The 1153433-nt window shown below is 45.0% G+C and overlaps 4 protein-coding genes across 12 annotated transcripts; 2 read left to right on the top strand and 2 right to left on the bottom strand.

The window, feature by feature from the left end:
- Window positions 1-174018: 174018 nt before the first annotated feature.
- MAIP1 (matrix AAA peptidase interacting protein 1) lies at window positions 174019-212263 on the bottom strand. The gene is made up of 5 exons (XM_069225770.1): window positions 211867-212263; window positions 206462-206533; window positions 205684-205810; window positions 191229-191379; window positions 174019-175019 (listed from the first exon to the last, which is right to left on the bottom strand). The coding sequence occupies exons 1-5, from the start codon at window positions 212179-212181 to the stop codon at window positions 174941-174943; spliced, it is 744 nt and encodes a 247-aa protein (XP_069081871.1). The 5' UTR covers window positions 212182-212263; the 3' UTR covers window positions 174019-174940.
- A 317-nt stretch (window positions 212264-212580) lies between these two features.
- Window positions 212581-335769, top strand: TYW5 (tRNA-yW synthesizing protein 5). Its single transcript, XM_069225769.1, has 8 exons — window positions 212581-212797; window positions 236033-236187; window positions 258012-258081; window positions 261199-261243; window positions 287302-287439; window positions 293235-293322; window positions 331361-331477; window positions 335345-335769. Exons 1-8 carry the CDS (start codon window positions 212636-212638, stop codon window positions 335599-335601), a joined length of 1032 nt encoding a protein of 343 aa, XP_069081870.1. The 5' UTR covers window positions 212581-212635; the 3' UTR covers window positions 335602-335769.
- Window positions 335770-410098: 74329 nt separating this feature from the next.
- C3_1H2orf69 (chromosome 3_1 C2orf69 homolog) lies at window positions 410099-454410 on the bottom strand. Its single transcript, XM_069225768.1, has 2 exons — window positions 454108-454410; window positions 410099-411740 (listed from the first exon to the last, which is right to left on the bottom strand). Exons 1-2 carry the CDS (start codon window positions 454309-454311, stop codon window positions 410916-410918), a joined length of 1029 nt encoding a protein of 342 aa, XP_069081869.1. The 5' UTR covers window positions 454312-454410; the 3' UTR covers window positions 410099-410915.
- A 65-nt stretch (window positions 454411-454475) lies between these two features.
- On the top strand, window positions 454476-988887 carry FTCDNL1 (formiminotransferase cyclodeaminase N-terminal like). 9 transcript variants are annotated; one of them, XM_069225764.1, is made up of 10 exons: window positions 454530-454601; window positions 474557-474598; window positions 474705-474749; window positions 480062-480106; window positions 539107-539272; window positions 601971-602066; window positions 603694-603846; window positions 654937-655131; window positions 945567-945710; window positions 988241-988887. In XM_069225764.1, the coding sequence occupies exons 2-10, from the start codon at window positions 474566-474568 to the stop codon at window positions 988294-988296; spliced, it is 933 nt and encodes a 310-aa protein (XP_069081865.1). In that variant the 5' UTR covers window positions 454530-454601; window positions 474557-474565; the 3' UTR covers window positions 988297-988887. The 9 variants fall into 9 exon arrangements, with proteins under 9 accessions (XP_069081861.1, XP_069081860.1, XP_069081865.1 ...); XM_069225763.1 differs by lacking the exons at window positions 945567-945710; window positions 988241-988887 and adding an exon at window positions 754660-755548; XM_069225765.1 differs by lacking the exons at window positions 945567-945710; window positions 988241-988887 and adding an exon at window positions 736308-736378 and having other exon boundaries at window positions 454533-454601.
- Window positions 988888-1153433: the final 164546 nt, after the last annotated feature.

The raw sequence follows: 1153433 nt of genomic DNA, 5'->3' as shown, positions 1-1153433 counted from the left end.
CCTTTGGATCGTAAGCTATACTTTCAATTTAGAGCTGGTGCCCTACCGCTGACATCTCTTACGGTTAAATGTGCTCCTTGAAACGATCATTTGTGTGCTGCATGTGGTGCCCAGACTGAATCTTTAAGACATGTTGGGCATACGTTGTAGTCAGACCACGCTCAGGATTCTCCAGTATGACTCCAACGTATTATTTGCATGCGCTGTTGCAAAATGTTTGGGGTGGGCTTGGGTTATTTGGAATAAGGCCTTAGGCATTATTCAGTGATCCTTTCTCATTTTCTTTAGTCAATGAGGCTTGGTGTGATTTTAACAATGAATTGTTATAGTTTGTTTTACGAGTAGTATGTTTTATTTTGCTGGATAAACTGGCTTGAAGATCTATGTAATCCCTCGGGTATTTTTACATATCGATTTTCTTTTAATGGCAATAAATGCTTATAAGATTTATTTTAATATGCTTATTTTTATCATTTTATCAGCACTAGTAATTATCCTGACGGTTGATAACTTGCTGCTATGTATATACTAAGAATTGTATTTATGTTTTTATATGTACTTTTATGACTCCGTTTGTCGAATAAAGCTAAATGATTATAATAAGAATTAATAAAACCACCCGCTATAAATTACAAAAAACAGGCCTAGTGTACAACTACCTATTTCGGCTTTACTAAGAAACTGAACCACTAGAGATCTGGGAGACAGTGTTCTGATTGAATCAAGAGCGCAGACACGGCGAGCCACAGGAAAACTGAACTGTATATAGGAAAAAATAAGTCAAGGTAATTCTAGTTTATAGAGCCGTGTGGAAGAAAGATGCCCAGTATCTCCAGTGTAAAATTAACCATGTTACAGCATGAAGGCGCTGATCTCCCCTTGGAAACACTGTCACATATCCCGTGTCAGGAAACCGTGCTTTAGCAACTGCACCTTTAGTTTAAGGAATCTCGGAAGGCCCAGGAAGCACACATTTTCCTTTTCACTTTTTTCAGTTATTACATCCTCTATTGCTTCCCATTTCTTTTGCTCAGTCACAGCAAATCACTCTGAAGTTGCAAAGTGTGACCTTTGGCACCACATGAAACCAAGGCAACGTGAAAACATAAACGTTTCTCTGTCCGCTCCAACCGGCATCTCTCAAGGGAGCATAAACAAACAAGCAGAAATCAAGAATGCTTCCCAGAGGCGTGCTTGTGTTTGAAAATGCCCCCCTACTGTATGAATGTCGCCAGTTATGAGCGCTCCTCCTACAATGCGTGCTGTGTGAAGCAAGAGAAATGGAAGCTCGCTCCCTCATTTAGAGTTATTGGTCAGAGGCAGGAGACTGCTCATGAAGAAGGGATATTGGAAAAGATGGGTTTACCCTTGTCAGCTTGGCACTGCCAGCCTCTTCATAAGCAGCTTGCTATTCCAAGTCAGAAAAGGAAAGTTTACGGGAAGGGTTTTTATTTTTAATCTGCTTAATATTGAGAACTCTAAATAAGCTCTTTGTTCTTGGATCTGCGTATTTCTTTTTAAACTGGGCCCAGTACTTTTGTTTATCATTGGCATTTTTCATATTAAACAATCTTGTGTATGGGCTTAACCATATTAACCATAAACTAAAGAGTTTATTCGAGTTCCTTCATCCTAATCTGCAAACTCAGAAGGCAACTGCGTTGCAGAAGGAGAAATTGAAAACAGTAGTTTGCAAACTCCAAAGGAGTGCTATCGCACGGTGCTCAATTTGTGAAAAACAAACCCACAGTGCAGGTCACCAAATCTTCCCAAGAGAGCTGCCATCCATTTCTGCCATTGGCACCATACACAGCCCTGTCTGCCGCTGCCAATTGCCATATCTTTATTGCAGGTGGCAGGAGAGTGAGCAAGTATGCCCCCTCTCCTCAATGGGGTTGTGCCCGATAAAAAAAATGTAAATATGGGATTGAATCATATATTTTACTGCCAAATTTGACTTCAATTTGCCGAAAAGCCAAATACTCTGAAAGGGTATTCTTGTGCTATTCCAGTATTATCATGGTCTGTATTGGAGGCGGGCAAGGTGCCTTTGAGGGTCTTGGTGAATGTTTTCACCACGCATATCATGATATCCTTGAATAATATGAACAGATGTCATACAACGGGAGTACGGTGAACAACCGAAGGATAATGGAACAGTCTCCAGACAAAGAGAGTTCGGTTAATGTCAGACTGGGATACTGAGAGCAGATTTGCTCAAACTGGGAATTAAACTAACACCTCAGAATTAATGCGCTAATGTCCCTGACCCAGTCTCTGCAGGAGGATGTAGAAAGAGTGGAAAACCACTCCCGAGTCCGACAGAATAATCTGAGAATACTGAATGTGCCGGAGGGACTTGAAGGGGGAGATCCTGATCGGTTCGTGATTAATCTCCTAAGGGAAGGGGTGCTGGTAACGAATCCAGAAATAGATTTAAGGAAAGAAATAAAGAGAATCCACAGTGATCCTTTCAGGCGTAAAGAGAATCGGAAAAACCCACGAGAAGTGTAATTCATTTTCTAATTTATATTGTGAAACAGATGATCCTAGGTAGTGCACTCAAAACCAAGACATTAGAAGGGAAGGATTACACACACACGGTTAGATCTGACACCTGAAGAGTGACAAAGGAGCTGCACTGGGAGCTGGGACAGAGAAAGGCAGAAATGGTGAAGTTGGGGGCCGAAGTGCAGCTTAGTTTTCTGGCGATCCTTAGGATTGTATGGAAAAATGAGATGCATAATGTCAGGTCAGTGGACAAGGCTAATAAGATGATTAATCTGATGCGTAGTTCTAAGTAGCTCTACTAGATATATAACATTTTGTTTTAATGGGGAAAGGGATGGGGGACAAGGGCAGTGAATATGTGGCACGGGGTAGTTTAGTCACTGAATCGGGACCTGGTTTCTAGCGGAGACAATTTGATGTTTTGTAGTAGTTAATTGCTTCTCCATTTGGGGTCGACGCAAATAGGCATACGAGGTTTGTCACAGGACTTAGGGTGGGTTGCTTGGGAAGGGGCAAGTGTGGCATCACGTGATTGGAAGCATAATGGGAGAAAATTACAAAAAATATTAAAAAGGGTGAAAAAAATCCTCATTGCTGGTCAGTCACAATAAAAAGGAGGTAAGGGAGGGAGGGATACGAATTCAAACCTATGGAACAAGGGCAGAAGCTGTTAACATTTACAACAATGACGCAAAATGCCAAAGGCCTTCGTTCCAAAACTGTGAAAAATGTTAATATGACAGGATTTGAAAGATACCCTTGCATAGATAATAATACTCCAATAAATCCATTTAACACTAACAGAATGCAGGGTTCAATTTAATAAAGAAGGTTGGGGTCAACAAGTGGTTAGTATAGACCCATCAATGTGTTCCAGAAGTGCAGTGATTGTAGTTTGGGGAAATGCTGACGTGAAAGTGGTAGAACATAGAGTAGACTCTGGAGGATGGTGGATAAGTGGTAAATTCGTATTGTGACAGGGCACTTCCACCTCTGAGGTTATTATGGTCTGAATTGCGAAGCTATAAAGCCATTGAGTATTTTAGCAATTCATTTGTTGGCTTTCCCGGACCCTTTTTTGATTGGTAGAGATTTTACTATATTTTTCAATAGTGAATTTGATAGGTCGGCCATGAGAGGTGCTGTAAGTAAGCCCAAAGTGGGAAAGTTCTCAAGAAATGTAATACAACATTTTGGTCTGTGTGATATATGGTGTAGAAGAGCAGGGAAGGGGAGAGGTTATTCTTTCTATACTAAAAGATATTGGAACCCCTAAAGGACAGATGTCTTTCTGGTTGATGGCAACCTGTTAGATAAAATAATAGAGGTTAAGCACAACCCAGCACATTGCTCTGATCATTCAGCAGCCATGTTGGAATTAAAACACTTGAACCTCCTAAAATTAATGTGAGGTGGATGGAGTTATTCTTTCAGATCCAGAGTTGGTTGATGTGCTGAGTGGAGAGTCTAATTTGCATTTTGGTATTAATGGTGGCTCAGCAATTCGGGAAGGACTGGAATTGGGAGAGAGACGGATTAATGCAATGCAAATATGTGGTGTAAGGGTTTTTATTCATGCTCTATGTTCTTTTTTTTCTCAAAACGTCAATAGAAGGATTTGGGGAAAAACTCTGGCACAGCAAGTTGCAATATAGTGTTGGATACTTATACGTCATACATTCGAGGCATAATTCGAAAGTTGAGAATTTATAAACAGGCTGTAAAGAGAAGAATCTAAAACAATTGAAGAGGAGATCAGGCTGCTAGAAAAGAATCGAATGGAGGCAGTATCAGTGGAGAAAAAGCAGAGGGTAACTGTAAGGTTGGCTGAACAGCAAGACTTTTTAAAGATGCTAGTGGAGAAGAGGAGTAGAGATAGGTGGGAGGTAAGCACCTTAAAGAATTTAGAATGTGGTGACAAGAGCGATCGCCTCCTGGCATGGAAATCAAGGATGGACAGGGGGCAAAATTATATCAGAGAATTGGTAGTTGATTGATATGGTTAGTAGGTCTGATAATTTTCATGAGATGGAGGCCGCTGAAAGCATTTGAGACATTCTGCAGAGGCAGCATCATTGAATAGAGTAGAATTGGAGTAATGGTTAGAAGAAAAGCAGCTTCAGGGAGTGGCAGCTTCACATTGTCAGTATATACAGGAGATTAGTGCCAATGAAATACAATACCAACGGAAAAGGACTAGCAGTTGTATAGAAGCTGATCCCGATGCCTTACCTGGTGAACAGGGTGATCCAGGAAAATATTATTCCTACATGAGTGGAACTGTTTAGTGAAATTTATTTGTGAATGGTTGCAATATCACCCCCTTGGAGTGAGGCCACTATATCCTTATTTTTAAAGCCTAACCAGGACACTACACTGGTAGATTCATATAGGCCGATATAATTGCTGAACTTTGATTATAAGATCTATGTGAGTATCCTTGCTAAGAGACTCTTGGGGTAATCAAACATATAGTAGATTCAGATCAGTGGGTGTTTATCCCAGGTAGGCACATGCATGATTTAACTCATCTCTTATTTTTTTGTGTTGATTGGGCCTCCAGTAACGGTAGTCCAATAACAATCATTACCATTGATGCAGCTAAAGCTTCCGACAGAGTGAGTTGGGATTTTTTTGTGGGAAGTTGGTTTACTCTCAGTTTTTATAGAGGCTATAAAACAAGTATATAGTGCTCCATCAGGCAGGATTTTGATAAATAGGTATTTAACAAAAAGTCTCAACTTTTCCAGAGGCACTAGACAGGGCTGCTCCCTCTCCCCACTTCTATTTAACACTTATATAGAACCATTTATGCAAGCTCTGAGTAAAGACGAGGAGATAGTTCCATTTTGTGTGTGGGAATCAGACAGAGAAGTTTGCTCTGTATGCAGATGATTTAATACTATATACAGTAGGTTTTAATAGAGCGTTAAGTAGGTTGGAGGAAATCTCAGATGAACCTGGTAGGTTTTCAGGATATCAGATAAATAAGTCCAAAACAGAAATAATGGGTTTGAACTTGGAAATATAAGATCTCATTTTCAACCCAAAATTAGATATTTGGGAATCAAGGTGACTCAGAAGATGGAAGAGTTTCTAAAAGTCAATATAAAGAGAGTGATGAAGGAAGTAAAAATTGTGCTATGTAAATTAGCAAAACTCACTTTGACTTTATATGGGAAGGTGAACTTAATAAAAATCACGGTATTGCAGAAACTGACCTTCCTGTTTGACAATATCCTGCTCACTTTCTCTAAGAAGACTCAAACCTTCATACAGGGAGAGACAGGCCCTTTCATCTGGGCTTCATAAAGTCTCTGAGTGACATGGAAAAGCTGAGAAGAAGGTTAGTCAAAATAGGTCTAGCTCTCCAAGATGTCCAGATATACTTATATTCCAGTTTAAAAATTGTAGGGCTCTGCTTGCCAATGCTGATGACTCATGTAGAGTTAGCCTCTATTTTAGTATGCTGGGAGCTCCTGAATGGAAAGGCTTTCTATATAGGTATCAGGATCTGAAATTCTTGAAAAAGGTGCAGCTAAAAGTACTGTGGTCTTTTGCAGAGATATGGTATAGAGTGAGGAAAATACCAGGTAGAGATTACTATTCCACCGATGCGCCAATCTGGAACTCGCCTGGGACCCCATAATTTTTTAAAAATAAGTTGTATCTGCCATTGAGGAAAGCGGGACTAGAACGATGGGACAATTGAGGGAAGAAAGGGGCCTGATTAGGAGGAATACTTTTGCGGCAGCAAAGGGGGAAAGGTTAGTAGATTTCAGTATCTTCAACTGGCCTCGTGGTGCATTAGAAAAATAGACTGGGAATATGAGAAGAAACTGTTGGAGACCAAACATATAAAAACAGAATGTGGAGATATGGTATTGATGAGAGTTTTTACAGGTGGATGAGGAGCACATGAAGATGCCAGGTAATTTGTGGGAAGGATACTTGCCAAGCACAGAGCAACCAGATTTATGGCAAGTATCTTGGAATTTTTTATACGTTAGAATTAAACCTCACCGCCTTAAAATTTATTTTGCACAGATCTACCTGGTGCTGAGAAAGGTGAAGAATTGTAGAATTAACTTGGCCGAAGTTGTGGCCTAGTTTTGCCAGGCCTCGTGGAGAAGCTGAATTTTTAGAGCAAGCTGGAGAGAAGTTGAGAGGATAAACTGACCTTGAACCACCCAATGTTAAAGTTTGCTTGGCTAGAATTTTCTGCAATGTACCGACGGACAGGAGATGATGGAATTAAATTGAAACAATTATGTGTAGAGTAGACGAGATGTTCTTTCCCAGGACTCGAACAATAGAAGCACTGACTGAAGAAGAAGATGCCACATTTTCGATACCTGATGAGCCGGATGATGAGGACATCGTACAGCGAACCAATCAACAAATTGGAGATGGGGAAATATTAGAACTCATAGATTTGTACAATTAATATTATAGGTTAGAGTCCTATCTGCCGAGTGACTGACCAACTAGAAATTAGGGGGATGGACTGAAAAACTTTAATAAAAAGTCATGACAAAGGGCTAAAACTTCAGATGTGAGGGGTAAAATGCTGATGCCAGAAGACGTGATTCGAGATTATGTCATTGGGCTCATGTTCTTGAGAGCCTGATGCATTGCTGATCGATTGATGACCTGAAGACAAAGATTGATTGTTGCTGATCCATTTCGTGGATAGGTAGCTCTGATAATGTGACTGATTAACTTTTGTGCCTTTCTTTCTAGGTACCAACTGCGCTGTTTTATAGTTTTTCTCTTAGCTAGATGTTTTCCAAATTCACTTTTTCTAAATTGTTTTTGCATGAAGTCCCACAGGCTAAATGCTAATCTGGGTTAGCAAGGGTCCTTTGGGTGACGTTGACAGTGACAAATGATTGACTGATTTATTGCTGAACTCTGCTATTAATGCTGTTATCTTCATCTTTGTTGGCTTATGCTGAAGCATTCAAGCATATGTTTTCTCAAGTTCTGATTAGACTGTGTTATTGGTAGTCACTAATGAACTAATTCTGAGTTGATTGAATAAAGTTTGATCTAACCTGATGGCTTAGTATTGTAACTAATAGGGAAATAAAATTGATAAAACTTATAATTGAGTTGTGGTTATTCATGAAATGTTGATATATTGTCTCATGCTTAACGATTCTCTTAGTGCTTGTTAATTGATTATGCTGATAATTGATGTTCATCAATTACTACATAGCTAGGATACTCCATGCGATCCAAAAGGTTAATCGGCCTATACGCGTCTCCTTGTAAGTTTACTTATTAAGGACCAAGCGCGCTTGAACTATCTACCGGTAATACTGACAAGAGGCTGTGTAAGGTACATTTGAACAGCACAAAACTGTTGGGGGAATCCAAGCTGCAGGAAACCCTATCAGAGGGGCTGGATTCCAAAACCTGACAGCGCTATAAAGTGATCAGATCATTCCCGCTGTGCGGGCCATGCATGGGCCAAGGGCAGGCACGCCCCGCCTGTCATCGGCAAGAAGAGGCTGAGCTGCCCCCCACCCTTGGTTTTAATCATCGTGTGTGGGTAAACATTTCTTTGAACTTGGTGTATTATTGATTGTACTCATGTGGTGACTTTGATTGTCATTCTTCACCCTCAGAAGAGGTTTATTTGTTTTTCTTATCTTTTGTCGTTCTGTTGACAAGATTATGGGAAAAAGGAAACCACTAAAGCCCTCCAGGGCCCTACGAAAGCCAAAACACACAAGTTAAGCAACTGTAACTCTGTTGTTAAAGACATTGACAATCTGATAGAGGAAGTTGACATCATCTTAAGTCAGTAGAAATTGAGGAAATCTGCACCTGGTCATCAAGAGTGCCTGATATTTTCTTTAAAGAAAGAAGTAGATAAACATATTAGTAATGTATTTACCCCAGTGCCAATTGGTTGTCCAACAACATCCAGCAGTAATAGTAGTAAGGGTTCACTACCTGAGGAACATATTTGTTCTGTGGTAAATAGATATATACGTGGTCATTTTGACATTGGCAGTGAGTGATAAAGTGGTGGTAATACCGCCAGCAGGCTGGAGGTAAATACCGCCAAATTATTACCATGGCGGTGATACCTCCCGTAGACAGCCAATATACCACACCAACCACCAGGGCGTTAACACCACTGACCACGGCGGTAACTATCAACAGCCAGGCAGAAGCCAAGGTACTGCCCACCAAATTATGACATAGCAAATCGCCAGGATTTCCGTAGCGGTACCAACGCCATCAAAAGCCTGGTGGAAACATAACACAGAAAACGAAAAACTGACCAACAAGTACACAGAGGACTCCGCCGCCACCAGGGAACCAGAACTTCAAGTCTTCCCGATGCTCTTCTATGCCATGGCCCTCCTGGAACACCAACGCCAACGAAGACGACAACGGTGAGTACAGCCACCTAGCACACAAAGGTGGGGGGAGGAAAAGGAGAGTGACACACACACGCACAACACACACCATTCACACACACACCATACACAGAACCAGCTGCAGAGTTAAACCAATGTCACAGGATGCACATTAAAATAAAACAAGGACCACAATGTGAATTAGCAAACACTGTAATTTGATGCCAACAGCCACCATATTGTCCATTCGAATCCAGATGCAGCCAACAATGTTCAGAATGGGCCAATGGCCAGTCTAAAGTACAAAATGGCCACATGGCCACAGGGCACAGTCCAAGGCCCAGCTTGACTCCTGACACAATCTGGAATCCACTGTTCAGGGGCATCATGTTGTAAGTGGGCAGGCGCCTCAGGGGGAAGGAGGGAGGGGTGGGGCGCACCTCAACTGAAGTGGGGAACTTGCCGACTGGTTCTGGAGGGGGCTTCATGCCCATTTGTCTTTGGTGGGGAGTGCAAGGCCACAGTCTCTGAAATGGGGAACGTGCCCACTGGTTCTGGAGGGGCCTCCTTGTACAACAGTCCCTGGAGGGTGGCCTACATGCCCTCTGCTGGAGGTGAGGGCTGCTGTGCCTCTGCTGGAGCTGAGGGTTGCTATGTCTCTGCTGGAGGTGAGGTCTGATGTGTGTTAGCTGGAGGTGAGGGCTGCTGTGCCTCTGTTGGAAGTGAGGGCTGCTGTGCCTCTGCTGGAGGTGGGGGCTCCTTGCCCTCTGCTGGTGAAGTGGGGCTCTTGCCTTTCATTGGTAGTTGAGTGAGAACCTTCCCTTTCATTGGTGGTTGATTGGGAACCTTCCCTTTCATTGGTGGTTGAGTGGGAACCTTCCCTTCCAATCTTTGGTGGTGGAGAGGGATCCATGTGTCCCCTCTTGTGATGGGTCCCCTTGACATTTGACATGTCACTTGTGCCTTGTCTCCAGGACTAGGAGTTGCCTCCACTTTCCTCATCTCCTGTCCCTTGATTTTCACCACCATAGTCCTCCCTTTCTGAGCTGGAGGTGTGCTCTCAGTTGGAGTGGCAGCCATCACACTCTGGGGCCCTTTTGTGTCAGCAGCTGATGATTTGATGGGAGCAGTGGTAGACTGTTTGGCTGAGGTGCTGTGCTGGGTCATTGGGACCCTGCTCTTATGGGTAGGACAGGGGTGGAAGGGGACGGAAGAGGTCAAGTTGGGCAAGGAAAAGCTTCTTAGGGATGTTGGGGTGGGATGTGGGAGGAGGGATGGGAGTGGAGGTTGAGGGGGTGGTTGTCAGAGGTGTATGTCTGCTGGACGTGGGTGCAGGTGCATGGACAGTGTGCGTGTGTGAGGTGGTTGGCTGTTGGGTGTCTGAGTGCGTGCGTTTGTGTCTCTTAGGAGGGGGGCAGACAGGGTGAGAGAGGACAAAAGGGACACCAGGTTGTATGTTGTGGAGGTGTCTGCAAGTGAGGTGTGTGTGCTGCTTGATGTGGTGATGGTGGCTTTTGATGTAGTGCACGCAGGTGTGAGTGCGGATGTGACTATGAGGGAGGAGGAGGAGGGGGAGGCAGTGGAGGCAGTGAATGTAGTTGTGTGTGCAAATGTCTGTTGTTTGTGCGAGTTCTTGTGGCCTGAAGTGTGCTGCCTGTGTTTGACTGTGATACTCTTGTGTGATGTTTTGTGTTCATGCTTATCTGTATGTGTGCCTGGGATGGGTTGGGGTTGAGGAGACTGGCACTGGGAAGTGGTAGTTGGAGGGGGGATGGTAGGAATAGGGACACTGGCTGCCATCAGAGAGGAGGCCAGAGCCTGAAACGATCTCTGTAGGGCTGCCAACCCACCGTGGATGCCCTCCAGGTATGCACTGCATTGCTGCATTTGGAATGCCAGCCCCTTGATAGCATTCACAATGCTTGACTGCCCTACAGAGATGGATCTCAGGAGGTTAATAGCCTCCTCACTGAGGGCAGCAAGGCCTGAGGTGCCTGGGACGAAGGAGATGCCCACCCTCCTGAGTAAAAGGGGCACGGGCAACTCGGTGGGGGCTACTGGGAGGGCTGTGCTGGTACAGGGGTGGTGGCTGTACCTGTAGCTGGGGTGGTTCCAGAGGTGTCCGCCACCACCACGGAGCTTCCATCGGAGGGGGAATCAGAGTCAGTGTTGTCACGTCCTGTCTCCGCCGTGGTGCTCCTCGCGCCCTCCATCCCACTGTTCCCCTTGGCGTTGGTGGACTCTGCCTCCTGGGTCCTGTGCGATGCAGCTCCCTCAGTCACTGGTGCCCCTGCTCCTCCGCCAGATGGTGCTAATGCACAGATGGACAGGATGACAGAAGAAAGAGAGAGCGGGAGGAGGGAGAGAGAATGGGGGAGAGAAAGGGAGCACTGGGTCAAATACAGGACCAACACCACAGTTGGCATTACCATCACACACAGGGATTACGATTGAGCACTATGCATCGCATTGGCATTCCATTGAGTAGGTGCCACAGCAAGATGAGAGCCAACCACTGCCAACTACACCCCTCATGGGACCCACTAAGCCCTGCCTGACATGGAATGCAACCTAGCTAGGTTACTAGATTTTGCTATACACCGATTTACCTTGAGCTGGATCACGCAGCAATGGCTGAGCTGACATTAAGGGGCACCGACTAATTGAAACCCACCACCAGGATCCCATGCCACCCAAAAAAAATGGTTGTCACGCTCACTGTACTCCCCACCTTGTGGTTGCTGTGATGCCCCAAGCGCCCATCCAGCTCTGGGTAGGCCACTGCCAGTATGCAGGCCATCAGGGGGTCAGGTTCTGACGGGCACCCCGCCCTCGTTGGGAGGTCATCCCCAGCTGGGCCTCCGTGGTCTTACGGGCCCAGCTTCTCACGTCCTCCTACCTTTTCCTACAGTGGGTGCTCCACCTTCTATAGACAGCCAGGGTCCGCACGTCCTTGGCGATGGCACGCCACAATCCCTTCTTCTGATGGGCGCTGACCTGCAGAGGTAATACAGACAGGAGGACACCATTAACCATACAATGCAGCCTGTCACACATATGGCCATCAAATACCATTTCCATCTCCATTGGCACACACATCACCCGGAGCCTTGCATGTACTCTACCACCAGACATACCCCCCACCCAAATGACACACTGCTAGCACACACATCTCCATGCAACCTTGTCACATGCATCGTGCCCATGGTGCACTCACCTGTTGGTCTGGAGGCCCAGGCAGCTGCCATGCAGGGGTAGGATCCCATCCACTAGGTGCTCTAACTCCTCCAAAGTGAAGGCAGGGGCCCTTTCCCCTGTCACACGGGCCATGGCAGGATCCAGACACAGGTCACAGCAGCACACACAGTGGAGGTGTTGTCCCGTGGAAAGTCAGGAATCAAGTGAGATTTTAGACAGAAAATTGCAGTCACGTCAGCGGCGGTGTACACCGTCAACACCGCCGGTGATCCCCATTGGACATTGTACTCCATGGACCCCCATTTTCGTCAATGAGGAACAGCACAGTGGTGCAAGACCGCCTTCCGCTATGACGCCCAACGCGAGTCACATCACTTCCACCTGTCCATACTTACAGGACAGGCAGTCGCCATTTTATGGTGGCAGAGAACATTCAGAAATTGGAAACTGCGTCATTGCTGTAAATAACACATACATTGCCATTCACATTTTCCAATTACATATATGCTCTATGTACACTGAGATGGTGGTTCTATTGTTCAGTTTGTGACAACCTACTCACTCTTGTGTCCCTTAGATACCTACCACTCCAGAGGAATAGGAGGAGTAGACAAGACCCTGTGTACAGACCCCTTGTGGACTTGGCTACACTGGAGGACAGGCACATAATACTCACCTATAGACTGGACAAGGCCACAATCACAGAGCTGTGTACTCAATTGGAGCCTGATCTGATATCAGTTATCCGGCATCTCACTGGGATCCCCACTCTTGTGCAAGTTCAGTGCTTCATTTCCTGGCAACTGGTTCTTTCCAAGTGACAGTGGGTTTGGCAGAAGGTATGTCACAGCCAATGTTCTCAATCGTGCTGGCAAGGGTTTTGTCTGCCTTGGTCAAACACGTGTGCAGCTACATCGCTTTCCCACAAGTTGAAGATTTGGCCAATGTGAAGGCTGGATTCTATGCAATTGGACTTATACCAAAGATAACTGATGGAACACATATTGCATTTGTCACCCCCCTCCGGCACAATGAACAGGTGTTCAGGAATAGGAAGAGTTTCCACTCATTCAATGTCCAGATGATGTGCCTTGCTGACCAGTACATCTCCCAAGTCACTACCTAGTATCCTGGGTCGGTGCATGATGCCTTTGTCCTAAGGAATAGCAGCATCCCAAATGTGATGGCACAACTACAGGGGCACAGGGCGTGGCTAATAGGTGAGCCAGAGTCCCCATCCAATGTATGTCAGTGTATGCCTTCAGGAGTCATCCCCCATTCCATTGTGTAACGCTAATGTTTTTCCCTCAATTCTTGCAGGTGACTCTGGCTACCCAAACCTATTTTGGCTCCTGACCCCTGTGAGGAATGCCAGGACAGGGGCTGAGAATCGGTATAATGATGCACATGGGTTAACCAAGCGGATCATAGAATGTACCTTTGGCCTCCTGAAGGCCAGGTTCAGATGCCTCCATCTGACAGGTGGATCCCTGTGCTACTCTCCTGAGAAGGTTTGCCAGATAGTTGTAGCATGCTGCATGTTGCACAACCTGGCCCTCAGATGACATGTGCCTTATCTGCAGGAGGAGGAGATTGGAAATGCCCCTGTGGCAGCAGTGGACCCTGAGTACAGTGAGGATGAGGAGACAGAGGATGAGGATGTGGACAACAGAACATCAGTTATACGGCAGCACTTCCTATCACACACAGGTGGGACAGTGGAACTGACCATTCCTCTGATTATGTATCTTTTCAGTGTGGCTGTAGCAGGATGGCAGTCGCTTCCTTTGCATCTCAACTGACTGTCACCTATGTCTTCTCATTTTGCAGATGTTGGTGTTATAACAACCGTGTACTGATGTGATGACTACAGAAAGCTACATGTCATTATTTGTATGCTATCACACAGTTCAGGTCAATTGCACAAGATGTAACTGTTACCATAGTTGCACATTTTCATCACATAAAGCACTATCACTCAAGTTGTGTTCAAGGGTATTTATTGTAGTGAAATTTATAGACGTAATAGTGCAATGGAATGGGGTGATGGTAGAGGTAAGTCCAGGGTATTGGTCCAGTCTGTTTGTAACACAGGTCCAGTGTCCAATGGGCCATAGGAAGGGGAGCAAAGGCAGTTCAAAGTGGACAAGGTGACAGAGTGGGACACAAGGGGGATATTCAGGAGGGTCTCATTTCCTAGCAGTGGTATTGGTCTTGGGAAGTGTCTCTGGCATCTCTCTGGGTCACAGGGACCGTTTACGGGGTGGTTCACCTTCTGCAGGGTAAGGGGTGCTGGTGGTCTGTGGGTCCTGTGGCAGGGCCTCCTGTCCACTAGCTGCAGCAGATGTGGTGGGCTGTTCAATTGACTGGCTAGTGGAAGGGGCCCGCTGGTTTGCTGTATATTCCCTCATGATGTTGGCTATGTCAGCCAGCACCCCTTCTATGGAGACCATAGTGGTATTGAGGGCCTGCAAATCTTTCCTATCTCCCGATGGTGTACCTCCTGCAGCCTCTGGTTCTCCTGCATGATGTCAAGAATCTGGCCCATCTTGTCCTGGGATTGTTGGTAAACCCCCAGGACATTAGTGAGTGCCTCCAGGACAGTTGGTTCCCTGAGCCTGTCCTCCCCCTGGCACACAGATGTTCTCCCAGTGTCCCTGTCCCCCTGTGCCTGTGTCCCCTGAACTTTGTGCCCACTGACCCGAGGACCCTGATTGTCTTGGCTGTGAGGTGTGGACTGGAGTCCCTGTACAGGTGGGCACACTGCTGGTTGACGTGTCCTGGGGACAGAGGTGTGGGGACGTTGGGTGGGTGCTGTGGTGTTGGATACTAAAGTGGTCCTTGATAGGTCAGGAAGTTCATCCAGATGTCCAGAGTTACTGTCATCACTAGGAGCATCTTCTGTTGGGGGACTGGATAGCCATGGCACCTCCTCGCCGCTGGGATTGGCTGGGGCACCTGCGGGGATGTAAGTGATGTATTATGCCTAATGTCTGTGACATATTCTACATCCCTAGCTTCCCCTTTTTCACTGCTGTTGCCCTGCCACCTTTGTGTATGGTGATGGATTGTGGGATTGTTAGTTCTCCATACTGTGCATGCATAGGTGGTGGGTGTACATGCAGGGCTGGGAGGGCTGTACATGCAGTGGGAATGGCATTCAAGTTTTGGTATTAGGGTTCGTCATATGTGTAGGTGCACTGTGTGGGATGGAGTGGAGTGATGGGAGTCAGGGTGAGGGGGTGAGATGGCATGTATGTATTGCGGGATGATATGTCGTAAATGTTAACTCACCAGTATCCAGTTCTTCGGCTACTCCAGTGAGTCCCTCAGGATGCAGTATTGCCAAGACTTGCTCCTCCCATGCTGTCAGCTGTGGGGTAGGAGGTGGGGGTCCACCGCCAGTTCTCTGGATGGCGAGCTGGTGCCTTGCTGCCATGGAATGTCCCTTCCCTCATAGGTCGTTCCACCTCTTCCTGATGTTGTCCCTTGTTCTTGGGTGCTGTCTCACGGCGGTCCACAATTGTCCGCCATAGCTCCATCTTCTTGGCAATGAATATTTGCTGTACCTGTGCTCCAAAGAGCTGCAGCTCTACCCTGACCATTTCCTCCACCATGACCCACAACTCATCATCAGTGACACAGGGGTGCCTTTGTGGGGACATGGGTGTTGTGTGGTGTGTGTTGTGCAGTGGGTGTTGAATAATGTGGTGGGGTTAAGATGGCTGGGAGTTAGTGGTGTATGTAGTTATGTCTGTGATTTGCGTGTCTGTCTCTTGGCTATTTTTCGTGTTCGTAAAGGGTTGTGGGTAGTGTGGGTGTGTGTTTTATAGTGCTGTGGGTGGGTGGGTATGATGTGTGTATTAGTGTCAGGTGTGTGTTTTTGGTATTGCCCAATGTTGTGTTGTTTTGTATTTGGGTGGCCATTCTGGCCGCGCCGGTGTGGACTGCCAATGGTTTACCGCTGTTGAATGTCCGCTGTTTTGATTCGTGGTTCATAATGTGAAGGGCGTTGTTTTGTTGGTGTGACGGTGTGGGTATTCATACCGACAGTTCGCCACTTACCTTTGGTATGGCGGATTTGTGTTTGTGGCAGTATTCTGTCAGTTTAATGTGTGTGTGGTTCATAATATGGTGAACAGATGTTTGCCTCAGCAACATTATGTTGGCGGCCCTCACCACTGTGGTAAGCGGGATTTACCACCAATGATATCATGAGTGCCATAATCTGTTCAAACCAATATCAGCCACTTACAAATCTCACTACTTCACAAGTAGATGACCCAAGTACACAGAATGGTGTAAACTGTCCAGAAGGAGGTAAATTGTGTGTTTGTCTTAACCTACGTGAAGCAACTTGTATACAGAGTAGACTTTGTAAGTGGTGAAATAATAGAAATAAAAAAGTCAGTTAATGTATTATTGCGTACAAGCTCTGCATAACCAAAGTCAAGCAAATCTGAAGCAATTTTGGATTCAATTAACAAGGCTAAGCTGTGTTTGCTAGATGTTTTTGTCAAAAGCAACCTGTGTAATCCATCAGCATCAGCTGAAAGAGATTCTTAAAATGGGTTTTTAAGCAAATCACAAATCAGAACTGAATTTACTAGAGATTTTGTTGATTAGACATCAGGTGTTGATATTGTTTTTATGAGAAACGCAATGAGACCCAGAACTATTCACAGGAAGGACATAGAAACACTCTACTAAGAACACACACAAGAAATTAGTATACCCTACATCTTTAACTAACCATCTTTGTTTCCAGGGATCGGGGGTCTCGCCTATATGGTTAACATTCCAAAGCTCCCTATTGTGGCACAAGAGGACGCAGCATCACTGATAAATAAAGCTATCTTTTGGATCAGACATACACACCAATGTTACTTCATGATTCGCTCTGACATTGTAATGGCCAAATGCCAACCATCATGCAACGGATGGCTATGATTATATTCAATTGTTTCTCAAAAAAGCTTTTTGTGTGGATGGGTTTGTGTCTTTGGATGCCAGCTCTGCACTTAGTTCCAACATTCACATACAAATGAAATATAATCCTCCCTTAGTTGCGGCTTCATAAGATCAGCTTCCCATATTGATTCAACTACTTCAACATAGAAACGCTAGGAATGTCCGTGAAAATGATCTTTTACAGATAGCTTTACAGATACCCCAGCTTTGTAACATTATGTCATATTGATTTGTATACTGCACTAATCACCCAATGGAGTATCCAGGTGCTTGGGCAGGGGTCTAGGTCTGTGGTCCCCAAAGTGCTTGTACGAAGAGCCAGGTCTTCAGCTTCTTGCGGAACACAAGAAGTGCGAAGGAGGAAGCTCTGATGTGTTGAGGGAGATTGTTCCACGTCTTGAATATGATGTAGGAGAATGAGTGATCTCCAGTTTTCCTTTTGCAGATGCATGGAATGTGTGCGAGTGAGCATGAGACAGAACATAAGTGTCTGGTTGGTTGGTGAAAGTGTATTCGGCTTTTCAGGTCTACTGGTCTTGTGTTGTGTAGGGCTTTGTATATGTGCGTGAGAAGTTTGAATTGGCTGTGCTTGTTAATGGGAAGTTAGTGAAATTTCCTGAGGTGTGGTGTGATGTGGTTGCAGCGTGGAGGGTTGAGTATGAGTCTTGCAGCGATGTTCTGGATAGTCTGGAGTCTGCAAAGGAGTTGTATGGTGATTCCAACGTGAAGAGTTGTGCTGTAGTCCAACCTGCGGTGATGAGTGTTTCCTGGGCAGTCTGTCTGGTGTTTTGAGGCATCCATTTGAAGATTTTTCACAGCATGCATGGGATGTGGAAGCAGGAAGTGCACACTGGGTTGACTTGAGCCATCATGTTGATCTTGTCGTCTAGGATAATCCCTAGATTTCTTGCATGATCTGTGGGTGTAGGCGTTGGCCCTAACTCTAACAGCCATCAGGTAGAGCCCCATGTGGAGGTCTTGTTGCCGAAGTCCAGAACTTCCGTCTTGAGGAAGCTGAGTCACCTCAAGTCTGCTACCATTGTTGGTGAAGTTGTTTCTGGCAGTGGTTGTTTTGTCTATTAGGGAGAGGGTGAATTGGGTGTCATTAGCTTAGGAGATGACGGTGATCTTTCACGATCAGATGATGCTGGTAAGTGATGTCATGTATTGTGGGAAGCTGGCTCTTTATATGATATATCAAAATGAGATATATCTTGCAAACAGTCCAGGTGCTCCCTTACTAGTGCTCTCTTAGGGAGTAGAGTGGTCAAGCAGCCTTAGGCTTATCAGAGAGGAGTGTGAGACATTTGCAAATAGACACACACCGTCAATAAATGAGACACATGACTCAAAAAGGAGATCCACACCAATTTACAAAAATAACAAGTATCTTTATATATATTTAGCACCAGAATCCGGATTCTCTTGGGGTTCCTGCAAGATGCAGGGAAGCAGCCCTGCTGCTCCATGGGAGTTTCTGGGGTCTTTATTGAAGGCAGACAGTTCTCCCAGATTCTGGAGGCACAAAAGCTGCAGGACGAGTCAACTTTGGTGCAAATCGGGGGGAACAGCAGATAGGCCGACAGGACTGTGGCCAAGTCAGGTACTTCTTTCTTAGGCTTTGCTTTCGCAACTCTAGAGTCCTTCTTCTTCATAGATCAGCAGGAATCTGCTATTCTGGTGCCAGGGGTTCCCCTAAATACTAACTTTTAGGGGTGTTAGGGAGTGTAGGGTAGTAGCCAACGGGCTACTTACCTCTGGAGTCACCACACCCGCTATACAACCGCTTCCTGTGGGAGATGATCATAACCATGTCCCAGAGTTCTTAAATCTGCCAACACCTGCCCCCTGGCCTGAAATGCAGATTCACAGATCATCCTGTTTGGTGGGGGGTGCAAACACCTCTCCCAGAGGAGGCTTTGTTTCTGACCTTCCGAGTGCAAAGGCTCTTACCCTTGGGGAGGGGGGGTCAGATTTGTGTCTGGTGGTGGCAGGCTGGCTAAAATTATTCAGTCCGCACACTGGTAGTTAGTAGGTTTCCAGGGAGCACCTCTAAGATCCTCTCTGGGTGCATGTATTAATAAATCCATCACTGACATTAGTGAGGGTTTATTAATATGAGATATTTGAAACCAAACGTTCCTAGTTTCAGTGAAGCCATCATTTATTTGGGGAACTCATAGCGACAGTGTCCAGCGCATGTACTTAAAATGGCTTCCCTGTTCACTAACTATGTCTAAGAATCAACAAAGGCATAATAGGGGCATATCTGCTCTTGCAGACATGTCCACACATGTAATATAATGTACCCTACCTTAGGCTGTAAGGTCTGCTGTAGGGCTGTCTTACAAACATTACATGCATTTTGGGACATGGCACACAGGTTGTGTGCCATGTCGTGTTTTCACTTTTAGCTGCACCAAGACAAGCAGCCTGCAATGGTATTCTGCATGTGCTATGTGTTGGGTCCCTGAGGGTGGCACAATACATGCTGCAGTCCTTGGGGACCCTCTTTGGCACCCAGGCCCTAAGTACCAGGAGTACCATTTCCTAGGGACTCACAGGGATGCCAGTGTATTGCCAATTGGGTAACAATTGCACCGTGTTAGGGAAAGAGATCTGGTACTGGGGACCTGGTTAGCAGGAACCCAGTGCACTTTCAGTCAAAATTGCATCAAATACCAGGCAAAAAGAGGGGGTGTCCATGTCAAAAAGGGTTACTTTCCTACAAGTATATGCTGAAAAGGGTGAGGCTTTGGGATGATCCCTGTGGGACTCCATAGATCAATTACCTGGTCTGTGATGTGGAAGATGGCAGTCCGACCCTTTGGGTTCTTCCTGTGAGGAAGGAACAGATGAATTTGAGAGTGGATCCTTGTATGCCAATCTTGTGGAGTCTTCTAATGAGGGTGTTATGGAAGACAGTGTTGAAGGCTGCAGAGAGGTTGAACTAGATGTCCAGGATGATTTGAATGTCATCAGTGGCCGTGATGAGTTCTGTCTCAGTGGTGTGGTTCTTTCTGAATCCTGATTGAGTGTTGTCTAGAAGATGGTGAAGTTCAAGGTGGCTTGCAAGTTGCTTGTTGATGACCTTCTCAATCACTTTGGCTGGATAGGGAAGCAGGGAGATGGGTTGGAAGTTGCTCAGTTGATTCGGATTCGCTATGGGCTTCTTGAGGGGCGTGTTGATTCCCGCAAGTTTTCATTTATCTAGGAAAAGCGGCGGACATGATGGAGGTGTTGATGATGTGGTCAGGGTGGTGCTGGTTGGTGATGTTACCAGGTTGTAGATGTGGTAGATGCCTGGGTCTGTTGGGGCCTCTGAGTGGATGGTCTGCATGATTGCCACTGCGTTGTTTCTGGTAAGGGTTGTCCATTCATTCAGGGGGCCATATTGGTTTGTGGTTAGTAAGTTAGTAATGAGTTCTCTGGGGTTGAGTTGTTGTGCAAAGGTGCTGTAGATTATTGCAATTTTGCTGTGGAAGAAGTTGGATAGGTTATTGCAGAGTTGCTGGAAGGCAGTGATATTGGCGAGGGCGAGGTGAAATCCTTAATGATCGAGCAGATCTCCTTGCAGCTGTTGGAGCGTTCTTCTATCTATTAATGCTTTTTTCTTGGTGTTTCTTATTTGCTGGTGATAGCATCTGAGTGCAGCCTTGTAGGTAGTTCTGTCGGAGGTGTTGTGTCTGACTCTCCATTTCCTTTCTAGCTGTTTACAGTGTTGTTTGGGGTCTCACAGGTCTTCTGTGTACCAGCTGGCCTGCTTGTATGATCTACTATGCTTGTTGGGTTTGATGGGTGCGAGGGAGTCTGCACAGTTCTCAATCCAGTTGTTGTAGATGTTGATGTCCTTGTTGAGGTTGTCTGTAGGGCTAGGTTGATCCGTGCTGAGGGCGCTGAGCCAGTCTGCTTCTGTGATTTTGCCCTAACTGTGGCATGAAATGGTGACCGTGGTAAGGGTGTTGACTTGAGGTGTATTGATTTGGAAGTGGTGGGTCTATATGAGCTGTGATGTAAGGCCCTGGGATGCTGGGGATTCATCTTTAACATGCCCCTCTCATTCTAATGAGTTACCTGTTCCAGATGATAGCTTTATTCTGAGGGCTGAATCCCCTTGGGGGGCCTTACCTCAGCTGATGGTATGATTTCACTTATGTTTGGCACTCAAAGAAAAGGGACTTGATTGATGCAAATCATTATTCAAATCATATCATGGAATGTAGCCAGTATGGATTCCAAAATGATTTATCCTGATTGAGGGTGAATTTATTGACATGTTTGATATATGCCTCTTTCAGGAAACCTGACTTTTGTCTCCAGTACATCAATCAGGTGTTATTAATTTCAGTCTGAAAGCATCTCATAAGGGCTGCCCGCTGAAGGATTAGTTATTTGGGTGAATGTTTTACTGGCCTGCTCAATTAAGAGAATGAGCATTGATTAAAGAGATCTTATTAGTTTATCATTATTCACTGAAGAAGGGGTAGAAATCTAACTTTTTGACATCAATAATCATCCCCAGTCAGAAACATTCCACATTAGAAATGCTGCAAAAACGGAAGTTATTCTAGAGACAAATACTAAAATCTACCCACTAATTTTAGAGGGTGATTTTAATATGACATTCGAACTACTTGATTTCACTATCCCTTTAACAGATGGGGAGGATGAATAGTGTGACATACCTGCCTTGGACCGACAACTGATTAAAAACTCTAAAAACTGGTTTGCTACAGCATTACAGCTACTAGCAAAAATTGTGACACTTGGGCTATTGGCATGTAATGGTCGGACTAGCTCCCCACTTTCAAAAGAGATTGCTGAAGGTCCAGAATAGATTTCATCATGGTCTCCATCTATTTACGGCAGGCTGTGGTAGATATGCGAATTATTGAATGCATAGATAGTGATGACAATGTCTATAAAAGGTTTACTTAATTCTACTAAGGCATCCACTATTGAACGAGCCAATAGCACAATAACTGTGAAAAGTAATAAGACCATATTGTGGGAAATCTTAACCATACATCAGGGTATCTTAGCTTCCATTTATGGGGATGTTGCAGAAACTACAGTAAAGTTCCAAGTACATTGCCATGAACACTCATGTGGGTCTAAAGTAATCTTGCTCCATAATACGCTGTTTGCTTCCCAATAGGCATACTTTTTTGAGGAATGCAAATAAGGAAGGCTGACTGATAATAAAACTCCCTGGTTCTCAAATATGTGCAGAAAGGCAAGAAGTGCCCTTATAACCACAATTGAAAGAAGCAAGAGGGAGGTATTCAAAGAGGGAAGGATATGTTATTAGAACACTATGGCGAAAGCTGGAAGAATTTAAGAAAACAATAATTGATTAAACTTTATGGAAACCCTAGAATCTAAGGACACTGGATCATTTTGGAACATTGTTGCCAAAGGAACACAAACTGCCTTAGATTGTCACATCCAACCTCAATAGTAGATGAAACTCTTTGGCGATTTATATTTGCTAAAGCAAAATACAGCCCATGCAAAAAAATCAATTTGAGGCTACCACTGTAGTCGAAGGCCTTGAGTTCACCTTGCAAGATACCCTGATTGCAATTGCTCAGTTAAGTGTGGCAAAGCCCCAGGCCGTGAATAAATCACTGGGGATCTTTACCGCTCTGAGCCTAAGGTATGAGGTTCATACATAAATGAAGTTTCAAATGCAATAGTGTCAGGAGCTATTGTTCCAGTCAGATGGAGGGGTGCAATAATTCTCCTGATCTACAGATTAGTTTAACTGATGATCTGCAAAAACAATTCTGCAGACAACTGCTTATTAAGCTCCAATATTGGATGTTGGTGAATTCCATCCTTACCCACTTACAAGCAGGGTTCAGAGAGAAAGTGAGTATGGTGGATTCGATTTTTCACTTTCTCTTTGTGTATGGGAAAATGGTCAAAATAGAGCATGGGCATCTGTATGTTGTTTTTGTTGATCTACGGGCAGCATTTGACACTATCCCCAGAACCAAGCTCTCATCAGACTTCATAGTAACACATGCCCATGTCAGACGGGGGAAGGATAGGGATCTAACTGACCGCATTTCAACTAATAGAGGGAAGACAAGGATGTGTTTTAGTACCTACCCTCTTCTCACTTTATATTAATGGCACTATTGATTACTTTAACTATTGTAAAAAGGATTCTCTTAAAAAGGGTGGAGTGAGGTACCGAGCCCTCCTATTTGCTCATGATACTTTGCTCATAACTAAAGCTATAATGGGGATCTCTTCTAGATCGATTTGTCGGCTTTTGTGATGTTAGAGGTCTTGAACTAAACCCTGAAAAAAACAAAATATATGTGTTTTAATCCACACGAGTCGCAGAGCTTTTTATTAATTATAGGTAAATCAGAGCCCGAAAGCACTCTAACATTCTGCAACAACTGTATTAAGTATCTCAAATCAACATCTACAGAACTAGTGTCACCAGCACTGGAGGTCTCTATGGCAAAAGCTATTAGGGCAGCACTCTATGGAGCCAATTTATGTGGCTTCTGTAATGTTGTCGATCTTGCTCGTGCATAGCATAAATTCTTAAAAGCTTTGTTCAACCTACCTTATAGTGCCCCTACATTACCTCCCCACTTAGACATGGGTATCAAAGGTGTTGCAGACATAATTAAGCTCGGACCACTCTTGTACTGGTGCAGAATTTGGCACACAGAGAACTAGCCCCTTCCAGAGAGCGTTTACAACGGCTTAGTACTATTGCTCACCAGTCTATGGCACAGTGCCTCAATTACGTGAAATTCTAGCTGATAACCGTGGGACTCCAAGAATTGTGGGATCAGCCCACCAGGATCACCAGTTGTTCTCGCAATCTTTTTAAAGTTACGTTTCTGGTTGCATGTAAAGGAGTCCTGGTGTCAAGCAGTGAGAGCTGGAAGCATTACTGAGCATTTCTTTTACATCAAGCATGTTCTGAAGTTTGAGCCGCTTTTAGATGAAATTATTCCTTTTTCAGCCAAAAATCCAAATATGCGATGTGGCATCTTACCTTTTGCAGCTTTTACATGTAATTGGTGAGCACCCGCTTCTCGTATGTTCCCTGACTGATGTCCGAGGTGTGTTTCACATAAAGAAAATAAGGTATGTTATCTTTCCTTCTGTCCACTAGTATGGTTCAACGGGAAAAGAGGATCATACCAATATGTCATTGGCTGCCAGGTGCACAGTATAAAGAGGCCTTGCGGATATTGAAATCCGATACAAGAAATTGAATAGTTTTTAGTCTGGCTCTTTTTTCACAACAAAGTGGCACACATGAATTAAAATGTTATTAGGATGCAATGAATTGTATGTATATACATGCGTAAATATTTTAGATCTTGTTGTATACTTTTTATTAATTTTTAAACATGTATTTTAAACCAGATATATTTACTTTTATATTGTTTTATGGGGAATAGCCCTGAAATAAACATATGCAAACAATAAAAACATCGATTATATTGCAAGATTTTGCATTTCAGTCGTTGAGTGGATTATTCTGAATTAGTGCATTTTTTGGAAAATAAATCATCGTAATACAAATGATATTTTATTTACCCTTAGAAAATCCTCAAACAGTATTCTAATAATATTTGCAAAACACTTTCCTACACCTTGTAAGGCAGAAATCATGTAAATTATGGAATTATTCTGTGTTGAAACCCGTAATCACCATTTGTATCTGATTGTAATAATGGTTGCAGTGCTAAAACACTCAGGGGGTCATTCCGACCCTGGCGGTCCATGACCGCCAGGGCCGGGGACCACGGAAGCACCGCCAACAGGCTGGCGGTGCTTCCAGGGCCATTCTGACCGCAGCGGTAAAGCCGCGGTCAGAAAAGGGGAACCAGCGTTTTCCCGCCGTTTTACCCCTGGCCCAGGGAATCCTCCATGGCAGCGCTGCTTGCCGCGCCGCCATGGGGATTCCAACCCCCTTCCCGCCATCCTGTTCCTGGCGGTTTTTACCGCCAGAAACAGGATGGCGGGAACGGGTGTCGTGGGGCCCCTGGGGGCCCCATAAAGATTTTCAGTGTCTGCTTTGCAGACACTGAAAATCGCGATGGGTGCCACTGCACCCGTCGCACCCCTGCAACTCCGGCTTCCTCGTTGCAGGGTCTTTCCCGCTGGGCCGGCGGGCGGCCTTTTGGCGGTCGCCCGCCGGCCCAGCGGGAAAGCCAGAATGGCCGCCGCGGTCTTTTGACCGCGGTGCAGTCATTTGGCGGTGACCGCATGGCGAGCGGCGATTGCCGCCCGCCGCGGTCAGAATGACCGCCTCAGTACCTCAATGTAACTTTTTTTATCCTGTTACACAAAAGTTTATATTTCAAAAGTATGAGGGGAGGCAAACCATTTGCATATCTAATCCATTCTGCCGCATCATAGTAAACCGCTGTGCTATCTTAGTACACCTTCTATACAGCTCTCTGATCCACTGCCCAAAGGGCTCTTAAAACTGGCAAATTCGTGTTATTCTTCTTATTGTCACAAGCCAGTCCTCTTATTTTAAGTACTGTTTCAGCAGCCTTTTACTCCTAGGATTGGGCAGACAATGCGTTAATGTGGGAAATTCACTTCTCTTGAATAGTCCTTCTTGATTTTCACCTTTTGCTGAACCCTATTTTTCTGGATGTAGAACTCTGTTCACTTTACCCCTGATAACCAGTAGTAAAGTGGATGGGTGAATTGGCGTAATTATAATTGCCACATTTAAGTTACTTATTCATCCTTAGTATATGGTAAAAGGTGTACTGAGGGCCTATAAGTTAAATCCTACTAGTGTAATGTATCATCTATTGTACCATCCGCTTCAATGGCAGCAGAAACGTGGCTTCAGGTTTACCATTGTAACTTGGCTGGAGCAGTTTAACAGCAATTCGACTTGTCAAAATAAACCCCACAAAAAGAAAACAGTTTGGTGCAAGGCTCCATCATATTTATGGAGCCCTATATCAAATTGCGAAAGGCATTTACAGGAACCCCTGTGATGGTGGTTCCAGGCAATGCTTTAGAAATGAACACCAGCTTGGCGGTCATTTCTAGATTCCACGGGCCGCCTGTCAAAATATAAATTGGGCTTTAAGTCCCAATGGAAACCTCCAACTGGGTCAAACCTGGTCTCTGTATCTGAACTGCACTCCATGGTGGTCGACTTCAAAGTGCATCTTGGTCCCAGTTTACTACGACCAATTGGCTGTGGTTGGCACTTAATGCTTTTTGGAGCTATTTTTATTTAATACTTTACAAATTCAAATCTCTAGCTCCCTTACTAGGTGTTATTCATTTTGGTGTTATTTTATTTTCTAAAATGTACTATATTTTTTTAATTCAGGTTAGGATTTTTATTGTGTTGTATTTTGACTTCATTACTGTTTTGGTAGTGTGTAAGTACTTTACACAGTGCCTCTAAGAGAAGCCTGTCTGCTCTGTGCCACAACAATAAGGGGTTGAGCTCCAGGTAATTTAGTGACTTTAGTGGTTCAGTCTGACAGGTACTGAGCTTGTTATTTTGGTAGGTAGTCAACCCCCTTAACTAACAACCCAATTTCTTACAACAAATAACAGTGACAGTGCACACCGTAGCCTGGAATTTCCACCACCTCTCCCCCCAACAGCTTCTATGGGTTATGGTAACATTTTTGGGCTGATTAATTCTGCACTGACGTCTATGATTTTATGAATACAATATATAAATTATTTTTTGAAAACATCTTGCAGACTACTGGTGTTATCAGCCGCAACACATCCTTTGGGGCTGAGGGGCAACACCCTCCCCCCCACCTTTTGCCCCTCAAAAATAGTGTCTGTAAGACTGAGCAAAGGTCAGCCAGGCATACACTCTTCATTTTCAGGTCAGGCAGCCAGGAGCTAGACATGTGCTATTTGTGCAGGCTCCCGGCTGCCTGACCTGAACTTTGCTGGGCTGAAGAAGTCACAGCCCTCTGTGTGTGATCAGTATAGGGAAAGGTGCAGAAGACATTGTGACGCGAAGGGTTAATTAGCTTGAGCAGTGTAGATGAGCGTGATGCCTTGCCCAACGAATCCAGTGAATCACTTTGTTAATTAGTGAATCACTCGACTCTCTGTTACCCTGAGGTAGCTTTGGTACCCTAGTTAAATAGATAGTCGCGACTTCCCTCCTCCTTCTGGACCTTTGTTTAGGGACGCGCGTCTGCGATAGTGTCATATGATGAGGATTAGTGACTGGACGGGGACTAACACAGCAGCTTACTACAGAGGATATTCCTCCTGGATTTAACTGAGAAGTTTTTGGACGTGAAATATCTATATCTCCCCGTCCAAAAATTGATCCACCCTTATTTACACCTGATTGTGACATTCGCTCATATGCGGAAGACATGGATTGAGAAACAAACCTACCATTCCTGCCACATGTTGGGGAATTATCATTAATGCGCCTAACGGTGTTGTGTGTAGAGGAAGATGTCATTTTGTCACCTGTACTGAGGGGACTGGGTTTTGTGGATTCCATCAGAAAATCAGGCGAGGGGACAGACTTATAGGGCACACTACAGTTACAACCGACTTTTGAACCTGAAGTCCAGCAATTTTGTTCATCAAAGTTACCAATAGACTTTTAATATCATCTAATTTCAGAGAAATAATACCCAACTGGGAAACTTCGTTATTGCCCATCTTTGCATCCAGAGAGTTTTTAACAAGGTTTATTCCTATTATGGCGATCCACACTAAAATGGTCGATTCCCTTCAGGGTATCTTTTATAAGGAAACTTCCTTTAAATCGAGACCCGCTGACACCCTTCGCAGGGACTGGTATAATCAGGATTGTGCGCTAGCAAGATCCACCTTAAAAGAGGCTGTTAAAAATTCTACGCATGCGGCTATTAAAGAGGCTCGTTGTAGGTATGCTAATGCCCTGAAGCGAGCCAAAAGAGACTGGGAGAATGAGACATGGCAGAAACTGCTTGCAGCAGTCCAAAGTAAAGATGATAGCTCTTTTTGGCGGTTGTTGACCTCCAGTTCGAAAAGGGGTAAGGATGATATTGGGTTGCATATACAGCCCGAAAGATGGGTGTCCTACTTTTCTGAAATCTATGCTTTGCCTGTACAGCAAGCTCTGGAGGACCCTGCACATGTCGAGTGTTGGGCTGCTAATAAGATCTCATCTGAGAGAATTGTTTTTACCTTAGCTGAAACCACAGCTGCTATTGATTCTCTGAGGCCAGCAAAAGCCCCTGGCCCGGATAAGATTCCAGGGGACTTGTTCAAATCAGAACCTAAGATATGGGCATGGTATATCAATTTATTGTCTAATGCCATAGCAGCTGGCAGCCCTATTCCAGAGTCTTGGCGTGGTGCTGAAATAATACCGATTTACAAAAAGGGTGATACAGGGTTGCCTGTAAATTATCGACCAATTAGCCTTATTGATATCCTTCAGAAGACGTTTGCCAAACAAGTCTTAGAGAGGCTTACTGATTGGATTCAAGACCAGCAAATTTTATCTCCCTTACAGGCTGGGTTTCGGCCCAAAACTAATACTATGGACCAAGTTTTCAGGCTGTCACTACTGTTCTGGAAGTATGTCACCTTATCTAAGCAAAAACTCTATGTGGCTTTCGTAGACTTAAGATCTGCATTTGATCTTGTCCCAAGAGAGAAACTGTGGGAAGTACTAAACAAAATTGGTATCCCAGGGAACTTAGTGCATTTAATCCAAAGATTACATGAAAAAACATTTGCACAAGTAAGATGGGGCAATCAGGGGGAACTCACAGACAAAATAGACATCAAGAGAGGAGTGCGCCAGGGTTGCGTTCTTGCCCCAACGCTATTTAAACTGTTCATCAATGAGGTGGTGCAAGTCGTGTCCAATTGTCAAAATGATGCCCCATCTTTGAATCACCATAAAATTCCAATTTTGTTATTTGCCGATGATTCTCTCTTGATCTCCAGAACCCCTATGGGCCTCCAGGTACTCATGGACAAGTTCAGTTCGTTTTGCGGTGACTATGGTCTGGAACTTAACCATAGCAAAACTAAACTTATGACTTTGGGTTGTGGCCCCACTAAGAGATATTCAATATTTTACAATGGAACGCCCCTAGGTTTGGTAAGCTCTATAGATTACTTGGGGGTGAGAATTAGCAACAATCTGCATTGGGGGGCCCAAATTGACAAAAGTTTGGCTCGCCTGGTACAGTCATCTGGAGCCATTCTTCGTTTTCATAAGTCTACTTCTGAGAGAGTGATTACTCCAATTATTAAAATTTATAGAGCAAAGGCACAAAGTGCTGCGGTCTATGGGGCAGAAATTTGGGGGTCCTCAAACACTGGCAGGCTTGCAGTGGGGGAAAACAATTTCGTGAGGTCTACTTTGGCCTGCTCTCGCAGTACCCCTCTGCTGCCATTGTTCTGGGACCTTGGCCTTTCACGCATCTCAGATGTAGTTGCCCTACGACCTCTGCTTTTTTGGGTCCGTGTTTGGTCCACCCCTGAGTTATCTACATACAAGGAGTCTATCCAAGACATCTTGGATAGACCAAATGTACTCACCATTCCCTGGTTTAATCACATCTCTAAATGGTTTCATAAATTGGGTCTTAGTGAGCTATGGAGTCATCCAGAAAGTATAAGGAAGGAGCAGAAGAATCATTTGAAAACTGTATACTGGACTTATGTCAGGGAAAACTATCTGCTGTGCCCTACTCACGGCAGATTGACCTCACAATTTTTTGATTTTAAATGGTATCCGTCTTTTGAATCTTTTATGGATATAATTCTTGACCCATTAAGTAAGAGTTTATATATCCAGTTCAGATATGGTTGTCTGCCTCTCAAATCATATGGCAGTAAGTGGAGTGCAACTACAAGATCTGATTTTTGTCCGAGCTGTAACCATAATTCAGAATCCATTGTACATTTTATGTTTTTATGTCCTGCCTATTTGATTGCGCGTCGAAAGTGGTTACGGCCAGTGTGTAGAAATATGGGGGTAAGACATTGTATTGTTGCCTTAAGAATTCTGATGAGGGAAAGTTCCCCCCCCCTTACCCTGTGCGGTTAGTAAGTACATTACAGCTGCCTGGCATGTACGTATTAATCGCTTGGGGAAAATTGCTGATGCGGAATTTACTTCAAAAATAAGGACAATATGAAAATTGACAATGGAATGTTTTAGTCATCAAATCTTAACCACACACCTAGACTGGAACAAAACCCCATGATTAATTTAAATGACAGTCAGTAGGAGATTAGGTGTTTGGTTTTTATGTGTTTTAAGGCCGTAAAGGATGTTCTTTTTTACTCCTCTTATTTCCTTTTTTAACTTAATTTTTACTTATCTTTTATCTTTTTACCGGTGGTTGTTTTGCTTTTATGGTTGAAAGTAACCGAATAAAGCTATGTATTGATGATGAATTGAAACATGCATTTTGGTGTGCAGTAAATCAAAGCTTAATTGAAGAATTCAACTCATTTATATTTTGCTTCCTGAACATCGTAGTGTGATGCATTTCGATATACAGTTAATTAAAGCTTATATCTGTCAATGAACTCTTTGCTTATATATATATGCATAGATGCTCTTTGTAGTGTACTCATATATAAATAGATGCTTTTCATTGCTATTCTTATTCTACTATTGTTGACATACTAAATGCATACATTTACCTGAAATTCTAGTAAATCTAAATTAAATTCATAATTGGCGTGTGGTCCTTCATTGAGTGTCCTTATTAACTTATACCGAACAGGTGTCAACCAGTCACCTGGATAGGACAGTACGTAACCTCTTTAGTCTAGCAAAGGTGCCTCGATGCTCTCCCTCACATGATGAGGGGGAACGTCACCGATTGCTTCCGACCTGGATGCTTCAGTTTTAAGCACTGAAGTGCCCAGGGCTGAGTGTCAGTCAGTGGCACCTCGTCTCAGAGTGGGGTGGGGTCAGCAATCTCACTGACCCCGTCCCACTGTGTGAGGAGTTGGGACTGCTGCTTTCCCTCATTGGCTGACCTTAGGTTAGCTAGTGAGGGAAGGTAGCAGTCCCAACCCTCCTGGGACCTCCGAGGCAGAGCTAAAGGTAAGTGTGTGTGATTTTTTAAATTAATGTTTGGTGTGTGCAAGTGTGCATGTTTAAATATTTGATAATGAGTATTGTGAATGGATGTATGTTTGCATGCGTGTGTGTATGAATGAGTGTGAGTGTGTATGTGTGCCTGTGTGTTCCGGCCACCACCCCCCTCCCTTCTAAAATTACCGGCCACCACTGAGTGTTACTCAGATTTCCACCCAAATGTGTTGTGCTCCTGTGCCCTCTGTTCTCCACTAGCCTGTTTTTAGTTTTAAATGTACAAACATACACACATGCTCTAAGGTACAGACAAGTAATTACACTTGGACACACACACAAACACACAGTCAAACACACACCAAGCAATTGACTTAGTTTAACAGTAACAGTATTCACTCAGATAATGAAAAAAGCTGCAATTAGGTGATGGATGTGGGGAGAGGTCAGTGGTGCTCAGCAATAGGTCAGCCGGCTCCACAGACAGAGAAGACATGGGCTTAGTAGGCGGGTCAAGAGTTCCTCAGGTGGCCTGCTATGAAAATATTTGATCCCAAGACTCGAGTAAAGCACCTCACCTGCATGTGCTAAAGAACAACCTATGTCCATGCTTTACTTTAAACAATTGTTTTTTCAAATGAATTGTGCCTGCAGTTTAGAGGTTTCAGTGAGCTTAGGCCCAGATGGTACAGGAGTGATCCACTTACCTGGAGATGCTCCAGAGTGATGTACAAGTAGCTGTATAGTCCTCCTTAGCCCAGGACCATGTACATGAGTATGCCACACACAGAGCTATGTAAGAGACATCTTTATTCTTCACCATATTTTCACCCTCTGCAAGCAATGTGTCATAACCTTTATAACCACACCTTAACACCTCCCATCAGATTACGTAATTTCAGTATATAGTCCACCTAATATCGCGAGGGTCCTAGTGTGCATGATATCAAAGACACTACATCTCCCCCTTTGTTAAATAAAAAGTACAAACAAGATTAGCATCATGTTTCTCCAATGAGTCTCAGAGGCGCTTGCACTGGTCTGCCTGATCGAGGAATATGAGGTAGTTGAGATGCACCATCATTATGCATTGATGACATAGGCTCAGATGTGGTATCTGGATGTTCAGGAGTGGTTGCCTCACCTGTGATCTCAGGAGCTGACGAACATTGAGGTAGGTGCATAAAGTGTGACGAGTCATGTGATGATGGATTTTCTGGGACGATGCGCTGTCACCAGATGTCCTTTGCACGTCACAACCTTTAAAGGGTCTACAGCAAATAGAGTGTCTGTTTTCCGTTTCTTTTTTGTTTTGACCAGTACCAAGTCCCCTTTCTCAAAGACTGTTTCTTGGGCACAATGGCGCTGATTGGCATGTTTTCATTATGCACTTTTGAGCCATATATGTGGCATGAACGTTATCAGCTCTACCAAATAGTAAGGTGGTAGGGCTTCCACCAGTTGTGGAGTCAGGAGCTGATCAACAAGCACAGGGCTTGGTTTAGATCAATTCTCTCATCAATGCACGCTGAATTACCCTCTTGAGGATGCCCATAAATCGTTCAACAACACCATTGGCATGTGGGCAGAAAGGTGTACTCTTTTGATGCTTGGCATTGAGCTGAACAGGAAACTCCTTGAGTTCTGTGTTATTGAAAGGTGGGCCATTGTCAGAGCTGAGAATACCTGGGTTGCCCATGCTGCAAGGATATCATTAAGCCACTCAATGGCCTTTTCATGGGTTGTTGATAAGTGTTCCACCAAAGGAAAATGCGAGTATTCATCAGTGACTACCATGAGATGATGTCCATTTTCTGTAGGGTCAAAGAAATCTACTACAACTCTATCCCAGGCATGCACAGGAAGGTCAGACATTGTCAGAAGATACTGTTTCACCTTGCAAGATAAACAGTTACAAAGGTGGTATGCTTTTAGCTCTGTATCAACTTGTTCATCTAGGCAAGGGAACCACACTCAGGCCCTCATTCCAACCCTGGCGGTCATAGACCGCCAGGGTGGCTGTCAACGGAAGCACCGCCAACAGGCTGGCGGTGCTTCATGTGGTATTCCGACCACGGCTGTAAAGCCACGGTCGCCCAGCCGGGTCCGGCGGTTTCCCGCCGGATTAGCCCCGGCTGGGAGAATCCTCCATGGCGGCGCTGCAAGCAGCGCCACCATGGGGATTCCGACCCTCTTCCCGCCAGCCTGTTTCTGGTGGTTTTCATCGCCAGAAACAGGATGGCGGGAACGGGTGTCGTGGGGCCCCTGGGGGTCCCTGCACTGCCCATGCCACTGGCATGGGCAGTGCAGGGGCCCCCTAACAGGGCCCCAGCATGATTTTCACTGTCTGCAAAGCAGACAGTGAAAATCGCGACGGGTGCAACTGCACCCGTCGCACCCCTGCAACACCGCCGGCTCCATTCGGAGCCGGCTTCTGTGTTGCAGGGCCTTTCCCGCTGGGCCGGCGGGTGCTCCCTTGGCGGGCGCCCGCCGGCCCAGCGGGAAAGTCTGAATGGCCCCCGCGGTCTTTTGACCGCGGAGCGGCCAAGTGGCGGCATAAGATTGGCGGGCGGCGTCGCTTAGAATGACCCCCTCAGTCTCTTAGGGCTCTTTAGGTGGCTACAAAGCCACAATTTCCTTCATGGGCTTGCTCACTGACTTGCTGTCTCAGGCTCTTAGGTATGACAGTTCTTGAGCCTCTCAATATGATACCCTCTTAGGTGAAGAATAGCTCATCCTGTACATGTTTTTATTTTTGGAATTCAACATCATCTGCAAAAGGTTGAATACATGTCTTTGAAGATTACATTGTAATGAGGTATTTGAGGATGGTTATGTCTCTATCTGCTTTGGTAGTCGCAATAATCTTATCAATGGATATAGCTGCTGCCGTGCTGGACCTCACAATGAAGCTCAGATACTGGTCCATCACTTTGGATGTCGAACTGTGGCAATGTAGCAGCTGTCGTAAAAAGTAATCTGTAGGGATTTTGTCTTTCCCCAGCTTGTGTACAATCATGTAGTCGTACTATTGTTGTCACAACACCCCCCTATCGATGCAAGGGGGCATCTTAGTTTTTGGGTTCCCAACAATAGTAAGCAACATCTGGTGGTCTGTGATGAAAGTGACATTTTTCCCATAGAAAAACACATGAAAATGTTCGCAGGCCCACACTACGGCCAGACTCTCCTTCTCGGACTGAGAGTACGCACATTCTGTTTCAGACAGGCTTCTACTGGCATAGGCCACAATGTTTTTATGGGCATTCTGATGGCCATTGTGTTAAGCAAGGATTGCCCACAGCCCCATTGGCCTTGCATCTACTGTAATCTCAGTATGCCATTTTAGTTGCATTCTCAATTGCATGTTTTATTTCTTTGAAACTGCAATGCATTCAAGAAACCACTGAAATTGGACATTCTGCTTTAAGTCTCTCAATGGGGCAATCACTGTAGCAAAATTACAAATGTACCTTGAGCAACAATTGGCCATGCCTAAGAAGGATCTTAGCATGGTTACATCTTGTGGGGGCAGGTAGATGTCAATGCTTGCACCTTATCTGGGTAATGCACAATTCCCCCATCTGAGAATATGTGCCCAAAGAATTTAAGTTTGGTTTTGTAAAACTCACACTTTGCTGCATTCAGAATGAGACCTGCGTCAGCAAGTAAGTGACACACTTGCGTAGGAGCCTTTTCATACTCCTTTTGTGTAGGCGAAAATCCCAATATGTCACCCCGTAACAGGTTGAATAACTCAGCAAATAACATCCTGAAATATCTTTGCAGTGGAAGATACTTGTATGTGAACAAACCAACATGATTCAAAAAGTATATCTCTTCCAGCTCAAGTTGATGGTATCACCTCAAGACAGGAGAAGATTTTGGCTCCGTTCAGCTGCATGATCATGTCCGCTATGTGGGGACGAGGATGTCTTTCTTTCTCGCATATCAGCACAGATGCACACTGCACCTCAACTGTCCTTTTTTGACACCACATCTATGGGCAAAACCCATGATGTAGGACGGGTCGAGCGCTCAATGCGTTCATGCTTCAACAGCATTTCTAGTTCTTTCTCAAAGGCTGCTTGTAAGTGAAAAACATCTCTTTGGTGCCATTGGGCAACAGGGCAAATCTCCTCATTAATATGACGTTGCACTTTCGTCTTCTTGAGTCTTCCCAAGCCATGAAACAACAATGGGAACTGACGTACAATTTCAGCCTGTTCATCTATGTTGTAGTTGAGATATTTCAGTCCCATGTCAGCAGCAGTGGCAAGGCTAAGTAGGCATGCAGTAGATGATGTTCCCTTAAGTGAGTTACATGATTTGGTGCTTGCACTGACATCACTTTATGTTGCAAGGTTGCTATAAATGGCACTTTGACTCTGTAAGGGTTTAGAGTAACCCACATGTATACTTTCATGTTTGACGAAATAAGGCATGCCACAGAAAACAGGCTGTTGAACGTTTCGACTGGTATGATGTAAATCAGTGCACCACTGTATATAATGAAGGTTATGAGGCATATGTTCACCTTTAATATAACTTTAAAACAGTTCCCAAATGAATTTTGGTGCTTTGTTTGGTGATTCTTTTTTTACTTTTCATCTTCTTTGCAAACAACTATCCCCTAAGTGTGCATGTCGCCCATTATTCGAAATAATCAAAGCTGTTAAAGAGCCTTTATATGATAAATATGAAGATGATCGACTGTTTGGTTTCTACTTGTCGTAACTGATGTTACCTTTGGCCTTGTGGGCATGATGAGAATGCTTCTGGAAACTTCTGTCATTCATTTTCTCTTCTCGCTGTGACGCATGTGGTTTCTATTTCGCTTTGCAGACCATTATGAAGTGGTTTTCTTTTCTGGACCCCTTGTATTTCTGCACTATGGTTGGACATTTACCTTCATGGTGAAATGAAAACCCACATTGGAAGCATAACTTTTTCTTTTTCGGAGACGTCGAGTTTTGTTAATCTATTTTGTGTTTTTGCTTGCTTTTCATTATCAAAGCTAGTTCATTAGGCCCTGTTCCTGGTTCTGTACTGGCAGCTTGTCGATCTGCTCATTCTGCTGCCCTTGCAGCCATTAGCATTTTCTCTAAATTGAATGGCTCTTTCATTATGCTTCTTCTGAAGGAACCTGAAAGGCAGCCATCAATGACTCTCAGGGCATTGGCTTCTTCATCATTAAAGTAACAGGACTCACAGTGTTTGAGAAGTGCATAAAGTCTCTCAAGAAATTAATTCATCATTTCATCAGCTTGTTGTCATGCCTGGTTAAAGATGTACCTCTCACAGTTGACATCCGACGTTGGATTAAGCCGTGCCTTTTATCTTTAGGCATGATGTTGTATCAGTTTGTGAGACTTTCTTGAGAACTTCTTTCACTCCATCACCGGCAAGATTTTTCAAATATTTAATGATTTTCTTATCATCTTCTTCTCCTAGCGCATCTGTGAAGTCATTAACGTTTTGATCCACGCAGTCCACCTGGCACCGTTGTTCCGTTTCTTTGCTGTATCAAACAAAGGTGGTGGCTTTAGGAATGTAGCCTCGGTGTACTTTGTGCTCACTTCTGTTGCTATTGACAGCGTATGCTGTTCAGGCAGCATTCATTGCACAGTGTGTCGCCTGCAGCTGCTGGACGCATCAGCCTTGCTTCTGAGCCCCAGTTGTCATGATCAATTTGAGGTTCTATAGCACTTCACTTGCTTGTGCCAGTAGGTAAACTTCAGTTTCTGTACATGGTCGTCACTGCCTTTAGCATTTGCTTCATATTGATGATGGTTCTGTGTTATGGTGCAGCACAGTATCTCTTCTTTCAACCTTACCAGTGTTTTTTGGGGGGCTTTTTGATGGCTGTGTATGGGCTAGAGTAGGGCTTTGACTCCACATACGCCAATCGCAGACTGCTTTGCATCGATGTGGGGCGCATGTTGCACGCACAAGCAGTTTGCTGCATCTTTGCAAACTCTCATGGAGAGCATCTTTGATTCTTCAGGGCACATATTCCCTACTTGTCATCAGCTGTAGCGTCCCTCCTACCCCAAAAGCATGTAAATGAATACACCACACATGAAGCATGTATCAGACGTCTTTATTCTTCAACATGCTTTTGTGCTCTGCATGCACTACGTCATTACTTTTATAACCACACCTTAACACCTCTCATTAGTTTACATAATTCCTGTCTAGAATCCATCCAGAACTGCGAGGGTTCTAGCACATATGATATCAAAGATACTACAGCAGCCAGGGGCTGTACTGAGGAGCACTGCAGTATGCATTGGTGAGCTTTATTGCTAGGGCGAGTCACTGGGCTGCTCTTCCAAGCAGCCTCTTCAGCACCGGATCTGGTGCGCATGGACATACTGCTTCCTGAAACGGGGATGGGTTGGCAGAAGCATGTCTACATTCAAACATCGCTGCAGATAGAACAGCCCCTGAATCCACCTTTGTGTGGGAGACACACCCACATGATGCTGTAACATCACTATGGTGTCACCCACATCTGTGTGGTCATAGATAGGGATGCCTGGTTTTGTGTGGGCTGTAGGAAGTAGGAGAGTAGCCTTGCAGCCTGGTAGGACACCCACGGTGGGGGAGTTACCAAAGAGTTGCGATCCCCCCAAAACAACTAACCAAAGCTATCTCCCCCACACCTCTTAGAGCACATCATTCATCCAATCAGTATGCGGATGGCCAAGTTGTCTCCTTACCACTAGGAGGAAACAACAAATTAAGAGGGCAGCTTACTAAAAACATGGACACCTTATGCTCATAACAAAATCTTCCTCTAAACCTTAACATCAATGACAAGATAATCCATTCATTTTGAGACCCCGTACCAGGCATCCTGGCTTCTTGGCCTTCTGAATGTTCACTTGGTATTCACACATTCACTAGACACCCATGACATGTGAATGGTCTCCATTAGGAAAGTGAAACCTGGCTCACTTCCTAATGTATCAATGCTCCCTGATGTTCTCCTCCGAGACCACTATAAAATAATAATGAAAAATAGCATGAGTTAAGAGGTGGATTGGATCTATCTATCATGGTGATATGTTCAGAAGCATCAGTTTTGGACTACCACTTTTTCAGATGCTTCAGTATACGACTGTCCACATGTGCCAATTCCTCTACCAGAACTGTAATGGTATACAATAGACATGGTAAAAACCCATTCTACCTTGATGATAGCAAAGATCTGGCTTTGTATACTGAACTGCTGTCACATAAAATTCTTTTGTGTGCAATTTAATTTTTTGGGTAGACAACCACATAAGAAATCAGGCGATATGATGGTTCAGGTAGGCCGGTCTGATGCTGTGCAGGGCCCTGTAGGTGTGGGTTAGTAGTTTGAAGTTGATTTGCTTCTCTACTGCGAGCCAATCGAGGGTGCTCAGGTTTTGGGAGATGTGTTCTTGGCTGGGTTGCTTCAGGACAAGTCTTGCCGCGGCGCCAATCTGCGCCAGCACTGCAATAAGTTAATTTGTCTTCTTCTACGCACAAAGGTGACACACAAAGGCAATGGAGAACTCAGGTTTGTGAATTGACCTCTGTGCCATATCCATAGATCAGATGAAGGATTTCTGTAGGGCCAGAGGGTGGAGGATTCCCAGGAGCAGGGGCAGAGTGGTCCTTGCTAGTTTCATTAGGGACCAATTTGAGATACAGGGTGAAAAAGAGGAGGCTGTAGTCGACTCTGGGTAAGCAACCATGGTAGCAACCCAGGAAGAGAGTGCTTTGGATTCACGTTCTGGGGACCCCTTGTCACTGATATGTCTTAGACACATGCAGAGTGTGTCCCTTAGTGCATTTTCCAGAGTTCCACCAAGATACTCAACATCTTTAGCTTCTAGAATACCTCAGGTGTGTACATCACTTCGAATTACTAGGGTATCACTATCCCCAATTCCATGACTAAATCCCTCGGATGGGTTGAGTTTATCAGAGACCCTTAATTTGCATTTGGCAGTTCGGAAAGCTAAGGCTGAGGAAGATGAAAAGGCCAGGGAGTTTGAGAGGGAGAAGCTAAGACTAGCTCACCTGGAAGAAGAAGAGAGGAGGAGGAGGAGATAGGAGGAATGGGTGTGGGAAGAGAAATTGCAACATAGGGAGAAGAAACAGAGGTAGATGAAGGAGCAGCAGAAGGAAAGAGACCTGGGAAGGGAAAAGGTAACCCTTGAGAGAGAGAAACGTAGGATGGCACCAATGGCAACTCCATCTGGGATAAGTGACTCTACTCTCAGTTCAGGCCAGGTTGTGGCCAAGGTTCCAAAAGATCTTGTTCATGTGAATATGGAAGGGCAGAACATTTTGAAATGGTTTGTGAGCTTTGACATTGCTTTAAAGCGCAGTTCTTAAATAAGGTGTCTAAGGCAGCTGTTTTAAATAACATTAGAATAGATAGCCATCACTGGGAGAATGCCTATGGCAGACCAGATGTTCTATGAATGAATGAAGGACGCTCCCATCAGGGGGTTTAGGCTGAACCCAGCTCAATACCTGAAGAGATTCAGTGACTGCATGGGAGTGGATGGAGTTCTGCTTGAGACTTGGATCCATGCTATATTGTGTCCACATTGGCCAGATTGAATAACCCACACCTGACACATGTACACACACCGAACACACCCATCAACAGCACTATAAAACACCCCCCCACACAACCCACAATCCCTTGCAAACACAAAAAGCTAACTGCACCTTGCCAGCAAAAGATAATAGAAGAACTGCACATACAAACCACAGGCACCTATTCACCTTTCACGCATCACACACCACACACCATACCCCAACACCTAACACACTCTGCACAAAACACACACTACACCCACCACACAATAGGCATGTCCCCACAGAAGAGTCCCTGTTTCACAGATGAGTTGCGGGTGATGGTGGAGGAAATAGTCAGGGTAGAGCCACATCTGTTCGGAGCACAGGTCCAGCAGATATCCATTGCCAGGAAGGTGGAGCTATGGTGGAGGATCGTGGACAGGGTGAACCCTGTGGGAACATATCCACGCACAAGGGATGACATTCACAAGAGGTGGAATGACCTACGGGGTAAGGTGCATGCAGTGGCCTCCAGACACCAAATTGGCATCTTGAAGACTGGCGGTGGACCCCCAACTCCTCCCCCACAGTTGACAGCATGGGAGGAGAAAGTCTTGGCAATCCTGCAACCTGAGGGATTAACTGGGGTCACTGGAGGGCTGGACACTGGCAATCACCATTACTACCCTACCACCACCAATACCTGCATGGCATGTTACCCCCTCAACCTGACTCCCTTCACCCCACTTCATCCCATACAGAGAACCACCCATAACCACCCTCAAATGTGTACCCCTGCATGCCCTACCCACTGCAATCACACCCCTTTCAGCTCTGCATGCACACATAACAGTAATGCAGGGGCAGCATGCAGTACTACCAATCCCACAATTCACCAGCATACACTAGCCAAAGGTGGGAGGACAACACCCAACCCATAGGGAAAGGATCCAACAAAACTTGCAGCATTAGCTGATAAGTGGTTGGCTAACAGGAACCACATGACAGGCAAGTAGTTTTGTGAATAAGATCAATACCAATGATTTGAATTTGACATTTACTATTCACATCAGCAGGTCAAAGATTGTTTTTCCAGATGTATAAGTGAAATTGGAGAGGTACAAGCTAACTACGACTGTCTATAGAAAACCTACTGCAGGTAACAGCATCCTGCACATCTCCGAGTGCCCTTAATAACAGTATTCCATATAGAGAACTCATGTTAGCCAGAAGTTTCTGTACCACATAGGAGGGACATGAGGAAGTGAAAAAGAGATGTTCAGATTAAAAGAAATGAAATATTCTGATGAGATACTGAACACAGTAAGAATAGGATAAACAAATGTGCTAGGGAAGATGTTTTATTTAGAGTCAATAGAAAGAAGAAAGAAAAGGGTGTGGATTCATTACTATCTACTATTTTCAACAGACCAAAGTACGATCTGTCTTACGTGATGATTGGCATTTGAATAAAAGAAGGCAAAGAGATGACTAGGAGACCTTAGATTACGTACAGAAGAGTATGTTCCATGAAGGATAGACTGGTGAGGAATAAGGTCAAAGAAGAAAGGAGATGTGGTTAAAATACAAACAAGGCTTCAAAACATGCAGTAGGTGCAAGGCATTTCAACAGGGTTTTAATGTAATGGAGATTAGGACACCATTTAACAAGAAAATACCAATAAGAAGATTTTAAATTGTGTGACAAAGTGCTCCTAAGTATATATAGAGAGCACTCACTTACAAAAAAACAAACAAATCCTGCAACAACTTAGAGTGATAAGAAATAACGATTCTAACTGCCCAGTGGGCAGACACTTTCAGAAATGTCACAATGAAGATGAGAAGATAATGATATACAATGTGATTGATCATGTGACTAAATTGACCAGTAGAGGAGACAGGGAGAGAGAGTAACAAAGACTACAAAGACTACAGGACCTGATTTAAACATTGGTGGAGGGATTTCTCTGTCACAGCGGTGACGGATATCCCTTCTGCTGAAATCTAAATCCCATTATATCCAATGGGATTCAGATTTCAGCAGAAGGGATATCAATCCCCGTTGTGAAGGAGTTACCCTTCTGCCAATATCTAAATCAGACCCTATAGTCCTGTTAGATATTAGAAATGGATTCTAAAGAACCCCAGGGGTTGAATATAGATAAAGAAATGCATATTAATCTGAAATTCTTCTTGCCTGGTTGTAATACTCCAGCGGAGTTTTAATGTTTTTATTATTATTTTTTTCAGAATGACTTCCTGGTAGGCTCGTATTTTGGACTCAAGAAAATTATTGGGCCTAAAAATTGGATGATTTTTGGAACAATACGGATATGTAAGATATATGACTTATAGTAAATAGAGAGTGATCATACTATTGAGTTATGGATTAGAGTCCAACTTTGAGTATGTAACTGCACTTATTGGGACTAATGGGTTTTTCAGTGCTTTGGTTTACACAAAGGAACCAAATTGGATGGAATTAATTTTTTTATAATTTAAATTGAAATAATTAATTTCACTTGATGTAATCATTGATATGTCAATGACAGGAGTGCTACCACGATTGGGAGAACTCACTGTGCTCTTATAAGTAAAAAATTAATGTATTCCTGCACAGACTAAGATGGTACCCATTGTGTAAACCTAGGAAGTGTGTTTTTATGGTTTCTATGTCATTTCACAAGTTGTATACAAACAGAAAACAATATGGCGGCCGGAGTTGTAACCAAGACTAATTTAGCTAAAAATGCATTGATGCTTTGTAATGCTCAGCACTGCATAGTTAAATGAAGTTCACCTGCAAGCTTTGGAGTGGTGTTCCTGTTTTTCAAGATACAAGGGGAAGGAATGAAGACTGAGGTGTTGGGGTGGTAAGGTTACTGTTCATGCACCACTGCGTTCTGGTGCCGATGGCAGCTGCCAGCTGCTTTTGAAGAAGTTGGTATATAAATATGCTACATATATAAAAAAAAAAAAATATATATATATATATATATATATATATATATATATATATATATATATATTCATATGTATAGTACATCAATATGTTTCTGCATTCTACATCTATAACTGTTAAATATAAACATATGTATATATAGCATTGTATTATCTATATAACATCTTTGAAATACATTTTCCAGTTAAAATAAAATATATACATTACAGGTACCAGTGCCCGATGCACATCGGAGCAGTGTGCTGCCTCATGAGGGGTGTGAAGTGCTATATACAGTCTGCAATACATAAACCATGTTTTGCTGCACTGGATATAACTAAAGTATGTGACAATATATAAATGTAATGTATACTAATAATTATAGTAAAACATTGTTAGACCTGGCATCCTTGGTGTTGGTTCTCCTGTCTTTGTGCCTCTGCTTCCTGTGTTTTTGACTGTGTGCTGGACTTTGTTTTTGCTGGTTTTGGTACCCTGGACACTTTACCACTGCTGACCAGTGCCAAAGTGCAAGTGCACTCTGTATAAACTGTATGTATAAGTGGCTTTTCCATGATTGGCATATTTGATTTTCTAGTAAGCCCCTTGTAAAGCGGATTACAGATGTCCAGGGCCTGTAAATCAAATGCTACTAGTGGGCCCACAGCAGTGATTGTGCACCCACATGAGTAGCTTTGTAAACATGGCCCAAACCTGCCACTGCAGTATCTGTGTATGCAGATGTAAACTGCCAGTTTGACCTGGCAACTGTACCCACGTTCCAGGCCCAAACATTCCCTTTTTTCACATGTAAGGCATTCCTAAGGTAGGCCCTAGCTAGCTCTATGGGCAGGGTGTAGTGTATGTTAAAGGTAGGACATGTCCTGATGTGTTTTACATGTCCTGACAGTGAAATACTGCATATTCGGTTTTCAGTATAGCAAGGCCTATCTCTCTGATAGGTTAACAGGGGGACTGTCTTTAAATATATTTTAAGTGCAGTTTCCCTTTGGGAACAAGTAAAGATGAGGAGGTTCGGGTCTCTGAACCCACAATTTAAAAATATATATTTTAGTAAAGTTGGATTTTAGATTGTCAGTTGAAAAATGCCACTTTTAGAAAGTGGGCATTTTCTTGCCAGCCATTCTGTGCCTCTGCCTTTCTGTGGAATCCACATCTGGGTAAAACTGACAGTTGGGTTGTTTGTGAATTTCCTCTAGACAGTGACACAAAGGAAGCTGGGGTGTAGCCTGCATAGCCTGATGAGTCCTCTGGGCTGAAATGGGCAGGGAGGAGCTGCCACTTACACCTGAAAGAGCTGTGCCTGTCCTCACAGAATGCAGTTTGCAACCTCCTGGTGTGTGTCTAGTTGCCAGGCCTGGGCAAGACAAGATCTTGTCAACAATAGAGACTTTCCTTTGAGGTTTGCCTACTTCAAAGGCAGAAAAGGGTATAAGTAGTGAACCCAAAGCCCCAGATTTTTAGATTACTTCTGGATCAAGAGGAACCTCTGCCAAGGAGAAGAACTGAAGAGCTGGAGGAGGAGTACTGCCCCTTTGTCCGTGAGTGTGCTTTGATGGGTTAGCCTGCAGTTGCTTCTTCTGCCTTTGAGAGGATAGAGACTGGACGTTGCTGTGTTTTCCTGCTTGTGAAGTGTCTACAAAGGCTTGGACTGAGCTTGTCTCCTGTTCTGAAGACTCAGGTTCCTCTGCCAGCACCTAGACACTTTTGCTGAGACTCCTACCCTGCCAAATGGTGCCCATTCCGGTAGGCGGGCCCTTGAAAAGAGAAGCTGGTGACACCAAAACTGACATTCACACACAAGAACCGTGCAGGGAAAAAATCAACGCAGCACCTGCTTTGCAGCTGAAAAATTGACGCACCAGCTGCATCACGGCTGAGAATGCGACTTCCAAAATTGACACATCACTCATGCAGCGTGGCTCTTCACCACCATGCGCCAGTTTTTCGCATGCATCGTCGATGGCCGGCAAAATCATTGTGAACCTGTGCAGACCCATGGTTGCCTGTCTGGAACCTGACGCCATGCTCTTCTGCGGGAGAGAAAAACAACACATCTCCTACCTGGCTGGAAGAGAAACGACACACGGCCTCACTTTTGATTAAGGAATCAACGCATCGCTGACTTTTCCGACGCATGCTCGCCCTTGCAGCTCCATTTTTGATGCAAACCAGGAATTTTCTGTAAAAACAATGCACCCATTCATTTCCATGGATGAAGTCTCTTTTTACTTTAACAATTCATAACTCTGCTTCTGTATGTTGGATCTTTTTTCATTTTGGTCTTGTTTGATTTAGATAAATAGTGACTATTTTTCTAAACTGGTGTTGTGTCCATTTGGTAGTGTTTTCACTGTGTTACTATGTGTGTAGGTACAAATACTTTTCACATTGCTTCTGAGATAAGCCTGACTGCTTGTGCCAAGCTACCAAGGGGCTGAGCAGGGGTTATCTGAGCTGTGTATCTCCCTGACCCTGAGTAGAGTGAGGGTCCCTGCTTGGAAAGGGTGCAAACTGCAAACCATGAGACCTCATTTCTAACAAACATATTATCAAGTATGTATCTGTAAACACCCAGAGTTTGCACAAGATGCGCAAAAGCAAGTGATTATGAATCAAGCTATGCCATTATTTTATGATTTAGTCAATGAATACCAGTAACGAAGTGTTCTCTGAAATAATTTGTTTTTATATAGCGCTTCATATTGCCCTTCTGGTGCTTCCAAGGGCTCAATGACGTGTAGTTTCTTTTCAGAGATTCTCAAGCAAAAGCTATGAATCGAACACCTTTAACTCTCCTCTACTAAGATTCGTGTTCAGTCCTGCTCAAGCGCACTCTTTCTGTCTGGGCCATCAGTTTCTCGACATAGACGGGGACTGAATAGGCTGATATTTTCACAGACAAGTTAATACAAGAATAACAGAAGACATACCACAGCTCCAGTGTCTCTTGCAGCTAATGGATACGTGTGTGTTTTACGGAAAATAAGACAAGCTTTTCAGAATGTATCCATTTCCCCACCTATTCTCTTATGATAGACCATGCATGTTTGGACGCGTAAAGAAGGCTTTTTATAGCGCCGTCATTTCACCGATAGGAAACTACTTAGCAACGGCTATTCCCCATGAATGACATGTCCCTCTGTTGCCTTAACTGTCCTGAATTTTACCGCCGTTTTGTCCCCATCATTACTTGTACTGAGAACATGCAGCATAAAAAAATATTATCCTTGATCACATTTCAGTAGGGGTATGATACCAGGCGCGACATCATAAGCTTGTAAGCCTATTGATTGGCTGTTAACCATACTTAGCAATTGGGACAATTGCTGCAGATTGCGTATGAAGGGACCAGCGACATGGATGAGGCCATTTAGTGCCTGTTCACCACAGTTGATGCTGCCAGGTTCTTATGTGATACGCACATGCATTTGCCATTACTTTTGTTATAGTGATGGACTGAACCTAAAAATCAGTGATGGTAAGCATAGTAGGGCCACACTACTTTCTTTAAGTTGTATACCCAGAACAGTAATAATACGCATACAAGGTAATGATTCAAGGGCGACAGAAAATCGCATATATTTACCCATGTCCTCAAAACAATTAAGCTTTAATTGTGCTCTCAATAACATAAGGTCCGTTCTGAAACCACAAGAAAATGCTTACATTTTAATAAAGGTGAAGATATGTACTATAATTCAAGTGTGAAACGTGGTTGTCCAATGTATCCACCAGCATATTATGGATTTCAACAACTTCTTGATATTCGAGAAGTGTATTCAGGTGGCTCCCACAATGCATTGCTTCTCTCCACTTCTTCCAAAGGCACCTGATCATACTCAGGAAATAGCTGCTTCTTCTAAAAAAAAGTCCAGACGAAAGTATTTCATTCACCCTTTTGCAATTATGAATCTACCTTATCCAAATTAGATCTGGTAACACTCTGGATGTTGAAAAGCAGGGCTACCAGCTTTTCCGCGTTTGTAACAGGCTTTCTAAATAAAATGCTTTAGGAATGAAATGTGCCTCACTTTAATTAGTAAAAGCTAATAGCAAAGCACTTAATGAAAAAAAAACTAAGTTCCTCAAGCAATTGTTTTTTTACTCTACAACTGCCAGTTATGTCCAAAATTATTGGAAAAATCATAGTAACTCGTATGAGAAAACAGTATTATTAGTTGGGATTGTTGTGAGATCCCCTCAAATAATAATGTCACTATTCTGTATCAAGTCCAGTTAGGTCACTTTCAAGTTAAACCTTAACTTTGTTCTGGGTAGCTGTGGCACAAAGCAGACAGGCTAAGATCAAAGGAAATAAGTATAAAGCAATTATCAGTACCAAACAGGCAATAAGTAAGAAGCACAACATAATAAAAAACCTACTACAATTTATGAAAATAAAGTATATTTATATCTTTAAAAATGGAACTGCAGTTATGATTTTTGTAAAATGTTTATAAATCTCTGCTGTTCACTCCAAAAAGTTTGGAAAAGTTTGAAAACAATTGTAAGTCACTACTTTGCACTCTTTGCAGTAGTTTAGAAGTCTCACATTTAAGGGCTTGGGGCAAAATCACTGTTTGAGCCTGACTGTGAAGGAAGTCAGGGTTGGATAGGGGCACCGGATTGGTCCCAGCCAAGATTTTACCTTTTCACTTCCCGGTTCTTTTTCTCATCGATGATGAGGTCGGTGAGGTCCTCTGCATCTAGAGTCATGGCCTTGGGTTCGATGTTGATCAATTGGTGAAGTCCAGGGGTCTGGTGAAAGCCTTGGTTTCAACAGTGTTCATAACTTCCCACAAACTGACAAATATCAGTGGTCTATGAGCCTCAGCCTCAGTTTTAAGAAACCATTATCTCTTGCTTTGGTTTACAAGTTGCATTCCTGTGGTGAGAAAGAGTAGATACAAACACTAGCCAAGGGTCTAGGACCTGAGAGGGACCCCTTGGGGACTAGATTGATCTCTCGGCTACGCCAGCATTCAAGAGGTGAACTGGTCAGCTTGGCATTTTGCAGTAGCATGGCTTATTTAGCTACTGTGTACCTGAAACAGAAGGATAGCCAACTAGCTCTTGGAGTCCACTCACTGGTGCTTGGCACCAGAGGGAGCAGATCAAGCTCTCTCTGCAAGGGTTCAAAGAAGGAACAGTATTTCTCTTTCTGAAGTCCTGTATTGGTCCAGTAGATGCAGCAGATGCAGTCTTCCGAGGTGCAGACTCTCCTTCTGGGATCCACAGGGTCAGCAGGTGCAATCCTTCTTCTGTTCTTTCCGAGTCCAGTAGTGTTCTAAGGCTGGAGGCCATGGGTGCGATTTTTATGACAATTTTGAGTTTGTGGGTGTGGAAGAGTTACTAATCATTGGGGAAACTCTATCCTCTTTTATATAATTTGAGTAAAAGTGTGGTTGGCACTAAACAACCCCACATGCCTAAAACCCTTCTTCCCTGGGACAGAGCCATGGTCACAAACCTTGAGGTCGGTCCAGTATAATGAGTCACACCTTCTGGAAAACCAGTTCTGCAGTGGGTTCCCCCTCAGCAGAAGATGCCAGCTGGTCTACCTACACAAAGGAGCAGACAAGCTAAGGTGAGGCTCACCTTTGCCTTTTTGAGGCAGTATCTCTTTAGTAGTTGGGTCATCGGTAGACACTGCCCCGCGGCCATCCTCCCAGGAGGAGGTCCCTCCACTACCCTTCGGCAGACCCTTTATTGCTCTTCCTCTGAGCACTTCACACCTCTTAGCAAGAACAGCCGTCTGTCTCGGGTGAACCACTGCGGGTTATCAGAAGCAGCTACTAGAAGTTCAGGACAAGAAAACTGTGACCTAGAAAAGTCACCATGTATTAAACGTTACTTGAAATCTGACTTCAGCATTAAGTCAGAATTAATGCATTGATTAATTTGATACCTTGTGCTACTAGGTCTAGTGGCCCCAAATGGAATGTAATACTTAACAAGTGAGCTAGAAAACTTCATATTAGCCACTGGGGCCACGGCTCTTGCTACAGTGAAAAAACAAAATTCGGGTTTTGACTGCCAGTACAAGTAAAGTTTAAATTTGACATGTTCCTCTTTTTAATATCTGGCACCCAGCTTTACGGCTACTAAGGCCTGCCTTAGGGGTGGCTTAAAAATACTAAAATGAAAGGTCTGGACATGGCAGATAGTTTATTTTACCATGTTGAATTGGCAGTGTAAAAGCTGCTGACTGGGCTACAATGCCAGTCTTAGAGCTATGTTAACACTTTATCACAGCGGTGGTGGCACAATAAGTGCTGCAGTCTACTGGTGACATTTAACTTATTAGCCATAGACACACTTTGGGGCATATTTACAAGCTCCTAGTACCACCTTGCCCTGCCCTAGCATTATCTTTTTTTACACTAAGGTGGTGTTAAGGAGGCCTTTCTCCCATGCCGTATTTACAAAGTGGTGCAACTCCTGCATTGCGCCACTTTGTGAACCTTTGCCCCACATTATGCCTGTATGCAAGGTGGTGTTCCGACGCAGGGAGACCCGAAATAATGGCGCAGTAAAATGTACAACATTTCACTGCACCATTTTTTTCCGTCATTTTTAATGCCTGCTTAGAGCAGGGGTTAAAATGATGCACCCATTTTAATCAATGGGCCTCCCTGTGTTTTGCTGCACTAGTGACAACATTTTTGACGCTAGTGCAGCAGAGCCCCACAATAGCATCATAATTGTTGATGCTATTTTCCTAACAACCACCATGGTGTGTTTTTTTTGTAAATACAGTGCTACCATGGTGTCGTGAGATGGGGCAGGGGCGACGCAAGAAAAGTGGTGCATCAGGACTGATGTGCCACTTTCTTCTAAATATGCCCCTATGTACCATACACTAGGGAATTATAAGGAAGTAAAAAATGCCAATCATGGATTATCAATTTCCCATATGCATTTGAGCAGTCAGAGCACATGCACTGGGGCCTGGTAAGCAGGGCAGAGTGCACGTCATAGACAGAAAACCAGCAGCATCAGACCAAAACTTTGTGGGGTTGTTTATACAAAACAGGCACTTTCTTACAACTCAGACGAAGGCATACATCAAGAAAAACTAAATTCATGAGCCCACTCAGTTTCAATTCCACCCCAGCAATAGGACGGTGACCACAGTCAGATCCGTCTGGGACAATCTATGTATTAGGGCAAACACTCAGTGATAGTTTTATTAGTAAAGGTTACAGAGCCCCAGTTTAAGACACAGTAAATTGCAAAACCTTATGGCTGAGTCACAAAGGTATCACTGGAGCTTAAGAGACACTAATCTGGGAAAGCCAACTCAACCTTCCTTTCGAGATCGTTTAATTGAGAACTGCTAAATTTTGGTAAAGATAATATGTGCTATTATCAGAGCATGGACACTGCAGGGATATGGTAGTAAGTTCTATTTAACAGACATTATATTTATAACTGACTCCTAGAATTACTTTCATACTGGCCACCAAAACATGACTTAAATATGGAGGGCCTTATTTAGAGTTTAGGGGGTGAGATATTCCTTTAAAATTTGATGCACGTTCTGCCTACCATATTACAAGACCCACAGGTTATAAATGTATTATGGTTGACTGGACATTCGGCAAGTTTGCGATTTAGTATCCCATCTGCCAAGATCCAAACAAGGGCCAGTGTCTCAAGGCCTGCTATAGAAATCCCTTGTTTTGACTGGAAGTAAGAACATTCTGCTGCATACTCAGGCAGCCATAAAACTCCCCTTTCCTTGTTATAATTCTTCCATGAGGTCTTTTATGGGTAAGGTTCCCTAACTAGTAAGGTAGGAATCACAGTTCATTATCAGGTCACCAGCACCTAGAGAAAGTATTTGACCAAATTATTCACTGTATGAATGGTGTGTAGAGCCTTTGCAACTTTTAGCAAATAAATCTCACATCAGGATAAGAGCAAAAGGTGTGCGTGAAATCTTACTATCCATGATTTGCTTTTGCTTGGAATTCGGCACATTGTTGTGAATGTTTGCATAGACAGGTGCTCTGTGGGATTTGACGCTTTGAAAGGGTTCTGTTATAAGGAGATGTGATGACAATGGTAAATATATATATTTCTTGCAATGCATTAATTACGACAGATGCTTTATTTCTGTTCCATTTTTACATAGACTAGGTCACCTAAGTACAGTGGAGCACTTCACATTCAATTGGATACTCGTCCATTAGAGATTTTGTTTCAGGAAAGTGCCTAGAGGTGTTTTATAAATGTGTACACCTGCTCACCATCCAGTTCAAGTATCAAACTAATACAAAAGGAAGGCAAAGGTCTAAGGGGGTCATTCTGACCTCGGCGGTAAAAGGCCCTTACCGCCGGTCAGAAGTCCGCCATTCTACCGCCACTGCCGCGGTGAACCGCCACGGTCATTCTGACCACCAACTGTGAAACCGCCAACAATCCAACATCCAAGGAAGGCCGCCTCATCAGCGGGCCGCGGAAAACTGGAGATGACCAAACCTCCACCGTCACGCCAACACAAACACGCCCATGCCATTCTGACCCACGAATCCACGCGGCGGTCTTTTAACTGCGGTATTCCATTGGCGGTACACACCGCCGCGCTCAAAATACACACACAGCTCCAAAACACAGCCACATTGGACAATTTGAAATACACACACCTGACACACATACAAACAACACTCCCACACATCCAATCAACTATAAAACACACACCCACATCACCCACAAACCCCCACTAGTTGGAAATCGGAGAGAAGGCGAGAGAGATAGAGATAGAGAGAGCGAGCACAGCAATAGAAAACCCCAACACACACAGGAACCCAACTTCATCACCCTCACCACATCTACGCACACATCACCACATATCACCACGCACATCACCACAAACACCACCCCACACCTCATCCACACCACCCCATGGCACCCCAAAGACACCCCAGGTTCTCGGACCAAGAACTCAGGGTCATGGTGGAGGAAATTATAAGGGTTGAGCCCCAGCTCTTCGGCACACAGGTGCAGCACACCACTATAGCAAGGAAGGCTGAGCTATGGCAAAGGATCGTAGACAGGGTCAACGCTGTGGGACAGCATCCCAGAAATCGGGAAGATATCAGAAAGCGATGGAACGACCTACGGGGGAAGGTGCGCTCGATGATCTCAAGACACAACATCGCTGTGCAGAAGACTGGCGGCGGACCCCCACCCACTCCACCCCAATTCACAGCATGGGAGCAAGAGGTGGTAAACATCCTGCATCCTGATGGCCTCGCTGGAGTACACGGAGGAATGGACTCTGGTAAGTCGAATCTCAACTACTTCACCCCCCCCCAACCACCAGCATGCCAACCCCCCCCCTCACCCCCAATCTCAACCCCCAGCACACAACCTCCCTGCCAATGTCTCACCAGCACAACCCACCCTAAACAACACCAACCCCTGAATGCCAACACAAACCAGAGACAGCCACCACCAAAGCATGACCATTGCACATACCCATACACCCCCCCCCCACCACCCTCACAACACCTCCCACAAGGGAATGCCAGCACTGGGGGCCAAGGGCACTCAAAATGCACGCCATGGCACACACCGAAACAATAACCATACTCCTTTACCCCTGCAGGGCCCGAACGCCAACACACCGCCACGGAGGGTCCAGATTTGTCCATCCCACCCCCAGAACAGGCCCCCAGCGAGGACAGCAGCTCTGTCGACCTAGAACCTGATGACCAGCCCGGACCATCGGGGACCTCTGGACAGTCGGTTCCCCACACACAGACACAGGCCACAGCAGACCCAACCCCCTCTGGGAACACAAGCACAGCTCCCACCCAGCGGGCCCATGCCTCTGTCTCGCGGACGCGTCAATCAGCGGTGTGTCCGCCACTACAGGGCACCCAGGCTGACCCAACACCCCAACAACAACAGGGACCTGGGGGCAGTGGTAGTGGGCACACCGTCCAGGGGACAGAGGCCCGGGGAAACAGGGCAACTGGGAGGGCTGCTGTGCGACAGGGGGGGGAGGACAGGCCCAGGGAACCGACTCTCCAAGAGGCCCTCACCACCATCATGGGAGCATACCATCACTCCCAGGAGACGATGGCGACGGTACTGGCCAGGTTCACCGAGATCCAGGCACAGCAGGAGGAACGGTACATGGGGTTCAGCAATGAACTCAGGAACATTGCTACCGCTATGGGGACCATAGTCCAGGCCCTCAACCGGATAGAAAACACATTGCGGGACCATGTGGCACCACAAAGGGCCCCTGTCACTGGCCAGGAACAGCCTACCACCTCCACCGGCGCTAGTGGTCAGGAGGCCCCCACAGAACGACGGGCCACCAGAACCCCACCTCCTGCTGAAGAACAACCACCCGCAAGAGGAACCTGAGATCTCAAAGGAAGACAGAGTAGGATGCCAAGACCCCCACCAGCCTAATATCCCCCCGGATGTCATTCTACTGTCCCACAGTGTCACCCTGTCCAACCTTGAACTGCCCCTGCTCCATCCTTCCACAGGCATATGGACAATGCACCTGTGCGACCGAGAACTGGACTCTGCCATGGACATAACTCCACCCTCACCCATCACCGTTTTAATATCATGTACCAATATCTAGCACTAAAAATAAATCACTCATTGCACTGAAATCATTCTGGAGTCAGCCTGTATTATTTACAAATGTATAACACATTACTGATCAATAATGTTCTGTTATTTTTGTGATGACAACATACCGATGTCAATAAGCATTAGTCCATGGGCTAACCAAGCAGAAGTCACGCAGTGGGTCATACAGCACTGAAAAGGGAAGGGAAAATCAAACATCAGTTTAAAAGAACTGGGGGGAAATACACAAAGTAAAGATGCAGGGGGCTTTCAGTAAATGTTAAATGGCGTGGGTGATTCTTACCTGTGTGCTACTGAAAATACTGTTGGATAACTCTGTCCCTGTTTTCTGGGTCGTCCTCTTCGTCTTCCTCCTCTTCACTCTCCGCAGGCTCCACAGCTGCTTCAACACCACCATCTGGACCATCCTCCTGCAGGAAAGGCACCTGACGTCGCAATGCCAGATTGTGAAGCATACAGCAGGCCACGATGATCTGGCACACCTTCTTTGGTGAGTACATCAGGGATCCCCCTGTCATATGCAGGCACCTAAACCTGGCCTTCAGGAGGCCAAAGGTTCTTTCAATGATCCTCCTAGTTCGCCCATGGGCCTCATTGTACCGTTCCTCTGCCCTGGTCCGGGGATTCCTCACTGGGGTCAATAGCCAAGGCAGGTTGGGGTAACCAGAGTCACCAATTAGCCACACACGTTGTCTCTGTAGCTGTTCCATCACATAAGGGATGCTGCTATTTCGCATCACATACGCGTCATGCACTGACCCAGGGAACTTGGCATTCACATGGGAGATGTACTGGTCAGCCAAACAGACCACCTGGACGTTCATAGAATGGTAACTTTTCCTGTTTCTGTACACCTGCTCATCGTCTTTTGGGGGTACTAAAGCCACATGGGTCCCATCAATGGCACCAATTATGTTGGGGATATGTCCAAGGGCATAAAAATCACCCTTCACAGTGGCCAAATCAACCTCCTCAGGGAATACAATGTAGCGCTGCATGTGTTTCGTCAGGGCAGACAACACTCTAGACAAGATTTTTGAAAACATAGGCTGAGACATTCCAGATGACATGGCCACTGTTGTCTGGAATGAGCCACTTGCCAAAAAATGGAGGACTGACAGAACCTGAACTAGAGGGGGAATTCCTGTGGGTTGGCGGATGGGGGACATCAGGGCTGGCTCCAGCTGGGCACACAGTTCATGTATAGTGGCTCGGTCAAGTCGGTATCGTAGTATGATATGGCATTCTTCCATTGTCGACAGGTCCACCAGCGGTCGGTACACGCGAGGATTCATCCTTCTCCTCGCAAGTCCCAGCGGACGGTGCCTAGGAAGGACAACATGGAGCACAGAGTCAAGCAAATCACAGGTACGTTCACCACTGCATGCATAGCACACGATTATCTATGTATTGAAAGGCGTGTATGTGTGGCAATGCAAGGCCTAGGCCTGTGTGACGCAGTACAAATTATGCCATGTGGGCCCCTTGAAATGGCGGCGGCCTGACCTGTGAAGTGGGACAATGGGATGTGAGGTCAATGCGCTGGCGTGGCACACCGTGGCGGTAGGCAGCGAAGACCGCTATACGAAGCCGCATTGGCTAACATTGAAGCCTATGGGTTTCAGGAGCCAATGACGAGGTGCGCCGGCGGTCGCGGTACGCACCGCCGCGGTACGCACCGCCGCGGGCGTGACCGCCATTTTCTATCTGCTTAATCACTCGAGACCTGATCATCCACAGGAGAGGACCTATACTGCAAGTGCTGCTGTGACCTCGGTCTGGAAGTGACAATGGCTGCTGCGACTGGGGAAAGGGCCCCTGCCTTCACGTCTGAGGAGTTGGAGAAACTTGTGGATGGGGTCCTCCCCCAGTATGCGTTACTCTACGGTCCTCCAGACCAACAGGTAAGTACACTGGGTGCACATTGAATGGGCTATGCCTGTGTGGAGTGGGGTGGATGTAAGTTGGTGGGGTGGGGAGCGAATGAGGTGTGCAACGCACGACAGATGAGAGCATGTGCCATATGGCAAGGTTGGGGAGGGGGGGCCAATCGCATCTAACATGCAGAAAATTCATGAATTTTTCCTTCCCACCCTGTACATGTCAAATAGGTCAGCGCCCACCAGAAAGTGGACATTTGGCGTGCCATCGCCAAGGAAGTCCGGGCCCTGGGGGTCCACGTCAAACAGGGCACCCACTGCCGCAAGAGGTGGTAGGACATCCGCCGCTGGACCAGGAAGACCGCCGAGTCACTGCTGGGGATGGCCTCCCAACCTAGGAGGGGTGCCAGTCGTACCCTGACCCCCCTGATGTCCCGGATCCTGGCGGTGGCCTACCCTGATTTGGATGGGCGCTTGAGGACATCACAGCAGACACAAGGGGGTGAGTATCAGCACATTCTGCTATCTCCCTGCGCAGTGGAGGCGTCTGGGTGGGGGAGGAGGGTTGTGGGTGACATTAGGCCAGGGCGCTTTCTGTAGTGTAGTCCTCTCCTTTAGGCATGGCCCTGTGCTCCTGGCCCCCACCTCTGTAGGGTGACAAGTACAGCTATCGATGGTCCAGCATCACACATGTGCGCCTTTGTCGTCTCTAGACCTGTTGTCCTAGTCAGAAGTACTGAGTAGTGTACCCCGAATGCGCAGCTTAGTGCATGAGGCTCCTGTGTCTGTCCTCTCCGCCAACGTTGTTGACATTGCATGCACTCAACCTGGTCTTCGTTTTTCTCCCCCCACCCTTCTTCTACATCTTCTTGTGCATGTGTGCATTAGCATCATCAGGCGGAGGAGAATTGGCATCGGAGCACGAGGGAGCTGCAAGTCACAAGGCCCCGGTGGGACCAGGAACAGACACCGAGGGCACCAGTGATCCGGAGGGCGAGGGGAGCACCACAACGGGGACCAGTGGTGACACCAGCGACAGCGACACGTCCTTGGATGGGAGCTCCCTAGCGGTGGTGGCAACATCCGGGCCCCCCGCCTCTACAGGTACAGCCGCCACCCAGCGCACCAGCCCCGCCCTCCCAGCAGCCCCTCAGCCTACGCTCCGTGCCCGCTCGCCCAGGAAGGCTGGCGTCTCCTTCGCCCCAGGCACCTCAGCCCCTGCCCCTGTTACCTCTGCTGCCCTCAGTGAGGAGGTCATTGACCTCCTTCAGACCATCATTGTTGGGCAGACTACCCTTTTGAATGCTATCCAGTGGGTAGAAAGGGAGGTGCATCGGAGCAATGCCTACCTGGAGGGCATTCATTCGGATCAGGCTGCCCATCAACGATCGTTCAATGCTCTGGCCTCAGCACTGACGACAGCCATTGTCCCTGTTTCCAGCCTCCCTCTTCTGACTGCCTCCAGCCTGTCTCTGTCTCCTGTTCCTCAGCCTATCCCATCCACACCATCAGACCAGCCTGCACACACCTCAACACCCAAGGGCAGCTCATCCAGACACAAGCACCACAGAACCCACAAGCATTCACGCAAGCAACACCCAGATGCAGACATTCCAACAGTCACTACCACCTCTGTGTCCCCCTCCTCCTCGTCTCCCTCCTCCCTCCCTGTGACGTCTGCACTCACACCTGCATGCACACCACCATCAGCCAGTGCTTCCATCACACCCTCCAGTCCAGTCCGCACACGTGCAGTCACCACCCCCACTACCATTTAAACGTCCCCTGTGTCCTCTCCCACTGTGTCTTTCACCCCCTCTTCCAAGACACACAAACGCAGGCAGACACCCACCCAACAGCCATCCACCTCACGACAGCCTCCAGCACAAGCACCTACACCCAAAGACAGCACACCTGACTCTCCTCCAACCACATCCTCTTCCTCCACTCCCATCACCACTTCTCCTACCTTTTACCTTGGTCCTAAGAAAGTTTTCCTCGCTAATCTTGACCTCTTTCCCTCCACTGACCCACCCCCTCCATCTGCAAAGAGTCCCAAGAGCACCTCAGCCACCACCAGCCCAGCTTCGAGTGTCACTGTGGTGCATGGGTTCTGGAGTCCACCCTTTGCCAGCAGTGACACTTCAATCAGCAGCAAGGGGACAGCCAGCCCCCCCCCCAGGCAAGAGGACCCGGAAACTGAAGGGCCGCCGTGAGAGGACTGACACGGCTGCCCCCAAGGAGCAAAGTTCGCCCACTTCACCAGCCACAACAGCTAGGGGAGGCAAGGGCCCGAGAGCCCTATCTAAGGAGCGAAAGGGCAGCAGGGCGGAGAAGTCAGCCAGCAGGAGCGCGGAGCAGGAGGGGCCCACAAGCCCCATCCCGGGTGTTAGGGAGAACACCAAAGGGCCCAGGACTCCGTCACCGAAGGGTCCAGCAACAGCACGGTCGGAGGGCGACTGAGCAGGGAGTCCAGGCCAGGTCTGGCTCCCTTGACTTACTGGACGAGCACCGCTGAAGAGGGCCCCGCCGTGCAGAAGAGCACCGCTGAAGAGGGCCCCGCCGTGCAGAAGAGCACCGCTGAACAGGGCCCCGCCGTGCAGAAGAGCACCGCTGAACAGGGCCCCGCCGTGCAGAAGAGCACCGCTGAAGAGGGCCCCGCCGTGCAGAAGAGCACTGCTGAACAGGGCCCCGCCGTGCAGAAGAGCACCGCAGAACAGGGCCCCGCCGTGCAGAAGAGCACCGCTGAACAGGGCCCCGCCGTGCAGAAGAGCACCGCTAAACAGGGCCCCGCCGTGCAGAAGAGCACCGCTGAGGAGGGCCCCGCCGTGCAGAAGAGCACCGCTGAACAGGGCCCCACTGTGCAGAAGAGCACCGCTGAACAGGGCCCCGCCGTCTCAAGCACCGCTCCGCTGGGCCCCGCCGTCTCAAGCACCGCTCCGCTGGGCCCCTCCGTCTCAAGCACCGCTCCGCTGGGCCCTTCCTGTCAAGCACCGCTCCGCTGGGCCCCGCTGTCTCAAGCACCGCTCCGCTGGGCCCTTCCTGTCAAGCACCGCTCTGCTGGACCCTTCCTGTCAAGCACCGCTCCGCTGGGCCCCGCCGTCTCAAGCACCGCTCCGCTGGGCCCTTCCTGTCAAGCACCGCTCCGCTGGGCCCCGCCGTCTCAAGCACCGCTCCGCTGGGCCCCGCTGTCTCAAGCACCGCTCCGCTGGGCCCTTCCTGTCAAGCACCGCTCCGCTGGGCCCCGCCGTCTCAAGCACCGCTCCGCTGGGCCCTTCCTGTCAAGCACCGCTCCGCTGGGCCCCGCCGTCTCAAGCACCGCTCCGCTGGGCCCTTCCTGTCAAGCACCGCTCCGCTGGGCCCTTCCTGTCAAGCACCGCTCCGCTGGGCCCCGCCGTCTCAAGCACCGCTCCGCTGGGCCCTTCCTGTCAAGCACCGCTCCGCTGGGCCCCGCCGTCTCAAGCACCGCTCCGCTGGGCCCTTCCTGTCAAGCACCGCTCCGCTGGGCCCCGCCGTCTCAAGCACCGCTCCGCTGGGCCCCGCCGTCTCAAGCACCGCTCCGCTGGGCCCTTCCTGTCAAGCACCGCTCCGCTGGGCCCCGCCGTCTCAAGCACCGCTCCGCTGGGCCCTTCCTGCATGCACTGTTAACGGTTCACTGTGCCCACCATGCCTCCTCCTTGACCAGTGGAGACTGTAATCCACCTGATGGACTGTGGCTTTGCACTCCCCAGGATGGCACAGTGGGCAACCCACCCACTTGTGAGACTTGAGAGACTGTGGCTTTGCACTCCCCAGGATGGCACAGTGGGCAACCCACCCACTTCTGAGACTTGAGAGACTGTGGCTTTGCACTCCCCAGGATGGAACAGTGGGCAACCCACCTACTGTAGAGACTTGAGAGACTGTGGCTTTGCACTCCCCAGGATGGAACAGTGGGCAACCCACCTACTGTAGAGACTTGAGAGACTGTGGCTTTGCACTCCCCAGGATGGAACAGTAGGCATGGTGGCCCCTTCGTGGTTCTGGCGTCGTGGACTCATGTGGCTGTGGTGCCCCCCCTTCCCTTCCCCCTGAGGTGCCTGTAGTTTTTTCATCAGATGCCCCTGCAGTGTTCTCTCCAGAGGACTCAGGTCTCCTGTGTGGGCTTTGCCCTTGTGTTGTTACACTTTGGCCCACGGACACTTCGATTTTATTTTGATGTGCAGGACTAATTGCCTCGGTTATCCATTGCACTGTATATAGACTTATTTTGATATTGATTTTTTGGCTAGTTGACCATAACTTTTCAGAGCCTATTTTGTACATAAATTTTTATTCACAATTTAATTATGTCTTTGCATTTATCAGGGGGGTTTGGTGGTGTCACTGTGACTTGTTGCTCTGCATTGGTGTGTACATACTTTGGGGGTGTGGGGGTCGCATATGTGTGTGCCGTAAGCTTTCCTCCTCCCCCCTCCCGTGTGTCGTAGGTGCAGTACTCACCGTTGTCGTCTGTGCCGGCGTTCGTACTCGTGGTAGATGAGCAGGTAGACGAGAGCAGGTAGTATGTTTAATTCAGGTTCCATGCTGTCCTCCTTCCTCGTGGAGTGCGTAGAGGTGAGCGTTTTCCCGTTCGTAGTCTGTTTCCGCCGTGTTTTTATCGGCGGGGCTCCCGCCCCGGAAAAGGTGGCGGATTGGTGAGTTATGATACTGTGGGCGGTACATTGTCTGCCGCCTGCCTGTTGGCGGTGACCGCCGCGCTGTTTGTCTGTACCGCCGCGGCGGGCGGAGTGTTAATGTGGCGGGCTGTGTTGGCGGTTCCCGCCAGGGTCAGAATTCCATTTTTTGGACCGCCAGCCTGTTGGCGGGTTGGCTGCCGCTTTATCACCGACCGCCAGGGTTAGAATCACCCCCTAAGTGTGACAATCGGTTCATTGTATTTTTGGTACCTATTGTGATGAAAAACTGATATCATTTGTGCTTCCTGGGATATTAAAACCAGATCATTTAGCCACCGCTCTCAGTTCTATAATATACAATGTCTGAATTATAAGGTTTCACTGCCCCACTCTAATCTGCCCCACTCTCACCTGCTCTAATTCAATCCAAATCAATCTGTCCCACTCGAATCCACCCCACTCAACACTGCCCCACTCCAATCCAAAACAATGTGTCTCACTCAAATGCGCCACACTCTAGTCTGCCTTACTCCAAACAAAAACATCTGCACCACTACTATCTGCCCCTCTCCAATCCAAAATAATATGCCCTACGCCAATCCAATCCAACCCACTCCATCCCAAATGCCCCCACTCAAATCCACCTGACTCCCATTCAATCAACCCCACACCAACCCAACCCAACCACTCCAATCCACCCTAATACAATCTGTCCTACTCCAATCTGCCCATTCCAATCCAAAACAATCTGCCCCACTCCAATCTAAAACAATCTGCCCCACCCCAATTCAAAACAATCTGCCCCACTTCAATCCAAAACAACCTGCCCCACTTCAATCCAAACCAATCTGCCTCACTCCAATCTGTCCCACTTTAATTCAAAACAACCTGCCCAACTGAAATGCCAAACAACCAACTCCAATGCAAAACAATCTGCCCCATTCTAATCCATCTCACCCCAATCCAACCCACTTCATCCCAATTCACCCGACTCCAATCCACCCTACTACAACCCTGTCCACCCCACACCAATCCAATCCAGCCCGATCCAGCCCAGTCTAATCTACCCCACTCCAGTCCAATACATCTCACCGTAATCCACCACACTCCAGTCCAGTCCACTTCACCCTACCCAACTCCAGTCCAATACATCCTATTGCAGTCTGATCCACCCTACTCCAATCCAACTCACCTCAGCCCACTCCAATCATACCACCCACTTGTCATCCCACCCCAGTCCAATTCAACTCACCCAACTCCAGTCCAGTCCACCCCATTCCAATCAAATCCACCCCACTCCAATCCACCTCACTCCAATACAATCCACCTCACCCCAATACAATCCACTTTAATCCTTCCCACTCAGTCCAGTCTCGTCCACATTAATCAACCCTACTCCAGTCGAATTCACCCCAGTCCAAACCACATTAATCTACCCCACTTTAATCCAGAACACCACTCTCCAATCAATCCATTCCTTTCCAAAACAATCCACCCTCTCCACTCCAATCCATACCACTCCAGTCCAATCCACCACAATCTACTCCACTCCAATCTGCCCCAACTCAATCCAATCCACCCCACCCTAATCCAGTCCATCCCACCCCTACCTACCCCATCCAATCCACCACAATCAAATCCACCACACTCAATCCAGTCCACCCCATCACACACTAATCAACCCCACTGAGTACAATCCACCTCACTCCACTTCACTGTGACACACCCCACTCCTGTCCTCCCCACCCCATGCCAATCCAACCTACCCCATCCCAGTCTAGCCCACCCTACCCCAATCCATTGCACCCCACCCCAATCCAATCCACTAACCCCAATCCACCTCCTCCAGTCCATCCCAATCCACCCCACCTCATTTCCATCCATTCCACCCCACTCCAATCTTCCCCACTCCAACACAATCCACTCCAATCCACTCCACTCCACTCCACTCCAATCCATCCAACCCACTCCCATCCACCCACCCTATCCCAGTTCAGTCCACCCACTCTAATCCAATCTATTCACCCCACCGCTCTCCAATCCACCCTACCTCCATGCAATCCACCCCACTCCAATACAATCCATTCCACCACAATCCAAACCAACATACCCCAACCAATCCAATCTACCCCACCTCACTCAAATCCACCCCACCCACTCCAATACAATCCAATCCAAACCACCCCAGCCCTTTCACTCCAATCCAAACCACCCACTCCAATGTAATATCCAGCCCACTCAAATCCACCCCAATCTTATCCATCTCATCCCATTTCAATCCACCCCACTCCAATCCACCCCACACCAATTCACCTCACTCCACTCAAGCCACCCCAATCCTATCCATCATATTATAGAACAATCCAATCCACCCCACAACCTCAAACCACTCAAACCCACTCTGCACTATTCCACCCCACTTCACTCCACTCTACAACACTCTCTGCCACTGAATCCTACTCCCCTCTTATCACCTGTATGACACTCTAATACTCCTACTCCACTCTACAACATTCAGACAAATCCACTCTGCGACACTCTACTCCCCAACTCCACTCTAACACGCCACACCACTTACCTTTAGCCATGCTGAAAAGGAGCCACACTGGAGTACAACATGGCAAAATAAAGCCGATAGGTCTTGTAGAGGCGAGACTTATTGGCTTTGTCAATGCTTGTTTTTTATGTATTCTTGCATGTCCTTGGTGTTTGTTTTTCTGAATGCTGCATTGCCTCTTGAGTGCCTGTTCTTTCTGAGCTTTGACTTCTTGTAACCTTAGCTAGAGCTTTCACAATGGATCCCATTTCTCCGCTGACTCTCTGTGTCATTTTGAACAGCTCTGTACCCAATTTTCTGTCTTCTTTGTCTACCCTGTCACCAGCCCTTGTCAGTGTTTCTCACAGGGGCAACCTAGATCTTATCATTGGTTGTCTTTCTTATCAATCTCATTTGCTTGCATCATATTCTATGACTTTCCTTTCTCTTCTTGAGTTTGTCCCCTCCCTGGAAAATAGATTCTTTACCATAGAATCTTTACTATCCTTTTCATTGGATGATTTTCCGCTGCTTCTCCTGCTTACATTCAGGGAATTACTCTTACTTCTTCTTTCAGTATGAAATGTATTTTCTTGCTCTCTCCCCTTGTGATGGTTTCCCCTTCTCATCTTTGCCACATCACTCTCCATGTTGCACTCCCCTTAGCCCGCCTTTTGCTTCCCTTTCCATCTCAGTCCTACAAGGCTTTTTGCCCTTTATCCATTTCTACCCCAGCTCAATCTCTGGGTGCAGTGCTTAATTTGTAAATAAAAATGTGCCTGTACCCACAGCCCTCCTCTTAAACATGCGGCTGCTGCATTCAAATGTGCAAACACAGAATACTGAGGAAGCGTAATACGGAAGCTAACTCGGGCCTCTTCAATCCATTTACAGCCACTCCCTGCCCCTTCAGCTCGGTCCTCCAGCTTTCTGCTTTCTCCCTTTGTGACGCTTGTTCTCTTTTCTCTTCCTCCGTCTTTCCCATATGTCTTTTGCTCGCAATAAATGCTTGAGGCAGAAAAATAAGTGCCAGCCCTCAAAAATAAGGGCCTGTGCCCCACACCGGAAACAACAAACACAAATTAAGCACTGCCTGGGCAGGATAGTTGGTTCTATTCCTTCTTACTCCTCTGTTGCTCCTCAATTTCTCCCAATACCATTCAGTTGTTTTGTATTTCTTTTTCAGAAGGCCTAGCAGCTGCAATGAGCTTTAATTTTCGATAATGCTCATTTATGCACTTTTTAGTTGAATGCGCAAACGTTCTGGCCTGTTGTAATCTATCTGTGAGGTTTTACCACCGCTTGCCCATCACTATCACTCGTTTATGGGCTTGCCTTTCAAAAATTATTTGTTATCATTGGTAAATGCTTTACGTTTGTCCCTCCTTGGGGCAATTTTGTTGGCCATCGACCCGGTTACATGGATAATCGCTCTTTTGCTGATATGTTTGACTGCGAGTGAACTTTTTTCTTTTGTGCTTTCCTTCGCTCATGGCGGCTGTGGCACTTTGAATCAGCTCGCTTATGTCAACTGTTTTACTTTTCATTTTCAATTTATGTGGTAAGAAACGTCGAGTTAGGAATTTACAACTCGAATAGCTCTAACTGGAGCAAACGCGAGATCCAATGCATTACAAATGCTTGTTACATTTTAATTTACCACTCCAAGTAAAAAATAAAAGGCTGTCATGCATAGATGCGCGTTTTTAGCGACACATTCCTGCATATACTTCATTACACTAGGGCCTGCTTTTAAGGGGAAAAAAACCTGGTAGAGCATAATGACGCACGTGTACAGGCGTGAAGATGCGTGCACGCGTATGCAACATCATGCTGCGGCTAGCCATTTTAATTTTGTAAACGTTTTTGCAAATGATCTCCAGCATTAACAATCTTTTCCCCCTTAGTTTTCTTTTTTTGCTGATGCTGTTTGGCAGTAGCAACAAGTATTGGCAAAGCCGAAGATCTGCTGACACTTTTCAAAAGCAAGACATATCGGCTGTGCCAGTGCTTATCTGACTTGCTTCTTCATGTTCCCGCGCCATTCCTTTTCAAGCTGGCTACGTACGTTTTAGTATCATTTCAATGACAGAGAGCTTCCTTATATAAACGCTCCTATAACTCCCAGACGTCTTCTGTCATGACCTCGTATGCGAGAGCCACAGCTCGGCTGGGGCGTGGCATTCCTTGCTGGATTATTTAGATGCCTCTCTCCACTCTCAAATAAACGCATCCAGATGTAAGCCCTGGCATGTGGCGTAGGCCTTACACCGCCTCCGTCGCTCTGCTCAGCTGAGAGGCAGTCTTTAGGCGGTGTCTCCTCACAGATGCCACGGAGGCCGCAGATGTGGTTAGGAGACGGAGCGGAAGTGGTGACGTGGTGTGTCGGAGGCTATTTCTCCTCCCTAACCACCCGCCGCGGACGCCCCCCTCGTTGACCTTCATTTGAGGATGTGTCAGTTTGTTGCCTATTATGTAGCCCGCTGTTAAACTGTTTTATTCCGTCTGAAAAGAGAAAGAAACGGCTCTGCAATTTTTTCCTCACTTGGAAAATCTGAATCGGCAGCTTACGTTGGTCTCATTTTGTTCCCCTGGTCTCCATAGAACTAGACAGCCTTGCTTCAGTATTTAGCAGCAGTCCCCTGCATCATGAATGAAGAGCTCTTTTTCCTGTACTTATTCAATTTCAAGCCCAGAACACTATAAACCGAAAGGATGTATTTGCACTTCTGTTGCCACAGTACTCCCTCCGAGTGTTTAAGTGCTTTGCAAGTTTGCAATATTAAAGCCATTGCCACTCAGAGGTGGTTCTCATTTCATTACCTTCGAAAGGATGAAAAGCTGAGCCTGGCCCTCATGCCTTCATAAGCGTGATTTGCACTTCATATACAAGTCCTCAGAAGGTATATTAACCCGGAGCTAGTTTCACTAGTTAACATGAGTGCCCAAGTCTTATTAAATGCCCAGGAGGAAATACGGGGCCATCCAAAGAAATACCAAACTTCCAGAACAGGAGGAGATGTTTATTGTAGCATTAGTTATAGACAGCAAGTAGCCCTGGTCTTATCGATTAACTGTTAAAATGGAATTATGTAGTTAAACCAGTTACAATGTTCTCGTTTCCTACTTTACGTTGACAGGTTTGTAGTGAATGTTCCTGCTCTCTTTTTATCCTTTCTTTTGGTTACATGAGGGTTGCGGAGTGTGTGGGAGTTAGTAGGGGAAGTGATTCCGATGAGGTCATTTCTGAGGTTGGAGCCCTGCAGAGAGGTAGGGATGGATGACTAGACTGGTTAAGTAGTAGAAGTTTGGGCTGGTGTAGGGTGGGGTAAAATTTGGTGGAGGTAAAAATGGAACATTGTGCAGTGTGACACATCATATGGTCCTACTATAAGAAATCCATAGGAGGCCCAACTTTCTCAGTACAAGCTGAGAAGCTCTGAAACTCACTAGCAGCCAGGGTTTGAAGCCTGGAGTATTTATTATTGAGAAGAGAGGTGAAAACATGGCCATTTCCAAGACAACTCCACAAATAGCCCAGAACAATAATCACTCCATCTAGTACAATTTACCGGAGACAGTGGTGCAACAGCCCAACCAACACACTCTTATCATGCTGGAAAACACTGTAACTATTTTCTATGTGCAAGAAAGTTATGTTGGGATGACCGCTGCATGCCTCGGTGTTTTATAGTAATGTAAATTCATGCATAGCTCTCCTGGTCCTCACTAATACTAAAACTCTCGGAAATTGTGCAGCCAACTGTATTTGAACCAGGTTAAATAATAGGCTCTTACACTGTTTACGGATCATTTAAATCACCCCTATAGCACCAATCAACAACAGAACGTATCTGCCAAATATTGTTGGTCACCAGAAGACTCTAATTTAGTCCCCCTACGCAAGTCCCTATTAACTACAAACTGTGACTGCTACTTGACATTTCACAACAACAATCACATAAGGGATAATTGTAATAAAGGCCATCCCAGCAGATCTCTTGACCGTCTCTCCCTCAAACCTATGGCTGTCGGGACCATGAAGAAATCTTAGACTAGACAAACCTGCATGGTAACCAGCTCAGTAGGCTGGTATCATAAGACATATGAAGCTGCAGAGCTGATCCATTGAGCACCCATCTTTCATATTTCTTCACCCATCAAATTGCTAAGCACTGCATCCCACATCATGATAACAGCACTTTTTAGTCATCATGTATGACATAGAAACACTTGCCACTCAGATCAAAACAATGACACCATTCCTTCCAACCACGCATCCTATATGGCATAGTGTGCCTGTCCACCAACTCTAAATCAGGCCCTTATTCTACAAACACCCCCGAATCAGTTTTGTTTTTGTTCAAGCTATGGGTCGCTTATCAATGATAAAGCATTTCAGGTAAAATCAAACTTAGAGGACTGATATCGCTCTGGACACTTGCTGTATTTAATGGATAATACATAAAGCACATTTCTTAACAAAGTTTTATTTTGACATACATTGTATTGAAAATTCAGTCACTCAGCTATCCACTTTCGGTTCACACCCTCTTTCTTTGAACTCTAAGATTGACATCGTTTTGTTTCAAAATTGTACCTGTTTGATCCATATTCTAGATTCTTCTATGTCTGACTCATGTTAGAGTTCACTAGAGGTGATATTCCTGAATTATTGAATCAGTTGGGCATTTGGAAAAACTTTGTTGAAAGCAGGGAATTTATGATGTATGTAAAAGCAGATATTGGACATGGTGCACATATTTCCATAGCCTGGTGTTTCCACAAGGCTTTTCTGCAAGGGCTTTGCACTAACATTCTGAGATCTGGTCTAGTAAACAAAGTACATATGGATTTCTAATACTTTCTAATGATTCATGATATTGGGGGTAGCCATGCAGATCCAGTTTTCTATGGGTCAAATTCCGCCATATTGCATGTGGCTCAACAGTCCCATTTACTCGCTGCTGTAATCAAGAAGGTAGCAAATGGGAAAGGAGTTAGTACAGGAAAGGAGATGAGGGATGTGGGCAGTATAGTGGAAGATGGAGCAGACTTTGGGCTGGAAGGGGGACAGTGACATAGGTCAAGTGGAGCTGGAGCCAGGCTGCTCTTGGAGCCTGATTTTCTTGAGATTTAAGGCTGGACCTTCTACATGGTAATAACGGGCCCAGAGTTCCTGTCCCAGGAAATCTGGGTGTAAAAACAAAGGGATATTTTTGTAAGTGGGCCTGAGTGTGTCCCACATGAGGATCTGCCCAACTCCTAACCGGACCTCAAGTGTTCTAGCCTTCTAATTTAAAATAAAAATCGCAAATGCCCGAATTTCGAATTCTGCTAGAGACAGCACGATAAAGTCACTTTGCTTTGTAAGCACACTTGTATACAAATCATTGACATTCTGGACGTGTCATGACTTTTATTTCAATGGAACCTCCTGCCAAGACTAGCATATGAAAAATGTCTAGTTCTTTACTCATTGGGAGTACAGAGAATATCCTGTCTCCCTTTTCTAAATGTTATCAAGCACATTTCATTGGTTCTTAGACAGATATTCGTAGAGATCACACCAATTCCAGTTACTCTGAGATAATAGTTAGGCTCTCTTTGCCGATTTATCACATTGGGAGAACTACAGAAGACATTTAAGCAAATTCTTCAAATCAGAGCTGTAGACTAGGACAGCTTTTGATTGGATCACACTACCCATTTCTGGACAAACCTCTCTCCCCACATCATTAAAGTCACAGTAACGATAATCTAATTACTCCATCATGAAAACAAACTTAGATTGTCATCCTTCTGAAGAAGGGATAGACTAACTCATCTTTCCTTATCTCGCTGGTGAACCTGGTGTTGGCATATCTTTCTCCTCTTGTCCAATGCTCACTGGTTTATGGTTTGGCAGCGCAGGCGTTTGCACTCGTTGGCCCACTATATCTGGTCTGTCAAACTTTGGCCATTCAGCATAAATCGAATTGCATACAGGCCAAGCAGGAATTTTATATTGAGCCGATGTACAGCAGATCGGACCATTCGAGAAAAATCTTATTTGATTTTGCACATACTCATGGTTGCACTCTGATGACTACCCCTCTGGACGCGGAGAAGGCTTTTCACCGGCTCTTTTTGTTGCTGGTGTTGTTAAAATTTAAATACCTGCAGTTTACTCATTCCCTCTTTGAAATGTTTCTATCAACAGCCAACTCTTACTGTAAGTTTGCACCATGGATTGTGGAAGGCCATCAGCATATCAAATAACCACAGCAAGCATGTGATGCATGCCATCTCTTCTCCTCTTTGCTACTTACCGGAAGCCTCTGATTTGCAATATCAAAACTAACCCAAACGATTTCTCTTTTCATACTCTGGTCTCATATATAAAATGTTGGTATTTTCAGGTCATATTGGCATGATCACACAATATCCTGCATTGTTTGTCAGCATTTAATTTATGCATCACAGAGTTTGGTGCTCATTCAGGTTAAATCAGTCTCCAGTCCCCTTTGTCAAAACAGGAGTTAGTTGTCTTCGGGTGACTCTACACCTTCATCCTGGTCTAATTTCCTATGTTAAATATGGCGCCCTGACATTTGCCTTTGTCGCCTGAAAGGGGGTCAACTTGATGAAAATTTCAAATGCAACACGTTACATATTTCATTTGGCCTGACATCTGTTAATTTCCTACTTCAGATTTCCAACAAACCCAAGTCTTAATTCCTAATTTTATTTGTCTTGTTTAGAAACTACGAAGAACTTACAATTGGGGTTGTCTTTTTTAATGAGTAAGACAGAGTGGGACCATCATTGTTAGTACTGGGCAGCCTTGGGGACCACATATGCTCATGTATCTTGGTGTAGTAGACTCCCTCACCAAGGCTGTTAACAATATTTTGCAAACCTCTTCACACAGGAACCCCACCTCTTCAATTTGAGTCATCCACGCCTTCTCTAGGAGGTCAGACTCAAGGCTAAACAGATATTATATCAGTGCCTGGTTTGAAAAGTGTTTGGAAACCAGCCCTCCTGAAATAAATAAAAAATTCTACCCTCTAGTAGGTTAGTTCCGTCCGAGGGGGTGTACAGTGTCTCTGAGATGGGTTTGTGCAGAGTTCTCATGTCCTCCTCTTCAGGTACTACCTCATTATCCACCCCGATAGGGGGAGTGGAGAAAGGGTCAAGCAACAACATGGTGGGTGGTGAGGGGGACAAAACAAGCAACGACGATGGGCCAACAGAATGGTGAGGTGGGATAGAGACTGGGCAAACAATGACAGGGGGAGGTGGAAGCAAAAAGAAGGGGTGCGTCGAGGGAGGAACAGGTCTCACTACAATGTGAAAAGGGGGAGGGAGATGAGGCAAGGGGTGACTTGGAGAGGGACAGGGGGAGTGTAGATTGCCCTCAAACACATGTACTCTTATTGTGTTCTGCAAGGAAACCAAAAAAGTTACCAGGGCCAGAAAGCATGGCGGCAGAAGGACACTCACAAAGAAAGGAAGCAGTACTTGGGGCATTCTCAAGGGGGGGAGAGAATCACACGAAGAGAAAGTGAAGATGGCACGAGCTGACCAAACAAGAGTCAGCAAATAAGAGTGATGATGATGCCAACCAAAGATAAGCAATGGGCAGGCTCTAAGCCCCGTTTAAGCTAACAAAGTTTCTCAAAAGTGGCAGAACATGCACCTTCCAAGGCAAACTGTAATAAGAAGCAACGAAATAAGAGTGACAATAAAGCAAATTAACTGTAAGCAATGGTCATGCTTTAAGCACACTGTAGGTTTTTGCTACAGTCCATGCCAGATCTTTCACAAAAATAAAGTTAAAAGTGACTGTTTTAATGCTTTTTCTGAGTCTCAACTAATTTTTCTGAAACAAGTCGTTGTTTATGGCATGGTGTAGTATGTCATTGAAGGGTATAGTACAATATGGTATGGCTTGCCACTGTATGGCACGGTATGACCTGAAATTGTATAATATGGTGTGATATGCTATGGTGTGGCATGGTATGGCCTGTCATTATATAGCATGATATGGTATTGTATGGTTTGCTGTTCTTTAATATGGAATAGTATGGTATGGTATGATATGTCAAACAAACAAAAGGTGATGGGAGGAACACTTGCAATGAGTCTAACCACTAGCATTTGCTCAGAGTAGCATTTCAACCCGTTGTCCTTCTGCCCACCATGTCAATTTGGACCCATCCATATGCAAATCAGCCTTGACTCTGCTCCAATTGTAAACAAACAGCCTGGCCTGCCAATCCAGGTCCTTCCTGAACTTGAACACAAGCAACCTAAGACCAATTTTACCTTGATTGTGGATCTTCATTTGGGTGAAGCTGGGTGAAGCTTGGTTCCAACTTGGTTCTGTGGCAGGTAGAAGAATAAAACCAAACCCGAACATAAAACAGAAGTAGCAGAAAGACACTTCCAAAAAAGGGAAGCAGTACTTGGAGTGCATGAGCTACCTCAGGTGTGACCTAAAAAGGAGACCACCATTCCTTCTGCTCTGTATCACAATGCTTTTCTAGCATCCATATAACCAATTTCAGTACTGAATTCCCTCTTTAGGATTTTTGGTAGCAGTCTGCCACTACCAATGATAACAGAAAATAAACACATACTACGGTGTGGTGGATGTTTATCTGTGCCTTGGACATTTCACATTGACTTCCTGTCAGAACTGCCAGGAGGTGACTTGATGACACCACCAGCAATAGCTTGCAGTTAAAAGGATGGGAGTCTTAAGCTGCTCTGAAGAGCTGTACAAATGAAGCAAAGAAAATACAATTACTGGGTTAATGAACGTGTCCTTTAAACAAAAAGGTGACAGTAACCTTTTTATAAATGCTATATGCTCTTTTACACTCTACCAGGGCTGGTTTCACATTGTAAACACACTAAAAAACCCTCCTAGAGCAGTAGTTAAACAGAAACGTAATCTTATTCCAGAGGTGAAACGGAAAGCTATAGCACAAGGATCAACCTTTTCTGTAATAAGAGCTACTTATGTTCGATGAATGTTGTACAGAGCTCTTGTTATTAATGTTGTAATAGTTAGCATATCAGATAAGATTTCATTAGTGGCCACCCCATGCAAAATTACTGGCAGTGATCACCTCAGTGCCTTTGACAGACTTGCTACCAGTAATGTAAAAAAAAGCTTTATCCGTTTGTGATTGCTCTGCATCAGTAATACATAGTAGGCATAACTGTAATAACCCTGGTACCAAAGTAATAATATGAGTAAAAAATCACCCCGATGGCCTGTGATTTATCTCTCAAAATTGTCTGTAAATACATTTTACAAAGTCTGCCATTTTTCTCTAAACATCAGTTTAGGAGTTGTGAAAATACACACCCTTTTAATCTTGAATAAAGACTGCTCAATTTTGTTTACATATATTAATTCGACCAGGTAAAATCTTGTAATTTAGTAGGCTGGGCTGCAGACAGGAGATCTACTTACTGTAAGTTGGAGAGCTACCATTAGCTCTGGAGCTACTCATTGGAAAAGCTTACATTAGAACAAATCGAAAGGTGATGGACTTGGGGGGGTAAAGGTATTGCAGAGTGAGTCATTTTACCAGATACAGTTGATATAATATCAAAGAGAGGCATACAAATAAGTGTTAAATTCATAAAGCCAGCACTTTTGCAAATTGTGATACTTATCAGATGCACCTGGTGAATGAACTAAAAGAAAACCAAAAATATATCAACTTCATGTCTGATAAGGGGGATCTTCCCAAACACATTTACATGAGTAAGGTCAAAACTGTCAACACAGGATAAAAACTATAAACCCTCTTGAAAGCACAATGCATAGACAATCCATGAAGTATATACATGGAAAACGTTAGATCACAAATTTCCAAGGCTGAAGCCAAACACATAAATATGTCATAAATTATTTTTTATGACGTAGGGAAATACTGGAAAGTTCCAGATGTGGAATAATAACCAGTTCTCCAAATCACAGTTCCAGGTGAATCAGGAGTTACTGGGCTCAATCTGTGACATTTGAACTTTTTTACCTCCGGTGTCCTGAGAACTACCCAACTCTCCTTTGCAGTTAAAATTTGGGAGAATCATTTCAGCCATTCTCCTCCCTTTTGCAGCTAAAATCTTGGAGAAATATGTCAACCAACTGCTCTTGAGAGTTTTGGAACTACATTACATTTTAGAGGCTGTACAGTATGGTTTTCAACCTGCACACAATACAGAAACTGCATTGTTGTCAGTCCTTGATGACCTTAGAATGCCGGTGGACAAAGCAGATCCAGCTGCCTTGGTATATATAGACATGTCTGCCGCATTTAATGCAGTGTCTTATTCTGACTTTCTAACAAGACTTGCAGAAGCCAGGATTGGGTGGAGAGCATCTTGACGATACTATTTTGAGGACGGGCACAAAGCAGTCAATAGACCTTCCCATGTGCTGGCATTCAAAGCATTGATTCAAGGTGTACTGCAGGGGTTTGCTCTCAGTCCGACCTTGTTTATTATATACACCTGTATTTGCTCAACTTGGCCAGGTCTTATGGTGTTGCCTACATAAACTATGCAAATGACACTCAAATGGTCATCACCTTGGACAGGACACAGATGGCCCCTCTTGATACATTCCATCAGTGCATGACAGCGGTCACTTCCTGTCTGTGACTCAATACCTTGAAGTTCAACTCCAGCAAGAAGGAGATGATTTGGATTTCTCACACTTCACCTGCCAAAACCTTTCTATCTACCTTCTGGTCTCCCTCTTGGTCTGAGCCCACAAGTCCAACAAAGACAGTAAAGCATCTTGGTTTCCTCTTGAAGGATCATTTTTCCATGGAGAAACAGGGTAACCATGTGATCTCCCCCTGCTTTCTACGGCTGAGGGTGATGAGGAAAAGTGTCCTGCTTCTTTCTACACAGGACTGCCAGATTGTGGTTCAGGTGACTGCTCTTAATTGTCTCAACTTGTCTAACTCCCTTTTCTTGGGAGCACCTCTAGTTCTGTTGAAGAAGCTTCAGTGCATCCAAAATGCAACTGCAAAATTAGCTCTGGGAAGGCCTGGCTTGGAAGGTCTGGCTCTGCCTTAACTATACTGCATTGGCTTCCAGTAGCATAAATGTTTGCACAGTTCATTAGGAGAAATTTAAATGTTGCTGTATGCTAGTAAAAACCTTTTATTTCCCAGTAACCAGCAACATTGTCACATAAATCCTCTCAGTTTTTAATCTGGAAGACAGACCCTTTGAATGTGCAGCAAATGTGACAAGATATAAAACAAAATTTAAAGGACTATTTACAGAAAGAGAGCACTGGTGAAAGAATACAAGGAGCGAAGGTGAAGAAGCTTTGCTCCACGGATTTGCTCCATGGAGGGGCGAAGGCATGCTGAACAGCCTAAAATAAATAAAGCTAGCAAATAGAAAGCCAGAAATGTGAGTTACAAGATGCATAGCCAGTGGTAAGCAACAAGCAGAATGCATTCCCAGGGAAGTTTTCAGAATGCCAACAAGAAGTCTTTTTGCAACCAGACAGATGCACTCTTTGGTAGGCTTCAACCTAAAAAGGACTGTTTTAGGTCTCTCTGCCTAGTACACAGGGCCATGCACCACTCGGTCCAACCAATTTAAGGAATAAACTTAGCATCTACGTCCCTGGTCGTCTACTCCAGGATGTGGTCCTTCTTTCTGTGCCGAAAAATAATCAGGTTCAGACTGGTGGCAGGGCGTTTTGGGTGGCAGCTGCTAAATTATGGAATACTCTGCCCACTATCATAAGAAAAATGGCTGCACTTCTATACTTCAAATGACATTGAAGACTTGGCTAAATGAACTGTAATTATACTATGGCTATGTATGTCACTCTATCAGATTACTGCTATTCTAGACTGGTATCTACAACTGTCTGTTAGAGCCAGGACACCTGTATGGGTATTAGCACACTCAATAAATAATGTAACTCAACATAACTATTTAGTGCGTTGCTCATGAAAAGAATACAAAATCAAATACAATGAAATCCAGAAACCGAAAGAACCATTTGTGATTTATGACACTCAATATGCAGTTACATGATACTGTTTACAGTAGATATAAAGAATTCATTAAGATGACCAGATGCAAATATTGGAATGGATAGCAAGACCAGTGGCCTATTTAAGTAGGAAATTATTTACCCAGAAAAGACACTACTTACAGTCAAATTCAATTACACAGGCTAAAAAAACATCACTGCAGCTCTCTGACCCGGGCTGGTGCTTCTGCATCGTTAAAGTGCCTGACCTCACATAAATCTATAATCCAAGAGTAATGTCCTTGTTCTTGATTTTACACACTATTACTTTTCTGTTGTTCATTATAGTAGTTGGTTTCTTTCACAGGAAGATGGATACTCTATCGGGAACATTTAGGTTTTGGGAATGGCCCCTCTTCTAGGCGTGAAACAGAAACCTAAACAGAAGTTCTCTTTTGGCTCCAGATAAGGCTAGCATCTGCACTTCATTCACAGAAATGAGACTAAATATTTGTAAGGAAACAGACTTTTTGCAGATCCCTTCCCGCCCCCAACTTTGTGTGCCATTTGGACTACTGTTTGCTGGTTTTTCGACTCTGAGAGTGCACTAAGGCCTGCTGACCAGACCTCAGTTTCCAGTGTTCTAACCTATTATGAAATATATGTTAAATTGGCTACCCCAATTGACATAAACTGACTTACTTATAAGACCCTAGTACACGGTACCAAGGGTACCCAGGGCATGTAAAACAGAATGTCCTCCCAGGACTGCAGCACTGGTTGTGCCACCCTTTGTGTGACAAAGTACAATGTGGCTCCTAGCCTGCCACTGCAACCCGGAAGAGCAGTCTTAAAACTACTAATTCAACTTTGACATTTAAATCAATGGCAAAGGTCCTCAGTTCCCTTAATAATGTATATAAGTCTCCCCTGAGAAATACCTATGAAGCCATAAGACAGGAAACTGTATATCATTAAACAGAGCATATACTTTTAGTATGTCCTAACAGCAAAACTTCCACATTATTGTTTTTGCTGTGGAAAAGTTAGAAGCCAAATGACTAACACAGAGTTATCAGCTGATGTCTCAGCCCAGCTAACTTCTGAATGAGACCACTAAAATGGGCACTCCAAAGTATCAAATTATTCATGGCATTAAACCTGATTTGATCCCCAAGTCGAATTTAATGTCTCTTTTAAGGAAAGGGAACTTTTAGAAAGTTGCCACTCTGGTGCCCACTATGTCCAGTGGCATTGCACAGTTGCTTGCCACCAGACAGCCCTCTACCCTGCTGAGGAGTAGTGTGATTGACACACAAAGTGTTGGCCCAGAAGGTAAGCTTCAAAGGCAAAACCGCCTTTGGTGGGCAAATGGCGATCACACCCCTAGGGAGTTGCCCCTTTGTTCAAGTAGAGAGGCTGGCAGCAGGAACAGAGAGGAGGAACCAGTACACAAACTAATTTTCCCATGGGAGTGTAGCCCACAGGCAGCCACAACTCTTGGGTGGGCTACCACACTCCTGAAATCCAAAGAAGGGTTCACACATCTTGAGAGCGGGCAAAATAGAGCACTCTGGGATTGCTAGACATCCCAGAAATAACTGTGATAACACCCCCTGTCAACCCCACAGCACCCAGAGCATCTTTCAGCATCCTCAACATCCTGCATCATCCGCAGCATCAGGACCACTCTATTGAAGTCGATGGGGTCTTGGTGTAAAGCTTAGAACTGGACTTGAGAATGCTTTGGTGACCAGATACCTGTCCAGACGCTCCTTAGTGTCCCCCTGACCCTCTTCCTGCTGGATTTGGTCAACCCTCTTGGGCCGGAGTAGCCAAATACAACACTTTCATTCTTTTTAAACGTTTTTAAACTTTACAATTACCAATGCTTGTTTGCCCTTCAGACTAGAAAGCTGAGATTTACATTTTACTTAAAAATATATATCTTCTGAACCCTCTGGTAGATTTTGCTCATCTTGGTGTCTAAAAATTCATAAAAATATAATCTATTTTCATAAATAGGTTGGACTTGTTTCATGTTGTGTGATTGTCTTTTTTCTTTGTTTGGTGCACCTAAATGCTTTACACCAGTTCCTTTGTTAAGGTTTTGCTTTACAAAGCCACAGCTACCCAGGGTTGAGCTAAATGTTTTACAAAAGAGCCTGACTGGACCCAAAACAGTGTTGCAAGTGTATTACGCAGTAAGGTCGCACAACCATACCATATAATACACCACAATTCTTACACCACAATTCTCACATTAATGAGGAAGTTACCACCTCCTGTTCTCTTGTGTACCTCAGAGCTCTTCTGATCTTCACAATCAATTCCAGTCCTGGATCCCCGACTGAGGGGCAAGCTGAATCTTTTAGGCAGTTGCCTCTCATGTTCATTGAAAGGCAGAGGAAACATAAACCACAGCAGAAACCGAGGTATAACACATTTTCTGTGACAAGCAGGGTCAGAATGTCCTTTACTACAAACTACAACTGCCATAAAGAAGCCTGATGGCGCTGCAGGGCAGCAGAACATTGTATTGTATCTGGCCCCTTTCATGTACACTCTCTTAGGCAAGAGGATCATGGACAGGCTGGGAGGCAAAAGACAGGCCATATACGTTGAGAAATAACAAAATAATGTCTATAACCTCTCTCACTTTGTTCATAAGAGTTGAGGCATATGGGAAACGGGTGGAATGAACCAACAGGAAGTAACCAATCATGATTCCAAAGAAAGGAGCATGTACATGGTTCCCCAATTAGAAGAGGAGGTGGTGTGTAGTGATAAGAGCCCAATCCTTCTCTATTTTATAGGGACATGACTCAAAAAGAGTTGGTTGGCAAATGGAAAAAGGAAAAAGATGATTTATGACCATCCTTTCCTGTCCATAGACCTGAAGACCAAGTGACTGTGCCAGGCTGGATCTTACAGAGTAGAGAATTAAGATGGGTGTAACCATTGTTTGTTCCCTTTTATTAGACTATGGGAAGCCTGAGAAACAATGGCCATAGGGGAAAGCCTCACACCGCTGTAGAGGGGCAGTTGTGGAGTTTAAAACTACTGAAGCCACCTTGGCTTGGAATGGAAGCTACTAAATGGGCAGGGTTTTTGAACATTGAATAAACAAAAAATATCTTTCACGAGATGAGTGCCTCTGCTGATCCATTTTTACCTTGACCGACACTGTTCGTGACATACCAACATGAGGAATAACCAGTTCTCCAAATTACTGTGAGAACTATTTCAGGAGACACAGGTCAATGAGGGACTCCTGGGCTCAAATTGTAACCTTAGGAGTCTTTTTACCTCTGGTGTTCCGAGGACTACCCTACTGTTGGACCACAACCCTAATGCCTAGTACACCTTTTTAGCATTTGACTCTCAAGTTATCTAGGTAGAGTGATCCACAGCTTACGTAGTGACGAGTTGTAGAGTAAAGATTTAAAACTCAATCATGTATATGAACTAGGCCCGGGCAAGGTTCACTTCCACTGGCGGAATCAGAGGAATTTTGGTAATTCTGCATTACTCTTGTAAAGCAGAATTAGTGAGTAATAAAAATTCTGTTGCTCTGCCAGCGAAATTGAATTTTCATCACTGCAGAGTATATAAGGGCTCTGAGTGATAAATGCAGTGATTTCTAAAGCTTAGAAACCACTGCATTCTGGTCTTTGCCCTTACATACTCTGCAGTGATCACACATTTTGCAGAGTATGCAAAAGCACCGTCTGATGTTTAGCTGCACTATTTTAAGGGTGCAAAATGCACTCTTGCATCTGTTTTTGGCCACAAGGGTGAAGTTTACGCTATGAAATCCCTGAGGAATTAACTGTCACAGTCATTTTTAGGTCTCGCAGAGACAGAACATGCACTGTCAGTTGCAAAACGTATTGTTATCCTACAGTGGGCTTAGGGCCCGCCCATTGCTTACCATTGGTTGGCTTCATTGTCAATCTCATTTGCTTGCTTCCTATTTATTAGCTCAGTGGACTTCCTCCTCTTGTGTTCATCCTTCCCTGATGCATGGATGCATTACTATGTCCTTCCACTGCTTTTTTTCCTTAAGCTCTGTACAAGAATGCATGTGTTTTCCTCCTGTCTCCCCCATGTGCTTCTCTTCCATAGCCACATGCTCCGTGTTCCCCTCTCTGGCCCATGTGCTTCTCCCCCACTGCCCACGCATTGCCTTCTCCCCCATTTTCTTTACCCCTCGCCAACTCCACATTGCTGTCTTTTGCTTATTTGCCCCCGTCAACCTGTGTCCCTGTGCTACTTCCCCACACCTTAGCCTCCATTTTGGTTCCGCCCCGTAATGCCCAATGTTGCTTCTGCCAACCCCTCTTGTGTCCCCTATGTTGCTTCCGCATGTGTTGCTTCCCCTGCATGCTTTAAAAACCCTACCTCTCCAACACCCCTGTATTGCTTATGCCCCTTGTCCCCATGCATAGCTTCCCAAACCCAGCTTACTTCACTCGTGTTGCTTCCCTCCTTTGTTGCTTTCGCACACCCACTAAAAAAAAGAATACTTTCTCACATTTTTTTCTTTTTTAATTACAGAGCAAACTCAGATTAGTAACTAAAGAGAAAAATAATAACTGGCTGCATAATTTTGTAGGCATGCACATGCATTGTGCGCACACCTACAAAATGACACGACCAGCCGTGTCAAATGCTCCATTTTTAAATTCTTTAGCCATGCAGTCCAGCATAATGGATATTAAGCTGCATGGATAAAACCATTGGCAAAGTCAGTGGGTTACTATCCTGAGATCTAATGGCTTTGCCAATGCTTGTTGGCACCTGTAACTGTGAGCATGTGTGTTGTTATACTCTCCTCCTTATATTCAGGTGGAGTCATAGTGTTTTACTGGATCTTAGTTTGTATCATCATCTAACAGGCAGTATTATTATGCTCTCTGGAGTGTTCCTGTTAATGATCCACCATATTTATATGAGAAAACGTCCAATGATTTATGGGAGCAGATTTTGGCCAAATGTTTAACTTTTGCAATCAGTACTCGGTAACCTGCTAACCCAAGAATGCACCAGTATAGACTCAGGGGTGAAGATCTTACCTGCATCTTAAATTGCGTAAGGCATGAAGGAGGGCATCTCGTTGCATTAATGCTCGGGGGCCTGAATTAGTCGAAGTATTTGTCATGAGGACTGACGGATGTGCTTTGACATCTCTGTGAAGTCTGCAAATATTGTTCAGTTCCCCAATATCTGTACTCTGGGATAATCATTTTGGGTAGCGGTTAGTCTGACTACTTCATCAAAGGTCATATTATTATCTTGAACCTTGTAGTCATAGAATTGTTTAATCAATGCTCAGGGATAGTTTGATTCTGAGCTACCCAAGGCCTCCGAATCGATGGGGGAAATATTTGCAAATGTTTACTTTCCAAAAGATTGAATTTTTAAATCAACAATTTTCAAAGTACTTCACTATTCAATTGGTTCTGGTGGGAAGTAACTTAAAAAGTATTGGGCCCAATGTATGAAAATAAAAGAGGTGGTGGTTCACATCTGCACCTAAACGTACTTTTATGTTTCTTTCAATTTACAAACATTTCCAGAGGTATCCCTGGCACAGGTTTCCAGGCATACTTTTTGAGAGCTCATGTGTCATACACACACAATACCATCTTGGGTCCAGTCAGGATCATCTGTAAACCGTTAGCTCTATTCTGGGTAGCTGTGGATTCGAGCAGTCAGGCTTAAACAAAGAAACAAGTGTAAGGCATTTAGAAGTACCAAACCAATGAAATAAGTAAGTCACATGACACAAAAGAAATCCAACACCATTTTATTTAAAAAAATCTAATTTTTATGAAGTTTTAGACACTGAAGGGTTCTGGAGATATAGATTTTTAGATAAAATGTAAATTACTGCTGTTCACTCAACAAGCCAAAATGCATTGGTAACTACTGTGGTTATTGTAAAATTTGTAAACCTTTTTGAATGTTTTGATGGCTACTCCGACTCAATTTGGGTGACCACCTGCAGCACAGAGGAGGTAAAGGCAGCCAGTTAGGGTTTGTAGGACAGTTACATTGCGTAGGAAAGTACCCTTTTCTGGCATGGTTACCCTCACTTTTTGCCTGTTGTCAGTGTGTTTGACAGTGTTCACTGGGATCCTGCTAACCAGGACCCCAGTTACTGTGCTCGCTCCCTTTAAATTTGGTTGCTTGGACCACACACACCCCACATTTGGCATACTGGTGCTCCCTTCTATGAACCTAGTATATGGTACCCAAGTACCTAGGGCATTGGGGCACCAGGGGGAACCCATTGGCTGCAGCATGTATTATGCCACCCATGCGGAACTCATGCAAAGTGTATTTGCAGGCCTGCCATTGCAGCCTGTGTGAAAGGGTGCACCCTTTTTCACTACAGGTCACTGCACCAGGTCACTGTAAGTCACCCCTATGGTGGGCCCTACTAGCCCAGAGGGCAGGGTGCAAGTACATGTGTGTGGGGCACCCCTGCATGAGCAGACGTGTCCCCACGAACTCCAGCTCCATTTTCATGGATTTTGTGAGTGCAGGGACTCCATTTTACGTGTGTACTGGACATAGGTCACGACCTATGTCCAGCTACATAATGGTAACTCTGAACCTAGGCCTGTTTGGTATTAAACATGTCAGAATCATACCCCAATACTGTTAAGAGTATTGGAAGTATGATTCCATGTACTCTGGGAGCTCCTTAGAAAATCCCCAGCATTGCTCCTACCAGCCTTCTTGGGTTTTCCAGGAAACCCAACCTGCAGCCACCCCTCAGACAGGTTTCTGCCCTCCTGCTGCTTGATCAGCTCAAGTCTAGGAAGGCAGAACAAAGGATTTTCTTTGGGAGAGTGGGGTAACACCCTCTCCCTTTGGAAGTAGGTGTTGCATGGCTTGGGAGGAGTACCCTCGCAAGCCACTGGTATGCTTTGAAGGGCACATTTGGTGCCCTCCTTGCACAAACCAGTCTGCTCCGGTTCAGGGACCTCCAGTCCCTGCTCTAGCGCGAAACAGATCAGAGGGTCCCTTGATTCTGCCATCTTGATTCAAGGTGGGCAGAGGCCTCTGGGAGCATCCGAGTGGCCAGGTCAAGCAGGTGGCCCACCTCATAGGTGGTCACGTGGCTATGTGACCAATCCCCCTTTCAGGGCCATTTAGGGCCTTCCTCTTGGGTGGGTCCTCAGCTTCGGCTTGCAAGATTTCAACAGGATTCCTCTGCAACCTCTACTTCAACTTCTGGCCACTAGAACTGCGACTGGACCCTCCACGAACCGACAATCTGCATCCATGACAAAGACTCTGCTTGCAACATTGTTTCTACAGCTCCTTCCAGCTTCTGCAACATTTCCCTGGCTGTGCATCCTCTGAGGAGGGCAAGTATTCATTCTGCATGAGAAGGAATAAGGAATCTACCTTGGAGTGAAGGAGTCACTCCCCTGCATCCTTAGGCACCAACTGCAACGACGACCGGCTGCATGGATCTCCTCTTATCCTGACTTGCATGGATCCTTCATCAGGGGTGGTGGCCTGGAGTGGTCCCCTTGGGCCTCTCTGCCAGCTGCCCAACTTTGGTGGAGGTAATTCTTTGCCTTCCCATGCAGGACAGTACCCCTGTGCACCTCGTCTCTTGCAGCTACCAGGGCGTGTTGGCATCTCCTCCAAGGGATCTTGAGGCTCAATGTAGCCCTAGCCCCCGGCACTCTTCCCTGTGATACACAGCCCTCTGCGTGCTTCTCCTGCGGTGTGGGACCCTTCTTCAGTTGTGCTGTGTGGGCTTCTCTGTGACTCCTGGTTCCTCTTCCAGTGGCTCTCCTGTGGGGGCTGCCTTTTCTTCTGTGGACTCTCTTGCCTTGCTGATGGTCCTTTCCGGACATTCTTCATGGGTTGAGTCCTCCTGGACCTTGCTGGTCCCCGGTAGCTCCACTTTTTTTACCACTGTGACTTCTGCCTTTGCCAAGGCTTGTTGGTGGCTTTTCCACGCCACAGACAGACTGCAATCCTCCATCCGGCATGGGACGTAGACTGCATCCTCTACGAACTCTTCACTGTCTCCAGGGCTGCATTGCTGACCGTCTTTGTTCTACCATCGACCAACTCTTGCAACCATAGAAGGGTGGGTAGTGGTCCTGGGCATCCTGGTACCATATACTAGGGACTTATGAGTGAGTTAACCCAGCCCACTAGGTATAAGCAAATCAGACATGGGGCCTGATTACAACTTCAGTGGATGGGATTACTCCGTCCCAAATGTGACGGATATCCCGCCTGCAGAATTACAAGCCCATTATATCCTATAGAACTCGTAATATGGTGTGCAGGATATCCGTCACATTTGGGACAGAGTAATCCCCTCCGCCGAAGTCGTAATCAGGCCCATAGTCTTTTAAGGGTCAGAGCACAGGTCTGGTTATAAAACCTCAGTGCACTCTGAGCCAAAAAAACAGCAGTGTCAGTTCAGAACTTTGGGAGTGATCATTAAAAAAAGAGGTCTTTCGTTACACGATCCCTTAGCTGAAGTAACTTTACAACCATGTCCAGATTAAAGGGTATGGATTCCCACAAACCTACATGTTTGGGGGTATTCACAAACTTACAAGGCTAACAAATGCAAACTTTCAACTCCTTGCGTAGATTTACTGCTGCATTAGAAAATGAATTATGCCGGCCTTTAATCCTACCGTGCATTCCTGCCAGGCTGAACTGAGGAACATTGTTTATGTCTGATAATACATATGTTAGCAGAGCCCCAACGTACTTTCTATTTTAAGTTATTTTACCATCTTTTCCTCTCCAACCATGTGTGGTGGTGTTGATTGTATGACTGAGAGTCACCCTGCACTGGATGTTTTGTAGCATCATACTTTATTTTCCAATTTGTGAGTGCACAATATAAATCATAATAACAAGCATTGGAAAAGCCAATAGGTCTCAACTATGCAAGAGCTATTGGCTTTGCCAACGTGTTTTAGCCATGTTGTACATCAGCGTGGCTGCTGTTTGGCATGGCTAAAAGTAAGTGGTGCAGGTGAGAGTGGCATGAAGCGGAATGGAGTAAGGTTAAGTGGCGAACAATGGAGTCGAGTGGCGAAGAGTGGAGTAGTGTCATGGACTGGAGTGTCATGGAGTGAAGTGGAGTATTGTACAGTCGCGTAGAGTGGCGTGGAGTAGCATAGATTGGAGTTGAGTTGTAGAGAGGAGTGGTGTATAGTGGAGTAGAGTTACAGAGTGGAGTAGAGTTATAGAGTGGAGTGGCCTAGAGTGGAGTCTCGTAGACTGGTGTGGCATGGCGGGCGTAGAGTAGAGCAAAGTGTCCTAGAGTGAAGGGCATAGAGTAGTGTGGTGTATATTGTGGCATAGAGTGGAATAGAGTCTAACAGAGTGGAGTGTAGTAGAGTGTCACAGAGTGGAGTGGAGTAGAGTGGTGTACCATGGAGTAGAGTGTCATAGAGTAGAGTGGCTTAGAGTGTCGTAGATTGGAATGGCATAAAGTGGAGTAGAGTGGCCTTGAGTGAAGTGGCATACAGTGGAGTGGCAAATTGTGGCATAGAGTGTCGTAGAGTAGAGTGGAGTGTTGTGAGTGGAGTGTAGCAGAGTGGAGTAGAGTGTTGTAGAGTGGAGAAGCATGTCATAGAGTGGAGTTGTGTAGAGTGTCATAGAGTTGAGTGGTATAGAGTGGAGTGGCGTAGAGTATCATAAAGTGAAAGGGCATAGTGTGGAGGGGTATAGAGTTGAGGGGTATAAAGTGGAGTAAAGTGTTGTACAGTGGAGTGCCCTGGAGTGGAGTGGTGTAGAGTGGAGTGGCAAAGCGTAGAGTGAGTGGGGTAAAATGTCATAGAGGGGAGTGGCGTAGATTAGAGTAAAGTGGTATGGAGTGGTGTAGAGTGGAGTGCCGTAGAGTGAAGTGTCATAGAGTGGAGTGTCGTAGAGTGGAGTGGCCTGACGTATAGTAAAGTGGAGTAGAGTGGCCTAGAGTGAAGTGGCATAGAGGGACATGGAGTGTGGTGGAGTATTGTGTCATAAAGTGGAGTAGACTGGAGTAGAATAGAGTGTTGTAAAGTGGAGTGGGATAGAGTGGAGGGGCATAGAGCGGAGTAGAGTGTTGTAGAGTGGAGTGCTGCAGAGTGAAGTGGTATGGTGTGGAGTATGCATGGTTTGGTAGTGCACTGCTATTACAGACAATACATTTCAATTAAAATGACCATTACATTTGCACATACAGTTTTACTGATAAAACTATAGTGAGCAAAAACGCAAATGTGTTTCATTTGTGCATTACAAATTCTTATATATTCTGAAATATTTGCACAGTTCATTAACAGACATTTAAATTTTGCTGTGTGCTAGGAAAAAAACTTTTATTTCCCAGTATTCAGTAAGATTGTCACATAAATACTCTCACTCTGAAGTCAGAGAAAGAAAGTAAACACCAAGTTCCCTTGTAGCCTGAAACTTGACCTCTGTCTTTGAATGCATAGCAAACGTGACAAGCTAAAAACAAAATCTAAAGGTCTGTTTTCAGAAAGAGATGACGTGTGGAAGAAAACAGGGAGTGATGGCGAAGAAGCTTTTCTCCACGGAGGGGAGAAGACATGCTAGAAAGCCTAAAACAAATAAATCCAGCAAAAGAAAGCCATAAAATGTGAGTTATATAAACTACAAAGCCAATGGCAGAATGTATTCCCAGGGAAGCTTTCAGAATGCCCACTGCACTATCTGGTAGGCTTCGACCTAAAAAACAAAACAATGCAGACTGCAAGAACAAATTAAGAGCTGCTTTCATGGGAGGATTTATAATTTTCATTAATTTGTTGATATTGCACATCATCTTTCCAAAGTCCACGCTTGTCTTTACTGCACAGCCTTTGTCCATTGTTTTTGAGGAGGAAGATCTCCTCTGTTACTTGGCAGAGAAAATTAAATTTTTAGAGTGCATGGTTCGCTGCCAAAAAGAGGCGATTCTATCGCTCTATGTAAATTTGGCTTTTGCATTTGGAACTGTCTCGCCATTCTCTAAGCATTCTGGGTTTACAATGGCGCCAAGGCCACTCGCCCAGCTGTTAACGGTGAGTTATTTATTCTAGGGTGTATTTCCAGATGTCTTACTCTCAGTTAAGGTGGGGCCAGGACATCCTGAGAGAACTGGATGACGTAGTGTGGGAGTTAGAGACGAGACCCTCTAAGAATGAAAGAGCTACATACAGATGTAAATGGCCACTTGTCACATGTCTCTCAAGGGTCTCCCCATTTTTTGGTAGGACTCCCGATTCTAAAAGGTAATAAAAAAGTCGGCAAAGGCAGAAAGGGTGGTTTGGGGAATTTGTACAACCACATCCTGCAGTTGTGTGCGCCTGTCCCATTTCACAGCAGTTCGTAGCATTTACAAACGTATATCCCAATCTCCGCCCCTTCTGTAATGCAAAAATGACGTCAGCTATTTGTGGATAATTAAGTACGCATCAGTGGTGGAAGGGATTTCAGGGACGTGACACCGCAGGGAGCTCAGAATAAAACGACGAAAAAAGTAGATGGGCCGGAAAGATGTTCTTCAGTCCTTGCCAGATTTAGCGCTCTGCCTATTTACATTTTCATAACACAGCCTGGCCAGTAAAAAGGATTAATAACTCCTCTCGGTTCACCTATCTTAAAATAATATAGACCGTATATATGCCAGGTCTTCACTATTTCACAGTGGAAGGACTTCTAAAACAGGAAGGGAACATAGACTGCAGTGCAAAGCTGTTCACAAATGTCATCCACACTTTGTCCCTTTCTATCAAGAAAAAAGATAACATCACTATGACTTTGAAGAGCACTCCTGCCAATTGTTATCGATACAACATTTTTTTAGAGACAGCATTAGGGGATGCCTGCCAAAACCCGTTTTTAAATGCACAAAAAAGGTGCAAATGTTAAAAAACTGGGTTTGGTTTGCTGGTGCGAACGGTTTTTTTTGTAAAGCTATTATACCTTGAAGGAAAAGTACAAGAATCTCTCAAATAATCTTTGCAAAACAAATTAGCACATAGTGCAATTTCAACATGAACTTCTTGCTTCAATGGGTAAATATTTTAAGTTTTAAAGATATTTTTGTAGGACGGATTTTGTGGTTTTTAACCAAATAACTATCACATGTCAGAGCTTTCGGATAGTTCAGTTGCCAAATCACATTAGAAATTAAATGGAAAAGATTATTGTAAAAGTATAAACTGATACTTATTTGAAGCACCCTTGGTCTACTATATTCCTAATCAAGAAATATTTTTTCCAGAGTCAAAACTGTTTCTCTCTCATCACAACTGGAAAACCTGCTTTACATTCTGCAGGAGATTATGGGGGTCATTACAACCCTGGCGGTCGGTGTTAAAGCGGCGGTAAAACCACCAACAGGCCGGCGGTAGAAAAAAATTGAATCACGACCGTGGCGGAAACCGCCAACATAGACAGCCACTTTAACACTCCGACCACCAGGGCGGTAACAACAAACACCGCTGCGGTCACCGCCAACAGACAGGCGGAAGACAAGGTTCCACCCACTGTATTACAACAGGCCAATCCGCCCCCTTTTCCGGGGCGGATTCACTGTAACAAAAACACGGCGGAAACAGGACTTGGAAGGGAAAACGCTCACCTCTACACACCCCCAAGGAACCAGGACGCCATGGAACCCGAGCTCCAGATACTCCCAGCATTTATCTTCCTGCTCCTCTACCAGGAACAACAAAGACGGCAGCGAAGACCACAGTGAGTACTGCACCTACGACACAGGGGAGGGAAAAAAGAGTGACACACACACGCAACACTCCCACCCCCACCCTCTCCCACTACAACACACACACAAGTACATGCAGCAACATTACATTTACAACCCCCAACCCCTCCTGGAAGAATGCAAGGACAAAAGGAAATGGGTCAAACGTTTGTAATCTATTCAAATACAGTAATCAACAATATATATATATAAATATTTACACTATAAACAAATATACACACCAAGAATACAAGTCCAAGGTATTCCACCATCATAGTCCGTGGACCACTGGGCCCAAAATGCATGGGCAAGTCCCACACTGAATACCCGATCAAAACAGAGAGAACACTGCTGGGGCATCAGATAGAAATACAACAGGCACCTCAGGGGGAAGGGGGGGCACCTCAGCCGGATGAGTGCACAACGCCAGATCCACGAGGGGGCTCCATGCCCACTGCTGTATCCTGGGGAGTGCAAAGCCACAGTCTCACAAGTCTTTACAGTGGGTGGGTTGCCCACTGCTTTATCCTGGGGAGTGCAAAGCCACAGTCTCTCAAGTCTTTCCAGTGGGTGGGTTGCCCACTGCTGCATCCTGGGGAGTGCAAAGCCACAGTCTCACAAGTCCTTCCAGTGGGTGGGTTGCCCACTGCTTTATCCTGGGGAGTGCAAAGCCACAGTCTCTCAAGTCTTTCCAGTGGGTGGGTTGTCCACTGCTGTATCCTGGAGAGTGCAAAGCCACAGTCTCACAAGTCTTTACAGTGGGTGGGTTGCCCACTGCTTTATCCTGGGGAGTGCAAAGCCACAGTCTCTCAAGTCTTTCCAGTGGGTGGGTTGCCCACTGCTTTATCCTGGGGAGTGCAAAGCCACAGCCTCACAAGTCTTTCCAGTGGCTGGGGTGCCCACTGCTTTATCCTGGGGAGTGCCAAGCCACAGTCTCTCAAGTGGATGCCTTACTCCACTGGTTCTGGAGGGGGCTTTGTGCCCAGAGTGCTTCATCCTGCCAAGGACTGAGGTAGTGGATGTAAATCTCCACTGCTTCTGGAGGGGGCTCTGTGCCCAGAGTGCTTCATCGTGCCAAGGACTGAGGTAGTGGATGCCTTACTCCACTGGTTCTGGAGGGGGCTTTGTGCCCAGAGTGCTTCATCCTGCCAAGGACTGAGGTAGTGGATGTAAATCTCCACTGCTTCTGGGGGAGCTTTGTGCCCAGAGTGCTTCATCCTGCCAAGGACTGAGGTAGTGGATGTAAATCTCCACTGGTTCTGGAGGGGGCATGGTGCCCAGAGTGCTTCATCCTGCCAAGGACTGAGGTAGTGGATGTAAATCTCCACTGGTTCTGGAGGGGGCATGGTGCCCAGAGTGATTCATACTACTCATGGCGGCCTCAGTAGAGTCGGAAGCTTTGGCGCTCATTGGCCTGCAGTGCTGGTGGCGGCGGTGTCCTGTTCAGCGGTGCTGGTGGCGGCGGTGTCCTGTTCAGCGGAGCTGGTGGCGGCGGTGTCCTTGGCAGCAGTGCTAGTGGTGGCGGTGTCCTTGGCAGCGGTGCTGGTGGCGGCGGTGTCCTGTTCAGCGGTGCTGGTGGCGGCGGTGTCCTGTTCAGCAGTGCTGGTGGCGGCTGAGTCCTTGGCAGCGGTGCTGGTGGTGGCGGTGCTGGTGGCGGCGGTGTCCTTGGCAGCGGTGGTGGTGGCGGTCTTGTCCGCCGTGCAGGTTTTCGCCGACTTGCCTGTTTTTCTGTGCCCCTTCCCCACCTTGGATGGTGGTGCAGCTGTCTTCCCACTCCCAACTGTACCCCTGGGAGAGGCTTTGGTGGTAGATATTTTGCCTCTCTCCCGCCGGGCACTGGCCAACTTTTTGTGCTTTTGAGTTGGGGGACTGTCCGTGGTCTGGCTCCTTGGCACACTGGCTGCCCTGCTGTTTGGCACACTCCAGAAGCCGGTTACTACTGCCACCACTGTTCCCGCAGATGTTGTGGCTGAGGTGCTGGGTTGGGACCTGGAAAGGTGGGCCCTAGGAGACTGAAGGGGTGGGGGAGGTGAGGGGAAGAGGTCAAGGTTGGACAGGAAAAGTTTTTTGGACACACTGGGACGGGAAGATGGAGGGGGTTTGGGAGTGGAGGAAGAGGTAGTGGTTGTAGTAGGTGTACGTTTGCTGACTTTGGGTGAAGGTGCATGGGCTGGAGGCTGTCGTGAGGTGGATGGCTGTTGGGTGGGTGTGTGGCTGTGTTTGTGTACTTTGGGAGGTGGGCTCACTGACACACTGGGAGAGGACACAGGGGATGTGTAAATGGTAGTGGGGATGGTGAGTGCACATGAGCGGGGTGTGTTGGTGGGTGTGCTGGTGATGGTGGTAGTGGCTGAAGATGTAGTGCATGCAGGTATCAGTGGAGACGAGACTGGGAGGGAGGAGGGAGACGAGGAGAAGGGGGACACAGTGGAGGCAGTGGATGTTGGTATGTCTGCATGTGTATGACGCTTGCGTGAGTGCCTGTGGGATGTGTGGTGCTTATTTTTGCCTGAGCTTCCATTGTATGTTGACGTGTGTGCATGCAGGTCTGATGGTGTGCTTGGGATAGGCTGAGGTACAGGGGTTTGGGTCTGGATGGAGGAAGTTGGAAGGGGGAGGCTAGAGACCGGGACAATGTCTGCCATCAGTGCTGAGGCCAGAGTCTGAAAAGTTCGCTCTTGGGCTGCCAGACCAGAATAAATGCCCTCCAGGTATGCATTGGTCTGTTGCAACTGCCTCTCTACACCCTGGATGGCATTCAAACTGGTAGACTCCCCAACAGTGAGGGACCTGAGGAGGTCAATGGCCTCCTCACTGAGGGCAGCAGGGCTGACTGGGGCAGGGGCTGAGGTGCCTGGGGCGAAGGAGATGCCCACCCTCCTGGGGAGCGGCCACGGGGCACACGCTGAGGGGCTGCTGGGAGGGCGGTGCTGGTAGGGGGGGGTGGCGGCTGTATCAGTAGATGCGGTGGCACAGAGGGGCCCGCCACCGCAAGGGAGCTCCCATCAGAGGAGGAGTCCGTGTTGCTGGTCTCAGCTCCTGTCCCCGCCGTGGAGCACCCCTCGCCCTCCGTCCCACTGGTAGCTTCTGACTCCGTTGTGCCGCCCTCCAGGGCCATGTGGGATGCAGCTCCCTCCTGCTCCGGAGGCTCTGCTCCCCCACCTGATGATGCTAATGCACACAAGAACAGGGAAACCATAAAAAGGGGTGGGGGGAGACAGAAAAAAGACATGTTGAGTGCATCCAGTACCGCTACCATTGGTGGACACTACAGACACAGAAACCCCCTGCACTACGCCGTGCACTTAGAGTTCCCTAATTAATCACAGGGACATGGGTTACAAGGCCTATGCCCGATTGTTGCACACATGGAAGTCACAGGAGCCTGACTAGGTGTAGTTGGCTCAGAACACAGGTGGGGTGGGGTGCCACAGGGCCTGCCATAAGAAGGGACCTTGCCTACTAAACTCGCCCTGGCCTAGGGGAACCCACAGCCCACCTCCCCCACCCAGACACCTATAATGCGCGCTGAATCAGCAGAATGAGAGTGTACTCACCCCCTTGTGGCTGCTGTGATGCCCTTAAGTGCCCATCCAACTCCGGATACGCCACCGCCAGGATCCGGAACATCAGGGGGGTCATGGTGCGACGGGCACCCCTCCCACGTTGGGAGGCCACCCCAGGCTGGGCCTCCGTCGTCTTCTTGCTCCAGCGGCGAATGTCCTCCCATCTTTTACGGCAGTGGGTGCTTCGTCTGTGGTGGACCCCCAGGGTCTGGACTTCCTTGGCGATGGCACGCCAAATATCCTTCTTCTGCTGGGCGCTGACCTACATGAATAGTACAGGGGAAAAGGAGAAGATATAACCGTCCGCACCGTCACAGTCAGTGGCCCACATCCCTACCCTTGTCATGACGCACATGCACTCACCGTCGTATCATGCACGCCTCATTCTCCCCCCTCCCCTATCTTTCATCAACACCACACAGGCATTGCCCATTTGGCATGCTCACAGTGTACTTACCTGTTTGTCTGGAGGACCGTAGAGTAGCGTGTACTGGGGGAGGAACCCATCCACTAGTTTCTCCAACTCCTCCATGCTGAAGGCAGGGGCCCTTTCCCCACACACATGAGCCATTGTCTCTTCCAGACTGAGGTCACAGCAGCACTTGCAGTGTAGGTCCTCTCCTGTAGAAGATCAGGTATCAAGTGATTGAACAGAGAGAAAATGGTGGTGACGTCCGCGGCGGTGCATACCGTCACCGCCGGCGTACATCGTCGTTGGCTCCTGGGACCCATAGGGTCCAATGTTAACCAATGCAGGATTGCGCCGCGGTCTTCGACCGCCTACTGCGACGGTGTACAACGCCAGCGCAGTCACCTCATATCCCCTTGTCCCACATTACAGGTCAGGCAGCCGCAATTTCAGGGGGCCACATGGCATTAATTTTGACTTCGTCACACATATCTAGGCCTTGCTTAAACACTAATACAGCCATATATCGATTTTCAAACATTTTGCTATAAAGTTGTGTTTACGTACCTCAGTGTTGGTTGACTCTCTGCTCGCTGTTCTCCTCCATAGAGCGCGTCTGCTGGGGCAGGTGAGGAGATGGCGGCATCCTCCGGTGTACAGACCGCAGGTGGACCTGTCGACATTGGAGGAGCAACATGTCATTGTCACATACAGACTTGATCGTACCACAATCCTGGAACTGTGTGCCCAGTTGGAGCCAGACCTTATGTCAGCTATCCGCCATCCCACAGGAATCCCCCCTCTAGTGCAGGTCCTGTCAGTACTCCATTTCCTAGCAAGTGGGTCTTTTCAAACAACAGTGGCCATTGCATCAGGGATGTCCGAGCCTATGTTCTCCAACGTGTTGTCCAGAGTGTTGTCTGCCCTGCTGAAACACATACGCAGATACATCGTTTTCCCCCAGGCCTACAGTGAAAGGTGACTTCTATGCCCTGGGACATATCCCCAACATCCTAGGTGCCATTGATGGGACACATGTGGCCTTGCCCCCCCCGCAGGAGTGAACAGGTGTACAGAAACCGGAAGAGTTACCATTCTATGAATGTGCAGATGGTGTGTTTGGCCGACCAGTCCATCTCCCATGTAAATGCCAAGTTTCCTGGCTCAGTGCATGACGCATACATTCTGTGGAATAGCAGCATCCCTTATGTGATGGGGCAACTCCAGAGGCACCGTGTGTGGCTATTAGGTGAGGACATGTACCCAATACAGTGTGACTAGGTGTCTGGGTCTGGGGATGTCCCTAAGAGTTAGTGTGTGTCTAACAGTTGTCCCTCGCCATTTGCAGGTGACTCTGGTTACCCCAACCTGTCATGGCTATTTACCCCAGTGAGGAATCCCAGGACAAGGGCAGAGGAACACTACAATGAGGCCCATGGGCGAACTAGGAGGATTATAGAGAAGACCTTCGGCCTCCTGAAGGCCAGGTTCCGGTGCCTCCATATGACAGGTGGTTCCCTATTCTACTCACCAAAGAAGGTGTGCCAGATCATCGTGGCCTGCTGTATGCTTCACAACTTGGCTTTACGACGACAGGTGTCTTTTCTGCAGGAGGATGGTCCAGATGGAGGTGTTGTGGCAGCTGTGGAGCCTGTGGAAAGTGAAGACGAGTGATCCAGGAATACTTCCAGTGAGACACAGGTAAGAAGACAACACTGCCTGCTACATCTGATTTAATTCTTCTACCTCTCATCTCTCTGTCATTTTCACCCAGTGTATGGACACTGAGTTGTCACTTTCCCTTTCGATTTTACAGATGTGGGTCCCACTGTGTGACCTCTGCTTTGTTTCCGCATGGACTAGAGCTGTGTGACATAGGTATGTTGACATTACATTGGATATAGCATTTTTCCACAGTTATTGCAAATACACATTTTCGAAAGCACAGACTGACTCCAGTTTGTTTTATGATTTAAGGGTGTTTATTTAAGTGCAAAGTAGTGGAGAGGGTTGTAAAATGGTCAGGGGTGATGGTGGAGGAATGTCCATGGCAGAGTCCAGTCTATTAGTCTCCCAGGTGCATTGTCCAAAGGGGCATAGGAAGTGGAGCTAGGGCAGTTTAAGTATGGACAGGGTGACAAAGTGGGACAGAAGGATGACAATCAGGGTGGTCTCATTTCTTGGCAGGGGTCTTGGCATTGTTCTCTGTCTTTGTCCTGGATCTCAGGGACCGCTTGCGGGGTGGTTCTCCATCTGCAGGGGGTGGGGTGCTGGTGTCGTGGTCCTGTGGCGGTGCCTCCTGTCCACTAGCGCCGGCAGAGGTGGTGGGCAGTTCATCATCCAGGCTAGTGCCAGGGGCCCCTTGTTGTGCCACAGTGTCCCTCCTGGTGTTGACGAGTTCCTTCAGCACCCCTACAATGGTGCCCAGGGTGGAATTGATGGATTTGAGTTCCTACCTGAACCCCAAATACCGTTCCTCCTGCAGCCGCTGGGTCTCCTGAAACTTGGCCAGTACCGTCGCCATTGTCTCCTGGGAATGGTGGTAGGCTCTCATTATGTTGGAGAGGGCCTCGTGGAGAGTGGGTTCCCTGGACCTGTCCTCCCCCTGTCGCACAGCAGCCCTCCCAGTTCCCCTGTGTTCCTGGGCCTCTGTCCCCTGAACTGTGTGCCCACTACCACTGCCCCCAGGTCCCTGGTGTTGTTGGGGTGGTGGCTTAGCCTGGGTTCCCTGTAGTGGTGGACACACTGCTGCTTGACGTGTCCTGGGGACAGAGGGATGGGCCTGCTGGGTGGGTGCTGTGCTGGTGTTTCCAGAGGGGGGAAGCTCTGTAGTGGCCTGTGCCAGTGTGAGGGGAACCGTCTGTCCCGAGATCCCAGATGGGCCGGGCTTTTTGATCCAGTTGGACAGAGCTGCTGTCATCACTGTGGGCCTCTTCTGTGGGAGGAGTGGACATGTCTGGACCCTCCTGTCCGGTGACGTTGGGTAGGGGTCCTGCAGGGGTGTAAAGGCATGATTATTGCATCTGTGTGTGCCATGGTGTGCAATAGATGGGTCACCCTGTACCCCAGTGCTTCCATTCTTGTGTGGGACCTTCTGTGATAATGGTTTAGGGGAGTGTATGGGTATGTGTAGTGGACATGCTTTGGTGATGGGTGTCCATGCTTTGGTGTTGCATGCAGGGCTTGGGTTTGGGATGTGTGGTTTGTGATAGTGGGACATGTGTGAGGAGTTGGAGTGATGGGGGTGAGGGCGAGGGTGGGGGTATGTGATGGCATGCAGGTAGGGTGTGGGATATGCTAGTTAAAGGTTTGACTTACCAGAGTCCATTCCTCCAGCTACTCCTGCGAGGCCCTCAGGATGCAGTATAGCCAAGACCTGCTCCTCCCATGTTGTTAGTTCTGGGGGAGGAGGTGGGGGTTTGCTGCCAGTCCTCTGAACTGCAATCTGGTGTCTTGAGACCACAGAACGCACCTTCCCCCGTAGGTCGTTCCACCTCTTCCTGATGTCATCCCGTGTTCTTGGGTGCTGTCCCACTGCGTTGACCCTGTCCACGATTCGGCGCCATAGCTCCATCTTCGAAGCTATGGTGGTGTGCTGCACCTGTGATCCGAATAGCTGTGGCTCTACCCGGATGATTTCCTCCACCATGACCCTTATCTCCTCCTCAGAAAACCTGGGATGTCTTTGCAGTGCCATGGGGTGGTGTGGGTGATGTGTGGTGTGCGTTGTGATGTGTGGGGTGATATTTAGAGGTGTGTTGTGTGAGGTGCGTGGATGTTGTGTGAGTGATGGTGTTGAGTGCCTGTGGATGCTAGTGTTGTTTCTGGTGGTGTCTCTCTCTGGCCTTCTGTCGCAATTGTTGTCATAGGGGTTTGTGGGTGATATGTGTGTGTGTTTTATATTGTACTGGGTGTGTGGGAGTGGTGTGTGTATGTGTTTCAAGTGTGTGTATTTTGATTTGTCCAATGTGGTAGTGTTTTGTAAATGTGTGTGTATTTTGAGCGCGGCGGTGTGTACCGCCAATGGAATACCGCTGTTGAAAGACCGCTGCATGGATTCATGGGTCGTGATAGTGTGGGCGTATTCCTGTTGCCTTGATGGTGGAGGTTTTGTTATCGCCAGTTTATCACTGACCTTTGGTGTGGCGGACTTGTGTGGGTGTCTAGATTTTGGCAGATTCCGAGCTGTGGTTCATAATGGCTGTGGCGGAATTCCGCGACCGCAGCGGTGTGTTGGCGGTCTTCTGAACGGCAGTAAGCGGCTTTTACTGCCAATGTTGTAATGACCCCCTACAGTATGTTCCTTAATAATATATGAACTAATATCCCAAATTGTCTTATTTACCGCCAGAATCTCGGCATAACACACGTGAGCGGCTCAATGTTATCTTTACCTCTGTATTATCAATAGTTCAATATAATCAGGGTATAAGCACAATGCCCATCAGTGATTTAGCATTATTAGTTTCTTATTATAAAGCCTATCAACTAATCAATGTAATCGATAATTCTGTATAATCAATGGCTCAGTTTCAAGTGTCGCTTAATATGTATAGTGGTTCTGTATTGATCAATCTCAATAATATTATTAATGACTTCATTTTTATCAATGACTCAATTTTGTAAAGTTACTTTCAAATTATCGGACTCAGTATATCAGTATCATCAGTTTCTCTGTATGATAGTGGGTCTGTACTAACAGTTGCTCAGTAATATTAGTGGCCGAAAAAGCAACCATAACTCTGTATCATTTGAAACTCAGTTTAGTTAGTTTCTATATATTATCTGTGGCTCAATATCATAAGATTCAGCACCCAATGTTTCAGTATCATCAATAACATCAGAGGCAGTGCTCCACTAACATTTGGGTAAGTTAGCACTATAGAAATACCATATGCATACATACATACATACATACATACATTGGCTCACTGTTATAAGTGATGCTGTACAAACAGTGACTTATTGTCATTAGTATATTCAGTGCCTTGGTGTCTAAGTGTATTATCAGTGACTGTTATAATGAGTGTCTCAGTGTTAGCAGTGATTCAATATCATCAGTGACTCACCATCATCAATGGATTAAGGATAAAACTGGTAATGGCTTAGTACTATCAGAAGTTGAATATCATCAGTGGCTCAGTATCATCTTTGATTCAGTAACATCAAGTAGTTAGTATTACTGTTTACTAAGTATCATCATTGTCTCAGTATCATAAGAAGTTCAATATCATTAGTGCTTTGGGTTATCAGCGTATCTGCATTATGCCCTAATGTAGCTTAATATCATTTGTGGCTCAGCATAATTAACGGATGAGTATTACTAGTTGTTGAGTAATTGTAATTGGAATTGTATTTATATAGCACTTACTACCCCTGATGAGGCATCAAATCGCTTTTCACACGCTACTCCGGAACCCAAAAGGATTAGTGGTGGATTAGTATAGGGAAATATGAGTATGGTATGAGTATTAGTATAGGGAGGTATGAGTTAATTTGAGCCGAAGACATGAGTCTGTTAGTTGATTTGAATAGAATAATGGAGGAATGGAGGAGGGAAGAATCCAGAAATGTTAATTGGAAGATCACAGTAGTAAGATGAGGTTTGGGATGAGTAAAGGAGAGGTGGATGATGTAAGAGTCTGTAGTATGTGACTCAACATCATTAATTACCCAGTTTCATAAATGGCTCAACATGATGCCACTCACTGACTCCATGGGACTACCTGATCCCATTTAACTGTGATTTCCAGATGCACTGGATTTTTGCTTTGCTCTAGCCTGACCTCCTAGACTCTCTCTTTTAAAAGCTGTTGAAAGTGAGAATCCCAGGAAACACGGGATGCCTGCAGTAAACTGAGAGAAGGAGTGGTCAGTATTCTTTAGTTCTGAGTTACTGAATCAGAATAGGAGCAACAGCGAGGGCATAACTGTGTTATTTGGCTCAACAGAGGAGGCCTTCAGAAGTACAATTCACCATTTAGCTTAATGAACCAGAATCTGGGCAGTGGGCATCTCAGCTGCTTCACAGATGGTGAAAAACATGCAGCATGTCCGTGCAAAGTGTAGCCAACTACAACACAACTGAATGGATCCTTGCGGAAGGGCGCAATGCATATTGACACCGGAGCATTTGTTGGTTTCTATTCTCTCAGGAAAGCACACAGAGACTTTAGGAATAGTATAGGCAGGAGCGGTGCCTAGGCTAGGGCGCTGCCCCACTTATATTTTGGCACCCTGCCCACCCAATTAAATATAATAATAAAGTACTAAATAAATATTTAAAAGTCCATCAGCCATGGGTCAATTGCAGCATGTACTGTATCGAGCACCTGGGGTGGGTCCTCAAGCCAGTACGGGCCTCAGGGGGTTGGGTTAACAATATTGACACTATCTGTCAAGCATTCAGTCATGATAGCCAGCACCTGGGCCTAAATGCGCATGTCGGGTTGGACTGCTGTCTTTCTCCAGCCAGCCCGACATACGCACTAAGCCTAGTCTCTCAGTGTCTCCAACGCCGCATTAGTGAGCCTGGGGTGACCCATAGCCGCAGCCTGCCGATCTCAGTAATGAGCGGTGAGGTTGCCTGCCCCAGCCAATCCTGGTGCAGCTACAACAGGAAAAGCAGCATCAGGAATGTCTGAGAGAAACACAGTGGTGTTGTCACTAGGGGCCTCAGGAGAAATGTACTCATGACATGAGAGGCTCTCTCTCTCCTGCCCTTTTCTTGTAGTTGCAGCACGAAGAGAAAGAGGCCTCAGGCATTGGTTAATAATGCTACGGTCACGGAATGATTCTGAAAAGAGCAGAGTTCAGTTTCCCCCAGGAGGTAAGGTTAATTAAAATAGTGTGTTGGTGACCCAGGAGGCAAATAATAAACAGTATCAATCAATCAATCAGTGCTTGTAAAGTGCGTCTACTCACCCGTTAGGGGGGGAGTGTAGCGTATACCGGTGAGGTGGTTTAAAAGAGAGCCATGACTTCAGTTCCTTTGTGAAGCTGAGGAGGGAGGTGGTTTGTCTGATGTGGATAGGTAGGGCATTCCAGGTGGTGGCTGCGAGGTAGGAGAAGGAACGTCCTCCTGTTCTGGTTTTCTTGATGTGGGGTACTTCTGCAAAAGAGAGCTGGCTGAGCGTAGGGCCCTGTGGGGTACATGGAAGTTGAGTCGTTGGTTCAGGTAGGCTGGTCCGGTGTTGTGGAGGGCTTTGTGTGCGTGGGTGAGGATCTTGAAAGTGATTCTTTTCTCTATGGGGAGCTAGTGCAATGTACGTAGGTGTTGCAAGATGTGGCAGTGTTGGGGTGGGTTCAGGACCAGTCTGGCGGCAGCGTTCTGGATATCTTGCAATTTGCGGGTGAGTTTTTTGTTGATTCTGGCATAGAGTGTGTTGCCGTAGTCCAGTCTGCTGGTGATGAGGGCGTGTGTGATGGTCTTTCTATGTTCGAGGGGGGATCCATTTGAAGGACTCGCGTAGGTGGCAGAGGGTGCAGAAGCAGGTGGAGGTGACTGAGTTCATGCTGAGGTCGGGGTCTAGGGTGATTCCGAAGTTGCGGGCTTGGCTGGCAGGGGTGGGCGGATTTTCAAGGGTGGGTGGCCACCAGGAGTCGCTCCATGCGTTGGGTTGAGGGCCCATGATGAGTACTTCTGTCTTGTTTGTGTTGAGTTGAAGGCAGCTGTTTCTCATTCATTTGGCGACCGCTTCCATGCCTTCATAGAAGTTGTGTCTGGCCTTGTTGGGTTCGTTGGAGAGGAAGATTTGGGTGTCGTCGGCATAGGAGATGATGTTTATTCCGTAGCTTCTGATGAGTGTGGCTAGCGGGACCATGTAGCCGTTGAACAGCGTGAGGCTGAGGGGGGATCCTTTGGGCACTCCGCAGGTGGTGGGTGTGGGGTCTGCGAGGAAGGGGGCGAGTCTCACTTGTTGCGTTCTGCAGGAGAGGAAGGATTGGATCCATTTGCGGGCCTTGTCTCTGATGCTGGCTTTGTGGAGTCTTCTTGTCAGGGTGTGATGGGAGACTGTGTCAAAAGCCTCCAAGAGGTCTAGTAGGATGAGTGCCGCCGTCTCTCCTTTGTCCAGTAGGGAGCAGATGTCGTCTGTTGCGGCCAGGAGGGCTGTTTCGGTGTTGTGGTTTGTCCTGAATCCGGATTGGGAGATGTTGAGGATGTTGTTGCCTTCTATAAACGTGGTGAGTTGGCTGTTGACTGCTTTTTCAAAGACTTTTGCAGGAAATGGAAATAGGGAGATGGGCCTGAACTTTTTGAGGTCGGTGGGGTCTGCAGGGAGTTTCTTAAGGAGGGAGTTGATCTTGGCGTGTTTCCAGTCGGTGAGGCGGAGCTTGAGGGCGATGGTGTCTGCAGCTCTGTTGAAGATGTGATGGGGGCATGGGTCCGTGGGGGCCCCAGAGTGTATGGATGTCATTGTTTTCAGCATATCTTCAGTGGTGAGCGGTGTCCAGGTGGAGATTGTTGATTTGTTGGTGTCGGGGTTTGGTAGAGGGGGTTCTGCGTGTAGGTTGTCCTTGCTGAAACTGTTGTAGATGGTCTTGATTTTGTGGTGGAAGTAGGTGTTGAGTCTGTCACAGAGGTCCTGTGAGGGTGGGATGTCTGTTGTGTCACTGTTGGGTTGGGCGAACTCCTTGATGATGCTGAAGAATTCCTTGCTGTTGTGTGCTTGTGAGGAGATTCTGTCTAGTATAGCTTTCTTTCTGGTGTTTCTGATGAGTTGGTGGTGTGCGGTGGTGGCAGCTCTGATGTTGCTGTGGGCTTCTGGGGATTTGGTGTTTCTCCAAATTTTCTCGAGACTGCGACAAGTGCGTCTCGATTCTTGGAGTTTGGGGGTGAACCAGCTGGCTCTCTTTGCTTGGGTGTTGTTCTTTTCGAGGGGGGCTATGGTGTTGGTGCAGTCGGCGATCCATTTGTGGAAGGTGCGTGCTGTGGTGTTTGGGTCGTCGTGTACGATGGTTGGGGCGGCGATGGCGAGGGCAGCGATGAGCTAATTGTCGGTTATTCTTTCCAAGTTTCTATGTGATGGTTGGAGTTAGGGTCTGATGACGGTGGGTGTGTTGAAGGTGAAGTGGATGCATCGGTGATCTGTCCATGGGAGTTCCGTGGTGTGGCTGAAGGTAGTGGAGGTTCCTGTAGTGAAGATGGGATCAAGGGTGTGTCCTGCTGTTAGGGTTTGTGCACAGCAAAGAGCATGTCCCCTCTCACTGCACTAGTGGGTTCTGTAATAGCTCCCTTTTAAACTTACTATTGAAAGCCTTTCTTGTTATCTCACCTCCCCCCCCCCTAGGCTTCTGTGTATGTTGTTTAATGTGCTGTTTTGTTTACACATTGGGCCTTGCTTTTACCAAGGCTTCTTTAAAACACTCCTCTCTAGGCCATGTGTTAATTTAACTCATTTGCATAATAACTGAAACTCTGCACACCTTTCAAGAACATGTGCAGCATGTGAGGACCATACCCAGCTCTTCAAACCACACCCAGCTCTGCACACCTTTCAAGAACATGTGCAGCATGTGAGGACCACACCCAGCCCTGTCTATAAAAGGCAGCCCCCGAGCCTCGCCCAGTGCTTGTGCTCGTCTACCTCCCGCTTACCTGAGGACAGATCCCTCGGCGCTGGCACTCCTGCTCTCTACAGACTTTCATTGGCTTCAATGGGCGCAGCTGCTGGCTCTTTCTTCTTCCGGTTTCCGGTTCCTCCTTGCCTCAGACTCTCTCCTACAAGCAACCTGCAAAAGAGAAAGAAGACAAGGTTAGACTGATCAGTATCTCTTGCCAGCAACAAGTAAGTGCAAAACTTTTATTACCTGAAAGAACTTTGACTACAATTTCTGGATTCGTGTATAGACAATTTGAAACAAGATACCTTCCACGAACATTGTGATTCAAACTCTTTGTTACAACAATACTTTGCGGAACTTTGTGAAGCAAACATTTTTTTATGGAACTTTTAAGAATCGAACCGTGGAAACCATTAACAACAAGGCAAACAGTAAATCAAGGACTTGCACAAATTACATGCTGTATTTTGACGTGAAAGTACAGTATTTGTTTTATAAAAGATTCTGGAAATATGGGAAAAGTGAGTCTGCTATTGGCAATTTAGGCTTTAGTTCTATTAAGATGAATGTTTGATATTGATAATTCTGATAACGGTATTTGTTTAATGTTTTAGAAGCTTTAGAGTAATAGAAAGCACATCCCAGAGCAGTAACACATTCCAAACCTGGAAACTAGAGACCAGGATCCAAGAGGTACTTTTAGAAGAAAATTTCTAATAAATAAAGGGATAGTCAGGAACCCAGTTAGGAATAGGATGTACTTATCTGTTCTTTGTTTATGTTTCATTAGGCACCAGTTTCTACAGAAGTCAGAGAGGGCCGCAGATTTGTGCAGCACTTCAACAGTGGAAACGCAAGAACGCTGTTGTCTCTTTATTTTATTTTATCCACTTCCCCCCTTCCCTTGAGCTTCTGTTCTTAGTGCACTGTTTAAAAACTAGTGTGCTGGAACAAGCAGTTTCAGGGTGGGGTCGGATTGTCTTCAACCTCCATCAGAACTGAACAAGGACTCAGGTGAGCTGGGCTTTGACAGAAGCACAAGCCTTGTTAAAAAAAAAAAATTCAGTTCTGGTGGACGATGAATATCGGGGAAGAAATAGAGGGCATTGACGTCACGGATATGGCGCAGGCCCTAAATGAGGACTTGGCTCATAATGAATCAGTGTCTGGCATCTTGCAACATATGCAAGAGGAAATAGAGAGATTAAAGATGGAGAATACCTCTTTAAAACAGGATTTAAGCAGGTATAAATTTAGGGTATCTCAGTGGAACAGAGCTTTTACGCCTTTGTTTAAAACCTCCTCAGAGACAGGGGCGCCATCAAAACATACAACTTTGCCTCCCCCAGTTGAGGTCACTGTTAATGTTCCTAATGCTGTGCCCTTAGCAGCACCTGAACGTTTTCATGGAGATAGTAACAAATTCCATGTTTTTATCAATCAATGTCAATTACACTTCGTTTGTAAGCCACAACAGTTCCCTACTGATGCTACGAAAGTGGCATTCGTCTTGTCTTATTTGGGTGGCACGGCAGCCAATTGGTCAATTCCTTTCGTGGAGAGAGATGATCCCATCCTCCATAATTGGAATCAATTTAAACGTACCATGACCAGCCTTTTTGCAAAACACACTTTCATGCAGGCAAGTGATAATGAGCTTTTAAATCTTAAACAAGGTAGCAAGGATTTATTGACCTATCTCACTAGTTTTAATCGTTTACTCACCGAGACACACTGGCCAGAAGAAAAGCGTGTCTCCCTTTTCTATAAAGGTTTGAGAGACGAGTTAAAAGACGCGCTGGCTCATATCGTTGATTTGCCAGAAGACTATTCGGACTTTGTAGATTTAGTTGTGAAATTAGAACATAGACTAGGAGAAAGAAAGGGAGATAAATACAAACTGGAATCACGGTTAACTTTTATTAGACACGAGAAGAAAGACCCAGATAATAAACTCCCTGAACCTGAGCCTATGCAAATAGGGACACTCAGAGGTTCACTCACATCAGAGGAAAAAGAAAGAAGGAGAAAACTTCAATTATGTTTATATTGTGGAAGGGCAGGTCACTTTGCCAGAGAATGTCCAGTAAAGCCTAAAAATCCACGAAAGGGTGCTGTTTCCTCCACCTCCTCAACTGAATCGGGAAACGATTAAGCTCGACAAGGGGAGAGGTTACTTGTTCGAGAAAACATCTTAATCAAACCTCTAATGCTGCAGCCTTCATGGTACCGCACATACCTAGACATTTCATAATTCAGGTCGTTTTAATTGTTACTACCCAAGTGAGGCATTCTCTCCCTGTCCTACTGGACTCAGGCGCGACAGGAAATTTTGTGGATAATAAGTTAGCTGAAAACTTAGGACTTCCTATGTGCCTAAAGCCTTGTCCAGAAGCAGTATGTGCAGTGGATGGGTCAGAATTGACCTCTGGATTAATCACAAAACAAACAAGTCCACTTGTTATGGTCTGTCAGAACGGGCACACAGAGGTGATTAGCTTTGATCTGATAGATACTCCTAATTTTGGTTTGATTCTCGGGGTACCCTGGTTAACAACTCATAACCCAAAAATTGATTGGGTGAATAGAAATGTTACTTTGGATTCCTCTTTCTGTAGAACCAATTGCTATCAAGAAGCAGGTACAGAACAGAGCACAGTATTACACTGTGCTAGTGTTATACAAGATGAACCAAGTCTCCCTCCTGAATATTCTGACTTTAAAGACGTCTTTGATCCAGTAAAGGCTAGTGTGCTGCCCCCACATAGGTCTTATGACTGTCGTATAGATCTTATCCCAGGGGCCCCTTTACCTAATAACAGAGTATATGCTTTGACAGACGAAGAAACCAAATACTTAAGAACCTACCTGGATGACCTACTACAGTCTGGGTTCATCCGTCATTCCACATCTCCGGTGTCATCTCCACTCTTTTTTATCCCGAAGCCGGATAAATCCCTGCGCGCGTGTATCGATTATAGAGGACTAAATAAGGCTACAATAAAGAATAAATATCCTCTTCCTCTAATACCTGTGTTGTTGGATCAGTTAAGACATTCTACTGTATACACTAAACTAGATCTGCGGGGAGCTTACCACCTGGTCCGAGTAAAAGAGGGGGATGAGTGGAAGACAGCTTTCAAGACAAAGTTTGGTTTATTTGAGTACACAGTAATGCCCTTTGGGTTATGTAATGCCCCTGCGGCCTTTCAGTTCTTTATAAATGAGGTCCTACACGAATTCCTGGACATTTGTGTCATAGTATACATAGACGACATCCTCATTTACTCTAAGAACTCAGAAGAACATACCCAACATGTTCGTGCAGTATTATCAAAGTTAAAAGAAAATCATCTTTTTGCTAAGTTAGAAAAGTGTACTTTTAATGTCAGCAAGGTGGACTTTTTAGGATACTGCCTGTCACCTCAAGGAATAACTATGGATGTAAAGAAAATCATTGCTATTGCTGATTGGCCAGAACCATCCTCTGTAAAAGATATTCAGAAATTTCTGGGTTTCGCCAATTTTTATAGGAGGTTTATTGCACATTTTGCAGACATTGCGGCCCCAATAACTACCTTGTTGCGGAAAGGGCAATGATTTCTTTGGACTGATGAGGCGGCACACGCCTTTCAACTCCTAAAACAAAAGTTCACTTCAGCCCCAATTCTGAAACATCCTGATCCTGACTTGCCTTTTTTTGTTGAAGCGGATGCTTCACAAGTAGCTTTAGGAGGAGTTCTCTCTCAACGAGATGCAGTAGATGGCCAGTTACATCCTATAGCCTTCTATTCCAAAAAGTTATTACCAGCTGAACAAAATTACACTGTGGCTGAAAGGGAACTACTAGCTATCAAAGTAGCCTTTTCAGAATGGAGGCACCATTTAATGGGAGCCAAGTACCCAGTTACAATCTTTTCTGACCATAGGAACCTACAGTTTTTTGGATCACTTAAAGCACTAACACCACGTCAGATGCGCTGGTTAAATTTTTTTAGCACATTTGACTTTGTAATAACCTATAGACCATGTGCACAACAAATTCAATCTGATGTGTTATCTAGATACGGACATACTTCAGACATGAAACAAGATAAAATAGGAGAACCCATTATTCCTCCCCAAAAGTTTTTGGCACCAGTACAACAGAAGGATTTCATCACAGATCTATATAATGCACACATGCAAATAGCACCTCAGGATTGGTTAAAGGATTCCCATAACACAATACAACGAGGTTTATTGTATCACGACAACATGCTGTTAGTGCCCACCTCTGAATTACAAACACAGGTGATAATTTGGCATCACGCCTCACCGTTGGCAGGTCATCCTGGTTGGGTAAAAACCCTGGAAAATGTGCAAAAACACTTTTGGTGGGACACTATAAGAAAGGACATTAAGCAATTTGTCACTACCTGTCCAATTTGTGCAAGACATAAATCTTCTCATAAGGCCCCTGACGGTTTGTTAATACCAATGCCAACACCCAAGCAACCTTGGCAAACTGTGAGCGTAGACTTTATTGTAGATTTACCACCTGTAAAATCTTTCACAACAGTGTTGGTTATAGTGGATTTTTTATCTAAAATGGCACATTTTGTACCATTACGGAAATTACCCACGGCGGCAGAATTTGCCGATATTTTTATAAGGGAAATTGTGCGTTTACATGGTTTGCCAAGCATAGTGGTGTCAGACCGAGGGAGCCAGTTCAACTCTAAATTTTGGAAACAATTATGTAAAAAACTGAAAATAGATGTGGCATTATCCACTGCTTTCCACCCAGAGACAGATGGACAGACTGAACGACTGAACCAAACCTTACTTCAAACGCTACGTTGTTTATTGGCTGATTATTCTAGTGAATGGTTGGAAGCTCTCCCTGTAGCGGAGTTTGTTTATAATAATACTGAGCATTCAGCTCTACTTTGCTCACCATTCTATTTCTTGCAGGGGTATCATCCAAGAGCTATACCCATTTTGTTAGAAGATTCTCTGTTACCTACAGTAACGGATAGACTAACAAGGTTAGGTGACATACAAGACAAAGCCAGGAAACATTTATTAAAGTACAAGGAAAGCATGAAAAGACAAGCAGACAAACACAGATCTGAGGCCCCAATGTATAAAATCGGTGACAAGGTATGGCTCTCCACAAAGAACCTAAACATAGAGGGATCCCGAAAGCTGCAACCACGTTTCATTGGACCCTTTAGTATAACTGCCATAGTAAACCCGGTAACAGTAAAATTAGATTTACCAAAAGAATATCCAGTACATACTACATTCCATGTGTCCTTGCTTAAGCCGTACAATCCAAAAACCCGACCTGAACCACCACCTCCACCCATACCAATTAAGGGAAATCTAGAATATGAAGTGAAAAGCATAAAAGACTCAAAAAGAATTAGTGGACGTCTGTTTTATTTAGTAGAATGGAAAGGATATGATGAATCTGAGAATTCATGGGAACCAGCATCATATGTACATGCCCCACAGCAGATTAGACGGTTTTATTTAAAAAATCCAGGAAAACCCCGTCCTGTAGGAGGGCCTTTGAGGGGGGCAACTGTTAGGGTTTGTGAACAGCAAAGAGCATGTCCCCTCTCACTGCACTAGTGGGTTCTGTAATAGCTCCCTTTTAAACTTACTATTGAAAGCCTTTCTTGTTATCTCACCTTCCCCCCCCCTAGGCTTCTGTGTATGTTGTTTAATGTGCTGTTTTGTTTACACATTGGGCCTTGCTTTTACCAAGGCTTCTTTAAAACACTCCTCTCTAGGCCATGTGTTAATTTAACTCATTTGCATAATAACTGAAACTCTGCACACCTTTCAAGAACATGTGCAGCATGTGAGGACCACACCCAGCTCTTCAAACCACACCCAGCTCTGCACACCTTTCAAGAACATGTGCAGCATGTGAGGACCACACCCAGCCCTGTCTATAAAAGGCAGCCCCCGAGCCTCGCCCAGTGCTTGTGCTCGTCTACCTCCCGCTTACCTGAGGACAGATCCCTCGGCGCTGGCACTCCTGCTCTCTACAGACTTTCATTGGGTTCAATGGGCGCAGCTGCTGGCTCTTCCTTCTTCCGGTTTCCGGTTCCTCCTTGCCTCAGACTCTCTCCTACAAGCAACCTGCAAAAGAGAAAGAAGACAAGGTTAGACTGATCAGTATCTCTTGCCAGCAACAAGTAAGTGCAAAACTTTTATTACCTGAAAGAACTTTGACTACAATTTCTGGATTCGTGTATAGACAATTTGAAACAAGATACCTTCCACGAACATTGTGATTCAAACTCTTTGTTACAACAATACTTTGCGGAACTTTGTGAAGCAAACATTTTTTTATGGAACTTTTAAGAATCGAACCGTGGAAACCATTAACAACAAGGCAAACAGTAAATCAAGGACTTGCACAAATTACATGCTATATTTTGACGTGAAAGTACAGTATTTGTTTTATAAAAGATTCTGGAAATATGGGAAAAGTGAGTCTGCTATTGGCAATTTAGGCTTTAGTTCTATTAAGATGAATGTTTGATATTGATAATTCTGATAACGGTATTTGTTTAATGTTTTAGAAGCTTTAGAGTAATAGAAAGCACATCCCAGAGCAGTAACACATTCCAAACCTGGAAACTAGAGACCAGGATCCAAGAGGTACTTTTAGAAGAAAATTTCTAATAAATAAAGGGATAGTCAGGAACCCAGTTAGGAATAGGATGTACTTATCTGTTCTTTGTTTATGTTTCATTAGGCACCAGTTTCTACAGAAGTCAGAGAGGGCCGCAGATTTGTGCAGCACTTCAACAGTGGAAACGCAAGAACGCTGTTGTCTCTTTATTTTATTTTATCCACTTCCCCCCTTCCCTTGAGCTTCTGTTCTTAGTGCACTGTTTAAAAACTAGTGTGCTGGAACAAGCAGTTTCAGGGTGGGGTTGGATTGTCTTCAACCTCCATCAGAACTGAACAAGGACTCAGGTGAGCTGGGCTTTGACAGAAGCACAAGCCTTGTTAAAAAAATAAATTTCAGTTCTGGTGGACGATGAATATCGGGGAAGAAATAGAGGGCATTGACGTCACGGATATGGCGCAGGCCCTAAATGAGGACTTGGCTCATAATGAATCAGTGTCTGGCATCTTGCAACATATGCAAGAGGAAATAGAGAGATTAAAGATGGAGAATACCTCTTTAAAACAGGATTTAAGCAGGTATAAATTTAGGGTATCTCAGTGGAACACAGCTTTTACGCCTTTGTTTAAAACCTCCTCAGAGACAGGGGCGCCATCAAAACATACAACTTTGCCTCCCCCAGTTGAGGTCACTGTTAATGTTCCTAATGCTGTGCCCTTAGCAGCACCTGAACGTTTTCATGGAGATAGTAACAAATTCCATGTTTTTATCAATCAATGTCAATTACACTTCGTTTGTAAGCCACAACAGTTCCCTACTGATGCTACGAAAGTGGCATTCGTCTTGTCTTATTTGGGTGGCACAGCAGCCAATTGGTCAATTCCTTTCGTGGAGAGAGATGATCCCATCCTCCATAATTGGAATCAATTTAAACGTACCATGATCAGCCTTTTGCAAAACACACTTTCATGCAGGCAAGTGATAATGAGCTTTTAAATCTTAAACAAGGTAGCAAGGATTTATTGACCTATCTCACTAGTTTTAATCGTTTACTCACCGAGACACACTGGCCAGAAGAAAAGCGTGTCTCCCTTTTCTATAAAGGTTTGAGAGACGAGTTAAAAGACGCGCTGGCTCATATCGTTGATTTGCCAGAAGACTATTCGGACTTTGTAGATTTAGTTGTGAAATTAGAACATAGACTAGGAGAAAGAAAGGGAGATAAATACAAACTGGAATCACGGTTAACTTTTATTAGACACGAGAAGAAAGACCCAGATAATAAACTCCCTGAACCTGAGCCTATGCAAATAGGGACACTCAGAGGTTCACTCACATCAGAGGAAAAAGAAAGAAGGAGAAAACTTCAATTATGTTTATATTGTGGAAGGGCAGGTCACTTTGCCAGAGAATGTCCAGTAAAGCCTAAAAATCCACGAAAGGGTGCTGTTTCCTCCACCTCCTCAACTGAATCGGGAAACGATTAAGCCCGACAAGGGGAGAGGTTACTTGTTCGAGAAAACATCTTAATCAAACCTCTAATGCTGCAGCCTTCATGGTACCGCACATACCTAGACATTTCATAATTCAGGTCGTTTTAATTGTTACTACCCAAGTGAGGCATTCTCTCCCTGTCCTACTGGACTCAGGCGCGACAGGAAATTTTGTGGATAATAAGTTAGCTGAAAACTTAGGACTTCCTATGTGCCTAAAGCCTTGTCCAGAAGCAGTATGTGCAGTGGATGGGTCAGAATTGACCTCTGGATTAATCACAAAACAAACAAGTCCACTTGTTATGGTCTGTCAGAATGGGCACACAGAGGTGATTAGCTTTGATCTGATAGATACTCCTAATTTTGGTTTGATTCTCGGGGTACCCTGGTTAACAACTCATAACCCAAAAATTGATTGGGTGAATAGAAATGTTACTTTGGATTCCTCTTTCTGTAGAACCAATTGCTATCAAGAAGCAGGTACAGAACAGAGCACAGTATTACACTGTGCTAGTGTTATACAAGATGAACCAAGTCTCCCTCCTGAATATTCTGACTTTAAAGACGTCTTTGATCCAGTAAAGGCTAGTGTGCTGCCCCCACATAGGTCTTATGACTGTCGTATAGATCTTATCCCAGGGGCCCCTTTACCTAATAACAGAGTATATGCTTTGACAGACGAAGAAACCAAATACTTAAGAACCTACCTGGATGACCTACTACAGTCTGGGTTCATCCGTCATTCCACATCTCCGGTGTCATCTCCACTCTTTTTTATCCCGAAGCCGGATAAATCCCTGCGCGCGTGTATCGATTATAGAGGACTAAATAAGGCTACAATAAAGAATAAATATCCTCTTCCTCTAATACCTGTGTTGTTGGATCAGTTAAGACATTCTACTGTATACACTAAACTAGATATGCGGGGAGCTTACCACCTGGTCCGAGTAAAAGAGGGGGATGAGTGGAAGACAGCTTTCAAGACAAAGTTTGGTTTATTTGAGTACACAGTAATGCCCTTTGGGTTATGTAATGCCCCTGCGGCCTTTCAGTTCTTTATAAATGAGGTCCTACACGAATTCCTGGACATTTGTGTCATAGTATACATAGACGACATCCTCATTTACTCTAAGAACTCAGAAGAACATACCCAACATGTTCGTGCAGTATTATCAAAGTTAAAAGAAAATCATCTTTTTGCTAAGTTAGAAAAGTGTACTTTTAATGTCAGCAAGGTGGACTTTTTAGGATACTGCCTGTCACCTCAAGGAATAACTATGGATGTAAAGAAAATCAGTGCTATTGCTGATTGGCCAGAACCATCCTCTGTAAAAGATATTCAGAAATTTCTGGGTTTCGCCAATTTTTATAGGAGGTTTATTGCACATTTTGCAGACATTGCGGCCCCAATAACTACCTTGTTGCGGAAAGGGCAACGATTTCTTTGGACTGATGAGGCGGCACACGCCTTTCAACTCCTAAAACAAAAGTTCACTTCAGCCCCAATTCTGAAACATCCTGATCCTGACTTGCCTTTTTTTGTTGAAGCGGATGCTTCACAAGTAGCTTTAGGAGGAGTTCTCTCTCAACGAGATGCAGTAGATGGCCAGTTACATCCTATAGCCTTCTATTCCAAAAAGTTATTACCAGCTGAACAAAATTACACTGTGGCTGAAAGGGAACTACTAGCTATCAAAGTAGCCTTTTCAGAATGGAGGCACCATTTAATGGGAGCCAAGTACCCAGTTACAATCTTTTCTGACCATAGGAACCTACAGTTTTTTAGATCACTTAAAGCACTAACACCACGTCAGATGCGCTGGTTAATTTTTTTTAGCACATTTGACTTTGTAATAACCTATAGACCAGGTGCACAACAAATTCAATCTGATGTGTTATCTAGATACGGACATACTTCAGACATGAAACAAGATAAAATAGGAGAACCCATTATTCCTCCCCAAAAGTTTTTGGCACCAGTACAACAGAAGGATTTCATCACAGATCTATATAATGCACACATGCAAATAGCACCTCAGGATTGGTTAAAGGATTCCCATAACACAATACAACGAGGTTTATTGTATCACGACAACATGCTGTTAGTGCCCACCTCTGAATTACAAACACAGGTGATAATTTGGCATCACGCCTCACCGTTGGCAGGTCATCCTGGTTGGGTAAAAACCCTGGAAAATGTGCAAAAACACTTTTGGTGGGACACTATAAGAAAGGACATTAAGCAATTTGTCACTACCTGTCCAATTTGTGCAAGACATAAATCTTCTCATAAGGCCCCTGACGGTTTGTTAATACCAATGCCAACACCCAAGCAACATTGGCACACTGTGAGCGTAGACTTTATTGTAGGTTTACCACCTGTAAAATCTTTCACAACAGTGTTGGTTATAGTGGATTTTTTATCTAAAATGGCACATTTTGTACCATTACGGAAATTACCCACGGCGGCAGAATTTGCCGATATTTTTATAAGGGAAATTGTGCGTTTACATGGTTTGCCAAGCATAGTGGTGTCAGACCGAGGGAGCCAGTTCAACTCTAAATTTTGGAAACAATTATGTAAAAAACTGAAAATAGATGTGGCATTATCCACTGCTTTCCACCCAGAGACAGATGGACAGACTGAACGACTGAACCAAACCTTACTTCAAACGCTACGTTGTTTATTGGCTGATTATTCTAGTGAATGGTTGGAAGCTCTCCCTGTAGCGGAGTTTGTTTATAATAATACTGAGCATTCAGCTCTACTTTGCTCACCATTCTATTTCTTGCAGGGGTATCATCCAAGAGCTATACCCATTTTGTTAGAAGATTCTCTGTTACCTACAGTAACGGATAGACTAACAAGGTTAGGTGACATACAAGACAAAGCCAGGAAACATTTATTAAAGTACAAGGAAAGCATGAAAAGACAAGCAGACAAACACAGATCTGAGGCCCCAATGTATAAAATCGGTGACAAGGTATGGCTCTCCACAAAGAACCTAAACATAGAGGGATCCCGAAAGCTGCAACCACGTTTCATTGGACCCTTTAGTATAACTGCCATAGTAAACCCGGTAACAGTAAAATTAGATTTACCAAAAGAATATCCAGTACATACTACATTCCATGTGTCCTTGCTTAAGCCGTACAATCCAAAAACCCGACCTGAACCACCACCTCCACCCATACCAATTAAGGGAAATCTAGAATATGAAGTGAAAAGCATAAAAGACTCAAAAAGAATTAGTGGACGTCTGTTTTATTTAGTAGAATGGAAAGGATATGATGAATCTGAGAATTCATGGGAACCAGCATCATATGTACATGCCCCACAGCTGATTAGACGGTTTTATTTAAAAAATCCAGGAAAACCCCGTCCTGTAGGAGGGCCTTTGAGGGGGGCAACTGTTAGGGTTTGTGCACAGCAAAGAGCATGTCCCCTCTCACTGCACTAGTGGGTTCTGTAATAGCTCCCTTTTAAACTTACTATTGAAAGCCTTTCTTGTTATCTCACCTTCCCCCCCCCTAGGCTTCTGTGTATGTTGTTTAATGTGCTGTTTTGTTTACACATTGGGCCTTGCTTTTACCAAGGCTTCTTTAAAACACTCCTCTCTAGGCCATGTGTTAATTTAACTCATTTGCCTAATAACTGAAACTCTGCACACCTTTCAAGAACATGTGCAGCATGTGAGGACCACACCCAGCTCTTCAAACCACACCCAGCTCTGCACACCTTTCAAGAACATGTGCAGCATGTGAGGACCACACCCAGCCCTGTCTATAAAAGGCAGCCCCCGAGCCTCGCCCAGTGCTTGTGCTCGTCTACCTCCCGCTTACCTGAGGACAGATCCCTCAGCGCTGGCACTCCTGCTCTCTACAGACTTTCATTGGCTTCAATGGGCGCAGCTGCTGGCTCTTCCTTCTTCCGGTTTCCGGTTCCTCCTTGCCTCAGCCTCTCTCCTACAAGCAACCTGCAAAAGAGAAAGAAGACAAGGTTAGACTGATCAGTATCTCTTGCCAGCAACAAGTAAGTGCAAAACTTTTATTACCTGAAAGAACTTTGACTACAATTTCTGGATTCGTGTATAGACAATTTGAAACAAGATACCTTCCACGAACATTGTGATTCAAACTCTTTGTTACAACAATACTTTGCGGAACTTTGTGAAGCAAAAATTTTTTTATGGAACTTTTAAGAATCGAACCGTGGAAACCATTAACAACAAGGCAAACAGTAAATCAAGGACTTGCACAAATTACATGCTGTATTTTGGCGTAAAAGTACAGTATTTGTTTTATAAAAGATTCTGGAAATATGGGAAAAGTGAGTCTGCTATTGGCAATTTAGGCTTTAGTTCTATTAAGATGAATGTTTGATATTGATAATTCTGATAACGGTATTTGTTTAATGTTTTAGAAGCTTTAGAGTAATAGAAAGCACATCCCAGAGCAGTAACACATTCCAAACCTGGAAACTAGAGACCAGGATCCAAGAGGTACTTTTAGAAGAAAATTTCTAATAAATAAAGGGATAGTCAGGAACCCAGTTAGGAATAGGATGTACTTATCTGTTCTTTGTTTATGTTTCATTAGGCACCAGTTTCTACAGAAGTCAGAGAGGGCCGCAGATTTGTGCAGCACTTCAACAGTGGAAACGCAAGAACGCTGTTGTCTCTTTATTTTATTTTATCCACTTCCCCCTTCCCTTGAGCTTCTGTTCTTAGTGCACTGTTTTAAAAACTAGTGTGCTGGAACAAGCAGTTTCAGGGTGGGGTCGGATTGTCTTCAACCTCCATCAGAACTGAACAAGGACTCAGGTGAGCTGGGCTTTGACACCTGCTGAGTGTGTTGGCTCTGTCACGATCTGTCGGAGTCCTATGTTGTGGAGGTTGTCTAGGAGGGATGCGGTGTTGGGGTCTTGTAGATTCTCTAGGTGGAAGTTGAGGTCTCCCAGCAGGGTGTAGTTGGTGGCTGTGATGGCTTGTGCGGAGATGCAGTCCCTGATGGAGTCGGCAAATGGTGTACGAGGTCCATGGGGGAGATAGATGATGGTTCCCCTGATGGTGAATGTCGGGCTGGTGTGTAGCTTGAAGTGGAGGTGTTCCATCAGGCTTGTGGGTTCTTCAGAGTCTTCGGAGTGTGTGTTCAGGCGGAGGTTGGACCTGTGGACAATGGCGATTCCCCCACCCCCCCCAGGGCGGCTGGGGCGGTATTTCTGGGTAAGTATATGCATGTATTCAGCGATTATAGGCACATATTCAGCATCAGCACACATTATCGTTGATAGTGATCTAACTCCCCATTGCCAAAGACTTTAGCTAACTGCTGAAATGTATAATCTTCAGGCCCCACATGCACAAAAGAATATGTTTAACCCAGCTAGTACCAAATACCATTATTGTTTTTCTAATTATCATTAGAAGACAAAACAAGCATTTGCAATCCAACGGGTCTCACATTTGCTCGAGTTAGAGCTATTAGCATTGCAAACTCCTAACCGGACTTTTCTTGCCACCCATATTAAAAGAAAAAAAAACGAGCGCAATCATGCTATGTAAAACGCAGCACAATCACGCTGAAATTGAAAATAAAAAAAACAATCGCACTATGTGAAACCCAGCGTGATCGCGCTGTGTGGAAAATAAAAAGATAGAGTAGTGCAGAAACCAGGCTGGAAACATGGAGCCTCATATGTTTTCAGTAGTTAGCCGGTGCGCTTGAGGATGGCTAAACGCCGGAAAAGGCATGACATGTGCATGCCTGTCACTAATGAAATCAAGTGGATTTTAAAAGGCAAGCCCATGAACCAATGAAAGTGACAGGCGTGACATGGGTGTGGTTTAAACCCAAAGAGAGATTACAATAGGGACTTGTGCGCTCGACCCTTAACAGTATTTGGCACCGGCGGGATTAAACATACAGTATTGCGGCGCCAGGCACATGCATGCTCTTGCTGCGGCTGGCGATTGTTTGCAATTCTTTGCAGGAGATGGAGAACGCTGTTCTCTCCTCTTCAATCTCCTTTGAGGACTACCAAAGTGAAGCAGAACAGCACGCAGACCAGGACGTTGTTTTTCAAACTCAGTTTTGGTGTGAGACAGACTGTGTCTGGTCTGTGTGAAATGTGTCTGTGAAGTCACGGTGTGTGTGTCTTCAATTCTATGAATACACCAGTCCTGGTATACAACAAATCGTCAGAGCACTGCAGAGCTGGTGCTAATTTATTGAGAGCGTCGAGACAGTCCCTTTGCCAAAGATTTCAGGCTGCGCTGCAGGCAACTAACTAGATATATAGAACCAGCACCGAGACTCATACAGCTCTTGGTTCTTTTGCCACCTCCAAAGCTCGGGTTCACCTTGTGTGCTGACAACAGGCAAAGCTTGCTTGCACCGTGAGCTTCAGTCACAGGCTGCGCCCCAGCTCATGGCGTACACGCTGCTTCCTTTCAACTAATCAGTTTAGTCCTTCATTGTGCAGAGATCTCATATTTCTTCATTGCCCGCCACCCAGACTGCGTTTACTGACAGCCAGGGAGGACAGACAATCTCAGAAAGGTGAGGGTAGCGGACTGAAGCAGGAGTACCCAGCATCAGAATGAGCATTGGGGGCGAGGAGGCAGAATGACATAGTGTTAGATGGGATAGGTGATGGGGGCAGTGGGAATATAACATCTTAACTGTCATGAAATCATCTGCAACCTAGTGTAACAGCTCTAAAAAGTGCTTTACAAATTAACTTCTCGGCACCATGTTCTAGAGCACTGATTGCATCTGGTGGAGGTTGCGCCTGAATGGGAATTCACCTTGCTCCATTCAAGGCCACTTTTACTACTATATAGTAAACCTGGTGTTTTTTTTCTCTAGACCCAGTCTGTCCCTCCTAAATTTAGATGATTGATTATTGCAAACATTGAGTGGTTGAGTTGTTTGCCACTGGGTAGGAGGATTCCAAACCATGCCTCTCTCCCCACATTGCCTGTTCCAAAGATCCAAGGAAAAAAAAACACAGGATTGCTACTTCACTCGTTTAAATTTCATTTTTTGTATTCTGTAGTCTGTATGCAATATTAATTTTGATCTGTAAACATGTTTGTTCTGATCCTGTCACATGGCAAGGGTGATACTATCACTTTGGTGCAAGTAAAATGAAAGTGAAACTGACAGAGATGAAAATTTTGTATAACGGGTTAGCAGGGAGTGTTGTTACCATCAGAGAGGATGGCTCACTGAGCAAGTGTTTGCTGCTAACAAATGCCATGTTCTCTGAGTCTGAGTCCAAGCAAAGCAGCGCCCTCCTGTCACGATTCTGTGATGAGTCCACGAAAGGGGTAAAGTTATTTACAATGATGAATGCACTGTTTACACTTCCGACAGGGCAAGTTAATCAGTCTCTGAGCCAGAACTAGTTTGTGGTGAAAGCGCTGTAAAATGTCACTAGAGATTTTCAAGAGTTGCTGGTCAGGAAAACACCTCTCAAGTGCATTGCCTCCATCTCTCACTCTTTAAACAATTCAAAAGACGTAACGCCTACAGAGCTTATTACAGAAAGCAGGCCACTGAGCGCGTGCACTGCATACATCAAGGCTCCAATCACAGAAAGAAATGTCCTCAGATGTTTTAGAGTGGCAGCCGTGGCCCTTCTGTCCCTCCTTCTCACCATTATCAGTGCAGCTCGTGGTGGACTCGGTTTGAGCGCAGATTTTAAGAGATGCTTGAGTTTAGGACATGTCTTCGGTGACTGCTGAGTTCTGATGTGTTCAGTTTTGCCCAACAATTAGAGAGGTGCATGTGTGAGTACAGGGTTCTTTGAATTGCAGGCTGGAGAGTCTCGGAAAGCTCGGAGATTTCATTTGAATGAATGCTTGGCAAGGTGCGTGGCATTTTTCCACCCCTGCATACTCTTGATTGTCGCAAACTAAAGTTCTGTAAATCACTGGTTTTATTGCTGGGAGTAATGAATTGTGAGCTGGAATGTGTTCCTCCCTGGTGATTAGGTCCTGCTAGAGCTGGAGCTTCCAAGTGGAGGAGGAGTGAGAGATAGAGGTGAAGCCGCCTGCTGGAGTGTGTAGAGCGAAAATAAAGGAAGAGGAAGTTGGTCTGAATTTTAGATGGTAGCATTCACATTTGAAGCAATTGAATTGTCTTTATGTGAGGTTTTAATTGTTGTTAGTTGACAATTATAAACGTGCAGAAGGCAAAGTCTATTGTCTCAAATGTGAATGTCACCATGTAAACCATCTAATATTCAAGACCAGATTTTCATTTGTCAGGGCTGCATAGCATTGTGCATGTTTACTTTCATTCTACACATCTCAGCAGGACTACACTCCAGCTCCACATTTATGACTCAGCAACAATAATGAAATCCATTCCCTGGACGCTGGGCATAGCTGGTTCTTAATCATTCTTTGCAGAGGCGCATCTGCTCTCAATGGCAGGTTTTGCACTATGTTGATCTGACGGTCAAAGTCATTTTTTATAGCTGTCAAGTCTTCAGATTGCTTAGGTGTGACATTTCCATAGTTTCTGTGCACTTATGTCCAATCATACAAGTTACAACAGTTACTGTTGAATGTCTTTATTGCAGTAAAGCATGGGTCAGTTTTTGATGTGTTTAAATATTGCAACAATACACAATCACTGTTTTCTTAAACAATGTATCTGGGAAAGAACACCCCAAACACCCTTTCTGTTGACCTGGCTCGTGCGCATTGCAAGCTTGGACCTCAACACTTATACCCAACTTTTACACCCCACCACTTTCAAATGTCACCAGCCACCACTGAGTATAGGGCAGCCACTAGAACTGAAACAATGATACCACTAGCCAGTACTATTAATGAGTATTCTAGATACACATAGATACACATTATGCAAACCCTATACATACGTGCCAGGTAGGAACCCTTGCTGTGAAGAGCCACGATCCTCAGTACTCAGTAGGCATCGTCAGGTAACATCTCAGAGGAGAACCTGGAGAAAAAGTAAGAGAAGAAAATGGAGTTCAAGCTCCTTCCCAGATTAGGAAAGTTGGAAAGGGATACCATTTTTTCACAAAGCAACCAGGAGACAGATTGGGAAAGGGTGGAGAGTGGACGAATGAGGAGAGCAGACAGAGGAAAAAGCTGGGGAAGAATTGGTCTAATGAATGTAAACTAAAAGGTGAAAAATACATGCTTTTAGAGCTGGAACTTCCAAGTGGCAGAGGAGTGAGGGATAGAGGCGGAGCTAGGGGACACTCAAGGAAAGTAGGAAATACTGTGCAAAGACAAATATAGAGAAATTGGCATTTTCAATGGCATCTTTTCAATAGTTCAATGTTCTTTGTATCTCAGGGCCATCACTGGTCCTTATTATCAGTGTCTCACTACCGGTATCTTCTGCAATCAGAATTGTTAGTGGTATAGCATTATCACTGACAGTATAATCTGTGGTCACTATTACAGTGGCTTCGTATTATTAACAACTCAGTGTTAATGCTTCAGTATCATCAGTGGTTTAGTGTTGGTAATGGGACAGTACCATTAATGGCTTAATTTCACCAATAGCTCACTTTTATCGACGGCTTTGTATTATCAGTGGCTCAATCACATTTAAGACAGCAACATTTGTATACAAAACAACTGAAGGAACCTTCAAGCCTAGAGCAGGTACAGCGAGAGGGACAGTACACAAGAGAAACATCAGAGAGGGCACTGAAAGAGCTGAAATGTATTGCCATTATTTCTGGTATAAGCATTCATATGAGATACTAACCAGTATAGAACCAATAATATACCACATATCTCATGGCACAGTATTTACAATTAATGTTAATTTTCTCTACACAAGAAAGACAGGAACTCTGGGTTGGTCCAATACCAGTTCAGGTAGAAAACATTTACAGTTGAGCATTTACACAGTCGCTATAATATTATCAATGACTGACCAGAAGGTGAGTTAAGCAAACGACAGTCCAATATCATGTATTTTCAGCTTCTAATTGTTAAAACATGTCACGTCCCATGTCATCCCAGATCCTGCCTAGATAAATATGAGCTGGAACAACCGTGCCTATGATGTCCCATTGAGCAAGCGGCAGGCCCATTTGTCTAACAAAGGTGATGGCTAACAAAGATGATGACACCGGCGGAAGCGGAGAACTCCATTGCTGTGACAGAGCAGTGGAAAGGAGGTGGATTCCCTAGCAATGGTTAGTGGAGACTTGATCTAACCAGAATTATTTAAACAATCTGATCACAAGCCACTATTGGTTTGACCCATGAAGCCTAGAACAGTGTGACCTAATATCAAACATATCCAGACTGTAGTGAACAGTCACTCCATAATAATATCTTCAAGAAGGTTAAACATCCCTAGTATGTAGCTGTGGGTGGACATTGAGGGAACGACTGGACATCTCGCCTCTTCCTCCATAAGGAACACAGTATTCAACCCAATGTTAACATTCCAGGCGCTGGTAAATCGGTGGGATTACAGTTACTAGTCCTAAAGGTGTAGAATTGGCAGCTGTAAAGTTTAGGTCATGAATACACTAATATGTTTTACAGACCTTTATGTTTAAAGACCTCATCCATAAAACAAGAAGTTGACAAGAAGGGTGTATTCTGTGTTGGACATTTTCTATCCAGTTATTATCTACACTAATGTGATATCACAGCTCCAATGTGTGCATATTGGTATTTCTTGAAAACTCATTAACACACTCTTCATAAGATATGCAAAATAAAGAAAGGACTTCCTGAGATTGTACTTTTAACTGATATTGTTTTCTTCACACAGGATTCGTGATGGAGTTTTTTGTTTTGGTTACAACATATCACATAGCCTCTGTTTCTCTGCAGTACATCCTGTGTTTCTACTGGGCACACAACTTTTTCTGACGGCCTCTTGAGATGCAGAAAACAATAAGCAGAGATACAGTTTTAATCCTATAGTACAGGAATATTTCAAGAGCTTCCTTTTGGATCTGTCTACAAAACGTATGGCGTTTTAGCTAATTATCTTGTCCTGGAAAAACGCTGCACGGTGGCCTTTCTATGAAATAAGTTTGTAGGTAGATTATCTCTTTGCCCATAATTTAAACGAGTGGTCCCTCTTGCTTGAAGAGAAAGAACTTTAAATTATATACAAATGAGTTCCAAAGATCCAAGATCATTCCCAACAAATGAGCACTCTTTTTGAAAGAATAATCACTTTGTAAAGAGTACAAAATGCAAATATGTATTACAAAACTTGTGTTTTGGATTTCAATTTGCTATTACCCAACACAGCCGACAGCACAGGGTAATGGGTCAAACCACTTCAGCTATAGGTTCTCTTCTGCGAGTGACAGCATTTTACTATTGCATGTTACTTGCCTAAAAAGTAATCCACTTCAGAGAAAGGGCTAGGAGGCCAGTGTCTGCCCTCCTTTTTGTTTTCATTATATGTTTTTATTTATTAATATATTGTGATGGGTCATTTTTTTAACAATATATTCTTTCGCAAACATATGCATGCCACTTTTAGATGACAGTATTTTTACTTTTTAAATATTTTACACATTATGGTGGTCATTACAACAATGGTGGTAAAAAACGCCTACTGCTGCGGTGAAGGCCGCCAGCATACCGTCACCGTGGCTACCATACGTCCACCATATAATGATCACTGCCAGACTTCCGCCACAAGAAGGGCAGAAATCAGGCAGTGATCATACTGGCGGACGGTGCTAAGCTGGTGCTGCTACCACCAGCACTGCTTTGCCAGTTGAACGCGCCAGCTGTATCATGACCTGTGATATGGCCTGGCAGTGTTCTGCTGGCAGTAGCAGCGCCCCTTCCCGTTCCCTGCCGGAAGACCTCCTCAACAAAGGTAAGGCCGACAGGGGAGAGGACCATTGCTCGGTGTAGCACCACAATACTGAATGTTTAATACTTCCCATCAACATTAATGACTGCAGGGTATTGCCTTCCACAGTATCATCATTGCATGTTTAAGCATGTAAATATAGAATTACTATTTATAACTTCATGACAATGTACTACACGATATATATCATTAATTACATGGGCGAGGAGTTAAGAATAGTAAATTTACAATTACCCTAGCTTAGCAATACAGTGGTAGTTGATATCCTGCAATCAATATTTTTGTGGGACAATATTATGTCACTATATAATGTAATATACATCATCCCGGGGCTACTTGTGTGAAGGCATCTTTATGGTCAATGACAGCAATTATGCAGCTCCTGATTTCCCCATCTTATTGTTCCAATTCCTTGCTTCTAACTACTGTCAGACTGATCACCAACTCTCAGCGGGCAAGGGTTCTTCTTCACTGTACCACCACTGAAGACATAGGTTTAAAATGGAATCAGCATAAGAATAGGCCATGCAATGTGCACTACAAACTGGCTTACATTCCCTTCCCTGCGCATGGCTATTTCCATTTTCTGCTTCTGTTCTGAGTGGCAAATGCTGCAGCAACAAATTTACACGATGTACCGCTGAACAAGCACCAGCTCAAACATAGCTTGTTTTTCTGACACTGCAAAGGTAAACCAGGTCGAGTGTCAGCTGCATCTGAACAGAATCTAGCCAGTGAAAGTACCCCCTCTTCCTTAGCCTTGAGCAGTTAATCAGATACGAAAACAGTCTGCTAAAACACCCACTCCCTTGCCCAAAGACAGAAATGCAGGGCTTCCCATAAACACTGAAAGACAAAGCTACTACAGCTATGGACTACTTGTAATACATGACTGCAGACCTTGCAGATTTAAGGCTTTTCCTAATACTTTCTGCTTTGCACAGCCCAGCAATAAGGAAGGTGTTATTTAGTAGGGATCTGGAACAGAAGGAAGGTGGAAGTGCTAGAGAGATGCTCTTAACATTGATCTTTGACAGTGGCCCTACAGCTCGTTAGGCGCACAAAAAACCTGAACTGTATACTTCGAGCGTCTGACTGTATCTTTTGTTATTGGCAAGCTGTATTGACTATTTACTGTGCTTCACAGGATCATAAGGCCCTGCAGAAAACACACGAGGAGACCTCTGTGGCAGGCAAACTATTCTACACCACCCTACTGGATTTCGTGGGTTAACAGAAAGGATTCATGTCTAAAACCTTTTTCCTCAATACTCACCAAATCAGATTGATCCACCCATTCCTTAAAATGTAATAACTTTTTCTTCGAGAAGACCAATTGAGGAGTGGTACTCATCCCAGAGGGAGTATCCGAATCAATCAAGCCTCGGGCAGCATGACTGGTGCAGAGTGTGGTTGGAGCACAAACAGACTCAGATGGGTTTGACTTTGGCACAACTTCTCACTTCGTACAGGGCTCACTAATATAGATGCCTGAGCCTCTGCATTTTGCTCTCCTTCTGTTGACTAGACTGCCGACCAAAATCTTTGCTGCTCATATTCAGGTCTGTTCGCGTTTCTGACCTTAATAAGTAAACTTACAAGGGGACGCGAATAGGTGGATGAACCTTTGACTCGCAATTAAGCTATTCTTACCATAGATCCAATACATAATCAATAATCAATACACAATAATCATTAGTAATCAATAATTCAATAATCAATTGAGTCAGTAATTGCCACGCACCATGACCTCTCAGTCATGAATAACCACACCTTTAGTAAAAGTTTAGAATGTTTATTTCCCTATATTAACAATGCTAAGGTCAAGTATATTAATCTCAATATCAGATGAAACACGTACAGAAACAATAATAGTTGTCCAAAGTGGCGGAAGAAACGTAATCTAATCAAAGCTCCAACTACAACACCTTCTAAAGTTATGGTGCAAATCAATAGCAAAGTCAGCTGCGTCAAGGTGATTACATACATGAAGTTTAGCAGAAATAATCATCAAGCATTAGTCCCTGTTATCATAATTCAATTAGTGAGAATCCTTAACTAACATCAGATTAGCATCAGCATGTTGGGCTTCATGTAAAACAATTTAGTAACACAAATTTGGAAAAACATCTAACTATGGCTCTATCAAAACAGTGCTGTTTGTACCTTTAAAGAAAAAAGCAAATATGCATAATTATCACAATTTGGATATACCTATTCTCAGGGTGGATCAGCAAAGCAGAATCAGTATTCGTCCTCAGGACATCAGTCGATCAGCAAGGCATCAGGCTTAAGCATCAAAGTTCAGGAAAGTCAAAGGGGGTCATTCCAACCTCGGCGGTAAAAGTCGCTTACCGCCGGTCAGAAGACCACCAAAACACCACCGCGGTCGCGGTAAACCGCCACGGTCATTCTCACCCGCAAGAGGAAAACCGCCAAAAACCCGACATCCACAAAAGTCCGCCACACCAACGGCCAGCGAAAAACTGGCGATGACCAAACCTCCACCGCCACGCCAACAGAAATATGCCCATGCCATTCCGACCCACGAATCCACGCGGCGGTCTTTCAACCGCGGTATTCCATTGGCGGTACACACCGCCGCGGTCAAAATACACACACAGCTCCAAAACACAGCCACATTAGACAATTTGAAATACACACACCTGAGACACATACAAACAACACTCCCACACACCCAATAAAATATAAAACACACACCCACATCACCCACAAACCCCTACAACCGCAAATCAGAGACAAAGGCCAGAGAGAGACAGCACAGAATAGAGAACACTATCACACAGAGGCACACTACACCATCACCCACACAACATCCACGCACAAAACACCACATACCACTACACTCACCACACTCATCACCGCAAACACCACCCCACACCTCATCCACACCACCCCATGGCACCCCAAAGACACCCCAGGTTTTCAGACGCTGAACTCAGGGTCATGGTGGAGGAAATAGTTCGGGTAGAGCCCCAGCTCTTCGGGACACAGGTGCAGCACACCTCCATTGCCAGGAAGATGGAGCGATGGCAAAGAATAGTGGACCGGGTCAACGCTGTGGGACAGCATCCACGAAATCGGGACGACATCAGGAAGCGGTGGAACGACCTACGGGGGAAGGTGCGTTCCATGGTATCGAGGCACAACATCGCAGTGCAGAAGACTGGCGGCGGACCCCCACCTCAACCCCCAGAATTTACAACATGGGAGGAACAGGTCTTGGCGATCCTGCATCCTGAGGACCTCGCAGGAGTAGGCGGAGGAATGGACTCTGGTAAGTCTAATCTCAACTACTTCATCCCCCCACCCACCAGCATGCCAACTCATACCCCCACCCTCCCCCCCACCCCCATCACACATCCTCCTTGCTAATGTCTCACCATCACAACCCACCCATCCCAACACCAAGCCCTGCATGCCACCACAAAGCATCGACACCCATCACCTAAGCATGCCCACTGCACATACCCATCCCCCCCACAAACCACCGTCACAACAGCCCCCACAAGGGAATGCCAGCACTGGGGTACACGGGCACCCACCCATTGCACGCTATGGCACACACAGAAGCAATAACCATACCCTTATACCCCTGCAGGACCCGAACGCCACGAAACCGCCCAGGAGGGTCCAGAAATGTCCATCCCATCCCCAGAAGAGGCCCCCAGTGATGACAGCAGCTCTGTCTCCCAGGACCCAGATGACCAGCCCGGCCCATCGGGGACCTCAGGACAGTCGGTTCCCCTCACACAGCCAAAGGCCACAGCAGACCAACCCCCCCTCTGGGAACACCAGCACAGCACCCACCCAGCGGGCCCATGCCTCTGTCTCCAGGAAACATCAATCAGCGGTGTGTCCACAACTACAGGGCACCCAGGTTAACCCACCACCCCAACAACAACAGGGACCTGGGGGCAGTGGTAGTGGGCACACGGTCCAGGGGACAGAGGCCCAGGGAAACAGGGGAACTGGGAGGGCTGCTGTGCGACAGGGAGGGGACAGGCCCAGGGAACCCACTCTCCACGAGGCCCTCTCCTCCATCATGGGAGCATACCACCACTCCCAGGAGACGGTGGCCACGGTCCTGGCCAGGTTCCAGGAGATCCAGGTACTGCAGGAGGAACAGTTTATGGGGTTCAGGGAAGAACTCAGAAACATCAGTTCCGCAATGGGCACCATCGTTGTGGCTCTCAACCAGATTGTCACCACATTGCGGGACCATGTGGCACCACAAAGGGCCCCTGTCACTAGCATGGACCAAGAACTGCCTACCACCTCCGCCGGCGCTAGTGGACAGGAGGCCCCGACACAAGAACAACAGGCCACCAGAACCCCACCCCCTGCAGAAGGAGAACCACCCCGCAAGCGGGGCCTGAGATCTAGGAAGAAGACAGAGTAGGATGCCAAGACCCCCGCCAGGAAAGGATACCCCCTGATTGTCATCCCAATGTCCCACATAGTCACCCTGTCCAATCTTAAACTGCCCCTGTTCCACCTTCCACAGGCATATGGACAATGTACCTGTGAGACTGAAAATCTGGACTCTGCCATGGACATTTCTCCACCATCACCCATCACCGATTTACAACCATTTCCCAAAATTGAGCACTCCAATAAACACACTTATTGCACAAAAATAATCTGGAGTCTGCCTGTATTTTTGAACAAATGTATTACACATAACCGTGCCAAAATGTCCAGTTACATTGTGATGACAACATACCACTGTCACACAGCTGTAGTCCATGGGGAAACAAAGCAGAGGTCACGCTGTGGGGCCCACATCTCTGAAATTGGAAGGGAAAGTCACAACTCAGTTAACATACACTGGGGGGAATCTCAGACAGTAGAGAGGCAGGAGACTGTAAGTAAATGTAAAATGCCGGTGTTGATTCTTACCTGTGTGTCATTGAAAATACTGCTGTATTAATGGGTCCCTGTTGTCTGTGTCGTCCTCTTCCTCTTCCTCCTCTTCACTCTCCGCAGGCTCCACAGCTGCCACAACACCACCATCTGGACCATCCTCCTGCAGGAAAGGCACCTGGCGTCGCAAAGCCATGTTGTGAAGCATACAGCAGGCCACGATGATATGACACACCTTCTTTGGTGAGTACATTAGGGATCCACCTGTCATATGGAGGCACCTAAACCTGGCCTTCAGGAGGCCGAAGGTCCGCTCGATCACCCTCCTAGTACGCCCATGGGCCTCATTGTACCGTTCCTCTGCCCTTGTCCTGGGATTCCTCGCTGGGGTAAGTAGCCACGACAGGTTGGGGTAACCAGAGTCACCAATTAGCCACACACGGTGTCTCTGAAGTTGTTCCATCACGTAAGGGATGCTGCTATTTCGCATGATGTACGCGTCATGCACTGACCCAGGGAACTTGGCATTTACATGGGAGATGTACTGGTCAGCCAAACAGACCACCTGGACATTCATGGAATGATAACTTTTTCTGTTCCTGTACACCTGTTCACTCGTGCTGGGGGGGACCAAAGCAACATGTGTCCCATCAATGGCACCAATGATGTTGGGAATATGTCCAAGGGCATAGAAATCACCCTTCACTGTAGGCAAATCCCCCACCTCAGGGAAAACGATGTAGCTCCGCATGTATTTCATCAGGGCAGACAACACTCTGGACAACACCTTGGAAAACATAGGCTGAGACATCCCAGATGAAATGGCCACTGTTGTTTGAAATGACCCACTTGCCAAAAAATGGAGTACTGACAGAACCTGCACTAGAGGGGGGATCCCTGTGGGTTGGCGGATGGGTGACATCAGGTCTGGCTCCAGCTGGGCACACAGTTCCCGTATAGTGGCTCGGTCAAGCCTGTATGTCAGTATGACATGTCTTTCTTCCATTGTCAACAGGTCCACCAGCGGTCTGTACATGGGAAGATTCCTCCATCTCCTCGCAAGTCCCAGCGGACGGTGCCTAGGAAGGACAACATGGAGCACAGAGTCAATCAACCCACAGGTACGTTCCCACAGCTTGCACAGTACACGATTCTCAATGCATTGAATGGCTTGTATGAGTGTTGATGCAAGGCCTAGGTATGTGTGACGCAGCAGAAATTAAGATATGGGGGCCCTTGAAATGGCGGCTGCCTGACCTGTGAAGAGAGACAGTGGAATGTGAGGTCAATGCACTGGCGTGGCACACCGTGGCGGTAGGCGGTCGAAGACCGCGGCGCAAAGCCGCATTGGTTAACATTGAACCCTATGGGTTTCAGGAGCCAATGACGATGTGCGCCGGCGGTCGCGGTACGCACCGCCGCGGTACGCACTGCCGCGGGCGTGACCGCCATTTTCTATCTGCTTATTCACTCGATACCTGATCATCCACAGGAGAGGACCTATACTGCAAGTGCTGCTGTGACCTCGGTCTGGAAGAGACAATGGCTGCTGCGACTGGGGAAAGGGCCCCTGCCTTCACTTCTGAAGAATTGGAGAAACTCGTGGATGGGGTCCTCCCCCAGTATGCGCTACTCTACGGTCCTCCAGACCAACAGGTAAGTACACTGGGACCATGCTTTGTGGCCAATGCCTGGGTTGAGTGGGGTGAATGAAAGATGGTGAAGAGGGGAGCGAATGAGGCATGCATCAAACTACAGATGAGAGCATGAGCCACATGGCAAGGGTGGGGATGGGGGGCCACTCTCATCGAGCATGCAGAAGGTGATGTTTGGTTTTTTTCTCCCCCTGCACACGTCACATAGGTCAGCGCCCATCAGAAAATCGACATTTGGCGTGCCATCACCAAGGACGTCCGGACACTGGGGGTCCACAACAGACGGGGCACCCACTGCCGGAAGAGGTGGGAGGACATCCGCCACGGGAGCAGGAAGACCGCGGAGGCTCTGCTGGGGATGGCCTCCCAACGTAGAAGGGGTGCCAGTCATCAATTGACCCCCCTGATGTCCTGGATCCTGGCGGTGGCCTACCCCGATTTGGATGGGCGCATGAGGACATCACAGCAGACACAAGGGGGTGAGTACAAGCACATTCTGCTGATTTTGCACACATTGGAGGTGTCTGGGTGGGGGAGGAGGGCTGTGGGTCTCCCTAAGCCAGGGCGTTTTCTGTAGGCTAGGCCCCTCCGTTAGGCATGGCCCTGTACCCCCGCCCCCCACCTCTGTAGGTTGCCTAATACATAGCCCTGTGTCACCTAAGTGTGGAGTTGTCGTCCATAGGCTTGTAGGCCATGTCCCACGGATTGAGTAGTGTACCCCAAGTGCGCGGCGTAGTGCAGGGGGCTTCTGTGTCTATCCTCTCCGCCAACGGTGTCGCCAATGCATGCACTCAACATGTCTTTGTTTCTCCACCCCCCCCTTTTTTTGTGGTCTTCCTGTTCATGTGTGCATTAGCATCATCAGGCGGAGGAGAAGTGGCATCGGAGCACGAGGGAGCTGCATCTCACATGGCCATGGAGGGCCATGCAACTGACTCTGATTTCACCAGTGAGACGGAGGGTGTGCCCGCTCACCCAGGAAGGTGGGCATCTCCTTCGCCCCAGGCACCTATGGCCCAGCCCCAGTTACCCCTGCTGCCCTCAGTGAGGAGGTCATTGACCTCCTGAGGACGCTCATTGTTGGGCAGTCTACCCTTTTGAATGCCATCCAGGGTGTAGAAAGGGAGGTGCACTGGAGTAATGCATACCTGGAGGGCATTCATTCGGGTCAGGCTGCCCATCAGCGATCGTTCAACGCTCTGGCCTCAGCACTGACGGCAGCCATTGTCCCTGTCTCCTGCCTCCCTCCTCCAACTACCTCAACCCAGTCCCATTCCCCTGTACCTCTGCCTATCCCAGACACACCATCAGACCAGCCTGCACACACCTCAACACCCAAGGGCAGCTCATCCAGACATAACCACCACACATCACACAAGCGTTCACACAAGCAACATCCACATGCAGACATGCCAACAGCCACTGCCTCCTCTGTGTCCCCCTCCTCCTCGTCTCCCTCCTCCCTCCCTGTGATGTCTCAACTCACACTTGCATGCACAACATCTTCAGCCACTACGTCCATCACCAGCACACCCACCAGAACACTCCGCACACGTGCAGTCACCACCCCCACTACCATTTACACGTCCCCTGTGTCCTCTCCCAGTGTGTCTGTCACCCCCTCTTCCAAACCACACAAACGCAGGCAGCCACCCACCCAACAGCCATCCACCTCACGACAGCCTCCAGTACCTGCACCTGCACCCAAAAAACCTAAAGTGACACCTCCTACAACCACCTCTTCTTCCTCCACTCCCATACCCACTACAACTACCCGTCCCTGTCTTACTAAATTGCTTTTCCTTTCCAACCTTGACCTCTTTCCATCAACTGACCCACCCCCTCCATCTCATAAGGCTCCAATCAGCACCTCAGCCACCACAAAACCTGGACCTACAAAAACAGTAGTCCAAGGATTTTGGAGTCCACCACCTTCAAGCCCAGCTACTTCGCCTAAGAGTAAAGAGACGGCCAGCCCACCCCCTGCAAAAAAAGCCAAGAAAGCCAGTGCCCGGCGCGAGAGGCCAAAGACATCAGGCTCCAAGAGCACTACCCTGGCGCCGTCAGGGAGTGGGGTGCCACCTGGCACACCGGCAAAGGGAGGAAAGGGCCACAGACGAGCAGGGAAGGGTAGCAAGGGCAGCACGCCCGACAAGTCCGGCAGCAGGCGAGCTGCCCAGGAGGGCCCCACCAGCCCCAGCTCAGCTGCACAGGAGGGCCCCGCCAGCCCCAGCCCAGCTGCCCAGGAGGGCCCCGCCAGCCCCAGCCCAGCTGCCCAGGAGGGCCCCGCCAGCCCCAGCCCAGCTGCACAGGAGGGCCCCGCCAGCCCCAGCCCAGCTGCACAGGAGGGCCCCGCCAGCCCCAGCCCAGCTGCACAGGAGGGCCCGCCAGCCCCAGCCCTGCTGCACAGGAGGGCCCCGCCAGCCCCAGCCCAGCTGCACAGGAGGGCCCCGCCAGCCACAGCCCAGCTGCACAGGAGGGCCCCGCCAGCCCCAGCCCAGCTGCACAGGAGGGCCCCGCCAGCCACAGCCCAACTGGGCAATGAAGGAGCGCCAGCCACAGCCCAGCTGGGCAATGAAGGAGCGCCAACTCAAGCAACGCTGAACATGGCAAGGACTGCCAAGGCAAGCAACGCTGAACAGGGCACCGCCATCTCAAGAACCGCTGAACGGGGCCCTTCGAGTCAAGAACCGCTGAACAGGGCACCGCCATCTCAAGAACCGCTGAACAGGGCACCGCCATCTCAAGAACCGCTGAACAGGGCACCGTCATCTCAAGAACCGCTGAACGGGGCCCTTCGAGTCAAGAACCGCTGAACAGGGCACCGCCATCTCAAGAACCGCTGAACAGGGCACCGCCATCTCAAGAACCGCTGAACAGGGCACCGCCATCTCAAGAACCGCTGAACAGGGCACCGCCATCTCAAGAACCGCTGAACAGGGCACCACCATCTCAAGAACCGCTGAACGGGGCCCTTCAAGTCAAGAACCGCTGAACAGGGCCCTTCAAGTCAAGAACCGCTGAACAGGGCACCGCCATCTCAAGCACCGCTCCGCTGGGCCCTTCACCTCAAGCACCGCTCCGCTGGGCCCTTCATCTCAAGCACCGCTCCGCTGGGCCCTTCATCTCAAGCACCGCTCCGCTGGGCCCTTCAACTCATGCACCGCTCCGCTGGGCACCGCCGTCTCAAGCACCGCTCCGCTGGGCCCTTCATCTCAAGCACCGCTCCGCTGGGCCCTTCAACTCAAGCACCGCTCCGCTGGGCACCGCCGTCTCAAGCACCGCTCCGCTGGGCCCTTCATCTCAAGCACCGCTCCGCTGGGCCCTTCAACTCAAGCACCGCTCCGCTGGGCCCTTCATCTCAAGCACCGCTCCACTGGGCACCGCCGTCTCAAGCACCGCTGGCCCATTGGCAGAAGGGACAGGCCCGCATCTGTGTCGGGCAGGGCTGCACGAAACATTCTGGGCACCATGCCTCCTCCAGAACCAGTGGAGTCTGTAATCCACTTGTGAGACTGTGGCTTTGCACTCCCCAGGGTTGGACAGTGGGCAATCCACCCACTGTAGAGACTTGTGAGACTGTGGCTTTGCACTCCCCAGGATTGAACAGTGGGCAATCCACCCACTGAAGAGACTTGTGAGACTGAGGCTTTGCACTCCCCAGGATTGAAAAGTGGGCAATCCACCCACTGTAGAGACTTGTGAGACTGTGGCTTTGCACTCCCCAGGATTGGACAGTGGGCAATCCACCCACCTTAGAGACTTGTGAGACTGTGGCTTTGCACTCCCCAGGATGGCACAGTGGCCATGGAGGCCCCTCGTGGATCTGGCGTCGTGGACTCATCTGGCTGAGGTGCCCCCCCTTCCCTTCCCCCTGAGGTGCCTGTAGTTTTGCTATCTGATGCCCCTGCAGTGTTCTCTCCATTGGAGCCGGGTATTGTGTATGGGCTTTGCCCATGTGTTTAGGCCCATTGGCCCACGAACAATGGCTGATACCCAATTTGGACTGGACAATTTACATATGTATATATAGTTATAGATGTTTGATATATATTTTTACTTAGCCGTACAATATACTTCAAATTTCATGATCATTTTTTTTTGTCTTTGCATTCTTCCGGGGGGTTTGGGGGTGTCGCTCTGAGTTGTTGCTCTGCATTGATGTGTATGTAGTTGTGGGTGAGGGTGGGGTGGGTGTGTGGCGTATATGTGTCCCCGTAATTTTTTCCCTCCCCCCTCCCCTGTGTCGTAGGTGCAGTACTCACCGTTGTCTTCTGCGCCGGCGTTCTTGCTCCTGGTAGAGGAGCAGGAAGACAATAGCTGGTAGGATGTGTAGTTCGGGTTCCATGCTGTCCAGATTCCTCGTGGAGTGTGTAGAGGTGAGCGTTTTCCGTTCGTAATGTCTGTTTCCGCTGTGTTTTTATCAGCGGGGCTACCGCCCCGGAAAAGGTGGCGGATTGGTGGGTTGTGATAGGGTGGGCGGTACATTGTCTCCCGCCTGTCTGTTGGCAGTGATCGCCGCGCTGTTTGTTTGTCCCGCTGTGGTGGTCGGAGTGTTAAAGTGGCGGTCTCTGTTGGCGGTTTCCGCCAGGGTCAGAATTCCATTTTCTTTACCGCCTGCCTGTTGGCGGGTTGGCCGCCGCTTTAACACCGACCGCCAGGGTTGGAATGACCCCCAAAGTCTTTAGCATTAAAGTTAAGCATGTCTCTTGTTAAGACGCATAGGAAAGTAGTAACCTCTTGGTTAGGAAGAAAATGGACAATGCACTCAGAATGTCTGTCTTCTCTACGTGCAGTGTCGTTAAATCAAAGTTACCTAAACTACCCCCCAATCCCTATTGGTCAGCTAATTGTATGTTCGCACTTCGTCCACTAAAATTACAATTCCAAATCTATGAATTCTAATATTTCTCCATTCACGTGTCGTTGATTGGTTAGTCTTGCAATGTCCTCATCATCCGGCTTGTCAGGTAACAATATTGTGTCAGCTTCTAATCTAGTCAGTATCGTCATTGTTCTTGTCCTGGGAAAGTCAGTCTCACACACATTACATATAAAATGTTGCATTAGCAAGAACATCATCTCCTAGCAGTTGGTTCACATGAAAAGCTTCCGTTATGAGCACATTTAAACTATACAATAGAAATTAACAGTTTAACTTTCTTGGTCAGCTATTTTATTAAACTCTAAGAAATATAGCTTTTACACGAGGCTCGCTAAGTTAAGGCCTACAACTAATAAAGCTAAAGCTTAATTCATAACCTTTTATATAACATATTACTGCATTAGTCTAGCATATATTCAACATTTCATAATATTAAATCATTGATTAGTACATTAACATTGGTGGCCATTCTTCGTAATCACATTTTCAAATGCGTGCAATATTTTTTTACGTTATCATATTTTCTACATAAACTTATTTAAAATACATAAACACTCATTAATAATTTTTTATTAAAACACCTGCTCTAGCAGGTCATAGGAGAAAAAAAGGTTGGTGAGTACACCTTATCAGTCCTAAAGAGTAAAAAAGTGCACTCAATGTTCATCACGGAAGACTATCAAGGAGTCTATGTCTATAGTGCACAAAGCTGACCAAAATCAAAACACATGCAGTGCTTTTAAAATAGGTATCCCCGAATCTGCACCCCATGATGTATCTTACTTTTGTTAAAAAGAACAAGTTTCATATTTTCAGGCTCTTCCACAATAATGGCAGTTAAAAATGATGACAAGCAAAGTAAATTAAAGTTAAAATTGAAAAGGAAGAGTAAGCTAACAAATGTTTCCTTGGATAGACACACCTCCTCCCTGTGCCTCAGGGTGTTCTCTTTGCATCAAGCCACGTCTTGATCTCACACTAACTCCCTGCTCCCTCCTGATGTGCCACACACTAATATAGGGAGGCAGCACCCTGTACTTGGAGTGGGATGTAGTGTAACTTGTGGAAGGAGCCAAGCAGTTGAGTTCCCTCTCAGAGTATCTCTACCATTAATCACATTCCACACCTCATTCTGTCAGTGACGGTCATCCTATGTTCCCATTTTAATCTATGCATTAATGCATTCCACACAGACAGCCATCTTATATGATGCATAATACAGAAACCTATACTCCTAGTGTATTGCATTGCAGTGGAACTCCATTCTGGATCTACGAGGCTTCTGCTCTCCATTTGAGTTGTTTCACAGTCCAAACAATTTTCCTTCTTAATTTTCATTGTTCTGCAATATGCCCCATTTAATATTAAATGTGGATATAAATCTTCCCCTGGAATCCATGGTTTTCTATTGAGCTCTCATTTTGCAAAATGACAGTCGTTTTTAAAAGTTCAAACCAAGCATTACCAGGAAATTGGATTCACTACAGTAGTATGTACATTGTCTAGCCAAGCACATGCAGCATTATTTTCTAGCACTTTATTGCACGACTTCTAATTTACATTCTCGTGAAACGTCAATGATATTGACCTATTTCAAACTGATGCCTGCATTCTCATTGTACAGTACTAATTCTGTATGTTACAGTAAGTTTTCCAGTATGCAATACCTTTATACTTTAACTATTTTCAAAAAATACAAAGGGGGTCCTCACATACGTTGGGAAAGCTGTAAAGAAGGATTCTTGAGATACTTAATAGCCAAAGATGCCGATAAGATGCAATGGGTACATAAGTTACTGTAAAGTGTAGGGTCTGAGTGACAAGAAATATTTAGAACACTACCATATATAGAAAATACTTCACCTCATGTGAGTGTAGCCACATGAAAAATAAAGATTCTACCCAGAAGGACAAAAATGAATCATTTGATGGATTGCTGCCAGTTATTAGTGCTGTATCTATTATATGCACCTATAGGAACATGTTTCAAGAAATTATTAGAGACCAAGTCGTATTAAAAACGAACTTTAGAAAACTGCAAGAAAGGTTAAGTGGCATACATGATGACATATAAAGCCATACAATAATTTGTAATGTGGTTTTAAACAGTAAATGATGAGAAAGGAGTTAGGCTTTTGGGTTTATGCAGGATCATCCCCAATCTTTTTGCCTCCTATTTTTTCTGACCTGTTGCTGTTGGCTTTTGAACTCAAAGCACTTTACCACTGCTAACCAGTGCTAAAGTGCATATGCTCTCTGTGTAAATTGTTTGTAATTGGTTTATCTATGATTGGCATATTTGATTTACTAGAAAGTCCCTAGTAAAGTGCACTAGAGGTACAAGGGTCTGTAAATCAAATGCTACTAGTGGGCCTGCAGCACTGGTTGTGCCACCCACATTAGTAGCTCTGTAATCATGTCTCAGACCTGCCACTGCAGTGTCTGAGTGTTCAGTTTTTAACTGTAAATTCGACTTGGCAAGTGTACCCACTTGCCAGGCCTAAACCTTCCCTTTTCTTACATGTAGGACACCCCTAAGGTAGGCCCTATGTAGCCCCAAGGGCAGGGTGCAGTGTATGGTTAAGGTAGGACATATAGTAATGTGTTGTATATGTCCTAACAGTGAAATATTGCTAAATTCGTTTTTCACTGTTGCAAGGCCTGTTCCTCTCATAGATTAACATGGGGGCTACCTTTTTAAATATGATTACATTTTAGATTCCCTTTGGGAGCGGGTATACATATGGAGTTTGGGGTCTCTGAGCTCACAATTTAAAAATACATATTTAAGTAAAGTTGATTTTAAGATTGTGTGTTTCAAAATGCCAGTTTTAGAAAGTGAGCATTTTCTTGCTTATACCATTTCTGTGACTCTGCCTGTTTGTGGATTACCTGTCTGGGTCAGTTTGACAGTTGGGCTGGTTGCACCTCACACTAGACAGTGACACAAAGGGAGCTGGGGTGTAGTCTGCATTTCCTGATGAGCCATCTGTGCTAGGATGGAGGGGAGGAGTGGTCACTCACACCTGAAAGGGCTGTGCTTGCAGTCTCCAACCCTCTGGTGAGTGTCTGGGGCCTGGCCTGGGCAGGGCAGGATTTCACATTCTAGAGAGACTTTTCTTTGAAGTAGGCCTACTTCAAAGGTGAAATTGGGTGTAAGAAGGGCACCCAAAACCACAGACTTTAGAACACTTCTGGAAACCAAGAGGGATCTCTGCCTGGAGAAGAGCTGAAGAGCTGAGAAAGAAGAGCTGCCCTGCCTGTGACTGTGCTTTGTGGAGCTATCCTGCAGTTGCTGTTTCTGCCAGAGTAAGGGGGCAAAGACTGGACTTTGTGTGCCTTCCATATTGTGAAAGTCTCAAAGGGCTTGATTTAGAGCTTGCCTCCTGTTGTTTGAAGTCTCAGGGACAGCAAAGACTTCTCTTTGCCAGCACCTGGAGTCTCTGGAGAGACTCCTACTCTGCCCTGTGGTTCCCATCCATTTCCTGGGACCCTGAAAGGAGAAGCTGGCAGCCTAAGAGGATGAAATCCATGCACAGAACTCCGTGCAGGGAAAAAATCGACGCAACTCCGATCTGCGGCTGGGAAATTGGCGCGCCGCCGGCTTCGTGGCTGAAAATCAATGCTCGCCTGTAACGCGACCGAAGAATCGACGCACGGACCTGGAGAAATGACGCGCAGCATCGCTGACGGAGGCTGGTGAGATCGCAACCCGTGCTGCATGGTTTTCGGATCATCGTGCGGCTGGATTTCCAACGCCAGTACCCCTGGGCGTGTAAAAACAACGCATGGCCTGCCTGGACCCGAGAGTGCTGACCGGATTGACGCATCGCTATCCTGCGGAGAGAAGAAACTACGCACCGCGACGAAAGGAGAAACGACACAAGGTCTTGCTCGTGAGTGAAATCAACCCATTGCAAGCCCTTTTTGATGCACACTCGCCCGTGCTGGGTTATTTTTGATGCACCAAAGGTACATTTTCACACTAGCAGTGTTAGTGTATGTTTAAAACTACTTAAAGACTCTTTTTGATTTTTAATTGATAACTTGACTTAAGTATTGTGGATTTTTGTTGTTTTGGTCTTGTTTTGTGCAGATAAATATTTTCCATTTTTCTAAACCTGTGTTGTGTAATTTTGTAGTGTTTTCATTAAGTTACTGTGTGTGTTGGTACAAATACTTTACACCTAGCACTCTGAAGTTAAGTCTACTGCTCTGCCAAGCTACCAAGGGGGAAAACAGGGGTTAGCTGAGGGTGACTCTCTTTTACCCTGACTAGAGTGAGGGTCCTTGCTTAAGCAGGGGGTAACCTGACTGTCAACCAAAGACCACATTTCCAACAAAAGGCAATAGGAGAAATAGGGTAAATATGATAGTGGTAAAGATACATTGGGTTTAAAAAGAAGCATTCCTACAAATGTAGTAGTTTAAATCATCTGGTATTGTATAAAGGATAGCCTTTCATATTTAAAAATTGTGGGTGAATGGGATGTTCTGCCATATGGATTAAATACATGAATCTAAACAAATTGTCTGTTTGTTTCCCAAAGTGTACTTGAAACACTAAGCCCATCACTGTATGCATTGGTGATAGAGTGCTGTTAGATGAAATGGTAAAACGGTAGATAACAGCAATTTGTTAACTGTGCTTATGTATAGATTTGAGGGCACTGAATGCACATTTGGTAGTAAAAATTACCAAGTTAGTCTTTTACTTGGTGTGTCAGTTTTCTCAGCTTCATACTTGAGACCTGCGTTCCATTAAGTCATCCTTATGCCTGAATGAAGATCAGTTGTGGTATTTATCACACTAGCTACAAAAAGATGCAGTTGCAGCTTGCCTCTGCAGCATCCTTATTACAAAGAGCCATGTATTGCTTGTTTAGAGACGCAGAGGTGAGTACCAAGTGCTCCCAAGACAATAAAGTAGCATTTTCTGATGATAAAGAATAAAATGCTACGTGCCTACTTAATATTTGAAGTATGCAAAATATTACTATCCCTGGGATTGATGCTGAAACTGGGAAAACTCAAACGCCCTGTAAATCTAGTTTACTATTTGGGACACACAGCATGTAGTACAGAAGAGGACATATTTTTAGGTGCATTGTGATGTGACTTTGTTCTCATTTTTGTACAGAAATACCTCTAAGAAGACTATGAAGCATACCTGTTATTCATTTCGTTTTTATTGACTGAAAGTGCTTGAAAATATACTGATAACAAGGGACATGCTTGACAATGCTGAGATGCCAAGTGTAATCCCTAAGCATAACATAATTACTAGTTCAGCCAACCAAGCTGGGTAGTTTATTTGTAGCTCTGGATGATATTTTAAGGTAGTTTGTCTGGGCCCTGAGGCAGTCAGTGATTTATGGACAGCATTCATGGTGGGTTCTGTCTGACTAATCCTCCAGGGCCTTAGATACTATCAAACCTCCAGTGGATAACCAAGTCACTTCCTTTAAATACTTCATGCTCCCTGGGGGGATGGGGCAGAATGGCAAAACTCTAGGCAGTTGTTGTGAGTTTGGAATTTGCGTAAAACACAAGAGAATCTCAATTTCCAGCCACAAGGATATCTTGAAAAATGTATTTTACTGACAGTAGGAAAGTATGGCAGCTAAATCTTTACATATCACACAACACCAGAAATTAGTACCACTTTCCAGGGTTACATTACCACCACAATTGTACCTCGACATGTGTAAGCGTATGAATAACCTATTCAGTCACCATTCTCAAGTTCATAGATTGAGCTGTCAAGGCACAAGTCCTGACATATTTTTAATATGAATTGTTATTGTTATTTACAATGGGAAAGAATTGCCAAACATGATGATGCAGTATATGAGATACTTCAGCAAAGAGGTGGGGAAGAGAGGAAGTAAAGTTCTCAATCCGCCCGTTTTGAATATGGTGACTTAAATTTTGTCAGTATTGTCATTGCTTAGCTCAAGTGAGTTCCTGCCCATCTGTACTGCCATTTGATAAAGTTTGTTTTGACCAATGACTTTGTGTTTCACCACTGCGCATATTAGTTGCTCAATGTTCACCAGTAGCACATGGTATGTTTTGTTCAGTTTAGCCGCCTATGGGCTTTGACATGGCATTAGCCATTGCTTTCTGTATTCAGTTTAGCCGCCTATGGGCTTTGACATTGCATTAGTCATTACATTCTGTATTCTGCCTATTGGCTTTGACATGCTGTATCCAGTCTAGCCGCCTATTGGCTTTGACATTGCATTCCTATTGGCTTTGACATGATGTATTCAATTTAGCTGCCTATTGACTTTGACATGCTATTAGATATTCTGCCTATGGGCTTTGACATGATATTATACATTGCATTTTGTATTCAGCTTAGATGCTTATTGGCTTTGACATGACACTAGACATTGCATTTGATACTTAGGTTAGCTGCCCATTGCCTTTAACGTGGAGTTAGACATTGCAGTTGAGAATCCAAGCTGTATTTTTCCAAGCTGTGTTTTTGCACAAGAGAACCAAGATGTTTTTCTCACAGTAGACTAGACATGATAAGAGAGAGTACATGGGTGTTGTTTTTCTTCGCTAGAGCTTGGGAACAGGAGTAGTCTTGGAGACCTGGCCAGTCTCCAAAAGGCTTGCTCAGTTTCCCAGGTCTGAGAGGAGGGGGCACACCTTCGTAACGAATGTAACAGGCTGCAGAGAGTCAGATTCGAATCTGCCGGACCTCGTGCTGGAGCTTGGCGCCAGCTGCCAGCAATCCCGTGTGGGTAGATGAATCTCTTTCTCGCGGCTGACAGGGGTCATCAGCTTGCAGACCTTAGAAAGATGAAGCTGTAGATAATTTCCCACACGGTGAAGTATTTGTCTTGCTTTGCATTCAATACCTTATAAATATAACCTGCTGTGTATATTGCAAACTGATATATTTTGTTTGATTAACGCGGACTTGAAAGCTACTAATTCGTCATACATAAAAATTGGGGTTGGGGAAGAATTAACAACAATAAAAGTCTTCTTTGACCTCAGAAGTGCATTTCTGGTGTGTTATGTTAGTGCTTAGAAACTAGATAAGAGGAAAGCACTACACCATCCAGACAACAGCATCCATACATGACTTACAAAGCAGAAAGGTTTGGCCTCAGTCTAATCCCAAAATAAATTGAGTGTATTCTGCCTAAGCATAGAACCGCAGGTCATAGGAACATAAGTGCTGTGGCAGGTCCAAATAGTATGAAGAGGGACACCACATAGAAAATTATTCAAATTAGTTTGGAAAGGAGTAAGAGAGAACACAAGTATAGTCGGTCCGGATGCTTGCAAGACAACCAAATAGAATGGTACAAAGACTGTACTGAAAGTAGTCAAAAGATCCAATAAAATCAGAGCAGTTTTCCCAGTATTGTCCAAGGTCCAGTAAATGTCACTGATGGCTGAAACAAAGACACTGTCAGTACTATATGAAGACTAGAAACCTGACTGTTAAGGGTGGAGAATGTTTAGAACTTCTCAGACTTGGCAATCTGTTGACAATGATTTGATGATTTCGCCTGGGAAAGACATTAAGGAGATGGATCTTTAATTTACCAAGAGAATAATCAGGGCTTTCATTCTTCCTCTAAGCATCAGCGAGCGAGGCATTGAATAGCCTGGTCAAGCAGGGATAATACAAGAGACCAGGCTTTTAATAATTTTAATAAGACATGGATGGGCAAGGCGGGAGGCAGAGGAAAGCAAATCAATATTAGCGCCCATAAAATTTTAGCAGGAATAACATCGTCCTTTGTGGGAACTATCAGGAAGGCATGACCAATAAAAATAAATCAAGCAATTTTTAAAATGTGATCAGCCCTCCAAGCCTAGTGGAGTGTGTATTCCTGACTTTCTTTCTAGGCTTTTTGGAACTGCATGGACCAACTGGTCAACCAAAGGGTGTTTGCTTGACCAAAGCAACCTCTCTCAGTCAAGATTTAGGTGATACCCTCCAAAGACAAAGGAAAGCTGAGGTGCTATAACCTGGTAGATGTTGGCATGGAAGGAATTGGGTGTATGATGTGTGGGTCACTCAGAAATTGATTAGTCTCAGACGTATCCTGAGGGGCATCAGCAAACAGTTTGTCACATCCTCAGGAAAGGATATAGCATGGAAACCATCATTTTCTACAGCGTTCATTGTGCCCTCCTTAGATCACAATTCATCTAATACATTCTCGCAGACACACAGCTCACAAACACACAGAATGGGAGAAGGTAAGTACCCAATTTATGGGTGTGAAATAGACTAGATAGATTTTATAGCCTTGGGTTGGTAAACGGGATAAAAAGGTCTCTCACCCTGTGCTAAAATCAGTTGCCCACACATAATACTCCCCCATCTGATGTGAGAGAGGTAGAAGTCATCATTGGCAATGATAGGGGTACGTATTTGGTACAACCCATGGCAAGACAGGCGGGTGATGCCCCGATAAACATCAATAAATCACAGAATTTTCTGTCAAGTTAACTGGCAGAAAAACACAACACAGGCCGGAAAATGTTGAACCAGGCATGGTGGCACAGCTTTCTTTGCCTTGTAAGAAACCCAAACTTTTCTGGCACACTTGTGGCACACTAATAACTAGAGAAGCAATCACAGCTTCTTCTTTAAGTTGTTTGTGTCAAGACTTGTTAAATGAATTAGATAAATTCAATAAACTTTTGCTAACAGTCAGAAGTGGTTTGACTGCAAGATGTAGTTCCTGTGACAGAGCACTGAATACTCTCACTGCTCACCAGCCATCACTGTTGGTGTACTCACCAGCATTGTGCTATCTTGCATTTGCTCCCCCTTCAAGCTCCCACAGTTTGAGCACAAAATGGTAAATTCAATCAAATATTAAACAAGTGGAAGTAAATTAGGTACATGACATAGACCCTGTGGTGTGAGCTATTTTTCTTCTCAAATATTGGTAACTTGATAATACCAGAGCCATGGCCCAGGCTTCTGCAGGTGTGTGTGCAGTGTATGGTATTGATAAGATCTACAAAGCATACAATCCACTGTAATGTGTCAAATAGTTATGATTCACCTGCCATAAAAACAGATGATGCTGATGGAAGTCCGAATAGCACGCCATAGGAACCATTTAGGATCCCCTGGGATGATAAATGTAGCTACCTCTTGAGTGTTTAACTGTAATTTTAGTTGATGATACACCAAGTATGGATCTAATATAATACATAAATTCACACTGAGTGATTTAATATTAGGCAGTGGGTGGATGCAAACAAAACTTTTATTTAAGATCTGCACACATTATAAGCGCTATCCAGGAAGACATCCTCCACACCACTGAGACAGATTATAAATTTGGAGGGACCCATCTTTAGTTTCAAACCAGCTCCTACTTTCTCTTTATCAGGACTATTGTTATATAAACCATGTGATTGACCTAACAGTTGTTGTTTTCACCTGTTTGATACCATTGCCCAACTTTCTGTGCAGTACTCAAATGTTACCATTCTTGGTGATTTTAACATACATGTTGATGACCCTAATTGCTCTCTAGCCGCCCAACTCTCTCATACCTTGGCAGGCATGATTTTTTCTCAATTAGTTCAGTCCTACACGCATAAGGCGGGACATACTTTGGATCTGATCTTTTCTAACCTCTTCAATCTGCAAGTTCCTCTTTCTGAGCACCTTGTCTGGTCTGATCACTTTCTTATTACTTTTATCTTCTATGTGATACCACACCAGAAGAAGCTAGATACACCCCCCAGAATTGTGAAGAAGTTGGCACAATATCTGGGAGGGATTTTTCTTTCAGATCTTATGCTCCACAGCTCCTTCTCTAATTGGCATTTAAAACACAGGATTGACATTTTAATAAATGCATCATTATGCCCTCAATCGTTTGGCATCCCCGGAAGTACATGTGGCCAAAAGCACTAAGCCCTCAGTCCCCTGGCTCTCCTTTGCATTAAGGGTAGAAAAGAGCCATTGAAAAAAACAATGGAACCCAACTGGAGAAAGGTTTATGACTCTGAAGCCAAGAATATTTATAAAGTAGTACTCAAGAAATTTCCCCCTTCATCTCACAGGGTGATGAGAGAGCATTTTTCTTCCTATATTTTGGCAGCCACCAATACCGCCCGCAAAGTTGAAAAGATAGTTAAGTAATGTTTTTCACCTGATGCCGCATATAGCACTTTTAGCCTTTCTCCTGAATTCAATAACTAGTTATCAACTTTTTTCCATGAGAAAATCCAAAAATTGCACTTTACTTTCCCCACATCGTCTTCTTATGGAACACAGGCTGACCCTCTGCATACTCAGAAGCCTCTTCTTACCAATTTTTGTGCATTTGCGGAGGAAGTCTCTTTAAACAAATTTGAGAATTGTGTAAATCTGGCTCTTCTGCGGATCCCTGCCCAACCCAAACAAATAGGATTATGGGCCATTCTTTTAACCCTTTGCTCAATAAAAACTGGTACACTTCCCTGGAAGCTGGCACCTTTCCCGCCAACTGGAAGAAAGCGTTGCTTTTGCCCGTCGTCATGAAACTGAATTCAGACCAGATCATTTTCCGGCCTATCTCCCCTTTACCTGCACCAGTGAAAATTCCAGAGAAAACTGGTGAACTGTTTATTATTGCCTTTTGTGGAAACAAATGGCTTTCTTCCTGACTCACAGTCGGGCTTTTGGTGTGGCTTCAGCACAGAAACTGCATTACTGGAGGTTATGGAGTTTATGACACAAAAAACTTTGACAGCAGACTCAGCCATGGCAATCTTCCTAGAAATGTTGGCCTCTTTCGATACACTTTTGCATGTCACCCTTTTGAACAGATTAATACATAATGACATTCAAAGCAAGGCTCTAAAGGCAAGGCTCTCTCGTGGATAAACTTTTTTTCTTAAATGCAGATCTCAGCAGGTGCATCTACACACCCCAACACACACCCTTCCCAAAACCTCTATTATATGGATTCCCACAAGACCAACTTTGTTCAATTTATATCTGGATCCTTTGGCAGGCCTGACTGAATCCTGGGGTAGGAAGGTGATATCATATGTGGTTGACATCCACCTTTTGCTATCCTTTCAAGAATAATCAGAGGTTGCTTTTAATAAACTCAAGCAATGTATTAAGGGAGTTGCCAGTTAAATGGATCAAACTTCTTCAAGCTCACTCTGACCCAATAAAACAGAAATTCTCATTTTTTGTCCTAGTGTCCCCCTACCCCCTTTGGACCTCTGGTGACCTGAAGATCTCAATCTCCCTCCGGCTCCTACTGCCTCTGCTAAAAATCTGGGTATAATCTTTGACTCAGCCCTTTCTTTTTCTGCTCATACTAAGCAGATTTTGTCACCTTGCTTCTCCAAATGGAAATCTTAAAGGAAGCTGCGGCACCTTGTATCTGAGGATACACAGAAAACAGTGGCTCATACAATGGTAACCTCCCATCTGGACTATGCCAACTGTCTTTATTTAGGCTGTCCTGCCTTTCTAATTCAAGGACTCATTATTCAAAATGCAGCTGCTACACTTATTTGGCGAGTTCCTTTTCAACAGTCTATTTCCCCTTTCTCACCCATCTGAAGCAGCTACATTGGCTGACAGTCGCCAAGTGCAGTAAATTCAAAGCCCTCACACTGGCGTTTAGAGCATTTGCAGGGGAAGGCTCACTCTATCTAAGAGACAGACTTTACCCGTACAAGCACCACAGATCACCCAGGTCAAATAATTTACGCCTGATGCAGGTCCCAAACTTTTCTAAAGTCAGACATGGATGCAGTTCCTTTACTGTTCTAACTGCCAAACTGTGAAACACTCTGCCTCCTCTGTCGGGCGCTGTCAGTTTATACCTCCAATAGAGAATTGAAACACTTCTGTTTGACCGCGATTAGCCAATAATATTTTTTTATCACTGTATGTATAAATGTAAATATGTATATGGTATTTCGGTAGCACAAACCTAGCCAAAAGTACAGCTCAGCGTTGTACATATTTAAAGACAAAAAAGAAAGTCAACGAGTGAAAGGAGAGGTAGCTGGGTTGTGTTTGTAGAGTTCGTTCAAGAGGTGCGTCTTTAACTCCTTCCTAAAATGGAACAGCACTGGTGCCGTCTTGATGAATATAGGTATATTGTTCCTGATCCTGAATGAATAGATGGAAAAGTCTTGCTGTCTTCTTTTTTTTTGTTGCACTTCTTAGTCAGCTGCCTGGAGGTGTCCTGCAGGTGTGTAAAGAAACTCTATAGATGGTAAACTTTTCAGCAAGATATCAGAGGTGCAGGGCTTCATGACTTTGTAAGTGAGGCAGCTGGTTCTGAAGGTGGTGCGGGCTGGCAAGGGGTGATGTGATCATATTTCATCAGGCCCTGGATGACACATGCTGAGACGTGTAGAAGCTCCTTAAGGAGTGCCAGTTTGGAGTCTGGCTGGCCATGTACCAGGGTATCACCACCATCCACATGCACAAGTACAAGAGCTTGCACAGCAGCTCTGAAGTTTCTTTCTGAAAGAAATGGTTTACTTTCTTTAGAAGAGAGAGCTGGTACCAGCCTGCAATTGTTTTTTTGGCAAGGTATTTGGGTGTCTAGGGAGAAACCAAGTGATTTAGCATTCAGTTAAAGTTCATGCCATTTAGCTGATTTGTACTGTTTCCTATTTGTTTTTGTTGCCAAACAACAGGAATTCTGTCTTAGTGCGGTTGAGATGCAAGTAGACATTGGACATCCTGGTCTGAATGATGTGCAGCCAGTGCTTGAGGCATTGGATGTCTGAAACTAACGTAATCTTCAAGTAGAGCTATGTGTCACTGACATATTAGTGAATGTTGATGCTGTTGTCTGATAGTAGTGCACCAAGGGGCTGTATGGTGGTCATGGAGAGGTCCAAGACTGCAGAAAACAGTATTGAACCCTAAGGGTCTCCACAGGTAATAGGGATCTTTTGGGGTTCCTGGAGATGCCCATATGAACAAAATTGTGTGGGTTGGAAAGGTAGGAAAACCGGTGAAGGATATTGTTGGTGAATGCCATTCAAACCTCCGGTGTGGGAATGAGGAGGTACGGGTCACCCTCATTTGTGGTAAGGATGGTATCGCCTATGATGTGTAAGATAGCATGCTCTGTGCTACAGCATGATCTGAAGCGAGACTGGGGGTCATGCAGGAGATGGTTATCATTGATTGAATGATGTGGGAGTTCATCAGAGACTGCTTTTTCAACTTGCCCAGGAATTGTAGTTGATTGATGTGCTGGTAGCTGGTGTGGCATATTTTGAAAGCCTCTGTGAAGATGTTTTGAGTGACACAGGCAGACAATGGTGAGTGGGGTTGAGAGCATCCTCAGAGAGAGATTTAGTATAGAAGGAGAGTAAGATATAAACATCATTACAAGCCTTTGTTTTGTTCTTAAATTGTTTTCAGATGTGTATTTTTTTTTCAAACGCAAGTTCCTGCTTGTGCTTTTCAGCCCACACATCTGGCAGTTCATATCTTATAGCCCTTTAAAATTATCTCTTTAAATGCACTTGCACCCTCTTATATGCTCATTGTGCACATCTGATGCTTTCTATTTGCTTCTGAAATAAAAAAAAATGAATCCCTCAGACAGACCTGCAACTTTGATAACATACTCACTGTATGAGTGGGGAGGTGGGTAACAGAGTGGGGGAGAGACCCTCCTAAGGGTTTGGATATGAGACCTTCAAAGACAGGGAGGGTCACTATTGTGGCAAGACTTGGCAAAGGGGTGGATGGGGATTGGTTTCTATGCTCAACCATGCCATTTGTAACTATGGTGGTCATTACAACCTCAGCGGTCTTTTAAGAAGACCGCCGAGGGACCGCCGTGCGGAAGACCGCCAGTAGTGGCAGTTTGCCGCTCGGCGTATTATGACCGTTGGCTGCCCTCCGTCGTTTTTCCGATGGAGAGCCGCCAACAGCCATACTTGCGGGTGGCGGGGAAGTGGAGGTTGCTCCACCTCCACCGCCACGCCAACAGAACACCGCCGAGCTAATCACGTCCTGTGATTCTGCGCGGCGGTGTTCTGTTAGCGGTGTGGTGTTGGCAGAGCTGCCCCCATGGCTCCCGTCCCCTCCTGGAGGATCGACGGAACAGGTAAGTCGATCGTCCGTTGGGGGTGGGGGGTGTTGTGTGTTGTGTGGGTGCATGGGGGTGTGCGTCTGTGTATGTAGGGGGTGTGTGTGAGTGCGTGTATGCTTGCAGGGGTGTTGCGTGTTTGGGAAATGTGTGCAGGTCTGTCTATATGTATGTCTGTATGGATGTGTGTGTGAATGTGGGTGTACGTGTCTGAGTGTGTGTGTGGATGTTGGCATGTATGTCGGTGTGTGTGCGTGTATGTGTGTTGGTGGTGCCTGCGTGCGTGTCAGGTGTGTGTCAGTAATGTTATGTTGGGGGTCGGGGGGAGGGGGGCCCTGCCACCTTTGGGGGTGGCAGGGGTGGTGGGAGGTGTAGGGGAGGGAGTCGGGGTGGGAGGTTGGGGAGACCCCTATCAGTGCCAGGGAAGGTATTCCCTGGCACTGATAGAGCTTACCTCCATGGATTTCATGGTGGTTCCTACCACTGGAAATCCACGGCGGTAAGCAGGGTCACAATACCGGCGGCGGTATTGTCACGGCCGCCGGATTGGAGACCCAGGTCTCCAGGCCAGCGGTCGTCACCGACCTGGCAGGCGGAACGGGGAAGCGGCGGATGATCATGGCGGTAACCGCCATGGTCATAATACTAAAAAAAAGACCGCCAGCCTGTTGGCGGTCTTACCACCGCTTTAACACCGTCCGCCAGGGTTGTAATGACCCCCTATGTCTAAATAACAGATTAAAAGCTTCTGAGGTTGCCTCTCATTCCGAGGTAGGTTTCAAAATCTGTAATGGATTTTAAAAGTCAAGAACAAGCCATGCAAGCTGGAAACCTACTCTGTGTAGTGATACCCATCTCACTTTGTGCTCATTGTGTGGTATAAGCACTTCATCCGGTGACTGTGTGAAGTGTGCCGGTTTCATGTGGCAGGCGGTGGCACAGTGTGAGTTGGCAGATTTTCTCTGGGAATTATCAGGGCTGTAGAACTTGTCATCGGCAACAAAAAGTTTCACTACATTTGCAGATTAATTGCATTAAGATGAGCTCTTCATGTCTGCAGACCTACTATTGGCTCTATATGATGTGCCCTATTCAAAATCGCCTATATAAAAAGTGGGAGCGAGTCTTTTGCACTCACGCTCTTTACAGGACACCTCTGACTAAGGCCAAAGGTCCAACACGTTCACATCCAGAACATTTGTTCTGTAATTTCCATGGTATTGGCCGTTTTGTTCCATGGGCTCGGCTGCCTCTGCTCTTTTAATATACCTGATTATCAGGCGCGGCTCCTCCGCTAGGGCGGAGGAGCTTTGCCCCTGCCCCAAGCCCCCATCCCCCAACAGCAGCAGCTGCAAACCTTTTACTACAAAATGATAAACTATGGGGCATATTTATCCTCTGTCTGTGCCGAATGTGCGTCAAAAATGTTGACGTACATTCAGCACAAACCTTGCCCCATGTTTAAAATTTGACGCCCGAGCCCGCGGACGTCAAAATCCCACTGTGTGCTTCATTTTTTGGAATGCCGCAACCCGCCTTGCGTTAATCATATGCAAGGTAGGCGTTCCCGTCTAAAAAATGACTTAAACGCCCGAGCGTCGTATTTATCCTTCCGGGCAAAAATGCCGCACGGCTGGGAGGCGGAGCCAAAAAATTACGCACAGCTCGAGTTGCGTAAAAAATTAACGCCTGGGGCAGGGCAGGCATTAAAATGGGACAAACACACCTGTATTTAATCAGAACACACAGAAGCAACAGCAGAGCAGCAAAAGGAAGACATGGAGGTGCTTCTCATCCAGCGTGCACGCAGACGCAGAGCCCAGCAACAACAACAGCAGCTACCACAACACCAGCAGGGTCCCCAAAGGCAGCGCAGAAGGCAGGAGAGAATATTCCACACCAGAACAACCCTTCATGGCCTCATGACATCATCCAGAGGTACAGGTTGAACTGGCAGGCCATTCAGCAGCTGCTGCGCAACATAGAGCCACAGTTGGCAACCCGCCTTGCGTTAATCATATGCAAAGTAGGCGTTCCCATCCAAAAAATGACTTAAACGCCCCTGCGTTGTATTTATCCTTCCGGGCAAAAATGCAGCATGGCTGGGAGGCGTAGCCGGAAAATGACGCACAGCCCGAGTTGCGTAAAAAATTAACGCCTGGGTCAGGGCAGGCGTTAAAATGGGGTAAACACACCTATATTTAATCAGAACACACAGAAGCAACAGCAGAGCAGCAAAAGGGAGACATGGAGGTGTTTCTCATCCATTGTGCACGCAGACGCAGAGCCCAGCAACAACAACAGCAGCTACCACAACACCAGCAGGGACCCCAAAGGCAGCGCAGAAGGCAGGAGAGAATATTCCACACCAGAACAACCCTTCATGGCCTCATGACATCATCCAGAGGTACTGGTTGAACTGGCAGGCCATTCAGCAGCTGCTGCGCAACATAGAGCCACAGTTGGCACGCACCTTGCTGACACCCCGCACCATCCCAACAGAAACCGAGCTGCTAGCTGTAATTCACATGCTGGCAAGTGGCTCTTTTCAAACAACTGGTGCCCTGGTTGCTGGAATATCACAGCCATCATTTTCTGCCTTTTTGCCCAAAGTACTGGATGCCATCATTGGACTCACACCACGCCACATCTGCTTCCCTAACACACTGCAGAAGCAGCAGGAGACAAAACAGGGGTTTTACCTCATTAGTGGCTTCCCACACGTCCTTGGTGCAATGGACTGCACACATGTACGCCTTGTGCCACCTGCTGCAACTGAACACCTCTACCTCAACAGGAAGCACACACATTCCATCAATGTGCAGGCCATTGTCGATCACCAAGGATTGATCACCAACATTGTGGCAAAATATCCTGGGAGTGTCCATGACTCATTCATCTTCCGTCACTCTACCATCAATCAGCACTTCCAGGATGGACGGTGTGGCAATGGACTACTTGTTGGTAAGTACAAAAACCTACTTATATACACACTGCACAGCAACCCTCTAGGACACACAACACATACACCACAACAGCAACATTTCGACAGGAACACACTGAGGTTGTGACATCGCTAGCCATGTTTCATAGGTCAGCATTGAACCTGTCACACATCTGAAATTAGTGTACAGTCTAAAGTTAAGACGTAAATGATCACAGCGTTTGGAGTGGTTTGCCTAATTGTCACCTTGCAAAATGTAAGCGTCTCAATGATGTTTAAATTAATACACTGCATAAGTGTAAAGGTATGGGATGTCCAAGGTACATAGATGTGAATGTGTTAACAACACTGTCAAAATGAATCTGTGTATGGAACTATCATCTCACCTACAGTGAAGACAAAGGGACACCTGTATGACAAGTCAAAATGCTAGGGAGTGCACACTCTACTGCAAATCCCAAAACATACTGCTGACAACCGGTCAGTAGGCAAACACTTGTTCAGCCAAGAAAAAAACAAAATGCAGATGGTACATCCTAGAAGCCTAGCAATCAACACAACAACACAAAAAAGTCACAGACAACACAAGACAACTACTGCCATGCAAGGTGATATTCATGGGGCAAGCTACATCAACATGATCCCAATCATTTTCTCTTTCAGCTGATCAGGGGTATGGGATCCAGCCATGGATCATGACACCATTTGGCAACCCAAGCAATGCAGCAGAGCGTGCCTACAATGACACACATAGGAGGACATGCAGCATAGTCGAGAGGACCTTCGGCATCCTCAAGTCGAGATTCAGGTGCCTTGACATCACTGGTGGTAGCCTCCTATATTCCCCTGAAATGGTCTGTAAGATCATTCTAACATGTGCCATCCTGCACAACATTTGCATAAGAAGGAACATTCCCCTCTTGGAACCAGAGCCACACATGCCTGAAGGGGAGGAAGAGGAGGATGGTGGCCTGCAACATGAGGGGGAACAACAAAACACCGCTGCTGGATTGAATAGGTGCAAACATATTGTGAACAATTTCTTTTAAAACTAATCACCATCACCACTGTATTAACTAATGTAAATAAACACCGATAATAATCACCATATTTTGGTCTGGCTGATCATTTTTGCTCACCTTTATCTCTAACTATCAGAATAAGATTGTAGCCTCATGGAGCATAGCTGATATACTGATCAGGACACAGAAAATCCCAGAGCAGTTGTGATGCATATCATTCAACAGTCACATACACACACACTGTAAATGACATATATCCTGTACATTTCACCTTGAAGGGCAATAGCAGAGGACCACACCTATTTAACACATACATGTTGGCAACATGGTTCATCGCTGCATATGGCACACAACTAATACACCATCACTCAATAAGGGGAAAACAAGCCTCATACATGAGGCAGTTGATGTGCTATTGCATTGGTAACAGGAATGTATGACCAGACCCTTGACAGCAGTAAGTCCAACTGCATCCAATCTTTGCAAGGACTATCTGTGACTAGAGTTCCATATAAGCAGAATATAGACAGCACAAGTGCCACATCTATGACAAGCATTGTGCACATGACATTTCATGTACATGTCAGCCCATTTCCTAACTCCTGACACACCCATGCTCCTGGTCACAACCCACCTGTCTGAAGAGGTCCCTGGAATAGTAATATGTGTACCCTGATATTCCCTTCTCTACACACACAGACAAACAATAGTAATCCTGTGTGCTACACCCTTTCCTATGTAATGCCATTGTCATAGTACATCTGACTGCATGGACGTCAGGTCAATTAATACACTGGCTTGTAGTTTCTAAGCCCTGGTATCACCTGTCGATTGCTTCCCATGTGAAAGGTACTGTTGGAGATTTGAATTCAATTCTCACATACAGGACTTGTGAGAAACAGATGCAGCACACACCTGTGAGCACCTCCATGCACACCACCCATTTGAACATGCACTGCCCCTTCTGATGCCTGGAACAGCACAGAAGTTTCCATTTTGTCAAATACACCATTATACATTGCTAGTAATGAAGCCGTGTAACACAGCCCTTGGGTTCATGTGTCACCTTCAAAAACACAGGACATACACAGTTTTCCATGTCAACTGTCTTGTTCTTCCTCCGACCAGTCTTAGTCAGACCACTGATTATGTAACTTGTGAAATTGTTGGGTCCAGATATACCCTGCATCCTGTCAGCCTGACTGGCACCTGTCTGTGCATTACCCTAAAGGTTCCTTGTGGCTACATATGTACCACACTTGCTTTACCAAACCTCACATTCCTCAGAGAGTATTTTGTCATGTGCTTTATCAATGTATACCCACATACATTGTATAGCATCATCTGCTTTTTAATTGTACCATATTAGTGAAATTGTCTTTTAATACCAAAATCATGGCCCATCCCTTGTCTGGGTCTCATGTATGCATGAACGACAAAGTGTGACAGTGTACCAGGGCCGTATGCAGGGATTGGGTATGGTGCCTCCAGGAGAACCAGCTACCTCTGATAATGTCCATGAAAAGTCCACACATGTTAGGACCCTGACAGTTCACACGCTGAATCACATTGCTCACAACATATTGATGGGCTGTGCATGCTGAATAGCTGCTACATTAATCAACACTGAGGCTATGATGTTCCCAGATCCAGTGGGAACTTCACAGGCCAACCTGTGTACAAATGTTGTAATGACACCTGCCGGAATATGACACCTGAGACATTATCTCACTCAGCACACCAAGGTTGCCCTGTTGACAGTCTCATTACACGTCTTCAAGTGATAGGGTGGGACCATCCCCATGTAGGTTCTCATGTCCTCGTCCACTTTACTCACATTGATCTCCGAAGGTTACTCAGTAGATACAGGAATAGCTGCCACTGACTCATGATGAGACCTGGACGTAACTGTGACAACATACGCCCCTAAAAATATACAGGATCAACATTGGACCACACACATAAACAAGACACCTCTGTGCAATTGATCACTGGAAATATGTGGACACATGCTGCCTCGTCTGCTGGTCCACCACTGCCACTGGAGAGTTGTGGCTCTGTCATATGACCACAACTGTGGCGTCATATTACATTTGTGGTTCACCTTTGGCTGTCTGGGCCAATGACATGGTACCCACTTCGTCTATGCATGTGCCTGACTCACTGTGGGTTCACCAACAAGTGCCTAGGAAGCAGTTACCAAAATTCTAGGACATTGGATGGGCAACTTGTGGACCATTGACATGAACAAGCGTCTGCCATCTATCTGGTGCATGCTTTGTCATCTGTGGTGTATACGTTACCCAAAATCTTGGAAGTGCACACAACAGATGTTGCTACATGTATGATTAGCACATGTCCTCTCTCATTTCCACAATGACTTGCATCTAAGGTTTGGACACATTGACTTCACATTCATACAAGCATATTTGCCATAATGCATCTTGTGTTGCACACACTCTGGGTTGACTAATACATTAGTAGCCACTGCACACACATTGAGCCTTAGGCATTGAGGTATTGTACTCATGTGCGTCACCTTGCTATCCTCTCCTGATGCCAAACATGCCCAAATTGTGCAATACATATATGTAGGCCACACATATGGCCATCTAGTGCGTCAGCCAAGCGTCAAAATCCTGTTAAGGAAGTAGCGGGCCATGGTCCACTGCAGTATGATGTCTCACATGTGAACATACACCATCAACACCAAAGTGGGTGCAATCAGCCTATCTCAGTTGTGTCTCAAATGTAACATTACATTAAAATGGAAAAAATACCCAAAACCAGTTAATGCCCTCAAATTTTGACGCATACGCGTCAAAAAATGACGCACAAGCATCATAAAATTACGCTTATGTCCGAAAAATTACGCATAACGCCCTGAAAATTGGTTGTGTTAAGACTATTTACAAATATTTGGATGCGGCCTAATTTTCACTCCTGTGCATCGAAAAATATGACGCACATACTGTATGCGTGAAAAAATATGACGCATAATGATAAAAACAGCGGCTATCTTATACAGGAAGTGATGTAATAGGATATCCTGTTTACAGATTATGTACAGTGGGTGTACTTTCACTTTCACTGTGATTCTTCTAGACTGTGTGGCTGTGTTCTGAGTGTTATCCAGTGAAATTGTGCTTTTGTGTCCTGTGTGCTACATTACTTGTTACTTTGTGAAATAAATATTGTTGTTGTATACTGTCTGAGTGTGTTTTGTGTACAATTGTCCAGTATTGTATTGTATTTGTTGTTTGTGGGAGTCTGTTGTGGGTAGTGCTAGTTTGGGGATAGTTGGGCTCTTTTAGTTGTTAAGTTTCCTTTTTTTTTGTAATTCTACTATCCCCCTTTTCTCCTTTCTTCTTCTTTATCCCCTATTCCCCTTTTTGGTGCTGAGGTGTTGGGTAGGCCACGTCTTGGCAGGATGGGTGAGGAGGAGCTTGGGGGGTTTATATGGGTGGTGTGCCATTTCCTCCCACTGATGATCGAGGCAGGGGGCAGGGTGATACAGGGGTATCACACCGAGGCGCGAAGAATCCGGTGGGGAAAGGTGCTGCATCACTTGCAGCGCGTGTATAGGAGCCAGAGGAATGATCACCAGCTGAAGCACCGCTGGGCTGACCTCATCACCAGGGAGCAAGATCTGCTGGATCACCTGGGAATAGTGATTGGTGGCCCTGTCGGTGAGTACAAATCATGTAAATCTGCACAATTAAAAGCTCTGTAGTGACATCAGATGATTTGTACAATATTTGCCGGCTAAGTTGCTGACTGTGTGGAATGCTGCAGAAACATACAGGGTCATTGATGGACTATGTGAAGGACCACAATTGCTAGCTGTCAGGAAGCACGTGCTCTGCATACTTACAGAATACTTTTGCTTAATGTAATTTGGTGCCGCCTTTGTGTCAGACAGCAACACAAAATAGGAGCCAATCATGTCTATATAGGTCACATTTGGCTGTGAAGTATAGATTTACTAAAATATTGGCAACCTTTGTTGATGCAATAGCTAGACTGACTTTAGAAACACTACATGATGCAGAAAATGAGTGCTGGCTTCACGTCAATTGATGATAGCAATGTGGCCCAGACATACGTCTCATGTGTGTCTGGTGAGTGTGTAAGGAAAGCGTTTTTGGAAGTTCTATGAATGTTAGGGATTATTGTGGTCCTTCATCATTTTGGATACATGTCAGATCTGGATTTGAAAACATCAGGAAAAGGTGTAAGGTGCCCTCAGCTAACATCTTACACTGGTATTTGGAGTTTGTAGTGCCACATTCCGATTAGGGATGACAGGCCAAAGGTATGCACATGGGCTCACATCTCTATGGTTGAGGCAAATCACCATAGCTGGGCCACATCAAATGAAGAAACTGTAACAACACGAGGACTTACAAAAGTCACTGCCCCTCTGTACATTGTACCTATGTGTCATAAATGTGTCATGGCCACATAGGCTGTTTAACTGGTAATGCAGTCCTCAAGTAACCAGTTTTGGATGTCTCTCTTGGATGCACATGATGAGACGAATACATTCCATCATTATTTCTGCTCACTAATGAAGGAGCATGTTTGGCACCACATGATAGTTAGGGCCACTGCATGCGTGCAGATATGTGTGTAATTGTCACAGGAGACCCATGCTATGTACATGTTAGCCGTGCTATATCGGATGCAGTATCATCATGTCTGAGTTGCTTTAATTACTTATGTCATCTTACACATAGTTTATGTCTTTGGAATTGTTGGTCAGTGCACATATTTTGAGCACATTTCTTCCTTCCATGCCTTACAGGTGGACCAGCACCCTACACTGTGGGAGAGGTGGCTTCATTTGAGGACCCCGTCAACTCCAGTAAGTGTTGATATGTCTGTTATGTGTTGTGTTTGCTGGTGATGTGTGATGGACTCCTGTGTGTTGAACACAGAGCAAGGTATGATGCGCTGACCCATCGTTTGTCTTGTTCCATGAGTGGGATTTCATTTTCTCACCATTTTAGAGTTGGCCAATGCTTATCCTATTGTCTTATCTAAGGATTCTAGGTCATTCTTGTAGGCCCCGCAATGTGAACTGGGGTGAGTCATGTGGATAACACTTGTATCAACAAGAGTCGCACTGGAACTAATCTCAGATTTAGTCAGCCTGTCAGAGCCACATTCTCCCAGATTGGGGCTGCAAAATGCTTACCCACAGACTTCTGCTTCCCTATTCACCTAAGTACTTATTAAACTGTAGGTTGAACTTCCTAGCAGCATGTAGCTCCACATGTAGTGCTACAAGTATGTGGCATTTGAGTGCAATGGCCTAGGTGTGCATGCAAATCATGACCATGGGTGTTCTTGCAACTCTGTGTCTGTTGTAAGTCATGCCTTACTGGAACTATATGATGTGGACAAAGGTCTGCATTTCCAGACATGTGTGGCGCTGGGATTGGTCAAGGGTTTGCTGTCTCCTATTTGTTGATAGACCTTACCTGTGGTGTGTGTGTAGAGCCAAACACATGTCCAGCTTTCTATAGCTTCCTGGGTGTCCATGTTGTTTGAAATTGTTAGTTGTTTCTCCACCCCCCCACCCTCAAACACAGGCATGGGTTTGTGAATAGTGTACCTAGGACTGATGATACCAGTATGTTACACAGACATGTAAATCAGTGAATGTTTGGTCTGAACCTAGTATACACACACTCAGGCATAGCACATGAGTACTATACTAGCAAGTCCATTTACAACTTGCAGAACATGTGGCCCTAGATTTCCATCACGTACACTGACATTTGTAGCCCTGGCATTGGCGCAGGATGTGCTGCATGATTGTTAGCTGACAACTGGCAGAAGTCTGATGCCAAATTAATGCCAGTTGTTACTCATCTTGTAGGCTTTGGATGTGCTATGTGTTATACGACCTTTGTAGGCTGGCCTGCCATGTACTTCCTCAGGAACATTCAATGATCTGTATGATGATAGGAGCTGGTACAAGTACAATAGATGTACTGTCTGATTTACTCCTTGTGCCATTTCACACAATACAGTTCCTAATGTAAATTCTTTGCCTTTGTCTTCACAGCTGCGAGCATGACACCCATCCAGGTCTGTGGGTTCCAGAGGTGGGCAATGTGCTACCAGCATATCCTGCTGGTAGAGTCAGGGTTCAGACAGTTGGCCCGAAGATACCGAAACAAATGGGCCTCCGGAACCTGGAGGGCTTTCCCACAGGATGGCCCTACTTTGCACACCACAGCCACCACCAGCACAACCACCACTTCCACCCAGATGGCACCACCCACAGCTGGGACGGTTGTCCCAACGTCTGCAGTTGCTCCAGGCTCTAGCAGTGGAACACCTTCGGGGCAGCCCACACGCATAGACTCTACACGCCCACACACATCCTCAGCTGGCACCCAGACCGCCCCAGCTGGTACAGTTGACCCTGCAGCTTTTCAGGAAATGCAACGAAAAATGGACTGTGTCCTACGTAAAATTAGTCACCTGCAGCGGGATGTTCGCCATATGAACAGGCGTGTGTGGTCCATAAAGTGGACCCTCCAGAGGGCCAACCTCTAGACTTTTAAAATGGACATGATTCTCTCCCCTCCCCCCTCTTTCCTTGTTCTTATACTTAGTGGGCTTAGGGGGCTTAATGTTAGGTTAGTATAGGCTGTTAGTTTAGTTAGTGTTAGTGGGTGGGGGGTCCTGATTATTTCTATTTTTTCTTTTTGAGTGTGTGGGTGGGTGGTGGGCTATGTTGGGGTTCTTGTGTGTTTACAAAAAAAAAAATATATATATATATTTGTTTAGCATAGGATAGTATGTGTTTAGGTTAGTATCTGTTCTCCTCCATGTGTCCCATCTCATAATGGGGGTAGAGGGCTGATGTTTAGAACGTTTCGTTACATGTGATAAGTAAGTTTAGCTTAGGTTAGTTAGGGACAGTTGTGGGTAATGAGTAGTTAGGGTAGGTAAGACTTTTCCCTGAGTTTCCTCTTCTGTTATTACAGTTTAATAAATATATAGTGAACCCTTTACAGTATGTGTTAAATGCTTGTTGATCAGGGCCTTGGCATACGTGTACATGAATTTGGTTCTATTACATTTGTGTCCTATGCTACGAACAAATCCCAACTGAGCTGTAAGATTGGCAGCTACCCCAGAGCTACCTTGCAAAGATTCCACCATTCATTGCAACCACCAATCACAGTTAATATGGATCCCAATGTGTTTTTTCAATAAGTATGATTTCAAAGTCACAAACAGTGCTTCCAGATTTGGTATTGGGGGAACTGTTTTAGGTCTGACTGCAGTGTGATGTTCAAGGAAACCCTTATAAGGTGAGTGGTTGTAAGCACTCTTGTAGTATCATCCTCATGACTCACAGACATCATTTGTGTCACTGTTCAGCATGATTACTTATTTTGATGGAAACTCAGACACCTTCATTTATGCATTTTTTGGAATGTTTGCTTAGATTTGTGGGCACTGTTATATGTGTTAGTATTGCATGGTGACAACATTTAGCTGCCACTATTTGATGGCTTAGATATCCCTTGAGGAAGCATTATTCTGTCCAACACAGCATGATGGTGTATGTTTTCTCTCTTCATCCGATATTACCCTCAGGAAGGGCAGAGTATGGTAGAATCCAGGCCACTGTGCATATCTGACTACATAATTTCAGGACAGTTGTATTGACAAGCTACGTAATTTGACAGGAGGCACATTTCAGTTATCTACTGCACAGTTGATGTGTCACATTACACAGAGACCAATTTGTTGTGTAAGTGCTATTTATTGAAAAGTGCTGTAGTGCTATATGTACATTGTCCATGATTGTGAGTCCATTATAGTGACATCTTCCATTGTGATCCTACACAAGTGGTAAAGGAAAATGCTTTTGACATGCTGGGGTGATGTGTCAGACAGTGCAGAGGCACAGGATTTGCCAATGAGTAAGTGAGAGACAATCACTGGGCAGGATGGCACGATTAACAGTGGTTTGCGGAACAGTCATTGAGTACAGTTGTTGTAAGACTGGCATGTTACAAAGCGCTGGACCTTGGCAATAGTTGGCCATGTGGCAGGGACTAGTGCTTCCGGGTACTTTTCCGTGTGAAGGTGATCTGTTCCATGTCTTCTTCTTCTGATGTGTGTGTGTGTTGCCTCCTCTGTTCTTGGTGGTGGTGGTTGTGAAGGGGCAACACACACCTCAGTGTTAGAAGACGTGGAGTCAGACATCCCGGTAGCTGCTACCTGTGAGGGTCTTAAAGGCAGTACTGCTGCAAGGAGGATCTGCTGATTCTTAAGAATAGCAGCCACATCACAATGGTAGGCAGCCAGGTCAGCCCTGAGGGGTTCAATGTTGCATTCGTGCACGTGTTGACAAGATTGCTGTTGTAGGTGTTGAGTCAACTGTATTACAACTGTGCTGATTTCCTTCAGCCTTTTTTCTACTTCCTGCAAGATAGTTGTTCGCCCTTGCATAGCTGCTGCCTGATCTGTAGATGACATGATGCACGAACGCACCCCCTCTAGGCTGGCTGCCACCCGCACCTCATTGGCCCGCTTCCGCTGTATTCCGACTGCAGTTCTCTCAAAGCTGGTGCCTGTGTCGTCTGAGTCCCCAGCTGTATTGGAGCTGGCAGGTCTTACAAATGGGGTGGTGGGTGGGTCCTCTGTGATGGCTGCTTTTTCTGAGCTCCTCCTTGTGACTAAAGGTGGGGTCTGGAGGGTTCCGAGGACATCTTGAATGGTCTGCTGGGTGATGTTTGTCAGCTCGTCATCCATGTCATCAGGGTGTTCCTGGACAGGCATACCCGCAGGAGATCCATCGTCCTCTGCAATGAAGTAGGGTACAATTAGTGTGTCTGTGTTGTGGCATTGGTGATGTGACATGCCTGCCGTGTGATGAATTCACATTGTGATATTGTTTCCTGTTCATTGCTCCAGTCTTTCAGATGGGCATTCTCCCAGGCCTATAGCCCACCTGCATGTCACATGTATTGTATTAAGTTATTAGACTTGTCGGCATCATCTCCTCTAGTGTTGTTTTAGGCCAAATAGTGAATTGCCACCCTCTTGTCCTACTCAAGCCTCCGTCTACCTCCATTCTCATGGTGAGGCCTTTCACTGGCTGTGGGTGCTCTGATGGCACTAGCAGCACACTTAACAATCTGGACCTGCCCCAGTCTCTGATCTTTCACATCCCCTTATATGTAGTTGACATGTAGCGTATCCTATGCATAGCATTGTTATGTCACAATATGGATGTTAACATTGGTAATGTGTACAGCTGATGTTGGGGAATGTGTGGTACATTGGATTGCCCTGATAGTCGTAGCTGTGTCCTATTTCCTCCTCTGACTTTGGAGGTGTATGTCAGGGACCAGTTACATGTGTCATCCCCCTCAATGCTGTTGTCTGAGCAGTATGACATTTGGGGTGTTGCATTGTGACCCAGACACAGGATGGACCCTGGCATATATGCAGCATAGGTGTGTCCTTAGTGCTGTGTAGCTCCTAATGTTGATGACACTGGCTGATGTTTGCGGCAACTATGGGCATTCACATTTGACAGGACTGGAGCCTTTGTCTTGTTTCAGGGGATTTTTGAAGTTTTCATCCTCAACCCTCTAATTTAGGTGTCAGTTTGACGTTGTGCCCTTCCCTCCTGGCGTGGCTTTACCTTTGCTCCATCGTTTGCATGGCAGCATGCCCCCATGGGACTGTTGTTGGTGTAGTGTAATGGTGTGCCCCAGCTTCTCTCTGTGCAGGCCATGGCCCCCATGCCATACCCCTTTACCCATGCCACTCCATGTATATGATGACTTCCATGCATTTTGTGGTCCGTATCCCCCCCCCCCGGTTGTAGTTGACATTAGTGCATTTTAATTCCCCATGCGACTTCCCCTGCATGTGCATTGCCTCCTGGTAGTCTGCGCTGTCCTGTCCTTGAATCCCTGTGATGATCTCCTCAGGGATGACGGTTGCGACCATCTCCTCCATGTGGTCCAGGGCCTCCTGGAGTGCAGGACTCCCACCTCCAGTCTGCAGTGCTGCCTTCCTGTTCCTGGCCATCTTTTCCTTGGTCCGGCACTTGCAGTCATGCCAGCGTTTCTTGCACTCAATGACTGTTCTGTGCACTTCTGCCACACTGTTAGTCTTGTCAACAATTTATTGCCATATTGCCTCTCTCCTACTGATTGGCAACTTTGAGGTGCTGGTGTTCCGTCACCTCTTTAAAACCAGAATTTCCTGCTCCTCTGCACTGAAGCAACACTTTCTTTTTTTCTTAAAACTGTCCTGGGTCTTGTGTGGGTCCGCTTGACTGGTTCCTGGTCTGTTGCTCGGAGCAGCATCATGATTGGCTGCAGGGCTGGCTGGGAGCCTGTGCCTGCAGCAGAGGAGCGGCGCGGTGGTGGTGGCAGCAGTGGCGACAACGATGCAGGTAAGTGTATTTTTTATTAAATATACCACCTGTCCCCCATCTGTCCCCATGCGCCACCCTGCACCTACAAAGTACCACGAGCTGCTCCTGCTGATTACAATTCCATATTCGCTAATAATTGTTATGTTATCTGAGCAATTCAAATCAGGTGTTAGTTTAGGCTTATCCATAGTGCTATGGTACTAGTTTTTTTTAAAGGTATGCGTTAAGTTTTTGTGTAAAAAATCATCTCAAATTAGAATGCAGCTGCCCAACCACATAATGTCCGCACAAAGTTATGGATCTACTAAGTATTTGATCATTTTTCTCTCTTAAATTGTAATTCCTTAACTTATTATGTTGTTTTCCCTTCCTGGTGTTTTCTGAATAGGTTTATGCTTTGTCACTTGCACCTAAGCACATTTTATTAGGATATTTTTGTAAAATGAAACTCTATAAACCTATACAATAAGGCGCTCAGAACATAGAGCAAAGTCTGCGTTATTCCAAACAAGTATAAGTAATGAATGGCCTTTTTTGCAGTTTTATATGATGCGAACTTGACCCAAAGATAATGGAGCGCTTTACATGAGCACAAGTTACATTACAAAATGTCACATTCATATGCATTTTTTCGACACGGCCACCCTTCATACTTGGAACACGACTTGTGCTCTCCTTTTCTGCCCAGTTGTATGGAGATAGATGGGTGAATGTAGGATGGTATGACATACACTCCTAGGAGTTGTTTTAAGGTAAAGCATGCCATGATGGCTGTGGTTTTAAGGTGTAACCAAGATGGAAACATGTTCGCAGTTCACAAGCAGCTTTCTCCGGTGTCATTTAGTCAAGGAAAAATATACACAACGTAATGTTAAGGAAAATGTTTTTAGTCAACCACTCAAGGGATAATCACTAAGGCTTACACTTTCGTTAGTATGTTTTTTCCCTTTCGCTTGATGCCCTGTATGTTTTTGATTAGGCTCTCTGGGGGATGGCCATAGATTTAGGCAGTGTGTTTGATATTGTCATCATATGTATTAAACTGATATTCATTTTTCTCCCATATCATAAACAGAAGTAGGAAGTGATAGCGTGATGGATCTGGTATGTATTGCCTCTTTAAATGTAAGAGGCCTTAATACAACAAACAGAAAAGGTCATCAGGAATCTTACCTGCTAAACAAAAGCATCAATTACAGTGTAAATGTGCCTCAAAGATGAGTTTGATTTTTTTAGAGCCTACAAGAACACTACGCCCTCATGACTACCTCTCTATACTGTTTTTTCAAGGTTCACATTACAGAATACCTTCTAACTCATAACTCCTAGCTGGATGAGATCTACACACACAGATGACAAGCGATGGCTGTTTATGCCATTATTTATCCAGTATATTACAAGTGTACTTTCCCATCATATTTTTCTCTTCAGTTGACAAATCCCTTCCACATTCCTCTGGAACAATAGGAAATTCAGAATTCCATACAAAAACTCAGATTGAATGCAAATTTAAAGAGGATGCAAACTTCTGAAATGGTTCAATTACCAGACAGCGCCCCATGCTACTCAAGGTGCTCACTGGCTGGCTGATAACACATCCGTGCACTGCTTAACCAGCTGCGGATTGAACAACATCTTTGCTCTTCATTTTCCAGAATAGCAATTTTAATCATGTTACAGCACAACTTCGCCCGCTCAGAGAAAATGTTCTTAGATAGAGTAAAAGCGGTAAGATAGTAGACAAAAATGTGCCCCCTACTATCAATAAGTCCAGCCGCATACCTTTATGAAACAACAGAAAATACAAACATAATAAACTCTTTTATTATTGTTCCTGGATGGGCGACAAAAAGGTATAAGCCTCATCAAAGATCTAATTGGGTTAAGAAGCCCTAATGTATGCCAATATTCAATCAGGGTTGTCACTATCCAACTTAGACTTTTATGACGTCTTTAAGATTAAAGAGAAGATTTACAAACTAGGCCATCTCAACAACTCTGCTTTGATAACAGTTTTTACACATTGACTTTCAAAAGGCCACATTGCCTCCAAGATTTCCAAACCTTTGGGCACCTGTAAAAGTAGCTACAAGTGTCATATTCGTTCACCTTTATATGTTATGTTTCATGCTCAATGAATGTCCAAACTGGTACCTCAATATCTACACTGTATTACTGTTGATTTTGTACATGCAGGCAAATAAGTCTACAGAAATGGGCGTACGGGACTTCATTTCGTCTGTTCTATGGTGTAGTAGGCAGTTTTCTTCTATATAAGATGCGCTCAAGACAATCTTGAATGGTGAAATTACTGGTTACAGATCCTAAAGAAAAATGTTAGCACGGGTGCTGTTAGAAATGGGGTTTCTGGTTGGCTAGGTTAGGCACCTAAGCCAGGCACAACCCACCACTCTAGTGAGAGTAAGGGAGCTACAAACCTCAGATAACCCCTACTCGCCCCCTTGGTAGCTTGGCCAGAGCAGTCAAGCTTATCCCAGAGGCAGTGTGCAAAGCGGTTGCACAACACACACTCGCCAGTAATACAATAAATATACCACAAAAGAGACTCCACACAAAATGATATGAAAATAAACTGTATTACATATAAAACAGACCAATAATTACTTTGTCAACTAGGCAATTGTCAAACCATTATAGTGCAAAATAAAATAAGTATTTCTACATTGCACTTGTCATAACAGTACACCCTCCAAGTGCATCTAAGGCAGGTCATGAAAATATACTTGTTATCATGCCAGAATAAAAACGACATATAACATAACATCAGGTCATGAAATGCAGTAGTTAGGTTACGGAGAGAAAACACATGAATCCCCAAACATTCCTGCAGTACCCAAATCACCACTCCGATCATCACCCACCATCAGTAACACCCGAATTACAAATTACCATCATAAAACACATAGATCCAGTGCACCTGCACCTCTATTATATGATAGGCGGTAAGGTGAGCACCAACCGTAGGTTACAGGAACACCTGAACACCTACAACAGCAATTACAGTAATTTTTGGGAAACTGTAGGGCACAGGAGTACCTGCGTGCCTGCCACAGTCAGTACGGTAATCCCAAACAGGACGAGCAGGAGCGGGACCTCTGTGGAGGGTTGAAACCCCGTCTTGGTAGCTAATGAGTGAATGCCCTGAAAGGTATGCTGCTAGTATGGGTGGAAGACCCACATACACCTCTCCCGTCCACGGGCAGACCTCATTAGGTCCCTTGCAAACAAACAATAGACAGCTGTCGCATCTGCGAGGGGCAGCCTCCAACCTTTGCGGCTTCCCCCAGACGCTTTGTACTGGTAGCGTGTCCGAAGCCTTCAAGTGCCTCCCGGATTACTGTCTTCTTCCCCACAAGGTGGCCCAGCAAACTGGGAGAGGCCGATCCTCAAGGCGCGGGATTCCTCTGTCTGCCGGCACGCAAGTTGGGCTCCTTCCTGCACTCTGCGCTTGAAGGAGGCCCACACGGGGGTCTCTAGGTGGCCGCACCTGACCAGCTGGTGTACGGTGTCACCACCCCGGGGCTGATGAACCTGAAGGAGGTGCTTGCTTGTGCCCTGGGGGCACTGGAAATAGCACGCTTCATCCACGATTGCTGGTCGCTTCTGGCAGACAGCATCGTACTCCTCCTTCTTCCCCGACCACTCCTAATTGGAGGGGTGGGGGACGACGATTCACTGTGGAAGGGTACATGGCCATCAGGGGAAAACAGGAGCTCTACCTATACGCTTCCAGGACTCCTGCGCCTACCACGCACAAGCCATAATAAGGAGGACAGCGCTCCCTACGCTGCCCTTAGAGAGGGCCCATCTGGTCAGTCCAACTTGGGAGGCCCCGCTCAGCTCACAAAACTTCCTCCTGGGCAAAGCGCTCACCACACACTGGGGACACTGTTCCAGGCATAAACCAACTGCAGAGATGGGGCCCTTCAGGATCCTAGACTCCCCACAGGAAACAGGGTGGGGGAGGGAAGGCCACCAATCCGACCCTGGAGGACAATTAGGGGTGCACATAGAGCAGGCGGGCATCCAGCAGGCCAGCACATAGGATACCATTCCAGAGAGGCAGTCCTTCTCTCAGTCCAACAGGCTAGTAGCCCCAATGGCAGTCCTTTCAGACAACACTACAGTCTCTGGCAAGGTGCAGAATGTAGAGCCAGCAGCGTCTGTTTACAAGTCCCATGCTGAAGTTGAGAAACCTGGGGTACGACTCCTATACTTCTACTCAAATTGGCTTTGATCTAGGGGACACTTCAAAAAAACCTGGCTCTAGACATCAGTAGGTGGTAAACAAGCCTTTTCTGTTAGGACAGGACACAGTCTATACAAATGTTAGTGTGCCCAGCCTCCCTCTCACCCAGTTCAGGAAGTTCATTCAGTATGCAGATGTAATCCTGTTGCACCTCCACCCTCCCTGTGTGATGACTGTCTGGAAAAAAGCAGAAAGCTCAGCTGTCACTCTACCCTTTGCGTAGATTGGAGTCAGGCTGCAAAGCAGAAAAGGCAAGCACAGTGAAATGCCCACTTTCTAAAAGTGGCATTTCCACAACAGTAATGAAAAGTCCATCTACACCAATAAGCAGGATTTCTCACCACTATTCCAAACATGCACACGCTACTCCGTACAGATCAGAAATTACCACTTAGACATCTATGAGGGAATTAATTTACAGGCCCTGGGTATAGCAGATACCACTGTACAAGGGAGTTACTGGTAAATTAATTGTGCCAATCGGGTGTAAGCCAATCATACCAAGTTTAGAAGGGAGAGCACCTGCACTTTAGCTCTGATCAGCAGTGATTAAGTGCCCAAAGTCCTAAGGCCAACAAAAAGAGGGTCAGAAAAACAGGAGGAGGAAGGCAAAAAGTTTGAGGATAACACTGCAAAAAGGGCCAGGTCCAATAAGTGCACTGAAAAGTAAGCCTCATAAAATAGAGATGTTACAGGGCAATTACAAAAAGAAGATTGATATACAAGAATTTACAAAAATAATACATGCTTTAAAGCAATATTATCATACTCCGCCCCCGCCCTCCCACCAGGCCTTGCAAAGGGGCATGCAGAAGGACCCCTGGGGCAAAAAAAAAAAATAATAATAACCTGCTGAACTCCTGCAGGATCACACCTTTAAAAAATAAATTAAAAAAAACAACTCCCACTGGTGTACTCTTTATTTAGTTCCCTAGAGTGGGCCAGAGCCCGGGGGTCGTTGTATACAATATTTGGGGAGGGTAGAGTCAGTGGGGCCCATTGCCCACAAGCCATTCCTGGTCCCAGGAACCCCAACCCCCAAGGCTGAATTTGGAAAAATAGAGGAGAGGGGTGTGCGCCCCCTCTCCCCGAGCCTCAGTAAGGTCCCATGGACCCCAACCTCCAGGGCGATTTCAAATTAAAGTGGAAGGGGCCCCCCTCTCTGAATCTGAAAAGGCCCCAGGGACCACATCCCCTGGTGCTGAATACCATTAAAAAGTGTATGAGCGTGCGGTTTCTATCCCAGAGCCTAAAAAGGCCCTGGGGACTCCATCCCCGAGGGCCAATCTAAAATTAAAGAGAAGGGTAGGGAGATGTGTGCCCAAACACCGCCACCCTGCCGAGCATGTTAATGTCCCAGGGACCCCATCCACCTGGGCTGGCTCAAACATTGTGTCCCAGGGATACAGTAGTTTCTCAACTCGCAGGATGATTGCTTTACTGAAGCCTATGGTGTTTGGTATCAAACACCTTGTCTTAATAAATCCATACTGATGCTTGTGTTAGATTTATTATGACATGCATGTAAAGGACACCTTAGAGATGCCCACTGAAACGTACCTGGCTTTTAATGTGTTGGCTGACTGGCCTGAACCAGTTTGCCACCACACACGAGTTTCTGACCCCCGTAGGTGTGAGACAGTGCTCTCTGAGGTCAGGAAACAATGCCTGTTCTGGAGAAGGTGTGATAACCTCCTGCTGCAGGATGGCTAGTATGTTTGCATACCAAGGCCAGAGGCTTCAAAGCCACTGATGCCTTTGGATATGCGACCCTGGCTTCCTCCAGACCAGGAAAATGCTACCCCCTGCCCTGAGGCCCATTTGGCACCAGGACAGGCAGGAAATTAGATATGCAGTAATAGTGTTGCTCCACCAGGCTAGTCACACCCCTAAGGTGGGCTACCTGATGTGTTCAACAAAAGAAGAGTTTAACCATCTTGTTTTTGGTAGAACTAGGATCTCTGGGTCAGGAAAGTGCCCACTCCCAACAGGAAGTAGTCATATAAGTGGTGTAGTCATTGGCTACTACCCTACACTCCCCTTAATGCCCCTACATTCAGTATTTAAGTGATCCCCTGAAACCAGGAACTTGGATTCGCCTAACTACAAGAAGAAGAAGAAGAAGGAGGAGGAAGAAAAGCTGACCAGTGCAAGAACTGTGGACTAGCAGTGGACTTTGGCACCAAACCCTGCCCGCCTGCTCCTGTCCTGACAATTGCAAAGACTGGACTTGTCCTGCAGTTGTGCATCCTCCCGAAGCCTTGAAGGCCTGCCAGCATTTCGCAAACCTGCCAGCATCTCTTTTGGAGTGGAGAAACCAATTCCCGGCACCAGCAGGAACAAACCTCAACTGCCCGGTCCCCCTTTTTGCTGACCATGGGTCCACTGAGGGAGCAACTCGCCAAGAAGAGGATCCTGAGTGTCCAGATCAGCCAGTCGACCCAGCCAGTCTTTGAGACGATGAGATGCCCACAGCCTCCCTGCACCAATACCCAGGATACCACAGCCAGCTGCAAGCACCAAGGCTTGTTTGTGTTCAGTCCAAACACCACTGCCGCCAAAACGTACCTGCCTGTCAAAGTACTTCGAGAGAGGCGAGCCCCCTGCCAGAAGCCATCCCGCTGTGTTTCTTTCCCCTCTTCTGCAGGTGCACCAAGAACTGTGAGAGCCTCAAACTCGCCAATCTACTGGACAAAACACCTAAGCACCCGAGCCCCCCAGCCCAAGTCCATTGAAACCAACAGTCCCTCTGTGGTCCTGAGACCTTCAAGAGTCAAGCCCGCCTTAGGGTTCTGCTGCACTGGTCCCCCAAACCCCACTTGCAGCCTTTTTCTTACAGGTACTTTTCCCCGAATGACTTTAGCTTGTAACATTTGAGAATACCACCGCTGGAAGCACCTCTGCACCCGGACACACCAGGCAGGTAAATTGATCTGTTGGTACTTTCTTGTCCCTTGTCCCCTACTTACCTTAACTCTAGAAGAACAGTCATGTAAGTCGTTTGCAAGTGGTCCTATGCAGTGTATGTTTCTTCCATAGGATAGCATCACTGCATTCGAGGCTCATACCTCAACTCCGACAGTTGTATTTTCTATATAATTTTAAATGTTGCTAACTCAAAAAGTACTTACTTGATCGTGGTGTCTAAGTAGTATAAAATCTATGATATTTTTCTAAATAGGTCTTGAAATTCTTCTCAAGTGTGGGTCTCTTTTATTGACTCCGTGTGTTCAACAGATGCTTAACACTATCCTCTAAGCCAAAAGTGCTCGCCCACACTACCACAAAGAGAGCATTTGCTATTATTAATTTACATCCTGTAGACCAATAATAGTCATCTGGAATATCTGCATGGTGTATCCCTAAATTGGTACACTACACAGATAGCCAGCTTCCTACATACGTGAGGTAATAAAATATTACTTTAAGTTACAAAAAAACCTACAAAATCACTGAAAAAAACTAAAGGTTAAAGTGACGTTATACTTAGGTTAGAATTTCAGTGACAATCTAATGTTTTAAACTAAAAAAAAAAAATCACCAGTTGTAGTTATCTCTAGTAACTATGACTCGTTCCCAATTTAACTATAACTACACCTGATATTGTGGTGTTCAGCAATTCATTGAAGGTTCAACTGAGGCACCTGAAACAGTCGTTGGCTCGGATACCAACGAAGGAAAGTGAGCCTGCGCCTTCTAGTTGCTGCTGCATATACCGGGAACATCCCATCTTCTCCAAGCAGGATCTGAACTATCGAATGCCAGAGCTAGGGGCACCAACTGTAATGCCAAGCGCTTCCATGTTTTCCTGACAACTAGTAGTACCCCAAACTCAGGGGGATGGTGTTAAAGCTTGTAAATGTTGTTATTCCTTTGAATGTGTAGACTTAAAATACTTATTTTTTGTATACAAATAAGGATTGGACTGGGCATTAATTTATTGTTCCTAGTATGTGCACTTTGAGTTATGAGAGTCTCTTACCTGTATCTTCACTTACTGAAGAAGACTTTGACTACTCACCCACAGTCACCACTGAGAGTCAAGTGCAGAAGGGATACTTAGCCCAGTTGCTCAGGATCAATAGTGGGTAGAACCCCAGAACTTTTGGGTAAATGGGGTCAACCCCCAGAGTTGGGCCCAGTATCCCCTGGGTGCCCTGTGGCCCTCTGAAAGGGGTTCTGACAACATCATTGATAAGAAAACAGTGTATGGCAGGGGCGCAAGCTATAATTACTTTTGAGCATGAGTTAAAGTTACTAGAAATAACTTTAAAACATTATCATGGAAACTTTCACCTAATTATAACGTCACTTCAACTTTAGGTTTTTTCCAGTGAATACACACAGATGCAAAATATAATACAGCTGTCAAAACGGGATAGCAAAGATTCAACACATTCTTAGTGGGAATACCAATTCACACCACCTCGAAAGAGGGGTCTCTCTGGAATGCAAGGTGCAAGACAACCACCCTAAAGATTTATAACGAGGGGAACTAACCTACAGGCCCTTAACATATACAACTGGTGCTTGCCTTGTAATAGCATATAGCAACACAGAGATGGCTTTCCACAATGAACGCAGTGAGGCCTACTCTCTTTAACAAGAACATTTCAGCCATTTAATAACAAGTATCTGCCTAGAGCATAGACATATCGAACAGATTTTAAGGGAGGTCCGCAACAGGATTAAAACATTAGCAAAAAGTCTCTGGTATGTTGAACAACAAAACTGTAGCCAGACAGGAGGTATCTAGTTAAGGGAGCTAAGGATCCATCACAGCTCACCGTTTGTTTGCAAACCTTTCACGACCCTCAACAAATGGGTCAGCTTCCTGCCAGGCCTTCACAAAAGGTAGACCTACATAGGATTTTTCATTGGTGCCCCATTCATTTTGGGCACCTGTCTTCTATCTCTTGGGAGACTTTTGCCAGGGAATTACTCCTGTGTGTGAGGCAGTCTTGGGGAAGTCGCAGACTTCCTTTTGACTGTCTGCAATGGGATATGGCTACTCCAATAGTGGTGCGGATCTATTTCTGATGCTGGTCTTAAGCGGGGCCTGAGATTTTGTCGATTAGCCCCAGATTAGTCAGACTGAAGTCTATCACTCAAATGTGGCATGAGAAGGGTTTGAGCTGAGTTTGCACTCTCACAGCTACCTGTCAAGGCAGCCTGCAATAACACCTTCTTGGAAAATAGGAATGGCAGGAACATCTGTACACAAGGGCACCTGTCTCTATTCTTCATTTCACAGAAAGCTGGCTCATTTCAAAGGACCTCAAAGAATGTCCCTACAATTACATCATCTTAGGAAAGCTCACTCCATGCTCCATCTAGTATACCAAGCACACACAGGAGATCTAAAATGGATCTCAGTTCCCATAAAACAAGGCATAATAGATGTGCTTCACACTCCCCTTAATCCATATGTTCAACATGCACTGCACACATTATATATATATATATATACACACAGGGAGTGCAGAATTATTAGGCAAATGAGTATTTTGACCACATCATCCTCTTTATGCATGTTGTCTTACTCCAAGCTGTATAGGCTCGAAAGCCTACTACCAATTAAGCATATTAGGTGATGTGCATCTCTGTAATGAGAAGGGGTGTGGTCTAATGACATCAACACCCTATATCAGGTGTGCATAATTATTAGGCAACTTCCTTTCCTTTGGCAAAATGGGTCAAAAGAAGGACTTGACAGGCTCAGAAAAGTCAAAAATAGTGAGATATCTTGCAGAGGGATGCAGCACTCTTAAAATTGCAAAGCTTCTGAAGCGTGATCATCGAACAATCAAGCGTTTCATTCAAAATAGTCAACAGGGTCGCAAGAAGCGTGTGGAAAAACCAAGGCGCAAAATAACTGCCCATGAACTGAGAAAAGTCAAGCGTGCAGCTGCCACGATGCCACTTGCCACCAGTTTGGCCATATTTCAGAGCTGCAACATCACTGGAGTGCCCAAAAGCACAAGGTGTGCAATACTCAGAGACATGGCCAAGGTAAGAAAGGCTGAAAGACGACCACCACTGAACAAGACACACAAGCTGAAACGTCAAGACTGGGCCAAGAAATATCTCAAGACTGATTTTTCTAAGGTTTTATGGACTGATGAAATGAGAGTGAGTCTTGATGGGCCAGATGGATGGGCCCGTGGCTGGATTGGTAAAGAGCAGAGAGCTCCAGTCTGACTCAGACGCCAGCAAGGTGGAGGTGGAGTACTGGTTTGGGCTGGTATCATCAAAGATGAGCTTGTGGGGCCTTTTCGGGTTGAGGATGGAGTCAAGCTCAACTCCCAGTCCTACTGCCAGTTCCTGGAAGACACCTTCTTCAAGCAGTGGTACAGGAAGAAGTCTGCATCCTTCAAGTAAAACATGATTTTCATGCAGGACAATGCTCCATCACACGCGTCCAAGTACTCCACAGCGTGGCTGGCAAGAAAGGGTATAAAAGAAGGAAATCTAATGACATGGCCTCCTTGTTCACCTGATCTGAACCCCATTGAGAACCTGTGGTCCATCATCAAATGTGAGATTTACAAGGAGGGAAAACAGTACACCTCTCTGAACAGTGTCTGGGAGGCTGTGGTTGCTGCTGCACGCAATGTTGATGGTGAACAGATCAAAACACTGACAGAATCCATGGATGGCAGGCTTTTGAGTGTCCTTGCAAAGAAAGGTGGCTATATTGGTCACTGATTTGTTTTTGTTTTGTTTTCGAATGTCAGAAATGTATATTTGTGAATGTTGAGATGTTATATTGGTTTCACTGGTAATCATAAATAATTGAAATGGGTATATATTTGTTTTTTGTTAAGTTGCCTAATAATTATGCACAGTAATAGTCACCTGCACACACAGATATCCCCCTAACATAGCTAAAACTAAAAACAAACTAAAAACTACTTCCAAAAATATTCAGCTTTGATATTAATGAGTTTTTTGGGTTCATTGAGAACATGGTTGTTGTTCAATAATAAAATTAATCCTCAAAAATACAACTTGCCTAATAATTCTGCACTCCCTGTATATGTTTGTGTATATATATTTATATATATGCCACATGCACCCTACCAAGTGCCCGTTAATCTAACTGTCCACCTGGCGTTATATTAAAAGGCAGACACTATAGGTTACAGCATATACTTCAAATTTAATAGAGCTGACAGTGAGGGAGATGCTTTGAGGGAGGATCCCATTACTGCAGATGTCCAAACACCAGAAATTCCAAAAACTGGGAGTTTTCACCTATCACTGGTTAGAATCCATTTTGCTAATACACGTCTAATAACTGCTTATCATGTTGTGCTCATACCACAATTATGGAATATCTACGTGTTGTGAGCCACAGGTGTCGCTATTAATCATACTGGTACTTAACTAGTACTTCACTTGCACAGCCTTCGGGAGGACGGGAGGCTACTTTTTTTTCTTTCAAGCAGCAGGACAATATAGCACCCGATTTGAACATTTAAGCTCGGCTATTACTGTTATCCTTTCAGCAAATAATTCCTACAATAATCCAACATGCACAACTGGATTCCTCAAGCCCCATTTTGGTGAGACAAACATTAATAGACCAAATTGACCATAAGGAAAATAAAACTCCTATGACAGCCATTTGTCTAGATGGAGAGAAAAACGTTCACAAGAGCATTTGGCCTTTTTCCAGGGGAAAAGTCGTGTGATTCCTACACTGATTTGTATTGTATTGCTAAAGCACATACATTAAAAAAAAGGGTTTGAGTGAGTTACTCGGCAGTAGCCTATCCTTTTTTAATTATACTTAGTAACTTGTATTAGTTATCAGCAATAATAGTCAGCCACACAGAATTCTCCAGTATGGAAATTATTATAAATACTTGATTTATGCTGACAACATTCCTTCAGACTCAAATATTTTCAGAAATACATTAAGTATTATGTAAAATCAGCAAAGCATTAGGGTAATATTCTTAACTGTGAAGGGTTTTACAACCTCCCATTCATTCTGCAATGGGTCTCTAATCGCCGAATACTCAGATCAAATTATTGGTTAAAAAAAATAAAAAGGGGGGGGGGGGGTAATATTGGTAATATAAAGACTGTTGTAGTAACCCAACTTCTCTCTCAGTGAATATCTTCTGCTTGGAATGTGGCTTTAATGCAAACTTAATATTTGCAAAAATATGTATACTTCCAAAAGTGCATCTCTGGTGTCCACAAATCTGCCTTTAAAAATTTCAAAAAAGGACTTGAAAAAACAAAAGACATTCAACATATAGGTGGCTGTCCATGGGGTTACAAGAAAAGAAACAAATTAACCTTCTGCCACTGGAAAAACCCATAGACCTGACCCTGAGAAGGCCAAAGCGTACAGTGGTGGTTAGCCACCAGCAGCATATTTAGTGCAGGGCCACTCTTTGCTGCACACTTCTGAAGGCTGTGCGCAGGGGGGTTGGTCACACCCTGGGCATTGGGTGCAGGGCCTGGCCTGTGGCCAAACCCTGAGGCTTCGCATAGGGGCCGAAGGCTGTGCGCACTAGGGTTTGGCCACTCTCTGGGAGCTGGGGCACAGATTGCCCAAGGGGGGGGGGGGGGGGGGCGTGGAGGGGTTGTACATATGCTCAACTTACAAAGTGTTGAGTGATCAAACAAAACACAAATTTGCTGAAAAAAAACACAAAGTGCAAAGTTACATAGTCAGGTATGGTAATTGAGATCTTAGCTCACGTTAAAAAAACACCCTGAAATTCATTGAAAAAGCTAAGGTTAACATGTTTTTATAGTTGTTGAAATGAGATAAAGACTAATGTTTAAAACAGAAAATACCCTGAAACGCATCACTTATATTTCAGTGCACTAACTATAAGTTGCACACGTCATCCACTGCTTATTACCTCACATACTACATCACTTAGAAGATGCTAAATTACATTAATGATGACATCATTGATGACATCTCAAATGACAACCATCCATATGTTAAAAATCACTGGATGTCATTTTTGAAGTTTCCCTAAGCTGACAGCTTTCTAAATTGTAAGCATTAAACCAGCGTTTTTTGTATTAATATTTAGATCCCTGGGGCCCTAATGAATCACCACTAGAGGCCAGGGACCACCCCTTAAGCAAAGTTTACAATTTGAACATCAAAAATAGCACAATAAATATAGAATCAACTGTACGTAAGATAGACAAATTATGTAACATTTTATTTCATTCACAAACATAAAATATGCAGAAATCGAAACGTTAAAAGGAATGTTAGAGCTTTTCAAAAAAAATTCTAAAAAACAAAGTGGCACAGTAGGTTCTAGCATAAGACTTTGTTCATGCCCTCCACTGTCGTTGCCCAACAGTGCCTCAATTGAGGCCACCAATAGTCCAAAACGGAATTCCAATTGCTTTACTTGTGCATCTCCAACAAACCACATAAGGATACCGACTTAATTTATGACCTTCAATTTCAAATTCCTTCATATTAACACAGTGTTAACAGTTTCAATGTTGTTTTATTAATCATTTTCTCCAATGTTTATACTTGTCGGAAAAGCTCTCCTAGTCACACTGCACACAGGTAGTCTGGAAGTGGCAGGGGATGAATATTATTGCTTTTCTTGACCAAACCCAAGTACATGTTAATGCTGCCTAATCAATTACTCAAAAATCCATTTTTGAAAATGTAGAAGTTTATTTTTAAAAATTCCTTGAAGTTTGCTGCATCAATAATGACAATCACAGAGATTAAAGATGGTATGACAGAATTACTGACTGCCACAATGCATTAGATATATGACATAACTATCTTTTTGGGGAAAAAAATAAATAAATGTGAATGGATATAACCATCATGAATATAAATCTGTTTAAAACCAAACGTTCTGAAACTTTCTACAAACTGAAGATGCTTAAACAGAAATGGTCTTTAATTTGTTTGGAAGATGAACACTGAACAACACACATGGGCACCATTCAAAAATCCAAACAGTTAAAAGAGAAAAGTCAATAGAAAAAATGTAGATCAAGGCATCGTAATATGTAAAATTTTGTCCATGGTTTAAACACACTGCCTATGAGCAGCTATTGTTAGAATGTTCTGATAGAAACGTCAGTCTAATAACTTTGAATGCTCAATCCGAGTAATGATCCAGTCGGGTTCAGCCCCTTTTGTGAATTCTCTTCGAAATCTGAAAGACAAATAGTAATATGTAAAATGAATATCTTGTAAAAAGACACACCATCATCCTACAGCTTTTAGATGGTAAGAGTGTAATTCTACACAAACCTGCATTCTTGTTGCATGATTAAATATTTCACCTCTATAGATACTTGAACAAATATTAGAAAGGTATAGATATGTGTGCAATAGTAGGAAGGGAGAGCATGTTATCACAAAGAACCTTTATGCAGCTTTACTAGAATGTGAACACAAATAGTGGTTAAGAAAATGTAAATGACAACCAACAAAATCCACTAAAATGTCTAATCCTTTCTTAAAGATTCCTACATAACAAATATCCTTTCTTTTGAACGTGGGTACATCTTTTTTATACTTCTATTCGCCCACTTCACCAAATGCAAGAAAAAGAATATGAACCACTGTAATCAGTGGAGAGAAAGTGCAATAATCCAAGAGAAAGCACTAAAGGCAACTTGCATAGTATGTACAGAAATGGCCAAATGGCGAATTCTGCATTTGATACAGGATACTGTGCTTCATTGCAGACAATTTACAGAGCATGATCATACTCCATGCACTTTGAGCATTACAGGAAGATGTGCAATGGCCAGCCCCGCTATGTACTATCGCCTGTACAAAGTAATGTGCTGTCATCAGTGACATATGCTATTGATGGCTACTTATGAGGTCTCTGTGATGTATCTATGATGTACTCTGTAGTGCACTGCGGGGGCTTGGGGAGTGAGGAGTAACAGTGGTAATGCCCACCATAACTGAAAATGTCAGATAAATGTTCTTGTTTTTAGTTTTTGACATTAACTGCTACACTATTTCTCAAAACAACAAAAGATTTTTCAATGTATTTATTTATTTGTGGGGGTTTCTATAGCACTGAATTGTGTTCAGCTATGACACTTCAGTGCACTCAGTGGAATACAAGTCACAGAACCATAGCTACAGGAGGACGGGTTGTTTGAACAGTCCCCCAGAGTTATTAGCATGGGAATCCCCTGGCTGGGGTCCCAAACAAATATTGATGTGCAGCAGGCTATGGCATTCGACCATTTCCCGTTTGTACCACAAGGATAACTCTCAACATAACGAGAAGCAAGTCTTTTGCATCAGGCTGTGTTTACTAAAAGGGGTACATAGCATGCTGCAAGGCATTGAGCATACCACTCACATAACCCTAAATAACCAACGACCTTTGGCTACAAAACTGTTCAGTGCTTTAGCCGCATACACTATGTGTCCCACTTAAATTAAACAAATCGTCTGTGGGGTCTAGTGCTGCAAATCTTAATTGTGGCATTTTCTCAAAAAGAGATACACCATTAAGAAGATAGTATGTGGTTCAGAGTCACCTCTGACTGTAAATCAATTGAGGGGACAGGCGGTTCTCTCAGTACGTGGCTGTGAGGCCTCTCCTGAACTATTCGCTCTACAACCTGACAACTAAAGGAGTTCCTTTAGCCACTTGACTTTCCAAAGGCAGCACTGGAGAGCAGTTCAAGCATATTCAAGGCTATATGGTTTCCAATGCAGGTCCAAAATGGCACAAGTCATTACACTAAAGCACAATATTCAATCGCAGCTAAAGCCTTGGAAAGGACCCAATGTTATATACAAGTATGAAAGTATGAGGGAAAAACAAACACCTGAAGATCCTAACACTTATGGGGCTGAGATAGGACATCACAAACAAATGAGGTATGACATCACACACCAATAAGGGAAAGGCGTTATATAGACCAGAACACAAGACCTTATGGGCACTGTTAATCTTAGTGACATTCAGTTGACTGAGAGATCTCTTTAGTCCTTCCAATCAACAGAGCAGACAGATTTCTACAATGCATCAAGTTGATGATAAAAGCTAAACAAGTTTCTCAATGGCCTTTGGTAGAAAACTGGGCACTGAATTGATTTGAGCATGGTAGCTGAGATTTCAGTATTGCAAGTCAGAAAACCCAAGTAATCCAAAATCGCACAAACCAATTTAAAGAGATAACTTACCTTGTGTCCAATGTAATGTTATAGTGTGGCAAAGGGCTACTATAATATATGTTGATGTCCACCCAGCTGACCTATTGGAGCTCCAATAGTTAGTTTCCACAAGAGAACACAGTTCTGGGGAAACACGTTGTGGTCCGAACCATCCTCAAGTCACAGTTCAACAAAAGAGAGGGTATTTTTGCTGGAACTAGGCTAACACCCTTGGGTACCAACCCTTTAAGGACGTTTTGAGTACCTCAAACCTGGCTAGTCGCGATCAAGGCTAGTACACACGCTGCACCCTCAGGCTCCTCAGCTGGAACCGCGTGGGCCAGAAAGATAATTAAAACAGCTGCAGTATCTGTGTGATGAGTGTCTGACAAACTACCATAAGCCAAAAGGTACAAAAGCAAAAGATCCATGTCTGGAAAGGATAGATATAGGTTGCCACAAAGCTCGGGTTGGCCTGAGATGGATGAGGCCCACCGTTTTTTTGTACTCCTGGAACACTGTCTGCAGGAGATCAACCATCACACACATGGCCAGTTGTGACCAGCTGAGTTGCCAGTTCATCGTGGTTCCTGGGTTCCTCGCTCCCATAAGACGGCCTTCTTGCAGGTTAGTCAGCTGGGCTTTACTTTTTGTCCTCTTTGCCTAACAGCGTATCCTCATCTGCTGAATGATAGGCTTGTTCCTGTTTTGAATGAAACAGCAACAAACAGACCTGCTTGTGTGGTGGTGCACAGCCTCCTTTCCACATAAACAAGGAGAAACAGCTCAAATAATTGTAACACTTATAGCTAGTTTAACATTTACACCATTGATGCCCTCTCTTCCCCCAGCTTTTTGCCCTGGCCATGGAGCCGCTGTTAATCTAGTTGAGGAAGAGACATTTACAAAAGGCAGCTCCGTTCCTGACTAAGCAAGTGTTACTTTTGCTGTACACAGAACACATTATGCTTTTTGTGAAAACCCAGAGACTAATCTTACAGCTATTATTAGGGCGATAACAAGATCTGGAGGGCTATAGGGAATACAAATTGATGGGGAAAATCTGAAAGGTTCCCATTTACAGATATGCTGAACAGGCTAATGCTAGTGTCAGGATCTGTTAGATGCTTGGGAACATTCCCTAAACAGGCATGAACAATTGGTGATCCGAGATAACTATGGCCTGGCTCAGGAAAAAAAATAAACGGGCAGGTCGAGCGATGGATCATGCTGCCACTATCACTGGTAGGCACCATACGTCGAAACTGAAAGAGATCAGACTGATGAAGGCAAACCAAGAACTAGTGTTGCAGTGAAAATGCTCACCCAGTTTACTTGCTACAATCGGTCCGTTGCACAAACTGATGTGACGTATTAATAACACACACTCCACCTGACACTTGAAATGGGGGAATTTCTCAGCCTGGAGATGCCGGATCTTATGCAAATGGGCCAACTTATTGAGCAATTTCGAGAGAACAAAGATATAACTGCCTTGAAAACGACGTGTGGGGTCAGTGAAATAGCTCTCTTCACTGACAAGCCTGCAGAGCCTCTCACACTCACCCATATGATCCAGGCCCCGGAGTGGAGAGGTTGTGTAGACAACTTACCAACTGCTCAACTGTAGTCACGAATAAAGGTCTAAAGAATTGGGAAAAGGAGCTGGGAGTAACATTAACCAATGAGGTTTGGAGGAACTGTTGTTCTCATACTAAAAATTAATCTATAGATTACAGGCATAAATTACTCCATTTTACATTTCTGAACAGACTATATTGGTCCCCTGGACTTCTGCACGTAACTGACAATCACTGCCTCTGCACTGTGAAAGATGTAGATCTTTTCCACCTAGCACAGTACTGGATCGCCCTCCCGCTCGGGTTTACAGGACAGACATAGCAGAGAACATCGGTGATAGCGGACATGTACGTGGAAAGAGCATCTCTGCAATGACTACTGGGCTATGTCAAACCCCTACCCAAAGCGGGCGATGACTGGAGGTGTGGACACTGTTGGCACAGCGCAGAGCACTGCGCACATGAATGAAAGGTCTACCCCCAAGGGTGGGACAGGCGAAAAGATGCAGCATTCAATGGGGAAAGGGCTGAGGTGTATGCTTGCCTGTAAGTGCAACAGATGCAGCCGAAAGTCATCGGGGATCTCTCAGATAGTATTTAGATAGTTCTGTTTTTGCGGATGGCAAAACATAAGGTGGGACAACACACAGACCAACATGAGGCTGATGCAAATTACCAGATAATGTGATGGAAAGAAGTGGCTTTACATAGGTTTATACATAACCACAACGCTTGATAAAGCCTGTGCCACTTAATCAGAGAACTAGTATTTATGATACGACTGAACCGGCGCCCTTAATGCAGTATTGTATTGGTAACATGTGAATAACCGGTCTATGAACTTCCGGTAACGTAAATCCCGGTACCCACACTATATGATTGACTCAGACCTGTACTTAGTTATTTTATTTTTGCTTTCCTGAAGAATCATACAAATAAATAAATAAAAAATGTTAGCGATACACAAGGAGGCAGGGCCAGCGCAGCTGAGTGGCAATGGACCAGGCACAGTGCTCAAACATCAAGGAGCAGGCATAGATGTGGACAGAAACAAAGTCAACCCTCAAGCAACAAGGTGCACAAAACAAACATTAGCAAGCCAATACATCTTGCTTTGGGACTTATTGGCTTTGCCAATAGTTTTAGCCACGCAGCACACCAACGCTGCACCACATGGCTAAAGAACTAAAAAGGTTTCTGACGCGGCTAGCCACGCCCCTGCAGTATGAGAAGATTGTTTTTTTTCCTTTTTGTTACTGATTCGGTTTTGGATTGGTTACTAAAAAGAAACGACAGTGTGTGAAAGCATTTTTTTTTTTTTTTTTTAAGCAGGTAGAGGAAGCAACACTGGTGGATGGGTAGCAATGCTGGGGAGGGAAACATCACCGGGGGTGGCGAGGCAAAGCAGGCAGTGAGGCGGCGGAAGCAACGGCGGGGCAGGGGTGAGTGGTGGAATCAAAGGGGGAAATCAAATGAGACACCAATGAAGATCTGGCGGGGAGAGTGGACAGGGGAGGGCGTGGGGGACAAGCACACTGGTGGGTTTGTTTCATCCCTCCTTTTTCCCCTCTACAGTTTTTCTGTCCCTCCACCCCCATAGGAAAAATAAGCACCGGTCCCCAAAAGTACCTGCTTGTGTGTCCCACACGCAACCACAGGCTCAGATTAAGCACTGGAACCACCACAGCAGCGCTGTCTCCATGCTCATTCACATTAGGAACACTGATGGGGCAGTATAAGCGTACCCAACTGCTATCTTGGAATTTGGGCAGCAGCCTTGGTAATTTTTCTATAATGTTTGGGAGAAGTCCAATTGACCACGATGACACAGGCATTCCTATCGGTAAATACATGCGCCTTTGACCCCCATTGTTTGCTCAGATCCTAATTATTTACTGTAAGACAAACAACACGAGGAGAGGCCCGCGCTCGCAAGAGAAACTGGAAAGCTATCAGGGGTAAAATGGATAGAGGACAGAGGGTATATGAGGGGGTATGAGAAACAGAGGATGATAGTTGGCAGACCCTGGGTACCAACAAAAACAGAAAACGGGCACAATTGGGGCTTCGGGGTTAAACAGAGGACTCTCGAGCAAGGACTGCGGAGACATACAGGAGAGGTAGCGTACGGGTTAAGGAGGCTGCAACAGTGGTGGATGTGGGCCACGCTAGTGGAGGAAATGGGCGGGGCTTCGATCGAAACGTTTTGAGCACTTATTTTTATCGTTTTTTTCCTATATAATTTTTTATTTAATTTTAACAAAAAACAATTTCTATCACACGACAGACATTTTGCGGATGTGCACCTCAATATATAATTTAGCGAGACAACTACTGCGTGGTAAGTATATTGAACATCATTTAGCAAAAGCAGTTTGTGAGCTCACAAGGATAAAAGAATAATAGCACTTTGTGTCCACTGAAGTAGAGGATCGACAGGTCCTCTATCTACCTCTCTCTCGTGCGTGTGCGTGAGCGCGCGCACACACACAAAAAAACATATTACCCACTGGCTCTAACGTGCAGGGCCTGATTTAGAACTTGGAAGATGGGAATACTCCATTCCGTCCGCCGTATTATGACTGCGGGCGGAACATCCGTCACGTTTGTGACAGAGAATTCCATCCGTCCAGTTCTAAATCAGGCCCATAGTTTCAAACGACCTGCATCCAAGTAGAGCGTTTGACATTAAAGAGCGCTCGCGCCATCTAGTGATACAAGCCTCTCATGTCACATCTACACCTAATAACATTGAAAACGACTGAGTATCCACAAGACGTGACTGCGTATATTTGAAAACAAAAGTACATATCATGTTCTTCAATATTTTGCAATTGCTCCTCTCAAAGGAAACTTCCAGGTCGAAAACTGCAGATTTTAGTGCTTAGAAGTTATGAATGTTTTCTTGTTTTGAGGTCACTTGCAATTTGTTGCCGTCCATCGTTGTGCAGCGAACAACCAAGGACACATCTAGACTTTAAAAACATGTTAATATCCTGAAATACAAACCTTAGTTCTTCGTTAGCGGGTTTGAATAGCTCCAAAGAAAAATACAATATGGAAAGGGTAGAGAAAGCAGTAGAGGAAGCAGAAGGGCTTAAACAGAATACCAGTGGGCAGCATGCATCCGAGCATCTAGTTAATTTATACTTTACAGTAGAATTTGTCTCCCGCGTTCCAAAGTCTCGGAGCATCCCTTACTACCAATTGCTAAACGCTCAAATGATAGAAATGGAAACATAATTCAGACCAAACATCTATGATCGTTATAGTAGTAGATATAACATTAGGAGGTAGTCGCTGTCAAACTCCAATGTTTAACTTCAAATAGAAACATCCGGATAATACTTTGTACGTATTCCCAAAGCATCCAATCAAAACATAGTTGTAGATTTTACTACCAAAAAGTGAAATTTACAACGAGGCTCAGAATAAGATTTTTTTTTTAAATTGACAATGAAATACTGCCCTGTGTAAATTTAGTAATACGGGTTGAAATATCCTGAAACTTGCAAATAATAAAAAAAAACTATATTTGCTGAAATAATATAGGAATATGAAGATATCGGAATTCATTCTGCTCCACGGTGATTTCTGCAGTGCACGTTTGTATTATACGTTCACAAGTGGGGCTCTTTTACGCCCACAATTGTTTTACAATGTTGTGATTTCCTGTTGGCCCATTTGATAAGATCGACTAGTATTGGTTGGGTGATTGCTTTAAAAAAAATAGAACAGTGAGTCATCAAATCCTTTAATTAACCATTCTATTAAATGAAGTTAATTCGAATACAAATTGAAAAAACAACGGATACTGCAATGTCTTTTGACAGTCCCATTCTTTTTGGTTTAAGAATTTCGATTACAGGCAGGCTCTCTCAAAAAAGAGGTCCGTCCTATCACAGCATATGATGATTAATTTCAGATAATCAATCAAATCTCCTAATGTTCCACTGGTATTTAAAACATATGTGAATAGTTATCAGGAGTATTTCAGAAATAAACTAGCGGGAGGGGCAATTTTCAACAGCCAATTTTGTTTTTACTTTCTGTCCCTAAAGTGTAACTTCTACAATTTTAAGTGCAGAAATAATTGACTACTATTCCATTTGAGCTTAATATTATTCAATGTCTAGAATGCGCCCAGTCAAATTCATTTCTAATCTGTGGAGCCAGATGCGTTCTGTCATTCTAAGATTCATGTTGATTTAAAAGAATATCTGATATATATTCACTTTTACAGTTATTGAGCCATTTATGAAGAAATGCAGCTTTGTCCCTCTTTAACTACTTAGCTTATTTTTCTCAAAAAAAGATCCCTCGTCAATCAAGAGCATTGATGACAATCTGTATTTTTTTTTTAAATTAGAAGCACTATGCTAGACAATTCATCCATATACAGAAATACATTCATCTCATAAACGTCATTTGACAGTCATAAAGAGACAAATCATCAAAAATCTAAGTTCTCAGATGAATCTATCCAAATGCTCTGCCAAATCATAACCCAGATTACACACACACACACACACACACACACCCCCCCCAATACACTTAGGGCCTAATTACGGGGGTCTGACCGCCACATAAGGACCGTGGCGGTTGGGCCATGGTCGGACTGCCAACACCGCCAGTTTGTCCTAATCTGCCAGGGCAGTGCTTCATGCTGCGCCGCCCTGGTGATTACGACCCCCCTCTCCACTAGCTTTTACATGGCGGTAGAACCGCCATGTAAAAGCTGGCAGAGACAGGGTGCAGCCATAGTGATAAACACAAAATAGAGCTTACTTCTATCCCATAACAATACGTTGGTCAATAACAAATAACATTACTAACAGAGTGATGTCAACTTTCAGTTTGAATACAGCCTCCAGGAAGACCTCTACTCCATATTTTAAACGCCTGTAACTTTCTACATGCACAAAACATTTGGTCCATATCTGCGGGTGCTTGACCACATGGAGGGCATTTATTATTGATTCTTTTCTGCCAACTATGCAGCTTGGCCAGAGTGTAATAAATATTAAAAATGGTTTTAAAGTGCTGACTGCTCAAATTTGCAGTGAGCAGAACTTACAGACCAACGTCGAGTGACTTCTGTATATCTATACCCTGGGTCCCCAACCTTGACTCCCATCTTTCCACTTGAGATTCGAGATTGTCCATTCCCAGATCATTCAGCATTGTATAGACCTTCCTAATCCTCTTTTTCATAAAATAAGTTCGAGAAGGGGGATTTTTTCACCAGATAACACCCCATTCTCTGGTTTCAATATAAAATCCATACTTTGCAGGTACTTGAAGGGTTTCCCTGCCAAACTGAACTTACTCTGCAGATCGTTAAAGAAGCATAGCTGGCAATGACTGAATACATCACCCATTTTAATCACCCCAGCCTGCTCCCATAATTTACTGACTCCATCCAAATATTGATGGGAGATCGCCACAGCAGGGTATATTTATAATATTGTGTAATCACTCTCTTATTCATAAGCAGTTTCCAGAACTTGAAGGCTGCTCTAACTGACTTAAATTTCACCTTCTGGTAGTAGCCCTGCTCCACATTCCTCTGCCGAGGTCAGTTCATAAGTAGACGGCAACTCTGAACGTAATAGAGTAGGTTTCTCCATGTCACTGATAAGGATCCCCATATACTGCAGTAGTGCTGACCAGTAATATTGCTTTAAGTTCGGGACTGCCCATTCCCCTCTGTTTCTGAAGAGCACTAAATACTTCAGAGCCCGTCGAGCCCTTTAGTACTGTCATATGAAATTAGTAAAAACGGCATCTAACTTTGTGAGCAATAACATTTACAGTTCTAATGGTATGGTTCTAAATAGATATAAAAAATGTGGCAAGATAGTCATTTTAATGGCATTCCATCTCCCTGCTCGGGTGAGATGTAAACCATTGACAGTTTTATTTGTAAGTCTACTCCCAAATAACAAAACCAGAATGTCCTACTAAATTATGGCACAACAATGCCACTGCTTTTTAAAGATTTACTTTCAAACTTGAGACAATAAGGGGCATATTTATACTCCATTTGCGCCAAATTTGCATAATTGTTTTTGATGCAAATTCGGCGCAAAACAAACTCCATATTTATATTTTGCCGTTAGACCTGTCTAACGTCAAAATATTGGAATTTGCACCATTTTTTAGATGTGTGAACCTACCTTGCGTCAGTGAGATGCAAGGTAGGCGTTCCCATCTAAAAACAAAATGGTGCTAACCCCATAGCCCCATACTAAAATGGCGCATGGGTGGGAGAAGGGGCTAAATAATGGTGCAAAGCTTGCTGTTCACCATTATTTAACGCCTGGGTCAGACCAGGCGTTAGGGGACCTGTGGACCCATTCCATGGTTAAATACCATGGAATGGGTCCACAGGTGCCCTCCTCAAGCCCCAGGAACACTGCCACCCACACCAGAGGGACGTTTTTTATTTTTTTTAAATTAAAGTACCATCGGGGGCCCAACTTGGGGCCCCCTGCATGGCACAGGGTGCAATGGCTATGCCCAGGGGACACTGGTCCCCTGTGCTGGCCATTGGGGTAGTGGGCATTACTCCTGTCTTTTCTAAGGCAGGAGTCATGTTGTATGGATGGTTTTGCATCAGAAAATGACGCTAGGCTAATCGGAGGCATTTTTGGTTTTGCCTCTAACCAGCCTAATGTCATTTTGTGGTGCAAAACCCCCTTCTCCCATACAGCCACCCCCACCCAGCTAACCTCATTTTATTTTTTTACGCTAGCCCACCCTTTGCGCCACTCCATAAATATGTCGCCCGACTGGCGCTTAGGAATGGCGCAATCTGGTGCTAAACTTTTTGAAGGAAAATTGCGTTAGGGCAGTTTTGCATCAAAAAGTATAAATATACCCCTAAAAATGTGAGCATTCTAACTAAAGACAGGTGTGGCCATTTAGACTCCAAGAGTAAATGACTGGACCGTGTGAAGTAGGAACAGTCTTGAGGGATATCCAATTTAAGACATTTAACATACAAAGCACATAACAGAGGAAAAGGGGCTAGTCATTATGGACCATTTGGTAAGGTAGAACCACAGCTATCAAATGGCCAGTAATCCAAACCTTACCTCTGGCACACAAGTATTGTGTTCAAAGGTTTTCCAAATGTGCACCAGTAGCTCATAGACTGTACAGCCATCCACAAGAACAAAAGAATGGCCAATGCACTACAGCATGTTTTTCAAAACTGCAGGCCTTTATACTGTAGTTTCTTTACCACTGCTCATCTTACTAAGAGGAAAACAGAACTGTGAAGGGTGGAAGCCTGAATTAATCTCAGATACTGGTAACTACTCTGGCTGTCATTCCAGTCTATCATTACTTTGCTCGCTGTTTCACTTATACAAATCAGCCTTGGCCCTCCTCCAAAAGAACAATCCAACTCAAACTGTCTGGAGTCCTGTCATTCGGTCTTCGATGATCATCGGGTGAAGACAGCCAAACCCCAGTCTTGTCTTCTTAGGCCTCGTCAGTATGGCACAGTGAGCACCCTGGTAGCACTGAGCATTTACCAATGGCTGGGATTAAGTAAAGAATTCCACCAATCACTTTATTCAGTTTTTACAGCACACGCCATATTGGTGTAATCAGTGAGTGTGCTGTTGCTTTCTCTAATGAATCGCTGTTGTGTTTTGTCCAACTTGTCTTCCACACTTTGTGCCTGGCAATCATCTGAGGGCTTGATAAAAACTACACACCAATATTTAATGAAGAAAGCATGCACAGAATACTTGAATTTCTTTGTTTGACAAAACATGAGCATGCCGAAGCAACTCACAATAGACCTACAGCCATGCACTGAGATTTCTTTTTAAACCCTGAAATCGTGCTTCAATTTCAAAACAAAGTACTCCTGGGTAGATTTTTACAAGTGATGCAGTTTTGAAGATTAAGCTGAACATGTAGAGATGCCATTCATAGGGCGCTGGAGGCCTGAGAAAAAAAGCTTTATCCCTAGAAAATGCGGCCCTCCTCAAACAGATTTTCACTAGTCCTAAGATTATTTTATTTATTAGGAGCCTCTAATGCACTACTCCAGTTGCCTGATAGCACTTCGTTTGTGGTTACTGATAACGATTGACAGGTGGCAGGGCTGTTCCTTGCAAAATCTGGTGGCATATGGAGTGGGACAACAGCGCCTGCTATTGAAAAAGTCCCAGCGATGAAAAAACCTTAAAAAAATACAGAGTCCCAAGAGGCTAGGATGAAGATGCCATGCCAGTTTCAGGCTCCTGTTCAGCCATGACTTTAGGAGCCAAACGAGAAGGAATGACTAGAAGAGGACTGGATTATCGAAATGCCAGAGATAACTTGGCGGGCTTTTAAAGTTTTTAATTGATAGTCATCCCCAAGCCAAAGATGTGAAGGTGACCAATTCTACTACGGGTTTTGTTCTAAGGGCTCCACTAGTTCTTATCCACCCCAATGTAAAACTAATAATCCACCTTTGTGTGAACATGTATAGACCATGGGCAAAATCTCTTAGCTACCAGACCATAACGCCTGTTACCTTAGTAGAAATGGGTTGACAGATGAGCAGGTGGAATGTGAGAGGGTTGCTTCAAGGCATCAGGAAGACTTGGAAAGAGGGGTCTTAGTACTTGCCACCACTTGCTACCATCAGTGTGCTGTGTGTTCAGTGTTCAAAAGCATCTTTATTGGATGAAATATTTATGTCCTGATATTTAAAAAAAGATGTGAAGAAGTACAAATGTAGAGATGAAATCAATCAAATTGTCCCCGAACGCTACCATTGATAAAATCCTCGCAGGCATTTTCTACATGCAAAATAAGCATCAGATCACTGCAGGACTGCCAGCAGGTGTGAGATGTAGCTCAGGTGACAGACATCTGGAATGGATATAAGCAAGACAGACGTAGTTCATGTGTTCTTTAAGGGAGTACAAAAAAACATGAACTATTACATTTTATTTAGTGGAGATGGAGGGGAAAAAAAATAATCAAAGTAGCCTGAATATCATGGTGAATAAAAATAGGGTTGACTGATAACTCTACAAGAAAGTCTCCAAAGATCAGGGAGCCTTGTTGAGTACCCGATTATCATCGAAGTCTCGACGTCAAACCGTTACCATAATTAATAAATGTAGAACAGGAATTCCTTTGTGGGAATGGCACAAGGTAACATAAATAAAGGATGAGCAATGAAGTATGGGCAAAACTGTTTAATTATGCTCTAAAACAAGCATGATTGAGCATGACAGGCCATGAACCAGACACGCCCCTAGCTAGCACAAAGCCTGAGGGGAAAAATAACAAAACATTACCTGGAATGTAATAAGGATAAAACAGAGTTTCTGGTCTCATCAGCCACTGCTTTGGAATACCTTTTAAGAAACTGTTCTCTGTTCTCACATTAAAAGGAATCACACACTGCAAAAGGCCTTTTATAAACTTGCTTTGTTAAGGCAGGCCTGCCCTACCCAAGGCTGTTCCAAGGGTAGCGGCATGTGCCTACCTCTCTAGGCTTGCCCTCTGAAGATATGTCCTCAAACATGCCATGTCTGACCCGTGGAAAAAGGTGTAGCATTACCTCTGCCGTGCTAACACTTTTAGGGATTCCTGACCCTTCAGCTACTATGGCTGTTTTGCAAATAAGACATGCTGCCTTTTGTATTCCTGATCTTTGGAGGGAGATCTGTCACTTCCTCTGTAGAGGAAGACAAGCACCCCCTTGCACTCCTCAACCCATGTTCACCTTGCTCTGATGCGGAAAGCCTGACCAAGTGCATTCCATGCTATTAATGCTCTCCGGGGGGAATCCAGCACCATTGTGTGCTATGCCTATCCTGAAGTAAGGCTAAGTCCTGCCCATGCTATGCACATTCACTGGAGTGATACCTCTGAAAGCATTCAACACAGAAATCTTTTAATACTCACTGAAATTCACACATATATCACTTCCAAAATTGGTGTGGCTAAAAGTGGCAGCGGTAGGATGAGCAAAGGGGGGGTAGGAGGAGAGCATGGGTATTATCGGTAAAGAGGTACATTTCTTGTACAAAAGGTGCTCTATGCAGAGATTAACATGTAATGATGAAAGGTAATGCCTCTAGTACTCTGAGGGCCTCGTATCAACAACTGGTTACTGTGAGATTAATACAAAATGAATGGGGAACAGAACTATCCTCTAGTATACTTAGGCCTCGAATGATCTACTCGCGCAATTGCTATGGCGAGTCAGAATTTCAGGTCAAGCTATTTTTCGGGAACCACGGACCGGGGTAGGTTACCGCCTGGCCAGAGCAGCTGTAAAAAACGTCATTTAGCGCTGGACCATTGGTCTGTGTATTCCTAGGATGCTCGTCTTCAAGTTTAGGACGGGCACGAGTTAGGAACTATTGGTTCCATATTCATGTAAGTGATTGTTACTCCCCCCAGCTAATTGCGGGCTTACAGTAACTTGTATACCTTGTTTGGAAATATATGTGGCCCTTATTATTCAGGAGATACACATAGTCACATAAGGTCCTGATGAAGCATCACTGGATCCATTCGGACCACCAGGATGCGAAACATGTTGACCCATGAGAGGGTAGACTTTGGAGAATTCCCAGACTCCTCTCTTTGATACTATAAGAGTGATTGATCTTAATTTCTTTATTCACTCTTCTGATTGTATTTTTAACCTTGGCCCTGACCGTCCATCTGGTCTAATAAAATCCACTGTCCCAGTGGCGGTTTTGAGAGTCAATTTTAAACCACATTCTTTTCTGATCTCCGTTGACACTTCAATTACCTTTGGGGTCACGGCACCACCACATAAAAAGATCTCCGGCAAAGAGCCCCCCCCACCAGGGGTGGTGCCCGTCAGACATTGCAGCGCCGGTCTGACGAGGAGCAGTGCCTATGATGAAGCATGACACCCTATGGGTGTGTGAGGCCTCTTGCTCCTAGAATTTAGGACCCCGGTCACTACTTTCTATTTTACATGGTTGGAACAGTGTATTGCTAATTTTTGATGTTTCCATTTGGAGGATATACACTGGACCACAATTCCTCCTGATCCCTCCCTTATTTTGAGCAAGCTATTTTTAGCACCTATGAACTTAAGCTGGAAAGGACCAGGTGTTCTGTTCATTCAGAAAATGAACGAGCAATAAAGACACATTTAAATCTTTTTTTTATGTTGACATATTTGCTGTCTGTTCAAGGACAGAAGTCAAATGTCATTTTGTCACTTTACTAATTGTTGCTTTTCTTATCCTGGAAAATGGTGTTAACTTTTCTTTCTCCTATTAGAGTTAGAGGTTTTTGTCAAATGAGTTGTCTGACAAATATTGTGAAACAAAAGGCTGTAAGATGTCAGTTTGTTTCCCCTAACACACAACATTTAAACCGAGTGCAGCTGAATAGTACAAGAATTTCAAAATATATCAGGAATTGAGAAATAACTTTAAAAAAAAAAAAAGACTGAAGTGTGATGCAAACAAAGATTTAAATAGCAGAAAAACAAATCAGAACACTTAACTTGGTGATGTGCAAAATAACACATATTTGCAGAAACTTGATTTCCACACATTGTACACCAGGGGTCTCCAACCTTTTTTGCAGTAAGAGTTATGTAAGTTCAATGAAAATCGTCCCAAGCCACTAATATTATTAGTGGTTTAGCACTGACCACATCAGACAAGTTTACAATAGTAGCCTCAATATGAAAGATTACCGGCATAGATCACATCAGGCACAGTTCCCAACAAGAATGTAAAAAAAATGCTTTGTCAGTGTGGAATGCCTCTCCCTGGGAAATGCATAACAACCATAGCTGCAATGTTAGCAATAAGTCTCCCCAAATATCAGGTCTGAAAATGTATACATTTTCATCTCAAAGACACACTTTTCCAGTTTGGTATACATATGAATTCAACTAACCAAAAGCTTCTAATTTATTAAGCTAGGCTGCATACAGGAGAGCTACTTATGGGTACCTGGACAGATACCGGTAGCTCACGAGCCACTCGTTGGAGAACCCTGTTGTACACTATATAGTTTCAGCAGTAAAACCACATGTCAATGTGAACTTCTGTAGCCATTTCCATGTAAACTCTACTGATTGCAAATAAGCGTGCTACCACTGTATGCTTCAGGTGTGTATTTAATAAAAATGATAGTTTTTAAACATGATTTGAGAAACATTCCTGCCCCCACCCTGATTACAATGGTGTTAATGAACTAAGAGGCAAGTCAGTGGTTATATGTATACTATCTGTGGCCAGATTTGTATTGTATATGGAGCAAACGTTTAGTCTATTACATTAAACAAAAGTGTTTTTTGTACAGCAGATGTGCTGAACTTGCATATTTGGAGGTTCTGTCATAGGTGATAAAGAAGGAATGGCAGCTAAGTAAATTAAAATATTTTCTCAGGATCACATAATTTGAAACCAGTTTATCGGTCAAGAGCACTATAATTAGGTTGAGTAGATTAAGTCACTAGACCTGCGGGTCTAGTAACATTTTAATGATTTTTCAGGCCTGATACTACACATTGGGTAGCATGACCATAGAGGGAGCAGCATTATCCTCAGTTTCAAATAGTGAAAACACTGGAAATTTATGGTAGTGAACCATATGGTTAGTGAAAATAGGTTTGCACTTACTCATAATTTGCTGTAAGTAGGCGTTTTGAGTCCTTTGCTGTGTCATCTCCTAAAACAATCTGAAAAACTTTTGTCCCATTGGAGCTTTCCTCTGGAAGGTTGGCACTAGTGAGATACCAAAAACGCATCAAGATACTGACAAACTTTCTGCCTGTTGTAGGGGAGAGTAGAGGGAAAAAACATAGGTTGATTTAATATAGTAAATGAAATATCTATTATGACATCAACAAAGAGAAACAATTCAGTTTCAGATCAGAATGAAGTACTAAATAAAAGCCAATGTAAAGTATTTTTACCCCAAAGACACAGTTAAAGAACGAAAAGGAGGAATAGAAAGCACACAGATGTGTATAATTTGTGTGAAAAGTAGACAAAATCCTCACTGCTACAAGTGTTTATCAGATAACTATATATATATATTTTTTTTTAAACAATGAAAACAACATTTCAATTGCCTCCAAGAAGCTTTGGAGGTGCAGAGGTGCTGCAGAGCCACTGAAAAAAACATGCTGGAGTACTGAACGTGAATGACCATTAACAAGGACTTTAAGTGCTGTATCTTTTTCTTGTCACATTTGCTGTGCATTAAAAGACAGCGGTCAAATGTCCATCTAGTCTTGGCAGGTTGCTGCTTCTTCTTTTAACAGGGAGACTGGTGCTTACTTTCTTTCTCTTACTGCAAAGTGTGTGGATTTTGTAAACAGAACTGTGTGACAATCTTGCTGGAATGAAAGGAAAGGCAGTAGTGTTTTGTTTTCTTCCAACACCAACATTTAAATTTCTATAAATGAACTATCTAACTATATCAAAATGAATAGCCTGGCAAGGACAATTGAGGCACTTCTTTCTAATTCCAAGTGTGATGGAAATAAAGATTTTAACAGGGGCAAAAGAAATCAAGACACTTTATGAAGTGTGAATTACAAACATTTGCTGAAACAAAATTTCCACACAATATCGTTTGTGCGCTATATAGTTTTATCAGTAAAACTGTATTGTCTGTGCAAATTTAGTGGTAATTTCAATAGAAAATGTGCTGTCTGTAAATGACAGTGTGCTATCACACCATGCGTTAGTAATATATTTGTACCTGCTAACTTGGCATGGCACCTTTGAGATATTTATTTATTCTTTATGTGATGCTTGGACTTTTTTTAGAATCCCTATGAGTTCAGTGATGCAACATAGAGGACAGTACCATCACTATGAAAATTGTTAAAACACCATTGCCTACTAGGTTCAATGGAGCTCTAATAACACTGGCAGCTTGCTATTAGCTCCATGCCATTTCCTCAGCTGTATCAGTCAGACTCCAAGCAAAGAATTCACTGATGCACCTGCGGGGGTACTGTAAGAGCCTCATTGTGTGCACACTCAATGGTCAAGCAGTGCACATGCTCACTTTAGTAAATGCAGAGTGCATCATTCAGGCTCTGGCTGCTCGTCGCCAGCAGAGGTCAAAGAAGAAGTTATACACACATGCTGCTGTGTGGCTTCTGAAGATAAGACAATTATATTAATAAATGCACCCAGCCTTATGGTTGGAGGGCAGCTGGCAATAAGCAAAAGCAGTGAGCAGCAGCAGTCCTTGAAAGTGGTCGGTCATAGGTGACGAGAAGGAGGAATCCCTTTGACGAATGTGTGACTATAAGGGAAATTCCCCGCCTAGAGGCTGAAGAGGTCCTTCCCTGACAGCTGCAGGGAGACGGTTAGAGGACACAGGTAAGATGTAGACTTACTGTATGCATGCTTAATAGGCACGCTAGTAGGGAATAGAAGACGTTTTGCCCTGAAGAAGGCCGGAGGGCATTTGCATTGAGAACTAAGCTTCCGAGCAAGTACCTCTTTGAAGGCCGAAACATGTTGGCATTTTTTAGAGGGTGTAGTGATCCACTCAAGATCCAATTGACACCCGGGCACCCCATTACATAGAGGGGAGCTGAGTGATTTTAACCCTATCCAATATCATCCTGAATAAAGACAAGAATTGGATAGATATTGAGATACTTTTAATTTACTTTATTTGTACCCTACTTACAAGGAGACTATCTAGATCTCCCTACTTGAAGTGGAGCTAGTTCTCCTCTGAAGTTATGGTTGAGACCACCAGGTGAGTATCATCTGCACCTGGTGGGTTGGACCAGCCAATAATGAAGCATGCCACGAGAAAGTGGGTGAGGCTTTTCCAACCATAAAGGAAACACCCTTTAAAAGGAGGCAGATAACCACAGTAGTGTAGTAGGCACTAAAAAAATACACATAATAGTAAATATATTCCAGCACCAAGTTGTGTAAGTGGTGGTTAGCAAAGAACATACACTTACTTAAGAATGAGTGCTGGAATTTGGAAACTGAACTATTTTGAGCATTGTTTGTTTCATCTTATATTAAAAAATGTTCAGGTAACGTTAAAACAACTTTTTGGGGGTCACTAATGTACAATCCACCCTCATTAAAACCAAAAGTAGGAATAGCCATCCTATGAAACCTGTGGGAAACCGGTGAGAATCTTCTAAAAAAGATGTTGCTCCCTAAAGCTAGATGCTGCGACGGAGTGGGAGTGGGGGTGGGGGACACATTACTGAAGTACAGGAGTAGAGGTAGGTGAGCCAACAAGTTAACAGGAAGAGTCAAGCAAAAACTTTGTCTTGGCTCTAAAAGCCCATTTTGACTCCAAGTACCCAGGCACCAGCTAAGCTACCATAAAAAAAATTCAAAAAATTATATTTAATTAACAAGTGTTTTCTCCTTATCTCCTTACTACTTAAGAGTATATCACTGCATTGTGAGGTATTTATTAAAAGTGATAGTTTTTAAACATTACCTTAGAAATATTCATGCTTCTACCCCAATGGCAATAAGATTATTGAACTAAGAGGCCAGTCGGCTGTCCTGTACACCCTATAACAGGGTTTTATTCTTATTTTACACGGATTAACATTATAGTCCATAAGATCAAACATAAGAGAGATTCATGTACAGCACACATCCACATACATTTCAAGGTTTTCTCTTATGCAATAATGAAAAAATAGGAGGCACAATAAGCATAATAAAATAAAATAATTGTCTAGGATCACACAATTTGGTCGAGTGGCCAAGCCGAGATTGATCCCAGGTTTTCTGGTTTCCCGTTGAGTACTTCAGCCAGTAGACTGGTATTCCTTTTTCACTCCTGTTTGACACCAAAGCTTAATGCTTTATTTTTCATTCTTGATGCATGAGGTTACTGCTCGGGTAAGCGGCAGAATCCACAAGAAACCTCTGCTCATTTTGGTCTCAAGGGCTTAAGAGAATCTTGAGCTGAACCACAGCCTGGCATCTGGTGAAAACCTTCAGTGACTCACCCACCTCAGTACTTCACTATGGATAGAATTTCCCTGATATAAGCATAGATACTGCTGCCAGTGTGATATCTGTTTTGTATGTGAGGATATCTTATCTTGCACTGCTGTTGACCATCCGGTACCTGTGCTGTGTTTGAGGGGAACTTACAATGCTGCAAAACGCTGCTCATAATGTGTAATTTACGCAAAGGCTTGGACTGCAGCTACAGATGCTCTTGTTGTTTTGGCCGTGATTAATTGAAGCATGTCATCCTTCACCTTGTTGTTGTTGCAGTTGATGCCCTAAGTGAGACAGGTATGCCTAGACATGAGTCCTGTGCTCACTGTGCCTCTGGAATCAAGCTACACCTAGCTGAAGAGCCCAAAATAAGGGTGAAACCTGTCCTAGGTTGCTTGTATTCGAGTTCAGGGAGGACCTGGCTTGTTAGTTCAAGATGGACTGTTCCCATTGGAGCAGGGTCAAGACTGATTTGCATATAGCTGGGTCCAAGCTGAGGTGACCTGGTGGGCGAAGACCAATGCATTGGGATGCGTCCCTAAGCGATCGCTAGTAGCTGAGATCAATTCAAGCATTCCAGGCATCACCTTGCTGTTGTTGCAGTTGACGCCCTCCATGTTTTGTGCATGCGAAGGAAGCTTGAATCGTTTATGGACAGATAAATGTGTTTTACAGGTGTAGGTAAAGCGTGTATTCCTGCCTGGTGCTGTACCCGTTTTGTGTTTCGCAATCTTGCTATGTGCGTGGGTCAAGTTTGCACTCATACACCCTAGTGATGTTCCTTAGACTTACAACAAATAAGCAGCATTTCACATTTGGTACATCTATGAGAGGCGTTAACTGGTGCTGCTCAGCGACATACTTGATCCATGTCTTGGAAGAAAGCTCTGAGTGGTCCTACAGTACCACACTTGTTCCATGTCTTAGAAGAAAACTTGTGCTGGCTGGCCTTGCAGTATCACACTTGTTACGTAGCTCTGAAGCATGCTTTAACTAACCCTGCAGTATCATGTCTTTGAAGGAAGCTTGCCTGGCCCTGCAGTGCCACAACTGTTCCATGACTTTAAATGAAGCTTGCTCTGGCCCTTCAGTACCACATTTGTTCCAAGTCCTTGAAGGACACTTGCACTGTCTGGCCCTGCAGTACCATACTTGTTCCAGGTCTTTGAAGGAAACTTGCACTGGTCATTTCAGGGTCCTGCAACAGCACACTTGATCTAGGTATCTCAGGGAAGATTGTGATGCTCTTGACAAGTGATGTATGTATTATGCGTGTCCACCAAAGACCGGCTGCCCTCCTGCTCCCTGTGCTCTATTTAAGTGTATTTTTGGTCTAACTAAAAGACTGTTTTGCTATTTCACCAGCTTCATGTTTTGTCAAAATGAATTCATAGTCTTCTTTAGAGAAAATGGGCTTCGGGTAAGCCCACTTCAGTTATTTATCAGTGTGTCAGCGCTCTTCAAAATAGTACAATTAGGCAGTGGATAGGGCCTCTGAAACCATTGGTGCAGCTGCCAATATTTGCCTCTGCTTTATAGGGAGACAACTACTATTTTGCCTGCTTACTCTGTTAAACTCTGTTGAAATAACCAGAGGAGTCCGACCTCAGGAGATATTTCCTTTAGTTCATCCCTCAGAAGCTGATCTGCAAATGCAGACTAGTGTTAATTGAGTAACTAGAGTACCAGCAGCTCTGCTTCCATTGCTACTGGATCACAACTTTCTTATGCAGAGCGCCATGCATCACTACTGCAAGGTCCAAAATCATGCCACCATCCTGAAATGGTGTTATGCATACTCTATCATTCCTTACTGTTCCAAGATAGCAGACCAGTGGAAACCTTTACTATTCAATTTTGTATTGATTCACATGCCCTCCATGTTTAGTTGGCATATTTTTGTTTTTCTTTCTTTCTTTTAGCATATGCTTGTACTACATAGAAAACCACAGGGTTTTTGTTTTCAGAAAGTGGTTTTTTTTTTGATGTCTCATGCAAAAGTCCACAAAGATCAGACTCACATTGTCTGCAGTGCTGGTCCAACAGCGGCTGATGGGAGATTAAATAACCATTTATCTTAGATGGACATTCAGGCTTCAGTGTAACTTATTTCAGCAGCTTGTCTGTATGCAAATGGCAGTGAGTTTTGATATGGCAGATGTAGACTGTCAAACAAAATTAAGAAGGGTCAGGAGCAGCAGACAGGCTGAAATGCCACACAGTTACTTTGCTTGCACTAGGACAATGGCAAGCAAGCTACACTACTCGTCCAATAGTAATGAAAACAGACCAGCAGGTGAAATTCAAGACAGAAAAAACTCAGAATAAAAAAATAAATAAAAAAATGTACTGTTCAAACAAATACTGGGGCCATTTAGATCATATTTTAGACACTAGCCAAAGGAATCAAACACGGCATCTTTAAAAAATATTAATTTTTTTGCGGGTGCGGCCTGTATGCCAAAATGGGCATATTTTGGCCTGACCGTGAGCGCTCAGACCCTGTGGCTGAAATTCAAGATGGTGGCCTGCCATAGCTGCCTGCATTGGGCAGAGCTGCAATACTGACTCTGGCTCAGGGCCGAACTGGAGGCTTGTGGAGGTGCTCGGGGTTGTACCCTTCTGCAGACCCCCAAAATGTCTTGTGACTCAGGGGTGTGGACCTGAGCCCTAGGGACTAATTGCAAGCCTGATTGCTAAAGAGACTGCATAGGCCTTTAGCAATGTGGAGTGCATCTTAGACACTGGACAATTTCCTTGAACCTGAGGGGAACCGCAGCTGGAACAGGGCTCCTGGTTCTACGGGGGGCACAATGCAATAGGATGGTGCATGACAAGTCTGCAAAACTCATGCAAGCCAATAAAATGGATGGGTATGCCTTTCGGGTGGGATGGTAGCAGAGGGGGAGTTTGCAACCAGCACCAGACCAGACGCCTGGCGGTGTTAGGGGAAGGGGTTGGAGGTTGCCTCACTCATAGAATTGTTGCTCACCATTCAAGGAAGGTACCCACTCGTCCCTGGAAACCAAAATTGAAACGGTGGCTGTGGGTATCAATTTACTACACACAGATATGGGGAAGATCTCCAAAAGGGTCTGTACAACGGAGGTCACCCTAAAGGAACACATTGAGTCCCATCAACCCCTGCAAGCGGAGGTGTTCCAGTTGAAGGACAGAGCCAACCAACTACACTCCAGGGCTGAGAATGCAGAGGGATGATCCAGGCACAATAATGTGCAGTTGTTGGTTGCACCTGAAAAAGCAGAGGGTGCGGATGAGAAGCGCTTTGTGGAGAATTTGGTGCTACATACAATCAAACCAAGCAACCTCTCCCCACATTTTGTGGTTGAGCAAACACATCAGGAGCCTGGGCCACCCCTGAACACCCAGAGCCAGACCACAACCTCTCCTGGCCTTCATTCTCAATTTTAGGGACCACAACACAATCTTGTGAGTGGCTCGCCAGCAAAGTCCATACTACCCCCAGGACTACACCCAGGAGGTTCAAGCCCGACGCAGATTCTTTCATAAGATGAAGATGGAGATTTGCAGGCCGAACCAGCAAATATATAAAATTTTCCTGGTGCGCTTGAAGTTCTTGGCAGAGGAGAGCTCCTGGTTTGTGGATCATCAGTGGAGGCTTGGGAGTGGATCAAGTGCTGAAGGCAGGTGGAGAATGGATGACAAGGAAGGGGACACGCATCGCCAGGGGAGGGAGGGTGACGAGGGGATGGCACAGTCATTGGATGCAGGAGTGGATGATGTGATTGGACAGAGGCAACACTGACTGAACTCTGGGACTCACAGTACTTTGGGGGAGGGGAAGCAGACTTGCGGTGGTGAGACCAAAGGCACAGAACGATGGAGGCCAACTCAGACAGTGACCAATTTCTTTAAGCAGAGATCAAGTGTTAAGGAGCTGAGACAGGGACATAACCAGGTTTGATGGTACAAAGGGGTGGGCAACAGACATCCCTGGCATTGAGGTGGCAGGTATTTTCAAGCTAGCAGCCCAGGGAGGAAGAGAGGGGAGGAGTTATCTGGGTGAGAGTGGGGTTACTTAGGGTGAGGGAGTTGTCTAATACAGCAGCCAGTAAACACAGAGATGGGAGCAGGGGCAGACACTTTACTACATTCCAGCACGAACAGGATACAGGAAAGACCAGGACTGAAGGGAACAACTCTCTGTCGTTTTGTGGAATGTGAACAGGCTGGACAACACGTTGAAAAGAGGGGTGATGTCCAAGTTTCTCTACAGACAACCCACACTTCATTATGCTACAAGAGACACATATGGTGTGAAACTGTTGCACATTCCTTGGGTGGGGAAGATACCAGAACCCGGTGCACTCTGGTTTTACCACCAGATCCTGGAGGGGTCTGCATCCTAACTCGCTAATTGCCCCCCCCCCACCCCAATGATCACAGGCATATGATGACAGACATGGACAGACCTGGGTGGCTGCTCCGCAGTGCATTTATAGAGGCCTCATGGTGCTTGCCACCTGAACTGCAAACCAAAGGGTTTGGACAACAAGGACACAGATTCCATGACACCAGATACTTTGCCAGGGGAATATTGGACCATGCCCCAATCTGCATACTCATAGTCTCACCAGGGCCCCAACAAAGTTCAGAGTGGAGACTATACACCTGTGGAAACGTACGGACTGCAACACCAAAAATTTCATCTCAGAGGGCACAGAGAAGTATTTTAAGGGCAATACTGAGTCAGTCTCATCCAAAATACTGGCTTGGGTAGCATACAATACAGTATTGAGAGGACAGTTGATTACCACAGGAAAAAGGAGGGCCAGGATGCAGGAGATGGAGGCACTCAAAGGCAGGCTGATTCCATGCTGCTCTATCTAGCTTACCAGCAACAAACAGTACCTCAAGTCAAGTCAGGGCATATTCTGGGGTATAGGTCAAATGGCACAAATCTGCAGCATTCTCGCTCACCCAGTGGAGGCTGCTGATCGACTGGGAGGCGCTTGTGGTATGGGCACAGACGGGGTTTAGGTATCTGGGGATCCAGATAACATATGTCCCGGCTGCGTTGTATAAGCAAAACGTGGAGAGGATCCTAGATGAGTACAGGAGAGATGTGGAACAATGGCAAGGCCTTCCTCTTTCACTGTATTTATAAAATAGTGACAATCCCCACGATTCTCTACGGACTGCAAAACACGTTAGAAGTCCCCAATACCTTTTTTGGCTAGGTAGACACTGTGGCACGCACACTGCTGTGGGAAGGGGTGGTTCCCAGAGTAATACTGGTGACCCTATCAAAGGGTCAATATGATGGAGGAATCGCACTCCTCAACACAGGACTCTATTACTGGTCCAGTAATGAATGGGTGTTCGTTACCCACCAGGAGCCGTTAGTGCTGGCAGACAGGCAAGCAATGGACCGCAGGGATACATCTGTAGGTTGTACAGCACACAAAGACTGACCAGACCTCCCTCTCCAACAGATTTAGTCATTTATGTATGGAGAACAGCGGCACGCCGTGCAGGTTGGGAGGTAGGGTGACGTTGGAAATGCCCCTATGGAACTCAGAATTCCTGAAGGAGCTGCCACTTCTGGAGGGGTGGATACAATGGGATTTGCTGGGCATCTGGAGGGTGGGAAACATGTGATGCTACCAGGGGATAATCTCCTCTCGGAAACCCCAGTGTTAATACAGAGATAAATTGCAGGATATAGCAGAGGAGACACCCCTAGAATATAGACTGCTCGCAGCCTTGCTGAGGATGCATGCAATCTCCCAGATATACAAGACACTTGCAGCACACAGTCACAGTGCCGGTGGCACTGAAGGAGAGATGGGAAACAACAGACCTAGGAATCTTAGAAGAGAGAGCTGGGATGAAGCATGCCGATACACTAGAGATGAGGCCATTAGGGCAGATTCGACCTGGTCCAGTTCAAAATTCTCCACAGGGTTATTTTTTATATTTTTACCAGAACTAGGTTGGTGCATGGGAAAGATCGACAGTGACAGGTGCTTGAGAGACTGCGGTCAAACGGGTACTCTGCTTCACACAATTTGGGATTGCTCGATGATATGATCATAATGGGTGCAGTGGAGAAAGTGATCACGTAGGTGGTCGGAGAAAAACATTTCCCTGACCCAAGCGCTGGTCTCCATGGGACTGTGGGGTGAGACCTTGTTGAGATATACTCTGCTATCCCACTACGTGGCTCTGATTGTGGCCAAAAAAGACATAACTAGGCTGTAGGGGAGGCCTGTGGTGCTGCGCTGGGAGGACTGGATATCAAACATGGACTTGTACATGAGGGCAGAAGAAACAGTCTACCTAGCCCGAGGGTACCTACGCAAGGCAGAGAAAGTCTGAAGACCGAGATATGGACTGAGGACACTGGGTCTCAACCTGTCCAGCATTTCCACAAACCCAAGTACAGGAGAACCTGCAATAGGCTGAAAAACCTACGGGAAAGGAGGGGAGGTATGCTGCTTCTAACAGTGGGTGCATCAGTGGAGTTTTATGGATGCCCTGTACTGCATACACTGTATGGTTCGGTCACAGATTCTTGGAAAAGGTTGCTGAAACTGTGTCCGACCAATGTCTGGTTTTATTTTATGCATTTGATGTTATGCAATGTCTACGGTATGGATGAAATAATAAAAATATATATTACATTTTTCAAACTGTTGTGATGCAAGTATTCCAAAAATCTAAAGCTTTCTGTTCCTGTTGTTCACTATCAATTTTGTGAATTTCACACAGCGTTCTTCCTTGCATGCCATGCATATGATATGGAATTAGCCCATCCGAGAGTTCCATTTATGGCGATGTCCTATATGTTAAAAAGTGCTGCAACTTCCTGCTCATAGGCTAGACGTTCTATGCACGGTTCAGTAAAGCTCTGCCATCTTTCTGACCTGTTTCATGCTTTTCCTCCAGTGGACGTGACAACCTTTGAGCAGACTGGAGTAATTTCACATTTGTATGAGAGATTCGATACTAGAGCTTAATCAGGCTGAAAGGCAGCACACCCAAAGTGTAAACCCAGATATTGTGGAGAGGGTACCTAAAGGTCCTCCCCTATAAACATTCAACAAGTTCTGTCTAACTGGGGATTTCTCTTTCTGTATTAAAACGTTTCAGCTGGACCTAACCACCAGTTCTAATTGAGATTGGTGGTACCTATTGATTTCCACATCACTTTAGAGCTTAAATCACTCCCAACCCATTAAGAGGTATGTGCTGCCTCAGTCCAACTGAGGGGCTCTATACCGGTTACCTGATAACCAGAATAGAGCCTCATATAGTGGGGACAGACAATCACTTAATTGTGCTCCACTGTTGGGTGTCCATTTGTTACACTATGTACATGGCTGTATAAATGGCCTTGAGAAATTACTCACTCAAGCAAGTCAGATTTTATCAAGGGGAGCTATTTTTAGGGTATAGAAGCCTGTTTTGGGGAGCTGACAAGGAACAAGTGTTCTGCTCACTCAGAAAGTGAATGAGCAATACGCTTAAATCTTGTTTTAATGTTGTCAAATTTGCTCTGCTACAGAGACAGGTGCAATGCCAGCTTAAGTCTTCTTAGAATTTGCTGCCTTTTTTATCCTGGAGATTGGTGTTTACTATTCCTTCTCTGACTGCAAAGGTATAAGATTTCAAAAATCTACTTCAGTAATTTTGAAAGCACATTTGTGTAAGTCTGTGCAATGAAAAAAAAGATTTTAATAGGATGAAAATAAATCAGAACACTTTACTTGGTGATGTGCAAATGATAACTATTTGTGCTGAAACTCAATTTTCATAGATTGTTTATAAGCTATATAGTTTTATCAGTAAAACTGCATGTTAGTGGAAATGTTTGTGGCCAATTGAAATTGTAATGTTTGTAAATGACAGTGGGCTACCACATCATGCTCTAGTAATTATAATTATTAAAAGTTAGTTTTTAATCATGAACTGAGAAACAACCCTGCCTACATCCTTATGACAAAGCTGTGAGTGACTAAGAGGTAAGTCAGGAGTCATCTGTACCCTTTATGTGGGCTATATTCTTATTATACATGGAGCAAACTTTAGTTTACTAAATCAAACATAAGGATTTTTTGTACAGCAGAAATGCTGAACTTGCATATTTTAAGGTGCTCTCATATAGGACACTCAAGAAAGATATGGCTCTGTAAAATAAAATATTTGCCTAGGATCATGCAATTCGAGACCATTTTATGGGTCAAGTACATAAGGGTTAGGTTGAGTAGAATACTCAAGTCGCTAGTCCTGCAGGTCTGGAATTTTTTTTATACTTTTTTGAGGCCTGTATGAGATAGTCATTTCCATTCAGTTGCACACGGTCTTTATTCATCATGGGCGTGACAGCTTTGCCGGTCCCATTGTTCCAGAATCACATCCCATATACTGAGGTTACCAGGTGCCCTGGGGAAGAATCCTCATCGGTTCAATTGCACAGAGAGATTTTTGTTAAGCTCAGTGAAACTCCTCCAACCGACCTATTTCTGTGCTGTTGGCTGTTGCTGTGCACCTCAGACTTCGTGGCTTGACCAGTCTCTGGCTCAATTCATTTATATAGCCTCAAAGGGAACAGACTGATCTCACCCATGATTGACTACTTGTTTGAAAAAGTCTGTCAACATAAGGTAAGAGGCCAATATTCGCTGTTTGCAGCTTGAGAGAGATTTCAATATTTAAATAAAAAACAACTTTCGAATGCTCAAAATTTCTGCCTGTGGCCCAAAAGTAGCAGAGATACCTGCCCCTCTCAAGTCAATAACTGGTAATTCATCTGAAATTTGAAAAGACCTTGAACATTAGAGTTGTGAAACATGTTTGAATTGGACATACTATTGCAAATAGCTTTTCTTCTTTAAGGCTGGGCATAGGCCAAGGACCTTGGAGGAATCATTGCTGCTTATATGGAGAGAAGCTAAACTTCAACTACCAAGAAGATCTACATAAAACCCAGCTAGCTGAGAAACTGGGTAACTATTACCTATGAGCAGCCCAGAACCATGAGATTCTTGCACCCCAGCTAGTCAGTTGCACTTTCTCAAGGGGAACTGTCCCAACGCAAGGCAGCCCTGCTTAGGGAGTTGCACTGAAACCAGTGGGCTGCTAGAAGCAAAGTTCCTATCACCCACCTCCCCATGTCACCACAGAGATGCTCTCTGGTCCTTCTGGGGATGAACTAAAGAATGAGATGGGGTAGGGAATCCATGAGCTCACCTGGCCTTTGGTGGTTGGTTCTGCAGCCCTGTGGCATGCATACACTACTTAATCCCTTATCTGTCTAACTTCTAAACAAGGCCTAATGTGTCTTCACAGTTTTCAAATAATGGCCTTTTTAAAAACAAAGTGAAGATACCAGGATATGCCATTCTTTTCTCACTGAAAAATCAGTCTTACGTGTCCCCTTATCATGCGTAATCCAGTTCCCAAACGTTTGTCGCACTTTGAGCCCCAATATCCCATTCCCGGATCTGTGACACTCAGTACCTTGGTCAGAAACCCGGAACTGAAATCAGTATGGCACTGCCAACGTCCACATTACCTGTGCCCAATTGTGAAGTTCAGTGTAACAAAGTCACGCTCCATGCCAGAAAAATACCCAACTGGTAAAAACTTGTATCTTTAATTGTTGGCATGTTTGCATTTGTTTTCCGACGTTTCTTAGTGAGAATTCCAGGCTCATCAGTTGACCACTGGAGCTAGGAATGATCAGCGAGAGATGCAGTGTGCTGTCTTCTGTCAGGGAATAAATGTTGTTCAATTGTTCACATCTCTGCTTATTTCTGCTGCCACCATAATGTAACAGCCACAACTTATCATATTTGGCCCGCAGAATTTATTCGAATGGAGCCAATGGAATAGATATTAATTATACATGTGTTGCCTTTGCAAGATCACATGCATGTTGCTTAGGGAGCAGGCTCTAAAAATCCACTCGACCAGTCTTATTTGATCAGGTCGAGCTATTTTTTAATACTCACTTGTACCTTCTGGCGAGTTGACACTGAAAAGGTGTTATGTTCAGTTGGAAAGTGGAGGGGCAATAAAAGATGCCTTTAAATCTTGTTCTTGTGTCATTACTTGCTCTGTGTTCACAGACAGAGGTCAAAAGTTAGTTTTTCTTACAATTAATTTTCCTTCTGACTGCAGAGTTCTAAGGACTTTGTAAGGTGAACTTTGTGACCTGCTGCTTAGAATGTAAAATAAAAGGATATAGGGTGTCGGTTTTTTTCTAACACAACATTTAAATGACTAAGTTAACTGTGCAAACATTTCAAAATGTATTTCAGTAGTTGTGAAAGCCCTTTTTTTATATTTCTGTGTGATGAAAAAATATTTTAATAGGATGAAAATAAATCAGAATACTTTACATGTTGATGTGCAAAGGATGTTTTCTGAAATCCAATTTTCACAGATTGTTAATACACTATATAGTTTTATCAGTAAAACTGCAAGTTAGTGGAGAGGTTTTTGGACATTTCTTGGAACGTTACTGTGTGTAGATGACAATAGGTTACCACAACATGGTTTGGTAATATATTTATTAAAATTGGGTGTTTAAACAAACTGAGAAACACTCCTGCACTGATGGCAATGTTGTTAGTAAACTAAAAAGAAGTCCTAGGTTATGTGGGCTAGACCTCATGAGTATGTCGGCTAGATTTTTGTGTTGCATGCAGCAAACTTTAGTCTACTTAAACAAAAGAGGGTTTTTTTGTACTGCAGAAATGCTGAGCTCACATATTTGAAGGTGCAATCATACGTGAGATTTAAGAAAATGGCGACTCTGTAAACTATTTGACTAGGATCACACAATGTGAGACCCCGTTTACGGGTCAAGTACATTACAGTTAGGTTGAGTAGATTATTCGAGAAGTTACACGACCCTCAGGTCTAGTGACATTTTTCTGATTTTTCAAGCCCTTGGGAGAGGGGGGCAGATTCACACTCCAACAGAACTAAACAATCTGATAAGGATATTCTCATTGTGACATGTAAAAACCCAACTCCTCTTTATATTACTTTAGAAAAACAAGGGAAAATAATCAACTAAAGTATTTTATCCTTGACCTGGATTTCTACAACGTACCATTATCGTCATAGTAAATGCCCACGTCTCCGGGTGTCAAGTACATGATTTCATCCGATTCTGCAGCCAGCGCCCTCTTGTGGCTTTCGGGGAGGGCAGAACATTTTTCCCTTAACCCTTGTAGTACCTGGATTTAAAGAAAACAAAGATGTCAATATCACTGTCCTTTACAAATACTTCTGTAATTTCATCAGTTCCAATAGCCCCAATGGGTGTATGGAGACAAATTACAAATAAGTACTTTATACAGGACATGCTCAAACCTCATTTTGACAATAAACAACCAAATCATCGAAGACATCCTTTCACCAGCTCTTGGGGGAAAACCCTTAACTTGAGAAGTCTGCATAAGTGCAGAGCAACACTTTTGGAACACTATCAGTATATGTAGTATGCATCTCTTTACAATTATTAATCTGTCAGGCAAGGTGCTCCCACCCACCCCAAGCTTTGCAATACACATAGGTCTTCCTTACCACAAGGCAACAAACACTTTTTATAGTATAATGAGGATTTTTATACCACACTAAGGTTGCCCAAGTCCCATTCCTTTCCTATAGATTGGACCAATGACCCCTTCCTAATTTCATCATCTTTTCCCCATAGGAGACTGCCCTGCCACTAAGAAGAGGATCCTCGTCCATTTAAAGCATGCAGACAGGACAGCTCCAAACCCGAACAGACACAGTATTTCCCCTCCTCAAACAGTGAGGTTCACTCATGTTTCACACATGGTGATAAAAAAATGCAATATATATGTATATATAAATATATTCACCTCTTCAACTACAAGTTCTTTTAGTGCATCAAATTTACACTGAGACAGCAGCTTAGAAACAATGCTGAAGGCCTAAAAAAGAAATGATATATATTACTTACATTGACACAAGTATTCACTATTATTAATTACGGTACTTTGTGAAGATAGCACAGACATTATGCAGAAAAGCCTGAGCATGGATGGTAGAAAATGAGAAGCGAGAACAGGCAAGCAGAGGAAGATACACAAGTGAAAGCTGGCAGCAGGAATTTCAATAATAACAACAGAAAACAACTTTCCTTTCTGATTGGCCAGTGTCACATTAAGCCTGTGGAGCTACTACCCTATTTGGAGAGAGGAAAACAGTTTAAATAAAAAGGCAATAGTCTAGAAGGCATTATAACTAAATACTAAAGAAGGTGCCATTTGGAAGACAAAGAAGGAAATAAACGTCTGGGAGTAAATTGTAAGGCATTTACTGAATAGTGATTCTGTAGAAAATTATGCCACGTGAATAAAAAGGTTTATTTCCTTATTAGAGTGTTGTAAATTAATAACTGGACTTTTTCTTGCCATATAACTTGGTCACCCCTGCCTCATAATTTGGTCTTTTCCTGCCACATCATTCCAGTGGCACTGCATATAATTAAAGCACCACCTCTAGCTGCAGCCAAATAAGAAAATGTTGCCATTTAGCAGCCTAATTTACATTTGCTATGCTTATTCCAATAGAATACCACTTTTACCACCCCACCATCCAAGTTGCTGGCTGGCTAACATAATTCCCAAAACAAGACAGCCACAGAGGAGTGACTAGAGAAATAAACTAGAAGGGTCACCCAAAAATATCAAGAGCGTTCAAACAGTGATAGTGTAATAAGGATGTTAAGTTGGCCTGAATCATGGTCATAATTGCAATAAGGATAGATTCATAAAACATATACAATTATCACATAAAACCAATAGAAACCTTTATTAGAAATAAATGTATGGCATTAGACTGTAAAGGTCAGAACAGCCCCTAGAGGACACCACAATGAAAATAGCATTTTAAGAAACAGTCATGTTACCACATAGTTAGCCTTTAGAGGGCATAACCACATGAAAAGAAAACGACTGAAAGTATTGTAGTGTAACCATATATTTAGCCCCTTGCGGCATAATGCATTACACATTTTCAGGGCTAGCAGGCCTACCGCAATTGTATTACAAACAAGCTACTCTCAACTGTAAAACAAAAGTTTCAGTCATAGAGAGGTTAAAAGGACACTAAGTGGATGGAGGGGTTATTATTTTGGGGTCCCCACTAACCTAGTGTGGGGACAAGCGATGATCTAGACAGAAATAGTGGGTTGTGGTGAACGTTTTGAAGGTGGTCCCATTTTCCGAGGACCATCACAGGCTGAGTAATGAACAAAAATGTTTTGTAAAAGAATGCCCTGCAAAGCATTATGGGACAACTGAGTGCAGCAAATATTGTTGTATGTCAGGACAGCCTCTGGAGCACACCACAATAAAAATATCATTTGTAGGAAACATAGTCCTAAATCCATATAATTAGCCCCTAGAGAGCATAACCACATGAAAATAAAATGGCAGAAAGTTATGAAGTGCAACTATACACTTAGCCCATAGAGGGCACAGTGCCGTACACATTTACAGGCTTTGTAAACCTACTACAATACTAAGGCTCTTAAAACACAAACTACTCCAAGCTGTTAAAAGTTACAGCCGTAAGAAAGCTTACAAAGGGAATGAATGGCGGGAAGGGTTATTATTTTGGGATCACTTTAGCAAAACAAAAGGATGATGGACGGAGTGCTGAACAATGCAAACATCCATCGTTCTTTTGCTCTCCATGCCACCCCAGTTTAGACCCAGCCATGTGCAAATCAGTCTTGACCCTGTTCCTCATGGGAACAGTCCAGCCCGAACTGCCAAGCCAGGTACTCCCTGGACCGGAAACAAGCATCTTGGGACTGGTTTCAGGGTTTCACCCTTCATCAGCCAGGCTAGCTTGAATCCAGTGGCACAGTGAGCAAGGGACCCACGTCTGGGCATACCCTTCCCACTTAGGGCAACTTTAGCAAAACAAAAGGATGATGGACGGAGTGCTGAACAATGCAAACACTCACCCCCAGTCACAGATCTGGGTTTAATCCATTGTTCTTTTGCTCACCATGCCACCCCAGTTTGGACCCAGCCATGTGCAAATCAGTCTTGACCCTGTTCCTCATGGGAACAGTCCAGCCCGAAAATCCATGCATGACAAAGTTCAAGTACAAACCATGATGGTTTATTTAACATTTGGAAATCATAGCAGAACGCAAAGAGCAGTTGTTAGATAATTAATTTCAAAATATTAAAAATGCAAATAATGTGACTCTGTAACGCCCTAATCTTGTTAGTGGCCAAAACCAAATATGGTCTGGCACATGGCAACTAATAAATCAAGAGCAATAAATCATAAGAACTTCTCTGTGTAAAGGATTGAGAAAATAAAGAAAATATTCAAAGTCGAACAATGGTCTGATATGGAGGCTGGCTCTAAGTGTATGGGCAAAGTAATTGGCAAACAACCCAAATACAACAACTCTTATAATATTTTAACAGCAGAGATTCAAACCCTAACAATGGTGGGAAGTGATACCAAGGGTTGTACACCTAAAATTGCAACAATACACATCAATTATCGCTTAGAAGTTACATCACATGAAAACAAGCTCACTCTAGAAATCCTCCCAAAATTAATGGTCAAGAAGGACTTTTAGACTTCATACAAAAAGAAAAATGACACTGTATCACTAAACAACAGTTACTTGAAAATATGGATAAACCACAGTCCCCTTAGCAAAGATCTCAACTTTGTACATTTAACAATGTATGTTTGCTGCTCCGTCGGTGGGCAGGAGCTTGTACATTGTTGCATCTAAAATAAATATTACCTCTAGACAAGACCATAAATTGTGAGTGATTTTACAAAACAGTGAAGGATATTCTTTAACATAAGCTGCACTGACAGAAATGAGAAGGCACATCTAAAATGTGCACAGCACAACTTATGCAAATGGATATGAGGCCTTGTTATATAAACTCTAAAACTTTATTATAGAAAAGTACTCAATTTGTGATCTAAATTTGTTACTTAAACACACAATTTTATATATTCTAATTCTGTGCTCAAAAGGTAAAAAAAAGGTATAGTTCAAGAGCACAACAACTGCACAAAAACACGGAGGTACATGTACCAGATTGTGGGGGGGATGAAGGTTTTCATTACAGGGGCAATGAAAAAAATACACAAATGTGTATTATTTTGTAATTTATAAATAAATGAAATATGGCCTAGTTAACTAGTTTAATGGTGGATGTTGTTTTGCGCACACCTGACTATTCTACCGAACGGTGCCAATAATGGTCCTGAAAATGTGAATATCAAATGCGACGGGTGTACGCAAAAGAGTCATTTTGAAACACATTAGCTACTTTGAAATTCCTTAGATTAAGTATTTATAATAAACATGGATGGGCCAGTTGATTATCCTGCCTAAATCAAAGTGCACCTAAAAATTGCTTGCATAGGAGACTCTATTGTGTACCACGCCACCAACAAGAAAACAAGCATTTGCAATGCAATAGGTCTCGCAATTGCGCGAGTTAGATCTATTGGTATTGTAAATTCATAACTGGACTTTTTTGCCATATAAACTGCCCTGCCTCATAATATCGCCTTTTCCTAACATATAATTCCAGTCGTCCTGCATATAACTAAAACACTTCCATTTACCTTCTTCCTCTATCTGCAGCAAAAAATAAAAATGTTGCCATTTACAATCCTAATTTAAATATTTAAATCTATATTTGTGCAATAGTTGCACCAAAAAAAAAAAAAAATAACACAATGTGCAAAAAGTCAATCACAGTCAAGAAGCTACAGAACAGCAGTATTGTATACAGAAGTAGGTGATTTCTAAAAATACACGCACAGAAAAGCACGTGTATAAAATATATACACTCAAATCATATTAATTCATATACACACACAGGTGAAGGTGCGTACACAGACAGTCCACCAAAAATTATTGTTCAAACAGATGTACAGCTACACTTCCCCTAATTGCATTAGTTGCTCATATAAAAATATACTTAATCCATTTATACAGAATGCTCACCGGAATTATCCCCTGAAAATTGTACAGAGGGCTTCCACAGGAATAAGACAGAAAACATTAGCTGACATGCGAAACAGTGAAGACAGTGGGGTAACACATGGCGCTCTAAGCAGAATTACTAAAAATAAACAACACAACTTAGCTTGCAGGCAAGCCTCTGCCTCTGCTATAGGGCTCCGGTGGCACATGAACGAGAACAAAGATCCTTTTGGAGTATCCAAAAAAGAAACAAGCCCTCGAAGAGAGATGAGAAGATGACTGCACTACCTCTATTGGTGTAAATATCTGAACAGAAACTGGAAAATAAGTCTGGACAAATATTTTCTTTTTATGATAATGGAATGAAAAGTCTTGCAAGCCTTCTTGCTTGCATTTCAACAAAGCTTCAATGAAGTTAACCATAGCATAGCAGCCTGCGAAGATTTATGCCTCCCCCCAAAAAAAAGAGATAAGCAATTCCCTGAGTGTGGATGTCAGGAGGGGTACTGGAGAGGGAGACTCCAGATGCAAAGCTTTGCAAGTTTCACATAATTACTTCTAGGTTTAGCTACATTCAACGGAATGCTGCAATAAAACACAGGAAGCTACCAGCCTAAAATACCCACAGTGAAAGGCAGCAACAAAGAAATGACAAAAGTAGTCCGTCACAGCAACAGATAAAGAAACCAAAGTGGAATAATACAGTGGTTGGTCACTGCTCTGAAACAGAAAAAGGAGGGAGAAAAAGGCAGAACTGACCACTAGCGAGCAAGAATTGTTAAAGGACACTCCAACAAACAAATCAAATTGCTTTAAGTCATGAGAAGTATACTAAAAGTATACACGAGGTCGAACGCTTACGTTCGACCTGAAAATGTATCTCCCCCGGCACCCCATGTTGTCATAACGCTTAATAGTGGCACTCAATGTCTCGTCTTATGTTAAATTGCCCGGAAAGTCTCATTTTAAGCATTCCCCCCACATTCTACACAACATGTAATTCCCTGTTCAAATGGCACATCCCACACGGCTCATATCGCTTAACTGCCAAGTTTTCCAGGTCCATGCGTTACTAGTTAGACCAGTTCCAGTTTTTTCTTACAATTCTGGGACTGGTAGCCCTAGTTTTATACTGGGTTGAATAAAACTATAAACCGCAAGATTTTACCCCAAAAAGTAACTTCCTATTCTAGTCACGCATGGACCCAAGAAACTAGACAAATGCAGATATCACTCAAGTATGTCACATTGTTGCCTTCACGTGACACTTGCCTGCCGAGCTCCCCGACTAAACTCCTGGATGCTGAAGTCGTGGTCGAAATAAGACCGAATCAGAAAATAGTAGACGCGGCTTCGGAGCCAAAGCAAAGGGTTGGGGATCCCCAAGACCACCAGCTGCTTTCTTTGTCCTCCACCCCCTGAGCTGTAATGTCGCGACCCAACAAGGGGGAGAATGGCGGTAGGAGGCGGGAGCAATTGGGAGCGGTCGGTCACAGCAGGCAGGACGCACACAGCCGCCTGCACCCGGGGTAGCAGCTGCCGCTGTACCGAGCGACCCAGCCATGACCAGCCCATGGACAGCGCCATGTTGGCGAACTTTCACCTCTGAACCTGCTTGGTCTCGGAAAGCAGGCTGCTCTAGAAGCACGCAATAGAGGTTAGCTACGCGCCTAAGCAAGGGAGTAGTAAACAGATGCGAGCACGTTCAAACACATGATGTTCCCTAAGTAATACAAAACAGGAATGAAATACATCTACCAGTAAACACCTTTAAGTCAACGAAGGAATTATATATATATATTTTCAAATGAAAAAGAAAGGTGAGCTCTGAAAAACTGCATATATTTTCTTTTAAAATATTTATTAGATATTGGTAGTTTATAATATTTGTAAAATATATGTATTTTATTTATAATAAGAATGTTTGTTTCGATATCAATGAGGACCTTTTCTTTCACTATTACTCTACATCTGCGTTATTTCAAGATGTTTCAATATGGCCGCGAATTTACAAGTCTCTTAAATGTGAAGGTATCTGGGAATGTGGCGATCGTTGCTGTTCTGTCGTGGATCATGCGATTCTGTCTTTGGAGTAGGTTTTCTAGCCTGTTTTCTCGTCATGGCAGAAGATGTTCAGAAAGTTTCCCTGCCGCAGCTTTTTGGGATAGATAGGACCATCTTCTTGCAAGACGTCTATCCTCTGGTAAGGGAGACATACCCTCCTTCCACGACTCCCAGAATTGTGCTTCAAAACGAAACATAGTTTGTGTAAAAGAGTTATCAGATGCATTGATAGTAGGTTTTCAGGGTTGTGACGGTGGTTATTGAAATTTAGAAAAGGTATGACAATGAGGCACTAAGGTTCCAGCTTTTTTATTTTTGTGATAACTTTCGCGCACAGTATACGTATTAATTACACTGGGCAGTCAAGTCCGTGTAGTGAGATGCATATCAGAAATTATCCCACATTTTGCAATGAAATAGTTCAGAACTATCCTTAAACAGTTCTCACTTTCTAAAATGCCTACGCAAGTGGGGTATCATTTTATGTCCACTAGTGGTGGCTGGTGACATTTGAAAGTGGTAGGGCATAAAAGCTGGGTATGACTTTTATGTAGCGGGTGAAGCGAGCAAACCTAATGGGCAAACGTGAGGTCCAGGATGGGTTCTCCTCCCAAGAAAAAATTGAGACAAATGGTGCATTTGAAAGCAAACAGATTTAGTGAGAAAGCAAGGTTTATAAAACATTGTGAATGTATAGCCTTGCAATTTTAAACACATTACAAACTTCCCCATATCTTAATGCAATAATAAGTTAAACAGTTATTTTAATTTTCAATTTGTACAGCGTGACAACTTCAGATCCTTTAAAGTGTGTGCTTGGGCAGTGTCTTGCACAGCGTGCGTCATCTACTTTGGAAGAAAATGTTCTAAGCAGGCATCGGGAAGCTCCAACAGCTGCTGACTGCAATCAGTCATACAGACATATGCACAGACAGGTCTTTAAGTGGGATGATAAAAGTGGGGTCTCTCTAAAAGGGACATGTAAAAAAAGAAATACATCTGTGATTCCCTTAGTGTGCCACCCGACCTGTATTTTGATTTCTCTTTGAGATGTTATTGCATCCAAAAATATAACACAACAACTGACATACACCTAAAACTTGTCAGTCTTATTGGCTTTGTTAATGGTTTTCTGTTTAAGATAAATGAGTAACAACAATGATTTCTTTTAAATAATTAACATAGGAAATGTTCCCATTCTGAAATTGTGATACTATGAATTAAATATTACGGAGGCCTGTGGAAGAAGTATGGCCTTCAGTTATATGTGTTTTATGTTACATATTTATGCCCTTTTTCTCTGCACAGCTCCTCCATCTTCACGTTTTCAATCTTCTCTTTCCTCTTCAGCACCCTCTTTTGACTGTCGCCTGAATGCTTTTCCTCGCATCTCCCTCATTTTACCATCTCAATCATACACTACACTCCTACACATTTAAGCACTTTATTTCCTTTTGCATTTGCCTTCTAAATATTTTGACCTCTTTGCACAATCTTCGCACACATTTATACTGAATTTCAGTTGTAGCTGGAATATGTGTTCTTTGTTTTGTGTGCTCTGCAGAGGCACCTACACACTGTCAGGCACTTTGCTTTGCCATCAATACCAGCGCTTTCAATCAAAGCCCCTCATAAACACCTGGCACAAGTCAAAGTATGCACTCTGCAATAGTAATAGAATGCATGAAAAGAAATACAGAAACAGAGCATGATGAAACAGCTAACTCTCTTGGTGAATGCAACATTAAGTAAAACGTGAAAAAAAGAGAGGAACAAAATCACTGACACACATTACCCTAATGTTTTTAACATGAATTGTTCGCAAATCAATCTGTGTTTTTGGCATTAATGTTAGGGGCCTGAAGATAGAGCCAGCTTTAACTCACACAGCAGATAACTGCCTTTCCTGTAAGCACGTTTCTCGCTTTGAACTTGACTCGGATATGTGGATAAACTTTGCAAGTGAGATCAGAACCCTGCTCGTCTTTTGGAACAATTTTGTGGAGGAACAAATACAGCAGCTCCACTTCTGAAGGGGCCAACGATCGTCAGCCAGGGCCTGGGGTGTCAAAGCGTGGGCAATTAAGGTGACTAGGGGTCTAAGCACAATATAAATAACCCAAGTTTAGCTTTATAACACTTACCATTACAGAGGACAAGGCACTTAACCAGATGTGCTTGCGTTCACTCCTACTGTGTCAGGAACGGGAAAGGGTGGGATCGATGCCTGTGAATGACATATGCCTGCCCTCACGCAGGGATGAAGACTTCAACGGCCGAAACTATGACGCTAAAAGCGTCACTTGCCTATAGCGGATGCCACTGTAGACCACAATGGAAATGAAGGGCTTTAGAAAGCTAAGCCCTGTGTCGTGCGTCCCATTACAGAGAAGTCGATTTACTACCTGGCTTCCGTCTCCTACTTTATAGTGAGGTGGGGCAGGCAGCCTGGGACAGACAGCCCAGAGTTAAATACATCGATTTGTTTAGAGATACGATCGTATCAAATGGATCTATTAAATATTTTTTCAATGTTGGTGTGCAGGAATTTCAGAGGGGTGTAGCCCTTTTTAGGAGAAACCACCCCTGATATCCACTCCCTAGCCTATTATCTGTTGGTATTTGAGCCAGAAGGGATGAGCTTCACACAGGTGAAACCCATCCAACCATTCGTACCCAGTAAGCATCTAAATATGCATTTTTCCATAACAGAAGCAGAAATATTTTAGAGAGGTGTAGTTTAGACTGTGAGCTCTGATTAACTTTATCAGATGGAGACTATAAAAGTTGACCAATCATGGCAAAGTTAATCTTTCTGTGTTTCTTATGACACCAGCAGTGTAAGCTTCCTTCTCTCAGCACAGACATAGCCCGTGTGAAAGCAGTGTGTTTAACCTCCTTCACCCATACAACAAGTACAGTAAAGACAGCAGTAGTAGTGCACTCAGTCAGATTTGTAGTTACAGCACTCACAGAAAATACACTGTTCAGGAATAAGTAATGTATAGTATGTTTGAGTTGAATAAAAGTAGCTTCACATGGGAGGAGAATTTACGACAGATCTCCATGGTAGTTACCAACTTTGCTGTTTGAATCACTTGTAAGCAAAACAAACTTATGAAAATGGTCATTCACCAATATTCTTTGTTAAAAATGCAGCTAATGTAATACACTGTTACGGCATGTGCATGGTTGCTTGTTAAATCGTGTTGCAAGAACACGATGTTTCCAGTCCTGAGTTTTGATAAATCAACATCAGTTGTTCAATTGTTTTTCAGTATAGATCAATAAAGACTACACTTGCTAGAATGCCATAGGGTTTGAAAGGAAAGTCCAGAGCTGTAAACAAGGTGGCATGCTCACATAAATTGATCCTCTACAGTTGATAGTAGCCCCAAAACCATCCCATCAAAAAATGTAAACTATATTCTATTGACGAAAATAGCAGAAATCTCCTCAGTGATTATTTAAGAACTCTGAGAGATATAGGTGGTCATTATGAAGAAAACCACCAAAGCCGCAGGTGCCAGAAGACCGCCAGTGCTTGGCGGGCTTCCTCCCACCATATTACGGGTACTGCTGGAGTTTTGCCACAATTTGAGCGGAAATCCAGCAGTACTCGTGCTGGCGGGCGGAGGGACATGGGCGGTTCCACCACCAGCCCCGTCCCGCCAGAAGGACACCGCCCGCCGTATTATGTGCAATAATACAGCAGGCGGTGTCCTGATGGCGGGGCGCTGCCGGAGGTGGGCGCGCCCCTTCCCTGCCGGACGACTTCCTCCCCGGACCAGGTAAGTTGATCGTCCAACAGGGGAGGGAGGTGGGAGGCGCTGTGCTTGTGAAATCTATTGTGTTTAATATGAATCTTAAATGGCGCGTACATCCCGCCCTTTCTTTTTATTGGTTCGTATTCTTGCCACATACTTTTCTTCTGTTTCTATTGATTGCTGCACACTATTCCCTGTTGTTCTGTGTTTTTATTTTACTCTTTTAACACAAAATTGTTAAATATATACATAAATAAATATTAAAGCTCATTGTGTCTTGTTCTCCTCAGAGGAGGTACAGCCAGCCGCACTGCAGAAACCTCCCTCATTGCGGCCCCCTCTTCCTTTACCAATTGTGGCAGGGTTACTTAGCCATCGCTCCTTGCAAATCCCCCTCAATGTGGCCCCCCTCTCATTCTATGGCTGCTGGAGGTGTCTCGTTCTCCTCAGAGGGCGTACAGCCAACCAGGGGTGCAGGACCCAGGAACCATGCTGCGCGGCACCGTTCATTGCAAGTGGTTCAGCTTCGGTTTCATCTCCATGAACAGTCGCCAAGGCAGCCCCCCTAGACAACCTTGTTGCATTGTGCAACAGGCGCAGTGACACAGGGGCCAGAACCTCCAGGAAACCCACTGAACATTTATTAAAGCTATATGTTGCTACTAAGCTAGCAGTCACAACTGCAGTTACCTTGCATGCACCAGGGCCATGATTTGGATGGTGCAACAGGTGCAGTGGTACAGGGTCCAAAAGCTCCCGGAAACCCACTGAACACCGATTATTGCTGTATGTTGCTACTAAACAAGCAGTCACAAGTGCAGTTACCTTACAGGCATCAGGGCCATGATTTGACTTGTGCAGCAGGTGCAGTGGCACACGGGCCAAAAGCTCCAGAAACCCACTGAACACCTTCCTTATGTGTACATTGGGCTAATTCATGTATATTTGAGTTTAGGTTCCCTTGCAGTCAGCAGACCTAGGACTATAATCTTTTTATGGTTACTGAATCCTATGCTTCAGCAGAAGATGCTATTAAACGCACTACATCAACAGTGTCATCCTCTTTTCAGTCTTGTTTGCATAGCTATGACAGCAAGGTCCACAAGTTGCACTCACCTAGAGGTCAGCAAGCTACCAATTCATATGAGGAACTAAGACAGTGGTCTGGCGTGGCCCCAAGAGCCAAAACATAATTTGAACCACCAAAAGATCCGTCATGTAAACTAAGCAAACAAAGGACCTGTAAAATTATAACAAGTCTGGGTGTCAGGACACAAAATTACACCATAGAATGCCAGGGTGATTGTTTTTTTTGGCAGACTTAGTCTTTGCACCGTTGCATGTTAGGTCATCACTGCTTTTTAGGTTTCGCCTGCACAGTGCTTGCAATGTGGTTGTGAAATCTATTGTAATGAACACAAATGTTAAAAGGGCCTTACACCGTGCCCTGGTTTATCACTGGTTTGTGTGCTTGCCACACAAAAGAAAAAATATTATTAAACCTATACTCCAAACCTATTCTATTCACCAACATGCTTATTAAAAGTTTTCAAGAAGTCCTGTACTAACATGAAAAAAAGACTTGCTACTCCTGATGTGAGACTTATTCACAAACTAATATTAGCTAGTTGCTCACTTCCAGTAATGCCTTTCTTTGTACTTTTTCATGGCATAGACAGCAGTAAATTGTCATAAACTGGATGTCAATAACACCTATTTTTTTGCAGTGCTTAGAAATGGCAAAGCAAGTTACCTAGCACTGAATAAAACAACTTTTTAACATTAATACGAGGTTATGGACGGAAGTTACTGGGCTTTTGGCACTTCTCTAAAGTTGTTGGCCACCTCAGGAAGCCGCAGGTAAATAACTGCCTCAACAGTACAAAATACAACATTTTGACTGAAAACAAAGAAAAAATTAAACCCACAAGAAAGGGTGCACACTGAATGAGAGAACAATGAAGGCTAGATGTAACACAAAACTCACTTTATATTCGATGACAAACTGAATTGTTCAGCACAGATTGTAAAACTGGCGTCCCCTTGTTATCTTCTTTTGAGGCAAATACGACAAATAATTGCCTTACTACCATACCACAGATTTGCAGTTATGCAAGTGTGTAAGGAAATGCCTCCTTGGCATGGTTACCCCCTGATTTTTTGCCTTTGCTGATGCCAAGTTATGATTTGAAAGTGTGCTGAGGCCTGCTAACCAGGCCCCAGCACCAGTGTTCTTTCCCTAACCTGTATCTTTGTTTCCACAATTGGCACACCCTGGCATCCTGGTAAGTCCCTTGTAACTGGTGCACCTGGTACCAAGGGCCCTGATGCCAGGGAAGGTCTCTAAGGGCTGCAGCATGTCTTATGCCACCCTGGGGGCTCACTCAGCACAGACACACTGCTTGCCAGCTTGTGTGTGCTAGTGGGGATAAAATGACTAAGTCGACATGGCACTCCCCTCAGGGTGCCATGCCAACCTCACTCTGCCTACAGGTATAGATAAGTCACCCCTCTAGCAGGCCTTACAGCCCTAAGGCAGGGTGCACTATACCATAGGTGAGGGCATAAGTGCATGAGCACTATGCCCCTACAGTGTCTAAGCAAAACCTTAGACATTGTAAGTGCAGGGTAGCCATAAGAGTATATGGTCTGGGAGTCTGTCATGCACGAACTCCACAGCACCATAATGGCTACACTGAAAACTGTGAAGTTTGGTATCAAACTTCTCAGCACAATAAATGCACACTAATGCCAGTGTACATTTTATTGTAAAATACACCCCAGAGGGCCCCTTAGAGGTGCCCCCTGAAACCTTAACCGACTACCAGTGTGGGCTGACTAGTTTTAGCAGCCTGCCACACATCAGACATGTTGCTGGCCACATGGGGAGAGTGCCTTTGTCACTCTGTGGCTAGTAACAAAGCCTGTACTGGGTGGAGGTGCTTCTCACCTCCCCCTGCAGGAACTGTAACACCTGGCGGTGGGCCTCAAAGGCTCACCCCCTTTGTTACAGCACCCCAGGGCACTCCAGCTAGTGGAGTTGCCCGCCTCCTCCAGCCACGGCCCCACTTTTGGCGGCAAGGCCGGAGGAGATAATGAGAAAAACAAGGAGGAGTCACTGGCCAGTCAGGACAGCCCCTAAGGTGTCCTGAGCTGAGGTGACTCTGACTTTTAGAAATCCTCCTTCTTGCAGATGGAGGATTCCCCCAATAGGGATAGGGATGTGCCCCCCTCCCCTCAGGGAGGAGGCACAAAGAGGGTGTAGCCACCCTCAGGGCTAGTAGCCATTGGCTACTAACCCCCCAGACCTAAACACCCCCCTAAATCGAGTATTTAGGGGCTCCCAAAACACAGTAAGATAGATTCTTGCAACCTAAGACGAAGAAGGACTGCTGAGCTGAAAAACCTGCAGTGAAGACGGAGACACCAACTGCTTTGGCCCCAGCTCTACCGGCCACTCTCCCCACTTCTAAAGACACTTCTCCAGCGACGCGTTCCAAAGGGTCCAGCAACCTCTGAAGCCTCAGAGGACTACCCTGCATCTAGAAGGACCAAGAACTCCCGAGGACAGCGGCTCTGCTCCACAAAGACTGCAACTTTGCAACAAAGAAGCAACTTTGAAACAACACACATTTCCTGCCAGAAGCGTGAGACTTTGCACTCTGCACCCAACTCCCCCGGCTCGACTTGTGGAGAACAAACACTACAGGGAGGACTCCCCGGCGACTGTGAGACCGTGAGTAGCCAGAGTTGACCCCCCTGAGCCCCCACAGCGACGCCTGCAGAGGGAATCCCGAGGCTCCCCCTGACCGCGACTGCCTGCTTCAAAGACCCGACGCCTGGGAAAGACACTGCACCCGCAGCCCCCAGTACCTGAAGGATCCGACCTCCAGTGCAGGAGCGACCCCCAGGAGGCCCTCTCCCTTGCCCAGGTGGTGGCTACCCCGAGGAGCCCCCCCCTTGCCTGCCTGCATCGCTGAAGAGACCTATTGCGAACCCGACGCCTGTTTGCACACTGCACCCGGCCGCCCCCGTGCCGCTGAGGGTGTACTTTTTGTGCTGACTTGTGTCCCCCCCGGTGCCCTACAAAACCCCCCTGGTCTGCCCTCCGAAGACGCCGGTACCTACCTGCTGGCAGACTGGAACCGGGGCACCCCCTTTTCCATTGAAGCCTATGTGTTTTGGGCACCACTTTGACCTCTGCACCTGACCGGCCCTGAGCTGCTGGTGTGGTAACTTTGGGGTTGCCCTGAACCCCCAACGGTGGGCTACCTTGGACCCAATTTTGAACCCTGTAGGTGGTCTACTTACCTGCAAATCTAACAAACACTTACCTCCCCTAGGAACTGTTGAAAATTGCACTGTCTAGTTTTAAAATAGCTATTTGCCATTTGTGTGAAAACTGTATATGCTATTTTGCTAATTCAAAGTTCCTAAGTGAAATACCTTTCATTTAAGGTATTGTTTGTACATCTTGAACCTGTGGTTCTTAAAATAAACTAAGAAAATATATTTTTCTATACAAAAAACCTATTGGCCTGGAATTGTCTCTGAGGGTGTGTTCCGTATTTATTGCCTGTGTGTGTACAACAAATGCTTAACACCACCCTCCGATAAGCCTACTGCTCGACCACACTACCACAAAATAGAGCATTAGAATTATCTCTTTTTGCCACTATCTTACCTCCAAGGGCAACCCTTGGACTCTGTGCATGCTATTTCTTACTTTAAAATAGTACATACAGAGCCAACTTCCTACAAAGTGTCCACGGGATCACCTTTGAACTACTGCAATTTAGCAGCCCTTCCAAACTATGCAGTGTGTAAACAGCATGTTATCCAAGGTATGGCTGAAAGAGTTTGATGAACCTTCCCCAAACGGCACTGATCACATGTCCTCTTGGCTGATTACTCTGGCTACCAATGGAGAAAACAATTAAGATCAAAATTCTTACTATCTGCCACAAGGCCATGTATGGTCCTAGTCCCCTTGTTCTAAATTTGTCAATTATATGATGCAGACTTCATATTGGAATTTGCACTCCTCATCTCATTATCTTGTAACCATCCCCTTCGATCATAAGGGTAAGACAAGGGGGACCTTCAATCTCTCAAGTGTCTTTGATGTGGAACGCCCTCCCTGTGTAACTATATGTTCAGGAAATTATTAAAAATGCATCTGTAAAGATAAGTATGCTTGTGAAGCAGGAAATAGCGCCAGGACACCCTATTGGCAATCCCACATGCATAAATCCTTAAAAAAAAAAGAAAACTTCATGTTTGTTTACTCAGTATTGCTGACGAATATCTGGTGGCTGACTCACAGCCACTCACATGTTTGATTTAGCTTTGCCTCTTCCAGTAGCTGATTTATTTCAAATCACTTTGCACTGTGACTTAATTGGAGTTTCCACCTATTATGTTCATCTAAGAGCTGCAGTTTAGGAAAATGGAAAAAGTTTCTGGAGGTTTTTCTTCAGTGTTTTCATACAGGGATTCCATTGCTGATTCAAAACTCAGATGAGCTTGAATAACCAGACATGTACTTCACTGAATAAGGCATGCCAAGATTTGGGTGTCACCTTTCATTTATGTCACATTTCATGAACTTATGTGTCACCCACACTGGCTACTACATATCATCTGACTGCAGATTCTACACACAGCAAAAGAACTGTGTTGAATAAAGCACCAAGATACCCTTTTGACCATTTTCCCCGACGCTTAAACCTTTTTACCTCTTTTTTGGCTGCATGTTTATTTGGGTGGTAGTTTTGGTGGTGCGTCGATGCATGCATTAATGATGTCTTAGGTGGTTTATGCTTTGTGATTTTGTTTACTTTCCTGGCACTTCACGTATTTTTAGTAAGATAGCTTCACATTCCAAGCTGGAATGAATGATGCATTCTATTGCCATTTCAAGACAGACCAACATTGGCTAATTTCACAACTACATTAAGTTATTTTTGAATTACTTTTGGTGCAGGGGTGCATTTAAACAAAGCACTGTGAGCAACAGCTGCCCATGTTTTGTTCGCTTGTGTTCAAATGTACGCAAACAACAAACACAGGCGGCTGTTGTTCGCGGTGCTTTTTTCAAACGCTTCCTCGTGCCAAAAATTGACATGAGGGTTCATTTTACTCTAAAATATAGCACGAAATGTGTAGTGTAGCCATTTTTAATGTAGCTTTATGCGCGTTTGCTTAACATATTGGGCCTCTGTGCACTTTGCCCTAGATGCATTTTATTCAATCTCGCACTGTTATTTTACAATAACCAGTTTCACGGTGTTGTTTTTATTTTATTCTATCACACTGTTTAGCTTGCTTCAGCACTGTGTTTTCAAACAATACATTCTTGCTCGCTCTGTGCTTCAGTCAAGGATACAGTCTGGTACATTGCGATAGACGTGGTAGAAGTTTAGTAATTCGGGTTCGTAGAAAGTACACATCCTTACGTAGGGACATTTCTTAGAACATCGGTGTGTTAGTTATAAAAACACTTTCTAGTCCTAGTACAAGGCAGAGGGAGATTCCGACCAGGAACCCACAACTAGATGCTGACTGCCCCGTTGCAGATGCTGATGCAGATTACAGGCCTTTGCTCAGGTATGAGGGTTGATGTCCTCCCGGGGGAACCTGAAAGGCAGGCTTAGAGCTTCACAGGCTGTGCTCAACATATAACTTAGAGAGAACATAATCTAGTTGCACTATGATAGCTTTTTTCTTGTGCTTCACTCTCCTCGTTACTATTTCAATCCTATTGTGTTGTATAGTTCTGGTTATTGCAGCTCACGCTTTGTTATCTAAAATGCAGTCGTTTTATTAAACCAATCTTTAAAACTCAAACTTCCTTTGTCATTTATATACGAGACCGCACTATGTACGAGAGAACCGGTTGTGACCTGAGTGACCACGACTTCCCTGGGAAGTACTAAGATGTCATGTGCTCGGCTGCCCAATTGTCTCTTCCCTTCGGGAGAGATGAGGCACTGCTAGTTAGCCGGAGCAAAGACTGGGTTTGGGATGACAAGGGTCCTTCACCGTGGGTCAGACTTAGTCCCCCACACTGTTAACGATCTAGCCACCCAAAAATCCAGTAGTCTCTTTAGGATAATGAGAGCCTACGCGACAAATGCAGAACTTGCATTTCACACAATTTTGGTAAATTTTGTATAATTACGTGAAAGTAATTATACCAATTTCGAACACCCCTAATTACTAACAGCATATAGCGTTCAGAGAGAGAAGCAACTCAGCTGAGTAAAAATACAAGCAACTTGGCTTGTTTTATAAGCATGAAGGGCAATTGTTAACATTTAAGTGGATAGGTAGGGGCAGCACCATGGCGGCATGCTATCAGTACAGATCATTGAGGCATAAGGGGAACGTTAAAGCTTGTTTAGCTTTCAAGAAAGAATATGGAAGCAATGGAGTTATGGAACATGTTGCCAGAGTGCGTCGAACTGGCAACCGCATGACTACATAGTAGATGATTAAGTGGTAGAGAGTGTGATCGCTCTAATTCTTACATTTGCTTCACCCTCTACAGCCCTCCAAATGAAGAAAGAAACCGCTTTACTCAATTGCTCAGATAGTTGTTGATGGAATAATAATGTATCTTCTGATAGAAGTCGCCACTATCTTGTGCAAAACATTTGATAGTATATGAGGAACAAAAAAACTACTTTCACGCGTCATGGCTCCTTACAGCACACACAGGATGGAAAATTGATGTCATAGAATACTATGATGCTTCGAAGAGGTTCCAGGAAAAAAGCATGTATGGTAAAGTGTATGTAGCTTTATCTTAGGATGGTATCATTATAGTGACTTCAATAAAAATTTAGGGTCAGAAAAAAAGTATGAATTACAGTAGAAAGCACAGTGTGGGAGCAATGGAAAGATTATGTTTGTGGGTGGTAAGCAGGACCACTGAAACTATGCAACAAGGGAGGACAAGATTATGCTGCAGAATTGGAAAAATTATGTGGCAAGCTAAGATGTACAATGTGGCACAGTTTGTGGCAGTATTACTTCACTATTTTGTCTTTTTTCTATATGTTAACATTGCTTGGGGAAACTTTCACCTCATTATTATTATCATCAGTTTAACACCTGAATACAGCATAGAGAAACTGAAAGTTGACCAGTTAAGCTTTGCAAAAGGCATGCCACTGCTTAGCAACACACGTTGGCATGTTTTAGTAATGTTTGATCCTTTTAGAGCTAGAAACTTATTTTTGTTAAAATCTGCAAATTATGCAACCCATGGTGGATTATCAGGCATGTATGGTAAATCCATAATTATGCGGAAAACTCCACAGCTGCAGAATCACATAATTCAGGTGGCCCTTGTGGTAAGGTTCACAACGGAAAAGGAACTACACTTGATGGTTACATTACAGAGACACAAAGAATTATTCAAGGATGAGTTAGGAAAGTTGAAATGCTTTGAATTGGTAATTATGTTGAAGAAATAAATTCAACTTAGTACAGGGTAAGAGGGTGCCCTTAAGGTTCTGAGAGCATCTCACCAAGGTAGCAGAGAAAATATGGAGAGATAATGTGATCAAACCACAGAATCATCACCTTGATTATCCCAAATAGTGGTAGCCAGAAAGAGCAATGTACTGTCCATATGCATCGACAGTTGTAGTTTGAACAAGCCTATATGGAGGGATGCCCATCCATTACCCCAAAATGACAATATGTTGGCTATGGTGGTGGAACAAAATGCTTGCAATAATCTTAATCTTAATTTGGTTTACCATCCGATGGTGCTGGTGGTGGAATTGTGCCACTTGACAGAATATGTAATGCAGTATTTCAATTCAAGAATATGCTTATTCACCTGATATCAGCTGAGTTGTTGCTTGATTTGGAGCACAGCTTATAGAAGGAAAACAAGGAGGTCCTAGCATTTCACTATGATTTAGTGATTTTTGGGAAAACAGTGGAAGAACATTACAGAAGATTGAAGATAGTGCTGAAGATATTGAACGAGAAAGGGTAAAGTTGAGGAAAGGTAAGTGTAACAGAGGAGTACAGAGGTCCAGTAATTACTGGTTAACTTGTAAAGACAAAGGAACGGCTACTTAAAATAGTGGAGGAAGCTCCTGCAGCAAATTGTAGGGAGCATGTCCTTTTGAGGATTTTGCAAATTTGACCTAATATTTGGTGAGAAATATGCATCTTTGAATGAACCCCCTAACATGATCACTCAAGAGAGGCTTAAGTTCATCTGGGGAAAGGCTGAAGAATGCACTTTCAGGTATTAAAATAAATAATATTGTCATTGCTTCGGTTTTGCTTTATTTTGTGCCTGATCTGTCAATAGTGGTCACTGTTGAATGCTAGACATCACATAATTGGGGATATACTAACGCAAAACAGGGACAATGGCAACAGTGCTATTGCACTTACTCCACACACATTGAGATCAACTGAAAGGTCATATTTCATTATAGAGAAAGAGATGCTAGCTTGCACCTGGGCAGTGCTGAGGCATTTGTGTGGGGAACAACATTTACTGTTATAACTGACCACATGCCAATGGTATATATTGCAGGTGAACAAATGTTAATTCTTCAGAAGCTAAACCTAGAGGTTGAGCAGCAACCTACTTGAGCATAGTGCAATTTGTATACAGACCATATCCCCTGAATGAAGGACAAAATAAATGACTGTTTGTCTAGGTTGCCTATTCGGAGTGCAGGAGTGGAAGAGGCAGATGTAAATGAGGATTTGGAATGTTATGTGGCTACAATACGACAGAAGAAAAACTGAGGATGTTTGACTGAGAATGAGTGGAAAAGGAGCATGGCATCTGATGTTATGATTCAAAACATAATGGAATATGTACAGTCAGGTTGGCCTCGAGACAAAATCGGAAAGGTGGATGCAAACATTTGTGAAAATTGCTCTGTGGGTGTCCATAGAGAACGGATTGCTAGTTAGAAGTGAGAAAATGATTCCAACACTTGAAGTGTAAAGTAAACTGGTGGAGGTAGCTCACTGTGGACATAAAACTTTGTGTAGGAAGAGATTATACAATAATTGTGGTAGCCATCTGTGGACAGAAAATAGAACATATAGAACTGTGTGTAGAAGTGGTCAATAGGAAAAGGTTTGGTTTGCAGATATTTAATCATGATGTCAATAGAAACACCTGATTGACTTTTGTGTGTCTTCCGATGCTTGCCCAACTATCACAGATATGCAGTGGCTAACAATGATTATTTCTGAAATTGGATCAAGGTTAAGTTTGAGGTTAAGTTCACAGATTATCTAGACACATTTGAAGTGATTAAGGTATGGAGTTTATGTTTACCAGAGAGGGGTCATACAACATTTTAATATTGAAATGCAAACATTTTTTATTATAAAAAAAATAATGGTTTAGAGCACAAACGAAGTAGCCTATACCAACCCCAAAAAGATGCCTTATTTGAGAGGACAACTATATTAGTGGGTACATGTGTATTACTGAATTCTCTGTGTAGGATGGATTTGAAGAGCAGTGCGAGAAATTTTGAGAGCTTGTAGGTTTGTCCCACACTCATCTACCATAATTTTGCCTTTTGAATCATGTAGAGGACGCAAGTGTGTCAATGTTTGGAAGCCCATATGGATGCCAAGAGGTGTATCCTTCAATGTGTCAAATTACCCAATAACAAATATGAGAGAAAACATTACAAAAGAGCAGAAGAAGATTGAACAATGCTATGATCATTAGCTCAGAGTGAAAGAGCTACATTTCAAGAAGAGGAGTCTAGGCAGTATTAAGAGGAGTGAAAAACAATAGAAAGTGAGACCAATATTTAGTCCTGTAGAAGAAGTGAAAAAAGTGTCCTGGCCATGATTTGGGAACTTTCTGTTGCAGCACATACTGGCTTGCTCGTATTGGAAATCCCCTGCACACCCCTGTGTTGGTAGCTGTGAAAGACCGTCTCTGCTAAAGTTCCAAAGCCTTAACCTATGCCCCCACAAACTGTGTCCTTGATGATGGATCTCATCAGCAAGGATTGAGGTGCCACAGGCCTGTGGCACCTCAACCCTTGCTGATGCAGGAGATTGGTATGTCTTCTAAGTGAAGGGATTAGAGGTCTATTTGGATTGTCAAACAGTTATTTTTTTCACAGCTTCTGAAGTTTGTGTTGAGAAATCGAGTAGCAAGGACATACATCATTGGGGATGGCAGGTAGGGGGCAGCAGATTTTCTTCACATGACCCTCCAGGATCATTCTGTACTGTCCTATGAGCACAATCACCTGCAGTTGATTTAAAAGTCATATCTCTTGTGCTCGGAGAATGTTCAATCTGACACTCCGAGTCAGATGATTCCCTCTTCAAGGAATTTCTAGGTCCATCTCAAGGTGAACAAGGATACCATTGGACATTTTATTATTCCATTGATGTACTTGTTTGTGTCCAGGTGGGATGCGCTGTTTCTGGCATTTCGCTTAAAGTGTATGGAGGGGTGAATGCTCTCACTGTTCCTTGGCCCAGGGTATTGTGTTTGCTACCTCACCCTTCCCGTTGATTCCCAGATCCAGAGAGTTACTCAAAGTCAACAGAGGTTTGAGTCCTCTGTCATTTAAGTGGTATTGATTCCTTCAGCTGCACCTCTTGGCAGTCAGTCCATATTCTCTTTGTCAACCTGTTCCCTATTCAACTACAGTCATGTCCTTCAATTTCTTGTCCCAGTTCAGTCTGGATGTCCTCAAGGCTCAATGGCTAGGACGCTTGTACTTAGGGTTGTTAATTAAAGTTTTGGAGGCCTTACAGTTGTCTATATGCTCTTCCATCATTCAGGCTTATTAAAACATTGGGAGGCTTTTTGTACTTAATGGGAGTCTCACACTCTCATCTCTTGCCTGTGACCCTTAACATATTTTTGATCTTATGCATGGCAGTGTTGAGGTCGATTTGGCCCTTTCTCCCTTGAGTGCTCAATTGGTCACTTTCCTGGTGTTTCAGGATTTCTGCAGAGAATAGGGGGTTGGATTATTTTAATGGGGTTGTCTCTTGCATTATTAGGGCATTCAAGTTTACACACCTTACAGTTCAGTCTTTACTTCTTCACTGGTTAAGGAATTTGCCTTTTGAGCCTTTGGAGGGATTTCTCCTAAATTATTGACTATGAAGCTGTCTTTTGAAGTCATCATAACTTTGTATTTCAGAAAACTACAGGGATCATTATCTTAAGTTCGTTTTAGCTTTTCTGGCCCTTGCCATCTTTTATACCAAGTGTAATGCCCGATTTCCATTTCTCTTAGGATATTTTTACTCCAACTTTAGGTCCTGAAATCTCTGGCATGACTGTACTGAATTGCCACTCCCTTGAAGTTGGTCAAGCAGTACAAGTGTATTTTGCTTAGTCTTCCACAGAAGACAATAGGGTTGTACTTTGTTTTCCTTTGTGCAAGGCTATGTGTTTCTACTATTACTGGATATCTGGTGAGGCCCAACTATCATTTCAGGAAATGCAGGAACACTTCCAGCTCTCTCACACACAGTGTCATCAGTACCTGCAAATACGCCATGCCCTTTTACAGGGAGTGCAGAATTATTAGGCAAATGAGTATTTTGACCACATCATCCTCTTTATGCATGTTGTCTTACTCCAAGCTGTATAGGCTCGAAAGCCTACTACCAATTAAGCATATTAGGTGATGTGCATCTCTGTAATGAGAAGGGGTGTGGTCTAATGACATCAACACCCTATAGCAGGTGTGCATAATTATTAGGCAACTTCCTTTCCTTTGGCAAAATGGGTCAAAAGAAGGACTTGACAGGCTCAGAAAAGTCAAAAATAGTGAGATATCTTGCAGAGGGATGCAGCACTCTTAAAATTGCAAAGCTTCTGAAGCGTGATCATCGAACAATCAAGCGTTTCATTCAAAATAGTCAACAGGGTCGCAAGAAGCGTGTGGAAAAACCAAGGCGCAAAATAACTGCCCATGAACTGAGAAAAGTCAAGCGTGCAGCTGCCACAATGCCACTTGCCACCAGTTTGGCCATATTTCAGAGCTGCAACATCACTGGAGTGCCCAAAAGCACAAGGTGTGCAATACTCAGAGACATGGCCAAGGTAAGAAAGGCTGAAAGACGACCACTACTGAACAAGACACACAAGCTGAAACGTCAAGACTGGGCCAATAAATATCTCAAGACTGATTTTTCTAAGGTTTTATGGACTGATGAAATGAGAGTGAGTCTTGATGGGCCAGATGGATGGGCCCGTGGCTGGATTGGTAAAGGGCAGAGAGCTCCAGTCCGACTCAGACGCCAGCAAGGTGGAGGTGGAGTACTGGTTTGGGCTGGTATCATCAAAGATGAGCTTGTGGGGCCTTTTCGGGTTGAGGATGGAGTCAAGCTCAACTCCCAGTCCTACTGCCAGTTCCTGGAAGACACCTTCTTCAAGCAGTGGTACAGGAAGAAGTCTGCATCCTTCAAGAAAAACATGATTTTCATGCAGGACAATGCTCCATCACACGCGTCCAAGTACTCCACAGCGTGGCTGGCAAGAAAGGGTATAAAAGAAGGAAATCTAATGACATGGCCTCCTTGTTCACCTGATCTGAACCCCATTGAGAACCTGTGGTCCATCATCAAATGTGAGATTTACAAGGAGGGAAAACAGTACACCTCTCTGAACAGTGTCTGGGAGGCTGTGGTTGCTGCTGCACACAATGTTGATGGTGAACAGATCAAAACACTGACAGAATCCATGGATGGCAGGCTTTTGAGTGTCCTTGCAAAGAAAGGTGGCTATATTAGTCACTGATTTGTTTTTGTTTTGTTTTTGAATGTCAGAAATGTATATTTGTGAATGTTGAGATGTTATATTGGTTTCACTGGTAATAATAAATAATTGAAATGGGTATATATATTTTTTTGTTAAGTTGCCTAATAATTATGCACAGTAATAGTCACCTGCACACACAGATATCCCCCTAACATAGCTAAAACTAAAAACAAACTAAAAACTACTTCCAAAAATATTCAGCTTTGATATTAATGAGTTTTTTGGGTTCATTGAGAACATGGTTGTTGTTCAATAATAAAATGAATCCTCAAAAATACAACTTGCCTAATAATTCTGCACTCCCTGTACATGACCATTCTGTACTTGCCCTTTTTGGACTAGGAAGGAAAAACAAAAATTCTATGACTCCCAGGTGGTGTGACGTGGATATATGAAACAAAGAATTAAAGAGACTGTTTAGACTTGTGCTTCACTGACATGACTCACCCCAGCCTGTTGAGTTTGTCAGAGCATTTAGACTATCCAAAGGATTCCAGCTGAAGATAAGAAAGGATTTGATTGAAATATGTATAAACTGGTATTGATATGAAGCAAAACTAGCTCGGTGGCAGCTATTCATTGTTGGGAGATGTTAGGAGATGATATAAGATTGTATACATCAATTGGGTTCTGCACATTTTGATTTACATAATGCCATTTTCACAATATTATTACATTCAATAATTTTTTACAATTTTAGGCACTGGCTGTTTAAGTTATTTGCCCACAATCACAAGATATTCACTCAAGTGCCAAGGTAACTAGATCCCCAGATTTTGAAGAGGGCAGTTTATCCACAAGGTCACATCTTCTTCCAATATGAGACCTACCACTTAGAGAAGGAGAGACGGCAAGTGATTTCTTATCAGAACAGTAAGTTCCTTTTAATTTTTAAAAACGCTTGGAATACTCACTCAAATCTTCATACCATGAATTCAACTTGTCCTACTCACTATCCTCAGATTTTAGGTTCTCTCTCCCAAACAGGGGAGTCTAGTAAGCATCAGTTAACATTTTTACTCCTTCCCCTTTTGGGGCTCACAAATAACAGTGGCTGTTTCGAGGCAACACATCCTGTAACAGAAGTCCCACAAAGGGAGAAACAACATTTGTGCACTTGCCCCAGCTGGTGCACAAGGCTGCAGGCCAGTAAGAAGAGGGAACAGTACCCTATTCAGTAAAAAGTACCAGTAAGTAATGTCCACTCTTCCTCATCACAGTCTTTAATTTGAGGATGTAGCAAGCAGAAAGCGGATGCCCAGTACATGTACTTTTAACCCAAATCTTGCAAGCCTGTGACATTTTTTTATAACCAAGTTTAATAATTTATATTGATTTTAACAACATTAATGACACACAATATGGCCAGTTCCACACGTCTACATAGTATGCATCATTCCAATATATATTTAGGAGGTCCCAACATCCAACCCATGATATTCCTACAACCTGTTCCAGATCTTTTTGTTTTCGAAGAACAGCCCCATGCCTCGTAAATTGGCCACTACTGCTGGGTACCCAGTCTAGCCCCCTCCCCTTCACCTCTCCGCCATCGATAGAGGCTATAGGGAGATCCATTTGCAAGCAATGTCACATTTGGCCACTATTGTTGATACCCCAACAAAGGTCTGTTCCATCCTCTGTCCCCCAACCTCTTCCAACAAGCCCAGCAGGGCCATAAGGTCAATCTGCTGCCCCAGAACACTGGAGCAAAAAGAACAGATGATGGACAGAATGCTGAACAATGCAAACATTCACCTCCAGTCAAAAAGATCTGGGTTTATTCCATCGTTCTTTTGCCCACCACACAACCCCAATTTAGACCCAGCCATATGCAAATCAGTCTTGACCCTGTTCCTCATGGGAATAGTCCAGCCTGTACTGCCAGGCCAGGTCCTCGCTGGACCGAAATCAAGCATCCCGGGACCGGTCAGGGGGTATCGCTGCTTATCAGCCAGACTAGCTTGAATCTAGTGGAGCAGTGAGCACGGGACTCCCGTCTCGAAATGCCCTTCCTACTTAGGGTGACAAAAGCAAAACGAACAGATGATGGACGGAATTCTAGACAATGCAAACATTCACCCCCAGTCACAAAGATCTGGGTTTAATCCATTGTTTTTTTTTCCCACCACATCACCCCAGTTTGGATCCAGCCATCATCGTCATCAAGATCCCCCATCCATGTCTCCCACTGCGCCCACACGCAGGGAAGCGATCTGGAGCATTAGGATGAGAGAGTAATAAATCCTAGAGCTAGTTCCTTTGCCCAGTCTCCTCATTAGGAACTTAGCTTCAAGAGGATTGAAATCAGGAATTTGTGTACCTGGTGGAATGTGTACTACAGGGAGTGCAGAATTATTAGGCAAGTTGTATTTTTGAGGATTAATTTTATTATTTAACAACAACCATGTTCTCAATGAACCCAAAAAACTCATTAATATCAAAGCTGAATATTTTTGGAAGTAGTTTTTAGTTTGTTTTTAGTTTTAGCTATGTTAGGGGGATATCTGTGTGTGCAGGTGACTATTACTGTGCATAATTATTAGGCAACTTAACAAAAAAAAAAATATACCCATTTCAATTATTTATTATTACCAGTGAAACCAATATAACATCTCAACATTCACAAATATACATTTCTGACATACAAAAACAAATCAGTGACCAATATAGCCACCTTTCTTTGCAAGGACACTCAAAAGCCTGCCATCCATGGATTCTGTCAGTGTTTTGATCTGTTCACCATCAACATTGCGTGCAGCAGCAACCACAGCCTCCCAGACACTGTTCAGAGAGGTGTACTGTTTTCCCTCCTTGTAAATCTCACATTTGATGATGGACCACAGGTTCTCAATGGGGTTCAGATCAGGTGAACAAGGAGGCCATGTCATTAGATTTCCTTCTTTTATACCCTTTCTTGCCAGCCACGCTGTGGAGTACTTGGACGCGTGTGATGGAGCATTGTCCTGCATGAAAATCATGTTTTTCTTGAAGGATGCAGACTTCTTCCTGTACCACTGCTTGAAGAAGGTGTCTTCCAGGAACTGGCAGTAGGACTGGGAGTTGAGCTTGACTCCATCCTCAACCCGAAAAGGCCCCACAAGCTCATCTTTGATGATACCAGCCCAAACCAGTACTCCACCTCCACCTTGCTGGCGTCTGAGTCAGACTGGAGCTCTCTGCTCTTTACCAATCCAGCCACGGGCCCATCCATCTGGCCCATCAAGACTCACTCTCATTTCATCAGTCCATAAAACCTTAGAAAAATCAGTCTTGAGATATTTCTTGGCCCAGTCTTGACGTTTCAGCTTGTGTGTCTTGTTCAGTGGTGGTCGTCTTTCAGCCTTTCTTACCTTGGCCATGTCTCTGAGTATTGCACACCTTGTGCTTTTGGGCACTCCAGTGATGTTGCAGCTCTGAAATATGGCCAAACTGGTGGCAAGTGGCATCGTGGCAGCTGCACGCTTGACTTTTCTCAGTTCATGGGCAGTTATTTTGCGCCTTGGTTTTTCCACACGCTTCTTGCGACCCTGTTGACTATTTTGAAAGAAACGCTTGATTGTTCGATGATCACGCTTCAGAAGCTTTGCAATTTTAAGAGTGCTGCAACCCTCTGCAAGATATCTCACTATTTTTGACTTTTCTGAGCCTGTCAAGTCCTTCTTTTGACCCATTTTGCCAAAGGAAAGGAAGTTGCCTAATAATTATACACACCTGATATAGGGTGTTGATGTCATTAGACCACACCCCTTCTCATTACAGAGATGCACATCACCTAATATGCTTAATTGGTAGTAGGCTTTCGGGCCTATACAGCTTGGAGTAAGACAACATGCATAAAGAGGATGATGTGGTCAAAATACTCATTTGCCTAATAATTCTGCACTCCCTGTATAGTTAAAGGCTCCACATATTTAAACAGATGCATTGCTATAATCATACTATAAGTACAATTCTGAACTGACATAGGTTTTGGCATAATGAATCATGAGGACCATGGGGCTCGGGACAGATTTTTATTCAGAATCTACAATTACCCTTCGATGCAAGTAGGTACATATTCATTATGTTGTCACAGATACTGACGGGCTTGGCTGAAGAGGCATTTCACCTTGCATTATATTTCAAATGTAAAAAGCCCTTACACATGACTCAGCATATGTGAGATGGGTTTCCAGGGAACCAAACCGACCTTTGTATTTTCAATTCAAAAGCAATGTGTGATAGACTCTAGTGAGTTGCAATAGTCAACTGTGATAGAGGTTTCTTATTTGATTGCAAGATAAATAGGTGGATTTTTACTGTAATTAGTGAATAAAAATCCGCAGGATCAAGTTGCACGACTTTGGTTTTCGCACCATTGAGTGGAGGAAATCCTGTGCCATTCTCATACCGATTTGTTCGAGGAATCTGCTGAAAACCTGAAAATTTGAAGTTGTCCCGTATCATGTGTGGAATAATTTAGCCCAGATCTGGAATTATGGCTGTCTCCATTTTGTATTTTGGTATTTATGGTTTCATTTTATTCATTATTAACACAGATACCAGAATGCAAACTAATATCGACAAAATGTTTGGGCTAACTTAACACCTTACAGCTGAATTGGAACACGTTAGGAGGTCTTGAAAATTTGTTTGTGGTTTTTTATTATAAGAATGCATTTTGTAGACGTATGAGAGAGAAAGGTGACAACATATGTTTGAAGCGAGTGAGAAGGGGTTTGATGTTTAAAAAAACAAAAAACGATGTGGACATTATGGAAATAATGTGTTTGGGTGAAAAAGTCAAGAATTGTACTTTCTGGTAGAGAAAAGAAGCTAATTCGGAGAGTGCAGCTACCATTCTAGAAAGGTCAATACATGCAGCGTTATCAACTGTGCAGCTAGGATGGTGGTTGTCAAGTGGTCTGATTAGATGAAGAAAGGTAGTTATTGTTGAGGTGTATGTTTTTGCTACTGTTTTATGGCCTTATGGGGAGGGGGCAGAAATCATGCTATTTTGAACTGGAATGATTGCTCTGGACAATATTTTGATATTGTGGCAACTGTCAGGATTCTTAGATATTGTACAACCAAGTCCGATGTCAATCCACCTTGCTCCCCAGAACGTGGTTCTGCTTGTGCGATAGGAGATACTGACCTGGGTCCTAAGGCTACCCGTTAGTAGATCTGGATGGATGTGTACACTTTGTGATATAACACAAACGTATAACGTAGCACGAATGGGGTGCTACATTATAACACCTGATAACTATATCTAAACATTAATACCGAAAACCACTCACAAAAAGTGCCTGAATGCCCCACTGAAGTTTCATTTATACAGAAATACCCATAACAGCTCATTCACTTGAGGGATTTTGCATCAGGGCATCCTATGGCAATATCTTCAACCATTACAACAACATCAGCTAAAGGTACGATGTGTGGATGACATACTCCCAGAGGAAGATCACTGGGTAGGAAATTTGGAGATAGAACTTCTGGGAAGTAAAACTGTATGTCACTTACAGAAGAACTTCTGGATTAAACACCTGCGTATCATCAAGCTCTCAGTCTCCTGGCTTTTGAAATACACACTCATCAACAGTTAGTGTAGGTTTGTTTTATGTTTACTTCCAAACTCATATGTTATCACTGCTTTAAAGTTGTGGCATAAAGTTAGCATCAAAGTCGGTTTTGATTTATACTTATGCTATTATGTTAGTGCACAATTGAATGCCGGCTTTTCAATGTTGGTAGAGTCGGAACTGTAAATTAGTATTTTGACGTTATATATTTGTTTACTTTGTAGAGAAAACCTGTTGTGCTTAAAGGAATCTGTTTAGGGACATGCACTACAAAATGGACAGTGGATTACATCAGCAATGCAGGTGGCAGCAGAGAAGTTAAAATCCATGTCTCCACCTCGCCGCAGATGGACTTCCTCCACAAGAACTTTATTTACAGGTACTACATTCGCCTTTTCCATTTATTGTATTGTGATTGATTACTTCTTATTTGATGAAATATTTGTAGTACGGACTTAAAATTCCATTAAACATCAATGAACATTTATGTTATTAAAACTACTAATCTTAAACACTGGTGTCACTAGCTTTAGTGCTGGCTTGAAGTGACTTTGCCCCATGATGGAAATATTTTTCCCCCATTCTCCCCAAAAAAGATTTACTGCTCAACGGATCTGAACCAATCTTGAAAAAAAATAATAATCTATTTAGAGGATGCTCTAAAAAATTATCTGAAGTGTTGCCTACTGATTGTCTCTGGAATTTCAATATTATTCATCCTAACACCTAGAGACATACAAAGCGCTTGGAAATGGAGGTCAGTTGAAGTTTCTGGTATTATTATTTTATTCCTGCACCTTATGGCTCAGAGAAGATGTGGCTATGCAATTAAGGTAAGACTGTTCCTATTGGATCAGAACCAAGGCTGATTTACATACGGTTGAGCAGTGTCCCACAGTGAGCAAAACAAAATGATCTGGAATTCAGCCTAGAGTTATTATTGTGCGTGGTTGAGGTTAATTCAAACATTACGTCCATCATTTTTTTTCTACTGCCGTCATGAGGGATGCTATATCTGCAACTAACTGTACGTAAATATGGAACACTTTATTAATCTTTTGTTTCGTTTTCGATTTCTGTGAAAAATATTTATTCTGAGGTTCTGCTTCGATGCTTTCTCACAGGTTATGCTATGTTATACATATTTAAAAGAAGTTCACAGTCACCATAGGTATTTTGGTTCTGACCAAATGAAATAGTTCTTGAGTTAACATTGCTCGCAAAAATGTATTATCTCTGTATGAAGCTGCTAAAATGGTTCACAAGTATAGCTTGAGTTTGCAAGCAAAAGCTTGCATGAAAAGCCAAGTTGTCAAAGCTTCTCTAAAGGGAAGTGATTCAGTTTCATTCCTAAGCGAAAACAGGATGAAGTTCCAAAGAGTAAGTGCAGAAACTGAAAAGGTTTGACCTCCCTGTTTAAATCTACCGCTTTTTCGGACTGACAGGAGATGTGCATCAGAAGACTGTAAGGTGTGACATGGAGGATATATATTTTCGAATGTACTTCAAGTTGAGTGAATGCGATAGGCCATGGAGAGCCTTGAAGACTATGCAAAGAGTGTTGATTTGCACTCTCTATCACACAGGCAACCAATGAAGAAGTTTTAGCAGTGGTGCTACTGGTTCTGAATGACCTACAACCTGTGTACTAGTGTGGACGGGAGGCCCAGGTCCCATAGTCTAAGCTTGAGCCAATTAAAGCTACAGCCACTTTCCCAAGAGTCTCAGAAGTAAAAAAAAACAAAAAACTTCCTAATTTGTTTGAGCACGAACAAATAGTTTGATTCCTCATTTGAAATATGGGGGTTCACTGATATATAACAATCTATGACCACTACTGGACTGAATCCAAAGCTGTGGGTAATGAACCCATCTTGTGGGCCAGTACAAGTCACAGGAAAGAAGAGGTCCAGCACATATCTCCCTCACCTATAATGATTAACAAAACATTTTGCTGTTCCTAAGCGGAGCAGGGTTAACAACAGTTGTGTAACATAAACAGTCACAGGCCGGATGGGATATTCAGACATGTTTACAAAAGATCTCCCTCCTGCAAAGAGTCCCTTTTCAGGGGGCCATTAGCCATGGCAGCGCTGGCCCAACAAGGAGCTAACCCACTCATGAAGCATGCCACCCCAAGGGGTGAATGAGGGCTCTTGCTCCGATTTTTTGGGGGATTTCCTATCCGTCCCATTATTAGGTAGGGTACACAATTTTTTTCTGTATTTAGTTTTATGTTATTATTCCCCATCAAATTCCACTTGAGACTAATCAACTCCTGGAACCGAGGCTGAAAGGAAAGGTGGTCCTCCAAACATATTAGGATATGTGAGTCATTGCCTAGGTGTACAGCTTGCAATCCTTGGCAACCAAATCCTTAATTAGTGGCTGAACATACATTTTGAACAGATGTGGGGATAAGGAGGATCCCTTAGGAACCCCATAGTGAACAATACATCTTTCCCCCACAAAAGATGACAAACAGACTACTTGAATGTGATTAGATGGAAAAGAATTCAGCAAGGATGTGACATAGCCCCCCTAAACTAGCAGCTTTGACACAGTTGAGTAAGATGTTCTGATCAACCGTGTCAAAGGCCGCAGAGATGTCCAGTAAAACTAATGCAGAAACATATCTGAAGTTGAGTTACATTCAGGGGTCATCCATGACTGTCAACAACACAGATTTGGTGTTGTGTTCTGGGCGGAAGTCTACTTGTTGCGGATCCAGGAATTATATATCTGAAGATGATTGCAAATAATGTTAGCAATGCATGTTTTCAGAACTTCGGCACAGAATGGTAACAGCAAAATAAGTGTGTAGTTCTTTAGTACAGTCGAGTCAGCTCACACTTTTTTGTTTTTCTAAATGACTGAGGTACCATGTCTTGTGTCAGAGAAGCGTTAAGAAAGGAAAGCAGCTTGTTCTGAATCACTGGCCTCTGTTTATAAAGAGGGGGAAGGAAAGGATTGAGCAGGGAGCTAAGTTTTACTTTAGTAGTTAGTTTCTGGAAAGTATGTAAGACAACTGGTGGAAATACATCAGTTGTGCTTTAGGAGTGAAATTGGCTTTTGTATGTCTGCCTGCTTATGTACTCCTTCGGTCTCAAACAGCCGTGAAGCAAGACAGCTATCTTCTCAAACAATGGGGCTATGAGTGTAACATGGTGGTGAGCAATAACATCACTTCTTACATACTGCGTAGTTACAGCTCCCCCTCCGATTGACAAATTACAGCAAACAGAAGTACACATAGTCCTTCTATATTCATTAAAGAGCTCAATGTTAAAAACATGCTTGCAGTTAAATCATACAAATTGCACCCAACGGTATGCACAGTCCTTCAATATTTTGTTGAACTTCGGAAAGTTAAAATAACAAAAACCTGCAGTTAAAAAACAAATTGCATCCAACAGTATTGCACAGTCTTTTAGAATTCCAGTAAAGAGCTCAAGGTTAACAACTACTCTCACACAGAAATGCATAGCCATCTAAAGATGTTGAAGGTTTAAAAAAATAGTGAATGAATGTAGCAGATGGGTTTCGCCCATTTAATCCACAATTACAATTTGGTAAATGACCACAGGGTTTTTGGACTTTTTTACAATGATTGAATCTCACAGTAAAATCATGGTGATTGGACTAAGCATTTTTACCCCAGAGTCTGCCTTTTAAGGTAAGGCTGCTGCTGTGCAGCTGGGATAAGGGGCACTGGGCTGGTCACACGTGAGCACATGTGCAAACACATGTGAGATTACCATTGAGTACAGCCCGGTATCTGCACATAGGTCGCCTGTCACAGAAGGGACTCCCCAAGGACTGGTTTTATCCGGGGGAAGGCCTTTTAACATTAGCGGGCATTCATGGTGTCTGTCTGTAGTGCTCACTGAAAAATCGGTAAAGTGTTCACTGTGTTATACAGATGAGAGAATCTGCCCTAAGGTACAGTTTTGTTCCTCTTAGGCCCACAGAATCTGATTCAAAGCATTTGTGCCCCTCCCCCAGCCTACAGAACCAACTCAATTACTCTGCTTCCCAATAGAGGGAACAAAGGGCTTCACACACAAAAGGAGCAATTATCAGTGATTGACCCCGTTTCTAGGGAGGAAAGGGGCAATGGGGAAATCTGCATCTGAGAGCTAGCATGCCACACTGTACCTGGGCTGGGACTGCCCAGGCCCACTAAAACAGAATAGGGGGTGGTCAGACCGCGGGAGCCATTTAAGGAGGAACTCGCCTTTGCAGTTGTGTTGGAAAGAGGTTAGGCAATGGTGGCAGCTAAGGGTGGAGCTGGGGCCCGCTGATGAGATCTTACCAGAGATAACTTGAGTTTCCATTTCGGATTGCCCCAGAATGATGTGCAGGAGGGTTGAGACAGAGGGGGAGGGATGATGTGGTGTCGTAGGATTGGCCAGGGGTGCCTGGCCCCTAAACCTTCCCACCCCCACTTAAAACCCCCTGCACAAAGGGGAGACCGTTGAGAAGACCTTGGACCAGCCGACCCCCAAGACTAGCATGGCTCTCTCCCAGTTGGGAGGATTAATATTATGTTGTGGGTATTGATTTTAATAGAACTATATGGTTCAAAGAGGATATATGACTAATTCCAATAACGTGCTGACAAAGCCAATAGGCCTACCTTATTTAAAATGACACCTCCTTATATTTTGATGTTGCACCTGGTATAGGTGGGAGCATTGTAATTATGGGTTTCAGGACACACTAGGGGTATAATGTGATATGAGGGTGTCAGTAACAGTATTTTCGCCTATCTGTTCGACATATTTGTACTTTGATGCTTAGTATTTAGTAGTGTGTGTAATAAAAGTACTTTTCCTTTGTTGTTGCTTGCCAGCGAAGTGGGATTATTACTCCATACCACCTCCTCTGAATAGACCTGGGACTGCTCTGCTACGCTAACCTGAGAGAGTCAAGTGCTAGAATGGGGTTTATGGCTCCCAGTAATAAGGCTATTATTGCTCCATTACTTGTAAAGGACTGTTATCTTTCACAACTAATAAATTCAGGGCCTCATTATGACCCTGGCAGTTACCAGACCGCCAGGGTGCCGGTCAGACCACCGCCAAAGTGGTGGTCCTATTGCAACAATACGGCTGTGGCGAAAGTGTCGATGTCGGACAGCCGGCACCGCAAGGTTGCCGCCATTCGACAACCTGGCGGTCTTAGAGGTTGTGATCCGCCAGGGCAGAGCTGTTTGTATCGCTGCCCTGAGGATTATGAATCCCCTTTCCACCAGCCTTTGCATGGCGGTAGCCCCCCCATGCAAAGGCTGGCAGGAAGGGGTCCCCTTGGCCCCTGCACTGCCCATGCACTTGTCATGGGCAGTGCAGGGCCCCCCATGGACAGCCCCTTCATGCTTTCCACTGCATGAATTACTGTATTCTGTTAAAGTGCTCAAGGTTAAAAACACAGTCTTTGTTAAAACACATAAATTGCACCGAACAGTTTGCACAGTCCTCTAGTATTCCAACAGAATGCTTAAAGCAAGAAACTTCAGAGGAATGCATATCCCATTAACAGGGTTTGAAGGGTTGAAAATTAGTGACTCAAGGACTACAAGTAGAGAACATAATTTGCAACACCCAAAGCAATGCTATGTACCTGTCTAACTGTAACAAAACAAATAAAAATATTATAACAAGTACAATAAATCTTAAATTTGAGCTAGCATACCATTAACTATTCGACAAATACTGACTTTTAACATTACATTACTTTTTTCTGATATTGGTGGCATACATGCACAAGGAGTTAAATATATACAGTTATTCATACAAACAAATCAAAGTTAGTACAATATTTTGTTGGAAGTTTTTCTCTTGTATTTGTGCATTACCCTTGAGTATATAATTGAAACATTAATTGTATCTAAGTAATTTTGAATGGAGCTTGAAAAAATGCTGAAATACTGAATACTTGCATTACTTTCCAAGCGCATTGTCTATCATTGCTCTGAAAATTAAAAAAATCAAGCTAATTTGATTAATTAATTTGATTGGATTCCTTAATGAATCTGGCATCTGTAAGAGGTAGTAAGCCTAAAATTCTATATATCATTTTTATGCACTGGGATGGCTACTGAGCCATGTTTCTTTTGAATCTCAATGCTAAAGACTATAGGCGAGTGCCAGTCGTGTTTTGAGTGCAGCCACATGAAGGTTGGTTGCATAAAATTATTCCAGGGCCCAATCACTTGCACCAGAGGGGGATGACCCTTGCAGTACCATGTTGTTTGTTGGACAGTTAAGAAGACACTGGTGTTTAAATGTTGGGCTGCAAATAAGTTTGCCACTCAGTACCTGCTGTGCTCCACCGAAGACCTCATGCAGAATGAAACGCATCTGGGACTAAGTAAATGAAATATTTGAAAGAAATTAATAGTTATCAAGCTTTGGTCCTTTGGAGGAATTTCAGCTTTACAAAGATGGACCCCATTAACAAGAACTCAGCGGGAGTGCTAATGAGATTCACTTGAATCTCACTGCTGAGGGCTATTGGCTAGTGCTGGTCCTGTTTATGAGCATGCAGCCACTTTATTATGAAATAAACGTGTGGTCTTTACCAGGAATTGGGTTTCAGCATTTCGTTCTTGCGTGATACCCCTATCCTGTTTTCTGAAGCCACTTTGAAGGTTTGGGGGCCTCCGTTGATGGAGGTTGCAGCTTGGAGAGCTATATATATATATATATATATATATATATATATCACATTTCCATAGGAGATGCATTTTTTCGTTCGGTATGCTTATACTTTTGGTGCAGTTTGATGAATCTTTATAAAATCTTCTAAAAAAAAATAAAAGTCTCACCTACCATCTTCTTTGGAAAGTTTTGGAGTGATCTATCAAGCGGGGACCGAGAAAAAGAGGGCGTCCCAAAACATGTTTTCTCCATTCAGGTTTCCTTAAGAATATTGAACAGTGCTATTGCAAAGACAACTGAACCGAATCACATGAAATTTTGCTTTAAAGTAGATCTTGATCCAGAAAACCTGCTTTTTGTGATCTGGTGAAAATCTGTTTGGTACGTTTTGAGAAATTAGGCTTCAATATCACAAAAAACAACTGAACGAAATTACATTAAATTTTGCTTGAAACTAGATCTTGATCCAGAAAACACCAGTTTTGTGATCTGGTGAAAACGTGTTCTGTAAATTTTGACTACTGGGGTGGGCCTGGGACATCCAAAAAAAGAATAATAAATCATAATTTATTATTCACTGTGCTAGAAAGGAGTGGCCCATAATGCCCTGCAAGGGCTTATTTGTCATCCTGGTGGTGCTGCTAGAAGCGGCAGGGGCACCACCAAGCATTTTTTTAATGTTCTAATAGCTGCAGGGAGCACAGCAGTCCCCCAGCAATGTTTAAAAGACACTTGCAGTAAGTCTTCTGGGTCTTTGGATCCATGACCCCAGGAGAGTTTACTATATTTTTTAAAACTATGTGTTGTAGTGAGCAGTTCAGCTAGAGTGCAGGGACCCTTTGTGGTTGGTTCTATGGCTACTCATTTTGGCCTGAAAAAAGTTTAAGAAAGTCTCAAATACATATTTTAGATTTGTATTTATAATATGCTTTATTGAGAAAATGTTGTAAGAAAGGGCCTCTTTTGACATGGAAGCCCTCCACATTTTGCCTGGAAAATGATGTGGTTTCAAACTGTAAGTGCCCCGGGCCCCTGCTAAACAGGTTCCCAGGATTAGAACCCGTTCCACAAAAACTGTACTATGTATTGGCATTTCAGCCACCCTTGTAAGCCCCTAGTAAAGGTACCACTGATACCAAGGGCATGGGTATTGAAGAGGACCCCCCACAGCTGCAGCACCAGTTGTGCCACTCTGAGAGGCCCCACACCACCCTCATGCAGACTGCCATTACAAATGCATGACATGGTGTATTTAAAAGTTGCAAACTCGACATGGCACTGACTAGGAGTACCCTGTCCAGTAACACTGCTTGCACTGTAGGTAAGTCACCCCTCTGGCAGGCCTTACTGCCCTAAGGCAGGGTGCACTAAAATGCATGTGAGGGCATATGTTTGCATGAGCAAATATGCCCCTGCTGTGTCTTTACAAAACCTTAAGACATAGTAAGTGTACAGGGAAGCCATAGAAGATACATCTGCTGGACACTGGTCATTACGAATTCCCCAGCTGGAGGATGGCCTCCCTAAATACTGGGTTGTTTGGTATTGAACAACTCAGAATTATAAACCCACACTGATGCCAGTGTTGGATGTATTACAGCAGGTGCCCCCTGCAAAACCGAACAGCCCTGGCATGGTTGCTGACTGGTTTTTACCATCCACCACCAGACACAAATCTGGATTCCTGGGGTGAGAGCCTCTGCTCTCAGGAACCAGAAAACAAAGCCTTTCCTGGGTGCAGGTGTTACACTTCCACCCCCAGGCAGGCACCCAGGCTCAGCTGTCAGCATCAAAGGCTATACCACCTTTGAAATCCGATCACTGACATCTGCTACAGTGAATGGCCGACCAACGGTTCTCCCCCCACCTTGAGCAGGATAACCTAGTCAGAGTAGGAGGAGTGTCCCTCTCTCAGCTTGCACCACCCTCCAGGTGTCATCACTTTCTGCACCCAGCAGGCTAGAACCAGTTAGTCCAGTTCACTGACCGGCCGCTGATCAACAAACCGGGCACAGCAGCCAAACCAAATTTCACCCGACAGACCCGGAGGACAAACCCTACAAGTGTGCCAAGTTTGGTGGCACTGCAACCCCAGTGGCTGAGACGTGCCATAGCCCAAGGTACTGGGCCCCCAACGTCGGACACCCAGAAGAAAAGTTCACTCCAGACTCTTTGAGGATCAGAAGCAAGCTCCAGTCGAGGGACTTGAGGTCACTCAAGAATCATGCCCCAGAGTGGCCCTGCTGACCTGCAATCCACCCTCAAAGTCACCTGCATCTGGCTCCCAGGACCCTAGGATGCATGACCCTTGTCTGACCTATCCCCACCGCACCTGGTCTCCCTGGCCCCTTCATCGGGAAGACAGCTTTGCTCGAGGGGTCCCTAACACCTTGCGACCTCTACATTCGAAGGGGACCCAACAGATTTACCTTTAAGTCTGTGCAGTGTTTCCAAGTAGTACTCTTCTGCATTCTGCACCCGCTCCAAGACTTTCAGCCGTTGCTCCCGCTTGAACCGGGAACCACCCAAACTTCTCCGGCTGGCCCACAGGACATCTTAATGATCTTGACCCAAAAACAGAAGGTGACACATGTGAGAGCATTGCCTGATTTTATATGCATTTTTAAAGTTTTTATCTTTGATTCCACTGGTGCGTAATTACGTACCAAAAGACTATTTTTGCTGAACTTTGAAAAATCATAACTTTAAAAGTACTTACCTGATTTTGATGATCTTGGTCTTAAACATTTTAGAAAAACATGAAGTATTTTTTAAATTGGTCTTGAATTATTTTTTTGAGTGTGTGTCCACATTTACTGATACAAGGGGTTCAACAAATGCTTAGTAAATTTCCAAGATTAGCCTAACTGCTCGACCAAGCTAAAAATAGAGCATTAGTGGTCTACTTAATACCTCTGGATACCAAGATGGGGTTGCGTGGACTCTCTGCACAGTGCACTTTGTTTTTGTTCACTATTTAGAGAGCCAGCCTCTTACACATGATGTGACATTCACTAATATTAAACATTGCAATGTGTGAATTAAAAAAATGTACATTTGATTATAGTTATTGGTAACTTTTTCACAAAGCCAATATGTCTGCTTTATATATGTTGATGTGATGACCCATTTATAAAGCCTTGATAAAGCTTCTTCTGTTTTTTGGTGTTTTGACCTTTTGACAAAGCCAGTAGGTCTGCCTTTCTTAAAATGACACTATTATTACATCACATGAGATAGCTTTGTGTGCCTACGTAGGGGGTTTTTGGCCTGTCCAATGGTGTTCGAGTCAGGTGTTTGGGTGCCCAGCTTCACACCATGCATTGTGATGGATATTCTAGTTACATTAAAAAAAAAAAAAAATGAATTGAAAAACCCAAAGGTTAAACTTGCTTTATAGTTAGGAAGTGCACTAATATCTGACTACTCATTAAAAAAAAAAACCTTAGATGGCTCTCAGAAAAAAAAAAAAACTTAAAGGGCATTTACAGTTGTTTGAAAATGCCATCTTCGGACAGCTAACTATACCATTGTTTTAACCTTTGTTTAAATATATATTTTAATGATGCGATATGCATAGCATGAGTCACTCTATATACTTGATGTTAGATATGAAATCATGTTTTTTAGAAGTACAAATGCGATATTTATCTTATGGATAACATAGATGTGACTTAACTACTATTTACACTGTCCACCTATCTCTATCTTACATATAACTTTGAGAATTGGGTGATATATAGTGGTAAATCATCCTGCACATTAATATAAATGATAATGCTCAAGCTGTTTTGATGTATTCAAAGATGTGGTTTGCACAGTACAAGTCACTTTACGTATTCTGCGCAGGATACGGATTGACTATTTATGAATTTAACCATAGAAGAATTCACTTTACAGTTATGATGAAATGTGATTCACTTTATAACTTTGGAACTCGATATATGTCTTTGTTAAGAAAAGAAACAACTAGGTACTTATTCTATGGGTAATACAAATGTGAGTTGATTTGTCAAATGTTAATTATCTTTTTTTAACGCATCATGATGAGATTTTGGTAATAAATAACTGCACATTATGATGCAGACTAGCAACAATACCATGGTTTTAAAATGTTTTTGCTTATTTAATAATGTGATATGCACAGCACAGGCCACTTTCTATATTTTGCGCAGGACATCAAACTATTCAGAAAGAAGGATTTGTTATTCAGTCATTTTATGGGTAGCATGGATGTAATCAAATACGAGTACAGTTATTTAATTGTTTTGTTATGAGACACACCATTGTTATTCTCATTTTTGTTAAAATGTTTTCAAAGTTTGAAGAATGTAATTTGGATAACATGAGCTAGTCTAGGTATGCGGTGCAGGATTTGGAAATGTTGAAAAAATAGTACTTGTTATGCAGCCACTTCAAGAGCAATAATGATGTGATTTAAACATGCTCGAGTGGCTAATCAAGTATACTTGCCAGGTGATGACTAACGATATAAGATAGATGTGGACTTATCACAATGCACTTTATTCCTTTTTAATATGGCGTCCATGATGTCTTTGTTTGGTGGGGTTGTAAAAAGAAAAGATGGACAATGAATTTACATGGAGGAGTTGCTAGTGTTGAAGAGATTTGTACAGTGGAAGGCGGTCAGCCGAAACACGTTGATGTTTGTGTTTGGGAAGCACTGCAATTTAATAAATGAAATGAACTAATTCTATGCAGCTCTAATCTACTTTACATGGAATTAATGTTATGACTTATGGGGTGGCATGGTGAGCAAAAGAACGATGGATTAAACCCAGATCTATGACTGGGGGTGAGTGTTTGACAATGTTCAGCATTCCGTCCATCACTTGTTGTTTTTGCTTTGTTGCCCTAAGTGGGAAGGGTATGCCCAGACGTGGGTCCCGTGCTTCCCATGCCACTGGATTCAAGCTAGCCTGGCTGATGAGGGGTGAAACCCCGAAACCGGTCCCAGGATGCTTGTTTCCGGTCCAGTGAGGACCTGGCTTGGCAGTTCGGTCTGGACTGTTCCCATGAGGAACAGGGTCAAGACTGATTTGCATATGGCTGGGTCCAAACTGGGGTGGCATAGTGAGCAAAAGAACGATGGATTAAACCCAGATCTATGACTGGGGGTGAGTGTTTGACAATGTTCAGCATTCCGTCCATCACTTGTTGTTTTTGCTTTGTTGCCCTAAGTGGGAAGGGTATGCCCAGACGTGGGTCCCGTGCTTCCCATGCCACTGGATTCAAGCTAGCCTGGCTGATGAGGGGTGAAACCCCGAAACCGGTCCCAGGATGCTTGTTTCCGAACTGGGGTGGCATGGTGAGCAAAAGAACAATGGATTAAACCCAGATCTATGACTGGGGGTGAGTGTTTGACAATGTTCAGCATTCCGTCCATCACTTGTTGTTTTTGCTTTGTTGCCCTAAGTGGGAAGGGTATGCCCAGACGTGGGTTCCGTGCTTCCCATGCCACTGGATTCAAGCTAGCCTGGCTGATGAGGGGTGAAACCCCGAAACCGGTCCCAGGATGCTTGTTTGCGGTCCAGTGAGGACCTGGCTTGGCAGTTCGGTCTGAACTGTTCCCATGAGGAACAGGGTCAAGACTGATTTGCATATGGCTGGGTCCAAACTGGGGTGGCATGGTGAGCAAAAGAACGATGGATTAAACCCAGATCTATGACTGGGGGTGAGTGTTTGACAATGTTCAGCATTCCGTCCATCACTTGTTGTTTTTGCTTTATGGATGCCACAGTGCGGCTGTTGGTGATGTAGAAGAACTCACCAATATCACAATATATATATATATATAAACCCCTCTGAAGAGCTTTAATGAGAGCGAAACACGTGTCAGGGGTTGCTTTACTCATTCCAGGTTGGCTTGGACGGTATTTGACCAGTCCAAAGCTGTAATACTGTGCCTTGAGTGGTAAATGGCTTTTGTCATTTTACAGCTCGGCGAGGATGACACTGTGTCAATCCTTTGCTTAAAGATTTTGCTGTACAAATGGCAAAATACTTTGTCACTATCCAGCTCGGCGAGGATAGCACTGTGCTGATCCTATGCTTAAAAACTTTGCTAGATAAGCAGACATTTGAGGTGAGCAAATCTAGACTCGCTGTTGTTACAGGGTTCTCCTTACTAGAGTGGCTCTCCACCTAAAATTGGGAACTTCCCAGAGTTCTCCTTTGTTTTTTGCATAATTTATGCGTCACTCTAACCCTGAAAGGGATTTGGTTTGATATATATATATATATATATATATATATATATATATATATATATATATATATGTACATATATATTGCAGCAGCAAGTACTGGGTTACCACATTACACCGCTTCCCAGCAAAAATGATGAGTACTCTGGTCCGATGTGCGCATGAAATCATATTTATTGTAGCTTTATAGCTTCATAATGACAGCAGCCAATGAAAAAGCACCCAATGTGTTTCGGCGCAACCAGCACCTTGGCCACGTCATTTTCACTGGGAAGCAGTGTTATGCGGTAACCCAGTACTTGGTGCAGTATTGGCGCGGGACCCCTTGCCTGAACTTGCACTGCCACCGGTATACATTGGGAGGGCAACAAGGCCCTAGCAGTTGGTGGATTATATATATATGAGTATGTGTGTGTATATATATATATATATATATATATATATATATATATATATATATATATATATATATATATATATATATATATATATATATATTTTAAAAAACTAGTGGTGGTCGCCACTAAGTAATTATAGTTAGGACCTAGTTTATATAAGAAAAGGAGTTTTTGACACGCCGGTTGATGAATCTTCATGAAATTTTCCCCAAAATTTGATACTCACTTCAGCTGCTGTTTCAAAAGTTTTGGGATAATCTGTCAAGCAGGGCTGAGAAAAAGAGGGGTCCAAAAACACGTTTTCCCCATGCATTTTTCCATAGGAACTTTGAACATGGCTACAGCCCGAACCGCTATACGGAATTACACCAAATTTGGCAGAAACATAGCTCTTGGTCCAGAAAGAACCCTTTGGGTATTTGGTGTAATTCCCTTCAGTAGTTTGGGAGACAGTAAAGAAAAAAAACAATTGTATGTATAGGGACGCAAAGGCTCCGCAAGCCCTTCTGATATCATGCTGAGATCTGATTGGCTGCCAACACCTCAACGAGGAAGTGTTGGCAGCTATCTTGGGACTCAGCTTCATCTGAGTCTCTGAAAAAACATAAAAAAACAAAAGGAGGCAGAGTGGGGATACCAGGATCCCTTAGCTCTGGTATTGGGTTTCCAGAAGGGCAAGCCAAAAAGGCATTTTTTAACAAAAATGTTGCCAAAAATCGCAATTGAACCGCAAAATGAAATTTTTTTTTTTTTTTTTTTTAAACATGGGCTCCCACACTTGTTTCGAATGGAGTCCCCATGTGGGCCAGAACCTGGGGGCTTTTTAAAAAAAAAAATGAAGGGTGTGCACAGGGCCTCTCTTCTAAGGCTCCTTGAGCCCCAAGAACCACCACCTCCCCGGGGCTTTTTTTTTTAATATTGGAGGGGGGCCATGTGGGCAGTCTGCAGGGGGACAACCAACTCCCTGGGTTTTTAACTAATAAATGGAGGGGGTCTGCGTGAACCCCCCCTCCTAGGGCTGATTGAAGACCCGGAGACCACCGCCGCCTCAGGGCTTTATGAAAAAAGGATGGGGACCACCTTCCATTGTCTGCAAGAGCCCCGGGAAGCACCACCTTCCCAGGGCTTTAATCTCTATAAGGAGGGAAGCCGCGCGGGGCCTCTTCCAGGCTGTTCTTGGCCCAGGTGACCACCACCTCCAAGGGGCAGGCCCTTGAAATTGAAAGAACCAGGGCCACGAGGCCCCACTCCTGGAGCCATGTACGGCCCTGGGGACCACCACCACCAGGGCCAGCTCTTGCTATGTCCCGGGGGTCCTATCAAGCAGGCAGGGAAACAAACAACAAGATTGCTGTCACACACAGGGAGCTGCATGTTTAGCAGTTCCATGTGTGTGAGCACAATGCCGGCTCCCAAAGGAGGAGGAGAGTCGGCTGGGATCGCAGTGGCATTCAAGCTCCCCTGCGCTCCCCAGCGCTGCTTACTGGGTTCCCGGGGGGCAACCAGGACACATAGCTGGGCAGAGGGGGATGAGGTCCCAGGGCTGAGATTGGCCCGGAGAGGTAGGCTGTGTGCCCCTCCCCCTCTACAATGATCTAAAATCGTTTGAGGAGGTGAATGCATCATTGATCTATTGGAGCCCAATCTGTATGTGACTGTGACGAGTATGTTCTTTCTTGTCCACTCCTGGTGAGAGCAGAGTCCATGGTTCTCCCTTTTTAATTGCTATGAGTATGCAAATGTGAAAATCACCTGGAAGCACCTCCCGCTTGGCCCTGCACCATCCACCTTAGTAGTATGCAAAGGCCTTCCATCATTTTGCCAGGATGATGGACAGATTACCAAAGGGGCCCCTAGTGTGTTTGCCGCCTATTTGGGTGGCGTGTTCTTGATGTTGAGGAATATGAGGAAATCTTCACAAAACAAAGAAGCTCTTACCTAATATAGATAAAAGGAAGGACACTACTCATAGAGTCATGCATACACATACACTCAGAGACTTATTTTCCCACTCGGAGACCCATGTACCCGCTTGAAAACCCACTGAGGTACTCATGCATACAGTAACAAACCCACACAGAGACTTATACATGCAGGGTTGGGTGGTTATAAGGGGTTACCTGCAGGGCCTTGACACAGGTCAGGACCTGCGGCCAACTCCCGCCGTTTATTGCCAAAAGCCGTGCGTAGCCCAGGATTGGTGGTTGTAGGGGGTTGGCCGCAGGGCATGGGCTATGGCCATGCCCTGCGCCCAACCCCCACCGCGTACAGCTAAAGGCTGCGCACAGCTGTGGTTGGATTAACGTATAATAATGAAAATGACTTTACATTTAAAAAAACTAAGAAATTCACTGAATAAAACAAATCTCACAGGGACGTTATAGTTAGGACCTGAAATTACTTGCACAAAATCATAGAAATTCGGCAGTTATAGTTATGGTTAGCTCAAGTAGCTATAACTTGTGCCCTAAGGTAACTATAACTCATGCGTCTAGCTATGCACTGCTAATTTCTCCACATATTACATCACTCGTGACATCTTTGATAACCTCACCAATAATATCAGTGTAACATTTGCAGTAAAGTTACTGAGAAGAAAACTGTGCATGGTAAGGGCGAGAGTTATTGTCTGTTTCCCTGCCCGTGGGAAAGCTCTGCTTCCAGCAAGTGAGACATGCCTGTTCCTGAGGCTGGGGGGCTGCATGCCCCCCCTGCATGTCTTTCACTGTTTGCCCTGAGGACGTGGTGTAGGAAAGCCCCCTCTTTTTGGCATGTTACCCCCAATTTGTGCCTGATGTCAGTGTTTTTGACTGTGTCACTGGGATCCTGCTAACCAGGACCCCAGTGCTTATACTCTCTGTCCTCTACATTTTGTCACTGCATAATGGTAACCCAGTATTTCACCCAAAATTAGCATACTGGTCAACCCTTATAAGTCCCTAGTAAATGGCATTGGACATTGCGATTCCAGGGGATCCCTATGGGCTGCAGCATTCCTTTTGCCACCCATAGGGAGCTCATGAAAAAGCTTCTACAGGACTGCCATTGTAGCCTGTGTGAAATGGTGCACACACCCTCTCACTGCCATTTACACTAAACTAGGTCACTTATAAGTCACCCATATGTCATGCCTTCCAACCCTGAAGGCTGGGCGCAGAGTACCTGTGTGTGAGGGCACCCCTGCACTAGAAGAGGTGCTCCCACGTCGTCCAGGACCATTTTCCCCAGACTTCGTGGGTGTCGGGATGCCATTTTACGCATGCACTGGACATAGATCCCGACCTATGTACAGCTTCACAATGGTAACTCCAAATATGGGCATGTTTGGTATCAAACATGTTGGAATCATACCCCATTGCTTTTGCAAGCATTGGTTGTATGATTCCATGCACTCTGGGGGCTCCTTAGAAGACCCCGAGTACTGCCGTAACAGCAATCTGAGGTTTTCCAGGCAGCCACCGCTGCTGCTACCTCACAGACAGGTTTCTGCCCTCTTCTTGCTCAGGCAGCTCGAGCCCCGGAAGGCAGATCAAAGAATTTCCTTTGGAAGAGGGGTGTGTCACCCTTTCCCTTTGGAAATAGGTGTTACAGGCATGAGAGGGGTAGCCTCCCAGAGCCTCTGGAAATGCTTTGAAGGGCACAGATGGTGACCTCCTTGCATAATCCAGTCGACACCGGTTCAGGGACCCACAGTCCCTGCTCTGGTGGGAAACTGGACAAAGGAAAGGGGAGTGACCACTCCCCTGTCCACCACCACTCCATGGGTGATGCTCAGAGCTCCTCCAGAGCGTCCATGGGTTTTGCCATCTTGGATTCGAAGTTGTCAGGGCACTCTGGGAGCATCTGAGTGGCCAGTGCCAGCAGGTGACGTCGGATCCCTCTCCTGATGGTGCCCTCCTGTGTAGCTGACCAATCCCCCTTTGAGGGCTTTTTTAGGGTCTCTCTGTTGGGTGTTCTTCAGATTTCGGATTGCAAGACTCCAGCAGGAATCCTCTGCATCCTTTACTTCACCTATTTACCGAACAAATCTGCATCTGGACCCTCCAGGAACTCTACAAACTGCAACAAAGAAGAAAAGACAACCTCTGCAACATTGTATGTTCAGCTCGTGTCAGCAACTGCAACTGTTGCCAGGTTATGAATCCTCCGAGGACTGCCTGTCTTCAGCTTGCACCAGAAGAACGAAGGAATCTCCCTTTAAGTGAAGGAGTCACTTCCCTCCTTCAGCAGGCACCCCTCTGCAGTGACTACCGGTGGCTTTGGTCCCCTCTCCTGAAGAAGTGCGTGGATCCAGCAACACGGGTGGTGGAGTGAAGTGGTCCAGACTGTCCAGACGTCGAACTCAGTTTGGTGGAGATAAGAGCTTGCCTCCCCACGCAAGACAGTACCCCCATGCACTGTGTGTTTTGCAGTTGCCAAGGCTTGTTGGCATCCTTCCACGAAGTTCTTAGTGCACCGTGCAGCTCCGGCTCCCAGCACTCTATCCTGCACCGCACAGCTTCCCGAGTGGTTCTCCGGCGGCTTGGGATCCCTTTGTGTAGTGCTGCATGGGCCTCCTTTTGCACCTTCTTTGTCCCCATGCTGCCTGGTCTTCTGAGGGCTCTCTGAGTTGCTGAGAGTCCCATCTGTTTCCCCTCCTGCGTAGAAGCCACCAGGTCCCTCCTGGTCCCAGGCAGTGACATTTTCTGCTAATCGCATGCTTTGCGTGGGCCAAGGCTTATTGGCGGAATCCAGCGACGCAAACCAGACTGCATTCATCCATCTGGCGTGGAACATCTTATGCACCATCCAGGAACCCGAATTTGTCTTCTTCGGTGCAATACTGACTGTTGTTCCTCACCGGTGGTTCCTCTTTTGCATCTTCACCCGGGTTACCAGGGGCTACTGTTCTCCCTGGACTCTTCAATGCTTCATGGACTTGGTCCCCTTCTTCCACAGGTCTTCAGGTCCAGGAATCCATTGTTTGTGTCTTGTAGTCTCTTCTGGTTCTTGCATTAGCTTATTTCTCGTGTTCTTGTGTGTTCTAGGAAAGTCACTGTGATTTACCCCTGCTTTTCTGGGCTCTGGGGTGGGTTCTAGTTCTTACCTTTGGTGTTTTCTAATACTCCTAGCGCCCCTCTTCACACTACACTTTGGTAGGTGGGAAACCGTCTTTTGCATTCCACTTTCTTAGCATATGGTTTGTGTTTCCTCTAGGCCCATTTCTAACTATTGTGATTTTCACTGTTTGCACTGTTTTCTAAGTGTTTTTACAGATATTTCTGCATACTAGTGTATATAATCTGTGTATTACTTACCTCCTAAGGAAGTATAGTCTCCATGGTATTTTTGGTACCTTTATTTTTGTAACACTGGGTATTTTCTTTCATGTGTGTAAGTACTGTGTGACTACAGTGGTATTGCATGAGCTTTGCATGTCTCCTAGTTAGGCCTTGGCTGCTCATCCACACTACCCCTAGAGAGCCTGGCTTCTGGACACTGTCTACATTTCACTAATAAGGAACAACTGGGCCTGGTATAAGGTGGAAGTACCTTAGGTACCCACTACAAACCAGGCCAGCCTCCTACAGGTGGCGTTCTCCGGTGCTGCATTTCTCTCACTATTTGCCCCAGGGAGATGGTGATCCACAGGGTACCCCCTGCATATTATGAAAATACAGCCCTGGAGAAGTGGCGGCCCCCAGGAGAGGAGTAAGCCCCCACTCCTTTATTTTAAACGTGCCCCGGGACCTGGCCCACCCAGGGGCTTCATAAACAGAATCGCGTGAGGCCGTGGTTATTTTTTTTTATTTTTATTTTTTTTCTGGATTCACCACAAATTGCAGCAGGAATTAAAAAAAATGTTTTATTTGCCTTGGGAGGCGGGGTGTTGGGAGGGGGGGGGGTTCAGAACACCAGAGCTAAGGGGTCAGGGTGTCCTTACACTGCCCTTTTTTTTCTTCTCTTTTTTTGTGGGGCTCAGCGTCACTTGAAGTGTTGGCAGCCAATGAGAGCTCTGTATTTTCCTGCACGAGCTTGTTATTATTCGTGAACTCTTTATGCCTCTAGATATCTATATTTAGTTGTCTTTTAATTGTTCAAAAAGTGCTAAACAGATTTACACCAAATAACAGTAAGCACTCTTTCTGGACCAAGAGCTACCTTTCTGCCAAATTTGGTCCTAACCCGTCCAGCAGTTTGGGCTGTAGTCGTGCCTAAAAGCCCTATGGGAATTATAAAGGGAAACACGCGTTTTTGGACCCCCCTCTTTTTGCTCAGCCCCCGCTTGACAGATCACCCCGAAACTTCCCATGTACAATAAGATTCACTGGGACACTTGTTTTGGAAACTTTTGTTAAGATTCAAAGATATAGGCAACTCAAACACTTTTTTAATGGAAACATGGTCCATATATATATATATATATATATATATATATATATATATATATATATATATATATATATATATACACCGCCAGTAAGTAGTTTTAGTTAGGACCCAGGTTCCATAGGAAAAGCGTTTTTTGTTTTGCCAATAACTGAGGCACCACTTCACAAATCTTGAAGAAATTTTCAAAACTAATACGACAGTCAGTTCAGCTGCTGACTTGCACATTTCAGGGTGATCTGATGCTTTTCCCCCCAATGCATTTTCCCATAGGGTCTCTCGGCACGCCTACACCCCAAAACCATTAAATGGAATTACACCAAACTTGGCAGGAAACTAGACCTTGGTATGCAGATTTGTGATTTGGTGTAAATCCTTTCAGTTGATTCAGAGTTATTTAAGGTTAAAAATATAAGATAAATAGGGATGTGGATCCTCTGGCGGATCTGGGCAAAGCCCTGATTGGCTGGCCATAACTTAACAGAAAAGTTGTGGGCGCCATTTTGTTTGTCGCATCGGCTGGTGGGGTGGGAAAAGAATAGTGAAAAAACATATAAGTGGTCAGAATCCTGACCCCCCCAATACGACACAAAAGAGGGGTCCTCGTGGGCAAAAAATTGCCCAATTCTCTTTTTGTTCCAATCCGCGGATCAACCTGCATGGCCACCGCAGATCTCCGCGCGTCCCCCTGTGTAAATTCACAGAGGATCCACGGATCCAGAGAAAAATGGAAAAAAAAACACCCACTGCATCCAACCTCATGCTGCGTATGGTCAGAGGTCGTGCACGGTTTGGGTGCATGCAGCAGGGGTGGCCGAAGGGCCTGGCCATAGGCCCGGCCCCTGCCTCTAAACCCCCTGGCGGTAGTTAAATTAATGTGCATGCATCGAAATTAACTGAAAAAAACAAAGGTTACAAGTTTCTGAATTTACTCGCACAAAACCACAGAAATTCAGTAGTTCTAGTTAACTCAAGTAACTAAAACTCACTACCTAAGTTAACCCTAACCATGCACAGCTAATTATTCCACATATTACATCATTGATGACACCTTCTGTGGCATCATTAATATTATCACTGCAACATTTCTTTTAAAATGTTTGATGAGAAAACTGCATGTAGGGGGCGCGATTTATAGTTACCTTAGGGCACTAAGATAACTGACTGTCAAATCTGGTGATGCATGAGTGCAGCTGTTATTGAGAAAACTGAAAGCAAATAGGGGATATAACACTTTTGAGACTGCCCTTGAAAGCCCTTCAACTTGTGGTACCAGATAAATTCAGGAAGATTACTGCTAATTGTGGGATGAATATTGTGTGGATTGATTTATAGCGACCAAAGATAGAGGCTTTCAAATATGGCAGAGATACAGCTTGACTAGAGATACCATAGTTTACTCTCTAGCAGGTATCCTATCCTGAACAATTATTGTATTGCAATGATTTAAACAGATGTGCTAACTATGATATTTTACATGTATGTTATTAAATTGTTTTTAAGAAAGTTAATGGGCCATGGTAGGAAGGTAGAAACTGAACATATATATCAACTTAGAAATAGAGTAATGTTTAGAAAACAGCAACTGTGACATTCAGATAAAGGCCACAAGGTGCAGAAATATTCAGCAGTAAGGGGCTGGAGGGTTGATTTAAGGGGGGAAGAGTGCACAGGCTGAGGAATAATGAGCAGAGCAAAGAGACTTGAATTCTCGATTATGTTCTGAAACTCATTTTTTAAATAAATCCAGTTTATTTCAGGTGACCTCATCTGGAGTATTTTGTCCCCTGTTAAAGATCATATCTCTAGAAGGATGGATAAAGAGAGTTTTGACAGAAACTAGTGATGAACAGCAGTTGCTGCAGGGTTAAATTATGCCCACTACCACTTCCTCAAGAAGGTGGTGTGGTGCTCATTAATTTGAAGTTGTCTGTAAGTGGTATAGATACATAAGGAAGTTTGTGTAGTAGAGATATTCAAAGGGTATAAACACAGGACTGAGGTTTACTTTTCTGACTGTAAGAGTTTCTCAAATTAGGACAATTTTGGAATGGGGGACTAGCATAGGCAGAAGTACCATTACTTTTGATTTCAAGGAATGGGTAATAAACATACATTTTATTATTCAGCAGATGCAGTGGAGGCAACATCAGCTGCAAACATCCAGAGTAACACACATGGGCAAGAGTAAAGCAGGAAGACATGTTGAGTCAGTTGGCCACTAGTAGCATTGCAAGTTAGCAAAACAGGATCTGCCGGATTGCTTTTGTTTGTCATCAGAGAGTATGTTTTTGAATTCACTGACAAAACCACACACTTTCTTTAAGTGCAGTAATGTCTCAAGAAAAGTGAATTTTGAAAGAACAACAGGCATAATTTGTTTGCTAAATGTTGTCCGCATGGCTTTCTGAGTATTGCTTCATTAAACTGGAGATGCTTTTGTTGAAATAAAAGTAATGGTCATTGTGTGCCTCAGTGGTGATTTTCTTCCACCTCTCATTTGTGTTTTTCTCTGTTTCACTTATATGAGTATACCTCTGTTTTTAGGACTCTGCCATTTGATGTGTTTGTGCGCAGAGCATCTGAACAGGTTCATCAAGAATACTTCATCTCACAGGTAAGGGATGCCCAGATAGTTGTGTTTTCTTCTGTCAAAATTTGAATATTTACAGTGCAAGGGCTTGTTATTGCTGCTCTCAGTGGGGCAAAGGATTCATGGATCTGTAGTTTTTCTGGGGCAGGTATTGAAGAGAGAGATACCATAGAGTTGAGTAATGGATTATTGTTACCTGCACTCATCGGGGTTGTACTAAGAAGAAAAAAGCATCCTACCCGGAACATCCACTGTTGGACCTGGCCCTTTTTGCAGGGTCATCCCTCAACTTTTTGCCTCCTTCCTCCTATTTTTTCTGACCAGTTTTTGTTGGCTTTAAGGACTCTGGCCACTTTACCTCTGCTAACCAGTTCTAAAGTGCATATGCTCTCTGTCTAAATTGTATTGGTGATTGGTTTATCCACTATTGGCATATCTGATTTACTGGTAAGTCCCTAGTAAAGCACACTAGAAGGGCCCATGCCCTGGAAATCAAATGCTACTAGTGCACATTCAGCACTGACTGTGTCACCCACATAAGTAGCCATGTAAACATGTCTCAGACCTGCCACTGCAGTGTCTGTGTGGGCAGTTTTGCACTGTCAATTCAACCTGGCAACTGTAACCACTTGCCAAGCTCAAACCTTCCCTTTTACTACATATAAGTCAACCCTAAGGTAGGCCCTAGGTAGCCCCATGGGCAGGGTGCAATGTATTTAAAAGGTAGGTCTTGTACTGGCTAGCGAAATACTGCCAGATTTGGTTTTCACTATTGTAAGGCCTATCACTTCCATAGGTTAACATGGGGACTGCCTTTAAATATCTTTTAAATGCAGTTTCCCATTGGGAGCAGATAGAGATTTAAAGTTTGGGGTCCCTTAACTCACTCACAGTTTAAAAATACATCTTTTGGTAGAGTTGGTTTTTAGATTGTCTGTTTGAAAATGCCACTTTTAGAAAGTGAGCATTTTCATGCTTAACCATTCTGTGCCTCTGCTTGCCTGTGGCATCCACGCCTGGGTCAGACTGTGAGTTGGGCTGTTTGTAAATTCCCTCTAGACTGCCACAAAGGGAGCTGAGGTGTGTCCTGCATATCCTGTGAGTCTCCTTGTCTAAAGTGGGGAGGGAGGACCTGACACCTGTACCTGAAAGGGCTGCGCCTGTCCTTCCACAATGCAGACCCCAACCCACTGGAGTGTGTCTGGGGCCAGGCCTGGGCAAGGCAGGATATTGTAAACAACAGAGACTTTCCTTTGAAGGTTGCCTACTTCAAAGGCAAAAATTAGTATAAGTAGTGGACCCAAAACCCCAGACATTTAGATTGCTTCTGGAGCAAGAGGAACCTCTGCCAAGCAGAAGAGCTTGATGTTTGAGGAGGACCTGCCACTCTACCCGGTGCTTTGCTATGCTCTCCTGCTGCTGCTTCTTCTACCTTAAGAAGCAAAGGACTGGACTTTGCTTTCTGAACTCCTGTTTGTAAAGTTTCTTCAAGGGCTTGGACTGAGTTTGCCTCCTGTTAACTCTTAGGGATATCAAAGGCTTCACCTGCCAGCACCTGGGTACTCCTGCTCAGGACACTGACTTGCCAAGTGGTGGCAATCTAGTTCCTGGGCCCTTGGAAGTGAGTTCTAGTGAGAAAACAAGAAGATCCAGGCACCCCGACTCCGGAAGACTCCAGAACCAGCACTGCTGCCAGCAACCTGAAGCCGTGGTCCCCGATGGAGTGCGGCGACCCCTACCGACACTGCAGGCCTGACACCACCGCTGCCTCGCTGAAGTTCTGCAACTCTGTGAGTCCCGAAGTGCTGTGTCACTAACATCCATGACACCTGACTCCGCTGCAGTGCCTGTAGCCCCGTGACATGACTATAACCCCCTGAGGTCCCCCAGCGTGTCTTGACCTGCTGGATTCATCGACCTCCAAGATCGTCAGGAACCAGTGCCTCGCACTGATGCTGCATCACCTTCCCTGCTCTGCAGTAAGGAACAGATGCCGCAATGGATCTAGCAACACCACACCTCCCCAATTCCGTACACCGGCTTGTTTCCTCATTTACCAAAGGTACTGTACTTGGGGGTCTGTGCAACTCCATGACCGGCGCAACCCTCCTCGCGAGTAGCATCTAATTGTTAGGAACAACTCCGTAAAGTACATCACGCTAGCCCCAGTTGGAGCTATTGTGTTTCTGAGCACTATATTGAAGTTTAATCTTTGAAAATGTGTGTCTTTGCTTGTGTATGTTGGATTTTTGATGCTTTGGTCTTGTTTTATTCTGATAAATATGAGCTATTTGTCTAAACTGGTGCTGAGTGTTTTTGTGGTGTTTTCACTGTGTTTCTGTGTGTGTTGGTACAAATACTTACGCATTGCCTATGAGATAACCCTGACTGCTTGTGCCAAGCTACCAAGCGGGTGAGCAAGGGTTATCTGAGCTGTGGATCTCCCTTACCCTGACTAGAGTGAGGGTCCCTACTTGGACAGGGTGTACACTGACTGCCAACTAGAGACCCCATTTCTAACACCCACTAACATTCATCCTTATACAAACATGCTGTAAACATACATTCTAACTCTTCCTTCCCTCTAATGAACACAAAAGCAGAAACTATGTCTCCTTTGCCAATAATACATCTTGTCTAGAAACCCTAGGCAATTACTGTTGTGTACTAAACATACCATGCCCACTCTGAATTATCTTCCCTTTTGCCTTCTCACTGCCTACCCCAGGCATCCAGATTTCCCCCTCAGTCAGACCGAATAAAACGGTGACAATGTTGTCAAGATTTAGTAGCTTGAAAAACAAGCCATATCTGCAGTTGACTGGCTCACATGAAGGTTCACATTTATGAAATGCATCTGTTTTCCTCCTACAGCCCTCCTATTGCTTGGTCTAACCACAGATCTATGCTTATAATGTGAGTTATATGCTGTGGCCTCATTACGTTAAATGTAACTGCTCTCTCTAGTTTACACTCTCAAAAAAGTTGAGACTTACACTACCCTGTTAAGCATGGCCCTTGCTAAAGTAACCTAACTATAGTAATAAACCATGTTTAGAGATCTCTTTGTTGTGCCATTAAGATCATTATTTATAAATATATGCACAATTAATATAGTTCTCTTTTTTTGCTTCATTTAAGGATGAAAAGTATTATTTAAGGTCATTGGGTGAGGATCCACGCAAGGTAAGTTCTTGGCCATCAAAATAAGTTTACAGTGTTAGATTAAGTAGGTATGCTGAGAGTTGGTGGAATGACAACCTGTTAAGATCGCTATGAGTCTATGGTTCTACATTTACATATTTCTTTTTCTTTTATTGTGCCTTTTTCTTTTCTAGATAGCTTCCATGTTCTCTGGAAAGCCATATTTTAGAACAGTATGATTAAATAAGTCTAGACATGAACTTTGATTCTGTTGTTATTGTGTTACTGTCTAGACCAGAGGGCCAGTGCTTCATCCATTAAACTCTGAAATTGTCTACCCACATACTGGGTGGCCTCCAGTATGAAAGTACAGTCTGGTTCACTCAGCACAGCATATAACCTTGTACTGCAGGCAGGGACAAAATGGTATAGTCAACAAGGCAGTGGTTTCTGTCTGGCCCCTCTTGCCAACAGCAGCAGGGGCTTATACAATCAGCAGATTCACATTTCCAGTCCTTCTGGAGGGTACAGATCAGTTACCCCCTGTAAGCAAATTATTTTCCTATTTCTTTTTAAAGGGAACGTGTCAGTTGGCAGAACTGCAATACAGCAACAGGCTCAAGGGATCATATGATCATATATTCTCCAGTATTTGATCTTCCTGGTATTATTTTTTTAAAATTAATTCTTCTTGTTGACGTTCATCAATAGCATACAACAATACAAATGCAATTGAGTCCACAGTACAACATTTATTGAGCACCATACAGTTCTTATCATGCGTACACATTCTGTTCAATACTTTCCTTTCGTATTGCCATTTGAGCAATTAAAGGCAATGTAATACAACACTGTTTAGTGTGACCTTTCTTCTTGGTGGCCAGTGTTTTGGAGGTTCGATCAATTTTGCTAACATCTCTGCCTATTCAGCTAAGCCTTCTGTCAATTTATCATGCTTTCTTGAGGCCTTCAAGTACTGCTGTGGCAGATTCAGTCAAGTTCTTTTTTCATTGACCAAAATTTGGGGGGCAGCAGTAGGTCTAGTACATCTATGTACGCCGTTTTGCTAGTACAGACCCCATGGACACCATTCATAATTTAATTTTACAGTTTTTCTTATTAGAAAATGCCCCTAACAGGCGTTGTCTTACGGTCTATCTGGGCATGGTACTGTTGCTGCCCCAAACATTCCACCACTTTGTCCATAACTCAAGCACTCATGGGCAGTTCCATACCACTTTCAAGAAATCAACAACATGTCAGCTGCACTAGTCACATAGTGACAATATACGAGATTAAATTAGTGCAAGTCTTTTGGTAGTGATTTTAAGTTTTGTGTAAAAAAAACAAAATTAGATTAGTTTAAGCCATGCTTTCTTCCAGTCTGAATCAGTCAAGGGCAGCCAGCTTTTTAGAGCTAAGTCTGAGTAGAGGTGCATGATTAGTCTCCTGCTACCTGCCAGGCTCTGTAGCTATGAAATAACATTTGTTCCTGTCCAGTGTTTCTTCAAATGTGGTCCAAATCTCTCAGATGATATATGCCAGTCTAGCCTACTGAAGGACCTACCCTTGCTCAAACAACAGGAATCTGTTATTTAGGATCACGTCACCCAACATTTGGCAGACCGCTCCCTGCAGTCTAGCAACCAAAATGTCCTCAGTCATGTCTGTGAAAGGTTTAATACCCCTGAGTTGAAGTAAATGGTGATGTTTTTTTTTTAACTACTGCCCCTACCACCTTTTGCCAGACCTTTCCAGCTTGTCGGATCAAGTACGGAGTGTCTCTGGGAATATAATTCCTCATCATGATAGCTACGGGCAGTGTGTGTTTCATCTGAGACTCTTCTTCCAATTGTCACTGTCATCAAACCAGTGCATCAGGTGTTGTAAATCCCATTGAGCATGTCTTTAAGCTCATCTATGGTGATCAGGCCGCTATGCTGATCAGCCGTCTGTCGCAAAAGCTTCACCCTTTTTAGGCAGGCAATGATCTCTGCCCTTGGCAGGGTGTTAGATTGGGCGTAACCCCTTGCTAAGCAATCCCGGCATTTGTTAATAATTCCCTCCCTAGTCGCTGTGTCTGCTCCTCCTCCTCAATGCAGCCTCAGAAAATGTTTGCTTTGGTTTTCTCTTTTTAATAACATCCCAATTTCCACCTGGAATTGTTACCCTCATTAAAAAGTTGTTGTCTGTAGTGGGTGTGTGCATTTGTGTAGCTTAATCCATGTGTCTGCAAGCAGTTTTTGGTGTCCACTAATTGATATGTTTTATTTGGATTGAGTACTACCTCTTTTTCTTATTTTTAAACAACTTTATTGTAATTTTAAAAGCACTGAAAATGGCAATCACAGAAGATATGTGTAAAATGAAAGCATTTTAACAGGCAGAATTAGTTTAGTGACTTATACAATTATTGATCTTCAAATTTTGTCCCCATGAGGGAGGCACAATTGTCCTAAGAACAAAATTACAATGAAGAGCACAGAGCTGGCAAGTTGTTTCTTGGTGTTCAGTCAGTTAATATCCTCATCTTTCACTGAAATGGATAGAAAACATTTGAGAGCAGTTCACAAGACTACACACAAAGTTTCCTTCCATTACTTGGGTTTTCTTCATGTGGGCAACAAAGGGAAACAACAATGTCACATTTGTGAACTTTATCATGTACAGAAGCAGATAATTTTTCTGTTATGAGAATACTCCACACCTTTCCCCACAACATACTGATCAGTGGAGCTTTCAACATATTCCACACCTAGGCAAAAACAATTATGAACGTGAGTAGCAGATGAGATATCGGCTTCCTCAATGTTGTGGTCAAAGGGATGATGCTATCTTTCCCAGGGTCTCCCAGTAATAACACCAGCAAGGGGAGTGGCAGAATGGCATCCGCTATTGCTCTAATATGTGACAGGAATTCACTCCAGGATGTTTTAATATGAACGCAAGACCACCATGTGTGGCACAGTGGGTCTCATTACCTGCACTTATTCAAACTTGTAGGGGGTGGGGGAGGGGAGGTGCCAATGAGTCATTAGTTTATGTGCATTTTCTATATGTTGAATACATATGGAAAATGTGACCACTGTTTGCTAAATCAACAACAAGGTGTCTTCCGAAATCCCCAACCCCTAATCCCTTTCCCAATTCAATGCGTATTTATACATTGATAGTGGCTTGAGCGCCTGGATGTGCAGATAAATCCATGTAATGACTTAGTATCTCAAAATGTTAGTGAATAGAGTCTCAGTGCATGACGGGACTTCCATCAGACTTATGGAATCAGCATCTGCCCCACTGTATGATGCTAGAATGCACTGTTGTGGTAACATAGGCTGAATCAGAGTATACTGTTATTATTTCTCCTTCTCCTTGTTTGAGGGCTGCCACTATAACTGCTAATTCAACAGCCTGGGCTGAATACTGAGGTGGCAAAGCTATCTGTAGTGTGTCTGAAGAATCAGGCTGCATCGCTCTGACCACTGCAGGACCTGTATGTCCTACTTCTGTATCCTGGTCTATTGTAGACGACCCATCCACAAAATATACAGTGTTACCCGGAATGGGGTCTTCCATTGCTTGGCTACACACATCCGGAGTATAAGTGGCGCAGTCATGGACATCATCGTCTATGTCCAAAATAGGATGTGCAAAGAAGGTAGCAGGGTTGACTAAATGACATTTAAGTACATTCAGGTATGCCAATGATAATATTATTTCATAGTCTGATACGCTCTGTTTTTTCAGTGTCTTAGCTTTCTCAATTATTGCAAACACTGCATGTTCAGCATACAGTGTCGAAGGTGCACCCATGTCAATGGGAGCACTTTTCTCGACTGCAAAGGTTGCTGTAGCTAACGCTTGTTCACAAGGGTGATGGCCTTTCATGACAGAATCAAGTAGGCCACTAAAATACGCAGTTGGCTTGCAGCCTAAAGGATACTTTTGGGTGAGGGCAAGTGGCAAAAAAGGAAAAACTTTATTGTAGTCTGGTGTTCCTAACACTGGTGCATTTGTTATCTCTGTTTTTAACTTGCTAAATGTTTGTTTCATCTCTTTAGTCCATGTTATCCTGTCTTTCTGAGTTTTGCCTATTTGATAGATGCAAGCAGTGGGGATATTAAAGTGCTGTAATCAAAAACCAATTGTCTAACATAATTACATAAACCCAGGAACTACTCAATTCCTTTCACTGTCTCAGGCTCTGTCATCTGTCAGATGGATGCTGCTCCTTTGGACATAACTCAGTGGCTGACAACAGCTGTCCCAGGTATTGGACATCTTCCTGACAGTACTGTAATTTGTCCCTGTCCACCTTGTAACATCGTTGAGCAAGGGTGCACAACAGGGACACAGTGTCTTTTTTACACTGCTCCTCATTTGGACTACAGATCAGTAGGTCATCAACATACTGCAATAATGTGCTGTCACATTGAAAATTGGTGAGGTCGTTCTTGATGGTCCTATTATAGACACTAGGGGATTCACAGTACCTTTGAGGTAATCGAGAATGGAGGTACTGAGAACCGTGATAGGAAAATGCAGTCAAATAGTGACTGTCTGGGTGCAGGGGAATGCTAAAAAAATGCATTCTTAAATCTATGACTGAAAAGTATTTAGCATCTTGGGGTACAGTGGTGAGGATGACAGAAGGGTCGGGCGGCACTACAGGGAATTTTGGTATCACTATCTCATTAAGAGGGCCCAGGTCTTAAATTATACTTGTCTTGGCATTCTTGAAGGGGTAAATTTGGGTGTTGCAGGGGGATACACCTGGGTATATGACTCCCTGCTCCACTTGTGCCTGTATAACAGATGCAATGCCCTCCTCAGCTTCTTTGGATATAGGGTATTGTCTCTCTCTTGGCAGTATTGCTTCTTCCTTTAGGGTTATTCTAAATGGTACTGCTGTGCGGATGAGACCTACATCAGGGGGGCTTTTGTCCACAAATTAGAGGTTACCCGCACAAGCTCATTGTCTTTGATAGGGCTGGGGAAATTTCTTGGTACCGCAGGTCTTGCCTCCAGTCTGGTGCGTAGGGCTATACTGTTTTGGAAAACAGTCTCTGTCCTCAAGTCATCTACAAACAACTGGTCATCTGATATGTCTCCTACATGTATATTGGTATGAAATTTGACTCATGCCCACATTGCACTAGTGTGGCCACTTGCCATCAGCGTTCCTTAGGTGGTAGACACATCCAGAGCCTCTATTTCCAGAATGAGGACATTGTCTAATGCTTCAGAACAGGGGTCCTGCCGTCGCAGGAGAAAGTTCTTAAGTAGTTCAACTAATTTCCCTGTCAATTCCGTTGTGTCTGCTATGATAGTGTCCACTGCTCTAGTGAAGGCTAAAAGGTCTGTGGGTCTAGCCCTAAACTTGTCACAGCCTCAAAGGTGTGTGGCCATAGTTATGATGCATGTACAAGATACTCCTGGTGTAGAACATTTCATAGATCAATCCTCTTCAAAGAGAACAGTCATGTTTAATTTTGCCATGAGATCACGTCCTAGCAAGTTGGCTGGGGCATTTTGGGCAAATAAGAGACAATCCTCAACATAGCTCCCCCCCTATTTCCTTCTCCATAGGTTTAGTGAAAGGAACCCTCATCACAGCCCTAGTGAACTCCATTGATGAATTTGACAATGGGAGGCCCCTCTCATGGATAGAGGACCTAGTGGCTACCATCACAGTGGGTTCCTCTTCTGGCCTGTGAGTTATTGATAAACCTGGGCACATGAGATTATTCCGCAGGCACCTTCATTGGGCATATCATCCCATGTAATTTTGCTGGAATGGGTTCCCTCCTCTGACAGTTACCCCTCCTTGTGAGTTCTGGGGTTGCAAGGTGGGCTGCACTGTCTGTTGTGGCCCATACTGCATTTTGGGCACGTGTTGCTGCAACTGCTGGGGCAGTATCTGTGGTTGATGCAGCAGTTGTTTTTGGGGCTGCGGGAGGTATATCACCTGCTGACTCATGGCAGGTTGTGCCACAATACCACCAATTGGTGCAATTTTTTAGCCATATGTCGCCCTTGTCTGGTTGTTAAGATCATCTTCCTTTTTGAACCTACAGTCTCTATTTACATTTCCTGGCATCTTGCATTAGTGGCATGTCTGCCCACTCTGGATTGTGTTTACTCTATTTCCCCAAACCCTCTGTTTCCATTATTCCTGTTATTGCCTCTCTGGGCATACTGGTTTGGTGGCATCACGGTGCCCAGAGAGGGCACACCCGGGGACTCTGCAGCTAGCTGGGTGGTGGCAGCGGCAATTCCTCCCTCTGGTTTCTTAGTCAACTTCTGTTGGACCAATTTAGCTGCTGCTTTCTCTATTTTGTCTTTCTCACTTTGTTCCTTCTTCTGTCTCTTACAGAAATGTATTATGTGTGCTTGTACCTCTGTCCATGGTTTGGAATCTAAGACCACTATATTAGCTAGCTTGTCCTGCACTTCAGCTGATAGAACTTTTTAAACTATTTTATAAAACAGTATTGCATTGTGTCCAGTCACGTCCCAACTCTCCCCTACTTCTTGTGTACATTTTTCCTTCATTCTGCTGAGGAATTGGTCTGGATCGTCATTTGGCTGCATTGTCTGTGTGATAAGAGACCCAATGTCTGGCCTGTCTGGATACATTTTTTTTTAGTTGTCTCCAAACAATTTCCCTTACACTGTTAAAGGGTGCCCCATCACATTTTGGGTTGGTCAATGTCACATTCTTTAATCCTGCCTTTGTGAACAGTGTGTCTGTCTCATCTCCTGTAAGGGAACTTAGTAAAGCTTTAATGTCCCCTATTGCTTGATTAATCCCTGCGGTATTTTCTAAAGCTGCTATCCATTTCCCAGCCCCTTCAGCGAGCGGTGGCAACTGTTTTTTAAGATTTTCTTTATCCATCTAGGGCCATGGTATATACTGAGGCACCCCTGGGCCTTTAAATACCAAGGGCAATTTGTGTCAAGACTGTAGTCCTATGCCCAGTAGGGTGACGAGAGTCATACTTACGAGCATACCTCTGCCGCAATCGAAGACTTTCTTGCTTATAGGGATAGTCCCAGTAAGGATCCCCTACGCCCTGAGAAATGTACATTTCTGCATTTGCCATGTCTCGGGGCTCAAAGGAACCCTCTTACGGCCACTGTGTCATCTGTGATGTCAAATTTCTCTGTCCAACTTGCTAGGTTGTCAGTAAAAGGGACAACATTACGGCAACTATTCTCATGTTCGGCTACTATTTCATTGGGTGTCAAATCATTGTCTGGACACACAGGGAGTACATGTGCCAAATCTTTCCTCAGTGTCCTCTTTCCTGCTATGCCAAATGTTCCCTTTCTCCCACAGGAGTGAGCACGCGTACCATCGAATGCTAATCTCCTCAGTTCCCGTTACCCTCTTTGTAAGGCTTGTCCTTCTTTATTGCTTTCTTCTACCACACAGGCATGCTGTGACTGTTCCTTATTATGTTCCTCAAGAAGGGACATTTTGTTTATATGCTCAGTGATGTAATCTAATGCCTCCTCTGGTCCTTCCTCGCAAAATAAAATGTACCTATGTGTCTAAAACACATTTAGAGATTCCCAATAGGGTCACAGATGACCTATCTCATTAATATTCATGAGGTAGGTCTCAATTTGCGACCTCATTGGGAATGGCCGCACTCACAGGGATGGTGGCCTACTTAGCTCAGCACACCACCATGTCTGTGACTGTATTTCAATTAAAAAAATTTTTTTTTTCAAATGCATCCTGTTTTCCTTAAAGGAAAGTGAGATGCATTTCCAAAAGAAAAATTTAAAGATTTATTTTCATATTTTTTCAGAGCAGGCAGTGGTCCGTGAGACCACTGCCTGCTCTGAAAATATATTTTTGCATGCATTCACAAAGGGAAAGGGGTCCAGTGGGGACCCCATCCCATTTGCAAATGGGTTAGCACTAACTTGAAATTGGTGTTAACTGTGATTGTTTTGCGACCGCATTCACTGTCACAAAACAATCATACATAACACTACGGCTTACAATTAAAAAGGGACGCCCTCGGGAGGCGAATTCCTAATTGCAAGTCGCAGTCCCTGTTTTGCGAGTCTGTAACTGCGTACCAACTCGCAAAACAGGGATGGTATAGCGTACCTGCCCTTTTTGTGGTCGCAAACGGCGATCACAAAAAGGAGTCGTACATGGGGCCCTGAGTTCTTTGAGTTCTCTGGTCCTCTTTATTCAATCATATGTGGCCCATTTGGGGCCCTCCTCTGTCCCAGGGGTCCTTCTCCCCTTTCCTGAGTCACTCTTAGGCTTGCCTGTCCACCCTCCTGCATTTCAACCCACTTGCCTACACTATTCCTCTTTCCTCTCAGCTCCTGGGTGCATAAACCACTAGCACCTTGTGGAAGGATATTCTGGTGTGAAAGCTACTTTTCTTGTCTCATTTTCCCTTGATTGATGAGAAAATATTCCTGTTTACTAGCACCACCCATTCTTTGTGTGTCCTTTGACCCTTCATTAAGTACACCCCCATCTTTCCTAGTGGGTACATCTCATCCTCTATATGAAGTGTAAATGTGGCGTCTACTGTCCCTACATATTTAGTACTACCCCCACCGAAGATTTCCAGTGGTGTACTAGCCATTATAGGATATGGAGATATACAAATGTATTCTCCATGCTTAGAAGAAGATTCTGATGGTGAGCTATACTCAGGGTCTGTATATCCCACATCAAGGGGATGTGAAGGAGTGGGTAATGAGTGCAGGTTGTATCATATACATGACCTGTACCTTTAAACTTAATTGCACATCTTGGTAGAGAGGTGGCAGAGCCGAAGGGGTTGTATGAGACTTTATCTTTGATTCTCTCATATTTCTGTCACAAAACACCTTCCATAGGTCTCGTGTGGTCTTCCTTTTCTCTAGTTTACTTCCCTTAAATTTGCTTCATAAGAAGTTGGCCATGTGTTCTACCGCTGCAGTGTCAAAGGTGCCCTCTTCTGGCCAGGCATGTGCAAGTTTAATGTTGCTCAATGCCATTCCTTATAATATTTCTTCATCCTGTCCTTATTTCCTGACAATACCTTAATCATGTTTTCCAAAGGAGACCCCATGTCTTTTTAATGAACTTGATTTTATGTACTATACAGTTGACACTGTAGAGTTTACACCTTCTACTCACAGTGTAGTTTCTAGAGGTAATGTAATAAAATCAGTAAAGGATATTGTTACACTCAAGAGGGTGTCCTGACCCTGATGTGAAAAAGCAGAGGTAATTAAAGGAAAACAAAATTAGGTGAGAAAAAGCCAAGTTTTGATGGCTTTCCAGACAGCAGAGAGAGCAGTAATCAGTCAGAATTCCCTGGTGTTGTAATCTGTATCATATGAATAAACACAGCATCCATTGCAGTGTAACATATTGATTTATTCATATGAACTCACCAGAGCAGCATGTTGGATTAGAGCCCACACTTAACTTAACACGGGATATTGAAACATAATATACTGACAAGCAGAATTAGAGGGGTGATCTTTCTAAGAAGCAGAAAATAATTGGTGGTGAGGAACTTACTGATTTCAGTTGCAAAGTACAGGTTAGTATCCAAATGATGCCAAGATTACATGCAGAGAAAACTCAGGCAAGAGGATTACTAAAGTTTCTAAACCAAGGTCCAGACAGAGATAGGAGATCCAGAGACGAGTACTTACAGTTTTGAGCTGTTAAGTTTAAGCAAGTGAAGTGAAGTTACATTATATATTTTGCTAAGAACATGTCCAGAGTGTCACTTTTTAGATTTCAAGGATTTTTATTGAGATAAAGAAAGAAATGATCATGAAACAGCAGTACAGTACACGTATTGCAATGACAAAAACAAAAAGATAAAATAGAAATCTAATTCAACATTCCAGTGCTAATTAGGTCATAAAATAAAATCAATTAAGGGTTGCAAAAGTAGAAGAAATTAATGAATGTACAGTAGTTTGCATGACAATTCACATTTGCATCCCTGGCTAGTTGTCAGCTTGGTAGAACTGAACATCTGTAGTTGCAAAGAATAATCCTTGGCGGGCAAACAGGATAAAAATGCCATAAAAACATACTGAAAGGGACCGTCTTTTAACCTAGATAGGGAACAAAGATATTATATAGATAGCTAGCCATGTAGTAAATGACTGTCACTTTATTATAGTGGTACTAGTAGGTAGAAATAGGAGTCCGGATACCTCCCTGCCAATTGCTATGGTAAAGAGTGTCATAAAGAGGTGCTCAGAGGCGTTTGGATCTGGAAAAGTAGTTGTCTAATGTTCTCCATGCGGTTCTGAACTGCAGTCTCCAAGTAGAGTGCTGAGGACCAATATTATCAGCACCTCTTAAAAAAGAGATCCAGTTAAGCCAAGACTTGAAGGACGGGGCAAAGATGTGTTTCCAGTTATTGAGTACCAATTTACAGGCCTCAGTCAATAGTATATTCATTAATCCCAGTCGACCAAACTTGTGGATCTAGAAAACCATGAATGAGAGAAGAGAAATCCAGTTTCATTCAACTCAAAAAGTGAACAAATAAAGACATAAATCCGGTCTCAGAAACGTGAGACAATTCAGCAATGAAAGATTAGGTGAGTCTCCTTATTGCAATTCCAGCACATTGGGTTTTCTTTAAGTGAAATTTTGTGAAGACACGAGTGTGTCCAAAACACCCTATGTATGAGCCAAAATTTTGTTTGATATAGGAAAGGGGCAATTTTATGGAAAACAATTGAGTTCCAAATCAGTCCCCAGTTATCCGGAGGTATGCTATCGGATGTGTCCCACTTCTTTAGTAGGTTAGAGTTCAGATGCTATGTTTTGGATTTTGGTAAGTGGTAGAATTTGGAGATGTGGTGGCAAGATTGAGGATATAATTGTAGGCAGAGAGGGGTACTCATGTGAGCGCTTAGACTTGGTTATGCAGGCTTTAAATTTGAGGAAATGATAGAAATCCATATCCAACAGTTTAAACTGATGCTGGATTTCTGAAAATGGGAGAGTAAAATGTTTCATGCCAAGCTGTTTCAGGAAATGGAGGCTCTTGGCGGACCAGGAACGCTAAAACACAGGTGAGCCATTTATTCTAAATTTAGAGTTGTTTCAGAGCGCAGACAAGTTGGATAGTTGTATTAGAAGCTCTAGAAGGTTGTTAGTTCTCATAAGAGCTCACTTTGTATTGCTAACAATATATTTGGCTGGTTGAGAGGGTTTGACCTAGGTAGACAGAAGCATAATGGGACATTTAGATATCCTCAAGAACCTCTCTTTCAGTTAAGATAACAAGGGTATAGTCTGGTAGTTGAGAGAAAAATAAGGAGCCCTGTCCAGCTAGGAGTGCAGTTTGATAATCTTTAAAGTCAGCCAGATTTATTCTGCTCAAGATTATAGGAAGTCTTAATTTTTTGATGGAAATTCTGGGACGTTTGTTTTGCGGTATGAATTTTCCTAACAATTTACCTAATTTTTTATGGAAGTCTTCAGATAAAGATAATGGTAGCATACTTATGAGGTAATTGACTAAGTAACGAATTTAGGGTTCCATCCATCTAACAAGTCTTCTGTTTTTTTTAGTTTCAAGTTTTCATTGTGCTATAAAGTTTCTATTAAATCTGATCCAAATTCTTTGCCTTTGTATTTTAAGAAATGTGGTTGCCAAACCAGCCTGAGTTGTCTAAGAGGTCTCTGGTGCATACATTGTTTAACCCCTTGACCTCTGATTTGTCCATGTTAAGTTTATATCCTGCAACTAACGCATAATCGTCAGTCGTATGCATTAATGCATTGATTGAGTGGCATGCATTCTAAGTCACAATCAGGATATCATCGGCATAAGCTGCCGCCTTCACTGAAGTTCTGTTGAAGGTCACACCACAGACCATTTAGTTGGATTGAGTGTTATGAAGTAAGGGTTCCAGGGGCAGAATGAAAAGGAATGGAGAAAGCGTACAACCCTGTCTCGTTCCTCTTTCTAAGTTGAAGGAAGGGGATAAGAGGCCACTGGCCCATACTGTAGTGTGTGGACCACTATAAAGTGCCATCAACATTATGGTGAAGTGTTCTCCTAAGTTGGACTTCAGTAGCATTTCACTGAGAACTGTCCACGAAACTCTAATAAACGCCTTTTTGGCATCTAGTGTTATCACTCAGTGTCAGAGGAGTTGGTTTTAGCTTTGTCAAGGATACGGCACAAGAGGCGGGTGTTATCACTGGACATGCAATTTTTCATTAAGCCTACCTGGGCCTGACTAATTAAGGGCTGTAAGTAAGGTTCCAGTCTTTTACACAGAATTTTAGTAGAAATCTTCACATCTAGGTTGGTTAGTGAGATTGACCTGTAGTTTTTACCATATGTCTGGTCTTTACCTTCTTTAGGTATCACCACAATAGTGGCTTCACTCATGGATCCTGAAATACAACCCGATTCTGCAAAATTTTAAGAGGTCTAATAGTGTAGGAGTAAGAGAGGGCACATATGTCTTGTAGAAATTTGCTGTGAACCCATCTGGGCCTGGAGCTTTGTTTGATTTGAGGGATTTAATATCTACTTCTATCTCATCTGAGCCAACTGGTGAATTGAGGATGTTTTTATTTTCCTCTGTGATGCCAGGAAGATGTATTCTCTCCAAGTACTCCTTGCACATTTCAGCAGAAGACTGGGATTCATCCTTATAGAAAGACTCATAAAAGTCTCTGAAGACCTCCAGTATCTTTTTGGGGTTTGTTTGTGTCCTGTTTGAATTACATTTGAGTGCGGTGATGCACTTTTGGCTCTGTGTTTAAGATAGGATGCTAGCATTTTACTGGCCTTATTTGCATTGCACAATTTTAGGCTCTTGTATTTATTATTCCAAACACCTGCTTTCTCATTCAATATCTTGTTATATTTGCATTTTTATTTGTGAGAAGAGTGGGTGTGGGGACATCCAAATTGAATGTACGATTTGTGGGGTGTTGATTTTCTGCTCTAACTCCAAACGTTTGCTATTACGGCATTTACTAAGCTTAGTTTGTATATCAATTAAGATGCCTCCTATGGTAGCTTCAAGTGCATCCTAATATATGGTGGGAAAACATCTACAGATCTATTGTCATTAAGGTAGTTTCTAATGGTGTTTTCGATGATGTCCCTGGACGCAGTGTCCTCACCAGAACCATCAATAAAACACCAAAACGTACAAGATGGCTTTTGTGTGGATCCCTGCGAGGGACAGTGAGATACAAGAGTCATCAGAGATCAGCCTGGGGAGGATATTTGTTTGGGCGATAAGATGTGTGTATGTGTTGGAAATGAGGAGATAATAGATTTTTGAATATGAATTGTGTGGGTTGTAAAAAAAAGAAAGATGTAGTCGCTGGTGTCAGGGTGTTACAGTCACACAAATTGAATCTTCAGCATATATTGAGTAGAGCTTTGTGGGACCTTGGTGCCTGCAATGATGCCCTTGATTGCCCTTTTAAAGTAGCATCTAGGGAAAGATTATAGTCACCACCCATAAAGATTAGTTCATTGTCTAGAATGAGGCTTAATGGGGTGGAAAAGGAGTTCCAGAAGCCTGGAGCATTGGAGTTTGTCCCATAAACATTCAGGACATGAAGGAAGGAGTCATTCTTGGTCAGTTTTGTTAGAATCCATCTTTCTTCATTGTTTGACACGTGATTCTGAAGACAGCCCCATGTTTCTGGCAATCAAAGTCACCATGCCCTTTCTCTTGTTTGGTGCAGCTGGGCATAGAGAATCACTTATCTAACTGTGCCCAAGGGAAGCTACCTCTCTAGGTCCAATCCTGGTTTCTTGTAATAAGATTGTCTGCTTTAAGTTTATATAGATAATTTTTAATGTGTGTGCATTCAACTGGGTGATTGAGCCCTTTAACATTTAATGAAATCACCTTCAGGTTCTCAGGTAGTGAGAGCTAGCCATAATGAGGAGTTTTTTAAGTGGGTTGGGGTATGTGGGCAGAGGGAGAAATATCTTGGTAGAGGAGTCACCTAGGTGCCATAGTATACTCCGACCACAGAGTGCCAAGGCATAACTGATTAAACTGGTGTCAGTGTAGTCTTTTACTTTTCTTCATAATGTATCAATGTTACCCCTATGGGTGTTTGTGCAGATCTTTTGCCAATGAGTGAACATCAAGGGATCAAAAGGTGCATTTGTCATGTCAGCAGATTTAAATAATTAGAAGGAAAGAAAAACCTTAAAACAAACTACGATACAAACACTGAAAAGAAAACCCCCCAAAAAGCCTTCCCCGCATCCTACCCAGCACACACTTAATACTGACTGTGGGGGAGACGTTAGCAGGGTAACAACCCAGAAGTCACAGAAGAGCTATGTGAAATCTGATAGAATGCCACTGTGGTACTGCGATCAAGGGACAGAAAATACGTTATTATGCAATGTAATATAAACCTGAGTGAAACAAGCAAACAACCTTGGCACATATGCAGATATCTAGGCAGTATAATCAAATCTATAGAAAAAATGGATCACATTTATTAACTATACCTAGGGTCCATATTATCATCACACTACATGTGTATGGAACCGAGAACAGGTATAATTGAATTGATGGAGACCCAAAAGCTACTAGCAACTAGTACAAGAAGATATCCTGGATTTAACAGAACATGTATAAGGGGCACTAGCTTGCAAAATTAAGCAAACATGGAGATATCTTTAGGGGTGTAAAGAGTTAGAGGCCAATCTAACACATACACCATTGCATCACGGCAAGGGTATACCGTTTCTGTAAGGCGACATTTAAAATAAGCAGGATCGCTGGACAGAATGTAAACATCAATATAATGTTGAGTAAAATACTACAGCAAGGCAAAAAGGAGTATTACAATGTGAAAGTAGAAACCCCCTATGGGGAGGAGTGCCAATTATCAACACAAGTAAAAATCATAATAATAATAAATATAGCAGATGATAGACCGAATTCTGAACAATGCAAACATTCACCCCCAGTCACAAAGATCTCGGTTTAATCCATTGGTTTTTTGTCCGCCACACCACCCCAGTTTGGATCCAGCTATATGCAATCAGTCTTGACCCTGTTCCACATGGGAACAGTCCAGCCCGAACTGCCAAGCCAGGTACTCCTTGGACCGGACACAAGCATCCTGGGAGCGGTTTCAGGGTATCACCCTTCATCAGCCAGGCTAGCTTGATTCCAGTGGTGTAGAGAGCACGGGACCCATGTCTGCATGCCCGGTTTCCGGTGCTGGGAGGACCTGGCATGGCTTGTTCGGGCTGGACCTTTCCCATGGGGAGCAGAGTCAAGTCTGATTTGTATATGGCTGGGTCCAAACTGGGGTGGCATGGTGAGCAAAAGAACAATGGATTAAACCCAGATATATGACTGGGGGTGAGTGTTTGAAAAGTTTCAGCACACTGTCCATCATCCTTTTGTGTTGCTAAAGTTGCCCTAAGTGGGAAGGGTATGCCTAGACGTGGGTCCCGTGGTCACTGTGCCACTGGATTCAAGCTAGCCTGGCTGATGAGGGGTGAGATCATAACACAAAATAACAGTGGAGCACACATATGTGAATTCCTATGTATCCAAGTCAGTCCATTTGTATAGTAATCGAATCATACAAAAATAATCATCACAAATTATTTGAGGACATCCAGGTGTTATTCACTTTTTCCTTTACTATATCAAAAATATATGAAAAGTTTTTGTTTAATTTTTTTTTCACTTTTACCTTTCTTGTATCAAAAGTACATCAAAATTTTTTGTTTACATTGCTTGTGTTACTGCATACTTGTGTCCAGTGCCACTGCTATTCAAACGGTATACACCTTTGGTACTAATATCATAACTGTTGCAATATTTTTTATTTCCGCGGTCTATTACTGCGTATAGTTTCATTCTTTCAAACCCATTTCTTGGTTCCAAAATGCTTATTGCCAATTATTGTAGATTTTAGCCTGATTTGTTGAAGATTACAGCCGACACATGTTTCATCCCATTACAGGACTTCTTTAGGGCTTGCTCCTGGTATCAAATGCTTTGTAATTGAGAAAAACAACCACTTATGTGTACGTAGTCTCTCTTGTGTGCATTCTTTAGTGTGTGACAATCTCATGGGTTGTTTTCCGAATTTGTTCCTTTGATGTGGAAGTCACTTTCTGTGTAATTACCGCGTCCCCTCTGACTTCCTAGCTTTAACTGCTTACCCAGGGTTACCGACGCAAGGCGCCAACTACTGAGATTACATTGAGGCAACAATAGATGATTTAGGCACGTGATTGAACTTATCTATAGTGGTACAAGGTTGAGCGTGGCAAATCGGACACTAGCGTCACTCATAGTGAAAATATCACACAAACCCGATGTAACACTAGAGGACAAAAATCAGATCTTTTTCTTTGTGGCAGGTGTGTGTTGGGTTTCCGAGTCATCCCTTTTGTCCAAAAAAGCTTGCTGGTCTTTATTATCGACAAATATATGGTGCTTTCCATCAATGTAGACTCTAAACTTTGCCGGACTGGTGAAGGAAAACTGCAGGTTTGACTTCCTGAACCTGGGTCCGAGTGCCAGGAAACCCTTCCTAGTTTCCACAGTCAATTTCAAGAAATCCTGCGATCTGAATATTTTGTGACTGTTCCACATATTATGGTTGTTCTTATGCATGAAGTTTAATATCCACTCAGTATGCTGATAGCGAAGTGGTATATAAGTAATCTGTTGCGTGATGGTCTTGTTGGCAGTTTTAAATAAGGGAAATTGATGCACTCGCTCTAGCTCAGTCATTTTTGAAGGACAGGCCTGTTGCTTGAAGCAGCCACTTCTCCAGGAAAGAAATACAAGAGTCCGCGGACTCCTCCGCCCCTTCAGGTATTCCAAAGATCCTCAAATTAATTCTTCAATATCTGTTCTTCAATTCCACCATGTCTCTTTGGAGCAATTTGGAAGATGATTGGAGTTTCATAATGTCTTTGTTAGAGTTGGTGGCCATGTCTTCCATTGTACTAATCCGAGACTCCCATCTCAGTTACTCTGTTGTTAATGACGCAGAGTTATAGCTGCATTGCATCTATGTTGGACTTTTGAGATTTAGCAAGATCATGTACTTCAGCAAGTTTCTTTAAGATCATATCCATAGTACTGGTTATGTTGGTCTTCCCCTTAACCGGAGAGACTGGGGATGGGGTGCTGCTTTTAAATGTTTAAGGCAAATGTTTGCTTCTTTTGTGGCTTTGGTGTGGATAATGAGGTTATGTACTAGTCTTCTTGTCAACCTATGTGTGGCCAAAGTATTAGTTCTGTGTTACAGCTCCGTGGTCATTAACAGTTAAGATGGGATGTAGGTGGCACAGGGACGCAATAAGGTGGCATCAGAAATGGTCTTCAGACAAGATTGCACTCTATCGGATTGTCTCATAGCCAGGATGTTAGGCCTACCTTTGCACTAGATAGTGCTCTCAGATGATAGTGGAAGCACTCACAGGCTGACGAATGAGGAATCCTTCACTGGTGTGAAAGTATGCGAGGAGTAGAGACCAAGATTGCAGGGTTTGGGACCTGTTTAAAAACAAATTGTTGATTCCACTCCACAACCAGGAGGCTCAAATCAGGGGAAGCGGACATCGGAGATCTAGAACTGATAAAACTGGCAACTTTAGAGATCCTGTGCATAATTAGAGCTGTTATCCATGGAGAGACTTCACAAGTTATGTTGAAAAAACAAACCAGTCATTTAATGTCCTAAACAGTTCCTGTTGCAGCCAAAGGCACTGTGGGGGATTATACTTCTGGCATTTCACAATAGCACCCATTAGCTTTGGAATCTTATTATTGTGGTAATGAAATTAGGCAGAAGATCTGTGCATGTGTGTGTGGCGGCCATTTTCAGTCAATCAATCTGGATTTTTATTGTGAGGGTATCCAGGCGCTAGGTTCTGCCTGCTGGGAGGCTTCAGTCAAAAAGTCAGGTCTTGAGTCTCCTTCTAAATTGCTGGAGGGAGGGAGAGGTCCAAATGTGGAAGGGGAGGCTGTTCCATGATTTTGCAGCAAGTTAGGAGAAGGAACGGTCTCTACTGGTGCTGTGGTTGATGCAGGGACTGTGACTGAGGGAGAGTGTGGTGGAACGTAGGAGTCTGGAGGGTACGTGGAAGCTCAGGTGGTGATTGTTGTACTCTGGTTCTTGGTTGTGGAGTGCTTTGTAAGTGGGGTCAAAATCTTGAATTGGCATCTCTTGTGGATGTGGAGCCGGTGGAGATTCTTCAGGTGGGGAGTGATCTGGGTTTGTCTGGGGGAGGTCAAGTATGAGTCTGGCAGCTGAGTTCTGGATGGTCTGCAGTCCTTTCAGGAGGTGTGACATGATTCCGGCATATAGAGCATTGCCATGGTCTAAGCGGCTGGTGACGTGGACTTGAATGACGGTTCATCTGGTGGAGACTGGGAGCCATTTGAAGATCTTTTGAAGCATGCAGAGGGTTACGGAAACAGGCATTGGAGACTGCGTTGACCTGGCTCTTCATGGTGAGTTTGCTGTCTAATACGATGCCTAGGTTCCGGGCTCGGTTCTTGGGGGTGGCGCCCCAGGTCGGCGGGCTACCAGGAGTTGTCCCATGGTGAGGCCGTGTTCCCGAAGATCAGAACGTCTGTCTTATCTGTGTTGAGTCTGAGGCAGTTGTTGTGCATCCACTCGACTCTGGTCATGCAGATGTGGAAGTTGGCTTTTGTTGTGGAGGTCTTCGGACAGCGAGAGGATGAGATAGTTGTCGTCAGCATAGGGGATGATGTACAGACCGTGGTTTCCGACGATGTTGGCTAGGGGGTGTCATGAAGGTGTTGAACAGGGTGAGGCTGACGAATGAGGCTTTAAGAACACCGCAGATGATGGTCTTGGGCTTGGAGGTGAAAGGAGAGAGGTGGACTCTGAGTTCTTCCGAAGAGAAAGGATACAATCTATTTGCGGGCGTCGTCATGGATGACGATTTTCAGAAGCCTCTTGAACAGGGTCTGCTGGGGGACGGTGTCAGAGGCCACCGAGAGATCGAAGAGGATTAGGGCAGCCAAATCTCCTCAGTTGAGGATGGTTCTGATGTCGTCCATGGCAGCAATTAGGGTGGTTTCGGTATGTGGTTGGAGTGGAATCTGGATTGAGATGCGTCCTGAAGATGATTGTTCTCTAGGTATCCCATGAGTTGTTGATTGATGGCCTTTTCTAGGACTTTGGCAGGGTAGGGGAGCAGGAAGATGGGTCAGTAGTTTTTGAGCTCGGATGGGTCAGAAGTAGGTTTCTTCAGGAGGGGTTTGATCTCAGAGTGTTTAAAGTCATCCGGGAAGATGGCTGAGGTGATGGATGTGATGGATCTGTGAGCTTGTTGTTGATGGTTTTGTTGCCGAGGTTGAACATGTGGTGTGGACTGGGGTCAATGGGTGCTCCAGCATGATCGGAACACATAATGTTGGTGGAGTTCTGCATGGTGAGCTGATTCCAGATTGTGGTCCTGTTGTTGGGAGGGTGTGCCTGTGGGGTCTGGGAGGCAGGGGGTGACAGCGGCAGCTTGTTGAGTTCTGAATGTTCTGTATGTGGTGGATATCTTGTGGTGGAAGAAGTCAGGTAGGGTGCTGCAGAGTTGCTGAGAGGTAGTTATGATGTTCTCAGTTACTGTAGGTTTAGAGAACTCCCTAAAGACGCTGAAGAGTTTAGAGCTAGCTTCATTGTGGTTGGCTAAGGCAACCCTTCTGGTGTCCTTCAGGAGTCTGCTTTGGTAAGGCCTGAGGGATGTCTTGAAAGTGGTCCAGTCGGGGTGCTCCTTGGTGGTGCACCATCTCCCTTCCAGTTGTTTGCAGGTTCGTTTTGAGGGTCTAGGTTCTGGGTGTACCAGCTGGCTTGTTTGGAGGGTTTGTTGGGTTTGGGGAGCTTGTTGGGAGCAACTCTGTCAGCGCTGTTGGCGATTCAAGTGATGAAGTTTTTGACGGCTTGTTTGATGTTTGTACAAGTGTTGGGGTCGGGGGGGGGGAGTTGAGGGCATACGTCCATTGGCTTTCAGATACTTTATTCCAGCTGTAGTGAGAGGTGCTGGACGTCCGAAGGCGTGGCAGGAGGCTGCTGTGTAGGTGAAGTTGACGGTTGTGTGGTCTGTCCAGGTGAGCTTGGTGGTGTGGCACGTGCTGGGCATCAGAGTGCCACTTTAGTTTTCGGAAATTGACGATGATCCTCCAACTGTCCCACAGTTTCAGAGAATACCCGTGGTGTTTCTGAAGTGGTATCCTTTATTGTAGCTCGTTTTTGTGGCTCGGGTACCACCGCATCTCCGATATTCAGTCCACAACAATGGGAGCAGTCTTTTTTAGCCACCATTCACTGCGCTGTCCAAGCCATGCCCCCTATAGTGTCACTTTTTGATGACTGTCTTAAGGAATCTCTTGTCACATATTGGCCTCTTGGTGCTGAACGGGCCAGCATGATTTATTAAACATCAAAGTCTTGACTGTCAATGTTAAAAGTTAGAAAGTCTGATGTTGCTCAATGGAAAATAGAAGCTGTTAGATTTTGGCTACTTGGATGGAAAAATATGTACCACTAATGTAAATTTTCCTGGAGTACTTATTCATACATTTCGTTCAGGTTGGTCGACAGATCCAACAATATTATCAAAAGAACATAGGAAATGCACATCAACAGCGTACTTTTATAAACAGATAGTATCATATCAAACCACATATACTAACAGATGATGATCAAATCAACAAAAACAACACTTATGAATAAGATCTCACATAGACATAGTTCATATGGTGTTCATCCAAGCTGTAGACTCCTCTTAACTTGCACAGGATCACAATCCCAATAAAACGTCCATTATTACAATTCTATGGACTCGGACACAATTGATGACATCAATAAAGGTAAGGAGGAGGTACCGTGGTGCATTTTACAGCGCATTTTGATAAAGGTTTTGCTTAAAATGCTATGGGTTCAAAAGACAATTCTGTTCTGCTTTGCCAAGCAGAGCTCTTTCTTCACATACTGCTCTTTTGCAGCGGTGGCATACAGGGAGTGCAGAATTATTAGGCAAATGAGTATTTTGACCACATCATCCTCTTTATGCATGTTGTCTTACTCCAAGCTCTATAGGCACGAAAGCCTACTACCAATTAAGCATATTAGGTGATGTGCATCTCTGTAATGAGAAAGGGTGTGGTCTAATGACATCAACACCCTATATCAGGTGTGCATAATTATTAGGCAACTTAACAAAAAACAAATACATACCCATTTCAATTATTTATTATTACCAGTGAAACCATCTCAACATTCACAAATATACATTTCTGACATTCAAAAACAAAACAAAAACAAATCAGTGACCAATATAGCCACCTTTCTTTGCAAGGACACTCAAAAGCCTGCCATCCATGGATTCTGTCAGTGTTTTGATCTGTTCACCAATATAATAAATACTCATTTGCCTAATAATTCTGCACTCCCTGTAGGTAAAACTATGCACCGTGTAACACACATAATAATAACCCCTCAAATATATGAGGTAGTTCATTCTCGTGTGTGCTATACTATTGATGTCAGGCCACAGTCAACTATGTACCCAGATTTAAGGCATAGGTTTAACCGATGTAGCTGGAAAGTATTATAGTTAACCAATACCACAGCACCGCTCCCCAGAAGAAGGCTCTGCAAAGTAGCTGAACATATGTATAGATATAGCTATATATCAGGTCGTGTCTTTTAATAACACATTTAGCCAAAACAAACCAATTTCACAACCCAACTTAATTTGGAAATTACTTTTTTTATCTGTCAGTCCTTCAGCCAATAACATAAATTGTGCATCGAGCCCAGAACTAGCAAATCAAGCAGTTTGTACCAGACCTTTTATACCTAAAGTGTATGGATACTCTAAACTATTATGTACTACCAAATGCAAAAGCCAACAGGGTGGCTAATACTGTGGGAGCACAGGGTTTGCGCCTCGTGTTATTTTTTCCACTTTGGTTTGTGGATTTCTTTGACAAAAGATTATAACACGTTTTGCATAGAAGGTTTCTGCAGCCATCTTGACACCACATCCAGGGATTTTCAGTGTATTTTCCTATGTCACCCATACTCTTTAAGTGATCGATTGCTGATTGATATATTATTTAGAAGGAGCTGATTGTTTAAATAGTGCTATATTTGAGACTAAATGTGTCTCCAAATTATATTCTGAACGACTCGTTCTGTTTAAAGTGGGTATTGTTTACTCTCTGACATCTGGCTGGATTCTAGGTAAAGCAACTCAGTGGAGTAATGCACTCTTTGACATAGCCGCCTAGAAGGCCAAAGTAGTTTCTAACAGTTGATGCCAGTCCCTAACTAAAGCCAGTCTCGTGTATGCTACTCCATTAACCGCATTCTCCCAAAATGGTTTCTCAAACATCAGATGAACCACCTCAAGCAGAGCTTTTTCTTTATTTGTTGACAGCAGGTATAATACATAGGTCCATCCTCAGTAGACTATGGACCCTTTTCCCCAATAGAAATGCACCTTTTCCACATACTGTTTAAGGTTAGTTTTAGCTCCCTTGCTTACCTCCTCTCCCCATATGCACAGAAATGTAAATGGCTCTACTGACAAAAAGAACGCAGCAGGGCACCTAATCGATCTGCTCATTTTGGATGTTTAATGCACACAGTTGCCTGCCCCTTCCTGATAATTTCTAGTCTGCTGTAACCACCGAAAGCTTTGACTGCAGTCTAGACTTATTTTGCACACTTTAAATAATGAAAGATTATTCCATTTAATTTGTTTAAGGTGGGGGGTGGGGCCCACGCTGAATCAGGAGTAGCAACTTCATACCAATGTTGTTCTCGAACCATCAAGCACACTTTACGTTAGTGTGCAGTGGAAGGTGAAGCCAAACAAAAGGCACAACATAGTAAAGAAATACACGTGTAAACTGCACTCACAGATGTTCATATATTGACTGTTTTGATTTATAACTTACTCTCAACAACCAAACACACTATTTTAAAGTAACATTAATTTCACTATCACTACTTTACTTGGCTTGGTTCAGTCATTCTGCTGCATATTCCTCCAGTAGCGGCAGACATAGTGCTCCCTATGTTTCTCTGGAGTTATGGAAAGCTGAGCTCCATTTATAGTAGGAGGAAAACGTCTGAAGCCTGCGCAGTACATGAGCATGTTTTGCAGCATAGGGTGACAACTTGTGCAGATCTCAGCTTCCTGTACCAATGCAGCCTTTTGCATTAACCCCACCCTTTCAGAACTCGTCAAAGGGTGGGGAGTGGTCAGGGACCTGTACCCAACCCTTTGATGAGATGTGAACAGGGAGGGTACTGTGGCCTCAGTCCCTTGACTGATGCGCAGTCCCAGGCGTTAGAGGGCTTCCACATCATCAGGGGGTGGAGTATAGTGCCAGGAGCTATTGCTTTGCATTGCTGGCCTTATGACCTCACAACCATCAGGGCTGTAAGAGTGCCAGTCCCGCAAAAATGTATTGCTAGCAGACTGAACTGTGCGCACTGAGTGCATTAGGAGAACAAGGAAGCAAGTGATTTGCTGCTTTCCTCAGCATCAGCATGGGAGAGAGGTAGCCAGCTTCATTGGCATCTTCATATTTTTTAAACTAGACATTTAAAACATGAAAACTATTAAGAACAAAATTAAAGAGGGTGTAGCCCCTACACTCTCCAAAACCAGCCGCCTCTGAAACTCACTTGTCTAAAAGCAAGCAGTAACAGCCTCTGATTTTCAACCTCACCAATTCTTTCAGCCTTTACAGGATAACCTAAAATTTGCTAATTGCGTACTAACAAAAAAAAACTAAAAAAAAAACTAACCAAGGCTATAATCCTTTCTGGGATCACTAGTAGGCCATCACTGGTAGGCCTATGCCTTCTTTACATATTCAAATGCATTCTACAATTTTCTGTTGCCATACTGACCAGAGCAATCATTAATTTGTCTGTATCTACTGCAGAGTTCAACAGCGACCTAAAAATATCTTATGTTAACCCCATTCTAAAGAAGGAGAACTTGTAAGTCTAACCCATCTATTTAAAGGCAAAAATCATATGGATCATTCCTACCTAATATATTGAAAAGGGAGCTTTTTGTCTGGCATATGGCTTCACTGAAAAGAATAAACTCCACACTGATAAACAGCCCAGTATTCAGATTTGGAAACAACATCTCTAACTTCAAGAATACTATATAGTCTGATGGAGCTACCACACTTTTCCTGCTCACCCTTTCATCAGCATTTGACAAGAACCTGTTGGTCTAAAGACTAAATGATACCGATTCCATGGCTAAACCACCACATGGAAAAAAGTCTGCTACAAAGATGCAGCCCACATTTTTACATATCCTCAGTTCTGCTCTTCACCATTCACATTTTGGGTAGGGGTCCTCTAAGCTCAAGTACCTCCCCTCTCCACTACAATATATTCCTTGTTCACACTTCTACACCTTCTTAGTTCCCTCGAGCGTATTTGCCACATTCATGTTGATAATAGATCATTTTAAAATTTAAAAAACCTTCAGAAATTAAAATCTCTGACAATGGCTTTTGACAATAGAGTTGTGGATGCTCAAAAACATTCTTAAAATGAAGTCATCCAAAACAGAAGTACTCACCTGTGGATCATAGCAAAATTATTTCCTTGTATCCATTTGTCCTCTGGAGATCGGACCAAACCATTGATACTGAAGGCAGTGAAGAGCTTCACTGTGATTATGAATTCCAGTCTTTTAGTCCATTCGGAAGTGCCCAGAGATGCTTATTATCTGAAGATTATCTCTTACTTAAGCCGTTATCTCAGGATTCAAAATTCAATAACTCTCGTGTTGTCCCACCCTGATTATGCTAGTAGGCTGTACACCAGACGCCCTTGACACCTAATCAGCAAGCTACAAAGAATTCAGCCAGAAAACTCCTTCTTGAGATTGGGCGAGGAAGGGATACCGTTTTAAGATAAACAAAACATGAATAAGAAATATTGATGTGTGCCACTGATTGAGGAAACAAATATTTTCACATAAGCAGCTAGAGGGTTTGTATTTAAAAGGCACTCTGTGTCAAAATGGTACTCACTACCTAGCAGTAGGCAGACTTACTTATTAATGGTGTACCTAATACTTTGATGTTTTTCCACTTTTCAAGCACAAGTTGAGGCAAACGTGCATAACTCTTTATCTAGAATATTTTATCATTTTATCAGTGTCTGAAAAAGTTACATTTGCTGTCTTGCTAGTATGGTTGGACTCGCTGCTTTTTCTTTAGTTTGTGAGCATGCTGTTTATCAATCTGAATTTCTTTAAAATATTTCATTTGAATTTAATGTGGTAAAGCAGAATGTTTGACAGGACTTTATCCATGACATCTACTATGACACGTTCAATGATAATGTCCTCTGGGAAAATTGTTGTGGAGAGCTGTGGGAAAGTTGTGTGCAAATCTGTTATGTGATTTGATAAGCATGTTTGAGCAGTGGGGATATTAATTGTTGGATCTCTGTATCTCTGCTGTGCCCATATATCATGCCCCACGTCTTTCCTTTCCAATCTGGATGAGGACTAAAAACACAACATTTAATTGTTATTTTACTTTGCATTTCTAAATTTGGGTTGATGAGAAAAAAGTCTTCTCCCCTTCTCCTCCACCCCCAGCAGTTTGAACTACTTAAATTAATATGATCCTTTTGTTACTGTTATCTCACTTGTGGCATGGGTAGATGACATGAAAAAATCCCTCTTATACACAAAGTATTGGTATGAGGGGAGGAAAAATAATTGTGCCTTTGTACGTGATATTAAATCTGCCTTATTTTTCTGTATGTAGTTGATTTATTGAGTTTTGAATTTGTCACTGACTTTCTTTAATTGTCAAGAATGACCAACTAGAGAAACTCCACTGGTTTTGCTGTTCATTTACGTTGTTCAGTTGAGCCTGAACTTTGAGGACCTGACACGGGAATCAATGGGCTTTACAGTAATACAGATAAGCAGAAGAGAAACATATGTCTTCTATTTTAACTAGTTCCCCCCAAAACAGCTATTTCAGTTGTCCATTGGTATGTGTTGGTATATTTTGCAGGATGTGGCCGACATCAGGAAGCAGTTTCCTTCACTTGCTGATGATATCAAGATTCCAGAATTCTTTAATGCTGATCAGTTCTTCTCCAGCGTCTTCCGGATCAGCTCCCCTGGGCTGCAGCTTTGGACACACTATGATGTAAGGGGAACAATTCACAAAGGTTTTTTTTTTTGTACAGGAGTATTTCACTGATTGCAGCAATTATTGCCTCTTGCTTGCAGGGATAAATAAGTTTCTTTTTAAAAAAGGATACTTTCATAATCTGTTGTTCATTCGCAAATACAAAACAAATGAGCAGTATTTAAACAAAACCTGGTAAAACAAATGTGCATTAGCTATTGGTAACCCATGTAAGATTCGGTTATATGACATCCTTAATTAACAGAGAAGAGTGTCTTTCAACAATTATTTTTTTTTTTTTTTAAATCATTAGCTGCCCTAACACTTACCAAATAATTCATACGTAATGTTCTAAAATCCAGTTTACTAATACCTCGCATTGTATCTAAAAAAAAACAAACTGGTAAGGCCCATCTTATGTCATATTCACTTAATATAGGATAATCAGCATATTTGCTCAACTGCATCAAGCTAGGCAATCCTGCTCAATTTCCATATTCAGGCAGCTATGGGCCTCGCCCAGATTGAATGCCATGATGCAGCAGGAAAACATTTAATGCCAGTTCTTGATGGCAGATTGCATTAGAACAACTCAATGGGATCGCTAGCATTCTCTTAAAATAACATTTTCCTGTTGTGTGTAGAGTATTTTCTTAACCCCAAATGCCTGCCCCATAATGGACTACTGAAACACACTTTGCCAAATAAATTGTTGTCATCCCTTTGAGGGGATTCATAACAAGCCTATTAGTATAGCTAAACACTGCCATGATAGATTTTTCAAATTAAAGTATTCTAGCTTCCCTTAGACGGCTCCGGTTTGTCCAACGATCAAAATTAACACCTAACTTTGAAAAAGCGCTGTAGTAGATACCTTACCATTCCTTAAAAAGTGTGCATAAGATCTTTTATTGGCTGAGCCAATGATCATAGTATAGGTTTTACCACGATTATCTCAGAGGTTAATATTGTCCGTAAAGATAGCAGAACTGTCCAAAAGCCATAGTATCCCAATTCCAGGACGGGCCATCAGGACTGCTACATCTGCATAGAGCAATGCTGAAATTGGAAGTGTGCCAATATGGGGTAGATTTTTGGACTTTTCCACCAAGTATTTGTCAATGTTATTTATTTAGAGCATGAAGAGGAGGGGAGCCAGAATGCATCCCTGCCTCACGTCTCTGCAAATCATAAATTCCTCAGTGCACTCACCATATCTTCCATAGCGAGTGCAAGCCAAGGCATCTGAGTAAAGCTCAAAAGGTTAACTGTTGACACTCGGGCTCCCCTATCTTCTCTAATTGCTCATACTTTAGAGTGACTGACACTATCTAAAGCACTTGTTAGGTCCATGAATGCCAGATATATGAACTCTTTGTTGCCCGAGTGTATTTGCTAATTAACAATTGTAAGGCAAAGCATTGTTTAATAGTACCAATTGCCATTTCGAAACCCATACTGAGCTTGACCTATAATACTGTGCTCTCCTGCCTTCTCTTCCAAAAGTGATAATATCATTCTACCAACTATTTTTAAAGTGGAGCCAAGTACAGAAATGGGACTAAAGCACCTAGGGCCAGATGTATCAAAGGATTTTACCCATGCTACGTCTATGGAAAAATGTCTTCGTACATATGGCCCCTAGGGTCTTGTCTATCACACTTATTTAAAATGGGGACTATCACTGATTGTTTCTATGTTTGATGTGGGCCTGTGCTGATAACAGGTTTTAATACATTAGTAAGTAGTGGGCCCACAAATCTGCCTTATTGATGAAATTGTCCAAAGGCACACTACCTGGGCCCTGAGCTTTCCCCCCACAACTGTTTTTAATGGCAGAGTTGACTTCCTCCAAACCACACTTGCTAAGTCCAGAGACTGTGTTGTCCACAGCTAACCTTGCACTGAATGAAGCAGCCACTGCATTAACTGTTGTGGTATGATAGATGGGGAAAATGTTCTACACGCTTATTGGGGGGAATTAATGTTTCTGTACTCCGGGCTGAAGGTTCCTTAAAAAGAGGAGAATTGATAACTTTCCAAAAGGGTGTATAGTCCTTCTTGTTGCTCGCTTCGCATAGTGCTACCCATGTCTCTTTTCTAATGGCCCTTTTCCTTTTTTGCCAAGGTGCTTTTATAAATGATCTACAACTTTTAACAAGATTCACATTTCTAGGGACAGCATTTAGTGCCTTTTTTAAAGCTTCATGAGCCCTTGAACATGCAGAATCAAACCAACCAAGTTGTTTGACATTACCTTTAGAGCGCCGTTTAATTAGAGCATCTTAGAATTTATTTGACAGAACCCCATAAAAATATATAATAAAACCTCCACTAGCTCTAAACATTTATCCAAGTTAACCTTGATTTCATTAACAACTGTGGAAATACATTTCTCTGAATCAATCATATGCCATTTAACAATTCCGTGCCCCCACCTCCAAACCTTGACAAGACCTAGTAGCTTTTCCCCCCCCATACCGCTAACTAGATGTTCAACTGATACTGTATTACAGTCTTCTCATGCCTAAAGGGGTAGCCTTAAATTTAGAAACCCATTGTATGTAGTAATGTAGTCTAAGTTATATTTACTAATTTTATTAATTATTGCGTCCCCATAAGCGTTGTGGGAGAAGTGAGTGGGGTCTTCCCCTACTAAGTTTGTTAAACCGCAGACCTCTTTAGCTGGGAGCCTACATGTGGGCAAATTAAAATCCCCTAGCCAAAGCACCTGAAGATCCCCCACATAGGGGTCAGTAACCCAGTTAAGGTCCTTTTCAAGGTCTACAATAACATTAACATTTGTGCCATCAAATATGTTATTATAGTATTTGATAATAATAAATTCCCTGCTATTGCTAAAAGGCAATAGGATGAATTGTGAAAGAGGAGAATTCATAAAATTATTTAACATCCTACCGGGAAAGGTGGTACAGATTATGACAGCTGAGCCTCCCTTCGCTCTGCCCCGTGAGGACTGATTGGCATCTGTGCAAATGAAGTAAAACAGTCTATATAAAAAGGGCTAAATGACCAAGGCTTCCGCACTCATAACATTTCATAATCAGGAATATAATTTAACCAATCAGCATGTTTGAGTTTAGATTTAACCGCTGCTACATTCCAGCACAATGCATAAGAGATACCATGGTGTAAACAGTCAGTGTCATAGGAAGGAATGATGTCATTAGTACCTAGGACTGGATTGCTGTGGGCTAGACTATATGCTAAGTAAGTATCCTTTTCCTCAAGTGGGTGGTGGGGTGTAGCTGTTGGCCTCTGTCAACGCTGATCGGTCAATAAGTTCAGAGTAGCAAAACAATTGGAATAGGATTAGAGTATCCAGACAGGGGTTAAATGGCCGATAGTGGCTGGTGCTGTGAGAGCCTACATACTCCAAGGGTTTATAACAAAGCAAACAAGAATCAACAAATCATTTAATACATTTGAAATTATATCCAAAAATGCAGTTCTTGCGTTTGCAATCAGCATGAATTACTGTTGAGTTAAGTACTCCTCTACATTCTCTATCACCCTAGCTGGATCTTCCCCACATAAGTTGAAATAGTGCAGAAATTGACCCTTGTGTCAATGCCATTAAAGAACCAGAGCAGCTTCTTTACTAATTCCATTGGCAGTGTCGATGATGAGGAGTTCAGATATTTTTTTTCTTTACTAATCAGTATTACAAAAGATTGCACCCATTTTAGGGTCATGTTGTTCATTCATTTTAAAATGTCTTCTTTGGCGGTCATTCTTTGGGAATGTATTATGTGTTTATTTTTGTTCCATTTGTTTATTTTATGCAAACACTGGATGATCATACTGCCTTCCAAAGCTGTTTGCATAAATAAATGGCTGCATGGTACTGTGAAGTCCCTGCTGGAACTAATTTGCTTTGAGGACTAGGTGCAAATTAAAAAAGGGAAGAAGTGGTTAATGGAAGAATTGACCAAATGTGTGCTCTATTAAGACCGATTTAGCCACAGTGAAGTCTGTTTATATATTTGTTTATCTTTATTAACTTTGTTACATTTTAATATGACTCCTGATATTATTAAGTGAAAACACTTAAATACTGCTTTAAAAATAATTTGGCAGTCAGATCTTAAGAGGGTACATCAGAAAATGCGTACAAATGAAAAACTTCACATACACAAAAAATTGAGAATGTCCTTCAAAAGAGAGAATGGTAAGTATGTTTTAAGATAATTACTTTGCTTTATTCGAGAGTACTGTATTTTTTAGTCAAGATTTTAAACCACATTTGATTGTCATGCCTTGTGTGTAGTGATATCACAAGCAGACAAAACATGAGACTTGGAGATCATCCAAATATCGGAGAGAAATTCAAACTTTGGTTTACTTCTCTTGCACGCAGACATGTGACTGACTATGCCCGACCTCTCTTGGCCTTTCAGAGACACTGGTCTATTAAGATCTATTTGTTCTCCCTGTAGTCTGTAATCTGAGTGAGCATCTTATCAGAGGAGAAAAGTCCGATCTTCTTGGTAAAGTATAAGTTAATTCAATTTGGCTGATGCTTGGTTTAATCCATGCGCCCCTTACTACTCATTTGTATAAACAGTAATATATGCATATGTAAAACAGTGGAAGCAGACGACACCAGATATCTTGGATAAATTATCTGTAAGTTAAGTTATGAGTTTCCTTGGTTTTGCTATGATAACTAGGGGTTCCATAAGAAGTCTACCATACTGTTTTGATAGCTTAGTGATTTATTCCATGACATAAACATTTTCAAAGTTCACCATTGCAGACAAAAAACTGTAGCTCACAATTATGTAACCTAGCACTTTCTCAATTATGTTGATTCCTATATTGTTTTACATTCAGTAATGTTGTGTAGTGGCACTCCAACAGTTAGTCATTAGAAAAGTCTTGCTGCAATTAGTGTTTTCAAGTACTCAGTCAGCACTCTAGCACAGCGTTTTGTTTTCACTCATGCCCTTTGAAGTGCTGTTTCTAACCACTAACTCCTGAAGCAGATTTTCAATGTCATATACTGATATAAAAGGCCAGTTTTCTGTCATAAACCCTATGCTTTGCAAAACCACAGGGTAAATGACTACAAAAGGGCTTTGCTTACTGTACAAAAGCTATTTTATAAGTCAGAAAGCAACTTAGCGCTCCTTTCAAATCGTAGGTAGGAGGGGTGTGAGAGGAGCATCCCCTTCCTATTTACTAATTTTAAAGGAATGTATTAAAAGCGTTGTGGCTGCATCTGTGGTCGTAAACCATTGATGTTCATTTTGGACACCTTTTCCTTGTGAATCATTTCTTTGTGAATCATGTTGGCGGCCTCTGGGAGAGCAGTTGGTGGTCATGATACCACTACATGCTCCCCTGATGTCCCCCTCCCCCCCCAAAAAAAATGTTTTTCAACAGCCCATGACCATTAAAGGCAATGATACTGCTAAAAAAATGTTTCTTGTTTCGGAAGGAAAATGCAGGATGAAAGTATGCTGTTCCTTGCAGGTCTCCATCCCTCCAACGACAGCCATTCACAGAGCACATGCTTAATTAATATTCATTCGATAGGACCTTTTTTGCGGCCTTTTGTGACTTGACAATTTGCAGTGCAATCTGTAAGTACATATGACGCATCTCAGATTACAGTCTCATTCGCAAACCAGTCGGTGTTCAAATTGTACATTCCTGTTTTGTGAATGGGAATGATACTTTGGGCCGAAGAGTTACAATAGTTATTGCAACATGTGTGTGATGTTGACATCACAAAGACAGGTAAGGTAGAGGACACCATACTCATTGGAGGTTTCCTTATTTTTCAGGTGATGGATAACTTGTTAATCCAAGTGACTGGGAGGAAGCGTGTTGTGCTGTATAGTCCGCGTGATGCACCATACTTGTATTTATCAGGTATGCATCTGTTTTGCTTCACTAATTACTAAGCTGAAACACTCATCCACTGACTAAAATCTCTGGAATGTGCTTTTTAGTCCAAAGAAGACATTTATTATTTCACTACGCAAGGTTCCTAAAAGGAGATTAGCATGCTGAAAGCACACGTTTAAAAATGGTCACAGCAAATGAAATGAAAAAATTTACAAATGATTCTCCACTGCTATATACACAGCAAATATACGTATCTATATTATTATGCAAAGCAAATAATGAATTAAAAAAATATGCATCACCATGAGAAAAGGGCATCACTGCTTCATCTCCCTCCTATTCAGCATCGGATTGTCAGATCCCAGAATCGATCGAGGAGAGAGAGAGATCAATTATCCTCACAGGAAAGATGGCACACTCCAGCGTCCTGGATGTGCCTGAGATCTGCAAACACTCTCTGTCCCCGGTCCACCTGGTCTCGGCCTCTTATACTTTGAACAAACAGGAGAGGAAAAGTCTAGAACATCCCTCTCCTTGCAGAAGTTTATTTATTAAAAAAATACTGATTGCTTTAGGCCTGCTTTGAAAATAACACGTCAGGACTTGGCCCCAATCCCCAGGGGCCAATTCAAAACAAGTCTGTTCCCTGCTGTCTGAGTACATTCCTATCAGCCTAAGCCCTTTGTTGGGAAAAACACAAAGAATTAATACAAGAGCACATTATACAATATGGAAAACTACTTGCAGCTTTTAACGTGGTAGTGGCTAATGCTAAAATAAAGTCAATAGGCAAAATGAATCTGGTGGTCACTAATGTGACAGTGTACTGCTAGGCAAAGTGCAGCGTGGAGTCAGTGGTCACAACTCACATATTACTACAGCATCTGACATCATTCACCACTCTAACCTGCAAAAGGGCTTATGTTTTCATTGGATACAGAGTCTTTGCTTCGGAGCAAGAACATATTAAAATGTATTGCCCAGAGCATTTTTAAAAAACAACCTGCATTTTTCTTTTAGTCAAGACCTGTTCTTTGACAGCCAAGCCAGAGGAAGAATTGAGGGCTGCCTAAACAGGCCATACGTCTTTCTATTCCTGCTCACATTTAACAGTTGGTGTCTGGCACATACTCCAAAAGACGGATACCCCTCTCTGAATCAATGTTACTCTCAAACCTGGATTTTCTGGCAGTATTTTCAGTTTTTCACATGCACACTGTACACTCATTTATATTCTTACAATCTCACTAGAAACTTTCTTATACTAATAATATCATCACATTAAATTTAAAACAATTTTTTATCCTATTTCTAATATTGTAATAGCCTAATCTTGGATACATTCATTTTTATCCAACTACTTCTCTAATAGTTGGATATGTTTCTGCTTTTAAAAAGTTTCCTAACAAATCAGTATACTCAATACATTCAACTGCCATATCCCTACGTCCTAATCTGTGATTTAGTATCCGAGGCTTTAAAATATGTTTCCTACTGTTAATATTATTAGTTCATGATACCATAAAACACACTTCAGTCCTCCTTCCCATTTAAAGTTGAGTTACAATTCTAGATCACTCCTTCTCTATTACTTCATTAAAGATGTGGTCTGAAACCATTACCTTATTTTATGTTAACCGGTCAGTAAACCTGATTCCTGCTTAGATTATTTTCTAAAAGTAATTTTTTTAAAAAAAGGGGTTTTTATGGTGAAATGGGGGAGGCTGGGCATAAGTCTTTTTGCCCCTAACCAGTCACCCATCTGGTTCTATACTTCATTTACATTAAGGGGCTCACCCCCTCGGGCTACTCAGAGGATTTTCAAAAGTTATCATTTTTGGTTACAATCTGCCTTATCACATTTTGTTCATGTGACTTTGCCACACGTATTTCAGTTTTATATCAGAGTTGTAGAATTCACAAAATACATTTGATGTATTCACATTTATAACATTTTCCCCAGACTATTTGGTATAATGTAGATTTCCCTAGTAACTTATGAAGGAAAGTCTTAATTTTATTAAAGACACGGAGGCGAGTATTATGCTTAAGTCTTTTCTTTATTCTTAATAGCAGCTGCAGTCAAGAATAAAACTACTGATCCCATAAGGCGAATGAAAGTAGTCAATGAGGTTCAAGAGGTAGTTCAAAGTAATGGACCAATCACTAACAATTCGCTCTAATAATACCTATCTTGACTGAGAACAGCCCTCTTTTCTTGTGCGAGGCTAATCAGTAACAAGCAATGGAATAATGAAACAACAAATACAAATAGCCAGGCAAAGCGCAAAAATTTCCTGTAGAATGAAAATAAGTCTCTTAACAAACTCCGGAAGGGTGTACTGATCCATCAACTGAGTGTTCGTGAAGGCAGGTGTAATAGCATACGAAGTAGCCGAAGAAACCAAGGAAGGATCTCTAAGAAGAGGTCTGTTGTGTCGATGTAGATGTTGGAAGGGAGGGTAACAAAATAACAGCGTTAGTATTTGTAGAGGCGGGATAATACTCGCCTTTGTGTCTTTAATAAAATTAAGACTTTCCTTCATAAGTTACTAGGAAAATCTACATTTTATGGCAAGACCAGAGGCTCCTATTATGCTATTTTAAAGCGTATCAGTCACATTTATAGAGACATGTTGAATTGGTTTACAATAGAAAACTTTAAAAACATTGTCCTCAGACCAGTCAGCCGACCTGAGAATATCCTCCAAGCGAGAACCGGCCCAAAAAGCTTTGGACGCCATGGCTACTCTAGCTGAAAGGGCACCAAAGGCAGAGTTATCAATGCCAGCCAGGGACATAACCCAGCGGACCCAGTGAGCCAATGTAGGAGAGGACACAGTTTTGAAAGGTTTTCTGAAAGAAATCAGGAGTTGGGTAGAGGAGGAATTTCTCAGACCGGCTGTCTGTTGTTCGTAAACTTTTAAGCATTGGCCTACACAAAGCTTAGGGTGATCAGGAAAAAAGGGATAGAAAACTGAAGAAAGATTAGTCTTAGTACGCCTAAACACATCAAACATAACGCCAGAGGGTGTAAAATGACAAGCTGTAACATCTTGAGCTCTAACATCAGATAAACGTTTGAAAGACACTAAACATAAAAGCATGGTGAGCTTAGCTGAAAGCTGTTTTAACAATAACCAAGAATTGTCTGGCCAAGAAACAAACAACTTTAGCACGGCATTAACATCCCATAACAAACTATATTTAGGTTTTGGGGGATTGGAAAATTTTACTCCCTTTAAAAGACAGCAGACCAAAGGATGCTCTCCAATTGGTTTTCCCTGGAAGAAAGAGTGTGGGGAAGAGATTGCGGATCTATACAGATTAATAGTGCGAAAAGATTTACCTTTGCAGGCTTCCGCCGCTAGGAAGTTAATAATCATCGTTACATTTGCTGTAAAGGGATCAACATGTTTTCCCACACACCAGCTATGCCAGAAAGACCAAGCTGATCTATATGCTTTCTTTGTTACTGGACCCCTTGCCAAGTCAATGAAGCTTGAAGCTTCTGCCAAAATAGAGACGCTAGGTTGGGATTCACCGATATTTTCCAGGCTGAAAGGGTGAGGACGTTCTGGAGTATCGGGTTGTGGTGGAGACCGTGGGGATTGGTTAAGAGATCTGGAAACGAGGGGATTAAAAACTGAGGTTCTATTGACAGTTCCAGGAGAGAGGGAAACCACACCTGGGAGTGCCAGAAGGGGACTATGAGCACTATGGAGGCTTGCTGACCTCTGACCTGCGCCAGTACTCTGGAAATCAAAATAAAGGGGGGAAAAGCGTAATTGAGGGAGGATGACCAGTCCTGAGAGAAAGCATTGAAGGCAAGAGCTAGAGGATCCGGATGCCAGCTGAAGAATTGCGGGAGCTGTGCTTTGAGACGTGATGCAAAAAGATCTATGTCAAAGGGACCCCATTTGTGGAGAATGTTGTTGAAAACCTGCGCATTGAGCATCCAGTCGCTGGAGTCTCAGAAGTGGTGAGAATACCAATCCGCTACAAAGTTGAGGTTGCCCGGCAAATACTCCGCTTGGAGACAGAACTCCCTTAACCCTTTTGCCAATTCCGGTAAAGGTTTGGATTTTGTGCCTCCTAAGCGGTTGATGTAACGAACCGCGGAAATGTTGTCCATTCTGAGAAGAACCGAACAGGAAATTCTGTCTCTTGTGAGGCTCCTGATTGCAAAGGAGCCGGCAAGCATCTCTAAACAGTTTATGTGCAGTTTTGACTCCTCTAGAGACTATGAGCCTCCAGTCGAGATTGGACCACACCGGGCTCCCCAACCCAGCAGACTTGCATCTGATTCTAATACAAGATCTGGGGTTGATGCGAAGATAGTCCTGACGTTCCAGGCATCCAAATGGTCTATCTACCATTGAAGTTCCGAGCGAGAGTCTTGGTCTAGAACTATGGAATCTGTATAGGCTAGCCCTCTTTGAAGATGATGAATTTTTAGTCTCTGCAATGCGTGGTAGTGAAGTGGACCTGGAAAGATAGCTTGGATTGAAGAAGAGAGGAGTCCTACGACTCTTGCCAGGGATCTGAGGGATAGCCGAGAGTTGCGTAGAATCAGAAGAATTTCTGACTTTATGAATTTGATCTTTGAAGATGGAAGAAGAAGAGTAGCTGAAACAGAGTCTACCAGGAAGCCTAAGAATTCCATCTTTTGGATCTGATCCAAGGAAGATTTTTCATAGTTTATAATAAAGCCTAGATCTGAAAGAAGAGTGCAAGCAAGGTGAACCGGAGACTGAAGAGAAGAGCGATTTTGATTCATGATCAGAATATCGTCCAAGTAGATAATTAATCTGATGCCTCGAGCTCTGAGTAAGGCCGCTACTGGTTTCATTAATTTTGTGAAGCCCCATGGAGCAGAAGACAGACCGAAAGTAAGGGAAGTAAAACTGAAAGTCTGACCGGGCCATTGGAATTGGAGACATTTCTGGGAATCTGGGTGTATGGGCACCGTAAGGTATGCGTCTTGAAGGTCTAACCTTACCATACAATCTCCCTGGAGCAAAGTATCCCTGAGATGTAGGATAGTTTCCATCTTGAAGTGACGATAAAGTACAAACTGGTTAAATTGTCTTAGATTGATAACCGGGCGCATCTTTTTGTTTTTCTGGACTAGAAAAACTGAGCTGAGGAAACCTGAAGGATCTAGAGAACAAGGGGTTATTGCCTGTTTTTGTAGAAGAGATTGAATTTCTGAAGAAATTAAGTCTGTCATTTGAAGAGAGAACTGAGGGGGGGAAGGAAAACTTGTTTGAAAAGGCTCTGAAAAGAGTTATATAACATATCCTTGAACAGTATTTAGAACCCAGGGATCTACTGTGAGTTCCCTCCATTTTGACAGGCATAGAGAAATACGACCTGCTAGAATAGGTGAAAGAAAATGCTGACTTATCGGCTTGCGTAGAGAATCTGGAGTTACGGTTTCCCTTGTTTCTGAAGCCCCTGCTCCTTTGGGGGGTAGAATTGCGTTCTGTAATCCTGGGTTTAGTTATTACTGTAGAAACCGCGGGAACCTTGATTGGCATAGGAACGGCCGGCGAAGCGGTTCCTGCCTCTGCCGGCCCCGGCAAAAACACGTGTTGAAAACCTCTTTTTTAGGGATTGTTTTGCTTTGTCAAGGGATGAGAAAGTTGCAACATACTTGCTCAACTCCTTTAATAAAAGAGTCTCCGAAAAGCAGACCCTTTGCCTTGACACCGGGATCTGATCCGGCAAGGTTGACCAGCTTGGGATCAAGTTTAAGAAGGAGACCCTTCTTGCGTTCATGTGTGATGGAGGAATTCGCATTCCCCAGCAAACAAACCGCCCGTTGGGCCCACAAGGAAAGTTCAACAGGGTCAATAGAAGCATGTTCTAGTCGGGCAGTTTCTGCCAAATCAAAAATGCGAGTTAGGGGTCCTACTATATCCAATAGCTTATCTTGGCAAGAACACCAATCTTTGTCGACTCCTTTCCGCGGGTCTTTCCTGTATTTAGTGAAGAGGGTGATCAGGGAAGCATCAATTGTAGGAGTTGCCGTGATTTTGGAAGAAAGGGCAGGGCAAGGACATTTGGATTTGAGTTTCGCCCGAACCTGTTTATCCAAGGGGGTGCGTAATCTGGCTGTCACATATTCTGCTACATTATCAGTGGGAAACCACTCTGTAGAATTTGGATGTTGGATGTTACTTGGATCAAACATAGGCACCCCTTGAGCATCCAGTATTGTGCAAGACCCTGCAAAGTCTTGGGACCCAACTTTAAGTTTTTTGTGAGGAGGAGGGGAGAGAATATCTCCAACGTCCTTGTCGGAAACATCCGAATCCGTGTTAGGGTCCTGCACTTCGTCGTCCATGTCTAGAATTTTAGATATAGAGATAGGGGAAGATATATGTTTGGATTTTACCATGCATTTTTTAGAAGATTTAGCAATTAACCCCTCCTTAAGAAGAGGCCTTTGAGGAGCCACGTCCTCTGCCGCATGTGAACCTTTGTCACTAACCAATAGCGTTGTTTTAGTATTTTTAGATGGAATAGGACGCTTTCTGCATTACCCCGCAGATTGGGCCAGCATGGTTTTAGACACTAAATTGATGGCTGAATTCTCCAATTTTTTTGAAAATTTTTGCCATGAAGCTGAAATAGCTTGCTCCACAGATAACTGAATAAAGTCATTAAGATTCTCTTTAAGGACGTCTTCCTCCTCCTCCTGTGTTAAATGTGAATGAGAAGAGCTGTCCATGGTGAGAGTAGAAGGTTAAGAAGGGTAAAAATGATAGAGGGAGGAAGGGGTTAAACTTCTCACAGAAGTGAGAGCAAGCAGGTGGGCTCCGCTTCTGGGCGGAACGAAATGCGTGTAAACGAGGAAGCCGGGAGCCCTCACAGAGACGAGGAGTCCGGCGCTGCGAGGAATAAAGCAGCAAAAGGGTCCGACGAGAAAAAACTGTAAGCGTTTTGTCGTGCGTGTGTTTCCTCTCTCAGCGAGCAGCAGAATACAGCTACCGCGCGCTGAGGAGAAAAAACGCCCTTCAGCAGCAGTTAGTGAGCGGCGCGCAACGCGAATGAAAGGAACGGAATGCGGCTACAAGCCGACTGTCTATAAAGCGACTTAGAATAAAGGCATAATATATACAGTATAACAAAGCAAACAAGAGTGCATACACTAAATACAGTAGACATTCGTAATGCTAAGTGAATATTAGAGGGAAAAAATACTTATCTTGACTGCGAGCAGCAAGAAAAGAGGGCTGTTCTTAGTCAAGATAGGTATTATTAGAGCGAACTCTTAGTGATTGGTCCATTGCTTTGAACTACCTCTTGATCCTCATTGGCTACTTTCGTTCGCCTTATGGGATCGGTAGTTTTATTCTTGACTGCAGCTGCTATTAAAAATAAAGAAAAGACTTAAGCATAATAGGAGCCTCCGGTCTTGCCATAAAATTCAACGCAATGGCTGCTCTTACTGCTGATACATTAAAAACAACGTTCACACGAGTGAAGTTCATGGTGCACATTTTTATACAATCATTAACTTTAGTAAGCTATTCTGGGGAGGCTCCAAATGTTTTACGGAGCTAGAAGTCCAACGCTTCATTTCAATAACAACTGGTAGTCACTAGAATCATGTCATCTACTTTTAAGCTTCCGGTTGGTATCTGACCCCCTAATTTTTAATAAAATGCTACTGTATTCTTGCCTTCTGCCTCCCATTTTTCTTTCCTTCTTTTTGTTTACTTTAAGACTCTGGGCACTTTACCACTGCTAATCAGCACTAAAGTGCATGTGCTCTCTCCCCTAAAACATGGTATGATTGGCTCACACCTGTTTGGCATATTTGGGCTTTTTTCACTACTGTGAGGGCTGCTTCTCTCATAAATTAGCATTGGTAATCCCCTTATATACCTTAAAGTGGTAATTTCAGATCTGAAAGGCGTAGCATTTGCATTTTTTGGATAGTAGTTAAAAATCCTGCTTACTGGTGTAGTTGGATTTTGACTTACTATTTCAGAAAGGCCACTTTCAGAAAGAGGGCATTTCTCTGTCCTTATAACTCCATGTGTTATGCAGCGTGACTCCAATCTGTAGGTAAGGCAGAGTGACAGCTATACTTTGTGCATACTTTCCAGAGAGCCACATCACAGGAGAGGCTGGGTGTGACAGGAGAGGCATCTGCATACTGATAGTCTTCCTGGGCTGGAAGAGGGAGAAGTTGTTCACACCTTACATGTCTACATGTCAATAGGTTGTGTCCTGCCCTTGCACAAAGGGTTGATTTACCCCCCACTGATGTCTGGATCCAGGGCTGGGTTGAAAGCGGATGTGTTACACTTGGAAGGGTTCCTTTGAAGTCACCCCTTACATCAAAGATTTTTTTTTTAGTATAAGTGCAAGGGCTATGACTGCATGTTTTAAGATTTTAAGAGAACGTTTGGATCTGGAACTGAACTTCTGTCAGAAGGACTGCTGCGCTGCTTAAATGACTCATTTGGAGTGCTTTTTTGCTTGTTGCCTTGCTTTCTGCTGGGCTGCTTAAAGGACTAAACTGGACTGCATTTCTGCTTGTTGCCCTGCTGCCTGTTGCTCCCTGACTCTGGTCTGACCAGACATTGTGTGGGACTTGTAACCAGACGCTGATGGGTCTACAAATAGCATATAGCCAGGGGACTACTGTGCTACCAGGAGAAAACGCCATCCCTTCCAACTGCTTTATTGTGCTGGCTTGCTGAGCTAAATGAGGGACTGACACTTTGCCATTTATGGGGGATGACCTGGTGTCGTGCCTGCTCCCTGCTTGTGCCCTACCAGTGCGCTCCTAGGGCTGTTGGACTGCCCCCAAGCACCTCTGTCGTGGACCCTACTCCCTGTGAGTCTGGCAGCAGCGTGTCCTAGCTCTGATTAGCTGCCATTTGTGTTTCAACCAGCGCGTGGTCCACATTTTCCTTGCGTCCCCATAAACACACCTTGACTTCTGGGCTGTTCACCAGCTGCATGCCTGGGCTCTCTGCACATCGCTGGAGGCTGCGACCTCAGAATGAATTCCCTTTGTCTGTGTGTAAGTCACTTGTAAAAAAGTATACCATATACCCAGGGCCTGTAAATTAAATGCTACTAGTGGACCTGCAGTGCTGATTGTGCCACCCACAGAAGTAGCCTTTCAAACCTGTCTCAGGCCTGCCACTGCAGTTTACTGCCAGCTTAACTTGGCATTTCAAAGTACTTGCCTGGGCCTAAACACCCTTTTTACTACACCTAAGTCACCACTAAGGTAGGCCCTTGATAGCTCTTCGGACATGGTGCTGTGTATGCCAAAGGTGGGACATGTACTTTTATGTTTCACATTTCCTAGTAGTGACAAACAGCCTTTTTAGTTTTGCACCATGGTGACAGCTGCTTCTCTCATAGGTTACCTTATATATATTTAAGTGGTAATTTCTTATCTGCAAGGAGTAGTGTTGGCATGTTTGGTATGTTTGGAATGGTAGTTAAAAATCCTGCTTACTGGTGTAGTTGGATTTTGATTTACTATTTCAGAAATGCCACTTTTAGAAAGTGGGTATATCTCTGTGCTTGTAACTCCATGTGTTTTGCAGCCTGACTCCAATCCACGTCTAGGGCAGAGTAACAGCTACACTTTGTGCATACTTTTCATACCGCCACAACACAGGAGGGCTGACCTGCTGCCTGCCACTTGCTGGGCTAAAAGAAGGACTGCCCCTTTGCCATTTATAAGGGATGAGCTGGCCTGCTCCCTGCTTGTGCCCTACCAGTGCGCTCCTACAGCTGTTGGACTGCTCCCAACCACCTCTTCCGTGGACTGTACTTCCTGTGAATCCAACAGCAGCGTACTCTAGCTGTGATTTGCTACCCATCTTGTTTCAACCAGTGCCTGGAGAATTATTTCCTTACTTCCCGATAAAAGGCCTCGATTTCTGAGCTATTGCACATAATTTAAGGCTGCTACAAAGGCATTCAGCCTCTGAAGGAATTCCCCTGGTCTTTGCAGCCTCCCCACTCTTGTATTGCTGTAGTAGCCAGGGGGCCATCAAGGAGTCGAATCTGAGGGATTGCGTTGCAGATCAACGCGGTGCCGGCCTACCTGCTGAGAGGGGAAGAAGGTCACTGCAGCCTCAGCTGTTCCCTGCTTCGGCACGCCAGTACCTGGGATGGTGCTTAGCCCACATCAAGAATTCCCGCCCCGTGCACCAGAGTTAGGAGAAAGGTACGGAATGGCTACAGGTGCACTGCATGCTCACAGGCAGCTGCGTTTCAGTACTCCGGACGCAGTGGGGGTATCCAGCAACGTCTCCTCATCGATTGCTACAGTGTGTGTGGTCCCCATTCCCCCTCACCCTCCGTTGGGCCGTACCTGGGGGCCCTGACACTTGCTGATGGTGGTCTTGCAAGGCAAGTCCTCAATGGAGACCCCCACTCAGGATCAGATCAGTGAGGAACGCATTACCAAATTGCATGTAGTAGGCACACGGCTTTCCCTGCTGCTTACAATACTTTATAAAATTAGCATATAATGTATAGTAGGAGGCGCAAGGTCGCCTCAGGTCTGTACCGTAACCTCACAGAAAGGAGCGCAAGGCTCTCTGTGTCCTTGTGGGCTTACCGTTATTGTGGTGCTCATGGTGACACAGAGCGTTATCATGTTCCATGTGTGTCTTGTCTAGTGGGTTACACTTCATGCTCTAAATAACCCTGGATCATGTGATGTATGTTATTTTGACCTTGCATTATTTAGGATACTATACAAGTGACTGCAGTACATACACAATACTTATGATTCATGTCATTTTGATCTTGTTATGTGTACAATATAGTTTATTTGTACATATTTCTGTGTAGCGTTTCTTTTCTGGTGTATTCACTGTGTAATTAGTGTGAGTGTGTTGTGCAAACAGTTTACATATTGCCTCTGGGGATAAGCCTGACTGCTCTACGCCAAGCTACCAGGGTTTTGGTGTGTAACCTACTTACCCTGACTAGAGTGGTGGGTTCTGCCTGCCTAAGGTGCATGCCCTAGCCAACCAGAAACCCAATTTCTAACAATAACATAAAGCTTGCCCTGCAGTTTTATCCAGGTCTTTATTAGATTTACCATTTCCTGAATTGGTAAGCCAATGTTTCCTATTCTTTCTTATTTTATTAGTATTTAGTATCTCGCTCACATGAACTTTTATAACATCTCTATGTACTGCTTTTTTTCTCAAGATTAAGTCTACGATCTCCTTTTAAAATTCTATTGTTTGTATGTATGTATGTAATTTATGTAAGTGGATTTATAAAGCGCATTCCGGCTCAAACGAGCATCAACGTGCTAATCAAAGGTGAGAGGAAGAAAACAGAAACACGGTGCCTCCATGAAGAAAAAAGAGGCCAGGAAAACGGGTCAGAAATTAGTGCGGGAAAAGTCGAGTTTTAATCAGTTTTCGGAAGCTCAAATAATTAGATTCCTTCCTGATATGGATGGGGAGAGCATTCCAATGTCTAGCTGCGGCTGCAGTGAAGGCTTTGTCCCCCCACTTGAGCCTCCTCTTCCCAGTTCTCGTCCACTGGTATAATAAGCTGAGTAACATCAGCATAGGACGTCGGCATAAATCTGAACGACCGTACTAGGTTGGCCAGGGGTGCCATATAAATATTAAACAGGGTAGGACTCAAAGAGGAGCCCTGAGGAACCCCACAAGTTAGAAGATTGGCCGCAGATCTAAAGTCACGTTAGCTGACTGAAGTACATCTATCAGTCAGAAATGACTCCAGCATCGTCAGTGCTCGGTCTCTGATGCCCGCCTGATAGTTAGTAAAGTGTTAATAAAATTTTGGGTGAGATGGTGTCAAAAGCCGCTGATAGATCTAGTAAAATCAAAATAGCCCCTTGTCCACCATCCACCATCCACCATCCTTCATATAGAATCCGAAGATGTAATGAGAGCGGATTCGCGACTGTGAAATTTTCTAAAACCATGTTGCGAAGGGTCTAATACACCCTTTGCCGTTAGAAAAGCCATTAACTCCTTATTAATGTGCTTTTCGCAGATTTTAGCCAAAAAGGGGAGGAGAGCAATGGGGTGCAAATTGCTTAAGTCCAGGTGGTCACCGTTTGCCTTTTTCTTCAAAGGGGTGACCGTTGTTTCCTTCCAGGAGGCAGGATAACTTCCTGATGATAAAACCTCCTGAAGAATGGGGGCTATTGCACGAGTGAAAATTTCAGGGGCTAGTTGAAAGATGGACGGGGACACGGGTCTAGAGGGGAACCTGACTTAATCTCAACAATTAGCTTTTGGATGCAATCTTGTGAGGGAAATGAAAAATGGGATAGAATCATGTTGCTGGTGTTTGGTTCTACATCAGACATAGTGCCTGGTCTACATCTGTCAAGATAGACTGGTTCTTAATCTCCCCATGAGGGATAAAGTTTGAATAAATATTTAGAATTTTGTTTTTAAAGTGTGTGGCAACTTTGTCACAGAAAGTTTGGGAAATTTCCAATTCAGGTGTATTAGGGGAAGAGGATAGAGCCTTGACCACTTTAAAGAGCTCTCTGGGTACATTAGAAGCTTCCTTGATTTTAGAAGTATAAAAATCTGATTTGGCTTTGAAGAATGCAATTTTATGTTTTAAGTGCTATCTTCACTTTATCTTTTTCCACAGGGGACAGGTTATGCTTCCAATGCCGTTCCCGCAAACGGTATTTCCTCTGGAGAAGTTTAAGCTCCTTGGTATACCACGATTGACTTGGTTTGTTAATTTTGCGATTCAATGTGATTTGTGAGGCTCCTTAGCATAGGAGAAATCAGTGGTTTCAGCTGTATATAAAAGAGACAAATACATTCTTCCACTCAACTTTGGCACATCCCAAAAACTACAACAGTCATGGGATTCAAAAGCAGTGAGGTATTATGGCCCTCAACAACTTCTCCGTCAAATACTTCTCCGTATTCTGTCGGTTTCTGTTTTATTGCCGCAGTTAACCTTTGGCGACACAAACTTCTCACGCTTAATCTTATCTAAAGCAGTGCTTTATCCAGTGATTTAAAAGCCCATGGAAAAGTCAAGGCATAAGGAGGGTAGGAGGCAGGGAAAGAAGGAGACAGAGAGATAGCAAGACAAAGAGAGAGACCACTACAGAAGAGAAATAAATGTTTACATGTAATTTAATGATTGACATTCAGAGACATTGCAAGATTGTTCGTAGCATGATATCTGCCTACAGAGGGATTTATAATGGAACCTTAAGAGACCAAGAGAAGTGAGGGGAAGTACTGTAAAAGCTTTGACAAAAGCCAGTGATGGTCATAGTAAGAATATATGAGCCTATATCCAACATAGGAATAGCAACCAGAAGTTAGACCCAGGGGCAATCCAAAAAGGCATGCATATCAGTCATTGAGCAATTAGTTGAGGTAGGGAGGGAGCCCAGAAGGCACCAAATTTGCCCCAATTCCTATTTGGCACTTTGTCAAAGGGTCATTATTTGTACCCATCTCCTTGTGACAAGCTTCACAAGTTAAGACTTGTTAAGTCTGTGTGTTTCAAGTCCTTTTTCACAGTGTCAGCTGATGCAGCTTCCTCACATTCAGTGCGACCAGCAGCCTGGGAAGTGTCCATTGCAGACATCTCTTAAGATTCCAGGAACATTTCCATTTCTTCAGGATCATATCTTTCCTTGTTCTTCCCATCAAGATTAACAAGCGTGGTAGCTGGACCAAGGAGAGCATAGCACATGCCCCCATTTTTGGAACAGTGTGTCGACTGCCAGGAATTTCCAGTGCTTTACATTAGATTCCTAAAGGGAGTGAGCTTAGAAATATATCTTATGGTTTTTGTTTAGGAATGTGCCATTCTCTTTGTTGACATGGTTGCCTGCCTCCATTGTTGGTGTCTAAGGAAACAGGCGATGACCAGTTTACCAGGAAAACATTTTGGTAGGTGCCTGCAGCAAATTGTGAGTGTCCTTTAAAATACCAGAGGTAGAATGAAGCCCTGGCCCTACGGGTTCAGGTAGGAAAGTCACAAAGAAGGACATCATGACGCTCTACTTTTCATTTTTGAGGATATTTGAAAATCTGATGCTATCATAACCACCTGTGCCCACCAAGGCCACATTCTTGCTATGTCTACAGTTTTGACCATAGTTTGGTATCTCATACATTTGATTCAGTTGATCTTTCACTGCTCCGAGCCTCCTTTCTGCTGCATCCATCTTGGACTGGAGGTAACATCAGTATTTCACTTCAACAACTGTAATAGAACTATCATCCATCATTAATTAACTATTTTGATGAGTATTCTCATCAGGGGCTCCAGTGGCACTTAGTGGGTGCAGGGCTGACTGACCCACATTTGACTAGCCTGCAACTGCTTCACTGAACAGCAGTAGAACAATATTTTTGTGGATGTGCTTCCATACCAGAAGGTAAATGACAGAATTTAAAAGTTGGAGTAGGTTCAAGGAGAAGCTCCAGTGGGAGTCCAACACCCAGGGCCTCATTACGATCCTGGCGGTCATTAGACCGCCAGGGCCACAGGTGGCGGTCCAACTACCATATTAGGACCATGGCGAAAGTGCCGCAGTCCGACCACTGGCACTGTCACATCGCTGCTAGCCAACGGCGTGGCAGTGTTGGATATCGTAATCCACCAGGGCATTGCTGCCCTCTGGATTACGAGTCCCATCTCTACAGTAATGCATGGCAGTCCACCTCCCATCAGCCCAGCAGGAAACTCGTATTAGGGCCAGTGGGCAGAAAACCTCTGCTGCCCGACAAACTCGTAATGAGGCCCTCAGTGTCTTATTCTGGCTATCTACTGGACAATAACGAAAGAAACATGCAGAGAGTCAAGACAACAAGTTTGTAAATACTAAATCATGTCTACCTTTAAACAAGAACAAGAGGAAAGTATATCCCCTATCATGTCCTCCCTAATGTATGGCACAAAAAATCAAGCAAACCACTATTGAACCTTTAGATCATAAGTCAGTGGGATATTTGAAAGTCCCTTCACTAAAGGGACCCTCGCCCACCTATAACGGCATGCTTCTTCATCGGGCACCATCCTGATCTAATTCTGCCAGGGTGGGCACTACCTCTTAGAGGCAGCACTTGAAATTCTGTGTAGGGAATATGAAATATACCATTTTCTCAAGAATAGACCTAAGTTTGATTATTTTCAGGTTCCTTGGTCAAGATTAAAAGATGTATGGCATTCAATTCACCCCACGTCCTGTAACTGTCAAAGGGAGTTCCAAATATCCCACTGACCTCTGATCTCAGGGTTTTCTATTTGTTCACTAGATTTCTTGTGTGTTTTGTACCTTTAAACAGTACAATTCAGCAGGCATTGGAGAAATCTTCCCTGTAGGCACAACCAGCAGCCATGCCAATGGAAAACTGTGCTTGCTGGCCTGTACGTTTAACTATGATTGTACATTGGTGAGAGAGTGTGCCAGCCCGCTTGCAAAGTAGTCACAAGCAAAGGCAGGTTAGGGTCTGCATCCACTGGCAGACAAGGTGCAAACAGTAAAATAAGACAGCAGCGCAGTCAGAAAGAAGTCGGAGGACCAGAAGTACAAGAAGCTAACCAGGTTCTCATCATAAGGAGCTCAGTCTGATATTGATTTGTCTGGTAGCAGCCTGCATAGTAGATTTAAGATAATGGAATATTAGTTGATGGGGTAGTCACCACAGTCCTTAATGAGGTGAACCACTAAAGTCATTAAATTAAATTGAGCTCATCTCCCAGGTAGGTGTGGCACAGAACAGACAGGCTTATTTTAGAGGCAATGTGTACAATATTTGGTTGCAACTAATAAGTAATAAAGTTGAAATGCAAAACAATAAAAAACACAAATGAAATTAGAAATATAGAGTAAAATTTAATAAACAAAATTACACAAAAATTCAATAAGGGGAATTGGAATTTAACCCCTTCGGTGCCAAGCCTTTTCCCCCTCCTGTGCCAGGCCTTTTTTTGGCTATTTGGAATAGTTTTCGCTTAGGCCCTCATAACTTTTTGTCCACATAAGCTACCCACGCCAAATTTGAGTTCTTTTTTTCCAACATCCTGGGGATTCTAGAGGTACCCAGCCTTTGTGGGTTCCCCTGAAGGAGGTCAAGAAATTAGCCAAAATACAGTGAAAATTTTGTTTAAAAAAAAAAAAAGAAAATGGGAAAAAAGGGCTGCAGAAGAAGGCTTGTGGTTTTTTTCCCCTGAAAATGGCATCAACAAAGGGTTTGCGGGCTAAAATCACTAGCTTCCCAGCTTTCAGGAACAGGCAGACGTGAATCAGAAAACCCAATTTTTCAACACAATTTTGGCAATTTACTGGGACATACCCCATTTTTACGATTTTTTGTGCTTTTAGCCTCCTTCCAGTCAGTGACAGAAATGGGTGTGAAATGAATGCTGGATCCCATAAACCTAAACATTTCTGAAAAGTAGACAAAATTCTCAATTCAGCAATGGGTAATTTGTGTAGATCCTACAAGAGTTTCCTGCAGAAAATAACAACTGAAATAAAAAAATATTGAAATTGAGGTGAAAAAAACAGCAATTTTTCTCTACGTTTTACTCTGTAACTTTTTCCTGCAATGGCAGATTTTTGAAAGCAATATACTGATAAGTCTGCAGGACTCTTGTGGTTGCGGGGATATATAGGGCTTGTAGGTTCATCATGAACCCTAGGCACCCAGAGCCAATAAATGAGCTGCACCTTGCAGTGGGTTTTCATTCTATACCGGGTATACAGCAATTTATTTGCTAAAATATAGAGATTCAAAAATAGGTATCAAGAAAACTTTTGTATTTCCAAAATGGGCACACAATAAGGTGTTGAGGAGCAGTGGTTATTTGCACATCTCTGAATTCTGGGGTGCCCATACTAGCATGTGAATTACAGGGCATTTCTCAAATAGACGTCTTTTTTACACACTGTCTTATATTTGGAAGGACAAAATGTAGAGAAAGACAAGGGGCAATAACACTTGTTTTGCTATTCTATGTCCCCCCAAGTCTCCCGATAAAAATGGTACCTCACTTGTGTGGGTAGGCCTAGTGCCCGCGACAGGAAATGCCCCAAAACACAACGTGGACACATCACATTTTTCTACAGAAAACAGAGGTGTTTTTTGCAAAGTGCCTACCCGTGGATTTTGGCCTCTACCTCAGCCGCCACCTGGGAAAACCTACCAAACCTATGCATTTTTTTAAAACTAGAGACCTAGGGGAATCCAAGATGGGGTGACTTGTGGGGCTCTCACCAGGTTCTGTTACCCAGAATCCTTTGCAAACCTCAAAATGTGGCTAACAAAATACTTTTTCCTCACATTTCGGTGACAGAAAGTTCTAGAATCTGAGAGGAGACACAAATTTCCTTCCACCCAGCGTTCCCCCAAGTCTCCCGATAAAAATGGTACCTCACTTGTGTGGGTAGGCCTTGTGCCTGCAACAGGAAGTGCCCCAAAACACAAAGTGGACACATCGAAATTAGCAAATAGAAAACTACCTGTTTTTGCGGGGGCGCCTGCGTTTTTGGTCCTGGGCTCAGCAGCCATCTAGGGAAACCTACCAAACAAATAAGTTACTTACCTTCGGTAACGCTTTTTCTGGTGGATACATTAACTACCTGTGGATTCCTCACCTAAAGAATTCTCCCCCACACGCCAGCTTCGACGGAAATTTTCTATTCTAGCTCTGCACGACGCGACGCCGTATGACGTCATCCAGGCAATAAGAAGCCCTCGTCGACGTGCAGACGTCAGTTATCACCATTTTTTACGAGCCTTTGAGGCGAACAGGTGAACATTGACCTTGAAGAGAACATAATCACATCAAGTGAAGTGAAAACGCAACATTTATTACAATAAAAATAAAAAGAAACTAACAGCAATAACTCTTCCATATGGAAACAAACATGTCATTCAAGTTCAATCATGTTTCCTTGAATTATATAAATCAGAGAAAGAAATACATATATACATGCCATAACTATATACATGATCCAAGTATATACAAATATACAAGACAACGGTGCTCACCCACTGATTTCGTGGTAGGACCAGCCAGGCAACGGGGAGGCGGGTGGGACCGTGAGGAATCCACAGGTAGTTAATGTATCCACCAGAAAAAGCGTTACCAAAGGTAAGTAACTTATTCTTCTGATGGGAACACCTACAATATGGATTCCTCACCTAAAGAATAGAGCCCCAAAGCAGTACTACCTCCTGAGGTGGGTGCCTGACTGGTCAAACCAAGAAATCCTGCAGCACTGAGCGTGCAAAATGTCCATCCCTCCTGACCTCAGAATCCAAACAATAATGTTTGACAAAAGTATGGCGGGATGCCCAAGTTGCCGCCTTGCAGATGTCAACCACAGGAACACCTCTAGCCAAAGCCGAAGAAGCAGCCTTAGCTCTGGTGGAATGAGCCCGAAGCCCCACAGGTGGTTCTTTCTTCGCTAAAGAATAACAAAGCTTGATACAGAGAATGACCCACCTGGACAGCGTTCTCTTGTGGACTGCTCTGCCTTTCCTCTTCCCCACGTATCCAACTAAGAGCTTGCCTGAACTCCCTCGTCCTGTCGACAAAGAAGCTCAATGCTCTTCGTGGATCCAGTCGGTGGAGCCTCTCTTCCTCCTTGGATGGATGAGGCGGAGGGTAAAAGGAAGAGAGTAATAGACTGCCCCAAGTGAAAGGGTGTAACAACCTTCGGGAGGAAAGCTGCCTTGGTCCTTAACACCACTTTGTCTCTAAAAAAGGAAAGGTATGGAGAGACTACACTAAGCCTGAAGCTCACTCACTCTTCTGGCCGATGTTATGGCTACCAGAAATACAGTCTTTAAGACCAGCAAACGCAAAGAACAAGAGTGCATTGGCTCAAATGGCGATCCCATTAGAAATGTCATTACAAAGTTAAGATCCCACTGTGGCTTAACAAACGGAGTGGGCGGAAACCTATTAGTGAGACCTTTAACGAACCTCAAAACAAGTGGAGATTTAAACAAGGAGGGTTGATCTGGGAGTCACAGAAAAGCCGACAGTGCTGACAAATAGCCCTTAACTGTGGCAACTGCACAAATCTTCTGTGCCAAGGAAAGAGCAAATAATAATATGTCAGACAAGTGAGCCTTTAAGAGATTAATTTGGTTCTCTCCACACCAACCTACAAATCTAGCCCACCTACCTGCATGGATCGATTTGGTGGAGTGTCGCCTGCCCAATAAAATAACATCCACCACTTCCGGCGGGAGAGAAAAAGTACTCAGATTGCCCCGTTCAATCTCCAGGCATGAAGGTGCAGACTCTGGAGGTGGGGGTGTAGAATCTGCCCCTGCGACTGCGAGAGGAGGTCTACCCTGTAAGGGAGACGGAGCAGAGGGCACAGAGAGAGTTGGAGAAGGTCCGAATACCACACCCTTCTCGGCCAATCCGGGGCTATCAAGATGACCTGGGCCCGTCTTGGCGGATCTTCCTCAGAACTCGAGGAATTAGGGGTATGGGAGAAAACGTGTAAAGCAACTGACCCTTCCAGGACATCTGAAACGCGTCCCCCAAAGCTCTTTGCACCGGATACTGGAGGCTGCAAAACAACGGGCACTGCACGTTCTCCTGAGTAGCAAACAGATCTATCCTCGGACACCCCCACATCTGGAAGATGTAAAGAACCAGATCCGGATGAAGACGCCACTCGTGGTTGACCGAGATGCGTCGACTGAGAACATCCGCACGTACATTCAGAACCCCGGCCAAATGACTTGCTACCAAGCAAATCTGGTGGTGAAGCCAGGACCAGAGTCGAAGCGCTTCTCTGCAGAGAAGATACAACCCCACTCCTCCCTACTTGTTTATGTACCACATCGCGGTAGTGTTGTCCGTCAGTACCTGGACTGACTGTCTGCGAAGGGAAGGGAGAAAGGCCTTGAGTGCCAGACGTACAGCCCGCAATTCCAACAGATTGGTTTCCAGTGGAACAGAGGTTTCACATCAAAGGCCTTTGATCTCCAGGTCCCCCAGATGAGATCCCCACCCTAGAGTGGAAGCATCCGTTACAACCGTGGCCACTGGCGGAGGCAGCGAGAACGGCCTTCCTTGCGACAGGTTGCCGACCGCAGCCCACCACTGAAGATCCACAGCAGTATCTCTGGAGATCCTGATCGAATCCTCAAGATCTCCTTTGTGCTGAAACCACTGCCTGCGGACGCACCACTGAAGAGCCCTCATGTGCCAGCATGCATGAGTGACCAGCAGTATGCAAGAAGCAAAAAGACCGAGCAGACGTAGGACCTTGAGGACTGGAACTACCGCTCCATTTTGAAACATCAGAATCAACGCCTGAATGTCCTGAACCTGCTGGGGCGGAGGAAAGGCTTGATTCAATGTTGTGTCTAGTACTGCCCCTATGAACAGGAGGCGTTGCGAGGGCTCCAGGTGAGATTTAGGTACATTGATCGAAAAACCCAGGTCGAACAACAACTGAGTTGTCGACTGCAGGTGACGCCGCACGAGCCCTGGAGTCTTGGCTTTGATCAACCAATCGTCCAGATAGGGAAACATCGCTATTCCTCTTCTTCTGAGCTCTGCCGCAACCACCTCCATCACCTTTGTGAAGACTCGAGGTGCTGAAGTAAGACCAAACGGGAGGACCGCAAACTGATAATGCTGCGACCCCACTACAAACCGGAGATAATTCCTGTGCGATTTGAGAATCGGAATATGGAAGTACTCATCCTGCAAATCGACAGACACCATCCAATCTCCTTCGTTGAACGCCAAAAGAACCTGTGATAGGGTCAGCATCTTGAACTTTTCCTGCTTGAGGAACCAATTCAAAATCCTCAGGTCCGGGATTGGTCTCAACCGACCATCCTTTTTGGGGATCAGGAAGTATCTTGAATAACAGCCCTGACCCCTCTCCTGCTCCGGAACTAACTCCACTGCGCCCTTTGACAATAGGGATAACACCTCCTGTTGTAGTAACAGAAGATGGTCGTCCGAACAGAAGGATGGGCAGGGAGGGAAGGGAGGAGGGAACTCCCGAAAAGGAAGAGCATACCCTTTCTTCACGATGTCGATGACCCAGGAGTCTGATGTTATAAACTCCCACATGGGAAGAAATCGGGCAAGTCTCCCCCCCTACCGTAGACACGTGAGCAGGGAGTGGTGGAGGACTAAGGCTGCTTTCCCTGCTGCACCCCTCCTGAGGAAGAGGCAGAGTGCTGCTGGGTGGCCCCTCTCGTACGTACTCTACCCCTGCCTCTGAAGGATCTGTAAGGCAGGAATCCTGCAGATTGCTGTGGCGCCTGGAACCTGCCACGAAAGGAGGAGCCACGACCAAAACCTCTAAACTTTCTATAGGATCTAAAGGTAGAGGAAGTGGCTGCTTGAAGTCCCAATGACCTCGCTGTGGCTCTGCTCTCTTTGAAACGTTCAAGGGCAGAATCTGCTTTTGTCCCAAAGAGTTTTTCTCCGTCAAAAGGCAGGTCCAGGAGAGTAGCCTGCACATCCGAGGAGAAACCTGATGAACGCAGCCAAGCCTGACGCCTCGTCACTATGGATGTACCCATTGCTCTTGCCATGGAGTCCGAGGTGTCCAACCCAGACTGAATCACATGGGTCGCCGCCGCCATAGCGTCCGTTAATAGAAGCAACACCTCCTGTGGCAATTCAGGATGACCCTTAGCCTCCTCCATAAGGGCATGAATATAACACCCCAAAATGCAAGTTGCATTGGTCGACTTCAAGGCCATGCTGCACGAAGAAAAGGCCTTCTTTGCTCCCTGGTCCATCTTCTTAGACTCCCTGTCCGCAGGGGGGCCAGGGAACGAACCAGGAGCTGATCGAGAGGAGCACGATGCCTGAACAACCAAACTCTCCGGAGTTGAATATTTGGAAAGAAAGTCCGGGTCACCTGGAGCCGCACGATAGCGTCTCTCTACCGCCATGTTGGCGGCTGTTGAAGTCACTGGCTTCCTCCAGATATCTTTAATGGTGTCCAAGAGAGCCTCATTGAAGGGCAAGAGAGGCTCTGCCACTACAGAAGCCGGATGCAGCACTTCAGTCAGAAGGTTTCTTTTCATCTCTGCAGCAGGAAGAGGAAGGTCCAAAAAGTCTGCAGCCTTCCTTATTACCACATGAAATGATGCAGCTTCCTCAGTATACTCCCCTGGGGAAGCCAAATCCCATTCAGGGGAAGAGTCAATGCCACTTGCTGTGTCCAAGCCTTGGAAATCACCTGAATGCTCCAAGATCTCGCCTTCCTCCAAATGCTGTCTGCTGTATTCCTCTTCCTCCAGGAGGTGTAATGCTAATCTCCTGGATCGGAGCCTGGATTCGAGTCCCGGCGTCGATAAGGCGTCAGCTGACGCTGAAGATCTTCGCCGGCGCCGCTCTTCGGATCCATCCGACGCCGGACCCTCCAGCGCCACAGGCAACTTAACTGCAGACTGGATCCGTGGAGAATCCACGGGCGCCGGGGTAGCAGACATTGTAGGCGTCACAGGCCTCCTGGGCGACGCCAAGGGCATCGCCGCCGAAGCGGCTCCAGAAGGAAGAAATGGCATAAAGGGTGTTGGCTTGTAAGGAGCCAGAGCACCCAAGTTAAAAGCCAAAGGGCCTGACGGACCCGCATGTCCTCCACCAGGTGCCATTGTGGAAAAGATATTAAACATTGCATTTAAAAATGCAGCGGGATCCGTACCCGGCGCCGGGAAAGCCGGATAAGCCTGCGGAACCGGCGCCGGCATAGAGGCCGATAATGGACCAGGCATCTCCTGCTCCGGAGAAGCCGCCGGCTCCTGATGAGGCTCGACTTCAAACACCAACAAGGGTGAAGTCGGAGAAGCCGGAGTCGGAGGAATGATGGTCGGGCTAACCTCCCACGTTGGATGGCGCCGAGCTGACGGAGATCTGGATCGGCCCATGCTCGACCGGCGCTGAGACTCGTGACGACGCCGAGAGTCCCCGTGGCGTCGAAGATTTCAAAGAAGACTCTCTACGATGACGCCCTTCCTTCCTTTTCTTGGAACGGGCCAGGAATAATTTTGCCTCTCTCTCCTTAAGTGCCTTAGGGTTCATGCGTTGACACGAACCGCATGACTCGACCTCATGGTCGGAACTAAGGCACCATAAACAATTTTCATGGGAGTCAGTGACCGACATCCGACCCCCACACTGGTTACAAGGCTTATATTTTCTTGGCTGCAACATAGTAACACTGAAGTGCAACTGTAGCTCCCTGTTAGCCTCGAAGAAAAAACGTTACTCGAAGGCACGGAAAAAAGGGAACTGACGTCTGCACGTCGACGAGGGCTTCTTATTGCCTGGAGGAAGTCATACGGCGTCGCGTGGAGTCGGGCAATTGTGACGTCATCGTCGACGTGCAGAGCTATAAGGAAATTTCTGTCGAAGCTGGCACGTGGGGGAGAATTCTTTAGGTGAGGAATCCACAGGTAGGTGTATCCATCAGAACCAGACATTTCTGAAAACTAGACACCTGAGGGAGTCAAGGGATGTGTGACTTGTGTGGATCCCCCAATATTTTCTTACCCAGAATCCTCAGCAAACCGCAAATCTAGCTAAAAAAAATCACATTTTTCCCACATTCTGTGTGGGATCACTGCACCGGGACAAATGTCCTACCACCCAACGTTCCCCTCAGTCTCCCGGTAAAAATGGTACCCTGTGTTTGTGACCGGGAAGAGCCAAAAACACGTCGAAACTGAGGGGGAACCAAAGTGGGTCCAAAAGGGCAGTTTGAAAAAAAACATTTTTAGGCTGACAAGTGCAGCAGAAATGTTATCGGTATAGATGAGACAATGCTGGGTGGTAGGAATTTTATGGATTACTGCAGATTCCGGAAGGTTCCATCACATAAATGTGGGAAAAATGTGTGCTTTCCAGCAAAGTTGCAGGTTTGCAGGGCATTGTGGTTAAGGAAATGGTGTGGGGTGCATGTGAAGCACACCACCCTGGAATCAACTAGATGTTTAGTTTTCAGATGTGTCTAGGTCTTGTGGATTTTTGTACATGGCAGCATCCCAAAGTAAAAAAAAAAAAAGTGCCAGCCTCACCATTCCAAGTGAGACGATTTTGAGAGTTACCAAACTCTCATGGCCCAAATGTAAAACAAAGACCAAAAATACTCAAATGTCCTCTTGCTTGCCATGGGATAAGATGTTTTAGTGTGCAGGGGAGAGCTGAAAGACTGTTAGCCCCTTCAGTTTGGGTGGGGGCATAACCAGGCCCAAACTGGTTGGTAGCCACCACCCCACTGTTTTATTTTATTTTTTGTATTCCCTGGCATGTAGTAGACTTTCTGTCCCCCTGGGGTGTGGATCGGGGGTAATTGCCCAATCTGCCCACTGGTGGGCAGAACAACTTTGGCCCCATTTATTTGTGGTGGGAGTATGGCTATACCCCCAACCTCTTATTTTGAAAAAAAAAAACTTCCCTGGTCTCTGGTGGGCTTTCTGCCCCCCTTGGGGGCAGATGGGCCTTCCAAAATAGGCCAGTCTGCCCCCAAGGGGGGCAGTTATGGCCAACAGTAATGTGCCCCCATGGGGAGAGACCCTTGCCCAAGGGGCTGCCCCCTCCAAACAAAACACACACACACCAATCCATTGTGTCTAGAGGTTTATTGGCCTAACACAAATAGGCTGATCTGCCCCCCAGGGGAGCAACCCTTGCCTAAGGGGTCGCTCCCCATACATAAAAACATAAAGTAAATAAAAATATATATATATCCCTGGTGTCTAGAGGTTTCTGCCACCCCAGGGGCAGATTCGCCTAATTATATAAGGCCGATCTGCCTCCAGGGGGGGCAGAAAAGGCCTAAAAATATTTTCCACACCCGAGCGACCCTTGCCCAGGGGGTCGCTCCCCAAACATAAAAAAATACAAAAAAAAAAAATTGTATCCGTGGTGTCTAGTGGATTTCTCCACCCTCCCCCCCCCCCCGGGGGGGGCAGAAATGCCCTAGAAATAATTTCCCCCCGAGGAGCAGCCCTTGCCCAAGGGGCTGCTCCCCTTACTTCAAATAGCCCATAAAAATATATATTCCCTGGTGTCTAGTGGTTTCTGTCCCCAGGGGGGGCAGAAATGGCCTAATAATAATTTGCTCCCCCTGCAGCGACCCTTGCCCAAGGGGTCGCTCCCCAAACATAAAAAAAACAATAAAGAACATTTTCCCTGGTGTCTAGTGGATTTCTGTCCCGGGGCAGGGGGGGGGGGGGCAGAAACAGCCGTAAAATTATTTGCCCCCCTGGGGAGCAGCCCTTGCCCAAGGGGCCGCTCCCCTTATGTGTACATATAAAAAAAAAAAAATCCCTGGTGTCTAGTGGTTTCTGCCCCCCTTGGTGGCAGATTGACCTAATAAAAATAGGCCGATCTGCCTCTGAGGGTTGCGGTAGAACAAGACCTAGGTGCAATTTGACACTAACTGCGATGGAACGCTGGTCGCATACACTAACCACGTTCGTTCTGGTTAAAGATTTTACCTTCTGACTTTAGGGGGTCATTCTAATTCTGGCGGGCGGCGGAGGCCGCCCGCCAGAATTCCGCCCCCATAATACCGCTCCGCGGTCAGAAGACCGCGGAGGGTATTATGAGTTTTTCCCTGGGCTGGCGGGCGGTCTCCAAAAGACCGCCCGCCAGCCCAGGGAAAAACTCCCTTCCCACGAGGATGCCGGCTCGTAATCGAGCCGGCGGAGTGGGAAGGTGCGACGGGTGCAGTAGCACCCGTCGCGTATTTCAGTGTCTGCAAGGCAGACACTGAAATACCTTGCGGGGCCCTCTTACGGGGGCCCCTGCCGTGCCCATGCCATTGGCATGGGCACGGCAGGGGCCCCCAGGGGCCCCGCGACCCCCCCTACCGCCATCCTGTTCATGGCGGCTTTCCCGCCATGAACAGGATGGCGGTAGGGGGGGTCAGAATCCCCCATGGCGGCGCAGCAAGCTGCGCCGCCATGGGGGATTCTGAGGGCAGCGGTAAACCGGCGGGAGACCGCCGGTTTACCCTTTCTGACCGCGGCCAAAGCGCCGCGGTCAGAATGCCCTGCGGGGCACCACCGGTCTGTCGGCGGTGCTCCCGCCGACCCTCGCCCCGGCGGTCGAAGACCGCCGGGGTTAGAATCAGGGCCTTAGTCTTGTAAGTCCCAATCCACCATGGGTGTGCACTTCTAAAGCCACCCAAGACCTCAAGGGAGGTATTTAGAGACTCACTGGGTGTCAGAGACCAACAAGAGGTCCAGTTCAGCTCCAGTTGCCACTGATCAGCTGGGCAGTTGCAGGAAAAGCCTCTGGTAGCTTGTTGCATCCCTGTATCCCATATTGAACAAGAGGTCAGCCTTATGACCCTTGCAGTCCAGTTCTTTGCAGGTTCAGCCCTCTTCTAATCTTCTAAAGGCCCAGGAGTGCTGCCGAATTGGTTGGCTGGAGGTGCCACGTGTATGCCTGGCACAAGCTTGTGGGTGCCAGTGACCCTTGGAGATGCTCTAATGGGGTAAAGGTTCCAGGGCCCACCCTCCCACTTTTCAAGATAGCCAAATCATTGGCCACACTAGACCGGTGCTCAGAGGGCTTTAGATGTTTGTGGAGAGTACACTTTGGTAATCCAAATGTTTGCCAACATCTAAAACTGAAATCCAGTTTAGGCAGTCCCTGTACCCCCAACGAACTCAGAGACAGAAATCTGGTAAAATCACAGCTGAGCCTTTCGCAACTAGACAGTGGATACACACAAAGGGCCTGATTCTAACTTTGGAGGACGGTGTTAAACCGTCCCAAAAGTGGCGGATATACCACCTACTGTATTACGAGTTCCATAGGATATAATGGACTCGTAATACGGTAGGTGGTATATCCGCCACTTTTGGGACGGTTTAACACCGTCCTCCAAAGTTAGAATCAGGCCCAAAGTGTTTTGGCATTCAATTTCCCTCCTTTGAAGTGCTACTACCAAAATATTATATGCAAACCCCAGCAGACCAGTCAAGCAGGATGTGACATTCAAGTAGGATGTGACACTCAAATGTTAAAGAGGATGATCACAGCCTGATCCCAGTGCTCACACTAAACCAGCTGAGGTTGGTGCCTGGCTGGCTAGAAGCACAAACCATTAAAGTGGATTTTGTTTAGCTAATAACGAGTCCTTGTAATATTTCCCTACCTTTTACCAATCAGAAAGTAGCATTATAAGGTGTTAAAATGTAATCCCAAATTTCCCTATGGAAGCAGGCAGCCTTGCTACAGTGAAAATTGCTTTGCTGCATTTTCAATTTAAGAACATGATAAATATTATTACATTTATACATGTCCTACTTTTAAATACCATGCATACTACTGTATGCACAAAAGAGCGTACCTTGAGGGTGACTTGTCAATATTAAAAAAAGGAAGGTTTAGGCCTGTCAAAAGGGTGATTTTGACAGGTCGAATTTGTAGTTAAAATCTGCACATCCAGGCTACTGGTGGCAGGCCTGCAGTCATGTTTGCAATGTCATCATAGTTGGTTGCACAATGAGTGCAGCAGCCTACTTTTGGCATTTAACTTACAGGCCCTAGGAACACTGAGTGCGCCATATATTAGGGAAATATAGGTAAGTTAAGTGTGCCAATCCGGAGTATACCAATTTTACCATTTTGGAAGGAAGAGTGTTAGACCTGACAACCTTGGGGAGGTCATCCCCCAACTTTTTGCCTGCCTCCCTCCATTTTCTGACCCTGTTTTTGCTGGTTTTAGGACTCTGCACAGTTCACCACTGCTGACCAGTGCTAAAGTGCATATGCTGTCTCCCCTAAAAACTGTAACATTGGTTTCTACCCAATTGGCATATTTAATTTACCTGTAAGTCCCTAGTAAAGTGCACTACATGTGTCCAGGGCCTGTAAATTAAATACTGCTAGTGGGCCTGTAGACTGATTCTGCCACCCACATAAGGAACCCTTAACCATGTTTCAGGCCTGCCATTGCAGGGCCTGTGTGTGCAGTTTCACTGCCACTTCAACTTGGCATTTAAAGCTACTTGCCAAGCCTTACACTCCTCTTTTTCTACATATAAGTCATCCTAAGGTATGCCCTGGGTAACCCATAAGGCAGGCTGCTATGTAGGTAAAAGGCAGGACATGTTCTTATGTTTTTGCATGTCCTGGTAGTGAAAAACTCATAAATTAATGTTCGATGGCATCTGTCGCTGTAGATACGCATGTTCTGCAATAGCTCGCCATCTGGTGTTGGGCCGGAGTGTTACAAGTTGTTTTTCTTCGAAGAAGTCTTTCGAGTCACGGGACCGAGTGACTCCTCCTTTTGTCTCCATTGCGCATGGGCGTCGACTCCATCCTCGATTGTTTTTTTTCCGCCATCGGGTTCGGACGTGTTCCTGTCGCTCCGAGTTTCGGAACGGAAAATTAGCTAATTTCGGAAGATTTTCGTCGGTATTGTTGCGTTCGGGATCGGCGTACTTAGATTCCACACCGCATCGAAGATCGAAGAGCTCCGGTGCCCTTCGGGGTAGTTTTTCGATCCTCCGTCGGGGCCTGGTCGGCCCGACCGCGTGCTGAAGAACGCCGATGGAACGGACCCCGTTTCGTTTCTGCCCCAAATGCCACAATAAATACCCCTACACAGACCAACACTTGGTCTGCAACCTGTGCCTGTCACCTGAGCACAGCGAAGACACCTGCGAGGCCTGTCGTGCGTTCCGGTCCCGAAAAACACTCCGAGACCGTCGAGCCAGAAGACTTCAAATGGCGTCCGCACCGACAGCCCAACGGGAGTTCGAGGAACAGGAAGAAGAAGGTACCTTCTCGATCCAAGACTCAGACTCCGAAGGATTCGACGACACACAAACCGTGAGTAAGACGTCAAAAACCACACAAAGAAACATTTACAAGGCCCAGGGGACGCCACTGCCACCAGGCCATGGCTCCACCCATAAATTCGGTGACCGACCGTCGGCACCGAAAAAGGCCAAAACAGTGCTGAGATCGTCCGACTCCGGTCGAGACACCGGCACGCAGCCTTCTCGGGACCGAGAAAGTGCTGGAGACAAGCCTCGACACCGAGATGCCGGTGTGGACACGGCTCGACGCCGAGACAGCGGCACCGAAACAGATCGACGCCGAGAGGTTTCGGACCCGAAAAGGAAAAAAGTCACCTCGGAGCCGAAAAAACACGCAGACAAAGTTTCAACGCCGAAACAAACTGCAAGCGACCCAGCTTCAGGCTCTTATACAGAAGAGCACTCGCTAACCTCCCAAATGCAAAAGCATAGGTTTGAGGAAGAGCTACAAGCAACTGATGTGGACCATACGCAAAAGCGTATCTTCATTCAGCAGGGGACAGGAAAAATAAGCACCCTTCCCCCCCATTAGGAGAAAGAGAAGGTTGGAGTTCCAAACGGAACAAGCACCACAACCAAAAGTGGTTAAAAGAATTACACCACCACCCTCTCCTCCGTCCGTGATTAACGTTTCACCAGCACAAACTCCATCTCACTCCCCAGCTCACACCACCATGAGCCAGGGTGACCAAGATCAGGACGCATGGGACCTATACGACGCCCCAGTGTCAGATAACAGCCCGGAGGCCTACCCTACAAAGCCATCTCCACCAGAAGACAGCACCGCGTACTCTCAGGTGGTGGCTAGAGCAGCACAATTTCATAACGTAAGCCTCCACTCTGAACAGGTCGAGGATGATTTCTTGTTCAACACACTCTCCTCCACCCACAGCTCCTACCAAAGCCTGCCTATGCTCCCTGGTATGCTCCGGCACGCAAAAGACATATTTAAGGAGCCGGTCAAAAGTAGGGCAATCACGCCAAGGGTGGAAAAGAAGTATAAGCCGCCTCCTACGGACCCGGTTTTCATCACTACACAGCTGCCACCAGACTCTGTTGTTGTAGGAGCAGCTAGGAAAAGGGCCAACTCTCACACATCTGGAGATGCACCACCCCCAGATAAAGAAAGCCGCAAGTTCGATGCAGCTGGTAAAAGAGTCGCAGCACAAGCTGCAAACCAGTGGCGCATCGCGAACTCCCAGGCACTACTTGCGCGCTATGACAGAGCCCACTGGGACGAGATGCAACATCTCATTGAACATCTGCCCAAGGACTTCCAAAATAGGGCGAAACAAGTGGTTGAGGAGGGACAGACCATCTCCAACAACCAGATACGTTCCTCCATGGACGCTGCAGATACAGCTGCACGGACAATTAATACATCTGTAACTATCAGACGGCATGCATGGCTCCGAACGTCTGGATTTAAACCAGAGATTCAACAAGCAGTTCTCAATATGCCTTTTAATGAAAAAGAACTGTTCGGTCCAGAAGTGGACACAGCGATTGAGAAACTCAAAAAAGATACGGACACTGCCAAAGCCATGGGCGCACTCTACTCCCCGCAGAGCAGAGGGAATTACAGCACATTCCGTAAAACGCCCTTTCGAGGGGGGTTTCGGGGTCAAAGCACACAAGCCAGCACCTCACAAGCAACACCGTCCACTTACCAGGGACAGTATAGAGGAGGTTTTCGGGGACAATATAGAGGAGGGCAATTCCCTAGAAATAGAGGGAGATTTCAAAGCCCCAAAACCCCTACTACTAAACAATGACTCACATGTCACTCACCCCCTCCACACAACACCAGTGGGGGGAAGAATAGGTCATTATTACAAAGCATGGGAGGAAATCACTACAGACACTTGGGTTCTAGCAATTATCCAACATGGTTATTGCATAGAATTTCTACAATTCCCTCCAAACATACCACCAAAAGCACAAAATTTAACAACACACCATTCCAATCTCCTGGAGATAGAAGTGCAGGCACTATTGCAAAAGAATGCAATCGAATTAGTGCCAAACACACAGATAAACACAGGAGTTTACTCACTGTACTTTCTGATACCAAAGAAGGACAAAACGCTGAGACCAATCCTAGACCTCAGAGTAGTGAACACTTTCATCAAATCAGACCACTTCCACATGGTCACACTACAAGAAGTATTGCCATTGCTAAAACTACACGACTACATGGCAACTTTAGACCTCAAGGATGCTTATTTCCATATACCAATACACCCATCTCACAGGAAATACCTAAGGTTTGTATTCAAAGGAATACATTACCAATTCAAGGTACTGCCTTTCGGATTAACAACCGCACCAAGAGTCTTTACCAAATGTCTAGCGGTAGTCGCTGCACACATAAGAAGGCAGCAAATACATGTGTTCCCATATTTGGACGACTGGCTAATCAAGGCCCATTCGTTCATACAGTGCTCAAATCACACAAATCAGATCATACAAACCCTCTTCAAACTCGGGTTCACCGTCAATTTCACAAAATCCAAAATTCTGCCACGCAAGGTACAACAATACCTGGGAGCCATAATAGACACATCAAAGGGAGTAGCCACTCCAAGTCCACAAAGAATTCAAAATTTCAACACCATCATACAACGCATGTATCCAACACAAAAGATACAGGCAAAGATGGTATTACAACTCCTAGGCATGATGTCATCATGCATAGCCATTGTCCCAAACGCAAGACTGCACATGAGGCCCTTACAACAATGCCTAGCATCACAGTGGTCTCAAGCACAGGGTCACCTTCTAGATCTGGTGTTAATAGACCGCCAAACTTACCTCTCGCTTCTGTGGTGGAACAACATAAATTTAAACAAGGGGCGGCCTTTCCAAGACCCAGTGCCACAATACGTAATAACAACAGATGCTTCCATGACAGGGTGGGGAGCACACCTCGATCAACACAGCATACAAGGACAATGGAACGTACATCAAACAAAACTGCATATCAATCACCTAGAACTTCTAGCAGTTTTTCAAGCACTAAAAGCTTTCCAACCAATAATAGTTCACAAATACATTCTCGTCAAAACAGACAACATGACAACAATGTATTATCTAAACAAGCAGGGAGGGACGCACTCCACGCAGTTAAGCCTGCTAGCACAAAAAATTTGGCATTGGGCAATTCACAACCAAATTCGCCTAATTGCACAGTTTATCCCAGGGATACAAAATCAACTCGCAGACAATCTCTCTCGAGATCACCAACAGGTCCACGAATGGGAAATTCACCCCCAAATTCTGAACACTTATTTCAAACTCTGGGGAACACCTCAGATAGACTTGTTTGCGACAAGGGAGAACGCAAAATGCCAATACTTCGCATCCAGGTACCCACACAAACAATCCCAAGGCAATGCCCTATGGATGAACTGGTCAGGGATATTTGCTTACGCTTTTCCTCCTCTCCCTCTCCTTCCTTACCTGGTAAACAAACTCAGTCAAAGCAAACTCAAACTCATATTGATAGCACCAACTTGGGCAAGGCAACCCTGGTACACAACGCTGCTAGACCTATCAGTGGTACCCTGCATCAAATTGCCCAACAGGCCAGATCTGTTGACACAGCACAACCAAAAGATCAGACACCCAGATCCAGCATCGCTGAATCTAGCAATCTGGCTCCTGAAATCCTAGAATTCGGGCACTTTCAACTTACCCAAGAATGTATGGAAGTCATAAAACAAGCAAGAAGGCCATCCACCAGGCACTGCTATGCAAGTAAATGGAAGAGGTTTGTTTGCTACTGCCATATTAATCAAATACAACCATTACACACAACTCCAGAACATGTAGTGGGTTACTTGCTTCACTTACAAAAATCTAACCTAGCTTTCTCTTCCATTAAGATTCACCTTGCAGCAATATCTGCATACCTGCAGACTACCTATTCAACTTCCCTATATAAAATACCAGTCATTAAAGCATTCATGGAGGGCCTTAGGAGAATTATACCACCAAGAACACCACCTGTTCCTTCATGGAACCTAAATGTTGTCCTAACTAGACTTATGGGTCCACCTTTTGAACCCATGCACTCCTGCAACATACAGTTCCTAACCTGGAAGGTGGCATTTCTCATCGCCATTACTTCCCTGAGAAGAGTAAGCGAGATTCAGGCGTTTACTATACAAGAACCTTTTATACAACTACACAAAAATAAAGTCGTCCTAAGGACCAATCCTAAATTTTTGCCAAAGGTTATTTCACCGTTCCATCTAAATCAAACAGTGGAACTTCCAGTGTTCTTTCCACAGCCAGATACCGTAGCTGAAAGGGCACTACATACATTAGATGTCAAAAGAGCATTAATGTATTACATTGACAGAACAAAAAACATCAGAAAGACTAAACAACTCTTTATTGCATTTCAAAAACCTCACGCAGGAAACCCAATTTCAAAACAAGGTATAGCCAGATGGATAGTTAAATGCATCCAAATCTGCTACCTTAAAGCTAAACGACAGCTGCCCATTACACCAAGGGCACACTCAACCAGAAAGAAAGGTGCTACCATGGCCTTTCTAGGAAACATCCCAATGCAAGAAATATGTAAGGCAGCCACATGGTCTACGCCTCACACATTCACCAAGCACTACTGTGTAGACGTGTTATCCGCACAACAAGCCACAGTAGGTCAAGCCGTATTAAGGACATTATTTCAGACTACTTCCACTCCTACAGGCTGATCCACCGCTTTTGGGGAAATAACTGCTTACTAGTCTATGCAGAACATGCGTATCTACAGCGACAGATGCCATCGAACTGAAAATGTCACTTACCCAGTGTACATCTGTTCGTGGCATCAGTCGCAGTAGATTCGCATGTGCCCACCCGCCTCCCCGGGAGCCTGTAGCAGTTTGGAAGTTACCTTCAATTATTTCTATATGTATCATCTCAACCTTAAATAGGTGCATACTTAGTCACTCCATTGCATGGGCACTATTACTACAATTCAACTCCTACCTCACCCTCTGCGGGGAAAAACAATCGAGGATGGAGTCGACGCCCATGCGCAATGGAGACAAAAGGAGGAGTCACTCGGTCCCGTGACTCGAAAGACTTCTTCGAAGAAAAACAACTTGTAACACTCCGGCCCAACACCAGATGGCGAGCTATTGCAGAACATGCGAATCTACTGCGACTGATGCCACGAACAGATGTACACTGGGTAAGTGACATTTTCATTACCACTACTGTGAGGCCTGCTCCTCTCATAGACGAGCATTAGAACTGCCCTCATATACTTTTGCGTGGTAGATTCTGATCTGGAAGGAGTAGCCATGTCATATTTAGTATTGCCAGAATGATAATAGAACATCCTGCTTACTGGTGAAGTTGGGTTTAATATTACTATTTTAGAAATCCCACTTTCAGAAAGTGGGCTTTTCTTTGCACTCACTGTCATCTGTGCCTTACAGCCCTGTCTCCAATCAACGTCTGGTCTGTGCTGGTAGACAGCTCCCCTTGTGCATTGCACCCAGACAGCCATAAACACAGGACACTAAGGCCCTCATTCGGACATTGGTGGGCGGCGGTCGCTGGCCGCCAGGCGGGAACCGCCATTTGGCCGCCCCGCGGTCAAAAGACCGCTGGGGCCATTCTAACTTTCCCGCTGGGCCGGCGGGCGCTACCTAAGGTAGCGCCCGCCGGCCCAGCGGGAAAGGGGCTTGTAACACAGAAGCCGGCTCCGAATGGAGCCGGCGGTGTTGCAGGTGTGCGACGGGTGCAGTTGCACCTGTCGCGCTTTTCACTGTCTGCATAGCAGACAGTGAAAAGCAGGCTGGGGCCCTGTTAGGGGGCCCCTGCACTGCCCATGCCAGTGGCATGGGCAGTGAAGGGGCCCCCAGGGGCCCCAGGACACCCGTTCCCACCATCCTGTTCCTGGCGGTAAAAACCGCCAGAAACAGGGTGGCGGGAAGGGGGTCAGAATCCCCATGGCGGCGCTGCTTGCAGCGCCGCCATGGAGGATTCGCCCAGCCCGGGGAAATCTGGCGGGAAACGGCCGGACCCGGTTTTCCGACCGCGGCTTTACAGCCGCGGTCAGAATGGGCAATGAAGCACCGCCAGCCTGTTGGCGGTGCTTCAGTCATCCGTGGCCCTGGCGGTCTTGGACCGCCAGGGTCAGAATGACCCCCTAAGTCTAATCTGAATCCATATGCATACTGAATGGGTCTCCTTGGACAGGAAGGGTGCAGGGGCTCTCTTTTACATTTCAGAGGGCAGTGGCCTGCCCTCACACAAAGGACTGATAACCCCCTACAGGGATCCTGGCAGACAGGACTGGGCTGAAAGGGGAACTTGTGCACTTCATATCCACTCTTTGAATGTTCCCCCACTTCAAAAGCATGTTTGGGTATATAAACTGGGCCTCTGATCCCACCAAATCAGACACTTCTAGATCTACACCTCAGCTCTGTCAGAGGAACTGCCTGTCTGCCCAAAGGACTCATCTGGACTGCTTTGCTGAGAAGGACTGCTGCCCTGCTGTTACCCTGCGGCCTCTGACTTTGCTGGAAGGAATCTGCCTTACCCAGAAGTGCTTTCCAAGGGCTTAGATTGAGCTTGCCTCCTGTTTTGAAATCTCAGGGCCAACAAAGAATTCACCAGTTAGTTTTTAGCTAGCTTTCCGACTTCAGAGATGCCAGCAACGTCTTCAGCGACACCAGCACCAATGCCGCAGCTGCTCTTGCCCCTTGGACCTCGCTGCATGCAACGGCAAGGTTGCTGCAACGCCTCTGCACTGTGAAGACGGCTCGCCACGTCCGGACTGACTGGATTCATTGACTCCGCCGGGTCACAAGGAACCGATGCCTTGTCACTGATGCCGCACCAGCTCCCGCTGCAACCGGACGGGACTGACGCATCCCCTGCCCCGCAGTAACAAACCAACGCTTCACCTCTCAGGATGCCGTAATGTAGTGACGCTGCACCAGCTCCCTCGACACTTCGTCTCTACGACTCTGTACGACATCTTTGTTTCCAAAGATACTGTACCTGGGGGACCATGCTACTCCGTGACCGGCACCAGTGGTGTTGGATTTTTGGGAAGGACTCCGTCAACAACACCGTCAAAGCCCCAGTTGGAGCTAATGAGTTTCTAAGTACTTTAGTGGGATTTAATCTTTAAACATTCATAACTTTGCGTGGGTACATTGGATTTTCATTGTTTTGATCATATTTTACTCAGATAAATATTGTCTATTTTTCTAAACCTGCGTGGAGTATTTTTGTGGTGTTTTCACTGTGTTACTGCATGAGTTATTGCACAAATACTTTACACATTGCCTTCTAAATTAAGCTTGCCTGCTCTGTGTTGGGACTTACCCTGACTAGGATTGTGGTCCCTACTTGGACAAGGGTGTATACCTCTGCCAATTTTTAACATTAAGCATTTTGCTACTGGTTAGCAGGAGTAAAGTGCACAGTGTTATGCCCGATACTCTTGAAAGAGTAGGAGCAGCGATCCAGCTGCGTGCATTGACACAGAGATTGCGGACTCGTGGCGTTTGGCAAAAGCTAAAGAAAACATGATTAAATCACTACACAGACGCCGGTTTGTAAACGAGGGGCACCAGTAGATAGTACTCGAAAACTGAGTATTTTAGCTCGTGCACTTTCTATAATTGAAAGGAAAGTGGTGCCAGTGTTCTCCGACAGTCCTGAGGAGGCCTTGAGTTGTTAGGCCGAAACGCGTCGACATATTTTCGATGGGTCCAAGGAGTCTGAGCAAATAATCAATTGATTCCAAAAAAAAACTATATAGCACTACTTACTACCTTGTATAAAGAAAATTAAGGCAGTATACAGCTGGGTGCAAGATCCTTGGCCACCATACGATTGTTGATCACTTTGTTTTTGTATTCTGTGTTGTGACTATTCTATAAATCGTTGGAGTAGGGCACATATTCTGTAATATTGTATGTATTATGTGTTTCACATGTCTGGTATTATTGTAAATATGTATATATAAGTGTATAAAGTTCCACTGTAGTGTCATTTGTTTATAGATAGGAAGTCCGCCTCTGACTCGGATTTGTGTGTGTACATTTACAAATATAATAAATAAGGAAAATAGTTTTATCCCTCCGAACCAAGAGTTAATATTGGTTTTGTGTAATAATTACTTAATTTGTCCCTCTCCTGCTAAACTTTTGTTTGAGCATTGTTTAATTAGTATCCTAAGCAGGTGAGGGTGATAGGATACTCCCCTCGTTTTTTGGCTACAGTGTTATGTACCCAGCACAACAACTTTCAGCAAATGGCCAAAAATGTGGGGTGAACCTGTAGAAAGGGCAGGTTTTCAACAGTATATGATAAATGATCGCAAAGCATAATGTTTGTTATGCTGCAGTCCTCAGGAACTCCCAACAGCGACATGAATATTAAGAACTAGCCAGCTTTTCTCCCAGAGCCATGAATGATAAATTGACTATAAATATTGATGAGCTTATGTGGTGGAACAAATAGAAGAATCACAATAAGGTGTGTGAAGAGACCCTTCATAATAATGAACTATGAAGCGCAGTAAAACAATTTGAGAGCACCCACCCTCAAGAAGGAAGACTAGCTGACATAATTTTCGTTTCTTGGATACAGAAGGTAAAACAACAAGGAAGTCTGGTGTATGTAGTGGATGAGGCATGAGGTGTGCTGTGCCAAGAAGAATGTGTGACTTCATTCAAGCCGGGAGTGAAACGTGTCGGCCGTAACAATACCTTCACTTATAATTAGTCACAACCGCGCTTGCAAATCTGTTTAGAAATCAAGATATTTTTTTAAATCCCAAAACCATTTGGCTTAAGGATTTGTCTGTTATTTTGAAAGGAGGGTACTAGAATGATAATTTCATCATGAATACCACAGATGTGTTTACATTGTTGAAGAGGTCACAAACACCATGGCATACTGAGGAAATGTAGGCTTAACAGGTTATTTTAATTGTGCATCTTTCTGACTAAGCGTTAAAGTATTAGCCAATTAATCTATGAGAGACAGAGTGTACATTGTAAATATTAAACTCTTTAAAGCACCTCATGCTTTTTGCATCAGCGTTGTGTTGTTATCTGATATGTGCATTACGGTTTTAATGTGATAGTGAAAACATGACTTATTATCATACTGTGTGAGTTCACTGCATCCATTAGGTGAAAATTACAATGTTTTCTTACCCTTGTGAAATTCAGGTGACAAGTCGGAGGTGTTGAACGTTGATGACCCAGACCTGGTCAAGTTCCCGCTGTTCTCCAAAGCGAGGCGCTATGAGTGCTACTTGGAATCAGGAGATGTGCTTTTCATCCCTGGTAAGAAGGGCAGGAGAGGCTTTCAAAATGTCACAAGTTTTTTTTCTTCATGAAACACTTTCCTTTCAGATTATGGTGTACATTTGTCCCACTGCCATTATTTTCCCATCTGCTTAATCCAAAAATTATCTCACACACTCTTTGTAATTGTGACATTATTGTAATTTGTGAATATTAGGAAAAACTAGGGACAAGATGTACAAACCTTTTTTCACGGTCACGAATGAGCCAATTTGCAGAACCAGCCCGGTTGCGAGTGCTTAACAGCATTTTGGTATATAGTAAACCCAAAATGCAATTCGGTAACATGTTACTGAATTACAGTTTAGGTTTTGCAACCAAATACAGATTTGGTATTCGGAAGGGGTGTATATTACTGTTTTGCGACCAAATTCTGGTCGCATAATAGTAATAATTTACGGACCCCTCACAGGAGGTAGTAACTCATTCATAAATGGAAAGGGGTTCCCAAGGGACCTCTGCCCATTGAGAAATCCAAAATAAATATTTTTTAAGAGCAGGCAGTGTTCCCATGAACCACTGCCTGCTCTTAAAAAATGAAACTAAAATGTTTTATTTTCCTCGAATGAAAACAGGATGCATAAAAAAAAAATGGCTTTATTGAAAAGCAATCATAGATAGGTAGTCTGCTGACCCCAGCAGGTCCCTATCCCTGTGATGGCCATTGTTCGTAATTGGTCGCGAACTGATTCATACCTCAATAATATTCAGGAGATAGGTCGTTTTCCGACCCACTAAGAATCGCTATTTCATAATTGTAAGTTTTCTTATATTAGAAATTGCGATTTCCTTATTGGAATTCAGTAAGAAACACAATAAGGAAATTGCAGTTCCTACTTTTTGTACATCTGGCCTGAGTTTTGTTAATATGAGGTGAGCTGCACAACGGAGGGGAAACGACGTTCAGAGGTGCACTATTGGTGCATAACGGAGTGTGTACAAAGGGACACTTGCCAACATGGGATTTTGAGCAATCTGTTGCTATGATAGATCACTTTTCTTTAGTACAAGAAGAGTATATTCTTGCCAGTGAGGTATTTTAAGACGACAGCAAGTGACAAAACGTACTTAAATGTGCTTAATCTCAGAGCAACAACCTGGGAATACAAGAGAAACACAATTAGGAGCCACCTTCAGCACCCGTAAAGCAACGAGGCAAAGTGCTTAAACTTGTAATGTAAGAAGAACTGGCTACAGTTTGCTTAACTTTGGCATTGGCCACGTCCTCCCACTAACCCTTGGATCCTCTACCTCATAAGGTCTGGAAGGATCAGGCAAAATAACTATTTCCAGTGCTCTGGCAAATTTGGTGCTAATCCGTGCAAACTGGCACGGTCCTGGCAGCTTGGAAAAGGGAAATTGTTACATCTGTATTAAAAAAGTCATCACTCGATCCTGCAACCTTAAGTAAATACAGGCCTGTAAACCCTTTTACCATACCCTGTAAAGATCTTGGAATGTTTTGTTAGTAAAACGTTATCTGGCTATTTGCAGGTTAACCAAATTCTTAAAGAAGAGCAAAGGCCATGGGACTGAAACAGCTCTGCTCACCACCATGGACTAATAGAGAGTGCGAGTAGACAATGGTCAGTCTGTGGTATTGATCCTGTTAGATCTATCTGTTACATTCGATACGGTCAATCCTAACACGCTTTTGGCTGGACTGAACGCGATTGGAGTCAGGGGCACGGTTGCAAAATGTCTTCAGTCCTGCCTGTCGGATAGACAGCAGGTGGTGTACTTTCCACCTTGGTTAATTACGCTGATGATACTCGACTAATCTTGTCACTAGAAGGAATTCAAAGAATTACAGTTGATGCCTTCCATGAATGCTATTATTGGCTGGCTGAAATCCAACTCTTTGAAGTTCAGTGGCGATAAGACGGAGTTCCTCTGCTGCTCAGCAACCAAATCCCCGGCTCTACTTCCACCTAACTTCTGACCAGTTCCCTCTGACAGGGTCCCTGTACTGTCAGAGGCTGTCAGAAACTTGGTGGGGTGACATTTGACAAGAAACTGAGCCTGGAATCTCATGTAAATAAGACTGCAGGATCCTGCTTCTCCTTAATTACAACAGTACAAAGGATTTTCCCGTTACTTCCTCTCTGTTCCCAAGCTCTGGTAGTTCGTAGTGTGATCTTAAGCAGGTTGGATTATTCCAATGCCTTGCTGTGAGGAGCTCCGAAATACCTGCCTAACCGGCTTCACAAAGTTCAAGCAGTGGCAGGCAAACTAGCCCTGACTAGACCTAAAAGGTCCTCTGTTTCCTTGGCTCTGAAGGATTTACATTGGTTACCATTAAGACAAATAATTATTTTAAAATCCCTGTGCATTTTTCACAAATCCCTTAATGGATTTGACACGTGGGGGGTGTTTTGTAGGGGAAATATGGCGCTCAAAAACCCAATCTTTAGACTCCTCTCACATCCAGTCTCCAGTAGGCGGTGCTCATAAGGGGGAAAAAACCCACCCACAACCCACAAATTTGAACAATCAATGATTGTCAAAATATAAAATTCACATTAAGGCACACGCCTATATCAATTGTACATCGTAATTAGTCCTCCATAAGTAGATAGGTATTCTTTCATTAGATAACAATGAATATCTAGATCTGACTCCAAATATCTTGATTCAGTTCATCACTTTATCATCTCGAAATACAAAACTCCAGTCCTTCTGTGTGATTCAGACAGTTTCTCAATTTAATTAAGCCAACACGTATTTCGTCTTTGAAAATAACCCCTCGACTTCATCAGGGCTGTTAATTATTAGGCTCTCACAAGAAATTATAGAGTCTGGTCTCCTCCGTTTATAAGTACTTTCGTTCCTCCATACATCGTAATTAACTGAGAAATCTCAATCAGCAGTGAAATTTAGTTTCTGTGTGGCAAAGAAACGTGCAGTGAGTACGCTGCTACCTTTAATGAATTTGGCCCAATTCCCCTGCAAAAGAAAATAAAACTGTACGCCTTTGGTAGGAACTTACGCTCCTCTTCCCCTTATTTGGCCTATGTGGCCAAATTTCGAAAGAACAGACATGGGGGGGACGAGCCTACATGATTGAAGCAGCTTGCCTACGGAATCACCTTCCAGACACGTTGAGACTCTCTTCTGACTTCTTGTACTTCAGAAAGGCTTTAAAAACCTGGCTCTTCCCTAAATTTGTGTAACAATGTAGAAGATTGTTTAGTTTTGTTTCACACTGTTAGGAACTTGTTATTTTCCTCTCCAAGTAATTTAACCCATGCCTGGAAACTGGTTAGGTGGCAGTTGCGCTTTATAAGTGGTATAAATAAATAAATAAAATACAAACATTAAGAAAGGCTAGAAAACCAAAAGAGGTCCCACACAGTTACACATTCTCCTATCCTCTTCAGTGCAATGGGTGTAGGCAACACTGCACCCTCATGCCCTAGTAGACATCATCTTTACTCCTTAAATTAGCTGAAAGCCCTGTGAGCTCTACTTTGTTACCCTTTCCTATGTGCCCTTGTCAGGTACCTAAGGTGCAATCATTTTGCCGTGTAGAAATAATGTAATAAAATGATTACATCTCTTGTTGAACAGGCACTCTTTGACAAGATTAGAGTGACATGAAAAACACATTGGAATACGTGGGAATGCAAATATAAATGTAGGAAAAGCAAATAGAAATTCATGAATGGCAACACATTTTTTTTTTCTTTTTTTAATGGTACAGCTTTGTTTTGTGTTTTTTTTTTAAATTGTTTTTTCATACTCGCTACTGTAAGTTATTTAGCTTCTTAATTTAACAGTGTCTCACAGTGAATTAGATGCAGCATGCTCTCATCATGTTACATCTTTCCCCCTCTTTCGTTCTAGCTATGTGGTTCCACAATACGATTGCTGAGGAGTTTGGAGTGGGTGTAAACGTCTTTTGGAAGCACCTCCCGTCTGATTACTATGATAAAACTGACACCTATGGGAACAAAGACCCTGCAGCGGCCTCCAGAGCAATGCAAATTTTGGACAGGGCATTGAAGACTCTAGATGAATTGCCAGAAGAATACAGAGATTTCTATGCACGTAGGATGGTTTTGCGGATAAAGTCCAAAGCCTACAGCACAGACTATGAATGAACACTGTATTATCCAGTGACGAAAAATGTACTTGGTATGGATGGTGCAACTCAGGGAAGATGCCCTCTACTGATGAGATTGTTCCTGTGGCACAGTGATGTCCAAAAGCCATTAATTGAATAAAGCTTTATCAGGTTTGAATTCCTGAACTGAAAACCAAAGTAAAAACTCAACCATGATATGTTGTTAAATAAAGACACTTGGGATTTTCCTAACGAACTTAAAACAGGCCAAAAACAGAGTAACATGGTACTCCAAATCAAGAAAAAAAACACACACCAGAGAGGCAGTTGTTCATTTATCGTGCCTTCTACTAAAAGTAGAAGAATATCAGCTTAACTCCTCAATATGTCTAGGGTAGCAAAAGCCTCAACGATTATGCATAATTCAGAGTAAGGAGAGACAAACTCATGACTTATTATTAGTGAAGACATTTGTGGGGTCTTGTTACATTGTATGCACTGAACAACGTTCATGACACTGACCTAAATGATCTTAAATCTCAAGCCCTTTGCCTGCAGCCATCTCTGTAGACGGCCAACAGAAGACAAAATCTAAAATGGCGATTCAACCTGTTTTGGTGTTAAGGAGGTGCTATTCAATTCCTTTGTAAAAAAGATAGAATATGATGCGTGATAATGGCCAACAGGTTGAATCAGTCAGCTTGTTGCCTGTTCACCCTTGGCACACAGGTCATACCTGGTCTCCACTGACTTATCAAAATACAACTGTGTCAGTAGAAAAACATGTAAAGGTGCAGCAGTGTGACAGAGAGTTGGGTGGGTGAGTGAGTCTAATCTATTTCCTTTCTTTAATATACATGCATGCTGTGGTTGTTAGAATCCCTTTGAGAGTGCAAAGCCATATTCCCAGACCCAGCAGAGCTATTAGTGGTGCTTGTTTTTATTCAGTATGTTTGTTTTCTTTGTTTAAAAAAAAAAAAAAATCCTAGTGAGATCATTGCAGACTGTGGAACTTTTTATGTCACTTTTGAGGGTACATTTTCAATATCCACATGGTATTCAATATTGCATCAGTTTGGACTGCCATTCTTATGTTAGCAACACATAAGAATTTTCAGCCTGTGCCATGATCACTTAGATGTCGTAGAACACAACAGCAAACTGAGCAAAGAATATAGGCGTCCTTTTGACCAGGAAACGTCACCTACTGCCTCTTAGACCGGTCAGCTCTTGGCATTGTTTCCCCTGTCTTTTTGGCTTCTGACCTCCTCTTTTGATCCTGTGCTGAATTTAGTTTTTGCTGGCTTTTAGGGCTCCGGGCACTTTAGCACTGCTGGACAATGCTAAAGTGCAAGTGTTCTCTGTTTAAATTGTATGGGTGATTGGTTTCTCCATGATTGGCTTATTTGATTTACTAGTAAGTCCCTAGTACAGTGCACAGTGTGTACCCAGGGCCTGTAAATCAAAGGCTACCAGTGGGCCTGCAGCACTGATTGTGCCACCCACATGGGTAACCCTGTATACATGTCTCAGACCTGCCACTGCAGTGTCTGTGGGGGCAGTTTTACTACATGCAAGTCACCCCTAAGGTAGGCCAAAGGCAGCCCCATGGGCAGAGTGCAGTGTATTTAAAAGGCAGGACATGTTCTGGTGTGTTGTACATGTCCTGATAGTGAAATACTGCTAAATTCATTTTTCACTATTGCAAGGCCTAACTTGGGGATTGCCTTGAAATATTTTTTAAGTGTAATTTCTCATTGTGAGCAGATAGAGAGATGGAGTTTGGGGCCTCTGAACTCACAATTTAAAAATACATCTTTTGGTGAATTTGTTTTTTAAATTGTAAGTTTGAAAATGCCACTTTTAGAAGGTGGGCATTTTCTTGCTTAACCATTCTGTGCCTCTGCCTGGCTGTGGAATACACGTCTGGGTCAGGATGGCAGTTGGGCTGTTTGTGAATTCACTCTAGACAGTCACACAAGGGAGCTGAGGTGTCCCTGCATATCCTGATGGGTCTTCCTGGGCTAGAGTAAAGGGAGGAGCTGGCACTTGCACCTAAATATGACTGTGCCTGCCCTTACAGAAAGCAGTCTCCAACCCCCTGGAGTGTGTCTGGGGCCAGGACAGGAAAGGCAGGGTCTTGTGTACTACAAGTTGAAATGTGCCTGCTTCAAAGGCAGAAATTATTATACATATCGGGCCTCTGAGACCACAACTTCAGAAGAACGCTTCTGGACTGAGGACATTCTGCCAGGAAGAAGAACTAGATGCCGTAGGAGGAACTGACTCTCTGCCTGCTGCTTTGCTGTGCTGGTCTGCTGCTTCTGTCCTGGGAGTGAAAGGACTACACTTTTCTTTCTCCATCCTGCTTTTCAAGGCTCTCCAAGGGCTTGAACTGAGCTTGTCTCCTGTCAGAAGTCTTGGGGAGATCAAAGACTTCATCTGCCAGCACCTCGACGTTTCTACTGAGAGTCCTGACTTGCCGAGTGGCACAAAATCCAGTCCCTGGGCCCTTAGAAGTGAGTTCTGGTGAAACCAAGAAGAAGGAAAGTGCATCGACTCCAGAACAGGTGCCATTATCTGACTCCGCGCTGCTGCCTGCACCAGGAGTCGTGGGCCCCGCAGAGTGCAACAACCGCGACTGATGCCGCAGGCCCAATGCTGCTACATCATCTCCGAAGTCCCACCACAGCGTGAGTCCTGAGTTCCCAACATCCAGGACACCTGACTCCGCCCCAGCACCTGTGGCAACGGGGTGTGATCGCAACACTGCAAAATCGATGCCTCACATCTTGAACTGCTGGATTCATCGACCCTGCCGGATCGTAAGGAACCACCTCCTTGCCACTGACGCCGCATCACCTGCCCTGCAAATGTAAGGAAGTGACACGTAACCTCGCCTGCCTGGTAGTAAGGACCCTACTGCTCACCACTGGGTAGCAGTAAGGAAAAGAACCCTCACCGGCTATAACGACGCCTAACTTCCCCAACTTAATGCAACGTCTTTGTTTCATTGTTTACAAAAGGTACTGTGCCTGGGGTCCGTGCGACTCTGTGACCGGCCCTCACTCCCTCATGAGTGGCGGCGGACAGTTCATAGCGACTCCGTCAACGACGTTGTGATAGCCCCAGTCAGAATTATTTTGTTTCTAAGCGCTTTTATTGAGATTTAACCTTTAAAAGTGTGTATCTTTTGTTGTGTATGTTTGATTTTTGTAATTTTGCTCTTGTTTTATCCAGATAAACATTGGCTATTTTTCAAAACTGGTATGGAGTATTTTTGTGTTGTTTTCACGGTGTTACTATGTGTATGTACAAATACTTTACACATTGCCTTTGAGATAAGCCTGACTGCTTGTGCTGAGCTACCAAGGGGGTGATCAGAGGTTATCTTATCTTAGGTGTGTGACTCCCTTACCCAGACTAGAGTGAGGGTCTGTACAGGGTGCAAACCACTGCCAACTAGAGACACCATTTCTAACATTGGTGATCAGCAGTGAGGATAGGACTTGTATTTGTACTTTGCATACAATGATTGGTGTACACTACTGTCTTATTGTAGACCATTACGCTACCACATACTGTTTTTTCACTTTCTTGGATTTCTATTCTTTTGCCTTCTTGAAATTTTGCAACTTTTGAATTATCCACAAGCATGTGACAGTCTGGGGACCCATCAGCAATTGTTGCAGAGTTGGTGTTTGAGCAGGAGAGGTTGAAGACCTATACTGTGCCTCAGCTCAAAAATCTCTGCACAAAGTTCAGGTATCCTTTTAAAGGCCTCACTAAAAAGGAGGGGATGGTAAAGGTGCTAAGGGCCTGGTTGGTAGCCAGGGAGGCTGGTGAGCTTGCAGAGATGGACATTGTGGATCTGGAGGAGCAGGAGCTACATAGTGATGTTGTGGCGCAGTAGAATCTTTCTGGTGGGGAGACACTCTCTAGAATAGGCAGTAGTGTTTCTTGAAAAGGTCTAACCCCAGAGGAGCTGGAGGATAGGCGGGAGACCCGGAGGCATCATTTGGAAATGGAGAAGCCCAAGCTGCAGCATGAGAGGGAACTTCAGCTGGAGCTGGCCAAGATCAAAAGGAAGGCAGAGAAAGAGAAACTTGCCCTGGGAGAAAAGAAATTGCTTCTAGCTCGAGAGCTGAGCTGTATCTAAAAAGCAGGTCCAGCACATATGGTGGCAGCAGTTCTTCAGTACAATCTGAGGAAAAGGTGTATATACCCAAAGATGTGGTAAAGGGTTTTGTTGTGGGTGATGACATTGATCAGTGGTTCAGGCGTTATGAGGTGGCACTGAGGATGCACAGGGTCCCTGTGAGAGTTTGGGGGGCAGGCCAGTGGAAGTATCTTTCAGTGGAGGGGAGGGACATCCTGTTGGCCTTAGAAGAAGAGGATAGGATGAGGTACCCTGCCATGAAGGATACCCTGACTATGAGGTATGGTCTGACCTCAGAGAGTTACAGGGTAAAGTTTAGGGAGAGTGCTAAACTAGGGTTACAGACTTGGGTGAAGTATGTTGATTCTTTCTGCAGAGCACTGAATGGTGGGGTGAAGGGCAGCGAGGTAACAGTCTATCCAGGGCTGTACAGTTTGATTGAATGGGAGCGCTTGTCTTGTCGTTTTCCAGAGCTGCACCAGCATTTGATTGACAGCAAGTTACTGACCCCAGGAAGCTTGATAAGGAGGCAGACTGACCCATTGGCAGTAGGAAGGAGGCACCACCAGGGAGGAATTCTGCGCAGCGCAGAAAGTGTCTAGTTTCTGAGGGGTGAAAATCGTAAACTGTTCAGGTGGTCTTTCTCCCTACAAGGAATGGACTTTAAGGTGGAACACCGCCCTGGCACAGAACAGGCCAACGCTGATGGTCTGTCCAGGTTCTTTTGCCTTAGTGATGAGAACACCTATGAGGTTGAGTAGTTCTCCCCACTTTCAGCTAGGGGGGACATGTGCTTGCTCTTGGCGTGGTTTCCCCTGTCTTTTTGGCTTCTGACCTTCTGTTGTGATCTTGTGCTGAATTTAGTTTTTGCTGGCTTTTAGGACTCTGGGCACTTTACCACTGCTGAACAGTGCTGAAGTTCAAATGCTTTCTGCCTAAATTTTATTGGTGATTGGTTTTTCCATGATTGTCTTATTTGATTTAGTAGTACGTTACTAGTACAGTGCACAGTGTGTGTCCAGGGGCCTGTAAATCAAATGCTACTAGTGGGGCTGCAGCACTGATTGTGCTACCCACAGGAGTAGCCCTGTAAACATGTAATAGCCCTGCCACTGCAGTGTCTTGTGTAGGCAGTTTGGAACTGCCAGTTCGACCTGTCAAGTGTGCCCACTTGCCAGGCCCAAACCTTCCCTTTTACTACATGCAAGTCACCCCTAACATAGGCCAAAGGCAGCCCCATGGGCAGATTGCAGTGCATTTAAAAGGCAGAACATGTACTGGTGTGGTTTGCATGTTGTGATAGTGAAATACAGCTAAATTCGGTTTTCACTCTTGCAAGGCCTATCTCTCCCATAGGTTAACATGGGGATTGCCTTGACATATCTTTTAATTGTAATTTGCCTTTAGGACCAGATAGAGATATGAAGTTTGGGGTCTCTGAGCTCACAATTTAAAAATACATCTTTTGGTGAAGTTGGTTTTTAAATTATAATTTTGAAAATGACACTTTTAGAAAGTGGGCACTTTCTTGCTTAACCATTCTGTGCCTCTGTCTGGCTGTGGAATACACATCTGGGTGAGGATGACAGTTGGGCTTTTTGTGAATTCACTCCCGACAGTCACACAAAGGGAGCTGAGGTGTACCCTGCATATCGCACACCCAGGTCTTCCTGGGCTAGAGTGGAGGGAGGAGCTGACATTTGCACGTAAATAGGGCTGTGCCTGTCCTTGCACAAAGCAGTCTCCAACTTCCTGGAGTGTGTCTGGGACCAAGACAGGAAATGCAGGGTCTTGAATACGGCAAAGACTTTATTTTGAAGTTTGCCTACTTCAAAGGTAGAAATTAGTATAAGTATTGGGCTTCTGAGACCACAACTTCAGAGCGCTTCCGGTCTGAGGACATTCTGTCAGAAAGAAGAGCTAGGTGCCGTAGGGAGGACTGCCACTCTGCGTGTTGCTTTGCTGTGCTGGCTGGCTGCCTGCTGCTTCTGACTGGGAGTGAAAAGACTGGACTTTGCTTTCTACATTATGCTTTCCAATGTTCTCCGAGGGCTTGAACTGAGCTTGCCTTGTGTTAGAAGTCTCAGGAACATCAAAGACTTCACCTGCCAGCACCTGGACTTTCCTGCTGGGAGTCCTGACTTGCCAGGTGTTGCCAAATCGAGTCCATGGGCCCTTGGAAGTGAGTTCTGGTGAAACCAAGAAGAAACCAAGAGCATCGACTTCAGAGCTGGCACCACTATCTGACTCCTCAGGCTGCACCAGGAGCCTTGGTCCCCGCTGTGTGCAACAGCTGCGGTCGACACCGCTCCTGCTCCTCCGAAGTCCCACCACAGCGCGAGTCCTGAGTGCCGTGCCCTGACAACCAGGACACCCGACTCCACTGCAGCACCTGTGGCCCCATGGTGTGATTGCGACACCTCAAAGTCGACACCTTGTGTCTTGACCTGCTGGATTCATCTACCCTGCCCGATCATAATGAACAGACTCCTCAACGCTCACGCCTGGCAGTAAGGATCGGACACCTCACCAACCTGGTAGCAGTAATGAATTGACACCATACCTGCTCCAGGGACACCTCACCTCCCCGAGTACGTGCAACATATTTGTTTCATTGTTTATCAAAGGTACTGTGTCCAGGGTCCATGCGACTGCGTGACCAGCCCGCACTCCCTCACGAGTGGTGCTGGACTGTTGGAAAGACTCCATCAACTACGTTGTTATAGCCCAAATTGGAGCTATTGTGTTTCTAAGCACTTTTATTGAGATTTAACCTTTAAAAATGTTTATCTTTTCTTGCGCATTTTGGATTTTTGTAGTTCTGGTCTTGTTTTATTCAGATAAATATTGGCTATTTTCTAAACTAGTGTGCAGTACTTTTGTGGTGTGTTCACTGTGCTACTGTGTGTGTACAAATACTTTACACATTGCCTGTGAGAAAAGCCTTACTGCTTGTGCCAAGCTATCAGTGGGGTGAGCAGGGGTTATCTTAGATGTATGATTCCCGTCTAGAGTGAGGGTCCCTACTTGGACAGGGTGCAAAACACTGCCAACTAGAGATCCCATTTCTAACACTGCCAAAAATAAGTCCACTTAACTTGTTTTCCATTTTTATTTTGTCTGCTTTTTTGCTCTATGGGAATTCAAATTCACACCCTGGTGTGTTCATTTGATCTGTTGGCTCATGCACGTCTGGTAGCCCTATACTTTCGAATGACAACAAAAGGTTAGGAAATCAGCCTGACCTAATAACCCAAAGTCTCAAGCTTTTGCCACTTAAATACCAATTAGACATGAATGTTGTGAGTGTGTGATGACGTTTTTGCGGGAAATAAGACTATGGCTACTAGCACTAATGATATGTTAACTGCAACTGAACTGACCGAGCAATACGTTTTCTTTTAAATAAATTGTACTGGAAATGTATCATGTCGTACCAATAACATGAAAACAAGCTTCATTTTATGACCAAAAATGATACCCAAGTACTTGAATGCTCTTGCAAAATGTAATGTACTTGAAAATTTCAGATCAGAGGGTAGGACGGAACTTACCTGTTGGTGCACTTAAAGCTGCACTTAGAGCCAAATGAAAATGACCATTATCCTCTATTGTGTGTCCTATTACACAGTCAGTGGCGCTTGGTTTCATTTCAGCAGACTTCAGTGTGAAATGAGTTAATTATGTGACCTGAATATGAGACGATGTAATACCTACCGCAATGAACTCATTTTTAGGTTGCAGCTTACCAGACAGCGCAGCTGTCTGTTTGCTAACAACATCTTGGTGACTTTTCAGAAAGTTGACCTAGGAATGCATTCCCCCTGTTGATTACAATTGGCTTAGTGGTTTGTAACTCACATTTTCTGGCTTCCTATTTGCTGGCTACCACTTTATGCCATTACACTCTATACCACTCTACACACTGCACTCTGCCCTGCACCACTCCACTCCACTCTAAGCCACTTTACTGTACTCTGAAACAATCTACTCTACACCACTCTTCTCCACTGCACTCTACTGTTAACCACTGTATTCTATGCCAATGCACTCTACACAGCTGCACTGTACTCTACATCACTGTACTCTACGCCACTGCTCTCTATACCACTCTACTCCACTGCACTCTGACACTCTACTCTGCAACACTGCACTCTGCCACTGAACTCTGTGCTACTCTACTCTGCCCTACTCTACGCTACTCCACTCTATGCCACCGCACTCTACTGTACTCTGCTCCACTCCATGCTACTCTACGCCACTTGGCTCTACTCTGCACTCTGTCACTGCACTATCTGCCACTCAACTGTACTGTGCGCCTCTGCATCACTCAACTCTACGCAGCTCCACTGTGCTCTATGCCACTCCACTCTACTCTGTGCCACTGCACTCGACTATGCACCACTCTGATCTATGCCACTGCACTCTACGACGCTGCATTGAATGCTGTTAAATTCAGTGCCACTGCCCTCAATGCCACTGCATTCTAAACCACTATACTCTGCAACACTCTACACCAATGCACTCCACATCAGTCCACTGTGAAGGCCACTCTATGCAACACCACACCATGCCACTCCATTACACGACACTCCCTGCCACTCCACAACTCTACTCCACTCTTTGCCATTCTACTCTGACACTCCACGTACTGTCCTCTGCACCACTCTCTTTTAGCCATTCTGAACAGCATCCACGCAGGTGTACAGCATGTCTAAAACACATTGGCAAAGACAATAGCTCTTTCAAAGGCGAGACCAATGCTTGTTTATCAAATAGTAAAAAAACAATGAGTGGCATGACGGCCAGGATTAGGAGCAAGGATGCGCAACTCAAAAAAACAGAGGGTAAAGCCTGCAAAGTGTCTGTTACCTCTCTCTCTCTCTCACCACCCATTTCTGGTTTAAAGTTCTTTTATGACATCGTCAGATTGATAGTGTTTTTGTCTGCTTGTCCCCCCCACCCCGACCGGCCCAGATGGGGAAAGGTTTCTGATGGTGAAGCCAGTTGAAGCTTAGCCATCTGAAACCTTGTGGTTCTCTCTCCCTATCCTCGGAATTAAGTGGGGAAACAGTGAAAGATCCATCCATTTTTTATCTTTATATGAATGGTGACAGTGACCCAACCACTACTTGGTTTAAGAAATGTTTCTAGGATTCACAAAAACACAACATCTTTCCAGACTGCCAACGGTCGTTCTCATTGCTGTCACTTAATAAGTGTAGATAATACCACAGCTGCCATGTTAAGTTGCTTTGTTATGAAGAGAGACTATTGTTTTTCACTGCATGGGGTACTATAGTAATGTCTCACAACTGTGTTCTAACAGGTTCTAACAAGAGCTGTAGCCAGGAAATCAGGCTTAGTATTTTTAAGAAAGAATTCTGGTAAACAATTGATATATGCAACATGTAAAATTTCTTAGCAAACATAACAGAAATTTTCAATTATATTAAGGACACGGAGGTGTGGATTATGCTGTTCTTTCTTCGTTTTATTGATACAGAAGCCATATCGAGAACATTAACAAAAACTACATTTCCCAGAACCCTTGTAATTGAAGGCAAAAGAGGTAACAGTCCATCATCCAATTGGATGCCAAGTAATGCCATAACTATCAGTAATACCTTCTTGCTGTCCCTCTTTCTTCCTGCAACCAAAGTTGATGGTGGAAGAACTCATTCGTGTTTGGAAGACTCGAATCCTGCAACAATCAACAGATCAATCGTAAACCATCTGTACGCTTAAACAGAAAACTATTAGTCATACAACCATACATATAGAGAGCATCAGTTCAACACTGCGAATTTGGCAAAGCAGAAATATTTGACCTCATGTTATTAAGGGAATATTTTTTACCTACATCCATAACAGATCCATCCTGTTTAGGCGGGAAAGATGCCTAAACTGGGTGGGCTAATCCTCGCCTTTATTCCCTTAAAAGAATTGAAACTTTCTATTACATTAGCTAGGACATTTTTCATTCTGGCCAGGACCCGAAGGTGAGGATTATGCTGTTTAAAGCTTATTCACAGAGGTAAAGATAGGGATATATACGTAGGGAGGATGGTCCTGCACGTCAGTCTCCCTATGACTAACTGTAACTCATGAGGGACATGCAGTTCCAAGGAGACAGACTCTGTACTGCCAACTGTGGCAGGAGTCTGTGGTCCCCTAACGCATTAGTAGTAGCGATTCTTTTAAGACTAACTATAGGGTCGCTTGTAATATTTTTTCGGCCTAATTCTGTCCATTGACAGAAGGATTGGTTAGTGGTGTGGTACGATCCGAACTCTGATATCTAATTTCAATGGATTGTTTTCATTCAGACACCACCTTATTTGTAACCCCTAGGAACATACTGTGCCTACATGGGGGTTCCCGGAGGGATCACTGAGGAGAGATGGATCTAGGGGTAGTTGGATTGGAAACTCACAAGAAAGTGCCATAAGAACTGGAAACCACATTTGCGACTTCCATATCGAGGTCACCTTTACCAGATCTGCCGCCTGTCAGTGCGTCTATGCCACCAGTCTCATTATCATAGCAAAGGGTGGAAAGGCATAGCTCTTCTCTTTTGGCCATTCTCTTTTGACCATTCCTGAAGAAAAACATTGGTTACCTCCACTCCGGGATCCACTCTACAACTGTAGTATCGGGGGAGTTGGTGGTCGAGTTGAGATGCAAAAAGATCAATCGTGAATCGGCCCCAATGAGCTGCAAGGGACAGAATTATTGCTGGAAGAAATTTCCACAGGTTTGAGTCCCAAAGATGTTGCGACTGCCAATCCGCTATCTGGTTGGCTGTCCTGGGGAGGTGTTGCGCTGTCACTGAGATCTGGTGTTTGAGGCAATACTCCCAAAAGTCCTTGGCCATATCTGAGAGTACTCTGGATTGGGTGCTTCTGGGCGCAGCCCTGAGCACAATCTTTGGTCCAACGCCTCACCGCAAAGGAACCTGCCATTAGTTCCAGGCAGTTGATGTGAAGGAAATGTTCTGTGGCGGATCAAGTGCTGCCTGTGGTGAATTCCCCACAACGCACACGCCAACCAGACGGAAAGAAACGCTCGGGGGACGCGACCCGAAGAAGAGGAACCGCGAACGCCGAAGACCGCCAACGAGGAACCCGAAGAAGAGAAGGAGAGCCCTGAGAAAGCGGAAAGGCTCAGGGGACCTCCCGCCCCTATCAAAGAGAAGCCGGGAGACCACCAAACAGCCGGCCGCGTCCTCGGAGGGGCGTGGCCACCTCAGGTACGTTCGTACCGCAACTGGGGTTGGGTCAGGGTGGTTGTTAGGAATAAGGGGGGATAAGGAGAGAAGAGAGAGGTCCTGCAGGGAAGGGGAGATCTTATAAAGGAAAACCCTAACGTGATAACCCTAACCTCACGGAAAAACCCAACAGACAGAGAAACTTCTCAAAAGGAAGGGAATTCCTGAGAACACACGCAGGGAGAAGCACAAACCAAAGAAAAGTTATCCCCTCACCTCCCTTCACTTCTACCTATTCCCCCACCACCCTACTAACCCTATATATATATATATATTATATCTTATGCCCCACTTACCTGTTTTGTCCTTCTTATTATTTTTTTTGGAGAACCTGGGCCGCTGAAATATGGGAAGATCGGACCACTTCCCAAAGTTGGACCAGACCACACCGGGACTACCACAAGAACCCTGAAAGAGAAAAAGGATTTTAATTTTGACTATAACCGGACTATCATTGTGAAAAGAAATAAGAGATAAAAAGTCCGCCTTAAAACAGAACTAAAATAAAGCAGTTAACCCCTCAAATCCTACGCCTGTCACGTTATTCCAATATCTCTTTCAATTGGGATAAAGAACCCATTACACACTGGCATCAGACTCAATCACTAAATCTGGTCAGGGCACGAAGATGGAGGGGCCGTTCCAGGCTTCCATGTGGGAAAGCCACCAGCAAAGTCCTTCCTTCGCCTCTTCCGAAAGAGAGACAAATTGGGAATAAGTGAGACCATGGCGCAAATGAGACACTTTCAGTCTTTTGAGGGCCGAAAAATGTAAGGGTCCTGGAAAGATGGCCTGGAAGGAGGACGAAAGGAGGCCAACCACCCTGGCTATCTGCTGAAGAGAGGTTGTGAACCTCACCAGGGTTTGGTGTACCTCATGTTGTATCTTGGCCATCTTCCGAGAGGGAAGGCTCATTGTAGACTTCACAGAGTCTATCACAAAACCCAAGAAGGTCAGAGTCCGAGAGGGAGTCAAGGCTGACTTCTTGCTATTAGTGATGAATCTCAATTGTAGGAGGGATAAAACCCGTTCCAAATGCCCCAATAGCACGAGAAGGCATTGGTCCAAGAGGAGCATATTATCGAGGTATACAATCATGTGAATACCGGACACCCTCAGGTGTTCGACAACAGGTTTGAGGACCATGGTGAAACACCAGGGGGCACAGGATAGGCCGAAGAGAAGGGAGCAAAATTTGAAAGTTTGGCCTTGCCACTGAAATTGGAGGAAGCATCAGTGTGGAGGAAAAGTAGGAATCCTTAGATTCAAGTCCAAACGTACCAACCAGTCATTGGGCCTGAGGAGATCTCTCAAGAGGTGGATACCCTCCATCTTGAAGTGACGGAATACCAGCCACTTGTGGAATTCCCGGATGTCGATCGCCAGGCGCTGGCCTCTGTCCTGTTTCTCCATGAGGGTTAGATTGCTTATGAATCCTGAAGGGTGAAGAAAGGAAGGATGCCTCCTTTGGCTAAGAGCTCCTGATTCTCCACCTGGATGAAAGCAGCCTCTCGCTAGGCAAAGTGAAAGGGGGAGGGGGAACTGGTTGGAAGGGAGACCCATTGAACTCTATGTGGAACCCCTAGAATGAAGCACTCAAGCGTCAGAGGTGAGCTGCCTCCAGTTGTCTACGAAATGTGCCAGACCACCCCCCCCCGAACGTGTGTGGGAAATAAGGGTTACAGTCACCATGAGTGCTGGCGGGTGCAGCCGCCACCTCTGCATCCATTGCGCGGCCGCCCTCTGGTGGGGTAGAAACTCCAGAAGGGGTGGAGTCCTGCCATTGACCTTGTTGAGAACGTTGTTCTCTGCGGGAGGGTTGAGCTTGTGAGCGGCTGACTGTGCACCCTCTACCGTGGCCGGCCCTGGTGAAAACCTGAGAGTTAAAAAAGTGTTTTGGGCTGAGCCTTGTCTAAGGAGTTGAAAGTCAACACAAATGTTCCCACCTCCTTGACAAAGGGGTCGCCAAAAATCCCACTTTGTGCTATGTGTCCGGCCTCTCATGATGACAGGTCCCCCAGCTTAGGGTCATTCTTAATCAGTAATGACCTGCCCCTCTCCATAGAGATGGCGCAGTTGGCATTGCCCTGAAAAATAATGGCAGGCTACGTCCATCGGGACAGTACTTCTGAGGAAATCAGGGCTCCGGACGCCTTGGCGTCCTCTGCCATGTCTAACATTTTTGTCAGGGGACCCATGACAATCAGGTGCTTGTCTTGGCAAGACCATCAGGAGCGGTCTATCCCATTTTTTTGGGTCCCCAATGTATTAAGTTAAGAAAATGGCCATTCTAGCATCGATTTTGGGTGCTGCTGCCACCTTGCCGTCCAGGGAAAGGCAGGGACATTCTGCCCGGTGCGATTCCTTGACTCTATAAAGGGGTTTATGAAGTCATCCAGCCACGTAAATAGCTACTTTGTCTGCTGCAGCCCATTCTGAGGAACGAGGATGCATAAGTTCCTCTGGATCGAGCATGTCCAATTGCGATCCGCGGGATCCTTCAGTGTCAGAGGCCGACTCTTCTCGGGGATTGGATCCCGTCCACCAGGGCTTGTCTGAATCACCATCTGACCCAATCTGAGAGCCAACCGAGGCAGAGGCTGTGGAGGGAGGCAAAGTATTCCTTGGGATGGCAAGGCCCTCTGGGGGGTTTGAAGAAGTGGGGTTGTGGCCCAAAAACGTATTCTTTAGCCTAGAGAAAGTGTCTGCGTCCACCCCTGCAGACTGGGGATGTGTGTGCGGTTTCTCAGAGGGGGTGGAGTGGGCAACTCTGGAGGTACTTGGGCTGAGGGCCCTGGGAGTTCTTCCCTTGGACGTAGGTGTTGTAGGCATCACTGCACCATGTCATGGAGTTTCTTCTCCAGGGGGTCCACTGCGTCCGAGACCGCCTTCAGAATGGATGCATCAGCTGTGTCACAGAATTCTCCTGTGACCAGGAAGTAGGAGATCTGCTTCTCTCCGAAGTGATCTTTGTATTCCTCCATAAGTGTGTGTGCTTAGACAATGTGTGTGTCTATCAACAGTGTAATCTCACCTTGTTAAGAGGGCAGATTAGAGCTGGGGTGGGGCACAGAGCAAATAAGGGAAGCGTAGGCTTTTGAGAATGATGGGTGGAAATATGGCTTCAGAAGCTTGTTTAGTTGGCACATTTTGCCGTTTATTTGTTGGGTTTAGATTCAAGGAGATTATACAGGCTTTGAATGCAAACCCACAACAAAACAAACTTTAAGCAGTATGACAAAGTTCCAGAATTGGGGAGAGGGCTTTGTCTTCCTAATCTTGACTGGCTAAGTGATAAACTTCTTTTCCTCGACAGGATCCTTGAGGTGGGATGTCGCCACCAGCACCGTTGAGAGATAGGAACAATGCGGTGAGTATTGTATTCTGTTTTTCCACTATTATTATCCCGTCACCAGATCATCTGTGTTTTCCCAAACTAGACTCTCTCTTGGTCTTTCCTTTGTTTCCTCAAGTGTAGTGGAATTGTACCTACTCCCTGGACCACAGAGAGTTCCAAGGCTATCAGGTAAGTTTATCAGGATCAAAAATAAAAAGAAATGTGGGATTTTTGGTTTGTTGGCTCAGTGTTACTGCTGCTTGCCAACTCTTACCAACTGGGATCCCAGTGCTTCCACTCTTTTCCGTGACAGTACCCCCACTGCTCATAGTTGTCTCCTCATGACACTACTACTTTTGTAATAGGGCAGCCCCGTATAACAGTGCTCCTTTTGGTAATAGTGCTCCCCGCAAAACAGTGCTCCCCAGCTCTCCCTGCCCCGGTAACTCACTGCACTATCCACAGCTCTCCTGAGCTGCAGAGGACTTCTGCGACTTACCTAGTGGTGTCCACCACTCCCGTATTGCACCAAATCTTGGGCACTTCCTTAGACTCGCTACTCTCTCATTGTTCCTTCTCCTCCTTGTTTTAGGCGCTGAACTGGGCACTCTCCTGCTCTCTGTTCACGTCCTCCCGAGCACCGTCCTATCCGGGTTCTGTGTCTGGGCATTTTTCTCCTCTCCCCCTCCAGGAAGTTTGTCCTTCTTTTATCGCTCCTTCTGTCTCCGATTCCTCGAATAGGGCACCAACCCCTTCGTCCTGCCAGGCAGGATATGGTCTTTGACTACCAACTTTCCTCTAAGTTTGTGTTGTCTTTCAGATACTGTTGCCCATGAGGAAATGAGCGAGGAAGACAAGGACTGCACCCTAGCTTCATGAAGCAGTCTTTAACAAAGCAGACTTACATTCTTCTAGTTTTCCTCCTACTTTTAGAATAGATTTCTGTTTTTGTGGAGGACTCGCAAGCATCCACTGGAGTAACCCCGGAAATCTATGACATTCTTAGACTTTACATTGTATTCGTACATGCCAAAATGTACTCATGCAGACTTTCTACTACAAAGAAAATGAGCTTAAGTTATTTTATACTTGTATAACAAAGGCCATATAACACGGCATCAGGATGTAATATAGCCTTAGAACCCGCCGTAGCGGGCTCTACCGGCTATTAAAGGCCCGCTCCCCGCGTTAAATGCCCGAGCCGAAGACGAGGGCATTTAACAAGGGAGAGGGACTTTAATAGCCGGTAGAGCCCGCTACGGCGGGTTCTAAGGCTATTAGAACATTCTGCCACTCAGGGCAGAATGTTCTATTAAAAAAAAAAATGTTCACGGAGCCCGAGGGGATTAAAATCCCCTCGGGCTCCGTGAGGCTTTGTTCACACAAGGGAGAGGGACTTTAATAGCCGGTAGAGCCCTCTACGGCGGGTTCTAAGGCTATTAGAACATTCTGCCACTCAGGGCAGAATGTTCTATTAAAAAAAAAAATGTTCACGGAGCCCGAGGGGATAAAAATCCCCTCGGGCTCCGTGACGCTTTGTTCACAGCTGTTGCTGTGAACAAAGCGAACATTGGAATGTTGGCGCTGCGGGCTTTTACCGGCCAGTAAAAGCCCGCAGCACTCCATTGTTTTCAATGGAGCTACCAACATTCCAATGTTCTAATACACAAAAGACAGATATCAACCCTGTCCATAATAAGGCTCCCCACCTGCCCTCTATTAATTTGTAATAATATTGATACGTGTTGATTCTCACCATTGAGTGCATCACTTTGAGTTCCGTGGTCAATATCTCATTCTCCCACCCATCTGGCCAACATTTCCGACCAATCATTTTTTTTAAAACATGTTTTTTATTAGTATTTATGTAAATTACAAGGCTAGTCAGATCATAGTCATTGATACCAGCTAGGACGCAATCATAGGAATATAGGCCCCATAACATAAAATGCACTCCAGTGTGACAGGCCAAGTCGCATAATTAGCAGTTGCCTAATATAGATTCAGCAGGCAACAAGACATATCACTTAAGCTACAAACAAGGTAACAAATCAAAAATGAATGTTCCCTACTGCCCGTGCTCCATCAGATATTCCAACCCGTATGGCTCAATGACTCTCTAAAGAGTCCTGTTGTATCCTCCTATAACTGTTATGTGTCGCTCAGTCCCTCTGCCCCCTCAGATGCTGAACCTTGCCTCCAGTACATCTTCCAGAGCGTTCATGTCAAGGATGTTCCTTTGTTCCTCAGAAGAACCTCCATTTGTGGATCCATTATCAGGGTATCCAGTCAAGGCATGAATCATGACTCACCATGAGATCAGGTCATCAGCCGATGTCTCATCCCACTGCACTTTCTCATATAGTCCTCCTCTGCCCCCGCTCATTTTATCAAATCACACTGCCATTTCACTGCCAGGGGAGGTTTCAGGCTCAACCATCTAATGGCAATGCACCTCTCAGCCAGAGTCAAACCGAGTTGTGTAAATTTCCTGCTCACCTTCTTATTTTGCCTTTCGAGTAGCAGACCCGCAAGGAATTGCTTAATCATAAGGGGAATCGCCCCACCTGTGGCCCTACTGAGCTGTTCCAACACCTGTACCCCTAACTGTGTAACAAGTGGACAGCACCACACCACATGGAAAAAATCTGCTAGTACACTCCTACAGCACATGCATCCTGCATCCCTAGCCGGATATATAGCATGTAACTGCTTGGGGTATAGACAGGCATTGTGGACGATATTGAATTGTATGAGCTTAATTGTGTATTGTTTGGCACCTCTCGCACTCCCCCATGTATTCTGGCCCACTCCTTGGCCAAAATTGGGCCATCAATAAACTATTGCCAAGCCTCCTCAACCTTCAAAGGCATTGCTGGCCTATAAGCCTGTAGTGCCGGATATAAGTGTGTAATGACCCCCTGCCATCGATAACTAAGTGACCAATGTTTATCTGGGTTCAGGGGCTTCAGGGATTGTAGCCCAGATCTCTCTTGCTGTGACAGATTTCCTACCAATTATTTAGGTCCTCAGCCACCCTCTTGTCTGTGCAGCCCATTGTCTTGCATATTGCCTTTGCTGTTGCCCACTCTTGAACATCTGTCTCCCATGTGTTCAAATCTGGGGCCTGTGAGCATGTCCAACAAATTGCAATTTGGCATTTTGCCAATACCAGTCCCAAAGAGGCGAACTTGTGCTGCAACCCTGGTTCCTGGGGTCAAGGGATGAGGTTCAATAAGCAATTCTGTATGCTGCATTCCCGCCCAAGCCTGATTATATGTCAAAGCTTATCTACCACTCCTTGCCAGCATTCTAGCAGTATGACACAACTTAATGTCATTTGGAGCATGTCAGCGGCTCCCTCCCCACATCTGAAGCACTATTATGATCTTGCGGGAAATATTCTCTGCAATCATGAAGGGGTCAAGTATAATCAATGCACTATTTGAAAATCTTCTAATTTGAATCTGGCTTTGCTAGATATGGATCAGACCTGGCTGCATGTTGATTGCCACTTCTTATCTGTGAGTGGGGTGTCTAAATCGGTATCCCATCTATGTTGCACCTTGAAGGGCCACTTAATTCTATCTTTCTTCAGTGCTCTATAAAGATTTGATAAAGCATGCGCAGAATGTTCCCACTGTAGTAGTGTGTCCAGCAATGTGGTTGCCGGAGGTGCGTCAGGGAAATCTGCCCAGACCTCCCTGACAGTGTTTGCTATTTTAGTGTTTTGCAGGAAATGTCCCTACCCTATGCCAAAATTAGATTTTGCTTCTTCAAATATTACAAACGTCTCCCCGGGTTACAAATCGCACAGTGTAGTGCAGCTGCCCTCCCTCAACTGAGTCAACAACATCATGTTTTAAAAGAATTGTCAGAGCTATAGCCACCATATATTCTGGGATCTCGAGGAGGGGAAACTTTTCAGTATCCTCTTAACTGTGGTATCCAGGGCTGTGGCGCCATTCCTAATTATGAATGAGCAGTATCCTGTGTGGCTGTACCACTCATCAGGGTGACAGGCAGTGGTTCCCATCGCAGCAGCCCTTCAGTAAACGTCGTTCTCAGTTATTGTCCTCTTCGTGCCATTGTGCGGCATGCTGCAGCTGCGCTGCCAGGAAGTACAACTCCAGGTCTGGAAGTCCTAGACCTCCCTCCATTAGGTTGAGATTGAGCATCACCAGTTTTATTTTGGCACTTTCCCCCACCCATACCAGTGTAGACAGTAGTGTGTCAGGGGACTGTACATAACACATTCTGCAAATGATAAAGGCATCTATGCAAAAAGATCATCTTTGCGACCGCGTTGCAGCCAGAGACAGAGAGAGGGAGTGTCGTCCCGAACTAAATGGATTTATGTAAGCCTTGCAATATCTTGCCCATTTTGAGGTCATATTGTTGATGTGGACAGTGTGTATCCTATACCATGAGGAAATTGTCCAGCGCCTTTTATGGCGTAATCCACCAGCTTTGACTTTAACTAGTGAACCCAGTAGGAACAATCAATCAATCAAGGATTTGTAAAGCGTGGCCTATCACCCATAGGGGCTCAAGGTGCAGAAACACCACTGACTTGTCCCCTCGTAGCCCGGTGCTATTTCCGAACATCTCTAGGGTGTCGAACAAAACCGGTAAGGTGGTCTGAGGGTCTGTGATATATCCATATCCCCATATGGTAGTTATAGTTAGAACCTCATTTTTATAGAAAAAGCGTTTTTTACTTGCCTATATCTTTGATGCCGGTTGACGAATCTTCACAAAATTTTTATTAAATAATAATTAAATAATTGCCAGCCTTGTCAGCTGCTGTCTGCAAAGTTTCAGGGTGATCTGTCAAGCGGGGTCCAAGAAAAAGGGGGTCCCCAAAACGCTTTTTCTCCATTCATTTTTCCATAGGGATTTTGAACAGCGAAATCGTCAAAACTACTGGACGGAATTACACCAAATTTGGCAGAAAGATATGTCCTGGTCCAGAGAGCAACCTTTTTTTTTAAAAATTTGGTGTGAATCGTTCATTGGTTTTCTTGTGATTAACTGGAAAACAAATTTGTATATGTAGGGACGCAGATCCTTAGCGGATTTGGAGGAAAAGCAAGGCCCTGATTGGCTGGCCACAACCTGACAGAAAAGTTATGGCCGCAATTTGGTTTCTCGCTGTGCCTTGGGGGTGGTAAAAAAAACAATGTAAAAACATATAGGGACACATGGAGGGATCTCGTTGGGATCACTCATGGGCAAAAAATTAAAAATTGCCCCCTTTTTTTTGGCGCACACATCCTCCTCAAATCACCTTTAGATCCTTGGGAAAAGCAAGGCCCTGAATCGCTTGCCACAACCTGACACAAATATTAATGTGTGTTAAAAACAAATTGAAATTCACTGAAAAACCCAAAGATGATAGGGACGTTATAGTTAGGTTCTGAATTTACTCACACAAAAGCATAGAAATTCAGCAGTTATTGTTCTTTCAAGTAACTATATCTCACGGCCTAAGGAGACTATAACTCGCTCCCTAGTCATACACTGCTAATTACCTCCACATTACTCCAAATTATTGAAGAAAAAACTGTGCATGGTAGGGGCACGAATTATAGTTACCTTAGGGCTCAAGTTATAGTTATTTGAAAGAACTCTTAACTATAACTGCTGAATTTATATGAATTTGGACGAGTAAATTCAGAACCTAACTATAATGTCCCTGTAACCTTTGGTTTTTTTTTTCAGTGAATATATATGTATATGTATATGTATGTTAGATGACATGGGTAGCTGCAGATACACATGCTTTGTAGAAGTCCTCCATCTAGTGTTGAGCTTGGAGTGTTATAAGTAGTTTTTCTTCAAAGAAGCTTTTTCGAGTCACGAGATCGAGTGACTTCTTCTTTCGGTGATAGTGTGCATGGGCATCGAGTCCTTTGTTAGATTGTTTTCTTTCCGCCGTCAGGTTCGGACGTGTTTCCTCTCGCTCCGGTAGATCTTGGTTCCGTACTATCTGAACTTCTCTCTTCTGTCTATAAATGTTGGCATAGTTCTCAATCTCGTTTTCTAATTTATATTAGATCGGATTGTAATCGTCGGGGTCGACTAAACACCCTTTCGGGCGACTGCGCCCTTCTTGGGCCTACTTCGACTTGTGGTTGTCGTGTCGAATGATGTCAGGCTGATGGAATGGACTTCATTTCACTTTTGCCCTTGGTGTCACTCCAAGATTCCATACACCGATCTACACTGTGTGCAATCTCTGTCTTTTTCCGGATCACAGAGAAGAAAGCTGTGAAGCGTGCCGATCCTTCCGTTCTAAGAAAACTCTTAGGGATCGAAGAGCACGTCGGCTGGAGATGGCATCCAAGTTGTTGGAACAAACGCCCGACATCTTTGGAGAAGAATACGCTCAGGAAGAGATGGCTCTTCAGGCTGCAGTTTCCTTCACAGACTCAGACTCAGATCGAGATTCTGATGGTGACAGCCAATCCATTCCATCTGCACAGTACTTGAGTACAACAACCCATTCCCATCACCAAAAGACAACCAAAAAGACTTCAGCACTGGTCTTGGGTCCTCCACTGCTTACCAGCCATGGTCGGACCCTAAAAACTCAGGCGGATGACCAACCCTCTGGTTCGGCACCGAAACTGAACACCAAAGTGCATTCGGTGCTGACCAAACAGTATGCCACACCTGTTTCGGGATAGAGCCGAAACGCAGAGACTTCCACCTCGGAGCCAAAAACACTGCCATTGTTTTTAGAGCTGTCATTTTCGGCCCGATTAAACCATTTGGTCGCCAAACTTTTGGAGCTGAAACTGTGGGTGGAAAATATGCTCCAACTACCTGTTCTTTGGAAATAAGGCCCATATTAGAAGTAATGGATGCTAAACAGTGCAAAATCCATATACACAAGGACACAGGAAGAATTATTGCTTCTCCTCCTCCTACAACAAAGAGAAAGGTAACTTTCCAAAAGACTCTAGAAGCTGGGCCTCCACCTGCTAAGATATTTAAGCATAAGGAGATACCAAAGGCACTACAACAGCCATCACCACCACATTCTCCTTTACTTCCTGCTTCTCCACCACCAGATACTCCACCACCACCTTCACCTACACAATTTTCTCCACAATTCCCTATCTCTACATATGGGGGATGATTTGGGTGATACTCATCACGATGTAGATCCATGGGATTTATACGATTCAGATCCCATACCTTCCAATGATCCTGATCTATACCCGGCTAGGCCATCTCCACCTAAAGACACCACTGCCTACAATCGGGTCATAGTTAGGGCAGCCGCATGTCACAACGTGCAATTGCATACAGATCCCATTGAGGATAACTTCTTAATCACCACATTAACGTCCACTCACAAGGAGTATCAATGTTTACCTATGCTCCCAGGCATGCTTAAACATGCAGACAACATTTTCAAGGAGCCAGTGAAGTCTAGAATTATCACACCAAGGGTAGACGAAAAGTATAAACCTGCACCTTCAGATCCAATTTTCATTACACAACAATTGCCACCTTACTCTATAGTTGTCAGTGCAGCAAGGAAAAGGGCAAATGCCCAATCCACAGGGGATGCTCCTCTCCCAGACAAGGAGAGCTATAAATTTGATGCAGCTGGATAAAGGGTAGCAACTCAAGCTGCTAATCACTGGAGGATTGCGAATTCTCAAGCTCTGTTAGCAAGATACAATAGAGCCCATTGGGATGAGATGGAGGAGTTCTTACAGTACCTTCCACCAGAACAGAAGAAAAGGGCACAGCAGATAGTAACAGAGAGGCAGGCTTTCTCTAATAATCAAATTAGATCTGCCATAGATTGAGCAGACACAGCAGCAAGGGGTATCAACACCAGTGTGATTATTAGAAGGCACGCATGGCTAAGAACTTCAGGGTTCAAACAGGCAGTACTGAATATGCCTTTTGATAAGCATCACCTATTTGACCCAGAAGTAGATACCACCATAGAAAAGCTGAAGAAGGACGCTGATACAGCTAAGGCTATGGGTGCCTTTTACACTACCCCTACTCGTGGAACTTTTCATAGGTCCCAGTTCAGAGGTGGCTTTAAACCATCAACCTCAGAGCCCTCCACATCCCAACAGAAACAAGGGCCACAATTTCACAACAGAGGTTCCTTCAGAGGCTCTTACAAAGGAAATAACTTTAGAGGTAGAGGTAAACCAACCACCACAAGAGGTTCCTCCACCTCAACCAAACAGTGACTTTTTGCATATCCCCACACAGCATACATCTCCTGTGGGAAGAAGGCTGGAAATTTCTACCAGCAATGGCACAACATTACAACAGATCAATGGGTGCTTTCAATTATCCAGCATGGTTATTGTCTAGAACTCATCTCTACTCCACCAAACTTTCCCCCTCGCTCGCACAGACTTTCTCTGGAACACCTAAATTCATTAAAACAAGAGGTACAATCACTTCTACTCAAAGGTGCAATACAGAGGGTACCTATATCCCAACAAGGGTCAGGAGTATATTCCCTATACTTCCTCATTCCAAAAAAGGATGGTACTCTCAGACCAATCCTGGATCTCAGACCCCTCAGTCAGTACATTCTTTCAGAGAACTTCCTCATGGTCACTCTACAGGACGTCATTCCTCTGCTACAAAAACAAGAGTACATGACAGCATTAGATCTAAAACATGCTTACTTCCACATTCCCACATATCCAGCACATTTCACATTTCTAAGACTTGTGATAGCAGGCAAGCACTACCAGTTCAAATGACTACCTTTTGGAGTAACAACAGCGCCAAGGGTATTCACCAAATGCCTCACAGTAGTTGCAGTATACCTCAGAAGGCAACATATATATGTCTTTCCCTATGTGGACAACTGGCTTATAAAAGCCAGCACCATTCAAACCTGTCAACAGCACACACTATACAGTGGACACCCTACACAACCTAGGATTCACAATCAATTACCAAAAGTCTAATTTGCAACCAGCACAAATACAAGCATATCTGGGAGCAATTCTGAACACTCAATCAGCATTAGCGTTCCCAAACCCAATGAGAATTCAAGCTTTCCACAATCTCATATCTCAACTACAATACAATCACACTGTAAGGAAATGCCTCCTTGGCATGGTTGCCCCCTGACTTTTTGCCTTTGCTGATGCTATGTTTACAATTGAAAGTGTGCTGAGGCCTGCTAACCAGGCCCCCAGCACCAGTGTTCTTTCCCTAACCTGTACTTTTGTATCCACAATTGGCAGACCCTGGCATCCAGATAAGTCCCTTGTAACTGGTACTTCTAGTACCAAGGGCCCTGATGCCAAGGAAGGTCTCTAAGGGCTGCAGCATGTCTTATGCCACCCTGGAGACCTCTCACTCAGCACAGACACACTGCTTACCAGCTTGTGTGTACTAGTGAGAACAAAACGAGTAAGTCGACATGGCACTCCCCTCAGGGTGCCATGCCAGCCTCTCACTGCCTATGCAAGTATAGGTCAGTCACCCCTCTAGCAGGCCTTACAGCCCTAAGGCAGGGTGCACTATACCATAGGTGAGGGTACCAGTGCATGAGCATGGTACCCCTACAGTGTCTAAACAAAACCTTAGACATTGTAAGTGCAGGGTAGCCATAAGAGTATATGGTCTGGGAGTCTGTCAAACACGAACTCCACAGCACCATAATGGCTACACTGAAAACTGGGAAGTTTGGTATCAAACTTCTCAGCACAATAAATGCACACTGATGCCAGTGTACATTTTATTGCAAAATACACCCCAGAGGGCACCTTAGAGGTGCCCCCTGAAACTTAACCGACTGTCTGTGTAGGCTGACTAGTTCCAGCAGCCTGCCACACTAGAGACATGTTGCTGGCCCCATGGGGAGAGTGCCTTTGTCACTCTGAGGCCAGTAACAAAGCCTGCACTGGGTGGAGATGCTAACACCTCCCCCAGGCAGGAGCTGTAACACCTGGCGGTGAGCCTCAAAGGCTCACCCCTTTGTCACAGCCCAGCAGGGCACTCCAGCTTAGTGGAGTTGCCCGCCCCCTCCGGCCACGGCCCCCACTTTTGGCGGCAAGGCTGGAGGGAACAAAGAAAGCAACAAGGAGGAGTCACTGACCAGTCAGGACAGCCCCTAAGGTGTCCTGAGCTGAGGTGACTCTAACTTTTAGAAATCCTCCATCTTGCAGATGGAGGATTCCCCCAATAGGGTTAGGATTGTGACCCCCTCCCCTTGGGAGGAGGCACAAAGAGGGTGTACCCACCCTCAGGGCTAGTAGCCATTGGCTACTAACCCCCCAGACCTAAACACGCCCTTAAATTTAGTATTTAAGGGCTACCCTGAACCCTAGAAAATTAGATTCCTGCAACTACAAGAAGAAGGACTGCCTAGCTGAAAACCCCTGCAGAGGAAGACCAGAAGACAACAACTGCCTTGGCTCCAGAAACTCACCGGCCTGTCTCCTGCCTTCCAAAGAACTCTGCTCCAGCGACGCCTTCCAAGGGACCAGCGACCTCTGACTCCTCTGAGGACTGCCCTGCTTCGAAAAAGACAAGAAACTCCCGAGGACAGCGGACCTGCTCCAAAAAGACTGCAACTTTGTTCAAGGAGCAGCTTTAAAGACCCTGCAAACTCCCCGCAAGAAGCGTGAGACTTGCAACACTGCACCCGGCGACCCCGCCTCGGCTGGTGGAGAACCAACACCTCAGGGAGGACCCCCGGACTACTCTACGACTGTGAGTACCAAAACCTGTCCCCCCTGAGCCCCCACAGCGCCGCCTGCAGAGGGAATCCCGAGGCTTCCCCTGACCGCGACTCTCTGAAACCTAAGTCCCGACGCCTGGAAAAGACCCTGCACCCGCAGCCCCCAGGACCTGAAGGACCGGACTTTCACTGGAGAAGTGACCCCCAGGAGTCCCTCTCCCTTGCCCAAGTGGAGGTTTCCCCGAGGAAGCCCCCCCTTGCCTGCCTGCAGCGCTGAAGAGATCCGTTGATCTCTCATAGACTAACATTGAAAACCCGACGCTTGTTTCTACACTGCACCCGGCCGCCCCCGCGCTGCTGAGGGTGAAATTTCTGTGTGGGCTTGTGTCCCCCCCGGTGCCCTACAAAACCCCCCTGGTCTGCCCTCCGAAGACGTGGGTACTTACCTGCAAACAGACCGGAACCGGGGCACCCCCTTCTCTCCATTCTAGCCTATGCGTTTTGGGCACCACTTTGAACTCTGCACCTGACCGGCCCTGAGCTGCTGGTGTGGTAACTTTGGGGTTGCTCTGAACCCCCAACGGTGGGCTACCTTGGACCAAGAACTGAACCCTGTAAGTGTCTTACTTACCTGGTAAAACTAACAAAAACTTACCTCCCCCAGGAACTGTGAAAATTGCACTGTGTCCACTTTTAAAGTAGCTATTTGTCAATAACTTGAAAAGTATACATGCAATTGAAATGATTCAAAGTTCCTAATGTACTTACCTGCAATACCTTTCAAACAAGATATTACATGTTAAATTTGAACCTGTGGTTCTTAAAATAAACTAAGAAAAGATATTTTTCTATAACAAAACCTATTGGCTGGATTTGTCTCTGAGTGTGTGTACCTCATTTATTGTCTATGTGTATGTACAACAAATGCTTAACACTACTCCGTGGATAAGCCTACTGCCCGACCACACTACCACAAAATAGAGCATTAGTATTATCTATTTTTACCACTATTTTACCTCTAAGGGGAACCCTTGGACTCTGTGCATGCTATTCCTTACTTTGAAATAGCACATACAGAGCCAACTTCCTACACACACTTACACAGTAAGGTTTATCATGAAACTTTTGGGAATGCTAGCATCATGCATAGCAATAGTACCCAATGCACGTCTAAACATGAGGCCCCTACTACAGTGTCTCTCGCAACAATGGTCTCAGGCACAGGGTCAACTTCACAATGTTGTTGAACTGCCAAACGTACAACTCTACTATGGTGGAATCACACCAACTTATTAAAAGGGCGTCCATTTCAGGACCCTGTGCCACAGACCATAATCACAACCGATGCATCAATAATAGGTTGGGGAGCCCATATCAACAACCTTACCACACAAGGGGAATGGGACTCAATTCAACAAACTTATCACAGAAACCATTTGGAATTGTTGGCAGCATTTCTAGCACTCAAAGCTTTTCAACCACAGATCACACACAAAACAGTGTTGATAAGGACAGACAACATTACCACAATGTATTATCTGCAAAAACAGGGGGGGACACACTCATCTCAATTGTCCCTTCTAGCACAGACAATTTGGAATTGGGCAATTCACAATCACATTCAACTACTAGCAGAGTGTATTCCAGGGATACACAACCAACTAGTGGGCCTCTTAAGCAGGATGCAGCAACAAATACACGAATGGGAAATTCACCCACAAGTGATTCAACAATACTTCTAGATGTGGGGAACCCCAGACATAGACCTCTTCGCCACAAGCGAAAACGCAAAATGCACAAACTTATCATTCGGGTACCCACACCCTCTATCCAAGGCCAATGCTCTATTGATCAATTGGTCAGGGGCATTTGCTTACGCTTTTCCCCCTCTTCCACTAATTCCATTTCTGGTCAACAAGATACGTCACATCTCCCTCACTACCATACTCATTGCTCCCACGTGGGCACGTCAACACTGTTGGATCTGCCTGTAGTACCACATCACATCTTCTAAACAGACTGGACCTATTGACTCAAAACAAAGGTCAAATCAGGCATCCCAATCCCAGTATGCTCAACCTGGCGATTTGGCTCTTGAGGTCATAGAGTTTGACTATCTACAGCGTCCAACAGAATTTATGGATATTCTAAAGGAAGCAACCAGACAGTGTTATGCAGCTAAATGGAAACGTTTTGTATATTACTGTCAACCCAAAAACATTAACCCACTTAAAGCATCCGTACAGGATATTGGCCCTAATTACGAATTTGGGGGGGGGTCTTCCTTTAAGACCGCCAAAGCCACGGGCGCCAGAAGACCGCCAGTGCTGGTGGTCTTCCGCTCACCATATCACAGGTACTGCCGGATTTCCGCCACACTTTGGACGGAAATTGTCAAGACCCTTCAAACCTGTCATGCCATAACTATGAAAGGTGCCAGAAAAGTAATCAGAATGCAGATGAAGAAGTATCCTCAGTGGAGACAGCGTCGTCCAGGCTGGAGGAAGATCTGCCAAGTTGTGTTGCACATTTTACAGAAAGGAGGTCGAGAACAGGAATCCAAGATGTACGCCGTTTAGGCAGACAGTGATGTTGCCGCTCTAGTGTTGCATTAGTCCAGTTGCTAGGATACACGCGCAAAGTCTGAGAGCTTCGCACTTCAACTGCGCTTTGACAGGAGTCAGGTGTTCGGAGAGAGAGCGCGTCTGCGAAGAAACATTCTGTGAGGAAAATTTGTCTTTGCAAGTATCTTGATAAAGAAAGAAAACACAAGCGTCACAGAAACCGAAAACCCAGGAAGCAGAAAGCAAATTCTGAAAACTAACTTTATTTAAGGTTTATGAAAATTCTGTGGTAAGAAAATATACGACAATTCAAAGAGCATTTAGAGAATATAAACATATTAATGACTCAAATACTATAGCATGCTTGACATAACCAACTAAACACAAGAAAAGCTATACAGACAATATTTACGCTTTTTTACCTTACGAGGAAGCTAATAAGAGACAGTTAACTAAAAGGTAATTCCTCTTCACCTGAATTCAAGATAATAAATAACTATATATAGCAACATTCATGAGCAAAGGAAAAGAAAAGTACGCAGAGGAAAAAAGACTCAAATATTTCTCAGTTAAATAGCAGACAATTCTTCTATTGAACTGAGAGAGTTTATTTTTTAAGAAACTTATTCCCATTTCAATAACAACAGTAAGACAAACAGAGAGAGAGGCAAAATTCCCCAGAGAGTTAAGGGTGAGTGATTATTGTATTGCTGGGTTGAAACGATTAGTTGTTAACTTAATTAGTATATAATAGTGTGTACTTATTAATTGTGACAATCTTTCAGGTGCCGTTCACAAGCTAAACCAACAGTGAGGTGGCAGTCTGCGCCTTGATGAAGCATCATCTCTGAGGCAGTCTCTCTAAATCCCACTCCCCTTTCCCCTTCCAGGGTGCTCAATACGGAGATTAGTTTTGTTGCGAGTTGTCTGGGTTGTGATAGAGGACCAATCTTCTGCTCCTGAGGAAATCAACTCCAGGTATCTGACAGAAATCCAGCAGTAGTCATGCTGGCAGGCGGAGGCGCCTGGGCAGGTGCACCACCGGCCCGCCCCACCAGTAGGACACCGCCCGCTGTATTATGGGCCATAATACGGCCTGGCGGTGTCCTCCTGGCGTGGCACTGCCGGCGGTGGAAGCACCCCTTCCCTGACAGATGACCTACTCCCAGGAACAGGTAAGGTGATCGTCCGACAGGGGAGGAGGGTGGGAGGGTAGAGGGAGTTGTGTGTGCATGTATGAGTGTGTGGTGTCTGCGTGTGTGCATGAATGTGTGTATGCATGGTTGTATGCGTGTCTGAATGTTGAAGTGAGTGCGTGTATGCATGTAAGCGAGTATGAGTGTTGTGGTGAATGCATGTTTGCGTATTAGTGTGTGTGTTTGGATGGGTGTGAGTATGTGTGCTTGAATGCATGTATGAATGTTGTTGTGAATGCGTGTTTGGATGCGTATGAGTGAATGTGTGTATGTAAGTGTAGGTGAATGGGCGTATGCGTGGTGCGTGTCTGTGTGCATGTATGTGTGGGGGCGGGGGAGGTGGGCACTGTGGCTGAAGGGGGGTGGGGGTGCTGTGGCTGAAGGGGTGGGGGAGGGGATGCTGTGGCTGAAGGGGATAGGAGGGTCTAGTGCTTGCTTGGGGGGGGGGGGGGGGGGGGGGGAGGTTGTGTACCGGTGACAGGGCAGAGGCCAACCCACCATACTCATAATATGGCGGTGTGCAATGCCAGCCTGTTGGCGGTGGGACCGCCACATTTACCCTGGCACACAAAAGACCACCAGGGTCAAAATGAGGGCCATTGTCTGTTATTTGCTTCATTTACAAAAAGCAAATCTTGCACACTCCTCTATTAAAATCCATTTAACTGCAATAGCTGCTTACCTCCAAAACAGACAGTATACTTCTCTGTTTAGTATTCCTGTCCCTAGGTCCCTGTGGAAGTCTATGAGGGAGGCCGTCACAGCCATGATTCCGAAACCAGGGAAAGATTCAGCTCTGCCTGGTTCATATTGTCCTCTCTCTATGATTATTACAGATGTTAAGCTCCTGGCGAAACTATTTGCCAATAGGTTGAAGCAGGTTGTGGGCACACTCGTACATATAGATCAGTGCAGATTTATACTAGGGAGGAGCACACTGATGAATGTTAGGAAACCTAACCACATCCTGCAGAAGATGGAGGTAGTGGAAGCACTAGTGGTACTAGATATAGAGAAAGCCTTTGACACGGTCAGCTTGGGACTATATGTTTGGGATACTGCAGCAGATGGGATTTGAGCGTGAGTTTATAAACTGGGTATGCCTCTTACATACTGCACCCACAGCCCGTGTGCGACTGGGAAATATAGTGCACCTGTCTGGCCTATCAAGAGAGGCATCCGTCAAGGGTGCCCTTTGTCATCCCTCCTGTTTGCACTAATGGGACCCTTGGAGTTAACTCTGTGCAGGGTAATACAGCCATAGGCGATACGAGTTTGGACTGAGGAACAGGTAGTGCCATTATACACAGGCGACACTCACAGAGATATATATATATATATATATATATATATATATATATTCACTGAAAAAACAGGTTACAGGGACATTATAGTTAGGTTCACATTTTAAAAGTACAAAACCATAGAAATTCACTGTTACAGAGTTATCTCAAGTAACTATAACTTGTGCACAGTTTTTTGTCAAACATTTTAATGCAAATATTACATTGATATTGTCAATGATGTTATCAAAGGTGTCATGAATGCTATAATTTGTGGATTAACTAGCAGTGCATGGCAAGGGCACAAGTTATAGTTACCTTAGGGCACGTAAAAAGCCTTCCCTCCCCAGGCTGATCTTGGCCCCTAGAACCCCATCCACGGCCTTATGACCTTGGAAGGCGCCCAGTCACAATGTTGGGGACTGTGGGGGAAGCCTGAAGGCTCCCACGGTCCCAGCTGGCTCCCCATCTCCTGCGGGAGCCAGAACTGCTGTCACAGAGAGGGAGCTGTGAAAGCCGCACTAGAGCTAAGGGCTCAGGTGGACTCTACCCTGGCCCCTTTTCTTATTTTTTTTTGTTTTTTTTCTGGGACTCGGCTGCAGCTGAGTCCAAAGATGGCTGCCAACATTTCCTACTTGAAGTGTTGGCAGTCAATCAGATATCAGTTGGATCTGCAGAGGATACACATCTCTAGATATCTATATTTTTCAACCTTTAATATCTCCAAAGCTACTGAAAGGATTTATGCCAAACTATGAAAACATAATTTGGGGAGTTCCTGCCAAGTTTGGTGTAATTCCATTCAGCGGTTTCGGCTGTAGGTGTGTCTAAAGACCCTATCGAAAAATGAATGGGGAAAATGTGTTTTTCCTTTCCCCTCCTTTCCTCGGCCCCCGCTTGACGCATCACCACAAAACTGGGAAGACAACAGCTGAACTGACCAAAATACAAGTTTTGAAAAGTTCTGGAAGATTTGTCAAGCAGCTCCAAAGTTATTGGCAAAACAAAAAATGCTCTGTCTATGGAAACTAGGTACTAACTATAATTACCTAGTGGTGGCCACCAGTAGGTACTATATATGGAAAATGTTACTTACACAGTAGACATCTGTTCGTGGCATGTAGTGCTGCAGATGCACATGCACATGCTTTGCATAAGTCCACAATCTAGTGTTGGGTTCAGAGTGTTACAAGTTGTTTTTCTTCTAAGAAGCTTTTTCGAGTCACGAAACCAAGTGACTCCTCCTCTCGGTGATAGTGCGCATGGGCATCGAGTCATTTGTTAGATTGTTTTACCGCAGGAGGATGAAGTAAAGAGTGAAGAAATGTATATCTACACACACACACACACACACACACACACACACACACACTAAAAAATATATAAAGGAAAGAAGATGTCCATGGAGTGTATATAATTATCTACATAAAGAAAGTACTACAACGGCTACAGGTTTCTGGGGAGGAGGGAGGGCGCATGTGAATCTGCAGCACTACATGCCACAAACAGATGTCTACTGGGTAAGCAACATTTTCTGTTCAATGGCATGTGTAGCTGCCAATACACATGCTTTGCAGAGATTGAAAAGCAGTCCCCTCCAAAAATAAGCGGTGGCTAGCCTGTAGGAGTTGGAGTAGTTTGAAATAGTGTTTTAAGCATTGCTTGACCAACATTTGCTTGTTGGCGAGATAACATATCCAAACAGTAGTGTTTAGTAAATGTGTCTGGTATGGACCAGGTGGCTGCTTTGCATACATCTGTCACTGGTATATTTCCTAAGAATGCCATTGAAGCTCCTTTCTTTCTAGTAGACTGTGCTTTAGGAGTTACTAATAACTGTCTTTTAGCCTTAAGATAGCAAGTTTGAATACACTTTACTATCCATCAGGCTAATCCTTTTCTTGCAACAGGATTACCCTTATGAGGTTATTAAAAAGCTGTTTAGATTTTCTGAAAACTTTTGTTCTTTCTACATAATACATGAGAGCTCTTTTAACATCAAGAGTGTGAGGAGCTCTTTCAGAAACTGAATCTGGCTGTGGCAATTCCACTGACTGACTGATGTGAAAAGGTCAAACTACTTTAGGTAGGAAATTTGGGTTTGTCCTAAGTACTATTTTATTTTTGTGAATTTGGAAGAAAAGTTATTCTAAAGTGAATACCTGAATTTCACTAACTCTCCTTAAGGAAGTCCTTAAGGAAGTAATTGCTACTAAAAAAGCAACCTTCCATGAGAGAATTTGCAGAGTGCAAGCATGCATTGGTTGAAATGGTGGACCCATAAGCCTTTTGAGCATGATGTTAAGATTCCAGGCAGGAGCTGGTGGAACTCTAGGTGGACTAATTATTTTAAGGCCTTCCATAAAAGCTTTTATGACAGGATTCCTGTGTCAAAGATATTGTCACCATCCCTGCCCAAATGGTCAGCAGGAGGGACAAGCACCCCCTGGGTGAATAGTGGAAGACCTTGCCTGTTGTCGACTCATGGGCCTCTCAGGAAGCAAAAACCCACCAGCCCTCACTGGCAGTGGTAGTTGGGAGCCCGTCAGCACTCCATCCCCAGACGCCTTCTCAGCCACTCTCTATGTGGCTGGCAGCTCGGGTACAGGCTCTGCCTCAGCCTCATGTCCTAACCACGGTGCTCACCAACACGGGCTGTCTGATCCCAGGGGTATTCCTGGTTGACTTCTCCCTTCCTACTCGTCCATAAGAGGCAGTGCATCAGCTCTCCCTACATGCAAAGAAGCAGAGAGCCCTACTATTTACTGGTCACCGATGGTGCCTTAAGTGCTACCAGAAGCTCTCTGTCGTGGCCAGCTCTCGATCCTCCCCAGGCCTGGATCTAGGCCGCAGTGTCTATGGTGTCTGCCATCCTGGGTCTCATCACTCGGCCAAAGAAATAATTTCAGCCACGGTTGTGCAGGAGGAATTCAGGCAATCCAGAGTGCACTAGAATTGTACACCCCTACCATAGCAGTCAAGGGGTCACTCAATGCCCCTCTGGAGCCAGGAATTACTGAGGCTCAAGGCCAGGGGCAGCTGAGCTCAGCTCTAATGCTTGCTATCAGCAGACCACGGCCCCAAAATGAGCATAAGCTAGATGGAAATGTGCATTCCAATATTTGATTTTTTCCTATAGGGAAATGCATACCACAATACCACTGTGAAATCTGGGAATGTTCTCTTACAGGAAACACAGCGACCCCAACCTTTTTAAGATGCAGCTGTGAGTTCTGAGTGGAAATGGTTATGTAAAATGATTGTAAATACCAACTGACATACAAATGTGCATGCCTTTTGTCTAGCCATCCCTGCCTCTCCTCCTATCCATCACACTATACACTTGCAATGATGGAACATACAAAATTTCCTAGGTGTGGCATCTTAACGTTTGAAATCTATTCAAGATTCAGAACTGAGATTATGTTTTGTTCTTTACTTTTCATAGAGCAGGTGATACTAAACTAGACGATAAAACTACAGCTATCTACAGTAGGACAACACAACTTCAATAGCCAATCCAGTAGTTCATTACATCACAAAACAGGGCCCTCATAGCCTTTTTTTTTACCTGTTGTACTGATCTGTCTACACTAGTTATGTAACTTCATTGTTCTGGTCCTGTCCATAGAAAGAAACAAGAATATTAAAAATCAACTGCACAATTAAAACTAACAAAAAAGGTTCTGAAGCTGTAAGCACAAAGTACCCAAAATAGCCAAAAAAAGGCCTCAGCATTGGAGAGACAGGCAGGGGGCAGAGAAAAGGCACGGCAGTTAACGGGTTAAGTTTGTGTCATAGAATTGTGACAGGTTCTAATAGCTGACACGACTGGTCTCCAGGGTGGCAGTTTGCTGTCCTTAAGCACTTTTTGTAAGATATACAAATATGGGGTGCAAGTTTTTTTATTTTTTTTAATTCATGTGTAGTGATCCAGTTATTCTTAAGGCCCATGTTTACTAGGAGTGTAATTTCCTCCATTGTATCCAGTGTGGGAGCTCTAGTTAGTTTTCTTATAGTTCCTTTCAACCCAAAGCAGGTTGGTACCTTCATTCCTATGCATCTCAACAGGGAGGATCACTAAGGCGTCACGTTTGTCAGCTGGTTTTATGATGACCTCTGGTTAGTAATGCTCTAGAACCGAGTTGGTGTGTTTGCATTCAGTTTATCAATGTCATTTGTTATAGTTTGTTCGAATGCTAAGACGAAAGGCTGCACTAAAGTGGATTTTAGTCTGAATGCAGTGTTCACCTCGTTCTCCGATACAAAACTGTTGGTAAAATACACACTCGTTTTAATCCTGTGCAGGAATTCAGCAATTTCTAAATTGAACAAGTTGCCTTTAAGTGTAGGTACGAAGCCCACACCTTCATTTAGGGCGCTGATCTGTGCACTTAAGTCATTTTTGCTGAGGTTCAGTTCAACGTTTTTTTTTAACCTTTATTTACAGTTTTACACAGCATATATTAATTGTTAACTTGCATGACTGGGATCATTAAACCTTGACAGACTTTACACGTTGTGAATGTGCTTCTCCGTCACCACTGACCACTTTATACAGTACATATTTAGGTTATCTCTTCCCCGACTTTACCATACAAATTGCTTAACAACTGTTTAATATTCTTTACCTTCGTTTCTCCATTCAGGTGTACGTCTCATGCTCAGAGTACAGCTCCTTCAGTCCCATGTAGGGTCTCTACAGCTCCCAGAAGTCTCTTGTCCTACCGGAGATCCTGTAAGATCGCAATATGTGTTTGTTGTTTTAAGTGTGCAATGTCTGTCAGCCGTGCTTCCCTTGTAGGAACTCTAGGGTTCTTTCAAAGTGTCACTACGTTTTCCCTTGCGAGCAATATCTCATAGATACAAAGCTTCTCACTTTGCCAGGTACTTCCGCTGTAAACTCCAGCAACGCATTTTAGGCGTGGGGATAATAGTCATGTCTCTCATCACATTAATGAATGTAAATATATATTTTCCCAGAACGTCAACACCCTTGGGCAGAACCGTGCCATTTGTAATAAAAAAAAAAAAAAAGCTGCATTGATTGCCTTACATTTCCTACACTTCACTATACTCACAGGTGTGAATCATGCTATGCACCCCGGTGTGTAACATCAACGATGTGGGAATTTAAAATGTAACAGTTTATTTCTGTAATTAAAGGGCATATCCTTATCCTGGGTGCAACAGTACCTCTAACATTTGTATGAGATTTCTCTCCCCAATTCCCCCTCCCATTTCCTCTTCGAGCCGTAGTCCGGGACAGCCTTAGCATTTGGTATTTCGCTATGCGTATAGGATATGGTGCTGCACGTATCATCCTTTTGCATCATGTTAGGCAGAACCTCCATCGCCTTTGGAGGCCTCGTGAAATCTGGAAACATTGATCTAGCTTTGTGTCGCAGTCTGTGATATAAACAGTATTGCCAGTGCCATAGTCCCACCCCTGCTTTTAAATTGTTAATGCCTGTAGGCTTGTGAATGATCCGTCTGGAAACCGATCACCCAACACTTTGAGGTCTGTCCTCAACAATTTAACTGAGGAATGTTCATGGAGTGGAGATAGTAGTACATTATTTTCAATCAGTGCTTAAGTTGTGCTTGTTGTTTCCGGTGCTGAGCACCGGCACTTATTCTTCTGCCTCAAGCATTTGCTGCGAGCAAAAGACACATATGGGAAAGACGGAGGAAGAAAAAACGAAAAACCGTCACAAAAGAATACGTTAGAAAGCTGCAAGAGTGAGCTGAAGGGGCAAGGAGTGGCTTTATATGGATTGAAGAGGCCCGAGATGGCTTCAGGATTACGCAGCTTCAGTATTCTGTGCTTGCACATTTAACTGCAGCAGCCACGTATTTAAGAGGAGGGCTTTGGGCACCGGCACTTTTTTTTTTTTAAATAAATTAAGCACTGTTTTAAATCGATAAGAGTGGGGAATACAACCTCTCCAGTCCCAGCCAGCCTTCAACCTGTTGTCTCTATCATATCTGCCTTTTATTTCTTAATGCCAGGTTGTCTCTTCACTGCCGTTAGCAACGTACCTGGTCGGGATGTTTTCAACCTTAACATGTGCCAGTGCTGTGGTTTCACAGAACCAGTGACACGAAGCACAGAACTTCGCTGGGCAATGAGGTAATAAGGGTATGGGTCCGGTACCCCCAGGACACTGTCCATTGGCTGGGGGAGAACCGCCCATTTTATGCAGGGCTGCTGTCCACCGCATATCCCTGTTTAAAGAGCTCCACTGAAGGAAGCACCGGAATGTTTGTAAATATAGAAACTTTAGGATAAAATTCATTTTGATGGATGGGAACCCTTCCGTGCATTGAGATTAGTTTCAACCGTCTGCCTGTGTTTTAAACAATTTTGGAGCCGCTCCTAAGTTATCTTTTATCATCTCTCCCATATTTCTGGTCGAATGAAAAAGTAGATATTTAACTTCCTCTGCTTTCCATCGTAATGGCCATTAATTAGGCCCCAGAGTTGCGTTTATCCCAGTTTATTTCTAGGCCTGAATAGCCATCAAATCTGATAATCTCCAATGAGAGGTTCCAAGTTCGCTCCTGGTTTTTGGACAAATAGGATAGTTTTATTGGTGTACAGCGATATTCCTTATTTGAGTAGAATTCCCACAGTCAGCATGCAAGCGGTTCCATAGGATGAAGATTTAAAAGGACAACCCTGTTGGGTGCCTCTATTAATTATGAATTAATTTAATTGCATGCCATTCACCTTCACTCGTGCAGAAGGGTCTGTTTATAGTAGGTTAATTTAAGGAAATATGCACCTAGCCCTAGTCTTCGCAATACCTCCCTCATAAAGCCCCACTCTAGAGCACCAAACACCTTTTCTGTATCTAGTAACATTGCCTAAGCATGCAGGTAGGGCCCTCTGTATGTAAAATAGTCATAAGGGTATGCAAACTTGTGTTGTTGACCTTGGACGAATAAATCCTGCCTCATCAGAAAGGACTACGCATATACCACAGGAGCAACCGGTACAACCATAAAGATCGGGTATTAACTAATAACAGAAAACATTGCCCTAATAGGTACCAATATTCAACCTAAAAGAGTTGTACTATACTTAAATAATGTATTGTGAAGTGTCGTTTAGTGGGACTATAACACAGAACACGATTTGAACAAGATTAAAACTTTATATCTATATATGTGAACGCAGCAGAAACACTGAACCAGGAAGAATTTTAAAAAACACACAAGTGCTCAGTGTAATCTGCAGACATGGAGCTCAATAAATTATGCAGGTGACGAAAAAATGCGATCACAATAGAAAGTATATAAAAACGACAGGTGGAGGTCAAGGCTTTAAGCCAGAGGAAAGTGCAGAGTCCATAATCCAAAAGGAAACAAAATATTGTCCAATGCACAAATTGTCAATAAATGAAAGTCCTTTTGAACCAGATAGTGGTTGCCAATGTTTTGATCCATGCCATGTTAAAGGGTCATCATCAGGATAAAAGCAGGATGTCTCTGAACACAATAAGGGTAGCTGATGATGCAGCTCACCAGCACGTAAGGCTTTCAAACTACACTGGAGAGTTTCACAGTCAGGAAAGGGTGCTTAAATTGACCCACAATGTGGTCTCTCAGATAGCAATGTCGTAGTTGGACTCTTGCTCTAGGCAAGAATGCTGGTTTGAGGATGACAGTACTTATGTCTGTAGGCAACTATGCCAGCCCTACAACAAATCACAACTGTTGTCTCAACCCTCCTGGCTAAAAAGCAGCACCTCAGCAGAAACCCAAACAGTAAAAGGTGATTTGTGGCAGCCTTTATGCATGGACTCAAGAGTGTGACATCTCAGGGAGTGTTGTGGTTAAACAGAGAGCCCCTGAAGTGTGTAATATGTCCTATTACCCTGCGGTCATGTACCTAATCTCTAACCTAGAGGAGAGCTAGGTATGTTAAACCTAATCTGCCACTGCCATGTCCTTGAGAAGAGCCCCCAACCCTTGTTACCTTTGAATGAGGTCTCTAGCTCAGACTCCGTAGGGACACAAAGACTGGGTCAGTGTTGAGGCAACGTGCAGCATCAACAGCAGCGATGGCATCTGGTCGGAATCCCTCTGGCTATCTGTTGAAATGAGGAGTATTTATACAGATCTACTTGGACCCCTGACGTAGGTTTATTCCCAAACAATAGATAACAAGGCGTGCTCAGTACAGTAATTAATATAAACAATTCCCTCGAAAGCCTGAAGAGGGAAAGTACCTAAAGTGAAAACCTACAGTTTGTCTTTGTCACTTGATCTTGACGCCTTAGCGCAGTGACACTGATAACGCAAACTAAAACATGGGCCTAACTCAAAACAAGGCAGCCATCTTAAAAGATTTAATTAAATAAATGTGATAAAACAGAGCAAGCAAAGTGGGATATAAGTAACTGGGTGACAGGGGCACGAGTCTGCAAGCCACAGACTAAGCTAACTCCTGTATCCCATTAAAACAAAGTAGGATTCACCACAGCAAGGTCCTGCAGGTGGTAGCATACATAAACAAAAATCATTTGGAAAGTGGTGTGGGAAACTACAATGGGCTTCAAGCACACACAACTGCAGATGCAAGTGCGAGTAATTTAAAAATGCAGGCTGCCACCGGAAAACAATTCACTAAAGTATGTGGAAGTTTAGGAGGGATCCCTTGCCAAAGAGGATCATCGCAGTATCGGTCCAGTCTGTAAAGAGAATTATCTTTTGGTCTGTGAAGATTAGTGTCTCCAATCAGCTTCTTAGGGATTCCTAATTATTTAGAAATACACTCCCCCCCCCTATATATATATATATATATATATATATATATATATATATATATATTCCTTAAAGGCTTCCATGCTCTGTAACTGATCCCTTGTTATGTTGGAAAAAGTCTGTCTCTTGCACCAAAGAAAACAAAAAAAACAATCATCTCCCATGGTAGTCTAAATAAGCTAGTTTCTGGTGAGCCTTAAGTGGATTATTCAGCCTCTCTGGCATTCCAGCTAATCAGTGTAAATTTGTAATGCAAGTGTGCCTCAGTTACGTTATGCATAATTGACCTACTGCTATTCTGCAAAACCGCACCAACTCCAATTGTCTGCGAATGATTCTTCCCTGCACAACACAACAAAACCTGCTTTTTCACTACGAGTCCTAACACGTACTGTTGCCCCAACCCTGTTTATGTAAAGTTGTCAGCACTGCGTTTTTTGATATGGGACACAGTTTATAATAGGTTTGTCTTGAAAAACTGTATTTTGTGCTCTTGATATATGAGAGAAAGTGAATAATTAATTGGCTGCATGGTAGTTTGCCACTAATACTAAGTTTATTGTCTTGTTTGGCCCAGCTCAACCCCTAGTAAGTATGGCACGGCGCAGACCAGCTTAACATAAGAAAATGTATAAAGCATTTAGATGTACCAAAACAGTTAAAAACTCAAAAACACAAGACAAGCCCCACTCCAATTTATAATCAATAGAGAATAAGTTAATGAACAGTATGGCATCTAAACAACAAAAAGCCAATAAGAGGAACTGTAGATGTGACTTGTTAAGGTTTTAAGTACAAATAGCACCAATGGTAATCAACAGTCGCGGTAGATCCGGACTTAGGTGTGATTTCAAGCTGACTGCTATGAAGAGCAGTTTGAATACACCAACCAGATGCGATCCGGTTAGAGATTTTACTTTGAGACTTGAGTCTTTTTTTCCTGGAAGTCATAAGCCGACAGAAAGGCAAGGCAGCAGGCTGTACTCAAATATTTTGCCACAACATCAGTTAGGTGTTGGACAAGATCCCAGTAAAGCTGTTGCCTTTGGCAGGAAAAGCGTAGACCAGACAAAATTAAAGTTTTGCACCCAGGGAAGTCTTCTCACCAGCTGGATACTTTTGGCACCTTTGCCCAGTCAAGTCTACTTTCACACTTGGTCTCTTTTTCAGAGCTTGTAATCCTCCAGCGTGTCGAAGCTGAGAACTGTATCCAAACAGGGATGCACACGGCTGAATACCTTCTCCCTGAGGTGCCACTGAATTGGTTTTGCTGCTGCAGAGAAGCTCCGAGTGGAGGAAACCTGTTGATTCAGCCCAGCAGCAACACACCTTGGTCAGATCAGTTTGGCAAGTTTCTCCTAGTCCACTGGAGGTATTTAGTGCAAAATGTTTCTAAGCCCTAAATCCCAGGTCTTTTAGGCATGTTAGGAGTACACATTGGCACAGCGATTGGTGGGTGTGCGGGGTCAAGACTCACACCAGCAGTCTGGGTCAGGTCCAGTTGGTTCTGGTCAGCTGGGCTTTTCTGGGGTAAGGCCTCTTGTGGCTTGTTGTGACCCTGTTAACTTACATTGGAGGTCAATCAACTGGCCCTTGGGGTCCACTTCTTTGGCCTGGGTAAAGTGAGACAGATCCAGCCCTTCACGTCTCCTCACAGGTCCCAAACAGCAGTTGGAGTCTTTCTTATGTTCTTCCACAGGTCCAGTGTTCATAGGAGGGTGCTAGGGGATGCCACATTTATGCCTGGCACTAGCTTACAGGGGTGGGAGATGACTCCTGGACCCTCTCTGACTTAGAGAAAAATTTCCTGGGGGTAGCCGCCTAACTTTTGTGGTGGTTTCTAGATGCCCCCCTTCAAACAATGCTAAAGTGCCCCCAAGATGGATAATTCTAAAATGGCGAAACCCTTCTCGCCTTGTGCAGAGCCTGAATGCCCACCCATGAGGTGTGGCCAGACAAATGAGCAACTCTCCTTTGTGGTCACTTCAAACCAATTTAATGGCAGCTCCCTCCCCACTAGGCTTCAAGCCTGCCTGATTGGGTGAACAAAGAAGGACCCTGTGCAGATGTCATTTAACATCTGCCTGTTACAGGTGGGGCCCATGTGAAGTTAAATGAGTTCCTGGGCACTGGTGCCACATTGACACCTACCCACACACATGCCTTTGTCTCTACTCTGGGAGCAGTTTTCACACCTCATTCAGGGCTTGAACAATCAGGGGATTGCAGCTAGATGCTAATACAAGTTACCTTTCAAGGGCTTAAGGCAGGGAGAAGATAACTTTCTAGAAGTAACTTTTACTTAAAATCTTTTAAAACTTTGACTTCACCACTGAATTGGGCTTTTAATAAATATTAAGAAGAGTTGAAGAATGATTTTACAGCTGTTTAATAACTGAATAGCAGTATTAATTGTAATAGTGCATCCCTGTGTTTTTCAATGGAACAACAAGCCTTTGTACAGTGAAAATAGCTTTTAGGTGCTAGTCGCTGTAATGCTATGTTAACTTTAAAGGTCTACATGTCCTACTTTAAAATATCATACATGCTGCCTTGTGGGCTACAAAGCTTATGTGGGGTGACAATGATTAATGGGAGGGATTTTCTCCTGCCAAAAGTGCTTATTTTGACAGGTTGGTTAGCAGTTTTAAACTGCGGCTGCCAGGCTCCTGTGCCAGGACTGCATTCATGTTTAGTGGATGGCACAGTTGTGTTGTAATCCATAGGTGACATTTAAGTTCCTCTGCCATACGTGTACTTTGGACACCATATACTAAGGGCTTATAGGAAAGTTAAATATGTCAATTAGGTGTTAGCCAATTCAACATGTTTTGGGGATAAGAGCACATGTACTGGGGCCTTGCCTGTGCAGAGTCAAAAACCCAACAGCACTGGTCCAGTAACAAATGGGGGTACTCTATGCAAAAAAATAGGCACTTTCTCTTAATGTACGTACAACCACATTGGCAAGTGATCAAATACATCACATGTGATAGAATCTGAAACTGTCTGAGTACACAGAGATGTGTGCCAAGGATTTGTTCTTTTTTTTCCCGATTCAGGTGGTGTGTTATGTCTCTCCCAGCTGGACTTGTTTAGACAATGACAAATTTTGACATGACAAATGATTTCCATCTCAGACAACATTGCCTGGATTCAAGAGACATTTAACAGCTCTATTTCTAGGGTTAAAAGTTTGGTGGAAAAGAACTGCCTGAAACTGAGCTAATAAATAACCTATTTGGCTAAAAGGTATTCAATTTGGTCATCTTCTTGGTGGCTGGCCAAAATTGGTCCTACCCCTACGACTCCATTCTTCTCAGAAATCTGTGAATCAGATTGACCATAAACTCTTCTCAGGTTAGTTAGGCAGTGGTAGTATGTTTTTCCATTCTCTGAAAGGTTATTACCTTTCTGCTTCAGGCTGCACAAAAGACCGTAGTCCAAACATTGATCATTTTTCGTCTGGAACAAGGAAAATCTATCTTGGATTATCAACTCATCTCCTTCAGACATGAAATTGCTCGAAATTCTGCCACTTACTGCTACTTAATTTGTCCTCATGTGCCTCTTTGTCCAGACTTTTAAAATACCCTCACTGGCTCCCCATCCAAAAGCAAGTCTCTATTAAGGCAGTTTGCACTGTTCAACAAGTCAATTCCAACATCGGCCTTGTCCATCTCAGATGAAAGTTTAAAATGTACTGTCCACCTCAATATTTTCAATCTTCATCTGCTAACTTAGTGACTGTGACTTGCATATTCTGCAACCAAATTGGCGATAGGTCCTTCTCTTTTCTTGCAGCCAAGCTTTGATTCACTGTACTTTCCTACTGGTCACTAAATAAGAAGAAGAACATCTAGTTGCTACACATCCCAAAAAACATACTTTTATGCCCTGCCTAAATCTACTGAAGTGTGTGATAACCACATGGTCCCCCCATTGTTTCAGGGATAGATCAGCCCGAACCTATTGTAGTGATTTATTTCTATTTGAGTGATCTTGGGCCTGATGTATAAAGCCTTTTACTGGTCGCAACTGCCCATCAGGCCATTTGCGACCGGTAAAATGCTTTTTGGCATGTACCAACCCTATTTTGCAAGTCAGTAGCCTACTACCGACTTGCAAAGTAGGGTGTGCGAGTCGCTATTAGAAAGAGGCGTGCCAAGGGCATCCCTTCCTAAGAGCAAGTTGCACTGGTATGTAGGGATGTTTTGCGACCGTGGGGGAAATTTTCAAAAGACCCTGCTGTAAACTGGTGGTCTTCGAGAAACACACTGACATACTTTCACTGAAATTATATGATTAAAATTATGATAATGGTATCATAAGAAAGAGCATGCAAGTGGGCCACTAACAACAACTGGGAGGCTGTAACTGGAAACTGCAGTAAACCTGAATCAAACAAATTAGCATGCATTGGAATATAAAGTACTATTTCCAACTCAGTCAGAACAAAAGTCAACAAACTTTGACTCATTCTTAATTTAGTGAATTAAACACTTGAAGAACCAATGTTTTCATTCAAAAGAGGCGATAGTTTAAGAAATCAACTAATAGACAACCATAAAAAAAATAACACCTCCCAAACCTTGTAGGGTCTATTACCTGTGTCTGGCCATTTCCCATGTAGGAAGTGCAGTGTATGCTCCCTTGCAGACTGCACTAAAGCAATGGATTGAGGCAGGGGAATCCATGGAAACTCATGAACCATACTAACTGCATTTCTAATAATGTGATTTTTATGGTCACCTGCCCTTACGCATTTAGATATTATATCTAAATGTCGAAATGACACTTCTGAAGGTGCATACTCACCTCTATGAAATTCAAAGCACCATCAGGTGTAACAAATTGTCCACTACACTGGTAAACCAATTTTAGAAAGCAGGACATGTAATGAGTTGTTGTTGAACAGTTGCCTTGCCTAGAAAATTAGTTACCATCTTATGGCTTCTATTAGAAAGGGAACAGTGATGAATATACAGACTAAGCACTCACATAACTGAAATGAATGGAAAAAAAAATGCATGGACTCCTATAGAAAAATAAACTGTTCAGCAGGAAGCACCCAGCATGTTTAGGATGAGTTCCTTCATAGCTTTTGAGGTATGATTTGATTTTTACCCTTGACACTACAAAAAGCTGATCTTGATCGCACAAAGGGGCTTACTATACATTCCAGTCCCCTGCATCATGACCTGGCCTACTTCTGACATCGCAAAATGTTCAACTGTCTTGTTGCACCAATGGCCAGTAGGTTGAACGTCTACAACAACTTTTGAGCCATTTACTTTTGTGAACCATGATCATTATCTATGCAACCATTCTTTGCCAACTCTATTTGAGATATTATCTACAGCTAGTTAATTGCGGATTTACATTCTAATCTTACAACTAGAGCAAAGCTGTGCGATGACATCATAAGCATGACGCATGCTCCGATGCTACAGCGTTCAGGGTGCTTCTCAAACAGCTGGGCTGCGTATTGAATTTTGTGCGCACCCCATTTATCCCAACTCTATGGGAGTTATAGGCAAGTAGAGACAAAAGCCAGCAGTTGATCCTTGATGAAGTCAGTAAAGTGAAGCTGGGAAAATAAAGGACATTTCATTTAACTGGCTGGGCATAGTTTCAAGGACCTTCCCAATTTTGACTTTAGTTCATGTGCCTTTTTTATTTTTATTTTTTATTACAAAAGGCTGTCTCCTTTGTGTCTCCACGAGGCCAGCTAACAATGCTATTTAGTTTATGCCTTGACATCCTAGTGTTGATTACCTCTTTGATGCTCTCTTTAGAACTGAAACCTGTGGGATGAGGAAAAAAGCTAGCCTATGCTTCACAACCAACAAAAGGATGTGTACATCACGACAGGCTCAAGATGTTGAAAAGCCTTTCTGACAAAAGTCAGCAGCAGGATTTCAGTTCTCTGTCGACCACCACTGAGGAATTCACTCCTTCACAGGATATGTTGTGCAAATTTGACATTTAGAAACCACCTATGCAGCTGTTTTTGACTGCCTCAGAAGACATTCCTATGACTGGTGTATGTCAAGCAAATCTTTTACGATCCACTGGACAGTCCATAACATCCTGTTTTAATTCAGTGTAAGAAATAATATCAAGATTAAATTCCTGATTCGCCTACCTCCCCTCCACCTATGATGAAGGGCACTCAAGTATTTACACAAATCGGACTGTTTCTAATTTAAAGGAAACAGGGATAATGTTGCAAGTTGACACTGTATTGAAAAGGTGTGTTGTATCTTGGTCAGGTGCTTTCACTTTACAGTTGTCCCGTTATGCAGGTATTTTCACTTTATAGTTGTCTAGGTGTTGGGAAAAAAAACATGAATAAGACTGACGAGTGAATCACTAAGCTACCAAACTCAGTAAAAGACCTTATCTCCACAGTACATAAACGCAAAACCATTAACCTAGAGCTATGTTGCCGGACTGAAGGCGCCAATGGGAGGTCTCATCACAATAACCTATGCCTATTGGTTTTCCTGGCGGGAGCCAACTGGAACCTCTTCCTCAAAGAGTGGCAAAAATCAAAGTTGTGAGAAATCCCACTGTCCCCCCCATGCTCTTGACAGAGAGCACATTGGATAATGAGAGCACTTCTGGGGGCCCATTGCAAACGCCAATGGCACACTTCCTTAACTACTGAGACCTCGTCCTTCAGCCTGCCAGAACAAGCGAAGACTTTCTATATAAATTCTATAAAACATCCGTGTTTGCGGATTACACAAAACTTGAACTTGTTCAGCAGCAGAAACAGACCATTGACCAAGTAAAACAAACTATGTGCAATGGATATCCGCTACATGGTGCTGTTTCCAGCCAAGTTAAAGGCTCTCTTCAATAAGGCATGTTTTTGGAGATGCCAATACAGGCCTGTGCTAAAGAACATCATGACCAACTAAGGAATGCACAGGAAGATCTGTTACTAACAGGTACTCCTCCAAAGGACCCTGGCATCATGGAACAACACACAAGGTGTAGACATGGACTGCACCCGAGAGAAGAGGCCAGTCCAGAAAGTGAGGATAACCATGCACCTAATGGCGAACTGATCGATTCAGGCAGACATGACCTCCGGCCCCACCTGCTTAATGGACATAAAATGAGCATATCTAGCTGACCAGTGCCCACACATACACCACCATCTTATAGCCAGAGTGCTCTTGGCCTTCATTATTGAGAGTTAATTCTTAAGATACAACTATCCATTGGGTCACTGGATACATCACTGGTGTTTGATGGGAGCCCCCCACCCCACAAGATTATCTTGCACTTTAAACCTTATCTGCCAAACTGCGAGACTGAGATGGTCCTCATCCTCCACACTTCAGACATTTATTAGAATATGCAGTCCTTGTATGGGGGTAAGAGAGAGACAACAACTTAAGACAAACCCTTTCTTTCCTTTGCTCCTATTCTCTCCATCTTCTCCCTCCATCCCATTCACTTTATCCTTATCACCGTATGCCTCTTTTCCCTTTGTTTCATTTTTTTTTTTTTTTTTAGGTTGAACAGTTTGGGGTGACAAATGTTTCCTGATGAGAAGTATAGGGTGGGTTTGTGCGTGGTTGGGGTTAGGGCTGAATTTATTTAAAGTTAAGAATGTTCTTCAGGTACTGCAGGCATGTACATTTCTGACAATGTCCACCAACTCACACACATGACAGACAACAATACCATGTACTGTTGTGGAACATCAATGAAATCAAGGATAAAATTAAGAGGTGCCGTCATGCCAAGTGCTAAGGCCCAGCTGTATTAATGCTGCAAGAAACGCACCTACTGAGTATGAAATGCTGATTTCTTGGCAGACACGGTTATACTAGGTTGTTTCATTCCAGGTATATTGGAGATTCCACAGGGGTGGTTAGCCTCTTGCACAAATCTTTCCCATTGATAGTAACCACAGTACATACGCATGACTTTGGCAAATATATTATGATAACAAAACTAGAGGGTAAACCTTGGGCACAACACTAGTGTGCATATATGTCTCCCCACATTACTAGACTCAACACTACAGGCCCTACCACAATTGTAGGAAGAGTCATCTCACGGGATGACCATCATTGGGAGGGGGGTTTTAGTGCTGTTATGGAGCCAAAGATTGATACCACTACCACCTCACAGATCAACGCATGAGAAACAATTCACGTATTCGCTCCCTTATGGCTCATTATCACACACTTATCTCATTGCCAGAGATCCATGAGATGTCACACACTTGCATCATCCCCAGTGGTTTGTCTGATCATTCGTCCAGAGAAATGACCATGAATCACCTGGTGCAGTAGATGAGAGGGGGGTATGGCCCCTGACTGTGTGGTGGCTCACAGAAAACACTCTAGTCTGACTTCTCAGAGACAGAATTATTGAATATTTTGCACTAAACTACAAAACTGTAGCTTCCTTGACTACTCCTAATGACAGTTTTAAAAGCATCCGTTAGTGCAGGTGATGACCTACATAAAAGGAAAGGCCAAGACAAGGTGACTAAAGTATTTTGACTTGAAGCCCAAATCTCAGAGTAAGACAAGCAAATGAATTTCACCCCAAATGAGGACGTCCTCCATGTGCTGAACCTAGCAGGGCCGTCCCTCAAGCAAATGATGCTCAACTTGGATGACTTGCCACGCAAAGCCTGCTCAAGGAAATCAGTGACAAAGCAGTGGAGTTGCTGTTTTGGCTTGCAACTGAGTATGCTAGTAAACTAATTCCCATCATACAAAAAAGGTTCTCTAGGTAAGACCCAGGCAGAGATTATGAATACCTTTATGTCATACTATGCAACGCTATACATGTATAGAGCACCCCACTCCCCTTCCCAATTACAAAGACAGACCTTCCCATAAAAAGAGATCTCCCAATCCATACTTATCTGCAGACTGACTGAACCTAGAACTCCTTATTACTGCAGTGAAAATCCGACAGGCCATCACTCAAATGCCTTCAAGTAACACACCCCTGCCCCACTCACCCCGGAGGTTTTTCATTAGAATTTTACCATATGATTTAAGAGGGGCAACAATAACAGTTGTATTAAAAACACATATACCAATATCTAATACATCTGGAGTTGAACGTTGTAGCAATAATCTTGGCAAGCAGACGTTATCAGAGTTATAAGATCAATAATACATAGACTAAAATGGATTTATGCAAAATAGAAGTACGAGACAATGTCTCCTCTGTGCAAGATACAATTTGGGCCCTCTTTTCATAAATTTGTCGAAATCCTCTATACCAATATCTGAGCACAAGTTTGAATTAACCATGTAGTGTCTACCCCTTTCCCAGTGGAGAGAGGGACACAGAATTGACTGCTCTACCTAATATTATTGGCCATAGTAATAGAACCCTTAGCAGAATGGATAAGGAGGGACATCCAAGTGGGGAACTGCACCCTATTTCCTGATGACATGCTCTTATATATCCAACACCCCAAACGTTTAATTTCACATCCTTAGAGGATACGCAGATGCGTCAGGCCTAAAAGCCAATTGAAAAAAAATCCCCTTGAGGGCACTTCCTCCATGCCTCATAGCGCCGGGTTGCGCATAATTCTTTTTAGTATCTGGGAGTGACCGTGACAATGGTTCAGAAGTTACTAGGAGCTTAATATATTTACCCTCCTTACAATGGCGAAGTTTGGCCTTAACTCTTGGGCTCCTCTTCCTAAGTCAATAATGGGCTGTAGCACACCATTCAAGATGATGTCAATCACTCACTTCCTGTACACTTTACAGAATCTCTCTCTCTCTCTCTCACACACACACACACACACACACACACACACACACACACACACACACACACACACACACACACACACACACACACACACACACACACTTCAACTGATCTGCAGGCTGAGGTCAACAGCTTTTTGTGGAATCGGGTGGTTCCACAAGTCTTTTATGAAGTGTCACCAATCACCAGATGAGGCTGCACAGACTTGATGAACATATATCTGGTAGAAACTCCACCTAGCCTCAGATTCCTTACCTTAAAATAGAATAGTCTCCAGGCATGAGACTGAATCTGGAAATTTTAACAGTACCTCTGTTCGCTGGTAAACTGTGTTGTTTCGTCCAGGTCAGCTGCCCTGGAAGTGACAACTATATATGCACTTCTACACCAGAAGCACAGGGCCATGAAAGAATGTTGACAGACCAGTGTGCAGATGCAAAAAACCTACAAAGGTTACCCTACCTAGAAAAGAAAGTAAGGAAATTGCAGCTACACAGTCTCTACCAGATGAGGCATTACTGAAGGGAAGTAACTTATTTATCGGATAGAGATTTCTAGCTGCAGATTCCTTACCTTACAATAGATACCCAAGCAAAACGTCTGGAGGTGGTTCTACAAAAAGATTTAGACCAGAAGTCCTAGAAGACCAAACGGTTTGTTTGAGAGAAAGTCTTGTAAGGAGGGTGATGGCAGTTCACTAACCTTCCTGGCCAATGTAATGACCACTAGAAAAGTTGTTTTAGTGGCCAGAAGGTGTAGAGAGCAATTGTGTGTAGGCTCAAAGGGTGGGCACATCAGGAAGGTCAAGACTAGCTTCAAGTCCCTTTGAAGGGCATGATGAATGGTTTCAGAGGGAACATTTGTTGTAATCCTTTTAGTAAACGAGTCATAACAGGTGACAAACAGGGAGGGCTGATCTGGCAACCACAAGAATGCAGATATGGTCTAAAGATACCCTTTAACAGTGCCCAAAGCAAAGTCTTACCAGACAAAGAATAGAACAAACAAAACCTCAATCAAAAGATGCAGAAAGGAAAATCAGCATTTTTGATAGTACACCAACCCACAAATTTGTCCCAACAGAAGGTGTAAGCTGTCTTGGTTGAGGGATGCCTGATTGCCAGGATGACATCACAGGCTTATGCAGGTCAGTCAAATATTGTCATCTACCAACAGTCAATCTCCAAGCATGACCATGGAATGTATGCAGGTTCAGTGCAGGACCCTGCCCTGTTTCTATGACAGTAGATCCTCCTGAAGCGGTAGCCTGATGGAAGGACAAGTGCTTATGCCCAGGAATTTGGGCTACAATAATCTCTGTGCCCAATCTGGAGCCACAAGAAAGACTTGGGCCCTGTCATTCCTGATCTTCTTAAGAACCCTGGGTTGGAGTGGGATAGGCAGAAAGGCGGCCTTGAGCTTCAATCAAGGATAAAGTCATCTCCAAGCGAGGGTTGTATTGGGTACTCCAGCACACTGAAACGCAGGCATTGTGCATTCTTGTGGTGGCAAATATATCTACCTAAGGTTCTTCCAAGTCGCTGAGGAGACCTTGCACCACTTCCAGATGGAAACGCTATTCATGATTCGCTAGGCAACGATGGCTGAGTTAGTCCACTCTGGCTTTCACAGAACCTGCCAGATGTGGAACCACCAGAAATATATTCAGCCGTTACAGCCATGTCTTAAGATGCAGGGCCTCTTGTTGCAGGGTCCCCGACACCACCCCATACTGTTTGTTCCAATATCACATGGCATGGTGTTCTCAGTGAAAACCTGAACCAGCCTTCCCTTAACAGACGGAAGAAAGGCTTTCAGTGCCAGGTGAATCGCTCTCAAATCCAACATGTTGATGTGGAGTCGAGACACTGCAGGAGACCAAAGTCTTCTGATTTCCACCTCTCCCAAAAGGCAGCCCCAACCCAGGAATGACATCTGTCACTACAGTTATCTCTGGGTGGGTGGGTAAGGTAGAGAGGTCTGCCACCGACTCGCTTGTGGCTTTTCAGCCACCAGTGCAGATCTTTTGAAGTTACCTCCAATGTCTGAACCAGGTCAGAGAGATTCCTCTGATGCTGTGCCCACTGGGACTTCAGATCCCTCTGCACAGCTCGCATATGTCATAAGGCATGTGCTACCAGCAGGATGCAGGAACCTATGAGGCCTAACAGTCTCCGATTCAGTCTCAACGAAATCCAGGATAGAGTCAAACATCAACATCATCACCCGAATATCCTGGAAATGCTGTTCCAGAGGAAAGGCCTGAAACTGTGCTGTGTCCAGAATAGGTCGGATAAAAGGGAGCATCTGAAAGGGAGAAGGGTGCAACTTTGGCTAGTTGATAGGGAACCCCGGTGAATGCAGGTCTGCTCTAGGCAGGAGGTGGGTGACAATTGCCTGGAATGAGCCCGCCATCGACAGCCAGTCATCGAGGTAGGTGAAGATTGGAACCCCTGACTTCCACAGATGTGCTGCAACCACTGCCATCACTTGGATCAACACCCAAATGGTGCTGGCTAGGCCAAAAGGGAGCACAATGAACTGAAAATGCTTGTGGCCCATCGTGAACTTCAGGTAACACCTGTGGGCGGACAGGACAAGGATGTGGAAGTAGATGTTCTGCAAGTTTAGCATTTCCATCCAGTCTCCAAGGCAGACACAAGCTGAGCATTTGAGAAAGCCCAGGTCTAAAATAGGATAGAGGCCCCCATTCTTCTTCAGCATCAGAATGTAACGGGAACCACAACCTTCTTCTGATGCTGGCCCTTTTGGCCAAAAGAGCCTGCACTTCCTGGTGCAGCAAGGAGAGGTGGTCCTCCGTCAGCCGGTTTGGGGATGGTGGCATGGGCGGTGGGGTTTCTAAGAAAGGGCTGGGGTAACCCTGCCAAACATTTTGAAGTAGCCACTTGCCCGATGTTATGGATTGCCATCAGGGCAGGTGGTGCCAGCTCCTGCCGCCAACTGGTTGCCTGCGAGGGCAAACTAAGAGGTTTTTGAGGCTGCAGCTGGGGTGGTGGACTGGGTAGAACTCTGGCTGTGTCTCCCACAAGGCTTGTGGGAGCCCCCTGCACAGCCACAAAAGGTCTGGGGAGCCTGTGGGCCTTGGTGGCTGGGCAGGAATAGGCATGGCTGTTAGTCCCTACTGTAGCCACAGAAGGGGCAAATTACAGAAATGGGTTGACATGGAGAGACCCAGCAACTGGTCGGTGGCCTGGCTGTCCTTAAAGCGTGCCAGGGTGGAATCAGTGTTACAGCTGAAAGAGCGGGTGCCATCAAAGGGCACGCTTGGACATCCCCAAAACATCCAGTAGTTCTCCGCCAGACATGGCATCTGAGTGCCACTGACATTACAATCCAGCCTACAGGAAATGTTTAACTTTGCGGTGTCCCTACCATCAGCAATAGCCAGGGTAAGATGGCTCCTCCAAGACCCTGGGCAACATTTGCACAACCGAATCTTCAACTATGTGGGTTTATTGGCCGAAAGAGGCACGAGTGCAATTCTGGTGGAAGAGAACATCCTCTTGCCAAAGGTAAACAGCCTCTGATTCCCTATCCAGTGGTGTAGTAGGGAACGCGCTAGGGTTAACTTTGGAGGTGATGGCCTGGACAACCAGACTAGGGGTGCTGGGTGAAGAAAGTTGGGTCCCCAGGAATGGGGCAATGAAGCACTGTCTAGATCTTAGTCTTGTCTGCCAATGTGGGCAACAATAGGTCTAGTACCTCAGATGCCCTTCTCCCCACCATGGTCAGGAAAGCCCTTTCCTCCATAGCCACACTAGGAACAAAGACTAGGCCGGTGTTTAGTAAAGTGTCCAGGCCACTGGTATCCATCAGTTCCTCATGCCAGTTGTCCTCTTGTAGCCATGGATGCTCAGATCCTCCATAATCATATTCCTCATAGTACCCATTATTTTAATAATAAATAAATAAAAAAAATAAAAAAAAACAGAAGGCCATAGCTGTGACTCAGAAGGTCAAGTGCCGTCCAGAGTTGACATTCAGCAACACCGATCTCGGAGTTGGGTACAAAGATAAGGTTGATGCCACCTGGAGGGGTATGTGGCATTGGGAACAATGTCACTGACACTGGGGAAGGCTGCAGTCTCCCAACCAGAGCCAGCTTGGAATAAACACCAGATCCAGGAGTCATGACTGCAACCAAGGCCAGATCCGCCCCAGGAAATCCAGAGGGGGCACCTGCAAAACCCATGGAGCTCGAAGGTGCTCCAGAAATGAGATGCATGGCCTCATAGAACACAGATGAGCGAGGGTCATTCCAGTTCCAAGAAATTTAGGGAGGCATGGGAAGGCTTGCGGTTGACGCATGGGAGCAGGCCCTAGAGTGGTAGTGTTGTTCCTGCCCTTTATCCGATTACTTATACTGACGTGGCAAAGTCCAAGAGTGCTTCAACTTCTTGGATTTCTTTGATTTCTTGTGGGATTTACCAGATACTCGATGAAAAGTGCATGGATTGGCTCCACAACCGGCTAGCTGGACCTTCCCCACAAGTAGGACCTACAGCGTCAAAGCTGGTGGAACAGGCGCTTCAGAGATTGCTCCCACAGTGCCTTGGGACTCATGGAGCAGCAGTCTTCCCAAGCTCTGGAGTCGTGGCCTGTGTTCAGGCACTAGAGACATACCAGACGGAAGTCTGTCACAGACATCTGCCTGTGACAGGAACCACAAGGATTAAACCCAAAGGCTATTTTTGGGTGAAAACAAGGATTCAAAAATAGATTGAGAAAAATGTAAAAAAAAGTTGTGCTAAAAGTGGACAGAGGAAGCTCGCTCTGGATCTGCGTGAATGACATGGAAAGAAAAGTCAGTCAGTGTGCTGGGGTGGCACCCATATAGGGAGTGCGCATGTCATTTCCACTGAGGATGACGCAGTTGTGGAGCCCAATGATGCCACCTACCCGCTTGCAGAGGTACTGCTCAGAAATTTCTGTGCCCAGTCTGACACCTCGGAAATATTCTATTTTTAAGGAAGGGAATCTGTGGTTAGAGGTCTCTGTCAGATTTTGTATTTCTGGAAATCCCAGATGGTCCCAATTATCGACAAGATGTTCAGAGATAGGTGTGACCCGACCATCAGGGTAGAATTGGAATTTATAGGGAAGTAGAGAATAAACACCCTACTTTCCAGCAAGACAATACCTCATACTCTGCCGCCCATATCCAGGCTTCCAATACTTTGTTGGCACTATGACCTCAAACAAATTATTGGCACAGTGCACCCATTGCATTAACCCCTTCGTGGTAGGGCACATGGCTCACCCGAATGGTGAGACTAGAAAAGTTTCATCAGTGAGACTTAATAAGAATTTCAAACCTCAGGAATGTCTGGCAGCAGGACCACATTAAATTATTCAATGATCTGATCACTAAATTTCACAGTCACAGAATCCAGCTAACTGCAGTTAAGGTACATTATTGACACATACAGAGATACACATTGCTTTGGTACATAAGGTTTGTAGATTCCCCCTGGAGGAAACCAAAATAATATCCAAAAAATGTAGTATTTTCTTTTGGGAAACATGCTATGGAAGAAAGTATTTTTTATGCCATCAACAAAATGTATGCTGTGCTAAACTCACCTTCTTCCCAGCTTTCAGGAACAGGCAGAGTTGTAAACTAAATAAATAAAAATAACTATTTACCACTGTTTTCCATTTTTATAAGTGGCCTTTTTTTGCTGTTTTTACCTACTTGTAGTTTAAAGTAGAAACAGGTGAGAAATCCATCAATGAGCCTCAGAACCTTTTTGTTTTTGAAAGCAGAAAAAAATATATATAATTAATAAATAAGAATTCAGCAAGGGGTCATTTCAAAACAAAACATAAGTAGGCAAAAACAGAAATAGGTGGTAACGTTTTCATCTGGAATTTTCATGACAGACAATTTACAAAAGTATTATACTGTTAACGTTCCTCAGACTCTTCTGATTGCAGGGATTTACCATGCTTATTGGTTGTCTAAAAACAAATACGTAGAGCCAAATCAAAAACGTCGCTGCAGCTTATAATAGGTTTTCATTGTGTAACAGCTATGCATCAATCCTTATGGTAAAATCTAATGAATGTGAAAAAATGGTATGCGTTTAGGAATCGTGATTATTTGTACAGCTAGGAATTTGGGGTCATCCATAATAGTGTGATTTATAGCTCAAAATGTGTTATATTATGTAAACTTTGAGAAATTATTTGATTACAAGTGGTCTACTATTCCGTGACCATACTCTACCATATAAAACACAATACCCACTTGTGTGGCTGGCCCCATCGCCGCAGACAAGAAAGCACCACAAGTGCAACAAGGAAACCCAAGATTTTACCTTTAAAATTAACCAATGGGCCCAGGCTTAGCTGGCACCAGGGGAGAGCTACAAAACTCATTTTTGAAAACCAGACACACCATGTAGTCAAGTGTGGTGTGATCTGCATAGATTATCACCTAACATGTCCTGCAAACATCAAACTGTGGCGAAAGTTACAAATTTTCCTCACATTTCTGTGGAGGAACATTCAGGAATCTGCAGGTATCCACAAACGTCCGCCAACTCAGGAGGCGTTTCCACTCTTCGTCCAATAAAAATGGTACCACACTTATGTAGCTGAACTTATCACCCAGAACCAGTGTCAAGGTTTTGCCTTTCAAATTGAAACTGAGTGGTGTGGGTAGCTGAGCAGGTTGGCGGTGCTCAGCTGGCACCCAGGGAAACCTACCAAACCCACTCATTGCTGAACACCAGACTGGTAGGGGAGCCCATGGTGTTGAGAATGTACGTACAACACTACATTTACTCACCCACAATGCCCTGCAAAAGTCAAACTCTAGCAAAAATCATGGATTTTCAATACTGTGAGGGTAGGTTCCAAAATCTGAGCCAAAGCACACAATTCATACAACTTTCCACACACTTCTCAATTATAATAATAAAAATAAAAACAATAAAAACTGTACCTGAACCCCAATTGTGTGGCTGGGCCGAATAACCATGATAGGTCAAAATTTTAACCATGTGCAGCCAATGTGGTGTCAAAGATCTTCAAAAGGTTACAGTACTTCTCTGCATTTCCAAGGTATTTTAAACCACTCCAAAAGAAACTACTGTTCTTTGCAAATGAGATCCTATATCTATGTGGCAAGGCCCTCGCTGCAGCAAAATTGCACGATGACTAACTAGAAAAGGGGCTGTGGCCCACGATGAAAGTAGTACCAAGATAGTCAGGATGGTTGGTGCGTCTCTAAACTATGTAATAGTTCAGACTGTTAGCAAATGTAGGTTATCCTGGCATTCTTGCTTCCAGCATCCTCCACTCAAAGCCTCACTCCAAACAGCTCTGGCACTTTCCAAAAAGTGCATTCATTTCCTTCCCTCAGATCAGTCTTTCTGCCACCCCTGGTGGCAAAGTGTGGTGATTGCAGCAAATCTGGGAAGTGGGGTCAGAAAACATTCAACATAAGGGATATTTAAATTTATGTAGAAGAAATAAATAAACCTTCTACATCTCAAACTCTCCCTCTCCACCTCCCCCCCCAAAAACAGGAACTATTTTTGGTAACATTTAAAAAATCCTGCCCTTTCAAACCTAATCACTGTAGTAAAATATGCTTGTGAACTAACTGACATTTTGTCGACATCTATAGCTATTGTCTCATGAATTCTTCTCTTCATCTTTTCCAAGGCATTGGAAGGCCCCCACTTGGATTGAACAAATGGTGGTGCACCTAATGAAGAAAACACTTATACATATATTTAAGCACAAAAAATTGATACAGCAGAACTACACAGCAGGAAAAATACAACAAGCATATGTGCAAATATCAAAGTACCATGGTCAGTCATTTATAATGTGCACACTACTGAGATGCAAGAATTACAATTGCTTCAAGTAGTCCACACCTGAATTTTCGGGAAGAAGGTTATGACGTCCAGTTCCTTCTACGGGTATGTACACATCGAGAAATTAAAGATTTTGAAATAAACTGTTCATTTGTATGTGTGCATGCCACAGCCACTCTGGACCTGTGCACTTTGAAATAATAGGGATGCAGTTGGTGGACTCTTGGTTCCTTTAATGTGGTATTGCATTTCAACATAAGTAAAAAATATTTTCAAAATGTGTTCTGGATATTATCCTGTGTGTATGATTCTAATGAAAATCTCCTGTTTGAGAGACTTTGACTCTCATTATTACTTTGACGGTCGTCCGCTGCAGCCAGTAGACCACCAGTGCTGGCGGTCTGCTGACCGCCATATGTGGAAACATTGGAGGACTTCCACCCATTTTCTGGGGAGTGCTGGATGCGTGTGTGTGTGAGAGAGAGAGAGAATGGGGGTGTCTGTGTGCAAGTGTGTGGATGGGGGTGCGTATGTGTGAGTGGATGTGTACGTTTGGGGGTGCATGTATGTGGTGCAGGGGGGTGGCGGTGTGTGAGTGCGAGTAACAGAGGGGGGGAGCAGTAGGAGGGAGTATGCGCAGGGGGTTGTGAATGCATGTGTATGTGACTGAGTGTGAATGTTTGTGTGCACATTTGCATGGGTGTGCCTGAGTGCGTGAGTGCATGTTTGAGTGCTTATCCTCGAGTGCATGGGAGTGTATGTAGCAAGAGAGTGGGGTGCGTGTTTGTAAGAGTGTGGACGTGTCTGGACGTGTGCTGGCGACAGGAATCGCATTTCCGCCAGGGTTTTCTTGGCGGGGTGACCGCCATTGTAAGCCTGGAGCCTGCAGTCATGAAATCCGGCCAGCAGGCTGAGGCCTGCTGCAGGGTTGGAGGTGCTCACCGGCGGGCCAGGTGGCGTTGTGGAGGTTTGGATTCTGCCAAACCCCACAACTTGTGATGTGGTGGTCTTCACCACTGGGTCCGCAGCAGTTAGACCACCACGGCGAGGCTGGCAGTCTCATGACTGCCAACCTCGTAATGAGGGCCTTTGTATCAACTGAACTGCAATAGAAATCTACAAACCCAATATTAAGAATTGCTTTGATCTCTGTAACAACTGTTTTCTAAGAATACTTAGGAAGCAGCAGTTAAATAATTAAAGTAGCATGCAATTAACCTGTGATTTGTAAAGAAATTCTGTACACTTGTGAAATTAGTTTAAACAAGAAATTACACTACCAGTTAAAGGCAGCAACCACTCATGTGGCACTAAGTTCCACTGTGAGTACCCTTGGCTCCTCTTCCTCAGCAGCAGGTTAACAATGACCTCCACTTAACTAATAACCAGAATTAAACAACCATGAACCAAGTCATTTGGTAGTAAGTGGCTTCTAATGTTGGCTGAGTACTCCATTCAAATGAACAATGAACCAAGTACGATATGCAAAAAAAACTACTACACATTGTTCTTTCATTTCATCTTGCATGATAGAGAAAGCATACGCACACCAAACTCCATAAAATGACAAAGTGAAAATAATGTTATGGTTTAGAATGTGAATAAATCACAGTGGTGTAAAAACTACATACAGAACCAAAGATCACGATTCCTACTTCATGGCTACATTAGGTCAAATGCACACGTGTTGCTGCTTTTACAATATTTACACTGCACCATTGTTATATCTTTGACAGTGGCTTCTTCTGTGGAGTGAACTTCGCCAATGAAAGACAACACAAACGTATTTTATCAATCAACATTTTAATGGCTGAGCTGGGAAGCGGAAATATTTATTATTATAAAAAATATTTAATGTTATAGTAAACGGCTTTAACATGACAAATAAATTAATATAAACGGTTTCCAAATTATCAGTTTCCATTAAAATCAGGGCCATTGTATAAATCTGTTGTCGAAGTAGTTCCAAAATCTTTGCACTCCAAACACTAGCAGCACATGAGCGTGAGATTTTCAGAGTTTACGAATGAAATTAGGAACATGGGGAGAACTCATCTTATGACATTTATTTTAGAGGGGGGTAAAAAAAATAAAAAATAAAAATAAAAACACACCAGTTTTTCACTGGAATGATAATTGAAGAAATACACCAAAATCTTAGTTTTGTAATACATAGGTGTAATCTTTATAAATATATTTTAGTTCCCAAGGGGAAATTCCAGCCAAAGTTCATTGATGGTTGGAATCTTTAGTGCCACAGTCTTTTTCAGTTCTTAATCCATTAAAACCAATTTGTCAGAAGTTGTGCACTGCATAGAATGTGTTATGTTGAACTCGGGAACACGAGTTTCAGGTTTGACAATGTGTGACCTTCTTTTAGGATAAAATTCAATGAAGATTTTTTTTTTTTTTTTTTTTTAAATTATTATGCCTATTATGTTTTTCACACCACATCAGAACACTAAATCACACCTTGTTAACACAGGAACAAAGTAAAAAATAACTTTTTTCTTCGAGGTACATTATACATCATGCTGGGCAATAAAAAATTTAACAAAAATGAAACTGACTGATGTTCTAGAAAATTATAGCTATACAAAAAGATTTTTAGGTAATCCCTTTAAATACTTCAATACTGAGTTTTTGGTCTTTCACGAGCTACGGGGGCTAGGTAGAGGGGTCAGTAAAATGTATCTTGCACCTTAAGCTATAGAAATGTCAGTTGTTTTGGTTTATGCATATTTGTCAGAGGAATTATAACAAAATTAAAACAATGGTCATAAAAATAACAGAGACCTGGCTATGGTAGCCAGAAGTAAATTAACTTTAAAAAAAAAAGTACCGCTCAGACTGCAACTCTCCATTTAAAAGTTTGCTTTACCTCTTGAGTAATGTGTCCAAGAGATTACACCCAATAGCTATTCTATTGAGGCAAAACGACACCCGCAATACAGACTGTAGGACTGTTATGGCATTCGGGTTACAAAATACACATCGTAGATTCAGAATACTTTAATGTATCATTTCTGAATGCAATTGGACAACATAAGGCAATAAAATTGCATTCCATGTGTTTAACGAAAAAAATGACAAATATAGAAAAGCATGCTATTGGTCCGCCATGAACTGGAATTTGAGCTCCATAAAAAAATAAAAAAAACCCTCTCAAATTCTACGTTGGCAGATGCCACTTTACTCTGGCTACATTTGAGACTTGCTGCTTTACCTCCATCTTTCTTTTTTCACGAGGATAAGTTGCGCTGCTTATTAATTTTAGTGTTGTACACATTGTTCTTGCAATGTAAAGGGCATTCCACCACAGCCCTCAGTATATGCTGTGAACCACTTGTCTCATCTTACTTTTGACCTTGGCAATAAGCTGTCTTATTCTTTAGTGATCCAATACCAATTCAAGGATCGATACAGTAAATAGCAGGTTGGATGGCATAAGCTTCCAACTAGCCATTTATTCTTTCATGAACTCATTAGTTCTTTCATAGCTAGGTCTACTCTGGTCACGAATACCATTTACACAGTTTGTCTAAATTAGCTTTTAATAAGAAAACATGATACTGCAGTGCATTTACTATATATGGTGCAAGCATGAGGATGTTTCCTACATCTTGGGGGCTGGTTTGAACAATTGTAATTTTTGTTTCTAGGCGAAACAAGATGGAAGATGAAATAGGCATGGTCTTTAATTCCTGGCACCAGCAACATTACTCAACTTCAAAAAGACAGACAATTTGTGCCCCACCTCATGCACTTATTTTTTTAATGTGTGCATAAAGTCAACTTTGAAAAAGAAACTTAGGTGAAATGTAAGCTTTGCACACCCCTACAAGAAACAGAAATGAGAATATACTGTTTTAGGTCTCAGCTACTACATTGCTTTTAGCAGATTTGTCGCAAAGGACCTCCTGTGGAGCCTACAAAAGATATAAAGTAGGCTTGCAGCCCAACGACTGCTTACCATTCGTTACTTTTGTCACTCATTCGCTTGCTCTTATTCAATGGCTTGCCTTCCTCTTGTTTTGTCTGCCCCATCCCTCGCCTGGAGAACCGCCTCTTTCCTATCCTTTTAATTAGCTGACTTGTATCATTTAGGGAACTATTTATTTTGTTTTCATGGAGTACTCCCTGGGAGTGCATGTTTTCTTGCTCATTCTCTCTTGTGCTACTTACTGCCCTCCTCTCAAATACCCACCCCTTTTCCCTGTCATCAGCTCCTCCATTGCTCCCTTATCCCTTGCTGTTCTTGAAATAAAAATTTTTAAGTGTTCAGCAGCTGGTGAGATGCTCCGCAATCTAAAAATCTTTTTCAGCCTCTGTTGCTATATCCACCTACCCCCTCCCCCCCCCCCCCATTGCCTTCTTCTGGCCCTCCTCTCCCACAACTTATAGGCTACTCCACCACAATCATTTCAATATCTTTTTTTATTTTATATTTTTTGGGGGGCCTGGCAGCTGCGTTTGCTGCTTTGCCACTCTGCTAGCCAACAAAAACTAGTGGTAATAAAAAATAAAAGAAATCATTTAAAAAAAAAAAGAAAAATGTACTTATCTGAGTGGCGTATGCCATTTTAGATTGGTAAATTAAAAAAATGACGCCTACGTAATTTCATAGACATGCACATGCCCATTACACATTTGCGAGTTCCTATATAATGATGTGGCAGCCTCACTGCACCTTTTTGCTTAAAGAATACTTATTTTGCAGATTCTGAACAGTATCAGAAAAGATCACTGACAAAGCCAACTGATAAGCACAGCAAGACCTAGTGGCATTGCCAATGCTTGCTTATATTTGAAAATGAATACCATTCTTTACCTAACACATCATTAGAATTCAGAGCTATATTATTATAACCACACTACACAACTAAACTGTGTGCTAGAAACAGCCAAACGGATGGATGCTGTTTCTGTAGGGTACCAAAGGAACAATGTGAGTAATACAGGATAACACATCATCAAAAACACTTAGTGCACACCCCTCCAGAATCGAGCAGGCATGGGCAGGGAAGCATGGGACCTACTCAGCTGTGTTTTCAAGCTCCAAAATGAAATGGGGATGGCAGGATGACTTCAAACAATCTTTCAAGGAATTTGTCTGATCTAAAAAAAGCCAGGGGGAACATGGCTGCTAGCTAAGGAGCCGGCTGCAGGCTCCGGACCCAGTAGATACAATTACGACAGACGAGGGAGAACAACAACAGGATCAAAGCACGACCTTGGGGAGAGACAGAATATTTTATCTCTATCAAACATGTCAGTTTCCCCATATCTATCTGAGGGGGGTAGGTCAGTACCCACATGTAGGAATAAGTGTTAAGTCTGGAGTCTGGTTTTTCCAGATCAGGAGGGCGAAGTGGCATCCTGAGAAGTCCCAAAAGCAGTCACTACTGGAAACAGGTAACCAGAACTCAGACACAGAGAATGGCGCTAGTATAGAGACACTATTAGGGGTACTTACGACCGAGCTAAAGCAGAAATTTGCAATTTCAGAGAAGAACCAGGAGAAAATTCAGGGGGCATGTGAAAATTTGGATGTAAAATTGGGTCAACTTTCAGAGAAGATATGTAAGATGGATGCCTCCATTGAAGGATTAAGAAAAGAGATTGACATAAATCGAGGGGAGATCAAAGCACTAAAATATAATGAAAGAATTGCGTGACAAAATAGAGATATTGTAAATTATTGCGAGGAGGAACAATATTAGAATACTGAATGTCCCTAAAAGTTTGGAAGGATGAGATCTAAAAGGATTCGTGGTGGATCTGATAAAGAACATATCCCATCAACAGCTTTGGTGGCCCTGGAAGCAGACATTCAGAGGATCCACTGAGACCCCTTTAAAAGAAACCCGAATAGGGAAAAACCGAGGAAGATATTGGTTAATTTCAAGACTTTCTCTATAAAAGAGCAGATCCTCTCAGAAACTTTAAGAGTCAACGGTTTTAAGTAGGGTGAAATATCCTTTCGGATTAGGTCAGATATCTCCAAAGTAGCACAAGATCGCCAATTGGAATTGGGAAAATGTATACAGGAACTCAGATCCTTTGGCATGGCTGTTAGCTTGAAATTTCCAGCGGCGCTCAAGATCATGTGGAATAATACAATGTATAATATACGGGATTCCACTGAGGTTCAGAACTTAATTCAGCAAATGAAAGGGAGTCATGTGTCGCTACGGTGGAGACGGAGCCCGAGGGTATCAGCGATACCCTATCAAAGGAGGGGTGGAGGGTTCCCCAGGGAAGTCTAGAGGGAGGGTAGAGGATGGGTCACATCTGGATAGGTTTAGGGGGGGGGGGGGGGGGCTGTTGTACCTGGTGGGGAGGACGTGGGTTAAAAAGAGAAAAGAAATCCTCATACAAGACAAAGGTTATAAGGACAGGATGGAGGTTAAGGGTACTGTTGTGGAATGTTAACTGGCTTAGGGTGCTGATCAGAGGAAAACACTAGAGTATTTAAAACACTCGGATTACAATGTTAAAGTATTGCAGGAAACATATTTATGTCAAGAGGAGTGGAGTGAGATATTAAAACACTAGAAATGGATTAGTCAGTTTGCATGCACAAACCAAAAATGTAACATGAAAGGCACTGCTATTCTTTTAAAGACCTCAGCATTAATCAGGGTAGAGAATTATATTGCAGATCCGGGGGGCAGGTGGCTGGTGGTAAATACTAAATTACATAGGGTAGGATATAGTCTAGTGGGATACTATGGGTCAAACATCGAGGACTTAACCCCGCTCCAAGAATTGTATGGGCAATTAATGAAGGCAGAGGTGGCAGATTACCTGGTGATAGGAGGGGACTTTAATGTTCTACTGGACCCTGTTGGAGATAAATCTATGTCAAAATCAGCAGTTGGATTAGCTAAAATGAGTGAGGGTGTCCACTGCCTGATAAGGGTTTTGGGCCTAATAGATATTTGGAGGCAGAGTTCGGGACATTAGAAGGGTTACACCTATTACAATAAAAAGTATGGGCACTACTCTAGAATAAATTTCTTTTTGAATCTGGCGGCTCCCAAAGTAAAAGAGGTGGCACACTTACCAGAACACCTCTCTGATCATTTGGCGGTAAAAGTGGAGGTTGTGTTAGAAGGAGGGACAGGTCAGAGAAGGTGGACTGTAGATAGGTCACTATTTAATGATCCAGTGATAGTCAACTTAAGAAAAGATACATTAGAGTTTTTTCAGGTGAATGAAGGGTCCACCCCCATTAATGTGGTCTGGGACACTTACAAAGCCTATATCAGAGATAGGATAATAAGTGGTGCAGCCTTTAGTAGGAAGGTTCATGAATCTAGAGTAAAGACATTAGAGGACAGGGTAGGAGCATGTCAGAGAGAACTGGAATCTTGTCATGATCAGGCGCAGGTTAACTGCACAGAAAACAGAGAGGCAAGAGAAGAATTGTCGGACTACTTGGAGGTTTGTGTGAAAAAGAGATGTGAGTCAAGTAAGTTGGCCCATTACAAGTACGGGAAGGGATATGGTAGGATGCTTGCCTTGAAAGCTAGGGTAGAACAGACAAAGAATGTGATTACAGAAATAAATTATAAAGGAGAAAGGGGAGCATTGCTTAGATGATCTAAGTATAAAGCAGGCTTTTATTTTTTTAAATTTCATCAATGTTTATATTCAAACAAGACCACAATTTCAGAAGAGCAGATAGCTAGGTGACTCCGAGAAATAAACCTTCCCATCTTACAGTTCGATCAACAACAGGGCCTAAGGGCTCTCCTGGGATGACCCTGCAATTAACATTTTTAAAACCCAGGAAAGACCCTGAAGCCTGTGAATCATATAGACTATATCCTTGTTAAATAACAATAATAAAATATATACGCAGGTTATGGCTAGAAGGCTGGAGAAAGTGTTGGGGGGTTTGATACATGTGGGCCAAAAAGGGTTTATGAAAGGGAGAGAGTTGCAAGAGCGGACGCATGATCTAATAGCAGCTTTAGACGTAACAACGGAAGGAAAACTATCATTGACGATAATGGCTTTTGACGCTGTGAAAGCTTTTGATAGAGTAAGGTGGACTTTCTTATATGCAGTAATCAACCATCGCTTTCTTAATGCAGTTAAGGTAATTTATAATCAACTATGGGCTAGGGTTTTGATTAATGGTAATCTTACGAGTAAAATTCAAACACAGAGAGGAACACTAAAAGGTGGCATTATACACAGATGACAGCAGAAATGCCTTTCTGGTGATAAAAAAAAACAACAAAAAAAAAAAAACAAGAAGATTATGATGGATTTCGGAAAGTTACCTGGGTACCAATTAAATTAGCAGAAAACCAAACTGATGTCTTGGAACACTGACTCTTGTAACGTATTGGAGAAAAATGAAATCAGATATCTAGGGGTGCAAGTGGTTAAGGATATAAATTAGATGGCATAATTAAATTTTAGTAAACTTATAGTAGAAACAAAGAGGCTCTTAAAATCCTGGGCTGGTCTTTCACTCATTTATTGGAAGGTGTAACAGTTAAAATGATGATACTACCAAAGTTAAAAAAAAAAAATTATGCCATCCCACTAGAGTTTAGAACACACTGGTTTAACAAGCTTCAAGCAGAAATAAATAGTTTTGTATGGACTCACAGAGGGGTGCGTATTGCCTGAAAAAAACTAGGCAAGAAAAACATTGAGGGAGGAAATTGTGTTACCAGATTTTCAAGTGTACAATTGGGCCTTTCAATGAAAAACCGTTAGGCTGAATTTCCAGCACATTTCCCCCCTATGCAGTGCGTTAACTGAAAATCAGGAGGAACCAGGTGCACACTTTTCATTTAAATTTGGTCACCCATAAAGAAGATGAGGCTAAAGACATTAAGAGCGGCATGTAAAATATGGATACAAGTTAGGAGGATTAAAAAAAAAAAAAATCAAAAAAAAAAAAATCACATATTATACCTATTGCTCTCCAATATGGAATTCTCCAGGCACACTAGAATGTTTACAAGATGCTTTAGCACGTCCCTTAAAAAGATGTTGGGATAACAATGTGAGGACAGTTGCAAAAATGAAGGGGCACTGGTAACGTGGGATGGACTTGAACGACTTGCAGGAAAGAGGACATCGAAGTTCAAATATTACCAACTAGCCAGCTGGGCAGGAACGCAAAGAGACTTCGGACCTGCAGAAGTTGAAAGAGAAAAGAAAATACTGGGGCCGATTTTACAAAAGAAAGAAGTGTCAAAATGGTATTGGATGTTGATGCACTGGGAAGATGGGCCATTAACAATGCCAGAGAAGTGGAAGTCGGACTTGCCGGAGTTGGAGCTAATGAACATCTGGCAAGTATCTATGTCTACACTTTGGCAAGTGGTCAAATCAGCTCCGTTAAGGAGAAATCACCTGTTTACAGTTCATAGGGCACATTGGTCTCCGAAGAGGCTGATGAAGCTAGGAGGACTAAGGAGAAAGTGCTGTCTGAAATGTGGTCTAGAAGAAGCTGATGATGTCCATCTATTCTGGCAAGAAGTGGGTAAGATTTTATCAGCCATATTCAAGAGGGAATCAAGGTAAGCCAGGGTGTAGTCATTTTTGCCATCCTGATGGGGGAAGGGCCCAGCACTTAATTGGGGAAGTACCAGTCACAGTTAATTTTTATCCTGGTGTTGGTTACACACAGAGAAATCTGTAGGAAATGGTGATCACCTGAGGCACCGAATACATTAGATTGGGTCAGGCCTGCAAGGAGGATTTGTAGATTGGACTGTGCAGATTGGACACGGAAAAGATTGATGATGTGGGACAGTTTTCAAAAATGTTGCTGGAATAGAGGCCCGAGGATTAAAGACATAGCAACAGAGGAGGAGTACTGAGTGGTACACTGGAAACCTCAATATGTTGAAGGAGACCTAATGGCAGGGGGGATCCTGCAAGGAAAAAGAAAAAAAAAAAAACACGCCCCAGCCGTAACAATAATGCCTAGGGGCCTTTTGTCTCTTATGGGGACAAAAAAAAAAAAAAAACACATTTAGTCCACGCCTCAAGCCCCACACCAGGCCAGAATCCAGTTTAAAGGCGTATTAGTGGATAGTGGTGGATGGAGCTGTGCTGGATGATATGTTAGTAGGAAATTTATCAAGGAATAATAGGTAGGGAATGGCAAATACTAAAAATATTTGAACATTATTTCCTAGCTTGGGACAAGTCGAATGAATTTACCTTTTCGATGACCTCACTATATGTTTATCCCTACTCTAAACTGTGGCTAACATATCATAAAAGGACATGACTGGAAACTGCATCTCAGAACTATGTTAATACAGATTTTTTTGTGAGGCAGTAGTGTGGCCAAATACATGCAGTTACACCCAGAAGTGCATTCTTGCCAGTTTTGCCTTACTGAAAAAACAAAACCTACAGGTATGATGGTACGGATTGATGGAAAAGAGATGCATATTTGTTTTTTGAGAATACCCACGTGCCTACAGGCTAAGAGTAGGAAATTCACCATTGAATTCACTTTATTCTACTCCTAGGCACTTGTTTGTTTTACCCACAACACATGAATAGATGCCACAGCATCAGAGAAAAGAAAAGCCTCAGAATGACCGCAACAAGCAGGTGACTTAAGCAAGCAGCGTTAAGTTCTCTTGGATTATAATTGCACTCATATAGCAGTTACTACCCTGGAAAGGTCGTTGAAGGGCTTTACGGCGAGCAGCACGCTACTCCGGAACTGAGGGTTAGTGATTAATCCAGTGCTTATTGGTTATTGTTGTTAGGATTAGTCATGTGCTTTCGAGGTAAACCATTTAGTGATATACTCCAGATTCTTTGTGGTAGATTAAAAGGAGTTGGTGGATGTTCATACAAATACTTGGTGGGGTGAATGCATAAGCTAGTGGTGATTATGTGTTATGCTGCAGCGATATGGTATAAAGTGAGGTTAAGCTGCTATCCATAAAATGAGGTGCAGGTCATTTACAGAAATACAGTAAGACGCATGAGGCAAAATGGCATGTGACTTAGAGAACATTATACTCCGAGAGAAGACATGTACCAGATGCAAGGTAAGAAGAGGGTCAGTGGGAAGAAAAAAAAGGAGAGAAAATGATTTAAACTTTTAAGTAAAATATAATTTTTCATGCAGGATATTAGCAATATAATGGTCGGAGGCCTTTTGAGACATCATGCAATTTGAGAAAGTAAAACTGTAGAAAGAAACATTAAGGGCAGATTTCTTAAACATGCAAGTGAGAGTGTGCAGATCATTTAAACATTAAGAGACTGAGCATGCTGTGTGAATGGCTGAGGCAGACCATTAGTCAGCACTATTCCAAGCTTGGTAAGGGGTGTGTGTATATTGCACAAGGGAAGGTGGCACAGATTCCTTTGTAAGGAAAAAAGTCTCATTGCATGATCTTCGCTCGCTATTCTAACTGGGATTGAACCAAAATAAAAGAGGCTCCATTAGCAAATCAGGTGATTAAGAAAGTAGCTCACATTGGCAAATGAAGGCGTTATTGAACCTGTAAAAAACACACTGTATATGTGGTTTACAAGGTATGGGCGACTTGATGCATTAGTGCTTGCTGCAGAAATTGTTTGTGATAATATTAGAGATTATAAAAAAAAAAAAAGTCCACCTAATCATAAAACAGTTCAACAAAGAGCAAAAATACTAGCCTACACTGACGTGCCAGACTGCCCTATATGGGCAGCTCAATCTCGGTAATTTCAGCCACTAAATCAACCTCTCAAGAGAATCAGCTAGCCCTTTTTTTTAAATTCCTTAAATTCTATACCACTGTAGTAATGAGTAAAGAGAACCATTTTTCATTTCCACTACTAGCCTCTTCAAAGGGAGTGAGATTCAAACCGAGCAGGGTAATGCCAGAATCTTGGAGTGGTTTCATTGTTTCTATGAGGCCTTGCAGTCCGATAAGGGTGACCGAAAGAGATGTTTTTTGGGAACCACATGGGCAAGACACTATGGGTCTGATCACTTTGGCCAGAGACATCAGACCACACAAGATCACATTTCAAAAGGGGGTGGAAACAATGTTGTCCGTTTCACACCTCCAAAGATAGCAACGCTGTGCGAGAAAGCTACCCTCTGTGTCTGCTAGAATGACTGGGAGAAACAAGGCTGCAGGAATGACAAAAGGTTTGCTACATACGGAACAAATTTCACATTTTCTTGTTCAGAAACTTTAACTGGGAATCTGGACACTTCTCCAATAACTACCACACCCAACTGCACTGTGAGGCATGCCCCTGCATATTCAAACTGAAAAAGTCTGTTTCAAGTTATTTGAAAGGCCTGAGAAAGGCGTGCACAGCTGGGATAGTTACGTGTGTTTGTCTGGAACTTGTAACTACAATCCAAGTCCTGCTAAACTTCAAAATACCTCAAATACGCTCGCCCTTCATCCGAGGATGACAATTAGTACCCAAACTCTTCCTGGGTCTCAATATAATAACCTGAAAAAGTAAACAAACTGACCAGCGTTTGTGTTTAAAAATAGCACTGGTTGAACTGTGTCAACATATGATGAAGCATTAAGAACATACAGTTTTCAGAATGCATGTGTGGTGGACCCACACATCTCCTTGCAGCTCTCCCAAACTTTCATTTGGCGACTGGCCACTGATGCTCTATTGGCTCTGGTATAACATGTACATTTGAAGCAAAGGATGCAGAAGTTCTGCCAGTTGGCAACAACAGATTTTGAAGTATCTTTTTCTAGTTAAAGACAACTGTAAGGACAACAAAAATGGCAGATCTCCTGTGTCCAGTGATAAATAATGCAGCTGACAGCAATATCATGTAAACTCACATTAATAGTGATGATGACAAAAATAAGAAAGCACACACAAACATCTCCCACTGAAGTGAAAATGAGAACACTTAAGATGAAGGAGTAACCTTGCAAAACACCTGTTCAGAAATAAAATGGTGTACGATTGAAATGTGCAAGTGGCTTACATCTAACGTGTACACCTAGCTCATGGATGTGATAACAAGAAGGTTTTATTTAATGTCACAAGAAGCCATCATTTTTTAGATTTCTACAAGCCACCAAGAAAAAAAATGCAACAGGCCATAAGGGTGATGTTTGAGGGTCTTCTACCCTTGAAAGTGTAAAATGAATTCCCAGGACTAATTTCTATAGGTTAATAGGTCCTACCTAGATTTTACAATGATTCACTTGTATGCCTGACCCCCTGACAGGTGTCTGGACATGCCTGCCTCCATGTAAGCCATACAGCAACATCCGAACTAGATGTTTTTGTCTGGCAACTCCAAAGGTATCAAGATTATTAGTGGAGAGGCCATTGTGGGTGAAGGGCTACCTATTCAAAGAGATAAACTAGAGAGGGGTGGATAATTCTCCTCCAACTATAGGTAAAGGATCACACCTAAGAACATGGCAGATGGCCACACGCCATAGGTGGTGCAGGATGCCTCACAAACATTAGGTTGGGCAGGCAGGGGCTACTATGATGACTGGCATCTTTAAATTTATTAAAGTGCACTCAGAGAACCTGGGGATTTGTGGAAGGGGTGGGGCATAGTAAAATCTTTATGAATGATCTTGAATCTATGAACCCTGCCTGTTCGGGTGGAAAAGTTGTGTACATCACATTTAATTATGCTCGTGTTTGGCCTATTCCTCGAGGATGTAATGCATCCCCTATCTGGGTGATCTCCCACACTTGTACAGCTGCTTAGACTCTTTTCCATCTGGTTGAACAACCTTGAATTAGGAAAGGCTAAGATGAACATGTCCTTGGGAATAACCCATTGCAACCCTTCCCCCCCCCCCTCCTCCCCACACATGCCATGTAGTTAATGGTGTGTATCAAGGCACGAAATACAATACCAAAAACACAGCCATCGGAGTAAGGCTTTTAAGCTATGCAAGTCTACTTTCAATTCAAACAGGTTTTTGTGAAGACATGTATTCAAATCTGTTCAACAAGCACTTATGGCCACGATTCCACAGTGGGTTAGTTCGATGGCAAGGTATTTACCCAGGAGGAAGGAAGGGGAGCTGGCAAGTTTACACACATGCACCATGCATAAAAGCATGTTACTCACTCTGTGTTACTTCTACGGTGCTGTCAGACCGCATTTCAGCCCTTGATTGGCGAGGTCCATGCCCCTCGCAATCACTGATACCTTGTCTAAAGAATTGCCTTAATGCCTATGAAAAAAAAAACAGTACATGGGCTCATGCCTGAGGCGACATGGAATTTGGATAGCCACGCTGCAGAGACGCATTAGACAGATGAAGAGGTGGGAAATATGAGGAAAGAAATGGCGTGGGCAGTACTCCTATGCCAGGAAAGTTGGCACATTGGGTAACTTTAACACCGGCTGTCCACAGCAGATCAGCGATCAAGGTTGGCATAGATGGGTACATAGAAGATAACTGGGGCTCCATAGGAGACCTGCATGGTGGAAGCTGATGCATTGAAGGCGGTCCTTCGTTTAAAGTGCATATTTTCTATGTATGGCAGTAAGTGTCATTTGGAGCACACGCTGTAGCAGCAGGATACCCAACTAGCAAGCTTGCGAGAGAGGGTGGGGCACAGCTAGAGGACAGACTGGGCCTTCGGAGGGAAACAGCTGATACATGGGACGCACTAGGCAAGCACACTCCGAGAATATAGACCAACATTACTTCAAGAGGGGAACACATCTGGGAAGCTGCTGACCTAGCTACATAAAACGGGAAGCCGCTGGTATAGCTACATAAAATGGGAAGCCGCCACCTCACTAATTTTGACCGGGATCCTGCTGGACGAGACTGTACTGGAAATGAAATTCATCATAAGTGACGCCCTGGCAGACTATCTTGCCTCCCTCTATGTGAGGCCGGGCCCCCTGACTAGTGGATCAGGGCCCCTCCAGATTCCAAGACACTCTCAGAAGGACATTGATGTGCTGGACCTACAAATCAACAAGGGGTAGGTACTGGCTGCGATCTGAACATTGCCCATGAGTAGAACCACTGGCGGGGAGAGCTGTCACTCTGAACTTTACAAGCATATGCTAGTGTCCTGGTGGACAAGCTCCTGGAAGACAACTTGGAAGCAAAAGATACTAACTACACCAGACTATGAGATGGGTGAATACCGCCCACTGTCCATGTTAAATACAGACACAAAAAGTCTTGCCATACTGCTGTCTGGCCGAATGCTGCCCATAGTGGGAACTCTGATACATGAGGACCAATGTGGCATTATACCGGTTTATAAAATGTTAACTGACACACGGCCTCTTACCCATGTCTTGGCTTCAGGTAAACAGACTGAAGAGGAGTGTGCCCTTGTATCGCTAGATGTTGAAAAAGCATTTGACTCCCTAGGATGGCAATATATGATTGAGGTCATCAGGGCAATGGGCTTTGACGTCAATTTTCTCCTCTTGGTCTGATTATTATACTAAGAACCAAATTGGTTTGGTTGGTGGTTGAACATATTGGAGCTGGATCGTGGAGATGGGCAACAGGAAGGGCTGCCCATTATTGCCCCTACGCCTCGCGATTGCGACAGAACCACTGGTGATCTGTCTGAGACACGAGATGGAAACATGTGCAGACCGTGGGGTGCATGCATTATCCTTATATGTGGACAACGCTCTAATACCAGTCACAGGACCCAGAAAATCAGGCATTTGCTGAGGTACTGGGCTTAAACATCAGCAAACACAAAATCTAACTATTTCCCATAGTGTGGCTGGCAGATGTGGAGCATTAGTGGCTGCCCGACCTGGGTCTTAATTGAGAGGACTCAGTATTTCGGTATTGGGGGGCAGGGGGGGCTTGTTTACTCTCACAGTAGGCTCATACTACGCAAATAAGCTGGGCAAGAATTTACAGGGGCTCAGATCCTCTGTACAATTCTGGCTATCTCTCAGACAGAGATGGAGGAGCTGCCAGGTGAAGCTCTGCCGATCCACCTGAGGATCAGTCCACCACAAACACCTAGAATAGACCAATAGCCTCTGCCTGCGAAACAGCAGTTAAGAGTGTGCTGGGATGACCACCCTACAACAGAGCACTCCTGGTCAACTGGTTGCAACAGTTGAAGCACACACAGGAAGCAATGTTACGGGCAGCATGTAAGGATGGAGGCTGTCTTGAGAGGAGAAATCTATACCCGGTGACCATGTTTATAACATATGAGGAGAAACAAAAGACATTTCGGGTTGGACAGGTGCAGTTTTTTGCAGTTCGCCAAACTGGCATGCATGGCCAGGGCGGTTTAGACCCACTTCCCAGAGATGCTGGCCCCCCCTTTGCTACCCTGAAGATTCTCCTGGAGGGGAGAAGGAGATTAGTGTCACAGCTCTATACAGTACTGGAAAGCAACAAATTCCTGGTCTCACTGCTGGCTCAACAAGCCTGGGAAGACAATCCATTGTCCCCACCAACAGATGCAGAGTGGGCAACAGCTTGTGTGAAAGTGCAAGAGGTTGAGAGTAATATACAGTTCAAACTAGCACACTTCAGTTATCTCCGCCACATATATTTGACTCCTGCTAGATTATGGAGGATTTACTTGACTAGGACCTCAGCGTGTCCCGCTGGGTGAGCGAGGGAACCATGTTTCTGCACATGACATGAACATGTAGTAAGCTGCAGCAGTACTAGAGGGAGGAGGTTCTACAGCTTGAAAGGGTGACTCGTTAGACTCACAACAACCGTACAACGCCTGTTCTGTATAGTTCCCAAGCCCAAACACAGCAAAATGCAGCACCGATTTTCAACCCTAAGCTTAGTACAGGCCAAGCACCAGACTGCAATCAACTGGCTGTCTGAGTGTCCAGACTCTCACTAAATGGCACCAGAATATAGAGGTGTCTGCTGGCAGATATGAGACTAAAATAAGTAGAAAAGGATGAGGAGGGCATGGTGTGCTGGACTGCCATGCTTCAGGCTTTCCTGAAGGTCCAACATCATGCAAGCGATACTGAGAGGAGCCTTGTGACCTGGGGGCAAGTAACAGATGATCACCAACCATTGGCCTATGGCACATAGGGTGGGAGTGAGCCCAGGGGACAGGTTGTGCGTGGCAGAGACTGAACGACTGGAATAGCTGGGAGGGAGAGGCAGCAGCGGCTAGACAAGGATGGGGCATAATGTGTCATACTGCTTACAAGTAACATTTGTGTATTATTGTAGGATATAATGTAACTGATTACTGCATCAGCACAGTGAATGAGTACTCCCAGTAATGTACCATTGTTGCCACACTGTTGCTTGATTTTTAAAGTGTAACAATCACAAATAAAGATTTAAAGCTGCCAAAAACTCCCTGTGGTACATGACTAACTCCCAAAAAAATGATATCAAAATAACATAAAAAAGGAACTGGTTGTCACATATACATGCCTAGGCATGTACGACAGTGGTGCTGCAAATCCCCTGCATTTCTAGCGTTTACATACATTTTTCAGTCCTTCTACAAGGTGGCCGGGTACTCAAAGGCTGAGTAAGGTAGAACTGGGTTGCTTAAGTAAAATTATCACATTTGAACTGGTGCTAGTAATGATAACCATTGGTGCGAGGAGTCTAACAATAGTTCTTTATGAGTGAATATTAACTGTTACAAAATACTTGGCCATCTCATAGTTCAACTGTGTACATAACCTTTAATCAACACATTCTGTATCATCTCCTGCCTGCGGCAGAGGGGAAAATCGTTAACTGCATAAATAAAATGTGGCCTATTAAAAACATAAGTCTCCGTTGCTCTGTAATACCTTCAAGGTTTATAAACTCTTTAGCAATCTTGCCTTGAAAGTACCTGTGATACTCATGACTTTTGAAAACAAAAGCCCACGAGAAATGGTGCCATTCTTTGGTCATTCATTTTCCACAGCAGTTTCTCAGAACGTATTCCCTACCAAAGAAAGTTTAAAAGAATGTACACCTGCATATCCACGTTTTCCATAATCACAACTGGCTCAAATGAAACCCGTTTCACTAACCACTTGAAAAGGATACCTACTAGGTTGTCAATAAAATGGCAGGCATCTTCTGCCTTTTCAAAAACAGCAACAACAACCACAAAAACGGCTCCTTTACGTTTCTGCAGTTCAAGAGCAATGTTGCATCGCCCTCTCCCCCCCTCCCCCCACATTTGCTCTGTAGAAGATGCATAGATTTCTTGTATATTGCCACACTCAAGAAGACACCGCAACTGTAATACAGGATTCCCATAATACTTTCATTGCATGTGGTTCAGTGGAGAAACAGTAAGCATACTTATAAAGATGTTACACAAAAATGAAAAAGTGATGTCGTTGTAAATGGTCAAACAGAAAAGACAGTTGACCAGCAGTGTACATCGAGAAAGGTTGTTCTGCTAGTATGGTCTTGGCTGTGTATACACTTGGCTGCACTAGTGCTGACAAACTATCCCGATACATACACAATGTAAGTCCACTCAGAACACTTCATGAACTCTAAAATGGTTATCCAAAGATGGGACTTCGTCTGCAAAATGGAGCTGGGTATTAGCTGGCACACCGTATTCTCGGAGGATCTGTACAAACAGTCTATACTCTTTTCCAATCCAAGATCTCATTGTGTCATGTACTTGGTACGGCGTAACATGTGTGTGAACCAAGATCCCAGTTTGTGCAAATCCTTCCAATACGTCAGGACTGGTAACCCAAGTATTGCCTCCTCCAGGGTGCCCACCATCCAACCAATACATTGACTTTATGTTTGATATGAAGCCTTCCAAGTTAGGGTCAGTTTTTGCATCTTTTAGTTCATACAACAACTGGTTTAAAACAACACAGCCTTTACTGAACCCAATCAATGTGAACGACACAGAACCGTTGACAGACGGTGAACCTAAAGCTACAATAGGGTAATTTAAATTATTTTCCTTTTCGTGTAGGCAGCCATTTGTAGTAAATTCTGAATGCACACTTGAGGGAGCAGGAGACCTTTTATCCTTGTTGGCAAAATACTTTGCTTTTGGAGACGAAACAATGCCTTCTGCTAGCATGAAGGCATTAACCAACAAGGCATACAGATGCTTAAAAGCACCAAAGTCTGAGCTATGCTCTGGGGCGCCAAAGAGGTTGCTCTTCACAAAATTATCATAGCAAGTGAACTTATGCAAATGCATTCGAGACGACCTCACAACCCAAATATGACTATTTGGGAAGCGACGGGAGAGGAGAGAGGCAGCATTTTCGAAACTCCACCGCTTCCAGCGGACGTTTTCCGGATGACAAGCCATGATGTCTTCATAGCTCTGAAAGAAGAAAAGGGAAATAAAAGATAAAGCTACACATACACGGCTTATTTGTACTAAAATGGATAAGCACATCTCGAAATCAAATTCCACACTTGCACAGAATCCGTGTAAAAAACTCAGTGTAGGAATAAAATGATCTAACCAAAGACAACAGCAGATATTTAATTCATTTATCAGAAGAGGTTACATAACCTAGATACATTTACATATTTCCACTTGCATACGTGATAGCATAGAACCAATGGGTTATCAACTGCTCTCAAATTAACTCATTGAACTTCTATGTAAATGAAGCTACTGATAATCTGTGGGACAATCAGTTCTGTGGCCTCGATGAGTCCAGTAAATGTGCTTGAGGACGGGTGCCTCAGTCAAAGTAAAAATGCAAGTTGCTTGGTCTTCTTTAGGTCTTGCAAACTTGACATCACATGCACTGAGACGTATTGTTTGCTTACAGTGGGCTTAGAGTGCACTAATTGGTTGACTACTTTGTCGATCTCATTTGCCTGCTTCTTATGTATTAGCTTGCGAGGGCTTTCCTTCCTCTTGTGTGTGCCCCATGCCTGGAGCACGGACACATTAGGTGTCCTTCCACTGCTCATTTTCAAGGGGCTACTTTTTCTTTTGGTTTAGGCACTCCACAAGTGTTTACGCCTTTTCCAGCAGTCTACCTACTTTGCTTCTCTTTCCTCCTCTGTGTGGTTCTCTTTCTTGTCCATATGCTGCTCTCTTGCCCGATTACTTTTCCTCCCCACGTGCACCAAGTGGCACTCTTCCCATTAGTTTGCTTCACTCCTCAGTGTTGTTTACCCCACCCACCTACTGGTTTCACAGCTTCTGGCCCTCCTTTTGCTCCCCCTAAGCCTTATCGTCTTCAATTCTGCCCAACGACTGCTTTCATCCAAAACACCCCAGCAGTGCTTCATGATGCCGTCTCTCAGATGGGTTTCTCCCTTTGCGCTTGATTCCCAGAGAAGGTGAAGGTGGTTGGATCTGCTTCACCAGGGAGCAAATGACCTGCACGACCTTTGGATTAATTCCGCAGCTCAACTGCTAAAGGGGACCGGATACACCAAGAGACTCAGGGGCTACAATTACATCCTGAGGTCTCACAGTGGAAGAGGTCAGGCCATCAGATTTTTCACTAAAGTGCATGACTCCTTAACCCCCCCCCCCCCCACTACGACTTGTAGCACCAGCTGTGGTGTGCTTCTGCCCTCTCAGAGATGCTGCAGAGGAGCAAAGAGGTTGCTCCTTGTTGCGCCTCCACAAGTTTCAGATTTGCCTTAATGGACTCTACATATTTACAACATCACAATTTTTAGATCTTATTTATAAGGCACATTTTAGTTTTAGCTGTCCTCATTAGGCTTTTGCCTATACAGTGCTTTAAATGGAATGAAAAAGTGTGGAGGGGGGTGTCTGTAAAAAGAGAGAGTGAGTTAAGTAATTGAGGTAGTGGCTTACAACATGTGAACTGCAATCCTGTGCTTTTCACAGCATGCTGAATGAGCAGTTTTTAGCTGTGTCTGAGTTTTCATCTATAGCATTCAGATATATCCACAACAACACTCATATGCCTAAAACAGGCTAGGCTTATTGGTTGAGTGTTTAATAGTGGCTTAATATAAATAAGTAAAAACAATAATTTTGTTAGAGATAATTAGAATTGGTCATTACAAATGGTACATGACCATGTCAATGTATGCACTGCAGAGAGGCCAAGGATTGGTTGAGCAGTAATCTGAATACTGTTATGCTCCAGTGACACACACTGCCGTCAGTCTCAGCTCCAGATCTCTCAATTGTGCCACATTACGAACACCCTCCCACAACCAGGACTCACTCAGATACCTAAACAAGATTCAGTTCACGTTTACCATACAAGCATTTGAAAACCCAGTATCTTTGCCTTTTAGAGATAAGAGCTCTTGGCTTTGCACTAAAGCAAAGACAGCTTACAAATGTTAATACATTTAGATATGCTTACAGTATCACTGTCTAAGTTTCCTTTTGGATAGAAAGTAAGTAGTAACCGGACCTCGGTCTTACCATGCAAATGATTCGGACGCTTCAAATTAAGACTACTAGCTATATCACCGGAAAATTATGCAACTGCGAGTCATACGGTGCAGGGTGCGCAAAGGAAAAGTGTTACATTGAGCAACAAGGCAATGTTCCACAAGGTCCAAACCAAAAGACCCTGCCTTTTAAAGCCATTTCAGAGTAACCGCAAACGATTTCAAATGCATATTTGTGTTGTTATATGTCAAGAAAAGCTTTAAAAAAAAATCCCGTACAGGCCAGCCCTATGCTAATAATTGCACCTAAAATATATTCCACAAACACTGGTGATTATTTCACAAAGCTAAGGTTGTATGTCATGAAGGGTTTGAGAGGTTCCCATACGACTTCAGTAGGACCAAAGGTTAAAGGGACATAGTTGGGTGAAAATGCCAGTAAAACCATTTAGTTTCAAACACATAAAGCCACTGAATTTCACGAGTTTATCTATTTCCTTATCCGATTAAGGTAACCATAGGCTGCGCCATGCACAGTTTAGTCATTGATTATGTCACTGCAAATGTTGCAGTGATATTGTAGATGAAGTCATAGAATCTTGTCATAAGCGCTGTAATATGAGGTGTATTTAGCAGCGCATGACAAGGGCCCGAGTTATAGTTATTTGAGAGGACTAGAACTGATGAATTTCAGTGGTTTTGTTAGTTTAAAACCCTAAGTTTTAACTGGCAATTTCATCTAACTATAACATCCCTTTACCTAGCCCTTGTATTTTTCAGTCAATTTCTAGGGATTTTTTTTTTTTTTTTTAAAGAACAGCACACAATGCAACGTTTAAAAATAATAGACAGGACCTGAGACTCCTATTATGTTTACTTTTCCTGCTTTAATTTCAATAGCAGCTGCAGTCAAGAACAATATCCAATCCCATAAGTGTAGCAGAACAAGCTACCAATGGTAAACAAAGAGATAGAAAGGACCAATCAGAACGCAATACACCTAAAGATATACCAGGCTTGACTGCAAGCAGCCCTCTTTTCTTGCTGCTCACAATGAAGATATGTATATCTTTTTGCGCTCAATCTATTTTACAGAAATGTTTAGTATTTACAGTGTTTTCATTTGCTAGTTATATTTGTAACTTTTTGTGCTTTAATGCGCTCGCCCGGTTTCATCGTATTTCGATTAGCGCTCCTCTTTTCCCCCCTTCGTTTGTTTTTATCAGTCGTCACGACTGTTCTCCTCGTGCTTAGCGCGCTGCTGCCTTTCTCCCCGCGTTCTATCGCACACGCCCCATCAGCCTCGCGTTTGCCGCGCTTCAGCTGCATGCGTCCTCTGTCTACCGAAAGCGCTCCTCATAAGCTAATTTTAGCCCTTCTCTTCACTGATTTTTCATTTTGTTACTTCCGGATATTGTGCCAGCTCACCGCCCTTCTCTGAAAACCTTCTCGAGGCGCGGCTTTACTCAATTACACGTTTCTGGTTGGCAGGGGCTTGGTTAGTCACACACCCCTCCTCCTAGGCCCTCCTTCTCCAAATTTAACCCTTTTTCTACAAGATTATTCATGTTTGACCAGCAAAATGAATTTTCCTTGTTTTTATGAAGAGAATAATGTTTCTGAAGAGGCTTTTTCAGATAATTTGAATACGTTTATTCAATCGTCAGTGGCAAAGGCAGTTTCTGCCTCTATGTTAAAATTTTCTAAATAAATTTAAAATACTGTATCATCCAGTCTTTCACAATCGCCCAGTCTGTGGGGGAAAGCAGAAAGCGCAAAGCCACTGAGGCTTCTAATATTAATCAGTCCAATGCTGCTTCTGCGCTGTTGAGCAGAGAGTCTAACTCACACAGGATGGCGTTCCTCAAAGGCCTCCTATCTCAGAGGGGAAAAATTCTATGGGTTTTAAGAGTAAGGCAAAAACAAAACATTTACTCACAACCCACAAGATTGTGATTAACAAAGGACACTGATGATGACATGGAGTCTGATAAAGACCTGGATAATATCAGTAATTCTGATTTTTGGATTGAACCACCTTCCAAAAGAGTTAAAAACAGCGACAAGTGATCAACTTTCTACTCCCCTCCTAGACGCTGAAGGGAATCCTATGTTTGATCCCAAATTAATCCATCACCCTAACTCCACTGAGTGGCTGCCTTCAGATTACGTCACAGACTATACTACAGCCAAATTACGCCTACCACTTGACAAACAAGTGCGTGCCAAACTTTGTTCCGAATGTCCTAGACCCTCTCTTCCTCTCACATTACTTCCACACCCTCCATTGATTCTTCCATGAAAACCTTTTTCTCCAAGTTCGGGAAAGACCCACGTAAAAGGAGTGGACAGAACTTGGTTAGTCTGTCAGGACAAAGTCCTAGACATAGTGGGTCCATTGGCCCATATTTTTGACATGGCGGAATCCGCCAGACTGAGTAATGATTCTATCGATCCAGAAGAACTCTCCCTCTGGATTCAGCAAGCCTTCTGTCTTCTTGGCAACGCCAACTATGCCATGGCTCACGCACGGCGGAAGAGACTTCTTCTTAAATTGGACCCTAAACTGGCTAACCTTGCCGCTATGGATCCAGGTACCAAAACAGATGGACTGCTGTTTGGACATTCCTTTTTTAAGGAACTAAGCAGATATGATACAACCTTTGCTTCCTTGGATAAAGCGCATCAATCACTCAAAAAAGTCTTTAATGCGCAGGTTTTTGCCAGGGCCGTTAGAGGAAGGGGTCGCTTTAACGGCCGGTATGCCAGATATCAAGGCTACAGAGGCTCCTTTAATTGGCAACAACAAGATTTCCTCAATTCTATCCCCAACGATCCAGAGGCTTCAGGGGCAGGAACCAGCGTAATTCCAAATCCTATACTCCCACAGGTAAGCCAATTTTCTAGCCATCCTTCTATAGGGGGGTCGTCTAAAAAGATTTCTCCACAGATGGAAAGAGATTACTTCGGACCCTTGGGTTCTCGACACTGTGAACGGTTACTCAATAGAGTTCTACAACACCCCTTTTCAGTTGTCCCGTCCTCCTCCTCTCAAATTCTCAACTGACATGGCAGCCCTCGTCTCCTCGGAAATCCAGGCCCTCCTTCACAAACGAGCCATTCAACCTCATCACTCAAGTTTCATAAGTTCCATATTTCTAGTAGTCAGGAAGAACAGGAAGATCAGACCAGTAATGAATCTCAAACAGTTCAACCAATTTGTTGTTTATCGCCATTTCAAAATGGAAACAATTTTGCATCACAGAGATTCTTTGCTCTTGAACGATTGGATGGTTCATCTAGACCTTCAAGACGCTTATTTAACAGTACCCATTCATCATTCTCACAGGAAATTCCTTCAGTTTCAATGAATCCACCATACCTATCAATTCACTTGCCTACCTTTTGGTCTTTCTTCAGCTCCCTGGTGCTTCACCAAGTTAATGCAAACAGTCGTAGCTCATCTCAGAGCTCAAGGGTTCAGATTAATCATTTACCTAGACGACATCCTTCTTGTGCATCAAAACACGTCCACTCTGCGCTTTCAACTCTTACACCATTTTACTCCTGTTGGAATTAGGTTTCATAATCAACAACGAAAAATCCATTCTCAATCCATCTCAAACCACGGAATTCCTAGGATTTCTAGTGAATGCCGCTCAAGGCACTCTTCAACTCCCAGATACTAAAATAAAATCCATCAAATCAGAGATAATCCTCTCTTTACGGCAGACTTCTCTCACCCTAAGGTCTCTAGCAAGAATTGTTGGTCTTCTTTCCTCCTCGATTCAAGCGATCTTCCCGATGCCCCTTCACTACCGAGCACTCCAAAGGCTGAAGATTCGGCATTTGCGCAAGGGTCTTGCTTGTTCAGATTCAGTCCTCCTCGATACAATGAATCCCTTACAGAACTTCAATGGTTGTTAGATCACCTGGAAGCCTGGAACGGCAGGACTATCTTTGCATCAGCCCCAGATCTTGTATTAGAATCCAATGCAAGCCTAACAGGTTGGGGGATCAAGGTGTGGTCAAATATCGACTGGAGGAACATGGTCCTCTCAGGAGTCTTCATTGCACATCAATTGTTTAGGCATGCTTGCAGGCTCCTTTGCAATCAGAAGTTTGTCTTTGGTAAAAGTTCAATGCTCGGTCCTCCTCCGTATGGACAACCTCTCGGCGGTCAAATACATAAATCATCTCGGTGGTACCAGATCCAAACCTCTAGCTGAATTAGCCAAAAGCTTCTGGGAATTCTGCCTTCACCGAAAAATCTCAGTTCAAGCAGAATATCTGCCAGGTTCTCTCAACTCAGTGGCAGATTGGTACTTGCGTCATCTCTCCGATTACTGCGATTGGAGGCTTCATTCTTCGGTCTTCAATTTGATCCATCACAAATGGGGTCCCTTTCAAACAGCTCTTTGCGTCTCGCCTCAACTCACAACTCCCTCAATTCTTCAGTTGGAGGCCGGATCCCAAAGCCCTAGCTACCAACGCTTTTCTTCAAGATTGGTCTCACTCAACAAATTATGCATTTCCTCCTTTCATTATGATCAACAGGGTTCTTGCACAAGTACATCGTCAGAAAGCCACCGTAGTGCTAATAGTCTCATTTTGGCAGTCCCAAGTTTGATTCCCTCCACTTCTCGAGTTACCAGTAGACTTCCCAGTCTTTCTCCCCCTCCTTCCCATCTCTTCTTCTCCATCCCCAAGGACTTCTTCACGATCTGATCCTCAATAAATCCCTTCTTCTCTCAGCCTGGAAAGTGTCAGGTATTCTTCCTCCTATCCAGGAATTTCACTTGAAGCTTCAACCTATATTAACAACTCCTGGGCCCCAGGTACATCCAAAGCTTACAAGTCTGCTTGGGCAATCTAGTCCAGCTGGTGTCTGGGAAAATCTAGTAATCCCTTTTCAGCAGATTTAAGTTTAATAGCCAACTTTCTTGCTTCCCAAGCTAGCTCTGGTAAATCCTATAAGACTATCAAACTGTATCGGTCAGCTATTTCCATTCATCATCCCTTTATAAACGGTAAACCTGTAGGCCAACATCCTATTATTTTTCGGCTATTAAAGGGAGTAAAATTTTCCAATCCTCCTCTTCCTAAGTATACTGTTTTGTGGGATGTTAACCTTGTTCTACAAATGTTTCTATCTTGGCAAGATAATGACTTGTCACTAAAAATGCTTTCTGCTAAGTAAATGTTGCTGTGTCTAGTCTCTATTAAACGTCTATCCGATGTCAGAGCTCTTGATGTTTCTGCTCGCCACTTTACCCCTACAGGTGTTCTTTTCAATGTTTCTAGACGTACACAAACCAATATCTCCTCTGTGCTCTATACTTTTTTCCCCAAAATATCCAAAGCTATGTCTGGGTAACTGTTTAAAAGTGTATGAACAGAAGACTATTGATCTCAGAACATCTTCAGCAACCCAATTTTTAATTTCCTTCAGGTAACCCTATAAACCAGTTTCTACCCCCACATTGGCTCTTTGGGTCAAATGGATCATGTCACTTGCAGGTATTGACACCTCTAGATTTGGAGCCCATTCTTCTGCTCGGGGTGCTATGGCGTCCAAAGCCTTCTGGGCTGGTTCCCGTTTAGAAGACATTTGGAGATCAGCAGATTGGTCAAATGATGTTACATTTTGTACTTTTTATTGTAAACCTGTTAATACTGCATCTTCAGTAGTAATTGATATGCTTTAAACAAGCATAATAGGAGCCTCCGGTCTTGTCATAAAATGTAGATTTTCCAAATAATTTATCATGGAAAGTCTTAATTAAAAAGACAGGGAGGCAAGTATTATGCCACCACATTTACTCTAACTTTGTTTTTTATATCCCTCCCTTTAGTCTCTACCAACGCTCCAGCAACTACCTCTGGATAAATCACTGAGTTCATCTAACATTACAAACTTCACGTTCTCTCAGCCAACGTTCCCTTTGGATTTTCCCCATCTTTATTCCATCAAGACTATGTCTGCGTTTTCTTTGGATTGGCTTCAAGACTTGTTTGCTCTAATTTTAGCTGCCTGTATAATTGCTTGCATATTTCTAATGTTAAAATCCTTTTAATGACTTTCTCGCAGAAGAAAAGAGGGCTGCTTGCAGTCAAGCCTGGTATATCTTTACGTGTATTGCGTTCTGATTGGTCCTTTCCATCTCTTTGTTTCCCATTGGTAGATTGTTCTGCTACACTTATGGGATTGGTTATTGTTCTTGATTGCAGCTGCTATTGAAATTAAAGCAGGAAAAGTAAGCATAATACTCGCTTCCGTGTCTTTAATAAAATTAAGAATTTCCATCATAAATTATTTGGAAAATCTACATTGTTCCAAAAATGTTTGATAAAGTAAAAAAAAAAAAAAAAAAAAAAAAAAACAGTATTTCTTTTAACACTGCATTTAGTGGGCAGAAAAATGTAAAAAGAATAAATCATCATGTCCTAGTCTTTTACAATTAATAACCCACAAACTGCAATCCTAAAAACAGACACAAGAGGGCTTTACACCTAAGTTGAAGAGCATAGCTCCAGCTAGGAGCGCTTTAAAAAAAAAAAACATATAGTAAGCTCTCCAGAATTAATTTAATGACCTAGGAGACTTGCCGTTTACTTTTTTTTTATTTTTTAATGTTGCTGGGGGAGCAGCTGCACTCTGCGGCCCCTAACAGCATTAAAAAAAAAAATGCTTGGTGGTACCAGTGCCCCTTTTAGGGACATCAGCAAGCTCCAAAAAAGTTTAAAGAGCCCTCGCAAGGCACTTTAGTAGGCTTCTTCAAGGAGCAGTGAATAATAAATGAGCACCTTCTGCCACTCATTTATGATTCATTTTTGCACTTCATTATTATTTTGGCGGTCCTGGTGCTCACCTGGGACATCAAAGTACTTATTTTTGTTGTTGAAGGTCACCAACTCCCCTGCTAGTACCCATCCTGGGTGCTGGCAATGCTTTTTGGTTTCCTTGTTTTGGGGCGAGTAGGGGGCTTACAGCTCCCCTCCCAGTCCCTGAGTCTGTACAGGTCCTGGGGACCCCACCTCCAGGGGTTAATTTGGGTGCTCCTGTGTCTACCTAGCGCAGCCACAACACACCATTGAGGTCAGTGGGAGGGAGCACTTGGCCTCTCTCGCTCCCCGCATGCACCCATCCTGGGTGCTGCGGGAGATGGCATTGCTCCTGACTGGTAGCAGGAGGTTTGTTTTCTCTGCTCCCTGGGGGGCGGAAGCCATTGCTTTTTCCCTGCCCAGAACAGCATGGTCAGGGGAAAAAATGTTGGTCCCACCCAGCAGGAGCATTTGTTTGTAGCTCCTGCTGGGTGGGAAGAGGCAGGTGTTCCCTGCCAGCACTCTTGTGGCAGGGAAACTGTCTTGATGGCAGACAGAGGAGCCAGCCCGGGGATGGGTTTTCCAGGACCTTTCAAGTTTTGGGGAGGGCGGGTGTGTGCACTCCCCTCCCCCCTCAATTAATTGATTTGTTCCCAGGGGAAATGCGTTCCCTGCAGCCTCAAGAAGACTCAAGAGATTAAGGGGGAATCAGAGGGAGGGGGGTTGGTATGCACATGCCTCTCTCCCCTTTAAAAGCATTGTGTTGCATCCCCCTCCACACCCTGGTCCTGGCTCATCCCCCATTATTTTTTAAAATGTATTTAAATACACTGTTACAGATTTGCAGATCTGCCACAAATGTGTGAGAAAACAAATATCTATAATACATATATTGTGTGTGTGTTTGTTTTTTTGGACACAGGGGGATCCCTCTGTGACACCCTCAACATGGCATAGAGGGAGCAGGGTGAACCCAATCCCCTTATATCTTTTTCTTAACTCACGTTCATAAGACTCAGCCTGAGTTCTGAGATGGCTGCCACCACTTTGTTGTTGATGTGGTGGCAGCTAACCCGATCTTGTCTTGAGATGTGTCGGATCTGCGGACCCTCCGTGGCATGAAAAGTACGAAGTTTTGAAGCCTTGATTGCTCAAAAGCTACAGAACAGATTTACACCAAGTCACACTTTCAGCTTTCTGTTAAATTTGGTGTAAATCTGTACAGCTGTTTGGCCTGTAGCTTTATCTAAATTTCCTATGGACAAATGAATAGGGAAAACATGACCTCACCACCTCTTTTCTCAACCCTGGCTTAACCAATCATCCTGAAACTTCCAGAAAGGAAGTGAGGTCGAAGAACATTCTTTTTGGAAAGTTTTGTGAAGATCTGTGAAACAGTGTCAAAGGTATTAGAAAAACCAAAACATTATTTTCCCTTGAAAACACAATCCTAACCATAACTAACAAGTGGCGACCACAAGGCTCAGGAGACCTGAAAACTGTCTTGTTTTCCTACTAAAACACATTTTGCACTTGAGGGTGTGACTAGCTAACCCTCAGTCCCGAGCACTAAACAATAACAAAACTATCAACCCAGATGAGAAAAGCCTGGTTTAATCTTCTATGTAGGAGACACACATCAGGCTTGTACCTAATGTGTATGGTCAGATGAAACATTTTTCTGCAAGTCAACTAGGCACCACTTTCTTCTACACTAGCATAGCTGAAACTTTCTTTGCTACTGTTTTTAATTTTCAACTCTTGTTCATATACAACAAAAAAGTGAAATTAGCGACAAAGGACTTTTATTAATGATTCAACTTTTCAGATTGGTATTGATTGAACTTGCAGTGGTGTTAATCCTACACTGTTTTTCCCTGATTGTTAACAGTTATACAAGATTAGGTCTCCCTTCACTATCATTAAATGTATTTTGCATCTCTGGCCTACCTGTTGTGTAACCCTCCAAAACAGGTAGAGTCTATGTCAGCTTTTTTAATATTTAAAAAAGGGTAGCATTGGCTAATATAGGTAATATCTTGATTGAGATTCAGCTATTGAAAGCACCTAGGCTGCGTAATGGAACTGACCACATCATACACAGGAAAAATTGAAAAGTCCTCTAGCACACCTATCCATGCACAAGACAACGCATGGATCTTCCAAGAGCTAACAAATTTTACTTGTTCTCTAAACATGTCAAAACCACTTCTAAAATGAGCACTGAACAAACTCTCTACTAAGCTTGGACAATCAAACAGGTATCATCGGCTAATGGAATGGTACCTATAGATATGCAGGAAAGGACGCTCAGATTGAGAAAGTGCTACAATGCCGTACTGCCATTAAGTTCTATGCAGATGGTAATAGCATGACACAGCTTTAGCAGAGATCATCTTATATTGCTTTAGAACAGTGGTTCCCAACCTTTTGACTTCTGTGGACCCCCACTTTATCATTACTGGAATCTGGAGACCCCTTTCCCCCACTAAATCATTATTGGAATCGGGGGATCCCCCACTGAGTCATCAATGGAAGCAGTGGACCCAGGCTTAAACAGAAACACGCATTCCACCAAACACATACACAAAAGATCTAAATTCAATTGAAGCCACACATCGTCCATACTGTATTCTGTTTGATGCACCTGTACTGCTCCCACGAATCAATCTGACGATACTAATTTAATTTTTCACCTCCAAATTCAAATTTCTTGGCTTTACGGTACATTTTAAAGTCTTCAACTGTACCTTTATCCACTTTGTTTATATATATACTTCAATAATCTGTTAACAATAGTTAATTTTCTAAGTAATCACTGACCCCCTGAGGAGGCTTTGCGAACTCCCAGGGTTCCCCAGACCACAGATTAGGAACCACTGCTTTAGAATATAGACCCCTTCATAAGTGCAGAGCAAATCAAACTTGCTTTGCGTGTCTCAAGCAAATCTGCCAACATATGTTTTCTTTATTAAGAGAAGGGGGGTACATTTTTTCCCTAGCACTGATTTACGGCTGTCCCTTTGAAGAAATCAAGTTACTTACCTGTATCTACAGTTATCCATTGTTGGTATCTTCCATAGATTCACAAGCTTGAATCATCCCAGTCTTTGAAGTGGGATTCCCACAGTACCTTAGAAAGCAGTAAGTAAGAATAACCCTAGGCTATAATGCTAGCAAACTTAAAACATATAGCCTGTCCATGTTCTTTAGAAAAAAAGAACCAAATGTGACCTATAACCAATCAGGTGCCAGCACCCTCTAGCATACTCCCAAGAGAGCCCCCTTCCCTCAGATTTTCTAGCACTAGAGTGAAGAATATATACTGAAAATGAGGGTGAGCCTCACAGGGTGTGTTGCATGTGAATCTATGAAAGATACCAATACTGGACAACCGTAGTTACAGGTAAGTAACTTGATATCTTATCCGGTATAGGATCACATACTTGAATCTGAATAGGCTGCAGTACTTAAAATAGTTGTTATGCACATAGCGGATGGTGGGTGTCAGCTGGTCAGTGTGTATTTAACATTGTATTTATACACTCATTGTATAATATTATTATATATATATATATATATATATATATACACATACATACATACACACACACACACACACACACACACACACACACACACACCTAAGCAGTGATTATAAGGAACTGTAAAGCTAACTTAAACATAAAGTACGTTATATATCAATAAGGCTCACCTTAACGGAACAGATGCAGTTGAACCGCCTGCCCCACAAGTAAATCGCTGTGCTGTGGTGATTCCAAACAGTAATACTGCACGAATGAATGAGTAGTCTTCCACGTTGCATCTTGGCATATCTTGTCCAAGGTGATACCTTGAAATAGAGCAGCAGAGGTTGAGATTGCTCTTGTAGAGTGTGCCTTAGGTTGATTGGTTAGCGGTTTCCCCAACTGCGTATGACAAAGCTGAATGGTGGATGAAATCCATTGGGCTATTGTTGCTTTATTCACTCCTGTGCCCTGCCGACCTTGTCCGTAAGCAACTAGTAGTTGGTCTGTTTTATGGAGCTGTTTAGTATGCTGGAGATAGAATTTCAAACACTGTTTAATATCCAGCGTGTGTAGAGTTTTTTTGAATACTGTCAATGGGTTTGGAAAGAAAAGTTCTCAATATAACCGGTTCGTTTAAATGAAAAGATGAAGGCACCTTGGGAATAGATCTCGGGTTAGTTCTGAGAAGAACAAAATCATTCAAGAAAGTTAGAAATGGTTCTTTGGTGGTAAATGTCTGTAGGTCACCAACTCTTGTAGTGGAATTGAGTGCAAGGAGAGTTCCTACCTTCCATGTGACAAACTTCAGATCTGCTCCATGTATGGGCTCGAACCGTGCTTTCATTAATTGAGAAAGGACAATATTAGGTGGCATTGAGGACTAGGTGGTCACGCTGGAGGGAAAGTGCAAAACAAACCTATCGTAAATTATTTTATGAGCCTGAATGAACCTAGCGGAGGTGTATTTGAAAAAAAGTCTATAAGAGGATATTGCTGCTAGGTGAACTTTAACTAAAGCATGCCCGAGCCCTGACTTTGATAGAGCAAGGAGGTATGATATAATTTGCTCCGGTAGAGCCTCCAACGGGTGGATGTTGTTTTGTTGGCACCAACTACAAAATCTTCGCCACTTGAGCTTGTAAGTCTTGTTTGTACTGTAAGCTCACACTCTAGATAGAATTACTCTGCATTCCTGGTCAATGTTCATGACCTGGAATTCATAGAATTCAGGAGCCATGCGTGCAATTGTAGAGAAGTGGATCCGGATGAAGTATCTGGCCTTGGTTCTTCGATAGCAGGTTCTATTTGCTGGGAAGCCATATGGGATTGTCCACCAACAAGAGAATGAGCTCTGTGTACCAATATTGTCTGGGCCATCTGAGAAGCTATGAGAATGCACTGGCAACCCTCCGTTTTCATTTTCTTTAGAAGTCTGTGGCTCAATGGGAAAGGGGGAAAAGCGTGTGCAAAGATTCCGGACCACTGCATCGACAGAGCATTGTAGTTTCTCTTGCAATGTTCTCCTTCTTAATCTTGCTAGATGAACCAAGTTGATTGAAGAGGAAATCATTCCTAAAAGCGATTTGAATTTTCTCACAGAAACTAACTTTTTCTGAGATCGCCAGAGCGAGTTTGGAAATCTTTTGTTGTCTTGCTATTGACAGATAAGCCTAGTTTCTTTTGGTGCTGAGTTTTACACCAAGGAAGACCATCTTGCGTGTCGGAATAATGGCTGATTTCTGGTGAGTTATAGTCAAACCTAGATTGTGAAAGAAGGTTAGACAGGCGTTGGTGCCATCAGAAGCCTCCTGCGAAGTTGGTGCCTTTATCAGCCAGTCATCTAGATAAACCTCTGTTGCGGACAGTGCCCACCATTGGTGCAAAACACCTTACGAAAATTCTTGGTGCTGACTTCAACCCGAATGGGAGAACCTTGAATTGGTAATGGGCACCGGCTACATTGAAGCAAAGCTATCTGCAAAGCCTGGGATGTATAGGAATGTGGAAATAGGCATCTTGGAGATCCAATGATGTAATGTAATCTCCACTGTTGAGAAGGTGGAGGATAATGGACAAAAGTGACCATACAAAAGGATTGTTTGCGCAGGTATTTTTTAACTGACTGAGCTAGGATCGGTCCCCATTCTCCGGAGACCTTTTTTATCAGGACTTCTTCTATGGCGCCCTTGGACAGCATTTGATATACCGCTTGCTTTCATAAGTAAAGGTGGAGAGAATGTGTTTTCACCGGAGGTTGATCTGGTGGTTTCTGCACAAACTGTAGCGTATGACCCGGAGTTACTATATCCAATACTCATTTTTCTGATGTTATTAGCTGCCAATTCTGTTGGTAATTTGAGATATTTGTTCCTACTTGCTTGGTTTGAAGGCAGTAGGGAGCTGCAGCCGACACCCGATGAAGATCATTGCTTACGGCCGGCTTCTCGATTTCTACAGCGGTGGGGGGAGTTGGTGGTGTTGGTTCCTTTCTGCCGTCTTGCTTGGCGTAAGCGGTCGTAGATGGTTGCCGCTAAGACTGTTTGTAGGCAGGTCTGTATTGGGACTGTTGCTACTGTCTGTGGTAGGTACCTCTGAAAGACGAGAAACCTCTAACTCTACCCCCACGAAAGGGTTGCCTCTCATATTGTAGAGTACCGAACGAGCGCGCAGTGTCTGTCTTGATGGCTAAAAGCTTCATCAATGTGTTTCCCAAAAAGGGTTTCACCATCATAGGTATATTGAGAATCCTTGACCGAACATCGGAAGAAAACATGCTCTTACCAAGCTGATCCAGTCTCTTGGATTCCCTATCCGGAAGTGCGGAAGAGAATGTGCCTGAGGATGTAGAGGCTTGGACAACCAATCTCTCAGGTTTTAGCTGTTCTGTGAGGAACACTGGGTCATTAGACGCTGGTCTATGGCAGCGGGCGACTGTCCCCTGTGCTGGGTTTGGATCAAATCCCCAGCAGGACATTAGTGAGGGCTTCACTAAAGGGGTTTAGAAGAGGAAGCCCCAGGCTGAAGCACCTCAATCAGGAGGTTAGTCCTGGCTGCCATCAGTGGCAGCTCGAGGATCAGGACCTCGGCTGCTTTTCTCACTACCATACAATAGGATGATCCCTCCTCCGTAGTCACCGAAGGTGGAGAAAGCATGCCAACATCAGGGGAAGTGTCCAAACCACTGGCTCCACCCAGGTCCTCACGCCAGCATAAGGTCTTCAAGCTGGTATTCTCAAGGGTCCAGCGACCCCACCCTCCCCGGTTCAATCGTCACTGTGCCCCCTACCCATAAGAATAAGGGGCAGGATCGGACCTAGGGAGCAAGGTCCCTGAAGTCTGAATCGGTGTTGCCAGTCCAGCTCAGTGTTGGCAATAACGAAGCGGGTCGATGCGGACCGTGGGCACGGGTGTCGTCAGAAGCGAAGTCAGAACAGTCATCGGGGAAGGCCAAGATGGTACGACCGAGGCTAGTTTGGATCTGGGAACAAATCCCTGGGTACCCTCCGGAGCCAAGGCCGAAGCTGCCGGAGCGCAAACCAAGGGGGCCCCTGCTGACCCCATGGGGCCTGGAGGCGCTCCAGTGGGGTCGGGCTGCCTAAATATGATGTGCATGGCCTCACAGAGTTGGGAGGGGTAGCTCTGGCTCCCAGAAACTCAGGGAGGTGCAGAGCTGACCCAGAAGGAGGCTCCAAAGATGGAGGCCTACAGCAACCACGCTCCTTCTCACGTGTTGCGTCAGCTGACCGATGGTGTGAAGCTGAAGTACACTAGCTCTTCTTCGACTTCTTATGCTTGCCCGAACGTCCTGAGGACTTGGAGTGGGGTGACAAAGACTGGGTGCTCCGCGGCCGTTCGAGATATTCCTCTCGACCAACAGCGACGCAAAGCCAATCTTTGGGCAGCAAGTAACTTTAGGGACCGCTCCTTCAAAGCTTTTGGATTCCTGGCCTGGCATTCTGAGCATGACTTCAGGTTGTGGTCATGCGCCAAACACACGAGGTGCGGATCCGTCACAGACATCGCAGGGCTTGAACCCGGTCTTCTGTGAAGACATCTCAACACACCAGAAGTGTCAGTCAAAAATTCCAGTCAAAATGTGACTTTAGAGGTAGCTCTTCTTTGGATATGCGCGAGGCTAGTGCGTAAAGAAAAGAACTGACGTCCACGAGCTGGGTGGTGCTTGTATAGCTCCTGTGACGTCATTCCGCCAACGACAGGCGAGGAGCTGACAGACTCAACCTAACGGTGTGCAGGGGTACTGCTTGAGAAAAATTTCCTGATCCAGACTGATGCCTGGAGGAAATTCTAAGGTAAGGAATCTGCAACTAGAAGTCTCTATCAGATAACTATCAGATAATAGATATTTAGTGCCCATTTAGTTCAAAGCAAGCACACTGTAACTACAATGCACAGAGAGCACCAAGACGATACATCAATGGGGTGGCGCTGCAAACTTTGCTCTAATGACGTAAACAGGATATTATGTTTTTCCATGTGTTATTTTGACTGATGTACACCACGCGGTCCTATTGCATGGAACGAGGCACAGTTTAACCTTGCAGACACACACACATTGGGAAGAAGCCACTAACATGGAAAATAGACAACTCTTAAGTGGCGGTGTGACACCAACCCAGGGCTCATATGGAGCCAGAAGCCATACTGCAGGAGTACTATAAAAAAAAAAATCATATGTGTGAAGATACAGACTAATGGTTACAATAGTTTTTAATTTCCCCAAAAATTATATGTAGAGTAGCTTTTGTGTAAGTTAAAATTTTATGCTATTAAAAAGCCAGTGCAGGACAAAAGTGAAATAGTGTGTCACTACAGTTCATTACAGTTTCAACTCACTTTTGCACCAATTTTTTTAGTGTGTGCTGGAAGGACAGGAGATTGGGGGGGTGGGGGGGGGGGGGGCGAGGGAAGCAAAATGTGTGGAAGGAATAGTCTAACTGGATAACCTGTCTGCTGAGGAGAACAGTTACTGCTCGATAGGAGGGCCTGCATTGCCTTAGCATTCAATAAAAGTAGCCACAGGCTTCTGCCTCGTTCACACCTTGCAACTGAGATATGACAGACAATGTGCTAACTCATATCTTCGTGTGACGTATTAGAGAACGCAGTAGCTTGGTGGGTCTGTGCTCTTGCTTGATGAGAACCAGAGGGTCAGAGTTTCAAAACATGGTGCCTCACTAGCAACCTCTATTTCAAGAGTAAAGGCTGTATAAAAATACGTTTGATTAAGCCATTTGTTTTTATTATTTAAAGAGGAGCGATGCTGGACAAAAAAAGTGACTATAGTGTCAATATGTGTGGCATTTTTGAACAATGTAAACTATTTTCATTACAGTTTCCAGTCTTCTCGTCAAAACACAAACGTATTCAGTGTGTGGTATAACGACGGGAGGTGGGAGGAATGGCACAAAAAAAAAACAAAAAAAAACAAGACATGAGGTGGACAGGTGCAATCGCGGAGGAGGAAGCAAGTACAGGAAAGCAACATATGATGAATAAAATAGAACAACAATTAAATAAAATAGTATCTGAATCACAGCACGAGCAGTAAATGGATAGCAGAAGGACACTAATTGTATCAATCAGCACTTGGGTGTTTCCTCCACAGAAAGGAACAGAAGTGACACTTGGCCTGAGCTGGCCAATTAGGTGGCAACAAAGAAGAGGGACACTGAAATGAAATGCAAGTAACTGGTGGTCTCCAAGCCCTTACTGTTAACAATAGTCTTGCAAGCTAGAGCGCAAGCACTGCCGCAGGCTCGACCTAAATCACACATTTCTGATGGCACTGGATGATTCTTAGATATTTAAAAATGCATAATGGTTTTGGTTAATAATATAAGCAAGCAAAATATGCATACAAACATTGAAAGTTTTAGATAAGCCTAAATGGAATTAAACTGCCAGAGCAGTTAGTAAAAAAACAAAAAAACGACAACATAAGAGAAACATACCTAAACAAGGTTTTCCTCTTTCGAATGGCTGTGCTTGTAAGAATCTAATTTTTGAACTAACAAATGCAATCAAAAAGTTGGTCATCTCATTCAAAAGGTCCATCTCACTGGGTCACCACATTCGGTTTGACAGTCAAGCCACTGACCAAGAAAACTGCTTCTGTACACAAACGGACATTCAAGCTGAGTAATGAGAACAAAAACAGGCGACCTATTTTCTTTACTAATGAGCAGCAAGCTTAAATTTTACGGTAATAGCAGGAAGGCTTGTTCCAATTACGATCCTATTTATGTATTCATGCACTAATGAAGCAGCATATCCTTTGCTAAGACTAACAAACCCACTTCCCATCTAGGTATGCACAGAAACACTGCGTACTGGCCAAGACCAGAGGCCCTAATCGAAGGTCAATCTCAAAGCCTACTGTTAAGACAGTACTGGTTTCTACTCCATGACTAAGAGTAGTGTTTAACAGGACAAAAGTAAACAAATAAATAAATAGAAAAAAAAATGATGACGGACATAACATGCTTAAATTGATCTTAATCACTGGGTTACATACCATTCAACCTTTTTTAGGCGGAAGCCTACCAAAGAGGGCTGTCTGGTATGCAAAGACTTCTTGGGGACGTTCAGAAACCTTCCTTGGAAATGCATTTTGCCAGCTGCTTACCACTGGCTTTATGTTTTGTGATGCACAGTGGCTTAATTTCTTATTGAATAAAAGAGGATTAATCATATTTCTGTGAGTGTGGCATCTTTAACTTGAATGTTAAGTTGGTAGAATGAATTATGGGAACAGGTCCTTCCCTGATGCCTGCACCGACGAGTAGAGCGCACCTTTTTTGTGGATCTGCTGGAGCTCAATATTTATATATTCATATTCGCAGGGCTGTAGAACATACCCACAACTAACAAAGATGAAGAAATGGTACGGATAGAAAAGAGACGCAAGAAAGCAGTGCAACCATCCATTTCAACACAACAGTCGTGGTACACGAAAAATAGCAACAGGAATCAGAACTTCTATACACGTGGTAAGATGTAGATCGCATCGACAGCCGCACCGGTTAGACTCCAAAAAGGAGCGCAGCGGAGCCCATATATCCCTAGGCCGGGATCCCTCAGGCATCAACTCCCGAAAGATAATTAGTTGTTCTTGCCAAAAAGAGGCATCTCGCAGCCATTCGACTGCCTAATCTGTTGATTTAAACTGTGTTTCGGAGTGTCAGTAGCAATTTTTTCAAGGTGATAAGGCAAGGTTTTTTAAGTGCCTGAAAAGCATTATTTAGTGGCTTTTAGATTTGGCCCCTACCTTCAGGGTTGAACAAGAACTGCAGACTGTGAATTTGGTCTGTGTTTATCCGCGGAGGTTGTGACTGAAGAGCCTCTCCTGCCCCACTCTGCAAACCACTTTCTCGTAAAGTGACTGGCCACCAGTCACCTGAGCAGACCTTCCTCCTCCCATCACACCTTGCACAGTCCCTTAGGTTTAAGGTCACATGCTCTTTTGACTAAAGTCATTGGTTGCTGCACCTGTGTTCTGACTGGCTCCAAGGGCTACCTAAGGTTTCTATTGATCCTAGGGTTGGGTTCAGATTGGTTGACAGGGCTTTGGGTTATGATTCATTCCTACGGCTAGGTTTTCTATTTGACCCAGGGCTTAGTATTCAGTTTGGTTGATATGGCTAGGGTTGCGATTGGTTTCTAGGGCTAGGGATTTTGACTCCAACAGGTTGTTAGGGCGGGGGGTGGTGGTGAGAGGGATTGACACCTAGGACTAGGACTCCCCCTGGCTTTAGGGCTATGGTTCTGCTTAGTTAGGGCTAAGAATCATAATGGATTTGGGTTCTTATTGAGCCAAGACCACTTATCACTAGGGCTACTTAACCATAGGGCTCAGGGTGTCAAGTAAGGAGTCGTGGCTTTTGCGTCTGGGGCCAAAAACCCTGTATCTCTACCATAAGAATTCAGGTAAGCAACCTCTCACTTACAATATCGCTATCAGCTAATAACCCCTAAAACGCCACCTATTTTACAACATACACAAACGCTGAATAACTAACTACTAACAAATTTCTTCATCATTCTTCGAACCTTTCCCAACAAGAACAATCACAAGATCACACAACCCATCAAAAACAAAACAATCCATTACACACAACCCAAATAAAATACAAACACAATGTTACTTGTTAGAAGAAAATTAATTATCAAGGTAAGATGCAAACGTACGATTACAAGGGTCCCTCGCCATAAATACCAGCCACAACATCAGACACTGCAAAAGTTACAGCATGACCTACCACAAAAAGCCCACACAGGCACATTTCACAAAGTCCATGTTTCTCAAACCAAAGAAACTTCCTTCCAGTTCCAACAAGTCATTGGCACAATCCACCCCCAAACAAGCAACATTAAAATACAGTATCCACCTCCACTTCTGTTACAGCACACGAAGAAAGAAACTAAACAACTAAAATGCCTACTCTTAAACACAAGACCTACTAACAAAAAACACTTTCACAGCTTTGACCTGAGGCTCCATTGCTAGGTTGTTTCACAGCCAGCCTCTTACTCCATATATGGGTCCAGTACTGGGGTAGCTGAAGACGGCTACCCAGTGGCACCTGTTCGCTTCAACCACTGGTCTCACATAAGCTTCCTGTACTTATTAGCTTGCTTCACTTCACTTCACTTTTCCATGCACCCAGCCATCAAAGCTAAGATTTAATCACAACTAGGAGAGAAAATACAAGGATAGGTATATGGTTAATGAGCAATAAAGAAAGGTAAAAGGTGCTCCCAAGACACATTTTGGGCTTTTTCCATTTTAAGGAGTTGCTAACTACTGTGATGTGTTTAAAGTCTATTTTCCTGGTTTGCTCGAGAATGTAGATTTTGGTTGCAATTGTTACTTTGCTACTGTGATTCTGTAAAGAAATGATAATTATAACCCCTAATCCTTGTCCAGACACAGAAAGATAATATCTTCTTTTTTTTTTTTTTATCTACTACTCTTCTACTAAGTACTCAACCCATCTACACCACATTAGGAATTTGTATGACACATAATTAAATTGAGCTAGCAAGCAGTGCTGCAGAAGGGGTTAAGAGCAGCTATAACTGCCCTAAGCCCCCACTACCCATACCCACCAGATAAAGTCACTTCATGTTGTTGGTGGAAGAAGTGAAATGGACAAGCATGTGGAAGGAGCAGCCCAACTCCTCTCAAAACCCTTATGAATTCACCTACAAAACAAAAAAGCCAGGAAGTGGAGGATGAAAATGGATGAGGTGGGAATGTTCCTAGTACCTCACCTTCTAAGGAGCCATGTGATATCTAAATATTCTTAGCCTAAAATAAAGATCCACCACATGGGGCAAAGAGAGTTTTGCACCAAAAAAGGCAGCCACATACTGTCTGGATTCTTTTTCTACCAACCCAAGGCATTTCTGAACACTAGACACCTGGAGGACTCCTGTGTGGTGTACATCGCATGAATGTCACCACTTATTCTTACCCAGAATTCCCTACACAAATCACACACATTGGTTAGAAAAGGATTTCATCATATTTCAGTGAAAGTTCAGGAATGCAAGGGAAAAAGCAAAGCTCTTCATATCCAGAGTTCTAACTTATTTACCAATGAAAACATCACCTCACGTGCTGCTTGGTCTCTCCTGATAGGAACAAGTCAAACAGGTGACGGTGTGAAGTCAATCCAGGGTCACTGTGGTCTTCAAATGGACCCAATGTTTGCCTATTCCTATCCTGTGCAATAGGGCCACTCAGATACGTGCCACTAATGAAAGGTCATGGTGATGATAAAGGTTATAGGCCCGATGGGTTAATTAGGAAAACTTTGAAGATGCCATAGGACTGATCTGTTTAGTATGCAAAATTAAAAATAAGGGTAGTCATTCTGACATATTTACTGTGAAAAGCATATGTTAAAGTCAGTAATAAAGGTGGATTTATATTAAACGGTGCCTATTATTTAGATTAATTACAATACTAAGGGCGGGCTTGGGTGTTGGTTACTTCCTTTGACAAACCTTGGGGACAGAAGATATGCTAATCCAGGATAGACCCTTTCAGGAAGGCTTGACAGGTGTAACTGCCAGCCCATTTTCACCATTGGCTCTACTTGCCTGTAAGCAATGGAATTTAGTCTATCACATGTGCACATTTGCATGAAAAGGAATGCTTCAGTTTCTGAGCTTCTGGCTAGTACTTTAGTTTTCTATCATTTTTCTCTTACAAGTCCCCTTTCATTTCTTTCCTCCAAGTCCCCTGCAGCTCCCAGGACAGTACTAAAAGGTCTGCACAGTTTACAGTCATTTCAACTGCAGTGTGATGCACCTCATGTGACCGATAGTGCTAAACTTCACACAACTAACTTCTTGCTCGTATCACATATTTACGCTTCTAGCTTGGACTCATTTACAGTAGCACTACATGCTCCTTGTAAGCTAGCAAGAATGTGCCAGCTGTGACTTTCCACATGACAACCAAACTGACTAGAGTTTCAAAACCTACCGTTAGATCGATTGCGCAGCACAAATACTCAAGATCCATTCAATTGGCTTCCTTAGTTTACCTTTACAACTTTTTTGGAATCTTTTAAAATTACTTTAAAAGGTCTGATTGAGCATTTAACATAGTAATAAATATGACTTAATTATCCTGATCGGGTCATCTAACATGAACTTTGCTACGGTTTGCCAGCTAGCAAAACTTCCGATTCTCCTGTGAACCTTTTCTGTGTCCTTATTTAAGAAGCTGTTGCTTTAAGACTATATATGGCCTAGGCCTATTGTAAATGTCTCCCATCTGGCTCCGTTTCTGTCTCTTTGAAAAATGTCTAAGTGATTCCCATTGTAAAACTGCCAATAATACAATAGGGCCTACAAGAGGGCGGATATATATATATATATATATAGAACATATACACATAAAAAAAACACAGACGTTTGCTTGTCTTTACTGGGTTACTCCACAAAACAGCTTAAAATGGTCAGAAATGAGTTAAAAGGTTAGGCAATGAGGAGGTTTGAAATGAGGATCTAAGTGAAAACGCATCATAGGTACTGCAACAATTCTCCCATAATATCCCCCAAGTTCTGGTTTCAGGCCTTGGTGTGGACTCATTAAGCTCTACACATCACCTTTGGAAAATGTGTACAGTACATATTCGATGGCGGTCTGGCGCTGGTCACTTGCAGCTCGATTATTGGGTTTCCCACCATGTGGTTTTGGACAACTGGCTTCATGGTGGATTGATGACCTTACATACCGCATGGACCTGCTGCTCCTGTTGTGGGATACAATCACTTCTACAGGTTACGGCTCCCTTGTGGACTTAACTTAGGTGGTCTTTGGGGTGTGGCAAGTGGCTGCGAAGGGAGCAGGGTTACTCTTTCGACCAGCCTCTGGAGAGGTGCCTTGCTTTGTCAAGTGGCTGGCCGGGAGGGGTTTGAGAGCTGGGACCCGACTGATACCTCACATTTCGGCAACGTGCGGCACGAATCACAAATGCGGTTCTTCTCTGACTTACAAGCCGACTTAACTGCATCCCTTTTAATTTTTCTAATTCTTGCAGGTCCAACATGCCCTAGCATCCCGCCAGTCCTCTCTTGGGGAGAACCTTGAATTTAGTCTCATGGAAGTTAAGGTTCTTGTGACTGCCCTGGGGCAGGATAGGGTCTCCCAGATTTAACAATCCATGGTCATCACCTTTCCAGAATTGATGCTGCTCTCCATTACTGTTGGGAGTCCTGGACAGGTGCCTTAGAAGGTGGTGGAATGGAGAGAGGCTCTATTGCCACAGAGAACTTTGTAGTTCCTCTCGGCTCTGGATGATTCAAGAGAATGTTCTGCACACATGCCTAACGCTGTTGCGGCTATGGAGGCTGGTAAGGTGCCTATCGTCCACATGTCAAGTCATAAGAGCAGAGCAGATTGCGCAGATTTTTATTATGTGGTCAGGTTGTGTCCCCTTATACACAGGTACTGGTCCCAGACTCATGGGTGTTCTATTGGCGACACGGTGTAGGCCAGTTGACTGCTCGCCCAGGACTACCCTCTTGGGATTGCTGGAAGACCTGCGGGGGGAAGGAGGAAGAAGAGCAATCTTAGTGGTAGCTTGTGGGGCTTGGAACTCCACTGGATAAGTGGGATATTGCCTGGAATTGGAATTCAACTGCTGCACCGGACTTGCATGCTTGGCAGCGGGCTATGGACTGGTGTTTCAAAATGGAGGAACCAGTGTACGCCGCACTTGGGTTATTTGGCAGGACTATTTTGGGCTCTAGGGATTGTACCAATTACCCTTGTGTGGATACGTGGCTGGGGTGCAGTATGCGGGGTTCGATGCCGATTGTTTTGCTTTGTCTTGTTCACTATGTTGGAGTTCTGCTTTGAAAACTCAATAAAATATATATATATATTTTTTTTTTTAACCGCATTGGCCAGTATGCGATCAAACTCACGACCTTGCCATTATCAACATGCTCTAACCAACTAAGCTAACTGGCCCATAGACAGTGAGGATGGTGAGCGAGTTCACTACGCTCGTTTACAGATACTTGTTTAACGAAAGGATGGTTTTTAAGCAGCTCTTTACAATCTATAAATGTTTTAAGCTCCCAAAAACTATTTCACCAGTCCAAAAGACCAGGCAGAGTAAACCTCAGTTTCATGACAACTGCATTTTATATTTTCAATTCATTCGTTTTGACCTTTTACATTCTTGGATTTCTCCTCTGTGACTCGTTCCCACCACGCACTGACCACAGTCCTTTAACCCTCACTTTCTATGTTCCTCTTGGCATCATGAAGACAGTTCCACACCTTTACAAACCTCAGGCATAAATGAACTATTGTTATCGGCTTACATTTCAGCGATTTCTTATCTGTATCATCAGGTCGACTTGTCAACAGCTTGAAGGGAGACAAGCATTGGAAACCTCAGTAGCTCTCACCTACGAGCGCTAGTGGCTTTGTTAACGTTTTAGTCATGTTGCACAGATGCACGTGTAATGCTATCTTTAACCACCAGCTCCATTTTGTGCTTAGCTTAGCTGCAAACACCGTCACATTAGTGGTGTAGGTGTTTTTCTGCGCACAGACTGTGCAACGTGTTTTTGCTCTTTCTCACCAAGGATGGGAACATAGCATGGAGGAATGAGGGGGATAAGGATGTACCAGGCTGAGAATGTTTATGGTAAAGAAGGGAACAGCTCGGTCTTGGAAGTGCACCTTGGGATTTGGCCAGTCTCTAAACGTGCCCTTTCAACAATGACCTGGTTCAGCCAGCATTTGAACAACAACTTACCCGATGGGAAGGAGTTTCTAGAATTTTCCTCTTAAAGTTGTTTAAAGTATATAAGGTGGAGGGAGCTTGACGGCTGGGAAGACTGAGCTCATCTGAAGAGGGACGCCTTGCTCAGAAACTAATCCCATTGCGTGTAGTTATCTCTTTCCGGTTGTCTGGGTTCCACGACCTGAAGCTGGCAATCAAAGGGATGATGTTGATGTCAAGTCCCAGGGTGATGCATTTTTAATTCTTATTTTTAGCTTTGCTTTGTGCATGCGTGCACACACACAATAACCATTGTTGAGTTCTGTGATCTTTATTATTTCACTGCTGTGATTATTTCCAGAATTTCACGTGTGTTACTGCATTTGAAATAAAAGCTCACGTTATTCTTTCTGTGCATGGAACTTGGGAAGTGCTTTAATAAATTCATTACTCAGACTAGAAGTGCTGCATTCCATTTACTTCATCTTCCTCTTAGTCTGAAGTAGAGCAGAACAGCACGGTCATTATGCAGCATGACTAAGTTAGAGAAAAAGGTGCTGTGGTGCAACCAGTGCTGGTCAGGTCATTGTGCTTTTTTTCTGGCAAGTATGGGAATGAGGAAACAGGGAAGGGGAGGAACAACGGGTAAACAACAGAGGGGAAAGCGGGGGGGAGAGTAAGGCAAGCAACGTCGATTGGGAAGGAGCAATGTGGGAAAAGAGGAACAGGTCACTTGATCAAAAACAAAACAAAATCTCAATAAAGAGCACGCAGCGGAAGGAGATAAATTACTTTATTAATCAGTACTTGGTCAATACTACAAGGGTCGACTGAACAGAAGGAGTGAAACCAAGAGGTGCTGCTCAAAAGGAAGAAAGATATGAGTGATGTGAGTCAACCAATGATAAGTAATGGGTGGGCTCCTTTTCTGAAGTTTTATTTATTTTTATATTTATTTATTTTCAAACAAGATATCTTGCAGTGACAGTGCAGGCTCAGTCTTAGGCGAGACCTAAACAGATTTTCTTTTCCTGTTTGAGAACGTCTCTTTAGTTGCGAAAGCCGGTTTCTTTTTTCAGCTTCACTCTTTACGGTGCATTCTGTCATTGCCCTCTCAGAGACTACAAATATTGAATGTGTGTTGAGTATTTAGACAGCAGAGAGGATACATCGGCGATTTGGGTGCAGAAACTATGATTATTTAGAAGATCCAAAACAGCACAGCGACAAAACCACCAACAACTCCAAGCGTCCAGGTCGTAACGGACGCCCATTGGAATGCCATTTCCCGATATTCGCTTTCTAAGTTCTACCCAGGCACACCCTGACGAAACAACACATCCACTCCCTCCCCCCCCCCAACAACAAAGCACTGACACTCCCAGACCTTGACAAAAACATACACCACAGAACACACTAAATAAAACCTACAGATAACACAGGTGTCAACAATAAAAACTCCCCAAAAACATTTCTCACCACCCTGGACACAGAAAACCTAAAAACTGCAAGAATGAACACATCACTCTAACACATAGGGCCTGATTACGACGGTGGATGGGATACTCCATCACAAACATGACAGATATCCCGCCCGCCGTTTTACGAGTTCCATAGAATATGATGGAGCTTGTAAAACGGCAGAAAGGATATCCGCCACGTTTGTGATGGAGGATCCCATCTGTCAAGGTTGTAATCAGGCCCATAATCTTTCAAATACTCAGGTAGATGCACTCTTCTCCTGTTTTCCCCTGAAAGAAAAGAACCTTCAGCATTAACGCCCAAACGGTACTTCTCACACACCTGAACTCTAGCTTCTCCAGACATGTCACCTGCCCCCAGTATGGACGAGTCTTCAGACTGATCCACTTGTCTAGAACATTCCACCCATTCAACTGCTATCCATCTGTATGAGAACCTTCCTTGTTATCATCCACTCTCTAACCTCCTTTATCTCCTGCTAGAACCACATTTCTTTTGCTCCTACATTTACCATTTTGTACCAAAACTGCATGTTTAGAGACCTTGACAATGCGTGTCAAGGTCAACCCATTTTGAATAATAATCTACTAAAATCAACGCATACCTCATTTCAGATTATACATTGGGTCCACAAAAACCATCCCCAACTTTATCCAAGGGCTATTTGGAAAGGTCACTGGGTGCAAAGGAGTATTTTGCACACAGTTTTGTCTGCTTGCTGCTGGAGAGCAAAATTGACAATAAATCGAGAATAATACACACAAGGCCCAAAAATGACCTCAATTGTTCTTTGTTCTCAGGTTTAGGACGTTTGTAGATGGCTTCTATCAGATCTGCCTTAGGCTCAATCCCTGCTCCAGAAATGTGGTGCCCTAGGTAATCTAGATTTTCAACCAAAAATTTGCAGTTTCCCTTCTTCATTGTAAACCCATTCTCAAGAATATTCAGCACTTCACTCAATACACACAAATGCTCATCAGTAGTATTAGAAAAGATAAGTATGTTATCTTGATGAGCTAGTATATTTTTACATTTCTCACACAATTTGAACATCGTTTTTTGGAAAACAAAAGTGACGGAAGCCAATCCAAATGGCATTCTTAGGAACCTTAATGCCCCAAACAGTGTACTGAATGGGGTCAAAGATCGGGATTGCTCCGCAAGCTCCACTAGATAATAAGCTTCCCTTAAATAAATGCATGAAAATATTTTGGCGCCTCCGAAACGTGCTAGTAAATCTTGTATTTTGGGCAACTGGAAACAGTCAATTAAAATATTCTTGTTGAGTGATCTTGAGTCAATGCAAAGTCTAATATCTCCTGTATGGTTTTCTCCAACCAAAATGGGCAAAATCCAATACGAAGAGTCGATGGGCTCAATGACCTTTTCTGTGAATAACTTTTCTAAATGCTGCTTCAACTGACCACAAATACATAGAGGCACTGTTAGGACTCGCGCTCACACACGCATGCTTCTTGCTGCACCGTCGCAAAATAAAATCAGCATGTAAGAAAAAGATGAAACATGTCATTAATGTGTTTACAGCAGATCACTTCCCTGTAACTTGTGAGGAAAATGATCTTCCGCCTGAAGACCGAATATTACATTGCATGGTTGTGTATATTGATAAAAGCAAGTGTTGTCCCATTTGTGAACTGTGCGCCAGGCGGTTTATGGAGACATGAAATTCTATCATATGAATCATCAGAAGTTTAAGATGACTCATCACCAGCGTGTGTAATGACTCATCACCAGCACACCAGTCTATAACTAGAACTGCCAAGGTGTTTCCTGTGCTTGGCTTCGAGTCTTCCTTCGCTTGCAGGTGTTCCTGGTTCAGTTGGAGTTCCGTGTTTCTTTCAGGAGTTGTCTTTTCAGTGCGAGGCTTCATCGGAGCTTCCCTCTCTGGAGTGGATTACTTTTGCAGCAGCTGGAGAATTTACAAGCAGTATTACATCTTCCTAAAATAATCGAAACATTCCAGGAGAAGTTGGTTTGTGAGTAATTCCCCTCTCGTCTCCCAGTTTTCAGCCTTCTTGAGGTTAGTGACCTTTTGGTGCATTTTGAAAGACATTCATCGATGCTGAGAAACCCATGATACAACACTATTTTCCAAAGACAGTTAGAGAAGTATTTTTAAAAGCAGAACGGAAGTTAAGTGTTGTGAACTCATGAAAGTATTGTTCGATATCTATGCAAACGTAAACTTTTATTCAGATTGTTTTGGAGCAAGTCTGTGTGAAAACGAATAACAAAAGACAAATTCATATGTTTGATTTTGTAACGATTTTGTAGTGAGTTACAAAAGCATGCTTAATAGTTGAGCAATCAAGTGCTAATAATTATTGCGACTTTGCTGAAAGACTCGGTGATTGCCCAATCGAATGATAATGATTATTGTGATTTTGCTGAAAGACTGTGATATTTGTAGTTCTTTTGTTTTTGGTCTTAGAATTCCTGCACCAAGCCTTGAGCAACTTTCTTAGAACAACAGTGATGCTCCTTCGTGAACCAGTGTTTTGTTTCTCTTCCCTTCCCAAATCCCTGTTTCCTATCCCTTTCCCCCGGAGGCTATTCGCTCGTTCCCTGTTCATTTCAGTTCTGAGAGACTAGTGTATAGGGGTAAGGTTTTTTTTCTATTTTCGCTCCTGCGGAACCTGGAATTCAGGTGAGTGGACTTGGTCTTGTCAATGCCAAGCCCATGAAAATTAAGTCCGCCCGAGCGAAGATGTCTCAGACTGAGGTCAACACGGAGGATCGTGCGCGGGCTCAGACGCAGGTTCAGGCTGAGGTAGTGCAATTGAGGGAGGAAAATGATTCCCTTAGTGAACAACTTAAGAGATACTAGATTAGAGGGGAACCATGGATAGGTGCAATTCCTAGAATAGACATACCCTTTCTAAAACCACCAACTTTTGTTTCAAATAAACCTAAAGAAGCAACATTTATGAAACTCACTGTAGTGACGCCTACACCAGTTCCATTGGCTCCCCCTGAAAGATTCACTGGCGATAGTGGTAAGTTTGATATATTCATGAACCAATGTTGCTTGCAGTTTTTGTGCAGGCCCGCAGCTTTTCAGGATGATGCTGCAAAAGTTGCTTTTGTCCTTTCGTACCTTGCAGGGAATGTCCAAAACGATTACCCTGTTTTTATAATTTCCCAGCCCAAATGAAGAAACTTTTTTCTCGACACACCTTCATGCAACCCAATGATTCTGAGTTGTTGAATTTGAAACAAGGAAATAAATACCTCTTAACATACGTAACCACTTTCAATAGATTAGTATCAGACGCCCCTTGGCCAGAGAGTAAAAGAACCTCATTATTTTATCGGGGACTCCGAGATGAGTTGAAAGACATTTTGTCTCAGGTAGTATAAGCACCCAAAGATTGTGGCGAATTTATCGATTTAGTCGTTAAACTTGATCACTTAAATGAAAGAAAAGGCCAAAAAGGTAGAGGAGATAATACATGTCTTATTGTTGTACATGCTGAGAAAAAAGAAGAGAGACTAAGAATCAGGAATGTAGTGAACCAATGAAAATAGGGGGTTTCCGTTATCCATAGAAGAAAAAGATAGGAGACGTTTTTTGAAATTATGTCTATTGTGGCAAAGCAGGTCATTTTGCAGGAGAATGTCCCGTGGGACCCAAGATCAAGGCACCAATACCCAAAAAGACAGCAGCTTCAGTAAACCTTTCCAGCGATAACTTCACAAAACTAATAGCCCAAGGAAAAGTGAGGTCTATCCTTTGGGCAAAAGACAAAAGACCTCAAAGGGTTCCAGAAATACTTTTCTTAGACCTCCACATCATTTCCTAATAACAGTGACCATGATTTTCCAAACCAAATTGAGAAAAGTCCAATCTATTCTTTTTGATTCCGGGGCAACGGGTATTGTTTTGGATATTTCATTAGCCAAAAGGTTAGGGATCACTTTTCTCCCTAAACAACATGACCCAAGGATAGACTGGGATATCAGGACTGTGACACTGGATTCTCCCTGGTTATGTACGGTCTCATCATCCACCAGTGACAGTTCGCTTCTGGAATAATATCAGGAGTTTGCAAATTTGTTCAATAAGGTTTAAGCAACCAGTTTACCACCTCATTGAAGTTTCGATTGTAGAACTGATCTGGTTCCAGGTGCCACACTACCTTGTAGTAGGATATATGCACTATCGGAGCCAGAAACAAAGTTTTTAAAAGGCTATCTAGGCGAGCTATTGGCAATGGGCTTCATTCGCCATTCTACTTCCCCTGTTTCGTCTTAGGGTCTGTACTGACTATAGAGCCCTTAATAAGGTGACCATAAAAAACAAGTACCTGCTTCCTTTGATTCCAGTCCTTCTTAACCAACTTCACAAAGCCACAATATTTACCAAAACTTGACCTTTGCGCAGCTTACCACCTCGTCAGAATCCGTGAAAGTGCCAAATGGAAAATGGCTTTTCGCACAAAATACGGTCTTCTTGAGTATTGTGTGATGCCGTTTGGTTCGTGTAACGCCCCCGCAGCATTTCAATTCTTTATAAATGACATTCTTAGAGAATTCTTTGTCACAGTCTATACAAGACTATTTTCCAAAGACAAATAAGTTTGATTTTTTAACGATTTTGCTGCAAGTTACAAAAGCGTGCTTAATAGTTGACCAATCGAGCGCTAATAATTATTGTGACTTTGCTGAAAGACTCTGTGATTGCCCAATCGAATGATAATGATTATTGTTATTTTGCTGAAAGACTCTGATATTTGTAGTTCTTTTGTTTTTGGTCTCAGAATTCCTGCCCCAAACCCCAAGGCAACTTTCTTAGAACAGTGACGCTCCTTCATGAACCAGTGTTTTGTTTCTCTTCCCTTCCCAAATCCCTGTTCCCTATCCCTTTCCCCCGGAGACTATTCGCTCACTCCCGGTTTATTTCAGATAAGAGAGAATAGTGTTTAGGGATGAGGGTTTTATCCTCGTCGCTCCCACGGAACCTGGATTTCAGGTGAGTGGGCATGGTCTCTTGTCAGGCACATTCTGTACTTTGTGGATGACCAATATCAATGTAATACGTGAGGTAATACTTTTCACAGAAAATAAACTGTGCATGGTGGGGGAGCGAGTTATAGTTACTTAGGGCACAAGTTATATCTAGTTATCTCAAGTAACCAGGTGAATTCCTATGGGTTTGTGCATTTAAAATGTGAGCCTAACTATAACGTCCCTGGAACCTTTGTTTGTTTTAAAGTGAATTTCAATGCTCTTGCTTTAATGTGCTGCACCATAAACTCACACAGGTGCACCTCTCAACCTACCCTTAGGCATGGTCACCTCTTACCATTCACTCATAGGGGCACAATCTGCAGTGACTCACGTGCAACACAGTTTATAGTCATACAGGCAGACCAATCCTCCAGGACTCGCATAGAACTCAGCTCACCTTGCACTCACACAGGGACTAGGCACAGCATTCACTAAATACACATTGAAATCCTGTACTTGTACAGACTCCAATCACCCTGCACTCACAATAACCACTGAAACTCTGCTCACCAGTACTCACAGGCGCACTGCTCATTCTACTCTCACACGGCCACACCACCAACCCCACACTCACAGACATCGCACTCTAACAGAGATTCCCTCACACTACACTAACATAGACTGACGACCTGGACTGCAGCACATCACCCCCATAGTCACACAGGCACATCATGCACAACTCACACTGGGACTTTTCTCACCCTACTCTCACAATACACACTGAAACCCTGCACTCATTGAGACACTCCACTCACAGTAGATGCTCATATCACAGGTACTCACACAGACAAACTACTTGCCCTGCACAGATTGAATATGTGCACTCAGGCAAACTGCTCACTACTCTGCACCAACACAGGCACTACTATATACTCATGCAGACTCCTCTCCCTGCATTCACAAAGGCAAAACACTCACCTTGCACTCATAAGAAATGTGCAACCTGCATTCATACAAACACACACAAAAGACATTCAGAGAAGACGGGCACAATAAAAGAGGCATACAGTGAGTCTGCCAGACATGCAACAGGGAAGAATGGGGCTTAACTGGGTAGCTATGCATTTTCACCTCTGGTTCAGATGTATGATTTTTCGTATACAGTTTCCTGTTTGAGGCACCATAATATTCCTTCTGAAGCTAAGGGGTACCGTTGGTCATGAGGTTTGTGGATATGACTTTTTCGTACAACGTTCTCCCTTGGTAGCTCGGGAGAAGGGCAGTCCATGCAGAAATGACTTTTGTGCTCACAGAGTATGGTAGGTACTTAGTGTCTTTTCTCAGATACTCATTGTTATAGAGGCCCTACACAGTATTCACTCTGAAAACAAGGAGTATATCATGCCGGACAGAATCCCTTCTAAGTCTCAGGATTATGGCTTTCCATGCAATGTGTCCTTTCGGAGTGTCAGGAGTACTGCAGGCCCTACGGTATACAGGCTAAGGCATGAACTGCAGTTTCTCTTCGGAGGATCAGTTGTAGGGCAGACCCTGCAATAGCCCCTTCTCAGGCCCTGAGACGATGGCTTTGCCAAAAATGCCTCAATCTCCCTCCCTACCCCAATGGGATTGGAAGAAGAGCAGTGCCTGCAATATCACACCTTAGGCTTAGAAGTACAGCAGGCCAGTAAGTGTGCCATCTCTGATACTCAGTTGTAAACAGACACTGCATTCTCGCATGTCAAATGCTCATGTAGGAACTTCTGTAAGTGCCGACTTTCAGAGGCTCATTAATATGGCAGTTTTGGACCATTTCCCTTCATGCCCGAACAAATTCCCTCTGTAGCCTGCAGTCAGTGGCTCCCATCTGACGCTGTTCTTTGAGATGGCCTGGGTGAGAGACACTGTTCTTTGAATTCCGAGAACACTGGCTTGAAGCCTGCATGGGAATGTACCCATCATGAAATCCTTGAACTTTAAGTCTCGATGTCCTGGGCACTGCTCAGTGCAGCATTTTCACAAAAGATCTATCTCCATACACCATAGAGAATCTCCCCATGGAGTGCCCCATATGCACCATCACTTGCTAAACTGTGGAATGACATCTACAATCACCCTCACCAGAAAATGAAGTGGGATCCAAGCAAGTCTCATTACCAGAATTTCCCTGGCTGTCTAGTTTTCAGAAATGTGTTGGCTTAGTTGGTTTCCCGGAACACCGGCCAAAACCAGTCCCAAAGCCTGCAGCTGTCTACACTGCCAGAATGGCTCAATTGTCACAGTAAAATTTTGATATCTCCACAGAGCATGCTGGGGCCTCTCTTGTCACCAGTAATAAACCAAGTCACACAAGTTAAGTACAACTTTTAGATGAAGTATGTATTCACAGGTAGTAGAACATATACATTATCATTTGGATTGGTCTTAATTTTTCACTTTCACATGTAAAACAGTAAACAAACAACAACAACAAATTTTGCAAATGCCCTCTGAATTACACTATACCATGGATAACCCCTGTAAGACCTGACCGCCTTAGAGTGGTCATCCACCAATTTTGCATGGCTCCCTCCACTTTTCTAACACTGGTTTTAGGACTGTGCGCACTTTACTGCTAACCAGTGGTAAAGTGCATATGCTCTCTCCCTTGAACATGGTAACATTGGTTCTTTCCCAATTGGCACATTTGATTTACTTACAAGTCCCTACTAAATTGCATTACATGTTCCCAGGGCCTGTAAACTGAATGCTATTAGTGGGCCTGCAGCACTGGTTGTGCCACCCACATAAGTAGCCCCTTAACCAGGTCTCTGGCCTGCCAGTGCAAGGCATGTGTGTGCAGTTTCACTGGCACTTTTACTTGGAATTTAAAAGTACTGCCAAGCCTTAAACCCCCATTTTTCTACGTATAAGTCACGCCTAAGGTAGGCCCTAGGTAACCCATAGGGCAGGGTGTTAAATAGGTAAAAAGGAAGACAGGTATGTGTGTTTTATCTGTCCTGGTAGTGGAAAACTCCTAAATTCGTTTCCCACTTCTGTGAGGCCTGCTCCTTTCATAGGATAGGCATTAGGGCTACCTCCATGTACTCTTTGAATGGTAGATTCTGATCAGAAAGGGGTAACCAGGTCATATTTAGTATGGCCAGAATGATAATAGAAAATCCTACTTATTGGTGAGGTTGGATTTTATATTACTAATTTAGAAATGCCACTTTTACAAAGTGAGCATTTCTCTGCATTTAAAATCCATCGTGCCTTACAGCCTGTCTCCAATCAATAGCTGGGCGACAGCTTCCGTGTGCATTTCACGCAGACAACCACAAACACAGGATACTTAGTCACACCTGCACTCATCTGCATACTGAATGGGTCTTCCTGGTCTGGAAGGGTGGAGGGCCAGACACTTACATTTCAAGGGCTAGTGGCCTGCCCTCACACAATGGGCTACCAAACCCCACTCTGGGACCCTGGCAGACAGACTGAACTGAAAGGGGACCTTGTGCACTTCAAAATCAATCTTTGAAGTCTCCTCCACTTCAAAGGCATTTTTTGGTATATAAACTGAGTTCCTGACCCCACCAACACGGACATTTCTGGACCTGAACCTGCAACCCGTCAAGAGGAACTGGCTGGCTGCCCAAAGGACTCATCTGGACTGCTTTGCTGAGAAGGACTGCTGTCCTGCTGTTGCCCTGCTGCCCTCCGAGCTTGCTAAGTGCTCTCCAAGGGCGTGAATTGAGCTTGCCTCCTGTTTTCTGAAGGCTCAGGGCCAAAAAGACTTCTTCTCTTCAGGAAACTCCTTGTGTGCCGAAAATCACCACACAGCCTGCTGGAAACAACGCATAGCCATTTTGCAACAGAAATCGCAGGACACCCGAGCCAGATTGACGCAGCCCTACTTCGAGTGAAGAATCAACGCAGCGCCTGCCTTGCGACTGGAAATTTGACACACAGCCTACCAGATCAAAGTACAGCCGAACCAGAACGATGCAGCCTGACTTCTCGAGTGAAGAATTGATGCAGCGCCTGACGTGCAACAGAAAATTTGACGCATTGCCTACTAGATCGACGCAACACCTGTAACTTTTCCCCCCACACGCCCAGGATTTCCCCACATCGTCCTTGGCCATCAAAAAGATCCCTGCTTTGCAGTGAGGAAGCAAGACTGCATGCCGGAAATCAACACAAAGCCCCTTCCAGCGTGGAAAGAAGGGACACATCATCTGTGCCGCGCTGGAAAATCCGACGCACACCATATTTTTCCACGCATCTCCTCCTCTGTGGTCTTCATGCTTATTATTTATGATGAAAACCAGGTACTTTGTGAAACCAAGAGACAACTGTTAATTTCTAAGATTCTTTTTAATCTTGCAAAAGCGATATCTCAACTTGTGCTTATTGAATCTTTATCGTTTTGACCTTAATTTAACCACATAAATATCTTATATTTTTCTAAACCCTTGTGGCATATTTTTGTGGTAGTTTCACTGCGTTACTGTATGATTTATTGCACAAATACTTTACATATTGCCTTCTACGTTAAGCCTTACTGCTCTGTGCCAAGCTACCAGAGGGTGGGCACAGGATAATTTGGACTGTGTGCGACTTAACCTGACTAGGATTGTGGTCCCTATTTGGACAAAGGTGCATACCTCTTCCAACTAGAAACCCCATTTCTAACAACATCAAATTCAGAGTTGTACAAATGGCTACTATTCATAAACTCATTATCTTGGGCACATTTAAAAAAGGCATAGGTTTTATCCATATCCATTTTTCATTAATTATATTTTACCATATGATTTGGTGCATTGTCAGTATACAACGTAAAATCATAAGCTCCAGCTCACCTGTTAGCCCTAGATAGTCCATGTTTTTGGACAGCCAACAAGCACCTTTTATTCAAGCAACCAGTCTGATTGACAAGATGGTATTTATTTTTGTTAATTGGCCATAAGTGCACAACAGTTACAGATAAAAAGTTGTCTATTTCTTTCCTACTTATTTTCATCAGTTTGTGATTTCAATGATTAGTTTCTTTGAGCAAAAAAAAAAAAAACAACAAAAAAAAACCACACAAAACCAAACCATGAGCAACCTTCAGAAATGACCACTTGCTGAATTCCGAATTTGGTCTAGTTACGGAAATGTTTAGCTTTCTGGGTTCTCACATGGGTTTCACACCTGTTTCCATAGCAAACTGCAAATAAATAGAAGTAACAAATATAGGAAAAGGTGACTACCACTTAGAAAATTTACCTCCATCTGTTCCTGAAAGCTGGGACGGGGATGATCTTGACAAAGGAAACCTTTTGTTGATGCCATTTTTAGATTTAAAAAAAACTATTAATTTTTGGCTATCTTCCTGGTATCCTTCAGAGGAACCTACAAGCTCTGGGTACCTTTAGAATTCCCAACATGTGGGAAAAAAGGGATGCAAATTTGGCCTCAGTACCTTTTGAAGGAAAAATGTTATGAAGGCTTAAATGGGAAGTGATCTAAACAAAAAAAAAAAAAAAGACAGACCTAACCAATGGATCTGGTGTTAACCCACTATCCTTTTGGCTTTTTCAAAGCTTGTTTTGCCATAGTTTTTGCAAAATGCTCTTGCTGGGGGTAGCAGTCGGTCTTCAATCTAAAAGACTATAAGAAAAAAAGTCTCAAAAAACGCACATATTACCATTGCCCTTGGAACTTAATAGAACTATTTTGTGTGTGGATCTGCTCCTTATGACAAGGCATAATGCTGTCATTCTTAGTGAAGTTAGCCAATGGCTGAGTACCGAAGTGGGCTGGTCTGCTGTCAATGCCATTTGCTGTGCTGTAGTGGGCAGACAAAAAAATATGTGATTGGCAATAACAGGCCAATCTTGGAGAGGACTGTGTGAAGCTCTTACAAGTATACATATCATTTTACCCCCTGCACTAACCCAGAGCCATCTCCCTAAGGAATCAGAATTGACCCTAACAATTTCTAACCTTAAAAGAGCACCTAAAACAGGATCTGCATGGACTTGGGTCCATGAAGGGGGATGGGGAATGGAGGTGCAGGACAGAGGGAAGGAGCGCAGTTAAGCCTCAGAGGTTAATGGGCTGAACTCAAGGAGAGTGAGCAGAGCTACCTATTTCACTTCTTTTCTTAATTCTATCTGAATGAGCATGATTCTATCAGTGAGAGTATGTGTTCCTGTTCCCTCATACAAAAAAGCAAATGATGTGAAAAACAGACAAATTTCGTTCTCTAATAGATAATTTCACACAGTGAGATATTCTGCCCAAGAACAATTTGCCACGCAAGGGTGGACGTAACCCAATGCCAATACTAAAACTTCTTCTTGAGTAAATTATTGACATGCTCCAAAAGCTTTTTTGTTTATCTTCAGCCATGCACATCACTGAAGCTTTGTTACCATTCTCTCCACTGGAAGACTATCTAACTCGTAGTAAACATTCTACTATTGCTATGAATCTCCCCTGGACCACTACACTGTTAACTTCTTGAAAAATGGCCACTAAACAAAATCCTTAGTTCTTCAGCAGTTCCTAGATCCTTCAAGAGCTGCACTGGCTCCCCTTTGTATGCAACGCAGGACTGAATCTGTGCCAACAGCCAAACTACATAATATCTGGGGGGGTTTTAAGATTCAGATGGCCATAGCAATTGGGCCCTGTGGATTTCTCTTGCTTTTTGGCAACCAGTCTCTTAGCCTATCCTATCTCGGTTTTGTGAGATATAGGTGAGAGGCAGTATACTGAGGTGGACTTAGTCCTTTCTTTCAGATCATTTTTAGGTAGTGTCTTGGTTAATTATTCAATCCGCTTTGCATTCAGTGACCTGTGGGTAGCTGCAGAGACCATCTGTGAGCATAGCACTCTAGGATTTTTATAAGCCCATTATCCAGATTTATCAGACTAAATGATTTCACGTTTTCTGCTACATGGTTGACAATCAGAGTTCTGTCTTCATCAATGTTTCTGTTGACAGAAGTCTTAATACATAGTTAGTGTTTGGAATGTGAACATTGATGCAGCATAGAGCATCTACATCCCATTAACAATAACAACTACTCATTCTGAAGACTATGTATTAACTCAAGATTATCATTGTAATTAGATATTTTGTTGGTTGATAAATTATATCACTAAAGAAACTAAAAGTTTGCCTCTTCGTATACATATTTGTTTGATACTGAAAGAGATTATATTGTCAGATGTTCCTGCGTCCTTACTCATGACATGTCCAAGGAGAAATAAGAGTGCTCCGCTACTTTGTTTATTTACCTGTTTTAGCAGAATTTGTTTCTGGTTAAAAACTTTCACATCAGGGCAATAGGTGTGTTGTAGCTTTTGAGCGCCATGGTACCGACATTTCTGATACATAGTGAGATGTGTAATAGTTAGACCATTGCTGCCATTCACTACATGTTTCTTTTTAAAAGAGCTTGAAGGTTATATTTCTACCCCAACGTGTGAAAAACGGCCCAAATGTAATACTGATAAAACAGAAATGTTGATATTTGGCTCAGCTTTTTCTTTCAAGGCCTGGTGACAAGCTTCACTGGGATCTACTCTTGTACCTGTTCTGTGTGCAGGGATTATATTTGACCAGGAACTGTCTATTAAAACTAAAAAATAGCCAAAGTCTGTTCATCAGAGAAACATTACAAGCCAGCCAACATATAGCAATCCTAAAAAGACTTGGCTGTGCAAAATATGATAACTACTGGGTTGATTTAGCTTACCATCATTGTCGCAAAAGTGCAGGAAATACCTTGATGAAATCATATTAGTGCTAGACATGTTATCTTTAGTCAATCTTTCATCACTGAACCTAGTCTGATAGCCTAACTAGAGTTCACAAGAGAGACAGACCTTTAACTTGAGCACTAAGCAATGGTCTTCCCTCAGCTTTAAGTGTTCTTCCCTTCCTTATGTATTGCAAAGACGGCATTTTCATTGACTGAAGAACTGCAACTGTGGTGGAATTTGGAGTTCTGAGATCTATCCAAACAGATTACCTCAAAGCGACTTGTAGGTCACTGGTGAAAGCAGTATTACATGAACAGTTTGGTTTACTCTCTGTTTGTGAAGGTAAAGATCAACACTTGCATAGTGTCCAATGTTTGCCTTAAAAAATATAAAGAAAAAAAAACAAAGTTGTGTTTGAAAGTCGTCTTCAAACAACTTATCATAGTAATCCACGAACCTCCATGGTTTTACAGCAGTCTCCTTCTATACACATCAAACATCTCCTAATGCACTCTTCCTGTGGGACAATGTCTTCTGACTGCATAGTTTATTTCACTGAACTGAGCAGCTTCTGTTCCGAGGATAAGCCTTTAGCTCGTTATGAATCCCTTTCAGTGACAATTTTGTTGTTCCACAAGCTCAAGTATTCGTTGCAGTTGCTCTGCACGCTATGAATGAAGTTACCTGGGTAAAATGGACACCTGCCCTTTAAAACACGGCTAAATGGGAAAAACTACAGTACAATAAGCTACACAAAAGTTTCAGTGATAGTACGTTACTCCCAACCCTGGCATGGCAACATTTTCCACAGACAGGTGTGCTCTCCTTAAACTGCATCCTGGTGCAACAGCATTAGCAAATGGTCGCCCTATTAAAAATTCATAAGACATCAAAGAGTGAAAAGCCTCAATTTAGCATACATATCTCTGTGAAGGGTACTTGATTCAAAAACAAAACAACCAAGATAGATTAGCACAGACCTAGATTAATAGTTTTCATATGTATCCACCCATCTTCTAGGGCAGATTCATCAAATCCATGAAAAAGAAAAGATGTTCGACACGTTCGGTGTGGCATCAAGCTATTCAGCATTGGTGACTAACGTCTTTAAAAACCTGGTAAGCGCTGTGCTGTTTATTTGTATTCTAAGTATAAAGAAAGAGCAGTATTTCGCCGCATTGTGAAAAAACAGGAGCGTTTGCTCTGTGTGCTTTACAAGCACAAAGCGTCTCTCCTGACGCCCTGCTAACTCTAAAGTGTTAAGCTTTTCAGTAGGAGGACCATTCACACTTAGAATACATTAAGAGCTATCTAACTGCCTTGGAATGTTGCACCAATAGAGGCTCCAAATTATGCGAAAGGATTGTCTAAATATGCAGCAAATAAAATGCAGTTTGCAGTACTTTTAGTTAAAAATTGTTAACCAAAAGTATCTATCTGCTTTTTTTTTAAATACCGTTACAAAAGGTATAAAAGCTACAGGAAATTGGTAGATTACTATTTAAAAAAAAAAATATATATATATATAATAAAGTAGTCTGTGTGTAACTGAAACAGTGTTGTACACACAGGAACACACACTTTCGTGTGCAAACGCCTTTCAACAAATAGGTACCTCTTATTATGCATTCCCAGTTACTCAATTCCGAGTTTTGACCTGAAAAAAATGTTTCCTTAAGAATGGTTTCACCCAAACATTTGCTACTTTGCCAACATTGTCAGTGGTCTTAACACATGTATGGTTTAGTGGTGAAACAAAACATTCCAAGAAGGGATTATTGTTTCACCCATACTGAAATGCATACATAATCAGAGTTTCCTGTTGCAGGGTAACCCTTTCGTAGTACGTCAACTGGGGTGACAGGGGTTCTACAAGGTTTATGGTGCATGCCTCTCGCCACTAAATGTGGCCTCCGCAAACTGTAACCGTTTGCTACAAGCTCCACCTGTCTCACCATCCAGCCCCTCAAATGTCCCTGTGCGCTACCACCTCAAGGGGAAAAATAGACCCTGCCCGTTGAAAGTACTATCAGGTACATGCATTTCTATAATTACGAATTAATACTACCAGCACGTCTCATCACTGCCCCAATGCCTGTAATAGGCAGAGTATAAAAACACATGTCCGCGCAAACTAGTCTATATTTCCTCTGCGTGCACTGGTAGAACGTCTCCCTTGGGTGCAAACTGCATTGAGTGTTGCAACAATTTAAAGCCTTCCCTTTCACCAAAATCATCACTTCACCACACCAAGGGTGTAGGTGAGCTTGTACACCTATCCACTGGAGGAACTCCTCAAACGCCACACTCAGCAGCATAAGGGACCTCGGGTACTATAGACAAGCGATACCAATTAATTGCAGGAGCGTAGCTCGTCTCTGTGCAATTATTATGATACTCCTCACCCAATTATTCCCCTCATTTCTTATTCACGATATCTGACACCTTCTCTCTGCAGCTACGTCTCTCTTCAATCCTGCAAGCGTAGCGTCACGTACGAACCTACCTGCACATCCCCTGGGAAGTAAACCACATGGTGTGGAGTTGTTCCTCGTAGCAGCAGTAACTCGTTGGTCCTGTGGGGGATGAAGCCCGGCACTGCCGCCAGTCTGATGGCTGACAGCGTGCTCATGGCTCGGCACAGCAGCACCCACACACAACAGCAAAGCACAGCTCGCACTGGGCTAACCGTGGGGCAAAAGTGCACCATCGGCCAGAGGGCGTGGCTTTACACCGACACGCCAACCGCCTTCGGAACGCGCATTTGCACTAGTCCAGTCGTGGCGAGCACGCGCCAACAAGACTTCTCACGTCTCTAAGTCAATGACATAAAAAATGGACTGCAAGTCGAAAGCCTTTTCAGACTGAGATTGTTGAAAGAGACGAGGGACACGGGATACAGAAGCGTTAGTACTGTGGGCTCTGCAGTTTGTATAGCGTAAGTCAAAGTACTTCCGTTTCACAGAGAGCAGTTGGGGTTAGCTGGTCTGGATCTTGAAGGTATAGTTGGCAGTAAATTATTTCTCCCACTCATTGAAAGTGCACTTTGCTGGGCGTTTTGCGAAAGACGTTTGATCACATGAAGCAGAAATGAGCATATCCCCAGTCCCCACTTTAATTTCAGTTGAAAGCGAATTACACAGTACTGATACGCTGTTTACATGCATTGCATGCTTCCTAAAACAACGATAGAAGCTGTTTGCCATAGGGAAGAGAGCTTTCACGGAAAAGCCCAAATCGAGTTAACAAGTTGACGCTGGGTTGCATGCTGTACACGGAATCACATTAATTGCAAGATGTTGGTGTGCTGCTTGTTTAGAAGAGGTGGGAGAGATAGCAAATGTATAGAGTGAGCCTTGGTCTAGCTATAAAAAAGCACCAACACGAGCCGAGTTAGAAAAATATTTTGCATGTAATTCACACAATGAAAGTAATGTAAAACTATGATAATGACTCATCAACAGTTTTAAAAAAAAAGTTATTTATTTAACATTAGTATTTTGTTTTTAGGGAGAATTATTGAAAGTAATGTAGATTTTCCTAGTTTTCTTTGATGGAAAGTCTTAATTTTATTGAAGACACGGAGGCGAGTATTATGCTTCTCAGACTTGCTTTATTTCAGTGAGCAGCAGTCAAGGAACAACTACAATTCCCATGAGACAAAGGGAACCAGAGGCAATGGGAAGTAAAAACTTATTGGAATATGAACCAATGGGAACAGGCGACCTAATATAAACACTATACTTGACTGCGACCAGCCCTCTTTCTTGGTGCGAGAAGGCTAGTCTGTGTGAGCGAACAGAGGAAAAATAGCAAAAACAATAGAAACTGCCAATAAGAGAGAACAAAGATTTTGAAAAAAGTCCATCCAGTATTGGAAGCGCTGGGAGATCCAAGGTGCAGGAAGAGGATGAAGTTGACAGCGAGGAGAATGGTAGGACGAAGACGATGTTGCTAAGGATATTGCATGACGTTCAGGTTGAATTCTGTGGTTGATTAGACGATACTGTGGGGAAGGAAAAATAGCAGAGAAAAAACAAATGTTAAAGAGGCGCTGAGGAGGGATAATACTCGCCTCCGTGTCTTTAATAAAATTAAGACTTTCCGTCATAGAAAACTAGGAAAATCTACATTTTATGGCAAGACCGGAGGTTCCTATTATGCTTGTTTAAAGCATGTTTATAATGACAGAAGTTGCTGTATGAACAGGTTTACAATAGAAAGTTCTAAAGACATTGTCATTAGACCAATCAGCCGATCTCAGAATGTCCTCTAGTCTGGAACCCACCCAAAAAGCTTTGGAAGCCATAGCTCCTCTGGAAGAGTGAGCACCAAAAACTGAGGTGTCGATACCCGCTAAGGACATGACCCAACGAACCCATCTATCCAGGGTAGCTGAGGAAACTGGCCTATGAGGTTTGCGAAAAGAAATAAGGAGCTGGGAACACGAGGACGTTCTGAGATTGGCTGTGCGATCTTCATATACCTTAAGGCATTGATCTACATATAATTTAGGTTGGTTGGGGAAATAAGGGTAAAACACTGAACGGATATTGGTTTTGGTGCGTCTATTGATGGAAAAAATAACACCTGTAGGGGAGAATTGACAAGAGAAAATATCTAAAGCTCTCACATCTGATACACGTTTCATAGAAACCAGACAGAGTAACATAGTAAGTTTAGCGGAAAGCATTTTTAAGGATAGGTCAGAAATATCCTGCCAGGAAAGAAACAGGTTTAAAACAACATTAACGTCCCAAAGTTTCGAATACTTGGGTAAAGGAGGTAAAGAAAACTTTACTCCCTTGAGTATACGACAGAGTAGAGGATGTTCTCCAATAGGTTTTCCGTTGCTGTAGGTATGCTATAAAGAAATAGCTGATTTGTACAAATTGATTGTTCTGTAAGACTTTCCTGCGCTAGCTTGGGCAGCTAGGAAATTAATTATGTAAATTATATTGGCTGAAAAGGGATCAAGGCCCCTTCCCACACACCAGCTTGTCCAAAGAGACCAGGCGGAACAGTAGGCTTTCCTGGTGCCGGGGGCCCAGGCTTTATTAATGAAGTCCAAAGCTTCTGCCGAAATAGGAATGGAAGATCGGGAAGACCTGATACCTTCCAGGCCGAAAGTGTGAGAGTGTTGCTGAGGATAAGGGGATGTGGATAACCTATGGAATTCTGTAGAAGGGACGGAAAGATCGGTAGAAGGACCGGAAAGTCTGTTGTGAGCTCGAGAAGGTGAGGGAACCAGACTTGCGCGTGCCAAAGGGGGGGCAACAATTATTAGTGTTGCCTTCTGGCACCTGACTTGAGCGAGTACTCTGGTAATCATTATGAACGGAGGAAACGCGTAATTGAGAGAAGAAGACTAATCCTGGAGAAAAGCATCAGAGGCTAGAGCTGAAGGATCCGGACGCCAGCTGGAGAACAGTGGAAGTTGTGTGTTGAGACGAGATGCAAAAAGATCTATCTTGAAGGGACCCCATTTGTGTAGAAGAGATTGGAAAACCGAGGGATGGAGTTTCCAGTCGCTGGAATCTTTGAGGAAGCGAGAATGCCAATCCGCAATCTCTTTGAGGGAACCTGGTAGGTATTCTGCGGAGAGTGAGATTTCGTTGTGGAGACAATATTCTCAAAGGCTTTTTCAGAATTTCTGATTTTATGGATTTTACTTTTTGCTGAGGAAGATGCATCATAGCGGAAGAGAAGTCTATTATGAACCCCTGGAACTCTATTTTCTGGGAAGGGGTTATGATGGATTTTTCCTTTTTGATGATGAAACCTAAATGAGAGAAAATGGAGCATGTGGTCTGGAGATGGGATTGAAGGGAAAGGCGGTTCTGGTGCATTAGATGGATGTTGTCGAGGTAGATTAGTAATCTGATGTCCAAGGATCTGAGATGGGCTGTCACTGGTTTAATTATTTTTGTGAAGCACCAGGGTGCTGTGAAAGGCCGAATGGAAGGGACGAAAATTGGTAAGTTTGGTTCTGCCACTGAAATTTGAGATATTTTCTGTGGTCCACGTGGATCGGGACAGATAGGTACGCGTCCTGAAGGTCTAGACGAACCATATAGTTGCAGGGAAGGAGAATATCTCTTAGGTGGATGATAGTTTCCATCTTGAAATGTCTGTATACGACAAAGCAATTGAAATCACCAGTCAGTGTAGCGCCATCAGGAGTGATGTCAAATTGGGCTTTTTTGGCAGTCAAATCCTTAATTTTACGTTTTCTGCTTTCCCCAGCAGAATGGGCCAGTAAGGATTTTGAAACCATAGTTTTAACAGAAGACTCCAGTTTCTCATCATTTTGCCCATAGAAACTGAAATGGCCTTTGCTACTGCCTCATTAATAAGATTTTCAAAATCTTGACTAAATATATCATCCTGATTGTTGGAGTGTTCAGGGAAGTTATCATTATTAATTTTAACTGAGGAAAAAAAACAGTTTGGTAAGGAAAGGGTTAAGAAAAATTGTTGTGCTGAAGAGGAAGGTAAAACACGCCCAACGGGGCGTTACTGAGGCAGAGATGCAGAGAAAACGACGTCCGGAGGAGGCAGAGTAAGACAGGCAAGAGAGGTTGCAGGAAAAGGAGCAGAATGTGTGTCTCCGCGACCATTATTAATGCTGCGAGTTGACAGAAGAACTCGCGCAACAATGAGGAGCCGGAAACGGCCGTTAAAGAAAAAAAAAGGTGAGGTAACTCCGCGAGCGCTCGCGTGCCGTGAGGAGAGGCGCAGGAGAGGCGCCGGTTGTCGGGAACGCAGTGAAGCGCGCAGCAAGTGGAAAAAACGGGCACATTCCGCGGCAAATAAACAGTAAAAGAAATTACAGTATGTAAGACAATTGAATTAAACAGTCATTAACAACATTTGAAATAAATGGTATAAGAAAGTGAACACTTATCCTTGACTGCGAGCAGCAAAAAATAGGGCTGGACGCAGTCAGGTATAGTGTTTACATTAGGTCTCCTGTTCCCATTGGTTCATATTCCGATACGTTTTTACTTCCCATTGGCTCTGGTTCCTTTTGCCTCATGGAAATTGTTGTTCCTTGACTGCTGCTCACTGAAATAAAGCAAGTCTGAGAAGCATAAGAGGAGCCCCCGGTCTTGCCATAAAATTGTTTTAAACATGAATTTAAAAGCATTCAAGAAAACCCAAAATACTCCCGACAGTATTGTTGTGAGTAAACAAATAAATTGTTTTGTGATGGGAGCTGTGTATGACTGATGTTGTTATATGTAAAACGCCGTTATTGCTTGCTAAGCCATATATGTATGGGGCTGTTTGTACAGCGCACATTCTGAACTGAGTTACACTGAGGTTCTTTCATAATGGCTGCACAAAGAAAATAACACAGCGTGAAAGAAAAAATTGCTTTGTAATACACACTTTGGTCTAGTACGGAAGATGATATTTAAGCTTAGGTCTTTGTTATACGTCGTGCAATTTAGCCTCTAAATATTTTGTCTTCAATGTCCTATTTAATAACAAAAGGTGTTGTTGTGTATTCAGTTCTATCGTGAGCAAATTTAGTACATTATGTTGAATAAATACATGCATCATATTAAATCATTTAAACACTAAATGTAAAAAAATATTTGAAGAATAAAAGCACAGTGTGATGTTTAAGGGAAGGCAGCACACTTTATTTTATGTCAATTTTGTTGGCTTCCTTTGTGTTTGCAAAAACAGGCCATTATTGGGAGCTGTTTAATACTTAACCGATGGCAATTAAAAAGATTTGCAAAACACAGCAGCCTGCATTGGATGTGGTCAGAGGTCACAGTTCTCGATCAAACACACGCGAAGCACAAGTCAGCTGGCTATGGAGAGCCATTAGTTTACAAACAGTACAATGAATGGCCTGAAGCAAGAGCAGGCACACCTCCCGCCTGCTCTGAACTCACAGATGCCATGTCTTCATGCTTCATGTGTTTCAAAAAGCCTACAACACTATTGGGGCCCTGGATACTGTAAATTACTTCCAAAGAGTGAGCTGTGCAAACCTGTATAACCTGTGCAAACTTCATTTGCTGCAGCTGTCTCTTCTTAAACTTCGAGACTACACATGAAAACCTTTCTGAGTAGGGAAAAGGGCGCACACGCTAAATCAGATGCTGATGTACAACATTAGACACAGCCTTTCTCTAAGGACACACTATTATTAGGGGCATATTTACAAGTTCCTAGCTGCTCTGAAGCGTCACTTTTATTTGATGCTCCAGTGACAGTGTGCCGGCTCATGTTTACAAGGCCACGCAAAGCCACCTTGCCTGGCTTTTCATGGCCTTGTAAATATGGCACCCTTTCATGCATTTCCCTGTGTTAAAGGGGCGTTCCATGGGTGTTGCTGTGGGTGTTCCCATGCAACACCCATGGAATCTGACACATTCCCAGATTTACAAGGTTGGGAATTCACCAGATTCCTCTGCCACCCTAGGGGTGGCGGAAAAAGTGATCTAACAAGAAGAAATATCTTTATTTCTCCTCCTTTTTTCCTCTTTTTTTGTGTGCTGCATCCTGCGGCACACATAGGAGGAAAACACCATTAATGATTGTTTAGGGGCAGGAAGGTGTGCCTTCCTTCACATAATCAGTCATTCCTGCAATGCAGGCACCCTTGCACCAAGTTACAAGGGTGTCTGCATTGGCGCTAGGCTGCCAATTGTGCACCAGCACTGAGGAAAGTATGCATAAATATAAAACATCCCTGCACTTTCCTAATGGTGAAGCTCGGCAAGATAGCTTGTGCCATACAACAACTCCCCCCCCGCCCCCCCCCCTCCAGGGAAAGGGAGGGCAGTACAACACTGAAAGACCAATGAGAGGCATTCTGGGCAACAGTGGTCAAAGTGCATAAAAAAAATACGGTAACTGTGATGCTGCACGCTATGGTGGTGAAGGTGAGTGAGCGTGGGAGTACAGTCAAAGGTGTGGCAAAAAAACAAAATATTCTGTGACTTTTTTCGGTCTTTCGCATTCAAATAACTACATATAAAATAAGGCACAGCATAAATGAAAATTAAATCCAAGTTATGTTAATCAGTGAGAAATGCACTTTTATGCATTATGAAACCTCTATTAGTTAATGCACACCATCAGAGAGCCACATAACCAAATCCTGGTTGGTGGAGTGGAGGCTAGTGACTTAGACATGTTTAGTGGGACAAGGTCCCCCTCTGTGCCAGAAAGCACTGTGATACAAGGACCCACTCTGTGACAGTAAGCACTGTGAAGATGTAAGTCTTTATTTTAAACATATGTTACACACAGTATAGGATAGGCTGCTATAAAATGCAAAAAGGTTTAAGATAAAAGAGTGCCTCCAAAATATAGAATTTAGTAATGCCCAGAACCTGCATAGTGCACATTTTTTATAACTGTTTCTTAAAAACACACTCTTCATTCTCAGTTTGGCTGGTAGCTTCCTTATAATAACTCTCGAAAAGAATAAATGTATGTCATCACAAATGTTCAAATGATTCCTTCAGCTAAAGCCAATATTGCCATCCAAGCACCATTTACAGTTGCAGAATAATCATTTGCAATATTTACATTTCGTTAAGCAAGCTGATGCCCTAGCAAGAAGGCTTGTTTAGCTGTCTGTCCTGCCCTGGGTTTCACAGCACAGGAGGCTCTCTGCCTTACACTGCAGCAAAAGCATTTCAGCTATCGGAATTAACCGTCCCAGGATGGTTATCTTTTCACAAAAAGTAGGGAATCTGTTTTTCTAAAATTAAAAAGTATGGGCACACCATGCCCCTGTGATCGCCCCCAGTTCAACCACTGGTGGGCACAAGGGGGAACCACATGAAAGCTCTGTTCATTATTCGAGCCTTCAGTGACTCATCCAGCTCAGTTCTTTAGCAGTATTAAGCACTGCTAAAGATAAACAGGTATTGGCAAAGCCAATATGTCTTGCATAGACTGTGAGCCTTTTGGCTTTGTCAGTGATTGTTTCATTATGTCATGTTTTTTGCAAAATGTTATTGTTGGGAGAGCTCCTGGGGCCTCACCGTTATATATAAAAACATTGGCTAAAAGCAAAAATATTTTTATTGGTCTCAAAAGCTAAAAACATACTTTGCCATAGTAGATCCTGGCACTTACTGGAACTACTTTGCATGAAGATGTGCCCCCTGTGAAAGAACAGAATGCAGTCACTTGCAGTGAAGTGAACCAATGACTAAACTGTTCTGACCCATTGCTCCATGCTATACGATATAGGGAGTTGAAGAAAATTATAATGACACAACAACAGACCAATGCTTCAAGACAGCTGGCTGAAAGCCACTATAAATAAGTACATTATGTATTTATTCTTAGTAAAATAAAAGGGTCTTGGCTAATGCCAGACCTACATAAACAAGCTTATGAAAAACTTACTGGGTTACTCCCTGTCCTACCAGAAGCCAAGGATCCACCAAGCAAGCAGCCCTGCAACACCCCCGGCACTAAACTATTGTCCATCCTAGAATATCATTTGCAAGGACCCCATGATATCCTGAACAGGGGAAACATCCTAAGGCTAATGAAGTTTATGCCGGAGCTTAACTTTCTGTAATCACAAGACATCATCTCAGTCGAGTTACTGCCCCCAAGGGGCACTCAGAGTTCTGAATCTGTGCTGGTAACCATTGGCTGTGCAGCACACATTCAAAATATTTTATCTAGAAAAGAGCCATTCGATTCCCAGGGCATAAGGCTTAGTGCCTTTCAGAAAATTGGCTATCCTGCGGTACTTGCAAAACATCATACAGCCCCAGTTGTGCCCAGGCAAGAGACCCACTCTGTCCTAAAAAATGCTTTGAGGTGTACCATTACCACCCTCAGTGAACGAGAGAGGGAGACAAAGGATCTACCTAGGGATGAGTGCAGCTGGCTGCTTACAGCACTAACTTGTAGGTGTTCCGACTGAATTAAGGAAATCACACCCCTTTGTGCCACTTAGCATTTATCTCTCTCCTTTTGCTCCTGGAACATCAGTGGTCTTGCTCAGAAGCAGTGGTTCACAGACCTAACAGCTTTTTTGAGCAATTTTGAAATCCAAGCCCTTCAAGGTACATGGGCTGTGACCGGCCATCCCATTACAGGCCTCCCTGAGTACAGTAAACCAGCTTTCAAAGAACATCAAAATGGGAGACTAAAAGGTGACCTGTCATTATGTATTTCTGTAAAGCTTCGGGCAAGAATTGAACCCCTAACTACACAGGAGAATTGTATACAAGTAATCAAACTCCAGAACTGCAGACCGCATCACTCTCTTCTGCTAGTCAACATTTACAATAACCTAAGTTCAAGGGAAAATGGCCAAATTAAACTAGCTTATCTTGGTCCTTTGTGTCCTGGCCAGAGACCATTCTTCATCTGACTCTTAACAGGAGACTTTAATGTGAACCTCTTTCAAGATCTCCATGAGGAAACACCTGAGAACTTGGCTGATGGTGCTTGGAACATCACAGAACAAACTAGACCTAAAGGATGCCCTCAAAATCCGTTGGGCTACTTCTGGTCTTGCAGCTCAGTAATCTGGGTTTTAAAGTTCTAAATGGAAGGCTTCTACAGGATGTTCCACCCAACAGGACAAGATCAGATAGAAAATCAAAGTCTTATCTCGATTATTCCATATGCAATGTGGAAATGTTTACCTTAGTGCAAGCTACTGTATACCCTCTGCTCCGAGAGTGACCATCATCCTCAGGTCTTTGGCTCAACACACCCCGGCCTGTCCCACCAGTAAGGAAATTCTTACGGACAACCTCAGGCATCTCAAATGGAGAGATGACACATGCGGCAAAATCATGGGCGAGTAAATAACAGCTACTGGAAAGGCTACCATCTGCAACATCTCCCTGATAGCTGAGTGGTCTAACTTCCTAAAAAATCCCACTCACAACCGCTGCCGATGCTTCACATCGGAGCTACACTAAGGCCCTCATTATGAGTTTGGCGGTCATGAGACCGCCAAACTTGCGGCGGCGGTCTAACAGCCGCGGACCCGGCAGTAAAGATTGCTGCATTATGAGTTGTGGTGTGTGGCTGGAGCCAAACCGCCACAATGCTGGCTGTCCGGCCGGTCTAGTCGGACCGCTGCGGCCAGCGGTGAGCTCCTCTGAGCTGGCAGCAGACGAAAGGCCGCTGGCTGTATCAGGAGGCAGCGAACTGCCAGATTTTTTGTGACGTTCACCCCACCACGAAAACCGTGGCTGTTAGACGCCCGGCGACAGGAATCCCCATTCCTGTTGCCGGCACATGTCCACACACATGCCGACACCCCCATCCATCCACACACTTCCAAACACCCCCCCCAACGAACACATCCATACTAACACCCCCACCTGATCTCTCACTGACATACACACACCCCCACTCACACATAATCACCCCCATTCGCATTCATTCACACCTCCAACCCCTGCATATATGCACACCCCCACCCCCTCCACACAAGCAGACATTCACACACTCCCCCTCCGCATACATTCCCACACCCCACCATCTGCACTCTTGCACACACACCCACTCACTCGCAAACTTGCACACATGCACCCCCACTCGCATGCATCCCAATACACACACCTACTCACTCGCACCCAGACACTCAACCTTCCCTCCGCATACATGCAGACACGTACCCCCAGCCGCACAGGTACATCCAGACACCCCCATTTGCTCAATAACACTCACTCAGAAACCCCCATTCGCACACATACATGCACTCAGACACCCCCATTCGCACACATACACGCACTCAGATATCCCCACCCCTCTGCATACAAAAACACACGCATTCGCACCCCGACACCCCGACACCCCTCCCCCCACTTCCATTCGGACACATACACACCCTCCAGGCACACATACATACACACACGCACTCATGGACACCCATTCTGCTACACATACACGGACATACCACACACATGCACCCAACGCCCCCTCCCCCTCTTTTCGGACAGTTCACGTACCTGTTTTGGCGAGGTGGTCGCCTGAAAGGAGATGGGTCCTGGCATCTTCCACCGCCAGCACTGCACCGCCATACAGGACACCACTTTGCCGTATTACACATCGTAATACGGCAGGTGGAGTCCTGTTGGCATGGCAATGCTGACAGTGGATTCTCCTCTCTTCCTCCGTCAGCCAGGCCGACGGGGTCAGATTACAAAGCAACTGCAAATATGGCTGTCTTCGGACCACCAACACTGGCGGTCTGTTGGCGGCAGCGGCTTCGGCAGTCTTGCAAAAAGACTGCCGGGGTCATAATGAGGGCCTAAGTCTTTCTCCACCATGGCTATTTGAAGAAAGCCAGAACCTCGCCGCAAGAGCAGCTCGAAAAAACCCTGGCAATAACGAGTTAGCAACGGCACTCAAGCAGGTGCACAACCAATATAAGCAAGCTGTCTGTGTCGAAGTAAGCCTCAGCAAGGCCTACTAGTGCAATGGGTTCGCCCTTCTCTGCACAAAGTCCTCAGACCATATAGGAAGAAGTTGGCACAGAAACTGAAATAAAAGACAAAGTTTATTAAACCTCATGAGGTGGTACTACAGTTCAAACAGCACCCTTCGGTAATGTTTGAAGTAACACACTGACCTAAGAGAGCATGGTCCTTTTTATACCCATGCAGCAGCTAAAAGAAGGTGGTACAATTATAGAAGCAAGACTTACATATATATAAGGTCATATGGAAATGCACAGTCGACAGGTAAGAGGGGCTAACAGTTTTCAAGGACTAGTTGACACATTACTGTCTGTTACTGATTACTAACAGCTGCAGATCTTACTGGGCATGTGCGAAAGTGGGAGATGCTAAATATAACTTGTCACTAGATAGATTTTCAAGAGTAGTTAACAGAAAGGTAGGACAGAGCACATGGCGAGCACATGGCAGAGAAAATGGCTGCCATGAATACAAAATGGATTCCGCGAAATGTTCACAATAGTTGCTAAATACAAGATGTCTTCTGCTAATGCTTAATCCAATCGCTATTAAATTACAACAGACGACCCTTTCAGCATTAGCTGAAGACATTCGTCTTTCTGGGATAATCTAAATATTCATCTTGTATATTTATGCTCATCATTTCAGTTATTTCCTTATCTAAAATGTGTTGTGCTTTCATTTTTGTAATATTTCTTTTGGTAGGCATACAAGCAGTAACACACATGGAGCAGAACATTGGACCACACTGAATACAGATACAGCATGTGAAAAATATTGCAATCATTACACACAGGATAGTCAGTAGTTTCCAGCCCCAAGCGGAAACAAGAGCCCAAAACCATCCAGAAAAAGTCCAAGTACCAGACTCTGTGTTGATTTCTGCAGCAATTGTATGCAATTTAGATATTGCATCATATACTGAAGGTGAGTGATCTGGAATAGAAACGCAGCAACTACTACCGGTGATGCGACATGCACCACCTCGATCAGCTAATATCACATCTAGTACCATACGATTTTGGAGCGCTACAATCCTCGCAATTTGGAGCTCCTCTGTAATATTCCCAAGTGCCAGAGCTGCCTGATTGGTAACAGCTTCCACAACCCTAGTCAATTGTCTCACTTTCCTTCTGTTTAACACAGCACCCACAAAGGAGAACAACCCTAAATTAAAGTCAAAATATTGTTGCAGGCTAGTGTCAGTTTGGTCTACCTCATTTGTACTTATTGTCCTTTTATAACTATTTTTAATGATGTCATTGAACAGTTTAAAATCTCAGTGATATGATGCAGGGGCCAAAAACACAGGGGGTAATAGAAAAGATACATAACACACACCTGACCACCCAACAGGTAGTTGGTAATATCCATAGTTACCACAAACAACATATGTATTATGTGAAGCTGTAAAACTACTATTATTTACACCCTCAGTAGTTAAAATCAAGGTACAATCGCTTATCCCTACTGGAATTCGCCCAATGCTACGTGTACATAAATCTGCTTTAGTTTTTGTAACAGAAATCACAAATTGTTCTTTCTTGTCAGAGTCTCTTATATTTGTGAAGACATATGGTATTGAAACATTGTCCGGTTGATACTCTTTCCATTGCCATTTAGTTCCTTTGGCTTGGGGATACCCATCTTTGTCTTGGTAGCATACTTTATTAAGGCGCAAAAGAAGTCCGCCCTCTGTACGTTTTCCAGATACCAAGCTTGACAAGAACCATTGTGTGAAAAAGGAAGAGGAATGAAAGTTGTTCCTCCTTTCTTTTAATGCGCAGGTATCATTCCACATACCCAACAGTTAGTAGTATTTGTAGCATTATGAGTATGATGCAACATCTGAATGAAAGTATTATTGAAGTACGATTGACGGTGCTTCTGCTCCTGATAGGGAAGCGTAAAGTAATAGTGATCCTCTGGTACTGGAGTAGTGGCAACAAAAAACTCATGAGCAGGAGCCTTCTTTTCAACAAACCAGGTGATTATTGCTATAACCACCAAAACAACAACAAACCCCATAGCACTAATGATCAGTTTGTTATTTATTTTAGCAACAGTGATAATCGACCCTTTCAGAAATTAATGAAAAACAATTGTTGGAGCTCTTATCCCTGGGCAGCCGCTGATTTCTTCACCACGGGCCAAGACTGGTGTCACTACTCTAATGCATGGCTGATCTCCCCCCCCTTGCCACATTGGCTCTCCGTTTCACTAACCCAGGGCGGTAGCTCAACCAGTTTTATCCAGCACTACGGGGTCTTTCCTCGGTCTCAAATTATATTGCGACACTCAAATAATCATATGGTCCGGGAAGAACTCCGCAGATTCGTCAGGTGATATAGCAGGGCCTTTCTCCGTAGTCAAAGTAGAAAGATGATCGGTCAGCCCAGCAGGTTCCACCAAGGTAGGTAGCACTCTCTTGCAGTGAGTACTATGGACCCAATTCTTTCGGTTCGGCACTCAAACTGCTGTCCTTGTCGCAAGGAGCACCTGCTCTGGGCCTCGCCACCTTGGTTCCAAGCTGCTTGATCTTTCAAAGGACTTAATTATCACCTGGTCACCAGGTCGGAGTTCATGGCCTTCACCTGTAGATCTGTCAGAAAGTGCTTCTAGAACCTGTTGATGAATAGAAACCAAGTTGTCGGTTAACTGTGCCAAATAATCATTTATCAGGACACACGGTACATCATATACAGAATTTGGTTTAGGAACTCCCCAAATGTTCATTGGCCTTCCAAACACTACTTCATAGGGAGTAAGGCCAATTCGAGAGTGTGGCACAAACCTAATAGACAATAATGCCAACGGCAATGCATCTGGCCAAGTTAAGGATGTGGAAGCCTGTATCTTCGCTAACTTCAAAGTAGCATTATACCTTTCCACCAACCCTGCTGATTGTGGGTGGAAAACCGCATGGAACTTCTGTTTGATCCCTAATCCTTTCAGGACATACTTAATAACTTCCCCAACAAAATGAGGTCTGTTATCATTCCATAAAAGTCTGCAAACACCAAATCTAGGGAAACATTCTTTCAAAAGCACCTTCGCTGTGGTAATGGCAGTATTATCCTTTGTGGGGTACGCCTCTATCCATTTACTGAAGGCACATACCACCACCAAGACATACTTTAAATTGTTGCAGCGTTCAAGCTGAATATAATCCATTTGTAGAACTTCAAAAGGTGCAGTTGGTGGAGCAAACCCTCCCGCAGGAGTTCGTGTCCCTTTTCCAGGATTGTATTGTAAACAGATCAAACAAGACTGTACTACTCTCTTAGCTGTACTGGAAATTTCTGGATGCTCCCAAACGTGCGTAAGCAACTTCGTTGTTGTTGAAGCTCCAACATGTGACAGCCCATGTGCCATCTGAACCATAGGTTGTACAAAAGCTATAGGCAATTTCCATTTATCCATCTGCTTATCCCGCCAACAGCCCTCATCATCCAATTCTCCTTCTTCAGACCATTGCTCACGTTCTTTCACAGAAGCAGATTTCTGTATATCTAATACATCTTCTCTAGCATTATGCCAACGTTCAGCTTGTGACTTCACTACATACATAGAAGTAGTACTTCGCTGCATCGCAGTCTCACGTGCTATGCGGTCCGCAAGGGCATTACCTTGCCCTATCTTATCGGTCACTTGCTTGTGTGCACTATATTTCACAATAGCTAGTTTCTTTGGATAGGTCAATGCAGTCAAGAGGTTATGCACTAATTCTCCGTGCATTATCTGCATCCCGTGGGATGTGAGAAAGCCTCTCTCCTTCCAAAGCAAACCAAAATCATGAGCCACTCCAAAAGCATAGAGGCTGTCTGTATAAATGTTCACACATAAGTCAGTACTAAGCTCACATGCTCGTGTCCAAGCTATTAGTTCAGCTGCTTGAGCTGACTTCTGTGGTATACGAGCTGTCTCCACTACCGTGTGTATTGTGGTGATTGCATATGCAGCTGAGGTCGCACCGTCTGGCAACTTCAAACAAGACCCATCAACCCACAATTCCCCGTCTACATCTGGAAGGGGCGTATCTTGTAAATCAATACGACCCTTTGTCATTTCTTCGGTAAGGAATATACAATCATGAGTTTCTTGTGACTGAGGCTGAGTCACCGGATATGGCAACAAAGTGGCTGGATTTAGTGTTGCACATCTCTTCAGTGTAATGTGAGGAGCCAGCAATGTCAATTCATGTCCTGTCAGGCGAGCGCTAGTTAAATGTTGTGTCTTTGTTTGATTTAAAAGAGCATCAACCGCATGGGGTACCAACACCAACAGCTTATGTGACAAAACTATCCCTTCAATCTGACGTATTGACACAGCTGTTGCGGCAACTGAACGAAAACACCCAGGCAACGCTCGAGCGACAGGATCAAGTACTGCTGAAAAATAAAAATAAAAATTGGCATGGGCACTGCAGGGGCCCCCAGGGGCCCCACGACACCCGTTACCGCCAACCAGGTTCTGGCGGTCAAAACCGCCAGAACCAGGCTGGCGGTAAGGGGGTCGGAATCCCCAAGCGCCGCCATCTCTGACTAGCTGCTGCATCAGGTTCTGGTTAAGGCCAGATCAGACTGGCCCCCGGGACCAGTGGCATTCCCCAGGCCTTTTTTAAGCAGGATATTCCTTTTTGGGCAAGTACGTTTTCCCTGCTTTTTAACTATTGTCTGAGGAGCTGAGTAATTACGGAGTCCTGGCGTGGGGCCATTATTCAACCTATTTACAAAGGAGGCTCCATATGTAATCCTTGCAGTGCAAACTGATAGTGCTTCTGGACAATGAAGCAACATTCTTTGCCAGTCTACTGCTTAAAGATCTGCAGCAGGGTGGAGTTGAGGGGCTAATTCTGAAGAACCACACAGAGTTTATTGAAAAATCTGGCACCTTGATAAATTTGTAAGCTAGATCTATGCTATCTGAAATGACAATTGGTCTGTGTCCCAAGGGGGGCACTCTAGGCAAAGTTAAAGAATTGGAACATCCCTTCAAAACTAATGGAGGCTATGATTCAGTTGCATACCAATACATGGGTCCGCATCAAACTGGGTGATGGTTGCTGTGTATCCAAAAACATCACAACCTTGTGGGGGGGGGGGGTAAAGCAGGGGTGTGTGCTAGCCCCCCTTGTCTTTATCTTGTTCATCTCCGACTTGTCCAGCAACCTTAATGCTATCAACAGCCATTGCCCCAAGATAGGAGGCAAACACATTAGCAATTTGCCTTATACAGATGATCTAGCCCTGTTTAGCTATACAAGAGTTGGGCTGTAGCGTTTTCTAAACACACTGCACTCTTATGTAATTGCCAGCTGCCTAAAGGTCAATTTAAGGAAAACTAAAATGGTAACACTAGGCAGGAAATCCAGCAAGAAGGGCTGCTGGCACTTTTACCAATGACAAGATCACGAAGGAACAGTCATACAAATAATTAGGGGTCATCACTGACGCAAAGTGCACCTGTGTCAGGCAAATGAAGGAAGTTGAAATCAAAGCCTTTGCCCTCCAGATGTCCCTCTCAAAAGTATCAAGTTGCTGTTGGGGGCAAGTCCTCTCCCTCTCATGAATGTAATAAGGGAAAAAATATTTGTCCTACAGTAGTGAATTTTTTTTCTCAAACTTTTTAAATTGATTTTAACAGTTACAAAGAAATAGATTGTAATGCAGTATTTCGAGACGCATTCGGTCTGAATTGGGCTATTGCACAACTCAGTATTGCATAGAGATTGCCTATGGAATAAATTACCTTATACATTTCACTAATCATTTGCAATGCCATATCATTCTAAAAGCAAACAGGAGCTGTACTGTAATCCACCCCCCCCCTTCACCGCTAATCAAACAGAGAAATTTGAAAAGCGGGGGAAGTGGTATAATTTGGTCCAGCCTATGATAGTTCGAACAGTACAAATCTCAAAAAAGAAAAAACTACAAAGGGGAGAAAGAAGAAAACATAAGAATCTAACAAATTTGGCATGTCGAGGTGGAGCATATAATAGTTGTTTACAATGGGTAGTGATGTGGTTATATTTTGTTGGATATTGTGTGGTGGAAGGTCTAGGTTGTGGCGATACAGCGGGTGAAGGGTCTCAAATCTGAAACATATGTAGGACTCTTGCGCGTGTGGTGCAAGAGAATAAAGGGAGGCCCACAGATAGATATTGTACCAGCGGGCCCAATATAAATTCGAAATCTTTGTGTATCTGTAATTTTGTCTGTCAAACGCTCCACGGTGATACCTTGCCAAAGGCGAGCATGCCATTGTGATAATGAAGGGGCAGTCGTTCCCTTCCAAGCTGCAGCCAGAGACATCTTAGCGACTCCCAATCAAAGCCACATGACTGATCAGTCCCCAGCTGTTTGGTGTTTGAGGGTGTGGTCCTGCAGGCCCAGTAGTGTAAATTCTGGCGAATGTGGTTGAGGGTACCCAAAGATGTCTTTCATCTGAGCAAGTATTTCAGACCAGTAAGGCCTAATTGTGGGGCAATCCCACCATATGTGACGGAAATCTCCCAGCAGGCCACAGCCTCTCCAGAATTTATCAGACTAATCTGGGAAATTCTTGTGTAGCTTAGCTGAGTGGAGGTATCAGGCATAGAGGACCTTATAGTGGGCTTCCCGTATACAAAGTGATCGATTAAATTTTGTGAGATCTCTTGCTAGGGTCCGCCATTGCTCTGTGGATATCTCCATCCCCAGGTATTGGTCGCAGAACTTCCTGTATCTTAGCGTAGGGGCTGCGCCCGAGGAGCCCAAAAGAGAATATAGGAAAGAAATGGTCCCCTTGGATCCTCCCTGCCTCCGCAAAAACGTCTCCAGCTGGAGCAGTTCCCTTGTGGCCGCTGGTCTAATCGTGGGGTTAGATACCCAGTGCATAAGTTGGTTGTAATGATATAACTCGGTTGCCGGTAGGTTGAAGTTCTGGTGACAGTTCTCAAACGTAAGGGCTTCATAGCAGTGGAACAAGTCCGAAATTGTAAGACAATCCCCTCCCTCCAGGCGTCAAAGGGACCTAGGATAAGGGCTGGCGGGAAATCTTTATTAAAGTGTAGTGGGTATGTGGGGAAGGGAAGATCATCAATTTGTGTTTAATGGTCTCCCTCATCCCATTCTTTCAATGTCGTTCTAGTTAGGGTACTCAGGTATGCGTTGGGGGCGAGTAGCCCTAGATTTCCAGAGTAAGTCCCATATTGTTTTCCCCACTATTGCTCTGTCCATATGAAGCCAGTGTTTGGCTGACTCTTGTAGTGACCATTCAGTGATCACTATAATTTGCATTGCTTTATAGTAAAGGGGGAAGTTCGGAAGTAATAACCCTCCTTTCGTTGTGGGGAGAGTCAAAAGTTTGTTTGGTAGCCCTCTTCTTCTGCCAGAGAAATTCTGTAATCATTGTTCGCAGAGTTATAAAGAACTGCCTGCCGACTTCCACTGGAAGCCATTGAAATAGGTATAGAAGACACAGCAGGACCGTCATTTTGATAACATTTATGCTGCTTAGCCAGGTTAAGTATTGGGGGGTCCATTTTGTCAAGTCTTGTTTAAGCTTGTGTGGGAGTGGGGGGTAGTTGGCCTTGTTAGGTCCTCTACCCTCGCTGTGAGGTTGACCCCTAGATAAGTAATCTCTTTTTTTGCCGTGCGAAAGGGTATATTGATGATCAATCTCCCCACGTCCCTTGGTGTGACCGTCAGGTTGAGTAGGAAGGACTTAGTGAGATTAACCTTAAATCCTGCCGCTTGCTCAAATTCCTTCAGTTCAACTTGCACTACTGGCAGCGACGCGGGGGGGAAGTCAACGTAAGGAGCACATCATCTGCAAAAAGTGAGAGTTTATGAATCAGTGGCCCAAAAGGTATGGCATGAATAGATGGGGACTCAAATTCTTGACGCAAGGGGTTCAATAATTAAAACAAACAAAAGAGGGGAAAGAGGACAACCCTGTCTCGTACCCCGCTTCAGCAAGAAGTACTCGGAGGCTAGGCTGTTGACAAGGGCTCTCGAGCAAGGGTGAGCATAGATGGCCTGTAGTTGTGTCCTAATCCTGTAACTAAACCCAAACTGTCTCAGTGTTTGAAACAGGAACCACCAGTCAACTCGGTCAAAAGCTTTTTCAGCATCGAGGGCCAAGAGTATTGCAGGTATCTTTTTCTTAGTCACTTTTTTTTTTAGGTGGATCACACGCCTAAGGTTGTCATGGGTCTCGCGACCTTTAAAAAAGCCCAACTGATCTGAATGGATCAAGTCTAGCATGAGGTCTTCAAGTCTATTAGCTAGTATTTTAGGGTATATTTTAGCGTCTAAGTTAAGTAAAGCTGTCGGCCTGTAAGAGGAACATGCTGTCAAATACTTGCTGGCTTTGGGTATTACAGTTATTAGAGCTTCACCCATCAATGGAGTGACTGCTTTCGTGTCTGCGAAGGAAATAAAGAGAGTGGTCAAATAAGGGATCAAATTGGTTCCAAAGGTTTTATTAAAATTGGCCGTCAAGCAATCTGGGCCTGGGTATTTTCTAAGTTTAAGAGAATCAATAGCCTTTTGAACCTCATCTGGTCTAAGGGGCTCGTCAACCTCTTCCTGTTGTGCCAAGGAAAGTTTAGGAAGTGTAGTGTTAGCCAGGTAGTCATGGTGCATTTGTCCAGGTCCTGGGTCTTTAGAATAAAGCACCCTGTAAAAAGCTCTCAAGGACCCTGCTTTCCCTTCTTTTGTATGAGTCAGTTTCCCTAGTGTGGTTTGAATTGGCACTATATAATCTTTTTCTTGTTTCTTACGTAGTTATCGTGCTAAATGTGTACCTACTTTGTTCCCTTTTTCGTATGTGGTCTGTCTGAGGTGCAGTAAAGTAAGGTCAGCTCTCGTTTGGTGTAAATAGCTGTAACTTTACCCCTGAGTGCCATCATCTTCCCTGGAGGGCAAGGGTATGAGTTTTTTAATGGGCTTTTTCCACTTTCAGGAGTTCTGCCGCAGTGTTAATCACCCTTTGGTCTTTTGTCTCGTAAGGGTGGTCATGAGTGATATGCATCCCCTTATCACCACTTTAAAAGCATCCAAAGTATTGGCCAGGGTGGTGTCCTGCAGGTCATTCTTTTGGAAATATTCTCTGATAGCTAGTCTAAGTTCATCACGGAGGGTGCAATCCCTTGTCAGTGGGGCCGAGAAGAACCATCTACGAAAAGCTGGTCTCGGACCTAGCCAGTCCAAGGTGACCTCTACCATTGCATGATCTGAGATCGTGATAGAGTGGATAGTGGCTGAGCAAATGTCCTGCTGTCGTGTTTGGCTAACAAATATGTAGTCTATTTGGGAATAGGTCCTATGTGAATGGGAGAAGGTGTAGTCTTTAGTGGTGGTGTGGGATACATGCCACAAGTGTAGGAGCCACAGCTGTGTGATTTCGTGCCGCAGGGAACAAGCAAATATACCTGTTTGCGACCTCTGTAGGTGGGTACTATCTAAGTCAGGGTTCCATACTAGATTGAAATCTCCCAATACTATTATCTCTCTGTGACAGGGTGGCACAATGAGGACAGATAGCCAGTGGTCAGCTGCGTTGGTAAGTTTCTTTATTTGGTATGAAATAATGCTGAACAAATGTTCGTTTGTCCTCTGTGGTTGGTTGACGGTCCTTCTGAGAATCTCTTCTTCGTCTTCTCTTTTAGGGCTCCTGGGAGGCGCATGCGGGGAAAAGAGTGAAAAAGGCACAGGTAGCTGAATTGTCCTCTGTTTAGTTCTCTTTCTTCCTCTCCCCCCCTTTTGTTTCTCCTATTCCTGGTCCTTTCTTCTTTTCTGTGCTTCAGATTCTTGTACTCGCTGACTCATTTCTTCTCCTTTTCTTTTTCTTTTATTCTCTCTCTCTATCTCTCTCTTCCTTTCGCTTATGTCTGTTTCCTTCGCCTTGTGGCTTTCGCAGCACCTAATTCATGATGGGATGATGTTATTGTGCTCCTGCGTCTCTCTTAAACCCCACCGGAGTTTGTATAGTATTGGTAATATACCTTCCTGGTTGTTTCTATCCCCTGATGTGGTTACCAGGATTACTGCAAATACACAAGTGTACCCTGAGAATTATGTCCTGGAATAATAAAAGTATCAATTCAACAACACTTTCTCCCACCCCTTTTCTCACTATGCGCCCTTTGTATTTCCCTTTTGGTACTTTCTTCCCCCCCTTCCCTCTTCCGTATGAAAGGCACGCACCTGAAGAGGCCACGCTTTCCCACAAGCGTGGCCGGAGTCAGCATTGGGCGCCTCCTGCGCAGCTGGTTCGAGGATACACGCTGTCGGGAGGGTTTCCTGACGGGTCTTCGGTCCTACTTGCAGTGCTGTCTTCCTGGTCTTCTTCTTTCTCCACTGCTAGTCTCCAGCTCCCTCGATACCACACGTCCGCATGCTTTTCTTCCGAACCGTCTCTGTTATGAAGCCAGGGCATGGCGCGAACATCCTCACTCTGTTCTATGTGCCCCGGATGTGGATGGGGGTTGGTTGAAGGACGCTCCACTTCTGGGTCAGAAGTGGCAGCAGAAGCCAGGTCGTCAAACCCTGATGGGCCCGCTTGTTGCTGTAGCGGCCCGTCACAGTCACTCTCCCTAGGAAGTGGCTGATAGAGCCACGCGTCACCAGGTTACCTGGACAGGTAATCAGCATTGAGTAGGCGCGATCCTGGGGAATGAAGAACCTGGAAGGAGAAAGACTGCAGTGAGAGGAACCACCGAAGAACCCATGCATTAGTGTCTTTATGGTGGGCTAGCCAGGTCAAAGGAGCATGGTCCGTGATTGATGTAAAAGGCCGCCCGGCCAAATAATAACGCAGGGCCTCCACAGTCCACTTGATCGCCAAACATTCCTTCTCAAGGGTTGGATAGTGGCGTTCCCTGGGTAATAGCTTACGACTGATGTACACAACAGGATGTAGGGACCCCTCTTCATCTGCCTGTGACAGCACAGCCCCCAGGCCTACATCAGAGGCATCAGTTTGAACGAAAAAAGGTTTATTGAAGTCTGGACAACAGAGCACCGGTTCTGAGATTAGGAGGGATTTGAGCAATTCGAAACTCTGCTTTTCTTGGGGAGAGATATTAGACAAGCGGTTTGACTTGGATTTCCCTAATAAGTCAGTGAGGGGTCCAGCGAGTGTGGAAAACCGGGGAATAAATCTGCGGTAATACCCTACCATGCCTAAGAAGGCTCGGACGTCTTTCTTATGACGGGGAAGAGGTAGGTGGTTAATAGCTTGGACCTTCTCCACTTGGGGTCGAACTCGCCCTACCCCTTTAACATAGCCCAGATATTTGATGGCAGTATGACCCAATTTACATTTTTGAGGGTTTGCGGTGAGATTGGCGTGCCATAATGCGTGTATCACTTGATGTAAGTGCTCAAGATGTTCCTCCCAAGTGGCGCTATAGACCACGATATCCTCCAGATATGCAGCGGCATAATTCTGGAATGGCCTAAGGATCATATCAATCAGATGCTGAAAGGTTGCAGGTGCCCCATGGAGTCCAAAAGGTAATACGGTAAACTGATAAAGACCAGAGGGAGTGGAAAATGCTGTCTTCTCCCGGTCTTCCATTCTGAGTGGATTTTGCCAATACACTTTTGTCAAATCAAGGTGGACATATATGTGGCCTGGCCTAACCGTTCCAAGAGTTCATCTGTGCAGGGCATAGGATAGGAGTCGAAGTGGGACACTGCGTTGACTTGCTTAAAGTAAATATAGAATCTGGTGCTCCCATCCGGTTTTGGCACTAGGACGACAGGAGAACCCCAGGGACTGGATGATGGCTCAATTATACCTGCATCTAACATGGTTTTCACCTCTTGTTCTACCACCTGTCGTTTGGCTTCGGGAATCCTCTACGGCCATTGTCGAACTACTTTATCGCCAATCGTACGAATGGGGCGTTGAATTAATGAAGTTCGGCCGGGTATTTTAGAGAACACGTCCAGGTTGGAATGAACTAGGTGTTCAAGCTGCTTCTGTTGCTCGGGGTTTAAGGAGTTATTTATCTGGGGTATGGGGTGTTCTCCCTGACCACTAACTGGAGATGATACAAGTGTATTTCGTGATCGCCTTCTGTCGTGATGTACATGGATGTGTGTGACTCTCTCTGATTGTACAATTTTTTTAACAGATTAATATGATAGATTTGTTCTCTACCTGTTCCCCTTGGTATCTTGATTTTATAGGTTGTTGGGTTCACTTGTTCTAATACATTATATGGACCTTGCCAACGTGCCAACAGTTTATTCTCACTGGTGGGTAATGATACCAGTACTTTATCTCCTACTTTTAGTTTTCGAGAAGTACTTTGTACCTCATAGTGTGCTTTCTGTTTGGCCTGTGCTTCCCTTAATGTACTGTGGGCTTCTTCCCACAAGGAATGTAGGTTATCTCTAAGATCTTTGGTATAGGTTAAAAGATCCTTTTCCTCATCTTCAGACTACTCCCACTGTTCTGCTAACATCTCGAGTAGGGTATGAGGTTGTCTACCGAACAATAACTCAAAGGGGCTGTGACTGATAGATGACTGTATATGGGTACGCAAGGCATAGATGACTAAGGGTAACTTCTTTTACAGTCCCTCCCCGACTCACTAATTACTTTTCGTAACAATGTCTTGATGGTTTAGTTGTAGCGTTCGACTAAACCGTCCGTCTGTGGATGGTATACCGACGTACGTATATGTTTTACTCCCAGGGTATGACATATCTCAGCCATGAGTCGGGACATCAAAGGGGTCCCTTGATCAGTAAGGATTTCTTTAGGAAATCCTACTCATGAGAAAAAATCGATCATAACCTGAGCTATGGTTTTGGTGTTCATGCTGGTTATAGGAGTAGCCTCCGGATATCTTGTAGCATAATCGACTAACACCAACAAATATTGGTGGCCTCTGCTGGACGGGGTCAAAAGTCCGACGAGATCTAGTCCCACCCGGGTAAACGGTGTTTCTATTATGGGCAGGGATTGTAGGGGAACCGATCGGTGAGGGGATGGGTTTATGATTTGACATTTCGGACACTCCTGACAATGTTTCCTTATGTCCCTGTATATTCCTGGCCAATAGAACCTTTTTAGTATCACAGCCTTGGTTTTTTCCCTTCCCAAGTGCCCTTCCCCAGTATCCCTGTGGGCCAAGTGGAGCACCTGTTCTCTATATGATTGAGGTACTACTAACTGAGGGGCTTTTTCAGGAGTATTAGGACAGATTCGATACAGCAGGTCGTTGGTCATGGCAAATGTTGGACCTACCGAGAGCTCTGTGGGAGCTAAGGCATGTTGCCAGGTGTGCTTCAGGGTTGGATCTTCCCTTTGGGCCTGTCGAAAACTACTGGCTGCTGTCAGTACCGCAGTGGGTGTATCATCGGGAGGGTGGAATGGTCCTTTTCTGTAGTTATAATGGTATTGCCTCTGTTCTCTCCTTTTCTTTTTACTGAGTCTCTGCCTGAGCTGGGGTTCCTCTATGTCGATGGAACCAAAGGGCGCCTCCTCCCACCAGGTATCGGCTACGTGATCCCGAGTAGTATTAGCTAACAGGTGAGCAAAACCCTCATAGTCCGTTCCAATAATCATGTCTTCGCCCAGTTTAGGGATAACACCCACGGATAGGCATTCTTCTTGGTCCCTCCAATTTATGTAGACTGTGGCTACGGGATAGTGTTTCTGATCTCTATGAACACAAGTGATAAGGACTTGAGTGTGTGGAATCCATTGCTCTGGGCGTACATGATCCTGTTTCACCACGCTTTGCCTACACCCAGAGTCTATCAACACCCTCAGTTTTTTACCATCGAGTCTCAGGATTGTAGTGTACTTCGTTTTATTGCATCCAGACCACAGGACGCGTCCCCTTGTCATACCTATTTCCATGGGTTCTTCAGGGTCCCTTTTTAAGGAGCAGTGACGGGACGATATGTCCCCTTTCAGAACAATGGAAACATTGCGGCCCGGTTAGGGCCTCCCTCGTGGACGAGGGATGTACAGGGGCTAACTTTTCAGAACCCGGACCAGTCATCTGGCAGGGCTGTATGGGTTTCCCCGCTGACAGCCGGGAAGCCGAGGGAGAGGGTTTTGCATGAGCCCCTCGGAACTCCGGCACCCGGTGGAAGGCACATGCAAGATCTATTGCTGTGCAATTGGTCAGATCCAGATGCTGTCTGACCCAGTTACGGGTGGTGGCTGGGAGGGCTTCCAAGTATTGTTTGAGTACAATGGCGTCAAACATTTCTTCCTTGGTTGTCTCAGTAGGGTGTAGCTATTTTCCCCCTGCATGATAGACACGATAATATAGAGTGCAAGGGTTTTCTTGCGACATCCATTTTGTCTGCCGAAACTTTACTCTGTAGCTTTCTTGATCTACACCAATTTGTTCCAAAATAGCCTTCTTTACTTCATTACAGGGAGTTATGCCTCCCGGGTTCACCGCCTGGTAGGCGGCCTGAAGATGGCCCGTAAGAAGGGGTGTGATGTATTGTCCCCATTTGTCCATGGGCCAATTAGCAGAACTCGCCACTCATTCAAAATTGGTGGAAAATGAGTCAGGATCCTAATTTTCCTGATATTTCTGAAGGACGTTACTCGGGACATTAGGGTGTACCTTGGTATGTGCGATGGTATCGGTTAATGTGCCCAACGTGGTTTCATGTACCAGTTGGTTATTCGCCATGATTGGGGCCAGGATTTTCAGGGAGGTCTGCAGAGCCTCCCTTTCCTCCTTGGCTTCTTTCAACTGCTCCTCCATACCAATTGGAGGTGTCTCTGCCCTTCTGCCAACTGGGCTATCATGTTGGCGAGAGTAGGTTTCTCTTCCATTGCGGTCCCTGTTTGTTGTGGGCTTTGCTGGTGATAGATCCCACTTGTGACAGGGTGGCACAATGAGGACAGATAGCCAGTGGTCAGATGCGTTGGTAAGTTTCTTTATTTGGTATGAAATAATGCTGAACAAATGTTCGTTTGTCCTCTGTGGTTGATTGCCTGTCCTTCTGAGAATCTCTTCTTTGTCTTCTCTTTTAGGGCTCCCGGGAGCCGCATGTGGGAAAAAGAGTGAAAAAGGCACAGGTAAGTGAATTGTCCTCTGTTTAGTTCCCTTTCTTCTCTTTCCCCCCACCCCCCTTTTGTTTCTCCTATCCCTGGTCCTGTCTTCTTTTCTGTGCTTCAGATTCTTGTACTCGCTGTCTCCTTTCTTCTCCTTTTCTTTTTCTTTTATTCTCTCTCTCTGTCTCTCTCTTCCTTTCACTTATGTCTGTTTCCTTCACCTTGTAGCTGTCTCAGCCCCTTATTCGTGATGGGATGATGTTATTGTGCTCCTGCGTCTCTCTTAAACCCCACCGGAGTCTGTATAGTATTGGTAATATACCTTCCTGGTTGTCTCTATCGCCTGATGTGGTTACCAGGATTACGGCAAATACACAAGTGTACCCTGAGAATTATGTCTGGAATAATACAAGTATCAATTCAACAACACTTTCTCCCACCCCTTTTCTCACTATGCGCCCTTGTATTTCCCTTTCGGTGCTTCCCCCCCCACCCCTCCCTCTTCCCTATGAGAGGCACGCACCTGAAGAGGCCATGCTTTTCCCGCTGGTTCGAGGATACACGCTGTCGGGAGGGTTTCCTGTCGGGTCTTCGGTCCTACTTGCAGCGCTGTCTTCCTGGTCTTCTTCTTTCTCCACCGCGAGTCTCCAGCTCCCTCGATGCCACACGTCTGCTCGCTTTTCTTCCGAACCGTCTGTGTTATGAAGCCGGGGCATGACGCGAAAGTTCTCACTCTGTTCTATGTGCCATGGATGTGGATGGGGATTGGTTGAAGGACGCTGCACTTCCGGGTCAGAAGTGACAGCAGAAGCCAGGTCGTCGAACCCCGACGGGCCCGCTTGTTGCTGTAGCAGCCCGTCACACTCTCCCTCTGCAAACCTCGCTATCTGACTGAGAAAAGCAGTTAGGAATTCTGTCTGGTGCACATTTGGCACATAGATCACAGCTGTTGTACAGCAACGGCCCGCATGGTTCCCTACACCATCAACAGCCTTCCCTCTTTATCTGTCCTGACCTGGGATGTGTGAAATGTAAGAGAGGAATGGTACTTCAAGGCAACACCATTACGTTTAGATGTGGCTGACAATCTATAAATCAAGGGATGAGTTTTATGTTTTAACCTGTGGTCCCAGTTTTTTTCTTGTGAGTTTCCTGTAGGGCCACTCTGTCAAACCTACGATCCAGGATATATATCCAAAATTTAGTTTGTTTATGGGGGGAGAGGAGGTCTTTCATGTTCCAGGTACCTACAGTAACTGTCATTGGTAGGGGAAAGGTCTTCCTTCTAAATTGTAGTGGGCCTGCAATTTATGAATTGGGACAGTGGGCCGATCCCACCCAGTGCCTCCGCCCCTTGCTCCTCCCTCTGCACCAAACCACCCCCTGCCTTTTCATCCCTCCGCACCAGACATGCCATATTACACCATATAAAACTTAATAACTGTAAAATACTTAGGAGACAAAGCTCCTCACAAACAAATAAGTTTATCCTTTGTGACATGTTTCTGGGGACTTTCGGTCCAGTTCCGCTTGTTCACTCCATAGAACCAAATAGATGCTTAACAAGACACAGGTTGCAGTTTATGGGGACATTCAAGGACTAGAGGCGGTCTATATTATTAATCTGATAGCAATAGCTATGTGGGTCCAACTCTCCCTCCAAGAAGCTCCCTGGTCAGATCCACTCCTTGCAGTTCTGTTTCTAGCCGGTTGGAGTTGATGTTCCCCTCTGGGCTACCCTCTAGCTCTGGATGTCACGAGAGAACTATCTCCCGAATTTTTACTTGCCCAACTGTCGTCCCTTACGTGCTCTTGCCACTGTCCGCTTGTTGTTGCGCGTGCCTGATCCGTAGGTCGGTTGTTCCTTGTTTCAGTTTCTTCACTGGTGTTTGGGATATTGATCCCTAGATGAGTCACCACTTCCTCCAGGTCCGTAAAGTGGTGTGACTTATTGTGGAGCTCGAAGGCTATGCCGAATGGATATGTCCATCTATACCTTACCCGTTCCTTTCTCAGAGTTCATGACAGCCTTGAATCGCATTCTCCTCATCAGAGTGGCGGGCATTACATCTTGAAATAATGAGCAAGAAGCTCCCTGGAAGGAGACCGAGTCTCGTTTGCGGGCGTCTAGGAGGATCTTTTCTTTGGGTGTAACTTGGCTAAGATGTCCCTGACTCAGCTACCATCTCTTATTCTCTTTAGGCCTACCTTGTGGACCCGCACCAGTTTCACTCTGGATGGTATTCTCCTAGCAGGTTTCAGAATAGCCTCACCACGAATGCCTCCAAGTCCGTCCCCTCGGCTCCTTCCTCCAGGCCTTTAATTCGGATGTTATCTCGCTGAGAACGTTTTTCCAAATCTTCTCACTTGAGGATAGCTATCTGTAGTTGGTTGCAAATCTGTTTGGTATCATTTTCTAGTGGGACCACGCGCTTATCGAGTTCTATGTACTTAGGTTCCAGGTCTAAGGTTTGCGACCCAGTTGCATCAATGTTTGGAGTGAGGACAGTCAGGCCTTCATATCTGCCTTCAGTGTATCTAGAGATGCAGTGAGATCTGTACGTAGTTCCTCCCTGAGTTCCGTTTTAAAGTCTCTGCGTGAGGTTAGAAAGTCCTCTTTTGTCAGTGCCATTTTGTTCCCAGTAGCTTATTAGGTCTGCTCTGGTGACTGGGTGAAGTAACCAGTGACTTAATTTGACTGGCTTTACTTCGGTGGCATAGAGGCTGTTGGGTTCGGGTGTTCTTCACTGTTGACTATCTAGTCCCCGGTAGCCGCTGCGAAGACCTTTCTTCAGCTTAAGACAAATTTCAAATGGGGCATTTGCTCTGTTGCGCTTTTCCCTTTGGTTCAAAGGCTCCTGGGGGGTTCTCTTTTCAGGTTAGCTGTCTTTGATCCCCATCTCGGGGTCGTTCGGGGATCGCAGGCTCCTCCAGGCGTGTGGGGACCTGGTGGTCTCTTTAGGTAAAACACCTAAGTCTGGATCTTAGAGACAGGCGATGGAGTTGCAGAGTGACTACAGCAGGTCGCTCTATTTTCCAAGGATGTCTGGACAACTTTCCCCATGTGAAAGATTTTCCCCAGCGTCTCCTTTATGCCCGTCTTTAGCCTACTCGATTGCCCCTCTGGGCATCCGCCATGTTAGGGTCAGACACGCTCGTAACGCTCCGTCTCTCCCCACCTGCTCGACTCCTTATCGTCACTTTGCGTAGTCTTCACCACTCCAGGTCTGGGTCATCTGTCCCTTGCGTCGGCTGTCGATTCACTGCTGTTTTCTGTTCTCTCATGCTCAACTCGTCTTCGTGCCTGCCATTCCGCAAGTACGGCCTGTGGCCGGTTTGGGCCTCAGTCTCTCATTATCCCCTCTGGAAGCTTTTCGGGCTATTGAAGGCCCCCCTGATCTTCCACTTACTGTTCCCAGTCTTCGGGGGGGGGGGGGACACACATTTGTTTTATAGAAGGAGCCTGTGTCTTCGTTTTAGCAGTGTAATGCGGAGCTGCTGTGAATCACGCCCAGGCCGCCATGATGGTTGGCCAGGCCCCCAGTAGTGAAAATTTACTAGGGAGGGATTGTAAACTCCTGAATAAATATGTCACGAAGATATACAAGTTTGCCCTTCGCTTGCTGAGATCTTCCTCAGCTGCTCAGATCTGGCTGGAATTTGCCTTCCTCGAACAGCAGGTAGTTAGAGCATGAGCTTTCTTAAATCTCTGCCACAAATTCAGACTCACCAAGAAAGGATGTCTAGAGGCCCTATTGTGGGGTGAGATTCAAACTGATGGCTCTTGACAGCTTCAACATCTGTACTTTGAGGTTTACCTTTATTACTTGAACTTTAAAGAGCTTTGGGTCTCTAACATGTGTCAAAATGCCATTAAGAAATGTATTAAAAAGTCTGTGCACTTCCTTTCTCGTCAGGCTGACATGGACGATTTAGCAAAGCGTGCGCATGGGTGGTCGGTCATCAAATCCTATCATCAAGTGCTTCCCTCAACCTATCTGTCCTGCATGTATTCAAAACACAAAAAACTAAGAATCATGGCCCTCAGACTTGGGGACTGGCCATTCCTAAAACATTTAGCTAGGTGGAGCTGGCTTTAGGAATCAATAACGTGCAGGGGATGTGTTCTGTATGATGAATCCTTTGAACACATCGTCTGCAGCTGCCCTGCTTTATTTGAGGAAAGAAAACCTCTCCTGAAGCAAGAATGGAAGAAACTGGGCATTCGCTCATGCTGGCAGGCCATTATTGATGCCCATAACCCTGATAACATTGGTTTTAATATTTTGTTGGTTAAGTTTGTAGATTTAGCAGCTGACAAACCCTGCCTTCTGGGCGCCCCACTGAGCAGTATCAGCCTGAGCCCCTAATTGGACTGCCCACTGGAGCCACCTCCTTAAAAGCTCTTATTTTTTCTGAATCATGGGTAAGTTTAAGAAACTGCTGTGAATGCTCTGGATTGCAGTGACACCTTTTTATGTGCGAGCGCAAAGCGCTCCGTCCATTCTGTAATCTCTCGTTGGGCTTCAAACCACGTCCGTGTCACGTCAGTCACTTACATTGGTTTGTGGGCTTGCCTTTTAAAATCCGCTTGCTTTCATTTGTGAAAGACATGCATACCTCATGCCTTTGCCGGTGTTTAGCCGGCAGTGGCGGCTGGTGTTCAAGGACTAAGGGGCTGCGCCCCTAGCCTTTTCTGGCCTCTCTAGTGAAGCATAAATTTAATTACATGATGAAAGTAAAACATTTTCTGCACAAAAGTTTCGGAGTGAAAGTTGTGCACTTTGAAAAGCCCCACTGAGCCTGCGTCAGTATGTGGCTGAAAGCTGCACAGTAGGGCTGACAGGGCATGCCCACGCAAAGCCCTTATGTTTTCTCAGAAGGCAGTGACGTCCCTGGCTTATCTCCTCCTCCACCAGAAGCCCTGATTGTAAACAGCTTGGAGCGTTTTTTGTTCAGCCCGGGTTTCTGAAAACTTCATGTCACTCCAATATTATTCTCCACCCTTTCCTATTTACTCAAATGGTGGGGTGTGATCAGAAGGGTCTTCGTACCAGAGGTCACATTTTATTAAAAGAATGTGGCATTGCACAAAGAAAATCCCCAGTCTGTGGCAGAGAAATGGAATAAATACAATAAATAACTCCAGCCAGGGCTCTCTGGGAGACAGGAGTGTGACCTGAAGAACTCAAGTCATAAATATGCCAAAGACACCCCTGCACACAAGTAAGTTGGAGCTCTATCTTTTTCACAGACAATTAGAAAAGAATCTGTTCTCTCAGCTCTCCTCTCCTTTCACTGCCTCTGTAGGTGATTTTGTCTCTCAAAGGCAGTAATGGTTCCAGTAATTTATCATGGCTAGTTATTGTTTTATTTCTTCTGCAGACTAATGACATGATATGTCATATTAAACATGTAATCTGCAGCTCAAATAAACGTGTACCTTTTATCACTGAAACTGCTGGATACTGGATGGGTGAGGCAATGTGTGTTTGTTTGAATGTGTTTGCAGGGCTTGACAGAGTGGCTGAGAAAATATGGGTGTCTGTGTATAAGAGTTGTGTGAATGGCAGTGGATGACAATGTGGATGAGTAAATGGGTAGGTGACCAAAGGCAGTGGGTGAGAAGGTGAATGGAAATACGTGGGTAGTGAGGCTCTCTCACAAGGTGCAATTCCGTCTTGTATTTGCCCTACCACTGCTTTCAGTCACCAGCCACCACTGTTAGCCCACCCACATAGCACGGTAAACTAGTAAAAACATGCAAGGCTCGATGTTTTCAGCCTGGGGTCCGGACTACTTTATCTGTTCATTTTCCACGCAGCGCGATCGCACAGAGTTTTATTTTTTCTTTACAATGCTAATAGCTTTAACTCGAGCAAATGCGAGACCCGTTGCATTGAAAGTGCTTGTTATGTGTGGTACCTATGACATTTTAGTCATTCACTGCTGTGATGTGTAACTTTTTATCGGTAAACTTCCGTGCCCATTTATGAAATGTTATTGTAACTCTGTTGCTATTTTAATTGTTGTACTTTGCACTTAGCCCTCACCAGCTGCTGTCGCAGACCTTTTGTGATATATGTTATTTTAATGCCACCCCTGTGCTGCATGACACAAGCCCCTGGTCTAGCACCTTATAGGCCCCGCCATTGCTACCTTTTACTTGTTATTTTGCACTATTATTGCAGATCTCCTCCTTCCCTTTGACCTATTGTGGCATAAGTGCTTGCCCTGGGAGAGAATAACAGGCTGTCATAGGACGGCCCAACGGCGGCAGTGCCGACTTATGAAAACCTGCTGCTACCATTTTGATATTGCACTCTGCGCAAGTGTGAATTAATAAGCCTTTTTAGCATGTGGTCTGTTTTAACCTAGCCGCAAGCTTCTGTTTTGTACAATAGTCTCTATGCGCCCCTCCACTGGTTGGCAAAAGCGGGTATGTTCACTGCCCGTTGCACTTTGTATTTATGGGGTGCAGGCAAGTCTTCGGTTTTGTCTATTGTCACAACTTTGAAAGTTAATCAGGCTTATTGTTTTAGCCAACATAAGTGTCCTCCACATGCACCGGCATTTTGTCAATTGAAAAAAAAACACAAAAAAAAAACTTGTGTATTTTCTCTTGACCGGGAATTTTTTATTATTAATATGTGTCTGTCATTTTGTAATGGTTTTAATTAACTACACAATACATATTATCATTATTATTATTATTAATATTATTATTATAAAAAACATATGTTTTCATTGTGTTTTTTTATGATGCACTTTGATCGTACTGGTTTAATCAAGTATTGTAATTAAAGATAGTACTATTATTAACACAATTCCATTGCACTTTTGAACCTATGAAGAATGGGGGACTGAATTGGTCACGAGGTCCCAGAGAGATCTGTGATTTTACAATATTGAAAAGTTGGGTTTACAGTGTTCTACATAACACAGATGCAACTATAAAGTGACTTACATTTTATATAAAATAAAGAGTCTTTGAATAACTGTACTCAGAATGCATAATAAATGTATACAAAAACGCAACACAATTCTAGCAAATACAGCAGTTCATACTCATTGGTAGCAACAATAATCCTCAATTCTGCACTAAAATATTTTCCCATGAAGGCTTCTCATAGACATTTTTGCACAGTAATGTACATTTCTCCTCATTTATTTAATTAATAATTACAACAAACTATATAATATTTATTACAAATACTCTGGTGGGTTGCATTATACATAGCCTCTGCCCCTTAATACAGGTAGCAGATGTTTTGATATAAGCTCATGGTTAATGGGGCAGAAGAACCGAAAGTTAATTTGCTTTTTTGAAGAAATCAACTGCAACTGTTCAGAATTCCTAGATAGACAGAAATAAGTCAGAATGCTAATGTCATTAATAGTGCTGATGGCATTGGTCGTCAAACTGAAAGCAGTAAGAGTTGTTCAGTTCAAGCTGGTTTCAGAACTAGCAATTCTTAGGGGTACAGCTGAGCACTAACTTCACTGACTGTCACAGGAAAGGTATGTTGGAGAGGGGAGACTCACCATTTTCTCCTACCGCTCCTAGAATTCCTGCTCATGGGTGGCAGCAGGACGATGGTACCTGAGGAGAAATCCATCCTACTAGACCAGAAAGGTTGTTTTAATAGAGATAGTGACCCCTCTGACGTGGGTGATCACACAGGATCCAGATGCTGTTTATGGCAAGGCAGATTGTATAGTTTATCCCCATCTGCCTCCTGGAGGGGAAGAAAGCATGCTATACACCGGGGATGATTTATTTCTAATGAAATAGGTTTGGCCTGTCCTGACATCAGACCCCACTTCTCCATTTTGCTGTCCAGTCTATCGGCTCTCTTGAGTATCAGATCAAATGATTTCTGTTCCATCCTTCACTCTCAGGGAGCTGAGGCAATTGAGGAACTTACACGAGTTATTTACTTGGCATGGTGTCTGGCAATCTTGTGGCCTCTCACCCAGCATTTTTGTGCTTATTCAGCCATCATTACCAAACGTCACTCTGTCAAAATGAGCCTACATATGTGGATCAACTGTGGAGAGGAACAGAAAAAAACTGCCTCTGTGTCTTTCAAATTCTGAATGTATGTTGTATTACTGAGATTTGCTAAGTGGAATAGCTGCTGCTTTTTTACTCTTATTCGCCGGGTACCAAGGGACTGTTCCAACTCTAGTCATTTCTGAAATCTTGAGATAAATGGGAATCCAGGTTTGTACTCATCTTCCCTGGGGGATGGCTGCATATTGGGGCCCATTGTTTGGCAGCACTTAGGAACACTGCCAAGCCTGGGCAAAAATTGGAGATCCAGGGGAATCTAGGAAGTTCTGGCTTGTGTGGAGCACAGCATGATTGCGAACCTACAAAATTAAAGCATGAATAAAAAAATCTAATCAGTTTCCTGGTATTTATGTGACAGAAACCTCTGTAACTTCAGGCCAACAGCAAAATTCCTACCATCCCACAATTCTGATGATTTCCATGGGTCTCTAATTTTCAGGAATGCCGAGTGTCTATGTGATTTTGTGTTTGCCGAAGGACCCATGCTTAAATAATGCAGCCATCTCCCATGGAAGCTGAGAGGAAATTAGATGTATTTAGGTATAGTTTGACATTTGTATGACATTTGGGTAAAAACAAATGGGTAAATCCATCCCAACTCCACTGCAGTGGTTCATATTGGTTCTCCAGTTTTGAGAAAAATCTAGGTAAGATGTCTGAGTGCTGGCTTAACCTTTTCTCTGAAACACTAGCAAATCCCAAAAGCGGACCCTTTGGATAATCTATACAAGTTACCTCTTGCTTCCTTCAGAAGTGTGGCTAGTTTACAGAAATGTATAGGTTTACCAATTCACCCTTAGGATTTACACCCATTTCCCACACAAATTGCAAGTAGGCCTAAAGTACAAAAATTTAAAAAATGTACCACCACTTACAAAAGTGCATAAATAAAATCTCAGTCTTCTCTAAAATCTGCGAAGAGAGCGATTGCAGAGGTAAGTATATTGTGGAATCCACACACACTCTTGCGCAGTGCCTTTTCACATTTTTCCCAAAAATATTTTGATTAAATATTTTGGCTATTTTCGCTGACCACCATAAGGTACAGCACAAAACCCTGGTTACCTGACAATGCTAGGCATGTGGAAAACAGTTCTAGGGAAAAATAGTTACGAAGGCTGTAGTGTTAATTGATCCAAATAAGCAACAAACATTGGCAAAACCACTTGGTCGGGTCTTGGCAAGCTGCTGAAATGGTCTTAATTTTACAAGCATGTGCCTCAGAAATGGAAAAAAAAGACATGCCAGCACCTACACTTGGTGACCATTTTCTGTCAGTAAAATGTTTAAGTTAGAAAAACAATGACTTTTGCACACAATTTTAATAAAACAGTACTTGTGCATCCTAGCTGGGAATTACGCTTAGGACAGACATTGAAACCATTTTTTGTTTTATTGCGTTAGGCAGAATTTGATTCTTATTTGTTAGAAATGGGGTCTTTGGTTGGCAGTCAGGTTACCCCTTGTCCAAGCAAGGACCCTCACTCTAGTCAGGGTAATTCACACACAATCCAAACTATCCTGTGCCCACCCTATGGTAGCTTGACATTGAGCAGTCAGGCTTAACTTAGGAGGCAAGGTGCAAAGTATTTGTGCAATAATTCATACACTGACACCATATAGCATCACAAAAATGCTCCACACAGTGTTTAGAAAAATATCTAATATTTATCTAGATAAATGCAGGTCAAAACGATTAAAATGCAATAAGTATATGTTGAGATATCACTGAAAAGTGATATAAAGTGTCTGAAGTCTTTCAAAAGCAAACAAAGTATCTTTCAAGCACAAAATACCTGGTTTGCGTGAAAAATATCGGCAAACAATTGCAGAGGAGGAGAAGCGTGGAAACAAAGGGGTGTGCGTCGATTTCTCGGGCCGCACACGGCGATGCGTCATTTAGTTTTCACACAGGGACGGCTGTGCGTTGATTTCCGGTGCTTGGTCGTGGGTCCTCTTCAGGTTGCGGGGTTTTCAGACGCCCCGGGGACGATGTGTGGATTTCTGGCACTGGCTGGACAAAGTCACAGGAGCTGCGTCGATCCGGTGGGTGTTGCGTCAAATTTTCTACCGCCCGGCAGGCGCTGTGTCGATTCCTTTCTGGAAGTCGGGCTGCAATGTTCCCGTTCAGCTGTTCGTCCATCCGGTCGGGCCGTGCGTTGTATTTCTGTCCGCTATGGTGGCGCTGCGTCAATCTTCTCATTACAAAGTCAGGCTGCGTCGTTACAGTTTGGCGTGCAGTGAAATTTTCACAGCGGTGCAGGCTATGCATCGTTTCTGGCAGGCTGTGCATCGAATTTCGCCGCACAAGGAGTCCTTCTTGTAGAGATGAAGTCTTTTGGTCCTGAGACTTCAGGCAACAGGAGGCAAGCTCCATTCAAGCCCTTGGAGAGCACTTCTTCACCACACCCAGAGAGCAGCAAGGCAGCAGGGCAACAGCAAGGCAGCAGTCCTTCACAGAAAGCAGCCAGGTGAGTCCTTTGATCAGCCAGGCAGGTCGTCTTGGCAGGATACAGGTTCTGGTTCAGGTTCTCTTCTCCAGGAAGTGTCTGAGTTGGTTCAGGCAGAGGCCCTGTTTAAATACCGAAATGTGCCTTTAAAGTGGGGGAGGCTTCAAAGAGTGGCTTAGAAGTGCACAAGGTCCCCATTCAGTTCAGTTCTGTCTGCCAGGGTCCCATCAGAAGGTGTGGAAGTCCTTTGTGTGAGGGGATGCTACTGTCCTTTGACATGCACGTGTCAGGCCCTCCACCCTCCCAGCCCAGGAAGACCCATTCAAAATGCAGATGTATGCAAGTGAGGCTGAGTATCCTGTGTCTGGGGTGAGTCTAAGTGAATGCATAAGGGAGCTGTCAACTAAGCCCAGCCAGACGTGGATTGTAAGGCACAGAAGGATTTAAGTGCAGAGAAATGCTCACTTTCTAAAAGTGGTACTTCTAAAATAGTAATATTAAATCCAGTTTTACCAGTCTGCAGGATTTTGTATCACCATTCTGGTCATACTAAATATGACCTTCCTACTCCTTTCAGATCAGCAGCTACCCCTCAAACAATGTATGAGGGCAGCCCCAATGTTAGCCTATGAAGGGAGCAGGCCTCACAGCAGTGTAAAAACGAGTTTAGGAGTTTTACACTACCAGGTCATGTAAACTACACAGGAACATGTCCTGCCTTTTGTCTACACAGCACCCTGCCCTATGGGTTACCTAGGGCACGCCGTAGGGGTATCTTATATGTAGAAAAATGGGAGTTTGAGGAGGCATGGTTAAGGGATTACTTATGTGGGTGGCACAATCAGTGCTGCAGGTCCACTAGTATTATTTAATCTGCAGACCCTGGCACACGTAGTGCACTTTACTGGGGACTTATAAGTAGATTAAATAAGCCATTCGGGTGTGAACCAATGTTACCATGTTTGAAGGGAGAGAGCATATGCACTTTAGCACTGGGTAGCAGTGGTAAAGTGCGCAGAGTCCTAAAACCAGCAAAAACAGTGCCCAGAAAGTGGAGGGAGGCAGGCAGAAAGCTAGGGGTGACCACCCTAAGGCTGTCAGGTATAACATTATTGTTGCAAAGAAAATGTGCTATTGGCTTTGAACTATTGTTAACTGTAAATATTGTTTAGACTCACAAGGTGAACTAATAATAATGGTAAAAATGTGAAAGACAAAAACATTGGCAAATTAAAGTGTTGGACCACCATCCCTGGCACTGGAGTCTGTGAATGGGCTCATTCGATAAGGCAAAATGCAATCATTCTCAGAGAGCCCATGGCTGAAATGCACTAACCTGTTACTCAGCGAAGTGGGTTGTGATGCGCTGAAGCAAAATGCGAATGATAGTTGAACAATTCAGTGGATGAAAAGGGTTAATTTAAATGCCCCTTTATGTATGTAGTGTGTATTTTTAATTTATTAATTTTGTTGATTACATGAGGCTTGTGAGACGAGGTCAGACTCAAAAAGTGCATAGCACCAGATGGAAATACCCTTAGAAATCAACACGTCAAACCATCTACTATCTGGCTTACTTGGTTGACTACCCAATGACTTCTTTCTGAGGTTGTCATCCACATCTGTTTCTGTGTTTTTTCCCAGTGGTTTGTGGTTTAAGAAGTGGGCCTGTTTTGCCCACACCTTTCTAAATTTCAGTTAAGGCTGTGGTCATCCTGTGATGGTGTTTTGTTTTTTCCCTTAGAAATTAGGGCTAGTTCCACACTGAATATCAAATCTGAAGACAATCCTGATTTTAGTCATTGTTTCTACCTACGGGCAAGTTACTGCGCCTCATGTTTATAGAGTTGGCAATATTCTTTCTCATGTATTATGTTATGTGGCTACTTTGCAGTTTGCTAGAGCCAGGGCGGTACTACGCTTAAGTATTGGTATGACAAGTACATGTTTTTTTTACATAAAGCAGACCTGATTTCATTTGAACTATGAACAGTGGCTTGTTCAGCAGTTTGAAAAGATTAAAAATATAAAGAAATGTTTGGTTTCTTGTTATCTGTGCGTCCTCATATTACTAACACTGCCCACCAGCAGGTGGATGGTTTCAAGATCTTCTAAGCCACTGACTTTGGTAAAGCCACTTTCCATCAACTTACGGGAGTCAAAGGTTGTGCATACTTAATGGATGTCAGCTGAGGGCTGGCAATCAGTCTTGGTACGGTTTAGTACAATCTCACAATGTAAAGACGTTGGCAGGAAGGGTGTGATAATGCTCCCATTACTCAATGCAATGTTTATCACAAGGAGGCTTTCCATTACTCAATGTTCATGTTAACAACGAGTCCTACTCTTCTTTTACGCGTTGTTAGTATCCCCTCTTCCAGAGCTTGTGTGGATTCAGTACTCATTAGCTAGTCACTTATTAAACCAGTTACCCCATATTTACAGTGTACTAAAAGGAGTGCGCATAGAGATCTCTTGGCCCTTCTTGTTACCACCTCATAGTTTACTTGCAGAAGGGTAAAAACTGTAAACAACACTATTAACTCACTTTTCCAGAAGAAGAATACAGGTAGGATCAGTGCTTAATAGGACATAAGGGGATATATAGGCAAAAACTCAGCTGTAAGGTTATATTTTAATTCCTTTGATTAACTAACTTTAGCTTTCTGTAGTGATACTATTATTTGAATAAATCTGAAAATACCGAGAACTGGAAAATCATTATTGTACAGGTTTTCTTAATTGTCTTGACTGAGTATTAAAGTTCAGGATTTTCTCTTTCCTGCCCTTCCACCCTCGTTAACTAATTAGGGGCGGAGTGTCAACCTTTTTGGTAGAGAAACGCAGGCAATCCTGAATTAGTGTAAGTTAGTGCTAATTAAGAGTCTAATTAGTCGATACTTAGACCCTCAAGTTGGAGAACCCCAGAGCGGGGGTTCGAGGACAGTTCATACTGCTGTGCGGTGGGGTAAAGTGGTAGCCCAAAGATTGGGAGCGTGATAAAGGTGATCTGGCAGTGCAGTTCAGCAGGTTGGATTGATGAGTGTTTTGAGTATTGTGTCATGCATAGTCGATGTCATATTATGGGCTGTTAATGAAGGGGCATTACTAAATACTGTTGATATACTTTACTTTATGCCGTGTACTTTATGGGAAGATACTGGATTTTTTTGGAGAACCCGATTTACATAAAGGTGTCTGTGGTTAAAAGGCGTGGCACCAAGTTTAAAAGTAAGTTGACGCTTATGAATTCCTCAGTGGTCTGGTTGTGAGTGAGCACTAATTATGAGTCGAATAGTGGTGGTGGTGTAGCCTGTGCACAAGACTAAACTATACTAATTATAGGTTAGGTAATCCCAATTTCCTTAGAATGATAAATTTGATTTGAAAAAACTTGCTAGCTTGAAAGGTAGATTGTTTGGCACAGAACTGCAAACAAGACCTGCACAGTCTGAAGCTTTGAATAAATGGGAATTGGTAGGCAATACGATGGGGCAACAGAAAATGTTTGAAGGTCATATTTGGAATGCTGTGCATGACTGGATAGATACTGGGTTGCATTTGAGGGAAAAGGTGTGGCTCACTGAAGTTTTATAAACATCGGAAGTGTTTCTTGTGATTACCGATGATGCAGTGAAGGATAAATCAAAAGAAATTAAACATGAGAAAAAAAGTGATTTTAATGAAGAGGATGAATTGATAGATGGATTGTTGATTGTGACTAGTTTAGCACCTTATAATCAGGTAGGGTGGGGTTGGGTATGGAGACTGAAATTACAGTATTCAAATTTTCTCAAAGAGTAAGATAAGAGTTGCTCTGGATGGTGCTAAAACAAGTAAATTTAATACATTGATTCAAAAGTTGGTTAAAATAAGGTTCTGAAATTAACATTTGACGAATTAGTGCATTTAAAGCGGAAAGCAGGAAAGCATGCTTGTCGTGCACACGAGGAGTGGTGAATTAGATGAGATTAGATTTGAACAAAAGAAGACTCTGTAACCCATATGTGATTGAACAAATAGAAAATGAGAGGCAAAAGAAGACACATATTCAGTTGGGAGTTATTTTAAGAAGAATTGTGGAAATAATTAGAGGTGGGGAGAATGTTGAAATATACAGGGGTGAATGAATTTCAAAGCCATTAAAGAATGAAGGAAGGAGAGCTATGAGTGACCAATACTGTGGAAGATGAATTTCCATTGAAGGAAATGTCAGGAGGAGCTTATGCTCATGTAACCTGGAGAAGACAAGAATAATGGACTTTTATGAAAGATTTTCCAAAATTTAGAGTAGAACCTGAGAAATAGTATGCTGAAGTAGAAAGGATTGTAACTGTGTCAGAGTTGTTGTGGGAAGTTGGATCCATTGTTTTCAATAATCTTAAATGGGATTTGTGAATTGCATGCAAGGTTGTAGGGAAGTGGCAAGGTAAAGAACCATGTAGGAGTCCACCTAGTTATAAGCTTTCACGTGCAGTTATAGACAGGTATACTGAGGTTACTGAACATGTGAACAGAAAGTTTCCAGCGAACAAGTTAAGTGGTTAAAAAGTATGATGGCGACACAAACTATAGATGACTCAGTTCTTGCATATTATGACAGTGATGCAGATTTTCAGTCAATAGAGTAGAATAGAAAATCAAGTTAGACCAGTGAAATCTCCTAACCTACCTCTCTCAGGAAAATAATTCCAAGTAGTAGGCATTTCAGATAAACAAGTGGTTAACAAGTTGTCAGCAAATGTTTCAGTAAAAATAGGTTCAGACATAAATGAACATGAATGTAAAATTTCCTAGTTACCATGACGGAAAGTTTCAATTCTATTAAGGACACAGAGGTGAGGATTATGCTTTTCTCTTCCTTTAATTTCCACTTAGCAGCCTTAATATCACATTTACAAGTAAAACTACAAAGCCCAAAAGCCTTTGCTGCATTGAAACAAGAAAACAACCATAGAGAAATAGGGCCTGGTGTATCAAAGTCCGTAATTGCGAATCCCAAATAGCAATTTTTACCAAATCACTAATTGGGATTTGCAAAATGCGATGTAACCAGGCAATCGCAGAATTTCTAGCGATTTCCAAATAGCGATTCAGTCAAATAGCGAATCGGTATTTGGAAATCACAAATTGCGACTTATGTATTCTGTAGAAGCATGATGACATCACAACCAGGAAGTGAGTCAGTGCATGCTGTTTTCAGAAGTCACAGCCACAGGAGCAGGCAGATATACCCATTCAGTGAGCAGGATTTGGAGGTGCTCACAGAAGAGGTGGTCAGGAAACCATGACCAGTTATTGGCAAACACTCTCTGCATATCCCAGAAAGTGAGAAGAGGAAATTGTGAACTGACATCCAGACTAAAATCAGCGCAGTGGGCCGTACAATTGAGGAGATACATAAGCGCTGGTATAACTTACGGTCACTTGTCAAGGAGAGGGTAGCAAGCAGGCTGAAGGAAGCAAGGAGCACTGGAGGTGGACCATCCACCCAGACACCGTCCACCCCCTTGGGGGACATGGTGGAGTCAACACTGCAGCCTGAAGCAGTAGGTGGTGTCACCGACGTGAACACCTCAGGCACACCGGGCACCAGCAAAGGTAAGGGCAGTAATGATTTCAATCACCATATGTGCATATACAATTGTCCCTTAGAAAATTGGTTTGTCACCATGCACTGTGAAAAACAGTTCATGACACATTTTCCTTTCTACACAACAATGCCTTATGGGAGTGGAAGTCCATGCCCCAAAAGTGTACCTAATTGCAGTATAGTGCAAAACCAAACAGAGAGACAACACAACAGACAATGAGACACTATGGCAGGAAAAGTGTTTACTAAAACTGTAACTGTGAAATGAAACATGGAAAAAGTACATCATGACTGACATGCTGCACATTGTTGTGGCAGATGTTCCTGCACCTGATGCAGCAGAACCTGAAACGGGGGAATGATGAAAGCCAGCCACTGTCTGATACCAACATCAGGACCACCCAGACTTAGGGCAAGGGTTGAAGCCCTCCCTGAATTTACTCAGGACTCTGATGACTTGCAAGAAGATGTACACACACCACCTTCTGATGGTAGACGCATCTACAGACATCAGTCCCTGTTCCGGCGCCAGTATACTACCCTCAGAAAGCGTAGTGAAGAAGTCAGACAGAGCACAGAGGAAGGTGAGGGCCCATCTCAGTTTGGTGGTCTGGAGGCATCCATGTTAAGGGTGCAGCACCTACAATGTAAGCAGATGAAATCAATGCACAGGCAGTTGGTGTCTGTCAGTCACAACATGTGCATGCTGCATGAAGGACAGCAAGATACAGCAGAAAACCTAAGAGAGATGACAAATGCAATTAAGGAACTCTGCACAGTAATGCAGCAGGACCATGTCACCCACCGTAGGCTCCATCACCAATTGATGGGTAGGTTAGATGGGTTCAGCAGATCTGTTAATCTCACTAACGCATCTGCTTTGCTGTCACGACGTCCTGTGAACATGCAAGTGGACATGACACACTGCAGTGGGGATGTTGCATGGAGATTGGTGCAAGTCACTAATGCATTGGAGACAATGCAGACACCTGGGAGTGCTGCAAACAGCCAGCTTGGTGGGGATAGTGAGGAGCTCTCTAGCCTCAGTAGTGTCACAGCCCCAGTAATGGATCCTAGGCGTTGCAGTTCCAGACACAGTACTGTCTCAGAACCTTCAACAAGAGGTGCCGCTGAGCCCACTGATCATTCTAGCGGAGTGCGTGGACATAAAAAGTAACGTGGACATGTTCTGGGCCTTTCATATTTTCTGTCAATGCATTGATACTATGATGTTAATAGCTGCAAGTTCTGAAGGATGTTGGAGAATTTGATGTGCTGATTACTTTTTGATAACATTGCATTGAGGAATGCATTGAAGAAGCATGAGAGCGCACTTTGAGACACACCTCCAGATGCTGCTATGAACCCCTGATAGCTTCCTGAGGTTAAGAGGTGCAGGGAGCATAATACCTGCACATGCTTGGGCATGGCATTGGTTCTGTGTGTGTGGACTGCAGTTGTGGTTGTAAATCTGCTCTTAGGTCCAGTATCATGGCAGAGTTCAACCTATATTTTTCAAATATTTCCTCCTATGTCTGATCAAAGAGAGTAATGCGCCCTCTGAAAATACGCATCTGCCTCCTCCTACCTCTCCTCAGACCTGTCAGGATCCTCCTCCTCCTCGCCATGATGGAGAGTGCAGCCATTGTTGAGGGCTGATGCACTCTGAGCCTCTTTTTATAGGTTGCACCTGATTACCACCTGATTTCAGTTGGTGGTAAATTGCACATGCAAAGTCCCTGCTTTGCGACTATTCGCAATTTCGAATGCTTCATACATTTAATTTGCTATTCCTTATTTGTGAATCGCAATTTGGGTTTTGCAAAATAGAGTCGCAATTCTAGGGAATAGCTATTTTAGTAATTCATTAAAAATGCACTACGAATGCCTTTCATACATCATAAAAGACTATTTTCCATTCACAAATGGTAGAATTTTGCGATTTGGAGTGTTTGTGAATGCAAAATAGTTTGATATATCTGGGCCAAAGTCCCATAAATGTAGCCATCCAGGTCTGCACTTCCTCTTTAAGCGTGCTGCCTGAACCCGGTGCCTTTCAAAATTCCTGTTTTTGGTCTGATCCTGAGAAAAAGAAACAAACAGAACGCAGATGTAACACCAAACTGAAACTCATAACCAGACATCATGAATAGTAGCAGGCAATCAGAATGGACAGGGAACAAGAGAAATACAGTATATCATGCCATACATTGCATACAGTAGCATTAAAACATCAAACTGTATATACTTAACCTCACAGTGAATTGTCAAGCGTCAGGAGAGTGAACACAAGCGGAAAAAGAAGAGTTCGGGATGGATAATCCTCTTCTCTGTGTTCTTAATAGAATTTAAACTTTCCGTCATGGTAACTAGGAAATTTTACATTCTTTGTCAGGACTTGAGGCTCGGATTATGCTAGCTTAAAGTTGATTGACCACCAGAGCAGCCATGCTGGGAATTGGTTTGAAATAGAAAGTTTTAAAGGTTGATTCCGATGACCAATCAGCTGCTCTGAGGATGTCTTCTAACTTAGCTCCCATTGGAAAGGCTTTTGCAGCCAATGGCGCACCTAGTGGAATGAGCCCCAAAAGAGGACGTGTCAATCCCTGATTCCTAGAGAACCCAACAGGCAATGGTAGAAGACAACACTGGTTTAAAGGGTTTCTTTTGAGAGATGAACATTTGAGCTGTCTCAAACGGGCGATATTCTTCATCATAGGCATATATACTCTCAAGCAGTGGACCACACATAACTTAGGGTGGTCAGGGAAGGAGGGATATTGGGCCACTCTGGTGTTGGATATGGTACGTCTTGTGATACTGAAGGAAACTTCTTCCGGGGTGAACATACATGCCGTGATGTCCAAAGCCCAAACATCTGACACTCTTTTGTAAGAGATTAAACATAATAACATAGCCAACTTACCAGAAATGTCTTTCCGCAATAGGTACTGATTGTCTTGCCAAGACTGAAGAGTTTGTAACACTGCGTTAACGTCCCAGAGTGTGGAATATCTTGGTTCCGGAGGAATTGATAAACAAATGCCTCTGGGAAGCTGACACACCAAAGGATGTTCCCCTACTGGGATATCATGAAGAGGGATATGACCCACAGAAATGGCGGATCTCCAAGCATTTATAGTATGGTAAGCCAACCCTTTCTCTGCCAACTCGGAGAGGAAATTGACCACCTGAACTACATCTGCCGCCACGGGATCCAAATCCCGTCGCAAACACCAACAAAACCATCTACGCCAGGCAGAATCATAACGTTTAACTGTAGATTCAGACCAGGCTCGTCTAATAAGACACGCAGCATGTTCCGAAAGGCCTGGGACTTCCCAGCGGCCCCTGTAATCCTCCACACCATCAAGGCGAGGTTGCCTTCCTGAACCAGTGTATGTTAGTTGCCGTATGGGTCCCTTAACATCCGAGGGTCTGGGGAAGTCGGATGGGAGAAGCCATAGAAAAGTTCCAGAAGAACTAGAAACTAGGCTTGAAATCTCCAGAACGGGTCACCAGGATCACCTCCGCTTACTGTCGCCTGACCTGGGTCAACAGTCTGGTTATCATTGAAAATGGAGGGAAGGCATAACCCTGAAATTGCAACCAATCCTGAAGAAAGGCATTGGTCACCTCCGCCAGAGGGTCTGGTTGCCACCTGAAGAATTGGGGTAATTAGTGGTTGAGGCGGGATGCAAACAGATCCACTTGACAAGGGCCCCACTGGGTCATGATCTGATTAAACTGGATCCAAATGCCAGTTGCTGTAGTCCTTTAGGTGAAGGGATTGCCAATCCGCCATCTGATTCAGACTCCCGGGAAGGTAATCCGCTGTCACTGACAAGTTGTACTGAAGGCAATAAGCCCAAAAATTCTTGACGATGTCTGTCAGGACTTTGGAGCGCGGGCCCCCAGAAGGTTGATATATCTTGCCACCAAGATGTTGTCCATCTTCAGAAGGATGGAGCACGACCATCTGTTGGCAGCTAGGCTCCAAATGGCAAAGGAGCCTGCCAGGAACTACAAGCAGTTAATATGAAGAGATTGTTCTTGTTCGGACCACTGACCTCCTGTGGTAATATCCCCACAGTGAGCGCCTCATCCCTGCTGGCTGGCATCGGACTCTATAACTAGGTCAAGGGCGGACCGAAAATAGCTTTGCCAAATCCAGGCGTACATGTGGTCGAGACACCAGTGGAGCTGTGTGCAAGGGTCCGGGCAGAGGGAGATCTCCTGAGAATACATTAGGCCCCATCTGAGATGTAGAGCCTTCAGGCGTTGGAGTGCCTGATAATGTAGAGGTCCCGGAAATATTGCCTGGATGGAAGACAATTGGAGGCCTACTATCCTGGCAAGGTGACATAAAGAGATTTTCTCCCTATCTAGCATTCTCTGTAGTTCCCAGTGAATCAACACCATTTTCTTCTGGGGAAGACGAAGAGATTGCTATATTGTATCTATCTCAAATCCCAGAAAGAGCATTTGTTGAACTGGGGTAAACTCTGACTTTTGACAGTTCAGGAGGAACCCCAGGTCTTGAAGGAGGTATTTGGTGAACTGTAGTTGTTGAAGGAGGGTCTCCCTGTTTTGGTGCATTAGCAGAATTTCGTCTAAATAGACAATGAGTCTGACTCCCCTGGCTTGCAGCCATTCCATTACCGGTCTGATCACCTTGGTGAAACACTAAGGTGCCGAGGACAGTCCGAAGGGCAGGCATGCGAATTTGTAAATTTGACCACCCCATTCAAACTGGAGGAATCGTCTGTGAGGTGGGAAGATGGGTACTGTAAGGTAAGCATCCTTTAGATCGAGTCTCACTAACCAGTCGTTGAGCAGAAGGCTGTCTCTGAGGAGGTGAATACTCTCTATCTTGAAATGTTGATACACTACCCACTTGTTGAAAGCCTTGAGGTTGATAATGAGACAAAAGCCCTTGTCCTTTTTCTCGAATAAGAAAATATTGCTCACAAAACCTCTCAGGTGAAGTGTTAGTGGACAATTGCCCTTTTTCGGAGGAGCTTGGCTGCCTCCTGATCCACCACCTGTAACTGCTCTTGAAAACACCATAGGAGGCGGGTAGGCCTGCTGGATTGGCATCCCGTACGGCTCTATGTGAAAACCCTAAATGGTTTGGATGACACAAGCATCCCCTGTGATGGCTGTCCACTTTTGAGTGAACCACTGAAGCCTCCCCCTTACCCCGTAAGGGAAAGAAGAGATATTACTTACCAGGGACGCCTCCTGGGGCGTTCCTTGCACCACAAAATTGTCCTCTGGTGCCATGAACTCGTGTGCATCCTCGTGAGGGGTAGAAACCTCCAAAGCGCTTTTGATCTTGCCACTGCATGGACCTCTTATTCTGTGTTCTTTGGGGGTTTGTGAGAGAGCTGCCAACGGAGCGCCCCCTACCTCTTCTGGCCCTGGCAACAATTTGTTGGTTGAAAAATTTCCAAATAAATTGCTGTGCCTTATCCAGAGGGGAGAAGGAATTAACTAAGCGGGTAAACTCCTTAATAAAAGGATCCCCTAAGAGACCCCCTTTCAGAACAGGACCCGCATCCGTAGTGGCTAGTTCGCCTAGACGGGGTTCAATTTTAATCAATAGAGAGTGTCTCCTGTCCGTGAAGAGGGTGCGGTTTGCATTGCCGAGGAAGCACAAGGCACTTTGGGCCCATCCTGAAAGGATTGCGGGGTCAATGGGATTGCCTGTCTCAGTGGCATTCTCTGCCATATCTGGTATTTCAGTAAGGGGTCCTAAAATATCCAGGACCTTATCCTGGCAAACCCTCCAGGACCGATCAAGACCTTTTTTAGGGTCTTTAATAAACCTGGCGATCAAAATCGCCAATTTGGAGTCAGTCTTAGGGGTGGAGGCCACCTTAATAGCCAATGAGGGTCTAGGGCATTATGCCCTAAGGTGGCCCGCACATCCTGGTCTATGGGTTTGGGAATCCGGCCGGCAACATACCATGCCACCTCTTCTGCCAGAACCCAGTCCGCTGGGTGAGGATGGTAAAAATCTTCAGGGTGGAGCATCCCCGATATGCCAGAGGCCTCATCCTCCACCTCATCCAGCCTGGCTTTCTTGGTACCACCTTCTGGTCCCCATGGATACTTGGGCCCGGCTTATCTCCCGAGTCCCCATCTGGGTTATCTGAATCGTCTCTGGCATTGACGTCTGTCCCTCGGGGGGAACAGTAATTGTCATTGGTGGTAAACACAGGATGGAAAGCTGCCCGCGGTTCTCAGTCCATGTGTCTTTTCTAAAAGGCCAAGCGTAAGAGCTCGAAAGCTTCAGAAGAGGAAGTTGGTGGATTAACTCTGGCATCTGATAATGCCGGGTTCGAAGGGCCCTGTGCATTGAGAAGCGACAGCAGTCTTGGGTCTTCCCCTGCTGGGAGTGGCAAGGAACTTTGGACTGACAGCTCCAACGATTGCTGACTCAGGGGTTCTACGGCTTTAGCAACCACCCAAAGATGCGCCAATTACCTCCACCAATTCCTCATCAATAGGCAATAGGGAATGGGTCTCCTGTGCCGATTCCCAACTAGTATTGGTCTGATTGGCATGATTTGTAGCAAAGTATGGTGGGATGAAAAAAAAAATGATTTCATGTCACCAGAGTTTTTGAGCAAGAGCTTACTAATAAGAGCCAGGGAGAAATCTCACTGTTGAATTTACCTAGGCTTGTTGGTAGGGAAAGGGGAACACAAGGGGAAATTGCTGCCTTCTAAATAATGGTGGGCAGGAAAAATTAAGCTCATCTGGAAAAAAACGCTTAACTGGAGCGTATTTACTGTAGAAAGACGAAGGTATGACAATTAGGAGGCATGACGCGTGATCGCTGCTGAAGAGGAAGAAATCAGCTATGACGTGTCAGAAGAATTCAAAGAATGTGAGAGGAACGAGCATCTCCTTTCTTAGGTGTTGCGCTCCTCCCATGCTCCTAGGAAGTATTTGACTGACACCGCACTGGGGAAAGGAAGCCCCTGACAAGCGGTGCTCTGCAGAGCAGAGCGCTCTCAAGTCAGAGGGGCATCAACATCCTGAGGCTGTCCGGCAGCCTCAAGGAGGCTCCCAGCCTTGGAGCGACGCACGCGGGGCCACTGTTGATCCAGAAGGCAGCGGCCCCCTCACACGGCCCACCCCCCAAGCATGGCTCACCAGTGCATATGTAACCTACCTTTTTAACCATTTCCCACCATTCGAACAATTCAAGCAAGCTCTTTACATTTTGGCACCGCAGACATGCCAGTAAATTAGCTCCATTCAATCTTTCCATATTGCCAGCACATGAACCAGTCTCTCCTGGCACCCATGTATGTAGCCCAAACATCTCTGACATAACTTGTTTCACATGCAGATCTGTCATGTTATGTAACGTTTGCTTTTGGTATATAGATTAATTCAAACTATGAATAAACCTGCAGTGTACTGATCACCCATGCTCATATTTACTCTGTAGTGCCATCTCTTCATGGGGTCTAGGCACACACAGACAAACCTATCAGGATTGTAGGTATATACAATTGCTCAATTCAAACCGCAAAAAACGACATAAAATATATATGATGTTTCTATCAAACTAGCAAATAAACACAGAGGAAGGAGTGGGAAACATGATAATTCTTATTTTTACCAGTGCCATCCAGTTAGTACAAAGACAGTGAAAATGCTTTGATGGGGGTCAAGAAGAGACTGATAGTACAATGTCTAAAATACATCATGATTTCACGATCTTATCACTGGGACATAAAGGTTGGGAAATCTTACCTTTTGCTGAGTCCTGGAAAAGCTTGGAACTTGTTGGATGGCTGGAAAACTTAGGGGCAGAACCACAGAGTTGTGCTGCAGCCCCCTCTTGTGGGGTTGAAGACCTGGTTCATGGCTCATGACTGTCCGCATGGCTTCTCCAGGAGACCCAGTGCTTTAAGGGGGAGCAAAAGGTAGCCGTCCAGAGAGGTACCCAGAGCACCCCCAACCCCTCCACCTCAGCTATGGGAAAATGAAGTCTCAGGCCAAGTTTAATAAACTATTGAACTTTTACTTTTTGTGATAGAGCACATTCTAAAAAACAACAAGTGATCCAAAGGAGAGTATAGATTAAATTCAAATGTTTCCAGTCCTTTCAGCAGTGAATTCATTACCACTTTTTGCAGTCCTTAGGCTTGGTGGAACAGGACACCAGGACAGTTGTTCAGTAACAAGGAGAGATGTTTGCATTTAAAAATGGCATAGTTCACATATGCAGAGGCATTTTGTTTTCCATCCGGTTATGCTGGGAAACTGAAGTAAAGTTACCACTGCTAAGGTAATGAAACTTGCTAGTCCTGAGTGTGTTGTGCCTTTGGGCAGAGCCATCCACCTCAAATGTCTATTATCCCTAGATCAGCATCTTCACCTTAGATTTGTGTTTTAGCTCACTTCCCAAAGGTATGCATGTACTTCTTGTGTTTAATAAGTCCCAGAACCTGGTAAGGTTACCCTCCCATGTTCTTGTTGTTCTCTTTGTTGATTTGTCCCATACATGAAGTAAGGTGCTCCAACAGACCCAAACAGCTAAAATGCACATATTTCCTCTTATTTGGAATGAGCCTTTTAAGGCCATGGAAGAGAAACAGCACATTGTAGAAATCTAGTCCCACGTCATTAATGGCAGTTGGTCTCTGTAAAAGGGAATTTTTCATCATCTGGGAGACCCATAAGACTCGGAGTCTGTGGCTTGACATTTAGGGAGGTCTCAGTCAAGTAACAAAGAGGGGAGGGGGGACCACAGTGTGACCCATGAAGACAATAGTGTTTGCCCATAGGACATAAAATGAGCACACTGGACTTCTCACGCCCTTCTCAATTCGGCAAGTGCAAAGGGTAGCCAGGCGCTGGATATCTGCATAAAAAGTAGTGTCAGGAGATCAGCAAAAACATTTAGTGATGGTGCAAGGAGAAGTACGCTTGTCACAAGGGAGTCCACCTGCACTGGTAGCATTTGGTGTTTGAGGCAACTCTTCTCCAGTGTCTTTTGAGAGTTAGAGAGGGCTTCTAGATTGCTTATCTGCATATCTGGGTTCCTTTGACTGGGGGGGGGGCTTTCATTCCACAAGGGCTTTAGCAGGGCCTTAAGCCTTGTTTTCAGCCTAGAAGAAATGGTCAGTACTCGGCTCCACCTTCTAGAAGCTCTCAAATAGGGCCTTTGCAGGATTGTGTCGCAGAAGGTGTTCCACTTTTTGGAAGAGAGCTTCAAATTGTTTATCCAAGTCATAGCAGTGTTGGGTTGTGTAGCTCGCGCCCTCCGCCCCGTGCTGTGTGTAGTGGAACGGGAAATGTTGAGGGCGGTTTGAGGTTTGGTGATAGTTGGGGTCGGAGGAAGACTGGTGAGGGAGGAACGGGAGATGAAGCTGTTGGTCGTCATGACTCGGAAATAAATATACTATTGTGTACCTTGTGTATGACTCTTCAAGCAGCTGGGCATCAGCCCACATGCTAATCAGTTTCAAAGCATATTTTGCCTTTCAAAATACCAGCAAAGCAAATTGGACAAAGTTTCCTTTCTCAGAAGGAGCTTCTGGGAAGGGTATCCCTTGCTCTCATGCACTGTGTTGGCCACTGCCTACTTGCAACTATTTAGATCCAACCGTTAGGGGCGTTCTCTGATTATAAACTTTGTATATTCCCCTCAAACAGATCTTCCAAACAAAAGGGTAGACAAAAAGGAAAAGATATGATGGGCGGGTTGTCCTTGTTGTTCTCTGTTGCAACCTCTGTCCTCCTTCTTGCATCTACCACTCAGAAACATAAAGCTATGTTTGATCCGCTTCACTCAGCCCTAGGGACAGGTGCATCGCTAGTGATTATGATTATGTTAATTGTACACATGTTCTGATATTCCTAACATTATTGCTAAATATGTGCATATAAAATTGGTGAGCACTCCACTTATAAAAGTAAAAAATCAACACAATGTGGCACCTTGTGTTCCAAGCTGTTGGACGTAATTTACATGGGAAAGCTGTTGTATTCCAAATGCTGGATTGCTACCACAGCCTGGGCAGAGGAGGGAAAAAGAGGGGCTCACCTCTTGAGATTACAGATTACGGAGACCAATGGAGAGTAGCCCAATTAGTTGGTACACCAAGAGTGTCCTTGAGGGGCACAAGATTTGGGATTTGAGTGGTCATTCCCGATCGAGGCCTCCAAAACCTATCACTGATGAGCAGAAATACAGGAGGCACTTTACAGGAAAAGGGTAATAGCAAGGATTGTACAGATACATAATTAGTCATTGTCTTTCACTTTTATACTCTCATTTATTTTGTACATTTAGTTACTATTTGCTACCCCCACAACAACATGGGAGGATTTGATATCCCAGTTCCCACCTTAAGAACACAATTTGTCCTCAAACCAAATCAGGAGCAGTTTGGCTTCTCAAAAATGATCCAAGCCTTAAACCAACCCGGTTCTTACTGATGAAGATATTGCCTAAACTTATCTGCTCCTTATCTTAACTATTTCTCCTGGCCAGTAAAACATTCTCAACTACTTCCTGTCTATAAGCAGCTCTGTCTTTGACTTAAATAAATGGTAAGTCAGAGTTTCAGTGAGCATAAACTATGTGCTCTCAGTCAGCTACAAATGTATGGAACACACGTAGTTTGTTGACCTGGCCTCAGTAGTTCAGTATGTGCATATTTCAAGTCATCACCATCACAAATGACACTAGATTTCAGTCATCCAAGGAGCTAATCGCGAACCTTAATTTACTGTATAATGTTGCCTCTTCCTTTCATATACTTCTCAACACCCGGCAAAAATATACTAAGTAATTTGATAAATCATTGCACATTGTAAGCAACCTATGTTGCATGACATGACCAATTAACAACTACAACGTCAAAGCTTTTATTATTCACAAAACAGCAACCATTAGGGAACATACAAAAACAAACTTTAATGATAAACGTGATAAAAATCATACGTCTCTATGCACCATTGAACGAAGTAGGTGATGGGAAATGTGCCATTATGCTACATATGTCTCTCGATGTTATGAAGTTAAACAAAGTCAGACTCACTAATTCTCATATGTGCTGTTTTTTATAAGGATTCCAATTTTAAATAAATAAATACAATGTTTTGCTGACAATTTAGGTAACTTCTAGACCAATTAGCGGCAACCAAAATAATACAACTTCTGATGAGTCCATTACCTCAGCTCATAATTCTGAAATGGGTTGCTTTCAAATTGAAATTAATGAAATCTCAAGTAGATGTCTTTGACATTTTCTCCCTTTCCTGATGCGGCTCACTGTTACCAAAATCCAACTCAAGAAAAAAATGTCCACACCACAAGATGCATGGAAAACTGGCATAGATATTTTTAACAAAGATTACTGGATATTAAGATATTCACGAAAATCACAAAGACCTAATACATTTAGGTACACCTCTGAATCACCACTACAGCATTTGGGTTGTATTCTTCTAAATCTGAAATCTATAAATACCTGCAGCTTACCGTGTCCAGGCGTTTGCTAGAAGTAGCTTGTCCTCGCCTCCTTTATGGCACACCATCTGTCCTGCTATTTGATGGAGTTTTGTTTTGACCAATGACTTTGTGTTTCACCACTGCGCATATTAGTTGCTCAATGTTCACCAGTAGCACATGGTATGTTTTGTTCAGTTTAGCCGCCTATGGGCTTTGACATTGCATTAGTCATTACATTCTGTATTGTGCCTATTGGCTTTGACATGATGTATTCAGTTTAGCTGCCTATTGACTTTGACATGCTATTAGATATTCTGCCTATTGGCTTTGACATGATATCATATATTACATGATATTATACATTGCATTTTATATTCAGCTCAGCTGCCTATGGGCTTTGACATGATATAAGACATTGCATTTTGTATTCAGCTTAGATGCCTATTGGCTTTGACATGACACTAGACATTGCATTTGATATTTAGGTTAGCTGCCTATTGCCTTTAACATGACATTGCATTTGATATTTAGGTTAGCTGCCCATTGCCTTTAACGTGGAGTTCTGTATTTTTCCAAGCTGTGTTTTTGCACCAGAGAACCAAGATGTTTTGCTCTCACAGTAGACTAGACCTGATAAGAGAGAGTACATGGGCGTCGTTTCTCTTCCCTTGAGCTTGGGAACAGGAGTAGTCTTGGAGACCTGGCCAGTCTCCAAAAGGCTTGCTCAGTTTCCCAGGTCTGAGAGGAGGGGGCACACCTTTGTAACGAATGTAACAGGCTGCAGAGAGTCAGATTCGAATCTGCCGGACCTCGTGCTGGAGCTTGGCGCAGGCTGCCAGCAATCCCGTGTGGGTAGATGAATCTCTCTTTCTCGCGGCTGACAGGGGTCCTCAGCTTGCAGACCTTAGAAAGATGAAGCTGTAAATAGTTCCCACACTGTGAAGTATATGTTTTGCTTTGCATTCAATATCTTATAAATATAACCTGCTGTGTATATTGCAAACTGATATATTTTGTTTGATTAACGCGGACTTGAAAGCTACTAATTCGTCATTCATTCATAAACATTGTGGTTGGGGAAGAATAAAATAACAATAAAAGTCTTCTTTGACCTCAGAAGTGCATTTCTGTTGTATTATGTTAGTGCTTAGAAACTAAATAAGAGAAAAGCACTACAATTGGTACCAGGAGTGGGGTCGGTCATTAAGAGGTGATTAAAAGGGGTTTGACGAGTTAGTAGATTTCTAAGTGCACACTTTAAAAGTGTAATTGTTTTTTTGTTGTTTGGAGAATTACAGAAATTGTTTTCTGTTTGGAGAATCACAGTAGCACGGCAGACCATGTCTGAGAATACATGTGTTGATGAACTGCCTGATGGTGCTAAGAAAAACTGTGAATTGTTTTCTGTTTGGGGAATTACAGAAGAAAATGCATGTGTAGCTAAAAGGCCTGATAATGTTTTGAGAAATAATTCCCGTTGTATATATGTAGAAAACGTGTCTTTTGGAAGTAATGATGACAGAAAGGTCTGGATACCTTTATCTGCTTACAGAGAAATGCAGGAGAAATGTAGGAAGTTGGAACATGAAAATAGGAATTTACGTGAGCAAATTAGCCAGGATACAATAATTCAAAATAATGCTGAAAGTTATAAAAATTAAGAATCTTTCTTGTCCCATTCCAGTAATGAGGGGGTTAAGACAGCTCCGAGCTGCACTGAGTTTCTGTGTGAGCCAGGGTTTTTGGCAGCCAAAATGCATTCCTTAACTGATAACACGGAGGAGAGAGACCAGAATGTGATTTACGAGTTACCGTTGCAAAATGCACAAGTAAAACGAAAGATTTTAGAGCAAGACACCCCGAGTTTCATTAGCTTGTTTGATTTTTGGAAAAAGAATAGCCCTCATTTGAGAGAAATCCTAACACTTTTGTATATGGTCACTGTGAAAAATAATATGCAGCTGCGCGCTTGTGATTTGGCAAATGAAATAATGCAGACTTTAGGTTTCTGCGCAGTGCAAGAAGGAAAAACTGATGTACATTTAAATCATGAACAAGGAAAGAAAATAGTGCCCCTAGCTAGAATCATACAATGGATCTGGTACTTGCAAGACAGGGCTAGAGTACCACAGGTAAAAGAATTATCAATGAAATTGTGTGCACCATTTGAATTCGTGTCTACTGAAGATAAAAAGCATGTTTGTTTTACTAATGATTCATTGACTGAAATGTTGCTTTCTGGCACAGTAGAAGGAACAGAGTTGTATAATGTGTGTCAGATTTTAAAGCAAGAGCTACGTGAGATGTGTCATTTTTACGCTGATTTTTGGTTCTTTGATAATGTTTTAGCACCTAACTGGTTCAATTACCTTGCAGATGTTAATGAGAAAAATGCAGAGAGAGAAGTGTTCACCCAGAATTCTGCCTTAGTGGGGATGGCTATGTGGGTGCCCCAGAAATGTGAAAAGGCCACTTACAGGTGGGCAGAGATGAGAGAGATGCACATTCCCCTAGATTTGATAAAAACTGTGCAGCACGCACAAAAGCAATCTGTCATGCAAGCAGTCACAGAGCAGTTGGGGAGAGGAAAGTTGCCAGAACAGAAATGGCAAATTGATCAGGTTTTAGGGAGAGTGATTGCTGCAAATTACCAAGGAAAAATCGAAATTATGCTGATACCTAGAAAAGAATCTGATTCATTCATACAAATTGGAGACAGAATGGCCCAATTTGGCAAAAATGCAGTGAATGGAGGTTTGGTAAAGAAGGAGTCTGCCCCAGCCCTTCTGACAGTGCAAGAAAAAGGAAGCTGTGGCGCAGCAGATAAAAACCTCAGTGCTGATGTGTGGGCTGAAGCCCCAAGTGACCCTCCAGAACCTGCAGAAAATATAACAAAGGGCCTCAAAAACGTCCTTCTGATTATAAAACAGGGAAAGAAAGAGGAAGGGTGCAGTTTAAATGAAAAATGTTATTTGCAAGAAAAGTCATACTTGTTTCTTTTGCAGATCCTACCACGTTTCGCCACTGTCCCTGAGTGTGCTGTGTGGTCCCCCTTCCGGTGTGTGCGTGTGGGGTCGGGGAAGGGACCGAATCCCCAACCTGAACCTGGCTGAGTAAAGTGCCAGCACCATGGATCCATTTTGCGCAAACTGCGCCTTCAGTTCAAGTTCAACTTGTTTGCTGTGTTTTTTTTTTTTCCCTCTCGTATGGAACTCTGACTTTTGCTTACCTTCCAGAAAACCTTTCAGGTGGACCGTGCACCTTTACATGAGCAGAACTCATGCCACATCAAATCAGTCTTTTCTATGTAGATGTATCTGATGTGAAAGGTTATGAGATCAATGTGTTAATTCACTTCTATTGCTTTACAGGGATTGCTTTGATCATTGAAATTTGATTTGCTGATAATGTTTTTTTTTTGTTTGTTTGAAATATGAGATATGTGAAACAAAAATTCATTGGTCAAAGGGCGGAATGTCCTGCTATTTGATGGAGTTTTGTTTTGACCAATGACTTTGTGTTTCACCACTGCGCATATTAGTTGCTCAATGTTCACCAGTAGCACATGGTATGTTTTGTTCAGTTTAGCCGCCTATGGGCTTTGACATTGCATTAGTCATTACATTCTGTATTGTGCCTATTGGCTTTGACATGATGTATTCAGTTTAGCTGCCTATTGACTTTGACATGCTATTAGATATTCTGCCTATTGGCTTTGACATGATATCATATATTACATGATATTATACATTGCATTTTATATTCAGCTCAGCTGCCTATGGGCTTTGACATGATATAAGACATTGCATTTTGTATTCAGCTTAGATGCCTATTGGCTTTGACATGACACTAGACATTGCATTTGATATTTAGGTTAGCTGCCTATTGCCTTTAACATGACATTGCATTTGATATTTAGGTTAGCTGCCCATTGCCTTTAACGTGGAGTTCTGTATTTTTCCAAGCTGTGTTTTTGCACCAGAGAACCAAGATGTTTTGCTCTCACAGTAGACTAGACCTGATAAGAGAGAGTACATGGGCGTCGTTTCTCTTCCCTTGAGCTTGGGAACAGGAGTAGTCTTGGAGACCTGGCCAGTCTCCAAAAGGCTTGCTCAGTTTCCCAGGTCTGAGAGGAGGGGGCACACCTTTGTAACGAATGTAACAGGCTGCAGAGAGTCAGATTCGAATCTGCCGGACCTCGTGCTGGAGCTTGGCGCAGGCTGCCAGCAATCCCGTGTGGGTAGATGAATCTCTCTTTCTCGCGGCTGACAGGGGTCCTCAGCTTGCAGACCTTAGAAAGATGAAGCTGTAAATAGTCCCCACACGGTGAAGTATTTGTTTTGCTTTGCATTCAATATCTTATAAATATAACCTGCTGTGTATATTGCAAACTGATATATTTTGTTTGATTAACGCGGACTTGAAAGCTACTAATTCGTCATTCATTCATAAACATTGTGGTTGGGAAGAATAAAATAACAATAAAAGTCTTCTTTGACCTCAGAAGTGCATTTCTGTTGTGTTATGTTAGTGCTTAGAAACTAAATAAGAGAAAAGCACTACACCATCCCCTTCATTCCCCTTTTCATTCCTGTCTCTCTCCCTCTATTTTAGAGTGGATAAGAAATCTAAATAGATATTTGAAGTCAGCTTTATTCCATTTTGAGGTTTAGCTTTTAAGTATACTTCTTCTGTGGGCTTCCAGCTAATTAATTTTTTAGTTTCAGTGTCATTTAAAAATCCTTGCTTGTTAATGGTCAGTCATGTCTCTTTTTCCCTCCTTCTTCTGTGTGGGAGCAGGGACCAACTACTGTGTAATTACGCGTTGTCCTTTTTATCTGGTCTGTAGGGGACTGTTCTTTTACTTAGATTCCTGATCTGTCCAGGGAAGCTTCCCTTTTCATTTGCAGAGCATTCTTCCCATGAGCCTAGCTGTAAACCAGGATATAAATCAGGCTGTTATCTTGGTAACAGTTGGTCTTTGTGGGCTCTCTGAACTCTCTCTCTCAGCTGCCTGGCTCCCACCTGGCTTATAGACAAGGCACCCAGCTTTACAACAGCTCCTCAATCCTTAGAGACGGTGCCCACTTTTGCTCCATACTGGGATCCCACTCGCAGCTCCATCAGTGCACCTCAGTTCACACACTCCAAGCCCTCCGCCGTGCCAGTTTCATCAACCCCACACACAATGTCTGCCAGAGCACCTCAGTTCTTGAGTCTACTGCTCCAGTACTGGGACCTCGGGCGCAGCTCCATCAATGCACCTCAGTTCACACACTCTAAGCCCTTAGCCATGCCAGGAACCCCATGCACGCTGTTTGCCAGAGCACCTCAGTTCCTACAGCCAGTACACACTGCTGTTCCAGTACTAGAACCTCAGTTCTACACAGGTGAGGTCTCTTCTTTTCCTATACTGGGACCTCGCTCACATACAGTTCCATTACAGCAGCTCAGTTCTAATATCTGTCCCACTGCCAAGCCAATACTGGACCCAGAAAAGCAAAACACGGCTCAGTCAGTGCACCTCAAGTCTAACATTGAATGCCACTGTTGATGGGAACCACCACAGCTCCACCAGAATCCAACAATTCTACTATTCAGTGCACATTTCTTCTCAGGACTAAGGCTCACAAACACGCCCTTCAGGACTCATCGCTTCTGTGCTTCAGAAGAAATGCCACTCCCATACTGGGCCCCAATCGCAGCTTCACCAGGGCAACTCCAGGCTAACACTCGGCAACACTGGCACTCCAATACTAGGTTCCAGACATAGCTCCATGTTTCTCATTACTCACCCGCTGCCCTTCTGTGATTCAAGCACTGGGCAGGAACACATCTCTGTCTATACCCACAATTCTGATCTGAAGTTCCCCAATATTGCTGTTTTGGGGTTCACATACAACTCTGCTAATGCACCTGCTGCTGTTCTGCAGTGCCCCCTGCTGTTCCACACTCTGACTTCTGTTTGAGTACGTGAGGGAGCCAATAAAATCTATTCTTAGCTACCATCTTTATTTGGGAGGTTCTGTTTCACCTATCCCACTCCATTGTTTCTGTTACTCTGTTTACTCCCAATGTTTTCTTCCTCCCCCACTTTTCTCTTTCCATCTCTTAAAATCCACACGTTAACAGTTAAGCTCTTTCTTTCAACTGTTTATTTCTATTCCTCTCCCTTTTTTTATTTCCCTCTTGCTACCTTCTCTTTCAAACTCAGAAAAACTTGGTTATTTCTTTCCTTATTTCATTTTTCTCTTTTTTCTTCATCAGGTGTTCATTCTTTCACTATTTTTTTTTATCTTCCCTTCATTCCTTCTTTGTCTTTTTCATTTGCTCCTACCTTTGACTCAGTAATCGTCCTTTCACTTTTTTTCAGCTCTTTCTTCCTTCCTAACTCTTGTGTTTTTCTTATCTTTTTCTGTGAATTCACGTTTTACTATAAATCCTTCTTTTTCTCGTCTGTATGTGGAAGCCACCAGTTGCTTGTCGGGACCCTAAGTGTCAGAGTGGGTTTTCCATTCTGTGTCTGTGGGAAATGTATCATTACATACATGCCAGGGTTATTTCGCTGCTCATTTCTCTCACCATCTATATTTTTTTCTCTAATGTTCATTTTTCTCTTTCTTTTCACACTTCTTTCATTATTTTCTCCTCTTTATCTTTCGTTTGCTAGATTCCTTCCCTTTTTTTCTTTTCTCACACATGTGCTCCATTTTTTCTCTTAGTTGTGTTTTCATTTTCTCCTTCTTCCTTTCTCTAATTTCTTTTCCTTCTTTCTTTTATTTCTTTGCGACCCCTTCTCTTTCTTACTTTTGTTTGTTGTATTCCTTTCACTTCTCTTTTTCTGCCCCATCCGCTTTCTCTCCTGAGGCCTAGTAATCTATGGAGGAACAGGCTATGGAGCAACAGGGGTAGTGGCACCAGTGCCCAGAGACCTATGGACCTCACTCAACTCTTTTTACTACTGTATATTCCTACTGAAAATGCAGTCAACCATTTTCCTTTCTTACTCCAGGGCCCATGACACCATTCCTACGCCACTTGTCCTCTCCATCTGTACTCCAGACTACCTCTTTCCTTTCACCCTCTAATCCGTCCCAAATGATATTTTTGTTTTGGTGTTTTGAGCATTACACTGTAATGCCAAAAGTTTATTTTTGATAAAGGTTTATATGATAATTGTATATATTTTAAGATAGAGGAAGAAGGTAAATGGAAGTGCTTTAATTAAATGCTGGGCCATTGGAATTATATGGCAGGAAAAGATGAAATTATGAGGCAGGTTTGACGAATGTATGTGGCAAGAAACGTCCAGTTTTAAATGTAATATACCAATAGCTCTAACTCAAGAAAATGCAAGAACTATTGCATTGCAAATGCGTGTCCTCTTATATATTTATTTCTTCCTTGTTATTTATTTATTTTTTCTGAACTTAAAAAGGGTGACTTTTTGAAGACCTGAGTAATCTGGGCATAGTGGAGTCTGCCCCAGAAGGCTAATGTTGCACTAGGTCTTTCTTGACAAATATGAAGTTGACTGGTGTTTTCTTTCCAATACATATACTTCTCAGATTATTAAGTGCAGGGATAACGTTTTGGGCTGTCAGAGACAATGGAGACAAACCTTAATTTAAAATGTTTCTGTAAAATGTAGGGGGCTGGCTTGGTTTGTAGTGAGTACCACAGGTACTTGCACCAGGTCCATTTATCCCTTATCAGTGTATGTAGGCAGTGTCTAGAAGCCAGGCTCTCTAGTGGTAGTGTGGATGTGCAGCCAAGGCCTAACTAGGAGACATGCAATTGAGTTCTGGCGCCATTTCCCTGCTTGATTTACGTCAATGTTCTTGGGGATCACCTGATTAGGGCTGAAGTTGATGTCCCCAAACCCGGTGCCCTGGAGATACCAGTCTTACTTTATGCAGATGACGCTGTTTTATTAGCCGGAACAGCTAACGGTCTTCAGTGCCTGCTGAATGCTTTCCATTCTTTTATGGGGTATCTAGGCCTAGCAGTTAATCGCACTAAGGTGGTCATTATGACCCTGGCTGTCTTCTGACGTATGAACGTTTGGAATCGTGATTTCCTAATTCAAACTCCTGATACAGATTATCGCTGCATTTTCGGCCTCTTCCCTTCTGGCCTCTTCAGGACAAATAAGGAACATGTATCTATTCACTTTCTATAAAGTAAGGGTATTAATCCTCTGTTGGAACATGTACAATCCGTATCCTGTCTCGCTGTCTCACAAGACCTCCATCAAGGTCGGGTCCGGGTTCCCCTCAACCGTTGTCCCATCACATAGCATACCGCTAGGGTTACTCTGAAGAGGCCAGAAGTGAAGAGGCCGAAATGCAACAACAATCCTGTATCAGCAGTAATTATAGAACAGACAATATCATAAATGTTTTGAAGCATGTATAGGTTATTTGTAAATTTAGATGTCAAATAAGATGGAACTACAGTGATGATTGGTGGCTATCCCACCGAGTTTTATATAAGAAATTGAAGAATTAAAAAAAAAATATATATATATAAAGCAGTACAATAATTATGTATTATTGATTCAAAAGATGTTAGATAATTGATCCCTCAAGAGTCATTTTTCCTTATTATTTGGTATATCGCCCAGACTCAAGGGGGTTACAGCTGGGCAAAACCCTATATATGTACCAGAGGCCTGAAGCCAGCAAAAATGAAATGCAGCATACAGTCAAAAATAGGAGGTCAGAGGCAAAACGTTTGGGGATAACTCTGGAAAAAGGGCCATTTCCAACAGAGTGGCAAGAAATTAATGAGAGAAAATAAAATACATGAGCATATCACAATATGGAATAAGGAGGAAGAAACTACAGATGTACTATCAAAGAACAATAGGTTACGAAAGGGAGATAGCACATAGAGGCAGTTTCAGGGAGATAAGGGCACATAAGAAAGAAGAGTAAAGAGTACGGAGAACTCAACAGGATGAGGGGGTTTATAATTGGGCACAAACGGGTGCCTGGGCAGTTATAGAAAGAAACTGAAATGTAGATAATGTGGGAAAGAGGAAACATGATAAGGAGTTAGAGTGACTGAGAGGGAAAGAATGTTACACAGGAAGAAAGGACCAAGAACAAAATGCTGGAAAAGCAGATTAAAAGAGAAATCGAGACAGAGGAAATAGGAGTGACTGGGCGATAGTGATAGAGATGAAGTGGGAGAAGGGCATATTGTGACCGGAAACAAAAAATAAGCAACTTATTGACAGAGATTCAGTGAGTCAAAACTGGTAACAGTAAGTAGGAAGATATAGTAAATGGGAAGTGCTTAAAAAGTGAACTGGAAATTGTCACAAAGAGGAAGAGATTAATGTGGATAGTATGGCAGTGAGATTTCAGTTCAACAACAAAAGCACTTGTCAATTAGCCCCCTCCACTGTAATTTTGCTCCTCTTCTATTGTGCAGCACTGCTCTGGCCCCAGTCCTGTCTCTTACACTGCAGTGTATTCTTAAGACTAGAGCAACCCAAAATGTCCAGGCGAACCCGGCTATTAATTAAACAAATGTTCACATGGAATCTATGTATAAAATATACAATGAGGCAGCAGAATAACTGTCATGATTTAACCTACAAAGGAATCTAAAGAAAATTAGCATGAAAGAGATACTATCAATTAGGTTGAGTTGGATGTATTTTAAGCGAGAAATTGCAATTCAATTAGCATGGTTGCAAAAATCAGTGACAAAGGCGCAATACCCTAAGTGAAAAACCATAAGCAGGCAAAAGTTGTGGGAAAAATGCGTGTAGTAAAGGTACATTGGTAATAACAGACAGCAATATACAATATTGGTTTCTGTAAAATACAGTAAAACTTAAGGAATATTCACCTAGTGTTATTTCAAAGAACGGTCTGTCTTTGGAGACATAAATTGCGTTTTGACCCTGTGGAAATATATTGGGGTCTCATCAGGGACTGGGGATGACTTGGGAAATTATGGGGGGTTATTCCAACTTTGGAGGAAGTGGTAATCCGTCCCAAAAGTGACGGTAAAGTGACGGATATACCACCAGCCGTATTACAAGTCCATTATATCCTATGGAACTCGTAATACGGCTGGTGGTAAATCCGTCACATTTGGGACGGATTACCACCTCCTCCAAAGTTGGAATAACCCCCTATGTCTTGCTAAGTGGAAGACTACTAGGGAAGCAAGTCCGTGTGTCGTTTTAATCAGTGCCAACTGAAAGCGCGCGCTTGTGGAAATGTTTATTAGGACGTTATTGAAACTGGGTAGTGTATGTTAATTCGGGCTTTGTTGAAAATATAATTTTTACTGACTTCATGTACTTTACAGATTTAAAATGTTTCGTGGTGCCTTAATTTTCCCAAATTCTCTTTAGAGAAAAGCCCTATCCTACAAAGTTGTCTTTAGAAGCTGTGGTCTGGCTTACTGGTCCAGTTTGTTTTTGAATGCTCTACCACCAAATACTCCAAAAATCTTTCAAGGAAGAAAGCTATCCTCTGAAGGTATATCTCAATATTGCCTTTTTTTAACCAACGTTACTAGCCCAATGCAATTCGAAATGCACCTTTTGACACAACTTGTTCTTAAGTTTTATAAGTTTTTAATTTGTATCTGTTAACAATATAATGCAGCTCACCCAGCCAACAAAATCACCACTCACTCAATGCCAAGCTGACAGGAAAATCACAACCATACAGGTAAACACACCCATGCACAAGATGGTACACGCAGATACATTAACAATGCATTTACACCCCAACAGGACCCCTACACAACGTCACCGGACAGGAGGTGCCAGCCATATCCAGTCCCCCCACAGATGAGGCCCACAGTGATGACAGCAGCTATGCACGCTTGGGATCAAGATGACGAGCCCGGCCCATTAGGGACCTCTGGACAGTCCCAAACCACCACTGAACCTCCCCCCTCAGTAAACACCAGCACAGCACCGACCCAGCGGGCCCATCCCTCTGTCCCCAGGACACGTCAATCAGCAGTGTGTCCACCACTACAGGGACCCCAGGCAACCCCACTAACACAGGACGATCAGGGACCTGGGGTCAGTGGCAGCGGGCACACTGTTCAGGGGACAGAGGCACAGGATAACATGGAAGCTGGGAGGACTGCTGTGCGACAGGGGGAGGACAGGCCCAAGGAACCCACTCTCCACGAGGCGCTCTTAAACATCATGGAAGCATACCACCATTCCCAGGAGACCATGGGTATGGTACTGGCCAAGTTTCAGGAGACCCAGTGGGCTGCAGGAGGAACAGTACCTGGGGATCAGGGAGGACATGAAGTCCATTAACACCACCCTGGTCACCATTGCAGGGGTGCTGGCAGAGATGGCCAACACCATGAGATAGACAGTGGCATACCACCAGGCCCCTGACACTAGCCCAACAGAGGAACAGCCTTCCACATCCGCCGGCGCTAGTGGACAGGAGGTCCCACCACAGGACCAACAGGCCACAAGCACCCCAACCCCTGCAGGAGAACCACCCAGCAAACGGTCCCTGCGATTCAGGCAGAAGACAGAGAACATTGCCAAGACCCCTGCCAGGAAATATGACTCTCCTGATTGTCACCCTTCTGTCCCACTATGTGACCCTGTCCACCTTGAACTGCCATTGCTCCACTTCCCATGCCCCCTTGGACAATGCACCTGTGATACAAATAGACTGGACTCTATCCTGGACATTCCTCCACAATCACCCCAGCCCATTGCACATACCCCTCTACTTAGCAGCACTGAAATAAACACCCTTGAATCACAAAACAATCTGGAGTCAATCTGTACTTTCACAAATATATCATTACAACTTAATTGACAATGTTAATGTTCATTTGCACATATCAATGTATGACAGTTGTTGGGCAGCAGTAAACATAGCAGAAGGCAGAATGAGGCACCCAGATCTGTGAAAAGGAAAGCCAAAGTGAACTGTCAGGGTCTATATACAGAGGTTAAAAGGCTGACTTATACAATGTCCTACAGTAGTCAGATATGAGATGAGCAGTGCCAGTCTCTTACCTGTGTCTCACTGGAAGTACTGCATGATGATGTTGTCAATATCTTCTTCCTCTGCCTCCTCTTCCTCACTGTCCAAAGGCTCCACAGCTGCCACAAGACCATCATCAGGCCAATCCTCCTGCAGAAAAGGCACCTGGTGTCGCAAAGCCAGGTTGTGCAACATACAGCATGCCACGATGATCTGGTACACCTTCTTCGGTGAGTAGTTTAGGGAGCCACCTGTTAGATGGAGGCACAGGAATCGGGCCTTCAGAAGGCCAAAAGTCTGCTCAATAATACGCCTAGTTCGCCCATGTGCCTCATTGTAGCGTTCCTCTGCCCTTGTCCTGGCATTCCTTACTGGGGTCAGTAGCCATGAGAGGCTGGGGTAAACAGAGTCACCTGCAAATGTTGAGGGATATCTGTTAGACACACACCAACCCTTAGGGACTACCCCATACCCAGACACCTATTCATACTGTGTAGGGACCTTGGGCTCACCTATTAGCCACATCCGGTGCCTCTGGAGTTGGCCCATCACATAAGGGATGCTGCTATTCCTCAAAATGTAAGCGTCGTGCACAGAGCCAGGATACTTGGCATTCACATGAGAGATGTACTGGTCTGCCAAACACACCATCTGCGCATTCATTGAATGGTAGCTTTTTCGATTTCTGTACACCTGTTCATTCCTGCCGGGGGGGTACAAATGCCACATGTGTACCATCAATGGCACCAATGATGTTGGGGATATGTCCAAGGGCATAGAAGTCTGCTTTCACTGTGGCCAAATCCTCCACTTGGGGGAAACTATGTAGCTGCGCATGTGTTTCAGCAGGGCAGATAACACTCTGGTCAACACGTTAGAGAACATTGTCTGAGACATCCCTGATGCCATGGCCACTGTTGTTTGAAAGGAACCACTTGCCAGGAAATGGAGCACTGACAGGACCTGCACTAGAGGGGGGATACCTGTGGGATGGCGTATAGCTGACATCAGGTCTGGCTCAAATTGGGCACACAGTTCTTGGATTGTGGCACGATCAAGTATGTAGGTGATAATGATGTGTCTGTCTTCCATTGTCGACAGGTCCACCAGGGGTCTGTACACCAGAGGATGATGCCATCTCATCATCTGCCCCAGCGGATGTGCCCTATGGAGGAGAATGGTGAGCAGAGGGTCATGTACCACATAGGTTGCACAAGTGTTTTTGCACTAATGTGAGTAAATCCGGGTGCGGCGTTGTCTGTCCGTATTTCTGCCCAAATGTGCTGTGACGCAGTTATGTGCCATGCCATGTGCCACCCTGAAATGGCAGATGCCTGACCTGTAAGGAGGGACAAGGGGAAATGAGGTAACTGCGCTGGCGTTGTGCAGTGTTGCGGTAGGCGGTCGAAGACCGCCACGCTATTCAGCATTGGTTATCATTGGGCCCTATGGGTTCCAGGAGCCAAGGACGATGTACGCCGCCGGTGACGGTACGAACCGCGGCAAACGTGACCGCCATTTTCTACCTGTTCACTCACTTGATACCTGACCTTCAACAGGAGAGGACCTACACTGCAAGTGCTGCTGTTACCTGTGTCTGGAAGCGACAATGGCTCGAGTGTCCGGGTGAAAGGGCCCCTGCCTTATCTTCGGAGGAGTTGGAGAGACTAGTGGATGGGGTCCTCCCCCAGTACACGCTACTCTACAGTCCTCCAGACAAACAGGTGAGTACACTGTGAGCATGATGCGTGGATCATGAATGTATGGAGTGGTGTGAATGGAAGATACATGTGGGGTTGGGGGCTGAAGCCTGCATGAGAGGATGGTGAGTGTATGTGTGTCAGGGCATGGGTGGGAAGTGGTGGGCAATGAGTATGACGAACCGGACGGGGGAGTAATTTCCTATCATGCTATACCTTTCCTCTAGGTCAGCGCCCACCAGAAGAAGGGTATTTGGCATGCCATAGCTAAGGAAGTGGGGACCCTGGGGGTCTATCATAGACGGAGCACCCACTGCCGCAAAAGATGGGAGGACCTGCGCCGCTGGAGCAAGAAGATGGCAGAGGCCCAGCTGGGGATGGCCTCCCAACGTGGAAGGGGTGCCCATCGCACCATGACCCCCCTGAAGTTCTGGATCCTGGTGGTGGCATATCTGGAGTTGGATGGGCGCTTGAGGGCATCACAGCAGTCACAAGGGGGTGAGTACAGTCTCATTCAGCTGACTGCACGCTTTACGAGGTGTCTGGGTGGTGGATGTGGGCTGTGGGTTCCCCTAGGCCAGGGCGAACTTGGTAGGGTAGGTCCCTTGTTAGGCAGACTCTGTGGCACTCCAACCCCAATAGTGGTAGTGGCTATCTACAACTAGTCAGTCTACTGGGGTATCCTGGTGTGCAGCAAATGGGGTTAAGCATAGTACATAGCCTAGTGCATAGGGCTGCTCCCTGTGTGTTGTGTCCGCCAACGGAAGTGGTGTTGCTGGCATTGACCATGTGTCTCCTCTGTCTTCCCCCCCCCCATCTTGTTATGTCACCCTGTCCTTGTGAGCATTAGCATCATCTGGCGGAGGAGCAGAGGCACCGGAGACGTAGGGAGCTGCATCCCAAATGGATGGTGAATATACGGAGTCTGAAGGCACGAGTGGGACGGAGGGTGAGGGGAGCTCCACGACGGGGACAGGAGGGGACACCAGCGACAGCGACTCCTCCTCTGATGGGAGCTCACTTGCGGTGGCAGGCACCTCTGTGCCTACCGCAACAGCAGGTACAGCCACCACCCCCCTACCAGCACCGCCCTCCCAGTAGCCCCTCAGCGTGTTTCCCGTGCCAGCTCACCCAGGAGGGTGGGCATCTCCTTCGCCCCAGGCACCTCAAGCCCTGCCCCAGTCAGCCCTGCTGCCCTCAGTGAGGAGGCTATTGACCTCCTGAGATCCCTCACTGTTGGGCAGTCAACCATTCTGAATGCCATCCAGGGTGTAGAGAGGCATTTGCAACAAACAAATGCATACCTGGAGGTCATTCATTCTGGCATGGCGGCCCAACAGAGAGCATTTAAGGCTCTGGCCTCCACACTGATGGCAGCCATTGTCCCTGTGTCCAGCCTCCCCCCTCCACCTTCCACTACCCAGACCCAATCCCCTCTACCTCAGCCTATCCCAACCACACCATCAGTCCAGCATGCACACAGATCAACACGCAAAAGTGGCTCCTGCAAACATAAGCACCACACATCCCACAGGCACTCACACAAGCACCATACTCATACAGACACACCTACATCCACTGCCTCCACTGTGTCCCCCTCCTCCACGTCCTCCAACTCCCTTCCAGTTTCGTCTCCACTCACACCTGCATGCACTACTTCCTCAGCCACTACCTCCATCACAAGCACGCCCATCACAACACACCACTCAAGTGCGATCACCACCCCCACAACCATTCACACGTCCCCTGTGTCCTCTCCCAATGTCTGTGATCCCTCCTCCCAAAGTACACAAACGCTGGCACACACCCACTCAACAGCCATCCACCTCACAACAGCCTCCACCCATGCACCTTCACCCAAACTCAGCAGATGTACACCTCCTACAACCACTACCTCTTCCTCCACTCCCAAACCCCCTCCATCTTCCCATCCCAGTGTGTCTAAAAAACTTTTCCTGGCTAACACTGAACTCTTCCCTACACCTCCCCTCCCCCTGTCCTTCCCCTAGGGCCAGAATGTCTAGAGCCCAGACCAGCACCTCAGCCACCAAGTCGTCATCCACTGTGGTCCCTGCAAGTCCGGGAGGAACGAAGGGGACACCCATCAGGGCTGCCAGTGTGCCACCTACTGAAGCTAAGGACCACCCGATTCCGCCACCTGCCAAGGTAAAGAAGGGGCCAGCATGCAGAAGGGAAAAGCCACACCACCCAGCCAGCAAGGCCTCATCCAGAACCAAAGAGGACAGTGCCAAGGCGCCAGCAGCGACTACCAAGGTGGGGAAGGGACACAAAATAAAAGGAAAGTCACCTCAGGGCACAGAGCCTCCTGGTGAGGGACTGGTGACCCCCATTTCTCATGACAGGCCAGCAACATGTACCACGATGAGCACCGCCGCAACGACAGCCATCTGCACGGCAGCTGCCACATCTACAGTCACGAGCATCATCCCCAGTGCGCAGCCGTCCAAGGCTGCTGGAGACAGCCTGGTGTCTCCCTCCACTACTACAGACACCTGCACCACGGGCAGCAGTGCCTGCATCTCCGCCACCAACACCGCTGCAGCCACCGCCACCTGCCCCGCCAAGTGCCTAGCCAGTGCCACTACAGCGTACATCAGCAGCATCCCCAGTGGGCACCCGTCTGAGGCTGCAGGAGACATCCTGGACCCTGCACGCACTACATGAGGCACCACCACCAGCACTGGCACTACAGGCAGTTTGCAGCCTAATTCGCTGCAAGGTGGAGTGTGGCTCTGCCTCCAAGGAGTATCATATCATGCTACCTGTTCCCTGAAAATCTCATGGCACAGACACCCAGGTGAGGGAATGGGAACTGCCACACCCCAGGTGCAGCGTCACTGGGCACCAAGCCCCCTCCAGAACCAGTGGCTAAAAGCATCCACTACACAGTCCTTGGCAGGATGAAGCACTCTGGGCACCAACCCCCTCCAGAACCAGTGAAGAAAATCATCCACTAACACAGTTCTTGGCAGGATGAAGCACTCTGGGCACCAAGCCCCCTCCAGAACCAGTGGAACATGCCACCAACTTGAGAGACTGTGACTTTGTACTCCTCAGGACCAAGCAGTGGGCAAACCACCCACTTGAGAGACTGTGGCTTTGTACTCCCCAGGAGCAAGCAGTGGGCAAACCACCCACTTGAGAGACTGTGGCTTTGTACTCCCCAGGAGCAAGCAGTGGGCAAACCACCCACTTGAGAGACTGTGGCTTTGCACTCCCCATGACCAGACAGTTGGCATGGAGCACCCTCGAGGAGCAGTGGCGTTGTCCCATCATCTGGCTGAGGTGCCCCCCTGCCCTTTCCCCTGAGGTGCCTGTTTTTGTTTCGACCTGATGCCCCTGCAGTATTCTCTCCGTTTTCAGGCAGGTGTCATGTGTGGGCTTCGCTCATGCTTTTTGGGTCCACTGGTCCACGGACATTTAATGGGACAGTGTACGGACTTGTGTACTTGCTGTAAATATTTGTATATACTGATTATTTACTTTTCTCTTGGGCTATCTGTTTGATCGAATATTACACTCGTTAAACTCATTTCGTTTGGTCCTTTCGTTCTTCCAGGGGGTGACGGGGTGTATCTGTGATGTGATTGGATATGTGTGTGTGTGTGTGTGTGTTGTTGTGGGTGGGGGTGTTGCGTGTGTGTGTCACTCTCTTTTCCCTCCTCCCCTCCCCTGTGTGCTAGGTGCAGTACTCACCGTGATCGTCGCAGCCGTCCTTCGTACTCCTGGTAGATGAGAAGATACACCAACATTGGTAACACCTGTAGTTCGGGCTCCATGGCGTCCTGGTTCCTCGTTGGGTGTTGAGAGGTGAGTGGTTTCCCTTCCAGTTCCTGTTTCCGCCATGCGTTTGATGGCGTTGGTACCGCCCCGGAAAAGCTGGCGGATTGGTGCCTTGTAATAGTGTGGGCGGTACATTGTGTTCCACCTGTCTGTTGGCGGTTACCGCTGCGGTGTTTTTTTCTACCGCCGTGGCGGTCGGTGTGTTAAAGTGGCTGTCTGTGTTGGCGGTTTCCGCCATGGTCGTAATTCAATATTTTTGACCGCCGGCCTGTTAGCTGTATTACCGCTGCTTTATCACCGACCGCCAGGGTTGTAATGAGGGCCTTAGTCATACATTGTTCCTCCTATTTCTGTTTCTATGTGATAGCGGGCCTGGTGAAGCTTTTGCACTACAAATACAAGTTGTTGGAAGGAAAATATTCAACGCGTTATGATGATGATTTCATCAATTTTCTTTTCCATGTTGTTAAGTCTTCCTTATGTTATTTGTAGCTTTTCTTAGGTTAGCATTAGAAGGAGCGTGAGCGATTCTCTGCTTTTGCTATCCTTTTGCTAGATTTCAGAGGTTTGGTCCAGACTTTTTTTTTTATAGTGGTTCTCCCACTTGGAGTGCCGTATGGGGCATGGTCAGTCCCTTCTTCTGTCTTGTTTGGCTTATGCGGGTTGGCATCAACACTGTGTTTTAAATTATTAATTCATTTGTTCCATTCTTCTTAAACTCCATTATTAAATTGCTTGATTGTTTATTAATGCTTGTCTCAAATTGCTTCAGAATATTTGCTTCATATCGTTAGATGGTTAAACTTTAGACTATTTTTTTTTTAACTGCTTCCAGTAACTAGCTGGCTTTGTAAAGTTATTAGACTGATTGATGAGGGTGCTGTGTAGTTTTCAACAATAGACCCCAAGGATTTTCATATATGGCTGCCACATTAGGTGTAGGTTTTCAGTGCCTCAAATTACATACTCTGTGGCATGAGAAACCACAGAACAGCAGAGAGGATTTATCGTAGGATGATATTAGCCAGGAGTGAAGACCAGCTACTATATAATCCAGCATGATCAAGGCTAATTTGATGAGCTCACTGCTGGGATTCTCTTAAATCGCTGCTGTGGGACTTTCCACAGGTGGCCGTTGCAAGTTTCTGGGATAGCTGCTATGGAGGTTTCCAGAGATGGCCACTGCAGATGCTATTGGTAAACAAAATGCATATAACTGTGTGGAGGTGTTAAGTCACAGATATATAGTTTGTCAGTGATACGTTTCAGTACTCAGTGGTGACTGGTTGCAATTGAGGCAGTTTGCAGAGAAAAAGAAGCAGTTTCTTGCTGATCGGTCAGCACCAGTTGTTACAGGTGGTAGTCCCTTCAGTCTCATCTGGTGTTTCTGCCCATTACAAGGTTGGTCTTTGTTTTTTACTTACTCCTGTGGCTGTGCACCGAGGATTGCTGCAGAGATTTCACTATTTTGGGTGTCAGGCATTTCACTAGTGCATCCTGGCGTTTCTTCATTGGATTTGGTGCAAAAATGTTTAGTCCTCATTTGATACGCCTTCTCTGATGGCAGGGTGCTACAAGTCAAGGCCATGCAGCAGAGATATTTAGGATCCGGTGGCAGATGGATGAGAGCAAATTCAGTTATTTCCAGGTGCCTGATTTGGCAAATATTTGACACTTGTTCGTAAAAGTAAATGATGGTGCTGGATCCACTGATCAGAGCAAATAAAGACCTTGTCTGCCTACAGCTTTAGTCAAGGGCAGCCATATTGCAACCTGTCAAACCTTGCCAAAGTCTCATGCATTGCCAACCCAACCAAACAAGAATACACCCTTTTCTCCATCCCACAAAGCTCTCAGATGAGACTCAGTTAATTCCTAACAACTCAATACCTTCTTAATTTCATCACAGAAACCACCTTTAGATCTCTAATTATGTTAGATTATGTTCTGATCTCATTGGTTTGTAATCATGGCTGTTTCTACCTCCTCCCTAGATGGCAACTGAACACAATACCATTTAATGATCTAGAAACTGTATTCCATCTGAAAAGATTTACCGAAGAATTCTTCACTACCAACAAACTACTTGAGATGTTTCTAAAGCAACTTTTGTCACAAAATGATAGCATTAGTTGCTATAACTACAATGCGATTGCCAAAGAATTGGAAGGCTTACTAATGAATAATAAGTATGTTAAAGATAGCTTACATTCAACATATAAAGAACACTTGAACTTGAAAATCGAATAAACAAAAGGGGCAATTGTTTCTGCTGATCACTTTCCCTTCAGTTTCAAATCCAGATATCCTATTAGTGAGAATAGAAGTGGGAAGCTACTTCCTATTTACTTCAAAACTAGTAAAAAGGAAAGTATGATCTTAATCATCAAAAATAAACAAGGGATTCTCAGATTTAAAGATACATACATCATTACAATCTTTAATGACTTATATGAAACTCACCAGCAAAAAAGCTTACTATAGAAGACCTCAACAAATCCCTTTTACACATTTAAAAGCACCAGCATCCCAGAAGTGGCATCATAGGCTTCTTGCCTCCAGAAAAAACACTTACCATCTAAGAAATTCAAAGAAGTAGCCAGCTCAAGAAATAGAAAGATCCAAACCTTCAAGAACTCTTTAACCATTTCAAATATTTCTCTGCACCATCTGGAACATTCGCCAAAGCTACAATTACGTTATTCCATTAGATGGAATAAGATCAAGAAGACCCACAAAATGAGTGCTTTCTTGTTACTTAATATGAACTTTAACATCATGGCCAAAATTCTTGCCACCTGCTTCATCCACATCATCTTCTTCCTAGTCCACCCGGGCCATTCAGGCTTTGTCAAAGGATGATATTTTCCATCCAATGCTTGCCAATATTATTTCCCAAGGGAGATGGACAAACATATTATCTGGTGTGCACCATAGTATTGAATTCTGAAAGTCTTTAATAGAGCAGAATGGGCTTACATTTTTAAATTCTTACAAAGGCAAGACATCCCTAATATGTTCACAAACTACTGTCTATATCAGTCCACAAGGATCAGTTATGACTAGCAGAGTACTCTGTGAGAAATTCTGCCTATCTAAAGCCACCAGGCAAGGCTGTCCCCTCTCTCCACTTCTCTTCATTTTAACTCTCAAATCACTGCAAGCCAGAATCAGACACCAGTGTATACAAGGTATTAAAACTAAGTCTCATGGATATATGCTGTCATCATATGCTGAGGACATTGTCGTTCAGCAGTGGCCCAGCAACAATGAATCCCCAACCTATCGAACAATTGGATCTACACCTTCTAATCAGCATATAAACTCAAGCAAGGCAAAACTGAAAATCTCCCCCTTTCTAAGATATGTTTTGTTTTAAAAGTCTATTTAAATAATGTAGTTTCAAATGGTGTCCTTCACAAATTACATACTTAGGTATGCCCTTGTCAAGACTGATAATACTTTGTTTAAAATAAGTATTATACGATATTAAGAGCAAAACCTTCAGCTGGTCCCCCATTAATCTGTACTGATAGGGGTCACGTAGACACCATAAAACTAATGATCACCTTTATTATCTTCTACACTCTATCGATGTTCCCACCTCAGTTTTGCCCATTAATCAATTAAATACTCTCTTTCTTTATATGGAGAGGCAATAAACCTAAGTTCTCTATTAACAAACTGCAACTACCAAAGAACGGTGGAGGAGTTATTTCCCACACTTCAGGACCTGTTGGCCCGCCATTAGATTAACTCAGACCAACTGTTGAATTTAAATGCTAACGGTCTAAACACACTTCCCCAGATAAAATATGGAAGCATCACTTACCTGTCCCCTAATTCTTCCTCTATTTCACTCTACAATTTTTAAAAACCTTTCTCCCCTCATGCCCATGCCTATGGCAACCATAAACATTATGTGCAGCTATAAAAAGCAGCTAGGGATACTCAAAACAGAATGGTTAAATAGTTGTCCTTTGGTGTAAAGCTAACATTCAAACCACTTGGTCACAATCTTTCTGGTCTTCATTGATTAAAAAAGGTATTGCTCTATCGGTGAGCTGTTTGAACAAGACCTTCCAATCTCATGTGATACTTTCCAAACGCAATACCACCTACAAAAAAATAGCTGAGAATGTTTATCAGAAAATCACTCAATATATCTTTCAAACTATTACCTCCATGAAGTTTCAATACAAACTACATGTGATTTTTTTCAAAGAAAACTGCCACTGAATGAGCCCATTGCCTCAACTTTTGAAAACTAAAAGATCACCACCAGCATCAATTTTGCCACCACCGAACTGTACCCTGACAATTGTACTAATCTGAAAAAGGGCCCAGCTGCTGTGTCTAATAAGCCTCCGTAATGCAGATTGTCCCCTTTCTAATACACAGATTATTTTGGTACCATCAACAGCTCTTTAAAGCAGGCCTCCTGACAAATGATAACTGCTGGCACTGTGGAGGAGAAAATGCTAACATAGAACACATGTTGTTCTACCCTGACCCAGTCACTTTCTGTTTCTGAGATTCTGAAGACATCACATTAATTATCATACCAAATAATAAATGTCCTCCTATCTCTTGCTCACACTGAACCCCAAACAAACTACAAAATAACTTTCTCAACCTTCTAACAGTGATTGACAGATAGAAAATTTCAAAACTCCAACCTTCTTTTTTTTCGTAATGGTGGCACACTATCTCCTCCATCCATACACTCAAAATTAAAGTAGCTGAATCAAATCCCCACATAATAACCTTAAGGATTTATGGACTCGCGTAACCAAAAATCCCAAGTAATTTATAATTGCCTATCTAATTGAATTAACTAGATGACTGTGATTCATATAATTCATACCCTTCATACAAATGTTTGTCAGAGGGATTTTTGGAATGCTGATCATCTTTTACGCATATGATATAAATTCTATTAGATTAATTTTCAAATGACTTTGACTCTTAGCAGCTTACATCTGCATATGTATTTTAAACAAAACAATATTGATGTGCTGAATCTTTTATTCTTGTTGATGATTTTCTACAATCAATAAACAATTAAAATCAAAAGAAAATTCCTATGTTGAAGGGAAGTCTTTTACACTACAGATCATTCTGGAAGGCACTCATGGAAGTGGGATTGAAAGTGTCCTGGTCTTGTGGTGATGATGCTGGCTTATCTCCAAATAACTTGAAAAATGGTGTAGGAAGTTGGCTCTGTATGTGCTATTTCAAAGTAAGGAATAGCATGCACAGAGTCCAAGGGTTCCCCTTAGAGGTAAAATAGTGGTAAAAAGAGATAATACTAATGCTCTATTTTGTGGTAGTGTGGTCGAGCAGTAGGCTTATCAAAGGAGTAGTGTTAAGCATTTGTTGTACATACACACAGGCAATAAATGAGGAACACACACTCAGAGACAAATCCAGCCAATAGGTTTTGTTATAGAAAAATATATTTTCTTAGTTTATTTTAAGAACCACAGGTTCAAATTCTACATGTAATATCTCATTTGAAAGGTATTGCAGGTAAGTACTTTAGGAACTTTGAATCATTACATTAGCATGTATACTTTTTACATAAAACACAATAAGCTGTTTTAAAAGTGGACACAGTGCAATTTTCACAGTTCCTGGGGGAGGTAAGTTTTTGTTAGTTTTGTCAGGTAAGTAAATCACTTACAAGTCTCAGGTTTGGGTCCAAGGTAGCCCACCGTTGGGGGTTCAGAGCAACCCCAAAGTTACCACACCAGCAGCTCAGGGCCGGTCAGGTGCAGAGGTCAAAGAGGTGCCCAAAACGCATAGGCTGCAATGGAGAGAAGGGGGTGCCCCGGTTCCGGTCTGCCAGCAGGTAAGTACCCGCGTCTTCGGAGGGCAGACCAGGGGGGTTTTGTAGGGCACCGGGGGGGACACAAGTCCACACAGAAAGTACACCCTCAGCAGCGCGGGGGCGGCCGGGTGCAGTGTGCAAACAAGCGTCGGGTTTCCTTTAGTTTTCAATGGGAGACCAAGGGGTCTCTTCAGCGATGCAGGCAGGCAAGGGGGGGGCTCCTCGGGGTAGCCACCACCTGGGCAAGGGAGAGGGCCTCCTGGGGGTCACTCCTGCACAGAAGTTCCGTTTCTTTAGGGGCTGGGGGCTGCGGGTGCAGGGTCTTTTCCAGCCGTCGGGAAATGGAGTTCAGACAGTCGCGGTCAGGGGGAGCCTGGGGATTCCCTCTGCAGGCGTCGCTGTGGGGGCTCAGGGGGGACAACTTTGGTTACTCACAGTCGTAGAGTCGCCGGAGGGTCCTCCCTGAGTTGGTTGTTCTCCACCAGTCGAGTCGGGGTCGCCGGGTGCAGTGTTGCAAGTCTCACGCTTCTTGCGGGGAGTTGCAGGGGTCTTTAAATCTGCTACTTGAAACAAAGTTGCAGTTCTTTTGGAGCAGTGCCGCTGTCCTCGGGAGTTTCTTGGTCTCTTGGAAGTAGGGCAGTCCTCTGAGGATTCAGAGGTCGCTGGTCCTGGAGAAAGCGTCGCTGGAGCAGGGTTCTTTAGAAGGCAGGAGACGGGCCGGTAGGACTGGGGCCAAAGCAGTTGGTGTCTTCTTTCTTCTTCTGCAGGGGTTTTCAGCTCAGCAGTCTTCTTCTTCGGTAAGTTGCAGGAATCTAAATTCTTAGGTTCAGGGAAGCCCTTAAATACTAAATTTAAGGGCGTGTTTAGGTCTGGGGGGTTAGTAGCCAATGGCTACTAGCCCTGAGGGTGGGTACACCCTCTTTGTGCCTCCTCCCAAGGGGAGGGGGTCACATCCCTAATCCTATTGGGGAATCCTCCATCTGCAAGATGGAGGATTTCTAAAAGTTAGAGTCACTTCAGCTCAGGACACCTTAGGGGCTGTCCTGACTGGCCAGTGACTCCTCCTTGTTTTTCTCATTATTTTCTCCGGCCTTGCCGCCAAAAGTGGGGGCCGTGGCCGGAGGGGGCGGGCAACTCCACTAGCTGGAGTGTCCTGCGGTGTTGGCACAAAGGGGTGAGCCTTTGAGGCTCACCGCCAGGTGTGACAGCTCCTGCCTGGGGGAGGTGTTAACATCTCCACCCAGTGCAGGCTTTGTTACTGGCCTCAGAGTGACAAAGGCACTCTCCCCATGGGGCCAGCAACATGTCTCGGTTGTGGCAGGCTGCTGGAACCAGTCAGCCTACACTGAACAATTGGGTAAAATACAGGGGGCATCTCTAAGATGCTCTCTGTGTGCATTTTTTAATAAATCCAACACTGGCATCAGTGTGGGTTTATTATTCTGAGAAGTTTGATACCAAACTTCCCAGTATTCAGTGTAGCCATTATGGAGCTGTGGAGTTCATTTTTGACAGACTCCCAGACCATATACTCTTATGGCTACCCTGCACTTACAATGTCTAAGGTTTTGCTTAGACACTGTAGGGGCATAGTGCTCATGCACTGGTGCCCTCACCTATGGTATAGTGCACCCTGCCTTAGGGCTGTAAGGCCTACTAGAGGGGTGACTTATCTATACTGCATAGGCAGTGTGAGGTTGGCATGGCACCCTGAGGGGAGTGCCATGTCGACTTACTCGTTTTGTTCTCATCAGCACACACAAGCTGGCAAGCAGTGTGTCTGTGCTGAGTGAGGGGTCCCCAGGGTGGCATAAGATATGCTGCAGCCCTTAGAGACCTTCCCTGGCATCAGGGCCCTTGGTACCAGGGGTACCAGTTACAAGGGACTTACCTGGATGCCAGGGTGTGCCAATTGTGGAATCAAAAGTACATTTTAGGTGAAAGAACACTGGTGCTGGGGCCTGGTTAGCAGGGTCCCAGCACACTTCTCAGTCAAGTCAGCATCAGTATCAGGCAAAAAGTGGGGGGTAACTGCAACAGGGAGCCATTTCTTTACACAAGCCCCCCCCAGCCCACAGGCCAGGAGACTCAGCCAAAGCTGGGAGAGTCTTCCTAGTCTGTCAGGCGAGGAAGAGTAGAGGAAATAGGCTGGTTTGTTGCAGGGCCTACTCTGCCTTACATCCTCCTGTTCAAGTCATTCCCTCTGGGGAACTGACCCACTTCCACAGTGATAGGACCTAGTCTGAATTGCCTCTTGTCTGTGCTTTTAGTGTCTTCACCCATTCTCTCTATTTTGGGGTTAGAGGTATCCACCTCTGCTAATCTTATCTTAGCCAGGGTCACCCCTAGCTTACCCACAGAGGTTACCCAGAGCTGGAGTAACCCCACCATGACCAACAGGGTCAGGGGGCCTAACTTGCTATTTGGCATGGGGTCTGACCACCATGCCAAGGATAGTGCAGCCATAAAGGCTAACACCCAGCAGAGGCCACTGACAGCTGTCAGTGCCCAGAACCACCCCTTTAGCTCTTCACCTACAAGGATAGGGGCTAAGTTACAGGCTTCTTTGGGTTCAGGGTGCCTGTCTGCTGTATTAGAGTGGGGGGTTACCACATCTTGTAGTAAACACCCTTCTTCCACTCTTTCTTCTGTTAGCTGAGGAGCCACCCACTCAGACTTAACAGTTGCCTGACTAGCCAGGACTTCTTGTGGGTCAGGTTGGACTTTATCAGAGCCACTTTTGGAGTTCTCCCCTACTGGAGCAGAATCTCCTTGGCTTGCTGGAACCTTGGCTAAAGGTTGTCCACCTTTCCTACTCTGTTTCCTTTTCTTTTTCTTCTGGGGCCTACTTGCATTTACTGCAGAGGCAGGAACTCCAGAATCCTTGGGAGAGGACTGGCACTGGACCAGTTCCTCTCTTGGGCTCTGACTAACCTCTGGGTAGTCATTTCCAAGGAGACAATCAAGGGGGAGGTCTGTACTGACTACCACCCTTCTCCAGCTAAAAGTCCCACCCACTTCTATGGGCACAAAAGCCACAGGCCTATCAGTGACCCTGTCTGGGCTAACTCTTACTCTGGCCATCTCACCTGGGATGTACTGGTTTGAGAACACCAGCCTGTCATGCACAATAGTGTGACTGGCACAAGTGTCTCTCAGGGCAGTGGCTGGGATTCCATTCACCAGTAGGTGGTGGAAGTGTCTACTTCCCTCTGGAATCTCCAACTCACCTGTTGGGCCCTTTTTCCAGTTGAAGGCTATGAAGACCTCCTCATCTGAGGAGTCATCCCCAATGGCTACACTGGTCACCCCTGGGATTTTGCTAGGGGGTTTGTTTTTGGGACAAGAAGTGTCCTTGGTGTGGTGCCCTGTCTGTCTACAGTTATGGCACCATGCCTTAGTGGCATCCCAGTTCTTACCCTGGTACCCACCTTTGTTTTCAGTTGTGTCTCGGGGCCCACCCACCTGGTCTGGTTTTTGGGGGCCGACAGAGGACTCTTTTTCTTTGTTTCTAGTGTCACCCACTTTCTCCTGAGGAGGTTTTGTAACCCCTTTCTTTTGGTCACCCCCAGTGGAAGTTTTGGTTACCCTAGTCTTGACCCAGTGGTCTGCCTTCTTTCCCAATTCTTGGGGAGAAATTGGACCTAGGTCTACCAGATACTTATGCAACTTTTCATTGAAGCAGTTACTTAAAATGTGTTCTTTCATAAACAATTTATAAAGCCCAACATAGTCATGCACTTCATTTCCAGTTACCCAACCATCCAGTGTTTTTACTGAGTAGTCAACAAAATCAACCCAGGTCTGGCTCGAGGATTTTTGAGCCCCCCTGAATCTAATTCTATACTCCTCAGTGGAGAATCCAAAGCCCTCAATCAGGGTTCCCTTCATGAGGTCATAAGATTCTGCATCTTTTCCAGAGAGTGTGAGGAGTCTATCCCTACACTTTCCAGTGAACATTTCCCAAAGGAGAGCACCCCAGTGAGATTTGTTCACTTTTCTGGTTTCACAAGCCCTCTCAAAAGCTGTGAACCATTTGGTGATGTCATCACCATCTTCATATTTAGTTACAATCCCTTTGGGGATTTTCAACATGTCAGGAGAATCTCTGACCCTATTTATGTTGCTGCCACCATTGATGGGTCCTAGGCCCATCTCTTGTCTTTCCCTTTCTATGGCTAGGATCTGTCTTTCCAAAGCCAATCTTTTGGCCATCCTGGCTAACTGGATGTCCTCTTCACTGGAGTTATCCTCAGTGATTTCAGAGGTGCTGGTCCCTCCTGTGAGGGAGCCAGCATCTCTGACTAGTATTTTTGGAGTCAGGGCTTGAGAAGCCCTGTCCTCCCTAGATAGGACTGGTAGGGGGGAATCTTCCTCCAATTCACTATCATCTTCATCTGTGTTATCCACTGAGGGGTTGGCTCTATCATACTCTGCCAACAGCTCCTGGAGCTGTAGTTTGGTAGGTCTGGAGCCCATTGTTATTTTTCTTATTTTACAGAGTGACCTTAGCTCTTTCATCTGGAGATGGAGGTAAGGTGTGGTGTCGAGTTCCACCACATTCATATCTGTACTAGACATTATTCTTCTAAAAGTTGGAATGCTTTTTAAGAATCTAAAACTGGTTCTAGAATCTAATTCAAACTTTTACAAACTTTTAAACTCTAAAAGAAATGCTAACAGGGACTAACACAAGGCCCTAGCAGGACTTTAAAGAATTTAGAAAAATTTCAAATTGCAAAAAATCAATTTCTAATGACAATTTTTGGAATTTGTCGTGTGATCCGGTATTGGCTGAGTAGTCCAGCAAATGCAAAGTCTTGTATCCCACCGCTGATCCACCAACGTAGGAAGTTGGCTCTGTATGTGCTATTTCAAAGTAAGGAATAGCATGCACAGAGTCCAAGGGTTCCCCTTAGAGGTAAAATAGTGGTAAAAAGAGATGATACTAATGCTCTATTTTGTGGTAGTGTGGTCGAGCAGTAGGCTTATCAAAGGAGTAGTGTTAAGCATTTGTTGTACATACACACAGGCAATAAATGTGGAACACACACTCAGAGACAAATCCAGCCAATAGGTTTTGTTATAGAAAAATATATTTTCTTAGTTTATTTTAAGAACCACAGGTTCAAATTCTACATGTAATATCTCATTTGAAAGGTATTGCAGGTAAGTACTTTAGGAACTTTGAATCATTACATTAGCATGTATACTTTTTACATAAAACACAATAAGCTGTTTTAAAAGTGGACACAGTGCAATTTTCACAGTTCCTGGGGGAGGTAAGTTTTTGTTAGTTTTGTCAGGTAAGTAAATCACTTACAAGTCTCAGGTTTGGGTCCAAGGTAGCCCACCGTTGGGGGTTCAGAGCAACCCCAAAGTTACCACACCAGCAGCTCAGGGCCGGTCAGGTGCAGAGGTCAAAGAGGTGCCCAAAACGCATAGGCTGCAATGGAGAGAAGGGGGTGCCCCGGTTCCGGTCTGCCAGCAGGTAAGTACCCGCTTCTTCGGAGGGCAGACCAGGGGGGTTTTGTAGGGCACCGGGGGGGACACAAGTCCACACAGAAAGTACACCCTCAGCAGCGCGGGGGCGGCCGGGTGCAGTGTGCAAACAAGCGTCGGGTTTCCTTTAGTTTTCAATGGGAGACCAATGGGTCTCTTCAGCGATGCAGGCAGGCAAGGGGGGGGCTCCTCGGGATAGCCACCACCTGGGCAAGGGAGAGGGCCTCCTGGGGGTCACTCCTGCACAGAAGTTCCGTTTCTTTAGGGGCTGGGGGCTGCGGGTGCAGGGTCTTTTCCAGCCGTCGGGAAATGGAGTTCAGACAGTCGCGGTCAGGGGGAGCCTGGGGATTCCCTCTGCAGGCGTCGCTGTGGGGGCTCAGGGGGGACAACTTTGGTTACTCACAGTCGTAGAGTCGCCGGAGGGTCCTCCCTGAGTTGGTTGTTCTCCACCAGTCGAGTCGGGGTCGCCGGGTGCAGTGTTGCAAGTCTCACGCTTCTTGCGGGGAGTTGCAGGGGTCTTTAAATCTGCTACTTGAAACAAAGTTGCAGTTCTTTTGGAGCAGTGCCGCTGTCCTCGGGAGTTTCTTGGTCTCTTGGAAGTAGGGCAGTCCTCTGAGGATTCAGAGGTCGCTGGTCCTGGAGAAAGCGTCGCTGGAGCAGGGTTCTTTAGAAGGCAGGAGACGGGCCGGTAGGACTGGGGCCAAAGCAGTTGGTGTCTTCTTTCTTCTTCTGCAGGGGTTTTCAGCTCAGCAGTCTTCTTCTTCGGTAAGTTGCAGGAATCTAAATTCTTAGGTTCAGGGAAGCCCTTAAATACTAAATTTAAGGGCGTGTTTAGGTCTGGGGGGTTAGTAGCCAATGGCTACTAGCCCTGAGGGTGGGTACACCCTCTTTGTGCCTCCTCCCAAGGGGAGGGGGTCACATCCCTAATCCTATTGGGGAATCCTCCATCTGCAAGATGGAGGATTTCTCAAAGTTAGAGTCACTTCAGCTCAGGACACCTTAGGGGCTGTCCTGACTGGCCAGTGACTCCTCCTTGTTTTTCTCATTATTTTCTCCGCCCTTGCCGCCAAAAGTGGGGGCCGTGGCCGGAGGGGGCGGGCAACTCCACTAGCTGGAGTGTCCTGCGGTGTTGGCACAAAGGGGTGAGCCTTTGAGGCTCACCGCCAGGTGTGACAGCTCCTGCCTGGGGGAGGTGTTAGCATCTCCACCCAGTGCAGGCTTTGTTACTGGCCTCAGAGTGACAAAGGCACTCTCCCCATGGGGCCAGCAACATGTCTCGGTTGTGGCAGGCTGCTGGAACCAGTCAGCCTACACTGAACAATTGGGTAAAATACAGGGGGCATCTCTAAGATGCTCTCTGTGTGCATTTTTTAATAAATCCAACACTGGCATCAGTGTGGGTTTATTATTCTGAGAAGTTTGATACCAAACTTCCCAGTATTCAGTGTAGCCATTATGGAGCTGTGGAGTTCGTTTTTGACAGACTCCCAGACCCTATACTCTTATGGCTACCCTGCACTTACAATGTCTAAGGTTTTGCTTAGACACTGTAGGGGCATAGTGCTCATGCACTGGTGCCCTCACCTATGGTATAGTGCACCCTGCCTTAGGGCTGTAAGGCCTACTAGAGGGGTGACTTATCTATACTGCATAGGCAGTGTGAGGTTGGCATGGCACCCTGAGGGGAGTGCCATGTCGACTTACTCGTTTTGTTCTCATCAGCACACACAAGCTGGCAAGCAGTGTGTCTGTGCTGAGTGAGGGGTCCCCAGGGTGGCATAAGATATGCTGCAGCCCTTACAGACCTTCCCTGGCATCAGGGCCCTTGGTACCAGGGGTACCAGTTACAAGGGACTTACCTGGATGCCAGGGTGTGCCAATTGTGGAATCAAAAGTACATTTTAGGTGAAAGAACACTGGTGCTGGGGCCTGGTTAGCAGGGTCCCAGCACACTTCTCAGTCAAGTCAGCATCAGTATCAGGCAAAAAGTGGGGGGTAACTGCAACAGGGAGCCATTTCTTTACAAATGGCATTTAACATTTTTAATGTGCCCCCTTTCAAAGTACATGAAAAACAATAATGATAACTTGACACCATTTCCAACAGCACATTCTATACTGACACTTCTTATGACACCATCTCCTGTACGGATGCCTGTATCATGGTTTGTGCGCTTTTTGGGTCATGACTTTGGAAGAAGTTAGCACTGATGCTTGTAGCATACATAATATACTTAAGTGGGGGCACACAACAGAGTGAAAGGGAGATAGCATTTCTAAGAGAAAAAACACACCCTCTGTTTCCATGTGAATGACCACTAGTGTTCTTTTGCATCTCTTGTAGTGGCCTTTCTGAAAAGCTGGGGAAGAATCAAGAGTCAAATTCTGTGTTTTTTGTTTTGTGTTTTACAAACATTTTTAACCACCTCTATTCAATAGACCAGATCAAGATATGAATAAAAAAAAAGAAGCAGTAACATGGATCCTTAAAAGATGTCATTGTAGGATTTACTTTCTTCCTGTTGAATTTACTAATGTTTTCCAAAATTGTCTCTTTATATTAACCATAACAGGTGAGACTTTACTGCTGCAGTCCCCTCTCCACTGAACAACAAATACTTATAATGTCTACAGCTAGGACGGGGCTCCGCCTGGCAACCTGTTTGCTGAACATCTCAGAGGCCCGCAAGAAAGATGTGGTGGAGAGCATTGCACGAGCTGCAGTTTCTGATCACTGTGGTAAGATTGCCAAATACTGTACTTATAGATTGCCTAGCTTGGTAGAGCAGACTGGCATACATGATTGAGGTAACAGTCAATGGATTAGAAGGGTGAGTTTGAGGCAAGACTGGATTACAGGGTGTGTGTTCTCTTTAGGGAAAAGGGATTTTTAAAGAAGGGGTAAAACATATACAAGTAAGTACCTAAAGGGAGGGAGGACAGAGGCTGAGGTCTGTAGTAGGCAGGAACAGGCTATGATCAAGAAACTAAAAGTCTATAAAAGTAAACTGTTACATAACACATGTATTACTAAAAAAATGAGACAACAGACAATTGAGACAATGGACTAACTATTATTCATCATAGTTTTTATGCTCCTTGGATAGTGATCTCTATATGAGGTGAAAGGGTTTCGCAAGAAAGCAAGGAGCAGATTAATCTTACGGAAAATGCAAGACACCAAGCAGTTCCCATTGAGAAAAAACGCTGGGTGGTTCTTTGTGCTAGAAGCAAAAGCTCTGGGGTCTAACTTGCACTCTTAGTAGAAAGGCAATAAAGATTAAAATGCAGACAGACAAGATAACAAAGAGTTCTGATGGATACAACTACCTGTGGATTCCTCACCTAAAGAATTTTCCCCACGCGCCAGCTTTCGACTGAACTTTTCTTCTAGCTCTGCACGTCAACGATGACGTTACAATTGCCCGACTCCCATGCGACGCCGTATGACGTCATCCAGGCAATAAGAGGAACTCGTCGACGTGCAGACGCCAGTTCCCTTTTTTCCGTGCCTTCGAGTAATTTTTTTTTTTCTTCGAGGCTACCAGGGAGCTACAGTTTCACTTCGGTGTAACAATGTCGCAGCCTAGGAAGTCAGGTTTTATACCCTGTAGGGAGTGTGGAGGTCGGATGTCGGTCACGGACCCACACGACAATTGCTTGTGGTGTCTCAGTTCTGACCACTAAGTCAAAGCATGTGGTTCATGTCAATGCATGAATCCAAAGGCCCTGAAGGAGCGGGAGGCCAAGTTGTTCCTGGCACGGTCGAAGAAGAAGAAGGAGAAACATCATCACCAGAAATCTTCTTCTAAGTCCTCGAGATCCCATCGGCGCCATCGAGACTCTCGGCGCCGGCATGGATCACGGCACCGGTCGAGCAAGGACCGCTCCTGTTTGAGGTCGCCATCGGCTCGGCGTCGACCGATTTGGGAGATCAGCCCAACTGTTACACCTCTGCCTCCGACGACTCCAGCTTCACCGACATCTCCACTGTTGGTTTTTGAGGTTGATCCGCATCAGGAGCCGAGGGCTTCTCTGGTGCAGATGGAGATGCCTGAGCCGACACCGGCTCCGCCTCAAGCACCGGCTCCACAAAGTTGTGGGAGTCAATAACATCGGACTCTTGGGTCACCGACATTGTGGGGAAAGGTTATACTCTTCCCTTTCGGGAGTTTCCACCTCCCATCCCTCCCCGCCCATCCTTCTGTTCGGAAGACCATCTTCTGTTACTACAACAGGAAGTGCTATTCCTTTTGTCGAAAGGCGCAGTGGAGGTTGTTCCAGAGCAGGAGAGTGGTCAGGGCTGCTATTCAAGATACTTCCTAATCCCCAAAAAAGATGGTCGGTTGAGGCCAATCCTGGACCTGAGGATTTTGAATTAGTTCCTCAAGTGGGAAACGTTCAAGAGGCTGACCCTGTCACAGGTTCTTTTGGCGTTGAACGAAGGAGATTGGATGGTGTCTGTCGACTTGCAGGATGCTTACTTCCATATCCCGATCCTCAAGCCGCACAGGAAGTATCTCCGGTTTGTGGTGGGGTCGCAACACTATCAGTTTGCGTACCTTCCGTTTGGTCTTACTTCGGCACCTCGAGTCTTCACAAAGGTGATGGCAGTGGTTGCAGCAGAGCTCAGAAGAAGGGGGATAGCGGTATTTCCTTATCTGGATGATTGGTTGATGAAAGCCAAGTCTCCGGAGCTCTTGCGGCATCACTTGCAGTCAACAACTCAGTTGTTGTTCGATCTGGGCTTTTCGGTGAACGTGCCCAAATCTCACCTAGAGCCCTCTCAGCGCCTCCTGTTCATAGGGGCAGTGCTGGACACAACATTGAATCGGGCCTTTCCTCCGCCGCAGCGGATTCAGGACATTCAGGCGTTGATTCCAATGTTTCAGAATGTAGCGCTCGCTCCAGTCTTCAAGGTCCTTCGTCTGCTCGGTCTGTTCACTTCTTGCATTCTGCTGGTCACTCATGCACGCTGGCATATGAGGGCTCCTCAGTGGTGCGTCCGCAGGCAGTGGTTTCAACACAAAGGAGATCTCGAAGAATCGATAAGGATCTCCAGAGACGCTGCAGTGGATCTTCGATGGTGGGCTGCGGTCGGCACCCTTTCTCAAGGAAGGCCGTTCTCGCTGCCTCCTCCAGTGGCCACAGTTATAACGGATGCCTCCACTCTAGGGTGGTTAGCTCATCTGGGGGGCCTGGAGGTCAAAGGTCGTTGGTCTCCAGTGGAACAGAGGTTTCACATCAATCTGTTGGAATTGCAGGCGATACGTCTGGCTCTCAAGGCCTTCCTCCCTTCCCTTCGCAGTCAGCCAGTTCAGGTCCTGACAGACAACACTACCGCGATGTGGTATATAAACAAGCAGGGAGGAGTGGGGTCGTACCTTCTCTGCAGAGAAGCTGTTCAGCTCTGGTCCTGGGTTCAGGACCATCGGATTTGCTTGGTAGCAAACCATTTGGCCGGAGTTCTGAACGTGCGTGCGGACGATATCAGTCGGCGCATCTCGAACGATCACGAGGGGTGTCTTCATCCAGATCTGGTCCTTTACATCTTCTAGAGGTGGGGATATCCACAGATAGATCTGTTTGCCACTCAGTAGAACGTGCACTGCCCGTCATTCTGCAGCCTCCAGTATCCGATCCAAGGAGCTTTAGGGGATGCGTTTCAGATGTCCTTGAAGGGTCAGTTGCTTTACGCGTTTCCTCCCATACCCTTGATTCCTCGGGTTCTGAGGAAGATCCGCCAAGACCGGGCCCAAGTCATCTTGATAGCCAAGAAGGGTGTGGTATTCAGACCTTCTCCAACTCTCTCTGTACCCTCCGCTCCGTCTCCCTTACAGGGCAGACCTCCTCTCGCAGTCGCAGGGGCAGGTTCTACACCCCCACCTCCAGAGCCTGCACCTTTATGCCTGGAGATAGAACGGGGCAATCTGAGTTCCTTTTCTCTCCCGCCTGAGGTGGTGGAAGTTATATTATCGGCCAGGCGACACTCCACCAAATCTATCTATGCAAGCAGGCGGTCTAGATTTGTGATTTGGTTTGGAGAGAACCATATTGATCCCTTAAGGGCCCACTTATCTGACATCCTGTTGTTTGCTTTATCCTTGGCACATAGGGGTTGTGCAGTTGCCACTGTTTAGGGTTAGTTATCCGTGCTGTTGGCTTTTCTGTGCCTTCCAGACCAACCATCTCTGTTTAAGTTGCCTATTGTGTTGAGGTTTAATAAGAGTCTCACTAATAAGTTTCCGCCCACTCCGTTTGTTATGCCACAGTGGGATCTTAACTTAGTATTGACCTTTCTTATGGGTTCACCGTTTGAACCAATGCACTCTTGTCCATTGAGGCTTTTGGTTTTGAAGACTGTTTTTCTGTTGGCTATAACATCAGCTAGAAGAGTGAGTGAGCTCCAGGCTCTTAGTGTAGAACCCCCATATACTTCCTTTTACAGGGACAAAGTGGTGTTAAGGACCAAGGCGGATTTCCTTCCGAAGGTTGTTACACCCTTTCATTTGGGACAGTCCATCACTCTCTCTTCCTTCTATCCTCCACCTCATCCATCCAGGGAGGAAGAGAGGTTTCACCGACTTGATCCAAGAAGAGCGTTAAGCTTCTTCGTCAACAGGACGAGGGAGTTCAGACAAGACGATCAGCTCTTCGACGGTTACGTGGGGAAGAGGAGAGGCAAAGCTGTCCACAAGAGAACGCTTTCCAGGTGGGTCATTATTTGCATCAAGTTATGTTATTCTTTAGCAAAGAAAGAACCTCCTGTGGGTCTCCGAGCCCATTCCATCATGACTAAGGCTGCTTCATCGGCCTTGGCTAGAGGTTTTCCTGTGGTTGACATCTGCAAAGCGGCAACTTGGGCATCCCTCCACACTTTTGCCAAGCATTATTGTTTGGACTCTGAAGTTAGGAAGGATGGCCATTTTGCACGCTCAGTACTGCTTTGGGACTCTGTTCTTTAGGTGAGGAATCCACAGGTAGTTGTATCCATCAGAAGAACAAGTTACTTACCTTCGGTAACGCCTTTTCTGGTGGATACACTAGCTGCCTGTGGATTCCTCACGGTCCCACCCGCCTCCCCGTTGCCTGACTGGTCTTACCACGAATTCCTTGGGTGAGTGCCCGTATATTGTACATATGTATATACTGATGCAATGATTTATATATATGTATGTAGTTGTTTCTGTATATATATTTTAAAAAAGAAAAGAAAGAGAAAACATGTGTATATATGTATATATTTATGCACATATTTCGTATTGTTTATTTCTATTGGTTATGTTTCATTTTAGTGAAATAAATTGTTGGTATATAAGTTTGATTGATGTGTTCATATCACATCTGTAATGTCAATGTTCTCCTGTTCGCCTCAAAGGCACGTAAAAAATGGTTATAACTGACGTCTGCACGTCAATGAGGTACTCTTATTGCCTGGATGACGTCATACGGCGTCGCGTGGGAGTCGGGCAATTGTGACGTCATCGTCGACGTGCAGAGCTAGAAGTAAATTTCAGTTGAAAGCTGGCGTGTGGAGAAAATTCTTTAGGTGAGGAATCCACAGGTAGCTAGTGTATCCACCAGAAAAGGCGTTACCGAAGGTAAGTAACTTCTTCAAACAGTGGTATGAACACAAAAAAAGGAACTGGGCGCTTGGAAAAGGAGGACTGGAATTAATGGCAGAAGTAGGACTGGAATACATTGAACATAAGGCAAGGAGTTTATGTGTAACACAACAGATCTGGAAGAGTTCAGACAAGGCATAAGTACAGTGACTACCACAGGGAGGAAGGAAAACAAGAGATAGAAACTGAATAAAAAGGCAAAATTGGAAAGCAGCAGCAGGGATGCGACAGAGCATAAGGATACTCAACAACCAAGTCAGTTGGGAACCTCTCGGCTTATCAGGCTGAAATAGCAGGAGGCTCAGGGGAAGAGCACAGGTGCAGGTAGAAAACCAGGTGCAAGGAATAATCTAGATGTGAGGAATCCGAGAACCACTAATGAAGGGAAGGCTGGACTGGAACATGAAAAGAGCAAGACCAGCAAAGCCAGTAGGCACAATACAGGGAACAGGAAAGCCAGGAACAACGTATGAATCAGAGACGAGAGTGAATAGCTTAGAAGACATGTATAAAAGGGTCAGAAAGGCCGTAGGTTCCAGGAATCAAAATGGAGAATAGAGCACCACCACCAAGATGTGATCGGGCAGGGTTTGGAGACGGAAATGATAACAAAGACCATGATGCATTAGGAAGATGGTCTGCAAGACAGGCCTCAGATGCGATGTGGTGCTGGGAATGCAAGGGGTAAAGATTTCTATCATGTTGTGATGTAACATCTGAACTCCCGTGCCCTTGTGAGCACCACCTGATGACGGTATCCTTACAGCAACAAGTGGAGATGTGTAGGGAGCATGCCTTGCTGTCTGTCAATCAGTATTGTCAGGTTCTGATTCCGCTGCAGCAGTATATACTGTAGAAAACAGTGTATAGATTGGGAACATTTACTTTCTCAGGCAAGGCAAGATATTAAAGTATTCAATGGAAGAGGACTTTTACTTCCAGAACGGAATGTCACAGGGACATTATTAAGAATAAGACCTGATTTTTCCCACAGAAGGTGGCCGGTGTTTAAGACAATTTTCCTGGAAGTGTTGGAGAGAAAGCTAGCAAATGAAATTAAACAAAAGATCAACGACAGACAACGCACCAGTGGGACAGTGCAGGCAAATGGCTAAACCTGAAAATATGAAGCATGGGTTTGTTAATAGTAGAGATGGAATTGAGCAAAACAGTTGAGAGTAGCGGTTGATAAATATGCCATCAAGTTCTGTGTTTCTGACTTTGTGAGTCACGTATTTATGATTGCCATTTCGACTATTGGCTGCATACATCATGAAATGATAATGTGACAGTGGGCACACAAAAAGCTGATGAAGTGTGGAAGATTGCTGCATAGCCAGTTACACAGCTGTGCTAAAACGTCTTGTGGCACTGCCAAGGGGAAGAGCACCATTCTGGAACCGTGCAGATATCTTGCACCTCCTTTAAATCCTTGTGATGTAGCCATACTCAGTGCTCCTATGCTTTCACAGATGTTCATTCTGTCAGATGTTTTCTGTTTGTAAGCTCTCTCCTGCATTCCCCAGTCTTTTAGTGATCCGGTGGGATCAATGTCTTTGATCAAGCACTAACCTCCATTCACCTTCCAGATTGTAGTCCAAATATCTCATATGTTTCCTCTAAGCATGACTATTAAACTATCAGATAGTGATAAAACTGAATAAAAAATATTAAATTACTTCACCTAAAAGATGACTCACAAATAGGAAAACTACTCATTGCAATGGGTCATTGAAAAGAAACATCCACCATTATCAAATTTCATAACACGCAGACCATGGGTGAAAGTCCGCAGCTAGCATCCACCAACAACCATGAGCTATAGTTGTACGTGTTCTTGCTAATAAATGCTCTCAGTTGTCTTCAGAGATTACAAAGCAAAAGCTTATAAAATCACCTAGGTGGTGTTCTTTGAAGGGGATTGCCAGAGTCATAAGGGTAAGGATACCCCTGCAGTTGCATATAAATAATATTTTCTGTCTGTAGAAGAGGCTGAGCCTACCAGCAGGCCTGAAAAGTAAGAACATGGGCACATTTTATAGAGAGAAGAGAGTGGAGGGACTGTTCTAAACACAACCAAATGAATGGAGATGGAGACTTATTTTCACACATAATTCCACTAATGTGGTTATCCTGACTCGAATGCAAAAAAGAAATCTGTGTAATGCGTGTATCCCAGTTCACAGATCAACATAATTTTCCCTGATATATCTTGTTGACTTTTGTATTTATTTGTAGTTGAAAGTAAGCCATTTCCGGGCTATTTGAATATTCTCTCCGTTTTGCTAGAACTTTCCCTGTTCGGAACAAGTTTTCCCAAATGCAAAATGTCGAGTTTACATGCTATTGAGTTAGAAATAATGAGGTTATTTTGAACAGTAATACATCAACAAGGAGTGCAAGAAACTCCTTGACATTCATATGAAAAATAAATAGGTTCTTAATCTGAAGAAAATACATTCATTCAGGAAAACACATGAACAGATATTTAAATTAGAAAATGTACTACTAAAAATAAAAATAAAAAGATTAAATACATAATAGTAAGTGAAAACCCATCGTTATAACTCCATATAGCATACTGTAAAATATGTTAAAAATGCCAATTGATTGTAATAGTTTTAAGCTTTCTGATAGAACATCAGAGATGTAAGTGAAAGCAGAAACAGCTGAAAGTGCTTAGGAAGTGGTTGCTAAATTTCAGTTTGTAAAGAAAAAGAAAAGTAACAGGCCTTTTAAAATGATAGAAATATAATTGTTCTAAAGAACATCACGTCTGATCACAGTCAAATACAAAAAAAAGAATTAAGAGACGCAGTTTGTGTATTTTCATTAAAAATACACCAGTGGAAACCAGTGGAGCACAAAGGGGTACATGAAACGAGAGGCAGGGCTAAATAGCACATTATGAGAGATGGAATAGATGGTACACGTACATCATATAAGGTTACATTAGTTGTGGGTACGTAGTGAAAAAGGAAGAAATTGCTAAATGCATGAACACAAGAAACTCAACGTGTCAAATCATAAGAAAAAGCACTAGGAGCCAAACAGGTAAATTCTATTGTTCTTTATGTAGGCAGTGAATTACGTATTTATTTTAATAAAATGTTCAATTTGTGACCTAAAGAACAGTGATGCAAAGGTAGTGGTGTTTTAGCTTTTTGTGAAATATGCTATCGCCATAATGTGTATTTGCTCATGGTGTGATATTTTTCTTCTGTTTTTTGACGATTATATTTATTAATATAATTATCACCACAGTATTAGTAATAATAATATTACTGTTATAGTTGTGTTAGGTAGCCCGAAGAGCTTTATTTTCATAACAAACCAATTAAAACATGTCCTAGGAAAGCATGTATCTTTATATCCTTCTTATTGTTAATGACACAGCAACGTAGGAGGAGGCCAGTTGCAGCAGTCAGCATCTAAGCATACAGCAATAGAAGATAGTGTGTCAGAATGCCAAGGGTGGGAATTCTTCACCGACAATAAATAAGGGTGGACACAGTAATTAAAGTACTAATTAGAGCTTGGAAATGCAAGTTCAACAGAAAATAACAAACATGTTGATAAGAGGTAAAGGAAAACAAAAAGGAAGAAGAAAATAAAATCTAAATTCTAATTTTATATCTGGTTGCAGCATGCAAGTAATTCAATTGCACGAAACAGCTGTGTTGCACTGTTGGAATGTGGGCAGATTATCCTAGACTTTAGAACAAAATTGTGGTAATGCACATTTTCTTGGGGTTTTCTGTGTGGCAGTAGTTTACCGTAATGATGTATTGCAATCATAGCACAGGTCGCAATCTATTTCGAGTAAGCATATTTTAATGGCGATTGTTATGATTTAGTTTAGCTAAGAGTTCTTGGCATGTGATAGTGACTGAGCCCAAGAATGACACAAATTATCTTGATTATAGCCAAGGCAGTGCGGCAGTATTTCTGCTTTTGAAAAGATCTACTATTGCCGGAATTAAAACACACCTTTTTATCACTGTGCTGTGCCCTGATCGAGAACAGTTAGTGCGTGAATCCAACATAATGGTTGATCTCAAGAAGGAGCATCTCAGTCCTTCATATTAGTGTCAGGGTGGATCAAGGAACAGAGTAAAAATAGCAAAAGAACTCATTTAGTAGGCTGTTCTGTTGCCGCCCTCCAGTGTCTGACCTTACCTATGCACTGAGAGGTACTCATCTTGGCGAACAATTAAAGAAGGATAAGAGTCCCCATGTGTTATGTTCTCCGTTCCTACCTACCGTATCGAAGGATGTCTGCAGGTGCCATGCTTTGATCATTGAGGTAAGACAGTTCTACAGTCAGTATTCCTGTGTTTTACAGCCGGAATATCAGTGCGCCTAGTGATGTGGAACATATTATCTACTTATGACCTGTTCTCATTAAGAAATAACTTTTTATAGTTGACTGCTTTTAGAGCTTCTAAACTGCATGCTGTCCATATTGTCACTGCGGTACCTATACTTGCTTGTTGAATATTGTGAATCAAACAGGAGGGGAACTTAAGAAATGTTTTAATTTGTTTAGCTATTTAGTTTCTTAATCAAGCCTATTTGTTAAGATGTTCCATAAACGACACAATCCTTTTATAAGTGTCCACGAAAAGACTTTATTGCATAAACGGCACCAACCGAGATTAGCAGCTAACCCTTCATCTGGTCAACTCCAACGATCTCACCAGAACATTCCTCACTAACATTCCGAGATGACTCATCCCATAGGTAAATGACTTTATAACATTCGAAGACCAACTTACTACATTTCCCTTTCCACAATGACTAATATATAGTGTAAAATAAAAACTCGGAATAAGTGCAATGGTAAAATCAGTGAAAAATAACTTATAGAAAAAAATAGTGCAGACACTTAAGAGATAAAGGAATAAACAAAAATAAGGTTATTAATGATACAGCAAATGATTAATATGATAACAGTTCATAGCACAGAATACCAACAAAACATCAGCAGTTAGTACAAGAATATAGAATACATGAAAACTGTGATAAGCATACATACTGATTGTATCATGACATTACATAGTCCTTCCACCACTTGGGATTATTGTGAGCCTTTTTGGCATCCCTTCGAGAGCAATTAGAGGCATCATTTGTGCTCTCCAACTTAAAATCTTGTACTTTTGCTAGCCTGGACATGCTCCACATATCTCCACTGGTCAACTTCATCACTTCTGCAGTGGTAAAAGGACCCATATAACCAGACACACCCTTTCTCACAAATCCTGGTTTTCTTACCAGTACCACATCTCCCACTAACTACTTCTGAGCCATAGGGCAATTGATCTGATCATATCTTCGCTTGTTATTCTCGTGGTATTTCTATCTTAACCATTTACCCTTCCGTTTGAGTTCTCTCATCTCAGCCTTATATTCCACCTGCTCCGTCCTTTGTTCCATGTTACTCATAAATGCAGGATTTAACTTGGTACTGCCAACCCTGCTGCTCCTAAAGAAAATGGCGACTTGCATGTCACTGGACTAGGAGCATTGCCATGCACCCACCATACTTCATTCAGCACTTCTGACAGTGGCGTCTTCAACTCTACCACTTTTGGCAACATGACTTTATCATCCTGTTAATATGTTCTACTAAACAGTTGGCTTGAGGTGAGTATAGAGCAGTACTGTGATGTACAATATAACTCCCTCAAAAACTCCTGCATCTCACGAGATGTAAGTTGCACACCATTGTCCGTTATGATTTCTTGCTGTACACCTTCTGGACAGAACTCTTTTTTCAAAAACTTCATTATCACCATTGTGTCAATAGAGCTTACACACTTCATCACCACCCACTTAAACATATAATCCACCAACAGTATGATGTACCGGTCACCGACTGATAAAACATATAAAGGACCCGCAAAATTGAATACTTACTTCTTCCATGGTCCTTCAGGAATTTCTATGGGAGACAATGGAGCCTGAAATAATACTTTGTTGTTGTCATTCCTGACACATCTTTGACCACCTCTTCAACCTGCCCATCCAGTCGCCAGTGTTAAGATGTTCCATAAACAACACAGTCCTTTTTTAAGTGTCTACGAAAAGATTTCTTTGCATAAACGGCACCAACCGCGATCAGCACTAATTCTTCAGCTGGTCAACTCCAAGTGATCTCTCCAGAATATTCAACACTGACATTCCGAGAGGACTCATCCCCAGAGGTAAGTGACATCATAACATTGTAAGACCAACATAACACAATTGTACAAAACAATTGTAAGGAAGGTATACATGGTTTAATTAATAATTGTCATTTATGAATATTTTTGACTATGTTCTAAAATTCAAAAAATCTAAATAATCAGAAAGGGCAAGTACCAGTTTGTACAGGCTTCTATCTGTGTGCAAATTATGGCTTAGTTAACATACTTTACGGCAAGGTTGTTAGAGAATTTTGGTTTGGAGCCTTGTTGTTTACTTAGTCAAGCAGGCAATCCAGTCTTTCTGGAATCAATATTTTAATGGAGGTGTTGAAAAGGACATAGGCCAATACTTATCACTGTTAAGCCCAGCTAGCATTTCTAATTTTCCTTATTCAGTTCTTCTCTATCATACCTCATCTTAGCATATGTAAAAGAAAGCTATGCATTCTATTAAGCAGATTCCATCCCTCCCAGTCGCAGCAAATTCAGTACCATGTGGCAGTCAACGATATTAGTGGTTGATTTCAAATCTAAATCTGTCTGAAACCAAAAACAGTTTTAGCCTGAGAAACCCTGTAATTCTAACAAATTGTTTTGTTCAGTGCACTCCTTTTCGATAGCTGGTATGAACCAGTGAAATAGTATAACAGTTTATGAGCCACTCCTAAATGTCAGTTACAGTTAATTCACCAGATATGTTTTCTGTTGTGCCCAGGAAAGAGAATGTCCAATTGCTATCTGGAGGAGTCTTTGAGGCTTCTTTTAAGATGCATACTTTCTTCATTCTCCTAAGAATGTGAGCTCTTCCCTCCCCTAAAAATGTCCTCAGCACGATCCAAAAGTTAAGTGGCAAAGATAATTAGGTCCTTCATGTCCAAATCTATATGTACACAATCCAAAGCCATGACTGATTATAGTATTTGAAAGGCTGCCACAACAGGGGGTTGATTCCAATTACAAAGGAAGTCTAAACTGAATGCAAAAGAAGGTTGTCTAGAAAGTGTAGCATAAAAGGATCTCTCGCTAAATCTGAATGATTAAAGAAGCAGGAGCAGCCTCAAGCATTAGTGGCCCTGTAGATACAATCTTCCAGAAGTACTCTTGGCCCTTTCCAATCATGACTTAATATTCCATGTCCAATGTGATTGTCCATATCTATAATAGCTTTTCACATTCCACACTGACTAGTACAACTTCCAATGAGTGTAAAAACCAATGATTCAACTGTAAATTGACAATCGGAGCAGTTTTGTGAGTAAGATGTGTGGAAGGCTTGTTTGTGCTGTGAGGTTCACTATACTAACTCAGTTGTATAGATTACATGGTGGCATGGGTGCTACAGGCTCCTTCACCACTTGTAAAGGCTCCATAATGTTTTTTAAGACTGAGGGAAGACATTTTCTTTGAGCAAAGAACTACTATTCAGTTGCTTGCCTATTCGAAGGTTCGTAGATTTTGAAAATGGGTCCTTCCACAATGAGTATACTGAGAGTGTCCTGGTTTCTTATTTCACTTGCACCTTTGAAAAAGGCTGCAAACCTAAATAGCTATTAGAAATTGGTTTTATGGATGGCAGAGGTATGCACCCTGTCCCAGTAGGTACCAAAATCCTAGTCAGGATGAGTCACAACACACCCTAAATTAATCTGTGCTCATCCTCTAGTAGCATGGCACAAGGCATCCAGGCTTAACTTAAGAGGCAATGTGTAAAGTATTTGTGCAACACTTCAAACAGTAAACCACTGAAAGCACCACACAAAAAGACACAGTCCTGGTTAGAAAAGTGGAACTTCATTAAATAAATAAAACAAGACCAAAATGAAAAAAATCCAATAGGTAGAAGTTAAGAATTTTTAAAGAACAAAATGCAGTACAGTGCTGAAAGGCTAAAAGTGCCAATCGTGGCTATCTGGTCGTGCTGGACCGGGTCAAGGCCAACAGTTGAGGCCGACCATGACTCAGCACAGCTGGATACAGTCCCAAGTAAGTCCTGCTGAAATGTTACCTTCTTAAGAACTGAGCCAAGAGTCCTGATTGTGTGGAAGAAGTCACCGGGAACAAGGAGAGTGGCGTTGATGGTGGTTGGCAGTCACGAAGAATCAGCGGGCATCATGGATGGGTGAGTGACGATGCTTGCTGTGCGGGTAAACATACTTGTGGCCATTCGTGCTGGATTTCTGGGCGAGCAATGAGGTTCTGGAACGAACAGGCCCTTTTGCGGTCGAGAAGAGCCAAAAAGCTTGATTTGAAGAGCAGAAAAAAACAGTTCCAGTAGCTCAGGACTGGAGAGGTGCCTCTTGGGGGCCAGGAGCTTGTTGAAGACGGGTCCAGGTGCTGTAGCAGGTGAGTTGGAAGTCTTTTGTGTCCCTGAGACTTCAACAAACAGGAAGCAAGCCCTTGGAGTTGTCGTAGGACTCTCGTCATGGGGACGAGACTGCTGGATTCAGGTGGCAGCACCCCCGCTTGTGGGTGATTGAGTCAAGCCCACACCGTTTGGTAGCTGTTGGCCTAACCCTTTCGGCTAGCTAGCAACGCCTCACCCAAACCTAGAAGGTAAAGGTGATTTGTGGCAGCCTGACACATGACACTCTGTGGTTCCTCAGGGAAGTTGTGGTTGGCAGATTTTCCCCCTTTCTGTCATTAGCACAAGTCTCACAGGCAGCCAAAGAGATGCAGGACAGTTTTCAATGCATTTATTGAAAAGACTGCTATCTACGACAAAAAATATATGTGCTGCAATTATTAGGAACATGAGGCTGAGCACAATCAGGATTGTTACCATAAGTGAAAATAAAATCAACAATCCCAGCATATTGGAATAAACATGTGCATAGGAAGCTGTTAAGTTCAACTCCACAGACTTCTTCTTTCTTCTTTCAAATTATCTTTATTATGACATGAAGTCTCAACACCTTCAGCAGATACAGAAACAACTCCTCTTTCTTCTCCTCCCAGATCCTTCACCACCCTTCATTCTATTCCACACCTCATCCTCTACCTCATCACATTCTAGATTCCATAAAGGAGATACTACAATAAATGGTAAATCTCCACACACCTCCCCCCTTACAATATAAGGACAAATAAATCAAATAGAAAGCAATGAAGATAATATAATCAACTATGTACAACAATATAGAACACTTCAAAAATTTTGACGATCAAGTTTGCAAACATTTCCCAAGTTCCATGTAGACCCATTTTCCAAAACCACCACATTTTTCCTTACACTCAACACTCGTTGAGGAGGATAAAATTTACTTTCTCCTTTAAGAACAATACTTTTCTTCTTCACCGCTACCCAATCTCCCCTTCGTATAATGCTAGATTTCGCACACATCCTCCTGTTGTAGTATGTGGCACTTTTTTCCTGCATTTTCTCAACCTTTGCCCTTATCGACTCTCTATCAACCACCACTTTCTTGTTAGCCTTCAACCACACCGGACACTCCAGTACACCAGGTTCCCTTCCCTTTAATGATACAAAAGGTGACACTCCCGTTATAGAATGGGGAGTCGTCCTATAGGTCCACATCATTTTTCTCAATTCTTTTTTCCACGGAAGTTGATTCGCCAAAGATAACTGTATGTTTTCCATAACCAATCGATTCACCCTTTCCACAAGACCATTGGCTTGCGGATGGAAAAGTGCTACCCTCTCATGTGTGATCCCAACTTTTTGCAAATAATCAGTCATTTCTGATGATATAAATTGCACCCCATTATCAGACACGATGTATTTTGGTATGCCCTCTTCCATGAATACCTCCTCAAAGAACTCTATCACTACGGAAGTTTTCACATCCCCAACCACCTTAGTGATGAACCATTTAGAGTGATAATCCACTAACACCAGGATATATTTACACCCCATTCCTAGACTGTACATAGGTCCAATAAAATCCACAGCCAATTTCTCCCATGGACCCTTAGGGAATCTCACAGGAGCCAGAGGTACATGCCTTACCACCTTGGTCTTGTCACTGTTGGCACATGCCACACAATTTCTTACAGCCTCTTCAACTTGTTTGTCCATCTCAGGCCACCAAAATGTTTGCCTCACCTTTCTTTTCATTGTTCCCCTGCCCAGATGCCCTTGATGGGTAATCTCAATAATGTGTTTACGTACACTAACCGGTGGAACAAGTTGGTCCCTTCTTAATAGCCTCCCACTGACTATACTTAGTTGATCCCTATTTCTAAAATACTTCACTAAGTCACAATCCTGCTCATCCCCATTCCTCCAACCATTAACTACTCTTTCTTTCACAACCTGTATAGTGGGATCATTCTCCTCTGCCTGTTCCCATTCTTGCGCCGTTATAGCTACGTCTCCTAAAACAGTGCTCACTACATCCTTTGACTCTTCCTCCAGGAACCCTTCTTCACTCACAGGCGCTCTAGACAAATAGTCTGCAATAACATTCTTACTACCCTTCACAAATTCCACCGTAAAATTGTAGCTTAAAACTGACAACAACCATTTAGAAATTCGTGGGGTAATACCTCCTTCCAGCCCACGTCCCCCTTTAAAAATGTAAGTAAGTGGCTTGTGATCGGTCTTCAATTTAAAGGGTAAACCCCACAAGTAAAATTTAAAATGGTTTATTCCCCAACAACAAGCTAGGGCCTCCCTCTCTATTACGGAGTACGAAACTTCAGCACCTTGCAATCTTCTAGACGCAAATCCAATAATGCGTTCCTCACCTTCCTTAACCTGCGTTAACACAGCACCAATACCCACGTTACTAGCGTCAGTTGTCAAAAAGGTTTTGGCACATGAATCAAATATTCCCAACGTAGGAACCTCTGAAATATGATTCTTTAGTTCTTGAAAAGAGTACCTACAACTTTCATCCCACTCATACGTTACTCCCTTCTTCATAAGTTTTCTTAATGGTTCAACAATCTCAGAAAAGTTCTTAACAAACTTGGAGCAATACTCTGCAAGCCCCAGAAATGACCTTAACTCGTCTTTTGAGCCAGGTTCTGGAGCATGTCTGATTGCAGAGACAATGCTCTTCTTTGGCCTAATCCCATGCTCATTTACTGTGTGTCCCAAATATGTTACCTCCTGTTTACGAATCTGACACTTCTCTTTCTTAATCGTTAGACCATTTTTGTTCAACCTATGCATTACTTCATGGAATAAAAGATCATGATCAGACTCATCTTCTCCTATGATCAGTATGTCATCTTGGAAACATAATACACGATTCATGTCCCCAAAAATTCGCTCCATTATCCTTTGGAACACCGCAGAAGCAGAGGCAAGTCCAAAAGGCATCCTCTTATATCTGAAAGCTCCTAGCGGTGTTACAAAGGATGTTACATGTCGCGACTCCACATGCAAATTTATTTGGTGATACGCAGAGGACATGTCCAAAACACTAAATGTATTTCCCTTCGCCTTCACTGACAGCATCTCTGTAATGTTTGGAAGAGGTTGTCGGTCAACCCATATACACTTGTTGAGATCTCTAAGGTCGATACATAAGCGAATCTTGCCATCATCCTTCGGTGCAACGACAACCGGGGCCAACCATTCAGAAGATTCGATCGGTTCGATAATATCTTCCTTCAACAGTTTCTCTAATTCTTGTTTCAATGGCTCCCTCATTAAGTTTGGAACATTTCTTACTTTATGCACAACAGGTGTAGCATTTTTTTTCAGTATAATCTTATGTACAAATCCCTTTAATAGTCCTAATTTAGAAGAGAAAACCTCTGGATATCTCGCAATTAAACCATGTTCAATAGATTCTGTCACAACACCAATACCACTCTCCTCAGTGAGTGACACAGGTTCCTTTGCGTTAGGATTCAAAATTATACCAAGATCTTTCTGATGGCGCCAACCAAGAAGATTTGTACCAGAATCTGTAATATACACCTTTCCCTGAATGATCCTTTCTTTGAATGAAATCATCATGCAGCACATTCCAATAATCTCTATTCTTCTTCCTGCATATCCCACTGCTTTTATATCAGGTGTTGATAGATTTTTGCATAAAGAATTTGTCCATCCAGACTCGAACACTTCTTTTGAAATAAGAGTGAATAAACTCCCTGAATCCACAAGTAACCTAACCGGAACATCATCTAACATAGCTTGGATATGCGGTTTATCAAGTGCCTCAGTGCTCTCCTTTCTGATTTTTTGTAGAGAAACTTCTTCACAATTGTGGGAAACCAATTCTCCATGAACTGTCAAGATTATATCTTCTACATTTTCGCATATGTCTTGCACCTCCTGAACCATCTTGTTATTATTACCCAATTTGAGTTTGCAAACCTTGGCAAAATGCCCCCTTTTTCCACAATTGCGACAAATAGCATTCCTAGCAGCGCACATTTTACTAGAAGCGATATGCCCCGGAGCGTCGCATCGATAACATTTTATTACTCTCCAATCTTGTGTTTTCCGTTTCTCAACTTTATTCTCCCTAACACCATCATCATCTTTATCAAACTTGTTCCATCGCACTGCACCACGAGGTTCTTCTTTCCTCTTGATTTCTGCTACAATCCCTTGTTCAGCTTGTGTAGATTTTACATCCATTTCTTGCAGCCACACAGCTGCATGCTCCATTCTTTTAGCAATCTGTATTGCCTCTTCCAAGTTCGGATCCCTCATTAGTAATTTTTCGCGTATCCTTTTATCACTTGTACACCTCACAAGTTGATCCCTTATTAGAGAATCAAGTAGATGATCAAATTCACAGGATAGCCCTAGGCTCCTTAAACTCGCCACATAAGATGCAATGTCCTCATCTTTCCGCTGTATCCTTGAAAAAAACTTATGACGTTGCAATACCAAATTTGTTTTTGGAATGAATTGTATATCTAACATCTGCATAGACATGTCAAAGACGTTAGAAGGATGACCATCTCCCATTCCTAACGATACTTCTGGTAAATTTTCATATATCCTTCTCCCTTCAATACCAAGGTGATGCAACAATATAGCTTGGCGTCTAGGAGGGGCATATCGATCATTGCCACTAGCTAACATATAGGTATTAAAAATTTTCTTCCACTGCTTCCAAGGTATGGATGGATCTCCTGGAGTTGGAAGAAATGGGGGTGGCGCTAATATACTTTGATCACCCATTTCCCCCTTTTTTTTTTTTTTTTTTTCTTTCTTTGTGCACTAAATGTTCGTTATTTTCTCCAATACAATATAAATGTATTTATAGCATTTATACATTTATTCACATAAGTATAGTTGATAATGAAGAAATATAATAATATATCTTCACTTCCTCAGTTCTTTTCATTCACTGCATTACTGAAATAGTCTTTCTTCAGTTTCATCATTTTTTTTTTTTTTTTTCTTAGTCCCTTTTCAACTCCGTTCTGATGCAGGTAAGCTTGTTTATACTTGGAACAATCCGACTTTGCACTAAAATGTGTTAAAAGTCCTTCAAGCGATGTGCGCCGGTATTTGTTTAATTTGTTTTTCAAAAAAAATCACCACGTGTTAACGCGCGCATAGTCCTCGCGTTTATTTACTTTTCAAGCAACGCGCGGCAGACACAGCCAGTTGCTTTCAGCGCGTGTCAACGCGCGCACGGCTATTTTTCCCTCAGCGCGAGGAAGATGAATGCCAACAGATTAATCGGCGCGTGGGAACACGGGCACAGTTATAACGGTTCAAAAAGTACAATTTGGTTGTTACAAAAATAAAATAAAAAAATAAATTTCCAAGTTGAAGAGTAACGCCGGTAAAAGAGATTATTTTTGCTTTGAGTACCTTTTGTCGAAGCTCCCTCGAAGATTATTATCAATATATTCAATACTCCAGGAGTGAAGGTGTCCTTCAGCCTGTCTCCTGCACAGGTCCTCGTCGCCAATGTTAAGTTCAACTCCACAGACTTCTTCTTTCTTCTTTCAAATTATCTTTATTATGACATGAAGTCTCAACACCTTCAGCAGATACAGAAACAACTCCTCTTTCTTCTCCTCCCAGATCCTTCACCACCCTTCATTCTATTCCACACCTCATCCTCTACCTCATCACATTCTAGATTCCATAAAGGAGATACTACAATAAATGGTAAATCTCCACAGAAGCCTATCCAAACACCTAGCTTCTAAGCAAGAGCATAGCAGTAATAGCCCAAATCTGCCCATACTTAATCCATGGAAGGAACACCCATCCCCATTTCCTGAAAACAGGGGTCTACCTGCGGTCTCCTTGGTTGATTGCAGAGACAGGGCTGAGGCCAGCAAAGTAGCAGTGAAATGGCATAAAGTATGGATGGATCTCCTGGACGGAATGCCCTCTCTATCCTTAATTTGCCTGTGTGACGTTTTTATAATAAAACGTGTTTGTGTTCTGAGAAACAGGTCTGACGTGTTCTTAGGCCTGTGTCTAAATGTTGGTCTGTCTGTGCACTCTTGTAGTGGCAATACTAGATAGATTATCATGTACCACAATGGGCAACCTTGAGCAGAGGTACACTTGATGCAATAACACTGCTTTCGCAGAATAGTAGCTGATTCGAAAAATAAAACATCCCCACTAAAAGCAGGCTGTCCTAAAATGAATGAAAACGAGTAAATGAAAATAGAGCATGTATCTGAGTAAAAGGGCACAAACCGCAAGCCAAAGCTAAAATATGTGTGCCCAAGCAAGGCTCTAAAATGAACCCACAATACCCTCCCCATTAATGGGACAGGAGTGCAAGGTTCAAGACCTAAAACTATTATGCTCTAAGACTAAAACACTAAAAGCATATTAAAATGTACAGAAAAAGTGCTAAAATGTTGAAGGTGACAAGTAAGGCAGACCAAGAGACAGGCCAAATTAAAAGGACAATTTAGAATTCAAAACAAAATATGCTGAAAGATCCAATTAAACAATAGTCAGGATCCTACAGGAAATCTGCAATGTCATCAATGGAGATATAAGCCACAAAGGACTCCACTTTGTCAGGCGATAGATTGACCAGCTCGTTAGGTGAAGGATCCACAGAGCATATTTGTGCAGATGCCTCAGCCATAGCACCAGCCAAGGGGACAGCATTCCTCACATCGCCATATGTATAAGTAGCCAGCATATCCACGAGGGGTGGCTCATAGGATGCCTCGCGTAACGACCTTCGTCTCAATGGGCATGTCCATGAATGAACCATCATTGAGAATATTTACAGATCCTTGTCCAAAGTAGGCAAAGGGCTGCACAGCAATTCACACCTTTGGTTCCCCCTCCGAAGAAGCACCATAAGCAATGGAAAATCGCTGCACACAAGTGAGGATTGGTCAGAATGACAGTGTCCAATTCAACTCTAGTTCCTCCCAACAGTCAACCTCCGAAATATTGCATCTTGTGGTCACGATGCTGGTGGGTGCTCCATCACTCCACTTTGCTGAGATGGGACAGCTACTGCATATCAAAAATAGCAACAGCAGTATACCACCAATTAATGCCAAATTTATTGGGAATCCACCTAAGTCGCTTGAAAAAAGCGAATGGATGGACGAAGGTGTAACTGCAAATACAGTCTGGAAGGTGCTAACGAATCCTGAACCAACAGCCTTAAAAAAGTGCACTATCGCCGCAGTATTAGATGCATTGAAAATCCTGCTTACCAATACTCCATCATGTTTGCAGAAGTTGGGATTTAATAGGGACTGTATCTCTGCAGATGACCTTGCTACTTGGAGGTTATAGTCTCTCTGATGTCAGAGCCACATGTTTTTGAAACAGTAGTGCCTTTAGTCTGCTCAGCTTGTCTTCAGCCTTCATCACTCAGCATCACATAACTTCCATTCGAAAGTATCTGAAATATTGGACGAATCAAAGAAATAGGTCTACCCTTCAGATAGCAAGCCAAGTTTTCCCCACCACATTGCAAGTGCTGTGCAAGGACACCTGTTTACAAATCACAGAATGACTAAGAGCAGTATTACATTTGCTTCCACTAAGATAGACCCCTGTCTTGCACTTCAAACATTTGTAATCGAAAGGCACCTCCCACAACTTGTGAATGTAACAATGTCCCTTAACATCTCAAATCTGCCTATAGCTAAATTTTTAACTGCTCAGGCCCTCATTATGACATTGGCGGTAAATGCAGCCTACGCTGATGGCCGCCAACATACTGCCGCAGTGGTGAATAGCCGTTCGCCATATTATGACACACACACACCAATCCGACAGAATACTGCCACATACAAAACTCCACCAGCCCAAAGGTCAGTGTAAAAGTGGCGGTCCCAACACCCATACCGTTACGGCAACAGAACAATGCCCACCACATTATGACCCACAAATCACCATGGCGGACATTCAGTGGCGTTAAACTATTGGCGGTACATACCACCGCGCACAGAATGGACACCCATATTCAAAACAACACCACATTGGCCAATACGAAAAACACACACCTGACACCCATACACACACCACACACACACCACTATAAAACACACCCACATTACCCACAACCCTTTACGATTACAAATCATTGCCACCAGACTGACACCAAGGCCGCCTAGACAACTAGTCACACACCACTCACACCCATACATCCCTCACACACACCACACAACACCCCTGTCACCACAAAGGCACCCCCGTTTCACTGAGGAGGAGTTAAGGGTCATGGTGGAGGTAATTGTCAGGGTAGAGCCACAGCTGTTTGGAGCACAGGTACACCAAATATCCATTGCAAGGAAGATGGAGCTGTGGCGGAGAAACATGGACAGGGTGTACGCCGTGGTACAGCATCCAAGAACAAGGGACGACATCAGGAAGAGGTGGAATGACTTACCGGGGAAGGTACGTTCCATAGCATCAAGGCACCAGCTTGCTATACAGAGGACTGTCGGTGGACTCCCACCTCCTCCCCCACAGCTCACAGCTTGGGAGGAGCAAGTCTTGGCACTACTGCATCCTGCGGTACTCGCTGGGGTAGCCGGAGGACTGGACACTGGTAAGTCAACATTTAACACTTATCACCCCCATACCTGCATGCCATCACACCCCCTCACCCTTACTCCCATCACTCCACTCCATCCCACACACTGCACCAACACATATGACGAACCCCAATTCCCAGCCCTGCATGCAATACCAACATGTGGACAGCCCTCCCAACCCTACATGGACACCCATCACTAAAGCATGCACAGCATAGGGGAACTAACAATACCACAATACATCACTATACACAAGCAAAGGTGGCAGGGCAACACCAACGATTTAGGGGAAGCCAGGGATGTACAATATGTCACACACATGAAGCATAATACGTCACTTACACCCCCACAGGTACCCCAGCCAATGTCAGTGAAGAGGAGGTGCCACGACTATCCAGTCCCCCAACAGAAGATGCCCCCAGTGATGACAGTAACTCTGGACTTCAGGATCTGGATGACCTACCTGGCCCATCAGGCACCACTGGACAGCCGGCCACCCAAGCCCACTCACAGACCACCACAGAACCTCCCCCGTCAGTATCCAACACCACAGCACCCACCCAGCGTACCCACACCTCTGTCCCCAGGACACGTCAATCAGCAGTGTGCCTACCTGTACAGGGACCTCAAGCCACACCTCGCCCCCAAGACAATCAGGGACCTGGGGTCAGTGGCAGTGGGCACACCGTTCAGGGGACAGAGGCACAGGCTGACAGGGACACTGGGAGGACCGCTGTGCGCCAGGGGGAGGACAGGACCAGGGAACCGACTCCCCAGGAGGCACTCTCCGAGATCCTGGGAGCCTACCAACATTCCCAGGACATGATGTGCCAGATCCTTGACAACGTGCAGGAGAACAGGTGGCTGCAGGAGGGACAGTATCATGGGATCAGGGAGGACTTGCAGGCCATTAACACCACCCTGATCTCCATAGCAGGGGTGCTGGCAGACATGACCAACATCATGAGGGAGGCCCCTACCACTAGCCACTCCATGGACCAGCCCTCCACCTCCGCTGCCGCTAGTGGGCAGGAGGCCCCGCCACAGGACCCACAGGCCACCACCACCCCTCTCCCTGCAGAAGGAGAACCACCCTGCATCGTTCCCTGTGACCCACACAGAAGCCAGAGACACTTGCCAAGAGCACCACCAGAAATGACATTCTCCTGATTGTCTCCCTTGTGTCCCACTCAGTCAGCTTGTCCACCTTGAAATGCCGTTGCTCTCCTTCCTATGGCCCCTTGGACACTGGACCTGTGCTACAAACAGACTGAAACAATACCCTGGACTTTCCACCATCATCACCCCATTCCATTGCACCTTCCTCTAAATTTCTTAAACACCCTTGAACACAAGTCGACTACTTGTATGTCACGTGTTGAAAATGTGTATTAATGGAAACAGTTACATCCATTGCAAATTAATTGCACATTGTGAGAGCATAGAAATAATGACCTGTGGCTGGCTGTAGTCAGCAAATCAGTACACAGTTGTTATATCACCAGCATCTGTAAAATGTCAAACCATAGGTGACAGTAAGTATGGCATGTATGGCAAGTATGGCATGTATGCCACAGAATACACCAATAGTCATAGAAATGCGAAGTTGCACTGTCTCACCTGTGTGTCATTGGAAGTACTGACGGATAACTGATGTTCTGTTGTCCTCATCCTCATCCTCAGCCTCTTCATCCTCACTGTCATCAGGGTCTACTGCTGCCACAGGGACATCTCCTGTCTCCTCCTGCTGCAGAAAGGATACATGGGGTCTGAGGGCCAGGTTGTGCAACATGCAGCATGCCACTACTATCTGGCAGACCTTCTCGGGTGAGTAGCACAGGGATCCTCCTGTCAGATGGAGGCACCTGAACCTGGCCTTCAGGAGGCCGAAGGTCCTCTCGATGATCCATCTGGTTCACCCATGTGCATCATCAGTCCTTGTCCTGGGATTCCTCACAGGGGTCAGCAGCCACGATAGGTTTGGGTAGCCAGAGTCACATGCAGGTATTGGAGGACAGCATTTAGCCACACACAATCCTATGGGGTCAAGACCAGAGGCATACACAAATATACACTGGGTGGGGACCAAGGCTCACCTATTAGTCACACCCTGTGCTCTGTAGTTGGGCCATCACATTTGGGATGCTGCTATTCCTCAGGACAAAGGCATCATGCACTGACCCAGGATACTTAGCATTGACGTGGGAGATGTACTGGTCCGCCAGGCACACCATCTGCACATTCAGTGAATAGAAACTCTGACGATTCCTGTACCCCTGTTCATTTTGGCAGGGGGGGGGGGGGACTAACGCAATATGTGTCCTGTCAATCGCCCCAATAATATTGGGGATATGTCCCATTGCATAGAATCCGGCCTTCACAGTGCCCAAATCTTCCACCTGGGGGAAAGTAATGTAGCTGCACATGTGTTTTATCAGGGCAAACAACACTTGCCAGCACGATTGAGAACATTGGCTGTGACATTTCTGCAGCCAAGCCCACTGCCACCTAGAAAGAACCTGTTGCCAAGAAATGGAGCACTGATAGCACTTGCACAAGAGGGGGATCCCAGTCGGATGACGGATAGATGCTATCAGGTCAGGTTCCAGCTGGGCACACAGCTCTGTGATTGTGGCCCTGTCCAGTCTATAGGCGTGTATAATGTGCCTGTCCGCCAGTGTAGCCAAGTCCACCAGGGGTCTGTACATGGGGGCATGTCTCCACCTCCTATTCATCCACAGCGGTAGGTATCTAAGGGACACCAGCATGAGTAGGCTGTCACAATTGGAGCAACAAAACCATAGCTACAGTCCACATGGTGCACTTACGTATGGGGACAGTGTTAATGGAGAAGTATGTGGCAATCTAATATGTGACGCAGTAATTGTCGATATGCCTGCCCCCCCCCCTGAAATGGCTATCCCCTATCCTGTATGTAGGGACATGTGGAAGTGAGAAAGCTCTGCTGACGTTGGGCGTAGTGGCGTAGTCGCGGAAGGCGGTCTTGCACAGCCGTGCAATTCCTCATTGGATAGGAGTACAGTGGCCAATGGGGATCTACGCCGGCGGTGACGGTGTACACCATCGTGCACATGACTGCCATTTTCTATCTGATTCCTCACTTGTTTCCTGACCTTCAACAGGAGAACACCTACCCTTTGTGTGCTGCTGTGACCTGTGTCTGGAACCTACTATGGCCGTGTAACCGTCACTTCAGAGGAGTTGGAGCAACTGGTGGATGGGGTTTCATCCCAGTACAAACAGCTGTATGGGCCTCCAGACCAACAGGTGAGTACACTTTGGGCACAATGCATGTGGGAAAGATGCATGGAGATGTGTGTGCAAGCATAGTGTCATTGGGGGTGGGGAAATATCTTAAGGCGGTGTACATGTTGTGCACTGGGCTATGTGTGTGCCAATGGTGATGGAAATGGGTATAGTGGGCCATTTGTGTGATAGGATGGACTGTTTGTTTAATGGTTTTCTCCTGTCTGTATTGCCTCTGCAGGTCAGCGCCCATCAAAAGAAGGGAATATGGCATGCCATCGCCAAAGAAGTGCGGACCCTGGGGTTCTGTGGCAGGCGGAGCACCCTCTGTCGGAAACGGTGGGAGAACGTGAGACGCTGGGCACGGAAGACCGCTGAGGCCCAGCTGGGGATGGCCTCCCAACAAGGAAGGGGTGCCTTTGTCTCTCTCCCCCATTTCTTGTTTTGTCATCCTGTCCTTGTGTGCATTAGCATCATCTGGAGGAGGAGCAGGGGCACCGACAACAGAGGGAGCTGCATCCCACAGGACCCAGGAGGCAGAGTCCACCAATGCCGAGGGAACCAGTGGGACGGAGGGAGAGGGGAGCACCACGCTGGAGGCTGGAGAAGACAACACAGATACAGATACCTCCTCCGATGGGAGCTCCCTGGTGTTGGCGGACACCTGTGTGACCACCCCAGCTACAGGTACAGCTGCCACCCCTCGTACCAGCAGCGCCCTCCCATCAGCCCTTCAGCGAGTTGCCTGTGCCTGCTCACCCAGGAGGGTGGGCATCTCCTTCACCCCAGGCACCTCAGGCCCTGCCCCAGTGAGCCCTGAGTGAGGAGGCTATTGACCTCCTGAGATCAATCTCGGTAGGGCAGTCAACTTTTGTGAATGCCATCCAGGGGCTGGCATCCCAGATGCAGTAATGCAATGCATTCCTGGAGGGCATTCACAGTGGATTTGTGGCCCAACAGAGATCAATTCAGGCTCTGGCCTCCTCTCTGATGGCAGCCATTGTGCTGTTTCTACCGTCTCCTCTCCAACTACCACTTCCCAGTCTCATTCTCCTCAACCCCAACCCATCCCAGGCACACATACAGATGAGCATGCACACAAGACAATACCCAAGAGTGGCACAGGCACAAGCACCCACGCAAACACCATCCAGTTGCAGGCACGACAACATCCACTGTCTCCCCCTCCTCCTCCCTCACAGTCACGTCCACACTCACACCTGCATGTACTACATCAACAAGGGGAAGGGTATGCCCAGACGTGGGTCCCTTGCTCACTGTGCCACTGGAATCAAGCTAGCCTGACATACACCTCCTACAACCACTCCCTCAACCTCCACTCCCATTACTCCTCCATCCTCAATGTCCCTAAAAAGCTTTTCCTTTACCAACTTGACCTCTTTCCTCCCCCTCCCCTCCGTCCTGCCTGTATGAGCAGGGTACCAAAGACCCAGCCCAGCGCCTCAGCCAAACAGTCCATAGGGACAGTAGTAGCACCATCTACTCATGGTGATAAGCATACCACACCTCTATCGAAGAAGGGGAAGGAGGCTGCACCTCCTGGCAAGAAGGGGAAGGAGCCTGCACCATCAGGCAAGAAGAAGAAGGAGCCTGCACCTCCATCCAGGAAGGGGAAATGCTCAACTACCCCTGCCAGGTAGGGTAAGGGGTACACGCCCCATGTAATGGAGGAGACCAAGCCCTCTACTCCAGCAGAGGCTGTCAGGGTGACACCTCTGCCACCACCACCAGCTGTCACGGGGCCCCCACCACCAGCTGATGAATTGCAGCCATCAGCAAGTGCAGAGGCTGCCCAGGAGGCTCCTCCATTCACCACCACACTGCAGCCATCAGCAAGTGCAGAGACTGTCCAGGAGGCTCCTCCATCCACCACCACACTGCAGCAGTCAGCAAGTGCAGAGTCTGCCCAGGAGGTTCATCCATCCACCACGACACTGCAGCCATCAGCAACTGCAGAGGCTGCCCAGGAGGCACCTCTATCCGCCAACATACTGCAGCCGTTACCGTCAGCGGACACCATATAGGCTACCCTCCAGGGGCTGCTGTACGAGTTGCCCCCTCCAGAACCAGTGGGAAAGTCACCCACCTGAGAGACTGTGGCCTTGCACTCCCCAAGACAGAGCAATGGGCATGGAGCCCCCTCCAGAACCAGTGGGAATGTCACCCACCTGAGGGACTGTGGCCTTGCACTCCCCAGGTCAGAGCAATGGGCATGGAGCCCCATCCAGAACCAGTGGAAAAGTCTCCCACTCCAGAGACTGTGGCCTTGCACTCCCAGGACAGAGGAATGGGCATCGAGTCCCACTCCAGAACCAGTGGGAAAGTCACCCACCTGAGAGACTGTGGCCTTTCACTCTCCTGGACAGAGCATTTGGCATGGAGCCCCCTCCAGAACCAGTGGGAAAATCACCCACCTGGGAGACTGTGGCCTTGCACTCCCCGGGACAGAGCAATGGGCATGGAGGCCCCTCCAGAACCAGTGGGCTTGTTCCCGCATCCGGCTGAGGTGCACTCTCCTGAGGTGCCTGCCCATTTGCAAACTGATGCCACTGCAGAGTACTGTCCGGATGTGGTCAGGATTCGAGTTGGGCCTTAGACTGTGCCCTATGGCCATGTGGGCCATTTGAACATTGGACTGGGCAGTGTCCCTTTGTCTACATGTGTACATATCTGTTTCATTGACAAATCAAATTAGTTATTTAGATGTTGATTTGATTACAATCACTTTCGTCTATTCGTCGTCCTTGCATTCGTCGTCCTTGCATTATTCTGCCGTGTATCGGGTGCAAATTGTTTTTTGTGTGCAGCTGGTTGTTTATATGGTGTGTGTGTGTGTTGAGTGTGTGTGTGTGCCACTCTCGTTTTCCTCCCTCCCTCCCTTGTGTGCTAGGAGGCTGTACTCATTGTCGTCGGTGGCGTTGGTGTTCCAGGTGGAGCATAACGTAGAAGATAATCGGGAAAACTTGCAGTTTGGGTTCCATGGCGGCGTTGTTCTTCCCTGTGTCTCCGATGGTGAGTCCTTTCTCTTCTGTGATGCCTTTCCGCCAGACTTTTGGCGGCTTTGGTACTGCCCCGGAAGAGGTAGTGGCAGCCTCAAAATATGATGGATGATGCTTTGTCTTCCGCCTGGCTGTTGGCGGCTACCGCCGTGGTGAGTGTTGTGTCCGCCCTGGCAGTTGGTGTGTTACATTGGCTGTCTATGGGAGTTATCACCACCGTGGTCATAATTTGGCGGTACTTACCGCCAGCCTGTTGGCGGTATTACTGCCACTTTATCACTCACCGCCAGGGTCATAATGAGGGCTTCAGTGACTCGAAATGTTGAAATGGGCAGATTAATCATTCTGCCAATGGAATTTCCCCTACAGTAAAGGGCAATTTTTCTAACTTTTCAATGTTAAGCATGATGTAACTCGCTTCTGTTTTAGCCATTATCTGTTGCTGTCTTGTCAATCAAATGCGGCATATAAATTGATGTGCTGCCAGGGCATTGGGCTACTTTGAGAACCTGCAATGTCCAACCCAACTGCATAATGGACCTGAGTTGACTCTGTCCATGGTGTAAAAAGGACATGTCATTTTGAATGATGTCTATTGCAGATGAGACCATGTTATTAATTGTGTAAATGTGGATGGACAATGTGTTCATGCCATTATCGACAATGGATAGAGCCTTCTCCACATTTCCTTTATCAATCTGCCTCAAACATACTGCAGCTTTTGTGAAAGCTTCCATATCTCATCACATATGGCATATAAAAATGGTTTGATAGTGGCTTTCTAGGACCTAGCAAGAAATCTTGTAAATCAACATTTTCTGAAAGAAAACTAAGGTATCCTTTTACAGCTGTTAATGTGGAAGAGCTTAATCACTGTTGGCATAGTTTGCTCACACTATATGTCGTAATGAAACCAGTGTGGAGCTGTGACAGAACAGTGGTCTCGTCAGCTCGCTCTAAAACCCCTTATGGAGTTTACAAAACGTCGATTACAACTGTTTGTGTCCACTGGCCACAATAACTACCCGTCGGATGTGAAATTGATGAATTAAAAGTACAGTTCTGAACCCAACTATTGAGCTGTTCTTTAATGACATTTAAAAGTGTCTGCCAGTTGTCAGTTTTAGCTGATGTGGGAATACTGGGCGCATTCAACTCTTTTATTTTTGCTACCCTAAGGCAAGTTGTTTGCTGAACGGTATCATTTAAAAATATAATTTACAAAGGAATAAGGCATGCTCTAAATAAAGCTTCCCTACCATTTATTTGCCAATCTTGTGTTCTGTATACACTCTTTCAATCAATCGTCTTTTTCCAAAACTTATAGCCCTCAATGGCAGGTTTGTAAAATTTGAGTGAATCACTTTAGTGTTGGTTAGCAATATTTTTCTCTTTAGAGGGAGGTAATTTGAAATAGTATGACTCAGCAATCTTAGCATCATGCACAGTGAAATATGCAAACTTGTCTGCATATGTTTTGGAGCTCCCCACTGGCAGAACTGGACAATGTTCCCATTGTGGGTAATTGTAAACTAATCTCGGGGTACCAGCTTGGTGCAGAAAATAATGTCCATAATGGTTATAACAGAGCATTTCCCCATAATTCGCTGTAAACATCTTCACTTTCAAGCACAGTATAATATTCAAACTCAGGAAGTATAGTATCAACTGTTTTTACATCCCAGTCATCAGAAACAACCCCCGTGTAATAACATAATTCATAGAAACTTTGAAGACATATGGATTTTGAATGACCTCAGTAGGTCCAACTATATCATATGGTACTTTATCCCAGACAATCCCATCCGGAATCAGAACAGCTGAAATATTCACAAGGGACAAGTCTGTTAGGACCTTATGGGACAACAGGTACGGTATTGAAACCTCATCCACCAGTTCACCAACAGAGTGTTCAGGAAGACAGTGACCATTTATCAGTAAAAAGAAAACAATGACAAAACCAATCCAAAGCAGGAAGACAAGCAATGTCAGCAGTATCCACAGATAGTACCATGTACAAACCAAATATTTGTTTTTAAGCCAAGTGTAAAGCTTATGTGCTGTTGCTGATGTGGAAGAATTTGAAGAAAAGTCATCAATGTCGATAAAGTAACCAGAAGCAGTTTGTGCAAAAACTGGAGCTGGTGCAGAGCTGGTAGATGTACCCAAAGTCGGTGGTTCATAATAAACAATGTTATTCATTTGTGTTAAATTAGAATATTAGAGATCTACATTTTGGACATTTCTTGTTCAAATCAAATCAAATCATTAACATTTATAAAGCGCGCTACTCACCCGTGCGGGTCTCAAGGCGCTAGGGGGGAAAGGGGGGGTTATCGCTGCTCGAACAGCCAAGTCTTTAGGAGTCTCCGGAAAGCGGAGTGGTCCTGGGTGGTCCTGAGGCTGGTGGGGAGGGAGTTCCAGGTCTTGGCCGCCAGGAAGGAGAAAGATCTCCCACCCGCCGTGGAGCGGCGGGTGCGAGGGACGGCAGCAAGTGCGAGGCCAGCGGAGCGGAGGGGGCGGGTGGGGACGTAGAAGCTGAGGCGTCTGTTGAGGTATTCCGGTCCCTTGTTGTGGAGGGCTTTGTGTGCGTGGGTGAGAAGACGGAAGGTGATCCTTTTGCTGACTGGGAGCCAATGCAGGTGTCTCAGGTGTGCGGAGATGTGGCTGTTGCGGGGTACGTCGAGGGATGTTGATGACGTAGTGACAGAAACGACACTGCCAAGCTTGGGTAGACAGTTGGAGCATTTGATATTTATGGAAGCATTGTTGAGTGTTTGCAGAGGTGTATTCTGTTGAGTAGTGAGAGAGGCAAGAGAACTACCCAGGGATCTAGCAACACAAAAGGATGATGGACAGTATGCTGAAACTTTTCAAACACCCAACCCCAGTCACAAATCTGGGTTTAATCCATTGATCTTTTGCTCACCATGCCTCCCCAGTTTGGACCCAACCATATGCAAATCAGTCTATTCCCCATGGCAACAGTCCAGCCCAACTGCCAGGCCAGGTCCTCCCTGGACTGGAAACAAGCATCCTGGGATCGGTTTCAGGGTATCACCTTTCATCAGCCAGGCTAGCTTGAATCCAGTGGCACAGTGAGCATGGGACCCACTTCTGGGCATACCTTTCCCACTTTAGGGCAACTTTACTAACACAAAAGGATGATGGACAGAGTGCTGAAACATTTCAGAAGCCCCCACCCCCCCCCAGTCACAGATCTGGGTTTAGTTTATTGTTCTTTTGCTCACCATGGCACCCCAGTTTGGACCCAGCCATATGTAAATCAGTCTTGACCCTGTTCCCCATGAGAACAGTCCTACCCGAACTGCCAGGACAGCTCCTCCCTGGACCGGAAACAGGCATTCTGGGACCGGTTTCAGGGTATCATCCTTCATCAGCCAGACTAGCTTGAATCCAGTGGCACAGTGAGCACGGGATCCAAGTATGGGCATACCCTTCCCACTTAGGCCAACTTTAGCAAAACAAAAGGATGATGGATGGAGTGCTGAAACTTTTCAAACACTCACCCACAGTCACAGATCTCGGTTTAATCCATCGTTCTTTTGCTCACCATGCCACCCCAAATTAGACCCAGCCATATGCAAATCAGTTTTGACCATGTTTCCCATTGGAGCATTCCAGCCCAAACTGCCAGGCTAGGTCCTCTCTGAACCGGAGATAAGCATCCTGGGACCAGTTACAGGGTGTCACCCTTCATCAGCCTGGCTAGCATGCATCCAGTGGCACAGTGAGCACGGGACCCATGTCTAGGCATACCCTTCCCACTTTAGCAACACAAAAAGACGATGGACGGAGGACTGAGTACTGAAACTTTTCACTCACTCACCCCAGTCACTCATCTGGGTTTAATCCATCGTTCTTTTGCTCACCATGCCACCTCTGCTTGGAACCAGCCATATGCAAATCAGTCTTGACCCTGTCCCACATGGGAACAGTCCAGCCGTAACTGCCAGGCCAGGTCCTCCCTGGACCGGAAACAAGCATCCTGGGACCTGTTTCAGGATATCACCCTTCTTCAGCCAGGCTAGCTGGAATCCACTTTCACAGTGAGCACGGGACCTACAACTGGGCGAACCTTTCCCACTTAGGACGACTTTAGCAACACAAAAGAATGATGTAAGGAGTGCTGCAACTTTTCAAACACTCACTGAATCACAGATGTGGGTTTAATCCATTGTTCGTTCGCTCACCATGCCACCCCACTTTGGACCCAGCCATATGTAAATCAGTCTTGACCCTGTTCCCCATGTGAGCAGTCCAGCCCACACTGCCAGGCCAGGTCCTCCCTTTAACGTAAACAAGCGTCCTGGGAATGGTTTCAGGGTATCACCCTTCATCAGCCAGGCTAGCTTGAATCCAGTGGCACAACTACCCAGGAATACACTTGGTCTACTGTACAGGGTCGGCCTCATGGTGCAATCTCAACTGAAACAAAGAGGTTTTCTTTAGAACCTGGCAGTGGTAGTAAAATGAGTGTTCTGATACCATGTATTCCCATGACTAGAACGTCCATAGCTTACCAATGAAGACCTCATAAGAGGTATGTCCTCACAAGGAGCTTCTGGGCTGAATATTTAGTGCTCTCTAGACTCCATATAGGTGATGAAGCCTGCTACAACCAAAACCTAGTACTCTTGCTGTTAAGGGTTGCTTTAACTCGTGTTTTTTCCGCTCCACGATCGCGTTTCCCTTGGGTTGGTAGAAAGACCCATCATTGCCATGGTGTCCCTAAATGCCCTGTAGGCAAAAGCAGGACACTGGTCCAAGTGGAATGCTGCAACAGCATATTTCTGAAGGCTTCAAGTCTTTCTTAACAGTTTTTGTGTCAGCCGATCATTGCGGCCATACCCATAGGAACCTGGAACATGAGTCAACAGCGACTAAGATATATTTGTATGCACCATCAGGTTGTAAGGGACCGTAATGGTCCAGGTACACACGTAGTGGTTTGTTGGACACTAAGAGCGGTGTCTGTGGTGGGCGTTTTATGGTAGACCCTATAATTTGTTGGCAGATGTCACAACAAAGGACATTCTGTTTGTGTAGACCTGGCCACCAATAGTGTTTTTTCAATAGGGAGATCACTGCACCACATCAGCTTTGGCAGAAGCAACACCCTCATGCGCTGCTTATATGAGATCTAATCTCTGATCTTGGTTGGGGATCACACGAACACTCACCCCTTTAATTCTTGCACATGCAATATTTTGTGCACTAACGTGGCAGGAATATTTTGCAGGGTATGTTTATTGGTAAAGAATTGCCATCAGCCGAAGCTTTCACAGCAGCCAATATCTCATCACCTAGTCTTTTATGAGAACGAGTGATCGCAGCAGCAGAAGCCATATCTAATGCAGATTTGGCAGCTTCATCAGCAAAAGTGTTTCCTATAACATGTATTCCTACATGTTGGTGGCCCAATGTATGAACTACATGAGGTTTTGGTAGCTTATCTTTAAGATATGGAACCCCCCCAACAAGAATTTGTGTTTTATTGTGTTCCCGTTGGAATCTCTGAACCCATTTAGGCACCGATGATGTAAGTATTCATTGAAGGGCTGGGCACAGTAAAACGAATCACACACAAAGTTGAAAGTTCAGGATCCGTGCGTTCCAATGCCAGAGCATTAAGCTATGCAACTTGTGCAATGCAGTCCCCTAGGGCCTGCCTGTAGGTATGCAGGGTGGAATTTGCCATCCCTCATTACCACGCTAACAGCTGCGCAAGCGGCTGAGTGTTGGTGTTTGGTACCTTCAGCTGGTTGTGCTGATCCATCAGTATGAATGATGATCCGATATTGGTCAAGAGGCAAGATGTTAGTGTACGTGGGGTACTCAAGTTTATATTGAAGGAATTCTTGGGTCTGGAGTTTTGGGTTGAAAACATAATCGACATCAGTGGCCTTCAGAAACATTGCCCATTGCCCAGTGTTCGGGACGCTAGCTTGGGTGACAGCTTCAAAGGACGGCACTAGGGTAATGACAATTATGTGTTTTCCTTGAGCAAGTGGCCTCTCCTTAATGACAGCCATCTGTACAGCAGTCATTAATTTTTTCTGTTGGTGCGAATCATGTTCTGCATTGGAGTACAAATTTGATTTGTATGCTATGGGTATCATCTCACCCTCGTTAAATGTGACATAGGTGAATCTTATGGCCTCATGAATTACTCTGATGACCAAATTTGTTTTGTTGTCACATGTATGTAAATGTTGTGCTTCTAGCATGTCTTGTTATAATGATCTAAGAATGCGTGCATGTTCGGGTATCCAATGTTTGCTTGGAAAATCTGGACCAAATAAATCATAAAGAGCTTTTATGCATTTTGCATGTTCAGGAATGTATGTTCTGCTAGCATTGAAGAAACCCAGCAATGTCCGTAGGTTCTTGATGGTGTTTGGAGGTTAGAATTGAGTGTATTTTTCTAGAAAGGGCAGGGCTAGGCTCTTGCCCACATCAGATAATTTGTATCCTAGGAATAGGACACTAAGAAAAGCAATTTAGGTTTTCATAAATTTAATTTATAGCCTTGGGAAGCAAATCCTAAAACAATGTGATCCACTTGGGCTAAATGTGTGTTGGGGTTGTCATCTGCTAGACAGATATCATCCGCATAGGACAATGCCTTGGAATTGATATCATGTAATATTAATTTTACACAGGCAGAGAACAACCCAAGGCAGATCTCATACCCTTGGGGCAAATGGCAAAATTTCCTTTGAGAGCCAAGCTCACTGAAGGCGCTTAAATCCCGGCTTTCAGGCAATACATTTTGTCAGAAAAACACATTGGACATAACCAAGGTTGTTTTGTATTTTTTACGCACTGCGTTGTTAAGTTTTATGCTTTGTGCATTTTGTAGCTCAAATGTGCGTGTGCGGCAGTTTAAGTGTCTGTAATCTAAGACTATTCTATGAATGGTCAGGTTTCCCTGTGGGAAATAAAGGCCAATTCATTGGGGATATGTAAGGTTCAATTACTACCTGGTACTCCAGTTACGCGAGAATTTCTCGTACCGGTGCTTTAGCCTCATGTTTATTTGGATAATAAGGCTGTATCTTTGGAGTAGATCCTAGAGAAATAACGTGGTAGGGAGAAACTCTATCCCACCCTACATGGTTGGGGTACAGCGGCGGGGCTTGCGCCAATGCCCAATCTTTGGCTTAAACTTCTTTTACAGGATCCGGAACTAGGTCTGAGAAAGAAGGCAGAATGAAATCTTCCACTTGTTGGAGCATGCGGACAAATTCAGGTGGACAATCTTTTTACGCCAATAAAATGTCAGAATTTAGTGTTAATCTTCTACAGAAGATAACTTTAATAGTGTGCTCTATATCTCCCTCAATCTGTATGTTTAATTTATAGACCCTGGCTGGTGGGGAGACGTGCCTGTCCGCTGTTTCGACTTCAAGGAAGTCATTAGTCGGTGTCACATCCAGAAGATCTCAAAGATTCTGGCGACATATTGTGATCTCTTCTGCACTGTCTAGCAGAGTCTCTGCCCAAGTCCTGTTTTTCGGTAACTTTCTCAATATTTTTGTCATGTTTGACTGAAACTGCCACAACCTTTTTCTTTTTGAATTGGGGCTTTTGCTGTGGAAGTTTCTCTTCCTTTTTCGTAAACATTTCTGAAGAAAATTGTGGGTCCTTTTTTGGCTTCACATAGTCATTTTGGTGTTCTGATCGCCCTCCTCTCTCACTCCATTTATCCGGGTGTCCTGGAAGGAATGAGATGGGCGACTGTCAGTTTATTGGTATCTATCAGGCGCTTTTTTAAAGTTTTCCTATTGCTCAGATTTTATCTTTTTTCTGGGATCTCTGTTTGCGGAGATTCTCCTCATTGGCTTCTTCTTTCTTTATTCTGTTTTTGTTTATTCCAGCGTTTTTAGAGGTCTTGCTTGCTTAGGACTCCCCTACCAGGTGTACTTTGTAGTTGTGTTTTAGCTGGTCTGGCCCTCAGACGATCCGAACCTTTACTAGTGTAAGTTTCTGAAATAATCTAGCCGCTGGTGTATTGCCAATGCTGCTGCTTCCCTTTTAATGTTACTTAAAATAATTGAAGAGACTATGTCAAGATTGCGAATCACTTTCATCCCTGAATCCAGGGCCGGGGCTGCCCCATGTTCATTTTGAATCTGTTTTAAGACTTCCTGTAGATACGTAAGTGTTGATATACCATGTGTGGTGGTATATATTGCAGCAAAGACTGTGCCCAAAGAGGCACAATCTTCTATTGAGGGAACCATTCTAAAAGACAAGCACATTGTGAGAATTATATGTTTATTTTGGGGTCCCATATGGGAAAAACACTGTTTCCAGCTGTTTTGTTTTTTGTGGAGCCCAGAACGGAATCTTCTCCCGATCAGTGGGTGCTTTTCCCATTATTGAATGGACAGTTTGTGAAATTGATCCCTGTAATGGCCAATTGATTTATAGCAGTAGCAGCCCTCGCTGGGGCAGTGTTTAAAGTCTGCATTATGAATTGTGTTAAGCATCTATATATTACTACTAGCTCATTGTATAATGTGCGTATTTCAGTTGCTTGTATAGCTTGTACCTTGGGATGTGGTGTATATGCGGCCAGTGTTGGCCATGTTGGTCCATCATTACTTAAGGGACCTAATCTAACAGGTTGTATTACATGTGTTAGGGTGCCATTAAACCAATCATGGTGTTCTTGATAATTTAGAGGTATTTCTAAGTATTGGTATGCTTTGTATTGTTGTGGTACATGCACTATCCTGTATATGTGAAATGTATTTTAGTCTGTGTTGACTACAGGAAAGGTGAATAGAATATTTCAGTTTTGCATGTAACTTCACCCTCATTATTTAGTCCATTAGCTAAGAGAAACTGTGTGACGGGTTGTCTACAGTTTTCTGAAATATATTTACTTGTTTTGTCATATCAAAGGATAGGAATCAGAGCTGGGAACACCAACAGGGAAATCCTTATATGGTTAAAGCTTGAGCAACCTATAGCCTAAATAGATACTCCCTATTTAGCTTAGGAGGACTTTTCCCTAAGACCACAAACGTCTCCATATAATGGTACTTAGGGTACCTTAAGCGTGTGTGAGAAACATTCACTCAGGAGACCTGTAGAGTTGGTGCCTTACCAGCATTGGTGGCGCCATGTCATAGGACTCTCCTCATGGCGATGAGACTATTGGATTAAGGTGGCAGCACCCCTGCTTGAGGGTGAATGAGTCAAGCCCACACCGTTTGATAGCTGTCAGCCTAACCCTTTTAGCTAGCTAGTAGTACCTCACCATAACCTAGAAAGTAAAAGGTGATTTGTGGCAGCTTGATGCATGGTACTCTGTGACTCCTCAGAGAAGTCGTGGTCAGCAGATCTTACCCCTTACTCTCATTAGCACAAGTCTCACAGACACCTAGGCAGTTAAAGAGATGCAGGACCATTTTCAATGCATTCATTGAATCCACGATAAAATATATATGCTGCAATTATTATGGAGATGAGACAGAGCACAATCAAGATTGTTATCATAAGTGAAAAGAAAATGAACAACCCCTGCATATTGGAAAAACAATGTGCATAGGAATCCTACCCAGACTCCTAGCGTCTAAGCGAGAGGATAGCAATGATAGCCCAAATATACCCATACTTAGTCCATGGAAGGAACACCCACCTGCATTACCTGGAAACAGGGGTTTGCTCTCCGTCTTCTTGGTTGGTTGCAGTGATAGGGCTGATTACAGCAAAGTAGCAGTGAAATGGCATACTGCATGGATGGATCTCTTGCCGGAATGACCTCTCTAACCTTCTTTTACCTGTGTGATGTTTTTATAATAAAACTAGTTTTTTGTTCTAAGAAACAGGCCTGACTTGATCCTGTGTTTAAGTGTTGGGCTGTCTGCACACTCTTGTGGCGGCACTACTAGGTAGATTAACATGCACCATGATGGGTAACCTTGAGCAGAGGTACACTGTGAAAATGTCATGCACTGAAAGCAATAACAGCACGTTTGCAGAATAGCAGCGGATTACAGGAATAAAACATCCCCGCTAAAAGCAGGCTGTGCTAAAATGAATTAAAATTAATACATGAAAATAGACCATGTATCTGGGTAAAAGGGCACAGGCTGCAGGCCTAAGCTAAAATATATGTGCTCAAGCAAGGCTATAAAAAAACCTACAACAGAGTCACTTTGGTTCTGGGATGTAGAGATGCAGGTCTATCCTTTCTTAGTCCCAGACAAGAGGGCAGCAGGCAGCAGGTCAGCAAAGCAAAGCCAGAGTCCAGCAGAGTGACAGTCCTTGTATCAGCACAGCAGTTTTTCTTCCTGGCAGAATATCCACAGGTAGAGAAGTGTACTCTCTTGATAGCGTCATAGTTTCAGTACTTCTACCCAGTGGTGCCTTTGTAGTGAGGAAGGCTTCACAGAGTTCTTTGAAGTGTACAGAGGTCGTCCCTTTCTGCTCTGGCTGCAGAAGCACTACAGGGGTGTATGTAGCCCTATGTGTGGGGTCGGGACACTGCCTATTCATGTTTGTCAGCCTGTCCCTCCTGTCCTCCAGGACGACCCATCAGGCTGTGGATGGCCCATCAGTCACACCTAAGCTCCCTTTGTGTGTCGCTGTCTAGAGGGAATGCCCCAACTCAGCTGTCACCCCAGCCCTGACATGTATTTGAGACAGGCAGCAGGCACCAAATGGCTAAAGGAAGAAAATACCAACTTGCTAAAAGTGGCATTTTCAGAAATGCTATTTAAAATCGACCTCAGCATAAGTTGTGATTTTAAATTGTGAGTCCAGAGGCACCAAACTTGAAAAGTCTATTGTTTGATAATTGGGAAATGCACTTAAAAGATGTATTAAAGTAATCCCAATGTTATCCAATGGGAGAGATAGATCTGCAGTAGTGAAAAATGAATTTGGGAGTTTTTCACTACCAGGGCATGTAAAACCTAGAAGTACATGTCCTACCTCTTGTCAAAATGGCAGTGCAAAACTGCATATACAGGCTCTGCAATGGCAGAAACGGAGGGAAGCAAGCAAAAAGGTTGGTGGGGAGACCACCCTAAGGCTGTCAGGTCTAACAATGACAGTAATCAAAGAAAATGCAAGCAAATGTATAATCAATTACGCAATATTTGGAAGCCACTGTATTGATGTATCCTACTTCAGAGTAGCTACATAACATTTACTTAGGAGAGACTGAATCACATACTTTCTAGAAATGTTCAGACTATTGTAGGGTGCAAACAAAGCAAGAGGAAGTCATGAAAGCACTCCAATATACATTATAAATAAAGAAAAAGCAACAAAAATGGAATCGGATACCACCCAAGTGGTTGTCCATATTTACCATTACATAATACACAAAAGATGACATATGCCACGTCTTTTCAAAGGGGAAGTCTTGTAAAAGAAAAAGAAAAGAGCAATGGAAACTTCAGAGGAATTCACAGTAACAACAATGGGAGCAAGCAAGCAATAGGTCACATAAAAGAAATTAAAATAATTGTTCTCACAACTGAAACAACTCACATTGTCTAAGATAAACAATGCTGTCACAAATAGGTGGGACTTGAAAGCTGTACCTGAAATGATATTATCACATGTGTGCAGTACATGCCTAGGTAACGAACAAAGCCTTTCAAGCTCTGTTTGACCTATTGCCTAAAAAACCTAAAAACATATCAGTCATTGCTTGCTGAAATAAAAAATAACATATATGGGAAATTTAAACCACAGAATATATCAGTAACTAGGAATTCTACAGACCTCCTGGACCCCGTCCCCCCTTCAGCGAATCCATAGCTGACTTCATCACCAACACACTGGCTCCTCCCCTCAAGAAACCCTCTGGCAAACAGCCCTCCGAGAAAACCAACTGGTTCTCCCCTGCCCTCCAAGAGTTGAAGCGCTCCTGCAGACGACTCAAGAGAAGATGGAGGTGCAGCAAGACTCTGGCTGACCACGCAGCCTTCAGAATCGCCTTCACCACACACCACCACCTCATCAGAGCCACAGAACTTCTATACAGGAACGTATCAACGCCAATGCACACAACAGCAAAGAACACTTAACCTTGATCAAAGAATTTGCCAAACCCAGCACAGATACCACAGACATCCCCCTCCCAAGACCTCTGCGACAAACTTACCACCTTCTTTCTCCGCTAGATCATAGACATCTACAACAGCTTCGAAACCCAGGATTCACCCACCCCACCCGCAGCCACTGCACCCAAATGCTCCAGTTCTCAGCTGACCCTGCTCAATTGGACCACCCTCACCACTGAGAACACCCTAAGAATCATGAAAACCATCCACTCTGGAGCCCTTTTTGCCCCCTGCCCCCCACACCTTCAACCAAGCTGGCGCTACCATTACCTCTGAACTCTGTTGCACCATCAACTGCTCCATCAAGTCTGCCACCTTCCCTGAAGCTTGGAAACACGCAGAAATCAACCCCCTCCTCACCAACCCAAAGGACCTAAAAAATTACAGACCCATCTTGCTGCTCCCCTTCCCAGCCAAAGTCATTGAGAAGGCCATCAACGCCCAACTCACCGAATTCATCGAAACTAACCCACTCTGACCCCCTCCCAATCAGGCTTCAGAAGCAAACATGGCACCGAGACTGCACTCCTTGCCGCAACAGATGACATTCGTACTCTCCTCAACCGAGGCGAAACCGCAGCCCTCATCCTTCTAGACGTCTCTGCTGCCTTCGACAACATCCCCTACCACACCTTCTGCACAATTCTCCACGACTCTCGCATCTGCGATAAAGCCTGAGTGTGGATCCTCTCCTTCCTCACTGGCCGAACACAGAGAGTCAAGCCCGCACTGTTCTCCTCAGAACCTGTAGAGATCAGCTTCAGAGTTCCTCATGGCTCCTCTCTGAGCCCCACCCTCTTCAACATCTACATGGCCCAGCTGCAGACATCGTCAGAAGCCATTGACTCAACATCGTCTCCTACATAGATGGTACCCAGCTGATTCTCTCCCTCACCGATGAACCTACAGCCGCTAAGAGCAAATTTCACAGTGGGATGAAGGCAGTAATCGCCTGGAAGAAGGACAGCTTCTTCAAACTCAACTCCGACAAAACCAAAGTCCTCATCCTGGGCACAACCTCCTCTGCCTAGGACGACTCATGGTGGCCCGCAGCACTCGGAACCCTGCCCCCCACACCCACCGACCACACACTTAACCTCAGCATCATCCTCAACTCCTCGCTCTCAATGAACCGCTAAATCAACGTTGTCTCATCCTCCTGCTTCCACTTTCTGCCTGTTTCTGAAGATTTTTAAGTGGATCCCCACTGACAGCCAGGCACAACATCGGACCAGCATATATCAACCACTGCCTTGCTTTTTACACACCCACCAGACATTTCCACCCACCCGGCCCTGGCCACTATCCCAAGAATCCACAAGACCTGGACTGGAGGAAGATCCTTCTCTTACCTTGCTGTGCAGACCTGGAACTCGCTAACATCTCAGGTAATCCCCCTCACTGCCTCAATTCAGGAAGGACCTCAAGACCTAGCTGTTCGACTGAACTGCACATCCCCCCACTAACCAGCACCTTGAGACCCTATCAGGTGATTAGCTGCTCTCTGCAAGAACCATTGATTGAAGCATTGTGTGAGGCACAACTAATGTTTAGAAGCCATTGTATTGATGTCTCCTACTTCAGAGTAGCTACACCACAGTTACTTAGGAGAGAATGAATCACACGCTTTCCAGAAATGTCCCCAGTATTGTACTAGAAAGTGTGTGGAAAGGATGCAAACAAAGCAAGAGGAAGCCATGAAAGCATCCCAATATACATTCCCCGTTCAAGGAAAATATTGATATAGTACATAAAAGTAAAAGCAATAAAAATGAAATTGTATACCACCACAGTGGCTGTCCGAATTTACCAGTCCATAATACACAACAGATGACACATGCCACTTTTGAATGGTGTTTTTGTAAAAAAAAAAAATGATATGATATGGAAATTCCAGAGAAATTCACAGTAACAGCAATGGGAGAAAAGTTCTTTCAAGCAATAGGTAACATAAAACAAAAAAGAAAACAAAATAATTGTTCTCACAACCGAAACCACTCCATTGTATGCAGTAAACAAAGCTATCAGAAATAGATGGAACTTCAAAGCCATGCCTGAAATTATTCTTCAAAATTTGGGCCTTTCAAGCTTTGTTTGACCTACTGCCTAAACAACCTACTGAACATGTGTCCTTAATTGCTGGAATTTAAAATGGTAACTTTAAGCCACAGAATATATCAGTAACTAGGAATTGTGTGAGGCACAACTAATAAAATATTTTTAATGCTGCATATTCAAGGATGTCCTTTTCACTGTAATCTATTTGGTAAGCTTTTGTTTGAACAAATTACTGCATAATTAGTTCTGTGATCTTGAATGCTAATTTCAGATAAAGCAACTATAGTCCATTGTGGCTATACCCCTGTGATTATAATCAGTGTATTGGAGAACTTAAAAAAACGAAATTGTTAGGAATTAAATCACGAAAAATTGAATGGGGTCCACTACTAGTTTGCGCAAACCTGGATAGGTTGTTTGACATCATAAAGTGATATAAATCGGAAATTCCACACTCAATATGATGATTTCTTCCAAATAGTAATTGTGGACTTGCACAAAATCAGTGAAAAACTATAGGGCTGGTGCAATGCCTTTGCACATACCATGGTGCTATATAAACAAACCCTTTGGAAATTATAGGCCCTCATTAAGACATTGGTGGTCTTTTTGGAAGACCCTCATGGTGGCGGATGCCAAAAGACCGCCAGTGTTGGTGGTCTCACGACTGCTGTATTACGAGTCACAGAAAGAAGATCGCCCAAAAATCCGACACCGCCAGGCCGGCCGAGGGTGGGAGAGAGGTGGTCTCACCGCCAACACCGCCATTCCCACAACATTCTGTCCTCCATATTATGACCAACAAATCAGCACAGCAGTTCTTCAATGGCGGTAAGCCACTGGAGGTGCGACACACCGCGCTAAAAAATACACCTCTAAAAGAACCCAAAGCCACATTGAACAGTACCAACACCCCACACCTGAGACACATACACACATCAGACAAACCCACACACACCACTATAAAACACCCCCCCACACATCCCACAATCCTTTGCAAAAGGAACGATTCACACAGACCCAGAGATACTGCTATACCCAATATATAGCACATATACACCATTGGCACACTCACACGTCACACACAGCACAACTGCACACAAACACCACAACCCACCACCACACCAACCAAAACACCCCACACACCCCATTAAGCACCAAACGCATCACCTTTGTGCACAACACCCCACCCCTTTACCCCCACAATCCATTTCAATATAACCATGTCCCCTCAAAAGCACCCATGATTCACAGACGAAGAGTTGAGGGTCATGGTCGATTAAATCATCAGGGTACAGCCACAACTGTTCGGTAGCACAGATTCAGCAAACATCCATAGCCAGGAAAATGAAGTTATGGCGGAGAATCGTCGACAGGGTCAATTCAGTGGGCAACCATCCACGCACAAGGGAGGATATCAGGAAGAGGTGGAACGACCTATGGGGGAAGGTGCATTCCATGGCATCACTACTCCATATTGCCATAAACAATACTGTGGTGGGCCCCCACCTCCTCCCCCATAGTTCACATCGTGGGAGGAGAAGGTCTTGGACATACTGCATCCTGAGGGCCTGGACTGGAGGACTGTAGTCCGGTAAGTCACTATCACTCCCCTGCCACCAATGACCCCTGTACAGCATGCTCCCCCACCACCCTATCACTCCCTAATTCAATCTTCCTTCCCACACCCAGTCACCCAATGCCCCTCCCCTACATGCAACACTACCCCACCAACACCATTCCCACATTATCCCCCCATTGCACGGATAGCACTCACAATGGCAAGAACTACAACTCCCACAATGCATGACTCTCCATACAGGAAAAGCTGCCGGTCCCACTTCACAGTGGAACACCTGCACCTAAAACCATCTCACCAGCTACGATAACTGGATACTTCAACTGCGTACCACTCCATGGCAATGACAGCTATGCTATCCACAATTGACATCCCTCCATGGAACCAATTCCATCACCCACTAACAATGTCTGCAGTTCTGCATCTGTTATTGCCATCACGGGGAAGCAAGTCAAACCACTGTACAAACAATTACTCCTCCACAATGTAACTCTCCCTCTCTCTATCCACAGCTACCCCTGCCACTGCCACGCTGCAGAGGATGCCAGAGGCATACAGCCCTCCCGGGACGAAGGCCCCAGTGAGGACTACAGCTCTGGATGTCTGGACATTGATGACTTACCTGGCCCACCTGGGACATTATGGTCAGTCCACCACCACCAGCCTCACCCAGCCCTCATCTGAGACCCCCCACTCCTGTGGTAACAACACACAGGCAACCCCTCGTCCCCAAACCTGTGTCCCAAGAACTGCTCAGTCAGCTGTGTGCCCCACAGTACAGGGACCTGAGTCTACCCATCATACCCAAGATGATTAAGGTCCTGGTGTAGCTGGGAGTGGGCAGACCAGGCAAGGGGCACAGGCACAGGGGTCCAGGGCCAATGGAAGGGCACCTGTGGGCCCAGGGATGGGCCCCACAAGGGAAAACACTGCCCTGGAGGTTAACTCCCAAATCCTGGGAGCATACCAGCAATCCCAGGACAAGATGGCCAGATACTCTCCACCTTGCAGGAGAACCAGAGGCTGCAGAGGGAATACCATCACGAGGCCATGCAGGAGTGGCAGGCTCACATTTTCCAATGACCCTTGGATACTGGATCTGTACTAACTACAGCTGGGCCACCTGCTCCGATGATTTCAACCACCATGACCCCACTCATCACCCATTGTACTTGTAAATCACAATCAACACCATTGAGCACAGATACTGCTTACCTGTCTTTATTGTAACATGTATGAATTAACTGTTTTGCAAAATGTCAGCTTACTTAAACCATTGACCAGCAAAAGTCTGTAAGATGGACAGAAGGGGGAGGCATGTGCAGCACGTTTGCTAGTAGAACAGATTCATCCTCAAATCATGTGTCAAGGGAGCCACCAATCAAGGCAGGAAACAGAGTAGCACCACCCATATTACTTGCAAATACATCAAGACAGAGTCAACCATCACAATAGGAGTCACTGTTGCCCAGCCAACACACATGAGGTACATTGTCATCCTCCCTAGTGTGAGTACCAAAATGTAATTTGAACACAAAATGCCATAGCAGATCCACATTTTCAAGACATCCATTCCCAGTGGTCCATCCCTCACAGCACCCAACCAAAGCCGAGTTCCACTGTCAATATGAGTAGCTTTCATATCCGTCCATTGTGTACAGTGACAATAAGTTGCTATACTGTTGACACAACCTTGGCTGTCAGTCCTTTTGCAGTTTACACTGTATCACTGGGACTATACAACATGGCCATTCCCTTGCAGATGTGATGGGAGCCAACAGCACAGTAAACATAGCACTGACATATGAACAGTAACACCTTCCCTGATTGACAACATGTTATTTCCACAAACCCACACAGAGGGATAGCTGCACTTAACACCTCCACTGATGGCACACACCAGGATTAGCTATGTCACAAGGCAGACAGGACTACAGTACACATACAAGACACTTGACATACCTGTAGATTATTGGAAGTATTGTTGGATCAACTCTGTCCTAGAGTCAGCCACATCCTCATCATCTGCCTCCTCATCAGTATCTATGTCACCATCATCAGCCATAGGTCCATCTGCCACGTCCTCAACATCCAATAATGGTATGTGACGTCTCAGAGCCAGATTGTGTAGCATGCAGCAAACAACTACGATCTGGCAGACCTTCAGTGGTCTGTAGAGCAGGGCATCTCCTGAGACGTGTAGACACCGAAATCTGGCCGTTAGCAGGCCAAACGTCCTCTCGATGACATGCCTTGTCCTGCCGTGGGCCTCATTGAAATGGTTTTCACCATCTGTTGTTGGATATGTCACTGTTGTCAGTAGCCACTGAAGGTTAGGATAGCCAGAGTCACCTGTGTGCACAAAGGTTGGACGTATCACAATACCGGTAGAGACACAGTGTAGAATGTGAAGAGAGGTGTCATTACAGTTACACACATACTATTGGATACATACCAATGAGCCAGGCCCTGCTCTCTGTAGTTGTGCCATCATGTGTGGCACATTGCTGTGCACAGATCAAGGAAACTTGGCCATCACTTGTGAGATGTACTGGTCAGCGAGACACACCACCTGGACATTGATGGAGTTACATTTTTTCCCATCCTGTACACTTGTTCATTGACCCTGGGAGGAATCAAAGCAATGTGGGTGCCATCTTTGGGCCCTATCACATGAGGGACATGTGCCATAGCATAGATGTCAGATTTAACAGTGGCCAAATCCGCACGTTGGGAGAACATGATGTAGCTGTCCAGGTGTTTCAGTAAAGCACACAGTATATTGTTCAACACTACACTGAACATAGGCTGTGATAGATCTGCTGCCAAGCCCACTGTCATCTGGAATGAGCCTGAGGCAAGGGAGTGTAGCACAGATAAGACCTGTACTGGGTAGCAAGGTTGACTAGGGGCCGATACACCAGTTCATGTCTCATTCTCTCCATTGCACAGTATCTAGAAATAAGAGAGAGGAAAAGCCACACGTTGATGCCGACAGTTCACATGCTCCCCTAAGATTTAAATGTAGCTTGGTAACACACACATTTGGTTAGGCTGTCTACGATGCAGCAAGTGACTGCACATGTCGTGTATAGTTATCAGTACACACACTTGACTATCCATGAATGTCACATGTGTGAACCTTCCTTTGATATGTTAACATGGTTAATCTATGCACATGTCACTAAAAATCATACATGATGCACTTTTTCACCTACAATATACTAGCTACATGTAAAATGGCAGCCGCCTGTCCTGCAAGCACAGGACAGATGAAAATGACCCAATTCTGCTGGTGTTAATCATCATGGCGGTAGTCTGTCACAACTGCCATGCAACTCGTCATTGGCTAACATTGTTGCCTAATGGAGACTGGGGCCAATGATGTTCACCGCCGGCGGTCACGGTAATGCATGCGCCGGCCGTGACAGCCATTTTGTGTTGCATAGCTCACTTGACTCCTGACACTCGTGCAAGCAAGAACTCCGCTGCGTGAGCTGCTGTGTTCTGTCTCTGGGAGCCATTATGCCACACCCTGCAGGGGATAGGGCCCCTGCCTTCACCCAGGAGGAACTGGAAAAGCAAAGGAGTAGGTGCAGAAGTGCCATAAAGAAAGGTTTGTGTGGTCATGAGATGTGTGAAGTCCACTTGTTGGTGTGATGCCACTCTATATGACTTTCTCCTTCTGTGTGTGTCACCCATGCAGGTCAGCGTCCATCAGAAGAAGGGGATTTGGCGTGCCATTGCCAAACAAGTGTGGCCCCGGGGTCCATGCCCGGTGGAGCACCCACTGCAGAAAGTGGTGGGAGGACCTGAGACGCTGGGCCCGAAAGACCGTGAAGGCCCAGCTAGGGACATCCTCCCAACGAGGGAGGGGTCTCCATCGGACCCTGACCCCCCACAATGGCCCGCATTTTGGTGGTGGCCTACTCTGAGGTGGATGGGCGCTTGAGGGCAGCACAGCAGCCACAAGGGGGTACGTACACACTCACACCTCCCTAATGGTAGGCATGTATGGGTTTGGGTAGCCTCCTAGAGGGTAGATGTTGTGTAGATCATTGGTAGGTGCCCATCGGCTATGGGTATGAGCTACCCTGTCAGGAATTATATTGGTTATGTGTACCAGAAACCATGCAGACGGTGACTCATACGGGTAAGAACTTACATTTTGTATATTGTCTCCTGACATTTGTCATCTTTTGGGTGACCAGCTCCTTCCATCAGCATCAGTATACGTGAGGTGTCAGGGCATTGCCATCACTAATAGTCTGCCAATATGTCAGAGATAATTGGTGTGATCTCAATCAGCTGCCTCAGACTGTAGGTGTAGATGGCTGCAGGGGACAAAATGTTACTGGCCACATTGTTTATGGACTTGTTGGCATGTTACCTTGCCAAGGAGGAATCAGTTGAGTAAGGAGTACAGGGTAGGTCTATGTAAACGACAATGGGTGTGTGCCAAGTACTGTGCTACTATGCATTGTATGACCCTTCATGTAGTCAAAGGTGCCAATGTTCCCACATTAGTTGGAATAGAGTGCATAGCTTCTGTTTCCCCTCTGACTTCCCAAAGTTGAGCATTACAATATAGGTATGCAATGGCATGGCATACCAGCAGTTTCTTTGGTTGTCAGTCTGTGTGAATGATGCGTAGGTAATGGCCCATTGCACCCGTTCTTTCTCTCCCACCCTCCCTCTCTCTCCTCCTCTGTCTTTGTGTGCATCAGCATCATCAGGCAAAGGAGAAGGGGCTCCGGCAAGTGTGGAAGCAGCTGCCCACTGGAGGCTGAGACCAGCGTAGCTGAGGGGACCAGTGGGACGGAGGGCGAGGGGAGTATCGCGGGGAACACCGGATCTACAACATCCTCTTCGGATTCTTCCTTCGATGGATGCTCCCTGGTGGTGACTGAGCCATCTGGGACCATCCCAGCACCATCCTTGTCTGCCACCCCCCTTACCAGCACCGCCCTCCCTGTAGCTCGCCACCCAGTTGCCTGTGCCCGATCACCCAGGAGGGTGGGCATCTCCTTCATCGCAGGCACCTTTGCCCCTGCCCCAGTCAGCCCTGCTGCCCTCAATGAGGAGGCTATTGATCTCGTGAGGTCCATCTCTGTGGAACAGTCAACCACTGTGAATGCCATCCAGGGTCTGGCATCACAGATGCAGCAGACCAATGCCTTCCTCGAAGGCATTCACGGTACTCTGACTGGCCTGCAGAGAGCCTTTCAGGTTCTGGCCTCCTCGTTGATGGCAGCCAGTGTCTCTTCGTCATCCGTCCCCACTCCAGCTTCCTGTGCCCAATCCCACACCCCTCTCCCCACACCCATCCAGAGCACACAGTCAGACCAGCATTCATCGACCTCAAGAGGCATGGTTCACAAAGACAAACACAGGCACCACAAGTCCTACCACCGCCATGCACATAGCCAACAGACACATGCAGACACAACAACATCCAGTCCCTACACAGACTCCCCCCACCTCCTCCCTCAGAGACACTACACCACTCACAACTGCTTTCACTACATGAACACTCTCAGATCCATCCATAAGTCCCATTATGACCACCGTCACCACAATAGCAGACCCCCATACATCCACCCCATTCAGCACATGCGCACTCACCACTACTACCGACACCCCCACATGCAGCACATCTAACTTACCTGCACACACCACCCCAGCAAACACTCACACATCTACCCTGTCATTTCCCTGCATCTCCTCCCCCCTCCTTCAAAGACACCTTAACCCCCACACTCAACCACCCAACACACAGCACACACATGGCTTCCACCCACACACCTGCACCTAAGGCACCTACCAAGATACACCTCACAACCACTCTCTCTCCCTCCACTCCCTCCCGTTTTTCTCATCACTGACCTTGTGTCCCTAAAAAAAAATCCTGTATGAGTTTGCCCTGTTCCCTCCCACTGACCCTGTCCCTGTTTCCCACAAGCACCCTCATGCCCTCCCCATATCCAGTCCTTCCACCTCCCAATTCTCCCATGGCCTCCCTGGTACTGGCAAGGTCCCTCCTCCTAAGGGCCATACAAAGGGAAAAGCCAGCCCCCCTCAAAATCAAAATTTAAAGGCCCCCCTCCCAAGCCAAATCGAAGGACCCCCCTCCTAAACCCAAACCACACGATCCCCCTCCCAAACCCCCACCTTGGCCACCCCCATCACGCCTGAGGTGCCTGCATGCCCCATTGATGCCCCTGACATGTGGAGGCCACTTTGCAATCAGGAGTCAAGTTGGGGCCAGAAACTCTGCCCTGTGTGTCTGGGGCAATGGACACTTTTGGACTGGCCAGTAGGCCTATGTTGTATATAGTTTATTTGTATGACAAGGACATGATTTTAATATATCTGCACCAGTCACCCGTTGGTGTCGAGGTTTACATACTTGTCCTGCCTTTCCCTCCAGATGTATGTGTGGTACATGTGTGATTTGGTGTGTGTCTTCAGTATATGTGATGCGTTTGTGTAGCAGCATGAGTTGTGTAGATGAGTTGTGCTATGGACTTGGTGTGATGTGTTGTGTTGGTGTTATGTGGCGTTGTGCGGTGGGGGTGTGATGCATCTGTGATGTACTTTGTGTGTTGGGTGGACGTGGCATGTGATGTGACACATTGTTTGGCAGTGGTATTATTTGTATTGGTTGTGAGCTGTTGTTACGTGTTGCTGGCAGTATGTGTTTTCCTGTGGAGGTGTGCATTGTGCCTATCTGCAATTGCATTTGTGTAGTTACAATGGTGTTGTGGTTGTGTGACTCTGTGGTTTTGTGTGTGGATGTGTCTGAGAGTGGCTGTGGTGTGTGTGTACGGTGTGGTGTGTGTATGACGTGTATGTTGGATGACGTGTGTGTTGTTTGTGTATGTAGATGTGTTTGTGTGTTGGTACGGGTGTATGTTTGCCTGTGTGTGTGTGGCTAAATGTGGCTGTGTTGTGTGTAGGTGTGTACTAATGGCCTTCCCTCCAGTGTGTGGTAGGTGGGTGTACTCACAGCTGTTGTCTTCGTTGCTGGTTCTGGAGTTGTATGGCCAGTAGGAGCAGTAGGAAGACTTCCAGTTCAGGTTCCATGGCAGCTACGAACGTGTCTGTGTTCCTGAAGGTGAGTGTATCCTTTTATGTTGCTCATTTCCGCCAGCATTTTTGTGGCGGTGAGGCCACCCCGGAAATCCTGGCGGTGTGCTGGGTCATGATATGGGAAAATGGTCCGCACTGACCTGGAGAAGCCGGCTGCGCCGGTCCGCCTGCACTGGCAGTAATGTTGGTGTTTTGGCTGTCTTCAGTTGTGAACAGTGCCATGGTCTCGCCAGCCCGGCGGCGGTGCGACCGCCATTGCCAGGATATAAAATAGGACAAAGTTACCTAGAAAACTCACCTTGAGGAATATCAGACAAAGAAGTTGAAAGTAGCAAAGTAGCCCCCATCACATAGTCTGAAAAGGGGGTCTTTACAATGGCGTTGAGTACACAGTGACTGGAGGGTTCTGTGACGCTATGCTGCCTAACTAGCGTCACGTAGTTTGCGGTTCTGGAAAGACTCCCTCCCCCTGTCGAGTGCAGAAAAAGTGCAGCGATCGCAGTGGTGACATTTGTGATGTGCTCTTGCCTGTAAACACCTTTCGGAAAGTTGAGAGTTTGGGCTGCAAAATGCCAGTTACGGATAGTTTATTCAATCTTTTGGAAAGTAGTGTCCCATCATCTGCGAGTCATGCTGCGGCTGGTCCTGTGCTGTGCATGGACAACTGTGCCGACGTGCCAAAGAGTTTGCGACAGATCAAGAGACCGGCAGAGGAGGGGAACCTGGGCAGAGTTATCGAAGTCATGACTGTTTGGTACATATTGGGCAGCTGCCTCGGTGGCATAATTACACTTCCCTATCGGTCTTACCAGCAGCTGCAACAATACTTTATTTTACTAACAGCAGCTGTAAGGGACTGTGAGTGCAGGTGACTGTATTAACTGATTTTTCCCTGTGTTAGCAGAGAGATTGTGAGCATATGAAGCCGCCTACTGTTGTGCAGTCTATTGGTATGTTGTTCAGTATATGAAGCCACTGGTTCATATATTGCAAAGGAATTTGGAGTGACTGTGCCTCCAAAAGGGGTGAAAGCCAGCAAATGAAAAGTTGCAAGCAATGCACTATATCAAAAGCAGTGTCCAGTTTTTTTGCGCTACAACAACCTGTTAAAAGGGGAAGTGGAATGGAGTTGGCCTCACTAAATCTAAGTGTCCCAGATATTGCTCCCATTTAGCTGGATGCACCACCTCTACAGCCGGCAATCATTTCTTTGATGAATGAGGGCGCCAGGGGTCCTTGTGGCTCAAATGGTGGAATAGGAAATGGTCAGGCAGCTATCAGAGAGTCATGCTATCCCCATAATGTGGAGAGCCACATGGCGGATACTTTGACTGTATTTACGACCATAGGAGATGGGATCCCCGATACCATTACTCGCAGGACAGTTCTGCCCCAGGTTGTGGTGAACTTAGAAATGCTGGTGCGAGAGATACAAACTCTAACCACTTACTTAAGTAAAACATCTAGGGGAAAGCTCTGCCCACAGTGCAAGCTTGGAATAAAGTAAGACCGGAATACTCAGAACATTTGTTGGACCAGCCTAACGATTCTGGGGATTCAAGTTTGGATGATACGTTATGTAAATACCAGCTACCTCAGAGGCCTTTCGCAATGAGCATGCTGTGGAAGGCCTTGGCTTGAGATCTCTGGTGCTCCTGCGTAATGAACTCTTAGGCGAGATCAAAATTATGAGACAACAGCAGGCAGAGCAGGCCAGGGAGATGAAGCAGCAACTGGAGCGAATTGAAAAAGCAATTGACATTGGTAACGGATCGTTGTGATCAGGAGGATGTGAGGAAAAACTTGAGGCAACAGTGATGCAAACTCAGCAATTCGAAAAAGAGACCAAATCCCTTTAGAAGAGACGAGAACAATTGGAAAACCAATCTAAGATATCGAATTTGAAGACTGTCAGAGTGTCTTAGGGTAAGGAGAATATTGAGGGGGGCACAATTGCCCTAATGGAATCTTTGATAACATTTCATGTCTTCCCAGATGTAGCTCAAGATCCGACCATTACGAGGGTGCATAGAGTACCGATGCACAGACCACCTAATGCCAAATACTCCAGTGGGATCCTGGTAAACTTTGCTGAGTGTAGGATTAAAGAATATTCTTGTCCAAGGGTATTAAGGAAATGTTTTTCTAAGCATAGAAGCAGTTCACCTTCTGATTGTTCTCTGATATGCCTTTTGAACCAGCTCAGAACTGTAGGGAATTTAAGAACATCATTGTGTAATTTCAGGCTGCAGGGGCTCAGGCCTTGCTGGTTCAAGTGGCCAAGTTAAAGGTTTTGTTAAATGGGCACTTTTGTATTTTTTCTCAAGTACCTGAAGCACAAGTCTTTTTTGCAGAGATGTAAAGGGGGGTTTGATATGCAGAATGTGGCTTGGGGCTAGCCTAAGGCCTAGCTTGATGGTGTAGGGTGACGCTATTGACAAATAGGCTGATTCTCTGATTGTGCTCTGTATGAAACATATCAGATGCTGTCTTTGGTCTTAGTTTAAGCTTATTGAGACATTGACAAGGTTTATTAAGTGCACTTGACCTCATTGTAGGGAGGCTTTCGTTTGTTGAGATGGGGGCAGTCTGCCTAGAATCGGAATTGAATTTGCAACACCCCACCTTGGTCTAGATGCTCTTAGTGCTTGAGGGTGAGTGCTTGGGGTGGAAGTGAGGGCATCATTCCTGTTGGATCTGAGGTGTTGGGGTTGGTACGGTGGGTAAAGAGGGAACAACCGATAGCAATTGTTTTGCAAGAAACCTGTATTCCTTCTAGCAAATGAAATATGTTTGGGATGTTTAAAGCATGGGCAGGTTGCAAATGCTTCTCTTATGTTGCTTCCTCCCATAGACAGGTGGCCATCCACATTAAAATGAGTGTGGGAGTTACAATCCATACATGGGAAGCTGACTCTGAAGGCGCATGATGCTTACTAAATTGCTTGATACATTTTTCAGGATTTATATTAGCCAGTGTGTATGCCCCAGTTGAGGAAGAACACTTAGTAAATATTCTAGAGGTTACAAAGTAATAGACTCCTGGAGGGTGGCTTTCCCAGATAAAAGGAGTTCTATTGTTTTTCTTGTTTGTACAAAACCACCTGCATTGATTTTTTTCTAATCTCCCCTGCAGTTAGGTTTTAATGGCCAAATATGCATCAAATGAGTTCTCGGTTCACACGGCATCAGACCTGGAAATACTAGTACGTTGTCAGTTAGATAAAGCTCCAAGGTGGGCATTTAATAAAGTTTACTAGTAGGATAATGGTTGGATAGGGGTATGCAGGGTTGTGATTGAGAGCTTTCCGGAAGGAAATAAAGGTACAGCTGCAGTTACTATGGTTTGGGATGCTATGAATGCTTCCCTCTGAGCTCTATTGATTTCCAGGTATGTATTCTGTTTAAAATCTACAAAGAAAGCAAACAAAGTTCATTTGGAGTATCAGAGCTATAAGGACTATAGGAAATTCCTGAAAAACGGGTCTGCAGAAAATCAGAGGGAATTAGAAGAGGCAAAGTCCGCACTCCTGGAATACTGTTATACTAAGAATTATGTTGAGAACTTCACTTACGTGCAAGAAACTTATGAAAAGAGTGATAATATGGGAAGGTTTTGGATTGGCAGGCTTGGTAGCGGGGTGTGTATATTTCAGTTAGTATGATTAAATGCCCTAGCATAGGTGTTATTGCCACCTCCGAGGATCAGATTATAAATATATTTTTAGGGCATTTTAAGAATTTATATAGTACCTCATTTAATGTAGATAGGGTTGTGCTTGATTGTTTTTAAAAAAATATTTAAATCCCAGTAGTATCTGAGGTGGCTCAGCTTTTCCTGGTAACCCTTTCTCTTTGCAAGTACTAGAGGAAGTAGTGAAAAATTTACCAGGCAGCAAAGTGAGTGGACCATATGGGTCCTACTCAGGGTTTTATAAAGTATTTGCTGACCTTTTAAACCCTTTTTTTGCTGAAAGTGGCTAATGCTATCTTGAGAGGGGGAAAACCACCTCTTCTGTTAATCAGGGTAATGTGTTGTGTTTTCCTAAAAAAACAAAAACAAAGATTTCTTAAATTTAAAATTTGTATTGCTCTGTAACATTTTTAAATTCAGATTATAAAATTATTATGAAATGAATTGCAAATAGGTTGACTAAATCAGCATCAGTCGGATCAATGGAGATCAGTAAGTTGTTTTTATTGCAGGGAAACGGCTGTGCACAAAAACACCAATTATTTAATTGAATCTCTTGACTTGTGTGCCATAAAACGGCTTCTGGCTGCAATTTCTTTAATTGGATGATGAAAAGGCATTTTATCTTGTGGTCTGGGAAATGCTTTTTCAGATTTTAGAGAAGTTTGGATTTTCGCCCCAGACCATGGGATTCAGTAGGAAAATGTATATTAACTCTGAAGCAAAATTAATTTTAACTGCATCTGAAGTTGGTATGTTTAAAGTTCAGTGTGGAACAAAACAGGGCGGTCCTGTTTCACCTATCCTTTTTGCTTTATTTATTGAGCTCTTAGCACAGGCCATTCAGGAAGACAAAGTCTTCCAGATGTCAAGAATTAAATTATATGTAGATAATGTTATGTTGCTAGTTCTCCTCAGAAGGCGGTACAGGAAATAGCATTTGAGATTTTTCCAGCATTTCATATTTTGGTTGGGTATAAAATCAATAAGTCTAAGACAGAGGTCATTCTTAGCAAGTGTTACCTGAAGAGTTGCTACCAGAATTCCAGTCATGTGCACACATGCGACCAAAATGCTACTTTGGCATTTTTTATACGAAGGATATCGGAGGGATATACTATATTAACTATAAGTCTCTTTTAAAATAAAGTTGAAGCACTAATTGAAAAGTGGATATCATTGCCTCTTATGCTTCTGGGTAAGGTGGCTTTGATAAAAATGTAATTCCTGCCTCATTTCAACATTTCTTATTCTGCAGCACACTGTATCTTACATTCCACAGTTTTTTAAGACATTGGACACTGTGATTTTTATCATTTTTGTGGTCTAATCCTACCCCAATACTAGCACTTGGCACTTTATATAAAATCACGGAAAAAAGCGGGTTGGCTCTCCACAATTTAAGAACTTATTATCTTGTTCATTTTGCACAGTGTGCTTTTAGATTTAGGAAAAACAGTACTGAGCTTAAGCATCTGCAGAATGATTTAATAGGTATAATGAATATAGAGAATTAAATATGCTGCCCTCTAAGATTAGCTAAGTCTTGTGAAAAAGTGAGGTATAAGACACTCCAATGCTTTTTAAAAGGAAATCAAATTTTTTAGACAATATGGCCTCCCCTATATAAATTCAGAATCAACCCTCAGACTTCTTGAATGGGGAATGAGGGTTGATTTGGACTCAGGGACTGTTAAAAGCTGGCAAGATAGTGGTTTTGTAAAATTAGTATATTTTTTGTTGGGCGATAAATGGAAAACGTGTAAAGAAATTGTGCCACAATTTGTTAGTAAACAAAAATGGCTGCAGTAGTCATACAGGGACGTTTATAGTGATTTACAAAATATAGATGCCAAGAGCCCTTTTCATTTACACACCCCATAAGAAACGAGTTGGGTATTGGTATAAGTGTCTGCTTTCTCTGGACAAAACAGATACATTTAGCCGGATATCGGCAAAGTGGCTGAGGGAGGAGGAGATAACACGGGCTAATTATACCTGGCTAAGAAAAAACTAATTGAATTTAAAATGTTTGAGAGGTTCGAATTTTTGTAAAATACAGTTTTATTCAGAATGTTACTTTATAGGACTCTACAATTTTTAAGCAAAATAAGTACAGACTATCCAAATCAGTGTTTTAGGTGTGGTATTCCAGATAGTGGAGATTGCCTCCCTATTATTTAGCATTGTAACAAATTGGGCGATTTCTGGGGGGACATCTTTAGATTTATAGAAAATCAAATGCAGATTGAGATTCCTCGAAACCCATGTTAGCACTACTAGGGCATTGTTGAATATAGTATAGAGAAACCAAAAAGTTTTATTTATCTAGATGTTAGTGGCATGATCATTAGTTCTGCAAAACTGGAGGTCCAAAGATGTCCCCAACTTCGCCGACTGGTTAAATAAAATAAGAAGAGTAAAGAAAAGAGAGAGGCTATACCCGATTCTGGTAGGTAACTTGAAGAAGTTCAGGACAGTATAGAATCATGTTTTAGTTGAGTAAAACTGATGAACTGCTTATGCATGCTTTAGAGATATTTGAGGACTATTAAAGTGTGGTCCATTTGTCTGATGATTAAAAGTCTAAATTGTAAATTTTTATTTTCCTTCTCTTCACAATAACTGCGTTTGCAATGTAATACATTTTTAATGAATTCTGTTAAGTCGCTGTGGTATTATCTCCATTGTAATCTACCTTCGAAAAAATGCAGCCTTTGCCATTATTTTAAATGTGTTTTATCTAAGCCATATCCTGCCATCAACATCCACTGCAACAAAATCCAAGGTACTAATCCTAATCCTCAGGGCAAACCAGGCTATTTAATTTAACCTTCAATGAAGCAAAGTTAAGTGACCTTAACGAATAGCTAAGTCTCATTTTACCCATTTTTGCCCTCAAAAAGAAATGGCATTCTGAATCCCTGTCTCCTCCCAAAATTATTTCCTCTATCTTAGAAATTATATTTTAAAGAACAAACTCTAGACCTCAGTCAGGTTTAAGTTTCTTGAAAAGGCATGCATACCAACAGTTGTAGTGGGAAAGACAATGTAAATGAGATAGCCAGCCAAAAATATCCGAACACAAGTGAGAATGCGTCTTCAGGAAAGCTGTTCCCTTTCTCTCCGCTGTCAAAACATCCACTGGGCCACCATCTAAAATAATGCAGGTTACATCATGTTTGTAAACCAAGCAAGCCTGCTTTGATATTACCTGTGAAAATAGGGTATGAGAGGCCCAGAACAGTTTGCATTTCATAACTAAATAACAGCCAAAACAATCCTAAAATTAGCCACAAAAACACTGACCAGTAGCCATTGACCAATCACACTATATAAAATAGCACATTTAACCCAAAATAAAACTATGCCCTAAAAAATTCCCATAAAGAGCAAAAGAAACTAACGGCCTGATTAGAACTTTGGCAGTCCAATAGCTGGAACACCAATACAGTAGTGGGGAGGACGCTGCTAAACCGGCGGCCTCCCCACTGCCGTATTACGATGATCCCGCCGGGCCAGATGGAGAGACAGTGCAGCACCATTGGCTTTGGCTCTAAGGGAGAGCCAAGTGCAATGCTGCTGCACTGTCTGTGCCACCAACACAATCGGAATGCACACTGTTGCCATTGCAGACAGTGCGCATTCCGACTGTGCTGACAGGGGGACCTCTGCACTGTCCATGACATGGGCATGGGCCCCTATGTGGCCCATGTCCATGACATGGGCATGGGCCCCTCTGTGGCCCTGTCTCTGCCTTTCCTCCTGTTTTTTCATAGTGGTGTCGCCGCCATGAAAAGGCCAGCGGAAAGGCAAGTCATGATCAGCACGGCAGTGCCGACATCGGCACCGCCGTGCTTGAACACAGCTTTCCCCACCGCCTACGTGTCGGGATCCCAGATCTTTGCAGTGGCGGCAGTCTTGAGGTGGTCTGACTGCCAGCATCCAAATCTGGTGGGCGGACCGCCAAGATGCAGCAGTGGGACTGCCACCGTGGGTACGGTGGTCTTAGGACTGCCATAGTCATAATCAGGCCCTTAGTTCTAGAGTAGATCTGGCTTTACTTCAAGCTATCCATCAAATAGTCAAAACACAGAATTCTGTTTAACTTGATCAGAAAAACATCCCTCTGCATCAAATAGTGTTGAAGAATGAACTTAATAGGCACATAGAAGAACAAATCCAACAGCTACTGCTTTAAAGCTTTAAAAAAAGAAAACTAGTCCAAATGACAGATAAACTTTAAAAATATAAAGAAAACTCCACCACACTCCTGTGTTCTCTTACAATGTTCAGCACACTGAACAACATATACATGTTTATACTGTGCCTTCAAAGAACCCTTAACGGTTATATTTATTTCTAAAACGTTTTACATTTTAAAATATTTTAAAAGGCATAGTATTTCATGAGTACTGTTTTAGAAATAGGTTTTCTAGTTTGAAAATGTTTCAAAGATCTTTTTCGAAGCTCTGCTTTTTTTAATTTAATGATAATACTTAATGTATATGACTTTTAATTAATATTTGTTCCATTCAGGATTCCTCCTGGGGTTCTTTGAAATTCGCTGTTTCCAGGAGACGTTTTGTAATTCTTTGTGTATTTCATGTCAGTCTGTACATATTTTTTATGGATGTAAATTTGTACTACACAAACATTTATGCATGTCTACATATGCCACACAAATGCATATGCTATGTAAAATGTTATTCTTTTTTTTCAGTGTGTTCAAAAAAAAAAATTCATGGAAAAAACTCTTCTGCCTACAGGATCAATTTTGATGATGTGCCCTCCCCAATCCTATCCTAGGCAGCGATTTACAACTGCCATGGGCAGGAGTAAATATCTAACCATTGGAGGATTGCAATTTGCTTGTCAGAAATGTATAAATGGCCACAAGGTTGAAGGTTTGTTTTGGTCCACTTCCCTATAAGGCATCCCCACACCTGAACACTCAGAACATATTCCTTTGAGAATACTGGCTTAATTTTTTATGTAGATACATCCACATACGAGTGCAAAGCAGCATTTTGTGAATTAAAATTTGTTTTTTCTCATAGGTGACGGTATTTGCACACCTAAGCCCAATTTAGGTACTCAAATATCTTTGTGACTCTAGACCCCTTCATAAATGGTTTAAAAAAATGCTAAATTGACATAAAATCTAACACAGTTTTACTGTGGCATCCAAAATCAACTTTTACTTATATTATGCAAAAAAATCACAATGTGCTCCACCTACAAACTACATCCTGGGCAGTACCCCCTACCTGTGAGGAACTGTACTGTGCCCTGTAGGTTGTTCTAAAATCTCACTTGTTAAGGAACCTCATTGATTGTATAAAGGATTAGGCTTGTGGTTTACTTTTTCACCTTGAGGGCAGTTTAAAACATCCAGTCCCCCCAAAACTGAGCTCTTAATCTTTAATCTTGGGACCCAAAAGAAGTTAATTTCACTATCCTGAAATATTTGTTGGTGGTGATTTTCCTTTATAGACATTACATAGAAATAGCTTGAAGGAGATGAAAACTGTACCTTTTTTTTTTTACCTGTCAGCCTGAGGGTGGTCTTCCCCCAAACTTTCTGCCTTATGCCTCCAAACTTTCTGATCTCGGTTTTGTTTGCCTTAGGACTCTGTGATTTACCACTGCTAACCAAAGCTAAAGTGTATGTGCTTAATCCTTGAAACATGGTAACATTGGCTTATCCCCAATTGGCATGTTTCATTTACTTGTCCCTAGAAAGTGGTACTACATGTTCCCAAGTTCTGTAAATTAAACTCTGCCAGTGGGCCTTCAGCACGTGTTGTGCCACCCACTTAAGTAGCCCTGCAAACCTGTCTCATGCCTGCCATTGCTACCTATGTGGGCAGTTTTAAACTGCCATATCAACCTGGCAAAGTAAACCTTTTGCTAGGCTTAAACCTTTCTTTTTAATACTTGTAAATCACGCCTATGGTAGGCCCTACACAGTCCAGGGGGCAGGGTGCAGTGCACTTAAAAAGTAGGACATGTACTTTTAGGTTTTACGTGTCCTGGTAGTGAAAAACTCTCCAATTCCTTTTCTACTATTACAAGGCCTACTTCTCTCACAGAATAACATGGAGTTATCTTATTACATTTAATAAGCTTTAACTTCCAAATCAGAGCAGGTAGACAGTTCATGTTTGGTATCTTTGGAATTTGTCTTTGGAATTGTACTCAAAAGCCCCCTTTAATGGTAAAGTTGGATTTAAAATTACACTTTTCAAAATGCCACTTTTAGAAAGTTGGCATTTTCCTGCCTTAGCCATTTAGTGTCTGCATTCTGTCTCTGGGTACATGATGTGGTGTGTGGTGTAGATGGTCTTTGTGCATTCCTCCCAGATAACCACACACAATAGAGACCTTAGGTGTGCCTGGATGGACCATCACTAACAGGATGGGAGGGCGGAGCTGGGCACAGCCCCAACTTACACCTGAATAGGCTGTGTCCTGCCTTCACACAAAGGCAAACTACACCACACACCACGTCATGTGCCCAGAGACAGAATGCAGGCACTAAAGGGCTAAGGCAGGAAAATGTCAACTTTCTAAAAGTGGCATTTTCAAAAGCGTCATTTAAAATCCGACCTTATCATTAAAGAGTGGTTTTCACACAAAGGGGTTCATATCCCCTGTAGTTAGTCTGGAGTCAGGACAGTTCAGGAGGAAAGCGGTGCACTTCAAAGGGAATTCTCTAGAAGTTTCTCCCACTTCAAAGAAGGCACCAGGTATAAAAATTGGACCTCAGACACCAACTTTTCAGATCACTACTGGGCCTGTGGACTCTTACAGGAAGAAGGACTGCCCTGGTGTGAAGCCTGCCTTGCTGGCCTGCTTTGCTGTCCAAGGACTGCTATTACTGCACCAGGACTCTTCTGATGTGAGCTACCCTGCTGAAACTAGTCTGCCTGTGTGTCCCAGAACTCCAAAATCTCCAAAGGTCAGTTGGCTGACCTCCTGTTCTCAATCCAAGAGGGTTCTCTGTGCCATGCATCTTCGATGCAGGACCGTGCATCACCTCAGCAACTCCACAAACTTGATGTAGCTTGATGCATCTCGATGCCGACAACAGGCCCAGCTCCCCAAAGCTCCCACATAGGACCATGCGTCACCTCAGCAGCTCTGCCAGACTGATCAAGGGCAGTGCACCTAGATGCAGACTACAGATCCAGCTCAACGCAGCATAGCGCATCTCAACACGAGTCCTTGCAAGCCCCCAGTGGCTACACCAGTGCTGGCCCATCGCACTGCACCCCTACCTCATCGGCGATGCATCGCCACTCAAGTCTTTGCACCAGACAGTGCAAATCAACAGAAGGATTTCGCATCACTCTGCAACCTGCATTTAAGGTACTCTTCTTCAGCTGCCCTAACTGGATTCCTGTAGCCAGCCCACGCTCCTTTGCGGTCGGCCTGAACTTGTGACTTTGTCCCAGTCTCGCTTGACCAGATGACCACAGTTGGCACTTTGTACTTTTGGGGAATTTTCGCTTACATCTTTAAGCTTGCATATCGCCGGTCCTACAGATTGAATTTGTGTCATTTTGGTCTTGTTTTATTTATTAAAAGTTATTCTCTTTATAGTATGGTATGGGATTCTTCTTGTGTTTTCACTTTATTATTTCTCTATTAATACTTTACACATTGCCGCTACGTTAAGCCTGACTGCTCTGTGCCAAGCTACCAGAGGATTGAGCGCAGGTTAATTTGGGGTTCGCTTGTGGCTTGACCCTTACAAAGATACGAGTTGCTACTTGAGTAGGGTTTCATCCTGTTCAACCAGTAACCCAGTTTTCTTAAGTATTTTATATGAATTTTGAATATTTGTATTTTTTTCCTTTATAGGACAGTCACGTGCCCAAACCACAGTACTAAACATATTTTCAGATTATGACTACAACAGGTCCGTGATCACCATAGCAGCCCATGTTGATGCCCTAGGTATGTACAGTTCTGCCTTTAAGCATCCATTAGTGTTCTATGTGTTATCTGTGCTACCAGGAACTGGCTTACTTCACCTGCACAGCGCAGGTGCAATTTAGATTACGCTGTTGTTAATGCATGCGTGGGGAGCCATTAGAGTTCCATTACGGTATGGGTGATGTGGTTGATTTTCATAAGGCCCTTGAAGAAGTGTGCTACTGCGTGTGGAATGCCTTTCAGTGGGTCCCATGTGGAGACTGAGAGATGCATGAGTGTGAGGGCATGGACATCAGTCCTGGAGTCTTTTTAAGGGAGCAATGGGTTCACTTTTTTCACAAAGGAGAGCTAGTACTATAACGCCTTGGTGATGTTTTTATTGAGAGAGAAAGAGAAGTCGGTGTTGACCGTGAATCAGAGTGATTTGGCCTTTGTTGATGGGGTTGAATCAATTTGGATTCATGTGATTGTGTCAATTTTGTTGTTAGCGAGTAGGAGGAAGTCGGTCTTGGTGGAGTTGAATTTCAGATAGGTGTTTGCTGCATGAGGTGGAGACATTGCTTGAGGCGCTGAATGTATAGAGGAGAGAAGACTTTTATGCAAAGTTGTGTGTCTTCAGCGTATTTGTGTATTTTGATGTTACTGAGCACAATTTCAATGGCTTCATGTACAGGTAGTAGAGTTAGAGCCCTAGGCTACTTGGCAACTGACCGAGTTTCTGGGATAGTGGGGTGCCAGTCTTGACCGTCCCTTTACGGTTGTGTTATACATCCTATGCGGTCTGTTGAATGAGATGTCATTTAGAAAAGATGATGAGTGGTCTTGGAGGTAGCACATTAGGATTAATCCAGCCAGGCATCCAGTCAAACACTTCAGGCCAGTAATGGTGATAAGTGGTTTAGGATGGAAGGCAAGATCTTACACGTCACAAAAGGGGAGAGAGATTTTATCGGGTTTACATAGCAGATGTTCATAAAGTGAATGTGTAAACGACATTGAGAAGGTCTGTGCTATGTCCATTGGGACAGTTCAAAGAAATGGAGAGTATATTTCCCATGGAAGTACTGGCACCCTTGAGCCTTACATGGACCATTTTGTGCAGTACTGGGAGCTGCAGAACGATAAATAATTAACAATAGCCCAACGACTGATGCAAAAAATGATGCATAGCTTAAAACATAGCTTCCCTCAGATAATCAGTCAGACGATATAAGATTGCGAAGAGAGGGGCCATAGTAGAGTATAAAATATATTTATTTCCAAAAGATAGTAGTGCCAAAACAAAATAGTCTCAAAGCTAACAACTGCCAAAAGCGTCCTAGAGATCTTGACATATCACTTCGTTGGGGATGAAGAGACCTTAGAAAATGGTTTGTCACAGACAATAAAATTAATGCATAGAACTGCCTCCCAGCTGAGGTAGCATACAAAAAACTAAGTAAAAAGAGCTGGAAAAGAATTGGACCAATCACTGGAGAAACTGTGTTGTGTCCGTAAAGCCAGTAGACCATGCCTGGTCCTTGTGTAGAGTCTGGAGACATGATAGTGACCTGGCAGTCTTTACATGTTGTTGCATTTTATGTTTCTGTTAGCACATCTTATGCACACATTCAAAAAATAATACAGTTTTTATATTTACATCTCCTAGGTAGCTCTGTGACTGCAGCCTGTGTCGAGGCCTTCAAGCTGATTGACATGGACACTCATGATGGTGTCCATCCATGCATGGGGGCTGTGGACCTAGTGCCCATCTACCCTCTCTATGGTGTCGGTGTGCGAGAATGTGCAAGTGTGGCTCGCAGTAAGTTACTGTTTGTACTGGACACAGTGGCAACAAAAGGTTTACCTATGCATGTGAAAACATTTGTACTGAGTCAAGACCTACGTTTGCTGGTGATATTCTAAGGAAGAACACTGGAAAAACAATGTTTTATTGCAGTCTTTGAATTTACAAGGCTACCTCTTGTTTTCAGCTAAATTAGTCTCTCTGTTGTCAGAACAATCAAAACGTGTTATTTATGTATTCTGTAAGCCCCTTGTTATTCGATCCGCGGATGTTTATGTTTCCAAGTTATCCTGCTTTTATGATAGTTGTGACCTGAAGAAGGCATTTGCAGGTGGAAAGACAGTTAACTCTTCTCACTGCCTGGCTATCTAGTGGACCAGAACCCTTTTGTATAGCATCTCTTTTAGCTTTTAAAGAATGGGTGCAGCATAGTATGAAAAAAGACTGAAAAAAACGTAGAGTAATAACGCCTAAAGGCGTCAAGGCGCTGAGATCGGTTAGTCTTAGTAAGGAAAAAAAAAAAAAATCCATAATCATAACCCAAAAAAACATTCATTAAAGAGTAAAAATGCAAGTTTTTAGGGCTTTGTGAAAAGGTACATGAGCTTGAAATGAGAAAGAGAATTCCAAAGCCTGGATGCGGCCACCGAAAAGGCTCTGCTTCCCTAACTCGCCTTTCAATACTTAGGAACAATTTGAAGATTTTTGTCTGAAGATCGCAGGGGTCTGAAGGGAGTATATCATTGAAACTTATTTTTATACTCCTCCAGGCCTGATGTTATGCAGGGCCTTTTGGATGATACATAGGCTCTAAAAGAGACAGGTTTGTTCACGGGCAGCCAGTGTAGCTTCTATACGGCTGCCTAGACTGATTGAAATTTCGGAACATCAGGAATCAGGTTTGCTGCGGCATTTTGGACTAACTGCAATATGGCTAATACAGCCTTTTTGATATCTAGGTAGAGGGCATTACAATAATCCAAACTGGATGTAATCAATGCCAAGGCCACTTGTTTGTGTGCTGCAAAACAGATGTAAGGAAACACTTTCCTAAGAGTTTTGATCACCCAGACGCAGGTTGAAACTGTCCGGTTAACCTGAAGATCGAAAGATACATTTTTGTTTGCCAATATTCCAAGATTCTTTGCGAATCAATTGTGGTTGGTAATGTACGCAACCTGTCTGGCCACCACAGATGAGTCTATGTGGATGGTTTGCTGCCAAAGATCAAGACCTCTGTCGTGTCTCCCTTAATTCTAAGGCAGATTTTTGACATCCATATGGCCATTGCCTGTAGGCAGTTTTTAAAGTTGGTAGCAATTGCATCTGTGTCCTCAGCAGTAGACACTAATATTTGTGTGTCATCAGCATAGGACAATGCCTGAAGCCCAAACAACTTTATAAGTGTTGCCAGTGGGGAAACACATAAATTAAATGGAGTGTGGCTCAGGGAAGATCCCTGAGGAATCCCACAAGACAATGTTATGGACTCCGAACAGAACTGATCCACAACACCTGTCTGAGACCTGTCCCTCAAAAAGGAAGCTAATAGCTTCAATACCAAGTCTGTGACCCCCAGTTCCTGCAACCGCTCAACAAGCAGGGTAGGAGAGATGGTATCAAAGGCTGTAGATGGATCCAAAAGGATCAACGCCATAGCCTGCCCTGCATCCACCTTGGAGCGAATATTGTTGACTGCCATTATCGGTGCATTCTTGGTCCCATCGTTACTCCTGAATCCTGTAGCCACACTCATGACCAGACCTCACCTGTTTCCAAATTCTCAGCCCTCTTATCTGGAAATTAGGAATAAGATGTTTTATATATCCCTATCAAATGTTTGGGTTCCTATTTACTTACTCCCTTCCTAGACCCACACACTTATTTATGCTGTAGCCTGGTTTTGACTGAGTGTGAATAGTGCAGTTCTTATTTTAAGGATTGATCACACTTGATTGCCCTTGTCTTTGTGCCTCTTATGTGACTTTCAGCACAGGAACAAATCATATGGAGACCAGTCTTGTTCATAACACCCAGTGGTCAGTCTAGCCTGAACTGCGAGGCCACAGCTCCTCTATATGGGAACACTAGCAAGACCAGTCATGTCCTCTACTTGTTGGGCCTCATCTGTGATGACCTTCCTCTTGGCATACCTGCCCAAACTTATGATTATCAATGAAGAACACAGAGCGATGGGTGGAATGCTTTTATCGATCTCAACCACTGGTAGTTATTTTGGGCTGCATTCCGTCCATCTTTTTGTGCCTAAAACAGAACAAAGGCATGTACTTTGCACAGGATCAATGTCTTTCTCCGGGCTGTGGTGATGCTATATCTCACAGTGGTATTTGATTCTTTTGACATTGGGGTACTGTTTTCAAATCTTGCTGCATGCCTGTTTTGGGGTGCAAGATCCTTGGCTGGATGCCCTTCTTTTCTGGGAGCACGCAGAATATCCAGAGCCGTTAATATTCATCTGCACTCCTCTTGCTCATGTTTTGCTGAGTGTACTCCATCGTCCACGTTTATGCCTAGATTGTGGGTGATTGTCTAGCAGGCTGACATATCTGTAAGTATCATCAGAGTCTGGCACCCCTCTCTTAACCAGCTGCCTCTCATCCGTAAAGACTTTGATGAAAGTTTAACGCTTCTAAATCCAACTATTTGCTACCTTCTTTCAAGAATAGCAACCTTAATGCCCAGCCTTTGGTATTTATTCTTGCCAAGGTTGTCATTTAAATTCCTTTTGTTGACTAAATAAGCTCCTTTTTCTCTTGGATTCCAAGTTCTCATTTTTCGTTTATGTAGTGAAGAAAGTGAGTCTGCTCTATATCAGTTATCACGTTTGAGAGGAATAAATCCACATTTTTTTCTAAAAGATTTTCCTCTGTGGTGCAGGCTCTTTCACTTGAGGTGATCATGAGAATTCCTCTTTAAGAGGCCTTCCGAAACGTTCTTCGCTGCTTTTTGAAGATGTTTTTAAATTGTGCTGTTTAGAATTAACTGTAGTTTTATTTCCAACCTAATGTAACAATTATAAATAAATAAATGCATGCTTATGTACATAGATAGCTGAGCTTTGGATCAGCCTTCTTCATTCATTGGTCTGTTCAGCTGTCAGTCACATTTTGTTTCTCACTTCAACTATTGGCTGTCTTGTAGTGAGCATTGGAATGTTGACTTTTCACGTGTATATCCACCTAAAAAGGAGTACAATTCATTGCCAATGCATTACTTTGTCAATGCTTACTTATTACCATTTCTTTGTATTTTTAGATATCATTGTGTGTTTAAACAATGTCTTCCGGTACAGAAACTCAAAGCCAGTGGTATCTAATAGAACTGTATCTTACACTCATTGTTGTAATGTTTCCTGTGATGTTCGTTACAACTAAAAATGGTTCCTATGTGTTTAACTACACCTGAATGCTAGGAAGCACCTGTGTAGTGTTCTACTAAATTACATATAAAGGTGACATTATTTTGTTTATTTCAAGAATATGGTCGCCACTTTTAGGCCATAGTATGTTTTCTTCTTTTTGGCTTACACTTGTGACAAAAATACAATAAAAATAACCATAGCACCAATTTGCCAAGGCCAGACCTATTAGTTTTGCCAAGAAGACTCTTGTAACAAGTAAAGACAATTTTGCAATTTACTGAAGGTGTCCGAGCTTTCCTTTGATATGTAAGGATGTAATAGTGCACATATATATATATATGTATGTGTGTGTATATATATATATATATATATATATATATATATATATATGCTTTTTAGCTTTCAATAGCAGATTAAGTATCATTGAATTGAGTGACAAGGGGCAGTTAAGTTTGTGGTGTGCATCCATTTCACTTGTCATCATTTTTCTTCTTCTAATATATTTCATATATTAAAGGGGAAAAACAGAGGTTAGGGATAAGTTATAGTTAGGAAAAATGTATTCTTTCTGGAAAATCCCAACATAAACTAGGCAAACATTAGAAATTCTAAAGTTCTAACTGTAACTTAAATTTATTATTTATGCACCACCTTCAAATTACTATAACTCATGCACCTACGTCACCTCACTCGCCACAGTGCATTAACTAAAACTCCCACCTTCCCCATGTTCTGGTTATAACCTTCCACATTACATCACATAATACTACTGATTACATTTCAAATGACATCATTTATGATAACACACTGCATGGTGAAGGTGCGAATATTGAAAGCTAAAAAGCGGACTAATCTCTGAGCCAAGTTTACTCACTGAGAAGGGTGCACTCATTCACCAACAGGTGTTTATGTAAGGCTGAATAACTGGTATTCAGTGTCCATAACGCTTATCCGAAAGGCTCTTAGTTGTCAGGTTTTAATGAATTTAATTTCAACAGGTCGTATGGATTATATGATTATTACTTTTGTGTGCAGAACACACATGGTCTATTTCTATGCGTGGCCAGTAGATGGCACTGCTGTTCTACTCTAGCAAAAGTGAGATTATATTTTTTTATTGAAATCTTCTACTTTAAAGTTGTGTTCTACCAAATCCATGCAGGCCACCTTTGCTATAAATCAACCTTACTCGTTTCGGGCATGTAGTCGCATGAAAAATGCTCAAGAGGCCATGCTACCAGTGGTACCTGCATTAATATGTTATACAGCCCCGGTAGAGTCCTTTTCGGCCGAATTTCGGAAGTTGTATCGTTCTCCCATTTAACGCAGGTTTGGAACTGTATAGACTAGGGTCTCCAATCTTTTATGGAACAATGGCTACTTCTGTTCAATGAAAAATAGCTTGAGCTACTAATATTATTAGTTCTGTCATAGTGAACATAACAGACAATATTACATTAGTGACCACCCCATGTAACTGCAAGCATTAATTTAAAAAGGCTTTCTCAGTTTGCAATTCCCTTACATAGGTGGTAGTTAACAGCCATAGCTGCAATACTCCTAGCACCAAGGTAAAAATAAGCAGTACTTAATTTGAGCCAGTGGTTCCCGGTGCTTGGCACCGACACTTATTTTTGAGGGCCGGCACTTATTTTTCTGCCTCAAGCATGCACTGCGGGGGAAAGGCACATATGGGAAAGACTGAGGGAGAGAAAAATGAAACAGCGTCACAAAGGGAGAAAGCTGCAAGAGTGAGCTGAAGGGACAGGGAGTGGCTGTAAATAGATTAAAGAGGCCAGAGATGGTTTTAAGATTACGCTGCCTTAGCATTCCCATGCTTGCACATTTAATTGCAGAAGTTGTGTGTTTCAGGGAAGAGCTTTGGCATCTGCACATCTTTATTTACAAATTAAGCACTGGTAATGAGTCTCCTCATTGCTACATGATGTATCACACAATTATCAGCTTTAAAAAAAGAAATTGGAAAATTCAAGCTTTTTTTATCCAAACATTATTTTATGAGTTCTGAAAATACACACATTTTTCTTTGAGATTCACACTTTTCAACTTTGGCACAAATATATTAATTCAGACAAGCAAAAGCTTCTAATTTACTAGGCTGGGCTGCACACTCAGAGCTATTCACATATAGCTAGAGAGCTACTACTAGCTCACAAGCTACTCACTGACATACTATGGTTCAATCAATCAATCAGAGCATTTGTAAAGTGCACTACTCACCCGTAAGGGTCTCAAGGTGCTGGTGGGAGGAGGGGGGCTGCTACTGCTCGAACAGCCATGTCTTATTGTCATATTCTGTTGAAATACAGCACCGTACATCACGCAAAAAAAGACTTAACTAATACTGGCACACAGTTACATTGCGGGGCTAATTAGTGGGAGGCACGGGCAAAGCAACCTTTAATTACGGGCCTTTGTCATTGGAGCGAAACCAAAGGATTACCAACAAGCATTGGCAAAGCCAGTAGGCCAGGCCTTGGCTGCCAGCATTTGGGCTGGTTAGGTGCTTTGTTAAAGTTTTGTGATATTTGTAAAGGAGTTGCCAGGCCCTCATCAATTTAAAAGAAAAAGATTGGCATGAAAGCAATTTTTTTTCTTTTAAAAAGAGCACGTTGCAATAATAGTGTCTGACACTGAATAGAACTACTTTTTGTGCGGACGTCATCCTTGTTAAAGTGCAGAATGATATCACTCATGGTGAAGTTTAATGAATGCCTTAAGTCTTACGTCAGTTGAACCCTTTCCCCATGTTGTAATGAGCAGAAAAAAATGTGAATGACACAACAGACCAGTGGTTGAAAAGGGCTGGCTGAAAGCCCCTGCAAGTTTATTAGCTAAATAATTTTAGTAAATTCAAAAGGTCTCTGCTGACACCACACCTAAAAACAGGGACGGCAAACCGTTGTTCACAGTGCTGCTAATGTGCAACACTACATCCTTTATTTACCAACCTAAAAACTAAACCCAGGTTTCAGAAATTGGGTTATTAGTTGTACAGGATATGAGGCCTGCACAATTAAAAGGTCCACACTTTTCCCCTTACTAAGAACTAAGTAGCCTACTGTAGCACTCCTGGGGTATCAGAGCAGGGCAGTCCAAGGACTACTCGGGGAAGGTGATGTGATCTAGTAGTCACCATGCACTGGCATGTAATAATGACACTCAATAAATGCTTGTCCAGTCAGTGCTTTAGCTTTGAAAATGAAAAGGAAAAGTGCACTACTAAATAATACACATTAATTTACAAATATATACATCAGGCACATATAAATACCTTAGGGATATTCTGAAATCACATTTGTCAAGGAGTCATCACAAAACTAATATAAGGCAAGCCTATTGGCTTTGTCAAAGGTCACCACATCAATACATAAGACAAAGGTTCACCACAATAAAATACCATTAACCACTTGTTAAAAATCACCATTATATCACTAAAATCAGTAATCATGTTTAAAGGCAGCACAGCATCATTAATCATGAATCATTGTTAGGAATAGACTTTCAGCATGTAAAATCAACATAACATGCCTGAGTCTTTCTTTCACACTTTTAGGCTACATAACCTGTAGCCGTAGAACCAACCAGTAGAGGTTGCTACTCTCCCGTCTGAAAAGCAAAAGCTCCAGCCTCAGAGATGTTATAAAATAATGGTGAACAACCTGGGGATCATGCATTTCATGACCCCAAACCTGGGGCAAGTTCTTTTGAAGGGACTGCTGCACTCCCTGCAACCCACAATACTTAAAATTCAGGTTCGTGGCGCTTCTGCCCTCCTAGGGTAGCCTCAGGAAGGAAGATTTTATACAATTAATCCTGATGGGGCATTATGGGGTGATCTCAGACCTGGAGCCACAAATATTATATTAGCGGCTTCAGATGCAGTCATTGTCTGTGTGCGGCACAAGTCTTTTGTCTTACTTTTTTTCTTTTTCCTTTTTTATGGAGTTGCCCAGTCCCTCTTGGAACACCTTCACGGCAGCTTCCCCAGATGTCCTCCTCCACAGGCGCAGGAGCCAGCTGTCTTCTTGTCTTTGCACCCACGGGCGGGAGCAGCTTGGTTCCTTGCTCCCACCCGTGGCAGGAGCATCACGGTCCCCCTGCCTTTGAGGAGAATGTGTAGGGAGGTGGAGAGCTAGTACAACCTGCCTCTCCGCCCCAGAAGCTCCTGGAGATAAGCTCCTACCTCCAGAAGCACTTTCAGCAGGCCTCAGAAAGGCTGCACTCTGGATATATCTTGATTTCACTGCCCCCCTGCGCCATTTTCCCTCCCTTCCTTTGTCTGTGGTGCTCCTATCCTTCTGTTGGGGCACAGAAGTCCGGATCTTCCCCCAACTAATCCCTAGGAGCTGTAACAGAACCAGCTTCACTGATCCTGCACTGACCCATTGGTCCTGGGGTGAGCTGCAGGCAGAGTCCTTCGCCCATTAGGGAGCTTGTCTTTCCAGCTTTCCATGGTGTTACTGCTGTCCAGTTTCATTGTCCAACTCACTTTCTCTCCCTTGTGCAAGAGTTGTAAAATGATGATGGAAAGTTGTAGATGCCAGGTCTCTGGCCAATCATAGTGTGCCACATCATACCTCCACTCCTGTCCCAACCCACCTGCACAGCATGCTGGGAAAATCCAGGTTGGTGCCGTCATGAGAGCGCTGTGTACCTCTCCTCTGGGAGCCTCGGGTCCACACCCTAGCAGTAATCACTGCCTGGGCTTTCCCACCAAATTGCAATGTGGAGCCCTCTCCTATGTTTGCTCTAGACACTAGGCCCTATTACCAATGGGTAAGCCCATTAAGGTGAAACAAGGATGAACATGTTTTTGGAGGGTGATACACTTTTGAAAAGTGAGTGACTCCCATTAAAATCTTTGGAGGCATTTTGTTTGTCAAGTAGGTCAACAGAAGTAAACAGAGGGTGATACCAGCCAAATGCAGATATGTCTGCAGGTCACAATTTCAAGTCGCAGTAGCAGTAACCCTACATTTATTTCACTAAGGAGGCTATCACTGATTGTATTTTAATATCCCCCCGCCTATCTTAACACAAAGATTAAAAAGTTTCTGGTGTGCAATATTTCCATTTGTTATATTATTATTTTCTATTCCTCGGTGTGAGCTCCAGGAAACAAATTGGACATCGATACGCTAATGGGCAGCTGTTAGACTTAAGACTCTGTAGTAGAATAATCTCACATGAGGAATCATACAGGGTGGACTGTTTTTTTTTCCTTAGAACACAAAATACAAAACATAGATTTAGGACATGCCACATGTGTTGTGTAGTGGTCAGTGCCACGTGAGCAATACTGCAATGTTCCTAGGGCATGATGCTGTACAGAATGACATAGTTTAGAGTTGGTGGTTACTTGCCCCCAGAGTCTTCCACTATGGGGCTTCCAGACAATAGGTATTTTTATTCGCAGCCATCCAGGCTAACAAACAGATCTGTGATGTAAGAGAGCTTAAATAATTGTTTTAATAAAAGTAAAAGTTACGGGGGTATCTTCAACACACCTTCCAGTAGTTTATGGGCCCAGTAGTTCTTTGGATCCAACTGGACATCATAAAAAAAAACTTTTGTTTTGTTTTAACTGCATCAGCAGGCTTTGGTTCATTAATGAGCAGCGATTAGGCTGAGTGAATAGCACCTCATTTAAAAGACCAAAGTGGCAGGGCTTAACAGGATTATAGACTTCATACCTTCTGGCCAACTCCCCCCTTTCTCGAGCAGTCTGACCCGCTTTGCTGATACTCCGCGTCCTCAATGAACAAGTGTTGCCAGGAAGTACTTGGCTAATATATTTTTATTTTGACAATAAGTCAGACTGTCCGCTAGAACATAGCTAACATTATGTCTCATGAAATAGCTTTAGTTACAAACAATTGAACATTGTTCCAAATAGTATTTTCAGTATGCTGACAAACATTTTGTTCACCAGCGTGATACAAAGCATGCTCACAGTAGACCAAAATATATTTCTCATCGTGCAACTGATTTTATCTACCAGTGTGAAATAGAATATACCTATAATTGTGCTACAGGTTATTCAGTGGTGCTGGAGGAATGTTTAGAGTGGCGTGATTGCCAATCAGTGCCATCTCAGTAAAGTGCCTTTGCTTGTATCTCTTTCCTCCAACCCAACGCCTGCTCTGCCCGCTGATTCTGCTTTTCATTTGATGCTTAATTTATTGTCAGTTTGACCTTACTGTATTATTCTTTGTCCCCCATGTTATTACAAAGAGATTGTGGTCACCACCATATCAGAGATCCTGTGCCTCATTCATTGTTCTTTATATAAAGTGCACCATATGAAAATGTGAAACACATACGGACTGCGAAACATCAGGGACTACAAATAAAGCAAGAGTACCAAATATCTTTACGCAACAAAATCGCAAGCGATGACAACTGGACTGAAAACTCTGTTTTGATTATGGAAGAGCAAGAACTTCATTACTTTTCTGGAATTACTATACCCTGTTTTTAAACAGAGCCAAGTTTTCCCTTCTAAATAAATCAGTTCGATCCATAACGCTATTGGCGATCAATGAATGTGCACATTGAAAACCAGTAAGAGGTTCTCGGTCTGAATTTTGATGTGCATTGCCTGTATGAGTATGACCCAGACCTCGACGTTAGACGATGATCTTTGCATCTTTGACGAGGGTAATCCTTGCCTACTGATTTTTCCTAACCTGTTAACAGCCTTTGGCACATGAGATTCTTCTCATAAAATAATATCCCTCAATACTGTAGCTTGAAACTGTTCCTTGAAATATTCAGTCACACCTAGGCACTCAAAAATCCGATTGCAGCCAAGCAACATTTTGAGGTACGTTATTACATCCACCTTGTTTCTAATCTTTTCTGTTTTACGCAGCATTGTTTTCTGGTGTATTAGTCTATCTGGTCATGCATCTGGTCCGATCAAAAGCAAATGAAGACTACTCAAAGAATACATTGATTTGTGGAATGAAGACGGTGGTGGAAACACTGAAGGATCTGACATATTTACCTCTAAGAAACAAAAAATGGGGGGATAGGGAGAGATAATGATCCAGTGTAGAGTCTCCCTCACTAGATACTATGAAACACAAATCACAGTACACTATTCCAAAAAGAAAAAGAGAGGAGAACGAGAAAAAAGAAGTCCTAATATTTAGGAGCAAAAACCTCACACACCCAAATGGGTGTCATGCTTCATCATCGGCGTTGCTCCTCGTCAGACCGGCGCTGCAATGTCTGACGGGAACACCCCAAAGGGGGGCTCTTTGCCGGAGATATTTACCTCTAACACTGAAGGCAAGGCTTTTGCTGGGTAGACCCTTTTTACACTTCTACAAAATAGGGTGTACCCTGCTAACTACTGTTGCGAGGGGCTGGGGTAGCCAGTAAATCTAAGCTATAACAAAATGCCCCTTAGACATCAGCCAGTAAATGTATTCAATAATCACGGGGAAACAAACAAAATCAGTGGAGAACATCTACCAACAAAATAGTTTTTCATTTATTTCAATATAATCACGTCAATATAGTAAGTACAAATTGACCCTATTTACACACCCAAGTGGGTCACTTTTACCCCACCCAGTATGCCTTCTAAAAACAAAGACACATTAATTCAACTGTCAAGTACAATTTCAACTATATTTCTTGCTTGATGTTATTTGATTTTCAAGACAGACCTAGTACATTGCTTACATATTCCTCAATTAACAATCTCTATTTTATCATATTTCTGTTATTCATACCAGCCAGGACACTGATTTCTTATAGGTCTTCAGCGCCTTGAGACCCTCACGGGTGAGTAGCGCGCTCTACAAATTTCTTTGATTGATTGAAATAGGTCTATACAATCAATTCAAACATTAATCTCTAAACAAACCCTCAACATAATACCATCATATTATCTGAACAATCCTGTCTCATAAACCACTCATATAATAAAAACTGTCATGTGTTCTTACATTTCAACGAATCATAATATACAGAACCATCATATTTTCTCATATTACATGTAGCACAGCTTTTTACCTGTAGTAAAGTATAGTAGCAATCATTTGTCAATCATGAATGAACTGAAAAAAATCAACAAAGAAAAAAGTAAGAGGAAGAAAAAACAGAAAAACAGTAATCAAGGTCAGCCTAAACCCTCAGAAGGGACATGCCTACCTTAATTGCATCAATTCTTTAATCAATCTGTCTAAAAGAGGTCTACACATCGCTTCATGATAATATTGTGACATACCAGCCTCAAACATCCAGATATGTCAGTGTAGCTTATATCAACAGTTTCTTCGAAAGAATTGACTCTAACTGGGCAAGCCATTTGTATTTAATAGCACTCATACATATATCCTTGTGTTAAAAAACACAAAGGGGGTGATTTTAACCTTGGCGGACGGCGGAGTCCGTCCGCCAAGGTACCGCCGTGAAATGACCGCACCGCGGTCAAAAGACCGCGGCAGCCATTTAAACATTTCCGCTGGGCCGGCGGGCGCTCTCCGAAAGAGCGCCCGCCGGCCCAGCAGAAATGCCCCTGCAACGAGGACGCCGGCTCAGAATTGAGCCGGCGTAGTTGCAGGGGTGCGACGGGTGCAGTTGCACCCGTCGCGTATTTCAGTGTCTGCAAAGCAGACACTGAAATACTTTGCGGGGCCCCCAGGGGCCCCGCGGCACCCCCTACCGCCATCCTGTTCATGGCGGGTTTGCCGCCATGAACAGGATGGCGGTAGGGGGTGTCTGAATCCCCATGGCGGATTCAATGGGGCAGCGGTAAACCGGCGGGAGACCGCCGGTTTACCCTTTCTGACCGCGGCTGAACCACCGCGGTCAGAATGCCCTCGGGAGCACCGCCAGCCTGTTGGCGGTGCTCCCGTGGTCGGTGACCCTGGCGGTCACCGGCCGCCAGGGTCAGAATGACCCCCAAAATTCTATATCTAGAACAAGCCTAGGTGGTCGCAGCCTACACATGACTGTGCTATCTGGTAATCACCTGTTCACAAGGTATAATTTGCAATGTGTCCAAAATTCAATATCACCCGCAATTATTTATCTCTTCTGGAAATTCCTCTATCCATCAAATCCTTCAATTCTGCAAATAAAAATATAATCTCAGTCAAACACCACGTAAACACCTGCCTTCCAAGCCATACTAAACTACTAGGGCTAGAAGTCACCTGTTCTTCATCTTGCAAACGGATCATGATCCACTGCATCAGTCATCCACAACAAATCGGATACTGAATCCAATTTGTCCCATAAACTTGTGGAACAGCTCCACAGTTTCCAACACTATTGGTTCTCCGAATATAAAATTCAAATTCAGAAAATCACAATTTTTGTCTTTCAAATGTCTCACAGCAGTCTCATGGATGTTTCCCGTAATGATGACGCTATCAACACACAGCCATGTACAAACAAATTAGGCTTATATGTCGGCCAGGGTTTAACGTTCTTGCCACTGAATCAGACCAGTGAACAAACAAATCTGCATTCCACCTTCCAGTTGATTTTAAAAGGCCTGTAGCCAATCAGGATGTCAACCAAAGAACTTTAGAGCACTTACTTGAATAAATTACTGCAGGTGAAAAGCTGTGCTACATGTAATATGAGAACATATGATGGTTCTGTATAATATGATTTGTTGAAATGTAAGAACACATGATGGTTTTGTCTAATATGATTGGTTATATAACAATTGTTCATATAATATGATGGTACTATGTTAAGGATTTGTTTAATGATTAATATTTGAATCGATTAGGTAATCCTATCATAAATTTGTGTACAATACGTTGGACAGTATGAATAACAGGATTGTTAATAAAATGATGAATGTTAATTGAGGTATATGTAAGCAGCGTCCTAGGTCTGCCTTGAAATATAATTTAGATTACATGATATAGCCAGAATTCTATTTGACAGTTAAATTAATAGATTGCTATTCTTAATGAGGTACAAATGTGCAATAATGTAAGAAATAAGGGTTATTATAGAATGGAGTGTTGATACCAGATGAAAGAATAATTGGACATATTGGGGGTGATTCTAACCCTGGCGGTCGGTGTTAAAGCGGCGGCCAACCTGCCAACAGGCTGGCGGTCAAAACAATGGAATTCTGACCCTGGCGGGAACCGCCAACACAGACAGCCACTTTAACACTCCGACCGCCACGGCGGTACAAACAAACAGCGCGGCGGTCACCGCCAACAGCCAGGCGGCAGACAATGTACCGCCCACACTATCACAACTCACCAATCCGCCACCTTTTCCGGGGCGGGAGCACCGCCGATAAAAACACGGGAAAACGCACACCACTACGCACTCCAGGAGGAAGGAGGACAGCATGGAACCCAAATTAAACATCCTACCTGCTCTCGTCTACCTTCTCATCTACCACGAGTACGAAGTCCGGCGCAGACGACAACGGTGAGTACTGCACCTACGACACACGGGAGGGGGGAGGACGAAAGGTTACGGGCACACACATATGCGACCCCCCCCCCCCCCCAACTATGTACACACCAATACAGAGCAACAAGTCACAGTGACACCACCCAAACACCCCTGAAAAATGCTATGACATAATCAAATTTGGAATAAATATTTATGTACCAAAAAGCTCCTGAAAATTATCGTACAACCATGAAAGATATTTACAAGAAAACAAATGATATACACATCAGTGTATAACTGAAGTAACAAGTCCTGCACATCCTACGAATTCATCATGTCCGTGGGCCAAAGTTTTGAGAAACAAGGGCAAAGCCCACACAGGAGACCTGAGTCCTTTGGAGAGAACACTGCAGGGGCATCAGATGTAAAAACTACAGGCACCTCAGGGGGAAGGGAAGGGGGGGGCACCACAGCCACATGAGTCCACGACGCCAGATCCACGAGGAGCCACCATGCCCACTGTACCATCCTGGGGAGTGCAAAGCCACAGTCTCTCAATGTCTCTACAGTGGGTGGGCTGCCCACTGTACCATCCTGGGGAGTGCAAAGCCACAGTCTCTCAATGTCTCTACAGTGGGTGGGCTGCCCACTGTACCATCCTGGGGAGTGCAAAGCCACAGTCCATCAGGTGGATGACAGTCTCCACTGGTCAAGGAGGAGGCATGGTGGGCACAGTGAACCATAAACAGTGCTTGAGACGGCGGTGCCCAGCGGAGCGGTGCTTGAGAAGAAGGGTACAGCGGAGCGGTGCTTGAGACGGCGGTGCCCAGCGGAGCGGTGCTTGAGAAGAAGGGCCCAGCGGAGCGGTGCTTGAGACGTCGGTGCCCAGCTGAGCGGTGCTTGAGATGAAGGGCCCAGCGGAGCGGTGCTTGAGACGGCGGGGCCCAGCGGAGCGGTGCTTGAGATGAAGGGCCCAGCGGAGCGGTGCTTGAGACGGCGGTGCCCAGCGGAGCGGTGCTTGAGATGAAGGGCCCAGCGGAGCGGTGCTTGAGACGGCGGGGCCCAGCGGAGCGGTGCTTGAGATGAAGGGCCCAGCGGAGCGGTGCTTGAGATGAAGGGCCCAGCGGAGCGGTGCTTGAGACGGCGGTGCCCAGCGGAGCGGTGCTTGAGATGAAGGGCCCAGCGGAGCGGTGCTTGAGATGAAGGGCCCAGCGGAGCGGTGCTTGAGAAGAAGGGCCCAGCGGAGCGGTGCTTGAGAAGAAGGGCCCAGCGGAGCGGTGCTTGAGATGAAGGGCCCAGCGGAGCGGTGCTTGAGAAGAAGGGCCCAGCGGAGCGGTGCTTGAGATGAAGGGCCCAGCGGAGCGGTGCTTGAGATGAAGGGCCCAGCGGAGCGGTGCTTGAGAAGAAGGGCCCAGCGGAGCGGTGCTTGAGAAGAAGGGCCCAGCGGAGCGGTGCTTGAGACGGCGGTGCCCAGCGGAGCGGTGCTTGAGATGAAGGGCCCAGCGGAGCGGTGCTTGAGAAGAAGGGCCCAGCGGAGCGGTGCTTGAGATGAAGGGCCCAGCGGAGCGGTGCTTGAGATGAAGGGCCCAGCGGAGCGGTGCTTGAGACGGCGGGGCCCAGCGGAGCGGTGCTTGAGATGAAGGGCCCAGCGGAGCGGTGCTTGAGAAGAAGGGCCCAGCGGAGCGGTGTTTGAGAAGAAGGGCCCAGCGGAGCGGTGCTTGAGAAAAAGGGCCCAGCGGAGCGGTGCTTGAGAAGAAGGGCCCAGCGGAGCGGTGCTTGAGAAGAAGGGCCCAGCGGAGCGGTGCTTGAGATGAAGGGCCCAGCGGAGCGGTGCTTGAGATGAAGGGCCCAGTGGAGCGGTGCTTGAGACGGCGGTGCCCAGCGGAGCGGTGCTTGAGAAGAAGGGCCCAGCGGAGCGGTGCTTGAGATGAAGGGCCCAGCGGAGCGGTGCTTGAGAAGAAGGGCCCAGCGGAGCGGTGCTTGAGAAGAAGGGCCCTGCGGAGCGGTGCTTGAGAAGAAGGGCCCAGCGGAGCGGTGCTTGAGACGGCGGTGCCCAGCGGAGCGGTGCTTGAGATGAAGGGCCCAGCGGAGCGGTGCTTGAGAAGAAGGGCCCAGCGGAGCGGTGCTTGAGATGAAGGGCCCAGCGGAGCGGTGCTTGAGATGAAGGGCCCAGCGGAGCGGTGCTTGAGACGGCGGGGCCCAGCGGAGCGGTGCTTGAGATGAAGGGCCCAGCGGAGCGGTGCTTGAGAAGAAGGGCCCAGCGGAGTGGTGCTTGAGAAGAAGGGCCCAGCGGAGCGGTGCTTGAGAAGAAGGGCCCAGCGGAGCGGTGCTTGAGAAGAAGGGCCCAGCGGAGCGGTGCTTGAGAAGAAGGGCCCAGCGGAGCGGTGCTTGAGATGAAGGGCCCAGCGGAGCGGTGCTTGAGATGAAGGGCCCAGCGGAGCGGTGCTTGAGATGAAGGGCCCAGTGGAGCGGTGCTTGAGACGGCGGTGCCCAGCGGAGCGGTGCTTGAGAAGAAGGGCCCAGCGGAGCGGTGCTTGAGATGAAGGGCCCAGCGGAGCGGTGCTTGAGAAGAAGGGCCCTCTTCAGCGGTGCCTATCTTCACGGCGGGGCCCTCTTTAGCGGTGCCTATCTTCACGGCGGGGCCCTCTTCAGCGGTGCTCTTCTGCACGGCGGGGCCCTGTTCAGCGGTGCTCTTCTGCACCGCGGGCCCTGTTCAGCGGTGCTCTTCTCCACGGCAGGCCCTGTTCAGCGGTGCTCTTCTGCACCGGGGGCCCTGTTCAGCAGTGCTCTTCTGTACGGCGGGGCCCTGTTCAGCGGTGCTCTTCTGCACCGCGGGCCCTGTTCAGCGGTGCTCTTCTCCACGGCGGGCCCTGTTCAGCGGTGCTCTTCTGCACGGCGGGGCCCTCTTCAGCGGTGCTCTTCTGCACGGCGGGGCCCTGTTCAGCGGTGCTCTTCTGCACGGCGGGGCCCTGTTCAGCGGTGCTCTTCTCCACGGCGGGCCCTGTTCAGCGGTGCTCTTCTCCACGGCGGGGCCCTGTTCAGCGGTGCTCTTCTCCACGGCGGGGCCCTGTTCAGCGGTGCTCTTCTGCACCGCGGGCCCTGTTCAGCGGTGCTCTTCTCCACGGCGGGCCCTGTTCAGCGGTGCTCTTCTCCACGGCGGGCCCTGTTCAGCGGTGCTCATCCAGCAGGTCAAGGGAGCCAGACCTGGCCTGGACTCCCTGCTCAGTCGCCCTCGGACCGTGACGTTTCTGGACCCTTCGGGGACGGACTCCTGGCCTCTTTAGTGTCCTCCTTCCCAGCTGGGATGTGACATGTGGGGTCCACCTTCTCCGCGCTCCTGCTGCCCTTCCGCTCCTTTGATGGGGCTCTCGGGCCCTTGCCTCCCCTAGATGGTGTGGCTGGTGAAGTGGCCGCACATTGCTCCTTGGGGGCAGCCCTGTCAGTCCTCGCACGGCGGCCCTTGTTTTTGCAGGTCCTCTTGCCGGGGGGGGGGCTGGACGTGTCCTTGCTGCTGATCGATGTGTCACTGCTGGCAAAGGGTGGACTCCAGATCCCATGCACAACAGTGACACTCGAAGCTGGGCTGGTGGTGGCTGCGGTGCTCTTGGGACTCTTTGCAGATGGAGGGGGGAGCTCATCGGAGGGAAAGAGGTCAAGACTAGCCAGGAAAAGCTTTTTAGGTCCAAGGTAAAGGGTAGGAGAAGTGGTGATGGGAGTGGAGGAAGAGGATGTGGTTGTAGGAGAGTCAGGTGTGCTGTCATTGGGTGAAGGTGCTGGTGCTGTAGGCTGACGTGAGGTGGATGGCTGTTGGGTGGGTGTCTGCCTGCGTTTGTGTGTCTTGGAAGAGGGGGTGACAGACACAGTGGGAGAGGACACAGGGGACGTGTAAATGGCAGTGGGGGTGGTGACTGCACGAGTGTGGACTGTACTGGAGGGTGAGGTGGTGATGGAAGCACTGGCTGATGTTGGGGTGCATGCAGGTGTGAGTGTAGACGTCACAGGGAGGGAGGAGGGAGACGAGGAGGAGGGGGACACAGAGGTGGTTGTGACTGTTGGAATGTCTGCATCTGGGTGTTGCTTGGGTGAGTGTTTGTGGGATCTGTGGTGCTTGTGTCTGGATGAGCTGCTCTTGGGTGTTGAGGTGTGTGCAGGCTGGTCTGATGGTGTGGATGGGATAGGCTGAGGAACAGGAGACAGAGACAGGCTGGAGGCAGTAAGAAGAGGGAGGCTGGAAACAGGGACAATGGCTGCCGTCAGTGCTGAGGCCAGAGCAGTGAACGCTCGTTGATGGGCAGCCTGACCCGAATGAATGCCCTCCAGGTACGCATTGCTCTGTTGCACCTCCCTTTGCACACCCTGGATGGCATTCAAAAGGGTCGTCTGCCCAACAATGAGCGTCCTCACCAGGTCAATGAGCTCCGCACTGAGGGCAGCAGGGGCAGGGGCTGAGGTGCCTGGGGCGAAGGAGACGCGCGCCTTCCTGGGCGAGCGGGCACGGAGCGTAGGCTGAGGGGCTGCTGGGAGGGCGGTGCTGGTGCGCTGGGTGGCGGCTGTACCTGTAGAGGCGGGGGGCCCGGATGTTGCCGCCACCGCTAGGGAGCTCCCATCCGAGGACGTGTCGCTGTCGCTGCTCTCACCAGCGGTCCCCGTCGTGGTGCTCCCCTCGCCCTCCGGATCACTGGTGCCCTCGGTGTCTGTTCCTGGGCCCACCGGGGCCTTGTGTCCTGCAGCTCCCTCGTGCTCCGATGCCAAAGCTCCTCCGCCTGATGATGCTAATGCACACATGCACAAGAAGATGAAGAGAAAGGGTAGGGGGAGAAAAAAGAAGACCAGGTTGAGTGCATGCAATGTCAACACCGTTGGCGGAGAGGACAGACACAGGAGCCTCATGCACTAAGCCGCGCATTCAGGGTACACTACTCAGTACTACTGACTAGGACAACAGGCCAAGAGACGTCAAACGCGCACATGGGTGATGCTGGACCATCAATGGCTGTACTTGTCACCCTACAGAGGTGGGGGCCGGGGGCACAGGGCCATGCCTAAGGGAGAGGACTACACTACAGAAAGCGCCCTGGCCTAATGTCACCCACAGCCCTCCTCCCCCACCCAGACGCCTCCACTGCGCAGAAAGATAGGAGAATGTGCTGATACTCACCCCCTTGTGTCTGCTGTGATGTCTTAAAGCGCCCATTCAATTCAGGGTAGACCACCGCCAGGATCCGGGACATCAGGGGGGTCATGGTGCGACTGGCACCCCTCCTAGGTTGGGAGGCCATCCCCAGCAGTGTTTCTGCGGTCTTCCTTGTTCCGCGGCGGATGTCCTCCCACCTCTTGCGGCAGTGGGTGCCCCGTCTGTTGTGGACCCCCAAGTTCCGGACTTCCTTGGCGATGGCACGCCAAATCTCGATCTTCTGATGGGCGCTGACCTATTTGACATGTACAGGGTGGAAAGGAGGAAATCATCAATGACCTGCATGTTAGATGTGATTGGCCCCCCCCCACCAACTTTGCCATATGGCACATGCTCTCATCTGTCGTGCGTTGCACTCCTCATTCGCCCCCCACCCCACCAACTTACATCCACGCCAATCCACACAGGCATACCCCATTCCATGTGCACCCGGTGTACTCACTTGTTGGTCTGGAGGACCGTAAAGTAGCGCATACTGGGGGAGGACCCCATCCACGAGCTTCTCCAACTCTTCAGACGTGAAGGCAGGGGCCCTTTCCCCAGTCGCAGCAGCCATTGTCACTTCCAGACCGAGGTCACAGCAGCACTTGCAGTATAGGTCCTCTCCTGTGGATGATCAGGTCTCGAGTGATCAATCAGCTAGGAAATGGCGGTCACGCCCGCTGCGGTGCGTACCGCGGCGGTGCGTACCGCGACCGCCGGCGCACATCGTCATTGGCTCCTGAAACCCATAGGGTTCAATGTTAACCAATGCGGCATAGCACCGCGGTCTTCGACCGCCTACCGCCACGGTGTGCCCCGCCAGCGCATTGACCTCACATCCCATTGTCCCACTTCACAGGTCAGGCAGCCGCCATTTCAAGGGCCTACATGGCTTAATTTTGACTGCGACACACAGGCCTAGGCCTTGCATTGCCACACATACACGCCTTTCAACCCATTGCCATTCTTTAACTGTGCAAGCTGTCTGTACGTACCTGTGGTTTGCCTGACTCTGTGCTCCATGTTGTCCTTCCTAGGCACCGTCCGCTGGGACTTGCGAGGAGAAGGACGAATCCTCGCGTGTACCGACCGCTGGTGGACCTGTCGACAATGGAAGAACGCCATATAATACTTCGATACAGACTTGACCGTGCCACTATCCATGAACTGTGTGCCCAGCTGGAGCCAGCCCTGATGTCCCCCATCCGCCAACCCACAGGGATTCCCCCTCTGGTGCAGGTTTTGTCAGTCCTCCATTTTTTGGCAAGTGGGTCATTCCAGACAACAGTGGCCATGTCATCTGGAATGTCTCAGCCTATGTTTTCAAAGATTTTGAGCAGAGTGTTGTCTGCCCTGATGAAACTCATGCGGAGCTACATCATTTTCCCAGAGGAGGGTGACTTGCCTACAGTGAAGGGTGATTTCTATGCCCTTGGACATATCCCCAACATCATTGGTGCCATTGATGGGACCCATGTGGCTTTGGTACCCCCAAAAGACGATGAGCAGGTGTACAGAAACAGAAAAAGTTATCATTCGATGAATGTCCAGGTGGTCTGTTTGGCTGACCAGTACATCTCCCATGTAAAAGCCAAGTTCCCAGGGTCAGTGCATGACGCGTATGTTATGCGAAATAGCAGCATCCCCTATGTGATGGAGCAGCTACAGAGACAACGTGTGTGGCTAATCGGTGACTCTGGTTACCCCAACCTGCCTTGGCTACTGACCCCAGTGAGGAATCCCCGGACCAGGGCAGAGGAACGGTACAATGAGGCCCATGGGCGAACTAGGAGGATCATCGAAAGGACCTTTGGCCTCCTGAAGGCCAGGTTTAGGTGCCTGCATATGACAGGGGGATCCCTGATGTACTCACCAAAGAAGGTGTGCCACATCATCGTGGCCTGTTGTATGCTTCACAATCTGGCATTGCGACGTCAGGTTCCTTTCCTGCAGGAGGATGGTGCAGATGGTGGTGTTGAAGCAGCTGTGGAGCCTGCGGAGAGTGAAGAGGAGGAAGACTCAGAGGACGACACAGACAACAGGGACAGAGTAATAGAACAATATTTCCAGTAGCACACAGGTAATAATCACCCATGCCATTTTACATTTCCTGAAAGCCTCCTGCATCTCAACTTTGTCGATTTCCCCCCAGAACTATAAACATGATGTTTGATTTTCCCTTCCCTTTTCTGTGCTGTATGAGCCACTGCGTGACCTCGGCTTGGTTGGCCCATGGACTAATGCTAAGTTACCTCGGTATGTGTAATTCACAATGTTAATAATACGTAATTGATATTTAATGTGTCATACATTTGTAAATAAGACAGGCTGAGTCCTGATTGATTTCAGTGCAATGTGTGATTTATTATTAGTGCATAGATATTGGTACATGATAGTGAAACAGTGATGGGTGGGGGTGGAGTAATGTCCATGGCAGAGTCCAGTTCTCAGTCTCACAGGTGCATTGTCCATATGCCTGTGGCAGGATGGAGCAGGGGCAGTTCAAGGTTTGACAGGGTGGCAATGTGGAACAGTGGGAGGACTTCAGGGGGTATGTGATGCTGGCGGGGGTCTTGACATCCTACTCTGTCGTTTTTTTTTATATCAGGCTCCTTTTGCGGGGTGGTTGTTGTTCAGCAGGAGGTGGGGTTCTGGTGGGCTGTCGTTGTGGTGGGGCCTCCTGTCCACTAGCGCCGGCGGAGGTGGTAGGCTGTTCCTGGCTAGTGACAGGGGCCCTGTGTGATGCCACATGGTCCCGAAACGTGTCCTCTATACGGTTCAGGGCCTGGACTATGCTCCCCATAGCGGTTGAGATGTTGGTGAGTTGGTCGCTGAACCCCATGTAGCGTTGCTCCTGCTGTGCCTGGATCTCCTGGAACCTGGAGTGGGTTCCCTGGGCCTCTCCTCCCCCCCCTGTCGCACAGCAGCCCTCCGAGTTGCCCTGTTTCCCTGGGCCTCTGTCCCCTGGACGGTGTGCCCACTCCCACTGCCCCCAGGTCCCTGTTGTTGTTGGGTTGGTGGGTTACCCTGGGGGCCCTGTAGTGGTAGACACACCGCTGCTTGACCTGTCCTAGAGACAGAGGCATGGGCCCGCTGGGTGGGAGCTGTGCTGTTGTTCCCAGAGGGGGTTGGGTCTGCAGTGGCCTGTGTCTGGGTGAGGGGAACCGACTGCCCAGAGGTCCCCGATGGTCCGGGCTGGTCGTCAGGTTCCAGGTCGACAGAGCTGCTGTCATCACTAGGGGCCTGTTCCGGGGGTGGGATGGACATTTCTGGTCCCTCCTGACCGGTGTGTTGTCGTTCGGGTCCTGCATGGGGTAAGAGGGTATGGTTATTGTTTCTGTGTGTGCATTAGCTTGCGTTTTATGGGTGCCCTTGTCCCCCAGTGCTGGCATTCCCTTGGGGGAGGTGTTGTGGGGGGGGGGGATGGGTATGTGCAGTGGTCATGCTTAGGTGATGGGTGTCCATAGTTTGGGGATGGCATGCAGGGGTTGGTGTTGGGTGGGTTGTGCTGGAGAGACATTCTCAGGGAGGATGTGTGCTGGGGGGTTGGGGGTGAGGGTGGGGGTTAGCATGCTGGGGGGGGGGGTGAAGTGGTTGGCCTTGTACTTACCAGAGTCCATTCCTCCGTGTACTCCAGCGAGGCCATCAGGATGCAGGATGTTTAGTACCTCTTGCTCCCATGTTGTGAATTCGGGTGGAGTGGGTTGGGGTCCCCCGCCAGTCTTCTGCACTGCGATGTTGTGTCGCGAGACCATCGAGCGCACCTTCCCCCGTAGGTCGTTCCATCGTTTGCGGATGTCCTCTCGATTTCTGGGATGCTGTCCCACCGCGTTGACCCTGTCCACGATCCGCTGCCAGAGCTCCGCCTTCCTTGCTATGGTGGTGTGCTGAACCTGTGAGCCGAAGAGCTGGGGTTCCACTCTTATGATTTCCTCCACCATGACCAGGAGTTCTTGGTCCGAAAAGCGTGGGTGCCTTTGTGGTGCCATGGGGTGGTGTGTATGAGGTGTGGGGTGGTGTATGTGATGATGTGTGTGTTGGTGTGTGGTGCTTTGTGCTTCTATGTGGTGTGTGTGATGTTGTGGTGTGCCTCTGTGTGTCTGGCTATCTATTCTCTGATGTGTCTCTCTCTCCTTCGTCTCTGGTTTTTGTTGGTAGGGGTTTGTGGGTGATGTGGGTGTGTGTTTTATATGGTATTGGATGTGTGGGAGTGGTGTGTGTATGTGCTTCAGGTGTGTGCCTTTCAAATTGTCCAATGTGGTAGGGGTTTGTAAAGGTGTGTGTATTTTGACCGCGGCGGTGTGTACCGCCAATGGAATACCGCGGTTGAATGACCGCCGCGTGGATTTGCGGGTCATAATGGGATGGGCGTATTTCTGTTGGCGTGGCGGTGGAGGTTTGGTCTTCTCCAGTTTACCGCTGGCCGCTGATGTGGCGGACTGCAGTGGAGGGCGGATTTTTGGAGGTTTTGCAGTTGTGGGTCAGAATGTCCGTGGCGGCTGACCGCGGCCGCGGCGGTATTGTGGCGGCCTTCTGACCGGCGGTAAGCGGCTTTTACCGCCGAGGTCAGAATGACCCCCATTATTTATTTTTTCACAGTACCCTGATTAATTTGAATAAGTAGCCTCCACCTGGTCCTGATGATGGTTTCCTGAAATGATGGGAATGGAACAGAAATGTTGACAGATGTGAGTTCAGTAGGGTTTCTACTCATATTACAAAGTGCGTAGATTGATTATCTACATCTAAACACAAGGAGAGTGTTTCTCCGACTGCGTTGTCTCTTTTGTGCCCTCGACCTAAGCCCTTCTTGAATCTTTTTTTTTTTTATAAAGATTTTTATTTTATTTTGAAGAACAAGAACAAAAAGGAAATACACAACAAACATACATTACAACAATACCTGAGAACACCGATTTCAATACCATAGCGCTCTCGTCACGATGTAACAACAGCCCCCTTTGTCTCTTTCGTCCTGTGGAACCCGGGGACCTGGACTGGAAGGCCTACGGCCTCTCTGCGGTCTGAGTTAAGTTTTAGGTTTTTATGGTTTGAAGGATTCCGGAAATTGTGGTTCCGTCTTTATGTCATTAGAGTAATTGACCGACCCCCCCTGATACCATTTCCAAGGGAGATCAGTGCGTTTTCCCCTTTTGTGGCCAATGTTCGGTCTCCCCACACACAGAACAAGGACTTCAGCTAATGCTACCCCATAAACCTTGGGTGACTTTTATTCAGAGGTGTATAGAGCTTCCTGCCATCTTAGTTTACTCAAACAGCCAACAGACCCACCCATCTCCCCCATATTCTATTGTATTTTTCAGGACACCCTCTCGCTTCATACACCAGTCTTTCGCATCCTGTGCACCAATCCACTCCTCGTCTCCACTTGTTAAGGGTCAGCGCTTTTACAGCCCTCCATTCTGTCATAATGTCCCTTTTTGCCACCAAGCAGGCCACTCCCAGGAACGTGCGACTCGATCTATTCAGCCCTGTCTTGCCCAGCGCCCCCAATAACAGTGGCGTCGGAGATACCTCCACTGTAAACTGCAGTACCTCGGACACTTCCTTTATGACCGCCTTCCAATATGACTCTATAACTGGGCAGGCCCAGACCATGTGGAAGAAATCAGCTCCTGGCTGAGAGCACCGGGGGCACTCGTCTGTGGACCGAAGATTCGCCCGGTGGAGCCTCTTAGGGGTAAGGTAAGCTGCGTGTAGGTAAAGGGACTGTAGCAACTGAAACTGTGTGGATATGGCCAGTGTTCGGGGAGCCATTAGTGCCTCTCTCCAGTCTAAATCTTCGATGGGACCCACTCATTCCTCCCATTTCCGGCAAAGTTCCTCGAGGGGAGGGGATGTGTTAGTGAGGATGGAGCGGTATATTTGGGAAGTTCCCCCTTTATTTAGGTGCCCCATCATAATCATAGCCTCAAGCGGGCTATGCTCTGGGATGCTGTCTCCTGGTCGTACGTGTACCCTTAGAGCGTGTCTGAGCTGTAGATATTTGTGAAACTGAGAGTTGTGTAGAGAGTATTTTTTCTGAAGTTCCTCGTATGATCGAATGTGCGAATTGCCCCAGATGTCGCCGAGCGTAGTTATCCCAATATTGTCCCAATTCCGAAAGCCCTCCAGGGTGGAGACTTCCCTTAGCTATTTCCCCTGCCAAAGAGGTGTCTGGAGAGTTAGGCGAGCCCACCACCCCGTGGCTTTTTGTGCAGCGCGCCATCCTGTGAAGATCAGCTTGGTCACCTCTGGGGTGGATTTTGGAATCACGCCTCCATACAGGGCGTTGAAAACCCCGTTGTAACCCATCTCATGAAGTTCCAGTCTGTACCCGGGATCGGTCCAACCCCCCGCTAGCCAGTCGTTAATCACCAGTAGGCACATAGCCAGATAGTAAAAATAAATGTTGGACATCCCCATTCCCCCTTCATAGACGTTTCCTTGACACGTGACTAGAGCCAGTTTGGGGCGCGAGCCGTGCCACAGAAATTGGCGTGCCGTAGTCTCGACCTCGTTGAACCATTTCCGAGGGATTAGGTGCGGGAAGTTTTGTAGCTGGTAGAGGAATCTGGGGAGTACCATCATTTTGTATAGAGCTATTCTTCCCAGCGTGTTGAGTGGTAGATTCCGCCAGCGTTGAAGGTCTTTCCTGGAGTTTTTAAGGAGCGGTGTGATATTCAGTTCCCATGCTAGTTCTGGGAGCAGAGCTATGTGGACGCCCAGGTATTTAAAACTATTGCGGCGGGTTGGGATGTTTTCCTGCCAGTCAACACAGTCTCTCGAGGGGTGTAGTGGGATCAGTAGGGATTTGTTAGCGTTCAGGGTAAGCCCCGAGGCTTGTGAGAAGAGCTCTAGGAGTTCTAAGACCCGCGGGCCACTCATTGCCGGGTTGGAGAGGTAAAGGAGGAGGTCGTCAGCATATAATGCCACTCTGTCCTCTGTTCCCGCAGGCCATCCCCAACCTGATATCAGTGGGTCTTCTCAGTAATTTTGCCAGGGGCTCAACTGCCAGCCGATTCTTCTTTTTTTGAAGGGTTATTGAGTGGGGTTAGCGTGGCCCTGTTGAGTTGTAAGTAGAGTCCATTCGAAATTACATATTTATTTTTTTAATACTTTTATTTTAGTGGCATTTCATCAATTACATTACAATTGTACCACACATTGTCCAACCGTCTCTGATATGCTTGGGATACGTATAAATACATGACACTTTTTCTGTGCATACGTACATCACATTGCCTAAGCATCCAGTTTAATGTTGTTGAGCCTCAGTAGGTATCATGAGTATCTGCTGTATACTGGGTATATTCTTGTTATTTTTGGTTCAGGTTGGTTTATGGCTTTCTGTGGTCCCGGTAGGGTCGGGATGCTCCTACCCTCCGGGAGGATGATCCGTGCTGTGGTCTAGGTTAAATGAGTCATGCCCGGTGTATGAAACTAAGCAAACTTAAAAGTTAATAACTGAGGAAACTGACCCGTGGTGGAGGTGCAATTATGTATCATAAGTATCCATATCTAGGCATCTTATGTCAACTACGTAGTATTGATTGTAATAGCTGTGAAGGGATGCTGAGGGGGGTTGTGTGTGGGGGTGCGGGGGAGAGGGTGGAATGGGTATACTCTTGCAGACTCCCGGCGTCTGACTCAGCTGTCGTCTATGTCCTTAGGAAGTATACTAACTCCCCGACCTTCTCACGTCTTGGCCCGTATTTATTCTCTGCGGTGTCTCCGGAGCCTGAGTTGTCTTCTGAACCCAAGGCTTCCCACTCGTCTATTACTTCAGACCACTGATGGGCTATCGGCCTGCGTCTGATCCCTTTTTTCTTCTCCCGTCCCAAGGCCCTCTCTTCTGCTCTTGCCCAACGTATTACGTCTCTTTCCCATGTGATGAGGTTGGGGTCTCTACTCTGCTTCCAAGTCAAAGATATCCTGCGTTTAGCCAGGATCAAGGTCAGGTCCACAAACATGTTACCAACCTTCCTGACGCGGGGCCTGCTGTACAATCCCAACAAGCAGGTCGCCATGGAGTTTTCAAGGCTTCTATGCAGTACCCGATTAAGTTTGTGTATGACCCCATCCCAAAATACTTGTAGAGACGGACATCCTCAGGTCATATGACTAAAGTCTGCATCTTGTAGTCTGCACTGTGGACAGTAAACTGCATCCCCCCTATATATAATCCTAATCCGACGTGGGGTAAGATACGTCCTATGGGTATAGTTATATTGGATGTATTTCAGTTGTGTATTTCTGGATACTGTGGGACCGTACGCTAGCACTTTCTTCCACTCTGTGTCAGTGAGGGACCTGTTCAGGTCAGTCTCCCACTTAGTCTGGAGGTTAACTAATGGATTGTGCATCATTCTGAGCAATGCTTTATATAACCAGGAGGCAAGATGAGAACCATCTCCGATGGAAAGCATAGTCTGAAGGGCCACGTGTATTGGGTTCTGCTGGCATCACTCCCCAGAGGTCCCTAATAGCCCTCACCACTGCTTCATATGTCAGAAATTGCCCCTGGGGTTAGCCAGTCTGTTCCGCCAAGTCGCTAAACGGGATCAACATTCCCTGGCAGTGCATCTCGCCCAACGTTTGTATCCCTGCTGCCAACCAGTGGTGTAGCTGTCTCTCTGTGAAGCAGGTGGAGGGGTCCCCATGAGGGATTCCCACCAGGGGAATCGCTGGTAAATATGGAGCCCTTGTCTTTGTTCTCTTGAGTATCCTCCACCATCCAGCCTGGGCTGATGCCAGTAGCACCCCTGGTCAGGGGCACCGAAGGCTAGGTTTCAGTACTGTGGCCAGAAGTCTACTCTGATCTGGATCCCGTACAGCGCAAGCGATGTGAGCAATGTTCACCCCACCTAGCCAGTGAGTAGGCCATTGCAGTTGTGCTGCCAAAACGTAGAGCTCAAAATCAGGTACCCCAAGCCCTCCCACCTCCGGTGGCAGATGAAGAGTGGCCAGGGCCACCCGCTGATGTCCGCCATCCCACAACAATTCCCAAACCAATACGTCTAGCGACCTGAACCAAGTTTCCGGAAGTCAAATGGGCAGGTTAACAAAATAGTAGAGGAGCCAAGCGAGCATTAAAATCTTGGTGAGGGAAATGCATGCCATAATAGGTAAGCGGAGGGAGCGCCAGAAGGTGACAACAGACCGCAGAGCCCGAAGCGCCTTCCCCACATTGCCCTCCCAGAGATCCTGAAGGTCATGGTAGACATGTATACCCTGGTAGCGGAACAAATGGGGTGCCCAGGTAACATCCTCCGGGGCAAGAGTCTGGGCGGACTATGCAGCGGCACATTCTTCTCCCGTCTCTGAGGTATATGAGGAGGTCATCTGCATATAAGGAGATGATATGAAACTTCCTATTCCTGTATATTCCCCAGTCCTGTCCAGTTGCTCAAAGTTTCGCTGCTAATAGGTTGATAGCTATAGCAGTGGCGACAGCGGGCATCCCTGCTGGTTCCCTCTATGCATCCCATAGCTACTGGAGATCATCCGTCCTGTCTTAACCCTTGCATTAGGGTGTGAGTACAGTAACTTGACTCAGTCCCCCCAGGCGTGCCTCAGTCCCATCTGTAACATGGTGCCCTCTAGAAACTTCCAGCTCACAGTATCGAAGGCCTTTTCCAGGTCCACTGAGACAATCATATCTGTCGGGCTTGCGGGATGCATGCTGTCATAGAGGAGGGAGTGGAGCCTCCGGAGGTTATGGGAAGTGCCCCGTGTAGGCATAAATCCATTTTGGTCACCATGTATCAGAGTGCACATGTGGGGCAGCAGTCTAGAAGCAAGGGCTTTGCTTAGTATCTTAAAATCTGTATTCAGCATGGACAGTGGCCAAAAGTCTGCGACTCCCACATCCAATTGCATGGATTTAGGCAGCAAGGCCACTGTGGCTTCCTGGGTTGAGGCTGGCAGCACCTTAGCCATGTAGGCCTCAGTATACAGCTCCACAAGCCGTGGTGCCAGAGTTCCTCTGTACAATTTGTAGAACTCTGGGGGAGGCGGTCTGAGCCCAGGGTTTTGCCTGACGCCAGGGTCGTTATGGCTGCTTGACCTCCCCTACCATCAGTGCTGCCCCCAATGTATCCCTGTCCGTCTCTGTAAGCACACCCTGAGGGAGGACGCCCAGGAAGTCTTTTAAGCCATTGGGCCTGCCTATTTGTAATGAACTGTACAGTGACATGTAGTAGGTCATAAATTCCATGTTTATTTCTATAGGTGAGTAGAGTATAGTTCCCTCTGCGGTGACCAATCTAGTAATCGGAGTCCCCGCTGTCCCCAGGTGAGTCAACCAGGCCAGTAAACTCCCCGCTCACCCCTCCTCCTCACGTACCCTATCAATATATTTCTTGCAATCATGGCATTGGAGGCACTCCAGTGCAGTATTATATAATTCTCTGTTCTCTAATAATCTTGTGTGTGCCCCAGGAGTGCCATCAAGATCATTGTCACACTATGGAGGGTGGACTCCAGGCGTAAGATGTCTTATTCAAGGTCCCGTCTAATGCCCACCATTTGTCCCAAGCAATGTCCCCTCAATACCACTTTTAAGGTCTCCCACTCGATTACCCGGCTAGATACCATCCTGGGTTTGACAACAGGTATTCAGACAGTCTGGATGTCAATGCCTCCTGAAATACTTTGTCCTCTAGGGCACTAGAGTGCAGCCGCCAAGTCGGGACTGGCGGACAGACCTCTGTTAGTTGTAAGGAGAGGAGCAGGGGGCTTTGATCAGAAATGGTCCGGCCAAGATATTCCATCTGTGCTACCATACCGCTAAGTGAGGAAGAACATATAATGCGATCTATTCTAGTGGGCATGTGGTAAAGGTGGGAGTAATATGAGTAATCTCTGTCCAAGGGGTGTTGGAGACGCCAGACGTCCACCATGTCCCATGTGTTATCCAGTTTGTCATGCCTGCTGCTACTCTCACAGTCGCCGCACCCTGCAGTGGCAGTGTTGAGTGGTCTATGAGGGTGTCCAGTACCCCGTTAAAATCTCCCCCTATAAGGAACAGGATGTCAATGAATCTTGTCAGACGGGCAGACACAAAGTGTAGAAAGGGAATCTGTTCTTGGTTTGGTGCATATACACTCCCCAGCACTACAGGCCTGCCATAGAGGCCTCCCCCCACCAGTACACAATGACCTTCTTTATCCACCTCCACGGAGGAGGCTTCGAAGGGCACCCCTGCTCTCACCCAGATTGTCACCCCCCTTGCATATGCGGAGTATGTAGTTACGAATATCTGCCCCCGCCATCGCCTTCGGAGGCGTTCTACTTCTACCTGAGTGAGGTGTGATTCCTGCAGCATGGCAATATGCACCCCTCTTCGTTTCATGTATGAGAGAACTTTGACGTTTGGCCACTGAGCCTAATCCCCTGTAATTCCAGGATATTATTTTAAGCTGACAGTGTGTCCCACCATACTCATTAATAGGCGCAGTCTGCATCAGGTTCCCTAACCCCCATGTCCCTCCACAGGATCCCCCAGCATTACAGCATGTCTCCTATAACCACGGGTTAAAATAGTTAAAACAAATGCATCCCAACTCCCCTCCCCAAGAACAGCCGAGCAACCGCTGACCGTCCAAACCATATAAACCATTGTGTTACAATTCATTATTATGTTCCTGCTGAGGAAGCCAGCAGGTGATCGGGGACAGTCATCGAAAACATCAGGGTCGCCTCCCATAGAGCGGGTCAGCCCATGATCTCAGTCCAACAACAGACACAGGCGAAGGCCAAGACGGGGACCCGTCTTATCAAGCAATGTCATCTGTGGTGTGGGGAGTCGCCCGGGGAAGCCTTTCCATGATACTAGTCACAGATTCATCATATATGGACTCTCCCGTCACAGGGGAGTCCCGGTCAGGCCTGGGTTCACTCTCTGAGAGGCCCTCCTCCGACAGGGAGGCCGCCTGCAGGGCTGCTTTCTTACCTTGGCATGTCTGCTGCTGAGTCGGTTTTGTCACTTGGGTATCTCCCATTAAGCCATGCGTACGCCGCTTCTTACCCCGGCGGCGAGATGGGCCAGGCTTCTTTTTCTGTGCTTTATCAATACCCATCCGTTACGTTTCCAGCCACGTCCAGGCTTCATCCGGGTCTTGGCAAAACTGGTTTCGGCCTTCTAGCATGATCTTCAGTTTTGACGGAAACAGCAACGATGATTCCCTCATCACGCGGAACTCGTTTCACTGCGGTGAAGGTGGCTTGTTTGGCCTGGACTGCCGCCGTGAAATCCGGGAACAGAGTGACCCGGGCACCCTCCACTTCGAACGGTCCCTCCTTTCTTGCCTTCTGCAGCAGGAAGTCACGGTCCCTGTAGTTTAGAAGTTTGGCCACGATTGGCCTTGGCGGCCTCCCCGGTACACGGTGTGCCCTTTCCAGTGCAAAAAACGGCTAAGGGGTCGGTCCTTCATGATCGATCTCAGCCATGGTCTAGGTAAGTCACTGCATCGGCCCCTTCTGTATTTTCGGGAAGCCCTACGTTACACACATTATTACGTCTGCTGTGGCCCTCAGCATCTTCAGCTCTGTCTTCAAGGTTTTGAATCCGCTCTGTGAGCTGGGCACGTTTGGATTTCATTGCCTGGTGTGCAGGCCTCAGATCCTCCAGAACCTTTTCTGTATCCTTCACCCGATCAGATAACTTATGAAGGTCAGTGCGTAGGTGGCTTAGCTCAGCCGATACTGTGCCTATTTCTTGGCTCAGGGTTGTTTTAGTGTCCTCAGTGGCCCCCAGGATCTTATGCATGTTGGGGGGCGTGGGCTCTTCCCTTATTTCACTAGCCAGCCATTGGCGTACCGGGTCGGAGATAGCCAGGCCTAGACCCTGTGATTTAAGACGGGCCTTCCCGATGGTGAATGCTTGCCAGTTGCTAAGTGTAGGGCCAGGACCACCTTGTATCGAGGCGGATTCCAGGGCATCAAGAGGCCCAGTCACGGACTCCAGCTCCCCCTGGGTCGCTGCAGCACGCAGGGCTGTCGACGCCGCAGTTCCAACAGTGGCCCAATGAATGTAAATGACAGAGGCCCCCTCAAAGTATGCAGCCACCACAGAGCGTGCGCCACCAGGGTTCTCCAATAACACACCTCAGGAAGTCCAAAGGGGGTCCGTCTCAGCAACTGCACTTCACTCCGTGGGCTCCTCTCATCATTATCCCCTCCATAGTCTGGTAGGTCAAAGTTCCAGCGCAGGAGAGCACTCCGCCTCAGCAGGTTCAAGCCTGCTGTTTCTCAGTCCCACCATGGGGCTCCGGGACGAGGCTTGCACCTCTTCAGGCACCCCCTCTGCAGACCGAGTTATGGCGCGTGCAGTTCCACTGAAGTTCAATCTACGCCTGGGCCCCCAGCTGGGGCCACCCCCGCCTAAGCGTCGTCAGCCCCCGAGTGGGGGATCTGATCTGGGCTACCACCAACAGCCCCCGGCAACGGGGAGCCCTGCACTCACGGTGCCCTCTCCCAGCTGGTCCGTCCCTCCTCAACCGCAGCTGGCCCAGATCCAGCCAGGCCCGTAGACCCCCTGCCAGACCTCACCGTCTCACCTGTGGCAATCAGGGGGCCCGTGCGCGTGTCTTGTTCCTCGGTCCTGGCCTCCCCTCACTTAGTGGTGCACCCCCTGGAAGGAGGGGGCAGCCTGGCCTCTGCGTCCGCACTGTGCCTCTCCTCACTGCCGTCGGGCCGGTCCAACACCAGGGCGGCTGGGGGTAGGACGGGCCCGACCTCGTTAGTTCACCTGCTCCCGGGCAGGCCGCTCCAGCCGCGCCAGTCAACCAAGCGGTCCCCCGACGCTTGGACCACACTGCTCGTCGCAGTCACATGTCAGCCGCCCCGACTGTTCTTCCGTTTAGCGGGGGACCCGTCCATCAGTACAGGAACAGGATTTTTGACGGGCCGACCCAGTGCTCTCGTTTCAGGTGGCCGCCATCTTCACTCGCCAAACTCTGCCCCCCACAATTTGAAATTACATATAGACGTGATTGTATTGAAAAAAAAAAAAATTTGTTTTGTTGGCAGACGTTCTCCTCTTATTTCCCTCGATTATTTAATATATTTGTGGTCAGAATCTTTCAGCGTAAGGGCCACGCTCAGCAGAATTCTTTCAAAATGTCGCCACTGCGTCCTAAGAAGGTTTTTTACCTGGCTGCAACAGACTCCATTTGTTTGAATATCATCTGAGCACAGACTAGCAGGTTACCAGGCTTCCTGTCTCCCACGTCAGTTGTGATTTATGTACATTAGTGGCTTTCACTTTTTGCGTGACATTAATTATAATTTAAGTTGCCTAATCTGTAATGTTTTTATAAAAATACATGGGAGCCTGCAATCCTTGTATAAAAACCTGTCTAAAACGTATTTATTACAGGCAACCTGTGACACACCTAACCGCCCGTAATAAGGAAATGATGTAGCAACTCAACTGTAGTCCGAGATTACAGTACACTTCTGATGCCAGAGCCGTCAGAAAGGGTGAAAGACAGGCCATGTGGCATAATTAAATATGCGGTTTAGAAACGAAAAGAGGAACTGTATTTTCCTTTATCTGATTTGTTCTTCTGAAATAAAGTTCAGTAGAAATGAAATCCCTGCGTGTTTCAACACAGTTTTTTTTTGTTTGTTTGTTTTTTAACTCTGGCCTCCGTGAAACTGGTCCTGATATTTTTTGGCAAAAATTACTAACTGCTGGTGTGTTTAATTTTCAGTGCAAATTCTGCTTTTATTTATGTCTGCAATGAACATGAAAGTCCAAGATACTTATGATTTAAGCAGTCTGTGGGACGAGTGGTGTTGTGAGGGTTTTATTTTGAGGAATAAAATACCATCTGCAGTACATTAAAAAAAGTATTGCAAATCACCTTGGAGTTCCATGACATTACAAAGAACTCGGCCTTCAGCCTCATTCCTCTTAATGGTCATGAATTTCAAAATCCTACGGCAGGGGGTACTTTATCCCATATGTAATACAATTGAGAACTTGTGATGGCCCAATATGTGTTATAAGAATATGCTACTTAATGAAGAGTATTTGTAACAGAAAGTTCGTCTTAACATAGGCTTGAAGGACCAGGTGGCAACTCTTCAGCAGCAGATGAGTACATATTAATGCTCTCTGTGCAAAGGCCACAAAATATATCAAACTGAGGAAAATACAGATGCTGCAAGTTAACCTTCAGTATGACACACCATGTTAATATGTGGAGAAATTAGCTTTCCACACTTATTTACCATTTGCACAATACTCAAAGAAAGCATCAGCGAGTAAGATAGTGGATAACTGGCATGGCATCCCCAATAGTACAGACAATTTAACTGTTAGGTGACAAAACGCCGGTATTTTACTGTCATTGTGGTCGCAGGGATATCAGTTGTAAATAAAAATTGACATATTTGAAACTGAGAAAAATAGGAGCAGTGTTACTTTGTAGGCAACACCTCAGGCTAACAGTATGTTTGTTGGGTAGCTATGGCCTTACTAAAATTGTTATATTTTTCGCAGTTCGGGACTTTCCATTCTCCTGATGTGTATTTTTAAATAATTGTATTTTTGTTTGTAAAGCAAGTATATGTCTTTATTTACATTTTAATTATAAAACCTTTAATGGAGTTTAGCTTTTGCACTCCCCTGGTTCTAACCCCTTCTTGGTATACCAAGAAAGGAAAAGCAAATACAATTCAATCTACAAGTTAAAATCATGCCTTATAGTTTGTCAGATGAAATTTCCTCGCTTTTTACAGCCTGTTTTTTGAATGCAAAATAAAAATTAAAAGAAGAGGCACAAAGACCTCTTTATTGCAATTATTTCATCTCAACTCCTTATACTTATGCACCCATAGCTCCATCACCGCTGAAATTATGCCAACCAGTGGCGTAGCTAGTTTGCCATGGGCCCTAGTTCAAGCATTGTAAGTGGGCCCCATCACTAGAGTGACATTTCAGTGTGTATGTTCACCCCATCGCCTCTCAACCCCTTTTGACAGTCTGCTTCTCCCATATCAATACCCGCTACTAGTCTCCCACACACACTATTGTACTTCCACTCCCTGCACTGCATTTCTACAGGTCAAAACCATAACTCTAAAAAGCATTACCAAAGCCAGTAGGTTGGCCCTTATAAAGTGCATTCACACAAAGACATATCATGCAGGGACTTTACACTCACTCTGTTGTCCTTACAGAGGCACACCCCTGATGCTGCTCTCATGCAGGCATATGCCTCATCCTGCACTCGCACAGGCACAACTTTCAACTTGTAGGCCACCTAACACTGCACTCACAAAATGCAATGTTAATCCTACATTCAGATAGGCACATCCTTCACAATGCACTCACAAAACATGGTGGCAATTCTGCAATCACACAAACACACTGTTCACACTCACTGCTCACTAGGAAGAAGCAGAGTTTGGAAAGATGGTGGCATAGGAGGCACAGGTTGAGTATCAGGTGCACCGGTCCACTAGTCCAATTTAAAGCTCTTGGAGTAAGCTACACAGAAGCCAGACAGTCCACTGAGGTTATCTAATCTCCCATAAGACACACATGGACCAACATTGCAGACTATGTGAGTCTGATCTTTATGGACTTTTCTGGGGAAGAGTCTTGGCATCAAAACGTCCAACATGCCTTAAAAAAAAAGAAAAAACAAGATGGTGGTTTTCTTTGTAGTGCAAGCATATGCTAAAATAAATTAAGCAAAAACACAAATGAAGAAAAACAAAGTTAAAAATACATCAATTAAATGTAGAGGACATGTGCTTCAGTACAAAAATAAAAAGTGAAGCTGCACACTGTTCTGCCATCTTGGAACAGTTAAAAATTATAGCGTCTGCAGAATACAGTTTCAAGATGATGGGATGGTTTTAAAGATGGCGCAGTGAATCCTGGCACTCTGCATAAGAAAGTTGGGGTCCAGGAGCAATGGCAGCAAAGCTGCTGCTACTTTCATTACTTAAGTAGCACTAGTCTGCATGTGCAGGGGAGCTGCTGGGGATGAACTAAAGGAAATATCTCCTGAGCTTGGACTTCTCTGTCTGCAGGGTAGCACAGCGTAAGCAGGCAAAATACTGTTACTTAGAATACCTGACACCCTAAAGATCAGTCGTGGTCTACGAGGCAGAACCATATATTACTAACAAAGCCCATGGCTGAAGCAGGCTGATCCACTGCCCAGTAGTATTGTGTTATTCTGAAGTGCTGAACTAATATATGAAAGACACCCTATCGGATCAATAACTGAAGTGGGCTTACCTCAACCCCATTTTTCTAAGCAAGATTATGTTTTATTTTTGAGAAAACCGGAGGCTGGTGAGACATCTAAAACAGTCTTTTGGTCAGGCCGAAGACACAGATATAAATAGGGCACAGGGAGCAGGGAGCAGGAGTGAAGGAGGGGTCCTTGGCTCAAACGTTTAAGATATACTGGACTGTTTAAGAGCATTGCAGTCTTCCCAGGAAGGCATTGAGCAAGTGTGATGCTGCAGGTCCAGTGGAAGTTTCCTTGAAAGACATCAAACAACTGGAGGACCAGTCAGTGCAAGTTTCCTTCAAAGACATGGAACAAATGTGGTACTGCAGAGCCAGTCATGAACAAGTGTAGTTGGGGCCCATGCAAGCTCACTTCAAAGACATGGAACAATTGTGGCACTGGGCAGCACCACTTAACTCCCCTCCCTTAGATACAGCGAACAATCAACATTATAGATTTGGTGCAGGTGTAAGGAACAGCATTGGGGTGTGTGAGTGCAAGCTTAACTGGCATGCACAGCAAGATTTTCACACACAAAACAGGTACAGCACCAGGCAGAAGTACACCCTTCCGTTACACCCATAGAACACATACCGATCTGGTCACAAACAATTCAAGCTTCCCTCTCATGCACAGAATATGGACAGCATCTGCAACAGGAGTCCAGGTCTGTGTGTAAAAAAAAAAAAAAACACACACACACACACACACACACACACACCACCCTCCTGCTCCTCCCCCACCAGTATCTAAGCTTGTTTCAGGCACAGAATACCCAGAGTAAAGTGTAGCTGTGGGTGCAGCCCTGAAGGTCAAGCCAGATGTTACGCTCTTATTCAGCTAGATGTCCTCTTGAGCCCAAAATGAGTTGAACTTTCTTGTGGCTTCTGTCTGCTACCCACGCTCGAACCTCATGCACCAAAAATTAAAGATAATGCATTAAAGTTTGATGTCGAGCAGGAGTGAGAAAGGGATACCTATCTTGTGGTTGAATTACACAATGGGATACCATAAAACCTAGAATCAATCCAGGCTTGACCACATGATCAAATTGTGTGATTCTAGGCAATTATTTTATTTTATTTTATTCTGCCTCCTATTTTTTAATTACTGCTTTTGAGGAAAGCTTGACATACCTGAGGATGTGTGCTATACAAAAACCTCTCATGCGTTTGCCTTAATCGACTATAATTTTGCTTTTTGTAAAAATAAGAATATAGTCCACATTAGGATGCACATGACCTCTGACTTTCAAATGTGTTCGCTTGGTATGGTTGTCGGAGTAGGGATATGAATGTTTCTAAGTTCACTTTTAATAAACATCTCTCGATGCATTGATAAAATACTAAGATGAACACTTGTCAAAGAAATATACTTTTTTGAATTTTGATGACACTTTATCAGTTTTTTTTAATAAGATTTGTTGCGCAATTTACATGCCAAATGTACCCATGACTCAGCTCATGCCTAGCCTCTTAGAGTAAAGATGGGCTCTTACAGCTAAGACAGACCCTTAACTCAGCTCTTCCAGTTAATTTGTTAGCTCACCCACCTCTACTGCAGTACTTTATATAGCAGTTATTGGAGTTCCCTGTCCCTCACTCTGGGAAGCAACATTTTGTTTTCCAAGAGTCTGTCCAGTTTCACATGTTTCAGAAGAATGCCAACTATTCCTACTTCTGGCTTTGACAAAGAAGAGTTGTGCATTAGTGACTCCAAGAAGTTGTTTAAAGTTAGCTGTGTAATATTTTACCATAAAATTAAACAAACAACGCTCATATCTTTAATTTTCCCAGTTCCATCACTCTGTCCTAAATAAGCAATGTTCTTTTACTAAATGCCATCATCTGCCCTCCCCCCATAAGTCTGAAAGCAGTGATTATTGTGACTGACTTGTTTTCAGAGCCCACCCATAAGCATAGGCATAACTTTCTCTTTGACCTCTGATGGCGTCAGGCAGTCATGGCCGAATAGATCACTGTACATTTACAAATGTGAGCATGCCCACTGCTTGGCCATTTGGTATGTGCACAATGAGACCTTCACAGTGCCACCGCAGGTGCTTTGGTAGATTCTGCTGCTCTGAGTGTGACTTCTACACCTGAGGCAATCAGACTGAGCTAACATGAAGCTCCCAGTGCAGTAAGAGCCTCTGTGGCCCAACTAGGCAGTGGTGCTGCAACAGTTTCAGACCGGTGGTGCGGCCATCAGTGTTATATCACTGACCTCATAGGGATTCTGACAAATACGAGCATCACACAAGATACAGTGTTGCAAATGAGCCACATCCGTTCAGCAGGAGAATAGTAAGCACACTGTCACAAATAAATTACTAAACCATGGTGTGGTAGCCACCGTCATTTGCACTCAGCACATTTTCATTGATATTGCCACTATGGCCCTCATTACAACATTGGCGGTAAATGCCGCTTACCGCCATGCTGACGGCTGCCAAAATGCCGTGACCGCGACGGTACACCGCTACGGGTATTATGACCCACACAGAGAAATCCGCCAATATACAGACACCCACACAAGTCCGCCAGCCCAAAGGTCAGTGATAAACTGGCGGTACCAAAACCCACACCGTTACCCCAACAGAAATACGCCCACAGCATCATGACCCACGAATCACTGCGGCGGTCATTCAACTGCGGTAAACCATTGGTGGTACACACCGCAGCGCTCAAAATACACACACACTAACAAAACTACACCACATTGGACAATTCAAACTACATGCACCTGAAACACCTGACACACATACACACACCACACCCACACACCCAGTCCAATATAAAACACACACACACAATACCGACAACCCCTTACAACGAAAAAAAATTATTGCCAACTGAGAGAGAGACAAGCCAGGAGCAGGAGCACCCACTGAATCTCAGCCACATAACACCATCACCCATACACCACCCACGCACCTCACAGCACACACCCCAACACATCACCCCACACACCCTCATACATACCACTCACACCACACCCATGGCACCACAAAGACACCCCAGGTTCTCAGAGGAGGAGCTAAGGGTCATGGTGGAGGAAATCATCCGGGTGGAGCCACAGCTATTCGGATCACAGGTGCAGCAGATGTCCATTGCTAGGAAGTTGGAACAATGGCGGAGAGTTGTGAACAGGGTCAAAGCTGTGGGACAGCACCCCAGAACAAGGGATGACATCAGGAAGAGGTGGAACGACCTGTGGGGGAAGGTGCGTTCCGTGGTTGCAAGACACCAGGTAGCTGTACAGAGGACCGGCGGTGGACCCCCACCTCCTCCCCCACAACTAACAACAAGTCTTGGCGATCATGCATCCTGAGGGCCTGGCAGGAGTAGCAGGAGGACTGGACTCTGATAATTCAACTCTTTACTACTTTCACCCCCCTACCTGCATGCCATCACAAACTCCTACCCCTACCCTCACCCCGTCACTCCACCACCTCACATATACCCAACCATCACAACCCACCCATCCCAAAACCAATCCCTGCATGCAACACCAATGCATGGACACCCATCGCAGACCTGCATGGACACCCATCACCACAGCATGCACACTAGTGACAATCACTTAGCCAAACCAAGCACAACTCACACAAGCCAAAGCTGCCTTGCTAATTACAACCATGGAGGGAAACAACCATGGAGGGAAACATATCCATGCACAAGATGGCACACGCAGATACAATAACACTGCATTTACATCCCCACAGGACCCCCACTCAACGTCACCGGAGAGGAGATGCCAGCCACATCCAGTCCCCCCACAGAAGAGTCCCATAGTGATGACAGCAGCTCTGCACGCCTGGATCACAATGGCGAACCTGGCCCATCAGGGACCTCTGGACAGTCAGTGACCCTGCCACAGTCCCAAACCACCACAGAGCCTCCCGCCTCAGAAACACCAGCACAGCACCCACCCAGAGGGCCCATACCTTTGTCCCCAGGACACGTCAATCAGCAGTGTGTCCACCACTACAGGGACCCCAGGCAACCCCCACAAACACAGGACAATCAGGGACCTGGGGTCAGTGGCAGTGGGCACACGGTTCAGTGGACAGAGGCACAGGACAACAGGGAAGCTGGGAGGACTGCTGTGCGACAGGGGGAGGACAGGCCCAGGGAACCCACTCTCCACGAGGACCTCAACAAGATCCTGGGAGCATACCACCATTCCAAGGAGACCATGGGCCAGATACTGTACAAGTTGCAGGAGACCCAGCGGCTGCAGGAGGGACAGTACCTGGGGATCAGGGAGGACCTGAAAGACATCCACACCACCCTGGCCACCATTGCAGGGGTGCTGGCAGACATGGCCAACACCATGAGGGAGGCAGTGGCACACCAACGGGCCCCTGACACTAGCCACACTGATGATGATGAACAGCCCTCCGCCGGCGCTAGTGGACAGGAGGGCCCGCCACAGGACCAACAGGCCACCAGCACCCCACACCCTACTGAAGGAGAACCACCCTGCAAACGGTCCCTGTGATCCAAGCAGAAGCCAGAGAACATTGCTAAGACCCCTGCCAGGAAATAAGACTCTCCTGATTGTCACCCTTGTGTCCCACTCTGTCACCCTGTCCAGCTTGAACTGCCATTGCCCCACTTCCTATGCCCCCTTGGACAATGCACCTGTGATAAAAATAGACTGGACTCTACTCTGGACTTTCCTCCATCAGCAACCCGGCCCATTGCAATACCCCCTCGGCTTATTAGCACATAAATAAACACCCTTGGAACAAATTCAAGTATGGAGTCTGTGGATTATATGACAAATGTAATAGTTTAAACAAACTGTAAACATTGCATTTCTAATCTACTGTAATATTAACATAGGTATAACCTGTAGTGGGCAGCAGTAAACACACCAGGAGCCAGAGTGGGGCACAGAGATCTGAAAATAGAGATGCCAAAGGGTACAGTAAGTGGCCATAGATATAGGGAAATCAGGCTGCCATGTTCAATGTCAAACACTAAACTGCAATGGAAGGTGAAGTTACAGTGTTTTACCTGTGTGTCACTGGAAGTACTGTTGAATGAGTGTACTTCTGTTGTCCACATCTTTTTCCTCTGCCTCCTCTTCGTCACTGTCCACAGGCCCCACCGCTGCCACACGACCATCTCCAGGCTCATCCTCCTGCAGAAAAGGCACCTGGCGTCTCAAGGACAGGTTGAGCAACATGCAACGATGATCTGGCACACCTTCTTGGGTGAATAGTACAGGGATCCACCTGTCAGATGGAGGCACTGGAATCTGGCCTTCAGGAGGCCAAAGGTTCTCTCAACGGTCCTCCTTGTTCGCCCATGTGCCTCATTGTAACGTTCCTCTACCCTTGTCCTGGCATTCCTCACTGGGGTCAGTAGCCATGAGATGTTGGGGTAACCAGAGTCACCTGTAAATATCGAGGGATAACTGTTAGCTACACACTCACCCTTAGGGCCAAACCCACACCCAAATACCTACATCAACTGGGTGGGGACCATGGGCTTACCTATTAGCTACACCCGGTGCCTCTGGAGTTGAGACATCACACATTGAATGCTGCTATTCCTCAAGATAAAGGCATCATGTACAGAGCCAGGATACTTGGCATTGACATGGGATATGTACTGGTCCGCCAAACACACCATCTGCATATTTAGAGAGTGAAGGCTTTTTCTGTTCCTGAACACTTGTTAATTTCTCCGGGAAGGGGGGTTTGGGCAGATGCAATATGTGGACCATCAATGGCACCAATGATGTTGGGGATATGTCCCAGGGCATAAAAGTCAGCCTTCACTGTGGCCAAATCCTCCACCTGGGGGAATACGATGTAGCTGCGCATGTGCTTCAGCAGGGCAGACAACACTCTGGTCAGCACGTTAGAGAACATTGGCTGAGACATCCCTGATGCCATGGCCACTGTCACTTGGAAGGAACCACTTGCCAGGAAATAAAGTGCTGACAGGACCTGCACTAGAGGGGGGATACCTGTGGGCTGGCGGATAATTGAAATCAGGTCTGCCTCCAATTGGGCACACAGCTCTTGGATTGTGGCCCTATTAAGTCTGTAGGTCAGGATAATGTGCCTGTCCTCCATTGTCGACAGGTGTCTGTAAACGGGGGGATGTCTCCATCTCCTATTCATCCGCTACAGTTGAACTCTAGGGTGAAAACGGTGAACAGAGGGTCATATTCACACATATGTTAATATAAATATGTATTTCTTCCTTTACACAAACAGTATGTGAAATCGAGAGTCAGTTGATGTGCCAATGTCTGCTGTGATGCAATTAGGTGCCATGGCCTGTGCCCCACTGAAATGGCGGCTGCCTGACCTGTGAGGAGAGACAAGTGGAAATGAGGTAATTGCGCTGGCATTGTGGGCCATTGCAGTCGGCGGTCGATGACTGCTGCGCAACTTTGCATTGGTTATCATTGGGCCCTATGGGTTCCAGGAGCCAATGGCGATGTACGCCGGTAGTGATGGTACGCACCGCCGCGGATGTGACCGGCATTTTCTATCTGTTCACTCACTTGCTACCTGACCTTCAACAGGAGAGGACCTACACTGCAAGTGCTGCTGTTACCTGTGTCTGGAAGCGACAATGGCTCGAGTGTCTGGGGAAAGGGCCCCCGCCTTCACTTCGGAGGAGGTGGAGAGACTGGTGGATGGGGTCCTACCCCAGTACACTTTACTCTATGGTCCTCCAGACAAACAGGTGAGTACACTGTGAGCATGATGCATGGGCCATGAATGTATGGATTGCTGTGTGTGTAAGCCTTGTGTTGGGGGGGGCTGAGTGGTCCTGGGCAGAGTGCTGCATGTCTGGTGGTCAGTGTCTGTGCGTAAGGGGATAGGAGGTATATGGTGGGCCATGAGTGTAACAGGCTGGACGGTATGACTCATACCTTTTTCTATGCATATTTTTCTGCAGGTCAGCCCCCATCAGAAAAAAGGTATTTGGCGTGCCATCGCCAAGGAGGTACGGAGCCTGGGGGTCTTTGACAGGCGGAGCACCCACTGCCGCAAACGGTGAGAGGACCTGCGCCACTGGGCAAGGAAGACAGCGGAGGCCCAGTTGGGGCTGGCCTCCCAACGAGGAAGGGGTGCCTGTTGTACCCTGACCCCCCTGATGTTCTGCATCCTGGCGGTGGCCTATCCGGAGTTGGATGGGCGCTTGAAGGCATCACTGCAGCCACATGGGGGTGAGTACAGATTCAGAATCATGACTTTGCGTGCGTTAAGGTTTTACCTGGGTGGGGGATGTGGGCTGTGGGTGCCCCTAGCCCAGGGTGAACATGGCAGGGTAGGTCCCATGTTGGTCAGGCTCTGAAGCACTCCAACCCCAATAGTGTTAGTGGCCATCTACTACTGGGCAGGGTCCTGTGGGTTTCAGGTGTGCAGCTAATGGCGTTAGGCATTGTACCCCATGGGCTGGTGACTAGCATTGTAACTGGTAGTACATGGCCTAGTGCATAGGGCTGATCCCTGTGTGTTGTGTACGCCAACGGTGGTGTTGTTGCTGGCATTGACCAAGTGTATCCTCTGTCTATCCCCCGCCTTCTTGTTTTGTCACCCTGTACTTGTGTGCATTAGCATAATCTGGCGGAGGAGCAGAGGCACCGGCGACGGAGAGAGCTGCATCCCACATGGACCTGGAGGCCGAATCCTCCGACGGTGAGGGCACCAGTGGTACGGAGGGCAAGGGGAGCACCACGACGGAGACAGGAGGGGACACTACTGACAGCAACTCCTCCGATAGAAGCTCCCTGGGGGACACCTCTGTGCCCACCCCAACAACAGGCACAGCCGCCACCCCTGTACCAGCACCGCCCTCCCAGCAGCCCCTCAACATGCTTCCCGTGCCCGCTCACCCAGGAGGGTGGGCATCTCATTCGCCTCAGGCACCTCAGGCCCTGCCCCAGTCAGCCCTCCTGCCCTGAGTGAGGAGGGTATTGACTTCCTGAGATCCCTCACTCTTGGGCAGTCAACCATACTGAATGCCCTCCAGGGTGTCAAAAGGCATTTGCAACAAACAAATGCATACCTGGAGGGCATTCACTTTGGTGTGGCGGCCCAACAGAGAGCATTCCATGCTCGGCCTCCGCACTGATGGCAGACTTTGTCCTTGTCTTCAGCCTCCCCCCTCCAACTTCCTCTACCCAGTCCCAATCCCGTCAACCCCAGCCTATCCCAAGCACACCTTCAGACCAGCAATCACCCAAATCAACACACAGAAGTGTCTCAGGCAAACACAAGCACCACACTTTATCTCACAGGCACTCACACAAGCACCATCCCCATGCAGACACACCAACATCCACTGCCTCCACCTCCTTGTCCACCCCCCTCCTAGTAGCATCTCCACTCACACCTGCATGCACTACATCCTCATCCACTACCTCCATCACCAGCACTTCTATCACTACACGCCTCTCACTGGCAGTCACCACCCCCACATCCATGCACACGTCCCGTGTGTCCTCTCCCACTGTGTTTGTGACCCCTCCTCCCAAAGTACACAAACGCAAGCACACACCCACCCAACAGGCATTCACCTCACAACAGCATCCAGCCCATACACCTGCACCCAAACACAGCAGACTGACACCTCCTACAACCACTCCCTCTTCCTCCACTCCCAAACCTTCACCCTCTTCCCGCCCCAGTGTCCCTAAGAAGCTTTTCCTCGCCAACATTGACCTCTTCCCTACCCCTTCCCATCCCCCCTGTCCTTCACCTCGGGCCAGGGTGGCCAGAACCCAGCCCAGCACCTCAGCCACCCAGTCTACGGCCACTGTGGTTTATGCAGCTGTGAGAGGCTCCAATGAGGCACCCGTCAGAACAGCCAGTGTGACACCAACACCTGCCAAGAAGGGTCCGCCACCTGGCAAGAAGGGAACAGCATCCAGCAAGGGGAAGGAAGCGCAGCCAGCAAGTTCAAGTCAAAGACTCCAGCTGGCAGAAGCAAGGAGCCACCACCATCTGCCAACAGCAGGAAGGGGCACAGAACACCAGCCATGGCACTTCAGCTGTCAGAGGCTGCAGGTGAAGGCCTGGAGGCTACCACCGCCACCTGCACTGCGGCCAGCACCGCCACCTGCACCTCGGCCAGGAACCGCCACCTGCCCCACCGCAAGCAGCACCACTGCCAGCAGCCCCAGTGGGCAGCCGTCTGAGGCTGCAGGTGAAGGCCTGGAGGCTACCACCACCACTGCCTGCACCGCCACATGCACCACGGCCAGCACCGCCACCTGTACCGTGGCCAGCACCGCCACCTGCCCCGCCGCAAGCAGCACCACTGCCAGCAGCAGCAGCCCCAGTGAGCAGCAGGCCGAGGCTGCAGGTGAAGGCCTGGAGGATACCACCACACCTGCAGTGCAACTGGCATACACTGAGCAGCCGTCACCGCCGGAGAGCAGTGTGTGGTGGTGACTACATGGGCTGCAGTGCGTCCTGTCCCCTGCAAAAGCTGTCGTTGTGACACCCAGGTAAGAGACTGTGACCTTGCACTCCAAAACATCTGCATCACAGGGCACAAAGCCCCCTCAAGAACCAGTGTAAGAAGTCATCCACTCAGCCCCTCCTTGCCAGGATGAATCACACTGGGCACCAGGCCCCCTCCAGAACCCGTGGAAGAAGCCATCCACTGAGCCTCTCCTTGCCAGGATGAAGCACACTGGGCACAAAGCCCCCTCCAGAACCAGTGGAAAACTGGCACCCACTTGAGAGACTGTGGCTTTGCACTCTCCAGGACCAAGCAGTGGGCAAACCACCCACCTGAGAGACTGTGGCCTTGCACTCCCCAGGACCAAGCAGTGGGCATGTAGCCCCCTCCAGGAGCAGTGGCGTTGTACCATCTTCCGGCTGAGATTCCCCCCCATTCTCCGTCCCCCTGAGGTGCCTGTGTGTTTTCGACCTGATGCCCCTGCAGTGTTCTCTCCGTATTGAGGCAGGAGTCAAGTGTGGGCTTGGACTATGTGTTTTGGCCCAGTGCTTTTGATGCCGTTGGTACCGCCCCGGAAAAGCTGGCAGATGGGCATGTTGTAATGCAGTGGGCGGTACATTGTCTTCCGCCTGGGTTTTGGCAGTTACCGCTGCGGTGTTTGTTGCTACCGCCGTGGCGGATGGAGTGTTAAAGTGGTTGTATGTGTTGGCGGTTTCCGCCGTGGTCATGATTCCATTTTTTTTTACCGCCGGCCTGTTGGCAGTGTTACCACTGCGTTATCACCGACCACCAGGGTTGTAATGAGGGCCTATATTTGCACAGGCATAAAGGTTACTGATAATGCAATATAGTTCACAAAAGATAATGTATGGAACTTGGGTTTCCAGAAATATTTGCCATTTGCACATTATCAAGTAAAATGTTGTGATTTGTTTTCACCCTATTACAATCTTTGTTCCTATATCACTTTAGAATTAGAAGTTTCTTGTTTATTTATTTTCAAGTATTTGTACAGTTCATTTATAGGTATTTAAATGTTGTTGTGTATAGAAAAAAACGACATCCTACAGACTTTCCTTTCATACAGAAAGGTTTTCACATAGATAGTTCACTTTACAAGACCCTCACCCTTTGCAGTAAGCGAAAGAAAAGTGAACACCAGTCTCCAAATTAATATTCAGCAAACTAGACTATTTGACCTATATTTAAACGCAGTCAATGTGACACGAAAAAAACAAAATGTAACGTCCTCTTTAATGCCTCTTCTTTGATAATTCAGCTAGGTTATTTTGTGCCCTCTCCGTGCTCAAGGTCCCGTTGTAGGTGCCCCTCACCATCCCTGGGCCCCGGTGCATTGCACCGCCATCACCAGTGGTAGCTACGCCCCTGCCATCAATGCCATGGATTATGGCCACTCTGACGCATAATGTGTGTGCCTTTCTGCTGCTGAATATGCTCAACATTGTGGCACAGTGGAAAGTGTTAAGCGTAGCTTTCTATTTGTATCTACAGTGGCTGCTCACAGCCATATGTAAGCGACTAAGTATCAGGTTCCAATAAGTAAAGTGTTTAAAAGTACAATTTCTGTAAACAACCTTGCAGAGTTACAGTTTAACTCAACAGACGAGCCGAGTCACTGCATCATTTTATTAAATTGAAAAAAAGTCTGGTGCTGTGTACCTAACAATTTATTATGTGGAAACCCTCCTTTCTGTGTTATTAAAACTTTAATTGATGCAGTGATGGTAGCCACGGCCTAATTATTGTAATGGCATGCCACAGATAGACGTTAGAACAGAAAGATAACTTAACACTGTTTTTTTCCAGTCGTTTTGATAACTATCCCATTAAAGAGGGCAGAACGAGGGCTATATTGTGTTACGACAGGGCAAGCAGTTGCCTCGTAAGACAGTCAGGCGTCTGCTTCCTAGTCACTACCGGAGTACCATATGAGAATGCATTCATCTTATTGACAGTGTGTGAGTGGCAGAAGATAAAGCCTGCCTTCACCTTTTGGTAACCATCTTCGTTGCACAACGAACCTTTCAAGACATTAAAGTTTCAACAATGCAACTCACACAAGAATTGTTGGTGTGCTGTCTGTAGTAAAACCTGCTAGAACCCCAGCAATGGGACACTTGCCAATGGTCGGTGAAGCCAAGCGAATCACAAGACAAACCTATATAGTGACCAGCAGCGTCCCACTATCCTTGTAATATTTTTGCAGACAACTTTTATCTGTGCCATATTGAGGAAGATCTATTTACTTGGTGTGCTTTTAACGGACAGAACATTGATTATCATTTTCTACATCCTGATTATCTGAAGGCTACTGGGACTACCTCTGTGTTGCTGTTGAGATTGTTTGCTGATCCACAGTGCCTGGAAGTCCTCAGAAGCAGAGCCTGCTTGCAGAGGTGATCAGTCCCTCAAAGAAACATGCAATTGCATTACGACAACAAGCTTGCTCCTTGCAAAAATCCCAGTAATAACTAATGGAAGCTGAGCAATGCTGCCCTGAAAGCGGTGCCTCAAGATTACTGAGGAAGCTGGATATTGGTACCACTCATGTTGGCTCTAGATAGGTGCTGCACAAGTTGTTTTTATGCTCTGTCAACAGAGTTTGAAATATATGCAAATAACTAAAAGCTTGTTCAGTGAAAGTATTCTGCTATGGACTCCTATACCAATTTCGAAGAACTGACTGGGCCAGCCCGCTGCAACAGTCCTGGACCCTACAACATGTTTCTATCTCGTATAGCTGCCTCTTATATCCAGAATCTTTTCCTCTTCTGCAGAATCCACAAGATCTCCCCTCACATTGATACCATGCAATGAAACCATGTTTGCACTTTCTCTGTGACCCTTTGCAGTGAAGTGTTCTTTGGACCACAGACCTTTTGAGAACCAACTGTGACATAGGCACAGTTTGAACCTAGCAGCTGCTTATCCACTTTTGGCCTCTGGAGGCATTTTCTTCTGCCCAATTCATTTGCCTCACTGAAACACATTTTTCCTAGGTCTCTGGTCAAGTCATCGAAGCGTTGGCATTAAATTCAAACATTATCTCTAACTAACTCTTGATAGAGTGTTTTGCTCTGGAACTTTTCCTGTCCTGTTGAAAAGATTAAAGTGCTCTTGGAAGATTGCTTGCCGTTGTTCGATGATCCCTGCATCTCTCAGAACTTTAATGGACCTAAATCGTCAGCTTGGTCCACATTAACCAGAGACAAGGGTATTTCTCTAAGGACATTGACCTACTTTTGCTTAGTTCTGGTGTCTTTGGGGGATGGGGCTACTGAGTAGCACGAAATGCAGTTAGTTTTAATAAATCCACTCTAAAGCTAGTTTTTTTGAAAAGTGACTAAATGAAACACAGAAGTTGTTTAGGAAAAATGGTTTACAAGTTAACATTGTTTAAGTTAAAATTTTAAATTAAGGAGGATCAAAATAGGGTTGGAGTTTGGCGTCGAGGGATAGTTAGGAGCAGTGGTAGAGGACATGGCTTGGCAGTACTACAGGTGTCTATTTAACAGGATGAGGAATTTGAACAAAATTAAAGTTCTAATTAAGAGACTTAAACAAATGACAGACTTAATGTGAATGTACAATGTCAAACTAATGCATGTGAACAATTTCTTTGAAACAAGTTGTAAACTGAAACATATTGATTTATTAACTTGACCAGGGCCTTTTGGGAGCTTGTCTGAGGAATGCTAAACCAATTGTCCACACTCCTGTATACTCCCTGGCCTCCTACAGCCACCTAAGATGTCCACCAGTGTACCAAAGACCATACCTGTCTCCATCTTTCTGTATATAGTAACGCTGAACATTTTTTAATCTGGTTACAACTGTCTATTAACCATTAGTGAGAGTTTTGAATGTTAACTCAGAATATTATGCAGACATCGTTTTTTTCAATGCACATGGCCTATGTACCTAATAGTATAAAGAAATAATCTTCCCAGCAACCTCGTGTCTTTTGATGGTTTGGGGGGCACCCTGTCTTCACATACTAGATTTTCTGCTAGTAAGAACCCATACTCTTTAGCCAAAACTGACTTCACCAGCAGCAGTATCTGTTTGGTTTCACCAGTGCCACTGTAAGTTCCAGATCAAGTAGAAATGCCAGCAGCAGATGTTTGGGGCCCATTTAAAGCTTAAAACCTGCCTCCTCTGGTAAAGCTCTTATCAGATCTCTCCAATAGTTTCTCAATATAGCTCCTAGTTCCGTGTAATACGTATCGTTTTTCATCTTGCATCATAGGTACTTCAGAATGTTAATACACCCCACAGCTTATCTTATGAAAAACATTCTTTCAAGGCACTTGTGTTGAAGAAATCTGACCCGTTCACCTATCATAACCTCTTGCCAATATAAAGACATCTCTCCATTCACTGTCTTCTGGGTCACTATTTCTCATTTCAAATGTTTCAGTTTTAATTGAGAGTAACATACGTAGTACATATTAGAGAGGTTTGCTAATTTTAGTGTAATTCTCTATTACATCTTGGGTTTGTGGTTGTTCAGTGGGGTCATCAGATGTAAGATGGAGTTGTACATAATATGGTTGGTGGTACATGGAAAATAAATACTGTGAATTTACTATGGTAAATGACTCCAAAATAGTCCCACAGTACTGAAACTATCACCTGTTAAATATCATTGTTCATCTGATTCCATTGTGCTGATGGCGGCGTAGTGAATAGAGACTGCTTCTACCGCTCCTGTATGTAATCAGATGAACAATGATTTAACATATGATGATTTCAGTATTTCAGAACTACATTGAGTCATTGATAATAGTGAGCTCTCTAACACTGAGGATTTAGGTTATGAGTGATGAGTCAGAGGTCCAGTGATAAATTCCTGATATACAAGTGAGTTTATGATGTAGGTAGGATGGTAGTCAGATGACTACGTCCTGAAGAGACCCTAACAATCAGATGGGGTCGAAATGTCGGCAAACCCTCCCTTTTAGTTGACATGTACAATTACCACGAAGGGATTGTGTACTACTTCGCACTACCTTCTTACGAAATGATGCAAATAATAATGTAGGGAAGTTTACAGTGTCTTGTCTTATGCATGCTGTACATAGAATAACTGTCTGATCACACTTTTGTTGCTTATGAATTGACTTACTGCATTTTGAATGGAAACAAAACTTGTCCTGTGTTTCTTTTGTAAAATAACTGTGGCTCACAAAGAATGAAAAATGTATGAACTCACACACTGAATGAAAATTTGGATCCCTTTACGGTATACACATGGTTTCTACCTTTGAAAGAGTCCCACGGGACGATCATTTTAGTAATACTAGCGAATAAGGGGGCACTTTGGTCTCTAGTCACGCATTGTGCATGCTCCTAAAGGATCAGTTTATAGGTTTGGATCTCTTTTTTACTTTCTAGGAATATCAGAAGATGTGGCTGCCCTGGTTCCAGGCTCCAGCTTCTTTTTTTTTGGGAAGGCAGATAAGCCAGAAGAGCGTAGTCTTGCTGAGAAACGGAAGCACCTAGGCTGGTTCACGAAGAGGAAAGACTTTGACATGGAAGGAATGAGGCCTGATGTGGGAACAGCACCGTCCAGACGTTATGGACTTACAGGTTGGCCACATAATAACACTATTGACTGCCTTTATTGCACAGACCACAAACTTTGTTGCTATGTGTTGCGTAATAGTAGTTATTTTTGCTATCCAATTCAGGAGATCTTAGTTCATTGCCCAGAGAAAGATAAAGGGCTAAGTTGGACCTGACAGCTAAAGCCATATTACATATAATGCCCTGGGGCACAACTGGCATGTGCACCCATTTTATGTGGCCTGGGGTACTCTAATATTACAGAAGAGGCTGCAGATGCTTGTGCAGCCCCATTTGGTATACAGATAGTGCTGGCACATATACGGCTCTGGTGCTGTCTTAAGAGGGCATTCCCTCATTTGAATGGGGATATGGCCCAACACAAGTGAGGAAAGCACTGTGCCCCGTGCCATGTTACGGTCTGCCATCTGGAGCTGAAAAAGGGGGACCCTTGAGATACCACCCTTCAGAGTGGTGCTGTCACTCACTGCACCACCCTGCAGGGGGATCTCTGTTCCCACCTTTAAAGTAGAGTTCGGCGCCGTTGGCACTATGAAAAACAGTGCAGATTTTCACTAAGGTGCTGCCCCTAGGACACGTGCAAGTTCACATCTGCACAGGGGGAAGTAAATTATTAGTAATAGGGCGCACTGTCCCTGTTTCTGCCAGGTGCACCAATTCCAGGGCGCAGCGCAAACAGGGACTGTGCATACTATTTGTAATATGGCCCTTGGTATTCAAACCTGCCAGTTGGCGAGCACCACAAAATCACTGCAGCCAGCGAATAACCCATTGTGCTTACCTGATTATAGATTACTTTTTGTTTAGTAATAAGGTGGTGGAAGACAACATCCACAGAAGGATGAGTTGTCGGTCTGGATAAGGAACGGTTGAATCTTTGTACATTACAACAACAAATACTCTCATACTTGTTTATTGAGACTTGTGCTTGAGATACCAAGAATAACAATCATGCAAAACATAAGCTGTGCCAGAAACCTCAGGTCAGCATCATTCCACTTGATTTAACAACAGACAGAAGGTGAAACTTGGAGAAAGATCCCAGGGAGTGCAGCATCTTAAATTCTGCAACACCTTCAACCCGTCCTTGAGAGCCAAACCTCCAAATCCCTGCCGCATTCTCAACCCATTCACAAGTTCTAAACCTAATTACTTATGATTCAGTAAACTCATTAAGATTGAAATATTCAGTCTAGCTTTGAAACGAACTGCCTGGCTGATCAAAGGATTCCCTGGAAGAAGATCGGATATGAGCTAAATCTATCCAATAGGACTCCAAATTGCATTGTTTTATGTTCCTTTAAATATTTATATAATGCTATTTTTCTAGTGTTTTGAGTTGACTAATCGGTGCATGTAGTGGGGTACAAAACTCACAAGTAAATAAGGTGCCACTGACTATTCCAGATAAGGTTTTATTGTGGGAGGAACAATTAGGTGCCCATTTGCTGTTAAAAACTATATACAAAATATACATTTAATAAGCAAAGAGTTATATTTCAATTATGTTTACCATTTACCCATTTAGTGCACATACACCATTAAGAGAAACATTCCGATAAAAGCAAATGATGCAGCATTGTCCTCTGAGTTAACACCTACAAGGATTCAAGCTTATGCTGTGCAGGTTATATGCAGATGTTTTGCAGAAGCACATAACTCACTGAGCTATTTTTAATGTTTCAAACTTGAGATCCACATGGTGGCCAAGGATCGCTGCAAAATATGCATTAAAACCACTGGGAAATTTTACAAAGATATGTACGTATAACATGCAGGTTACACATACTGCTCTACAGAAGGCACAACAGGCACATTTTCTTTCCAAACTGCTTTAGGTCACACACAGATTCCTACAGTAAGTGCATTAACAACCTGAGATGCGCTACTCACGTGAGTTTATCTTAACAGATTTACATGTGCTTTATTTCCCTAAGGTATCTTAATACACTCCCTAATGCCCCCATCCAATTTATGGGTTGCTGGCTGGCGTATGTTGTTTGCATTTTCAGTTCTGGTTTTGTCCATTAAAATGCTGAGGGAAAGAAATGCCTTGTGGACTAACCACTGTTAGGCACAAGGCAAAAACTCTAACAGTGAGCAGGCTGGCATACATCACGAAGTGCTGCCTTCTATTTACCTGCTGTAGTCCCCATTTGCAGCCGCTGCCCTCCTTTGGGGCGGAGGGGCCACCCCCCCACCTTTCCCCCTCAAGAAGAGTGTCTGTCAGGCCGAGCCAAGGTCAGCCTGACCAACACTCTTCATATTCAGGTCAGACAGCCAGGAGCTAGACATGCATGATTTGCGTAGGCTCCCGGCTGCCTGAGCTGAACTTTGCTGGGCTGAAGAGGCGACAGCTCCTATGGCCGTGACCTCCTCAGCTCAGCAAAGGTGCATTGAGGTCCTCCCCCTCAGTGACGAGGGGAAGCATCACCCATTGACTCCAACCTGGGCGCTTCAGATTTAAGCCCTGAAGCGCCCAGGGCGAGTGTCAATCAGTGACACCTTGTCACAGAGTGGGGTGGGGTCAGAAGTCTCACTGACCCCATCCCACTCTGTGACGAAGTTGGGACTACTGCCTTCCCTCATTGGCTGGCCTAGGGTCAGCCAATGAGGGAAGGCAGCAGTCCCAACTCTCCTTGGACCTCTGAGGCAGAGCTGAAGGTGTGTGTGTTTTTTAAAATGAATGTTTGGTGCGTGCACGCGTATATGTTTGCAATATTTTATTTTGAGTGCTGTGAATGGATGTGTGTGTGTGCGCGTGTGCACGTGTGTGTACGTGAGTGAGTGAGTGCGAGTGTGCATGTGTGTCCCGCCCCCTCCCTCCTAAATTTTCCAGCCGCCACTGCCCATTTGACCACACGCAGCCAGCCTTTGGCAGAAAACTAGGGTAATGAGCTGGACTGGGCTGTGATTCCTCCCATTTTCTGTCTCCTTTCTTTCCTCCTCAGATATCTTCCAGTTACATGCAGCTCCTGGCTGAGCTGCACCATTTTGCTGAGTGTCTGGTTTTAATGAGGCCTGGCAATGAGGAAGATGATGTAGCTCAATTAAGAACCGCCTTCCTTGCACTTGCTGCCACCACCGCTTGCACATGCACAGCTGAACCACAGCAGGAGGATTCAGTGATGAGTTGAGCCAAGCTGCAACTCGTTCCACCTCTTTCCATGTATGACTTGTTTAGCTAGCTTCTCTTTACAATGCTTCTGCCTAATTACTGACGAGTGCCGTTGGAACGTGACAGTGTGTCCTTGCAGCACAACCCAGGGATTGTCTGCCCTGCACCTGCCTTCGCAACAGGTTACACTTGTGTAACTAGGCTGATGTTCCTTCAGGCGGCAGAAATCCTGGAACTGCTTCCTTTTTGCGACTGCGTTCCAGCCGGGCTGCAGCATTGACTGCAGTGCAGCGTATCCCTCCTTCAAGTCACAAAATCCCCCAATCCCAGAAGGCACATAGAGTGTATACACATTATATAGTAATATGAAATGCCATGTGTCATTTGAGATTTGTTTGTGCACATTGTAGCACCAGTTACAGCTAGGCGGTGTGACCCTCTACGTTTTATGGAGTCATCAGATAAATATATTTACTTGGAGGGTTGTTGCCACTTGATTGTGAGCAAGATAACTCTTCCGAGAAATGTATATAAAAATACATAACCAAATTAGTGTGTGGAGGTGAAACAGGGATCTGGCAATCAGCCGTCTTCCCAGCCTGTAGCACTATTCTGAAATAATTGGCTTACATCACTCTCCCCTCGGAACATGAGCATGTGTAGTGTCTCCATGCCAATGCAAAGAGGGTGAGGCTCAGAAAAGTGTTGGAATTAAGAGAGGCTGGTGCATGTGCAGTGTAGTGCGTACTACTGACCATCAAGAGAAATTCACAGAGTTCAAGTTTGGTCACTTCCTCTGTAGCTGAATGTGGCAGGTGGGAGAATGAGGAAGAATAGGATATCCATGCTGCGCCTGAGCAAACAGGGTCATCAAACGATAATATAGTTGTAGAAGAGGTTTGAGGAGGGTTTTGGAGAAAATTGCGGAAGCAAAGGTGGAGTAGGAGCTGCTCTGTGTGCAATAATGCGAGAAAAATATAACGATGAGTGGTGTGAGGACAGAGGAATAGTGGGAAGTGAAAGAACATGTGATAGCAAAAAGGATTTTTTTATGTGGACATCACAGAATCTGTGGCACCCCAGTTAATGACAGTATCAAAACATAAAGAATTTCACTGCTTCTGCTGTGAGTCCTGTTCTGCTGTAGGTCAAGTATCCTAATACATGCTGAAATAAATTAGAACTCTAATATATCAATTTGGGTCTAAATGAAAAATGTCACTAAATATTTCAAACTGGCATTTAATGACAAGCTGAATCAATGTGCTTGGTATAACAGGCTGTTTTTGGATGAGATCATTAATTCAAGGAGGTATATGTGGGTGAAGGAAAACAGAGGACATATGGGTGCGTGAAAGAAGACATTTGAAAAAAGAAGCAGACAGAGGGCAGTCTCAGCCATACAGCGTTAACCTGCATCACAGACTGGATGAGAAATCTCAGCCATCAAACAACAACTGTAATGGCAAGGTCATCATGGTGGGGCAGAGGCTTGCCATGCAAAAATGAAACGGGTGGCAAAAACGGGAAGTTATGTTATACATATTGATGAGTATGTGGAGGCTAGCCACGCATGTTGCTCAGCATCTGGAAAATGGCATAATGTATTTCTGTGCATGCAGAGAGTGACATTACCTGATGCCTGGCTTGGGAAGGTTTGCCAAACTTGTTTTACCGTCCGTGGTCATGTAAAGGCTATCCATTACTGTTAATGGGCATGTGGAGGCACGTTACACCTGTTTGTGAGCATGTGGATCCTACCAGATCTCTTACTGCATTATTTAGGAATCCACAAGGGGGTTGGTGTCTGGCGCCGCAAGATGGCAGACGGAACTTAGGTGAGCTCCCGCCGCCTGACTATAAAACCGGTGAAATATGCCACACCCCAGTCACGAACGTCAAGGAGAGTGACATTGCTGAGTGGCCAAGGCTTGGGGGCCACACAGATAACCTTGGAGTGGCCGCGGCTGACTGTTGGGTCTGCCGCGCACGACGACGTGAGGAGGTGGCCTGGTTACAGCACTCCGAGAGGGCCCCTTGATTACAGTGAGGAGCGAGGGCTACAGAGAGGCCTGGGGAGTGCATCCCCCCCTTTCATACAGTATCCTAGCCTGACTCTGCAATCAGTGTGATAAGCCACTCCCTGGATGCGATATTCAAAGAGAGTGGCAGAGCTGAGTGACAAGCATGCAGAGAGCCTCGCAGAGCACGGCACTGACCGCAGATGATTGTCATGTCTGTCGCACTCCACAATACCAGGAGCAAGAGGCGCCCTGGACTGAGTATGCCGAGGGGAGCCTTGATTGCGGTGAGGAGGGGGGACCGCGGGTAAGCCTAGGGAAGGTGCACCCTCCTCCCCTGCTTCTCCTACCGTCTTTTTGCTCCTTGGGGCTGTGCTGCCCAATGGAATGTGGTGGTGACCGCAGCTAATGGTCGGGCCGGCCGCGTGCCATGGCGTGCAGAGAAGGAGGTGGCCTGGACTTGAGTACGCCTAGTGTGCCCTGGATTGCGGTGAGGAGGGGGCCGTGGAGAGGCCTAGGGGAGTAGTGCCCCCCCTACTTTCTCATTTGTCTACTTGAAATTCCCTGTGGCCTTCCATAGCGTCTAGAGGAGGCGGACAGCGGTGGTGCGGAGCTACAATGAGCGCAGCTACTGCTTGGGCTGCGATAGCCCGTAGCTGGGGTAGGTGTGGAGAGGGGGACCACCGGGCGAGGCAGCGGTAATCACCCGGGGGAGGCCTCCCCCTTGCTGGTCCTAGGCCACGGGGGAAGTGGTGAATGACAATATCTCCACTGATAAGCCATGGACCTCCCTGGTGAGAGATGCCGGGACTGCAGTGAGGAAGTTGGGCCCCTCCATGAGACATTGATGAGGCGAGGGTGGTGCTGGAGGTGCCTTTGGAGACCCCGCGAATGACACAGTATTGAATTATAGAGGAAATCTGGCCTGGAGGGGCGGAAATGATACAGACAGACTGGAGTTGGCTGCTGGTGTGCTACACGGAACGACAAACCTGGCGCGTCCTGAGGCACTGTAGTGGGAGCCCACTCCGATGTTGCAGCGATCCATGTAAATATAGATCAGTGGTGGTGTGCTTGGGGCCCCCTAATCCCCTTCAGACAGAAGCAGCTCCCTGCCGATCAGAAAAGACAACGGGCAACACATTGCTGGCATCCTGCTTCACTGTTTGCGCAGCACTGATTGTGGGGAACATAGGGCCAGATGTAGAAAGCTGTTTGCATGGTGCAAACTGCGAAAATCGCAGTTTGCGCCATGCAAAAAGCCTTTTGCGATGCGCATTCACAATTTGCGAGTCGGTACCGACTCGCAAATTGTGAATGCGACTCGCAAATAGGAAGGGGTGTTCCCTTCCTATTTTCGACTCGCATCGCAATGCAGAATTGCTTTGTGACCGTGAATGCGGTCGCAAAGCAATTCGCAGTTACCACCAGTGTCACACTGTCACACGGGTGGTAACCCATTCGCAAAAGGGAAGGGATCCCCATGGGACCTCTTCCCCTTTGTGAATGTTGCCAAAAAGGGTTTTTCAGAGCAGGCAGTGGTCCAATGGTTTCGTTATTTTTTTTATTTTGCAACTCATTTTCCTTTAAGGAAAACGGGCTGCAAAATAAATAAAAAACTACTTTCTTTAAAAAGCAGTCACAGACATTGAGGTCTGCTGACTTCAGCAGGCCACCATCCCTGTGAGTGCAGGGACTCGCTATGGGGTCGCAAAATGCGACCCACCTCATTATTATTAATGAGGTGAGTCTTTGCAACCCCATAGCGAGTCGCAGACGGTGTCTGAGACACTATTCTGCATCAGGATTTGCGATTCTGAAATTGCAAGTTGCACCAACTCGCAATTTCAGAATTGCAAATTCTAACAATGCTACATCTGGCCCTGAGTTACCAACTGTATGATTGGCATTATGGGGAAGAGAGGGGGATCCAGCCAGGACCGCAGGAATGGAGGGCGGCTGTGTCACCGGGCCCCCATTGGGCTCGGCGTGCAGAGATGGATTTGGTCCCCACCCTTCATGATGAAAATTTGGACAAAATCCTAGAAGCCATAGCGACCACTGGACAGGACTTATGCAGTAGGGTGGACGCAGTGGCTGTGGAGGTAGGCTTGCTACAGGAAGACCAGAAGAGCGGCATACACAGAAAGTGAACTAAAAGTTTTACAACCATCGCTAACAGAGCTGGAAGAGAAAATTACCTTCACTGGCAAGGTGCTGATCCGCCTTCTTAATTGTAGGGATAAAGGAACAGTGCTGCAGAAGGCACGCACAGTGTTGCCACTTCAATATGACAACTCTTGCATCTACTTGTTTCAGGACAACACAGCTACAGTCAAGTGTCAACGAGCCTCCTTTGTGGGGGTGAAGAAGCACCTGCGCCACGCCGGCCTAACATACTTCCTGTTATTCCCAGCCAGACTCAAGGTAATAGCCAATGGTACCAGTTTCTTCTTTATGGAAACCTACAGACGCCTGGGACTGGGTGGAGCAGCGCAGATATGAAGTCTCCAAGTCATTATCACCAAGTGCGTCCCCGGACCGACTGCAGGGAAGGAAGCACAACAGGAAAGCTCCCCAAGAGTCTGGCATGGACAGAGTGAAAGGATCACCTACCCCAGCCCAGTCGTAACTAGAACAGAAACAGGTACTGTCAGCTGCAACTGCATTATGGATGGACGAGGGTCTAACCATGGTGTAGATAAGTTATGGGCATCTCACCAACTTGGAGTGAGACTCCATCTGACACCCTGCCAGAGGTAACCCCGCAAACAGCGGACAAGCTATTCTTGGAAAGCCCTGGCTGACAATATAGGAGTTGGAGACAAAGTCATTCCCCGCAGCTTTTCCGGTCACCGGTACTGTTGAAGAAGACTAATGAAATTAAATGTTTAAGATGAGATGTTACATAATATGTTTTGTTAGTCAGGCGGCGCACACACTGGAAGTCATGCCGAAACTGTGCTGGAGACCAACTAACCCCCCACCCTACTCCTGGGTGCCCAAAGGTCACACTGCTGGACAAAATGGAGACCTGATTTGGGACTGTGTGTTCTTGTTCAAGGTAACCCTGGGATGGGAGCTCTGGGGATCAGTTATAATTGTAATCAAGTTCAAGGAAGATGCACGAAACACACAAGCGCAGAAGCAGACTTAGCCCAACAACAGAGTATGGTCCTCCTTCCCGATACCCTCTTCACACATAAGGTGAAATGGTAGATATTAAAGTAGTAACTTGGAATGCCTGGGGTCTGGGCACCACTCGGAAGAGGCATGCAATACAACAGTTTATAAGGTGTTGTGGGGTGCACATAGCGCTCTTACAGGAGAGACATATAGCTGGGGGCGAGGATGCTAGACTGCAGTGCAGATGGTGGGGACAATGTACTGTACTACGTACTCTGATTTTTCACGAGGAGCCATGGTTTGGATCCGTGCAGATGTCCCGTTCCAATCTAATAAAACAGAAATGGACCCAGATGGTCAATATGTTTTTGTAGAAGGGTCCCTGGACGGCAGACCTGTGTTGCTAGGCAGTGTTTATGCCCCTAACGTCAATCAAGTTGCGTTCTTTGCACGTCTATCCACTGTATAGGTTAAATGGGCACATCTGCCATGGATTGTGGGCGGGGACTTTAACAGTGTGCTTAACTCAGATCAAAATCGCTCATAATCCCCACTACCAGCTTCACCGGTGGTGTCAGTGGCCGCTCACTTTTCCCAATGGCTGCAGCAGTGGGCATTGCATGATTGCTGGCGCGTACTACATCCAAGCAAGAGAGTTCTCACACTATTCTATACCACATGACCTACACGTTAGGCTGGATTATATACTCTGTCACTCCCCCATACAATTATTAGATAACGCAGCAGAGTATCTTGGGAAAACCTTCCCTGATCATAGTCCCTTATTAGTACGCTTCCAATGGGGGCAGCTGAGACCACCGGTCCCTATATGGAAGTTGCAACCTGCAACACTGGAGGACCAGGGATTTTGGGAAAACATGCGAGAAGCCCTAACACACTACTTGACTGATAATTGGGGCTCGACAAACACAATCTCAATTGAGTGGGAGGCACTGAAGGTAGTGATACAGGGGCATTGTATCCATACAACAGTAGGGGCCATGCAATGATACACAGGGAATTAATGTGTTTAGAAACTACGCTTAGAGAGTTAGAACTCCAGTCACAGGCTTCACCAGAAGGAGCGAGCCAATTACTCACCACTACAGAGACGCAAGCCTGACTAATAGAGCAACTCCATTGTCTTGACTTTAGAGCATATCAGACAAGGATGCATGCTGAGGGGAACAAGTCAGGACACTTGCTGGCCTGGCTGCTGTGTAGCTCGGCCCCCACACCTCCGACCACAACGATTAGACTATCCCCTACACACCTGCTTACCACACAAGTAGATATTCACAACGCTTTCACTGAATACTACCGAGACCTATATAACCCCCCACCATTAGATAGAACCCATAAGATATGGGCTTTTATGCAGGAAGTGGTCCTACCAGCGCTGTGCCCCTCCGACGTAGAAGTCCTTAATGCGCCCATTATGACCCAAGATATATGTGAGACAGTATGGATGTCAGCTGCAGGGAAGACCCCGGGGATAGATGGATACCCTATTGAGTTTTATAAAGCCTATCTACCGATGTTAGAGCCCAAGTTGTTAGAAGTCTATCAGGCGGCGTTGCAGGAAGGTTGGCTCCCACCATCTCTGCGGGAATCCTTGCTAATATCTCTACCCAAACCGGGGGAAAACCCGCAAAAACTGGCTTCTTATTGTCGTTTTTCAGTGCTTGGGTCAGATTATAAAATATTGGGCAAACTAATAGCCTCTAGGCTCCCTAACACAGATGCCCCGGCTAATACATATAGACCAGAACAGCCTTGTCCCGGGCAGATCCACAACACTTAACATACGTAGACTGTACAGAATAATGAAAAGGGCTCCAGCACAATGGCCATATGCTGCGTGTCTTGTCCTAGACCTTGAAAAAGCGTTTGATACGCTGGACTGGAGCTACATGTTTTCCACCATAACTGACTTCGGCATCACAGGCCACATAAATAATCTTATACAACTTTTATACGTGGATCCTATAACCTGAGTAAAGATAGGACAGTGCATTTCCCCTGCCTTCCCGGGGACGAGAGGCATGCGCCAGGGCTGCCCCCTATCTCCACTGCTCTTCACCATGGCGATGGACCCACTGGCACAGAAACTTCGTCAGAAAGGAGCAGAATAGGGAATCCCGTTAGATGGGAGTATGCACGTTGCTTTACTATATGCAGATGATATGCTGATTTATATATGTGATACAAGACAGGGAGTAAGTGCCATAACTAAGATATTGTCTGACTTCAAAGCAGCGTTGGGTCTTGGGGTAAACTGGGCCAAGTCATGTTTATATCCTTTAAACCCCTGCTGTCCTGTGCAGCGTCTCCGATCGGAGACCCAGGGAATCCGCTGGGAGCCAGCCACCTTTTGCTATCTAGGCATAAACATTTACCCCGCTAAGCAAGACCTGCTAGATGGTAACCTCACAAGAGCTATCACAGCTATACGCTCTCAAATGATGTCCTGGAGCACTCTACTACTTACCATACAAGGAAGGATTGCATTATCAAAAATGGTTATACTTCCACGCCTCCTGTATTATTTTCATAATCTTCCCCTAATTATCCCCAGGAAAGTCTTCCGTATGTTGCATGCTGCATTGGGCACCTTTATTTGGAACAAGGGCAGACGTCGGGTGGTGCTACGAAAATTGCAACTCCCAATCGAGAAAGGGGGGTTGGGAGCTCCCAATTTTGAACACTGTTAATTAGCAGCGCAACTGCAGTGGGCCGGCTACTAGAAGAATTGGGGCAGGACACCAGTAGTGATGCACAGCATCTAGTTCAGGAAACCTTTCTCCCGTCTACCTCACAGCCTCTGCGCTGTAGTACACTATTGGCAGTAGCCCATGCTAGCTACAAGCACAGTATTAGAATCATAATCCAAATCCTGACATATTCCACTGAAATTAGATTAGCAGCCTTTAAGCCCTTTCGGACAATGCGGGGCCAAGCGGGACTGCAGCAATGGAAAGCAGTAGGAATCAGCACAGTAGGGTCCTTGTTCCGTGATAGGGTGCTTGAGTCCTTTGACCACTTACACACGGAGGGGGGAGTTCCAAGGGGATACTTCATTGCACACGCTAGGTTAGCTGCCATACTGTCTGAACACTGGCAAATAATAGACCCGGACCTGCACCCTTTGGTGTACGCACTACACTTCATGGACAGTTGGAAGAACTTAATCACTTAGTTAATCCAGGCACTGGCACACACAACTCAAGACCCCCTTGCAAGTATTAAGTTTGAAATGGGAGCAAGATGTGGGTAGGGAAATACAGGATTAGGAATAGAACAAGGTGTTGATTTACCATAAAAAAGTGTCAGGAAATGCAAAGTTTCAATATGTACAGTATAATATACTGCACAGGGCCTACCTTACACCAGATACACTGAATAAAATGTTTGGATCCTCAGCAGGATGCCCCCGTTGTCATTAACAAGTAGCCAATATGATACATATGTTCTGGTCTTGTCTGGAATCGGGACGATTTTGGCAACAAATAACAGAAGCTCTTACAGAATTGACCCAATTTACAGATATACATACGGCAGAGGGTGCCCTATTGGGACTTTATCGCTGTCCTAAGCGGGCAACTGCAACTAGCCCCTTTATTGACCTCACACTAATTGTTGGCAGGAGAGCCATAGCTATGAACTGGAAGTCACCCATGCTCCCGACACTTCCCCACTGGAGCGCTGCATTGCTGAAGTGGGGGTAAAGCTAAAGCAGTTTCGCCAGAGGGCTGCGTAAAGTACCAATCACAAGCGACTGGGACATGTTCATGCAGGAACTGGATATATATCAAGAACGAATGCAGCCCTAATGATCATACAATAGTGACTGAGATAAATGGCATATAGACCACTTTAACAAAGGTCCTGACCCCAGCCCCCGCGCATCTACATACTAGAATTACATAACAATCCTCTGCAACAGGAATCTTGGTGGAGGCTAATCCGTTGTTGCAATTTTAAAGGGGTGTGATGCCAGAAATGCCTGGAGGTAGCGCATACATAGATACTGCACTAATACATGTTAATGCTGTGAACTGTTTCTTCCCTTTTCCTTAATTTTATAGATACAATGCGCTTGTCTGAGATCTTATTGCCACTTATAGACAGAAATCGTCCAGTTTGTTTGACTCAGATTGTTTAGGACTTGAAATAGTGGACCAGTAACTCCCATCTCACCACTGAAGCCTAAGTATAATATTTTCACCTGGATAATGTGATGCATGGTGTAGGATGTGTACAATGATAACATAGCAGATTTGTAATAATATCTTGAAAAACTAATAAAATTGGTTTAAAAAAAAAAAAACTATGAATCCACGATTATTCCTGCACATTTTGACCTATGTTATGGGCCCGTTGTTCTTTGCAAGAATTCCTTTGTAGAGACGTAGAATCCTCCCCTACCCATTAAAGTTAAGTTTAGATTCTTTCATATTTCTACCATGGTACTAACCGAACATGCTACCATTTGTCCCAAACCTTTTTTGAAGATGAAGATGAAGTAGAAGGAAAAGAAAAGGAAGATGACATATTTCTGATTTCTGCCTTAGTAAAGGAATCCAAAGGCTGAAAGATGCCTAAGTGTGAAATCTATATCCAATGATTTAAGAGCAAGTTCTCATAGATTCGGGTGCGTCTGTCAAAGTGATGGGAAAGAACCAATTCACAATGATGAAATTATAGACAAAAACTATTGCCCGCCCACACGTGCATTTACGTCTACAGACGTCTTACATCACTAACACTCACAAGGGTAATCCAGACCATTATCAGAGGGGGAACACAAGCCATCAAAACAAAGCTCTTCATCGCTGATGCTCACCCTTATCATCAGTGGCATGGTAGAAGACCTACACCTCATATCAGACTAGAACAAATGGGAGTCTTCAGAGTCCGGGGGAAGGCAGGGATTGATGCTGACACCCTGAGATTGCTACGGCAGCAAGCACAGGCACCAAGTTTTGACCTTGCTGCTGCTTGCCATGTTGGGTACCCCTTGAATTTTGGGGAGAGCATGCCAACCTGGAGAAGCCACACACCTTGCAACACGGAACACAAGGTTACCAGTGACTACCACCTTACCACACTCTAGAGGAGGCAGTGGAGACTACCTTGCCTAGCCGGGAGCAGGCCTCCACCTACATAGCTGAATTGCTTCTGCTCATCTGGCTTCTCAGGCTGCCCTCTGGTGCATTGCTCCATCCCCCTGCACACAGTGAGCTTGTACGACTCCGATAGGAGTGTACAGCTCTCAGTGGCGGTGTTGGAGGAGAGGGGTGCAAGGTGTGGAGGAAGTTGTTGCAACCCAAGCCCTTCTATGGAAGTGCTTTGTTGGAGGTCACCTTCCACCTCCCCCATGCCCTCAGCCTTGCGAGTGAGTGAAACTCAATGTCCCCACTGATTAGTCATAGAAAGAGGACCGTGAGCTGCAACTCTGCTGGCCATCTCGGAGCAGACTGTAATCACGTCTACCTCTCTGGTTCTCACCACAACCAGTTATTGTTCATCCAGTATTACCACACACATTTCTCAAGGGCAAAATTGAGATATATCTATTTTCAAAAGGTGCATGTGCGCTAAGTGAGACAGTTCATAATGCTTGCCTTCCCGGGGGGCCTCTCTTCATAACCTCCTTTTCATGATAAAGAAGCTTAGCTCTGGCCAGACCCGGTCCTTCTGCCCCACTACATGGGCATCACTTTCAGGCTGTGACTTGCTGCATAGGCTCACCTAGCTCTGCTGCTGTATGATGCACTTTGTTGCCTGATCCCTAATATAGACTACCCCTGGTGCTACATGCCGAAGAATAAGCATGTGCGGCAGCTTTTTTTCTGGCAGCGGTTGCCAAATGCCTGCAGCTGAGCTCCCATCCTGCAGTTATATCACCAGCTAGTCATTCCCCATCTAAAGTCACTGACACCATCCTAGCCACCCTATTGAAAGAACTTGACGGAAATCAAGGTATCCATTGGCTCCGTGAATACAGTTGTGGAAGCTACAGCAGCAGAGGTGCAATCTCTCAGGAATGAGATCATGGTCTTTAGGATACATATCACGGCAGTGGAACGGAGGCTATTGAGGTGAAGGTGTTCCTTGACCAACAGCGGACTGGGAATGCAAATTCTAGTGTCTCCGAAAAAAAACTATAGACCTTGAAGACTGTGGTCATAGGGCAATGTATGCATAATGGGGGTGCTGGTGCAAATCGAGAAGAATGACTTGGTAGGATTCCTGACTATGTTTATTCTAGTGACACTCAAGGTCACTTTTGAGCCCCCCGTTGGAATTCTACCGTGCACACTGCATGCACTGTGCATGCCCTAGACACATTCTGATCTCCTGTGTGCGCCATTAACAGGCCGGGCAAATCATCATGGCATTGAAAAGACATGGCCCTGTCCAGTACAGAGACACTTGTGTTTTTTACATCTGGCTTTCCAGCAGATACTAATGCCAAGACGAAACATTTCTTGTCACTTCGCCCTAGGCTACGGTGAAGAAAGTGTCAGCCCTACATGATGGGTGTCACCCATGGTAATCACCACTAAGTCAATACAACTAGAAATCATAAGAATGCCAAGAAATGCGGCTCTCAAATGCAGCCATCAAAAGGGAGACACATATACCCGATATACGAGATACTGGGAGATATAAATGGAGCTAAATAGTTCTCAAAACTAGACTGAATGCTGGATAATGCCTGTTAATGCTAGGCAAGGGCAGCTGGGTTTATCACCACCTTCTCAACACATGTAGGTTTGAGGAAATATAAAGTATTACGTTTTGGGGTACTTCTGTGAAGGAAGTATTTCAGAATGTCATAAGAAATACAGAACGTCAACAGAGCACAATCAAAACTTGAGACTACGCAACACTTTAAAAAAAACTAAAGTAAGCAGGATTGATGACACATAAAGAGAAATGTGAGTTTTTAAAAGCATAAAATTCTTCAGATACATGTTCTCAAACCGAGACCTGAGCAGTGACCCACAAGGCCATCCACAGTGCACCCGCCCCCAGAAATGTGGCAGGGTTATGAAGCTTTTGGGGGATAAAGAATTACTGTTGGTGTTCCATCCCAAATTTACTGATGATAATCCATTCCCTCCAAAACCTCACTTCAATCATGTCTAACCTGATTTGGCTGCCAAAACACAGTGCGTTGAAGAAAAAGAGAGCCATGCTGAAAGACACCACCATGCATTACTTTGGCACAAAGGCCAACACCAAACTCATAGTGTCTGCAAGCCCAGTCATGCTGGAAGCAGTCTTATTTCAAGAGCACCATATAGACTGCTGCAATCCAATTGACTTCGTGAGCAGGACCCTCATCGATATGGAGTGAAGATCTCGCTGATGGAGCACAATAAAATGGGCATTCATCCACCTCAATTTGTATGTTTATGGAAGGGAATTCACTCTAGGTATGGGCCACAAACCCTTAATTTCTCTGTAGAAAGGGACAGTACAGCTTCCCCCTCCAAGAATTGAGAAACAGGCTTGCAAGCTCCAGAAATGCCAGTTCAAAGGCTTGGCTTCAATAACCAATCGGACAATCTATCCGATCACCCTGCCAGACATAATCTCGAGGACCAATGTCAGGCAACCTCATCGGAGAGTTTTATATAGTTCATATCAAGAACAGCATGTTCAAAATGAATGTGCATTGAAGAACTGGCCCAAGGAACCAAAGCCGACACCTGCATGCAGTTCACTAGCAAGACCATACAGAGTGGGGAACGCAAATCATTACTCGCCAGGCACAGAGACAAAGATGACAGTACCAAGTAGACCCTACACAAGCTGCAGAATGTATGCCATGAATTGTCTAGTAGAAGGACCAGTTATCTAGAGAGGAGAAAGAACGGTGTCTTCAAAATCAACTACATTATTTACAATGCCATCATATCCGACACCCTGCTTCACCATCTCTGCTGGCTCACAACATGCCTGCAACCAGCCCACCATTACACTGGAGATTAAGAAGTGTAAAAAAAATTACAAAACAAGGCAGCAGTCCATTTCCGACTATGCTCCCATGATCTGGAACAACATCCACATATCCAAAGCTCCTCCAATTTAGGAATGAGTTGGAAGACAAAACTTTTTAAAGAATACTGCATCACAACGCAGTAATCTTCCAATACCCAGCTACCTCTCCTACCACTTGTTATTTTAATCTTGGCTTTGATCCTGTACAGCACTCCGCTGCCTTCTTGGCTATATTTGCGCAATTGAATTACCACATACATACATACATACCTCATTCATGCTGGTGATTCCAAGGCCTTTAAAAGACAGAGTAATTAACCTGATACACCAAGTAATGATCAGGAGAAAGGTCCGACTAAGAAAAGGAATGTATTACACACATGGAGCAGTAGAAAATCTCAGATGAGGTTGTAATTTATGCCAAGCCGCAGCCGCTAGTCCACACCTGGTACCAGTCGTCAGTGAAGAGGCCTGTGAAACAACCGGGATCAAGGTAAGTGCTGATCTGTGCGTTCTATTGTATGGCCTGCAACTGCTTATTCTAGGCGTATTTTAAAATCCCGTGATTGCAATTGTGTAGTCCTCAGCGTATGAGCATACTAGGCTATTTGATAAGATGATATATGGATTATTGCAAGTCCTCAAAACAGACAACAACGGTCATCCATTTACTAGAAACAAGTGCCAGGAGTACCTGTAAAATGTGGTATTGTAGAAAAGATCCACTGTGTCGACGTTCTCCAACAGGCTGAGAAGGAAGACGTTTCATGAGTCTGGATCTTAGAAAGTCCTAGATTGAGTGAACAACCCTGCCGGAGCTCAGGTGATTACCAACTTCATTCAAGGGACACCTAAACCACAAAGGTCAGAAAAACCCTTACAGTAGAGGTACCACAAAGTTAAATTAAGCATTGAGGTAAGGTTTGAGGCACTCTGCTATGCTGAGAGACTTTGTGACATTCTAGAAATGCGGAAAAAACAATTCGGCCTAATCCAGTTTAAAGTCTGATAAGCATATAAAAGGTGGGAAGGGATGTAGTGTGCCACCCACGACTGCGATCTGCGTTTGTCGCACGGTGACGACAGGGGTGACAGTCTACACTATGCACAGAGCAGTCACATTACAACAACCTTTTTTACACAGCACTCTTGTATTTGTTGATCTCGCCATCTCACCTAAAAATGAGTGACACTTGCTTTCTGTCTGTGTTGTGTTTAAGCTATGACGAGGAGTCCTTGGAAAAAATATGGCTATTGAGTGGAAGGTTCCCAGAGCAGAAAAACAGCAATTTTAGGTTACTCTCACTGCTGTTTTAATTTTCTGGTTGTCTTCCTTGACATTGTTTTGTCTATTTCTCTTTTAGTTCCTTTCTTGCCCCAGACACCCCACGACCACAAGGCTGCACCCCTCAATCAATACCAGTCTCCCCTGTCATTAGTGCCGGCGCATTACACACATGTGGCTCTTGCATTTGGGAAATGCAGTTCAGATGCGTGTGAACCGCATTTGTTGTTTTGTGTTTCTCCCACCGACCTCTACTTACTCAGCCTGGCCGAGGGGCTGTGCTTCGCCAGCAGTGAAACCCCGAGGTTTAGGCAGCGGCTTGTGAGTCACATGCCCCAGACTGTACGATAAAAGAGGAATCCTAGTAACACTCAAATGTTGACTTTACTTCGCCAACAGTGAAGCCCTGATTTCTAGAAAGGAGGGTGAGCCAGCAGTCTCATAGCTTTGCTAAAAGATGAGTTCTATCAGCACGCTGTTGAAGATACACCACACGTTCAAGTTACACATAGTTGTATTTTCACCTAAATAATAAACTTCAAGCAGCCATTTCTCTGTACCCCGGTTTGTCCAAGACTCAGAAGCTCAGCTGTGGGGTCCCAAAGGGATCTCTCCTAGCTTCACTGTTGATCAACATTAATGCTCACTGGTTCACCTCATCGAATCACACCATCTGTTACCCACTCTGTGCGGCCAATCCCCTATGACTAGAGGGCCGCATCTTGGTATCTGAAGAAGTTATACGAGTTTCTGGAACATATTCACTGCTAGGTGTGGGAGAGCTGGTTAAATGAACTAAAGACTGCGGTTACTCCGGGGGTGGTGAATATCCGAACCATTACAAGTTGGCTCTAAAGGTCTACTAACAATTGAGGAATTACTGGTGGGATTGGTAAGTTTGGGCTTGATTCTCATAGTAATTCATAATTTTGGGCCAGACCTTAACCCAGAATTTTTGATTGACTCCCGATGAAAGTGAAAATACTATATTGCTATGGAGCTGGTAATTGGGGTTATCTGCTACATGGGAATTAAGAACCTACACGTAATTACTCCTTAGTTGGCTCTGCCCTCTCCAGGGAGATGTGGCCACTCTGATTTTCCTAGATCACTCGAAAGCTTTTGTACTTTGTGTCACACTGAACTAGTGGGAAGGCTACAGGAGGTTGGAGTTAGAGGAATGCTGTTTAGATGAATTTGTTCTTTTCTAATGGACTATACCCAGACGGTTTAATGCCACCTTTAAATTCATCAGCCACACAAGCATTTTGTGGAGTTTCCCAGGGCTGTATACTGAGCCGTACTTTATGTAATCTTTATAGGGTTCTTCCCACTGGCCTCATGAAGTTGTTCCATCTTTCATGTATGTTAGGCTCATGACATGCAATTTGTTGTGTACACTAATGTGGTGTGAAAGAAAAACTCAGTTGGGGCTTGGGGGAATGGATGACAGGATGTCTTGAAACTGCTTGAACTTAAAGTCAGATAAAACAAAAGTCATGCAGTTGGGTAGGGTCAGATCCTGTCTGGAGGGCCACAGAGCAAACATAGGTGGGCTACTGGGCCCCAGCTGTGGTGTTTAAGGTAGTTTGTCACTTGGGTTCTGGGATCCACCCTACTTTGGCACTACAAACAGAGACAATTACAGCTCTTTCCACTCTAGACTCTTGGAGTAGTGTGGGTGAGCAGTCACAGGCTCCTCAGCGCGATAGTGTGGGCCCACAAGCTCAGAACTCAGCAATAAACCTACAAACACAATAACATTGTCCAGATCAGTGCTTGCCTCTTAAGGATAAGACTATGCTTTTAATCACACAACATCACTGAATACTGCACAGTCCAACTTAAAATGTAACCTAGTGATCCTGATTGTGATTCTCTCTTGTGTCCCTACTCCTGCTGTGGCTCCTGGGGCTGTTTCCACCCTGGGGTATCCCTTGATGGCCAGTCTCCCCAATATTTAGGACAGAAATATGAAACAGGCTCAGAGCTGTCTCATGTATCACTGCAAGTCAAACGTGCATACCGTTCATGTTTTCTTAAGTCTCTCACCCCAGAGGTGTAATGGGGGATGTGATAGTCTTTTATGCTCCCATTGGAATGAATCAGGCGACCCCTGTGTCTTTTCCACAAAGGGGCTCACGGCAAGTGAAGACAATGTCTTGGACTGTCAAGTAGGCCAGGTGCGGGCAGGTGTAGCCTGGCTGTTGTGGCTTCCCACTGGGCAAACAGGTTAAAGTAGGTCGAGGACTCAACTAGGCCATAACAGTCACTATGACAGATGCAGCCCCAGTTGCCCAACACATGATGTTACAGCCCTTATCGGTCTCACATTGTCAACGTGGCTGGTACAGCCCCGACTCTGCCAGTACAGGCAGTTGCAGACATAATCAACTTGATGTCTTAAACACACCAGGTGCAGCCCTGACTGGGATGATACAGGCTGTTGCAGCCCCGATCAGGCAGGTGCAGGTAAAATGCATGAAGCTGTTCCTGCCAGGAACCAGCTTTGAGAGATGGTATGAAGGTGAGGACTCCTTGCATGTGCCACACCTAGAGGACCCTCGGATAGTCAGCTTCCTCTGGGTGTTCCTCAGTTCTGGGGACACTCTGGGCTTCTCCTCCATGACAGTGACTCTTCCTGCAGAACCAGGCAGACTCCTTTCCTTTCTCAGCAGAAAGGCAGGCTTCTAGACACTTAGGCAGAACCCCCAGCTCCTCCAGCAGAAGAAAGCAGACTTCAAATGATGTCCCCTCACCTCTGTTAGTCAGATACCAGTCCTGGTGTTACAACAGTCATTCCAGTACCCTGCAGAGCACTCCATTTCTAGATCTTGAAGGGTGTGGAACTGGAACAAAGTGTGGTGGTTTTGGTAAAACGTTTATACACATTTTCTAGATAGGGGTATGGATCTACTGTCTCAAACTCTGGAACTGGTTCTGATTGGTTTTCTTTTTGATTTTCTACTCAGGCTGCTCTCCAGGCAGTGGTTGTGTAGAGTGATGCTTCTTACAGCAAGTAGCAATTGTCCTGTCTACAAAGTGAAGCACCCACAAACAGGCATAATCAAGTTTAAGATTTTTGCATTTGGTTGCCATCAGTGTCTCTAAAGCAGTAATCGCGACAGACAAAAAACCTGGTCTGACCTTGAAACTACTTCACATTGCACAACAGACAATAGAGTCCACCCCTCACTCATACCATCAACCAAATGACAGTGCTCAGGAAGAACTAGTCAGCAACTCCTTGCTAACAAAAGCCCCCATGGATCTTCTAAAGGCAGCTCCATCTCCATCCTCCTCACTTCAGTGCCTGGATCTCCACCCACAAGCACCAGTAATGCAGGCAGTAGGGCTCTACTGTCTGAGGATGCTACCCTCACCCTTCACCATGTGTGCCATGCCAAGCAGGGGGTATGTAAAAGGGATTCCACTGGCTCAACACTGAGACTCACTCACAGAGCCCTATTACTGTGCATGTGGTGCTTACACACTACACAAGCACACAGTCTGTACAAACACAAGAGAAACCTGCAGGCCACTTTCACAGTGACTCAAGTAAAAAGGTTTGTTCATGCTATAAATCTAAAAAACAAGGCAGTCTGCCCCAAGGGCTCTATGCACTGTAGCTAGGACAGGGACAGTAGTCCTCTGTACATTATGAGGGCATACATCGTGCATTCCTCCATGTCAAAGGACATACCTAGGACCTCACCCAGACAAAGACAGGCCTAAGACTTCACACGCATGCTTAGATTAGTGTGACACAAAGGCCAAAATGTCAGGATACCAGGCTTGCCTATAGTCGGTTAGTAAGGGCAGAGGAACAGACCCGTCTTCCATGCAGGGGACTTGCCGATCAAAGCAGGTGGCCCACTGTCAAGAGGTCTGGTGGTTAGTGGCCAGACATAATGGACTGCTGCCCCCATCTACTAGGACTACCAGCATTCTGGTTTTGGTGTTTGATGACGAGCTACCCTTTAATGCACAGGCTAAGGTGTCTACGACATGCTTTGTCCTCCGCAAGGTTTAAGGAAAATCCTGTCTTTTATTCCTGAAAATGCTCACTATTTTATTCTCCAAGCAGTGACCAGGGCACATATTGATTATGCTAACCTGCTTCATCGTGGACTGCCATCATGCTCCAATTGCAACTAGTGCAGAGTGCAGCTCCACGCTATCTTCTAAACTTGCCCTGATATACCTGCATTCTCTTCCAGGGGATCCTCATCAATAGTCATAAACATTGAATATTCCCGCCCTTGTGCGGGGACCCCGGAGCATATATATATAAAATACATACATATTATCATGTGTAAAACAGCAATGCAGGCTATAATCATAAATAGGCTAAAATGCTTTATTTCTATGCAAGTTTTTTTTTATTTTTTTTTTTTATATTATAAAATCACAATAGATCATAAATATCTACCTAAGCCCCAAAAACTGGACTTAGGGAAGTAAACAGCAGTAAATAGCAGAGAAAAATAGAAAAAAACCACATTGAAAAACAATGAAGCATTCTTAGCCAATAGGCTGCATGCAGGTTAACACAGGAGAACCATAAAAACTTTGGCACCGTGCCTTTAAGACCCTGAGCACCTCCAGTATCCCACCATGCCTCAGGGGTGAAGGGAAGGTGACAGTTGGTTCACAGTTAGGTTAGTTCTTTTTTCCGGCTTCTTCTGAGAGGATCCTGGAGCATTGAGCTCTCAGTTTTTCTGAGTTTTTTCTTCAGAAAAATCCCTAAAAATAGTGTTTTTCCTGTTTACTCGACAGATAACATCTTTTGTCTGAGTTTGGCAGTCTTTTCTGACAGAAAATGCCATCTCTTTTTGTAAAATGTCCTTCTTGTGGGAAGAAGAAAGCCCAGTCAGACCCACACTCTCTGTGTATTGTCTGCCTGCCACAGAGTCACTGTCCTGACACCTGCAAGTATTGTAAGAAGATGTCAAGGAGGACTCTCAAAGACAGAGAGAAAATCAGGCTACATGGGCTTCAGGAGAGGAAAAAGTCAACATCCTCTTCACTTCCCAGGCCTACAACAGAAGGAATGGCCAGATCGACGTCGACAGGTAGGATTGTGCCTGTTTGTTCTCCATCGACGTCATCGGCGCCACCGTCTCACCGGCATAGATCGCCGTCGACGGTGACCAGACCGACGTCGAGGGACAAAGCGTCGAAGCATGGACAGCACAGGGGTACATCTCCGTCGACGGCAGACCGCCGTTCGGCGTCGAGCCATCTCCGGCGCTCCCGTTCGCCGTCGAGAACATCTCGCCTCTTGACGTCGAAGGACACGACGCCAAAAACACCACGACGGCATGAACATCCGCCGTCGACCACTCGCCACTCAACGTCGAGACACACGACGGCGAGTAGGTCCAGGTCCCGCGATCGGCGATCGACGTCAAGACATTCAACGTCGAGGCCTTCGACGTCGAGAACAGACCAGCCATCGCAACTTTCGACGTCGAGGATGCAATCGACGTCGACACAACCTTCAGCTGTGTCACAGGCAGTAGAGCCAGCGGATAAAGCTCCCTCACCGGTGGTCTCTATACGGAGTGCATCATCCCATTCCAGAGCGGGCTCATCGGGGCATGTTTCTCCCATCACTCTATCACCTAGATGGTTAGAGAGCCTGAATAGACCGGCAGCATCCCCGGATTCCCAATACTCTAGGATGTATTCTCCTACTGCCTCATTACCTAGAACGCCATCGCCTACAGCTAGAGCAGGACGGGCTCGTTCTGCTTCTCGTCAGCCGACCACAAGACCTGCACACTCTGCTACAGCTTCTCGTAGCAGGTCTCGTTCCCGAAGGAGAACCAGGTCGCGAACACCACACAGAAGATCACCTTCTTGGTCTTCTTCAGGATCGTCGGTTGGGCGCTACTCCCCCACACTGACAGATTCGCCACCTGCTAGGATCTCACCGGTGGATGATATCACCACTTTTAATGAGGTTCTTTTAAGGGGAGCGCAGAAACTAAATATTGAGGTACCGGAGCCGGCCACCTCATCCTCAGTTATCTTTGAAACCCTACAACACAGATCAGTCTCGAGAAAACTGCTGCCACTAGTACCAGGTTTGCTACAACCTACTATGGACACCTTTCTGACTCCAGCCACTCTCAAGTCTGCCCCGGCTAGGATTCAAAAGAAGTACAAAGCTCCGGAGCAAGATCCTTTATTCCTGCGGAAGGATCCGCCACCGGACTCTGTTATCTTAGCCGCAGCCAGAAAAACACACTCTGTGGCATCATCTTCCACAGTCCCCCCGGATAAGGAGAGCAGACACCTAGACTCCCTGGGGAGAAAGATGTGCGGTACGGCGGCATCTGCTATGAAGGTCTCCAGCGCCTCAGCACTTCTGGGCAGATATGACCGCTCTCTGTGGGACTCACTCCACAGATTTACAGAAAAGTTGCCCAGGGAAGATAGACAGGACTTCCAGGAAATCTTGCAGGAAGGGGGCCTAGTATCTAACCAGGTCATCAGCACGGCGGCGGACGGGGCGGATTTGGCTGCGCATGGGTATGCACACGGAATCTGCGCTAGGAGGTCTTCCTGGCTACGGCTCACAGGTCTGAAACAGGAAGCACAGCAACGCATTTTAAACCTCCCATTCAGCGGGAATTCGTTGTTCGGTACCCACGCGGATGAAGAGATGGCCCGAATGAAAACGGAGGTGGACACTATGAGGGCAGTGGGCCTGGAACGTAAGAAAGACTTCAGGCGGAGGTACAGGCCGTACGACAGACGACCATTCCAGCAGAGGGTTCAAACCCCTCACTGGTCTCAGAGGCCACAACAACGACGGGGACGTCCCCTGTTTCAGGCATGTAGACCCACAAGAGACCGAGGGGCAAGTAGACCTCAACAGTCTACAGCAAAGACACCAACAAAGCAATAAAGCATTGCTTCCCTCAGCACTGTGCACCACTCCGGTGGGGGAAAGTATTACGCATCATCTTCACGAGTGGCACTCCATCACAAGAGACAAATGGGTGCTCAATATTGTCGAACATGGCTATTCTCTCCTTTTCAAAAAACCTCCGCCACACTTGCCGCCAGCAAGATGTTTTCCTTCTCATCTCAGCCTGCTACACAAGGAAGTTCTTGCACTCCTACAAAAGAAAGCTGTAGAAAAGGTTCCTCCGGCACAAAAAGGAAAAGGGGTGTACTCCCGTTACTTTCTGGTGGCGAAAAAAGGTCAACAGGGCATCTTCAGGCCAATTCTGGACTTACGGCTCCTGAACAAGTACATAAGAAAACAGAAGTTCAGGATGCTAGCCCTTCACCAGATTGTTCCGCAACTGCATCAGGGAGACTGGATGTGCTCCATCGACCTACACGATGCATATTTTCACATCCCAATAGCATCCAAACATCGGAAATTCTTACGTTTCCAGATAGCGTCACAGCACTACCAATTCAGAGTCCTACCATTCGGCCTGAAGTCTGCACCCCGAGTCTTTTCAAAATGTGTAGCAGTGGTAGCGGCACATCTTCGAAGGCAAAAAATATTCGTCTACCCCTACCTGGACGACTGGCTATTGAAGGCTTCCTCTCCGGATCAGGCGAGAAAACATCGAGACATTGTACTAAGAACTTTCGAGTCTCTAGGTCTTCAAATCAACCACAACAAGTCAACCTTGATTCCAACACAAAACCTCCACTACCTGGGAGCTATACTAAACACAGAGTGTATCCTTCGGAGGAACGACTTTTATCAATCCACAGGAAGTGTCAACAACTATTAACAGCCGATGCACCTACTGCTCGTCAGGTGACATCGCTTCTGGGCTCCATGGCTTCATGCATCTTCATTGTCCCGAATGCCAGGCTACACATGAGGCCCCTTCAGGAGGCATTAGAGAACAACTGGAGCCAAAAGACTGGTCGCTGGGAGGACAGAGTACGACTACCAGCAGCGGCTTTTCAATCACTACAATGGTGGATGCACAGACCTCACCTGTCGATAGGTTCTCCGTTTCACCAGACAATTCCAGCCGACACTCTGGTAACGGATGCGTCTCTTCAGGGTTGGGGTGCTCATCTGGGTTCCTTCCAAGCTCAGGGTCTGTGGTCCGACAAGGAAAAGAGCTATCACATAAATCTACTGGAGCTCAGAGCGGTCCATCTGGCTCTCAAATCTTTCTCTCCATTGGTTCAGGGGAAATCTCTCCTAATTCAGACAGACAGTACAACCACAATGTATTACCTGAACAAGCAGGGGGGAACAAGATCACTACCTCTGTCTCGAGAGTCCCAAACGATATGGCATTGGCTTCTGGCCAGGGGAATGTCTATCACAGCGATACACCTGCCAGGTCAGCAAAACGTAGAGGCAGATTTCCTGAGCAGACATCTAGAAGACGCGCACGACTGGGTCCTACACGACGAATTCGTCGAGGACATCTTCGGTCAATGGGGTCGACCCCAGTTGGATCTCTTTGCAGACGAAGCAAACAAGAAATGCCCAGACTTCGCATCCAGGTTCTGCCGCCCGGGATCTCAAGGGAATGCCCTGTTGATCAACTGGTCAGGGATATTTCTCTACGCCTTTCCACCGATTCCCCTCATACCGGCAGTAATCAACAAACTTTACAACTCCAGAACCAGAATGATTCTGATAGCGCCACAATGGCCCCGCCAATTCTGGTACACGGATCTACTCAACTTATCGGAAAAACTTCACAGGAGGTTGCCGTGCAGACCGGATCTCCTGAGCAGAATGGAAGGCAGAATCCTACATCCCAACCTTCCCTCTCTGAGCTTGACAGCATGGCTCCTGAATTCCTACAGTATGGGCACCTAGGGCTCTCACAGGAGTGCATGAACATCTTGAAAGAGTCAAAACGACCTTCCACGCGGCGTTCTTACGCTTTTAAGTGGAAGAGATTTTACATCTGGTGCTCTCAACAAGGTATAAATCCCATACGAGCTCAGGAGGATGTCATACTGTCCTATTTGCTTCATCTGGCGAAGTCTGGTCTGCAGGTATCTTCTATTAAGGTTCATTTGTCTGCAATTACAGCGTATCGTAAGTCACCTTCTCAGGAATCCTTCTTTACGATACCTGTAGTCAAGGATTTCTTAGAAGGCTTGAAAAAGGTTTTTCCTCCCATTCGGAGACCTTCTCCTCCATGGGAACTGAATGTAGTCCTGTCAAAACTTATGGGCCCTCCCTTTGAACCTATCCACAAGGCCTCTTTACAGCACCTTACGTGGAAGACGGCTTTTTTGGTGGCCATTACTTCAGCGAGGAGGGTCAGCGAAATTCAGGCTCTGTCTTGCAGAGAACCGTACACGGTTTTTCACGATAATAGAGTGGTTCTGCGAACTCACCCATCTTTCCTTCCGAAGGTGGTGTCAGAATTCCATATCAATCAGACTATATCTTTACCGACTTTCTTTCCCAATCCGGAGACTCCGGCTGAGAAAGCATTGCATTCTTTAGACTTGAAAAGAGTGCTGAAATTCTATTTGGACAAAACAAAACCGATTAGACATTCTAACCATTTGTTTCTGAATTATGGTCATTTAAGAACAGGAGAGGCAGCGTCTAAACGAACGATATCAAGATGGATTGTGTCTTGTATTGTTAACACTTACCAACTGGCTAATAAGCAATTACTGGCTAGGCCAAAAGCGCATTCCACAAGGGGAAAAGCGGCTACTGCTGCCCTCCTTAACAATGTACCAATTTCCGAGATTTGTAAGGCTGCTACATGGAAGTCTGTGCATACCTTTACTAAGCATTACTGTTTAGACTCGGATGCAAGAGCGGATGCCCAGGTGGGGCAGGCCTCTCTTAGAAATCTATTTGCATGAATATGTATTCTTTCCTGCACTTCTTTCAGACAGTCCGCAGAGTTTAGGGATGGGCTTGCTAATCTATTCAATGTTTATGACTATTGATGAGGATCCCCTGGAAGAGAAGGATAAGTTACTTACCTGTAAATCCTAGTTCTCTTCCAGGGGTATCCTCATCAAAGTCATAAACAACCCACCCTCCTCCCCGGACTCAAGTCTCCTAGAAGTGCAGGACAGATTATCTTTCTGATCAGTTACACAGATTGTCACCGTAAAAAAGTACTGACCTAACTGTGAACCAACTGTCACCTTCCCTTCACCCCTGAGGCATGGTGGGATACTGGAGGTGCTCAGGGTCTTAAAGGCACGGTGTCAAAGTTTTTATGGTTCTCCTGTGTTAACCTGCATGCAGCCTATTGGCTAAGAATGCTTCATTGTTTTTCAATGTGTTTTTTTTCTATTTTTCTCTGCTATTTACTGCTGTTTACTTCCCTAAGTCCAGTTTTTGGGGCTTAGGTAGATATTTATGATCTATTGTGATTTTATAATATAAAAAAAAAAAAAAAAAAAAAAACTTGCATAGAAATAAAGCATTTTAGCCTATTTATGATTATAGCCTGCATTGCTGTTTTACACATGATAATATGTATGTATTTTATATATATATGCTCCGGGGTCCCCGCACAAGGGCGGGAATATTCAATGTTTATGACTTTGATGAGGATACCCCTGGAAGAGAACTAGGATTTACAGGTAAGTAACTTATCCTTACACGTCATTTGGCATCCTGGCTTCAAGCACACCTTTTTTTAAAGTCTCTGCATTTTAATGCTCTCCATGATAGAGTTCCTCTTTTTATCAAACAAATGTTCACCTTGTATGTGCCTTCTAGGAACGTATGTTCTTCTGGGGCATTCCTTATAAAGTTACAAGATATTATGAAATGTAATCAAGGTGGTAGGGCTTTTGCTTTCCAAGTCGATACTGAATGGACTGCTCTACGGCTGGAGCTGAGATAAACCTCGCATTATCTGGAATTGAGGAGGAAAATCAAGACATGTCCCTTATGCTCTGGTGGAGGGCTGAAGTTTGTGTTTTTGTAGTTAACTTCAGCGCCAGGATACCTTATGGTGTTCGCGCAGTTTACAGCTCCTATACTAAAGAGTAAATAATAAGTCCTCTTATTATTCACTGTACACTATGCACTATTGCCTGCTCTCTCCGTCCAGGTTGCTGTTCTAGCTACCGTCAGTAGTCTTTCCTTGCATATCCCAACGTTAACACGCCTAAATACTGTGACTGAATGAAGTTACTGCATGCGAGAAGTGACAGACATTGTGCCGGATTAACCTTGACCTCAGTGTGTTTTAGGTGCTACTGGTTTGTGGTGAGCTGTATGCTATGTCCAGAGCTGCAGGAACAACCAGGGTCACAAAACACACACACACATTAGGGTGTTCAACCACTTTAAGCAAGGGACAGAAAAGAGTTCCCCAAACCATGTATGCAACGGCCATTGAAGTGAGATACATTTCCTCTCTTGCCAGAACACATATTTGAAAAGTGGTGAGTTTTGATGTTAGGAGGAGGTGAGAATGACATTTGAGAGTTGCTCTGTTCGCCAGCCCTCTCTAAGTTGCAAGCTCACGCATTTTCAATTTAAGGTTGCTTGTGTTATAACAAACTAGATGCCCTCTAGAATTGCAAATGTTCAAAAACAATCATACTCACATTGGTTAATATGATCCCCTGCATTAAACATTACTTTCTAGTTATCAACGCTGTTTAATCTCATATCTGCACCATTTTTGGAACGTATAGACTGTTTTAATAAAAAAAAATCCTAAAACAGAAATCATACTGTTTAGATATTTTTCCCAAAAATATATTCGATAAAGAGGATTATATTGCTACTTTCACAATCAGGCAGTACACATTGATCAGGCTGGGACAGTTCAGAAACAGCCCACCCATCCCTATCTTCATTCCCTGGGAAAATCCTGACTCGGAGTTACACATGGAAGATCCACCAAGGTGCACACTATCCCAGATGGCTGAGTCTTTGTTCTTTTGGGTACCAGCCCACACCACTGGGCCAAGCACATTTGACGAGGCCCTATTTTGCACTTTGCTGACAAACGGTCCTGCTATTGAGGTATTAGAGTGGGTGAACGAAGGATTTTGACTGGGAGTGAAATTCTGTGTAATTTTAGAACTTTGAGGAAGTGTGGATTTGAGGTTACTAGACTAAAATCAGTTCTTTGAGCAATACACACAGCTTTGGAATAGGATGTATGCAAGTTTAGGGAAACGGCATAAATTGAGCCCTTGTCTCTTGGATTTGCATACCTATTATAGGGCTTTCACCTATAAAAATGCCAGGCAGTACCTACGACGTTTCCAATGTTTTTGGATCAAGAAGAAACTCCTGTGACTCAGACCGAGAAGTTGTGCTCCCTTTTAAAGTCCTCTCAACTGACTGCCTACTAGAGCTGTGTAAGCCACCTTCCTGATTTACCACCAGAACTATCAAGGTACTGTTCTTGGTAGTCCCTTGGCGAAGAAGCCTAGAGTGCTGGTAGCTGTACAATCTAGGAGATCGAAGAATCGGTAGAGTTGCAAGGAGGCTATGTCAATGAATTTGACGCCGAAGCGGTCTTTTGTGTAGCTATACAGTTAAATAGGTCCTTTGAAAACTCTAAAGCGATTGAAACAAGTGCAATGCTTCCTATTAAAGTATTGGTATAATAGTAAAATGAAAAACCTATGAAGAACAAGAGGGAGAAGGTTCAGTTCTTTCTGATGTTTTTCACTGCTGAAACAGAGCAGCAGACAGAATGTTGCGCAGAGCGCCTTAAAGGGTGACACTGCAATTCTGCAAGATAGCTCAGCGGGTCAGGTACACGCTGTTATGATCTCTGTGCCTCATGCAGGATTGAATCCCAGCAGGGCTGACTCAGCATCAGTATGTACAGTATCAAATTGTCACCTATCAAAGACCCAAAAGACCTATTTTGACAACGCCTTGCGACAATGTAAAAGAAATCGTAATACAAACGAATGGATATCACATTAAAAGTAACATAGCGCAAAAAGGAAACCGTCTATGCTCCCAGCTTCTGGAATAACAAACTTCAGAAATCATAGCAGTTTGCCATCTCTCTGCTGCTCATCAGAATGGAGATGGCAACTCACCCCTTTGAAGAACATCTTGCCCACCATCGTCCACACCGTGTATGTGGCTTTGAACTGCCATCCAAACTGAGCGACAGCAGTAATCTTGCTGGCTGCAGCCCTGCAGAGGTGCAGAGCTGGGACGATGGGAGGGGACATCGCCGGAGGCTTCATGTTGTGGCCGGCACAGGACGAGGAAACGGTGGCTGCAGCCCTTGTGAGAGCAGCCATGGATCTTACAGGTGCCAAGCAGCGGTACTGGATTAAAAAAAAAAAAAAAAAATCTGCGCTTGACGATAAGTAAAACTTGAGCACTCCTAATGTGTGGCAACACCGGTCGGGCATTAAAAAAATAATAAAGTAGTTCTGAAACAATGGGTAAAAAATGGCTGCTGTGTAGGTTTAAAGGACTTGGCCGGTGCTCTCGGGGAGGACTAAACACCGGAAAAGGCATGACGTATGCATGCCCTTGACAAATGGGGAGAACAAAAAATAGAGAAACGATAGTGTCAGTAAATGGGAAGTGATAAGAGGGTTATAAGCCCACAAAATAGATACAGCATGTCTTTTTCAAGACATTGCATGCAAGACATTTAAAAACGGACAGAGGGAAGCCGTCTAAGCCATCGGATGAATACACACTCTGTATGGGCCCACATGAAGGACCTTTTCTCATGAGTAGCTTTTGTCTGCACTTACCCCCCTCTTCAACACCACTTTCAAATTAGGCTATTTTACCTTGTGGAGACTTAATTGGTCAGTTTGGTTGCACACCATAAACACTTAGGGCCTGATTACGACCTGGGGGGGATCGGCTGCTCCGTCACAAAAGTGTTGGATATCCCACCTGCCTTTTTATATGTTCCATAGGACATAATGGAACTTGTAATACGGCGGACGGGACAGCCGTCACTTTTGTGACGGAGTAGCCCATCTGTCAAGGTCATAATCAGGCCCTTAGTCATGGGAATAACTGTGGCTAACCAACAGAACTCCTACTTTCATGTACCCTTGTAAGTCGTTCGGACTTATGCCCTTGCCACTTGACATTTTTCTGACTGCAGTTGCACCTTTTAGAATGACATTCATTTCCATAGGCTTCTGCGATAAAGGTTGGTCTCTTTGACTTAAATGAAAATGGTTAAAGCTGTTTTCTTTGACTTCTTCGATGCAATTTTTCTAAAAACATTTTATGGCTCCTGGGTAATAAACTTGCATTTTTGGGGAATTGGGTATGGCCGGTGTATTCGTATACTTTAAACTTATTGCCTTTTGAATTGTTGATCTTTCACCATCCATCACATCCAAAAACATAAGGCATGAAGACAGCCCACGCCTCAGAAGGCTGACTCAAGGATGGTCCAAGGAGATTGCAAATATTTCTCTGTAGTGTCTTCTGGATAAGGGTTTTGTAGGAGGGAGCCTAAACACATATAAAATAGATAGTCCCAACTAGTCACCCATAGACCTGGGAAACTTGGCAGCTGTGGTCTTTTTCTCTAACTTTGCCTACCATCCCAGACAGTGGTCTCTTCTTTAACTGCCCACCTGCCTTACTTCCATTCTGTCTTTCGCTTGTTATCTTATCTCAGAGCATATTACTTTTTTTTAAAGGTGCACCTTGAGCTAAGAGGACTGTTTGCATTGCGGTTTCAGCAGGACTCCCTTTCCATGCTGTGGAGGGGAAGTAGAGCTGAGATGGCCTGAGGGCACCCGGATTGCTGCTTCTGAATTTGACTGGCACGAACTGACCATTTTTATTTTCAGTCTTTCACCCCAGGCCAAAACATAGTGCCCTGGGAGCTTGGTCCCACAGTACATTTCCAAGATGGTGACTGGAGTACAAGCACTCAGACAGCTCTGTCACCAATAAAATAGGTGGCCTTTGTACATGTTTTATACAAAAATGCAGACTGGGGCAACTGGGGTCCAGAGCATGATGCTTGGACTCTTCTGTCGTGAACCAGTAACGTGAGGGCTGCCGTTTGAATATCTCCTGGGTGTGCGATAGAGGGTGCACAGTGCTGTTGACCAATGAGGGGACATTAGGGACGGTTTCACACAATGGCCTTGCTGGCATCCTAAGTCATACTGCTGTCGGCGTAAATGGATTAGTTGGTGGCGGGCCCTCACATGGTGGAAATGGCTTGGGGAAGAAGCATCTTTTTCACTGTTAGGACATAGAACGATGCAGGATATTGGTTTGAGGTGCAGGAAAAAGAGGAGGATCACTGGGTATCCTACTTAAGTCAAGGGAATGCACTGTTGATAGGTCTTCTAAAACACCAGAGTGCTGCCACAAGTGGTATAGGTCTTAGAATACCTGCAGTGGAAACCCACATTGAGGGACTGGCCTTGAACATTGCAGGCACAAAAACTAGAGTACATGGACTTGAAAGAAAAATGGCTGCACTAAAGCCTCGTGCCACAAATAGTCGCTGAGGAGAGTCCTGTAAGGGATGTGCATTGAAGACTAAGTAAGTGAGATATTCATATGGCTTACCTATTCCTCATTGTAGCTCCCAAAAAGGGTGTTCACCATTATTGATATCTCTGATACAATTTAGTTGAGCGTTAATCTAACCACAGCTAATTGAATTTCATTTTCCAAAATGAAATTGCGTTGTTAGAGCGCACTCCAAACAACAGTGCTGGCAGAACAAGCCCAGCTATATTAGGTTTATCAATTTACATTTTTATGTGGCTATCACCATTGTTCTGGTGTTTTGACTCTGTGCACTGTAGCTCTGCCATTTAATGCTCTGTCCCTAGATATGTACATTGAAACTGGTTACATCCAAATAGCTTATTAGACTTTCTGGTAAGGTCAAGGTAATTTGAGACACAAAATGCCCCACTGGCGTGGAAGGTAAATGTCATGTGTAGACTGCAGTGTGCATTTACACCACCTACAAGTTTACCAAAAGTGTGTAACACTATAGCACACCATTCTGCTCTAACTGGGCTGCAGTTTTTACATTTGCCAATTCTAAGTGTGCTTTTTTAAGACCACATGGATGGGTGCTTAATTTACAAAAGTGGGACATACTAGATATGTGATTACAAATAGCATCCTAGATTAGGCGTGAATACTTGCCTTGCCTCTAGAAGTAGGAAGACTGAAGTGGTGTAAATGCTGACTAATTATAAGTAATGAGTCAACTGCATATGTACAGGAGCATATTGCAACACAGAGGGCTGCCACAACAGCTCTTTCTTTTAAGTAGAAATCCTAAATTGGGAGATTTCAGGAACAGAAACCATTCACCCCAAGAACCCTGTCAGACATTGTCTTTACCCACAGCAGGAGTAAAGACGGGTTGTAGTACATGTATAGGGGCCTTTCCTATCTTGAAGGAGGGAATCTGTGAGGAAATGATGATAGTTAAGGCAGAGAGGAAGTGCTGAAGATAAAGTTGGGGTTCTGTAGGGAAGTCACTATGATTTGGGTGTAAGGAATTCTCCAGTCATTGGTTATTGCATATAATAAGAATGGTACCTCACCACACCTCCTTAAAACATTTAAAATCATGAAATAACGTTTGAAGGAAAAAGAAAATTCTGCTTGATGGCTGGAAATATATAATTGAAAGATTCCTGATTCCAACTGGCACCCAGGGATAGGGACTGTTCTCCAAGAGTCATCTAGATGACCTCTTGGTCAATGCTACAGTGATACAAACTGCAGGAACAATCCCTGCTCTAAAGAATTTCCAGCTGGCTAGTTATAAGTAGACTGCAGCAGACCTTGAGGGAAACCTTGACTGAGAGAGAACAGTACCTGTAAACGTGCCCTGAGGAGTAGGGAGCTATCTCAGAGACAAGGAGCAACTTTTATTGCATCAAAAAACCTTTGGGACGTAGGTCCTCAATTAGATCTTGGTGGAGGGTAATACCATGTCACAAACATGACAGATATCCCGTCCGCCTTATTATGATCCTATGATGTCCTATGGAGATTGTAATAAGGTGGGGTGGATATTCGTTACATTTTGTGATAGAGTATTCCCTCCGCCAAGACGTAAATTAGGCCCTTAGTCATTTTTTTAGCTCTGGTCATGGAGCTGAGGTTACATTTGGGAGCGTGCGCTTCCATCAGGAGAAATTCATGGATGTCAATTCACTGAAATGCCAAGGGTAGCAGAAGTGACAACACATGCCCTTTGACCTCTACTATCACTCACACACACCTACTTACACATATACAAAAAATCATACTTACATATACTCTCACATAAACACACTCTCACCCACAGCCACACACAGCATACATTTAAAAGCATTTTTACTTACCTCAGCTGCCATTGAGGGAAATATTCCAGCTAAGTGTACTCCATTTTTTATTACACTAATAGTGAATATGCACTGAATTTTGCACCTCTGAGGCCAGGGGTTGCAAAGGCAGTGCCAGCGGTAGCAAAGGGCAAGCCAGGGGTCACAGCTGCAACCCCTGGTGACCCCTAAATAATGTCAGTGGAGAGATTTTTAGGTTTGTCCTGCTTGTAGCTTATTCCCTAAAACAAAAAGGCTCACATGAAATGTATCCAACCTTTTTGGGGCTGTGCACAACTATAGTGTTCAGCTGTGCCTCACTAGAAGATATTGAGAACCTAAAAATATATTGTCAAAAAGATAAAACATGAGACCTAGATGAAGCAGTAGACTTATCTAGCCATTAAAACAGTGGTTCTCAACCTTTTGACTCCTGAAGACCCCTACTGAATCAGTACTGGAAGCCGGAGACCCCCAAGCAATTTGTACAATTTAAATTTCAAACATTAAAAAAGTAATTAGTAAAAAATACACAGGCAAGTACACACCAAACAAATACTCTAATCCCTAAAGATATAAGTACTTTATATTGAAAAAAATATGCAAAAATTAAAACATTTTAATGGGAAGATTGGCTCTGCATCTCAGCAACTAACTTTTCAGTGTTTGGTTTATTTAGGAAAGCTTAATCCTCAAGTCTGATTATACATTTCCTAAGCGATTTCTAAGAAAGCATTTTCACAATAATATTTGGTGGGGAAAGGTAGTAAAACCACAAGTGCCTCTCTGTCACATGTAATTCATTTGTTTTAAAGCACCTCTCATACCAGTGTAGGGTGTCGGAGCATTTTACATGGGACTACAAGGTGTAAGATTCAGATGCTATTCACACTGGTAGGCATTTTCTAAGAGTGGTTGGTTTTGAGAAGCACAAACTCTGGATTCAGAATATAACACAGTAGCTAGTGTTGACTTTAAATATAATAATGTATTTCTTTGCAAGCAAACATTTTTTGCTGCATAAGGATAATGAGACTAGGGAAAAAATATAATTTTTTAATTGTGCCATGCAGTTTGCATGCAGCTCTTTAATGGCAGTTCTTAGCTCACTGTTCTAGATTACGGTAGTAACTTATGAACTACACAGTGACAAAAGAATATCTGTGGCAAAAGTAGTCACCCACTGTGCTGTGCATATAAAATACTGTTCTTTGCAGTAGGCATATTAACTATCTTTGCTACCTTAGATAAGTCAAAACTGCCACTTGGAAAACTCCCATCTCTCTCCAGCAGATACATTAATCACCAGAGTTATCTTGATGCTTTTTTTTTTTTGCCGAGGGCTGCTAGATGTTCAAGGATTTTTGGAGTGTTTTTTAAATTCTATGTCAGGACCGGAGGCTTTGGATTATGCTTTCTCTTTCTTTACTGAAGTATTACAACAGCCAATCAACGTTAATTAAACAGAAAAAACACGTCTCCCAGCACTCCTTGTATTCCATAACATGCCCAATCCCAGGCCTGGTCTCCAATAAATGTCTCTGCCTCCTTAGTCCTTCCTCTTTCTGTGCTGCTTGCAGCCAGACGTAAGTTCTCCCTTCCTTTATCGAAACCTGTACAGTATTGTATACATTTAATTGTGCTATTTTCATCTACGGCCATGGAGCGGGGGTTTGAACGGCGCTTCCCTATAGGAGCGGTTACTTTGTTCCACTTGCATGCCGTTGCGCTTGCTCGACGACTGATTTTACATAAAAGGGTTGAGTCGGCCAAGGCAAGCACTGACGTGCTTCACTTCATTGCTTTCAGAGCACCCGTGAAATCAGAGCACTCCGTTGCAGTGTTAAGTTTTCATGCGAGATTTACTGGCACCCAGAGGAGCCGGGCGAGTGCCGAACACAGAGGACAGTGTCCTCTTTCTATGTTCATGCTTGTGCATGCACAAGACGATCTCTGACCGTGATTACAGGCAGAGATCGTCTTATGTGCTGCGCTTCGTGAATTCTGACGCATTTCACCCCCTGGATCGGCTGAGGGGGCGCAAAAACGTTATTCGGCTTTAGCCTAGGGGAAATTTGAGCAGGTGTTCCCTCCACTTTTGATTCTAGCCGATTTGAGAGATATTATCTCTCATTGGATTAGGTGTTTTTCTCCTCTATTAAACTGCTGGAATAATTTCCCCCCCCCTCTCCCTCTCCCCGAGTTGAACTCCTTCACTCCTCTAGCTATTCCAAGCATGGTGTATTGTGCAGAAGAGGACGAATATTACCAGGATGAGACGGAGATGCCCTATGAGCATCAGATGGAGGAGAGACTAGTACAGGCTCTGGGTCACCATGTACAGGACTCTGTATCTAGTTAAAAGCTTTGAAGCCTTTTACTCATCCTCTAGTGAGGTTTGGTTAAAGAGAATTGATGGGGCGACCCCCCTGTGTCGCTGATTAGAGAAAATCAGTTGTCTGATGTGGGAGTTGCCCCGAGAGCCACAGTGGGACCTATTTCCTTAGCAGAGATTTTCCCCCTAATGGCTACTTCGGTCCTTAAAGATCACAAGTATGGTACTGGGTCCACTTTAGATTAGTCTGAGTTCTTTCCAACCTCTGCAGTTCCTCGTGCTGAGGCATCCCATTCCTCTGCCTCACACACTTCCAACTCTGACCATGCGGAAGCGGAACCCAAACAGCCTACTAAGAGCTGTCATACCATGTCTGAATTTATTTCTCAAAAGACCCGGAAGACATCATACACCCGAGGTCTACAGAGTGGGTACCATGTATGGAATTGTTTCAGTATGTGCAAGAACAGCTGCGTAAAAGCTTTAATAAAGATGTACGCAACACCTTACGCTCCGAATGTCCTCGCCCTTCTCTACTTGACAAAGTGGCGGATGCCCTGAAACGGGACCTGAGTGTGGCCACGTTCCTCAAAAAATTCACTAAAGCCCCAAAGAAAGGTTTGAATCTGGCCTGGAGAGGCTGCCAAGACGAGCTCCTCGACATATCAGGGCCCATTACCAAGATCCCTGAGTTGGCAGTACAGGCAAAAGACTCCAGTACACCGTTAGATCCCGAAGCCATTTTGGAATGGGCACAGAGGGCAATATGCCTCCTGGGCAATGCAAATTGCGCCATATCCACAGAACGGCGAAAATCATTCTTAATGAGAATAGATCCTAAGCTGGCAGAGCTGGCCCCATCGGAACCATGTACCCTTGGGAATGCTCTACTTTTTGGGGAGAAATTTGTCAAAGACCTGGGCAAATATGTCTCCACCTTTTCAGCCCTGGACAAGGCTCAAACTTCTATGAAGCAAATGTTTAGCAGGGGCCTTTTTACCAGGGCCGGACGCTATTGAGGCCGAGTGTCAGGCCGAGGCTTCTATTAGGCCTCTTCAGAGTATACCCAGAGAGGTTGCGGCTCCTACCAGGCTGCAGCAGGATTCTACCCTTCCCGGTCCAGGAGAGGACGTGGTCGCGCCTACAGAGGTGGGAATCAAGGTGGTTTCAACGCCACAGATGCCACAGCATCAGGTGAGAATAATTCCCTTTTCAGAAGTTATTCTGGGGGGGGGCTGAAATGGCATCTATCTGCTTGGGAGTGCGGTTCTCAGGATCCTTGGGTCCTGCAGATGGTTCAAGGTTACAGAGTGGAGTTTTGCTCTCCTCCCATACAGGAGGTTGTTCCTCTTCCACTTTGTTTTTCCCAAACAGAGAGCAGTTTCAGAGACAACAAAATTGCTTCTCTTCTTCGCAAACACCCAATAGTTGCGACAGTTCCCCATCCGGTAGTTTTTTTTTCAGCACCATCTTTTTGGTGCAGAACAAAGGTGGGGGTTACCGGTTAGTTCAAAATGGAGGGCATCCATCTCTTAAGAGATCTTTTACAGGACAGAGATTGGCTTGTTTGGTTAGGTCTCAAAGACGCTTACTTAACGGTTACAGTTTTTGCCCTGCATCAATGTTTTCTTCAATTTCACTGGAGAAACCAGTGGTACGAGTTCTCCGTCCTTCGGTGGTGAGATATATCAGTCGCCTAGGAAGAACCGGATTATGGGTCCTGGAGGAGATTGGCAAGAAGTTTTGGCACTTTTGTCTCCAGCATCAAATATTAGTGACAGTGGAATACATTCCAGGACGTTCAAATGTGGTGGCAGATGGAACTATCATTTTTTGAGGGATGGCAGTGACTGGAAACTCCATCAGTCTGTCTTTCACAGTCTGAAAAGTCGATGGGGCGAATGCTCGACAGAGCTCTTTGCATCTCAGCTCAGTGCTCAAGTTCTATAGTTTTACAGTTGGAGACCGGATCCATTAGCTCTGGGGTTGGATGTGTTTCTCCAGGATTGGTCCCTGGGACTTCTTTACGCTTTTCCTCCGTTCGCTGTGATTCAGCGAGTACTCTCTCATGTGATGAGGCAGACAGCTGAAATCATTTTAGTGACCTCCTCCCTAGAAAGCTCAGTCATGGTTTCCGGTAGCGATGTTGTTGTTGTGTGCTCCTCCGGTGCTACTTCCCTCCTTCCCATCCCTGCTTCTAGATATGTGGGATCTCCCTCATCCTCTAGTATTACAAGAACTCTTGATTCTCATAGCTTAGAGACTTTCTGGAGATGCTGGCAAGTGCCAGGGATTTCAAAAGATGCTATGTTCTCCTTATCCCAATCTTGGGCGCCTTCCACCCATAAACGTTATGAATCCTCTTGGAAACAATGGGTGGATTAGTGCAGTGAACAGGGTATTGATCCCATGGGGGCCAACGTTAGCATGATGGTCAATTTTCTTTCAGGTTTAGCAACCCAAGGCCTAGCGTATAGGACTGTTAATAATTTTAGATCAGCTGTTTCTGCAGGACATCCTCATATCGAGGGTAAACCAGTGGGCGAACATCCTTTACTTTGTAAACGTTTGTGAGGCATCCGAATGCTCAGACCCCCTCAGCCTAAGTATACAACTTAATGGAACGTAGATATTGTTTTGCATTTTATGAGAAACTGGCCATGTGACGAAGATCTCTCTCGTAAACAGTTGTTGGCCAAACTTACTGTTCTTTTGTGTCTCATTTCCTGTCGGAGGGTGTCTGTCGTTCGAGCCCTGGATTGTACTCGAGAGAATTGCAGCGATGTGTGAGGCCAATTGCTGATTTCTCTTCAGAGTCCTGTTGCTCTGGTGTCTTCAGCTACTTTGACCAGATGCTTCAAATGGTTATTGGGAGAAACTGGTATAGATATTACCACATTTGGAGCACATTCAGTGGCTTCCAATACTTTTTTTGAGAATATTATGCTGCCACAGATTGGTATTCTGACACTACGTTTAAGATTTTTTTTATCATAAACCTATTGTTGATGTGGCATCTACAGTGGTGGATCAGCTTGAACTAGCATAATCCGAAGCCTCCGGTCCTGACATAGAATAAAAAAAATTCTAGCTATTGCGTCAAGAATTTTCAATTCTGTTAAGGACACAGAGGCGAGGACTATCCCACCCATATCCGGAGGTTATTTTTTCATGATGTTTATTGCAACAATTATGTGATTATACATGGTAAAATTGATGTCTATGCATGATCTGCTGTTCTCATGTATTTTATTTGATACCCACCCATGTATTGAATGGTGATTACCAGTTTATTAGTGCATGTTCTTTCGTTCATGGGATCGGACAACAAGGGATGCATGGTCGCCCCAGTTCAGCCACTGGCTACAGTTTGTTGTTCCTTGTTTGGACTTTGGAGAGTCCAGTTCGTGGATATCAGGTTGTCTTAGATTTATTATTGCAAAGAAAGAGGAAGGTCTAAGGATGCAGAGACATTTATAGGAGACCAGGTCCGGGATTTGGCATGCTATGGACTACAAGGAGTGTTGGGAAAGGCAGTTTTTCTGTTTAATTAACGTTGATTGACTGCTGTAATATTTCAGTAAAGAAAGAGAAAGCATAATCCTCGCCTCTGTGTACTTAATAGAATCGATAATTCTTGACACAATAGCTAGAATTTTTTTTATTGCTGCACAAATGAAGTAATAATAAGTAAAAAAACATGGAGGTGTTTTGTTCTAGGCCCCAGCTGCAGAAGTGCCTTACTGCCGACCCAGGCCTGCAGACCCCATGGACATGTGTCACGGCCCATGGGGGTCCGTGACCACAGGTTGGGAACTGCTGCATTAAAAAATCCAACTGTTTCCTGATCTGAGCTTTTACAACAAAAACTTAAGTTTTCAGCAGGAACTTGACAACAACATACCTGAGTTTGGGAGAGCCTCACAATTTCAAGCTTCTGTCTTGCCCTCATGGAGGATTTTGAGAACCCGAAAAATTATAAAGTTTGATTGTAAAACCTTTAACTGATCTGACCTACTAACTTCACCTGAGTCTTACTCTGTCGTTGTGAATCTTAAGTTGCATCTATGTCTATAGAGAATATTGAAGTTAAGAAATTGTGTCTAATTTCAGCTGATCCCCAAATTCGAGTGAAGGATGCAGTTAGACTGCCATGAAGACACACCCAAATGTTTTTGTGCCCTACCTGGTCCATGAGTCCCTGAGGCATGCTAAGAGGTTTGCACTCTGTGCAGTTTGGCCATGGACTTGTCTGTGAGTCCAGTGTAGTCCTCATTGTAGTAGTAGGGCGAGACATGGAATAGACTCATGTGATTTAGTGTGGCAGCATCAGCAGAAATGGGAGACCTTAATAGACTGCGCCGGTGTTGGAATGTGTTTGTTCTTCTGCTCTGGTCCTGGGAGGAAATGAGGAGGAATTAAATTATACACCCAGGCAGTGAATGTTCTGTATGGGTATGAGGGGTATTTTCTTTTCCAAAGTGTTTGGAATACTGACTGTAGGTTGCTGAAGTGCTCCTTCCTTTGAGACAGGTAATGTACTTGGTGGAGACTAGCACGGTAACCTGCAGAAAAAGGTATGTGTGTTCTTTTGATTTAGAATGGTGATTAGAGCAAGTTGACCTGCAGAGGGATGCTTCTTTCTGAAAAGGAAAAGGATATGCCGGAGAATTGAGTGATGTTGACCAAAATCACATGTTAGAAGAATTTGCGTATGTTGTAGATGAGGAGATGAATATGAATCATAGCTGTAGAAATACATTAGTGACTCTATACCAGTTAAATGTGAAATGCTTTTAAGGAATGATTAATCAAAAACATCTCTAAATGTTGATGTGTCTGTTGAACTGTGGCAGGAAGAGTGAGAAAAATGTCTTGAATTTCTCTCTTAGAGGTTCCCCTCAGATGTGTCTGCGTCCAGGTACGCCTGTGTCCCTCTGCTTCTACTGAAGGTCTGACCGCAGAAACATGGCTAGCTTACATACCAAAAATACACACAGAAAAGCCAGACGAGACACAGCAAGGTAATAAGATTGAACTTCTCATTGCTAGAGTAAACAGTGATGCTGAGTCTTCTGCGGATAAAGGCGGTAAAGCGCAGTGTGAGCCGGCAGTCAGAAAAATCATAAAAAAGATAAGAAAGGATGGGGAACCTGGCCCCAATGACCTCCCGGGCAGTATGTTTATGGAGGAGCTGGCTTACTGGGCAGAAACTCTATCCACCCTGTACACAGAATGCAGGCTACAACAGATGTCCTGGACTCATGACGATGCTCTTTTTTTACAGCCAATATTTAAGAAAGGTGGTAATACGGACCCAAAACATTACAGATGAATTGTCTTGCTGGAAGGGGAGGCGTGGCTAACCGCCCAAGATGGCGGTCGCTTAATCAGGGGGCTCCCGACGGGCTCGCCAAGAGGCTGAAATCCGGTAAAAATTGGGGCAAGTCACAGCCAAACAGCCGATTACAGAACGGGGAAGAGGCAGAGGATCCTGGGAGCGCATCCGAAGATTCCTGTCAAAGATGCAACGCTGTGGGGAGAGCTGGAGGACAACTGGGCACGCAGCACAGAGAGGAGAATGGGAATGGGACACGGCCAGGATCGAGGCCACGCGACGGTGAGAGGGGGGTGACACAGTGACAAAACCAGAAACCGGGAGCTGGGTGTGTGCTCGGCTGCGTCGGAGGTTTAAGCGTCCCACTCTCCCCCTCCTTTCCCCCCAAGTAGTAAAGTGTGCAGGGCACGAAACTCGGAAACGTGTGCGTTGACTAACCAGCCCTCGGAAAGGGCCGGGAAGGGAGGAACAGCAGTGAATGTAGCAGCAGATTGAACAACTGGAGGCATACCCTTAGAAAAGTGTGAGGTGGCGTAGGAATTGAACGAATTGTCGCACTGGATGGCGACGTAGGCCGCAGTGCGCAGATTACCGAGAGGCTTGGTACAGCCACTCGGCGGTAAGGTAGGGACAGCACACTTGGGGCATAGAGTGCACAAAGAAATAGTGCCCTGCTGGAACATGTGGATCAAAGACATTTAATAGACACAGCAATAAAAGAATTCCAGCTAAATATCTAGCAGACAGTGAGCGCCAAAAAGTAGAATCTGCACGCAAGGCACAGTTCCACCCTGAATGTACCCCAGACTAAATACTAAATAATGCTGAAATAACTAAACTCCGACTACCTTGCAGTGTACCAATACATAACGTAGGTACTCGATAGTAAGCAACACGTGTTGAACCAGTAAAAACAACTGGCGCAAACTTCCTATTGCATCAACTACACATTCAGAGGCTTTGAATCACAGGGAAGATAATTCCGCAGAGAAACCAAGTCATGGGCCGTACAAAAGGCAAACAAATGAAAGATGGGGAGACATCGACCCCCGAAGGCCTAATCCCGGTGTCCTCAGCAAAAGAACATGTGGACAAACTAGACATCATCCTGCAAGAAATCAAAGACTCTCGGCAGGCAATAGAGCACAGACTGGGCGCTATCACAACAGAACTGAGTTTCCTGAAAGATGATCACAAGAAGCTATCAGATAGAATAAAACAGACAGAGTCATATGTCTCAGAAATTCTCCCGGCCCACAAGGAAAATAGAACCGCCACTGAACGACTTCAACAGCAAGTGGAAGTTCTACAAGAAAGAATCGAAGATGCAGAAGGGCGCTCGAGACGCAATAATATCCGCATAATTGGATTCTCGGAGGGCAAAGAAGGAAAAGACTCAGCGCGGTACGTAGAAGACTGGCTGAAGTCAATAGTTATGGACCGACTGTCGGTGCACTTCACAGTGGAGAGAACCCCCACCAGGAGCACCAGCGCACCCCTTGATAGCAAGGATACTGAACTACAGAGATAGGGATATTATATTGCAGGTGGCGAGAGAGTTAGACCCTATTATAGTGGACAACACCCAAATTTCACTATATTCAGATTACACTCTGACGGTCCAGAAACGAAGAGCGTCTTTTCAGTCAGTAAAACAAAGATTGCCCGCAGAGGGAATAATATATGCCCTGTTATTCCTGGCTAGATTACGAGTTACATGTAATCAAAAAACGCATTGCTTTGAAACACCTGACTTGGTGTGTGCCTGGCTCGATGAAAACTTTCCACATTCAAAGGCTGAAGAACGAGATGACTTCCTTTTATCGAGACAGCACTATCAACCCCGTAGAGACAAGCGCAACAAAGCACAACTGATGAGAAAAAAAGCAGGCCCGACACCACAGCAGGCTTTGGAAGGTCAAAACGACACAATACAAACATTCGTTTGCTTTTGTTTTAGTACACAGGTTATGTATTATATGAAAGTTTGGCAGAGCTGGTTTAGGCTTTACCTAGTATTTTAACTTATGTTTAGAACTGTTTATTATTTCCAAAGACTGACATCCGCAAATACATCTTATACACTGTTCCGAAGGGAATATAGGCTGAAATGGGTCAGAGAAGCGACAGTTATGTTAATGCCTCCGTATGGCAGCACAACATGAATATAACATTAGCACTTGGAATGTAAGGGGGATGGGATCTATTCAAAAACGGCACAGAATCTGGGCTCAATTAAATCGCCGAAAAGCGCATATTGCTTACTTGCAGGAAACTCATCACCCACCACTCACAAAGTGACGAAAAAAATGGCGAGGCCAATTCTTACACACATCATACTCTGCGTTTGCACGTGGGGCAGCTGTGTGGATATGGGCTGGAGTACCTTTTGAGGTAATCAATACCAAAATAGATGATGAGGGCAGGTTCGCCTTGGCTAGGGGTAATCTGGACGGGAAACCCATAGTACTAGGTAGCATTTATGCTCCAAATAGTGGACAAGACGTCTTTCTGGAACGCCTGTCGAGGGCATTGATACAGTGGGCATATATCCCCTGGTTGGTGGGAGGGGACTTCAATGCAGTACTAGATGTTGCTGTGGACCGTACCACCCTGCCACTGTCCGGAACTAATGCACAGAGGCAGGCAGACGCGCTAAGGAAATGGCTGCAGGGCTGGTCCCTAACAGATGTGCAGTGGGCTAAAAATGATGGCATAACAGAGTATTCCTTTTACTCGCACCTGCACAAAGTACACATGAGACTAGACCGTATTGTTTGTACAACCTCACTACAGGCACAGATGATTAAGACCACATACCTAGGGAAGACACTATCAGACCATAACCCCTTAGAGTTAACCTTGCTGTGGGGTCGGGCGTCTACGCCTATCCCCACATGGCGATTGCAGCCATCGATTTTAGACGATATTACCCTGAGGGAAGAGATAGCACAGGCAACCAAAACATTCTTTCACAATAACACAGGCTCGGCGTCCTCCCCACTGGTAGAATGGGAGGCGTTCAAAGTGGTGATGCAGGGTGTAATAGTGGGAGCAATATCAGGAGTGTGGAAAACACTGGTAAGAGAACTCAAACAGGTGGAAGATCAGCCAGGCATATTGGAAAACGAGGCAATATTGCAACCCCCCAAAGCTCAAAAATTACAAGAACTCAGAACCTAGCATGCACAACTCGTCGAGAGATTGAGGAAATGTAACTATGCTAGATACAGAGAACGTGTACATAGAGAAGGATACAAGGCAGGACCAGTCCTGGCACGCCTCATAAGAGAAGAAGTAGCTCCCTCTTCCATACTTCATGTCAACACCCTGCAGCAAGATAATATAACTACACAATTTGGCATTAACACAGCATTCTTAGACTACTACATTGCACTATACTCCGCCCCACCAGTAATAGAGAGGGCAGAAATTGACTCCTTTCTGGCTAATGTTGAACTACCGACACTCAACGAAGCGGCCAGACAAGAACTGGGCACACAAGTAACGCAGGGAGAGATACGAAATTCATCAAAACCATGGCACGCAATGAAACACCAGGATCAGATGTTCTCCCAGCTGAATTCTATTCGCTATACAGTACACAACCTGCTCCACACTTAGAACAATTATACCAGGCATCATTAAGAACAGGGCATCTCCCAGACACGACCAGGCAATCATTAGTGACATCCCTCTTGAAACCCGGCAAAGATGCAACCGATATTTCATCCTACAGACCACTATCCTTAGTAAACACGGAATATAAAATATTAGCGAAGATACTGGCACAAAGACTCCTCAATTACATAGGCAGTCTCATACACACAGATCAATGCGGATTTGTACTGGCCAGGAGCACATCCCTAAATATCCGAAGATTGTATCATGTGATGGACGCAGCTGCAGGGAGGTTCCCACGAGCGGGATGTCTCTCATTAGATCTACGCCAAGCTTTTGACTCCTTAAATTGGGACTACATGTTAATGGTCCTGGAGAAGTTCCGGGCCCCTCCAGCCTATATACAGTGGATACGCCTCTTGTATGCAGCACCGACAGCTAGAGCGTGCACGGGGCAAATTATTTCCCATTCCTACCACGTGTATAGGGGTACTAGACAGGGCTGTCCTTTATCCCCGTTGCGGTTTGTCCTAGCGATAGAACCCCCGGCGCAGATGTTGAGACAAGATGGTAGATCATGGAGAATTGACATAGAAAATACAAAACATGTAGTTTCACTATATGCTGACGACATTATATTATATATAAAAGATCTCGGACAAAACCCTGCTACAGTTGCGTATATATTCCAGAAGTTCACACCATTGTCCGGATTGGCCATAAACTTTGATAAATCTATAGCATTCTCCTTCTATGGATTGGATAGAGGTACTACAATACAATTTGGTGATCGGCAGTTACAAGTGGCGGCAGATACATTCCGGTACCTTGGTATCCAGGTGTATTGTACCCCGACAGATCTACTAGAGGGTAACTTAAAAAGAGCCATGACCGCACTTAAGCCGCAGATCCAGTTCTGGATAACATTACCAATTTCGATTGCAGGTAGACTGGCATTGGCCAAGATGGTAATGCTGCCCCGGCTCTTATACTACTTTACGAACTTACCAGTGAAGGTACCAGAAACTTACTTCAAAGCACTTCACTCTATGTTACTGGAACTTTATGGGGGAAAGGGAGGCATTGAATAAGCTATTGATGCCTGTAAACCAAGGAGGCATGGGTGCACCAGACTTTAATGCCTACTGTGTGGCAATTCAACTTCAATGGCTGACGTACTGGCAGGTCGGCCGAAATTTGCATGAAGTAGAATTTAACCAACATATGCTGGATAGAGGCATCATACATTCTTTGTTATGCCCCGGAGCCCCAACCCCGGAGCACACACCACTTTTATTAAATATAGCCCTGCAATATTGGAAATTGTCGCTCCGATACACATCTAATGCGATCCCCTACTCTCCTAATATACCGCTGTTAGGCCTACCAGTAGATGCGGGCATATTAACCTGCGCACAACTATAAAGCTGGATGTAGGGGGGCATAGACACAGTTGGTTCACTGTTTAAAGACCAACGCTTGCTTACACATGGCAATTATATACATGAACATACCCTGTCATCATCGCTCTTTCTCCTACACGCTAATATCACACATTATGTTAAAAAGTAATGGGCCCCGGATAGCATAGAACCTCCCACGCATGCTCTTGTACATACTATACACATTATAGGTCAAGGTAAACACTTGATAAAATGGCTCTACAAAGGACTGAGAACCCACTTGTCACAGCCCCTGACGGCGTTCAAAATTAAATGGGAAACAGACATAGAGAGAGAGCTATCTGAAGAAGAATGGGCTACCATACTAAAATATCCTAGTCAAATATCACGAAATACAACATTTAAGTTTATCCAATATGCCAGAACTACACAGAGCGTATCTCACTCCACACAAGTTACATATACTATATCCAGAGGTGGCTTCGGCATGTCCCAGATGCAAGATGGAAGAAGCAGGCTGTTACATATACTTTGGAGCTGTCCAGGCATAACCGAATACTGGATGAGAATAACCACCATATTAAACAAACTAGCAGGAAACGCCATATACTGTACAGTAGAAGTGTGTATGCTTGGTATGCTCCTGTGCTCCAAAAAAAGGAAAGTGCTTCCAAGACTGATAAACCTAGCACTTATACTAGCAAAGCGTCTGCTGACAAGACGCTGGAAACCCACAATAGCACCCACAGTGACACAATGGGGTACAGAGGTGACAGAATGGGGAAAAGCGGAAGGTGCCGCCCTTAGACTGGAGGAGAGTGCAGGAGTTAGAAGTTGCCCCATAGCCCAAGAATGGGATGAGCTGGTAGACACCTTTGTGACACTGAGTAAAGAAAATAGTCAAAATGACGAACGCCACTAAATCATCAAAAACTGAAGTGACCTTTAAATAATAGATCACCTAACACATACAATAGAAATGGCTAAATCTCCCAATAGTATAGATGTTGTGCATGCAAGGAGGCGAATACAGAAGGTGATAACTCATGGTATAGAAGCAGAAGACCCCTACCAACACATAGCGAAGACGGCTAGTTAGTAGTTAAAAGTTGATTAGTAATGTTAAATGTTCAGAATTCACACAGAAGTAAAGATTACAATTGGCGTCAGGAGATTATATAACGTGTTAGCTAACAATAATGCACATCTACGAAACATTGTATGACACAAATGCTAATGTATAACAATATATGTTGTATTTGATCACAAATGCTAATGAATTAATGCTAATGAATAGTACTGTATGACGTGCCTTGAAAACAATAAAGTATGTTATAAAATTTTTTTTTTTAAATTGCCTTGCTGGAAATAGAAGGGAGAACATAAAACAGCACTCTGCTAGCAGAATTAACCAGATGGATTGAGGAAAAAGACATATCACGCTTATACACAACTGGATTCCGCAAAGGTGGCTCAAAATTTGACAACATAGTCACTTTATCCTATATAGCACAGCAAGCAAACACAAAAAATGGCATGGTGGTGTTTGCATGCTTTGTGGATTATTCGGCTGCATTCAGTGGGGTCTCCCGCAATAAGTTATGGAAAAAGTTGAAACAATGGAAGATCCTGGACAGACTCTTGAACGCAGTCATCTCACTATATAGAAGAACCTTCATAAGAATAAAATTGGCTGGGGAGATGGTCTCTCAAAAAACTCAGTACTGACTGGGTACTAAAACAGGGCTGAGCGTTAGTCCCAACGCTTTACTTATATATGGCTGAATTGAGCAAGGCCTTTCAAAAAGCAAATTTGGGCACCCCGAAAATTGGGCAGCAAAAGGTGCTTTTATTGCAGTACGTGGACGATTGGGTGATATTTGACCACACTAAAATAAGTCTACAAAGGGGGTTGGATGCTTTAAATATCTAAAATGAAAGCAACGACCTAGTGGCCAACCCAAACAATACCAAAGTGGTGGTTTTTGAAGCCTATGTAAAAAAGGCCGTACTCGGGTGGAGACTGGGTCCTGGGAAAATGTACAACTACCTGGTGGCATGGCTCAGTGACACAGGGAAGTCATATACACACCTTAAGAAGAAGTCAGACTCACAATTGACTATTTACACTCTATGCAAACTTCAGGGGAAACTATGTAGTCCAACCATGGTACGCATCAGGAAGGTCATAAAAACCAAACTATTGGCAATTGCAGTGCATGGGCAACAAGCGTACCCGGCCAAATGGATGGGATGTTGGAAGAAACCCAGTGTTAAGAGTACAAAAGCATCTTCATGTTACCAAAATGCTGGCCCACTAGTCTGATCCGTCTGGAGTTTGGCATGGCCCATCAAAAATATGAATGGTTGGGCACACAGGTGAATTTACACTACCAGGCGCCAAACATAAGCTCTAAGTCCTAGGTACAGTAAGTACACAGTCACTTTAGAGAATAGGCACTTGAGAGCATCTCAAGCAACTTAACACCAGACAGGAATTTGTTGGCAAGATACAAAAAAAATCACGACGTTAAAAACAGGCTCTTTTAAAAAGTTTTAGGTATAATAAGCACAAGGTCACTTTAGAGGATTGGTATTTTTAGCTAGGAATGTATGCGTCTTCATAACGATTTCCACAGTAACCAGTTAGTGACAAGTGAACGCATGCCAGGAGTGAGGGGGTATAGACGTTTTTAGGCACTAAACATAAAGCTTGTAACAGGTCGAGGTTCAACACGCACACCGTCACTTTAGAGGACAGGCATTCTCAGCTAGGATCTTAGGCGGTTTCATATTGAGAGGCACTGTAAGTAATTATATGCACGATCAAATGGTAAACGGCAGGAAAATGTATTGTCATTTATTTTTATCTTCTATTCCTTAAATTGCAACTGAATTGAGTGCAATGGACAAGCCACTGTCTGAATATGCGTGCATCAGCATGTTTTATTTTAGATATATGTAGTTGTATAAAGTGGGGAAATTGCAAGGATTTTGGGTAATCGCGCAATAAAGTTTGTATTCATTCATTCATTCTTGTAGTACAAAACAAAAATGGTTAATGGTGAAAATGGAATGGCATAACGCTCTTGCTGAAACCTCATTAAAAAGGAAATGTAATAGTGTGTGTGTGAGAGTCTACCCCATTAAGCAAAGACAGCTGAGGAACCTCTCCTCGGAACAATTCAATATTGTGGGTGGTTATAAAGAAGAACAATGATTTAAGAATATTAGTGTTTGTTCCTGCTCAAGTTATACATATAAGCCCTGTTAGAAATGGGTTCTTTGGTTGGCAGTCAGGTTACTCCCTGTCCAAGCAAGGACCATCACTCTAGTCAGGGTAAAGGAGAATTACCCTGACTGAACCCCCGCTCACCACCCCCTTGGTAGCTGGGCACGAGTAGGCAGGCTTAACTTCAGAGACCAGGTGTAAAGTGTTTGTACACACACACACAGTAATATAGTAAAAACACCACAAAATGACTCAACACAGGTTTAGAAAAATAGCCATATTTATCTAAACAAAACAAGACCAAAACTACAAAAATCCGACATACACAAGTCAAGTTATGAATTTTTAAAGATGAAACTAAAAAATAGCACTTAGAAACACAAAATGCTTCGATGGGGTGATAACACGGCGTAGTGACAGAGGGGGTCATTCTGACCCCGGCGGTAATTACCGCCATGGCGGAGTTTGGCGGTAGCACCGCCAACAGACCGGCGGTGCTCCGCCGGGCATTCTGACCGCGGCGGTACAGCCGCGGCCAGAAGCGGAAAGCCGGCGGTGTACCGCCGACTTTCCGCTGCCCGTCAGAATCCTCCATGGCGGCGGAGCGCGCTCCGCCGCCATGGGGATTCTGACACCCCCTACCGCCATCCTGTTCATGGCGGTTCTCCCGCCAGGAACAGGATGGCGGTAGGGGGTGCCGCGGGGCCCCTGGGGGCCCCTTCCGTGCCCATGCCAATGGCATGGGCACGGAAGGGGCCCCCGTAAGAGGGCCCCACAAAGTATTTCAGTGTCTGCCTAGCAGACACTGAAATACGCGACGGGTGCAACTGCACCCGTCGCACCTTCCCACTCCGCCGGCTCAATTCTGAGCCGGCCACCTAGTGGGAAGGTTGATTTGCCCTGGGCTGGCGGGCGGTCTTTTGGCGGCCGCCCGCCAGCCCAGGGCAAATCTCAGAATCACCGCCGCGGTCTTTTGACCGCGGTGCGGTGTTCTGACGGCGGTACCTTGGCGGACGGCCTCCGCCGTCCGCCAAGGTCAGAATGACCCCCAGAGTCTGTTCCAACAATCTGACACCAATGGCATCGGGTCCGGAGTCAGGCAGACCCCCCAGGTACAGTACCTTAGTAAAATGTGGAACCAAGCCGGTGCACGAAGTCGGGGATCGTGGCGTCGCTGGATCCGAGGCACGCCGGTTCCGGTGCTGCGGGACGAAGGAGCGGAGGCGTCACAAAGAGGCTTTGGGTCCTTACTGCGGAGCGGTGGACGGGAAGCGGCTTTGGTGCGAAGCGTTGAATCCACGCACTTCGGGCAGCATCAGTTGTGACGTGGTGGAGTGACTTCCACGGAGTCACAGGGCTGCAGCGGTGTTGGGCCTGCGAGGGTCGTCGCACTTCAGTGAGGACCACGGAGTCGGTTGCAGGCGGCGTCACGGGATTCAGCAGTGGATGAGATCCGAAGTTGGTTTTCTTGGATTTTCACCAGTTTCTCCTTTCAAGGGCCCAGGGACTGGATAGGGCACCACTTGTCATGGCAGGGGTCTTAGCATAGAGTCCAGGTGCTGATAGGGGAAGTCCTTGATGGCCCTTGGACTTCAGAACAGGGGGCAAGCTCAGACCAAGCTCTTAGAGATTCTTCTCAAGCACGAATATACTATAAAGTCCAGTCTTTGTCCCCTTTCACAAGCAGAAGCAGCAACTGCAGGATGGCTCCACAAAGCACAGTCACAGGCAGTGAAGCACTTCTCTTCAGCTCTTCTCCTTGGCAGAAGTTCCTCTTGATTCCAGAAGTGATCTGATTTTCAGGGGCTTTGGGGGGTTCTTCTTATACCCCTTTCTGCCTTTGTATTAGGCCTTTCTTCAAAGGAAAGTCTCTCTTGTTTGTAAGATCCTGCCTTGCAGAGGCCAGGCCCCAGATACTCACCAGGGGGTTGGGGACTGCATTGTGTGAGGGCAGGCACAGCCCTTTCAGGTGTGAGTGACCACTCCCCCCCCCCCCTCCCAGCACATATGGCTCATCAGGATATGCAGGCTACACTCTAGCTTCCTTTGTGTCACTGTCTAGGAGACATGCAAACAGCCCAACTGTCAAACTGACCCAGACAGGGAATCCACAAACAGGCAGAGTCGCAGAATGGTTTAAGCAAGAAAATGCCTACCTTCTAAAAGTGGCATTTTCAAACACACAATCTAAAAACCAACTTCACTAAAGGATGTATTTTTCAATTTTGAGTTCAGAGACCCCAAACTCCAAATCGCTATCTGCTCCCAAAGGGAATCTACACCTTAATAATATTTAAAAGCAGCCCCCATGTTAACCTGTGAGAGGGATAGGCCTTGTAACGGTGAAAAACAAATTTGGCAGTATTTCACTGTTAGGACATGAAAAGCACATAAGTACATGTCCCACCCTTTACATACACAGCACCCTGATCATGGGGCTATCTAGGGCCTACCTTAGGGGTGCCTTACATGTATAAAAAGGGAAGGTTTAGGCCTGGCAAGTGGGTACACTTGCAAAGTCGAATTGGCAGTTTAAAACTGCACTCAGCGACACTGCAGTGGAAGGTCTGAGCCAGGTTTACAGGGCTACTAATGTGGGTGGCACAACCAGTGCTGCAGGCCCACTAGTAGCATTTGATTTATAGGTCCTGGGCACCTCTAGTGCACTGTACCAGGGACTTACTAGTAAACCAAAGTGCCCATAGTAACAGAAACAGCAAAAACAGTCCAGCATATATCAACAACCTGGGAAACAGAGGCAAAATATTAGGGGGACCACACCAAGGATGCCAAGTCTAACTAGCCCTCATCAGGAGTTGACCTTAATCTCTATGAGCTCAGCATCAGGGGTTACTGTGCCCAGTATAATTGCTAGTAATGCGATAAACCCTCAGGCTCAGTCCCACAGGGACTCCACTGCTTAAAGCAGTTGAAGTCTTAGGGCGAAAATGAGAATGAGGAATAATCTGGGAAATGAGACGCCCCGGTTAGTCCCATTTATTAGGAGACCATCAGGATCCTATTCGTAATTGCATGTTTTTTCCAGACCGTTACTGTACTCTGGGTGGAATTGCCAGTTTATTTCCATAACCTTGTCAATACTGTAGGACAAAAAGTTTGCCCCTCTGATATTAGCATAATTTTGATCTCTTTAAACCCTTGACTAGGAAACATTAACACAGTTCTTAGTAGCAAAATGTCCGGGCGTCCCCAATCTGCTCACGTAATATTTTTACTTTGCTCATTTACAAAACTATTAGTGGGTTGTCACCTCCTTAATGCCCTTAATGTGATTGTTATCTTATAATGGTATACGTTCTGCAGGCTCCATGTGTCCACAGAATTGTTCCCTAATTTCAAATCTGTGTCCGCCGTTCCATATCACTTTACTTTCATGATGCAAGGTTATTCCAATTGCATAGTCGTGTTTTAAACGTCAAATATTGAGAAGTGTGAGACATGGTTTTCCTCACTGATCCAAGTTGTTTCTATTCGCTAGGTATTGGAGCGAGCCCTTATGTGATGAACTGTAACTGCACCTTGGACACTCGAGACTTATCAGTTGGAAAAGAAATTGCATCCGCTATCCGAGCCAGCAGCAAAGGAGGATTGCCAGGTGTCCAAGCCATGGCATTTCCTCACAATGGCAAGGTTGAGGTTGCTTGTAACGTTGAGAGCATTAAGGACACAGACATTCAAGCAGTAGCCAATGAGGGCCTGAAGTTTTTCTCCTACAAGATTCTCGAGGAGAGCTTCTCCTATGTATTGCCCCGCACTATCGAAGACCGGATAAAAACTTTAGCCAAGAAGCACAGCCTGTCCATAGCTGGGACGGCGCTAGTTGGGTTCACCCCTCAAGAATGTAAGCGATTAGCTGATTATGCCATATCAAATGGGATTGGAGAATTTTGGAAGCACAGGAGAGGTATTTCAATGTAGAGCTGTCACCTAACGTGTGTGATACACAAATCGTTTGCAAAACCAATTGCAATTGTGCAAAGCAAATTTGTAGTGTGCAAAAGAAATGCAAATCAAAAAAAATTCATGACGGTCTAACACTAGCGATTACTTGGACTGTAACTGTTTATTGTGAATATGCAAAGTAATTATCACCAAAAAAATGTGCTTTGCTATTGAAATGTAAAATATTTTTTAAAAGCATAAACTTTGGACGAGGCTAACTCAGATGTAAAATAATTGTAGCCTGTATGCGTCGCACAATGCATCGGAAAACTCTAAAATGGTTAGACCCTTTCACTGATGGGCTGCAGAGAATGAGGGATTAATAGTGATCTTAACTGCAGTAGAGAATTAACTGATCCACATAAGGTATAGATTCTCAATGCAGGTCGTATCAGGCCTTATTCTGAAGCTACAGCCAGTGCTGCTGTATGACACCCAAAGAGGACATGCAGAGCCATCAGTTGTGCAAGTAATCACTTACATCTACTTTCCTCAGGATTTTATGAATCTGTTTTCATGGTGACAGCTGCAATCTTAGATTAAAGGCCACTTCTGAAAATCAAACGACAATTTTACTTCCTGGGTGCACCAAATGCATGCTAGTGTGTGAAGGGAAAATTCGACTTCTTTGTACATTTTCGTACTGTAATTGGAGGCTTACACGACACCGTATAGCACACGCAGAGGTTATCTGTGATTTAAGTTACATCATCACAGACACAGGGCCAAGTACCGAACTAGCACCCACAACATCTCCATGTTGAGGCACAGTGCACCATTAAAACGGCTAACTTGGACATATTGCTCTTCAGAAAGACTAAAGGAGGCATCGGCGTGAAAGACTGCACAACATCACCAAATGCGTCGACATGATTCATTTTGCATCACAGATGACAATGAATGTGCCCTACACAGGTGGATCCGATTCCATCCACCTTACCTTCAACTTAGCATTGCAAGGAAACACTGGGATTACACTGGGAGGATAAGAAATGTGGCAAAGGGGCTTTTGTCCTTAATGGAAAATTCAGATGCCTTTATGAATCATACACGCTGGATTGCAGTGCCATCGACTGGAAATGCATTTGAAACAAGGACTGTGGTCCCCCTTTGTTTATATAACTTATATCCTGTTAGAGATTTACAGGGCCTCTGGTCTGGTTGCTTTGGTTGCTTTGGCAGCTAAAGAAATATGGCTTTTTAAAACGTTGCACAGCATGCATTATTTCTCCCTCATTCTGGGTTTTTTCTTTTCATAAAATAAAAAAACGTGATCTGTTCTACGTTGTTGTTTAATTCTGCCGTATCAATTAATGTGCTTTGAAGGAAGCTTCCAGGAGACCTTTTGTAATGTTACAAATGATCAAGACTAGTGCTGCTTGCTGGTTAAACCGTGCACCTATTTACAATTAAATAGATTATTGTTTAGTAGTGCAAAGTCATTTTCCTTTAAATGTAAGTAAATGGGACTCAATTCTTATTAATTTTGGGAGGTTTCTATAGTAAGCCTGTTGTGTGTAACACATTTTTTTTGCAATGTCTATTAGGTTCTCTGTGTATTTTTATTAATACAGCCCATTGTGCCACTTCACACTATACAAATGGCATGGTTCTCTACCTCTGTGAACCTATAAAATGTGCTGTTATAGGAGGTATTCCAGACCTTTCCTTTCACTCTGCAGAAGCAGTCTTAATGTGAGTCCTCTTGGTGTCCTTATACTCAGATATTTTACAGACCTTTCCTTGCTTTCATTCTGAGGAGTCCCTATGGCAATTTGCTCCTTGACCCAGGATAGTTTATAAATTATTGTAATTGCCTGACTAACCAATTCTTTTGCCTTCTGTAATGATTCTTCATTTTAATTAAACCTTCCTGGTTTGGACTACGAATCTTGTCTTCTGTAGGTTTTCTTTATTTGCCAATAGCCCTCGCCCTTTGGTACTGTCACTGCCCCGATCTGTCTAATCGGCCCTTAGAGTACAAAGCAGTGCTTAATTTGTGCTTGTTGTTTCCGGTGCTGAGCACCGGCACTTGTTTTTGAGGGCCGGGGCTTATTCTTCTGCCTCAAGCATTTGCTGCGAGCAAAAGACACAAATGGGACAGACGGAGGAAGGGAAAAACGAAAAAGCGTCACAAAGGGAGAAAACTGCAAGAGTGAACTGAAGGGGCAGGGAGTGGCTTTATGTGGATTGAAAAGGCCCGAGATGGGTTCAGCCGTGTTCTCACATTTAATTAAAGCAGCCGCGAGTTTAAGAAGAGGGCTTTGGGGACCAGCACCTTTTTATTTACAAATTAAGCACTGGTACAAAGAGCTGACAATTGTGTAAATATCCATTTATGTTTTGGTATGATGCAATGCTTCCTCATTATGATTGCTATTTTCAGAACTTCTCTTGATTCTATAATCCACGGTATATGATACTTAAAACGCTTTACCACTTAAGTAAGTGCTGCATCGTCTTCTATTTGTTGTTTAATTAACTCGTCTGCTACAATTGAGCAGGAACCTATAGTTCATGAGAAATCATTCTATTCACAGTCTCAATTACTTCAAACATTTGAATTGTGATTTGTGTTTGCTGGTTTGGGATGGACATTGCGGACCAACAATTTCAATGTGTAAAGACTACTAGATTTTTTTTTATTGATTTAAATCTGCTGAGAAATGCCTTCTCCTCTTTCGATTCTTTGCAATCCAGTGAGGCCCTGAAGAAGGGGCATTTGTATCCTGATGCGGGTGGCAAGGAGTGCAAGTTGCTTGGAATCATAAATTGGCCGCTGCAAAAAGGGTTTTACTGAAAAGCTGTATATTTCCAAAACAGAAATATGTTTTAGTGAACTCTGCAACTGAGAACGCCTTTACAGCAAATTTAAGTATGGTATTAGCAACAGTAGCAGTATAATTGTTCTGTTTTTTTATTTACTTAATGCAAATGGTTACGAACACCTGCTGATATATGTCACCACTGGGGCGGGGGCATCAAGGCTATCACCAAGGCCTTCATGTGGCACCTGTCACACTGCTGCAGAGCATTGACAGGGAAGGCATTTAGGGGAAAAACAGGAGAAGTTGTGGATGAAAATAAATATGTGTATCCTATGGAGTGCTAAGTAATGACTTTAAAAACAAGAATTGGCAAAGCAAATAGGTCTCGCCTTGTTGTACACCAGCATGGCTGCTGTTCAGTATGGCTAAAAGTCAGTGGGGTAAGGGAGAGTGGCATGGAGTAGAGTGTTCTAAAGTGGAGTAGAGTGAAGAGTTATGGAGTGACGTTGAGTGAAGTGAGTGTTATGGAGTGATGCAGAGTGTTGTGCAGTGTTGTGGAGGGAGTGGAGTGTCGTAGAGTGAAAGGACGTAGAGTTGAGTAACAGAGTGTGTGTGTGTGTCACAGTGGAGTGGTGCAGAGCAGAGTGAAGTGGCATAGAGGGTGTGGCGTAGGGTGTTGTAGAGTGGCATAGAGCAGAGTAGATTGTCATAGAGTGGAGTAGAGTCAAGTGGGGTAGAGTGGAGTGGCATAAAGTGCTATTGAGTGGGGTGGTGTAGAGTGGAGTAGATCAGTGTAGTGTGTTGTAGAATATAGTGTAGTAAAGTAGCATAGAGGGAGTTACGTAGAGCGTCATGGAGTAGTGTTGTAATGTGGCATGGAGAAGAATGTTGTAGAGTGGATTGGCATAGAGTGTAGTGTCATAGAATGGAGTAGAGTTTAATGGAGTAGAGCATCACAGAGCGGAGTGACGTAGAGTGGAATAGTGTGGCCTAGCGTGAAGGATGTAAAGAACAGTGGTGCACAGTAGATTGGCTTAGAGTGCAGTGAAGTAGAGTGCATTGGTTTTGAGTAAAGTGGTGTAGTGTGCCGTGGTATAGAGTAGGGAAATAGGGTAGAGTGTAGTGGTGTAGATAGAGTAGAATGGCATAGAGTAGATTGTTTCAGAGTAGAGTGAAGTGGCGTATAGTGGAGTGGAGCAGGTTAGAGCGCAGATGTGTAGAGAAGAGTGGCATAGAGTGCAATGGTGCTGAATAGATTAGAGTGGCATGGAGTGATGCAGAGTGTAGCGGCATAGAGTGCATTGACATAGAGTGACATAGAACTGACTGGTGAAGAGTAGGGTACAGTGGTGTAGAGTGCAGTGGCATAGAGTGCAATGTACAGTGGTGCAGAGTAGAATAACATGGCATAGAGCACAATGGCACAGAGTGCAATGGTGCAGAGTGTCAGCGTGCAGTGGTGCAGAGTAGAGTGGCATTGAGTTCAGTGGCTGAGAGTGCAGTCTTATAGAATAGCAGTAGAATGCAGTGCAGTGGTATAGAGTGCAGTGACAGAGTGCAAGGGTGTAGAGTGACTTAGGTTGCAGTGGAGTAGCCTGCAGTGGTGTAGAGTGTAGTGGTGCAGAGTAGAATGGCGTTGAGTTCAGTGGCCAAGAGTGCAGTCTTGCAGAGTAGAGTGGCGTGCAGTGCAGTGGCACAGAGTAGAGTGGCACGGAGTAGCATGACTAAGAGTAGAGTGGTGCAGAGAGCAGTAGCGCAGAGTACAGTGTTACAGTGTAGAATAGAACGGTGTAGAATGCAGTGGCATAGAGTGTTGCAGAGCAGAGTATAGTGGCATAGAGGTCATTGGTTTTGAGTAAAGTGGTTTTGAGTGCATTGCTGTATGCTGTAGAGAGCAGTGGTTTACAGTAGAATGATGTAGAGGGCAGTGGCATAGAGTAGAGCAGCATCGAGTGGCACAGCGTACAGGACATTGGTGTGAAGTAGAGAGCAGTGACATAGAGTGCAGTGGCGTAGAGTAGATTGCTTCAGAGTAGAGCAAAGTGGCGTAGAGTGGAACAGTGTAGAGTGAAGTGGTGCAGGGTACAGCGCAGTGGCATAGAGTACTGGCATAGAGCGCAGTGGGGTAGAGTAGAGTGGTGAAGAGAAGTATTGTAGTGGATCCTATTTCATTTTAATGGGAATCAGGAGATTAGCTTAACCTTCTGGTTTGCAGGCCTGTGCCCCCATCACCTAGTGACTTTAACCTACTTAGCTTGCTCTGTTTTAGCACATTTATTTAATTATTTCTTCCAAGATGGCTGCCAATTTTATAGTTAGGAAGATGTTTTAGTTTCATGTTATCAGTGCCACTCTGTAAAGGCATCACTATCAGCGTCAAAGATAAATGAGACATGTAAGTATTCACATTATGTGGTTTCCCACTTTCATGTGACAGTAACATTATGAACCTTTTCAGGGAATTGTTTATATAATTGCTGCCCCAAGCATGCTTTCTAATCTATTTTTTGGGAACATACCTGTGTCAGGGGTCTTACAAGATCTGTATAAATACATCTCACACAGACATGATTATCAGAGGGATTTCTACCAGACGCCATCAATGCTATCTATGCTACACGTCACCTTGATGCAGGCCCAGCCTTCGTGTCACCATGAAATCTGATCTAGACACCTCATTCCAAGGTAACAAGGGTTGGGGGCTCTTCTCATGGACATGGTACTGGCAGATTAGGTTTAACACACTTAGCTCTCTTTAGGTTAGAGATAAGGGTCATCATGCTAGGGTATCAGGGCCTATTTCACATTTCTTTCACATCTCATGTTATTGCAAGATGGGGGGGGTCTTTGTATTCATGACTCTCATTTTTACCATTCTGTTTCTTGCATTGTTCATTATCTTAATCATTGCAGCCCACGCAATTTATAGCAGATTTCCGTCTTGTTAATAAATCCTATTGCAAACTTCACTACATCTCCTTCATTGCCTGTGTATGATTGAGACATGTTGCCCATGTGAGAAAAGGGTAATCTCAGTTTAATCACGACTCCCCCGAGAGGTCGCACTCTTGTGTTCATGGGTAAAGGCTGCCACAAATTACCTTTTACTATTTGGGTTTTTGGTGAGGTACTCTTGTGAGCCGGCAGGGCTGGGCCGACAGTTGTGACTTGAAGAATTGGCCTAGTCATCTACAAACAAAAGTACTGTCATCCCTAAATCAACAGTCTTGCCTAGAGCAAGAGTCAGACTACGAAACGGCGCCACCAGCGATGGTTTTTAGGCACTAATTTACGGGTGCTCTGGGTATCACTGTCTCGCACACAACAGGTACGCTAAGTACCATTATACAGAGATGTCTGTGGTCTTGGGGAAGATCCTCCTCAGCTGAACAGGGAACACCTAACTAGGCTGTAGGTTGTTCAAGCTCAAACTATTAAAAGGAGTTTCTTCCCACTTGGTGTTCCATCTCTTTACCCATTTCATAAATATGGCTAACGCCATAGACATTCCTGAGAATGCCAGACAAGCATTAACACTACACCTAGTAGCGCATGGCTTAACAGAAGAGGGCGGGAATTCACATTCATTACAGAAGCTAGTGAAACTTACCAAACAGAAACATTCTACTCTTGGATCCCCTTTCCTCAGGAGGATCCTAGATCATTCGCATTCCACAGATACAGAATTGCAAACCTACCACAACAGTATCATGCATACCTGTATCTTGAGATTCCGATTACTTATCAAAAACATCACAACTGGTTTAATGGCACCCTACCACATGTAATACAACCTGTGAGATTAGGCACCTTAGGTAACGAAGGACCAATGTGGCCTATGTTTGCCACATATACACCTCACCCTGGTGTACAAAACATGCAGACACTAAGTCCAAATTGCGCCCTTCATGCCTTACAAAAATAGAATCAATTGTTTTCTTTGTGCTGCTTATTCTAGATCTAGGGCTGAATGGGTTGCTCCGTTGTGTCGGATTATGAGTATATCCAACAGGATAAACACCTTAAAAATATATGTAACTGACCCAAGATTGTTCATTGTGTCCTCCATTTCTAAATTTCTTTATGCGGTGAGGCTGAAAAGATCGAAAACACTAGGTATTTTGGACACTTCCAATCTTTAACAACTATTTGTTGTTTCAACTTATTATCTTATTCAAAAGTTTTTACTAAGTGAATTAATGATCTTAAGAACATTTTATTTGTTTTAAATGTATTTGCATGAATCTATTCAGAATCTAAATTGTTTATTTTGTATTTTGTTGATGGATTTTATTATCCATATAAAAAATAAAGTAAAATAAGCAAAATATTCTGACATAAATATGGTGACCTAAATAACATGTTGTCTACAAAAATATCTCCCCATTGCACTCAATATTAGAAATGTTTATCCAGTGGGACAATATTTTTGTAAAGAATATTTGGGCCATAATATTTATATCAGGCTGTATTCTGGCAACAATATTCTGACATGCAACTCCATCATGGCAATATTATAATTATTGTTATTTTATTTATTTATCATGCCATTGTTCTGATTATCAAGCCGCTAGTTAATGATCAATCAAATGAGAAGCCAGTAGATAAACTGACATTCAAGAATAGAAGATTTCCTGTGATACCTTTGCATATCAAGTTATCAAATCAATGAGAAGTTATTGCCGGCATCTTCCATTTTCGATCAAATGACTATTTGACTGATGACTATTAACTCATTTTTGTAATTCTGAGAGAAAAATAAACATTTATGTGAAGCAAAGTTAGATATGGATCTGTGTTATATGGTTTGTTCAACAGTTAAACTAGAGCTGAACTAGGGATCTACATTCTACCCTTTCTTCCTTAACATATACGAAGAACTTCTGAGTGCTGTAGTCAAAGAAAAAGGTATAAACGTTCATCAATATGAAGAAGATATTGAAGTTTACTTGAAAAACTCCAACCCATCAAACATAGGGCCTTCTTAGGAGCTGGGCGGTTGGACTTCCCGAACTCCTATATGGTGGTGGAGAGGCGGCTGCCAAGCTGACGGCCTCCCCACCGCTGTATTACAATGTTTCTGCTGGGCTGGCGGGGCCAACAGTGCAGAGACATTAGCCTCGGCTCCCTCAAGGAGCTGAGGCCAATGCTATCACTCAGACAGTGCCCCCAGTACCCTCAGAATGCGCACAGTCTGCTATAGATAACAGTGCGCATTCTGAGGGTGTTGACGGGGGCCCCTGAACTGCCCACAACACGGTTCCCCTGTGGCCCCAACTCTGCCTTTCTGCCAGCCACCATGAAAAGACTGGTGAATAGAAAAGTCATGATCAGCACGGCGGTGCTGAACTCAGCACCGCCGTTGCTGACCAAGACTTATACCACCGCCAACACATTGGGATCTCTGATCCTGGCAGTGGTGGCGATGTGCTGACGGACAGCATCGTAATGTGGCGGTCAGACCAATAAGTTTGTTGCAGTCCCTCCTGATAAAACAGATTTGATAAACATGTTCTGTCAAAACAGATCCAACTGAAACATTGTTCCTACTTCTATACTGCAGAGAACTCCAGTTTAGTCCTGACTACATAAACTCATCCCCTGCACATCAGGGACGTTGTTGTTTGTTCACAAAAAAGACCGCCCTCACACTGAAGATTTGTAAACAAATGCTTTCTTTGAACACAGTGGTATATTTAGCTGACCCTATGAACACAGGTTTATAATCAGTTCAGTTAATATCTCATGGATATCAATTAGTCCATTAAATACAATAGCTTTATTCTATTTAAGGGAATGAAATATTCACTCAGACTGAGCTGATTCACATTTAGGAGATGGGTATGTACTCAAATTCCCCAGGTCAATTAGTCTTTCCCTCCAGGTCCTGTTATGCTTCCCTTCTTTGGAAATGGGAGAGAAAGCAGTCCACAAACTAGCTGTCTCAGCTATAACTCGTGGACTTTTTGACCCTGCACAGTGCTTTGTTGCCTTTTGGCTAGGTTCACGCTCTAGAAATTCATCATACATACATACATACATACAAGACTGCAGTCAAGAAACCAGTGGACTCTTTCAAACCTTTTCTGTTTTACATCCTTCCTCCCTCTAAATCTCTTCTGTCCTCCTCCCTTTCAATCCATCCAGTCTTATCTGTAAAATGGAGAGAAGGCAGCAGCAGGACACCTCCTCTCTGGGTGGGCAAATTGTTTATAGGCCATTTCTGCCCCGCTTGGGGGCAGATCTGCCTATTTTTATTAAGCCAATCTGCCCCCAAGGGGGGCAGAAACTATTAGACACCAGGGATGTCAATTGCACGCTAGGGGAGTGACCCCTTACGCAAGGGTCGCTCCCCTGGGGGGCTAATTTATTTTAGCCCATTTTTGCCCACTTTGGTGACAAATAAGCCTATTTTAATTAGGCTGATCTGCCCCCAGGGGGGCAGAAACCACTAGGCACCAGGGATTTTTTTATTTTTTACAGGTGGGAGCGACCCCTTAGACAAGGGTCGCTGCCCTGGGAGGCAATTTTATTTTAGGCCATTTCTGTCCCCCTTGGGACTATTTATCTTAGGCCAATCGGCACCAGGGATTTTTATTTTTGAATACTTTTTTTTTTTTTTTACAGATGGGGAGTGACCCCTTAGGCAAGGGTCACTCCCCGGGGGGGGAGGAGGGAATTTATTTTAGGCCATTTCTGCCCCCCTCGGGTGCAGATCAGCCTATTTCTATTAGGCCCATCAGCCCCAAGGGGGGAGCAGAAACCACTTAGGTACCAGGGATTGGTGTGTGTGTTTTGTTTGGGGGGCAGCCCCTTCTGGGCAGATCTGCCAATTTTTGTAATGCCCATCTGCCCCCAAGGAGGGCAGAAAGCCCACCACAGAGCAGGGAAGATTTTTTTTCAACCAAGAGGGTGGGGTATGGCCATACCCCCACCCCCAAATAACTGGGGACAAAGTTGTTCTGCCCACCGGTGGGCAGATGGGGCAATTACCCCTGATCCACGCCATGGGGGGCAGAAAGCCTACTTGATGCCAGGGAATTAGAAAAATAGTGGGGTGGTGGCTACCAACCATTATGGGCATGGTTAGGCCCTCACCCCAACTGAAGTGGGTAACAGTCTTTCAGCTCTCCCCCCGCACACTAAAACATCTTATCCCATGGCAAGCAAGAGGACATTTGATTATTTTGGGTTTTGGCTTTAAATTTGGGCCATGAGAGCTTGTCTAACTCTCAAAATCGTCCCACTTGGAATGGTGAGGAATGCACTTTCTGGACTTTTGGGACTCTGCCATGTAGAAAAATCAACAAGACCTAGTCACATCTGAAAACTAAACATCTGGGTAAGTCCAAGGTGGTGTGCTTCACATGCACCCTGCACCATTTTCTTACTCACAATGCCCTTCAAACCTCCAACTTTGCTGGAAATTACACATTTTTCCCACATTTTTGTGATGGAACCTTCCGGAATCTGCAGGAATCCACTAACTTCCTACCACCCAGCATTGTCGCATCTATACCGATAAAAAAATCTGCCCCACTTGACAGCGTAAAAACGTTTTTTTTCAAACTGCCCTTTTGGACCCGCTTTGGTTCCCCCTTATTTTTGACATGTTTTTGACTATTCCCTGTCACAGGCACTTGGCCCACCTCTACAAGACAGGTATCATTTTTACCGGGTCACTGAGGGGAACATTGGGTGGTAGGAAATTTGTGCCGGTGCAGTGATCCCACACAGAAATGTGGGAAAAATGTGATTTTTTTTAGCTAAATTTGAGGTTTGCTGAGGATTCTGTGTATGAAAACTCTGGGTGATCCACATAAGTCACACCTCCTTGGGCTCCCTGGGGTGTTTAGTTTTCAGAAATGTTTAGGTTTGGTAGGTTTCCCTAGATGGCTGCTGAGCCCAGGACCAAAAACTAGGGTGACCCCCGCAAAAACAGGTAGTTTTGTATTTGATAATTTTGATGTGTCCACATAGTGTTTTGGGGCATTTCCTGTTGCGGGCACTAGGCCTACCCACACAAGTGAGATACCATTTTTATCGGGAGACTTAGGGAAATGCTGGGTGGAAGGACATTTGTGGCTCCTCTCAGATTCCAGAACTTTCTATCACCGTAATGTGAGGAAAAGGTGTTTTCTTGCCACATTTTGAGGTTTGCAAAGAATTCTGTGTAATAGAACCTGGTGAGAGCCCCACAAGTCACCCCCTCTGGATTCACCTAGGTGTCTAGTTTAAAAAAATGCACAGGTTTGGTAGGTTTCCCTGGGTGCCGGCTGAGCTAAAGGCCCAAATCAACAGCTAGGCACTTTCCAAAAAACACATCAGATTTCAATGTAAAAATGTGACGTGTCCATGTTACGTTCCTTGTCACAGGCATTAGGCTTACCCACACAAGTGAGGTACCATTTTTATCGGGAGACTTGTGGGAACACAGAATAGAAGAACACGCGTTATTGCCCCTTGTCTTTCTCTACAGTTTGTCCTTCCAAATGTAAGACAGTGTGTAAAAAAGAAGTCTATTTGAAAAATGCCCTGTAATTCACATGCTAGTATGGGGACCCCAGAATTCAGAGATGTGCAAATAACCACTGCATCTCAACACCTTATCTTGTGCCCATTTTGGAAATGCAAAGGTTTCCTTGATTTTTTTTTGATTTTTTTTTTAAATCTGTTTATTAAACATAGCATTCACATAACAGTACTTTTGGCTGGTAATGATTTATCGAATTATTTGCCTACATATATAAACTTGTGCAGCCTTATTACATAGTGAATTGTACAAAAAAAAAAGGAAGGATAGAGAGAACAAGATATAAACAAACATAAGGTGTGGCTAACAGAGCAAGAAAGAAAGAGACATTCAACTTAAATGTTTTGCTATAACTGATTGCTAGATAACGATGCAGCTAAACGATGCAGCTAAACGCGATTAATGTCATTGCTGATGTTGACTACCTCTGACAGAGGTTAAGAGATGTGGGAAGAAGGAGTACAGCTAATATGTGTAAGTATGTGTGAAGCGGAGGTCATAATTGGGGCGAGGATTATGTTTTGTGGAGTGCGGCGAGGTGCTGAGCAGAATTAGTATTGAGTGAGCCGGGTTTGACTTGCATGAAGGCTTAAACGCAACGAGAGCAGCCTGATGTATTACATTGATACTTTGGGGATAAGGATGAGAGTGTCAATAATGATAATGAATAAGATTGAGGCAGTTCAAGTATCATGCTAACCGTTCCAACCAGGACTGTAAGGGTTATGTATGGTGTATTATTCACGGGGGGTGCAAGTCATCCCTCGCTTCTATTGCCACCACGAAAGTGTTCCAGATTTCAGGACCCTCCTCAATAAGACCTTTGTGTTGCAGTAGGTTGAGTGTCTGCGCTTCAGCTTGTGAACGACTGTGTAAGTCACGAAGCCAAACCAGATGGGGTGGAACATGTGGAGCCTTCCAATGGGTTGCTATCAGACGTTTGAAGACAGCAAACGCTAGGTCTATAAATCTGTGTATCTGTTTATCTCCTCTAGTGCGGTGCCGTATGCCCAATAAGCAGGACTCTGGTGTGGGGGATAGGGCGAGGGACGAGATGTCTGCTGTGACATCTGTGACACGGTGCCAGGCCGAGTTTATTGAGTGGCAGCTCCAAACCATATGGTAAAAGTCGGCTGCTGGGGTAGCCCATCTTGGGCATGTCGGAGTTGTGTTCGGGTATATTCTTTGGATGCGGGCTGGGGATAAGTAAGAATGGTGAATATAATTGAATTGGGTGTAACGTAAACGAGGATTTCGGGATATTGATTTGATCGTTGCGAGAGCTGCGATCCATGTTTTTTGTGGTAGTGGTGAAGGGAGGACCGTGTCCCAGTGTGCCTTAGCGTGCGGCAGGGTGGTACAAACTGCTGCTAGTAATATTTTGTATATTTTAGTTATGGAACCTTTTGTACTACCTATTGTAAGAATAGTGGTGAGTAATGGGGATTCAAGAGGTTCGTCATTGCCGACACCCCAAAGATTATTAAGGAGCCGTTTAATGGCGCTGTATGTCAGAAAGGCCCCATTGTGCACCACCCCGGCGGACACCAGTTCCGCGAAGGAGTACAGCGCGGAATTGGAGTATAGATCTCCCACCTTCAGTGTATTTATGTCCCGTGTGTCATGATGTGTTGAGATAGTTTGGGCGCCCGGCAATTGGAACAGCGGTAGCAAGGGTGAGTAAGGGGGGAAGGGAGTCCTGCCTTGGACATATCTACGCCAACAGAAGCGAGCTGCTTCCAGCAGTATGAGTTTCGGGGATAGGGAGTGAGGGATAGATATCAATGTAGGAAGCAGCCTTTGTGGGGCCATACATGACTGCAGCATTACGCCCTCGGTGGAAGGGACTTCCCGTAGCCATGCAGACAGCCACGACAATTGAGCGGCTGCATATTATCTTTCGAGGTTGGGCATGCCCAGCCCACCCATTTCCTGCGGGTGTTGCGTTATGGTCAGCGCTACTCTGCGTCTTTGCCCCAGAGTAGGTCGGTTAGTATTGAATGCAGTTTGCTAAAGAAGGAGCGTGGCAGGCATAGCGGGAGGGCAGTGAAATAATATAGGAACCTCGGCAGGATAAGCATCTTAGCTATTGCTACCCGGCCCAACGGGGATAAGGGGAGTGAGCTCCAGAATGGTATTAAGCTGCGGGTGGAGCTTAGTGCTCTGTCAATGTTGCCCTCTTTTAGATCTATAATAGAATGGTAAATCTGCACTCCGAGATATTTAAAGGTTGCATGTGACCACAGTGGTTTATACTGCGGTAGTGTCGTGTGTGTGTCAACCGGGATGGAAATAAGAGGGAAGATACTGGACTTGGACCAGTTGACGTGCAGTCCAGAGGCGAGGGCAAAGGAGTCCAGCAATTTCAGCACTTCTGCCAAGGAGGCAGAGTGATTGCGCAAGTAAATCAGGGCATCATCTGCATATAGGGATATAATATGATGAGTGTTAGATTCCGGGATGCCCCATATATGTGCACAGCTGCGTAGTTTAATTGCTAATGGCTCCATGGCAATGGCAAATAACAAAGGAGACAATGGACAGCCTTGTCTGGTGCCTCTACTTATGGGGAATGCTTCAGAGATAATGCGACCATTTTTGACACGTGCTGTGGGCTTAGAGTAAAGCGTTTTGATCCAGTTGATAAAGCCGGGACCAAAACCGAACGCCTTGAGTGTGCAAAGAAGATAGTTCCAGCTTAGTGTGTCAAACGCTTTTTCAATATCTAGGGAGAGAGCGACTGCTTCGGTGTCTGTGTTGCTGTGTATTATATGGAGCAGCCTCCTGATATTTAGGAAGGTGCTCCTACCAGGGATAAAGCCGGACTGGTCGTGATGTATCAAGCTTGGTAGATAGGGGAGGAGCCTATTCGCTAATACTTTACCTAATAGTTTGCAGTCTGTGTTGAGGAGGGAGAGCGGTCTGTATGATTTAACATCTAGAGGGTCACGACCAGCTTTTGGGAGGACAACTATTAAAGCTTCGCGCATAGAGTCTGGCAGTTGTAAGTTATGGTGCGCTTCGTTGAACACCTCAACAAGCGTGAGTAGGAGCTGGATAGCGTGGGAGTTAAAATATTCCACCGGTAATCCATCCGATCCGGGGGTTTTGCTGCGCGCCATTTGTGCCAGAGCTGAGCGCAGCTCTTCAATGGTAATGGGGTCATCCAGAGTAGGGGTGTTATCGAGGATAAGTTGGTTTTTAGAGACAAGTTGTAGTATATCAGTTAGGTGTTGTTCCGGCGGAGGGGGGGGAGACGTATAAAGGGTGCGATAATATGTGGAAAAGGCTTCGTTGATGTCTGACTGAGTGTTGACGATGACGTCGGGGTTTAGGCGTATCGCACCGATAGGCGTTGGCTGCGAGGGCTGTCGGGTCAGCCAAGCTAATAGTCTGCTGGATCTATCTCCTTCAGCGTGCTGTCTTGTCATGTAATGTCTGTAGTCATGTTTGCCTAGTCTGGTGTCTGCTTCATTATGGGCAGCCCTAAGCGAGTTCAGTGTTGTTAGTGTGGACTCGTCTCTGACGACCATGTTCTTTGCATTGCGGAGTTTTACCTCCAATACTTGTAGTTCTTTGGTAAGTGTTTTTCTCACCCCCACCGTGGCTGTGAGGCAGTGTCCGCGTATCACCACTTTATGGGCGTCCCACTCTGTAGAGTGGGATGATGTCGTGTTTTTATTTAGTAGGAAATAATCAGCTAATCTCTTAGATATATCTGCTTGAAAGGGGGGGTCATCGCCATGTTGGTATGCGAGTGTGCATGTGACCCCAGGCCATTGTTACACATAAAGGATTATGGTCTGATATAGTGCGTGCTAGATATTCAGACATGCACACTTTCTGAATTACGGCTGCAGGTACAAAAATCATATCTATTCTGGTATATAACTTGTGTGCAGGGGAATGATAAGAGTATTCACGTTGGGTGGGATGGGCCGTCCTCCATACATCCCTCAAGCCATTATTTAAAGCCCAACTTGCTAGTGCCTGTGAGGCGCGGTTGGAAGGGGCTGAGGTAAGCGGGGGAAACGAGCGGTCTGTTTGAGTGTCTAAGACACTTTTGAAGTCGCCCCCCCACATGCACTCCATCGTAGGGTCACTAAGGTTACCGGTGGAGAGTGTGGCTAGGAAATCACGCTGGTTTGTATTTGGGGAGTACAGTGCAACTAGGGCTAAAGGGGACCCATCTAGGATGCCCTCAACTATCACGTGCCTACCGTTTGAGTCACTCTGCGTGCGAGATACAGTAAATGGGACCCCGGGGGCGATCCAGATCGCTACCCCGCGAGCAAATGATGAAGAAGTTGTGCCATGCAATTGCCCCTTCCATTTCGAGCGTGTGTTTTCCAGCGTGGATTTAGAGAGATGTGTCTCTTGTAGTAGAGCTATGTGTATCGGATGCCTCTTGAGAAAGGCATGAACCCTTTGTCGCTTCCGTGGAGTTGCCATACCTGTAATATTCAATGTGAGCACCTTGTATTTCAAAATGCTTTGATGAGTTTGAGTGGCCATGATGTTTTTGTGATTTTCGTGTGGCCGAGGGAGCGGGTATCTACTGACCTCATCATGAAAAAATTGTGACGCTTGCTCGCTAAGATTGGACAGCCAATAACTACGATATTGTGAGCTGTTATCCTATTGCTATAATAGATATGACATGTACGTTTGCTGCTGCGTTTGCAATTAACTAGCGTGTGGTAGAACCAACAACTAAATAAAAAGGTGCACTCAAAAACAAAATATAATAACAACTGAATTAAAAGATAGGAAACAATTCCAGCAATTGCTGGTTCGAGAAAATGGTCCATATGGATCAGGGGGGTGCCGAAGAGCATTGGTGCAGAGACAAGGGTTTACCCTGCCCGAGTCACTCGTGATGCAGAATGTGCTGCCCAGGGGTACAAGCGGAGCCCGCGACGTTATAGGTAGACACTAATGGCGCCCAGAAGGAGGTGTAGGAGGGTTGTGACGTTGCCCTCGGTTCTCGGGAACAGATAGAACCCAGCTGCCTAGCAGATATCGTCCGCTGTGCGTGGTGTGAGAGTAGGACCGCGCGTGGATTCAGCTGAGTCAGAGTTTGCATCTTGTTCCTGCTCGACCTCCGTTTGTATGGGGAAAGCAGTTGGCAACGTGCTTACGAATCTGGATGTGGCCTGCAGGAGCCGGGAGCGTTCAGTTTGCACTTGTTCAGGCGAGGGCTTAGTGCCTTGTTTTTTGCGCTGCCTGCGACCCGACGTGGAGGAGGGTTTATTGTCTCCCAGAATATTTGTGTCTAACGGGTCAGCTAGTCCCTTGGCGTGTAGCCAGGTCCAGGTGTCTTCCGGAGAGGTGAAGAAGAGTGTACGAGTGTCATCTTGCACCCGGAGTCTGGCAGGGAACATCAGCGCATACTTGATGTTGTGTTTTCGGAGGCATGCCTTAACGTGGTAGAAAGAGTTTTGTTTCTTCTGTACTTCTGCAGTAAAGTCTGGATAGGCTGTAATCACAGCATCTTCGAAGCTTACCGGGCCGGATTTGCGGAATAACTGTAGGATAAGGTCTCTGTCACGGTAGTTAAGCAGTCTTACTATAAGCGGATGTGATTGTGAGCCAGGTGGGGGAGGTCTGGCGGGAATCCTGTGTGCCCTTTTGACAGAGAAGAACTTCTGGATATTATCTTTAAGAATAGTGTCAGTGAGCCATTGCTTTATGAATAATTCAGCGCTGAGGCCTTCGGCCCGTTCGGGAAACCCCACCATACGGATATTGTTGCGACGAGATCTGCGTTCTGCATCTTCAGCTCTGCGTTTTAAGGAATCCACTTCTGTTGATAAATGAGCTAGTTGCGATTGGAGATCTGTCACAGAGCGGGGAAGGGTTGCAGTGTCTTTTTCAAGTTCAGACACCCTGTCAGCTAGTGCGTGTTGGTCAGTGCAAAGTATGTTAAGATCTTCTGTTACCGAGCCTATTTTAGCTTCTAGAGTAGTTTTAGTGTCCAGACTGGTTTGTAGTATCTTTTCAAATTGTGACGTGTGTGATTGCAGGGTAGGTTCCAGCTTCTGCAAAGCCACTTGCGTGGTGGCGTGGGCCTCTGAAGAGGGCAAGGTAGCGTGGTCCATTTTGCCCAGGGGTGCACGTGGGGTCTTTGGTTTGACCATTTGGCAAGTGCGGGAGCGCTTGGATGTTAGCGTGCTAAGAAATCACGGAGCAGTGTGTGTTAACAATTCAAGTGTCTTGCCAGTTCAGCCTGGGTGTTGAGGAGGAGTAGGGCGGAGACAGGATACAGATGTTGATGAGTAATAGCCTGGCTCATTAACTATTACTTGTGGAGCTTAGTAATTATGGTGCTGGTGTGAATTTATAAGTCTAGTGGGGTAAGGGCAGTGCGCTGTGAAGTATATTGGAGGTTGCCGCTGCTCTGGATATCATGTGACCCAAGGGGGTGATTAATGCGTCTGCGCTCTGCGACTCGGTAAATGTCGCCGATAGGCTCACCTCTCGTGACCGGCCAGATCCGTTGTGTGCTTTTCCCCCACGCGAATAGCTGTATTCCTATTGCCACGTCCCTCCGGAGGTGAAGCCTGGGCCAATTCTGGGCAAGGGACTGTATAGTAGGGACTACAGTTATGGCACAGAGTGTTAGTGAAACAATCCACGTCAAATCAGTACGTTTGAGTGACCACAATTGATAGTCCGGCACAGCCCGCAACACTGGGACAGATTAATTTGTGAGCTTGCTCCCGCAGGTCACTCCGTGCGGGAAGCGGGAGTGCAACAGGTCGGTGCCGTCACCCAGCGACGCCACAGAGTGAGTTTGTGGGATAGGCGCCCTACTACGATGTGCTACTGCGCAGCGCCTCTTACGTACCAGTGGAACTTGTATGATAGAGTTCAGCGCTGTTATTTACCAAGGATGCAGTGTTTAAAAATATTGGCCGCAGCTTGTTGGGCCTGGCGATGCAAGTTTTTGCTCGGTTCAGCCGCTAAGCAGGACGCGGAGCGTGGTGTTACCTCCGGTAAGCGGGGGGGGGAGCCAGGACAAGGATACCCCCGCCAGCTGCCCACCTCGATGAATAGGAAATGGGAGAGCCCGCTCTGGCAGGTCTCAACCCGCGAAGGGCCTCGTTGCTTCGAAGAGGATCCAGCCGCCGCCGCTACCCCGGAGTGTCCTTCCCGGGATGGCGCGCGATATCAGCGCCCAGGTCCGGATGGAGTCCTCGGCGGTGCGCCCAATCAGTGTGGCGTGAGCCCGAGCTCCAGTCGCGGGTCGCGAGGAGAGGCGTATCCCACGCAGCTCGACCTCTGGGCCGGCCGCAGGACGAAGTGCTGGTACCAGTAAGCGGGGGGAGCCCTGGCATGGAGATCTCCAGCCGCTATCTGCTACGAGGGGCGGCGAGCGGGTAAGTCTGCTCCAGCAGGGCTTACCCCGACAGAGGTGCCGCTGCAACAGAGGGGGCTCGGTCGGCACCGCCCCACCACATTGCCCCCGTTGGGCCGGCGCGTGACACCACCCCTCACCACTGGGTAGAGTCCACGGTTCTTATTCTTCGGCGGTGGAGCGTGAACCCGTGCTCCAGCATCGGGTCATGAGAGATACTTCGCAACGTACGCGGAGAGCGTGTTATTTGTTGATCAGGTACAGGCCGCAATCCGTCCGAGTGCCATCTGCGCGTCGGTAGCTCATTTCCGGTCACGGGTGTCGATGCAGCCCCCGGGCAGCGCTCTAAGCGACGGGCGGACCCACTCGAAGGGGGGCCCGGGCGCCGCTAACAGGATGATTGTACGGGCCGGGGATCGGAGCTGCAGTTTATGCTGCCGCTCCGGTCGCCATCTTGGCCACGCCCCCCAAAGGTTTCCTTGATATCTATTTTTCACTCTTTAAATTTCACCAAATGAATTGCTGTATACCTGGTATACAATGAAAACCCATTGCAAGGTGCAGCTCCTTCATTGTCTCCGGGTACCTAGGGGTCTTGATGAACCTACAAGCCCTATATATCCCTGCAACCAGAAGAGTCCAGCAAACATAACAGTATATTACTTTTAAAATCTGACATGGAAAATTTGGTAGGAAAAAGTTACAGAGTAAAACATGGAGAGAAATGGCTGTTTTTTTCAGCTCAATTTCAATATTTTTTTATTTTAGCTGTTATTTTCTGTAGGAAAACCTTGTAGGATCTACACAAATGACCCCTTGCTAAATTCAGAATTTTGTCTACGTTTCATAAATGTTTAGCTTTCCGGGATCCAGCACTGGTTTTGCACCCATTTCTGTCACTAACTGGAAGAAGATTAAAAGCACAAAAAACAGTAACAATGGGGTATGTCCCAGTAAAATGCCAAAATTGTGATGAAAAGTGTGGTTTTCTGATTCTAGTCTGCCTGTTCCTGAAAGCTGGGGAGATGGTGATTTTAGCACTGCAAACCCTTTGTTGATGCAATTTTCAGGGGAAAAACACAAACCTTCTTCTGCAGCCCTTTCCCCCATTTTATTGTTAAAAATAAATGTTTTCTGTATTTTGGCTAATTTCTTTGTCTCCTCCAGGGGAACCCACAAACTCTGGGTACCTATAGAATCCCTAGGATGTTAGAAAAAAAGGATGCAAATTTAGCGTGAGTAGTTTATGTGGACAAAAAGTTATGAGGGCCTAAGCGCGAACTGACCCAAATAGCCAAAAAAAGGCCTGGCACCTGAGGGGGAAAAGGCCTGGCAGCAAAGGGGTTAAACCTAGAGCTTCATCACTGTCAGATATCACTTGTTTAGAACAACCACTTGAAATTGAGGCATTCTAGTGGGCCATACCGGCTCTTTCTAAAGGTAAAGCACCAGACCCTATTGATTTCACAGTTGAATTTTACCTCCACTTTGCAAAAATCCTCGTCCCCAAACTCTTTAAATCATTTACTCACTTTACTAATCTACAATCTTCTTTTGGCTCCTTTTCAGAAGTCAAAATATGTTTAATCCCTAAAAAGGATTTTGACTTGACTCAATGCAAAAACTACAGACTGATTCTTTAATCAACACAGATTGCAAAATATTTGCTCAAGCCTTGGTTCTTCTGCTCTGATGCCTGACCTCATTGATGTACAACATTTGAGCTTTATCCTTTATAGAAACCTTGCTGGTAACTCCTAAATTTTCCTGAATATTATTAATAAAGCTCACGAGATAAAGGATACTTTGAAGGTATTATCCTTAGATGCAGAAAAGGCTTTCAATAGGGTCAACTGGTGCTTTTTAATGAAAGCAGTGGCAAGATTTCGGTCCTAATTTTCTACAACTCATCTCCTTGCTATACTCCTCAGTTATAGTTTATGATATAAGGTCTCCTTACTTTACTCTTAATAGAGGAACCCAACAGGAATGCCCATTGTCTCCCTTGTTATTTGTTTTAGCCCTGGAACCTTTCGTTCACCAACTAAGAACTTTAGATGACTTTATTGGGTTAAAAATAAAAAATACTTGAATAAGGTTTACAGCATGTGCAGGCGATATTCTTTCATTTATGTCACATCCAGACTGTTCTCTTCCTGATTTCTTTATCAAACTCAGCCTGTATTTTGCAACATTGGGATATAAACTCAATGTTGACAAAAGAGAGGTACTACCACTGAATACATTTTGCTCTAGAACTATATTTGTCAAAGCAGGCCTCTTCTGGAATTCTTCCAAAATCAAATGCTTAGACACATGGTATTGCACAACTCTCAAGGACATGCTTAAATCCCCTCGAATTTCTCTGTCAAAATTAAAACTTCTCAAATCACTAGGGGGAGTTAACTTTTCTGATTTTCGTAATTACCACAAGGCTCTTGACATCAAGCAATTATAAATTTATATATCCACACCACTAGATGTTCCTCACAAGTTATGGTGCTTTCTGGAACAGGCTATGTTATAGCCCTACTCTCACAAATACATTCAATTTATGTCCTACCCTCCCAAACTTAGGTCACCTAGTACTGTATCTCATGCATGCACTTTACTGAAACCCTTTTTTGTTTCACCACTAGCCTCCATTAATCAATTCTTCAACAGCACTTTTTGGCATAATAATTTACTTAAAATGCGTCAGGGTAGAAACAACCTAGCCTTGTTCTGCAGACAGACTCTCAACTGAAAAATATAAATAAATTTCAAGCATGCAAAGACAAACAACCTCATAACTTTCATAGAATTGCAGACTTTTGATGCTGATGTGTTTATAGGCATGACTAGATTTGAAGGGAATCTCCACAATGTGACATGACAAATGCTTTTATCATTTTCACATTCTGCTTATAAATAATTGCTACTGTTTTTCTTATATTTGCAGTAATATCTGTCCATAAACTCTACACAAAACATGACTTTAAATAAAGTCTTTTAGAAATAATAGTGTGGATTTCTTGTGTGTGCTCGCTTTGGGGGAAAGGGTGCTAGTAACTCACAACAAATAAATCCGATATCTGTATAGTCTCTGACAGGTATGTGCCAAGCATGCATTATCTTCAGGTAAGTATGAAAGAGATGCTTCATAACCTGCCTGTTTTCCCCTCACAAGCTTATATGTTGGTCGACATGTGCTTGAAGGCTAAGTGAATTCTAGTGTGTCTTGATCAGGCAACACTCTGATAATGTAGCATAGCACCCAGGTGATGGGGTTATATATCAGAATACCCTTATGGTGCCACACACATAGTAATATGGAGACATTGGCAATTCCTCCCTCAGCCCAGATTATTAGGCTTAATTACCCCTCTTAATTCATCTGCACTTGCTTGGAAAAGAGAGCAAAGGCAGCAATCAGGACACCTCTTGAATGTTCCAAACCTGTTCTTTTGCCCTATCTGTGGACTGGACTTGAATAGGTAAGAGGAAGGGGTTGAAATGCCCTGTTTTCTACCATCCTGTTCATGGTCTGAGGGGTAGAAGCAAAGGAGAAACAACCATCCCATTTTAATTGAAAAGTTTGCCTGTTCCAGAGAGCAGCGGCCCTCGTATTAACCAGCTGTTCCCTTTTTGCCTACTATATTTTTAAGGTGTCTGCAGCCCAAAGGGTGGTGACGACTCGTGATATTGGAGATTCAGAGATTGGCTGCCTCCCTCCATTGGCACACTGTCTTCGAACCCACAGGAGTCAACCTTGTCTTTGGCATTTTCCCATCTCTGGGGATGTAGAGAGACTGACCCAGCTCCTCTGGTGGCTGGATGACTCTGTTGCTGTGGATAGGTTGTGTGCGCCTTGTGTGCGATCTGGTTGTCTCTGAGGTTTCAAAGAAAGTTGCAGATTGAGGCCAAAGCCAACATGGAAACCTGAGACTGCCCTAAGACTGACTGTGGAGTTTAAGTACTTTGTTATAGAGCAGTGCTTTCCTAACGTTTTAGAACCACAGCCCACATTTTAGAATACAAACTTTTGCGACCCACCTATCTTTAATGGACGTGAGGCAGGCATTTTTTTTAAATGTAAATAAAGCATTTTATGGTCACGCAATGTAATTTACAGACAACACATTTTCTGTTAGAATGTCCACTAAATTTGCACAGACATACAGTTTTACTATTAAAATTACATTTCACACAAATGATTGGGTGTGGAAATCGAGTTTCAGAGATTACATTTTCATATGTGCATCACCAAGTAATGTGTCCTGATTTGTTTTGATCCTATTAAAAGTTTCCATCACACTTCAGAAACACAAAAAATGTGCTCAATGGTTGCTTTCATAACTCCTGAATGTGTACAGTTCAATCGTCTTGCAAAAACCAAGAGAAGTTCTGGCTTTACATTAAATAATTAATCTGCCACTAGAAGTAGCAGTGTCCCAGCAATGAAATGGGTAGAATATGTCCTATATATAGTTTCAAGTTCCATGGCCCACCATACTGTACCGCATATAAGGCAGGGATCAGACCCGGACAGCGAAGAGGCAAATTGGTCTATGAAATTTAATCGAGATTCCATGACTAAAGCCTTCAAGCCTATGAGAACCAATGGGGCCCCTAGTCCGATTGATCAACATGCTTACCCAGGGGCATTAACTAAAGTATTAGATAGGGCGCAGTGTAATGCCTTTAGGGGGCTGTTCCATCTTTCAAAACATACTCCCCGCACAGACAAGATTTTGAAAGCAAGGCTGCCTTCCTCAAGTACTATCATGCTACACAACAAGCCAAACCAGACAGCTTAAAAAGGTTCTCCAAATGATTTATCTCTCTTTGTCCAATCCATGGTCTTTATACTTTAGAATGGAGGCTTTTGATTTAGATGGTAATCTGGACACCTTGATGGCCCTAAATGCCCCTTAGTTTAGTATTAAAGCTATCTTGAGGAAACAAGACGCACATCGCTCGAGGAAAGCTGACTTGGCAACTGTTCATTCTATCACCTATGCTGCACCAATCTGCATCGCTGAAAAATCATACAGGAAAGAGAAATTGCAATCATACTTAAAGTCAGCGTTAACTATGGAAACCAAGCACTGTATCCTCCGAGCGTGACTCATGTTCCTTCCAATTAATTAATTTCATCTAGACTGTGCAGGTACATTAGAAAGTATGCCCTGTAGATTCTGAAACTATAAAAGAGAATTAATGTTACATTTATTATGCTGCTGTTCAGAGTTTTATCTGCAAGTTGCACTTTAGTAAAGCTGATGTTCAGGAGGAATGAGGTCTCCATCTGCAATGAGGCGTTGGAAATTTGCATGATCACTACTGTTCCTAAGCACTTGGCTCACGCTTGGAAATCTATTAACAAGATCTTTCTGGCCATCCTGGAGTGAAGGACTTGACTATTTTGATCACAGATTCTGCAGCAGTATCAAAATTTTACAGTTATTTTTTATTTACTCTTGCAATGTGAATTATTTTATCACTGTTTTATTCTCTGACTAGCATTTATATGTTCGTAGCTGATTTTATTGCCACTTTTAATGATTTATTGTGAAAAATGTATAAATTTTAATTAATTGACCCAAATAAAACTATTCATTCAGTTCAATTATGGGGACTTACATTTTGTTGTGTGCTACACAAAAATTAAATTCTACAGGATTCCTTTCGCACTCCTGTCCCCTAGCAAGATTATCGCATAATTCACTTTACCATGTTAAAAAAATGATCAGCAGTTTTTCAGAAGACATAGCCTGACATTTGACCTCTGTCTTTAAAGTACAGCCACTTTGAAAAGATAAATACAGAATTTATAGGCACCCTTATTTATTGCTTGGACATTCCTGACTCACCAAACATCTGCTTAGGAACCACACAGTCTGGGAAATGCGATTATAGTGTGTGCTTCTACAAAACAAAAGAAATGCAGAGCGGATCTCCAAGCACACCTTGCTTTTCATTATGGTCAAGCGTGCTCCCACTGTGACTGCAGGAGCACTTTATGCAACAATGCACCCATCTCCCCTCTAGAGAAGCTGGTACACTAAGGGGGTAATTATGAACACGGCGGGAAATCCCACTGTGCTCATGCTGGTGGTCTTTTCACAGACCGTCAGACCCCTTGAGACCCCGCCGGCTGTATAATATACATTCTACTGGGCCGGTGGGCGTAAACAGTGTCCGGGAAGCAGAATTCAGGGCGGGGACATTGGCAACTGCTCCACATGGAGCCGTTGTTAATGCCGCTGTACGGCGGGTGTAGCAGCACAGGGGCCCCTGCAATGGCCAGGCCAAGTACATGGGCAATGTAGGGGCCCCCAGGGGGGCCCTGGAGCATCGTTTCTGCCAGCCTTTCCCTGGTGAGGTATTTTGCGCCACCGCCGGCAAGGCGGTCTGAACCGCCATGTTCTTAATGAGGGCCTAAATTTGGAGAGTGGGCGTCACAAGGCCTAATAGAGACAAGACGTCTGTCAACCTAGCAGTTTGTATATCCATACACTAATCTTAAATGACCACAAATTGGGCAGTGACCTGCGTGACAGGGCACTGCACGGGGGCCCCCGGAGCACCCTTTCCGCCAGCCTTTCCCTGGCGGGGTATTTTCCGCCACCGCCGGCATGGCGGTCTGAACTGCCATGTTCATAATGAGGGCCTAAATTTGGAGAGTGGGCCGCAGAAGGCCTAAAAGAGACAAAACGTCTGTCAACCTAGCAGTTTGCATATCCATACACTAATCTTAAATGACCTCTTTATTATTTGTATCATCCTTTCTTATATCATGAATGTTTGTTTCATGCGGTCCACGTCACCCACATGCAGTGCCGTCACTTGAGGACCTGGCTACCAAGTGAAGGTTGGAGGTAGTGTTAGAGAGCAGACATTAGTAACTAAAACAAAATTATTAACATGTATTAAAAAGCATAAATAGAGAAACATTTGTTAGAAAAATAAAATGTGCATGTTTAAAACTTGGTTGACATGGTGTCCGTCACCGCAATTTCTCTGTGAAATAATAAATGACTGTGAAATGTATTTTGATGAATTATAACTATATACAGTGATAAAATTTTTTTCTTATTAATGTGGAAAACTAATGATTTGAAATTATTATGATTTTTTTTTATTTCTTTGTGCATTAGCATTAGTGGAAAGACCTATGTTTTAGTATTTTTCCTGAAGCACAATGTTGAAATGTTATGCTGACTTTACTAAAATATTTTTGCAAACATTTTTTATTAGACATTGTATTAAAAGCTGACAGTGTAAAACTACTTTTTTCTAATTTCTGCTCACTCTGTGGTTCCTTATGATAAATATTGCCAGTTTTGAACAATGAGCCTTAGTTTTTGGTAGGATGTAATGCTAGCTAAATGTATTCTGTGTTGTTTTAAAAAATGTTATAATTCTACCGAAACTGCTGATCGGAGAGGAGCGTGAACATAAGCCTATCTTGAGGAGGAATGAAGAAAGATACATATGGAAAAGGAACCAAGTCCAATTGGTTGCTCACTATCACACCTCATAGTTTTATCCAGTAGAAAGTTAGCTAGTAATTTTTGGGGACTTTAATTTAGCTACGTTTCAGGTGATGTAAGTCAGTTTTTGTTTAGCTTTCTGTGCAATCAGATTCCGTTCAGTTTATTTCCAGTTCAGTTCTGGTCAACTCTTCTCAGATTTTCTCTGCAGCTCTTCTCTGAAGCCACTTATGATTTTAACAGTTTAGATACCTTAGGCCCAACATTACTGAACTGTTGCTTTTTCATGTTCCTCATGCTGACTACTGAAGACCTGCTGTTTCTATGCTCTGCTTATGAAAACTCTGCTGGCTGTTGTTTCACTTAGGTAAGGTATAACCAATGTGCATTTGTTTGTCTTTGCAGGTTTTTCCCCTTTAGAAATCCAACTACATTTTTGTTAGCGCCATAGTTACATGTTTTTCCAAATTAACTTTTGTCTTGTTTTTAATTTTTGCATGTGACAAACCCCAGCCCCACACAAGCTTTTGACATTATAATTTGGTAGTGAGGATGTCTGACCCAGTAATTAAATAAAATATTTATTAATTTAATATGATTGATTCAACTGCACAGTTAATGAAAACTGCTGTTATTTCTCAAATAATTCTATTAATATTCTGTATAGTTCTTTTCAAGTGTTTAATGGTAATGGCTCTTATAAGATTGAGATTCTTCAGACATTTTGGACAGCCTGTGTTGTTTCTGTATTGCTATCATTTGGTATTGCGCATCATTTACATGATCTTAGCATTGTTAAAATAAGGGCAGTAAATGTTTAAACTTTACTAAATTGGTGTGGTGATTCATGACCACATAGGTCATGGTATGCATACATTTCTGACTCCTTATAAAAAATTGTTGTTGATTAATGCTCTTAGTTCTCATTGTTAGATTTGATGAGCTTGTTACTCCTGTCTGAGTCAAAGATTGGAGTTAACCTCTAAGGGTAGTAGATGTCACTGTTCTATTACGTGTCACCATAGTCTAAAATTAGGAGGTCACACGCCCACAGTAGTACTTGAGCTGCCAACATTTCTATCAGTTAGTCACCTTTGGTAGCTGTGAGTAATATAATATTTTCTGGTATTTCTGATTAATTCATAGCAAGAGTCCACAATCTAATACCTACAGGTAAATCCCAGTTTAGTTTAGGAATCTTTACTTCTTGGGATCTAAAAGGTATTTCGATCACAGGAAAGAGCTGAAAACGTTTCTGTAAATTATACATTTCATGTTAGCCTGGCATAATTCCATTTCGCTACTCTGCATGCAGAACATCTACTGTCTTTTTGATCTAGGGGATATTATGACACTCGTGTTGTACAGAGTCACAAATTGAGCCTCGCGTTCAGAAAGGACAAAATAGATACAGCACCATAGTAATCCTGCAATCGAACCATTGTTCAATGCTTAAAAAGACAATGTCCCCTCAAGATCAAATGTTCAATAAAATATTACTTGATAGCAATAATGTAAGATAGGATAATTCAACTGAAAGGACAAATAAAAAGGAATTAATTCCTTTAATTTCATACACATCACTTGATGTTGTGTCAGTACACAAAATCAGTGCATCCGATGCATACACCTAACCACAGATTCCTCACCTTTAAGATATTCCCCAGTTGTCAGACTAGGGCCCTCATTACATCCTCGGCGGTCTTCCCAGAAGACCGATGAGGCTGCAGGCACCAGAATACCGCCATTGCTGGCGGTATGTCTGGCTCCTTATTTTGACTTTTCCGCTGGGCCAGCGGACGGTAACAGTGTAACCGTCTGCTGGCCCAGCGGAAAAGTCACATCAACATTGCTGTTGGCTCGTAATAGAGCCGGCGGCAATGCTGATGTGCAACGGGTGCAGTAGCACCCATCTCGCATTTCACTGCCCAAAATTCGGACAGTGAAATGCACGATAGGGCTATGCCTGGGGGGGCCTGCACTCCCCATGCCAGGTGCATGGGCAGTGCAGGGGCCCCCAGGGGCACCCGATTCCCCTTACCGCCAGCCTGTCCATGGCAGTGTCTATCACCATGGACAGGCTGGCGCTAAGGGGAGTCGAAATCCCCAGGGCAGCGCTGCCCTGGCAGATTATGACCGCCGGGACCGCCATGGCGGTATACCGCCGGTCCCGCCGCAGTCAGGTAGTGTTTATTTTATTAGTTAATTAAAACCATAAAAGTAATCCTTCTACATAAAACGTAATCAAAGCCATGCTCATACATTAAAACATATAAATTGCATAACATTTTAAATAACTGAGAGGAGGTATATTTCAAAAAGAAGAAGAATCCCTACTTGACTCCGGGTTCTAATACAGTACTTCATAGAGGTCTGGCCGTGTGGCGAATATTACCAACATACCTTTCTATCTTTAACGTTTTTACTCTAAGTGGGTGGACAATGTCTCTGTTTGCGCCCTCCCTATCCCAGGCTTCTTCCAGCAGACGCTTTTTTACCAGAGTAAATTTCCAAAAATTGAACCAATCTAATATTCAATATGGTGTTTTGTGGGTTGAATGCTTCGATTAGTGCTTGTCTGCAGGATCTAATCCCTAGGCTTTTTATTTCTTTTTTCAATAAACGTTTTCTATCTTCAGCCAGGGCCGGGCAAATGCAGACCACATGCATCAGGTTTTCTACCGCCCGATGACAAAGGCGGCACTCCTGTGTGCCCATTTGTGGCCCTTTCTTCCAAATTGGGATGAGGTCTGGCGTTGGGACATCACCCAGCCTAAGCCTTAAAAAGCATTGCTTGATTTTCCGTGAATAGGGGGCGGCCAAGAGCGTAGATTCTTTTAGAGTTTTATACGAATTAAGGGTCAGCCAGCCATGCGACCTTTTGGTCAGAGCCTCTTTGTCTTTTAACCAACTAAGCAGTTTACATGACTTATTGACTGCTTTGTTAAAAGCCGTCGTGGTAAGTGACTGATCCCAAACCCCACCTAGATTCAACAGGCTTACACTCCTTTCCAGATATCTTTTGTAGTTTCCATTGCCTCTTTCCAGGATGATTTCCTGACAGACTAGTTTGGCTAGAGACCCTTCTTGGGCGCGGCTCAGTTTGTAACAGCATTTGATGAAAGCTCCCGGTCGAGCCAGTGATTGTTTAACCAACATGAATTCTAGTCTGACCTGGGCAGCGGGAGCATGCCTTGGTAGCCGAAAGACACGCTTGTACGTCTTTATCAGAAGCTTCTCCAAAAGAGTTTCCTCCATACCCCTCATTATTTCTGCCCCATATGAGAGAGATGGCAGTAATTTGGCTCTCATTATGGCTGTAAAAATGTGGTGACGAGTACAATCAGCCTGTTGGCAGTACTATCGCCACTGTAGCCCTGGCGGTCAGCGACCGCCAGGGTTATAATGAGGGCCTAGATCTCAATCTTTCAGCAATGCCCGGTGTGCTGGAAAGTGGTGTTGTGCTGCTTCGCGTTGGGCCCCTAGCACCCCAAAAATGATGGAGTGGAATTGCATAAAAGTGCCACCCCTACACACTGATGTCAGTTTCTTTCATTTTACACCTTAAGACATGAATGTTGAGGTCCTCTCCTATTTTGATCAAACCATCAATGATTTCTAAAAAAAAAAGAAAACCATTGTGCTAGGGCATGATGTCCCTTCCTAAAACTATATGCTGTGACTGTAGGAACCAGATGTAGGTCACTCACCTGCATGGGGTGTGTCTCTGGTGTCTGTTTTTCGCCAGCGATTCTACAAGTGCTTACTTCTGCATCCATAAGCAATCCGTAACTGGGAGATAAGGCTCTATGTCATCCTGCGCCAGAAGAAGTCGAAACCTATGCACTGGTTCCTCTCGAACTCGCAGGCATGGGCCCGAACCCACTCCTTGGGACCTTGAAGCTAAATGTCCACCCTGAAGTCAAAGTCTTCTGGAAAGTCGAAATCAATGAGAAAACTAAAAAGAGAAGCAGGATGCCTCCACATCCTGCCACTCTGTGACCAGGAGAGGTCACAAGGGTATCACAATACTAGATGGTCACCTACGGGTTGCTTGGGTATGAAACCCTCCCCCAATTGATCCAAATGCACCCCGATTTCCCCAGACCATCAGCGATGCAGGAGTAAGTGAAAGCCTTCAAGGATGCCACGCTACAGATCTTCTGTGCTTACCCACTCCTTCTGGCATGCCTTTAGGCCCTCAGGATCCACAGAGGTCTACAGTTTAGTTTCCACCTGCAGCACCTCCCCTGATGCCAGCTAACCTTATCGTACTCATTCCTGATTCAATACTGGCTCTAGTACTGATGTCTACACCAACGCCAGGCTGCTGCTCCTTGACATTGGGGCCAAAATCTCAGTGCAGGCATTAGGAGCCAGCGTAATTCTTATTCCGATGTCTGACCCCAAACCTAATTCACCCTGATCTCGCCAATGTCATGCTATGAAATCAGAAAAGCACAACTGGTTATCAAACAGCCAGATTCTGCACCAAAGCAGTCATGCTAAGACAGACTCCATTATCTTTTTGGCTCTGATTATGACCAAGCATACAGGAAGGAAGGCGATGATGACGGTAGAGATGATGTTGATCTTCCTCCATCCTTATTATAATGATGAAAATTTGAAGCCAGTTTTCTTGATGCCTCCCCGGACACAGAGATAGATTTGCCACTTGAGCCACCTACTATAATTTCATAGTTATAGGTTGGAGGCAGCTGAAGTTTTGGATTTACAGTTGTCCTCCATTGAAACCCAAACTAATGTCCTTACAGAAATCCTGCAACCCATGGCCAGATACATCTGGGCCCTTGCTTCCTTTCAACAATGCCCTTATGGACACTTTGATGAGGACTTCGTCCAAACCATGTTCCTGTCCACCAGTGAAAAGATAAGTGGCCCGGTGTCACAGGTTGGTACCTAGGAACACTGTCTTTATCACCATGTACTCTTTACCAGAGACTTTAGGAGTGCCGGAATATATTAGCAAAGATAATCTGAATTAATTCCCATCCACACCTTCGGATGTTTTTTTTTATTGTATTGAGGCTTTCAGGAACTGACTGTTCTCTTCAGCCAGTTTGGCAGTGTGGTTTGTTTTTTAGGCCACTATATGCATGCCTTATTGGATAAAGCCAGCAAGATATTGCCGGCGGCCCTGGAAGACCTTAGAGCCTCTCTGGCACAGAAGTTAGATGGATAAGATGCTGCCAAGTATGTGATTCGTGCTGGTCTTTCCAATACTGACTGGGAAGGGTAGTTGGTGCTAGTGTTGCGCTTCGCCACCATGCAAGGTTGTGGTTTACAGGCTTTTAGAAGACATGTAAACTTTGCTCATGGAAATGTCCTTTGATGTCACTCACCTCTGCTAAAAAAGCTGATTCTGCTCTCGAGCAATTCAAAGATAATAGAGCTATAGTCCACCCTCTGGGACTGCTGACCCCTTATAAGTAGTTCACTTACCAGTTTTGGAAATTTAGGGGCTAGTCAAGAGTGGGGCAGGATTACATTTTTCCTCCTAGGGTAGTGGTCCAGTATGTTGAACAAATGGGTTATTCATATTATTCAGTATGGCTACGCCGTACCTTTTCTGTCTGCTCCACCACATCTACCACCTTTATCCCATCAGCTTTCAGAGATCCACATCACCATTCTGCTGCAGGATGGGTGAGAGTTGCTCTCCAAGGGAGCATTCAAGAGGCTCCCAGCCTTGGAATGAGGAGAGGGTTGCTACTTTCAATATTTCCTTGTGCTGAAAAAGGAAAGAAGCCTCTGGCCTACACTGAAATTTCAGTGTCTGAATGACTTCCTCAGGATTGACAAACTCAAAATTCTCACACTGGGCCAGATTCTAACCACACTGGATGCAGGAGACTGAATGGATGTGTCCTTGGACCTGCGGGAGTGATATTTTCATCTACACATCCTGTGGTCCGACAGGCATTACCTGAGGTTCAAGGTGCATTTTCAGTTTACAATACTCTCTTTTGGCCTTACCAGTGCCCCTTGGTTTCTTAGCCTCCTGCATTTGCCAGATCAACTATGAAAGGTTGCACATGCCAGATGTGCAGTGGAATATGAAATACCATTGGGCCCAACACTGTGGTAATCTGGCGGATTCCACTCCAAGTTTGGAAGGGATGTCCGATCTGCAGTTGGGGCGCCTCAATACAACTCATTGAGTGGCAGACCCCCTCCTCCTTTCCCCTCTCTAGAGCTGATGGTGGTAACAGACGCATCACTGCTGGATAGGGGAGATCATCTGGGGGAGGTGGAGGTCAAATGGCTATGGTTTCCAGAGAAAGCCCGGCTCATTTCAATCTGTTGGAGCTGCGAGCCACTCACCTGGTGTTGAAGACCTGGTGTTAAGGTTTTCCTGCTATTTGTCAAGAGGAGACTGTTGCAGGCTCTCAAGAGCAACTCTACTGCCTGATGGGACTGCAACAGGCAAGACACAGTGGTATTCTGAGTCCTTTCCCCGTTGTTGCTGTTTCTTTGGAGTTGGCTGGAGTCAACTTGGAACTCTTTAAGGATTGTGCAGAAGACAAACTTGTCTTCAAATCAATAAATTATTTCTGACATTCATCACTCCACATGAACTGGACACATTTTCCAATCATGTTGTCAGTTGCACAAAAATGGCTGGAAAAATTAGGGATAAATCTAGTATAATACTCAGCCATGCCAAAATATGTCTGTATATCTTCCATTTTTGTAGCACTTGGCAAGGTCAAGATATTATCAACTTAATTGGTTTTAGGTTTTACCCCTTTTCCCATGATGGTGCGCCCTAAATATGTAATTTCAGCACAACAGAACTTACATTTGCTGGCTTTTAATGCGATCCCCTTCAGTCCAGTGTAGGAAAGATGTTGCATTTCCCAATAAACCTATCATATCAATGATACTCATTAAGGAAAATCTGTCTACAATAAGCTCCTTTTTGAGATGACTCAAATCCACATAAAGCCTTATATCACCTGAACGTTTGGCAGCCACAACCATTGGAGACACCCACTGAGTTGCTTCTACTGCTTTAATTATCCCCTCGCCTTTTAACTGTTTCTAGCTGTTATCCTTTTACAGCTTCTTGCAAGCTCACAGGTACATTCCTGATGTTACAGGCTACAGGTTTCAAACATATGTAATGCACATACCCTTTCACACATCCTATTTTATTGGAAAAAATCTCAGGAAGCTCTTGAGTAAACCAATCCAGCACCATATCATTCTGGACTTGGGGTCAGAATTAGGGTCTAGATATATCCCAAAACATTTTTGATAAGGCCACCTCAGCACTGCATCCCCCTTAAGAGGAACATAGATCTTCAGGGAGGCATGGTTACTTCCAAACTCTATGTCAGCCACAAACTACCAAACCAATTCTATGGGCTTCCCTCCATAACTGTAAAGAGTGACATCTGGGGGACACAATTCCACATGCCCTTCAAAATAAGGAGCATACTCAACATCCGAAACCAACAAAAGCCTGACATCCTCATGGACACATTAAAACGCACTATATCTGAAAGGTGCTCATAGTGCGTATTAGAGACACAACTCACATCATTAATAATTGGTAGGACTACAACATCTTCCTCAGACCCAACTTGATACAATTTCTCCTTTACAACAGAAGATTTGCAACACTTGGCATAGCATCCCCTTATACTATATAGCTTGCACACAGCCCGTAAAGTCGTTGAAATTAGCAAAGTGATTAGGATTTCCTCAACTGTAAAAGGTTCTTTAACCTTGGAAATAACAACAGATTGTTTCTTTTGTTTGGTCTCAATAGCTTGAACGGCAGAAGTAGACTCATTAGTTTTTAGTTACTCCCTTATGAAAAGCATTGTATGTTCAATATCTTTGGATATATTTAAAATGCACATTTTGATTTCCTTTCACAGTGGATTTTTTTGGTGCAGAAGGACAAGACATTTTAGGGAATCTATTTAACATAAGTAACAAAGATGAGGGTGAAACGTCTATGAATGTGTTTGAAATGACCATTGAGAAATTGGATTTACATGTTCTTCCCAAAGTTTTTATCATTCTGCAGCAGTATTAGTTTGACAAAAGAAAGCAAGGTAATGAAAGAGTCTCTTGAAGACTAAGTAAGACAACTTTGGACATTGGCTTCATCATGTAACTTTGGGGAAAACCACAGATTAAAGACGTAGAGGCAGCAGGGCAGCTTAGCAAAGCAGGTGTCCAGCAAAGCAGCAGTCCAGCAGAATAGCAGTCCTTCAGCAGCACAGAAGTCTTCCCTGGCAGAGTAGTCACAGGTCCAGAAGTGTACTGAGTTGGTGATGTCAGAGGTCCAGTACTTATATCCAGTTGAACCTTTGAAGTGAAAGGCCTTTGAAGTGCACAAAGGTCCTGCCGTGGCTCCATGTTCACTACATGGGGTTAAGCAGCTCTTTGTGTGGGGACAGGACAAAGCCTATTTAGGAGTAAGTGAGGCTGTGCCCAGCTGCTCCCTCGCAACCCCACAGGATGGCACATCAAGTCACACCTAAGCCCCCATTGTGAGTGGCTGTCTAGATGCAATACACAAAGCCCAGCTGTCACCCACCCCAGACAAGTGATCAGAGACAGGCGGCAGGCACCAAATGGCTACAGTCAGAAAATGGCAACTTTCTAAAAGTGGCATTTTCAGAACTGTAATTTAAAATTTTACTTCACCATGAGTTGTGATTTTAAAATGTGATTCCAGAGACACCAAACTCGAAAAGTTTGTCTCGTCCATATTGCGAATTACACTGATAAGATGTAATAAGGTAATCCCAATGTTCTCCTATGGGAGAGATAGCCTTTGCTGTAGTGAGAAACGACTTTGAGAGTTTTTCTTTAGCAGGACATGTAGATCTTAAAAATACATGCCCTGACTTTTAACTCATGGAGCCAAATTTACAAGTGTAAGTTATACCTGCTGGTAATATGGTTGTGAACATCAGGAGAGATTTTATAATTAAGTGAGCTCAGTTTAAAAAAAATCTCTTCTAATATTCACAAACAATGGGGAACATTAATTAAAAAGGCATGACCAAAGCAATTGGTCAGGGCAAAGCAGGGTTGCACATAAAGTGGCTGCATAAGTACACCAACATGGGCTGCAATAGCAGGGGGTGCATGGCTATATGTGGGCATTGACAGGTTCGTAGAAGGCCTACAGGATGGAGATAAGGTATTCGAAAGATGTTCAGTAAGAGGTTTGAAGACGAGAGAGGGGGCATGTGGTAGTTCAGAAGGACACACAGAGGGGCAGAAGGAAAGAGCAAGGCAGCACAAGGGTTGCAGTGATATGGTGGTACATAGAACTGCTCCAGGAGGGCAGGTTGGAGAAAGAGGAGATGCAAGGGAGGCAAAGGTCATACATGGGAGTAGAAAGGAAAGAGGAGTGAAGGGCACATAATAGGGCACACAGAGATCTGCAGGGGTACAGTGGCACGCAGCAGGGGCATGGGGTGCACACCCACCCTCATACATCAAGACAACCACCACAGTACACAGATTCACCCACCATCATATATATGTAGAACTCTATGCAAGTACACCCGCCATCATACTTACGCAATCAATGAAGTAATACACCCATCATCACATGCTGACATACACACTGTCAAACGTCCACAACAACAACATTGTGACCCAGCCCATAGAAGCTAAAAGAAATGCCAAAAAATCCTGAGGTTCCCAGAAAAATATAAAGTTGGCAGGAAGTTAAGGTTAGCCAATATGTTAACAGTGGCTTCTTTTTTAAATGTTTGAAGTGATGAAATTATTGATTTAAGGTGCTACCTTTGCCTTGTATCAAAACTACCTCATACTTAGCTAAACTTAACTCTCACTTGCACAATACAGTCTAGCTATGTTACACAACATAAAAAAAAAAGGTAGTACACAACAAAATATAAAGCATTAAATACAACATATGCCAACAAACTTCTATAGTATGCCAGCACACCCACTTTATATGTGTCCACCTAACATCTTAGGACAGCACATCAACCATCGGATAGCCACTGTAGGAAAGTACCCTCTTTCTTTGCATGGTTACCCTCTTGTTCTGCCTTATGTCAGTGTGCTTGACTGTGTTCACTGGTATCCTGCTATCCCGAACCCCAGTGATTATGCTCTCTCTCTCCCAAAACTCTGTATTTCATCCTCAATTGGCACACTGGTGCCCCCTTATAAGTCCATAGTATATGGCACCTAGGTACCCAGGGCATTGGGGTTCCAGGGGATCCCTATGAGCTGCAGCATATATTTTGCCACCCATAGAGAGCCCAGGCAAAGGTTTCTGCAGGACTGCCATTGCAGCCTGCGAGAAAAGGTGCAAGCACCCTTTCACTGCCATTTTTACTGCACCAGGTCACTTATAAGCCACCCATATGGCAGGCCTTTCAACCCAGAGGGCAGGGTGCAAAGTACCTGTGTGTGAGGGCACCCCTGCACTAGCAGAAGTGCCCCAACAAACTCCTGGCCCATTTTCCCAGACTCCGTGAGTGCGGGGACGCCATTTTATGCGTGTACTGAGCATAGGTCACAACCTATGAATACCTACATAATGGTAACTCAGAACATGGGCATGTTTGGTATCAAACATGTTGGAATCATACCCCACGACTTTTGCAAGCATTGGTTGTATGATTCCATGCACTCTGGGGGTTCCTTAGAAGTCCTTCAGTATTGATATTTCAGCCTTCTGAGGGTTTCCAGGCAGCCCAAGCTGCTGCCACCTCCGAGACAGGTTTATGCCCTCCTGTTGCTTGAAAAGCTCGGGTCCAGGAAGGCAGAACAAAGGATTTCCTTTTGGGAAAGGGGTGGAACACCCTCTCCCTTTGGAAATAGGTGTAACAGGCTGGGGAGGGGTAGCCTCCCCAAGCCACTGGCAATGCTTTGAAGGGCACATTTGGTGCCCTCCTTGCATAAACCAGTCTACACCGGTTCAGGGACCCCCCAACCCCTGCGCTGGCATGAAACTGGACAAAGGAAAGGGGAGTAACCACTCCCGTGTCCATCACCACCCCAGGGGTGGTGCTCAGAGCTCCTCCACAGGGTCCCTGGCTTTTGTCATCTTGGATTCAAGGTTGGCAGGAAACTCTGGGAGCATCTGAGTCGCCAGTGCCAGCAGGTGATGTCAGAGCCCTCCCTTGATAGGTGCTTACCTGGTTAGGTGGCCAATCCCCCTTTCAGGGCTATTTAGGACTTCCTATTTGAGTGATTCCTCAAATTTGGATTGCAAGACTCCAGCAGGAATCCTCTGCATCCTCCACTTTGACTTCTGACTGAAGAAACTGCATCTGGACTCTTCAGGACCCTACAAGCTGCAACAAAGAAGCAAGACGCGTCCTTGTATCTCTGGCTCCTTTCAGCGACTGCAACGTTTCCCCGGTCGTGCATCCTCTGAGGACAGCCCGTCTTCAGCCTGCATCAGAAGGAACAAGGAACTCATGTGGGGTGAAGAAGTCTCTCCCCTGCTTCTGCAGGCACCAAATGCAACAGCGACCGGCTGCGTGGATCCCCTCTCCTGCTGAGCTGCGTGGATCCTGCATCGTGGGGGGTGGACTGAAGTGGTCCCGTTAGTCCTCTCTTTCAACTGTCTAACTTTGGTGGAGGTAAGACCTAGCCTCCCCATGCATGACAGCACCCCCGTACACCATGTCTTTTGCAGCTGCCAAGGCTTGTTGGCATCCCTCATCCAAGATCTTTGTGCATCTAGAAGCTCCGGTACCCAGCACTCTATTCTGTGACACACAGCTTCCTGAGTGGTTCTCCAGCGGCATGGGAACCTTTTTCGTAGTGCTGCATGAGCCTCTTCTGCAACTTTCTTGCCCCATCCTGTGGGACTCCTGTGTGTGATGCCTGGTGTTCTGTGGGCTCTCTGTGTCTCTGAGGGCCCCCTCTGACTTCCCCTCCTCGGTCGATTCCACCTGGTCCTTCCTGGTCCCCAGTAGAGCCCTTTTCCGCTAACCGCAAGCTTTTCATGTGCCAAGGCTTGTTGGCGGACTCTGATGATGCAAACCTGACTGCAATCCTCCATCCAGCATGGGACATCACTTGCCCCCCCCACCAAGGAACCCGACTTCACCTTCTTGGGTGCAGTACTGACTTTTCTTCTCCACCAGTGGTTCCCCTTTTGCACCTTCATGCCGGTTAGCAAGGCCTCCTTCTCTTCCTGGACTCTTCTGTGCTTCTTGGACTTGGTCCCCTTCTAACACAGGTCTTGTCCAGGAATCCTCTGTTGGTGTCTTGCAGTCTCTTCTGGGTTTTGCATAATTCTTCTTCACGCTCCTTTTTTTGTGTGTTCTAGGAAACTTGTTGTGATTTACTCCTGCTTTCCTGGTCACTGGGATGGGTTCTGGTACATCCCTTTGGGCTTTCTAAGTACTCCCAGCTCCCCTCTACACATGCCTAGCTTGGGGATCGACTTTCGCATTCCACTTTCTTATTATGTGGTTTGTGCTCCCCTAGGCCCATTTCTAACTATTGTGATTTTCACTAATTACACTGTTTCTAACTGTTTTATGCCTATTTCTGCAAACTAGTGTATGTAATTTGTGTATTACTTACTTCCTAAGGGAGTATAGCCTCTAAGGTATTTTTGGTACTTGTGTCACCAAAATAAAGTGCCTTTATTTTTGAAACACTGAGTGTTTTCTTTCATGTCTGTGAGTACTGTGTGACTACAGTGGTATTGCGTAAGCTTTGCATGTCTCCTAGATAAGCCTTGGCTGCTCATCCACAGCTACCCCTAGAGAGCCTGGCTTCTAGACACTGCCTACACAACACTAATAAGTGATAACTGGACCTGGTATAAGGTGCAAGAACCATAGGTACCACCTACACACCAGGCCAGCCTCTTACAGCCACCCCCTCAAAATTATATATGACCACTCAGCTTCCATTATGTGCTACTAACCACCAGTATACACCACCCTTCAGGCACCCACACAACCACTTGCATACACCCACAAACATATATCCATACACACACCTGCACATGCCGACACATCCAGCATCATAAATGCACACACTCATCATATGCCAGTACACCAATGACCATCATGTTCCTGCACATCTTTCATTAGCCAATGCTGTACTTTATCACTCCAAGAATGCAGTCGCACAATCCTAATCCTTTTGCAAATTTAGAAACATAATAAATGATTCTGTTAAACTCGTCATTTTAAGGTTTCTTGAGTAATAACACACATGGAAGTAATGACTGAATTACTACAGAGGGTATATGACACCCCTAGTGATCTTGCAATCTTCTTTCTGAAGATTATGTTGCTTCTGTCTGTTGGATGCCCAATTTAAAACATCAGCAAAAATGTGAATTGTGCCTTTCAGGGTCGGGCCGGGGAGGTCACGTACTAGCGCACGTGCCTCGCTTGCTAGACCCTGTTCTGTACAGTATAGGCCTTGGACCCTGCCTGTTGCTTACCATTTGCTGGCCTGCATGGCACTCTTCTTTACAGCCTCGTAATTCATCAGCGCATGCCTGGCATCATTTCTTTTCCTTTGTGTGGAGCAGGGATCAAGCACTAATTAATTCAACTTCATTAGTGCACGTCTGCTACTCCTGATGTGATCGAGGTACTATTTTGTTATTTTTAACTTCCAGTGCCCTGCAAACATAAAGTTTGTGACTCGCAAAAACATGCTCAGCAGGACAAACAAAATTGCAAAGTTTTATTTTTTAAAGCCAACTTTCTTTTGCTTTGCCAAATCAGCTTTTCTCACTTTGCACTCATTTTTATTTTGTTTTGCTTGTGGGCGCTGTTCTCAAAAGACAACAATCAACTTGTTCGAAATATTGCAAAGCAACAGTGTTACTTTATTATGTGTAATCTCTAAAATGATGCTTAAACACATAATCATGTAGTACACCCCAATTCACCTCAATCAAATCCGCCCCACTACTATCCACCCCAATCCAACCCACTTTATCCCACACCAATGCAGTCCACTCCAACCCACCCCCACTTCAATCCTCCCAACCCACCCCAATCTAACCTGCCCTACTCAAATTCACCCCCTCTATTAAAAAACAATCTGCACTACTCCAAAACAATCTACCCCACTCCAATCAAAACTATCTTCCCCACTTCAATTTGCCCCAATCCAGTCCAAAACAAAATGTCCCACTCCAATCCAAAACAATATGCGCTACTCTAATCTGCCCCAATCCAAAACACTCTGCCCCAACACAATCTACTGCATGCCAATCCAAAACACTCTGCCCCACTGCAATCTACTGCATGCCAATCCAAAACAATCTGCCTCACTCCAGTCTTCCCAATCCAAAACAATTTGCCCCACTGCAATCCAAAACAATCTGTCCCACTCTAATCTGCCCCACTCCCATCTGCACCAATCCAAGACAATCTGCTCCACTCCAGAGAGCCACACTCCAGTCTGCCACACTCCAATCAAAAACAGACTGCCCCATTCCAATCTGCCCCACTCTTTCCAAAACAATATGGCCCACTGCAATCCAATCCACCTCACCACAGTCTAATCCACCCTCTCCATCCCAATTCACCCCAGTCCCATCCACCCCACTCCCATCCAAACAACCCCACTCCACCCCAATCCACCCAAATCCAATCCACCCTAATACAATCTGCCCCACTCCAACCCAAAACAATCTGCCCACTCCAATCCAAAACAATCTGTTCCACTCCAATCTGGCCCATTCCAATCTGCCCAATCCAACCCAAAACAATCTGCCCCACTCCAATCCAAAACAATCTGTTCCACTCCTCTCCGCCCACTCCAATCCTCCCCACTTCAAGCCAAAACAACCTGCCCCACTCCAATCTACCCCATTCCAATCCAAAACAATCTGCCCCACTTGAATCCAAAACAACTCGCCCCACTCAAATCCATTTCAAGCTGTCCCATTCCAATCTGCCCCACTTCAGTCTGTCCCATTTTAATCCAAAACAACCTGCCCCACTCCAACCTACCCCACTACAATGCCAAACAACCCACTCCAATCCAAAACTATCTGCCCCACTACAATCCAATCTACCTCTCTTCACCCCAATCCAACCTACTTAATTCCAATTCATCCCACTCCAGTCCATCACAAACCACCCCACTACAAACTTGTCCACCCCACACCAATCCGATCCAATCCAATCCACCCTACACCAATCCAATCCACTTCAATCAAGCCCAGTCCAACCCACACCACTCCAATCCAATCCAATCCACCTCACACCAATCCACCCCACTCCACTCAAGCCACCACAATCCAATCCACCCTATTCCACTCCAAACCACCCCACTACCTTAATCCACTCTAACCCACTCCACTGTCTTCCACCCAACTCAACTTCACTCTATGACACTCTTTGCCACTAAATTCTACTCCGCTTTAGTCCACTCTATGACACTCCAATCCTCCCACTTCACTATATAACATTCAGACAAATCCACTCTATGACACTCTATGACACTCTACTCCACCACTCTGAGCCACTAACCTTTAGCCATGCTAAACAGCAGACACAATTGTTGTACAACATGGCAAAACAAAGTCAATAGCTTTTGTATTGGCAAGATCTATTGTCTTTGCCAGTGCTTGTTTTAGTTTATGCTACGTGGGAAGGGTGTGGCAGAGCCACGGAGGCCGTCGGTTTCTGGTTCTTGCTTTGTGCAGGCTGTGATTAGCAGCCGCCTCACTCTTGTCCCCTGATTTTGCTCTTCAGCTCGCTGATGTCAATATTGCTATTGATGCACTATGTACTGCATGGTTATTTTAATGTACATTTTAAACAAAGGCTGTACCTGATACTGGCGTTTATCGTGATCTACACAGAACAACACAGATATTAGGTCAACTATTTTGAGCTGTAAAGACCAAAAAGTTAAAAACATAAAGTTTGAAAAATCAATAGTTTGAAACGAAAATGTTTGAAAATTCGAAGTCCAAAAATCATAAAAAATCGCTAGAGGCTCACCGAAGTCATTTCACCATCACTCTCCAGGTCTCCCCACATATGCCAATGCTTGCCTGGTAGCTGTCAATTCTTCATAGTTGTATGTCCAGTCCTGTCACTTTCACCTGACATTCAACTACTGAACGGCAATGGACTGCAGTGATGATTCTGCAAGTTCATAACAGACAAAATGCATTTTTTTCAAAGTGTAAAATGGTGTTTAGACACAACTTCACCTTAAAAATAACCCGTCATATCTTTAAGCAATATCTGCTGTCATTTTTCAGTTGGCCTTTATTAACTTTATGGAAGAGCACATTAAACAATCATCTTACTGGATGTCTGCTAGAGTAAAGTGAAAATCCACTTTAAGCATTCAGTAATCAAAACAACTTGGGTCTTTAGTGCCACACACTTTTATCATAAAGAAAGCATTTACATAAGCGCCAGTGGTGGGAGAGCAGAACATAAATGTGTTGAGCAACACATAAATGTGTTGAGTACTTGTCTGGTGGACATCACATGGTAAATTTCGAAACACAGGTAGGTAGGATAGACAACTGGACCAGACTGTGGCCACTCTCTACTGAGCAGACCATGTCCATCTGCTAATGGGGAAGAAAGAACAAAGGCCCAGAATTATACTTTTTGACGCAAAACTGAACTAACACTGTATACATCAAAATGTTTAGCGCTGACTAGCACCATTTTTTAACGCCACCCAAGTGGCATACTTATATTATGGTGCTGGGTGGCGCTAAAAATAGGTTAGAGTCAAATTTTTTGCTGTTAAGCATTGCACATTGTCGTAAGGCAAAATGACTCTAGCACTGGAAAAATATGTGTACTATACCTCACAGCACACAATTCATTGCAACCATCCCTACAGTACCCAGACATGTGCCCGTAGCACCACCAATCTGCACATTGACAACACATCCACATAAGGCAGCCACCACACCATCATGCAGTGAGTATGCTGCCTGGGTGGAGGGAAAAATAATCTGAGCAGATGCTGGGGGAATAGCAGTCTGGTCCTATATCATTGGAAACATGCCACTACCCAGACCAACTAAACTGGTGTAGTGTGGAACCACACATCTTGATGCTGAACAGCAATGTGCCGCTACAGAAAATATGTACCACAGGTAGCAAACTGTAGGTCACAAAAGTTACAGGCTGAGCCCACAAGTACTCTGACACAACCATGTGAGACACATAGGAATGGGAAAATAAACACACACATACAACACATGGTGTGTGACTGTGAACATAATGGTGTATTATTCCACGTTGATGGGTGGAGGGATGGTGCATGGGCAAGTCTGGTGTTGGTAAGACTGCCAGTGCAGTGTACCCTTTGCAGTTGGTATTATGAGTCACACGTTGGGATGGCGGGTGGAAATCTGTCTGCACATGGTAGCTCTGGGGGGCACTTAGCACCACATTGTTGATGGATCAAATAGAGTCAGTGTCAGTCTTCGGGTGCATTGGGTGTGACAGGAAACGCTGCACTTAGCTCTGCAAATCAGGCAGTGGAAAGGGCAAAGGGGCAGAGCATTGGACCCCCTGCACAGTCCATGCCAGGTGCATGGGCTGTGCAGGGGCACCCAGGGGCACACCACACCACATCACCACCAACCTTTGAATGGGGATTTCACCGCCATGCAAAGGCTGGTGGAAAAGCGGGAACAGACCTGGAGTGTAGGGCTGAACGTAATACTGGTCTGGTGTCACAAGACAGGTGCCATTGACAGTCTGTATGCTGCTGGAATATTGCCAGTGCCAGGCCATTGGGGCATTCCCATTAACAACAGTTGCCACTACCACCTGCACTGTTGGGGGTGGTCATAGGACTGCTGCACTTGTAATGAGCGACCAGTATGACTACCTGCAGAATCACCATCAAATTAGCTTGAGGCCTTGACCTACGTTCAACTCCAGGTAACTGGCTATGTCCATAAACTTTCTTACCATCAGGCACTGTCACGTACATAATGATGCACACAGCTAGAAATTATACCCATGCTGGCCATCCCTGGGTCTACCAGTGTGCATGTGTCAAATTAGCTGCACTGCTACCATGCTGCATCTCCTGCATCATACTGCAAGGATGATTGCATTGAGGAGGAGAGCATAGGTTTGTAGGAAGGTGCACCTACCTGCACAGAGAGAAGATGAAATGGAACTCTGCTAGGTCCATGTGTGCTGTTCAATGTAGGCATACATACACATACATCACCATGAGGAGCTATCAAAGGTAACATCAGCATAGTGTCCTGGCAATGCCATTCCTGGAAAGGTGCAAGGTTTCAGTACTGCATGGGTGTATGTGAACCATGTAAGACTGGGACAAGGGCATATTGCCATGTTTGGTGCTGTGGCTTGAGCACTGCATAACCCATTGCAAGGCCCCACCATGCAAATGGATGCATAGGGAGGGTTGACAATGACAAGATGGTGTCAAGCCACAAAAAAGGATATACATCACACCTAGTAGATATGACACAGCCAATTGCGCCAACTGAGCTTCCACTCATGTGACACTTAGGTGGGGCAAAGGGCTGATAGACTGCAACCATGATGCACAGGAACAATGTTTGTGAACCAAGATGACAATGAGCCTCCAATAGCAAGTCAGTGACATGAAATATCAACTGCCACAACACAGAAAGATTCATTTTACTCCATCTCATTGCAGAGGATGATGTCTGTCCTGCTGATCGGCCTGTCCTGGACTACCCCGATGACCCAGGTGACCAGCTGACAACCATCAGCCAGGAGACCCTCCAAGAAGTCCTCGTATCCTTCCAGACACCACCTCCAGTCACAAGGAGGAGTAATAATGTAGCAGCCATCCCAGATGTCCCACCCAACACCTCAATAGTACGACCTGCCATCACCGACACAACTGAGGACTCTGAGGCGCACATGCCTCGTTACGGCCAATGAACAGACTGCAGCCAACCGAGGCACACACTCCCCAATGCATGGAGTCCAGCAGTGTCTGAGGGACATAGCTGCTGCCATGAGGGAGAGGCCACAACAACTGCCCTCCAAAACTGCCAGCAGCTAGATTGAGAACAAGCTGGACTCCATGCACTGGGAAGGGCAGACATGACTGCCTACCACAGGGATGTTGTTGCTATCCTAAAAAAATCAGCAGTTCCTCCTTGCTGCAGTGATGGCATAGGTTGTTCCACAGATGGCAGCTGCTGAGAATTGGGAGTCCACATCTCAAATCACTGAAGTGTGTGTGGCCCCCTCTACCTCCCCACCACCATCATCAAGGGCGGAGGAAACACCACACACATCGGAGCATGAAGATGTGGAACAGATCATCTTCAACCATAAGAGTTCCCGGTAGCACCAGCCCATGCCACATGGCCAGTGTTTTCCTTTGTCCTGTGCTTGAAACCATGCATGTGTTAGCACAGTTGGATATGTGCACTCTTCAAAGACACACTGTTGACCTGTCTGCTATGGACTGTCATTGTCTCTCACCTACAAATTGGGAAATCATGTTCCTCTGCACTTAACATCACTTCACCCAAGCATGTCCCATGACACGTCCCTCAACCCAGGACTTGTGTTGTGCCACAATTGTATGGATTTGACTAATGGGGTCACTGACCTGGACTTTGTATATATTGCACTACAACACTTGTAAATAAACACCTCCTACACAAACAACATGTCTTTGTGTATTGTGACGCATCTACTACGCTTAGGAATTGTGATGTGTGTAACCATGTCATTAGTCACAGAGTGTCAGTACAAGAGTGCAGGAATATGGGGACACATATCTACACACAAGGTTCCTACTGATAAACGGCAATGCTGGCCTTATCCCCTACAATCAATTCACTGAGTATGGCAAAAATTTAGAAAACATGTATGCTTCACTCACTACATACGGCATGAATGCCTGTGAAACAGTTATCAGGCAATATTGTCAGCTGGGAGTACCAGTAGAACACATAGGTGTGAAACAGAGGTACTTAATCTCATCTGTAATTGCCACTGATCAGTTTTGCAGGATATATTTTAAATTTAGGCTGTTGTCAGATGTGCCACAGTGCTCAACATTCCTACACAGGCCTCTAACACTGACAGTTGAATTACCACACCTATCTGTCCAATACAAAATAAACACCTTGAGTGGTGGGTACACTGGATGGCAGATGCATAGACAAGTAGATGCGTTGTTGCTGCCAATGTGACAGCTCAGTTGTAAACAGGTGATGAACATGTCACAAGAGGGGTTTGGAGGCAGGACTTAATCCCTAGGCCAACACACAATTTGGACTGTGCACTCATGGGAAGACCTTGAGACACAAGCATATGACACAAAAAGTAAAGGAGTACCCAATTTTTTTTATTAATTATAAAACTAAACTAAACAAAATCAAGAAAACCTATCCTAACCTAAACTAAACTATTCTAACTATACTTAACCAACAATTAAAGCTAACTACCCTATGCTACACTGACCTAACATATTTAACACCACACTCTAAACACTGCTCCCCTCCCACCCCCCTTAAGTTATGAGACACATGCAGGACAACATATACTTATACTACACATATAAACTAAATCTAAACATATATATATATATATATATATGTATATATATATATATATATATATACACATATTTTTTTACCACACATACATACCCCAACATGACCCCCTAGCTACCCACCCACCGATTAACATGTAAAAAGTAAAACACCCACCCCCCAAAACCACTTATACCAACTAAACTACATACCTACACTAACCTAACACTAACCCCCTAAAACCCACTAAAAACATTAATAAAAATGAGGAGGGACGGAATAGAACTGGGAGGTGACAGTTCCGAAGACACTCAGGGGGTCATTTCAACCTCAGCGGTCTTTTCACAAGACCGCCGAGGGACCGCCGTGCTGAAGACCACCAGTGCTGGCGGTTTTCCGCTCTGCGAATTATGACTGCTGCCTTTTCCGGACGGAGAGCCGCCAGCAGCCATACTGGCGGTTGGCGGGGAAGTGGAGGTTGCTCCACCTCCACCGCCCGTCAACAGAACACCGCCCACCGAATCACGTTACGTGATTCGGTGTGGCGGTGTGGCGGTGTTCTGGTGACAGGGTGCTGGCGGCGGAGCAGCCCCCATGGATCCCGTCCCCTCCCGGAGGATCAAAGGACCAGGTAAGTTAATCGTCCGTTAGGGGAGGGGGGTGGAGGAGTGTGGTGTGTTGTGTGCGTGCATGGGGGTGTGCGTGTGAGTATGAAGAGGGCGTGTGTGAGTGTATGTATGCATGCAGGGGTGTAGTGTGTTTGGAAATGTGTCGGGGAAGGACTCGGGTGAGAGTGGGGGGTGGGGGGAGACCCCTATCAGTGCCAGGGAAGGGATCCCCTGGCACTGATAGTGCTTACCGCCATGGATTCCATGGTGGTGCCCAACCCCATGAAATCCATGGCGGTCAGCCGGGTCATGATACCGCCGGCGGTCTTGTGACGGCCGCCGGGCTGGAGACCCAAGTCTCCAGCCCAGCAGTTGTCTCCGCCCTGGCGGTCGGTTTGGAGAAGTGGCGGATGACCATGGCGGTAACCGCCAGGGTCATAATTCCAATTTTTTTACCGCCAGCCTGTTGGCGGTAAGACCGCCACTTCTCCGCCAACCTCCAGGGTTGTAATGAGAGCCTCAGAGTTTGGCCTTCTTAAGGTTTTTTTTGATAAATTTCAGTCTCTTAGTATTGGCAGCCACCTCCTTCTCCAAACTGTCCAACTGTTGCAACACGAGAGACACGTCCCTCTGTAGAACCTGCAGCATTTTGGGGGCCATGGTAGCAGCTGGAGTGGGCTGTGCCCCCCTGCACTGCTGTGTTGCTGGGTCTCTTCTGTGTGGCCTCTGCCAGTGTTGGGCCCCCTTCTGTGAATGCCCGCCATTCCCCCGTTGATTTCTCAGCATGATAACGGCATGCCATACTCCGGAACCTGGATTCCACTGCCGTGGTGTGGCGGTACAGGACGGCCCTCTTTTGGAATGCCCTCAGTTCCTCGTTGGTCATGTTGGCAGCTGTTAAATGGAGACAGGCAACCATCAGTGTCAGCATTGTGTGGAGTATGTACAGATTAGTAACTTACACTTCTACATCTATCTACACATGCACTCCATCTCATATTCCAGAAAAGACAATGGCTTTGATGAATGTAATGACAACGCTGCCTTAGCATAATTTCATTGAGACTAAAGCGATGCAAAACAAGAGTATTAACCAAACACATGGAGGTGTGCATTGCTTTTGCGTAATATGTAATAATGCTAAGGCAGTGCAAACTTCACATAGATCAGGCCCAAACTTCTTCATCATCTGTGTCAATTTTCAACCATACATCACCAGTAACTTGAAAATGTTATTGGGAGGATGGGATGATGTTGGTAACCATAAGGGGTCAATGCTGATAGGTACACATGCAAGCCCGATCAATATGAATGTCACCTACACTGTGAGCATCACATCTACCTCCAAATGTGGTATTCCTCTCCCCCTGTGCCTAAGGAAGATGGCCATGCAATCCATCATCTCAACTGTCCTGGTCATCCAACAACTCTTGCCCACTCATACATGGAGTTAGGGAGTGGACCATATAATAGGAGGGTTGACACTAGGACGCTGGTATCCATAGGTCCATCACATCTACATTTATGTGTCTAGGTGCAGGCACCCATCAATACCTGATCTGCCAATACAATTCCTTACACACCCATTTCCATGCCAGCACATGTTTGACCTTGACCTGTATGCACGTCTATTACCTTCCACATAAGTGTTACATACATGGAGTGCAAAATACGGAGCACCATGCTGAGGGACAATTGGCAGCCCAGTCCTCGATCTTCATGACAATACAGGGATGCACCAAATTAGGTTCAAAATGGTGCATCCCTGTGTTGTGAGAAAGATGGAGTGCCACACTGCCAATATTCTCACAGCATGGCACTCTGTCATTCTTAGTCACATATAGCCCTTCATGGGGCTTGTCATCACCTTGTTTACATGATGCTGGCCATTGAGCACCACGAGCCTCACAAGAAGTGACCCTCTGGTTGTGCATGGGGATACTTTGAATGGGACACAATGTCACCATCCAGCTTACTTTGATATCTGACCATTGGACAGCTTATCACATCCTGTATTGTATGCAACACACATGACTCACTCACACCAAACCCAGGATTACTTCACAGGACACACATTATCACACTTACTGGATACATCTGGGTCCTCAAATTGTGCCACCTCGCCAATCATGTAGGGGGCAGTTCCACCTGCAAGATATGAGTGGTAAATCATGCTTAGTGTAATATAACAGTCACTGCTAGTGGACAACATATTTCAGTGTGTACTATTTGAGAGGAGTGAGCTAGTTATCCTAGTGTAAAACAGTGCAACAAACACACCATTACAATCACATGATGACACAGACACTCAGGCGAGTGAGAGACGCACAGCTGTGCACTTACACTGGGCCAGAGACTCATGTAGTGCTACACCCTGCTACAACCATATGTGGGCAGTCTATAGCAGATGGAACTACATGGTATAAGGAGGAGTTGTGCAATAAATACATGACACCACCCGGGTGCTTTGCAAGACATTTGACTCAGGTACTTAAGCTTGTCCTGCAAGGCACCCAGAGGCACTTTTTGATAGACATGCAGCTCAATTATAAGTCTGCAATGATCATGGTTGAGTAATCCATGACTGATGTGGCAAAGTTGTCTGATGGTATCAAATGCCCCATTTACATTGCACCCTAAGGCAGGTAAGTCCACTTTGCTGACATAATGGCAGGGGCAGGGATCATGTGCGTGAAATGATGACAAAGTTGTGCTATACATGCATTGCCCAACTTTGTTGACACAATCCCTGGAAAAATGTTAGGCTGGCTGTGCCTTGGAGTTTCATACATGACACTATGCCAGGGCACAGGTGGGGCCATGGCCCCTGAAATGTGTGACTCTGTGATGGTTGTGCTTGACTCACCAGACATTTGACCTGCATTGGTGTCATGGTTAGACATGTGAACTCCTTGTCTAGACTGGCACAGATACACTTCATTCTGGTTGCATGCAACCTGTCCAACTCTCTGCTACTGTCATTTGAGAGCAGTGAATAGTAAATAGTATGCCAATGGGACACTCACCAACAGGTCTGCAGATTTTCACACCAAGATGATCTAGCAGATCCTGCTCCCTGGCCACCAGATCTGCCCATCGATGCTTGAGCTGGTGATCATTCCTGGTATTTTTGTAGACCCTCCTCAGGTGGTGGAGCACCTTGTCCCACCACAGCCACCTGGCCTCGGTCTGGTAGCCCTGAATGACCTGGCCCCCATTTCCAGCATCATTGGCAGGTAGTGGGCTACCAGCAACACAAATCAATCCACCAATTCCTCCTCTCCCATCCTGGTCAACCTCCCCCTACCAGACATATTGTTAATGTTGAAGGTTGACACCAAATAAGTGGAAAAAAACTTTACGGGAGCTTAAGGCCACTAACTAATCCCAACTATCCCGAATGATTACTTACCCCAGACAGACACCCCACAGTACAAATACAAATGTACACAGAAAAACACAAAAACACAAATACTGAGACAAAAAGCAGACAATATTTAACACAGCACGACAGGAAGGACACCACAAGATACAATAAGCTACCAAGACACAACCACAAGCTCAAAAACACAACCACACAGTCAAAAAGGCACAGACAGTAAAGAGAAAGGGAAACTACACTCACTGTACCATGCGTGTAGACCGGATTTCCTAGTACATTACTTCCTGTCCCCATGCTTCACGTTTTCAGTTATGCATTTCTTTATATGACGCATTTGACATTTGCGTGGGTTTTTAAACGCATAATGCACATGCATCGTTTATATTGACGCATGACCGTTATGCGTTGAATTCACTGAAAATCAGCATTGAGAGGAGTGCAAAGGTTTTAGACACACTTGCGTCCTTTTTTGCCCTTATTGCATGTTTTTTTTACCATTGTCCTTAGATGCACCCTGACTCAACATACATATGACATGGGCTGTGCTGCAGTGTGATATATTGGGTATGGCACATGTGGTAGTCCATGCAACAATGTGATGAGGGTGTAATTGGTTTGTTCCATCAATGTGTGTGTTACAGAACCAACAGCATGCAAATAGTTGCACGTTGTGCATATATGTATGCATGTGTGACAACAGTGTATCCACATATGTTTGGCAGTCAGTACAATGAAATATGTCTGGTTTGTGATTGTGTATTGTGTTTTTGTATGTGATGTATGATGTTGTCATACAGAGCATAATATTTATTACTACATACACAGCTCAAGCATTGTTGATGTGTGAACCAATACTACCTGGGAAATGTTATCCCACAACTGTCTCCATATATAGATTTGGAGTTTATGGAGACTTGTGTCATGGCCTACATATATGTCTGACATGTGTACATCTTTGGTACATACTGTGTATGACACACTCTGCCTACGTTCCACCCAGATCATGGTTTGACCACATACGTTTGATTGAACTCATTGCATTTAACAATGGTTGTTGGTTTTCTGTGGTGGACCAGCCCTAGCTGCATATGTTCTCATCCATACTGAAGTGCATTCCACTGATGTGTCCGTGCAATGTGTGTGCTCATGTGTACCCTGTGTCAGGATTGGGCCCCATGGCAGTGGCAGGACATATTACCATGGATGTACTGCACAGGCCCAACTTCTTCCATTGCTTGTAATACCTGGGAAAATTATGATAACCATTGTTACCAATGATGTCCCCCATTGTCACACATGTTCCATGCAGCCATTGCAACTCTCACACTGAGTTGTGACAGTGTTCTATTCCAACATGAATAACTTTCTGATTTTGCTCATGTGTGGGCCCTTTGCATACCAACTATTTGGACGTGATGTGGTTGTGTGTGATGAGCTATTGATGAATGAGTTGCAAAACGTGGTTGTACAATATATGTTGTGGTCTATAGATTGTGTCCTTCAGTTGTCACATACCAGTGATGAGGCAATTAGTGATGTGTGTGATGGTGGCAGTACAATCTTACACATCACATATGATGTTGCAAAAGTACAGATCAGATTTGTATTTGTAACTTGCTCCCTGATGTTAGACTCGCAATCCTATGGTAGATATAGTGGAGATTGAAGAGACCAAAGCAGGATTGGTTGCATAAGTGAATTATTTATTTACAAAATTGACAAAGTGATTTAAGTGGCTCTTAAGAGAAAAAGTTCTCAACTATGTGCTGTCTGCGGCGTATCCCAGCAGCTGTGTTGTTCTGTTCCCCCTCTATTTCTTCACCACCATTCTCCTCCTCCTCCTCAGGCAGGTCATCAACCTGGTAATACACGGGGACGTTCATCTGCACACATATGTTGTGCAGGGTAGCATGCCAGGATGATTTTGCACCCAATATGTGGGGCTTATAGGAGGCTGCCTCCTGTGAGGTCCACACACCTGAATCTTGACTTCAGTATACCAAATGTCCTCTCCACAATATTCCGGGTCTCAGGATGTCCCTCATTGTATGCATGCTCTGCTGCTGTGCTTGGGTTTGCAAATGGGGTCATAATCCATGGCTGTATGCCATAACCCTGATCCGCTGCAAAAGATTAAAGGAGTAAGTTGTTGTTAAGGGTTGAAACAGGTTTGTCATGTAGCTTGGCAGTTGTTAATTAGTGTTGGTTGTGACTCATATGTGTTTGTGGTATGGTGTGAGTTCCTGGCCTTGTGAAAAGTTTTCTAAGCACTGTGTTGTTGGAAATGACAATCTTGAGTATTGGCTCAAGGACCTGGGACATATGATTTGGAATCCTAACTGATGGTCATTATGTATGTACCATGCGTTGTGTGGTGCACCTTTGTGTCAGTGTGCGATCACTAGAGGGGACATGACACATCTTCACAACACAATGGGGTCATATGTGGTAGCAACTTGGTAGCACTACAAAGCCTGGACATCCCAGCCATTTTGACATGTGTCATTACAGATGAAGAGCGACACTTAGGCCCATTTAAATGAGTAAATACATAGCACAGCGCCAAGATTGGCAGCACTGTGCTGCAACATTTTGACAATGCAGGAATGCACCATGTGTGACATGTTACTGGGCAACCCTTTGTTGTCCCCTGCGCCAGTGGCTAATATGCAACTGTGCACTAACACTACCAACCTTGGACCAGAGTGCTTGTCTACCTGCCCTGTGGAGATGGATATATCAGTGCAGGAAGGGACACCTCCCTATACATATGCTGTTTTGATAGGCAATTGGCTCTTTCTGTGTGTGCAGCAGTATGCAGCATGCAATGGATGGCACATTGATATGAGTTTAAATCACAGTCTATTCCCTCATTACAACCTGCACACAGCACTCTTGGGGTGTTGCTTGATGTTGGCACTGCCTCAGGTTGTGGGTGACACCTACATCTGAGACAGCATCATCATGCTACGTATTTTGTGGTGACAGACCTGCAGCAACACACAATGCCACCCCTTCCACGCTAAGTGCTGCGTGGGAGGGTGACTAATTTACAATGTGGCTTCAAGTCACAAAAGAGTGGTCATCCGCCAACTTGTACATACAGTGCAGGCCATGGCAATATTACATAGGTCTCTTAGTGATCCTGAGTGGCAGCTGATATTTGTGCCAGCCATCAGGTGTCCAAGGGTGTGTATCCCATTGTTTCAGGATGATCAACATTACTACCAGTATCTCTCCTATATTCCAAAACATAATTCAGCATTTATACTGTGAACACATGCACAGTGCAGGCTATGGGATGGAGCTCAGCTACTTAGCAAATGTGTCCCTTGGCACAGTGCATGTAAGGTCAGTAATGTCCTAAATACTCCTACAGGGTCCCATTATGGCATACATGATCTGCACTGTCTAACAGTGACTCTGCCCCATGGTGGACCATTTATTGTTTGTTATACTGACATGATGGTGTTGTGGATCAGTAAGTGGTGCATGTGAGGTGGCACTACAGTAGGTGTGGTGCTACTTCTCACATATCTGGCACATGGTATCTGATGGGCATTCATTTTGTGTTCCTATGTGTGTGACCCAATGCATCAGGCAGATGTATATGCACACTACAGGTGAGTAAGGTATGTGTTGATGAGATGTTGTTGGTATTGGCACCAATGGTCTGGCATTTGGTGTTTGTTCTGGTAGTGACTTGCATGGCATGATGTGAGGGATCTGTGCCTATGTGAGACTTACGTAACATGAGCATGGTGTATGCCATTGACATTGCTGTGCTGATCTTTGTTTGGTGTACTGTGTATGAAGTGTACGTAGTGGGCAACCTGTGGGCTCTTGAAGTGGTTTGTGTAGTTCTTCTGTTGGCAAAGGGTACATATCTGCACCTGTCCTTCACGTAGTGTACCTGTCAAGTTGTGGGTGTGTTACGTACATGTGAGTGTATTTGTTTGTGGTGTGCACTGATTGTGCTATACTTCAGCATGGTGCATATGTGTTGTTAGCTGCACATCTGTGTTACCCTGGCCATGTGATTTTGTAGTGGTGTATGTCTTGTGTGTCCTACAGTGTTGGTGTGTTGTTTGTACATTGCTGGGTTTGTCGACTTACCCACAGGTAGGCCATTTCCATATTGTCCATCCTGGAAGTGTTCTTGATCGTGCTGTGCTGGAAAATGAAGGGGCCATGCACACTCCCAGGATACTTGGCCAAAATGTTTGTAAATAGTCCACAGTGGTCCACTACGGCCTGCACCTTTATGGATTGCATCTGTTTGCGATTCCCGTATAAGTGCTCTGTTGCTGCAGGTGGCACAAGTCGGACATGGGTGCAGTCAATTGCACCAAGCACATGCCGGAAGCCATGAAATTGATAGCACCCCTGTTTTATCTCCTGCTGCTTTTACCGGGTATTGGGGAAGCTTATGTGGCGGGGTGTCAGGGAGAATATTGCGTCCAACACCTTTGGCAGGAATGCAGAGAATGACGGCTGTGACACACCAACAACCAGGGCACCTGTTGTTTGAAAAGAGCCACTTGCCAGCATGTGCAGGACAGCCAGCAGTTTTGTCGCTGGTGGTATATTGTGTAGGGTCTGCAGGCTGGCTGTGATTTGTGGCTCAATGTGGTGCAGCAGGTGTAGTATGGCTTGCCAGTTGAGTCTGCATGTCCTAATGATTTCTTGTTCCCTGAGGCCATGGGGGGTTGTCCTGTTTCTGAATACCCTCTCCTGCCTTCTGCGTTGCCTTTGTGGGCCGTGTTGTGGTGGTTGCTGTTGTTGTTGCTGTCCTTTGCGTCGTCTCGCAAGCTGGAGCAGTAGCACTTCCATCTTCTCCTGTGGGTTTGTAATGTTGCTTCTCTGTGTTTTCCTTAAGTAGTGTTGTGTGGGCATCAATTTTACACCAGGTCTGACCTAGGCGTTAAAATTTGACGCAAATCGGAGTTACCGTAATTTGTTGGGTCCGCCTCCCATCCGGGCGTCATTTTTGCCCACGTTGATAAATATGGCGCCAGGGGATTAGAGTCATTTTTTGGACGGGGAATGCCTACCTTGCATCTCATTGACACAAGGAGGTTTTACACATCCAAAAAAAGATGTTAACTCCAATATTTTGACACTAGACAGGTTAATATAAATATGGAGTTAAGTTTGCGCTGAATTAGCGTCAAAAAGAATGATGCTAATTCAGCTCAAACAGAGTATAAATATGGGCCAAAGTACATTGTAACTGCAGCATTTCGTCAGTCTTGGGAGAGAATCCCAGTCTTTCTGTGGTGTAGCTTTACCTTGTTTTCTGCATTCTGCAGTATATAAACATTGTTTTCAGATTTTGCCCATTTGTATAAGTAAGATTCTCATGCTGCCAAACTAGAAGCCTTTGGAGATCGCCAGATCATGTCTATAGGACATTTGTCCAACTGGAAGGCCAGATCAATGACATTGAAAGAAGACCTCTGGCTTTAGACCAGGGTGTCAATCCGAAAAGGTAAATCGTGGGAGCACATGCAATGTTTCTTTCTAAAGTGATCTCCCACTGCACCTAGATATCTGCAGAACTGGACAGGCCAAAACCATGTGAAAGAAGCTACCTCCTCACATCTAGGAAAATGTTGTGCAGACACTTTGATTTACTATGGATGTACTGCGTACATAGTTAAGCTGAAGTAGTTTAAACTTTTCATACCTTGATACTCTTGCTAAAAATATCTCTGCTACGTCCCAGTATAAATCAGTAAATTCACTTTCCTCCCATTTTATTCTTAGATTTTCCAGCCCACAATGACCACTAGCTGGGTATAGGTTTGTCACACAACTGCAATTCTGCTGTCTCTCATTGGTGATGTATCCACACTTTGATCACTTATATTTGGAAAATATTTTACGCTTTAAAGAGCAAGATAAAGTATTTTGCTTTCATATCATCATCAGTCTGTTAATATGTGATTTGAAGCATAGTGCATCATTAAAGAGTGTGACATCTAGGTGTACTCCTTCTGACATCTTTGATGCCCAGACAAGACCCTTAATTACTCAAAATAGTGCTGAGAAAGTATCTTACTGATTACCATTAAGTGCAGCAATAATGGGGCGGGAGATGCCCTGTCTCTTTTTTTCGTCCTTTTCCTATTTATCCTCTAGTGAACGTCCATGGCGACACAACTTTTACATTAGGAGAGAACACACTTTGTCAAAGGCCCCGTTAGAGTCCACCCACTGAAAACATTATCAAGTCTTTCAAGCCAGTGCCCTCTTACCGACTTAAGGCTCTATGTTTTAAATAGTCCACTACTCAGAGAGTTTTACAACTATGTTTTACACAGTTACTCTTATATCCTTGGATAGGTCCCAGCAGACCCATATCACTGCCTCCAAACAGACGCTTAACAGAGTACCACAGACTCTTACATTTGTTCCAACTAAGCCCAGTACCCAAAATACTCTGTCTGAGTCCCCTATGGATTCCAAAGGCCCCCAACAAGCCTTAAACAACTTTCAACACACCCTCAACAGCTTCTCATGCAACCACCACTATAGTCCCCACTAAACTTGAGTAAGGTTGACACAGATCCTAATAGCCTTTGATACAAACCCAGAAACCCGAAGGTAAAGGCTGACACAGTCTTAGACCATGGCACATCAACCATATATAACACACAACAAACCCTGACTCGTAATCAAGTAGACCTTCATGCAGCATCCTGAAGACCCCTACATTTGTCCTAGCAGACCCTCACAGAGAACAATATAGTACCTCATGCAGTCACCAACATAGCTATAATTTTACACTCAACAGCCGTGTACCTTCTTTCTGACAGACCTTACTCAGTTCGCATCAGTAGTTTGCATCCCACCAATAAACCTTCACATAGCTCCACACACAGCATCACATAACCCCAACATGTACTTACATTGCCTCTAACAGGCCTTTTTTGTTTTGATACTGTCCACTGGCAATAGTCAACTATACTCAGCAGATCCTCACATAACTCAGAATATGGCATAAGCCTAAAAATCCCCAAAGCAGCCCCATACAAACCTTCAGATAAAATACAACAGATCCTTACAAGCCCCATTAGACTATCCTGATCCAGCCTTCAATTTCAACAAATCCTAATGTAGTAGATGAAGAACCCTTACCATAATATTCAGCAGATCCTCAACACAGACCAATATAGCACAACATTCTGTCAAACAGCCCAACAAATACTCACATAGTCATAAAAATCTTTTTCATATCCACAAACTTCTTCACATATTGTCACACAGTCACCAGCATGTTATTGTATCTTAGGAGAGATCCTCTTCTAGCCCCTATTAGGATCTAAATTTAGCCCCAACAATCTCTGACATGGCCGCTATCAGAACCTCAGCATTACTTCAACAGACCCGCCAATATTTCTCAAAGAACCATTAAAGAGTTAGTAACTGACCTTATTTATAATCACAACAGATCATAGTTATAGCAGCCAACAGGCCTTTCTGTCGCTCATGGCGTACTTCTTTGTATAGCTACACCAGAGATTCCAGCAGACAACCTCTTTGATCCCACCCCCACACACACATTGCAGCATAATTTCCAGCTGCCTCTGCATTGAACCAACACATTCTTAAAATAACCCACAACTGGTCCTAAAAGACATCAACTTAGCTCCCAAGAGGACTCTAAATTAGCTCCAATTTATAAATCAGTTCCCAATAGTACCCAGGATATCTCCCAGGAAGCACATAACAAAACTTCCAAAATACCTGCAACACAGCTATAATAGATATCATATATCTGCAAAAAGACCCAGGCACCACAAAAACCTGTCACATAGTCCTGCACAGTGACACTTTGCTATAAAAGTGAATCTCTAGCATAACCTCGTCTTACGCAGTAGAATCACTGCCACCCCTGCAGCCATTCATACATCATCATCAAAAGAGCCCCATTAAACCACTAAAAGAATGTAACATAGCTAAATAAGCCCTCACTTATCCTTAAGAATTTCTTACAGTGCCATCAAGAGATGGTGACATAGAAATTGTTAAACCCCTCAGACAGGAAGATGTGTTGCTTCTGTGTTCATGCACCTGAGCCACAAAATCCTGTGTATGTACATATATCCTCTACCAACTTCACTTTTCTCTTTTCCCTTTTAGGGTATTGGTAGACTGGTGGCACAACACAGCTTCATAGTAATGGTGAATGATCCTTATTTTATATTTAATTTATTTCATTTTTAAAGTCAAAAGAAGGGAGTATGGTCGACTCGTTTTGGCCTCTCTGTCTTCTACTGGACCATAGAGCCCCGTGCCATAGACTGTTCATTTAAAGTGATCGTGCTTCTACAAACTTCCCACCTACTATGTTAAAAACAACTAGATCCCATACTTCATTATTTTGTAATGGAACAATATAGGTGCTATCTTATATAGCTGAAGCTCACTCTGGGCTAATGCCAAGCTATCTTATGTTTCTATATACAGGGGTACATTTATACTTTTGCATGCAAAACTGCGCTAACACAGTTTTGCGTGAAAAAGTATACCGCCGGCTAGCTCCATTCCAAGATGCCGACTGGGTGTCATATTTATGGAATGACGATAGCTGGCGATAAGGCCCGGCTAGTGTCATAAAAAAGGACCCTAGCCGGGTGGGGGAGGCATAGGGCGAACAGGGGGTTGTGCGCCAAAGGATGACGCTAGTATGGGCAGAGGCATAGAAAATGGCTCTAACCAGACTTGCATCATTTTTTGACATAAACCCCCGATGGACATGACTCCTGTCTTAGTAAAGACATGAGTCATGCCCACCACCACAATGGCCATGCCAAAAAGGCATGGCCATTGGGCCCAGTGCCATGTAGAGGGGCCCAAATTAGGCCCTCCTATGGCACTTTAAAAAAAATAAAAATTACTTACCTGTACTTACCTTACCTAGGATGGGGTTCCCCCATCCTCTGGTGTCCCTCTGGTGTGGGTGGAAGTGTCCCTGGGGCTAGGGAAGGGCTCTGACCATGACCATGGAAATAGGCCCACAAGTCTCCTAACGCCTGCCCTGACCCAGGCATTAAATAATGGCACTAAGGAAGTTTAGCACCATTATTTAAGGCCACCCTTGTCCCCATGTGTCATTTTAGCACATGGGATAAATATGGCGCTAAGGCTATGTTGTCATTTTATACACAGTAATGTCTACCTTGCATCTCATTGATGCAAGTTAGTTTCCTGCAAGCAAAAATGACATTAACCCCAAAACATTGGTGCTAGACGGGTCAAGCGCCAAAGAATAAATTTGGAGTTAGGTTTGCGTGTAAATGCGTAAAAAAAATGATGCACATTCGGCGCAAAGCAAGAATTAATATGAGGGACAGTTTCATACATATTGGCACACATACAATGAAGATAAGTTAACCCTCTGTCTATGTTATACAATTTTTTATATATCCACATAGCTCTGAATACTTCTCATCTTTCCTGTAAAGTACAATTCATCAGTTCTTCCAGAGCTATATTAAAGTACCATATGTTCAGCAAAGTAGCCCAAGTCAGTCTCTCTGCAGTTAACATACTTCCATAAACAGTACTCAGTTCCTCAGCAGTGGGCATCATTTTATTTTGTTGATTTAATTTAACCAGGGCTCACTTAGACCGATGGCAGGCTGTTTCACATATTTATCATATATGGTGGTGAGTTTTCTTAAAGTGGCACGTGCATGTGAATATTATAATTCAACTCAAATGTGCTTTTATGGAGGTTATCTTAATTACATGAAAATTACAACAACTGCCCTCCCCAACCTCCTCATAGTGTCACAGTGTCACGTGCTATTCGTCAATGTGCTTCAACCCAAGTCTATTCCTGCTTTTCTACACCCTGTATTGAATTATCATGACTACATATTCCATTTTATTTAATATATACATCTTTTTACAGGTCATATAAAACAGGTCCTTCCTGTGGTAGTACAGCCAGAACATCATCCTTCTTCTAAATGTACGTAGAGTTCTGCATGTACATGGAGTTCCTCAGTTTCCATTTTTTACATTTTTAACTCAGCTATCTGGAATTTCAAGTCTTGATTACTTCCTCCTCTTAACTTTGCAATATGTTGGATTCCAAAATAACTCAGATCTGATATTTTCCCATCATGCTTTTCTAAGAAGTGTTTGGCAGTTTGATAACTGAAGTCCTTATTTTAATGGCTATCAGATGTTGTAGGATTCTTAGTTTCACTTTATTCATTGTACTTCCTACATATTGTTTCTTATATAAACACTGAAGTATATAAACTACATGGTCTGTGTTAATTGTTAGATGATCCATTATTTTTCTTGTTCTTCTATTTGGTAGTTTGAAATTAGTTGTAGTCATTCCATGTTTGCATGCCTTGCATGTTGAACACTCCCAGAACCCATTTCTCTTGTTTTTCATTAATCAGTTATGTGTCTCCTTATGTGGTGACTGTAATTCACTGGAAGTTTACATGTTAGATAATGATGATGTTTTTCGATATGTGATTAGTAGGTTTTGTGGTTGTTCTTTTCTGATTTCGTCATTCATTACAACATTTTCCAGTCATTCAGAATTATTCTTTTCATCTCCTGGTTCAATTGATTGTAGACCAGGATAAATCTTATTGGAGATTCTTTTTTTAGGGTCCGTTTTCCTACAAATTGATAATTCCTCTCTTCTCTTTAAGGCATCTTATCCCCTTGCCTCAAATCATCTGTGATTCTTTCATTTTCTGAACAGTTTCACTTTGTTCTTACTAACTGTCCAATTGGGAGGCTGTATTTTAGAGCCTTAGGATGTCCACTGTTTGCACGTAGCTTGCTATGATTTCCTCGTGTGTTTTTCTGCAAATCTTCACATTCTTGACGTATATGTGTATGTTCAGATAATCCTCATCACTTATGCAGCACCTAAATTGTAAATTATATTTGTTATTATTGATTGTTGAGATTAAGTTCTCTAGTAGGTCTTCACATCCCTCCTGAGTTACAAATAAATCATCGAATCTGATCCACATTTTAATTTGTTTCATGGCCTCTTAAGCCCACATCACTTCCTGTTCCCATAATCTTATCAACAGATTTGCATATGCTGGGGCAAAAGAGGTTCCCATGGCAGTACCCTGCCTTTGGTTATAGTGGGTTCCTTCAAAGGAGAACATATTGTTTTCTATCTTCTCCAATCATCTCAGTATGTCCTAGTAAACGTATAGATCTAGATCTTAGGAAGTGGTTGCATGTATTAATTCCATCTTTATGTTGCACTGAGGTATATAATGCTACCACATCTATGGTGGCCATCAGGTAATTTTTCTCCCCACGGTATCTCATTTATTCTGTACACAAAATTAGCAGAATCCCATATGTGTGACGACAATGTGGTGACATAGTTGAAGAGGAATACATCTATATTTCTAGATGTATTAGTCCAAATTGACTAGTGGTCTGCCTGGTGGATTTTCCTTATTCTTATGGATTTTTGGCAAGAAATATATAACTAGTGTTATGGGATGTTTATTTCTCAGGTAATGGTATTCCTCATGAGCTAACAGATCCTTTTCCTTCCATTCCAGTAACTTATGGTTGTATTTCATGGTGATCTCTTTGGTTGTATCTGAGCACAAATGTGCCGGATTTTCCAACAGTCTTTTTGGAGTCTCTGACCTACAGTTCTCTGTATAGGACCACAATGTTTCCACCCTTATCAGATGCCTTAGTATCTAAACTGTGACTGTTATGCAGTTCTTGTAGAACTTTCCAGTCTCTGGATGTCATATTCTGTTTTTTGTCTTATTTCTTTTCCTCAGATCCTCAATTATTACTTAATGAAAGAGATCTATTTTATTTCCTGTCAATAGTTGTGGAGAGAATATCAATTTAGGTTTATAACTACTCATGTGAGTAGAATGTGCATCTATTCCACTGCTATGACATATTTCCAGATCGGTTAACTCTAAAGTCTCATCTGTCTGATCTTCCAGCGCAAGTAATGTACCCAGGCACAGGATCTCACTAATCTCCAGGTTGCACATCTCTAAATATTTAGTTTGAAATGTATCTTTTGGATTCTTTGTAAAATGTTTTATCAATTTAAATTTTCTTGTTAATTTATGGAGATCTATTTGAAAGTTAGCTTCATCCATTTTCAAATCCATGCAGAAAGAATGTCCTTTGTTCAGTAAGTTTAATTTAACCTCTGTTTGTTCCTTCCAGGAAATATTTATGACTTAATTTTCTGTGAATTATTTTATTATTTCCTTTGCTTTGCCCTTCTACCTCTCTTTGGCCTTTCTCCTTTGTTTGCTTCTCTGTATCCAGTTTCTGGTCTTCCCCTTGTTTCTCTTTGTTCTCTTTCCCTCTGCCTTGTGCATGTGTGAGAAAGTTTAATTTCCTCTAAAAGGGGTACAATTTAAAGAAGTTTCTTCATCCGCTCTCCTCAATTTCTATATATGTCATTTTTGACACCAGATTTTTATCCATAACATTGCTGGTTCTTACTGATTCAAATCTTCTAGCAAACGTATACATTCTGTCAGATTGACAATCCAATTGATCTTGCCTGAATTTCCTTGCCTTCCTTTCCTGTATCTGTTTTTCATCTTTTTTCAGTCTGATCTCCATTACTGTTACTCCTTCCCTTATTTAATCTTTCCCCTTATATTTTTCCAGTGTTTTTTCTAATTTCTCAATTGTAACCAATTTGTAATGGTTTGTTAATACTGTAATGCTCTGCAAATCACACCGGTGCCTTTCACTATGGGTAACTACTCCAGTACTTCAATCAAATAATACCACAATGGCACTCAAGAAGTTTCTATTTAAAAAGTTTCTCTTTAATGTAATAGCAGCAAAAAAGAATGAGTTTCAACCGTAATCTTGATCACACAAAAAAGTACTCTACATTGGTACCAATATAAATAGTCTTTCAGTCAATAAAGTTGTTGCAAGTCTTTCTGATCACTGTAGTTCATCCTAAGAAGGAGTTATGTTATTCATTTACATACCTGTAAACCCTGACATGGATCATTGTTTCAAGTATAAAATGTATTCCTTACAATTTCTTCTTAATATTTCAGGTTTTGTTCAAACTACTTTCCCAGATCCAATCTCTGTGTGAATGCAATTGATTCGCATCAGTCATGGTTGTACACCACAAACATCTTGCCCATTAGTGGGCTTTGCAGAATGAACTCCACATGATTCTCACTATTATGATACCAAAGTTCCATGGGTCCTGGCTAAAGACAACATACATCCTCTTCTCTAGTGGGCTATTTCATATGTGAATGGGCAATATCACAATCTTTTCATGAGCCTGAAGTGGAAAATGTAGATTCAAACATAATGTAAATCTCATTATCCCTCTTTATATAATGTAATCCATCATTAGAAACAGAGGAGTACATTACGTCACAAAAATGACAAACTCAAGTAAATCAAGAATAATGAGCAAAATGTGGTAAATGAAGTTTAAATTGACTGCTGACTGCTGAGCAGTTAATGGCAACAGACAGTCAAATCTATACTTCTGCTGCTGCTACATTAAAGAGAGACTTTTGAAATAGAAAATAGAAAATCCCTAGTGGCACTCACTACTGTATATTAATAGTTAGGTCACTGTGTCCATAGCAAACACCTTTTTTGGTTTGACGCTATTTGATGAATGTTCATGCAACTTTTGAAAACAATTCTCTCTTTTGACTAGTTTCTTCTTTTGGGGAAATTAGTCAAGTGAGTGTAAATTCCCTATTCAATTTCCATAGACTTTTTAAAGAAGGACTACTGCAAAAACTGCAGAACAGAATTATATCAAATTTGGCAGAAAACTAGATCTTGGTCCAGAAGGTGTGTGTTTTGTGATTTGGTTGAAATCTGCTCAATAGTTTTAGAAAAACTAAGGATCAAAATTATTTGTATATCTGGATAGGAAACCCCAGAGTCCCTCAACCCAATTTTAAATAACAGAGCCTTCTGATTGGCCCGGGGGCTTTTTTTCCCTTGGGGCCAAAGTAAATATTTGTTTAAAAAGGTGCAATTCTGCAATATTAAAAAAATGAAATAGCAGCCAAGGCTCAATGAAAAACTAGGGGGACATTGTCCCCCTCACAGAGCCTCATTGAGGCCCTGGGGACCCCATACCTCAAGGCTGAAGCATAAACAAAAGAGACGCCTGTGCAAGTCCCCCTTCGTAGGCCGTTTGCAGCCCTGGGGACACCATCCATGGGGCAACTTCTTTTAAAAAAGGGTAGGACGCATGCAGGCCCCCTCCCTGAGCCTGTATAGGCCCTGGGGAAATCCTCTGGTTTCAACATTTAATTATAGGGGAGGAAGATATGGTTCCCTTCCCTGAGCCTTAAGACCTTAATGTCTCCTGGGGAGTTATAAACCGACAGAGCATTGTACATTAGGAAACAATCTAGGTGTGTAAACCAAGTGCGGATAACACAAATACATTTTACACACATTTAGGCACACGGATATTAAGTGATTTTCTCAGAATCACATAGTGATGAGTCTAGTCGAATCTGGGGAACTGAAGGGCTAGATCTCCTTCCATCCCTCCTGTGTGTCCTCTCACAGCCAGTTGACAGTCAGTTCCTAGAGCTTGCTCTACTCCTCTCTCTTCTCCCACAGGACCAACTCCTTCTCAGGATATACAAGCTACTCCTGAGGGCTTTCTTTCTGTGCCTTCAGTTTATTTCCTCCTTTGGGCTTTTTTTCTCCACTTTGTCCATCTTAGAGCTCTTCTGGGGTCTACTCTACTTTCCATTGGGCTCTCCCTTCACATGAGGATGCACAGACTACTGAGCCTCAGGGGCTTTTAGGGGCCTCCTCTGGCAAAGATCTAGTGTGGGGAGAGTTTCTTCCTGCCCGCTCTCCTCTCTTAATGGGCAGGACTTCCTTATCTGTATCATTCCTGATCGTGGGTCTCACCAGAAGCCTTGTTGGGTATGTACTCAGCTTCTTCCCTGATCCTTGAGACTAGGCCCATTCACACACCACATCTGGCTTCTCCACTGTGAAAATTCAGCCTGTATCAAGAGTGGTGCCTTTCAGGAATGTGCTTTCCTGCCCTGCTTTAATGGGGCACCCACACCACTTGAACTGGGCTCTGCTATTCGCTCTTTGTTTGATGGAGGATGAAAGGATGTTCTGTGTCGATGCTATGGAGAAGACTCTTCTTGCACATTCTAGCCCTGAGGGAGGCCGATTCTGAATGGGCTGCACTCCCTCTTGATCTTCCTCTCGGATGGTGCCATGGATGACATCCTCAACATGGGACTTCATTGGGTAGGGGTTAATATGATGGGTTGACATGAAGCTCAGAGCCAAGCCGCAATCTTGTCTACATGTTTGGCCACACTCCTTACAAAATCATATTTCTGATGCCCTCCCTAGAAATCTAACCCAGGTGAAATAATTTCTGTAAAGTCAGAAACTCTTGCAATCACATCCCTCCTCATGATAGCAGAAATTCCATCCACAAAGCTATGTTGAGATTTGAAAAGATATGAAAAAATTCCTGATTCAAACAAACGTCTCTTGTCCTATGAAAAAATGAAGTCTGGGGAATGAACTAACTAACAAACACAACCAACACCCCTCTTCTCCACCCCCCCTCCTCAGCGCCTTGAGACCATCATGGGTGAGTAGTCACTTTACAAATTCCTGACTGATTGATTGATTGATTGAACCAACTTAAGTGCAAATCTGATAGCTAGCCAAATTCCAGATGAGTGCTTAAATATACAATAGCAAACATACGGGGACTGCAAGTGATGTGGCTAATCTCACACTGCTGCATCAAGCCTTCCTAGTGCTCCTGGCTATCGGTGCATGCTCCCTGGGTATCGACAGACTTGGGGAAAATCTGAGCATCCACGGCAATGCAGATGGCTCCCCCTGACATCTGCTTGGCGCATGCACTATAAAGCACAGTTCTATGGTCCACCATCATTTACCAGCTGATGGGGACTATCTTCCAGAATGGCTAATCTCTGCCTGCTAAATCCACCATTATCTGACAGCAGGACTGCCTTCCCTTGTGATCTTCTCCTCTCAGCCTGCCCAGTGCTTTGGGCTATCAGCACTTGCTTTGCCAGGTAGTGGCAGCACAGGGGGAAATCTGTGCTTGCACAGGAATCTAACAATAGTACTGTTTCCTTTACCTCCCTAAGATATACTTGCAAAGGTCAGCAACACAAGGGCTTCTCCTTGCCTACTCCCACCTGCCCCTGGAAGCTCAAAGCTGGGCCTTGTTACTCTGCCCATCATCGTATATCTTGCCCCTTTTCATGTGCTCAATTTTCAGCCATGGACATCAATCTTCTGTGTCTTCATTTGTATGTTATTGTTATAGAGAGAAATCCAGTGCATACCTCTTGCCATGTTGAATCCTGCAATGTACACCATTCTAATATAGAAAATGTTATTTTTCCCCAATGCAGTTCTGCTACTTCTATAGAATCTTCATTTTCTGTTGGCATTTGGAATGCAAGATCTCTATGTGAAAAACATTTTATTGTATTGGACATGTCTTTCTTTAAATCTTTAGGTCTTGTGCATTACCAAAACATGTATGGTTCCATCTGATACTTCTGCACTCAATAACCTTGCCTCTTCCTTCTCACTCTCTTGGGCTATCCTTCCTAGACATGGGTGTTTACTCACTCTATCAATCTCAATTGGCACTTTCCATCTCTTCTATCAACATTACCTTTATTTCATGTTTTGAAATTTATTTCGGTTTTTCACTAATCCTCATCCACTGTTCCTCCTAAACCTATATAGACCAACTGGTCCTTTCTTTGATGAACTTCACTGCAGGCACTTCATTTCTTGTTGGGGAAATTCAATTTTCATCTCATTGATGAGACATCCTTGTTTCCTCTCAGCATCCTTGCTGTGTCTCTCAATCGTACTCTCCTGGCTTCTTCATTTACTTATATCCGGTGCAGCACCTTGGATCTCTTCTTTTTCTCCACTTCATTGAAAACATCTCCCTCTCGTTTTCACTGCCCATCAGTGCATTACTTCCTAAACTAATTTACAATCTCTGCTTTCATCACCCCTATTGCCTCTGTCTCCTCTTTTCCTGTGTACTACCAATGCAATCTGAAGAAAACATCTCTAGTTTCTTTTACTTCTGCCATGCTTAGTTCTTTGACTTTTATTGAAGACTCCTCTTCCTGGTCTACAGACCATGCCTCTTCCTATTTGTTGCACTCACTCTCCACTTTACTTCACTCTGCTGCTCCCCTGAAGGAATTTATGTCTAGCCGTAAGACACCTCAACACTGACTCACACCTGTGCTTTCTGCTCTTCGCACATCTGTAGGCACTTTCAGTACCTTAGAAGGAAACATTAAACCACTAACACTCTGTCCCCCTTTCTGATATCTGCTGGAGTTTATGCATTTCAGCTCAAATATGCCAAAGAATCTTTCTTTCAGAAACTCATTTAAGATGTGGCAGATGGCTCTCTGCACCTGCTTTTGTACTCTTAATCTGCTTCTTTTCCTGAACCTTCACTACTCTTCCTTCAAAGGACTTTTGCTTACTGCACTTCAAAGATCTCTAACATTTGCTCATCTTTGTCTTCTCCTTCTGTTTCCTTCTGTGGTCTTTGCATTTGATGCTTAATGATAATCAGCCACTGACTCTTCATCCTGACGCTTTGACTCATTCTCTCCTATTTCTTCTTAATCTGAGGTGCTTTTCATCTTTAAAACTACCAGGTCTACTACATCACTGTCATATGTTCTTCCTTCCATGCCGGCCAAACCTATCTTTTACTTACTGGCTCCTTACTTGGTCTCTATGTTTGGTCTCTTCTGGAATATTTCCCTCTGCTTTTAAGGCTGCGACTATCTTTCCTCATTACTGTACAGTACCTATCTCTCTAATTTCAAACCTATTTCTTTGTTTCGATCTTCTTGAAAATCCTTTAGTACTTTAATGAGCACAGAAAAAAGATTATTCCTCAGAAACAACAGCTGCAATAAAAGGGAGGGTATGGAATTTTAAGGTGTTTTGTAATGACTTTAATTCTTGTTTGTATTGCTGTTGGAGAGAGTGGTGACAAAAGTTAATTTCTGTGAGTAATCTGTATCATTTGACATTAAACTAGTTTGTATCATATCTCTATGGTCACTCTCTTTCAGAATCGTGGTGCTTCTTTCTCTCCACCCTTCACCTTTACCAGTCGTGCCCCTCAGTACTCATTCCTGGGAACATCTCCTCTTCTTTCTCCATACCTCCTCCCTCAGACAAATCAATTCTTCCTTTTGTTTTTCTTGTCACCTCTATTCACTCCCCTTCTACGGGTGCGAATATCCATCTATCTCCCAGTCTTTCATTACTGGATGGCTTTCAGATCACTTATGCTGAACTCATTGAAAACAGAAATAATCTACTTTCTTGCCAAGCTGGTGTTAGACTTGGTATCCTTTGCGTGGTCTTCCCTAACTTTTTGCCTCTGTTTCCCAGGTTTTTGATGTGTGCTGTACTCTGTTTTTGCTGTTTTTGATACTCTGAGCACTTTACCACTGCTATCCAGTGCTAAAGTGCATATGCTTTCTGTGTAAATTGTATGTAATTGGTTTATCCATGATTGGCATATTTGATTTACTAGTAAGTCCCTAGTAAAGTGCACTAGAGGTGCCAGTGCCAGTAAATCAAATGCTACTAGTGGACCTGCAGCACTGGTTGTACCACCCACATTAGTAGCTCTGTAATCATGTCTCAGACCAGCCACCACAGTGTCTGTGTGTGCAGTTTTAAACTGCCAACTCAACTTGGTAAGTGTACCCACTTGCCAGGCCTCAACCTTTCCTTTTTTTACATGTAAGGCACCCCTAAGGCAGGCTCTAGGTAGCCCCATGGGCAGGATGCAGTGTATTTTTAAAGCTAGGACATATACTAATGTGTTTTATATGTCCTGACAGTGAAATACTGCCAAATTCAGTTTTCACTGTGCAAGGCTTATCTCTCTCATAGGTTAACACGGGGTCTGCCTTTAAATATTATTAAAGTTCAGATTCCCTTTGGGAGCAGTTATAACTGTGGAGTTTAGGGTCTCTGAACTCACAATTTAAAAATATTTTTTTTGGTAGAGGTTATTTTTAGATTGTGTGTTTGAAAATGCAACTTTTAGAAATGAGGCATTTTCTTGCTTAAACCATTCTATGACTCTGCCTGTTTGTGGATTCCCTGTCTGGGTCAGTTTGACAATTGGGCTGTTTGTACCTCTCCTCTGGACAGTGACACATAGGGAACTGGGCTGTAGCCTGCATATCCTGATGAGCCATCTGTGCTGGGAGGGAGGAGAGGAGTGGCCACTCACACCTGAAATGGCTGTGCCTGCCCTCACACAATGCAGTCTCCAACCCCCTGGTGTGTGTCTGGGGCGTGGCCTAGACAAGGCAGAATCTTACAAACAAGAGAGACTTTCCTTTGAAGTTTGCCTTCCTCAAAGGCAGAAAGGGGTATAAGTAGTGGACCCAAAACCCCTGAAAATTAGAACACTTCTGGAATCAAGAGGAAATTCTGCCAAGGAGAAGAGCTGAAGAGCTGAGGAGAACTGGTGCCCCTGTCAGTGACTGTGCTTTGTTGGGCTATCCTACAGTTACTCCTTCTGCCTGTGAAAGGGGACACAAACTGGACTTGGTTGTGCATTCCTGCTTCAGAAGAATCTCCAAGGGCTTGAATTGAGCTTGCTTTCTGTTGTTGAAGTCTCAGGGCCATCAAAGACTTCCTCTGCCAACACCGGACTCTCTGCTGAGACTCCTGCCCTGCCAAGTGGTCACCTATCCAGCCCCTTGGCAGACAACAACTGAAAATCCATGCTGTGTGGGGAAATTTTTGACCGACCTAATCCAACGCGGCTGATAAACGGTGTGCCGCCGGCTTCATGGCTAAAATTGATGCTGCACCTGCATTGTGGCTGTGCGATCGACGCATTGCGGCTGGAGAAACGGTGTGCAACACTCGCTTGCATAGGCTGATAACGAAGTAAATCCCTCGAAGAGAGGTTTTCTGATACTGTACGACCGGATTTTCCACGCCTCGTCCCTGGGCATCGAAGTCAACCCAACTCTGCGTGAATCCGAGGTGCATCATCCAGAAATCGACGCATCGTTCTTCTGCGAGGAAGAAAAACGACATATCGTTGACCCATCAGGAGAAGGAAACGATGCCCGGCCTCACTGGTGAGAAAGGAATTAATGCATTGCTTCCCTTTTCTGATGCACGCTTGCCCATGCAGCTTTATTTTTTACACTAACCAGGAACTTTGTGTAACCACAGCATTCTCACTGTTTTCTTAGTTTTAAGACTCTTTTTCTTTTGAACATTCATTTCTTGACTTGTGAATGTTGGATTTTTGTCGTTTTGGTCTTGTTTGACCCCCAGGCGGCTCTGACACATGAAGGCTATTAGAAAGGCAGTGCTACAAAACAGGTTTGGTGGTTCCAGGGGTTTGATCCAGTGGATCAAACTATCAGCCAGTGACCTAATATAAGAATCGGCACAAACCTGACCACAAATACCGTTATCACAACTTTATAGGTAATGACTTGTGCAGCAAAGCATGAATGTTGATATTTGTGACCTTCCAGGAAGTGGACATATCATGATAAATGACTTATCAAAATATATTTTCACTGAATTTGTGTGTGCATGCACCACAGAATACCTAACCTATTTGTCATGAGCCTCAAATCTGATAAATGACTGCAATTTCAAGATGGACAGGTCGCTCTCTATTGCCCAACAGGAGGGATTTTGTCACAAATGCATTGGTTGGTTCAAGTGTACATTGGTTAGGATCAGGGTAAATGTGTGTTCACATATAAAATAATTTGTCAATGCACATTTGATTAGGCTCAGCTCCATGTTTTCAAACAGTTAATGAAGTGGACTTTATACCAGCTTTTTTTTAAATCTAACAGCCATTTTGACCTGGTAATGTTTTTTTATGCTTAATCGCTAAGGCTTTGTTATTTCAGCACACATCCACCATATAGTTGAGACTTGACCAAGTTGAGCACATTTTTCTCAACTGATTGAGACATTTTTGCTATTTTTGATAAACATGTGGAACTAATAGATTGTGTGTGTTTGCTAAGTTCAGTGAAATTTTATGCAAGTAGTTTGAGAAATACCAGCTTCTAGGGTCCTACAAGGGCCTCTATTCTATAATAGTGACTGATAAACTATTTATAAATCATTATTTATCCTCTCATATTACTGACCTTCTTCCGAAGTACAGTGATAGAGCCACACTCATTGTTATCATCACAACGGAAGATGCATTCTCTGCCTAAATTTACAAGCAATGTTTGTTCTATAGCGTAGGCTAATCCATCTGTACTTTATTTCTCCTAATGCGAAGATGCTTATTTTTAATAGTTTTACTATGCTCTTTTGTTTGTCAAACGTCATGGCTCTGAAACTTTGATTTTATTATATTCTTTAATATAATCCACTTTTGCTTATTTTTGGGAGACTGTTTCAGCTATCATGCTTAGATCCCTGTACTGAAATTCACTAACCAGTTCCCCCACACAAGCACCTCTGAACGCATAGGAGCCATTCTTTATGGTCTAGGGTGTAGGTGCTTTTCCAGGGATGCAATATGATTTGTTGAGCGTCAAAGATGGCACAACATAAACGATCGGCTTATACCTCTGTGAAGTTATTCCTGGCTTAATATTTCCAATGTAATAGTTCCACTTGTTTGAAGGAAGCATACTGTGAAATACATCTTTGACGAAGATTTTTTATTTATATTGGAACTTGAATATTCAAGTTGGAGTGTAATGGAATGGATTTTTCACCGTACAGAACTAATTATGCGTAATTGTGAGATTTGGTATGAGGTCTGATGAGGAATTCCTGTTCGAGAGTGTGAAATAAATGGTGAATACTACTATGGAGCAAGCACAATAAAACTAATTATAACCGTTATAACGGGAAGATATTTGGCCATCACTTTCTGCACTAAATGAATATTAAAAACTCGAAGGGGCCATTCATTATACAGAATTTGACGCTTAAAGTTTTTTTTTCCAAGTAACAAGTTTAAGATGTTTTAAAAAGCAAAGGAAGTCTGCACTTCTGTACATAAACCAACTGCATTCCTATGTTGCCATCACGGTTTGGCATCATTTTCGAATAAACTTCCTAAGGGAGGGAGAAAACAAGTGAGGAGGACTGGGGTACTGTGTGTTTGACGAATTAGTTTCATTGCATGCAACTTTACTTATACTTTCATAGAGAATTAGAGCAGTCATGGAGTGCGAAATAAAAACAGAGGAATAAAAGAAGCTATTCGGAAACATTTGATTACAAATAAACATTCCTCCCGATAATGGAGATTTAGAAACTAGAAGGAATCAAGAAAGAAGGAAACCAGAATGGATTTAAACTTTGAAATGTGGCAAAACTCCTCATCAAAAGTCAATTCTAGAACTGTAAAAGGTAGGCCACTGTTTAGTAAACTTTATGAATAAGCACACGAGCATCCCAGGAGGCTATGTGGAATTTGGTTAACTATAGCCGACGATTTAAAAGCTTATAGTTAAAAAATGGACTTTTAATTCCAAGTGGAATAGTAGAATAGCTTTAACCTGGGCAAAGACCGTCTCTGGCGATGCTCTTGTTTTTTTAGGTTGAGCGTTAGCGTTGGACTTTTTGTATACTTTTAAGCATGCTTATACTGTGGGTTCAAGTGATTTCATTTGTTGGTTCTAGTGTCCTTTAAAAATCCTTGCTAGTGGTCATTTCTGCCTCTTTGTCCTGCCTTTTTCTCTTTGGGAGCAGCACAAAGTACTTTAGAATTACGCTATGTCCTGTTTATCTCTTCTGTAAGGGACTTTGTTTTTGCATTTGGCTGTTTGCCTTACACTGTGGGTGCTTGTTCAGTCCCTCCTCTCCACAGCTCCCTCTGTAAACATGAATCAACAGCAGAGGGGGGCTTTTCCAGGACCAGCTCGCCCTCGCTTTGTTTCTCTTGTTATTTTCAGTCTGTGTGGCAAGAAATGTCCAGTCAGTAATTTACAACGCTAAGAGCTCTAACTCGAGCAAACACGAGAACACTAAATTCCAAATCCATGTTTTCTTTGCAGAGCATTTTTTTTGCTTTCAGCGTATTTTCGCTATAATGTTGCTTCAGGAAATAGGTTTGTAAATTATGTTATCATGTCGCTGAAATTTTTCTTTCAATAGTATTTATTACTTTATTGAAAAGCGCGGCATCTGATTCACTTCCGCCGCACTTCATCTATAATCATGGCTGCCGCTTTGGGAGGCTGCGTGACTCTTTTGTTCTACCTGGCTCACCCTCCAGGCATTACAAGATAAGCATGCAAGACTGATTGGCCACATTCCTTCTGTGCCACTTGTTAACTTCCTCTGTACAGCTTGCGAGTGTCTGCGGCTGCTGAGCCTGGGCCCACCAGCAGGGCTGGGCCATGGTGCACGCTGAGTTGGATTCCTGTCCCGGGATGGCTGCAAATGAAATCTGCCTTCCTGTAGGCTGCAGAGACCGTGTGGCGGTTTTTGTTGCATGGTGAGTACTAATACCTTTGGCAACCATCTGCATTATCGCTCGTGCTGGACATTGTGTCGGAGCAGAGCCCAGTGTCTCTTGCAGGCATCTTGTGTATGCTGATAATTAAAATATAGATGATCTGCTCGCACCCTGCTGTTTTTACCGCCACTAGTTCTTCCCTTCAGGAAAGAGCTATATTGTTCATCGCTGCTCAGGTATACACGTGCAGCTGACTTTTTTTTTTTGCACTATCATGATCTGTAGTTTGTATTGTGCCCACGTCGAAAGTACTGAGGTTAGTAGATTAGTCCTGAGCTATGGCTATATCTTGTTCTAGTCGTTGGATTGTGTTTAATAAATACAAAGCATTCTGGGAATTGTAGTACTGGGTTACCTTAATGGAACTGATTGGAGAGACGCTACGGAAGGAGAAAAGCTGTACTTGAATGTTGTGCCACTGACGACACAAAATTACCTGATAACTCTGCGAAATAGACTCTTGACCGGGGGACATTTACTCTGTCATATTTCTCTGTGAAGGGGTGATACCTGTGGTGATGGTGTCCACGGTTTGGCATGTCATGTAACCGTTCTTACATGTTATAGGCAAAACGGTTGCACAGTTTCGGAGCAGAGAATCTGTCACCTGTGCCTCCTTGTTAGCTTTAACTGAAGGGGTTAAGCATGGCCCGAGCAGACACTGCAATTTAATCGTACCGGGACCATCATTTGGCAAAATCAGCTACAGATGTGAGCCAAAACGTGCCCGAATGCAGAAGGATAGGAGGAGAACCATTATCAACATATATGGCAAGAAAAGTCCAGTTAGGAATTTACAATGTTCCTAGTTATTGTGTGAAACCGCACTGGTGGCTCATGGTACAGGTGTCTGCAGACACATTGTTGCTGCTGCTGCAACCAAACTCCCTGCTAGCATGCTTTGTTCCGGGCGAGCACCACTTTTGTTTCAGAGAAGTGTTAATATTTTGCCTCTGCGCCTTTTTTCCCACCTAAACTTTGCATTAAGTATGGCTGATGAGCAGAACTAATTGTAGAGGACTTGTCACCCTCTCCCACCCCTCCCAAAAAATGTTTTCCCCGAGCAAAATGTACCAATTATCGCGTGATGGGGTCAAAAGCAATAAAAAACAAACCACTTTTTCCTTACTTTTTATACTACCTCATGGCTCCATGTCTCGTGCGATACAATAAGCCAGTTTTGACTTTTCAGCAAACTCTCTGCATCACTATGGGCTTGTAGTTTCCCTTTTAACATTATGGTCATTACGAACTAAACAAATCCCCAAATTCTAAGTGAAATGGCTAAAAATCCAGGACTGAGTGAAGGTGTGAAACAAGACAGAGCCACTGGATAGATTTGTTTTACTATTTTGCAAAATGTTTTAGTCAATTTTGAAAATGGTGACTACGTATTTCATATGATAAGCCAAAAGCAAACTGTTCACATATTTTGAAAGAGTTGACTCTTGCATTAGCATCATGCATCATAACTGGCAGATTAAGAGTTCGAATCCCTAGAAGGGCGGCGAAGCTACCATCCTCACCAAACATGGTAAATTGAGCACCACAAGTACAGCAACGGTAACATTTGTTATTTAGAGCACTTAGAAATGGAAGACGTCAAGTATGAAGCGTTATATGACAAACACATTATTACTATTATTAAAAGACACATTGCCCATATCATCTACATTCAACTTTTAGATAAAGCAAAAGTTTGTATCAAGCTTCACTGATTCACAGTGTATATACATCCAGAAATGCAGCAATGCCAGTGTCCAGGGCAAATGAATGGTTATGGGAAAAGCCCCTCAGGGAACAGAAACCACCAAAGTGGCACAATTGTGGGCCTCTCTACCGTAGAAGAGGTTTAAATGAATCGGCAGTGCAAATTCATCTACTTCACTGAACGAATAGATATGGGACCACATCAGTAGAAGCCCCCCTTTACTGTAGGAAAGGTACCTGATTGCAATAGGAGTGCAAATGTTCCTCTTTACAGGTCATTTTCAACTGAGGGGAAGCATTGCAAGCATTCCTCCCTCACATGCAAGCGTCACCCCCTCATAGACGAGCTACAAGTGAGATGTCGGCAATATGAGTTCCTTTCTCACAGCACAGCATGAATGGAGTAAAAACTTTTCTCTCTCACTGAAGGCTCCTGCAGTGCAAGGTTACCTTCTTTTCAGAATGTCTTGTACTGTAGTAGCAGCGAAAGCTGCCACTGATCATACACCATGGGCAGTTCTGGTATCAATGTTACGCAGGTTAAATAACGATTTTTGAAGCAGGTGCTTATTTCACCAGTGTGAGTAAAAGGGTTGAATAATTAGTCAATGTGTGAGTGGTGGTCTCTGTCAGAACCCCTTTCAGAGGGCCATGGGGAAAACAGGGGTTACTGGGCCCAACCATGGGGGTTGAGGCCTTTTACTCCTGATATCCCAGGGTCTGACGTGCTATGCTGACTGCTTGCTATGTAAATGGGACAAATACCCCTTCTGCTCTTGACTCTCAGGGTTGCGTTGTCCCAGCGGTCCAGTGCACCCTGTGGGGGAAGGTGTGGATTCAGGACAGTGAACACAGTCTCACAACTCCAAATACACACAGCAGCAGCAATAAAAAATTGTCCAGCCAAATACTCACTTATATGAAAATGGTAAGTATTTTATTTCTACTGCTAACAACAGAAAGTTAAAATACAACATACACAAACAATTAAATGGTCCCCGTTAAGGTCTGGGGTACAGTGTATTTTTTTGGAGATTCCTTGTCTCACTCCCTCCTTGTGTTAACAATTGTGGTTATTCATTATTGATAAGATCCAGGGTATGCCCCACTAGGAGTCTGAGTCTCAAGAGTCCACTTTGACTTTGAAGTAAAGTCAATAGTGTTCCAACGCATCCGTGCTATCTAGCAGGAAGTTTTCCCTGGGTCATGAGGCTTGAAACCAGCCTTATCAGCACCGGCAGTCGTGAAGCGTCTGGAGTTTGACAGCGCGACTCGCCCACGGGATTTTGCAGCAGCTGCAGTGTAGTTCAGTATAACCAGCTGTACACAGCCCAGAAGGATGCATTCAGTGGGTGCAAAGCCCCTCATTCATGTTTGCTCCCAAAGCAATCTGAGATTTTATGCAGCTATTCATGTGATGTAAGTGTCCAGTTCATCTCCTGTGGGGGATGGTTGCAATGGTCCTGTCGCTTGCCGCTCACCTGGGTGATGATGTAGGTGCTCTAATGGCTTCCTCACTTCTCCAGTGGGGGATGGCAGACCAGGGCACGGTTCTTGATGCTTCTAGTGACCCCCTCTGGCATACAAGGCCACTGAATCTCTCTGTACATTGGCTCCTGCCTGATCAGCACAGTGAAGTCTTCGGGACGGCCCTTCCTGTCATACAGGGTCACAGCCCACTCCCACACAATGCTATGGCCCTTACCGCATGGCAGTGTCTTTCACAGCAGCCCCACCTGGCATATACGGTCACTGACTGAGCACTATGTAGGGCTCCGGCCATATCAGAGCAGCATGGCATTCGGCTCACTTCACAGCGGCACTTCCCTGGCACACAGGTGTCACTTACTTTATTGTACACACAGGCAATGATCTGATTGGTGCAGCTGCTGTTTCTTCACACCTCCCAGAGGACGTCTACTGGACAGGGCTCCCCACTGGACCTCATTGTCTCTAACGCTGTCTTCTTCCTCACAGGGCACACTAGTCTTGAAATAAGTCCTTGTCAGGACTGAGGGCCATATGTAGCAACCATTTTGCATGGCGCAAACTGCGAAATTCGCAGTTTGCGCCATGCAAAACGGGCATCGTGATGCATATTCCCATTTTGCGAGTTGGTACCGACTCGCAAAATGGGAATGCGACTCGCAAATAGGAAGGGGTGTTCCCTTCCTATTTGCGATTCGCACCGCGATGCAGAATTGCTTTGTGACAGCGAAAGCAGTCGCAAAGCAATTCGCAGTTAGCACCCATGTCAAGTGGGTGCTAACTCATTCGCAAAAGGGAAGGGGTCCCCATGGGACCCCTTCCCCGTTGTGAATGTCGCCAAAACTATTTTTTCAGAGCAGGCAGTGGTCCAATGGACGACTGCCTACTCTGAAAAAATGAAACCAAATGGTTTCATTTTTTCTTTTGTATTGCAACTCGTTGTCCTTTAAGGAAAACGGGCTGCAATACAAAAAAAAAAAATGCTTTATTAAAAAAGCAGTCACAGACATGGAGGTCTGCTGTCTCCAGCAGGCCACCATCCCTGTGAGTGCATGGATTCACAAGGGGGTCGCAAATTGCGACCCACCTCATTAATAATAATGAGGTAGGTCTTTGCGACCCCCTTGCGATTCGCAGATGGTGTCATGGACACCATTCTGCAACTCACAAATTGCGAGTCGCTCCGACTCAATTTCCGAGTCGCAAAATCATCTCTACCTACATCTGGCCCTGAGTTCCTTAGACAGCTTTATCAAGATACCAGGACCATAACCACATCATTATTCATTGGACGGGGCCCATACAGTGCTCTGTTTTATGGATGCACCTCACATGTGACATGAAGCACCTCCAGCTATTCTGGTACTGATATGCACACAAACACATCTACAGTGAATCTTAGATAGAACTGCCTGGAGCCCATGCTTACATAGACCTCTTCTCCTTCCAGTTCAAAATCGGCTAGAGAAACCAATAAACCAAAATGTTTCCCAAGATGAACTCTAAAAAAACACCTCTATATTTCTTTTCTTTTCTTTTATCCCCCTGCCATGCCCCTTTCTGGGCTTACTTTGTGCTTCATTTTTTTCTCTCGCTCGTGCATTTATGCTCACCTCCTTGTGCCTCAGTTCTCTGATCGTGATCCGTCCTCTCTACCTCTTGGGTCACATTCCCTTTTCAGCACCTCCCTCCACATTCTCTTTTTACTTGCACCTTCCTCTCACCTTTTCCTCCCCCTCCTCTTTCCCGCCTCACTCTCTTACAACTACTCACACACTCTATTTCCTCCACAATCCTCCTCTCTCTCACCTTCCTCCGATTTCCTTCTAGCTTCCATCCTATCACATATAGCCATTGTAATGGTTTTTGCTATCTTAGATAATTGTACATTTTTCAGTACCACACTCCTCTAGCAATTGTGACATATTTCCTGCTTGTTTTGAGCCACGTGTATTTCCCCTGCTGGAGGAAACCTAGGTATCCACTCAATATTCACCTGCCGATAAAATGCACATCACCTCTGATCCGTCTCCAGTGTCATGCTCTCTTTTTCACACCTACGTTTCCTTCAACTGTTTTCTATCTGCCACCATTCTTCCTGTTCTTACACCCACCCACACTCTCATCTTTCCCAATCTCTTCATCCATTCTGTCGGCCTCTCACACTTTATTTTCACATGCCTCATCCCTCTCCATCTTCTAAAACCCTACTATCGCCCTCATTCATTTTCTTTTATTTCACTTCACACACAGCCTACTCTCTTCCTCCTACTCTACCATGGACTTTGATTCACCAAAATGTCAGGATAGCAGAAGTCACATCACACACCCTTTGACCCTTAATGACAATACAGGAAGTGACATTGCATACTTGAGCCCTGTTTCAGAAAAGGAAGAGATCATATGATCTATGGTCTTAGATGACATCACAAGAAGTGATATCACTGAGGATGAAAAAATAAGTGTTAGAAATTAAATTACAGGTTCAAGATTATTAAAATAAACAAAAAGTTGTGAAAGTTAACATGAGAAAATCTGAGTTATCGTGGATACCCAACTTTCACTGAATGCCAAGTCAATTGGATACAGCCTGGACAACAACATTGCCCCAAAGGAACACATTGCCAAAAACAAAGATGGCCTGGTACCAGCTCTTGATTCTGAAGAAAGTGAAACTGTTTCCTCCAGATAGCGACTTCAAAATTGTTTTTCAAGCCCTTGTACTCTTGGATCAGAATGGTGGTAACAACCTGCTCCATGCACTCCCAGACTTCACAGTGGCACTCCTTAAGGGTATCCTACATGCCACAGCATGTCTCATGTTAGGCTTAAATTAAAGAAATATGATTATGTGACCCCCATCCTCATAGAACTCCACTTCCTTCCTTTTGCCAGCCCACATCTTCTTCTAAACCTGCAGCATTTACAAAGTCACCACAATCAGCACACCCACTTATTTTGGAGACAAATGCACCCTCTCTGGGGGGTCTCACTGCACATGCAGCAAGGACACCATCAGACTGTAGACTAAGAAGTGTAAGAAAATACAAAATCTCCTTGGCAGGCTGGGATACTGGAAACAGGGCCTAATCTGGATCCAGATTATGTCCTAACCATGTACGTCAGGTAGAGGCCTCTTGACCCAACAAAGTGGGTCATGAAGAACAGCCAGTATGTGATTCAGTCACCACACGACTGGTTGTCCCTACCTCTCCCTTATTAATCATTTTACCAGTTGATTTTGATTGCCTGTGAGTTTAAATTGACCATGTTGATCTCCGTTAGGCAGAAACATGTTTACATCTTTCATAGACTGAATGAATCCCCATTTGTGTTACAGACCTCTACCCACTGAGGACAAGATTAAATCATTGACAGTCCATCTGGAGGTAGTTTTATCGTTTCTTTTCCTCTGAGCTCTTTTGCTCATCCACAACTATAACCCCCTTCTGTATTATACTCAAAGAGCTCCCCTCGACCGACGGTAGTAGCCCACACCTCTGTCTCCCACAGATAGATGTGTGAGGAGGGGCTCTATGATGATGGATGCCGCCCTACTGTGGTTAGGTATAGGTATAGATATACAGTCCCAGCCCCTTTTTTCTACTTTCCCATGTATCTCCCCACTTTCTCGCCAACAATCCTTGGTTTCTGTTACCATTAGCTATTTAAAATAAGCCTGTTGGGTGGTTGTGCATATGTGTGTCGATTTTTAATTGTGAGAGGGTATAGTCTGCAAAACACAAATCAAATGAGGTGTGTTCAAGGCAACTAAAAATGCAGAATTAAACTGCCTAGACCCCAAGAGGTGTAGCTTATTTTATCACTCACCATCTCACTCAACTCTTAGTTGGTGCTAACGAGTGTCTAGGAAGGCTCACCTTCAAAGTGCTAATACAAATAACACCATGAATTAAGTTTGGCATGAAAGGAGCCAGACAGAACTTACATAAGGATGAACGGAGATCACTGAACAATGGGCACCAGTCCCAGAAAGAAGCGGGGAATCCATCAACCAGCTAAGGTTGCATAATATAGATGATGGTTTGCAGGCATATAGCTCTGGGGAGAACAGTGTAAGCAACTTAAAAGTAACAGAATAGAAATTGAAGGAAGCATTTAGTCCACAAGAGAGATGGGTATACCTGTGGTCTGAAGCTATGGCAGGGCTAGTAACCCACTGCATTAAGAGCCATGCTCTAAAGAAATCGGGATTTAAGTTAGAAAAGGGTGGTGTGACAGCACAGATATCCTGGCAGAGTGATGAGGCTGCAATGGTATAGCATACATGGAAAAGGGCAAGATGCCAACCCAAATTAGGTTTGAAAACCTAATCCATACAAGGCCCCTAACTACCACTTATTCACGTAATCCAATCTGTACATCAGTGCATATATCATCGATTGACACAGACAATGTGGTCCTGCTTTTTGGTCCACACAAGGACAACTATTTGCACATCCCAGTACTGGTACCTACCATGGAGCAAAGAGCAACCGAGAACAGTCATAGTCCAAAACAAAGAACACTAGTGATTCAGCACCGTAGATCATCCCACTCAGACCATGCAAGTAATCCTTCCAAGACATTCTAGCAATCCCCGATATTCATTGACCTTAAATCACTATTGGTGGAGGGAAGAGGAGCAAAAAGCACTTGAACCCCAGCACAGAACATGAAGACTCTAAACACTGCCACCATGAAAGACCATAGGACCAAACCATAGCATCCACAAGATACCTACCAGCAGTGCATTTTCCACACCCAAAACCAAAATTCTCTGGTGATGGACCCCAGGCTGAAGTGCTTCTCGATCTATCTTAGTGGATCTCAGTGCCACACTGAGTAGACAAGTCACTTCCACCATGTCCCCTATACCTCGATCAAGTACCCCATATACCACACAAGTCTCTTCCACAGCTCCATCATTTGCTTGCACAACATTGTCTGTCCACTCAAGTGGTGACTCCAGTGCACTCCCAAACTCCCTGCGGGATCTTCACTCCTCTTTATGCAGCCACCTGTCTAGCCCTCAGCCAATCAGAGGCTACACCAGTTGATGAGCCTCACTTGTGCCAGTGTCAGACAGTGGTGGGAGGGGTTTGAAAAGTGTCTATTCTGGGAGATGTAGTCACATTCAAAATGTATATTAGCAGATGGGATTTGTCAGTGCACTTCAATGCTGTTGGACTGCTGACATTTCCAATGTGAATTCACATCATGTTTGCGTATGTATATCAACCATGCCCAGTAGCACCACTGCTATTCCAATAGCCCTGGCAGTGCATCACAATAATGTATTGTAGTGCCCTCTCTTGCCATCTGTGGGAGTAGTATACAGGTATCAGTACACCTAGATCCCAACCAGAACACACTAGTATACTAGCACTTAGATCCTCTCATAGCTGCATTAGCACTCCAACCCTTGGGAACAGGTGTTATTCTAGGTGTTGCAACTCACTATTCTGCCAGTGCATGTCACACATCATCTACAGCAACCGTGATATTTGTGAATCCCATACATAGCTCTGCACTGGTACCTTAGTGGAACCAGTTGTTATTACAATACTGCAACCTTTACAAAGTAGTGGCATTGATTTTAAATCCTGGCCATTTTATGCCTGCACTATGACCCTGGCAGTTCTGTTCATGCACACTGATCCTGGCATACAGCGCCCTTCCCTACATCTTGTCAGTGCTTTAAAGCCACTCATAACCCACTTAGAGCACATATAGATTTTTTTTATTTCTTTATTGACGTTTCTTCCAACACAGTGTCAGTTCAGGGCTGGCATGCCCTATCATGTACATATAGTAATATCAGCTATAAAAAGGAATGCAAAAATATCCAGCGTCATAAAGGACTGTAATCAGGGAAACAGCAGTCACATCTAAACACAGGGTCACAATAGTCGGTGTCAATACTGCTCCACCTTGGATGGTTGCCTATGGCTCGTCCCATCCCTGTATACCCTGTATAGGAGGTAAAATTTAGATAAACCAAGCTAAATGTAAAACCACAACTCGAAATTACGGCACATATTGATGGCTAAACTATGATTAAACCGAGCACATTATCATAATATTGATGATAAATTACACACATTTATTGTGGCAGAAAGAATGCAAAATATTTTTAGAATGCCAACGACGTCTTCCACGTTGGCAAATGATTAAAACATGTATATGATATATAAAACACTGAAACATTAATAACTTTCCCCCCAGTGTAAATAAGCTAAGGAAACGAGGATCTTTGTTGAATCCACCAGAGCTAATTTATGTCAGCTCATTTGTGGCAAGGAGCATACTTATAACTGTATGTATAAGAAGTACATTCCCGCGAAATAACTGCAAGCGGATTGCATACGTAAACAAAAGTACCTACATTACAAGTAGCAAGTCTCACGCTTACTATGGCTGCACCCTTGCAATTTGCTTCTTATCACCCCTGGTCATATTGTGTACAGCCAAGTTAGACACTTAGGGCCGGATGAAGCACCGCCAACAGGCTGGCGGTGCTTCATTCAGTATTCCGACCGCGGCTTTGAAGCCGCGGTCGCCCAGCCGGGTCCGGCGGTTTTCCGCCGGATTTCCCCCGGCTGGGGGAATCCTCCATGGCAGCGCTGCTTGCAGCGCCGCCATGGGGATTCCGACCCCCTTCCCGCCAGCCTGTTTCTGGCGGTTTTCACCACCAGAAACAGGATGGCGGGAACGGGTGTCATGGGGCCCCTGGGGGCCCCTGCACTGCCCATGCCACTGGCATGGGCAGTGCAGGGGCCCCCTAACAGGGCCCCACAAGGATTTTCACTGTCTGCATTGCAGACAGTGAAAATCGCGACGGGTGCAACTGCACCCGTCGCACCCCTGCAACTCCGCCGGCTCCATTCGGAGCCGGCTTCATTGTTGCTGGGCCTTTCCCGCTGGGCCGGCCGGCGATCTTTTGCCGGCCCAGCGGGAAAGTCTAAATGACCCCCGCGGTCTTTCGACGGGGTAACTTTGGCGGGCGGCATCCGCCGCCCGCCAAAGTCAGAATGACCCCCTTAATGCACAATAAACCAATAAACCACCTGAGTCACTCCTTCACCCTGCCCCATGGGAATGCTTTTGTTTACGTTCTCTGTGGGTTTTATTAAGATTCAGACGAAAAGACTGGGCTTGCCGCCAAACACACTATATATTACGACTTGCAGACATAGACACCTAAGTTCACTGAGCACAGTATTCGTTGAGGCACTGTTAGAAATGGGGTCTTTGGTTGGCAGTCAGGATACCCCTTGTCCAAGCAAGGACCCTCACTCTAGACAGGGTAAGTCACACACAATCCAAATTATCCTGTGCTCACCCTCTGGTAGCTTGGCACTGAGCAAACAGGCAATGTGTAAAGTATTTGTGCAATAAATCATGCAATGACACAGTATAACACCCCAAAAATACACCACACAGTGTTTAGAAAAATATAAGATATTTATCTGGTTAAATGCAGGTCAACACAATCAAGATTAGATAAGTACAAGTTGAGATATCACTTTAGAAAATGATAAAAAGAGTCTTTAGTCTTTAAAGAGCAACAAGTGTCTCTTGCAAGCACAAAGTACCTGGTTTGCATCTAAATTATACGCAAGGGGCCGAAGAGGAGGAGATGCGTGGAAAACGGGGAGGTGTGCGTCGGTTTCTCTGAGTGTACATAGATGATGCGTCAATATTTTTCACACAGCAAGGGCCTTGCGTCAATTTTGGGCGCTCAGACTTGGATCCTCTTCGGGTTGCGGGGTATTTAGACGCCCCGGGGACGATGCAGAGAAATCCTGGGCATGCAGGATGAAGTCACAAGACTGCGCCAATCCAGTGAGCGATGCAGTGAAATTTCTGTCGCACAGCAGGCGCTGCATCAATCTTCTCACAGGAAGTTGGGCTGCGTCGTTCCGGCTCGGCTATGCGTAGATCCAGTGGGCTGTGAGTTGAAGATCCAGTCGCAATGCTAGCGCTGCGTCAATCTCCTCTTGGGGAGCCTGGCTGCGTAGTTCCTGTTCCGCATGTGGTAATTTTCTCACCGCAATGCAGGCTGTGCATCGTTTCTGGCAGGCTGTGCATCAAATGTTCACCGCACAAGGAGTTCTTTGCAGGATAAAGTATTTTTGGCCCTGAGGCTTCAAGGAACAGGAGGCAATCTCTATCCAAGCCCTTGGAGAGATCTTCTCAGCAGAGCCAGATGGCAGCAAGACAGCAGGGCAACACCAGTTGACCCCTGACAGTAGACATACTGGCTCCTGTCTCACGCAGAGCCGCCACCATTTGCCCATCTATTGTGTCCTACTGTCTAAACTTGGAAGTATTGGCAGGCATCTGGGCTGTTGGCACCATTTCCTTATCTCCCAGGGAAACTAGTGATACCTCTATCTGTTCCCCCAAGCTAACTGGGACCATCTCCCCTCCGAGTGCTACACTAGCCAACCCAGGTGTCTGCCCTCCAGTGGTGGGCTGTGCCCTCTTGGGACACTGGGAGTCGCCCTTAGACAGTCCAAACTTGAAGCACTCTAAGCATTTGGGGATACACTTCCCTTTCTTCTTGTCAAAGAATCCTACCCTCTTCTCAGATTCAGACTGGGACTGGGTACCACCACCCCAATAGGAATTATTTTGGGGGCATTTTGAGAACTCCTTATTTTTAAGTTTTTCTCCCCCCTCTTTCTTTTGGTGGGAACCTGACCACCTTTGTGGGTGTCCCCCACAGATACCTTCTTGGACACTCTGGTGCTTACCCAGAAGTCCGCCTCCTCAGCAAGCTTCCTAGGATCAGTCAACTTACTGTCTACCAAGTACTGGTGCACTCTGTAAAACAATTGCTGAGCATATGATCTCTCAGAATCAAATTATATAACCCTGTGTAATCATTTACTTCGCTGCCCCGCACCCATCCATTCAGTGCCTTACTGGAAAAATCAAAAAAGTCTACCCAAGTTTGTGTGGAGAGTTTGGTGCTGTCCCTGAACCTCTGACGGTATTTCTCAGGAGTCAGCCCAAACTTGGCAAGTAAAGCGGTTTTCATGAGTGCATTTACATATTGATCTTTTGGGTCCAGTGTAAAAAGTGTGTCCCTCCCCACTACTGGTACATACCACCACAAGGCCTCCCCCATTGTTCCTTAGAGACCCCATGAACCCTTGGTGCAACCTCATAAGCAGCCAACCACTTATCAATGTCATCTCCCACCACATAACTTCGCATTACATTTTTAGGTATACAAACCTTCCTTTCCCCAGCAGGTCCTGCATCTATGCTGCCACCATCACTGCTGGACTCAGACTGCCTCGCCTTGATCTCCAGCTCTTCGAGACTCAGTTCATGAGCCAACAAAAGTTTCTTTTCAGACAAAGCCCTTTCAGCCTCAGCTTCAGCCTGTTTGGCTTCTCTCTCTGCCCTCCTCTCCTCCTGTTGAGCTTAAATTTTTAACTTTGCTATTTGCAGTTGAAATTCTCTCTCTTCCCTCCTTCCCTCTGAGGTCAGGCCATGGCTAGAGACACTGCTCCCTGGTTTAGCAGGGGGCACAATTTCAAGGGTAACACCCTCCAGTACTGTCATGAAATCCTTTGAGTGGCCATCCTCTTGCTCCTCCTCCTCAACATTCTCATCTGAATGGGCTTCTGCACAGGCCCTCAGCGCCTTTTGGTGTTCCTCCTTTCTGGAGGCACCCTGGGTAGGTACTCCCATCCCCTTGCAGAACACCTTCAGCTGGTTAACAGTGTATGAATTCCAGCTTAGCTAGGTCAAAATCTTCAGCTCCTGGTTGAGATCCAGCCAGAGACATGTTGAATGAGGATTAAGTTAAAAATGTGAGATAGAGAACAAAATTGCAGAAAAAGATGAAAAATGAAGTTGACCTTCAACTGTAGGTCGGTAGTATACAAATAGCTATTGTATGTCAGTGCACAAATACAAGTCATATCCTCACCGCTGATCATCAATGTTAGAAATGGGGTCTTTGGTTGGCAGTCAGGTTACCCCCTGTCCAAGCAAGGACCCTCACTCTAGTCAGAGTAAGTCACACACAATCCAAATGATCCTGTGCCCACCCTCTGGTAGCTCGGCACTGAGCAGTCAGGCTTAAATTAGAAGGCAATGTGTAAAATATTTGTGCAATAAGTCATGCAATAACACAGTATAACACCCCAAAAATACACCACATAGTGTTTAGAAAAATATAGGATAGTTACCTGATTAAATGCAGGTCAAAACGATCAAGATTTAATGAGTACACATTGAGATATCACTTTAGAAAATGATAAAAAGAGTCTTTAGTCTTTAAAAAGCAACAAGTGTCTCTTCCAAGCACAAAGTATCTGGTTTGCGTCAAAATTATCCACAAGGGGCCGAAGAGGAGGAGATACGTGGAAAACAGGGAGGGGTGCGTCGGTTTCTCTGGGCGCACACAGATGATGCGTCAATATTTTTCATGCAGCCAGGGCCTTGCGTTGATTTCCGGCATACGGACTTGGATCCTCTTCGGGTTGCAGGTATTTGGACTCCCCAGGGATGATGCAGAGTAATCGTGGGTGTGCTGGACGAAGTCACAGGAGCTGCGTAGATCCAGTGGGCGATGTAGGGAAATTTCTGTTGCACGGCAGGCTCTGCGTCGATTCTTCTCTCAGGAAGTCAGGCTGCGTCATTCTGGCTCAGCTATGCATCGACAAACTAAAGAAAAATACAGGGTCCCTACACAAATACGGAGAGAGATTCAGGGAAATCTACAATAAGTAAGAAGTGCATCACTCTCCTATTAATTCAATAAAGCAAACTATTCTAAAAAATAAAAGCCTAAATAATATTTAAAAATGTATTGATCCAAACACAAGTAAATGTGTGTATATATACATCATTATTTCAAACTATACAGTTTCTAAAATAAATCATCACCCCCTATCCGCTCAATAACTCTCACACAAAAAGCCTTCACACATAAACGTATAAATCAACACACAAAGACCATAAACAAATGACTACAGATAGAATCTACATATAAACGATGACAAGACACCGGAAAGGCAAACAATTACATACAATTTCTCTCCAATAATAAACTTTAAATAAGTCCATTACACATATGTAGTAATTAATATCACAAGGGTCAATGCTCATAATAAGAACATAAATTCTAGCTCTTATGGCTAAATCCGGTAAGTCTTTAGATGCAAGTTCTCATCAACAAGATTTCTTCGTCAATTGGTAAATCCTCCTTGCTGCCAATTGATAGATAATCCTTTCTGCCTTAGTGAATCATCAAAAGTGCCAGAACTGCCTATGCGTCGATCCAGTGGGCTGTGCATCGAAGTTCCGGTCGCTGGTGCTGCGTCGATCTCCTCTCGGGGAGCCGGGCTGCGTTATTCCAGTTCAGCGTGCAGTGATTTTCTCACCACGATGCAGGCTGTGCGTCATTTCTGGCAGGTTGTGCGTCGAATTTTCGCCGCACAAGAAGTTCTTTGCAGCATGAAGTCTTTTTGGCCCTGAGATTTCAAGGAACAGGATGCAAGCTCTATCCAAGCCCCTGGAGAGCACTTCTCAGCAGAGCCAGAGGGCAGCAAGGCAGCAAGGCAGCAGGGCAACAGAGGGCAGCAGTCCTTTGCAGGAAAGCAGTTAGGTGAGTCATTTGGACAGCCAGGCAGTTCTTATTGGCAGGTTGCAGGTTCTGGTTCAGAGTTTCTTCACCAGTGGTATCTTGTCTAGAAGTGTCTGAGTTAGTAGGGTCAGCAACCCTGTTTAAATACTCAAATGTGGCTTTGAAGTGGGGAGACTTTAAAGAGTGGTGTAGAAGTGCACAAAGTCCCCTTTCAGTTCCATCCTGTCTTCCAGGGTCCCAGTAGGAGTTGTGGCAGTCCATTGTGTGAGGGCAGGCCACTGTCCTTTGACATGTAAGTGTCAGGCCCTCCACCCCCCCTAGCCCAGGAAGACCCATTCAGTATGAAGATGTGTGCAGGTGTGACTGAGCATCCTGTGTTTGGGGTTGTCTGAGTGAATGCACAAGGGAGCTGTCAACTAAACCTAGCCAGACGTGGATTGTAAGGTACAGAAGGATTTAAGTAAAAGTGGCGTTCTTAAACAGTGATATTAAATTCAACTTCACCAGTCAGCAGGATTTTGTATTACCATTCTGGAAATTCTAAATATGACCTTGTTACCCCTTTCAGATCAATATTTACCACTCAAACAGTATATGAGGGTAGCCCTAATATTAGCCTATGAAAGGAGCAGGCCACACAGCAGTGTAAAACGGATTTAGGAGTTTTGCACTACCAGGACATATAAACTACACAGGTACATGTCCTGCCTTTCACCTACATAGCACCGTGCCCTATGGGTTACCTAGGGCCTACCTTAGGGGTGACTTATATGTACAAAAGGCAGGTTTAAGGCTTGGCAAGTACTTTTAAATGCCAAGTTGAAGTGGCAGTGAAACGGCACACACAGGCCTTGCAATGACAGGCCTGAAGCATGGTTAAGGGGCTACTTATGTGAGTGACACACTCAGCGCTGCAGGCCCACCAGTAGCATTTAATCTACAGGCCCTGGGCACATGTAGTGCACTTTACTGGTGACTTAGAAGTAGATTAACTAAACCAATTGGGTATGAACCAATGTCACCATGTTTAAAGGGAGAGAGCATATGCACTTTAGCACTGGTTAGCAGTCCTAAAACCAGCAAAAACAGTGTCCAAAAAGTGGAGGGAAGCAGGCAAAAAGTTAGGGGTGACCGCCCTAAGGCTGTCATGTCTAACATGTGTCTCCCCAGCTGAAAGTGGGACGAGCTACCCAACCTCCTGGGAGCTCTCAACGCTAAGTCTGAATTGTCTGGAGAGACCATCAGCGTTGGCGTGGTCAATCCCCAGCCGATGCTTCACTGTAAAGTCCATCCCCCGTAGGGAAATGGACCACCTCAAGAGTTTCGGGTTTTCTCCCCTCATCTGCATAAGCCATCTGAGGGGCCTGTGGTCCGTCTGAATCCAGAAGTGAGTCCCAAACAGGTATGGTCCCAGCTTCTTCAGTGCCCAGACCACAGCAAATGTTTATCTCTCAATAGCACTCCACCTCTGTTTCTGTGGTATTAGTCTTCTGCTAATGAAGACTACTGGTTGGTCTAGGCCCTCCCTATTTAGCTGTGCTAGAACCGCCCCATGCCATGCTCTGAAGCGTCCGTCTGCACGATGAACTCCTTGGAGTAGTCAGGTGACTGAGCACAGGGCCCTTGCACATGACTTCCTTCAGTAAGTCAAAGGCTTTCAGACAAACCTCTGTCCAATTCACCAACCCAGGTTGTTTCTTGGATGTCATTTCTGTTAAGGGGGCTACTATGGTGCCATATCCCTTAACAAATCTGTGGTAATATCCTGCGAGGCCTAAGAAGGCTCTCACCTCTGTTTGGGTTGTAGGTGGTTGCCAGGCCTTGATGGTTTCAATCTTGGCCTGGAGAGGCTGTACCTTACCACCACCTACTAAGTGTCCCAAGTACTGCTACCACCAGTCTTCTAGGCTTTTCCGAGCAGTCCAAGCGGCTGCCATCCCTCAAACAGGTTTCTGCCCTCCTGCTGCCTGATCTGATCAAACTCAGGAAGGCAGAACAAAGGAGTTCCTTTGGGAGAAGGAGATAACACCCTCTCCCTCTGGAAATGGGTGTGACTGCTTGGGAGGGTTAGCCTCCCCAAGCCACTGGTATGCTTTGAAGGGTACATTTGGTGCCCTCCATGCATAAACCAGTCCACACCAGTTCAAGGACCCCCAGTCCCTGCTCTGGTGCAAAACTGGACAATGGAAAGGGAAGTGACCACTCCCCTGTCCTTCACCACCCCAGGGTGGTGCCCAGAGGTCCTCCAGAGGTCCCTGGGTTCTGCCATATTGAATCCAAGGATGGCAGGGAACTCTGGAAGCATCTGAGTGGCCAGGACAGGCAGGTGACATCAGAACCCACTCATGATAGGTGGTCACCTGGCTTGGTGACGAAGCCCCCTCTTAGGCTATTTAGGGTCTTCCTCTGAGGTGTGTCCTCGGATTCGGCTTTCAAGATTCCAGCAGGATTCCTCTGCAAGTTCTGCTTCTACTTCTGGCACCGGAACTGCGACTGGACCCTCTAGGACTAACAATCTGCCTCCAAGAAGAAGAACTGTTCTGCACACTGTTTCTCCAGAGCCTGCCAGCTTCTGCAACATTTTCACGAGCTGTGCATCCACTGAGGGTGTTGTGTCTTCAGCCTGCACTAGAAGGAAGAAGAAATATCCCTTGGAGTGAAGGAGTCACTCCCCGGCATACACAGGCACCTACTGCAATGATGACCGGCTGCGTGGATCTCCTCTCATCCTGAGCTGCATGGATCCTGCATCATTTATGGTAGTCCGGAGTATTCCTCTTGGTCCTCACTGCTACCTGTCCAACTTTGGTGGAGGTAAGCCCTTGCTTTTCTTCGCAGGATGGTACCCCCGTGCACCGCGTCTCATGCAGCTGCCAAGGCTTGTTTGCATCTCCTCCAAGGGAACTTCTGGGTACGTGCAGCTCCAGCCCCCAGCACTCTTTCCAGTGATGAACAGACCTCTGCATGGTTCTCCTGTGGTGTGGGACCCTTCTTCTATGTGCTGCCTGGGCTCCTTCTGCAACTTCTGTGTCCCCATCCTGTGGGACCTCTGTGAGTGCTGCCTTTGCTCCTGTGGGCTCTCTGTATTGCTGAGGGTCCCCTCTGACTCTCCCTCCTGGGTTGAGACCTCCTGGGCCTTGCTGGTCCTGGGCAGCACCACTTTCCACCTATTGCGATATTCACCTTTGCCAAGGCTTGTTGGCGAAATTTCTGCACTGACACCTGCCTGTAATTCTCCTTCAGGCATGGAACATCGTCTGCACCCCTCAGGAACTCTTCTCCAGCTCCAAGGCTGCAGTGCTGACCTTCTTTTAATCACTGTCAACCAATTCCTGCAACTACAGCTGGGTGGGTAGTAGCTCCCACTCCTCCTGGACTCCACTGTGACTCTTGGACTTGGTCCCCTCTCTCCACAGGTCTTCCTCTCCAGGAATCCACCACTAGTTTCCTGCAGTCTTGTCTGGGTGTCTTCTTTTCTTTCATTGTGGGTGGTTTGGGGAAATTGCAGTGATTTACTCCTGCTTTAGTGGTCGCTGGGGGGTACTGTGTTACTTACCTCTGTGGTTTTCTAGTACTCCCAGCTCCCTCCTACACATCCCACTTACCTAGGTGGGGGTCCTGTGTTCGCTTTCCATTTTTTTAGTATATGGTTTGGGCTTCCCCCAGGGTCACTATTGTTTATTTGCATTTGCACTGTTTGTAACCTTTTCTTTGCTTATTACTGTTTACTAGTGTATATAATTAGTGTATTACTTACCTCCTATTGGAGGGTTGCCCTTCAGTATTTTGTGGTATTGTTTGACCAAAAATAAAGTACCTTTATTTTTGTACAACTGAGTGTTTTCTTTCATGTGTGTAAGTGCTGTGTGACTACAGTGATTTTGCATGAGCTTTGCATTTCTCCTAGATACGTCTTGCCTGCTCATCCACATCTACATCTGGAGAGCCTGGCTTCTAGACACTGTCTACACTTCACTAATAGGGGATACTTGGACCTTAGGTACCCACCGCACACCAGGCCATTCCTACACTCCTCCTCTTCTGCCCCAAGAGCCAACAGCAGGATGGTTAATGAGTCAGGATGGCACAGAGCTGGTAGGTCCTACCCTCTTCTGCCACTTCAGTCCTTCCTAAGCCTAAAGGGCTACAGGGTAAACAAGTATGGAAACTGCACAAAGTGAAAACGGCTGAGCTGTGTTTGTTTTTTTTGTTTTTGGGACAGCCTCTGCCAGGGGTCGCAAAGGACAAGCCAGGGGTTGCAGCTGCAACCCATGGGGGTCTCCAATTGACGTCCATGCTCTCTACCCATTATATCCATACCTTTTGACAACTTCCTTTTACACATATTTCATTCTCGCTTTTTCTCATTCTTCTTTTGGAGCCCCCTGTCCCCCGTCCACTGTTATCAACTTGTTCTCCCACACACTCAACCCTCCTTACTCATTACCGCCTCTCATTCAAATCCTCCTTTTCCTTTTACACCGTTTTCAAACAACCTCCTCACTCCCTCTTTTCTGGCAGGTATTTACCTTACGAAGACACTGCCTTTTCTGTTTCACATTAACTTTTCTTATTTCTTGTATCTAACATGCACTTTGACTCTTACACACTGTTTATCACTCACATGCCAGGGGGGCAATTTTACTTATGCTGCCTATCACTAGTGCTAATGCTGAATAATTATATTTGAAACTTCAACTGGAGAAACAATATCTGCTCAAGAATTTAAGCAGTTTCAACTAAGAGGACTTGGTGATTATGGCTGTGGAGCAAATCATGTGCAAGGCTGTAGACTTAAACTAATGCAGTGACAGAGTCTACCATGCAGGGTTTTTCAGGGGCTCCAGGGGGGTGGCGGTTCTGCTGCACCGTTCCTTGCCCATAGTGATAACTGCTAACCAGTTTGATTCGCAGGGGCGCTATGTTGTGGTGTCCGGTACACTCAGGGGCAACCAATCAATATCCTGAGTGCTTATGCCCCTCCTGGAGCATTTGAATGCTTCGTGCTTGCCCTCAGGGACGTGTTGTCAGAGCTCTCGCCGTGGCTGACCCTACTGGGCAGAGACTTCAACTCCGTCATGAACCCAGCGCTGGATATCTCTGGCCCCTTGTCTGTGAGTTGCTCCCACCGGGCGTCAGGTTTGAGCAATTGGGCAGAGAGCATCGGTGTCAGTGAGGTATGGCGAATATGGCATCCCAGCAATATACTCAGACGTCAGTGGCGCACCGCACCGCACGCATGCCAGAATTGATCTCATCTTCGTGCCAGCACTGGATGTTTCCAGTGTCACTGTGGCAGAGATTCTGCTGCATGGGGTCTCGGACCACGCACCGTTACAAATCCGTCTGGGTGATGCAGATCCCACCTGGCGCCCAGTGTGGCACATGAATGGCTGGTACCTCCAAGATAGGGAGTATACCCAAGCTGTGAAGGATCACCTCACTCATACCTTTGACCACAACCTGGGATCCGTGCAGTCGCCGGGCATAGTCTGGACGGCTTGCAAGGCCACCCTAAACATCTCCTGCACGTGAGAGTGCGTGCACGCAACCTCAAGGTGTCAGACCTTGAGGCCAGGGCACTACGAGTCGAACGTCAGCTCGCGGTTACTGCTCATGCTTACATTATGAGGCAACTTACCCTGATTAGAGAGGAGATCAGACACTCGGTTCTTAAAATGGCGAAACATATGTGGCGAGCCTCAGCAGCCTGTGTGTACGGCTGGGGGGACAAAAACAGAAAGCTCCTGCATTGGTTGGTATCCCGACCGTTGGCTGATAGGGTTATCCTCGAGATAATTGATGGGTCAGGGGCCCTTTCCAAAACGCCTAGCGAAATCGCTCAAAGCTTTGCCGTTTACTATGCGCAACATTATGAAGAGCGGCCCAGGCCACAGTCAGAGAGAGAGGCCCCCCTGCTGAGTGATATAACTCACCCTAAGCTCTCATTGACGAAGAGACACAACCTGGATGAGGCCATTAGCCTTAAAGAGGTTGGGGAGGCAATCGCGATGCTGGCTGCGGGCACGACGCCGGGCCCGGATGGTTTCCCGGCAGAACTATACAGCAAATGCAGTGATATCCTGGCTCCCCACCTGCTCGCCATGTACGGGGAGGCCAGAAAGACAGGTGGCTTTCCCCCGGGCCTCGACCAGGCCACCATAGTGGTGATCCCCAAGAATAACCCCCTATCACGACATTGCTCCGCCTATCGCCCAATCTCCCTTCTCAATACCGAGATCAAGGTATCCACGATACTTGTAACCAGACTGAAAGGGGCTATTTTATGCTGGAGTGTAAGGCAGTGTGCTCCCTTTTTTTTGTATGTCTAATTGACGGCTCCCATGAGCCTACGAGCTGACGAGCTCTGGTGATGCACCTGTCCGCCTACTGAGTGGTACAAAATCCTGTGAAGATGTTCAGTGGCATTTCAAGCAACCCCTTCAGATATATTTTCTCTCTGCTGACGACGGCCGAAAGCCAGAAACACGTGTCCAGATATACGGCACTTGCTGCACCTACTTAAGGTGAAAGACTTTTTGAAAAATGTCTCTATCTTTAAATCAAATGACTGCATTTACCATGATGAATTGGGGCTATTTTATGCTGGAGTGTGAGGCAGTGTGCTCCCTTTTTTTTGTATGTCTAATTGACGGCTCCCGTGAGCCTACGAGCTGACGAGCTCTGGTGAGGCACCTGTTCGCCTACTGAGTGGTACACAAACCTGTGAAGACGTTCGGTGGCATTTCAAGCAACCCCTTCAGATATATTTTCTCTCTGCTGATGACGGCCAAAAGCCAGAAATACGTGTCCAGAGATACTGCACTTGCTGCACCTACTTAAGGTGAAAGACTTTTAGAAAAATGTCTCTATCTTTAAATCAAATGACTGCATTTACCATGATGCATTGGGGCTATTTTATGCTGGAGTGTGAGGCAGTGTGCTCCCTCTTTTTTTTGTATGTCTAACAGACTGAAAGGGGTGTTGCCCTCCCTGATACACCCAGATTAATGCGGCTTTATGCCCACGCGAAGTACTACACACTGCATAAGGCGCCTGCATGTGGCGTTGGCCCACTGAGGCCTTTTAACCCCTCCGTTGGTGCTGCTCCTACTAGATTTCGAAAAGGAAAGGCTTTCGACACCCTGGACTGGACCTACCTAGACCAGGTACTATTGAGCAATGGGCTTGGCCCCAGGTTTCGTGGCATAGTGAAGCTCCTCTACTCCAACCTGATGGCGCGAGTGCAGGTGAATGGGGTTATCTCAGACCTGTTCCCCATTTGATGAGGCACCCGCCAGGGGGTGTCCTCTGTCCCTGCTTCTCTTCACGCTAGCAATGGAACCCTTGGCGAAGCTCATGAGAGAGGACCCCTTGATGGACGGTTGGTCTTGGCCCACGGGGTGAGAAGACTGTGTGGCACTTTACATGGATGATGTACTCCTCTTCCTGGCCAATCCTGCCTGCAGCGGCCCCCGGGCACTGCAGATTCTGGGCCTGTTCTCAGAGGCCTCCGGCTTGATTCTCAATCCCAGTAAATGCCTGCTGGTGCCGCTGCACCCCTCCAGGGACTGCGTGGATTGGCAGCAAGGCATCCCCATCAAGCGTAACAGCTTCCGGTATCTGGGTGTGCAAGTGGCTTTGTTGCCAGCGCTGGCCTGGGAGATTAACGTCTCCCCACTAACCTGCTGGGTGGAATAGCACTCTATAAAATTATGATATTCCCCCGGTTCCTCTACCTGTTGCAAAAGTACCCTCACCCTGTGCCTCGGTGATGGTTTAGGGAAATTGATGCTGCGGCGTGACAGTTCCTGTGGGGCGGCACTCGGCCCAAGCTAGCCCTTAGCATCTGTCAAAGGGATGTTTATGGGTGTGGGCTGGGGATGTCTAAATCTACTATTACTACTTAGCTATACACCTATTGGTGATAAATCACTGTATGGGAGGGGGCTGGTTGGACCCGGCGTACCAGCTGGAACTTCAGACGATGGGTTTCTCCAAGGTACTTGGAGCGCTATACAGTAGCCCTCTCCCTCGCGCGGTCCCAGATGTGACTAGGGTGGTTTTGATGGGCTGGCGTGAGGCTCAGAGAGTAACGGGTTGGTGTGCCCGCCTCACCCAGCAGACCCCGCTGTGGCACGGGAGATGGTTGGCGGAGGTCTCAGCCTTGGAAGGGTTTCAAAAGTGGGACCTCATAGGAATCTCACTACTTGGGGGTGTCTGGGAGGGGTCGCATATGCGGGCCTTTGAGGAGCTTCAGCTGCATTATTAGCTTAATAGGACCCAGTTCCACAAATACCTGCAACTCCGGCATGCGTTACGCGTGTATATCTGGGCTGGCAAGGTCCTCCCCGAGTTCAGTCCCATGGAGGCAAAGTTGCTGATGGGGGGTCTGGGTAGAGGGGAGGTGTCGCGGATCTACCGCTCTCTAAATACCAACACAGCTCAGTCACTGGACAAGCTCTGTCAGAGGTGGGAGGAGTGGTTGGGCCCCATGGATAAGGAGGACTGGAGGGAAGTGCTGATGGCCTCTAGGACCCTGACCATGGCCACCTGTTTTTGCACGTTGCAGACATACTACCTGCATACGGCATACCTCACGCCCACCATGGTGTCATGCTTGAGGGAGAGGGACTGTAACCTACTTTGTGTTCTTTTGTGTTGCAAAAAAACAATAACGTTCTTTATCAAAAAAATAAACTAATGCAGTGATGATTGGAAGATGAAACATAGCTATTCATTTATTAGACACAGAGGCAAATTAATGTTTTGGGTTTTGTAAAAGCTGCTAGTCTTAGGAATTTAGTTTCACATTTGCTGAAGAGTTTAGCTCCACAGCTGTGATGGAAATTTGTCATTCCTACAGGGTCTTCTGGGATTTTCTGCCTTTATAATGAACCTTATTTTTGTTGACTGTGGAACTCTTTGCACTTTACCCCTACTAATCAGTGATAAAGTGCTTGTGCTCTGCTTTTTTCAAGTATTCTAAAATTGATAAGCAACTGATTGGCACAATTAATCTGTTTAAAAATCCCTAGTATGTGTTAGCATCCGTACTCAGGGTCTGAAAATTAAATGTTACTAGTGGGCTACAACACTCATTGTGCCACCAACTAAAGTAGGAGTGTAAAACATGCCTCCACGCTGGCCACTGCAGCTTGGGTGTGCATTTTTAAACTGCCTTTTCAACCTGGCAAAATATACCTTTTGCCAGGCCTAAACCTTCCTTTTCAATACTTACGTCACCCCTAAAGTGGGCCTTAAAAACTCATAGAGCTGTATACATGGTATTTAAACGTAGGACATGTGTATTTAATGTTTACATGTCTGGCAGTGACAAACCTGCAAGGTAGTTTTTCTCTGTGGGATGCCTGGCAGTCCCACAGGTTAACACTGATTTTCACTATTATATTTAATAAGTGCTAAATCACATTTTTGGAATAGCTAGAGAAATATTTCAAGGACTCATTTTAACAGCAATATAAAATCCAACTAAATAGTCAATTCTGATTTTATATTACTATTTTTAAAATTACACTTTTAGAAAGTTGTCATTTTCCTACCTAAAACCAAAACGCTTTCCTGACAGTGTCTATCTGTCACCTGACCCCTGATGGCTTCCCTATGGTGAGATGTGTATTGCTTCCAGATTTGGGACAAAGGGTTCTGGGTGTGGAGAGGGGGGGTCTCCTTACTTGCCAACAAGGCCTGGAGGCTGTTGTTAGCCCCTTCGTGAGCTTCAAAGGATGCAGTTCCTGTCATTGGTAGATGAAGCTCACACTTAGACCTGCCTCCATTTTGTCTCTCTAGTCGGGCTGGCTCAAAACCAAGTGTGAGGAAGTAACTGACCAGAACTGGGTGGGGTGGACTAAAGATTGACCTCCATCCCTTGCGGGCACTGGGCATAAATATGGACCCCACAGACCTCTTCTCAGAACACTCCTGTAAAGACTTAGAAGTAGGACTGCCCTGCTGTCTTAAGAAACTGAAGGAAGTCTGGGCCTGCCTTTCTTGAACCCAGCACTCCAGAGAAGACTCCAGCAGTCCGTTGACTGACCTCCTGTTTGAGCAACAAGGATGCAACAAGCTTTTCCTTTCAATTGCCCAGCTAACCACTTCTAACTGAACCTGCCCTGGAACATGCTGCTGACCTCTGTTGGAGTGAGTTCTAAATCGCAAGTGGGGCCTCCTTAGGTCATGGACCCTTGAATCATGTTAGAGGGTACTCCTCTTGTCCCCAATCTGCAACCAGCAATGTTGAATCACCGGTCAACTTCAACTTGCCAGTTTGCCATGCTGAAGGAGATCCAACTTCTAGAAAAATGTCTAAGTACGAACAGAGAGTGCTTCTCCTGGACCGACTTCAAAGCCTTCCTGGGCATGGACTTTGGACTTTGCCTTCTCAGAACGTTCCTGCCTTTGTTGATGACCTCAACGGGACCTCGCTCTTCATCAGCCCACCGGTGTCAAGCCCTGCTTCACTTGCAGCTTTCTCTGCAGTTGACTAATCGACAACCACTTTTTCTCCATACAAGTTTCTAAGTCAAAAGATACACTTTCCACCAGGATGAACCTGTTTCCTGTATTCTACGGGCGATGCATCATGTTTGGCCTTAACTTTTGACTTTGACCTGGCTAATGTGACCATGGTTGGCGCTTTGTGCTTTTTAGCACAATTTCGAATTTTAACTTTAAAAGTGTATATCCATGTTTCTACTTAATAATGGAGTTTTGTCATTTTTATATCATTTTACTTAATAAAATATTTACTATTTTTCTAAATTAGTTTGGACTTTGTCTTGTGCTGTTTCTTCATTTAATTACTGTTTGAGTACTGCATAAATACTTTTCACATTGTCTCTAATGTGAGTCTGACTGCTTTGTGCCAATTGTTAAGCACAGGTTTATTTAGTTATGTCAGTGGTCCACCCTGATAAGAATTGTGATTATTATTTGAAGTGGGTTGTCACATCCTTCAACTAATACTCACATTTCTTGCAAGCTGAAACATATTGGGCCAGTGTTATTTGAAGCTGCCCAACTGCTATGATCAAGTCATGAACACATCCTCAAGAGGGATATCATAGGACTGTGACATTATTTACTTTAATGTCACACCACACAATGTTAGTTTCCATTGCCTATGCTTATTAGTCCTGACACTATTTCTTTAGGACTTGTGCCATGCGAGGAACCAAAGTTGTGTGTGCACATGCACATACACTGAAACGCAGATGGCATGCATAGTAACAGAATTTTAACAAGTAAGTATCTGATGGAGCTAAATTAATTCTTGCTTCAGACTGCATTGCAGAAAAAAGCAATGGCATTGAGCGAATTCCTTTACACCCAGATGCCCAGACTAGTCTGCAACAGAATGTCCTGCTGCACGGCATGGGGCCTCATTTGTAAGTTTTTCAGCATGTATTGTGTCTGGAAAAGCAACACACCCCCAAGGCTGCCCCATCCTGAGATAAGCACCTGCAGCAGTGGATTGGGATAAAACGTTCATGTTTAACAACGTGCTCAAAGAACGTTTTCAGAATCTTACATTAGGTGAAAGTTAGAAATGGGGTTTCTGGTTCGTTAGGGTAGGCACCACAGCCAGGCAGAATCCACCAGTCTAGTCAGGGCAAGTGAGTTACACACCAAAGATAACCTGTGCTCACCCCAGGTAGCTTGGCAGAGAGCAGTCAGGCTTATCCCCAGAGACAAGGAGTAAAACATTTGCGCAACGCAACCACACTCATGACACAGTAAATACAGCACAAAAGAGACTTCACAACAGGTTATATAAAAATATATAATATATTCCTGAATGCTGGACAGATTACGTAAATTCTGAGATTATACTCGTTATCCTGACAAGGTGAATCAAAACAACATACATTCCATTCTCAGGCCCTGAACTGCATCAGTGAAGCATATAAACAATCATTATTGTGCCTTGTAAACCACTACTGACAATAGTACTCATTATCCTGAGTAATGCAAGGTAAGAACATAGCCATTCTCAGTAGTGCAAGTAATACCAGTACATTTAGAGGCACACCAGTCCTACCCACAATTGTAGAATACTGATAGGGAAAATCAAGGGGATGACACACCTGCTCCTTCCAGAGAGGTATACCTCTCTGGAACAGGCAGCAGACACCTAGTAGTACATGCACTCCTAATAGGCTTTATAAGATATCTTGCGCTCACGGAGAAAGATTGCCTTTGTAGGAAGTGAAGGTTGTATGGCGCAGGAGCGCCCGCGTGCATCTTAGAATAAATATGGTAATTTCTGTGCCCAAGTCTTTGTGCGTTGGAGTGGCCTTGTGCCACTCTAGGGACCATTATACAGGTTATCCCACAAGCAAAAGACCAACAACTGCCCCCACCCCAGGTTTGTGCCCAAGCAGGGGGAGGGGAACACATGTCATAACGGGCCGTGGGGGGACCCTCCTCCTGGGTCCCCCACATGGAGGATCTCTAAGGGCAGCTGCTGTGGGTGCACAGCACATCTGCCACTGCAGCTCTTGGAGAATGGTGGCTGCAACACTGCGTGGTGTCTGCAAAGGCAGGCAGGACTGGGGCCCACAGCACATGACCATAGCAGTAGCTCTCCTTCCTTGGCCGCTGGGACACAGCACCCTGCAGTGGGGTTTTCTTTCCCCCCACCAAGCGCAGGTCATGGTGCTGGTTGGAAGGGCACGCTTGACCGTATGGTGATGATCTGCACAGTGGAAAGTTTGTCCCGCCACACAGATGCTGCAGCAGTTTATCCTGTAAAGCCTCCAGAGCAGTTCCTCAGCTCTCCCCCTGAGTTACCAGGCTGCAGTCAGAAGGGGGCTGAAAGCGAAGCTCTTCTCCTCACCATGCAGGCTGTCAGGAGGGGAAAACCAAGAGCCCACCATGCGCAGAGGTCAGAGGCACAAGGGAAGCGATCTCTGCACCGGGAGCACTCAGTACTAAGCACAAAATGGCCAGAGCTCACCACATGCTTGATGGGCAAGGGAGCAAGGAGCTGAAGCCAGCGCTCCCCGCCCATTGGGGCTCTTGAGAGGCACTTGATGAGGAAAAGAGTTGTGGTAGGCAGGTTGGCCAGTGCACAAGCAAACAATTCTGATGGTGGTCTCCCCTGGTCCAGCAGTCCTCCAGCAATGCAGCCAGCAGTGCCTGGCTGCAAGTCCCACACTGTACCTGGACTGAATGGTGTCACAAAGTAGCTGGCAGTAGGACAACACACAGGAAGGCAATCCAGATGAGTCCTTAGGGCCACCCAGCAGACACCAGTCAGCAGGACAACAAAAGAAGAGCAATCCAGATGTGTCTTTTGTGCAGTCCAGCAGTCCTTCTGACAGAGGTTCGGTCCCAGTTCCAAAAGTGCTCTAAAAATCAGGGGGTAAGAGCCCTTCTACTTGTACTCAAAAAATGCCTTTGTTCAGGGGGTAACTTCAAAAGTGCCTTTCAAATGAAGCACAACACCTTTTCAACCCAACCCTGTCTCCAGACATCAGTAGGGGGTAATCAATCCATTGTTCGAGGGCAGGACACAGCCTATTCATATGTAAGGTGTGAGCGACCCTCCCTCCCCCCAGCCCAGAAGACTGTCACTATGCAGATTCCTCTTCTGTCACACCCAGCCCCAGTGTGATAGCTGTCTGGAAAATATGCACCAGGTAAAGCTGTCACTCTGCCCCAGACGTGGATTGGAGTCAGGCTGCGAAGCGCTAGAGTTGTAAGCACAGAGAAATGTCCATTTTCTAAAAGTGTACAATGGTAATAAACAATCCACCTATACCAATAAGCAGGATTTCTCACTACTATTCCAAACCTACCAAACATGCACACACCACTCCTTACGGATTAGAAATTTCCTCTTAGACATATATAAAGGAATTTCCAATGCTACCCTTTGAGTAGCACCTACAGTAGTGAAAAAATAAATAGGCTGTTTGTCAGTACTAGGACATGTAACACATAAAGATATATGTCCTACCTTTTACATACACAGCACCCTGCCAAGAGGGCCATCTAGGGCCTAACTTAGAAGTGACTTAGGTGAAGCAAAAAGGGAGTTCAGGCCCTGGCAAATAGTTTGACTTCCCAAGTCAGGGTGGCAGTAAACTGCGCACGCAGGCCCTTCAGTGGCGGGCCTGAGACAAGTTTGAAAGGCTACTTCTGTGGGTGGCGCAAACTGCGCTTCAGGCCCACTAGTAGCATTTAATTTACAGGCCCTGGGTATATGGTATGCCACTTTATAAGGGACGTATAGGTAAATTAAATAAGCCAAACAGGTGTAAGCCAATTATATCAAGTGCAAGGGAAATAGAGCACATGCACTTTAGCACTGATTAGCAATGGTAAAGTGCCCAGAGTCCTAAAGCCAACAAAAAGAGCGTCAGAAGAATAGGAGGAGAAAGGCAAAACGTTTGGGGATAACCCTGCAGAAAGGGCCATTTCCAACCGTGAACATGACATATTGTGTATAGGAGTTTAGTGGGGTTCGATGGTCTTAACAGCTGATCAAGGTGCAGTGCCAGGAGCTACGGCTGACTTAAGTGGTGAGCCTCACCACGAGGCAGCAAACATCATAAGGCCAGGCTATCCTTAGAGTGGAGAGGGAGGGATAGGGTAGAGGAGAATCCTCTAACTTTGCCACAGGTAGCAGAGGCTTAGAGCAGGATGCAGGGACTGCTGCCAAGTAAGGCGGGTTCACCAACTGCAATGTGGTCTTTTGCAACTGCAGGAATGGTTTCCCACTGCTACAAAATGCCACTGAAATTGTCATCTCTCCTTTAAGCAGCAGCTGAAGTGTGGAAACAAGCACTGGCAAAGTCAATAGGTCTCGCCTCTACAAGAGCTATTGGCTTTGGCAATGTGTTTTGCCATGTTGTACACCAGTGTGACTCCTGTTCAGCATGGCTAAAAGTTATTGGTGTGGAGAGGGGGAGTACAGTGTCATAGAGTGGAATTCTTTGAATGTCATAGAGTGCAGTAGAAGGATTAGAGTGTTGTGGAGTTGAGTAGAGGGGAGAAGGGCTCAGCGGCAGAGAGTGTCTAGAATGTAGTGGAGTGGGGTGAAATAGGGTGGAGTAGGTTGGAGTGGGTTGGATAGGAGTAGAATGGGGTGGATTAGATTGGGGTAGAGTGGGGTGGATTGACGTGGACTGGATTGGATGGGAGTGGGGTAGAATGAAATGGGGTGAGGCAGATGGGACTGGGGTGGAATTGAGTGGGTGGATTAGAATGGATTGGGTGGGGGTAATTTGGTTCGGAGTGATGGGCTGGGGTGGGGTGGATTGGATTGGGGTGGGGTGGATTGGGGTGGAGTGGTGTGGATTAGATTGGACTGGAGTGAGGTGGATTGGATTGGAATGGGGTGGATGGGATTGGAGTGGGTGGATTGGATTGGAGTGGGGTGGGCTGGATTGCATTGGGTGGGCTGGATGGATTGGAGTGGGGCAGGCTAAACTGGGATGAGGCTGTTTGGATTGGATTGGGATAAAGTGTGTGGACTGGAGTGAGTGATTGGATTGGAGTGGGGTGAGGTGGATTGGAGGGGTAGATTACATTGGATTGGGGTAGATTGGAGTAGATTAGAGTGGGGTGGATTGCATGGAGGTGGGGTGAACTGGAGTGCAGTAGGGTGGGGTGGATGGATTTTATTGGAGTAGGATGGGGTGGATTGGAGTAGGATGGGGTGGATTGAACTGGGATGGGGTGGACTGGATTGGGCTGAGGTGGATTGTAGTAGGGTGGAGTGGAGTGGATTGTATCGGAGCAGGGTGGATTGGAATGGGGTAGGCTGGACAGATTGGACTGGATTGGAGTGTGGTGTGGTGGACTGACCTGGGTTGGGTGGATTGGGGTAGAGTGACTGGATTGGAGTGGAGTAGGGTAGATTGGGGTGGAGTGGATTGAAATGGGTTGGGGAGGATTGGGTGGGGTGCAGGGGTGGATTGAATTGGGGTGGAGTGGATTGGCTTGGGGTGGGGTGGCGTGGACTGGACTTGGATGGATTGGACTGGGGTGGTCTGGAGTGGGATGGACTGGAGTGGGGTGTATCGGATTGGGGTGTATCTGATTGGGGTGGAGTGGTGTGAGGTGGAGTGGATTGAGTGGGGTGGATTGGATTGAGTAGGGTGAAGTGGAGTGTGATGGGGTGGATCTGATTGAGTTATAGTAGATTGTAAAGGGTGGATTGGATAGGGGTGGGTTGGACTGGATTTGGGTGGATTAGATTGGGGTGTGGTAGATTGGATGGATTGGGGTGGATTGGAGTGGAGTAGATTTTGATGGATTGGACTGGAATGTGGTGGATTGGAGTGGGGTGGATTGATTGGAAAGAAGTATACTGGATTGTAGTGGGGTAGAGTAAGGTGGATTTGACTGGAGTAGGGTGGATTATTGTGGACTGGATTGGATTGAGTGGAATGGATTAAAGTGGATTGTACTGGAGTGGGGTGGATTGGGTAGTGGTGGACTTGATTGGAGTGGGGTGGATTGGATTGGAGTAGGGTGGGTTGGATTGGAGTGCGGTGGGTTGCATTGGAGTAAGGTGGGTTGGATTGGAGTTGCATGGGATTACTAGTGTGTGAGGGATGATTGGAGTGCGTTGGGTTCGATTGGGGGAAACATCACTTTCAACACGGTCAATGCGACTCTATGCATTGACCACACTGCCACTACCATGCACATGCATTTACAATGCATGCGTTTACTTCTTATATGCGTGAGAACAGCAGAGAAAGTGGTCTAGGTGTCCAGGCGGAACAGGAAGGATCAGAGGAGGGAGAGATAAGTGGGGCTGGGATTGCTGGGGAGTTTAGGGTACAGGGCAGGGGTAGGGGGTCGGGTAGTTTTTAGAACAGGGCTGAGTTGGTTTTAGGGTTCAAGGCAGGGGGTCCGGGTAATTTTTGGGACAGGGCGGGGTAGGTTTTAGGGTTCAGGGTGAGGGTGGGAGGTCAGGGTAGTTTTTAGGACAGGGCGGGGTAGGTTTTAGGGTTCAAGGTAGGGAGAGGCTCAGGGTAGTTTTTAAGAGAGGGTGGGGTATGTCTTAGGGTATAGGGTGGAGGTGAGGATAGTTTTTAGGATAGGGCTGGGTGGGTGTTAGCGTTCAGGGGGTCGGGTCGTTTTTAGGAGAGGGTGAGGTAGGTTCTAGGGTTCAGGGTGGGGGCAGAGATCGGATGGTTTTTATGACGGGGTAGGTTTTGGGGTTCAGGGCAAGGACAGGGGTTGGGGTAGTTTTTAGGTTTTAGGGTACATGGCGGGGGTCTGGTAGTTTTTAGGACAGGGCAAGGTAGGTTGTAGGGTTCTGGGCGGGGACAGAGGGGTTGGGTAGTTTTTAGGACAGGGCGGGGTAGGTTTTAGGGTTCAGGTTGGGGACAGGGATTGGGGTAGTTTTTAGGACAGGGCAGGGTAGGTTTAAGGGTAGAGGGTGGGGTCGGATGACAGGGTAGTTTTAGGACAGGGTGGTTCAGGTTTTAAGGTACAGGGTGGGGGTGGGAGGCTGGGATCATTTTTAGGACAAGGCGGGGTAGGTTTTAGGGTTGAAGGCGGGGCGGGCAATCGGGGTAGGTTTTAGGACAAGGCGGGGTAGGATTTATGATTCAGGGTCGGGCAGGGGTCGGGGTGATTTTTAGGACAGGATAGGGTTACTTTTAGGGCTCAGGGCAGGGTAGGGGTTAGGACTCAGGACAAGGGGTGGAAGGGGCAGTTTTAAGGACTTGGGCGGGATGGAGTATGGTATCAGATGTAAGGGGGCAGAGCGGGGAAGAATTTACCATGCATGTTCCTTTACCAAACATGCTTTTACAACGAAATTCGTTGTAAAGGCAGTCGTAGTAAAGGCATGCGTGATAAAGACGCGGTTGTTGTTGCTATACAATGCATTGTTTCATCATACATCCTTGGATTGGAGTAGCGTGGATTTGATTGGAGTAAGGTGGATCGGAGTGGGGTAGATTGGACTGGAGTGGATGGGGTGTGATGGATTGGGGTGAGTTGTATTGGATTGGAGTAAAAAAGATTAGACTGGGCTTGATTGGGGTGGATTGGATTTGTGAGGTGTGGATTGGATTTGTGTGGGGTTGACTGGGTTGTGGTGGGGTGGATTGTTGTGAACTGAGTGTGGTGAGTGAGATAGAGTGGGTAGGATTGGGGTGAGGTGAGGTGTATTGGATTGGGGTGGGGGCAGATTGCTTTGGATTGAAGTGGGTTGTTTGGGATTGGAGTGGGGCAGAATGGAGAGCAGCAGGTTGTTTCGGATTAAAATGGGGCAGATTAGAGTGGGCAGATTGAAATAGATTGGAGTGGCGCAGGTTGTTTTGGATTGAAGTGGGGCAGATTGAATAGGGACAGGTTGTTGTGGATTGGAGTGGGGCAGATTGTTTTTGATTGGAGTGGGGCAGATTGGAGTGGAGCAGATTGTTTTGGATTGGAACAGGACAGATTGGAATGGGGGTGATTGGAGTGGGGATGATTGAATTAGAGTGGATTGGAGAGGGAAGGATTGGGTTGGGTTGAGGTGGATTGGAGTAGGACGTATTGTTTTGGAGTGGGGCAGCTTGGAGTGGGGTGGACTGTTTTTGACTGGAATGGGGTAGATTGGAGTTTGGCGGATTGGGTGGGACAGATTGTTTTGGATTAAAATGGGGCAGATTGGAGTGGGGTGGATATGAGTGGGACAGATTGTTTTGGATTCAAGTGGGGTAGATGGGAGTGGGGCGGATTGGAGTGGGACAGATTTTTAGGGTCGAGTCTGCGTTGCATGCGCTCGCGCATGCGTATGCAGTGAGACGCTTTAGTGTTTAGAAAAGGGCTCGGAGCACTGTTGACGTCACGTCAGTGTTTTTCATTGGTTTGTGGGCTTGCCTAATAAAATCTGCTTGCTATCATTAGTCGAAGGCATGCATACGTCATGCCTTTTCCATTGGCTAGCCCTCCTCGAGCGCATCGACCAAGTACAGAAAACATGCAAAGCTCGCTGTTTTCTGTCCGGCTCGTGGACTACTTTTTCTCTAATTTACTAGTGCGATTTCGCTTGGCAGAAGTCGAGCGCTTTACATAGTTAGTTGCACTTTTTTGGGTTACATACATAAATGCACTTTTGCCGATAGGTGAAAAGTCGGGTTAGGAGTTTACAACGCTATCAGCTCTAACATGAGCAAACGCGAGACCCGTTGCATTGCAAATGCTTGTTTTGGATTGTAGTGGGGCAGATTGTCTTGGATTGGAATGCAGCAAATTGGAATGGGGCAGATTGTTTTGGATTGAAGTCGGACAGATTGTTTTAGATTGGAGTGGGGCATATTGCTTTTATTGAAGTGGAGCAGATTGTTTTGGATTGGAGTGGGCAGATTGTTTTGGAGTGGTTCAGATTGTTTTTTATTAGAGTGGGGCAGATTAGATTTGGGTGTGTGGGAGGATTGACGTGGGGTGGGTCGGAGTGGACTGGTTTGGTTGGGTGGGTTGGTGTGGGATAAAGTGGGTTGGATTGGGGTGGATTGTAGTGGGGTGGATTGGGGTCCACTGCACGATTGTGTGTTTAAGCAAAATTTACAAGATTACACATAATAAAGAAACACTGTTGATTTGCAATATTTGTAACAAGTTAATTGTCATCTTTTGAGAAGAGTGCCCATGAGCAAAAACAAAAGAAAACATGAGTGGGAAGTGAGAAAAGATGACTTGACAAAATAAAAGAAAGTTAGCTTTAAAAAATAAAACTTTGCAATTTTGTTTGTCCTGCTAAGGCTCATTTTCACCAGTCACAAGCCTTCTGTTTTCAGAGCACTAGAAGTTAAAAAGAACAAAATAGTACCTTGATCATGTTGGGAGCAGTGGACAGGTACTGGTTAAGTTCAATCAATCAGTGCTTGTTCCCTACGACACAGAGAAGAATGGAAATTATGCCAGACGTGCCTTGACAAATTACACAGAGAAGAATAGAAATGATGCCAGGCGTGCCTTGACCAATTACTAGGCTGTAAAGAAGTGTGCCATGCAAATCAACAAATTGTGAGCGACAGACAGGCTCCAAGCCCTCTACTGTACACAACAGAGTATTGCAAGTGAGACGCATGCAATAGCGCATGCACTCGTAGGCTGGACCCTAAAAAGTATGGGAACTGTGATGATGAGTGCGGTGAGGGTGTGGTCAGTGTTCATGGAGGTGGGGCCAGAGATAACAAAATCCTCTACAATTCTTTTGCTGGCCTTTCCCTTTTAGGTAAATACATATAAAAGATAACACACCCACAGAACTCAGCTAGTAACACCCTTACATTAATCCCCAAAAAGAATAAATCTTTGTCATTATGAACCTTCAAATGAGTCCAACAATGAAAGTAATGTAGCGTTTCCCCAGCAGCCTTTAGGGTTAGTGATTAACCAACTGCATACATTTATATGTCTTTCAGGTAGCAGGCACCCTGGGTGACTGTGTTCTTTATCTGACCAACTGTCACTTATGTTCCCTGTACTGGAGATCCCCTCCCTAACATTTCAGCAAGTGGCACCAGGGCAGCATTAACCTACAGAAACCGTGGTTGTTTTATTTTTTTTCAAAAATTGGGAAACTGTTTTTGTAAAAATAAAAAGAAATTGGGAACGTTGTGTCGAATTGATCAGACCCACATCAACCACTGTCTGAAAGAAAAAACTTTGCAAAAATTGTATTTTTCAAAATTCACTAGATTTAAAAAAACAATTTGTGAGTTTTTGAGTCTTACAAATTCACAAATTCACACACCGGTAATTGAAAGCAGTACTGTATCAGTGGATCTTTATGCCGTACTCATGTTTTTTCATGTCCCAGCCAACCCATCCAGTTCTACAATTTTAGACGCAGTTTTGAAATATGACTGTGCCAAGAAAGTCAAACAACATGGTAATGACTGATACTTCCTGTTAAGAAGCTCACTAGGCGTCCACTATGCCTTTATCGTGAAAACACCATCTTGGATCGATCAAGCTTCCACAGGTTGTTAGAAAGATCTGCCTATAAGTGCTTTCATCTACCAACACCCTGACAGACTAGGGGAGTGCTTCCTTAGAAGGATGTGTGGTATTAGACCACGTCCTCAGCGCATTTGACACTGGTAACAACTGGGAGCAAAACAGTGATGTTGCTGTGGGAACCTTTTGGACCAGAGCACCACCTGTAAATATCCTTGACACCCCTTGAGCCTTACCACTAGTGACAGCCACTGCCAAAAAACAGTGTCCGATCAGCATGGGAAGAGCGATGTTGCTTCTGTTTATATTTCACATTTTCTTACTTTCATATTCCCTCTGAGTATTTCCTTTTTCAGGATGGTGTGTTTCTGTAGTTTTTCTTTGCTTGAAATCTGTTTCTTACAGATTTTCCATAGAACAATACAAGACATGGTCATTAATCCTGAGGTCGAAACAACACATTTCCATAGTGCGATATCATAGCACGGGTGTAAGCGCGTCTGACGTTATTTGTCCTTTTATAATTTTTATTTATAAGGGGACCTTTGGACTCAGTTAAGAGTGATCTATCATTGACGCTGTACCTGCTCATAACCTGCATAACAATAACACAATCAATTAGCATAAACATTGGTCAAATGAGATTCAGTAACCTTCACTCACCAAGGCCCATGTGACCACACCTTTTAGTAAAAGTTAAAATGTTTATTTCCCTAGATTAATAAAGCTAAAGTCATGTAAAGCAATCTCAAAACCAAATGATAGACATAGATAAACAACACGGGTTAACCAAAACTATGGAAAAACCTTAACTAATGCATTTAATACTAAACATTCAAGAATAATCAGACAGATAAATATCAACAGTAACTGAATCAAAGAAATAGCATACATGTAAGCTTTCACAAGTGAACAAAATCAATTGTTGTTAATACCATTTGGGGGACATGGACTTTCTGACTAACCTCTGAGTCGATTAGCATGATTGGGCTCTCATGCAAAGAGAAAACACAGACAAAATGTAATTTGGAAAACATCTAGCTATGGCTCTAAACAAAAATGTAGCTGTTGGTACCTAGAAAAGAACAAAAATCTATAGCAAGTACATTTAATTCCGTTTTCAGTTATACCTCTCCTTACGAGATCAGCAATCAGAGACTTCTTCGACAGCTGGACATCCATGTGGTTAGCATTTGCAGTTGGGACACTGAAATGTATTGGCTCAGTCACGGTGGGCTATAAGTCAGCTGAGCCAAATTAGGGCATCAGTATAGGAAACAGCATCTAAGTCTCTCTCTCACACTCATCTCACGTCTCTCTTCTTTCAAACTCACAGGCAAATCTCTGTGGCTCATTCACACTCTTCTGAACACTCTTGTCAAGAGTTGGGGATAAACTAAAACCCCACAATAATTTTCCTCACCGCAATTGGTCAGAATATCCTCCTTAGAACTAATAAAGTCAAAATACTAAATCTATGATATAGTTAGACAGTCTTTCACACATAAATGATTGGCTTATCTTCTTCTTTTCCTGTCACCAGACTTCTCCAAGTAACTTTTCTTGCACTTTACTTCTCTTGTCAGTACTGTCATTGTCAGCTCCTGGAAACCTCTCCTTCTTCATGTGTCAAATCTACAAAGTATCAACTTCTAGCACAGGACATTACAGCAAGCAGTTCTCATGAGAATGGCAGGACATTAGTTAACTTACATTTCAACATTACAACCGGGTCGGTCAACCTCATGTGAACACAGAACAATGAACAGTGAAGCTTCTCTCCATGCATCAGAAAATACATTTGAACATTTATTTAATATCATGAAACTTAACACGAGTCTTAGCTGAGCAGGCCTAGGATTTTCCCAATTAGTCTATGCATATAAGTTTAAGCAAATACATATGAATTATATGCCATTATGGTCTACTAATACATTTTATTCACTTAGGCATATTATTATAACTGTTAATACTATATTTGTGTTAATCCGCATACTCTCTGGTGGGCACATTTTCCGTGAACATTTTATTTCTTCCCTACATTAACCTAACACATGTACATTCTGAATACATTTATCAATGCATATGCATTATTGATTAGTTCAGCTCTCACACAGGTGCAAGCAGTCATACATGAATATCACAAGAGCAGTAAAGTGTTACAGACACATAATAACCAGCGGGTGGGGGCGCTGCTAGCAAAATACATGTCATAGGTCTAGAAACATTGAAACCAAACAGTATAACTAGTGCAGGTCAAAGGTGTATCCCAAGAAGCTACCAAGCTCAAACTCGCCTTGGGGTGACACACAAGTGGACCTCTTTAGTAGTGTGGAGGGGGTGAAAGGGGATGGGAGAGGGTTTCTGGGTGAGGGTCAAGCGTATTGACGGATTGATTACACTGCATTCATGGTGTCTGCTTTACCACTTTATTAGTAGTGACCGCTTTCGGCATGCTACTTCCCAAGGGGCCCCCCATGTACCAAGGGATGGTAAGCATATTGTCTTATTATGTTTTTACACAACTGGTTACTACACACTGTTGTGTCACGGGTGTCCTTCCTTATTTTTCCGTGTGTTTTGATCAAAATGATTTGTTTGTATTTTTCTAGGGCCACCATTAGAGGTTTCTGACAATAAGTGACTATATGATTTGTTTGACATTTTTGCAAACTTTCGGTAATATAGACAGGAGAAGTCTTATTATGTATTGGTCCTGAAGAAGCGTCATAGGATCTTGTTAGACCACTGTACGCGAAACATGTTGACCTTGTCCTAGGAGCCCGACGATAATCTCCTTAAGCTCCAGCACCATGCAGAAAGTGGTTGAGCATTATTCCTCATTTTACACTTTCCTTCTGTTTTTAATCTTGGTACCGGTCTTATTCCATTGATTAATTAAATTGACTTGCTCCTGTTAAGACTGGGAACCAATTTTAGCTTTCACTCTCCTGCCAGGATTAGCGCCTGACCGCAACACCAGGTCTTGTAGTGTCCGCTACCACGGCTGCTACCTAAAAGATCTCCGGCAAAGAGCCCCCTTACGGGGAGCCCGTCAGACATTGCAGCGCCGGTCTGACGAGGAGCTACCCGATGATGAAGCATGACATCCTCTCGGATGTGTGAGGGCTCTTGCTCCTGAACTTTAATGTTCCCCTAGTGATTATATTTTTCCATTTGGAACAGTGTACACCTTTTTTGTATGTTCAGTTAATTGGGAGACCGTACACTGGACCAACTAATCTCCCAGTCCCTCCCTTTGTTGATACAAGCGTATTGACCACCATTGCAGTGCCTAGCGAGATCCCTTGTCAAAGAGTTGTGTTATTTTAAGCTTAGGTGGTGTGAAGCAAATATACTGAAGGCAAGAACAGTAATCAATAAGTGGTTGCCATACATAGGTGAATATGGTGTCAGTCTGGGCCAGTTTGTGGGACAGATATTCCATTGCCCTAACTTGTCAAGGTGTGTGAACCATTGGGCAATGGGCGGGCCATGGTCTTCTTCAGGGCTAGAGCAATAAGCTGTTTTGGAGTACCTAACATATGGCAAATAAGCCTCCAGTCAGTGTGTATCATCGCCTCTAGTTCAAGGGTCCGGATACCCAATATAACCGTGGGGAAGTAGGCAGGGATTGGAAATTCGACAGGGCCTTTTATGTGACCCAGGATATCCTCCCAATAAGTAGTAATGATAGAGAAAGATCACCAAATTTGGCAGTAGACCCCTGGTTCTATTCTGCAACACCAACAAAGAAAGGAAGCTCTGGGATAGTGTGCAGGCATGTAGGTGTGTAGTACCACTGTGTCATGATCTGATATGCTGTCTCTCATTGGGGTATATTTCTGTGGATTTTGGGGATGTTGCCCCAAAGTGTTTCCCATTGCTTTTGTGAGATGGCCTCTGTAGTGCTAGTCTGCCATTGCATTTGGTACGTGTGTGTGCAGGAAGGCGTAGGGTGTTGAAGTAATTGTCAGGTTCAAGATATCAAACCACTAGTGCCATTGCATGCTCTGACCAATTTCTCGAAGGTGGTGTAAGCCCACTTTGTACCCTGTGCATTATAGGGGTAGAGCACCCAGTGACGTAGTTGACAGTACTGTAGCTGCATCGATTCTAGGACTTTGAAGTCTACTTTACATTGATCAAATGCTTTGACAGTGCCTCCTGCGATGAGATCGTGCAAGGTTCTACACTCACCGGCCTCCCAGCTGGGGAATTTATGGGGGTCAAAGGCTCGAGTGAAATCTGGATTACGGGCAATTGGTGTGGTGGGAGAAGGGAAGGTGGTAATACCCCTCCTATGCCCCAGTCTGTCCCAAATCTCAAGGACTGTCTTTGTGGGGATAACAATATATGCACTCTGGGGTATGGAGTGTTTGGGGAGTGGAGACAAGCCACTGCTCGCAGTGGCGTAACAAAACTTGAGCCCCCACCCCTGCAAAGTACATGGAAAGGCCCCCTTCCAGACTCAATCTGGAGCTCTCAGGCCAGGTCCCTGTGCTGAGGGGCCCCCTGGACCTCAGGGGCCCCCTGCACCAAAGGGGCTGCGGGATACTTTGCTACACAACTGCCTGCTCGGTCCATGTGGAACCAGTGTTTATTGCTTTCGTGGACAACCACTCAGAGATGTATCAGAGATGGGCTGCTCAATAGTAATCGAAGAGGATAGGAGAAGCCAGACCATCCCTGTCACTGGGCAGCATTAACACAGGTTTTTTGGAGTTTTTCATGAAATCTATCACTCATTTATTGTTCGTAGTGCAAAAAGAGTCCCTCCTATGCAGCTGTGTGAGTTCAGTTTGAGGGTGGGCCCTGTTTGAAAGCTGTGGAGATTCTCACAGTGCCTGCCAGTGGGGGGGGGGGGTAAAGGATTTGGGCATACAAGCTTATCCAATCCTTTGTTTCTCTGCAGAGCATCCAGAGCAATGGTCAGATGTGCCAATTGTAATTGTAATCATATGAGAAAGTGTGTGAAGGAGCTACACAACTATCAAGATATTGACAGGGTGAAAGTTGGAGAAAATGGGGTGCGTACAGGTGAGTGGGTGCATTGTGTGTATGCAGGAATTGCTTAAGTGTATGGAATTCGAGGAAGTATATGCACCAGAAAGTAAAAAGAGAGTGCTAAAAAGGAAAGAAATAAGATGTGATATATGCAGATTGAGTGCTTCAGAAAAATGTGAGGAGCAAAAGAGCGTAACTGTGTAACAAAGAGACTGCACATGGGAGTTGTGCAAAGAGAAGAATGCGAGTGATTGAGACACTCTGAAGACCTTGCCCCTTTCACAGGCTTTAGTAATCTTTAATTCACAGTCTGCCTAAAAAGTTTAAATTACTTTGTTTATGTATATATGTAGGTGGTCCTTCCAGTTTTATCTCTGGCCACTTGTGTGCACCGCTAAAAATCACATTTATAGACGCCACTGGAGCAGATGATGAAACAGCCTTGGCCCATGAAGGATCAGGCGCATAATGCAACTGACATTTTATTTGTGGAAATCTGAAACACGAAATTTATGGCTGCCAGATTTATATCATGTTGGCTCCAGAGAGAAAAGCCATCATTTAAACATTGGATACATGGTGTTCTTTGTTGGATTTCCCCTTGACGCCAGTGAGGCTCTGATATTTATCTTAACCCTTCACGACTGAAAGACACTGCCGAGTATGTGAACAGTGAAGGATACTGAACTTCATTCACTCTAAGGTTTGAAAGAAAGCAAAATGTTTATTCCTCTAACTATATTTTTGGAATAGCCTGTAATGGATATTTTGAAACCTGTGCACACTCATAGGTTACCCCCTTTGCCAAGCCATTGCATTTCGGGAGTTGTAGTTTTGGTTTTCAGTGAAGCCAACTGAATTCCAGCATGAGAGTGCCAGGGTTTGCACATGGGAAGCTCACAGCTGCAGACATGGGCCCGGATTCACTATGATTTCACGCAGTGCAACACAGCAAGACAAACCGCTGCGCTGCGGTGCTTCAAATGGAAACAGCATCAATGCACCATAATTACTAACACATGGTGAATTCCTGAGCTCTCTTTGCCTGGTGCACTTGTGGCTGCCAAGCTTGAACCCAGGCACCCTTGCGTCAGGGTGCACAGGTGCCAGTGTTACAGGCAGGATTTGTTTGTGCAGGAAGCCTTGCTGCATGAAAATGTTTGCTGCCTATTGCAGCACAAGTAGAAAGAGTAAATAAGGAACAGAAATAAACTTTTTTTTTCTTCTTGTTACGCCTCACCTGGGCATTTTGACAAAACAGTTTCCATGTATTTTCATGTAAATACCTGCTTGTTGAAAATACAGGATTTTTGTCCCAAACCTGTAGTGTTTTCACATAATTTTAGGGAAATACTTCTCAAAGAAGACTCCCAGTAATATAACATTTTACCAAAGTTCTGCTTGTGCATGGTAATGCAGTAGTTCACAGTGGCTCACAGTTCTTTAAGTAACTAGTTTGTTCTGGCACCTCGGGGTGACAATAGGTCAGAGGGGGCTGTAACAATATTCAAATAGGGGGTTAGTCTTTAGATGATAGGGCCGTATGACAATTTTAAAGTTTTTATTCTCATTTGTTGGAGTGTTATTTATTTTCTCAAACCATGAGGATTTTACGCTTTTCATGATGTCCTATAGATTATTTCCTATATAGACCCCATAAAGTAATGGTGCTACAGGGACTGTTGTCCGATTTCTTACTGATTTTGCTGCACATTGGGGACTTAGCCCATTAGTGATTTTGCCTAGTATTCTGTGTTGCCCTATTACTGAGAGCCATCATGACAATGATTGTATGCATTTAGATTAATCCAGCTGTATTGTAACTACTGAACTCTCATAACCTTCTAATTCCACACTAGAAGTCACTTTTTGAGTCAATTCCTTTTTATTTTGCTGTATTTTTATGTGCTAATTTTGTACCTATCTTGGTACAAATTGCCTCATGAAATTGAGGTTTAACACTATACCTGATCCACCCACCTATAAGTCAGTCCAATACATTAATGACCTATTGGTGCTATTGGTGGCAAATGAAGACTGCAAACTAGTAACTATTGCACTCCTGAATGGTCTTGCTGATAATCACCCCAAGTGTTCACCTGCAAATATGCAGTATTGTAAAAAAGAAGTGATTTATTTGTATTTCAAAAGGACGAGTTTTCTGCAGTCCTGAAGATGAATCTTCCAACCACCCAGAGGGAGGAATGGAGGTCACTGAAAATAGTTGCCGACTGTTGTCAACTGATTACAGCCTTCTTTCTGATTGCAAAGCCTTCAATACAGCTTACTCTTAGTGATATCAAGGATCCAGCACTATTTGATGACAAATGCATGAAGGCTTTCTAAGAGCCAAGAGAAAATGTATTTAGTACACCCGCCCTCTGAATGCCTTATATTACAAGGAGTTTTATCTTTTCTGCCGCTAGAAGAGTTGGTGATCACTTTAAAAGCCCACTGAAAAACATAGAGCTATAGCGAGACCTGTTGCTTACTTTTCTGCTACATTAGAAAAAGTAGCTGTATTTATTCCTGGTTTTCGGAAGGCAGTTGCTGCTGTTTACATTGCAACAGGACAAAGTTGAACATTGTGTTTGTCCCTCATTCATTTGAAATGGTGTTGACTCACACCACAGCTTAACATTTGACAAGCAATACGAGCGGCTGAAAACATTTTAATTAGAAGGTGCAATACCATAAATTCTGCAATGCTGCTGCCAGTTTCAGATAATGATGAAGATGATGATGAGGACCCAGATCATAATTGTATTAAATGTGCTAATGTGACAGAATTTTGTGCACCAGGCTAAGACCATATATTAAAGGCGTTCCTCTTGAAATAGCTGATCTGACTTTGTTTGTAGATGGCTCTTGTATGAGACACCATCAAGGAACACTAAAATCTGCTTATGCCGTTTGTTCCATTTGTGAAATCATTGAAGCATCATAGTTGTCCAACATAACTTCAGAACAAGTGGCAGAATTGATTGCTCTGACAAGAGATTACTGCCTAGAAGGTGAATTGAGTGTGGCAGTTTACACAGACAGCTAGTTTGGATTTGAAGGGTTACATAATTTTGGGCAGTTGTGGTCACAAAGGGACTTTATGACATCTTCATCTTCTGGTACTCTCATCAGGAATGGTTCCTATATTCTCGATCTTTTGGAAGCAACATACCAACCTAGAGAAATTGTCTTGGGGGTAAAATATGCAGTGTGATAGCACAATCACAATGGGACTGTGCCACTGAAAATGCAACTATAAGTTTAAATGAGCAAACCATGGTTCAGGAATCAGTACAATGTGAAACCAATGTGAGAACTGCTGAAAATACAAAATATGTAAATTGTTTTTATTGAATCCCATACCACATTAGATGAATTGAGGGATCTCTCGGAGGAAGTACCAAGCGACGAGAGGAAGAAGTGGGAATTGACTGGGTGTAAGAAACATTTCCTTGATATACGGGTTACTCCAGATCACCAGTATTTACTCCCAGACTCCATGTTACATTCCATGGCCTGTTCTTTGCATGGTTATACACATGTAGGAAGGGGTGTGATGACCAGGACTTTCGAAGAGTAACGATACAACATGAAATTCAGAAGTGTAGCAGAAGATTTGTGCCAGAGGTGTATTCCGTGTCTGAGACATAATCAGAGAAGACATGAACCGTGAGCAAACTGACAAATTATGTAGTGCATTTATTAGATTTTAAGTGGATTTTGATGAAATGCGATGGTCTTAAATATGTTCTCATGATTGCCTGCTTGTTTTCTAAATCGGTACAGGCTCATCCAACCAGGAGAAGCAACAGTATGACAGTTGCCAAACTCTTGTTGAGAGAGTTAATACCATGATCTCGCTTCTGTGTTTAGTAATTTACTTTCAGTATTTGAATCCAGTTTCACAAACTAACCAGGGCATTTAAAATACTAAAGGGGAGTATGTGTGTAGTTTGAGTAAAGACAGGCACACATCTGTTAAAGAATATAACGAGAGGAGAGTGATAATTTGGAAAGATTTGAAAGATGAAATAAAACTCAGATAACATATGAAGGCTGAAGAAGAATTTAAGACTGCAAATTTGCACCCAAGTTTGAGAATGCAGCATGAAAGAAAGAGTGAATTATGTATGGTTCGCCATGAACCTACAGGAGTTAGGTCAATAGACCTTGTGGGAAAGCTGTTAGTGGTGGATTCCTAGTTGGTGAGGAACTAGGGGAATTCATTATGTGTGTGGCAGTAATCTACCTTGTAAGGGTGGGTTCCTGCTATGTTGCTTTGCTATTCCTAAGTGCATACAATATAAATAATATGATCAACGCTGTTGGTTTGAAGAAAGTGAAATGAGGTTTTGGGCAAATTGTGCTAGATGTTATGATTCAATCTAATGGAGTGGCTATGAATGATGTGAAAATTGGGAGAATACTAACCCTTGTATATAGGCTCGCTTTTAACACTGCTGGAGCATTAACACAAATAAATAATTAAGCAATTACTATACGTGAGATGATTATGTAAACCCACCTAGCACTAGATATCATTCTTGCAAAGAAAGGCAGATTTTGCAGGGTTTTGAACTTTAGAGAATGCCGCCCCTTCCTCCCAGATAACAATAAACTTGTAGGGGCTTATATCTCTAATATTACTAATGTTTCTTGTAAAGTCAAAGATTTTGAAGATTATGGCTGATGGGAATCTGCGGGTTCCTGGGTTGGCGAGATTTGAAAAGGTTTTAGTCAAGTTGGTGAGTGGCTTGGCAGTTTGGGAGGGGTATGCTAAGGGTTAGACTAACCCCTGTGATTATTGTGCTCATTTGTGCAAACTGTTCTAGTTCACTTACTCAAATTTTCTGAATAAGTATTTTCAAAATGTGTGAAGTTGAGATAGTTTGAGTACATTAATGAAAATTTGCAGTATTAGCACTGTACTAATCTACACTTGAATTCACATGTGTATCCTGATATGTTTCTATTGCTTTTGAAACATTTTTAACATGCCCTGTTAAAGCAGGTTTTCCTACCTTTGCAAACTAGGTCTTAGCTAGGCCTCGACCCCATTTTGGTCATAAATTGATTCACATTCACTTATTATTCCCACTGCATGTAGTTAAGCAAGTCATCTTTGTTTCTTTTGGAATGACACTGTTCTCGAAGAAGACTCTCCATAAATATTGAGGTCGTACATCTTCAATGATGTATAAGTACAATACAGATATCATACCTCTCCCAGTGATAAAAACTAAAGTAGATTCAATAGCTGGTCTCTGGTTAGACCTGTTGCCGGCATACTGCATTCCAGGGTTTAACTTACCAATAGATCTAAGACCTCCATAACCATTACACAATCTAGATTCATGTTGATCCATAGATCACCTTGGACACTTTATAAGAAGTGATCCTAACATATGTTGTCATTGCCATAAAGCTGGGGGTTCTGTTTTACATATCATGTTTGAATGTGGACATATTATACACTATTGGGACATGTCCAGGTGGAGTTGAAGCATATATTTGATCAGAAATTAGTTATTCATCCAGTCTGGATATGTCTTGGCATTTGATTAAATCCTCCGAAGTGTAATCAATGAATGATAGTTATCTGTTAGACCCACTGCATGCACTAGCGTCAAAATCAGTATTATGTCATTGGAAAAAGATTGATGGACCGTCACACCACCCCTCCTGCCCCTGAATATTAATCCCCCTTAGATGTGACAATACCTGGTTCAACAGTTGACTCCGTGGAAATTCACAGAGTCACATAAAAACTCAGCGAGGTTTTGTGGAGTTCCACAAGTAGGTGGAAATTGGCATGTTGCACTGATATTTAGTGCCCGGAGCTTTTTCCGCACTGAGAATTCAGTGTGAACTGCACCATGCAGTGCGCCAGAGGGCGCTGCTGCTTGAGTAGGTTTTGCTGCCACTCAAGTAGGCTTTCTATTCAAGTCATAGCTTTCCCAGTGTGAATGGTTGCGACCGCCCGCAATGGGAAAATCTCACCAAGGGCCCTCCTAGTGCCTGAAAGTCACGCTAGGGAACTCCAATTCTAACTTGCGCTCATAACTTACAGTTGGTGAGACGTGGCAAGAAGAAACTCTGCCATGCGGCAGTCAGACAAATTTGACTGGAACCCCGTGTTACATATGTAATGTGGAATGGCCAAAACTCCTTGGTGGAGCAGAATTTATCGCCAACTCCTAGTATTTACCAGTGAACAAGGTCGGACTGGCCATACTGGGCATCTGGCGTCTCCCCAGAAGGCTGAAAGGGTGGGGGGCTGCTTTTGTCACAGGGGGCACTTATGTACCAATGCAGCAGTTTTAATCGCAGCAGAGTTTCTTGTATATCCAACAGTTTTCAGGCAGCAATAAAAATGCCAAGATGACTCTGATTATTAATGTACTTTCTGGAGAAAGATCGAAGTATTACTAGTTGCAGTTTTGACCCACCTAAGGTAGCGCCGAAGGTTAATATGCCTGCTGCAAAGTGTGTCTAATATGCAGATTACAGAACGGTATATTATGTGCATAGCTCAGTGGGTTACTGCTTTTGTCACAGAAATCCTTTAGGTACTGTGTACTTCATAAATTCTAATCATAATCTAGCACAGTGAGCTATGAACTGCCATTAAAGAGCTGTATGCAAACTGCATGATACAGGTTAGAAAGTTATGTTTTTCGCCAGTTTTTGATTCGCCTAATTTTGCTAAAAAGTGTTTATTTGGCTAGACAACTTTAGCCAATCCAGAGTTTATGCTCCCCCAAACCAAGCACTCTTATAAAATGCCTACAGGTATGTATGATGTGAATCTTACACCTTGTAGTCCCCTTTGTTTTATGTAACATGTTTTATACACTGATTTACACACATATGATTCTTTGTCTCAGTTTATGTGTGTGATTTAAAGTGCTATAACACCGTATGGTGGTAAGAGAGGCACTATAAAACAAATGAAATACATATGAGAGAGAGGCTATGGAGAGAGGAGTGGGTTAGAGTGTGATGGTGAGGGAATCATTGAAGATTATTCCTCCCCTCCCCCCTCACCAAAAGCCCTATTGCCCTATTGTAGTGCTCAGGCTCGCTCGCTATGCACCCTATGTGAGCTCGTCTGACAAAATGTGACCGGGCTGCTTTGGGTTCCCACTCCGGCCCTGCCAGCGGACTAGATTTAGTGTAATGATCAGGATATTGTGAACTGGTGGATTTGTGCTTGCAGTACAAGCATCCTCTCGTCACGTCATTTCTTCTCTCGCATTTGCTTTGTTATTTCTTTCATTACGCTTTCTCCGTCTCCTTCTCCTCCATGTCTTCCACTGAGTAAACGTTTCATAGGAATTTTAGAATTCTTTTGCCTTGCCTTAAATCTATATAGTTTATATGAAACTAAAATGTGACTAAGATATAATCATTGTTTAGCAACAAAGAGGTGCGATTTCTACAATGAACGAGATATTCTCTCGGTTTATGGTCATTTTTCTTAATTTCGTGCCAGACCTTGTTCTTATTTATTTATTTATTCTACCTTTGTTTATGTCAACATTTTCAGAAAACTATATTATATTTAAAAAAAAAAAAATCCTCTAAAAAATGGAAAGAAATAGTGTCTGGGTGATCGCTTTTTGCATGAGTGTGAACCCACTGCCGGTCCCGCAATCTGTATCGAATCACGAAGTTTCTACCGAGGTTGAAGCATGCAACTCCAGTCTTCTCGTGGGATTTTTATCACAGTAAAACGATTTTATTCAGTTAATTTTTTGGGCCTCAGTCCTAAACCCATTCTTCCCTTTCTGACCTCCCCGTAACTAATCTTAGGCTTCACTTCTTCGTATTCATCAGCTATTTATAGCATAATCCTTCCATCTGAAAATCCAATGCCAGACCACCACAGAGCTGCCTTCTCCCTCGCCCCCCCTTCCTGCTCGACGACCACAGATATTAACTACCTCACTATTATCGTTCGCTGCAGCTCACCGCAGATATCCTTGAGTCATCATCAGTCACAGTCTAGACTGCAAGCAAACCAAAGGTTCATCTTGATTGTGCATTAACATTTGAACTTTAGGGCAAGATGTGGTCTGATAGCACATGCAGGGAGAGGCCAGCCAGAGAAAAGCAAGGAGTAATATAGAAACTGCTTTACACCAACAGTGGTAAACACATGGAATTTTTTATTGCAAACCATTTTTATTGAAATTATATAAAACACTACAGAGGCAACACAAGAGGAGAGAAAATAAGTTCTATCGCGTAGCATGGTCTGGTGGTTAGGATAGGGTCTACCAAAGGCTTTTGTTGTAAAGTCATATTATCACATGCATTATAACATAGCTAGAGGTAAGCGTGGCACAATAACTGTGTTGTAGACGTACATTGTATTAGGTTACCCCAGTCTAGTATCCGCGTTTAAAAATGAAGGAAGAAGAAAGACAAGAGAAGAATAAACGAGGGGGATAAGAGAGACAAGTGGGAGTGGATGGGAAGGGGAATTGGGGCAAAGGAAGGGGTGAAGAAGAGAGAGGGGATGGGGAAGGAGTTAGACGGTGGGTTATTTCTGGGGGGAGGGAGCCTAGTACCACAGAAGCGAGATTAGGAGTCAAAGCAGTAGGCAGAATCTGGGAGATAGTCTCACTAATCTCAGACCAGAATGAATGAGAATGTCCATTCGAGGAACATGTGTTGCAGATCCCCTGACTCCTATCTCCAGGTCCAACAACAGTCAGGGTCTGGAGACCAAGTTTAAAGAGTTTCGAAGAGGTCCAGTGGGCCATATAAGTGGTCCACACTCTGCATTGTGCTAGGGAGGCTGCAATCTTATTAGTCGTCAGGCTAAACCAAATGGAAGGCCAGTTTAGAGTATTGGCATGTGAGGCGTTTATTTTGTCCAAAATATTTTCCCATTTACAATTAAATGATTTTGTGAGGGTGATAGGTTTCGGTGTTAGAATGCAATAACGTTTGGAAGCAATATGTCCCCCTCTAGTTAATTTCCTCAGTGTGTCCGGAAGGTCTGGTGTTCTTGGGGGTTTGTGCTTGGTGATGATGGCTTTGATCTTTAGAAAGTGATAAAAGCCTGTCTGTTATATCTTGCATTTGATTTTGAGTTGGGGGAATTGTAAAGGGACTGAGAAGGTGCCTAGCTCTCCTGCAAAGAGGATGCTTTTTGTGCCCATTTCTCAAGCAACAACGTCCTACCTTCCGATTTGAACTTATTAATTGTGCCATAACGGAGGATTTTATTTTGTTATCAAGTTTGGTGTTGATTTTCCCAAGTGCCTGTGTTGTGCTAGAGAGAATGATTGAGGGGTGATTTGCCATTATCGCCTAGGTGGTGATTAAAGAAAAGAGGGGAAGTGGTAGGGCGAGGTTGTTCTCAATTGTGAGCTAGGTTGGTCATGAGGTATCAGGCAAGTTAAACCAGGAGAGGCCTTGTCTCACTAGCTATGCCATTTGGAATCTACAGTAGTTTGGGAGGTTCAGGCCACCAAGTTGTTTTTGAGACTCGGCTTGGGATGGAAAGGGCAGAGTTTGCATCAGAAAATAAAAGGCTAGGGATAGACAGGTGAGTAATCCTAGTTTAGGGACAAGGAGAGAGATGGAGAGCAGGTAAGGTTTGTTGTGTTGCAGGAAGCTAGGAAAAGGACAGGCTGAAGTGGCCAATCTGTACTTTTCTCTCACAAATATGCAAGTCTCTATAGCTTCAGAAGGCACAACAGTGCTGTCTATGCTGCAGAAAGGTGCTTAAAACAAACACTTTCTGAGAACAATGGATTTGTATATGACGTGTTGAGAAGATGTAGAGAAGAAATTCATGATGTGAAAAGCAGAGTTGTGATTTCCTGCCTCTCTTCTACTTTTTCTAGGCTGTTCTACGACTTTTAGGTCTTGTCTAAAGCTAGGTTTTAGCTGCCTGTTGTCAAAAGATTGCTTTTGGACCCTATCAGACCTCACAGAGGATATGGGCCTGCCCATTGCTTATCATTGTATGACTATCATGTCACTTTTATTTGCTTGCTTCCTATTAGGTGGATTTCCTTCCTTTTCTCATGTTTGTCCCTCCCCTGGAGCACAATTTCTTTATCATCCATTTGAATTTGTGGCCTATAGCCTTCCTTTACCCACATTCAGGGAAGCAATGTTTTGTTCTGCTTCCAGCATTATAACAGAGTGCATGCATTTTCTAGTTTTCTCCCTTGTCTGCTGCTTCCTCTCGCAAATGCCTGCCCCGATGCAGTCTATGTTGCTCCCTCCTGCCCTACTACTCCCATTGCTTTTCCCAACTCAGATTTTTTTTTTATTAGCGTTAGACCTGGCATCCTTGGCGTTGCTTTCCCACTAACGTTTTGCCTTCAACCTTCCAGGTTTGCTGTCTTAATCTTTGCTGGCCTTAGGCCTCTGCACACTTTGCCACTGCTAACCAGTGCTAGAATGCTTAAGCTCTTCCTAAAACATGGTAGGATGGGCTTATACTTAATTGTAACTTAAATGTTACTGGTAGGCTTTCATCACTTATTGTGCGCCCACTTAAGTAGCCCTTTAAACATGTCTCAGGCCTACCATTGCAGCAGGTGTGGGCAGTTTTAAACTGCCATTTCAACATGGGAAAACAAATCTTTTGCCAGGACAAGCAATCCTTTTTAACACATATAAGTCACCTCTAGGTTTGGCCCTGAACATCCCAGAGGGGGTGCAGTGTATTTAAAAGGTTGGACAAGTGCTTTTAAGGTTTACATGTACTGATAGTGAAAAACTCTTAAATTCGTTTTTCGTTATTGCAAGGCTTTCCTCTCTTATAAAATAACATTGAAGTTACTATATTACATTTAATGAATGATGATTTCCGAATGAGAGCTTTTGGAAATGGTCCTTTCTGCAGGGTCATTCCCAGACTCTTTGCCTTCTTCCTCCCTTTTTGCTGAATTATTTGTTGTTGGCTATAGGACTCTGTGCACTTTACCATTGCTAACCAGTGTTAAGTGCTCGCGCTCTCCCTAAAACAATGAGATTGTCATATACCCAACAGGTTTTTTAAATGTAATTATAAGTCCCTAGTGAAATGCACTACACATGGCCAGGGCCTGTAAATTTAATGCTACTAGTGGGCCTGCAGCACTGATTGTGCCACCCACTTATAAATAGCACTGTACCCATGTCTCCGGCCTGTCATTCCTGAGCCTGTGTGTGCCGTTTTGAACTGCCAGGTCCAAAACTTCCTTTTTTAGGGTGAAGCATGCAGGTGCTCTAGAGCCTGTTTTTAATCTTTCTATGGGCTTTTAACCACGCCTAGTCTTGCTATTCATTCTTTGTTGTGCTTGTCTTAAATGCTTCATTTTTATTGGTGCATTTTGTGAAATGTACCTCCTTTGTGTGCTGAGTTCCCTCCACAGGCGTTTTAACTAAGTGACCATTTCTGTTGGCCATCACACTACAGAATGGTTCGTCCGCATTACAGCGTGTGATGGCCCCTCCTCTGGTTTTGGTTTGCCTTTCATCCCAGCCACAATCCTTTTTAGACATTCACACAGGGAGCCGATTACTCGCTCATGGCGGCGGTGGTGCTCTGAATCAGCTTGTTTCTCCTCTCCCTCCTCTCCGGCGTCACGCAGCATAAAGTGAGGAAGTTCACAGCCATCGTCGCTCAACTCATTCACATGAACCATTTCCGCCCAGACTTTCATTCGGTGAGTTATGACCAAGTGTTTTGGTGCAGTGAAGAGGACAAGCAAGCTATGTTGCCTGGATAGGGGCTGTCTGGTCCTTCATGGCCAAGGGGCACAGTACCTAGAAGGGCGAAGTATTCCCCCAAAGGCCAGCTATGGATCTGGCCTAGGTTTCTGGTGCTGTGAAGGCTACAAGGTCATTTTTTTGAGTATGAGGAAGGTCTCGGGATCTTCAGAGTTGGGGTGGAGAGGCACCGTGGCGTGAGCCTTTACTTTATACACCGGGACCCAGGGTCTTAGTGAGAGTGTGGTTATGGCCCACTCTCGCTGCAGGTTCCCCAGTGGCTCGCTTCTGTTCTTGTTTTTGTGCTCTTTGGAGTAAAGGTCTGAGTCGGGACGCTCTTGTGTGATGGGATGAGCCGGGTGTCTCAGTGCGGAGCCGGTGTTTAGTCTGACGTCATTCGGATGGGAAATCGGTCAGATGATTGACTCTCAGTCCCCTGCCTCATTACATTGTTAGTTTAAATTTATGTTAAAAAGTACTCAAGCAGGTCGAAGTCTGTTACCCAAAGGTGGTGGGGTTTTTTACACACTAGTTTCGAGAAACCCTTCCGAAGAAAATAACTACATACCATTTGCAGGAATGTATATGTAGTGACTTAACTTGTACGCGTGGACCTTTAGGCTTTCCATTCAGCAGGTAGATGACTGCATTTTTATCGTACTTTTTGTGATGTGTTCCGCCAGCCTGATTCAAAGACAAAGGAACAGGAAGACGTTTTTGTTTTTACCCCTAACCCAGTGACACTCTCCTAAACTCTTGACTTCCTACCCTCTCTGAACGTTTCTATTTATTTGCCCCGTTTATTTCGTCTCGCAATAAAGAAGGTCTGTGGTTATTGTGAATGCTTTCTTCCATGGGGGGGGGGGGGTTCTGAAGAAGGTTCTAGTCAGTAACAATTCAGAGAATATATTTTGTAGCTTCCTTAATACTGCTCACATCTGTAGTTACAAGAATAATACCGCAGGAAGGATTTTTCACCTATTGGCAACACACCACGGGGCATATTTATACTCTGTTTGCGCCGAATGTGCGTCGTTCTTTTTCGACGCAAATTCGGCGCAAAACTAACGCCATATTTATACTTTGGCGTTAGACGCGTCTAGCGCCAAAGTATGGGCAAATAGCGTAATTTTTTTGCGTGAACGTTAATGAGATGCAAGGAAGGCGTTCCCGTCTAAAAAAATGACGGCGACGCAAATGCGTCGTATTTATACTCCCGGGCAAAAATCACGCCCGGGAGTGGGCGGGGCAAAAAACCCCGCATTTGCGCCACTTTTTAACGCCTGGGTCAGGGTAGGCGTTAAGGGGCCTGTGGGCTCAAAATGAGCCCACAGGTGCCCTCCCCTGCCCCCAGGGACCCCCCTGCCACCCTTGACCACCCCAGGAGGACACCCAAGGATGGAGAGACCCATCCCAGGGACATTCAGGTAAGTTCAGGTAAGTATACATGTTTTTTTTTTTTTTTTTTGGGTGGCATAGGGGGGCCTTATTTGTGCCCCCCTACATGCCACTATGCCCAATGACCATGCCCAGGGGACATAGGTCCCCTGGGCATGGCCATTGGGCAAGGGGGCATGACTCCTGTCTTTACTAAGACAGGAGTCATGTAAATGGCGTCTGGGCGTCGTTAAAAATGGCACAAATCGGGTTAAGACGATTTTTTAGTGTCAACCTGACTTGCGCCATTTTTAAGACGCCCTAACGCCATTTTTCCCTACGCCGGCGCTGCCTGGTGTACGTGGTTTTTTTCCACGCACACCGGGCAGCGCCGGTCTGCTTGCGCCGGCTAACGCCATTCAATAAATACGGCGCCCGCATGGTGCTTCAGAATGGCGTTACCGGCGCAAAATTTTTTGACGCTAAACTGCGTTAGCGCAGTTTAGCGTCAAAAAGTATAAATACGGGCCCACGTTCTTATCTTTCTAGAAGATACAGTTAATGCCCTTGATGGTGCATTGCCACCACGGATGCCCTTGCATAACTCTTGATGCCTCCTCAAGAACAGGAAAAGAAATGATGACTGAAATACGGATTTGATACTTTTCCATTTCTAAACACAATAACGAGCCTGGTTGCATAGAGATCCGATCGATTTGTTTTGAGTCGAGCTGTCTTGCCTTATTGTTAAAGGAGGGTGGGATTGCTATCTTTGTTCCTAGTTAATAATTGCGTCTGCTCCAGTGTACATAGGCCTATATTTATAAATTTCTGCACCGCATTTGCGTCATTTTGTGACGCAAAAGTGGCGCAAACGTACAAAATTTAATTGTATTTTGTAAGTTTGCGGTGCTTTTTGCTTTAAAAAATGACGCAAATGCGGTGCAAAAAAAAGTATAAATATGGGCCATGGTGTTTTGTCCTGTAGCATGGCAAAGGCTGGTTCTGTGAAGATAAGCTGATGTCTTGTTCTAAGGTCTGCATGAGAACCTGGAAATGGAACTGAGCATTTTGTTTTCTTCTTTTTCTTTTCTGTTTTGCTTCTGGACTATTTCACGGAAGGTTTAATACAATAAAAGAGCAAAACCTCACCTCAGTCGGACTCTACGTACTAAATTTAAATAGAAATGATGTTCAGACTTACAAACTAGGTTTGGAAATCTCCCCACTCAGTAAGCTCATTACAAGATTCTTAAGGGGCAGCTGTTGGTTTGCCTTTTACAATACAGAACCTGAGCACCTTGTCAGTAGACCTGAAGCAGTTTCTCTTATCGTTCTGCTGAAATGTATAATTAGAAACGTAAATTGTTTTGTCCTTTGCTGCTCTTCTGGAGAACTAGAACCACTGGGGGCCTTCCCATTGTTTGTGAAACATAAATGGGTGTGTGGCTGGCCCTGCCAAATTGATACTCAATTTGCTGTTGTTGGCAATCACCCTATAGTGCCTGAGGGTTCTCTGTAAAACCTTCCCAGGTTGTATTGTGACCAGAACTAGTGGGATGATTTAGGGCATTTGCAGGAGCATGTGCGATTGTAGGTTTTTATGTATGGCCTGCCATACAGCTCCAGCTGTCTGTGAAAAGACAATTGTCGTAGAACCCAGTCGTTGGTTGGCATTGTCACTCATTGGCTTGCTTTTATTCATCAACTTGTGTGGTCTTTCCTTTTTCATGTTTCCCTTCCCTAGAGCATGGCTTCTGTTCTTCCACAACATACTTTTTGGATACTACTTTTTTTTCAGCAGTCTCCCTTGCAGACTCCCTATTCATCTCTCCCCCACCCTGCTATGCTCCATGGTGCTTTTGTTGCTCGCATACTTCTTCCCTCCCTCATCTGTGTTGTATTCACCATAGTTGGCTTCTCCACCTCAGCATTTCTCCTCCTAACCTATGTGCTTTTCTTCCCTATTTGCTCCATGTTCCTTTCCCTGTGTTATTTCCCTGCTCCACTGGTGTTGCTTACTTCCTCCACCTCTGCCCCCGGTGTTCTCTCCCCGCCTCCCACACACATTTAGAAAAAAAAGTTAAAAGCTGCTCTTGTGCTACTTTTTAGGTCGAGCACGCAAGCGCTGTGATCTGTCGTAAGTGTTGTGGGCTTTTAATCTCACCCATCACTATCACTATCACTCGTTCATGTGCTTGTCTTTCAAAAATCCTTTGTTATCAGTGATAAATGCTTCACGTTTGTCCTGCCTTGGGGGAGTTTTGTTACCGCCTTGGCCTCTGTTACATGGATAATTGCACGACTGCCGATACGTTTGCCTGCGAGCAAACTTCCTTTTCCTTTTGTGTTTCTTCTTTGCGCTCATGACAGCAGTGGCGTTTGAACTTTTGTTAACTGTTTTATTTTTAATTTTCAATTTACGTGTCAAGAAAAGTCCAGTTAGGACTTCACAACGCTAGCAGCTTTAACTAGAGCAAACGCGAGACCCATTGCATTGCAAATGCTTGTAATTCATATATGTCACCCCTAAGGTAGGCCCTAAGCAACCCCAAGGGAAGGGTGCAGTGTATTAAAAAAGATGGACATGTACTTTTGGTGGAGGCTACTGTCCCATCATAGCAAGCTACTGGGTGACTAATAGTAAGTGAAAGCTGATTCTAATGCAGAGGCACATGCATTTTGACTAAGGGCCGCCAAAAGTTTCATCTCTCCCAGTGAAGTTGGGTAAATTCATCATACCCATCCTATCACTTTAAAAGTTATGAAGCCCATATCTAGTGATTACCATTCTGATACGTTTAAACTATTTTTTCGCTTGATTGTAGGAGGTAGGGTGGTATCTCATTTGCTCTGCCCAGTAAAACGATTACAGAACTATTTGAATCATCCTTTTAGCATTAACCGTTTTAGTGCCATCATACTTTTTAATAATTGAAAAGTGATTGTTAGAAAAGATAAAAGTAAGCACAAAATTATTCTACCGGTCCTGTGCAGAATCTGAAGAGTGCAGGATACCCAAAATCTCTTTACACAAAGGATAAGGCAAAACCTTCAATTTCTACCTCTGATTGCCCTGTGGGACTCATTTACAAAAGCATGGTGAAAACATCGGACATGTTCAGTATAGTTGTACTTTTTGTGGAATTCTCAAAGAATTGGTACTCACATGGGTGTCTTAGAACTAAATAGATGATGGTTGAAAAGCCTATTAATCCACATTCCAGTTCATCATTTGTTGTCCACAATGTCACACCAGAAACCAACCATATTGAAATCAAAGTTGACTCGGTCCTAATAGAAGCAGTCCAGCTCAAATTGTCAGACCAGGTCTATTTAAAACAGGAACAGAAGCAACTCATGGCCGGCTTTCTCATTCAGGTGCAGCTTGAATACTCAAGCACATCGAGCATGTGATCTACTCCTGCCTATTAGTAGATTAACCCATCCATTCATTTACATTTCCTAACCTTTTACCATTTTCCTCCACCTGCCTCACCAATCTCTGTAATTGCGAACAGTCCCCCAAGTAGAACATCTGTTGCGTAATGAGCAATACTGACCCTACACTGGCCCCTGTATACGCGGGATTAACTATGGCTATTAACACAAACAGGTGTTAGGTTGGGCATTAGTTCAACAGTGACATTATGTTGGAATGTCTCCAGTCACAAATGAATTGGCCACACACTGCCAACTCCCCAGAAATGCCTTCAGAAAGGCATTGTATTGCAGCTGTTCTGTCAGATATTTTATTTTCAGTTCAGGAAGTCAGAGGCCATCCTCATCCAGGGGATGGTGTTGTTTAGTGAGAACTACCCTTTGGTTTAACTCCCCCACTCAATTCTGATAGAACGGTGTTCAGCTCTCTGAAGAAGAGTCCCATAGCTTGATCGGGAGATTTTGAGAATAATGCAAGAGCATAGGTGCTAGGTGCTAAATTGGGTTACTGGTTGAGGGGGTGAAACTCTACTCAATTAGCAACCACAATTTCTGTCAGTGTGATACACAGGTAAACCCCCAAATCAACCTGTCCATAACCCTCTAATAGGTTGGCACAAAAGCAGTCAGGCTTATGTTAGAGGCAAAGTGTAAAATATCTGTGCAGCACTTCAAACAGTACCAAAGTAAGAAAATTCCCACACAAATTTAGAACAATAGAGCACAATTTATTAAATTATTTGATACCAAAATGACAAAAATCCAAATAGTAGAACCGGAGATATGCAATTTTAAAGATTTCAGATAAGTAAAGTGCTTAAAAGCACAAAGCGTCATTCGCGGTTATATAGTGATGCAAGACCAGGTGAAAGTCAAAACTCAGCCGGACCGCAATAAAGCCCAGGTCGGAGACAGGGACTAGATATGTCCTGTTAAATGAGTTACCTTCAAATTCCAGAGAGAAGAATTCCTTTTGTCATGGAAGAGGCTGCTAGGCGCAATGATAGTGTTGTGGATGGTCGTCAATATAGTGTAAAGAGCAGCTCTTACTGTAGCAAAAATATCCTGCAGAGCGTTTCGGACATTCATTGCTGGAGCTTTGCATTGGTGGTCACCGTGAGGTGTCATTTGCTAAAGTGCGAAGTGCAGATCTCCTGCTGCTGTGCATCATTGGTGGTCGCTGTGGCCCGAAGAGTCAGGTTCTCCAGAACTTGCCGTTGGCAGGAAGCGGGAGGCAAGATCTTGGCACAATGGGGCCTGTTCGCATTCGCGAAGAGCTCAGAAGCTCAGGATTTCTCCTTTTCTTTGGAGAGGAACTCAACTGAGGCCTCACCGAGTTTCCAGGATCTTAGGGGCACCTCTTGGGGGTCGGAACTCACTCCAGCAGAGGCCAGCAGGGTTCAGTCAGGTCTATTTGCAAGTCCAGGCAGCAGGTCAGGTGTATAGTTGCAGGGAGCCTCCGGAGCTTATTATGTCCCTGTAGCTCAAACAGGTCAGTCTGCTGATCCTTGGAGTCACTTCAGTCTGGGATGAATGGTGCAGGTCCAGTCTCCCTTCCAAGCAAGCAGAGCAGCAGGCCACAGAGCAGCAGAGTAGCCTGGCAGCAGAGTAGTAGTCATTCTGGCAGCAAAGCAGCTCAGCAGTCCCTCTTCTGTAGCATCAACAGGTTCAGGACTGTACTGACTTGTTGGGTCTGAGGGTCTAATATTTGTGTCTGGTGCTCACTTTGAAGTAGGAGACGATTCTAGAGAATTCCTTTTGAAGTCCTTGAAATTTCCTGCCTCCCCTACCACAGCTCCAAACTGGCTGTGTTACCAATGCAGTGGTGAAAAGTCCTTTGTGTGAAGGCAGGGCAAAGTTTATTCAGTTGCAAGTGGGGCTGTGCCCAGCTCTGCCCCCGCATCCTGCCAGTTCATGGCCCACCCAGCCACACTTAATCCCTCTATTGTGTGGCTGTCTGGAAGGAATAAACACAGTCCAACTGTCAACTACACCCAGTCATGTGATCCAGGGGCAGGCTGCAGGCACCAAATGGCTAGGGAAGAAAAATGCCAACTTTCGAAATGTGGCATTTTCAAAATTGTAATTTAAAAATCCACTTTATCACTAAAGATTATTTTTAATTATAATTTCTCAGGCATCAAACATCAAAGCTTCTCCTGTTCCCAATCAAATGTTAGCACTTATTGAATGTAATAATATAACCCAATGTTATCCTATGGGAGAGGTAGGCCTTACAGTAGTGAAACACAAATTTAGGAGTTTTTTTACTACCAGGACATGTAAAACTTAAAAGTACATGTCCAACTTCTTAACTATAAGCCAAAAGGGGTTGGAGGGACCGGGAGATTATGTGGTCCAGTGTACAGTCTCCCCACTATAATACTATAAATAAAGGTACACTGTTCCAAAAATACTCTGACTTCATAGGAGACCTGAACTATCAGGAGCAAGAGCCCTCATGCATCACAATGGATGACAAGCATCATCATCGGGAAATGCTCCTCACCAGGCCAGCTCTGCAACGCCTGGCGGGCTCCCCGAAGGGGGCTCTTATGCCGTGCTGCTCTACTAGAGTAAGCGTAATAGCTTATACCAGGAGTAGATTAAAAATGGAGAGAACAAAAAAGACTGTTAAAATTGGTTATTCATCGCACCAAAACATCAAAGACTTTAATCAGTATGGGGTGGATGAAGACCAAGGTTAAAAAAGGAGGGTGAGTGTCACACAAGACTGCAATGCTCAATTGACTCTCAAAACGAAAAAGCCAAGGGGAACTATAGATTATATAGTGCCTCTATATATCAAGGCCAACATGTTTCGCGTCCTTACGGTCCAGCCGGATCCATTGACCCTTCATCAGGACCAAAGAAAAATATAAACGTCTTCTCCAAAATACAAAATCAGATATTATTAAATATGTCTAAATGCCCTAACTTAAAGGTGAAACAGTCACTTACATTGAAATCACCTGGTCAAGTCAGCTCGCCCTAAAAGACAAAAATACATATATATAGGCCAGAGAAAACCAAAAATAGCGTTATACAACAATTGAAAGTAATAAGTGTACTTAAAATTGTGAAGGGTCAAACGTCACATGTGAAAAGTGAGAAAATCACGGACAAAAAAGGCTTACCATCCCCAAGTTTGAGAATAGACTCCTTAGGACGCACGTACAGTGGACTCAAATGGTCACTGTTCGTAATCAATAACCAGAATTATATATGTGATATTCAATAATTAATAATGTATAGATAAAAGTAAACCAATGTTGAGTGTAAGTAAAAAAGCTGTCACTGTGGAAGACCCACACAAAAAGCATTTAGGTGTATTGCAGCAGTTAAATAATTGGAAACTCCCGTCTATCTGTTCACTAAATGGTCAAAATGTCAAAGATCGTCAAAATATGCAGTTTCTTGAAATCACTGTGTAAATAGCCCAATTACGAAGAGACACGGGTCTACCGCGTCTTCGTTAGTGTTAATGGTGAGTAGAAAATATCTAAAATAAAAGGGAGAGGCGGACTTACATTTTGATCCCCGGTCCTGCGTTGTGGACCTACCCTCGAGACGGCGTCCCACATACACGTTATGCAAGCGCTGTCCGAGTCTTTAAAAAGGCGCTGCGGAGAGCGGGGAGGGAATCCCTTCCGGCTCGCGCGCGTCTCAGGAAAATAGAAAGGAAAAACGGACGTGCGTCTTCAGGAAGGGTGGTGAAAATAAAAAAGGGACAAACAACTTTGTGTACATGCTCTTGATCCGAGGAATTAATCGGAATCGGGAGCATGATTGAAAAAACAGAGAAAAGGAAGCGTCTAGTCCGGTGACATAAAACATGTCTAAAAAGGATGTTTTTTTTAAAAAGACATTTTTTATTTATTTATCTGTGCAGGTACACAGGATACTCAAACGGAATAATTTCCTTTTTAGTAAAAAATATAAGGAAAAATCATTCTTGAATGGTCGAACTAGTAATATTGACTAATATCCCATATTACATTGTATAGATCAACTTAATGATAATGGGATGACATAGAGGTCAAAATTGTGGCTTCAATGGTAGTTTTGCACATAAATGCAAAGAAGATAAAATAAAATACTTCTTAACTACACTGCACCCTGTCCTCTGGGGGTGTCCAGGATCCACCCTAGTGGTGACATGTGTATTAAAAAGGGAGGTTTGGGCATGACAAGAGGTTAATCTTGCCAGGTCAAATATCAGTTTAAAACAGCAAAAACAGGAGGCTGGAAGGCAAACAGATGGGAGAAAATAACCGCAAGGATATCAGGTCCATCAATAGGGAGTACCACCCTCTCCATCTGTCAGAGAGAGAAATCTGTTGCCATACTCCCATGAGCCCCGGACTCACTCACCGCCTTGCCCATAGAAACCCAAATCAATTGTCCACAAGCATGATACACCTCTCTGTCTAGGCAGTAAGAGACTTAAGATGCCAAACCAGGGTTAATCTTTTCCTGTTCTTGCTTGTCAAGCAGTCAAAGTGGGAGCAACCAAGAGTCATCATAATTCTCCTTGAGAGGCAGAATCAGCACAAATCTATGTCAGGATCACTCAGATGCATTCCTGGTGAACAACAGCCCATGGTCTGCATACAGCAATAACAGGTGAAAAGATGGCGGTCTCGGCACACAGTTTACATTCTGACTGTACTAGGAATCAACTAAAGGGAAAGCACAAACATCCCCGTCTAGTGCTGCACTCCACCTGCCACTGGCCCGATACTATAACACCTGTTTTCACGTGACAAAGGTTCTGTTTACAGTTAGCATGCATAGGTTCAATCTGCAGAGATTAGTCATACTGATAGCCCCAGTCCAGTGTGCAAATGGCACAGTAGTGCTGGTCCAATTTTCAGAGTGGGGGTGCTCCTATGAATGTTAGGAATTGTGAACAATTTAAACATCACACAAAAACAAGTATTACAAGTATAGCAAATGAGCCATGCCAATTCAGGAGGAGAGTAGTAAGGATGTGGTATGCAGCCTCTGGTGCCCTTTAGAGCACACTGTGGCATGTATGTTATTAAAGCCTGGTGTGGTAGCACACTATCATTTACAGACTGCATATTTTAATACATTGAAATGGCCACAAAATTCGCACTGACGTAGTTTTACCTTTAAAACTATAAAGCACGCAAACGATAGTGTGGAAATCGTTTTTTGGGGGAAATATTTGCCACTTGCACATCACCAAGTAAAGTGTTTTGATTTACTTTGATCCTATTAAAATCTTTGTTTGCATCACACTTCAGAATTACCAAAAAATTTGCTTCATTTGTGCTTTATTAACTGCTAATTTATTGTGAAATATTTGAAGTTAGTTAAATGTGTGTTTGAAAAAACTGACATCCTACAGACTTTCGTTTCACAGTCCCTGTACCCCAGCAAGATTGTGAGATAGTTCACTTTAAAAGCTCCTCTGACTTTGCAGTTAGAGAAAGATAAGTGAACACCAATCTACACCTCAAAACAATAAGTAGCAATTTGTCAGAAGACGCAGCCTGACATTTGACCTGCCTTTGAATACACAGTAAATGTGACAAGCTAAAAAGTAAAATTAAGGCATCCTCATTGTCCTTCATCTTCTGAACTCCAGCATGTTTACTTCGGGTTGCTGCAGCAGCCATGCATTCCTAATCCCAGTGCCTTTGTAATGGCGGCTCTTGGTCCGTACTGATCGAGGCACCGAGTCTGCAGCCTCTAATATCATATTAAACGTTCATCTCAATTTGTCTAACATGTTAAGCTGTGAAAAATGGTGCTTGCATTTGGAAATGCTAGGCACTATTTGGAATACATAGTCACATATGAAGATGTGAAAAAACAAGTGGAAGACGAACTGTAAATTTGTGAGATTTATGGACTTGTTAAGTAAATGCTTACAATCGCACTTTACTACTGATACATAAAAGCACTTTTTAAAGGAAAAGTTTGCCTAAATCATACCTATTAATACCTATTAATTTGGATGCATTTTACTAAATAACTTTAAAATAGTTTTTTAATGTTTCTCGTTTTACTTATCTTTATATTATAATTTTTTCCTGTAAATGAACCATACAATAAAGAATGAACGTGGAAGATGGTTTAGACTCTCCTTGGTACCGTAGACTGCAGAAAATAGACTGAGCCAACTGATGGTTTCTGCATAACCGTTTGGTTTTGATGTCTCTGATCCCATAACCTCCTACCCGACCCCCCAAAGCCCCACTGTTGTTTTGCTTCATTACAACTATTATTTGAGGTTTACTTTTTCTGTGAAATTCAACTAAAAGTTAATAAAGCAAATCATCCATGAAGATTTAACTTTTCTACACAAATGTATGTAGCAAAAGCTTCAGATACATCTGCTCCATAACCGACTAGCGTTTCACACGTCCAAACCTTGGTCATAGCACATGTCACCATTACAGCATCCCAACAAGCACAAAAAGAAACATGGCTATCCAGTCAGTTGCCACTAGCCTATTGTTTTAACCACCGATCAAAGCTTCCTCATTCCCCACCAGCACACCCTGACTGGCCATCGGTGATGACATTGCTCATTCATTTATCAGGTATGAGCACCTTCCCTTCCTTTTTTTTTGGTCCTCATTTGCAAGCCATCCTTTCTCACCACGAGAGGATATAAGGCGGGAAGGTCATTCAATGCAGAGTGTACTATGATTAACCGCTGCCCAACTCTGCCAGACCTTACCTGCCCAGGGATATGGCCTCACTTTACCCACTCCACTTAACAATAACGGCCAGTGGTGGTATATTAGAGGCATGTTTAATCATTGGACCGTGCCAGACCAAATGTACTCCCCTATCCTCCCCCATCCTCTCCCAGACCCCACCATTGCTTCAATTGATTCCAGAATCTATTTTTTTGTTTACTATTCTTACTCATATCCAGCTTCAAGTTATACATGAAAGCATCTTTCCAATCCGTAAGAGTCGGAGATGAGACCTCAATCCATTTTTTACAGATCTCTCTTCTTGCCACAAGCATCATACAAAATAACAGTTTAGCACTATCCCTGCTAATCAGCTGAGGTCCTGTCAAACATCCAAAAATCACAAGCGAGGTGTTTACCTTGAGTATTATAGAGAGTATTTCACTGATAGCATCACCAACCTCTGCCCAGAACTTACTGAGCTTGGGGCATTCCAGGAACATATGAATGTCGTCTGCCGCCCGGGTCCCACACTTTCTGCATCTTACCATATTACCCTGATCCATTCTAGAAAGCTTTGCTGGTATCCAGATAACTCCGTGAATGGAAAACAAATGATTCCTCCTTAACGCAGCAGGTTTGACAATATTATATAAAAGTGTAGTGGATACTTGCCATAAATCTTTATGCTGGCGCTCCAGAAAGCACTCTTCCCATAACTCCCCTGGTAGGGTGAATTTGCCGTCCACGATATCCATAATTAGCCAGCTCCTTCTTCAGCGGGATTTCCAAATGCCACTGGTCTTCCAACTCATTTGTGCCTCCCAGCTCCACTTTTAAATCCCTCGCCCAGCTGATAATCTGAAGGTACTTGGATTTAGACAGGTTACCCCCTACCTCTCCATTCAGGTTTTCAAATGATATAACCTCTCCATTATAGCAAAATTGTCCCCAATACAGAAAACATGCTGCCTTCAGAGGTATTGCCAATGCATCCTTAGTCCATTCCGGTGACCCTGGGGAGTCCCAAATAGGGCCCTTTTTGCTATAATACGACAATTTCATGGTCCTCCTGACCGCATATCAAAGTCTTGCTAGATCTTGTAACACCTTAAATCTGACTTTCTTAAAGTGTTTAGGGTCTCCAAACTTATACATAAACCTAGTCTGTGACTCATTACCCTCTGCCATTGCAATCAGAGCCTGCCCCAGCTCTGACCGACGTGGGTGATTAAATGTCTTGCATTCTTCAAGAAGAAAGCACACGCATAATATTGCATATCTGGCACAGCCAACCCTCCTTTATCTTTCCTCCTTCTCAGTTTTTTCCAGGAAATACGTACACGTTTAGATGCCCAAATGAAACTGCTGATTTTTCCTTGAAGTTTCCTTAAAGAGTCCTTACTAAACATTAATGGTATCGAATTAAAGATAAATGTAAACTTGGGAACAATCACCATCTTAATTAAATTAACCTGACCTATAATAGTTAGGGGGAGATTTAACCATCTCTTCAGTAGGATATCTACATCCCTTATTACCTTCCTAAAATTTGTTTCTGCCAATTTATTTATATCCTGTGTTATAGTAATCCCTAAATATTTAACCTCCTCCTTCTTGATTACAGGGCTACATAGCTCCATATTCCAGGCCATCACCTCCGTCTTTTGATTATTAACTGCATAACCCGAGATACTCCCAGAATCTCTCATCAGCTCTTCCAATACCAAATTAGTCTGGGTTAGATTAGAAGTATAAATCATCAGGTCACCTGCGTACAAAGACACCTTCATAGAAAGATTCCCACACTCAAAGGGGGTAATTCGCTGATCATTCCTAAGTCTAGTAGCAAGTGGCTCAATATACAAATCAAACAGTAGCGGGGATAAAGGACACCCCTGCCGCGTTCCCCTTTCTATCTTGAACGAGGAAGTAAGAGTGCCATTAACCAAAATTCTTGCACAGGGATCCTGGTAAATTTTTTGTAATGTCCTAATAAAATGCCCCCCAAGATTATAACCCTCACATACCATATTTAAATAATTCCAGTTAACTCTATCAAAAGCTTTGGTTGCATCAACCATCACGACTGCTAGAGGGGAATAGCATGTGGTGGCCAAATCAACCGAAGCTACCAACCCATGTATCAAATCCTGCATATGTCTTCCTTTCAAAAACCCTTTCTGATCAATATGTATAAGCTTCCCCAAAACACTCCCTAATCTGTCTGCCAAACGTTTTGCGAAAGTCTTATAGTCGAGATATTGGACGATACGATTCACAACTCCTAGGATCCTTTCCTGGTTTAAAATTATTGTAATAATAGCTTCCCTCCAAGAGGGGGGAGTCTCCCATCAGTCTCTAGAATATTGTTAAAGAGTTCTCTAAAAAAAACATAATACTACTACCCAATACTCTATAGACTTCAGCAGGCAGCCCATCTGGTCCTGCCGCCTTGCCTAATTTACCTGATTTTATTGCTTGCTCATGTTCTACCATATTAATTGGCTCATTAATCACCTTGTTCTCCTCCTCACTTAGAGATGCTAGTTCTAATCCCTCTAACCATCCCTTCACCGACTCTGCTGAAACTTCTAAATCCTCAGTGTATAATTCCTTGAAAAAGTAAAAAAAGGTGTCTTCCATCTCTTTCTTACTCTTCCTAACCTCCCCTAAAGTTCTGTCCCGAATTTCTGCCACCCGATTCCTAACTATACTGGTTTTTATCTTCCAGGCCAACAGTTTACCGCTATTCTCACCATAGTCAAAATGAGACACCCTATTGGCCTCACATTTCATTCTAATTCGATTATCTATAACTGCTGCAAAATCCTGTCGAGCCTCTTGATCTTGTTTATATAACTGATTAACTTCTTCCTCCTCAAGGTCCATAGCTGCCAATCTGTGCTCAACCTGCCGAATCAAATTTTCTAACCTGCTTATTTCTTCATAGTACTTTTTCCTCCTATATGCAGCTGTGCTTATTAGCTTCCCCCTCAAAAAGGCTTTGTAAGCATCACATACTACCGCAAGCGAGGCTGATCCTTTATTAAGATTAAAAAATTCTTCAGTCCCTCTCCGTAACTCTGCTACAACCTCGTCATCCAATAATAGCGTTCTATCCAAAGTCCACCTTCTTTCTCTTTTGTCGCCAAGCCAATTAAGCTTCAAACTCACCACCAAATGATCCGATAGATGAGCCCCAATATGTGAAACTTCTTCCATAGCCTCTTTTAAACTCCCATCTATTAGAAAATAATCAATTCTAGATTGATGTCTGTATTTTTTGTTGTTATAAGTATAACCTCTTTCACACCCCTTCTTTTCTCTCCAAACATCATATAAGCCAAATTGTGACATCATTAATCGAACCTGAGCATGCATTTTCTTGTTAATTCTCAACCTACTCCGTAAAGACCTATCCAGCTCATAATTCAATACAACATTGAAGTCCCCCACCCATATAATAGGATCCCAGTATTGCAACAAAAAAAGTGAGACTTCTCTCAACAGGGCTATATCATCCCGATTAGGCCCGTAGTACCCCACTAGAGTAAACGCACAATCATACACCGTTAATTTCCCCACCACCCATCTCCCTGATTTATCCACTGGACCCTCAACAAAAGATATATTAGCCTGATTTTTTATTATAATGGCTACCCCCTTATTACCCCCGCATCATTAGAACTAGCTATCTACTGCACCCATCTACATGGTCGAAAAACCTCCACACACTCTTCCTTGGAGACGTGGGTTTCCTGCAGGATCAACTGGTCAAATTGAGCGTCCTTCAAATATTGCACCATCCTCCTTTGTCTACTCCTCACCCGGAGGCCATTAACATTCCCTGACAGGAGCTTCAAATCAATTTCTGACATCCTCCCTCAAGGGGGCCCACAGCCCCTTTTAGATCTCATGTTTCCCCACCTTCCTCTCTATCCACAACAACACCCAGGACCTTTTTTCCTTTTTCCCTTTAATACTCTCCACCCAGTGCTCTCCGTCACCACCCTCCCCCCCAACCCATCCCCTTCCTACCAACCCCTGGAGAACCCTCCCTATCTTCATATACCGGCATTACCGCCTATGAAGGGTCATCATGCCGGACTCGGAGCATCCTATCACCATAACCAGCCGACCGTTGCTAGAGGAGGAGGCCTACACCGCACCGGCATCTTGCTCTAATTTCTTAATCAGGTCATCAACATCATTACAATCACTGAAATTATACATCTTATTATTTGCCATTACTCTTGAGGATGCCGGGAACCTTAATTGGGCCGTTGCCCCCAGTCTTCTCAATGTATCAATTCTTTTCCCCAGCTCCCATTGTTTATTTAAGGTAATGGATGCAAAATCTGACCTAACCTCAAATGGAGCGCCATCCACCTAGAGTGATTTCTTCTTCAATGCCATCTCCAAAATACGTTCCTTTAGCCCATATGTAAGAAAGTAAACCAAAATTTTCCTTGGCCTGTCCCTATTGGGAAGCATTTTTGCGGGGACCCTATGTACCCTTTGAATATCTTTTGCAATGTCAACCTCAGCATCCTCAAATTGTATTTCTTGTTTTATTAATTTTACCACAAATCCCTTCAAGTCAATCCCTCGGGACTCTGAGAACCCCCAGGTTATTTCTCCTTTGATTGTTTTCCAAGGATTACAACTTAACCAGCAACCCTGCTTCTCCTGCTTTCAAACCCCTTATCTGCTCTTTATTTTCCTCCACAGCAGCCCTCAGATCACCAACCTCTTCCTCCAGGGTGGCTGTCCGACCTGCCAGATCGTCTATTTTTTTGCTGAGATCTTCACAAAGATTCCTGATCTCCTCCTGATTAGTTTTAGACGTCTTAAAGCCGGCCTTCAAATCCATGGCTAAAGCCTTCGACAGATCTGTAATGGAGTCACTGGATAGATTTGCATGCTCTCCCCCATTCAGAGGATCTATTCCCCCTCAAGCCTGTATGTCGCATTGACTGACCCCCTGTCCTCCTTGGGCAGATACGGCTTCCCTAAAACAGATTCCGGGGATACTTTGCTGTCTTGTGTCCCCATTGGCTGTTGGAATAGTCATATCCCTGCATCCCGGCAAGGGCGATACTGCCTCTGCCCCTTGCACTATTGACATTTTAGGGGTTCCAGGTAACACCCTAAAATAAGTCCTTAATGAGGGGGTGACCCTTATTTTCCTATTTGTGGCGGAACCTAAATTACTCAAAGTAACTTTCCTCTTACAAGTATTATTAATTTGCTCTTCCTTACTCCTCCCCGTAATCTGCTCCTGAGGATGCTCGCAAGTTTCTACTTCTATCCGCTTTTTAGCCGCCTTAGCACTCCGCAGGGAATAGGCTATCCCACCTCTGCCACTCCTAACTCCTATCTTCCCTTCTCCTCTTCTGGCCCTGCTCAGAGCCACCTCCTCTGCCTCTTGACTCTTGCAGCAACAAGTATGGAAAATGCCTTCTCACCTTCTTCTGGGCCTTTTCCTTTACTGGTGCAGCCAGTGCTGACTCTGCCACTCCTCCCCCGGAACGTAATCCTTGCTGCTGCCTCCCTTCCTCAAAGCACCTCCGGACCGGCTCTCAACAGGGGTGCCGTCCGCTTCTGTTCGCGAGTGCTCCGTGCCACCACCACCTTCAAAAGGGAAGAAAAACCATCCCCCAGACGCTGTCACCTTCGCGCCGCCTCCTCCAACCCCTGGTAAGCGGCTAAAAATTGCTTTAGGATGTCCTTACTCCGAGCCCTGCTGACCCCTCCGCGCCCAGCCCCTCAGCCGGCCGCCATGCTCTCACCGCACCTTCCGTTCCTGATGTGCTCCCTCCTAAGCCAGAGGTCCCCATGAATAATTACAAATTACACATCCACATTTCCCAGTCCTTACCACCAACCCTGCGTGACCCCTGCTGCATCTCAGCCTTGCAGCTGTCCTAGATGTGATTGCTATAATGCTGGCTTCTACCATGTAATTAGATATCAACTACTGAGGGAGTGCTGTGGGACAACTTGAGTCTCTTTTGGGTAAAGATGGATTATTTACACCAGAGGCCTGCTTGCTGGGACCGTTTTGAAAACCAAAAGCTCGAAAAGTAGGTATTAGATACACAGGCATGGCATTAATTTTAACCAAATGGCACATACAGGACCTGACAGCGGCAGCTCTTCCACAATGTGGAGGTGTGTCGCCCCACTGGCTAAGAGCCAGCAGCTGAGAAACAAAACAATATTTTGTTTCATTTTTCATCTGCTGGCTCAGCTGAGCCAACATGTGAAGGGAGGGGCGGGGCTGGGCCATGGGAGGGAAAGTGGGGAAGAGGAGTGGAGTGCACTGAGTGTGCATGTTAGTCTGACATGCGCACTTAGGTTTCTCCAACCTAGCTGTGTTACACAGCCTGGTCGGACAAACAGTCACAGACTCCAACGCAGTGGGCCAAGCTGCTCAGACCAATCTTGACGCTGCTCTCATTCTAGGTATAGCATGAGAGCAGTGCCAGGATTGCATGGGGAGCCTGTGCTGGTGTCCCAGGGAGTCCTGGGACACCATCTGTGATGCCGCACTTAACCGCAGCGTCTCTTTTTCCCGCGCGGTCAGGTCGCAGCTCCGATTATCGGAACACCATCCTCCGCGTTATTGCACTTCTGTGACGATGCATTTCGGGAAGCACATTTTGTGCTCCCGGTCACGTCGCCCTTACCTGTTTTCCTGACATTTCTTCTTGCCTGGTGATAGGGGACTCCTCTTCTTTTTTTCCCTTCTTTTCTTCTTTTCTCTGTGCACTCCGTCTTTTTCTTTCCTCTGGTCTCCAGGTTGTCTTCTTTTTTGTTCCTTTTTTCCCAGCATGCTTTTTTCTTTTATACTGTTACCTTTTTTCGTATTCTTTTATATGGGCCCTTCCCAATCCAAGATGGTGTCGCTTTCATTTCCTGTTTTGCCAGTTCCTATAAGTCACTAAGTCCTGATCTTCTTTGCATTGCAAACACTTCCTCTTGATGGTGATCCTCGCTCCTGTTCATCGTACTTTTCTCCAGTTCCTGTAGCTCTGATTGTGATTTTTCTTCAATATTTTCCTTTTTTCACTCCTGTTTTTCCTCTTTTTTATGAGTTCCTGTGTAGAGGTTTTTCCCACATTTTTTGTTTTTTTTCCTCTGGGACTCCTTCTGGAGGGTACGGTCTGCTTAGGCGCTTCCTGTCAAGCAGCAGATCGTGACACCATCAGAAGAGGAGCAGGAGGGGGCTGGTAGAGTCAGGAAAGTTATGTTTTTTTTATCTCTTAATCCCCCGTCCTCCCATCTCACCTCCATCCTTCCCTCTTTCCTTGAGACTTGCGACAGCCACTCCTGGGGCCTGACCTATAGAGACAATGCCTGACAGGCTGGTTTGAAAGGTCAGTGTGGGGCCTGATTTTTTGACTGTTTGTGGGCCTGTTTTGTGGTCTGCTAGGCAGGTTTTTACTGTTGATTTTCCTGATATGAAAACAAACTGCCTGCAGTAAGCACAAATACATATGGGTGGTCATTATGACCCTGGCGGTATTATAACCGCAGGGCCAAAACGACGGGAGCACCGGCAACAGGCTGGCGGTGCCTCCCGGCGTATTTTGACCGCGGTGCTAGCGCCGCGGTCGCACGGCCAGGGCTGGCGGTTTACCGCCACAATGGCCCCGGCGGATGTAATCCACCAGGGCAGCGCTGCTTGCAGCGCTGCCCAGGGGATTACGAGTCCCCGACCGCCAGCCTTTTTCTGGCGGTCTGAACTGCCAGGAAAAGGCTGGCGGTACGGGGAGTCGTAGGGCCCCTGCACTGCCCATGCTGCTGGCATGGGCAGTGCAGGGGCCCCCTGACAGGACCCCATGCGGCTTTTCAGTGTCTGCAGTGCAGACACTGAAAAGCGCGACGGGTGCAACTGCACCCGTCGCACGGCCGCAACACCGCCGGCTCCATTTAGCCGGCTCCTATGTTGCGGGCGTGATCCCCGCTGGGCCAGCGGGCGGAAACCAGGTATCCGCCCGCCGGCCCAGCGGGGATCTCCAAATGGCCGCGGCGGAGGTGCGGCCGCATTGGTGGCCGCATGGCGGTCAGATCTTGGCGGGCGGCATCCTGTACCTTGCAAAACACTTATACGGCATGTCTTTTCAAATTCAAAAGTGCCCAGTTTGCAAATGTGGGCCACTTTTCTTTAGCTATCTATTTCTCTAATTGAGGCCATTTTTATGTGGAGCCCTGGCCTATTGTCTTTCCTAGTCCAACACTGGGCACAAAGCAATGTGGTGGAAAACTAAAGCAACCCGCCCCATTAACAAATGGCGGCAAGATCTAGGCAGATAGGCCAAATCTGAACACCATGCACTGTGCACAGGGAAAGAAGGGGTGTGCATGGAAAGACACATTATCACCAGTGGGACGAAATTTTATTGAATTATGAAAATCTTGAACTGAGGGAATATGATAGTCCCCAGGAAAGATAAAATGGGTATGTCGATGAATAATCCCACCCTTTTAACCACCCCCCCCCCTTTCATTACCTACCATGCAAGCTTTCATCACCTAACAGGTTCCTAGATTAGAATGAATCATGGTTTGATGTAACTAGTTTCATGGTGTTGTCTATAACTCTAAAACTTTGATTAGTTGCATGCCCGACCTCATTGCCTACAGTCAGTTGTCCTAATCTGTAATGGAGTGCCGGATCTAAACAATTTATAATATTTCTGAATGTGATTTGCACTATTGTTGAATCAAATGTCACTAAATATCGGATGGTACTGTATTTATATGATAAACAGAATCACAAAAAAATCTCAGCCTTGTATAGCCTTAGATTCCTGCATGCACAACCACCACAGCTCTTAAGGACAACCCATTACCACAGTACAGCTCTCAAACCACACAGAAACATCTCATTGCCGAGGCATGTCCCTTCGATAACAGATCTAGTGCCATGCACAAGAGTATGGTTGGTTGCACATAGGCACAACAGCACGTCCTAAACTGTGACACCTTTTTGCTGGTTCATGAACCATGTGCAATGCATACTCAAACAGGCAACAACATATAGGCGCTGGAGGCAGAGGTGCCATGGGTGCTGCAATACCCCTGAAATGACCGTGCTGAAGTTTAGAAGGTGAATGAGTATTAAAGATGAGTTTTTATCTTTTCTTTTTTGTGGTTTCAAAGATTAAGGTCAAATATCAGTCTAGGTATTGTGGCAAATTGCTGCTTATTTTTTTAATATGGAGATTAGGGATTACTTTTGTTCCCCCGACTGCAAATTGACAGATTTTTGCACACTCAACTGTCTGACATTCTTGCTGGGCTACGAGTGCGAAGATAGGCTGTAAGATGTCATTTGTCAACAGAAAACTAAATTTAAATATCTATAAATGAACTGAAGTGTGATGTAAAAAAAGATTTTGATAGGATCAAAACAAATAAAGGCATTTGGTCTGAGAGATGACTTCTGATACTAAGCACAACACCGCCCAGACGGACTGGGGACACCCTGATATTGAAGATACCACAGAAGAGAGATAGGAGAGTTATCCTTCCCCATTCACTCCTAGTACATCATACAATAACACAAAAAATGGGGAATGGAATATTCTTTATCCACTCATCTTCCTTCTCATGTTGTATTCCACTTGGTATGTAACCCCTTCCTAAGGGATCTCCCCTTTATGGATGGAAAAGCCTCACCCACTTAATAGTGGTATGATTCATCATCGGCTAGTCCAACCCACAGCGTGAAGATGGTACTGATCCAATGACCTTGACTGTTGCACCCGGGCATTTTCTTTATTAGGAATGATATTGGGCAGACTACCCAACGTCATCCCTAATAAAGAAAATTTGTTGGATAGATGCTGAGGTTGTTTTAACTAGTTTGTCACTGACCTGGTACCCTACTGACCAGAAGACACTTTATTTTGATTTCCCTGCCCCACGGGGATTTAGGTTCTCCCTGGGGGCTACAGTCGAGAGGGAAGATAAGAGTGGATAAAGAATACTCCCGCCCCATTTGACACCATGTTATTGGACAGCTCCCCTTTGTCTCATACCTTAGTTATTTCCCCTTTGGAGACACCACTAATAGGCGACTACACAAACACATTTTATGTAACATTGAAAGTAAGAGATAACATTGGCACCGAGGGTCCGCTTGTTAGGAGGGCACAGTTACACAGTTATTAAGTTTAAGAAGTTATAGTAGTTATGTTACTGTACATGATATAAAATAAATAGATCTTAGAAAGATCCTGACACCACGAACCAGGCTAGCACAGAACAACCCAGATTGACAACAATGCGTGTACAAGACCAATAGCTTAATTGGCCCATCTATAATAATAGAGTATATGAGAATACACTTGATGTCATGCTCGCATGTAAGATAAACATCTGTTCTCACTTGAAAACAATGTACCTCAACGTGAAGTGAGCAAAGCTATGAAAATGTTTGAATGTACTGTAATGCTAATATTGAAATGCCAATAAAGGAATATATATAATAAAAAGACACTTTACTTGGTAATGCACAAATTATAAATATTCCCTGAAACCCAATCTCCACATTACATTTTGTACGCTATGTAGCTTTATCAGCACAGTTGCATGTCTGTGCAAATGAAGTGGCCATTTCAATGTAAAGTGTGCCGTCTGTAAATGACAGTGTGCTGCCACGCCATGCTTTGTTAACTATTTGCAACAGTGTGCTCCAAAATGCACCATCAGTTACATACCACACCCTTTCCGTTCTCCTGCTGATTGGCATGGCTTATTCACTACATGTGTTCTTTATGTGACACTTGGATTTGTAACATTGATAGCAGCACCCCCACTCTGAAAACTGTTCAGAAACAACTGCTAAGAGGCCACACCAGTGGAAGGCGTGCACAATACATGACATAACACTGATATTTAAATGCCAAGATACAATTTAATGTGTGGCTTGCACTATATACATGATTAATATTGTTTTTTGTGCCATTTGAAATGGATAAAGCCCGATTTCCATACCAAGCAGCAGCAGCTTCATGCCTAGACTCATAAATTGATGGGTGACAACCCCAAGCCAAATGCGAGTTTCTCTTGGAAAAGATCCAAGTTTTGTGGCATCGAATCAAAAAGATGGCACATCTCTGCTCTCTGCAATGAAGCCTTGCACCTCAGGGCTTTTTGTAATGGAGTAAAATAATTGAAAGAAAATTAAAATAAAACAATTTCTATTCTTGGGTGAATGAATCTAGAGAAGCTAGAGAAAATAAGGCAGTTGACAACATCGGTGTAGCTTCAGAAAGTTGAGAAAAAGCGCAAGGAATGCACAGACATCCCTTTAATAACAAATCTTCCTCTTGTACTTTTCTTTCTGATGGATGTTTCTGTAATAAATGTACAATAGAAAAAAAGGCTCATATTTAGGAAAACGTGGTGCATCAGCTATGATGCGACACTTTTCTTGCACTCCCCTACCTGCAACTAACGACACCATGGTTGAGCCGTATTTATAATATGTGCACTATGGCAGTCGTTAGCACAATAGCGTCAAAATCTTTGACACTATTGTGGCGCTTTGCTACACTAGCATCAAAACTGTTGATGCTAGTGCAGCAAAGTGCAAGGAGGCCCATAAATTACCATGTAAGCTCTGAGCAGACATTAAAAATGACGCCAAAAATAGGCGCAGTGACTTTTTTTAAATTTCACTGCCCTATTTTTGCAGGCCTCCTAGTTTCGGAATGCCCCCTTGCATATGTTATGCCTGGCACAGACATAATGTGGCGCAAGGGGTTACTAAGCGGGACAATGCGTCCATTGCACCACTTTGTAAATATGGTGTGGCAGAAAAGCCACTTTAGTGCCACTTTTATGTAAAGAAAATGATGCTATGGCAGCACTTAGGGGCTCTTATATATGCCCCTAAGTCTTTACTTACATAGGGATTGATGGCAATACCTAATGTCAGACTAATCTAGTCTGCCCATGTCTCTATTTCTTTTAATGCCCGATTAGGAGTCATCTGGATTGGTATTACGTGGGGGAAAATGCTTCTGATTCCAAGCGGTCTTACGTTTCTGACCCTGACTTTATCAGGTGTCCTGGAAATTCCATTAGCATAAGTTAAAAGGCCCTAGGCTTTTTTTCAAGTAGGTGCTTTTCTGATATCCTGATAATTCTCAGTCTGGAAACACCGTACCCGGTTTTACTAGAAGTGAATCTGCACCTGGTAAAACCAGCAGCAGGCTGCACAGGGACAGGGACTTCAGGCTAACACACTACCCAGCCCCCACATGATCCCTGCAAGAATTGTGGGGCGGTGGGTATCAAAGTTTCTGCCTCTAGCTCCTGACTTGCCTCTGGCAAGTGCCACGGACTGAGAAAGAAGTCGGGACAGACAGCAGCAGCACCACAGATACTGACAACCGGACAGGGAGCACCAACATCTCCCTCACCATCCCCCAAGAGTGGAGAGTCCCCTGGCAACTAGATGACTCACACCATGGAAACTGCATTGGTCCCCTCTTCCACATACCACCTACAAAAAGCAGGTAGTAAATGGGAATGTTAAAGAGGCTGGGCTCATGAGAATTGCATAGAATTTGACCCTGAAATTCTGTCAGCGTTGTTACTCCTCATTTTGGTCTGTTTAATGGTATGGCACCACAATATCGTAGAAAAAAAACATGTGATGAAAGAATAGTGTTTAAATCACCATTTCAAAAATATTGTGGGACAGAATTTAAGCAGGTAACAATATCATATTTTTAGGTACATAATAACGTTTTTTAAAATGTATATAATATTTTATTTAATATAGTTGTATAAAATATATATTTGAAATTATTATTATAGTATCATTCAAAGGTATTAGTACTATAATATTTGTATGTACCTTTTAATATGATTTTTAGGATGATCCTAGGCAGCGCGCAAGCGCTGTCTCATGTCATGTTGTAATCTACATCTGTGGGCTTTCAACATGCCCATCTCTCGCCCATCACTTTCATTGGTTCCTTGGCCTGCCTTTCAAAGTTCCCTTGATTTTGTAGGTAAGCGCTTCACGTTTGTCCCGCCTTGAGGCTGCTTTGTTACCGGCTTGGAGAGTGACCCTGTTACATGAATGATTGCATGATTGGTCATATACCTTAGTGTAGCGCACTTTTTCTTTTGTCTTGCGCGTCGCGGCCAGAGGTTGTTTCTTTCTCTTCCTTGTTTTGGACATGCAGCTGTTTCTTTGTGGTGTCTGAGCGCTTTGCATGAGTACATGAAGTTTCATATAGTGCAAACTTGATCACAAGAGCGCTTTACATGACTACGTGAAGTTTCATATAGCGCAACCTCGTACTTATTGTTTTTTTTTCAGCCAGCATATTACTCTTGTCTCCCCCTCTCTCATAACCTGAAAGCACAATATAAAACTTTTCTCAAAATGGGCGCCGCACTTCAATTTTCAGCAAGGTGCCTGAAAGTCATTGGGGATGTGTTGAATTCCAAATTGCAGGGTGCAGTATCTTATGTGGCCAAAAGAGGTCTCAAGGGACACTAAGTTACAGCCTGTAGTACTGAACTGTTTCCCTGCTTCATTAGTATTATATTTATGTATGTATGTATGTATATGTGTATGTATTTATACATATACATATATCTATATATATAGATATTTATCTATATATATAGATATATGTATATGTATATTAATTTTATTTCCTAACTGTATCATCCCTGTAACCTTTGTTTTTTCAATGAATATACATATTCACTGAAAAAACAAAGGTTACAGGGACGTTACAGTTAGGAAATAATATTTTAAAAAACATAGAAATTCATTTAAAAAAACAAAGGTTACAGGGATGTTATTGTTAGGCTCACATTTTAAGCATACTAATCTATAGAAATTCACCAGTTATAGTTAGAGATAACTCCAGTAACTATTACTTGTGCCCTAAAATAACTATAACTCGTGCCCCCGCCATGCATATTTTTAATAAAAAAAATTAACGCAAATATTACATTGATATTATCAATAATGTTATCAAAGATGTCATGAGTGACGTAATTTGTGGGGTAATTAGCAGTGCATGGCGAGGAAGCAAGTTACAGTTAACTCTAACTATAACTGGTGAATTGCTCTGCTTTCGTGCGTTTAAACTCTGAGCATAACTATAAGGTTTCTGTTACCTTTGGTTTTTAAGTGAATTTCTATGTTTTTTAATTCAATTTCCTAACTATCCCAGGGATGGTCCCTCAGCCCGACCCTCTTTAACTTCTACATGGCTCCGCTCGCAAACATCATCCGATCTCACAACCTCAACATCGTCTCATATGCAGATGACACCCAGCTGCTCCTCTCCCTCACTAAGGCCCCCTCCACCGCCAAAACCAACCTCCACGACGGAATGAAGGCCATCACCGAATGGATGAAGAACAGCTGCCTGAAACTGAATTCGGACAAAACTGAGGACCCCATCCTCGGCTCCACCTCTTCTACCTGGGACGACTCCTGGTGGACTGCCACACCGGGATCCGCACCGACACCCACCGGCCACGCATGAAACCTGGTATTCATCCTGGACTCTTCACTATCAATGACCCAGCAAGTCAACGCTGTGTCCTCCTCCTGCTTCAACACCCTCCGCATGCTTTGGAAATTCTACAAATGGATCCCAACTGGAACCAGGAGTACGGTCACAAAAACCCTTGTAAGCAGCAGACTGGACTACGGCAACGTCCTCTACACAGGAACCACGGCCAAGCTCCAGAAAAGACTACAATGCATACAGAACACCTCCGCATGCCTCGTCCTGGACATCCCCTGCCACAGCCACATCACCATCCACCTGAGAGACCTGCACTGGCTCCCAGTAAACAAGAGAATCACGTTCAAACTCCTCACCCACGCTCACAAGGCACTGCACAACACCGGACCAAAATACCCCACCTGCGACAGTCAACATATGCTAATTTTTATTACTATAAGTGGATTGGATTACTGTACGTTGATCCAATCAACCCCACGCATGGCCTGCAGCCAGGCCCTGAGGCCAACCCCTATAAGCTCCCAACCTTGCACCATGCACGGCCTTCGCCCCGTGCTCAGCAGAAGTTGCCCGCAAGACCTGTCCTGCAGCCAGAACCTGTGGCCAATCCCCCTAACCACCCAATCCTAGGCTGTGCAACGCCCTTTGGCCGTGTGCATCAGAATATGGCCGCACACGCCCTCGCCTATTATTACAGCCCCAGTGTGGTGGTGGTCCCTGGGGCAGTGGGGGGGTCGCACCCCCCTGATAAAATAAGTATTTACTGCCTCAGGGAGGTGATGGTCACCAGGGCACTGGGGAGGTGCTTGGCTCCCTCACATAATAGTTATTTATAAGCCCCAGGGAGGTGTCGGCCGCCCAGGGCAGTGGGAGGGGACAGGCGCCCCCTCCACATTATTCCATAAATGCCTTCCTGGGGGCTTTAAAATAACAAAGCGTGGGAGTCTGTTCTTCGTTTTTTAAAAAATGTTGCTGCGGATTCGCGGCTCCATGGCAAAAAATGCTTTTTAAATGTTTTTTAGCCCTGAGGGGGTCCCTTTGGATAACCCACCACCAGAGCTAAGGGGTCAGAGGTGACTCTATCCTGGCCCCTTTATTATTTACTTTTTTTTCAGTGACTCATTGAAGCCGAGTCCTAACATGGCTGACAACACTTCCTTGTTGAAGAGTTGTCAGCCAATCAGATCTCAGCACGAGATCAGGAGGGGTCCCTAATTCTTATATATACAAATTTGGATTTCTTTTATTTCTTTAAAACTACTGAACAGATTTACACCAAACAACAAAAAGGCCTCTTTCTCGATCAAGAGCTACCTTTCTGCCAAATTTGGTGTCGTTCCGATCAGAAGTTTTGGCGCTCTCGCTGTTCATTTTTTCCTATGGAAAAATGAATGGGGAAAACGCATTTGGGACCCCCCCCCCCTTTTTTATCAACCCCTGCTTAACGGATCACCCCAAAAGTTTTGTGAAGATTCCTCAAATGGCGACCACCACTAGGTAATATATATATATATATATATATATATATATATATATATATATATATATATAGTATGAATAGTGAATAGTATTAGTTAGGACCACATTTCCATAGGAAATTGATTTTTTGGTTTGCTAATAACTTTGGCTGCCAAGCTGGGGCCAATAACAATGGCGGTTCTAAAGCATGTTTCCTCATGCAGTTTTCCATTCCATAGGAAAGTTGAACAGTGATACTGCATAAACAGCTAAATAAAACTACATCACATTTGGTAGAAAGCTACATCTTGGTCTAGAAAGTGTTCTTTTTGTGATTTGGTGTAAGTCTGTTCAGTAATTTAGAAAATATGAAGGTTTAAGATGTATGTACATAGAGAGACACAGAGGGTCTGCAGATCCGATAGATCCAAAGATAAGTTCAACAAAGATGTAGCAGCAGCCAGTTTAGGTTCCCTATCCTTATATAAAAATAAAAATATGGCGGGTTGGCTATGGTATCCTTACTCCCTAACCCTGGAGGGGGTCAGGCAGGTGCCCCAGAGGGACTTCATCTGGGGCCAAAACATACATTTTTTGTTAGCAGTACCATGAATCCACAAAAGATCTGTGAATCTGCAGTACTGCTAAAAGAAAAAAAGCCGGGCTCCAACCCTATTCAGTTTTAATCCCCTGGGGTGGACCAGGGCCTGTGGGGTTAACACAAATGTATTTTTAAAGGGGGTGGGGGCATGTGGTCCCTCTTCTGGGCCTTTCAAGGCCTCTTAGGCCCTATCCCCTGGGGCCTATTTTATTGTTAAACAGGAGGGGAGCGTGCCCCTCTCCCCATGTCACAGAAGGGCCAGGGAGTCTGGGACCCTGTCCCCTAAAGCTGAATTTCTTTTTGGAGGGGGAAGGGGCGTGTGGGACCGCTGCCCCTAGGCTTGGGGACCCCAGTGCCCAAATTTTTGTGGGGAGGGAGCATATGGCCCCATCTCAAAGGCATGCAAGAGCACTGGGCACCGTATACCCATGGCCTGTGGAGGGGGCACAGGGTCCTCCTCCCAGAGTCATCCAGTGGCCACAGGGACCCCATTCCCCAGGGCCTGTTGGCAGCTGTGTCCCAGGGACCTTATGCCCTGGACCCTGCTGTTTTCTGCTTGCTAGAGCCTGGACAGGGAGAACATCAACTTCCTGACTGTGTTCTTGCAGTCACAGAATATAGGTTTACTCCTGTCTGGCAGTTGCAAAAAGAAAACCTGTTCCCACCAGGAGCAAATCTGGCTCCTGAAGCACCCAGGATAGGTGAAGGCAGAGTAGCTTGTGGGCCCCATGGGCCTGCCTCTACTGCTCCAAACAGAGCAAAATGCAGTGGGAAGCCCCAGGTAGAACTGGGGCATCCACCACAAAAGAAAAGCTAAACATCTATGGCAGCGCAGGAGTGGGCTTCCCGCACCGCAAGAAAGAACACAAACCTGGCTCAAATACATAACCCTTGAAGGGTTCAGACCCCAACTTTTACCAAATGCCAAATCATTTGGTTTGACCCTCCACACAAACAGTATCCTCAAAGAACATACTGTCAAGAAAACAACAATGGCCCTGCACCAGTTCTCTCGACTGAAGAAAGTGAATTTGTTCCTCTTAGAAAATGACTTCAAAACTGCTGTTCAAGCCCTCATACTCTCCCATCTGGATCGTGGAAATGCCCTACTTCAGGACCTCCAGGACTCTACGCTGCTTCACGCTATTATGGCATCCTACACGCTACAGCATGGCTCAATAGGGCCTGAAGAAATATGATCACCTCATCCCATCTTGATGGAACTGTACTGGCTCCGCTTTCCGGCCTATACCATCTTCAACACAAACTGCATCATTTACAAAGCCATAACGACCTGGCCGACAAGCTCACTATCTCTGGTGGCTCTCAGCACACCCACAGCCAGAACACCAGCAGACAGGAGATAAAGAAGAGTAAAGCAGACAAAAATAAGGCACCAGATCTTCTCCTTCATGATCTGGGACATCCCCATGCCCTGCAAGGACAGCCTCGGTCACCTTAATGCTGCTCCAGTTCAGGAAAGACAGAAAGACACACCTCTTTTGAGAATATTACATCATGATGCAGTAACAACTCTTAAACCTGCTATCCCGCAAATCACTTGTTACCTGTATCCTTGCCTTTGCCATTGTACAGTGATCTGCTGCCTTTGGCTAGGTTCACACTGTATGATACTACATGTGAGCATAGATACATGTTTTACAAAACCACAATATACAAACAAATGAATCAGTTGCTCTGCCACACCTCCTCCTTTCCGTGCTCTACTGAAATGAGGCTTTCGATCGCTCTTTATAAAATCATAATTCGGCTCTTGCCTCCTTGCAAAGTCATTCTCATGGCAATAACGACTTGAACGCAGGTGCATTACATTACTGCTGGAATGCGTGGTCCCAAAATTTCCTTGTAGCAGAAAGATCTGTGTGAAACCGCTGCCATTCTGCTGCAACGTTAATGGCATGCATGCAGAAAATGTTTAAAAACATATCACAGACGTTCTGTTCAATATGTACGTATGCCTTTTAGGGCAATCTTCCACTTCAGGTCTGCAGAAAGATCCACATGTCATAGCGATGTAAGAGTTACACAGAGTTTTCTATAAATTTCATAAACCCTCATTTATACCTTCGATTGTGGACTGGCCTATCAGCCACTCCCGTACTGCCTAATGGGCCAATTTGAGAGGGCCAGTGTGTAGGCCGCATTTTTTGTCCGTGACGGCACGAAGAAACGGTCTATACCCTGGCCCTTCTTGAATTTAATTTTCTCGCCTTGCCCACTCGTCAGTCCTGAATGAAATTCTGTTTAGTTCTGTGCCACATTGGTCCACTCAGCGCTCTGAGTTAGTTTTAAGGTAACAGGCGCTAGACTAAAGACGCACAAAACGTAACAATTGAGATGTGAGACATTGGGCTGGCAACACTTTACAGCTGTATCATGGTAAACACCTGAATGGTATTCCATAGAATTTAGGGGTCTCGGCTCTCTTGCTTGTGGGACAAGGATGGAAGTCAGTAGCACGTTAGTGGGTTTGGTCGCTACTGGGCAAGGGAAAGAGCAGTCTACGAAGAAAGACAGCTATTAAGGCATCAAGTACTGCGAAGGAATGGCAGTAAAGGATCATTACAAGTGAAGTAGGAGTTTACCCAGGGCCGGTCTTAGCTCTGGTAGCGCCCTGTGCGATATTGTTTGTTGGCACCCCCAATAACTACCTCCACCACCAATTCCCTCACGACCACCCTTTCACAGTGCCCCTCAAGTTTCCATAACCACACTCTGTCAGATACATTTAATTAGTTTTATAGCGCCACTTATACCAGAGTAGGGTATCAGAGCACTTTACATTGCACGCACATTACAGAGGGACAATCAATCATAGGTGTGTAAATTGGTGTATAAGAATTGTTACATAAGACATAGGAGTACATGGTGTAGGAGTCACATGTCACCAATACTAGAAGGCTGTATAGTTTGAGTGCTTGGTCTGGAGAAGTACAGATTCAGAATTTAAAATGTAACACCATAGTTGGGTGATCTCTTTAATAATAAGAATTAATTATAACCCTTTTTGCAACATTAGGATAATGAAAGGCTGAGGAAAAAGTCATAAAGCTTTAACATAAGCCTTGCAGCATGCTGACATTTCTTTGATGACAATTGATAGGTTACTGTTCTATATTAAGATTTTAATTCATAAACAGCAAGTAACAAAAGGACCTCTCTAGTAATCCACTGCCCTATTTGCATTATATGCACTTAATCTGCATGGTACACATTCTTTGCAGCAGGCACAATAACCTTCTGCGCTACCTTAAAAATGTAAAACGTCCACTAACGAATCCGATCTCTGGTCAGGCAGGACATTACTCAACAGAGTAATCCTGACATATTTATTGTTGTCTGAAAACTTCTGGAGGCGAGGAACGCAGCAGCAGGTATGTTTAAAACCATATTATACCTGCAAACATGGCGTCCCCACCCGAAGTCAGCACCCGGTGTGGTGGCACACAGCCCTAGAGCCGGCCCTGCGTTCACCGATATCTGAGGAGAAAGCATCTAGTAAGTACCAGGTTCCAAATTTGGTTTTACGAAAAATAGAGGAGGGAAAGAGCTAATATGATCAGTGGAAAGAATACAGAGTGGGTGCTATTCAGACATTTTTCTGTTAAGGATATCTTTTTATTGTTTTTCGTCATACATCTTGTATTAATCACAGAACATTTTCACATCTCAGGCAGGTTGTAGTCACTTTCAATATTTGTTTTTGACAAGTTTATGGATAGTATATCTTCCACAGCTCAGACTTTCTGTGGACCCCTCTCTGCTTCTTGTCCCAATGCCTCAGTTTCACATGGTGTTCTATCTAATCCTGCCTTTACCTGCTCTTCATCCATCAGACTGAAACGGACCTCAATTTTTAAATAAAAAATCGTGGATAACCTCTTCCTTCATATACAATTTTTGTTAGCTTCCAAGCAGACGTTCGTCACCTTTCCTCCTCTTCCTCGTCTGGACCCCCAAGCCTCCCAAGTATCCTACAATGTCTCGTTTTGTTACCATGTTCTTCGGGTAACAATACATTGCTGCTGTGTTGCTAGTGAGCCTGTCTTTCCCAAAAGCCCAAGAATTGCCTATTTAGCAGTAAGTGCTCAGTTTTCTCCAAGCTCTTCAGACATTTCTCCAAGTATCTGCAGCGAACATGTCTGTATTGTTTAGATGTGATGCAGATTGCAAACCTGGTGTATTGAAGCAGCTTTAAGGCCAAAGGGGCAAACAGGATACGGATCTGTGGCTCTAGTGAATGGTCCCCATTAGACAAGCGGTTACACTACATATGGCAAATGGCCATCAAGATACATTTATTGCCTTCCAGGGTACACACAGGCGAGAAAAAAGGGGCTTTTTTGGCCATTACTGCATGATGATGAAACACAAGTGGTAAAGGTGTTGTTTATTTAACTTCAGGAAATCCGCTTGGTCTTTTCATGCCAGAAGCTCTTTGATGTTTACTACTGTCTCTAAATGTGTGCTTTTAGGAAGGGTAGACAGTGTGGTCACTAGAAAATTAACAATTGTCCAATAAAAAGTGATGCACTGGGTAACCTTTAAAGGCTCCACATTCTAGCATTGTCTTCTACAAAAATGCTCTTTATGTTCATACGTGAAAACATTTTATCCTCTTTCTTCATTTTTTAAAGTCAACAATGACAGAATTGAAGTAGTTTGAAATGTTTTGATTGTTACTCTTAGATTTCCTTTTTTAACAAAGAACCAATAGTGCTGGATGAGTTTTCAAATTGAGGGTGCTGCCACTTGTGAATTACAAATGAATATCATAGAAGTCAGCAATGCTTGTGCCCCTGAGCAAGCGAGCACACCGAGGTACCTAAGACTTTCCAGTGGATGCTCAGATGGACATTCTACTAAGTAATGTTAGGATGAGTGGGTTGAAGGTTTCATGAAACATTTTCCATACTTCATTGATTAAAATGCTATTTGCTATAAGGAAAGAAAGTGTATGGGCAGTCGGGGGCTATTGGACCTTACTCAGTTAAGTCGTTTACCACTGCTGTCCCTGGGTCATAACAGTATTGCACTCCAAATAAAGAAACAAGTCCTTTCTTTTAACTGATGCTGTCATGGTAGGGGTGTCGAGCAGCCACTACATAAATTAGGAAGTGAAGAAGATTAGAGAATCAGAATGGCTGGTGACACCATGTAACCATTTATAAATAATGTGCAGTCAGTGATTTAGTTTTATAAAGGACGTTACTTTAAAAGAAGGTAAGAAAATGTACACGTTTATTATAATTGTTTCATGCACATTAACCACCTTCCCACCCACATTGTGTCAGTGGGGATGGATGGTGACCCCCAGCTTAGAAGTAAATCAAGTGAGATATAACATTACCTTTCCTACTGGTGAAGGGGTAACTCTCTTTAGACGGGCTGCCTAAGGGGATCACTTCTGGCCATTCAGCAGTACAGCGTCCTGCGACTTCACCATCTGCATCTACCACTCCCCTCCGGAATTCTCTTAACATGGGACAAGCCCTTACGATGTTCGTCAGGACTCTGATCTCACCACAATCTCTCCAACACAATGAACCCCTGTGTGTCCAATAGTTTCCAGTCTAATAATGTGTAATGCCACTGTGCAGTATTTTCAAGAGTGTTTCCTTCTCTTCAACGTGACTTGCGAAATTATTTGTCCAGGGTATTCAATTGACATCTCAAGATCCCTATCCCAGGTCTTTAAAAATGTAAATGTTGTGGTTGGTGGAACCTCATTTAGCAGTCCGTAGATTCTAGAAATGATATGACCCTCATTGTCATAATTTAGAAGCAACTTACACTATCTTTTATTTGTGCCTCTGATACCCAGTGCCGAACCTGGAGATAATGAAGTCTCAAGCAAGTCAAGCTCTTCTTAGAGGTGGTTGAGTTATTTCACCTCTCCGTTTTCAAACCTGTCCCTTATGGTTTTGAAACTTCCTTCCCACCAGCTACGAAAGGGGTGTCTATCCCTTTCAGAAACAAAGTTCCTACTGCTCCAAATCAGAGTAAAAGGGGAGGGAAAGAAAGTCAAACCCATTCCCAGTCCTATTCCGTCCCACACTTGAAGTGTTGCTCTTGCTACTGGTGAAATATTGAGCTTAGGTCCATATTTAAGAAAAAATGGTGCATTAGCTATGATGCACCACTTTGCTTGTGTCCCCCTACTGGGACCTAACGACATCATGGTTGCGCCATATTTGTAATACTGTGCACCATGGAGGTTGTCATCACAATAGCGTCAACATTTTTGATGCTATTGCAGTGCTTTGGAGGTGCAACAAGGCTCATAGGTTACAATGGCAGGAACCAGAGTGCACCACACAAATGCCCTGCGAGTAGAACAGGACAGGAACAATATTTACTATATGATTAAAAAATGCCCACAAAACACACATGCACCACAATTACAAAGTCCCAAGGGTGATTTTGCAAGTGTCAGCTCTGGCCACATGTCCATGTGAGACCCACATTCCCAAGACAATCATCCCCAATGGTCCCTCCATCACAGCAGACAAAGCTAAGCTTAAGGCATGTTCCATAGTCAGTACAGTAATTTTGCACAGCCTCCCAATGTGTACTGTTAGGAGAGGTAGCAATATTGTTGATACCACAATGTGTACCACATATTTCAGTTGAAGTGGCATTACAGGGAAACATGGAAAATCACAAACATGTCACATGTGAAGCAAAACAACGTCAGGGAGGTGTTTGAACTGAAATGTGCACAGTAACAACCCCACTGATGGTGAAATGTCACCTCCCCAAACACAACTAGATGCAGAGCTGAAACCAATTCCACCAGTGATAACAGACACCAGGAGGAACAATTTCACAAGTCACCCAGGAGTACAGGTCACATAACATACATCTGACACATACCTGGATCTCAGTGGTATTATTATTGGATCAACTCTGCTCTGGAGCCAGCTGCATCCTCATCATCTTCATCCTCTTCACTCCACATGTCGCCTTCATCAGCCACGGGCCCAGCTGCCACCTTCTCTGCATCCAGTAATGGTATTTGACATCTCAGGGCCAGATTGTGTAGCATACAGCAGGCAACCATGATCTGGCACACTTTCTGTGGTCTGTAGAGTAGGGCATCTCCGGAGATGTATTGACACCGGAATCTGGCCTTCAGTAGAACAAAGGTTCTTTCTATCACAAGCCTTGTCCTACCGTGGGTCTCATTGAAATGGTTTTCAGCATCTGTAGTCGAATGTCTCACAGGTGTCAGTAGCCAGGGAAAGTTGGGATAGCCAGAGGCGCCTGTGTGCACAGAGGTAGGAACCATGAATGTCAAAACCAGTAGGGAGATAGGGCAGGGTGTGAAGTGAGTTGAGTGTACAAGGGCACACATACTATTGGATACATACCGATGAGCCACGCCAGGTCCTTCTGTAGTGGTGCCATCATGTGTGGGACGTTGCTGTTCTGCAGAATGTAGGAGTTATGCACAGAACCATGGAACTTGGCAGTCACTTGTGAGATACTTTGGTCAGGGAGACACACTGCCTGCAGATTGATAGAATATACATTTTCACGGTTCCTCAACACTTGTTTATTTCTCCTGGGTAGCACTAAGGCAATGTGTGTGCCACCTTTGGCCCCTATTACATGAGAGACGTGCTGAATCATAGAAGACACCTTTGACAGTGGTTAAATCAGCATGTTGGGGGAACCTGATGAAGTAGGGCAGATGTCTGAAAAGGGCAAACAGTACATCCCTGAAAACTTTACTGAACATCGCTTGTGACATCCCTGCTGCCAAGCCCACTGTCATCTGGAATGAGCCTGTGGCAAGAAAGTGAAGGGCTGACAACACCTGAACTGTGGGATGGATCAAATTGGGGTGACGGATAGCAGGCAACAGATCAGGCTCCAACTGTGTCACCAACTCTATGATGGTCTGACGGTTCAAGCGATACGTCTGAATGATGTGTCGCTCTGCTACAGTGGCAAGGTTGACTAGGGGCCGGTACACAGGAGCATTTCTCATCCTCAACACTGCACCGTATCTGGGAACAGGAGGGGGAGAAGTCAGAGAAAGCTGCATTAACTGTGTGGACACAGTGAAGCTATGCAAAATTTTCACCCTTGACGCAGATAAGATTCAGCCACTATTTACAACATACACATAAAATGGCAGCCGCCTGTCCTGGATACAGGATAGATGGAAGTGACCTCATACCGCCGGCGTTAGCCGTCATGGCGGTAGGTGGTTGCAACCGCCATGCAACTCCTCATTGAATGACATGGTTGTCTATGGGAACCTGGAGCCAATGGTGATTGCCGCCGGTGGTGATGTCCGCGGTGGACGTGACCGCCATTTCATGTGGCAATGCTCACTTGACTCCTGATACTCGTTAGGTGCTGTAAGGGGGGGCGCAGAAAAAGTGGCGCATCAGCTCTGATGTGCTATTTTTTCATAAATATGGGTCAGCGAGTTTAAATTCATCCCTGCCAAACCTCATTCGTTTGATGGCACCTTTGGTCCCTGTCTAGTTGCCCTTTTTATAAGACCCACTGCAAATGTTGTCCTTTCAGCCTCATTCACATCTTTGGTGCATGGTAGCCTGCCATAACCCACTGTCTGAAGTCATCACCTAGGCCAATTTCCTTCTGTGTGTCATCCATAAAGTCCCAATCTACCTTGTGAAATTCTTTTAAGCATTCAGGGAAATTACGACTGCCTTCCTTAATTGCCAATATCAATAAGACGATGGGCCTTCTCTATGTTATTCCGTTTGTCTCCCCAGAAGGAAGTGAATAATGTCCTCAATTATGCTCTGCAGTCAGTAGTGGTCTTAGTTCAAATTTTACCATCTGTATTGAAAGAGACATTATTAATGTGGGGTTTCCTTGGCTTTAAAGTCAGCCCGATCGTGGATTCAGCCATTGTGGGCATTGTAATGTTGTCTACTATCTCATAAAACGGCTTTATATGTTAGGAGCAGCAGGTAGCGACCAAATGTTTTATAAAACTTAATTGTGAACCCATGTGGGCCTGGGGCCCTTAACGAGTGAAGGCTAGAAATGGCTTTATGGAGCTCTTTTTTAGAGATTGACTGTTCGAGGGTTTCCTTTTTTTGCGGTTGATACCCTAGGTATGGAGGCACCTAGCAGATAGGATTTACGTTGGATGGAGCCTGTAAAATCCTTCTTCACTGGCGTAACTTAAGCCTCTGCAGTCCCCATTGTGTGGATGGGGCCCTGAGCTCCAGGGGATCCCCCCAGCAATAGTGGTGGGCCCTCTCCATCTACTTTACAGAGGGGGGGCTCAAGTTTTTTATTATGCCACTGTCCTTCTTGTTTAGTTCTTCATAAAATTCCTGAAAACACAAAGCCATATCCTGCTCCACACCACCCACAACCCCTTGTTTATTCTTTACTTCCACTACCTGATTTCTTGATTCATTCTGAGGAGGTTTGCTAACATGTTTTCAGACTTACTGGCTGCTTCATAGTACTTGTCTAGTTTCCACAGTAAGCAGTTTGCTCTGTCTGTCTCTATTCTCCTAATTTAGGGACTAATGGATGACAGTTTTCTCCAATCTTCCTGGGATTGAGTGCATTTATGGGTGTTCTGTCAGAGCCATGAGGGAGTCAAATTGGTCGTAGCTTCCCTCCCTCTGAGAAGTAAGAAAGGAGTAAGTTCCGTAGTAGAATGAGGGGTGGTATGATATGCCCAGATCTTTTCCTGGAGGAAATGAGCAACATCAATGTTCATGGCAATAGCTGTTTGTATACCTTCTTTTTTAAGATGCGGTTGGCCCTCTCTACCAAACCATTAGATGAGGGACTATAGAGTGCCACTTGTGAGTGTCTAACACCAAATTTCTTGAAAAAAACTTCCATTTTATTAGATGAAAAATGCACTCCATTGTCAGAAACAATAGTAGTAGGAGTGCCTTCAACATGGAAGAGTTTCTCCAGGAACTTCATAACAGATTCAGAGTCAGCTGACTCAACAAAAGAGTAATATATCCACTTTGAATAGTAGTCAATAAGTACAATGAGAAACTTAATTTCTCTGGGTAAAATATGGAAAGGACCAGGAAAATCGATGGCTAAGCTATCCCACGCTTTCTTTGGAAAAGGAACGGGATGCAACGGTTTGGTAGTACTCCTCCAATGTTTGTCTGATACAACACAATGTTCACAATTATCAATAAAATGTTCAACTTGATCATATAAACCAGGCCACCAATAAGACATTTTCAATTTCTTAAGTGTGGCGGAAACTCCTAGGTGACCTGCATGAGCAATTTTGATAATTTTATGGCATAGATCAAAAGGTGGAATGAATAGGTTTCCCCTCATGCAAACCTCATTATTGTATGACAATTCCCCTGACACTTGTTTGATAGACCTCATGACTTTATCAAGTGTTTTCTCTGCGGGCCAACCACATTTGATGAAATAAGCTACACGAGACAATGTTTTGTCTGAAAGCATGGCTGCCTTCCATTCATCCATAGTGACATTCCCGGTACAAGCTGAAACAGCCTCTATTAAACCAACTACACACTCATCCTCCTGACAATCCAGCTCATTACCAGAATTCTCCAGTGGCATGCGAAACAGACAATCAGCCCGAACATTCAAGCCTCCTTGGATGTACTTGACAATTAAGTTGTATTCCTGTAATTTGGATAGGATACGCACTAAGCGGGCAGAAGCCTTTCCCAAGCCATTACCACTAAGTAAATAAACCAACGGTTTGTGATCAGTGAATACGTCACATTTCCTGCCCCATATATACGTTTTAAACTTTTCAACAGACCACGCACAAGCAAGGGCTTCCCTTTCTATGGTACTATAGTTTTTCTGTGCATCAGAAAGAGATCAAGAAGCAAACGCAACAGTATTCTCCCTACCATTGACAATCTGCCCAAAAACAGCTCCTAAACCTTTTGGACTGGCGTCTACTGTTATAAAAGACTCAACACCAGATATAAAAGGTTTAAGTGATGGTGCTGATAACACTAATCTTTGATTTTTTGGAAAGTAGTATGCACCTTGGTATCCCAGACAAATTTCTGTCCTTTCTTGAGTAAAGACCTCAATGGTTGTACAATCAAAGCATACCCGGACACAAAACGGGCATAGTATTCGCAGAGACCCAGGAAAGAGCGTAAGGTATCTTTATCACAGGGTGGAGGAGCATTTTAAATAGCTTTTAGATTACAAAGTTTAGGTCGTATTCCTTCCTCTGAGATGGTGTGGCCAAGATATTCTAATTGTTCAGCTAGAATCCTGCACTTATCCGCTTTGACAGTCATACAATGAGATTGCAGAATGTCAAAAACTTTGCCTAAAAGAACAACATGCTCTTCTGATGTGACACTGAGAACTAAAATATCATCCTGGAAAGCTACCACATTATTCACCCCACTGAACAAAGAATCCATCATTTTTTGGAAAACGGAGGCTGCGGACGCCAGGCCAAAAGGAAGTCTGCGGTATTTATACGCCCCAAAAGGAGTGATAAAAGTAGTGAGAGCTTGAGATTCCTCACTTAAGGGTATCTGATGATATGCTGAATGTAGGTCAATGGGAGAAAAATACTTTGAATTCCCTATACTAGCTATGAGCTCCTGTATGTGGGGTAGGGGATGACAATCTACTAATATGTTTTTGTTGAGTGACCTCAAATCAACACATAGGCGGTCATTCCAACCTCGGCGGTAAAAGCCGCTTACCGCCAGTCAGAAGACCGCCATAACACCGCCGCGGTCGCGGTAAACCGCCACTGTCATTCTGACCCACAACAGGCAAACCGCCAAAATTCCGACATCCACAAAAGTACGCCACACCAAAGGTCAGCGATAAACTGGCGATGACCAAACCAACAGAAATACGCCCATGCCATTACGACCCACGAATCCACGCGGCGGTTTTTCAACCGCGGTATTCTATTGGCGGTACACACCGCCGCGGTCGAAATACACATACTCGTACAAAACCCAACCACATTGGACTATTCGAAATACACACACCTGATACACATACACACACCACTCCCACACACCCAATACAATATAAAACACACACCCACATCACCCACAAACCCCTACGACCAGAAATTCTGAGAGAAGGCGAGAGAGAGACACCACAGTCAACTACCAAGCATCCACAGGCACACAATACCAATACCCACAGAACTTCCACGCACCTCACACAACACACCACATAATAGCACCCCACCTATCACTACACACTCCACCCGACACATCATCCACACCACCCCATGGCACCTCAAAGACACCCCAGGTTCTCAGATGCTGAACTCAGGGTCATGGTGGAGGAAATCCTACGAGTAGAGCCCCAGCTGTTCGGGACACAGTTGCAGCACACCACCATTGCCAGGAAGATGGAGCTATGGAGCAGAATAGTGGACAGGGTCAACGCTGTGGGACAGCACCCGAGAAATAGGGACGACATCAGGAAGCGGTGGAACGACCTACGGGGGAAGGTGCATTCCATGGTATCAAGGCACAACATCGCGGTACAGCGGACTGGCGGCGGACCCCCACCTCCTCCCCCAGAGTTTACAACATGGGAGGAGCAAGTCTTGAACATCCTGCATCCTGAGGGCCTCGCAGGAGTCGGTGGAAGAATGGACTCTGGTAAGTCTCATCTTCACTACTTCATCCCCCCCACCCCACCTGCATGCCAACTCATACCCCCACCCTCACCCTTACCCCATCACAACTACCCCTTAAAAATGTCTCACCATCACAACCCACCCATCTCAACAGTTAGCCCTGCATGCGGCCCCAAAGCATGGACACCCATCACCAAGGCATGCCCAATGCACATACCCATCACCCCCCCCAAAATACCATCACAACAGCCCCCACAAAGGAATGCCAGCACTGGGGTACACGGGCACCCACCCATTGCACGCCATTGGCACACACAGAAGCAATAACCATACTTTTATACCCCTGCAGGACCCGAACGCCAGGTCACCGCGCAGGAGGGTCCACAAATGTCCCCTCCACCCCCAGAAGAGGCCCACAGTGATGACAGCAGCTCTGTCTCCCTGGATCTAGATGACCAGCCCAGTCCATCGGGGACCTCGGGACAGTCGGTTCCCGTCAGACAGGCACAGGCCACAGCAGACCTTCCCCCCTCTGGGAACACCAGCACAGCACCCACCCAGCGGGCCCATACCTCTGTCCCCAGGACACGTCAATCAGCGGTGTGTCCACCACTACAGGGAACCCACCCCAACAACAACAGGGACCTGGGGGCAGTGGTAGTGGGCACACGGTCCAGGGGACGGAGGCCCAAGGTAACAGGGGAACTGGGAGGCCAGCTGTGCGACAGGGGGGGGACAGGTCAAGGGAACCCACTCTCCACAAGGCCCTCTCCTCCATCATGGGAGCATACCACCGCTCCCAGGAGACGATGGCGACGGTCCTGGCCAGGTTTCAGGAAATCCAGCTTCTGCAGGAACAACAGTATATGGTGTTCAGGGAGGAACTGAGAAACATCAGTACCGCCATGGGTACCATCGTAGTGGCCCTGAATGAGTTAATCTCCACATTGCGGACCACTGTGGCACCTCAAAGGGCCCCTGACACTAGCATGGACCAAGAACAGGCTACCACCTCCGCCGGCGCTAGTGGACAGGAGGCCCCGACAGAAGACCAACAGGCCACCAGAACCCCACCCCCTGCAGAAGGAGAACCACCCCGCAAGCGGGCCCTGAGATCCAGGAAGAAGACAGAGTAACATGTCAAGACCCCCGCCAGCAAAGGATACCGCCCTGATTGTCATCCCACTGTCCCACATTGTCACCCTGTCCAACCTTAAACTGCCCCTGCTCCACTTCCCACAGGCATTTGGACAGTGCACCTGTGAACCTGATAGTCTGGACTCTGCCATGGACAATCCTCCACCATCACCCCTCTCCGATTTGCAACCACCCATCCAAATTAGAGCACTTGAATAAACACACTTATTGCATATAAACAATCTGGAGTCTGTCTGTGATTTTAACAAATGTATTAGACATGACAGTGGCAAAATTGTTATTCACATTGTGATGCCAACAAACCGCTGTCACACAGCTGTAGTCCATGGGGTAACAAAGCAGATGTCACGCAGTGGGGCCCACAGCTCTGAAAACGGAAGGGAAAGTCACAACACAGTTACCATACACTGGGGGAAAAAGTCAGACAGTAGAGAGGTAGGAGTCTTTAAGTAAATGTAATATGCCGGTTTGTACTCTTACCTGTGTGTCACTGAAAATATTGCTCTATTACTGTGTTCCTGTTGTCTATGTCGTCCTCTCCGGCTTCCTCTTCTTCACTCTCCACAGGCTCCACAGCTGCTACAACACCACCATCTGGACCATCCTCCTGCAGAAAAGGCACCTGGCGGTGCAAAGCCAGGTTGTGAAGCATACAGCAGGCCACGATGATTTGGCACACCTTCTTTGGTGAGTACATTAGGGATCCACCTGTCATATGGAGGCACCTGAACCTGGCCTTCAGGAGGCCAAAGGTTCGCTCGATCATCCTCCTAGTCCGCCCATGGGCCTCATTGTAGCGTTCCTCTGCCCTGGTCCTGGGATTCCTCACTGGGGTCAGTAGCCAGGACAGGTTGGGGTAACCAGAGTCCCCTAATAGCCACACCCGGTGCCTCTGGAGTTGACCCATCACAAACGGGATGCTGCTATTCCGCAGGATGTAGGCGTCATGCACTGACCCAGGGAACTTGGCATTAACATGGGAGATGTACTGGTCAGCCAAACACACCATCTGTACATTCATCGAATGATAACTTTTCCTGTTCCTGTACACCTGTTCACTCCTGCTGGGGGGTACCAAAGCCACATGTGTCCCATCAATGGCACCTATGATGTTGGGGATATGTCCAAGGGCATAGAAATCACCCTTCACTGTAGGCAAATCCCCCACCTCAGGGAAAATGATGTAGCTCCTCATGTGTTTCAGCAGGGCAGACAACACTCTGGACAACACCTTGGAAAACATAGGTTGAGACATCCTTGATGATATGGCCACTGTTGTTTGAAATGACCCACTTGCTAAGAAATGGAGCACTGACAGCACCTGCACTAGAGGGGGGAATCCCTGTGGGTTGGCGGATGGGTGACATCAGGTCTGCCTTCAGCTGGGCACACAGTTCCTGTATAGTGGCTCGGTCAAGCCTGTATGTCAGTATGACATGTCTTTCCTCCATTGTCGACAGGTCCACCAGCGGTCTGTACACGGGAAGATTCCTCCATCTCCTCGCATTGCCCAGCGGACGGTGCCTAGGAAGGACAACAGCGAACACAGAGTCAATCAACCCACAGGTACGTTTCCACAGCCTGCACACAACACGATTCACTAGGCATTGAATGGTTTGTATGAGTGTTGAGGAAAGGCCTAGGTATGTGTGACGCAGTAGAAATTAAGCCATGTGGGCCCTTGAAATGGCGGCTGCCTGACCTGTGAAGTGTGACAATGGGATGTGAGGTCAATGCGCTGGCATGGCACACCGTGGCGGTAGGCGGTCGAAGACCGCGGCGCAAAGCCGCATTGGTTAACATAGAATCCTATGGGTTACACGAGCCAATGACGATGTGCGCCGGCGGTCGCGGTACGCAGCGCGGCGTGACCGCCATTTTCTATCTACTTAATCACTCGATACCTGATCTTCCACAGGAGAGGACCTACACTGCAAGTGCTGCTGTGACCTCGGTCTGGAAGAGACAATGGCTGCTGCGACTGGGGAAAGGGCCCCTGCCTTCACTTCTGAAGAATTGGAGAAACTTGTGGATGGGGTCCTCCCCCAGTATGCGCTACTCTACGGTCCTCCAGACCAACAGGTAAGTACACTGGGAGCATGCTTTGTGGACAATGCCTGGGTTGAGTTGGTGGATGAAAGATGGTGGGGAGGGGAGCGATTGAGGCATGCATCAGACGACAGATGAGAGCATGTGCCACATGGCAAGGGTGGGGATGGGGGGCCACTCACATCAAGCACGCAGAAGGTGATGATTTTTTTTCTCCCCCTGTACATATTACATAGGTCAGCGCCCACCAGAAAATCGCTATTTGGCGTGCCATCGCCAAGGACGTCCGGACCCTGGGGGTCCACAACAGACGGGGCACCCACTGCCGGAAGAGGTGGGAGGACATCCGACGCGGGAGCATAAAGACGGCGGAGGCTCTGCTGGGGATGGCCTCCCAACGTAGGCGGGGTGCCAGTCGTCAATTGACCCCCCTGATGTCCCGGATACTGGCGGTGGCCTACCCCGATTTGGATGGGCGCGTGAGGACATCACAGCAGACACAAGGGGGTGAGTACACTCTCATTCTGGTGACTTTGCGCGCAGTGGAGGTGTCTGGGTGGGGGAGGTGGGCTGTGGGTATCTCTAGGCCAGGGCGATTTCTGTAGGCTAGGCCCCTCCGTAAGGCATGACCCTGTGCCCCCACCTCTGTAGGGTGCCAAGTACAGCTATTCATGGCCCTGTGTCATCTATGTGTGCAGTCGTCGTCCATAGGCTTGTAGGCCATGTCCCACGGATTGTGTAGCGGACCCCAAGTGCGCAGCGTAGTGCAGGGGGCTTCTGTGTCTGTCCTCTCCGCCAACGGTAGCGGTAATCCATGCACTCAACATGTCTTTCTTTCTCCCCCCTCCCTTTTTTGTGGTCTTCCTGTTCATGTGTGCATTAGCATCATCAGGCGGAGGAGAAGTGGCATCGGAGCACGAGGGAGCTGCATCTCACATGGCCATGGCGGGCCATGCAACTGACTCGGAGTTTACCAGTGAGACGGAGGACGAGGGGAGCTCCACAGCGGGGACTCGTGCTGATGTCAGTGGCAGCGACTCGTCCTCTGAAGGGAGCTCCCTTGTGGTGGCGGCAACATCCCTGCCCCCCCGCAACAACAGGTACAGCCGCCACCCAGCGCACCAGCACTGCCCTCCCAGCAGCCCCTCAGCGTTTGCCCCGTGCCCGCTCACCCAGGAAGGGGGGCATCTCCTTCGCCCCAGGCACCTCAGGCCCTGCCAATGTCACCCCTGCTGCCCTCAGTGAGGAGGTCATTGACCTCCTGAGGACCATCATTGTTGGGCAGTCTACCCTTTTGAATGCCATCCAGGGTGTAGAAAGGGAGGTACACCGGAGTAATGCATACCTGGAGGGCATTCATTCGGGTCAGGCTGCCCATCAGCGATCGTTCAACACTCTGGCCTCAGCACTGACGGCAGCAATTGTCCCTGTCTCTAGCCTCCCCCCTCCAACTTCCTCCACCCAGACCCAATCCCCTGTACCTCTGCCTATCCCAGACACACCTACAGACCAGCTTGCACACACCTCAACACCCAAGGGAAGCTCATCCAGACATAAGCACCACACTTCACACAAGCATTCACACAAGCAACATCCACATGCAGACACACCAACACCCACTGCCTCCACTGTGTCCCCCTCCTCCTCGTCTCCCTCCTCCCTACCTGTGACGTCTCCACTCACACTTGCATGCACAACATCTTCAGCCACTACGTCCATCACCAGCACACCCACCAGAACACTCCGCACACGTGCAGTCACCACCCCCACTACCATTTACACGTCCCCTGTGTCCTCTCCCAGTGTGTCTGTCACCCCCTCTTCCAAACCACACAAACGCAGGCAGCCACCCACCCAACAGCCATCCACCTCACGACAGCCTCCAGCCCAAGCACCTGCACCCAAAGACACCAGACTTCACACTCCTACAACCACATCCTCTTCCTCCACTCCCATACCCACTACACCTAGCCGTCCCTCTCTTTCCAAATTGATTTTCCTTTCCAAACTTGACCTCTTTCCAACAACTCCCCCACCCCGTCCATCGAATAAGACTGCAATCAGCACCTCAGCCACCACCAAACCAGGACCTATCAGGACTGTTGTCCACCCTCAAGGGCAACTAGTTCTGGTAGGAGCCAAGGTACGGCCAGCCCACCCCCAGAAAAACACCCAAAGATCACCAGTGCCCGGCACGAGAGGCCAAGGACACCAGGGACCAAAATCCCTACCCTGGCTCTGGAAGTGGGGTGCCACCTGGCACACCGCCAAAGGTGGGAAAGGGCCACAGACGACCAGGCAAGGGTGGGAAGGGCAGCACGACAAGTCCGGCAGCAGGCCAGCTGCCCAGGAGGGCCCCACCAGCCCCATCCTAGCTGCCCAGGGGGGCCCGCCAGCCACAGCCCAGCTGCCCAGGAGGGCCCCGCCAGCCACAGCCCAGCTGGGCAATGAAGGAGCGCCAGCCACAGCCCAGCTGGTCAATGAAGGAGCGCCAGCCACAGCCCAGCTGGGCAATGAAGGAGCGCCAACTCAAGCACCGCTGAACAGGGCAAGGACCGCTGAACAGGGCAAGGACCGCCAAGGCAAGCACCGCTGAACTGGGCAAGCACCGCTGAACAGGGCAAGGACCGCCAACTCAAGCACCGCTGAACAGGGCAAGGACCGCCAAGGCAAGCACCGCTGAACTGGGCAAGCACCGCCAAGGCAAGCACCGCTGAACAGGGCAAGGACCGCTGAACAGGGCAAGGACCGCTGAACAGGGCAAGGACCGCCAACTCAAGCACTGCTGAACAGGGCAAGGACCGCCAAGGCAAGCACCGCCGAACAGGGCAAGGACCGCTGAACAGGGCAAGGACCGCCAAGGCAAGCACCGCTGAACTGGGCCCTTCATCTCAAGCACCGCTGCGCTGGGCCCTTCATCTCAAGCACCGCTGAACTGGGCCCTTCATCTCAAGCACCGCTGCGCTGGGCCCTTCATCTCAAGCATCGCTGAACTGTGCCCTTCATCTCAAGCACCGCTCCGCTGGGCACCGCCGTCTCAAGCACCGCTGCACTGGGCCCTTCATCTCAAGCACCGCTGCGCTGGGCCCTTCATCTCAAGCACCGCTCCGCTGGGCCCTTCATCTCAAGCACCGCTCCGCTGGGCACCACCGTCTCAAGCACCGCTGCACTGGGCCCTTCATCTCAAGCACCGCTGCGCTGGGCCCTTCATCTCAAGCACCGCTGCACTGGGCCCTTCCTCTCAAGCACCGCTGAGCTGGGCCCTTCATCTCAAGCACCACTCCGCTGGGCCCTTCATCTCAAGCACCGCTCCGCTGGGCACCGCAGTCTCAAGCACCGCTGCACTGGGCCCTTCATCTCAAGCACCGCTGCGCTGGGCCCTTCATCTGAAGCACCGCTGCACTGGGCCCTTCATCTCAAGCACCGCTCCGCTGGGCCCTTCATCTCAAGCACCGCTGCACTGGGCCCTTCATCTCAAGCACCGCTCCGCTGGGTCCTTCATCTCAAGCACCGCTCCGCTGGGCACCGCCGTCTCAAGCACCGCTGCACTGGGCCCTTCATCTCAAGCACCGCTGCGCTGTGCCCTTCATCTCAAGCACCGCTCCGCTGGGCCCTTCATCTCAAGCACCGCTGCACTGGGCCCTTCATCTCAAGCACCGCTCCGCTGGGCCCTTCATCTCAAGCAAAGCTCCGCTGGGCACCGCCGTCTCAAGCACCGCTCCGCTGGGCACCGCCCTCTCAAGCACCGCTCCGCTGGGCACCGTCGTCTCATGCACCGCTGCACTGGGCCCTTCATCTCAAGCACCACTCCGCTGGGCCCTTCATCTCAAGCACCGCTCCGCTGGGCACCGCCGTCTCAAGCACCGCTGCACTGGGCCCTTCATCTCAAGCACCGCTGCGCTGGGCCCTTCATCTCAAGCACTGCTGCACTGGGCCCTTCATCTCAAGCACCGCTCCGCTGGGCCCTTCATCTCAAGCACCGCTCCGCTGGGCCCTTCATCTCAAGCACCGCTCCGCTGGGCACCGCCGTCTCAGGTACCGCTCCGCTGGGCACCGCCGTCTCAAGCACCGCTGCACTGGGCCCTTCATCTCAAGCACCGCTGCGCTGGGCCCTTCATCTCAAGCACCGCTGCACTGGGCCCTTCATCTCAAGCACCGCTGGGCCCTTCATCTCAAGCACCGCTCCGCTGGGCCCTTCATCTCAAGCACCGCTCCACTGGGCACCGCCGTCTCAAGCACCGCTCCGCTGGGCACCGCCGGGCACCGCCGTCTGAAGCACCGCTGCACTGGGCCCTTCATCTCATGCACCGCTGCGCTGGGCCCTTCATCTCAAGCACCGCTGCACTGGGCCCTTCATCTCAAGCACCGCTGGCCCATTGGCGGAAGGGGCAGTGCCGCATCTGTGTTGGGCAGGGCTGCCCGAAGCACTCTGGGCACCAGTCCCCCTCCAGAACCAGTGGACACTGTCATCCACTTGAGAGACTGTGGCTTTGCACTCCCCAGGATGGTACAGTGGGCAAGCCACCCACTGTATGGACTTGAGAGACTGTGGCTTTGCACTCCCCAGGATGGTACAGTGGGCAAACCACCCACTGTAGAGACTTGAGAGACTGTGGCTTTGCACTCCCCAGGATGGTACAGTGGGCAAGCCACCCACTGTATGGACTTGAGAGACTGTGGCTTTGCACTCCCCAGGATGGTACAGTGGGCAACCCACCCACTGTAGAGACTTGAGAGACTGTGGCTTTGCACTCCCCAGGATGGTACAGGGGGCAAACCACCCACTGTATGGACTTGAGAGACTGTGGCTTTGCACTCCCCAGGATGGTACAGTGGGCAAGCCACCCACTGTATGGACTTGAGAGACTGTGGCTTTGCACTCCCCAGGATGGGACAGTGGCCATGGAGGCCCCTCGTGGATCTGGCGTTGTGTACTTATGTGGCTGAGGTGCCCCCCCTTCCCTTCCCCGTGAGGTGCCTGTAGTTTTTCTATCTGATGCCCCTGCAGTGTTCTCTCCGTTGGTGTCAGGTATCCTGTGTGGGCCTTGCCCATGTGATTTGGGCCCAGTGGTCCACGGACAATGACAGCTAAAATTATCGGACTTTTAATATTTATGAATATATTAGTTTTAAATGTGTGATATTTTTATATGCCGATAATACAATATATTCGACTGTTTATGATCATTTCATTTTGTCTTTGCATTCTTCCGGGGGGTTTGGGGGTTGTAACAGTGATGTATTGCTATGCATTGATGTGTGTGTTGTAGTGGGTGAGGGTGGTGGTGGGTGTGTAGCGTATGTGTGGCCGTAATATTTTCTCCTCCCCCCTCCCCTGTGTCGTAGGTGCAGTACTCACCGCAGTCTTCTGCGCCGGCGTTCGTGCTCCTGGTAGAGGAGCAGGAAGACAATGGCTGGTAGGATGTGTAGTTCGGGTTCCATGCTGTCCAGATTCCTCGTGGAGTGTATGGAGGTGAGCGTTTTCCGTTTGAAATGTCTGTTTCCGCCGTGTTTTTATCGGCGGGGCTACCGCCCCGGAAAAGGTGGCGGATTGGTGGGTTGTGATAGGGTGGGCGGTACATTGTCTCCCGCCTGTCTGTTGGCGGTGACTGCCGCGCTGTTTGTTTGTCCCGCCATGGCGGTCGGAGTGTTAAAGTGGCGGTCTCTGTTGGCGGTTTCCGCCAGGGTCAGAATTCCATTTTTTACACCGCCAGCCTGTTGGCGGGTTAGCCGCCGCTTTAACACCGACCGCCAGGGTTGGAATGACCCCCATAATCTCAAGCCCCCTGATCTTTTCTTTGTGAGAACAATAGGTGAACAATAGGTGAAACCCACTCAGAAGAATCTGTGGGAGTAATTATGCCTTCAAACATTAATTTGTCCAAAAGCTCTTTCAACTGTTCTCTAATACTTAAGGGTACTGGCCTGACTTTGTGGACCACAGGTAGAGCTTCTTTCTTCAACTTAATACTATGTTCAAATCCTTTTACGTTTCCCACTTTGTCTTGAAATACCTTAGAAAATTTCAGTTTAAGATCACTGAAAACTGACTCTGAAGATACCACCGACAAAACAGAAGTGGAGCTCGTCGGTAAGTTAGCTAACATAATGGGTGTAAAATGACCCGGGCGTAGTATAATACCAAGCTTAGCTAAATCCCTCCAACTAACAATATCTCTACCTTTAACAGCTACATAGATTTTAGTATGTATTAATCTTCCTAAAATAGACAGATTTGACCAAAAATACCCCAATAAGTCTATATCCTGATCACCAAAAGCCTTTGGATTGATATCCGGACACTGCAAATTAGGAGGATCTTGCCATAATGCATAATAAGTCCTGTCAGCAATGATGGTCACAGGTGCCCCAGAGTCTGCTATGATCATCAATTGCTTCTCGCCTATACTGGCCTCACAAAGGGGTCCTTTGATTTTCCCTTCGTCAAAACTTTGATCCTTGTGTGTACCAAAAGTCAACACAACATTAGAGAGTCTGTTCATGCATTCGGAAATGTCATTCTCTGATTCTGTAGTGTAAACATTACTGACACGCATTTTGGATGTATTGGTACTGGGGTTTGATTTAAATTTACCCATTCTGCATACTTTTTGGGAATGGCCAATTTTTTTACACTTCAGACATCTTTTGTTCAGAGCAGGACAGGAACAGCAATTCCCTAAGCGATTATAAGACCCACATCTAAAACAGACAGGCATGCTCATATTTTGACCGAAATTTCTCTTACTTCTCTGGGATTTGTCAGAAACAGTGCAGACAGTATCTTCCTCTACCAGCGAGCTAACACCAACGTGATGATTCAAACTAGAAAGAGCTTTGGAAGATACAATGGACGTTTCAATACTTTTTGCAATATCTATGGTCTCTATTAAGGTCGGGTTTCGGCACGCTAGAAGGCGTTCTTGTATTTTTTTTTAAAAACAGTAGAAAACAAATTGATCTCTGATGTAAAGATCAACATTGGCACCAAAATCACATTTGGCTGCAAGAACACGCTATGTAGCCACATACTCCTCTACTGACTCATCAGCAGCCTGCTTGCACATGGCAAAGTTAAACCTCTCTAATAAAACACTGGACTCATCCTCATACTGCTTCATCATTCTAGCTTTTCCCTCTTCATACTCATTCCACAACATACCATCGGAAAGGGGAGGAGGAACGGGTGGCAAATTGTCAAAGACACGTTGCCCTGCTACCCCCAAGTGATTAAATAACAGGGCCATTTTCCTTGCAGGAGAGAACGCATGGGCATCAATGGCTTCAAGGTAGTTCTCAAATATTCTTAACCACTCTGACCACTTCAACTCTGGCTTCCCATTTTTTGGTAAGAAGGACGGAGGTTGGACAACATTTTGATAGGAAGCCATTGCAGGAATATTTGATTAAAAAAACTACATTTCCCCATTTCTAGCAATGACACAGGTGGCAGGCAATACAAGTAACACTTTCACAAAATAACAGCAGATTTTAAGTGCAGTTGCTATGAAAACATTGTCTTCTAGGTAAATGACTCAGAACGTGGAGAAACGTAGGATAAGTGTAGAGATTCAGTGCCTGTGATACCAGGCTCACTTCTCCTGCAGTCTAGTCGTTGACAACCGATGACGCGCGACAGCACATTCATGCAAGTTGTTCCGGTGCCAAGACGTGCACAGTTTGAATATTAATGCAGAAGATCACGAGCAGGACGACGTGCACACGCAGAAACCTGGAGGAGCCTATTCCCTGATAACATCAACAGCACCTTCAACGCGAAGCTAAAAGACGTACGCACTTCCTCTCACGACAGTTCACAGGGATGGAACCAGCTTTTGCTTTGCGCTAACTGCGCTAACGCTCCGGTGGACAAAAATCTCCAGAAAATCCGCTACGCTCCTATGAGGTATGCCTTGCGCCAGCTGCGCTAACGCTCCGGTCGGCAAAATCTCAAGGAGACCAGGAGACAAGTACTCTCACGGTCTGAGAAGCCTCTGCGCTCCGGTCAGCAAAATACAGAAAGAGCATATAAGTCGGTGGGTCCCAAATGTGACATCTTCACCCCACTCCTGGTACCAAAGAAGTTAGGGTGTAAATAAGATGCCAGTAAATCAGGAAATTTTCTTTTAAGAAAACAGGTTTATTCTCAGAGAAGCAGGACCCACGACAGAAGAGGCACGACCATCCGATCCGAGGGTCCGACGCCAACTGTCAGGCTTCAAAACCTCGAACACGGATTGTCAAGCAGAGCTGCCTGGAAAAGAACACTAAATCAAAATTAACCATTGCGCGTGAGACATTGCGCGTGAGGAAGAGCGGTGAATTTGAAGAACATCAAACATAACAAGCGTTTAAAATATAAATAGGAATACTTAACATATTACAAGTACTCAAAGGTAAAACCAAGATATCATAGTTTTTGTCGGCCCCTGTCAGCATTTGTCTTCCCTGCTCCCTCCTGGGTGAACACGCCATCACATCAGTTGCCATATTTTGGTCCTTCTCCTCCCTCCCCATATGCTTCCCTACCAAGACACATTGGTACTCATGCTATCTGGACATCACTCTGGATGCTGATATCTCGATCTTCCTTGCTTCATGAGTGTCCTCTCTTTTAGACTTCTGGGGGTATTCCATGATGGCTTTGCTGCCCACTATAATTTCCTCTATCTTTGGTAAGTACCATGGGTGCCTCCTAGAGACACCCCACCACTGGAGGCTCCAGGGGCTTAGCCGATTGTCATTTCGGTGTTCCTTCTGTGCCAAGTCTGATGACTTCAAACTCAGGATTCCACACACATGAAAGTGATGCAGAAGCATACTTCCACTTATATTTAATGTCTTTTTCTTTCAAGAAGGATGTTACTTCCTTGAATTTTTGCTGCTTCTGTAGCGTGATGGAGGATAAATCCTGAAATATTTATAGATATGCACAGGGGCGTAATGCAACCCCCTGCAGCCCCTGCAGTGTAGGGTAGACCCAAAAACCTCAGAGCCCCTCAACTTTTAAGAGGCCCCTTACAGCCCAAGACTACTAAATGTCTGTGAGATTTGAGAGATTCAGGGGTCTCTCGTCACAATCTGTGGGACGTCCCATCATTTGCCATTGCACCACTGGGTCTGCACCATTAAAGGAGATTGTCCCATTCCTGCACACTGTCAACATCACCTCTTCTTTGTTTTCATAGTGGTGCAAAAATGGCATAAGGCAAGGGGGGTGGTTTGTTCTGGTCCTCATGCTAGGGCCCTGCATGCGCAATCAGGTGTGATGGGTTTCTTTAATTCTTTGTCCAGTAGCAAGGTGAGGAAGTTCTGGCACTGAGGCCCTGTTTCCCCACTGGCCCTCTGATATCGATATTGCGGCACCTCTGTCTGTTCTGTAGGACTTCTCGCTTTTCTTTCACAATAATTATTTGTTCTTCCAACCTCTTTAGTTTTTCATCTTGCATTATTTCAAGAGTGTTGACTGATCCCCAGTTCTATAACATCTTGCCTGGCTTCTTTCAGGCCCTGTTTGACATTAGCCTTAATGTCTTGGAAGAACTGCAACATAAAGCCTTTAGTAATTGTTTAATCATTTTCACTTTTTTTGGGATAGTTGCTACTGTTGCATCACCCTCTCCATCTCCACTGTGATACTCCTATCCATTGGTCTTCTTGACAGGACCCTGTTGTAGCAGGCTTCCTGCCATGGTGCTTTACCTCATGGATAGCCAAAGCCACTGCCACTACACACAGATTTCAGCTCCTGGGCATCCTCACAGGCTGCACCAATGGCCTCAGCTTCCTTCTCAGCTTCCACCACAATTATGTGTCAGGAATCCAGGCGGAGCACCCCTCAAGGTCTTGTAATATCTCCCTATGGATGTAGTGTACCGAAGCAGGGGAGCAAAGAAAGGCATACACCAGGAAAGAACAGCTATAGGTGAGCACGGGAACAGGATAGTGATGGAAGAGCAACGTTAGCACGAACAAACAGGGAACAAACCGCAACACTCTGGTTACCACTAGATTGTACACAGGTAAGTCTCAGAACTTTCCACAGTAACAGGAATGTCAATACTTCTGTGTAGATTACTCTTACAGATAATCACCCCGCAAGCCCCATAGAAGGGAAACAGCAAAAGCAATTCTGTCTCTGAACCCTTAGGTCACAAACAAGGATTGTACTTACATACACAAGACAGGCCCTTGTGGGTCCAGCTGGAGATACAGTGGCAATTCCTGGTGAACAGCAAAGGCACACTGTCACAGATAAAGCATTTTAGACTAAATACAGCACAAGACAAAGGATGGGGTAGGAATTGACTCCTGGAAACCAGGAGCCAACCCCTGTACAAAGGAAAACAGTTATACACAGGTGAGAACTAATAGTACACTTACTAGACACAATAGCCCAAGAGGAAATTGCAGAGCAAGCGCTAGAAAGGAGCCTAAGAACTGTAGCTAGTATTTCAGGAGCAGATTATGCAATGAAAACAAAACTGGAAAACGTGCATGTTACACAAAGATTCTAGGAAACTGTAACAGGCACAAGACTTGAATTTCAAGAGAACTAAAGCAAGTAAAAAACTGGTGAACTGGTAAGTCATTCACAAGAAATCTAGGAACTGTAGCAAGCAAGAAACTTGAACTTCAGGAGAACTAGAGACTGCAAAAGAATCATAGAGAAGAGAACAGAAGCTAGGGCAAAATCCTGGACAAAAGAATCCAGTACAGAGGAACAGCAGTACTATTCCCATAGGAAGCAATGGAGAGCAGATTCCAGGTCTAACTGTCTACTCTATGGAAACAAATGTACGTTTTCAGTAGCAAACAATATCGAAAAGTGTAGCAGGCAGGAGTCAGAATGGGACTCTGGATGAGTTGTAATGATGATTCCAAGACTGCAGATGATCCTTGTACAGCGTCCTCCAGAGGTGGAACAACAGAGTCATAACACTATGCTTGTTTGTGCCAGCATTGCAGGGGGGCACCCAGCTCCCCCTGCAAAGCTCCTTAGGGGTTGGATGCCATATTTGTGTGTCCAATCTTCAGTTTAGCATCCAAGTTTAAGCCCAGCAGTGCCACTCTGCAACAGCCCATACCTGCCAGGGGCTTCTTCTGGATTGCGTTTCCCCTGGTCACTCTCAAGGCCTATGAGGCTTCTTATGGGGCGGCTGCCGTTCCTGGTCACTGCGTTTCCTCTGTGCTTCAACTGTGGTAGCACCCCTGCATGTCTGCTATAGCTTTGTCCTCTTCTGGGGGCTTCTTCAGGGCAATGCCACCTCACATGGATACTTTAGGGACCACAATGGCTGCTTCCCCCAGGACAGTAGTGGACCTCACAGACTTTTGTTTTTTTCTCTCTCTCGCTTTAGATCTAAATCTGTTGAAGAAAAATAATGACATTCACAGAGAGGAGACTCATAAGCACTGTTTGCATACGGAAGCAGGGACCACTCCCCGACGAGGAGCCTGATCGGCCCGAAATGCTTTGGGAATAGTTAGCACTCATCACTACACTGGATCGATGTTAAAATTTCAAGTTGAAAGAATAAAACGATTACTTTACCAAAAACGATTAAGAATATGAGGAATTTTGGGGCTAAACCACATTTACTATTGTTTAATAGTGAAAGAGACTACCAGGCATCAAAACAGCAGTGCTAGAGGAGGAAAACACAATCCCAGGGAGAGAGAGTGATGTGACATTAATAGGAAGAATACTCAGGATCAAGGTGAATACCCCCACAAACCCGTGGATAGCAAACAATAATAGGAGAGAATTGAAGGACACAGCGATACTTGAGTGCCCCGGCAGTCATAATTCTAAAAGAAAATAAGTGCCAATCCCCAAAAATGAGTGTTGGTGAGCACAACCTTCAACTATAGGCCCAAATTAAGCACTGCATAGTGGGAACTCGGGTTTAAGCATTGCTTAAAAACAATGGTTCATTAGGGACCCATTTACTCATCTTTTCAGTGTAATTGTCTGCTACTACAATTGCCAAAACAGTCAATGCACACACATTTGGGGCCTCATCTACTCTTACTTTCCCAGCAGTTTCTTGCAGCCACATCTCCATTCAATTTGTGAGATCTAATTAGATAGAGTACTGATGCCAGCTCTTCCTGTAAATGTGTCGGGATGACTCTTAAATGTTACTCTGTCCTGATGATGACCTTGTTAATTATCCAAGAGGTCGAAATATTGATATTTCAACAATTAGACTGAATTAGACTGGGTCTATTGCTTAGCACTGCTTAGTTATAAATATATGCACCTATAATTTGGATGATTATTTTTCTTCTGTGTAGAGATACTTGCACTGTTTCGTCACTTTTAATTTCAGACATAGTTATAGGCAACTAGTACTTTCTTTGATGTGTTCTGTTTTAAGGCTTTGTAATAAATGCTTTATTTTCTGGTTACCTTTGCTGTTGCATTGAATGCTTTTGCAAATATACTACTAAGGATTATGCTGAAAAGACGAGTAAATGGATGCTGAAACATAGTAGGAGTATGACAACTATAATGATGAAGGAGATTATAAAAGTGCACCAAGGCCTATATCAGGTATTGCTTCAAATATGAGAATAAGGCTAACAAGAAATCCCAACGCCATGATCGAAGCTTGTATGACAGTCAGGAATGAACCACTCCTGTAAATCTGGAACATTGTCGGAAAGTAATTAGCATAACTGTAATAAGGAAAAGTAGACCATGGTGATGTTAATCAAAAAGTAAACTTGGACCATGCTTCTATGCAAAGTGGAGAAAATTCTGATCAGAGGAGTGTAGGGTAGATAGGTATGTTAAGTGTCAGGGTAGATAGGTATGTTAAGTGTCTGGACTGTTTGCCAGGTTGGTGGCATATGCAATACTCAATAACCACATGTTTAAAAAAGGAACAATGTAAGTGAAATGTGTTGTGAACGGGCAGAAGTGAACTTGGAAATGGGGCTTTTTAATCTTTACACCTGTTGACATGGGAGGGACTCCAAGCACGCTATAATATTGGTTGGCCAAGAATTGAGTCATTTTTATAGGAGTAAATTGCGACAAGATAAATACAAAACATTATCTTGCAGTAGGCGTACAGATTAAATATTGGGGTAAATTAGCTTCACATAACAGGTGGGTTTTAAACTAGTAATTGTGGAGAGAAGAAGAATTCCGGCTAAAAGTTAAATGGATCACAAAGATTAGATGGATAGTAATTAAGGAGCTGTTTGGTACCCACATTCTAGGATGATTCAGCAGCAGTGATCTGGACTGAGGTGATCAATTCTCACTGGAAACATTAGAGAATAGAGAGTGATTCAGGAAAATAAATATTAGCACTAGAGAGGGAACATATTGAGCATTTTATGGGAGGCTGACATGAAAATATCCTAACTGAGATTTGATAAACTATATTATCATAGGTTGATGGGCAGGATTCAGAATTTAGGGCTAGATGTAGGAAAATCCGATTTTGTGACTCTCAAATTGCGAGTCTGAGCGACTTGCAATTTGAGAGTCACAAAATCGGATGCTGGATGGTGTCCGTGACACCATCTGTGAATCGGAAGGGGGTCGCAAAGACCCACCTCATTATTATTAATGAGGTGGGTCGCAATTTGCGACCCCCTTCCGATTCGCAGCACTCACAGGGATGGTGATCTGCTGGAGACAGCAGACCACCATGTCTGTGACTGCTTTTTAATAAAGCAGTTTTTTTTTTGTATTGCAGCCCGTTTTCCTTAAAGGAAAACGAGTTGCAACACAAACGAAAAAATTAAAGGTTTGTGTTTCATTTTTTCAGAGCAGGCAGTGGTCCATAGGACCACTACCTGCTCTGAAAAAATTTATTCAGGGCCATTCACAAAGCGGAAGGGGTCACATGGGGACCCCTTCCCTTTTGCAAATGGGTTAGCACCTATTTGAAATGGGTGCTAACTTCGAATTGCTTTGCGACCGCGTTCGCGGTCACAAAGCAATTCTACATCGCAATGCGAATCGCAAATAGGAAGGGGAACACCCCTTCCTATTTGCGAGTCGCATTCCCATTCTGCGAGTCAGTAACCAGGTTACCGACTCGCAAAATGGGAATGAGCATCGCAATGTGCGTTTTGTATGGCGCAAACAGCGAAATTCGCTGTTTGCACCATGCAAAACGCTTGCTCCATCTGGCCCTTAGAGTAGTAATAGGGAAACAAATGAATCAGGGGACAAAACTGAACAGATATTAACTCTTTTATGTACAAAAAGAGGAAAGCCATAATTAAATCAGAGAGTTTTAGTGCCCAGTAAATAAAAAATGGGCGAATGAACCGGAGAACATCTACGATGTCTTTGTTGCATTTTATAAAATGCAATGGAAGGAAAGTAGTTTGTTGGAAGAAACATAAAGAATAATATCTGCGCGGTGTGGCCATCGGGATCTAAAGAGAAGGAAGATGAGGCTTGGATGAAAAAAGTCTTACAAAATTGTTTATGATACTGGGCAAGTTAAATCATTTGTCAGATACCTGTCAGTTGTAGCATACAGACACTGGTGAGAAAAATAAATTATGTAAGGTTATAATGCTGGGAGTGTCCTACATTTCATGAATATGTTCACTGGGAACTTAAACTTGCATTGATATTGACTGGTATAAAGATGACAGTCCTTCCTCAGCTTTTTTTCCTGAGGTCAACCATAGTTGATTTGTTTGTAGAGTTTTTTTCCTAAGGTGCATTCAGTGGGTTTACAATTCTTATGGAAAAAATGTAACAGCAAGAGTGTTGTATGAAATGTTAATTAATGGTGAACTCTTGGAGTTAATAAGATTGAGACGCTACCACAGCAGGCACAGGGGTACATCCAACATGGCAGGCTTACTGCACAGAGAGTAGAGAAACCAGTTCTTTACAATTGTGGACATCCCAAATATTTTAAGAATGTTTAAGATTTTACAGACTTAATAGTAGAAAGGAAGTGTGCATGGGTATATTCCTTATTTAGAAACTTGCACTTTCCTCTACTCTCTAATGAAAAAAGTGCCTGTGAAAATACGCAAGTTATGGGTCTTGCAATACCTAGACAGCTATATTTAAATGGCTGGTTTATTACAAGGGACAAAGTGGAGAACCTTTCTGCATTACCATTCCAATATCTGCAACTGTGATTATATTTCAATATGTATCAATGGGAATATAGGGCTAGTAACTATATAATCAAAGTTGCAATATAACAAGAGAGAAAAGTAAAGAGCCATGTTTAATCGTATCACATGAATATAATAGTGAAAGTACTGAAACGAGTGGTGTTGAATGGGGTACATATCATACAAATTGAAGAAAAGAAATTGGCTATAAGACCTCTCTGGAGAGATAGGGTAGTGATATTCACAATATGCATTGAAATGTTAAGTAAACATTGATGCAATGTAACTGGTATTGTAGAATGTCAGGGAGATATTATTAGGCAGAGAATGTCAATCTTTTAACAAGGACAACTGGTATCTGACGTGAGTGTAAAAGTTGGTAGGCACCTTGAGACATATTAGAGTAGATACATGTTGAAAATGTTGATTGCAAATTATGCAATAAATGTATATGGTACTTCCCCTCACTGAATGCTTAATATCCAACATTAAAGTTGCAGGAAAGGACTGGTGGAGTCGTCAACTACTAATAAATAAGCAAAGTATTTCTTTTAACTCAAACATTTTTTTGATTGCATACTCACAATGGAGACATGGATAGTTAAGGAATTACTAATTTTTGAGGATTGGTGCTGCAATGTTTTTGGAACGAGGACTGTCCTGGTTTTGGGACCGGTGATATGAGGGATCGATTGCAAATAAAAGATAAATTAATGGCTGAGTCTGTAGAAAAAAATTGGATAAGTGATACAAGTCTTTTTTTCTTTTTTCCTCACACCTTTCCTCTGTCTTCCCCCTTTGTCACTACTTTTACCCCTAGAACCTATTATCCCCTTCAATAATCCCGGAAGCTAGTGATTATGTAGGGGTCTATTTACAAGCTGCATTTTGTAGTTTGTGAACTAATACTACAATAGTAAAACTCAGGTATTATAAAATGTTATTCACAAACCTACATGTGAAGACCTCCACCTCTCCTAAATCTTCTATACAGAGATGTCTGAAAAAATACCAGATATTTCCATGCACATAGGCCTCTGATTTAGGTGTAAATAAGAGAGGGACAAGAGGGAATAACTTGAAATGGTAAATACTTACTACTAAGTTGACGGGGTATAGGGAAGTGTAAGGAATGGTTTAAGGAGGGTAAGGAAGGGTGTAGAGGGACATGCTAATACCAATACCGACTCTCTAAAGAGTAAGACCATTGCAACTCACAAAATACCCTTCTAAAGTTATGAAATAATTTAAATTATTGTGACTTAAAATCTTTATATATATATATATATATAAACATATATATATATATACACACATTTATATATTTTATCTATTTTTTTTTTTTTAGCATTTGGAAGTTAAAGTAAAAAAACACATTTTATCATTTGAATTTTGTTTTATTATTTTCTAAAAATAACTAAATAAAACTTTTATTAGAAATGACAATCATTTTAAAAACACATATAACTTTTAATTAAATCTACAAAATATTGATTAAATATTAAAATGCTCATCGGAGTTGATTTGGATTAAAATAATATTTATAAGTATATGAGATTATATTAAAATATATATGATATACAAATTCATATATTATTCTAAACATGTAATTTGATGAGTTAATGTGCAATAAAAAAAATGTAAATTATTTTTAAGTTAATAATTATAAATTATTTTTTTTATTTTACATTAATATATTTGTAACATTGTTTATAGACATCAGTTTGTAACTGTTTGCAACTGTTAGCCTCACAATGGTCTTCCTGCTAGGGACCTTGGAGCACCCAAGTGGCAATCTGCCACTTTGCCTGGAGCTCCATACATCTTTGCACTATGTACTGCTCCTAGAGTGAGGCAGCAGATTTTTAGGGGGATGTGTTCCACTGGGGTCAGTCATGTCAGGTAATATGATGTGGCCACACTTCTCAAAATTTGGAATCTTCTAGCTATTGCACTTAATACTGGTTTCACAGCGGCATATATGGTTTCAAGGACATTGGTGTGTAAGGCATTGCTACAGTCCAGCTGGGACAAGGCCGGAATGAAACCGTGTTTCTGATGCCTTCTATTGGAAGAAAAGCCTACATCCTGGAAGGAAGCATACTTTGGACTGTATGACGTTTTCTCAGTGAGAGGAAATTAATTTAGAGTTATAGTGTATCGAATTTAGGGGCATATTTTACAAGGCACTATCACCAACTTGTGCGGCCCTAGCCCCATTTTTTTTATGCTAAGGCAGCATTAAGGAGGCCTTTCTCCCGCACCGTATTTACAAAGTGTGAACCCTTGTGCTACATTATGCCTGCGCCATGCATAATGTATGCAAGGGGGGTGTTCTGACGCAGGGGTGCCCGAAAAAATGCAGCAGTGAAATTTACAAGATTTCAGTGCACCATTTTTTTTGTCATTTTTAATGCTGGCTCAGATGAGGCGTTAAAATGATGCACCAATTTTTGAAGCTGGTGCAGAAAAGCGCCACAAGAGCATCAAAAATGTTGGTGCTATTGTTCGAATGACCGCCATGGTGCACCGTATTGTAAATGCAGAGCAACCATTGTGTCATTAGGTGGGGTAGGGGCGACACAAGAAAAGTGGCACATCGGGAGCGATGCACCACTTTCTTGTAAATATGCCCTTTGGAGTTCTAGAAAGCGCAGATCGCACGAGTTTGAAAGGACAAGCCCAAGTTCACACAGAGTGGCAGCCGTCTGCACTCATATCTGTAACTTTGTGACCCACAGCCAGGCAGTGCTCTGCCTACAAGACCTCACTGCTCCCCATTTCAGCAATGGCGGCTTCAGAAAACACTTATTATGCATGTTTCCTGGGAGCTGCTCCAAGTCTACGCTACATTTGTAGCGCACATTAGAGTTTTTAAACAATGATTTTTTTCTGTTAGAGATTTTCTTTACAAGATTAAACAAAAAAAGCCCACTTCCATTGTCACAAAAGTCTAGAATCTCAACCTCCTGCCTAAATTTCCTGTTCTCCATGTGCCTTCGATTACTTTTCCACAACCGCATTTTATGTGGGTTTTCAGAAGATAAATAACATGTTTTTTACATAAAAATAACCCCCTCCTAACAAAGAATGTATCATTTTATCTCCAGAAGTTCGTCTGGTGGGTTTTTCATTTTATACCTTTACAAATTGACGTTCTTCTATTAAAAAAACACATTTGAAATTCATTTTTGTATTTAAGGGGTCGGGTGAAACCGTTGTGAGGTCTCTTAAGTTTCCTTAACATGAGCGAGAGAGAAAGGGAATAATTGCATTCGTGGCTCACGCATGAGGATTAGTACTGGATTAAATACTGATACAGCAATGATATCCTTGTCGAGGAACACCCTTGGGGCAGGGAAAGCAGAACATTTGTTTTTCTTTATACACCAGGCCATGCTGCCAAAAGATTCATTATTAGGCAAAGCATGCAGTTTTTGTTGTGTGACAGGGAATTGTGATAGCGCTTCCCGGTGCATTCATGTTGCTTGTGAGGGCTTTTGGAGGACCAACTGGTTAGGACCCCTGCTGGAATGGCGTGGGATTGGTCTGGATGCCGTACCAACAGGTATTTTAGATAAGGAACTCGGTTTGTGTGGATATTCGTGGGAGTAGCTGCCTGCACGGGGTTGATGGGGCTCTTTTCCTCTCTCTCATGTACACCTGGCTCTCCAGCGTTGAAAATAATTCATCTTTTTTTATCAAGGAGGACCTATTGTTGAAGTGGCTCCTGCGTTGGATCACTCCAATGTTGACAGATAATTGCTTTCTTTGCACGGAATACAGTCATTGTTCACGTTTCCAGGCTAGGTCATTCCTGGGCTCCCAAATGTAGACAACCCAGACACTCACATAGCAGCCTCACAACACAGAGACCCAAACTTGAACACATCCCACTAATCAGCCTTGTACACATCCTACTAATCAACCTTGTACACATCCCGCTAACTACTCCCTCAAGCTACAGAACTCACATTCCAACTCATGCTCACCAGTGTTTCTCTGCAGCTGTCCCTGTATCAGACATCCAAGACCTCATCACCTATCACAGGCTTGACTCCCTCTTCATCACAGAAACATAGCTCATTCCCATTTCTACACACATCCTAGATGTCCTTCTTCACACAGGCTACAGCATTCGTTTGTTTCATAGAGTTACACATAGCAGTGTAAGGTGTCAGAACACTTTACAACACACACACACATTTTATAGAGAAAATTAATCATATGTGTGTAAATCAGTGTACAGGAAAAAACCCAAAGAGGAGTACAAGGTGTAGGGTTCACCTGCATCCATACTGGTAGGCTGTTTATTTATGGAGTGTTTGGTCCAGAGAAGCATGAATTCATAATTTAAAATGTAACACAGTTCTTTACTAATAAGAATGTATTTCTAACCAAACCAACCCTTAAAGTAACATTAGGATGATTAAAGACAGAAAACACATAGGGGGTTATTACAACTTTGGAGGAGGTGTTAATCCGTCCCAAAAGTGACGGATATACCACCAGCCGTATTATGAGTTCCATAGGATATAATGGACTCGTAATACGGCTGGTGGCATATCCGTCACTTTACCATCACTTTTGGGACGGATTAACACCTCCTCCAAAGTTGTAATAACCCCCATAATGTTCTATCCTATACCTTCCAGTATACATACAGATCTTTGATGCCAATTAATAGCTAACTGTGCTATGTGAGAATTGTGATGTATTAACTGCAAGGAACAAAGGATCTCGTTGACAAATGCACTAACACACTGAGCTATCTACTTAAAATGAAATTATGTTATCTGAATGGTGCATGTCCTTTACATCAGGCATGTTAATCCTCTATGCTACTTTATTTTCAATGAAAACTACCACTAGAGAAAAATCCATCCGTCCCCAGCAGGTACATTAATCACCAGAGTTAAATTGACATTTGTATTGTTGTATGAAAATTACTGGACACACAAGGAACTCTGCAGCATGTGCTTTTAAACAAATAAGATATTTCAAAACACAGTGGCCCTCTCCTCAGGGCCCAGTGCGGTGGCACTGGTTGCCCTGCCCTAAAGCTGCCCCTGTCCTTCTCTGCCACTTCAAACACCACAAACTGTCAGTCTCTTTATGCCATGGTGAACAGGGCCAGTTCTAGGATTTTTTAGATCTGGGACAGAAAGGGAATGTGTGTGGCCCATCTAATTTGCATACACATTCAGGGCTGTTTGCACCTCAACAGATGCCTCTGCTCCTGAAGCTGCCTTATGCAGACCCCTCCTTGGCAGCAGCTCCTCCCTCTCAGCCACCTACAAGTACCTCTTATCAGCTCAGAAAGGGCTGAAGGTGCAAGAGTTGCTTATTAAGAGAGGGTTACTACTGGCATGGAGCTAAATAGCAGGACAGTAGTCCTCTTGTGTTGTTTCTGTGTGGGTAGGTGGTGGGGGTGTTGGGAATGCCTAATTGCAGTGCAAACCTGCAGATTGTGGGGGTCATTCCGACCCCGGCGGTCAAGGACCGCCGGGGCCGGGGATGCGGGAGCACCGCCAACAGGCTGGCGGTGCCCCGCAGGGCATTCTGACCGAGGCGGTTTGGCCGCGGTCAGACAAGGAAAACCGGCGGTCTCCCGCCGGTTTTCCGCTGCCCTGGGAATCCCCCATGGCGGCGCAGCTTGCTGCGCCGCCATGGGGGATTCCGACCCCCTCACCGCCATCCTGTTCCTGGCGGCTCCGACCGCCAGGAACAGGATGGCGGTGAGGGGTGTCGTGGGGCCCCTGGGGGCCCCTGCAGTGCCCATGCCTATGGCATGGGCACTGCAGGGGCCCCCGTAAGAGGGCCCCACTTTGTATTTCAGTGTCTGCTTTGCAGACACTGAAATACGCGACGGGTGCCACTGCACCCGTCGCACATACCCACTCCACCGGCTCCATTCGGAGCCGGCTTCCTCGTGGGGAGGGGTTTCCCGCTGGGCTGGCGGGCGGCCCTCTGGCGGTCGCCCGCCAGCCCAGCGGGAAAGCCAGAATGGCCTCTGCGGTCTTTCGACCGCCGAGCGGCCATTTGGCGGCTCCCTCCAGGCGGGCGGCTCCCGCCGCCCGCCGGGCTCAGAATGAGCCCCTGTGTCTCTGTGGTGTTTGCCTTGCTACACCATAGCAGCGAGGTTAGAGGAGAGGACCCCCTCCCACAGGCCCAATTACAAGGAGTCACCTTTGTAATGTGACCTGGCTATGTCGCACTGGCGCAGGACCCCAAGTTATTGGGCTGAGTGTGGGGCCCTGGGCAGCTGCCAACACTGCCCATGCCTAGCGCCGGCCCTGATGATGAAAGGGAAGTATACACCCTATGCTATATATAGAGTTAATCTTTCGGGCATCTCTGGTCCAGCACACCTTTGTACTCTGGTGGTGAAAAACGTACAATCAACCTAGTGACCCTCCAGCAGGCTTCCAGAGGATTAGTCTTCTAAGTGGCAAACACAAGATCCTTAAACCACCTAGGGCAGCACAGCTGCTTACACAATATGGGCACTTCCATCCATAGATCTATTAATTGTCTGTTCAAGCCATCAGCCTATGCCATAAGTATGACCCTTTTCTATAGCTACATTTATGATGACTTGCACTTTAGATTAAAATATTTGCCAAAATTGTTAATGCCTACCATCGCATCCTGGGATCGGTTTCAGGGTATCACCCTTCACCAGCCAGGCTAGCTTGAATCCAGTGGCACAGTGAGCCTGGGATTCACGTCTGGGCATACCCGGCGCACTTATGGCGACAAAAGCAAACAAACAGGATGCTTGTTTCTGGTCTAGGGAGGACTTGGCCTGCGCAGTTCGGGCTGGACTGTTCCCATGGGGAACAGGGTCAAGACTGATTTGCATATGGCTGGTTTCAAACTGGAATGTCATGATGAGCACAAAAAATTATGAATGAAACCCTGATCTGTGACTGGCGGTGAATGTTTTATTTGGTCTTCATTCCATCCACCAACTGTTCTTTTTGTTCTGGCTGAGTACAACTCAGGCCGCCGTCACCATGTCGGGAACCATGTTCCTGGCGGGGTTGGCAGTCTTTAGGCGTGTCCACCTCCCAGGGTTGTAATGTGGTGGTCAGACCGCATGGAGTGCAGAAGTCCGACCTTCACCGCAGACTGCCACACTCGTAATGAGGTCGTATGTCTGTTGGGACACTAAATGGATGATGCATGGGCCATTTATGCCTGAATCTTGGAATGGTCATCACCCATCTAGAACTGTTCCCTTCATTTCCTAAAATCCCAGCTAATACTTTGGGTAGTGGAAGAAGTATTTTTTGGGCGTTTGGACAAAATATTGAGTGGTAAATATCGGGAGACAGAAGTATCAGAAATAAAATATTGTGATACGTAAATCTTGTGATGCAAGAATATCATTGGCAAGAACATCGTTTGTTGAGGTAAGTAATATTGTTTCAAATATTATCAATGTTCTTAATATCATTTTCAATAATATAGTGGTTAAATATATAGTTTATATATATTAAGTTTATGTTACTATTGTTTATATACAAGGTATTCTTTTTTTTTTTAAACTGAATGTAATTTTAAGTGATTTAGAATGTTTTCTTTAATATTGTGTAGTACTTTATTGTGTTGTGTCTGGTTGTTGGGTTTGTAGAGGCAATTTGGTGGGAAATTAATTTGGTAATAATTAATTATGAATTATTTAATACATTTATTTAACTATGTGATTGATACTTATTCTGTAAATTATGTAACACTGACTTATTTTTGTAATATGTTATTTGTGGAGTGTTAGGATTGCAAGGCTATAGGGTGGGAAGTTTATTAATTAATAAATTAACAATTAATATTTAATTGTTGATGAATTATTTATATGTTTTTTAGTTAAGTACTTTAGGGAATATTATTTTATATTACTCATATTTTAGTTATGGGTGGCTGGGTTTGTGGAGTGTAAGGTTGGAAAGTTAATTAAGTAATTACTAATTAAAAATGTATTGTTAATTGTAAATTCATTACATGTTTGTTAATGATGTAAATTCTGAAATACTGATTTATTTTACTTATATTTTAGTTGCAGGATGTTAGGTTTGTAGGGGTATAGGGTGGGAGGTTAATTAAGTAATAATTAATTAATAATTATTGGTTGTACATTAATTATTTAATTGATTTTAAATATGTGAATTATGAAATATTTTTTTTCAATTATATTTTAGGTGAGGGCTGCTAGATTTTTAGGAGTATGGAATGCAAAGTTAAATAATTATTAATTTAATAGCAATTTGTATTAATTGACAATTATTGAATACTAAATTTGTAAATTAATTAATTGATTTCGTTTTTTAATACTTATATATTTTTTCATGCTAATAATTTTCATATTAAGAGCTAAAACTTTTCTACATTTATGGGGTTACTCATATATGTAATGTGTTTGAAGTGGAGTACTTTCCCGGCTATTGCTCCAGTAGGAGTAGTAAAATTAACCCCTCCAAAGGCCAACACTTTCACTATTGTTTCACTGTTTGGAGTGGGAATGGCAACTTTCACCCCTCTGAAATCCAACGTTTCCTCTACAGTTGCACAGACTGGAGTGGGAATAGTATTTTTTTTCCTTCCGAAGTCCAACATTTTCCCTACTGTTGCACAGTTTGTAGTGGGAATATTAAATGAACCCCTACGAAGTCCAAAAATGTCTCTGCTGTTGCACAGACTGGAGTCAGAATAGTAAATTTTACCCCTCCTGTTTAACACTTTCCCTCCTGTTGTGCTGTTTGGAGTGGGATTAGCAAATGTTACCCCTCTGAAATCCATCAGTTTCCCTACTGTAGCTCTGTTTGGAGTTGGAATAGTAAATTTACCCCTCTAAACTCTAATGTTTTCCCTACTATTGTTTAGACTGGAGTGGGAATAGTAATTTTTACACTTCCGCAGTACATCACTTTCCCTACTGTTGCTTTGACTGGAGTGGGACTGGGAAATTATCCCTACCAAAGTCCAAGGGGGTTCGCTACTGTTGCACTGACTGGAGTAGAAATAGTAAATCTAACTCCTCCGAGGCCCAAACACTTTCCCCACTGCTGCATAAACTAAAGTGGCATATTATTTTTAATATTCTTAGAGTCCATTAGTTTACATAATATTAGTTGAATACATTTTACAGCACTGTTGATTTTTTATATTTTATATTATTTGTTTTTATTCATAAATTAATTTTAATGTTTATCGTATTTCTAATAAATCTGTTTTAAAAATGTTAAATTTTTATATTTTATTTATTGTCTATATTAATTAATATGTTTTTCTTATTGAATTGTTTATATTTTTATGGTTTTGTTGGGTATGTGAACGGCCAGGATCCTCTGATTCCGGTGCGCATAAGGGTGAGGTGCCCATCCAACATATCGCACACTATGCCGGCCAGGGTCGCGCACTCCAGGATGACAAGACAGCAGGGAACCAAGTAAAGTTTATTTCAGTGCAACATTTCAGTTGCCAACAACAACCCAACGTGCCTCAGTGTAAGCATGACTTGGTCACGGTTTGAGTTTCTTAGTGCAAAAACACATTCAAAGGAACAAATGAAGTGTAGCCATAGAAAACGTACTCGGGGCCCAGCATGTGAACAAAGAACTATGGTGGTCATCTTAGAATATATTACGTTGCAAATATCAGAATTAAAAATAATAAATGCATCAGAATACTTTTGAACCATAGAAAGCAAATAGAAATAAGTTGAAATAAACTGTTCATGGGTATCTTAGAGTATATCAAATTGCAAATATCAGAATGAAACATAACAAAATGTATACATTAGAATGTATTCAAACCATAGAAAGCAAATTGAAGAACAGTTAAAATAAATTGTTCCTGTTCCTGGAAAAAAGGGGGACAAGCTTAAGCATAAAATAAATCCCACATCATTGCAGTTGTTTAAACATCATAGAGCTTACACTCCATTTTAAATAGATCAGCACATATCCCATGTTATTGAAAATTTGGAGTTTTCCACACAAAGGGGGTCATTCTGACCTCGGCGGTAAAAGGCGCTTACCGCCGGTCAGAAGACCGCCATAACACCGCCGCGGCCGCGGTAAACCGCCACGGTCATTCTGACCCGCAACTGCCAAACCGCCGAAAACCCGACATCCTCAATAATCCGCCACACCAAAGGTCAGCGAAAAAATGGCGCTGACCAAACCTCCACCGTCACGCCAACAGAAATACGCCCATACCATTCCGACCCACAAATCCACGCGGCGGTCTTTCAAACGCGGTATTCCATTGGCGGTACACACCGCCGCGGTCAAAATACACACACCCATAGAAAACTCAGCCACATTGGTCACTTCGAAATACACACCCTGATACACATACTAACACCACTCCCACACACCCAACACAATATAAAACACCCACCCACATCACTCACAAGCCCCTACCACCCGAAATCATTGACGAAGGCTAGAGACAGAGCACAGAATAGAGAATCACACAACACCATCACCCACACAGAATCCACGCACCAAACACCACACACCACCACACGCACCACACTCATCACCACAAACGCCACCCCACACCTCAACCACACCACCCCATGGCACCCCAAAGACACCCCAGGTTCAGTGACGCTGAACTCAGGGTCATGGTGGAGGAAATAGTCCGTGTAGAGCCCCAGCTCTTCGGGGCACAGGTGCAGCACACCACAATTGCCAGGAAGATGAAGCTATGGCAAAGGATAGTGGACAGGGTCAACGCGGTGGGACAGCATCCACGCAATAGGGAGGACATCAGGAAGAGATGGAACGACCTATGGGGGAAGGTGCGTTCCATGGTGTCAAGGCACAACATAGCGGTGCAGAAGACTGGCTGCGGGCCCCCACCTACTCCCCCAGAATTTACCGCGTGGGAGGAGGAAGTCTTGCACATCCTGCATCCTGAGGGCCTCGCAGGAGTAAGCGGAGGAATGGACTCTGGTAAGGCAAATCTTCACTACTGCTTCCCACCCCCACCCCACCTGAATGGCAAATCATACCCCCACCCTCACCCCCTCCCCCATCACACCAACCCCTAGCAAAAGCCTCACCATCACAACCCACCCATCCCAACACCAAGCCCTGCATGCGACCCCAAAGCATGGACACCCATCACCAAAGCATGCCCATTGCACACACACATCACCCCCACAAGCCACCCTCACAAAAGCCCCCACAAGGAAATGCCTGCACATGGGTACACGGACACCCACCCATCACACGAAATCCCACACACAGAAGCAATAACCATACCTTTATACCCCTGCAGGACCCGAACGCCACCACACCGCCACGGAGGGTCCAGAGATGTCCATCCCACCCCCAGAAGAGGCCCCCAGCGATGACAGCAGCTCTGTCTCCCTGGAGCCAGACGACCAGCCCGGCCCATCGGGGACCTCTGGACAGTCGGTTCCCCACAGACAGCCACAGGCTACACCAGACCCAACCCCCTCTGGGAACACAAGCACAGCTCCCACCCAGCGGGCCCATGCCTCTGTCTCCAGGGCACGTAAATCAGCGGTGTGTCCACCACTACAGGGCACCCAGGTTGACCCACCACCCCAACAACAACAGGGACCTGGGGGCAGTGGTAATGGGTACACCGGCCAGGGGACAGAGGCCCAGGGACACAGGGGAACTGGGAGGGCTGCTGTGCGACAGGGGGGGGACAGGCCCGGGGAACCGACTCTCCAAGAGGCCCTCTCCACCATCATGGGAGCATACCACCGCTCCCAGGAGACGATGGCGACGGTACTGGCCCATTTCCAGGAGATCCAGGAACTGCAGGAGGAACGGTACATGGGGTTCAGGGAGGAACTGAGGAACATCGGTTCCGCAATGGGGACCATCGTCCTGGCCCTTACCCAGATCGTCACCACATTGCGGGACCATGTGGCACCCCAAAGGGCCCCTGTCACTAGCCCAGGCCAGGAACAGCCTACCACCTCCGCCGGCGCCAGTGGACAGGAGGCCCCCACACAACGACAGGCCACCAGAACCCCACCTCCTGCAGAAGAAGAACCACCCCGCAAGCGGAACCTGAGATCTCACAAGAAGACAGAGTAGGATTGCAAGACCCCCGCCAGCCTAAGATACCCCCTGATGTCATCCCTCTGTCCCACATTGTCACCCTGTCCAACCTTGAACTGCCCCTGCTCCATCCTTCCACAGGCATATGGACAATGCACCTGTGCGACTGAGAACTGGACTCTGCCATGGACATTACTCCACCCCCACCCATCCCCGCTTCCCAATCATTTACCTATATCTAGCACTTTAAATAAATCACTTATTCCACTTAAATAAACAGGAGTCTGCTTGTATTCTTAACAAATGTATTACACATAACGGTTCAATAATGTCCAGTTACTTTGTGATGACAACATACCAATTTCAATAAGCTTTAGTCCATGGGCAAACAAAGCTGAAGTCATGCAGTGGGTCATACAGCTCTGAAAAGGGAAGGGAAAGTCACAAATCAGTTAACAGGAACTGGGGGGATACACAGACAGTGGAGACGCATGAGGCCTCAAGTAAATGTAAATTGGGGTGGCTGTTTCTTACCTGTGTGCTACTGAAAGTATTGTTGTATGACTGTATCCCTGTTGTCCGTGTCGTCCCCGTCGTCTTCCTCTTCTTCACTCTCCACAGGCTCCACAGCTGCAACAACACCACCATCTGGACCATCCTCCTGCAGAAAAGGCACCTGGTGTCGCAATGCAAGATTGTGAAGCATACAGCAGGCCACGATGATCTGGCACACCTTCTTTGGTGAGTACATGAGGGATCCCCCTGTCATATGCAGGCACCTAAACCTGGCCTTCAGGACCCCGAAGGTCCTTTCTATGATCCTCCTAGTTCGCCCATGGACCTCATTGTAGCGTTCCTCTGCCCTTGTCCTGGGATTCCTCACTGGGGTCAGTAGCCACGACAGGTTGGGGTAACCAGAGTCACCAATTAGCCACACACGGTGTCTCTGTAGCCGTTCCATCACATAAGGGATGCTGCTATTTCGCATGACATACGCGTCATGCACTGACCCAGGGAACTTGGCATTTACATGGGAGATGTACTGGTCAGCCAAACAGACCACCTGGACATTCATCGAATGATAACTTTTTCTGTTTCTGTACACCTGCTCACTTTCTTTGGGGGGAACCAAAGCCACATGGGTCCCATCAATGGCCCCAATGATGTTGGGGATATGTCAAAGGGCATAGAAATCACCCTTCACTGTAGCCAATTCGCCCACCTCAGGGAAAATAATGTATCTCCGCATGTATTTCATCAGGGCAGACAACACTCTGGACAAAACCTTTGAAAACATAGGCTGAGACATCCCAGATGATATGGCCACTGTTGTCTGAAACGACCCACTTGCCAAAAAATGGAGTACTGACAGAACCTGCACCAGAGGGGGAATCCCTGTGGGTTGGCGGATGGGGGACATCAGGTCTGGCTCCAGCTGGGCACATAGTTCATGTATAGTTGCTCTGTCAAGCCGGTATGTAAGTATGATATGTCGTTCTTCCATTGTCGACAGGTCCACCAGCGGTCGGTACACGGGAGGATTCATCCTTCTCCTCGCAAGTCCCAGCAGACGGTGCCTAGGAAGGACAACATGGAGCACAGAGTCAAGCAACCCACAGGTTCGTTCACACAGCTTGCACAGTACACGAATCGCTATTCATGGAACGGCTTGTATGAGTGGCAATGCAAGGCCTAGGCCTGTGTGACGCAGTAGAAATCATGGCATGTGGGCCCTTGAAATGGCGGCTGCCTGACCTGTGAAGTGTGATAGTGGGATGTGAGGTCACTGCGCTGGCGTGGCACACCGTGGCGGTAGGCGGTCGAAGACCGCGGCGCAAAGCAGCATTGGTTAACATTGAACCCTATGGGTCTCAGGAGCCAATGACGATGTGCGCCGGCGGTCGCGGTACGCACCGCCGCTGGCGTGACCGCCATTTTCTATCTGATTAATCACTCGAGACCTGATCATCCACAGGAGAGAACCTATACTGCAAGTGCTGCTGTGACCTCGGTCTGGGAGATACAATGGCTGCTGCGACTGGGGAAAGGGCCCCTGCCTTCACTTCCGAAAAATTGGAGAAACTTGTTGATAGGGTCCTCCCCCAGTATGCGCTACTCTACGGTCCTCCAGACCAACAGGTTAGTACACAGGGTGTACGCTGAATGGGCTATGCCTGTGTTGAGTGGGGTGTATGTAAGATGGTGGGGAGGGGAGCGAATGAGGAGTGCAACGCACGACAGATGGGAACATGTGCCACATGGCAAGGTTGGGGAGGGGGGGCCACTCACATCTACCATGCTGAAAAGTGATGATATTTCCTTTCCCACCCTGTACATGTCAAATAGGTCAGCGCCCATCAGAAGGTCGACATTTGGCGTGCCATCGCCAAGGACGTCCGGGCCCTGGGGTCCACAACAGACGGGGCACCCACTGCCAAAAGAGGTGGGAGGACATCCGCCGCGGGACCAGAAAGACCGCCGAGTCTCTGCTGGGGATGGCCTCCCAACGTAGGAGGGGTGCCAGCCGCCAATTGACCCCCCTGATGTCCCGGATCCTGGCGGTGGCCTACCCCGATTTGGATGGGCGCGTGAGGACATCACAGCAGACACAAGGGGGTGAGTATCAGCACATTCTGCTATCTTTGCGCGCAGTGGAGGTGTCTGGGTGGAGGAGGAGGGCTGTGGGTAACTCAAGGCCAGGGCGCTTTCTGTAGGCTAGTCCCCTCCGTTAGCCATGGCCCTGTGCCCCCGCCCCCCACCTCTGTAGGGTGCCAAGTACAGCTATCCATGGTCCTGCATCACCCATGTGTGCATTTGTCGTCCATAGACCTGTAGGCCTAGTCACAAGAACTGAGTAGTGTACCCCGATTGCGCAGCGTAGTTCAGGGGGCTTCTGTGTCTGTCCTCTCCGCCAACGGTGTTGCCAATGCATGCACTCAACCTGTCTTCATTTTTCCCCCCCACCCATTTTATTTTTCTTCCTGTGCATGTGTGCATTAGCATCATCAGGCGGAGGAGAAGTGGCATCGGCGCACGAGGGAGCTACATCTCACATGGCCCCGGAGGGCCATGCAACGGACTCCGAGTTCAGCAGTGAGACGGAGGGCGAGGGGAGCTCCACAATGGGGACCTGTGGAGACGTCAGCGACACCGACACGTCCTCGGAAAGGAGCTCCCTTGTGGTGGCGGCAACATCCGTGCCCACCGCAACTACAGGTACAGCCGCCACCCAGCGCACCAGCTCCGCCCTCCAAGCAGCCCCTCAGCGTTCGCCCCGTGCCCACTCGCACACCAAGGCGGGCATCTCCTTCGCCCCAGGCACCTCAGGCCCTGCCCCAGTTACCCCTGCTGCCCTCAGTGAGGAGGTCATTGACCTCCTCCGGACGCTCATTGTTGGGCAGTCTACCCTTTTGAATGCCATTCAGGGGGTGGAAAGGGAGGTGCATCTGAGCAATGCATACCTGGAGGGCATTCATTCGGGTCAGGCTGCCCATCAGCGATCGTTCAACGCTCTGGCCTCAGCACTGACGGCAGCCATTGTCCCTGTCTCCAGCCTCCCTCTTCTAACTCCCTCCACCCAGTCCCAGTCTCCTGTTCCTCAGCCTATCCCATCCACACCATCAGACCAGCCTGCACACACCTCAACACCCAAGGGCAGCTCATCCAGACATAAGCACCACAGATCCCACAAGCATTCACACAAACAACATCCAGATGCAGACATGCCAACAGTCACTACCACCTCTGTGTCCCCCTCCTCCTCGTCTCCCTCCTCCCTCCCTGTGACGTCTCCACTCACACCTGCATGCACACCACCATCAGCCAGTACTTCCATCACCAGCACACCCTCCATTACAGTCAGCACACGTGCAGTCACCACCCCCACTGCCATTTACACGTCCCCTGTGTCCTCTCCCACTGTGTCTGTCACCCCCTCTTCCAAACCACACAAACGCAGGCAGCCACCCACCCAACAGCCATCCACCTCACGACAGCCTCCAGCCCAAGCACCTGCACCCAAAGACAGCACACTTGACTCTCCTACAACCACATCCTCTTCCTCCACGCCCATACCCACTGCACCTACCGTTCCCATTGCTCCTAAAAAACTTTTCCTCTCCAAAATTAACCTCTTTGCATCACCTGACCCACCCCCTCCATCTGGTAAGAGTCCAAAGAGCACCTCAGCCACCACCAGCCCTGCATCTAGTATCACCATAGTGCAGGGCTATTCGAGTCCACCAGCTCCTAGGGAAGGAACATCGGCCAGCAGCAAGGGGACAGCCAGCCCACCCCCTGGGAAGAGGACAAGAAAACTGAAGGGCCGGCGCGAAAAGCCTGAGACGGCTGCCACCACGGAGAGTGGCCTTGCCACGTCACCTGCCACATCAGGGCCCGAGAGCTGCAGCGAAGGAGGGCAAGGGCAGCAGGGCGGAGAAGACATGCAGCAGCCGAGCGCACCAGGAGGGCCCCACCAGCCCCATACCGGGTGTGACGGACGACACCCATGGGCACAAGACTCCATCACAGGAGGGCCCCGCTACCGCAAGGTCGGAGGGCGACTAAGCTGGGAGTCTTGGCCAGGTCTGGCTCCCTTGAAAGACAGGACAAGCACCGCTGAAGAGGGCCCCGCCAAGACAGGCACCGCTGAACAGGGCCCCGCCGTGAAGAGCACCGCTGAACAGGGCCCCGCCGTGAGGAGCACCGCTGAACAGGGCCCCGCCAAGACAGGCACCGCTGAACAGGGCCCCGCCGTGAAGAGCACCGCTGAACAGGGCCCCGCCGTGAAGAGCACCGCTGAACAGGGCCCCGCCAAGACAGGCACCGCTGAACAGGGCCCCGCCGTGAAGAGCACCGCTGAACAGGGCCCCGCCGTGATGAGCACCGCTGAACAGGGCCCCGCCAAGACAGGCACCGCTGAACAGGGCCCCGCCGTGAGGAGCACCGCTGAAGAGGGCCCCGCCAAGACAGGCACCGCTGAACAGGGCCCCGCCGTGAAGAGCACCGCTGAACAGGGCCCCGCCGTCTCAAGCACCGCTCCGCTGGGCCCTTCCTGTCAAGCACCGCTCCGCTGGGGCCTTCATCTCAAGCACCGCTCCGCTGAGCCCTTCCTGTCAAGCACCGCTCCGCTGGGCCCTTCCTGTCAAGCACCGCTCCGCTGGGGCCTTCCTGTCAAGCACCGCTCCGCTGGGGCCTTCCTGTCAAGCACCGCTCCGCTGGGCCCATCCTGTCAAGCACCGCTCCGCTGGGCCCTTCATCTCAAGCACCGCTCCGCTGGGCCCTTCATCTCAAGCACCGCTCCGCTGGGCCCTTCATCTCAAGCACCGCTCCGCTGGGCCCTTCATCTCAACACCGCTCTGCTGGGCCCTTCCTGTCACGCACCGCTCCGCTGGGCCCTTCATCTCAAGCACCGCTCCGCTGGGCCCTTCATCTCAAGCACCGCTCCGCTGGGCACAGCCGTCTCAAGCACCGCTGGTCCATTGACAGTGCCGGTTCTGTGTCGAGCAGGTGTTCACCAAGCACTCTGGGCACCATGCCTCCTCCAATACCAGTGGAGTCGGTTATCCATCTGATGGACTGTGGCTTTGCACTCCCCAGGATGGTACAGTGGGCATGGAGGCCCCTCGTGGATCTGGCGTCGTGGACTCATGTGGCTGAGGTGCCCCCCTTTCCCTTCCCCCTGAGGTGCCTGTTGTTTTCTCATCTGATGCCCCAGCAGTGTTCTCTCCAATGGTTTCCGGTCTCCTGTGCGGGCTTTGCCCATGTGTTTGTACACATTGGCCCACGGACTATGGATATTGAACGGACTGTGCAGGACTTATTGACTATGTTTATACTTTGCACTATGTTCATTATTTCTTTTGTATATTTCATATGGCATATTGACTTAAATGAACCTATTTTATACATAAATTTTAAACTTCATTTGAATTATGTCTTTGCATTCTTCCGGGGGGTTTGGGGGGTGTCACTCTGACTTGTTGCTCTGCATTGGTGTGTGGGTATTGGGGGGGTGGGTGTATCGCGTATGTGTGTGTCCATAAGCTTTCCTCCTCCCCCCTCCCCTGTGTGGTAGGTGCAGTACTCACCGTTGTCATCTGCGCCGGCGTTCGTACTCCTGGTAGATGAGCAGGTAGACAATAGCCGGTAGGATGTGTAATTCGGGCTCCATGCTGTCCTCCTTCCTCGTGGAGTGTGTATAGGTGAGCGTTTTCCCGTTCGTAGTCTGTTTCCGCCGTGTTTTTATCGGCGGGGCTCCCGCCCCAGAAAAGGTGGCGGATTGGTGAGTTGTGATAGGGTGGGCGGTACATTGTCTGCCGCCTGCCTGTTGGCGGTGACCGCCGCGCTGTTTGTCGGTCCCGCCGTGGCGGTCGGAGTGTTAATGTGGCGGGCTGTGTTGGCGGTTCCCGCCAGGGTCAGAATTCAATTTTTTGGACCGCCTGCCTGTTGGCGGGTTGGCCGCCGCTTTATCACCGACCGCCAGGGTTAGAATGACCCCCAAGGTCACTTGAAGCTTATATAAATAATAAAGAACCATAATAAGCACCCAGAAGTGGAGAAACATAAATATGGCAAACAACTCAAAACTCCTGTGGGCAGACTATACATTGAAATGTCTGAGTCCTGTGGTAAATTCCAGTAGTTGGAAGGGTCTCAAGGGAAAAAAGGTACACTAATCTACATAATAAGGCAAATACTCTTATCTTATCAATCTCACAGACGCTGAACCATAAAACTACATCAGCCTGACCCAATGTACAGCTGTAGAGTCATTCCAGCTGCATAAGATCAGTGACCCATTCCTGTAAAAGTATGTAACCAAAATGAAAAGAAAAACAGAGAGAAAAGAAGGTTAAAGACTATGGGCCAAGAAATGGCAGCAAGCGTATTATTAAAAATTAATCCTTAAATGCCATAGAATAGACTCTCTCCCCAAGGAACTTGAAAGGCCGCCAAAGGGCACCCATGATGCCACTAGCAGTAAGGTACAACGGAAAGATTGAGAACTCTAATCACCCAAAGATACTGCCAATTCTTCTTCTGTGTTCAGGCAATAAGGACTATAAGGTTCTGATTACGAGTTTGGTGGTCCATGCACCACCATGGCAGTGGTGGCAGCCTGACCACCATTGGTTTTGTGGTTGGATCCTGGTGGGCCTATGGAGCAAAAACCACTGTGGTTCGGCCGGCACCACCAGGGAGTGCACGGTGGCTAGGCAGGACAAATAGGCCATCAGAGCCAGTGTTTCCACTGGACACATTATGATGTTGCACACCACCAGTGTGACCATGGAGGTCCAACCACCACATCCCAGCAGGTTGAAACAGAGAGAATAAAGGAAGCAACTCACCTGCAAGCAGAGTTACATGTCCTGTGCCGCCAAGGAGCCCATCACACATGTCTTGTCATTGCTTCTGCTCATCGATGAAGCCCTAAATCCACACCGCTGCGGCTGCAACTGATGGTAAGTACACACCTGTGCCATCAACCTTACTAACAGATCATCGCGCCCTTGACCACATGATATGGGGCCCACGCTACAGTCACCAAGTTCATGTGTCATTATGTCCACAGTCGGATTCATTCACAAAGAAGGACACATTTACAGCCATTAAACGCCCCCTTTAACAGGTCACTCACACTGCTCTGCCACACTACACAAAACTACACGTCTGCACATCTGAGGCACAGAAACAACACAGCAACATTACATCTACCAATACAACTGACACCCTCACATTGCACACATGCCATGGACTGTCGTCAGATTTAACACACATATGCATGGATGTGCCATTAAACATCCCTGTAATGGACCCACACAACACCCACATTGCAACACAATGGAAGGACAATGGGATGCACAATAGACAGAGAGACAAATATTCAAAGCTCACCATGCAAACAAAACCTGTGCAATAGGGATTGGGGCATCAGGGGCACTCGGGAAAGAATGCTGCCCTGGGATACATTACACTTTGCACACACCCCTAGATCAACATTTGCACAGGAACTGGCCCGTCAGGTATCACAGAGACAAACAATAGTAGACCCAAGTGACATGCCTATCTGCATGATGTGGAAGCGCAAGTCAAGAAAGCAAATACAACAGCAACAGCATGGGCCATACATCTAGATGAAGTAGCTGCAAGGTACACACAGCAAAAAGGAAACATGCATAGACAAATGCAAAGGAAGCTAGCACAATAGAACACCCTCCATGTCTGCACAAAGAAACCTCAAGTTGCAACTCATGATATGAATCTAAAGTCCATATCAGGGTGACAAGTCTAACACCATACATGCTCTCATTGGACCACACAAGATTAAATACTTACCATATCAAACAAAACACAATGCAATGACACCCCAATTGCATTAACACACACATATCCATACAGTCAACATCTACTTTTGTCTTGGGTGACACTAGCACTGCCCACAAAGTCAGATATTGCAAACAACATCAAATGGATCAGCACAAAAGCTGAAACACACACATTTGTAAGCAGCTAACACAAGTTATACAGGAACAACAAAAAGTTGGAAGGGTAATGGCAGGACAAATGTGCACCCAACAAAACAACAGCTTGGGTTTATTGAAGTGAAAATGCATAACAGCAAAGGCCATTGGCCAGTACTGTGCCCACACTTGAATCCTATCACTGCCAGGCAACCTTCACAGGAAGGGGCATCAAGCGGGAAGGCAGGCAACTCAGGGGTCATCCTTGGGGTGGGTTGGATTTGGGATAAGTGGGTTTGGGTTTGGGAGCGGTGAATTGTTTCTTTGGAGGGATGGGCTTCTTCTTGGGGGAAGGGTGTGGGTGCTTGCAGGGGGGGCAGGTGTGACAAGGGAGGACTTGGATGTGGGAGGGATGGGTTGGGATGTCGGTGGGGGCCTCTTTGATTTTAGAGGGAACAGGGCAAAGGGCAAGGTTGAAAAGTAAACTCTCCTTAAAAACACAGGGAGGGTTATCAGAAGAGATTGGGGATTTGGAGGTTGATGGAGTGTTGGGTTTGCCTGTGGGTGTATATGTCTTGGGTGTGTGCATGTGTGATGTATGCTTTTGTTTGGGTGGTGCCTGTTGCATGTGTGTGTGTGTGTGTGGGCGCTGGCGTGTCTTGGGGGCTGGGAGGTAGAGGCGCTGTGTGATAGAGTGTTGGATATGCCTGTGTGTGTCTTTTGGGGTGGTGTCTGTGATGGATGTTTGTGCGTCTGTTGAGGTGGTGGCTGGTATAGTGGATGTCTGTGTGTCTGTTGGAGTGGTGTCTGTGGGTATAGTGGATGTGGTGGATGTTTGTGTGTCTGTTGGGGTGGTGTCTGCAAGTATTGTGGATGTGGTAGATGTGTCACTGGCCATTGTAGTGGTGCCTGTGGGTGTGCTTAATGTGGTGTGTGGGGCAGTGGGTGTGGTGGGGGTGTCTGGTGAAGTGGTGGTTGATGTGTTTGTGGGTTTATGTTGAGTACCTTCACGCTGGTGTGTCTTGCAGTGTTTGTATTTGTGTGTGCTGCTTATGTGTGCTGAGGTGGGTGCGTGCAGATGTGTCTGTGTGTTTGGGATAGGTAAGGGAATGGGGAATTTGGTTTGGGAAGAGGGAGGTGGAGGGGGGTGGAATGTGGGAGGTGACTGGCTACAGTCAGTAAGGGGGCCAGAGCCTGGAAAGATCTATGTAGGCCAGACATGGCACTATGAATGCCTTCCAGGAAAGCACTGGTCTGCTGAAGTTGGCTGGCCAACCCCTGGATGGCATTCACAATGGCAGTCCGACCCACAGAGATGCGTCTCAGGAAGTCAATAGCCTCCTCACTCAGGGCGGCAGGGGTAACAGAGGCTGGGACAGAGGTGCTTGCAGCAAAGGAGATGGACACCCTCTTGGGTGAGCGGGCATGGCCAACTGGGGGGGGAGCAAAAGGGAGGGTGGCAATAGAACTGGGGGTGGCGGACAAAGATGGTACAGGCGTAGGGTTCCAATGGGTCCACCACCACTAGGAAGTGGTCACAGGAGGTTGAACCCGCTAATAAGGTTGTAGATCCGGTCTCCTCTTTGACACTCCCCTCCGGGCCACTGGGTCCCTCTGTCTCAGTGGTGTCTTGACCAGAGTTACCATGACCAGATGGTTCCCCACTTGGCTGTGCCCTGTCTCCTTCTCTTGTCTGGGATGATGCTGCAAATACAAAGAGAAAAAGGGTCATCACATGTTTATGAACACACACTAACATAGCTGCTGTGATTAGCAAACATTACCATGGAATTGAGTAGGCCCCAGCAACAAACTACAGGCTAAGTGGCTCCTACATGTACCATACCATATGCATGCATGCCATCTGTCAACAGTTACCCACAGGCAAATTAGGAGCTCAGACAACTGCAATTGCATGGTTGAAGAGTACAATCACAGTAACCATTGAACTAGTAGGAGAGCACATCACCTTGAATGCTTTGCCTCATTATGCTGACCTTAGTTACCTGTTTTCATATAATAGTAGCCCAATACCCACTTCATTTCCCAGATCCCACACAAAGTCATGCAGACATCTATTTGTCACATTCACAATAACACAAGAATGTGAAATGATGCTCCCAGAACATGCCATTTTGCTGACAACAGTACAGTAGCCTGAAGAAGGTGACATGGAAATACTCAGGTCACACTGAAAACATAGTAACAATGCACACTTCACCAAGTGAAATATGTCCCAATGGACTCATGGAGGTAGTACCAATGTTGCTCCGATATGCCACACATTTGGCATGGAAATGTACAATGTAGACAAAATGTGCAAATTGACAGGGTGATATGTCCCTAAAATCCACATCATCATGAATCAGCAAGCCCCAGGGAAATCACCACTAATGTCTGGCACCCCTTAAAAAGACATACTCTGATTGGATCAGTAGATGCCCTGTATGTTGGAGAGGCACAGAGATTTGGAAGTACTTGTAGAAGGCCCTCAACATGTTGCCCAATGGGAAGCTACATCACTGTCTCCATTTAGGTCCTACAAACCAAGATGTCTGTGGATGAATGGGTGTACCCAAACACATATGATTCCAACATACCTGCATGTCACTCTATGATGCATGGCAACAATCAGTTTACAAACCTTCCCATTAAACATGTGCAGTGCACTTTCCCACATGATGCCACATCAACGGCATGGAAATGCACAATGTGGCTAAAACATCTAGTCATACACATCACGTCTCTTATTGTTACTGCAGTTGTACATGCCAAATGACATGCAATGACAGTTGCGGGTATGTGTCAGCCAACAATCAATTGTGACACACTCCTGTCCATGGCACCACATGAAATGTACCTCCATTTCAAATGTCCTGTTCCAAACACAGGTTGTCATGCACATTTTTGTGAGGGAATACAGACTTCACCCCATTAACACAGGTAGACCATGTATGAAACAGCAGTGTACAACTTTTGTCAAAAGAGAAAGGGACATATGCTAACATGTAGGCAAAAAGATTGTTGGCAACACTGATGGCACACAAGTCATGCCCATGGACTTTCCCCACTAACCAAGTGAAAGTATTGATATGTAGCTGACCAAAGAACAAAGTATGCTCTGTCATATGTATGATGACCATCTTCACATTATAGACAGTAGTGAGGCACCAGCACTCAGGAGATGTCAGAATCTAATACATTAACTTGGCATTGTGATAGGCAAGAATATGCCCTATACTCACTCTCTTGTGGCTGCTGTGCTCTCCTTAAACACCCATCAATGTCTGGGTAAGCAACTGCCAGGATGCGGGACATTAGGGGGGTCATGGTCCAATATGCACCCCGCCCACGTTAGGAGGACAGCCCCAGCTCAGGTAATGGAGGTGATGCTGGCAGCAGTGCCAGGAGTCAAGTGAGTAAATTTGCACAACATGGCAGTCACATCCGCCACATACGTGGTCATCACCTCCGCCAGGCACAGCCATTCGGTCGCGATCGCCACAGGCATCAACGTTAGCTTATGGTTGTGTCTGCTGCAGTTGGGCGCACCTACCGTCCAGATGACTTCCGCCCTCGGTTACGGGCGGTTCCTAATGTCCAGTGGAGTAGGTCAGGCATCCACAATTTTGGTGACCTGAAATACTGTATTTGGCTTTCTAAACCATATCACACTTACAAGATATGTGTTGTAGAATCACAAACATCCTTATTCTGTCATGGCACGTAGGTTGCTTCTACACAACCACCAGTGTAGTGTTTTGCAGGGCACTGATGGCATTTGACGACAGTGCATGGTCCACCACCACCGACGTTCATTTGGCAGTCGGAAAATACAGTCACATTTCAAGGGGCAATTGTGTAGAAGATAGTTGAGTTTTATCCGAATCCATGTTGTGGACATGTGTTGACAACCATGGGGGTCACATGTGACCCTTGTGTAGTTGCCAGCTGTGATGTGTACTGGGTGTCATGTCTATCCAGTCAGAAATGCTTTGTCACATATTATTGCCATGCTTCATGTATGTTGATGTGGACACACTCATTTTACAACGTACCCTGGGAGAGGTAAGATGTCATTTTACAAATCATGTCTTGTCACACATAAGTACCGTGGGAGAGGGAGGATGCGACAACCTCCTGTCTAGTGTCCACTGCCAGACCTTCAGACCATGGAGCAATGGCATGTAATTCAGTTATACTGCCTAGTTAGGCTAACAGTAGTGGACTTATGCCCTCAGTTGGTACCAGATCCGATGCCAGCTATTAGTAATTAAACCTGCATACCACCCATGGTACATGTTATGTCAGTATTGCACTTCCTGGCCACAGGGTCCTTCCAACATACAGTGGCCCTATCTGCTGCTATGTCCCAATCTATGTTCAGTCTGGTGTTGAAGGATTTCCTCTCAGCAATGGTGAAACATATTGACAGCTGTATCATGTTTCCCCGACGTGAGGACTTAGCCAGCGTGAAGGCTGACTTTTATGGTTTTGCCCACCTCTCACAATTGGTGGGGGCCACTGATGGCACACATGTTGGCTTGGTACCACCGCAGGCCATTGAACAAGTCTAACAGAACAGACAGAACTTCCATTCCAGCAACATGCATGTTGTCTGTATGGCAGATCTCTACATCTCACATGTGTGTGCCTGCTATCCGGGATCAGCACATAATTCCTTCATAATGCGGAACAGCACCATACCTCAGCTAATGTCACATCTGCACCCAGAGAGGGCCTGGCTGGTTGGTAAATCACATCTGTTGTGATCGTGTGGGAGCAATGTCAGGTGCTACAATCATGAGGAGAGGGACACATTGGTGCACGTATATCCCATTCCTTAACAGCAGACTCAACATATCCAAACCATCCTTGGTTGTTGACACCGCTGAGGAAACCAACTATGCCAGGGGAGGTCTGCTTCCATGAGTCCCACAGAAGAACACAGGCCAGTTGAGTGGGTTTTTGGGCTCCTGAAGGTCAGATTTATGTGTCTGGACAGGACTGGTGGACCCCTCCTCTACTCACCTGGGAATGTGTGTCAGATCACTGTGGCATGCTGCAAGCTCCACAACATCGCCCTGTGGAGGAATATCTCATACATCCCAGAGGAGGGTGAGCCTGCAGTGCCACCGGGTGAGAATCCTGAAATACCAAGTGAGGATGACAGTGGTGAAGAGGAAGGAGCTGACTTGTGGGAAGATCTCATCCACAGCTACTTCTCATGAGTTTAAGTATGTCTTGTGATGTCATGACTGTGACTGTGTGATGACCTGTAGTTGTGAGAATTTTTTAGTTCAGTGTTTTGGTTAGAGCTAGGGGGCTAATATGCTACAATAATCAGTCAAAGGCTGCTTGATGAGATAGCTTTTGACACATCTTCACCTTGATGGTGTTTCTTTTGTTTGTGTTAGTTTCCTTGCAATGAACTTTGTTTTCCAGATGCTTGCTAGGGGACGTGTTATATGTATGGTTTCAAGGCTATACTTGTTTTGCTCATTGTACAAGTACCTTCACCATGACATCTTCATGTGGGCATTTCAGAGTTGTGACATTGGCAGGTATGTAATGCTGTTCTGACATACGAATAGGACATGGATTGTTCCAGGTAATGTAGGTCACAGAGTTTGGGGGTACGAGTCCTGTGCCAAGACAGTTTGCACAGTGTTTGGGTGGAAGGTCAGAAATGCCCATTGGACTTGTTTTGTGTGCTGTGGTTGGCCGATTGCATCATGTGGGCAGGAAATATATAGTGCTAGCTTACCACCAAGTCATTTTTCTTTCACATTGCCTAAACACTCTTTTTGTGTGACTTTTATCTAGCTGTAGATGTGTTTCATCATTGTACGCCACAGTGCTTGTGCCACAACACTGACATATGCTTGTGTCATAGCTCCAGATGCATGGGCATTGGATTATGATGGCCCTGTGATCAGGGACTGTTGTACTGTCATCTATCTGTATATTGGATCATGTGATTTTGGATTACTTTGGTGTGGTCTGTGATGTAGTTGAAGCTGCTGACATAAACCACACCACTGTTTGCCTATTCTACAGGACAATGTCTGACAAATCCCTTTCTACCGTGGTCTTGAGGTCTGTACCTCTCAACATGTTCACTTACTTATTATAGGTCAATCATTTTTGATTTCCAATAGCCCTGACAGAATGGCAGTCTATGTGCTGCACACACACTGTAATAACATTTTTAGTTTGAGCAGACACTTGTATGTATGTGTCTATGTGAGAGGGTTTTAATCCTGAGCTGGAATCTGTGTACATGCAACATACCTCATCTTGGACAAGTAGCTTGGATCAACATTGCATGGTTCACATGGTTTGACATATCTACATGGCTAAATATGAAATCAAAATCAGCGGACGAAGAGTCAGGGAAGGGTGATTTTTTGGTGCAGCTATGGCTAACAGAAAATATAGGTGGCATGACTCAACAAAAAATCAAATGGGAAGGGGTCATTAATGGTGGATTAAACCATTGGAGTAGATGCCACATCATTGGGAGTCAAAGTCCAGAGTACTCCTCCCATTAGAAATGGTAGGTGGTTCAGGATCTGTCCAGAGTGAATGTGTAACACACAAAGGAGGCCATTAAGGAAGAGGACTATTACTGGCAGCCGTGGTTGTCTTGCCACCTGCACCTCCTGGATTCTTTGCTGGATGTCCCAGCTTGTGTGGAGGGTGGGGAGTGGGGGGAATCTGCTGTTACAGAGGCAGGAGTGCCTGGGTCTTGATGTTCCTCTGGCAGGGCCTCACGTCCAGTGGCTGGCACCAATGTTGCTAGGCCTGCTGTTGATTGACCGATGGAAGAGGTATGTAAAGAACGATGAGGCAAATACCCTCTAACCCTTATGACCAGGGTAGTAAATGTGGATAGGTTAATGGTCAATGCAAGGGGGAAGTAACCTAGACTTCCACAGTAATCAAATGGCTAAAGTAATTCTATGCGTACAACCAATGTAATGTCTGTAGGAGGTTGGCCTGGCTTGTAGTGGGTACCAAGGGGTACTTACACTCTGTACCAGGTCCAGTTATCCCTTATTAGTGTAGAAGAGGTGTTTCTAGCAGCTTAGGCTGATAGAAGGTAGCTATAGCAGAGCAGCTTAGGCTGAACTAGGAGACATGCAAAGCTCCTACTATACCACTAGTGTCATATGCACAATATCATAAGAAAACACAATACACAGATATACTAAAAATAAAGGTACTTTATTTTTATGACAATATGCCAAAAGTATCTCAGTGAGTACCCTCAGTATGAGGATGCCAAATATACACAAGATATATGTACACAATTCCAAAAATATGCAGTAATAGCAAAAGGAAGTAATGCAAGCAGTGTAAAGTTACAATAGATTGTAATAGGAGCACATAGGTATAGGGGCAACACAAACAATATACTCCAAAAGTGGAATGCGAACCACAAATGGACCCCAAACCTATGTGAGCTTGTAGAGGGTCGCTGGGACTGTAAGAAAACAGTGAGGGTTAGAAAAATAGCCCAACCCAAGACCCTGAAAGGTAGGTGTAAAGTGCACCTACAACCCCCAGCGAGCACAGAAGTTGTGATAGGGGGATTCTGCAAGGAAGACCAACACCAGCAATGCAACAACAGTGGATTTTCGGACCTGAGTACCTGTAAGACAAGGGGACCAAGTCCAAGAGTCGCGACAGTGTCGAGAGTGGGCAGATGCCCAGGAAATGCCAGCTGAGGATGCAAAGAAGCTGCCACCAGATGGAAGAAGCTTTGTGTTCTGCAAGAACGAAGAGGACTAGGAACTTCCCCTTTGGAGGATGGATATCCCACGTCGTGAAGAAGCTTGCAGAGGTGTTCCCACGCAGAAAGACCACAAACATGCCTTGCTAGCTGCAAGGGTTGCGGTTAGGGTTTTTGGATGCTGCTGTGGCCCAGGTGGGACCAGGATGTCGCCACTTGGATGAGGAGATAGAGGGGGAGCCCAGCAAGTGAGGGAGCCCTCACAGAAGCAGGCAGCACCCGCAGAAGTACCGGAACAGGCACTTAGAAGAGGAGTGAACCGGAGTCCACCCGAAGTCAGAAAAGGGAGTCCCACAATGCCGGAGGACAACTCAGAAGATTGTGCACTGCAGGTTAGAGTGTCGGGGACCCAGACTTGGCTGTGCACGAAGGAAATCCTGGAAGAGTGCACAGGAGCCGGAGCAGCTGCAAATCACGCGGTACCCAGCAATGCAGTCTAGCGTGCGGAGGCAAGGACTTACCTCCACCACACTTGGACTGAAGAGTCACTGGACTGTGGGAGTCACTTGGACAGAGTTGCTGAGTTCCAGGGACCACGCTCGTCGTGCTGAGAGGGGACCCAGAGGACCGGTGATGCAGTCTTTTGTTGCCTGAGGTTGCAGGGGAAGATTCCGTCGACCCACGGGAGATTTCTTCAGAGCTCCTGGTGCAAGAAGGAAGCAGGCTACCCCCATAGCATGCACCACCAGGAAACAGGCGAGAAAGCCGGCAGGATGAAGCGATACAAGGTTGCAGTAGTCGTCTTTGCTACTTTGTTGCGGTTTTGCAGGCGTCCTGAGCAGTCAGCGGTCGATCCTTTGGCAGAAGGTGAAGAGGGAGATGCAGAGAAACTCTGGTGAGCTCTTGCATTCGGTATCTGAAGAATTCCACAAAGCAGAGACCCTAAATAGCCAGAAAAGGAGGTTTGGCTACCTAGGAAGGAGGATAGGCTAGTAAGAAAGGTAAGAGCCTATCAGAAGGAGTCTCTGACGTCACCTGATAGCACTGGCCACTCAGAGCAGTCCAGTGTGCCAGCAACACCTCTGTTTCCAAGATGGCAGAGGTCTGGAGCACACTGGAGGAGCTCTGGGCACCTCCCCTGGGAGGTGCAGGTCAGGGGAGTGGTCACTCCCCTTTCCTTTGTCCAGTTTCGTGCCACAGCAGGGCTGGGGATCCATGAACTGGTGTAGACTGGCTTATGCAGAGATGGGCACCATCTGTGCCCATCAAAGCATTTCCAGAGGCTGGGGGAGGCTACTCCTCCCCAGCCCTGACACCTTTTTTCAAAGGGAGAGGGTGTAACACCCCCTCTCTGAGGAAGTCCTTTGTTCTGCCTTCCTGGGCCAGGCCTGGCTGGACCCCAGGAGGGCAGAAACCTGTCTGATGGGTTGGCAGCAGCAGCAGCTGCAGTGAATCCCCGGGAAAGGTAGTTTGGCAGTATCCGGGTCTGTGCTAGAGATTTGGGGGATCATGGAATTGTCTCCCCAATGCCAGGATGGCATTGGGGTGACAATTCCATGATCTTAGACATGTTACATGGCCATGTTCAGAGTTACCATTGTGACGCTATACATAGTTAGTGACCAATGTATAGTGCACGCGTGAAATGGTGTCCCCGCACTCACAAAGTCCGGGGAATTTGCCCTGAACGATGTGGGGGCACTTTGGCTAGTGCCAGGGTGTCCACACACTAAGTAACTTTGCACTGAACCTTCACCAGGTGAAGGTTAGACATATAGGTGACTTATAAGTTACTTAAGTGCAGTGGTAAATGGCTGTGAAATAACGTGGACGTTATTTCACTCAGGCTGCAGTGGCAGGCCTGTGTAAGAATTGTAAGAGCTCCCTATGGGTGGCAAAAGAAATGCTGTAGCCCATAGGGATCTCCTGGAACCCCAATACCCTGGGTACCTCAGTACCATATACTAGGGAATTATATGGGTGTACCGGTATGCCAATGTAAATTGGTGAAGCTGGTCACTAGCCTGTTAGTGACAATTTGGAAAACAGAGAGAGCATAACCACTGAGGTTCTGGTTAGCAGATCCTCAGTGAGACAGTTAGGCATCACACAGGGAACACATACATATAGGCCACAAACTTATGAGCACTGGGGTCCTGGCTAGCATGGTCCCAGTGACACATAACAAACATACTGACAACATAGGGTTTTCACTATGAGCACTGGGACCTGGCTAGCAGCATCCCAGTGAGACAGTGAAAACACCCTGACATATACTCACAAACAGGCCAAAAGTGGGGGTAACAAGGCTAGAAAGAGGCTACTTTCTCACAATGTCAATAGACATTTATTGCATTATATATTTCCTTTCACATGTTATTCCAGACATTAAACGTATATTTAGTTGAACGTGTTATTCTGAACGTAAAGTTTGCATTCGTCTGAATATGTGCTCCTAGTAAAAACAGTGAAGGTGATGCAAAAGTGCAGGTAAGTGAAGGTGATATATACAGTATGTACAAAGGTGGCTTTCAGAAAATTATGAACTTCTAGTGGCTCCTTCTGTCCAGGAAGCCCTGAAGACTCATAAGGCTTCTTTATGTTTATATATTCCACTCTCATAGGTATGTCGACGTTTCGACCCCGTTGTAAAGAAGAATCAAATGGGGGTCATCATCAGGACAGTAAAATTCAGCCGGTAGCACCTCAACTCCAGTGTAGCAAGGCAATCTGGTGGTCAGGAACATCTTCAGGTAATGGGAAGTACCAAACGTCTGGGGTCAACAATTATCCAGTGGATGGTGTGTGGTCTAGGTACCACTGAGCGCCGATCACATATGTTATCCGGGGCTCAGGTTATTGATCTGATGGTATCATATTCATCAAGCCAGGGTAATCATCAGCAAGCTCCTGGAGACGTGTCACTTTTGCATCACCTTCACTGTTTTTACTAGGAGCGCCTATTCAGATGAATGCAAACTTTACGTTCAGAATAACATGTTCAACAAAATATACGTTTAATGTCTGGAATAACATGTGCAAAGAAATATATAATGCAATAAATGTCTATTGATGTTACATTGGTTGTACGCATAGAGTTACTTTGGCCATTTGATTACCGTGGAAGTCTAGGTTACTTCCCCCTTGCATTGACCATAAACCTATCCACAAAGGAAGGGGTATACTGGTGTTGAAAAGCCATGCTCAGGGTGGTATGTGTGTCCCTCAACACCCATGTTAGGGAGTTCATGTTGTTATTGTGGGCCTCCATCCGTTACCGCATGTCCTGATGCATATCCCTCAGTAGCTGCTTGATTTCCTGGAGTTCGGTCAACACCTGACTCATCACTCCTTGGGACTCCTGATAGACTCCCAAAATATGGCTGATGATGTCCGGACCAAGAGCAGCCACAGTGGCCTCACTCCGCTGGCTGACAGAATCACTCCCATGTAACCTAGACCCATGGGCCTGTACCCTTGTCACCGGATGCCCCCACCAACTTTTTCCTTGACTCTCACTGTCCAAAGCGTTGCCCTGCACCTCAGGATCCAGGACTGGGGGCATACGATGGTAGACACTGTGCTCGGGACACAGGTTGGGGGAAGAATGGTTGCCTGTAATGTTAATGCAACAGGGCTAGGAGGTGACGTTGTGGGCACAGTGAGACTCACTGTTGCCATCTGACCAGGTTGTTCAAATGGGCAAGAACCATCCTTGATGTTCAGATATCCAGGATTGTTGTCGTCACTGAGGGCTTCATCCAAGGGGGTTACTGGCAGTCTGTTCCATGGCCTCTGTGTGGCCAGTGGCAGATCCACCTGTTGATGTAAAACGTACTTGTCACTGGTTGTTGTGTAACATCTTCCATTAATGGTTTAGAGTTACAGTAAGCAGAGAGCTTGCACAATGTTAAGCAGTAGTTAAACCATTTGTGGCAAGTAACCATGGTATTTGTGAATTGAAGTGGTATGTGTGAAGCATGCCAACTCAGTTAGACTCAAGCAGCTGCTGAGATGTGCAGATCAGTTGCACTTGGGAAGATGACCTAAAAATGACATCCTGCCACCAGTGAAGCCAACACAGTGGAGAGGCAATATTTGCCTTTGACCGCTTAGGGGCCTAGTTGAGTGGGATGCAGGCAAACCCAGGACTTGGTTGCATATGTGACTGGAGTCAATGTGTCTACTGCTGCTGCTGCCAATCTGGTGATGCATCTTGAGACCTTAGGAATACATCTTGCGCACACTGGGTAAGCTGTCCTTAATAGTTTCATCTTGGGTTAGCAAGTCAAGATAAAGCTAGGTAGATAGACACGTCTCTGATTTGAACATGATCTGTGCTTGTTCACTCCCAGGTGAGTACACTTCATTTGTGAGTTGTCAACCAGGGGTCTTCAGAACAGAGAACACTGTGCTGGTTGTTGGATTTGCTGAAACAGTACATACTGGGAGTTACCGTTAGGTCACACCCTGTACTACACAGAGTAGACCAATGTTGTCCCTCCAAGTGCATACACTTAATTTGAGAGTTGACAAATGGGGCAAGTGAACACTGTGCTGGTGGTTGGAGTAACAGAAATAGGGCCTGCTGGGAGTTGCAGTCTGATCACTTTCTCTACCACACACAGTATACAAATCTTATCACCCCAGGTGAGTGAAGTTCATTTCTGAGTTAACAAACAGGAGTCATTAAACAAGAGAACACTAGGCTGGTGGTTGGATTTGCGGAAACAGTGCCTCCTAAGAGCTGCAGTCAGGCCACTCCCTATACTACACACAATAGACCAATGGTATGCCCCCATGTGAGTACACTTCATGTGAGGGTTGACAAACAGACGTATTGGGGCATGTGACCACTGTGATGGTAGTTGAAGTAAGAGAAACAGGGCCTGCTGGGAGTTTCAGTCAGGTCACTCCCTGTACTACAAACACATGTCAAATGGCATCCCCCCGGTGAATACACTTCAATTGAGAGTTACGACACAGAGGTATTTGGACAAGTGAACACTGGGCTGGTAGCTGGAGTTACAGACACAAGGCCTCCTGGGAGTTGCAGTCAGGTCACTCTCTCTTCTACACACACTATACAAATAGTATCCTCCCAGGTGAGTACACTTCAATTGTGAGTTAACATACAAGGGAAATTGTGCAAGTGAACCCTGTGCCAGTGGTTAGAGTTAATGAAACAGGGCCTCCTGGGAGATGCAGTCAGGTCACTCCCTCTACTTCACAACACTTGACAAATGGTATCCTTCCAGGGAGTTGCATTCAGGTCACTCTCTCTAGTACACACACTATACAAATGTTATCCTCTCCAGGTGAGTGAAGTTCATTTGTGAGTTGACAAACAGGGGTCATCGGACAAGAGAACAATAGGCTGGTGGTTGGATTTGCTGAAACAGTGCCTACTGAAAGTTGCAGTCAGGCCTCTCCCTGTACTACACACACTTTTTTTAACACTTTTATTTTATTGGCATTTCAGCTTAAGCAGGCATAGCACAATACCTTATTCGTTTCATGACATACTTCGTAGCATTTGTACGAGCGACACAATTAGAGTTTACAGGTTTAGTGAACTTTATGCATTACATGGTGTTTTTGCTTTGCCACTAAGATTATCACTCCTCTGTTAGGATATAAGTATTACTCAATTGTTCAAAAAATCTTATTAGTGATCTGGAACGGGGGGAGTGAAAATATAGGTAATCATGTCGTATAGGGCCAGTGCCTAGTGTCCCCATCAGTAAATACTCATGCCATCTAAGGAGTACCAATCAACTTCATTGGTTGTAATATTTAAAGAGAGAACTAACCAAAAATTAAACCAACAGTATAGAAAAACTAAGAATCGGCCCGTGGTCCCTGGACATGTGCAATCAGGCTGTATAACGATAGTAAGTATGTATATCATCTTTTATGTAATATCTTTTAATCAATGTGTGAGGGTAGTTCCCCGATTGAATGGGTATGCAGGGGAGGTAACAATTTGTTCATGTGCCAGTCTCCTGGTGGTCCTGAAGTTGTCTCAAGGGCGCCAGTCCTATACCTCTCTCCTATAAACTTGTTAGAGTGCTCCCTGTATTGCTTTCCAAGTCTGTGTCTACTCCTGCAGCAATGTTTTCCCAGCCATCAATGACCTCTGTCCACAGTGGGGCCAATGGCCTGCCCCTCATCCCTTGAGCCAGGAGACCAAATGTGAACCCTCCCCAATAGACAGCATAGTGTGTACGACCTTGTGTGTGGGAGGTTCACCCTCCATCTCTCTCCTGAGGGCCCGGCTAGTCCCCACTACCTCCTCATATGTCAGAAACTGCCCGCGGAGCAAGCCAGTCTGGTCCACAAGATCCTTAAACGAGATCATCATTCCCTGACTATACAGTGCGCCTAGCGTATGTAGGTCCGTGGCCGTCCAACAGTCGAGTTGTCATTTCGTAAAGCAAGAGAGGGGGTCTCCATGGGGCATTCCTACTAATGGTATATCTGGCGCTTAAGACACCTCTGTGTGTGTTCTTCTGCGAACTCTCTGCCAGCCAGGGCTGTTGTCTGTAATATTCCCCTCCTAGTGCCTTGTGTTTTAGGCAGAAGCAGCCCGTCCACTAGTCCGCTACTACTGAATCCCTCCCTCATCTACTGTCAGCTCCATAAGCTCCACTCCACAAACCTACCGCGCGGGCCACTGCAGCTGGGCCGCAAGAAAATAAAACTCAAAGTTGGGGACTCCAAGACCCCCGGGGTCCGGAGGTAGTCATAGAGTGGCCAGGGCCACTCGCTGCCACCAACCATCCCAAAGCAATTCCCTAAGTAGTGTGTCTAGCGGCAGAAACCAAGAAGGCAGCAGGGCAATAGGCAAGTTGGTAAAATAGTAGAGCAGTCTGGGCAGCACAACCATCTTAATGAGAGATACGCGTGCCATAATAGGCAAACAAAGGGAGCGCCAGAAGGCAACACTGGATCGCAGTGCCCGAATTGCTGGACCCAAGTTGCCCATCCTAAGGTTCTGTGTCCCATGATAAATCTGGATGCCTAGATATTGGAAGGTATGTGGTGCCCAGGATACCTCCTCCGGGCATGAAGACGGACGACCCATTCCATGACGCCAGGAAGATGCAAGTCTTTCTTTTATTTAATCGGAGACCAGAACATGCTCCGAACTCGTCTAGCAGTTGGAACACCTGGGGCAGCATTTCTGGACCATTGTAAAGATAGATAAGCAGGTCATCTGCGTACAAGGAGACTACCTGGAAGCGTTCACACCAACATATTCCCCATTTTTGGGCCTTATATCGGAGTTTCGCTGCCAGGGGTTCTATGGCAATGGTGAATAGCAAGGGGGATAAAGGACACCCCTGTCGGGTTCCTCTGTGTATGTCATAGCTGCAGGAAATAGTTTGTCCTCTCCTAACATGTGCAGTAGATTTCGTGTAAAGCAAATTAACCCATTCGCCCCAGGCCCTGCCCAAGCCCAGCCGCAACACAGTGGCATCAAGAAATTCCCAGCTTACCGTGTTGAAGGCTTTTTCAAGATCCACCGACACAATTATTGTCATCAAAGCCAAAGGATGTAAATCATCGTAGAGCAGGGAGTACAGCCTATGGAGGTTATTGGAGGTGCTACGGGTTGGAATTAACCCATTCTGGTCCTCCTGTATGAGGGTATTCATATGGGGAAGCAGTCTTGCGGCAAGTGCCTTATTGAGGATTTTAAAATCAGTGTTGAGCATGGACAGGGGCCTGAAATCAGTAACTCTCCTGTCAGCATGTTTAGATTTGGGCAAGGTGATCATTATGGCCTCTCTGGTCATGGTATACATCTCCATCAACCTGGGAGCCAGGACATCACAGCCCAATTTATAGAACTCTGAGGGCAAGCCATCAGAACCCAGGGTCTTGCCCACTGCCAGCGTTTTAATGGCTGCTTTAATCTCCCCCACCGATATTTGTGGGTCCAACACCACTCTATCCTCATCAGCGAGGACATTCTGAGGCAGTGCGGACAAGAAGCCTTCCCTCACAGTAGATGAGTCCACTCGGAGGGGACCATACAAGGATTTATAATAGGTTGTGAGCTCAGAACTGATCTGAGTAGGTGCATAAATAATGTTGCCCTCCCTAGTCATCAGGGGAGTGGTCAGTGTCCCTCCAGCCTCTGGGTGGATCAACCGTGCCAATAACCTCCCGCTTTTCCTTCCTCTTCATGAACTTTGGCCACATAAGTCTTGTAGTCATGACACCTAAGGTACTCTAGCGCCGTCTAATATTTCTCCCTGAGCTCCAGTAGTTTTGCCTGCATTCCTGGTGTGCCATCCAGATCATTATCATGTCTGTGTAATTTGTCCTCTAAGTGCAAAATGTCCAGTTCAAGGTCTCTTCTGATGCTCACCGTCTGTCCAAGGCAATGACCCTGCACTACCACTTTTAAGGCCTCCCATTCAATGCCTCTACTAGACGTCGACCCCGGGTTCAGAGTCAAGTATTCCGTCAGCCTTTTTAGTAGCGCTGTGCGATATACATCATCTTCCAATGCTGCCGGGTGCAAGCGCCAAGTTGGGATAGGTTGGCGAGTTTCCATCGTGGTCAGATGGATCAACAGCGGGCGATGATCAGATACCGTCTGGCCCAAGTATTCGGAGTGTGTAACCGCCCCACTAAGAGAGGCTGAGCAGAGCACTCCGTCTATTCTGGTGTGCACGCGATAAAGGTGTAAGTAGTATGAGTAGTCTATACCAAGAGGGTTCTGAAGGCGCCAGATATCCACTAGATCCCAATGGGAGATCCAGGTCGACATGCCTTTTGACACTCTGACAGCTGCCGCCCCCTGAAGCGGAGCGGTTGAACGGTCTAAGTCAGGGTCCAGCACTCCATTAAAGTCTCCCCCAAGTAAGAATGGAACATTAGTAAAGCGTGCCAGCCGGGCAGACAATGTATGTAGGAACTAAAGCTTGTCCTCGTTCGGGGCGTAAGTACTACCCAAGACCAGCGGCCTGCATTAAAGTCGCCCCTCCACTAAAACATATCAGCCCTCCTTATCTGTTTCAATGGTAGTGGCCTCAAAGGGTACGCCTGCTCTCACCCATATTGCTGCTCCCCTTGCGTGTGCCAAGTATGTAGTTGCAAACAACTGTCCCCGTCAACGCCGTCATTCGAGGTCTGTTTTCACCTGGGTGAGGTGAGAGTCTTGTAACATGGCAATGTGTATCCCCCCTACGTTTCATATATGAAAGTATCTTGTGTCGTTTTGCAATCAAACCCAGACCCCTGACATTCCAGGACATTATTTTAGAAAAGGGATGCGTCGCTGCCATACCATCTAAAAGGGTTATCAGGGAACTTGTACCTCCCCCTTTTGCAGTTCCCCACCAACCACTGCAATAGCACATCACGTATTCCTAAGTGACCACGGGCTAGAACAGGCAATACAAACAACCCCCAACTCCCCACCCCAAGAGCAGACAAGCAACTGCTGTCCACCCAAACCATAGTAACCAGTATATGAACAAGTGGTATCATCATCCAATTGGATTGGCCAACGGTTGATCTGGGGGTCGGCCTCAGTAGCACAAGAGCAATCTGTCCGTGCTCCAGCCTTCCCGCATCGTAGCCTTATGAGATCAACAGGGCTAAAAGTGTGTAGGCCCTGTGGATTCAGACAATGTTATCTGACATCTGAGGTGTCACGTGTGAGAGCTCCTTCATCACACTAACCACTGATTCTCCATCTGAGGAGTCTCCCCTGTCCAAAGTCGCAGGCTCAGACCTCTGGCCGTCGTCCGAACTTCTCACCTCCATCTGGGAGGCCGCCACCTGGAGCACCTCTCTCTTCCCCTGGTGCGCCTGTTGGTTTGTGGGTTTTGTCACCTGGTGGCCACCCGCAGAATCTCTGGTGTGTCTTCTCTTACCACGACGTCGAGTTTGTTTGCGTTCCACCTGTTTGGTGCCTATAGTGCCTGCACGGTATGACTCGAGCCATGCCCATGCTTCATCATGTTCTTGAAAAAAGTGTGTAGTGCCATCTTCTTCAGTTTTGATGGGAACAGCAAAGAGTATCGGAGTCCCTCCTCCCACAGGGCTCGCTTCACTTCAGAGACGGTGGCTCACAGAGATTGGACCACCATTGTAAAGTCTGGAAAGAAGGTGGCACGGCCATTTGCTACCTAAAAGGGGCCTGCCTCGCGGGCCGCCTGCAACAGCAGGTCACGGTTTCGGTAGTGCAAACGTTTTGCCACTATTGGCCGGGGTGGTCTTCCCGGCTCTGGCCTGCGAGTCAGGACTTGGTGTGCTCTCTCCAGTGCAAAGAACGGCGAGAGGGGTCGCTCGCCCATAAAAGTGCGCAACCAGGTCTCTAGGTAGGCCCCCACATCAGTGCCCTCGACGCACTCTGGCATTCCAACAATTCATACATTATTGCGCCGACTGCGGCCTCCGCATCCTCAGCGCGGCGATCCAATACCTGAACCTGCTTGGAGAGCTGGGTGATCTGGACCCATAGGGCCCAGTGCATGGGTTGTAGCTCCTCCAGGGTTGTTTCAGGAGCTTTCCCCCATCAACCAGTTTGTGATGGTCTGTTCATAAGTGACTTAGTTCTGCAGAGACCTTTCCGATTTCCAGGCTCAGAGTCAGCTTAGTATCCTCAATCGCCCCAACGATCTTGTTCAGGGTGTCCTGCATCGTGGTAGTCGTTGCGCTCTCTCCAGCCTCACCGTTAGCCAACTGTCGGGCGGGCCCCAGCGCCGCCTGGGCTGCCCCTTGTGATTTGGGCCTGAGTTTCCCCATAACCAGCAAGGATCTGGAAGCAGCTGGGACCCACCGCCGTCCAGTGACCAGTAATGTGGATTGGCCCTTCAGCATAGGACACTAGTGGCTATACGTCTTGCGGATCTCTTCACACAGCGATGGAGTCTCCCAGGTCAATCTAGCGCAAGAGGGTCAGTCCTGTACCGCAACAATCTCTCAGATACAGATATCCACTATCTCCGCTCACGTGGGTCTGCTCTCCAGGGGGATATGGTGGCCATTCCAGCATCGGGCCCCACGTCAAACACCCCTAGGCCGGCAATTCCATCGCATGTAGTGAAGGGTGGGGCAAGGAACACTTTCCGTCGTTTGTACTTTTCCGGGGGACCCCCTCTCTAATGCCTCTCCTTTTAGGGGACCAGGGAGGCCAGGGGTCCGCTACAACTTCCCTGCTGCCTTCTCACCTCGCCTAAGGCCCCCACGAGTCTTGCAACCAGTCCGGGGGGGCACTCTTATCCAGGATCATTTGTGCCGCCTCACAGGAATCTGGGCTGGGCTGCACCACCACCACCTCACCAGCTGCGTTCGGGGCACCACAACACACCTCCAAGTATCACCCCAGCAGTCAGCCGGTCGCCGAACGCTCAGGTGCACCCATGCACCACAGGCTCCTCTTTGCTGCTGGCCTCTCTTCAGCCCACCGGCCCACGTGGTAGGCAGCGCAGGGCCACGCCACTCCAATCGGCCGAAATGTCTACCCTGCCAGTACAGCCAGCGGTGGCACTCGGTGCCCCTCGGGCCTCTCAGGGGTCCGGGCCGAGCCGCACATCCAGCACCTTACCAGCCGCACACGGACACTGCAACCCTGCCCCCAGCACCACTCCGGCATCCAGCCGGCCAGATGCACACCTGCACCACAAGTTCCTCTTCACCGCCAGCTGCTTTCCAGGTCAGCGGCCCTTGCGGCAGGCGGCGTCGGGCCTCACCTCTCTAGTCTGCCAGGATGTCCGCTCGGCCAGCACAGCCAGCGGCGGTACTCTGTGCCTCTCGAGACCTGGTCTCCCAGTTCACTCCTGGCAAGCAGGCCCCCGCCTTCTCACAATGTCATGGGCCCCCGCCCAATAGCCTGGGAATATCAGGATTTTGAGCTGGCTGGCTGGGAGCTCTCGCTCTAAGCAGCTGCCATCTTAGCTAGGCAAGCTCTGCCCCCGCGTACTACACACACTTGACCAATGTTATCCCCCCAGGTGAGTACACTTCATTTGAGAGATGACAACCAAGGGTATTTGGACAAAAAGACACGGCTGGTGGTAGAAGTTGCTGAAACAGGGCCTGCTGTGAGTTATAGTCAGGTCAATTTCCCTTCTCCTGACTAATTGTCAACTATTGTGTTTTACATATCTGTATGCAGGCTGAATTTATGTTTGTGCATACATTGTCATTTTGGGACATGCATGGACCCTGGAATGTGTTTCTGTTATGGTGAGATTTCCAGGCCCCATTTGGACATATGGCATGTGATAGGCCTTGATAACTATGATGTTGGGTCCAATGATACACATTGACAGTTTTAACACCCAGATACTCTCGGTATTGAATGTTGGTGAAGTACATGAATAAGACAGGGGGCAAATTTCAGCTGTGAGCATGCAGGACATTGCATTTCTGTGACATTTTTTGTGTTGTGACTTACCAGACTGCACTCTCCCAGGTATTTCTGTCAAGCCCTCAGGATGCAAGATGGCCAAGACCTTCTCCTCCTATGGAAAGAGTATTTATCATTAATGGGGCACTGGAAGGGCCACCACCAATCTTCTTGGCCTGCAGCTGGTGCCTGGAGACCATGGATTAGACCTTGCCCTTGAGGTTGTTCCACCTCTTCCTGATGTCCTTGTTTGTGAGCAGGGTGGTGCCTATAGCTTTCCCTCTGTCGACGAGCCTGTCTCATATTTCCATTTTCCTGCTGAGAGGAGTGTGTTAGAATTGTGCTCCAAACAATTGTGGCTCTACTCTTATGATTTCATCTACTATGACTCTTAACTCATCTTTGGAAAAACAGGATTTTTGGAACGTTACATGGCATGGTGGAAAAAAACACTAATGAGGGTGACAGGGACTTACTTAACAGGGGAATTGCAATAGGGTGTGAATGGACAAAAGTGTGTGCAGGGTGTTCAATGGAATGGTGGAAAAGGGGATGCCTAATCTATATACTCAACAGATTTCAGTTGCTTGGGCTTATTTGTCTTGCTGTGTAAGTGCAAAGGTTTGTGGTCTGTGACGGGATGTGTTTTATAGTGTGCTTTGCAGGTGTGTCCACTTAGCCAATGTATGTCAGTTCTGTTGTTTTTTAATTCATCCAGTGTGCAGTTGTGAGTAACTTTGCTGACTGCGAACCACTGCGGTCCTGACTACTATTGGCTGACCACCATGAAGGGACCATCACGGTGACTGTGTGCTTGTAATAAGGTTGGTGGTTGGCTGTGGTGTTGACGGCGCTGGAGGTCAGACCGCCTATATCCAGGCTGCTATCCTGCTGCCATCTGCTTTTTTTGCTTGGTGGTTCTGCCTGTATGACTCGTAATCGGATGTCTGAAACACAGCCGGAATGGCAGTCTTTTCAGGACAGCCAACATGGCGGTCTGGTGGGCCAACCGCCAAATTTGTAATGAGGCCCTTAGTGTTAAGCTCAACAATAGACACCTAGCAGAAATCGGCACCCTGTTAAAGGCAAAGAATGTCATCATCCATCAATCTGACATGGGTAGCAATGTTATGGTCTTATCCACATCAGCATACATAAATGAAGGTATGAGACAATTCAGTAATGATGCATTCTATGTTATGGTAACATGATGAGATTAACAAGACTAATGCTTTTACAAGCTGCTAATTGATTGGAGAAATTGTAGCCTAATTGAGTGGGAGGAATGTTTTACATCTGTTACCTAAAATACATAAGGATCCTGACAACCCCCAGGTAGGCCCATAGTGTCCTCCATGGGATCCCTGTTGGAAAATATATCATGTTACACTGATTATTTCTTATGACCTTTTGTGACTGCCTTGCCTTCCTACATACAGGACAGCAAGGACTTTCTCAGGAGAATTTGCGATATTCCTTGGTAGCCAGACTATTTGATGGTCACTCTTGATATCACCAGCCTGTTTACCAACATTAAACATAGTGATGGTATTACTACATGGTAACATTTCTTGAGGGCAAGATCAATGTCATTTTTTTCACCACACTGAGATGCTTCTAACTATGATTCAGTACTGCTTAGAGAAAAAATAAATTCAGTTTCACTGCCAAACTGTACAGACAGGTTCCAGGTATGGCGGTGGGCACCTGCTTTGCTTCCAGCTACGCTAATCTATGTATGTGGTGGTGGGAGCAGCAGGTGTCAGGCACTATGGAGGAATTCAACACCTATGTAGTCCTCTGGACCAGATACATAGACAATTTGTTTCTCATCTGGTGAGGAGGCAAAGACCAGGCCTCCTGGTTCATTGTTAAACTCAACTCTAGTGAGTTGAACCTCAAATTTGAGGGCAGAATGAGTGAAAACAGTGAGGAGTGCCTTGATTTGAAGGTGTCAACGGTGGATGACAAACTTATATCTAGTCTGTTTAGAAAGAGCACTGCCAGGAATTCTTCACTCCAAGCTAGCAGCATTCATCCCACTAATTCAATTAAGAGCATTCCTTTTGGTGAGTTCCTTAGGGCACAGAGAAATTGCAGTACAGATGAACCATTCAACAGTGAATGTGGAACTATGCTGGTGAGGTTTAGAGAAAGAAGCTACAGTAACATAATGCTGTCCACCACCCTTTCTAAGACTCAAGGTGTCCACAGGGATACTCTCCTGATTGATGCCAAGAGTTCCAGGGAACAGTTCACCTACCCCCAGGAACCACATTTAGAAATGAGGCTGGGTCAGTCAGAAACATTTTGAAAAAACATGGGATATCTTATCTACTGAAGCTACCCTCTCTGACACAATTGGGAATCACCCCATATCACTTTTAGGAGAGGGGTTACCTTAAAGGAAATACTTAGCAGAAATGAAGTCACTCCAGGTAGTGCTACACAAATGGAAAGGCCGAAAAGATTTTGCATCTGTTCTAAATGCAAGGCCTGTAAATTCAGTAAGAATACTAAAAAATATGTTTCTCCTCTACTTGGCACTGAAAGATACATTAACAACCTTTTGAATCGTCAATCTGATTTCTGTATCTATGCCCTAGTCTATCCTTGTGAAAAGATGTACATAGGCATTGTGATTCATGGATTCTGGAACACATGAAGGCCATTAAGAATCAGGATTATATTAAAAACCCAGTGGCCCGGTATTTCACAGACTTTCACAATGGCAACAATACTTTGATGAGATTCTTTGCCTGGGACAGGGTGGAGATTTACGCTATGGGTGGGTATCGTATACAGATGCTAGGATGCCTTGAATCCAAATATATTGTTGAGCTTAACACGAAGAGTCCTTATGGCCTGAGCTCAGAAGAGGAATTGGCAGTAGTTTTGGGGGATTGTAGTTCTCAATTTGTCCTTTGTACCTTACTGTTAGTGACATCGCGGGTGCCCTTGGGGGGCCTTTCTGGGAGCAAGTCTTTTGTACGGTATTCAAGGATTAACATTTAATAATGTGCTTGCTTCCATTTCTTCGCCCATAGGCTTTAACCTTCTTATCTCTCTCTTTTTCTTTCCATTTTTGTTATATGTGCCCTATATTAGTGGCCTAAGGGAACTTTAATTCATGCCCGTGCCATGCACTGCTAATTACTTCACAAATTACAGCACTCATGACATCTTTGATAACATCATTGATAATATCAATGTAATATTTGCAGTAAACGTTTTGATAAAAGAACAGTGCATGGCAGGAGCGCAAGGTATAGTTACTTTAGGGGATAACTTATAGTTACTTGAGATAACTATAACTGGTGAATTTCTATAGTTTGATACAGTTAAAATGTAACAACAGCGATTGATTAAAAGAATTTGTTGGTTGAGAATGTTGACTCATTCTTTCGATTGTCAGAGCTTGAGGATGAGTGTTTTGAGGGAGGGATACCCAGGGGAGATCCCTTGAAGAGGTGATGGGGTAGAGTTGTCTGCTGGAGGAGATTCCAAGTTTAGAGTTAAATCCTCGACTATTCCCCCTACTGTTTAGGACAATATAACATTGTTCTCAGGGGCTGTAGTAAAGGATGTTAAAGAGTTCAATGAAAAACAAATGTTTGCGAAAGGAAATGTGCAGAGACAAAGGGAGATTAATGCACTAGAAAACAAAATTGAAGAATGACACTGATTGGGTAGTAAGAAAAGCAGATAAAGAAGGTAATGTAGTTCTCTGCCCTAGAGAATGGTATCTCAAGGAGGCCTATGCTCAGTTAAATGACACTGCTTGTTACACAAAAATAGAATGTCAGGAATATATTGAGGCTATTGATGAGTACTATGATCGACTGAAAGGACAGCATGAAAGAGAATTATTGAATGATGACTAATTGAAATTTTTGAAGAATGACTTTCTGAAACTGCCCACTTTCTAATTAATAAGTAAGGTTCATGAGAATCCACAGAAACCACCAAAAGAGACAGATTATTTCAGCTACAGGTAGTCTTCTTGAGAATGCTTCAAAATGTGTCTTGGAATCAGATATGTTGATGATAACATTAGATGTTTTGTCACTATATACCAGCATAGTTCATGATGATGGATTAAGGACCATAAAGCATTTTTAAAGAAAGACCCATTAGATATTTAAGCATATTAGGATGCTTTGCAAAGTGACTGAGTTCTTTCTAACCAGGAATATATTATTTTTTGATGGGCACCTGTATAAGCAACAGCAAGGGACAGCAATGGGCACCTGCTGTGCCTTCGCTATGTGGCTTTGCATATGGGGTGGTGGGACGAGAAGGTGGTCTCTGAGCTATCTAGCATCTGGAATCAGAATATCATTTTGTGGACAGAGTTCTTTGATGATGTATTTGTAATTTGGAAAGCTGACATGTTGTCCGCACAATCTTTTGTCAGTAAACTGAATAACAATGGCCTGAACTTGGTATTAGCATGTAGTATCAGTGCTGGCCACAGTGAGTTTTTGGAAGTCTCTATAGATATATAGACTGGCAATATGGTGACAAATATCCATAGGAAGATTATGTCTAGAATAAGTACGCTGAATGCTGCAAGTTTCAATCATGAGAGTTTGAACAAGAGCCTTTCCAATGGCAAATTATTATCAGCTAGGAGCGTTTGTAATAACAAGAGCAACAAGTGAAGAAATGAAGGAGAGATTTAGACAGAGGGACTATAGCCAGAATATTTTAAGGGCGTCTTTTTGAAGGATTGGAAGACTCCCTCATGAAGAAGTGTTATTTAAGGAGAAACTGTGAAGACAAATATGAGAAACACAGAAGTGAGGTTCATCACTATTTACAGTAGGGACTACTTTTAAGTGCATAAGATACTTTAAAAACATTGGCACTTGCTGAGGAGTGATGTGACTATTACAAAAAAGATTCTTGGTAAGTCCCTTATAGACTATAGGAAGGACAGACTAGTGGTTGATGACATAAGAAGCAGTAAGGGTGCATGGTTAAAGCTTAAGAATAGCTTTAACAAGTGTAATAAATGTAAAGCCTGTAGATATGGGAAAAACATTACTGTAGTGCAAGCAACTTTGGGAAGGAATTAAAAATTATGAAACAGCTTACATGTAGGACAGATTTCCCAGTATATATGTTGAAGTGCAGTTGCAATATGGTATATATGGGGAGCACCATCTTAGACGCCCACAAATGAATCTTGCAGCACCTAAAGGTGATTAAAAATGAGGACAAGTCCTATTTTGCGGCTAGAGATTTTTGGAAGGAACATCAAGGAAATACAGAGCAGCTACAGTATTCAGTAATTGATACTGTTGCCAGAAGTCTGAGGGGTGGGAATAGAGAGAAATTACTGCACAGACCTGAAGTACAATATATTCTGCGGCTTCGTTCATTGGAATCTAGAGGGTTGAATGTAGATAATGAATTGCGTATATTTGCATGAATTAATATTGCTGTTTTCTATCCCATTTCTTTCAGTTTTGCATGATTTTAACCTGCTCTTTTTTGTGGTTTAATGTTCAGTAACGGCAGACCAGAACAGTGTTTTTTAAGAAAGATTATATCGAAAGAATGAAATAGTCTAGATGTATCGAATTTCACGGACTTCGCATTTGTGTTTTGTACAATTTTTCTTTTGTTGTGATAGTTTGATGAGAAAATGATGCATTGACTATATGTGAGCCCACTTGGGTAGAATTGGAATTCTGAAAAGTTTGTTAATATTGAAGTAGTTTATAAATATATACCCCCTTTAAAGTTGGTAGTAATGTAGTTGTGCATTGATGCAAAAGCCACAACACACTGAATAGGGCTCATGAAAGCTAATTTATTTTTATGTTTATTTACGTTTTTATTGGTTGAAACGAGTATTAGACTCTTTCTTTAAATTGATGGTAAATAATTCTAAATGGAAAAGTGAAAGATGGCGCTCTGTAAGGATGGCCGCCATGATTTCATTACTAATATGTAGTCAGTACTGGTCCGTGGTTTATGTTTGCTATAATTGATAATGTTAAAATGCAGTTGACGAAATGATGTATGCACATAGGTAGTACATTTAAATTATTAAAACATTAGTATAAGTAAAATACATCTTTTTATTAATTATGTTGCACTATATAAATATTTATTTTACATCATCTTATTTTTTATATTTTAAATCTATTACTATAAATATTTTTTGATTAATTATGTTACATTGTATATGGAACAGCAGGAATGACAACTTTTTTGTTGTTCCATTGGAATTAAAGATATTGGGCCAGATGTATCAAGAAGGCCTTTTGCGAGTCGGAAATAGCGATTTTTAAGAAATGGCTATTTCTGATTCGCAAAATGCAATGTATCACATTTGCGATTCTGTAATAGCGATTTCTTAAAAATAGCAAATGCTATTACTGAATCACAAATTGTGATACCGGCCCCATTCACACCTATGGGCCTGTAGGCCCATATTTGTGAATTTTTTGCATTTCCAAAATTGCGATTTCTTAACTGGAAATCTCAATTTTGGAAATGCAAAACCCCAGGGTGCTGGGGGCCTAAGGCCCCCTCTGCTGCACCCCAAAATGTTTTTTAGGACATGTAAGGTGCACACACGCCAAAAGGGCATGTGTGCTATACATGTACATTTTAAAAATGCATTTAAATGCATTTTTTAAATTTGCACATGGTCACCACCAAGTTCAACTTTGTGGTAAATAGTGATTCCTTAATGCCCAATTTGCATTAAGGAATTGCTTCTTACAAGTGCTTAGAAATAGCAAATAAGGAATCCTTATTTGCGATTTCTTATTTAGAGAGTCGCAATTTGCGACTCTCTAAACAGGGTCGCAATTTTAAGGAATCGCTATTTTAGCGATTCCTTAAAATTGCTTTCAGAATACCTTTAATACATTCTGAAATGGCTTTTTTGCATTCGCAAACGGGCATTCGCACCGTTTGCGAAAGCAAAAAGCTTTCATACATCTGGCCCTTTGTCTGAGGTTTAGACGAACTGGGCTAATTAAATTAGCATAAGATCTATTCTAACCACCTAATTCTCATTAAATCAGGGAATTAAGGATTTGCAAAATGTGCGTAATTTGCTGTAGTGTAATTATCAAAAATACTGCAACATTAGGCCAGATTACAGAAAAATTAAGCAAAATGCATCTCACACTCAAAAAATTACCCATAGAGTCTAAAAATTAAACTCAAAAATGTAATTTCGAGTTGACTTCCGGTTGCTTGCCTGAACAGTTTACAGGGATAAACAAATCTAACCTGAAATGTTTGTTGTGTTCCATGGGAATTGCAATGGGTGTTCCCATGCAACACTCATGGATTTTGACGCATCCCCAGGTTTACAAGGACACGTAAACCTGGGGATGCGTCAAAACCTTACACCTCACCAGGGGTGGGGCAACGAGGAGAAATATGTTTATTTCTTCTCCATAATTCCTCTTTCTATGTGTGCGGGAATGTGGCCCTACCTGCACAAAAACAATTATGTGTGCAACGCAGGCACCATGGTGCAATGGTGCTGGCATTGGCACTAGGCTGCTGAAATGGCACCAGTGCAAGGGAAAAGGACAGGAATGCACTATTTGCCATAAACACTGCACATTCCTGCCCTTTCACTTTGGCGCAGGGCAGAGCAGCAAGATGACTTGCTACTCTGCCCTGCGCCTAATCCCCATAAATCTGGGCCATAGTTTCCATTTTCAATTTAGGGCATACAACAAATTGTTTGAAATGTGCTAGGTTCATAACTGGACTTTTTTCTGTTTTTCTTTTGTACCAGGAAAATAGTAACAGAAAACCAGATGGCTGAAGGGTGGATTCCCCTACTGCTTGTTTTTGCAGAAAGGATTGTACTTTTTGGGATAGTAAAGCAACTCAATTTCAGAATTGCTTTGGATTGTTACTGAGGTTGTACTAAGCCTGGTGCAAGTTTAAGACATGGGCTGCTCTGTGGATAACCAGTATTGGAGATTTGAAGACATTTTATTACATTTTTAATCAATAACACGTCATGAAAATTTGGGATGAATTGCTTTTCCTTTTTAAGTGGGTTGGTTTTTCTATAAACATTGTTTTTTCCTGAACAAAGAGCTTGAGAAAATATTTTCTTTAGTGCCAAAAATGAATGCACTGATGCCACTTTTGGCCATTTTGAACAAAAAAACAAAAAACTATCTATTTACTTTGACTAAAAAAAAAAAAATCCACCTAAACTGATACCTATCCATTTTGATCCTCAGTTCAGATCTCCTTTGTAGCATTTTTCATATTTCTTATTTAATTTGTTGATTTGGTTAGTTGTTGCCCACTTACAACGTACACTTCTCAGATGAAAGCTTTGATGATTCAGCTGGGCTACCGAGGATCAACCATGGAATGCTCATGGGACCTATTTATCTAGTAGACATCAGTTTGTTGAGGACATGTGAGAGCTCAGTCAAGGCTCCCATAAATTCCCCACACTAGCTTTACATAACTTAGCAATATGATTCCCTGTAATTGTCCTCTAAAACACTGTTTCTAGGTGAACTCAAGAGTTTAAGTATGTAGAGCACTGAAACTATGAGCCTCTGTTCAGGATGTTCCTGGTAATGCTTCATCACAACTGTCATTTTCGTTCATAGTGTGTTAAACATTTCACTCATGCTTTTTGCCAGCAAATACGCAGTATCCAATGTCACCGGTGGAAAGCCTCGGAATGTACAAAACAAAACCAAAAACAAGCAGTGGCAAAGCCAATAGTTATGATATTGTGTGCAGGCCTACTTATCTTTGTCAGTGACTCTATTTTGTCATGGTTTTTGTACAATTGTATTGTTGAGGAGATTAGCTAAAAGTAAACATATTTTGCTTTAAAAAAACACACATACTTATTGCCTGACTCTAATGGAACTATTTTGTGTGTAGATACGCCTCTTGTGAGAGATCAGAATGCTGTCACTCAGAATGAAATTAGCCAATTGCAGCTGAAATGGACTATCCCACTCACCATGCTACATGCTGTAGTGGGCAGAAGAAATCACAATCCACAATCCAAACCAATTGATAAACAGATGTCTGAGGTCGCTCGCACATTCTTACCCTTTTCTCTTGTGTTTGAACTGCTATCTTCGTGTGTTATTTGGGTGATAATTACCTATCATTGAACGGATTACTGATTATAATATATTGTTCTCTAACGTATTTATATTGCTTTCAAATATTAAGGGGAACAAAAATGTTGGTGATAATTCAATCTTCAACCTCTTTTTTCGCTTACACGATTACACGATGCACCTCCCGATTTGTGCCAGAAGATGGTGGTCTTGGAACTGTTATGAAACGAATGGACGCAGTTGTTATGATGGCGAAAACCGTAAAGGGAAATGCAAAGCGGTATGCTAAAGTAAGGATTGGGAACCGTTTCTCACTTCACACCAGCTTCACAGCCGAATCCTTTGGTAGGTCTGTGTGCCACGAGTAATCATGTGCTTAATTTTAGAAATAAACACACCGTCCCCATGCACCACATTCCGTGGCCCAGTGAAGGACGCTCATTCCATGGGCTGCTAGCTGGATGACTAAGGTAAGCAGCCCGGAAGCTAAGATTTTTTTAAAAAGTTACTTTTTGGATTTAGAAACTAATCATGTAAACGTGACGTCTAATGCCCCTTAAACGCAATTACCGGAAGAGAAGAAAGCGCAACCTCAGGTGAAAGTAAAGGAAATGGACGCACATTTTCACGCGCTAGGGTACTCTACTTATTACAACTTTTAAAAAAACAAGTTCGAGAAAAATCGCGTGCCAGAAGAAAGTCACTGCGTTCTTTGAGCGACAAATTACAAGATTTCTGCTCTATTTTAAAAGGGCAGAGCTTAAGGTAACACATGATATGGAGGGTCGGGGTGGTGAATTCTTCAGTCAGTGAGAGTCCTGGCCTGTCAACCCGTTTCCGTTTCACAACTTGATGCTGCCTTTCCACATCTCCAAATAATCTTAAACGGTTTGACAGCTGAGTGTGCTGGGCGCTCCCTAAAGAGCTAATTGTATAAAGTGCAGGTCCCAGGTCTCAGACCCTGCAGTGTCGACCCATCTTTTCATCCTTGCGAAGTTGATATAGGGAGTGCAAGTGGCTTGAGAACAACACGTGCTGACAGTGCCTAATTTGTAATAGAAAGGTGCTGGTGCCCAAAGCCCTCATCTTAAACATGCGGCTGCTGCAATTAAATGTGCGAACATGGAATACTGAGGCAGCGTAATCCTGAAGCCATCTCGGGCCTCTTTAATCCATTTACAGCCACTCCCTGTACCATCATCTCACTCTTGCAGCCTTCTGCTTTTTCCCATTGTGACTTTTCGTTTTTCTCTTCCTCCGTCTTTCCCAGATGTGTCTTTTGCTCGCAGTAAATGCTTGAGGCAGAAGAATATGCTCCGGCCCTCAAAAATAAGTGCGGGTGCTCCGCACCGGAAACAACAAGCACAGATTAAGCACTACGGTGCTGATGGAGCCCAGGGAAAGGTGACAATCTTCTTTATTTGCACAGGAAAGTGACCCTAAAGTAATAAAAAGTGGCGCCAGCTCTGCTTTGCACTAGTTTGCGTCACATCAGGAGGGCATACCAGGAGTGGTACATGGGTGTTCCCATGCAACCACCCATAGGTTTTGATACAAAACTCTACCTATGACCATTTGTAGACAGGGCTTTGCACCCAAAAAATAAAACCTCTTTGAGGATTGTGCTAGATATTTTAATTTTTCCAAACATTTCGGATTTTGCATGAGTGCACCACTGTACAGAACACATTTAACATGGGAAAGGTTTTAAAGCTTGTCTGTGCATGGTATTTTGTAGTGAGATGGCACCTTCCAGTACAGCCTCTGCTAGACAGCACACAGGTACCTTTAAATTATAGTGCTAACATGTGCATGGCGCAAAGCAGGCAGACTGTGCGCCAGAGCTAGGGAATAGATCATAGTTTTTGTAGCTCTCTCGTCCCTTTCTGGCAATGCCGTGCAGCAACTTTGTCCACCTAGTTGCATTGCATGACAACTTTATAAATCTGCCCTGGAATGTTGCAATTTACCTCCGCTGCCTCTGATTCTGTGCCCCCCTTGCTGCTGCACTGATGGCTGTGCTGAAGGTAAAAAACAAGGCATTCCATGCGGCGGGCTGTTGGCGAATATGAGAAATGAATACAGACAGTAAGGGCATATTTGCTATTTTTGCTTGAGACGCTGTATAGCAATGAAAGTTGCTGTGCTGTGTTAGGTGACAGGAAGGGATGTATATTGATAACAGCACTTCTGCTCGTTTCCCAAGTGTTGGCACCCTTTCTGGCCTCCTAGCTACACACACAAAGGCGTGTACATAAGTCCAGCACAGCTTTTGTATTACAAGTGCACTCATTCAGCACAAAGCGCTATGTTTAGACTACCTTAAAAACGTCGTTGCTTTGCGTGAATCTGTACAGTGCAGCACACGTGCAAAATTAAAAAAAGTTTGGGGAAAAGGAAACATCTTCTTTGTGCCTGCCTTGAGGAGGCTTACGCTTGTCAGAAAGCCCCGTCTACAATTGTTTGCATCAACGATCATGGGTGATAACTTGGAAAAGCTGCTGTGCCACCCATGGGACGCCCCCGTCATGCAAAGCAGCGTAGAGAGTCTTGCTCTGATGTTAGGCAACTTTCCAGCACAATGATTTTCACTGATAAGTAAATAAAAAATCAACACTTTGCGCCGGTTTCCATCAATTTTGCTGACTTTGTACTGGGGCAAAGTATTGATAAATTTGGCACAATGTTTATAGTGTGTGCTATATACATTATCTAAATGGCAATCTCCAAAAATCTTAACTAGCTGAAAAAAATCCAATTACGAATAATGAAGCGAGGCTACTTAAGTGGCAAGCAACAGCGGGCTCACCACACATGAAAAGTAGTTGATGGGGAATGCTTATCGATATCTACACCCTGGAGCTTTGAAATCTTCTGCTAGGTGGGGGCGCTGCCACAAAGAGGGGGAACTTAGCGACCCATGGTTTATTTCTCCGACACTCTCCAGGTCAGAAGACGCGCGCACTCTCTACCAGGAGCATAATACCGCCATTAGGGAAAAGGTTTTTTCTATGTAGCAAGGAATGAGAAAAACATAACCTTGTAGGTTTTTCCATTAACTAAACATTAATGCAAACTGTTTTACACCAAGATGGAGCCGATTACTTTGGGAATGCGTGGATGTTTGACCAATCAAAGCGTTATTTTTTGAGTTAGCTGAGATGACGCTAATTTGTGAATCTTATGCTGTATGAAACATTTTGTTTGGAACATAAGGCTATATTCCAGAGGGGCACATGCAATGCCCGTTGAAATTTAACTTTATACTAAAACGAATTTAACATAACATGGAGTATGAATTCTAAATATTTGATTAGATTGAGTAAATAGCCAGTGCAACTTTAAACTACAAATGATAATTTTTACCATCTGTTTAGTTGCTTAATATATTACTAGTGGCTGTGGTGAGTATGCGCGCAAAAATTCCTAAGAATATTAGTAATGAATGAAAGTTTATGTAATTAACAGCATGCAGGCCCTAGGGTTGAATCAGATTGCTGTGATTAGTCGATTACAGAGGTAATACAATTTCGTAAACATTCCCTGTTGTGGGAAAGGGTTTTGCTTGTTACAGTGTAAAATACATTTAAATACTTAGCTGAAATTCAAATAGAATGGATAAAATAAATAATTATTTGTTATTTTTTTCTTTGTTCACTATTAACACTAATTTAAGTTCACAATACAGGCACTGCTCTAAAATAGACTGTATCTTTAAATGGGCATTCACATTTATGACAGTCATAAATATATTGGATCTCTTTTTAAGGTCCCTTGTCTTGAACTCTAAAGTAACACCTAGCCAAACTTTTAGATAATAAACAAAAGACCTATAACACTCCGTAGAACAATTTTTTTATGGAAAGCGGGGCTGCATATTTACTGAACAATTTAAATTTCTTAGCTGCAAAATTTAGTTGGAGGGAAGTGAATTAAGAAGAATGAGTTCAGCTGAGATGGTTAGTATTTTTTGCTTTTGATTCTTTTCCATTTCTTGCCTAAAGTCACAAGTGGAAAGGCGCAAATAAAGGACGTTTGTGTGGCCCTGTTGCATACCCAGTGACATGCCTGGTAGCAGCTGTGCTTTGGGTTTCCTTACCTGTATGACCAACTGAGGTGGTGTCGATAACACTGAAATGTTGTTGGCTGACAACAAAAAATATTGTTGGCTCAACACCGTAGCTGTTTACCCTAGGGAATCTGTTGAAACATGAGAGTAAAGTCAAATCGTTTGTGACTCTCCTAGATGAAGAGCTCTCTCCGCAAGCCCAAATTAATTTTGTCTCGTCTTCTTGTGTTTATGCTGTTCATCTTCTAGAAAAGATCCATCCGTTCCTACCAACAGAACATGCAAGCTGTTTGCATCCTCTGCGCTCTTCTTCATTAACTGTTGAAAATAGTTAACGTCCATGCCTGCCGGATACAGCACTCATAAAGCATCATGGGATACAAACTTTTGCAGTTCTGAACAATATCTGAAAAAATACAACCAGGTTTGAGGAGCACAGAGAGCACACTTACATCACGTACAACTAAGAGTGAATTTTAAGTTTCTTTCTTTAAAGCATATTACTGTTCTTACCTATGGCAACGTTTCTCAATTTGTGGGTCTGAAAGAACTGTACACTCAGGTTCTCTCTTTCCACTTTTAGTCCCATGGATTCGGAATCACACAGGTGGCTGTTGCTTCGCCTATTTTGGTCCCAGGTTGTACCAAAAACATTTCACAACTGTCTACTGTTTATAGAAATCCTAAAGACGTTTATTTTTGTAAAATCCTTTAGAGTATCCTTTTTATGTTTTAATGTAAGTTTTATAACAAAATACACAGAGTCTACTACAATGCATCTATAACGCATAACGTGCAACAGTATGAACAGTATGTACATTTAAGATCTATGAAAGTGCATATCATGGACGAAGGTCAAGTCTGTGAGCTCGTAACATAGAGTCTGCAAATGTCTCCGCAGTCATACATGGTATACTGGGAAAGGAAAATAGTACATTATGGATCCTTTTTTGTCTTTGGTATTTTATTTTATTATTTTCTCGGTTTTAGCCGTTGTTTGTATGGTTTGTTTTCTATCAGTGCCAAGACATGCCAAAGGACAATGCAACATGCATCCTATCTGCCATTATACCAAGTGTTACAAATTTAGTATCTAGTTGGCAGAGGTTTGCACTCTACCAAAGTTTTGCGCTCTGTCTCTGGGACTTGCCTGGGTCTCCCTTGACCTTCCCCTCACTCTGCTGGGGGATCCTGAGCCTGAAAAGAATAAACATGTGCTCTTCTACAGTTAAATTGTACATCACCTGACAGTCTGTCACATTACTGCCCTTCAACCAACTATCCAGTGCCTTGCAGAAAGAATCAACACAATCTACCCAGGTCCCAGGAAGAAGCTTAACACTCTCCCTAAACCTCTGCCTGCGCACCTCTGGGATCAACCCATATTTTCTAATAAGGGCCTCCTTCAGGGCAGAATACTTCATCTTATCCTCCCCGTGCAGTGGTCCCTTCCCACTTTGGAAAACTGCTTTCACAACTGGACCCCAACGCTCCTTAGGGATCCTGTGCATTTGTAAAGCAATCTCATAGGTCTCAAAGCAGTGATCTATGTCTTCCCCCACCTTATAGTCAGCTATCAGACTCTTGGGTATATGTACGGTCCTGTCAGAGGACACTGAAGATATGCTGCCTCCATCTGCGCTAGACTCGGCTTTCTGGGCTTTCAGGTCCAGCTCCTTCATGCTCAGATTATGAGCCAAAATAATTTTCCTTTCCTCAATGGCCAATCTCTTTTCCTTCAAAGCTTTCGCTTTCTCCATTTTGAGCTTTTGTCAGCTTCATCTTGAGCCTCCTAGCTTCCCGTCTGTCCTCCAGCTCCTCTGACGACAGACTTCTGGAGAAAACACTGGTGCCTGCTTTAGAGGGGAGCCTCTCTCTCCTCAAGCTAGCCCCACATCCCACAGGCAGGTCTGGGCTGTACAATAACTCCTGATGTAGATCCTCCTCCTCACCATTCAAAACAGTGCCCTCCTTCTCTGGTTGTGCAGCTGCTTTCCCGGCTGCCAGCCAGGCCCTCAGCACCTTTTGCAGCTCCTCCTTTTTAGTGAGGCCTTTAAAAGAACGCTTAAATTCTCTGCAGAAACCTTTGAGCTGGGACATCATGTAGATTTCCAATTTCTCCTGCTCAAACTCCACTCCTGCAGTTGTAGCTGCTAGCTGTCTAGATTGAGACATGGCTGTTGTGAAATCTCAAAAAGTTGCCAAAGAGAAAAATAACCTATATTGGTACATAATGAAATGAGACATGAAACTAGTGTACACCAATCACTGTATGCAATCCACAAATACAACTCCTATCCTCACTGCTGATCACCAGCATCAGGGTAAGTAAGATAAATACTAAAATTTTACATGTGCTCACCCTCTGGTAGCTTGGCATAGAGCAGTTAGGCTAATCTAAGGAGTCAGTGTATAAAGTATTTGTGCATACACACAGTAACAACACAGTGTAAAAACCACAAAAGGACTCTACACTCGTTTAGAACAATAGCCAATATGTATCTGAGTCAAACAAGACCAAAATGACAAAAATCCAACATACGCAAGTCAAGGTATGAATTTTCACAGATTAAATTAAAATGCAATGCTTAGAAGACAATAGCTCCAACCGGAGCTATCTGGTTGTACTGGACTGTGGAAAAACCAAAAGTGCAGTCCAACAGCAATGAAGAGCTGGGCAAGTACAGGAGTCATGCAGACCCGCTGACAGTACCTTAGTTTTTGTCGATGCTCGGTGACGATATGTTGATCCAGAGGGGGGATGCGTCACGCTTGCAGGCTTTGCTTTGTTTCCTAATCGGGCAATGTCGTTAATGCGTCGATGTCCAGAAGCGATAAGTACTGGTTCTGATGCATCAGTGCTGCACTGGCAAAGCCGGGGCTGCATTGTAAGTCTTGGTCATTGCATTTCCCAGTGGGCAAGCGGTGTCTGTGGCTTCGGTGCAGGCAGTGGCAAAGCAGCACTTCTGCAGTAGGGTGCATCGGTTCTGTAGTAGGCTGGCACTCTATATAGTGTATGAAATGATATGCACTGTGCAGATAGTCCAAGCAACCCCACCTTGGTATCCAGAGGTATTAAGTAGACCACCTAATGCTCTCTTTTTAGTGGCAGTTTGGTTGAGCAGATAGGCTAATCTTGGAGAAGTGCTAAGCATTTGTTGTACTCACAGTATCAATAAATGTGGACACGCTCAAAAGAATAACTCAAGACCAATTCACAAAAATACTTCAGATTTTTATGTAAGTTTTAAGACCAAGATCATCAAAATCAGGTAAGTACTTTTTAAGTTATGATTTTTCATAGTTTAGCAAAAATAGTCTTTTTTTGTGTAATTGCGCGCCATAGGAACCAATGGGAGAAAAATTGAAAAATGCATATCAAATCAGGTAATGCTTTCACAAGTGTCATCTTCTCTTTTGAGGTCGAGGTTATCAGGATGTCCTGTGGGCAGCTGGAGAAGTTCAGGCAGTTCCCAGTTCAAGAGGGTGCAGCAGCTGAAAGTCTTGGAGCTGGTGCAGAACATAGAAGGGGACCACTTGGAAACACACGTCTCAGAAAGACTTAAAGGTAAGTCTGGTGTGTCCCCTTGGAGTGTACAGGTCACAAGGGATTAGGGACGCCTACAGCACAGCTGATTTTCTGATGCAGGGGCCAGGGAGGCCATGAGCAGTGTAGATAGGTTTGTCAAGAGCTGTGCGTAAAGGAGCCTTTGGAACCAGGTCCATGTTACTTGGAGGGTAAATTGCAGGTCAGCAGGGCCACCCTTGACTGGTGCTTGATTCTGGTCCTTCGAGAGTATGGAGTGGACTTTTCTTCTGGGTGTCTGTGTTGGGGGTCCAATATCCCAGGCTATAGCACATCTCAGCCACTGGAGGTCGCAGTTCCACTAACCTTGGCACACTGGTAGGGTTTGTTCTCCGGGTCTATCGGGTTGAATTGGATCTCACAGCTATTTACGGTTCATTGTTCATTGGCCGGACAGGAAACTGGACTTCGCTGGATCTTGCTTGCTGGGTGCAGGGAGTGGTACCTTCATTCTGGAGGGAGGTTCGTAGCAATTTTTAGAAGGTCAGAGGTCCTCTGGGGTTTCTTAGAGTCTGTCCAATGTCAAATCAACCCCTCTGTGGCGATTGCATAGTCCTGGGTGATGCAGGCAAGGTTTGGTGCCTTTTTCTTCTTGCAGCAGGACTTCTGTTCTCAAGCTTTGGGTCTTCTTTGTCGCTGGCCTTCTTGTGTCCGTTGAATGTGATCTGCAGGTCTAGGGATGCCCACTAAATACTGCATTAGTGGGTGTTTAGGGGAGTACCACGTAGTGGCCAATGGGTCACTTACTTTAGGGTGACTATACTCACTATGTGAACACTTCTTGTAGGAAGAGGTCACATCCCTAAACTTGATAGGCTATTTTCCTGCCATCCAAGATGGAGGAAAATGAAATGGAGTGGTCACCTCACCTGCTAACACCTGGGCATGGTGCAGGCTGATGGGGGCCACTCCTCCTACTCTGACTAAGTTTTCCCTCTGGTTTTTCAGCTCAAAGTGGGGGGAAAACCATTGGGCAGTCATCTGCTGCTAGCAGCAGAGTCAGAGGTCAGATTCCAAAGGCGATAAAGCCTTTGAAGCTGACCGCTGGCACTGGGTGCCTGCCTGGGGAGGAGGTGTAACACCTCCGCCCAGGAAAGGCTTTATGTTCTGGCTCCTGCAAGCAGAGGGTGTCACCCCAGGAATCATGATTTCTGTCTGGTGGTGACAGGCTGGCAAAAATCAGTTTATCAACCATGCCAAGGCAGGTAGATTTTGCACCTTAAAGTGGCCATCTGAATACATGTTATAATAAATCCAACACTGGCATTAGAGTGGGTTTATTATTCTGAGTTGTTTGTTACCAAACAACACAGTATTCAGAGAGTCCATCATGTAGCTAGGGAATCTCGTAATGACCAGAGTCCAGGACATGCACTTGCTATGGCTTCCCTGTACACTTACCATGACTTAAGGGTTTGTAAAGACACAGTAGGGGCATATTTGCTCATGCAAACATATACCCTCACATGCATTATAGTGCACCCTGCCTTAGGGCTGTAAGGCCTGCCAGAGGGGTGACTTACCTATAGTGCATGCAGTGTTAGTGGACAGGCCACTCTTGGTGAGTGCCATGTCAAGTTTGCAACTTTTAACTACACCTAGTCATGCACTTGCAATGGCAGTCTGCATGAGGCTTGTGTAGGGCCTCTCACAGTAGCACAGATAGTGCTGAAGCTCTGGAGGCTCTTTCCAGTACCCCTGGCCTGCGTACCAGGTGTACCATTTACAAGGGGCTTACAAGGATACCCGAATTCCCAATACATAGTACAGTTTTGGTGTAAGAGATCTGGCTCTGGGAACCTGTTTAGCACGGGCAGGGAGCACTTACAATTTTGAAACCATATAATTTTCCAGGCAAAACGTGGGGGGCTAACCATGCAAAAAGAGGCCCTTTCTCACAAGTTCCAAGTGATACGCTGATGTTGCATCCCTTTTTGTGTTGCAGCACTACACTCACCTCCAACTGCTCAGGACTGGATTTGGTACCACTAAACAGAGCAGGACTCACATCAGAGGAACCCAGGTGTGCTGGTAGCAAGATGCAGGTGAAGTCTTTGATATTCCTGAGACTTCAGAAACAGGAAGCAAGCTTAGTCAGTCCCTTGGAGAAACTTTAGATTGCTAGATGTAGAGAGTTAGATCCAGTCCTCTTACTCCCAGGAAAGAAGTAGAAGGAAGCAGGCCAACACAGCAAAGTGGGAGTCCCTCCTGATAGCATAGCGGTCCTTCTTCCTGCCAGAATGTCTTCAGACCATATGCATTCTGAGTATATGGTGTCAGAGGCCCAGTATTTATACCCAAAAAGGCCCTTCATGTAGGGGTATCTTCAAAAGATTGTCTGAAGTGCACAAGGATCCCTTCAACTCAGCCCTGGCTGCAGACTACCAGTAGGGGGTAATCAGCCCTTTGTGTGAGGGCAAGACACAGCCTATTCAGATATACGTGTGAACTGCCTCTCCCTCTCCCTATCTAGGATGTCTAGCATTATGCAGATGAATACAGATGTATCTCCTGTCAACCCAGCTCTTCTTCTTTGTGGCTGTCTGGAGAGAATGAACAAATGTAGCTGTCAATTAAACCCAGGCGTGTATTCAGAAACAGCCCAAGGCACAGAATGGTTAAAATAAGAAAAAGCCAACTTTCTAAAAATAAAATACGACAATAGCATTACCCCACTGGCTATTGATTGATTATTTGACAAACAAAACACAAGGCAGTACTTCAACTCTGTGTATCAAGGTCTCCTTCATTTAGCATATCATGCAATTTGTGGAATGGTTGAATAACAGATCACCTGACATCAACTTTACATCAACATGGAGCAGAGAAGAAATACATTTTCTTGACCTGACTATCGAACATGATGGAAATAACATCTTCACTACACTATTAACTAAAGAAACATATAGTAATTCTTTCCTGCACTATTTGAGCCACCTCCAAAGGAATCTGAAAGACAATCGACCATACAGTCAATTCTTAAGAATTAGAAGGAACTGTGCAGGGAGGAAGATTTCTTTTGGAACGCTAATCAACTTGTGCAAAAACTACAGCAAGGAAGATATCCGTATCGGCTTCTGAAAAGGGCTATGAAGAGGACATGGTACATCCCCTGTGACTGCTTACTTCAAGACAGGAAAAAGACACATCCAACAAGCTGGTATGTATTACGACATAGGGGTATGTAGCCACTCTAACGTCATTCATTTCAGACTTCCAAACTGGGTTCCGCCCAGGAAGAGGCACTGAATTGGCACTCATAGCAATCTGGGATGATCTTAAAAACACAGTCGATCGCAATGGAGTTGCTGCACTACTTCTCTTGGACCTTTCGGCTGCCTTTGATATGGTTTACCATGACACCCTAATTCAAAGACTCCACAAAGCTGGCATAGAAGGGACTGCTCTCGACTGGATTACATCCTATCTTCAAAAAAGATCTAATATCATCTATTCTCCCCCCTTCTTGTCCAAACCCTACCTCACAAAAGCAGGGGTCCCCCAAGGATCTATCCTCTCACCTTTGCTTTTCAACATCTCCATGATATCATTACCAGAACTGATCAATGATTTTCATCTCACATGCTACAACTATGCAGATGACACACAAATACTACTTAAATTAGAATGCCCCAAAAACATTGAAAACTCAGAAATCTTCAGTTGCCTCAGAGCCATTGATCAGTGGATGACCTGGAGCCATCTCAAACTAAATGCCTCCAAAACAGAAATACTCGTATGTGGTGACTGGAAAAGTTATGACCCACTGTGCGCCTGGCCTGATGATCTCAGACCACCTCCTCAATTATCCAAGAAAGTTAAAAACCTTGGAATCACCATGGACTCCAAGTTAACTATGAATGCCCAAGTGGAAAAATTAGCATGAACAAGCTTCATCACCTTGAAGACTCTACGACGCATCTTCCCCCACCTTGGATTTCCACACAAGGTGCAAGCTACTATCATGCATGTACTATCAGTGGCCTCTACCATGGATCATCTCTCTCTATTATGAAAAAACTACAACATATTCAGAACTCCGCAGCCAGGCTACTATTACATGTAAAGCCACAAGCCCACATCTCCCCTGCCTTGAGAGCACTACACTGGTTACCCGTTGCCAGAAGATGCACTTTCAAGCTGCTTTGTATCGCCCACAAAGCTATACATGAAACAGGACCACTTTTTTTCAGAAACAAAATAACCAAATACATTCAACAAAGAAACCTCCACTCAAGATTGGCACCCCGCCTTAAAACACCACCATACAAGAAGAAGACTATAGGTGGTACATCCTTCTCCGTTCAAGCAGCCAAACTATGGAATTCATTACCCCCAACTATAGGAGACACAAATAACTATCGCGTCTTCAGAAAACTACTCACGAGTTGGCTCTTTCCTTCATAACCACCATATTCAAACAACTATGGACTGCATATGCCTATGTTGATAAATATTTTTTTCTGATTATGTGTATATTCTAGTTATATATAGTTCTTTAGAAAATATGTATTGCTACTATGTCAAAACAATAAACTACACATACACTCTTTAAACCTGTTTAACTAAGTATATTTACTAGTGGTTTAAATATGTATATGTACATATATGTGTCCATATGTGTGTGTATTCATGTGTGTATGTATGTGTGTGTGTATGTGTGTGTAAGGAAATGCCTCCTTGGCATGGTTACCCCCTGACTTTTTGCCTTTGCTGATGCTATGTTTTGATTTGAAAGTGTGCTGAGGCCTGCTAACCAGGCCCCAGCACCAGTGTTCTTTCCCTAACCTGTACTTTTGATTTCACAATTGGCACACCCTGGCATCCAGGTAAGTCCCTTGTAACTGGTACCCCTGGTACCAAGGGCCCTGATGCCAGGAAAGGTCTCTAAGGGCTGCAGCATGTCTTATGCAAACCTGGAGACCCGTCACTCAGCACAGACACACTGCTTGCCAGCTTGTGTGTGCTGGTGAGGACAAAACGAGTAAGTCGACATGGCACTCCCCTCAGGGTGCCATGCCAACCTCACACTGCCTATGCAGTATAGATAAGTCACCCCTCTAGCAGGCCTTACAGCCCTAAGGCAGGGTGCACTATACCATAGGTGAGGGCACCAGTGCATGAGCACTGTGTTCCTACAGTGTCTAAGCAAAACCTTAGACATTGTAAGTGCAGGATAGCCATAAGAGTATATGGTCTGGGAGTCTGTCAAACACGAACTCCCCAGCACCATAATGGCTACACTGAAAACTGGGAAGTTTGGTATCAAACTTCTCAGCACAATAAATGCACACTGATGCCAGTGTACATTTTATTGTAAAATACACCCCAGAAGGCACCTTAGAGGTGCCCCCTGAAACGTTAACCAACTACCCGTGTAGGCTGACTGGTTTTAGCAGCCTGCCACACTCCAGACATGTTGCTGGCTACATGGGGAGAGTGCCTTTGTCACTTTGTGGCTAGTAACAAAGCCTGCACTGGGTGGAGATGCTATCACCTCCCCCAGGCAGGAGCTGTAACACCTGGTGGTGAGCCTCAAAGGCTCACCCCCTTTTTTCCAGCACCACAGGGCACTCCAGCTAGTGGAGTTGCCCGCCCCCTCCGGCCACGGCCCCACTTTTGGTGGCAAGGCCGGAGGAAATAACGAGAATAACAAGGAGGAGTCTCTGGCCAGTCAGGACAGCCCCTAAGGTGTCCTGAGCTGAGGTGACTCTAACTTTTAGAAATCCTCCATCTTGCAGATGGAGGATTCCCCCAATAGGGATAGGAATGTGACCCCCTCCCCTTGGGAGGAGGCACAAAGAGGGTGTACCCACCCTCAGGGCTAGTAGCCATTGGCTACTAACCCCCCAGACCTAAACACGCCCTTAAATTTAGTATTTAGGGCTCCCCTGAACCTAGGAACTCAGATTCCTGCAACCTAAGAAGAAGAGGACTGCTAAGCTGAAAAACCCTGCAGAGAAGACGGAGACACCAACTGCTTTGGCCCCAGCTCTACCGGCCTGTCTCCCCACTTCTAAAGACACTGCTCCAGCGATGCTTTCCCCAGGGACCAGCGACCTCTGAATCCTCAGAGGACTGCCCTGCTCTAGAAGGACCAAGAAACTCCTGAGGACAGCGGCTCTGTTCACCCAAGACTGCAACTTTATTTCAAAGGAGCAACTTCAAGACAACTGCGTTTCCCGCCGGAAGCGTGAGACTTACTACTGTGCAAACCCGACGCCCCCGGCTCGACTTGTGGAGAAACGACACTTCAGGGAGGACTCCCCGGCGACTACAAGACTGTGAGTAACCAAAGTTGTCCCCCCTGAACCCCCACAGCGATGCCTGCAGAGGGAATCCTGAGGCTCCCCCTGACCGCGACTGCCTGACTCCCAGATCCCGACGCCTGGAAAAGACCCTGCACCCGCAGCCCCCAGGACCTGAAAGATCGGAACTCCAGTGCAGGAGTGACCCCCAGGAGGCCCTCTCCCTTGCCCAGGTGGTGGCTACCCCGAGGAGTCCCCCCCCTTGCCGGCCTGCATCGCTGAAGAGACCCCTTGGTCTCCCATTGATTTACATTGGAAACCCGACGCGTGTTGGCACACTGCACCCGGCCGCCCCCGTGTTGCTGAGGGTGTACTTTCTGTGCTAACTTGTGTCCCCCCCGGTGCCCTACAAAACCCCCCTGGTCTGCCCTCCGAAGACGCGGGTACTTACCTGCTGGCAGACTGGAACCGGGGCACCCCCTTCTCCATTGAAGCCTATGCGTTTTGGGGCACCACTTTGAACTCTGCACCTGACTGACCCTGAGCTGCTGGTGTGGTAACTTTGGGGTTGCTCTGAACCCCCAACGGTGGGCTACCTTGGACCCAAACTTGAACCCAGTAGGTGGTTTACTTACCTGCAAGAACTAACAATTACTTACCTCCCCTAGGAACTGTGAAAATTGCACTGTCTAGTTTTAAAATAGCTATATGTGTTTTATTTGAAAAGTATATATGCTATTGTGATTATTCAAAGTTCCTAAAGTACTTACCTGCAATACCTTTCATGCAAAGTATTACATGTAGAATTTGAACCTGTGGTTCTTAAAATAAACTAAGAAAAGATATTTTTCTATACAAAAACCTATTGGCCTGGAATTGTCTCTGAGTGTGTGTTCCTCATTTATTGCCTGTGTGTATGTACAACAAATGCTTAACACTACTCCTTGGATAAGCCTACTGCTCGACCACACTACCACAAAATAGAGCATTAGTATTATCTCTTTTTGCCACTATCTTACCTCTAAGGGGAACCCTTGGACTCTGTGCATACTATTCCTTACTTTGAAATATTGCATACAGAGCCAACTTCCTACAGTGTGTGTATATATATATTTCTATATATATATATGTGTGTGTATGTTATTCTATGCTTAACATGTTCATAGGTCATTGCATAACTCCTAGATAAGTTGTTATACTAGGTACTTATGAATTCCTGCTCTCATCTTATATCACACTTATATACCCATCACCATGTCTCTATCAATCTATCCTCCATTCCCACTCTGACTCATCCCAAATCCATTCTACTACTTTCATCTCCTAAAAAACTCTGCCTACGCTCTTCCCTCCTCTTCCACATCTAACTCACCCAAACCTCCCTTTACTACAATGATCTCCCAAAAAACCCTACTATATTCTCCCTCATTTATTACACCCTGCTACTATGATCTTCCTAACCCCTTCCACAGACTCTTCCCTCCTCCATCCTCCCTTTACTCATCCCAAGCCTAAACCCTATTACCATAAACTCACAATCAACACTTCTGAATTCTTCCCTCCTCCACCCCTCCATTACTGCAGTCAATCTAACTAGCAAACTCTCATATCCACAGCTCAAATTAACTCATAATAATACTAAAACTGTGCTCATATTTCCCTATACTAATCCACCACTAATTCTTGTTGGGTTCCGGAGTAGCGTGCTACTCGCCGAAAAGCGCTTCGATGCCTCATCAGGGGTAGTAAGCGCTATATAAATACTTTTACAATACAATACAATTATCTTTGTGCTAAAAATAAGAATATGAAGGATAGACTAGTCGATCCCAATACAGAGAATAGAAGACAACAGCAAAATCTCAGAAGCATGCTAGGATTACCTCTGGTCATGGGACATCACAAATGTGACAACTGTATGGCACTCAAAGCAACAACAGAAGGTAGCAGTTTTATGTATAGCAACATTGAAATTAAACACGAGTAAAGTTTGGCTGGTCAAAAAACCTGGTCTACTTTGTATTAAGTCCATGCATTGAGACTTACATTGGTCATAGTACCGGCCCATTTAAAGCACTGCTATTAAGGCAAGAAACCTTTATGATAATGAATTGCGAATGGCAGAGACAGGCTTAAATGCTTAAATGTGGTCTCGGAAACCACCATGTATTCTAAAAACGCCAGTACGGTCTATTTGAGTGTCCGTAGCCACTCCAATACTCTGCATAACGGAGATGCGGGCTACATCATTAAAGATAAGATGTTGTCATGATAGATTTCCTTGCCAGCAGTATAAAACATGCGCGTCTGTTCCATGAATGCTATTTCTTCACCCAGAAAAAAATGATAGGCCTCTTTGCCCGTACTACGATAATCCAGTTAGCCTATGTCTTTAAGGTCAACCTACATGAGGGAGTTTGTCATCCACAGGGATATATACACATTTCATAGCAAGCTATCCAAGAATAACTCAGAAGATTGGAAACGGTTGAGTTTGGACACTACAAGTCCCAAGAATCCTAGCTAGTATTCTGATGTCATGTGCACCACACGCAGCGTATTTAAATAAACCACCGGTTTCTGCCCCAAAGGAATAGAGAATGCCGAATCTCGGCAACGCCGCGGTCCCCGTCAAGCAGAACAAGTAGAGGAACTGAAAAAAGGTAAGCAACGCAATACGAATGAAAAAAGAGGTACATCTATAGCATATAAATACTAGTGTTTTTATCACTAATTCGTGTTTGTTTTCAGCACGCACGCCAGTCTTGGAAGGAGTTTTTCATGCAAATAAGAACTGGTATGTACATAACGGTGTGTATGTTAAAACACAAGAACACTTGTGGAGGGAGCGCTCTTAAATCACGGTGCTTTTTTGAAACCACAGATGGTTTTTCAAGATTATAAAACACACTCATGGCGCTTTTATATCGGAAGGCTTAGCACATGGGCGCCTGTGTAAACAGTATGAAAACAGAAAAAAATGTTAAAAGCAGGTCCAGGGACCGTCGCCTAACAGCACATCTTGTTTAAACTTCATAAAGAACCAGCCACAGGAGCATGGTTAATTAACATTACAATGGGTGATGCAACAGTGAACAACGAATGTAAGAGTTTTTCACTATCTGGACATGGTAAACCTAACAGTACATGTCCCACATTTTAAATGCACTGCACCCTGCACCTGGGGCAGAGCAGGGACTACCTTAGAAGTGACTTAAATGCAATACAAAATAATTTTTGGGCCTGGCAAGTGGGTAGACTTGCCAGGTCCAAGTGGCAGTTAAAACTGCACACATAGGCTCTGCAGTGGCAGGTCCAAGACATTTTTGAAAGGCTGCTGTAGTGGGTGGCACAACCAGTGCTGAAGGCCCACTAGCAGCATTAGACTTACAGGCCCTGGGCATACATAGTGCATTCTACTAGGGTTTTACAAGTAAATCAGATATGCTAGTCATGGAGACCCCAATGTTACTATGTTTTAGACACTAAACACATACACTTTAGCACTGCATCGCAGTGCTAAAGTGCACAGAGCCCTAAATCCAACAAAAACAGGGTCAGAAAAAGAGGTGGAGGAAGACAAAAAGTCTGGGGATGACCCTGCAGAAAAGGTACTTCCCAGCACCAATGCACATGCCTACTATGTTATACACTTTATTGATTCAGGTTATTCTAAAGAACACTGAATGACAATTTAGAGTCTGCCCATGTGAAGACTAGAATCAGGCTACTACTCCTATATATGTTTTCTTCCATATTAGGATATACCCTGTGCTAGCATACAGAAATGGTAACAACCATTATTTCCATTGATTGTTTGGGACACCTGTCCTTGAACATTTCATCAAGCCGTTTTGCTCAACTACATTTAAAGAACCTTGATAAAGTCCTTGAATGCAGGGTCGAAACACAACAGCTGGTTAGATCATAAGAGGATGAGGATATTCGCTTGTTGGCAAGTGTTAATTTTCATGCATAGTGTTTAGGATACATATATGAAACATTGTGAGATAAGTACAATCGTATTAGGTGTTATTTATAATTACTTGGTGTACTATTATATACGACTCTATAATACAACAGAAGTGAGTTCTGTAAAAGAGTCTTTCTGAATCACAAATAGGTGTGGTATGAAAATAGGCTAATTATGAGTCTGAACAGTAAGTGTTAGTGGTTTTTGACCTCAGCTGAAGTGGCAAGCCATTGATCAGGTCCCAAACCCTGAGATGAAATAGGTGCTGGGTGCAGGGTCCACCATACCGGCAGGTGCCACACTCAAGCTCCATGGTAGGAAAGATTCTTTGAGGAGTACTGTCAGGGGCCTTTCATGGTTATTAACTTACCATTAAGGTAATTACAATGGCAGGCCCCTGACAGTACTGAGCAGCTCAGGAATTCCAAATTCCTTGTATACCTGAATGCCCAAAATGAGGAATTCTTCTTTTGAAAGGGAAATTCTTCTGCATTCCTCTTTTATCTCAATCCGCGGCAGGTGGATGCAGAAATGGTGAGGTTGCCCACTATTTCTAACCTGGCTACCACAGATGGAAGACATGAAATTTTACCTAGGCCTGCTCGTAAATTGTAACCTGACTAATTAATATTCATTAGCCTAATTGTAGAAAAATGCCTCTTTTTGAAAAGTCTCCCCCATTTTTCTGGACTGAGGTTCATTTTTTTATGTCTCTGCCCACTAGGACACAGTTAATCAGACCACAGGGCATGTGCTCTGGCTCCTAAAACATGTAAAAAATTGTATATGCTCTTAATTGGCATATTTATCTATCTGTAAGTCCCTAGTAGCTGGTACAAAAGTGTACCCAGAGTCTGTAAGTTAAATGTGACTACTGGATTGCAGCATATATTGTGTACCACTAAATGACATTGCATGTCTCCAGACCTGCTAGTTTGACCCGGCAATATACATCTTTTGCCAGACGTAAACCTTCTTTAAAATACTTATATATCACGCCTAAGGTTGGCCCTAAATTCCCTTATGAAATGGTGCATGGTCCTTAAAACAAGGACATGTGTATTTTACACTTCGCATATCCTGGCAGTGACAAACCTCCAAAGTCGTGTTTCACTATAGGAAGGTGAGCTGTCCCATAGGAATCACAGGGTTACATTATTATAACACCTTGGAGAATTATAACATACGTTTTGCAGCAGCTAGAAAAATAATTAAATAACTAATTTTGATAGTAATTTAAATACCAACTTGGAAGGTCTGACTTTATATTATTATTTAAAACTGTTGCTTTTAGAAAGTTATCATTTTTATGCTTTAGCCAAATCTGGCAGTATTCACTGTCACCCACGAGTTGAATGGCTTGTTAATGAGGTGTGAAGTAGCTCCCAGAGCTAAGACAAACAGAGAGGGGCTGACTTTCCCCTGAGAAGAGTGACATCTGGGCTGTGCCCAGGAACTTAACTTCAAAGGAGACTTTCCCTGTTATAAGCAGATGTAGCTCACACCTGGGCCTGCCCACTCCATTGTCCCGCTAGCAGCCAGGTACCAATCCCAATGGAAGGCTTGGTCTTCCCAGAGCCAGTTGTGAGTGAGTGCACCCACAACTAGCTCTGTGAAGACCTGGGTGGCTTGGCCAATATAATGACCACACCTTTGTGTGACCACAAAGAGCTCTGCACAGGGGATGAAAGGTTCTGCCCTGTTCGTTTTGGACAGATGGGGAGCACTGTGGGATACTTTACGGTAAAACACACAGGAAGTGCTGCAAACGTGGGTAGGGCGACCACTGGTAAATTTTAATCCTAGTGGTTAGAAATTGGCCAGGAGTTTTCCCCACCCACAGGCTGGCACTTGGCATAAAAATGGCACCCCATTAACCTCTTCAGAACACCTTTGGACCTGTGGAAGACAGAAGAAAAATGGCACCTGATGTTGGGACCTGTGAGGAGAACCCTAGGGACGGGACCTCCGTTTACATGTACCCAGGATTGGGACGTGGACTTCAAGGGTCGGTTGACTGACCTCCTGTACCTTTCAGCGATCGAAAAAGCTGCAAGAAGCCCCTTTTCTGGAAGAGCCCAGCTGACTAGTTTCACCTGGACCTGCATTGGTCCAGCTGGTGGTGCCTACTGGGGTGAGTCCTAAACACTAATTGTTTCTAAAGGTCTGGGTCTTTAGATAAGTGTCAGAGTGCACTATCCCATTTAACTCTAAAACCTGGGAATTAGAAATCTTTTCAAGGATTCCAAGTCAATCTGAGGAAGGTGTGTTGCTGTTGGGCCAAATATTCAGGTTGCTCCTGTGCGGAGCTTTTCCACAGCAGCAAATCCATTTCAGTGGGACGTCATGGAGAAGGTATTCAGACTCATTGAGCCCTGTTCAGCTACGACTTGCAGCCCTGCTCTACTGGAGAAATCTGAGTTCCAACAAAGTGACTAAGTCCAAAGGAAGAAATCTTCACTTGGCGAAAGAGGCAAAAATATCCGCCTTCCTAGGACGCAAATTTTGAATTTCTCCTGCTTAAATCTTTCCAGCCAAAATTCAACACCTTTACCTGGTCTTCATCTGATGTCTATTCGCACTTGTGGCACCCATTTCAGCCACAGCCTGGTGCCTTACCCAGTTTAAGATTTTTGAATTTTATATCAGAGACTAAGGGTCTGATTTATATTCTGGCAGTTGCAGTATTCTCCATTGGCTTGGAGGGTGATGTTACATCTGCCAGGTCAAAAATATTCCACTAGCCAGATTTAGAAATGACCGCATAACAGTGGGGGTATTTTTTAAGGCTTTGGAAGGAACCACTGTCACAGCAGTTCTTGTCAATACATTTACTGTTTAATGCAGGGCTCCGTCGGAAGGACACAGCCCTGTAACAAATAGTATTATTTTTTTCTTTTGAAAAAGAAATCCCCCAAAACAGGATTTTCTTTTTGAAAATGAAAAAAAGTAATGCTCTCCTTGTCATGGAGGGCTTCTGTCATGGTGAGAGGCGCATTAAAATGAATTTACTGTTCTTTACTGCCAGGTTTTACCTGTAAAAAATGACTACATGTCCACCCATCCAGATTGGGTAGGTGAACATATAGCCAATTCTCTGCCATCCCTTACTTCCCAAGACCATGGGAGAGGTTTGGCCAAGGTGGAGACAGGAGTCTCTTTTTTGGTAAAACTTAAGGTGCACCTGCATTTACATCTGGTGAATGGAACACTATATTGGTGGGTAGGGAACTCTGTTGCAATGGAGTACCCTCTCTGCCAATATATAAATCAGGCCCCAAGTCAGCAGGTAAACCTTCAGACCGGGATTAACCTGGTCTCTTTATCCAACCCATTCTACATTGTGGTCAGCCTTAAACCTTATCCATGACCGGGTCCAATTGCCTGTGCTTGGCACTTTGCACGTTTTGGTGCTAATTCTATTTAAAACATAAAAAAATCATATCTTCAGTTGGATGTTGTCATTTTTGTGTCATTTCCTTCATCAAAATATTCTGTTTTCATAAATTGGAGTGGGATTTTTATTCTATTGTGTTTTCTCAACTTCTTATGTTTTGGTACTTCTGAATGCTTTACACATTTTCTTAAGTTAGGTCTGTTTGCTATGTGCCATAGCTACCAGTAGTTACGCTCAGGTGTTAATTACTGGAACCTTTACTGGATCTAATAACAATAGTGACATTATTCACGTTCTCACACTGATCATTTTGCAACCCCCAATGAGTGAACAATGTGTGAAGCTACCTGTGAATATGAAAACTGTATCACAAATTGCCAAACCTGAGGCTGTATTATTCATTGTGATGAGGGTGTGCAAAGGTTGTGCGTTCCCACTTTCTGCGCCTTCGGTGCACAATGGTATTACAGAATTGACCGCAGACACTTGTGTGGCCACTTTTTTAATACTGATAGCACGGGCAAATGTAGTGCCAGTGCTATCATGAGAGGGTATTCCCTCAGGTCTGATGCAAATGAGGAACTCTCTTTGCTATGCAGCTATGCCATATCATAGATGTGGGTGCAGATGCAAAAAGACCCTTACAGAAAGCCACAAAAAGGTGGTGCACTGTCAGTTCTCACCCTGGGGGCACTCCTCTAGAAGAGGGAAGTGGCTCCCAAGAATGACCCAGACATCTGTTGGTAGGTGTGTACAGTCACACACTGCACCCAACTGCAGGGAGATCTCTAACCCCTCTTTACAGTGCAGGTGGGTTGCCTCCTGCACAGAGAAACACGGAGCAGGTTTGAAGCAGCCACATGCCTGAGGCTCTGCCCCCAGGCAGTTCCCTGAGGGCAGCGAATTTATTGTAATATAACTACTGCTCCTGGTTGCATCTGGCACACCTGTTTAACAGCGCACCATGGCACAAACAGAGACAGTGCACCCTTTCCACAATACGGCCCCTGGCATGCAAACAGCACATCCTGTTTTGCGAATGGGTATTAAAACAGCATGCCTTAAGAAGTTAAACCACTGCCATAGAGGCTCCAGGCAAAGAATATTCAGCCTGAGGATATGTTCTAGGAGAAGGCCCAAAGTAATTACTGAAAGTACATGGTGGTGAGATATGAACAGCAGAACAAAGCAGGCAAACATTTTAGCTTTTTCAAACCAAAGAACAAACAAGTAAAGTTGATGCGGAAAATGTAGTGATAACATGGACATATCTGAGGATGAATGGGTCAAACTGAATGTAGAAATAACTCCAATGCACACACAGAGGGCTGCTCTGTCACAGCTTGAGAAAAAAGATGATGGACATTCAAGGGAATGTTATAAGCAATTGTGAATGCTCATGTTATCTAAATCACTGTCATGGGTTATATAGCCTGCATATGATCTCGCCTATAATTGATGGGAGAGAAACATTGCTGTTTATAGGAAAACCTGTAAATCATTCTCATAGCAAGGCATACAGGGGGTCATTCCGGACCGCCAGGGCCGGGGACCACGGAAGCACCGCCAACAGGCTGGCGGTGCTTCCTGGGCTATTCTGACCGCGGCGGTAAAGCTGCGGTCAGAAAAGGGGAACCGGCGGTTTCCCGCCGGTTTTCCCCTGGCCCAGGGAATCCTCGCAGCGCCGCCATGGGGATTCCGACCCCCTTCCCGCCAGCCTGTTTCTGGCGGTTTTCACCGCCAGAACCAGGATGGCGGGAACGGGTGTCGTGGGGCCCCTGGGGGCCCCTGCACTGCCCATGCCACTGGCAGTGCAGGGGCCCCCTCACAGGGCCCCATACAGATTTTCACTGTCTGCTTTGCAGACAGTGAAAATCGCGACGGGTGCCACTGCACCCGTCGCACCCCTGCAACTCCGCCGGCTCCATTCGGAGCCGGCTTCCTCGTTGCAGGGGCTTTCCCGCTGGGCCGGCGGGCGGCCTTTTGGCCGTCGCCCGCCGGCCCAGCGGGAAAGTTGGAATGGCCGCCGCCGTCTTTTGACCGCGGGGCGGTCATTCGGCGGTAACCGCATGGCGGGCGGCGACCGCCGCCCGCCGCGGTCAGAATGACCGCCACAGTCTTTTGTTGAATACTTTATAATCCGTTATTCTGAATGTGAGATGTAATTTCATGCCTTTGTAATTGGAAAGGATATTGCTGAAAGATGCCCACTAAATTCACAGTTTTTAATTTTGTTTTGAAAAGACCAAGCATTTCTGGAAGTTCTGGAATGCAGGGGGTCTTGACTCTGAGCAGATCAGTTTTTCAAAAAGAAATATCAGAATCCCTCAGATGATTGACAAGGAAACCTGTGCCTTGAAATGTGTTGTAAAATGTTACCAACACATGGCAAAAATGCACCATGGACATCTTAGCAGTTTGAGGGAAGAGAGTGCAAGGCAATCTATCTTGACCATAAAGATGATAATGGCAATAACAAACAAACACCATCAGTCTTCATGACCAATGCAAGTACAAGAGTCTTTAGAGGCAGCTCGACCTGGGAGAGATACACCAACCACCTCCACACCAAATACCTGCATCTATTCTACCACAACCAACTCAAGCTAACACTCCACCATTACCTATTCAACCACTCCCAAATCAACCACCACCAAGAGAAGCAGTCTCAAATAACACTACCCACCAGCATTTCCTAGGAGGAGTTGTAGGACAAACCCCCAAAATTTAATGAACACTGCTACAATTTTCTAACATACTCACTGAAACCTACATCTTTAGGTCTGGTGTTACCGAAGACCTTTTGACTTTACTAAAATTATATATATAGTGTATTTACTTAAAGGGGCCTTCAGCTAGCTCTCTTCCTCCATTGGTCTGTTGCTGTGTCCTTCACATTTTACTTCTGCCCACAACAGCATACTCAATGGGGAAACGGGTCAGCCTATTTAAACGACTATCTAACTTCATTTTGAGTGAATCTATTTAGCTCTTTCTCAAGGAGCGCATCTGTCCACAAGGTAGTCCCCTTCAGTGCCAACTTAATACTTTAGTTTTGGCTTAGTTTTGTTTGTAGAGCCTGGATGCTTTAGATGTGAGCACAGGGCACATGCTTCCAGCTTTATCAAATCTTTTTCTAATTTTAAGTCTAATTTTGCAGTTGGACACTGGAGCAACTTGACACCTGCAATACACTTTGATAATTGCTCTCCGGGTCACAGTAAGCATCTTTAAGCAGACACAGCAGCAAACCTGTATTAGTCCAACTCTCAGTATTTTTGCCATTCACCCCATACCTTCTCAAATTTCCTAGTGTCAGCCTTTGGTCTTATATCACATACATTCTGTCTACTTACACCAGTGTAGGCACGTCTCCACTATATCAGTGATAGTGTCTCCCCACATGCTTACAATGTCCTGCCTTGCCAGTGCTATGTTGCCGAAGAGAGTAGTATATTTGGGTAGGGTCTGGCCAAACCAAGTCAGTGTAGCCAGTTTCAGGTCGATTTTAAATTTGACCTCTTGTACAGTTGACAAGCACTCTCCCACCTTGGACCAGAATAGTTGTATTTGGGGACATTATCAGAATGTATGCACCCATGTGCAGCTTGGCTGCAGTTCCATAAGCATCATTTGTGTTCAACTTTGCCCATTCAGAAGAGGCAGTTTCTTGTGAAGTAAGCCCGGTGTAGTATTTTAAGTTGCACTAATCTAAAGCTGGATCTGATTATGACCTCCTATGTTCAGCAAAGCGCCTTTCCCTAGTCCTCATCTGGTAGTGTTCCCAGGTTCACCTCCCATCTGTCTAGTAGGTCCGTAAGTGGCGGCAGACAGATTTTAATTAGCATCTGGTAGATTTGAGATAGAGAGTGTTTGTTCAGTAGAGCACCCAGGAATTTGCATTCCAGTGGAGGTTCTTCCAGCACCCCCTGCAGCACCTCCCAATACCCTTTGATAGTGTCTTCAACCTCCCTATGCCTCTAGAGCTGGCAATCCACCATGTCGAACTGATTCTGCAGTTTTTCAAATCATAGGAGGCCCTGTGACCCCAGATATCCTCCAGTTTGGATATGTCAATCATGCCCCATTGTATTTTGCATTCCAGTCGACAAAGTCTCCCAGGTCTGCTGATTTCCATAACGGTAATTCCAGCATCAATCGCTCTTCCGATTCCATACATTAACCACTCGATCTATTGGGAATGGCAGTCGGGTTGGTCTGGGCTGGTCGTAGAGCCTTTGGAGATATCCGTTCGGGCCATGTGTTACTCCTGAGAGCCTTATGGAGGTCTTCCCCCCCCAAACGCTTTGTCTTCATCCTCCGTATTTGTTGATCTTTTTTTTGTTGGCCTTAGGACTCTGTGCACTTTACTACTACTAACCAGTTCTAAAGTGGTTATGCTCACTCTTGTAAACATGGTAAAACTGGCTATCACTCAGTTAGCACATTTGATTTACTTGTAAGTCCCTGGTAAAGTGGTACTTCATGTACCCAGGGCCTGTTTATTAAATGGTACTGGTAAGTCTGCAGCACTGATTATGCCACACACTTATGTACCCTAAGCTGTCATTTCCACCTGGCAAAATAAACCTTTTTGACAAGCCCAAATCTTCCTTTTAAATACAAATCAGTCACCCTTAAGGTAGGCCCTAAACAGTCCAGAGGCCAGGGCGCAGCGTTTTAAAAAAATTGGAAATTTACTTTTAACTTTTACATGTCTTGGCAGTGAAATACTCTTAAATTAGTTTTTTTTACTACTGCATGGCCTACCCCTCCCATAGGATAACACTGTGTTAACTAATTACTTTTAATAAGTGATAATGTTCAATTGGGAGCAGGTAGGAATTTGAGTTTGGTGTCTGAAGAATTGTAATTTGAATCTCTCTTTAATGGTGAATTCAGATGTTAAGTCACAGTTCTAAAAATGGCACTTTTAGAAAGTAGATATTTTCTTGTCCTAACCATTTGGTGTCTGCTGCCTATATCCTGTGTGACATGACTAGGCGTAGCTGGCCATTGGTCTTTGTGTATTGCTCCCAGACAGAGAGACAAAGGAAAGAGAGGTTTTGGCAGAACGGTCCATCTCTTTCTTGATGAGGGAGAAAAGCTGTCATCAATCAATCAATCAACTGTCTGAGCACACTCACAGAGAGATAGTTTGACATTTGTCTATTGTGACCCCAGGCAATCTGGGCCAGGGCAGGGAGGTAGGAAATTCCAAACACCCCTTGGGGTGGAAACCTCCAGAACTTTCTCCTACTTCAAAGTGAATACCAGGTTTAAATACTGTACCTTCTTCGCAACTCTTCAGTACATCGCTGGACCTGTGGAAGGCTCAGAAGGACTGCTGTGGGGCTCTGCCAGAAGCACTGCTACTCTGTTGCCCTGCTGCCTGAGTAAGAAGGACTGGACCTGCATCTTAATCCGAGGACCCTCCTAGTGACTCCAATGGCCAGTTGGATGACCTCTTGGTCAGAAGTCTCAGGGCAGAACAGGCTCCAACCAACTTGAACTGAGCACCTGGACTCAGTCTGCTGTGAGACCTGTCCCCAAAGTGGTTTCACCCTAGTCCTGGACCCCAAGAAGTGAACCTGAAGGTGCTCTACCAACTCAGCTGTTGTTCTGTGGGCAAAACCGGTGTAACGCGATGCACCTCCTTGTATCTCCGTTTCAGAACCACCACTGTGCGATGCTCCTCCTTCTCAGGACTTGTCACTGCAGCCTACAGTCTCCTTGGAACCATTGCTGTGTGATGCATCCTCATCGCAGGACTTCACATCACAACCCACAGCCTCCTCAGAATTGCCACTGCACAATGCATCCTTGTTACAGGCCTTCGCATCACAAGCCACTAGTCGATGGCATCCTTGATGATGGCACAGGACTCCACATCCCAAGCCCCGCAACTTCTTCAGATCACCTAGTGCATGATGCATTTTCGATGCAGGACTTTACATCACATGTGCTCATTGATGGTATCCTCGGTGATGATTCAGGCTCTCTCAACGCTGCCTCGCAGCTCCTCAGAACCGCTGCTGCGTGATGCATCCTCGATGCTGGATTTTATGACACTTTACAACTAGGATTTAAGGTACTTTTGTTCAGTAGGCCTAACTTTATACCTGTATCTGGCCCTCACTCCATCGTGGTCAGCCTGAACTTGTGATTTTGTCCCAGTCCGGTACAATCAGACAACAATAGTTGGTGCTTTGTGCTTCTATGAACTATTTTCACTTAAATATTTACAGCTGCATATCTATGGTTCTACTGATTTGATTTTTGTTGTTTTTGTGTCAAATAATGTATTACATCTTGCTGTATGTTTCTAAATTAGTGTGGGATTTTTCTTGTGTTGGGTTTTCATTTCATCATTGTTTGAAGTGCTACAGAATAACTTTACACGTTGTCTGTAGGTTCAGCCTGACTGCTTTTGTGCCAAGCTACCAGAGAGTTAAGCATAGGTTAACTTCGGGTTGGCATATGTTTCACCCTGACTGAGATTGTGGTTTCTGCTTGATCAGAGTTTCACCCCCTGCATCAGTAACCAAATTTCCAACACCATGGAATTCTTTTATGCATGTATCGAGGGATCTTGCTGGGGGGAGCAAATGCCTGGTTGTTCACCACAAGAAGCCATGCGGCCCTACAGTAGAGACCAAGGTCTGGGAGCACCAACCCCTGTCAGAGGGGTTTCAAGTTAGCTTTTGTAGTACTTCCCACAGAAGTGAGTAATTCTCTCACTTCACTGCCTTGAAGAAAGCTTCCTGCACCTACTAAAGCATGTTCTGCAGTTTGTGTAGGAATTTCAGTGGCACTAACATTTTATAACGGGTATACCTACCCATCAAGGCGAAAGGGAGAGATCTTCAGTGGCCGTATTCTCTCTGCATCCATCCATTACCTGGCCTAAGTTGGCCCTCTGCCCCTCCACCTGGTCGACAGTCACTTGAAACCACAGACATCAAAAACACTCTATAGATCAATGCATAGGGCATGCCCAATCCATGGGGGAAGTCCAAGTGACCAGGGGGAAGGCCATGGACCTGTGCCATTTTATGCAGAATCCTGAGTATTTAAGATGTCCAGAATTTCCTGGGCTGTATGGATGGTGAACAGCCTATCGGTCAGATACAGTACAATGTCATCCGTTTACAGGGAGTTAATGTCCTCCAAGACCGGGCTCCACTTTTGTCCCCTCAACTTGGCATCCAATTGAGCCTAACACACTAAGGGTTCTAAGGCCAGGATGAACAACAAGGGGAGCAACCAGACAACCCTGTCTCAAACACCCGTACCAGGGTGAACTCTTTTGAGAGGCAATTGTTGACCCGCACCTTTGTCACTGTCTTGGTATACAGGAGATGCATCCAGAATATGAACTCCTTGCCAAACCTCCTCTTGCCTAATACCACAAATAGTAATTGCCATTCAACTGAGTCAAAGGCTTTTTTCATGTCCTGGGATAACAGGACTGCAGGGTCCCCCAGGGCACGCCATCTAGCCAGGCACTAGAAGATGCCCTGCAGGCTCTAGCAGGTGGAATGCATAGGCTTGAATCGGGATTGGTCAGGTCTGATCAGTTTATCAGTCACTTGCGGAAGACGGATCACCAGTATTTTAGCCAGTATTTTAACTTCCATGTTTAGAAGAGTAATTGGCCGGTAAGTGGCCCACTGGCATGGCTGTCTGCCCTCTCTGGAAAATAAGACTATAGTAGCTGTTCTAAGATCATGCGTTTTACGGATTGGGTCACACACCAATCTCTTGACGCATCGTAAGAATTCCAGAGGAAGCTCATCAAGCCTGGCTGCCTTCCCCTCTCTTATAGCATAGTATAAAGCCTCTCTAATCTCTTTGGCACTAATATGCCCTTCTAGCACCACTACATTGTCTCAGTCTAAGGCCAGAACAGGCAAGTCACACATAAAGTACTGGAGGTCAGTTTCCCCCATCCCCTCGGCTCAGGAACTGGTCAAATCTGCTAGGTGTTTGGCAAAAGACCCTGCAATATCCACCATGGTTTCTGCTACCACCCCTCCCTCGTCTATCGCTTGTCGTATCCAGGGTCTTCCTTCCTCCCATTTTATTAGCCAGGCTAATAATTTACCTTTTTTATTACTTACTTTATATAGCTTCTGGTGTTTTGCCCTAAAGAGGGCCTTTGCCTCATCATCCACTAGACTCCTGTATTCACCTCAAGTAAGTGATATGCAATGCAGAAGCTCAGGATATGGCTATAGAGCATACTTCCCTTCCATGTCGACTAAAGTGGTCTCCAGGTCCACTACTGTTTTCAGCTTCTCTTTCTTTTTTCCTGAAGCACATCAAACTTCCTCTTATGAATGCCTGTAGACATCCCAGGTCACTATTTCCAAGGCTACTGAACACATGTTCGCCTCAAGGTATCTTTCAGTGGTAACTGTTAACATCTGTCTGGTGGGACAATCGTTGAAGTCCTATGGATCCAGCCTCCACCTTGCCCAAACCTTGGGAAGCCACCACCACAGGTGCTTACAAATCGGTGTGTGGTCAAATATTCAACTGGGTATATACTTGGTTTCACTGTACCAACTTTCCTGCATTTGGAGAATCAATAGGTAGTCCAGCCTCAACATGGATCCTGATGATCCCGCTGCATAAGAGTACTGTTGCTTCCCAGGGTGAAATAACAATACCACAGATCCTAATTTTGGAGGGAGATACATAATTATCAGCCATGTTACTTACTGACACACCACTACGGAAGAAGTAACCCAGCACTCCATCCCTCATAGAGAAAAGGTACACAACCAGGAAGTGGGGATCAGGTGCAACCTATTGGGCCAGGGTAATAGTTAGGCAGTTTAACCTTACCTCTACTTACTCTTAACAGAAGGGATCCTCAGCTTCACTAATTGGGTGACCTTTGAGATCAGCCACCAAAGAAATCAGACAACACCCACCCAATTAGTAGGAGAAGTCAGATGACTCTTCTTTTTCTCTTTCCCAACCCCCTTTCCCTTGGGGTCTGTTCCCTGTACACAGTTGTCGGTGCAGGGTGCATGGTGCCAGCCTTCACAGACATTTGTGGTCTTGGCTTTGCTCCCTCAGATTCCTGGAACAATTCAGGTTAGTGTTTTTCCTGGGCCTGGCAGCATGACCTGCCTCCCCAAGCCTGGGGTGTCTGTCGCCCTCCAATACCCAATTTCAAAACCTGCTAGCTACTGTATCCCCCAAAGCTCCGCTTTCTCTGTCTCCATGGAGTGGGTTAGTACTTTAACGTTCTCTGTATGATCTCCTGTCTTAGCTTGCCCTTTGCCTCCGGTCACCAAGGCTATTGTCCCTCATGTTCAGGTCTGGCTGTTCTGAGTCTTTCCAGGCCGAACCATCTCCCGGTGATGGCACAGGTCCATGTCTGTCTGCACCAGCAGGAGACTGGGAACCCCTCAGTCCTGGTGTCTTTGCTGGTTGGCATTCTTCAAGCCACTCCCACACCTCCTCTGAGGAAGAACAGAGCCACAATTTTCCCTCATACGGGTTGCTCAGTTTTGCTGGGAATTGCGTGAAGTTCTGAAAGTTGAGTTTATAGAGTTCTTGCCTGATCTGTCAAACAACTATTGTGCTACGTCCTGTGTTAAGTAAGAGAAGGACATCAGTGACTGGTTTTCAAAATGCAGTGGTCTATGTTGTCTTGCTCCTCTAAGGACTGTGTCATGGTCCTGAAAGTGTAGAAATCGAGCTATGATTGGCCTGGAAAATGCACTCTGTCTGTGTGGTACCCCCATCACCCTGTGGGCCCTCTCCACTAAGAAGTGCAAATACAGTTTGCTAGCAGGCAGGGCAGTCATCTTCAATGAATTTCTCATAGTTAAATCCCTCAACCTTTTAAGGATACTCAAAAAGCACACATTGTTGCAGCAGGATCTGCCATCAGTGTCCTCTGCCCTGGCATGTAACAAACGTGTGGTATTCTTGAGTTGATGGACTTTCTTCTGTGAGGCTTTAGTGGAGGCCTCATATTCCTGCAATGTTGCCTCATCAACAGTGACTCTCAGCAATTTTGCCCATATCATTAGGAATCAAGGTGACATCGAACACCACCAGGTCGATTTTTGAGTCCAACACTGTGCAGGAGTTGGTAATGGCCTAAAGAATTTCTTTAAAAGTGGGGCCATGGTCCTCTGTCTCTGGGCTAGCCACCTAATGGGGGATACCCTCCACTGACTTAAAGGCATACTTATCTAGCCAGTTTGATTTGGCCATCTTTTGTCTTTTGTCACACACCATGCTAAGTCTGCTGTGGATGTGCTCCCTCTTACTGATGCCCACCCCTGCGGTCCTCTCTGGTTTGTCTGCCCGCTACATATGGTTGTGCCACTACTCAAAATTCACTATGGGGGAGGAAGGCAGGGGTCCTCTTCAGCTCTCTTCACTGCCCCTTCTGCGGCTGGTGTTGGCAGATGGGATAGGAGGGTCAGGCAAGGGGCCAACATGTCATTCAACCACTGTGAGTTACCCTGTCCCCAGAAAACCCAACCCACTTTTCCAAGATGGCTACTTCTCCGGGTATATGATGGGGCTTCCACATGTCCACCACTCCTCTTGCTCTCCTCTGCTGCCTCAGCCTTCCCTGTATCGCTGTAGCTGTGTGCAACTCACCCGTCAAACAACGTAGGGTCCAAGCACTCCTCCACCTGATCTCTGAAGGGGGCATGGTACTGGAGCCCTCGTGCCCACCCCATGAGGCTTCTGGGGCCAGAGCTCTTCTCTGATGGTGGCCTGGCTTCTGGGGCCGGTGCTCCTCTCTGATGTCGGCCGCCCTTGGTTATATCGCTGTACACAACATCGGGTGGTCAAAAAGGATATTGTAGCTGCTTCCCTGTCTCCCAGCTGTACTGTAGCTTCTCCATACCGTCCGGGACCAGTGGGCTTTCACTACCACTCCCAAAATCACAGGATTACTGCCTGAGCCAACCATCACCAATGGGAGCTCACACGCTGGTTACTGTGTTCCCTCGGCACAGAAGCCACATCCTCACTACTGTTATTTCACAGCATCCCACATTGTGTCCAGTTGAAACTGTTGTTTATAAAGTTACCTCTTTTTATACACACACACAATAAAGTGAATTTATAACTACACTCCTGAATGTCATGCTGGCATCTCTTTTACTTGAGGAGACTACAGTTTACTTGTAAACCAGTTTAATCAGTATGCCCTTCTTGTATTTGCTTTTAGTGCCCTTCTATGTTGTGTTTATAAGGACATTTAACTTTTCTATCACTAATTGAAGCTGTGTAGTTTATTCCAATTTCTTGTTTTGTCTATCTATCTAGCTAGCTAGCTAGCTAGCTATCTGTTAAAAGCCTCTCTATTTATCAACCTTCTCTATCTACTTGTAATGATTTAAGAAACATTACAAGAAGCACTCACAAAGTCAAGATAGCTGGCAGCCACCCCCTGACCGACTTGCTTTTTCTGCTGTGGTGTTAGCCAAGACCTTTTCATTTTGTAAAAACCCATATGTGTAACGTAGTTAGTTTAAGGGTTTTCAGCTAGTCTGCTGTGTCGTTCAAATTTTTTCCACCCACTCCAGTCTGCATCATTGACTGAGTTCACTGTGAGGTACGGCATACTCCCTTTTCACAAGTAGCACATCCATACACAAAGTAGATCTCTTAAGTGCCAGAGACTACTATGGTGATGCATGTTTTTTGAACCCCCAACAATATTTTTGCCATTAGCCAGTTTTTGTTATATAATTAGGGCCCGGCAGCTTCCCAAACAGTAAGTTTTTGCAAAAACCATGACAAAATAAGACAAGAATTGCCAAAGCCAAAAGGCTGACACTGCGCGCCAGACCTATTGGCTATACCAATGCTTGCGTTAAAATAATGCATGTATCGTTTGTTAAAATACTTATGTGTAAATGTCACCTGTGACTAATGTGGTACTTTAAACTAAGTACACAATAAAGTGCAATTGATATTCAGTCTTTTGTTGGCATCCCAATTGTTATTGTTTTTATGTTTGGTCATGGAAATGTATTACATATAATATACCTATGTTTACCATTCTAATGGCAGAGAAACAATTGAAATTATTTTTCCGTAAGAAAATGACTGGGTATTTTTGTAACCTGTTTGTTTTTTATCTAAAATTCTGAAAATGTTGGGATTGGGCAAAAGGAAAGCATAGTGTCTTTTTTAGATGGGAAATATAGACCTGGAGATGGGTGGGCAAATAATAAACTCATTGGGAAATGTCTGGGACAAAGTTTGCATATAACTGGGCATGCATTTCAAAATAATATATACAAGAAAATAAAAGTCCGACATAAGCAGTCCTTAAGTTATAGTCAAAGGTCCAAGCAGTAGTCATGTGATTACCCAAAGGCAGAGATGGGTGTCTGGATCACGTTTGTGACTTGGGGGCAGAAATTCCTGAGCATACTCTAGCTCACTTTTCACCACAACAATGTTTATATCCTATAAAGGGGACAAAGCATAGCTGGCAACTGTAGGACAAGTCACTCTATGGGAATTTCTATACATGGGGATAGTGAGGGAAACAATTAAAATATTAAAATGGAGGAATGGAAGACTATACAACAAGAGGTGGGGCAGGCTGCGGAGGAAACCGGCATGTTTTGGCTGCTGTTGGAAAGTGGCCCTTTCTGCAGGGTCATCCACAAATGTTTTGCCCTCCTCCTTCTATTTTTATTGGGTCTGTTTTTTGTTGGCCTTATGACTCTGTACACTTTACCACTGCTAACCCGTGCTAAAGTGCTTGTGCTCTCTGCTTTAAAATTTTTAATATTGGCTTATACCCAATTGGCATATTTAGTTTACTTAGAAGTACCTAGTAAAGTGCACTACATGTGTGCAGGGCCTGTACAATTAGTTTTAAAGAACATTTTTATTCTTTTCATCTGCAATTTTACCTCAAATATAACAAACCTTGTAACAATCATTTCAATGGGCCTGTAAATTAAATGCTATTTGTGGGACTGCAGCACTGAGTGTGCTACCCTCTTAAGTAGCCCTTTAACCATGTTTCAGGGATGCCTTTGCAGAGCCTGTGTGTGTAGTTTTGAGCTGTCATTTCGACCTGGTCAAGTAACCCACTTGCGAGGCCTAAACCTTCCTTTTTAGTACATATAAGTCACTCTGGACAGCCCAGCAGGCAGGGTGCAATGTGCTTAAAAAGCAGGACATGTACTCTTAAGTTTTTTACATGCTCTGGTAGTGAAAAACTCTTATATTCATTTTTCACTGCTGCAAGGCCTTCTCTCCCATAAGATAACATTGAAGTTTCCTTATTACAGTTTATAAGTGTTAATTCCAAATGGGAAGAGAGATTTTTTTCAAGCATGTTGTCTCTGGAATCACAATTTAAAGTCCAAAGTTATGGTAAAGCCGGATTTTAATGCGCAATTCTGAAAATGCCACTTTTAGAAAGCTGCCATTTGCTTTAGCCTTTTGGTGCCTGCTTCTTGTCTCTGATCACATGTCTGGGGTGGGTGACAGCTGGACTTTGTGTATTCCCCTTAGACAACCACACACAATGGGAGTTTAGGTATGATGTGGTGGGCCATCCTGGCAGGATGGGAGGAAGGAGCTGGGCAGAGCCTCACTTACACCTAAATAGGCTGTATTCTGTCAACACAAAAAGGGCTCATACCGCCCTGTAGTGAGTCTGGAGCCAGGGCAGGAAGGGCAGGACCTCTGTTCACTTCAAAGGCCTGTCTTTGAAGTCTTTCCCACTTCAAAGACACCACTGGGCATAAGTACAGAACCTCAGACACCACCACTTCAGTACATGTCTGGACCTGTGGATACTCTGCCAGGAAGAAGGACTGTTGTGCTGCTGAAGGACTGCCAATCTACTGGACTGCATTCTGCTGGACTCCTCCTTTGCTGTGCTGTCTGCTGCCCTCTTCCCTGGAATGCAGAGTGGCTCTAAGGGCTAGTTGGCTGGCCTCCTGAAAAGAAGTCTCCGGGACATAAAAAACATCCAACCACTCTGCTTCCACACCTGGACTCTGCCATCTGTGAGTCTACCCTTGCATGTGGTGCCAATCCAGTTCTCAAAATTTTGAAGTGTTTTCTCAGCAGAATCAATGCATGTTGTGCTGAGTGAAGGATCCCCAAGCAGAACCAACACATCTCCTTGGCTGAGTGACGCATCTTAAGGCAGAACCAGTGCATCGCCACTGTTGAGTGGTTTGGACCTGTGACAACAGACTTGCATCATTGCCACATCCTGCATCTTGGGTTTGGAGTATCACCTTTGGAACAGCCACTGCATGATGCAATCTCCTCACATCTCCCATTAATTGCAGCCTCAACACTGCCCCCAAAACTCCACTTTGCAGCTTCATTGCTCATCTGAACCGACCCATTGTCTTGACTGCACAATGCATCCTCGACACTGGCCTTTGCATCGCAAGCCCAGTCGACATAATCTCAGTCGATTCAACAAGACCTCACACTGCAGCTTCGCTGCATCTTGGAACTGACGCATCACCTCAGCTGCATGACGTATCTTCGACTCCGATCCATATAACACTCCACATCCAGGATTTGAGGTACTTTGGTTTAGCGGGCCTAACTGGGTACCTGTAGCTGCAATGCATTAAATTGCAGTCAGCCTGAACTTTTTATTTTGTTCCAGTCCAGCTTGACCAGATTCCCTTTTAGCACTTCTTGCTTCTTGGTGCTATTTTTACATAAAATGTTGAAATTCAAGATCTCCAGTTCTACTTAATGGATTTTTATTGTTTTGGTCTTGTTTCATTTATTAAATTCGGATTTATTTCTCTAATTTGGTATGGAATCTTTTTTGTAGTATTTTCACAGTTCTACTGTTTGAAGTGTTGCACAAATACTATACACAGGATGCATGATGGAACCAGACTGCATTAACCACAGATGCCTTTACAACGACACCGAAACAACAAATGCGTCTTTACAACATAAGTATTTACAACAACTTTTTTTACCATGAACATGCCTTTAACATGAAAATGTAAGTATTTTACAGGTGAATATAAACGATTTTTTCTACATATGTATAATGGGTTTTACTTGCCTGTAAAATGCTTACATTTTCGTGCTAAAGGCATGCGCGGTAAAGACCTATGCATGATTAATACTTACCAATAATATTTTTTATATATATTTATCATGGAGTGGTGAAAGGCTTTTGTCATTTACAGCTCGGCAAGGATGACACTGTGCTAATCCTGTGTTTAAAACCTTGTTAGAAAACCACACTTGAGGTGAGAGTGTCACTGATGTTGTAGGGTGCTCTATACTGGAGCTGTCTCCTACCTAAACTTGGGAACTACCCAGAGTTCTCTTTTCTCTTTTGTTTGGGTGTAAGTGTACACACACATACTATATTTCTCTGTGAATGGTACCCTTAGCCTTGCCTTGGTAAGGAGATTTGACTGCAGTGAAAGCTTGAGATTAAAGACTTGGAGACTCTGCAGATTTGGCAAGGGAAAAAAGTATGTGTGGAGAAGTTTGAAGGTAGCCCAGTGTAAATTGAGGAGCTTTGAGGGGCTTGGTCAGTTGACCACTTTTTCTCCATTGTCACCATTGGCTCTGCTCCTAGAATTTGTGTGCTGCAGGTGTTGTAGGTATTGGACTAGGCCACAGCGTCCCCCAGTGGTGCAGAAGTAGCTGGCATTAGGCCAGTGTGGCATGTATCTCTTAGAGGGGGCTTGCCCAGGCACATTTTTTCATTTATTGCCAACCTTTTCCTTTGTCCTGACGGCCCAATCAGTGGATGATAAATCAACAATAAGCCAGTAATCTTGAGAGCTTCGGAAGTTTGGTGAGAGTTGATGATGAGATTACAATGACTTTGAAGAAACTGTGCTCTAGTTGAACAATCATCTCATCCCCAAGCCTTAATCGTAAAGTTAAGAAATCTTTCTGTGGCTCTAGAAGATCCCAGCAACGCCTTTTAAAATCCTACCCTGGGATTATCATTTTTGTTTAAGAAAATGCCCGTTGTTTCTGAGGCAGAGGTGGAAGATCTCAGTTGTCGACCTCCTCTTCTTGAGATCTTACCTCAACAGGCAAATGATTGCTTCATGGCGGTAAGTGCAGTTTGTGGGTCCTCAATAATTAGTGATGCACTAGAGAGTCATGTTAATTCGCGTTTTGCTCGTTCTTCAGAGTCTGCTGTAGAGTTGCCTCTAGTGCCTCATGTACTAGCACCTCATGTACTGACCCCCCCAGCCCCTCAAATAGTGCCATGAATGAGCACTGTATTTTAAGTCCTTCATTAGAGAGTGGCAACGGTGGAGGGCAATGCGTTTCCTAGAAGTATCCTTGAGAAGTGACTCTGGTGACGGGGCAGCTATGGTTACTAGCAAAATAGAGGGTTCGGGGAAGATTTCACTCATCTGGACATTGACATTGACCTGAATAGGGAAGCCAGGGGGCCTCGGGTGGTGGTACCTCCTAGGAAATGTTGGACGAGAAGGGTATGTAAATCTCAATTCCCCCACCTGCTCTTTGAGTTCATCTTTACCTTCATTATACTGTAGCTGTTCTCCTACCTAGAAGGAACCAGAACTGTATGACTAGGTAAAGGAAACATAAAAAATAAGATTTCCTGAATAGAAAACTAAAAAATAACATTTTCCTAAAGACTCTGACATAGTTTGCGGCCTCACAAATCTCCCTCTTGGAGATGGTGTCTCTAAAGTGCCTGTTGTGCAGAATTTACTTTATGTGGATCCTGCTGGGATGCAGGGGAGAATTGGAGTAGCTATGGGTATTTCCTCTCCTCCTATGATTGCCCCGCAGGGGGGCTTGCTTCCTATGCCAATTGCCACACTCATGCCTCCATGAGCGGAGGGGGGGGGGTGAATGTGAACTGAAGCTTTGTCTTCTTTGCTGAGACTGGGAGGGGGGTGATGGTAATCTGGTTAGGTGGTCGCAGGGGCAAATTTTGCATGTAGGTGTGGCATACAAAGGAGATCATCAGTGTGTTCCGCCCCGAGCGAGAAATGCTGAATATGGGTCCTCACTAGTGTCTAATTTAAATCCCCGTGCTACCCTTAATTATGGGGTAAAATCGCCTTAAACGATTAAGAACTCATCATAAACTCGCCAATAGTAGAAGGGAATATGATGTAAAATGGATTAACCCAAGAGAGGCTGCAAGTGCTAAAGACTCTAGGAAGTATTGTCATTTGATAGTCAAATTCTGTGACTATGGGGCAAAGGCACAGTCTCAATTCCTAAAAATATTTGGGGGGACCACATCTCCCACTTGTATGCACATAACCTTGAGGAGGACACCCCTGTGATTATTTGTGTGAAGGAGGCTTACTTTTCTGTGTATGGGCCCCCTCAGTGGATGAGATCCTCTGGCACCCTGGGACCCGATGAGGTGCCCATTCTGCACTACTTTTTGGGTCATATTTTGGAGCTTCACTCAGATGCTTGATGCCAAATTCTCATGGGCGGGACACAGGGTTTATCATAGAAGGTTCAAACTTATTGTCCTAAGCAGGGGTGCTTGTTGGCCTCTCTATTGCTTTTTCTTTATACATCTGATCTTCCAGGCACTTTAAATTGTGTAAGGGACGACCCATCCAGCATTGGCGCCTTGTCCATTGGCTTGTTATTATATGCCAATGATGTAGTCATCATAGATGTGACCTCAGTTGGCTTGCAGTTCCGCCTGTCAGCATTGGTAGAGTATGCAGAAGTCCACTTTCTGAAGATCAACATTACCAAAAGTAATGTCTTAATCTTTCATAAAAAGGGATGTGCACTAAATAGAACACTTAATTGCCACTTGGGTTCTGAGAAACTTGAATTTGTGGGTTTGTACCTCTATCTTGGGAAGGTCTTGTCTAAGAGTGCAACATTGATCATAATAATCTCTGTGCCAGCTGGCCCCTCTCTCAGGCTAATGCATTGCACAGATTCTGTAAAGTCTGTGGGAGGCATCAATTTGGGCATGTTCTGCTAACAAAAAAAACCTTCTTTATGTGATGCATCTGAGGTATTGGATATGAGCTACTGGCATTCTTTTGAGGGCACTTAAGGTAGGATCCTTCATCAGTTTAGCAATTTGAACATTCTTGCAGCCCCTCATGCGCTGTGACTGGAGTTTGGCTTAGTATCTTCCTACTCTCTCATTGGATGCTGTTGAAAAGTGGGGAAACTCTCTTCTGAGTGGTAAGGAGGGTACTTTACGGGCAACCTTGAGGGTAAAGATTTTTTCCATTTTAAAAGAATGGAGTACGTTTTATCGGTGTTTGAGCGACAAATGTAACCTTCGGGATTGCCCTTATTGTAAATGGGTTTGTGCCCTGTGTCCACAGATATCCCCCTTTTGTCAGTCAAATCCCTGTAATCAGGTTGTGTGGGAAAGCAATCTGGGGAGTAAACCTCAGCTCTATTTATTATAGAAACTACCTTATAGGATCAGAAGGCTGATTCTTTTGCTGAGACTGGATTTGCTGCCCTTATGTATGATCGTGGGCATTTGGGATAAAATCCATAAAAAAGATAGAAGATCTGAGCTGTGTCGGCTACACATTCAGGATTTTAATCATGTGCCCTGTGTTACTGAATATTCGTTGCCCACTGTTTAAGCCATTATTTAAGAATACAATTTACATTCTGTTGTGGGGGTCTGCAAATGTATATTTTCACTTGTGAATGAAAGGGTATGTTATAAGATCTATCAATTTTTTAGATCTTTTATGAATGTCTATTAGTGCCTTGGGGTAGGATTGGTGGGAATTTTACTAAATTGTTTTCCAAACCTTTGAATAATACTTATCAGGGACCTGGGACATCAATGATGGGTGTATACGTATTATCACAATGTATTCACTGTACAGACCCTTTTATTCATTCTTCTCATTCTGTCTAGAGTTTTTTGATGGATTGTGTGGGAAGGGGCATGTTTTGATCATATCCTTAGACATGTATGTCTGGTGCATTTTAGTTGCTCTTATGTATGCTGCTACTTGATAAAGTGGTACGTATAGGAATGTTTAATATTTTAATCCTGGCAAACTTTATACATTGTATACTGTATCACGCAGTTTTCACTATTATGGGCCCAAAAAGGAAGCCTTTGAATATGTTATTATAGGTTTAAGTTGATGAATACGTTTTTATGTTATATTTGTTTTCTTTGGCGTCTTTTTTTTTTTTTTTTTTTTTTTTTTTCCTTTAGGAATTATATAAAGGATATTTTTTCTTTTGTTCTTTTAGGTTTTATAGAATGGATATTTGATGTTGTTTTTGTATGGATGAATGTACTGAACCAAAGGTTTTATCTGTTTTTCAATCGTTGTCTTTTTTCTCTATATTTTTTCTATGTTGTTTTATTGCTTTTGTTATGTGAACTTCCATTGGGGTTCCGTACCGTAATAAATAAACTGGTAACCGATTTATGTTGTCCAAGTGGATTCTGCCCAAAGCCAGTATTTTTGCCTATTATGCAATTTGATGAGAAAATATGTATTTGAGAAAGGGGTCATTAGAGAGTTCAAGAAATTGAGATCTTTATGTAGTAATATATACAATTTAACACTTACTCAGAAGAGGACTCTCTCAGAATTACTAGGATGCCATGATATTGTGATTCGCAACTCTGATAAAGGTGGCAATATCATGATAATTTCTAAAGAAGACTATCTGGCTGAGGGTCATAGGCAACTTGCTGACACTTCATGTTACACACTGACATTGATGCAGCCAATAAGACATATTGGGAAAGACTTATGGATCGGAGGGACCAAGCGCTACTGAAGTGGGAGGAATATCCATTCCAAAATTCCCATCCTGTATCTTTTCCCCAAAATGCCTGCCTGACCTGGCCACTCAGATGCCCCCTGCGCCTCTGTTCACCTGGGATCCCAGATGGCAGAATCACGTGGCCATCATGAGGAGATCTGGGCACCACCCCTGGGTTGTGATGGACAGAGTAGTTGTTACTCCCCTTTCTATTGTCTAGTTTCATGCCAGAACAGGGACCTGGGGTCCCTGGACTTGTGCAAACTGGGTTATGCAAGGAGGGCACCAAATATGCCCTTTAATGCATACCGGTGGCCTGGGGAGGCTACCCCTCCTAAGCCATGTAACACCTATCTCCAAAGGGAGAGGGTGTTGCCTCCCTGTGCTTGAGCTGGTCAAGCAGCAGGAGGGCAGAAACCTGTCTGAGAGGTGGCAGCTGGGGCTGCCTGGAAAACCTCAGAAAGCTGGAATGCCAATACTGGGGGTCCTCTGAGGAGCCCCCAGAGTGCATGGAATCATAGAACTAATGCTTGCAAAAGCTTTGAGGTTTGATTCCAACATGTTTGATACCCAACATGCCTATGTTTGGAGTTACCATTATGTAGCTGGACATAGGTAGTGACGCGTAAAATGGTGTCCCCGTACTCACAAAGTCCAGGAAAATGGTCCTGGAGGTCATGCGGGCACCTCTGCTAGTGCAGGGGTGCCCTCACACACAGGTACTCTGCACCCTGCCCTCAGGGCTGGATGGCCTGCTATAGGAGTGAGTTATATGTGACCTGGTGCAGTGTAAATGGCGGTGAAAGTGTGCATGCACCTTTTCTCACAGGCTGCATTGGCAGTCCTGTAACAGCCTTTGCATGGGCTTCCTGTGGGTGGCAAAAGATATGCTGCAGCACATAGGCATCCCCTGGAACCCCAAAGCCCTGGGAACCTAGGTACCATATACTATGGTGGTAGCAGCACAGGTTACCCAGAAGACTGGTAGGAGCAATGCTGGGGGTCCTTTAAGGAGCCCCCAGAGTGCATGGAATCCTACAACCAATACTGGCAACAGTATTGGGGTATGATTCTGACATGTTTGATACCAAGCATGCCCAGGTTCGGAGTTACCATTATGTAGCTGGACACAGATATTGACCTGTGTCCAAACACAGATAAAGTGGTTTCCTATCACTTGCGAAGTCCAGGAAAATGTAGTTGGACTTTGTTGGGGCACCTCTGCTCGTGCAGGGGTACCCTCACACACAGGTACCTGCACCTTGCCCTCTGGGCTAGGAGGGCCTGCCATAGGGGTGACTTACAGTGACCTGGAGTGAAAGGGTGCATGCACCTTTTCACACAGGCCGCAATGGCAGGCCTGCAGACACATTTTTCATGAGCTCTCATGGGTGGCACAATGCATGCTGCATCCCATGGGGAACCCCTGATGCCCAAATGCCCTGGGTGCCTAAGTACCATACACTAGGAAATTGCATGGGGACACCAGTATGCCAATTGTGGGGTGTGCTAAGTCCTAAGCAACCAAATTTAGAGTGAGAGAGCACAGAGGATCCCAGTGAACACAGTAAAAACACACTGAAAGTAGGCAAAAAGTGGGGGTAACCATGCCAAAAAGAGGCTACTTCCCTACATCTGGTTCCTCCAACCGGTGCAAAGGCGATGGAGCGCTCTCCCTGCGGAGATTGGAATCCATATATATTATTGGTCTTCATACACTCTATCCTTCAGGTCTTAATATGGATTAAGAACTGTCTGTACACTTAGGATACTTTTGATTTGTATTATTATTTTTCTGCTGTTCAGGGTTTTAATTTTGTTTTCTTTTCTTGCAGAGGTGATATTGGGGATCACTATAGAGATGTTGCCTGACTGCTTGAACGAAGATTGAATCTGATTTCTTTCTAACATTGTTTTCCGCATTGCCATTACTTGTTTTGCATGGATGCCTTCTTGATTTGTATGAAGCTTGATTTATGACCTGTGCTTTATTAATTTTTCTGAACCAGCTATAATTTTGTGCCCACTTTGGCTGAAGTCTTTCATTTGACAATCACCTGCACTATGTGATTTGATTTCCCTCTTGGGAATTACTTTATGTTCTTTTTACTTGGTAATAGCTCCATGATATTAATTAATGTCTCATTCTGATATGATTTACAGTTCACCAGTAGGTTGCTTTATACGTTTTCCTAATTGCGACATAATAGCTTTATTCATAATTTTTTCACATAACCTTGTCCGGCTTGGGAATAGTGCAATATAGTGACTTAGTTTTGCCTTGTCATTTGTTTCATGCAGCAACAACTACCATTTTTTATTTTTAACTGCTGCTGAATTGTTGGATAGAAATTGGGCAAGTTCACGTTATAAGCATTATCTTTCATTCATGGATATTTAAGGCAGTATTTGTACTTGCAATACAAATATGGCACCTGTTTTACTTTGCATATTGCTTACATTTTTGCAGTCCTTTGTTTATGTTGGTGACTGTTCACCTTACAAATTGTCTGGCTTTTATTTTCACCCTCACTCGTGATCAAGACACTTTAGATGTTGAAACTTGCTGAGTGAGTTGCTGTTAATAAATTACACTGGATGAATCTTCTACTCTGAGTGTGCATGGTTTTCCCCTTTTGGGAGCATTTTGGATAGATATGGCGGATTCCCACACCCAATCACGCACCACGATATGGAGACGGAGAAGTTTGTGGGATGATGTTTGTGTGTGTGTGTGTGTGTATGTGTATATATATATATATATTTATGTATATATAAATTATATAGATAGATAGATATAACCCTAAAAACACCCTTGAAAAACCCCCAACCAAACTTAAAAATACACTTACCCCGACAACCCTTACCCACCCTAAAAAATACTTGTGCCACTTAAAAACCCATACCAACCCTAAAACCTAAATATACCCTTGCAACACATACCCACCAAAACCATAAAAAATACCCTTGCCATCCAAAAACCTATACCCACTCTAAACCCTAAAAGCACCCTTGCCACCCCAAAATGTATACCCACCCTAAAAACACCTGTGCCCCAAAAACCCATGCCCACTCTAAAAATACTCTGGCCACCCAAAAAACCACTCTAAACCCTAAAAATCCTCTTGCCCTAACACACACACACACACACACACACATAAAGTACTCTTACTTACATTTTTATTGTAAAGTTGCTCGTTTTAAAGGCATATTTGTGGTTACAAAAAAGTTGTTGTAACAACTTTAATTGTAAAGATGCATTTATTATTTAGGGGACTGCGTAAAGGCATGTTGTTGTTTCATTGTCGTTGTAAATGCTGTTTCACCTTTACACATTGTCTCTGAGTTAAGCCTGACTGCTCAGTGTCAAGCTACCAGATGGTTAGCACATGTTAATTTAGGGTTTGCTTGTGCCTTGTCCTGACAAGGATTGTGGTTGTTGGTTGACCAGGGCGTACACCCTAGTCAACCAACAACCCAATTTCTAACAGCTTCTATTCATTAGGTTATGAGGGTACATAAAGTTCAGAGCTTCTCAGATACCGACTCTGGGAGCATCCAGAACTTTCCTACTAAGTCCTGGATATCTCAGATCATCGGTGTTAGAAATGGGGTCTTTGGTTGGCAGTCAGGTTACCCCCTGTCCAAGCAAGGACCCTCACTCTAGTCAGGGTAAGTCACACACAATCCAAAAGATCTGTGCCCACTCTCTGGTAGCTTGGCACTGAGCAGTCAGGCTTAACTTAGAAGGCAATGTGTAAAGTATTTGTGCAATAAATCATACAATGACACAATATAGCACCACAAAAATACACCACACTGTGTTTAGAAAAATAGATAATATTTATCTAGATATTTGCAGGTCAAAACGATAAAAGATGCAATAAGAAATTGTAGAGATATCACTGAAAAGTGATATGAAGTGTCTTAAGTCTTTAAAAAGCAAACAAAGTCTCTCTCAAGCACAAAGTACCTGGGTTGGAGTGGAAAATCTCCACAAGGGGCCGCAGAGGAGGAGATGTGTTGAAAAATGGTGTGTGCGTCGTTTTTGCCCCTTCACACATGGACTTGCGTTGTTATTTTTCACGCGGGGAAGACGTGCGCCATTTTTCGGTGCGCGGACAGGTCTCCTCTGTGGGTCGCGGGATTCCCGGGGTCTGTGCGTGGAATCCTGGGCTTGTTGTCCAGCTGCACGTCGTTCTGGTGAGCTTTGCGTGGAATTTTCTCCCTCACGGCAGGAGTCACGTCGATTTCCTCTCTGGAAGTCAGGCGACGTTGTCCAGGCGGGCCGTGCGTCGAAGTTCCGGTCGCACTACAGGCGTTGCGTCGATCTTTTCCCTGCGGGGTCGAGCGCCGTCTTTCCGGATAGGCGTGCAGTGAATTTTTCACCGCGGAGCAAGCTGTGTGTCAAATTTTTCAGCGCACGAGGAGTCCAGTTGACAGATGGAAGTCTTTTTGGTCCTGAGACTTCAGGGAACAGGAGGCAAGCTCTATCCAAGCCCTTGGAGAGCACTTCTGCAGCAAGGCAAGAGTTCAGCAAGGCAGCAGGCCAACAGCAAGGCAGCAGTGCTTTGTAGAAAGCAGTCAAGTGAGTCCTTTGAGCAGCCAGGCAGTTCTCCTTGGCAGGATGCAGGTTCTGGTTCAGGTTTCTTCTCCAGCAAGTGTCTGAGGTGGTAGGGCAGAGGCCCTGTTTTATACCCAAATGTGCCTTTGAAGTGGGGGAGACTTCAAAGAGTGGCTAAGAAGTGCACCAGGTCCCCTTTCAGTTCAATCCTGTCTGCCAGGGTCCCAGTAGGGGGTGTGGCAGTCCTTTGTTTGAGAGCAGGCCCTCCACCCTCCCAGCCCAGGAAGACCCATTCAAAATGCAGATGTATGCAAGTGAGGCTGAGTACCCTGTGTTTGGGGTGTGTCTGAGTGAATGCACAAGGAGCTGTCAACTAAACCCAGCCAGACGTGGATTGTAAGACACCGAAAGATTTAAGTGCAAAGAAATTCTCACTTTCTAAAAGTGGCATTTCTAGAATAGTAATATTAAATCCAACTTCACCAGTCAGCAGGATTTTGTATTACCATTCTGGCCATACTAAATATGACCTTCCTACTCCTTTCAGATCAGCAGCTGCCACTTCAGTAATGTATGAGGGCAGCCCCAATGTTAGCCTATGAAGGGAGCAGGCCTCACAGTAGTGTAAAAACGAATTCAGGAGTTTGACACTACCAGGACATGTACACTACACAGGTACAGGTCCTGCCTTTCACCCACACAGCACCCTGCTCTAGGGGTTCCCTAGGGCACACATTAGAGGTGACTTATATGTAGAGAAAGGGGAGGTTTAGACTTGGCAAGTACTTTTAAATGCCAAGCCGAGGTGACAGTGAAACTGCGCACACAGGCCTCGCAATGGCAGGCCTAAGACAAGGTAAAGGGGCTACTTAAGTGGGTGGCACAACCAGTGCTGCAGGCCCACTAGCAGCATTTAATCTACAGGCCCTAGGCATAGTGCGCATTACTAGGGACTTATGATGTAAATTAAATAATCCAATCAGGTATGATCCAAGGTTACCGTGTTTAAAGGGAGAGAGCATATGCACTTTAGCACTGGTTAGCAGTGGTAAAGTGTGCAGAGTCTAAAAGCCAGCAAAAACAGTGTCCAAAAAGTGGAGGGAGGCAGGCAAAAACTTTGGGGTGACTACCCTAAGGCATGTCAGGTCTAACAATCGGTTCATGATCGTCTTCGATTGGCCTCAAGACCTCCTTGACAGCAGTCTTTGAGACATAATCTGGGGGAAGGGAGTGTCCAACGCACAATGGTTCTTAGGTGTCAGGTGGAAATGTGTTCCTCAGCTGTTGGTCTTCTTTTGGGCAGGCACTTAAAGGAAAAGAAAAAGGTAGAGCAGGAGGTGCGGAAGGAGGCCCCAATCTTATGGTGACCTGTGGAGATAAAGGAGTGGTGGGAGCAGGTCCAGATGATGGTGGAGCCTGTACTTCAGAAACCAGTAGATGATCCTTTTCAAGGCCAGGAGGACCCCAGTATCTGACTGCTCCTAGCTGGTGGTGTCCACATCATCCAGCATCACAGTTGACTGCACAGCCTCTGCCTGGAGTCCTTTGGTCTCAAAGCATGCTTGTGTCTGGGTGGGTGCCCCCTTCCTGCTGGTATCATGCTGCTGATCTTCACTGGCGGTGGACAGTTCTCCATCTTGACCATCTTGCAGCTGAGGGTCTTGATCTGTACCCCGGGTCCTGGTGTGATGTTTCAAGGCCAGTTCTAGCTGATGAAAATGAGTTAAAAAGTGCATATATAGAGAGTACCTAATATTGTTTCAAATTAAATAAGGGATATTTTATGATATTTTGACATTAACTAACTTAAACATGCCATCACTCATTCTAAGTAGTTAGAAAATGATCATTTATTCATATCAGACTTTCCATGCAGGACCAACATTTTTTCAAAGAGACTTTAAATAATTACATAGGGCCTGATTTAGATTTTTGTGGAGGGGTTATTCAGTCACAAACGTGATGGTTATCCCATCCTCCATAGTCCAAGTTCCATAGGCTATAATGGAATTGTAATACGGCGGTCACGATATCCATTATGTTTGTGACTGAGTAAACTCCGCCTCCAACTCTAAATCAGGCCCATAATCATGTCCAAGTAAACATTAAAACAATCTTTACCATGCTGACTTTATTATAAATGAGTGTTATCTAGGATTATGGAAAATACGATATTAAAAAAAAAATCCATTGTTAAAAAGCTTTTTTTTGGGATGGCTTCTAAAAAACGTCATATGGTGGTTTAAAGAAAGTTAAATTTAAACAATGTCTCACTTTTATAAACATACTTTGACAAAATGGAACTGTAACGTTCATGAAGTTTTACATAAATGTCAGAAATGTTTTGTTGTAACAAAATATGAACTTTGAAAAGTAATTCCAGTGTGTAACTTATAAATGATTATTTTAAAAGAAAAAAATCAGAATGCAGAAATTGCTGCTCAAGCTTCTCCAGCTGAGTATGGAGTGTGGCCAGGTTAATCTTAGGATCCTCCTGTACAGTAGTGACATTTTTGGATGCTGAGAATATGGTTGGCAGAGCACACCAAGAATGTCCAGGACCTCAATCCTGGCCCATCAAAGTAAGCCTCAGTGCTGGTTGTATCCTTTACCCCTCCATGTGTGGACAACCACTGCACTGCAGTGTATGACAATGTCCCTACAACTTTGGGACCGTACTTCATTGCTCAATGTCCCTCCAAATTTGGGACTGTGCTCCATTGCTCAGTATATAGCTACCAATAAAGCTGAGGCTAATTATGTAGGACCCAATCACAAATCACTTGTAGCTCTTCATCAGTGAAGTGAAGTTTGGAGCCCTCTTTTGATTCCTCGGCCATGGTGGGTTTGGATTACTAAAGGAGAAGCAGGCTGGAGGAGGATGTTGTTGTGGTGAAAGAATGCCCCAAAATGGCTGACTTCTTGTTCCTTTTTTTTTTTTTAAGCTTTAATCTTGCATGCTGAGACCTGTGCCCTGTATGCGGGAGGAACCTCTGCATCTATGACTGAGGCTTTGCATGCAGGAGGGAGACTGCTGCATGTGGAGGAAAACAATTATGTTTTGGGGGAACACAAAGATTGTTACATGGATCGCTTGTATACATCATTGATGTTAAAAAATGGACATGTCAACCAAGTATTTTGTAAAAATGTACTGTATTATGTGAGTGATTGTAAATATGTGTTGAACGTGAAAATTGTATGAATGATAGTGAAAGTGAAGTGTAAATGTTATAGTAAATAGAGAACAGCATGTTTGTTTCTGACATTGTTAACTAAGGTGTGTTGTCTCAGGATGATATTTATGGACAGCGTAATAGTCTACCATTCATCCTTGACAAAAAACTGTCCAACCACATAAATGCAGAAACCAAACTAGCAGATCAAGTGAAAAATGAATTAGCTAGGCGATCCAGCACAAGAATACCTTAAACTTTTTTCGGTGTCCCGCTCTGGGCACTTCGATATGGGTGTAGATCAGGGGTAAGTATAATTTTTATATATAATTCGTGTTGCAGGGCGATGTTGCACCAAATACAACATGCTACAATAATCTTGTACACAACTTCTGGGGAGTATAGTAGCACCCCTCTGTACAATCTAGACATCTAAATTGTGACGTCAGAATCCCAAAAGTGCATTCAATGCTGGCTTATTTGTGTGTTTCCACTATTGCACTTCTGTTGAAGTTGAGGTCTGTAGAGTGTGAGAAGGTGGGGAAAGAGAGCATGCAGTGCATCACCTTCAACAATGATGAGATATTTCTTATAAGTGGGTTCTGTTCTAAATGTAGGACATCATGCCTACACAAATGCAGTGAATGTCAGGGTAGCGTGTGCCCATTGTGTTGTAATGAGTAATGAATGAGGATGTTTGAGATACCATTCCCCAGATGCACAAGTAGCCCCAGTGTGGAATAGTCTTACTTAGCAACGAGCCACGTCATCAAAAATCTCCAGCAACAAATCTAGATGCAAGAGATAACTGACAGAAGATGTGACTGTCTTGAGAGCTTTCAGGAAAGGCAGTATACACATCAGTGAAGGTGTGCATTGCATCGCAGACAGCTTGCTCTTTGATCAAGTGCCAGCAGTGCCTGTTTCATTGAAGTTATGCTGTGTGGTGAGGTGGCTAAAGTGCCACATGGGTGTAATCAATTACACTAACCACGCAACAGAGCTTCGAAAAGGCCTAAACTTCGTCTGCCGCACTTTGCCTTCCCTCCAATGGCATGGTGATAAATTGCTGGTCTTTTCTGTGTATGCATCTCAATACCAGACAAGTATCAAGACTTACATTGTCAGAGATGACCTTATGGAAAAGCCAGTGGTCATGAAATGGAGTACCAGTAGTATTTCATATTAGGCAGGGATAACCTGGGAGCAGGCTCTGAGTGAATTAAGCTCCTGCTCCCAGGCAGCAACCATGTTAAAGATTACAACAGGTCAGAAGGGGTATTTGATAATAACTGTTTCTCGGGACATGCCAAAGATGTGGATACTTTGCCTTTCAAACCTTCATCTCTTCCTGAAATATTTGTTCATCAAAATGAGGGCAAAGCAACAAACACATTCACCAACATAGAGAAGACAGTAAAGTCTTTGGTGTGCGAGTTAATTTATTATGTGGTCGCCCTGTATGGGGTTGGTTGATGCTGTTATGTGTTTCACCTGTAGATGGGTAGTTGAGTCCAGAGCCAACACTCCTTGCATTACGGGGTGGTGTTGCAAATGATGTAAGCATTGTTATAATGTTTTTTTTTTAAGTAGTGGATATGTCTTAAAAAGAAATAAGCACATTAATTTCCAATATATTTCTATTGTTATTTTGTGCCTTCATTATCTTCCATTGGAGTGTGTTTGGCCATTTGTGATGGTTCAGTTACTCCAACACTTGGGTGAATTACATTTACCACTGTTTTGTGCCCTTTGTGGCTGTAGTACCACTGACCCTCGGGTAGGTCGCTCCCCTGCTCACGCAGCGCCTCCAGTCCCTGACTGCCTTCCTCTCCTGTGAGTGTGCTCCCCCCTTCTTGCCCGTGTACCCCGGGTGCTTGAGCTTGTGCTGGTGCTGACTGAAATCCCTTTTTTCTCCTTGTATCCCATGCGTGTGCCCCCGAGTGACTGAAATTCCTCTTTTCTCTCCTTGTATCCCGTGCGTGTGCCCCCGAGTGCCGTGCGCCGTCCTCCCCTCTCAGCCCCTCCTTTTTAGTAGATTTTAGTAGGCTCTTGTTCCCTTTTCGCCGTCTTGCCGCTTTTCCCGCCGCTCCTACCGCGCTTTTCCCGCTCTTTTTTGCCGCTCTTTTTTGCCGCTCTTTTTTGCCGCTTCCAGCTCCCCTGCCCGCCCACCTCCCGCCTCCCAGCTGACCCCGCCTCCCCACCGACCCCTTAAATGGCGGCCGCTGCGAGGCCGCGCAGCGGACGCGCCGCTGGCGCGCCAAAGGCGCGCCTAAGGCAAGCCCGTCTGCGCCCGTCCGCGCCTGGACCGTGCCTAGTGCCCGAACCCCTGGCCCCCGCGCCCCCCGCTTGACCTATGACTCCGCCACCCTCGCCAACCTCAACCCCGGCCGCGCGCCGGGCGGCTACCGCGCCACCCCCAAACGTACCCACGGACCCTTCACCTGCAGCAACTGCCGCTTCACCTGCCTACGGACCCACACCGCCACCACCAAGAACGACGCCCCCGGAAGCAACCTCGAATGCATCCTGGTCAACACCCGCTCCGTCCACAGGCACGCCATCGAACTGTGGAACCTCATCAACTCAACAAACCCAGACATCGCCTTCCTCAACCAAGACCTGGATGAACCCCTCATCGGCACCCGACATCGCCATAGCCATCCCCGACGGCTACAAAAACATCCGGAGAGACCGCTTCAACCGCACCGGAGGAGGCATCGCCATCGCACACAAAAGCTCCATCAGCATCTCGACCCACACCGACAACTCACTTCCCGACGCCGAACACCTCCACTTCGCGATCCACATCGACCCCAAGACAACCCTAAGAGGCACCCTCATGTACAGACCACCAGGACCCCGCACCAAGTTCAGCGAAGACATCGCAGACTTCGTCAACCCCCACGCACTCTCATCCACCGACTACATCCTCCTAGGAGACCTCAACTTTCACCTGGAGAACCACACCAACAACAACACCACCGCCGTTCTAGACAACCTCGCCAACCTGGGACTGAAACAACTGGTCAACACCCCCACCCACTACGCCGGACACACGCTCGACCCCATCTTCTCCTCAAGCAAACACATCACCTTCAGCCACACCACCGAACTCACATGGTCGGACCACAGCTGCGTCCACTTCAGCTTCAAGAAAACCACCGTGCATCACCACACCCGGCAACCACCAAAAAGATACTGGAACCGAATCACCACAGAACAACTCGCAGCAACGCTCTCCCTGAACCAACCCACCAGCACCAGCAACCCCAACGAGGCCGCCAACAACCTCACCAACTGGATCTCCGACTGCACCAACCTCCTGGCCCCTCTGAAGACCCAAACCAACACCAACAACCACAAGAAAAACTCCTGGTTCACCACCGAACTCAAAAACTCCAAGAAAGAATGCCGCCTCCGCGAGAAGACATGGCGCCTCAACCCGACAGAGGAAAACCTGACAGCTCTCAAGGACACCACCCGCCAACACCACCAACGCCTCCGCACCGCACGAAAAACAGCCTACCAGAACAGACTTGACAACAACGCCCACAACAGCAAGGAACTATTTGGCATTGTCAAAGAGCTCTCCAACCCGGACGCAGAAACCAACCCCATCCCTCCCTCACAGGACCTCTGCGACTCCCTCGCGACCTTCTTCCACCGTAAGATTGCCGACATCTACAACAGCTTCACGACCACCAACATGAACCCGCCCCCGGAAGCCGCAAACAACATCTCCACCATCCTCGCCTGGAACCCTACCACCACCGAGGAAACCACCCGCGTCATGAACTCGATCCACTCGGGATCACCCTCCGACCCCTGTCCTCACCACATTTACAACAAGGCCGACAACATCATCGCACCCCACCTCCGAGACGTCATCAACGCCTCCCTCACCACTGCTACCTTCCCTGAAAGCTGGAAACACGCAGAACTCAACGCCCTCTTAAAGAAACCTACAGCAGACCCCACCGAACTCAAAAACTTCCGGCCTATCTCCCTCCTACCGTTCCCCGCCAAAGTGATTGAGAAAATCGTCAACGCTCAACTCACCGCCGCCCTGGAAACCTCCGACTCCCTCGACTCCACTCAGTTCGGATTCAGGGCCAACCACAGCACCGAAACCGCCCTCATCGCAGCCACGGACGACATCCGAGCCCTGACCGACAAGGGTGAAACCGTGGCCCTCATTCTCCTGGATCTCTCTGCAGCCTTCGACACGGTCTGCCACCGCACCCTGATAGACCGCCTCTGCAGCGCCGGCATCAGAGGCAAGGCCCTGGAATGGGTCATCTCCTTCCTCTCCGGAAGGACCCAGAGAGTCCGACTCCCCCCCTTCAGATCCGCAGCCACGGAGATCATCTGCGGCGTACCCCAAGGATCCTCCCTCAGCCCCACCCTATTCAACGTCTACATGACCCCCCTGGCAAACATCGCACGCAAACACGGACTCGACATCATATCCTACGCCGACGACACCCAGCTCATCTTATCCCTCACCAACAACCCCACATCAGCAAGGACCAGACTGCACGACGGCATGAAGGAAGTAGCGACCTGGATGACAGACAGCCGACTGAAACTGAACACAGATAAAACGGAGGTCCTCATCCTCGGCCCTACCCCCTCCGCATGGGACGACTCCTGGTGGCCCCCCGCCCTAGGCAGCACTCCCCAACCGACCAACCACGCACGCAACCTCGGCTTCATCCTGGACTCCTCCCTCTCGATGACCAGACAGGTCAACTCGGTGACCTCAGCGTGCTTCAACACCCTCCGCATGCTCCGCAAGATCTTCCGCTGGATCCCCATCGACACCAGGAAGACCGTCACCCACGCCCTCGTCACCAGCCGCCTGGACTACGGGAACACTCTGTACGCCGGCATCACCACCAAGCTGCAGAGGAAACTTCAACGGATCCAGAACGCCGCAGCACGACTCATCCTGGACATACCTCGCCACCACCACATCTCCGGACACCTGAGAAAACTCCACTGGCTCCCGGTCAACAAGAGGATCACCTTCAGACTCCTCACCCACGCACACAAAGCCCTCTACAACCTCGGACCCAAACTCATCAACTCCCGCGTCTCCTTCTACACCCCTCCGCGCACTCTGCGCTCCACCGGTCAGGCCTTGGCAGCCGTTCCCCGCATCCGCAAAACCACCGCCGGAGGAAAATCCTTCTCTTTTCTGGCAGCGAAGACCTGGAACTCCCTGCCCAGTCACCTTCGCGCCATACCCGAACACCTCCCCTTCAGAAGGCAGCTCAAGACCTGGCTCTTCGAGCACTGACCCCCTCCCCCCCAGCGCCTTGAGACCCTTATGGGTGAGTAGCGCGCTTTATAAATGTGATTGATTGATTGATTGATAGTAGCTTTAGAAGTGCAGTTTGTAAATGGCAATTTTCTTACTCTTTTGTGGGTGAGTGTTAATATTTGATGTCCCTTCCTGGGCCCCTCCTTACCTCTTCCTAAACCTCACCTATTTATGACTAAGCAATACTAATTTTCAAGCCACTCCCACTTGCCCCTCCAACATTTACTTTAAAAACAAATACAGGCATGTATGGAAATCTTTGTACATATCCTTGTGGAAAAGATAGGACAGGCATAGATCTCCGTACATTGGTTTGTGAAAGACATTTTGTAGTATGTTAGTGGTACTATTGTAGTGCTACTAAACATGCTGCAAAGTGCATTTGTAAACAGGCCCCTTCAAACAGAGAGTACTACTGTCCTCCATCAGTTTGCATTTATAATAAATTCTTTAACGCTGTACACAAAAGTTGCAACTTCTAACAAGTTGCATTTATGCATGAGGCATAGAATTTCCCCGGAGTGTCAACATTCTGGGCTGAAGTTTCACAACAACTATCTTTGACTTGAATCTGAAGGTGTTTGAGCATCTTAGAAAGACATATACAGAAAGACCTGAGATTTCGTGGACCGGCTGTGCCCTAAGTAATACTTGTACTAACAACGAGAAATGAATGTGCAAAACATTTGTTATATTTGCTACACATTACCCCCTTTGTCACTGATTGCTATTGTGAATATCAAAACATAAAATATACTTTTAAAAAGTGTCAGCCCCTCAGAATTTACTCTGACTAAATTTTTGAAAAAGTGAAATCTGGGTGAGCTCTTCAGGAGAAAACAGGAAAAGAAAATGCCTAATGCAGGCTGCAACTTTATCTGTCTTAGAAATAATTTTAGAGGAAGAGGTTCTTGAATATGATGAAGTACCTGGAAAATTTGTGCACAAAGTGAGTTCAGATCTAATAGTTAGTAACTCTACATCGTGAAATTGTACATTTAAAAAAAAGAAATTAAAAATTAATGCATTTTGTCACAGTTTTTTGAGAGAAACAGCTGAAAGACTTCACATTTTCAGCTTTGACCCACTAACAAACTAAAAAGTAAAAAACTGCTACTTTATTTAGTTCCATAACTGGTGTTTGCTATCAAATTCCTTTACTAATTTTATGTAACATAAGACAGCTAGGTCCACATTCTGCATCTCCATTTTTATGGTCAAATTGACTTGGTTGTAAACCTCCATCCAGTATTGAGTTCAGAATGGATGGCATTAAGACCATATTAGTACTTAGTACCAAGAAAGTGACATCTAGGGCAGTTGCCTGATGCAGTGCTGAATATCCTGTGCATTGTGGTAGGAGATGATTGAGGCAGTTAAATTGAAGCAACTTAAACTTATTGTTTCTGGAGACTTTGGTGAAATATTTTACAATCCCCTCCCAGTCCCTGTTTCTGAATTCCTTGCCAATGTTCTCTTTCTATTGCTTCTGCAATCATACATAGTTTGTAGCATGTTCTCAACTGCTGGCTCAACACTTCTGTTGTCCCATGCTGTCTGAATTGCCATGTGTCAAAAATTTCCCTAGTGGTATTTTTTAGTTGTGTATCTAAATATACAGGTGGGAAGAATCAGTAATGACACCCATCATTTCAAAAGTGTACCAAACCCATAAATGTGCATCAACAGTCAGTAGTGTTTCTGCCAGGCCACTCAAACGTTTTATGAGCACCTCGAGTGCATAAGCTTTAACTGTCCCATTCAATTGTAAATACCTGTTTCAGCATGTTTGACTGTTACCTGCAGTTTGAGTATTGTACAGCTTGGCATACCTGTCCAATAATGTCCAAAAATATCCCCCCAAAGTGTACCTAATTGCACTTCTCCACAAGGAAATGTGTATTCTATTAGAGGCGAGGGAACCCATGTAGTCACATACTGTAGCTGTGCTGCAATATAAAATACTCTTAATTAGGAGCAATTAAGCCACCTTTAGTCATTTGAAGACGTGTTTTGGCCAGGGAACTTCTATGACTGCCATCATTCTATATCAGTCCTGCCACCTTCGAGTCCAAATCCTTAACCCCTTCGCTGCCAGGCCTTTTCCCCCTCCTGTGCCGAGCCTTTTTTTGGCTATTTAGAGCAGTTCGCGCTTAGGCCCTCGTAACTTTTTGTTCACGTAAGCTACCCACGCCAAATTTGCGTCCTTTTTTTCCAACATCCTAGGGATTCTAGAGGTACCCAGACTTTGTGGGTTCCCCAGAAGGAGGCCAAGAAATTAGCCAAAAAACAGTGAAAATTTCGTTTTTTAAAAAAAAAAAATGAAAAATGGGCTGCAGAAGAAGGCTTGTGGTTTTTTCCCTGAAAAGGGCATCAACAAAGGGTTTGCGGTGATAAAATCACCAGCTTCCCAGCTTTCAGGAACAGGCAGACTTGAATCAGAAAACCCAATTTTTCAACACAATTTTGGCATTTTACTGGGACATACCCCATTTTTACGATTTTTTGTGCTTTCAGCCTCCTTCCAGTCAGTGACAGAAATGGGCATGAAACCAACGCTGGATCCCAGAAACCGCAACATTTCTGGAAAGTAGACAAAATTCTGAATTCAGCAAGGGGTAATTTGTGTAGATCCTACAAGGGTTTCCTACAGAAAATAACAACTGAAAAAGAAAAATATTGAAATTGAGGTGAAAAAAACATCAATTTTTCTCTAAGTTTTACTCTGTAACTGTTTCCTGCAATGTCAGATTTTCGAAAGCAATATACCGTTACGTCTGCTGGACTCTTCTGGTTGCGGGGATATATAGGGCTTGTAGGTTCATCAAGAACTCTAGGTACCCAGAGCCAATAAATGACCTGCACCCTGAAGTGGGTTTTCATTCTATGCCGGGTATACAGTAATTCATTTGCTGAAATATAAAGAGTAAAAAATAGCTATCAAGAAAACCTTTGTATTTCCAAAATGGGCACAAGATAAGGTGTTGAGAAGCAGTGGTTGTTTGCACATCTCTGAATTCCGGGGTGCCCATACTAGCATGTGAATTACAGGGCATTTCTCAAATAGACGTCTTTTTTACACACTGTCTTACATTTGGAGAGGAAAAATGTAGGGAAAGACAAGGGGCAATAACACTTGTTTTGCTATTCTATGTTCCCCCAAGTCTCCCGATAAAAATGATACCTCACTTGTGTGGGTAGGCCTAGCGCCCGCGACAGGATATGCCCCAAAACACAACGTGGACACATCACAGAAAACAGACCTGTTTTTAGCAAAGTGCCTACCTGTAGATTTTGGCCTCTAGCTCAGCCGCCACCTAGGGAAACCTACCAAACCTGTGCATTTCTGAAAACTAGAGACCTAGGGGAATCCAAGATGGGGTGACTTGTGTGGCTGGGATCAGGTTCTGTTACCCAGAATCCTTTGCAAACCTCAAAATTTGGCTAAAAAAACACATGTTCCTCACATTTCTGTGGCAGAAAGTTCTGGAATCTGAGAGGAGCCACAAATTTCCTTCCACCCAGCGTTCCCCCACGTCTCCCGATAAAATGATACCTCACTTGTGTGGGTAGGCCACACAACATATTTTTTCACAGAAAACAGAGGTGTTTTTTGCAAAGTGCCTACCTGTGGATTTTGGCCTCTAGCTCAGCCGGCCCGGGGGGGGGGGGAGGAAATGCCCTAAAATAAATTTGACCCCCCCACGACCCCAAACCCCCCCTGCCCAGGAGCGACCCTTGCCTACGGAGTCGCTCCCCCTGCGTGACATTGGCGCCAAAAAACAAATCCCCGGTGCCTAGTGGTTTCTGCCCCCTTGGGGCAGATTGACCTAAAATCGACCAATCTGCCCCCAAGGGGGGCAGAAATGGTCTAAACACAGTTTGCCCCCCAGGGGAGCGACCCTTGTCTGATGGGTCGCTCCCCATCTCTAAAAAAACAAACAAACAAAAAAAAAATACAAAAAAAAAATCTGCCCTGGCGCCTACAGGTTTCTGCCCCCCCTGGGGGCAGATCGGCCTAATAATAGGCCGATCTGCCCCCAGGGGGGGCAGAAATGGCCTAAAATAAATTTGCATCCCCAACCCCCACCCCCACCCCCCCCACCAGGAGCGACCCTCACCTATGGGGTCGCTCCCCCTGCGTGACATTGGCGCCAAAAAAACAAATCCCCGGTGCCTAGTGGTTTCTGCCCCCTTGGGGGCAGATTGACCTAAAATCGGCCGATCTGCCCCCAAAGCGGGCAGAAATGGCCTAAATACATTTTGCCCCTCCAGGGGAGCGACCCTTGTCCAAGGGGTCGCTCCCCATCTGTAAAACAAAAAAATCCCTGGTGCCTAGTGGTTTCTGCCCCCCTTGGGGGCAGATTGGCCTCATCAAAGTAGACCAATCTGCCCCCAAGGGGGGCAGAAATGGCCTAAATATATATTGCCCCCTAGGGGAGCGACCCTTGCCTAAGGGGTCGCTCCCCACCTAAAAAAAAGAAAACATCACAAAAAAAAAGAACAAAAAAAAACCTCCCTGGTGCCTAGAGGTTTCTGCCCCCCCTGGGGGCAGATCAGCCTAATAATAGGCCAATCTGCCCCCAGGGGGGGCAGAAAAGGCCTTCCTAAATAAATGCCCCCCCTGGGAGCGACCCTTGCCCAAGGGGTCGCTCCCTTTTGACAGTTTCATTCCCAAAAAAAAAAATCCCTGGTGTCTAGTGGGGTTTCAAAAGCCGGATTGCAAGCAATCCGGCTTTTGAAACCTGTGAGAGACTTCAAAGGGAAGGAAATAAATTTCCTTCCCTTTGAAGCCTCTCGGAGCCTCCCCCAGTGATTGAAAGAGAAATGCAAAGCTTCCAGCGCGATGGGGGAGACACTGTGACTAATCCTCGCGCGCTGACGTCACAGGGGGGGTTGGGGGTGTCGGGGGTGGAAGGGGAAGGGCTTCCCCTTCCATCCCTGACTTTGGGGGGTGGGGGGAAGCACACAGAGGGAGCGAGAGCGCTCCCTCTGGGCTGTGTGTCGAGGACGTAGTGGTTACGTCCTCGGCACAGCAGCACTGTGCCGCAGGACGTAACCACTACGTCCGCGGCACAGAAGGGGTTAAAGAAGGTGTGGGGCAGGATGACCAGTAAATTAGTAAAATAATGCAGCATAAGGGAAAGTATTATAAATTTGGACAATCCATTTCTGCCAATGACTTGCAATTGTAATTTATTCCAAAATCACACCTAGTTTCTAATAGCTACAGAAATATATTACCTTCATTTAGATACGCGCTTCTTTGTTAGACTTGGATTCCTATATGAATCTATTGTAAGCGCTCATCGTTTGCGTCTTGGGTCAGATTTTGGCTGATCATCTAGAGAGGGATGATGAAGTGGGAATAGACAGGATTTGACCCGGCTGATCCTGAGGAGATTCATTCTCATCATGCTCATTAATGCCTGTAATTGTACTGGTGAGTCCTTTATGTAAAGGAGTGCGTCCACAGCATATAGTGAAATTGTATGGCAAGTACCCAATACATCTAGTCCAGCAGTTCTTAACATGTGGTCTGGGGACCCCGAGGGTTCACAATGCGTACTCACCTACGCAGAGGATCCAAAACTGCTTGGAAAATTGAATAATAGTAATAGAATTATAAAGTGTTGATAAAAAAGCAAAATGCAAAAATGAAAATTGTGAAACATTCTGTGAATGATTTTGCAATCAGAGGCTTAAAATTAAGTTGGTAACCTCACATTTATAGGTGGGAGCAATGCAAGTGCATAAAATAGAATGTAGTTTGACAGCTGGTAGCCTCAATTGAAATTAGAACATCTCCAACCTTTTGATATATATATTTTTTTTTATATTTGTGAATTGAATAAATTGTTATATATTTTGCGTTTCTGTATTTGTATTTATTGTTTTGCAGTTCAAATCATCTACAATGCTTAGCTCGGAATCATAAGATTCCAAAAATGATTCATTCGGGTCCCCAGGTTCCAGTGATTAATACGTGGGGGTTCACGGAAGTCAAACGGTCAAGAACCATGAATCTAGTTCATTTACACCCCCACATTTCCTGAAATGGCATGCAAATCGCTTCAAGGCCTATGTAACTAGGATAGCAGACAGTGGACAATATTTTCCGATGCCTTCCTGTTTTACACTTCCTGGAGTAGACCTGCCCTGGCCATTCAGTTCAAATACAGAAGTTAAATCCAACTCATCATTACAGGAACAAACCATGCTGTATATATTATCTGAAAGAATCAAAGACCCACGTATAAAATTCTCCTGAGAAATTTTGCAACCTGATACATAGCCATTCTGGTTTGGGTGAATCATTGCAAACAACATTAGTAGCAACTTGTTTGAAAGGATCTTGCTCAGAATCTTATAATCCATAATTAGGGCCAAATGTATCATGCATTTTTCGAACTGTTGGTAACCAGAAAATGCATTTTGATATGTATGAATTCCAAATTGCGATTTGGTAACATGTTACTGAATCGTATTTTGGAAATACAAATACATACTGGTTCAGTATTAGAGAGGGGCGTGTTTAGGGCCTCCCTTCCTAATACCGAATCAGCAGCGGTATGTAAGAATGTTTTGTGAACAAAATTTGGTCGTAAAACATTTGCATTTTACTACCTACTTCAAGAATGGGGTAACCCATTCACAAAGGGGAGGGGGTCCACAAGGGACACCTTCCCATTTTTGAATGTCTGTGAAAATATTTTTAAGAGCAGACAGTGGTCCTATGGACCACTGCTTACTCTCAAATAAAAAGAAAATGTTTCTTTCTTTTATTTATTTTTTAACGCATCCCATTTCTTTTTAAGGAAAACGGGCTGCATTGAAAAGATAAGATTGCTTTATTTAAAAGCAGTCACAGACAGAGTGGTCTGCTGACCTCAGCTGGCCACCATCACTGGGATTTTTATGTTTCTTAATGGGTCCCAAATTGTGAACTATCTCATTAAAATTAATGAGGTAGGTCAATGTGTGACCCACTAGGAATCGCTAAATGAAGCTCTGAGTTTCATATAGTAGAAATGGCTAGCAAAGGCTCCTCCACTGTTGCGGAGGAGCATCACCCCACTGACAAAAAGCAGAAACATAAAGGGACAATAAAAGTAATTTATTATCCCTTTATTTTTCTGCCTTCGTAGGACGGGCCAGCCTCCTCCACGTCAGGTGGAGGAGGAGTGGTATGTGCGATTTTAAGTGTGCGTGTCACTGACATGCGCACTTAGAAACTCTCCACCCGGCTGTATTTTACAGCCAGGTGGAGACCAAGCACAGTGCCCCACTCCCTCCCTGAGCGGCATTTCTGCTTGCTCAGGCCAATCGCAGCACTTCTTTCATTCTGTATAACAGCATGAGAGAAGCATTGTGATTGGGTGGGGAGGGAAGCACTCGAGACGAGCGGCTGACGGGAGCAGTGGATCTCAGAGTGGCAGGTAAGTCTATTTATTTTTTTAACTGCCCGTCCCTCTTGCTCTGTGCCCCGCCCGCACCCCTTCCTGACAGCAGCCCCAACTGAAAATAACGATTACCTAATTGTGATTCACAGTGAATCACCATTAGGGAATTGTTAGTTCTTATACTGATACGTCAGGCCCTTAGGACCTAATCATGAGCAGGCTCTGTCAGATGCAATAAATATTAATTCTGATAAAAACCTGACACTGAGTTGTTCAGACTTTACCAGATGTGAACATCACATATTCCAAGTTTTTGGGCTGTGAAATGCGGATTTTGATGCTTGCTACAGTCCATTAACATGCCACAGTAAATATCAAGCATTTCCCTCTTTTAAATTCCAGTAGGTTTGATCTGCTGAACTTTAAAGAATGGCGGGATCTTTATTGCACCTAATAAGTAGTAATGCAATAGACATCATACCACTCATAAATGTGATACTGCAGTGTAACAGGACAATTGTTACGTGCACTTACAAAGCCAATGAAGACTCCTGAGTTTCACATAATTTATTCTTAAGGGACCCATCTTGTACACTGCCTATTGCTAATCGATTCACATCCATTTTTAGTTCTGTGAGCTCCTTTCTGAGGGTGTCAGTCACCCCCTTCATTGTCCTCATGTATTGTACCCTGACTACCACCTTGAAGGCTTCTCATTCTTTCCCTTTGTCAATTACATAGTGTTAGAAATGGGGTCCTTGGTTGGCAGTCAGGTTACCCCTGTCCAAGCAAGGACCCTCACTCTAGTCAGGGTAAAGAAGAGTCACCCTCAGCTAACCTTCGCTCATCCCCTTGGTAGCCTGGCACGAGCAGGCAGGCTTAACTTCAGAGTGCTAGGTGTAAAGTATTTGTACCAACACAGACACTAATTTAATGAAAACATTACAAAATGACACAACACAGGTTTAGAAAAATAGAAAATATTTATCTAAACAAAACAAGAACCAAACGACAAAAATCCAACATACACAAGACAAATTATTAATTTTAAAAGCAAAAGGTCTTAAATCCTTGAGAAAACAGAAAAAAACACTGCTAGCATTGAAAAGTACTTGGGTAGTGTCAAAATAACATGCACGGGCGAGTGTGTGTTGAAAAAGATAAGCGGTACCTCGATTTCTCACCTGCAAGCTAGACCGTGCGTCGTTTCTTCTTCTCCGGTCGGGTCGGCGTGTGTAGTTTTTCCTCCCCGCAGGGCAGCACTCCGGTCCGGGCAGGCGTTGCATCTTTTTTTCACACCAAGCAAGGTTTGCGTCAAAAATCCTGCTGCACAGTATCAACAAAACCGCACAATGTGGGTTGCAACGTTATCAGCCTCCGTCAGCAGGAGTTGCACGTCTTTCGTCCAGCTATGTGCGTTGATTTTCCAGCTGTGATGCCGGTGGAGTGCCAATTTCTGCCACGAAGCCGACGGAGCGCCGTTTTTCAGCCGCGTCTCAGAAAGTGTGTTGATATTTTCCCCGCATGGTGGTCTGTGCGTGGATTTTCAGTCTTGGCCTGCCAGCTTCACCTTCCAGGGCCCCAGGAACTGGTCATGCCAGTGTTTCATGACCTCCTGGCTTGCTTCTATGTTCTCCTGTGTGAGACCCCTGAAGCGGGCAGTCTGGTTTCTCAGAGCCAGCATTCAACTAAATACATCCTGGGGGGGTTTACTAGAAACTTTTTCCAAAGCCTCCTTGACCAGACTTAAAGGTCCCCTCACAGGGTGGCCATAAATCAGCTTCAAAGGACTAAAGCCTAGTCCCTTTTGAGGCACCTCCCTGTAAGCGAGCAGAAGGCATGGCAAGAGGATGTCCCACTTCCGCCTCAAGGGCTCTGACAGGCCCATAATCATGCCTTTTAAGGTGCGGTTGAATCTCTCAACCAGGCCATGACTTTGGGAGTGGTAAGGTGTGGTGAACGTTACCCCACAAACCTTCCACAGAGACTTCATATAAGTAGATATGAAGTTGGTACTCCTATCAGATACCACTTCCTTGGGGAACCCCCTTCTGGGTAAAAACTCCCATCAAGGCAAGGCCCACCACAGGGGCAGTGATTGATCTTAAAGGAATGGTTTCTGGGTACCAGGTGGCATGGTTCACCAAGACCAGGATAAACCTGTTGCCCATGGCTGTCTTGGAATCCAGAGACCCCACAGTGTCAATGCCAACCCTTTCAAAGTGGGTACTGACGACAGGAAAAGGTTGGAGGAGAGCCTTACATTTTCCCCCACTCTTGCCACTTGCCTGACAAGTTGGGCAAGACCTACAATGAGCATCAGAGTGCCTGTGCATTTGGGGCCAATAGAAGTGTGACAAACCGCTCAAAGGTCTTGTCCTGCCCCAAATGACCAGCTAAAGGCACAGCATGAGCCAGACCTAGTAGGAAGGCTCTAAAGCCCTGGGGTACACCAGCACACGGGCTGACCCAAGCTCAGGAACCTTAGGCTCGCTATATAGAAGGCCATCCTCCCAGTAAATCAAGTGTGATCCAGGCTCTTTGCCATACACCTGGTCTGCAACCTGCTGCTGCAAACCCTCCAGAGTAGGGCATGACTTCTGTGCCTCACAGAATGCTTCCCTGGTGGGTCCCCCTTCCTGCTGCCACATTGAGAACTCATGGACCTCACCCAGTTCAGCCACCTGTTCCCTTGTAGGCTCCAGAGCCTCCCCCTCAGGTTCAGCCTCTTCCTGGACCATGGGAACGTCTGGGGCCAGTTTCCCGTGCCCCTTGCCCTTCCTCCTTCTGGCAGACACCTGGGCCAATGTTTGAGGCTCCAGGGTCTCCTGGTCACCCTGACGGGTGACCATAGACCTGATCAATACGCATACCCACCCAGGCAGACCCAACATCTCCAGGTGTGACCTGTGTTCCACCCCCTTCCAAGGGGAATCCTCCAGGTCATTGCCAAGCAAACAATCTACAGGCATGGTTGGACTCACAGCTACCTTCAAGGAACCTCCTCACTGTAGTCACAATGGCTCCTGTGTCTCTCAGAGCCTCCACCCTCTGTCCATTGATGGTGACCCACTGCCTGTACTTTTTAGTGTTCTCAGGCACTAGGGTTCTCTGGACCATCTCACTGTTCCCTAGTGAGACAAGGGTCATCTCAGCTGGCTCCCACCCACCATGAACCAACTCCTCCCCAAGCGCTACACTAGCCAAACCCTGGGACTGCGCACTAGTGGGTGCTGGTGTACTCTCGGGGCATTTGGGGTCCCCCCTTACTTGACCCACCTGGTGACATGCATAGCACATATGTGGGGGACTCCCTGCCACTGGTTTCCCTTTGGAGAGCCATGGCTTCCACTCACTTGGGGGCTGGGAAACCTTACCCTGGGAATTAGATTGGGGCCCTTTAGAGAACTCCCCCTGTTTACCCTTATCACCCCCCTCTTCTCAGAGGGACCCTGCCCAGACTTGGCGTGGTCTCCCCCATACGTCTTTTGGACCCTGGTGCTCTCCCAGTGGTCTGCTTCCTGCGCAAGTTTCCTAGGGTCAGTCAGCTTGCTGTCAATCAGGTGCTGGAGCAGCTCTGAAAAACAAACTGTACAAGTGCTCCCAAGCAATCCGATTGTAAAGCCCCTCATACGTTGTCACCATACTGCCCTTAACCCAACCATCCAGTGAACTTCAGAATGAATCTACACATTCCAACCATGTTTGGGATTCCTTCTTCTTATAGGACCTAAATTGGTCCTTATACTGAGCAGGGGTAAGACCATTCCTAGTAATCAGGGCATCCTTCATGATAGGGTAAGTGAGCTACTAGGGATCCCCTGAGGATGTCAGAGTATCTCTTTCCTCTACCTCAAAGTGCTTCCACAGACCAGCCCCCCAATGAGCTTCAGGGACCAGTGTCATATGGAAAGCAGACTCATACCCCTTAAACCACAACAGTATGTCATCCTCCCTCTTGTAATCTTTCATAAGGTCCTTAGGAATGTGCACCCTCCTCTCGGGCTGCACTGTGATGTTGCTGCCACCATCCCTACTAGACTGGCTCCTCTCATTCAGCTCCCTCAAGCTGAGCTCATGAGCCAACAACGTTTTCTCCTCTATGGCATTCCTCATTTTCTCCAACTCCAACTGGTGAGCCCTCTCTGACTGTCCTGCAACTCTCCAAGAGTCAGATCCTTAGATGAGACACTGCTACCTGCCCTGGAGATCCTCCCCCCAGACAGAACAGGTCCACCCACAATACCATTGTGAATGCTCTGCACCTCCTCCTCTTCCTCACCCTCATCCTCATCCCCTGTGTGCCCCTCAGCTTCCTTGGCTGCCACCCAGGCCCTCAGTGCCTTTCGCAGCTCCTCCTTCCTGGTGGAGCTCTTAATGGGGGAGGCAAGATCCTTACAGAACTGTTTCAATGGGGCCACTGGTTAACTCTCCAGTTTCCCTAAGTCAAAAGCAGCTCCAGCTGATGCATCTCCAGACTGAGACATGATGAAAAGTCAACAGAAGTGCAAGGTTCCAAAGGCAGAAAACAAGTTCCCATTGCAGTTCAAAAGTCAATCAAGGATTACCACAAAATGGAAGCAGGGAAAAATCCAAAAAAGAGAAAAAGCAAAATCACAAGACCAGTAGTATGTCACATAGTGGTCACATAGTGGTCTGCACTGAAAACAGTAGTGTACACTTAATCACTGTATGTCAAGTACAAATAAAAGTCCAATCCCAACCGCTGATCACCAATGTTAGAAATTGAGACTTTGGTTGGCAGTCAGGTTACCCCTGTCCAAGCAAGAAGCCTCATTCTAGTCAGGGTAAAGGAGAATCACCCTCAGCTAATCCCCGCTCATCCTCTTGGTATCTTGGCACGAGCCGGCAGGCTTAGCTTCAGAGTGCCAGGTGTGAAGTATTTGTACCAACACACACAGTAATTTAATGAAAACACTACAAAATGACACAACACAGGTTTAGAAAAAACAAAAAAACGACAAAAATCCAACATACACAAGTCAAGTTATTAATTTTAAAAGCAAAAGAGTCTGAAATCCTTGAGAAAACAATCAAAACACTGTTAGCGTTGAAAAGTACCTGGGTAGCGTCAAAATAACACGCACGGACGAGTGTGCGTCAAAAAAGGTAAGTGGTGCGTCGATTTCTCACCTGCAAGCGAGACTGTGCGTTGTTTCTCATTCTCTGGTCGGGTCGGCGTGCATTGCTTTTCCTCCCCGCAGAGGAGTGATGCGTCGATCCGGGCAGTACTTGGGTCTGGGCAGGCGTTGGGTAATTTTTCCACACCCACTAAGGTTTGCGTCGAAAATCCTGCTGCACGGTGATAGTAAAACCGCGCTGTGTGAGTTGCGATTATTACCAGCCTCTGTCAGCGATGAGGCGCATCGTTTCTCCAGCCGCGCAATGTGGGTTGTGATGTTATCATCCTCCATCAGCGGGTGTTGCGCGTCGTTCTTCCAGCTACGTGCGTCGATTCTCCAGCTGTCATGCCGGTGGAGTGTCGATTTATGCAGCAAAGCTGGTGGCGCATCGTTTTTCAGCTGCGTCTCGGAAGGTGTGTTGATATTTTCCCTACACGGCGGCCTGTGCGTATATTTTCAGTCTTGGTCTGCCAGCTTCACCTTCCAAGGCCCCAGGAACTGGATAGGTCACCACTTGGCAGGGCAGGAGTCTCAGCAGAGAGTCCAGGTGCTGGCAGGAGAAGTCTGTGATGGCCCTGAGACTTCAACAACAGGAGGCAAGCTCAGGACAAGCCCTTGGAGATTTCTTCACAAGCAGGAAGGCACGCAAAGTCCAGTCTTTGTCCTCTTGCACAGGCAGAAGCAGCAACTGCAGGATAGCTCCACAAAGCACAGTCACAGGCAGGGCAGCACTTCTCCTCAGCTTTTCTCTAGGCAGATGTTCCTCTCGATGTCCAGAAATGATCTAAAGTCTGTGGTTTTGGGTGCCCTTCTTATACCCATTTTGGCCTTTGGAGCAGGCTTACGTCAAAGGAAAGTCTTGCTTGTTTGTGAAATCCTGCCTTGCCCAGGCCAGGCCCCAGACACACAAGGGGGTTGGGGACTGCATTGTGTGAGGGCAGACACAGCCCTTTCAGGTGTAAGTGACCACTCCTCACCTCCCTCCTAGCACAGATGGCTCATCAGGATATGCAGGCTACACCCTGCTTCCTTTGTGTCACTGTCTAGAGAGAGGTGCAAACAGCCCAACTGTCAAACTGACCCAGACAGGGAATCCACAAACAGGCAGTGTCACAGAATCGTTTAAGCAAGAAAATGCCCACTTTCTAAAAGTGGCATTTTCAAACACACAATCTGTTAGACCTGACAGCCTTAGGGTGGTCACCCCTAACTTTTTGCCTGCCTCCCTCTCCTTTTTGGGCACTGTTTTTGCTGGCTTTTAGACTCTGCGCACTTTACCACTGCTAACCAGTGCTAAAGTGCATATGCTCTCTCCCTTTAAACATGGTTATCTTGGATCATACCTGATTGGACTATTTAATTTACTTATAAGTCCCTAGTAATGTGCACTATATGTGCCTAGGGCCGGTAGATTAAATGCTACTAGTGGGCCTGCAGCACTGGTTGTGCCACCCACTTAAGTAGCCCCTTTTCCTTGTCTCAGGCCTGCCATTGCATGGCCTGTGTGTGCGGTTTCACTGACACCTCGACTTGGCATTTAAAAGTACTTGCCAAGCCGAAACCTCCCCTTTCTCCACATATAAGTCACCTCTAATGTGTGCCCTAGGTAACCCCTAGAGCAGGGTGCTGTGTGGGGGAAAGGTAGGACATGTACCTGTGTAGTTTACATGTCCTGGTAGTGTCAAACTCCTAAATTCGTTTTGCACTACTGTGACGCCTGCTCCCTTCATAGGCTAACATTGGGGCTGCCCTCATACAGTATTGAAGTGGTAGCTGCTGATCTGAAAGGAGTAGGAAGGTCATATTTAGTATGGCCAGAATGGTAATACCAAATCCTGCTGACTGGTGAAGTTGGATTTAATATTACTATTCTAGAAATGCCACTTTTAGAAAGTGAGCATTTCTTTGCACTTAAATCTTTCTGTGCCTTCTTTACTAAATATATATTTTTAAATTGTGAGCTCAGAGACCCCAAACTCCACATCGTCCCAACTCGTCTATCTGCTCCCAAAGGGAATCTACGCTTTAATCATTTTTAAAGGTATCCCCCATGTTAACCTATGAGAGAGATAGGCCTTACAACAGTGAAAAACAAAATTGGCAGTATTTCACTGTCAGGACATATAAAACAGATTAGTATACGTCCTACCTTAAACATACACTGCACCCTGCCCATGGGGCTACCTAGGGCCTACCTTAGGGATGCCATAGATGTAAGAAAAGGGAAGGGTTAGGTCTGGCAAGTGGGTACACATGCGAAGTCGAATTGACAGTTTAAACTGCACACACGTACACTGCAGTGGCAGGTCTGAGCCATGTTTACAGGGCTTTTAATGTGGGTGGCACAACCAGTGCTGCAGGCCCACTAGCAGCATTTGATTTACAGGCCCTGGGCACCTCTAGTGCACTGTACTAGGGACTTACCAGTAAATTAAATATGCCAATCATCGAAAGCCAATTACATACATATTTTATACAGGAGCACTTACACTTTAGCACTGTATAGCAGTGGTAAAGTGCCCAGAGTGACAACAACAGCAAAAACAGAGTCCAGCACACATCAACAACCTGGGAAACAGAGGCAAAACTTTAGGGGAGACCACACCAAGGATGAAAAGAGTAACACATTGGGGGTTATTAGAACATTGGCGGTAAAAGCCGCTTACCGCCGTGCAGAAGACCGCCAACACACCGCCGCGGCCGCGGAATTCCGCCACAGCTATTATGACCCACATCTTGAAATCCGACAAAATCCAGACACCCACACAAGTCCGCCACACCAAAGGTCAGTGATAAACTGGCGAAAACAAAACCTCCACCGTCACACCAACAGAAATACGCCCACGCTATCACGACACACGAATCCACGCGGCGGTCTTTCAACCGTGGTATTCCATTGGCGGTACACACCGCCGCGCTCATAATACACACACTTCTACAAAACACAGCCACATTGGACAATTCGAAATACACACACCTGATACACATACACACACCACTCCCACACACCCATTACAATATAAAACACCCACCCACATCACCCACAAACCCCTACGACCACTATTACAGAGAGAAGGCCGGAGAGAGACACCACCATCCACAAAATAGCAGCCACAGGCACTAAACACCATCACCCACACAACTTCCACGCACAAAACACCACACACCACTACATATCACCACACTTATCACCTCACGCACCACCCCACACATCACCTACACCACCCCATGGCACGGCAAAGACACCCCAGGTTCTCGGAGGAGGAGCTCAGGGTCATGGTGGAGGAAATCGTCCGGGTAGAGCCACAGCTATTTGGAGCACAGGTGCAGCACACCTCAATTGCAAGGAAGATGGAGCTATGGAGAAGAATAGTCGACAGGGTCAACGCAGTGGGAAAACACCCAAGAAATCGGGACGACATCAGAAAGAGGTGGAACGACCTACGGGGAAGGTGCGTTCCGTGGTCTCAAGACACCACCTGCGGTTCAGCGGACTGGCGGCGGATCCCCACCTCCTAACCCACAACTTACAACATGGGAGGAGCAGGTCTTGGCGATTCTGCATCCTGAGGGCCTCGCAGGAGTCGGTGGAGGAATGGACTCCGGTAAGTCAAACCTTTAACTACTATATCCCCCACCCTACCTGCATGCTATCACATACCCCCACCCTCGCCCCCACCCCTATCACTCCAACTCCTCACAAATGTACCAATATCACAAACCACACATCCCAACACCAAGCCCTGCATGCAACACCAACGCATGGACACCCATCACTAAAGCATGCCCACTGCACATACCCATACACCCCCCTAAACCATCATCACACAAGCCCCCACACAGGAATGCAAGCACTGGGGTACACGCTCACCCACCCATTGCACACCATGACACACACAGATGCAATAATCATGCTTTTCCACCCCTGCAGGACCACTACCCAACGTCACCAGACAGGAGGGTCCAGACATCTCCACCCCACCCACAGAAGAGGCCCACAGTGATGACAGCAGCTCTGTCCAACTGGATCTAGATGACGAGCCCGGACCATCGCGGGCCTCGGGACAGTCAGTTCCCCTCACACAGGCACAGGCCACCACAGACCTACCCCCTCTGGTAACACCAGCACAGCACCCACCCAGCGGGCCCATACCTCTGTCCCCAGGACACGTCAATCAGCTGTGTGTCCACCACTACAGGGAACCCAGGATAACCCACCACCCCAACAACAACAGGGACCTGGGGGCAGTGGTAGTGGGCACACAGTCCAGGGAACGGAGGCCCAGGAACACAGGGGAACTGGGAGGGCTGCTGTGCGACAGGGGGCGGACAGGCCAAGGGAACCCACTCTCCACCAGGCCCTCTCCTCCATCATGGGAGCATACCACCACTCCCAGGAGACGATGGCAACGGTACTGGCCAAGATTCAGGAGACCCAGCGCATGCAGGAGGAACAGTATTTGGGGTTCAAGGAGGAACGCAGAACCATCAGCTCTGCCCTGGGCACCATCGTAGGGGTGCTGAAGGAAGTACTCAACACCAGGAGGGACACTGTGGCACTACAAGGGGCCCCTGACACTAGCATGGACGATGAACTGCCCACCACCTCCGCCGGTGCTAGTGGACAGGAGGCACCGCCACAGGACCACCACACCAGCACCCCACCCCCTGCAGATAGAGAACCACCCGCAAGCGGTCCCTGAGATCCAGGAACAAGACAGAGCACGATGCTAAGACCCCCGCCAAGAAATGAGACCACCCTGATTGTCAACCCACTGTCCCACTTTGTCACCCTGTCCATATTGGAACTGCCCCAGCTCCACTTCCTATGCCCATATGGGCAATGCACCTATGAGACAAATAGACTGGACTCTGCCATGGACACTCCTCCGCCATCACCCCTTACCATTTAACTTCCCCCTCCAATATTTTGTATGTAAATAAACACACCTAAAGCACCAAAAGATCTGGAGTCTGTCTGTGATTTTGAAATAGTGTATTTGCAATTACAGTGACAAAATTTCCAGGAAATAGTAATGTCAACATACCTATGTCACACAGCTCTAGTCCATGAGGAATCTAAGCAGATAACACACGTTGGGACCCACACCTGTGAAACTGTAAGGGAAAGTGACAACTCAGTGACCATACACTGGGTGAAATCGACAGACAGGATAGAGGTAGAAGTGTAAAAGTACTTGTAGTAGGCAGGAATGTATTCTCACCTGTGTTTCACTGAAAATATTGCTGTATGACAGAGTCCCTGTTGTCAATGTCTTCTTCCTCTGCCTCCTCCTCATCACTGTCCACAGGCTCCACAGCTGCCATAACACCGCCATCTGGACCATCCTCCTGCAGAAAAGGCACCTGTCGTCACAAAGCCAAGTTATGAAGCATACAGCAGGCCACGATGATCTGGCACACCTTCTTTGGTGAGTAGAATAGGGATCCACCTGTCATATGGAGGCACCTAAACCTGGCCTTCAGGAGGCCGAAGATGCGTTCGATCACCCTCCTAGTCCGCCCATGGGCCTCATTGTAGCGTTCCTCTGCCCTGGTCCTGGGATTCCTCACTGGGGTCAGTAGCCATGACAGGTTGGGGTAACCAGAGTCACCTAATAACCACACCCGGTGCCTCTGTAGTTGACCCATCACATAAGGGATGCTGCTATTCCGCATGATATAGGCGTCATGCACTGAGCCAGGGAACATGGCATTCACATGGGAGATGTACTGGTTGGCCAAACATACCATCTGTACATTCATGGAATGATAACTCTTCCGGTTCCTGTACACCTGTTCACTCCTGTGGGGGGGGGGACCAAAGCCACATGGGTCCCATCAATGGCACCTATGATGTTGGGGATATGTCCAAGGGCATAGAAGTCCCCTTCACTGTAGGCAAGTCCTCCACCTGAGGGAAAACGATGTAGCTCCGCATGTGTTTCAGCAGGGCAGACAACACTCTGGACAATACGTTGGAAAACATAGGCTGGGACATCCCTGATGCCATGGCCACAGTTGTTTGAAAAGACCCACTTGCAAGGAAATGGAGCACTGATGGCACCTGCACTTGATGGGGGATTCCTGTGGGATGGCAGATTGCTGACATCAGGTCTGGCTCCAACTGGGTACACAGTTCCTGGATTGTGGCACGGTCAAACCTGTAGGTGATGATCAAATTTCTTTCCTCCATTGTCGACAGGTCCACCAGAGGTCGGTACACCCGAGGATTCCGCCATCTCCTCACATGTCCCAGCGGACGGTGCCTATGAAGGACAACAGCGAGCACAGAGTCAAACAACTCAGAGGTATGTACCCACAGTCTACACAGAACACGATTCATACAAAAAATCTGGCCTGTATGTGTGTTGAGAGTAGGCCTATGTGTGTGTGACGCAGTTGGTAATTAGGCCATGTGGGCCCCTGAAATGGCGGCTGCCTGACCTCTAAAGCGGGACAATGGAATGTGAGGTGACTGCGCTGGCGTTGTACACCGTTGCGGTAGGCGGTCGAAGACCGCGGCGCAATGCTGCATTGGTTAACATTGGACCCTATGGGTCCCAGGAGCCAATGATGATGTACGCCGTCGGTGATGGTACGCACCGCCGCCGCGTACGTGACCGCCATTTTCTATCTGTTGAATCCCTCAATACCTGATCTTCGACAGGAGAGGACCTACACTGCAAGTGCTGCTGTGACCTCGGTCTGGAAGAGGCAATGGCTCGTGCGTCTGGGGAAAGGGCCCCTGCCTTCACATCGGAGGAGTTGGAGAAGCTCGTCGACGGGGTCCTCCCCCAGTACACACTACTCTACGGTCCTCCAGACCAACAGGTAAGTACACAGGGAGCATGTTGTATGGGCTATGCCTGTGTGGAGAGGGCTGGTTATAAGAAGGAAGGGGGCAGAGTTCTGCGTGCATGAAAGACGGTGGGTGCATGTGCCACATGGCAAGGGTAGGGATGGGGGCCACTCACTTTGACGGTGCAGTTGGTAATGACTTCTCTTCTTCCCCTGTACATTTCATGTAGGTCAGCGCCCACCAGAAGAAGGATATTTGGCGTGCCATTGCCAAGGAAGTCCGGACCATGGGGGTCCACCACAGACGGAGCACCCACTGCCGGACGAGATGGGAGAACATTCGCCGCTGGAGCAAGAAGACACGGAGGCTCAGCTGGGGATGGCCTCACAACGTGGGAGGGGTGCCCGTCGAACCATGACCCCCCCTGATGTTCCGGATCCTGGCGGTGGCCTACCCTGAGTTGGATGGGCGCTTGAGGGCATCACAGCAGACACAAGGGGGTGAGTACACTCTCATTCAGCTGACTTTGCGCGCAGTGGAGGCGTGTGGGTGGGGGAGGAGGGCTGTGGGTTTCCCTTGGCCAGGGCGAGTTCCGTAGGCTAGGCCCCTTCGTAAGGCATGGCCCTGTGGCCCCCCACCCCACCTCTGTAGAGTGCCAATTACAGCTATTCATGCACCTGTGTCATCTATGTGTGCAGATGTCGTCCATAGCCTTGTAGGCCATTTCCCAGGAATTGCACTGTAGAGCCCAACAGCGCGACGTAGTGCAGGGGGCTGCTGTGTCTGTCTTTTCCGACAACGGTAGCGGTAAGCCATGCACTCAACCTGTCTTTCTTCTGTTCCCCCCCTCTTTTTTTGCGGTCTCCCTGTTCTTATGTGCATTAGCATCATCAGGCGGAGGAGCAGTGGCACCGGAGCACGAGGGAGCTGCATCCCACATGGGCATGGAGGCCCACACTACAGACTCTGAATACACCAGTGGGACGGAGGGCGAGGGGAGCACCACAGCGGTCACAGGATCTGCAACCAGCGACACGGACTCGTCCTCCGATGGGAGCTCCCTTGTGGTGGCGGCAACATCTGTGCCCCCCACTTCAACAGGTACAGCCGCCACCCCCCCTACCAGCACCGCCCTCCCAGCAGCCCCTCATCCTTCGCCCCGTGCCCGCTCACCCAGGAGGGTGGGCATCTCCTTCACCCCAGGCACCTCAGCCCCCTGCCCCTGTCACCTCTGCTGCCCTCAGTGAGGAGGCCATTGACCTCCTCAGGTCCCTCACTGTTGGGCAGTCTACCATTTTGAATGCCATCCAGGGTGTAGAAAGGGAGTTGCAACACACAAATGCATTCCTGGAGGGCATTCATTCTGGTCAGGCTGCCCTTCATCGAACCGTTCAAACTCTGTCCTCAGCACTGATGGCAGCCATTGTCCCTGTGTCTAGCCTCCCCCCTCCAACTTCCTCCACCCAGACCCAATCCCCTGTACCTCTGCCTATCCCAAGCACACCATCAGACCAGCCTGCACACACCTCACCACACAGGGAGGCTCAGGCAAACATAAGCACCACACATCCCACAGGCACTCACGCAAGCATCACACACATACAGACACACCAACATCCACTGCCTCCACTGTGTCCCCCTCCTCCTCATCTCCCTCCTCCCTCCCAGTCTCGTCTACACTCACACCTGCATGCACGACCACTACAGCCACTACGTCCCACACCAGCACACCCACCACCACACCCCGCTCACGTGCAGTCACCAACCCCACTACCATTCACATGTCCCCTGTGTCCTCTCCCAGTGTGTCTGTGACGCCCCCTCCGAAGATACACAAATGCAGGCACACACCCACCCAACAGCCATCCACCTCACGACAGCCTCCAGCGCATGCACCTGCACCCAAATCCACAAAAGTTACACCTCCTACAAACACCACCTCTTCCTCCACTCCCAAACCCCCTCCAGCTACCCGTCCCAGTGTCTCCAAACAACTTTTCATGTCCACCCTTAACCTATTTCCTTCCACCCCCCCGTCCAACTCATAGGTCCTGTACTAGCATCTCAGCCACAAAATCACCGGGACCAGTGGTGTGTGAGTGCACAGGCCACCAGGCCAGCCAGTATATCACGGAGCCAGAGCACAGCCAGTCCCCCCCCCCCCTGTGAAGCACCAGAAGTTGGCCAGTGCCTGGCGGGAGAGGGGGAAGACTCCAGCCACCCAAGCCGCTCACAGGGGTCCCGGGGGGAGTGTGGACTCCTCCCAAGGTGGGTAAGGGGCAGAAGAAATCCGCAAAGTCTGGGAGGAGCAGCACGGCGGAGAAGACCGCCATCATCCCCGCTGGCCAGGAGGCCACCGCCAGCCCCATCGTCGCTTCCCAGGACGCCACTGCCAGCCCCATCGTCGCTGTCCAGGAGGACCCCGCCAGCCACAGCCCAGCTGGACCCCGCCAGCCACAGCCCAGCTGCCCAGGAGGGCCCCGCCAGCCACAGCCCAGCTGCCCAGGAGGGCCCCGCCAGCCACAGCCCAGCTGCCCAGGAGGGCCCCGCCAGCCACAGCCCAGCTGCCCAGGAGGGCCCCGCCAGCCACAGCCCAGCTGCCCAGGAGGGCCCCGCCAGCCACAGCCCAGCTGCCCAGGAGGGCCCCGCCAGCCCCAGCCCAGCTGGGCAATGAAGGACTGCCAGCCCCAGCCCAGCTGGGCAATGAAGGACCGCCAAGTCAATCACCGCTGAACAGGGCAAGCACCGCTGAACAGGGCAAGGACCGCCAAGTGAAGCACCGCTGAACAGGGAAAGCACCGCTGAACAGGGCAAGCACCGCCAAGTCAAGCACCGCTGAACAGGGCAAGCACCGCCAAGTCAAGCACCGCTGAACAGGGCAAGCACCACAAACTCAAGCACCGCTAGCCCATGAGCGGCAGGGGCAGTGACGCAACAGGGACCGTCACAGGGTGAGTGATGCACTCTGCGCACCAGTCCCCCTCCAGAACCAGTGGCGCCATCCATCCACTCCGTCTGTCCTGCACAGGATGAAGAACTCTGGGCACCAGTCCCCCTCCAGAACCAGTGGAGACATCCACCCACTCCGTCTGTCCTGCACAGGATGAAGCACTCTGGGCACCAGTCCCCCTCCAGAACCAGTGAAGACTTGCATCCACTTGAGAGACTGTGGCTTTGCACTCCCCAGGATGGTACAGTGGGCAAACCACCCACTGGAGAGACTTGAGAGACTGTGGCTTTGCACTCCCCAGGATACAGCAGTGGGCAAAGCACCCACTGTAAAGACTTGAGAGACTGTGGCTTTGCACTCCCCAGGATGGTACAGTGGGCAAACCACCCACTGGAGAGACTTGAAAGACTGTGGCTTTGCACTCCCCAGGATGGTACAGTGGGCAAACCACCCACTGGAGAGACTTGAGAGACTGTGGCTTTGCACTCCCCATGATACATGAATGGGCATGGAGCCCCCTCGTGGATCTGGCGTCGTGCACTCATATGGCTGAGGTGCCCCCCCTTCCCTTCCCCCTGAGGTGCCTGTTGTATTTCTATCTGATGCCCCTGCAGTGTTCACTCTGTCATGTTCGGGTATCGTGTGTGGGCCTCGCCCATGCATTTTGTGCCCAGTGGTCCACGGACTATGAATGGTGCATTACCTGGACTACTATTTGTGGTGTATATTTTGTTAATAGTGTATATATGTATATTTTTGCTTACTCTATTTTGATATAATACAATGGTTACACTCATTTCCTTTTGTCTTTGCATTCTTCCGGGGGGGGTTGGGGGTGTTACTGTAATGTTTGGATATGCATTGGTGTGTGTGATGTAGTGGGTGAGGGTGGGGGTGGCGGGTTAGGGTGTTGCGTGTGTGTGTGTCCCTGTTTTTTGTCTCCCCCCACCCCTATGTCGTAGGTGCAGTACTTACTGTGGTCTTCGCCGCCGGCGTTGGTGCTCCTGGTAGAGGAGCAGGAAGACTAGCGCAGGAAGAATATGGAGTTCCGGCTCCATGGTGTCGTCGCTCCTCGTGGAGTGTGTAGAGGTGAGCGTTTTCCCTTCGAAATGCCTGTTTCCGCCGTGTTTTTATCCACTGTGAATCCGCCCCGGAAAAGGTGGCGGATTGGCCTGTCATAATAGTGTGGGCGGTACATTGTCTCCCGTCTGTCTGTTGGCGGTGACCGCCGCGCTGTTTGTCTCTACCGCCGTGGCGGTCGGAGTGTTAAAGTGGCTGTCTTTGTTGGCGGTTTCCACCACGGTCGTAATTGCTAAATGTTTACCGCCGGCCTGTTGGCGGTGTTACCGCCGCTTTAACACTGTCCGCCAGGGTTGTAATGACCACCATTGTCTTTAATTTTGTAAAATAATGTTATAATACCTCCAATTTTTCTCTTGTGATCTTGTGGTGCTGATTTCAGTAGTCATCAATAATGGATGAGTATCAGAGACCTGCAGCACCCAATAGTCATCAATAGTGGGCTCTGTTAAGAAATTGTTTAGCTTACATATTTCATTGTGCATCCTGCAAGCGTCCCTATGTGCGTGAAGAATCTGTCAATCTGGATGTGAAAAATTTAAATTCTACCAGTATCATGCTCATATATTGATATGTACAGTGTTAATATTTATGTATATAACCAAGAATGTACTAATATTTTTAAACCAAACATTGATTTTTTTTCTTCAGAATTTGATGTTACCTCTGACACTGAATATGCTAGCTAATTTTCATGGCTCAAGTTGGCCATGATGCCAGAGGGCTCAACGTTGTACCTTTGCCCATTTCTTAGAAGTCCAACCTCATTTTCGAACCTGTCAAGTGTAAGAGTAGGATTTTAGGAGAAAAATTTGCCTACTATTTTATGTATATATGAATGACATCTTCTACTTGATGATTTCCAGAGCTTCCCAGGGAAGAGTATCCTGACACCTGCTTATTGGATCGGTTTTCTCTGAGAGTAAAACGTTTCTGTCACACTATAATTGACTTGTATTGAGAAAAAGGATACATATACTGTTCTAAATATCTTTGTATTTTAGCTAAATGCTCCAACTGGCTATTCTCTAATGAGCACTCTGATCAGTTACAAATGACAATTTTTATTTTTATCTTTTGCTGTGCTGCATGCTATTTTACATCAAGCACTAGTAGACTTTAGGCTTTCCAATGTGTTGTGTTTTATTTTAAACATTGGTATGCAGTTTGCGTACTTGTGAATAACAGGATTATTGATGGGACCTGGTGTGTTTTTCCTCCACACATCACACACATTCCAATTCACAAACCATTCCTGCATTGGCAACACATTCACAGTGTTCATTGTTGTAAGCATGGGGATGTGGCCCATCATTCCCCAGATCAAAACTCAACAATTGGTGCATCACAGTTTGTAGCATGTCAGCTGGTAGTACACAAGGGGTATAGGCACATGCCAATATCAATGAAGAACCACCTAAGAGTGTATTTACAGGGACAAATCTCACTTCTGCAACTACTATTTCTTTGTCCACTTCCAGTAGGGCCCCCAGTTTTACCCACATTAAAGGGGAATAGGAGGAAAACACTGATGGAAATGGCTCGCCCTTTCCATCTATTACATACTCTATAAACCACATGTTATTTAGATGTGTTTCTTAGAGAAGGGCGATTTGACTCTGATTTTTTTTCAAACAGGCCATATCTTTATAGAATCTAGTAGCTGAGGTCAAGCCCCAGTCATTTAATGATGGGAATGTTTATGATGTCAGGATAGTTATGGATCTACTGTACTATGAAAGTCTTTTTGGGTGAGATATGTTTGTTCCACTGATCCCACCCCTCAATATGTTCTTTGTCCTTCATACCAGTGCTATGGGAACTGATATAGAAGCATATTGAGGGTCACAAATGCAGCACCATCCATCAACATTTGCCTGTTTGTTTATTCTTAATACATTTTCCTCGCCTTCATGATGGAGTTTCCCTCGCCTCCACCAAGGGGCCCATTTTAAACTTCCCAACAAACGAAAAGTGTTACGGAAATATGAAACACACATAAACAGTTTGCTACTGAGGAGGTCATTCTTAGAGAGTTGAGTGGGGGCTGTTAGTTAAAAGGACATTCCCTAGATATTATAAGGATGCTTAGTTGCTTTTTTTTTAAAACATGGTATTTGTTTTTGATTTGTCCACAAACTACCCTGCCCATCCCCCACACATAGCAGCAGTACACCACACCTGTACATGAGAATCAGAGCATGTGACCAACCAACATGGTCATACAAGTTACACTGCAGTGTTCATGGCGCATACAGGTCTGCGTCTCACCAGCAGGGTTCCTAATTGCCTTAATGCCAGAAAAAGGAAACTTCAGTGGATAAATACCAGTTTTGTAACATTTGTTCTAATTTCCCTAGCAGATACAATGATATCACACTCATTGTAGCTTACCCCCTTGAATAACATGGCTGTCTGGTCAAGCAAGCACTCCTGCTGTGATACATCACATGGCTTCCAATTTATATGCGACCATCATCGCTAAACAATAAAATCTGAGGTCATGGGGCTAAACACAGGCACCATCCATTTGAAGCGGGACAGATCGTCAGCGTTGCCATCATGTGTTGAACCATCTCCACTGAAATCACTTGATCTGTTGAAGGGTCCTATTTCCCGGTGGGCTTCTGCTGGCGTGACAGCTGCTGCACTGTTTGCTAGTTTGGTAAGAATAGGATTGTCGGGGTTTCTTGTTGCTTTTTTGCCCCCTTGCATGGTTGGGGACCCTGCCACATCCCTCGGTTTGGCCCTATCTGCGATGTTCAACCCAGTACCATATATCTGGCAGACAACCCTAATGTTGCAGTCCAGTTCCAAATCAAGTCATGTGTGCTTCCACATTGCTCCAAACCTAGTGCCAGCCACACACACAATTACATGTTAGCTATCATTAAACCTTAAAAAGGAAAATGGGATAAGAGAGCAAACAGACACCGAATATCATCATTCTTCCTGGTTACACAGCTGCCACTGTCTTCAACTTGGACAGCATTGATATTTAAAGACGAATAGAAGCCATTAGTGATTTATTGATAAAGCACTATGGGCCAGATGTATCAAAGGGTTTTTCCCATTCTGTGTCAATGGGAAAATGTGTTCGTACATATGGCCCTATATTTCTAATACGGCGTATGATAAGCCTTTAAGCAATAGCTGTATCTCCGGTTCTCGAAGGGTTGATGAAACTGTGTGTCTAGATATGAAGCACAGTTCCATCTATGGATTTAAAGCAAAGAGTACACAGACAGACTTGTGTGTTTCTCACTACAGATGAACACGCTGTGTGATAGGTTTAAAGTGACACGTTTATAAACTGCAACAAAAAACCGAACATTAGTATTACAGAGTTCAAAAGACATCACTTCCACAATATTTGCAATGTACTAATACCATATGAATATCAAAAGAAAGGTTATCAAAAGTTGTGAAGAGATATGGAATATTTTTGATCCCCACATAAAAATAACACGATGCGCAATATATGAGTCCATAATTCACAATGGATGCCTTTCTGAAATAATGTTTGAATATATACATATCTTTAGATCAGAGGGTGCTTGTCCTACGGCGTGCCAGGGAGTTGAATCGCTGTGCACAGCGCACAGGAGCTGGCACATATGCCAAAGTAGTCTTCTATAGTGTCCTCTTGCAACTTTACTCGAGTTGCACTCGCTGGATGTTTAATAAGTGGGCTGCTTCGGGCATGGTAATTGGCTGCCAACCTGCCCGTCGCTGTGATGAAGCGCTCATGTTAGCCTGGCCGTTCCTTTAGCCGTGGCCAACCGGACACGCATAGCTCTCCTAACTGGCGCTGCGTCAGGCGGACGCAGCTTCCAGGTCTCTGTGAGAGCGCTGCGTCTGCCTGCTCTGACCAATCCGGGTGCTGTTGTTGTTCTGATTACTTATACAAATACCCAGAAAGCAGGGTTGGGTTAGATGACAAGCTAGTGGGAGTGCGGTATGAAAAGGCCTTGGCAATGTGCTTGACTTCGGAGCCATCCGAGTGTGGCGCAGGGAGCTCAGGCTTTCATACTGCGGAGCAGACCGACACCACCCTCGCGGGACAGCTGCTCACATAGTTGTCGCAAGCATAGCTGGAGCATGGGTTAAATTGGAACAAGTAAGTGGGCCAACCCTGGCTTTGAACTAACAGAACATTCTTAGAAACGGGGCCTGAAAACGTAATGCGGTCCGCCTTTCTTCCACCGTATGCTTTGCTGGTTTGGAGATGGTTAATATACACATTGTTCCTCACAGTCGTGACCTTTGTTGCCAAAAGTCACGACTGAAGAGTAAAATGTTTTTTTAACCTCATCTGCTTTTTGGTATGTGCTAAAATAATGGCAGCAATCTGAGCTCTCCAACTCTGTTTATATGCACATGAGTGGTAGGATTGTCTTTTGTGATCATTTGTTAGAACAATGCATCAGGAAAGTGGGTAACATTGTTGAGGAATATGGTAAGAACAGCGGCATGTGAGCCAGCTGTTAAGTTCCTCTGTGGACCAGACACACACAAACTCAACATATTTTTACCAAGCTTAGTACAGTCTCTTATTCAATGTGACGTGGTGCAAATAGCAGCATAGATCCACCTTTGCACGCAAAATGATTTTTAATAGAAATAGTTGATGAAAGCAGAGCCCTAAGGGGTGTTATCTCACATTGCACCTGATTAATTTATGCAAAGTTGGCTTAGTGTAGTGGGAGCAGCAATGGGATCCTCCATAGTTCTGGGGGTTGAGCAAAAACCTGCAGCCTCTCTGCCCTCCCAATCTGTCACTTTAAGAGATGGAAGAGATGGCTACTCCATACTACTCCATACACACCAACATTTTGAAACTACAAAGAGGGAGGTTTTGAAAAATAAAGCAGGGAATTTAATTTTCTCCATTAAAATACATTGAAGCACAGGCAATTTTAGGTGGGAGACAGCTAAAGTAAATGCATTTATTTATTTGAAAAATCGGGAGTTCTGCCTCTGAATCAGTGTTGGCAGATATGCTATTCCTTGAATCCCAGAGCTGGTTGTTCATGGGCAAAGCAATGTCGTTGCTATTTTGTTTCTAGGTGAAATCACATCAAGGAGACCATATGTTCATGGAGTATATCACTGGATTACAGATGTGGCAGGACAGCTTTCCCTTTAAAAGCACCACTGCAACAATTCCATCATCAATGGCATATTCTAGAACTCAAGATAAGGTTCACTACCTTGTGCAGAGCAGAATATTTAACATGCCCATCCATGGAATAATGTGCTTAAAACATTGAATTAATGCTAAACTTTAATTTTGAGGGGCAGACCCAAATCTAAGAACTGACCAAGAAAGCTTCAATGTTCTGCAGTTATTTTTATTAGGACAGAAAACATTTAGGTAAAGAGGTTCGATTTTAAATACACAGGGCCTGATTTAGAACTTGGCGGATGGAATACTCCATCACAAACGTAACGGATATCCTGTCTGCCGCATTGCGACCCCCACAGGGCATAATGGGATCAAAATACGGCAGACAAGATATTCCCCTCCGCCTAGTTCTGAATCAGGCCCATTGGGCCTAATTTAGATATTGGCGGATTGGTTACGCCATCAAAACTGTGATGGATATCCCGTCCACCTAAATCAAAATCCCATAGGACATAATGGAATTTAGATTTCGCAGACGGGCTGTGACGGAGTAACCCGTCCACCAATATCTAAATCAGACCCATTGTCTTGCCAGATTATCTGAATGATTAATGGCTATGTACATTATTTCCATTTAGATTAATTGTACATAAATGTATCTTAGCTGGATATCTTAAAAAAAATAACATGAACAATGACCCACCCTAGTGTTGGACAGCAATGAATTTAAGAATTACAAGGGGTGAATCTAAGTGCTAAATTCATTAATAAAGATGGGCACAGCTGTAAGGAAAAGAGAAACACTATGTGGCACTAATGTTGCTGCTTCTATAACAAAGAATGGAGCAAACAGGCACCAAAATATGTTATCTAAAGGGATGCACGTATTCAAGATTTGATCATTGACTCTGACTTTGAACCGGTGCGGCAAGGGCGAAATAGTCCCTAGTGCAAGCAAGAAAAATCGGCTCCCTGACCACTCTGTGGGTAGTAAATAATAATAATAATATGTGCTTGGGTCCCCTCAGGCCAGTGGTCCCGGCCTCACTGTAATGCAGCACCATTGATGGCTGTGCCCCTCTGGAGGCAAAATCTACTTGCTGCACTTCATTTCCTTAAGTAGAAAAAAAGATGCAAAATCTTAGTGAATCCAGTGAAAACTGCGCTCAAGTTCTTTTATTAGCTCCAAAAGAGACATTTATTTTCGCTGACAACGTAGTTATAACAGACATTGAAAAGCAAAGTGTGACTGTCTGACAGGCGTTCATAACAAGACAGCGCAAACAACCCGTGACAGACACATGGTAATGCACTGGAGATACTGTGCTAAATTAACAACTGATGAGAAAGGTTGCGTGGAACAGATACTACTTTGAAGTCTTAGGACAAACTTACTCAGGCGTCCAGAGGGACCTTCAGAACTCACAGTTTGACCTCTGACACAGCTGGCACAATAAACACCCGCCTATTCTTCTGTCAGGTCCTCGCAGGAATTATATGGGGATATGATAAACAATCCGACCAGACATTTTTTAATCCACTGATCCCAGCACAGCCTTTTCTGATTGCCGAGCATATGGATGTGTAGACTGTTTACCATGTCTGCCCAGAGGGCTTCCTGTGAGTAAACCTTTCGATTACTTATGAAACAGAATAAATTACGGAGCTGCGCACTTGTTGATTATTGTAGGCTGCGGGATTGGTGCCAGACCCACGCACTTTGGGAAAGTGGCTTTATGATGTGTTACATGTGTTAATTGTTGCCCCCAGAAATACTCTTTTATAACTTTGATGTTAAGGATTCTCATCAAATGGTCTGTTTTTTTTTCTTTCCGAATAAGTCTAAGTCAGTGCTGGATGGTGAGAGCTGTGTAGTTCCCTGGTGTTGGACCTGGCTTTTTACCAGGGACATCCCCAAACTTTTTGCCTCCTTCCTCCTATTTTTTTCTGACCTGTTGTTGTTGGCTTTTGACCTCTGAGCACTTTACCACTGCTAACCAGTGCTAAAGTGCATATGCTCTCTGTGTAAATTGTACTATTGATTGGTTTATCCATGATTGACTATTTAATTTACCTGTAAGTCCCTATTAGAGTGCACTACATGTGCCTAGGGCATGTAGATTAAATGCTACTAGTGGGCCTGCAGCACTGGTTGTGCCACCCACCTCAGTAGCCCCTTAACCTTGTCTCAGGCCTGCCAATGCAAGGCCTGTGTGTGCAGTTTCACTGCCACTTCGACTTGGCATTTAAAAGTACTTGCCAAGCCTAGAACTCCCCCTTTTCTACATATAAGTCATCCCTAATGTGTGCCCTAGGTATCCCCTAGAGCAGGGTGCTGTGTAGGTAAAAGGCAGGACATGTACCTGTGTAGTTATATGTCCTGGTAGTGTAAAACTCCTAAATTCGTTTTTACACTACTGTGAGGCCTGCTCCCTTCATAGGCGAACATTGGGGCTGCCCTCATACACTGTTGAAGTGGCAGCTGCTGATCTGAAAGGAGCAGGAAGGTCATATTTAGTATGGCCAGAATGGTAATACAAAATCCTGCTGACTGGTGAAGTCGGATTTAATATTACTATTCTAGAAATGCCACTTTTAGAAAGTGAGCATTTCTTTGCACTAAAATCTTGTTGTGCCCTTCAATCCACGTCTGGCTAGGTTTAGTTGACAGCTCCTTGTGCATTCACTCAGACACACCCCAAACACAGGGTACTCAGCCTCACTTGCATACATCTGCATTTTGAATGGGTCTTCCTGGGCTGGGAGGGTGGAGGGCCTGCCCTCACACAAAGGACTGCCACACCCCCTACTGGGACTCTGGCAGACAGGATTGAGCTGAAAGGGAACTTGGTGCATTTCTTAGAGACTCTTTGAAGTCACCCCCACTTCAAAGGCACAACTTAGTATAAAACAGGGCCTCTGCCCTACCTCATTAGACACTTGCTGGGGAAGAAACCGGAACCAGAAACTACATCCTGCCAAGAAGAACTGCCTGGCTGCTCAAAGGACTCACCTGTCTGCTTTCTACAAAGGACTGCTGTCTTGCTGTTGCCCTGCTGCCTTGCTGAACTCTTGTCTGGCTGTGAAAGTGCTCTCCAAGGGCTTGGATAGAGCTTGCCTCCTGTTCCTTGAAGTCTCAGGACCAAAAAGACTTCTTCCTTTCACTTGGACGCTCCGTGCGCCGAAAATTTCGACGCACAGCTTGTTTCGCGGCGAGAAAAACGCCGCACACCGACGCTGATCGACGCGACGCCCTCGGGACGATCGAGACTTCGACGCACAACCTCGCAAGGACAAAGCCGCTCGACTTTCCAGGAGAAATCGACGCGACGCCCACCGTGAGTGCGAAACTTTGACGCACGGCCTCGCAAGGACAACGCCGCCCGACTTCCAAGGAGAAATCGACGCGACGCCTGCCGTGAGACCAAACTTTCGAAGCACGGCCTCGCAAGGACAACGCCGCCCGACTTCCAAGGAGAAATCGACGCGACGCCTACCGTGAGATCGAAACTTCGACGCGCAGCCCCGCAGAACGACGCGCAGCCGGAAAACAAGCAGGAGAATCCACGCACAGACCCGGGACATCTGGTAATCCCCGCGATCCACAAAAAGAGACTGTCTGCGCACCGGAAAACGACGCCCGACTTCCCCGCGTGGAAAAGAACGACGCAAGTCTGTGTGTGCTGAGGAGAAATCGACGCACACACCCCTTTTTCCACGCATCTCTTCTCCTGTGGCCCTCTGAGGAGATTTCCCACCAGAAACCAGGTACTCTGTGCTTGAAAGACACTTTATTGCTTTTTAAAGACTTAAAGACACTTAATATCACTTCTCAGTGATATCTTTACAAATTCGTATTGCAACTTTGATCGTGTTGACCTACAATTATCCAGATAAATATTCTATATTTTTCTAAACACTGTGTGGTGTATTTTTGTGGTGTTATACTATGGTGTTGTATGATTTATTGCACAAATGCTTTACACATTGCCTTCTAAGTTAAGCCTGACTGCTCGTGCCAAGCTACCGGAGGGTGAGCACAGGCTGATTTTGGATTGTGTGTGACTTACCCTGACTAGAGTGAGGGTTCTTGCTTGGACAGAGGGCAACCTGACTGCCAACCAAAAACCCCATTTCTAACATTGGTGATCAGCGGTGAGGATAGGACTTGTGTTTGTGCAGTGACATACAGTAGCTAAGTATTTCACTACCTACCCACAGTTGAAGGTCAACTTGATTTTTCATCTTTTTTGGCTTTTGGTTCTCTGATGTCCTCCTGGATATACTATTGATATTTTGGACTTTGGATTTTGGTTTTTGCTAGTAAGATCTTATCAGAATGGGATTGCTTACCGACTCATGCTTTGTTCGTACTGACCACCTCACTAAGGCTGACCTAAGGAAGCTTTGCAGACAATGGGGCCTTCCTGTAGCAAGGAGATCTACTAAAGCGGAGATGCTCCATCACTACATAGTCTGGGGGGAGGAAAGATGGGCAGAGAGAGAGGCAGCAAGAAACCAAATGACTAAGTACCCCTCAGATGAGGAGGAAGACTACTCAGATGAGGAGGAAGGCTACTCAGAGTTGGACAGTGACCCAGAAATAGATGAATGGCTCCGAAGTCAAAGGCGACAGGAGCAACAATTAGAGGAGTATCTTGCAGAGGTTGAGGCAAAAAGACTTTTAGCCCTGGAAGAAGAAAAGATTGCAGCTCAAGAGCTGAGCGGTAAAGAGCTGAAACTGGAGGCCGGAAGGGCTGAGTCCAGTTCAGATGGTGGCAGCAAAAATCTTGCATCTAGTACTGCTGAAGAAGGGCACAAGCCCAGAGATGTGGTGCCCAACTTGAAGAAGGGAGTTGACACACCCCAGGCAGTTCAAGGGTATGAGGTAGTTCCCGTTATGCACAGGGTCCCTGAGAAGGATTGGGGAACTGGCACAGGGAGTCATATTCCTACTGGGGGGAGGGACACTTTACTGACTCTAGCAGAGAGTGACAGAGAAAAGGGTTCCCCCCTGGTGGACGTCCTGGATATAGAGTGTAGAGACATCCCAGAAGAGTATGGGTTGAGTGTCAGGGACAGGCAGATACTGTCTCACCAGTCTCAAGAGGGTGACAGAGTGCTTTTCCAAGGCTGAGTTACTGGGTGGTTGGGTGAAGGGTACTGTGGTTAATACATGTGAAGGGCAGAGTGATGTAATTGCTGGAGAGCATATGTCTGGTCCTTATTTTCCAGAGCTACGCCAACACCAGGTGGAGTGTGAGTTCTCTGACCCCAGGGAACTTACAGTGGAGGCAGACTTTTGGGTGAGTACCAGAGAGTCTGAAGAGGCATTTGGGGGTGCTCCTGAAGGGAGTGGTCTAGGTGGTTCCCGACCAAGTGAGGTGGGAGAGGATTGTAGTGTCCCAGGTAGGTCTCAGAGCCTAACCTGTACCGTAGGGCCACCTTTTGAGGGAAGCCCCGCAGTGTCAGAAGAACTTGGGGGGATGACTGTAGACAGCATCCCAACAGTTCTGGTGTCTGGCAGTACCACTCCTAGTGAGGGGGTGCAGAAGTCCAGACATAGGGTTGAGAGGGGGTGGCAGACCCCAGTGGAGGATCTTGAAAGTCAGGGGTCAGCTCTGAGAGCAGAGCCCCCCAGGAATGACCCAGGTGAGACCGTTTCTGGTTTGGGGGAAACCCAGACTCTGCCGGATGGGCAGAGGTCGGGAGACCTGCGCCAACCAGACTCTTGTGTGGCCCTTGGGGATGGCGTGTCCCTTGTGGGGGGTGAGAGTGCCCCCCAGGAAGTCCTGGCATGCCAGGCAAAGATTCAACCTCAGGGTGGTGACTCTGGGTTGGATAACCGGGTTCAGAGGTTAAACTTTGACCTGGTGGGGGGTAGATGTGCCCCCCAGAAAGTCCTGGAATGCCAGGCAATGGCTCAACCTCAGGGTGGTGACTCTGGGTTGGCTTACCAGGTGAAGAGGTCAAACTCTGACCTGGTGGGGGGTAGGTGTGCCCCCCAGAAAGTCCTGGCGTGCCAGGCAGTTGTCCAACCTCAGGGTGTCGACTCTGGGTTGGATGGCCAGGTTCAGAGGTTAAACTCTGACCTGGTGGGAGGTAGGTGTGCCTCCCAGAAAGTCCTGGGGTGCCAGGCAATTGCCCAACCTCAGGGTGGTGACTCTGGGTTGGCTAACCCGGTTCAGAGGTCAAACTCTGACCTGGTGGGGGGTAGGTGTGCCCCCCAGAAAGTCCTGGTATACCAGGCAATGGTTCAACCTCAGGGTGGTGACCCTGGGTTGGAGAACCAGGCTCAGAGGTTAAACTCTGACCTGGTGGGAGGTAGGTGTGCCTCCCTGAAAGTCCTGGCCTGCCAGGCAATGGTTCAACCTCAGGGTGGTGACCCTGGGTTGGAGAACCAGGCTCAGAGGTTAAACTCTGACCTGGTGGGAGGTAGGTGTGCCTCCCTGAAAGTCCTGGCCTGCCAGGCAATGGTTCAACCTCAGGGTGGTGACTCTGGGTTGGATATCCAGGTTCAGAGGTTAACCTCTGACCTGGTGGGGGGTAGGTGTGCCCCCCAGAAAGCCCTGGTGTACCAGGCAGTTGTCCAACCTCAGGATGGTGACCCTAGGTTGGAGAACCAGGTTCAGAGGTTAAACTCTGACCTGGTGGAGGGTCAGTGTGCCCTCCAGGAAGTCCTGGTGTGCCAGGCGATTGTTCAACTTCAGGGTGGTGACTCTGAGTTGAATGGCCCAGTTCAGAGGTTAAACTCTGACCTGGTGGAGGGTCAGTGTGCCCTCCAGAAAGTCCTGGCGTGCCAGGCAATTGTTCAACCTCAGAGTGCTGACTCTGGGTTGGATAACCGGGTTCCGAGGTTAAACTCTGACCTGGTGGGGGGTAGGTGTGCCCCCCAGAAAGTCCTGGCGTGCCAGGCAATTGCCCAACCTCAGGGTGGTGACCCTGGGTTGGGGAACCAGGCTCAGAGGTTAAACTCTGACCTGGTGGGAGGTAGGTGTGCCTCCCAGAAAGTCCTGGTGCGCCAGGCAATTGTTCAACTTCAGGGTGACTCTGAGTTGAATGGTCAGGTGCAGAGGTTAAACTCTGACCTGGTGGAGGGTCAGTGTGCCCTCCAGGAAGTCCTGGCGTGCCAGGCAATTGTTCAACTTCAGGGTGGCGACTCTGAGTTGAATGGTCAGGTGCAGAGGTTAAACTCTGACCTGGTGGGGGGTAGGTGTGCCTCCCAGAAAGTCCTGGTTTGCCAGGCAGTGATCCAGTCTGAGGGTACAGACCCTGGGCTGGAAGACCAGGTTCAGGGTGTCCCCCCGGACCTGGAGAGAGGGGCTACTGATAACAGTGCCCCTACCCTATTGTCTTCTGAGGAGGCCACTCCTAGTTGGAGGGTGCTGGACCCCAGAAGGGAGGGCAGGGGGAGGGAAGCCTCACCCCGGACCCTAGTCCAACCTGAAGGTACAGAACCCAGGTTGGAGGGCCAGTTGCAGGTTAACAGCCCTGCACTGGTGGAGGAATGGTACAGGGCGACTTCTATAAGCACCCTGACCATGGTGGACTCTGGGGGTACCGCTCCAGGAGGGAGGGTACAGAGCCCCAGAGGGGAGGACCCGGTTCAGGCTGTCATCCCTGACCTGGTGGAAGGGAGAGTGGTTAAAGGGTGCCCAGCACCTGGGGCTACCGCCCCCCACTCTCCACAGCCACAGTGGTGGGAGAGCTGTGAGAGGCCTGGGGCCTGGCTCTCATCCCTGACAACTGTCAGTAACCACAGTGGCTTGCTGTCCGGGTGGACAGAGTTATCCCTGGGGAGGGGACAAGTGTCACACCCCGGGGATAGAATGGGCAACACCACTGGGTTGGTCCTGGTGGTACTATCCTGCTCCTGGGATACATCTGTGAGCAATGTAAGGTTAGGTGCTGCACAGATGGGATCCGCAGGAAAGGAGAAAGGTTCCCCATGGATGGGCTTAGTGGGCCCTGAGAGTATGGACAGAGGGATCCAATTGGAGTCAGGAAGGCGAAGAACTGGAGCATGCCCCTGCTGTTGTGGGCCTGGGTCCTTGTTCTGTCGCCTCAAACAGGGAAGTACATCAGGATAGTGATTGTTCTCCCCTGGCTTTAGGCTGGTAGGTGGTCATGTTGGACCTGGCTTTTTACCAGGGACATCCCCAAACTTTTTGCCTCCTTCCTCCTATTTTTTCTGACCTGTTGTTGTTGGCTTTTGACCTCTGAGCACTTTACCACTGCTAACCAGTGCTAAAGTGCATATGCTCTCTGTGTAAATTGTACTATTGATTGGTTTATCCATGATTGACTATTTAATTTACCTGTAAGTCCCTATTAGAGTGCACTACATGTGCCTAGGGCATGTAGATTAAATGCTACTAGTGGGCCTGCAGCACTGGTTGTGCCACCCACCTCAGTAGCCCCTTAACCTTGTCTCAGGCCTGCCAATGCAAGGCCTGTGTGTGCAGTTTCACTGCCACTTCGACTTGGCATTTAAAAGTACTTGCCAAGCCTAGAACTCCCCCTTTTCTACATATAAGTAATCCCTAATGTGTGCCCTAGGTATCCCCTAGAGCAGGGTGCTGTGTAGGTAAAAGGCAGGACATGTACCTGTGTAGTTATATGTCCTGGTAGTGTAAAACTCCTAAATTCGTTTTTACACTACTGTGAGGCCTGCTCCCTTCATAGGCGAACATTGGGGCTGCCCTCATACACTGTTGAAGTGGCAGCTGCTGATCTGAAAGGAGCAGGAAGGTCATATTTAGTATGGCCAGAATGGTAATACAAAATCCTGCTGACTGGTGAAGTCGGATTTAATATTACTATTCTAGAAATGCCACTTTTAGAAAGTGAGCATTTCTTTGCACTAAAATCTTGTTGTGCCCTTCAATCCACGTCTGGCTAGGTTTAGTTGACAGCTCCTTGTGCATTCACTCAGACACACCCCAAACACAGGGTACTCAGCCTCACTTGCATACATCTGCATTTTGAATGGGTCTTCCTGGGCTGGGAGGGTGGAGGGCCTGCCCTCACACAAAGGACTGCCACACCCCCTACTGGGACTCTGGCAGACAGGATTGAGCTGAAAGGGAACTTGGTGCATTTCTTAGAGACTCTTTGAAGTCACCCCCACTTCAAAGGCACAACTTAGTATAAAACAGGGCCTCTGCCCTGCCTCATTAGACACTTGCTGGGGAAGAAACCGGAACCAGAAACTACATCCTGCCAAGAAGAACTGCCTGGCTGCTCAAAGGACTCACCTGTCTGCTTTCTACAAAGGACTGCTGTCTTGCTGTTGCCCTGCTGCCTTGCTGAACTCTTGTCTGGCTGTGAAAGTGCTCTCCAAGGGCTTGGATAGAGCTTGCCTCCTGTTCCTTGAAGTCTCAGGACCAAAAAGACTTCTTCCTTTCACTTGGACGCTCCGTGCGCCGAAAATTTCGACGCACAGCTTGTTTCGCGGCGAGAAAAACGCCGCACACCGACGCTGATCGACGCGACGCCCTCGGGACGATCGAGACTTCGACGCACAACCTCGCAAGGACAAAGCCGCTCGACTTTCCAGGAGAAATCGACGCGACGCCCACCGTGATTGCGAAACTTTGACGCACGGCCTCGCAAGGACAACGCCGCCCGACTTCCAAGGAGAAATCGACGCGACGCCTGCCGTGAGACCAAACTTTCGAAGCACGGCCTCGCAAGGACAACGCCGCCCGACTTCCAAGGAGAAATCGACGCGACGCCTACCGTGAGATCGAAACTTCGACGCGCAGCCCCGCAGAACGACGCGCAGCCGGAAAACAAGCAGGAGAATCCACGCACAGACCCGGGACATCTGGTAATCCCCGCGATCCACAAAAAGAGACTGTCTGCGCGCCGGAAAACGACGCCCGACTTCCCCGCGTGGAAAAGAACGACGCAAGTCTGTGTGTGCTGAGGAGAAATCGACGCACACACCCCTTTTTCCACGCATCTCTTCTCCTGTGGCCCTCTGAGGAGATTTCCCACCAGAAACCAGGTACTCTGTGCTTGAAAGACACTTTATTGCTTTTTAAAGACTTAAAGACACTTAATATCACTTCTCAGTGATATCTTTACAAATTCGTATTGCAACTTTGATCGTGTTGACCTACAATTATCCAGATAAATATTCTATATTTTTCTAAACACTGTGTGGTGTATTTTTGTGGTGTTATACTATGGTGTTGTATGATTTATTGCACAAATGCTTTACACATTGCCTTCTAAGTTAAGCCTGACTGCTCGTGCCAAGCTACCGGAGGGTGAGCACAGGCTGATTTTGGATTGTGTGTGACTTACCCTGACTAGAGTGAGGGTTCTTGCTTGGACAGAGGGCAACCTGACTGCCAACCAAAAACCCCATTTCTAACATTGGTGATCAGCGGTGAGGATAGGACTTGTGTTTGTGCAGTGACATACAGTAGCTAAGTATTTCACTACCTACCCACAGTTGAAGGTCAACTTGATTTTTCATCTTTTTTGGCTTTTGGTTCTCTGATGTCCTCCTGGATATTCTATTGATATTTTGGACTTTGGATTTTGGTTTTTGCTAGTAAGATCTTATCAGAATGGGATTGCTTACCGACTCATGCTTTGTTCGTACTGACCAGCTCACTAAGGCTGACCTAAGGAAGCTTTGCAGACAATGGGGCCTTCCTGTAGCAAGGAGATCTACTAAAGCGGAGATGCTCCATCACTACATAGTCTGGGGGGAGGAAAGATGGGCAGAGAGAGAGGCAGCAAGAAACCAAATGACTAAGTACCCCTCAGATGAGGAGGAAGACTACTCCGATGAGGAGGAAGGCTACTCAGAGTTGGACAGTGACCCAGAAATAGATGAATGGCTCCGAAGTCAAAGGCGACAGGAGCAACAATTAGAGGAGTATCTTGCAGAGGTTGAGGCAAAAAGACTTTTAGCCCTGGAAGAAGAAAAGATTGCAGCTCAAGAGCTGAGCGGTAAAGAGCTGAAACTGGAGGCCGGAAGGGCTGAGTCCAGTTCAGATGGTGGCAGCAAAAATCTTGCATCTAGTACTGCTGAAGAAGGGCACAAGCCCAGAGATGTGGTGCCCAACTTGAAGAAGGGAGTTGACACACCCCAGGCAGTTCAAGGGTATGAGGTAGTTCCCGTTGTGCACAGGCTCCCTGAGAAGGATTGGGGAACTGGCACAGGGAGTCATATTCCTACTGGGGGGAGGGACACTTTACTGACTCTAGCAGAGAGTGACAGAGAAAAGGGTTCCCCCCTGGTGGACGTCCTGGATATAGAGTGTAGAGACATCCCAGAAGAGTATGGGTTGAGTGTCAGGGACAGGCAGATACTGTCTCACCAGTCTCAAGAGGGTGACATAGAGTGCTTTTCCAAGGCTGAGTTACTGGGTGGTTGGGTGAAGGGTACTGTGGTTAATACATGTGAAGGGCAGAGTGATGTAATTGCTGGAGAGCATATGTCTGGTCCTTATTTTCCAGAGCTACGCCAACACCAGGTGGAGTGTGAGTTCTCTGACCCCAGGGAACTTACAGTGGAGGCAGACTTTTGGGTGAGTACCAGAGAGTCTGAAGAGGCATTTGGGGGTGCTCCTGAAGGGAGTGGTCTAGGTGGTTCCCGACCAAGTGAGGTGGGAGAGGATTGTAGTGTCCCAGGTAGGTCTCAGAGCCTAACCTGTACCGTAGGGCCACCTTTTGAGGGAAGCCCCGCAGTGTCAGAAGAACTTGGGGGGATGACTGTAGACAGCATCCCAACAGTTCTGGTGTCTGGCAGTACCACTCCTAGTGAGGGGGTGCAGAAGTCCAGACATAGGGTTGAGAGGGGGTGGCAGACCCCAGTGGAGGATCTTGAAAGTCAGGGGTCAGCTCTGAGAGCAGAGCCCCCCAGGAATGACCCAGGTGAGACCGTTTCTGGTTTGGGGGAAACCCAGACTCTGCCGGATGGGCAGAGGTCGGGAGACCTGCGCCAACCAGACTCTTGTGTGGCCCTTGGGGATGGCGTGTCCCTTGTGGGGGGTGAGAGTGCCCCCCAGGAAGTCCTGGCATGCCAGGCAAAGATTCAACCTCAGGGTGGTGACTCTGGGTTGGATAACCGGGTTCAGAGGTTAAACTTTGACCTGGTGGGGGGTAGATGTGCCCCCCAGAAAGTCCTGGAATGCCAGGCAATGGCTCAACCTCAGGGTGGTGACTCTGGGTTGGCTTACCAGGTGAAGAGGTCAAACTCTGACCTGGTGGGGGGTAGGTGTGCCCCCCAGAAAGTCCTGGCGTGCCAGGCAGTTGTCCAACCTCAGGGTGTCGACTCTGGGTTGGATGGCCAGGTTCAGAGGTTAAACTCTGACCTGGTGGGAGGTAGGTGTGCCTCCCAGAAAGTCCTGGGGTGCCAGGCAATTGCCCAACCTCAGGGTGGTGACTCTGGGTTGGCTAACCCGGTTCAGAGGTCAAACTCTGACCTGGTGGGGGGTAGGTGTGCCCCCCAGAAAGTCCTGGTATACCAGGCAATGGTTCAACCTCAGGGTGGTGACCCTGGGTTGGAGAACCAGGCTCAGAGGTTAAACTCTGACCTGGTGGGAGGTAGGTGTGCCTCCCTGAAAGTCCTGGCCTGCCAGGCAATGGTTCAACCTCAGGGTGGTGACCCTGGGTTGGAGAACCAGGCTCAGAGGTTAAACTCTGACCTGGTGGGAGGTAGGTGTGCCTCCCTGAAAGTCCTGGCCTGCCAGGCAATGGTTCAACCTCAGGGTGGTGACTCTGGGTTGGATATCCAGGTTCAGAGGTTAACCTCTGACCTGGTGGGGGGTAGGTGTGCCCCCCAGAAAGCCCTGGTGTACCAGGCAGTTGTCCAACCTCAGGATGGTGACCCTAGGTTGGAGAACCAGGTTCAGAGGTTAAACTCTGACCTGGTGGAGGGTCAGTGTGCCCTCCAGGAAGTCCTGGCGTGCCAGGCGATTGTTCAACTTCAGGGTGGTGACTCTGAGTTGAATGGCCCAGTTCAGAGGTTAAACTCTGACCTGGTGGAGGGTCAGTGTGCCCTCCAGAAAGTCCTGGCGTGCCAGGCAATTGTTCAACCTCAGAGTGCTGACTCTGGGTTGGATAACCGGGTTCCGAGGTTAAACTCTGACCTGGTGGGGGGTAGGTGTGCCCCCCAGAAAGTCCTGGCGTGCCAGGCAATTGCCCAACCTCAGGGTGGTGACCCTGGGTTGGGGAACCAGGCTCAGAGGTTAAACTCTGACCTGGTGGGAGGTAGGTGTGCCTCCCAGAAAGTCCTGGTGCGCCAGGCAATTGTTCAACTTCAGGGTGACTCTGAGTTGAATGGTCAGGTGCAGAGGTTAAACTCTGACCTGGTGGAGGGTCAGTGTGCCCTCCAGGAAGTCCTGGCGTGCCAGGCAATTGTTCAACTTCAGGGTGGCGACTCTGAGTTGAATGGTCAGGTGCAGAGGTTAAACTCTGACCTGGTGGGGGGTAGGTGTGCCTCCCAGAAAGTCCTGGTTTGCCAGGCAGTGATCCAGTCTGAGGGTACAGACCCTGGGCTGGAAGACCAGGTTCAGGGTGTCCCCCCGGACCTGGAGAGAGGGGCTACTGATAACAGTGCCCCTACCCTATTGTCTTCTGAGGAGGCCACTCCTAGTTGGAGGGTGCTGGACCCCAGAAGGGAGGGCAGGGGGAGGGAAGCCTCACCCCGGACCCTAGTCCAACCTGAAGGTACAGACCCCAGGTTGGAGGGCCAGTTGCAGGTTAACAGCCCTGCACTGGTGGAGGAATGGTACAGGGCGACTTCTATAAGCACCCTGACCATGGTGGACTCTGGGGGTACCGCTCCAGGAGGGAGGGTACAGAGCCCCAGAGGGGAGGACCCGGTTCAGGCTGTCATCCCTGACCTGGTGGAAGGGAGAGTGGTTAAAGGGTGCCCAGCACCTGGGGCTACCGCCCCCCACTCTCCACAGCCACAGTGGTGGGAGAGCTGTGAGAGGCCTGGGGCCTGGCTCTCATCCCTGACAACTGTCAGTAACCACAGTGGCTTGCTGTCCGGGTGGACAGAGTTATCCCTGGGGAGGGGACAAGTGTCACACCCCGGGGATAGAATGGGCAACACCACTGGGTTGGTCCTGGTGGTACTATCCTGCTCCTGGGATACATCTGTGAGCAATGTAAGGTTAGGTGCTGCACAGATGGGATCCGCAGGAAAGGAGAAAGGTTCCCCATGGATGGGCTTAGTGGGCCCTGAGAGTATGGACAGAGGGATCCAATTGGAGTCAGGAAGGTGAAGAACTGGAGCATGCCCCTGCTGTTGTGGGCCTGGGTCCTTGTTCTGTCGCCTCAAACAGGGAAGTACATCAGGATAGTGATTGTTCTCCCCTGGCTTTAGGCTGGTAGGGGGTCATGTTGGACCTGGCTTTTTACCAGGGACATCCCCAAACTTTTTGCCTCCTTCCTCCTATTTTTTCTGACCTGTTGTTGTTGGCTTTTGACCTCTGAGCACTTTACCACTGCTAACCAGTGCTAAAGTGCATATGCTCTCTGTGTAAATTGTACTATTGATTGGTTTATCCATGATTGACTATTTAATTTACCTGTAAGTCCCTATTAGAGTGCACTACATGTGCCTAGGGCATGTAGATTAAATGCTACTAGTGGGCCTGCAGCACTGGTTGTGCCACCCACCTCAGTAGCCCCTTAACCTTGTCTCAGGCCTGCCAATGCAAGGCCTGTGTGTGCAGTTTCACTGCCACTTCGACTTGGCATTTAAAAGTACTTGCCAAGCCTAGAACTCCCCCTTTTCTACATATAAGTCATCCCTAATGTGTGCCCTAGGTATCCCCTAGAGCAGGGTGCTGTGTAGGTAAAAGGCAGGACATGTACCTGTGTAGTTATATGTCCTGGTAGTGTAAAACTCCTAAATTCGTTTTTACACTACTGTGAGGCCTGCTCCCTTCATAGGCGAACATTGGGGCTGCCCTCATACACTGTTGAAGTGGCAGCTGCTGATCTGAAAGGAGCAGGAAGGTCATATTTAGTATGGCCAGAATGGTAATACAAAATCCTGCTGACTGGTGAAGTCGGATTTAATATTACTATTCTAGAAATGCCACTTTTAGAAAGTGAGCATTTCTTTGCACTAAAATCTTGTTGTGCCCTTCAATCCACGTCTGGCTAGGTTTAGTTGACAGCTCCTTGTGCATTCACTCAGACACACCCCAAACACAGGGTACTCAGCCTCACTTGCATACATCTGCATTTTGAATGGGTCTTCCTGGGCTGGGAGGGTGGAGGGCCTGCCCTCACACAAAGGACTGCCACACCCCCTACTGGGACTCTGGCAGACAGGATTGAGCTGAAAGGGAACTTGGTGCATTTCTTAGAGACTCTTTGAAGTCACCCCCACTTCAAAGGCACAACTTAGTATAAAACAGGGCCTCTGCCCTACCTCATTAGACACTTGCTGGGGAAGAAACCGGAACCAGAAACTACATCGTGCCAAGAAGAACTGCCTGGCTGCTCAAAGGACTCACCTGTCTGCTTTCTACAAAGGACTGCTGTCTTGCTGTTGCCCTGCTGCCTTGCTGAACTCTTGTCTGGCTGTGAAAGTGCTCTCCAAGGGCTTGGATAGAGCTTGCCTCCTGTTCCTTGAAGTCTCAGGACCAAAAAGACTTCTTCCTTTCACTTGGACGCTCCGTGCGCCGAAAATTTCGACGCACAGCTTGTTTCGCGGCGAGAAAAACGCCGCACACCGACGCTGATCGACGCGACGCCCTCGGGACGATGGAGACTTCGACGCACAACCTCGCAAGGACAAAGCCGCTCGACTTTCCAGGAGAAATCGACGCGACGCCCACCGTGAGTGCGAAACTTTGACGCACGGCCTCGCAAGGACAACGCCGCCCGACTTCCAAGGAGAAATCGACGCGACGCCTGCCGTGAGACCAAACTTTCGACGCACGGCCTCGCAAGGACAACGCCGCCCGACTTCCAAGGAGAAATCGACGCGACGCCTACCGTGAGATCGAAACTTCGACGCGCAGCCCCGCAGAACGACGCGCAGCCGGAAAACAAGCAGGAGAATCCACGCACAGACCCGGGACATCTGGTAATCCCCGCGATCCACAAAAAGAGACTGTCTGCGCGCCGGAAAACGACGCCCGACTTCCCCGCGTGGAAAAGAACGACGCAAGTCTGTGTGTGCTGAGGAGAAATCGACGCACACACCCCTTTTTCCACGCATCTCTTCTCCTGTGGCCCTCTGAGGAGATTTCCCACCAGAAACCAGGTACTCTGTGCTTGAAAGACACTTTATTGCTTTTTAAAGACTTAAAGACACTTAATATCACTTCTCAGTGATATCTTTACAAATTCGTATTGCAACTTTGATCGTGTTGACCTACAATTATCCAGATAAATATTCTATATTTTTCTAAACACTGTGTGGTGTATTTTTGTGGTGTTATACTATGGTGTTGTATGATTTATTGCACAAATGCTTTACACATTGCCTTCTAAGTTAAGCCTGACTGCTCGTGCCAAGCTACCGGAGGGTGAGCACAGGCTGATTTTGGATTGTGTGTGACTTACCCTGACTAGAGTGAGGGTTCTTGCTTGGACAGAGGGCAACCTGACTGCCAACCAAAAACCCCATTTCTAACACCTGGGGTGTGAGGTAGGTGAGAGGAAGAAAATTCTCTGAGTTCAAAATGTATTCCTGTTCAGTTGTTGTGGCTGCGTGGCTGGAATGATACCTTCTGGAAAGTATGATTACACTGTTTCTAGGAACATTTGTTTGCCATTTTAGACAGGTGTGTACACATATACATAACACACACAGAATTCTTAATTTGTAAACTAATGAGTGCTGGTGCTCAAAGCGCTGCTCAGAAGCCTGCAGCCAGAGTAATTAAATGTTGGGTGCCATATACCAAGGCTGCATAGTCTTGAATCCACCTCATGCCTCTTTAATCCACTACCGTACACTCCTTTATCTCATTCTTGCAGGTTCCTGCTTTCTCCCTTTATGACAGTTATCCATCGTCTTCCTCCATTTTTTTCTGTTTTGTGTGGTTTTCCCTCTCCTGCTCTCAGGAAATGTCTGATGTGAAAAATATGTGCTGGTCCCCAAAATTAATTGCAGTTGACCTTTACCACAATAAGACATCAAATTAAGCACTGCGCGCGCACACACACAGACACACACACGTGTGCATAGAGAGAAAGAGAGAGAGTCTTGAAAAAACTATAATTAAAGTGAAGTTATGGTTATGAAGTTATGGGTTGCTTATAACACCTTAACATATGTATTACATTTTTTTTTTAAACTCTGAAATTCAAAATACAAAAAACACGAACATTTGCCAGTTTTGGTTAGCTCGGCCGCTCTGCCATCCATACCTCACACAAAAGTCATGCAAACATAACTAACACAACAAACGTATTCCTCTTGACTTTAACTTTGCCATGACAGAACTAATTGCAAATGTCATAAATGATGTTACCGAAGAGATTATGTACCTCATAACCATTAATGCTATGACATAGAGGACAATGAAAATAGTATCATCATCATTGATTGGTTTTAGTGTGTGTTCTTCTTTAACAACGGTTTGCTTTTAGCTAGTCTTGTAAATATTGGGATGTCATATGCATTGCATTTGGTGTGCAAGTTATGGTATTTATGACGGTTGTGTGAGAGTGCAGCAGAGTTAGCCAGAGTGCAACTGTGTCTTGTGCCCATCTCACTGCATGCAACCCACAGTGCGTGGATAACCCCTGCTCTTCCTTTGATGTGTGTAGTGGTGGTTGGCGTTGTGCGCAGCAACATCTCACTGTGCGCAAGAGAAAAAGCTTCCCTGCCAAATCAGGTTTCTATATTTTTTTAATTCAGGCCCATGGATGGTCCACAAACTATCTGTGGAAAAAAATGGTTCATGTAGCTGCAACTTTTTAACCCTTTTAAGCCTACTCAACACATTTTTGTAATGTTAATATATCGAAAACTACTGAACTGATTTATACCAAATCAAACAAAGGCACTTTCCTGAGTAAAACTACTTTCATGTGAACTTTGGTGTAGTTCCTTTCACCCAGGTCTTTCAAGAGGAAAGCAAATAATGCTATTGGAGTTAAAACTGGAAATGTCCCATTTTTGACCATGCTTTTACGCTTTCCCCTTGAAGATCAGAACAAAACTTGCTGGGATGGACTCAAATCGGATCGACTTTATTTTTTGAAACTTTCATGCAGATAGTCAAATGGTGCCAAAGGTATTAAGAAAACAAAAAAATTGAGTTTCAGTGAAACCTACTGACTGTGTGTGTTTATATATATATATATATATATATAATGTGTGTGTGTGTATATATATATATATATATGTTTTTTTTTAACATTTATATATTCAATGAAAAATACAAAGGTTGAAGCTTATTTATAGTTAGGAAAAAGTATTTTCCCTATACAAACCACATTTTACACAAACTCTGAAAATTCTAAAGCTATATTTATCAATTTTAATCACAATGTATTTACCACCTTTAAATTATTATAAGTTGCGGACCTCATTACACACTATTTCCAGCTCGCTAACCAGACAACACTAACTATAACTCGCCACTCTACCACACACTGTGTTGTGACAAATAATGTCATTTGAGAAGGTATATATTATGAATGCTATGATTTCACATGCTATAAGTAATGTAATATGCAAGGGCATAAGCAGTGCATGGAAGAGGCATGAGTTATAGTTAATGTCTTGTGGCAAGTGAGGTGACAAGACTGTGTTTGGAGGTGTGCAACATAGTAATTTGAAGGTGATGTGTAAATTGTAAATGAAAGTTATAATTATAACTTTACAATTTGTAATGTTTATGTACTTTAACTTGGGTTTATATAGCAATCAGACGTGTGGTATTTCTAACTATAAATTATCCTTAACCTTTGTTTTTTCATTGTATGTTAGTGTTTTTATTTTTTAATAAAAATGTATTTCAAATCACAGTGTGGAGTTTCATTGATTAGAGTGTCGTAAAATGGAGTGGAATACATTACAGTGAAGGAGTGTTTTAGAGTGGAGTATTGTAGAGTGGAATGGAGTGGAGTCCAGTAGAGTGGAGTGATGTAGCATACAGTGGAATAAAGTGTAATACAGTGGAGCGGTGTGGTTTGCATATTGTAGAGTAGTGTGGCATGTTGCACACTGTAGTGGCATGCCAAACAATAAGCCTGTGTGTTGTACAATGGAACGTCGTTGATGTAATGGAATGTGATGAAATGGAGTGTGGTGGAGAGAAGTGTCATCAGGAAGAGTGTTGTAGAGTGGCATAGTGTGTAGCAGAGTTTTGTAAGGTGTAATGGCATAGAATGGAGTTCAGTGGAGTAGAGTGTCGTATAGTTCAGTGTTGTCGAGTGCATTGTTGTGCAGAGAGTCTCGTACAGTGTACTGTTGTGCAATGGAGTATCATTATTTGTGAGAATACAGTGCATTGTAGAATGACGAGTTATAGATAGTCTTGTCTGCTTAGTAAGAATGTGTAATGATTTCTGTTACTTATATTTTGAATGGTGGATAAAGTGTAAATTAATGTTATACCTATAACTTTAGAATTTTAAAAGTTTGTGTAGTTTAAACATGGTTTGTTTAGGGAAAGTAGGTTTTCCTAATTATAACTAAGCTTTCACCTTTTTGTTTTTTTCATTAAATTTCAATGTTTTTTCAATCGTAGAGTCCAGTGTCGCAAGTGGAGAATTGTTATGCGGGGTGTTGTACAGTACATTGGGGAGAGTACTGTAAAGTCTGTTGCCATAGACTGGAGTGTTGCAGATTTTAAACCAGTGGAGTAGAGTAGAGAGTAGTGGCATATCGAACAGTGTAGCAAAGTGTTTTATAGTGTAGTGGCATGGTGTCTTATTTATTGAAGTCAAGTATCGTAGACTGGAGGAGTGAGATGTACAGTGGATTGGCCTGTCAAACAGTAGAGAAGGGTGTCATAGAGTAGAGTATTCAAATGGAGTAGGGTGAAGTAGAGTGTCATAAAGTAGAGTATCTGAGCAGAGTCGAGAAAAGAGATGCTCAAGTGTTGTATAGTGCACTAGAGTATCGTAGAGTAGAGTGGAATAGAGTGTTGTACAGTGGCATACAGTATGGCAGAGTGTATAGCTGTGTATAGCACAATGATGTTCAGTGGAGGGAAGGGGTATAGACAGGAGTAAAGTGTTGGAGAGTGTCATACAGTGTTGTAGAGTATTGTGTAAGAGCATAGATTACAGGAGAATGTGAAACAGCTGCGTAAAGTGGATTGTTGTATAGTAGCGTAGAATGAGGTAAAGTCTCTTACAGTGGAGCAGAGTTAGGTGGAGTGATGTACCAGTAGGGAGTAAAGTACAATAAAATGTATTGCTGTGTCATAGAGTGGAGTGGCATGTATGGAGTGTACTGGCATAGTGCAGGTCGTAAACATATAAATTGGAGTGGGATCTCAGCAGAGTCGAGTACTGTGTTGTATAGAAAAGTGTTGTATAATGGAATAGAGTGTTGTACATTTAAGTTTACGGGCATAGAGTTGGACATTGGAGTATACAGGGATAGAATGGTGTAGAATGTCATAGAGTGCCATGAAGTGTGGTAGACTTTTATAGAGTGGAGTTATATAGAGTGCAGGAGAGTGTCATACAATGGATCGGCATAGAGTAGAGTGGCATACACTGTAGTGCAATAGAGTGGATTACCCGCAAAGTGGAATAGCATACAGTGGAATAATGTATAGTGAATTGTAGAAAAGTTGAGTAGCATAAAGTGGAATAGCATAGAGTGGGGTGTCACACATTGAAGTGGTGTATCATAGAGTTGAGGAAATTGTTATAAATTTGAGTGGTGTCTCATACAGTAGAGTGGAGTGCTATGTGTACAGTTTTAGAAACTATCATAGAGTGGAGTAGAGTGTTGTACAATAGAAAATAAAGGCATAGAGGCGAGTGCAAATTTGGACAGTGGAGTGTACATGGAGAGAGTGGAGTAGAGTCTAGTAGAGTGGCACAGTATAGTAACATTTTGTAGGGTGGAGTTATAGAGTGGAGGAGAATGCCAATGGAGTGGCATTGTGTTGAGTAGTATACACTGGAGTGGCATAAAGTGGAATAGTGTAGAGTGGAATGGAGTAGAGTAGCCTGAAGTGGCATAGAGTGTATAGTGCAGTAGCATACAGTTAAGTACAGCGTAATAGTGTATAGTGTAGTAGAGTACAATGTAGTGGTGCACAGTAAAGTGGTTTAGACTGGAGTTGTGTATTGTGGGGTAGTATAGAGTACAGTAGCATTAAGTGGAATGGGGTACAGTGGAGTGGGGTAGAGTAGAAACCATACAGTAGAGGGGCAAAGATTGAAGTTGCATACAGTGTAATAGTGTAGAGTGGGCTGGTGACCAGTGGAATAGCATAGAGTGGAATACACAGGAGTGGTGTAGAGTAGAATAGCATAGAGTCAAATGGCTTAGAGTAGAATAGCGTAGGGTGGAGTGTCTTATAGAGGAGTGGTGTAGGTTGAAGTAGTGTAGATTGGAGTTGGGTAGAGGGAAGTAGCATATAGTGGATAGGCATATTGAGGAGTGGTGTGAAGTTAAGAGGAATATAGTAGAATAGCATAGAGAGGAGTAGTGTACAGTAGAATGACATAAACTGTAATAGCGTATAGTGAAGTAGTGTCCAGTGAAGTGACATGCAGTGAACTGGTGTAAACTGGAGTGGCGTACACTAGAATGGGTTAGAGTGTAATAGCATACAGTGGCGTGGCGTACAGTGGAGTGGCATCCAATGAAATAAAGGAGAATGGAGTGAGGTGGAGTGGCACACAGTGGAATAGCACACTTGGGCTCCTCTCCCAAACCCCCCTTCCATGACCCTTGTAACTCCCCACCAGGACTCATCAGCCGCACCTGTGCAGCCACTGCAGGATAAACTTGACCAAATTCTATCAGTCATTGAAAACTCACACAAGACCATGGAGACCGCCTCAGGGTCCCTGGTGACAGAGCTGACCTTCCTCAGGGACGAACACCGAAAGCTTAAAGACCGTGTGACAGAGGCGGAACAGACTTAGGCCACAATCCAACCTAAGACTTTAGCTAATGCACAAGCCATGTGAGGCCTCCAGGACCAGGGATGTACGCTGGTGGAAATGAGCGGACAAAACAGAGGGTCTTGGAGGAGCAACGTTCACATAATTGGCTTACTGGAGGGGGTGTAGGAAAAAGACCACTTGCAGTTCTTGGATACATGATTTTGCGTTTTTATCCTTGCCTTAGATCTCACACTTTCTTCTCCCTCGAGCAGGCACACTGCACAAAGACCCGGGGGCCACCGAGTGATACGCCTTGTCCCATGCTGCCGAAACTCCTTCACTACCGGGACCAAGATGCCGTACTTTGCACTGCCCACTTGAAAGGCCATCTTCTGCTGGAGGAAAATGGTAATGATAATTCCAGAATAAACAATTGTGGTAAAACACCAATGTACCACATTCCTCAAGGTCAAGCAACCCTTTTTCAGGTACTGGACACTATTACTGATGGGGATACATGATATGTATTCATGCAGGGCCGTCTCAATGGCTTACCAATGTTGCTTGGGAGCAAACATGCCTCCAACACTGACCAGGACATTTTCTGGTCAAAGCTTTCCGGTCTGTTAGCCCTTAGAACCCATCTTCCCTGGATTATAAGAGGAGATTGCAACTACGTCCTTGACGCTCGACTGGCTTGGTCCCATCCACCCCCATGTTCCCCCTCCTTACACTCGAATGACTAAATTCATGGACTGGATGTAGCATAGGGGTGCTGGTTGGTGCCTGGAGGACCCCCTTATCCCAACACTTGGGTATATTCCTTTTATTCCTCACCCGCGATCAGTAAGTCCGACTGGACTGCATACTCTGCTGCCAGGCTCTTGCGCCTTCTCTGCGAGCAGCCGATTATTTAGGTCACATGATGCCCATACTATTGACATTTCTTGAAGCACCCCCCCCCACTCTACCACCCCCACTTGGCATCTGCTCCTTGAATGTTTGGAGGACCTAGCTTTTAGTATCCCCCAACCCCCACGTTCACCAATTGTTTATTAAAAATGAAAGTACGGCCTCCAACAAGCTCCTCAAGTGGGACGAGTTTAAGGTGGTTACCTACGGAGTTTGTATACAGGAGATTGTCGGAGTCTGCCGCATGCGGGACAGGGAGATTATGGAGAGCAAGTGCTATCTAACCCAGCTGGAATATTGGGCGGCGCAAGATTCTTCCTGTCTCCTAGTGCTAGTGGAGGCTAAGAAACAGCATGCATCCTTCTTGAAGTGATTGTCCTGCTTTAATTTCATGGAATATGCGGCTAAAACCCACATGGAAGGCAATGAATCAGGATGACTTCTTGCCTGGTTGATTCATTAGGAGCAATGGGAGACCATCATCCTCAAGCTCCGCTCCCCTTGGGAGTGTTGCTTCATGCACAAATCGATATTTTCTCGACCATTTACAATTATTTTTCCGGTATGTACAAAATGCCAGTAGACACCCAGGATGGTGCTATAGCCACCTCATCATCCCTTCTATTGACACACCTACACAGAATTAACTGGTCAAGATCATAACACTGACAGATGTCAAACAGGCTATCCTTGACTTAGCCTGTGATAAAACCCCATTCCTGAACGGTCTTTCCATATAATATTACCATACATTTATCGACATTCTCGCATCCTGTCTTGCTGCCCTGTATGAGGCCCTCTGGCTTAGTGATCTGCTCTCCTGATTGAGGAAGTTGGTGCTGATCTTGCTCCCCAAGCTCCACTGCATCATAACAGATATTGCATCCTATTTTCCTTTGTCATATTGGCGGTGGACTACTAGATCTTGGGTAAACTATATTCATCCAGATATGCCCAGATCCTACCAGATACCATCCATCCGGATCAGAATAGGTTTGCCTCAGGTCACAGTATCTCACATAATCCGCTGCCTCTTCCACATATCCCTTGTCACTGTGCCTGGTGCTGGACCTGGAGAAGGCTTTTGATTCCCTATATTGGCCATACCTCTTTTGTGTTCTCAAGTGTATGAGCATAGGCCCCCATAATCTTGCCTGTAAATGACTGCTGTATTAAGGGCCACTTTCATGGGTGCGGGTCAGCTGTGGGTGGCAAGCAGATGTCTGCGTAGGCTTTACATTCTTATACGCCATGTTGTTCCGTATGCTCCTGGCTTCCCATTAGTGGGTCTCCTATGCTATCCAGGTTCTTACTCCAGTGGGGCATTGCATGACTGGTAGGAGCGTTAGCTCACCATGGTCGAGGACCTGTTTTCAGACGGTCATCTCCTCTCCTTCCCCCGCTCTAGATGGACTTCATACATGCAATAGGCTGTGGGGAATGTGAGACGAGGAGCCCCCTACGCATAATGGCCTACAGACCCTGTTCACTTTCGGAACTGGTCATCACTTGATCACATGGCCATCCAAAATGCTCTGTGGCCACACGGGCATCTCATTGGCTCCCCGCTGGCCCAAGTGGGAGGATGACATTGAGAAGGTGTTCATCGATAAGGAGTGGGCTCAGGCACTAGCATTACCACATACTGTCTCCAGGAATGTGAGATTTAAAAATATACAGTGCCCCATTTTACAATGGGCATACCTCACCCCAGTGCAACATAACAGATACCTTCCTACAGCTAATTTGACTTGCCCCTGTTGCAGATCTGGTGAGGTAGACCTTTGGCACATGTTATGATCCTGCCCGTCCTCTACCCTTTCAGGCAGAATTTACACACAATTCTCAGAGATGCCAGAGAACTTACTGACCTCGACACCTGGGAGGCCAGTACCCTGTTAATCATTAAATGCAGGAAGTGTCAGGTAGCTCTTACCCAGTGTGGTAGCCTGGCCCTATTACTAGCCAAACGCACACTTACCATACACTGGTACCATACCATCAGGCAGCGGCATGGTGCGGAGCTGTGCGGAAGTGGGGCAATGCCTTCCAGTACAAAGAGGCTAGGCATATCTGCTGACGTCCCTTACCCCTTGTGTGAGACACCATACTTTCTACAACTTACCTCCCCAGTAAATGGGTCCCCGGCACTGAACCTACGGGCCACTTCCCTGTAACGCTCCTAGGCACCCGCCCCTCACTACGGCCCTAGTTTCGGCCATATCCATGAAATTGCAGAGCATGGTCCCCCTCCCATATTCGAGCATTGCTTCCCTATCCCACTACACCTGAGCACCATCAGTCATGACTATCCCCTAGGCCCCACACTGCCTTCATTATTTCTTGCTAACTGCTGTCCTGCTTCCGACCCCTTCCCCACTCTCAGTTACTGAGTTGGTACTGGTTGTTCTGCAATTCATGGTCTTGAGACTTGTCTTTCAGGGACATCCGTTGATTTTTAAATAATATGAAACACCTGCTACATTTCATACTGGTTGATTCTATTCAAGCTCTAAAGGATGCTCGTCCCTACTGCTTTTCACTATATCTATTACTGCTATGTTTTAGACTTTTCATCCTTGGCGTGGTCTCCCTTAACGTTTTGCCTCTGTTTCCCAGGTTGTTGTGTGCTGGACTCTGATTTTGCTGTTTTTGTTACTCTGGGCACTTTACCACTGCTAACCAGTGCTAAAGTGCAAGTGCTCCTTTACAAAATGTGTATTTAATTGGCTTATCCAGGATTGGCATAATTGATTTATTAGTAGGTCCCTAGTACAGTGCACTAGAGGTGCCCAGGGCCTCTAAATCAAATGCTACTAGTGGGCCTGCAGCACTGGTTGTGCCACCCACATTAGTAGCTCTGTAATCATGTCTCAGACCTGCCACTGCAGTGTCTGTGTGTGCAGTTTTAACTGTAAATTCGACTTGGCAAGTGTACCCACTTGCCAAGCCTAAACCTTCCCTTTTCTGACATGTCAGTCACCCCTAAGGTAGGCCCTAGGTAGCCCCAAGGGCAGGGTGCAGTGTATGGTTAAGGTAGGGCATATAGTAATGTGTTTTATATGTCCTGACAGTGAAATATTGCTAAACTCGTTTTTCACTGTTGCAAGACCTGTCCCTCTCATAGGTTAACATGGGGGCTACCTTTAAATGTGATTAAAGTGTAGATTCCCTTTGGGAGTGGAGGGACATGTGGAGTTTGGGGTCTCTGAGCTCACAATTTAAAAATACATCTTTTAGTAAAGTTGATTTTAAGATTGTATGTTTGAAAATGCAACTTTTAGAAAGGCAGCATTTTTTTACTTCTACCATTTCTGTGACTCTGCCTGTTTGTGGATTCCCTGTCTGGGTCAGTTTGACAGTTGGGCTGGTTGCACCTCACACTAGACAGTGACACAAAGGGAGCTGGGGTGTAGTCTACATTTCATGATGAGCCATCTGTGCTAGGAGGGAGGGGAGGAGTGGTCACTCACACCTGAAAGGGCTGTGCCTGTCCTCACACAAGGCAGTCTCCAACCCCCTGGTGAGTGTCTGGGGCCTGGCCTGTACAAGGCAGGATTTCACATTCAAGAGAAACTTTGCTTTGAAGTAGGCTTACTTCAAAGGAGAAATTGGGCATAAGAAGGACACCCAAAACCACAGACTTTAGAACACTTCTGGAAACCAAGATGAACCTCTGCCTGGAAAGGAGCTGAAGAGCTGTCCTGCCTGTGACTGTGCTTTGTGGAGCTATCCTGCAGTTGCTGCTTCTGCCAGAGTAAGGGGGCAAAGACTGGACTTTGTGTGTCTTCCATCTTGTCTCAGGGACAGCAAAGACTTCTCTCTGCCAGCACCTGGAGTCTCTGAAGAGACTCTCACTCTGCCAATATTGTGCCCATACAGTTCCTGGGACCCTGAAAGGAGAAGCTGGCAGCCTAAGAGGAAGAAATCCACGCACAGAACGCTGTGCAGAGAAAAGATCGGCGCGACTCCGATCTGCGGCTGAAAAATCGACGTGCCACCATCTTCGCTGCTGAAAATCAACGTTCGCCTGCATTGCGACCAAAGAATGGACGCATGGAGCTGGGGAAACGACGCGCAGCTTCGCAGGCGGAGGCTGGGAGATCGCAACCCACGCTGGGTGGTTTTCGGATCATCGTGTGGCTGGATTCCTGACGCAAGCACCGCTGGGCGTGTAAAAACAAGGCAAGGCCTGCCCGGACCCGAGAGTGCTGACCGGATCGATGCATCGCTCTCGTGCGGAGAAAAGAAACGACGCGCCCGACCTGATGAAATGAGAAACAATGCAAGGTCTCGCTTGTGAGTGAAGTCGATGCATCGCAAGTTCTTTTTGACGCACACTCGTCCATGTGTGGTTATTTTTGACTCGCCCAAGGTCCATTTTCACGCTAACAGTGTTAGTGTGTGTTTACAACTACACAAAGACTTTTTTTGCTTTTTAATTGATAACTTGACTTGTGTATTGTGGATTTTTGCCGTTTTGGTCTTGTTTTGTTTAGATAAATACTTTCTAGTTTTCTAAATCTGTGTTGTCATTTTGTAGTGTTTTCATTAAGTTACTGTGTGTGTTGATACAAATACTTTACACCTAGCACTCTGAAGTTAAGCCTACTGCTCGTGACAAGCTACCAAGGGGGTAAGCAGGGGTTAGCTGAGGGTGACTCTGTTTTACCCTGACTAGAGTGAGGGCCCTTGCCTGGACAGGGGGTAACCTGACTGCCAACCAAAGACCCCATTTCTAACACTATGCAAAACTCTCAACAAAAAGAATGTTTAAAAAAAATATGTTGTGGCAGCCATTAAAGGACTCATGGACATGTTCCTTGCCTCCTGTGAATTAATTTAAAAAATAGGGTGACCTCACCCTAACCACAAGGAGCCTGTAGGGGGATCGCAAATGGACCCCTCCTTGATTGACTGGCCACAACATGGACAACATGGCACCCTCTGATGTTGCACAGCTTAAGTTATCTTAGATGGATTCAAAACTGTAAAACCTAACATATTTCCTTTAGAAATTACCAAAATGAGGGAGTTTATTTTGTAAAACATTCAGACATGCAATTGAAACACTTCCAGTACCAGCAGTTCACTCCCCAGTGTGCTATTGTACCCTCCCACCATTGGGCAGAGGCATCAAGCTGACCATTAAGGGCAGATCGGCAGGGGCATTACAACCAGCCACAGAAAGAGGTTGGGAGGGGGCAGGGGCCTCATATGAAGAACAGAGGATGGGGGAGGGGCAGCAAGCTGACCACAGGTGGGAGGCCATATGTGCAGGTGTTGGCTGTCAATCTGACCATGGACAACAGGCAGTAAGGGGGCCAGATGGACAATGTAGGGCAGGGGAAGGAAGTAGGGGCAGCAAGCTAAACATCGGGTGGTAGGCTGACATAGGCAGGGGAGGCACAATGAACCAAGGAGGAAGGACGCAAGGGCACAGACACATGGAGTACAGAGGGCGCGGGAGAGGCGCAGGATGGGGGCAGCAGGCTGAATACAGAGTACAGATGAACATTGGCAGATGAAGCACAATGGACCACTGAGCACAGTAGAGAGGAGGCAGGGGCACACCCACAGAGAAAGTAGGACAGAAAGGAGAGGGCACGGCATCAAGCTGCCCACAGAGGGCAAACTGGCATGTGCAGGGCAGCAAGTGACCACCTAAAGCAGACGGGAGAGGACAGGAGCAGGCAGACCGAGAATGGAGGGCATCCAGGAAGGGTGCAGGGTATCAAGCTGACTATTCAGGGCAGGTTGATTTGAACAGGAGCAGCAAGCTGACCACGAAAGGCAGGCAGCAGGTGGGAGGGACACACAGCTGGAGAAAGGAGTGCAGGCAGGGGGCAGTAACCTGACCAGGGATGGCAGGTTGCAGTTGGTTGGCCATCTATGTGGGGTGGTGAGCCTGGGTCAGCCCCCAGTGTACATGGTCAAAAGCCATGAGTGTAAGGAACGCTAGCTGAATATATGGTAAAAGAAAACAGAAAATATGCTTTAAAACATATGTTAAAGAGACTTCATAGTAAGGTATGGTAATGTGATTTTCCCTTTCAATAAAAAACATAAATTCACAGAAAAAAGCCAAAATTTAATGTGACCTTATAGGTAGGTGTTGAAATTGGTAAACAACAATATTTCTAGACCAGATATAAAAACACTAAAATTTGCCACTTATAGTTCAGCAAACTAATTATGACATCACTGATCATAAACTAAGGATATGAGTGCACCGGAAGTAATTGGAAAAAGCATCATGGATGGCTCAAACAAAAGTGCACCCAGCATTTCTCATAAAGTGCTCTCACCCCCTCCCAGTATAGGACTGACCTCCAAGTACTAATTTTGAAGTGTTCACAATTAGCCTTGCTGCATCACATAAAATGGTACAAACAATATTTGTTCTGCAGCTTCATGTGGCACAAAACATAGCATAACACAACCGAACAAGTTAAAATCAAATCTGATGCATTAATCACATCAGATAGCAGATTGGAGCACATTGAGAAAGGGATTCTGGAGTATACTAATTCTTCACCTGAAGAGATAAAAAGGGAGAGGTAGGTGGTAGGTACCATATGAGTTAATGTTTTCTACTGGCAGATACTGCCTAAAAGGGAAGACAGCATCACATTGCTCCACCACCTGTGACACTGCCACGGATACTTCTAACCCTTTTCCGCAGCATGGTAGACCCATACACCTTTTGGCATGTGTTGAGAAATATTCCCAAAGATGGTTTAAAGTCCAGTTGAAAAGATAATAATCATTTGCAAACACTTTGCATCTTCTTGAAGTCGGTAGCAGATCTGTGAATGGAATCCACTTCCTTTCATATGAATCCACTCTCTGCATTTTCTGCAGTGTCTTCGGAATTCAAGGGCATTGTCCCATTTGTTCAGCGATCCAAAAATATTTTCCCAGTGGCCAAGAGCCTGAGAACAATTTCCACAATGGTTTATGTTCCCAAAGGAGATTTTACCAGGACCAAAGATCCATTTTTTTTGCAGTAGCCTAATGCCCCAAGGGAGTTTATCCTAGCATAACGTAAGACCTTGATGAGTGACCGCAGTCACCAAAGATCAGACAAGTGAACTGTCCCTGCTTACCTGAACAATAAAGACTCCCCCAGTGAGCATTATTAGCAATAATGTTTAATGGAATATTCCCAAATATTACCTCTCACAGATAATTACCCTTCAACAATAATGGCCCCTGTAGGAGATATGTTCCATCCACTTTATCCCTCTGTACTTTTCACTGTTGATCTGCTTGGTTTGGGAGTTTTACTGCAAGTGTGTCTCACTAACTGAGCCTCACTCAGTATAAGTTCTGTGGAAATGCACTGAGGGTACTAACCACCAGTGTCGGCCTTTCAGGATAAGGCTGCTGCCTTTGCACCCCCTATTTGGTAAAGCTAATTATTCTGCTAGCCAACAAGTAGACCAAATCCTCTCTACACAATATAGCAATTAACAGATCTTGACACTGTTCTTGAGAAAGGAACGCGTAGGGAGGAAGTCTGCATCTGCTGGGAAAGGGGATCAGGCAGCTGTGCCATTTGGGGGCGGAGCTGAGGCTCCAGAGTAGGTTAGTCACCTAAGAAACCCCCACTGGCTTCCTATTGAGAAAATAATTAACTTCAAGCTCTTCGTCCACGCTCACAATTCCCTCCACCACCTAAGACCCGCCTACCTCTACCACTCCATCACCTTCTACTCCCCCACCAGACCTCTCCAGTCCGCTCAACAAGCACTAGCCACTGTACCCTGCATCCGGAAGACCCCAGCAGGTGGAAGATCCTTTTCCTACCTCTGGGCAAACAGCTGGAACACCCTGCACCTCAGGCAGTCACCATCGCCACGTCAATTCAGGAAGGACCTTAAAACCTGGCTCTTCAACTGAAGCTCAGAGGACAACCCCCCTCAGCACTTTGAGACCCTTACGGGTGAGTAGTTGTGCTTTATAAACCTTAATTTGATTTGAGTTGTACTGGACCCCTTATGTGCCATGAAAAACAGTTGGGCGATTGACCTGCTGGCTGACCCAGGATGGTTCCCCTGGGATGTCTGTGCCCCATCCTTCATGTATACAGGAGGTGCAAATTTCCTGATTAATTTATATTGGGGTGGGGCCCTTCTCCAGATCTTCTTCTGGCCCCACGAACCCCTTCCCCTTGGGTCAAATGCACAGAAATACTGTCCAGAGGGAACCCATCTCCCCTGGACATAAAGAGCACATATGAATACTTCAAGGCTTCATTCACTGGTGTTGTCAACTTGCTCCCCATGCCAATGTCTGGCAGAACATGGAGCACATCACCATTCCAGCCCCCTCCCGGTCTAGACACAGGTGGGAGGCAGCATAAGGAAGGCTTGCTTCACTCCGCACACAACAAGCTGTGCTGCAGCAGGAGTGACCCTGGACACACAGGCCTGGGATCCCTGCATGGTGTCAGTAATGAATGCAGGTTAGTTTTCCCATTAACTGGGCAGGGGCACCCAGTCACTCAGCATAAAAAAAAATGAAATGCAGGCACAGGGACCTCATACAAAAAAATGGCATTCCGGCAAGCAGCTCATCATTTTAGCATGTCCGGGACAGTAGAGAGCTTCGTAAACCACTGCAAGGACTCAATTGACATAATATGCTTTGTAGAGCGCCGGAAAGGGCAGGGGTAACACCAATATTTTCAAACACCATTTTGGGGCTGCAGAAAGTGCAGTCGCCCTCCAGAAGTTTTCCTAAAAGTTACACTAATCTTTGAGGGAATTGAATCCCTGAGCTCCGAAGAGGTTTTCATGATTGTTAGACCTGACAGTGTTGGTGAGGTCTTCCCCCCCCCCCAATCTTTTTGTCTTCTCCCCTTTGTCTTCTCCCCTCCTGTTTCCTGAAATGTGTTTTTGTTGGCATTAGTCCACTGCTATAGTGCTCTCTCCTTTAAGTATGGTAAAACTGGCCAACACCCGACAGGCACTTTCAATTTTCTTATATGTGCTTGGTAAAGAGGTACTACATGTATCCGGGGCCTGTAAATTAAATGCTACTAGTGGGCCTGCAGCACAGTCTCAGGCCTAAACCTTCTTTTTTAGTATATATGTCACCCCTACAATAGGCCATAACCGTGTGATGAGGATGACACCAAAGCTATTGCCATCATCCTGATTGTAATTATTTGTACATAATGTGTCGTATTACTTAGTGTATGCAATAAAAGTACTTTTTTCTATTTATAGGAAAAGGCACTGACTGGACAATGATTTAAGGAGTGTTGTTGTTTTGTACCAGTGTACCTGTGGCACTAGCCCACACCACCCACCACCTCCTCTGAGTAGGCTGTGGACTGCTCAGCTTTGCTACTTGGAGAGAGTCAAGGGCTATAATGGGGTACTTGGCTCCCAGTTATGAGAAAGTTGCAGACTTATTACTTGTGAAGGACTCAGGTCTTTTGCAACTAATCACGCAATTTCTTACAGCCCCATTGGGAAGTATGAGCACATATGGACATTGTATACACTATTATAATAAATTGATTCCGTTGGATTTGTTGCACAATAATTTAGCCAATATTGAGCAATAATGAGCTATCATACAGTATTACCAGTAATAATCCTCAGGTGTTATTGCTAACAGCCACCTATGGAAAGAAGTAGCAAGAAAAACTGCTTAGGCGCTATTAGTAATGACCCAACTGAAATTATGAAAACTAACCCCAAAGGGAATAAAAGCAAATACTAATTTATCCAGGGCAAACTACAATGAGCTGTTAAACAGTATTGACCCCTCAGACATTACTAAACAATAATAAGCTTCCAGGATACTCTTGCCACCAAATCAGCAGGTCCAACCTTCTTCACAGGGAGGTCGTCACTTATCCTGACATTTCAGGTCTTTCTTGATATTTGATTGGGAGTCTCCCTGGTGCAGCCTGTTGAGCTGCGAGGACTTGGAGTCACTCAGTCAAACTTTGTCCAGTTTGCACTCTGATTTTTATTCTGCTTACCGGTGGAGCCCCACCTTGATAGGACCCTGCTTCATTTGTACAATTGCAGTTACTCCCCTGAAAGACACAAGAACCAGAAAAAAAATACATTTACAGGCTTGTATTCAATGTACAATTTTGCCTGTAGGTCTTCACAAGCTATGTATTATGTGGCTATAATATCTTCTGCCAGTAACGCTCCAAAAGACATTTTTCGAATTGTGAAATATTTCTACATCTGGCCAGTGTTGCACACTGTCCGGCTCTTTTGCAAGAAGAATGTTTAGCAGAGTATTTCTATAACAAGGTTCCTCTTTTTAACAAGAAAGATTTGGAATCCTCTGATTATCAAAATAAGCTGACTCCGTTTCAGCCCTTGGAGACCACTTCATTTAACTTCTTTGAAAAGCTATTAAATCGGGCGCCCCATCAGATCCTCTGCCACCAGTCCAACTAAATTATGTGAGTAACTTTCTGGCTCCCATTATAATTGATCGTCTGAATACTTCCTTGTGTGGGGCATGGTTCAGAAAGCCTGGAAACATGCCTTAATCCTGCCACTACTTAAAAAACTTAATTTAGAGGCAGCTAGTTGGGCCATCTATCGCCCTATTTCTTGTTACCTCTTTTTGCGAAGATTGCTGAGAAGCACACTAACACTCAGCTGTCCGTTCATTTGGAAGCTCTCAACGTTGTGCACCCCTCCCAGCTGAGATTTAGACCAGAACATACCACAGAGACTGCCCTACCAGGAGTCATGAAGCACCTGATGTACCCAAGGCAAGAGCTAGACAGAAGGGTTACCGCAACCATTACTCTCCTTGATTCAATGCTGCACTTGACACTGTCTCCCATCGGGTGCTTCGTAGGTAACTAGCAGATGTTGGTATTCTAGGCACGGTTCTTGCCTGGTTTCAAACTCTTTCCTTCTCCGTATTTGCCTCTGCAACTCTTACAAAACTTTAAGGAAGATGCTCAAGACCTGGCTCTTCTAGCTTTTGGGTCCTAGTTTCTCCTTCCCTGCAAGCGCCGGGGTACCTTTCTGGGGTAGCGATGAGTTCTATACATTTATAAGTTAAATAACATTTGAATTGACTGCTGCCAACATTGATAATCTCATTTAGAGGCCACAGAGGGAATAACGTTCCCCAACTACTGTCAGGGATCATTGGAGTGGTCATTCTTGCTTAATACTGCCTGAGGAGTCTATGGTGCAGATTTAAGAAAAGTGTAGCTGCATCCAATGCAGCGCCACTTTTCTTGCGCCCCTTAGCTCTCCCCTTACGCCACCATGTGTGCGCCGTATTTAAGATACAGTGCACCATGGAGGTAGTTAGGGAACTAGCGTCAAAATCTTCGACGCTAGTTTGGCGCTTTGCAGAATTAGTGTCAAAAATGTTGACGCTAATCCTGCAAAGCATGTTGAGGCCCATTATAAATAATGATGTGCCTCCTTTTAATGCCTGCTCTGTGCAGGCGTTAAAAACGCCACAAAAAATGGTGCAAAAAAAAAAATCTCTTTGATTTGTTTGCGCTATTTGTTTCAGCTCCCCTAATGGGGAATACCCCCCCTTGCCTACATTATGCCTGGCGCAGGCATAATGTGGCGCAAGGGGTTACAAAGTGGCGCAATGCATTGCACCATTTTGTAAAACTGGCGTGGCAATTTTTGAAGCCCAACGTCACATTAGCACCCAAAAATTATGCTAATATGGCGCTAGAACTTCTTAAATCTGTGTCTCTGTATTTAAAAGTGCCCGTGTGTAATTTTTTCCATCCTTCTGTCTGAGAGTTCATTAGTAGTCACTATTGCTTTTTTGTTCTACGTGTGCAAATAGTGCCAGAGTTGGTCCTTATAGCATGAGAGTATTAGTTGCTAGTAGACCTCAAGGAGTCATGGTTTTGTTTTTGCTTCGTCCAAGGTCACTTTGCTTTATACTGTTTACAGAGCATCGTTGCCAGCACTGCCAGACGAGGATCTTGATCGCAAATAAGGTGAAGAGTTAGAGGTGTCGTTTTTGTCAGTACTGCCAGAAAAAAGACATTGATACAAATATGTCTATATATATATATATATATATATATAGTGATATGGTCGGTGTTCTTACAATGTATGATGGGTTTCTATCGCGTGTGCTGCCTCATACGGGCATCCTGCTTACGAAGCTTGATAGGACCAACCGGGGTTTGATGGGGCTCTTGTTTAGATTTCTTAACGTATCTTATACTTCTTAATGCCCCACTTCGTATTCTTCCCCATTCATTTTGTACTACTACTGGTGCTGTTTACTCACCTCATGGTTGCTCTCTGGTTTACTTCATCCCTTCATGTATGCAGGACTTGTATATCGCTGCTCTTGCCATTACATTTTAAATATCATATTATTGCCAATTTGCTTCGCCCCCTAGTTTAAAAACCATTAACGTTCTATTTCCTCCGGCCACGGTTACCTATCTCCCTCCATTTCTGTGAATATCCATATTATTTTTTTTATGAGATTTAGGGCCTGATTACAACTTTGGCAGAGGGGGTTAATCCGTCCCAAATGTGACGGATATCCCGCCCACCGTATTACGAGTTCCATAGGATATAATGGACTCGTAATACGGCGGGCGGGATATCCGTCACATTTGGGACGGATTAACCCCCTCAACCAAAGTTGTAATCAGGCCCTTAATTCTAAAATCGTTTGCACATTTTTTTCTGTTGACCCTCCCTTGCATATTTTTTTTTAGGTATCCCTCCACTGGGTTCATGTATAGGGCTCTGATGGCATTCGGCCTGGTTTGCGCATAAAAAAAACAAGCATTTGCAATGCAGCGGGTCTCGCGTTTGCTCATGTTAGAGCTGATCGCGTTGTAAACTCCTAACCCGACTTTTCAGCTATCGGCAAAAGTGCTTTTATGTACTGTGGTAGGCTACTGTAGGTACAGAGGACTCAGACACGGTAATACGGTAAGAGGTGTTTATTTATGGGAGTTCTGATGCACTTCTATGGATGGGAAGGACAAAGGGAACGGATTTCTGTAAACGCAGGTCTATTGAGTCTTCTTTGCCCCGATGTTAACTGTCTCTTCTTCTCTGGTTCCTTAAAGGTGTTGTGGAGGTCCTCTCGTCTTGCCCGAGGTTACCGGAAAAGGAAAAGAAATGGCTGGAACAGGTAAGTCGAATGTGGGGTGTTTTGAGGGTTCTATTGATAGTGACATGCAAGGAGAAAAAAATATTCCGGGTTGGAAGGGAATAGGGAAAAGGGAGTGTCCAACTGTGAAGGGTTTAGGTCACACGTGCTTTGTGTCGGGTATTACCACTCTCTCTTTCTCTGTCGAGATTGACCGTGCTTCTGGTGTGAACCAAGTGCCCTTTTCCCCTGTTCCTACCCCAGCCTTCCCCTCGTGCCCGGTTTCCCCTCCTTGCACCCCTTTATTTTGGTATATGTTAGGGAGTCCTATAAAGGACCGTACCTTGCTGAGCCACGACCCTCCAGGGTCGTGGCTGGGCTTGTTAACGTTGATTCCTGGGCTCTTCGGGACCTTCAAAGCGCACTCCTCGGTTCCGGTATTCGGCTCCTCCTTTGGACCCAGCGACCTCGATTCTCTGCTCGGCGTCTTCTCCTTCGTTTCGTCCGCGTCCTCGGACTCCCGGCGTTCGACCCCTTCTGGGGAGTCCGTCGTCTCTTTTCTCTGTCAGACCCGGAAGTCCGGGTCCGACGCTTCCGATAGCGTTCCCATGTTGTCATGGGAACGCGCCCGTCGTGTCGAGAGGAGGGGCAATGGACGCCAGCTTCGGGAATCGGTAGACGCAGTCGAAGAGACCCGTCTACATGTACGTAACCCGAAAAAGTGAAATTAACTGTGTAAAGCGCTCCACTTCTGCCAAGCGAAATCGCGCTAGGAAAATAGAGAAAAAGTAGTCCACGATCCGACAGAAAACAGCTAGCCTCGCATGTTTTCTGTACTTGGTCGATGCGCTCGAGGAGGGCTAGCCACCGGAATAGGCATGACGTATGCATGCCTTCGACTAATGAAAGCAAGCAGATTTTACTAGGCAAGCCCACGAACCAATGAAAAACACTGACGTGATGTCGACAGGGCTCCGAGCCCTTTTCTAATACCTAAAGCGTCTCGCTGCGATATGCATGCGCGAGCACATGCAACGCAGGCTTGACCCTAAAAACAATAGTAAATGAATAAATACAAAATCATTTTTGGAAATGTTTCTTAAATAGGTAATATCTGCATAGCATGCGTTTCATTGTTCTGCCCTTCGCGGAGTACCTTTAGTCCCTGTCAAGCTTGAGCATATTTTTCGACCTTAGTAGATTTCAGGAAGCACTTTTAGCTCTTCTGACACCAACATTCCTTGAGGAAGGACGCTCAAAAATCAACTTTAAACAGGTTTCAAATTCTGACATGGTTTGTCCACAGTTGCTTTCTAAATCTTTACATATTTTTTATAAATGAAAGACTTAACAGAGTTACAGAATTAATAGAATTAAATAAATGCCATATTTTATTGAGATTACACCGATGCATAGAGGCTGGGTATGAAAAGAGTGATAGATGTAATGTTTTGTTCAGTGCCGTCCTAACTGACGTTTGTATAGAAAGCCTATGAGATCGTGCTATAACCATCTTTTTCAACTTCATTACCTTCACAAATGTGGCCCTGATCCACACATCCTTGTTTCAGGCTATAGACTTAGCGTTAGCCATGCTGTAATTATGTGAGGATGTCCTGTTAAGTGAGAGGAGACGTTTACTCTCCCCTACACTGGCGTTTCACACAGCAAATGTAACGATCACAAAATAGAGCTCAATTTATGTGGCTCTCTCTTTAGGTCTGGTTACATACAGCATTCTCAGATTAATACCTCATGCCAATGAGTCTGACTCTACAATTAAAGGAACAGAGTTAGCGTGGCCTTTGGGTCAGCACCTTTCAGTCATTGACTTCCATGTGTTTTTTATGGTTTATAATTTCTTGGATTAGTTGCCCATCAAGAGAAGGCATGTCATGCATGATTACATTGCCCTTTTTGTTTTCCCATTAGATTTTGATGATGGGTATGGTATAATGGATTCCTTCTGCTAGGCTGAAAAACCTACATGACATCCAAAGTGTAATTGCATAGCTATTCTTACTCTGGCATCGGAACACTTTATGGCAGGTAGCAGCACACTGCTCGGTTGCCCAAAGTTAGTGGTCAATAGAGTGATTAGTAGTTATTGTTGACTACTGGGTTAGACTTGTGTTCTTAGGAAATTGTTAGAGGTATTTCCTCCCATTTCTTGTGGTAGATTAGGTTATTAGGAGTTAGGTAAACTTATTAAAGAGAGATCATGGAAGCCCAACATGGGATAATAAGATCGGCTAGAGGAAGTTGGATAATGCTAGATACCAAGGGGGAGTTACACAAAAGCAGAGGTTGTGATTTGTGATGAGAAGTGAGTCAAACTGTGAGATATTACTAGACTGCAAGGAATACTTACCCAGATGGCCGATTAGTGATTTGTGAGGAGAGGTAAGGCTACGTTGTAGAGAGTAAAGTGGACAGGCATGTGACACAGTTTGCTACATTCAAAGGTAATAAGGCTTGCAGAGGATGGACTGTAAGCAAAGGATCATTTAATAGAATGGAAGGAGAGATATTAACCTCTAGCTAGAAAATCATAGTAAATTTTCGCGCAGGCTTATATTTATATATATTATTTACTTTCCTGGCACAATGACATTTTTGTGGTTAGTTCACGGCTAGGAATTGGGTGCTGTGTGGATAACTTATCCTATCTTAAAGACACTATTTTATTTACCAACTACCCTTGGACATTTCTTTGTTATACTTGTCATGAGAAATAAATTTATTTTTTTTGCTCACAAAGCAAAAATGTGCATGGACTTTTGCTTTCTGAAAGATGCAACAAAAATACCAGCCTTTTTTTTGTGTTCCACTGCCATTCCTATTTGGCAAAGTAAGGATGTGCATAGACATTGGTGGTCATATAAATGTAGCAAGATGCTCCCTTTTTGTTTCTTTTTCACTTTTTTACCACATTGTAATGACCCATATAATTATCTTGCTAACAAAAGTGACTAAATACACGTTCCTAATAACCACTATGCCTCAAACAATACATTTTGCACACTGTTAGAACTGGGGTCTTTGTTTGGCAGTCAGGTTACCCCCTGTCCAAGCAAGGACCCTCACTCTAGTCAGGGTAAAGGAGAATCGCCCTTAGTTATCCCCGCTCACCCCCTTGGTAGCTTGGCACAAGCAGGCAGGCTTAACTTCAGAAGCAATGTGTAAAGTATTTGTACCAACACACACAGTAACTACAAAATGACACAACATCGGTTTAGAAAAAAAGGTAATAATTATCTAAACAAAACAAGACCAAAACAACAAAAATCCAACATACACAAGTCAAGCTATGAATTTTCAGAGAATAAGAGTCTTAAATCCTGTAGAAAACAGTGAGAACATTGTTAGGGTACAAAAGTACCTAGGTAGTGTCAAAATAATACCGCACGGGCGAGGTGTGCCGGAAAAGGCCTGCGATGCATCGATTCCTCACTCGCAAGCGAGACTCTCCATTGTTCCTCCTCTGGTTGGCTCGGTGTGCGTTGTTTCTTCTCTCCCCAAGAGAGCGATGCTTCGATTTGGACAGGCACCTCGGGTCCGGGCAGGCTTTGTGTTGTTTTTCCGCGCCCAACGATGTTGCGTTGAAAATCCGGTCACACAGTATCACAAAACCACACTGCGTCGTTATCAGCCTCCATTAGCGGGTGTTGTGCATCATTTCTCCAGCTGCATTGCGTCGATCTTTCAGCCGCGGTGCAGGTGGAGCGTTGATTTCAGCTGCGTCGAAAATCAACCCCGCATGGCGGTCTGTGCGTGGCTTTTCAGTCTTTGTCTGCCAGCTTCACCTTTCAAAGGCCCAGGAACTGGATAGGGCACCCCTTGACAGGGCAGGAGTCTCAGCAGAGAGTCTAAGTGCTGGCAGGGGAAGTCCTTGATGGCTCTGAGACTTCAACAACAGGAGGCAAGCACTGTTCAAGCCCTTGGAGATTCTTCTCAAGCAGGAATTCACAACAAAGTCCAGCCTTTGTCCCCCTTTCACAGGCAGAAGCAGCAACTGCAGGATAGCCCAACAAAGCACAGTCACAGGCAGGGGCAGCACTTCTCCTCAGCTCTTCTCCTTGGTAGAGGTTCCTCTTGATTCCAGAAGTGATCTAATTTTCAGGGGTTTTAGGTGCTCTTCTTATACTACTTTCAGCCTTTGAAGTAGGCCTACTTCAAAGGAAAGCCTCTCTTGTTCATAAGATCCTGCCTCACCCAGGCCAGGCCCCAGACACATACCAGGGGGTTGGAGACTGCATTGTGTGAGGGCAGGCACAGTCCTTTTCAGGTGTAAGTGACCACGTCTCCCCTCCACTCCCCTCCCCTCAGCCCAGATGGCTCATCAGGATATGCAGGCTACACCCCAGCTGCCTTTGTGACACTGTCTAGAGGAGAGGTGCAAACAGCCCAACTGTCAAACTGATCCAGACAGGGAATCCACAAACAAGCAGAGTCACGGAATGGGTTAAGCAAGAAAATGCCTACTTTCTAAAAGTGGCATTTTCAAACACACAATCTAAAAACCAACTTCACTAAAAGATGTATTTTTAAATTGTGAGTTCAGAGACCCCAAACTCCACATGTCCATCTGCTCCCAAAGGGAGTCTATGCTTTAAACAAGTTTAAAAGCAGCCCCTATGTTAACCTATGAGAGAGATAGACCTTGCAACAGTAAAAACCTAATTTTGCAGTAATTTACTGTCAGGACATGTAAAACACATGTCTTACCTTTAACATACACTGCACCCTGCCCATGGGGCTTCCTCAGGCCTACCTTAGGGGTGCATTACATGTATAAAAAAGGGAAGGTTTAGGCCTGGCAAGTGGGTACGCTTGCCAAGTCGAATTGGCTGTTTAAAACTGTACACACAGACACTGCAGTGGCAGGTCTGAGCCATGTTTACAGGGTTACTAATGTGGGTGGCACAACCAGTGCTCCAGGCCCACTAGTACCATTTGATTTACAGACCCTGGGCACCTCTAGTGCACTGTATCAGGGACTTACTAGTAAATCAACTATGCCAATCATGGATAAGCCAATTACACATACATTTTACATAGGAGCACTTGCACTTTAGGACTGGATAGCAGTGGTAAAGTGCCCAGAGTAACAAAAACAGCAAAGACAGAGTCCAGCATACACCAACAACCTGGGAAACAGAGGCAAAAAATTTAGGAGAGACCATTCCAAGGATGCCAAGTCTTACACACACATATCATGTACTTTCCAATTCCATTCATATTACTAAAACCAGTTGCTCTCTCAATTCTTTTTCAAACACTCTAATATAAAGAGCATTGACATCCTATTATAAAGAACACAATTGCACTACTACTTCCTTAACACTAAATGTATACCACTTTCAAACTCTAAAAACTCTTTTGCTAATGTATGTATCTTGTGTACTCTATTATTGTACTCTACCACCTCTCAACGCCGTTTCTTTGATAACATTTTTTAATTCCAGAATCATTGCTCTTTATTTTAGAAATTCATTTTCTACTCATCAAGGAATGTACACCAAATTATGTAAATAAATAGAAAACTGTATAACATAGTTCCTTTACTATAGTCTATCTATATTGAGTTAATAGTTCCTAAAAACAAAAATCATTTTCTTTTGCCTTTTTGAGATACATAAGGCACTGATCCATTGCAGTATCATTTGTTTTTATGTTCATTTACTTTTTCTGATATGCATGAGTAGTGTTCCACTGTAGTTATTTATAAGAAGATAATACAAATAATAAAATTAGTTCCTCTTCTTGTGATTCACAGGATAGCAACGCACACGTATGTTACCTTGTAGAATATCCTTTTTCCACTTGTAACAAGTACCCCACAAATCTATTGTCTGTGTCCTGCGATTTTGCCTCCTTGTCATGAGTCCCAAAATAGAGAAAAACCTTGGGGGGGGGGGGGGGGTCACAGCCTAGCACATAAACATCAACAAACCTGGATTAATATTAGTTCCAGACTGGGAGAGAGACAGTGGGGGCCCACCAGGGTCCATTTTCCAGTAGCTTCCTCATCACATTTAGGGCCTGGTTTAGATTTTGGTGTCACAAGGGTGAGAGATATCCTGTCATGCCATATTACCAATACATAATCTCCTATGACTGTTGTAGTAAGGTATGATATCTGCCATCTTTGTAGTGGAATTGCCATCCATCAAACTCTATTCAGGCCCTTATATACATGGACAAGACATGGGCTGCTGCTAACCTAGTTCCTACTCAAGCAAAAGAAGTACCCGAACAGGTACACACTGTGGATGGATCTTTGATATCCTCTGGTCCTGTAGACACCACTACCCTGATGTTAAGTCTACAGGTGGGAAACCATCAAGAACACATCTCCTTCGATCTTATTACGTCCCCTAACCATACCATCATTCTTGGAATTCCGTGGCTCATTAGACATAACCCATATATAAATTGGGTTACCCGGACAGTCTCTTTGTCTTCGCAATTTTGTCACGAGAACTGTTTTACTTCCGACAAGTATTGGTCTCCGAAAAGATCCTTAGCTACTGAAGGTGCCACTGGTATGTCCATTAATACGGTCCAAGGGGTCCCAGACCACTATTTGGAGTTTCAGGATATTTTCCAAAAACCGTCAAAACCTGTGCTACCTCCACATCGAGAATATGATTGTGCAATTCCATTAGAACCCGGCACAATTGTTCCTTTTGGGAGGATGTACTCCCTCACGGAACCCGAAAGGGAAGTTCTAAAGGAGTATCTGGACGAAAATATACAGAGTGGTCTTATTGTTCCATCGTCGTCTCCGGCTGGGGCCCCTCTCTTTTTTGTGCCCAAGAAGACTAAGGATCTTCGTCCGTGCCTGGATTTTCGAGGTCTGAATAAAATCACCATTAAAGATCGTTATCCTTTGCCTCTCATCAGGGACATACTGGAAGCAATCAGAGGGGCCCAACGTTTTACTAAATTGGATTTACGAGGAGCCTACCACCTTTTACGCATAAGAGAAGGCGACGAATGGAAGACAGCATTCAGGACCCCATTTGGCCATTTTGAATATAGGGTTATGCCGTTTGGTCTTACTAACGCCCCGGCAATCTTCCAGAGATTTATGGACTCAGTGTTTTCAGACCTACTTAATCAGACAGTCGTGATCTACCTAGATGACATTCTTATTTATTCTAGAAATCCTGAACTCCATACTTCCCATGTGAAACAAGTTCTTCAAAGACTTCGTGATCACCAACTATTTTGCAAACCAGAGAAATGTGAGTTCGACATAACGGAAGTCAAATATCTGGGCTATCATTTAAGTCCCACCGGCATAGCTATGGACCAAGAAAAGGTACAAGCTATCCTAGAGTGGCCTTCTCCTTCTACCATAAAAGACACACAATGTTTCCTAGGTTTAGCAAACTTCTATCGACAATTCATTCTAGACTTTGCCAGTCAGACTAGCCACATAACTCACACCTTAAAGAAGGACAATTTAAAGAAGGGATTTGTCTGGACTGAGGCTGCTGAAGCAGCCTTTCAAAGCTTAAAGAGAGCCTTCACCCAAGCCCCCATCTTAAGACATCCAGATACCACCAAGCAATTTATAGTAGTAACTGATGCTTCTGAGAGAGCCATCGGAGCCGTCTTACTCCAACGACAAGAGGATGATGGCCTTGAACATCCTGTTTTCTATTTGTCTCATATCCTTTCCACAGCTGAACAACATTATTCCGTACTTGAAAGGGAATTATTGGCTCTGAAAACAGCCTGCCTTGAGTGGAGGCAGTTTCTGATGGGTTCCAAGGAACCATTTGAGGTGAGGACAGACCACCGTAATTTACAATGTTTAAGAAATTTTGTATGCCAGAATAGTCGTCAGGCCCGCTGGGCCTTTTTCTTCAGTCAGTACGATTTTTATATTACATATATTCCAGGATCCCAAAACATTCTGGCTGATGCTCTGTCTCGCCGATATCCAGAGTGTTCTCCTTCCTCATCCCAGTATCTTCTAGAACCCAGTAAGATCATTGGAGTGGCTCAGTCTTTCTTGGAAGAAGTACAACAAGAATACGCCAACCAATCGGACCATGACATAGAAGAACTAAGACCATTATTGTACAAGAAACAAGGATATTTTTATTACCAAGACCTGATATTCCTCCCTACAAACAAGGTGCAAAAGAAAGCATTACAAATGTGCCATGATTCCCCTGTAGCTGGTCACAGAGGCATCAAAGCCACACAAGAATTACTTTCACGATTTTTTTGGTGGCCTACCTGGAAACTGGATGTGGAAAGATACGTTCAGGCCTGTCCCATATGTGCCCAAGTCAAAATACCTCACACCAGACCGGCAGGATTACTACAACCTTTGCCTGTTCCATCGGCCCCATGGCATACTATCTCTACTGATTTTATGTGTTCGCTCCCACCATCAGCCGGAAACCGGGTTATCATGGTCACAGTGGATTCTTTCACAAAGATGGCTCATTTCACTGGCCTAAAAAAGCTGCCTACTTCCCAAGAACTAGGTCAATTATTCATAGATCATGTCTTCCGTCTCCATGGACTTCCACATACCATAATCTCTGATAGAGGACCTCAGTACATCTCCCGATTTTGGAAGCATTTTTGTAAAACACTGAATATGAATAGAGCCCTGTCTTCAGGGTTCCATCCTCAGACCAACGGACAGACTGAGCGTCTGAACCAAGGACTAGAGCAATATCTTCGATGCTTTTGCAATTCTACCCAAAGTAACTGGAGCACTTACCTCTCTTTAGCTGAATTTTCCTACAATAACTCAGTCCATAGTGCCTCCAAGGTCACTCCCTTTTTCTGTTCCTATGGTTTTCATCCTACCTCTTTCCCTACTTCTCCACAATCCAACTCTCCTCTACCTGCTATTAACTATTTCTCCAAACGCCTTCTCCAACTCCATAAACTAATTCGATCTAATTTGTTACATACCAAGAGGTATATGAAGAAGGCTGCAGACAAGAGACGTACAACCAATCCAAATTATCATCTGCAAGATAAAGTCTGGCTCTCCTCCAAATTCTTGCCCTCACGTCTCTCTCAAAACAAGTTCACACCTCGTTACTATGGGCCTTTCCGTATTCTCCAGTTGGTCAATCCTGTCACTGTCCGTCTTCACTTACCCCATACATGGAAGATCCATCCGGTTTTTCATGTTTCTCAGCTTAAACCTTATGTGCCTGATCCTTACTCACGTCAGTTTCCTTGTCCACCTCCTGTCCTTGTGAATGATGCTCCTGAATATGAAGTGCAGGAAATCTGTGACTCTCGTCTTTTTCATAAACGACTTCAGTATCTGATTCATTGGAAGGGTTATCCTCTCAGTGAATGTTCATGGGAAGATGCCTCTTCCGTTCACGCTCCTCTCCTGACTCAACGCTTTCACTGTTTATTCCCTCTTAAACCTGGGCCTTCGGGAGGGGGACCTACTGTCGCGCCGCGCGGTGCGGCGCGAGCCGAGAGCTCGACTTCGACCGGGCGTTCGGCTCGGGCCGCGCACCGCGTTATTAAGACGCGGCGCGCCCCCAGCCTCTCCTGCGCGTTTCGAGGCCCCAGATTTGCTTGGGGCCTCGGTCTTCCTTCTGCCTTTCACTGTCCCAGGGGTCTCTGAACCCTCTTACCTGTTTTTCTTCGTTTCTTTGTCCTTCTTCTGTTTGCAGTCTGTTGTGTGCCTTTCTTTATGTCTTCTCCTCCTTCCCAGATTCCTGTGCTTTCCCAGCATTCCTTGTTCCCTATTCTCTATGGTTCCTCTACTATTCTGTTCTATATATTGTTTCCCTATCTAAGATGGTGTCCTTTTTACTTCCTGTGGGTCACTTCCTGTTTGTTGGTATATAAGGGCTGTGTTTTTTCTCTTTCCTTGCGCTGCAACACTTTCTGCTCAGTTGGTGTCTTCGCTCCTGATTTCCTTGCCTTTTGGTTTTGGACTCAGCATTCTGTATTTTCTGATTTTTGCTCCTTTTGGATTCCTGTTTGTTGTTCTTGTTTTTCTCCAGGACTTTTTCCTGTTTGGAGGTTTTTCCCCTTGGAAGGGGTTTTTCCCTCTGGCGCTACTTTCTGAAGGGCACGGTCTGTTCTTGGTGTCTCCATTGCCTACAGCACCGTGGCTACCAGAAAGAGTCGCCCCTTTTTGGGCCAAAGCCGAACATTGAAGATTCACGCCACCAGATCTGCAAATTCCAGGCGCAAGCAGCACGTGAGTCGTGACACCACCAGGCACTCTCCAACATCATGGGAGCATACCACCATTCCCAGGAGACCATGGGCACTCTACTGGCCAAGTTTCAGGAGACCCAGCGGCTGCAGGAGGAACAGTACCTAGGGATCAGGGAGGACTTAAAGTCCATTAACACCACCCTGCTCACTATTGCAGGGGTACTGGCAGACATGGCCAACACCACTGGGCCACTGACACCAGCCCGAACGATGAACAGCCCTCCATGTCCGTTGGTGCTAGTGGACAGGAGATCCCGCCACACGACCAACAGGCCAACAGCACCCCACCCCCTGCAGAAGGAGAACCACCCCGCAAACGCTACCTGTGACCCAGGCACAAGACAGAGGACAGTCCCAAGACCCCCACCAGGAGAAAAGACTCTCCTGATTGTCACCCTTCTGTCCCACTATGTGACCCTGACCACCTTGAACTGCCATTGCTCCACTTCCTATGCCACATTGGACAATGCACCTGTGATCCAAAGAGACTGGACTCTACCATGGATATTCCTCCACCATCACCCCAGACCATTGCACATCCCCCTCCACTTATTAGCACTTAAATAAACACCCTTGAATCACAAAACAATCTGGAGTCAGTCTGTACTTTCACAAATGTGTTATAACCTCATTGACAAATACCATAGTAAATGTTTATTTGCTCATACCAAAGTATGACAGTTGTTGGGCAGCAGTGAACATAGCAGAAGGCAGAATGTGGTACCCAGATCTGTGAAAAGGAAAGCCAAAGTGAACTGTCAGGGTCCATGCACAGAGGTAATAAGGCAGACTTATACAATGTCCCACAGTAGTCAGATATGAGATGAGCAGTGCCAGTCTCTTACCTGTGTGTCACTGGAAGTACTGCACGATGATGTTGTTTCGGTTGTCAATATCTTTTTTTCGGACTCCTCTTCCTCACTGTCCACAAGCTCCACAGCTGCCACAAAACCAACATCAGGCCCATGCTCCTGCAGAAAAGGCACCTGGCATTGCAAAGCCAGGCTGTGCAACATACAGCATGCCACGATGATCTGGCACACCTCCTTCGGTGAGTAGTATAGGGAGCCCCCTGTTAGATGGAGGCACCGGAATCTGGCCTTCAGGAGGCCGAAAGTCCGCTCTATAATCCTCCTAGTTTGCTCAGGTGCCTCATTGTAGCATTCCTCTGCCCTTCTCCTGGCATTCCTCACTGGGGTCAGTAGCCATGACAGGTTGGGGTAACCAGAGTCACCTGCAAATGTCGAGGGATATCTGTTAGACACACACCAACCCCTAGGGATTACCCCATACCCAGACACCTACTCATACTGTGTGGGGACCTTGGGCTCACCTATTAGCCACACACGGTGCCTCTGGAGTTGCCCCATCACATAAGGGATGCTGTTATTCCTCAAAATGTAAGCGTCATGCACAGAGCCAGGATACTTGGCATTCACATGAGAGATGTACTGGTCTGCCAAACACACCATCTGCACATTCATTGAATGGTAGCTTTTACTATTTCTGTACACCTGTTCATTCCTGTGGGGGGGGGAAATGCCACTTGTGTACCATCAATGGCACCAATGATGTTTGGGATATGTCCCAGGGCATAGAAGTCAACTTTCACTGTTGGCAAATCCTCCACCTGGGGGAAAACGATGTAGCTGCGCATGTGTTTCAGCAGGGCAGATGACACTCTGGACAACACGTTCGAGAACATTGTCTGAAACATCCCTGATGCCATGGCCACTGTTGGTTGAAAGGAACCACTGGCCAGGAAATGGAGCACTGACAGGACCTGCACTAGAGGGGGGATACCTGTGGGATGGCGGATAGCTGACATCAGGTCTGGCTCCAATATGTCACACAGTTCTTGGATTGTGGCACGATCAAGTCTATAGGTGATAATGATGTGTCTGTTTTCCATTGTCGACAGGTCCACCAGGGGTCTGTACACCGGAGGATGACGCCATCTCATCATCTCCCCCAGCGGATGTGCCGTATGGAGGAGAATGGTGAGCAGAGGGTCATGTACTACATAGGTTTGGCAAAGGTGTTTTGCACTAAAGTGATTTAATCAGTGTGTGGCGCTGTCTGTCCGTATTCCTGGCCAAATGTGCTGTGACGCAGTTAGGTGCCCTGCCATGTGCCCACCTGAAATGGCGGCTGCCGGACCTGTAAGGAGGGACAAGGGGAAATGAGGTAACTGCGCTGGCGTTGTGCATCGTCGTGGAAGGCGGTCAAAGACCGCTGAGCAATTCAGCATTGGTTACCATTGGGCCCTATGATTTCCAGGAACCAATGTACGCTGGTGGTGATGGTACGCACCGCCGTGGATGTGACCGCCATTTTCTAGCTGTTCACTCACTTGATACCTGACCTTCAACAGGAGAGGACCTACACTGCAAGTGCTGCTGTGACCTCAGTCTGGAAGCGACAATGGCTCGAGTGTCTGGGGAAAGGGCCCCTGAGGAGTTGGAGAGACTAGTGGATGGGGTCCTCCCCCAGTACACGCTACTCTACGGTCCTCCAGACAAACAGGTGAGTAAACTGTGAGCATGATGCATGGGACATGAATGTATGGAGTGGTCTGGATGGAAGACACATGTTGTGGGGGGGGGCTGAGGCCTGCATGTGAGTATGTATGGTCAGTGTATGTGTTTCAGGGCATGGATGGGAACTGGTGGCCAATGAGTATGACAAACCGGACGGGGGAGTAATTTCCATTCTTACTTTACCTTACCTCTAAGTCAGCGCCCACCAGAAGAAGGGTATTTGGCCATCGCCAAGGAAGTGCAGACCTGGGGGAATATCATAGACTGAGCACCCACTGCCGCAAGAGATGGGAGGACCTGCGCCGCTGGACATGAAGACGTCGGATGCCCAGCTGATGATGGCCTCCCAACGTGGAAGGGGTGTCCGTCGCACCATGACCCCCCCCCCTGATGTTCCGGATCCTGGCGGTGGCATATTCGGAGTTGGATGGGCGATTGAGGGCATCATAGCAGCCACAAGGGGGTGAGTACAGTCTCATTCAGCTGACTCTGCATGCTTTACGAGGTGTCTGGGTGGGGGATGTGGGCTGTGGGTTCGCGTAGTCCAGGGCGAACTTGGTAGGGAAGGTCCCTTGTTAGGCAGCCTCTGTGGCACTCCAACCCCAATAGTGGTAGTGTCCATCTACAACTAGTCAGCCTCCTGTGGGTTCCAGGTGCGCAGCAAATGGGCAAACAGTCCCCCGTGGGCAGGTGATTTTCCTAAGAACTCTTAGTGCATGGGCTAGTGCATGGGCGGTAGTGGTGTTGCTGGCATTGACCATGTGTCTCCTCTCTCTTTCCCCACCTTTTTGTTTTGTCACCCTGTCCTTGTGTGCATTAGGATCATCTGGCGGAGGAGCAGTGGCACCGGAGCAGGAGGGAGCTGCAACCCACATGGCCCAGGAGGTTGATTGTATGGAGTCTGAAGGCACCAGTGGGATGGAGGGTGAGGGGAGCTCCACGATGGGGACAGGCGGGGACACCAGCGACAGCGAATCCTCCTCTGATGGGAGCTCCCTTGCGGTGGCGGGCACCTCTGTGCCCATCGCAACAACAGGTACAGCCGCCACCCCCCCTACCAGCACCGCCCTCCCAGCAGCCCCTCAGCATGTTTCCCGTGCCCGCTCACCCAGGAGGGTGGACATCTCCTTCGCCCGAGGCACCTCAGGCCCGGCCCCAGTCAACCCTGCTGCCCTCAGTGAGGAGGCTATTGACCTCCTGAGATCCCTCACTGTTGGGCAGTCAAACATTTTGAATGCCATCCAGGGTGTTGAGAGGCATTTGCAGCAAACAAATGCATACCTGGAGGGCATTCATTCTGGGGTGGTGGCCCAAAAGAGAGCATTTCAGGCTCTGGCCTCAGCACTTATGGCAGCCATTGTCCCTGTGTCCAGTCTCCTCCCCTCCAACCTCCACTACCCCTACCCAATCCCCTCAACCTCAGCCTATCCCAAGCACACCATCTGACCAGCATGCACACACATCAACACACAAAAGTGTCTCAGGCAAACATAAGCACCACACATCCCACAGGCACTCACACAAGCACCATACCCATGCAGACACACCAACATCCATTGCCTCCACTGTGTCCACCTCCTCCACCTCCCTCCCAGTCTTGTCTCCACTCACACCTGCATGCACTACATCCTCAGCCACTATCTCCATCACCAGCACGCCCATCAACACACACCGCTCACGTGCAATCCCCACCCCCACTACCATTCACACGTCGCCTGTGTCCTCTCCCAGTGTGTCTGTGAGCCCTCCTGCCAAAGTACACAAATGCCGGCACACACCCACTCAACAGCCATCCACCTCACAACAGCCTCCACCCATGCACCTTCCCCCAAACTCAGCAGATGTACACCTCCTACAACCACTACCTCTTCCTCCACTCCCAAACCCCCGACATCTTCCCGTCCCAGAAACTTTTCCTGGCTATCATTGATCTCTTCCCTACACCTCCCCCCGTCCTTTCCCTAGGGCCAGGTTGTCTAGAGCCCTGACCAGCACCTCAGTCACCAAATCCTCGTCCAGTGTGGTCCCTGCAAGTCCGGGAACATCGAAGGGGGCACCCATCAGGGCTGTCAGTGTGCCACCTAGTGAAGCCAAGGACCACCCTATTCTGCCACCTGCCAAGGTAAAGAAGGGGCCAGCATGCAGAAGAGAAAAGCTGCAAAGCAAGGCCTCATCCAGAATCAAAGAGGACAGTGCCAAGGTCCCAGCAGCGACTTCCAAGGTGGGGAAGGGACACAAGAGCAAAGGGAAGTCACCTAAGGGCACGGAGCCTCCGGGTGAGGGACTGGTGTCCCCCCTTTCGCAAGACTGCCCAGCAACCTGTGCCGCGGTGAGCATCGCCCAACAACCGCCACCTGCACCGCCATCTGCACCGCCACCTGCACGGCAGCTGCCTCAACTACAGTCACCAGCATCATCCCCAGTGGGCAGCCTTCCGAGGCTGCAGGAGATGGCCTGGTGTCTCCCTCCACAAGTGCAGACACCTGCACCACCGGCAGCCTCTCCAACGCAGCCACCGCCACCTGCCCCGCGACGTGCCCAGCCAGTGCCACTACAGCGGACATCAGCATCATCCCCAGTGGGCAGCCGTCCGAGGCTGCAGGAGACGGCCTGGTGTCTCCCTCCACAAGTGCAGACACCTGCACCACCGGCAGCATCTCCACGCAGACACCGCCGCAGCCACCGCCACCTGCCCTGCGACGTTCCCAGCCAGTGCCACTACAGCGGACATCAGCATCATCCCCAGTGGGCAGCCATCTGAGGCTGCAGGAGACGGCCTGGTGTCTCCCTCCACATGTGCAGACACCTGCACGACCGGCAGCATCTCCGCCGCAGACACCGCCGCAGCCACCGCCACCTGCTCCGTGACGTGCCCAGCCAGTGCCACTATGGCTGACATCAGCATCATCCCCAGTGGGCAGCTGTCCGAGGCTGCAGGAGACGTCCTGGACCCTGCACACACTACATTAGGCACCACCACCAGCACTGGCACTACCAGCAGTTTGCAGCCTCAGTCGTCGCAAGGAGGAGTGTGGCTCTGCCTCCAGGGAGTATCATGCTACCTGTTACCGGTAAATCTCGTGGCTCAGACACCCATGTGAGGGAATGGGAACTGACACACCCCTGGTGCAGCATCAGTGGGCACCAAGCTCCCCCCAGAACCAGTGGAGAACAGCCAGGGTTGTAATGAGGCCCTATATCTTCTGACTCCTTTTGACAATACTCGTTTGTGAGGATACAGTTTATCTATTTTATTGTAGTGTGCTCAGCAAGGGACCCCTACTCCCAGGTCCCCCTGAGACAGAACTATCTCTCTCTCTCTCTGACACACACACACACAAACAAATCATTATTGTAATTGAGTCTAAGGCAGTTTATTGGCAATGAAGATTTCAGCAACAAATTTATCCCTTTTTACAGCTCATGGACACCAGAATGTCCTGCAATAATAAGGAATACTGCAGACACCACAAAAGTGAATGGTCGTCCTCACTATGATAGTTTGCCATATTCAGATTGAAACCTATGATCTACTTATCAATAATACTAAATATGACATAGAAATATAGTGATGTACAAATATGGAAAACTCTTAGCCGAAAGAGCAGCAATAATCAAATTGCATTCTTTTGACCATTTCATAACAATGAAAATTATAAGTGGTCCTTAGTACATGATAATGAAGTCTGTCTTCCTTATTAGATGCTTCAACTGGATTTTATATAATGTTCTGTGGGAAAGGGATATACGCTGCCGTTCCTGTACATGCTAGCTACAGTATTGCTGTTGTTCTAAACAAGTACTGGGTACTTTAACACACAACACACTTTATCGTCGTTTGCCTTATCAACTTTGACATTTAGTTCATATGGAAAAAAAAAATTGAAGCAGAAATTATGAGTTATTTGCTTTCTGCGACAGACGCTAAAATAATAATCTCTTCTCATTATGTTCACTGATATTTAAACTTCCTTGAATTATTACCAACGCTCTTTGACTAAGGGGTTTTCATTGTAAATATTATATAAACTAAGCAACAAAAAAACCTAAAACATTTGGTTACTGCTCATTTGTACAGTGTTTTTGCATGCAGATTTGTATATTTGACGAGTCTTAAAATCAATTAAAAGGGGATATTACATAAATACAGAAGATTGAGCAAGAGTACACAGCACCTCAGGACAAAACATACAAAAGGGCACGATACAAACAGGCCCGTCAAGCATGGAGACAGGCTGATATCTGCACTGCACACAAGAGGCCCTAGACGTCACGCCCTGATTGCTTGAGACACTTGTGTACATTAAAAATATATGAATGGAAACTATACTTTAATACGTTGTTTAAGCAGACTCAATACAAACATCACTCCTAAAAGCCTCTTCAAAGGCAGTGGAAGGAAATTCTATTACTGCAGATAAACAAAGTGTGCCCTGCACTCCTCAGAAAATGCGTCCTCTTCATGTTCTTCAACCGTATGGGAACTTGTGGTGCGTTGGTTGGCTATCGACGCTGGAGGCAAACTCCATCTCCTGCGGGATTTCTGAGAAACTTTTGTAGAATTCTGCTCACCCTTCAAAATAATTCCACGTATCAGATTTTACCAACATCTGTGAAGAATGCCCTAAACCCTGCAGCAGATGAAAATGATGTTTCCGCCACCCCCAAACAGTTAATATTTTTGCTTGTGTTTAATATAGAAAATGTTTGGAGTACCCTTTTCATGTTGTCTGTTTTTCACTAGCTTGGAGTGGAATACACATTTGTAACAAGAGACTAGGGATCTGAGGGGCATAGCCTCGGATCGTTAAGTTGTCAATGTGTTTGTCAGAAACTGATTTAAGAACCGGGGTTTATTTTGCACTGCAACTGATGAACTGCTCCATCGCAGCACAAACTGGACTCTATTATTATTTATACGGCTGGATTCATTTAGCAAATCCTACCTAAAGGGATGGGAATGCAGGTATGGAGGCCTCAGAGTGAGCAGACCTCCATTCCAAAGTGCAAAATGAAAAAAGTTTTTTGCATGCAGTTCCTTTCCCTTTAAGGGAATTGTTGATATGCATAATACAGCTTTAGTGAGCTGTTGTACCAATGAGAATCCGCTACCCATTTTAATGGTGTACAAAGGCATGTAGACAACATGTTTGCATGTGCTTCTACAGCTGCTAATGTAGCATAGGTGCGTGGTTATGCTGGGCAGGTGGTGGAGATTCATGAAGTGGAAGCAGGTCAGGGTAGACTCAGTGCTTAATATGAGCCGGTGGTTTCTGGTGGGGGCCACTGGCACTCAGTTTTAGGACCAGCACTTATTTTAACTTATCAGACATTTCCTGAGAGCAAGAGCGAGAAAAACACACAAACCGGAAAAAAGAAGAGAAAGACCAAAAAAACATAACCAAGGGAGAAAGCCTGAACCTGCAAGATAAAGGTGCAGGGAGTGTCTGGCATCGGGTTAAAGAGGCATGAGGTAGATCCAAGACTAAGCATCCTTGGTATTCGGTGTGCTGATATTTAATAGCGCCAACCAGGGGCCTCTGACCAGCGCTTTGGCACCGGCCCTCATTATTGTGCAATCTAAGCACTGGGTAGACTATTCAAGTTTGTACAATAGGAGGTAGAGAATATGGGAGGTTGGCATGCGTTCTTCTGGCAAATGGTGCATCCTATCCTGCTGCCTGTCTCATGATGCCCCCCTTCTCTCCTATTGCAATCCTAGGTATCACGGTTGCAGTGACCACTGCAGTACGTGATAAAGCCAGGGATGGGACCATCTGCCTAATTCAAGCATAACTTTCTACCTTCATAGCAGAAGCCAGAGTAGTGCATCCATGATCTGCTCCATTGATGTCAATGAGGTGGGCCAGATACTGCTCACTGACACACAACTTCTTTAACCAGACCCAGCACTGCATATTAGGCACTCGAAAAAAATGCAATGAGAGACACAGTCCACTGTAGTAAATCTGCCCGCTTGGTTGTTTGTCAGAATATCGTTGACATAAATATCGTACCCTGAATATCATTTACAGAAATATCATTTTATCTGTTTCTATTATTGTATTGTTATTCTATTACTAAACTCCAAATGGGTGATCTTTTTGTTAATGATATTTAGGACAAGGCACTTATGTCATACGATATTCTAAGACGTTGGATGTTCGAGTACCACACTGCCCTTAGTGTCAAGATTGGAGACGTCTGAGACAAGATATGTATTTTTTTTACTAATAATTGCAGCTTAACAAAGCAAATATTTTAACACTTGCAAATAGGCAGTCATATGTGAATTTCATTTACAGCCTAGTGTTCCTGCCATGATCACATTTCTCAGGAGAAGCACGCTAAGGTCAGCATCTGTGACATTATTTCACAATAAGAGCTCTGCCCCCTAAAGGTATTGATATTTATTGGAGCATCAAATGTTTCTACAAGAAATACTGTACAAAAGTTTCACGAAAGATCATTATACAGAAACAGACGCTAACGGTGATCACGTGTGATTGTGCGGTCAAATTACAACAAACACTGTGATCTAAAAAAAAAATGTATTCCAACCATTTGCCGAAAAATGAGGGAAAAAACCCAATGCTGCCTAAATCTTTTTGCCAAGAGCGTACAATACAAATTTCTGATGAAAACAAAAATACCCATCTTATATTATTTATATAGAACTGTACAGTTGTTCCCAGGTGTACTTAGAATCCAGTTTTTGTTTTAATGTACATCAGAAGGAAATATAATTCTTATTGGCTCAAAGAAAATGTATTATTACCTTTTAATTATTGTAACACGAAGACAAAGGTCAACACATAAAGATGACTAGTGAAAAATTAAAAAGCATAAACAACGGAAAGAAAAATACATTGGCAAAGTTTTGGCCCACCAGCTCTATCTCTGAACTGCACTTTAATTTAGGGGGCTGTACATGTGTTCGGGCAAAATACCCCCCTTGCCCCTCACAGTGTAACATAGCCAGTGTTTGAAGTGGATGATCGATTGCCGCATGCTGTATGCCAGTGGTTCCCAACCTGTGGTCTGGGGATGCAAAGCCTCATCGGGATCCGCAACTGCTTAGAAAATTAAATAATATTAACAGATTAATAAAGTGTGTATAAATAAGGCCGCTAAATGTACAATTGAACATTTTAAAATGTATTGTAAATATCAAGGAATTTTAAATTGGATGCTAAGAATGTAATTAGTATCCTCAGATTGATTCATGGAAGTAGTGCGGGTGCATCAAACTTGAATATAGTATGATAGTATGGACAATGTGAGGCTTCAATTGAATTTAGAAAAACTCCAACTTTCCTAATAAAATTAAAATGTTATTTTTTATTTATATTTGTTTGCCAGTTAAATAAAATGTGTTATCATTTGTGTATGTGTTTGATGAATGCTTGATTCTGTATTTTTGCGTATTGTTTTGCAGTTAAAATCATCGACAATGTTTAGGCTGGGTCCCCACCTTCCACTAATGACTCAGTGAGGATTCCAAGGTTCAGTAATGGTAAAGAGGGGTGGTACAGAGAAGTCAGAAGGTTAAGAACCACTGTTGTGTGCTATGGTGGGCAGAGCAAATGTAAATGACAGTTGAAAAGGCCAATGTCTGAAGAGGGCTGTCTCAAAACCCCTCTAAATATGTATAGATAAGTATTTGTATTATTTTTAGTTTTTATGATCCCATGAGACTGGCAAGACAGCTAAAGCTGTCTCTAGGTCTGACCTAAAAATGATGAACGGGTTGTTAATAGTTCACATTCAAAAGGCTGCTCATGGATGTTGCCATGTCCTGGTACTTCTTAGAAGGGATGCAAGTGGAGAAAGGACAGAGACATTTGGTCTATTGAGAAGTGAGGATGAAGGCGAAGTTTTTAACTCTATGGTTAGTGTGTTTGTGTGAAATAGATTCGGTTAAGAGAAGGAGAAAAATCCAGAGAAAGGTTAAGGTGTTTTGGGGACAGAAATGTTGATAAATCCTTGGGGACAAAGCATGTGCTGTGGCAAGTAGAGAGGGGCACTGTTCCCAAGGTTGAGTGTTGCTTTCCCTTGCTGAGATTTGACCACTATTGTGAGGAACATAAAAAATGTTCTCTGTTTAGTCATTTCAATGTGAAGGAGTTGGGCACTTGGAACTAAGAAAAGAGGGTTCCCAACAGATAGCAAAACATGGAACAAGTATATAATTAGTAGTCTATAGCATGTTTTTGGCAAGAAACCAAAAAAGAGTATGTTTTCCTAAACTACAGTTTTTTTTTATAAGCAGTACTTTAAAAAAAATAGTTAATCACTACTGTTCCAGTGTTTAATGCATGCGTATTGGAAGGACAAAATATTTGCAAACGCTGACAACTGGTAGACAGTGCTATTGAAGAAATATTGAAATATTCGAAAATCATGGAAGTTATTAGGGAAAGCATACAGACATAAAAAGCTAAAACCATCGCAAGTCGAAAGCAAGTGCGAGTTGTGAATGTACTTAAAAAAAGCCATGGTCAGAAATTGTTCAATAAAACACCAGTCCTTGAATTTTATGAAGTAGAAAGATGGGAGAACTGTCTTTGAAAAATTGTTGTCCCTGGTATATTCAAAGTATGGCAGTAAAATGGAAGCCTTATATACCAAATGGGGCCGAGGACCAGATATTTAAGTGCTTTACGCCCCATTGGTGGCATCTTAGATAGCCTTTTCCCTTGGAAATATTTTTGACAGTTTCGACCCACATACATTCGGGGTCTTCATAGTACAGGGACTTGGTGAATGTAAATTCTGGAACACTAGGAAAACGGAAAGTCGATGAGGGAGCAGGGCGAAGTGGAAAGCACCTGAAACTCTGCCTACATGTGCTTTGCATCTGCTTAGAGTAACCATCCGTCTATAATTTTCACAGACTGCCCCGTAATATACCCTACCGTCCGTTGTCCATGATGAAAAGCTTAAGGGACAGAATTTGTCCGTAATTTTAGCCTTTGGGCTAAAGGACAAATGTTATTAGGACACTTCAGTTTCCCCAGCTGGACTGAAAGGCAGGGATTGTCCTGTGCTCTGATCCTGAGAGGGGGACAGACACATAAACAGGCCTTCTTGCCATGGTGTCTCCTTCCCAAAATAAATGCAAATGTGCGCAGCTAGTAAATCTGCAAATGTAAAGGGGCTTGGAAACCTATATTGGCATTAATGGTAGAAGTCACTTGAAGCTTTATGATGGCAAGGATATTTTCTTTCACAGAGGTACTGTAAGGGTGTGCCAAGCTTTGATGTGGAATGTGTGGTTTTAATGGGCAGTTATAAAACATGTTTGCACTAGTAAAATCTGTATATTTTTTAAATCTGTATTTTAGAAGGGCTTTTTTATTTATCCTAAATATATTTGCACATTTGGTGGCAGCCTATATTATGTTGTGTGTAATGCATGTTTAAAATAAGGACTTATATATTCACAGTGCTTTCAGGGACCTTGGCACCTCATAGAACTAACAAACATTGACAAAGCCAATAGGTCTCTCATCACAAGAGATATTGGTTTTGCCCATGTATTTTAGCCATATGATACATCAGAGTGGATGCTGTTCAGCATGGCTAAATGTTAGTGGCATAGAGGAGAGTGATGGGGAGTGTCACAGAGTGGAATGGTGAAGAGTAGAGTGTTGGAGAGTGGAGTGGCAGGGAGTGTTGTGTTTAAGAGTGGCACACTGTGGAGTTGCTTTGAGTGGCATATTATGGGGTGGTATGCAGTAGAGTTGACTGGTGCAGAGTATATTGGCATAGAGTTGCAGAATATAGTGTAGAGTGAAGTGGCATTTAATGCAGGGGCATACAATGCAGTGTTAGAATGCAGAGGCATAGATTAGAGTGGTGCATAGTAGAGTGCAGTGAAGCAGAGTGAAGTGGTGCAGAGTAGAGTGTTGTTAGACTTTTCATCCTTGGCGTGGTCTACCTTAATGTTTTGCCTCTGTTCCCCAGGTTGTTGATGTGTGCTGAACTGTGATTTTACTGTTTTTGTTACTCTGGGCACTTTACCACTGGTAGCCAGTGCTAAAGTGCAAGTGCTCCTTTACAAAATGTGTATGTAATTGGCTAGTCCGTGATTGGCATATTTGATTTATTAGTAAGTCCCTAGTACAGTGCACTAGAGGTGCCTAGGGCCTGTAAATCAAATGTGACTAGTGGGCCTGCAGCCACCCACATAAGTAGCTCTGTAATAATGTCTCAGACCTGCCACTGCAGTGTCTGTGTGTGCAGTTTTAACTGTAAATTCGACTTGGCAAGTGTACCCACTTGCCAGGCCTAAACCTTCCCTTTTCTTACATGTCAGACACCCCTAAAGTAGGCCCTAGGTAGCCCCAAGGGCAGGGTGCAGTGTATGGTCAAGGTAGGACATATAGTAATGTGTTTTATATGTCCTGACCGTGAAATATTGCTAAATTCGTTTTTCACTGTTGCACGGCCTGTCCATCTCATAGGTCAACATGGGGGCTACCTTTAAATCTGATTAAAGTGTAGATTCCCTTTGGGAGTGGATGAACATGTGGAGTTTGGGGTCTCTGTGCTCACAATTTAAAAATGCATCCTTTAGTAAAGTTTATTTTAAGATTGTGTGTTTGAAAATGCCACTTTTAGAAAGTGAGCATTTTCTTGCTTACACCATTTCTGTGACTCTGCCTGTTTGTGGATTAACCGTCTGGGTGAGTTTGACAGTTGGGCTGGTTGCACCTCACACTAGACAGTGACACAAAGGGAGCCGGGGTGTAGTCTGCATATCCTGATGAGCCATCTGTGTGAGGAGGTAGGGGAGGAGTGGTCACCCACACCTGAAAGGGCTGTGCCTGCCCTCACACAATGCAGTCTCCAACCCCCTGGTGAGTGTCTGGGGCCTGGCCAGGGCAAGGCAGGATTTCACATTCCAAAAAGACTTTACTTTGAAGTAGGCCTGCTTCAAAGGAGAAATTGGGTATAAGAAGGGCACCCAAAACCACAGACTTTAGAAACCCTTCTGGAACAAGAGGAACCTCTGCCTGGAGAAGAGCTGAAGAGCTGAGGAAGAAGAGCTGCCCTGCCTGTGACTGTGCTTTGTGGAGCTATCCTGCAGTTGCTGCTTCTGCCAGAGTAAGAGGGCAAAGACTGGACTTTGTGTGCCTTCCATCTTGAGACGAAATCTCCAAGGGCTTGATCTAGAGCTTGCCTCCTGTTGTCGTGACTCCTATCTGTGGCTGAAGAAACGACAGACCGCCGGCTCCACAGCTGAGAAACGACGCTTGCAGGAAACGCACCCGAAGAATCGACGCACGGAGCAGGAGAAACAACACGCAGCATCGCTGACGGAGGCTGGGAGATCACAACCCGCGCTGCAGAGTTTTTGGATCATCGTGTGGCTGGTTTTCTGACTCAAGTACCGCTGTATGTGGAAAACCAACGCAAGGCCTGCCCAGACCCGAGAGTGCTGACCGGATTGATGCACCGCTTTCCTGCGGAGAGAGGAAACAACGCCCCATGACCCGGTGAAAGGAGAAACGATGCACGGTCTCGCTGGTAAGTGGAATCAACGCCTTGCAAGCCCTTTTTGACGTGCACTCGCCCATGCAGGGTTATTTTTAATGCGAACCAGGTAAATCTTCACGCTAGCAGCGCTAGTGTGTGTTTAAAACTACTTAAAGACTCTTTTTGCATTTTTATTGATAACTTGACTTGTGTATTGTGGATTTTTGTCGTTTTGGTCTTGTTTTGTTTAGATAAATATTTCCTATTTTTCTAAACTGGTGTTGTGTCATTTTGTAGTGTTTTCGTTAAGTTACTGTGTGTGTTGGTACAAATACTTTACACCTAGCACTCTGAAGTTAAGCCTACTGCTCTGCAAAGCTACCAAGGGGGTAAGCAGGGGTTAACTGAGGGTGATTCTATTCTACCCTGACTAGAGTGAGGGCCCTTGCTTGAACAGGGGGTAACCTGACTGTCAACCAAAAACCCCATTTCTAACATTGGTGATCAGCAATTAGGATTTGGACTTGTATTTGTACTTGACATACAGTGATTAAGTGTACACTATTGATTGAGTTCAGACCACTACGTGACCACATACTACTTGTTTGGTGATCTTTTGATTTTTTTTTTCTCTTTGGGACTGTTTTTGTTCTACTTCCATTTTTTCGCAGATTCCTTGCTTGACTTTCTTTGAAACTTCATTTGGGAACCTGCTTTTCTGCCTTTGGAACTTTGCACTTGTTTTTGAATCTTCATCATGTCCCAAGCTGGAGATGCATCAGTTGGAGCTGACTTTGACCTTGAGAAATTGGAGAGTTATACTAAAGCTCAGTTGAAGCAGTTCTGTAAAAGTTTTGACTGTCCCCTTAAGAGGTCATCCAGGAAGGAGGAGCTGCAAAAGGCGCTGAGGGCCTGGGTGACAGCCAAGAGACCTGAAGGGCACACAGAGGATGAGGGAGATGAGGAGGAGGAGGAGTGTTCAGTACACAATGGTATTGTGGGTGGGCCTGTTATGTCGAGGGAGAAGGTCTCCAGGGCAGGTAGCAGTGTCTCATCTAAGGGTCTGATACCTGAAGAGTTACAGGACAGACAGACAGAAAGGGAGTACCAATTGGAGCAGAGAAGACTAACCCTTGAGGAGAGGAAGTTAGCGATGGTTCATGAGCTTAGCTTGAGAGAGGTGGATCATAGAAGCCAGTCAAGTAGAGATGGTGGCAGCAACCCTACAGTGCAGCCTGAGAGGAGGGTGCACATTCCTAAAGACCTTGTGAACGATTACTAGAGGGAGGATGACATATACTTGTGGTTCAAGGGGTATGAGTCTGCTCTCCACATGAATCTGGTCCCTGAAGCTCATTGGGGGGGCAGGTCTGTAGAAGCACTTTGAGGTAGAGGGGTGGGATACACTGACAGCCTTAGGGGATGCTCAGAATCTCACCTACTCTAGCATGAAGGATGCCTTGCTTACAAGGTATGGTCTTACCCCTGAGCAGTACAAGGATAGGTTTAGGATTTACAAGAAGAAGGAATCCCAAACATGGTTGGAATGTGTTGATTCTTATTGCAGGTCACTGGATGATTGGGTGAAGGGCAGTAAGGTAACTACGTATGAGGGGCATTACAATCTGATTGATTGGGAGCACTTGTACAGTTTGTTTTCCAGAGCTGTGCCAGCACCTGATTGACAGCAAGCTGACTGACCCCAGGAAGCTTGCGCAGGAAGCGGACCACTGGGACAGCACCAGGGTCCAGAAGAGGTATGGGGGAGACCACGCCAAGGGTGGGCAGGGTCCCTCTCAGAAAAAAGGGGGGGTAAGGGTAAACAGGGGGAGGACTCTAAAGGGCCCCAAACTGATTCCCAGGGTAAAGATTCCCAATCCCCCAGTGAAAAGAAGCCATGGTTCTCCAAAGGGAAGCCAGTGGCAGGTGGTCCCCCACGTAAGTGGTATGCATGTGACCAGGTGGGTCATGTGAGGGGGGGACCCCAAATGCCCCAAAAGTACACCGGCACCCACTGGTGCACCGTCCCAGGGTTTGGCCAGTGTAGCGCTTGGGTAGGAGTTGGCTTCAGGTGGGTGAGAACCAGCTGAGATGATCCTTGTCTCACTAGGGGACAGTGAGATGGTCCAGAGAACGCTAGTGCCTGAAAACACTAAGAAGTACAGGCAGTCGGTGACCATTAATGGACAGAGTGTGGAGGCTCTGAGAGACACAGGAGCCAGTGTGACTACAGTGAGGAGTCGGCTGGTGTCTGAAGAGCAGATAGATCCTCGGGTACTTCAACAAGTAGTTGCAGTGGACAACTCAGAGCGCCTGTGCAGAGTGGCACAGGTTCCCTTTGAATGGTGGGGGGTCTCAGGTTCCTTGAAGGTAGCTGTGAATCCAACCATGCCTGTTGATTGTTTGCTAGGCAATGACCTGAGGATTCCACCTGGAAGGAGGTGGAACACAGGTCACACTTGGAGATGTTGGGTCTGCCTGGGTGGGTATGCGTATCCTCCCGGTCAATGGCAGCCCGTCAGGGTAATCAAGAGCCCCTGGAGCCTGAAACAGTGGCCCAGGGGACCGCCAAGAAGAGGAAGGGCAGGGGGCGCAGGAAACCGGCCCCAGAAGTTCCCACAGTTCGGGAGGAGGCAGAGCCTGAGGGTGATGCCCCAGAGCCTACAGGGGAACAGGTGGCTGAACTGGGGGAGGTCTCTGAACTGTCGCAGTGGCAACAGGAAGGGGGCCCACCAGGGAAGCATACTGTGCAGCACAGAAGTCATGCCCTACTATGGAGGGTTTGCGGCAGCAGGCTGCAGACCAGGCGGGTGGCAAGGAGCCAGGATCACACCTGATATATTGGGAGGATGACCTCCTGTATAGCGAGCCTAAGGTTCCTGAGCCTGGGTCAGCCCATGTGGTGGTGGTACCCCAGTGCTTCCGGGCCTTCCTACTAGGGTTGGCTCATGATGTGCCTTTAGCTGGACACTTGGGGCAGGGCAAGACCTTTGAGAGGCGTGTCACCCACATTTACTGGCCCCTAATGCGCAGGCACTCAGATGCACATTGCAGGTCTTGTCAGACTTGTCAGGCAAGTGGCAAGAGTGGGAGGAAATGTAAAGCTCCCCTCAAGCCTTTGCCTGTTGTCAGTATTCCCTTTGAGAGGGTAGGTATTGACATTGTGGGGCCTCTGGAACCCAAGACAGCCATGGGCAACAGGTTTATCCTGGTCTTGGTGGACCATGCCACTCGGTACCCAGAAGCCATTCCGTTGAGATCAATCACTTCCCCTGTGGTGGGTCGTGCTTTGATGGGGGTTTTTACCCGCATGGGGTTCCCCAAGGAAGTGGTATCTGATAGGGGTAGCAACTTCATATCCACGTATATGAAGTCTCTGTGGAAGGAGTGTGGGGTAACCTACAAGTTCACCACCCCTTACCACCCCCAAAGTAATGGTCTGGTTGAGAGATTCAACCGCACCTTAAAAGGCATGATCATGGGCCCGTCAGAGCCCTTGAGGCGGAAGTGGGATGTCCTCTTGCCATGCCTTCTTTTCGCCTATAGGGAGGTGCCTCAAAAGGGACTTGGGTTTAGTCCCTTTGAGCTGATCTATGGCCACCCTGTGAGGGGACCTTTTGAGTCTGGTTAAGGAAGCTTCGGAGAAAGCTCCTAGTATACCCCCCCAGGATGTATTCAGTTACATGCTGGCTTTGAGAAGCCAGACTGCCCGCTTCAGGAGTCTCGCTCAGGAGGACCTGGAAGCAAGCCAGGAGAACATGAAACGCTGGTATGACCAGAATGCCACTCTGGTTGAGTTTCAACCTGGACAAAAAGTGTGGGTGATGGCACCAGTGGAGCTTAGGGCACTCCAGGATAAGTACACTGGGCCATTTGAGCTGGTGGAGCGCAAGAGCAAAGTCACCTACCTGGTGGACTTGCGGTCTCCAAGGAACCCTTTAAGGGTCCTGCATGTCAACTGCCTCAAACCTGTCTCAAACCTCACTTTGAGCGGACTGAACTGTTCATGCTCCTTGCGACAGATGATGGGGTAGAAGAGGAGAGTGAGCCTCTTCCTGACCTCCTGTCTGCAGGAGAAAAAGATGGGTCAGTGGAGGGAGTGATCCTCTCCCCCTCCCTGACTGAGGAGCAGCAAGGTGACTGTCGCCACGTGTTGGGACAGTTTTCCTCACTCTTTTCCCTGATCCCAGGAGTCACACACTTGTGCACACATGATGTGGACACTGGGGACAGTACACCCATTAAACAGAAGGTTTACAGGGTGACTGACAGGGTCAGGGCATGCATTAAGGATGAGGTATCCAAAATGCTTACCCTAGGGGTTATTGAGCACTCCAGTAGTCCTTGGGCCAGCCCAGTGGTATTGGTCCCAAAGGCTGTTGCACTTGGTGCCACTCCAGAACTCAGGTTCTGTGTGGACTACCGGGGACTCAATGCGGTCAGCAAGACTGACGCACACCCCATCCCTCGAGCTGATGAGCTCATTGACCGGTTTGGAGCTACCTAGTACCTCAGTACGTTTGATTTAACATCTGGGTACTGGCGGAATGCCTTAACTGAGGGGGCCAAGGAGAGGTCAGCATTCTCTACACCAGATGGCCACTTTCAATTTAAAGTGATGCCATTTGGGATGAAGAATGCCCCTGCCACCTTTCAGAGGTTGGTCAAGCAGGTGTTGGCTGGGCTGGATGAGTTCAGTGCCACCTGCCTGGATGACATTGCTGTGTTTAATTCCACATGGGAGGAACACCTGCAACACCTCTAGAGAGTGTTAGAAGACCTGCAGAAGGCAGCCCTCACTATTAAGGCGAGCAAGTGCCAAATAGGGCAGGGTTCCGTGGTGTACTTAGGAAACCAGGTGGGGAGTGGCCAGGTGGCACCCCTACAGCCTAAGATTGACACAATTCTGGCTTGGGAGCCTCCCAAGACCCAGACTGAAGTGAGAGCCTTTTTAAGTCTTACAGAATACTACCGGAGGTTTGTTAAGGGATATGGTACCATTGTTACCCCCTTAACTGAGTTGACTTCTAAGAAGCAACCCAGGAAAGTGATCTGGACAGAGGCTTGCCAGAACGCTTTTGATGCCCTGAAGGCCTCCATGTGCTCAGCACCTGTGCTGAAGGCACCTGACTACTCCAAGGAGTTTGTGCAAACAGACGCCTCAGAGCCTGGCATTGGAGCAGTACTCTCACAGCTTAATGAATAGGACCTAGATCAACCTGTAGCCTTCATTAGCAGGAGGTTACTACCCAGGGAACGTAGGTGAAGTGCCATAGAACGTGAAGTGTTTTCTGTACTCTGGGCACTGAAGAAGCTAAGAACCTACTTGTTTGGGACTCACTTCCGAGTTCAGACCGACCACAGGCCCCTCAGATGGTTAATGAAGATGAGGTGTGAGAATCCAAAACTGTTGAGGTGTTCCATTTCCCTACAGGGGATGGACTTTACGGTGGAACACCGTCCTGGTACAGAACACGCCAATGCTGATGGTCTGTCCAGGTTCTTCCGCCTTAGTGATGAGAACTCCCATGAGGTTGGGTAGTTGCTCCCCACTTTCAGCTGGGGTGGACATGTGTTAGACTTTTCATCCTTGGCGTGGTCTCCCTTAACTTTTTGCCTCTGTTCACCAGGTTGTTGATGTGTGCTGGGCTGTGATTTTATTGTTTTTGTTACTCTTGGCACTTTACCACTTCTAACCAGTGCTAAAGTGCAAGTGCAAGTGCTCCTTTACAAAATGTGTATGTAATTGGCTTATCCATGATTGGCATATTTGATTTATTAGTAAGTCCCTAGTACAGTGCACTAGAGGTGCCCAGAGCCTGTAAATCAAATGCTAGTAGTGGGCCTGCAGCACTGGTTGTGCCACCCACATAAGTAGCTCTGTAATCATGTCTCAGACCTGCCACTGCAGTGTCCGTGCAGTTTTAACTCTAAATTTGACTTGGCAAATGTACCCACTTGCCAGGCCTAAATCTTCCCTTTTCTTACATGTCAGACACCCCTAAGGTAGGCCCTAGATAGCACCTAGGGCAAGGTGCAGTGTATGGTCAAGGTAGGACATATAGGGGGTCATTCTGACCCTGGCGGTCATGGACCGCCAGGGCCAACGACCGCGGGAGCACCGCCAACAGGCTGGCGGTGCTCCCATGGGCATTCTGACCGCGGCGGTACAGCCGCGGTCAGAAACGGAAAACCGGCGGTTTCCCGCCGGTTTTCCGCTGCCCTGGGGAATCCTCCATGGCGGCGCTGCAGGCAGCGCCGCCATGGGGATTCCGACCCCCTTACCGCCAGCCTGGTTCTGGCGGTTTTGACCGCCAGAACCTGGCTGGCGGTAACGGGTGTCGTGGGGCCCCTGGGGGCCCCTGCAGTGCCCATGCCAATGGCATGGGCACTGCAGGGGCCCCCTAACAGGGCCCAACTAAGATTTTCAGTGTCTGCATAGCAGACACTGAAAATCGCGACGGGTGCAACTGCACCCATCGCACCCTTCCCACTCCGCCGGCTCCATTCGGAGCCGGCTTCCTCGTGGGAAGGGGTTTCCCGCTGGGCGGGCGGGCGGCCTTCTGGCGGTCGCCCGCCCGCCCCGCGGGAAACTCAGAATAACCGCAGCGGTCTTTTGACCGCGCAGCGGTATTCTGGCGGTACCTGTTTGGCTGGCGGCGCCCGCCGCCAGCCAAACTCAGAATGACCCCCATAGTAATGTGTTTTATGTGCAACAGTGAAATAAACAGGGGGTTCTGCTTCAGATGTGGCCCAAACCTGAGGACCGCCACCTCCCCAGGGCTTTATATAAATACAGTGTGGGGTAGTGCATGGCCCCCCTCTGCAGCCCCAGGGGCCACCACCTTCCTGCGGCATTAAATAAATGGAATATGGGGTCTGTCTCGCTCTCCTGGGACTTCAATAAAAGAATGAGGAGGGTCCGTATGAGACCCCCGAACCCCAGAGACCACCACCTCCCTGGGGCCATTAAAGTTGGAGCGGAGCCAGGTGCCCCCCCCCCCCCTCATGGAGCCAATGATGGCCATGGGGACTGCCACCCTACCCAGGGCCAGCTCCTGCTATGTCCCGGGGCACCCAACCCCCAGGACATAGCTGTTTGGTTTTGCTTGGTGGGAGCTGACAGGTATGCCCGCCAATTAAACATCCAGAATAGAACAGAAACATACAACACTGTGATAACCCCAGGGCTGATATGCCCTAGAACATACATACACATTTGTTTTGTACAATTGGTGAAATTCTTTCAAGGATACATAGTAATCATTCATTATGCCCTTTGGTGAGCACTCAATGCAGTTAGTGTGAATCCTTCCTATTGAATGATTATAACCAAACATAAACCAGTGGGTATATTTTCGTTTTAGAGTACAACACAGCACTCTCTTATTGATGTTTACCCTTTGCATAATCTGTCTAAATCCTACATATGTTGCACAAAAACAAGATGCAGCAGATCCCAATATACAAGTAAAATAATTTATATGAGTAGTTTCACAGTCCTATGTATAGCTTTTACACATATGGGGATTGGCTTATTTATTTATAACTGGACTTCACATTTCATCCAATAGGAAGGCTTCAGACTAACCGCATCGAGTTTTAGAAATCCTAAATATATCCACCAAAACTGTTATTGTTCACTTGCACAGTTCCACTACCATCCCTGTAGCAACTTCAAGGTCAGTAATAATCAGCTTACTATTCAAAAGCACACATCTTGGTGACCTCTGCAGATCCTAAGGACTCCCTACTGACCACACTCAGCTATTCCTAGTAATTAAAGGGTGCTGATGATGCAACAAGCTGCCTGCCTATATGAATCTCAGATTGGAAGCTGGCTTAAGAGGATGTCTCCCCTTCAGGGAGAGTTCTGTCCCTCCCCCTCCCAGGGAAGGGACCACATCCTGATGTGCATGTTTGTTTTTTCTTCACTGCAGGCCTCCGCAGAGTTTTATTTCCATGAGCTCAACTACACTTGGGTCCTGTATCTTGGTACATTCTCTGCTGGTGGTATTCAGCTTCTGGGCAGCAAAGGCAGCCAGTGCTGAACAACTCGGACCAGGAACTACATTGGTCATTGGAGAAAAGGTTTCCACTTCTCGCACCAGCCACTTTGGTCCTAACCACAGATACTTCTGTTTATGGGTGGAGTCTAAAGAAGCTCAAGGTTTTTGATACAATGGGGGACATTGGTCACCCTTCCAACTTGAAATAACTGTCTGCTGTTTTTTGGGGAGTGCTTCTGAGAACAGACAACACTACCTCTGGGAAGCAAAACACAAACGCTGTGGGATAGCGTAACTGGATGGACGGAATGCAGAACCAATCAAACATTCACCCCCAGTCACAGATCTGGGTTTAATCCATCCATTATTTTGCTCACCATGCCACCCCAGTTTGAACCCAGCCATATGCAAATCAGTCTTGACCCTGTTCCTCATGGGAACAGTCCAGCCTGAACTGCCAGGCCAGGTTCTCCCTGGACCGGAAACAAGCATCCTGGGACCGGTTTCGGGGTTTCACCCCTCATCAGCCAGGCTAGCTTGAATCCAGTGGCACAGTGAGCCCGGGACCCACGTATGGGCATACCCGGCGCACTTAGGGCAGCAAAAGTGAACTGAAACGTTGATAACAAGTGCAAGGAATTGGCAAATGTGCCATTTGAAACAGGGTGGGTTCTGGTCAAAGACAATTCTGTTTTCTTTAAGGGCAGTACTTATCATGGGGTTGCACAACACTCAGAGGACTTGTTGAGTCAAGTGCTTCCATTATCCCAGGGCTTCTGTTTCTCTCATGGAGGTGCTGTGTCAGGTGTGCAACAGATATACCACATTAATGATGGGCTCTTTTGCAAAGTAGATAATACCCTGATGCAATGTTCTGCTCCTGTCAAATGGGTAGTGGGTGGATGCTCTGACTTACCCTTGACCGGAAGGCCTCTTATACTTTCCCACGTTTCTGTGCATCCAGGTTTATGGTTTGTCTACTGGGAATGAGACAGGTGGTTGTCCTGGTGCCCCTTTTTGGCGTCGGAAAGTGCAGTTCTGTGATCTTCAGCAGATGGAACCAGCTCTTGCATGGATTCTCCCTGTATCACTGTCCCCTATTTGGTCTCCTCCTCTCTCATGGATTTCTCTTCACAGAATGAGCCACTCAGGGTGCCAAATGAACTTCTGGGGTTGACAAGGTTGGAGCTTTCAGAAGATGTTGCCTGTGCTGTTCAAGATTCCAGGTGTCTGTCTACTAAAAAAGGCAAATGATCACCTCCTGCTGCTGCTTCAATCTCTCCAAGATGCGTTTTCCTGGAGATTATCACCTTCCGCACCAAGTGTGCAGTGGGCTGCTATTAAGGTGTTCAGGACCCCACGAGTAGTGCAGGCTATTAATTCTTTGGCCTCACAGATTCTTAAGAAAGTTGTTTTTTACTCTTTCTCTGGTCCATGAAGGTGCTCTACTTTTGGATTTTCTTATTGTGCTTTCTTCTATGCAATCTACTACTTTAGGACCTTTGCGGGAGTCTAGTGGCTATCAGCTCTGCCAGGTGACTTAGGACCTTAGATATTGTGGTATGTCAGGCTCCTTATATTCATGCTTTTCCTGCTTGATTCTTAAAATAGGTCCTGGGCTTGTCTTTTTGGTAGCTCAGAGGTTTCATAGGGAAAATGAGATGTTCTTCAATGATTTTCACTCTGATTTTGTGGCATTCGATGAACAGGCCTCATATTGGCTGGATACTTGTAGAGCTGTTTCCATTATTTGGAATGGTCACAATCGATCCAAAGCTATGGCCGTCATTGGCACAGTTTGACACAGATTATGAAATTCTTCAGGTACTTTGAGCTAATGGGTAAAGTCTACAATCTTTTTGGCTTATGAAATTTCTGCCAGAGTTCAGCCTGGCCATGTTTAAGGATGTCTCTTTGGAGGCATGGCATGTTCATGGGCAGAAGTGCGTGGCGTCCCCAGAGGTGGCATTTGTTTGTCTGCTACTTGGGCTGCTCCATCTATATTTGTGAACCACTACCAGCTGGAACTGGGCTCTCATAAATAACTATTGTTTGGCACTGTGTTTAAAGAAACATTATAGGTGCTGCTACAGGGAAGAGAGGCTGGTGCAAAGGATTAAACAAACTCTTACTAGAATGTGTTCTACCCCTAAAGCATGGAATGACTTCCTGCCACATATTAGAACATGCTCCTATCTTCTTGAATTTCGCAAGTTGAAGACCTAACTCGTCAAGTAAGCCTCCTCCACTCGCTTCCAGGGCTAACCTCACACATGTGCACAGTACCAGGATGCCCTAACGGGCAATAGAGCACTGTGCAGATAACAGAGTAATAAGATTACCAGTAATCAATCTTGGCATTTTACTCAGTATCAGAGATCAGCCTCCATGTGAAATCCCCTCCGGACAAGTTCAGTTGTGTTGGACCTGGCCCTTTTTGCAAGTTCATCCCCAAACTTTTTGCCATCCCCCTCCTATTTTTCTGACCTCTTTTTGTTGGTTCTAGGACTCCGGGCACTTTATCACTGCTGATCAGTGCTAAAGTGCATGTACTCTCCCTTCTAAACTTGGTATGATTGGCTTACAACTGATTAGCACATTTAACTTACCTGTAAGTCCCTAGTACAGTGGTATCCCTTATACCCAGGGCCTGTAAATTAAATGCTACTAGTGGTCCTGCAGCACATCTTGACCCACCCAGAGATGTAGCCTTTCAAACCTTTCTCAGACCTGCCACTACAGTGCCTGCATGCACAGTTTACTGCCACATTGACCTGGCAAGTCAAACTACTTGTCAAGGCCTAAACTCCCTTTTTTACTACACCTAAGTAACCCCTAAGGTAGACCTTAGATAGCCCAATGGGCAGGGTGCTGTTTATGTAAAAAGTAGGACATATGTATTTAAGTACTGCATTTCCTAGTAGAGACAAACAGCCTATTTAGTTTCTCACTACTGTGAGCGCTGCTCCTCTCATAGGATTGCATTGCAAATGCCCTAACATATGTCTAAGTGGTATTTTCTGATCTATGGGGAGTTGTGTATGCATGTTTGGTATGTTTGGAATGGTAGTGAGAAATGCTGCTTACTGATGTATGTGGATTTGTTTATTACCATTGTAGACATGCCACTTTTAGAAAGTGGGCATTTCTCTGTGCTTATAACTCTGTTTTTTTTGCAGTTTGACTCCAATCCACGTCTGAGGCAGAGTGACAGCTGGGCTTTGTGCATACTTCTCAGATGGCCTGTACACAGGGAAGGTGGAGGTGTAACAAGAGTGCATCTACATACTGAATATTCTTCCTGGGCTGGGAAAGGTTTAGGCGAGTGCACACATGCATCTGTAAAGGCTGTGCCCTGGCCTCCCACAAAGGGTTAATTTACCCCCTACTGGTGTCTGGAGCCAGTGCTGGAGGATAGGACATTCCTGGATCTGGTTAGTTCTGGTTGGAATCCGCTGCTCCCCTTTTGAGGAAGCTGTGCAAAATGAGTAAGTATAGGGGACTGTCCCCCATATTTTTAGACCCTGCAGGGACTTGCCGCCCGATGTTGCTGGCTGGACGTGCTGCACCTGAGGACTGTGGTGCTGCAAGAAAGGAACTGCCATCTGGACTGCTGGACATGTGGTCCTGGACACAGGTAAAGGAAGTTGAAATAAAAAAATAATAATAATAAACTTACCTCCGTGCTGCTTCTCGCCACACTGCTCCTCTCTTCTGTCCTGCAGTGCAGGCACAGGCTTCCAGCCTATTTTGCGGCCAATCCTGATGCTGCCCTTGGCTCGGAGCACGCAGCTGGGGTGCTTCCAGGCAGACTGGGAGCCTGTGCAGGCTCTCTTGCCGGGCTGGAGAGACCCTACTGCGCATGTATGTTCGGCCGGCCCGCGACAGCTGGCCAAACATACATGCGCAGTGAGGGGAGTGCACAGTGCACTCCCCTCACTGCTCACCACCCCTTTCACAAGGAAGGGACAATAAACCTAGTTTATTGTTTCTTCCTTGTGAAAGGTTTGCAGCTTCTGCTGCTGGCGGGGGGAGGGGGATGACGCTCCTCGGTGCCGCCACTCGTCTCATCCAGGGCCTGTGTAAAACCTCCACCCGAACTCTAGCATGCTCGAGCTAAGCTATTACATCTCCCAATAGGAAAGCTCAAGGAACTCACACCTCCATTTACTATTCCTCTCCAACCATGCTGTAACCAGACGAGTTGCAGGTCTCAAGCAATGAAACTGCAAATCACCCACGCTCCTTCAACATAGTGAATACTTAACAAATAGTAATCCCAGTTCAAGTACCTCTGCATTACATAGAAAGGACTCTCTACTGGAAAAGAAGTCTTACTTGACAACTCACTCTCTAGGTTCAAAGTGGCCGATCTGACACACAAATAATGTCCTTCTGCATTCCCACTGCATTTCAATGGCTGTTTCTTCAAATTCGACTTACAATCCCAAACGCCTCCTCTGCCCTCGATTCTGAATATTACTCTTGTTCCGAGTATGTACAACATGCTATTTTTGTGCCAGTCGGCTCAGACTGGTGCAAAAGATGGTGAAAAACTGCACTGTGAACGATAGAAAATTTCCTGCCACAGGTGCGCTTTATAACATCTTGCTGGTTCCACTGAGGTTGCTATCCACGCCTTCGGTATCACGTTGTTCTTCTGTGGTTAGGCAGGCATACTAAGAGTTGAATGTAATGCTGAAAAGATCCATAATGAAAGTAAACCTACTGCCACCTGAAATCAACAATAATGCCACGTAAATAAAAAAAAGGTATTTTATTTAATAAAAAATATATATTTTACCATTCAAACAAGTAAATGTGCCTTGTCGGATGAAAAGAAGAGTAGGACAGTCCGGTCTTTGAATAAACTATTAAAAAATGTCGCGTTGTTAATCTGAATTGCTCTTAAGTGCAGCTGCGTGTTCTATTTAATTACAGGGGCCCCACGACAGTCATTTTCCCCCTGACGACTTCTATCTCATAACTCAGAAAATTGCTCCTCTTTTTTTTCTTTCCGCAGCTGACAATGGCACGGTATGTTTCCAAACGAAAATGACAAATTACCAGAGTCATTACTTTAAATATATTTAAATAGCCAGGAAGGTTTTCTAATTGAAAAGTTTTCCGAGCGAGATGAAAGTTGCGTCTTTTTATTTTTTCTGGTCCTTTTGTCATTTCTGAATATCGCAGCGCCGATTTCATCAGGGCTTCCTAAGAGACTGGGGTGAACCATGCAGAGAGGAACCTGATAAATAAATCAGTTTTTATGGTAACAAGCAATACTGCTTTGAAAAATATCTCTCAAAAGATCTGTATTTAACAGTTATGAACATGCGCACAATTTGTAGATTGTAGAAATATGTTTGTGTTTCTGTGTAAAATTATATTTTTGTCATTTTTGGTTTTATTTTTTTGTATATATCTCACACTACTGCCATAGGGGCATCTTAACAAACAAGACATATTAGTGAGCATAGTTAATAGTGAAATAAAGAACCGTTAGTACTGCTAATTTATATCACACACAAAAACCTAAGCTAGTTCTGTTCCTTAACCCTTGCACCGCTAAGGTATTTGCGCACTTCTGTGACGGAATATTTTTAAAAAAAATACGCATCAGGTTGTTTAAGCACAGGCACCTCTTTGTTCCGTTTGTGCACCATAACAAACTTCAGAGCCTATTCAGGAACTGCATTTTGTAATACAACAAAACATACTTAAAAATCACATTCATAAACTTGCGTGTGAAGTTTACGCCTCCTCCGTTCCTATACTTATGCATGTGACGTCTCCAAATAAGTATGGATATGTTTAAGAGGTCAATGTGGGAAGGGCACAAAGGAGTGGCTGGAAAATGGGAAGTACTTACGAATAGGCACCTGGGCAACTAGCCTGCCACTTGCTTGTGGCCTCCAGTTCCTTCTTGTTCCAGCCTTAACCAGTTGCTGCCATCTGACCAAGTGACACCACCGCTACCTGAGTTTTTCTGCTCACCATTCTTCCTGTCAACAAAAGCCCCGCCTACTAAGGACCTAATTAATGCAGGCTACAGTGTGACCACCATAGTAGGCACCTAGGCACCTAGCCTGCCACTATGCTGTGGCCTCCAGTTCCTGCTAGTTTCAGCCTGATCCAGTTGCCGCCAGCTGTCCAATTAACACTGCCGCAGCCCATGTTTACCTACCTGGGTTTTCCTGGTCCCTGCTCTTCCTGCCAACTGAAGCCCTAGCCACTCCAGGACTTACTTAATGCAGGCAGCAGCCCGACTGCACTAGGAGACACTTGCAACATAGCCTGCCACTTGACTGTGGCCTTCAGTTACTGTTCGCTCCAGCCTGATTCAGTTGCTGCCACTTGACCAAGTGACACCGCTATTGCCTGGGTTTTTGTGCCCAGGTTTTCCCCCCTCACCCTTCATCCCGCCGAATGAAGCACCTGCCCTCCCCAGGACCAAATGCAGGCAGCGTGACCATCTGCCCTTGTCCGTGCCTGGACTGCGTCCAGCGTCACAGCCCTGGCCCTTCTGGCCCCCTCAAATACACTATCATTGAGCTCTACACCCTCTACAACCATAACCCTGGATGCCGCAACAAACATTGCCACTGTGCTAACCCATGCTCTATTGTAGGACCTTCCAGCTGCAAACACTGCCACTTCACCTGACATGGGACACACATTAGCCCACCAATCAGCCCATCCCAAACACACAGCAGATACCACTTGAACAAAAACATCAACGCGCATGCACCCTTCTTAGCACATACTCACTATGCAAACACATCACAGAGATTTGGGACCTCATCTCCACCCTCACATTCAACGGTTTCTTCCACACTGACACGTGGCTCAACCTCTCTTCTGTGCCCGACAACGCCACCGCAATACCAGAAGAATACATGTTCACCAATCTTCAGTGGATCAAGAAGCCTCGCGGCGTGATCACTATGATACACAAGGATCAATGCACCACTAATGCACCACCACAAATGACAATATCACTCCAGCCATGGAAGACCTCAATGTCTGACTCAAAGCAGACAGCAAAACCATTATCAGGGGTACCCTCACTTGTACCCTCACTTACCATCCTCCAGAACCATGTACAGCCTTCTGCAACTACATCTCCGGCCTCATCACCCACTTTGACAGACTCCAACAACTACATTTTCCTCAGCAACCTCAACTTCAATCTTGGTAACTACAATGACATCAACAGTACCAACCTCCTCAACAACCTGGACAACATCGGACTCATCCAACTCATCCAGAAGCCTATGCACACTGCAGGAAGCATCCTAGACTCCATCTTCACCTTGAGTGACCGCATTAGGGACAGCCACACCATAGAATTTACCTCCATCGCCCACTTCAACATCAACACCTCATGGACCTCTGCCCCCACTCTGCCTAACGCGCCCCGAAAGCTGGAATAAAGATTTAAAGGAAACATGGATCATCGCCCTCAACACCACCCACTCTATCTGTCCAACAACCTAGACTAGAATATCAGAAACTTCAAGAATTGGATCACCAACTGAACTGGCAGCATTTCTTCCATTGGCAACAACACCCACATACGGTCCCCAACGGGGCAAGCTGATACACTAAAGACCGCAAAGCCGCTAAACAACACTGTAAACAACTTGAAAGCAGATGGAGCACCAGCAAGGACACGACTAATAAGACCACCTTCAAGAAAGCCCTCTACCACAGACAGTTGATAGAATTTAAGAAAATACCTTAGCCTCATGCATCGAATGGAGCTCCAATAACAGCAAAGAACTGTTCAACATCGTCAAAAGATTTCCCAAGCCCTCAGTTGCAGGAAACAACATTACCCCATCACAGGAACTCTGCAAAATCTTGCAGACTTTTTCCTCGACAAGATCACCAACATCTACAGAAACTTCAATCCCCAGCCCACGACCACTGATTTCTTCAAACAATACAATGACCCCCGCTACCACCACAGACATCTTACTAACCGAATGGAGCAAGCTCGCCCCACAGTGTACTGCCTCCATCATGAACTTAGTCAACTCAGGGGCCCCAAAATATGCATGCACTCGCCACATCTTCAACCTAGACGAAGCCGAATCAGCCACATACTCATCACCTTGTTTGATAGCTCAATGGCCTCAGCCACCTTCCCTGAGGAATGGGGACATGCAGGCATCACTACTAAAGAAACCATTGGCAGAACTCAGCAAACTTCTATTCCCAGCCAAAGTATTATAAAAAAGTCATTAACCAACAACTCTACTCACATCTGGAATGGAACTTCCTACTCAACTCCTCCCAATCCGGATTCCACAGCAACCACAGCACAGAGACAGTGCTCAATATGGCTATTGATGACATCTGAGCCCTACTCAACCGAGGAGAGACTGTGGTTCTTATCCACCTTAACTTCTTACCAGTCTTCAATACGGTCTCCCCCATACACTCATCACAAGGCTGCACAATATAAACATCCAAAGAGCCGCTCTCAGATTAGTTGCCTATTTCCTCACTGGAAGAATGCAACAAGACTTCCTTCAATTCCAAACCCAGGGAAACCATCTGCAGAGTATACCCCACGGATTATTGCACAGCCCTACCCTTTTCAACAGATATAGGACACCTCTGGCCAGCATCGTCAAAACCCAGGGGCTCAACATCATATTTTACGCTGATGATACACAACTCATCATTTCCCTTTCCAAAGACCACCAACACCAGGACCAACTTCTACAACTGCATAACAGATGTTGTCAACTGGATGAAGGACAACTGCCTGAAGCTCAGGTCAACTCAGTCTCCATCTTCTTCATCCTCCCGCATGCTTCATAAGATATTCAAATAGCTACTCCAAAGCTCAAGGTGCACCATCACACAGGGCCTCATCTCCAGCCGACTGGACTAAAGAATGTTCTGTATGCAGTGATCACAGTTCATCTCCTCTGATGACTACAAACCAAACAGAAAGCCACAGCCAGACTCATCCTTGATCTTCTCTAGGCAAACCCACATCACCCACTACACAGGGAACTCTACTGGCTCCCTATACAGAAACAATGCAATTTCAAGCTCCTGACCCACCCATACAAGGCCCTGCACAACTGCAGACCTGCCTACTTTCTTCTTTCTAATCCTCACCCCCACATCCAATGTGGCAGATGCAGAGGTCTGTCCTTCTTCTACCGAGCAACAAGACATGGAATGAGCTATCTTTTCATCTCTGGACCTCCTCATCTCTTCCACAGTTCTGAAAGCCCCGGAAGACCTGGATATTCAGCTAATCAACTGGACCCTGCCAGTGCCTGGATACCCTCACAGGTGATAAGCATTCTACAAATCTACTGATTGATTAAATAAAAGGGGAGCATTGGGGAGGAGTTAAGAGGGGTTTAGGAAGGGCCAGGGAGAGGGTTAGGGGGGGAGCGTCAACCCAAGCATCAAAGAGTAAGCCTTTCGCCATTCACAAACTGCACTTCTATAGTTACTATAGCAATAAGAGACCCAAAGCAGTAGTGAAGTACTCCAGCTCAGAGCTGGAGTAAGTCTAGCCCCACACATTGCCAGCCACCGGTACTGAAACGCACTCCCATAGAAAATAATAGGGTTAGGGATTTAAAATAAAGCCCCATTACAATACTGTTTAATTAAAATACATTAATTAAAATAGTTAAACATATAAAAATATAAATTAATATTTTAGTTTAATTATAACATATTTTCTTAACCATTTTGTATTTACAAAACAAATGTAAACATACATATTATGAAAGTATCGCTAAAAAAATGTAAATATGTTTTGTATATCACTTTTAATAATTAGTAATGCCTTATAAAAAATACAAATGTTTTACTCTGTTGGAATTTGTTTTATTTTAAACTTAAGAAAAATTGGTTTGATTTAATTTATTATATTACGTTTAATAAAATTAATTAAAAATTAAGTGAATAGCATTATAGCATTTTGTATTTGATTCAGTATTTAAAATAAATATATAAAATGAATTTATATGAATAGTTCTGATAAAATTTTTAACTTTTATTCAATTTTTTATACAAAAATAGATGCTTATATTTTTTCAAAGGAAGACACTGCAGTCAGGACAGATCTCAAAATTAACTGAGTACGTGGCATTTTAGAAATTGAAATTTGGAAAAAAACAGTTGCAAGTAAACGTCGTTTCAGGTTGTCTACAGAGATTGACCATAGGTTGTATGAAATTATACCACACCATTTCTTTTAAACATCTATTCATAAGGTTTCTATTTCTGGGTGACAAATGTCACTTGCCTCTCTTGGCTAGCCTGGTTGGGAGATCTTCCTGTTGGAAAGAATAGGGAAATATACTAAAGTTGGTTATAGTTAAACAAATTCAAGCACATATTTTGATGTGCAATATAAATTTATTCAAAATATATTTTAATAACATGAAAAATATATCCATAATTGTACACTTCTGCAATTTATTCTCTACTGCAGTCTAATCACTGTGCAATCTGTTTCAACTGGAATAACAACAAAATACTATAGAATAGCAACAAAATATATTTTCAAAGCTTTATTTCAGAGAGAATTTTATTGATGACCTCAGGCAGATGTCAGAGTTTATCAAGATTGTGGGTGCTTCAACACCTTCAATGCATGGGATGTCTTGAGTGCTTATTATACATGGCATGACTTAGCTATTTCAGTCCCAAATCTATGAGGCTCAGAAAACAGAGGAAAATCCATTAAGAACTGGATTAGATACACTAAAATGTGTATATACGTTGTGATATAGAGCAAGCCAGCTAAGTACAACCCTACATGTTTCAACATTATTGCCTTAAGGGATCAACTGAAAACCATACAGGATGCACTTGTTATTATAGGGCCTTATCTCAAAAACAAAATGGTTTGTGAGACCACCTGTTTTGCTTTACTTTTGACTGAGCCAAAATATACACACTGAAAGGAGTAAAAAAGATTCTCTGGAATGTACTTCTTAATCTGAAGAAGACATTTATTATAGCTTTTTGCAAGGTTCGTAAAGGAAGGATTGAAGAGTAAAAAGTGCACTTTCAAAATGAGCAATAATGAAGTAACCTCACGTATGAAGAATCTTCAATCTATAAACAGCAAATATACACACACAAGGATACTATTAGAAATGGGGTCTTTGGTTGGCAGTCAGATTACCCCCTGTTCAAACACAGACCCTAACTCTAGTTAGGGTAAAAGAGAATCACCCTCCGCTAACCCCTGCTTATCCCCTTGGTAGCTTGGCACAAACAGTAGGCTTAACTTCAGAGTGCTAGGTGTAAAGTATTTGTACCAACACACACACAGTAACTTAATGAAAACACTACAAAATGACACCACAGGTTTAGAAAAATATAGGATATTTATTTAAACAAAACAAGACCAAAACGACAAAAATCCACAAGTCAAGTTATCAATAACAATAGAAAAAGAGTATTTGTGTAATTTTAAACACAATGCTAATGCTTTTAGTGTGAAAATGTACCTTGGGCACGTAAAAAAATAACCCGCACGGGTGAGTGTGCATCAAAAAGGGCTTGCAATGCGTCGATTTCACTCACGAGCGAGACCTTGCGTTGTTCTACTTCAGTCGGGTCAGCGTGCTTCGTTTCTTCTCTCAGCAGAAGAGCGATCTGTCGATCCAGTCAGCAGTCTTGGGTCCGGGCAGGCCTGACATCTTTTTTACACGCCCAGCGGTGTTTGCGTCAGAAATACAGCTGCACAATGATCCGAAAACCACGCAGCGTGGGTTGCGATCTCACAAGCCTCCGTCAGCGATGCTGCGCGTCGATCTTCCGGTCGTGTTGCAGGTGAGCGTCGATTTTCAGACGCAAAGCCGGCAGCGCGTCAATTTTTCAGCCGCAGATCGGAGTTGCATCGATCTTTTCCCCGCACCGGTGTCGGTGCGTAGATTTCTCACTCTTGGGCAGCCAGCTTCTCCTTTCAGGGTCCCAGGAACTGGATGGGCACCACTTGGCAGAGTAGGAGTCCCAACAGAGGTTCCAGGTGCTGGCAGAGAGAAGTCTTTGTTGTCCCTGATACTTCAAACAACAGGAGGCACGCTCTAAATCAAGCCCTTAGAGTTCTTCACAAGAAGGAAGGCAACACAAAGTCCAGTCTTTGTCCTCTAGCAGAGGCAGAAGCAGCGACTGCAGGAGGGCTCCACTAAGCACAGTCACAGGCAGGGCAGCTCTTCTTCCTCAGCTCTTCAGCTCTTCTCCAGGCAGAGGTTCCTCTTGGTTTCCAGAAGTGTTCTAAAGTCTGTGGTTTTGGGTGCCCTTCTTATACCCATTTTGTGCTTTGAAGAAGTACTACTTCAAAGAAAAGTCTCTCTTGTTTGTGAAATCCTGCCTTGCCCAGGCCAGGCCCCAGACACACACCAGGGGGTTGGAGACTGCATTGTGTGAGGGCAGGCACAGCCCTTTCAGGTGTGGGTGACCACTCCTTCCCTCCCTCCTAGTACAGATGGCTCATTAGGAAAGGCAGACTACACCCCAGCTTCCTTTGTTTCACTGTCTAGTGAGAGGTGCAACCAGCCCAACTGTCAAACTTCCCCAGACAGGGAATCCACAAACAGGCAGAGTCACAGAAATGGTTTAAGCAAGAAAATGCTCACTTTCTAAAAGTGCCATTTTCAAACACACACTCTTAAAATCAACTTTAGTTAAAAGATGTATTTTTAAATTGTGAGCTCCGGGACCCCAAACTCCATATATACATCTACTCCCAAAGGGAATCTACACCTTAATCATATTTAAAGTTAGCCCCCATGTTAACGTATAAGAGGGACAGGCCTTGCAACAGTGAAAACGAATTGAGCAGTATTTCACTGTCAGGCCATATAAAACACATTACTATATTTCTTACCTTAACCCATACACTGCACCCTGCCCTTGGGCCTACCTAAGGCTTACCCTAGGGGTGTCTTATATGTAAGAAAGGGGAAGGTTTAGGCTTGGCAAGTGGGTACACTTGCCAAGTCGAATTTACAGTTTAAAACTTCACACACAGACACTGCAGGGGCAGTTCTGAGACATGATTGCAGAGCTACTTAGGTGGGTGGCACAACCAGTGCTGCAGGCCATTAGTAGCACTTGGTGTACAGGACCTGGGTACCTCTAGTTCACTTTACTAGGGACTTACTAGTAAATCAAATATGCCAATCATGGATAACCAATTACATACATATTTTGTATAGGAACACTTGCACTTTAGCACTGGTTAGCAGTGGTAAAGTGCCAGAGTAACCACAACAGCAAAAACAGAGTCCAGCACACATTAACAACCTGGGAAACCGAGTCAAAAAGTTAAGGGAGACCACGCCAAGGATGAAAAGTCTAACAGATACAAACACTTATATTGTTATATGGATGTATATTCATACACAATGCAAAGCAAATAATTAATAGAAATGCATCACCGTAGGGCCTGCCAGATGCTTTATCTTTGTCATGCCAGCAAGACGATGCCCCCGTTCGACTGCGAGAAAGATCTCTATCCTCACGGGACAGGTGTCAGGCACTCAGCGTCTAAATCCTGACCGAGGTCTCGGAATTTATTACTGCCGAGCAGGGCCATCTTTTATATCTTAAAGAACCGAAGAAGGGGCTTTCTAGAAAAACCCCTCCCATAAAAACGAAATATTAAAAAATGCTGGCTAGTTTAGGTAAGCTTTGAAAGAAATGCGTTGGGATCTGGCCAAAATCCCAAGGCACCTCTCCCAAAGTCAAACTGTTCCCTGCATGCACTATAAACATCAGCCTGGTACATTCTTATTGTGCTGACTGCCTAACTCCTCCATATTACATACTAGCTCTTAGATGATAATATGTCCTAGCTCTTCAGTGAGAAACAGAACACGCAGAAATAGAAAACATGTTGCATAACGTGTGCACGGAAAACTACTCACACCTCTAACGTGGCAGTGAGGCTAAGCTGGCCACAAAATGGAGTCTTAGCTGAATACAAAATGGAGTCTGTAACTAGTGACCACTAAAGTGACAGTGGGCAGCTAAGCCAGGTGCAAAGTCATGTGACATGAAATCAGTGGTCACCACACAAATATCACTACATTCCAGTACAACAGTGAGTTGTGTAGCCTATAGGTTTAAAATCAACTTTGTTCGGTCTAAACATTGCAAACAAATTAGGAATACATTGTACACAGCAACATAATTATATAATAAGAATTAATGCTACAAAAATTCCACCAAAAACTTTGCGTAATTGTCCTAAATCAGGTAACCATTGAAATAACCAGCCCCACCATCCCTGATCTATATCATGCTTTACCCCTTTCTCTAGTGTATGTAGGTGGGTATCAATGTGGGCCTGAATCGATTTAGAACAGTCAGAAAGATTAAAACAATGCATGCCTTCAAATTCATTGCAACCATGATTATGTTTAAGCAAAAGACAGTCTACAGCAGCTTTGTTTTGTAATGCAGCTTTCCTGGTACCACATACATCTAGTAAAAATTCAGATAAAGCAATCGAAGAAAGGTTAATATTTTTAACTATTAGACAAGCAAGTTTGATAATTACCCTAGTATTGTATACAGTTAAACCAGGCACCCCTACAATGGAAAGACTTAAGCTTAGATACTCTGATTGGGATAATAATTGAATATCTGAATCACAATTTTCATCTAGTTGCATCGTGTCTCTAGGATAACGAGTATGTATAGAGTTAGATGGAAACATCATGAGTCCCAGGCGTGTAAAAGTGCACGGCCCGCCCGTTATGTTAGCTGCAATATAAGTGAAGGTCAGGTTTCCACATGAAAACAGACAGCCAAATGACAACTTGACATGTTTAATGTGACTGGCAGCAGTCACTAGATGACGATAAACCATATGATTCGACATATTTTTGCAATATCTGTCCGTTCGGTAAAAGCACAAAACTCTGTGTTCCCACGGTAAGTTTTGAGAGGTTGATGTTTTTTTTTCTAAGCGCAATTGAATGCATTTTCCAATGTCACGAGAATTGCAGGACATGTAGTAACACATCACCGGTAGTAATGTTGTAGGTAATTATCTGAGTGAGATTGTCCCACTTTTCATTGGTTGTTTCCTGACAGTCCCTGCAATACTCATAGGAAATGAAGTGAGTTTCAACATCATGGGGGTCATTACGACCCTGGCGGTTGACGGAGAAGTGGCGGTTTTACCGGCAACAGGCTGGAGGTAGGTCAAATTGGAGTTATGGCCATGGCGGTTACCGCCATGGTCATCCGCCACTTCTCTGATCAGACCACCATGGCGGAGACGACCGCTGGGCTAGAGACTTGGGTCTCCAGCCCGGCGGCCGTCACAAGACCGCCGGCAGTATCATGACCCGGCTCACCGCCATGGATTTCATGGGGTTTGGAACCGCCATGAAATCCATGGCGATAAGCACTATCACCTTCCCTGGCACTGATAGGGGTCTCCGCCACCCTCCACCCCCTCCCCGACACCCCCCACCTCCACCCCCTCCCCCAGTCCATCCCTGACACCCCCACCACGAGTCCGTCCCTGACAACCCCACCCCCTGCCACCCCCCAAAGGTGGCAGGACCCTCCTCCCCACCCCTTCCCCCGACATCACAACACAGACACACACCCGACACGCATGCAGGCACCACTAACACACATTCCCGCCCACACACGAACAAACATGCCAACAGACACACACACAGTCATACACGCACACCCTCATTCAGACATACACGCACACATCCATACAGACATACATACAGATAGACATGCACACATTTCCATTCACACTACATCCCCGCATGCTTACACGCACTCACACACCCCCTCTACATACTCACACGCACACCCCCATGCACCCACACATCACACAACACCCACCACCCCCTTCCCTAATGGATGATCAACTTACCTTGTCCGTTGATCTTCCGGGAGGGGACGGGATCCATTAGGGCTGCTCTGCTGCCACGACACCGTCAACAAAACACCGCCACGCCAAATCACAGAATGTGATGCGGTGGGCGGTGTTCTGTTGACGTGGCGGTGGAGGTGGAGCAACCTCCACTTCCCCGCCGCCCGCCAGTATGGCTGCTGGCGGCTCTCCGTCTGGAAAAGGACAGAGGGCTGCCAGCAGTCATAATACGCCGAGCGGAAAACCGCCACCACTGGCGGTCTTCAGCACGGCGGTCCCTCTGCGGTCTTGTCAAAAGACCGCCGAGGTCAAATGACCCCCATGTTTTTGCAAATTTTTATCACGGTTAGTGGCATAGAAAATTTCTAACAAGATACTTGTTGGCTTTGGTATGGCGATCAAACATGTTGACAAAACATCCACAGTGGTTCGCATGGCACCCATGCAGAAGTCAGATCCGCTGAGCACGGTTTGCACCAAATGAATCCAAATATTGTAATTCAGATGCAGTAAAATTGTTGCGCGACGTGGTCGATCAATCAAGTTGAGATTCGGGGTTTTAGGTCTTTCCCAACCACACATGCCCAAAAGGAGACCACACGGAACACTCGCGGCAAAAACAAGCTGTAGTATGATCTGTAAAAGAAACAAGTATGATCATTCTCGCAAATATCAGCTGGAATATGTTCCCATTTTTCCTTTCCTGGTTTCATAATCAACAGAACATCATTAGGGCCCTTTGCTATAATTTCTGCAGGTTCTGGAGGGCCATTTGGTGATTCAACCCATTCTTTAGCACCAGGGTTTTTATCATTGGAACACGTACAGTGAGAAGGGCTGGGGCAGTCCCCTTTCTCACATATCCTCCATACGTTGGAATTATGACAGAAAACTACTCGCACCTCTAACGTGGCAGTGAGGCTAAGCTGAACACAAAATGGAGTCTAAGCTGAATACAAAATGGAGTCTGTAACTAGTGACCACTAAAGTGCGAGTGGGCAGCTAAGCCAGGTGCAAAGTCGTGCAACAAGAAATCAGTGGTCAACACACAAATATCAGTACTCCACCGTGAAGCCTGGAACCGTGCTCGCATTACTAAGCAGACCGACTAGAAACTCTAATCAGAACAATTAGAGAGAAATTAGGACAGGGTATTTATAGCATAAGAAAATCTTGCAGGTATTTGAATAGTATTGCTCACATCTATGCCAACATAGTACTGAAGTAGCGGTCAGGACTGCCGCTGCTGTGGTGGTCCGACTGCCACATTAAGACTCTGGCGGTCAGACTGCCAGAGTTCTGCCATCTCCGCTGGGATTGGCGATCCTGACGGGTTGACTGCGGGTGGAGTTCACAATCCGCTGGGGCAGGGCTGTATGCAGCGCTTCCCTGTGGAATACAACCTTGTTCTCCGCCAGCCTTTTTTCACCACCATGAAAAGGCTAGTAGAGAACCGGCTCAGGTGGCCCCAGGGGGACCCCTGCTCTGCCCATGCAGACAGTGAACATTGCGAGGGTGCTGGTGCACCCTGCAGGTGACAGCATAGCTGCTGGGTCGATTCTGGGCAAGAAGACAATGCTGCCGACTATTTCCCGCTAGGCTGATGAGCAGAAACAGAGGTTTCCGCCTGTCAGCCTAGTTGGAAACACCTAATAGGTCCTGCGGAGTGGTCGCCACTAAGGCAGCAGCCACCCTGTCGGCAGTTTGGCAGATGGGCTATCCCATCCACCAAACTCTTAATTGGGCCCATAGTCATGGCTCTAATACTGCCAAGATCATAACTTCCTAGATAATGTGCAACTTCCTAATGTTAACGAAAGTGACAATCTAATATTGGCTCTAGGCTTTACCAAAAATTAGGTAAAATCCTACATAATGCAATTGTCATCAGGCACAGTCACAGATGTTAACAACATGCCTTCCGAAATGTACACTTCTTAATGCTGCTGATAGAAGAATCTGTGCTTCTCTGCTTAGGGCATCTTAAAAGACAAGACTATACAAAAGAGTACCTTACTCCTGGGATAGGATTGAAAGTGTTAAAGAAAAATGTAACTTTCAATTATTCACCAAGTTGTAGTATGTAGACTGAATGCAGTTATTACCTGCTTACCTTTCAGTTTTCAACATGGCTTTATACCTGAAAAGGACACTACTTTCCTTACAAATGTTGCCATAGCCTTAATCGATCATGTAGAGTTGTTTCAAGGTCCGTTTTCTGTCATACTGTTTGATGCAAAAAAAAAGGGTGTGACTGTGTTTCTTGGGAGCTCTTTATGGGAGGTACTCTAGAAAATGGGATATACTCTAAATGTTAAATTGAGTCATACCTTATACCAATGTACCGATAATAGCTTCTTATCTTTTGAAATTTCTATCAAGCGTGCTACTAGACAAGGTTTTCCAGTCTTACACACTTAATGCGCTCTATAGAGAACCATATTTCAGAAAATTACCACATTTGCTTCTATCAGTTAAAATGTAACCTCTTCTGTTTCAATTTACATTAATGCTGATAATGTTGGCATATTTCATTCTAATGTCCTCATTTTTTAATGAATGGCTGTTAAGTTTGGCTGTTTCTTGGGATAGAAATGTAATTTCACCAAGACACAGATCATATTGACAGTGGAAGCTTTTGTCGATGATTCTAGTGCAAAACAATCAACCAGCTACAGTTAGTCTCTATGTCACGAACTAAGCTACAAAAACAAAGTTGGAAATATCTATTTCTTTAGTTGGCTGAATAAGCTCCGAATTACCATTTTGGCAAGAGTCTTGTGTTGGTGCCTTAAATATGGTTCCATGTGGAGCACATTGCATGTATGGGACAGTGGACAGCCTTGCCTAGTGTCATACTTCAAACAAATGATCAAACATCAGGCCATTGATGTATAGATTGCTATAAGGTATTTTGCAAAAAGCTCAAATTGTTATTGCTCCAACCAGACTGAAAGCTCAGGTTTTTTGTACTCTGCTTGATTCAAACACTCTACATGGTGTCAACAAAGTAAATTATGTCTTCAGTGTTGCAATGCTCAAGCAAACAGAATTCACATCTTCTCAATTTTCCACAAGCTAGAAGAATTCAGATTTACCGTCCTTAAAAAACGGAGTCAAATACCAATCTACCCAGACACCAATTTGCCATTGCACACTGCAATTTAGTTACACTGAATTGCTGTTGGGTCAAGATGATTTATTATTTTACCATATATTAACATGTTTTTCCTCCTACACCTTTACTGTTAAGATGAATTCTGAATGTGACCTGACTATTTAAAACTGCTGATAAACATATTTTGTATTGTGTGATGCTCTTTGTTGTTTTATGGTGTTGTTTAGTAAAAATATTAAAAACAAAACAGACACATCTTGGTTTTTTATTTGAATGATTGAGGACAGTGCCGTGATAAAATGTTTCCTCTTCTCTCTTAAAACATGACAGCATCAAGTGTAGAAAAGCACCCTGTTAAAACCAGGCTTGTAAGTTTGGCAAAGATTTTAGCAACAGACTAGAAGTGTTGTATTGTGTAATATTTTTAGTGCTACAGTGGGCCTTCATATAAACTGGCTTCATAATTGACCACTGGGGACAGGAAGAAGACCTGAATTAGAAACTATATGAAAGAATGGGGTTAAAAGCCTGGACCAAAAAAAATCTCTGTTGGAATTTAGTTCACCCATTGGCAATCAGTTCTGGCAAGGTGCATGTGAAGTTTTGGCATACTTGATCATTATTCTTACTTGTTAGGAAGAAATGTAAATGTCAGCTAAAAGTTTCCCCGAATCCACATATGGTACAAAAATGTTGAGCTTATACACTTGTGATTTCTTCTGTGGTGGTTTGAAAACTCTGAAACTAACTTGCCAAACATTTTAGCATATTTATCAATGACAGTTCTACACAGAGGCAACAGCTTACCTCAGCAAACTGTAGCTAAGTACAACATACAACCCCTTTGTAACCTTTGAGCGAGGTGGCAATTGTATCTGGAAGAAGTAATCTTCTGGATTCTTTGTCTGATGATTTTTCATGGGAGCAAGTGAAAGCCCCCTTGTTTCACAGAACGTTTCATCATCCGATTATTTCCCTACAGACTTAAACAAGTTTGAGGTATAGGTTCTTATGATACATAAACATTTTATGACTGGTGTTGCTACATGGAAAGACAGAACTGCTCATTGTGCACAATTGCAAAAATAGGACCGTCTAGAGAAAATGCATATAAATGCTACAATATGTCAAAAGAATGTTTTAATAAATCTGGTAAGTAGTAAATATTGTTTGAAGTGATATTTTAGGTATGCAAATACCACGTCCTTAGAATAGATTTCAATGTCATCATTGATGTCAACTTCTACATGTTATTTTTTACTGATGTTTCTTAAGCACATTTTACTTTTTTGTATTGCAATACTTTACCAATAATTATGCAATTCAAATGTAAAACAATAAAATCATAATAAAGCATTATAATCATAACAAAACAAAAATTAAAGCTTAGGATCTCAAAAACAATTCAAGCAGTTTAGAAATACAAGGATATACAACAATATTCAAACCAAGGTGACATTTGACAATTTTGGACATGAAACCCTATTAGGCACACTCAAAAGCAGTATAGCTTTCAGTGGAACGGTACTGAAATGGTTTGAACCATGTCTCATGGATCACACTCCGCAAATAAAAGAGGACCAATAACTCTCTGATTCCACTCCTATGCCACATGGTGTACCTCTCGGCTCCACTCTGGTACCCTGTTCAAGCATTAAGTTGAGCTATATTGAGACCTTCATAAAGACCTCGCTGTATCCCATCACCACTATGCTGATGTAATCTAAATTTATCCTAAATTGAACTATTGTGAAATCATCTTCATGATCAGACAGGTATTCTTTGAAGACTGAATTTATTTTACTGTCCCAAAAGCTAACTGTAGTAGTAAACACATCTGGCTAGAAGCCATTAAGAATGTTGGTATTACTGAAAACACGACACCATCGCTGAATCCCTTGTATTCCTTCTGAATGAAAACCTTTCACCCAAAGAACATATTCATTAAGGCCATGGCTAAAATTATATGACTTTAACTCCAGAAAATAGGACAGAGAAAGCATATGTACTCTGCAAAATGCTTCAGATTACCAAAAGATCCCAGCTCCTGCTTTCCTTTAATGGCTCCATATTGATCCTAGATGCACTATAATAACTGCTTGTCCTGCATATAAAGTCATACCTTAATACTCCTAAATACCTCAGTCAAAATGTCCACACGTCTGGAGTTTCCTACAACAAGTGATCCAAAAATAAAATTGCTCTCTGTCTCTCACATTTCAATAAAAAGTTCATCTTGTGCAGATCCGTTTCACGGGCAAGGTTGCAGCATTTTGAAAAACATCAGGTAGATTTTCCTTCTTTTTCTGCTTTCAAATACTTAAATATCAATGCATACTATCTAAGGGGTAGGGGGAAATATTGCCTAACGAAAAGAGCAGCCAAATGTGAACCTGGAGCACCAGGGTCGAGTTCCAGAGTTGCCTTAATAACATGTGATTCTGACCAATCAAGTCCTATCTCCCTGCTTAACCCCTTCTGTGCCGCGGATGTAATGGTTATGTCCTGTGGCACAGTGCTCGCGTGCTGAGGACGTAACCATTACGTCCTGGGCACAGAGCTCAGAGGGAGCGCTAACGCTCCCTCTGTGGGCGACCCTCCCACCCCCCCAAGGCAGGGATGGAAGGGGAAGCCCTTCCTCTTCCACCCCTGACCCCCTTGACCCTCCCAGTGACATCTGATGACGTCCGCGCACATTTGCGTGCTGACCTCATCAGAGGCCACTTCCCCATCGCGCTGGAAGCGGAAGAGAAATGCAAAGCATTTCTCTTCCAATCATGTGATGGGGGCCTGAGAGGCTTTAAAGGGAAGTAAAGGAATTTCCTTCCCTTTGAAGTCTCTCAGAGCATTTCAAAACCCGGACTGTAAAGCAATCCGGCTTTTAAAAAGCCCACTAGACACCAGGGATTTATTTTTGTATGAAACTGGCATGAGGGGAGCAACCCCTTGGGCAAGGGTCTCTCCCCAGGGGGGCAATATTTTTTAAGGCCTTTTCTGCCCCCCGGGGGCAGATCGGCTTATTGTTAGGCTGAGGGGCAGAATCCACTAGGCGTCAGGGATTTTTTTTTTTTTTAGTTGGGGAGCGACCTATTAGGCAAGGGTCATTCCCATGGGGGGCAAATTGTATTTAGACCATTTCTGCCCACCTTGGGGGCAGATCGGCCGATTTTTGTTAGGTCAATCTGCCCCCAAGGGGGGCAGAAACCACCAGGCACCGGGGATCTTTTTTTTTGGCGCCAATGTCATGCAAGGGGAGCGACCCCTTAGGCAAGGGTCGCCCCCCAGGGGGTTGGGGGGGCAAATTTATTTTAGGCCGTTTTTGCCCCTCCCCGGGGGCAGATCGGCCTATTGTTATTAGGCCGATCTGCCCCCGGGGGCAGAAACCTCCAGGAGCCAGGGAAATTTGTTTTTAGTTTTTTTGTTGTTTTTTAGGGGTGGGGAGCGACCCATTAGGCAAGGGTCGCTCCCCTGTGGGGCCAATTTTGTATTTAGACCATTTCTGCCCCCCTTGAGGGCAGATTGGCTGATTTATTTTTTGTTTTTTGTTTTTAGGCCAATCTGCCCCCTGGGGGGGCAGAAACCACTTAGGCACACCAGGGATTGGTGTGTGTGTGTATGCGTGTGTTTTCTTTAGGGGGGCAGCCCCTTGGGTAAGGGTCGCTCCCCACGGGGGCAGATGGGCCTATTTTTGGAAGGCCCATCGGCCCCCAAGGGGGGGCAGAAAGCCCACCAGAGGCCAGGGAAGTTTTTTTTTTCAAAAATGAGAGGATGGGGGTATTGCCATAGCCCCACCCCAAATAAATGGGGCCAAAGTTGTTCTGCCCACCAGTGGGCAGATGGGGCAATTACCCCTGATCCACACCCTAGGGGGGCTGAAAGTCTACTAGATGCCAAGGAATTTAAAAACTCTCTCAAAATCGTCCCACTTGGAATGGTGAGGGCTGAACTTTATGGACTTTGGGACGCTGCCATGTAGAAAAATCCACAAGACCCAGACACAACTGAAAACTAAACATCAGGGTGATTCCAGGGTGGTGAGTTTCACATGCACCTGCACCATTGCCATACCCACAATGCCCTGCAAACCTCCAACCTGGCTGAAAATCACACATTTTTCCCACGTTTTTGTGATGGAACCTTCCCGAATCTGCAGGAATCCAAAAAATTCCTATCACCCAGCATTGTCTCATCTATACTTATAAAAATTCTGCTGCACTTGTCAGCCTAAAAATTGTTGTTTGCAAACTGCCCTTCTGGGCCCCCTTTGGTTCCTCCTCAATATCAACATGTTTTTGCCTCTTCCCTTTCACAAGCACTTGGCCCACCTACACAAATGAGGTATCATTTTTACTGGGAGACTGAGGGGAACGTTGAGTGGTATTAAATATGTCCCAGTGCGGTAATCCCACACAGAAATGTTGGAAAAATTGTTTTGTTTTTTTTTGGCTAAATTTGAGGTTTGCTGGGGATTCTGGGTAAGAAAACATTGGGGGATCCACGCAAGTCACACCTCCCTGGACTCCCTCGGGTGTCTAGTTTTCAGAAATGAGACTTGGGGGAACGCTAGGTTGAAGGAAATTTGTGGCTCCTCTCAGATTCCAGAACTTTCTATCATGAAATGAGAGGAAAACTTGTTTTTTTGGCCAAGTTTTGAGGTTTGCAAAGGATTCTGGGAAACAGAACCTGATCAGAACCCCACAAGTCACCCCATCTTGGATTCCCCTAGGTGTCTAGTTTTCAAAACTGCGTAGGTTTGCTAGGTTTCCCTAGGTGCGGCTGAGCTACAGGCCAAAATCCACAGCTAAGCACTTTGTGAAAAACAGCTCTGTTTTCTTTGTGAAACTGTGATGTGTCCACGTCGTGTTTTGGGGCATTTCTTTTCTCGGGTGCTAGGCCTACCCACACAAGTGAGGTACCATTTTTATTGGGAGACATAGGGGAACACAGAATAGCAAAACAAGTGTTATTGCTCCTTGTCTTTATCCACATTTTTTCCTTCTAAATGTAAGACAGTGTGTAAAAAAGACGTCTATTTGAGAAATGCCCTGTAATTCACATGCTAGCATGGGCACCCTGAAATTCAGAGATGTGCAAATAACCACTGCTTCTCAACACCTTATCTTGTGGCCATTTTGGAAATACAAAGATTTTCTTGATACCTATTTTTCACTTTTTATATTTCAGCAAATGAATTGCTGTATACCCAGTATAGAAGGAAAAACCATTGCAAAGTGCAGCTCATTTATTGGCTCTGGGTACCTAGGGTTCTTGATGAACCTACAAGCCCTATATATCCCCGCAACCAGAAGAGTCCAGCAGACATAACGGTATATTTTGCTTTCAAAGATCTGACATCGCAGGAAAAAGTTACAGAGTAAAACGTGGAGAAAAATTGCAGTTTTTTTCACCTCAATTTCAATTTGTTTTATTTCAGCTGTTATTTTCTGTAGGAAACACTTGTAGGATCTACACAAATGACCCATTGCTGAATTCAGAATTTTGTCTACTTTTCAGAAATGTTTATCTTTCTGGGATCTAGCATTGGTTTCTCACTAATTTGGCCACTAACTGGAAGGAGGCTGAAAGCACAAAAAATAGTAAAAATGGGGGATGTCCCAGTAAAATGTCACAATTGTGTTGAAAAATTGGGTTTTCTAATTCAAGTCTGCCTGTTCCTAAAAGATGGGAAGATGGTGATCTTATCACCGCAAACCCTTTGATGCCATTTTTGGGGAAAAAAACACGCGCCGCCTTCTGCATCCCTTTTTTCCCATTTTTTTGGAAAAAACTAAATTTCCACTGTATTTTGGCTAATTTCTTGGTCTCCTGCAGGGGAACCCACAAATTCTGGGTACCTCTAGAATTCCTAGGATGTTGGAAAAAAAAGACGCAAATTTGGCTTGGGTAGCTTATGTGAACAAAAAGTTATGAGGGCCAAAGCAAGAACTGCTCCAAATAGCCAAAAAAAGGCTCGGCACAGGAGGGGAAAAGGCCTGGCAGTGAAGGGGTTAAAGACATAAGAAACAAAAAAACAACTATGACCTTGTGTAATGTAATCTGGTGCTCTTGTAAAGTGATCTAATGCCTTTGGGGCAAGATTGCACTAACTGCAACTGCAAAAAAAAAATCTACATGAGACTAACATAGCCCATTTCTGTCTGCTGTCTGTAGTAGCCTCTGCTATTTTGTTCTACTAATAATGTCTTACTTTACCTCACCTTTTTCGGGGAATGCTCCTCTTCAAATTCTAATATAATATAGATTTCTTAAGACGCACTCATTTCAAACTATACGATAAATAATTACCACAAATATTAAATAGTTTCTTCCACATAACAAACACAATTTTCCAGGATTTTCTTTGTGAACATTTACCCTAAATATTTAATTGCTTCAACCTAGTTAAGAATGAAGGGCCAGATATACAGAGAATGTTTCCCATGTCAAGCCCTCTGATTCTGTTAAAAAATACAGGGTTTGCAACCACCAAAATCCTTTGTACATATGAATCAAACCCCATTTTGCTATTTTGAATGCTTTTTGTTTAGAATCACAAAATGGATTTGGAAATGATTACCGAATTGCACTTTACAAGTGGCTTGTATGGGCTGTCCTTTCCAAATTGAGATTCCATAGGCTATGTATCAATAGTTTAAGTCCACTGATCAGTTATTGAATCCCAAGTTATGATGAGAACTGATTAGCAAAGGAGAAGAGGTCCCCTTTAGAACTAAGGGTGGCCAAAACTGGGTACACCAGGCATTGGTGCAAACACTTAGAGCCAGCACTCTCGAAAACTATAAATGAGGAAGTGAAAAAATAGGCTTCAAACTAGTTTGACAATAAATGGCCATCAAAATAAGTCTAGAATTGCAGCAAAAGGCTAAACGATCTGGAAGAAGCTAGCTCTTAACATGACCTTATCAGGAGGGGGGTTCCTGCAACAAAACAACCTGTTTGAAAAAAGCATTGAATCGTTGGAACTGTAAACAGCACACTGCCTTTTCGCTCGTCTTACATAGCCCCCATACAGTTTTAACCCATTGATAAGAAAGAGAAACTGACAAAAGGTAACACCCTAAAGATAAATCAGCTAAAATGTAAACCAGTCAGGAATTGTAAATGCAGCCAGAATAAATTTAAAAAAAATTAAAATGTGGTCAAGTTTAAGTGTAGCATAGATCAACCAAGCAGCTGTGCACAAAACAGATTTTAGTACGAGTAGAAAGACGGCATATGGTCAACTGGATCATAAGAGGCTCATAGGTTAATTGGAATTAGCAAACACGTGTCTCCTCCATCCAGTACTCTCATGGCTGCATCCACAACCAGCAAGATAGATGTTGGGTTGTTACAACAAGAACAGTAACCAGATTGATAGGAATTTGATCAGAAGTTGCTCAGTGGTATGTTTTCGGGGTTGGATGTTGGACAGTGTGCAAGGAACTTACCCAGCGTTGCAAGAGCAGTAATGAACATCTATTAGAACAGATCAGGGAAGGGCGCAGGTTTTTAAGTAATGGCAGGACATTGCCAGCCTTCAAGTAATCAGGAAATTGACTTCAAGTAAATGAGGTGTTAATGATCTGAAACTACAATTTGAATAATTTATTTCAGCAAAGTAGTTTAAAGAATGCCAGTTTAGTAAGCTGCAGCCTTCAAACGGTTATGTGCATTACAAAATTTGCCAAAGATGAAGGCAAGTCTTCCCAGGTGCCTCTAGAAAAGGTACATTTTACATTATCATTCTTTTCTAAAGTGTTCTCTCATCTTGAATGTTCTCCGGGCAGGGCAGCGTTCTTCAAACCTTGCTCTAACACCTTCTGACAAAGCAAAACATTTTCTGGTTGGACTTTCCTTCCAGACGTGAAAGCACTACTGTCAGAAAAAAAAGGGTGGGCAGGGTTAGTGAGGAGGAAAGCTTAGTAAATCAGCGAGTGGATTTTCATTGGTACACGCCACCAAATAGAAGAAGCTATAACATCGTGAACACATCACGTAAAAACATATTTGCTGGAAATTAAAACCAAGTTGGCAATGAATGTTCAATGCTGCAGTAGCTTATACGCTCTTAATATAATAATGTTACTTTGCTCTGAAGTGAATGTGCTACGGTTGCTTTTAATGAATAAAGTTTAATAGACACAGGACACTGCTCCATATAGGTACTCTCATTTGGCACTGGTGTTCTTAGTTGACCAAAGTGTTTGCACTCCATTTGGGTAGCCAAGTTACTTCCTTTAGACATGGCTCACTCCAGGTGCTGGTATTGCTTAGACAGTCAGCACAACATTGGTGTTAGCACGTCTGATCTTAATAAGTAAACTTACAAGGGGACGCAGATAGGTTGATGAAACTTTTAACTAATCAATAATCAATACACAATAGTCAATAATCAACAACAGTCAATAACAGTAATAAATGGAGTCAGTAATAGCTACACAACATGACCTTTCAGTCATGAATATCCACACCTTTTGGTAAAAGTTAGAATATTTATTTCCCTATATTAACAATACTAAGGTCATGTAGATTAATCTCAAAATCAAATGAAACGCATACAGAAACAATACTGGCTGTCCAAAGCAGCGGAAGAAACGTAATCTAATCAAAGCTTGAACTACAACACATTCTAAGGTTACGGTGCATATTAATAACAAAGTGAACTGCGTCAAAGTAATCACAAACATTAAGTTTAGCAGAGAAATTCATCAAGCATTAATTCATGTTAGCATGATCTCATTAGTCTCATCCTTAACTATCACCAGATTAGCATCCGCATGTTGGGCTTCATGCAAAACAATTTAGTAACACAAATTTGGAAAAACCTCTAACTGTTGCTCTATCAAAACAATGCAGTTGGTACCTAGAAAGATAAAAAGCAGATATGCATAATAATCAACAGTTTAAGTCATAATACCTATCCTTAGTGTGGATCAGCAAGCAGTCAGAAAAAGTTCAGAAAACGCAAAGACTCTAAGCATCAAAGTTAAGCATGGCTCTTGTATAGACGCAAGATAATCAAGAATAAGCCTTTCAGCCAGCAAAAAAATGGGCAATGACAGAAATGTAAAAATGCAAAAGGCAAAATGCAAGGGCAGAGTGCTGGGTTTCTCCTTCGTGCAGCATCGTTAAATTAAAACTACTTCCCAAATCCCTATTGGCCAGTTAATCGCATGTTCCCACTTTGTCCAATAAAACTAAAACTCTAAATCTATGAATTCTACTATTACTCAGTTCACATGTCATTGATTGGTTTGCCCTGCAATGTCCTCATCATCCGTCTTGTCAGGTAACAATACTGTTGCAGGTTCCACTCCACTCAGTATCTCCATTGTTCTTCTCCTGAGAAAGTCACTCTCACACGCATTACACACAAAATGTTACATTAGTAAGAACAGCATCTTCTAGCAGTTGGTTCTCACACGAAAGGTTTCTCAGCTATGAGCACATAATGCAAAATGGAAAATCACAGGTTAACTCTCTAGGACAGTGAATGTCTTGGTCTAGTTTGTCAGGCCTCATGTCAAAGCTGTATCTCTTAAGGTTTAATAAATGACTAAGTTAAGGTCTACAATTAATAAACCTAAAACATAATGCATAACCTTTAATATGTCTTGAAACGTGTAGTATTCATCAAAGAGGCTGTAATCGATATCAATGTTGCTAGGCCTAGCTCTCATATACTTTTCTGGACTTATGATTGTCTACATCTCTACTGAGAGTTGTTTTACCTCTCTAAAATTAAAACTGGATTTGGAGCAACATTGATATCTATTACAGCCACTTTAATGAATACTACACGTTTCAAGACTAGCTGATTCTGCGAAACAACCTGTATTTACTTAGTGGGACCTCACCTAACTTTGAATCACATTTTTCCTATGGAGGACTAGGGTCCAATGTCCTCTGGTGAGCAGCTCCCACGCCATGCATTATTAAAAGACATTTCCATACAGGGAGATTGTGGTTTTGGACCCCTCCTTTCTTTTCCCTGGAATAACCTTTAATATGACATATTACTACATTAGTCAAACATATATTTGATATTTCACAATAGTAATTCACTAGTAAGTACACTTTTTGAACATTGGTGGCCACTCTTCGTATTCACATTTTCAAATACGTGCATTATTTTTCTACGTTATTATATTTTCTACATAAACTTATTATTCAGAATACATGAACACTCATAATTTTTTTTTAGTTAAAACACCTGCGCTAGCAATCCCTCCTCTGATGACTAAATGTGTAATCACACTAAATACCACCCACAAATTTTTGCATCAGATAAAATTCTGTCAATTCAATCCCTTCATACTTTTGTTTCCCTTTTTAATTTTCCTTATACCGTTTTTCCCTTTGCTTTTCTTCCCTCCTCTGATTATTCTTTGATCTTTTCAATTTAATCTTTTTGCATAATTTACACAATCCCCATATTCCAAATAGACAAATCACAAAAATTATTATCCCTGGCAAGATTTTCAGTAGCATCCCATTCCAAATGTTGCTGAGCCAATTTCCCACTGAAGCAAAACCTTTGCCAATCGTTGCCCAAACACGTGGTTCTTTCAATTATTTCAAATCAGCACTTTCATTAGTCAGATTAGTAATTAAGCCTCTAATTTATTTACTATTATCAGATATATACGAACAACAATGCCTAGAATTAATCATTCTACAGACTCCACCATCCTTCGCTAAAAGAATGTTTAAAGCAAGATGATTTTGAAGATTCATAGCTCTATCAGCAGCTAACTCAGTATCTATTAGGAGTATGGCTCCTGAAAAATGTGTCCGCATGTTATCCACGATAGTCGACAACCTTCGAATCTTTATAGAATTCAGAATGACTCCCACTGAAGGAATCACTGCTCCAAATATATCTCTGACTATACCAGAAGAGGACTCCCTCCTCTGTCTCATATGATGTAATTCAGTCACTCTAGGAAATTTTTTCAAATCCTCCATTTGATAAATCTTTGTGAAAAATAGCCCCAAATAACATGTCCCATACCATCCTCTTGTAAAACGGTAATAAGCACTAAGACCACAAATATAATACATTCTGGGAATTGCCGGGTCCTGTCCATTCAACATAAATGTCCATTGACTCTGAAACAAAAGCACATGCTTACATTCACTCGTTCCCACAAATAAAGTGTCAGTGTGTGATTTAGGCCTGCATCTACAATCTTTCCACACATGATGTGCATCTAAAGCTAATTTCCCTTGTATTTTAATTGCACTATCAGCATAATCATTCCTGTAAGTCCTTTTCATTAAGCCGTTTTCTAATTTCTCCTTTAATGCCTTTCTCCTGTCATCTGTGTGATCTAAGAAGCTTTTGTCTAAAGGTGTAAGCAAGCATGTTAAATTATTGCGGTGTGCTCCAGTAACCAATTATAGGAACAAATGAAAACACAATATCATAATTTGAGTAAAAGTACTGTATGTACTCCTGGTTATAAAATCTTGTTAGTAGCAGACTACAACTTATGCCATAAGTTAATAGCAAACTATGGTAGGAAACTCCTTCCTCAACTGATGAAGGAATCTGCGTACACACAACAATTCTTTGCATCCACTGTTTCAACATATTCACTTACCAAGCTATAGAAAACATTAGAAGAAAGTTCTCCTTGCGCATTAGTATTACCATGCAAATATTTCTCATCTAACCTAAATTTCTCTATTGCCGTTAGTGCAGTAGTCATCTCAAAAGCAGAAGTGTTGTTGGCTTCACTCTTAACAAGAACAGACATACCCACAATCAACACCACAAACAATATCCCACACATAAACGCCAATCCAATACTCATATATTTACAGTGCCTAGTATTCCTACCCTGTTGACTAATGTTACTCATGACCTGTAAAGAATCAGAAAGCAGAAGAAATGTAGAAAACTTAGATCAAAAATAGACAACTCTTTTTTCAGCAGTTATTTACAGCTCTCAGTCTCACTTCAGGATCCCTTGTCAAAATCGGTCAGCAGCTTTGTCAAAATTAGGTTTCAAAAGTCAAATCAGGTTAGCAATGTCTCTTACAGGTACTTTCAAAGTCTCTTTCTCAAAAATGTTCTCTCAGATTGTTTCAACAGTTCAGTTTATCAGCTTCCTTCAAGTGCCAAAATACTGACCTGAATGTCTCTATCAAAACAAAAAGACAAAACTCTTGCTGCCATTCACTTGTAGTTGCAGACGCCCATTCAGGACCTGCGTATCTTGGACTTGCTATTCTCTTTCTTTTAAATTTTTGATCACCATTCAATTCTCTTTGACTTAGATCTTCTGTCCTTGTGGTATCTACTTCTTCCTGTATTGTTGTATCAGCAACCACTTCTTTTTCTCTATCTACTGGTGACTCTGGCCACTTATCTCCTTTCAGTGGACCCTTTGTCGGTGTTCTCTTCAGAGTCGAACTTGACCCTTCTCCTTGTTTTGCGGTGTTTTCTCTTGACGGACCTGCAATCGGTTCAGGAGGAGTCAGCTCACAGTGACTTTGACCCACCTCAACTCCCTTCCCCTCTGGGTCTGGCAATTGCTCTGTTTGTCTCTCAAGATCATCTGCTTCTGGAAAAGCCCTCCTCTGACTAGGCTCTCCTACTGCCTCAATAGAGATAGGCTCTCTGTCACCCTCCTGGAGGTCTTCTCCTTCGTCTCTCACAGGAGTAACTGAACCTTCCTCAACGGGCCCAGATCCGGTCTCAGTACTCTATTTTTCTCCTTCTGGCCCTGAGACTTGTTTTGCTGTTGTTGGTACTCTCAACAACTCTTCTTCTTTGTGATCCAGTGGACATGCCACTTTCTTTGTGTGACTTGCATGAATCCAGTTTGGAATTCCTGCACACTTCACAGCTGTGGTAGTTGTCAAAACTACCTGGAAAGGTCCCTTCCAACGAGGCTCCAAACATGTTTTCCTCATATGTTTCCGGCCACAACCCAGTCTCCAGCTCTCAGATTGTGCCCTGTGTCATGGATCGGTGGCAGTGTGGTGGCTTCCACCTGCTGAGAAAAAGAGCGAACAACATCAGCCAGACCTTTGCAGTAGTCCAACACCAAATCATCTGTAATGTTGACAAGTGCATTTGCAGGCACCGCTGGCAACCTCATTGCTCTGCCCATGAGGATCTCATGCGGTGACAATCCTGTGTTCCTGTAAGGTGGTTTTCTCATTGACATCAACAAGGGTAATGCGTCAGGCTGTTTCAAATTTGTGGACGCACACATCTTTGCAACTCTTGACTTCAAGGTACCATTCATCTGTTCCACTAGTCCTGATGCTTCAGGGCGGTCACTACAATGCAACTTCTGCGAAATGTTCAATGCTGCACACAGTAATTGAATTACTTCATTGTTAAAGTGACTTACCCTATCTATTTCTAAAGAGATCGGAAATCCGAAACACTGTATCAGTTCTCTCAGCAGTAGTTTCGCTACAGTGAGTGTTGGACCTGGCTTTTTGACAGGGTCATCCCCAAACTTTTTGCCTCCTTCCTCCTATTTTTTCTGACCTGTTGCTGTTGGCTTTTGAACTCTGGGCACTTTACCACTGCTAACCAGAGCTAAAGTGCATATGCTCTCTGTGCAAATTGTACTGTTGATTGGTTTATCCATGATTGGCTATTTAATTTACTTGTAAGACCCTAGTAGAGTGCACTATATGTGCCTAGGGCCTGTAGATTAAATGCTACTAGTGGGCCTGCAGCACTAGTTGTGCCACCCACTTCAGTAGCCCCTTAACCTTGCCTCAGGCCTGTCATTGCAAGGCCTGTGTGTGCAGTTTTACTGCCACTTCGACTTGGCATTTAAAAGTACTTGCCAAGCCTAAAACTCCCCTTTTTCTACATATAAGTCACCCCTAATGCGTGCCCTAGGTAACCCCTAGAGCAGGGAGCTGTGTGGGTAAAAGGCAGGACGTGTACCTGTGTAGTTTATATGTCCTGGTAGTGTAAAACTCCTAAATTCGTTTTTACACTACTGTGAGGCCTGCTCCCTTCATAGGCTAACATTGGGACTGCCCTCATACATTGTTGAAGTGGCAGCTGCTGATCTGAAAGGAGCAGGAAGGTCATATTTAGTATGGCCAGAATGTTAATACAAGACCCTGCTGACTGGTGAAGTCGGATTTAATATTACTAATCTAGAAATGCCACTTTTAGAACTGTTGCCTTACAATCCACGTCTGGGTAGGTTTAGTTGACAGCTCCTTGTGCATTCACTCAGACACACCCCAAACACAGGGTACTCAGCCTCACTTGCATAAATCTGCATTTTGAATGGGTCTTCCTGGGCTGGGAGCGTGGAGGGCCTGCCCTCACACAAAGGACTGCCACACCATCCTACTGGGACCCTGGCAGATAGGATTGAACTGAAAGGGGACCTGGTGCATTTCTTAGCCACTCTTTGAAGTCACCCCCACTTCAAAGGCACAATTTAGTATAAAACAGGGCCTCTGCCCTACCTCATCAGACACTTGCTGGAGAAGAAACCTGAACCAGAAACTACATCCTGCCAAGAAGAACTGCCTGGCTGCTCCAAGGACTCACCTGTCTGCTTTCTACAAAGGACTGCTGCCTTGCTGTTGGCCTGCTGCCTTGCTGAACTCTTGTCTGGCGGTAAAAGTGCTCTCCAAGGGCTTGGATAGAGCTTGCCTCCTGTTCTCTGAAGTCTCAGGACCAAAAAGACTTCTCTTTTTCATTTGGACTCTTCGTGCGCTGCAAATTTCCACGCACAGCTTGCTCCGCGGCGAGAAAATCGCCGCACACCGACGCTGCTCGATGCGACGCATACGGGGCGACAGGAACTTTGACGCACGGCTTCGCATAGACAACGCCACCCGACTTCCAGAGGGGAAATCGACGCGAGGCCTGCCGTGAGAAAGACAATTCCACGCACAGCCTCCTGGAATGACGCGCAGCGGAAAACAAGCCGAAGAATCCACGCACAGACCCTGGGACATCTGGTAATCCCGTGATCCATAGAAGGAGATAGTCCGCGTGCCGGAAAATGACGCATGTCTTCCCCGAGTGAAAAATAACGACGCAAGTCCGTGTGTGAAGGGGCACAACCGACGCACACACCATTTTCCCTCCCGTAGAACGACGCACGTCTCCCCGCGTGAAAGATAACGACGCAAGTCCGTGTGAGAAGGGGCGTAATTGACGCACACATCATTTTTCCACGGATCTCCTCTTCTGCGGCCCTCTGCGGAGATTTTCTACTCCAAACCAGGTACTTTGTGCTTGAAATAGACTTTGTTTACTTTTTAAAGACTTAAGACACTTCATATCACTTTTTAGTGATATCTTTACAAATTCATATTGCATCTTTGATCGTTTTGACCTGCAAATACCCAGATAAATATTATATATTTTTCTAAACACTGTGTGGTGTATTTTTGTGGTGCTATATTGTGTTATGGTAGTATTTATTGCACAAATGCTTTACATATGGCCTTCTAAGTTAAGCCTGACTGCTCAGTGCCAAGCTACCAGAGGGTGGGAACAGGATAATTTGGATTGTGTGTGACTTACCCTGACTATAGTGAGGGTTCTTGCTTGGACAGAGGGTAACCTGACTGCCAACCAAAAACTCTATTTCTAACAGTGAGACTATCATTTTTTCGTGTAGGGTAAGCTTCAATCCAGTAACTAAAGATGCAAACAATCAGCAACACATATCTCAAACCTCCACACAGAGACATCTCAATAAAATCCATCTGCATTCTGCTGAATGGACTTCCCGCTCTTCCAATGTGGCTCAAATTTACCACTGTCCCTTTTCCTGCGTTCAACTGTTGGCAAATGACACAACGATGGCAAACTGCTTCAGCAACTTTTTTCAGCTTTGGGTTAAACAAATCATGTTTGAACAATCGAATCATTGCATCCCTCCCAATATGTGCTTGACCATGGTAATACCTCACCATTTGAGACAACAGGCTATTTGGCAAAACCAATTGACCCTCTCCTGAAACCCACAATTCATCTTGTCTTTGCACACATTTCATTTTGCTCCGTTGACATTTTTCCTCCCTGTCAGCATTATTCTGCAGCATTTTCAATTCTTCTAAAGTGTCAATTACTTTCAATGCATAGCTTGTATAAGTTTCGTCTTCTTCAGATAACAGTTCCCACTTGTCTTTGAACAATATACAGTTCAGTGCCCCAAACCTTGCGACTTGATCCGCATATCCATTTCCCAATGATACAAAGTCCTGCAACTTCAGATGTGCACTGCATTTCACCACAGCAGTCTTTTCAGGCATTTGAATAGCATGTAACAATTCTTTAATTCTCTCACCATTTCTCACTCGTGAACCAGAAGAGGTCATGGAACCTCTCTGTGACCACAACTGGCCAAAATCATGGGCTATTCTAAATCCATACTGGCTATCCCTATAGATTGCAACCTTCAACTGAGCAGAAACATGGCACGCTCTAGTATGGGCTACCAGTTCCGCTACTTGGGCAGAGTACACGCCTCGAAGCCAGGAAGTTTCCAAAATACAGGTAATTGTGCACACAGCATATCCTGCTCTCAGTGTCCCTGCATTGTCTCTCAGACAAGAACCGTCAATAAAGATAATTTGGTCATTTTCTTCCAATCGGGTGTCTCTAATGTCAGGTCTCGGTTTTGTGCACAATTCAGTTACTTCAAGACAATCATGCTCACAATCTTCCATTTGCTCAATTTCGACATTTTCATTGGGAAGTAAGGTTTCTGGGTTCAGCACTGTACACCTTTTCAATGACACATTTGGTGACCCTAGAATACTAGTTTCATATCTGGTCAACCTTGCACTAGTCAAATATTGGCTTTTTGTCCTTGTAAGTAAAATCTCAATAGAATAAGGGACCATTACAGTCAGGGGATGTCCCTTCACAATGTGTAAGGCTCTGACCAACTGCTGCAACTGCGTGCAAACAACCCGGTAAGGCTGCTGTAACTGGGTCCAAAGTAGCTGAAAAATATATTACTGGGCGGTTTACACCTCCATGGACCTGTGTCAAGACAGACAAAGAACATGCATCACGCTCATGACAAAACAATATGAATGGTTTCGTGTAATCAGGCATACCCAAAGCTGGAGCCTTGCGCAGACTTTCTCTCAATTCAGTGAACGCTTTCATTCTAGCCTGGTTTAACACTATGGGATCAGTGACTTCCTTATGAGTCAGCTTCTGCATTGGTCTTGAAATGACTGAAAAATTTGGAATCCATTGGTGACAATAGCCTACCATTCCTAAGAACATCCTGACATCTCTCTGTGCTGTCGGGGGATTTATCTACAATATGGTTGTAATCCTTTCTCTGCATATTTTTCTCGAACACTTCTCAATCCGGTGACTCAAGTATTTCACTACCTTCTGACAGTACTGCAATTTAAGCAGAGACACTTTGTGACCATTCTTTCACAAATGGTTCAACAGGGCAATCGTATCATACTTGCACTCGTCCCTTGTTTTGGATGCAATCGGCAAGTCATCAATGTACTGCACCAAGGTCGATTGGAAAGGCAATTCCAGTGACCCCAAATTATTTTTCAAGATCTGATTAAATATGAAAGGTGACTCTTAAAACCCTTAAGGAATTCTTCACCAGCAATAAACTCGATCCAGGAATTTGAAACAAAAGAGAAATTGACTATCCTCATGAAGAGGCGCAGAAAAGAAGGCTTGTGACAAATCAAGTTCGATGACTTCCCTATTCTCACACTGTGGAGTACGCACACTACTTCTACAACTTTATTTGGAGTACGCAAACTCCCTAAACTCTCACAAACCTCACTATTCACCTGCGATTTGCATAAGCTATGCAAGCGCAACCTACTTCATTCACTCTGTCACTAGAATGCCGAGAACACCCTCAAACAACCAATAGCAGGATCCAGGAATCTGAGAAAATTATTTCCGGACTTAACGGAACATAATTTTCACTCCTATTATCATCATTGGAAAATAAAATCCAAATCTCAATGATAATGAACTCTCAAAGGAACAGCTCATCAAGCTGTTACCATCTCTGAGAACACCTGTACCAGGCTCTCAGGGAGACGATCCTTCACCTCTCTTTACCAACACTGTTAACACCTGTTACTCTATACCAGACGTCTATGATGAGCTTTTAAGAAGACTAACCATCAGCATCTCTTACTATCTCTGTTAACACCTGTCAGTCTGTACCGGACGTCTATGATAAGCTCTTAAGGAGACTAACCCATTACCTCTGCTACGATCTCTGTTAGCGCGTCTGACCTTAATAAGTAAACTTACACAAGGAGGCGGATAGGTCGATGAACCTTTTGACTTGCAATTAAGATGTTCTTACCATAGCTCCAGTACATAATCAATAATCAATACACAATAGTCAAAAATCAACAACAATGAATAACAGTAATAATCAAGGGAGTCAGTAATTGTCACGCACCATGACCTTTTAGTCATGAATAACCACACCTTTTGGTAAAAGTTAGAATATTTATTTCCCAATACTAAGGTCATGTAGATTAATCTCAAAATCAAATTAAACACATACACAAACAATACTGACTGTCCAAAGTGGCAGAAGAAACGTAAGCTAATCAAAGCTTGAACTACAACACATTCTAAGGTTACGGTGCAAATTAATAACAAAGTCAACTGCGTCAAAGTAATCACATACATTAAGTTTAGCAGAGAAATTCACCAAGCATTAATCCCTGTTAGCATGATATCATAAGTGAGGATCCTTAACTAACACCAGATTAGCATCAGCATGTTGGGCTTCATGCTAAACAATTTAGTAACACATTTGGAAAAACCTCTAACTATGGCTCTATCGAAACAATGCAGTTGGTACCTAGGAAGAAAAAGCAAATATGCATAATAATCAACAGTTTAAGTCATAATACCTACCCTCAGTGTGGATCAGCAAGCAGAGTCAGTCTTCGTCCTTAGGACATCAGTCGATCAGCAAGTCATCAAGATTCAGTATCAAAGTTCAGAAAACATAAAGGGGGTCATTCCAGCCTTGGCGGGCGGCAGGAGCCGCCCGCCAAGCGGGAACCGCCAGAAGACCGTACCGCGGTCAAAAGACCGCGGCGGTCATTCTGGGTTTCCCACTGGGCTGGCGGGCGACCGCCAAAAGGCCGCCCGCCAGCCCAGTGGGAAACACCCTTCCACGATGAAGCCGGCTCCGAATGGAGCCGGCGGAGTGGAAGGGGTGCGACGGGTGCAGTAGCACCCGTCGCGAATTTCAGTGTCTGCTAAGCAGACACTGAAATTCAAAGTGGGGCCCTCTTACAGCCATTTATTAAACATTAAGAAACACAGCTTTGACATGAGGCCTGGCAAACTGGGTCAAGACATTCACTAAGTTAAGGCCTACAACTAAGAAAGCTAAAGCATAATGCATAACCCTTAATATGATATATTTCTACATTAGTCAAACATATTTGATATTTCACAAAAATAATAATTCACTAGAAGGACACTTTGTGAACATTGACGGCCACTCTTCGTAATCACATTTTCAAATGCGTGCATTATTTTTCTACGTTATAATATTTTCTACATAAACTTATTATTCAGAATAAGTGAACACTCATTAATTTTTTTTTATTTAAACACCTGCACTAGCACTGGAAATACCACTTTTTAAAGTTTAGATCAAGCCAATGCATTACCTTCAAAGAAGAATATGAATTTTAGTTACAGGTCAGCAGAAAAAGAGCAGTTGAGGCTATAATTCACACTGAAAAGCAGAAAGTGCTCTTGGCATTTGGGACTGATGTACAACCTCGAATGTTTTGATAGTGTGTTCTTGCTGGGTGCCAGATATTCTGCATTGCTTAATTGATAGCTTACTCACCATATATCTAACCGAATCTTCTGAATTAAATCTCAAATGTTCAGTGTTTTAGATGTGGTGTTAATGGGAAGTTGGAGGCCAATATACAATTCCCAGGCTAATGCTTTAGGGTAATAGTCCAGGCTGCATCAGACAGAACTAGACACAATAATGTTTTGAGCAAAAACTAAAGATCAGAGAGCCAACAGATTCAATTCAGTGGTTAGGTTGCTAAATGCTTTCCACCGTCAGTTTTGGTAGATTTGCGCAGGTTTGGAAAGTTACCCTACTACCTTTTTATTACTGATTCTTATGCTGTTCCCTGGGCCGTTTATATATTCACTTGTCGTTCATTGCTGCTAAGAAGCTAAAAAACTACTGTTTCTGTCTTTTCTTCCTGCCTTGGGGAGTAATGCTGTAAATTAGTAGATTTAGTAAACTCATTTTGAAGTAATTTTGTCGGTTTACTGGTGGTATATCCAGTCTATGGTTTCTGAAGCCTGGACGCAACATTGATGTATGCTGTGTGCAGGTGGATGGAAGTGACTGGCAACAGAAAGTTTCATGTTCCAGTCTCGTGCACACCAGCGTCCCCTAGGAACACAGAAGCCAGCTTGTTGTGCTGATCTGATAACTAGGTTATGGTTGTCGGTGGTGCCCCTCATTTCCTGAGCATCCCCTGGATCGGTACAGTAGGCTCGGATGAGTTGTCAGAGCAACAGTTATGGGGATCTTAATGGATCTTTAGAAGTGATGTCAAGTAGACATTGTTGCTACATGAAGATAGACAAAAAAGGCCTGTTCCACTGGTCTGTAATCAAGCTATTTTTAGTATCAGTATTCCCATATCTTGTGGTTAGCGGTAATCGAAAGTCTCATTTAAGTAGGGGTTTAAATCTAAGTGACCATCTCAAATAGAGTTTAACTGTCGATGAGCAACACAATAAAACGTGAAGCACCTTCAGTGGGCTCTCAGATTGTGAAGTTCGATGGAAAAATGACATGGATGAGGTCAGAAAAAGAAAATGGCAGAGTGGCTCAGCTTTTCCAAACAATGCAAATGATGTCCATTATAACACAATGTTTTGTTTTTCCCATTGTAGGCACAGATGAGTGTGAGTATAACCAGAAGCACTTCGAGCATTATCGCTTTCAATGTTATAAATTGGTTTAAGTCTCACAATGTTCAGATATGAAAGGGAAATGCTGTCTGAATTTTAATTCTTGGTAGCAAAAACAAGTGCTTGCAAGGCGTAGGTACATGACTGGAATGAACCACATATTTGAGTCAATCATGATCTTCAATATTTGTTCAGAAAGTGATGTTCCTGGTCCTAGGTTTGAATCTGTCCAATATCCTACTTTTTAGTATTCTTAACTTTTGCAGGGGTCTGCATTCCTTGCACTGCAGCTTTGGAAACATTGCAGACAAGAGAACCAACTAAGTTCTATATACATAAAAGACCCCATGCTGACCCACTGAGAAAACTTAAGAATGCTACAGATTGGTGGCTTAAGGCCATCCCTCCTAGGTATTGTCTCCAATACAGAAGAAGAAAGTGAAGCAATCCTCTATGACCACTCCTTTCCAAAACATGCCAATAGATAAAAGGTTTCCAGAAGTCAGAGCACATGCGTAATTCTAGAGACACACTGTGGATGGGAGATAATGGAGTTCTTGGGAAGACTCTTTAGAAGAGTTTTAACTACAAGGTGTGCTTCCAGTCCAATGCTTGTGAGGCCCCTTGCTTTTCCAGGCAAGCCCAGTCCAACAAGATGGGGCCTCTACTGCCATAAGAAAAGGTGGGTGTATGGGTGTGCTGATGAGGCTTGGTGACCTCTTCCAATAGAGCTATGCATAAGAAGATTCCCGTAGTCCGGGCACAGGAGTGTTAATGCAGTTCATGTGCCTCTATAAAGTGATGCTTAGCAAAACAATTTGTCTACAGTACCTCACTTGTAGAAAAATAGAAACAGAGTTGGAGCATGCGAAGCAAAAAAGGGTGCAGTTCCCAGGCTGTATCTGCTAATTGCCTGAACCCCTAAAATGCTTCCCCTTCTTCTGTCTCTTCACATGAAGGTGATGCCCATTAATGTAGCTAAGGGATTTTTACCCCTTTATACGTATAACAATGCTACACTAGTGGCTTTCCACACAATTTGAAAACAATTGCACTGTCAAAGAGAGAGTGCTGTGGTCACAAAGTATGTAGAAACTTCCAAAAAGTACATATAGCCAAGCAGACACTTTACCTTAAATTAATTTTAAAGAGTTTTAATTCATTTCTGACATTTCCTGAAGCAAGAAAGATCTCCCTTCAAACATCTGTAGTTGAAAAGAGAGAATGTTGAGAAATGCAGGAAGGTATGATGACAAATATGCATTACCAGCTTCCATTTGATGTGGAAAAGCAGGAAATGGAGGACCCTTGAAGGAAGTAGGAAAAAACAATATTTTGATATAATGGCAATCTGAGAAGCTAACGAGATCTAAATTCACTAGAATGCCTACATTATTATCAATGGTTTCTATCCAGACCACACCCTGTGGAAGTACACCACTCTCTGGTTTCCCAAAAATGGGACTTATTTTGGATAATGGAGCTGCCCAACTCAGTGGTTTCATATTTGATTAGATAAATTGACAGCCACCACTGGCCAGTTCTTACAATTTATCTGATGCAGTTTGATGGGACCTCATCTTTTTTTAGGTGAAGGAGGACCATACAAGAGGTTCAGATGCGCAAACCCTGAGGTTAATCCATAGTCTCCACCAAATAAGAGCTGCAGGCTGAGACTTGAATGAACTCAAACATACAGCTCTTGAGGGGGTAAGGTTATCAGGAGTAGAAAAAAAACATGCTAGAGTTTGGAGGTTTGTCTCCCATAGTGCAGGATTTCACATGTCTCTCTCTCTCTTCCTGTCTCTCGGAGAGTGTAGAACAACAGTGGTAACAGACATTCTAGACATGCAGCAAGTCTGAAATCAAGTATAAGCAAACACAGTTGGAGTAGGAAAATTATTGTGCCTATATATTAATATTGAATAGCCCATAATCCCACATTGCCCAGCTGATTTCATGATGGGCAGACTGGTAACAAACCCAGAAAGTACCCAGAGAACATCCCCAGGCTTGGGAGTCCCAAGAGATCCTGATTAAGTTCAGGTATTGAAAGTCCCAAAAAAGACAGAGGAGCCTCACAATGCAGGTATACATGACGTAAAGACAGGGAAAACAAAGGATCGGAGATTGCAAATTTGGTGCACACATTGAGGGCAATGGAATGATAGAACCAAGTAGTTGCAAGGCATCTTGTTCCCACTATACTGCTGCCTAAATTGTCTTGAAAGCAGTAGTTCTATTGTTCTGACGGGTCTTCCTTCTCTGGCTGATATGAAAGACCCGGTCCATCTATCTTAGCTCCAGCCACTATTGTCGTGTCTTGCACAGTCTCCAGGTATCTGATCTTTTCTTGTATATTCACATTGTTCTTATTTATTGTGTGGCCTATTGGTTTGTGCTACCTGATGAAGCTTGTTGAGTCATGACAGCTCTACTAATCACACTAAAGAGGATGTGATCATCAGCTTACATGAAAAATTCAAGCCAGTGAAGTAGAAGGAGCTAGCTGTCGGAGACAAAGTTTTAGTGAACTGGGAAAAGGATGTCTGAGGGATTCCCCACCTCACAGTTTTTGTTGGTGATGTAAGAGGTGTCAATGAAACAGACTGAGACCTTGATTAAGAGTTTGGCGGGTGGCGGAGGTTGCCCGTCACACTCTTTGGGTTGGAAAACCGCCACTACGGTTTTTCACCTGCTAGCCCAATTATGAGTTTCCCACCGTCCCAATGGGAAACTCACCACAACCTCGACACCGGCTTGTAATCGAGCCGGCGGCAATGGTGTGGTGCGTCGGGTGTGACAGTATCCATTGCGCTTTTCACTGGCCGTATTTCGGGCATTGAAAAGTACAATGTGGCTGTCTCTGGGGACTCCTGCCCTGTTCATGCCAAGTGCATGGGTCCCCATGGGGCCCCTGTCACCCCATCTCCGCCAGCATTAGGATGGCGGTAGAACCACCATGCAAATGCTGGTGCAGAGGGGAGTCGTAATCCCCAGTGCAGCACTGCCCTGGTGGATTAACACCTCTGGCACTGCCAGGCTGTCGACTGGTGGCAACCTGGCGGTACCGGCGGTCGAACTGTGGTGGCTCTGCCTGGGTCATAATGTGGAGGCCGGATCACTGCTTTGGTGCGGTCTGACTTCCACCGCGAGTATGTGCGTCCCAGGACCGCCAGACTCGTAATGAGCACCTGAGTCTTTGAAGGAAAAAAAAAGGACAGAAATCAGAGAAGATCCTAAATTCTGACTAAATGCCAACACTGTGGACGGAGGGAGTGTTTGACTTTCAAATGTAGTGGTTAGATCTGACTAGATCAAGGCTCTGACATCACTGTCATCCACCTTCAATCTCAGGTCATCAGCTAAAGGATGTGCTATTGTTTTTACAAGCAGTGCAATGTCCATTTGGATAGTACGTTATGGAGCATGCCAAAAAAGACAACTAACATGAGGTAAAGACCCTAAGGCCAGACTCCATTTTGAGCAGGTCTAGACTCAATTTTTAATCTGCATGCCTCCCTTTGACATAGATGCTCTGTGACCTTATCCTTCAAAGAATCTGTGAAGGTATCAAGCCATCCAGACATTGACATTGATAAGACACCTAATGCGAAATCAGTGTGGGACAAGTGCCTTGTTATTTATATTCCAAGGTCAGCTAACATAAACAAAGTAGCCTGAATTGATGCATTTTCACCATATTTATTTATAATAATGTGTTAAAGACTAGCATTTTGATGCACACAGGTTATGACAGAAATGCCTAAAAAATTAGCCATGCTAAATAAGATCAGTGTCCAAAAATATAAAAGGCTCATAGAGAGAGAGGCCCTTCAATCCAAATTATCTAACAAGATGCTGCTATAAGATCCTGACAGAAAATGCCAGAGTGCTGTACTGCCGCCGACTCCAGTCCTACACTAACAGCTGATACCAAGAAACGTCCAAGATGAGAGGAGCTGAGGCCAGGTGATGTTTGTTTTTCTTTCGAGGGAACTCTCTATCCTGGTTACAGCTTCTTGTTATAAGCAGATATACATTGCACTGAATCCTAAAAAACTCTAGATGCAAGTTAAGCTTCTCCATTTTCTCATAGTGTAGCACATAGAAGTAGGCTTTAGGAAGTTAGTTCAACAATGGTAGAAATGTTCATATTGTTCTTGCTGTTAGCACCATGCTTTAGTGCTGTTTTAATAATATTCAGTGTGGATATTGTAAATGTGCTAAGCAACAGAATGAGTACTTCAGTACTTGTGTGTGGTAATATAAAGCACAAAATTGTAGTTGAATTGCCACTGCATCCCTGACCCCTTTTTAGAGACTGTTAGTAACCCAGAAAGCAGGGACACCTCCTCAGCTGTGTATTCAGTGGGTTTATGTAGGGCTACAGCAACCTTTACTTTCACATTCAACCATTGATGCACTTAACTAAGTTCAGGAATCCGAGGGTGGGAAACCAAGCCTTGTAGAGCTAGGCCAGAGCCTTACTTTATGCAACAATTCAGCAGACTCTCTGGATCAACAAGAAATCATACTGATACATATAAATACCTAAACCAACTGTTCATGAGTCTAAATGTATCCTCAATGGTGTTTCTTTGTGTGCTAGTGGGTTTAGAAGCCACATCTTCTAGAAGTATGCATTATTACAATGGGAAAGTAAAGGTTATGTGTAAATATGCCTAACAGGTTGAAATGTCGTACATTTGTAATGTAATGAAATTCCAAAGTTGTCAAGTATGGAAAACAAACATAACTTAAACTAAAGAAAGCAATTGAATTGTTAGAACACTTATCAAGCAATCAACCAATGTTTCAGTGTAGACATGGTCATTGGAATGTGGCTAATGTTCAGGATGAAATCATTATGTGCCTATGCTGGAAAGTTGCTTCATAGTGGTGATAACTGACTCAGAGTGCCAAGTCATTGGTACAGTAATTTGATAATGCATTTTTTGATTTGCAAAAAATGTGTTCTCAAGTACTTGGTGGCACAAGACGTGTGTTTATGGTCATTTGCACTAGCATCTTTTGGGAGCACTACCAGTATTCAACAGTTAGGCCTAACCTTCCTGAATTCCTCTTTTCATGCTTCCAGAACAGTTTGTGGGTCAAACCCAGTGAATTGCCTAAGCACCAAAAGGAAACTGTAACCTTTTAAGAGAAAAGGGAAATTGGCAGACATCTCTCATCTTCCCCACTGACTTATGCTATTGTGAAGAGGGTACTAGGAGCTAGACAAGTCTGTCAGAAAATCTCTCCTTAAAAGGGAAAATGCAGAGCTATGCCCTGAACCCTGAAATCAGCATGCGCGCACACACACACAGTAGTTTATGGAATGAGGAGGAGCCTGCTCATGCTTGACTCTTGTGTTAGTTATACTGAATTATGAACAGTGAACTATATGGCTGTAGTCACAAGACATGAGATTGATAACTACTCCTTGATTCTTCATCTCAATAGTTCTCTGTTCAATATGCTATGACATCTCTCTCAAAAAGGTGTAGCTGATTTGTCCATTACCAGTAATAAAAGGAACATAAAGTGGGAACAACTACCTAAATGCCCATTGGCTATCACATAGCTGGTTCTCCACCATTGTAGCCACAATATGGAGACTGTGCTGATAGATCTGGGAGCTCATACTTTGTAGAGCTCAAAGAGTTCTTTTTTTTTAAAAGGCTAGAAAAATCCTAATAACACTAAAGGAACTCATGTTTGGTTCAACAAAGAGTGCTGCACTGTCAACAATGCACTTATTGGTGCTACTAAACAGGGAGATAACATCAGTTTGAGAGAGTCTAGGATTCTATATATAAGAACCCAAGAGTGGGCTAAAGCAGCATGGGAAACAACATTGTGGGAACAATTGGCTGAAGCTTCTTCTTCCGGAGATAGCAAACCATTCTGGCACTCTAGCTTATGTGGAATAGAAAAAGTTCATGAAACCCATGATTCAAGTCTTGCCCACGAGTAGGTTGAACATTTTAGATAACTATTTTCAGCCCCTATAGCGAGACACACAATGGAGACTTCCATTACCAATAATAATAATGCTGATGTGCCTTCACAAACCCAGATTCCTGTCCCCTTAGATGGAACTATTTATTTTTTAACCGGCTTACCTACGCCTAGAGATATGCACCCTCTCACACTTTCAATTACTGGTACTTATCTGGCTGTGCATGCCAAGAGAGCTGGGAAGGCACCTAGTTTATACAGAAGCCCCACAGATGTATCACACGCAGAACCCTCAGTCTGGGTGTCCTAAATTAATGCCCTTACCAATGCATTTGCTGTAGGAGCTCCTGTTCCAATTACTTGGAAAGGCACAGAGATTGTTCCAAATCATAAGAAGGGTTATCGCAATATACCTGGTAACTACAGTCCAATCAGTTTAATCAACAACTTTCAGAGGATCTTCTGTAAACAAGCTCTCGATAAATTATCCATCTGGATGTTAGAAAATGATATTCCTAGTCATTTGCATACTGGCTTAAGACTGAGGGCTAGCACGCTGGGTCACGTTTTCTGCTTTTTTCTGCTTAGATGGATGACAGTGGATATCAATTGGGTCTACCTTTATGTAGACTTTGTCAAGTTAAAGGTAGCCTTCAATATGGTCCCAGGGAGGAATCTGTGGAAGGTTTTGAATGTGTTAGGTGTCACAAGAGCATCACTGGAGGTAATAGTAGGCCTGCATAATACATATATAACTTTGCTCAGGTGCATTGGGGCCCAAACGAATTAACCAAGACCATCTCTGTCAGCAAAGGTGGGTGGCAGGGATGTGTCTTGGCCTCTAACCTTTTAACAATTTATTAGTTGATTGTGTTGAATACTTGGGAAAGTGCAGAAACAATTCTCCAACTCTAGCAGTTTTGAAAATCCTTGCATTATTTGTGGAGGACAAACTTCTTGTATCAAAATCATCCACAGGGTATCAGACCCTCTTAGAAAGATTTACCCCCTATTGCACCACCGGTGGCCTAGAGATTAATGCAATTTAAAGAAGGTTTATGGCTGTAAATAAGCCCAAGCACAGTAGGGGTAAGCTGACACTGGGTGAACATAGCTGGAGAGGGTATCTGAATGTTATTATTTCGGTTCAGGCTTTCAAACTTCAAGTTCTGGTCCCCACAAATTACAAAGAGCACTCTCCTCAAACACAGTTTGGCTGCTACCATGAGGTTAGTCGACACTCTGGCCCTGATTTAGACTTCAGAGGATTGGTTGTTCCGTTACAACGGTGACTGATATCCCATCCTCCATAATATGAATCCCATTATTTCCTATTGGGTTTATATTTTGGTGGAACGGATATCGATAACCACTGTAAAGGAGTAACCCATTTGTCAAATTCAAAACCAGGTCCTCTGTTTTTTATACAGTCTCCCCTACTCTGGATATTTATAGAGCTCAAGAAGTTAGTGCCGCTTTAGATGGGTATGAACTGTGGGGGCAGTATAATGTGGACACCCTGGGGGTGGAAGAAAACAAGTTTATACAATTTTTGTTGAGACTCCTGAGAAGCTCCCTGTTAACACCGTGAAAGTTGATTTAGACTAAAATCCAATAATTGGACAAGTTAAAGTGAGACCTATCATCCAATGGTTTTGAATATGGTCCACTACTCAGACTGTATAAGAGAGGCCAGTGTGACATCTTAGGAAGTTCCGCTGTGCAGAAGATTCCATGTGATTGGATACATTACATCCTCTCTAACTGTATTAGGTTTGAGTGTTTATTGGTACAATACCTCTTCCATCACTCCAAATTTTCTAAATTCAGTGAAAGAAAGATTCTCGTTTTGTGAATGGGAGACGTCCCATATGATTACACTGATGGAATGTCTGACAGTACCATTTTGCTAATGGCATGTGAACCACAAATTGAACAATTCCTTGATTACATTGCAACCATTTAAAATAAAAGTCTCTATATTAAATTGAGGCCTGGTATACTTCCCCTAACTTCTTTTACAAACAAATGACAGATGAATGACACTGATTGTAAAAATTGCTCTATTTGGGGGCGTGGCTTACCACCCAAGGAAGATGGCAACCTCTTTGTGAAGCTCGAGGACCAGTGTGCATGAAGAGGATTCCTGAGGCTGTTTCCTGGGGTGGCTTCATTTCTAAGCATTGCCTTGCCTTTGTGAGGTGATGCCATAACTGTGATCAGCCTTTTCTCACCCCTGGGGGCGTATCCTTATCCATACTGGAAGGGCACTGCTCTCTCCTCAGAGGCGCCGTCATTTTGTCAGGAACAGTGTGGCGCTGCTGGCGTTGATCCAAACAGCGCTCATTGCTGGGCACTCCCCTTTATTGCTATTAACTTTCCCCAATGATGACAGGAGGCTTTTTGAAGAGCCCTCACCTCCTTTTAAAGAGCCATCACCTCATTCTAGAGCAGGCAAGTGTGATTGACTAAAATATAATTATTTTCACCAATATGCTCTGTCTTCTACTTTTACTCAGCTACATGAACGACTTGATGGCTAATGACATATGAAAGCCCATTATTTTGATATTCTGGCTTTGTTGCTTAATGAATGCTAGTGACACATCAGTCAGGCTTTCTTTTCTCCATCGATAAGTGGCCTTCAATAGACTTTTCTGTTTTTGAATAATATGATTCTTTATAATTCCGCAGATATCGCAGCTTCCCCCTATTTTAAAGTGGAAACGTCATAATTTTTCCTTTCCTTCTCTTTTGCGTGGAGTCTACATATCATTTATAATTGCTGTCGCTATATATGATTCTGCTAATTGCCTTTGTACATGGGCAAGCGTCCAACACTTAAACAGCCTCTGAAGAATACGCCTGTTAAATATCTTAAACATCCCACTGTGGTTCGATTACATACTTTAATGGAAGACTCCTGCTTCTCGTCACATAGGGGTAATTTCTCTGCTTTGTCCACCATTTCTACTTTAATTCTTCACAACTAACTTTTAATAAATCTTCAACCAAAAGACTTTAAAAAGAACGACCATCCCCTAGAAAACAGTCTACTATTGCTTTAATTGACCTTTTTTTAATTGACCTTTTCTTGGAAGAGATCATGGTCTTACACCCTTATATGGAAGAGACAAACACTAAATTATCATCTCTTGGGGATAGATGATCTCATATAGAGGAGAGGATGACTGCAGTGGAGCATCAAATTACAGCCCTTAATGAGCCTTCCCTCATAGTGAATTCTCTTCAGTCACAAGTCCTAACTTTAGAGAAGCATGTCGGGGAGTTTGAAAGTCAAAGTAGATCAAATGATCTGCAAATTTACCGTCTCCCGGAGGGACTGAATAAACTAATCCAATGATATTCTTTAAAAGTTTTCTTCCTAAACTCCTTAATTTATAGGATGGCTCATCACTCAATATTCAACGAGTTCGCAGGCTGGGTCATCCTTCTGCTGCAGGATCTACCTCAAGAAAGCCTAGAGGAGTCATTCTTTATTTCCTGGAGTATACTGAGCTAATATAGGTCATCTCAGCAATGAAACAAATGGAACTCATTTCCGGGTCAGGATGTTACCTTTATTTCACTCATGACTGTGCAAAAAATACTGCCGATTGACGGAAAGAATTCTTAAATATGTGACTAGCGCTTCAAAACATTGTTGCTCGTTTTGGGCTCTTTCTCCCAGGCATTTTCAAAGTCACCTACAACAATAAAACGGCAACATATGAAGATCCGAGTAGAATGAAGGTTTTTTCTTGATTTGTGCTGACCTGACACTTTGGATATTTCTGTGTCTATTAAGACGCGAACACCATATTTACATTTCACATATATTATCTATGGTGTTGATTATTTCTGTGACTTTATCATTTCTACAGCTGTTAAGATAATGACAAATTGTTGTTTGTAGGTAGAATTGATATACACATATTTTACCCAATGTTTTAACTCATTTTCATTTCCTTTTCCTACAGATAAAGTCCACCCATATATCCTTGTGCTTGTCTCTGGATCCACCTCTTTCAACCTTTTGTGTGCCTTGTCATCCCAGCGAACTGAACGTGCTGTCTTATCAATGTGGTCTACCCCCCACCCTCATCACAGATTACCTAGGTATGTCCCTCTTCTTTTTTCTTTGTGGTTCTCACTGCATTTCACTCTTATCTTGTCTAACATTTTCCAATTACTATTACTTTGTTTTTCCTTCACATTGATCTGCTTCTTCCTTCCTACTACTAGGTCTGATTCTACTTTTATGTTGGATTTTCTCCAATAGCTTTAAATCTTATGTCATGGAATGTCAGAGGTTTAAATTTCCCTATAAAGAGACAGAGTGTATTGACACATTTATGAAAGCTTGGGGCTCATATTGCTTTTTTGCATGAATCTTATCTTATGGAAAGAGAATATTTGAAATTTAAAAAGGGACGGGGGGGGAAGTATTTTTCTCACCAGGAACCGACAAAAAAATGGTGGTGTAATCCTTTGTCATAAATGTCTTCATATTCAATTCATATCACAAGAAATTGATGTAGATTGGCTTGGATATTGCTTATAGTATTTATTGACAAAGTGCCAATTGCTTTAATGCATGTATATGATCCCACTGCTCCAGACTGTCAATTCTGGGCAAATATTATCCAAAATCTCTTACAACAATAATTTTGTACTTGAGGGAGACTGCAATCAACATGTTGATCCTTTTATTGATAGACACTCTACATCACATTATATACCTAACAAGCCATAGAAAGCATTTCTTCACGCTATTAAAAAACACAATCTAACAGATGTCTGGAGGTTGTGTAATCCAACTCTATGTGAATATTGATATTTTTCCCCACTGCATCACATGCAGTCAAGGGTTGATTAAATTTTTCTTTCTCATAATTTGACCCAGAGCTTACATGCTGTAGACATAGGTTCTATCCTGATAGCTGATCACACCCCCCATTTCTATACAATTAGATGTCCTACCTAAAGCCGTATCTCCAATGCGGTGGAGATTAAACAATTCATTATTACTAGATTCCTCATTTACCTCTTTTTTTTCATGAATAATTTCAGTTAAATAACATAGTAGACATACTCCTTTATACCATATGGGATGCATTCAAACCCTCAGCTAGTAATTTTATAATTCATTTTGTATCCAAAAACTTTCCCAAAAATCAATCCAAGATAATTTTATATGACATCAAATGATTCGAAGTGAGACAACAACCTTTGCAACAACTTATTAAGGCCAAATAGCACTTTAATAAAATACCAACCAATACCACATCTTCTTACCTTCCTGTGACCGGATGGTAGGGAAGGAATCACTCCGACAGAATTCCAAGTGTAAAAACAAAGAGGTTTTATTGGAATAATATGGATGAAGCAAGCGCAGGTACGTGTTTTCTGATCATTAATTGCTGGGTAGAAGGTGGTGAGGGTTGGTCTGTAGTCAGGTTTTCACTCTCCTCTTCTCTGTTCCACTTCCGTAGGGCATCCCCGGGCGGTACATGCAGAAAGAAGAGAACAGAAGTGGTAAGTGGACTAGGTATTCCTGTCATATGGTAAGTATTGAGTTCCTTAACCTTTAACCTCACTTTCTATTCATGACACTAGTTATTCTAGTGTTTCTTTTATATTTAACATCCTTTCTTTCTATGGTTTTGTTCTCTATAGAGCTTGTGATCCTGTGCGTGATGGCTTCGGTGATTTAGACTCTTATTATATTCTACGGTGTTAGTGGTAAGTGAAGTTTCCGGCCTTTCCCCACCCCCTTCCTTCCACTCCTTTCCCCCCCTATAGTGCTCGTTTGTGCCCTCGTTCGACTCTCTCTCTCTCTCCGCTGTTACTCAGGTTCAGGCTCGTGATCCCTCGCACCTGTATTGCCACACTTCTCCGGAAGCGTGGGGGGCTGCAGCAGCTCGTACTCCCTGTCTCTGGGCTTCAGGATGTCCGATGTTCGTCCCCAGCCATCACCGCCAAGATACGAGTGCTCCACCTGCCTCCGTGTAGTCCTTTGGCTCCGTCCTCTGCTCCCGACGTCTGTATGGTTGTCGTCCTTCTCCTTGCTTTGATGGGATTTCACTAGTCCTTGATCGCCTCCAACTCCTTCCTCACAAACCCCGGACACCGAGAACTCCGTTAGCGGCGATTTTAACTTCCTGACATCCCGCCGCTTGCAAACGTCCAGCCAATCACGGGACGATAAACTGGGCTGCCTGGGCCCACCAGTGGCAGTGTCAGCACAAGTGAAGTCCGAGTACGGGCGAACAGGTTCCGGCCCGTCACATACACTCCCCCTAGAGGGCGGCCTTTCGAGCCGCACAGAGATCGGATAGCGGGAGAGAAAATCCGCAGTCACCATTTGTTTTACGGGCAGATGTTGAATCTGAAATGAGAAAGGCTGTAGGGAAAGAAACCATCGGAGAACGCGGGAATTAGTGTCCTTATTATGGGCGAGCCATGTAAGAGGAGCGTGATCAGTGATGAGGGTAAAGGGTCTGCCAGATAGATAATATCGGAGAGATTCCACAGTCCACTTTATCGCCAGGCATTCTTTCTCAATGATCGGATAATGTGTTTCACGGGGCAGTAATTTCCGGCTGATGTAGAGAATGGGGTGGGTTGTCCCATCCTCTTGGGGTTGTGACAATACAGCCCCAAGGCCCACGTCAGAGGCATCAGTGAGTAGCACAAAGGGCTTTTTGAAATCAGGACAACATAAAACAGGTTCAGAAGTAAGAGCAGCTTTAAGACGGTTAAAGCTTTGCAACGCAGTCACTGAAGGGGACCCCAGGGTGTTGGAATATGATTTCTTTAACAATTCCGTAAGGGGTTCTGCTACTGTGGAGAAGTGAGGAATGAAACGTCTATAGTAACCCACCAATCCCAAAAAAACCCTAACATCTTTCTTTTTCTTAGGGAACGTCATATTGGAGATAGCTTCTACCTTTTCGATTTGAGGAAAGATCTTACCACCCCCTACAACGTAACCCAGATATCTGATGCTCGTTTGACCTAGTCGGCATTTCTCAGGATTGGCAGTTAACTGTGCATTTCGTAAAGCCTGTAAAATGGTATTGAGATGGGTCATGTGTTCTTCCCAGGAATTTCTATAGATAACAATGTCATCCAGATAGGCTGCGGCATATTGTCTAAAAGGTCGTAAGATTTTGTCCATGAGTCTTTGGAAGGTGGCAGGAGCTCCGTGGAGCCCGAAAGGGAGGACTGTAAAGTGGTACAATCCCAAAGGGGTAGCAAACGCGGTTTTCTCTTTATCTTCTTTCCTTAAGGGTATCTGCCAGTACCCCTTAGTAAGATCTAAGGTAGATAAGTATTTGGCCAGACCCAGTCTCTCAATGAGTTCTTCAATTCTTGGCATAGGATATGCATCAAAATAGGTTACATTATTGACCCCCCATAGTCTACACAAAACCTGGTACTGCCATCTGGCTTAGGTACCAGTACTACAGGCGAACACCACGGACTGGTTGACGGTTCTATAATTCCTGCTGCTAACATGGCTTGGACTTCTTTTTCGATAATCATCTGTTTGGCTTCAGGGATGCGGTATGGTCTCTGGCAGTGAACCGTATTTGTTTTAAGGCGGATGGGATGCTGGACTAGGGGGGTTCTTCCTGGATATTTGGCGAAGTCATCATGATTGTGTCGTACTAGGTGAGTTAGTTGGTTGTGATAAGACCCAGTAAGGTCAGGATTGATCCAGGGTAAGGACAGGTTAGGGAGTTCAGGTTTGGTTAGGGCGGGGTATGGAATGTCTTCATTAATGTCAGTATTGATGTACCGAATGTTATGGTCCTCTGTAGGATCTAACCATTTTTTAAGCAGGTTAATGTGATAAATCTGTTCCCTGCCACTTCCTTGGGGTATGGCCAATTTGTACGTGGTGGGGTTAATCTGAGCTGTCACTTCAAATGGCCCTTGCCATCGGGCCAACAACTTATTATCTGTGCTAGGAAGTAACACCAGTGCTTTGTCTCCTACTGTCAAGGTTCGTACTGTGCTTCGGGTATCATATAGTCTTTTTGGTTTTTCCTGGGCCTCTCGCAAAGCAGTATGGGCTTCTTCCCATACCGTATGTAAATTCTCTCTTAACTCCAGGGTATAGGTTAACAAATCTTTCACTTCTTCCTCCGTATCCTCCCATTGTTCGGCTAACATATCCAACAATGTAAGAGGTTGGCGGCCGAACAGTAATTCGAATGGGGTATGACCTAGGGACGCCTGTACATGTGTACGGATGGCATATAAGACTAACGGTAACTTTTTCTCCCAATCTTTGCCTGCGTCTGATATACTTTTTCGGAGGAGGGATTTAATAGTTTTATTGTATCTTTCTACCAGTCTATCGGTTTGCGGATGGTAGACTGAGGTACGAATTAGTTTGACCCCTAATAAGTGGCATACTTCCGCCATTAGTCGGGACATAAATGGGGGGTCCCTTGGTCTGTCAATATTTCTTTCGGGAAACCCACCCTTGAAAAAAATTCAATCATTGCTTGGGCAATGGTTTTAGTGTGTGTACTGGGAAGAGCTATGGCCTCTGGATACCGTGTAGCATAGTCTACCAACACAGGTACGTATTGCCTACCCCGAGTGGAGGGCGTGAGGGGGCCAATGAGATCCATCCCAACTCGGGTAAAAGGGATATCAATAATCGGAAGGGGTTGGAGTGGAGCAAGGATTTGAGAAGAATGGTTGTATAACTGGCATTTGGGACATTCCGCACAATGTCTACGGATTTCACCATAAACCCCGGGCCAATAAAACCGTCTAAGTACTGCCTCTTCAGTTTTCTCCCTTCCCAAGTGTCCTTCCCCGTTATCCCCATGTGCTAGTTGTAATACTTGTTGCCGATGACTTTTGGGTACTACTAACTGAAGGTCATTTCCTCGGGTGGGTGTGGGATTGCAATACAGTAATTGGTTATGAACGATGAACCTGGGACCTACCCCTTGTATTTCCCCAGACTGTGCCTGTTGCCATGCGTGTTTCAAGGAGGGATCCTCATTCTAATTCTGCCGGAAATCTCCTGTAATCGTACAAATTCTCCCAGATGGAGTAGAATCTTCATCGGACGGGAGGGTTTGCCAATATGAGTGTCTTTGCTCTCTTTTTCGTCTTTTACTGAGGGTAACTCGAATCCTTCCTGGTCCCTCCGGCATGTCTCCTTCGGGTGCTTCCGTCCACCAAGACGTCAGCATGTGTTCTTGCCCTGCTCGTTCCAATAAGGAGGAAAAATCCACATAGTCAGTACCAATGATTATGTCCTCCTCTAGTTTGGAGAGTACCCCGACTCTGATGTCTTCTGACCGCTCTCTCCATTGCAATTTTATTGTAGCTAAGGGATAGTACCGCTGATCTCCATGTACACAGGTCATTAGGACTTGTTGCCCTTTTTCTACTTGTCCTGGCAATACTAGATTTCCTCTTATCATGCTGTGACTACAACCGGAGTCAATGAGGGCTGTTCTTTTCTCATTATTGACGACAATTGGAAGGATATATTTGGGTTTGTCTCCTCCAGGCCAGAACACCCTTCCCTTAGTCAACCCTATCTACATGGGTTCTTCGGTTTCCTTCTTATGCGGACAATTATGGGCAATATGTCCCCACTCTGAACAACTGTAACATTGGGGTCCAGGGCCCGCAGTTCCGGGTAGCCCTGGGCCAGTGGCTGATGATCTGTCGGTACCATGTGTCATTACAGGTCGCTGGAGAGTATTTGTCGATGTAGTTGGTTGCATAGGGGGGAGGGGAACCCGACTAGTGGTAGCACAGAAGTCTGAACCTCTATGATAAGCGCAGGCAAGATCTACTGTGGTTTCGTTTGTTAGCCCGGGATGTTGTCTTACCCAGTTCCTGGTGGTGGGTGGTAAAGCATCCAAATACTGTTCTAGTACTATGACATTAAACATATCTTCTTTTGTGTTTTCCGTGGGTTGTAACCACCTCCCGGCAGCATGTTGAACTCGGTAATATAAGGTGCGGGGTTTCTCCTGATGCTGCCATTTCGTCTGTCTAAACTTGGTACGATAACTTTCAGTATCTAAGCCCACTCGTTCCAGAATTGTCTTTTTAATGTCTTTATATGGCAAGGTCCCACTTGTATTAATGGCTTGGTATGTGGTTTGTAATTGTCCAGTGAGCAAGGGGGCGATATATTGACCCCATTTGTTCTCAGGCCAGTTAGCGGTGCTGGCCACTCTTTCAAAGTTTGTGAAAAAAGAGTCCGGATCGTCCTGCTCCTGATACTTTTGTAACACACTACTGGGCACCGTAGGATGTACTTTAGTATGGGCAATGGTATCAGTGAGCTTGCCTAATGCGGTTTCATGTACCAGCTGATTATTGGCCATAATTGTTGCCTGGCTTTTAAGTGCGGTCTGCAACGCCTCTCTTTCTTCTTTGGCTTCTTTCATTTGGTGCTCCCATATCATTTGGAGATGTCGTTGCCCTTCAGCCAACTGGGCTATAACATCAGCTATTGTCGTTTTCTCCTCCATGGTGGCGGTTTCCTTCAAATCCCACTTCTGACACCACTTTCGACCGGATGGTAGGGAAGGAATCACTCCGACAGAATTCCAAGTGTAAAAACAAAGAGGTTTTATTGGAATAATATGGATGAAGCAAGCGCAGGTACGTGTTTTCTGATCATTAATTGCTGGGTAGAAGGTGGTGAGGGTTGGTCTGTAGTCAGATTTTCACTCTCCTCTTCTCTGTTCCACTTCCGTAGGGCTTCCCCGGGAGGTACATGCAGAAAGAAGAGAACAGAAGTGGTAAGTGGACTAGGTATTCCTGTCATATGGTAAGTATTGAGTTCCTTATCCTTTTATCCTCACTTTCTATTCATGATACTAGTTATTCCAGTGTTTCTTTTATATTTAACATCATTTCTTTCTATGGTTTTGTTCTCTATAGAGCTCGTGATCCTGTGCGTGATGGCTTCGGTGATTTAGACTCTTATTATATTCTACGGTGTTAGTGGTAAGTGAAGATTCCAGCCTTTCCCCACCCCCTTCCTTCCGCTCCTTCCCCCCCCCCTATAGCGCTCGTTTGTGCCCTCATTTGACTCTCTCTCTCTCTCTCTCTCCGCTGTTACTCAGGTTCAGGCTCGTGATCCCACGCACCTGTATTGCCACACTTCTCCGGAAGCGTGGGGGG

This window comes from Pleurodeles waltl, chromosome 3_1 (assembly GCF_031143425.1).
Source record: "Pleurodeles waltl isolate 20211129_DDA chromosome 3_1, aPleWal1.hap1.20221129, whole genome shotgun sequence".
Classification (NCBI taxonomy): Eukaryota; Metazoa; Chordata; class Amphibia; order Caudata; family Salamandridae; genus Pleurodeles; species Pleurodeles waltl.
This window is presented reverse-complemented; position numbering and strand designations above follow the sequence as displayed.

Coding starts and splice junctions, on each gene's coding strand:
- MAIP1 (XM_069225770.1), bottom strand. CDS start 212,181: ATGGCGCTGTCCATGGGCTGGTCATGGCTGGGTCGCTCGGTACAGCGG. Junction 205,811..206,461: donor AAGAACTTGTAGTTGAAGAG/GTGAATATATTT, acceptor CTTTAAATCCAG/GTACTACAAGGGTTAAGGGA. Junction 175,020..191,228: donor CTACTTACAGCAAATTATGA/GTAAGTGCAAAC, acceptor TTTGTCTTTCAG/ATTTCGAAGAGAATTCACAA.
- TYW5 (XM_069225769.1), top strand. CDS start 212,636: ATGTGGCGATCGTTGCTGTTCTGTCGTGGATCATGCGATTCTGTCTTT. Junction 258,082..261,198: donor AAGAATACTTCATCTCACAG/GTAAGGGATGCC, acceptor GCTTCATTTAAG/GATGAAAAGTATTATTTAAG. Junction 261,244..287,301: donor TGGGTGAGGATCCACGCAAG/GTAAGTTCTTGG, acceptor TATATTTTGCAG/GATGTGGCCGACATCAGGAA.
- C3_1H2orf69 (XM_069225768.1), bottom strand. CDS start 454,311: ATGGTGCACTTTTGCCCCACGGTTAGCCCAGTGCGAGCTGTGCTTTGC. Junction 411,741..454,107: donor ACTTCCCAGGGGATGTGCAG/GTAGGTTCGTAC, acceptor TTCTTCTTTCAG/AGCTATGAAGACATCATGGC.
- FTCDNL1 (XM_069225758.1), top strand. CDS start 474,566: ATGAGGACAGATAGCCAGTGGTCAGCTGCGTTG. Junction 539,273..601,970: donor TGCAGTTTCTGATCACTGTG/GTAAGATTGCCA, acceptor TTTCCTTTATAG/GACAGTCACGTGCCCAAACC. Junction 603,847..654,936: donor ATGTGCAAGTGTGGCTCGCA/GTAAGTTACTGT, acceptor TTTACTTTCTAG/GAATATCAGAAGATGTGGCT.